We start from the raw sequence: 1118386 nt of genomic DNA on the forward strand, positions 1-1118386 counted from the left end.
AAAATAACAGGCAAACATCCTTTATAAATACTGATGCAAATTTTGTAGATAATGTATTATTACAAATGTTATTCCACATTAACACAATTACATCCAAGTGGGGTTACTCTGGGAATGTGAATTTGGTTCAATAGTAGGAAACACATTAATGTAATATACATATTCATAGATCTAGGGAGAAAACTCATATAAACATTAACATAGATGTTGTAAAGCTCTTAAACAAAACTCAATATTCATTCCTGATAAAAACACCAAAGAACTTTGAATTGGATGGTTACTTTCTTAAATATAAGAATTAGTCCTTAGTCCCAAAATTAATATCTGGAAGGAGAAACTCTAGAGGAATTTCCACTAAGGTCAAGAACATTGCAAGAAAGCTCACTATATCCACTACTTTTCAGTATCATATTGGCTATCTTGGCCAACAAAATTATACAAAGAGAATAAATTAAAGGCATATGAATTGAAAAAAAGTAAAACTATGTCTATTTTCAGATGACATAACACCTAGAAAATTATAGAGAATCAATGATAAAACTGACAATAAAAATTTGGTAAAGTAATAGAATAAAAACTAATACACAGTAATAAAGAGTCTTCGTTAACTAGTTATAAGTTATAATGGTAGAGAACACTGTATTTACAATAGGAACAAAGATGATACAAGACTCCAGAAAAAACTTCAGAAATACACAAAACTTAAATGGGGAAAGAACTTCTAAAAACTCTGAACAATACAAACTTAGGCTTACGTTATACTTAAGACATCCCTTGTACCTGGACAGAACAACTCAGCCATGTAAAAAAGCCAGTACTCTCTATTTTAATTTATAAATTTAACACAATCCCAATAAAAATACCAACAAGGTTTTAAAACCAAGGTAAATCAATACTAAAGCTTATATGGATATATAAACAGACAGAGATAGCCAGAACATTAAAAATATATGTGAAGGATGCTAGCCCTATCAGACACCAGAACATACAAGGATTCTACCATCAAATATGTCGTTCTGTTGCACAAACAGGTAGAAGGTGGGTGGACTAGAATAGACAGACCACAAAGAGACCCGAGTAAATCTGAAAGTATTTCCGTATGTGATAAAGGAGGCATCTTAAATCACTGGGGCAAAGGCCAATGTTTTTTTTTTTTTTTTTATTAAATCATAGCTGTGTACATTAATGCGATCATGGGGCACCATACCCTGGTTTTATAGACCGTCTGACACATTTTAATCACACTGGTTAACATAGCCTTCCTGGCATTTTCTTAGTTACTGTGTTAGGACATTTACATTCTACATTTACTAAGTTTCACATGTACCCTTGTAAGATGCACCAAAGGCCAATGTTTTAGTAAGTGGTACTGAGATAAGTGGTTAATTCACCATTTGGAAAATGATAAAAATAAGATCCTCAGGGGTGGCTCAAAGGAGTAGGGCGCTGCCCCCATATGCTGGAGGTGGGGGGTTCAAACCTGGCCCTGGCCAAAAACTGCAAAAAAAAAAAAAAGAGCCTCACCTCACACCACACACAAAGATCAACCGAGCCAGGGGTCCAAATGTAAAGAGTAAAACCACACAAGAATAGAACAAGCATGGATGTATTTCTCTACCACCTATAACCTGGACGTAGGAAAAAGGGTTTATGACTCAAAATCTAAGTGCAATAAAAGACTGATAATTTAAACTACATAAAAATAAAAAGAATGTTTGCCTATCAAAAGAAAATGAAGATCTGGGGAAAAATATTTGCAATATATATAAGAGATAAAGGCCTCATACTCCTGATGTATATATTTGAGAGAAAAATGGGCAAAGATGTGAACAGATACTATAATTCACAAAAATATATAAAAATATTCCTTAAACATGTGAAAAAGGGCTCAACATCACTGTTAGTAAGAGCAGGGTAAGTTAAAACTAATTTAAATGTATTATTTCTCACCTCGCAGATCTGCAAAGGTAAAATGTGTGAGACGACACAATGGCAGAACTGTGGGCTGAAGGACGGGCTTCCACGCTCACCCTCATGGTCGTCGGCTGAAGGACGGGCTTCCACGCTCACCCTCATGGTCGTCGGCTGAAGGACGGGCTTCCACGCTCACCCTCAGGGTCGTCGGCTGAAGGACGGGCTTCCACGCTCACCCTCATGGTCGTCGGCTGAAGGACGGGCTTCCACGCTCACCCTCAGGGTCGTCGGCTGAAGGACGGGCTTCCACGCTCACCCTCATGGTCGTCGGCTGAAGGACGGGCTTCCACGCTCACCCTCATGGTCGTCGGCTGAAGAACGGGCTTCCACGCTCACCCTCATGGTCGTCGGCTGAAGGACGGGCTTCCACGCTCACCCTCATGGTCGTCAGCTGAAGGACGGGCTTCCACGCTTACCCTCATGGTCGTTGGCAGGCTTCGGTTCCCTGGGGGCTGCTCTGGCCCTCACCATGCCATGTGGGCCCTCCAGAGGGCTGGTGACAATACAGCAGCCTGAAAAACGTGAGGAAGGCCAGGAGGGAGACTGAGAGGAGATTATGGGTAAATGGAGTAAAATGTTAACTTTGGAGAAGCTGGGTGGAGGGTATATGAGAATTTTTTGTTCTATTCTTGTCATTTTACTACAAGTCCCAGATTTTGTCAAATGCTTGCTTTTCATTTTTGAAAAAATGATTTGGGAACTATGCAAGAGCTACTTCAGTGCCTCTGATGCCCGTTGGATAGGCAGAGACGCCACATAGACTCAGGGTAAACTGAGAACTGCTCTGGCCTACTGTTCCTTCTTGGTCTCTGGAGGACCAGGGATCTCAGACTGTGAGCCACACTTGGTGCCCTCACTCTGCAGAGGACGGCAGGAGGAGGGCCTGCCCCCCTCCTAGAGGGAGCCTTCTGGGCATAGTGACTGACTGCTGATGCCTAAGAAGGGGTCGGTGTGGTGGGGAGTGAGCTGCCGAAGGGGGTTGCCACCAGATCTGATGGCCCGAGAGACCCCCAAGCCTGAGGCCCCCAGTGGCCTCTCCTCTCCTCTGGTTCGGGGACCCTCACTTCCCACTAGCTCCCTGCCAGGTGAGGCTGGCAGAAGTCTCCCAGATTCCCACCCCTGGTTATCCAAATAGGTACTGCTGCAAGGGAGTTTTATAGATGGAATTAAATGACTCATCAATTGACTTTAAAATAAGGAGATTTTCTTAGATTTTCCAGATGGGCTGAATTCCATCCCTTGGGCCCTTAAAAGCAGAGACATCAAAAATAAAAAAAAAATAGCAGACACTTTTCTCTGGCCAGAGTCAGGAAGATCCGGGGAAAGAGGGAAGCAGGAGGGAGCAGGTGGACGGGGGATCAGAAAGGAAGGCTCCTGGTTTTGGATTGGGGGCTGTGGCTTTGATGGGGCTGAGGAGTCAGATGATGCAAGTGGCCTCTGGAATCCAAGAGCCATCCCCAGTTGAAAGCCAGCAAGGAAACAGTCCTAGGACCAGGTAGAACTCAATTCCATTAACAGCCTAGATGACCCTCACATGGAGTCTGCCAGAAAGCGACAGGGCCCTGCAGGTGTCTTAGTTGTGACCATGTGAGACCTAAAGCAGAAATTAGCTGAGCCTGGATTTCTGAGACGCACGGGAGTCGTGACTAAAAACTGATGTTGTTTCAAGCCACTAAATTTGTGCTAGTTTATTACAACAGCAATAGAAAAACCTATATGTGTACCCCCAGGTAATCAGGAGAGCGTGGCTGGGGGCAGGGATGCAGCAGGCAACCCTGCTGCTCTCTCCTCAGTAATAACTTTACCAGTCAGTTGGGGAAAGGTCCTGAGTATCCCTGCGTCCAGCCTGCAGGGCCTTGGTGGAAAATGGGTCAGGGAAGGGAATGGAGGCAGGGAAAAGAGCTACCCAAATCCAAGACCTCCCTGAGTCTCTGGGGTCTGCATCTGTTGTAAAAGGCAGGGCCTGAACTTTGATTTTTTTTTAAAGTTTAAGAAATTATTTTTATTTTAAATTTGGGTGAAGAGGAACATGCCATCTAAGATGGAGTGTGTGTACATTTTACATTTTATGATTGTCCAAAGGTCAACAAACATCAGAGATGTCACCCAGGGTCTCTTCATTTGCTCTGAGCAATGCCTGTCCTATTTGAGTCCATGGGACTGAACACGGAGCTTACTCAAGTGACTTCAGATTCTCAGGCCTCAGTTTCCTCATCTATAAAATGGAGAGGGGGAATCAAAAGCCAAGACTGCTTTAACCTTTAAACATCTGTGATGTCTGTCTGGTCACACTCACTACATGTGCATTGGTCACCAGGTCCACTTCAGGCATGAGCAGGGGTAGGCCACATGTTACAGCACTGTCCTCGCCTCCCTGACTCCCACCCATTTGTTAGATCTCCCTTTGTTCCTTCTTTGTGAGCAAACAGGTAAATATCTTTGTGGCTCAGGGCAGAATCCTGACCCCAGGGCAGGTGGGGCTGATTGTGGATCTGAGGTCTCTTCCAGCTCTCCCCAGTGACTCACTCATTCTGGCTTTGAGTGGACAATGTTTCATAAAGACTGAGATGGTTTAATGTTGAGCTTAATCCTTAAACCTATCTGTATAGCACCCAACCACAATGTGTTTCTGGGGTATCCATTTTTCTAATTGGATTATATAAACACATCTCATGTGTGATGCTTGCTGGGTGATTGGTGTTAGTCCTCTATGATCCCCAAAGCTTCACTGTCCTACCAGAGTGGGGAATCACAGCATTCAGGCAGGGTTTCTTCCAAGCAATTCACCTGGGCTGGGGAAGTCTGCAGCTCTCCAGAGCTGCCAGAGCTAACTCTGAGAGCCAGGCACAAAAGGCTCTCGGCTTCAGAAAGTAAGCGACTCCCATAGAAACTGAGCATCAGTCAGGGTCCAGCCAGAAGGCAGAAACCATGTAGTAATCTGAACGTTTAATATGAAAAATTATGAACTACTACAAATGATTGCATAATGGGAGATTGGCTAGTAAGAAGTAAACGCTAAGGAATACAGGAATCACAGACGTAAGAAGTAGCTACTACTCTGGGGGCTAAAATAGAACATTTAAGGAAGAGGCCTTCTCTGGTGAGATCCAGACCTGTTGGAGAGAGCACAGCAGTGACGCAGTGCTGGGAAAAATGGCTGTGGTGCTGCCCCAGTAGAACTTGATGGAAATCTTTTCTCCGAGAAATGAGGGAAGCTGTCCACAGGGTGAAGCTGCATTCAGAAGCTGCTGCAAAGCTGCTCTCAGGCATGCTGGGGAGAGTTCCTCCTGCTGGCCACTGGCCATGACACAAGCCCATACTGGAGAACACACAAGCTGTGGGAGCCGGTTAGGAGATGCACTCCAGGACCAGAGAGAAAACGCCTTCCTAATTCAGCATCCCTCCAGTGCCCCCTGCTGGCAAGGAATAGTACTATGACAGCAGCAAAGGAGAAATGTTTATAGGGCCCAGCTCTAGCTTTGCAGAGCAGGCAATGGAATTTTAATTTGGAACTGAAAATTGTCAATACATTGATAACTGGCACAACTAAGTTAATTGAATTCCCATGAGTCAAGACAAGTAAGGTCATGGGGGAAGTGGAAGCCTCTTTACTTCCTCTTCTCTCCAGGAACCAACACCAAAAGAGGTCAAGACCAGTAATGGGGTCAGAGCGGGCACAAGTGCCCCATAGTCCTGGAGTTCATTCACAACATTCACACAGACCTTGTTACGATGTTCAGTGTTGGCAGTCCTAATTTTGAGAGGTAATTTATGTACTGCAGATGAGCATCAATCATTCCTAAGGTAAAGAGGGAGTTAGTGGTAGGGTACAGACTTTGGGCCACAGTCACGATGGTGTAGGGGTAGCCTACCTCAACCTTGGTAGGACCTACTAGCTGTGTGTTCTTGGGAAAGTTACTAGCACCAGAACTAGTTTCTAACATTATGTATATTTGTACCTCATTTATTCACTCACCAAATCATTTATTTATGGACTCAGAGGCATATTTACTGGGAAGCTCATGAAGTGGAAGCCTCAGGGTCCCTGACATTGGCACCTCCCAAAGCCCTGTCTTATATGTGTCCATAATTCTAAATAGACCCCCAATGTGGTATAAGCTTCAGGTCCCACAAAACCTGGGTCCACCCAAAGCCTCTATTAAGCACCCCTGTTCAGACACTGTGCTAGGCTCAGGGATGCCTGTGTTGGCTCCTGTGTTAATAGCTGCGGTGCCTCAAGCAACTTAGTCCTCTCTTACACTTACTTTTCTCTGCTATAAAGCACAGGTTGTGAGGATTCCACCAAGAAGAATGTGCAAAGGGACTGGGCCCTGAGCACACCCTCAGCAACAGGAGCTCCAGCTCCCCCTTCAGGGGAAGGGCAGGGCTGCAGGGACTAAGATGTAGTCAGTGCCTGGCTGGTAAGCAAAAGGGTCCTCAGATTAACAGAGGGCCAGGGGGTCGATGTGGGGGTCTGGGTACCCTCAGCTGAGGGTAGGATAAAATTTTGAATGGGAGATTCTGAAGAAGCTAGATTTCCTGGGAAGAGAGGGTAGGGGGAATTCTAGAGGGAGGAATAGAAGGCAGGAGATAGGACACCTTACAAAAGTGAACAGCCACACTGAACTGCACTCTCTCTCTCTCTTTTTTTGTTTTTTTACTAAGTCTCACTTTCTTCCTCCTGGTAGAGTGCTGTGGCATCATAGCTCACAGAAACTTCAAACTCAAATGATCCTCTTGCCTCAGTTTCCCAAGTAACTGGGACTACAGGCACCTGCCACAATGCTCAGCTATTTTTTTTTTTAGAGAGATGGGGGTCTTACTCTTGCTCAGGCTGGTCTCAAATTGGTGAGCTGAGGCAATCCACCCAAAATTGGCACAACACTTTCATATCAGTTCTGACTCCCAAGAGTCACACCAGGAGGAGAAGGTGGGAACAGGGGTTGGCATTGTCCCAGGCCCACCCTGGGTGAAGCATTTTCCTGCTTCCTTCTTTCTTTCATGTCATTTATGAAATGAGAATGTGACAACCTACATAATAACGCCAGGCACGGCTCTAAATGCTTCATACGTGTTAATCCATTTAATCCCTCCACCCCAGGAAGAGGTCATCCCCACCTACAGAGAGGAGACATGTGCCTGGCTAAGTCACCCAGTAAGGGGCGGGGCTGGAGTCATGTGCCAGCCTGCCCTGGGAATCCGTCATCAGGGCATGGCCCTTTGGCTTTGTTATTGCTGTTTTTAAAAAATTGTATTAGCCATTAATTTATTTTATAACACAATAAACTGCCACCTCTTGATGGGCTGAGAAAAGGGAATTCTGTGCCTCTGCTGTTTGGGATGATTACTTGTTTGATTGAGATTTAATGAGTGGAAATAAAAAATACTTTCAGCGTATATACATTATCGGGTAATACATATTCAAAACAGGATATTCAAAGTTAAACATCTGCTAAGATATATTAATTTGTGTGGGAGTGTTATTGCCTCGTTCTGATATAAATTTACTGATGAAATCCATCACTCCATATTTACAAATTGGCTTTGATGTTCTGGGCAGGAGCCTCCCCTCTGAATTGATGAAATGTGTTATGTGGCATCAGTGGCCTAGAACACCATTAACCACGAGGAAGATATGAATTGCGGCAGAGCCCTGGGTACAATGATAAAGTCATAAGTACGTTTTCTGCTTGTTGATGGAAGAATTTATATTGGCAATTCGTCCAGCTCAGCTCCTGCTCTGCTTACTGAAGCTTCCCCACCCCCCCACTCCCCAGCTCCAGCTGGCTCCCCCCACTCAGAGGAATTGGATTTCAAGTCACACTGACGTCGTGATGACTGAGTGCACTCGGAGTGTGCTCCTGTAATTAGTCTGACGAAGGGGGCACACTGGGGATGGAGGAAGGGGCCGCCCTCCAGACAGCTCCAAGATGGCAGCCCAGGGCGGGAGGGGCCGTGCACCTGCTGGGCTCTGACAGAAGCAGCTACACACCGACCCTGTTTGATGGGGGCACCAAGCACTCCACACCCGAGCTTGCCTCAGAGGGAGTGCGTGGCCACCATGGTGGGGGGTGAGGAAAGAAGCTTTCTTCCAACAGAGCAGCGCCAAGGCCAGACAAGGACTGCTCAGACGCTGGTCCTGAGCCCCTGCTTTCTGGAGACCACCCTCCCCCTGACCGGACTTGACACCTCTCTGCTCTGGGACATTGGCTTCTGCACCCACAGCGAGGGTACCGGGCCTGCTTGGAGGCTGGGAGGCTCTTGGGCCCCACACAGCTCCCTGGAGGAGCAGCAGCTTCTTCCTCTTCCTCACACCTAATCTGGGAAGAGCAGACACATGTACGCATAGTCAGCACTTTATACCTGGTCAATACAGAAGTGTTGAGAGAGACAAAAATCAAGAAACGTAAAATCCATATGGACAACAACAAGTGACGCCCTTCCAGCAGCACAGTAAGCCGAGGAGTGGAATCAGGACAGAATCAGAAAGGATGCGGCTGACTGTGTTTCTTGGAAGTGAAATAATGGACCATAACAGTCTGTTTTAAAACTTTTGTAGTGACCCATGTGTTACTAAAGGAATTTGTCCTGAGTCACTTACTTGGAGAGTGGAGACGGTTGCTCTGGGTGGCAGGTGGAGGCTGTGGGTTATGTGGCGATGATGTTCTGACAACATCCCAGAGCAGGGCATGGAGGGTCATTGGTGCCACAGCACAGCTTCACTTTGAGTAACAGACAGGTTGCTCCAGGAGAGAGGGAGACCCACAGATCCACCCTCAATTATTTAAACACTTAAGGTGATAACAGTAACCACCACTGGCTAAGTAAGTGCTTTTGGTTAGAATGCTTTTGGTTGCAAATAACAGAAAAGACACTTGAAATGTGTTTGAATCAAAGGAACTTCACGGCTCACATATGTGAGGCATTGGAGGGCTTGGATGTCTTTGTGTGTGGGGGGTCCTGCTCTGGTTTTTTCCTCTCCCTCCCACAGTCGGCTGCTCCTCCATCTGGCTTCCTTGGCAGCCAGTAGTGCTCAGGGCTGAGGGTTACGAGCCTTGGAGATAAAGTCTGAACTCTGCAATCCGCAGGTTCCACATCTGTAGACTCAGCAGAGGATTAAAAATATTCAGGAAAAATTAACAATAAAAAATAATACAAATAAGACACCAACACAGTAAATAATATTTACATAGCATTTATGTGGTACTAGGCATTGTAATAATCTACAAAGGATTTAAAGCATATGGGAGTGTGTGTGTTACATGCAAGTACTGCACCATTTTGTATCACAGACTGGAGCATCTGCAGATTTGGGTCCCAGAACCAATCCCAGGGGACACTGACTGAGTACCAATTGTATAGTCAGGGTAGAAAAGGACCTTCTGCTCCAAACCTTCCAAGATAAGAACTGAGCTTCACTCTGATCGGACCAACCTAGGTCACATGCCCAAGGTCATATGATTTGGATTAAGCCAATCAAGCCATGACCTGGTCTAACCAGCCCAAACTCCATAGTTGGTATGTTTGGACTGGATGCCAGGGGATGACCATCAGTGAGAGGGTCTGAAATGCACCCATCATCCTCTTGTAGGCCTCCAGCAACCCCCAGATACAGCCATTTGTTTTCTTTCCTCCTCAGGCTGATGGGCATAGCCAAGTAACATGTCCAAGGTCACCCTGCTTATGAGTGAGAGATCGTGGGGTGAACCCATCTGTGATACTCCAGCTCAGCTTCCCAGCACTGTGCTAACCTCCTGGGTGTTGGAGGGGAGTAGCACGGACGATTGAAGTAGAGCCTTCATTTGGCAGTGTGTGGTGGACCCAGCTATGAGTTCACGGAAAGAGGCACTTTCAAAAACAAATGGCAGAAGAAAGAATGAGGGTTGATCCAGAAGAGAAGCACCTTGGGACTGCTCAGAGAAGGGTGGCTGGAAGGGCCTCAGAGCAGAGGCTGACCTCAGAGGGTCTCTCAGGACATGGGAGGGCTTGGGGAGAGGACTCAGGTGGCCACACAATGGTCAGGTTAAACCTGAGTGCTGGGAATTAGACCTGGTAGCAAAATACCCTATTCTGTTTCATGGACATGAAGAAACTGTCAATTCTAAGATGCTCACCTGTGGTGGATAACTAGGTAAGGAAAACGTTGCCAATAGAATGGGCACAACACTTTTATATCACTTCAAACGTTTGTGTTTTTTGAAAGATCCCTTCTGGACTTCATTGGCACAGATCTTATCCTATTCCACTCTTGTGCTTACAAAAAATTGAACAAATAACATTGGTCAGGGTATTTCTGAAACTTCCCCCATTCAGCATCCCTGTCCAGCTAACGACATGGCATCCCTTTTGAATTCAGAGTATGGGACTGTGATCCCCACAGTGACTGGACCGTAATTGGCTGCAGCCAAGTAACAGCTCTAATGAAGGTATTTCCGGGATTTGGTGATTTCTCAGCCTTCAGGTTGCTCTTCTAGGTACGGGCCAAGTAGTTACTTTTCGTGTGTTAACTCTCTGTCATGTCTTCCTTTGTCAGGCTCTATTTGATATAAAGCACTTGGTTATTTTACAAAAAACCCATGAAATGATGGTGAGAAGTATTTGCTTCCCCGACATCAGATTTACACCCCAGTGCTCCACATCCACGCTCATCACACACAATATTTTTTCATTTCAAGGCTGAATCATACCGTAATATTTTGGAGAAATATTTAAAAATAGCAATTAAACTCTCCGTATGTAGTACCGATAATGCCCATTAAAGTGACAACTGTATGAAATGCTGTGATTGAATAAGCACACGCATCATGAAGGCAACTCTGGCGGGTTGTTATACCTGTCATGGCCTGACAGTGATGGTGATAAACATCCCTCCCAGAATCCAAAAATGTACATCTTAAAATCGACTCGCCAGGGCAGTTCCTGCCTTTCCAGCATCAGGGATGTATTTATAGAGGGCTCCATGAGGGCAGGAGGCAGAGACCATCAGCGGGGCTAGTCTGTCCATTGGAATCACTTGGGGACTTAAAAAAAAAAAAAAGACCAATGCCCAGGCCACATCCCCAGAGATCCTTATAACAACAGTTCTGGAGTGGAGCTCTCTGTGTCAGAATGTTTTATTTTATTTTATTATTTAATTTATTTATTTTTGAGACAGAGTCTCACTATGTTGCCCTGGGTAGAGTGCCGTGGCGTCACAGCTCACAGCAACCTCCAACTCTTGGGCTTAAGTGATTTTCTTACCTCAGCTTCCCAAGTAGCTGGGACTACAGGTGCCCACCGCCACGCCTGGCTATTTTTTGGTTGCAGTTGTCATCATTGCTTTAGCTGGCCGAGGCCGAGTTCCAACGCAATAGCCTTGGTGTATGTGGCTGGTGCCCTGCCTACTGAGCTACGGGCACCACCCATCGGAATGTTTTAAAAGCTCCCTCGGTGATTTTAATGCGCCACAGAATTAGGTGCCCCAAGGTTTCTGGAAGAAGAGTGCCCGACGGAGGGCTGTCCCTTTGAGAGTCCCTACACCTGTGCTGTGGCAAAATCTGGCAGGGAGCCCCTGTGGGTGGCTGTGGCCCCTCAGGATTCCCTGGCCAAGGAAGAAGGAAGATGGTCCCTACACCTCACCCTGTGGAACACCCGGGCATTGTGCCTGCCACAGGTGGCCCGTGCTGCAGAAGCCCGGAGCCCTGCCCTCGGGGGACCAGACATCAGACATTCTGCATTCCTCGTCTGTTCCCCTCCACACACACGTGTGTGCGTGTACACACAACACACGACTCTGCCCCCAGGTGTGCACACATGAGGACACATGTCTCCCGAGTAAATCACCCCCCGTGAAGGTGATTTGCCAATGCATCTCAGCTGAGGTTCAGCCACCAGGTAAATCCAAGGTGACTTGTGCTTCCCCCTCAGACTTGGCAAATTGGTCCAAACATGCCTCCCCCAGCGGTCCTGGCTGCAGCTGGGCGACAGCAGCACCAGGGCCTGTGCCGCCTCAGGTCTGCTCCGCCCGGGCAGGAGCACACGCTGTTGTGACACAGTTAAATCGGAAACCAGGGCTTCCCAGGTCCTGGGAGAGCGAGCGTGTGTGCTTAGGAGGTGGTCAGGGTGGGGTGCTGGCTAGAGCTGCAGCACTCAGGCGGAGGAGGCAGGCTTCATGGATGCCCTACAGAGAGGTCCTCAAACTTTTTAAACAGGGGGCCAGTTCACTATCCCTCAGACCGTTGGAGGGCCAGACTATAGTTAAAAAAAAAAACTATGAACAAATTCCTATGCACACGGCCCATATCTTATTTTGAACTAAAAAGACAAAACGGGAACAAATACAATCACACTGCTTCATGTGGCCCGTGGGCCGCAGTTTGAGGACCCCTGCCCATCGATCCACGAATGGATTAATAAATTGTGGTATATGTATACCATAGAATACTATGCAGCCTTAAAGAAAGATGGAGACTTTACCTCTTTCATGTTTACATGGATGGAGCTGGAACATATTCTTCTTAGCAAAGTATCTTAAGAATGGAAGAAAAAGTACCCAATGTACTCAGCCCTACTATGAAACTAATTTATGGCTTTCATAGGAAAGCTATAACCCAGTTATAACCTAAGAATATGGGGAGGAGGTGAGGGAGCGGAGGGAGGGGGCAGGATGGGCGGAGGGAGGGTGATTGGTGGGATGACACCTGCGGTGCATCTTACAAGGGTACATGTGAAACTTAGTGAATGTAGAATATAATTGTCTTAACACAATAACTAAGAAAATTCCAGGAAGGCTGTGGTAACCAGTGGGATGAAAATGTGTCAAAAGGTCTATAAAACCAGTGTATGGTGCCCCATGATCACATTAATGTATACAACTATGATTTAATATTAATAAAAAAAATAGAAACTGAAAATGTCGCGTTTGTGTGACGGAGGCACTTTTTTTTATTTTTTTTTCAAGTGGAAGAGGGTTTTCAGAATCTTGAATGGGTGGGTAACCGCCAGATGGTTAAGAACTCTTTTGCATGTAGGAAAGCCCATTTGATTTTGGAATTTTATCTCTTGCGTTGATGTTAGATCTCACGTTGCTTAGGCAGCGTGGCTGAATTTACTGAGGGGCTACAGTGGAGTCTAATGTCGGTCACCGAGGAGCACAAAATAGAAGTTGATGAGAAAGAAAAAGGCCTGGACAGAAGAAAAACTAAGACATATGAAGCCAACAGCAGCTTTATTCACAGTAGCCCAAGATGGACGCAAGCCAAGTACCCACAGATGGATGAATGGATAAACAAGATGTCGTGAAGACGCAAACAGAATATGCTTCAGCTTCAAAAAGGAAGGGAATTCTGACACATGCGACACACAGAGGAACCTGGGGGATACATGCTGAGTAGAATAAGCCAGTCACAAAAGGACAGATAAGGTGTGATTCCAGTGATAGGAGGCACCTGAGTCACAGAGACAGGAAGTACAGTGATGGTCGTCAGGGCCCAGAGAGAGGGACAGGGGCGGGGGACAGGGACAGGGGCCCGGGGAGAGGGACAGGGCCCCGGGGAGAGGGACAGGGGCTGGGGAGAGGGACAGGGCCCCGGGGAGAGGGACAGGGGCCGGGGAGAGGGACAGGGGCCCCGGGGAGAGGGAAAGGGGCCCCGGGGAGAGGGACAGGGGCCGGGGAGAGGGACAGGGGCCCCGGGGAGAGGGACAGGGGCCGGGGAGAGGGACAGGGCCCGGGGAGAGGGACAGGGGCCTGGGGAGAGGGACAGGGGCCCCGGGGAGAGGGACAGGGCCCCGGGGAGAGGGACAGGGGTCGTGTCTGACAGGTGCACAGTTCAGTCTGGGGTGATGAAACAGTTCTGGAGTTGGATGGTGGCCAGGGTCACACAACAATGTGAATACATTTTATGCCATGGAACTGTACACTTTAAATAGTAATTTTTTTGTTTGTTTTTCCTTTTTCTTATTTCAATAGATTTAGGGGATACACATGTTTTTGTTACATGGATAAATCGCATAGTGCTGCAGTCAGGGCTCTCAGTGCACCGCACCCCTCACCAGAATAGTGTACACTGGACCTGCCGGGTATGGCTTATCCCTGCCCCCCACTCTCCTGAGCTTCCCACGGCCCCCTGCCACTGTTGGACCAGATCGTTTAGCTCCCACTTACCAGTGAGAACATGGGGGTTTGTTGTTCCGTTCCTGAGATGTTTCTCAGGGTAACAGTCTCCAGTTCCAAAAATAAAGCTGCAAAGACATTATTTCGCCCCCTTTTCTGGCTGAGTAGCGCTCCTTGGGGTACAGTGCATGCAAGTTCCTCCACCCACTCAGCAGCTGATGGGCACTCAGGTTGATTCCATATCTTTGCAATTATGAGTTGTGCTGTGATAAGCATTTGGGTGCAGGTATCTTTCTGATAAGTGACTTCTTTTCCTTTAAAAGGGTAAAAAAGGAAAACAGAAAATATCCTTGAAGCCAATGTCAAAATATCATAGAGTCCTATCTACCTGTTACCAGAGTCCACACATTGGACTCTGAGTTTTCCAGCAGCCAAGTCCCCAGCATTTTTCCTTGGAGAGCGAAGGGCTTACCTGACTTATGAAGCAAAACACTTGTTACGATGGCCACTTAAATGCTGACAATTAAAACCAATACCTATTACACGGTCATTTAGACCTGTAACAATTTGCTAATGCTTTTATCAGCTAATGAGGTTGGAAGAAGGTGAACTGCATTTTAACTGATATATGTAATTTAAAATGAGGGTAATATCCGATAAATTGGTGTTTTATGAAACAGAGATGTGGAGATAGCGTGAAAGATGAGTGGATGGATGCAGACCCTTCATTCCACCAGCAGATATGCAGAAAGCCAAGCATTCTGCCTTGGGTGAGTCACACATGCTCCAAATCCAGCAGGTTTCCAGCACCTAGAAAAGCTCTCTTTGGTTCACAGAAAGCTTTGCTAACCAGGCGGGAGCTCCCAGGTGTGAGGCTGCCTGGAAGGGCACAGTGCCACATGTGTGTCCCCAAATTGTACATGCTCTTGCAAGTGGGAGCAGACCCCAGAAAGCCTACATCACCCCAGTCGGCCAGGGCTCTAGACAGGGCCTGGCCCAGCAACATCATGCTGGAGGGTGGTTGCTGGTCCTGTAGTCCTGGCCCCCCACTGGGGGCTGATTTCTAACATTCCTGGCACACACTCCATGGAGGTGGCACGTGGGCATGAGAAACCCCCCTGATGCAGCATCACCTGCCCTCCCAGGGAGGTCCCAGTTAGGACAGCTCAAGGCTGAGTGCTCCCTCATGATGGCTGCATCCCCAGCCCCCACCTCCAGGCTGGTCCTGTGGTCCTGATTCAGTGGGTATGTGGGGACAGCTCTGTCACAAAATCTGTCCTCAGGTGCTATGACCAGGGCTGGGTGGGACTTCCCCTGCCTAAGAGGGCCTGCATTCTGCTGGCTGTGGGCAGCAGGTCCCACTATCACTCCTGGGGAGCACAAAGGGCCCCAGAGCATGAGCCCATGGATGGGGCAGGCAGGAGGCTGTAGCCAGCACCCTCCCCCGGAGGCCTCCTTCCCAGCACTCCCCAAAGACTGCCAGCTCCACCCTTCTCCAAGGCTGAGGATGGGTCCAGGCAAGGAGGGTGCCATGGCCAGGGGTGCTCATAGGCACAGGAGCATAAGCTGCCATCAGCTCAGGGTGGCCTTCCAGTCCGGACAGGCCCCTGTGCTGGCGCCTGCGGGGCAAAGCTGAGTTGCAGGTGAAGCGTCACCAGCTTCAGGGCTCCTTCCAGGGGGCAAGGGGTCTGAGCCATGGCCTGGGAATGCCTAGGGCACCCCATGCCTGTTCTGTGTGCCAGGGGCTGAGCTTGCCTTCAGACTAATGGTGAAACCGAGGCAGGGAAGTATTCCCTTAGTGGGCTGTGTCTAGTTTGGTTTTGTTTCCTCTCGGGTCTTTGGAACGTAGTCTCGGCTCTGTTTCCAGAAGGGAGCTGGAGCAAATTGCCGTCCTGTTCTTTTCTGAAATATACTTGAGAAGGGCCCAGTGAAATCGCGTGTCGGGGACCACCGAGACTGAAAGGGCACAAATCCAGAAGCTAGAAATAAGATGATTCTTTCTTTTTCCAAACTTTTTTCCACTCTCAATTTTAATTCTGATCAACAATCACCCTCTGGTTGAGATTCTGCTCCAGTGACCAAAAGGAGAAAGATGTGGGCCCTGTGATTAAGTCCAGAGGTTAAGTCCAAAGTGGGTTTGAGGCCGGTCTGATGGGCCCGCCTGGACCCAGGACAGGCATTGGTACCTCTGGACTCCTGTTGCAGTGCCCTCGCTGGCCTTGACTGAGGGTCCGAGCTCAGCTTCCTGACAGGCCTATTGTCACGGTTGAATTATGTTCCCTAAAAAGGTATGTTGAAGCCGTAACCCCAGAACCTGTGAATGTGACCTTATTTGGCAATAGAGTCATCGCAGACGTAATTGGTTAAGATGCAGTCATTCATAATGAGGTGGGAGGGGGGCTTAGCCCAGCGTGACTGGTGTCCTAGTCATTGATAATGACATTGGGGGGGCCTTAGCCCAGCGTGACTGGTGTCCTCATGCTGTTAAACGTGTGTCTGTTCACCAGCTGTAGTTCTGGACCAGCGTGAGCAGGAAGGAGTGACATGAAACTGGCAAGTCAGCCCACATCACCCCAGCATGAGCAAGAATGTAAGGATCGCGAGTGGAAAGTGCTCCGTGCTGGGGCGCCTCGCTGATGACCCGCAGAATCCAATCGGAGAGCATCCAAACGTGTGCTCTGGGGGTACAAATTAGCCACATGTCCTTAAGAGAAGAAGGAGTCAAGCTCAACTCACTCTCTCTTTTCTCAAAGAATGAAATGCCTGGATAACTCTAGTAACTACAAAGAGATACCAGTAAAACATGTGCCATGATCTTCCAGTAGTCCAGAAGAAAAAGCACAGTTAATGGACAATAAGGAGAGGCCACGCACTAAACTGGAAGATGATTTCATTCCTAGAAAGGACACCAGCGTTAAGGAGACAGGCACTAGAGGTCCTGCAGTATGACAAGCGCATCTTCCGAACAAAAAGAAACTCACCCTGATGACTAGTGGCTCAGGTCTGACCTTGGCTTAGTGTGTGCAAACACGTCCTAACCAAAACCCAGCAGGTCACCTGCGCAAGGCCTGCCGACTCCCTGTGGGGTCGGGACAATATTCTCTTACTTTGGTGTCTGGTAAAATTTCCAAAATTCTACAAAGGTATAAAGTATCGGTTATTGAACTTACGGTTACTGAAATCTTAGGACAATGTAAAGAATGTAACATAGGGGATCAAAAAAGGAAAGGAATTAAATCGTGGTGTCCTCACTTAAACGCCAGTCGTACGTGCTTTGGGTGTAAGGGCATTAGTCATTTTTGTAATCTTTCATTTTTTTCTGTGGGACCAATTTGCATTTGAAGGATCTTAGAATATTAAAAGGAATTAATGTTAGAATTGAGGTCTTAGTTAAATGCCTAAAAGTGCTGGGTTAAGTTTGTAATCCAGGTTTTTATTGATTAAGAAAATTTATATTGCCAAATCTTTAATTTTTTAAAAATTAAAAACACATTTATTATACTAAAGAAGAAATTTTATTTTTCCTTTTCCTAAAACACTAGCACAGCCCATAGGATAGTAACTCGGCACACAATAGAAACTGATATGTGCAACCGATAATCCCCCAAATGGTTAAGTCTCATTTCAGGAGTCTTTAAAAACTTATCCCTTAGCCAGGGGTTGTGGCAGGTGCCTGTAGTCTCAGCCACTTGGGAGGCTGAGGGAAGAGAATTGCTTAAGCCCAAAGAGTTCGAAGTTGCTATGAGCTGTGAGGCCCGTCCAGCACTCTACCAAGGGTGACACAGTGTGACTATGTCTCAAAAAAACAAAAACAAACAAAAAAAACCTCATCTCTTAAATTACCTTTATTAAAGTTATCACCAAACAAAAGGAGTCACCTCAGAAAAATCTTAGTTTAAAAGATACCTCAATTCCTAGAACCCAGGAACTTTTTGGAAGGGAAATACTTGATTTGCCTCTTCATAACTGAGCTACCCCAAATAGTCTCAAGCTCCTTTTTATTTAACGTAATACTGCCTGGGTTCCTAGTGAGAAAGGATTGTTCTAAAGATACGTTTAATATGACAACTTTCGCCATAGGGCCTCTGTCTAGCTTACATTTCAAGTGGAAGGAGAGGGGTGTGGGGAAGAAAGGAAATTGAATTTTGCTGCAGACCAAAATTATTCTACAAAATAAAGAAACGAACAGTTTACCATGAACTCATTAAGGCTTAATAAAAGGTCACGGGGTAGACTTTACAAATATCCACTTCCATTAGGAGATCAGAGACAAGTTAAAGAGAAACACAGCATAGGGGACGCTGAAGGTCTGTAGAGAACTTCATGCGACCATCACACTGTTACCATCTGATATTTATTCAGCTCCCTAAAAGCAGGACGGGTTTCCCAATACTCAATGTCTTTCAAGAACCATTTAAAACAAGCTACATTTTCTTAGTTATTTTGCTAAGACCTTTACATTCCACATTTACTAGGATTCACATATACCCTTGTAAGATGCACCGCAGGTGTAAGAAAATGCTACAAAAGCTATGTTAACTAATGTAATGAAAATGTGTCAAACGATCTATGAACCAAGTGTATGGTGCCCCACGATAATACTAATGTATACAGCTATGGTTTAATAAAAAAAAATAAAATAAATAAAATAAAATAAAACAAGCTACAAAACTTCCTTCCTCATGAACCAGCTTCTTCTGCGTTAAAGCTCTCTTTACTTTGATCATACACACCAAGGCAGGAACTTTGGGCTGTGTGGTTTCCATCCAGATTTAACGTGAAAGAAATAGTTCTAAGACAACTTTTAAAATTTATCTAAGACAACTTTTAAAATTATTAGTTGCAAGTATAAACATTTAGGGCAATGTTGATTATTTAATATCTCAAAGAACGCTAATTGCCTAATAAATTCCTGAGATTAATAATGAGATATTGCCTAAATTACAATTAGTGGTGAACATTCCTTCCCCTTCACAAATTCCTCTCAGACACAGAAATCCATCAGTCCTGAAAGTGGAAAACCAGCACTTTTCTAATACATAGTAAACTAAATACAGAGGTGTTTGGAGCTCACTTTGGGGAATACCCCCCTGGCATAAAGAGCTTTGACCCACACCTTTAAATTTCTAGGCTGGAAGTACCTCTTTCTGGAAGCTCCTAATAGACACCAGAATTGGAGCTTGAGTTAGAGGTGCAGAATTACCCCAAATCTAATTTTGGCAGCTTGAAATAACAAACATGAATCATCTCACATGGTTTCTGAGAGTTGGGAATCGGCCTGGCTTTGGTGGGTGGCTCTAGCTCAGGGTCCCTGTAAGGCTGCAGTTGCAGTGTAGGCTGGGGATTGGGTCATTCGGTGCTTGTCTTGGGTGGGGAATGCACTTCCCAGAGGGGCCTGAGACTGTGGTTCCTCACTGGCTGATGGTCGGAGGTCTCAGTTCCTCACCAAAGCGGTGCTCTCCAAAGAGGTGCTCAGCATGGCAGCTGTCACAGAGCTGTCATTTCATGGCCTTGTCTTGGAATCAAACACCTTCATTCCACTTTGTCTTTGATAGAAGTGAGTCACTCAGTCCAGCCACACTCAGAAAGAAGGGATTAGGCTCCCCCTCTTGCAGGGAGACCTACCACAGAATTTCTGGACCTTTTTTAGAGCCACCACAGCTCTGGAGCTAAAGTGAGGGTTGATTTTGAACATGAGCAGTGGTTAGTTACCCACTTCCAGCTTCCTTTCTTTTTTGTTTAGAGAAGGATCTCACTCTGTCACCTTGGCTAGAGTGCAGTGGCCTCATCATAGCTCACTGCAGCCTCAAACTCCTGGGCTCAAGTGATCCTCCCACCTTAGTCTTCTTCAGGGACCACAGGTGTGTGCCACTGTGTTCAGCTAAATTTAACAATTTTTAGCAGAAACGGGGTCTTGCTATACCGCCCAGGCTGGTCTCAAATTCCTGGACTCAAGTGATCCTCCTGCCTCAGCCTCCCAAAGTGCTGGGACTACAGGCGTGAGCTACTGTACCACACAGTCTTGTTTTTAAAGCATGTGTTATCCAGGCCTGGGACCCTGTGTCATTAGCAGAAATAAAACCAGAGTGACAAGGACATGCTGTTTTCTGATTGTTTCCTTTTACTTTTTAAAATGTTGTCTTTCTATCAGGACGAAGACCTATATTTGATTCCTCTTTTCTTTCTAGGACTTTGTAGCAAAGTTTGCTCTCAAATAAGAGCAAAGATTTTTTTTTTCTGGGGTGTTTCAGTTTTCTAAGACCCAGAGCAGATTCTTCAAGCGTGTATGCCTTGCCTGTGTTCACAGAAGTGCGTAGAAAGTCGACTGTGTGTTGACTCCTGCCCTCATTCTGCCTGTGCTGCTGAACAGGAAGTGGCAGGCCCTGTGTAGGACCCTGGGAGCTTCCAGTCTGGTGGGGATAGGGGCGCTGAGAGTTAGAAAGAGGCGGGGCCCTAAGACTCAGGTCTGTTTAGTCTGCAGGGCTGGGGAGGCTTTCTGGAATGAGCCAGGATACCTTTTTGGCTGGGGTTTCCTTTTTCTTACCACTTTCCTTCCCCTTAGAAGCAGGAACTGGGGCTGTCTACATCCAGGCCTCTGGGCCCCTTGTGGGTGGGAGAAGAGCTGAAGCTGCCTCTGAGTCCCTCCCATCCATATGGTTGTTACAGGTGTCTAACCTGGGGAGGGGCTGGGAGAAGCAGCACGGAAGGGGACAATGTGTCAGGACTGGGGAGAGAGCAGGCGGGATGCTGTGCACCAGCTGGGGTTGTAACCCCCGGAGATGGCCAGACCCCAGAGGCTGACCAAGCGCTGCACTCACAGTGTGGAGTCCCCACCATCAGGCTGCCCAGCCTCCCCAAATGTACTGTGGTTCAGGCAGCTCCGTGACAGAATGGATCCTGCAGGTCTGATGACCACATGGACTGGACAGAGGTTTCCTGCCGGTCACAGACAGAGGCAGACTCTTGAACATAGACTAGACAGTGGGGGCCCCTAACTACACAAGGCCCCAGCACTCTGTATGATTTGAGGGTTGGGTAGAGGGAAAACCTCAGAAAAGATGGAATTCGAAGCTTTCTCTCACCTGGCATGATAGGGGCTGGAGTCAGACATATGTTGATTAGAAGAAAATTTTGAAATGAGTCTTCTCGTGTGCCCTGGGTTTGTATTCAGAGTCATCCTGTTACTAGACAGAGAACCGGCTGACGCTGGAGGGTGGGCCTGGGGTGGAGGAAGAGAGAGGCAAAGTTGTGTTCCAGGGTGAGGACAGAGTATATGTAAGTGTTTTGAGAGGAGAAAGATCTGAGATGTGGGAGGACCGTACCCCGGAGGAGCAGGGAGCCTGGACGGGGACGAGGGGACCAGCCACAGGCAGGTGGAGAGCTGGGCTGTGTCTTAAAGGCAATAGGAAGACAGAGAGGGGGTGTGGAGGGTGGCTGGATCACGTTCGGCTTTCTGAAAGATCACTCTGTGTGCACACTGGTAGGCTGGGTGGGAGGGGTAGGATCATACGCTAGGCCAGGTAGAGACCAGAGGATGCTGTCCCAGGGGACAGAGGGATGAGAATGGATCTGAGAGCTGTTTAGAAGGTAGTCAAAGTGTTCAGTTTCCCTGACTAGTGGCTTGGGGGAATGGGGTGTGACATACAGAGGCAGTGGGAACCTGGGTTGGGGGGAGAAAGCAAACCCCTTCCCTCCATCCCTGTGGGGCCTCAGAGAAGTTTCCTGCTCATAGGACCTGCGTTTTGAAGGAGGGAAGTGATTCATCTTTCTCTGAAATTGGGGAAAAGGAGATGAGGATGGGTGTGGAGACAAATATATTCATAGATATGAAGGTGGAGAGTTTCTTTTTCCTATGGAGTAGAAAATAAAGCCATTTCTGCGGCATAGGAAGCTTGAGTGAGGCAAAGTCTTGGACTGTTTGCCTTCAGGAGTGGAAAAGGAAAGATGGATATTAACGTATAGCAGCAATAGGACGTAGGCCCGTTTGTGTAATTTTTCTTTGTTCCTAACAGCTCTCAGCAGTTTGTTATATTAAACAAAGCAACTGGATTGGGTTTCTTTGTTGTTTTTTTTTTCTTTATGTATGAAGCCAATTTCTGGTAGATAGCATACAGTTGGGTCTTGGTTTTTTAATTTAATCTAACCATCTCTGACTTTTCATTGGGGTGTTTAGCCTATTATACATTTTATGTGATTACTGATATAGTTGAGTTTAAATCTACCATCTTTCTCTTAGTTTTGCATTTGTCCCATCTGTTCTTTATTCCATTTTCCTTCTTTTTCTGCTTTCTTTTGGACTGAGTCTTTTTCACATTCCATTTTCTCTCCCTTGTTGACTTAGCAACCATTTCTCTTTGCTGTGTTGTTTAGGGGCTGCTCTAGTGTGTACGTTTTACACTTACCACTATCTCCCTTCTAGTGATACTATGCCGCTTTGTGTATACAGGAGGAATCTCCTAGCAGAACTTCTTCCATTCTCTTTCTTGCTGTTCTTATCGTAACTCTTTTGCCTTATCTATGTTATAAATTACACACGACGTTGTTATTTTTTATGTAAACAGCCAAATCATCATTCAAATAGTTAAATAAGAAAATGATTTAAATTATTTAATGTAGTTAAATTTAAACTAAATTAAATTTAGTTAAATTATTTAATGTAGTTAAATAATTTCATTATTTAATTCAATTATTCTCTCCAGTGGTCTTTATTCCTTGTGTAGAAGCAGGTTTTCATCTGAGATAATTTCCTTTCTTTCTTGTGTCACGGGCCTTCTAGGGATGAATTATTTCAACTTCATGTGCTGGCAAATTTCTTTGTTTTGGAAAAAAACTTTTTTTTTCTGAGGATAGAATTGTAGACTGGTGCTAGTTTTAAAATTTCATTTAGTACTCTGTTAATCTACTGTCTTCTGGTTCTCCCTGAGTCTGAAAATAAGTCTGCCATAATTCTTATTTTTCTCTGAGCATGGTAACTCTTTTCTCTGGCTGCTTATAATGTTTACTTTTTGTCATTGGTTTTAAGAGGTTTAACTGATGCGCCTGGATATAGTTTTCTTCATGCTTCTTGGATATGTAGATTTATAATTTCTTCCCAGCTTGGAAAATTTTGACCATTCTTTCTTCAAGTATTTTATCTGTCCCCTTTCTTCTCCACTTTGAAATTCCAACAGTTCACTCACGCTCTGCTCATTTTTTTCCTCAACATTCTCTGTGTGTTTAATTTTAGATAGTTTCTATGGATGTCTTCACATTTACTAATTTTTTTCTTCTGCAAAGTTTTATCTACTACTAACTCTACCTAGCATATTTTTAAAATCTCTTTATAGTTTTCATCGCTTGAAGTTCTATTTGGGTGGTTTTTGCATTTTCTATGTCTTTGCCCAACATGCCAAATCTTTCCTTCCTTTGCGATCTTCTGGAATACTTATAAAATAACTTTATTTACTAATTCTATCACTCATGTTATTTCTGGATCAGTTTCAACCGATCGGTTTTCTCCTCACGCTGTGTCATGCCCTCTTGATTCTTCATGTGCCTTATAATTTTGGGTTGGAACGCAGATATTCTGAATTTTACTTTCTTGGGTGTTGGATATTTTTGTATTCCTATAAACGTTCTTGAGTTTTGTTCTGTGGCGTGATTAAGTTACTTGGAACAGTTTTATCCTTTACTTGTTAGGCAAAACCATAGCTGTACTTGGCCTAGAGATAATTTTGTCCCACTCACTGAATTAAAACCCTCCTGTGTTCTTTGTTCAAGGGAAACAGGAACTACTCTGGCCTATGTGAACTCTGAATATGTTTTCATAATCTTTTGGGTGGTTCTTTCTTTGGCCCCAGGTAATTTTCTTCCAGGCTTATCCTGATAAGTACTTTGCTGAAGATCTTTAGAAGGCTTTCTCTATGCAGGCCTCTCATCTCTGATGGCCTTGCTCACAAATCTCACCCACGTGGAGCCCTGGGCTCCATTGCTCAATGAGGGAGAACATGGGGCCCCACTTTGACTCCCCCTCACTACAACCATGGTCTGGAAATTCTCTGCAGGCCACAAGCTGAGGTCAATCCTACGGGTCACCTAATTTGTTGCCTCTTTCTTGGAGATCAAGGTCCCATCTTGCACGCCAGTTTTAAAATACCGTTTTCTAGTTTTTTGTCTGTTTGTTTCACTTAGGAGAGTAAATATGGGCTATGCCACCCTAGATTGTCTGGGATTCAAAGCCAAGAAGGGCTTTCTCTAAAACTGATCATTTGTAGGCTGGATATGATGGAACTTTCAGGTGCCAAGGGCATGGAGGGTGTTACTAAAACTGTGGTTGAAGTTACACATCATTGGTGAAAAGGTAAGAAGTGGGAAGCACAGATTGGAGATTTTCATAAATTCAAAGAACAAGGATCAAGGAATAAAAGAGAAAGCTAGCAGTTGAAGAGGCTGGGGTCAGAATTTGTCAGGTTTATTAAGGTTTTCAGGCTGGGTGCAGTGGCTCGCACCAGTACCCAGAATTTCAGGAGGCCGAAGGGGGAGGATCTTTGGAGACCAGGAGTTCAAGATCAGCCTGGACAACATAGCAAGACTATAAAAAAAAGTTAGCTGGGTGCACTGAGCTACCCAGGAAGCTGAGTGCCGGGATTGTGTGAGCCCAGGAGTTTGAGGCTGCAGTGAGCTAAGATCAAGCTAATATACTCTAGCCTGAGTGACAGAGTGAAACCCCATATGTTAAAGAAAAGAAAAGGAAAAAAAAAAGTTTTCAGAGGGGAGGCTATGGCAGTTGAAGGTGACAAGCTGCAGGGTGTGGCCAACAGTTAGCTTGAGGGGAGTGTGAAGGGTAGTTGTTGCAATCGAGGAAGAATCTGAGATGAGGAAGAATGAATGATCTCTGCTTGAGTTTCAGAGAGGGACACTTCTGTGGGGTTTGGAGAGAGAGCCTTGTGCTAATCAAGGCTGTGTTAACCAAGTTTGTTTATAACAGAATGAGGTCTCCTTAGGCATGCTGCGAATGAGTGCAAATGCCTGGGAACATGGTCACAGCGGGGGCTGGGAGGTCAAGACAGTACAGCGGCACAGAGACGGGGCTGAGAGGTCCTGACCGGCCCCCAGGGACCAGCCGGTACACACTAAGGTGCTGGCCCCGTGGGAGGTCTGAAGCTGGCTGGCAGGTGACAGCCAACCTCCTGGGCATCTCCGTGACCCTAACATCCTACTGTCTGTGTGCTTGTACAGATCCCGCCCCCACTGAACAGGGCTGAGTTTTGAAACTACAGGATACTGTGGCAAGGACAGAACATGACTTCCAAGGTTCAGTCATAAAAGGACTTGTGGCTTCTGCTTTGCTACTTTTTGGGTCACTGGGAGAAGCCAGCAGCGTGGTGTGAGACGATGAGCCGTACGGAGAGGGTCACACTAGGAGAAACCGAGGCCTCCTGCCGTAGCCACTGCCACCGTGCCAGGCATGCGGGTGAGCTACTGAGAAACATCCCAGCCCGTGCAGCTCCCAGGCGACTGTGGTCATGAGTGACCTTTGAGCCAGAATCATTCAGCTAAATCACGCCTAAATTTCTGACCCACAGAAACTGTGTGAGATAACAAATGTTTATTGCTGGTTTAAGCATCTAAGTTTGGGACAACCTGTTGCTCAGTAGCAGTTAACTCATACACATTTTGGAACCTGCATCTAGGACGCTTTAATCAAACCTAAAAATATGGTTGTGAGTTTGGACCTTGCAGAGGAGGCTGGAAGTCCCCTGAGGAGAGTGCCGGGGGCAGCTCCCGCCTGTCCCCTATCTGCTGTTTCTCCTGGGGACACAGGGCAGCAGCTGGGCCCACAGCTGCTCTACCTCCCAAGTGTAAAAACAATACAGCTTCTGCTTCGCATCTGCCAAATGAGATTCACCCAGGCTGCGAGTATATAGAATGTGCAATTCTGGAAGCGTCCCGTCTAGCTATGCTGGCATGTTACAAAAGCACCATGAAATGCTGTTATGACATTGTCCTTGAGAAGGACGCTGTTGGAATCAGGGCAGGATCTTCCTGCTTTCATGGCAGTCAGAGGCACTGTAGGGTCTGGGAGGTTCGGGACGCCACAGTGGAGAGAGCCCAGAGCACCAGAGGGGGGTTCGTGGCCCAGTGCTCAGCTTCTGTTGTGTGTAAGGGGCAGAGACTTTCTGAATACTGCAAGGAACAGAGTTCCATCAAGCTGCAAGGTATTGTGGGAAATCAGAAGAAGCCACAAAATATCCCTTCTCTTCTATGACTATTTCTGCTAAGAAGTGAAACAAATGAAAGATAAAGATCTAAGAGATTCAAAAGTCTGGAGGGGTGTTTTCCAACCTTTTTTATCTCCTGGAACCCTTGAACTTATAGTTAAACTTCCATGGTACACTTAGATTATGTTGATTTAAAAAAAAAAAGAGTAAAAAATAGAATATACTTACTGTGCCTTGAACTTCTTTCAAAAATAATTAATGATCTTTAAAAAATCTCCGTGGTATACCTAAGATCCGTGGCACACCAGTGTAAAATCACTGGTCTAGAGGAAACTACTGGGTTTCATGTGACATGAGGGTTTGATGATGTCGGGATTGCCTGGAAAATGGGCAGTGTCATTAGACTCACAAATTACAGGTCACTTCAGTGCCATGCTGAGATGACTTCTCTTTTCATCCAGGTCGAGGGAACAGAGTCCAGTGTTAAGACAGCAGAAAGCCCAGGGCTTCCCCACAATCCCTGGCTTGGGCCACACGTGCTCATCCCTGGCCGTGCGCCCTGGAGGATTCATTCTGGAGAGGTGCAGACAGGAGCAGCTTCCTACCCACATGGGAGCTTACTGAAGAGAAGTGGGTGGGCGGCGAGGACCATACTCTGGGTGGGCTCGAGTGTGAGGTATCCAGTACAGGCTGGCCCTTCCTGAGAGTGGGCAGAGCCAGTACTTTAAGGAGGGACCTGGGGAAACTTGTACCAACCAGAGGTGTGTGGATTTCTCAAGAGTACAGCAAAGCAGTGGAGGCCTAAGGTGCAGGGTCCACTTCAGTCTCCAGGATGACCTCCACTCCTGTCATCCTTGGTCACCAAGATCCCCAGAGCAGGCAGGAATAATACCAGGCCCCTCTACTTCCCACCGTGGGTGGTGGGGCCAGTCCCTATATCGGCACAAGTGGGCTTTATCGCATCTCTCTGCTGTAATCAGGGAGCAGGGTGACATGGGCTGTCCCTCCACCTCCCATGAGCTCTGAGGGCACTTGGCACCTATTACTGGTGTGACTTTGGACAAATTATTTGGTCTTTTCTAAGCTGAGTCTCTTCAACGGTCAGGGGGGATCGATGACTGTACTTGGATCATGTTGTGGGGACCTTCTGCCACACAAGAAGGTGCTTGTACCGGGTCTGCACAGAACTGGGGTGTGACAGAGGTTCATCTCCATTGGCTCTTGGTAATCATTCACCACAGCCTAAAACCCAGTTGAAATTTAAGCCCTGGCAATCCTGCTTTCCGTGTTAGAGGTCGGAGCCCTTGGCTGGTGTGGGCGAGCTGCCCTGCTGAGGTCTTTCCACTCACAGCCATCGTTCCCTTCTGGCAGGAGCGTGCTTGGCTCTGTGTCCTGTGCTCTGCTTCTCTGACCCTCTAAAAATTGTCCTCTCAGCAATTTTTGGCTTTGAAGGAGGCCTGGAGAAGACAGATACTATTCCCCACTGGCGGAGGTGACACAGGGAAAGGAAGAGTTGCTCCCAGTCAGCACAGCCCTGCCCGGCACCGGCCCAGCCCTGGCCAGCTTGAAATTCACACATTTGTGGACATTCATGGCGTGTTTCCCCAGGACCAGGGTAGGGGGCCATGCTGGGCCCAGAGCTGTCACCCACTAAAGTTCTCTCACCCTCCCGTCTGCCCTGCTGCTCCAGGCAGACAGGCCCAGCTGCACTCTGTCCCAGTGAGGCGTGGCCGGTTCAGCCCCCACACCCGAGTGCTGGGACACCAGGAACACGCCACCACGGCTCACAGTCACCGTTTATTGAGAATTCACACAAAGTAACATCATACAACAAGTCATTTCCAGGGCTTCGTAAAAATGATTGTCACTCACAGTGCTTCACAAATATTTCTTTTTTAATGAATAAATAATTTGATGAAATCAAAAATATTTACAATATAAACACGTGGAAAAGCTTTGGATCCGTGAATCTCATCGCTGAGTTCTACATTTCTGAAATGAGTTCTCCCGAGCTTTTCCTTTGGAAACGATACAAATCTGATAGAAACAGTAACTCATATGACTTATCTTTGTTCATTACACATTGATCCGTTAGTCCTGGAAAGCTACAGAAGCATATATTATGCGACATGTTAAAATACAAATACCTAAAATAATATATTATCATAATGCCAGGTAGCATTCTCCATAGAACAAAAACATACACTTGGCTGTAACAATAACAAAGGATCACGGGCCACAAAATAATACCCCAAAGGTACAAATTCCTTCATAAGAATATAATTGTGCTCTTGGATTTGCCAGATGTCTACGCTGCTCTAACGGGCAGCGGGGAGGACAGTACTGGGCAGCCGGGCGCGTGTCTCGGTCAGGCAGCAGCAGCACGGGAACTGGGCAGTGCAAGCAGCTTTATAAATACTTTCTTGGGCTCTTAAAAAGAGCCGATTATGCAAAGCAAAATAAGCATATTGAGAAGTCTTCATCTCTTCTGCACAAACACCAGGGACTACCTCGGCTTTGTGGTATGAGAGGGTTTGTCTGTGCCACTCTTGGTGCTGTCAGCCCGAATTTAAGTATTCCAGGGCCACTTCGTAGCAGAACTTGTACTGATCCTGGAAAACAGAAGAAGGGGGAGAATGTCAGCTCTACCAGCTCTAAATGCTGTTTCTATTGAAGCAATTATGGTAGATTAGGGCCTTAATTGGAAGAAATCCAACTGGTAAGGGTTTGAATTAGAAGTGAATCTGAGAGTCAAAGCTCTGAACCCTAAACATATTCACTGTTGGCAGCTGCTCCCCCCAAAGGTCTGATGAAAGGTATTTTGCTCTCTATATGTGTTAGAATTCATAGAACGTTCTGGACAACTGGAAATCCTTGTCCACGTTGGTCCACACGCTACATAGCAACATCCTGAGGTTTGTGCAGAAAAATCAAAGGGATCAGGAAAGACACAGCCCGAGGAGACGCCTCTGTGATGTGCGACAGCCTGAGGAGACAACTCTGCGACGTACTCTTACAAGGCCCTAGGTCCCCAGGTGACGCGTCACTCATGTGCCAACTCTACCTTGGCTTTTCTATGAATTTTCATTTCATGAGAATTCAGTAAGCACCTCTTGAGTACAAGTCCCTAGTCCTGGTCCTTGATTTTGAGAAGCCCATGACACAGTGAGGAATGTGAGATAGGTGACCCGGTGACAAGGCAGGAGGCAGAATGGTCCCCTAACATGTTGTGGGCTCCGTGCAGGAAGAGCAGATCTTTGCAGGGAGGATGGCAGCAGGGAGTAGGTGACAGACGTGGCACCCTCCCTGGAGGACAGGACTGTGTGTAGAATTGGCAGAGGGGATTACGTGCCTTGGTTTGCCTCACCCAGTCCTGGCTTCTGCCTGTTGTCCTGGTATAATTATTAGGAATATCCTCTTTCACTTTCAAGAGTGCCCTGGTTGGGGTGGTAACGTATGTGACCATCCTAACTGGGGTTAAACAGGCACTCTAGGTAGAGACAGCAGGACAAGGAAAGGTAGAGATGGGGAAATGTTCAGAATCCTCTGGAACCACAGACCAGCTCTGAATCAGGCAGTGAATTCTTTTATCTTGGGCACAGCTTTCTCAGGTCAAGGAGCATGGCCTGAGTGAGCCCCACAGGAGGTGCCAGCCCAGGTGTGGTCCCTGGTGGCATCTGTACCTGTGTGTCTGCAGTATGCTGATGGAACCAAGCTAAGCAGAGGGACAAGGGGCTTGAGGAGAGCCCTTGACAGGGATAGGCCTGGGATAGGCCTCAGCAGCAACCAGGGCCTCTCGTCACTTTAGGAGCAGACGAGCTTTGACAACACACCAGATTCAGCACCAAGGTCTTGGTACTGGCTACAACCAAGGAAATGTACTTTTTGGGTTTGCTTTTGTCAAATTAGTTGAAAAGAAATCTCCACTATTTTTTTATGTGTCTCCTAGTTTGTGACTGAAATCTCCTTTTCTTCACCTATGTTGTGTTCTTGAAATAAATAACAGTCAACCTACTTATTGAAGGCAAGGGCTACCTCTCAGTATAATGCACCTGTCTCGTGGGCACAAAACCCCATGCACACTTGAGAGTCAAATGGTGGCTGCATATATAAATGATGGCAAACTGTGGGTTTTATAGTATTTGACTCGAATCAATAAATGTCTAAAGCTAAAGACTGGGAACTTTAAGACATAGTCTCAGTCCTCCAGCAGCTTACAATGTAGAAATGAAGAACAAACAGATCATTTCAATAGTCTGAAGGTGCCATAGGATTAAAAGTCAGGAGCAGTAACACCCTCAGGAAAGTTAAAATAAAAAGACGGACAATAACAAGCGTTGGTGAGGCTGTGGAGGAACTGGCACCCTCATGCACTGCTCACGGGAACGTATTAATAAAATGGTACAGCCACTTTGGAAAACAGTCCGGCAGCCCCTCAAAAAGTTATTGCAATATGACCTAGCAACTGTACTGCTAGGCATATGCCCAAAAGAACCAAAAACAGATGTCCTTACAAAAAGGTGAACACAAATGTTCATGGTGCATTATTCATAAAAGACAGAAAAGAGTAAATAACGCAAATCTCCACTGGTTGCCACTGGAAAAACAAAACGTAGTCTAGCCATGAGATAGGCTATTTCTGGCTATTCAGGAGAATGAATATAATACATACTATAACATGAATGTATTTGAAGCATGGACGAATTCATTGAATGAAAGAAGTCAGATTTAAAGGTCACATATTTTATGATTCTATTTATATGAAAGGTCCAGAATATGAAGAAAGACCAAAAGTAGATTAGTAGTTAATATTAGAAAGTAGTTAGTAGAAAAGTAGTTAATGCCCGTTCCCACCCCCAGGCTCTGCTCTCCCTAAGGTGTGACCAAAGCACCTACCTGCCTCCCACCCTCAGCACCAACAGGGCGCCCAGCTCCCCGATGTCCTGTAGACACTCAACGAGGGACTGGACATCTCTGCACCCAGACCATGACCAAGCTGAGCTGCCCCTTGCTGCTCTCTCCAGCCCAGAGAAGCCTATGGGTCTCAATAGGGAACTGGGCATGGATTTTGCATGAGGCTTTGTGAAGAAAGTTCTCCACACATGGTTTAAAGATATTGGTGAAAATACTGATCTTTCCATTCTTGTCATAAACATGTAGCTGTCTCGCTGAGTGGTGGTGTGAATTTAGTGGTCTCCTTGGTGTAGGCTAGCTGGCCACCTATCATAAGCTGGTGGGGGACCTTGGGTCAAAGGACTCCACCACAATTAGCACATGGGGGATGTCTCACCCCCAAGAAGGGCCTCAGTCAGAAGGATTTTTTCAGGTGAAGGATCTGTCAGCACAGGATCCAGCCGAAATTGTGAAATTTGTGTTAGTTTCAAAAAGCAGGGGCTTCAAGTCGGGATGCATCGCCCGGGACAGCTGTGTAGGTAATTCTCTTTGAATCTTCTTAGGCAGCTGAAGGGGTGTTTGAAGTGCCCACACCAACCACCGACGGGCAGCCTGGCAGAGCCCAGGCCTCCAGGGAGGCCCCCACCACAGCCCTCTGGCCTCCTGGCTCCCTCACCAGGCCAGCCTGATGCTTTCAAGAGTAGCCTCAATTTTCAGCCTTCTATCAGATTTCATGAGGATAAGAAGTGTGGTCTAGGGCGGAGTCTGTGGCTCAGTGAGCAGGGCGCCGGCCCCATATGCCGAGGGTGACGGGTTCAAACCCGGCCCCGGCCAAACTGCAACAAAAAAATAGCCGGGCGTTGTGGCGGGCGCCTGTAGTCCCAGCTGCTTGGGAGGCTAAGGCAAGAGAATCATGTAAGCCCAAGAGTTGGAGGTTGCTGTGAGCCGTGTGACGCCACGGCACTCTACCCGAGGGCGGTACAGTGAGACTCTGTTTCTACAAAAAAAAAAAAAAAAAGAAGCGTGGTCTAGCCAGCTGATGTCGCCCAAATTGGGAGAACTTGGGAACAAGGCATGCATGTTCTATTTTTCCCTGAAGCACAGGATGGCTCATGTGGCTTAATTATACTGTTCAAAAGCAAGTGAGCTGAGAGAGGAAACTGCCGAAGACAGGCCTGTACCTGGTGATCAAGTGCAATCAGTTTCCAGGGTCAGGAGATTTCAGGCATTTACCCAGGTGCTTGGGGTGGGGGGAGGACATGGCAATTTAGTGTTCCTTCTGCTTCCCTTTATTTTTCTGATTCAGAAACCAGTCATCACAGAATCTGCGGGGATTGGCAGCTTGCTTAGGAGGGATAAGAAGGAAGAGGAAGAATTCAGTTTGAAAATTATAGTCATGCCTGAGACAGGGAAGTTGAGTGACTTCCAGGCATCAGCTCCTTAGCAGCAAAGTGGAAAATCTCTCCTGAGTTTCCAGGCCTGTGTTATGGTCTGAGGCCAGTAGCCACTTTGTTCCCCACTAGATGCATTTGAATATGTTAAAAGCATGGCTTGTAGTAGTCGCTGAGATTAATTGCACAATTAGGTTTGTACAAAATCATTCTTATTCAGTAGGGATTGGATCTCTTAGATTCCCCTGGAGGGGAAAAATGTCCCTGTGATTCACGGAAGCAGGAGGAATGACAGGAATACCTCGGCCTGGTGATCTGACTGTGTGGCTTTTTAGAATCGTGACATTTGGTTTGTTTCTTTTAAATGTTCTGAAAATAAAAGTCTCAAATCCTAAAATAATAAATACTGGCATATGCATCAGAAATAAAATTTTGCCTGGGGAAAGTAATAATTTTTTTGGTTCAAGAGTTAAAAAAAAAAAGCCACTTCTGCGTTCATTGTCATGGGCATGTGCGTGAAAAGAGGGGTCTGGGGGAGAGACGTGGTAAGCTGGTAATACTTGCTATCTGGAAGATGAGATAGTTTAAGAATGCCTTCTTACATGTCATCAGACTGGCTTTAAAGGTCCACTGGTTCCTAAAGTCTCAGAATTCTAGATTGGCAAGGCTTTCTAACCAGAAGGGAACTTAGTTGCCAGTATCTCAGGGCCAGATAATAGGACCCTGGGTCAGTGTGGAGCCCTCAGACCCAGGAGCCCTGAGGAAGTGAGCACACCAGGAACATGTAGTTCTAAACCTTCCTCCAGAGCAGGGGGATGCTGACCTCAAAGGATTCCAGGTGCCCCGAGTATAGCCAGCAAGAGTTGCTTGGGGACCTGAGCTCATGTGATTCCCCACCTGACTCCCACCCCCTCCACCCCCGCACGGGCACACACACAGCCGAACAGACAGCCTGTTCATCTTACATCACTTCACCAGGAGGGCTGCAGAGGGGGCAGCCTGCACACACCAGTGAGTAGACTGTGTTGTCTGCACACGAGTCACCCACAGGCTCCGGGTCACTTCACAGGTACATTGTGCAGCATGCTGTTTTTTGGATACTGAAGCGGGAGTGAGGCTGAGTCTGGGTGGCAGCTCTAAGTCACAGAGGGGACACCTCAAAACTGCTCAGCAGATCTGGATGGAGGGAGCTGGCAGAGGTAGGGGGCAGGCAGTAAGGTCCCTGCAGGGAAGGGACCAGCTTCCCATAGGTTCTGTACCCAGACCTTCTGGCTTAACTGGGCAGGGGCACAGCCCTGGCATCGGGATTTCTGGAAGCTCCTCAGGTGTCTTTCACATGAAACTCTAGAGCAGCTACCTAGTTCTCAACCTTGCTGTACCCAAGAGTCCCCTGGGGGCTTTCATTCTCCACCCCTGAAGCCAGGCCCCTGATCACCCGAGCCAGAGTCTCAGGTGGGCCCAGGGACCTGAATGTTTGTAAAGCTCCTGGGTGACATCCGTGTGCAGCCAAGTTCACAAGCCATCGGGAGGACGTGCTTGTTGTCTGTCTCACGAGGCACATAGTGGTGGGCTGGGAACTATTCCCACGAAAGCCGGTCTGGGATTAGCCCTGCATGTGCTGAGAGCACCCTGCTTTGTCCTAGGCCCCAGTAGACACACAGTTCAAAAAGAGAAGAGTATTTAAAGTGCTTCTGCCTGTACAGGCTGCGTTGCCAGACCTTGCTGAAAGCGTCTGGGCAGATGACAACCCCACGTGTTCACTTCCTGGGCAAGACACTAGGCTGGCGGAGGGGAGTTTCCAACACCTCCCAGGGCACACTGTGCTTCTCTAGGTAAGATCTGTTCCCCAGAGGCTGTTTCTCTGTTAAGACAAAGCCCTGGGAACTTCAAAAGCCAAATGAGGAAGGCCAAGGTGGCAGGCGGGCTGCTGGTGGGGAGCAGCCGCCCTCTGTCATCGCTTCAAAGGCACCTAAGGCACTGGGGACACATCTGACCTTACTGGGGGCGAGTTGTGGGAATCCAGCCTGTGCCATCCTGGGGCCCTGGGGGGCACACTGCTCTTTGATGGGGTCTTGAGGATGGTTGAAGAGATGGATAACTTAGAAGATGGGCGAAAGAAGGGGCCAGCAGCTGTCCCTGCTGGACAGGATAAATCTAGTCCTCTGTTATAAATGATTTTGCCTCCTGGCAATCCACTGCCTTTTCTACAAAGCCCCTAAAACTAAAAATTTAAAGGAATAAATCTTTAGGGCTTTCTGGATCTCCCTGGAGAGGAGAGAAATGCTTCAAAATGAATGGATGCATTTCCAAAGTTGGAAACAATTTAGTAAAAATCAGAGCTGCAAGGGGCAGTGGAGAGAGACGTGGAGCCACTCTGTGCATCCCCAATCCTGGCAGGGAGGCACAGCGGCAGATTTTACTGTTCTGAACAGAAGGGGCCCCTGGGGGATTCAGCCTCCCGTGTGGCAGTTGCGGACTCCCGGCAAGGCCCAGGGCCGCCTGACACACACTCATGCTCCGTCCACTGTTCCTGTCCATGGCCAGGAGAGCAGTTTGTGCTTAGGACAAACTCAGGTTTCAGATGGCCTGTTAGCCCAATAAAACTGTACCAGACTTTATCACCCCGACCTCAATTAATTAATTCCCTCAGCCAACACACATACACTGTTTTCCCCAAAATAAGACAGTGTCTTATTTTAAGGTGTGCTCCCAAAGATGCGCTAGGTCTTATTTTCAGGGGACGTCTTATCTTTCCTGTAAGTAGGTCTTATTTTTGGAGGATGCCTTATTTTCGGGGAAACAGGGTATGTATCAACACCTAACTAAGCAGAAATTGTACTTATAGCCAAAAATAAGCCACAAGAGCTCCTGTTCCATTCTGGAAGCTTCAAACAGACTGAAACCCACTGAAAAGAGCACTGTGACATTTTTTCCTCTGGTCACTGGATATTATCTATCACCATGACAGATTTATCAGATGCCTTTTTTTGGAACCTGCAAAATTCTCCTATACATTTCTCAGCCACTGACCTTCTCCTACAACTGGAGGTGACTTTGGGGGCCTGGGCGTCCAGGGGTCTCATCTCCTCTGTTAGAATTTCACGTAACTAGAGAAACTCCTAAGTTATTATAGAACAGTGGGCTGGGACCACAGGCTCCCTCCTGGCCCGGCCACCTAAGTCTCCATTCATTTTATGAAAAATCACCCCTGTCCTATAGTCTGCACAACTGATTTGGGAAAAAAACCATCACTCCTGCCCATAAAGACTGGTGAGTGATGGAAGCTGCAGACAGAGCCATACAGGGGTCCTCCAACTTTTTAAACAGGGGGCTAGTTCACTGTCCCTCAGACTGTTGGAGGGCCGGACTATAGTTTTAAAAAAAACTATGAACAAATTCCTATGCACACTGCACATATCTTATTTTGAAGTAAAAAAACGAAATGGGAACAAATACAATCACACCGCCTCATGTGGCCCGTGGGCCGCAGTTTGAGGACCCCTGAGAGGAAGGGCTGGGAAGCATCTGCCTAATTGAGGCTGTAGCAACTGTGCAATGACATTTTCTATCAAGGTCAGCTTTGTCCAAATACCCGGAAAGATGTACAGGCCGTGTATCTGTCCCTAAAACGGTGAAGTTAAACACCATGTGCTGCCATGGTCAGTGTTTTAATTCAGACATTTGTTTCTGCCTCAACTCAGGCCCCACCACTCACTGGCTGTGTTCTCAACTGCCTCATCCAGAAGACTGGCCATGCCATGGTGGTGGGGTCCCAGGGAGGTAGAGAATTTGAGTGAAGCCCCCCGTGGAACACGCCAGTGGGCCTTTCAGCCCTTCCACAGAAAACTCATTCCTCGGTCAGGCACCCTGGGAGCCCTTCTGGCGGTCACAGAAAGCGGGAACCCTGCTGTCTCCTGCACTACTGACAACCGCCCCAGGCCCCTTTGCTGTTTCTGAAACACCCTGACTATCTCTGCACTCCAGGGCACTCCAATAAGCTCACATTGTCTCTGTTTACAAAACTAAACCCAAAGGGAGTGAAGGGACTCGCCTAAGGGCACTTACAGGGCACAGCTAATAGGTCTGAAGTTGCCTGACTAGAACTAGTCCCAGAGCTGAGATGAGAATTTGGGTTTTCATGATGGGGGCAGGAAGAGAGCACAGGAGTGTGGGGCCCAGGGCTTCCCGCTCCTCCTAGAAGCCACGGTGCTGCCTGCCGACAGTTCTGAGAGCACATGCGGCCTGATTTGCCTCTTCCTTCCAAACTCCAACACCAGCAGCCACGCTTCTCAAGCCTGAGATGTGTATCTGGGGAGAGTGGCCTTGTGCTAAGTGGGACTTGGCCGTGTCTGGGCGCTGGCTGTCATTGGCCACTGTTACCAGCCACCCCAAGGCACGGCCATCTTACCTCCTCTGGGGACCAGGGTGACTTCCTCAGATGCAGTTTGGACTTGGACTTTCTATTTAGTCCCTTTATTTTACTTTTAAACTTTAACCCCAGTGCTGCGGTGCTGTGGACCTGGGCTTGCTGGCCTTCTCAGCTTGTCCCCACTGGCCATCTCTTCCTCCCTCTCCCCTGCCCTGGCCGTCCCCCCAGTCCTGGGTGAGTCCTGCTGTTCCCTTCAGATCCTTCTTCCATGCACAGAGAAGTGCAAAAGCCTCACCTAAAAAGCTTCCTCCTGTAAGCTGTTCTGTTCGTGAGTCATGGTGGTTGGCATTTTAGGAGTGCCACATAAGAAGACATTTCACGGAATGCTCTAAGGAAATAATTGCATGCAGCCCTTTGTTTCTCAGCTGCTTTAATCCTTTCTCAGATATGGCCACCATAATTACATGCAGTATTCTAGATGTCAAACTAAAATTCACAGCTTTGATAAATATTAGGCGATTAAGCTATTTATAAAATATATAATTTGAAAATCTGGCATTTCTTCTCCGGGAAGACTAAGCACTTAGCTGCGTGGAAGGCACTGCCAGGAAGGGAATTAATAAGGATGTTCACTTGCGGGTTTTGACCGCTCCCACGTTTTGTATGAGTTGAGACCAAGTTTCCTCAGGAAAGAGCAGAGTAAGAGAAGGATGAGCGAGAGAAGAAGGAAGGAAGGAAGTCCTGTCAGCAATGATCAGACCCTGATTTTGCAAATACATCTCTCCCTCTGTGAAGCATTTTCAGTGCAAAGCTGGGGGCTGGGCGGCAGGGAGGGGCGTCCTACCAGGAGGTCCACCATGTTGGGCTTGTTGTTCCTCAGCGTCTTTACGGCGTGGAACACGTCCACAGTTCTCTGGTGCCGGAGCATCTCACACACGATGCTGATGGCACAGAACGTCCCGCTGCGGCCTCCTCCATTTCTGTCATGAGAGAAACGAGAAGGTTGAGCGGCCCTCCCACCGTACCTCACACTTGCCATCTGGACCCTGGTGAACCAGTAACGTGAAGGGCTCTGCGTCTGGGTGCAGCCCACACCTGTGCTGACCCTTCCCATGACAGCAAATGCAGCACGTCAGGGGCCCTGTGTGTGGCCCAAGAGGAACCTGACGGGAGACCCCATCCCTGCTTCACCTCAGCCCTAGACTATGTCACGGGATACAGAACCTCATCCACGTTCTCTGCCCAGGGCAGAGAATTCCCCATGAGCACACAGCTCACCCAGGGTCTGCCGGGAAAACGAGTATGAAGAACATGGGCTATGTTCTACGGCACGAACGGCCTCTTAAAAAGTCGATTAGTGGGCGGCGCCTGTGGCTCAGTGAGCAGGGCGCCGGCCCCATATGCCGAGGGTGGCGGGTTCAAACCCAGCCCCGGCCAAACTGCAACAAAAAAAATAGTCGGGCGTTGTGGCGGGCGCCTGTAGTCCCAGCTGCTGGGGAGGCTGAGGCAAGAGAATCGTGTAAGCCCAAGAGTTAGAGGTTGCTGTGAGCTGTGACGCCACAGCACTCTACCTGAGGGCGGCACAGTGAGACTCTGTCTCTACCAAAAAAAAAAAAAAAAAGTCGATTAGTATTCTGCGCAAGGATGACATGGAAATTTGTGAAGTGTTCCATGTTTTTAAACTAATAATAAAACTGAAAAAAAAGTCGATTAGTATTTCATTATTTTCCTCTGAAACATAAAGGTTCTTTTTAAATAAAACCATTTATTTTGAACTCATTCTGGATATGCAGAAATGTTGCAAAAATAGCCATAGAGAGTTCCCCTGTACAGCCACTTTCCCTTGTGTGAACACTCACGTAACCACAGCACAGGAAAGCAGTGCTTGGACGATCTATCATCTGAGCTGTCCGCCTTAGCCAGATCTGACCAGTTTGTCCACTCCCGTCCTTTTTCTGGCCTAGGACTTGATCCAAGGTCGCGCCCTGCCTTGGTTTGCCCGTTGCCCTACTCTCCTCCGACCTGCAGCAGTTTCTCAGTTCCTTCCTTGTCCTTCTTGAAATGCACCGGTCAGTCACCTTACAGAATGTCACACACAGATGGCGAAGGCAGAGCCAGGCAGGAGCCACGGTCCCAGCCACCATTCGAGAAGTCATGACGTATAAAAGTAGACTCTCCCTTCATTTGGGATTGTCTGCTGCTTTCTGATGACTGGGAACAACGTCAGACATTTTAGCAAGAAAACCACAGAAAGGGTTCAGGGTGCCTATCTGTCTTATTCCCAGGACGTCAGCCCTGCCCACTTACAAAGACAGTATCTTCTGGATTCTCTCACTGGACAGCTACTATCTTTCTCTTTGTGGTTAATAAATATCTTGGGGGAAGATACTATGTAAATATCTTGTTTCTCTTCAACTTTTGCCCACTGATGTTGGCATCTGTTGGTGGATCTTGTCTGTAACAATTAATAATCCCTGTGGATGTTGCTTCCTCCTGAGTTTCTATTTTTCCTCCCACCTGCTATCATAGGAAAGAGCTATCTCCCCCCACCCCAATTAAATGATTTGCTTATTTAACTTACTATTTATTCATGTCAGTGTGAACCTATACATTTTAATTTTATTCTGTGAGCTAAAATCCAACGGTATTTATTTTGTTGTTCAAATTGTTCCAGCTTTGGCCATTAGGATTTCCATTATGTAGCTCCCGTGTTCTTTTCTGACAAGCCTCTATCCGTTTCTGAGCATTTCCCTACTACCTCCTAGCACCACACGATATTCCAGGCTCATCCTGTATTTTTCATGCACCAGCTCTACAGTCACCCTCTTCTCCAAGGGAAGAAGTGACCTTTTCAGTTTTATTTTTTAAAGCCCAATATCACTATCACATGTAAAATAAACATTATTCTTTTAATATTATCAAATATTAATCAGATTTTAGTCATTGTTCCAATTTCTCAGATTATTTCTTACAGTTTTATTTTTAAATAAAAAAACCTACACATAAGCAAAGTCAACACATTGTATTTGGTTGCTAAGTCTTACAGAAAAACTTTTTTTGCAGTTTTGGGCCAGGGCTAGGTTTGAATCTGCCACTTCCAGCATATGGGGCTGGCGCCCTACTCCTTTGAGCCATAGGTACCGCTCCTTACAGATTTATTTTAATCTATAAGTTCATCTGTGCTCTATTTTTTTTTTTCCCCTGGGGAATTCGTTGAGGAAATAGGGTCATCTGTCTTGGAGAGAGTCCAACAGTCTGGACTTTTCTCATTCATTGCAACTCTGTGACAGCATCTAACATGTTGCTCTCAACCCTGTATTTTCTGTACGTTGGTAGTTAGATGCAGGGCTTGATTATCATTTAGAATCTATTTACTCATTTAGATCAGGATATCTTATGAGTGTACTTTCATTAGGAAGCAAGCACAAAATATCTGTCTGTCCCTTGCTCTGTGATATTGGTAACTCTGTTTGGACGCCAGCTTGATCAGTCCATTATACAGTTCCAGATCAGCTTTTTAAATAAAGTCCATGAATGCTGAGTAGACACCTTAGTTAATTTCTACAAGTGCATATAGCTTAGAACCACTCCCTCCTTGGAAACACAGTCAACGCTGACAAATGGCATCTGTTGTCACTTCCGGCGTCATACATTGCTTTTGCCTGTTTTTGAACTTTGTATAAGTGGAACCATAAAATGTATATTGTTTTGAGTCTATTTATTTCACTCTGTATTATCTGTGTGAGAATCACCCATGTTATTGTATCAGTAGTTTATTCTTTTATAATGTTAAGACTGAATGAATATACTAAATGTAAAATTTATTCAGTAGCTGATGGATCTTCAAGCTGTTTCCATGTTTTAGTTACTGTGAGTAAACCTGCTACAAGCAGGAACGTGACTCATCTGGGTAGTCACGTATCTAAGAACAGGTGCACTCAGACAGTGTGTGGATTCTCAGCTTTAGAGGATGCTGTGAACAGCCGTCTAAATGGTTGTGTGATGTTACTTCCACTGACAAAGCAACAGAGTTCCAGTCACTCTGCAGCTTCACTGACACTTGGAGTTATCATTTATGTTTGTCTTCAACATTTCAGCCATTCTAGTGACTATGCAGAGGCAGCTGATACTGGATTTAATGTGTATTTTCCTAAAAATGAACGTTGAATACCTTTTTGATGCAAGTACCCATCACGCTTTTTTCCTATTTAAGACCTGGGTTGTCCGTCTTTCCTGCTGACTTGCAGGGCTTCTTAGACATTTTGGCTGCGTCCTCTGTTAGACAGGTGTATCCCAAAACTCTCTTCCTGCTGTCTTCCTTTTTCATTCTTATTGATATCTTTTGATGAACAGAGGGCTTAATTTGAATTAACTACAATTTGTTAATATTTTCCTTTTTGGCTAGAGTTAGGTGTCCTCAAGGTCATGAAGATTTTCTCCTATGCTTGCTTCTAGAAGCTTGGTTGTTTCGCTTTTCACCTTTTGGTCTTTGACACACTTGGAAAAAATTCCTGCCTGCCATGTGCCCAGGCAGCCTTCCCCGCTGCCCTGCAGTCAAGTTGCAGGGGGATCTGTGTTGTAAATCAGGTGGGGCTGAGGTGTATGCCTCTGTTCCTGTTTTGTGTTCTAGGACTAGGATTATTCTACTTTTCCCATCAGCTTTTCATCTAATGCCCTCAGCAGCTGCTGATGACCGGTGTCTAATTCATTAATTCCATAAACAGTTGCAAAATGGTGACATCTTAATTCTACCTATTGATTCTGGTTTTATTAGCTGGTAGACATGTACAAAGAATATGACTCCCTTTTCCTGTACCTGTGGCTCTCAAGGAAACCTTCAAAAAGCGCCTGCAGGTCTGGGTCTCGGGCAGGAGTCTGCCTGCAGCCACTAGGTGGCGCTACGCTATGCTGAATCCCACACTCTTGCGGCAGAGAGGAATATGACAGTGGTTTCAAAGCATCCTCTCCTGGACAGTACTAGAGGACGCTAATTTAAACTAATTTTGTTTCTTACAGATAAAGAATACTCTTAGATTCATATTTATGAATGTAAATAAAAACAAACATGTCCACCAGGCCTCGGTCTCCCACTGCCCTGGTGCCGAGAGTGTGAGGGGCTGGCCCAAGGAAACCACGGGGCTTTCGCAGGACAGCTTCCTAGGAAAAGTCAAGTTCAGCTCAGCGCTCGTAGCTCAGCTGCTAGGGCGCTGGCCACATACACTGGGGCTGGTGGGTTTGAACCAGGCCCGGCCCTGCTAAACAATAATGATAACTACAACAAAAAATAGCCGGGCATTGTGGCAGGAGCCTGTAGTCCCAGCTACTTAGGAGGCTGAGGCAAGAGAATCACTTAAGCCCAAGAATTGGAGGTTGCTGTGAGCTATGACGCCACAGTACTCTACCAAGGGTGATATAGTGAGACTCTGCCAAACAAACAAAATCAAGTTCTCTCACCAGAGAGATGGGAGGAGACGCTGCAGACAGATGACAGGGCAGAAACTACGCCGACCACCGCTACTGGACAGCTGGCTGCTGCTGCCGTCTCGGGGACCTGATGTAGCTGTTTAGAGTCACAGCTGTCTCCTGGAAGAGTGTCATCTAAGAGGGGTAGCAGCTGGGGGGCTTTGTGTCTTCCCCTCAGGCCGGTCCTCTAGTCCCTAGTAACTCAGCCCTGTGGGTTAAAGCCTCGGCTCTGGTACACCGCTGCTAATCCCAGGGAGTAAGCTGTGTTAGGGGTCTTGGTGCTGGTGCTTGGTTATCGTCTCCAGATGCTGGTGGGGTTTTACCTGTAAATTGCTTTTTTACTATTTTAGAAAAGCATGGTAGATCTAATACAAATGAACTAAAATGTCAATTTTCTGTGCTGGGATTGTATCTCCGAGTGGGGACTGTCTTATCCTATTCTGATCACAGGTCATATCTGGCTTAGAGAAATGAATGTGGAGATATGTATTGGTAATTCTTTTTTGGCATTTTCTTGGTAGAGATGTTTTTACAGTTCTGAGTCCATGAGAATGAAGAGGGAAGTAGTAAGCGGAGAAAGGCTGGGTTAATAAAATGCTTTTCAGAGGACAAAGTATTGGGACTTCCAGTTCAGGACACCCGGGAGTAGGTTCCCAAACTCTTTCCAAAGGAATACAAGTTTCCTGCAGATGAGACACTGCCATTCTTGATTAGCAGAGAAGCAGGGCAGAGTTGAGGGCTTCTAGGGAGGCTTTGCAGGCCCTGGGTTGGCGTTGCACAAGATCTGGGCTCTTAGTGGACAGTACCCATGCCCTTAGCTAAGGTGGCCACTTCAACTAGGGTTGATCTGCTCAGGGTAAAACTTTGTTTCCTTCAACCCGGGAGAGATCTCACTGTGTGCTTCTAATGACACTCCATACTCATATGCTTATACTTTAAATTTCCACAAATCCTCTAACCAACTTCCTTAACTGCCGTGACTTTTGAATTATCTGTTCCATTAAGTCAATTCCAGCTGGCTGGTTGGCTACAGATCATTGCCAAGGGGCAAATGCGGGTGGAAGTGCTTGGAAAGCACGGCATTCTCTGCTCGGTGGCTCTCAACTTACTGTCTCAACACCCCAGAATCATCTGAGTCCCCAGTGATCGTCAACTGGTGTGCTGCAAACATTTTTACAGATAATTATTTTCAAAAGAAGTTAAAAGCACAGTAAGTATATTCTTTTTGTTGCATTTGATCAACATAATTTAAGTGTGCTGCTGAAGTTTAACTATAGGTTCAAGGGTGCTGTGAGATAAAAAAGGTTAAAAAAACACTGCTCTAAGAGTTTAAAAGAAATCCACATCTGCATCCCACTCCCAGAGGTTTTGATTTAATGGGTTTGGGTGTGGCCTGGGTGGTTTTTGTTTGTGTGTTTGAGGTTATTTTGTAGCTCCGTGTGCAGGTAGGGATGGCTTTCATGAACACATGATTTCCTAGAGTCTACAACTCCAGGTACTGGTGGCACTGAGTGGCTGGAACTTCTGCAGGACACGATGTGGTGGGAGTGGTGCCAGGCATGGTGGCTTGTGACAGAGGTGTCTCCATCGCCACCATCCTATCTGCACACTGACAGTTGTTTAAAGAGCTACAAAATTAATAATCTGTAAAAATGTTCGCAGCACACCAGTTGACGATCACTGGGGACTCAGATGATTTCAGGGTGTTGAGACATCTCTTTATTTTATTTATTTATTTATTTTTATTAAATCATAGCTGTGTACATTGATATGATCATGGGGCATCATTCACTAGCTTTACGGACTGTTCACCAAGTTTCACATATGTGTTGAGACATCTCTAACTGAAGCCTCCCAGTATAGACATTCCCTGGCAAAAATCTCTCCTAAAATCTACAAAGAAAAAAAGAAAAAGAAAGAAACTGTTCCCCTGAAGCCTTTGACATGATTTCCAATAGAATAATCAAGTGATATGACTGCTACGCAGCTCTGGCTGGCGGGGAGGGAGCCCTAATTTTCAGTATTTGCTAGTTTTCAAGGTATAGCTACCTCTACTGTGGATGATCTTAGGTTACTGACAGTTTAACAACAGCTCAGAAAATTCCTGAAAACTCTTCAGAGCCACTGGGCGCCCCCTGAACCCACCCTGGTTTGTTTCTTTGTTGTTTTTCAGGACAGAGGTGTCCCAATCACAGGGTCAATGCTTATTTTTACAGCAATGATATGCCCTCCAGATGCTGAATACCTTGTTGCCTAAAAAGCCACCGGAACCCTGAGTGTACTAATGCTCCCTTTACCCAGACCTGCTTCTTTCCTCCCCATTCACAGTGAAACAAAAGACAGGGGAACAGGAGGCGGAGCGAGTGGGCCTGGTGGCTCTGAGCCCAGCGCTCTCTCTGGCCAGCACTTACAAGCAGTGCACCACGGTGCGGCCTTCACCACCGTTGTATTCCTCCTGCCACTTGTCCACTTGGCGGATGAGCTTCAGGAAGGAGCGCTTCGACACCGGTGTGTCCCTGTACATTGGCCAGCCCAGGAACTGGAATTGCTGCACCATCCGATATCCATCTTGGGGCTAAAGGGAATCAGGCCAACAGTCAGGGTGTGGAAAGAGACAGGCTGGATTCACTTTAGTGAATTCCAGGGGCTGATTCCACCTCGTTGATTTTCATATACATATATATATATATTTTTTTCTTTTTTGTAGAGACAGAGTCTCACTTTATTGCCCTCAGTAGAGTGCCATGACGTCACACGGCTCACAGCAACCTCCAACTCCTGGGCTTAGGCGATTCTCTTGTTTCAGCCTCCTGAGCAGATGGGGATCTTCATATTTTTAAAGGAGAGTCCTGCCTACCAACAACAAAGGTAGCTTCTACTGACCTGAAGAGTTAATATTTCTAATCTTGGGCTGCTATAAAAAAACAGGTGTTTTCAAAGACAGGCCATTGGCCTGTAATCCTAGTCCTCTGGGAGCTGAGGTGGGAGGTTCACTTGAGCTCAGGAGTTTGAGACCAGTCTGAGCAAGGGCAAGAGTAAGACCTCATCTCTCCTTACAAGAAAAAATTGCCAAGAATTGTGGCGGGCGCCTGTAGTCCCAGCTACTCGGGAGGCTGAGGCAAGAGAATCACTTGAGCCCAAGAATTGGAGGTTGCTGTGAGCTGTGACGCCACAGCACTCTACCGAGGACATGTGAGACTCTGTGTAAAAAAAAAAAAGGCAGGCCAGACAAATCTGAGTGAAGCAGAACACTTACTGTTTCGGGAAAGCCAAGTGAAAAATAATACAACACTTGAGCATTGACCATACTGTGCATTAAGTGGTAAAATGGTTTTAATTACAGGTAAATTAAAGGTGAGGAATAATTTATAACCTGGAGATGTTGGTGAGCCCAGCATGATGGAAATCACATTGTATTTCCTGTGAGTATAGTGTGGTTTTGCTTACTGACATGACTCTTGCTTAGACAACAGTAGTTACTTAATCTTTATTCATAATTAAATGGAATTGCAGAATTCTAAAAAGTGTTACCCAACTTATGTTATAAAAGGGTCAATGGAAAAAAGATGACTTCATATCTTGTGTAGCAACCTGCATGGATTTGGAGAATATTCTAAGTGCAGTGTCACAAAAATGGAAAAACAAGCATCCCAGGCCTAAACTGGAATCAGATTAACATCTACATGCTCACGTGACAGGAAAACTCAATTACATTCACGTGGGGGGGGAAGAGGGAGGGCTGGGTAAATTGTGAAGGACATACCTACAGCTCGGACTTCGTAACAGCACGCTATGTAACCTGATCACATGCACTCCCACACTAATCTGAAATTTAACAAAAAAGCAGCAACAGCTTTGCTCTGGTGGTGGCCAGCCACCTGTAGCAGCATGTGACACAGGTGACCACGTTCTTCCCCTCAGCCTGCTTTCTTCACCATCTGCAACTGTGCCCTCACAGCCGTCCTCTCCGCCGCAGCTGCCCTGCCCCAGATCAGAGAGCAGCCCTCCCGCTTCTCCGTCTCCCGCCAGATTTCACTCAGTCCTTCCATCCTGAATTTCCCTCTCATGAGTTTAGAGGCCCACTGATGCTCTCACCGTCCCCCTGTGCCTGGCGTGTCCAAAACTGAGCTCCAGACTGGCCTCCCCGCCCCCATCACCCTAAAGGACCCTGTCCAGGTAGTGGCCTTCACAATCAGCATCAGGGCCATTGTCCTGGTCCTCAGGACACAAGGCCTGGGAGTAGGCCTGACTCCCTGGGGTCCTGGCTGTACCTGCAGACGTCTGGGCTCTCTTGTTCTACCTCTACCGTCCACCTCCCCTGCTTTGTCCGCCGTCGTCACTCCTCACCAGGATGACCCCAACAGCCTCCTCAGGGGTCTCTCTGGGAGTCTGTTCTCAGAAGGGGGGCCGGAGTGCTGCTTTCAAAATGTGAATTATACCATGTGACTCTACTCAAATGCTTCCTTGTTCTCTCAGAGCAAAAGCCTGAATGCTAGCTAGCAGGGCGGTGAAGCCCTCCACAGCCCCCTCTTTCTTTCCAGGGGAACTACGTGTGCCATGGGCTGTGCTGGCCTTGCTGTCTGCCCCTGTGCTCAGCCACACCAGCTGTCTACTGCTGACCAGGCAGGGCCCCAGGGCTGCAGGACCTCTGCACTGAGGCACTCTGCCTGAGACAGCTCCTGGCCTCCCCTCCCAGGCGACATCTACCGGACGCAGCCGTGTGCCTCCTCCCTGTGCAGGGCCTTCGCTTTCCACCTTCCTTCTTTCCTGCAGCAGTTACCGCGTCCTAACAGAGTACACTGGTGACTACAGCTGCTATATCTATTTTTTCTTTGCTTGACCCAAATTTGCTCAGGCCCCTGTACCTTTCCCTAGGCCCAGCGTGGGCTTCCTGTGAAGTCCGGATTTGGCAACCCCTGCCAAGTCCGTTCAGCCCCACCTTGATGATATCCGATCACCCTAGAGATCCTGTGAGGTTCCTCACGCTCCCCATGCCCAGGTGGTGTCCGGTCACCCTGGCCTGTCTTCAACAAGAATCCTGTGAGGTGGTTGAGCCAGAGCCCCCCTGCCCCCTGACGTTTGCTCGTAGGAACTTTCCATCCACTGACCCCCACCCTGGGCTCCACAGCCATAAATTCCCAGTGCTGTATTTGGAGTTAAGCCCAGTCTCTTTCCCTGATGGCAGGACCCTGGGGCAGTGGCCCCTGGTTTTGCACCTGTCGAGATGGTCCTGAATGAAGTCTCTGCCTTACTGTGCTTTAACAAGCATCACTGAATAATGTTTTCTTCAACAGTTTCCCCATTAGAATGTAAGCCCCCCGAGGTCAGGAGCTTTGCTTTCTTGTTCACCGATGTGTTCTAAACTCCTAGACCAGTGACTGACATACATGAGTACTCTAAATATGCAATGTGTGAGAAGTCAGAATACAAAGCAGGATGGCCCGGCGCTTACCCTGGCTGCGTTATAAATGCGGAATATCCTACTGATGATGTCCTCTTCCAAATCTGCAGACACAAACTCCACTTGGATGGGGCCATGTCTGTGTACTCCATTCTCTGGCCAGTACTGTGGACACAGCTGAATTCAAACATAGAAATACAAGGTTCATTTTAAGAGTAATGTATTTACTCCTACCAGCTGGGATAAGGTCGGCACTGACATTCAGTAATTCCTGACTTCACTAATTCCCTTTTTCCCCTTTTTTCTCTCTTTGTTTTCTTTGTAGCAAATAAACTTGTACTTTCTTGTTGTCTGGTTCCTCAACTCCACCTCCTCCTATAAGTTAATTTTCTCAGAAAGCATCTTTCAGCCATTCCTGCTTTCCAAGGAGGTCATGCAGATGACAGTCAACGTGTCCCTTTGTAAGACCCCTTTGCAGGACCTGCGGGAGATGCAGCACGTGTCAACCAACTGGCAAGGTCCGTAAGGCAGCACACAGATCTGGTAATGCCCAGGTCTCCACCTGCAGCTGTCCGGGCTTGCACGGTACTTTATAGTCACTGTTGGGAATAAGGCTATTTTGTGACAAGGTGCAGAACTGGTAACAGTGAAGGGCTGTGTTTTCATGGTCTGGTCCAAACTCCCAGCTAAGTGCTAGAAAACCTGGTGCAATGACCATTAATATTTTAGTCTTTAACCTAGAGATGGCTTTCATTGAACACATGATTTCCTAGAGTCTAAAACTCCAGGTACTGGTGGCACTGAGTGGCTGGAACTTCTGCCAGGACACCATGTGATGGGAGTGGTGCTGGGCATGGTGGCTTGTGACAGAGGTGTTTCCATTGCCACCATCCCCCAAAATTCCTACAACTGGAGAGACTCAGGCGGGAAGAACTCCTAAGATCTTTTCTCTTTCAAAACCTTTCTTAAAGCCATGAAGCCTTAATAAGCATTTAAAGTTGGTAGTTAAACTTCCTTTGGGACTGGTGTTCCAGTGACTTTCTCTGCAGTAGCATCTACTTTTATCTTTCTGATTTACCTGAGGGCTTGTGGGAAGGTAGGAGGGGAGAAGCTGCTTCCTTATTTCACAGCCTATTTCTATTGGACCAAGAGCAGATGAAAAACACATCACCCCATTTAAAGTAGAATCAAAAGGAGAATCCACTGGTTGAGGTTTTTTTTTTTTTTTGATGACTTTTATTTTCCAAAGGATCTAAAATCTCCTTGTCAAAGGTTGCAAAGGGTGATGTATACCCAAGATTACAAGATCATTTTCAGTTAACTGTGGGCCAATTGAAACAGCAATCTCTCTCTCTGTTACAAACAAGTTAAGGGTTAGGACGTTATGATTAAGAATAAAAGTAGGATGACTAAGGCTATGTTAGCTCAGCCAACATTTATAAAATGTATTATAAATTACACGTATTTAGTTTTAAGTAATACTTCCATGAAATTTTTCCTTCCTCACCAGCATTTCCTGGTGACAAGTCATAAAGTTGCCTTGTCAAATAATAGCATGTTGATGTTTGTTTATGTTTTTGATACCCAAGGGTACTTACTGTTAAAATTAATCAGACTTTATGATGGGAAGCCGAGGCGGTAATGAAAGCCGTAACATGCACATTTGAAACATTCTGCCCACTTTTCTACGACTGAGCTAGTATTGCTTTCTTCTCTCTTTTCCCATCGAAGCTCCTGATTAAAAGCTTGTGATTTACACCAAAGAAACATGGAGTGGTGTGGCTGGCGCGTGCCTCTGGCACATTCATTCTATACGCTGCCCAAGCAAACCGTGTAGAAAATGGCTTAAATGGTGCATCGCACGCCCGTGAACCGGACCTATAAATACTTAAAATAGTTGAGTGCTATTCTCGTACAATTGCAAAGCCTTTATGTTCAAATGCTCAGTTTAGCATTCGCTAAAAGACTGAATCCCAGGAGCCTCTTTTCTCTCACTCTGAAAATCAGGTCTGTCTGCTGAATCGAAGCTGAGTCTCTTTGTCTCTCCTTCCACCAGTTGGCCAAGGCTTGGTTTGAGTCCAGATAGCTCAGGTTTAAAACGCAGCTTTCCAATTCAAATGTGGACGTTCAAAAGAACTCACTAGAATCAGTGATGTCTTTAATTCACTAATATGAACAAAAATGGTCTACCACGACATTTCAAGATTCACATTAGGAAAAATACACAATGATTCCTTATCCCAGAACTGTCTGGGACTAAAGAATCTAAAGAATTAGTGTGCTAAAGAATTAATGCAATTTCACCTTGGCACTGTAACTTAGAAAATCAGGATCCTTGGGTCTATTTTGAGCTGTGTCTTTGAAACTTCCCAAGTCATAGCACCTGCTTGTCTTTATAAATGGCTACAATCTAACCTTCTGAGAGCATCAGTGGATAACAGTTGTAAAATATTTCAGCTTCTTAAGCCAAAAGGACTGGATGAGAACAAACATTATTATTTCATTAACTAGCTTTCAGGTGAGAGCTTTGAAAATATAATACAGTGCCTTGAACATAATTAAAAGCTTACAGAATTGAATTAAATGTCTGTGGCATTTATGGCAGATTGATGGCAACAAAACAGATTTGAGGAAGGAAAATCTCGTCCAGTTTGGATGCTGAAATGCTTCAGACCTTTCAACAAGTTTATTTTTAACACACACTAAGTTCAAACTCTCTGTAATGCCTGCTGTCCTGGTGGATAACTCTGTGACTGGTACAGCCACACCCCAAAGCTTCGACAGGGCTCCTGCACTAATGCTCACCTGACAACTCCCTTTAAGAAACCACTTCTACATCCATTACTAACACCGAGTTCATTACTTTCTAATCCTTTCTCTTTTTGTGTTTAAGGGGAGCTATGCAAAAGCCCCATTTTTTCTTTTTTTAAGCAGTGTCTCACTCTGTCACCCTGGGTAGAGGGCTGTGGTGTCATAGCTCACAGCAACCTCAAACTCTTGGGCTTCTTGCCTCAGCCTCTCCAGTAGCTGGGACTGCAGGTGCTCGCCACAAGGCCTGCTAGTTTTTCTATTTTTAGTAGAGATGAAGTCTCTCTTTTGCTACGGCTGGTCTCAAACTCCTGAGCTCAAGTGATCCTCCCACCTCGGCCTCCCAGAGTGCTAGGATCACAGGTGTGAGCCACTGTACCTGGCCCCAAAGCCCCATTTCTCATTCTGAGCTTCTCTTATCCCCACGACTCAGACTATACCCAAGAGTTGACAAGACTAGTTGCTAACCCTCCAAGTTGCTTGGCCATGTCCTCTCACCCCGCTGGGTGGATCATCTGTACTTGCGGGCTCCAGGTGAGCCGTGCCAGGGACCACACAGCTGCCCCAGGGATGGGCCCTGGCTACATCATGCCGACATCCTTTTTCCTCTGTCATCTGTTTTCAGCTCTGCGATGGTCAGGTCTCCGCTAAGCTTTGACTCTGTCTATGACCTTGAAAACCTCCAGTGGGTATTGCCATATTTTGGGAACATCCCAACTTATGATACTGTCTAGTCCTGTCACTCACTTCCACTATCGATGACTTTACCCTGTACTTTTGGTTGTCAACTAACTTTGTGTTCTAACCCCTGATTCACCTGATTTCTAACCCTTGTGTTTTCAACTGGCACTTGAGGTCTGGTACGGAAGCCTGCACTTCTCAGGTGCAGATTCAACATGCAAACAAACTGGACCCAGCTCAGACTGCAAGAATTCCCTGGTCTCACCTGGGCAGGATCCACATCGTTTAGCATAACTACAGACGTGCAGTGATAATCCAGGACCAGTCTCCAAAAGTCTTTGACTGTGTTTGGCAAAGGATGCTGGGTGACTATAAAAGCCGAAGGCTGTTTATAGCTCTGCAAACACAAATAAGAAAGAACCAGATTTTTTACCCAGAAAACGTGAAGGGAGGAAGCTAAGTTATTTTGTACACATGGAAACTTGTGGCACAAAACACTGAACAAATTTAACAGTTGTTGAATTCTATCATTGTCAGCACCAAAATAGAGTAAGTATAAATTTATCTGCAGAATAACAATGATGAAATATTCCCATTTTGATGCCAAGAAAACTTAATACGTCCCTCATAACCAATTTTCTTTCATATTTCTGGTAGAAGTACACTATTAAATATATACATAATTATCTTAATGAAGAAAAGGTAACTTTAAAAATTACGCATAATTAAAACAGTTTTGCTTTTTCTAAAGGGTTCGCTTCTCATTTGTATGTGTGAGGGTGTTACTCATGCCTACCATAAAAGATACACATGCTTTTTACAGCTCCGGGGAGCTTCAAACAAATTTTAGTACATTTTATGATATCACACCAGTAGAATTGAAATTTCTCTATTACCAGTGAAAATACCCATTCACTTTTCTCATCAATTGAAGAGCAAGATGTAAACCAACCGACAGTTTGAGTAACGAGATGTATTTCTCCCCATGTTAATTACAGCCTAAATTAGGAGGAAAGGGAACTCTATGAATGCTGCAAGCACTATGAACCCATCTTCCTGCCACAGTGACTTCAGAGCTGTCTCTCTCTCCTGCCAGCAGGTTAAAACCTTCCGTGCTCAGACAGGAGTCGTACTATGTCTCATTCATCAATTTTCCTGCCCAGACTGGCGGTCTCTAATAGACCAAGGAGGTCAGCTCTGACACAGAAACATATGTGGAATCTGAAATTTACTTCTTGTTGAAAAAATAGTTTGCATCTTAACAAACACAAGATGTGCAGAGCTGGAAGACCCTGGGTGCGCTCCCTGTGGAGAATGGATTCCTTCCGCGGGAGGGGCAGCGGCTTACGTCCATGAGGGCGGCGTTGATGTAGTTGCTGCTCTCGCCATCGATGGTGATGAGGAAAGGCAGGCAGCGGTCTGGGGGCAGGATGTCCATGCACCGGTTTTTCTCGTGATTCCGGGGCAAAAGCGCGATGCTGCAGTCTTCCACACGTAGCGTTGGTGTCACCATGTTCAAGGTCTAGGCAACAAAAGGCAGGCACGTGGAGAAGAGAATGTCTCAGGTCAGCATTTAAAAGATGCTCATTTCCTGCGGCTGATTGCAAGACGGCCCTCCCCCAACCCCATAACCTTCCCCTTCCTCATCCTCCCAGTTGAATTTTTAATTTCTCTTTTCTCTTAGATTTTGTCCACAGACAGTGCCTATCAGACATAGGGGCCAGAGGCAGAGGCATAAGGGCCACGGTGGGTCGCAGATATTGAGAGGCATCCGGCCCCACTAGCTGGATACCTAGGAACCTGGGAGGTAGAGGTGGGGAAGGGATTGGCCCAGAGGCAGGTACCTTTACACAAAATGTGAGTATAAGGAATGCAATGAATACTACGGTCAGAAAGAGACTTCTGTGGCATGACCGTACCCATGCTTCCACTAAGACAAAAAGTCTGCTTTCAAAGGGCAGGGCGTCCTTTAGACTGGTAGTCCTCAACCAGGCAGTTCTGCTGCCCAGGGGATGTCTGGTGGTGGTTCTGCAGACAGCGGGTGCGTGGAGCCCAGCGATGCTGCTGAACATCACAGGGACGCCCCTGTCACCGATTGTCCAGCCCAAAATGTCCCAAGTGAGGAACCCTGGATTGGTTCAGGGCTCAAGAAGGAACTTTTAAGATAGTTCTTAAAGGTGAAAGGCACAGTCAGCGCCTCCTGGAACATCACTCACCCGGAATTCCTCTTTAATCTGGCTCGAATTTGTCTGCGGATCCAGTTTGTTCATGTCATAATACAGAGACCTGACTTGGGAAGCGGGGACAGAGGTGTCCCCACAAAGGCAGGCTTCCAGGATGGCATCATGGATGAACACATATTGCTCCTGGAGAAGCAGAGGTGCTCGTTAGTAACAGAGAAATCAAGGTAACCTCAGTAAACCGTAGGAGGAGGAAAGAGGGCCCGTGTTAGCCACGTCAGCAAAATGCATCTCCCAGAGAGAGCGACAGGTAAGGACCTGAGCTGGGGGGACGAGTGCTCAGCGCAGAATATCACACGGGTTCATTAACACCACCCAGATGCTGGGACCAGCCACAGCAAGTGCCGCCAGACTGCAACCGTGGCTAAAGGGCCTCGTAATTCTGATCCCATTGATTTGGAACTCAGTATTTCAGAGGAGGAATGAGCAGAATTTTATCTGTCTCAATCAGAGTATAAGATTTGCTGACCAAAATAACTGTGCAAAGAAGGTCTATGGAAACTTGACATCACTAGGAAGACCAAGAGTTCTTAATACTTAGAACTACTTCACTCGCAAACATTAATTAATGACATAATTATGAAAGCTCTTTATAAGCACAGAGAAGAGCTCTTGTGCGCACAGTAAGTCCGCAGGTGAGCCTAGACATACGCAGAGTAAGTCTAGAGGTAAAAAACATGGAGCCTCTAACTCTGGCACTGACTTCCCCTACCATTAATTAGTAGAGTTTTACTATATTTATTATTGATCCTTAATTATATGAGATGTTAAGAAAGTCTCTTATTACTGTTAATTTAATTTCTCTATATAACTAGGACGCTTAATTCTCAAAAACCCCCAGCCCTACTAAACAACACCTCAAAAAACAAGATTGCGTGAGAAAATCCATGTGGCAACCTTTGATCAAGTGTAAAGTACATTCAAAAATAAATTATTATCTTTAAAACACAGTATCCCATACTAAGGAGAAGAGACCATGAAAGCAGCATTTACAGTTTCTGATACTTTTATGATAGCTAAAAAATCGGGAGATTAGGGTTTCCAGAGGCTTTTGTAAACTTTAATGCACAATTTAAATGTAAAGAGTTCTTATTATTCTTCATTCTACTTCATGAATCATTTTCTAGGGAGTGGATGTAACGCCTACTTAAACAATCAGTATTAGTAAAAATATGAACGTACTAAGAGCAAGATGTAATACTTTTTCTCAAAAAGTTAAATTCCTGATATACCTTGAATTTCAATTTCTGGAATAACCAGTCATTAGAGAGGACTTCTACAAAATGGGCAAATTCCCAGGATGCCAAGGCATCCAGGGGGCAGAATTTTCAGGGACAGGAAGCTCCTGTTCTTTCCAGCACCCCTGAGGGGAACAAAACATGGAGAGGTCACGCCAGAGCCGCAGGGCCAGTGCCGCTGTTCTCAGGAGCGGCCTTGCTCCAGTTCCCAGTGAGTTTCAGGGACACAATAAAAGGAAATGGTACCGGAGCCCTGACACTCAATACAGGACTCTTCTTGGTCCCGTGACACAGAAAAATGTGCAAATTTAGGCTCTTGGCTATGGATTCTGTTACCTGGAAAACTCTTGGCTTTGTTTGTTTGTTTGTTGAAAGGAGAGAGAGAAGGGGGACTGGAAGTAGAAAGGAAGGGAAATGTAAGGAAGGGATGGAGAAGGGAGGAAGGAGGGAGGGACAGAAGGAGAGGAGGAGGCAGCGGGGGCTGCCAGGCGTGCCCTTGCAGAGATAGCTGCCGGGTTTCTTTTGCCCTTGGCTGTGGGAGGTGGGCTGCAGGAGAGAGGCAGAGACCACGGCCCCCCGGGTGGGGAGCGGCAGTACCTCCGTCTGCACCATGTTCACCCTCCGGGACCGCAGCTCCCGGACGCAGTTGTAGATGTCTACCACCCCTTCCCTCTCAGCCATGTCCAGCATGATATCGATGACGATGAAGCAGCCAGTCCTCCCGGCACCAGCACTGAATGAAAAGAAGGGTCTGTCAGCAGAGGAAAAAGAACCACGGTGCCGCCACTGCTGCTCATAAAAGTGTTTATGAAGGTGAAGTTCACATAACATAAAATAAACCCCCTTAAAAGATGCAGTTCAGTGGCATTTAGTGCGTTCACGATGTTGTGCAACCAGCACCACGTCAAGTTCTAAAACACGTGCACCAGCCCCAGAGGAGACCCTGCACCCAACACCCCCGGTGTTTCCTCCGAGATGGGCAGCTCTGCTTACCTGCAGTGCACCACCAACGGGCCTGCATTGGGCGGGCTCTTGGATTTGACCTGCCGGACAAATCCCAGCAGGCCAGTGGCATGGTAAGGGACCCCATGATCCGGCCAGCCAGTGAAGTGAAACTGTCTGATCTCTCGGATTTCATGAACACCTCTCTGCGTTGGTTGGTCAGCCACACACAGGAGAGAACAAGGGGAAACAAATTATAAGCTATGGCAGCCGGGGAGCGGAAAGCATCCCCGGGAGTGGTTGTTGGGGGAAAGGGCATAGATCCCACACGCAATTTGTAAGGCAAAACTGAGGAGGAGGTTTGTGGGTGTGTGTGGGGGTGCTGCTTGGGGAAAATGCTAATTGACATGGGCGATTCCAGCAAATGGACAGATCTACTGGATTCTTTGAAACTCCTTTCTGAAAAGTAGACTCTGCTACAAGTTTGTGTTGTGCAGATCATGAGGTGTGCTGATAAGGTGAAAGTCCATACAGAAAGGCACAGAACAGGGACCTGAGGGCATTAAGGGTTCAGCTACTGTGACCCAAGACCCTTCTTCTGGCTCCTCACACCCCGGTGTATCTCTGCACCAGCCACCACGCCTGCTCAGGTAACTGCAGCAAGAACAAATGAGGGCCACTTTCCAATCGGATACGGCAGAGAACTCATTTTCATTCACAGCTCGCTTCACTTTTTTTTTCTTTTTTTTTGTTGCAGTTTTTGGCCAGGGCTGGGTTTGAACCCAACACCTCTGGTATCTGGGGCCGGGGCCCTACTCCTTTGCGCAGCCCTGTTACTTTCATTTCTTTTTTTTCTTTCTTTCTCTCTCTCTCTCTCTTTCTTTCTGTCTCTCTCTCTCTCTCTCTCTCTTTCATTGTTGGGGATTCATTGAGGGTACAAGAAACCAAGTTACACTGATTGCATTTGTTTGGTAAAGTCCCTCTTACAATCGTGTCTTGCCCCCAAAAGGCCTCACCCCCCTCCCTCCTTCCCTCTCTCCGCTCTTCCCTCCCCCTACTTTCACTCTTTAATGTGGATAAACATTAAATCCATTCATCCCCTCAAGAGCAACTGAGTGACTCTAATGCCCTAGGCCTTGAGAGAGGTGCAAGGGCTACAAACATGTGTGGCTGGCACAGTCTGCTGTGGGAACAGGCACGTCAGTTGGTAGAAACCGTTAGAATCGAGAAACATTTCTGCTGGAATTCTAGGTTATGTCAGTAAATTGGGGAGGGAGGCTGCCCGCCCCCCAACTAGAAGGAAGGCATTATGAAAGAGATTTTATGATTGTTTTTGTTGTTCATTTATTCTTTTTTGCAAATAGTTAATTTTGTTTTCTATTATCAAATTTTGTTTTCTAACCAATTTTGTTTTCTAACTATTATCCCATGTATTAAGACTGTGTTTTAAAGCACAGGAGTGTTTTGAAAACAAAAATTACTTCCGGAATGAAGGCCGTATGGAAACCTGAGATCAGATGTGATTCTCATTCCATGACTGTCGTCTGAATACCATCTCTGCATTACATTATGGGTTTGGGTGTTAAAAGTAAACATTCATTAACCTTATCACATTCACCATCACTGTTCACACATATTTAGTGAGTAAAGAAGAAATCGGAATTTTTATGTGTTTTGATAGACCAGAAGAGGCAAACAATTACAGGTTTAAAGATAAGACTCATTTGCCATCAATGTGTTATATGCCTTAGTTTAATAACACACAGAGGCTGAGCTTTACTTCTCTTTGAAAATGCTATTCTTCAGCAGAGTTGAAGCATTAAGGAATTAAGCAGTCAGGGATTCGCAAATGCAGATCAACACTGTCATCTGCTAAATAGGGTCTTCTGTGATCCCAGGATAATGTTATTAGGTGGTTAGGAGCCGACACTTCCTATCACTGAAACCATGGTAACATTTGGCTAGTCCTGAAGTCTCTGTCAGAAAGACAGAAAGTAGAGCCTGTGTCCCCCTCCAAACCTCTAGAGTGCTCTCATGGGTGTAATGACTTGGGCAGGGGTGGGCTCACTCTGCTGGGATGCATCTTTTAAACTGGGAAAACCAACCAGCAATAATATTTATTTATTCCAAAGGGGCATTTCGTCATGTACTAGTGGGTTTTTTTTTTGGGGGGGGAGGTGGGGGGACCAACTTCTCTTTCTAGCTTTGCTATATTTCAACTCCAAACGCTGGACTTCCACCTGATCTCTCCAAGAACCATTTTCTGAGCAAGGTAAATGACAGTTTCTAGACTGCAGAAAACATTTTCCCAAGAGACCTCCACCTCAGATATGTTCACTATGGACGAGATTAGGAAAGGAAATTTCTTCTGGTCCAATTTTCATTCTTGTTTGCTGACACATGGCTTCTCCTTCTGCGGCTTTGTAATTTGACCCACGTTTGGGGAAGAACATCATAGAAGTGATCAGTGATCATAGCCCAATACTTCCCAGTGGACAGTCATTACATCTTTATTTATAATAAGCATTAATACCATATAAAAAGTGGTATCTACCATAATGGGAAGGAAGACCCCAAGTCATACAATAAACCTGTAAGAAACATTCTACAGAAATACTAATGATTTATTTTCTTTAAAGATTCTAAAGTGGGTGCTTAATAAATATTTGTGAGATGACTGTCACTAAGGACATGTTCTGTCTTTGGGACAGGAAGATCACCTTTCTACTTCCTCTCTGAGTCCTAGGCACCTCCTAGGTAGAGCGGTTTCGGTGGCCATTGTCAGCTTTGTTTCTGCCCAGGATACTCAGGGCTAGATTTCCCATGAGACTTCTGAGCTTTCTCCTGACACAATGGGCACTATACATTATGTAAAACCTGTTTAGCTTTGAATGATCAGATACCAGGAGGAAAGGAAAGACAACAACAATCCAATGCAAAGCAGGAATTCATCATTTTCAAACTGCACTCCAGCTGCTTGTTTTGGAGAGTGGAGCCCAAATCCATTTTTCACCTTTAGGTCCCTCGATGCAACATGTTCTCAAAATAGAATCGGAATTGCAGGAATCTCAAAATACATGTCTAATCATTTTTTTCTTTCCTTTCTAATGAGAAAGTTTAAAGCCAACAATAAATGTTCTATGAAAGGACTAATGATGTGTTTTCCTGAAAGATTCCAGTTGCCCGGTTAGAAAACCATTAACGTGTCATTTTGATTTCCCCAAGTGCTTTAACAAGCTCCCTTCCTCCTTCCTTCCTCACCACCTCTCCACTGGTTGTCTGATGACTAAAATAACTGGGTAGATTAGAAACATTTCTGTGCAGCTGGGAATGCATGAGGTACAGTAAGAGGTTAAAAAAAGAGCACAGAAACAAACAAACCCTTCCTCTAGCAACGGAGATGCATTTTCAGCTTATTAGAGAGCTGACTAGTGTTCAAAGAACTCCATGTTTAAGTGATGGCTTTTGGATGAATTTTTTTTTCCTACAGAAAAAAAGTATCACAGGTCTTTTATCACTGTCTGTTTTAATGCAGCTATTCATGAGTGCTCTTGCCAAGAGCTGTACAAAAATCTTCCATGTGGTGTTTTTTTTTTTTTTTTTCAATCCTGCCTAAGAAGGAAAGAATCGACATCAAAGTGCAAGGTTCAGAACTTGAAGAATTGAGTCAACTCGAACTCCACATTCTTTGAAGTCTCCAAGCTTCCTGCCTGCTTATTAAAAAAGACAGACTAAGAAAAAAATGCTAAATAGTACGAGAAACATAATGAAATAAATTAAAGCTTTTTCAGACTTATGACTGATTCCACGACAAATTTGGATCTGCAAACAAGGAAAGGTAGTTTAAAATTTCAGAGTAAATTGACCAATAAGCAGATGCTGCGGGTTCTTTGACTTCCTAAAACTGGTCTTGTTAATTTGAAAAATGCACATAGAGGCAGGAAGGACAGAGACGAAGGCCGGGAGCCATGTTCCCAGTAGTTTGCTAATAACCCACGTCTTCAATGGGGAGATGTTATGACTTGTTCGTGGTTTTTGTTTTTTTTTTTTTTTTTAGAAACAAGGTCTCACCCTGTTGCCCAGGCTGGAGTGCAGTGGCGTCACCACAGAGCACTATAGTCTTAAACTCCTGGGCTCAAGTGATCCTCCTGCCTGAGCCTCCCAAGCAGCTGGAACTATAGGCATGTACCACCATGCCTGGCTAATTTTTTTATTGTTTGTAGAAACTAGGTCTTGCTATGTTTCCAAGAATGGTTTTGAACCCCTGATGTCAAGCAATCCTCTCGTCTTGGCCTCCCAAAGTGCTGGGATTATAGGTATGAACCTGGCCTTGGGATCTGCCACTATTAAATGAGTGTAAACGGAACAAAGTCATGGCAAAATTACTAAGTCCAGTGCAGCTGTGCAAGGCCCCGTTACTGAGAATCAGCTTGTGACAGGAAAGTCAGCCATATCACCTCCACTTTCCCCACAGCCTACCTGTGGCACTTCTCTGGATGGACTGCAGTTTGCTTCACCTCCGGCCCCTCCCTATGTCAGCAGAAAGAGGGGGAATAAGGAAATTCCCTGTTATGCCCTACAGTGCTTTCCAAAGCAGCAGCCCCGTCTGCGCACATGGAATGAGGCAGAGTAGAACCAAAGCGCAGCATTCACGGACCCAGCACCAGCAACTACGGAAGGCTGACGCCAGCATGGAGTGAGCATAGCATGAACGAACACCTGCTTCATGCAAGAACGTGCCTTGTCTAATGGGCGTCGTCACCTGGGATTCCAGGGGGTTTGCTTCTCCCTGGAAAACCCATCAGTCCATAATGGACTGGAGGCCTGGAAAGCCGCAAGGAAGTGAGGGATTCCGGGAGGAGTTAGAACCTGTGTCTCAACACTGATACTAACTCGAGGAGACCCACAGGGTCACAGACTAGGAAGTCAATTTGCCTAACTGGAAGGATGCTAATCAACTTTGTTCTGTGAACAAAGGGGGGGGGGGGAGAACAATATCGATCAGGTTAACAAGAAAAAGAAAAACAGATATTTTGGTTCAGTTGCAAAATACAGGTTCTTATGAAATGGGAATGATTTATGTCAAAGATGGAGCTAAGCTATTACAGAATCAGAGGGCAAGATGCAATCTTGAGAAACCACCAGAGAGAGTCTCCCTGCATTCAGGTATGACCATGTATACATTTTCCTACATCAGTTAATGAGGCTGGTACCACTGATGTCTGACCCTAGCTTTTAAGATTAGTATGAAAACTTACCTTTTCAACAGCAAATGTTCTTATCACATATTCTGCCAGTAGTTCAGTTTCTATTAGGGTGACTTTAATGTCTTTATATATCTCTGTGTCATCTGGCCAGTATTTGCAGCATTTGACCTTCAGAAAACAGAAAGGAAATTGTGGGTTTAGAGTTAGGTTTTTTTTTTTTAGTTCCTCTAGTAATGGGTTGCCCTATGATTTATAGGATACAATTTGCACACAAAAATAAAAACAAAGGTAATGGTATACACAAGAGCAAGGTCTTTTTTTTCTCCTTTTCTTCTTCTTTTTTTTTTTTTTTTAGATCACCTAGGTTTCTCAGAACAAAACAAAATTTGAGTGAAGGTGAAGTCTAAGAAAATGATCTAAAGTTAACAAATTGCATTTATGCTACAAATATCCCAGGCGCGGTAACCACTCATTTCCTGTGTATCTCTACTCAGGGAATGGCCTAGAAAAATAAACTATGAGAGGAATTTTGCAACATTTTAGTTCCCCTGAAGTTTAGTCCTTTCTGAACTTCCTTCTAGTTTCAGAAATGGAAAATTTTGGAGGAATGAGCAGAAAAATCAGAATAAACATTAAAGATTAGTTATTTTTTCTGAAGGAAGGAAGTAGCTTTGTGATTTTCCCCAGTTAGAACCACAGATTCATTTTAATGTAAGTAAATTCATTAAAATTTCTTTCTTTTTTTTTTTTATTGTTGGGGATTCATTGAGGGTACAATAAGCCAGGTTACACTGATTGCAATTGTTAGGTAAAGTCCCTCTTGCAATCATGTCTTGCCCCCATAAAGTGTGACACACACCAAGGCCCCACCCCCTCCCTCCGTCCCTCTTTCTGTTCCCCCCCCATAACCATAATTGTCATTAATTGTCCTCATATCAAAATTGAGTACATAGGATTCATGCTTCTCCATTCTTGTGATGCTTTACTAAGAATAATGTCTTCCACGTCCATCCAGGTTAATATGAAGGATGTAAAGTCTCCATTTTTTTTAATGGCTGAATAGTATTCCATGGTATACACATACCACAGCTTGTTAACCCATTCCTGGGTTGGTGGGCATTTAGGCTGTTTCCACATTTTGGCGATTGTAAATTGAGCTACAATAAACAGTCTAGTACAAGTGTCCTTATGATAAAAGGATTTCTTTCCTTCTGGGTAGATGCCCAGTAATGGGATTGCAGGATCAAATGGGAGGTCTAGCTTGAGTGCTTTGAGGTTTCTCCATACTTCCTTCCAGAAAGGTTGTACTAGTTTGCAGTCCCACCAGCAGTGTAGAAGTGTTCCCTTCTCTCCACATCCACGCCAGCATCTGCAGTTTTGAGATTTTGTGATGTGGGCCATTCTCACTGGGGTTAGATGATATCTCAGGGTTGTTTTGATTTGCATTTCTCTAATATAAAGAGATGATGAACATTTTTTCATGTGTTTGTTAGCCATTCGTCTGTCGTCTTTAGAGAAAGTTCTATTCATGTCTCTTGCCCATTGATATAAGGGATTGTTGGCTTTTTTCATGTGGATTAATTTGAGTTCTCTATAGATCCTAGTTATCAAGCTTTTGTCTGATTGAAAATATGCAAATATCCTTTCCCATTGTGTAGGTTGTCTCTTTGCTTTGGTTATTGTCTCCTTAGCTGTACAGAAGCTTTTCAGTTTAATGAAGTCCCATTTGTTTATTTTTGTTGTTGTTGCAATTGCCATGGCAGTCTTCTTCATGAAGTCTTTCCCCAGGCCAATATCTTCCAGTGTTTTTCCTATGCTTTCTTTGAGGATTTTTATTGTTTCATGCCTTAAGTTTAACTCCTTTATCCATCTTGAATCAATTTTTGTGAGTGGGGAAAGGTGTGGGTCCAGTTTCAGTCTTTTACATGTAGACATCCAGTTCTCCCAACACCATTTATTGAATAGGGAGTCTTTCCCCCAAGGTATGTTCTTGTTTGGTTTATCGAAGATGAGGTGGTTGTAAAATGTTAGTTTCACTTCTTGGTTTTCAATTCGATTCCAAGTGTCTATGTCTCTGTTTTTGTGCCAGTACCATGCTGTCTTGAGCACTATGGCTTTGTAGTACAGACTAAAATCTGGTATGCTGATGCCCCCAGCTTTATTTTTGTTACAGAGAACTGCCTTAGCTATACGGGGTTTTTTCTGGTTCCATACAAAACGCAGAATCATTTTTTCCAAATCTTGAAAGTACGATGTAGGTACTTTGATAGGAATGGCATTGAATAGGTAGATTGCTTTGGGAAGTATAGACATTTTAACAATGTTGATTCTTCCCAGCCATGAGCATGGTATGTTCTTCCATTTGTTAATATCCTCTGCTATTTCCTTTCTGAGGATTTCATAGTTTTCTTTATAGAGGTCCTTCACCTCCTTCGTTAGGTATATTCCTAGGTATTTCATTTTCTTTGAGACTATGGTGAAGGGAGTTGCGTCCTTAATTAGCTTCTCATCCTGACTGTTATTGGTGTACACAAAGGCTACTGACTTGTGGACATTGATTTTATATCCTGAAACATTACTGTATTTTTTGATGACTTCTAGGAGTCTTGTGGTTGAGTCTTTGGGGTTCTCTAAGTATAAGATCATGTCGTCAGCAAAGAGGGAGAGTTTGACCTCCTCTGCTCCCATTTGGATTCCCTTTATTTCCTTGTCTTGCCTAATTGTATTGGCTAGAACTTCCAGCACTATGTTGAATAGTAAAGGTGACAGAGGACAACCTTGTCTGGTTCCAGTTCTAAGAGGAAAAGCTTTCAGTTTTACTCCATTCAGTAAAATATTGGCTGTGGGTTTGTCATAGATAGCTTCAATCAGTTTTAGAAATGTGCCACCTATGCCTATACTCTTCAGAGTTCTAATTAGAAAAGGATGCTGGATTTTATCAAATGCTTTTTCTGCATCTATTGAGAGGATCATGTGATCTTTATTTTTGCCTCTGTTAATATGGTGGATAACGTTTATAGACTTGCATATGTTAAACCAGCCTTGCATCCCTGGGATGAAGCCTACTTGATCATGATGAATGACTTTTTGATGATAAGCTGTAATCTATTGGGTAGGATTTTGTTGAGAATTTTTGTGTCTATGTTCATGAGTGAGATTGGTCTGAAATTCTCCTTTTTGTTTGTGTCTTTTCCTGGTTTTGGTATCAGGGTGATGTTTGCTTCATAGAATGTGTTGGGGAAGATTCCTTCTTCCTCAGTTTTTTGGAATAATTTCTGCAGTACAGGAATAAGCTCTTCCTTGAAGGTTTGATAGAATTCTGGAGTGAAGCCATCTGGACACCAGGGCATTTTTTGGTTGGAAGCTTTTTTATTGTTTCTTTGATCTCAGTGCTTGAAATTGCTCTGTTCAGGAGCTCTATTTCTTCCTGGCTGAGTCTAGGGAGAGGGTGTGATTCCAAATATTGATCCATTTCTTTCACATTGTCAAATTTCTGGGCATAGAGTTTCTGGTAGTATTCAGAGATGATCTCTTGTATCTCTGTGGGATCAGTTGTTATTTCCCCTTTATCATGTCTGATTGAGGTTACTAGAGATTTTACTTTTCTATTCCTCGTTATTCTGGCCAATGGTTTATCTATTTTATTTATTTTTTCAAAAAACCAACTCCTTGTTTCATTAATTTTCTGAATGATTCTTTTGTTTTCAATTTCATTGATCTCTGATTTGATTTTGGATATTTCTTTTCTTCTACTGAGTTTAGGCTTAGATTGTTCTTCTTTTTCCAAATCCATAAGATCTCCTGTGAGATTGTTGATGTGCTCTCTTTCTGTTTTTCGAATCATTAAAATTTCTTTTTTTTTTTTTTTAACAAGCTAAGAAGAAATCATTAAAATTTCTTAACATATGAACACTATTTTACATATTATCTGAAGCCTCTAACCTAAGGATTTTTTCAGATAGAAGAAATTTGTTACACTTGGCTCCTTCTTGCAATTTTTTTTTTTTTTTAAATCAAGTGGTTCATCCCAAGGTTTCAAGGCAGGATGACAGGCAGGGCCAGGACATGGGGACATTTCTAGCCTCTGTTCTTAAGACTCTTCTGCCTCTCTGGAATTCCTGGTAGCTTTATCCACTCCTGTCCCTGCCCCTCCATTGATGAATTTCTATTCTATAACTCTAGCCATACTTCTCCTTGTATTGAATTTTTTTTTTTCTTGTTTTTCTTTTGTCGTTGTTTTTAGAGACAGGGTCTCACTGGTCTCACTATACCCAGGCTGGAGTATAGTGGCGTGATCAAAGCTCACTATAGCCTTGTACTCGGGGGCTCAAGAGATCTGCCTGCCTCAGCCTCCTGAGCAGCTGGGACTATAGGTCTGTGACACCATGCCCTGCTATTTTTTAAATTGTTTTGTAGAAATGCTGTGTTGTCTAGGCTGGTCTCCTATCCTCAAGCCATCCTCCTGCCTCAATTGCCCAAAGTGCTGGGACTACAGGCATGGGCCACCACATACAGCTTGGATTTGATTTCTAACTTCTTTTCATGGGGCATTACCTTGGAGGCACTACCGGCACCTCAAAGGCATGATGTCCAGAAGACAACTGTCTGTCCTACATCCACTCTTCCTGATGTCCTATGTTAATGCTATGGTTTCCTACAGCGATCTACTCAATCACCCAGGCTCAGAAACACAACCAGTTGCCAAATCTAGGAATGTCTTTGAAATAGTTCTCAAATATGTTTGCTAATTTTTCCTTCCCTCTGCCACATCCTAGTTCAGGCCCCTGTGTCTTTCTGAAGGGTTGTCTATACACCCCAATACTGGAAAAACCCTTCCATAGGGTAATCCCAGGGCCACTGACTTGCTTTGCTTAAGCATCTTCTATGTCCAACTACTGTCTGTGAAATAAAATAGAAACTCTTTGGCCTGACATGTGAGGACCTTTTTATTTTATATGGCCACAGCAAGCATTTCCAGCCTTATTTTTTACTGCTCTCTTTTCTACCCACATAGATTTTATGTCCAGGACAGGTGTTAGCCCTAATCCCCAAACATACCCAACAATCCAAACTCCTACTCACGCCACTCTTCCTGTTTAGAATGTTCTCCTCCCACCCATTTCTTCCTAGTTGATTTTTTTTTTCCATTCTTCAAAGTACAATCTGAAATGCGACAGCCCTCCTCAGTCTCCTGTGTAGATGTGAACTCTCTCTTTGCTGCCCCGATGAAGTGTGCTTGTTCAGAGCCTGGTGTGACACCCTTCTTACGCTGCCCCCAAAACACCTGGTCATTGTGCCCTGTATACGCTGAATGTCCAATAAGTTCATATAAAACTGAATTTCAAGGAGAAAGTCAAAGGATCAGTGGAGAAGGAAAATCCCAGACTAGTAAAGTTTACAAAAATATGAGCAGAGAAGACTTGCTCCAGAATGCTGGCCCTGCAGTACAGTAATGTGTCCAGCGTGGTGTGCGGCTGGTCATTATTTCAGCTGCTGCTTCAGGAAACTTTCTGGTAGGTCCATTCAGTGCAATTCTAGGCAAGCCTCATTATCCTTACTTGGCGAGATATAAACCAGACATGCTAGGAATTGGAGATTCAGTGGAGCAGGAGACAACGGTTTCCGCCCTTATGAAGTTTTTAGACACCTTTGGGAACCTTTTTTTTTTGTCATGGGAACATTATCTGTGACTTTATAAAGGGCTTATCGATAATAACTCACATCGATAAATTTACATCACGGACACCTGTGTGGCATCTCAAATATCCCAGAGTAAGACAGACCTATCATTTCTCCTTTCCATGACGTGAAGTCAGTCTGAGCAGAGCCTGTGTATTTGTGGAGATGTCTAACTGGACAGTGACCATATTCATTCATAGAATGTCTAGCATTATACTTTCACAATGCTCATCGGCAAAGCTGCGTACATAGGTAATACTGTATTTACCTCTATATTTTGTATTTACCTCTATATATTGGGGTGACTTGCTTTTACTTTTTAGTGACTTCAATTATGCGCACAGATGGTAGTGGATAGATGTGAAACTACAATATACAGCATATATGTGCCTTTTAAGAATAATTCTCAACAGAATGAATACACATAAGAATTCATATACTTCTCTGAAAATTATAACTGAAAAAAACACAAACACACACCTGCAGCCCTATGTTATATCACGTTTGTCTTACGTGGTAAAAACACCTTACCCAAATGTAGCTTCATGAAAGTGAATTTACTAACCTTAGGACGCAATGGACACGGATGCTCTGTGTGGTCCCTGTCCTGTTGGAGACTCCTTTACTCTCACCACCCTTGAATTTGCACCATGAGTGTGGGGTGCTTTAACCCCCTGAAATCAGGGAAAATAGAGGCCCCTTTCGGGTAGTAAAGGCTCATTTTCTTTTTGGCTGTTGAGAGAGGCACTCCCAGCTCCCCAGGGCGAGTCCCTTAGGGTCCCGTCCTAACCCCTGCGGGCCTGATGCCTCGGGCGCCCCCGCGCGGCGGGCGGTGGCTCTGACTTCAGCCGACAGGTGCCGCCCCCGGCGGGGAGGGAGCAGTCACAGGAGCCCCGGTCCTGGTCGGCTCCCCGCCGAGGGCACAGTGCTAAATCCGCTCCCCCTGGATGCCTCTCCCGCCCCCCATGCCGGGATTAGGAGGAAGGAAACGGGGCAGCGCCCCCGCCCGCGCAGGCACCTGGATGAACCATTTCCAATCCGATCCTCCCCATCTCATCTCCCAGAATATTCTGAAATGGTTTGCCACATCTGTTTTCAGCCTACTAAAAACCATTCTGAATTGGGTTTCTTTTAGTATCTTTTTAACTGCTTGGACGTGTGTCAAGTTATTTTGCATTTTAAAAAAAAGGAAAAGAAGAGAAAGTATGATTTTTTTCTCTCTGGATGAAGACTTTCCAAGTCCGGAGAATCTGGGGCTCACCTGTCCCTCAGGTCCGTGCTCAGAGTTTTTTGAGGCGCCTGTTGGAGCCCAGGAGCCAAAGAACTAGAAGCATCTGGTCTCTCATCAGGCGCCTGGCCCTGCCACTTCCCGTAGCCCCACCACCTGCCCCTTCTAGGACAGGCAGTGCCTCCCACTAACCTAATCACGAAAAACAACAGCCTCCAGCCCAGAAAGCCATCAGGATCAGCTAATTACCTCCAGTGCCCCAGCACTGGGGCTACCAGGCCATCAGTCAAGCAAACAGAGCGAGCTGCTGCCTGCTGGTGGGCGCCCCAGGGCAGTGGGAATAGATGATGTGGTCTCAGCTCCAAAGGGATGATCTTTGTTGGCTTTAAAATTCAAAAACATGTGAAAGCCATAAATTAGTTTCATAGTAGGGCTGAGTACATTGGGTACTTTTTCTTCCATTCCTGAGATACTTTACTAAGAAGAATACGTTCCAGCTCCATCCATGTAAACATGAAAGAGGTAAAGTCTCCATCTTTCTTTAAGGCTGCATAATATTCCATGGTGTACATATACCACAATTTATTAATCCATTCGTGGATCAATGGGCACTTGGCCTTTTTCCATGACTTAGCAATTATGAATTGGGCTGCAATAAACATTCTGGTACAAATATCTTTGTTATAATGTGATTTTTGGTCTTCTGGGTATATACCTAGTAGGGGAAAGCTATAACCCAGTTATAACCTAAGAATAGGGGAAAGAGGGAGAGAGAGGGGAGGGAGGGGGGAGGGTGATTGGTGGGATTACACCTGTGGTGCATCTTACAAGGGTACATGTGAAACTTAGTAAATGTAGAATATAAATGTCTTAACACAATAACTAAGAAAATGCCAGGAAGGCTATGTTAACCAGTGTGATGAAAATGTGTCAAACGGTCTATAAAACCAGTGTATGGTGCCCCATGATTGCATTAATGTACACAGCTATAATTTAATAATAAAAATAAATAAATAAAATTCAAAAACATGATACAGCACAGAAAGCGATGTAAGGCCAGGATTTCTACCTTCCCTTTGGGGTGGGGGGAGGACAAACATCTTTGGGGCAAGTCATTTTTAACCAGTAGCCCAGGTGGCTCCCACACATTGAAATCAGAGGAAGGTGGGGGGGGGGCTAGAGCCCCAGCTCCTCATGCTGGCAGCACATCAGTGTGACCTGAGAGCATCCTGATGTGCTACAGCAATGGTTCCCAAACTGAAGCAGGTATTAGATTCCTTGGAGGGATTCTGCATAAATTCAGTAGGTCAGAATTTATGGGATTGAAAGTATACATTTGTAACAAGCTCCCCAGTGCTGCTGGTCTGTGAACCACTCTGAGTAACAAGGATTTGAGTTTGCCTGGGCCAGGATGCTGTTATGAGTGTGGGGAGGTCACCTTCCGGCGCTTCATCTGTAAAGAGGGGACAGTTATGGTTCCCATGGCAGAGTGTGCTAAGAGCTAGTCAGCTGTTTCCACATTTGCCTGAATGTTGGAGTCTCTTAGTTCCTGGGACGGAGATCTTAATAAATTCCAAAGCCCAGGCCACACTCCAGTCAATGCAATCATGATTGCTGGGGTGGGGCAGAGGCCTCTGTAGTTTCTTGACACGCTCCAGGCAATTCCAAAGTGCAGATGAGTTTAGCACCACTGCATTAATTGATATGATGTGATGACAACACTTGGCTATGTGTCCAGTGCGTTATAAATGCCCAACAAAGGGAAATTCTGATTATTAAGGGATAATCTAGTCTTCTAGACTCTAGGTCTCTGGTCCCAAACCCTCTATTTGTGGCCTGTCAGGAACCAGGCTGTCCAGCAGGTGGTGAGCAGAGGGTAAGTGAGCAAAGCTTTATCTGTATTTATAGGCCCTCCCATTGCTCACATTACTGCCTGAGCTCCGCCTCTGGTCAGGTCAGTGGCCACATCAGACTCTCACAGGAGCGCGAATCCTACTGTAAACTGCACATGGGAGAGATGTAGGCTGTGCACTCCTTATGAGAATCCAATGCCTGCTAACCTAGATTATCATTAGCAGAGAGGTTTGACCTCACAGAGACCATAGCAGTCAACTGCTTGCAGACTCAAAACAAAAGCAGCCTCCCTGTCCCCATCTATGGAAGAAAAACCAGTTCCTGGTGCCAAAAAAGTTGGGACCGCTGTTCCAGGTGACTACAGGGGCTCAGAGGGCCAGGAGCCCATGAAGGAGCATCAGGGCTTCCTGGAGCAGGGGCACCATTGACAAGGTGTGTGGTTTGGGGTGGGGGGGGCAGGGGTGGGAGGAGAGGAGGCAGAGGGAAACTCCCTTTCTGCCTTTACTCCTATGTCCCTCAACCAATTCTGAGGACTGAGGAGTGAGGACTCAGGAGAGAAGCTGGCCCATACAGTCTCCCATTAGTGTGCTTTGATTAACTCCCAGCAGAAACCAGGAAATAGCATTGGTGTTTTGGGGGAGAAGATTCAAATCAAACAGAACTGCAAGGAATCCCAGAGACGGCTTCCAGTCATTGTCAAGCTCAAGGCAACTGCCAGCCACAGAGCCTCTCCACTTTGAGCTGGACGCATTGGATGATTTGTGCAGTGACCCAGGCAGGGCACATGACCTGCCCGAGAGAAGAGAGCCAGCAAGGGTCAGGGCCCGCTGTGGTCCTTTCCATCATTCCTACTTTCTCATGCTCTGAAATGAAGACGCAGAAGACCGACCCAGGGAAGACAAGCGGCTTGCTCTGGGCAATAAATTAGCTGGTGGTGAAGGAGAGTCTGGAACCAGGCTCTGACTGCAGCTGCAGGGCCCTTGGGGAGGCTGGAACTTGAGGTGCCTTTGGTCCTATGAAGGGGCCTGGCTTCTGGGACAGAAACCAAGTAGGAAGCCTTGAAACCGTTTTAGCTGCTTTGTCTTTGGGGAGGGGCAGAAGAGGAGACAGGACCAGAAGGCTGGGAAAAGCAGAACAGAAAGCATACCCTGAACCCTTCCTCAACCTTTGTCCATGACTACGTGTCCGCTGCTGCCTTGGAAACCCCAAATTCTCCCGGTTGACAGGAGGGAGCCTGGGGCAGAATGGAAAGGCCTGTTCATGTGCACATGCTTGGGCACAAGGACTCATTTTTGCTACGTCGGGGGCACCATAGTGTGATCTACTATATACAACTTAAAAGGGGTGGAAGAGAGGAAAAAGGAAAGGACAGCTATTAAATTTTGACTAGTCCAGAGTTTTTAAGAGACTCCTTTTTCTGTTTGTTTTGCTTTGTTTTGAAAGAGATGTACAAAGAGAGTGACCACACTTCTATCGCTGGTGGTGTCGGGGCCTGCTGTGCACAGCTTTGATGGAGACATTGGATGGTGAGCACAAACGCTCACACGGCCCGGCCAAGACACACTGCCAGGTTTGTTTCCAAGAAAACAGATTGATTGCATCCAAAAAAAAATTTTTTTTTTCAAAAGTCTCACAGGAACCAAAATTTCTCTTATTTCACTCTTTCTGGTTGAACCCCGGGATATTCCAGGCAAGCCTGTTTAACTGCTGGGGTCAGTTGCTGGGTAATTCCTGGCATGACCAGGTGGCTTTTGTTCATGCTCTAGAACTTAAGAGTGCTCATCTTATCTCGCCAGGCTCACATTCCCACACACTCCGTGGATCCTTTGTCTGCACAAATAGTTGCTTTTTCAGTCAACTGGAATCTTTCTTTCGGTGAGATGTGATCCTTTTTTTCTGAGCAAGCAGCAGACTTTGTGCTACTTAGTACAACATGTGAAGGAAAGCTGGAGTGAGACATCGGCGATTGTTTGGAAATGTATCACACCTAAAGAAAACTATAGGTAAATCTAGGTAAAATATTGAATGCCAAGATAGTCAATTTAAGCACATGGCTTAAATCAAGTCATTTGAATGACGTCTATACGTTTTTTAGGTGATAATTGACTGAGCATGCAGGATCCAAAAATAATTCCAACCAATATGACCATCATGCTGAGGGGAAACAGGACCCGGAAGAGTTAAATATCCTGGAAATGCAGATAGTTCTGGTGTGAGCATGACAGAGTGAGGTGGATGTGAATTTGCTTTTTCTAACTTGTGCTTTGGAGCAAGTGACTTACACCCCCAGCCTCAGTTTCTCATGCATATTATGGGATAGTGTCACTGATTTCTTCGGGAGGGTGTGAAGATTGAATGGGATAAGATATTTACATAAAGGTATTGCGTAAGTATCCGGCTGGGTGGGCCTCGCTGGGGCAATCTCCTTGGCGACTGTGTCAACACTGGCACTAAATCAAGAACTACTGGAGGTCTGGATGGTCTGAGTTTGGGAAAATAACTTCACATCCTTAGTAAATCCCTCTTTTGTGCTTTTACACTCCTGGCTTTCTATCTGGTTTTACCATTCCACCTATTATAAATGATCACTTAATGGGTATACAGCACTTATAATAAGCACAAACTCACACCTGTCTCCATAACACGGGTTTTCATCAGCTATAAGGAAACATGCAGCCTGATGCCTCTAGTGGAATTTTAAGTGTCATCTTAACAAACCACATGAGAAATCTGTCTTGTTACTTTCTTATCACATTTGGATGAGAACGTGATGAGAAAGCGACACCATGGGAGCTGCAGCCAGACTTTCCAGAGACAGCCATTCTTCAGACTGATTGTTCCCACCTTACTCAGAAGATTAGGCTTTGACATTGAGCCAGTCCCCAAATTTAAGTCCTTCTACCCAGAAGGAAGATTTGCCACCATCTGGTACAGTAAAAAGACTATGCTACATTCTCTATAAAGATCCTGAAATAAGAATTTCAGAAGTCTCTTGTGCAATAACCACATTATGGGATACATATATATGCCCCAACGTCCATCAGGGAGGATATTTCTCACAGGGATATGTGATATAACTGCTGAGAAGAGAAATCCATATTTTCTCTTCAGTCTTCATACGTGTCAAGGTCACATGTTGACCCAAGATCTTGTGAGTGTCACAGAACTGTTCCAGCTCTCCGTGTCCTTGTGTGCTAAAGAAGATACTACCCCGTTTTCCCGAAAATAAGACATCCTCCGAAAATAAGACCTACTTACAGGAACGATAAGATGTCCCCTGAAAATAAGACCTAGCGCATCTTTGGGAGCACACCTTAAAATAAGACACTGTCTTATTTTCAGGGAAACAGGGTAGATTACATACTGGTTAAGACGATTCCAACTCCCCAAATCATCTGATAACAGGCGCCTCATCCTAATTTTGTGGGATGTATATTATTATCCCCATCTTACAAATACAGAAAGGATGCCAAAGGTACACAGATTTTAAGAAAAAAAATTATATTAAAATCATAATAGTATATACAAATAACACCTATAATCTTTTATCTTGTATCTCTTGTAATTGGACAAGTCAAATATGACTTGAGTATTCTAATTTTAATGCAGTTTCTTCCTTTATTAAAATGTGTATTTTTTTTGGTGCCCTCTGTGTACTATTTTAAATTGCAGAGGAACTTTATGGACACCCTGTATAATATGAAATTGGGAGAGGTAAATGACAGACTTGGAAGATGTAAAGGACCAACATGTGGCAAAGGCCGTGCCTGAGCTCAGCGCTGTGGCATCCAGGCTGCCCTGCCAGTCATCCCGGAGGCCCTGAGAGCTTCTGACAAGCAGAACTCAGTCCAGGGATTGCTGAGGACACAAACAAGAAGGAGATCTGACCCTGACACTCAAGAAGAGACAGATGCATCAATCACAAATCTAATAACAAAGCTCACTCAAGGCAGAGTGAAGGCAGCTTAGTGGGCAAGAGCACGTTCAAAGCTCACTCAAGGCAGATGAAGGCAGCTTAGTGGGCAAGAGCACATTCAAAGCTCACTCAAGGCAGAGTGAAGGCAGCTTAGTGGGCAAGAGCATGTTCAAAGCTCACTCAAGGCAGAGTGAAGGCAGCTAAGTGGGCAAGAGCACGTTCAAAACTCACTCAAGGCACGGTGAAGGCAGCTTAGTGGGCAAGAGCACGTTCAAAGCTCACTCAAGGCAGATGAAGGCAGCTTAGTGGGCAAGAGCACGTTCAAAGCTCACTCAAGGCAGATGAAGGCAGCTTAGTGGGCAAGAGCACGTTCAAAGCTCACTCAAGGCAGAGTAAAGGCAGCTTAGTGGGCAAGAGCACGTTCAAAGCTCACTCAAGGCAGATGAAGGCAGCTTAGTGGGCAAGAGCACGTTCAAAGCTCACTCAAGGCAGAGTAAAGGCAGCTTAGTGGGCAAGAGCACGTTCAAAGCTCACTCAAGGCAGATGAAGGCAGCTTAGTGGGCAAGAGCACGTTCAAAGCTCACTCAAGGCAGAGTAAAGGCAGCTTAGTGGGCAAGAGCACGTTCAAAGCTCATTCAAGGCAGAGTGAAGGCAGCTTAGTGGGCAAGAGCATGTTCAAAGCTCACTCAAGGCAGATGAATGCAGCTTAGTGGGCAAGAGCACGTTCAAAGCTCACTCAAGGCAGAGTAAAGGCAGCTGTGTCCAAGAGCATGTTCAAAGCTCACTCAAGGCAGAGTGAAGGCAGCTAAGTGGGCAAGAGCACGTTCAAAGCTCACTCAAGGCAGATGAAGGCAGCTTAGTGGGCAAGAGCACGTTCAAAGCTCACTCAAGGCACGGTGAAGGCAGCTTAGTGTCCAAGAGCACGTTCAAAGCTCACTCAAGGCACAGTGAAGGCAGCTTAGTTGCCGAGAGCACGTTCAAAGCTCACTCAAGGTAGAGTGAAGGCAGATTAGTGGCCAAGAGCACGTTCAAAGCTAACTCAAGGCAGGGTGAAGGCAGCTTAGTGGGCAAGAGCATGTTCAAAGCTAACTCAAGGCAGGGTGAAGGCAGCTTAGTGGGCAAGAGCATGTTCAAAGCTAACTCAAGGCACGGTGAAGGCAGCTTAGTGTCCAAGAGCACTTTCAAAGCTAACTCAAGGCAGAGTGAAGGCAGCTTAGTGGGCAAGAGCATTTCAAAGCTCACTCAAGGCAGAGTGAAGGTGGTGTCGTGGACAAGAGCACATTCTGTGGAGCTGCCCATCTGGGTTCAAAGCCAGGTCCCATTCGTTAGCTGTGTTACCTTGGGTAAATTACCTAACCTCTTCTTGGCTCCATTTTCCCCGTATAAAGTGGCATAATAAGAGAACTGGTTTGAAGGTTAACTAAATTCCTTTTTTGTAAAGCACTTAAAACAATGGTCCCCAACCTTTTTGGCACCAGGAATTGGTTTCATAGAAGACCATTTTTCCACAGACCAGGGACAGGGAGCACGCTTTTCCTATGGGTCTGCAAGCCATTGATTTATTATGGTCTCTGTGAGGTCAAATCCCTCTGCTAATGATAATCTATTTGCAGCCACTCTCCAGTGCTGGAGTCACCACTTTAGCTCCACCTCAGATCATCAGGCACCAGGTTCTCCTGAGGAGAGCACAGCCGACATCTCTCACACGTGCAGTTTACAGGGTTCGTGCTCCCGTGAGAATCTAATGTGGCCCCTGATCTGACAGGAGCAGGAGCTCAGGTGGTGATGCGAGTGATGGGGAGATGAAGCTTCGCTCACTCGCCTGCAGTCACCTCCTGCTGTATGGCCCAGTTCCTAACAGGCCATGGACTGGTACCGGTCTGCAGCCTGGGGCTTGGGGACTGCAGACTTAGAACATGCTCGAACAAGTAAATGTCTGTTAACATTTTAAAAATGAAAACTGCTATTGGAAGTCAGAAGAATGTTATTTCCAAAGGAAGGGATTCAAAACATCATCGGGGAGACTGTATTACAAATTAAGTACAGAAGGACAGAGTGATGTTTCCATGGATGAGTAAGGAAGGGGAGGACATTGGCATAGGGCATCTTCAGGCAGTTTAGTGGTCCCGAGTCCCTGTCAGGTGGGGCCTGGAAGGGTGGGATCCTCTGACATGGTAGGAAACCGTCCGTGCTTCATGACTGCCAGCTGCTTCTCAGGATGTCCTGGCTGCAGTTTTGGGTACTGTCTTTAAACAACAGGAAGGTGTTGGGATGGGAAGTACTTATGCAAGAGGGGAGGATGTGGGAGTGGATTTCTGCAGGACTCGTACCTAGGCCCTTTGTGTGAGTGCAGGTAATCCCTGGCACCGCCCCGGGGCTGAGGCTGGGCCAGCCGCCCTACCTGGATGGGCTGCTAAGTGCAAGGTGCCCACTGGCTGCTAGGAGGGATGTGTGAGTGGGTGGGGCATGGGGTGCTAGGATTAGTGGCTATGGCAGATGACTACCTACGACCATGTTTTAGGCCATTCCTTCCCTGTGGCTTGTCTCATTCCCATGGCCTGCAGTAGGCAGCAGCTTCAGGCCTGGGGCGATCACCATAATGGATGCACCTCAAGGTTTGTAGAACTGGTGAGTCAGGGACGTGTTCTCTTGTGTCTCCCAAGTTGTGAGGACTTGGGCTTAGTCACAGACCTAGAAATAGTCTGGAAACATAAGCCTGCATGTGTACACACACACACACACACACACACACACACACTCTGTTCCTCTAGAGCAGTGGTTCTCAACCTGTGGGTTGCGACCCCTTTGGACTGTATTAAAGATTCACAGCATTAGGAAGGTTGAGAAACACTGTTCTAGAGGGATAGTATTTTAAGGGCCATTGGTAATGAAAGTTTTTACAGCCACTCTTAAAAATGAACATTTAATAATGACGCAGTGTGGTGGAACAGAAGGGAGCCTGGCTGGCAGGGGGAGGGCTTGGGGCTCTTGTAGCCACATCACAATCTAGCCATGCGATCCTACTCAACGCACTGAACAATTCTGGTCCTCAGTTTCTTTATTTGCAAAGCAGGGTACTATTCCATGTGATTCTTAAACGTATTCTGAGTCCTACAATTATTTGATTATGTGATTCTAGAATGTTCTTTGGAAGACCACAGTTGGGACTGTGGGTTCCAGAATTAAAATCCTGGTCCAAATCAATATGACCTCGGACCAGTTTCTTAATGTCTTTAAGTTTCTATACTTTCTAGGAAATGGTACAACAATACTGTCTAGTTCACAGAGTCACCAGCTACTCTATCTGCTAGGATCTGGGCTAAATGCCCGTCAGGTAGTCGGAGGTACACACTTAACCCGGTTGCTCTCTTCAGGGAAGTAAACGGCACTAGGGATGAAGGCGGCAAGAAAGAACTTACAAAAGCCACTGGCCAGCCTGGGTCTCGATATGCTCACCTGGCCTAGTGCCTCTCCCGTCAGTAGCACAGCGAGCTGCTAAACAGACCAAAAGGCTTTGAAGAATATAGTGACATGAACATGTGAGTGCCTAAATCTGAACTGAAAGGCGCAGAAGGAGCTCCACATACGTGAACTGCGTGATGCAGCCCGGGAGTGGATTAAAGCGCCTGCCTTCACTGGTCTTTTTGGATTCTCTTGACCTTACAATATCAGAAAAGAATCTCTTTGTTGAGATAACAAATGCATATTATCCTAGAATAAAAAGTTATCTGTTTAGGGTGGCGCCTGTGGCTTAAAGCCCCGTATGCCAGAGGTGGCGGGTTCAAACCCAGCCCCGGCCAAAAACTGCGGAAAAAAAAAAAAAAAGTTATCTGTTTAATCTAGAATTTTTAAGTGAAAATTTCTGTTTCTGTTTTGTAGCAGACAGTCTGAAGCTAACAGATACACATGCAGACAGTGTCAGAGTCTGAGGCATCACTTTCCCGGAGCTGTGGGCAGCATTCCCCACTATACGTCACGGGTCCCCTGTGGCATTCCTGGTTCAGACTCTGCTTGTTTATACTAAATTCTGGCAGGTAATTCGTGAAATCCCTGGTAACTAACATGTCCCGATTTCTGCTTCTGACTACTGGCTAACATGAACAGTCTACTTGCATAATCCATCAGTGCCCTCACAATTTTCAAATAGTGTTACCCAAATGCACATTCCTTTCTCCGGAGACCTAGAGATCTGTCATTCAGGCGTAAGGAAGCACGGCGCACGCCTCTTCTGTCAGGTGTCAAGGGGGTTCTCTGCGTGACGTTTACACCAGAGCCATGTCCAGGCTGTTCTTACCTTCTTGTGGCTAGAAATCCTGTCCCACAGACAGGCAGCATTGGGTCACACCACAAGCTGGGGTCCTCCTCTGGGCTGAGACATATGGCACTTTCAGAGAAAAAGTTCTGAGGCAGTGACCTCTGGTTGTCTGTCACCTGTTGCATTAAATTCTTCCTTATCTATTTCCTTAATTAATGCAACTGAATCAGGGATGCCGATGTCTTGCCACTTTGTCAGTCTGAAAGCAGCTGTGTGAAGCCTCAGTGCCCGTTCACTGGATTATCATGTCTCTTTGATCCACTCTCCGGGAGGCCCCCGTGGGCACTCACCTATGTACTCGGCCAGACAACCCTAGGCCATCAGGGAAAGGGAGAGTAAGGGCTCAGAGGGTTAAGTGAGCAGATCTGGAAAGTAGGGAAGGGAAAGGAGAATTCTACATCCGAGAAAAGACATCATTTGCTGCTTCACAGCAAACCGTTCAAGAATAGGATGTACCCACCATGTGCAAAGTGGAGGAAAACCTGGGTTTCAGGTGCTCTTGAGAGCAGAACAGGGGCGGAGGAAGGTTGCACATCCCGTATTATGTCCAATGATGGTGCCAAGAAACGCCAGCTGTGCACGCCCGAGCAGGCAGGAATGTGCCACGGCCATGTTGGAAGCTCTCAGGCTATGGGGCGTCTGTCCCGGGCACACTTGTCCACCTGCCACACACACAGGCCCTCCACCCTCCGAAGCCTTTTAGACAGAAAGGCAGGTGACTGGCTACAAGCACTCTAAAGACTACTGCAAACCCAGTTAGAGGCGACAGAGGGAGAAACAGAGATCCAAGCCCCAGGCAGTGGAATGGCAAATAGATAAGACACCCAGACACAGACGCAGGGGAGGGTCTCTCAGGGCTGGCCAGTCGTGGCAGAGCAGCGGAGGGTCTGCTCAAGGCAAGCGACTTGCCTGCTCAAGGGCTTGACAGTGGAGCACTGCAGGAGGCAGGCTGGCTAGAGCATGTTAAGGAGCTCATGTGCACACAGCTGGGGGTCATCTGGGGAGCTGGGAGAGCTGCTCAGAGAAGCACTTGTTACTCAGACCTGCAAATTTGCTTTGATCCTGCAGTCTCCTGCCACGGTGGCATTATTAGAGATGGCTGACACAGAAGCATCTGTCAGATGACTTATACCACATCAAGAATTGTCTCCAGAGCCTGATTTGTAATTCATCCATATCTGTGTACTAATGACTTGCTTTTTTTAAAAAGGGACATGATGGATTAGACTGAATTACCAAGAACTTAATACAAAAGGGTTAATCATGTGGGCTAAGTGTAGATATATTTCTGTCACAGCAAGCAGAGCTGCAGGACTTCATTCTCACCTGTGGAGAGTCCATGACAGAGACCCCTGTGGCTGCAGCGTCCAGCCTGTCCTCCCTGAGTAGCAGATATTTAGGGAAGGAGCCACAGACGCTTCCTGTGCGGTTATTCTGCACTAGCTCACGTGTTCCTTTGTAATTAGTCTCCTGCCTCTCTAAAAACATCCTCTGAATACTTGGTCTGCATCTAGCATTTTAGGATTTTTCAGAGGAAATCATCTGGCCTTTACCCACAGAAGCCTGTGGACGGCAGGGGTGGGCAGCAGGGCCGTGCAACCTGCTTTGTTCCTTCCTATGTCAACTGTACATAACGCCTCCATGAGCGACTGAAGGATCCTCTCTTTTGTTCTCTGGTTTTCACCTACAGCAGCTTGAGAAGTCACCTAATAGCTGTGTGTTGACTAGTTACACACATACCAGGGGGAAGACCCAGCAGGAGAGGAGCAGACTCTGAGGGGTGAAGGCTTCTAACTCCAGCTACAGCAGACACATAGCGGGTGGGGGGAGAAAAGGATATGAGAACGACCCTGTCTTTCCCACAGAAAATTCATTAATACATGGTGGCAACTTGCACAGATTTCAGAAAGAGAGACGCAGTGGTCTGCCCTTAGAACAAATAGCGGTTTGCTGCTTTCAACAAAGCAAAGAGCATTTCTGCAATTGGGGTGAGGTTGTGGGTGCATCCGAGTGTGTGTTTGTGTACGAGAGAGAGAGACAGAGAGAGAGAGAGAGAGAGACAGAGAGAGAGAGAAAGATGCATACTTTTGGGAAGAACTTACCAGGTGCAGGGACTGTGGCAGCTGTGAAGATGGCCAGTCTGGTTACCTATGTAGGCAGCTGTGAGAATGGTCGGCTTAAACCAGCGGTTCTCAACCTGTGGGTTGCGACCCACAGGAACTGTAGTAAAGGGCTACGGCATTAGGAAGGTTGAGAACCACTGACTTAAACAAAGATGTGTATATAGAAATATGTGCGTGTGTTCATTTATTCACAGGAATACTGTCAGAGTAAAGTTTATCAGAATTGGGGATAGCATTATAGATAAGAAATTTTATAAATTTTGTATAAGAAACCTCATTTTTTAAAGTTGTGAAATACAGTAGTTAGTATTTAATTTACAACACCTACTAAGCGTCCAGGAAGACTGAAGAATAGTTCTGTGGTTTTCTCCTTGCTTTAGTCTGAGAGTATCTGTTTTCTCTAATTTCCTACTTACCAAATCCCCACCCGGTTTACCAGTCAGAGAAGTGTTTCCTAGTTAAAATAATTTGTTTTACAATCATTATCTATTGGTGCTTTTTCTTTCTACCACAGTTTACCTTCCCATGGAGGGATTTGCGGTTCAAATTAGACTGACGGACGTGGAATCGGCTGAACATTTTGGGGAAAATAACGATGTCCACACACAAAGGAGACCTTCCAGATACGACAGTCATATTTGCAGTTACACAGAACACGGTGGGGTGCACAGAGGCATCTTACTATTAAACGATTACAACTCTCCAAAGGAGCCACGTTCCCTCTGAGCAGAAAGCAGATGGGGTCGGTCCTGCTACTCACTGGGTAAAGAAACCGAAATGTACCCGTGGGCTATGACTGATCTATGGTGCCAGCTGATAAACCAGTACATTGTTATAAGCAATTTTGAAAACTTTTGAAAAAAAATGTATTCTTTCAAAATCATGGTTTATTGTAGTCAGATTCAATTGCTTCCCAAAGATGATCTATAAATTAAAAGGTGAGACTGAACATCTTTTGTGGTCTATATACCTTAAAATACAGATGGATCACTGACAGAATTAGTCTCATTGGTACCTACTGGTACCACGACATTCCCTTACAGATCTGTAAGATTCACATGGAACAGTACAGACTGAACAGGAGAGGATGGCTCTCTCCTACGGAAGTGACACTCCTCCTGTCTTTGCACTGAACTGGCCCCTTTTAACAACTGATCTAGTGTCACTCTCCTCTGCACGTGTTTAGAGGTGGCAGAATAGTGCCGAGGGGCCTGGACAAAGCAGGTATGAATACAGGTCTGAGCTTAGACACTTTTGTTATTGAAACAGACCTATTCACCAACAGGTAAACAACAAATAGAAAAGCTTTCTTCAGATAAATATGGAATTTTAGAGTTCACTGGTCAATTTCCCTTCATTTCAAGGCCAGGAAAACTAAGGCTTGAGTTCACCTAGCAATACTCACAGCACCCTCTCCCCATCAGAGTTTCTGAAGGACTCTGGCTAGCGGGTGTCCCAGAATCCCAACCCACCTGAGTCTTGCTCATTATCTGCCCTATTCTTATTCTTACCTCCTCTCCAGGGAAAAGGCCAGCTTCTCCAGGCTTATCCCTTCCCCTTGTCCCTGACGTATCCCTAGAATAGCTCCTTCCTATTCCCTCCAGCTCTCAGCCCTGTGACCTGGCTCTTTACTTCACTGGGAAAAGCAGAGTTACCAGGAAAGGTTCAATTTACTTAAATGCTTCCAGGCCTGTCTCTCTCCGCAGGCTCAGGGGAAAAGATGTCACCCCTGTAAGGCTGAAGACCTGAGCCCTGCACCCCTGCCTTCCTTCTTCCTGACAAACACCCCATCAAGCTGTCCACTTCCCAAGATTTTGAATCTCTCCCTCTCTCCTGATTCTCCTCCTTAACACGTGGATATTGTCCAAGGTCTTCCTCCTTACAAACGTCCTCTCCCCGTAAAGGCTCCTCCGTTTATAGCCCCATTTCTCTCCTCCCCTCCCAGCTTAGCTCCCCACAAGTCTAAACCCCATCTGTGTGTCCTGATATCCTTCCCTGCCTGGAGCTGCAGGCCGGAGTCAGTGCTGGCCACTGCAGTGAATGTGTGATTTGTTCTGTCAACATCCATTGTCATCCTTCCTAATGGGTCCTTGACTTCTTTTTGGGGAATTAGTTCTTCCTATGGGTGGCTTGTCAATTAGGGGTCCTGCCTAGCAGGGAATAAGCACACGAACAAACCCTGGGGAACATGATGCTTCATCCTTGTTACTGGAACCCTGACCTGCCGTGAGAAGGGCATAGGCTCATGCTCCCAGCACTGCTCCTTACAGACCATCGGCCGTGAGAACTCGGGCTCACGAGCTGTCAGGACGATTGCCACCCTTTCTGTTCTTTGCAAGCCTCGGTCTTTACATTAACATGGTGAGCTCCCAATGCTCCTTTGCCTTGACTGAATTTGCCAGAGCTGTGTCACCTGACATCTATGAACGCATCCCTCTGAAACTAAGATGAAAGTCTGCTAACGCGTTTTTCCTTGTTGAGCCCGACGGCCATCTTACGGCCTTTACATGCCCGCTCGACCTCTGCGGCATTTCCAACACGTCCCTCTCGGTGACGCTTCCGCACTCAAGTACTTCAGGGCTCTCTGTGGTTCCTAAGCTGAAGCCCTGAACCTCGTGTAGTGAAGCTACCTCGCCCGCATGGCCTCAGCTCTCTCCACCTTCATCCTGAGCACCTGCGCGTCCCTCCACAGTCCTGAGGGACTGCCCAGACTACACTTCCTTCCTGTCCCTGTGCAGCAGGAGTTCTGGGCAGCACTTAGCGACAACCTTAGCTCTGAGTCTGGAGGAGGTACCTGTCTCATGAAGTCCCATAGCACTCCGTGAGAGCCTGCCATAGAATTTAACCACGTAGTCTGAACCCCCCATTTCTGCAGACAGGGTCACAGTTAGTTTATCCTGCCGCCCAGCCTGTGACCGTCTGACCACTGTGCGTGGTGCACACGCTTGTTAATGGTGGGAACCCTCTCATCTCATCCGTGACTTCCCTGTCTCTTTCCCCTTCCTTTTCTTGTACCTGCAGCCTGAGATTCTAACGCTGTCTTCATTTCAGACTCAGTCATGCTCTGTCCCCGTCTCTGTGCACAAAGGAGCACACGCCATGCCGACTGCCGTCCCGGCCGTGCTGCCCTCCGAGGTGCCGCTCAATCTCTCTCCCTTGACTTGCTCCTCTAAGAACAAGCTCCAGTGGTGTCTCTGCTGTTCACTCAGCCGCTACCCCACTGCCCTCAGGCTCTCGGTTCTGTCCTCTCACGGAAACCTGGGATGAACCAAAGACCTCTCTGATGTGCAAGGGGCGGTGCTGCAGGAGGCAGACAGAGCCCGGGACTGGGCAGACCACGGTTTGTACTCTGTGTCCTTGGCCAAACGATTGAACCTCCCTCGGCCTGAGTTTCTTACTTCTGAAGACGGGAATCAGTATGTGTATGCACAGGGCTGTGGTAAGATGGCAAAGCTTGTGGAAATGCTTTGCAGAAGGCCTGGCTCTGAACATTCTTATCTTCCTCAGCCCATGTCAGGTTCCCTGGCTTCTCCTCCAGCTGGGGACACACTGTTCCTGCTCCGCTACCTGCTGAAACTCCATCCTCTCTTAATACTCAACTTTTTGGGGTTTCTTAGTTCTTATCCCGTTTCTCCTGCTTTCCTTTTCTAGACTATTCCCAGCTCTGTCTCCTGACTGCCCCCCGGCTCTGTTGAGAGTCCCCTCTCCTCTTTCTCTCCATCCTCTCCTCCGATGGCTGTGCCTCTGCTCAGGGTCACCACTTGGCTTTACACTTTTCTTGGTGGCCTGTCTTTTTGTCCCTTATTTCTGTCTTGATATCCTCAGTCTAGCCCAGCTGTTCTCAACCTGTGGGTTGTGACCCACAGGAACCGTATTAAAGGCTCACGGCATTACGAAGGTTGAGAACCACAGGTCTAGCCCAAAGCCCTGAACATGGGAGATGCTTGTAAATGAAGGAGGAATCCATGATTCCATCATTTCTTTCTGTATCTCCAGCTCTCCTCTCTCTCCTAAGCTTTCCGGAAAGCCACATGGTTGTACATTCAGCTTCTCAGACACAGCATGTCCAGAACAAACAGGTTTTCCTCTCTTTACACCAGCACTTCTTGTGGGGTGGGGTGAGAATGGAAGCTCACCCCTTGCTAACAGCCTTCCCATCAGCCCAGGTGATGTTGGCAGGAACCCTGCTTCATACTTACCCTTCCTCTCCCCTGTCAGCCCCCACACAAACGACATCCACACTGTCTCCCACACACTCCCCAAACCAGGCCCACGTTGGCCTGCACTGGAGTCCTGCTCTAAGCTCCTGGCTAGTCGCCACATGCTTCCCCAGCCTTTCCTGTCATGACCCAGTGCGGCGAAGGGGAGCAAACCAATGTTGGAACTGGTGGGGACTGAGAACAACACACAGAAGAGAAGACACAGAAACGAAAGATGGGAGGATGGACTGAGCTGATGGCTGCAGCCAGCACTAAAGCACAAAATCAGCTTTATTTTATAGTATCTGTGCCGGGTTGTCCAGTGGGAAGTAGCACAGACAATGTGGGGAAATAGCATGAACAAAAGACATAATTTTGGTCTTACAGTACAATTAGAAATGACTCTAATAAAGACAAATCATCTTGTTAATGGTTTCTACTCAACTTCGTTAACATACAACAAGAAGTAAGAAGGGAAAGATCACGAGGATCTCAGTATAACTGACAAAACAAAGGAAGAACTATGTGACTTAGTGGTTTCCGCCCACTTTGTTAACATATGACAAGGACAAGGAAGGGAAAGATCACAAGGGTCTCTGTACAGTTAACTAGACTAAGAAAGAACTACGTGACTCCTGGCAGAGGGAGCATGAGGAAAGGAATATGGCTGTTTTGGGAATGGAGGAGAAGCAGTTGGGGGTTCATTCCCTGAATGTTCCCCAGGCTGTGGGGGCCTGGCCGCCTCAGGGCCCACTCCCCACACTTTCCCAGCCTTTCTGTAATGGCCACCGGAACTGTTTCCCAGCAACGCCAAGCAGAAAACCTAACTCACCACATCTCTGCCCACTTTCTACCACTTTTACCTCCTTCCCAGAAAGGGATTCCTTCTCCTCAGTCAGCCTGGAACCAACTTCCTGGCCTCAGAGTTCCTCCCTCCTCGGCCACTTGCTCTTTCTCAATTTTGTCATTACTCCCTGTTTTCTTCCTTGTGCTGCTAAAGTGGTTACTGTCTCTTGCCATTTAAACTCCTTCCTCCTATTAAGGTCCAGCTCCTCACCAGGAAGTCCCACATGTCAGTAGTCAGAACTGGCCCTTCTGCCTGCGTTAGGTCTGGCAGAAGGCAAAATGGGCAGCTTGGAAGTGGCTAAGGCAGAGAGCAGAACCGAATTGTGTCTGTGCAAACTATGTCTGGGAATGTTCTCCAGTCGGAACACAGCGAGGAGCCCCTAGTGACCTAACAGCCATGGGGCTCATTGTCTTACAATTAACATTGAAGATTTGGACTCCATGGATTCTTCTGTGAAGTTCCAGGAAGACGCAGGCATGATAAGGAGTTTGTTATGTGTGGGAGGTAGATAAGCTGACTTCTTAGCGGGCACCCCACCTCAATCCTGGGGTATCCCAGGGAAAGCCCACAGATGGACAATCCCTGGGGGTTCGTCAAACCCATGGAAGATGAAAAGAACCCAGACGGCCCAGACTGGCTGACTAGGCCTAAGCCTTGGAGAGTCAACAAGTGGGCGGGGTTAAGCTCTTTAAACTTTTGATATATAGTTAGAGTAGGAAACCTGGTTTACTCCCCCTGCGGGTATAGAACTAGCTTCTCCCTCCCCCTTTCTAAATACACCATCAGCCAGCGGTCTATCAGTAACCCCCGACCACTTACCCAGCCTCTCTGCCTCTCCAGTCTCCCCAGACTTGGGATTCTTTGAACCCTATCATTTGGCATTTTCACATTTTACATACGCACCCTTGTTAGACATCAGTACAAGCCTTCTGAAGAGGCCAGAGAGGGGCTGCATTTCCTCCGTTTGCTCAGCCTAACCTAATGGAAGCCTTCTCCAGCCATTCTCAGACTTTATGTTTTAAACTGGCGTGAGTTATTTATTTTCAACCTAGTTTTCCCAGCCAGCTTTCAAACCAGGTCGGGGTTCAAGCGCAAAGCTCCCTGATAGTTATGTAACCCCAACCTGTCAATCACCCCAAAGGGTGGGAAACAACAGTCAATTCTGCAGGGGCAAAGCTGGGACAAACTGGTGAGCGTATCAAAAACAGCTGTGCTCAGACTTCAGGGCCGCGTCTCGCTGTTTGAGAGGTACACTTGCTCTCCTTTACATTTGTTCTGCAATAATTGTGTATATATGTGATTGCCTTGTGATGGTGATCACTCCATCATCAACTAGGCACCAATGCTCATTCCTTAGCACTGGGAACCAGGGAATGTTCACATTGCACCAGACCCAGCAGTCAATGCCATCCCATTGACTTGTGTATCAGGCGACAGTCTATATGAGGATCTCTGTTACCATGTGATGCTCCTTGAGGACACACGAATATAAATATTTTTGGATTTCTTAGTGCCACATTTGTATGTCACTAAATGTTGGATTAAACTGTGCTGACAAGAGATTAGTGAATCTGTCTTTGGGTTGATTTGTGAACAAGACAAATGGAGCTCTTTGGTCAATGGTGTAACTTTTTATAGAAGGGAGCTGAGATCTTTGGGCAGAGTAAACCTCAAAGTCCAGGGGGATTACAGGGGAATCATCTTTCCTGGGGGAGGTGGCATGGAGGGGTCTGCAGGTCTTGCTCCTGTGACAATGGTTTGGCACCACTTACTGTCCCCTTCCTCCACAGATATGCCAGTGGGGGAGGTCTGTGACATCAAGGGTGACAGTGCCTGGGTGGGAATCCCCCAGGCTACGCTGCTGACTTCTTCTTTGACTCCTGGCTTTGTGTTCAAGTTATGGTCATTTTGATTCGGGAAGTGCCAATGCAGAAACAGGTAACTCATGACCCACAGAATGGAAGGAAAGTTGTGATCTCCACCAACTCTGACAACAGAGAAGGTGTCCCTGCTGCCAAATTAGGGGAAAAGGTTCTCGACCAACTGCTTCTACTGGGCCTACTGGGAAGGACCATGGCCTGGTGGTCTTGCACAGGCATGGCTGAGAAGGGCAGGCACCAGAGAGGAGAAAAGCACAAAAGACACTCCATTTTTTTAATCCTCACAATGATCCCTCTACAGATGAGGGATCTGGGGCTTAGAGACGACATCGCTATGGGCACTGGAAGAGCCAGGGCATGAAGCAAGGGTTCTGATTCTTTTTCTGCAAGCCAGTAAGGGCAGAGTCGGGTAAAACTCATACTAAAGGACAGAGTATGGTGCATAAAACAGGGTGTCAATAAGACAGATAAAAACTGGTGACTGGAGAAATCGAGAAAGCTTGCTTTCTTAGAAAGGATGGACTTTTAAATCAGTATTGAAAGAGGGGACCTATTTCAGCAGGCAGAGGGAAGAAGACAAAGGCCTGTTCTGTCACTGCACTGTCCAAGACAAAGGCCACCAGTCACATGTGGCCATTTAAATTTAAATTAATACAAATTAAATCAGTCTCAGAGGTCAATCTGTCAGTCCCATCAGCCACATTTGCTTGATAGTCCCTTGGGGCTGGAGCTCTGCTGAGCACCCTGCAGAGAGCACCAAAGTCTCAAGGAACAGAATAAGGGGCATGTTTGGCCAACGCTGTGCCTGGCATCTTTAACACCGTCAGAGAATGGTAGGAAATAAGTGCGGCTGTGGAGCCACACTGTGAAGGGTGTAGACTATAGGTTGGGACTCTACTCTACATTCAAGAGGAATGAATCCCTGAAGGATTCTGGGAGCAGATGAGTCCTGTTTATAAAGTAACACAGTGGCATGTCTAGAACAGATGGCAGAGGACAGCATTGAAACTGGGGGGGCCCTCATGGACACCGAGGCTGGGGCTGGTGACAAAGAGCCTTAGGAGATTGGCCCATGCAGGTAGGAGGCAGGCGCGGTGCTCCCATGGCATTTACGTGGCTTGGCATTCGATTGAGAGGGCACAAAATGAAGTTCCTTCTCAGGTCGTGGGGAAGAGGGGTGTGGGAGAGAAAGACAAGTCTAGTTTCTGAGGGGCTTGGCGGCAGTCATAGGACACGCAGGGAGAGAGGGCCAGTGGGCAGCTAGAAATGCCAGGATGAAGCTTGAGAGATCAACATGGGGAGGAGGGTCTGCTAAATGGGCATACATTAATCAAAGGCTGAAACTGGGATTACACGGTCACAAAATATCAACCTTAAAAAGCCATTTCATTAAAAAAGATATATGGAGGTAAGAGTTTGAGCTCAAGCCAACACCTGCAGCAACATCTATAAAAATAATTTGCTTCTGAGGTCTTTAGTGGGTGGTAAAAAAAATAAATACATAAAAATAAAAACAATTTGCCTCTTCCATGTATAAGTTTGATGTCCTGAACCAGTGGAGAGATTTTACAGTAAGAAGTATTATTGTACTATTTATACTGTTAGCCATTACCTACGCTGTTCTTGTTATTAAGCAATATTTCCACACTTTTTATAAAAGGGGCACACTTGTCTCTGTCTCACTGTTTTTGTCTCTCCTGAATCTGGTAACTGTTGCAGAAAAGCAGATTTTTTTGTGGGTGGAATCCTAATATCTACCCCCCACCTTGACTGTGAACTAGAAAGTTAGTCCAGTGTTCCCCTTAAACTTTTTCCTGTCTTTTAGTGACAAATATTGTGAGAGGAATCTGAGATCAGGCTCTTTGGGTGCATAACATTCTTTTAAAACGTCCATTTAGGTGGTTCCTGCCCATCCCGTGCCGTGACTGAGGTTAATAGCTCCACCCCTACGCCTCTTGGCTCTGAACATTTTATCATTTGTTATCAGAACTATTCACAGTGACTCAACGATAATTTTCCTAAATGACTGTCAGACCTCATTTGGATTTTTAATAAACAGTCACATTTTAATGAGGTCTTCATAAAACTGACTAAATATGTTTAGAAATCATTAGTTTAGATTACTGGTGCAAAAATCTCCTCGGGGAGTCCTGCTGATTTGGTTATAAGACTTCTGGCAGATGGATTAGTTCAACACCACAACAGGGTTTTTGAATCTCCACACTAATGGCGTACAGAGGAATGCCTGGGAAACAGGCAACTGGATAAAAAACAAAACGTCCCTCAGGTGGGTTCATTAACGAGGGAACATGATCACAACACACCCCAGTGCCACTTCAGTGCCAGGTGTGCAGCCATCGGCAGGTGCCAGGAAAGCCAACGAGGGGCCCTTCCCCCAACATGTGGGCTAAAAGGGGATGTGTGGCAGTGACAAGAAGTCGTAGATAATGACAGGCCCTGGCAGGTGCACTGGGAACCCTGCTGGAGGGAAGTGCAGCATCTGCGTCTTCTGCAGCAGGTGCTGCGACAAGCCAGGCCTCCCAGTGGCTCCAACACCGCAATTAAAGCCACCTAATGCAGAGTGCTCCAGGGCACAAAGCGGGAAGCAGGTCCCCAGCTCTGACTTAATGAATCAGCAGCAAGTCTGTGTAAACAAACACACATCCTCCGAGCTCATACTTAATGCATGAAGGACACACCCTGTGCGGTACACACGTTTAGTAGGTAGCTGTTGCCCTTAAAGACCATGTCGTTTTAATTTCTTGGGTGATTTGCTGTTGTTGTTTTTAAGCGTGAGATATGGGGATGTCATCTCTAAACTAATGTGCAGGATTAACAATGGGAAATAGCCTGGAACAAGGTGAGTGCTTCTTCCTGGAGGGAATACGACCTCTTGTCAAAACCCCCAAATCACGCCAGACATTTCAAGGGCAGATGCCATTAATCTCATTACTAATTGAAACCAGACTGACCCAAGGGGCTGATGGCAGTGAAGGGAGGCCTCTTCAGAGCTTAGCCATGTCCTCTGGAAAAGTGTGGAAGGGTTTAAAAACAAACAAACAAACTTCTCAAGACTAAAATTGCTGAGTTCCTTTAAGCTATGGCCTTAGATTTATGGGTAAACCAGAAACCTAGTAATCAACACTTCGCCCCTCAGTTCATCCCGAGGACTGAAATTTCTGCAGCTATTTGTTAGGCAGAACAGTTACCATTGTAAAAATCAAAGTGAGCACCCTGATAGAATCAGGGACCCCTACTGCATGGGGTTTTATTTTTCACTTATCTAAAGCTAGGCCACTGGAAATGGGACCTGGCTCTCTGTAAAATGTGGCCCCATCAAGAGATAGTGGGCTTTAATGTATTATTATTAATTTTTCAACCACAGGAACTTTACAGCACAATCTTTGGCTCTTTCAACTACAGATCATGCTAGCCTCATCTTTCTTTAAAGTAAGAGGGTATATCATGCAAAAATAAATGGTGAAGCCACTGACTCCAGATGGGGTGGCTGGCGCACTTGGGAATTTCAGTTAAGCAAAAAACGTAACACTCAGGTGCCTTTATTTTCCAGTACTAGTTGTTATCTACAATTATCTACTTTACAAAATAATTCACCTTAGGATTCTCTTGTAAGCGAGCTCCAATATTCACAATCTGAAGGGGTGAACGAATTTCTGTGAACATAGCTATTGTGAAGTTACTGCAGTTACTGTGACGCACCACACAAACCCTCTCCAGATACCTCCTTCTCCCCGAACATGGCGGTCAGCAAATATTTGTGAAATGAATGAAGGATTCAGATTTGAGGATGCATTTCAGGGGAAGAAACACAAGTACCTGAAAACAGGTAAAATATTTAGGTTGGCTACGTGACAGCTGACTTGCATGTGCTAACAGCTCTGTGACACTGTGGGAGCATTCTCCCACATTCACTTGGCTCACATTTGCCAAGGGCCAGGTGCTATGCTGGGAGCCGAGGGCTGAGGAGTGAGGCTCTCTCTCCCTTTGAAGGAGCTTGCTTTGCAGTGGAGATGACAATTTTTTTCAAGAGTCATTGTTGCTTTTATAGCAAAAGCAGGTAGATTTGGTGTATGGGGAAGGGGGCAATTATATACACCACTGCGGGTCTTAGGTGTGTCTGTGGAAATATGAAGTTTATATTAATGCCTGTATTTACTGAGTGCTCAATAATGGGCAGGAACTTTTCCGACCAATGGGCAGGTAGAAAGTCATTCAATCTTTACAAGAACCCCATGAAGTAGGTTGCCGTGAACTGAACATTTGAACACCTCCCAAATTCATATTTTGAAGCCCTAATCCCCAAGTGTGGCTGAACTTGGAGAGGGGGCCTCTGAGGAAGTAAATAAGGTCCTAAGAGTGGGGCCCTGATCCAACAGGATTAGTGTCCTTGTGGGAAGAGATTTGAGTGCTTGTTCTCTCTCTCCCACCTGAGGTCACGGCCAGAAGGCCTGGAAGAGATCCCTCACCAGAAACCGATTACAGCCTCCAAAACCGGAAGCAAATAAATGTCTACTGTTTAAGTCCCCCAGCTTATGATGTTTCATTATAGCAGCCTGAGCTAGTAGATAGATAAGGTACCATTATGTCACCACTTTCCAAAGAAAGGCTGGTGATAGGAAAGGTTCAGCAACCACTCCTAGGCTGGGGAGGGGCACATATCTGATCTGATCCAGCTCACCTGCCCTCCCACGCTGGAGAAAAAGATGGTTTTTATAACTTTAGCACCTAAAATACTGCTCTGTAACTCTGTGCTTTTCCTGTTGATCCCACAGTGTTTCCCCCCCTTGTCTTGTCACTTTACTTATTAAATCCTTTGTCATACAGAAAAATTTTAACATTTCAATATTGTCAAATTTCCTGATGCTTTTCTTAAAGTGTGTTTGGAATATTCTTAACAACACAAATGTCTTAGATACTTTCTCTCAAATTTTCTTCTAAAACTCCGAAAGCTTTATTTGTTACATTTGGGTGTTTATCTGATGTTCATTGTTGGATGTTTTATGAAAGAGGGACCCTTTTGGGTCCACATGGATAAACAAATGTCTCAGCTCACTTCATGGGAAAGCTCACATATCCCCCACTAATATTTTGTCTTTCCATTTATGCCTAAAGTCAGCATATGGCCTCTTTGATTTGACCTACTGGTTTATTCCTCTCTTCCTACCAATTTGTAGCAACTGTCATTTTCCCTTTACTTACAGTCCTTGCCTAGTTTTGTTATCAAAGTTATGCTAGCCTCTTAAAATGAAATGGTGAAGCAGCCTTTCTTATCCTCTTAATTTTTGTAATACAGAGTGCCAAACAACGTATACACATTTTGAGAAAGGAAAAGACTGTCTTAAAATTGTAATACTAACCAGTGATAACAAAAGAAGAACACAAGTCACACGCACATCTCTTGTAATTCAGATATCAAACATGACTTGAGTATTATAAATTTAATAGTTTTTTCCTTTGTTAAAATGTGTATACATTTTTTGGCACCCTCAGTGTTTATAAAATTTACTCATATTGTACTTCATATATTGATAGTTTATAAATTGTACATATTTATAAAACTTATATTTGAATTATCCATTTATTATTTTGTATCTGTAAATACGTTAGTGTCTGATGCATTTTCATGGGTCAAGTTTTAGCCATAATTCATTTTTTTTCTTTTTTCTTAAAACAGGATCTCACTCTGTCTTCCTGGGTAGAGTGCAGTGGTGTCATCTTAGCTCACTGCAACCTTTAAACTCTTTGGATCAAGTGATCTCCCTGCCTTGGTCTTGAGTAGCTGGGACTACAGGCACGTACCACCAGGCTTGGCTACATTTTCTACTTTCTGTAGAGATGAGGTCTTGCTCTTGTTCAGGCTGCTCTTGAACTATTGGCATCAAGTGATCCTCCTGACTTGGCCTCCCAAAGAGCTAGGATTACAGGCAATGAGCCCCCACACCAGGCCGATTTTTAAACAATTATTACTGTCTAGTTAGAATTTGTTTCTTTTTGAGTCAGTTTTGGACAATCTTATTTTTCCAGAAAATAACCCACTTTATCAAATTTATTACTGTTCATTATGAGTGGTTTTCTTCCTTTACTTATGATCTATTTTTAGAGGCTTGTCTGTTTCATTAATCTTTTCACAAAGCAGCTTTTTATCTTGTTGACCTTTTTATTGTTTCTGTGCTTTTTATTTAATCAATTTCTCCTTGTGTTCAGCAGTTCTTTTTCTCCTTCTTTGGTTTATTCCATTCTTTATCTTTCTTCTTGAATTAGATGCTCAGCTGGTCTTTCTTCTTTTTAAACCATAGTTAAGAACGTATTTTTCTTTTAGGTCCCATTTTATTTGCATTTGACAAGTTTAATAATAGATGATGCCTTATGAGTCACAGTTGTATTTTCAGGTATTTTTAGGAATGTCACTTTGGTCTGTGAATCAGCAGAAGTGCTGTTCCATATGTATACCTACATGTGACACATTTACACACACACACACACATATACACATGCATACATTGACACATGAATTTGTATTTTTATCTAGAATTCCTACATGTTTGTAGAAAGATCTTCAGATTAATCTACCATCTTTGCTAGAATGGTATGCATCTCCCACTTACTCAACGTTGTCATTATGAGAGAACGCTGATGTCTCCCTTACTCCTGGTTTGTACCTCCCGAAACCTGAGCATCCTAAGAGACAATCCCTATGGTTTATGCCCCAATATTTCAATTCTAGCCTAACCTGTAGGCTGCCTTTGCTGAGGGTAAATCTCATGATGCCAACCCCTCTTGAGTTGAGCACAACCATGGAATTGAACCTATTATAAATAAGGCAATGGCATCTTGTGTGTTTGCTTATTTTTAAATTTCACCTTGGAAATAATCCTACAGCATACCACTGCTGAGATTACAAACTACGTACAAGTTTCCTAGTTAAATAAAAATAATCCTCCAACACAGTAATAACACCCACCCCCTCACACATACACACGGGGTGGGGGTGGGGGGCTGTCCAGAAAGTATCCAGCCACGCACTATGAAAAATAGAGACGTACATGGCTGGACACTTTCCAGACAGCTGATCAATCAATCCATCATTCAATAAATAACACGGGGGAAAGGATACATTTTAATAGATTTTAAAAATATCATAGAGTATAACACCAAATTGTGCTTCCATTAGGGTCTTTGAAATTAAAAGAATTTTGTATTTTCAAGTCAGTTTTTCCCAAATACCTGTTTGTACGGATACAAAGCAGATCTTAACATAAATTCTTAGTATCTGTTGATGAACTTGTGAATTGTACCACATGAACTTGCTATTGTATCAGTTGAAAACTGACTGCAATTAGTCAAACTGGCCTTAAATATGTTTCCAGTTGTGCCACACAGAATTATGAATTCTATGAAATTAAGTCTTATATTCTTAAGTTTCTTTGATACTGAGTTTTTGTTATTGTTTTTCAGAGAAATAAATACTATAGTACCATCAAAATCAAAAACAGTGCTCATAAACAATAACTACAGAGAAAGTAACCCAAGACCTCTGAATTAGATTATAATTTCCATTTTATAGATTAGGAAAGGCAAATTTCAGCAAGAGAAGATGCTGTAATTCTAATCTAAGGCTTGAATCCAGTGCTGCACACTGTTTTTTAGAGCCAGTTTTTCTGAGTTATGGAATGCAATCATGCCCAGTACAGCACCCATCAAATTTTGACACCCAGCAATCAGCATTCCTGTTAGAGGTATTTTTGTGCACTCAATATAGCCTGATAACAACTGCTTTTAAATCTTGAGTGCCTTTCCTGTCTGTTGCTATCGCAACAAATGAAAGCAACTCAGGCTATGTTTACTGATAATTTATAAGCAAGCACAGCAAGCTCTAGGAGGAGCTGCAGTGGTTAATGTTTTCTGGAGCACACACAATACTTGAGGTCTGTGCAGGCCTTACTTTCTAGTCCTAGCTAAGCAAGGACTGAAATGGCCGTTTGCAGTGGACGGCCCACTTACCCTTCCCACCTCCACAAGGTTGGTCACCATGATGATGCTGGCAGTGTTTTCGTGCCACACCATCCTCCAGAAGTCATAGATGGTCTCTTGCATTGGCCCTGCAGCAAAACAGAATAGAGACTTAGTTTTCCCCTTGTAATTTCAACTAAAAAATTTCAGGGGCTTGCAAATAATCCATTAATACCCACATGCAGTTTCCTCATTTATAGAGATGGACATAGCTCTCTGGTGTGAAGGTAAAAAGGCACTCTTTCTAAAACTGCACCTAGGCTCAGCGCCCATAGCACAGTGGCTACGGCCTCAGCCACATACACTGAGGCTGGCGGGTTCGAACCCAGCCCCGGCCAGTTAAACAACAATGACAACTGCAACAAAAAATAGCCGGGTGTTGTGACAGGTGCCTGTAGTCCCAGCTACTTGGGAGGCTGAGGCAAGCCAAGGGGGACATAGTGAGACTCTGTCTTAAAAAAAAAAAATAAAAAATAAATAAAACTGCACCTATAGAAACAGCAGATTTTTCATTCATAGTTGAGTTTTCTCCTGTCATCAAACATGTCTGTACAGGAGCTCTTTTACCACTCTTAAACTACTACCATGAAAGAAAGTGATTCTCCATCATTTAGCTATTTATCTCCATAATACTCAAGGGTGAAATTTTAAAAAATGGATATTACTCTTTCTGCTGACAATTGGCAGGCACCCCAAGGAGGTGGTATATAGAATGAGCCTCTATAGGGAAAACGGCCTTGTCTTATTTCTAATATTTTCCTTATTCTGTGCTATCTGTCAAATTAATCCCTTTTTTCCCCCCGTCTGACTTTCTAAAGAGAGAAAAGTTAAGAGTTTTAAGCAGTTGCACTTCTTCTCCCTGAACATAAAGATTCCAGCCATCTACTTCGTTAGCTCTTGGGATATGAGCATTAAAAAGCTCTTTCCTATGGTTGGAAAGAAAAAAAAAAGAAGGGGGAATATGTATTACAGAAGGCCCGTGCTCCCGATACTAGCCGGTATAGAAAGCTGGAATTTAACATTTCTTTTAATCCTCTACTTTAGGCCCATGCACATTTGAGGGTATAAATGTAACACCACAAATCTTTATAAGACGAGGAGAAAGGCAAAGAAATGAGAGAAGTGTAGCTTCAAAGGGTCGGAAAGTCACATGACACATGTGAAATCAGGCAAATGTTCAGGCACATTCAGGACCAGAACCCAGCTGTACTGTAGTATCTTGACATTACAGATTACTGGATTTAGAGCTTAAATATTTAAATTTTAGATTTGTTTCTGCCTTTTAACTGGCTGTGTGATTTGGGGCAAGGTAACTTAGCCACTGCCAGCTTCGGCGTCTTCCTTCTTTACATACGATCACAGGGACACCTCTCAAGGTTATTTTGAGCACTCATGGAATTAATAATAGACACACAGGCATTTTATAAAGAGCAGCGCAACAGAAGGAAAACAAGGTATATTTAAAGGCATTTATGAATGGTTACCCCTTTGCTGAGAACAGCGGCACCCCCCAGGGGCCTTTGGTCACTCTCCATTCTTCTTCATCAATTAGCAATTGGTTCTTGTAAAGTTTTGGTTCTTGTTGAGGCCTCCTTCTCCTCTCTCCAAAAACACTGCCTTCTATCATTCCGCCCTGCCTGCTTCTGACTGCACTCTTATCCTCCCTGAGGGAGTGGACTTGGTTTCCTGATGTCTCGACGTCTAACCTCTTTGGGGTGGGACCATGCATGCCGCCTCCTGTGAAGCTCTACCAGCCATTTCAGCCCTGTCCCTCGGCAAGTGCGCGCCATTCTCCTGATATATAGGCTGAAGATTTCAGTGACTTTAATCTAAGGTTACAGAGGGGACAAGTAAACATTGAATTCCATCAATCACTACTGTTCTGGCTTGCAGAGAGTTTTACTCATTGTGTACTTAACAGCTTGTTACTTATTCACAAGGAAAAAAATGTACTGAGTCTGAGCATGGTGGCTTATGCCTATAATCCCAGCCCACTGGGAGGCCAAGGCGGGTGGATTGCTTGAGCTCAGGAGTTTGAGACCAGCCTGAGCAAAAGTGAGATCCATCTCTACTGAAAATAGAAAAACTGAGGCAAGAGGATCACTTGAGCCTAAGAGTTTGAGGTTGTTGTGAGCTATGATGGCACTGCACTCTACCCAGGGCCACAACTTGAGACTGTCTCCAAAAAAAAAAAAAAAAGCAAAAGGAAAAATGTACTGAGTCCATCTTTGTGTAAACTGTCTTCCCAACATGACCCCTGGAACAAAGGGGTGGCCTTCACTAGGGCACACAGGCACACGATGGCTGTGGTGGGTGAGTCAGAGGTTCTAGCATCACGGATAGCTTATGCCTGCATGAGCTCTCCTTTCAATGACCAACAGGAGTCTTCAGAGACATTCCAGGCAGGGGGCCCGATCTGCACTTCTACAATGCTTGTCACTCACTCTTCCTTACCAAGGGACACCCTGTGCTTGATTAGCTCCAGTTCCTCCTGGTTTACTGCTATTTCCTTAGTGCCATATGGAAGGCGTGGTGCACAGCAGAAGCTCAACGAACAAAAGAATGAAGTTTGCATACATGTGTGTAAACTGTGTTATTGTTAGGGTGTTATACAGAACACTAAGCATTAAATAATATTAGTATGTAGGATTTGTAGGATTCCTTTTCTCAACTTCTAAATTACCTGTAAGAGCTTGAAAACACAGTGGCTTAATTCCTTTCCAAGTCATGGAAAGAGGAATATCTTTTGCAAAGATTTCTTCACAAGGTTTGGGATTATCACTGTTCTCAGAGCACTGCCTTTGAGCCCTAAGACTGGACCGCTGCTCCTCCGATTTCCCTGCCCCAAGGCTTTGCTTCCACACTTAGCTCAGCCAGTTACCGTGCGTGCAAGCCTAGCTTCCAAGTAACTGTTCTCTAAGCAAGGCAGGTGTTCTCAACTCTAGCTACACAATGAAGTTATGATGGAGCTTTTAAAAAATCCTGATGTTATAACCAAAGAGACTGATTTAATTGGCCTTGGGTGGGAGTTGGGTCCAGGTGTATTTTCAAATCCCTCCTGATTTATAGCACCTGGGGCACTAATGCCACCTTGCAACCTACCCCTCAGGAAGTCTTCTACAGAGCGGTAATTGTGAAACATCAAAGATTAGTCTGTTGATAGCTGTGAATCTGATCAGTCTAACCCTGTCTACAAGTTCTGTGAATCAAGGAATCCCATTTTGCTCTGCGTTAGAAGGAACCTCACTAGGAAAGGTCATCTAGGAATATGGATACATTGCCACTCCACTGTGGCTGAGCACCGGTTAAGGTAGCATGTGGTTTTTAATGTTTACTTAACCAAATTTGCATCATCTTTTAAAATAAGGGTGTTTATAAGCATGAGCAGCTCATCTGGCTGAGAATATACACTTAAGTCTTCATGATTTTCTTACCCATTCACCTGCATTAAAAATGATTAGGATAGAAGACTGTATTAGGTGAAGTTCTTTTAAAGTGCTAAAATTAGGTACAAGTATCCAGAAGAACTAAAATAATTTTTTGTTAAAATCTAAAAATTAAATTGAAAATGAAGATTCTTCTGAGTTGATCCAAGAAAGAAAAAACAAGTACAACAAAGCACCCCACTGCCCCCCCAGTTCTGCAGGTCCCTCTGCTCTCACACGCCGGGCCCTGTGCCACCAACAGCTGGCAGCAGTCCCCTTCGCCACATGTGTGGCTGTCTTGGTGGCCTGGTCACCGTGGCAATTCAACCATACAACTGCTCAGCAGTGGGCACTGAAGATTCTTGGCTGATGATTCAAGATATTTTCTTGAATGCTCATTTCCTTTATTGCTTTTTGTTTTTTTTTGAAGGGTAGAAAATGGAAAAGGATGATACCCAAATTTTAGGTTTTTAATGCAAAATATATCAATTTTGTTTTTCCTTTCTCTTCCTGATATTTGAATAAATCATTAGAAACTCATGTCTCCTGGCAAAATGAAGAAAAGTATGCTGGAGGACTTTGCTGTCTCCAAGAGCTCCTCCATTTGAATGGAGTCTGGTGGCTGTGACCCTCCCGAGCAGACATCAGGAATCTAACAAAGTGCTTACCCTCAGCACTTGTGCTGAGATAGTAACGGCAGGAGGGACACCTGGAGGTCAGCATCCCTCTGCCTGGACCTCTGACTCCTCGGCTCATGGGAGATGCTCACAGAATGGCCAGTCTAAATCCCCAACACAGAAAACCAGAGCAACAGGCAAAGGATGCTGCCAAACCTCCCTCTCCCGAGGTACGAACAGGTGCGAAGGCAGTCTGGGCATTTGATTCCCATAGTTTCCGGCTGGGTGGGAGCCACTATAATCGCTGGGTCGGTACATTTACAGATGTTTGCACAGTAGGCAAGAAAGTTATTCTCAGCAGTCCTCCCCCCATGGGGCTGCAGCGCTTGAAAGGTAAGGTCTAGAAATTTCAATAATACCAGGCCAGTAATCCATTCCATTTCCTTCACAATAGTTGGCGCACACAGACCTCTGCTGGGAAGGAAATGTGCAGAGGGGCCTTTCTTGCCACCACCAAGCCCTGAAGGAACAGAAAATAGGGCAGAAAAAACTAGAGTTCAAAAAAAGAAAAAATTAAAAGTCATGAAAAGTGTTAAGTGGAAGGCATTTTTAATGATGGGCTGTACTGTGTACCATGAGTTCATGGGAAGCGAGAGATTAAAAATCATCATTTCAAACCTTGACAGATGACGTGTACCCTTTCTTTTCACATTCAGATTTCTCTAAAGCACGTTTTCCATGTTAACTAGAGCTGCCGAGAAGTCAAGGTCCCCTAAGCTCACGGTGGCGAGTTCACGTTTTTTGAAGTGAAGAAAGGTGGTATAAATGTGAATTGACATTCCCCCATACACCCACCATCCTGCTGAGACATTTCCCAGGTCCTCTGGGAAGCAGCTGACGTGGATCATCTTATTAAGTTTAAAAGTGACCACCCTCCTGTGAAATGGTGCTATTGTTCTGCCCCATTTTACTGGCAAGCAACTGATGCACAGAGGGCCACACAGCTCGTGAGTTTTGAACTGGGGTTCGACTCCAGTCTGTCCCACTGCCTCATTTCAACATAAGAAGCAACTGAGAAGGGTTCTATGAGGTGGGTGTGTACTATACCATCCTCATGATCCTGGAAAGAAGGGGACAGGAAAACACACACCAACCACAGGGAAGCAGCCCACGTGTTTTTAGTATCAGGTCACTCCCTCCTACTACACTTCCCGGAGCCTCCCACTGGTACGGAGTACAACCCAACTTTTTGAATACAGCCAACCCCCAAGCTTCTCCACTCCCCAGGAGCCGTCTGAGAACACAGGACACCCTGCTTTCCTCACCTATTACTAACTCTGCTCACGGCCCCATAACAGCAATTGCTCCCCTGATTCACAAAGCAGCCTAACCCACCTCCCAGAGCCCGCATGGGGCTCCTTCAACCTAGCCCTCAGCCAAAGTGCCTCTCTGAAAACCACAGCCTCAGAGGGTCATTTTCCTGCTTGAATCTTCCAAGGGCTTTCCACTGCTCTCAGTAATGCTGCCAAGGTCTTTGACCGGCACCTATGGCCCGCTCGGCCTGTACCTGGATGGCGTCTGGGTCCCTCCCAGACCATCTGTTTGCTGGTGTCAGCTTAGCAGTCTGAAAGCCACTTTGAAGGCTACTGTTCTAAGACCCCAGGTGAGGCTGACCGGGTCTTCATGCCGTGAACGTCAGCTGAGGTGCTGTGTGCTCCCCGGTGGTCCCTGTGAAGGGCCTCATACCCCAGGTGAGGCTGACCGTGTCTTCACGACATGAACGTCAGCTGAGGTGCTGTGCGCTTCCCCGGTGGTCCCTGCGAAGGGCCTCATACCTCTCTGGCTTCCTGCATGTGTCCCACCTCCTTGGCCCTAGTGGCTGTAAGCAGCCACCCATGCATGCAGCAATCAAGCACTGAGGCGAGAGTAAACTCTGGGCATTCTGCTCCAGGGATTCTGCGAGGTGTGGTAAGAGATGCAGAGGGGATTATATAAACACGGTCCCTCCTTTCCAGAAGCTTGGAGGTGCCTCATGTAGAGACAAGGCAAGGAGATTCTACTCTCTCTTGTGAGCAGGTAGTGGTAAGTCTGGAATCCAAAGGACAGCAGCAATGTGGCTATAGGTGCTGTCCCAACACAGGCATCAGGTGTGGCCTGGGGGCAGGATGCTCAGAACAGCGGTGGGACAGTGTGGCAAGTTCCCAGCTGGCCTCTTGCTGCTGGCCTGGCTAGGTGGGACTGGAGGCTCCCCGATGTAGGGAGGAGACTCAGGTGGGCTTCTGCTGTTAGGCCAGGCTGGCTCAGGACCTGATGGGTGACGGATTCAGCCTTACATACAGCGGAAGCCTGGGACTGCCCTTGGAGGATGGTTTTGAAATCAAAGGGGGCTCTTGCTGTTTGTAGTGCTTTGTCAGCATAGAATTCAAAAGCTCTAGGCCGGAAGGGGGTGGTGGACAATCCAGAGGGGCCCAAACATAGATGACCCACACAGGCAGGTGCTGCCGGCCATCTCTGTGCACAGTCTCCTCCACTCACCTCTGGGGGCAGAAGGCAGGGACCATACTCCACGTTAACAGGAGAAGCGGGTGTTAGAGGAGACTAAGTGACTTTGTCAGGACTGCACCACCAGCATGTGGCAAAGCTGGGTTTCCAACCCAGATCAAGCCAGCCACACTGTTCTGAACGAAGTGACCTGTCCGAGACCTGTCTGTGCACATCAACCCTCAAACAATGTGATGCAACTGGCCTGGGTCTGGGACTGCAGGAGAGCAGTGGGGCAGGAGTATGTACCAAATGGGGAAGGACTGAGGGAAGCGGAGGGCCCTGAGACAGGGTGGCTGTGCAAGAGCTCTGGCCTGGGTACAGCCTTTTCACGTCCCTCATCATCCAGCTCCCTCCATGAGGGCTGAGGACCACGGAAGGGGCAATGTGCACATGGAGAAAGAGGAGCCTGGGATTTATGCATGTGCTATAAAGCTTTTGCTGTGGCCCTAAATTTTTGATCCGTTACTGTTACTGTTGCTTCCAGCGACATCTATAAGAAGTATCCTGACGTGTGTTATTCCACATTCAGAGAATGAGAACTCTTCAGTGGCTTTCTGAGTAAGTTTTTATTGCAAAACTTGATGTGATTTTTCAATAGGATCCTTCCATAATGTTCACGTCTATAACTTCACATTTAGTAGCTTTTCATTTTTGCAGGAGTGAAATGTGAAAGGTAAAATGCGCCACCGTGCTTTACGGGCTGACTCTGCCTGTGTCACAAGGTGGTAATGATGACACAAAACGGCTGGATTCCGCATTAATAATCCTGAACACTCCTGGGGCTCCTTATGTTAAAATCACGGAATTTTTTAACAATAAAAATCAACCGATGAAATGGAAGCAGCCACACATGGGGTTACTCTGTATGGGAAAATTTTATTTAACCTAAATTCAAAACTGTAACTGGAAGCATATTAAAATAGCATTTTCCAAGGATAGCTCTCACGTGTACTAGAATGTGTCTAGAAACCCAGGGCTAGAAATGTTCACCAGTCCATGGAAATTTTAATTTAGTGACAGTGAAAGACTAGAAAATAGGCATGGGAGTCATAATAAAATACACCTTTTCAGAAGCAGTGTCAAAAGCGATGACTTAACTAGTCACATTAAGCAGTGTTTTCAGTTAATTAGTTCCAGTGGTTCCCAGGTACTGACAAGCCCCTTCCTCTCCACTGGACCAGGTCTTCCTTCCACGCGAGTCTGTTCCCATCAGCGCTCACGCTGCCCGGCAGATACTTGCCCTTTGCCCTGTCTGCTCTAAACTGACTTCCCGGGTGTGGTCTTCTTAAACCCTGAATTACGCCTGCACTTGCAGATGTGCCCACAAATAGCCTTTCCTCTGGAACCCACAGGTTTATATTTACATTTCATCTGTCTATTCTGCCAAATTATTCTTTCAGAATGAAATAAGAACGGGTGACAATATTAGCTGTGCAGATATATGAAGCTTTCTCTACATAAGTAGTTACATGGAATGTTTCTATCTGGGTGTACTAAAGATCATATGAAATCCTGATTGGATACCGAAAGATAATGTCAGATTTAATTAAGAGAAAATTGGCAAACATCAAACTTTGACGGTTGGGCTGCATAAACAGCCTGGGAAACATTTGTCTGTAATAGCAGCTACCAGCTTCCAACCACTGTATCTTTTTGGTTAACCTCTAGGCGAGCAGATGGCGCCTGCTTAGCCAGCCAGCGTTGCAGACACAGGTGGAGAGCACACCCTTCCCCGTCACCCTCTCCATGCCTCTGTCCCCACCATTCTCTTTCCCAGAAGACAGAACGTAATGTAACGTTCTCTAGGGGTCCTCAGCCTTCCAAAGCTCTTCTCTTATCTCAGAAATTATTTTCAGTGAGGCCTGTTGGGAAGGAACTTGTCTAGTCTTTGGAATTCAGGTGTTTTCACGTCCATGGAGTCTGGCTTTGTGCATCATGGAAGCCTTCAGAACACCAAGGCGGGGAGCTGGGGTCTTTGCTACTATCAGAGCTGCTCAATTTCCACAAGACTTCAAAAGCTGATGGAAAATGTGTTTTTTCTAGCTTATGCTACAGCTGATTGTCTTTCCTATGTTTATCTTTCTGCTTAAAAGTTAACAATGATGACAATCTTTGTACTTTGGAGGGGATACAGGATGTTGGTGAAAACTCAAGCAGTTCCCTTTGATAAATCCTCAGGAAGGAAGCGTTAACAAGTGCAGAATGTGTTGGCATTTATGAAAACTATGTAACTATACACTCACTGTACTTGGGTTTCAGACTGAACTGCCTTTCTGCGTTGACAGGTATGTCTTTTGGAATCCTGCAGGGGTAGGGAGCCTGTGGCTTTCTGATTTCAAGATCATTCTTTTTTAAGTAACACAAGAGGCAAGAAAAGCTTGAACTTTCTCTGCTGCGCCCTTCCTAATAAAAGGATTAATTATGTAACGTGGATTCAGTCAAAAGGCCACAGTTAAGGACCAGGAAGTTCCCAAGTTTCCTCGGGGCGGCAGGTTCCCCTCTCCCGCTAGGATCATAATGATTAGAACCAGAGTTGACATTACTGAGAGGGTGTTGGCAGAGTCAGTTTCTGGCCTGTGAAGGCTTACTGTAGAGACCATGCTTTAATAAACCACTTAGCCACCTGTCTCTTGAGAGTGGGGTCGGGGTCTTGGCCTAGTTACCAACATAAAATGTGTTTGTATTTGGAAGAAATTTTAAGGCCAAGTTTCAAAGATCTGACTGTGGCTATGTTGCATTAAGGAAAGAAATATTTATAAGGAAAACCACCAATGGGGTGATGCTTAGCATGGTTTGCTACTGGAACTGAAACGGTCCAAGCATTTCTGGAAACCTCAGAATACACTGTTGCTTGGATTTTGTTCTTTCTGGACTATGTCCAATCCTCTTTTAGCATCACGCCTCTGTTTAGCATCACACCAGCTTGCAGTGGTACCACTGTGGCTGCAAATGGAAAGGTATCTATTATTCTAGAAACCTGACATGGAAAGCAGGTTGACAAAGGCATACTTGAGTGATGAGGGATAAAGATTAGTCCTCCAAAGGGAAACTCTAAAATGGGAAAGAATAAAAGAGTTGGTAAGAAGTGTGTGGCAGACAGACATGGCTGCTGGAGGGACGTTGGTCCCTGATGCCTGGGCAGGCTGTGTGTCAGCGTGCATGGGACGCTGAAAAGAGGTGCAGGAGAAAGTGTAGCCTCAGAAAGGAGGAACATGACAGATGTCCCTAACGAAGGGGCATCCTGCTGGCTGGGACACAGAGCATGTTGGTGTGGGTCCCCAAAGAGAGCTCTCAGAAATAGCCTGGAGTGTGAGCACGCCGTAAAGGGGGAACAGCGAGGAGGCGATCGAGGGGAAAAAAGAGAGTGGCAGCCTTCAGGATGGAGGGACTTGGTGACCCAAAGGACCTGGCTGCCTTCTGTCAAGGAGAAGTAAAGGGAAGGCACAATTCCACATTCATGGGCTTCTGGGGCTGCTGCCAGAGAAACAAAGGCTTTCATCACTCTCCATCTTCCTTAATTAAACTTTTCTCAGTACACAAGTGGGATTCTCTTTTATTTAAGGAAAAGGAGAATAAATCTAATAAATGAAAAAAATAGAGATAAACTGACTCCCTAGACATAGCTCAGGGCAGGCAATCTTGAATTTTCAGTGGCAGTGCGGGGCATTGCGTCAGGAAATTTCCAACAGCTTCATTTTGAGTGATAAGCAGGAAGCAGAAGTCATTTGCAATGGACAGAAACTTCCTAAACCTTTTGCTGCCATGACAAACTGTGTCCATGGGTAAACAAGAAACCTGGTGCTCAGGGTTAGAAAAAAGTGGTTCCAGGTCTGCCCTGGGTTCCAATTTGTCATCTGCTAAATGGGGTTGGGGTGGGAAAGAGAAACAGCCTGAAGAAGTTCCTCAGTCTGTTGCTGCACTGAAATTACGATGGAGTAATAGCTGGTTGTCATTTGCAAGTCCCTCCACACTGTAATTCTGAGGTCACTGCTGTATTCCGGGCCCTGTGTGGACTCTGGCCCTTGGTAGGTGCACAGGAACCTTGGTTCAATTTGAATGAACCAGGTCGTAAAGGAGGAGTTCCACTTTCCAAGGGTCCAGCGTGCAGGAGGGCCAGGAAGCCAGTACCATGGAAAGTACATGGTTATTTAGCTACGGTTCTATCCTTTCAAAGGGCTGACCCTGGAAGAAAGATGTGACCACATAATTGTCCCTCTTGTTGATCCAAAAAGGCCCCTTGGGGGAACAGATCTGTCTTAACATAGTAGTTTTCTCCAGGTGGAGACCTGCACACGTTCTATTACAATATAAACATTTTACATACGTGACTCATTTGAACCTGCATAGATGAAGTTACTTAAATCAATTTCTGTTTTCAGTTCCAGGGCTGTGAGCTTTCTAAAAGTTTCTACCAGCTCTTAGAAGAGTCTATGATTTTCTGTTTTAAATGAGAGACACCTCCAAATTCCTCTTATTCCTCTTAAAGACTTAAAAAAAAAAAAAAAAGCCTTAAAGACAACCTAAAACTGGGCACATGCTCAGCATGAGGACAGCGTTTACTTTCAAATCATTCTGTATTACCTTAGGTTTTATTATTTGAGGGACTATTAAGGGACATCCCTTATTGTGTCTATAACAACATAGGCAGATGTTACCTAATGTGACCTATTTTTGGCTTCATCTTTTAATTTTCAGTCTGTCTTCAAATGTTCTCTCTGCTAATGAGCAGGTTAATTTAGAACACAGGGACAAGAGATCTCTTTGAAACTGATCTTTGGCTAATTGTCCAGTATCGTTTGAAATTAGTGAAAAGAAGCTACTGTTTAAAAGGAAGTTTCTGGATAAGCTATTAATTGCATTCCTTTACTCTCTTTTGGCAAATCACAGATGGTGAAATGATCCTGCACAAACTTGACTCTCAGAAGGTGGACTACTCAGGCCTCAGGAGGGATCTCTGCCTGCCTGTGCATAAATCACACTTTTTCCAAGCCTCCTTATTTAAATTTGGAAACTAGAGAATATTCCATTTCACTAGGTAATAGTTTTAAGTCAATCTTAAACAGGAAATAACAAATGAATCCAAAACATAACCTATGACCCCCGACAACATAGGGACAACTCAGCAGGGGAGCACAAAGTCAACTAACACAGAATCTGTGCTGGAAGTGTGCACTGCACTGGTGCTCGAGGAATAAAACAAAAGGTGTTTACTGAGGGCTGAGCTTTTGATTTAAAAAAAGTTCTTTCAATTCTACTGAGGAATAATTTCAAGGGTACATCTCCATCTGGAGGTCAGATGCAGGACACAAAAGCTTCTTTACAGAGCGCTTAGAACTTGCGTTGACACCCAGAGAACTCTTCCACACAAGAATGGTTTACCCAGCAAAGGTAAGGGCACCATTCAAAGCACCATTATTTACTGCTGAAGAGGCCTGAATAGAAATTTTAAGCTAAGAAAACATAAAACCATATTTATCTTTTTGAAAATCCTCATTAAAAATGTACGCACCACATAGATTATGTGGAAGAAAGGTTAAAAAAACAGATTAACAGCAAACAAGTCATTGTAGCAAAGTTTCAACTGCTATGCAGTGTTTTGAGATTCTGTAAATATTCTCACTATCAACCTTCACTCCCCACATTTTTTATTATTTTCATAAAAAAGTCTGTTCCTCTCTGAAAGTCTCGGGAGGCACCCTTTTAGTCTTCTCTTTTTATAATTATGGGCAAATTGTAATTACAGACACAACTGATTCTATAAGGTGAATGAGGGTGTTTGCATAAACACAGTCAATGTAGAGATAAGCAAAATTGGTTTAACAAGATGGACTGTTTCTAAAGACAAGGGCATTGATTTGCTGACATGTCTGAAGAAAGTGTTCCAAGGAGGGGAGATGACCAGCCTTTAACTTGAAATAGAAATAGTCACAGGTGTTAGAGATAATAACGGCAAAATCCACCCTATAGAGCAAATGCTTTGTTAGGCCAACATGAGACATCTTTTCGACCTAGCCGGAATATTCTACCACCTAACTGGGGTCTGGCACACAGTGACTCTCAGCTCCTTCCTTCACTCACTCTCTTCTTATGTTTTTACTGAGCATTTGTTTTGTGCCAGCTCTCGGCCAGCTGTGCCCACTTGCTGAATTGATGGATAGCTTGTGACCCTTCTTTCTGATGTCCTGGTCATGACGCACCCTGCCATGAAGGCATCTTCTTCACACAGAATGTCCCTCCCAGCTGTGGGTGGTTCTGCCAGAAGATAGTTTTATTTCTCATTTTAAGTGGCTATTTGGCATGTGGTTTTTTCTATCAGTTCCTGTGGTCTCTGCCAAACAATGTGAGTTGGTGTCCTCTAGTATACCAGGACAAGGCAGATGGTGACAAGGTCAATAGCGTGTGCTGGATGCCACCTCCCCACAGGCCACCATTTCTTTGCATCGTTCCAGCTTCTTAAGAACAGCTCAGGTTTACCCACATGTGCGAAATGAATGCTCATGTCGCTATTGAGGAGTCTATACAAGACGACTCACGTGTTGAAATGACAGCAGATAGAATGAGTAAGACCTACTCTGTGCTGTTTCAGTGTATTTTCAAGGTAAATGAAGGAGGACAGAGGACAAGACACTGCTTAAGTGCTTTAGCAATATTAACTCATTTAATCTGCATGGCAGCCCCACAAGGTAGGTTATTTATGAGGAGCATGGAGATAAATAACTTGTCTGAGGCTACACAGGTTATCAGAGGAGGAGCCAGGCTTTGAGCTCCAGAATCCATGCTCCTAATCATCAAGCTGTGCTTTCTCAAAACAGTAATAAAGGCTCCCACACGCATGGTGCATGCTCCGTGCCAGACACTGCTCTAAGCGTCCAGGGAACTGAGCTACTTTTATCCCCATCGCTGCCTGTGGGGAGCAGCATGGAGAGGTGAGGATGAGCTCCAACACAGCAAACTCAACAGCTGTGTGTGAGTCTGGCCTTTCTACATCTTAGGTCTGCAGCTCTAAGTACACAGTTTCAAGTCTCTCAGTTTCCTTAACTTTAACTTTAAGACATCCATAGTACCTACCCCCCATATTTGTGGTAAAGATGAAATGAATTACTCTATATGTAAGTGCCTGGAACATTGGTACACAGTAAATTCTATCCTGATTACTATCAGGACCAATGACAGACGGAAGGGATTGGATAAGGTGTATGGGGGGTGTGTGTGCATAAACACAGTCCACGTAGAGATAAGCAAGATGAGAACAACGGGACTGATTCCCATGAGTCCAAACACTAGGACTCTACTTTAAATAAATGTAGGAAGTTCCTATAACTTTTCTGTGGCAGCACAAGAATTGAGACCCAGGCTTTCCGACTGTGGTACGTGTGTTATTTCCACCATATCCTGCTTTTAATAAGTGAATGCCAGCTATGGGATCAGCCACTCCAGGTCTCCTGTCATCAACAGTGAGTGTTTTCTGATATAAATGCTAAAATGTTGAAAAGTGAGTGAAGCCTTACACTTTCCAGGCACAAATGTAAAATAAAAACATAAAGGCAGAAAACCAAACCTGAAGCAAACAATAAAGCCCAGGCCTCAAGTGACTGGGATTCAAAATACTGAAGACTGTAATGATATATCAACGGCTTTCAGTAAAAGGTTAGGCTACTAAACAGTTCACTCATTTGTTCAAATCAATAGAAAATGTGGCTGTCCAGCATGAGGCCAGCCCCTGCTCTCTCTACCCCTGAGGAATCAACTTCATATATGGTAGAACCTCTGTAAGTTGACCACCCATGGAACAATCTGGTCAACACACAGAGATGGTCAACACAAGGAACGAGGCCTGCTGCACTCCCCGTACATGTGGTGCATGTCTGGTCTGGGAAAATTAGCTCAACTTAAGGAGGTGGTCAGCTGGAATGTTCTACTGTGGTTACAAACAATCTATGGCAGATTTTACTTCCTAAGGAGTATGGTTTCTTTCTTCTTTTTTTTCCGCAATGTTGCCCGGTAGAGTGCCATGGTGTCACAGCTCACAGCTACCTCCAACTCTTGGGCTTAAGCAATTCTCTTGTCTCAGCCTCCCAAGTAGCTGGGACTACAGGCACTTGCCACAACGCCCAGGTATTTTTTGTTGCAGTTGTCATTGTTGTTTAGCTGGCCCGGGCCGGGTTTGAACCGACCACCCTTGGTGTATGTGGCTTGTGCTGTACCACTGTGCTATGGGCACTGAGCCAGAAGTGTGGTTTCTTTTTAAAGGCGGATTAAATCTGTGCTTTCCGCCTGACCCGTAACTAACTTTAACATCTCTGACTAAAGTGAGGTTCTTAACCTTACGTCCACAGAACCTGATATTGTTCATGAATGGTATTTGTGGGGAGGGGGAGGCCGTGAATCTACCACCTTAAATTGTATACTGTAGCATACACATATGTGTACACATGAAATTTTCTTTCTGGGGAGATGGCCTCCAGATATCATTGGTTTTGAAAGAAGTTCTGTGTTTCTCAAAGGTGAGGAACCACTGGGCCAGAACACACAAGGCTGGAATTCCTGGTAGATAGCGTGAGGTGGGGCAGGGGAGAGACAAGGACCTCCCAGCTCTCAGGTGGGCTTCTGGGCCCCTGCTTGACACCCTCCCTCCAGTCTAGCGCTCCAAGCAAGTGCTGCACAGAGGTAATGCTGATGGAGACAGGCCCTTCACATGGCAAGATCAAGGCTCAGATCAGAACCCGAACCAGGTGGACGACTCTGTCAAATTAGCATAATTCAGAAAAGACGAAATGATGACGTGGGCATCAAGGCACCTCTCCTTGGGAAGAGTGATGTGTCCATCTCAGCAGTCTACAGTTCAGGTTACAACATCCGAGACCACATTAAGAGGCATTTTCAGATATGGCTGCACTATAGAAAGTCTCCTTTTTTAGTGTATTATGAGACATGTCATAACGTAGAAGGAAGGGGCTGGAACCTAGATTCATTTTATTAAAGATGAACCATGTGGTTTTTAGGGGTGAGAGCACAGTACTGGGGAAAGAGAGCATCAAGCAATGTTTCTTGGGGGTTCTCCAGAATGCACGTGGCTCTGAGAGGGCTCACGGCAGGGGAGCTATATCTGTAACGTTAAGCTTGCGGTGTTTTGACAACTGCCTTGCGTTGGCTTTCCCTGAGATATCTACAGCAACATTGTAAAAATAAAACCAGACGGAACACCTCTCCAGGGTCCCCGGCTTTCCAGCATGAGGCCGGCACCTGCTCTCTCCACCCCCGTGGGAGCGGTCCTCACCAGCCCGTGTGCGGCCCATACAGACTCTCTGGTTTGTATCTTCACTGTGAAATATGAGAGTTCTGGCAATCCTACCCATCTGCACACTCTTCCGCCCTTCACTGCGAGCCCTGCATTTGAAATCCCAACTCTGCCCTGGCTCTGAGTACTGACACATGGTAGCAGACATGACTTCCTTTCCTTTGATCCCCATGGTTGGCTAAATCACAAATATTGAATGTCATAATTATATCAATGTCTGGTCAGTCAGATGTGATAGAGTTCATACTGAATCCTCAACATATTAGCTGCCAGACAGAAAACAATTAAATGAGAGAGACAGGAAGAACACACAACGCAACAGCCCTGGCTGGAATGAGATCTGTGCAATTTGCAGCAATGTTAGCATGGTCATCAAAGGTCAAAGTCAGTTACAAATCAATCAAGCTGGGGGGGAAGGGGAAAACCTAATACACAAATTCACATGTCCTCTGTATTGAAAGGACTTGGAGGAAATCTGTGTATTATTAACTCTTTAAAATACAGGTGGTTGTGGCGGCGCCTGTGGCTCAAAGGAGTAGGGCACTGGCCCCATATGCCAGAGGTGGCGAGTTCAAACCCAGCCCTGGCCAGAAACTGCAAAAAAAAAAAAAAAAAATACACGCGGTTGTCAACAAATTGGACCATTCATGTGGTTTCATAGGTTCCTGATGTGAACAGATTCTAAAGAATTGTATCCGTGCAAAACGGGAAAAACAGCACAGGAGAGATTTTAAAATTGCATCTGCTTGTTAGTTTTCATCCTTTCATTGGCTTCTTATTAGGAAAGGTGTTGATGTTTTCGTTTTTAACGAAGGTGATCCCCGAGCATATTCTACATGTCTACGCCGAGGCTGCAGATGACCCGCGCTCTTGGTTACTGGCAACTTGAGTTACATTATGCTCGTGGCAGGTACTAGAAAGCAGATTCGCTCTTTCTCATCTGAACATCATGGTCTGAACGTATTACCCTGAATGTGATATGTCCAGTCTTGAGTGAATGTTAGATTTAAAGTTATGTATCACTGTCCCCCTCCCTGGCAACACCACTGCTGTAAGCACTGACGGTTTGAGAAGTCCGCTCTGCTGCCCAGCCTGCACTGGGGAGAGGCTGCAGGGGATCAGGCTCTCTGTTAAGGGTGGGTCAGTCGTCTACCACGAGGTGATTGCATCTGCCACTTCTCAGCTTCCTTCAGAGACATTTGCTCACTGGCACTTGATCAGTTGCACGCTGTGCCCAGAACTATCAAGCGTCATCACGCTGATCTTCAGAGAGTGGCTTCCTTAGTGGCATTTTCCTCTAAAGAATGACCTGGGCAGAGGGCAGCGGGGCATGGGGCTGCGACTAGACTCTGTGGGTCTCAATCTATATGTTAGCTGCTGTGTAGTCATGTTACCCTGGAGGTCCTCAATCGTGAAACTCCAAATATGATTTAGCTTTCTGTTCTTGCTATCTATGAAACTGCAGATTGCTAATCAAGTTAATGGACAGAGGAGCAGCTTATCAAATTCTCCCATGAATTTATAAAATCTGCTAATTTCAAATTTCATCAGATTTATTAAATCAGAAGTTATGGCACTTACTTTAGAGCATTCTGAGTGTCATCCGAGTAAATTTCAAGAACCCCGAGTTCCCCTGAAGTGGTTGATTAATTCAGTTTGGAAGCAGCATGGCCTAGTGAAGAGGCCCAGGCCCTGGAGGGCCTGGGCAGGGGTCCTTGTTCTGTCCCAGATGCGGTAGCCTGAGCTGGGCGTTTTCTTTCTGAAGACCCTGGCAACTCATGCACAGGGGCCTGCCTAGTGCCAGGTTGGTGCCGGGCACCCTGCAGATGATGTCGTGTCTGACCAGCAGAACAAGCTTGGAAGGAGCCATTACTGACTTGAGTCCCAGAAGAGGAGAGAGAAACTGGAGGTCAAGCCGACCTCTAGACCTGGGTGCAGAGTGCCCCGGTGGTGATGTGTGGTTGTGGACTCTGCACAAGGTGCCATGAAAGTTGTCCCTGCGACTGGGGGCAGTGTGCAGGATGAGGATCCCAGTGGCTCCGCTGCAGCCACTCCCAGAACTTTTCACCCGACTGTCGCTGTGCAATGTACCACAGGGACTAGTCCAATGCAGTTACTTGTATTAATATTAAAATTTATAAAGCAGTTCCTTGATTACTAATTACACGTGGTACTCAGGAGCCACAGGTGGCTAGTGGCCACCATGCAGGATGATGCAGATGGAGATGGCCCCCTCTGCTGCAGGACGCTCTACTGGACAGTGCTGCTCCACAGGCTGAAATTCTGCTCCCTGGCTGCACCTGTCTCCCCCTATGCTTTACTCATCACCTGAACTTGGCCTCTATCTGTCAGCTCCTTCCCACTCCCCATGGTCCCCTGGACACCTCTGGTCTCTGTCCCTCCAAGCCCTGACTTGTCAGCCATCGTTTTCTTGGCATCCTTTGTTCCCTTGCTCCCCAACTTTCTGCAAAGCACCATTCCCTGCCGTACCTCACTTGATGTCCAGTCATGAGTGAATATTAGATTAAAAACATGCATTTATTCACAGGCACTCTGCTCCTATTTCAGAGACATAACACTTCACTGGAAAGAATGATAAAATACTACATTGGAGAGAACATGTGCTCTATTTACTGGGCCTTCTCTGCTTCTCACACTTGTTCAGTTTATCTGTGTAGCTCACTGATTCATCACTCACGTCCCTTACAACCTCAGCCCTCGGGTGACCCTACTCTCCACAAACAACCTGCCTCTCTTGCCCCCACTGCAGTGAGCTTCACCTCTCCTCTCGCTCTCCTGGTTTCCTTTAGCCAGGCAACCCACTGGGTGTTTTCTGCTGAGGAGTTAAGATCTTACTTCAGGATCTTTGCCCATGATGCCCTCCTCCAATCTCACCTCTGCCCCAAAGCTGTTTTTGATCATTCCCTGAAGTCAACCTCTTCCTGTTCCATATTTCCCTAACATTTTGTCTGTACTTCTTCCAGACGTCACCTGCTCCTGTACCTGCTGGAGCACACACAGGTCACCCGTGTCTTCCCCACTGGACGCTGTGGGGGGGGGGGTGCTGGCTTCACACTGGAGCACACAAAGGTCACCCGTGTCTTCCCCACTGGACGCTGTGGGGAGGGGGGGGGTGCTGGCTTCACATGGCTTCCCGCAGTGACCAGCACAGCCCTTTTTGTCTAGAGCAGTTTTTCAACCTTTTTTATCTTACAGCACACTTGAACCTATAGTTAAACTTCCGTGGGACATTTAAATTACGTTGACCAAAAAAAAGAGTAAAAACAATATAAACTTACTGTGCTTTGAATGTCTTCCAAAAATAAATTAATGAATGATCTTTAAAAATTTTCGTAGCACACCGGTTGAAAATCACTGGTCTAGAGGGTTGTCAGAGCATATATATTGCCTGGATATCTATACATATATTGTTGCAAATGTCAGCCTAGCTCCTAATGTATACAGATTGGATTCAACAATGAACTAAGGAACATGTTTCTCCGAATGATCTCAAGATGAAGTTCTAACTAAATGATGACATCACCAGAATGCCTGATGGGAAACAAGGGGCACTTGCTGACGGCTGTGACTGTAACGGATGGTCAGCGTGTACAGTGTCTGCTGCGGGAGGCGGAGGGGATGAAGTGACAGACAATGGGCAAAAAGCCAAAGAAAGACATCAAAGCAGAAGCAAACTTACCTTGGGTAGCAATGTAATGATTGGGCCGATGATAACCCTAAAATTAAACGAGAAAGAATTTCTGATGAAATTAAAATCAGTAAGTAGCACAGAAATCACAAGATACATTGGCCGATGAATGCATTTACAAAGCCGGCAGCTGTGCCACCTGAGGGTAAACCATGACACCCAGGGCCACTGAGCTCCCCTTAATAGCAAAGGGGTATCACACACCACAGCTCTCATGCCTGCACAGGAAGAGTGGGCAGCTTACTGATATGCTGGCTATGAGATGATGGATGAGCAATAAATACTCACGACTTAGGGATTCTCTGAAGTAACATGACTGCGAATTGTAGAAAGGTCAAACAGGCTGGGAATAGATTTTCGTTTGTGTTTGGGACGTTATTGGTAATGTGCCAAGGGTTTAAAACATATTCCGTGACCACGGTATAGACAGTTGTATTGATAGCGATACTCAAAACCATTCTTAAATACGGCTAAAACCATGATATGATATGATAGCAAGAGCCAGGAATTTAACGAGGTAGAAATTGCATAAGACTCTTTCTTTTTTATCTTGACCCTATACAAAACAAGATAAAGACTGGTATCAAATAAAGAAGGGAACAAAGAAGTTGTAGGATAAGAATCTGGTCTGGGAGAAACAAACCCAACTCAGAGGAAATTATACCCAGGTAACACACTTTATCACATGGACAGAACACGTCCCATTTCTGGCCCAAGACTGTATAATAGGCTATGCCCAAAGCCCGCTGGAAAACAGCAGAAAGAAACCTGAAGAGGAAATATAGATTTCTCAGACAACTTAAAATGCACATCTGTTAGAATTTTTTGCTCTCAGAAACAAGTGCACAACAATGAACAACAAAAGCAAAATCATTCCTTTATACAACTGACCTGCTGTTGGTCTCAAATTATAGAATGGTGACCAATAGAGAGAGAATTCTTCAGGCAATCCCTCATTTCCCATTAGCCAGTAAATCCCTCAAGGGCAAGAACTCTGCCCGGCTTCTCCCTTCTGTACGTCCAGGGCCTGGCAAGGTGCCAATACACACGATGGGCTCATCTGATAAGGTGAAGTTGCCCACAAAGTTCATACATGGCCTGTGGTACTAAACAGCACGGTTGTTTCTCAGGCCTCATTGACTGGGCTCCCTTAAAATACCTTCTTCATGAGGTTCTGGGACAGGACACTCTACTGGGCTCCTTCCTCCCTCTCTGGCCCCCGTCCTCAGTCTGATTCCTCTGCCCTTGAGGCTGGAATGCCCCGTCCTGGGGCTTTTCCTCTGTCTACACTCACTCCCGTGGTGATCCTGTCCAGTCCCGGGCCTTCAATTCTATCTGTTTGCTGAAAAAAATCCTATATTCTTACTTCTAGGCCAGACCTTCTCCTGGAAATGCTGATGTGTCCCCACTGGCTGTCAACACCTCTGCATGGATGTCCCACATGTAGAGTTTACCACATCCACGACCGTGCCCCTCCTCTCCTCTCTAGGCCCTGCCTGTCTGTTCTACCATGGCCTCCTTCTCAGGCATCCCTGGCCCCTCTCTCCCTCCTACGACCCCTGGCCAATCTGTCAGCATGTCCCTTCAACATCCTCCCATCTCCCACCACCACTGCTACTGCCAGGGCCACCCGCCGCCACGTCCCTGATGACTTCTTGCCACAGCTGCTGTCCATATGAAGTTCATCCCCTTCTCCAGCCAGATCACCTCATGTCCTGCTCCAATCCCTCTAATGACTGTCGGTGTCACTCACGGTGAAAGCCAGCTGTGCACCCGACCTGCTGGCACACGACTTCTCCCCGCATCACCTCCCAGACCCCTCCCCACCACGCCACACTACCAGTGCCCTCCCAGTTGTTTCTCTTCAAATTCACCAGGTAAGCTCCCCGCAAGGCCTCCGTTCAGGCTCTGCTCCCAGGAATGTACGTGGCTCGCTGCCTCATCTTTGCTCAGATGTCACTTTCTTAGGGGAACTGACTCTGGCCACTCTGTGCAAACCACGATCTCCACCTCAGACTTGGCTTTCCTATTCCCCCTTTAGAGCTTTGGTTTTCTCCACAGCACGTACGACTTTCTAACATGTTACACAGTGTTAACTTTTTTATTTATTGCCCATTTCTCCCGATTAGAACATCAGCTACATGAGGTTGGAGGTTTTGCTTTTGGTCTGAATCGGTCAGTTACCACTCTAGTCCCTAGAGCAGTAGCCGACGCACAGCAGGCGCACAGTAAGCTCTTACTATGTGAAAGTCCCTAGAGCAGTAATCGACACACAGCAGGTTCACAGCAAGCTCTTACTACGTGAAAGTCCCTAGAGCAGTAATCGACGCACAGCAGGTGCACAGTAAGCTCTTACTATGTGAATAAAGGGGCTCTGAGTTTTGATGGTCACAGTGATCACTCGAGTCCCTAGAGCAGTGGCGGACACACAGCAGGTGCACAGAAAGCTCTTACTACATGAAAGTCCTTAGAGCAGTAACTGACACACAGTAGGTACACAGGAAGCTCTTACTACATGAAAGTCCCTAGAGCAATAACCAACACACAGTAGGAATACAGGAAGCTCTTACTATGTGAAAGTCCCTAGAGCAGTAACCGACACACAGTAGGTGCACAGGAAGCTCTTACTACCTGAAAGTCCCTAGAGCAGTAACCGACACACAGTAGGTGCACAGGAAGCTCTTACCACGTGAAAGTCCCTAGAGCAGTAGCCGACACACAGTAGGTGCACAGGAAGCTCTTACCACATGAAAGTCCCTAGAGCAGTAGCCGACACACAGTAGGTGCACAGGAAGCTCTTACCACATGAAAGTCCCTAGAGCAGTAGCCGACACACAGCAGGTGCACAGGAAGCTCTTACTACCTGAAAGTCCCTAGAGCAGTAGCCGACACACAGCAGGTTCACAGTAAGCTCTTACTACGTGAAAGTCCCTAGAGCAGTAACTGACACACAGTAGGTACACAGGAAGCTCTTACTACGTGAATAAAGGGGCCCCGAGTTTTGATGTTCCTCTTTGTGAAAATAAAATTCAAGTTGATTAATCTGGTATTTTTGTTATGTGACCTTGCTCATGTGATTTCCTTGAGCTAGAATGTCTTGTCTCTTCTGCATCTGTCTACCTACTGTTTAAAACCCAGTTCAAATGACGCCACTGCCTAATCTGGTCACAATTACTCCTTCAGTGGGTGACTCAGCAACCCTAAGTGCTCACTATATTCAGGCTGAGCCAGATGCAGGGCTACAGAGATGAGCAGGATGCAGCACGGTGCCCAGAGACCCAGCAGGGATTGCAGAGGCTGGGGCCAGCGTGGGAACCAAGTCCCCTGGAGCCTCCATGGGAAGGTGTGTCACGGATGATTTGGAGGTAAGAGGGACTGGAGAAGACATTTCACATTTCAGCTGCTAAATTGGGGGGCTATGGGGAGAGGACAGCATGTCTGGGGCACTCCTGAGGCACTCCATGAGGTACTTGCTGAACATTTGATGAATATAGCAGTGAGTGCAATACACCTTATGAAGAAACCCTGCTTTAGTCAGAGTTATTAAAAAGCATCCAACCAGGAGTGGGTATTTTTTTTGCATTTATCAAAATGGTATAGGGGGTCTTTGTTTGATGAATTGAGATAGGAACTATCCTCTAAATAAACACCTTCAGTCCTCACCCACAAATTTATAACTAAAAATGTCAAACCTTTCCAATTAGCACTAAAAATGACCTTCTTATAGTTATTTTTAGATAACTCTCTAAAGTTATCTAAAGATGCTAGTCACTTTCAGGAGCATCTGAGAAATACTTAACCAAGAAAATCAAACACTCCTTACACATGGATAAAAGCTGCCTATGGAAGTATTGCCAGACGGAGACAGAGCGTGCCTTGGGAACCACAAGGGAGCAGAAATCTGTTTAATATAAACTTGGGCCTTGGAGGCAACAGCAACTTTCCCTTGATTTTTTAGTCTACTTTTGATTTCATTCATTCTCTCAACTGAAAACATCCTGTCTCCTAAAGAATTTATTCTAATGTAAAACATTAAGTTAACATGATGCAGAACGAACAAAGAAGCAGTCTTCAATAATTAAACAGCCTACATATTTAATGACACGTCTTGCTTGCATTAGAAGTCCTGGTGAACAGCTGCCGACTACTTTGAAGGCAACTTAAAAGTGCAGTGATGACAAGGGATTGCAAATCACCGTATTAGGAATTAGAGAGTTTTGTCCCATTAATATGCAAACAGATTTTTTCTAAGTGTCGAACAATACAAGCTATTGACAAAAACTGGAAATAACATTTTCTTGTTCACATAAGCATGAAATGGCGAAGAAGGCAGAGAATGTTCCACAGAGTCACCAACAAATGGGTGAACTTGAGAAAAGGAGCGCCACCCATATCTTCACCATGAAGTCCTACAGTGTAGGGAGCAACATTAATGTGTTTGCTTTTGGACCGTATCCACTGATCTTACGGCAGAAACAAGATCTGGTACGCCTGTAATCCCAGCACTCTGGGAGGCTGAGGTGGGTGGACTTCTTGAGCTCAGGAGTTCAAGACCAGCCTGAGCAAGAGTGAGATCCCATCTCTACAAAAAGAAAGGAAGGAAAGGAGGAACGAAAGAGGGAAGGTTGGAGGGTTGGAGGGAAGGGAGGGAGGGAGGGCGGACTATCCAGGCATATGGTGGGCACCTGTACCGCCAGCTACTCAGGAGGCTGGGGCAAAAGGATCACTTGATCCCAAGAGTATGAAGTTGCTGTGAGCTATGACACCATGGCACTCTACCCAGGATGATAAAGCAAGACTCTGTTTCAATTAAAAAAAATAAATAAAAAAAGATCTGGTTATGTGTCAGAATGGGTGGGTTTACTGACAGTTTTATACCTAATTTGATCATTACACATTCATGTGTTTTGTAAAATGTCTATCAAACTATCACATGTAGCCCTAAAGTATATAGAGGGATAAAGAAGAAAAAAATACATACATCGATATAATTTCCATTGATATAGTCTGAGTTAATGTCCCCTTCTATTGTCTGCAGCCTCACCCGGGAGTGATCATCTGCAAAGAAAAAAGAAAAAAAAAAGCAATTAACAAAAGCAATGTCAGGCTGCTCGTAGCCCCAGAATGCAGGCGCCTCACGGCGAGATCACCCACACACACTGCTTTAAAGATACAGAATTAAGGACTACACACCTTCTCCTTCCTATTTTGCTATTAAGACCGGGAAGGATTTATAATTCTTTATCTTTTACAGTAAACCTTATTAACTTATTCTTTGATCATTGACAGACATAAAGTGTTGTCAAGGATTTGAGACCTTTACATGCAGTGCTGTGAACCACAGCAGAATTAGTTCTGGGCTTGGAAGTTTAAGCAAGTTCACTAAATCACATACAAATCCTGAGTGTTGAAGGTTGCCTATGACATCCACCTTGACAAATGATGGCTATAAACATACAGCCGCGCCTTCTGGGACGTGCGGACATGATCCTAACCTCCACCATCATCTAAGATGTCTCTAAGCTTTCCCGCTGCATCTGAGGGTGTCAGTAGGTAAGACTAAGCTGTTAACCATCAGCCATGCGACCCCGGGCCAGGCAGTGGTGCCACCAGGCCTCAGCCTTCTCATGGGGAGAGAGGGGTAACAGCACCTGTCTCAGAATTAGGCTGTGTGGTATCAATTAGCTATCCATATTTAAGTCACTTCCTGAACAAAAAATTTTCTCTATGAATACTGTTGAAGCATCTGTCGTTTCCTTGAAAATGTATTTCTGAAAAAGGAAAGCGTAAACCCTAAGGCCAGGGTTTTCCTGTTTTGATCACTGCTTTACCCCAGTCCCTAGATTTAGCACCTGGAGCATAGCGGGTTTCCCCCCAAGTAGGTTTTGAATAGTGAAGTTAATGTTTTTTTTTTTTGAAAAAAATATGTCTTAAAAAGATTATTTTCCCAAACTAATGTTCCTTTTAGCAGAGGAACCTTCCTTCCAACGAAAAACACATACCAGAACTTGATATTTAGGATAGAAGCAGGCTGTCCTTAAAAGGAGGCGGAGGAGAAGCCTGATAGGGTATTGATGAAGCCTCATCTCCTATGTTGTGGGAGCAGGTGGGGTCCTTCTTCTGAGCATTTCCTTTGGGTTAGTGGGTGAGAAATGAATCCCACAGCCTGGGCGAGAGCCAAGAGGGCGGCAGGTGGCAGACCAGTTAGTCCCTAGTCACTCAGATCTATTCTTTGGATCGAAATGCTCATGGGTGGGAGTCAAAATTTCATACTGGTGCCTGAAGTTCACCTGCTGTTTGGTAAACGTTCTGTTTGCTGCCAACCATGCAGGCAGGAGGAATCTGCATCAGTATCCTGCCCTTCCCTCCTGGCCGGGCCTTTCATTCCATGATGAGTAGTCACTCCACTTCATGTTGCTGGCTTACAATTAGTCAGGGCACAACAGATTTATCTGCAATGGGGTGACAGATAACGACTGGGCCAGACGAGGAGAAAACCCCAGAGGAAACTGTGTCTTTCTGCTCTGCTCAAAAGAGAACACAGGCCATCTGTAATCCCAGCACTGAGGGAGGCTGAGGCGGGCGGACTGTTTGAGCTCCTGAGCCAGAGCAAGACCCTGTCTCTAAAAATAGCTGGGTGTTGTGGCGGGTGCCTGTCGTCCCAGCTATTTGGTAGGCTGAGGCAAGAGAATTGCTTGAGCCCAAGAGTCTGAGGTTGCTGTGAGCTGTGACGCCACCGCACTCTACCAACGGCAACAAAGTGAGACTATCTCAAAAACAAAAACCAAAACCGTGACAACCTTCCTGTTCCTATTTCTGTGTAGTGTAGTACAGAGGTGAAGCTCTCAGAGTCTGGAGCCAGAATCCCTGTTTGAATCCTGTTTCTGTCACTCTCCAGCTGTGTGACCTTGGACAAGTTACTTAATTTCTCCATGCCTTAGTTTCCTCAACTGTAAAATTGGAATAACAGTGCTCGCATGATAGTGATAGTTTGAGGATTAAGTGAGTTAATAAGTAAAAGTTACCCATCACTTATTTCATGACTTCCAAAGACTTAAAACAAGACTTGAAAATTTTTCATTTGCACTATTTCATTTTTGAATTTAGATTCTTCTAGAGTCATATTGAGGGCCAATGAATCCGTGATGAGGGCTGTATTTTTACAACAGACTTTCCCCCCCATAGCCCATTGTTTAAATCATTCAATGGTATAAATAGGAAAGTGACTGACAGTGGTCACACAAAGAGATCTGACGCAATCATTACAAGAGGTTACTATGGCTCTAATTTACCCAGGAAGGAGATTCATGACATCTCACCGAGGAAAGAAGGCGGGTTATAAAGTAGCACGTCCAGTGAAAGCCTCTACGCTGAAATGATCTAACGCACTTGTGTGGGTAACTGGGAGAATGGAGCTTCTGCTGGGGATAAAATCTGGAGTAAGGTTTATTTTTATCTTTAAGATTCTAAGTACTACTTTGTCTATAGGGTTACATTCTCTTTGCAGTCAGAAAGAAAACACATCTATCCTTGTTAAAAAAAATAAAGCCAACGACAAAACAATGAAAAAATAAAACCCATAGCTCCATGGCATAGGTAAAAAAGACTGGAATGAAACAGGAAAACAAATGTTGGCAGGGTTAGGTGGTGAGGTTCTGAGCAATATTCTCCAATTTTTCTTTACTGTACACATTTTCTTTAATGTGTATGAATTGCTGTTATAATTGGAGAAAACCTATTTGCCACGCATGACTAGAATATGATCAAAATAAAACTAATGTTTATATCATGATCACAACCCAATGTCACCCTGCTGCAAAATGTAACTAACTCTGCCACTTGGAGAAACTCCGTCTGCCTGAAGGACTACTTGTTACTCCTGTCGCATCTCTCAACAAGCCCTTTACTAGATGAAATGGGCAAACTTGAAATTTTGGGGTAAGAAACAGGCACATAGAGATCTGGTCATAACAAACCACTGCTCTAATCTTCTGATGCTCTCCCTGAATGAGTGGGCACCATCGGAGGTGGGCTGACATGGGATCCAAGGCAGGTCTACCTGAAGTTCCTAAAATAGGGTACCTATGCCCTTTCCATCATGTAACATCATGTTTAAAAATACCTCAAAGTGCTTCAAATATTTTAACACTTCCCTATTAAACATAACAGATATTGGTAGCAGCTTTGGAATTTTAATGTGTTTGTGATGAGATATTTTATGTCATTGATAATCCTTGGCCTGTAACCAATTCTTTCTCTGTGCTAAATATTGATGACATATTTAAGGTGAATTGGAACACAACGATCTAAGGAACATTTGGCCTCGGAGAAAAGACTCAAAATTAATTTTGATTACAAATGATTTCCGGAAGGAATGGCTTTGCTCCCCCTGTGGTTACACTCGCGTCAAGGGTTGCTGCTGCGCTTGTACAAGCTGCAGGAGAGACTTGTGACCGTGACCATTAGCTGGCAAGAGCCAGCTGCCCAACCCTGCAAGGAGACCCTTTCTCCAGTCCCGTGTCCCTTCCTCTCCCCAGGGCCCCCAGCTGCACCTCTCAGGTTCTTTGCAAGCCACAGATCAGCAGACCTTGAGCGTGACGAGGTGGCCGTGGGACTCTGCTCTTCCCGTTGGCTTTTCCTGTCATGTCTTGTTTTTGGCTCTCTCTTCCCCAGGTTATGCATCAGAATCCTGGCAGGGGTCCCTGACTATTACTTTGTCTGATTTTTCTAGATGTTGACCCTATGCTTTCCTGAATACAGAGATTCACCTTGCTTCTCCTGTCCTCTCATCCACCTGAATTTAAGGCACAAATCTCTCCCTGCCACTTCTTGCTTAGCTATCAACTCTTGTCCCCTCCTTCCCAACTGTCCTGGCTTTTCCAGCTAAGGTGGATCATGACATTTTTAGATTTCTCAAAAATAAATAAACGATGACAATGTTGGAGTCACTCAGCTGAGAGAAGCACGTTGCTGCAAAACAGCATCCTGGGGAAGGGAAGCCTTCAACATGGGCCATCAGGTTGGGCTGCTGGTTAAAAGAAGCTGGGCGCTGGAGCAGGCCCACAGTCACAGTCTCCTGGTAGTTCCCTCTCAGTTAGGAAAAGCAGTGGACAGCACGGGTGGCCCATACCTTCCCCCTTTGTGGCTGCGGTCTACACCTGCCGTCACGTCCTCACCACCACGTCAGTCTCAGATCCACCAACAGGACATGGCCGTCTGCCCATCCTCCTGCAACTCCTAAATGCAGGCACCACCCCTGCTCCTCTGTCTTCCTCATCCCCCCAGCCGACCCCACAGCTCTTCTCTTGAATTCAACTTCTTTCTACCCCACATTAGCTTTGCTTCTCATGTGGGCGACTAAGAATCTCTAACTAGCATCTCCTTCCAATCCATTTTCTACTCAGCAGTAAGATCAGAATTTTCCAGTATATATTTGATAACCCACCCCCATGAAAAAAACCCTCCTTCAGTGAGGTTTCCCTTGTTATTGTAACAAAGACCAAAGTCCTTAGCCTGTCCTAGATGGCTCTGTATGTCTAGCCCAACGCCCTCTGCCTCCACCCCCAGCTCCAGCCTCCTGGCCTTCCTTCCACTTCCCAGATGGAGGCGCCCTCGGTGAAGGCCTGTCCACGTGACCCCCGCCCGCAGCCCCTGCACACTGTACCGCTCTATTCAGGTGTGTTCCTTGCCTGTCCTCAGGGAGGCCTTCCTGCACCCCCAGAATCAGCTGAGTTCTCACAGTGCCATGTTCTTCTTTTTGTGTCTTGAACTGAAATTCATTTCTGTGTGTACTGGTCTCATCCATCCCCCATCCGCCAGGACTGAGGGCTTCATGGGCGCGGGGGCTCTGCGGCCCCCCAGGTCTGCACACCCGCCGCCTGTCCCCTGTTCCAGCAGCACTGGTTCTGTTGCTGACCTGCTGCCTGCAGGGCCTCTTCCTCCCCTGCTGGCAGGCCTGGTCTGTCCATCCTGTCCCCTCAGGGAGCCTCCGCTGGGCACATCCAAATACCAGCAACACCTGGCCAGCCTCCCCCACTGCTTCTTGTTCTCCACTGTGGGGCTTTTTGCCACACAGACACTATGCCATGTATGTGGGGACTACTAAAACCTCCTGTCTGTTCTGTCCCCTCACTCAGTCGCTGACTTCTGGAATAGCACCTGGAGTTTGACAGACAATAAATGAATGACTTTGGTCTGGTACACTGCCTGGCACTGGGCAGAGCAATAGACAACAGAAAAGAGGACAAGGGGTCCCGGGGAGCCCCTGAAGATTCTGGCTCAGGGTCCTCAACCGCAGTCACCCAAAAAGAGGAGCGGCTGCTCTGGGCTCCCTTGTTAGCTGGAGATTTGCTGTGCACCTGAGGCCTGAGCTAATTATAATCAGGAACTGTTGAGAGTATTAGGAGGGCTACACTTACCTGCCTGGGGGTGGTAATGGTGAAGGATGTTAGTTTATATTTGGAAGGGGCTAGCTCAGCAAATTTATAGTGTAAATAAGGGTAAAGTTAACTTACTTAAGAACAAAAGCCAATAAAGGATTTTTAAGCATCATTAAAACCATTTTATATGCAAACACTGTTGCAAAACACTGAATGCAATCGTTACACCACTTCTTAAGTTCCTTCTAACACTCTAGCAAGAATCTCTGAGAGACGCAGACTGAGTCCTCGACTCCCTATTCCACTTGGTGGTGTTATCCCAAGGCCTCTGCTCCCTGAACAGACTGTCGGGGAGTGAGACTGACATTTCTACCTGTATACCATCTTTTAGGGGAGGGTGGGAATTCTTTTTTTTTTTTTTTTTTTGTAGAGACAGAGTCTCACTTTATGGCCCTCGGTAGAGTGCCGTGGCCTCACACAGCTCACAGCAACCTCCAACTCCTGGGCTTAAGTGATTCTCTTGCCTCAGCCTCCCGAGTAGCTGGGACTACAGGCGCCCGCCACAACGCCCGGCTATTTTTTGGTTGCAGTTTGGCCGGGGCCGGGTTTGAACCCGTCACCCTCGGTATATGGGGCCGGCGCCCTACCGACTGAGCCATAGGCGCCGCCCGAGGGTGGGAATTCTATTCTCCATGTCCGTGAAGACATAACAATTGTAAGCGGGGACAGGAAACAACAGCAAAACCAGAGGAAATGATGACATGGCTACACAGGAAAAGGTTTCAGGATGGCCCAGGAGAGGAGGAGGAAGGCTACCGTGTGGCCAAGTCTCTTTATAACATTGTCCCTAGAAAGGTACCCCAAACAACGCAACACAATAGAGAAACACGGAATGAGCTCCAGGAGGGGCTGGGATAGAGGGCAGCCTGGCACACCACCCATACCTAGCGGGGTCACTGTGCACAGGGGTGCTGACCATGAGGGAGCCAGCTGGCTCCTGCATGATCTACCAGTTCATCATTTCGAACCTGGGATCTTGAAATGCTGATTCTTTTTTTTTTCATTTTAACACATTGCTGCATTAGAAACAATTCCCCTCCCCCCGCCTTTGGTGCCATGGTATTTTTTATGTTAAGCACATTTCCTGCCATGTGAGTTGTATTTAACTCATGTTAGTTGTGAGCCCAGGGGCTGGTGAAGCATATATAACTCACATGTCTCTTGACCTAATAAAATGCCATGGCCCCAAGGAACTTTTTTTAGCACATTAGTCAATATCCAAGAGATGTGTGAGTTACATATACTTTATGAGGCCCCAGGCTCAAAACTAGTGTAGGTTAAATACAGCTCATGTGGCAGTTAATGTGTTAAATGATGCATGGAGTCTGTCAAACTCAAGACGAGCAGCACAGGGCTAATGAATAGAAGACGTGATTTTTTTCAGGTAACAACAATGTTGTTTTTTATGTACCATTTTAGTTCGTTTCCACAACAGGTAATGTTCTCAGGAAATTATAATACCGAGAAGGTTCATGGCTGCTGAAGGTCACTGGGGCTAGTGCATGGTCAGACCAGGACTCCATACCATTTCTCCTAACTCCCAGACCTATGTCCTATTTTGCCCCAAACATCTTTCCTGATCAGTGCACCCCTCTCCCACTCACTTATCTCCTACATGTCTCTAGCGGTGTCTCCAATAGACATTTTCCACTTACTTGTGGACCTGAGATCTATCATTTTATGCAAGCCTTAGCCTGGCGTGGCCTGCAGATTGTACATTTATGAGGGTAGGAGGTAGGCTGGAGCCTGTTCTGCCTCTGACACATTGTCCCAGGTGCACAGACCACATTCAGTACCTGTAGGTGAGGTGATGAAAAAAATCAGCCCTAAGAACAGGGTCCTGAGAGTCGAAGATGATCTCAGTGGTGGCAGAAATGTGCCCTTGGGGGCTGAGATGAAAAGGTTCCCCTGGTGGGAACTGTTTCCCCCCAAAACTGGAATCAGCAAACTACAGCCTCTAGGGCCACCTCTAGCCCACTGCCTGGCTCTGGAATAAAGTTTTCCTGGAACACAGGCAGGCCCATTTCTTCCGTATTATCCTGGCTGCTTTTGCACAAAAACAGCAGGGCTGAGAAGCTGAACTGAGACTTGCTGGCCTGTAAAAGATCTACTGTTGAGCCCTTTACAGAAAAAGTTTGCCAACGCCAGAACTAGACCACAATTGCTAGGAGGGCAGGATCCCTTTATGTTTAATCATCTTTTTAAAGCATGTCTGGCAGAGAGTAACCAGTCAATAAATATCCAGCCCATGAATGTGTTATGTGTACCATGGAATACTATTTAGCCATAAAAGGATGGAGGTCTCGTATATTTACCCAGAAGGACTTGGAGAACATTACGAGAATGGAAATCAAGCCTCCCATGCTGTCAGTACTAAGTTGAAACGAGTAGATTAATAACTTTAAGCCACAGGAGAGAAAAACACAATTAAATCCATGAAGCGGGGAAGGGGGAGGTAAGAGGCACAGTGGAGGGGCCAAGGGCATATGTCACACCTGCTGGGTAAAGGGCTCAACTACAATTCGGACTTCAACCTACAAATGCAAACAATGTAACCTAATCACGTGCGTCCTCGTATTAATCTGAAATAAATATTAAAAATAATTTGCTGAATGAAGGGACAGATGACTGGGTTTATTTAAGTTACATACCCTTTGTCCAGGCCAAGGAGTGGGACTCACCCCTCATGAAGAAAAGCCACACACCAAGTACGCAGCAGGGCTGACCTGAGACCAGGGAGGCAGCATCTCCGAAAGCCGAGTAAGAATGTTAAAGGAGAAAATCCACTTGGAGTGCGTGGGAAGCCGGTAAACCTTATAGGGCCAGCCCCATGTCTGCCCGGAGGGGCAAGGCCTCTACCAGTGTCCCTAAAAATAAACGTTTCTAAATAACTAGAGAATCATTTTTTTTTCAGTATCACAGAAGGGACTACTACCTACTTACATGACCACAGGCAAGCCGTTTCATCCCTGAGGACAGTACTTAGCAACATCAAAGTATTTTATATTTGTACAGAATTTTCAGTTTTTAAATGTCTTCATAAAAACGATGATATAAGTTTGTCATCTGCCCAGCCTATTTTCAACTTTGCTGCCCAGCTACCCATCTTCCCGGACAGGGCAGGGCACTGGCAGCTCCCCTCTTCCTGTCTGTGCCCATCCTGAGCAAGGTAATGATTAAGGATAACATGCTAACAATGAAACATCAATTAGGCCTTGTCCTCCCATAAGTTTTAGGCAATAGCCAAGAAGCCGTCAAAACAGAACTTCTGCAGAAGACTAACCCCAACAGCGGCTGTTCCAGAATTTCTCTACGGGTGTCTTGGGGGCAGCTGAGGGGAGAGGACTTATCTAGAAGCTACCTTTGAGTACGTGGCTTTTACTTAAGTTGTGTATTTGGGGGGGAGGCCTGGGGAGATGGAGGGTGGGGAGTCAGGGGGCTAATACCACCTTCCTGCCTCTCGTCCCTGACGCTGGCCAGTGAAGACCTGGATGTGGTGGTTATACGATGCACTCCAGGGTGGGAATCCTGCCTCCACAGCTTCTAACTGTGCAACCCCTTTACCCTCTTTATGCCTCGATTTCCTCACCTGTAGGATAAATGCAATAATATGATCTATTTTGTGTTGTTATAGGGAGTTAGCAAGTTAACATTTGGAAAGTGCTTAGACAGGCATCTAACACATTATATGTAAGTGCTCATCAACTGCTCGAGTTCCTTATAGTTTTAAAAAATTATTCAAAAAATATTTCTCTAGTGTCTACGAAGAGCATATTAAACTATGTATCAGGAAGAAGCAGACTCAAAGTTATACTGGACGAAGGCCGTTTGGATCTTGGAGCACACCTCAGGCCACAGCCCGGGACGTTGGCCCCTCTATGTGTTCAGCGTGAGGTCCACATGGCTGTCACATTACAGGGATTGCAGGACAAACGCTCACAGACACCCCCTCCACGTGGAATGTCAAGGAATTCCCCATTTTCCATCTGTAAGTTTGTTGTGGAGTTAAACGGACTCATGGACAGGATCCTGTAAGCCATTAGGAGAAATCTGGGTTCTTCTAATAGCGCAAGGCATTCATGGGCTCTTCTAATAGCGCAAGGCGTTCATGGGCTCTTAGGGAGCATTAGGGAGCTTGGCGGCATCTACACAGACTGAGAAATCATGTTCTCCTTCTCTGAGCCTCCAGAGCACTGTGATCACAGGTCCAACACAGTCCTGTGACAGCGTGCCACAACGATCTGCTGTCTGTCTGGCCTGCTTTGTGCTGGGGGATGACGTTTCATCTCCATGACCTTGGTATCCTCAGCGTCCACTACACAGTCCCACAAGTATGGACTGAATTCACCAAGGGGCAACCAACCCTTGACCACAGGGCAGCGTCTCTATGTACAAAGGACCACTCATGCCGAAAGTAAACACAGCAAGATTTTACACCAAGCAGCTCAACCCAGGAAGCCGGCACTTGTACCCTGCAAAACTGATGGCCTGGATTTCTTGGTGGCCAACAGGAAAATAGAACATGTCAGTTGGGAAATTTTATATCATATGTTAGATCCATCCCCCCCACCTTCTTTTTTTTTTTTTTTAACAGAACACACCATAATTTGCATTGTCCGATATAGTATTTAGTCTTGTGTACTATTTAAATCGAAAACAATTAGAAGTGAATGAAATTGAGGGTGGCGCCTGTGGCTCAGTGAGTAGGGCGCCGGCCCCATATGCCGAGGGTGGCGGGTTCAAACCCAGCCCCGGCCAAACTGCAACAACAACAAAAAAAATAGCTGGGCATTGTGGCGGGCGCCTGTAGTCCCTGCTGCTTGGGAGGCTGAGGCAAGAGAATCGCATAAGCCCAAGAGTTAGAGGTTGCTGTGAGCCGTGTGATGCCACGGCACTCTACCCGAGGGTGGTACAGTGAGACTCTGTCTCTACAAAAAAAAAAAAAAAAAAAAGAAGTGAATGAAATTGAAAATTCAGTTCCCCAGTTATACCAGCCACATTCCATGTACTCAGCAGGCTCATGTGGCTGATGGCTATTTCACGGGACAGCACAGATGCAGAACACGTCTATGACCAAAGAAAATTCTGTGGGGCTGTACTGCTACAGATCTGCAGTCACACTAAAAGATATTAGCTCAGGTAAATAAAATATAACAGCACTTTCACAATCAGGAGAGCTCGTATCTTGCCGCCCTGGACTATTCAAACCTTCCAAGTTTGTTCTCTTGTAAGTAATAAGACACAAGGAGATAGCTGTTGTCTAGGCCTAACCCATGTTGCTTTTAAATTTACATATCTTTATAAATAGCATTAATTCTGTTGGGCTACACAGTGGGCCTGCTGGTACCTCGGTGCAGCCATGCGTGGCTCAGAGCAGTTTAATGCGAGTGATGAGTGCAGTGAGCCCTGGGAGAAGGGGGCCCATCCATCTACCCCGAGCTGCAGCATTGTTATGGAACATTAATGAGGCCGGGCTGGATGTAAAAGCCACCCAAGGCATTATGGATTGGTAACATTCAGTTTCACGGGCACTGGGAATTTCTGAGCTATAATCCTAGCTCTTTTGCTAATGAGAGTTGTGATATGGGGACCATCATTTAACTTCTCAGTTTCAGTTTCCTGTCCTTAAAATGGGGCCGTTACTGACCTGCCTAACCCAGTGTCCAGAGGATTGATGAGTCAGTGTTTGCAGAGTGCCCGGATCCTTGCACTAAGGCACGCTGCGCACCATTCATCCTCATGCAGCAGCAGGACTGTTATGTCTGCTCCATCTAAAATGCATTTCCTTCCCAGCACTTTAACATTACCTGTGCTACCCAAACCTGAGAATCTAAAAACAGGCTAACAGCAGTAGCACAGTGGCGAGTGTGAGTGTTCAGATCGATTTTTCTTTCTTTGGTACAAGCATTACCATTGGCTCTTCCACCAGGATAGAGGCAGTAATTGCACTGTACATTCTCGCCGTGTGAGTCTGGTGGTCAATCTTATCAGATGTGCAAAGAAAGCTCTGCAACGGCACAATGACACAGTTGACACTCACATGCGATGATATTCCCATATCTGTTCTTCATTCTGTTCTCATCTTTCTTAGCCGAGTCCCATGGTGCAGACTGCCCTTCAAAGAAGCTCTAGAAAGAAGAGAAAAGGACAACAAGAATTACAATTTTGTGCAGTAAACAGAGGGATCCTAATAATGGAGAATGTTCTTTAAAAAATGTAGAACAATTGGCTCAGCGCCCAATAGCTGGGCATTGTGGCAGGCGCCCATAGTCCCAGCTACTAGGGAGGCTGAGGCAAAAGAATCACTTAAGCCCAAAAGTTTCGGGTTGCTGTGAGCTGTGATGCCACAACACCCTACAGAGGGCAACATAGTGAGACTCTGTCTCAAAAAGAAAAAAAATTGTAGAACAAGATCAAGAAGGAAAGATGGTCCACAGGAATGAGATAAGGGATCATTAGCCTACTTTACGTCTCAAATATTTCATTGAGCTTTGTCTAAACTCTGTTTTCCTTTAGTTCATATCTCACGAACACAGCAATGGAGGCTGAAGAGTGAACCCGTGTTATCTGCACAACACAGCAAAAATGGTCACTTGGTCATGTCTATCTTGCCTAAATATTCAATACAGGAAAAACTAACATTCTCTCATTTTCTTAATTATATTGCCTTTTGGGGTATTCTTGTAAGAGATATAGAGATATCTTTGCTCTAATTGCTCACTGAAATTCAGAAGGGTATTTTTGGTTAAAACTGTGAAAGCAGGTAAGCTAAGACCTTATGACATGCTCAGACACACCCCAGGTGGCTTTTCAATAGTATCCAAGGCTAAACTACTGTAATTCACTCTGCCAGAGTTTCCTCTTCAATTTTAATATAGCTTAGGTGTCCATTTATTTAAGGGTTTGGCATTATTACACTGGGGGTCTTTAATCTTGAGGCTACTAGATTTTTTTCTGTTCGAGCTATCATGAAAATGTCCTTTCTCAGTGGACAGGTAAAAGCAGGTATCTGGGACTGTCATCGCACTTCACTCTGGGTCACATTTCACCTTTATGTAGTCAGCCACATGACGAGGCTGTGGGGAAAAGGGCAGTAGCAAGCAGAGGCCAGTGGGGCTGGTTTCTTGTCTTTGCCACAACTGCTGTAACATTTCTGAGGAACTCACTGGGAAACAAGAGGAGAAGGGAAGAAGGAAGAGGTAAAGGTTGAAGAGAAGGATGAGAGCACCACTCTGGAATGTGTTAAGGCTGGAATACGTGGCCCTGGGGACGTGCTCAGACACACCCAGGTGGCCCTCCACATTCTCTCTTCAGAACAGCAGCTGTCCTTACTCCCCATCTCCAGCCCCTCCTGGCCACGCCTGCCACATACAATATTTTGCAATTCACCTGTGGCTTAACAAAATATATTTATTCCTTCTTTTTTCAAAAATGTATATATGTGTATTTATTTATGGCTTATTTTTTGATTAAAAATTTTTTTTTTAAGTTTCAGATTGATATGAGGGCCACATGTTTAGGTTACATTGTTTTCACTTCTAAGGCAAAGTTCAGGTTGTAGCTGAGCCCTGCATCCAGGGCCTGACTACACACCCTCACCTTGTGCACATTAGGTGAGGCCTTGACAATCGTCCTCCCTCCTCCCCCCACTAGAATACACTTGTTTTTTTTCTTTTGTGTGGGCATGGAGTTGTTTATATATTGGTTGCATATTAGCATTGAGTACATTGAATATGACCTCCTCCTATCTCTATTCTTGTGATACTTTACTAAGAAGAATGTGTTTCAGCTCCATCCAGGTAAACACAAAAGATGTAAAGTCTCCATCTTTTCTTATGGCTGAATAGTGCTCCACGGTCTACAGTTTGGTAATCCGTGCATGGGTTGATGGGCTCTGGGCTGCTTCCATGTCTTGGCCGTTTATTCCTTCTTACGGATCCAGCTCTCTGTCTTGAGGTAAACTGCCCCTCAGCACTGCTGTAGGAGAACAGCACTGCTCACCACTGTCACGGGCTGTGCTCTACTCTGCCTTCCTGCGTGTCACCAGCAGCTTGACCATGTAGTGGACAGTGCACAGCCCCTGTTGTTTCTATGTCTGTCTGTCTCTGACACCAGGCTGTGGACTCCCCGAGAGTGGGGACTGCATAGTCATCATTTCTGTTTGCCTATGGCCTATGCCTCCGGGTAGAAATCCAATAATCGATCTCTGGATGAGCAAATGACTGCAGTGTGTGGTTCCCATCTGCTTTGGTTTTGACCTCAAAATGAAACTTGAGTTCTGCAGTTTCAGTGTATGAGGAGGACTTGGAAAAGCTGCTCACCCACGGTTTGCAGTCTTCAGTCTACCACAGTGTGTAAAGTCTGTGGTTGTTTTGTGTGACCTGCTAGGTATTGACACCACACTTGCCAGGTTGCCCAGATCTCTTCACTGACTTGGCCCAATCTCAGGTCTTTCCTGCCCTGGGGCTTGAGGTCTCGCTCTCAGTATATCCTCCAACAAACAGCAGGAACAGACACCATTTTACAACACATGAGGGTGAAAGGGAGCAGGACAAACATGAGAGTTACGCTGGCCATCTCAAGTTAAGGTCCCTTAGGTGTGATCACAGTTGGCACTTTATCATCATAATAGTTTTTACGTTATAGCCATCATTTGAAAAAACACGGGACAGAGCAGGATCAGATAGACGATATAAACATCAGACATCTATTACGTCAGTGTCAGTACAGAATAGTCACACTATGCATTGCCAGTTAGAGAGTAAAATAATGGCTGGTGTATGACAAATACAAATAAATCATTCTCAGGTTATTAATAAATTAAGCCAATAAAAACACTAGCGGTAAAAGTCAATAGTTAATTCCATCAAGAGCAAGAACTTCATATCATCAGGAGATTTATTCAAACATGTAACTTCTATTCTACTATACGTGTTTAAAAATAGCTTCAGGGATTTTAAAGTCAGATACTCTTTTTCTGAATAGTGTCTTTGTTACTCTATGAATGACAATCATGTTACAGTTGAGTAATAACTATTATTTGACTTCCAACAATTTAATTGTACTTTGAGTTTGTCATGATTTAATTACCAATTTTACTTCCTTTTGCCTTTTCCATCCATTTAGAAAGTTCTTGTTTTTTGTAGAAAGAGGGAATACGATAACTTAGTTTGACAGTGACCTTGAAGCCTTCCAGTAAATCTACAGCTTCACGTCAGAGAGAAAATGCTCCCGGGTTGCTGGATCCACAGGAGTCCTATCCCACTCTGGACAAACAGAAGCTCTCCTGGGGACCTACGCTCACATCTCAGCTGTGTCTCCTCAGCATTTGTGGTAATCATAGGACTTCCAATAACCCTTGAAGTTATTTTAATTTTATGAGGGATACTATGAAAGTTTTGAGATACACAAAAATTAAGAGACATGAAATCATTTTGATCATTTTCTCAAAACAATTGCTACAACATTCTATGTACTTTAGCGTTCTTATAAATCATTTTTGAATATATTTTTTCTACTCATTTTCTTTAACTGCTGTAAGTGCACTTTCACAGGAGGGAACAGCTTCTTCAAGGCTGGAGAACTTTCTTTCACTAGACAATTTTTACTGTAGGGAACAGAAAATAATCATATGGGGCCAGTTCAGGACTGTAGTGTGGGTGAGTCGTAAGTTTAACCTCTGTGGACTCCAGCAACTGAATGGTGATATTGGCTGTGCGGGCAGATGCGCTGTCACCTGGAAAAACTTATGGCCACTGAGCAGTAATGGCCTTTTGTTTCTCCAGAGGAATAGTTGTGACATGACAGATTTTGGAGAAAAAAACTGCCGTCATTTTCTTTCTGACGCTTTGGGGGTGCTTCACTGTTGTTGGTGGATTTTCATCAGGAAAAGTCCTCTCTGTTGACTGGGATCAAACTGTCAAATGCAGGTGTCACCAGCAGTAGTGATGTCAGCAGCGTGTCTGGACGTGGCTCTGCTGGGTCTGACCAGCACTTCTCCACACCATTCAACACCAACATGCTGCAATTTTCCTGACTTGAAGATAATCATGCAGGATTTTGGACACCACTGGCTATCCAGTCTGTAGGGCCACTTCCGTGTCCTTAAATGTCACTCAGTTGTTTTCACAAGCCATTTTTCCCACAAAGGCGATGTTTGCCTCGGTCACTGCAGCCATCAGGTCCCCACTCCTCTCCTCGTCTCTCAGGGAAGTTCGGCCTCTTCTCAATTCTTGAAACGACCAAAACGTGTTGTGTGGGAAGGAGTAAGATCCATGAAAGTCCACTGCAAATGCTCAAGTCTTTGAGACTCATTTACTCACTTTTAAAATCATAGAGAATCATTGAGCAAAAGCGCTCTCCTTCCAGCTCTATAGTGGACGCCTACTGCGTACCACACGGAAAAAATGAATGAGGTCCTTCCAGCAACACCAAATAAGCTGAGCAAGTTGAAACCTGTGCAGGTGAATCAGAAAGGACAATGCTGACTGTATTTCCTGGAAGTGAAAGAACGGACCACAACACAGTCTGTCTCACAACTTTTGTAGTGACCTTCATTTAAAAAAAAAAATGTATTTGATAACCAAGAAACAGACACAAATGAACAAGTATAATCATAACCCCTCTTTCCATCTGAACACAATGGTCCCTGGGATGTTTTCATAAGGGTGGTGCCCAAGAGTTCCCCATTTCTGAGCACTTACTAGGGTGCTGGATGTAACGAGTAGATAGTGAGCATCAGCAAGTGTCTGCGGGCGACTGAGTCCAGCATCTCAACTGGTCTTCACTGGCACAGAGCCAGGCACGGAGCAAGGACCTCCCCGCTTTACAGCTGAGGGACGTGAGATGGGGACGATGCCTCAACATCTCCCAACACAACCTGGGCCAGACTGCAACGCTTTCTGACTCCCAGTTCCCAGCACTTTCTCAACCACCCTGAACCTGACTGTCACGTTGAGGAGAAAACAGCATTAAATCAGCCTGAATACACATGACCCGAAATTTCCACAGCCAGATCATATGCTCTTGTGTCTAAATGAAGGTTTACAACAAGAGAAGATAAAAAATGTCAAGTGAATGTTAACTATTGATTACTTTTATGAAACAGAACTTTTCCTTCTGATAATGTGTCCACTGCATGGAAAAAGCAATTGAAGGAACAGCTGGAGTTCTTGCAATGAGCCTCCCCGCTTCCTACACAGGAATTATGTGAATAGTGAATGACGAATGTATTTTTTTTTTTTCAGACAAAGAAAAATAAAACAAGAGCTCTGAGAAAAACCACATAGAGATGCTTCCACAGATGAATGCCACAGTCCCTGAGTCCCTGTGCATATGGTGACCATGTCTTTCATTATCTGGAAGTTTTGCTTCCAATTATATAGCTCACCTTCCCATGAATATATTTTCATTATTAAAATTTAACCTTGGAGTAGAAAATAAGTAATATACTTCTGAGAGCCCAGGGAAAGAAGGGAAGGGCTTTCTAGGTTGGTTGCCAAAGCTTTTATTTCCTTTTGTTATGAAGATTAACATTTTTCTTTTTAAGATGGATCTAGTTTAAAATGTTACGGCTTTTTGATAGAGATACCCTTTCAAAATATTTCAGAAAATATTTCTTAGAATTTAGACTCCCTCTTATGCCTAAAGTAGAACAAATATCAACTTTTAAAATTTCTGTTAGAAAACACAGTAAAAACGTTATTGATAGCTCTAGAACAGTGTTTTTCAACCTTTTTTTTTTTTTTTTAATCTCACAGCACACTTGAACCCAGTTAAACTTTCATGGCATACTTAAATAACATTGATCAAAAAAGAATAAAAGAAAAGAATATACTTATTGTGCTTTGAACTTCTTTCAAAAATAATTTTTAAATCATCTTTAAAAATTTTCACGGCACACTGAAGATCCTCTCACAGCACCGCAGCTGAAGAGCGCTGGGCACAATGAGGAGCTGGGATGACACGGGGGCCTCTCACTTGGTGCGTGCCTGGTGGTTGTTCTGGCTGAGTTCATACAGAGAGCACAGCAGCTGGGGCAGAAACACAGCTCGTCATCAGCGCTGTGAGACACTGCTCATGTCCGGCACGGGCATGCACGTCCAGCGGTAGCAGGCACGCTTCCTTCCTGCTTCCTTCCCTGGAGAGACTGAGGCTCCCCTGACCACCCTGGGAATCCACCTCTCCCCTTTTAATTTTCATACCACAACTTGAACAGACAGTCACTAAGAAACGAACCAGCAACATATATCTGAGGAAAATCCGGCACCTTGGGTTATCTGTAAGTTGGCTGTGCAATTACTCCATCATGTCCCTTTTCACATACTTTTTAGCTTTTGGCTTTTAAGTATCTTTTAATAAATGAAGCAAAGTCAGTGAACATTTTATAAGGTTTTCTCCTGTGCATTTTTTTTTTTCAGGCAAGAACAAAAGGTTCTTTAGATAACATTTTTTAAACCTCTAACAGGTCAAAAGTTAGACATGTTCCTTTAAAATTACATAAATTGAATTATGAAATGCTTTGAGAAGAATTCCATTCTGAACCAATATTCTAGGGAAGTAAGTAATCCCACATAATTTACGTTGTATCTAGAGGAGAACTGTTCTTATCAAATTTGTTGAAAGTAAAGCCAGCCAGGTGCTGAACCTCCCTGGTACTGAGACAGAAAGAATTTTGCTCTCCGAATCATCAGGATTTTCTGAGCACATGCCAACACCCGGCTTCTGGGGTATCAGGGGAAACAGCTTATCCCACCTTGCATCTTTCTGTGCTCAACACAGACCCTTCCTCTCAAGTTTAAGCTCGGTCTCCAACTCCTCCTCGCCCTCTCACCTCAGTGTTATTCTTGAGAAAGTTATAAGCAGGCTCGTTAAAATCAAATTCAATCAAAGCTCAGGCATAATTTTCAAAGAGGCCCAAAGAGAGACAGCAGAAGGGATGGTGGAGGAAACCAAGGCTGAAATCACCATTCAGCATCTGAGGACTCCCCATCCCGGGAGCAGCAACTTAAGGACAAGCTTGGAAGGCAGGGGATGAGGGCCTACACTCTCAGGACACTTTTATAGAAGGAGTTTTGAATACAAGATACACATTTAGACACTATTTAGTGTTTAGGGCATATTTTTAATATGCAGAGACAATTTAACACACCAACTACGGTCTTTCTATTATGAAAAAAACCCGTTTTATGTATTTTTGGGATTTAAGTTAATGGTCTCACTGCACCTTCTGTTAGAATTTTCATAAATATAGTTACGCTTTTATTCTACTTAAAACATAATTAAAGTGTTTCCTGTGACTGCCTGCGCTCATACATATTGAGCAAAGGCGGCAGACCTGGGAACTACTCTGAAAGAGTAATAAGTCTCTGAAACAATAAAAATGAAACCAGGAAAGCTCCAGTGAATACCAATGACTTCCTCGCTTGAAGATGCTGCATTCTCCGTGGGCACAGAGCAGAAGGAAATTGAACACACTGCACATTGTCACCTTTTCTGAATAGGAAACATGTTTTTGTGATTCAATAACCTTCTCCCCCACTCCTCATACCATCATTTTCCACAGGATATAATTATACATCTCAGTTGCCCACCTTAAGAGAACATTACTCCAAAATGATGCAGTCTGTTAAAAATGCCAAAGTTCCTATCTATTAAAAAAGGAGGAAAAAAAAAAAAACTCTATTCAACAGAAAAGCTGCCAGAATGAAAGGGACACGGGTCGAGGCTGTACATAACGCACCAACACATCTTCAGCAGTGCAGGGTCAAGTTTTTCAGAAGCTTTTGAAGTTGAACTTTTTCCTTCCTTTCTCATATGAATAAAATTGTGTGCGTAACATGACTAAAATCATCTCCCTGAAAGAAGGCAGACAGACTCACTGGGGCGCAAAGTCTCTGAACTTTCTTTGTTTTCTGCTCACACTTCTCTTCTGGTTATTTGAAGCTCTGCGTTTTATCAGGTCCATATAAACCATTTATTGCTATAGCACTAAAGCAACAGGAGACACTTCACGTTACCTGATAGGCCACCAAGTAGAATGCCCTACAAGTTCAGGTCCAGTGGTAGCCATGGTCACCGGTCACTGTCACTCTCCAGTGTCCTGGACACAGCCAAAGAGAGCCCTCTTCCAGGGCAAGAGAGGGCAGGGTTAGGTGAAAACAAGAATCTAGACACACGAACTGCACAACTTCTAAAGAAACCGAAATCTAAATGTGAACGACCACTGATCCTTTTAAAGAAGTTGCTAATCTCTGAACTCAAATGGCCACTTTTATTGTAACTAATCCAATTCAAAATTTTGCAGGATCCAGGAGGGTGATGATCTTGGCATCACACAACTGCCTTCTTTTATCTATTATCTCTTTCTCTTTTAACAATAAATGGAGGTTTACAGCCTAAAAAAGGGGAGGTGGAGAAAAAAATGTAAGTATCTATGATGTTTTAGTTCCTAGAAACAGTCTCCTTATGTTGGTTGAGCTATAGGACATGTTTTTTGTCCTACTGAATATCACTCTGAATGAGGGATTTTATATAGGCGACTTTTCACAATAACATCATCTACTTCTGTTGATCAAATGACACTTGGGGGTTCTGAAGCTCTGTCAGATAAACATTTTAATCCTGTTGCACAGATGAGGAAATTTAGCATCAAAGACATAGAATGGCTCCCCTCAGATCACACAGCTGGTGAGCAGAAGAGCTGAGACCAGAGCCAAGGCCATTCCGCTCTGAAGTAAGTGCTCCTCCCACCTGGCCACAAAGCTGGCTGCCACCCTGTGGCTCTGTGCCCAGGGCAGTACCCTGTACGTGCAGCATTCCGAAGTCGCCACGATCATGGGTCCTGAGGCATCAGGCATCTCTGGTTACCATGACTTATGGAAAGAGCTGAGTCAGGGACACAGTCCTTCCACTATCCTCACAGTGATTCTTCCAGGCAACGCAAGAGGGTATGCATCCTGGAGGGACCCTCAGTCAATGTTTTCTTTTCTTTCTCTCTAAAGTCATCCAATTTCCAAAGCCGGGTTTCTTTTGAAGCAGGTAGTCAGCTCTGGCTAATGACCTGGTACCTCCTTGCAGGGCAGTGAAACAGGAACAATTCAAGAACCACACAGAAAGTGACAAAAGGGAAAAAAACACCCTTCAAGTGAGTGACGCAGGAAAAAGTCATGCGAACAGTAACTGTGGAGCCTTTGTGGCTGCTGAACATTGCATGGACAAGGCCAGCATTCCACAGAGTTATAGAGACTGGTGCCGAGTAAGGCAGCTTTAAAAAGGGGACGATTCCATGTAATGGGGCAAGCGTCAGGGAGGCATTAGTTGTAAGAGGCAGACGACAGCTGTTAGGGTGCAGTCACCCCTTTCCTGGCCTACATTCTCCCTTCCTTTGTGCTCTGGAAGACCATGTCCTCAGCAGGCCAGGGCTCCCTCTTGTCCAGGTATCTGCTGGAGGCTCCTGCCTCTGTCTTCCCACACATGTGATGAAGTTCTCAGCTTAGCGTTTTGGGGGGTCCCTGGTTCCCTGGCACTTGCCCGTGAAGGAGACCCTTAGGACTCATCGCAAGGAGGATAGTTGTGAGTGTGAAGGCCAAAGGCTGTCATTTGCTGGTCTTTCTTCCTGACAGGGTTTCTGCTGCTTATTAGAAGGTACAGTGGAGAAGCTGGAGCATGTGGGCTTGTTTATACTCATTATATAAACTTGGTCGAAGCTTAAATTTTTGAGTTGGGCTTGAGTTGGCCATGGCCTATCTCTTGATTATGTTGTACATCAATGAGACAATCAATCTCTGAAGATTCTGGAACTTGTATCTGTCCCTGTCCTCACTGTATGACCCTGGCAACCCCAGGAGGTCCCAGGAACTAGATGGAGTGTCAAAATAGTGATGCCAATGAACAAGCTGTCCTGTGTCCCCCAAAAGGACTGCTGTGTTTTAAAGGCAGTTGAAGACTCTGGTCCAATTTCTTTGCAGTTACCATAAGTCACGCCAGGTTTAAGTCTTGCCTCAAGATTGCCACCCACATTTCAGAGAGACAGCAGTTTTCATTTTTCCTTGGATATTCTCAAAGTTTAGGGTGTTACCATTAGTCAATAACTGTAATTTTCTCCCGCTGCCCTGATTTGAGACAGCGATTTGTCAATGATCTACTGCAAAAGGCACCCAGATCTTCAGAGACAGCCAGGGCGCTCCTTGGGAAATGGCATTCTAAAAACATCCAGAAAGCTAATGGCTATTTGCAGCCAGGAAAACTGAGTTTCTTCTTGTCTCTGACCTGCTCTGTTATAGCAGCTTCCTACCTGGTCTCTGCTGTTCTCCAGTTTATCACACTCACTGCCAATAAGTTATATGTAACTCATGCTAGTTTTGAGCCTGTGGCCTCATGAAGCATATATAACTTGCCCATCTCTTTATCTTTGTGTGGCGTGGTAGTCGCATGGGCCCCAAGGAAGAATTTTTTTTCTTTTTCTTTTCTTTTTTTCTTTTAGAGACAGTTTCACTTTGTCGCCCTCAGTAGAGTGCTGTGGCATTACAGCTCACAGCAGCCTCCAGCTCTTGGGCTTAGGCGATTCTCTTGCCTCAGCCTCCCGAGTAGCTAGGACTACAGGCACCCACCAGAATGCCCAGCTATTTTCTTGTTGCAGTTTGGCTGGGGCGGGTTCGAACCCACCATCCTGGGTATATGGGGCCAGCGCCCTATTCACTGAGCCACAGGTGTCCCCTGAAGAGTTTTGTTTTCTAATGTGCTGGTGAATGTGTTAAGCACCTGAGCCAGAGGGAGCTGTTATAAACATACCATCGCACCCGTCACTCTGCTTTGTGGAAAGTGAGTGGGTCTTCCTATTGACAACACAGCCACCTGAAGAACTGAGACTCAATACATGTGACATGCCAAGTATGCAGCAAGTGCTAACTGAGCTGCCCAGTACAATTTCTGTTCTAGTATTACAGCTTGAGACTCTGATGACAATATATCCTTGCTGACGTCACTGCCAGTTTTGTCTCCTGGCAATTTTTTCCATTTTCTCCTTCTAGTGGCTCTATAATTTCCCCTTACTGATTCTATACAGTAGTTAGAAGGATGATAGTTGTCTTATTCTTGCCCGTTTTTTTAAAAGCAAACATCATTTTCATGTTACTTCTTGGAGCTTTTAAATGTGCTCAGTTCAGAAATCAGAGCATATAAGCTCCATCAAATATGACTAAAAATCTAAGGATACTTTTTGAGATGACAGGCTTAGAAATGAGTAAGTGCATCAGAAAAAGAGGAATTTTAATGTGAAATTTGTGACTTTTCATTTTGACATCTACTAATTTATAAAACCTATCCGCACAATTCCCAGGCTGTTCCTAAAATACCTAAGTTATGGTGATTAAAGATGAAAATTTATAACAGAGAATTATTTTAGAAATTTAGAAAACAAGGTTAGAAACATCTTTTCAAACAGTTTAGTGAAAAATAATTACATCTCAATTTACTCTGTCAGAAAGTTCAATGTCTACTTTCAAAAGCAAACATGCTTATAGAAAATTATAACCCTAAATTACTTCTAGAGGCATATAGCCTCTCATTTTATCGACTGCTTTTTGGCCAAATGTCATATCTTATTGGAGACCAGGGATGCCTTCACTTCAGAGTTACACAGACTGCTTCCTAGGACGGAAGTCCTGGCATTTGGCCTTAGTCTATGGGCACCAGGAGGAGATTCTAAACTAAGTCACAACAGTGAACTTGCACCAGGTACAGGGCAGAAATTCTGGCATGGTGGACGTTTCCATGTGTTGCTGGTCACCCAGCTGTAGTCAGAGGTAGTTACAGGCCCCCTTGGGAATCCTGCAGTAACCAATTCACCTCTTAAAACAGAGAGCATCTTTCTGCACACCTGGAGTGGAATGTCTTGGTCATCTTCAGGGACTCTCTAGAAACTACTGGTCATCTTGTTAATGTGCTGTGGTGTTGGGGAGTTGCAAGAAGCACAAGGGAAAGAAGAAACCAGAATCCTTGGGGGCAAGACACATTCAAGGCGCCATCACAGGGAGAAGCAGTCAGAAGTAATTCACGGGGCTTTCCCCACTTTAGTCACCGGTGTTCCAGCTTTACCATGTCCCTCACCCGCTGTAAGTCATTTAATGATTTAAATTTAACTCTTGTGTATTTCAATACATTTACAGTACTTGCAAATGAAAGTTTACGTCATTATAAGACATGGAAAGCTGCTAACTCTTACCTCAGGTAAAGATAACAAAAAATGATGCAATGAAATAGAAACCACAGTATTAAATTCCAGCCTGGCAGGACCACCTGGCTGTGTTCCGAACCTGAGACCTCTTCTCTGCGTCACAGAGACACAAGAGATATTAGGCCCAAATCAAGGATCACTGATGAATCAAAAGGATTGAAAACAACAGAGAGGCCTTCACTGCCTCCCCGCAACTCAGCCCCGCTTGTGCCCCACACTGAGACCACGCTGCACACCATCAGCTGTTTGCATCTCACATGTGGAGAAAACCAAATTCACTACCAGTCTCTCTTGGCTCACAACGCAAGGTGTTGAAGAGAGGAAAGAACAGGATGGCACTGAGAGATTTAGGTTTAAATTCCAGGGCCAGGCGTGGTGGCTCACGCCTGTAATCCTAGCACTCTGGGAAGCCGAAGCAGGTGGATAGCGCGAGTTCACAGGTTCGAGACCAGTTGGAGCAAGAGCGAGACCCCCCTCTCTACTAAAAATAGAAAAAAACCTGAGGCAACAGGATCGCTTGAGCCCAAGAGTTGGAGGTTGCTGAGAACTATGACACCATGGCACTCTACCCATGGTGACAGCTTGAGACTCTGTCTCAAAAAAAAAAAAAAAAAATCCCAGCTCTAACTGACTCCTAACTCTATGACCAAGGGTAGATTATTGAATTTGTTTTTGATTTTTATAATAGGATTACTATAATTAAATTATTTAAGAAGATTGCTTTTCATATTAAAACCAATGAATATCAGTGAAAAAATCACTTACAGCTTGAATCCCTGAATTTGTATGTTATTAGTATAATGTGTGTCACTTGTAGAACATGTACGAATTGCACAGGGCATTATAGTCACAAATATCTACTTTTTCCCTAGACCGTCAGCTCCACAAGGGGAAGACCCGAGTCTCTCTGCAAATTCTTGGCACCTTCCATCTACTTGGAACAGACAATGAGCTCTATAAGTATCCATCAATAAATAAAGGACAATCATAAACCAGGAGATTCATATATCATAAATGTATTTAAATTTAATATTTTTGAGGCCTAGTTCTTTAAAAATGTTTTTATAAATTATATACTCATGTCTAGTTTTAAATAAATTACCATTATGTTTGAGAGGTAACACCGAAAAGGCACATTTTACATGGTAGGCACTGTACTCAGAATTTGACACATTCCTCTAGTGTCTAGCACATACCTTCCTCCCCAACTTTAGGGTCACGATCCGCTGAAAGGATAACAATTAAGTTTAAGTGGACCAAGGTCAGACACTAAAAGGAAGAAGCCAAAACTTGTGTTTAGAATCTGCTGATGCCTTAGCCGGGTGTTGTGGCAGGCGCCTGTAGTCCCCGCTACTCGGGAGGCTGAGGCAGGAGAATCACCTAAGCCCAGGAGTTGGAGGTTGCTGTGAGCTGTGTGATGCCACGGCACTCTACCGAGGGCAGTAAAGTGAGACTGTCTCTACAAAAAAAAAAAAAAAAAAGAATCTGCTGATGCTTTAAAAAAAATGGAAGAGTTGGCCCCAATTCAAGGAACCAGATATTAGATTAAAACCTTGGGGCACATGGTTCAATTTTTTATTTAGAACTACAAGGTTTAGGATTGAACTAAAAATAAGACGCTTCATGCTATTAGATGTACTGCCTTACAACATTTTAGAGAAGGCAGTGGAGTTGAAAGTAAATGAAAGTAAACTCGGGGGTCAATTCTAAAATGCACCCGACACAGATCAAGTGCCCTTGAGGACCTGTGTTATCATCTCCATCCTAAAACAGAGTGAACTTTCACACAGCAGCTAGAGACTGTTGTTTCAGCAAAGAAAATTCCTGATAGGGGATTTGAATTTTTGCCAAGGAGTATAATAAGGAAAAAACTGACTCAAGAGATTTTGATTACCTAAGAATTCTCTTAGTGAAATCGTGATTATCTGGCCATAGGATTAGGAAGAACAGATAACATAAATAATAACACAAGATAACAAGTATAGCCCATTCCCTATATTGCAAATACTGCGCTAAAGTGTTTTGTCCCCGGTATCTCATGAAGTCATTCAACTGGTAGGAATCCTTCACTCATGTTTCCTTCCAGCTGTAACTTATGCTTGTGAAAAAGAGACCCCAGCATCTTTTAAAATTAAGTTGACCTTATATTATCATCAGCAGTGAGTAAGACACTGTAATGTTGGTAACCAGTAACTTCTAAATAAATTTTAAATTATGTCAAAGAAAATCTTTTTACAAACTTATTTTGAAGTAGTTATAGATTTGTAAGAACTTGCAAGTTGCAAAAATAGTATGCAGAGGCTCCATATATTCATTCCTGTTTCCCCCCATCATTACACCTTGTGTAACTGTAAACTAGGAAACTGTGGGTACAGCTCCACGCCACTTCATCTCAAGGGCAGCTTTGTACAGCTACCACCTCAAACAATACCGAAGTATCGCATCGTCACAAATAAGTCAGCATTCTCTACTCCACACTTCATCTCTACAATTTCGATGCCATTTCAAGAAGGTCCTATAAATGGAACCATGAAGTGCTGGCTTTTTTCCCTGAGCGCAATGCCCTTGAGATCCATCCAAACTGTTTCATGCGGCAGTAGCCTCCTCCTTGTAACGGCTGAGTAATAGTCCACAGTACAGATGGTCTGTTTAAACATTCCCCCATGGAAGAACAATTTGACTGTCTCCAGTTTTGGTTATTACAAATAAAGCTGTTACGAATATTTATTTACAGTGTTTTGCAGGGGTGTAAGTTTTCACTTCTCTGAGATAAATGCCCAGGACTTCTATTGCTGGTTCATATGTTAAATCTATGCTGAGTTTTTTCTAAGAACCGCCTGAGTCTTTCCCACAGTGGCTGTACCAGTTGGATCCCACCAGCAGTTTACGAGAGACCCAGTTTCTCTGAATCCTCACCAGAGTTTGGTATTGTTCTGACTTTTGCTCTAGCTGCTCTAGTATGTCTGGGATAAGACCTCCTAATCTGCATTATTCTATTGGCTCATCCTGTCGACCGTCATTTCACGTTCTTCTTCTCCATTCAAATATCCTCTTTGGTGAAGTGTCTTTCATGTCTTTGCCCACTTTCTAATTTGATTATTTTTACTAAGCTTTTAAGAGTTTTTTGTATTTTCTAGGTATCAGTCCTGTGTCAGACACGTGGCTGTGAATATTTTTCTCCAGCTGTTAGCTTATCTTTTCATCCTCTTTCAAGTGTCTTTCAGAGCAAGTTTTAAATTTTGATGAAGCCCAATTTTTTGACTTTTTTTTAATGGCTTGTGCTTTTTAGTGTGATGGCTAAGAAGACTTCACCAAGACTGAGGTTCTGAAAAACAATGTTTTTTTTTTTTTTTTTATTTAAAACACTGTAAAACTCTGTGGTGTCTCATAACTAAGTCAACATCAACAGCACTCACAGCCTCAGTGTGGGTGCTTAGTAAGTCAGGAGACACCTTTGCTGCACACACTGTGGACCCCCGGCAGGCAGACTCCCTGAGTGGCTCTGAGGGAGCCACTCTGCTTTCTACCTCTAACTGAATGAACTCGGAGGTGGCACCACTTCCTAGGGTCACCGAAACCTTCCTGCATCCCCAGGATTGCTGAAAGAGCTGAGGCAAAGAGGCAGCTGACTCCCGGTTTATAAACAGTCAAGCTCCCCCAACAGCCCACAGCGGGCCCGGCCACTTAGAATGTGCTCAAGGCCATGTGCTCAACGGCCTTCCTCTTGCATGGCACAGGTGTCTGTCACTGTAGGACGGCCCTGCTCAATGGATTTGGGGGTCAGTAAGGTAATCCCTGCAACAAGCATCCCACTGTAGGGGGAGGAGGAGAGAGAAGGAGCCGAACATTCTAGAGGAAGACAGCAGAGTGGAGAAAACCCTGGGAAATCCTCCAGAACGTGCAGGAACCCAAGGCTGGAGGGATGAATAAACAAGAAAGACCAAGAAAGAGCAAGAAAAGCTAAGAAGTCAAAGAGAACACATGGAAGCAGGGGTGTTAGTGTAGGTCCCAGACAGAGGGCACGATGACAGCTGTCTTCTGTGCCTGCTGTGTTCCTCCGTCAGTGGGACCATTCACTCCTGGAGCAGGGACCCTTACCTCACTCGCCTTGCCAGGTTATTATCATAACTCCACTCACATCTACCTGGGCCGTGTATTTTCTTCTCTGGTTTCCACTGCTCTCTTGTTCCCTCCAAAAGTTGATTGTAGCTATTAATATGTGCCATGCAAGTTTTCTTCACTTATCTGACTTACAAGATTTTATTTTTATTGGCACGATTAGATTATGTGTTACCTGAAGAGAGGACCCATGTCCTCTTTTTTAATTTAACTTCTGTAGCACAAGAGCTGGCCGCAAAGCAGGCAGCTGCAGGGTGCTTGCCGCGGGGGGACTGCAATGACTGCAGAGCCGCTTTGCACCGACAGAAAAGTTCTCCACCTGCAGGGTCCAGGACAATGGCCACTAGGCCACTGTGGCCACTGAGCATTTGCAATGAGGCTAGGATAACTGAGGAACTGAATTTTAGCTTTTATGTAATTTAAATTAATTACATTTAGTAGACCCATGTGGCTAACAGCTACCATTTTGGACAGCTCAAGCTGTCAATTATAGGGGGCCCACCAACAGGCTGATGCAGTGTCCAGCCCAACTCCTTAGGGAGGGCCCCTGGGTCAAGTCTGAAAGTTCAAGATACCTCAGCCTTCCTGAATAAGAAAAATGGTTTTCTTAATGTTATATACTGAATTGTGACCCCCACCCAATTTCTACGTAATGACCCCTCACCCCTAGTACCTTAGAATGTGATTATACTTAGAAATTAAAGAAGCAATTAAGTTAAACTGAGGTCCTTAGGGTGGGTCCTTTTTGCGGTGTCCTTTTAGGAAGAGGAGATTAGGACCCCCAGAAATGCCAGGGACATGCATGCACGGAAAGCTGGCCATCTGAAAGCCAAAGTGAGAGGAGGGGAAACCAGTCCTGCTGGCACCTTGACCTTGGACTTGTAGCCCCACAGATGAGAGGACATACGGGTATCTGTTGCTGAAGCACCCAGTCTGTGGCACTTTGCTGTGGCAGCGCTATCAAACGCTCGCATTCAGCACGCTAAAGAGGGATTGCTTCCAGCTCCAGCACACGCACACATCCGAGGGATCTGGAACGCCACTGCACTCATCTAAGATGGGGCATCTCCTTTCCAAGCTTCCACTACGGCTGCTGTGCCCCAGGCTGTGGCACTACCTAGAAAGTCAGGTTGCTGAGCGGAGGCTGTCTGGTGAGCACAGAGCTGGAGCAGAGCAGCAGGAGGCACTTAGGGGACGTCATCTCAGTGCCAGGAAACCGGGAACACTGGCCGGGGAGGCACAGTCCTCCCTCTGCGGCCAGAGTCATGCTGGGTACACAACACACAATTTCTGCTTCTCCGAGCATCCTTTCCATAGTGAACACTCATATTCTTTATTTTTTTTAGAGGTGGCATTACCACTGATTTCTTCATCAAGCTGAACTGCAGCCCCTGTGAGCAGGGAGACAAACCATAGGCCGGTGATGTGCCGATTAAAACACACCCACTCCCTGAGCCGGACCCAGCCCACTGCCAGGGCCCCTCAGACACTGTCAACTGAAAGGAGCTGGAGCCCATGGGCCTGCATGGCTGGCCGTCCCCTCCTCAGGGAGGCCTAGAACAGTGACGACACAGTGTGCGCTCCTCCAGCAGCTAGAATGAAGTAAGAAGTACACGGTGCTGCAGAAGAGCCCAAAGCAATGGGCAGGGCCCTGGCAGCTAAGGAAGGGTCAGAGAAGGGCCTTCCTTCTTTCTCCAGCCCTCTGCTACGTCATCGGGCCTTGGTGCTAGGAAGTCCTTCACATCCCTGGCCGAGGAAGATGACCTAAGGGAGGTCGTTCTCACATCCTCATCCTTTCACAGTGCTCACATTTAGTTCATCCTGGACAGATGAGAACATCTTCCAGGATATGTAATCATTGAAAAAGGGATTTCACAACCCTCCTAAAGAGCTTGTCAATTCAGACATGATTCCAAAGAGATAGTCACAAAACCTCTTTGAAAAAGAAGTAAACAGTGCGTGTTGCATGCATAAAAACATCTCTGCGTGCAAAAACAGGTCAAAACAAAGGGGGAACATTTCAACAGGTGGGAGAGCTTGGGGCCAACAGAGATATGCAGATTTGTGCACCAGCATCCCTGGTGACCTTCTTCCTGCACTCTGTACCCACACATGTGGGAATTGGGTTCAGAGTTTACAAGGCTGCTCTGTGCCAGGGCCCTGTTCTTATTTCCAGCAGCTACATGCAATTTTGCATGTCCTCAAGAACTTCAAATGAACTTCTAAGCAATTACATTTCCACTGAAATGTATAACGTGATCAGGTCTTTCATTTATTTATTTTTTCATTTTGCCTCTGCTCTCACTGACGACTGCAGCAATCCCTCAATCAGAAGCGAAGGGTGAGGTTTAATGACTTCATGTATAATTTAGTTTTCTGCAGTAGGCTTCTTCACTTTCTGTTTTGCGTAAGCTTAGGAAAGTATGGCAGTTTATCAGACCTACAAGGACACCAAAGATTTATACACATTTCAGTTCTATCTTTCTATCCTACAACGTCTTTCATTAGAATTGTGCACCTGAGTTAATTAGCTGCTGCAAAACAACATAAAAATTTGGCCCAGGAGACTGCAGATGCTATAGTTTTCTGTACTGCTCCCCAAATAAAAACTCCAGAGCAACTTTGGCTGCAGCATAGATACTCTCTTTACCAAGATGCCAGGCTTGGCTTTTTCATTAGATTCATTAGAGATCAATTAAGGTAGCTGGTTAGACAATATGTGGAGAAATGGCTATATAGGGTTTGGCCAAAAAAGACCCAAAGAAACAATGTGTGCCACCCATATGACACAGAAATGAAACAATATTACATACTGCGAAACCCAAATCTTCTGCTGCATCCACGCTTGTATTTTTTCCTAGTTTTCTTTTCTTCCATCTTACTTCTCTTCTAACTCATATGAGCTTACAGTATATTGGCTTTTTTATTTAAGTCATTGCTAGCTGATCTCTTTAAAAGTGCCTCACTGTGCTATTAAACGCAACATATTTTTAAATGTGTAGCTGTTGGTAACACAGCTAAGAAAATCAGTGGAACGCTTTCTAGTTCTCATGGCAAGAGAAATTGGACCACACAAAAACATGGGCATTCACACAGACGTGCACGGAAACAAGAAGCCTGAAGAATCTTGATCATGTTAATCTTTGTATTTACTTTGTAACATTTTAAATCAGAAAGTTTATCTAATTCAGTGATTTTCAACCGTTATGCCGCAGCACAGTGGTGCGCCGTGAGAAGATCTTAGGTGTGCCACGAACAATTTTAAAGACATTAATTAAATTGTTTTTGAAAGATGTTCAAAGCACAGTAAGTATATATATATATTTTTCACTCCTTTGTTTTTTTTTTTTTTTTTTTTATCAATATAATGTAAGTGTGCCATGCAAGTTTAATCATAGGTTCAAGTGTGCTGTGAGATAAACAAGGTTGAAAAACACTGGTCTAACTGAATATTATTTTTTTGAAATGTTTATTTATGGGTATCAAACATTGACAGATAATTTCAGTGTCTCTTCTTCTCAGCTGCTTTATGTGACCATAAATATTTCACTTACTGGGAAAAAGTATTGCAATGTTTTCAGCACAGTAGAGCTTTGCTTTCTGGCCCACAACAAAAGAATGACACCATTGGCTTTGGTCTGGCCACTGTCTGCGAGGACGCTTCACTGCTGACCGGAACAACCTAGTCTGACTCCACACTAGTCATGTCTGACTCCCACTGAAGTCCAAGTGGCTCCCAAACACAAAGAGAACTAGGTTGCTCACATGCTGAAAGCTCTAACATCCACAACACAGAGCCATGCAGTCAATAAACTTAATTTCCAACATTTCTTTATATTTGGGAAAATAAAAATAAAAAATATTCGGTTTGATGAATTTCTACTATTCAGTCACTCACAATGAGGAGAAAGTGGCCAGGCATGTGACATCCACAGAGTCCCTATTCCAACCATCCCCCTGTGTTCTCTGCCCTTTAGTGTCACAGCTCCAAAGTACAGATTAGACAGGAAGAGAGCTTCTGCTTTCTGCATGGCCCTGGAGTGAGTTTGGGTTCAAATTCCAGGATCCCTTCTGAGTTTGATGACATGGCTAAGAGCCCGAACTCTCTCCGTCTCAGTTTCTGAAGTGGAGAGGGCCATGGTGAGCCTAGAGTGAGGTCACATGTGGACCTGCTCAGCTCAGTGCTCGTCATGCGGCTGGTGCTTAATCATGTGAGAGGCCATTTGGATATAGTGTTAATTTCTCTTCCTAGCACCATGAAGAAGGCCACTGCATGATACTAAAAAATTTCCAAACCAAGAAGTTACGATTGGTTATCAGACTTGAGCACTACCAGCCTCCACTGAGACATCACAAGACAGTCCCATAAGGAGCTCCCTGCCCAAGACAGTCAACCCTTGCACCCACTAGGTGTCACGCACGGTGCTGGATGCTGTGAAGACCACCCCGCAGAATTGAGGGCCTCCTACTTGGAGGAGATGCGGTCCAGTTGTAATACACGTGAAGCAGACAGCAAATGGCAGAGAGCAGTGGTAAAGAGAGGCTAAGTTGCACTGTGGGGACTCCAATGTGTGCTGAAGGTTTAGAGAAAGGAGAAATCAGTGAGGGCTTGATGGGTTGGGTGGGGAAGAGGTGGTGGGTCCTGAGTGGTCCTGGTAGAACCGACCAGCAAGACCTGCAAAGGAAGAGGACAGAGATGGCTCAAAGTAGACAGTGATGCCTGCAACAAAGACAGAGGTGCAACGACAAGGGAAGTGAGCGGGGACCTGAGTCAGAAATGTTATTGCCCAACAAGGAGAGATCGGATGGAGCACACTGATAAGGGGTCACACCTCCCAGCACCCCAGGCACTGCGGGATTCCAAACACCGGCAAGCAACACTGCAACATGACTAAAGAAGGTAAAGCTGGGGGGTCTGATGCCTGAACTGGTCAGACACAGGGCTGACGGCTCCAGCACAGATCCAGGAGTGAAGGGACTCAGTTCCCTTCGGTTTATATCTTTGCATATACACATAGGTGCATACACAACGTATCCTCACCTTAGCCTAAGAGGCAGCCACAAATCCCCCTTTCTATAGGCAGAACTGGGGGTTCTGAGAGGTTCACCCAAAGGCAAACACCAGGCCACTGTGGCAGACTGTGTTCTGCTAGCTTGTCACACGCGGAACCCCCCAGGAAATCGCTTGAGATTTTCAGATTTGGGGAACTCATTCATGCCTTGTTTAAACAACAGAACAATTCCTTTACTTACCTGCAAAGATCTAAATGCAGGAGAGTCTTGGAACCACTGACATCTTTGTTTACCTTATTAGCCTCCTCATAAATCAAATGGACAGAGCTAAAAGAGGGATGCTGTGCTTTTCATAATCCTTCTAATCACCATTTTAAACTCCAGTACTAATACTTTCATGCAGTCACTTTCTTACGGCACCTACCAGTCGCAGGTTGTAGAGGAAACACGTTTCCTACGTGACTGCAGGATGAAGGATAATCACACATGTCCCTCAAATTAAGGTGAAACCGCATTAGCGATCCTTCCACATGTGATGCTGCAACGGTGTCTGATGTTGATCAAAATCCCAGGGAGCAATTCCTTGATTAATTATGTATGCAAGCTCTTGACAAGGACTTTGGAGGAACGTTTCCTGAGGACAGAGAACTTGGACTCTTACCCACCCTGGCTCAAAGTTTTTGAACTTTGCTTAGCAGGGTTCTGGCACTTACAGCAGTGCAAGGGGCTGCGTCCCTCAGGCTCTGCTTATCTGACAGCACTTCTGAGAGTACTTGTGGGAAAAGAGTTTACAGGTCTAATTATTTAACAAATGCTTAGGGGGATGTCATTCTGAAAAATGGTCTTTCAAGAGCAAAGCCAGCATAGCTCGAGCACTGATTAAATTGTTTTGACATAATTGCCAGTTCACAAGAATCATGACAGCCACTGCTCAAACCATTCTGGAGCAAAAACTATTGGAAAGAGTCACATGGGAAAGGCATTGGAGAAGCAATTATGAAGAATCATTTATTTATTTTATGGGAACACTGATGTCAAATATTGGCTTTTTTTTTAAAGCATTGAAGTTATCCAACCAATGTAGTACTCATCGCTGAAACTCAAATACATAAATTAAAAAAATTAGTGCCTAATAGATCAAATTCCATGTTCTATAGCCTATCTGAGGCTGTGTAAAATGATTAAGGAGGTCAATAATATTAATGAGCTTGCTGGCAAGCTATAAACAAGAAGTCTGACATGGAATTGGACATGGAGACCCTAAACAAAGCAAGTGCAAATCACTGAAGACTCCACCAAAGATTTACTCCCCACCACAGACCACGGGCTGCATGACAATGAACAAGCAATTCTGATCAGCTCTGTCTACAGGGAGAAGTGCCAGTGCCACCTGATGCCCCTGAGAACAGTGACAATGGTTTTGAGCACACTGGAAGCCGAGCAGGTGCCTTCCTGCTCCTGTTGCACAGGAGCTGCGAGATTGGAATGAAAGCTCTACAGGACTGCACCCTGGCAGAACCGACGCTCACGGTAATTTCAAAAGGGCAAAGGAAGTAGCAAACCATGTAGGACTTCTCAGCAAACTACATTTCCATCAGTTTCAAGCCGTCTGATCAGCTCTGTTTCTGCTAGTCAGACGTACAGGACAAGGTGCACCGTTCCAAGGGCTGGCAGTGCTGCGCTGCAATACTAAGATGTATTATCAAAGACCTCCACTCAACTCCAACTCTGATGACTGAGAAGATGTTTTCATCAGGAGGTTCTCTGGCAAAGATTGCAAGTTTTAGACAAAGCTCTCAAGCAAAAGGAAGAGCAGAGGAGCTTCTCAGGAGCTGCAGAGGAAGGTGCACAACCCAGCAGAAGTCCAGGCTCATGGGAGTGACAGAGGAGAGATGAAGGTGAATGGGGAAAGGGGGGTAACTGAGCAGACGGACTGGAGCATGTGATCCCATCTCTCAGAACCACTGCAGTTCACAGAAGACATGAGCCAGCCAGCGGCTCATATAAATGATCAAGACAAAATTAGATAGATGCTCACTCCATTGTATATGAATGACTTGTGTGGAAAGGCAGGTAGCTATCAGGGGAGAGAAATAAGCATCTCCCATCTTCCCATACTCGGAGGCGTGAATGATGGAACCCAAAGCAACAACTGTCACCAGCAATAGACAGCAGAGACCATGTTCCGAGGGAAGCATGGCCAACAGTGGTATAAGCCTGCAACCATTGTAATTATGTACCAACCAGGTGGGAGGCATGGTATTAATGTTAAGAAAGATACGCAGTCTTTGGTAGTTTCCTCATTGCTCCTACAGGAAAGAACAAAAGGGGTGGTCTTAAGGACAGAGACCAACGATGTATTCACTGACCTTTTTAACCCTACTGTCTAGCTTCAGTTTCCTAAGTAAACATCTGCCAAATGGCTTGGCACCTGTAGCACAGTGGTTACGGCGCCAGCCACATGCACGGAGGGTTTGAACCCGGCCTGGGCCAACTAAAGAACTGCAACAAAAAAAAGCCAGGCATTGTGGTGGGCGCCTGTAGTCCCAGCTACTCGGGAGGCTGAGGCAAGAGAATCGCTTAAGCCCAAGAGTTTGAGGTTGCTCAACAAAAACAAAAACCATCTGCCTAATGCAGAAATGAGCAGACTACCTTGTAGACGATACAAATCCCAGGGATTCTTGCTACCAGGGAACCTCCTTATCAGGAAATATTTAGAGGAGAAAGAAAAATATACAGAGGATGCCAAAAATATACAGATACACATTTTAAGAAAGAAAAAAACTGTATTAAAATTGTGATAAACCGACGACTGATAACATGTTATCTTGTATCTCTTGTAATTGCAGAAGTCAAATGTGACTCAAGTATTATAATTTCAATGCAGTTTTTTCCCCTTTCTTAACATGCGTATATACGTATCTGGATGCCTTTTATTTCTTGTTCTTGCCTAACTGCTCTGGCCAGGACTTCCAGTACCATGCCTAAAAGAAGTGGTAAGAATGGGCATCTTTGCCTTGTTACTGATCTTAGAGGAAAAGCTTTCAGCTTTTGAGTATGATGTTACCTGTGGACTTTTCATATCATGGCCTTTCATATATGTTGAAGTCTATTCCTTCTATACACAATTTGTTGAGTTTTTTTTTTTTTATCATGAAGGATACTGAATTTTGTGAAATGATTGAGATTATTATATGACTTTTATCCTTCATTCTGTTAACGTGGGGCATCACACGTATTGATTTGCAAATGTGGACTCCTTCTTGTATCTTGGGGATGAATCTTGCTGGATGGTGGTGTTTGATTCTTTTAATGTACTGTTGAATTTAGTTGCTACCTTGTTTCCCCGAAAATAAGACAGTGTCTTATTTTAAGGTGTGCTCCCAAAGATGCGCTAGGTCTTATTTTCAGGGGATGTCTTATTTTTCCTGTAAGTAGGTCTTATTTTTGGAGGATGTCTTATTTTTGGGGAAACAGGATACTGTTCTGTTGATAATTTTAACATCTGTGTTCATCAGGAATATTGATGTCATTTTCTTTTAAGTTTCTTACCTAGCTTTAGATTAGGGTACTTCCAAAAGTTATTTTTATGAGGTTGGCCTCTTCAGTATTTTTTGATAAATTGGTATTCATTTTTCTTTAAGTGTTGGTAGCATTCTCCAGTGAAGTCATCTGGTAATGGACTTTTCTTTGTGGTAGGTTTTTGATTAGTTTGATTAATTTCCTAGGATTCAATCTGCATTCTTGTTATTTGTTCTGTACATATTTTCTAATTCTTCATGATTTCAGTCTGGGTAGGTTACATGTTTCTGGAAATTTATCTTTCTTCTTCAATGCCCAATTTGTTGGTATATAGGTTTTCATAGTAGTCTCTTGAAATCCTTTGGATTTCTGTGGTATCAGTTGCAATCTGTTCTCCTTTATTTATCGTTTTATTTATTATTTATTTGAGCTCTTTTTTCCTTATTAGTCCAGCTAACGGTTTGTCAACTTTTTATCTTTTCATATAATCCACTTAGTTTTGTTGAATTTTACAATTTATAATTGTTATAACGTCTTTGTGTGTCTACTACAGGGTTTTCCTCTGTGGATACTATAAGGTTACATAACATATCTATTGTAAACAGATAACAACTTAACTTTAATTGTATAGAAAAACTCTATACCTTTTGTTCTTCCCCTCACATTTTAGGTTACTGATGCTACAATTTACATCCCTGTTATACTGTTTATCCAATAACACATTAGTGTATTCTACTTATTTTTAGCTGGCCTGGGCCAGGTTCAAACCCACCAGCCTTGGTGCATGGGGCCGGCGCCGTAACCACTACGCTACAGGCGCCAAGACTATTCTGTTTATTTTTAATGTTTGTTTTTAAAGTTTTATTCCAGAGTTGAAAGTTATTTATACACCACTATTATAATGTTAGAGAATTCTGATACTGACTAAATATTCATCTTTACTGAGGAGTTTTTCACATTCAGGTGTTTCATATTCTTATTAGCATCCTTTCATTTCAGCAGGACAAACTCCTTTTAGCGTTATCTAATAAGGGAGGTATAATGATGATTAACTCTCTCAGCTTTTGTTTTTGGGAAAATCTTTAGCTTTCTCTGTCCTTTCTGAAGGACTACTTTACTTGGTATATTCTTGGTTGGCAGTCTTTCTCTTTCAACATTTTGAACGTATCGCTTCACTCTTTCTTGGCTGTCAGACTTCGGCTGAGAAATCTGCTGATGGCTTTATGTGGGCTCCATTAAATGTGATGAGTCACTTTTCTCTTTCTGCTTTCAAATTGGGAAGTTTTCAGCAATTATTTCTTTAAATTGACTTTCTGTCCTTTTTTCTCTATGTTCCTTGTCTAGGATTCTAATAACGAGTATATTGTTTCATTTGATGGTATCCCATAAGTGCTGTGGTTTTCTTCACTCTTTTTCATTTGTTTTTCTTTTTGATGCTCTGACTGGACAATTTCAAATGACCTGTCACGGACTCTTCTGCCTGATTGAGTCTGCCAGTGAAGCTCTATATTGAATTTTTCAGTTTAGTCATTGTATTCTTTATCTCTACAATTTCTGATTTTTTAAAATTTTTTATGGTTTCTATTTTTTTGTTAAATTTCTTATTTTGATTATGTATTGTTTTCCTAATTTTTTGTAGTAATCTCTATTTTTTTGCAGTTCACTGCACTTCTTTAAGACAATTATTCTGAATTCTTTGTCCTTTGTCAGTCACTTCTTAGATCTCCATTTATTTAAAGTTATTGGAGCTTTATTCACTTCCTTTGATGCCACACTTCCCTTATCCTTCATTATCCTTGTATCCCTTTATTGGTGTCTGTGCACTTGAGGAAGGGATCACCTTTCTCAGTTTTTACAGCTTCACTTTGTCAGGGATCGGCCTTCTTTAGTCAGTCAGCCTCAGGATGCTGATAGGCCAGCTGGTAGCATCCACAGACATCTGGGGCTTGATGTTGGGTTCTCTAGTTGGGTAGGGGCACTGCCCATGTTCTGAGGTCAGGTGGTATGCTAGCTAGACTCTTTTCAGGTAGGGATACTGACTGGGCTCTGCATTCAGGTAGGGCCACAAGCTATACTCTGAAGTTAGATGAAGCTGTTGGTTGAGCCCTACAATCACATCTAGTCAGATGTCATCATAATCTAAGCTCCCTGGGTGGATGGTGTCACTGGTTGGACTCTGCAACTGAGTAGAGCTGCAGGATGGTCTCTGCAATTAGATGGGACCTCACATTGTGTTCTGCAGTTGTACAGGGCTACAAGCGAGGCTGTACAACCAGTCAGAGTCACATGCTGGGCTCTTTGGTCAGGCAGAGTCACTGGCTGGATTTCCCTCCTGGATCAGGCCACTGGCTTTGCTCTGTAGTTAGCTGAGTAACTAGTGGGTGTGCAGTTTGAGTGGGACTGCAGGATGTGTTCTGTGGTTGGGCAAGGCTGTAGGCTGGGCTCTGTGGTCAGGCAGAGCCACTAGCTATGCTCTGTGCTAACCTAAGTTGTATCTAACATTATAATGAAAGTGACAGTTAATTTTATCATGAAAAAATATTCATAGTAAAATGGGTAGAGATTAAAAAGAAGCAAAACTGTCAATAATGAAAGTTGACTTGATTTTGCCATACAAAAATCCCTGAATAATTTATAGGTAAATGACTGAAATAAAAGCTATTGGGTAAGGTTTCTGCATAAAGAACAATATGCAAAAGGCAATATACCCATATATATATTGCTTATATCTACACACCAGGGGCACCAAACAATGTATACACATTTTAAGAGATGTTATCTATATATTATTTTTTGAAGTTGAACTGAATTATAGTAGCAATGCATAGTATGACATTTACTCCAAAGATGGCATTAATCAAACGAATGCTAGTGTCACCATGTGACAGGCAGGAAAGTTAAAGAAAATGGCAGCAGCATGGTTGTTGTTTAAGGAGCACAAGAGCTTTTTGAAGAGCTATTTGAAATTTGAGAATGTTGTGGAAGTACAATGACTATGAAGGCGTGAGTGTGCAAGAAAACCTCCAACACACCCAACAAATGCACACATTCATAAGTCTGATATGCATGGTATGGCGTGTGATGGGCACAAGGAAAGATTTAGAACACTTTGGCCAATGTAGCTCAAGCAGTAGTTTGCTGTAATCAGAAGTGTCTGGACACTGATGGCAGCTGAGTACTTTGAACACCTCTTGTAATTACAGAGGTCAAATATGACTGGTATTCATCTTTATGTTATTGGTATATACTGAGTTTTAATAATTTTCTCCTTTCTTAAAATGTGTATACATTTTTTGGCACCCTCTGTGAGCGTCTACGTTATTTTTTTCGTACTGGTATTTTTAAAAGTCTCTGTTTTTCTTTTTATAACGTAATTTTTATTTAATCATAACTATACATTATGGGGTACAATGTGATGATTTGATATACAATGTGGAATGCTTAAATCAAACTAATTAACATCACTCACTTATTTTTGTGGTATGACATTTATAATATACTCATAGTTGTTTTGAAATGTACCCTTGCATTGTGTACATTAGATGAGATTCCACCAAATACCCTCCCTCCACTTGCCCTCCTCCCTTCCCTCTTCTCCTTTCTATCTTTGTATTTTATCATTTGTATGAATGTGTGTTTATATGTTGGTTTCATAATAGTATTGAGTACATTGGATACTTTTTTCCCCGTTCTTGAGATACTTTACTAAGAAGAATATGTTCCAGCTCCATCTAGATAAACATAAAAGATGTAAAGTCTCCTTCTATTTTATAGCTGTATAGTATCCCATGGTATACATATACCACAATCTGCATATCCATTCATAGGTTGATGAGCATTTAGGCTACTAACAACTTGGCTATTGGGAATTGGGCTGCAACAGACATTCTGGTGCAAATGTCTTTGTTGTAAAATTACTTTTGTTCATTTGGGTAGATACCTAGTTATGATATTGCAGGATCAAATGGTAGGTCAACTTTTAGTTCCCTGAGAATTCTCCATACTTCTTTCCGAAAAGGCTGTATTAGTTTGTAGTCCCAATAGCAGTGTAAAAGTATTCCCTTCTCTCTGCATCCACACCAACATCTGCAGTTTGGGGATTTTGTGATGTGAGTTTATCTTACTAGAGTTAGATGATATCTCAAAGTGGTTTTGATTTACATTTCTCTGATGATTAAAGATGATGAACATTTTTTCATGTGTTTGTAGGCCATGCACCTGTCTTCTTCAGAGATCTTCCTGTTCAAGTCTTGTGCACAAAGAAATGGTGTTGTTTGTTCTTTTTTTATTGATTAGTTTGAATTCTCTGTGGATTTTAGTTATCAGACCTTTGTCAGAAACATAACCTGCAAAAATCTTCTCCCATTCTGAAGGCTGTCAGTTTGCTTTACTTACAATGTCCTTAGCGGTGTAGAAGTTTTTAGCTTGATCGGATCACAGTAAAATATTTTTGGTGTTGCTTCAATTGCCAGGAGGTGTCCTCCTCATATAATATTTTCCCAGGCCACTATCTTCAAATGTTTTCCCTGTATAATCTTCTAGTATTTTTATAGTTTCATGTCTTAAGTTTAAATCATTTTTACAGTGAGAATCAATTTTTGTTAGTGGTGAAATGTGAAGGTCTAGTTTCAGTCTTCTACAGGTTTCTAGTCAGTTTTCCCAGCACCATTTGTTAAATAGGGAATCTTTTTGTCAAAGTATGTTTTTGTCAGGCTTATCAAAGATCAAATGACGATACGTGCTTGGGTTCATCTTGAGGTTCTCTATTCTGTTCCATATATCTATGTCTCTATTTTTGTGCCAGTACCATGCTGTTTTGATCACTATAGATTTATAGTATAATCTGAAGTCAGCTAACATGATGCCTCTTGATTAGTGTTTATTTCTAAGTAATGTATTGGCTATTCGAGGTTTTTTTCTGATTCCGTATAAAACAAAGTACAATTTTTTCAAGTTCTTTATAGTATGAAATTGGTACTTTGATAGGGATTGCCTTAAATCTGCAGATTGCTTTGGGTAGTATGGACATTTTAACAATGTTGATTCTTCCCAGCCATGAACATAGTATGTTTTTCCATCTGTTAAGATCTTCAGCTATTTCTTTTCCAGAGTTTCACGGTTCCCATTATAGAGGTCTTTCACTTCCTTTGTTAGATAAATTCCCAGGTATTTCATCTTATTTGGCACTACTGTAAAAGGGATAGAGTCCTTGACTATATTTTCAGCTTGACTATTTTTTGCATATATAAAAGCAATTGACATGTAAGTATTGACTTTTTAACACTGCTCAATCACTAATATAGTGATATATTAGTACAATATAAGTACAAATCAGCTTTGTATTTGAGTCTCTGCTGTTTTCTAGGTACAAGATCATGTCATCCATGAAGAGTGAGAGTTTGACCTCCTCTGACCCCATTTGAATACCCTTAATCCCCTTCTCTTGCCTGATTGTGAGGAGTAGGACTTCCACTACTATATTGAATAGCAGTGGTGACAATGGGCATCCTTGTCTAGTTCCAGATCTGAGTGGAAATGTTTTCAATTTTACTCCGTTTAATATGATATTAGCCATGGAAGTGTTCTGATCATGAAAGGATGCTGGATATTATCAAAAGCTTTTTTTGCATCAGTTGCATGAGAGTCATATGGTCTCTGTTTTTTATTGTATTTATGTGGTGTATTACGTTTATAGATTTACATATGTTGAGCCAATCTTGTAGCCCTGGGATAATACCAATTTGATCATGGTAATTATTTTGATGTGTCATTGAATTATGTTTGATATGATCTTATTGAATATTTTTGTATTGATATTCATTAATAGTATTGGTCTATAGTTTTCTTTCTTTGTTGCGACCTTTCCTGGTTTAGAGATTAAGGTGATATTTTCTTCATACAGTGTGTTGAGGGGGGATTCCTTCTTTTTCTATGTTTTGGAAAAGGTTATATAATTTAGGTCCTAGTTCTTTTTTGAATGTTTGGTAAGAATTCTGATGTGAAGCCATGTGGTCTTGGACTTTTCTTGTTTCGTAGACTTTGTATAGTTGATGCTATTTTAGTGCTTGATATAGGTCTATTCAAAATTTCTAATTCTGGTTGAGTCTAGGAAGGTGTTGTGCTTCCAGGTATTGGTCCATTTTCTCTAGATTATCTTATTTCTGAAAATAGAGTTTTTTTGTAGTAATTATTGAGGATTGTTTGAATTTCTGTGGTATCTGTTATTTCTCCTCCTTTATTATTTCTGACTAACATGATTAATAATTTTGCTTTTCTGTTTCTGGTTAGGCTAGCCAAAAGTTTATCAATTTATTAATCTTTTCGAAGAACTAACTTTTGGTTTTGTTGATCTTCTGAATGATTCTTTTGTTTATAATTTCATTTAATTATGCCCCAATTTTGGCTGTTTCTTTTCTTCTGCTGGGTTTGGGGTTGATTGTTGTTCCTTTTCTAGTTGCTTGAGATGTCCCATTAGGTTGTAGACTTCCTCTCTTTCTGTTTTCTTGATGAAGGCTTCTAATGCTATAAATTTCCCTCTTAAGACTCCCTTTGCAGTATCTCACAGGTTTTAATAATTTGTGTCTTCATTATCATTTTATTCCAAAAAATTTGATGATTCCCTTCTTAATCTCAACTTTGACCCAGCTATCATTCAGCCTAAGGTTATTTAGTTTCCATGACTTCATTTGAATTTGAAGATTTCTGTTGCTGTTGAGTTCAACTTTTATTCTGTGATGGTCTGAGAAGGTACATGAATAATTTCTAATCTCTTAAATTTGCTGAGGTTAGACTTGTGTTCTAAGATATGATCAATTTTGGAGGATGATCTGTGGGCTGATAAGAATGTATATTTAGTTTTATTAGGATGAAATGTTCTGTAGATGTGTGTTAAGTCCATTTGTTCTAGGGTGAAATTTAAGTCCATTATTTTTGTTTAGTTTCTTCTTAGAGGATCTATCCAGAACTGACAAAGGGGTGATAAAATCTCCAACTATTATAGTGCAGAAAGATTTCACATTGTCACATTCATTAGGATTTTCTTTATATACTGAGGAACATTTAGGTAGGGTACATAAATGTTAATTATTGTAATATATTCATGTTGTTTCGCTTGACAAATATGTAGTGTCCATCCTTGTCTTTCCTTATGTTTGTTGGTTTAAATACTATTGTATCTATAAATAAAATTGTAACACCTGCCTTTTTCTGATTTCCATTTGCCTATATTATAGATGTCCATCCCTTCGCCCTGAGTCTTTTTTATCTTTTGCGGTATGATGAGTCTCTTGTACACAACAGTCTATTTGGAGAACAATTTAAGCCATTCACATTGAGAGAATTGATATGTGTGATTATCTTTTGACCATCATGTTTTTCAAAGGTCCAGTGGTTATTTTTAATTCTTTCACCATAGTGGAAGTTAGGTTTTGTTTGATAAATTCTGGGTGATTTTACTTTGGTGGCAGACCATTGTGTTAGTCATTATGGAAAATGGGTTTTGGTATTTTGTGGAGAGCTGGTTTAGTTACGGCAAATTTCCTCAACATGTGTATGTCAGTAAATTTTTTGATTTCTTCATCACAAATGAAACTCAATTTAGCTGGATACAGGATCCTGGGCTGAAAGTTGTTTTGTTTTAGGAGCTTGAAGGTCAATGACCATCCTCTTCTGGCTTGAAAACTTTCAGCTGAAAGATCTGCAGTCATTCTAATATTTCCCCTTTTGTAGGTAATGCTTTTCTTACATCTGGCTCCTAGCAGAATTTTCTCCTTCATATTAACTTTGGCAAAGTTAATTACAATGTGTCTAGGAGATGCTTTATTTGGATTGAGTCTTGCTGGGGTTCTGAAATTGTCTACTATCTGAATTTCTGTACCTCTTGCAATGCTTGGGAAATTCTCCTCCATAATATCTTGGAGTAGAGCATCTGTGCCTTTAGGACCATCCTCTTCTCCTTCAGGAATTCCTGTAAATCGAATGTCTGATCTTTTGGAATGATCCCACAACTCTCTCAGGTAATGATCTGCTTTTGCTTTCCATTTCTCTGCCTCTGTAAGTGCTTAATATCATGGAAAAAAAAAAAGCCTTGTCTTCAATTTCAGAGATCCTTTCTTCTTCCTGCTCAACTCTATTACTGAGGGATTCTACTGTATTTTGAAGCTCCTCAAATAACTTTTTCATTTCCTTGAGCTCTGCTCTTTTCTCATTATGTCCATATCCTTGATGATTTTGTCTTTGAATTCATTAATTCCTTGAGACAATTTTCAACTCTTTGCATTTCTATTTCCAATTTTTTTCCCACTCCATTCATTTTATTTGCCATCCATATTCTGAATTCTATTTCTGACAATTCAGTCATTTGTCTATGAATGGCATCTTCTGTCGTATCTCCTTTGTCATTTCTTGGGGGAGCTGATCTACTCTGGTTATTCATGTTGCCAGAGTTCTAACGCTGGTTCCACCCCATGATTATTTTCCCCAATTTGACTAGTAAAACTGGTAGGGTGAGATCAGATTGGAGGCCCCAGGAAGTGGAATTTGTTAGCCCTTAACAATGAGCTTTTCCCCTATAGCTTTACAAAGGTTCCTTTATGAGCTGCAGCCAGAGAATTCAAGGATCTGCTTGGTGTGACAGTGCTTGTTGGCTCTGTCTGGTAGTCAGCCAGCCTCTATCTACTTCTAATGAGTTGAGGAATTAGGCTGAAATCTCAGCTAGGGAGAGATACGAGGAACGGTGGTGCCTACCTCCAATCAGCAACAGCTGGAGGAGAATCAGTCTCTCCCACTACAAAACGAGCACCACTCAACCTTGGATGGTCCCTGGATGGACAGCTCAGGTCAAGAGTTCTAATTTGATTGTTTGTGGCAGTACAATCACTGCTCAACTGTAAGTGTTCAAAGGGTCTCCAAGCAACCTCATAGTAGGGATCTACAGGCAGTTCTGTCCCAAAGCCCAAGGGGCAGGGGTCTGTTTCTCTCCTGTGAGCAATGGGGTCAGGAAGGTGCACCCTGCCAAAGAGTAAGTCCAGAGGTGTTAGCTCTTCCACCTCCCACCATGCATCACTGCTGGCAACCCCAGCCGGGCTAGAACCTGGTTCCTTCCAGCAAGCAATGGAGTCAGGGTGGGTACGCTTGCCAGAATCAGAGTGGAGCCAGCACCTCCTCTCCCTCCGCACACCACCCTGGCAACCCCAAGGGGCTAAAGCCTGTTTTCCTCTGGTGTGTAATGGGATCAGAGAAATGTGCCTCCACATTCAGACTGGAGGTATCAGTACCTCTGCCTGCCGCCATGCACTGTCACAGTGCATTTCCCTCTCCCACGCAGTCAGTGCCTTGCCCCTGCCGCACACTGCCACTTGCAACCTGGAGAGGTCGAAGCCTGGTTCCCTCCATTGAGCACTGGCTCAGGGAAGTGCATTGCCAAAGTCTGACCCAGGGTGTGAGCACGTCCAGGGCATGGCAAACCTCTCTCTACCATGTGTCCCTCTTCATGGGCTCCCTAGCTTCATGAGTCACTGTTTCCCTGCTGCTGTGGTGCAGCCCACGCAATGCTCAGACCTCTCACAGAATTACCAAACACTCTGGGCTCTGCAGGGGGCAGGCCTACAGTCTGATAGGTGAGGGGGAAGTGTGCACTGGGTATTCAGAATTGCAGGGAAAATATATGTTCAATTTTATGCCAGGTAGGATCATGCCTAATTCACAAGTAGGACCTCCCTGGATATGGAGGCCTGGTGTTTAGTGACTCTCTCCTGTGGGATAAAGTAAGAGGTCTTTATGTGCCTCCACATTCAGAGTAAAGACCTCTTACTTTATCCCACAGGATAAAGCACACAGTAAGCCTCTCACAGGGGAGGAGTCTCTTGTCCTCTTGGCAATGGGCTTTGTACCTGGAATTTGTTTTCTTGGAGTCTCAGCTTGCATCTGCAGAGATGATGTGCATCATCTATTTTCTTTTTTAGCTCAGTTCCCTACCTCTAGCTTCATTGAGTCCATTCTGTCCATTATCTCTCCCTCTGGACAGGAGCCTCTGTTGAAAGCTGCTGCTAGTTGGCCATCTTACTTCTCTCCTCCCCTATACATTTTTTAATACACACACAATATACATTCGCATATATGTACCTCTGACTATTCCTGTATGTTGTATACATATATATCTCTATATTTATATGCCATATACTTATGTATCTCTCTATATTTCTTTGTCTCCCTTCTATAAACCCACAATAAAAAGAAAATGAAACTTAAAAATATACCATTGCCATAACAAAAAAGTACACATGACAAAAAGATACATAGGATTTTATGAAGATTTTGAAACATAATTGAAAAATATTAAAGATGATACAAATAAATGAAGACATGAACCATATTAATAGACTGGAAGTTCCACTATTGTCAGGAAGACAATTCTCCCAAGCTTTATAAATGGATCACATGTGATTCCAAGCAAAATCACAAAGGCTGTCTAAATTGTCCTTTTTTCTTATGGAGAGTGAGGATTATCAACTGATTTCTAAAAAAGAAGAGCAAAGCAAGCCATAAAAGAGTTGATACAAATCAGTATGAGACAACTAACACTCTAGCTGATAAAGATGCAAAGGATATGAACACTTCACAAAAAAAATTTTTCACATGGTTTGTGACCAAAGACACATCTAGTTTCAAATCGAACAATAACAAGATAATCTTTTTTAATCTACCCAAGTGACAAAGATTTTTAAAAAAATTAATCATCATTTTAGTGATGGTGAGTGGTAGTAACCATTCTTATGAGAGGGCTGATGGGAATGTGAACTGGTACACCATCATGAGATCAAGCTGTCAATATACAGTATGGCATGAATCTTAAGCATTTCATATTCTTTGAACCAGAAATTTCACTTGCTTTAACATATCTTTAGGAAATAATGGAGGTAAATTCAATGAATTATTTACAGCAGTGTTCATGGCAAAGATGTAGAAACATTTGGGATGTAATCTTAAGTGGGAAAATAAGACATGAAACCATTAGATTAAGATTCTATGCCTTAAAAATATTAGCTAGAGAAGAACTGTGTGGCGACTGTGATTGGCGCCCACCCGGACCTCTGTAAGAGCTGCACCACAACTGACATTGGCACCCGCCAGACCTCGGGAAGAGCTGCGCCATGAGCCCCAACCTGTGACCTGTGACTGCTGGGCCTCCCCACACCCTGACCAGGAACTGCGGGAGCCATGCAACCCTGCGTCCTCCCTCCTGTACCCTCCCTGCCTCTACACTGGCTTGCTCATCTGGCCAGGGACTCTGATAGCCGTGTGCCCTGTGGAGCCCTCTCTGCCTCTGTGCAGAGCCCTTCTCCTGGCCAGAGACTGCTGGTGTCTTGGGCTCTCTGTGCCAAAGTCACTGGGTGCCAGGCACTCCCAGAACTGTGCGCCCCACCTCCTGCCCTGTTGCTGGATCCAGGTGTGTCACACTCTGGAGCTGCTACCACAACCAGAACTCTCTGGCTGGGGCAGCCCCAGAGGAACTACACAGGGTCACTCCCTACAAAGATTCAGCAACAATAGAGTGATCCAGCTGGGGTCTAATCTTGGAGAGACACCTCCCCAACTCTGAGGATGGCCAGAGGCAATGGTGAACAACAATCATGAGGCGAAATCAATAGAAAAATTCTGGCAATATGAATAACCAGAGTACATCAACTCCCCCATGGATCAATGGAGCACACAGCACAAGATCCCATGCACAAACAAATAGCTGAGATGTCAGAAATTGAATTCAGAATCTGGATAGCAAATAAGATTGAATTAGAATTCCAAGCAGTAACCCAAAAGATATCTCAAGAATTCAATGAATTCAAAGACCAAATGACCAAAGATTTTGACACATTGAGACAAGAAGTTGCAGCCCTCAAGATCTGAGAAATACAGTACAATCCCTCAGTAACAGAATGGAGAAAGCAGAAGAAAGGATTTCTGACATCAAAGACAAAGATTTTGAACACTCCCAAACTCTCAAAGAGGAAGAGAAATGGAGGGCAAAAACAGATCACTCTCTCAGAGAGCTCTGGGATAATTCAAAGAAAACCAATATTCATCTTATAGGGATCCCCGAAAAGTGGCTTCACAAGGCATGAGTCTCTTCTACATGAGATTATGAGGGAGAACTTTCCAGACATGCCAAGAGATTCTGAAATTCAGATAGCAGACAGTTTCAGAACTCCAGCACGACTCAACCCAAATAAGACATCCCCCAGACACATCATAATCAATTTCATTAAAGTAAATATGAAGGAGAAAATTCTGAAAGCAGCCAGATGAAAGAAAACCATCAGCTACAAGGGCAAGAATATTAGAATAACTGCAGATCTCTCTGCTGGAACCTTTCAAGCTAGAAGATGATGGTCATCGACTTTTAATCCCCTAAAACAAAATAACTTTCAACCCAGGATCCTGTACCCAGCTAAACTGAGTTTCATTTATGACAAAGAAATTAAATACTTTAATGACATTGACATGTTGAAGAAATTTGCCACAACTAAACCAGCTCTCCAGGATATTCTCAGACCTATCCTCCATAAAGACCAGCATAATCCTCCACCACAAAAGTAACCCCACCAAGAAAGTTTGATCGAAGTCCAACTTCTACAGTCGCAAAAGGATTAAAAATGTCCACCGGACTCTCGAAAGGCTTATCAATATTCTCAATTAATGTGAATGGTTTAAATAGTCCTCTAAAGAGGCACAGGTTGGCTGACTGGATACAAAAACTCAAGGCAGATATATGCTGCATACAAGAATCTCATCTTAGATTAAAAGATGAATATAGACTCAAGGTGAAGGGATGGTCATCTATACTCCAGGCAAATGGAAAGCAGAAAAAAGCAGGCATTGCAATCCGATCCGCAGACACAATAGGCTTTAACCCAACCAAAATAAGGAAGGATAAGGATGGACACTTCATATTTTTTAAAGGTAATACTCAATATGATGAGATTTCAATTATTAATATTTATGCACACAACCAGAATGCACCTCAATTTATAAGAGAAACTCTAACAGACATGAGGAACTTGATTTCCTCCAGTTCCGTAGTAGTTGGAAACTTTAATACCCCTGTAGCAGTGCTGGATAGATCCTCCAAAAAGAAGCTAAACAAAGAAATTTTAGATTTAAACTCAACCATTCGACATCTGGACTTAACAGACATGTACAGAACATTTCATCCCAACAAAACTGAATACACATTCTTCTCATCAGCCCACGGAACATACTCCAAAATTGACCACATCCTAGGCCACAGATCTAACCTCAGCAAATTTAAAAAAATAGAAATGATTCCTTGCATCTTCTCAGACCATCATGGAATAAAAGTTGAACTCAATAACAACAGGAATCTGCATACCCATACAAAATATGGAAGCTAAACAACATTATGCTGAAGGATAGATGGGTTATAGATGAGATTAAGAAGGAAATCACCAAATTTTGGAAACAGAACAACAATGAAGACACGAATTATCAGAACCTCTGGGATACTGCAAAGAGGGAAATTTATAGCACTGCAAGCTTTCATCAAGAAAATGGAAAGAGAGGAACTTAATAACTTAATGGGACATCTCAAACAACTGGAGAAGGAAGAACATTCCAACCCCAAGTCCAGCAGAAGAAAAGAAATAACCAAAATCAGAGCACAATTAAATGAAACTGAAAACCAAAGAATTATACAACAGATCAATAAATCCAAAAGTTGGTTTGTTGAAAAGATCAATAAAATAGATAAACCTTTGGCCAACCTAACCAGGAAAACAAAAGTGAAATCTTTAATTTCATCAATCAGAAATGGTAATGATGAAATAACAATAGACCCCTCAGAAATTCAAAAAATCCTTAACAAATACTACAAAAACTCTACTCTCAGAAATATGAAAATCTGAAAGAAAACCAATACCTGGAAGTACACCACCTACTAAGACTTAGTTAGAATGAAGTGGAAATGTTGAATAGGCCTATATCAAGTTCTGAAATAGCATCAACTATACAAAATCTCCCTAAAAAGAAAAGCCCAGGACCAGATGGCTTTACGTCAAAATTATACCAAACCTTTAAAGAAGAACTAGTACCTATATTACTAAACCTCTTCCAAAATATAGAAAAAGAAGGAATACTACCCAACCCATTCTATAAAGCAAACATCACCTTGATCCCCAAACTAGGGAAAGATCCAACAAGAAAAGAAAATTATACACCAGTATCACTAATGAACATTGATGCTAAAATACTCAATAAGATCCTAACAAACAGAATCCAACAACACATGAAAAAAATTATACACCACGACCAAGTGGGATTTATCGCAGGGTCTCAAGGCTGGCTCAATCTACGTAAATCTATAAATGTAATTCAGCACATAAACAAACTAAGAAATAAAGACCATATGATTCTTTCAATTGACGCAGAGAAAGCTTCTGATAATATCCCGCATCCTTCATGATCAGAACACTTAAGAAAATTGGTATAGAAGGGACATTTCTTAAACTAATAGAGGCCATCTACAGCAAACCCACAGCCAATATCGTATTAAATGGAGCTAAATTGAAATCATTTCCACTTAGATCAGGAACCAGGCAAGGTTGCCCATTGTCTCCACTGCTCTTTAACATTGTAATGGAAGTTTTAGCCATTGCAATTAGGGAAGAAAAGGCAATCAAGGGTATCCACATAGGGTCAGATGAGATCAAACTTTCACTCTTCGCAGATGATATGATTGTATATCTGGAAAACACTAGGGATTCTACTACACAACTTTTAGAAGTGATCAAAGAGTACAGCAATGTCTCAGGCTACAAAATCAACACCCACAAATCTGTAGCCTTTATATATATCATCAATAACCAAGCTGCAAAAACAGTCAAGGACTCTATTCTTTTCACAGTAGTGCCAAAGAAGATGAAATATTTGGGAGTATACCTAACAAAGGACGTGAAAGATCTCTACAAAGAGAACTATGAAAGTTTAAGAAAATAAATAGCTGAAGATGTTAACAAATGGAAAAACATACCATGGCTTCTCATGGCTGGGAAGAATCAACATTGTTAAAATGTCTATACTACCCAAAGCAATATATAATTTTAATGTAATTCCTATTAAAGCTCCATTGTCATATTTTAAAGATCTTGAAAAAATAATACTTTGTTTTATATGGAATCAGAAAAAACCTCGAATAGCCAAAACATTACTCAGCAACAAAAACACAGCAGGAGGAATCACGCTACCAGACCTGAGACTGTACTATAAATCGATAGTGATCAAAACAGCATGGTATTGGCACAAAAACAGAGAAGTGGATGTCTGGAACAGAATAGAGAACCAAGAGATGAATCCAGCTACTTACCGTTATTTGATCTTTGACAAGCCAGTTAAAAACATTCCCAGTGGGGAAAAGATTCCCTATTTTTCAATTGGTGTTGGGTGAACTGGCTGGCAACCTGTAGAAGATTGAAACTGGACCCACACCTTTCACCATTAATTAAGATAGACTCTCACTGGATAAAAGATTTAAACTTAAGACATGAAACTATAAAAATACTTGAAGAAAGTGCAGGGAAAACTCTTGAAGGAATCAGCCTAGGTGAATATTTTATGAGGAGGACTCCCCAGGCAATTGAAGCAGTATCAAAATACACTACTGGGACCTGATCAAACTAAAAAGCTTCTGCACAGCCAAGAACATAGTAAGGAAAGCAAGCAGACAGCCCTCAGAATGGGAGAAAATATTTGCAGGTTATACCTCTGATAAAGGTCTAATAACCAGAATCCACAGAGAACTAATAAACATATTAGCAAGAAAAGAACACATGATCCCATCTCAGGGTGGGCAAGGGACTTGAAGAGAAACTTCTCTAAAGAAGACAGACACATGATCTACAAACACATGAAAAAAAGCTCATCATCCTTAATCATCAGAGAAATGCAAATCAAAACTACTTTGAGATATCACCTAACCCCAGTAAGAGTAGCCCACATAACGAAATTCCCAAACCAGATATGATGGCGTGGATGTGGAGAAAAGGGCACACTTCTACACTGCTGGTGGGAATGCACACTAATATGTTCCTTCTGGAAGGATATTCGGAGAATACTTAGAGACCTAAAAATAGACTTGCCATTCGATCCTATAATTCCTTTACTAGGTTTATACCCAGAAGACCAAAAAGCGCAATATAACAAAGACATCTGTACCAGAATGTTTATTGCAGCCCAATTCATAATTGCTAAGTCATGGAAGAAGCCCAAGTGCCCATCGACCCACAAATGGACTAGCAAATTGTGGTACATGTACACCATGGAATATTATGCAGCCTTAAAGAAAGATGGAGACTTTACCTCTTTCATGTTTACATGGATGGAGTTGGAACATATGCTTCTTAGCAAAGTATCTCAGGAATGGAAGAAAATGTATCCAATATACTCAGCCCTACTATGAAACTATAGTATAGTTTCACTATAGTGAAATTATAGCTTTCACATGAAGGCTATAACCCAACTATAGCACAAGACTATGAGGAAAGGGCCAAGGAAGGGGAAGGGAGGGCGGAGGTTAGGGTGGTGGGAGGGTAATGGGTGGGGCCACACCTATGGTGCATCTTAGAATGGGTACAGGCGAAACTTACTAAAGGCAGAATACAAATGTCTACATACAGTAATTAAGAAAATGCCATGAAGGCTACGTCGAACAGTTTGATGAGAATATTTCAGATTGTATATACAACCAGCACATTGTACCCCTTGATTGCACTAATGTACACAGCTATGATTTAACAACAACAAAAAAAATGAACTGAAAATTCAATGAAGCTCTTTTCCAAGAATGAACACAAAATAAAGATATTTAAGTTAAACAAACAAAAAAAATATTAGGTAGAAATTTACTAAAAATTGATAGTGAGTTTATGAAACATTTTCCTTTCATTTTTATTTATACTTTTCTTAAAATTTCCAAATTTCTTTCAAAAATTATCTTTTATTTTTAAGAGAGAAGAATAATAAAATTGGGCTTGGAAAGATTTAAAAACAAATCAAGTACTCTGTATCCTTATAACTGGTCTTCAGCATTAAAACAGAGAAGAAAAATAAAAGAAAGCATTTTCTTTAGGCAGATAAATTATGTTAATAAGATTTATAGTATGTTCATTTTTAAAAAAGTAAGCTTAAGATATACTTAGTAATCAGTCAAGTAAAATATTTTAGTCATAAACTTGGCAAGGTAATCATGTGCATAATTACTTAAGGCACAGAAATACAATACATCTAAAAACATAGGCTGCATATGTATAATTAACACTGAATACATTATAATTATTCAGTATCTCCTATATGATTTCCCTAAAGTAAAGAGATGAAAGGTTTTCCTTGTCTCCCTAAAGGGCAATAATAGAAGATAAAGGGAATGGAGAAGATTTTTAAATCTATGGGATAATGTGTAATGTGGATGAATTCTAAACTTTGTTATATTTCTATCATGGACAAAAAACTGTCAGAGAATACAATGAAATAAATTGGAAAAGTTAGCATGTTCCCTTTCTTTCTTCATTGAAATGACAGGTTAAAATTATGATGGGCTCTAATTTAATATTATTTTGGCCTGAGTGATCCATGTAGCAATAATATGAATTTATGCAATATAAAATGTGAAACAAGTAATTAAAAACGTTTAGTCCATGCATTTCCTTATTATGCATGACTCTTAAAAACTGGGTCAGTGGGGATTAGAGACAGCAGGGATTAGACTGTGCGTGAGCATAACCACACTGCACACTGATAGAAAAATGTACAAAGCCATCACCTTACGTTTTCACTCACAGTTCCCACTGGTTTGGAAATGGGTGGCGGTAGAGTGAGAGTGGGAAGAAGTTGAAATGGAAGAAGAAACAGGAGAAAAAGATAGGAAGGGTATATCAGCACAGAAATCACCTCACTCAGAAACTCTGAATAAAATCAAAGCAGGCCACAGAGAAACAGAGATGTCTCCATGGATAACAGCAGTCTAAACAGCAGAGAAGTTCAGGCTGTGAACCCACACAGATCTCGAGACGCAGTCAGGGTCACTCACTCAGAAACATTCCATCCATGAGCCATCTCTGAGGTGGCTGTACTACCAAGGATGTCCTAGATATTTGTGAGAACCGGGTCTCACAGCTCATTAAAGCTGTTAATGGAAGCTGAACGATTTGCTGAACACTCCTGCGTTAGGAGTTAGCAGAGAGGATCTGGGGTCCACATCTATCTTCTTCTGATTCCCGATCCATTGTCCTTTTTGTGACACAACATCATTCTTTGAAAAAAAGGATTGACTTTTGACTGGGTTATTTTTTGTTTTCTTTAATCAAAGCTTAAGGCATTGTCTTGGCTCTGTCAAGAGTTAACAAGGTTGTCACTGTTAGGTTGTACCATTCCATCACAGAGAGATTCAACAACGTCCAGAGAGGACCTTTTAGAAAACCTTGGGCTTTCACGCATAACTCAGGTTTACAGATTCATCTTCCCCCTTCCTCCCTCTACAGGGGTGGCTAACAGGAGTGCAATGTGACAGGGAGGTGGCACGTAGAATCTAGGCCTCACGGGAGTCCAAGCTTGATTTTAGCCTGTTACTGGTCACTTCAGCTGAGCCAGGCTGGTGGATAACTTCAGATTGACTTTCCTGCAGGAAAGTCCAGCAGTCAAAAACTCCAGCAGTCAAAAACTAGAGCAGGGGAGGAGCACTGCTGGAGTGGCCTTGCCACAGAGCTGAGACCCGAATTGAGACGAACGGGCAGCTCTACTGCTGCTGTGCAGCTAAAACACCCCAGAGTTGGTGCTGTCAGCAGGGCCCAGGGCTGGACGGGTCCTCTGCCTAAGGACAAAATGCTGTTAAGAGCAAACACAACAGCCTAGAGGAAAACTAACACTGCTGTCATGAAATCACACGTCAAATCAGTGAAACACAGGTTAGTTTCCACAGGTCTGTGCCTCCATGGTGTTGTATGGGGGAAGTAATGTGAGTTAGTGGGATGTGCGGAGTGCACAGATGCTGGAATAAATTCTGTGATTCTACAGGGGCATGGCCTGGGGCAAGGCACTGAACCTCAGAGTCATTTTCTCCTCTGGAAAACGGGTGTGATAAGAATGTAACAGCACCGTGGTCAGTAGTATCTGTGTGTGTGTATTCTTTTTTCAGGGCTAACAGAGCAGGTGTTGGACAAAGGCAGGCACTGCTGACCCCGTCCATGTTCTAGAAACCCAGCAAGACTTATGAAAAGTCTCCCCCCCAAAAAACCTCACTTCCCCCTAAAATACTTACATGACAACACAAACTACCTTCATGAACCATTCCCAGAACTGTGTGTGATGACAGAGAGATTCTTCCTTGAATAGCGATGCTATGAAACGTATTGATGACCCACCTAGATAATTCTGCATTGCTTCTAGGAGGGGCGTGGAAGAGATGGGAGACCCCAACTGCCTCTCCTTTCACACACGTGACACACCACAGCACACTTCTGTGGCCACATGCGTGCAAGCTTTTCACACCAAGCCCTTCTCCTGTGGACTCCACCTGGGCGTCCTACCCTTCACTTCAATGTAATTCTGACATTTTCTACCTGCAGTCAGAGTCAGGTCCCACTGGCTGAGGGCTCGTCCCCAGGAGACAGGCAGGTCAGCTTCTCCTCTTCCGACTGGCTGGCTGCAGGTCAGCGTTCCCATGACCCGTCCTTGGTTTGATTAAAGTGTTGGCATGGCTCTTGGAACTCAGGGAAACGCTTCACATTTACTGAGTTATCAATAAAGGATACTATAAAGGACATACATGCCCAGCCAGGACAGAGGTGCACAAGCCTTGGTATAGGGGAGGGGCAGGAAGCTTCATCCCTCTGGGTGTACCCCTCTCAGCACCGCACCTACACCTACATGCGCAGCAACCCAGAAGTTCATCGTGTCTTGTTGTTCAAGAGTTTTCACATTGCTTAATGTCCAGCTGCTTCCAGCCCCCTTCCCAAGAGGTTAGTGGGTGCAATTTCCAAGACCAGTTTAAAATGATCAGATTCAACTCGGTCAGCATACTTCTGATCACATGCCGCTTAGCCTTGATGATTTGCACCATTCTGAGCTTATATTATTTAGTAGTTCTGTCCTTTTTATCATTTCCCCACACAGAAGTGTGTGCATTTAAATATACAGAAATTGATTTGGCAAATATGAAGTACAAAGCATAAATGCAAAATAATCAATTCAGCAAATATTTACCAGTGCTTATCAAATATCTACTGAATATATCAATTAATATATTGTCCATGGCATTATTAATTAATATGCTGCCTCTGTGTGACTGCGGAGGGGACAGCTGTTTCTGATGGGGAGAGCAGGGACAGCTTTGGGTGGCAGCTCACGTACGCTGGGTCTGAATGGGTCTGGAAGCCAAGCCCAAATGCGCAGTAGGGCCCAGAGCCCTGGAGCGTGAGACGGCAGGGAACAGGGCAGAGCTAGAGCTCTGTATGCAGAGGGAAAGGTGGCTACAGTTAAAATGAAAGCCTTGAAGACAGGCCAAAGTCTGAGCTTCCTGTTTTGGAAAGAACCTACAGCAAAGTTTGAGCATCAGTCAAACACACTCATATCTATGCCTCACAAAGAAAACAGGCTGTACAGCCGGGCAGTGTCGAAGGTGGGGGGACTACAGGTAGGGAGGTAAGTTTGGGTGTTCTGCGAGATGGTTGGCTGTGCAGGTGGGGCAGAGGGATGTGACTGCCAAAGCGGGGGGAGGAAAGGAGCCGGGACTGTGGCCTGCTGGTGTGGGGGTGCGGGAGAGAAAGGAGCAATGACAACTGTGAAAAATCTCCTTTGACCGTGTTAGTGGGTGGTGACAGCATCACACTAATCAAAAACAGGACTGATACCAGATCCCTATAAAGTCTGCAAATGCGGGCGTTCAAGCACACATCCTGTCCCTTCTGGGCCAGGCCCTCCTAGAAAGTGCTTGTGGTGGCCGACACTAAAAGTATGTTAACAAGTGGGGAAATTGCTTAACTTCTCTTGGGTTAGATAAAGAAAGTTCTAATAACTAGATTCAAGACGGAAATCAAAATGCTGCCCAGAAGTGCTCGGAAAAAATTGGAAAATGTCACCTGCCATGAATTACCATCAGCGGGAGCACAGAGATTTGTGGGAAATAACAATTTTTAATCTCATTTGCTGAAGTTTGAGCTTGTCTATGATGTCATCAGAGGCAAGGGCAAAAGGACAGCGGAAAAAAAAAAAATCAGCTAACGTGCCCGAGGCCCTGAAAGCAGGCTTTCGAAATGGAGTGCGCAGCAAATAAAATAGACACTTTTACATCAGTACTTTAGAAAAAAATAAACCCGTTACTCACAGCGAAGCCAACTCTCTCTAGAACATTACTTAAAAACATGCGGAAACTTTAATCCACCAAGAAAGCATCCCTAAACACACACACCTGACTTCCCCAAATAGCTCGAAGCCATCTCAAAATTTCAGGGAAAACTTTCTATCATTTTCTTGTGGACCTGGCTCACTATCTCCATAATAATTACAGGGGGAAAAAAAGCAAAAATGCCACAAATCACTTGGCTGCTTTGCCACCGGAGGCGCAGCTGCTGTGATCCTTAATGCACTTGTGGTGCCTGCCAATGCCTCCCCGCCCCCAGCCGTCCTTAGCTGTCAGGGGCTTATGGTTTTGTTTTGTTTGTTTTGTGTCCTGTGGGACAGAAAACAACCTGCGCTGATTGTGCCAACTGACTGACTCAGCTGGTGTCTCCGAATATGAAATGGGAGCTGAAAAGCACATCTGAGAAGTGTGCGGGCTGGAGGTGAGGGAGGGCGCCTCCCACGCTGGACGGCGCTCAGGATCCTGAGCCAGCTGTGCTCAGGCAGCCACTCCATCAGCCCAGACACACAAGTGCCTCTTATTCCACCTGCTCGTGCCTCTGTCGTCAAAAAACCAACCATGGGGCTGCTGTGCACTCATCTTGAAACGCAATTCTCTTTCTGCCGACTAACCAAACATGGGAGAGATGGGTGCCCGGGGCGTCGTCCTCCCTTACCCTGCTGCTGGGCTGGTTGAAAGTATCCTGGGGGACTGTCTTCTTCAGGAAAGAGCCTGTCCCACCTTAGGACTTCTGAAGATGGGGAATGAGAACTGGGCCTCTGCAGAGAGCAGGTGGTTTCCTGGGAATGTTTTTTTCCTTCCTTATAGGAGATACTCGTGGGCGGATCCCTCATGAAGGGCCTGGACCTTCTCAAGGAGTGAGTGAGTTCCCAGTCTGGTGACAGGGGATTGGTCCCCGCTGTTGTAAAGTGAGGCTCCTTCTCACATTCATTCATGACTTGACAAGTGTCTCCTTCCCCCTGGACCTTCTCTACTGTGTTTGACCCAGTATGAGACCCTCACCGGAAGCTGACAGATGATGATGGTGCCACGAGCCCGGGCTTCCTGTACCCCCAGTCTGGAGACCCTCTTCTCCTTACAAATAACCCTGCCTCAAGGGTTCTGTGACAGCCACACCAAGTGGACTAAGACAGCTGGCTCCTCCGAGGTGATAGGAATGTAAACAAAAAACTAGTGAGAATTTGGAGGGCAGGTGAGACACTTCTACAGCTTTGTCAAATACATACAAAGGTATCAAAATAAGATGTTGTGGTTGTATTTAATAAAATCCACTGTTTCACTTCGAAAGGGGGGAAGGGTGAGGAGAGAAGAGATATACAATCCAGATGTTAAGAAATGACCTACAACAACGGCTCTCAGCCTTCCTAATGCAGTTCCTGTGGGTCGCACCCCACGAGTTGAGAACCGCTGCTCTACAAGGAGCTACAAGGAGAAAGACAAGGCTAAAGAAAATCCAGGTTCTGCGGCAGACTGTACAGGCTGTCCCTAATCCGGAAGGTTTGCAAATAATGTCGTCAATTCCCCAGTTTACAATGAGTTAAAAAACAATCTCCATGTTCAATGATAAAATTAATCACCAGTGTCTGTGCCCTGGAGAGATATATATGAGAAAAGTAGGAGGGATGACAATGTTTTCTAAATATATTTAGATGCACATGTACACACACACACACACATTTTTTGAAGAGTACCCCGTTTCCCCGAAAATAAGACATCCTCCGAAAATAAGACCTACTCACAGGAAAGCTAAGACGTCCCCTGAAAATAAGGCCTAGCACATCTTTGGGAGCACACCTTAAAATAAGACATTTTCGGGGAAACAGAGTAGAATACAAAGATTTACTTAGGCTCCTGGTAAGTTTTAGCTCTAGTAACTGGAAAATTGTTGAGCCCCAGAGTAATGTTATTAGCTAATGAAGTAGTTGCCGTCTGAGCTTCTCACCATGTCCGATCTGGAAGTAGTTTACGATGGCTGCCCTTCCGTTGCCTTAATTTTACAGCCATAGCAAAACAATTGTTCAGAACAACATGCCGCTTTCCCACTTCAGGTTAAAGTCTTTGTGCTTGGATCCTTCAAGGGAATTAGAATCGGTTCAGAAATCAGGTGTCAACAAGGCCCTTTGGGGATGACAAGGGGGAGACCCTCACTCCGCACCCATGCAGTGCGGGGTCACCACCCCTTGGATCTGATGCTATCTTGAACACCTTGCAGCTCAGCCCTTGGGGCAACAGGAACAGGAGGGGGTGTGCTGTCAGGGCAGGTCTGAGGGTTCTGGGCTAAGCTGCAGAGTTGCGGCCAGTCTAATTGAATAGAATCTCTTCTTTTCAACTCCAACTGAGAAGGGCCCAAACATCTAGTGGCTAATTCCCACACTGTCCCTTTTGAGTGAAGTGATCTCCCTTCTCTGTTTCTAGGAAACCCACAGACGTCCCCCAGGGGGTGAGCACAGACTGCCCTTTGCTTGTTGGAAGCACAAACCGGCTCCTCTCTTGCAGCAACATCAACAAACTTGCCCTTTCCGCTTGCTCTTTCTCCTGAGATCCCTGCAGCACTCTCTGCTGACAACGTGCCATTTTCTGTTCAATTCAGCATGTTTACTTCTTTATTGCGATTCATGTCTGAGTTTCTTTGGAATCAAATTATTGCATCTCCCTGGTGAGATGTGCCATGTGACTATCTTGTTAGAACAAAATCAAATAAAAAATTTCACTGAGCACGCTGCATCGAGGCCCCACCACATGCTTCCCTCATGTTTGGACACACTTCTGTCGGCTACGTGACCAGTAATGAATCTTTCTAGTGTTCAGGCCAATTTTCAGACCCGACCGTCTTGGAAAAGATTAGGAGAAACTGGTTGAAATGGGTTCGACAGAGAGAATGTCGCTATTTCAGAAATGTTTTACAACCCAGATGACTGGTTTTCCTCATACACACAGATGGAAGAAAACACAAGGACTGAGCCATAGCCACGGCCAGAGCCGTTCTTCAGATTCTGTACCCGAGATGCTTCAATATTGAAGTAATTCACGGTGCTGGCAAGTTTGAAGCCACGCGTTCCGCAGCTGTTTGGTGGCTCGCCTTCCAAGTCACAAGAGATTTCCAGGCTTGCCGGGAGACTGTCTTGTCCTCAGTAATTCCTCAGATGAGTTATGATATTGGTGGCTGTTGTAGTAAGTATGATGTTTAATCCTCTGTGCTTCCTACTACGTTTTTTCATTGGACAAAGTTTCTTTCTCCCTTTTATTATTTTCAGCATCTATAATTACCTTTTAGACAACTCCTGTGGCCTCATGTAAAAAATATTTTAAAACTGAGCTGTTTGGAGGTGGGACACAATTCTAAGAAGGACTTTACCTAACAAATGCAATCAGTGTGACCTGGTTCTTTGTACCCTCAATGAATTCCCAACAATAAAAAAATAAACAAAACAAAACAAAACAAAACTGAGCTGTTCCTACTAAATAGATCTCCATCCAAGTATGGGATGAGAGTCACACTGAGCCATCTGAATTTTTCAGTGTGACACACAAGGCCCTTCATTATCACAGCTCTGCCCACCTTTGTCCCCAGCACCCCCACGCTGGGACACCCCATTCTGCTTTTGTGTTGGCCTGCACTGCCTCCTCCTTTCCCCTTCTCCTGGCCAACTCTCACCTATCTTCAAGGACAAGTCATCCTTACCACGGGCTGGCTCCGGTGCCCCACTGGCCTTCCAAGCATCCCTCGACACCTCCTGTCTGCTTTCTCCTGCCCTTCCAGCTTCTCGGGTGTTGGGATATGTATTTCTCCTCTGTATCTCGTCACCGAGCGCACTGTGTAATTTGTTAAATTAAAAACTCTTCTTCAAAACCTATTTTGCCAAAGGACACCAATACAACTAGTTTTTTTTTTTTTTAAGAGGATTATTCAGTTTACACTTACACTATTCCTCAGGCTTTCTAGGCTTAGCAATGAAGGATGACAGCACATATTTTAAGAGACTTATTTTCTCAGTTCTTAAACTCTTTATTTATTCTCAAGGTTTTTTTTTTTTTTTAATTTTTAAGTTACTATGGTATGTGGAGAGGAGATGACAACCCTACAGATGGAGCAGAATGTACGAACCTTTTCCATAAAGTGAGGGGCTCCCTCCATCCTCAGGCTGCCATGCCTGCCCGGGAGATGACAGAGTCGTACTGAGCCCTCAATACACCCATGACGTGCTTTCCCTACAAAGAACTTGGTGAGAACTTCTGCTTTTCAATCTTATTGAAAGTTACTATTTTTTTCTTACTATCCAGCACTTCCAATGAATGCTAATTATATGCCAGACACAGTTCTAGCACTTATGATGCATTAAATGATTTAACCCTCACAACACCCTTTTAGGTTCGTATTATAATGTTTTGTTTTTTTTGAGACAGCATCTCATTCTTTTGCCTAGCCCAGAGTGCAGTGGTGTCATCATAGCTCACTGCCACCTCAAATTCCTGGGCTCAAGAGATCCTCTCACCTCAGCCTCCCAGAGTGTTAGGACTACAGGTGTGAGCCACTGTGCCTAGCCTGATACTATAATTATTACATATTGCACATGAGACAACTGAGGCCCAGGGAGGTTAGATAACTGCCCAAGGTCACACAGCTAAGAAGCAGCGCTGAGTTTGAATGCAGAAAGTCTGGCCCAGCGCCTGCATCCCACACCCCAGTCTCTGAGTGGCACAGAGAACCCCACTACATTAATTGGCACCCAGCGCCCCTGATTCTGGGTATGTATTAACTGAAAAGATGCAGCCTTCACAGAGGGAGTGTTTTGCCAGATGTCTAAAAAGTAAATGAAACTAAAAAATTACCTAGGAATTTTCCAGTTCTGCACTAGCAAAACAACTCTCTGAGTGAGGGCAGAGTAGACTAGTGGACAGGTGGAGGGGCTGCACTGCTGGCTCAGAAGCCTCACTGTGGCTCCACGAGATGTGGGCACATTACTCAGCAACACATTCTTCTGAGGTGTCTGCTCCCCCCTGCAACCATGGTCAGGTGCACTCAGCCACCATCATCCATCTTCACTTGCCATGTCTTCCACCCCAGCAGAGTAGGGTCCTCCCGCCAACCACGGCATCCCCCGGAGTGTGGGGTCCTCCCGCCAACCACGGCATCCCCCAGCAGGGTGGGGTCCTCCCGCCAACCACGGCATCCCCCAGCAGGGTGGGGTCCTCCCGCCAACCACGGCACCCCCCAGCAGGGTGGGGTCCTCCCGCCAACCACGGCACCCCCCAGCAGGGTGGGGTCCTCCCGCCAACCACGGCACCCCCCAGCAGGGTGGGGTCCTCCCGCCAACCACGGCATCCCCCAGCAGGGTGGGGTCCTCCCGCCAACCACTGCATCCCCCAGCAGGGTGGGGTCCTCCCACCAACCACAGCATCCCCCAGCAGAGTAGGGTCCTCCCGCCAAGCATGGCATCCCCCAGCAGGGTGGGGTCCTCCCGCCAAGCATGGCATCCCCCAGCAGGGTGGGGTTCTCCCGCCAAGCATGGCATCCCCCAGCAGGGTGGGATCAGGGCAGGATTATCCTCCCAGTACTTCCCATCCCATCTTTCTCCCAGTAGTTCCTTCCTCATTTCCTCTCCAGTGTATGTTGTTTTTCCATGTCTTCTCTTCTTTCCTTTTCTTTTTTTAACTGATAATGGTTTTGGAGTTTTAAAAGTATTTATTTTTTAGCAGTAGTAACTGATAACTGAATAGCGAAATGAAAAAAGGAGTTTTTTGAAATGTAATTAATACATTTAATTTTGGGAATTCAATGAATTGTTAGTCATATTATGTTAAGTGAGTATAAAATATTTTAGTTTACACTTATGAATCCTATTTCCTGAGGAGATCTGAGTGGAAAATAAATTTTGTACATCTTTTGGGTAAGCACTGTCATAATGTATTATAGCAGGTAGAAAGCCACGAGAGAGGTTTTTGTAAATAGTCCAAGGAAAGGTGGACTCAGGTTATTTTATGAATTGTTATTTGAGCCTAAAACTAATCTCTTTGACATTAACATCTATAATAAACATTTGATTGACGCCTGCATTCAGAATACAGGATAGAACAAAGACATCATCCCTCTTCATGACCTTGTTTTCTCAATAACCTAATTTTGTCTTTCATAAGATATTAATATTTTAACTCTTAATCCTATTAATTCCTAAGCTAGGCTTTAAAAGTGAATGAGGAAATATGCAAAGGCACTCAGTTTCATTGACGTATGCATTGAATTGCTAAAGATAAATTAAAAAACTTCAGGGTTGCTAAAATGCAGAACTTCATCTGAAAATACTTCTTCCTGGACTTCACATCAAACCTGGGGGCCTGGTTTGGATTGTTTCTTAGCCGTCTTCAGAGCTGAGGTCACTGGCAACACACCAGGATGTGCATATTAACAAAGCAAATGGTGTCTGTCTGCTTTGGTCCAAAGACTTAACTCTTACAAGGAACACGGCGGTGGCCCAACCAGTAGTGGTGCTTGTGTGCTGCTCTGACTGCTAGAATGAGTCTTTGATGATCCAGCTGGGAACAGGAGCTGACGCCAAGACAATGCAGCACTCAGGGCATAAAGCAAAATATTGTGAGGAAGAAGAGGATGAAAATCATAGGCCATAGAGGTGGTGGGAGTTGATTTTAAAAATGCGCTAATTACAGGCAACATGTTTCCCAACTATGAAGAGCTGCTTAGGTATACATGAGACCAGAACCACATTCTAAGACTTAAAAAGCCACACATTTATATACTTCTGTTTTTATTCTGTGTAAGCATGTTACTTTATTAATGACTGTAAACTAATTTTAGTAACATAATAAAAGCAGTCCGACCTTCCTGACTTGCCACCCCCCACCCACAAACATATGTGCTTCTTAGAGTCGGATGTCTTGAAGTTAATTTACTCTCTTCAGTTCTTATATGACCTTCCAACAGAACTAGCTAATGACCCAGACTGTGAAAGAGGTAAGCCCTACATTTTATATACAGTGGGAGAACATCACCATTCCTGGAAATGCCGCCGACAGCTGTCCACAACGAGCCCAGGACAGAAGCATGCTCTCTGGGCTCGCTGGACAGTGGCAGGTGTCACAGCCATGATGGTCACTAATCCCTACTACAGGGCATTGCTGGGTAGTCCATAATTGCTTTATGGGGACAATTTCTTCCTGAGATAACAGCTATAAAATCATTAGGATTCAACATCATACTAAATAAGAGGAAAAGCCAAGGAAGGCAATCCAGAATGGGGAAGGAGACATAAACGAAAACTTAACCCTGACGGAAGAAAAGAGAGAAAAAAGAAAAGAGTGGGGAGGGGAAAAGCAGCCGGAAGGTCTGTTTTCACTGCATATTATGCAGAACAAAGCAAAACATAAGAGTGTTCTTCCTCTTTCCATCTAATACATGTGAACGTCTTGGTAGTAAGTCTTATCCTCAAAATGGAAATAGATCCATGAACTATACAACTGGCCCCTTGCACCTGAGGGTTCTACATCATGGATTCCACCAGTCGAGGATCCCTGGGTAAAGGGCTCTTCTACAACCTGAACTTTATCTTGGACGTGAGAACAATGTAACTTAAAAATTAATTTGAAATAAAAAAAAAGTGAACTGAGGGAAAAATACAGTAATCTCGGGATTTGAAATCCATGGGTATGGAGGCCAACTCTCTGCGTCCTTGGGTTCTGCAGGGCTCACTGTGAAACTTGAGCACATGGCATCCGGTATCCAGAGTGTCGGTCCTGGAGCCAATCCCAGGGGATACTGAGGAATGGCTACACCTGGTCCCTCTCTGGCGTCTCTCGTGGGGTTCAGCTGGATTCCTGAATGAGCCAGGAGCACAGTACCTGAGGGAACCGGGAAAAGCCCTGGCATGGAGTGGGTGCTCACCTCATATTCCTCCTTGAAGCCGTAGCCCTCGGCACACTTCATCTGTGTGATGTGCTGCAGGAGGTCTGCCACGCGGATGGCGGGGTGGAGCTGCCCGGTCTGATAGGGCACGTCAGCTGCCTCACGCTTCTTGTAAGTATGGGACTGCACCAGGCTACTGGTATCACTGGCCATTGTATGGGTTTCATCTAGGAAAAGAAGGCCAGGGAGAAAATGAGGGCAGGCCTAGAAGCTCAGCTGGCATCCCTGAGAGGGCTCAGAAGCTGGCCGCTGACATCCCCTCAACCTATGGCTGCAAAATTCCCTACGATGGCTTAGCCAAAAAGAAAAGTTAAATGTTTAGAGATTTAAATGGGGTTGGCAATACCGATAAGAATGTGCAGAAAGCCTTGGTTTTTACAAAGCAGTCCAAACGATAACATTGCTTTTACAAAACTAATTGATAAGGGCCCATTAGCCTTTTGGTGCTAAAGTTTGTGGAAGTTTCAGTCTGAAACTTCACCAAGACCTGGTGCAAAAACCAGCCTCGTATTCTTCCAAACATTAGTAACTAGTTTGTATGATGATGTAAATAAACTCTGCACAGATGTTCTGTGAGCAAAATAAAAGAGCACAAAATGGTTTGGCTTGTAAAGCTAGCGATGGAAATGTGGGCTCCACACGATATCAAAGAAGAGTAAAAAAATGAAAGGGAAACTTGGTCTGGGGATAATGGTTTGAGGAGTCACTTTGCATGCTCCGGTGTCAGAAAGCTTGACAAAATATTGTGGACAAACACATCACACATGGGATGTTGTACGACAGCAAACATGCAGGCCAGCTCAGAGCAGGACCAGCTGGCTCCGTCAGAAGCTACCGGGTGAGACACACACTCCCACTCCCTCCACAGCTTTTCCAGGGGGTGAACTGGGGGAACTTACCATTTATTGGCACTTTTAAGAAGATACATATCGGGAGAAAAAAAAGGAGGAGAAAGAGGAAACAGGGCATAAGCAATAGTACTGAGTGAATAATTACAGGTAGTTTTTATTTTCTGCTTTAATTTTTCAGTTAAGTTTTCTATTCAAAGGTGGTCAGAGGGCAAAGCCTCAATTTTCCCATCATACTAGGATGGAGGTGCTTAAGTACTCGATAACAAAAAAAGAGGTTAAAATTAGTATTATAATTGCCTTTCATCCCCCATGAACCAAGTAATGACTAAGTCTTATTTGTATTCAACACATTTTCTCATTTAAATTTCTTGAATAAGTCAACCAAATTGTACTATAAAATTAATGTCAAAATTTGGTCAAATAAGCCTAAAGAGGCTATATTTTAATGGAAGACTACTAGTAAATGAGGTTAATGAACTACAAAAATGATAGCTATTAAAAATGTCTTAGGCGGAAAGTGCTATTAGATTAAGAATTCTCCATTCTACAGGTTAACTCATTGTAATGTCTTTAGCTGTTTTATAATCAAGAATGAGTACTGTCAAAATATAACGCTAAAGTCACTGAATATGAGAATATTTGGGTGGTGCCTGTGGCTCAAAGGAGTAGGGCACCGCCTCCATACACCAGAGGTAGTGGGTTCAAACCTGGCCCTGGCCAAAAACTGCAAAAAAAAAAAAAAAAAAAAAAATCAAAATTGATTTCAGATATAAATAATTAAGACATAAAAGATATATCAATTTTTTTTAAAAATTACTAGTTTGTCAATAGGGAATTCAGCTACAGTTATGTAAAAAAAATTAAAAAAAATTTTTTTAACTGAGAAGTTCAGCACCAAAGGACATTTAGTCTAGGGGTGCTGGGTTAGCAGGGCCTGAACCCTCATTTCTGTCCGCATCGCAAAGCCCCTGGGACGCATGGTATGAAAGGTGGTAACAAGTGTGTAGCTATGTTGCTGCTGCTGAAATGGCGCCTGGATCACTACAAGGTGGCTAAAGACACAAAGACAAATAAAAAAGGGTGGGAAGTTGATTTTATGATTTTTTTTTTCATTTGGATTTGCTTTGAAATTTAGCAACTCATACGCTCCCATTTTTTTTTTAAACAGTCACAAATACACCTGGAAATTTTCACATCAGATTTGTTCACTGACAACTGCCAAGTTTTATAAACAGGGACACAGGACCCCCCCCCCCCCCACACACACACCAAAGTACTGAATCCCTTGAGCTTTTAGTGACTGCAGTAGGGAAGTTCTTGTTCTTTATACTAAAATAAATGGGACGTTAATTAGTTTCCCCTCTGTACCTCTCCCGTTCTCTCGGTTTTGTGCCTTGTGGGATGAACATAATTAACATGCCCTCCATTGTGGGCTGACCTTCTAAACTTCCCCTAAATGATTTGGGCCTTTCGCGTGGCTGTGCAGCAACCTAGCAATGCTCTGATCTTGGGGAAGTTGCAAATCCACAGAGATCCAACCACCGTCACTATTGTGTATAATCAGCCTGCACCTCGTCACGCCATCTTGGCCTCATTACTAGTGTGGAACATGCCTTTAAAGCATTTAAACACCACCAAGTCCATCTAAGAAAAGAGCGTTGTTAGCTAGTACATACATGTGGAAGGGGCAAGAGAGGACTTCTCCTTCAGTATCTGTTAGGAAATTGGATCACCTATGTGACTAGGAATTCTTGATTCCACAAAGATTAGTGATTAATCAGTTTTCTGTCACTTCTTTAAAAAGGATCACTACCGATAAAATATATCATTTATCATTAATTTCCCTTATGTGTTAAAAAATTACCCCCAATTATTTCTTAATTAAGAATAATGACTAAGAGGAAATCAGAACTAAAGTTTCTCACTTAACAGTTCTGGGTTTCTAAGAACTGAAAATGAACTCTGCTTACATTCTTTAATGAAATTATCTTGAATTTTTTACAAACTAGCTGAAAAACTACATTGAAATTAATGCTATATTTTTGAAACAGAGGAGGTTCTATCTGTCCATCCAGCCATCTATATTTTTGCAAGCAATGAGCTACTGATGTACTTAAGGTCAACGCATTAGAGCTGAGCCCCTCAGTAGGAGGGAGGTGAGGGTACTAGGCGATTCAGTTGTGTGAGCTCTGTCTGATGCACAACAAAGCATTTCTTCTTGTCTTAGTGTAAATTCTAACTGCTACTATCCTTCAGAAGTGCTAGAGCAGCCGTAGAGCTTGTTGTCTTCTCCTGGCTTCAAGCAATAACCTACCTGTCCTTATCATGCAGCACGTAGACTCACATTTGCACGAGTAATGTGTGAGGAAGCCCATTTTTGAGTATTGCCACTGGTGATGTTGGTACCTACGTACACGGCTGTACGTGTAACAGTTACTGGTCTAGCTGGCTGACTTCTTTTTCTACAACGGGCATCATTTTTTTGCTACTTGTATTGCCCGTGCAAGTAAATTCTCTTTTGGTAAAGAAGCCTAACCACCTTTAAACGATGTCATTAATGTTCATAATGACAAAGCAGTGACTTTAAAAAATGATATTTGTTTAATAAGCTTATCTTAATCCTGCTGTGCAATCTGAACGGTTCCTTCCTTCTGACAATGCACGTCTCAGCCCTCCCCACGGTCCCCAAGGTCAGAATTATCTACTGGAGGAACCTCAGGATGAATGCCACAGCACACAAAGAAATCACAAATCTTTGCTTACCAAAAGATTCTGCAAATGTCATTTGCATGCAGATTACATTGTTCTGGTGCCTAAGATTAGCCTGTGCCCCTCACTTGGATAAAGAATAAAAACGAAGCTTTATTCCCCTCAGAATTGGTATCAAAAGGTTTGGGGGGAGGGGATTTTGTGGGCTTTGTTAGCCCTCAAAATGATGTAGAATTCAAAAATTCTCTTTCTTAAAACTTCTAGCTTAGTTCATTTTCTTTCCCCTCAGGCAACAAATTTGCTTAAGCCCAGAGAACACCGTACATAAAATAAAAATTATCCTGTATGCAAATATCAAACTTAGAGAAAAGAGAAGCACAGGGGAAAAAAATTATGAGGCAAAGATATAAACCCTTATAAAGAGACTTAAGGAGGAGAAGTCGAATAGCTGAGGATGGAAGCCTTGCTACAATGAATTGTTCTATACCTTGAAGCCGTTTTTGTGGTGCTCCCCCTCGGTAAGGTTAGTGGCAGAAAGAGAACACAGCCGGGAAACACTCGGGGTTATTTTTGCGCCTCAAATGCAACTGCAGCTCATGCTTGCTTGGTTATCACAGCCAGGCAATGCCATTTTCCTCCTCACCCTTCTTACATTGGACAAATGAGATTCTTTTCCTGTAACCCCCTGCTGCGAATATTTCATACTTTAAATGCATTCTGCCCCAATGGGCTAACATTTTAGTTCATTTCTATGACACCTGACACACAATAAGCCTCATGATTATAAGGTGCCATCTTGTCATTTTGCTGCTGAGATTGTCAGCTCCTTTGAGACTTCACTCTGTGACAGTCACTTTGGAATGCTGAAGGGCGCCCCGAGGGGCACCAAGGATGGTAGGGGGCCAAAACTCTATTGTGATCCTTTTTCTGCATAACATGAGGCATAATTAGAAAAATGCTATTTTTGAAATTGAAGTTTTCAGAGCTTAGCAATCAGTGAAAATAATGAGAAGCTATTTTCACTTTTATGACTATCACATTTGACAGAATTCCACTCCCGGAAGTACACAGCTGGGGGAGGACATGGGTTTCTTCCTTAGGCTTGGAACTAAATGTAAATGCTGAACGCAGAAAGGGAGGACACTGGAGCTGGGATTGTTCCTTTGAACCTTTTGGTATCACGCCCAACATACATGCAGCAAACCTTCTTATCAACGATGATGTTTCAACTAAGTTCTTTTCTCCTCTGACCTTGCCCACCTTCCCAAGGCCGCCCACCACACCCAGGTGCTGCTCAGAATCACTGCATCATACAGAACTAAAACTGCACTCTCCTCCAGAGTGGCCACTGACTTTCTAAATGACACCTGCAATTAACTGTGGTAAAGGGAAATGTTCTCACCTAAAATTGCGGTTGGCACAAATGGGTCTGTCATACACCGTAAGCAGGTCAATGCAGAGAAAGTAAAAAGAGAGAGAACAGTAAATGGTTGATGAATGGTCCCCCAATTTCTGCACAGAAAGGCATAGAAAGCATTGGGTTACAACATCTCAAACACAGTAAGCTCCTAAAGCATCACGGATTGCACAGGGAGGCTGACTGACTGGCTGTCCAGGGGTAACGAGGGATGAAAAACGGAAAGATCTGTTACCTGGGTAATAGGAATTAGGCACCGACGTGCTCAGCGTATTCGTTTTCATGGTAAAGGATGATGGTGAAGACACAGCTGTAAATAGAAGAAAGGGTGGTCAGCAGCTGTCAAGGGGTAATACTTGCTCTTTGAGGACAGACCACTTTGAGATCACTGCAGCAACTCCATGCTGGTGGAGGCGGCTGGTGGGAAGAAACCTCTGAGAGGCACTGACTTCTGCATGGTAAATATCCCCATTCCCAGGTGTTTCTGGGTAGCTACTTGTCCTTTAGAACAGCGGTCCCCAAACTTTTTGGCACCAGGGACAGATTTCATGGAAGACAATATTGAATTTTTCCATAGACTGGGGAATGGTTTCAGGATGAGTAAAGCACATTTCCACCTCAGATCATTAAGCATTAGACTCTCACAAGGAACGTAGACCCTAGATCCCTCACGTGTGCAATTTACAGTAGGGTAGGGTTTGTACGCCTAGGAGATGCTAATGCCTCCACTTACCTGACAGGAGTGGGGTCCAGGTGGTGACGTGAGCACTGGGAGCCTCTGTAAATACAGGTGAAGCTTTCTGCTCACCGCCCGGTTTCCTAATAGGCCAACAGATGATATGGGGGCTGGGGAGCGACCGCAGCTTTAGAAGACAAGCTCGGCCTTAACACTTACAGTCTTTTACCTCCCAAATGAAGAGAAAATCCACCGGCACAGCCACCATTTTGGACAGAGAAACTCATAGGATTTCTGTTTTGATTTTTAGGCTTTGCTTATAGAATTCTGCTATCAGGCTGAGCTGAATTTTGTAACAAAAAGTTGAAAAATGCGTTCACATGTGGCTTTTTGAGAATATTCTGAACATGAATGCTTCTGTAGTTTGCTAAGTCCTCTGCTTCCTCATAATTTGGATATGCAGAGAACCTTCCACAGTGACATGACCTGGTTTTTGAAGAGTAAAGGTGAAATTCTCTGTGTACCATACATAGGTAAAGGCTCCTGCCTTCATATTGCTCTGTCAGTCTTTTAAATACTTACAAAAATGCTTTTTTTTTTTTCCCTTTGGAAAAGCCCTCTGGAACGCTCAAGATTAGACTAAATACCTTCTCTTCCTCCCTGCTATCAAGAGAGTAAGTCAATCCCATCTAATTTATCTGATTTCACTGAAAATGGATCTTTTCTGTTTTTTAGGAGACATTTTAAACTCTCTTCAAATGTCTTAATTGATTAGTATTTTAAAAACACTTTAATTTCGTTAAGGTATAAAGATTTGAATGGGCTCAGGAGGTTAAACTCAAGTCTAAATCTTAACTCCCCTGATGTAGTTATATGATCTATACAGCTGAGTTCCTGATCAGACACTAACACACAATTACATCATTGTGTTTATGGGAAGCACAACCCTTCCTGTTATGGAGACGGTCTAATCCTTTTTTTTTTTTTTTTTTATTTGAGACAGAGTCTCACTATTTCGTCCTTGGTAGAGTGCCGTGGTGTCACAGCCCACAGCAACCTCAAATTGCTGAGCTCAAGCGATCCTCTTGCCTCAGCCTCCCAAGTAGCTGGGACTACAGGCTCCTGCCACAATGCCTGGCTAGACAGTCTAATTATTCTGGTGACGTGTTAATATATTTTAAGTCTCTAGGAGAAGTTCCTTTAGGAGAGTGCTTTTACCTGCATTTATATTTTTAATGTGTAGAATTAGTAAATGACAGAGCAAGGACCAGAACCCAGCTCTCTGTCATGTTCAAGATATTTTTTCTAAAATAGAGAAGTATCACATTTCTATTTCATGTTTATAGAAAGTTGTCAGGAAAAAAAGAGAGCAACCTATGAAAACAAGAATGAAAAAAAAAAGCAAATAAAGAACCAATAAAATATGCCAGGGTCAACGAGAATAATGCCTCCTTATTACCTGCAGAAATTTTTATGTGGATGGCAAAAATGTGCAAAGCAGATATAAAATAACTATATTTATTTTCACCTTTTCAATAAAATAAGATATTTTAAAATACTTTCATCTTTGAGCATGAACATTAAACCCACCATCCAGATCTATTTTTCTGTCTGTAGCACATTAAAGCAGATGGCATGACTCTTCTTTGCTTTGGTAGACCAGTTATTCCCACTCTCATAAATGTGTTCGTGCTCATTTTTAAACTCTTAAATTTCATTTTTCTCAAAAGTTACTCACTCACAATTTCTAGCACTTTCCCCCAGCGCTAAAAGATCTCACACACCCCTGTGCTTGTTGTAGTTGTGGTGCTGGGAGCCTCGTGGTCTACTGAATACTTTTCCTGAAAGTTTCTTCCTTAGGAACTGTTCTCTAAAGACATCAAGAGAGTCCCAGGGTAAAGTTTACCTTGAGGGTCACCCTCATAAATGAGATCTGATGAGGCTCATTGTTCAAAGAGCAGAAGGAAAATGGAAAGTCTACGGTAGTGTTTCTTCCTTGGGCTTAACAGAAGGGAGACCTAAAATGATGCCCAACAGCCCGTCAGCTGTGGAAGGGGCCTAACTTCTGCTTCTTCAGCAGTTCCTTTTGCAGGAACATATTTGGATTTCCATAGATACATTCACTTTTTCAAAAGTAACTGCCCAATTAAACTTCTTGTCCAGAGGCAAATGTTCCCTGTTGTCCACACTTCAAATGCCTAGGAACTGCCGATACAGGTTACTGCTCTTTGGGTGAGTAATTCCAAGTAAATTTATTCTGGAGGAATATCACCATGAAATAGAAAGTTTGGAGCCTTAGTGGGTTATTCTGGAAAGTGAGAAACTGCATCAGTGTGGTCCCTTTCCTACTGACACTCAAGAAATAGCTGCTGCCACCCAAGTTCTGAACTGCGTGTGATGGGAAGGGCTCCGCCAACCCCAGCCCACCACAGACGCACCACAGGTTGCTTTATTTTGACAGTTGATGTCTTAGAAATTTTTTTTAAGGAATAATATAATGTCTGCTACTAAAACCCAGATAATTCTATGAAAAAGTGGGAAGTCCTTTATGGTGACCTGAGACACTATAGCTTCTATTACCTGTGCTGGAAATGAAGGAAGGATGAAGGCCAGAATCGGAAACAGCAGCTCGGCCTGGTCACTGGCACCAAACCAGTGTGGGCTGCACGCAGGCCACTGGGCCAGGAGCACGTGTGGAACAAAGGGATTGGGAGGGTAAGGGGGACAACTGTGGCTGTTACAGCAGGAGGAACATACATGAGACTGAGTCCTGTGCAGCCCAGCAGGGCCTGGGAGGGACACAAAGTTTGGGACTGGCACGTGTGCTGACCACAGTGTGATCCACAAGGACTGGAAGGGCCTGAACAGGACAGAGCAGATGGTCAGGACAGTAGCCCACACTGTCCAAGCTACCATCTGTCACCCCTTCCACACAGCACTCTGTGCTCCTTCTGGTTTTCAGTCCCTGCCCCTCCAGAGTTTACGTGCACCTTTTTGTTAGTTAACATTAATAGCTGCACTTAGATTCCACCCCCATGCTGGACGGCATCCTGATTAAGTAGCTGGCATCAGCAGTGGCCTGTGGCACAGATTTCACACAGTAAAGGAACCCTTGACCTTGGACTCAGTGAGTGTGTGCCCTGAGCCACACAGCCATGAACATGCCCCTGGTCTCTGAGAAGACAAGATCACCAGGGATAGAGCAATTGTTCCTCTTGCACGTCATAGATTCAATCTAATTGTTAGTTTCCTAAAATAATGCCTTGTACCTGGATTACAGGTGGAAGTACCGGGAGGTATCAGCTGAGCTCGATTTACCCACCTGGTGTGAAGAGTGAGACTTGTGAAGTTGAAATACAGTTTAATTTATTAATTGTCACTAATAGCCCCATAATAAAGGCAGAAGCTGTCAGCTAAACAAATAAACAATTAACTTGTTACTGCCATTTAGTGAACTGTTTTATAACAGGCTTCCCTCATGTAATTCCACACCTGGCTAGCTTACAAATGGGATTGGAAGAGCAAAAGGGATGATGAAAAACAGGTGCCTTCTTCCTCAAGCAGAGGAAAGGCTTTATGCCGCTGCTCTCTCCAGCTGTACTTAAATGTCCCCGTAGTTTCCTGTGCTCTTTGACCTGGTGCTGTGGCCTTTGGAACATCTCTGCTAAGCAACCCATGGTGTGTAAGAGTTTTTAGGATCATTTAAAATGACAGAAAAAAACCTATATGATATACAAATTCTTTGGAAGCTCTTTTTGTGTTTTAATCCTGGAAAACCAGAGAGAAGTGTTCAGAGCCAAGAAGCAGGTGCACTCACATCTCCCATTCAGATTGTGTGTGTCCATGAATGAGAAGGCCTCGTCGCAGTTTGTGCCCTGCTCGGCGTAGCTCTTGTCCATGGAGTTCACCATCACAGTCATCTCCTGCCGGGTGCTACTCAGAGTCTCCTTCCGCTTCTTGGCCAGTTTCCTTAGGACAAAGAGTTCAATTAAGTAGATGTGCATTTGAACGGACTGTGGAGTTCTGACATGTGTATAACAGGATGTTCAGAAATAACTTCTACTGAATTAAACAGATTCATTCAGAGACTGGTGTATTCTACATTCTACACATCAGGTCCTCCGCCAGGCTGCAGACACAGGGGTGGAAACAGCTGCTGCTTATCCTCAACAAAACCACAGCCTAAAACATTCTGTTTCTGCTACTATAAATGAAATCAAATGACCCGTGATCCCGGGACAACACAATCATAATCCGCTTACTGACATGCTCCCGTGGTTTTTAAAGTTTTAAATTATTATCTACATTGCCATACAAAGAGAAGATTCACCCTAGGAACCAGGTAAAACTGAAATAATCCAAGGATGGACCTAAAAGGCATGTTTTAAGCCTAAAGAAAAGAACCAGGCAAGGAGGGAAGAAAGTACAGTGGAGGATGAGCATACAAAGTCAGGATCAGACCCAGAGACGGGGGAGGACGGAGGAGCGTGGGTCTCAGAAGGATCAGGGGAGCATGTGCTGAACTCTCAGAAGGCCATGACCCCGCCCGCCCCAAACCCCAGATGAACCCTCTAGTGCCCCACTGAGCTCTGTCAATTCTACAGAGCTACGCAGGGCTATGTCATGTTGCTGGGCTCCCAGCAAGGTCAGCAGGAGTGACTCATCACTGTCCTTCCCTCAGCGGAAGAGAAAGAAAAAAGGCTGAGATGGCAGAGCAATTTCTAGTTCTTTTGGAGATATAAGTTAATCCTGGTCTCTGCATCCTGCTCACTGACCGCCAAAAACTCATCATCTAAGACTACAGATACTGGATGGGCGTGGTGGCTCTCGCCTGTAATCCTAGCACTCTGGGATGCCGAAACAGGAGGATCATTTGTGCTCAGGAGTTCGAGATCAGCCTGAACAGGAATGAGACCCTGTCTCTACTAAAAATAGAAAAACTAGCCAGGTGTTCTGGTGGGTACCTGTAGTCTAAGCTACTTGGGAGACTGAGGCAAGAGGATCACTTGAGCCCAAGAGCTTGAGGTTGCTATGAGTTATGACACCACAGGCACTCTACGCAGGGTGACAGAGTGAGACTTTGTCAAAAAATAAATAACTAAATAAGGGCCTAGTTCGGTGGCTCACACCTGTAATCCTAGCACTCTGGGAATCCGAGGCAGGTGGATTGCCTGAGGTCAGGCATTCAAGACCAGCCTGAGCAAGAGTGAGACTCCGTCTCTAAAAATAGCCAGCTGTTGTAGTGAGCAGCTACTTGGGAGGCTGAGGCAAGAGGATTATTTGAGTCTAGGAGTTTGAGGTTGTGTGAGCTATAACACCACAGCACTCTGCCGAGGGTGACAAAATGAGACTCTGTCTCAAAAATAAAATAAAATAAAATAAAATAAAATAAAAAATAAATAGGGTGGCATCTGTGGTTCAGTGGCCACATACACCAGGGCTGGCAGGTTTGAACCCGACCCGGGCCAGCTAAAACAATAGCGATAAAAAAAAATAGCCAGGTACTGTAGTCCCAGCTACTTGGGAGGCTGAGGCAAGAGAATCACTGAGCCCAAGAATTTGAGGTAGCTGTGACACCACTGTACTCTACCGAGGGCGACCCAGTAAGACTCTGTCTCAAAAAAACGAAACCAAAGGAAAACAAAACAAAAAATAAAATTAAATTAAAAATACCCGTACACAATTAAAAATACCTGTACAAAAGCTGTAAGAACCTAAGCAAAACTAACACAAATAAACAATCAAAATTTTATAGATCTTATCCCAAAGGTGATTGTCTGCTTAAGGAGTAGACACAAGGTGGGAAGGTTTACGAAGGCCATAGCACCATGGTACCAAAAAACCTGCGCCTTAAAATGTTCTAATTCTGCCCAAGTACCTAGCAGCATCTACAAAAGAAAATGGCAGCTGTTTCTAGTAAATCATCTTGACACTGATTGACCCAGGACACAGTAGAATTGAAAGTCAGCCACGTAATCAAAATCACACCCATATTAGGTGATTGCTAATGCAGAGGAAGCCGCTGACAACATTAGACCATATGGATAATCTTTATTATCATTTCTAAATCACACATAATCCAACTGCTTCCCTGCCTGTAGTTATAATAATCTTTTAATTTCATACTTTGAAGGCAGAGGGTTTCATTAATAAGTTGCCTTTTTCATTGCGAAAAGTTGTTGGAAAAAAGATATATTTTTAAACTGAAAAATGAAAATTACCTACAACATCTCTGGTGGTGGTAAAGTTAAAAAGATTTGAAAGGTAAGTTTGTGTAACTTCCCTGGGCACTGACACCCCTCTCTTGCCACATGTCATCCTCGATTGAACTTCTTCAGAACCGCCCAGCCCTGGGCTGGGCGCGGATGTTCTCAGCAGAGGCTGTGCGGGCCCCCTCTCCGTAGCCGCACTCATGACAATACATCTTCTCTCCACTTCTGACTGCCAGCTCACAGAGAAAACATGCTTAGGCCAGGTCTCCCCAGGAATGCTGAAGTGGAGGATTGAGATAATTAGCTCCATAATTCAAGAAAAATGCCCACTTTTTGCTTGACTTTCTTTGATTTACTTTGGACTGATTTATGAAGCTAATTGCCTCCATATTCTTTTTTGTGCTGCCTCTAAAGAGAGGCCTCGTGAACTTCGCAAGACTTCTGTCTTTGCTTTTTCTCGTTTAAATCCCTCTAATTCTAAAGGTTAGGAAATGACAGCTCATGCCTTTCTTGTGTGGTTGGTGGGCGGGGGGAGGGATGTATGTGCTAATAAAAGCTGTGCTTGTACTTGAAAAAATTTTCTCCTTTCTAATCCTCCATATGCATGAGCTAATTTCACTGATGTCACGCTAATCGCTCCGTGGCTGATCTTCTTTAAGCACAAAAGAGCTGCAGAAGGACCCGTGAGAGCACACTCATGTACAGCAGGGGCCCAGTCAGAGACCCACAGCGCAGACTCCATGACCGTGAATCTCCTCTTGACCCAGCTCCCAACGTCCTCAGCAAGGCTTCCTATGTTTTTTTTTTTTTGTAGAGACAGAGTCTCACTTTATGGCCCTCGGTAGAGTGCCATGGCCTCACACAGCTCACAGCAACCTCCAACTCCTGGGCTTAAGCGATTCTCTTGCCTCAGCCTCCCGAGTAGCTGGGACTACAGGCGCCCGCCACAACGCCCGGCTATTTTTTGGTTGCAGTTTGGCCGGTGCTGGGTTTGAACCCACCACCCTGGGCATGTGGGGCTGGCGCCTTACCGACTGAGCCACAGGCGCTGCCCAAGGCTTCCTATGTTAACCCTACACTTTAACCACATTTTTACTGTCACTGGATGTTACAAACATGAATGTCCCATTGCTGCCAGGCAAGAAACGTAGGGAGGAAACTGGTGTCAGACAACAGGAGTGGTGCAGACTGGCCAATGGAGGGGACGGTGGCTCGGCTCCTGCACGTGGAAGCTCCATGGAGGCCCCGGGCCTTGTGAGTTTCAGGAGAAACCAGAAATCCACATTTTATGCTGACTCTTTAACTGCTGTTAAATAATTCAAATTTAAAATCAAACACCACGTGGGCCACATGAGGCATGTCTGTGAGTGATTCTGCTCCCCAGGAATGCAGCACTTACAAGTGTCACTGCGCTGGGACAGGAGGAAGTACAACAAACACACAGTGTGTGTGTCAGGCAGCGGCACCTGCAATCCCAGCAAGATCCACGGGCCACTTCCTGCCGCACAGGCTAAGGGACTGAGTTTCAGACAAGTGCCATGTGCACATGGTGGACTGGGGGGCTGCGGTCGGACCCCAGATCTCTCTGCTGATCCCAGAGCAACGTTTTAGTGAGGTAGCTCATTAATCTACATTTCCTTACAAGTCACATCATGGTTATCACCTAACTTCTTTCCATACAAATCATCTATTGCCCCCAAACTATTCTTTGAAAAAGTTTACTGGGGGTGTGGAGGAAACTGTGGCCTTCTAGGTCCTTAACTGTGGCCTTTTGACTGAATCCAAACTTTACAGAGCAAATTCTTTTATTAAGAGGAGATGAAGTGCTCAAGAAAGATGTTGAAAAATCTTGAAATCAGGAGGCAGGAGGCAGGCTGCCCAGCCCTGGATCCTTTACACAAAGCTTGTGGCAGCAGTGTGTTTAGGAAGTGAATTAATCAGCACCATACCACAGCATTACTAAGGAGAGTCTGTGGAAAATTCATCTATCAAAAATAGTGTTCTTGGTTATGAAGGTTTTGAGCCCTTGTTTGGTATTTTTATTTGTTTTAATATACAGGCATAACTAGGAGATAATGTGGGTTTGGTTCCAGATCACTGCAATAAAGTGGATATCACAGTAATGAGAGTCAGATAAATATTCCTGTCTCTCAGTGTATAAAAAGTTATGTTTGTTCTATAGTCTATTCAGGGTGCAGTAGAATTATGTCTAAAAAACAATGTACATACCTTAATGTAAAAATATTTTATTGGCTGCGTGTGGTGGCTCATGTCTGTAATCCTAGCACTGTGGGAGGCCAGGCAGGTGGATTGCCTGAGGTAAAGAGTTCCAGACCAGCCTGAACAAGAGAGGGACCCTGATGCTACTAAAAATAGAAAAATTATCCAGGCGTGGTTGCAGGCACCTGTAGTCCCAGCTACTTGGGAGCCTGAGGCAAGAGGATCACTTGAGCCTAACAGTTTGAGGTTGTTGTGAGTGCCCATGGCACTCTACCCAGGGCAACAGAATGAGACTCTCTCTCTATATAAATGTGTGTGTGTATAATTACTAAAAATGTCAATATTATCTGAGTTTTAAAGAGTCTTAATCTTTTTCTGGGGGAGGGGCCTGCCTTGATGTTAATGGCTGCTGACTGATTGGGATGGTAGTTAATGTAAGCTGGGGTGACTGGTAATTTCTTAAAATAAGACAGAAATAAAGTTTGCCCCATCAATTGACTGCTCCTTTCACGAAACATTTTTCTATAGCATCTGATGCTCTTGACATCCTTTTACTCTCAATAGATCTCCTATCAAAATGGGAGTCAGTCCTCTCAAATGCTGCTGCTGCTTTACCAACTAAGCGTAAGTAATATTCTAAATCCTTTGTGGTCATTTCAACAATGTTCACAGCACCTCCGTCTGGAGTACATTCCATCTTAAAAACTACTTTCTTTCTTTGCTCATCTGTAAGAAGCAACTGTTCATCTGTTCAAGTTTGATCATAAGATTGCAGCAATTCAGTCCCATCTTCAGACTTTACTTCTAATTCTGGTTATGTTGCTATTTTCACCACATCTGCATTTACTTGGTCCAGTGAAGTCTTAAACACCTCAAAGTCATCCATGAAGGGTGGAATCAATACCTTTCAAACTCTTGTCACTAGTGACGTTTTGACCTTCCATAAATGACTTTTTTATGGCATCTAGAATTATGACTCCTTTCCAGAGGTTTTCACTTGACTTTGTCCAGATCTATCAGAAAAAGTGCTATCTATCAGAAAAGTGCTACGCAGCCAATGGCACCTATAGCCTTAAGAATTGTATTTCTTTTCTTTCTTTCCTTTTTTTTTTTTTGGAGACTGACTCTCACTCTATCGTCCAGGCTAGAGTACTGTGACTTCAAACTCCTGAGCTCAAGTGATCCTCCTGCCTCAGACTCTTAGAGTGCTAGGATTATAGCAATGAGCCACTGTGCCCAGCCTGAAATGAATTTCTTAAATAATATGACTTGAAAGTTGGAATTACTCCTTGATCCTTAGGCTGCAGGAGTGATGCAGGAGTATGCCAGCAGGCATGAAAACATTAAATCTCCTTGTACATCTTCATCAGAACTCTTGAATAACTATGTGCATTATCAATGAACAGTATTATTTTGAAAGGCATCTTTGAGCAGTAGGTCTCAAAAAATGTCCTTAAAATATTTAGTAAACTATGCTGTTAACAGAAGTGCTGTCATCTAGATTCTGGGTTTCCATTTCTAGTGCAGGTAGAATAGATATAGCATCATTCTTAAGGGTCCTGGGATTTTCAGAATGGTAAGTGAGCACTGGCTTTAACCTAAAGTCACCATCTGCATTAGCCCCTGACTAGAGAGTCAGCCAGTCCTTCAACGTTCTGAAGCCCGGCATTGACTTCTCCTCTCAAGCTGTGAAAGTCCTAGGCATCTTCCTCCAAGAGAAGGCTGTTTCCATCTGAAAGCCTGTGTTTAGTGTAGTCAGCTTCATGCATGCCATGATCTTAGGTAGGTCTTCTGGGTAACTTGCTGGGGTTTCTCCATCAGCATTTGTTGCTTCATCTTGTATGCTTATGTTACGGAGATGGCTTCTTTCCTTAAACCTCATGAATCAACCCCTGCTAGTGTCAACATTCCTTCAGCTGCTTTACCTCCCTTCAGCTTTCACAGAAGTGAAGAGTGACAGTCGGGGCCATGCTCTGGGTTAGGCTGTGGCTTTGAGGAATGTTGTGGCTGGTTCGATCTTCCATGGAGACCCCTCAAACTTTCTCCATAGAAGCCACAAAATTGTTTTGCATTCCTACCATTCTTGTGTTGCTGGAGTAGCACAGTACTTCAAGAACTTTTTCTTTGCATTTTAAAAATTGTCTAACTGGCATACATGTAAGAGGCCTAGCTTTCAGCCTATCCCAGCTTATAATATGCCTTCCTCCCTGAGCTTAATCATTTTTAGGTTTAGATTTAAAAGTGAGAGATGTGGGACTCTTCACTTGAATGCTCAGAGGCCATTGTAAGGGTATTAATTGGCTGAATTTCAAGATTTTTATGACTTAGGGGGAAGGGGAGAGAGGTGGGGGAATATAGCCAGTTGGTAAAGCAGTCAAAACACACATTTAGTGGGCTTGCAGCACCCTAAATCAGTTACAATAATGACACCAAAGATCACTGATCACAGATCACCATAACAGATGTAACACAGTAGAACCTCTATAGTTGACACCTCCTTAAGTTGACCTAATTTTCATAGAGCTGACGTGTACCACATGTATGCATCAGTACAGCAGGCCTAGTTCCTGACACTCACCACCTCTGTAGGGTGAATGAGCATGTTGTTGGGGAAGTGGCTGTTGGGGAAGGGCCCTAATAGATTTACTTGCCACAGGGTTGCCACAAACCTTCAGTTTATAAAAAATGCAGTATCTGTACAGATTAAATGCTTTCGTCTATAATTCAGATAGTTAAATAAAGTAAGATTTAGAATTGAGGCTTAATTATGACTGTGGATAAACGGGAGTTTCTTTCTCTTTTTTCCCCCCTCTCTTCTGAGACTTATATTTCAGATCCATACTTTTTTTTAAGTGGAAACTTCGAAAAGAATCAGAAAAATTTGAGAATATGTAAAGTTATTTTTCTGCAGAGAAACTCCTAAAGTTGAAATAATTTTCTTTACAATCTTATCTAATGACACAAGTAATTGTATTTTCCATTTTGATTTATAACAAATGGTTTGCCTGAAATATCTTAATCTCCAATCTCCAAAGTTGTACTGCGTGAATCTCAAAAGTTCTGAGTAATTAAAAAAAGGTTCCTACCAACATCTATAAATAGATCATAAATATTGGAGAAAGTACTTGATGGTTTTGAGCCTGGCACAAAAGGAGCTTGGACTAGACTACAAGGCACATACAGAGAATTACAGCATACCAGAGTGAAAGTCCATGAGTAGAAACCTCTGTAAGAATGAGTTCATGGTCAGGAAGCCTAAACCATATGGACAAATGGCTGAAGGCTTAGTGTAGACAACTCTCAGAGTTAAAAACTCCGGGGGAATTAGTCTTAAGAGGACCCCCACATTCTTGTGAGTTTTACCTCCATGAACCCTACCAGGTTTTCACAATGAAGATCAAAGACAAATCCCTTTATGCTTCCAGCAGTAAGAGGTATAAAGAATATAGTAGACCCTCTGTAAGTTGACCACCCAAGGGACTGTAACAACTGGTCCACATACAGAGGTGGTCAACATAAGGAACCAGGCCTACTGTGCTGACATGTATGTGCCAGTGCACGTCCCATCTACGAAAATTAGGTCACCTTAAAGAGGTAGTCATTATAGGGAGATGGTCAACTGTGGAGGTTCTACTGTACGCCAGAACATTCTTTTATTAAACAAGTTTTCCTTCAAGAGAAATTATTTTATCAGAGCTTAACCTGCAAAGAGTTATATCAAAGCCCGCCTGACCTGGGGGGAAAGTAAATACCCAACTCCAGCTACTTTATGTATCTTGTCCTAAGGCGGGGTAGGAGGTTACTAAGAAGCAGGTGTGAAGTTATCAGTGGAGGGGCACAGGTTCACTAACAGACTAGGACGCCTCCCCTACCCTCATAACTTAGACATACATTACTAAAGACCTACTTACCACAGATCTTTTTACCCAAACCCAGTTAGTCTTAAGAGGGTATGCTTAACCAATACATTGTGTCCAGCTATCAAGGAAACGAACCCTCCCCCACCCCCACACAGAGAAGGCATACTAAAAGACAAAAAAAAGTTTGAAGAGATGGAGAAGGCATCAGACCATAGTCCAATATGGCAATGATATTGGGATTAAAAGACTAGCAATTTAAAACAACCATGATTAAAATGCTAAGAGGTCTAACAGATAAAGTAGACGTGTAAGAACAATGTAAGCAGAGAGATGGAAATTCTGTTATAATAAAGAACCAAAAAGAAATGCCACAGATCAAAAACACTGTAATAGAAAAGAAAAATTCCTCAGATGGCTCATTTAGCAGACTGGATATAGCCGAGAAAAGAATCTCTGAGCTTGAAGGTATTTCAGTAGAACTTTCACTACTCATAAAGTGGTGTATATTGTTACCTGAAGGTGAACTTGAATTAGTTGTAAATGTATATTTCAAACCTTAGAGAAACCACTAGTTTTATTAAGAAACAACTTTTTAGTAAGAAAAACATAGAAGCCAAGAAAGGAGAGAAAATGGAATAATATAAAATGCTCAGTTAAAACCAGAAAAGGCATAAAAAGAGTGGGAGACAAAAATAGGAACACAAAACTAGGAACAAAGAAAACCCAAGGGCAACAAATAGATAACAGTTTTAAAAAGGGCAGATATGAATTCATCTTTATCAACAATTCCTTTGAATGTCAACAGTCCACATACTTCATTAAAACACAGAAACTATCAGATCCCAAAATAAGACCCTCTTGCCTATAAATCCCAGAGGTTCAGGAGGCCGAAGCAGGAGGATTGCTTGAGCCCAGGAATTTGAGGCCAGCCTGAGTAATACAGCCAGACACCAACACTAACAAGAAAAAAAAAAAAAGAAGAAAAGAAAAGAAAAGAGAAAGAACTAGGTTACGTCTAGTAGTGGGCGTCTGTCATCCAGACACTTAGGAGTAGCTGAGACAAGAGGACCTCTCAGGCTCAAGAGTTCAAGGCTGCAGTGAGCTACAACTGTACCATGGCATTCTAGCCTGGGAGAAAAAGTGAGACCTCATCTCTTAAAAAAAAAAAAAAAAAAAAAAAAAGACCCGACCATATACTATCTATAAGAAACTTAAATATGAAGACAAAATATCTCTTTTCTTTCTTTTTTTTATGTTGGCTTAAGTTTAATAGTCACGTGTTAAACAACATTTGAATTGATACTTCAGACAGATGGACAAAGTATAGTATTTCATCAGGAGGCTCAAAACATTTTTGGTACATGTATGCAAAGTCACAGAACTTACAGGTCAGCTGTAGGTATTACTATAGGTATTACTATAACACAATCTTGTTCTCTCCGGTGAACAGCTTCAACACACATAAAAATGACCTTTTATCATGTATTACTCTTAATCATTTAACCTAAGCCTCTTTTTAATTTTTTATTTCAGATTAACATGAGGGCACAAATAATTAGGCTACATTGTTTGTGTTTGTTAGGTAAAGTTCAAGTTGTAGTTGAGCCCTTCCCCCAGGAAGCGTGCTGTATACCCTCACATGGTGCCCATGAGGTGAGATATTACCAATCCCCTTCCCTGTCCACCTCTCCCCTCTCCTGTCCCTTCTCATCCCCTCTTGAATTTAACTGTGTTTTTCTCTCCTGTGGGAGTAAAGCTGTTGGTTTCATATTAATATTTATACATTGGACCCTTGCTTTTCCAGTTTTGTGATACTTTACTAAGAAGGATGTTCTTTAATTCCATTCAGGTTAATACAAATGATGTGAAGTCTCCGTGTTTTTATGGATGAATAGTAGTCCATGGCATATGGACTACTATTGTACATATACACAACCACAGTTTATTAATCCATTCATGGGTTGATGGGCACTTGGGTTGAGTCCACATCTTGGTGATAGTGAATTGAGCTGTGAGGAACATTCTAGTGCAAATGTCCTATGGTAAAATGATTTTATTTATTTCTTCTTAGGTAGATACCTAGTAATGGGATTGCAGGATCAAATGGAAGGTTTACTTTTATCTCTTTGAGGATTCTTCTTACTTCTTTCCATAGAGGCTGTATTAATTTGCAATCTCACCAGCAGTGTAAATGTTCCTTTCTCTCCATATCCACACAGCATTGGCAGCTTTGTGACTCTGTGATATGGGAGTGACTCATTGGGTTTAGGTGATATCTCAGGGTGGTTTTGATTTGCATTTCTCTGATGACTATGGATTGATGAGTATTTTTTTCATGTGTATGTTGGCCATTCATCTGTCTTCTTCTTCTTCTTCAAAAGATTTTGTTCATGTCCATTTATAAATAACATTGTTTTCTCTTTTTTTGTTGATTAATTTGAGTTCTCTGTAGATTCTAGTTATCAGCTCTTTGTCAGATTCATGGCATGCAGGAATATTCTCCCATTCTGAAGGTTTTCTGTTAGCTTTAGTCATTGTATCCTTAGATATGAAGAAGCTTTTTAGCTCAGTAACATCCATTTATTTGTTTTTGGCAGTGTTGAAATTGCCAAGGTAGTCTTCTTCATAAAATCTTTTCTCAGGCCAGCACCACACATGTATCTTTAGAATGGTTCTTTTGTTCTCAATTTCATTTAAGTTCTGACCTAATTTTGGCTATTTCTTTTCTTTTTTCTTTTTTTTTTTTTTTTTTGCTAGGTTTGTTTGATTCCTCTTCCTCTTCTAGTTCCTTGAAGTGATTCATTAAATGGTTGATTTGCACTGCTTCTGTTTTCTGGATGTGGGCATTTCACGTGATAAATTTTTCTCTTAGGACTGCTTCTGTGGTATTCCACAAGTCTGGATAGTTTGTGGCTTCGCTGTTGTTGTATTCAAGGAAACCAAATGATTTCCTTCTTCATTTCCTCAGTGACCTTGCTGTCATTTATCGTAAGGTTGTTAAGTTTCCATGGTTTTATGTGGGGGTGAAGGTTTTTGTTGGAGTTGAGTTCTACCTTTACTCCATTTTGGTCCAAAAATATACAAGGTATAATTTATGTTCTTTTAAATTTGTTTGACTTGTGGCCTAGGATATGATCAATTCTGGACAACAACCCATGAGCAGATGAGAAGAAGGTACGCTTAGTATCATTGGGGTGGAATGTTCTGTATATGCACATAGAATGTCTGTAATGCCCATTTGCTCTACAGTCATGACTAAATCCATTGTTTCCTTATTTAGTTTCTGCTTGGAGGGTCTGTACAGTTATGTCAGTGGGATGTTGAAGTCCCTGGATATTACGGTATTGTATGAATATAGCATTTTTGGAATAAAGTATGGAGAATCTTCAAAGAGCTAAAAGCAGACCTTACAACTCATCCTATAATCTCATTACTAGGAGAACAAAATCATTTTATCATATGGACCATGAAATACTATTCAGTCATGAATAAAGATGGAGACTTTACATATTTTGTATTTACCTGGATGGAAGTGAAGAACAATTTCCTTAGTAAAGTATTATAAGAATGGAAAAGTGAGCATCTCACGTACTCAATGCTAATTTGAATCTAGTAGATGAACAAGTATGGGCCCACATGAGAGAAGAACAAAATCAAATGGAGGAAAGGGGGAATAGGAGGTTCTGTGACTCCCCACCTACAGGTACAATGTAGGGGTATAGGGCCCATCTCCTTGGCAAATGACTCAATTATAGTTCAGACTTCACCTTACAGATACAAATAGTCTAGCCTAATCTTACATACCATTACATTAATCCTAAATAAAAAATAAATATAAAGACATACATGGGGATGGAGAAGATGTGCACTAATCCAAAGAAATCTGGAATAGGCCATATTAAATTGAGACATAGCAGATTTCAGAGCAAGGAAAATTATTAGGGATAAAGAGGGGCATTACATAATGATAAAAGTGCCAATTTTCTAAGAACACACAAAAATTCTTAATGTGTATGCAGCTATAACAGAGTGTCAAAATACAGAAGGCAAAAAGTGATATAAATGCAAGGAGAAATAGATGAATCCACTATTATATATAGTTGGAGACTCACACTTTCATAAGTAATGGACAGATCCTGCAGGCAGAAATCAGGAAGGACACAGTTGAAGTCCAGAGCACCATCCATCAATTGTACATAACTGATGTCTTTAGACTACTTCACCTACAGCAGCAGAATACACATTATTCTCAAGCTCACAGAGACCATTCACCAGGACAGACACCATTATGAAACATAAAACACAACTGAACAAATTAAAAGAATACAAATCATACAGCGTTTGCTCTTGGACTATAAAAATACAGCAAAAGAAGTGCTTAGACTAGATAAATTTATAATGTTGAATGCATATATTAGAAAAGATCTAAAATCAATATTCAAATACCTAACCCCAGAAAACTAGAAAAAGAAGAAAAAACTAAATCTAAAGTAAGCAAAAGAAAAAATAGAAAAAAATAGTGCAGAAATCAATGAAATGGCTAACAGGAAATCAACAAAAATCAATAAAATGAAATGCTGGTTCTTAGAAACGATCAGTAAAATTGATAAATCTCTAGCCAGTGTAAGAAAAAAGAAAGAAGATATAAGTTACTCACATTAGAAATTAAAAGGGGACATCATTACAGATCCCATGGACATTAAAAGGATAAAAGATACTATGAACAATTCTGTGGTCTGATTTCTTGAAAGACAAAATCTGCCAAAATTTAACACAAGAAGAAACAGACAATCTGAGTAGGCCTATATCTATTTTGAAATAAATAATAACTTTTCAAAACTGGAAGCAGCAGGCTCAGATGGATTCACTGTTGAAGTCTACAAAACAAACATTAAAGGAATAAATTATACCAATTTTCTAAAATAGCTTCCAGAACACAGAAGCAGAGGAAATATTTCAGTCTTACATACTTTAAATAAATCTTACTTCGTCATGGTATATAATTCTTTTTTTTTTTTTTTTTGCAGTTTTTGGCTGGGGCTGGGTTTGAACCTGCTACCTCCAGCATATGGGGCCAGCGCTCTACTCCTTGAGCCACAGGTGCTGCCCGGTATATAATTCTTTTTATAAATTGTTGGTATAATCCCACCACTCACTCATTTGTGGATCAATGGGCACTTGGGCTTTTTCCATGACTTAGCAATTATGAATTGGGCTGCAATAAACATTCTGGTACAAATGTCTTTGTTATGATGTGATTTTTGGTCTTTTGGGTATATGCCTAGTACAGGAATTACAGGATTGAATGGCAGATCTATTTTTAGATCTCTAAGTGTTCTCCAAACATCTTTCCAAAAGGAATGCATTAATTTGGTATATGTGAAACTTAGTAAATGTAGAATGTAAATGTCTTAACACAATAACTAAGAAAATGCCAGGAAGGCTATGTTAACCAGTGCGATAAAGATGTGTCAAATGGTCTATAAAATCAGTGTATGGTGCCCCATGATCGCATTAATGCACACAGCTATGATTTAATAACAAAAAAGAAAAAATTGTTGGATTCAATTTTCTAATATTTTGTTGAAGATTAACTCTTCCTGCAAAGATTAATTCTACCAAAATCAGATAACATTGCAAAAAAACAAAGAAAACCATTAAACAATATCTCTCCTAAACAGAAATGCAAAAATCTTCAACAAAATATTAGCAAATTGAATCCAAAAATTTATAATCAAAATTATAGGGGGTGGAGAAAGATGGTGGCCGAGTAACAGCTTCCCTGCAACAGGGCACTGTGAGTATGGGGAGATAAAATTCCAGGCATCTCTGGCTGGTGGGATATGCCTATAATCATCCCTTTGAGGATACAGGGAGTCAGCAAGAGACTTCTGGAAACAGTGGAAAACTGGCAAGTGGTTGTGTGTGTTTGATCGACCTAATCCCACCGGAAGCCATAAGTACAAGCAACAGTGAGACTGCAAACCGGAAAGGCCTTACCTGTGAACTGTTTAGGTGTTTTTGGACTTGGGACTCAGTTGAACTGCCTTGGGGAGAGCTTGAGCAGGAGTGTGGAGAACTTTGGGCATTGTCTAGGGCCCCAGACTGAGCCGCTGAGCCAGATGGAGCTAATAGTGTTCGGCTGTGGGGCCCAGGGAGCCATTGTGAGAGAACTGCACTGGCAAGCTCTGCCCTCAGGGTTGCAGAGCTAGGATCAGGCAGGAGCTAGTAACCAAGTGACTGAGCAGCCTAAAGGCGGGGACTGAGCTGCCTTATAGCCTTAACCCTCAGGAGCAGAGTGAGATTGGTTTTGGCACACTGGAGCCTCAGGCTGTTGCCCTGGGAAGAGTGCCGTGGCATTACAGCGCATAGCAACCTCCAACTCCTGGGCTTGGTGCTGCCCAGACCGCCATAAGAGCTGTGCTGCGATCACCGACCCATGACCCGCCCCCATCAGGCCTCCGCATGGCCTGAACAGGAACTGCGGGAGCTGCACAACCCTCCTGTACCCTCCCTGCCTCCACACCGGCCTGCTCATCTGGCCAGGGACTCTGATAGCCGTGTGCCCTGTGGAGCCCTCTCTGCCTCTGTGCAGAGCCCTTCTCCTGGCCAGAGACTGCTGGTGCCTTGGGATCTCTGTGCCAAAGTCACTGGGCGCCAGGCATTCCCAGAACTGTGCGCCCCACCTCCTGCCCTGTTGCTGGATCCAGGTGTGTCACACTCTGGAGCTGCTACCACAACCAGAACTCTCTGGCTGGGGCAGCCCCAGAGGAACTACACAGGGTCACTCCCTACAAAGATTCAGCAACAATAGAGTGATCCAGCTGGGGTCTAATCTTAGAGAGACACCTCCCCAACTCTGAGGATGGCCAGAGGCAATGGTGAACAACAATCATGAGGTGAAATCAATAGAAAAATTCTGGCAATATGAATAACCAGAGTACATCAACTCCCCCACGGATCAATGGAGCAGACAGCACAAGATCCCATGCACAAACAAATAGCTGAGATGTCAGAAATCGAAATCAGAATCTGGATAGCAAATAAGATCGAATTAGAATTCCAAGCAGTAACCCAAAAGATATATCAAGAACTCAACGAATTCAAAGACCAAATGACCAAAGATTTTGACACATTGAGGCAAGAAGTTGCAGCCCTCAAAGATCTGAGAAACACAGTAGAATCCCTCAGTAACAAAATGCACAAGCAGAAGAAAGGATTTCTGACATTGAAGACAAAGCTTTTGAATGTTCCCAAACTCTAAGAGGAAAAGAAATGGAGGGCAAAAACAGATCACTCTCTCAGAGAGCTCTGGGATAATTCGAAGAAAACCAATATTCATCTTATAGGGATCCCTGAAAGCGAAAAAGTGGTTTCATGAGGCACAGAGTCTCTTCTCGTGAGATTATGAAGGAGAACTTTCCAGACATGCCAAGAGATTCTGAAATTCACATAGCAGACAGTTTCAGAACTCCAGCATGACTCAACCCAAATAAGACATCCCACAGATGTCTTAAATCTCCTAAAACAAAATAACTTTCAACCCAGGATCCTGTACTCAGCTAAACTGAGCTTCATTTATAACGGAGAAATTGAATACTTCAATGACATTCACATGTTGAAGAAATTTGCCATAACTAAACCAGATCTCCAGGATATTCTCAGACCTATCCCCCATAAAGACCAGCGTAATCCTCCACCACAAAAGTAAACCTACCCAGAAAATTTTGATCAAATTCCAACTTCCACAGTCGCAAAAGGATTAAAAATGTCCACCGGACTCTCGAAAGACTTATCAATATTCTCAATTAATGTGAATGGTTTAAATTATCCTCTAAAGTGGCACAGGTTGGCTGACTGGATACAAAAACTCAAGCCAGATATCTGCTGCATACAAGAATCACATCTTACATTAAAAGACAAATATAGACTCAAGGTGAAGGGATGGTCATCTACACTCCAGGCAAATGGAAAGCAGAAAAAAGCAGGCATTTCAATCCTATTCGCTGATGCAATAGGCTTTAAACCAACCGAAATAAGAAAGGATAAGGATGAACACTTCATATTTGTTAAAGGTAATATTCAATATGATGAGATTTCAATTATTAATATTTATGCACCCAAGCAGAATGCTCCTCAATTTATAAGAGAAACTCTAACAGACATGAGCAACTTGATTTCCTCCACTTCCATAGTAGTTGGAGATTTTAACACCCCTTTTATAAGTGCTGGATAGATCCTCCAAAAAGAAGCTAAACAAAGAAATTTTAGATTTAAAATGAACCATTCAAAATCTGGACTTAACAGACATGTACAGAACATTTCATCCCAACAAAACTGAATATACATTCTTCTCATCAGCCCACAGAACATACTCCAAAATCAACCACATCCTAGGCCACAAATCTAAACTGAGAAAATTTAAAAAAAAAAATAAATTATTCCTTGCATCTTCTCAGACCATCATGGAATAAAAGTTGAACTCAATAACAATAGGAACCTGCATACCCATACAAAAACATGGAAGCTAAACAACCTTACGCTGAAGGAAGATGGGTTATAGACGAGATTGAGAAGGAAATCACCAAATTTTTGGAACAAAACAACAATAAGACATGAATTACCAGAACCTCTTAGATACTGCAAAGGCAATCATAAGAGGGAAACTGATAGCACTGCAAGCCTTCCTCAAGAAAACGGAAAGAGAGGAAGTTAATAACTTAATGAGACATCTCAAGCAACTGAAGAAGGAAGAACACTCCAACCCCAAACCCAGCAGAAGTAAAGAAATAACCAAAATCAAAGCAGAATTAAATGACATTGAAAACAAAAGAATTATACAACAGATCAATAAATCCAAAAGTTGGGTTTTTTTAAAAGATTAATAAAATAGATAAACCTTTGGCCAACCTAACCAGGAAAAAAAAAGTAAAATCTCTAATTTCATCAATCAGAAATGGTAATGATGAATAACAACAGACCCCCTCAGAAATTCAAAAAATCCTTAATGAATACTACAGGAAATTCTACTCTCAGATATACGAAAATCTGAAAGAAATTGACCAATACCTGGAATTAAGCCACCTACCAAGACTTAGCCAGAATGAAGTGGAAATGTTGAACAGGCCTATATCAAGTTCTGAAATAGTATCAACTATACAAAATCTCCCTAAAAAGTAAAGCCCAGGACCAGATGGCTTTACGTCAGAATTCTATCAAACCTTTAAAGAAGAACTAGTACCTATATTACTGAACCTCTTCCAAAATATAGAAAAAGAAGGCATATTACCCAGCACATTCTACGAAGCAAACATCACCTTGATCCCTAAACCAGGGAAAGACCCAACAAGAAAAGAAAATTATACACCAATATCACTAATGAATATTGATGCTAAAATACTCAAAAGATCCTAACAAACAGAATCCAACAATACATCAAAAAAATTATACACCACGACCAAGTGGGATTTATCCCAGGGTCTCAAGGCTGGTTCAATATATGTAAATCTATAAATGTAATTCAGCACATAAACAAATTAAAAAATAAGGACCATATGATTCTTTCGATTGATGCAGAAAAAGCTTTTGATAATATCCAGCATCCCTTCATGATCAGAACACTTAAGAAAATTGGTATAGAAGGGACATTTCTTAAACTTAATAGAGGCCATATACAGCAAACCCACAGCCAATATCATAATGAATGGAGTTAAATTGAAATCATTTCCACTTAGATCAGGAACCAGGCAAGGTTGCCTATTGTCTCCATTGCTCTTTAACATTGTAATGAAAGTTTTAGCCATTGCAACTAAGGAAGAAAAGGCGATCAGGGTATCCACATAGGGTCAAAAGAGATCAAACTTTCACTCTTCACAGATGATATGATCGTATACCTGGAAAACACTAGGGATTCTACTACAAATCTTTTAGAAGTGATCAAGGAATATAGCAATGTCTCAGGCTACAACAGCAATGTCTCAGGCTATAAAATCAACACCCATAAATCTGTAGTATTTATATATACCAACAATAGCCAAGCCAAAAAAACAGTGAGGGACTGTATTCCTTTCACAGTAGTGCCAAAGAAGATGAAATATTTGGGAGTATACCTAACAAAAGACGTGAAAGATCTCTACAAAGAGAACTATGAAACTTTAAGAAAAGAAATAGCTGAAGATATTAACAAATGTAAAACATACCATGCTCATGGCTGGGAAGAATCAACATTGTTAAAATGTCTATACTACCCAAAGCAATATATAATTTTAATGCAATTCCTATTAAAGCTCCATTGTCATATTTTAAAGATCTTGAAAAAATAATACTTCGTTTTATATGGAATCAGAAAAAAACCTCGAATAGTCAAAACATTACTCAGAAATAAAAACAAAGCAAGAGGAATCACGCTACCAGACCTGAGACTGTACTATAAATCGGTAGTGATCAAAAAAGCATGGTACTCGCACAAAAACAGAGAAGTAGATGTCTGGAACAGAATAGAGAACCAAGAGATGAATCCAGCTACTTACCATTATTTGATCTTTGAACAAGCCAATTAAAAACATTCAGTGGGGAAAAGATTCCCTATTTAACAAATGGTGCTGGGTGAACTGGCTGGCAACCTGTAGAAGATTGAAACACCTTTCACCATTAACTAAAATAGACTCTCACTGGATAAAAGATTTAAACTTAAGACATGAAACTATAAAAATACTTGAAGAAAGTGCAGGGAAAACTTTTGAAGGAATTGGCCTGGGTGAATATTTCATGAGGAGGACTGCCCAGGCAATTGAAGCAGTATCAAAAATACACTTCTGGGACCTGATCAAACAAAAAGCTTCTTCACAGCCAAGAACACAGTAATTAAAGCAAGCAGAAAGGCCTCAGAATGGGAGAAAATATTTGCAGGTTATACCTCCAATAAATGTCTAATAACCAGAATCCACAGAGAACTTAAACGTATTAGCAAGAAAAGAACACGTGATCCCATCTCAGGGTGGGCAAGGGACTTGAAGAGAAACTTCTCTAAAGAAGACAGATGCACGATCTACAAACACATGAAAAAAAGCTCATTGTCCTTAATCATCAGAGAAATGCAAATCAAAACCACTTTGAGATATCACCTAACCCCAGTATGAGTAGCCCACAGAAAATCCCAAAACCAGATATGATGGTGTGGATGTGGAGAAAAGGGCACACTTCTACACTGCTGGTGGGAATGCACACTAATATGTTTCTTTGGAAGGACGTTTGGAGAATACTTAGAGACCTTAAAATAGACCTGCCATTCGATCCTATAATTCCTTTACTAGGTTTATACCCAGAAGACCAAAAATCACAATATAACAAAGACATCTGTACCAGAATGTTTATTGCAGCCCAATTCATAATTGCTAAGTCATGGAAGAAGCCCAAGTGCCCACTGACCCAGGAATGGATTAGCAAATTGTGGTACATGTATACCATGGAATATTATGCAGCCTTAAAGAAAGATGGAGACTTTACCTCTTTCCTGTTTACATGGATGGAGCTGGAACATACTCTTCTTAGCAAAGTATCTCAGGAATGGAAGAAAAAGTATCCAATGTACTCAGCACTACTATGAAGCTAAATTATACCTTTCACATGCAGGCTATAACCCAACTGTAGCACAAGCCTATGAGGAAAGGGCCAAGGAAGGGGAAGGGATGAGGGAGGTTAAGGTGGAGGGAGGGTAATTGGTGGAGCCACACCTAAGGTGCATCTTAGAATGGGTATAGGCGAAACTTACTAAAGGCAGAATACAAATGTCTACATACAATAACTAAGTAAATGCCATGAAGGCTACGTTGAACAGTTTGATGAGAATATTTCAGATTGTATATGAACCAGCACATTGTACCCCTTGATTGCACTAATGTACACAGCTATGATTTAACAACAACAAAAAGAATTACATAACATGATCAAGTATGATTTATTTCAGGTATGCAAGACTGGCTCAACATTTGAAATTCAGTAAATTTAATCCATCACATTGACAGATACAGAAGAAAAATCACATGATCATAAAAGTAGATGCAGAAAAAGCATTTGACAAAATTTAATATCCATTCATGGTAAAAACTTTCAGCAAACTAGGAATAGAGGGAACGTTCTCAGCTGGATAAAGAACATGTACCAAAGACCGACAGCTAACATTGTATGTAATGAAGAGGGAGGGTGAATGGTGGGATCACACCTGCAAGGGTACATGTCGGATCTATTAAGTATAGAGTATAAATGTCTGAACACAATAATTAAGTAAATGAGGTGAGGGCTATATTAACCAGTACTATGTAAGCATTCCAAATTGTATATGAAATCAGCACATTGTACCCTGTAAATGCATTCATGTATTCATGATATATGAATACATATTACCTCTTTATGATGGTAATATGATGTAAGGAAAAAAAGAGAGAAACTAAAAGCTTTCCCACTAAGATCACAAACAAGGTAAGAGTGTCCCCTCTAAACAATGCTTTTCATTATTCTACTGGAAGCCCTAACTAATGAAATAAGACAAGAAAATGAATATATGTATATTTGCTTATTTTGTTGATTCTTTCATATTTTCTGCACACACATACACACACACAGATTGAGGAAGAAATGAGCATACTGCCTTTCTTCACAGATGACATGATTGCCTGTACAGAAAATCTGAAAAAATCAACAAAATAAACAAATGTAGCAAGCTGACAGGATAACAGGTTAGTATATGGAAGTCAATTACGCTGCTGCACACAAACAACAAACAATTGGAATCTGAGATTAAAAACATAACAAATTTACATTAGCACTTCCAAAAGTGAAATAATTAGGTATAAATCTAACAAATCTATATAAAAACTATTTGAGAAAAACTACAAACCTTTGATGAAAGAAATGAAATATAACTAAATAAATGGAAGACAATAGATGTTAGTCTTTTCCAACTTGATTTGTAGATTTAATCCGATCCCAGTCAAAATCCTAGCCATTTATTTGGTAGATATCAATAAACTGATTCTATTTACCTAAAGAGGCAAAAGATCCAGAATAGCCAACACAATATTAAAGTAGAACAAAGTCGGAGGATTGACACCACCTGATTTTCTAGACTTCACTATACAGCTACAGTAATGGTCTAATATTCATGAAATATGAGACAAAGAGAGCACCGGAACAGAACAGAGACCCCAGAAAGACACCTGTATAAATACAGTCAGCTGACCTTTGACTAAGGAGCAAGGGTGCTACAAGACACAGACAGTGGGGGAACAACTAGACATCCACATACAAAAAAACCCACATGCAGACATATGCTTTATATCCTTTATGAAAATTATATCAAAATAGATTATAGACCTGAATGTAAAAATATGAAATCATAAAATTCTCACAAGGTAACATAGGAGAAAATCTAGATTACCTTCAGCAGGGCAATGGCTTTTTAGATAAAATATCAGAAGCATAATCCATGAAAGAAAGAATTGATAGGAAAGACTTCATTAAAATTAAAACTTCTATAAAAGGCACTGTCAAGAGAATAGGAAGGTAAGTCAGAGACTGGAAGAAAATATTGATAAAAGACATCTGATAAAGGACTGGTATCCATAATATACAAAGAACTCTTAAAACTTAACAATAAGAACACAAACAATAGGAAATGGGCCGAAGACCTTACCTCGCCGAAGACAACAGCACCTGTTATCAGAGAAGTGCAAATTAAAACAATGAGATACTATTTCACATGTATTATCATGGCCCAAAGCTAAAACAATGACAATATCAAATGCTGGTGAGAATGTGGAACAAGAGGAATGCTTATTCATGGCAGGAAGGCAAAATGGTGCAGCCACTTCAGAGGACGGTTTGGCAGTTTCTTATAAATGAAGACAGTCCTCCCGTATGATCAGGCCAACACTTGGAAGCAACCACGATGTCCTTCAGTAGGTGGAAAGCTGAATAACTGTGGGGACCTAGGCAGTGGAATATGATGTGGTGGCCTCGACCAAATTGAAGGTCTGAGCTGCCGAGCCCTGAAGCAACATGGAGGAACTGTAGACGCATGTTACCAAGTGACAGAAGCCCCCCTGAGCAGGCTGCAGACTGCAGGATTCCAATTACACGACATTCCAGGGAAGGCAAAATTATGGAGACGGTATAAAAACTCATGGCTGTCACAGGTGAGGGGCAGGCAGGGATGGATGGGCAGAACACAGGAGCCTTTCTGGGCAGGCTACAGACTGCAGGATTCCAATTACACGACATTCCAGGGAAGGCAAAACTATGGAGACGGTATAAAAACTCATGGCTGTCACAGGTGAGGGGCAGGCAGGGATGGATGGGCAGAACACAGGAGCCTTTCTGGGCAGGCTATAGACTGCAGGATTCCAATTACACGACATTCCAGGGAAGGCAAAACTATGGAGACGGTATAAAAACTCATGGCTGTCACAGGTGAGGGGCAGGCAGGGATGGATGGGCAGAACACAGGAGCCTTTCTGGGCAGGCTTCCTACTCCACATGGTACCCCAGTGAAGGATACGGCCATTACAGAGTTGTCAAAACCCAGAGAGCGTCTACCACCAGGACTGAATCCTAATGTGAACTTCGGCCTTTCTGTGATGATGCTGTGGTCAGTGTGGGGTCATGAATTTAGACGAGAACTCTGCATTTTCTACTTAATTTTATTATGAACCTGAAACTGCTCTAAAAGATAAAGTTTATTAAAAATGTAATACTGTCTCGTCACCTGTAGCTCAAGCGGCTACGGCACCAGCCACATGTACCGGAGCTGGCAGGTTCGAATCCAGCCCGGGCCTGCCAAACAACAAGGACAACTACAACCAAAAAATAGCTAGGCACTGTGGTGGGCACCTGTGGTCCCAGCTCCTTGGGAGGCCAAGGCAAGAGAATGACTTCAGTGCAGGGCCTGGAGGTTGCTGTGAGCTGTGACGCCACAGCACTCTACCCAGGCGACAGCTTGAGGCTCTGTCTCAAAAAAAAAAAACAGTAATACTGTTTGGAAAAGAAAATTAGAAGGAGAAAAAAATTGTCATAGCTCTAAAATTTCCAACTAGATTAAAGATAGGAGGAAAAAGAGGGATGAATTCAAATAAAAAGGAATAGTTACACTTCACACTTATTATACCCAAACATTTCTCTTACATCTCTTTCCTGCAGTTAAAATTTTAAAAAGCATAAAATGAGCGTAAGGTAAATGGAAGAAAACTTCTTGGCAAGTTAGTAGGTACGTGGCAGGTATGAATCACAAGTGACAAGGACAACGTGGTGAAGAAGGAACTCTACAGGGATGTGACCTGGGCAGCTGCAGGACAAGCGGCTGCTACTTAGGAGAACCAAGTGCGGTAAGGCTGCAAGGAAGAAATCGCTCCTCCTCCAATTTCCCTCCCCGAGACTGGACTGAATGGCCACTGTGGGAAGAGCAGGATGGAAAGGCCCATTTGCCTTGGGTACCAGTGGATTCAAGGGGCGTAATGCCAGGGTCAGCCTCACTGTGGATGCTTTTCAGACTTTCTCAGCCCTTGGGGCACTGGGGGGTCTAGGCCACGGCTCTCCACCCAGCCTGGCTGCCCTACCCTCTCTGTGACAGCCCCTGCCATGTTGGGTAATGCTAACAAAGGCTGCCACTGAGGCAAGGCTAGCATTGTCCTGAACATCAGTGTTGGCCACAGAAAACGTGTCCCTTTTTTCATGTACTCTTTGTTTTAACTACTTCAGGGATGACAAAACTTAGGGAAACATAAATCTCATACAGACTAAGAATGAAAGGACAAATAGCTTTCTGGTCCTGGCTTCTACAATTAAGTGTGTACTTAGACTTAATTAAGGGCTGTGGTAGTAGCTGGAACCAAGAAGAAGTGTTTAATGTTTCTCACAGTAGGGATGAAATTGTTATTGGTTTAGTCAACAATGTGTACTTCATACCAAATTGCCAAGATCCAGTTGAATAAACCTATATGAGGAAGAGGCTGTTGCCTTAAAGACAGACGTGTGAGAATTACCAGATAATGTTGCTTCCACATCTACGGTGCATCTTGGAATAGGTACAGGTGAAACTTAGTAAATGCAGAATACAAATGCCTACATACAGTAACTAGGAAAATGCCATGAAGGCTGCGTTGAACTGTTTGATGAGAATATTTCTGATTGTATATGAAATCCGCGCACTGTACCCCTTGATTGCACTAATGTACACAGCTATGATTTAACAATAAAAATAAATAAATTTAAAAAAAGAAAGAAAATTTAGGGTGGTGCTTGTGGCTCAAGGAATAGGGCACTGGCCCCATATGCTGGAGGTGGCAGGTTCAAACCCAGCCCCAGCCAAAAATTGCAAAAACAAAAAAAGTAACATTTTAAGGGGAAAAAAAGTGGTCTGACATTTAATCACTTCAATTCACAAGAACTAGCATTGCAACAGCTGGTAGAAACACAATATATATGAAAATAATAATCATGAAAACTTACAGAGGACTTTGGATAAGCCAGGTAGTTATGCTCATTAATTCTTTTAATTTCTATGTAGTCTGGAGAGGAAATTATTACAATTATCCCTATCTGAAAGAAAAGGAAACTGGGGCACAGTGGTACTCAGCTGTCCAAAGCCACATGGCGAAGGAAGAACTTCAGATATCTGGCATGGGTTTCCACGTTGAGATAAAATCATCTCTGTGAAAACGTCACTGGCATCACTACCAAACTTGATGGGTTAAGTTTGGACAGTATAAATCAAGTTACCAGCTAGGAATTTATAGTTGCTGACTGAGGCAAAAGTCATCTAACATCACCAACTGTATCGTCACTTAGATCTACTCTCTGGCAGGCGAAGCCTTGTGGAGGGCAATATTACCTGCCCAGATGCCTTCTGCTCTCCACCGACTAGTCAACAGACCTGTTTATGACAGAGTACACTGTTTACTATTAGGTCAAGGTTTTTATCTTTGTTGGGCCTGGTAAGATAAAATGATGGGCTGATGGGCTCTTTGAGAAGCTGATATGGCTCCAGGAAGGGTAGAGAATGACTTAGGTAACTGTTTTCCCACTCTGCCAACTGAGAAGTGGGTTCCAATTTTATTCACCTTTCACTTTAGGCGACAGCTTTATCTTGGATGACTGAGTGGCAAAGATGCCGTACAATGCTGGCAAGTCAGGGTGTCTGCGAATGAACACACCAGAGCAAAAGAAGCCAAGACCTATGTGGCTCTCTCAGGCACGTGCCTTTCAGGATCTGTTGGTGCAGGTGCATACACACAAACATATATAAGATACAGTGCAGCATCTGTATTTTATGTTGAAGAGGCTCAAATAACAGTCACGTGGTCCACAATCAATAACAATTAGTCTTTGTAAAACATACAAGTTGATAGCGAAGTATTTGGACACGGTTAGCTTTCTTCTAAATCAAGTTGAAATTACATGTGTTACCATCTACGAGGTCTGACAATTAAGTTCACAAACTTGCCACCATGGGCTGATGCTGGTGGCACTGTACAAATCGCTCCGGGAGGTTTCGTAACGTTGGTATATCAGGGTCTCACAGCTGCGTCTGTGTCGATGTGTGGCAGTGTCTTGAGTTCATTATTGTTGCTCCATGTTTTTGTACATTGTCACAGTAATGTCAGAGCTTGAATTAAAGCAATGAACTCGCATTTGTAAATTTCTATTAAACTTGGCAAAAGTCTAAGTGAAATCAGGGACATGTTAGTCCAAGTTTATGTGGATAATACCATGAAGAAAATGGCAGTGTAAAAATGGATTAAATATTTTTCTGAGGGGAGAGAAGGCATCACTGATGAACTGTGCATCAGAATCATCAGCTGACTGTGAAAAACGTAGCATACCAGGTAAACATCATGAGTTTACCAAGATTGCCACTGAAGATTTTCCTGTTTCTCTATTGATGTTTACTTGGTATGCAAAACCTGTGTCTGCCACGTTGCTCTTTATTGTAATATATCTGGCCCTTGTGCGGGAAGGTGGGCACTCCTGTGGTGTAACAGTTTGACCCAGGTTCAGGCCGGGCGCATCTGAACACACACTGCAGCAGGACCAACCAATCCCACACATTCTGTCCTCCAAGATCCTCCTGCAAAGAGAGCTCTCCTGACAAAAGCATCCCCCACTTGGGAGTAACTCACAGCTCACGTGAGCACCTAACAAAATTCTCCAAACGAGCTGAAGATTTTTAAACACTTAAAAAAAAAGCCACCCATAAAAATAATAGCTGCAGTATCTGTCATCCTTTGTAATATTTTGTTTAGTTTTATTTTTCACAACAGGGCAGTAGGAATCCAAAGGGATGGGAACTGGCAATGGTGTAAGAAATCTGAAACTGGGATGACCCACAGGAGAGCAAAGTGGGAGCAGAGTGACGTTAGTGAGAGGGTCCCCACTCACGGGCAGCCCATGTTGCTGAACCCCAGGAATGCACATTATCTCCAAATGTAATGGTTTCAAAAATGTCACTCTCCAGCACAATTAAATTGGCTTACTGTTGATCCTCCATCAGATATAAATACAGCAATTTTTAATGCACATCTTAATGGAATAGTACTTCCACTTTCCTCTTCATGAGGTTTGTTAAGCTCACTAAAAAAATCTTGGAATGCTTCTGCCTAATGAAAAAGGAGGCAAGCCATTGGTGCCAGCACTTAAGGAAAACAGATGCCCAATAAAACTGCATATTCTAAATCCTAAGTTAAGCATTATTATAAAATCCAGGCGACCCCTTAGATGTGTAGAACTAAGTATCCAAGAATTGCATAAGTATATGGGAAGAAAATTTAAAAAACTATATCATTCTATTATAAGCCAAAAATATAGCTTTGGTTATTTTTGTGGGAGCAGACACCACCTGATTCTGAAGCAGCCCTTGTAACTGGCCTGGGTGCAACTGCCCCAGGTGCACTGATTTCAGTGCAAAGAGGGTGCTCCTCCCTGGAGGATCCACATCTCACTCACTGCACAGAATGGACCCCCAGAGATGTCCACCTCCTAAACTCGGAACTTGTGAATACATATTATATTCCATGGAAAAATGGAATTTAAATTGCAGTTGGAATTGAGGTTATTTTAATAAGCTAACCTTAAGATAGGGAGATTATTCTAAGCAATCCAAGTAGACCAATGTAATACCGTGAAATCTTAAGAAGCAGAATAGTAGGTCAGAGTGATGGGGCGGGAGAAGTATAAAGATGAGGAAGGGGTCACAGGCCAAGGAGTGTGGGTGGTCTTCAGAAGTGGGGAAAGGCAAGAAAATGGATTCTCCTCGAGAGTCTCCAGAAAGGAACACAGCTCCACTGACACCCTGATTTTAGTCAAGCCAGATCTGTGTCTGACTTGTAACCTCAGGACTGTCTGAAAATTGTCTTATTTTAAGTCACTAAGATTGCAGTAATTAGCCACAGGAAACAATGGCATATACTATAAACAATGTTCAGAATTTTAACATTTTATGACCTACAGGCTTTCTTGTGGTCATTTGACTGACCATTTGGCCTTCCTAAAACGCCAGCCTGAGCAAGAGTGAGACCCCATGTCCATGAGAAATGGAAAACTAGCAGGATGTTTTAGGTGTTTCTTGTCTCAGCTACTCAGGAGTCTGAGGCAGGAGGACGTCTTGAGCCCAGGAGTTTGAGATTGCTGTGAGCAATGATAATGACAGAGTCAGACTCTGTCTCAAAAAAAAAAAAAAGAAAGAAAGAAAGAAGGAAAAAAAGGAAAAATGGTATCTTGTAATTTGTTGATTTGCATACAGCTGATCACATGTGGGGTGGAACATCTTTTCAATCGTTGCTCAGCCATACATCCCTGTCCCGAAGTTGCCTATTTATAGCTTATGTTCCCTTTCTCTACTGGTTGTTTAACTTTTCTTATGGATGTCTACATATTCATTATGTTCAGGCTACTAATACTTTGACGTAGAAATACGTCCTTGTAACCTATGGCTTGTTTTGAATTTTATTTATGATGTCTTTTAGTATGCATACATTTATAGGTTTCCTGTCTTCAAATTTATCGCTTACCCTATTATGGTTTTAGGACTTTCTCTACTCTGTGGTCATAAAGATATCCTCTTAGATTTCACTGTATACCAATGGCCTTTCTCTTCCTGGGGAGCATGGAAAAAGGGGTGAGTTGAATGCTGGCACGCTATATGTGGCAGAAGGAAGGTGGACACGTGGTAAAAGTGGCCAGTGCAGGTCTAGAAGCAACGGCTGACCCAGCTTAAGATCATCTTTTGGCATCAGATTGTGGTCTCTAAATGCCCTTTTTCCAAAAAGAAATCAGGGTTTCTGGGAGAAACAGCGGATTCCAGTAATGGGGCAGACAACCACACGATGAGCTAAAAACTCCCTGCTGTTTCAGAAGCTCTTCAAAAGTTCTGGAGTTACATCAAAAGAACACAAGAGACAATTGGAAAGGGACCCTGTTGGTCAAGGATGAGACGTGCTACATCCAAACACTAGTCGCTATAAAATGTTCAAACACATCAGATACAGGGGGTCCTGAGTTCACAATGACACTACTGGTCATTTCATACACGTGACAGTCCTGTGACACCAACTCATCATGAAGCTGCTAAAGAAGAAGACCAAATTTCAAATATGAACCTTGATTTTCATACACGAACAGCATTTCACAGCGACCAACAGGCGAGTAGAAAATGGTGCCTGAATGTATACAGTCATGATTTGATAAAAATTAAGTTAAAAAAATAAATAATAAAAATAAATAAATAAATACAGAAGGAATGAAAGAATTAAGATGTGGCTATTTTGAAACCCCTAAAAAATAACGGATCCAGGCAATCACTATCAGTAGCTTAAAAAACCACTAAGTGAAAAGCCTACATGGGACTTGATAATGGATGGATAAGGTTGGCATAACTACAACCCCACATCGATCTCAGTGTGTTTTGGTGCTTGATGTAACGGGAAGTACAAAACACTACCTATGGGAGATTCTTACCAAAATAAGAGATCCGAATCCAAGTTCCTAGTTCTAGTTTCAGTTCCCAGGAAACACAGATAAGCACATGTTACAATGAGAAGGCATCAGCAAATTCAGATGAACTGTACAGGGTCAATGGGTTAGTCAACAAATCAACAAGGTAGGATGAACCATATTAATCCACATGGCAAATAAGGAATCACATATGAAAAGTCAGGTGACTTTCTCTGGGTCACAAATAAATCAGGTGTGGGATGAGAACAAGAATCCACGTCTCCGCTACTTTTATTCATTTTCTCTAGTACATTTCTCTAGGACATTCTGACCAAGAGCTCTGGCTCGACAAGCTCAGAGTCAGAACCAACTTTCAAATGGGCCATCTTGCTTTTTCAAGTTTCAGAGGAAATTTGTAGAGGAACGAATTCAGATGCCCATGCCACATGAAGCTGCTGAAGAGACTGTTCCAAATGTATAGTTCCAAAAGTAACAATGAGGCTGATTTTTAAAAAATAACTTCACTATTAATCAAGTGTTTCAGCCTCAAAGTGAGGTTTCATTTTCCTCCTTGAATGTCTTTCCCCTTGTGATTGAAGACGCACACTATTTAAATAAAAAGAGAGAACCAGAGCCTACTCAGGTGAAAGCTGTGTGGTTCTCAGGAGTAAATGACACAGCCAGGAAGGACATTCCAAAGCACTTTCAACATTATTTTTCTCTAATTAATTAGCATTTTAGAAAAACTGGGTTCCACCATTAAAGAAGCTATCTGCTAACCTGGGAGCTGTCTGGTCAATAGCGCTGGCAACTTTCAGGGAGTATGCACCCAGCAGGAACTGCACTTTATTTTGATTTCTGAAGTGAGGAAACTCCACCATCCCTCTCTCCAGCCCAACGAATTCAAACACAATGAGCCTAGTGTCAGGAGATGCTCTTCACTCCTCAGACGTGAGAGAGAACAAAAGCCAGGTAGAAGGTATGTGAAAGCTCTCCTTGCATGTACTAAATATACAGAAAGGCAATTAAAGGCTTTGCTTAATTTCTAGAACACCTGTTCCCCTTACCACCCCATATTAAATGGCATGCCAGAAGATATATATTGGCATTCAACATAAATCACAATTCCCTGGATGGTACGAAGTATTGCCTCCAGCAGTGTGAACATTTTGGATACCTGTGGGAAGAAGGGGATAGTAAAAAGTAAGCCCAAATCATCTTCAATCAGATGCAAATTTCTTTTCTAATCATTTGTCTTGGGTTGCATTGACGGCTGGTGTGGGCACAGTGCTCAAATCATCTTCAATCAGATGCAAATTTCTTTTTTTTTTTTTTTGCAGTTTTGGCTGGGGCCCGCCACTCCTGGTATATGGGGCCGGCACCCTACTCCTTGAGCCACAGGCACTGCCCCAGATGCAAATTTCTTTTCTAATCATTTGTCTTGGGTTGCATTGACGGCTGGTGTGGGCACAATGCTTGGGGGAAGAAGGATCCCCATCTGCTCACTGCATCACAAGGAGAATGCAACATTGCACGCTGCTTGTGACATTCAGGAGAATATTCTTAGAAAATAATTCTTAATAATCTTTGAAAATTCTCTATAATATTTGAGACTCACTTAGAGTAAGATTAATAGAGTTGAAAACCTTGCTGTAGGCCACCGACTTAAAGCTTCCTTAACATTTCATTCTGGTAACATAGATGAGTTAGTTCTTAAAATTGCTGACATAGGGCTATGCATTTCAGAGTTTGTTTACAATTAGTTGACCAATTTTTTAAAAAACAAATACAGTATGAGCTGCCTATAGTGAAATCCTGGGGTTGTCCTGTGGAAGACTTTGGAGGTGTAGTGGGGGAGTAGGTCCATAACTCTTAGTTAAGAAAAGTCACGCTGAGCAGGAAACTGACACTACAGGCGGTACCATCTTAGGAGAACCAATTGTCCATTTTCTCTTATCTCCTCCTATCTCCATGAGGCCCTCCCTGCCCCTTTCAGATGAGAAATTCTTATTTTGCTGAGTGAGTAGCAGCTACTAGACGAGACCTCACCTCCATCCCCCCCACTGTGGGTCTGGCTTTCCCAATGGAGGACATGGGAACCTTCTTAAATCCTGGTTTCTTCATACGCATGATGGGGAAGGGCTATTACCTGCTTTTTAAGGTGATTATGTGGATTAAATATCCACATATTTAATCCATCTGAGTGGAGGGATGGGAGGGAAACAGATGGGAGGGAAAAATGAGACAGCAACTTTCTCTAACAGCTTAATGTTGTTTAAAACAACACTGCAGCTTCTTAGATTTCTGGACACCCACGAAAGATGCCTTCTACTCCTTGCTGGTACTCATTCATTCAGTACTTCATAACACACACACACAAACACACACGTGAGCTCAGCGCTGTGTTCAGTGCTTGGGGCGCAGGGTGAGGAAGACAGCCCCGCCTCTGAGAAGCTCACGTTGCGTGGACACAAGGCAAGTGAAACCAACCACAGCAGCTGCCACAGCAACAACCAATGTATTATCACAGCGGCTCTCTAATGCATCGGGGAACACAGGGAAGTGAGTGATGAAACTCTGGATCATAATTGGGATAATGTTTCCCTTCATGCTACCCTACCCTTTCATGACAAATTCCTCTAACACCCTCTCAAATATGCAAAAGGCTAAGTGTGGGGGGGGGGCAAGAGAAAAGACTTCAAGTCTAACTTGTGCTGAAGGACAATCACTTGGCTATGACACCATCTGAGCATGCTCATTTTGTTCATTGGGATCTTACCTCATGAAGTTCTGCCCAATATGCTGAGGAATAAACTGCCCTCACTCTGATGGTTCTCACTCATGATTACAAGGGAGAGGCAGTGTGTTGTAACCTCCATTAGCACACACACGCTTACAGCCAGTCCAAAGAGCTTAGGCATTAAGAACATCAATGATCTTGGAATAAGTGACTCAAAGAAGACACCTGTGTTACAAAGTGAACCAGCAACGGATACCCAAGAGCTAGATTAAGTCGTGGCTTTCATCCTCAGAGGAGTCTCACTCAGGACAAACCACAGCTCTCCACACAGCTTCCCCAGGAGCTGTCCTCGTTCAGTGGACCATCCACCTGCACTTTGCTCTTCCTGATTCTCTCTGGACAACTGGTCTACATGGGACAGGTGTGTACAGGGAAGCCCACCCCTGCTGAGGGGCAGATCTGGTATAAATTCCTTAGACATTTTGAAATAGCAAAAGAAAAATGAATCCCTTTGTGTGTCTGTGTGTGTGTTGAAGAGTGTTTTATGACTGTTCTGCTGTTTTATCTAACGGATTTTATCAGATGGTTTGCATTATGTAATGCCTGCAAGCTAAAAAAAGCACGTTCGTATGCAATTTGAAGGTCACATGTTTAGAATCACTAAAAATACTTTAAAGTTTCTGAAATCATCATTCACTCTTTCTGCATTCCTTTGGTCTTGTTTTTCCCTTCCTCTCTAATCTTCCATCTCTTTTCCTTACAACTCTATGTTTCTTTAACAATTTTGTATTAAATGTTGGTATTTTCTTGATACCAATGAATGACCATCCCCATGTAATGCTTCCTCAGTGCATTCCAAGGACAATGTTAGATGATCAGAACTAACACAGATAGTCAGACTGGAAACAAGCCTCCCCAGGGAGCAAGAATGACTTACAGTCCACCCAGGCCTCACGGGTGGTCTGTGTCCGGCAAGGAACCCCACCCACATTCTCAGCGCTCCCTGGGAGGAAATCCTGGCTGTGATCACTCATGGAGAGTTCTTATCTTCCGGAGTTCTAACAACCAAGAGTCACTATTACTCTTTTCCCAAGAACAGGTTCTGAAGCAACAGCCACAGCAACCTAAATTCAACTTGATCTTTGGAGGAGAGCAGGCCCCCGTGCCAGGGAAGGAGCGCCGGAAGAAAAACGGACACGGGCGACGTTCCTTCCTGCTTTCTCTAAACCTGCACAAGCCTCTGACCACCATCACCAATGCTTCATGCACAAGACTAGAAAAATGACAAATGGGAATCAAAAAATGTTTCTTTCCACTGAGGGCCACATTGTCCTTCTCCCATGGCTCCCCATGTCTCCACAAAAGTGCAACAGTTAATCTGCTGTTTATTCGAAACCGCCTATGGAAGTTAATAGACAGTTATAAACTAATTGAGTGCCTCGGCGGGGCTGCCTCCCCATTCATCTCGCTTATTCAATTTCTCTCCCTTACTCTTCCGTAAGGCACTGTGTCCCTGCTGCTCCAAACAGTCGATTGTTGCAAGAAAGGCCCTCGAACAACAGGAAGCTAATAGTTTAACCGTTCCTCTAAATTTATTTGACAAATCTGACATTTAGTGCATTATGTCCCATTGTTGGTAATCTGCAATTTACCCCTGGGTGTGCACTGGATGCTCATTTTATTTACCTCTCATAGTTAAAAGCGTAATTAATATTCCACTCTGTAACGAAGATTAGAGATTTGACAAACATTGTAATTTAAATTCTCCATTATAGCAAACATTAAAATCAAACATCTTCCGCACGCCCCACTGCATAAAGGACACGTGTAGCTGTAATTTAACTTTTTAGTTTTTAATACCACAGACTAATTTCTGCTGTCAGTTTAATGAGCTGGAAAACACAAATCTTGTTGCTCTCCATGTGGGTACGGGCTTGGGGGGCCGAATGGAAGAGGAACAGCGTACCAATTTCTTGCAAGACATATGTATAAATGTATTTAGCCAAGCAAACTGTGTATGTGGTGTCTGGCAAGTGGAATGTGGCATCACAGGCTCCTGAAATCATCATAAAGGTTAGGAAAGTAAGTGCAAAAACAAAACATTTCAAGAGAGCAACAGAGAAGTTAATCTGGCATTTTCTGAGTAATGGTTCACAAGTGTAGTGACACATGGAGACAGATGAATACCGACCACAAAACAAAACGCCAGGAAGCCTCACGGGCTCCTGAGACCCAGTAACGAGCAAGGCGTCGTCATGATGCACATCAGTGACAGGGGGGCCATTTCTAGGACACTGAAGGTGGCTGAGCTGCCCAAGGAGTCACCAAAGCAACATTGCCACTTTTCTAGTTCATGCTAATTTTCACTGGGATCTCAGCTTCATAAATTTTATGTGACTTATTAAAATTGTTGTTATGTAGAAAACCTTCAGGCAGCTAAGATGGCTCGTTAAACAAGGAAGCTGGCTGGGAATCATCAGCAATGGAACAAATCTGTATACTATGAATTCGATGTCTTCAGAAAGAATGTAGGGGGGATATTAGCACTCACATCACCCTCCCCCACTGGAGCTAGACGCAGGAGGAAGAAAGAAATGCCGCATCTCAGAGAGGCTCTGCTTCCGCCGCTCATCCTCCCGGATACACAGAAACCCACTGACTTGTGGACTCCCGCACAAGACTTCATCAGTCACTGCCAGCTTCAACCTGCTTCCGTTATTTTACATGCAGGTCCCAGGAGGAAGCGTTCTCTCTGCTGCAATTTCAGGCTGAAGCAAAGATAAACCGGTTCACTTTAGAAAATGACAAGCCAGCCCATTCCAACTTACACGATCATCTCACAACACAGAGGAAAGTGTGCGTAAATATTATTAGCCTTGCTACAGCATTAAACAAAAGAGGTACATACTTCTAAGGCAGAAGTTTTCCAAGTGACTAAGAGCCCAATACGCGTTCAGTACGCCCACTTCCTTTCACGCAGGGTACGCACGAGACCCTTTCCGAGAGATCGTCTAGAGCAGTGGTTCTCAACCTTCCTAATGCCGCAATGTATTTTCATTGTTAAAAAGGGGTCGCGACCCACAGGTTGAGAACTGCTGCTCTAGAGGACCAAACCTTGTATTCTTTCAAGAATCCCATCCTGGCTTTACCAGAGGAGTTGCTTGATTATGCTTGATGAACATTAATAGTATATTAGTGCACAACATTGAAAATGAAATTCTTTGCTAAAAGAGCATCCATTTCCATGAAATGCCTCAAAGAATGAATATGTCACCATATGCCTCTGAGCGAGTTTATAAAATAGATGGGGACAAATTTAAAACAAAACATACCTGGTATTTAAAAAAAACAAAATTTTGGAAAAGAGTAACTAGGTGAGAGATTTGGTCTTTCTGAAAACAAGACAAACAACAGGAAAGATGATTAACAAAAACCCAAACTAAACCAGGTATAGTACCACCATGATCACAGCAAATCAGAGAAAAAGAATCATACAGACAGAAATCAGCAGAATTTTATTTTCTTTACCTTAAGGATATTATGAGCTTGCAGGATATTATGAACATGGAAACAGGTTTTACATACCTGAACTATTAATACTCTCACATGTAGATATAACAGTCTGTGGTTCTAGAAATGAGTAACTTATTTATTATTGAGATTAATTAAAATAGGATGCCATGATCCCTTTCCAACCACAAGTTCTCTTTATTCAAAATTTTAGTGCATGTAAATTTATTTCTGCACGTATCTGAAGTCACTGGGAGAATTTCAGATACAGAGGCCAGACAATCCTGCTCGGGGTAAAGGGGGTGGGGGCAGGAGGAGAGAGAGAAAACAAAGGCTGAAGGGAAATGAGGAGGGAAACCAAGAGGCGGAACTGCCCTCTTCAGGGAGAAGCCCCTGGCTCCCGCTTTAGCAGAAGAAATCACAGACAGAGCTGAGGCCACTGGAACCTAGTTAGTGTCGGGGAAGGGGGCTGGGTTAAGTGAAACAGGTAAAATAAAGGTTACTCCAAGCCTTTTTTCATTCAAAGCAGCCAAGTTACTCTGCATCTCAGGGCACTAAATCAGAAATAAGTAGGACTTGAGGAAAGAATTTAAAGTGAAGAGAAAATAACTGAATCTTAAAATCAGTGGCTCATGCTTGTAATCCCAGAACTTTGGGAGGCCAAGGCAGGAGGACTGCTTGAGGCCAGAAGCTCAAGACTAACCTGAGCAACAGAGTTAGACTCTGTTTCTACAACAAGTTTGTTAGGTGTGGTGTAGGCCTGTAGTCCCAGGATCCCTTGGCAGGAGGATCCCTTGAGCCCAGGAGTTTGAGGCTGCAGAATGCTATGATGATGCCACTGCACTGTCATCCAGGCAACAGTGAGAGACTCTGTCTTAACAAAAACTCAGAAAGGCTTTGAACAACTGACCATCATTTCCAGCCAGGGAAAACAGCTCTCATATACTATATTTCCAGAAATAGGGAAAATGCTTTTACAAATATCTTCAGGAAATTTTGGGAATGGCAGATCCTAAAAAGTCTCTACCAAGGAAGAGATGATAAATTATTATTATAGCATAATATCTGCAATTACTTTTAAAAAGCATGTATATGCTAATGCTGGCCCATTTATAAGGTACGCTGTCTTTACTGTACCATGAACTGGAGATGCACCTGTTTCAGGGTAGTTACAGGTCACCCATCCCTACAGCTTCCCAATCTTGTTCCTGAACCATACATTTTCCTGCTATGTGATTTTTCTGAAACCCAAACTAGAGGTAGGAAAGGTACTTTTAAGGAGTATAATTTATTTATATTTTATCCTACTCACTGGGGTTAACAAAGTAGCCAAAATGGTGCTAGTCAAAGAAAATCAAACTTGGTCCTATTGAAAAAAATGCATTTATCTCACTAATATTTATCTTACTAATAAATTCATGAGAAACACAAACCAACCAAAAATCAAAGTCTGGATTTAAAAGTTCAAAGACACAGTCGTTGCAAATAAAAAAATCCCACCAATCGATAAAGAAAACACAGAATTCTATAAAATAAAAACTTACCACTTCATGCAACCTAAATTTTCTTTGCCATTATGGGTAACACCTAAACCGCTTCCCAATAGCTTCATAAATAAAACTGAAAACACTCATTGCTCCAACTTCCAAAGCTGTGGTTCAGAAACAGCCACCTAATGTCACTGCTGATTAATACAGTCCCTGTGGGGTTACAGGTCCAACAAGAAAGAGAAACAGACTTTACTATAGGAGTAGGGGGCACAGTTAACATGGCAGTGGTAGTAAGACCTCCTTTCCATGCCCCTCAGAATGCCCGCCTATCCCTCAGGAAGGGCTGTGCCCACAGAATTCTGCCTCCTGATACACTCACTGGTGTACACCAGAAGCCTTCTGTGGATGGGGGCTGGTATTTCAATTGTGAGAGAATCCCAGTGGCTTTGGGAGTTCTTTTGCTCTCCATTATTTTATGGGCCTGAATTTATAGCATGATACATGTATAATTCACCTCCATCGCAAAAGTTTAACCAAGCAAAATGCAGTACAAACCTAGGTGATGGTTAAATATCTGAACCCCGGGACTCTCCAACTGCTTGGTGGTTGCTGCCATTTGTGGGACAGCAAAGAACGTTGACACGGAGTCCTTCTGTGACAACAGCACAGAAGGCGTGCTTCACGAACACCAGGGGAGCGTGACCCTGAACCTCCTGAATATTCATGCTACACACAGCCCCACAGACGTGAAGGTGTGGTTCTGTATGCCAAAGCCTGGGCACCGACCATCAAAAGGGGCTTGATGGCCTCCTTGATTTCGGCTGCGATATGATGTTACCTAAAACTACTGCCATAGTCTCACCTGTTTTTTTTCTCCCTTGACATTTCTTAGGGTAGGTCAAATTTTTATCAGCAAAAATAGGGTATAGTGGCAGGGACTGTTCACTCAAGGCAGAATAGACAGGAGTTTCCTCCTTTATAAGTGCTCAGATTCCTAGAGGCAAATCTAGTTTGAAGATGCTCCCAAGGGGACTGACACCTCATCCCAGGGAGTGACAGGGCCAGGTGGAACGCTAGCAGTGCTGAAGATGGGGCCTTCCCTCTGCCCAGCTCCCTTCCTCTTTCGGCACATCTGATTTGTGTGCCAAACTGCCCCGGGTTCTCCACTTGGGTTCTTGTCCTCTCATCCCCACTGAGTCTAAGACCCTGACAGGCACCACTCACAGCAATCGCTGCCAACTCCCCTGCCAACTGGCAGCTGCTCTCCCCCATCCTGTCCATGGAAGACAAGATGATGTTGAAGACAGTGAAGCATTTCAGGTCCGTCCCACTGACACAGGGTCTTCCTGGAGATAATCATGTTAACGTGAGGGCCTCAAGGTGAAACACTGCTGTGGTTTCCGCACCACTCGGGACAGAGTCCAGCCCTGCCGGCCAGCTCTTGCCCCTTCCAGAATCTCCCCCTGCTACTCTTCTTCTCACTGACGGTGCTCAAGACACACTTGATTTGGCTTTTTTCTTCCTTGAACACTACCAGCTTTTCCCCTTCCGATTACCTCTTGACTGTTCTCCCTGTCTGCAGTGGTTGGTTCCTTTTCCTGATTCAGATTGTGGTTTAAATCCCAGTCCCTCCCTGGGACTTCCCTGGTCACCCACCCAGCATATCATCAATCACTCTGTCATTCCATCTCAATTTTCTGCACCGCATATGTTGCCAGCTTAAGCATATTCATTCATTTATGTTGTCCTCCCTCACTGGACGTAGGCCCATCTGTCCCGTTCACTGCTGTATTCCCAGCCCCTACGACAGTGCAGGACTCAACAAGCACTTCTGAATAAACCAACAATGAGAAGGGTGCCACTCTGACAACCCTCTCTCCCTTGGTGCTCTCTCGGACCTTCTCATCCTTTCCTTCACCACTGTCTTACCAGGTTCTTTCACGCTTCCTGTGGACGTGCCACTTCTGGAGAACCTACTCCAGAATGGTGCCTGCTGCTTCCTGTCCCTACACATCTTCCATAGGAAGGTGTGTTCAGCCTCCTTCCCCAATAACACTTCTCTTGCCCAAGAGGTGTTTGCTAAGTGTGATTTCTCTGGATTTACAGTTAATCAGGAATGGTGCTTACCACGTCCAGTGCCCATTCCAAGCTCGGGTGAAAGCTTCCATCAGCATAGTGCAAGTCCTGAGGACTGGCCTGCGTTCTGATTGCAGTATGCAGCCATGACCTTTACAAGGTCGAGGCCTTCCCATATTAGGTCATACATTGAAATGCAGCCCTTAAGAAAGCTTCCATGTGTAAGAAACACCATCACAGAATATACGAGGTGTAAGTGACAGCTGCTATGTTTGTGACTAACCATCCATACCAAAAACCTTTAAAACCCATGATGAAATGTTCGTAAGTCACAGCCAAGTGGACAGGGTACCCAGTAAGGCTCCATCATACCATTCTTGATAGTGGTCAGTATTATTTGCTGGGAACCCAAACTAAACACCCTAGAGCTTGAGGTTTCCTTTTTGAGTTGGTTTTCTCAAATATTGGCAGATGGGACAGACGCAGCCCAGAAGACTCAGACTCTCTCTATCCATGGCTAGGAAGGATGATCATGAGATCTGAAGACAGAAGTCAGAAGGAAGATGTTTGGTAAGCAGAGGGAAAGAAAAACAATGTGCCTTTGTTTGTAAGATATACACATTAGTTAACAAATTTTAAAGTAGGTGGCATCTGTGGCTCAGTGAGTAGGGAGCCGGCCCCATATATCGAGGGTGGCGGGTTCGAACCCTGCCCTGGCCAAACTGCAACAACCACAAAAAATAGCTGGGTTTTGTGGTGGGCGCCTGTAGTCCCAGCTACTCGAGAGGGTGAGGCAAGAGACTCGCCTAAGCCTAGGAGTTGGAGGTTGCTGTGATGCCACGGTACTTTTCTGAGGGTGATAAAGTGAGACCCTGTTTCTAAAAAAAAAAAAAAAAAAAAAGACTGTAATGAACTGGTCAGCAGACAGACGTGGTCAACACTAGGCTGCTGTACTGATATGTATGTGGGGTGCATGTCAAGTCTATGAAAATTAGGCCAACTTACGGGGGATCACGTATGGAGGTTCTACTTTACATGTAATTTTGTAATGACTTCATACATATGTAAGTATAAATAATGTTGTATATGGGTGTGTATGCACACACGCACATTGGGGAGTGACAAAGAAGGAATGAATTTGTAATTAAGAAACACAATAATTCCTGCTAAAAATCCTAGATGGTGAGAAGGGCAGTTCCCAGGCTGGCAGACAGGGCACAGCCTACGTGTGACACTGAACTGCCACCCTGGGCTCTGTCCTTACCCCTGCCCATCTGCCAGACTTCCATTCCCTCTCTAGACTTGCTCTCAGAAGCCTTCTCCTCTCACCCCCCACCAAGAGGCACCTGGTCTTCTTTTGGAGCCCTGACTTGGACTGTGTGAGGTGACAGTTTCTTTTTACCTTTGCCTATTCATACAGCAATGTCTTCTCATCTCCTGTCCTGGCCTCTCTTCTCACCCAGCTCACACCCCACGGCCAGTCAGGCCACATACTCCCTGTCTGAGTTCCCCGTCAGCCCTGGCCATAGCCCTGTAGAGTCCTCTCCCCTCTGGCTCATGTCCATGCTGCTGAGTGCGGCTAGGGGGGCACAGGGCCGGGCTGATGAGCGTGCCTTGGTGCCTGCCGGCAGTCTCGCTTGACTGCCCCTGACCCCCTCTCCCCTCCTTCTCCTCTCCCCTGTGCACCCTCACACTTAGCTGATAACCCTCTTTCTTGTTTCACTGAGGAAACGGAAGCCATTGGAAGAGACCAGCGCCAGCTCCCCCCACGGCCTGTGCCCTTCACTCTGACGCATGAGCCAGGGTGCCTGAGACGGGCCTCCCGTGGGCCGCACCCCGTCCCCTCCTGTTCAGCCAGGAGATGGCCCTGGAACCCTCCTCTCTCTTCCTTCCCACCTACTCCTTCTGTTACGGAATCCGTCCCAATCAGGACTGTGATCCTACCTGAAATTACTGGGCAGGATTTACCTGCATGTTGCTAAATCCAACGGTGGCTTTTTAGTCCTCCTCTCACATACCTATCACTAGCTTTTGGTCAAGATGAAAATTGCTTTCTCTTTTTTTATTCCCCGAGGCAGGGTCTCACAGTGTTGCCCAGGCTGGAGTTCAGTGGCCTGATTATAGCTCACTGCAGCCTCAAACTCTTGGGCTTAAGCAATCCTCCAGCCTCGGCCTCCCAGGTAGCTGGGACTATAGCTGTGTGCCACCATGTCCAGCTAAGTTTTCCTTCCTTTTCTTTTCCTTCCCTTTCTTTCCTTCTTTCTTTCCTTTTTTTTTTTTTTTTTTTAAAAAAAATAGAGGCAGGGTCTTTCTATGTTGCCCAGACTGGTCTTAAACTCCTGGCTTCATGTGATCTTCCCACCTCAGCCTCCCAAAGTGTTGGATTACAGTGGTGTGAACCACCATGCCTGGGAGCCACTGTGCCTGAACTCCTCCTTAACACGTTTACCTGGGAACCATCCTTTCTGGTTCTCCTGCCGCACTAGCAATGCCTTTGTTGTTTTACTTATTCCCCTCATCTCCTAAAGCTATAGCTCCCCAGGACCCAACTTACATACAACCCCCCCCCCGCCTCGTGTTGTGTCATCTCATCTTACTGTTTTAAATATCATCTAGTGGTAACTTTACATTTTACACCTGCAGCCCAAATCCCTCCTTTGAACTCTGTAGTCTCATATCCAACCATTAGTTCAACTTTCCCACTGGGATGTTGTGCTAGTTTTCTTGAGCTGTTCTCATACAGTACCACAGACGAGAGGCTGAGAACCACACAAAGGCATCGGCTTTCAGTTCCAGCAGCCACAGTCTGAACTCCAGGTAGGGGAAGGATCCTCCTCGTGTCCTCCGGCTTCTGTTGGCCCAGGTGCTCCCCAGCACCCCTCTGCATGGCTTCTCCCTGTGTCTCTTCACATCCCCTCCCCACTCTGGGTGAAATTTCCCCTCTGTATGAGGACAGAAGTCACACAGAGTTAGGTCCCACACTGATGACCTCGTTTTCACTTGATCACCTCCATGAACACCCTAATTCCAAATAAGCTCACATTCTAAGGAGCTGGGGGGTCAGTAACATCTTTTTGGAGGGGACTGAATTAAATCAATACAAATGTCAAACAGACATTTCAAATGCTATCAGCCCCAAAGAGATTCCTAACTCTTCGTTTCTCCTCTTCTCCAATCCAGGCCTCCTTTTCCCACAGCGTCCTTCTCGGAAAATGACAAATCCATCTGTCTGCTTGCTCAGGCTGACAGCCTTGATTCCTCACTTTCCCTCAGACTTGATGCTTTCATCTCTCAGCAAATCCCGTTGGTCCTCCCTTCAACAACATCTGAAATCCCGCCCCGCTTGCTGCTGCCCACTGTGGACCAGCCCCCAGCAAGCACCCCGTGGCTGTGCCGCGGCTACGGCTCCTCGTTTGCCTCCCTGCTTTCTCCCTCGCCATCCCTCAGTCCGCTCCCGACACAGCAGCCACGTTTCATCCTTGAAAAGGACCTGGAGACAAACGCCACTGTTCTAGAGACATCACCACGCCTCTCCTTTTCTCAGAATCTTCCAACGGGATTCCGCAGCACACAGAGCAAGAGCTTACCTCTTACAATGGCTACTAAGCCCCTCTGATTTCACCAGCTCCCCACTGGCTCAGATATGGCCTCCCGCACCCTGCCCTGGCTTAGTGGGCTCCTTGATGTCCCTCCCCACGCGGGCATGCTGTCCGCAAGCCAGATTTCCCTGGTGTCTAGAATCTCTTCCCTTGATACCTTCAGGGCTTCCGTCCTCTCCTGTGCTCAGAAGTAAGGCCTGGCCCCTCGACATAGGCATCTAATTTCTTCCCCCACTCCCTGCCTTCCCAGCTTCACTTCGCCTCTGTAGCACAAATAAGCTACTTGTTTCCTTTATGCTCTATCTCCTCCCATTAGAAAGCAAGCTCCACAAGAGAAGGCATTTTGTTACATTTGCTCTCCAGAGCTTAGAACATTGGAGTATAATGGTGGCCCATCTGGCATCTGTTAAATAAATGAAGAAATACGCACTCAGCATCTACACAGGTGCCGATGGGCAGGTGTTTTCTGTGGGATTAAACAACCCACTGGCCCTGAAAAGAACTGTGCGGCGGGGAGTGACTGACACCAGGGCACCGGCAGGTTCAGACCAGCAGGGGCTGCAGGGCTGCGGCTTCTGCCATGGCCACACCTATCATTTCCTGTTCTAGACTTTTTGCTCTTTTCTTCTGAACTTGGCACTTTGTTTCTTCCAGTATAAGGACTGATTATTTTTTTAAAAAACATAATCACTAATTTCTGAATTATTTATCAAAAGTATCTCTCTGAAATTGCCATTTTCTTAGCTTTATAACACATCAACACACATTGTACACACCAACACACAATCACACACACCAATACACACCAACATGTGTGCATACACATAACATGTGTCAACACATACGTAGACACATCTCACATACCAATACACACATACATATCACACACACATACACACATCTCAACACACCAACACACACTTATCACACACACCAACACACATGCATACACACATCACAGACACAATATTTACTCGGGAAGTTCATTGTATTAGCTGGTCCAGGGTAACACTGGCATGTTACTGATTTATAAAATCTTCTCTTTGGAATCTTACCTTACATACCTTATTTGTCCCATCTCAATAAATTGTTAAAATGATGAAAGTTTAATATAATTTTCCCGGAAATAATTCATTTCATCACATAAAATATAAAAAATATAGAGAAGACCAAAGAAAATACAAACCAACCATAATTTTACTACTTAGGACGAATGCTAACATTTCAGAATACTTTTATTGTCTTCTTCTTATATATGTTTATTTTAAATAAAACTTGGATTTTACTGTGCTACCTATTTCATGGTTTCTCCATGTCTTTAAAATTTGTCTGAAAACAAGTTTTAATGACTAAAATTTACTTAACCAAAGGAGTGTATCATCATGTATTCATGTATTATTGCTGGACAGTAAGGCAGTGTCCGGTTTTTTCACTGTCATGTGTAATCTTGTGCCCATCATCCTTATCTATAAATCTTTACTGCCTCTGGGAATTCTCTTAGAAGAAGTTCTAAGTGGGATCAGATTGACGGGTAGTCACATTTAAAAGAGTAGTGATGCAAACTATGAACTGCTCCCCCCAGTTCACAGTAGAAATTGTACCAATTTCTACTCGCACCAGAAAATTCATGAAGATGCCTTTTCACTGTACTCTGACTGAGGTTTAAAAGTAGTTGTCAATTTGAGAAATAAACAGTGACTTATTTTTTAAATTTGCATTTCATTGCTTATTAATGAAGCTGAGCAGCTTTTCAGGAATATCTTGACCAATTTGCCAGCCCACGTCCTGTGGGATCGCAGTGCGTTTGTGGATTTGGACGGAGGGCAGTCGCAACCGAGCCCTTTGCTCTTCACCACATGTGCAGCCTGGCTGTGTCTTTCTGTGCTCCGACTCTCACTCCACATCACCCACTCTGCACCGACTGCTCCGTCCACTACCGCGGAGTCCTGTACCCCCATCAGGTCTGGATTTCCTGGCACAAATCTTCGCATTTGGCCCACGGTTAGCTCTCTTTGCTCTGAACTCCAAAGCACTTGTTACAGTCACCTTATCTTGTCTTTTTAATGAATTACTCTTCAACATGTATAATGTCTTATGAAATCCAGGAGGTTAGAAACCATTTCTCACACTTCACAGGCCCAGCACATTCCCCCCGAACAACACTGATCCTAATCACTGGGCACTCCAAGAACACCGTCAGGCCAAAAATTAGCCCTGACTTTAAACATGCTAGCAATTTTCCTCTCACTGAAAATGCACTTTCTCTCAGAAGGAAAATGCCATCAAATATAAATGACTGTTAAATAATAGAAATTCATTATGCACCTAGATAAGATTATTTTATATTACATAGAGCAAGCTGACATTATGTCCCGAGATACACAAGCAAGTAATTATGTATGAAAGCTAGCAGGGTGTAAACGGAAATATTTTTGGCAGACACGATACCCACTGAACATGTGTTATCGGTAGTGGATGTGTCCAATTATTTTTCTTACTCAAGCATAACACATCCATTCCAGATATAACTATCTGTGGGTTACAGCAACACAGCATATTGTTACACTCTGAAATGCCAAAATATTGAAAGTTATAAAGTACATGATCAATTAAACATATAATAAAGAGATAAAAAGAACAAACCCAATGAACTTAGTGTAGTTTATCCTTAGGATTGAAAACCATATGCAGTTTTGGTACACATTTCCAAAAATTAAATCATATAAATATAACCTAAGGCCAGACATTCATGTTTCCCATAGGAATAACAGGGATAAATAACTGAAGAAATCACGCAGCCGTCTAATGGAGGTTTGGGTTTCTTTCCTAGTACTGAATGGTTAAACTTGATATATTTCCTTTCTTTGAGTAGGAAAATAATTTATAGAAGTGAGAAATGACTGTTTCTTTGCACATTAAATGAACAGTTCTTAACACTGTCCATTAACTAAGTGGTTTAATATTTCAGCTTTGAACTTTAGATCACATTCTTAATTTTTTTTATGATGAACATACTTTGCTCCTAAGACTAGGATGATTGCCTAGTTGTCAAGCCAGTTAGATAATCTGAAATCTTTTAGTCACACAATAGTTTGTCCTATAGAGTAAGAGAAACTCTACGAAGAAATTCTAAGCTCTCAGAGGTAACTTAACAGCAAAACATCATTTCATGTTTACAAAAGCATAAGAAGCCAGAGACTATGGCACCTGCTGGTAACTTGAACTATTACTCTGACCAAAAGAATCAAATCCTGATACACTAGAGAACAAACATGAGGATGAAAATCCTCACCATGACTTCGTATTATGATGAGACGTATCAGGCTTTTTTTTTTTTTTAGTTACCATATAAGGATTATTTATGAAGAAAATTTCTCATTGTAGTCATTCTCTGTATTTAGTTTACATGCAGTTTCCAGCAACTCATGTGAGGCAAAGCATGGAACATGGTCCCCTGACAACTGCCTCCTCTCACACCGCAGTGCCGTTCCTGCAGGCTCAGTATGGCTGTGGCCAGTTTCCTTGATTTCTGAGTTAGCACAAACTCTCCTCAAAGCTCTGACATCAAGGTACAGTCATCAGTTTTACTCTTTTTTTTTTCTTTTTGTATTTTTCAAGATGGCATTGTGTTTTCAAAACTACTCTCCCTTCCATCATGTATTACTTATAAAAACCCCACTGACGTGTCTACTAAACAACTAGAAGGATTAAAAAAAAAAAACAAAAAAAAACCTATTTTACTTCACAATATGAAGACTCAATTCACCTCCTCTCCACAATTCAACACACACAAAAATAGGAGGATAAAATATAACTCAAGTATGGCAAGTGATGACAAAAAAAGTGTGCCTTTTAGGGGAGGCTGGGCTGTGACTGAGGACACGGCAAGGGGGGCCGCCCAGGACGACGGTGGTCAGGATGACAGCGGTCAGGACGATGGTGGCCTGCCCTCCCCCATCTCATTCTCACAAACAAAAGGACAGCACTGCAGAAGTCGGCAATCCCGTCCACATCCTTTGATATCAAGTGATTTAAATTTTTTGGATTTATTTTTCCGAGAAGTTGCAGAGAAAGCCTTCTTGCAGTGAGCAGGTGGGTTAGTTGAATTCTGCACGTACAGAACAAGTGACTCTGTGGAGGCCGCCAGTAAGCACAGCTAGGACGTCCTTCACCCCACTGCTGGGCAGGGAAGGACTTAGGGGGGCTTGCCTCACCCTCTGTCCACTCCCCTTTAGTCTTCCTGACAGAGTATAAGGAGAATATTTTATTTATTAGTAGGAAAGCTAATTTGGAAACTTCTCTCTTGCTAACTTAGAAGAAATAAGGAAATGACAAGAATGAATCTTTGTAACTTATATTTTTCTTCTTCTTTTTTCTTTTGCAGTTTTTGACCAGGGCTGGGTTTGAACCCGCCACCTCCGGCATATGGGGCCAGCGCCCTATTCCTTTGAGCCACAGGCACCACCCTCTGTAACTTACATTTTTATCTCTCTATATGTATAGATATGGAGTGTCATGCATATATATACACATGCTATACACATATCACGTATTTCACCAAACCATTTGAAAGTTGAAGACATTATGACAATTTACCCTAATACTCTACCATGTATCACCCAAGAGCAAGGAATCCTCCCATTTAACTTACAGTATCAGTATTCATCTCAAGAAATATAACATTGATACAAAATATCACCTAAGATACCAGGTGTTACATATCCCATCTTCCGAGCTGTCCTGTGCTGTCCCGTGCAGGTGTTGGCCTGCCTTGCACTCAGCTGGTGTGCGTCTTTCATCTCTTTAATGTAAAACAGCATCCTGCATGTCTTCCTTTCATGCCATTGACCTTTTCAAGAAAAACTAGCTGTTTTATAAAAAATTACTGAAATTTGTATCTTAAAAACATGACATATATCCAGGAATTCACTCCAACGTAGCCTGTACCATGCTTCTCTTGGTTCCAGCTATTTTAAATAGCAAATGCCACTCTGAATGTTAATACACATAACACCGGTTACATCACCTCACCTTTCAAACCTACAGTGGTGCTGTACACGACTGTCCCCCAGGACTGGATAAGAGTCCCTCCCCGCATTTCCCGAGAAAACTCCATACTAGCAGTAATTACACAGATACATAAAAGCACAAACTCATTTTCAGGGGTGATGAACAGAGAAGTAACCACAGCCTCCTGCTGCCTGTGCAGGCCTTGGCAGGGCCTTTCCGGAGGTCCTGCGGGGACCTAGAGGCCGGCAGGCAGATCAGCTGGAGAGCAGGGCCGGAGGGCTGTTGTAACAGAACAGAAGGTCTACTGGTGTCTGTGCAGCTTTAATTATGTTTTATTGAGATAAGGTAATTGCCAAGGAGGCGGGATAGGCGAGACAGAGTCAGGGAGAAAAATACTTAATAGGATGATAATCTTGATCTGTGAGCAAATAAAAAGCTCTGATCAGATCAGGAACTGGGACAGTGGACAGGTTACCAGAAGGATCCGTCAGCAGTCTGCTAAAGGCGGTTGGTTCAGGGAGAAGTCTGCCAATTTCCTATCATTTCCAAAAAATAAGAGAAGAACTAATGGAAGTGGGAAGGAAGAATTACAAATTTCACTGAAACCAGACAGAAATATCTTAAAGGACATACAAATCTCTGGGTTCTCTTTAAAAAATTTTTTTGATATATATAGGAAAAATTTTGGATGAGTTAGGTGAAAACAAATGCACTTACTGTCTCTTGGTCTTTTTTAGACCCACACTGAGTACGGAATGAAAAGAAATATGATAAAGAGAATATAGCCTAAAGATACCCCTCTGTCTCCAGGACTACTTCCAAACACGTCTATTTGCTGTAAAACAAATTTGTATCATTTTCTTTAAATTAAATCATAACTGTGTACATTGCTGCGTCTTTGGGGTACCATGTGCTGGTTTTATATACAATTGGGAATGCTTACATCAAACTGGTTAGCCCAGCCTTCACCTCGCTTACTTCATTATTGTGTTAAGACATTTATACTCCACTCTGAACAGATTTGACATGTGACCACTAGGCATTGCCAAGGGATGGCTAGGAAAAAGGTATTTGACTTCTAGTTTGTCTCTATTTTCTACACTCTTCCTTCAAAATAACTGTGCCGTGAGATCTAACAATAGCCCAATCAAGGAAACCTGAAGTTCTTCAAGTCTAAACACATGAAGGTCAAGCCCATCCGCACCCTCCCCGGAAATTCAAGCAACAGTGTAAAAAACACCTAATTCCATATTCAGAGTACTTTTTCCAAAATGTTGTTCTAAGTTATGCAAAGAGGACGACATTTTTAAAAACGTGGCAAAAGGTGTTGAGGAGAAGAAATCCAGCCTGGCCTTTCCAGCGAGGGCTCACTGCCCTTTAAACAGCAAAACACATCAAACGAGGCAGCATACGGTTGAGGGTGTCACCCAGTTACATCACGAATCAAGACAGCAGGGCTCTACCGACTGTACTGTGTCTCTCCAAAATTCACAGGTTTAACTCCTGACCCCAGTGGGACTGTATTTACAGGTGGGGTCTCGAGGAGGAAATTAAGGTTAAATGAGGTTGTGAGGGTGGGGCGTCAGCAGAGAGCTCTGTCCACGTGAGGGCACGGTGAGATGGTGGCCCTCTGCACTCCAGGAGGAGAGCCCTCCCCAGAGAGTGACTTGGTCAGGACATGACCTCAGACTTCCAGCCTCCAGAAATGTGAGAAATACATCTGTGTTGTTTAAGCCCCCCAGTCCATGGTGTTTTGTTATGGCAGCCTGAGCAGATTCATAAATAGGGTCACAAAGTTTGGGTGTGGTGTTCACAAATGCATTTTAAAAGGACATAAATGCATTTTAAAAGGACGGAAGTAATGACACAAGCCAGTTACAAATTTTAAGAAATGGTCATCTGGAAAAGAAACCGTCACCAACATGTCATTGAAACAAAAGATTATGCTTTAAAAAAAAACTGAAATGGTCTGTGAAGCTAGTGAATGATGCCCCATGATCATATCAATGTACACAGCTATGATTTAATAAAAAAAAAAAGAAAAAAAAGAAATTGACTATTTTCTAACTTCCCCGCTATAGTATTACTAACATGAATACACAGAAGAAAACTTTTAAACTTTTTCTGTTTAAAAAGAATAACATAAATATGCCTTATTAAATTACTTAACATTATAATTTATATCATGTATGTTTTATTTTCTAGAAATTACTCCTGAAACATTTAGGGATAAAAAGGCATTGTGTTTGTGACTTTTTCACACATACGTACAAATGTGAAATTTTAACAATTGAGGAATGAATCTAGGTAAAAAGAATATGGGGATTTTTTGGTACTATTCTTGTTATCTTTTTGTGAGTTTGAAATTATTTGAAAATAAAAAAATCAAAGTTAAAAGATTTGTAAATGTTAACGTCAGTGACTCAAACTAGAGATTACTGACTGCCAGTCTCTGCCCACCAGAGCCACAACACAGGCTGGCTGGGCCATGGCATTCAGTTGGTGTTCAGTTCCAACTTCCTCCCTCTGACACTCTGAGTGGGAAGAAAAGGGATTACAAAGACAGCCCTGAGCCTAACAGGTAAAAACAAGCAAACTACTCAGTACTTGGAGCCTAGTTGCCAGTCAGTCACCTGCACCCCCCTGCGGCTGACATGACACAACAGAGCCCCAGCCGGGTTTTGCCCCCCACGCCTGCTGTGGTCATCCAGCTCACTCCCACCCAGGTCTCCTGGGGAGCACAGTGATGGGATCGTAAAGTGGCCCTACACCAGGGCAATGATGTCTGCCACCCAAGACAGGGCTTCTGGAAGTCCCCAGTCTTGCTCCACTTTGTAACTTCTTAAGGTCTTGTGACAACAGAAGTTCATATTTGGTCACCAGGATGCCACTAGACAGTGGGTTCAGGACCTCTCTAAAGTTTCATGAAGAGGCCAGTGGACCACTCATTCATTTAGCAGTGGACAGCATGAACAGTAATATTTACCTTAAGTGACAAAATATTATTTTTAACCAAGAAGATTTTTGGTTTGGAATTGGGTTTTTAACTCAGGAGACTGGGACACTCTGTTACTTTTTTTTAAGTATTATTCAAAAACACAGTGGCAATAAAGCCTGAATAGACCAGCGGTAGAACCTCAGGAAAGAAGGAACAAAACACACTCTCTGACTGTCCAGGCATTTGGCAAATGCGAAAATGAATCAGTCATTGATTTGGACTCACTGTATCCCTGTGGGACAGTGGGAGATTAAATACCTTCCCTTCAATGAATCTTGTCCCGTGATGTACGCTTCAAATAAATAATAAATGAATCTTCCTGGGCAGCTAAGCTGTAGGGAAAAACAAAAACGCACGATGTGTATTTTTCCTGAGGATACTAGAGAAGTGCCTGTCTTTTGTTACAGAGCTTCACTGACCTTGCTCAGGCCCCTCCTATTGTCACAGGATGCTGCTAACCAGCAGATGAGACCCTACCCTTGACTTTGGTCTGCAGGTAGACCTCCCCTTCTTCTCCCGAGATCTGTAATTCAGGCAGGACGTGAGTTACGGACACAGGCTCTGCTGTCAAATCGCCTGGTTGTGAATCTCTGCTCCTTCACTCAACTTCTGTGACCTCTGGTTACTGAAACTACCCCTTGGTTTCCTCAGTGGTAACAAGGATAACGGCAGAGTCTCCCTCACGGAGTGGGGGTTGAGAGTAAAATAACTTCAGGCATAGGGCAGCTTAGGTAGCTCACACTTAGGATACTGTCAGCACTGAAGGAAGAGTGTTATTACTGTTACATTAAAAATCCTAAGAATTATGCAGATGGGGGGAGAGAAGTTGAGCTCTCTGGAACTGAAGCAGTTATGCTCAGATCTCTCTGTCCCACCGCTGTCATGGGCACTGTGTACATCTGAAAGGATGAGGGACTGACCTCCTCCTCCTCGGGGGACATGCCCCAGATCCTCTTTTGCTGCCATCACTACACAACTCTGGCTGCCCAAAGATAATTGGTAACTTGGACAAGACAGCTCTGCCAGCCCATTTAAATACACTGTCTTAATGAATTATTTATTGAACTTTATTCTGGAACCTGGCATTTTGTGGGTCTGTCAGCTCCTCAGCCTAACTGAGCACGTGTCTAGATAAACACAGCCTACAAGGAAGCGGGCAATCCGCTGGTTGTAGGTACAAAGAGAAGGTGGAAGGAACGACAAATGCAACCCGGCAGGTTCTTCACGGTCGGCCCAGACGAAGCAGAGCGCCCAACACACGCAGGTGCTCAGTAAACACTGCTGGAATGACAATTACATCAGGCTTATTTTCTTACAAATATAGAGGCATGTCTTTAAATCGGTGGTAACATAAGTTAGCGAAATGAAAGCACACATCTTCCCAGTTCACAGTCTAGGCCAAAGCAACAGATCCTTTTCAACAGATAGCCAGTCAGATAAATCCCAGAGGTAGAGTGTATCTACGGAACTAAGTGGTGGAAACCGAGATGACCTGCCTCTACCTATCAGACTCAGAACATCCTCATCCACCAGCTTCTCAGTGGGCCCCTAGAATGAGCTCTGAAGGGCTGGTGAAGTCCTATGTGGAGTTTCGATCACAAGTGTTTGGCAGCCAAATGTCTTGGCTCTATTTTCCTATCACACAGTTGGAGCATGTTATCTTGTTCACCAACCACAATGGAAATGCTAAACCTTAGCGTGTCCCTGGGAGCATCCTGCTTACACGCAAGGCTTTCTGCTCCTGGCGAGGAGAAATTGCTGATGTCACTGAGAACTGTGTTAGCGAAGCCGCAGGACCGCATGTGGCCTGATTAATCTTACAAAGTCAGCACTAACATATTGCTGGAACACAATGCAGATTATAAATTTATGAATGTATAATACTAACTCCCAATAAACAGAAAAGCTTACTCCTAAGCAACTTCTTAATTCTATTTCTCTTAACCTTGTCCTAGGGACAGAAATGAGAGTTCCAAACGAGTGACTTGTGTAATTCCACAGGGTGATAAAAAGTAACTTTTGTTTTTTAGTTTTCCCATCCTTTCCTTTAAATAGGTCCTTCCAACAACTGAAGTGTTGATGATCATGTTGAAATTTACATGTACCAGTCAACTGGCTGATTCTGAGTGATGCTTCTTAGATGCTCAGTTAGTGACACAGCATCTGTGTAACACGCTAGTTCCGTAAAAACACGTATGGAGTCCATAGCGACATTATTACCTAAAATAAAATATCCTAGTAACTTTTAATAATTCATCTTATTACACAGAACCCTGGCCTAACACTTATTAAGGTCCAGGACTGCAATATTATTCAATACCTTGCTATTCAAATACTCGATTAATATTTCTGAACACTTACTGTGTGCATAAAGTGCACTAGTCACTCAAAAAAAAAATAGAAAAAAGAAAAAACCAGAATCAAATATTGTCCTTGAAGTGCTTGAAATGAGCACTTATTTGGCGTTCTATAGCATACGCCGCAATGGACTTTGCAGAGCAATCGCGGTTCTGGCGGCACTCCCTGTCTGACCTCCTCACGGCTGTACGGTGCAGCCACAAGAGGGCTGTTTCCATCCCACCACACACTTCATGCAGTTTTCAATTTCCGAGGGCCAGCAGATGGCCCTGCAGGGACAATCTGGTTCAGAAGACCCTTGTAACCCAAAGGGGATGTGAACATGCCTGAGTGGGAACATGCTGACGTCAGGCACCGCTCAGAATCATTAGCATCAGGTCCCTTCCAAATTGCTTTTTGACACAATCTAATGATCTTTTTTTAACCTAGTTGGTATCCAATGTGAAAAATAACTTGAAATCCAACTGAGTTTTTTTCTGTCAGTCCCTCTACCAGGCACTCACTCACAATAGACAGCTGCATACTCTGAACAAATATTACATGCAAACATGTAAACTCACACGGTTTCTGAGTTCTGCAAAACCGCTTCTGACACATTGTGCGCCTGCACGGCACGCCCATGTGCTGACACACTGTGCGCCTGCATGACATGCCCATGTGCTAACAAGCGACCTCTGCAAGGAGGGACAGTGCTGGTTTCACTCTCTCCTACACCTGCCTCTCTCACAGTCACGGCACTAAGGGATTCACCGGAAAACAAGGAAAGGTGTCTGGTACCTCCTTACATAGGTAGTGAAGCCCTATCACTGACTGAAAGCAGCCCCAGGCAGGCTCCTGAACTCCTGGAAGGGACTGACCCAGGCCATTCGTGGTGGCTCACACCTGTAATCACAGCACTCTGGGAGGCTGATGCAGGAGAACTGCTGGTGTTCAGGAGTTTGAGACCAGCCTGAGCAACAACAAGACTCTCTCTCTACTAAAAACAGAAAAATCAGCTGGGCGTCATGGTGTGGGCCTGTACTCTCAGCTAGTCAGGAGAGTCAGGCAGAAAGATGGCTTGAGCCCAGGAGTTATCTAGAAGAAAAGAGCAAGACTCTGTCTCAAAAACAAAACAAAAGGGTGGGGGTTGGGGTGGGGGACTGACATGACAGGTCCTAACCTTAGAGGTCTTAAAAAATGTTGACACAAATTAATCCCACAAATCTCCCTGACTGCAAGTTATAGCAAACCCAAATTATGGCTTGTACTCTAGAGCAGTGTTTTTAACCTTTTTAATCTCATGGCACACTTGAACCCATAGTTAAACTTATGCAGCACACTTAAATTATGTTGAGAAAAATATGTATATATGTATACACACACACACACACACATATATTCACTGTGCTTTGAACTTCTTTTGAAAATAATTTTATTAATGATCTTTAAAAATTTTCATGGCACGGCTCCGATGCTCTCACAGCACAATGGTTGACAGTCTCTTCTCTACATAATGGTTCATTCAGCAGAAGCAGGTGTTTAGTCATTTTAGTTTTTCCAGACCTTTCTACAAGACTGCCACCACCAGCTGGGCAGGGCACTGAACTAGAGAGAACACTGACTAGCAACAGAGTACCATGGAGGTGAGGCGAGGACAAGTGTGCTCTCTTCATTTTATGCAGGATTGATACAGTATTTCTGTTTTATTGTTTCTTGGCTTGTTCAAAGTGGAGGACTACGGTAGTGCTGGCTGAGTCCACATGTCCCAAGGGCTATCCACTCAGCAGGAGGCAGCTGTCACTGCAGCAATCTTAGAGCAGTTTCAGGTGAGATGGAGCCACACAGCAAACACATACTTAGGCCAGAGGTGAGGATTAGCTAATGAAGTCCATGGAAACTACCTCTGTAACTGCCTTTCCCAGAACATTATAGGAATTGAGAATTTTGACCAATTCCACCCTGACCAAAGTGTGGACAACAGCACAGTGGCTCTTGAGAGTTTCTGTGCAGAAATGTTATCCTCAAGATGAAGTCTGCTCCCACAGAGAGTCCTTCCCTGGCCCTGGGCTCTGAGGTGTGCCTGGGAAGCAGCGTCTCAGGAGAGCCTCTGTGACTCCTGAGATGAAGGGTTTGTACACTTCATCCTTACAGTAGTAAAACAGGCAGTTGTAGCCCAGATCTGACAAAACAGAGATAATGACCAAGTCCTTTATCACTCTGAGTATGTGACATCCCCAAACAGGAGCACCAAACAACGCAGTATTTCAACAGCAAGGAAAATAAAAAAGCAGCACAGAAATGTCTTTGAGAAGTGGATTTCTACATTTCCCTTGAACCGACAGGCTATGTTGGATGAACACAACTGTGGCTGTGCTATTTCCTGATTGTATTATTTCCAGACTGCCTCTGCCATAAATCACTCCGATACTGTACTCATAACAAATAAATAAAGCCTAACGGACGAACGCCCACAGCTACACGATGGAGCAGCAGGCCCACTGCAAAGGTCTGCTTGTTCCCAGGCTGGAGTCCAGCCTGTTCCCTACTGCCTTGCACTGACCCCTGAACTATGGATACCTTTCCACATACAGAACTTTCTAGAGATAGATAGAGCCTTGCTATTTTAATGATTCTTGTTTTGCACATTTCATCTCTTGGTTCTGAACACCTTGTTCATAATTTCTTTCCCATCAATCTCAAAACGCAGTTGTCTAAAACCACCGGCCTGCTTATAAATCATCGGTTACCACGTTTTCTGTGTGACCGTCATGGATACAACCAGCTTTAGTATCGGAAATTGCCGAGGGAGAAGATAGGGATGAGGAAGGAAATGTAAGAAAGAGGAGACCGCCCAGAAGTTTTAGCACCACACTGGAGATGCTAAACATATTTTGAGCTGTGGTGTTTAGATAAAAGAAAGAGAAGAAGGTGAAAGCATGAAAGGCTGGAAATAAAAGGTGGTTTCAAAATGGCCTTTCAAGGCCCCATTCATAACAAGGAGGATTTTTGCAGGAGCGTGACCTTGCAGGAGGGTGACCTTCGAGAGAGCCACTAAGAGGAAAAACGGTCAACGTCAACACAAACCAGGCACGGCAGATCCCTATGACCTGGTGCTTTTCTTACTATGGCTTCCGCGAGCACTCAAAATGTAAGAGCCAGTGTGTCTGAAACAATGTAAAAAGCCCACAGCACTGCGGTAAGACAGGCCCAGGCTCAGTGACCCACAGCAGAGCAGCCCCAGGCCCTGGGTGTCGTTCCCATCGTCACCGTGCTTGGAATGGCGATGGGCAGCTCCTTCCCGCCAACACCAGCACACAGCTGTGGTCTCTCTGCCTCCTGATGAGAGCAGAGGCCGCCAGCTGCACCTTCGCTGTTCTTGGCTTTTCTGTTCCCTACGTTAGGCCCGGACAAGAAGAGCATCCTGAGTCTGCATAAGAGGACCCTCGGGGAGGGCATCTGGCCGTAGGCTTCTGCTCATTACAGACGACTGTAACTCAGCGGGGGAGAAGGAAACCCTTATGTGGTCATTTAACCATGATTTTTCAAAAGCTTTGGTAGTTACAGACACTTTGTTGACTTAACTTTTATACTAGAAAGTATAAAACTGGAAAGAAGGGTAAAAATAACACAAAATCAATTCACATGCATCTAGAAGAGAAAACGCAGCTGTATTTCTGCGCTCCTTAGCAGCTTTCTTCCCCGCAACTTTTTATCTTGAAAATCCTCAGCTTTAGGGCAGTGCCTGGGGCTCAGTGGGTAGGGCGCCGGCCCCATATACCAAGGGTGGCGGGTTCAAACCTGGTCCCAGACAAATTGCAACAACAACAACAACAACAACAAATAGCTGGGCATTGTGGCAGGTGCCTGTAGTCCCAGCTACTCAGGAGGCTGAGGCAAGAAAATCGCCTAAGCCCAGGAGTTGGAGGTTGCTGTCAGTTCTGATGCCCATGGCACTCTACTGAGGGTGACAAAGTGAGAGTCTGTCTCAAAAAAAAAAAAAAAAAAAATCTTCAGCTCTACAATAAAGGCAGAAGAACAGCCCACTCCACGTCTGGACACACTCTACGTGGGTCTAGCACGCGCACACGGTTGCCGTCTCTTGCTCTCTTTTGGGGTCTGTATACCTACGCTTTCCCTTTTTTTAATGAACCATTTAAAAGTAAGTTTTAGATATATTTCTCTCCCTAAATACTACTTCAGCATGGATCTCCTACACAACTGCAATAGTGTTACCACAACTAAGAGAACGATTGAGTCTCTAATCCCACTTAAATGATGTCTACACAACACGCCAAGCTGTCTCCCCAGTGCATGGCTAGCTGCTCTTTTGGTGATGCCTTCTTAAATGCAGAAAAGCCACCTGGTTTCTAAAATGTTTCTTTTAACATTTTTTGAAGAGTCTAGGTCAGTGGTTTTACAGATAATTTCACATTCTAAATATGTCTGATGGTTTCCAGGTTAAACATGGATGTCACAAATACAACACAGGTCACGCTGCACCCTTCTGATTGCCTCGAGTTAGCGGGTATGTGAAGTTGTACTGCAACTGGCCTTGCTCAATTTGAGGAATAAGGCGCTGACTACCAGGTCCTTCCACCGCAAAGCAAAGGCTCAGTTTTCCTTCACAGTAAGATAACTATGCAGTCTGTGGGTGACACTGGTACATTGTGTGGACCTTCTGACTCCCAGAATGTCTCTCGTCCAGTCCTTTTAGCAAACGCTGATAGTTCTTATCATTACCTCTCACGTTGGGCTTTGCAAAATGGCAATTTTCTAAATATCTTACTGCTTTTACATTTACATCCTGATAATATAGTATTTGGTAAAGAAAATTTGACTTTTAGAAGTTTACCACAGATACAATAGTTAAAAATATTTCTCTTGTTATAATCAATTATGTTCATTATTCTTTGGATGATCACAAATTTGTTCCAAATTTGGCCTGGAGGAGCCCTTTTCAGATGACTAGTGTGTCCTTTTGACATAACCTCACCAGCCTTTGTGCAGAACATTGCTTTCTGGCATAAGATGCCACAGGCTAACCAGGTTTATCCCTAACCTAGATCTGGAATTAATTAGTAATTTCTTCAATAAGCCCTAGTTTCTTTTATTAGGAGTAATATTTAGAAAGCAAAATCTGGTATCCTGTACTCTCATTGCAACTCAAATTCATGGATTAGGGCTAATTTCAGTGAACAGATCTTAGGAAATTATATATATGTATACATGTATACTTATTTAAATCATAACTTCATATGGATATGACTTTGCATTGACATTTCCAATTCAGATGTAATATTACTGAGATTTTCTTTACCTTTTTTCTGAAGTATCTTCATCTTTTCTCTTACAGTGAAAACTTAGGTTCCTAATTATACTAATACATTGGCTTATTTACCCTACCATATATAAAATAATTCTAGAATAACACAATGTCATTATTTCCATTAACAATAAATCTACTAAAGCTTACAATTTCATTTTTGTTATTATTTTCCCTTAGACTATACCCTACTAAGAATATAAGAAAAAGAGTTGTGTTCACAAATGATGTGGAATCATTTTTCCCCTGGGTGGTATTATTATCAATTTGATACACCTTTAGATTTATCTATCTATAGCCACTTTCAGGGTTAGCCTGTTTCATTATTTTAAATTTAATTTTATTTGGGGGGTCATGAAAAATACTTTGTTCAAAAATCCAGAGAGGTCTCCCCCTCAGCTCTTGCCTCTGCTCCCTCCACCCACCCACCTATTCCCACCGTAAATATTTTCAGCCTTTTGGGGTTTATCCCTCTTTGGTTCTCTTTGTGAAAATAGTGTATGTGTGTGTGTGCACGTGCACACATGTGTACAAGCATACACATACGTTTATCCATTCCCCAGCTTTCCTACATTTGCACCTTATATTTCACCGGCCTTTGCAAAACGCTGGCTTCCCAGTCCCGCTGGCCCTTGCACACTTACTATCTGTCATCCACGTATAAAGCAGAGATGTTGCTTCTGCTTCTGCCCTCTCTGCTAATCGCTCCTCTTCAGAGAAGTACTTTCCGCCCATTGTGTAGCTGTGCAGTATGTGGTGTGTCCCACAGGCTGTTCAGATGTGCCTCCTATGTTCTGTCACCCTCTGCCATAAAAAAATATCCAGTGACAAAGCCTACGTTACAAGTGCCACCCAGACAACACCCATCCAAGACTGAAGCTGCAGGGCACCTGGGGTGGACATCTAGGGCTGGCAGGCATGGCTGTGAAACAGGTTCTGCCTGTCCGTAGCCTCTGTCTCCTGTCTGTAGCCTCCCTCACCTGTCAGTAGCCTCCCTCACCGGTCAGTAGCCTCCCTCACCGGTCAGTAGCCTCCCTCACCTGTCCATAGCCTCCCTCGTCTGTCCGTAGCCTCCCTCGCCTGTCCGTAGCCTCTCTGACCTGTCTGTAGCCTCTCTGACCTGTCTGTAGCCTCTCTGACCTGTCCGTAGCCTCTCCCGCCTGTCCATAGCCTCTCTGACCTGTCTGTAGCCTGACCTGTCCGTAGCCTCTCTGACCTGCTGTAGCCTGACCTGTCCAAAGCCTCTCTGACCTATCTGTAGCCTGACCTGTCCGTAGCCTCTCTGACCTGTCTGTAGCCTGACCTGTCCGTAGCCTCTCTGACCTGCTGTAGCCTGACCTGTCCAAAGCCTCTCTGACCTATCTGTAGCCTGACCTGTCCGTAGCCTCTCTGACCTGTCCGTAGCCTCTCTCACTGTCCATAGCCTCCCTCACCTGTCCGTAGCCTCTCTCACTGTCCGTAGCCTCCCTCGCCTGTCCATAGCCTCTCTCACTGTCCGTAGCCTCTCTGACCTGGCTGTAGCCTCTCTCACTGTCCGTAGCCTCCCTCACCTGTCCGTAGCCTCTCTCACTGTCCGTAGCCTCTCTCACTGTCCGTAGCCTCCCTCACCTGTCCGTAGCCTCTCTCACTGTCCGTAGCCTCTGTGACCTGGCCATAGCCTCTCTCACTGTCCGTAGCCTCCCTCACCTGTCTGTAGCCTCTCTCACTGTCCGTAGCCTCCCTCGCCTGTCCGTAGCCTCTCTCACTGTCCGTAGCCTCCCTCGCCTGTCCGTAGCCTCTCTCACTGTCCGTAGCCTCCCTCGCCTGTCCGTAGCCTCTCTCACTGTCCGTAGCCTCTCTGACCTGTCTGTAGCCTCTCTCACTGTCTGTAGCCTCTCTGACCTGTCCAAAGCCTCTCTCACTGTCCGTAGCCTCCCTCGCCTGTCCATAGCCTCCCTCGCGTGTCCGTAGCCTCTCTCACTGTCCATAGCCTCTCTGACCTGTCCGTAGCCTCTCTCACTGTCCGTAGCCTCTCTCACTGTCCGTAGCCTCCCTCGCCTGTCCGTAGCCTCTCTCACTGTCCATAGCCTCCCTCGCCTGTCCGTAGCCTCTCTCACTGTCCATAGCCTCTCTGACCTGTCCGTAGCCTCTCTCATTGTCCGTAGCCTCTCTCACTGTCCGTAGCCTCTCTGACCTGTCCGTAGCCTCCCTCGCCTGTCCGTAGCCTCCCTCGCCTGTCCGTAGCCTCCCTCGCCTGTCCGTAGCCTCCCTCGCCTGTCCGTAGCCTCTCTCACTGTCCGTAGCCTCTCTGATCTGGCCGTAGCCTCTCTCACTGTCCGTAGCCTCTCTGACCTGTCCGTAGCCTCTCTGACCTGTCCGTAGCCTCCCTCGCCTGTCCATAGCCTCCCTCGCCTGTCCGTAGCCTCCCTCACCTGTCCGTAGCCTCTCTTACTGTCTCTAGCGTCCCTCGCCTGTCTGTAGCTTCTCTCTCCTGTTTCCCCAATCTTGCCTTGCCCTCACCTCCTCCACCCAGCCCCTTCCTCCTGGACAAACAGACTCCTCTAGAGGCTCACCCAATTTCCTAATGGTGCTGTTAGCAGGCTTCTAGCTATTAGGGTATTAATCTTTTCTCTGGAAGTCTGTAACTGTTAAGGTATGACCCATCCTGTATGATATCCCCCATCTTCACATATTTATTTTTAGTTAGAGGAAATTCAGTCTAGTTATACTGTCAGGAAAATAACTGTTCCTAACAAAGTAGTTTTCTATATTTTTCTACATACACTCAATGAATTACAATGATCTTAGCTCAGTAAAATAATCATACATTACTGTTAACATTTGAAATTCAATTTATCTATTAAATTAACTGAATTTTGTATGAAATTGCGACAGATAAACAGTAGAACATGGATTTGTTATTTTCAAACAGAGTGAAATAAAACATAAAATATTCAAATAAAATTTATTTAGTTACTTCTCAAATACATTGTATTATATATGTCTTTCTGAAAGGCAAAGAAGACTAGAACAATCACTGGAAAAATCATATTAGCAGCTGTAACTGTGCTATCATTTAGAAAAATGAGATAAACTGAAAGAAATCCTGTCATTTGTGACAATATGGGTAGACCCAGAGGGCATTCTGCTAAGTGAAATAAGTCAGGCACGGAAAGACAAATGAACAAGACAATTTCACTTATATTTGGAATCTAGAAAAAATAAAACTCAGGGTGGCACCTGTGGCTCAAGGAGTAGGGCGCTGGCCCCATATACCAGGGGTGGCGTGTTCAAACCCAGCCCCGGCCAAACTGCAACAGAACAAAACAAAACTCAAACTCAAACTCATGGAGGCAGAAAGTGGAATTAGAAGGGTGGTTACCAGAGGCTGGGGGTGGGAGGGAGGTGCTGGTTAAAGGACACAAAATTTCAGTTAGAATTCTGAACAGTAAGTTCAAAGACCTATTGTACAACATGGTGACTACAGTTCATAACAATGTACGGTATATTTGAAAATTTCTGAGACTAGATTGTAAGTGTTCTCACCACAAAAAATAAGTGAGGCAATGCAAAGGTGAGCTTGATATACGTACAATGTATACATATATCAAAACATCCTACCTACTGTAGGATACCATAAACATATATAGTTGTTATTTATAATTTTAAAAATTCTTCAAATACTCTACAAATTTAAAAAATGTAAATCCACTTGTATTGGGTTGGTACTGATTGTGTGTTTAAAATATGGCAATGCTGGCTGGGTGCAGTGGCTCAGGCCTGTAACCCCAGCACTCTGGGAGGCCATGACAGGTGGATTGCTTAGGCTCAGGGGTTTGAGACCAGCCTGAGCAAGAGGGAGACCCTGTCCCTACTAAAAATAGAAAAAATAGCTCAGCATTTCAGGTTGCTGTGAGCTATGATGATGCCACGGCACTCTACCCAGGGTATCAGAGTGAGACTTTTTCTCAAAAAGAAAAAAAAAATGGCTGTTTTAATTTTTAAAATAATTAAAATTATTTTTATATAATTATTTTTATAATTACAATTATTTAATAATTAAAATTAAAAGTGATTACAAAGAAAGACTGATACATTCCTAGGATTTTAAAATATAATAAATTTCTATGCCAATAAAATAAATTTATGAACATTATCTTTTGGCATCTTAACAGAGGATTCTTTAAAATCTCCAGGTGATGGGTAACCCAGCAGTTCGGGGGTCAGGTATCTAGATAGCAATTTTCCCTGCATATACCAGGCCAGTGGCGAAGGGGATCCCCAGGCCCTGTGTTCTGTGCTCACCACCAGGTGGGCCAGCCCCCCACCCCCAATCTACTCCAGGAGAATGAACTCACAAAGACCTCACTCATATATGGGCTGAAGAATGCCACTCACAGGCACAGATAAACAGTTCTCAAACTTTTTTTTATATCATTATCTTTTTGGGAGCTGAGGATAAAAAAATAAGACAGGCTTACTTAGAAGCAGGAATATTTTTGCTTTTATAAGAAAGGATGGGCTGGCAGAGCTCCTGTCCATGGAGAGACAGTGGCTCAGGACACACTTCCTTTGACCACTGAGAAATTAACAGCGGCTATTTTCTTCATTTACCTTTCAACCCTAGATCTTTGAATGAATAACATTTAAAAATCACGTCTACATAGTGATTTTCAAAAGGTACCTTCTAAAAAACTGGTTAAATGTGGCTACCACTGCTGTCTCATTAATCCAGTGGCTTTTACTAGAATTGGTATAATGTTCATTCATTTTATAAATTTATAAAATAGACACTTTTACATCATCTCTGGAGACTATAGGTAGGTCAAACGTATAGTCTAAAGCTCTGTATTAAACACAAAAACACAAAAGCAAAATAAAAAAATCTCTCTAGGTTCCTCTACTGCACACATCACCCCCATTTTAAGACAATGTTGTTTTGTCCATTAAATTAGTTACAGAGACACTAAGAAAAAATTCACAGTAAGACCCAAACCTTCAAAGTCCTCTTTGCTAAGTCATTCACTGCTGGGCACATTGAAGTCAAGAGAGCATCACTCAGGCATTGTCTTTCCAGGGCTGAGTGGGAGCAGTAGTCCAGATGCACGCCACCATGGGGGAGACCAGTACGTACCACGAGCATTTTCTTTGAAATTTTGCTATGCCCGCTATGCCTGTTATATGCAGGAAGTATTTAGCACATGCTTTATTATACAGCAGCATTGTTCACTTAAATATTTCCTGCAGAGTTTGCTTCAAAATTATGGGTTGGTGCAGTGTTACAGAATGCAGAGCAAATACCGGCTGCTGCCACAGTGAGTTCCAGCTGTGCAGAGCCTTTGTGTGCAGCACACGAGGAACCTTCCCTCCGACTACGTGGTATTCAGATTTCATGCACAACCGTGGCTAGCTGTATGCTGAATTATATGCCCCCGGGCTTTTTGCTTTGTTTTACCTTTTAAAAATGAGACACTCTACTGCATATTTTCTTTCTGCTTCTTCATAAATATCTGAGAAGTAATTAAAATAAGCAAGTTTAATTCGTTTTTTGAATTTAGGAACCTCTAATTTCTGACACAGTTTCTTCTGTTTACGGAATGAAATGTATTTTTAGCTTGTGGAATGAAAAGCTTGTATGCTTTTAAGAATGACTGGAAAGAGACAGCAAAAAAATATGATGTTAAATATGAGCATTTCCAACTGCCATATGCTTACAAATCTCCAAAAGGCAAATGGAATAAAGAATGATGCATTATTCCATGTACACGGCAGAGCTGCTCTTCAAGGGTAAAGCAGTTCATAAAAAAATGTGTATGAATCTCATGACAGCCAAGCTTGTGCACTGTTCAGGTGGGCCAAGGTCCCACACCTGTGGTCAGGGCCAGTGCCCTGCCTCCTGCACTGACAGTTCAGCTCACCTGAACTGTCCATGAGCCAAGTCCTATTAATTGCACCTGTCAAACCTCCATCTCCTCTGACAGCAAGTTGGCCTAGGCTCCCACTTCTTCTTGCAATCAATTATCTCCCTGTAGATCTTTCTGAAGCCACACTGGTCCCTGTGCTGTCCACATGGTCATCAGTGAGCGCTTTAAAAACACAAATCTGACCACATCATGACCTGACTTAAAATGCAACAGAGGTTTCCACTCCACTACGGATGGCACTGCAACTCTCACCCCTGGCACTAGGCAGTCAGGGCCTGGCTGCATCTGTGACCCCCTTGCCTGTCAGGTTCCCCCACATTCCCACCCCGTGGCCTTTCTCCAGCCCATATAGGCCCAACCTTAGAATGTTCCACCTCCAACTCTGTCTCATTAACTCCTTTCAACCTGCTGATCTCATGTGAGTCTCTTCCCACAAGGGGGGCCCTCCCTGATCACACTAAGTCATGAGACGGCAGGCAGAAGCACACCCCACCTCTCGTTACACAGGTCATTGAGCATTTGCACACTTATTTTTTGTGACTATTTTATTAGTCCCCATCTTCTCAAGGGTAAGGCCTGCCAGGGCAGGAATGTCACTTTTCCCCTATATGTCACCAGGCAGTGTGCCTGACTCACCACAGCTAAGCAGACATCCTGCAGCCCCTCCAGCTCCATTAAAATCTTAGCATCACCATGTGTTAACAGTGTGTGACTCTGGGAAGTTACTTAACCACTTTGCACCTAAGTTTCATCATCTGTAAAATGGAATGAAACAGTTGTTGTGAGGATTAAATGAGTTAATTACGTCAAGGGGTTCAAGGGAGCCTGGCAATAATCTTACACAAATGTTTTTATTGTTGTCATTATCATCACTACTCCTGCTATTATATTATTGTTATTATTATTAGCACTAAAAATATTGAATGAATGAATGTTTTTCTAAGAAATTTGAGAAGACCACAAAATATACTGTGGGTCATAATCCTGTGGAGAAGGACAAACGTCAGTGCCATGGACAAGGGGGTCGAGCTGTCCAGGGAGAACAGCTTTGAAGGACACAGACAAGAGTATCCAAGGCAACTGCTACACTGAAAGCCGAAGAAAGTCCTGGAAATCATCAGCATCTTCATCCCTAAAGGAACGTTAAAATACTAAGCAATGGATTAAAAGAATAACATAGGTCAATATATCCAGGTAACACGAAAGAGCCCTCACACAGACCAAGCTAAATAAAAAATCACAGACTATCAGTATATGAATGATCTAATTTTCACAAAAGCAAACAAAACACAAAATACCTTATGTTTATATATAAAGACAGAGGAAAGACATAGAAGAATACGGTAAACGCCAAATTCTTACCAGACTTCTGACTTATTTCTTTCTGCAAATTAGATATTACACATGATATTTCCTTCCTACCTCTTCAAAAAATGTCCAAAGAATAACAAATAGCAAAGAGTATACTTTGTTTTTCAGATTTAGGAACAAGAATCCCTCTCTGGGAAATGAGACTGAGTATGGAGGGAGGAAAGGGAGCAGCACGGGGAGATACTTCATGTGTTTACCTTACGGCTGTACACATGGATAATTATTATTATTTATATATGAACCCATATTCATGTATTGGCTGGAATTACCATATATTTGGTGACTTATTTTTTAACGTTGGTCTGATCCCAAATAGCTTTATGCCTCATCTTCTTTGGATGATGGAAACAAAATAAAAGCAGCTAATGTGGCCGGGTGTAGTTGATCACGCCTGTAATTTCAGCCCTCTGGGAGATGGAGGTGGGAGAATTGCTTGAGCTCAGGAGTTTGAGACCAGCTTGAGCAAGGGAGAGACCCTGTCTGTACTACAAATGGAAAAATTAGCCTGAAGAGATTATCTGTTAATATTGCACTTTAAATGTAACTCAGCATGACAAGATGTGAAAAAAAAAAGAAACGAGCCGTGGGGTAGCACATGGTGCACTGTTCTCCCTCATAGACACATACATCACAGACACACCTGTGCACACCAGGGTCATGTATGGAAGAGTGGTCACCAAGAGAGGCACAGAGCCCGGGGTGGGGAAGACGGTACAATATTTTTTTATCAGCACTATAATAAACATGCACTGGCTTTCCAAAGACAAGAAAGCTATCAAAGCTATCGTTTAATCAAAGTGATTCTCTAGCTGTAACATGTACTTTTGAGTAGAATACCACAGGAGTTCTCAAATAGGAGCAGGCTTCCTTTGAATTCCACTTTTTCTTTTTAAAAAGCATTTTCTTTTTTTAAGTATAAATAATAAAAGGCTGAACATTCTAAGATCTGGAAAATCATCTTTGCAACATCACCAGTACTGATGAAGGAAAGTGGGTTCTGAACTACTGACCTGGAGAAAACGGGGTGCAGATTCATTCTTTGCATAGAGATCCTCCTCGACTTCAGGAGAGAAGTCACGTGTGCAGATATTTCATAATGCAATTTTATTCTTCTGAGATACACAAGCAGAAAACACCATTAGCTCAGGCAGAAGCTGGCGGCTTTCCGCCTGCCCCGTGGGGTCCAGTTTGGCCCCATGTCCTTTGGTCCCCTCGGTCTCGGGATGCATGACCCCTACACCTCAGAGGCCACACATGAGGCTCTAGCACTTGCCTCGTGCAGAGATCACTGTCTCCTGCAGCAGGCTGAGGCTAGGGGCCACCCGGAACATGGAAAGCCTTGATTCTTGGCTTCCCTCCAGCACTTGCATATCCTTTCTGTTTAACCAACACTAACCCAAATAGAGGAGATTGGGGTACACTCAGCTCTCACTTTCTCTACCTGGCTGACTGCTCACAGAGTGAAATTTCTAACTTCCAAATCTCTGAAAGGGCAAACATTTGTTTGTTTCCTGCTGTATTCAATGTCTAGAACAGGCCTGACATGCAGCAGCATCAAATTAAACTACATTGGCCTGAAGATGCCTCCAAACTTGAGTCCTTGCATGGCCAGCCGCAACCTGACTTAGCAGTGAAGCAGCTGAAAGTCTAACTTAAGAGTGTATTTTTATAACAAACACCCAAGTCCCAGCCAATCACAGCAGCTGATCTTCTGTCAGTCACCGACAGCCAAGTGATCAGACTATGTTCTGATAAGACAAGGGGTGATCAGACTATGTTCTAAGACAGGGGAAGCAGCTGTCACCAGTCCTGCTGTTTACGTTTGTCCCTTCTCTCTGTCCACAGGTGCTCTGGCCCACCTTGGGGAGCACTTGCTGGCCCACCTCCGCTTCTCTTCCTTCCTGATTCTCTGGCTCGGGAATCATTCTTTGCTCAATTAAACTCTGCTAAATTATTTAATGTGTCTAAAGTTTTTTTTGTTTTTTTTTTTAATTTTTTTATTAAATCATAACTGTATACAATGATATGATTATGGGGCATCATATACTCACTTCATAAACCATTTGACACATTTTTATCACAGTGGTTAACATAGCCTTTCCGGCGTTATCTCAGTTACTGTGCCAAAACATTTACATTCTACATTTACCAAGTTTTGCAAATACCCCTGGTGTCTAAAGTTTTTAACAGTGCCTTCTCTAAAATGTGTTGGATCTATGAGTAAACAAAGAGGCTTATAAAACTATAAAGAAATTATTATACTTCCTTGATCAGTGAGACCACTGTCTTTTAACCTTTTATTCTCACAGCACACTCGAACCTATGGTTAACCTTCTGCAGCACACTTGAATGATGTTGATCAAAAAAAGAGTAAAAAAAAGAATATGCTTACTGGGCTTTAAACTTCTGTTGAAAATAATTTAATTAGTGGTCTTTAAAATTTTTTGTGGCACATTGGTTGAAAATCACTGAGCTAATGGTGGCTTGAGAAAAGTATACACTATGAGTCTAAGAAATGCATTTCATACTTTCAAAAGGTTAAAAACACTTAATCATTTAGCTTTCTTATAGTAATAAGAAAGCACACCCACTCAAAAGGCAGGAGAAAATGGGGTTGATAGAAAAATACAAAAAGAAGTAAAAAATAATTAAGAAATCAGAGCGTGTTTTAAAAAGTGCAGAAACAAAAGGAAGGGTAAAAAGATGGAAAAGAACATATAGGTCTGTTCCTTTGATTCGCAAATTAGAACTAAAACTGGCAACGAGGCCTCCAAGTCACCATGAAGATCACTCGGCCACTCTGTGCAGGTTTGGGCACCCACACGGGGTGGCAGCCTTTGTTACAGCTCAGGTTAAGTTTCCTTCTGTAAGGTCACTGACTGTAATTTTTTTTCCCCCTGACTGGCCTTTGATGCTTTGCTAATCACAGCAATATTTGAGTGCCCACTGGGTATGTCTGGAGTTAATCCTCCCGTGACCTTTCTCTCGGCCCCTCCTGCAGCAGTCATTTGGACTTTCAAAACCCATCACAAATTACCACCCTGTTGGTGATGACGGGCACTTTGGCTTCCTTTATTAACAGAGAGAGCGCTTTGGGGTTAAGCTCAGTAACTGACTGCAATGCTCTATAATGGAGGTACTGAATCCTAGATAGACATATATTACATATAGATCTATTTTTTCACACAGAGAAATTCTGAATAACTAAAATTACAATACATTGTCTGTGTTTATATTTGCATGGATAATTATGGGAAGGAACTTAAGAAGTCACCAGATCCAACTCCCTGCCTCCAGGCCTCTAACTTTGAAATCACTGTAGAAGGATGGTAATTCGAAATATTTTTAGCAACTGCGACAGATAAAGATTACACAGGCTCCCTTGTTATCGTGTTTCCAAAAAGAACTTTTAGATGATGTCTAACTGTGCTCTCTCTATTATACTGCGGTACAACAAGCAATTCATTAATTGCTCAAAATACTGGATGAATTTTCCCTCAGGAAACTATTAACAATATAAGCTCATACATTTTTAAATTTCCCAATTTGACCGAAGATGGATTGAATCTTTCATTTTTAATACTTCTTGAATATTTTTCTTTTAATAAACATGCAAAGCCCTTAAGTCTTAACATGCTATTTTCTGAAAACTATTTTAGTCACGAGAACACACTTCTTTAGTCTTCAGCATCTAAGGAATGAGAAACTAGGAGGAAAACGCAGCAGCAAGGGGCAGACAGCTAACAAATAAATCTTTACCTTTCCAGTGAGAAAACAGAATTCTCTGCCTGTGAGACAATTCTCATGTTAAAACATGCAATGTTTCAGAGTAGAGATCCTTGCAGTTCTGATTCTAAGCTATGTGCAATCAACAAAATTACCTTCAAGGCACCTATTTGACTCAGCGTGCTAAGTCTGGTCCCCTGCTTAAGGCGATTTCCTTCATGTACGTGGAATATAATCAGTTTGACTTCATTGGGTTTGAACATTTGGCTTAAGGTATTCGTAAGTGAAGACTTTAAAAAGAAGAAAATTATATACTGTCTAATTAAACTCCCATTCTGAATGCTGCAAATTGGTATTTATAGACTGCCGGTGTGATTATACTATAGTATGGGCATATTAAAAGCAGGACCTCTGGAAACAAAACAAAAATAAAGCCAAGTAATTACACATTAGCAGGAGTGTCCAATTTTTTTTCCTTTCCTCCCATACATTAGAAGAAGGAGAATTTTCTTGGGCTACATATTAAATACAAAAACACCAACAAAAGAAAGCTGACTAGAAAAAACAAGAAAAGGTACTTGCACACTTTCTGTGATGTCTGACCCTACAGATAAGCAAAAGGGTCCTCAAATAATCTGCATGTGGCCCCCTGGCTGCAGGCTGGACACCCCAGGGACAGCGTCTATGGGAATTGTAAAGGCTTTTTTTTTTTTTTGCCTAAAACTTCTAATATATTTCCCCAGGGAATGAATATTTATTAACTCCATTTGTAGAGGTCTTTCTTAAGCACAAACAACACTTCCTTATTTTAGACTACCGAGGTCACCAAAAAGCTGAATAATAATAATATAAGTTAATTTTTCTTGACTATGGTATAACCACCATAATTAGCAGCAAATCCTCTTTCTCTATTTGCATGGGCTGAATTTTCCTTAATTACTCTGCAGTCTAATTATGGAGCTCAATCTAGAGAAGAACTCACAAAGCCAGTGATGCAGAAAGCAGAAGATGGCATATTCCACCACCTAGATTTATGGCTCTGAAATCGTACAGCAGACCAGTGGGAACAGACTCTATTTGCGAGGGCTTTAGCATGGAAACAGTGTCAGCGAGAAGACACATGGTGGTGGCTGGCCATGCTAATGGAAAGTGATATTGAGTTTACTAATTCAGATAAGGGTGCACAGATTGCCTTTTCTCCAAAGCACAGGGACTGTCGGAGAGACAAATGCGTGGTCCATGTTGCAATTAATTTGATTCTTGTTCTTTTAAGGCTCTACTTGTAGATTTAATTAAAGCTTTCACACACTAGGCACATTCGAGCAGTATGTGAGTTTAATGGCTTCTTTCGAGTAAAGCAGCAGTGGAAGTTATGATTCAAAGAGTAACAGGCAACCATAGACAAAGATTTTTTAACAGAAAGTATTCTCATTCCTACGTAGTCAGTAAGGCCTTTTTTTTTCATTTGGATAAGAGGCAGCGAATTGCACTTTCTTGGCGGATTTCCCTCTCCTCTTACTGTGTTACTATTTCTGAGCTCAATACCCCTCCACGCTTGGTCAGTGTTGTGCTCACAGTATTTGGATGACAATTCTTACATCAAACTAACCACAATATATTACCAACTCTTACATTGTGAAGCCCCAAACCCGTCTGTCTTTGCTCATCTTTAAGTCAACTTACGACTCTCTTGCTGGACTAACAACAGCCTTGGCCTCACCTGGCCTGTTTATACCCCTCAACGTAAGATTCACAAGAAATGACCAAATGAGTGCTCTGCTGGTTACAGCACGTGTTATGAAATATTATGAAAATAATATTCATATAACATGTACTCCAACAACCCATATGTCACCAATTTTTCATTTTCCTTATATTTAAAAATTTCAACATGATTGTCCCTTTCTTCTTGAAGCCTTTCTGACACATTCAGTTGAAATCCCGTTTTCCCTCTGAGGCTGGAGAACCTTTGCCCACACGTCCTGTGGTACTTTATTAGTATGAACCTAAAATTGTCTTTATGTACATAGCTAATGTTTCCTACTAGACTGTAGGACTCGTGAGATCCTTGGGTTGGTCTGAAATTTATTATGTCCACAGCACCCAGCTTACTGCTCGGAATAAGTAGGCATCCCAAACATTCCCTGTGTGACTTAACGCATCTCTCAATTACTCCTAATCCCCAAAATGAACATAGTTCCCATTAAGGATGAAGACTTAAATATATCACAAAGTAAGAAAAAAATTATGTTTGTATGTATACATAGACATAGGGTACATGGTGTACTTTGTTTTACGCATTATCATATTGGTACAATTAATTACAGTGCCAAGTGAGTTAGTTGGGACCCATCCAAGACTATTCCACAGTGTTTTCCGTGGATGGTCCCACAGCACCAGCAGAATCAAGGTTACAGGTTTAGGTTCTTTTGAGATTTTCTTTCTGCTTCAAATAAGCTATCCTTCACATAAGGATATCCCCAAGCTATCCTTATTTTCATGTTTAGGCCAACATTGTATGGTTAAGAACCTTCCTCACAATTGGGATCCTGTTATATATACAAAGGAATGTTGGCAGCTGGCCCGACCCTCTGGGACTGCGGCTCTTACACATCAGCAGGACTCACTATCTTGTAGGAAACTGTGCAGATTCCTCCCGTGCCACACGCTGATTCATTATGCCTGGGGGCACAATCAAGAAGCAGCCATTGTCCTAAGTACCCCAGACCACGCTGAGACAGAGGGGCCTCTGACTATACACTGAAGAACACAGTTCTGGGTCTCAAAACAGCTCACAAAGATGAATTTTCTAGAGCACTGAAGACACAACTACTAAGCTATGAACAGTGGCAAGACTGTAAAACAAAGGCTGGGATGATCTACACCCAACCAATGTGTTGTAGTAAACGCACTAGTGAGTCTATGAAGTTTAACAAAAGGTCAAACTTCAAATATTATGCAGAAATAGTCAGGTTTATTTCTACCCTTGCCATCTTTCATCTATCATATAAATCTTAGTGACAAGAGGGCAAATATGCAAAAATATATTTGTCAGTCTTTTATCTATAAATTCATGGTTTTCCTGGAAGGCAGTGTAACGATGTGTATGATACCCGGGCAACAGTAAGCCCTACAGAATACAAATAATAAGCTTCAAACTGTATCTATAACCATCATTCATAGTTTCCCTCTTATTAATAATTTAAGGCTACTGATTTGACAGGTTGGAATGAACATCATGGAAATGAACAATCAAACAATTGAATAAGACTTCTCATAGAAGTGATTCAAATTTCAGTTTACTCGGTCTTTTTATCTGTTGTAAAGAGCAGAGTTGGCAATAAAGTCACCTGTCATTTAACAATGGAAACGCAATCTGAGAAATCCATCCTTAGGCAGTGTCATCATGGTGTGAACGTCACAGGTGCACAGCCCACTGCACACCCAGGCTATGTGGCGCAGGCTGTTGCTCCCAGGCTACAAACCTGCAGAGCATGTTGTGCTGAGTACTGTGGGAAACTGTGACATAGGGTCAGTATTTGTGTATCTTAACATAGAAAAGGTACAGTAAAGATGTGGTTTAAAAGATATGAAATGGCTGAGTAAGTCAGCAAATGAGGGATTGATGAGCTCATGGGAAGGCCTAGGACATTACTGTACACACTGCAGACTTCATCACAACCGTGCACTCAGGTGACACCAAATTTATAAAAATAATATACTTTCTACAATAAATTAATGTTAGCTTTCTGTAATATTTTTACTCTGCAAACTTTTAACTTTTCTAAGTTTTTGACTTTTGTAAATACACTTAGTTTAAAATACAAATACATTGTATTACTGTACAAAAGTATTTTCCTTCTTTATATTTTTATTTATTTTTTGTTATTGATAACTTTATTATAGTCTTTTTTTATTGTGGGGATTCATTGAGGGCACAATAAGCCAGGTTACACTGATTGCAATTGTTTGGTAAAGTCCCTCTTGCAATCATGTCTTGCTCCCAGAAGGTGTGGCACCAAGGCCCCACCTCTCTCCTTCCTTCCCTCTCTCTGCTTTTCCTCACCCCCCATGACCTTAATTGTCATTAATTGTCCTCATATCAAAATTGAGTACATAGGATTCGTGCTTCTCCATTCTTGTGATGCTTTACTAAGAATAATGTCTTCCACTTCCATCCAGGTTAATACGAAGGATGTAAAGCCTCCATTTTTTTTAATGGATGAATAGTAACATTAATTTAGAGGCATTCTTGCTAAAAACTAGACACACACACACTTTCCTAGGTCTACACGGGGTCAGGATTGTCAATATCACTGCCTTCTCTCTCTCCCTCCATCTTCAGGGCCAATGACACACGGGAGCTGTCCCCTCCTCTGATGACAACGCCTTCTTCAGGAATAGCTCCTAAAGGTCCTTCCTGAGGCTGTTTCACAGTTAACTTTCTTTTTGTAAGTAGAAGGAACACACTCTAAAATAACAATACAAAGTTTACTACAGTACATATACAAACCAGTGACACTTGATCATTATCATCATCAGGTATTAAGTACCATCCATAATTGTACTTTGACGTGACTGACAGTGCAGTAAATCTGTTTACACCTTCATCACCACTTATACGAGAGTAGTTCCTTCATGGCGTGACAATGATACAAAGGCTACAACTTCTCTAGGCTATAGGAATTTTCTAGCTGCATTATAATCTTCCACTGTCGTATGATGTGGTGTGTTGTTGCCCAATATAACATTACACGTGACTGGGGCGGCGCCTGTGGCTCAAGGAGTAGGGTGCCGGTCCCATATGCCGGAGGTGGCAGGTTCAAACCCAGCCCTGGCCAAAAACCATAAAATAAATAAATAAATAAATAAATAAAAAATAAAAAAAAAAACATTACACGTGACTATTAGAATCCGACATCAATAGTGCTGCTAAGGAACCTTAAGCAAACCCTGGCAGTTATTGAACTGATCAAAAAAGAGAGGCCAAGAGACGTACCCAACACTTGCCAAAAGACAGACTTAGTGTCCTCGCTGGGGCTATAATCCAGGCCCTTGGATACATACAGTCCAAGGCCTGTTCTGTTAAACCAGGATAAGCCTCGTCTTTTTTCAGGAGCATCTTAACATTTTTACACTACTGGGATTCTCTCAAATGATCTAGAGTAAATGGGTACTGTCCTATAAAACGGGTCAAACACACAAGAACAGAGGAGCCATTGTGGCTTTCACTGGGAGCTTGACAAGAAGAGCTATCTCCATCCTAGCTTTCAACCTTGTTTTTTCTTCTCATAAACAAGGTTTCTGACTATGGTATCCCCTTGTATCCAAAAGCATTTAGAGAAAACTGACAACTTTCAGTTCCACTTGGTTCAAAGCTATTGCAGGTTATACCACACATCAGTTATCTAGGTAGAGAATCTCCCTTTGGACATGAATTCTTATGTGCTATTCTTTTTTATATGCATAGTTTTTGCTAATTGGCAAGAACATCTGCATACTTAGCACAGAGCCACTGTCCACTCCACACTGTAGCGGTCATGGGACCCTCTGCTGCGCTCATGGTACTGGTCAGGATAATCAAAGACAAGAAGGCGTTTCAAAATAATACAATTAGAAATAAATCTGAAATGCTAATTTTTTCAATTTTAAGCAAAATAAATGATATGATGTTCAAAAAAGTATAGTGAGTTGCAGTAACTGCTTACAGAGAAGAGGAGGTATTTAGCTCTTTAGCATAACTCACAAGTTGTATTTTTTTCCAGAGAAATGACTGTTTTCCTGACCATAATAAAACTTAAAAAAGGAGTAGTCTTAAGTGTTAGAAAGAGTCTAATTGTCAGAGTTCTCAAGATAAAGTGCAAGAATTTCTGAAGAGATTTTTTTTTTCCTTGTAAGAATATAGATCAATCCTCCCACCGATTTTCCCGATAATATCATTGAAAATGAGAATACAGTAAAAGCAAATCCAAAGCAATTACAGGCAGCCCCTAATAATGGCTCAGTAAGATTTTTCAGCTTTATGGTTGTACAAAATACATATGCGTTCAGTAGAAACTATACTTCAAGTAGTCACAGAACTATTCTATTTTTCATTCTCATTATAGCATTCAATAAATTACACAAGATAGTCAAAATTTTCCTAATCGTAGACTAATGTAAGTGCTCTGAGCATGTTTAAGGTAGCCTAGGCTAAGCTGTGATGTTACAGGAGATAATTTTGACTTATGTTATTTTCAACCTATGGTGGGTATATCAAGATTGGACTCTATCACAATTACTCACACTTTCATATGAAAGATAAATCACAACTATAGTCCAAGACGAAGGAAGGAAGAGTAGGGGGATGGGGGGGAGGGGGGAGTTTCCATGGAAGGAGGGTAAATATCAGACTACCCCTATGGTGTATATTGCAGGGGTACATGTCTAATCTCTTAAGTATAGAGTATAAATGCCTTCACACAATAATTAAGTAAGTGAGGTGAGGGATATATTAACTAGTGCGATATAAGCATTCCAAATTGTATATAAAATCAGCACACTGTACCCCATAAACGCATTAATGTATAAAAAAATAGAAGTAGAACTATTATATGACCACATAATCCCACTACTGGGTATATAGCCAAAGGAAATGAAATTAGTATGTTAAAGAGGCATCTTTATTTTCATGTTCACTTCAGCATTATTCATAATAGCCAAGATACAGAATCAACCTCAATGTTCACCAACAGATGAATGAATAAAGAAAATGTGGCATCTAAAAAAAAAAAAAAAGCTGAGGAGCATCTGTTGGGAATGTTCAGAGGACTAATACTGGGTAACCAGTCCCCACTACCTACCTCTAGATTTAGGTAACTTTTCTGGACCAGCCTCCCACACTAAATGAGCGCAGGACATACTGGCACATTTACCCCCAAACTGCCATGTTTTCTCTCGGCGATGAGTCCCTTTCGTTAAGGACCCAACTTTTTTTTTCTACTTGAAGAGGTCTGAGCTATTTACAGAGTGACATTCTTTCATTTCTCATAGTCCCACATCTATGGCAGACCAGTGGCATCGGGTTCAATATTTCATTAAATCTTCCTGAAAACTAACAGTTCAATCTATTAGAAAACTACAGTCCCTGAGCAACATAAATTACCTGGCAGGCTGTGGCTGTAGCACACCGCACAGCCCATTTGCTGTGAGACATTTATAGCTGCAGAGTTTCTGCACATTTTGGATGCAAGAAGCATAACCTTTCTAAGCCTCCCCCAGATAGTAAACACAGAAACTTAAGAAAGAAATTCTTTAGCAAGGAAAGGTTATTTAGGTCTAGAGTGAATGATTTTTGTATTTTTCCTTAATTATCCACGAAGTTCATACAGAATCTTTCCTTGGGAATATTTCAGATTTTAGCCACTACTATGGCCTGCAGTTCTTTTCCTGCCTCTCGTACTGAAAAATGACTGAAGGACATTTCCAGGATGGCCTTCTCAGAAGGCTGTGTGAAACAGAAAATTTAGAGCTCATTTATTTTTGCTGCAGGGCATCTGCACGGCAGAAGAAAGCATGGAGGAACAGCTTCATTTTGAACCAGTTTTGACAATCAGTGGTCAGTCCACACCAACGTCAAATACAGCTGTCACTTCAAAAGTAACCAAAGGCAGAAACCTTTGATGGCTCTCAGGAGGGATGGAGAGGCTGTGATGTCAGGGCCTCCTACTCAGTTTCGACAATCATGCCAGGGTGACACACACTCAGAGAGCCTGGACTGGCTCAGAGACTGATTGTTTACGAATCTCCCTGAATTTGTTCCTTTAATGAGTTTCTCTTCCTACCCCAGGCCAAGAGTCTAAACTTTCATTGTAATACTACGAAGGTAGGCCAATCTTTGTATGTTACTTCTAAGGGCCACCAAGAGATTAACTATAGGCCCAAGACTACCTATCTATAACTTGAGTTGCTTTTTTTTTTTTCCTAGAGTATAATGTTAAATGCTTGTTGCACAGAGAGGATGGCAAAATGAGGCTTTAATAACAACAAATGCTGAGCTCATTTACAAATTTACTGCTTGGTAGTTTGAGAAAGCAAAGGCTGTAACTGGCTAATTGTGCGGCTGGCACGGCCATCAATCACCCTAGGACTTTCCTGGGCTGAGCACTTTCTTTAGGCTTCTGGGACCTCTCATTCATTAAGACTCCTTGCTTAGAGGGGCTCACCTAACTCTCCTAGAAAAATACAGACATTCTCCATTTAATTGCGTGGCCCTTGAATTGTCGCTGACACATCATGAAATTAGCACAGCTGACATCACTCAGTTAAGCAGTCATCAAGAGAGTCACATTACAACGATGTGTGCAGAAACTGTGAATTCGGATTTCCCCCTCCCTGGACAAAAGCATTTAACTTATCTGGGCTTCCATTTTTTCATCTATAAAATGAGAGTTTAGCAAAAGATGAACTCCAGGACACTTTCTAGCTCTTGAAATTCTATGCATTATTTAGTTTTAACAATCATGTGCATCAAATGCATTCCAAAAGACAAGAGTACAAAGTGAATACTTGCATACTAAATCATGTTTCCAAATTACTTACACTTTTGTTTCAGGAATGAGTATGTACAGGAAAAAAAAACAAAACAAAAAAACGGATCCAATTTAAAAAAAAATCACAATTCAGGGAATTTGTATCTATTTGGCATAAGTAAATATGCGTATGCATGCTTGGCGGGGAAAAAAAGTCATATTATCAATCAATGCCTGTGATTCCTGAAGATTAAATAAAAAGTATGCACACATCCCATGGTAAGTTTCTGCCTCAGGTGACATTTTTTCCAATTCTATGAATTACATGGAATGTCATAATAAGTATCAGTTAGACTTTAAGACCTTTTCTTTCTTGTTGATGCTGTTTCTATGTCTAAATCACTGCTATCTGGAAAGGCTGCATGGAGGTACATATACTCCATGAAGTATTCAGAGAACCTATCAGCAATGGGAGGAGTACTTTTACAGACCCATTACTTTTATTCCCCTGAAGACCCCAAGGGGGGGAAAACGTTTTTGTCTTATTAATTTGATAAGAGATTTTTAGCTTGATTCAACATGACATTTTTGAAGACATACCTTTGGGGGCAGCCACTGCTTATGTGTGCCTGTGATATACTGCAACAGGACTTTCTAAATACACTTTTCAAGGGGAAAGGAGAGAAAATGAATACAAGATGGTAGGCCATAACAGGACTCTTGTCTCTTTTCACTAGGTATGGAGTTTCTCATCATGATACAGCAATGGTGTGTATCTTTTTCCCTCTTCATTTTCTTTCCATATACTCACAAGATTTCTTTATAAAGGAAACCATCTCTTATAGGCTTGGTATGATATTCATAGAGAAATTTAATTCCACAGTCAAACCCGAAGGCAATATATAAAATATAACTTTGTCCATTGAAGCCAGGCAGAGCTTACATGGTATCACGGTGAATCTGGATTATGGGTGAGCAAATGTTCCTCTTCATCAACTATCCATTGTGACGGGCAGTCTGTGCTCTTGGGCACATGGTAGTTAAGGCCCAGTGAGGGGAAGTCCATGGCAAGGATACTTGTCACTACATAGGTTTGGTTGGGTTAAATTCTACTCCATAAAATTTACAGTAACAGAGGAGTAGATGGTCCGTAGATCAGCTTTGTTCCACAAAAGTCAGCACTTTTTCATGACTTAAACAATTTGCAATGTCTTTTATCTGGATCTCTTCTTTCCTCTAGCAGCATATATCATTGAGTGATAATTCCACTTATAAAAGGAACTTTAGAAAATAGTTATTTTAAGAAAAATGAAATATATGAAATGACTCATTTTTCTCACTAATAAAGAAGAAACAGTTCGCAAATTGCCAAATTTAGCAAATTGCGCTAGTGAGAAAGAAAATAACTTAAAATCAAGAATATTGCCAGCACTAAGTATAGTCCATGCATTTGTTTTTGCTAAGTTTAATTTTATATATTTATGCTCATATTTCAAAGTATATTTTGTAAGAATTACAAAAGATGTTATAAAGGCCTTACCGTAGCTTCCTATTACTTAGTCTTAGTGATACTGTGGTGCTGCAAAGTTTAAAGTGAAAACCAAACAGTTTGGCATAAAGCTGATATTAGTTGTGATTACAAATGAAAATATGTCCTTATCAAATTTATTTAAAAATATTTAACAGCTCTCAGGAAATACCTTTCAGACTAATACTAATAGTGCAAAATAATTTTGAAATATATGAAGAAAAGCATACAAATGCTGGGAAAATTTTTTTTTTTTTTTTTGAGACAGAGTCACACTATGTGGCACTTGGTAGAGTGCTGTGGCATCACAGCTCACAGCAACCACCAACTCTGGGGCTTAAGCATTCTCTTGCCTCAGCCTTCCAAGTAGCTGGGACTACAGGCGCTCGCCCAGCTGTTTTTTTTTTTTTGTTGTTGTTGTTGCAGTTGTCGTTGTTTAGCTGGCCTGGGACAGGTTTGAACCTGCCACCCTTGGTGTATGTGGCCAGCGCTGTAACCACTGTGCTATGGGTGTGGAGCCAGATATATTTTTTTTTTTTGCAGTTTTTTTTTTGGCCAGGGCTGGGCTTGAACCTGCCACCTCTGGCATATGGGGCCGGCGCTCTATTCCTTTGAGCTACAGGCGCTGCCCCATGGAGCCAGATATTTTTAACTGAGTGCTAGGAAGACCCTCAGTGTAGTCTGGAGTTGAGACGCAGAGGCCACTTCCTGCTTCACAGAAGATAATACTAGCGGAAAACACTTATGACTGGAAATTAGTTGGCAAGGGCAGAGCCTGGTAGAAAAGTCAGCTTAGAGCCCTAACCCCAGGCACAAAGGCAAGGTGGAAATCCCCATGAAGGTTTCACACGCCATCTCCCTACCTCACTGGAAGGGAATCCTTATCTCAGCAGGAAAGGCTACAGATTTATGAGTGTTGATTTTGTAACCTGAGATGCTGCTGTATTCCTTGATCACTTCTAAGAGTTTTGTAGTAGAATCCCTAGTGTTTTCCAGATATACAATCATATCATCTGCGAAGAGCGAAAGTTTGATCTCTTCTGACCCTATATGGATACCCTTGATCGCCTTTTCTTCCCTAATTGCAATGGCTAAAACTTCCATTACAACGTTAAAGAGCAGTGGAGACAATGGGCAACCTTGCCTGGTTCCTGATCTGAGTGGAAATGATTTCAGTTTAACTCCATTCAATACGATATTGGCTGTGGGTTTGCTGGAGATGGTCTCTATCAGTTTAAGAAACATGAATCCCCAACAATAAAAAAAAAAAAGAAAGAAAGAAACATCCCTTCTATGCCCATTTTCTTAAGTGTTCTGATCATGAAGGGGTGCTGGATATTATCAAAAGCTTTTTCTGCATCAATTGAGAGAATCATATGGTCTTTGTTTTTTAATTTATTTATGTGCTGAATTATACTTATAGATTTACAGATATTGAACCAGGCAATGCTATCTCATCGGGGCACAAAATATGAGCTGTCAGATTTCATTCATCTTACTTGACTCTCCTCATCTCAGAACCACATTCCAAACCTGTCTGTGGAGGAAGGTCGCAAGCCCACGCTGGGAGCCTGCGAGTCTGTTGGCTTACTACAGTCCAGCCCTCCCGCAGCCTGGCTTCTGTTCACTCCAGAGTGGAGGATGCTCACTTCTGAACCAGATAAGCCTCCATCAACACAACAGGCGACACCTCCTCATTGGTCTTCAGAGGCAGAGTAGAGATGACAAGTCTGCTCCATCCACACTCTGCCAGGCTGATCCACTTTTCTCAGAATCCACCGAGGGAGCACGTAAGAAATAATAAGAACACAGCAGAAGTTCCAAGTCCAAGTCCTTACTGGGGGTGGAAGTAGGGTGTTGACTGGATGCCTGAGTCCCCCAGGTGAGCAGAGCTGAGGGCTATGCTGAGAAGCACGGAGCCTGGCCTCCGGCACCACAGGGTCTGCCCGTCAAGGTGAGTCTGTTTGCTACAGTCTCTGTCCTAACGTTATACAGTGCTGGGAAGGGGGAAAGTCACTGCATTTGGGTACGAGAGGCTGCCCCGCCGATGTGGATTGTACAACATGCAGACTATGGGGCTTGAAAACTTTCAGTGCATGAAGGCAGTGATTCACCTGTGGCACGTTTCACGCCTATTCAGATGCTTGATGTCTCAAAGTTTCTATAAGGACCAGATAAACCCAGGTCTCCCCTCCACGTCCTGATCCTGAGATGAACAGAGCCCGTGTCCAGGGGCAGCTCGGAGACTGCACACCTGGGCAGCCTGCATCTTTCACATGGGGTATTATTTTCTTCTTTCATGAAATAACGCAAGAAGTGAGAAATACCATAACATTGTTATAATAGACTGCTCACAGGACTTTCTGGTAGTTTCTTTCCAGCTCACTAGGTATGAGGTACATACTGTGTGCATCTGTTCCTAAGTCTCCAGAGAGACCTAGAAAAAGAGAAAACGATCTTCTCCTATCTTCTTAGAACATTAGGGTTCTAACAAAACTACCTCATCGAGGGTTGATAGGATATTTATAAAAAAATTTAATTCCAAAGTCAAGCAGGAAGACAATATATTTAACTTCTTCCACTGAATCTCGGCAGAGTTTATATGCATGATATCAGATACACTCAACCTCGACTGTGGGTGAGAGAACATTTCTCTTCATGCACTAACTAGTGTGACAGGCAGTTGGTGCTCCAGGCCCATCCCGGCTCAGAATGGCAGCTCTGGAGCCCACTGGCCTGGCTTCTCCTCTGGTTGCTCCCATGTACTGACTGTGCAGCTTTAAACATCTTACTTCCTTCTGCGTCCATCTCTTTGAGTGTAAAGCAAGGTAACAGGATTTACATTACATCATTAAATAGTAAGTAAGTAATACAAATGATGAGCCCATCGTTCATAGATGTGTTATCAGTAATCGAGATCATTCAAAGTAAGCTTTGATTTTATCCAGTATTTGCTCACTGTCGCCTCTCCTGGTTAATGAACTTGTTTTGAGGAAGGATGGGCTCTGTGAGAAGTTTCTTTCAGATGTCACACATGACTAAGGCCAACATACAGGGCCCCCAAATGGGGCGGGCACACAAAGTTTCATCATGGGACACTGTCTTGCTGGTGACTTCCATGTCAGAGAGGAGGCCGCAGTCCAGGCAGAGGGACTTACAGGAAGAAGGGAGGAGCGTGAACACGGCATGTTCCGTGCCCTAGTAATGACACCAAGAAAACAGACTGGAGTCGGCTGAGCCTTCCCTGGCAGCAGACAGCACACCCAGGGGCTTACTGGCTGATGCAATGGTTTAGCAAACACTTACCAAGGGCCTCGTACAGATTAGGGCTGGTTAAGCCTGACACCTGCCCTCAGAGAGCTTCTAGCTCACTGAGAGTCAAGTGCCCTCTACATAGAAAGGTTACTTGGAAACGGGGAAAATAGATAATAATTCAAGATCCCTAACGGGGGCTTCATTTGACTGGGAGGAAGCCCGGCCCTAAGTTTAGGTAGGGTAGCACACACTGCGTTTCTTTCATGTGTTTCTATTGAACCTTAAGTCAAGAGGGAAACTGCACAACTCTGGGGAGTGCGTGGGGATCTGTGCATGTTCACTGGGAAGGAATCACCGTGTACTGCCAGACACTGGACACATCCATATTCTGTTTACAGATGATCTGTACCAGCCTCACCCTTACTATAAAGAAAATAAAAGACTGACAGCTGTGGAAGAGACTGGCCTAACACTAACCATATTTCTCTTGTGTCTAAAAATAGTGCAGCCAACATACCGCTTTCTTTACTGGAGACTGCAATCACCAGAGCATCTGAGCCCGGTGCTCTGACAGGGTGGGCTGCTGGCCATCCTGCCTAGCTCTGGGGCATTGTGGTAAAAGTTCATAATTTGCTTTTCAAAGGCAGTTTGGCTTTCTCACTGTCACGATTGTCGGTAACAATGCTGGAATACTGTGGGTGGCAAGCTTCAAATGTAGCTTCATGCATTATCTATGGCCGCAGGTAAACGTGTCCCAATCATATAAATATTCTCTAGCTGTTAGCTGGACAGAGGAACTCTCCCAGCCACCTCAGGCCTAACAGTCCAGAGGGAAACACTCAATGACAAGTGTTGACAAGTCCAGGGTCCATCTACCACAGAGTGTTTGGATGGTCCGAGACGGGCCACGGATAGAAAGGTAAGGCAGTGTCCAAATGTCATCTTGCCTACCAATGTGAAAATGTTTTCTATTACGATAAAATACAGATCACATAAAATTTACCACTTTGACCATTTTTAAGCACATAATTCAGTGCCGTTAAGTACATTCCCGGAGTTGTGTACTTTTCACCACTAACTACCTCAAGAACTTTTCACCATTCCAAACTGCGACTCTCTACCTGACAGATAATATCCCTCACTGCCTCCTTCCCTCAGTCCCTGACAACCACCTTTCTACTTTCTGGGTCTGTGAGTTGGACCACTCTAGGTGCCTCATACGTGTAGAATCATAGCAGTATTTGTCCTTCTCTGACTGACTCAGCATAACGTCATCAAGGTCCATCCACGTGGCGATTTCCTTTATTTTTTAAGGCTGAATACTACTCCAGTGTACGGATACATCACATTTTGTTTATTTATGGGCACCTGTCAAAGGACACTTGGGCTACTGCTACCATCTGCTGTGAACCAGTATTTGTTCACAACCTTATTTTCAGTTCTTTTGGACATATGCTTAGAGAGACATTTTTGTAAATAATAACAGTAGGGGTGTGTTTCTGGGTTCCAGTGTTGTAGCTTTTTCATCAGACATATACCTAAAAAAGGGATCACATGCTGCTAGGGAATGTTTATAAAAGCACAAAATTATCTAAGAAAGAGACTTCTTGGCTAACACAGCCTCATCCAGTGGGGTTCTCAACTTATGATAATAAACAATATTTTAGAATCCAAAAATATATTTTAATCTGTTTTCCTGTATTCTGCTTAGTTTCTCTCATCATTTATGGACCATTCAGTACGGCGATTTTGTTTCTCTTAACTTGATTTGCTATTTGTTCAGAGATCTGGTTGTCATTAAAATAAGTGGTGTCAACACTGAAAGTGAAATGATTGCTGCATGTGCTCAATGTCACTAAAAAATGCTGAAGTGAATTCAGGGTCAAGATAGTCATTCAACATTTTGAGAATTCCGAAGTTTGTAAGTCGTGGTGCAGGTGGTATTTAAAAAGCTGTTGGTAATGTCTTTTACCTCTTGTTTTAGGAAAAGTACCTGAAAGTCAACGAAGAGCGCTGTCCTGAGGACACACAACCAGGTCTGTAATTCTGACCTTTGGACTGTGGAGTTTGTTAATGGTACTCATTAATCCCCAAGTCTGTTTCTGCCTCCACGTAATGAATTACCCTTTTACTTAGCTCCTCGCACCTTCAGTTAAATTCTGTTGCTGTTATTGCTCTTTATATCCATGTTGGTCATGAAAGTCAGTGAGGCGCACAGGATTAGAGCCGTTAGTTTCTCTTGTGCTCCTTTGGCCAGACACCGGGCTGGGCTCTGGGCCATCACTGACAGCCTGGGTGGGCTGCAGAGCACAGTGGACAGCTAATTACTGGACCTCACTGCTACCAAGCTGAGGACTGACAAGTGTGTCCTCTCTCCCGGGGACATTCAACAAGCTAGATTTCATCTAGAGTGAGGCAAAGTTGAGAGAATCAGGTTAGAACACTGAAGTTCCAGGTTAATAAAAAAAGTCACAATTTTAAAATTTAGGGAGACGTTTTGGGACAAGAGTTAGAAGTGGTTTGGACATCTCAATGGAGATGTCATTTAACATCAGAGAAACAACCAGGACAGCAGAACATTAAAGTGACTGTGAAGCTGAGCTGGTTTAGCTCAGGCATCTGTGCGAGCTCCTGCCAAGGAGGGAAAGGGGGCTGAGCTGATCCTCAGGTGAGCTGCTGTGGGGCATGTGCATGGGGGGACATAGGCATGGGGGGCATGGCGGGGTGGGGATCATGGTCATAGAGGGTATGGGAAGGTGCTCAAGCCAGCAGAGGGCCAGTATGGGGCTGGAGCCCCAATGACTCCAATATTTGTTACAGCCAATAGCACCAGAAAATTATTCCAACTGCAGCCTGATGTCCGTGACCAAGTGGACTCACCAGGCTGTGGACTAGCTGCTGGGCAGCTCAAAATCTTCAGTGTCCGGGAGATGGTTGAAATCTGTACTCTCTTCCTTAAAGACAGGTCATAAAGATGGGTATGTCGGGGAAGCGGTAATGAATACACAGGGTAATATATTGTCTTCTTATTCTCAGATTGTGGCAGATTGATCATCTGCCTTCTCAAAGCCAGCATAAATGGTACATGAGAAATTACCAGCCAGCCACATGTTAGCAAGAGCCCTGTTCTCTGGGAGGCCAAAGCTAGAGAATCTCTTGAACTCAGGAGTTCAAGACCAGCCTGAGCAAAAGACTCTTGTCTCTACAATAAGTAGAACAATTAGCCAAGTGTCATGGTGTGAACCTGTAGTCCCAACTATTTGACAGGCTGAGGCAGGAGGATTGCTTGATGCCAGGAGTTTGAGGTTGTCGTGGGCTTTTATGATACCACTGTGCTCTAGCTGCTGTGAAAGAGTAAGACTCTGTCTTAAGAAAAAAAGGAAAAATGAAATAAAGAGCCCTGTTCTTATATGACCTCTAGGCTTTCTGCCTTTGTCAACTGGGTGGAACGAGGCAGCACATTGTCCCTTGCACTCAGGGCTCAAAACGGAGAGCTTCACTGGGGTTGGCTGCCCTCCCAGGGACCCCTACAGAGCATTGCCAGAAGCAGCCCCTGCCTCTCCCTCCTACCCTGGGGGATTTTTTCAATGACCAGAAAGATGATTTATGTGAAGAGAATTTAAGAAATTCAACTTTAGTTTCATGAGTAAAAGCAGGCTAATAGATGTTACTACTGAGAATCCTGAGGATTCGTAGGCTGGCTTAGGAAGAGGTACAGGAGTCAACGGCAGTTCCAAGTGCACATAGTAGGGATGGGCTCTAATTATAAGTGGGAAGAAGACTTACTCAGAACCACCTGGTCTTGTCACCTACAAACAAAATAAGTGGTGCTTAAGTTTCGTGGTATTTTCAAGCATCAGCCACCTATTCACCGAGGAGGTTACAGGCCAGGGACAGCATTAAAGAGACCGCAGGGCACAAGGGAAAGGCAGCGTGGATGAGAAACAAGTCCACTGCCTTTTCCTGGCATAAGCCAATAGCTACAGTCAGAAACATGTACGTGATCCAAGATTTTAAAAGTGTCGTCATTTACATGTCTCTTGTTTGATATTTGATAAAACAGAATTAAGAATCACAAACTGGAGACTGGATACCTATTTTATTTGGCCATCACAGCATTAAAAAAATCAATTAGTTGCCAAAAAGAACAACTAGAAGGTTTAATAAAAGAAACGCAGATTTCTCCTTTCCCTCAGGGAGGGAACATGAAGCTCTGTGACGTTGTAATACACCTGACTGAAGCTCTCACCAGCGCCTCACCTCCACAGGCTCCTGTGGCAGTCATGACTGTGACCATTAAGATATACCTTCTCTGACCTTTGGCATGAGAACTCTGAGTTAATCTTAACTTAACAAATTATAAAAGGAAAATCTTGACTACTGTGCCTTCAAAACTATGTAATCAACAGATGCAATTACAATTATGCAATTCTAAACAAAGACACCCTCAGACATTTCCACAAAGATATCTCAGACAGCTTCCGAGCGTCCCCTCATGGGGTAACACCACTCTAGCATGAAAGCCACCGAGTTAAGATTTTCAGTAAAGCTATGCCACCCTTTTCATTTTTAAGATCTTTATATATTTCTGAGACTTTTCCTCCCTTCCTTTGGAGCAAAGGTCAGGACTACACCTAAGAATTCACGCATTCACAGCTGACCAATTCTCTTTAAAGACTGGCCAATTCTTCAGCTACTGAATGCTGACACCAAACCCACACCCCCATGCTTTTCACACAAATCGGGTGGAAGGACTGAGGACATCATGATAACTCTCAATAACTAAGCACTCACACTAAGCAATTCCACAAAAAGCTTTTCTCTGAATTTGTTTCTATTCATGTCTATATTCTGAAATAGGGTCAATGAAGCAATATTATCACAGATTCTTATCAAGCATGCTCGAAGGAGTGATACCCTATAACAATGCAGCAGAGACGGCAGAAGGGCTGCCCTGGGAATGGAAGTCCTAAAAGAGTCGCGCAGAGCACAGCTCTGCTGTGGAAGGGAGGACTCTGGGCCTTTCTGCTGTAAAGCCACAGAATAGCAGACTTGAAAAACTGGGTATTTCTAGCTATTCAGGGCTAACGTCCATATTACGTAGTATAAAAAAAAAAATTCACCCTGAAGTAAATCATTCATGTTTTGAATGTAATCATTTTTAATCTAAATTGATGTTGCTTATAAAAATGCAATGGAGGATATAATTTGTAAAAAATATTTCCAAGTTGACTTAAAAATAAATGACAGCTAAACAAATGATAGTGATGAGCCCATTTTTCTTTTAATTAAACGACATCTGAAGTTAAATATTTATCTATTCAACTCTTTTAATCTGTTAAATTAACAGTCCAAAGAATTAATATTGAAACTTAAAAAATTCACTATTTCAAACAGGGAATCTGTTTACTGGAATATCTAAAGAGAAATTAATAAAATCTCATAGTATTACAAAACTTACATTCCTGAAAATTAAAAAAAAAAAAAACTAAAAAAAATAAAGTGATTCAAAGTCCAGTGTTTCACTAAAGTGCCACTCTCACGTGGGGTGAGAGTGGGGTATTGGAGGTGATTAAAAAGGATCAGCTCATAGCTTATCCTTAACTTGCTGTCACCCAGTAGAAAAAGGCAGATGGTACCCACGCCAGAATTTTAACAATAAAAACTTTTTTCCAGGAGTCTAGGGAAGCTTTATTCACCTTTAAAAGCACACTCTGTGAGGACTTGGGCAAAAACATGCCTTTTCTATGCAAGTAAATACATTATTGAACAGAGTACTACAACTTGCAATACTGAGATACATCAAAAAAAAAAAATTCCACTCCAAATTAACACGCAGGAAGTCTCTTTATCTTTTTGTAAGAAATTAATTTTATCTAATTTTCTACAAATGAATGTAAATTAAAAATTCAAGATATAACTGCTTTCCCTGTTAAAAAATAAATTTAGATTTATGTTAGAAGAAAAAGAATCATGAATCTTGCCTAAAAATGTCAGATTAGAAATTGGCCTATTTTTTCTTAATAAATAAATAAATAAATAAATATATATATATATATATATATATATATATGTATATGTCCTTGTTTTTTTTACTGTTTTACTTTTTAATATAAAACAAAACTGAGAAGAGTTGAAGACATATTATTAAGTTTGAATTTCTGGATTCACCAACCAAGATACAGGTTAAATAACCATCCCAAGAAAAACAGGTTCACTTTTCGAGCTGTTAGTATTTCCCACTCTACACACTAGACAGTGAAGTCACATCAGCATGAATTGAGACACAAAGCCTCTGAAGGGCTTGGGTGGAATGGGGCTGGGAATGTCACCACCGACCGTCTGCAAACATCAACTGTGAAGAGTGATCAATTTTAGTAGTAATTGTGCTCTCTTTTTCTTTTTTTTTGCAGTTTTTGGTCAGGGCTGGGTTTGAACCCGCCACCTCTGGTATATGGGGCTGGTGCCCCACTCCTTTGAGCCATAGGCGCCGCCCCATGCAACCCTCTCTTAACACTCTTCTTTGAACACTAGGGCTTCCGTTTTAGAGGTAAGATACACAGAAATATGTTTTGATAAGCTGTGCTGGAAAGTTATCCGGCATTAAAATTAGGGGTCAGTAGTACACATGTGCCCCGAGACGGCCAGACTGAATTCAGCCCTGCTGAAATGAGGTGTGGGTTCAGGGTTAGTGCCTGGACACAGGGCCAGAGGGCACACAGTCCAGCTGTTGAGGCCTTGCCTAATCTCCTGGAATTGTGTAGAGGGCAGCGCTGACCACACAGAGGCACGCCAGGCCTTCAAGCATACTGAAGAAAGAATGCCATCCTGTCCTTCTGTCCCAACCCCAGGAGGCACAGCTCTAGGTACCTTGCTAGGTCTGGGTGTGACAGGCTTTAATACCTAAGTATTTGCTTTTAATGCAAAAGCCATGCACAGTCAGAAGCATCTGGAGCTTAGAGGATGTTCCCCACGTGTGGCCCCAGGACCTTAGCTTACTTCTCTGCAGAGAGCATTCTTTCCAAAGTCCACCCCTCCCCTTGACGGAGCAGGGGCCTCTGCCTAAGGAGTACTAGTGTTAAGTGTGGCTGAAAAACTTTTACTTTGTGCTTTCAGCTGTGGTACCCTCAGCAAGGTGTGGCCTTAAGGTAATGGGACAGTGACCTGCCTCTTTCCTGCTGGCTGTGTTCCTATCAATCTTTATAATTAAAGATGCATCCTGTGTGCGACCTTGGGTACAAAGGAATAGTCACCTGTATCAGAACTAGAGAGGCAGCTACAGTTTATACCTGTACTATATATATTATCAATATAGTTAATAATCAATATATAGTTAATATATTAAATATAATTAAATTATCTTAAATAATATATTAAACATTAATATATTAATAATATATTAAATATAATTAAATTATTTAAATTAAATATATTAATATAATTAATATATAGTTAATATTGATAATATATAGTACAGGTTATATATTATATATTATCAATATATAATATATTATATATAATCAATATATAATATATTATATATATTATCAATATAGTTAGTATTTAATATTTTAAAGGCATTGACTCATTTTCTTCCCATAATACTTTATGAGGTAAGTGCTGACATTATATCCTTGGTAGAGCTGGGGGAATTTTGGTCACAAAGCTAGTAAGCCACAGAAGCAAGGTGTGGGCACAAGGCAGCTGCCTCTCTAGTCCCAACAAAGGTGACTATTCCCAAGCCCCCATGCTCACCTAAGAAGCTCCCAGACACTGGTGTTTGTCTCTGAGAGGGAGGGATGCAGCTAACACTCCCTTGCTTCACAGCTTCTGACAAACTGAACTTTCTCTCATTTGCTAAACCAAGGGATACAGCATGCTGACCACTGTGAGTTATCAGAAATTAAGAATCAAGACATGATACAAATGCATCCATTCAAAAGGATTTTAAAACACTTCTGCAAAGGAGGAAGTAGAAAAAGCTTTTATTTAGCCCTAGTCCAATGATGGCTTGAAAAGCTAAGACACGCTAGGTCTCAAATATTTGTAGACCTAAAGCAACAGCAAGTTGCTGACTGTGCTGGGTTCTCAGCTAAGGGTTGTAAAAAACATTTGAGTTTCACAGAGAAAAGATGCAAGTTTGAGTTTTACTCACAGGAATGCGGTAGGAGGTAATTCAGGGTTAGACACGCTCCCCAGGCTCTGTCTCCTATGAGAACTATGCCCTCTGGGATAACCTCCTCAACTGCTGCAATCTTGAGCAGTTTATTGATCAAACATAAACGAGGCCCTGACATTATCTCATTTAATCTTCACTGCCCCCCCAGGGGGCACACATTTTCCTCACACCCCAATTCTCACCTGTGAAACAGTTCAGAGAGGTTAGGTAACTCACTGAAATTCACACTGCTACAAAGTAGGAGGGCTGGGGGGCAAACTGCAGGATTCTAAAGCCCCTCCTCTCCTTATCCTCAGACACTTTCCTCCTATAAGATGAAACACTGGTGTCTGCGTGCTACACTCTGCTTTTCAAAAGAAAATCTTGCCTATAGAGAACCCTCATTAGGTGGAGTCCAGAAATAGGGGTTCACATAGGAGCTATCAAAGTAATCACATAAAGTTCAGTTTAGAAGAGGACTTTACAAAGATTAATTTGTTCAATTTACTCTTGTACGACAAGCTTATTCAGTTATCTGGAAATCTGAAGGATGGCAGCTGATAGATAACATAATCCATTCATACGTCTGTGTGTGCACACACCCTGTTTCAAGTACTCCAAAGCATGTAGTTTGTATTTATATGGCTGGATACTAAGTCCACATATTTTAAATAATAATTACAGAACATTGATATAGGACTATCCAGTGTATCTCAGGAACAGGGATTTTGAAATAGGACTTTGAATAAAGCATCCACACCTGAGACATTTTCCACATACAAGTCATACTCAACTGCAGTGGGAGAGAAACCCCATCTCATACGCAAATGGGAGGGACAGGGAACTGAAGTTAATGTCAGCTTGCCTCCGGCCACACCCAGCAGGCGTCCCTTTGAAAACAGAGCTTTCATCAAATTTTTTCTTTTATCTTTTTTGTTTCATGAGGTCTTCAGAAATACTTCCCATATTTATTGCAATTTTCTTCTGGGTAAGACTGGCATTGTTTAAATATAATAGAATGTGTGCTAAATATGTATTCAAGGGTTTATGCTACATTTGCAAAGTGTACATCTGTTAAAATGTATTATAGAAAGGAGACAGCTGAATAGTATTCCATGGTATACATATACCACAGCTTGTTAATCCATTCCTGGGTTGGTGGGCATTTAGGCTGTTTCCACATTTTGGCGATTGTAAATTGAGCTGCAATAAACAGTCTAGTACAAGTGTCCTTATGATAAAAGGATTTTTTTTTTTTCCTTCTGGGTAGATGCCCAGTAATGGGATTGCCGGATCAAATGGGAGGTCTAGCTTGAGTGCTTTGAGGTTTCTCCATATTTCCTTCCAGAAAGGAAGTAGAAGACATTATCCTTAGTAAAGCATCACAAGAATGGAGAAGCATGAATCCTATGTACTCAATTTTGATATGAGGACAATTAATGACAATTAAGGTTATGGGGGGGGTGGAAAAGCAGAGAGAGGGAAGGAGGGAGGGGGTTGGGGCCTTGGTATGTGCCACACCTTCTGGGGGCAAGACATGATTGCAAGAGGGACCTTACCTAACAATTGCAATCAGTGTAACCTGGCTTATTGTACCCTCAATGAATCCCCAACAATAAAAACAAACAAACAAACAAATAAATAAATAAAAGGAAGTATATAGTAAAGTGTAAGGTAAGATGCCAAAAAAAAAAAAAGAAAGGAGACAGAGGTAAAGTGTTTCAGAATTAAAACATATTTCCCTGTAACAGGTGCTTGCGTAACAGAACAGCTATTTACTACTTGCCCTAGGATGTACACCTCTTTAATTATTTTCAAATGACCCAACGTTCTGTGATTTCTGTGTACCACAATGGCTGAGACAGGAATACTACAGTAATTAATACAAATGTTCTCCAACTTCTGAAAGATCAATAGCAATTTTAGAAACTAGTAAATATAATTAATCATGGTAAAATTGATGGCGCTTATGTACTAAATTCTGTCAAACATGTTATTGAGATAAATTATTCCCTATAAAAATGTTGAAAATGAAGGTATTTTCATTTATATAAATATGCTTAATTAGACATGGATGAAACATGGTAAAAAATAAACATCTCCTACTCAAGGTATTTTGTATTAATTCTCAGAGAATATCATCACATGGCTATGTGAGAAACTTGTATTTTGTAAATCTTTACCTTATACTCTTTCTTAATATTTGCTGCAACAAAATGTCAAACCCAGGAGAGCACATCATTTTTGGACAGGGAAAATAAAAATAAATTGCTTTGCTAATAAGATAAAGATTAAATGTATAGGTTTTGTAAAAGTTTTTTTAAAAGAAGGTTTCAGATTATACTTGTCCAAGCAAAGGCCAAATGGATTAATACGCAGAAACAAAAAACCCAAGTAGTCACTGATTTGCGGTAGGTTTGTAAAACATTTAGTTGGATAAAACTGACGGCCATGGCAGTTTGTAGTCATTATTACCTATATGTCAAAGAAAGTACAACATAAACATATTTTACATTGTGTTAGAGGCCTATGCTCAGCAACTATTTCCTATGGAGAGGTCATCTTTCAGCAAACAAACAGGTCTCTGCTCAGCGGACAGTTGACAATACCCCCCAGTAAAGTGTAGATCAACTGTCCATTATTGGAATCTGTGGCTGTCCCCCTCCTGAGCAGTCAGCAGAGCTGGCCTGGCTTATCCTGGGCAAGACAGACTTCTCATTGTATTTCCAGAAATGTCCATGAATTGTTTCTTCCACAATTTCTCTGAGGCCAAGGCTGCCCTCATGAGCAGTGGTGCATATCTGAGTAGGTTAACTCAGAAGGCTGTGGCTGGGAAGACACAGGCTACCTAGCTGATACAGGAATGCACTTGAAGTTTGAAAGCATTAGGTTCTAACCAACAACAATGATGAACAACACATCGAAATCCACACCGGAGGCAGTTCCTTTCCTTTTCTTCCCCATTTCCTCATTGCTTCCCTTTTAACTGAGGGCATCTCACATGAAGGTGGGAAACATGAGGCTGAGGGATAAAGGACTCACCACCTAACGCCTCTGGGATTGAACTGAACAAGACCTAGGGATGAACCCGCTGGGAGGTCTGAAGAGTGACCAGTGACCAGCAGTGACCAGCCTCTCCCTGCACTTCCAGAACCCCAGCTGTATCCCAACACCACCACAGGCTGCTAACCAACAGGAAGCTGACACTAGAATTCCCAGGGGCTGCAGGGATCTTCCAGCTCAATTTTTGCATCTTACAAACGAGAAAACTTAAGACCTGGAGAAGTTCAAGATCACAAAATCAGTTCAAATACAGATGTGGGAATTCCAAATCTAAATGCAGTGTTTTTCTAACCAAACAATGTTAGTTAACAAAGAATGTGTCTGCCAACAACACTTCAGCAACTTATTTATGATTAGTATCACGTTTTAATGGTTCTGCTTAAAAATAATACTTTTAATGAAAATACTTCAAATTGTACATAATTGTACATAAAACCAGCACATTGTACCCCAGGATTGCATTAATGTACACTGCTGTGATTTAATAAACAAAAATTAATACTTTTAAAATTTAGGTTTGAATTTTGGTGACAAGCCCTGAATTTTTTAAAAACCCTGAAATAGAAATTTAAGAATTTCTATGACTGACTGTTCAGGTCTAAATTTTATAAGTTTTGCATTACCAGGCATAGTATATTGGCTAATTTGCCTGATGGAGAATATATTCCATATTTCAGAAAAAGTAATGCAAACATGGTCCATGCTGTGACGATAACCCTTTTAAGGTTGTTATCTAGTAAATAATTGTGTAAAACTGACATGACTTAGTCTCAAGTTGATCAAGGCCATATGTTACCATAGGCAATCTCTTCAAATGTGTGATCTATCACATAACCTCAGTGACTACCTCCAAGTCCCAGGAAGCAGAATGAATTAATTGAACAGAAACAGACCCTTGGAGGATTAGTTGATATTTAGCTAAGGTCACAAGGGTGACTGGATTAGTAGTTTTAGGCTATTTGCTAGACAACACAAAAGTCCAACATACCCTAGAATTTAAAATAAATTTCTCTAGAATGTTTAGTTTGAATACCCAGGCATGGAAGGGCCTATTGTTGCCTAGAATTTATACTGGGTCATAGTTTTTGAAAATTACAAACTACTGGTGCCAAATACATAAACACTGAGGTAGGGGACAGATGAAGAATGCCTATCAAAAAAATGATGAAGGGTGGGAGATAATGAAAAGAAGAAGGGCAAAAAAGAAATAAATATGGAAGGAAAAGAAATAAAGGGATGGGTAAAGAAGAAGGGTAATGAAAGACCAGGTACGGAGAAACAGAATGAAAAGGAGCAAAGAATGAACAGTGAATAGAGAAACGAAGCGAGGAGTGAGAGAAGAGAAAAAGGGAGAAAAGACAATGACAAGTGGGAAGCAAGTGGAAAAGACTGAAGACCGTGTCCAAAGAGTGGTGATGCTTCAGCTGTGACAGGCGACTATCTGTCCTGGTGCCTGACCAGAGCAAAAGACAGACCGAGGAAGCTGCGGAACAGGAGGCCGTGTGCGCACACACGGGATGGATGTTAACTCGCCCTGCTTTCTGCTGTTACCCGGGGTTTATCGTCCCACGCCACACTCCTCCTTATTACACACACCTGTAATAACCAAGTGACCACATCCAAACCCAATGGTCTCAGCTGCAGAAACGCCGATGACTCCCAGCCCGTGGAAATTAACTACCTCTAGTCCGCAAAGGCATTTCTAAGATGTTCACTGCACATCTTCACATGATTTTAAAGGAATATTGAACCTAAAACCCACAAAGCGGAACTCTCCATCTCTACCCCCCCAATATGCTTGAGTTCCCGCAGTCCACACTGCGGTCACTGGTAACAGCTCCACTCGCTTGCCCAAAGCAGTAATGACAGCAGGTTATACTATGCCGTCCCTTCTTCCTCAAAGTAGCTACTGAAGTTGCCCCTTCTTGTCACCTAACTAGTTCTCCTGACTCGAGCTCCTTCTCCTTCTCACTGGGCCTGCCTGAGATTCCGCCTCATGTGTACAACGTCAGGTGTTCAGCACACCCCTTAGACAAAAGGCTCAACTACGACCTACAACATTACCTGAGAAATGAAAGCAGTGTAACTCAACATGGGTACCCTCAAATTAATCTGAATTTAAAAACAAATAGGATTCATGCTTCTCCATTGGCCTTGGTGTGTGTCACACTTTATGGGGGCAAGACATGATTGCAAGAGGGACTTTACCTAACAATTGCAATCAGTGTAACCTGGCTTATTGTACCCTCAATGAATCCCCAACAATAAAAAAAAAAAAAAAGAAAAAAAAAACAACAAATAAAACCAGAGCCTGTTAACTACCTGACCAAGGGCCACTAGCAACTTCAGGACCAAGCGAAACCTCCTTCCCTGACCAGGGGAAGAGACCCTCTCACCTGCTTCCCCACCTGCCCTCCTACACCCCAGACCTCACTCCCACTCCGTGACCATAACTGTGTTCACATGACAAACAAAAGGGACACGACCCTCTGGGAAAATGTATCCCATTGCTTCTTACCATTGATACTTTTATGGTAATTTTTATATAAGTGGATGATTTTATTATTAAGCAAATCCTTACTTGTTTCCATGAGATAAGACTTTGCCCATGTTTTAGATATGGGAGGTGAGGGTCACTCACTAAAGCCGTTTCTGGGTTTCTCTTCACCCAGAGTACCCCTCCGCTACACAGGGCAGCCTTAACCACACCCCTTCTCTAGGATCTGTTCTCAGACACGTCAACCGGCAGCCGAGTTTTCCCGCCAGGCTCCTCTCTGAGGTTGGCTTTCTCCTTGGGGGTTGTGCTGATTCTCCACCTGAGCATGGAGCCTGCACAGAGCCCAGGCCCAACTTCATCAAAAGGGGAAGAAAAAGTCTTCTTCCTCATATTTGAGAATATCAAACACGCCAGTGCGTTAGCAATAAGCACTAAACATTTCCTGGTGAACAAATGGCTTTCGCGATTTATAGAGCTTTCCACACCACCCTGTGGGGAGACACAGGATTCTTTCTTATGTTATTCTTGCATGAAAGTCTTTGTGTATTCACACAAAATCATAGCCATTTATTCTAAAATTTTTGTCCCATAACCTTCAATGCCATCTGATGAAATATGTTAACAATCACAGACTCACAGCCATGTCTTGGACATCAAAGCCAACTCAGTCACTGAGTATTTTCACACACGTGAAGCACCTGGCAAACAGCTAGATAGAACTAAGTCTCTGGCCACAGCTGGCAGCTCACCTTTTCTTCATTACCAACACAACTCCAAGAAATATAATAACGAATAGCAGGATGCCCGCAATGACTCCAGCAATTTTAACTGTATGGTCCGTCTGTTTCTCGGGTTCCGGGACCGGTTTTGGAGTGGCAGCTCCTGAAGATGAAAGGAAATGAAAAACGGAGAGAGAGTGAGTAAGGGAGAATAAAGTTGTCACGTGTTTTAAAATTCTGGGGCATTTAACACAGTAATAAGACTTATCAGAGCCAGCAGACACACAAGCTTTGATTTTTTTAAACAGCTTTCAGATGCACTGAAAGGTGTGTAATTGTTCACATTGTTCTTCAATATTTTACTGAACCATAACACAAGCTGGATAGTACACCCAGGCCTGACCCTTTTATAAGAGACTCTTCTCAAACACAGTTTTAAAAAAGTATTCTTTTGGGTGACGCCCGTGGCTCAAGGAGTACGGCGCCGGTCCCATATGCCAGAGGTGGGGGGTTCAAACCCAGCCCCGGCCAAAAAACCAAAAAAAAAAAAAAAATATTCTTATTATCTCTATTTAAAAACTTACTAACAACACAATAGCTATCCCTAAGCCTTTATCCAAATTTGATTTGCTGGAACATTTTCCTTAATTATTTTTCATAAATGAAGCAGTAATTCCATAACATATTAGCCCAAACACCTGGGAAAGTGAGATAAGCTCATTTACCATGCATTGTACCAGCAATTGTTTTTTTTTTTTTAAAACACAATTGAGTATTCTCCCCCAGCCTTTGGAATTCTAAATCTAGGTCACATCTGGTAAGCAAAGACTCCTTCTAAGCAATTTATTCACAAAGTGGGAAGCAGCTGATGATCACACCATTGGCACCCACATTTAGCTTCTGTTTAAATGAGATAACCATGGCCTCACAGCCATGGCTGCCTAAGCTTCCCTGCTTTTTCACATCCAAAACAGGAAACACGTTTGTCTTGTTCACCATATAATGTGATGGAATGTCAAATCCATGTCTGAGGAAATATCCGTTTCCTCCGCTCAGTGCATTCAGGATGAAAAATACTAAGAATGTAATGCTCAATTCCCTAAACAGAATCCATTTTTTAAGCAGTTCTACTTTTATCAAGATGTGACAGTGTTCACCATCTGAGCCATCACTCCACGTTCAAGACAGGTCATTCCAAACAGAGAAATTTCACGAGCAAATTTCTTCAATCAGAATTTTCTTTTTGTTTTTGTTGGTAGAAATGTAATAGGAATTGAATGTTTATAAAGCAGCTCTTTCTGCCCTCTCATTGTGTTTTCCACTCACGTGTCACCTGATGTAACTATCCTTGTATCTGCAGACTGGGTAGATTCTACTGCACAGTCTCACTGAGAAATAGGGAGGGCCAAGCAATAACTTTCCAGGTGTTTCTTTGTTTCCTTTCAGAACATACAATGTTTCTTTACAAAGTCATTCATATGAAGAATTTATACAAGACACTGCATCCTAAACATTGCTAGGGCCATCAGACCAACCCAACAAAGTGAGTCAAGATCAGGGAAGGAACAGGAGGCATCAGATTGGAGGGCCGAGCTCATCTGAGCTTCTACTACGAAGGCGCGTTCTAATTAAGGGACAGCTGTGATGATCGCAGTTGAGATACAAAAAGGCTACGTTGAACAGTTTGATGAGAATATTTCAGATTGTATATGAAACCAGCACATTGTACCCCTTGATTGCACTAATGGACACAGCTAAGATTTAACAATAAATAAATAAATAAATAAATAAAAAATAAAAAGGACACCTCATTGAATAAAAATTTTCTGGAGAAACTTTAACAGGTCAACTTTTGACAACTTCAAGAAGTGATCTTGATATTTTGTTTGAAGCATGTATATTCCTCAAAGTAGTTATCTAGTTAAATCTTGAAAGCATTAATATTAATTGTATTTTTATGACAGTTATACTTGAAATATGCCACTGCAACACACCACAGAAACATACGACCTGATGGTCAATTGGGAAGAACTTGTTACATTAAATAAATTGCTAAGAAAAACCTGAAGATAAATTATGTAGTAAAAACATGCACTAAAATAGTAAAAGGAAAAAAAGAAATCCATATAAAAAGAAATAAAAAACATTTCAAATTCACACAATTGAAAAAAGTCCATTTTTTAATTTTGATTTTGTAGCCCATTAAAAAATTAACTTTAAAAAATGAAATAAAATTGGCATTATTCTTCCAAATGTTGACAAACTACTATCGTTTCTTGGCTTTTTGGCTAAGATGAAGTCCTGATGGCGACATACTAGAAACCACTACGTTTATCTCACTAGTTACAGATTGCTGGTTCTCCAGGTATACTTTCTAAACAAATGATTTAAGGTTGTTGTTGTTTTTTTTTTTTTTTTGTAACTAAATTATGACAGTGAACATAACACTTGGTAAAGAAAACGTTTAGAAAAATTCTATTTAACTCAAAAAATTGAAATATAAAACCTCCCACAGATCTAACACATCCACGGGAAGCAGTAAAAGGTGAGTCCGGCCCTGTGAGTCTGGACTCTTTGAGAACGGGTGAATGACTCTGCATCTTGCTTTGGGCCAGGGAGAGCCTGTCACCCGCAGCCTGTTGTCCCTTTAGGAGCAGGCAGACACACTGCTGTCCAGCCAGTGTAAGCTCTTTAGCACTTAACTCTTCTCATACTGCAGGTCAAGAAAATGAAATGCTCCACCTCTGCGTGACACAGCTGCAGTGTGATGACGTGGCAGTCATGCCAAACAGGAGAGCAACTCAGTAAAGGGGGAGCACCAGCCAGGCTGACCTGCCAGCCCACGGGGTGTTAGGGTTTAGGACAACTTCACCATAAACATGAAGTCTGGATGAAATACACACTGCAGCCCTCGCACAGCTGTGGGCAGGTATCCACGATTCTGCCAGGCAGCCCCTGCCTTCCTCGCCCGTGCTCTGTCCTCTGGCCCTTCCTGCAGCAGCATCTCTGGGCTGTCCTCACTCAGGATGCTCCTCCTTCACTTTTATTTCTTTGGAGATGTGGTTATGGTTAATGAGCTGTCAGTCGGTCTTGGACAGAGAAAAATTTGTGACAGAGTAGGCTGGGTATTTCCCCCCTCACCCAGATCTATGCATTTAACATAAACTGCTTGGCAAAGAATTGTTTTCATATTATTTTCCCCTCTGTCCTGCTATTTTCTTGCCAGTTTTCTAATGGTATAAACTTTTGTTCCTTTTTTGGTGTAAATTTTACTTGTTCACAGAAAGGCGTTTTCTCCTCCACGCGCGTGCCTTCTGTTTAGAGCAGTGCCCACTTAGTTCCTTTCAGGGGAATAAACTTACCTGTGTGCATTTTACGGTGAGCATGATTTGGCCTGAACTATTATACTGGACTATATTCATTACAGTCATGGAAAAGCTAAATATTATAGGGAGGCTGAGGATAAGAGGCTGCTAAAATCACAGAGTTTAACCCTCACAGATGGCTGTTCCACTGACTCCTATAATCGTGCTGGTTATTTTTTAAAATGACAAATAAAATTGAGTCAAACTGCAGTGTTTAAGATTTCAGATGTAATATCTAGGGTGAAAAGAAATCTTAGAAGAAATGCAACGATTATTCAACGCAGTATTTGGTTGGTTTTCAATTTGGCAGAAAATAGTCAATTTTGGCCCAGTGTTTGATGTTGAATTAAATAACAGCACAAGCCAGCCTGAGAATGTGATGTGCTCAGCCCCCAGCTTGAGGTCTAGGCTGGATTCTGACTACCGAACTGGCTAGGTATGTTTTCCCAAAAGAGCCCAGAGTGTGAGCCCGGAAGTCTGTGGAGGCCGACGCTGATGCCTGGAGCTACTGACTGTACCACCTGCAGCATCAGAGCTGGTCTTACCTGGGAGAATAGGAGGGGAGTGGCAAGGTCAGGGAGGGCCCAGGGGACGGTGTGGCTGCCCAGAACCTCTGTGCAAAGGTGACTACTGCTAGACTGACCCTTAATACAGAGGAAAAATTCAGTGAAATTGTTCATTTATTCACCAAGTTTTTATTGAGCACCTATGTGCCAAGTACTATTTTCTGAATAGAGCAGTGAACAGATGGGCAAAAACAAAACCTCTCTCCTCGTGGAACTGAATTCTTGTGCGGATGGGCAAATGCATCCCAAGACCATGGGCTACGTGTCAGGTGGTGCATGGGGTGGGCTGCAGGGCATTGTGGTGGGGAGTGGACCAGGCAGTGTGAGCCCTGGGAAGGTGCTAATACCAGGGCTCAGAGAGGGACTTCTGGGGAGTAACATTTGGGCAGAGACCTCAAGAGGAAAGGGAGTGAGAGAGGCTGATATACAGGCAGGGGAAAAGTGAAAGGTGTAATGTGAGACTGAAATGCTGAGTGTGACCGCGTAGCGGGGAGCTGGGAGGGCAGCAGCACTGGGTGCGAGGGGACATCTCTGCAGACGCCTCTGCTTCAGATGGGAGCCACAGGAGGAGAGCAGAGGTGGCTGTGATCTGGCTTACGTTTAACAGGATCGTGTCAGCAGCCACGTACACAACAGGGATATTGTTCTGCAGCTCTTAGGAGGATCCAGGCAAGAGACTGTGATGGTGTGGGATAAGATGGCAGTGGGGTGAGGAGAAAAGACATGGTTGGACTTGAGATCTGTTTGCTGATGAATTGGATATAGGGTGTGTTAGGATGACAGTGGGTTTCTGGCAGGAGTCACCGAGATAGGAAGCCGTGATTTACGAGCATGGAGGGACGGCAGGAGGAGCGGGTCTGCAGGTGGGAGGGAACACGGGGAGCTTGGCTTTGGACCAATGAGGTTTGAGTTATTAGGTGTCCAAAGGAGACGCAGGTGGAGATACAGGTGAGCGATCTGGGTTTGAAACTGTCATCAAGGTGTTTCCAGCTGTGAGCAGCCTGGGGGCACTCAGGGAGTAAGCGCAGAAAGGGACGGCGGGTGAGGAGGAGCAGCCTCCTGTGGGAGGCTGGAAACCAGAGGAGGAGGACATCCAGGGAGACCCAGACCAGGAGGCAGCCTCGATGCAGAGCTGCCAGACAGGAAGGTGGCATCCAGAGGTGGTCTCGTTTTCTGTTTCTCTGAAGATGGGAGAAATGACAGCATCTCTGAACACTAACACTAATGATCTAACAGAAGCAGAAGTTGATGATGCAGGAGAGAAAGGGGCATCCTCATGGGTGGGGCCTGGACAGCCCGGGCCTGCACGGGCGCAGGGCTCTGGGGAGCAGGCGTGCTGGCCTGGGTGGCTGCTGCAAGGGTCTCTTCATTTTCCCAGTGACAAAGGGAGCAAGAGGACCCAGGGGACTCAGGGCAGGGAGGAGGCATGAGAAGTGTTGAAGAATCACCTGGCAGAGGGAGAGGCAGGATGACCGAGGCTGGGGACAGATGGAATTTGCAGGTGGCTGGGCCGGATTTTCAAGGAAAGGTGGAGAGAGGAAAGAAAACATCTGGACAGAGGGCAAAGGGGATGAGGTAATGGGAACACGGAGCCAGATGACAGGGTCTGTGGCTTTGTCTAAGAGCACAGGGAGCCCTGGGATGTTTTCATCAATGCTCATCACTAGGAAGAAGATGGGGCAGAGGAGGAGGAAAGGGCAGAGGGCGATGCCTACTCAGATTACACCCAAAGGTGGGCGGAGGAGCTGGGGCCTGGCCCATGGTATAGACGCTCCCTGGACCACTGGGACATTACCCTTTCTATTTAAGGGTCGCTGTGATGGACGTGGCAATGGGCAGGGGCTAGAGCACCCTGTTGATGTGCTACAGATGATCGATTTTGCCTTCAGATGGACAGCGCTCGATCAAGTATCCCTTCTGCTTGAGGAGCCATAACTGGGTTCCACGGGGAGAAGGGACAGGGAGGAAGGCAGAGCCCCACTCCTCAGAGAGCTGACCACACTCAGTGACCCCGGAGCCACGTCACTTGCCACAGTGAGCTGCAGAACCTGAGTGGAGTGGAGGTTAGGAAGGGCTCCTTGACACAAACGGGCTGGCAGGATGGGGGGTGCACAGGTGCTGGTGAGGATGCCTCAGAAGCCCTCAGTGGGGTGGAGGCCAGGCCATGGGCTGGGAGCAGGAAGGGGATGCTTGGAGCTGTGGCTTTTGGTGTGATGAGCGCTGCTCAGAGGGCAGGCCAGCCTGGACTAAATTTAACAAATGAGGAGCCACAGAGAGTAGCTGAGCAGCAATATATACACAGGCTCACCAAGGGGTGAAAGGGAGAAATTCCAGGAGCAAGGGAAGGCTCTGCCCTCTCTGGGCCAGAAGCCTCTCTGTCGGAGCTGGGTGGTGAGACACAGCTAGCTGTGTACAGGTGGCAGTCCCCATGGTTGGCACTCAGGCTCACAGCACGGGGACCTGAGCCCTGGGATCCTTTCAGGGAATATGTGACCAGACTCTTGCAGGAGGGCAAGTGTGTTTGGGTTCAATGTTTGCAACAAACAACCTCATTTACATGATATGCAAAAAGTTCCAGTGGCAAACTGAACATCACAGTACCACTTCTGGTATTTAAGGGAGAAAGAAAAGGTCTGGGGACAGTGACAGTAGAAACTTCTGAGAGGAGAAACTACATAGGCTGAGAAACATCATCAGCTGAGACAGGAAAAAGAGCTAAAAGAAGAATATAAAATGGAAGCCACAGAAATATGTAAAAATCTTGTTTTTCTAAGTGTGTTTCAAAGTTATTCTAAAATTTCAATTGAGTCCTCAGTCACTTGGTGCCGGCATTCTTGTGGCTTTTACGGAATAGAAAATCTATTTTAATTAATTTTCATAGGCTTTAAAGACTCTTTGCACAGTCAAATTTATGTTCTTTTTCTTAAAAACAGCAGCATCTTGGTTTTAAAGATACCGCGAGACAGTTCAATCACATCTTGTCGCTCAGAGAATTAAAATCCCTTGCAGTCTGGTTATTTTTTTTTTTTTCAGTTGTATCTTCACATTGTACATAATCATAAAACCTCCAAGATTTTTCATTTAAATTACATATCACTGCTTTCCTTCCTGGGAACGTAAAGTCAATCACCACTGCTGGAATAATCTACATTCGCACCTTATGTATTCTTTGTAACCTGATTAGGCTTTTGAATTTATAACACTTCCTTTGTCCCTAATTTCCACTGTCGGGCAAACAGAATGTATACAACTTTCAAGTAATAATCAGAAATATAATTTTTCACATAAAACTGAGATACCAGATTGCTTGATATATACCTTTTCTAAAAAATTAATCTCCTTTTTTCATTTTTGTTCTAATTTCATGGTGGTTCCTGCTCTCCCTTATTGATGTGGCTGACACCCTGTGGATGAGATGATCTATCAAAGCCTTATCACTTATTATCTGGACACTAAACGTTCCCAGAGAATTATTAGTGCTGTTACTGTTCTGATGAAATAGTTTTATTATTTTCCAATTGAATTTCTCAAATCACAGATAAGTAATAAAATAAGGAAACAAACTGTCAATAGTAAGTTATGAACTGTGTGTACCTTTCACATAAACTGATCGCCAATAAAGTAATGTGAGCAGCTGGTTCTGAAATAGATGGCTTTTGAAGATGACTTAGTTAAAAGCGGAAGTTTCCAACAATTTGTCTGAAACTCAACGTTGAAGGCAGTAAAATAGAAATCTAACGTCCCTCAAATTTTCTTCCAGACTTTCTGCTAATATAGGTCTTAGTCCAGCTTTTGTTTACCTCTTAAAATTTTTTCCTCTGGGAGAAAAGATCACCACTGCTTCTTGCACAGAGTAGTGACTATTTGCAAAACCCTTTAAAGCTTTGTTTGCTGCCTGAAATTTGTCAATCATCATCCTATCAAAAAGTAAATATACCTAATCAACTCTATATGGTTTCTAGAAGTATCAATATTTCTGAGTTCAAAAAAATGTACAGAGGCCACGCATGGTGACTCATGCTTATAATCCTTGTATTAGGTGAACAAGGCAGGAGGATCTTGGGAGGCCAGGAGTTCAAGACCAGTGAGAGTGAGGCCCTTTCTACAAAAAATAGAAAACTTAGCTGGCTGGTGGTAGGCACCGATAGCTCCAGCATCTAGGGAGGCTGAGGCAGGAGGATCAGTTGAGCCCAGGAGTTTGAGGTTACAGTGAGCTATGATGACACCACTGCACTCTACCCTGAGCGACAAAGACAGACCCTATCTCAAAAATAAATAAATAAAAACAAATGCAGGAAGAGTTGAGCAAACTGCATCGGAGCATTAGTTATCTTCTGCATGGCCTACGAGCTACACGCACTAAAGGTCAGAAAAGTAACAAGAGAGGTATAAGGAGTGAGTAGGGTTCACATCATCCTTAGACTTTGATTAAGTAAACACACTATTTTTTCTCCAACAATAAAGTGCTTTAAAAAATAAGGCTTATGTTAATGGTGGCATTCTATTTAATATATTCTAGAATAGAGGGTTTCTAATTATATAAATTTTAAAAATCATCTGAAAAGCTTTTGACACCTGCAGATAGCTGGTTCCTCGTGGATTCTGGATCAAACGTCTGAGGTAGGACCCAGCTATCTATAATGTAAGGTGATTTCGCACACAGCATGAAGAAAAATCCAACTCTAGAACCACTGCTTCTGAATTTGTATTAGGAAGTTTTTCACAGACTATGACAAAATGAGAAAAAAAAATTGAGTTGTTATTTACTTATTTTTTGGGGACAAGAGTGTCACTCTGTCACCCTGGGTGGAGTACTACGGCATTGTAGCTCACAGCAACCTCAAACTCTTGGGCTCAAAGCAATTCTCTTGCCTCAGCCTCGGAGGCAGCTGGGACTACAGGCACCCACCACAAGGCCCTGCTACTTTTAGAGATGGGGTCTCACTGTTGCTCAGGCTGGTTTTAAACTCCTAAGCTCAAGGAATCCACCAATCTCAGCCTCCCAGAGTTCTGGAATTACAGGCGTGAGCCACCACTCCCAGGCAATTAGATTGTTATTTTTAAAACACCTCCTGATGTCATAATACCTTCCTATAGCAGCCAATTTCCATCATTGCACTATTTTAAAAGATATTTTCATGATACTAAGACGCAAGCTTGGTGGATTCAATCCCTCATTTATGACCATCCCCAATATGTAGAAACTGGAAGAAACTCATCATTGTAAAGCAATTTAAATTATGCTGATGAATTGCTACTAAAGTAGGTAGGAAGAAAGAAGACTAACCTTTCTGAAGACCTACTGTGTGCTGGGAACTTTATATGCCTTTTATTTAGTATTACACCATTATACAAATAAGGAAACGGAAGCACCAGCCGCAATCAGGATAAATAGCTCTTCCTAAGTCAGTGGGGCGGGAAGAAACAGAAGGAAGTCCCACTCTGAATCCAGGTGGGTCTGATCATGAAGGCCTCTACTGAATTTCATTGTGCCGCGAGTTCCCCAGTGGAATACAGAGAAGTCAGGTGAGAGCTGCTGACGCGATGAAAAATAAGACCTGAGTTTAGACTGATCTGGATCCGTTGTAAAGATGAGAGTCTAAAAGACTGGGGGGTGGGAAACAGCGTAAATGCAGTAAAGGACTTAAAATCTTGAAATAAAAATAAGATAAGTTTCTGAGGACAAAGGACTTCTTGGGCAAAGTGCAGAAAAGACTCAGTCATGTGGTCAGTGTGATGCTGAGATGTACAAGGCGTGGCACATGTGGTCTCCCTCTGTGTCCACCGGGCAGGCAAGGGGGGGACGCTGAGAAGAACCAAACGGAAGAGAAGGTGAGAAACACGAATGATGGACCAGGTAGAAACGAAGAAGAGAGAAAGGAAGAAGGAGAAAAGAAATTCGCGTCATTTAATCAACCCAGGAGAAAGCAGGTAGTACTTTGCCACCGCCTGCCATTGGCGTTTCCCAAGAGTAAGGACCAGTTCTTACCATCCCTGATTCCAGGGCTTACCACAGTCTCTTTAACACACTGGTTACCCAGCAAGCCTTGGCTGAATGGATAGCTTAAAACACACAGGCAGCACTTATAAAGAGAATAGTGGCCACGTGTGGTCTGTGTATGGATACAGAAAAATATTTTTGAACTCCTGCTTATATGTTCAAAACACAGAAAAATACTTCTGCAGGGGTTCAAGTTCTTACAGACAAAGGCAAAGGGAGGCTTTTCCCTCTCTGTGTATTAATATACGATGCACTCAGTAAAAGTCAGAGCAAGACCAGCCTGAGCAAGAGCAAGACTCTGTTCCTACAAAACATACAAAAAATAGAGAAACTAGCTGGGTGTTGTGGTGCACACCTGTAGTCCCAGCTACTCAGGAGGCTGAGGCAGGAGGATGACTTGAGCCCAGGAGTTTGAGGTTTCTGTGACTATGATGAACCTACCGCTTTCTAGCTCGGGTGACAGAGTGAGACACTGTCGGAAAAAGAAGTCAGAGCAAGCCAATGAATTTTGGTCATACAAATAAGACGGGTGGCCTTTGGTACATAAAATAAATTACAAAGGAGGCCGACTATCCTTGGATAGAAGAAGTCACCTGACAGAGAATGGTCAGTTTCCACTCTTGTGCCCAACATCTAACGATACTACATTTTCTTTATCTTTTTCTCATTGCCACTGCCATGACCCTGGTCTTCTTCTCTTCTGAACTTTTGTACTTGACTCCCAAGAAGACATCTATCCAATCCCTTTGACACACTGCAGCTATATGGATGTCCCTAAATAACTGCTCTACTCAGGTCACTGTCACGTAAAGAATTGAAACTGAAACCAAGAGGTTCCTCATGTGTTATTTCCAAAGGCAATCAAGGCCTTGCACAAGTTGGCTCCCACCTCCTTTCCTAACACCTCCCTCCTCTCCTTCTGAAATGAACCAGTGGAAATGGTCCATTTTCCCCACGTCCCCAGCATGTCCTTTCTCAAGGCCTCCGCTCCTGCTGCTCCTTCTCCACGGAAGCTTTCTCCACTCACTTCTCATAGGTTCAAATCGTACCTGTCCTTCCCAGGCCACACAGCCCAGACGCTGTTCCTGCCTGCTGTGCGGGAAGCATTCTCTCCTGCTGAACTCTTGCCGCACCTTGCTTCCCCTCTCACACAGAACTTACTACTTTCAACCTTGACCTCAGTTATTTTGGTTAATCCTTTATGTCATATACTAACCCGTAAGTTCCTTGAGACAAAACTGGTCTTACTCATCTTTGTGGCCCTCGCGAGATCTGGTCCTTATCTTATGCCATGTTGACAGTACCTGTGAGAACATGTTTGCTTAATCGAAGACCCTTAAACCTGGCTTTAATTTTCTTGTCTCTCATTTGTACTTTTTTCATAGCTTAACTATCCTTTTTTCTATTTCCTTAAAGCCTCAGACACTGGACAATGGGCAAACTTGGGAAATGAAAAGGAGGAAAAATTAGAAGTAGAAAGTAAAGACAACAGGTCCTATTTGACAGTCTCCTCCTCATAGATCTCCAGTATTTATAGAGGGATTTATTAAGAAGACAGGCGTCTGGAGCTGACCTTTGGAGGATCTTACACAAGTGTCAAGACAACATGCTGAGAAAGAAGGAAGATGTCTGAACATGGGCTCCACCGAGCTTGCCAAGAGATGGTCAGGATAGGGAAGAAGGGTTTTCTCAGTATGGTGATGAAGATGAAGGTTTATTATGGCTTGAATGTCCTCTCCAAAACTCATGTTGAATTTATTTGCCATTGTAATAGAATTAAGAGGTAGGGCCTTTAGGGAAGTGATTAAGTCATGGGGGGACAGAGCTCTTGTGAATGAACTAATGCCATTATTACAGGAGCGGATTCCTGACAAAAGGACGTGTTTGGCCCTACTTCTGCTCTCTGTCTTGCACCCTGACCTTCCCCTCTGGGACAATCCTCACCAGAAGCCCGTGCCATGCTCTTGGACTTCACACCCTACAGAACTATGAACCAAATAAACTTCTATTGTTTCTGAATTACCTAGTGTGTGCTATTCTGTTGTAGCAGCAGAAAGCAGACAATGAAAAAGTCCTCATCAAAGCAATGATAAAATGAGATTAATGGAAAGAGCACAGGAATAATCACTAGTGGCAAAATGTTATACTTTCAGCATATGCAAAACAGCAAAATATATATCTATAAATGACAAGAAAGTCAACTGGGAACATATCATAGACCGAAAATGAGCATCTGTCAAGAATAAAGTGTTATAAACTCAATATTTGTAATGATTAAGGAGATAGGGACCATTTTTCATGATCATATGTAGAATTTGTTTTAGAATCCTTTAAAATAGCCTGCATTTCTGCTGAAAAATGATTACGATGTCTTGAGGTTTTAGAAAGTAAAAACAGTGAAATGTCTAATAAGATAATACTGATAGGTTCAAACTATTAAGAATAATCTTATTAAATAAAATAGTTATCTCATTCCTATAGTCCTACTATGGAAGCATTTCCTAATTTCCTTTTTATTTACAAAAAAAGACAAGCATAAAGAGGAATAATTCTCTTTATCAGGCCCATAAACTAGCTAAAAGACACACTGAACTCACTCTGATTGCGGTCCTTATCCATACGCGTGTGTAAACATTTGTATATAACTATACATTAGGCTGGGCACAGTGGCTCATGGCTGTAATCTCCGCATTTTAGGAGACTAAGGTGTGAGAATGGCTTGAAGCCAGGAGTCCAAGATAAGCCAGGGCTATAGCAAGACCATGTCTCCTCAAAAAATAATAAAAACAAAGCAAAATAAAACAAAAACCAGCTATTTGGGAGGCTGAGAGAGGAGGATGATTTGAGCCTAGTTCATGGTTGCAGTGACCTATGATGATACCACTGTACTCCAGGCTGGGCAATAGAGTGTGACCCTGTCTCAAGGAGAAAAAAAAGAACATTTAAAAAAAAGACATCAACATCTAAAGAATTATTGAAGATACACAGGAGAACCCACCAAATTGGTAATCTTATCACAAAGATATTTTGTTTCTCATCATATTTACATATATATATGTAAAATCTTGAGTGAAACAGATAAAACTGAATCACAGGACAACACCTACACGAAATCCCAGACAAAAGCTGCTATGCCAGGGTGTGTTTTGAGCAAGAACTCTAACTTTAATAAACTATGTTATAATTAACAGTAACCCTCAATTAATAATTGCATCATTAGCAATACCAATACGTAAATTATACACATTAAATGGAACATCAATTACATTGCTGCAGGGACGTGTTGCTTGACTATTTTCTAGGGTAACTGAAAGCTCATCAGAGATACTGATAGATGGGCTGAGCAGAAGCCATTGATTAACTACAAAGCAGGTGCCAGGTTTATTTTCAAATATTGTTTCTTAGAGAGAGTTATTTATTCTTCTAAAGAAGAAAACAGCATGTTGACGGAAACTCCTGGCTAAGGCCTCCTCCTAAGTAAGGCTTCTTACAAACTGCTTCCTGTCTGTCTTCCCGCCCAGCTTCTGAAAGAGGGATTGAATGAGCAAATCTGTGACCCGTCTTAACAGAGTTGTATTAAATTACACCCTCTCACCTGCTCTTGAGAACTGATGTTACGGAAGGGTAAAAACAAAGAAATGTGACCATATTTGAGCTGAGGACACTCAGGGACAAATGACATCAAATGGCCAACAAAGTGTTTCATGCAGCATGCTCGGCTACAGGGAAGGACAGAATAGGTCACACCATGCTTTGGGCTATTACTGCTTGAAATAAAGTAGTTGTGTTTGAAAATGTGGTAACTTTTTTTCATCATTATCATCACTGCCATCATTGCCGGCAGCAAAATAACAGCCTGGGTCATGCTAATGCCTTTAGATCCCAAAGACAGGCAAATGGAAATTACCATCAGTGGGGGACTCACTGTAGGTCTGGACATATAAGAGAACAATAATGTTCCTCTCATGCTCCGGTAACTCCCGGAGACCACAGCACTCACAAGGTTGTCCACGTAAATAATATCAATAAGAAAGCTACTCATTTTTCCAGAAGTTCAGTTTTGAACCTCTCTAAAGGGTTGCAGTGTCACACTCTTGGGACTGGCAGTACCTTGTTCTCTTGAAAGTCTCAAGAGCCATAAAACAACCCTGTGGTAGAATAACCACAAGATCACAGTAGCAGCAGCAGCCACTCCTGCTGCCTGTGCTCTGAGCCAGCTTTGTGCCCAACTTCACAAATGCTACTGCATTCCATGCCCCACAACACACGATGAGATTAAGGAGGAGTATTCTCCCTGTTTTACATGAAATGGAAGCTGAGATTTTAGGTAAGAGATTTGCCCAAGAAGCCTGGATTTGACTCTACTACCTTGTCTCTAAAGTACATGCTTTCTAAATAATGTGCACTGGGCCCAGAGTTCCTATGTGAACTATCCTTTTAAAATCAGGGTCAGGGAATTATTAGCTTCAGAGTCCTATCTGACATGTCTGAAAACTGTCCTAGGAAGTGCACCACGTGGGTCTGAAAACATCCCAGTTCCACTCCGAGGATTCTCACCTCTCCTGTGGTTCTTCCACTTTGCCATCGTTTTCACTCAGCATGGGCAGGAGAGAGAATAAGTTCTGGCAGGAACTCGCCCTTATCCTAAGTGGCCCTCTACAAGCTTTAACTTTTTTTGTCTTTTGATCTTTTTTAAATAAAGCATGCAAATGTTGCATTTTATCCCATAATACATCAACTGTTAGTAGAAATTACATTTTGCATTACTTATTATCAAGAAGAGTGGTGCTGGCTCAGTGTCCGTAGCACAGTGGTTACAGTGCCAGCCACATACACTAAAGATGGCAGGTTTGAGTCCAGCCCGGGCCAGCTAAACAACAATGACAACTGCAACAACAACAAAAAAAAACATAGCAGGACATTGTGGCGGGCGCCTGTAGTCCCAGCTACTTGGGAGGCTGAGGCAAGAGAATCACTTAAGCCCAAGAGTTTGAGGTTGCTGTGAGCTGTGATGCCACAGCACACTACGCAGGGCAATATAGTGAGACTCTGTCTCAAAAAATAAAATAAAATAAAAAAAGTAAAAAGAAGAGTGATGTTCCCAGACGATGACTACATTTGGTCTTGCAGTTTTATGAACACTGACTTTCCAGCTGACCAGCATATGAGATGGGATGGCAGCTGGTCAAAGGCTACATTTGGGCAAGGTGGCTATAGAAACCTCCTCATCCCCTCTTCCTCATCCCCTCCCAGCAGAGGAAAGTTACCTGATGAAGAATACAGAGTAGCTAGGCTAGAAGACCCACACTTGAGAACAATCAGACAATAAGGCCAATCACAAGAATCTCTCCCACTAAAAACCACAATGATGATTCTGTATAAAGGCAGCGTGCATGTGCTTCAGACTTGGGAGGGAGGGGATTATTTTTCACATACTAGAATTGTAGAAGTCAATTTTTACAGGACTTTGGGCCTCACAGCCCACTGGGACATCAGTGAACAAGTTTCGGTGGTAACACTGCTGAAAAGGCTTCTGCTGTAAGACTCATCTCCTCTTCCCAGTCACCAAGGTCAGTAAAGTATTTGAAATAAGAAATTCTTTCTTCAAAAAGGAGTGCTGTTTATGCTAAATCTACCCTTGATACTTTCTCATCTGCTGTCTCCTCTACATCCCGTCGTCTCGAGAAAAAGAAGGAAATTCTGACCTCCTTTCCATGCTGACTAAATATATTGGATCACACCCATGAATATTCTCAAAGAACTCTGAGAAATACAAGGTATTTTGCAGCAATCCAAAAATATTTATTTACAAGGGAGACTACTGTCAACCCCAAAGTTAATTACACAGCATGGAGCCCTCCGCCTACACATTCTGAGGAAGTCTCTCCGGGATTCTTAGACACAAAACTATCAGAATTAATTTTGGTACCTTACGTCTAAAATTGTGGTAATAATTTTCTAAAGCAAATAAAAGGATGAACACTAAAATGTCACAATTGGTGTCTTTAACAGTAGTTGATGAGCAGTGTCCACCCGTCTAGTTCCAGGCCAGCTCCTGGAGTGGAGAGACAGCCCAAATGAAAGAGAAGCTGTCACTCAGTATTGACAAATATTTTTAACTATCAGGCCTTTCCTATTTTTAATAATATAAAGAATGAGCTGATTTACTTTTACAATAGAATTGAGGTCACATACTTCTTTATAGGAAAGGCAAGAATATTTGAACTATCAATATGAAATCTTTCATGCAAAACATCTTAAAACCATTTTTTAAACTGTAGGCACTTTTCAATAGTATTTTGCATCTTTTACCAAAATCGTGGCTTATTTTGAGCTCAGAACTTCATTTTCAGCACTCTTTTTGGACATGCCCAATGTACCAGATTCATATCAAATTTAAAAGGTAGGCTTCCTAAAACATGAAATTTCAATATATGCTTTTCAAGCCAGAAAGCTCTATGCCTTATGCAAATAAAAGACAGTTAAATACATTGTTTCATTTTCCTTTATCACACTGCTGAAAGGAAAACAGAAAATATTGAAATTTTTGTTCTTGTACATTAAAAATCTTTTACATAGAAATTCCTAAGTTTATATAATAAAAATGGAAAATACTATTTTAGTGTAATATATAGCTTTTAAAATATATTAATTCTGAAATCAAACACTTGACATTTCACTCAGTATTTCATTCCAAAAAACGACAAGAAAAAAAGGAGCTCCCTTAGTATGCCTGTATTCTCTCATGCCTGTATTCTCTCCCGTTTTCTTACAACTATACCGTTTTATAGATGAAACTGTCATAGCAAAATGACAAATATAACACATAAAAGAACAAAAAAGGGCAATAAATCAACAGTGACACTACAGCCCATTAAAATGCAGTCAGCTGGCAGTGCAGGAAGAATAAAATTTCCCCCTCATTTTACATTCTTTTTTAGCAGAAAAGGAATTTTCAGAATCCTCAAGCTGCCCTTGTAGGAGATGCTGAAAATGCAACTGAATTCTCTGCACACATACACCCTACACTGGCCTCCATGGCCAGAACACACCATGCTGAGCTTCCCTCTGCCACTGACTATGGACGGCCGAAGACGGTGTACAGGAATCACTGACCCCCATACTTACATGGACACTGCATTGGACAAAAGACAAGCCACCTAGTTAGTTGGAAAATGTGAGCTCGAATTCAGCCACTATTTCTAATTGGTTAATTATTGGTTTAAGATAGTTTCACCATTTTTATTTATAAAAAAGCTTAAAAGAGGCATTTTCTTCCATTTTTACCCCAAATTTTCTCATATGGTTAAATGGAAGCTTCCTACACCGAGAACAACTCCAGTATCCTACAGACATTATGTTTTAGAATATAGTTAAATATGTTAACTTATTTCATTACCGCTTATCACTATTAGTAGTAGTTCAAGACTGGTAAAGTCACGGAAGTAGAATATTTATTCAACTATTTAGGTTGGTCTTAACAAAGGCCCTTAACATAAGTTCCTGGAGACCAGAACACATGTGACACCTTTGTGAATATTTCTCAACTCTTCACACAAGGCTAATTACACAGCAAGCTCGTAAAGGAGGCGAGAAGCTCATCAGTGGAAAGGAGGAATGAACGAACACTTCCCTAGTAAAGATATGGACAGTACTCAGAGGATCGCTTCCTAAAGCTAAACATTTCAGGGACTGAAAGCTGCAACTTTAATTTCTGTTAGAAATGAACTGTCTGCCCTTCCCACACTGTCTAAAGGGAGGCCGAGCAGGGCTGGTCCATGTAACTCTCCTGAAATCCTGACTACAGTCACAAATAGAAGTTCCTTTGTGTCAGGGACATTCTTTAAAAACTAAAGAGGTGGTATCTAAATTAATTCACACCTCAGATGGAATTTTATCTTTTACAAATGACTTCATTCCATCCAAAAATAATCACTGGCCTCTCTGAGTGCCTTTCATGTGCCAATCACTGGCTGGCAGGTTGTGGAAAGTTTAAAGATACACAAAATATGATCCCGGTAATAGCAGATGAAAATATTTCTATGTATTTATATACATATTTTATAGTAAATGCAATTAACAATCTCCTACGATACAGCCCCTTCTGAGTCTAGTGACTGAACTCTTAAAAGGGCAAAATATAAGTGTTTGCAGCTGATGTTGGTGTGATTCCGCCTCAGTGCCCACATGGTCAAACACTGCTACTGCATCCATTATCCTGTATAGTTGTGATTCATACAAATGCTCCAGAAATAGCTCTTAAAAGAAATGAAATGGGTATCTCATGCTGAATTGGGCAATTCCATCTAGGGGGATTCAGAGTCCCTATGACGATTTTGGTCATGCCCTCTCTCCCCTACGTGTGTGCTCCCAAGCTTGCTGCAGCTGAGCCAGGCTCCGTGGCCACGATTGACTGCATTCATTTCCTGGCTCTTCTAGCCACATCTATTTAGTTATTTTTTCCAGTCTGTTAGATGGTTTTCCACTTCTTATAGTTTTACCTTCCATCCTTTGGCCTCTTTCATTTACCTCCAGTGTTTCCAAGGTAGTTGGAGAACAGTGCAGACTTGATCCTATCTGCTCCTCCCACAAACATCTCAGTTGTTTCCCACTGCTCCTGGGATCAAGACCAAAGTCTGTAAGGTCACTGTCCTTGGCCCGTCTGCCTGGGTAATCTCCCTGCTCACTCACAGGTCCTTCTTGCTCTCTACCACGGTGATGTCTGCAACTCTTCATATGTGGCCAGGCCTCTTTCCACCACAGGACCTTTGCATCTGTTAGAATCAAGTGTGTACTGTTCTTCCTGCTGCTAACTGAGTAAAAGTTCAGTGAAAACGCTCACCATCTTCTAGCTACTCAATGTGGCTAAGGTCTAATTTCAATTATGTCTTTATCTTACAAACAGAGAACCTTGTGTCTGCAGGAGGATAAACGCTATCCATAGACATCTTAGCCCCGCCAGGGTTTTTTCACACATGTGGAGTGCTGGGTCTGATGGGTGTGAGGTGGAGAAGAGGCCCAGTGCAAGCAGCAGGAGCAACGCTGGTGCAGGTGGGGAGGCCACTCTCTGAAAAAAATGGGGGTTAGACCTTATGGCTCATGCTAAAAGAAATGGTTGATTAAAATGATGCTTTTGTAAATGGCTGAAAAACTACGGTTTGTTTTATTTGCAATGGAAGAGGCTTTTGAATTTTTAAAAATAATGCCATAAACAAAAGATGCATCTTGCAACCAATAACATAAAATCAGTTAAAAGAAGGCAAAATAAGCCAATTTCAAAAGATTCCTGCCCTCAATCAAAATCTGTTCGAAACTTACTTTACAATAGTGATGAAAGCTATGAAATACCTAGGAATAAATACCAAGCAATATCATCAACTGTTATTCCTTCAGTCATTTGGTGAATAATTTGAAACACCTGCTGGGTGCCTGTGGCATGGGCTACACTGGGAATAAAACAGACAGACAAAGCTTTTTTATGATATGGCAGGTGAGTTGAAACACCATTGGTTTATTTGCAGTGGAAAGGTCTACTGAATTAAAGGAGTATATACCATTCTCTGCAGCATCTCAGAGTTGGCTGGGGTTTTAAGTCGTAAACAGAAATATCTTAACATAAATAGCCTACACATACTTATATGATAAAAATTTCTTAAAGACAAATTTCTAGCATGTATAGCTTTCTGTTTTCTTCCCAAAGCAGCTCTATATTATGAACAATGAATCATAAGAAGAAAGTAGAGATGAGGAGTGTTTCCAGTTTCTAGAACTTTCCCTGGGCGCACTCTTCCCGCATTCTGAGGTTGACAGAACCTTTATTCCAATCAGACTTTCTGCTCCCTCTCACTATCTCCTAGATCCAGTTAATGCTTCAGCAAATTGTTTTTAATTGTGGGTTATAACCAATGAGTGGGTAAGGGAATAAATTTAGTAGTTCTAACCAAAATCTTTTAAAAATAAAATAGGACAATGCATAAGAGAATAGAAAAAAAAATCAGAGTATATCTTACATAGAGAGTGGGGGTTGGCAGCCTGGTCTCTAAAGCTCTCGTTCCAGCTGCACTCTATGTACATATATGTTCATGACACTGAGTGATGGTGTATTTGTTATTGTTAATTGAGGTCAAAAATTTTAGGAAAGCTGCTCAAGTCTAATGACAGGACTGCTTATGAAACATACTAGAATCCTACAGTTCCATCTCCTTTCCTGGGAACCCTGCTGACATCCGGGCCATTCCTTCCACCTATTCAGTCAAGAACTATTTAAGAGGATTTTCATCACATGTGGCTTCGTCCTGGGTGCTGGGGTGAGAACCCCAGGTACCCTGTCTTCTTTGGTGTAGGTAAGTGAGGGAGATCCCACCTGTACCGGGGAAACCTGACCGCCACGCACTGAATTCTGGGACAAAAGGGAAGATGATGCTAAGGAGTGGTGATGGTGCCAAAGTCTCCTCCTGGAAGTACAGCACAGGCTGTGCAGGGGCAAGATGTCAGCACAGGTGTAAAAAGTGTCCCCAGAGCTGAAGGTACTTCAGGATGCATCCCTCCTGTACCTCCTTGTTGGCTTCCGGAGGGAACAGAATCAATTAAACAAAACTACCACTGTTCAGTGGGTCACAGAGGCAAAATGTTCAGAGTTGTTCCTCTGACCACTTCCTAAGCTGCCCAAATGATGAGCCAGGTTTTGAAATACATGCCCTTTTGCTTCCATCAGTTATAAAATTGTTGTCTTTCCTTAGCTTTGCTAAATGATGAGTATGATATTAAATTTTCAATCATACAAGTACATGTGTATGTAGGGTTTTTTTGTTTGTTTGTTTTGAGAGTCTCACTATGTCATTCTTGGTAGAGTGCTGTGGTGTCGCAGCTCACAACAACCTCAAACTCTTGGGCTCAAGTGATTCTCTTGCCTCAGCCTCCTGAGTAGCTGGGACTACAGGCGCCCGCCATAACGCCCGGCTATTTTTAGAGACAGGGTGTGCCTGGCTGTGTATGTAGGTTTTGAGGTTGCTAACTCAGATATACCTGATGGCAAGATGTCTGGGCAAACATACAAAGCAAAACTCGTTGTAAGAGTTAGCAGACATATATGTGGCACACAGGAGGTACTCGGCAGATGTCAAGCAAAGGACTGGATGAATGAATTTTCGCACTTGCAGTATGACTCACGAATAAATCACTTAAAAAAAAAAAAGACAGTATGACTGCCACCAAAATTGATGGTTGATGCAAATGGAAAAATACTACTTGCATGTGAATTTCTCTGGGTAAGATTAACTATCATTAAAACCAGCAGTAAATACTGAAGAAAGAACAAGAGTAGTCTTCACTGGTTTTGAGGCTCATCCTGACACTCCACCACTTTAATCCTGAATAAACCACAGTAAATGAGGTAGACCACCTGCAGCCCTAGCGGAACGGCAGCCACTGGGTCCTTCACAGACGGGAAAAGAGCGGCACGTGTGGGTCTGACAGCCTGCACAGGAGGCTGCTTTATGAGCTATCTTCTTCATCACACAACTTTTACAGAGTACAGCACATTCAGAAACTCAGTGTACTTCATTGCTAGTAAACAGCATGCTTCATTGGAAGTTAGTGGATTGGAGGCAGAATCTGAGAAAGGGACCATTTAACTAGGTTTCCTGTAAGTACTTGTTTTATGATGGTGGGGCCAATCAATCTATTTTTAATGATTTGGGAACAAGTCTGCTGCCAGCCCAGACATAACAGATGTTCAGATGTGCTGAAAGAGCCCCAATAATCTTCAAGACGGACCCCAGACCCTACACAGACTGCCACGGTCAGTCCTCGAGTCTTACTAGCGGGAGAAACTTCACATGTTCAGGGGAAGGAAGAATAACAAGTAGAGCTTCCAACAGTAGAAGGAATATGCTTAAAACAACTTAAAGGCAAGGGACACAGAAAGGTCGGCGAATTCATAACCTCACGTTCCTGAAACAGAGAACTGAAAATATGTGTAGACGCACAGAGGAGAAAGATACAGAAATATTCTTATTCCTCTTTCCTTTCTCTCTCTCTCTCTTTCTTTCTCTCTTTCTTTTTTTTTTTTTTTTGGAGCCAGAGTCTCACTTTGTTGCCCCAGGCTAGAGTGCTGTGCTGTCATAGCTCACAGCAACTCAAATTCCTGGGCTCAAGTCATCTTCTTCCTTCAGCCTCCCAGTAACAGGCATTACAGGCACCCACCACGATGCCCAGCTAGTTGTTCTATTTTTAGTAGAGATGGAGTCTCTTGCTCAGGATGGTCTCATACTCCTGACTGAGCTCAAGCAATCCAACCCCTTCGGCTTTCCAGAGTGCTGGGATTACAGGCGTGAGCCACCACATCCAGCCTATTCCGTATTTCTTTACATTATTAAATCAGCCTATAATTACTCTGAGTCTCAGCTGCTTTATTTTCTAAAACAATAAGTTCACAGAACAACTTAAACATTGATGATTTCTTACCATGAGTTAAGCTTTACCAGTGTCTTAAATGTTAGGGAATATTTCCTAGTTTCACACATAAAAAACAATTGCTGGAGTGGAAATGATATGAGAAGCAGTTGTGTGTTTCTTGTGGCTTTACTCATGTCTAAACTACATGCAGGTCCTTCTGAAACCAGAATTTTTGAGTCCTGCCCATGTAATTATGTTAGCAATCCTGACAATGAAATGCTTTTGTTGCAAGACAAAAAGTTTGTCTCCTGGAGTTCACTAATGATTCACCCTCAATCTGGTAACTTACTGGACTCTTTCCCTATGTGAATTTATAGAAACGTCTATACCCCTGTAGAGGCAGTGAGAGCAAACTAATAGTAAGACCCAGCTCATTTCTCTTAGAATAAAGGGGCACTTGGTTCAACTTTGTATCTTTAAGCCACTCAATCTTTCTACACTTTGCTAAAATTATTCAATGCATTTGACTTGCAGATATGCCTCTTCATATTTTATATGAATGCTTTGCTTTGAAACAAATATCTAAAAAGAATACAATCAGCTCCACGCCAATCGTTAGTACATAAAAAGCTATTAGAACGCAGTGTCACCCTACGCTGCTTTAGGTGTCTTCATTGAATAGCACTTGCTGGCGAGATTGTGTATTGCCAAATGTGTGTGCAAACTACACCCTGCAAGGTGAAAAATAAACCTCTCTCACCCTCAAGTCTCAATGTCTTTTTAGATTAATTTGGAAAACTGTGAATATCTATCTCTCTACTTTGTTTAAAATCCTGTGTGATGTTATTACTATTTCAAGTACAGCAAATTTCATTTCTAGATAACATTAAGCTAGAAAGAAACATACCAACAGACCAAACACACAATGGAAACATGCAGTGGAGCTGTATTAATGCAGGGTATAATGTGCACACAGAGGAGGCCAAGCATGTCACTTAATAGGACGCGAGTGAGCGAGCAAGGTCTGCACCGAGGCTCAGAAACATGGTGAACAGGCCTTAAGCAGAGGAGGAAATGTACAGGGGAAACAAAGCTGAGAAAAATGAGCAGGAAATGGGCAAGATGACTCATCTATACTTGAACATCTGACCTGTTAGTTGGCCGTCGCCTGCAGCGGGGGCGATGCGAATGTAAGGTGTTGTAAGCTGAGTCACGATTATCGCAGCTAAGGCAAAGGAGGATTTCCAGGTCAGCATGCATGAGGGAAAAAAAAGCCACACTGAAGCTAGGCTAGCAAGAAGAATCCCCATCAGCACATCAAATCGTCTCAACTTGGTTCCAACAACAACAAAAAGAAAAGGAAAAAAGAAAAAAAAAAAAAACATAGCAAGGTGTTGAATTTTCTGAATTCTTTTCTCTTAAACAAGCTCTAGTTAGGTAGTTGGAATTCTAACTACATCACAGTTGTAAGCTTTGGCTGAGATCTCGGATAGATCAACTGAAGAACAAAAAAGCAAAAATAAACCCAAAACCTTAGTCTTAAAGTGAAGAGTGACTAGTGTTTCCAATTGCAATTGAGTGTGGCATGTAAAGATTCATTTGTTAATTCTGATGGTCCAAATTTTGGGCTTTTAAAACTTGGGAGGTTAAAACTCTATCGCTTAATCACAAAATTTTCTTGCTAAAATCACCTTTGTAAAGAATATTCCCTCTTTCACCAAAAACATCTTTATGTAGAGAAATTTCTCCAATAACTAAATTTCATGCAAATTTCCATATAGGAATCTTAATTCTTCTACATTAAGAGAATTAAAAAGTGCACCTCAAAGCACTGGTTAAAAAAAAAAAATAGAAACTACTAAGTGTCTTTGCGATAGTTGTCACAATTAACATGTAACCAAAGTAATGATAAGATTCTTGAAATGGATCAGGCTGGCTTCTTGGTCTGCCTGTACAGCTCGGCAGTTATGTTTCAGTGGTTAACATTAATGACACACAGATATTTAAAAAAAATTAAAAATTAAAACATCAGTTCTAACATGATACAGCTGGAAAATAATGCAAAGAAAAAAATATTGGAAAATTAAGGACAGGCTTACATGAAAGACTACTAATTTACATGGAACAGCCTGGGTGCTATTAGAAATGTGGCAGTGAGTAAGGAAAATAGATCATCTACCATCTGCAGACAGTTAAACCCAAGGCTGCTGCTGCATAATGTTTTGAAATATCCCTTTGTACTATTCACACAGTGCTGCTTACATCTAGACGCCCGCAGCAACTGAGTAAAAATGGTGTAACAGTCTTTCACGCATTATTAATCACTATATTTTAGTTTTGCTCAGTGAGATTAATACACTACAGTTTGGTCAGAGAATGGAGAACTCCCAATGCATTACAAAGATAATTTCTTTGACATGCTATATCATGAAATTTTGGATTACTGATGTAATAAGTTGTACACAGTAAAATGTTATATCTAAGACTTGTTACGAAGTTGGTACCAATTCCAAGGTTTATACACATAATATTTTTGTTTGGTCATCAACTATTATTGTTCAACCAATACTCCCGTGCAGTTTTGCATTACTTATAGAAATATATGACTTACAATACTTTTGAGAAAAATGATATTGTTTTATAGAAAAAATAGAGCACCCAGCTAACATTCAAAAAGCTAAACAATGTGAACAAGAAGTTATTTGAAAACAGCTATGTTGGGAAGCCATGTATTCACAAATAAAAAGAAATTCAAACCACAATCATAGGCTAAGATTACTGTGTACTAAGTACATTATAAATATCAGGAAGGATTTTTATATGATCTCTATGTTCTGGTTTGTAATGTGTTTAACTTGTGACCATTATTTTTAGTTACAAGGAAAAAAAAAAAAAACTTGATTAGGTTACTAATTACCCTAAAGGTGGGTAGCAGGCCCACCACCTGGTTTTGCAAATAAAGTTTTATCAGAACATGACCCTGCTTACTTGTTTACATTTAGCTTACGCCTGGTCTTGCCCAGCAACAGCAGAGCTGAGCAGTTGTGACAGAAAGCATATGGCACACAAAGCCTAAAGTATTACCTGGCGCTTAAACTAAAAAGTTTGCTGACCTCTTCCTTAAAATAGCAACATGAATGTTTAATTATAAAAGACAATTTCATTAAATTTAGTACAACAAAGTCAATTCAAATTGATGAAAATAAGGTAAATCCTAACCCTGTATTCTGAAGTCAGTATCTGGCGCTGATAGACGCAGGCTCCCCTCTGAGTACAGAGCGTCACGCCTGGGAGGGTAGATGCATCAAACACTCAGCCTGCTACACTGCCTTGTTAGCTGCCTGGAGTGGCTGAACCAGCCTGCACCAAACTGTGTTTTGCATGACTCTGGTGTTCCTTGAAAACTGAGTGAGAGTCAAATAGATACAGGAAGCCTAAGGTTTTTCAGGTTTCTTTTCTTTAGGAATTCTTGGTAATTTCTCAGGGCAACTTAATGTACTCAGGAACAATGTGAAGACTTTTCAGATCATGAAAAAACTAGTCTATAAAATGCTGAATGATACATATGCTCCTATTCCTAAATCCGCAGCCTAGAGAATAGCAGTTAGTATATATGGATTAGCTGGCTATAGAATTTGTTTTCTCGTGTATTGAATATGAGTAATTAAAAGCAATCTTAATTCACTTTACTTCTCAACAGACATTCTTCTCAGTTCTTTTATCAGCGCCCTTTCATTCTGTAGAATTATAGCCCCTAGAAAGGATGGTATTTCTTTGAACAAAACAGTGAATAGAAAAACAGTCTGGAGAAACTTCTCAAAGAGCCTAGTGATTAAAAAAAAGAAATGTTCAAATTTGTGAATATAGTTAGAATTTGTATCAGAACAATGAAAATCCTTCAAAGTTTTTTCAAGGTCTTGCAGCAAAGAAGATTCACATTGCAGTACCAATTTAAGTTAAATAAAATACTAATAGCATTTTGCAAATGGCAAAGATACTTTTCATAGAAAATTCACTTTAAAATGTAACATTGGAATAATGGTTTGCCTTATTTTTGCTTAAAGTTTATAATCTGACTTCTCTAATGCTTTCAGAAAGCATCTGGCATGTGTTTTCATTCAATTTTGCTTTGACTTGTAGCTACACTGTTAGCCAAATCACAGCAAGGAGATGAACAGATGAACATGTATGACTACCCTCTATATGCCAAAAGCAAAGCAAAAACAAACAAAAAAACTTTTATGAACTGAAAACCTTCAAAATTTAAAGTCGATGTATTTATGTATCTGTCGTTGGAAGGCTTATAGATTACTCTATGCCTAACAGATGGTAGTCACTCAAAATAATTTTTGAGTGACAACAGGGTAGCTTCCAAATGGTCACGTTGTCAAGAACAAACATAAGGGGCATCATAGTATGGAAAATACTATTTCATGGAAAGTTAATGTATATAGTTTAAACTTGTACTGTTTTTTCAATTAAAACGAATATACCTAATTTAAGAAATCTAAATTATTAGTAAGACAGATTTTGGCTTTTTAGTGTATACTGTCAGTTTAGAATTCATCACCAGCAAAGTCCTCCAAACCTAGCATAAAAAGAGTTTCTACCCTACTGATTACATGACAACCGTAATAAATATAAAAGTTAAAGAAAATACATACACTGATTACTAAGACACAGTTGGACCAAATGATCACGAAAATAATCCAACTATAAAAATGTCAATGTGATTGAAAAACAAAATAAAATTTTGGAGATTCCAAGAATACTTAAAAATATAAGTATAATTATACTTATAATCATTCCTACTATAATCATTCTACTATAGAGATTAAAAAAAATCCTTTGAATTAGGAGGATAACATAAACATCATATACACCCTATTGTAAGGTGCCTTTACCTATTAACTCAAGAGAGGATTATTCTGTGATGAGTCTTCCTACAGTCCAACAATCAAACTATGGTTACGTAGAGGTAGGAGGAAGCGTCTAGATGCAAAAATTAACGGAGCGTACATAAGACTATGGGCGATCCCTACATTTTTGGAGAGACATAAAAACACATCTTAGGTTCTTCCCTGCCTAATTTTTATAGGCTTTATATTTAAGATTATGAGTGTCAAAATATACCTTTGGAATATGATTAAAATAATCACAACATTAAATTTATAAATAGTATGAAATATATTTTTAAGAGACAATACGCTTTCTGGAAATTACAAACTAGCTCTTTGTGAAAACAAATCCACCTCCATGCTTTCTCTATAAAGACAGTTGTCAACAGTTGTTTCAGGAGTTAAAACCTTTACAAATTCACAATGTTGCTTAGGCAAGTAGTTTAGTGTCTGCAAACTAAATGGAGCCACTAGACTAGGAGTGATTCAGGGTAAAACACAGGATGTTTGAACTCTTTTAAATTTTAAACATGTTTACTATATGGTACCAATAAAGTCATTAGCTCTTCCTATTTCTCTGTTTTTACTAAGTCAAGATGAAATGGGTTCCTGTGCTGCAGAAAGACTTTTTATTATGAATAAGGAACAATTTTCTGATTGTAAAGGTGGTAAAATATTACACTGTGCTGTACAGGAGGGTTGCTGAATCTGTCCACGTAGAACTTAATAAAATAGTGCATAACAGCACAGTTTTGCCTTGGCGGGGGAGATACTGCCCAAGGTTTCCTCTTGTGCTATCATTTTATAACACAGAAATGACAATGTTATGCAGTGAATATTAAAATTTGTTTCCTTCTTTCCCCCAAAGAGGTTATTTGGATAGAGTTTGTTGCTCTGTAAATGTTTGCAAATGACTCAGAAAACATGAGTGGGGAATAGTTAGTCAATCAGGTCATCTGATCGCCTAATCATCCTTTCATGAACTGAAAAACAAATTACAATATTGATGAAGTCTAGCTGATGGAGAAAATTATCCAAATCACTATCTAATTCAATCTATTGTGAAAAAGGCAAACTTGTCAGGTCTCCGCATTTACCAGTGTGCTATTTATATAATTATTTAACAATGTAAATGATCATGATGACAGATATTTGTCTGTTTTCACAGTAAATTGGGCAGTGACTCAATTCTAATAAGGGGGGTCAGACGTTGATACTACATAATACTGTAGCTGGCTGGCCGGAGTTCCTGTTGGGTCAAAAGCCATGAGATACAGTAAACAAAACTTGGGGCACAGGAGTCCAAATGTGTGGGATCAAGCCTGGACCCATGGATTATTAGTTGAGTGACCTTGGCAAGCCAATTCATCTCTAAAAGCATGAGTTTTGTTCATCTTAAAAATAAGAGAAACAAGTAGTACCTGTTTCCCCTTCACAGTAACGGTGAAGAAGTAAGTAAGAAAGTGACTTCAAAACTTGTTGCTGTGATGTTAAACACGAGGCATTATAAATTAGACACCTTGAACCTGGATTTACGTTTTCAGACCTTAAGGGTCAGGAGAATGTAATAAAGCAATATTTTGAAATTCTTTTTCTCTAAACACGGAGATCTAACAGCATGAATGAATACCTGGTTCATGGTTCAAAGTCCTGGTTCAAGGACTTTGTAGTACTGTAATAATTAATAGCTGATAGCAAAAGGCCATTTAAGGAAACACATAAACGGCTCTAATTTCATTTACTATTAATTTATTCTTGTAAGTAAAGGCACTTAATCAGGTACAATATGACATAAAGAGTGCTTTAAAATCAATATGAATAGATTCTTGGAAATAGAACTCTAAGCCCATAAGGACAAACAAAATACAAATGAGGTGAGTACGTCACATAATGCCTGGCACAGAACATGTGACCAGGAAGTTTTTGTTGCGCTAATCCTAAATTCAAAAGTCATGTAAGAATTCAATTAGAACTTTGAAAATGCACATATACATTAATGTTATGTTCAAAGTACGTCACCTAAAATTTAAACAGCAGGAATGTGGTATTTTTATCCAACAGAACTCATCACGTATGACCTGATAAATCTCACGCCACAGATCTGCCATCATTTTAGAATTAAATCACGCAGAACTTCCCATCGTACTCATGGTCACACTCATGGTCTGAAAGTGGGTATTTAACTACAAGTGTTAATTTATAATGCCTCATTTTAACACAGCAGTTTAAATTTCTCAAACATTTCCTTATACACTTCCATCTGTGATGGTCAAAACAGCACCGTAAGGCTGACCAGCTACTGCAGCTCAGGTTCACAAACACAAACCTGCACTCTCCTCAGTAGACGGGTGCTGTGTGGGGAGCTCGGGGTGACTCACTCTACTCACTTCTACACCTCATCCCTCATCATGTTTTCTCAGAATTTCAACCAGGTCTGGGAGCTGGAAGTTCCATATAACATCACCTGGTAACTGGCTCGGAGACCACGCATCACCCTTGAAGAAGCCTATGCCGGCTTCACTTCATGGTACTACGGTAACAAGGCCACCACTTGGAAATCGCAGGTAATATTTTACTCCTTGGTATGTGAAGATTCACCAAGTACGGTATTATGATTTTAAAAATGAGTACTGAGATCATATAAAAATTAATTTCATCGCGAAACTTAGTAAATGTAGAATGTAAATGTCTTAACACAATAAGAAAATGCCAGGAAGGCTATGTGAACCAGTGTGATGAAAATATGTCAAACGGTCTATAAAACCAGGGTATGGTGCCCCAGGATCACATTAATGTACACAGCTAGGATTTAATAATAAAAAATTAATTTAATTCTTAAAATAATTTTTAAAAATATAATCATGGAAAGCTGCTGGGAAAACAGCCATATGGCTTCTTACCTTAACAAATATCTATGTGAAACACAGGCAGGCGATGCTAACTTCCCTGTGACGCTAATATACACACACACACCTTCAGATGTGTGTACATATAAATACACATATATACACACTTATTTTAATGATCTTGCATTTCAAGAAGTTTGAAACAAAATCTGAAGGAAATTTTAAGGACATCAACTAGGAAAGCGTCCCACAGTTTCAACCTACCTTTTGTGGCCACTTGGACACAGTCTATTTTGGTTTCCTGTGCCAAACAAAGAGAGGGGAAAAAATTAATCATGTTTTGTCAAAAGCAAATGGAAATATCTATAGCCCTGGTTAGATATCCCTGATAAGGAAAGAGTCACTGTCACAAGTGTGGCTTTAATCACACAGTGATTAGTCTCGGAGCAACACTCAGATACAGTTTCTGGCTCCTGGGCTGGTGGTGCCGGGCATTTCTGGACCAGATAATGAGCCGGGAGCTAGACGCAAAATGCCTCTGCCTGGAAGCCCCAGACTCCCTTCTCTAGCCCTGTGCGAATAGCGCTGGAGAAGAACTCTGCATCTGCAATTTCCCCCATTTCACTGGTAAGAGGCAAGTCTACTATGAAACTTCAACCTAAGAAGTGAGGGAGGGAAACCACCACGGTATCTGGACCAATCCTTGGAGATTGTAAGGTCTCCTTAGACAGAAGGAAACGAGTTCTGGGTGGTCTGAACAGGAAAGGGAAAGAAATTCAGAAATGACTCAGTGATATTTTTATTTTGTTTCCATTTTATTTTTCTAAAGCTGTTTTCACACTTACAGAAAACGAGATACCTAATCTAGTCACAACTACAGGAAGGAAGCATAAACTCTCATGGGACCAAAGAAACGGGCAGAATGTGCTGAAAAGACTCAGTGCAAACGAGCTGAATGTACGTGTGCTGTAGCTCTCCTGCTTTCCTGTAAAACAGTAAGCTACGCAGAATTAGTAGCCGACTTTCGGCAACAAGAAAAAACTGAAAATAAAATTAAAACCAGTCCTGATGATGATGAACTCTCCCAACCAAAAGATAAAGCAAAACAAAACACCACCACCAACAACAAAAAACCAAATGATTATTCTGTAGTTAAGATAATTTTAAAAAGGGAAAATCCACATATTTTTACAAGTAAAAATATACAAAAGCATGACTTCATTTTTCCCCTACTAATTTACTTAATCTATATTCATATTAATAATCCCAAACAGAAAACTTACCCCATTGGCTCTACTAGCAGCTTGAAAATAAATTCTGTAACTTTTATGGGGGAGAAGCGGAGTGTTCCAGTAGCCACTGTATGTCTTATTATCACCAATAGTGAAAGGCTGGGCAGCTTGGAGGCTGTCCGCCGGAAACTCTGCAGCAAAGTAGTACTGTGAGTTCAGGATTGAAGCATTCTGGAAGTGGATTGGTACTGGGTAGCACTTTAAGATTTCTGTTGTCTTTTTAGTTCTCCGAGGACGTTCTTCCTCAACAACTATTTGATAGACACTAGAAAAAAAAAAAGATTATCATCAATGATAGTTTATGATAACTGAGCTGATTCACCTAGCGCCAACTGCATGGACTCTAGGACACTGGAAACCAAGAACACACTGAATAGAGTCAATAATAAGTGCTTGGTGTTTACCAGACCCTCAGAGTATAGTCAGCATTAAGTGCTTGGTGTTTACCAGACCCTCAGAGTACAGCCAATAATAAGTGCTTGCTGTTTACCAGACCCTAGTGTATAGTCAGTAATAAGTACTTGGTGTTTATCAAAGTACTTGGTGTTTATCAGACCCTTGGATTATAGTCAGTAATAAGTGCTTGGTGTTGATCAGACCCTTAGATTATAGTCAGTAATAAGTGCTTGGTGTTCACCAGACCCACAGAGTACAGTCAGTAATAAGTGCTTGGTGTTTACCAGACCTCAGAGTACAGTCAGTAATAAGTGCTTGGTGTTTACCAGACCTCAGAGTACAGTCAGTAATAAGTTCTTGGTGTTTACAGAACCTTCAGAGTATAGTCAGTAATAAGTGCCTGGTGTTTACAGAACCTTCAGAGTACAGTCAGTAATAAGTGCCTGGTGTTTACCAGACCCTCAGAGTATAGTCAATAATAAGTGCTTGATGTTTACCAGACCCTAAATCAGCACTTGCTTACTGAAAAAGACAGAAGGGGCTTAAATTCTTCTCACAACTCTCACACACAAAATAAAATTGTTTCTAGAAAGAAATAAAATTCATCCTAATTAAAAAAATATTTTTATACATGTATGATCCTCTCTGCTATTTATGTAAGCAGGACACTAAAATAATATTTTTCTCATATTTAAGTAAAGATGATTTTACAGACATAACTCAGTTTCCTTGTTAAAGTTAAATAAAATTATATTAACAGTAAGTTTATTTTAAAAACCATGAATGCATGTGACGTTTGAATGATTCACGAAACACTGTGTACCGATTCATCTTAATTCCAATCTATCTTCTCACGTTGTCTTCTATCTTCCTTTGTCCTTTTCCATATTCAGTCAGTGGAAAGAAATGCCAAGAAAGAAAATCAGAGCCAAAGAACTGGAATTTCGAAAGCCAAGGCCTGAGGTGACCTGGACAGGGCCCCTCAAAGCACAGGTGAAGGTGGTGGGAATGGTTTCCTTTGAAGTCGCTTGCAAGGATGACGTCCCCTCAAAGGGGCTGGCCACTGGCACCTGCCCACTCTCTTCCTATCTCTGAATTTTTAAGTAAACTTAGAAGAATGAGAGAATTCTGAACCGATGGACCTTTAGAAAATTAAGATATTTACATTTGCTAGAATGGTAAATGTTCTGTGCAGTTTTGTTGAAAGGAACGTTTTACTGATGACAAAAATTGTTTCAAAAACTGAATCCAGATTAGATTTAAAGTCTGTCTGGCAGGGAGAGATCTTCTTATGGTGTGAGAAAAGCACTCTGAGTCCCTGGAACAACTCTGGAATAATCTAAGAGTTGTTTAGAACAGGTAGCCATCAATCAATGCCAAGGAACAGAAGAGGGGTGCCTCCACCCCCACCCTGAGTCATGTCCCAAGTGGTCCCTTCTCTACACTCTCACCTGTGTGAACCCTGACTCTGCGCTCAGTATAACCTCCTACCTGCATGAGGACAGCCATGCAGCACACTTTATGACAGTAATGAAACATGTATCACCATTCAGCTGGTAATTCTGTCTAAATAAACATCAGAGTGATTGTTCTGTTTACAGAGTAAGGAGACAGTCAGTTTGGGGCTGGGCACGATGGCTCATGCCTGTAGCCTGAGCCCTCTGGGAGACTGAGACAGGTGCATTTCTTGAGCTCAGGAGTTCAAGACCAGCCTTAGCAAGAGCAAGACCCCTATCTCTACTAAAGAAATCAGAAAAACAAAACAAACAAAAAACTAGCCAAGTGTCATGGTGGGCACCTGTATTCCCAGCTACTGGAAACAAGAGGATTGCTTGAGCCCAAGACTTAGAGGTTTCTGTGAACTATGACAATGTTGCTACCCAGGGCAACAGAGTGAGACTGTCTAAAAAAAAAAAAAAAAGAAAGAGAGCGAGTGAGAAAGTGAATTTTGACTAGTGATGTCAACTTAAAAACAAAAACCCCCAAAACTCTTCCTTCCTAACATCAGAGACTTTCTATAGGGTCTAGTCATGTGAACTGCTCACTCACCAAAACCCAGTAGAAGTCTCACTGCATAACAGATCCAGCATGAAAGGGTATTTAGGAAGAATTCTAAAGTGAGGACGCAGAAACACACACAGAGGTAAAGTGGACTCTGACTTCTTCCCCCTTCTTCCTAACTTCTTACATCTATCAACAGAAAGGTGTAGTGATTTACAAACCTATCAGCCCAGTCTCTGACATGTCAGGAGGTGGGCTGGCCACCTCTGCCACCAACAGAATGTCACAGAAGGGACACCAGGTACCTCCATCTGCCACCTCCTCCTTTGAAGCTCAGTCCTAAAGAAGCCAGCCAGCAAGTAAGGGGTCCGATGACCCCGAACCAGCTCCCTGGAGAAGCCACATGTAGGTCCTCTGCTCCACAGTCCCCAAGAGCTCCCAGTCCACAGGTAGCACCATCACAGCAGCCACACGGGCGGGCTGTCTCCAGTGGCCAAGCCGCTCAGCCTCCAGATGATTGCTGCCCAAGAGACCCCAAGCGGGATCTGTCCAGCCCACCTTTTTTTGGCCCACAGAATCTGGGCAAGATGCAGAGGTTGTTTTAAATCACTAAGTTCTGGAGTAGTTTAATACATAGCAAGTGCTAACCAGCATGGTCATATAAGAGCAAGAGTGAAGGGTCAGGTGAAAGTAGACGGCTAAACGCTCCTTGCTCTGAAGCACAGCCCAGATGGGACAGCTGTGGAAGAAGACTAACCCAGAATGCTGTTAACACACTGACTGCCCCTAGAAAGAATACCCTCCACCAGGCCCTGGGGTTTGATTCCAGAAATAGAATTAAAACTTTGAAAAGAGAATGATCTCTTTCTACTTTAATGAAAAATTTATTTTTTTATCATGTTCTTTGCATGAGTTACATCAATTTTTACACTGCACACCATGTGAGTTGCATGTGACTCATGACATACTTATTGAATTTGTTTCTGAGAATTGAGTCTTTTGTCATTCTGCAAGATTTAATTGTATCTGGAGCAGACCTTGGATGGTCCTGGATGACAACCCCAAAATCATATCCCCTAAGTATGTTCAACAATGTCACTTCTATAGTATTGATTTTGTTCAAAGAGCCACCAGGTAAACCAGAGTCAAGAAGAAACCTGCATTTAGATGTTCCAGTAATTGGAAAACACAGCCTGGCACGTGTGGCGCACTTGGGCAGACTGGCTAGAGATGGTAACAGGAGGTGGGGGAAGATACGCCAACTGACATAACATTGAGCATATGTTTCACAATTTCACAGGGTCCTGGGCTCAGAACCACCGTGAGTTAAATGTAAGTCATAGGACAGCTAATGTGTTAAAAGCAAATAGCCTGGAGAAAGTGTGACTATTTTATAGAGATGGTGACAATGCGTCTGTCTGGACTCTACTCCTGTTAAATTTATTTGTGTCCTATTTGTTCCTACGAAAAAAGGACATGAATCTCACTGATGTGTATTCTATACATCTAGAATTTTTATTCGACATACAAGAACAGCTGTCACAAAAAGGATAAACTATAAATATAATTACTTGCTTTGCAAAGTAATTTAAGGAAACAACTTTTAACATCAGCTTCCTTCAAACAGCTTTTCCAGTTCATTTGCTATAGGACATGATTTTCAAAATTTCAATTTAAAAACAACTTGTGGGAAACCCATATACTAGAAAAGCAGAAAAACAGATGCCTACATATGAAGAAAAAAAATAGTTGCATAAATTATTCCTCACAGGGAGGGCTAAACCAGGTGCCTCGCAGGTGTGTTTCTTTCTTCTCACTGCCCCGGGTTAAGTGAGATCCAGGGGGAAGTGCCAGCCACTTTCCCTGGGCACTGTACTGAAGGGGCAGCCCCTCTATAGTCCAGAAGTTATTTCCATTCCGTATGGGGCTCTAGTACATGCTAGGTATGCCAGTGGCAAGGAAATACTCTGACATTCACAACTGTACGTGGCTTTACTAAAATTCAACATAATATTAATTTTATTTTTTATTCATTTCCCAAATACTCAAGAGCTAAGAGAGGATGAAATTACCAAGAAAGAGATTTTGTGATAAAATAATGCCGGTTAGATTTTAAGTTTATCCTGAATAATTCACAGTTAAATAATTAACCCTGAGGGAACTAAAAGACACATCTCCGTTTTCTCTACCCAGCCCCTCCATCCGTTACTTACTGTTTCTTTCCCCCAACTTTGCTAGTGTGTGTGATGTGTGAGTGTGTTCGCTGCTTTATTAATTCAATATATACTTTTTTGAGTTCCTACTTGGTGCCAGGCCCTGCCCTGTTTTACCTTGAACGATAACAATGTTTGGCATTCCCTAATGAAACAAATTTTTGTATTGTAATATAAATACCATCTAAGTAAATACAGATTAACAAATAATTTTTTTCAAGCAGCAATTTTAGAAGGAATAGGTGAAAAATTGAGAATTAAATGATCATTTGATGGGCCCCATTATAGCCATCTGGCGTTGGTTATATTATACACTCCGCTCCAGACGTATTGCTTTTTAAAGGGCTACCATCTACTCATCTCCGGATATATATTAAAAGCAGAACTGAGTTGACTAGAGCAATTTCAAACCCAAAAGTCTTTTCATCCTTGCACCACAAGACAAATTAGATTTGCGAGCATCCAGACCTCAAATCTATTTGCTCTTTAATAATTTAAGCACTCAAAGGTCAAGCAGCTCTTTTCTATTCCCCTTTATCAAAGTCCAAGTGCTAATGAAAAATAGCTAAATCCAATCTGCTGCCCAATTGCCATCACTGGCTGTCTCCCTGATGGAAATTAACACATTATTAGCACCCAGGTCAATGGTACCTCTACAGAACTTTATAGCTGACGTGTTTTTCATCTGCACAAGTAACATCGTTTCACTAATGAACTTCATGAATTCTTTCCATCCACAATCATAACCTCAAAGCCAGCTTTGAAAATCTCACTGTGTGAATGGTTTTTCTTAAAGGACTTTTTAAAACAGCAAATTTGCAAGGATGGAAAACTGATCAGAATCAGTTCAGATCATTTCTAGCTTAACGATCCAAATTAATATTGTATTATCCTTTAATGGATTACTCACACTTTGTTTATCAGAGGTACGCTATTCCTAGCACAGTCTTATCACTATTCCGGAATTTAAAGTAACATAAAACCTTCCAATAGCATTTGCAATATTAAAACACAATTCATAGTGAAGATGAATCTGCCAAAAATGTGACATCACTATATCAGAACTTTCCTATGGAATAAAATTTAATTTAAAGTTTAATTTATGCTGGGCGTTCTACAACAAAACTCTCAAGGCCCTTACAGGGAGAAGGAGAAATCTGCATTTACATGGAATAGGACATGAAGTATAACCTAGAAATGAACATCTGGACATATTTCATGTACTTTTTAAACTTGAAAGTTCAAATGTGTTAAAATGTTTTTAATGCACATCTATAGGTTGGACCCCAATAAAATCACAAGTAGTGATACATACATATATGTGTGTTTTTCTCCTGGGAATCTAAAGCTACAATTTATTAAGCTCCACAATTTTTTATTCCAGTGACAAATGGGAGTAGCTGACTTTCATTTTTTTTTTGTTATTGTTATCTTTTTTTTTTAGATTAATATGAGGCTACAAATGTTTAGGTTTCACTGTTTTCATTTCTAAGATGTAGTTCAAGTTGTAGTTGAGCCCTTCGCCCAGGGGGCCTGCTGAGCACCCTCACATTGTGCACATCGGGGGAGGTGATTTTCATTTCTAAAGGGCTTCTGCCCTAAGTTCTCTGCCAGCCAAATAAGCAAAGGGCAGCACATGTGGTCACTGTCCCTCAAACATTTGTGTCACAATTGTACCAGCAGCTTCTTCTCATCGCTATTATTCCTTACAGGTACACCACATCATCTTGTCATGACCCTCAAGGTAAAAATAAAAATAACTGAATTAATGGAAAAATAAAAATTAAAAGAAATAGTTTTTAGTTTTTTCCTTATATAGAGGAGGCCGGATGCAGGTCTGAAACTGATCTACAATTTGTGTCCTAATTCACTTCAACAGTAAATCCTTGGTTGTAAGTCTTTTTTTTTTCTTGTTCGTTTATTCTGTTTTATATCAGCACACAATATTAGAGGGTTATCCCAGTGGGTAACAGAATGGGGGAGGCACGGAAGACAGGGAGACGAGGATAAAAGTTCTGACCCCCTTCATTGTTGCTTTTGGTAATCCTCTTAAACAGGCGCTTCTGATGATGTCAACTCGGAATAACGTTCATCACTTCATAACACCTACTGACTTTGGCTTGACTTGTCATTTTTGGTGCAGTCATCCATTTTATACGTGTACAAAAGAATGGAAATTAGTAATGATACCTTTCTGAAGACTAATTTTTTAGGGAATGGGAGAAATAAAATTATTAATTACATGCAAAGCATGCAAAACAAATATATAACTAAACTTTACTATCACATAATGGTACTGAATTTCTTTATCTATTTTCCTGTTCTTTTTTTTTGTTGTTGTTGTTGTTGTTGTTGCAGTTTGGCCAGGACCAGGTTTGAGCTCACCACCCTCAGTATATGGGGCTGGCACCCTATTCACTGAGCCACAGGCACCACTCTTTTTTCCTGTTCTTTATTCAGGTAAATCCTTTCCCTAAAATCTATTAGCATTTACTGATATTCCCAAGAACCTGCTAAATTAAACTGAATTTTTTAAAGTATGTCAGTACAGTAGGACCTTTGTAAACTGACCACACAAAGGACTGTAACAAATTATCAACACATGGAGGTGGTCAACAGAAGGAACTAGCCCTGCTGTACTGATACGTCCATGTGGTGTGTGTCCAGTCAATGAAAATTAGGTCAGTGTAAGGAGGTGGTGAACTATGGAGGTTCTACTGTAGGTTAAAATTAGGGGAAACTAAAGGTCAGAATTCAATGTCTGTCATCGTGGCTAGCATTCCTAGTGTCCTGTGTGTAATACTGAGAGTAGCTGGCCCAACACAGTCATGTTCACTACATTTTAAATGATAACTACTAACCACACAGACACTGGGCAATGGGTTAACACGCTGCACAGCATAAACAGACCCACAGGGCTAAATATTCTATTAGCAAGCTTAATTTTTCTTTGTCCTGTTCTGATCTAGATAAGACTGGTCATAAATTTCTATGGAATATTTGCGGGGCACACAAGCATTTTTCATGTTCTCTCAGCCATAACTCATTCCAAGGAGCCTGCCTGGCACTGCCGAGTGACTCCTGCTCTGCACGTGTGTGTCTGGGAGCATGCGTAGGCCCGGTTCAATACCCTGCTGCTCTGCTAGTGAGTGATAAAATCTGATATAATAAAATATTAATTATAGCTGAAAGGTTGGGTGAGAAATACGAACTCAGTTATAGTCCCATATTGTGAAAAAAGGGCAGGGTGAAAAAAATTCTCTCGTTGTGGAGGTTTGGGATAATAAAAAGAACGACAACATTAGACTCAGGGTGAGAAGCTCTGTAAAAGGCCACCTGTCATTAATCTTCACAACAGACACCACATTTTTAGTAAATTAGTCTTAAACAGAACATCTTTCAGGGTGATTTCTCCTGCTTTTAACAAGAAAAGATATTTTCCTTTGCATTTCTGTGCTCCAGTAAGTTTATCATAATTTAATCTTTACAATTTTAAAACAAAACATGACAATAAAAATTATAATTCAAGGCCAGTTACTATTATGAAATTATTCTCTTAAATAGTCCTAGTGATTGAAATAGAACTAGAATACCATGAAAGCCATACCAAATATCTTCATTATTATATCCAACTCAGAATTTTTCAGTCTCAAAAAGTTTTAGTGCCAGGGGCCAGGTGAACAGAAGTGTGACCATCCAAGGGAAGCAGGTGGACCCTAGGGGTGCCGTGGAGAAAGACCCAATGTGGAAGTTGCCATCTGTAAGTGACTGGCCCCACCTTTGCCCCAATGTCATTGGCTGACCACTAAGTTCCTTCCAAGCTATAATATTTCATGGCTCCCAGTCCAAGATAAGGCAAGTTATGACATCAACAAATGAGAAGAAAATTATTTCATTAATGCTTCCTCCATCCTTTCTTTCCATAATATTCTGCATGTATCAGGCCTTGTGGCAGGCACAGGGGTTGAATAAAAAAGAAGAATTAGGCACGGACTCTCCCTGTACTTGAAAAGCCCAGTCTAAAGATATTAGCCATAGGTCACACGAACAAAGAATCACCGTGACAAGGATCTGCTGAGGGTTTGTGTAAAGAGCAAAGTACAGGATCAAGAGGAGTGTTGATCTCTACATCAAAATCTCTTGTAGCATTAATTACAATGAAGGCTTCTGGCCTGGACTGTTCCCTAAACATTCTCACCTGCTGATAATACCTGACAATTGGTTCAGTAACAAGCACAGTCATCAGCATTCTCATCAATGAAAATAATGTAACAACAACAAACAAAAAAGCCAGTGTCTTTAGATGCCCAATGTGACTCTAATCACTTTGGATAACTCCTCATCAGCAGCACAGATGTGGAAGCGAAGAGCTGAGTCCTATGCCAGACACCTGCCTACGTCCTGGCAGGCGTGCCCCAAGAGTTCCCAGAGTGGCCCTAAGAGACACTCAACAGGGGCAAGGGTTTCCTCACTCAACTCCCATCCTGCCTGGCCTCTGGCAGAACTGCAGTGTCTGCATGAAAACCAGGATTAACTGTGTTGATTCCTATAGGCGTCCACACTGCCTATCTGTGGTGGCCACGGCACTAGGGTGGGTGGGGAGAGTAGCTGGGGACAGGCACCGGCTGGTCTTGGTTCCCCTCTACTGCTCTCCAAGTCACTGTCACTACTGGAACTACTCTTTCTAAGTCTATAATCAGTCCTTGGTTTACAAGAGCCACAATTTCTCGATTTTAGTATTTCATGTGACAGCCATTTTGGTCACTAAGGTCAGATCAAAACACTAAGTGTTCTGTAGATGTGGGTGGGGGTGGAATTTCGCACCGAGAACTATTCCCAGCCTCCCCTGTCTACAGGCAGACTCTGTCCTGCCTCCTCCAGAGGCCTGGGCCTGCTGCCCCACGAGCTCCCTGGGGTGCCTGGTGTCAAGACTGGAGGTCTGAGCTAACCCATAGAGTCCTTCAGAGCAGATGCTGCTGAAGAAAAGAAAATTTAAGAAGAAAGGGAGGGGAAGCAATGCAGCATATTTTCACGCACACAAGCAAGTTTGAAATGGAGTTTGACAGAAAGTTAAATGAAGTTTCATTGTATAAATGCTCAGACGCATCTACTCTATTATTATTATTATCTTCCCCTGTATCTTAAAGCTTCTTTTGAAAGGTTTAAAGAAGAACAAACTTAGTTTCCAAAGTGAATTTTCAAAGGGATGACTGACATTGTCATCCCAGAAACAACATTAATAAAAATGATCTTTGTTTCCTGGTAGTAAACGGATCCAGAGTGTTATTTTTTAATACAATAAAACTCACCTAAGCAGGTGAACGTGTTGGCAGTAAGGGATTTAGCATGTTCTGTTAATGTATGCTGTAGCAATTCAGCCATAGTAAGTAATAATAAAAACAAGCTATACAAAAACAAGAATAAAAAAGCTGAGGTTTTAACTCTGAATGACACTCTGATCTTTGTGATTATGTGTACCCACATGAAAATTAGTAGGCAGAAAGTCAGAATTCCTTTCCTTGAACAATTTTAGCAATGGATACGACCTTTTCAAAAGGTCAAAGAATGTGATAAAACAGCTTTGGCCAAAAGGTTTAAGATGCTCCTTCAGTTTACATTTCTTGAATAAATAAAAGGGAATAATTAAAAAAAAAAAAAACTATTTAGAAGCATCTCAAAAGACCTGGTCTTTCTCAATTCTCTGGAGACTATTAAAATGGCAAAAGGAAAAAGAACATCCATAACCGACAAAAAAGGACTGATTAATTTGATTAAAATAATCCAACACTCCAACAGTTTTTTATAATCTAATTTACTTAAGTTCTCAAAATTATATAACTAAAATTTAGCAGGTTGTAATGGAGCTTGGCTTTGACCCCCCCCCCAAAAAAATTTTTTTTTTGCATAAGCTTAACAATAAAGAAAACAACAACAATGCTGCTTCTAGAAATTAAACAGATGTAAAGTCCCCAAATGTCAACGATCATAATCTAGAAATGAAAGCGTAATATATTTTCTTAATACTAGCATGGCTGGTTCTACTGCACCTCACAGATACTCAAGTCAATGGGCACTGCCACTTTCCCAGCAGCATGCATTCACTTTCTGTGTCACTTTTGGTAATTCTCATATTTCAGACTCTTTCATTATTATCATGTCCACTTCAGGGAGTATGATCAGTGATCTTGATACTATTAAAATTAATCTGGAGTTCCATGAACTCCATTTAAGACGACGAACTTAATTCGAAAGTGTTATGTGTGTTCTGACAGCTCCACTGGCAAGCTGGCCACTCCATTTTCTCTCTTCCTCTCCTCTGGCCTCCCCATTCCTTGGGACACAACAATATTGAAATTAGGCCAGTTAATAACCCTACGATGGTCTCCAAGTGTTCAAGAGAGAGGAAGGGTCATACATCAGTCACTATAAAGCAAAAGCTAGAATCAAGCTCGGTGAAGAAGGCATGTCCTAAGCCCAGACATGAAAATGAGGCCTATCACCAATATTAGGCAGGTTGTACATTGTAAAGTTAAAGTTCATGAAGAAATTAAAAGCAGTATTCCAGTGAACAGATGCAATATAAGAAAGTGTAACAGTCGTACTGCTGATATGGAGAGAGGTTTTGTGGTTTGGATGGAAGATTAAACCACTCACGATGTTCCCGTAAGCCAAAGCCTAACCCAGAGCAAGGCCCTGATTCTCTTAGATTTTATGAAGGCTGAGAAAGGTGAGGAAGCTGCAGACGGAAAGTGTGAAGCTAGCAGAGGTTGGTTCATGAGGTTTAAGGAAAGAAGCGTCTCCATAACAAGGAAGTAAAGATGAAGCAGCAGGTGCTGATGACGAAGCTGCATCACGTAATCCCGAAGATCCAGCCAAGACCACTGATGAAGGCAGCGACACTAAACATCAGATTTTAGTGGAGGTGAAACAGTCTTGCAGTAAAAGAACATGCCGTCTAGGACGTCTATAGCTAGAGAGGAGAAGTAAATGCCTAGCATCAAAGGACAGAATGATGCTGTCATGACAGGGTCGTCACACAGAAGCAGCCGTCACACCCCACGCAGGGTCGTCACACAGAAGCAGCAGACACACCCCGCACAGGGTCGTCACAGAGAAGCAGCCGTCACACCCCACACAGGGTCGTCACACCCCACACAGGGTCGTCACACAGAAGCAGCCGTCACACCCCACGCAGGGTCGTCACACAGAAGCAGCAGACACACCCCGCGCAGGGTCGTCACAGAGAAGCAGCCGTCACACCCCACACAGGGTCGTCACACAGAAGCAGCCGTCACACCCCACGCAGGGTCGTCACACAGAAGCAGCAGACACACCCCGCACAGGGTCGTCACACAGAAGCAGCCGTCACACCCCACACAGGGTCGTCACACAGAAGCAGCCGTCACACCCCACGCAGGGTCGTCACACAGAAGCAGCAGACACACCCCACACAGGGTCGTCACAGAGAAGCAGCCGTCACACCCCACACAGGGTCGTCACACAGAAGCAGCCGTCACACCCCGCACGGGGTCGTCACACAGAAGCAGCCGTCACACGGCGCACGGGGTCGTCACACAGAAGCAGCCGTCACACCCCGCGCAGGGTCGTCACACAGAAGCAGCCGTCACACCCCACGCAGGGTCGTCACACAGAAGCAGCAGACACACCCCACACAGGGTCGTCACAGAGAAGCAGCCGTCACACCCCACACGGGGTCGTCACACAGAAGCAGCCGTCACACCCCGCACGGGGTCGTCACACAGAAGCAGCCGTCACACCCCGCGCAGGGTCGTCACACAGAAGCAGCCGTCACACCCCGCGCAGGGTCGTCACACAGAAGCAGCCGTCACACCCCACGCAGGGTCGTCACACAGAAGCAGCAGACACACCCCACACAGGGTCGTCACAGAGAAGCAGCCGTCACACCCCACACAGGGTCGTCACACAGAAGCAGCCGTCACACCCCGCACGGGGTCGTCACACAGAAGCAGCCGTCACACCCCGCGCAGGGTCGTCACACAGAAGCAGCAGACACACCCCGCACAGGGTCGTCACAGAGAAGCAGCCGTCACACCCCACGCAGGGTCGTCACACAGAAGCAGCCGTCACACCCCACGCAGGGTCGTCACACAGAAGCAGCCGTCACACCCCACGCAGGGTCGTCACACAGAAGCAGCAGACACACCCCACGCAGGGTCGTCACAGAGAAGCAGCCGTCACACCCCGCACGGGGTCGTCACACAGAAGCAGCCGTCACACCGAAGCAGCCGTCACACCCCGCACGGGGTCGTCACACAGAAGCAGCAGACACACCCCGCACGGGGTCGTCACACAGAGGCAGCAGACACACCCCGCACGGGGTCGTCACACAGAAGCAGCTGTCACACCCCGCACAGGGTCATCACACAGAAGCAGCGAGCGCAGGCTCAGGGAAAAGGCGGAGAGCAGTGCAGTAAGAAAAAGGTAGAGAGAAGCCACATGAGGATGGCCCAGAAGCTTCTCCCAAACAAGTCAGCACTGCAAGTGTTCACTACCTGCGAAAATTTGGACTTAAAAATATTCATACAGTTTGATATTTCCAATCAATTATCTATCAGAGGGTCTAGGGTTCTGATATTTACTTTAAAAATACTCTAGGCTGGGGACCTGTAAAGACTGAAACTGGACCCCCACCTTTCACCATTAACAAAAATTGATTCTCCCTGGATAAAAGATTTAACCTTAAGACATGAAACTATAAAAATAGTAGAAGAGAGTGCAGGGAAAACACTTGAAGAAATTGGCCTAGGAGAATATTTTATGAGGAGGACCCACTGGGCAAATAAAGCAACACCAAAAATACATTACTGGGATCTGATCAAACTAAAAAGCTTTTGAACAGCCAAGAGCACAGTAAGTAAAGCAAACAGACAACCTTCAGAATGGGAGAGGATTTTTGCAGGTTATGCTTCTGACAAAGATCTGATAAGTAGAATCCACAGAGAACTCTAATCAATAAGAAAAAAAATAACCCCATTTCTATGTGGGCAAGAGACTTGAACAGAAACTTTTCTGATGAAGACAGGTGCATGGCCTACAAACACATGAAAAAACGCTCATCATCCTTAATCATCAGAGAAATGCAAATCAAAACCACTTTGTGATATTGTCTAACTCCAGTAAGATTAGCCCACATCACAAAATCCCCAAACTACAGATGTTGGCATGGATGGAGAGAGAAGGGAACGCTTCTACACTGCTGGTGGGAATGCGAGATAATACCACCTTTTTGAAAGAAGTTTGGAGAACACTCAGGGAACTAAAATTAGACTTCCGTTCAATCCTGCAATTCCTCTACTAGGTATATACCCAGATGATCAAAAATTATTTTACATTAAAGACATTTGCACCAGAATATTTATTGCAGCCCAAATCATAATAGCCAAGACATGGAAACAGCCCAAGTGCCCATTGACCCATGAATGGATTAACAAATTGTGGTATATGTACACCATGGATTACTATGCAGCCATAAAAAGATGCAGACTTCACATCATTTATGTTTATCTGGATGGAGCTGGAACATATTCTTCTTAGTAAAGTATCTCAAGAATGGAAAAAAAAGTATCCAATGTACTCAATACTACCATGAAATCAATGTATAACCACCTACACACTCATACAAATGGCAAAACATAATTATAGTCCAGAAAGTAGAAGGGAAGAGGAGAGAGAGGGGAGGGGAGGAGGGATATGGATAGGAGGATGGAGGGTATTTGGGGGGACCTCACCTAATGTGCATGATGTAATGGTACATTTCAAAACTATTAAGAAATGAGTATAATAGTGATGGATGTGTTATTTAGTTCAATGTAAGCATTTCACATTGTATATCAAAGCAGTACATTGAACCCCATAAATGCATCAATGTACAAAGTTAGGATTTCATAAAAAAAATTTAAAAAATACTCTGAACAATAGTACTATCACCAATTACTTTGATTACTCAATAGATTCTCTTTTTTTTTTCTTCTAAAAAGGACTAAGTATTTTTGATTTCTCCAAATCCTATTTCTAATGAAAAATTAGCAGGTGGCACTTATGAGACACCGGCTGCTCCGTGCCCTCAGATTGGCTCCATCCTAACTGGGCCCAGCACAGCCTGCAGCCTTTACCTGCCTCCTGTGCACCTTTCCCAAGGCCCCACACCCTCTAACCCTGTGGTTCTCAACCTTCCTGATTCCGCGATGCGTTTTCATTGTTACAAAGGGGTCCCGACCCACAGGTTGAGAACCGCCGCTCTAACCTATCTGTTACTGCCAATCTTCCTCACCATTTTCAGTTTTTCTTTCCCTAGCCCCTCAGCGGTTTCTCTTCGGTGTGGAGCACAGGGTTGTCCAATTGAGCCTTTATTTCTAGTCCCACCTCTCCCTGTTCACAGCACACTCCTCACTCAGTCCTTCCCATCCCCTTAGAACTTACCGGTCTCTGTTTTATTCCCTGTCACACACCTGACCTTCCTGGTGACATACTTACATATCACATGTATTCCCTGGACAATATCCATCTGTTATCTCCTCTCTGACGTCTCAGCTGGCCCTCCCCTATGCTAATCACTTCCTCATCAGAACACTGTCCCTGTCCCCATCCCTGCTGAAGGAGACCAGGGTACACAGTAGCCTCTCTCCCATCTCGATGACTAGTCCCTGGGGAAGGGTCTCGTAGCAGCCTCCTCTGTACCCCCCAGTGCATAGCACACGGCCTTGAACCTCATTAGTATTTAAACAACGATCCTAACACAACTCTATGAGGTAAGGGGTCTCATCCTTGCTTTGGAAAGATAAACTGAGGTTGAGAGACATTAAGACATCTGTAGCAGTCGCAAAATTTACTCGTGGAAAGAACTTGGGTGCGAAACTACATATACGTGTTTCTAAAGAGTGCATCCTTTCTGTGTGTCATGGGGCTTATTTAGAAATGAGGGCCACACTTTATGGGGGCAAGACATGATTGCAAGAGGGACTTTACCTAACAATTGCAATCAGTGTAACCTGGCCTATCGCACCCTGAATGAATCCCCAACAATAAAAAAAATAATAATAAAAATAAATAAAGAAATGAGGGCCACAATTGATGTGGTGTGTAAAGCCAAGAAACTACTCGAGTATTAGAAGCTTGTTTCTTAGCATATGCCCAAGAAGAAAAGAGTGATTCTGCCCATTTAAAGGCTATGTGTCTGGCCTCCGCTTCCCCCATGCCCCACTGTGTCATGAATTGCCAGTAATTGTCCTCATGTCAAAGTTGAATACATGGGATTCATACTTCTCCATTCCTGTGATGCTTCACTAAGAATAATGTGTTCCACCTCCATCCAGGTTAGTACAAATGCTGCAAAATTGTACTAACAGAGAGAGAGGGAGAGCCAACAGAGAAGGAGGGAGGGGGTAAGGGAAACGAAAAGAAAAAAAAGAAAAGAAAATAGTGACTAATTCTTACATAAATTGGATTTAATTTTGACCAAAGTACATTACTTAAACATTAATTTTTAATTCAACTTGTTATTGTTTAGGAGTTGCATCCTCATTTATAAGTGAAATGTGTTGTAATTTCCCTTTATAATAACATATTTTTTTCCAATTTTAATATCAGGTGTATCCAGATGAAGTATTTCTACTTTTCCTGTTGTCTATGAGATTTGGCATGATCTGTTTTTTTAAATTATCTTTTATTTTTATTTATAAATATTAGTTGTCTATTTTTTGAGACTTTGGGAAAAAAATAATAATAAGAACTGCTGACTCCATACTGAACCTCAGAGTCAAAGCATTCTATGATAGACATACTCTTATTTGACAATGTGAATGTTACTTTTTTGCATTATTATTATTATTGCTCAATATTCCGTTGCAGCAATCATCTGATTTCTTTTCTGAATGTATTTATCTTCATTCATTCTTTACAAGTTTTTTCTTTCTAGTCCTTATCTTAAACATTGTTATTGTTATAAATTTTAAGCCTTTTTGATTTTGTGAAGGCAAAAAGTGGAAACCAAATAAACACATGTATATGTAAAAAGAAGAAAAGGGCTATGCGTTAGACTTGACACAATCTTATATTTTAGGCTGTGATGATCTTGATTATAAATTATTGATAGATTCAGTAGTTTCTAATTAATTTAGAGCACAGCAGGATTTAGATCTGGAAATCATACAATGATTTATAATGGGCTAAATTAAAATGAAGGTATTCTCAAAATATTAGGGAGAGGGTACAAATGTTTAGTTACATGGATACCGTGTATAAATCTTAAGTCAGGGCTTATGGTGCACCCATCACCAGAATAACAGTCACTGTACCCAACAGGCAAGTTTTTATCTTTCATTATCCCTTTGTCAGCTCCTCACTTCTTGGTTTTCAATGCCCTTTATATCTCTTTGTACTGATTGTTTAGCTCCCACTTATTAGTGAGAACATAGGCTGGACAACATTTTTCCATTCTGGAGATACTTTACTTAGGATAATGGTCTCCAGTTCTATCTAAGTTGCTGCAAATGACAGTATTTAATTCCTTTTGATGGCTGAGAAGTATTCCATGGTGTGTGTGTGTGTGTGTGTGTGTGTGTGTTACATTTTCTTTACCCACTCATGAACTGATGGGCACTTAGGTTGATTCCACATCTGTATAATTGTGAACTGTGCTATGACAAACATTCAAATGCAGGTGTCTTTTGTGATAAAATGACTTCCTTTCCTTGAGGAAGATGCCCAGCAGTGGGACTGCTGGATTGAATGATATATCTACATTTATTTCTTTGAAGAATTTCCACACTGTTTTCCCTAGAGGTTTTATTAATTTGCAGTCCCACCAACAGTGTTAAGCATTCCTTTTTTTCTGAATCCAGATTAACATCTATTCTTTTTTTCACCTTTTAATAATGGCTATTTTAATAGGGGTTAGTAGTATTTCACTATAGTTTTAATTTGCATTTCCCTGAACATTAGTGATAGTGAGAATTCTTTCATGTTTGCCAGTCATTTGTCTATCTTGTTGTGAAAACTTTTTTTGTTTTTGTTTTTTTTTTTGCAGTTTTTGGCCGGGGCTGGGTTTGAACCCACCACCTCCCGTATATGGGGCTGGCACCTTACTCCTTTGAACCACAGGCACTGCCCCCTTTGCCCACTTTTGATGGGGTTATTTTTTGCTGATTTTTTAAAAATTTCTTTGTAAATTCTGGGTATTAGTCCTTTGTTGAATGTATGGCTGGCAAATATTTTTTCCATTCTGTAAATTGTTTTTTTTTTTTTTTTTTTTTTGTAGAGACAGGGTCTCACTGTACCGCCCTCGGGTAGAGTGCCGTGGCGTCACACAGCTCACAGCAACCTCTAACTCTTGGGCTTCCGCGATTCTCTTGCCTCAGCCTCCTGAGCAGCTGGGACTACAGGCGCCCGCCACAACGCCCGGCTATTTTTTTGTTGCAGTTTGGCCGGGGCTGGGTTTGAACCCGCCACCCTCGGCATATGGGGCTGGCGCCCTACTCACTGAGCCACAGGCGCCGCCCCTCTGTAAATTGTTTATTCATCCTGTTGATTATTTCCTTTGCTGTGCAGAAGCTTTTAAATTTAATTAAGTCCAATTTATTTATTTTTATAGTTGCTATATATGCTATTGGGGGGTCTCGGTCATAAATTCTTTGCCTAGCCTGATGTCTAGAAGACTTTTTCCTATGTGTTCTTCTATAATTTTTATGGATTCATGCCTTACCTTTAAGTCTTTTATCCATCTTGAATGATTTTTTGAATATGGTAAGAGATAGGGTTCTGTTTCATTCTCCTGAATGTGGCTATCCAGTTTTCTCAGCAACATGTGCTCAGTAGGGCTGACTCTCCCCAGTGTATGTTGTTGTCTGTTTTGTCTGAGTTGGTCATAAGCTGTACAGTGTTATTTCTGGGTTTTATTTTCTGTTCCATTGGTCTACGTCTCTACTTTTATAGCAGTATCGTACTGTTTTGGTTACTACAGTCTTGCAGCATAATTTGAAGTCAGGTAATATGATGCCTCCAAATTTTCTCATTTCACTTAAGATTGATTTTGCTATTTGGGCTCTTTTTGGTTCCAAATGAAGCTTAAGATCATTTTTTCTAGATCTGTGAAATAAGATGTTGGTATTTTAATGGTGATGGTGCTGAATTTTTAAATCACTTTGGGCAGTAAGGACATTTTAATGATGTTGATTCTGCCAGTCCATGAGCAAGAAATGTTTCTCCATTTGCTTGTGTCCTCTACCAGGTCTTTCACGAGTGCTTTGTACTTCTCCTTGTAGTGATCTTTCACCTCCTGGGTTAAGTATACTCATAGGTATGTTATTTTCTTTGTAGCTGCTGTGAATGGTATTGAGTCCTTGATGTGACTCTCTGCTTCACTGTTACTAGTTCACAGAAATGCTGATTTGTGCATATCAATTTTATAATCTGAGACTCTGCTGAATTTCTTTATCAGTTCTAGGGGTTCTTTGGTGGAGTTTTTACAGTTTTCTAGATACTTACAAAAATCACATCATCAGCAAAAAGGGATACTCTGAACCTCTCTTTCCCAATTTGGATGCCGTTTCTTTCTTTCTCTTGTCTGATTGCTCTGGCTAGGACTTCCAATACAATGTAGAATAAAGCAGTTGATAGTGAGTACCCTTGTATAGTTTCGGTTCAAGGAATGCTTTCAATTTTTCCCAACTCACTGTGATGTTGACACACATCACAGCTATTTATTATAAATAGCTTTTATAATTTTGAGGTATGTTTCTTCTATTCCTAGTTTCTTGAGAGCTTTTCTCATGAAAAGGTGGCAGAATTTATCAATTTTTTTCTGCATCTTTTGAGATGACCATATGGTCTTCATTTTTCTTTACATGGTGAATCATGTTTATTAATTCGTCTGTGTTAAATTACACTTGCATCCTGGGATGAAACTCACTTGATCTTGGAGAATTATCTTTTTGATATATTGCTGAATTCAGGTTGCTAGTACTTTATTGTTGATTTTTGCATCTGTGTTTATGAGGGATACTGGTGCGTGGTTTTCATTTTTGGTTATGTCCCTTGGCTATGGTATCAAGGTGATAATGGCTTTGTAGAATGAGGTAGGGAGGATTCCCACCTCCTTGATGTTACGGGATAATTTCCGTAGGAGAAGCACCAGATCATCCTTATAGGGCTGGTAGAATTTGGCTGTGAATCCATCTGGCCAGAGGGCTTTTTGTTGTTGCTGTTGGTATATTTTTAATTATTACTTTAATCTTGTTGCTTGTTACTGGGCTGTTCAGGATTTCTAGTTCTTCCTGATTCAGACTTGGGAGGTTGTATATTTCCAGGATTTTATTCATTTCTTCTAGGTTTTCTAGTTCATTTGCATAGAGATTTTAGTAGTATTCATGGATATTTTGTATTTCTGCAGTATCAGTTATAATATCTCCTTTTTCAGTTCTGATTGTGCTTATTTGAATCTTTTCCATTTCTGATCAATTCAGCTAGTAATCTATTAATTTTGTTTATATTTCAAAGAATCAACTTTTTGTTTCATTGATCCTTTGTATTGTATTTTCAGTTTCCATTTCATTTAGTTCTGCTAGGAGACTTGTATTTTTTTTCTTCTTCTGCCTTTGAATTTCGTTTGTTCTTCTTTTGCTAGTTACTTGAGATATCACATTAGCTTTTAATTTGTGATCTCTCTGTATTTTAGATGTAGGAATTTGGGGCTATGAATTTTCCATTTCAGACTACTTTTACTATATAACATAGACTTGAAAAGTTTGGGTCCCCTTTGTCATTCAGTTCGAGGAATCTTGATTTCCATCTTAATTTCATTGTTGACCCAAAGATTATTCAGCAATAATAAACAAGCAATAGGTTGTTTAATTTTCATGACTTTGTCTAGATTTGAGTGTTTCTCTTGGAATTAATTCCCTGTTTAATTTCACTAAGGTCTAAGAAGATACATGGCAAGATTTTGATTTTTTAGAATTTGCTAATCCTTGTTTTGTGGCTTAACATGATTAATCTTAGAAAACGTCTCATGTGCTGGTAGGAAAAATATACACTTTGTGGTCAGTACTTTGTGCGTAGAATGTTCTATAAATGTCTGTTAGGCCCTTTCATTTGTTTTATGGCTAAGTGAATTCAGTTGAGTGGATAATAACTACTCAGGTAATGGTTTATGGCTCAAAAGGAAAACATTCACCCTGCCTTAAGAGCTGTTATATATGGTCAGGGTTAGGGCGAGTTCACTACTTATTTCTAAGATCAAGTTTTGAAAACTTGCAAATGCAAAAATAGACATGCAGTCATATGCAATCAAATTTAAAATGCATTAGAGAAACTTAGAATTTACAGAAATTCTATTTGTGACTTTGTTGAGAGAGGCAATTATTAAATCCTTAATTCAGTTTTCATGTAAAATTAGCTTTTCAATGATGTTAGATTTCAATAAAACGAGACAAAGAAAAAGCTGAAGGACCAGAGCTGGTCTAATGAATATCGACAACACAAACTACCTACCACTAGGGCTCAAGGAGCCATGAAAGGCAAAGGTTGACTGCATGAAGTATGTCCAAAGCATGATTGGAAGTGTTAAACATTAACCCGTTTAATCCTCATAAGAGCCCCATGACAGAGGGCTCCTCAAAGGCTCCTAGAATGAAGAAGAGCCTGGAATGTCCAAGAAGCTGGTAATAATTAAGTAAATGTCTCTTTCCTTGGACTTACTGACAGGGGGAATAAACAATTGGGCTGCTACTTCTTAAAAGAATTATTTTTTAAAATATCTGCTTCATACTTTATAACCCTGACCTACTAAACCATAATCAATTGTATGCCAACAAGTATAACTTCCAATATAGAGAACTTCTTAAAACAAAATGCATGGTCATCACCTGTCTTTCATTAATTATCTCTCTCTTGTTTCACATCCCTCTCTAAAGTGACTCACACTTGTGAACCCTTTTCTGCGAGTCCCCTGAACAAAAACAGCTATGTGATGACCAACTAGAAACATGTACATAGGCTGATGGTCCATAAAGAGACAGTATCATTTCCCATATAGCTCCAGGATCGAGTCAAAATTTTTTTAGAAAGTATAACACATTTGGGGGAAATAAATATAATTGCTCTACTGTCTATTTTTCCTCAGTGGAATGAAAACTTATCCTTTACCTTGTTCCAAGAATACAGCATAGACAATGATTTGGCTAATGAGAAATACAGTATCTTTAACACATTTTAAATGTTCTGTCAAATTATTACAAAAGAATGTTTGATAAACAGTTTGAGTAAATCAGGAAATATTAATAAAGTTAATTAACAAAGAGTTTTTAATATCTGTATAAAGTTCCTAAGTTAACAACATAAGGCAAAGTAGATAAAAAATGACAAAGAGGAATCAATGGAAACAGTGGGCATTTGCAAAGTCCACTCTCCTAATGAATGCAAGGCATGACCAAAAATCTGGACATACATTAATAGATAAATTCCTGATTTATATGTAAAGCTGGAGTTGTTCTTCAAGTTTTTTTCTTAATTAGAAGAGGACTGGATGAATAAAACATTTATGCTTTCTTTTTTTTTTATTTTTATTAAACCATAGCTGTGTACATTAGTATGATCGTGGGGCACCATACACTTGGTTCATAGATCGTTTGACACATTTTCATCACATTAGTTAACATAGCTTTTGTAGCATTTTCTTAGTTATTTTGCTAAGACCTTTACATTCCACATTTACTAGGATTCACATATACCCTTGTAAGATGCACCTCAGGTGTAATCCCATTAATCCCCCTCCCTCCCCTCCCTTTTCCCCTTCTCCCTATTCTTAGGTTGCAACTGGGTTATAGCTTTCATGTGAAGGTCCTACATTAGTTTCATAATAAGGGTGAGTACATTGGGTACTTTTTCTTCCATTCTTGAGACACTTCACTAAGAAGAATATGTTCCAGCTCCATCCATGTAAACATGAAAGAGGTAAAGTCTCCATCTTTCTTTAAGGCTGCATAGTATTCCATGGTGTACATACACCACAATTTATTAATCCATTCGTGGATCGATGGGCACTTGGGCTTTTTCCATGACTTAGCAATTTTGCTAATAAGAAATATTGCCTATCTTATTTGAAAACTTACTTACCTGGACACGTCCTTAAAAAAGGGAAGACTGGGGTTTTCTTCCGTTCCTATGCCCTCATCTCTTCTCCATCGTCTATGTAGTGAATTTTGAATTAGCTTTAAGAATTTGACCTTGATCTTCAGAAGATAAACTATTTGCCCATTGATTTTTATATAACGATATTGAGGGAGCATTCAATTTTTATGCCAACCATAGTATAACTTTTTATACTAGTTTCTCCTGAATGAATGAATCCAAGAATGAGTGCTTAAAATGGTACTCTTAAAATATTAAAATGCACACCAAAACATTCAATTAAACACATTCTAACATAGAGTTTTAACTAAGAAGATGTATAGCTACAAAACACGAACAAATTAAAGCAGCATTTATGAAAAAAGAAAAATAAGAGTCATCTGAAAACATCATTACCTAATGCACAAAAATGTGATTGAGTTTTAGGCTGTAGAATATTAGAAGGTACAAAACATCATTAATAAGGGATTTTGCACATGGTAGACTGTGTGTGTATCATAAGAAAATCACAGCACTTTTGTTAATGCAAGAAAAGCACAGCAGTTTGCATAAAACTCATCCTTTATTTAGAATTGTGCTGTTACTGCCAAATTACAAAGATTTTGTCTGCTAGATTGTGCCTGCATGTAACAAACAGTGCAGAGGAGAAGAGAGAAATGAGGTACCTCCAAATGAGGTGAAGAAAATTAAGCTTTTCCCTGTCTTATTAAAGAAAAACATTTGACTCCATGAAAAGACATTAAAATTCTATCGTAGGTGCTGGTTTACGGACTAGAACGATGGAATTTGTGTTCTTCTTCGCCATTTCAGGATTTAAATAATTTTATGTTACAGAGAGATGTGTTGATCAATAAAAAGACAATAACCATTTACATTGAGAGTTTAGCACAATTTCAAGAAACTGTATCAACCAACCTGGGTGTTTGCAGTGGAATCAATACACAACCACCTTTCTTAGTGAAATGCATAAATGAAGAACAACTGGATTTTCAGTATCAATGAATATGAATTAAAAATAAATCAAATGAATTGAAAAATGGGTTTTAGAAATCACAGTGACAGTAGTTTTGAACACACAGTGCTGTGCAAAGTCCAGGACAGGCAACAGATGTTCACATTCATTTCCCCTCTTTCTTCTTGTATTTGTCTTTTGGGGAAAGCTTTTCTTGCACTTTAGTTTGATTACATGTGCATTCTGCAAATTTCCAGATGTGCTCAAATGTTTTAATCCTACATTATGCATTTATATTTTAGGTCCATATGATTCCCTAATCAGAGTTCTTATTTGCTGAAACATTAAATGAAATTTAGAATTTTAATATGGCCCATTTGGTTTGAGGTTACTATAGTTATTATTATTATTTTTTTAAAAAAACTAGTCTTTCTTGCTATATTGGTCTTCTATCTGTTCAATAGATAATCAGTTCCCATTATGTTGTACTATACGTATAATGAATGCCCTGAGCAGAACATTCACTTTTCTTCAAATAAATAAATATATAAATAAATATCTTTTTGACAGAGGAGGTTGAGATAATTTCCTCTCTCAAATTTGCACCAAGATAATTTACCCATTTAAGACAGGTGACCCTCCAGTCAAGGCGATAACTATACTAGGTTTCACTGTAATGTTTACTGCATGGTACCCCATAAGAAGTGATCACGACTCTATTGTGGACTTGGATAATGAACACAAACAGTAAGTTAATTAATTTCAAGATGCTGACACTACGGAAGAAGGTATAATTGAGAAAGAATGCAACGTGACTCTGGCAAATTTGGGGAGCTTTCAGTCAGTAATGAGATGACTTCATCAAAGCTGAACTGTGTTGAACCTGGAAGTCAGGGAGTTAAGACACCTTGAGGGAGGTGTGATAACATACAGGGACATCTCTGCAATCTTAGCAGCATCTGATGAAATGAGGTCATGTCTGCGGTGAAAGCTACACATTTTACACTCCAATGAGTGTCTGATTCTGCATTTTTACAAACAGAACAGAAAAGTATGAGGTCATCTACAATAACCTAGTACGGTCCCCACGTCTCCAAAAACAACTAGAAATGCATAAAAATAAACAACAAAATAATGTCTTAGCAAGACTTATGTTAGGAAAAGTGAACAGCAGTCTCAAATGAGATGAAAAAAGGGCTGAAAAGCAGGCATAGGGAGTTTACCCAAAGGGATATTATTTCAAAACCTGGACATGTGCAGAGCTATAGAAAGATATGGATGGATATTTGAGTTTGAAAGTAAGAGACACAACAAGAACAGGAAATATATAAGAGGAGCTCCTATATAAATGAAGCAGAACAGGGACTACATGGCTGCTTTTGAAAAATGGTTCAGATTGCATCTCCCTTCAGTGTGGAGGCAGTGAAACTGGGTGCACGCCGCTCACCTTTCATTTTATCCTGACACTTCATGTTAAAACATCAACTCCCACCCTAATCACCCATTACTGCTAAGTCTCGGCAACTGTTCAGTTGCTCAGAAACAAATGAAGCTCCCAAGGCCATGGTCAGAGCATAAATTTTCACTTAATAAAAATTCAGCTTTTTGAAGTGAAGAAAGTCTGACTGAGGGTCATAGGTACGCTTGAGTCTCAGACAGCATCTAATGAATGTGTGCCTTGGGTCCGTCAGTTTAGCACAACTCTTCAGCACCACTTACTGACTGACCCAGCGGGCCTGGGCAACGCCAATGGTACCACTTGAAATGCAGCAGGAACGTGATCTTCAGTCTGGGATGGAGCTTTTATATGTTTCACAGAGCTCTCACTAACTGTGCCCATGAACAGCTGGGATGAATCTCTGACATGAGCTACTATGTTGTACGGTTTAACAGAATAAACTAAAATTGTTTTTTTAATTCTGTATATTTTCAAACAAAAATGCTGTGATTCTTCCCTAGCCCGATTAGGAACTTCCCTAAACTATCAAATAATTGTATTTTGTTTTGATCATGTGAACCAAGAATGTATATATTTTATCAAATAGAAAGAAGTCCAACTTATTGACCTATGATATTATAGTGAGAATGTGATCAAATAAAGCCAATAAAATAAAATAAAATTCTACAAAGGGAACATGGAAACAAACTCTACATAGCCTTAATTGAAAAAGTAAACATTTCCTCAGAGTGCGCTACTCAAAGCAATAGATTATTCTGAAGGAAATCTATTCTGATATTGCAAAGGTAAAAGATCTAAATCCCTCTGACATAAGGAGAAATTTCATTTATACAGATTAATGACCTTATGACAAGTTCATACTCTAGAGTTACTCAGGCATTCCTTTGCTCTGTACTGAAAAGAATAAATTTATTTTATTCATTCATTTTATTTTATTTATTCATACTTTGCAATTTCTTAGATATATAAATCATCCTGGAATGAGACACAGGGCCTGGATATTAGTAATATACTTCAATGTGTTCAAATAAAGACTTCACAATGTTCTTCTATTTCTATTTTTTTTAAAAAACAATTATATATTCAATTGTGGAATTAGCCAATTTACTGAAAGTTAAATGACATAAAGCCAAACCAAAACAAATAAAAATCACAAAGGTCCATTTGAAGAACAGAGATTGGAGGAAAGGCAGAGCAAGATGGCAAATAGAAGCCTCCAGCGATCATCCCTCTGATAAACACCAAGTTCAGCAACTATCCACTCAAGAAAGCACCTTCTGAGAAACAAACATACAAAAAAATAAGGTGTGTGATCACAGTACCTGGTTTTAACAGTATATCATGGCATGAGGCGATGAAAAGACAGAAAGGGTAATATTGCACTGCTCATGCCAGCGTGTCCCCATGCCCGCCGTGCCAGCGCCTCAAGAGGAGAGAGAATCTGTGTGTACTGGGAAGGGGAGGTAAGTGATCGTAGGACTATGGACAGAAGCCCAGGGTTACCCTGGCACAGGGGAATATCAGCACAGGGCAGAATTCCACCGATGCCCATGAAGGAAGCATTCAGACCAGCCCAACAAAAGAGAAATCCTTCGCCCTGAAGCCTGAGTACCAACTACCTCCACCAGGGGCTGATGAAAAGCAGCCTGAGAACTGCACTATAATCGTAAGGCAATCAGCTCACAAAGGCTGCAGTCTACGGGCAATTCCCATAGGTGCGCTGCCTTAGAGCCAGTGGAATTTGGGTGCACATGACCCAGTGAGACACCAGGGGCGATGGCCAAGCTAGTGCATGTGTCACCTCACCCCCCAACTACAGGCAGTGAGGCTCAGGGAGAGTCTTCTTCCACTTGGAGAAAGGAAAGGGAAAAGTTCAGAAGTTCAGAGGACTTTGTTTTGCAACTTGAATACCAGCTCAGCTACAGCAAAATAAAGCACCAAGCAGACTCCTAAAGACTCCAAGTCTGGAGCTTAGCTCCTAGAAAGTATTTCTGGACTCATCATGGAGCAAAAGAAAACATGCTGCCCCAAAGGGAAGGACTTAGCTTACAGTTCTGGCAGGATTTACCATCTGCTGTCTACAGAGATCCTGAGCTTTCAATAAGCATCAGAGGTAGCCAGGCAAAAGTCACCGCAAGTTTTGGGGGAGACTAAGCTGGCTTCTGTTGTGGCCTAGAGCTGGTGTTTACAAGACAGTGCCCATGTCATTACTCCTTTCCCAACTGCAGCAACCCAGCAGAGAGAGAAATGGAAGAGTAAAACCCTTTTTCCTATATCTTACCCAAGTACACCAAGGCAGTACCATCAGGAGTTTTTAAGAGTCACAGAATTACTGGGTTTGGGGCACACCCAGTGCTGGTATGACTACAGTTATCAAAGCTTAGATCACAACATACAATTCCCTTTGAATATCTGAAAAGTATCCTCAAGAAGGATGGGTTCAAACAAGCCCAGACTACAAGTATTAGAATAAATACCTAACTCTTCAATGCCCAGACATCAGTGAACACCCACAAGCATCATGAACATCAAGGAAACAGGATATCACCAAATGAACTACATAAGGTACAAGTGACCAATCCTGGAGGGATGGGGCTGTGTGGTCTTTCAGACATGGAATTCAAAATAGATGTTCTGAAGAAGCTCAATGAACCAAAAGACATCACAGAGAAACCTGTGAATACAAAAATATTCTGAATTCAGAGCCTATCACAGAAATTCAACAAAAAGAATGAAATGATAAAAAAATTCAAGTAGAAATTCTGGAGCTTGAGAATTCAACCAACAAACTGAGAAATGCATTAGTCTTTCAACAGCAGAATTGACCAGGGTGAAGAAAGAATTAGTGACCCTAAAAACAGGTACTTGAAAACATAGTCAGAAGAAAAATAGAAAAAAAAAAAAAACAAAATCAAACAGAAGAATGAAACATGCCTATGAGATCTAGAAAATATCCTCAGAAGAATAAATCTAAAGAGGGGGTAGAGAGATTGGGGTGGAAGGTTTATTAGAACAAATAGTACCAGACTTTTCCACGGCTACAGAAAGATACCAATATTCAGGGGCAAGAAGGTCAAGAACACTAAACAGATTCCACCCAAACAAGGCTCCCTCAAAGCAGTTAATATTAATAAGCAAGCCCCCAAAGGACATGGATGAAGAAAAGGTCCAAAGGGTAAAAAAAAAAAAAAAAAAAAGGAGCTCCAACACATCTGGCAGCAGACTTCCCAGTGAAAACCGCACAGGCCAGAGAGGTGGTATGGCATACTCAAATTCCTGACGGAAAAAAATCCTTAAGTTTAGACTATCACACTGTGGAAGTAGATCAAACAGGAAGGAGCAATGAAAACTTTCCTAGACAAACAAAACTAAAGGAAGAAATGCTAAAAGGAGTTCTTCAATCTGAAAGAAAAGTATATTAATGAACAATAAAAAAATCACCTGAAGGTGCACAGCTAACTGGTAACAGTAGGCACACAAATACGAGTTACTCTACAGTGAAACGGTAGTGTAAAAATAACTTATGTCCTGAGTAGGAAGACTATAAGACCTATCAAAAAAATCAAAAATATCAAACCTATCAAAAATAACTACCAGAAGTTTTTGGAACGTCACAAAGGCAGGGGGAAGGATGTCCTGAGTAGGAAGACTATAAGACCTATCAAAAATATCAAAAAATCAAACCTATCAAAAATAACTACCAGAAGTTTTTGGAACATCACAAAGGCAGGGGGAAGGATGGAGTTAAAGGGTAGAATCTGTATCAGATTTCTTCTTACTTCTTTCTTTGTGTGTAAGCAGAGTTGTCATATATTTTAAATTAACTGGTTATAAAGTGTTATTTGTAAGACTCATGGTAACCTCAAATCAAAAACCTACAACAGATACACAAAGAATAAAAAGCAAGAAATTAAAATGGAAAGGAGAAAGGAAGGACCTTTATCAGATAAAATAGATTTCGAGACAAAAATAGTAAAATGAGAGAAAGAAGGTCGTAAAGTAACGATAAATGAGTCAATTCAGTAAGAGGATACAACCATTCTAAACAGGTATGCACCCAACATTGGAGCACCCAGATATATAAAGCAAATACCATCAGAGCTAAAGAGATAGACCCCAATTCAATAATGTCTAGGCGACTCAACACTCCACTTTTAGCACTAGACGGATCGTCCAGACAGAAAATCAAAGAAACACTGGACTGAACCTGCACTACAGACCCAATGAACAATCCACCCAAAAGCTGTAGAATATACATTCTTCTCTTCAGCTCATGGATTGTTCTCAAGGATACACCATATAATAGGTCACAAACTAAGATGTAAAAACTTTTTAAAAACTGAAATCACAGTAAGTATCTGATCTGACCATAACACTAGAAAAATCAGTAGCAAGAGGAACATTGGAAAATACACAAACACATGAAAATCAAATAATACATTCCTGAGTAAACAGTAGTTCAGTGAAGAAATTAAGAAGGAAATTTGAAAAGTAATCAAAACAAATGGAAATAAAAATACAACCTATCAAACTGATGGAACACAACAAAAACAGTAAGAGGAAAGTTTACCAGCAATAGGTGCCTTCATAAAAAAAATGGTTTCTTTGTATCACAAAGAACTAGAAAAATTAGATCAAATTAAACCTCAAATTAGTAAAAAGAATAATAAATATCAGAGCAGACATAAATGAAATAGGAACAAAAAAATCAATGAAACAAAAAGTTTTTTTGAAAAAATAAATAATATTGACATACCCTGTTCAGACAAGAAAAAAGGATAGAAGACCTGAATAAATAAAATCAAAGACGAAAAAGGAGTCATCACAACCAATACTGCAGACAATCATTAGAGGCTTCTATTAGCAGCTACTTGCCAATAAACTGGATACATTCCTAGACACACACAACCTACCCAGGTTGAACCAGGAAGAAATCCCAAACCTGAATAAACCAATAACTAGTAATGAGATAAAAGTGATAATAAAAATTCCCCCATAGACAAAACCCCCAGGACCTGCTTGCTTCACTGCTGAATTCTACCAAACATTCAAAGGAGAACTAATACCAATCCTACTTAAACTATTCCAAAAAAAAAAAAAAAAATCAAGGAGGAAGGAATATTCCTAAACTTATTCTATGAGGCCTATATCACCCTGATACCAAAACCAGGCAAAGACACAACAAAAAAAAAAGAAAACTATACACTAATATTTCTGATGAAGATGGATGTAAAAACTCTTTAACAAAATACTGGCAAATCAAATTCAACTACACATTAAGAAGATTATTCATCATGATCAAGTGGGGGATCATTCCAGGAATGGAAGGAAGATTCCACATAAGAAAACCAATCAATGAGATACCTCATGTCAATAGAATGAAGGGTAAAAACCGTACGGTGATTTCAATGGATGCTGAAAAAGCATTTGAACATTTAACCTCACTTGAAAATTTAACATCGTTTCATGATAAAAACTCTCAAAACATTGAGTATAGAATGAATTTACCTTAGCATGATAAAAGCCATATATGATAGACCCATACTGAGAATAATACCGAATGGAGAAAAACTGAGAGCCTTTCCTCTACTACAGTGATTTACAACTGGTATTCTGTGCACACTGCTGGGCCATGAGAGGATCTTAGGTGTGCCATGAAAATTTTTAAAGATCATTAATTAAACTATTTTCAAAAGAGGTTCAAAGCACAGTACATATATTCTCTTTTTCTAGATTAATGTAATTTCAGTGTGCTGTGGAAGTTTAACTATAGGTTCAAGTGTGCTGTGAGAAAAGAAAAGGTTGAAAAACACAATTCTAACATCTGAAACAAGAAAAGGGTACCCACTTTCACCACTGTTAATTCATCATACTACTGGAAATTTTAGCTAGAGCAATCAGATAAGAAAAAGAAATAAAAGGTATCCAAATGGGAAAGGAAGAAGTCAAATTATCCTTGTTCGCAGATGATATGATGTTATGCCTACAGAAACCTAAAGATGTCAGAAAAACACTAGTCGAACTGATAAATTAAATAAAGTTACTGAATACAAAATCAGTATACAAAAATCATTACCATTTCCACAAGTCAACAGCAAATAATCTGAAAAAGAAACAAAGAAGGTTTACAATATCCAGAATTAAAATAAAATACCTAGGAATAAACTTAACAAAAAGATGAAAGATCTCTATAATGAAAATAAGAAAACATTGATTATAGTCCATGCTATGGATTGGAAGAATCAATATTGTTAACATGTCCACACTACCCAAGGCAATCTACACATTCAATGTAATCCCCATCCAAATACCAATGACATTCTTCAAAGAAAGAAAAAAAAAGTTCCTAAAATTTATATGGAATCATAAAAAACCCAGAATAGCCAAAACCATCCTAGGCAAAAAGAACAAAACTGGAAGAATCACATTGTTGACTTCAAATTGTACTATAGAGCTGTAGTAGCCAAAATAGCATGATACGGGCATAAAAACAGACACATAGACCCACAGATAATAATCAAGAACCCAGAAATAAGTCCACACATCAACAGTGAACTTATCTGTGACCAAGTTGCCAAGAACATACAGTGGGGAAAGGATAGTCTCTTTAATTAATGGTGCTAGGAAAATCAGATACCCACATGCAGAAGAATGAAACTAGATCCTTATCTCTCACCACATATAAACATCAAATAAAAATGGATTAAAGTCTTAAATCTAAGACCAGAAACTATGAAACTACTGAAAGAAAACATTATGGAAATGCTTCGGGACATTAGTCTGGGCAAGGACTTTTTAAGTAACATCCCCAAAACACAGCCAACCAAAGCAAAAGTAGAGAAATGGATCAAGTCAAGCTAAAAAGCTTCTGCACAGCAAAGGAACCACTTAACAAAGTGAAAAAAAAAACCCACAGAAGGGGAGAAAATATTTGCAAACTACCTATCTGACAAGGATAACTGGAATATATAAAGATCTCTAACAACTCAATAGAAAGAAATCAAATAATTGGATTAAAAAACAGGCAAAGGATCTAAATAGACATTTCTTCAAAGAAGTCATAGAAATGGCCAACAGGTATATGTAAAAACGTTCAACATTATTAGTCATCAGAGAAATGCAAAGCAAAACCATAATAAGATATCATGTCACCCCAGGTAAAAGGGTTTTCATCAAAAGATAGGCAATAACAAATGCTGGCAAGAATGTGGAGAAATGGTGACTTTCCTACACTCATGGTAGGAAGGTAAGTTAGTGCAACTACTATGGAAAACAGTATGGAGGTGCCTCAAAAAACGAAAATCAGAATTACTAACCCCACCATTGGGTATATATCCAAAAAAGGGGAATTTAGTATGTCAAAAAGATACCTGCACTCCCATGTTTACCATAGCACTATTCACAACTGCCAAGATACAGGATCAACCGAAGCGTCATCAAGGGATGAATGGATAAAGAAAGTGTGGTGCACAAAGGAATATTGTCATATATAGCCACAAAAAGAATAAAATCCTGCCCTTCGCAACAATATACATGGAACTGGAGAACATTATGGTAAGTGAAATAAGCCTATTATAGAAAGACAAATCTTTCATGTTTTCACTCACATGTGGGAACTAAATAATAAAAATAATTGATTTCACGCAGAATGAGGCAGGGAAGGGTAGCAGGGAGGGGGAGCATCAAGTGGAGTGGTGAGGTGATGGACACCCGACTCCCTGATTTGATTAATCTACATTGTGTACCTGTATCAAAGCATCACATGCATCCTCTAAAGAAATACAACTCTTATGTACCCATAATAATTAAAATTAATAAAATACAGAATAGAGTTCAGGACAAAAAATGTCCTCTGCCCTTGGGTAACTAAATTGCAGCCAGCAATTACGTTTCAGAAGTAAAGCCACCTCATCAACATACTGGGGCTTTGTTCCTTATCTTCAAAAAGACCAACCCACTTGCATCAGAAGAAAACCCTTTAAACAACACTTGATCACCTTACATCAAAGCCCTTCCATTTTCCTCAGTCATTTCTTTTAATTAGAGCTAATAAAGATATCGATTTACATGCTGACTGAGGTTTGCAGCAAATCCCTAGAAAACACGCTGGAGAAATTCATCAACTTGGTTTTAGTTTTCTTCTCTCCAGAGTCAGCCCACCCCTTTCCTTCATACCTGACAGGTGCACCTCTGCTCTGTGCTGGTTTCAGCATGACTGTCACTGTATTGTCAGTTTGGTTCAAAGGTGTCTCAAGTTCATATGCTGGCATAGAGGGTGCTGGGGAAAAAAGGGTACAGTAGGAAAATCGTTATTTCTGGTTCATCTTCTTGGTTTCTTTTTCACCTTCTTTTACAAAGAACATTGAGAACATAGTGCTCTTAAATTGCAACCCAACTATAGCACAAGACTATGAGGAAAGTGCCAAGGAAGGGGAAGGGAGGGCAGAGGTTACGGTGGAGGAAGGGTAATGGATGGGGCCACACCCACGGTGCATCTTAGAATGGGTACAGGCGAAACTTACTAAAGGCAGAATACAAATGTCTACATACAATAACTAAGAAAATGCCATGAAGGCTACATTGAACAGTTTGATGAGAATATTTCAGATTGTATATGAAACCAGCACATTGTACACCTGGATTGCACTAATGTACACAGCTATGATTTAATGATAAAAAAGTATATATATATAAAAAAAGAATAAGCCATATGTGTATTTCCTACCCTGAGTAAGGGGGATGGCGGCTAAAACTAGCACTTACTGACAGCTGGACCTTGCATTGAAGTTAGGAGGGAGGCTTATGATGTGACACTCAATTCTTCCATTTGGATTCTGGATAAATGGGCGTAGCCAGCTTGCAAAAATTGATTGCATTATACGCTTACAATTTGTGTACTCTTCTGCATATATAAGATCATCAATAAAATGTTTATGTTAAAGTCATAGTTCAGAAATAATCACTGGGATCATAAACTAGACTTTATAGTGCTTCCATCTAAGTTGAAGCTTTTCATGTACTAAAGATTCAGAGAAGGGACTTAAAGAGGACAGGCAGAGCCAGAGACTTGCTGTAATTAGTCAGCAACATCTTCTGAACTCTCAGGAAAGCTGGACTGTGATAGATACACAGGAATTGGAAAGGCCCAAGTTTGACTTTCTGTTGTCTTTTGTTTTAATCAGCATAAGAACTTGGGCATAGTAATTATCTCTAGAACTTCAGTTTCTAAGCCACTTAAAATTGGGGAAAGTATCCCCTGAGGTTAATATAGAAATTCAAAGATATAATAGAGAGAGAGCGGCAGGAAAACTAACTCTACAAATGTTAGTTCAACTCCTGATATGAATCCGATTTCCAAGGCCATTTTCTGGCATTCTTTCTCTATAGACTGGAAAGTCTTATTGTGATAACAATCCAGCTCTTCAATAATTATGGCCCCACCATGGACACATCATTATATAGAGCCGTGATGTAAAAGGGTACCTCATCCTCCTAGTACCCACAGGTTCCCAAGGAGAAAGCTAGAGATTGCTTCTTGAAAATAGTTTTTAAAATCATTTTACATATGAAAAAGCATATACATATAAAAAAAGCATATATATATATATATAAATAAATAAAACAAAAAAGTAAAACACTAGAACCAATATTTGGGCCTTAAAAAAAAAAAAGAAAAAGCTTGTATGAAACAGATGTGGGTCATTTCTCAGTTCCATTTTGGTGAATCTTCTCAGTATTAAAATTTCCATTCTATTAAAAATTAACTCCAATACATAACATGGAATTAGATTTTGTGCATGAGAATAGTCTCCTATCTTAGGTCCATAAAAACAGAAAATAGGGCCAACAAATGTAACTTTCAGGGGCGGCGCCTGCGGCTCAAGGAGCAGAGCGCTGGCCTTATATACCGGAGGTGGAGGGTTCAAACCCAGCCCTGGCCAAAAACTGCAACAACAACAACAACAACAAAATAACAAATGTAACTTTAAAAAAACTATAAAATTTAAGTAGTTATTCATGATGAGCCTGCAGAGGCTAACTGAAGTGTCAAGTTCCTTTGCTTTTGGACAGAATTAGATGAACTTGTTTGCTAAAAGTGGTCAAAAACACATGGATTGAAATTATTATTTAATAATAGGGGAAAATGTGAATTTTTTTCCTAAAAAGAATACCTTAAGGTAATAATCTCTGAAATATGGTTTCCAGAGAGGCAAATTTTAAGTACTTGGAGATATATATATTGGCATATATTTCCTCTTTAAATCCCTATGATAAATAGATGAGCTAGATAATATCATCTTAATTTATATGCAGGGATAAATGTACTTGATCAAAATTAGAGAAAGTACATGGAAAAGTCATAACTAGACCCAGATTTTCAGATTCTATGTCCAGTGGTATTTTTTTGCAACCTAGGTGAATTCTCTAATCTCTAATTTTTCTAAACTCTCAAGAGCTTCTTCCTCTTTTCTAGTTCTCCACATTATTCCTATAATAGCAATTATATATTAAATCTCAAGTCAAATCTGTACTCTGAGACATTTTTAAAATGTCATGTAATGAAAAATTATCCTTTAAGTTACTATGTGATTACTTAAAAACAAAATTCCAAACCTTGACCCTCAAGTCTAGCAAAATCCTTATAATTCACTTTAGTTGTGAATATTCCCTGCCTTTATCTCCAAGCTAAAACTCTTATGAAACTAGGAATGAGCAACAAAAGCTACCCTGTTTCCCTGAAAATAAGACATCCTCCGAAAATAAGACCTACTTACAGGAAAGATAAGATATCCCCTGAAAATAAGACCTAGCGCATCTTTGGGACAGGGTATAAAAGCCAGGCTAAATATTATTAGTCCAGTCCTATCTGAGACAAAGGCTTACCTCTCTCTCCCAGCTCCATCTCATCTGCCCCCAACCAAAATAGTTAAAGCTAAAACTCAAACACTTCCCCATTCATACCCACAGGGGGGAAAATGGAAAAAGAAAATGTTCATGGAATTTTGTTTATTGCTGTTACATATCCCATACCAGATGGCAACTTAATTTCCTCTAGTCTGAAGTACAAGGACATTTTCTGCACAGTTGAACATGCCTAGAAATATTTATGAAATTATATCTTTTGTTGGATGGCATAATTGAGTTTCTGAGAGCAAAGAGCTGGAGGCCCCCGGTGCCTGGTCCCATCCTGGATGTTACCTCTCTCTTCAGGATGGGAAACTACTAATGGTAAAGATCCCAAGGAAGACTAATCCTTCTGGAAGCCAACTCCATAGGATTCTGCCTTTCTGCTGAGCTCCCAATTGTTCATGGCTCATTAAAGAGACTTTTCCATCACTGCTGTTCTGGTAACTTGGGATTGCCAGGGGAATGAGATGCCTTAACAGAACCTTCTGCCTTATGTCCAAGCCCTCCCAAGGCAAACTGCTACAATGTGGCTACTTCCTAACAAATGAGGATTTAGGCTTCCCCCCAATAAAAACTGCAGCATTTCATTAAATTCCATGAGTCTGAGTTTAGGCATCCAGAGGTATTCATTTGGCTGAAATGTATGGTGAGCTTTGCCTACTTAACAGTGGGAATTAAAAAGTACAAAAATGTTACTTCTGATAAAAGATACAACTCATGAATGCACAGTACCTGATATTCTGGTGGTGAACTGGTTTGTTGCTGGAGGCCCAAAACCTTTAGCTGTGCTCGCTCGGATGGTAAAGGAGTATGTGGTCCCAGGATACAGTCCAAAAAACAGAAAATGGGTTTCATTTCCCAGTTTTGAAACTCTTCCACTTTGATTGGATAGATCTATTTCTGGGTCAAAGGAACTGACTGCTTTGTAGGTGATCTGCAAAAAAATAAGAACAAGGTAAACTATCTGGAGCAGGTGGACTCAGAGTGCATCTTTATCCAGTAAACCCTTCTGATGTGTGCACTGTGAGACACTTTATAAAAAGCCCTCCTGCTCAGACTCTGCAAACCCTGAATCCGGGGAAGGGGTATAGGAACTCAGCCAAACTGCTAGGAGTTATTCATCACTTTTATAGACAGGAGAACGTGACGCCAATACATTAGAACATAAAGGATGAGTTCAGGCTTAAACTAATAACCTGAAGTTGTTTGCTTTCAAAATGTCGTTTTGTAAAAGCGCATTACAGTAGATTTAGGGAAAAAAAATAACAAAATATACAACTAGCTCAAATAGATAAGACAGTGATAAGGATAAGGCCTCATCTTTGATTGAGTGGCCACAATCCGATTTAATGGTGAACAGGTAAAGTGTTTACTGGGAGCAAGGATACATGCTGAATGAGTCTGAAATGTTTGAAAATAAATATAACATAGGTGCCTTTAAATTTCGTCCTCTGAAATGATTTTTTTTATTTTCCTGTGAGTTCATCAACTATTTAAGAACATGCACTTTAGAGGTGATTACTAACCTCAACTGGTTGTAATGACATAATTTTAAAATGTGGCATATTCAAAAGTTTTAAATTGCAAAACTGAGCACTTTTCTTGCTTTTAAATAGGTAAACTTACTTGTAATTTATGTGCATGAACACTAACACTGTTATTATACGAAGTGATAACTGACAGTCTTTCTTCTTATATTTATACCATGTCATTACAATTAAGAAGACCTCTCTGAAAGAATATTTAGATTGAATCAACTCAGCCTTGGCAAGAAAATGTTTCTGTATATGTTAATCAATGCAGCACACGGCGCTGTCAGAGTCAGGCAGAGTGTGTGGTATTAACCCTCTCACTGGCATCTCTCACGCCCTGAGGAAGTCAGGAAGAGATAGGCCCAGACCCACCATCCTACTGTTGCATCAGGCGTCTCTTAGGCGTCACGCCCTGTTCCGATCTGGCGTCTCATGTGGAGATGCAGGCACTGCACCTGCCCTGAAGGGGGCACAGCCTGGAGGGGGGAGCAACCCAGCAGTCATGAAACGGTATGAAGATGATGAGCTGAGCTCGCACCTCCCCGCCACAATTACCGCAGGGGTGAGCTCAGCCTTTGGGCTTATTTTATTGCCCGACTAAAATGTTCAATGGGACATAAATACACTTGGGACAAAGCCCAGACTCCTTAGTTTCACGTGTCAGACCTGCTTTCAACTTCTTCCCCAAACTTTATTTCTGCACATGTCACATTACAGCATCACGTCACCAGCTGCTCTGGTCGAGGATTTACTGCACCATAAACGTCCCTGGGGCTCTTCTGACACCACTTTTGCTGATGCACTTTCACCTGTGTCACAGAAGTATCTCTGCCCCATTTCTCTGCCTATTCAGAGGCGCTTATTCAATTCAAATATTGATCAGACACTCACACTTTGGTGTGCACTGTAGTCAGGCAGACACAGGCCCTGACTTGAGGTAGTGAAAAATCTGGACTGGGTGGGATCTCACCTAAAGTGCACAAGGTGAAGGGCTAAACTATACCTTGAGCTTTTCCCTTATAAATGGAAATAATATAACCTAAACGTTTGTACCCTCATATTAATCTGACATTTTTTTTAAAAAGGCTATTGTTTAACACACAAAAAAAGACTCTGGACTGAGTGTGCTGAGGTGGGAAGACCGATGATATGCACATTAATAATTTAAAAACACTTAAGTTCCATGGAAGAAACCAACGGGGTTCCAAGGTGAAGAGTATCATAGGAGGAGAGAAGCTCATACACAGCCTTCTAGAGTGGCTGGGGAAGGACCCAGGGAAGAGATGGTACTTAAGCCAGGGAGACTTGACCTCTGTGGAGGAAGGGTTTGAGGAAGAACAGCGTGAACTGAGGTTCTGCGGCAGGAGGGAGTGGGGTCTGCGTGGTCCCTGAGGGGCCAGAGACGTGGCCAGGGTTATGGCAGGCAGAGGTCCCTACACCAAGATAAGAAGTTTGGGTTCCTACTTCAGGGGGCCCTGGGACATTTTTAAGTGCGAAAATAAAATAATCTGAATCACCTTAAAAAAGTTCATCTTGGCTGAAGGCGGAAGGCTGATGTTATTGGAGGGGCCATAAAGGTAGGCGGGAGGCCGACAGGAGCCACTGCAAAGGCCTGGGGCCAGGGCTACCCACAGCGGGAGAACGTGGTGCCCGACGAAGGTGGGATGGAGACAGCAGGAAATGAAAAAACTGGCATATTTCAGAGACAAAATGGACAGAATTTAGTGATGGGTAAGATACGTGGCAAAAGGGAGGAATGAAGGACAGATTCTATGTTTGGGGCTGGAGCAAAGGAGATAGAAAGCCTGGAAGAAACTTCCACCCGGATGTGGACAGAGCCTGCTCGATACCGACGGCAGCCAAGTGGACACACGGGCGGGACACAAAGCTGTGGTGTGAGAAGGGACTGTGCGGGAAATGGAGACTGGGGTGACGGCACTGAAATGATGCTATGGTTTGGGAATAAACGAGATGACTGGGGAAAGGAATTTAGAGAGAAAAGAGAAGAAAGCCCAGTGCCACGGCCTCATGGACACGGACAGGGGATACAGGGTAGAGGAGGAGAAGCCAGCAAGAGAGAGAGAAATGAGGGGAGAAAGGGGAGAAAGAGAGAGGGAGGGAGAGAAAGAAAGAGCTGTCTCAGAATCCAAACAAAAAGGGAAGCAGGGAAGGAAGGAGGGAGGGAGGGAGAGAGGGGAGGACGTACGAGGTAAGACTGAGCGGAAGAAAGTGCCCACCCTTTGCTCCCCTGTAAAGCCTGCCCAAGTCTGGTGGACCATCCCTAGACCAGCCAGGCCTACCACGGTGACTGTTCACACAGTTCACTCGGCAATGTATCAGGAGCACCATAAAAACCACTTGTTCCGTCTTAAATCATGATTCAAATATGCTGGAGGAATTAGAACCTCTCACGGAACTATAGCACCTTTCTGAGGAGCGATGGATGTCTCACTCTTCCTCCAATCCTACTGCGATCAGAAAATATTTGGCACCCAGTAGGCATTTTCCTAAAATGACTCCTGGAGAGAACAGGTGTGCATGCTCACGCTGGCACTGTGGAGAGTGCGGGCTGAGCCCCGTGGGCATGGTAAGCAGTGAGTGCCGTCCTGACAGGCCTGCTCCTGTTTTCCCATTGGGCTCTCCCAGTTATTTTTACCAATAGACTGAGAGCTGTGTAGTTGCAGGACAAGCTGCACTGAAGGTTCTTCCCTGCCTTCCAGACATAGCTCTTAAGATAATTTGGTAAAAGTTAGCGATCCTCTCTCCCCTACCCCTAAAAATGTTCATTATGCGCAAAATCATACACTCTAAAAATTAGGACTCTTCTCCACACCTAACAAACAAGCATGCTATACATATATGTATACATAAAATTTTTGGACCACCACACCCCTAAATCCATCCACAGAGCCCTGGAGTGTGAACACTAGGAATGAAAAAGCTCCACAGTAATGGGGCAGCCTAACGAATTCCACCGCCTGCCACAGAGCAGACACTCCGTGATCATCTTCCAAGCTGAGCAGCAGCTACAAAGGGCACCCAAATGTACCTCCCTGTCCAAACTCCAGTGCACATTTCTCTTTGGCGTTTATGTTCGGCAGGTATGTTTCATTCAATACATGTTTCTTAAATACTTAAGAAGAACTTAAGTACAGCAGGAAACTCCCAAAAGGCAAGTTGGGGAAAGCCTATACACATGCACTCTGTCACTGGCCGAGGGTCCAGGGATTTTAATGAAGTTCTGTAAAAAATGCTAATGTTCCAGAGTTGGATGGAGGTTATTTTATAGGATGCACATAAAATTTTGTGGGCCAAAAGCAAATTGAGGTTCCCCCAAACACGTGTGGTTTTATATTTAGGTAAGATGGAATGAACAGTTGTTTCTATTGGATGACTCCTGATTTGTAGCTAAGTGCTTGAAATGTCCTAAAATTATCTTCTGCTTCTCTAGTCAAAGGCTCAGATTCTAAACTGAGAGATTCACGGAGAACCAAGATGGAATAACGTGCAATCTTTGACCAGGAGGGGAATTAAAATCATCTAGGGTGTGTGAGTGGATGGCGATTCTACTCAGCATAAAACACAGTATTTTTATTGAGGCCTAAGCAATTTCTCTGTAAACATAAAGGGACAAGTAATTAAATCTGATTTCAGGAGAAGACCTATGACCTTTCAAGGAAAAGTACAGTGACTTGAATAAAATGCTGAAAAATAAGCAGCAGTGCTACAGAAGGAGAATGGAGAGGGGAGCATAGGAGGAAAGAAGAACATGAGCATCCTCACTAAATAAGGGATGATGAAGTAACAGATATAAATTGGGACTAGATCCCAAAATAACTTGAATATTGAAAGCCAAATTCACTGCACCACTATCACCTGTCCTGGGTGGTGATCCAGGCTCAGTATCTCAGCCAGTGGTGATCCAGGCTCAGTATCTCAGCCAGTGGTGATCCAGGCTCAGGATCTTGGAATCAACTATAGATTCATCAACACCCCCACCAGCTCACAAATCCAGACCATTCTCCTTTACTATGTGCACAAATAAAACTGCACTTGTGACCCACTCTGACCACACATTAAATTGAGTGCCTGATTCTGGTACTTATTTTTTCTATAGTTAGTGTCTGTCAGAACAGCTATGTATAGTAGGCAAGGGTCATTACCTTTTCCACTTTTGTTTTCTTCCCATACCTAATGTATAGTAAATGTTTTAGAAAGTCTGTTGATGTGTTACTTTCACGGTCATTTAGGGTATTTACTTACTGGGCAATTGACAGATACATAAAGTTGGTGAGGCGCAATGAAAACACTCAGACATGTTCCCATCCCTGCGCATCTGCAAGTATTCCTGACTGACAAACTTCAAGAAATAGATTTGAAAAAAAAAAAAAGAAAGAAAAGAAATAGTTTTGATGGGCAATGTTAAATTTTGATTGATGTCCCATTTCCCTACAAAAGAGGTTGCAAAACGTGTATTCCCGCCAACAGTCCACAATGGAGGTCTTTCTGCACATCACCAATTAATGCTTGATATTACAGAGATGTAAACTTTTTGTAGCACTTGTTTTATTTCATTTTGTGGTCGTTAGTAAGGGTGGGTTGCTACCTTTCCGTATGCTTCCACACCAGCTTGACTGTTTTCTGAGTTATGCTTTGTTCATGTTTGTTTTCTAATGATGTTGTGTCTTTTTCTTATTAATCTGTATTAAAACATTGGGTATTATAGATGCCAGCCCACTAGCTACTATAACCGTGGGAATTAATTTATCTCAGTCTTCTATTTTTGTTTAGACTTGTTTCACAGTATTTTTCATCATTCTGAAGTTTAAAACTTTCTATGTGTATTACCAAACCTGTCAATCTTTTCTTAATGACTATTGTGTCTTATATCAAGCTTAGAAAAAAGTAATACAAAATCATCCTCCTGTATTTTTTCCTACAGTGTTCTTGCAAGTTTAACTTGTGTTTGGGCCACAATCTATGTGGTATTTACTTTTGTATGATGTTAGGTAGTGGTACCATATGGCGTATTATTTTTGTAATCAAATTCTGGGTTTGCAAACATTTATTAAATTACATCCATTTTATATTCATAAATGAACCTGCACTATAGTTTGTACCTTGTAAAATTTTGGAAGGACATGTATCTAGTTGTTAATAGTAGTTACCTTTGACAAACAAAATTATAAAGCAAAGATATTTTATTGTAAATACTTCTGTACTTAAAATATTCTTTCAGAGAGCAGTACTATGTTTATAACTTGACAAAAAAAAAAATGAAGGATTCTGACAGCTACTGAGTAAAGGTGTAATTATCAGACCTAGGTTTCAGGAAGATAACCTGGATAAAATTAAACGGCAGAAGTGGGAGCTGTGGTATGAGAATGTTTGAGCCAGAACAAAGACGGGGAGGGGAGAACAAAAAGTTAAGGTGCCCTTGGGGAGGGCTGAGGGTGAAGGTCGGAGGAGAGTGCAGAAAGGAAGGGCAGAGAGTAAAGGTGGAAGAAGTCTGTAATCTGGGAATTGCCACAATTCCTGGAAAAAACAATGCTGTCAGCTGTTTCAATCAGTAACGCCTTTGTATATCTTTCATATTAAGCAAAGAGAGTACTTGAGAATAATCTAAACCAGAGTATGTTGATTTCTAATATCAGCAACATTCAATCTGTTAGTTCATTCTTTCTTCAAAAGCTATTCAAGGGTGCTACCTTCCCTACTTCCCTAAAGTTATTTATATATTTTTGAGACAGAGTCTCATTATGTCATGCTGGGTAGAGTGCCATGATGTCACAGCTCATAGCAACCTCAAACTCTTGGGCTGAAGAGATTCTCTTGCCTCAGCCTCCCGAGTAGCTGGGATGACAGGTGCCCATCACAACACCTAGTTATTTTTTCTGGTTGTAGTTGTCCTTGTTTGGCCGGCCCAGGCTGGATTCAAACCCACCAGCTCCAGTGTATGTGGCTGGCACCCTAGCCGCTGAGCTACAGGCACCGAGCCAAGTTTGTCATTTATTGACAAACTTTCTGTCAACCATGGTAATTCATCTCACCTTTCAGTTTCTACCTATAGTCAACCGTGGCTCCACGAGAGAATACACTGTTCCTGTTCCTGCTTCTTTTGGACTAAGTATTTGATTTCCTTAATATGATGTCTCTTCTAAAGGGCTGTAATCCTCCGGAGAGGGGATCACGTCTGGTTCAACATCAATCTTCAGCTCAGGGAGGAAGCTGTGTATACTGTAAACTCTTGCACAGGCTGGGCATCTCACAGCACCAGGTGTAACTCAGCTAAAGAAGAGCTCCCGCCTGAGATTCTACCTAAAACTTCCTACGAAGTGGGAATTGGCCCTCCCTCCCCAAGTGCCTACTTCTACATCTAGAAAAGAAGAAGAAGAGAAGAGAAAGATTCAGTGGCCAGAAAACTGATATTTAATAGCTTCAGCCTGCTTCACACACTTGACATTTCCTCTTTGGTTCTAGAAAAATGAACCAAGCAGCTCTACTTAACACGTATCTGATTTTTAAAACCCTGATTTATGACACATTCACAAGTCCCTATTGTACTAGCATTTAGATCAGTGTTCAACTGGGGATTCTTAGCTGCTGAATCAGAGAAATTAATGGGTTCTTCCTTTGAATTATTATTTCCATTGTTTTCATGTTAAAGTTACTTATCACACAAAGATATATGGCCTGTGGAATTAAAAAGAAAGAATCTCACTTTTCTATCGTGCAGATACCAATATATGGCTTAATTTTAGGAAAGGTGAACTTACATCTTTTCCATTAAAAAAAAATCCTTCTGGGTGGCGCCTGTGGCTTAAGGAGTAGGGTGCTGGTCCCATATGCCAGAGGTGGTGGGTTCACACCCAGCCCTGGCCAAAAATCACACACACACAAAAAAAATAAAAAATAAAGGCTCTTTCTTAAAAAAAAAATCCTTCTACTTTTATATAAGAATCTCCAAAACTGAGATCTAGAAATAGTCACGGGGCCAAAAATATTAACTAGAAGATTCTCCACTGAGGAAAATATATGAACTAGATTGATTTGTTTATAACACTGAGCTCTAGAAAAGCTGAGCCGTGAGTTTACACAGCACTCAATTATTTTATGGTGAAGCCGGCAAGGCACAGCATCAATAAAAGTAACAAAAATCAACTTTTTCCTTTTATTTTTCTTCATTTAGCTTTCAGTTAATTGTTTTGTTTTTTTTTTTTACATTTTAATAACAATTTTCAAAAGTTACAAGGAAACCCAAAAGTGAGGCTACTTGGATCAGGTGAGGGGGTTACTGTGATTACTGTCTGACAGCTAATCTGCACCAGCTTTTGTCAGTAGTTCTGAAAGGTATTTAAGCAGAGCTTCCATACGAGGCTCTGCCGTGATTTCTAGAAACCTTACAACATATAATTTTGTTGAATTTGCATTCAAATAAATGCTAGCTTAAAAAAAAAAAAAACACACCTGCTTGTTTCTATGGCAACAGGCACAGTGAAATGACGCTCACACAGACGTGATGAGGAGTGTCACCCTGGTACTGCTGTTACTGTTTCTTCCACAGTTCATCAAATTCTCTGCTATCTATCGTTCAACCATCTGATATGCCTCAGTAGACAAAACTATGTCACAGAAGTCTAAAGGCTGTTTTCCTAATACCAAGAAACCAAAAAACATGATTCTATTATTACCCCAAGACAATTTTTATTGACATTGCTAATTGGATAATCAGTGTCCTGTGTTCTTCTATTAATTCAGTAGTAAAGTATTTCATGGCTGAGCAAGAATAAGATTCTGTGGTTGCCTCCTAATCAATGTATGTTTCAAAATGCTTCTTTTTAATAAAGATGCCTTTAATGTTTTGCTGGGTGTTAGCATAAAATAGCATATAATCTAGAAGCACCCAACTCACTATAATGATGTATCCTGAAATTATACACAATTCAAAACCTTAATTTTGAATTTTTATTCTGTACAATAACCAATATAACCATCAAAAGCATTAATTTCTTAAAAGGCCATTATGTCATTATGCATTTTTACATAGCCTGGATTTTCATAAGACATTACAGTAAAAATTGAATTACTAATGAGCGTGTACACTACCTCATATAAAGTGATTACACCGTATGTTTGAGTTGGTTCTCTCCACTGAAGAAATATCTTCTCTTCAAAGGTACTTCCTTGGATGGATTCAGTAGGAACAGCACCTGGGACTAAAGGAGAGCAGGCAATGGATGAGAAAGAGAGAAAAAAAAAACCCAAGGTCAACTAGAGCTTTCAAGACTTGGCGGGGTTTAACCTTTTCTTGAGGCACAAGATTTTGATAGTTCATACATATATTTAAGTTTTCTTTAAAAAATCCAAAATCTAAAACTATTTTATCTGCACTGTCTAATGTAATTAATTTAAGTAATTTAATGAAATCATTTTTTTAAAGTTTGAATCAATGAGACAGCTAAGCACTTTCTAAATAAGCTTTTTCATTCCTTCAAAAGAAATGAAGAATAAATGAGAATTCTCACACCCACTGATGGACATGTAAATTGATAAAGGCGCTCTTATAAAATCACTTGGTAGTATTTAGTGAAGCTGAAGACACAAGGGCCACAGGACCCAGTGATCCTTCCTCCGGGTTCCCTAGTAAAATGCTTAAATATATGTACCAGGAGACATATACAAGCATGTCCATATAGCTTTTTACTAATAACAACCATAATAACAAATTGGAAACAACAAAAGGGCTTAAATAGTGTTATATTCATATGTGAAATACTGAAAAGACTGAAAATAAATGACAACTGTATACATTTATACATCCTCATGGATGTGTTTTATAACCATAATATTAAATAACAAAAGCATATCAAAAAATACGTATGAACTGCTATATGAATACATTAAAAGTACATACAAAATAGAAGCTGATGTAGATGAAATAACAATACAGTTTTTAAAAATTATATTTTATTTGTTAAAAATTCAGGTGATTTGGGGAAAATACCATTTTTTCAAGATTTAAATTATACAAACTTCTTACAAGTTTGTAACAATATCTAACATAAGGGAAGATGGAAATTTACTTGTCAATTTTCTATAAAATAATATTTAGCATTATCATAAATTAATGTTTATTTCATCGTTTAAAATATAGTTTTTGATTATGCTTTATAATATATACGATTCAGTAAATGAGTATGTCTATTCCATTTACAGGAGAGCTACAGTTTATCAATGTAGACACATTTGGGGGTATGGGATCGAATTATTTGGTGATGGAATGGGTGATAAACAAGTGGTTGGTGAGGCCTCACCAAGTCCTGATTTCAAAACTTACTGCAAAACTACAGTAATTAAAAATTACTGTAGTTTCAAAACTACCTGCTCTCAAAACTTACTGCAAAACTACAGTTGATTTTGGGATAAAGGCAGAAATATATATTGATAGAACAGAATTGAAGATCCCAGAAATAAACTTTTACATTTGCAGTCAACTGACATCCAACATCAAGTGCCAGGAAAATTCAATGAGAAGAAAATAATCTTTCCAACAAATGGTGCTGCTTGCACAACTGGCTATCCACATGCAAAAGGATGAAGTTGGATTTCTATCTCACACCACAATATAAAAACTAAATCAAAATAGTCTTTACAATTAAAGACTTAATTGTAAAAAACTACAAATTCTCAGAAGAAAGAACAAGTGTGAATCTTCCTGACCTTGGAGTAGGCAATGGTTTCTTAGATGTGACACCAAAGCAAAGGCAACAAAAGAAGTACAGATTACCTGTACACCATCAAAATTCAAAAATTTTATGATTCAAATGGTGCTATTAAGGAAAAGGCAAGGCCCAGGATGAGAGACGTTTGGGCATATCATACATATAAGAGACTTACATCTAGAATACAAAAGGAACTATTAAACTCTAATAAGAAAATAGCACATTTTGAAATGGGCAAATGATCTGAATGAACAGTTCTCCAAAGAAGATATACAAATGGCCAATAAGCATATGAAAAGATGCTCAACATCATTAACCAGCAGGAAAATGCTAATCAAAACCACAATGAGAAATCACCTCTTCACTACTGGAATTGCTCTAATCCAAAGACAGATAATACTAAGTGTTGAAAAGGATGTACAGAAATCAGAACCCTCAGAAACTGCTGGAGGGAATGTGAAATGGTACAGCCACTTTGAAAACAGTCCAACAGTTCTTCAATTGATTAAATATGGATAGATTTACATCACGACCTAGCAATTCCACTCATAGGCACAAACGCAAGAGAACTAAAACCAGGTCAACTCAAAAACTCATACATGTATATTCACAGCCGCATTATTTATAATAGCTCCAAAGTGGAAACAGTCCAAATGCTCACCAGGTCAACTCAACTCATCATCACTCAGGTGATGGACAAACATCTCAAGAAAGGTTTTAGGAGGATTGAAAAATGTCTTAGATGTGACAGGATGGGAACAGTTTTTAGTGGTTTCCAAGACTGGCACAGGTTGGAAAGATTACCTAGAATCTCAAAAGAACTCTGAGGCAGTATGCTCTCTTGAGTGGAGGGACTATTTACAGGTAAATGTTGGATATTTGCAGTTATTTCAAATGGAGTCAAATATCACTGAGCAGAACAAAAAGACTAAGTCAAATGAGAAGATTAAGACTCTTCAATAATTAAACTGTGTAATTTAGGCATCACTGAACCTCTATGGGTCTCAGTTGCCTCAATTCTAAAGTGAAATTGTACTTCATAAGTTCTTTTTTCTTTTTCTTTTTTGAGGCAGAGTCTTACTTTATCACTTTTGGTAGAGTGCCGCATCATCATAGCTCACAGAAACCTCAAACTCTTGGGCTCGAGTGATCCTCTTGCCTCAGCCTCCCAAGTAGCTGGGACGACAGGCGCCCACCACAGCACCGGGCTATTTTTAGAGATGGGGTCTCACTCTTACTCAACATGATCTTGAACTTCTGAGCTCAGGCAATCCACCTGCCTCGGCCTCCCAGAGTGCTAGGATTACAGGTACGAGCACTGTGCTTGGCAATCAGAAGATATCTTAAAAGGATAAACTTATTAAAACATACTGATAGAGACCCTGTAATTGATGGCATTGTAGAAATGTTAACAGAAAATATTAAGGGGTATTCATATAATTATTTTAATGTCAGAAGCATATAAATTTCAAAAATATCAGAAGATTAATTAAATTAGGGAGATAGTACCTCAGAGGAACTTAGGTCTAGTGCTTGCTTTTAGAAGTTCTAGGAATTTAGGATTTGGAACATACATCCATAATATCTAAGGCTATATAATTTAGCCCTATACCATCTTAGCAGTAATAGGTAAATTTTTTCCACACACTGTCTAAATAAACAATATTTTAATAAAAATACTATTCTACAATAAAACTCACAATGATCAGTGAATTGTAATCTTTGTTAATAGATAAATAAAGTGATCCATTCCCCATTCTTTTCTCTCCATGCTGGATACTGTTTGGTAATTATATTTCTATCTTTATCCTCTGTCTTAAGTCTTTTTGTTTTTGCTTAGGGCTCTTCAACAATTAAACTGTGTGATCTGGACATCACTGATCCTCTTTGGGTCTCACTTCTTGGATAAGGAAATCGAGGCTCAGAGATTTAAAAACCTTATCAAGTGCAAATCAGGTCCGAAGGATGTGAGTACTACGGCTGGAGGAGTTGGAGACAGCTTTATGAAGGACCTGAAACTTGCAAAGAAGTTTGGAGACGGAACTGAGGAGCAGCCAGGTGGAAAGGCACCGGCCGGGGGAACAGACGGGCAACAAGGAGGCAGCCAGGATGTCTGCACAGAGAGTGGTGCAAAAGACCCTGCCGAGGGACAGCTCTGGAACGAGCCGCCACAGAGAAGCCTTTCCTTCCAGAGCATGAGCCAAGAACATGGAATGCCTTGAGAAAGCCGAGACTTTGGATGGAAAGAGAAAGAGCCATGGAAGGCTCTTGCCGACAGAGTGACATAATGAAAATGTAAAGATTAATTATGGATGAGTTGGGGGTGGAGATGAGATTGAGAAAAGGCTGAAAATACAAAGAAAGGTGTTAGAAACAACTATAGAAATCCCAGCATAAAATACTAAGGATCCTCTATGGCAGTAGAAGTTGAGAGAAAAGAACAACCCAAAACTTTGGAAGTGGAAACAACAGAAGTTAGGACCAGAGTGAATCTAGAAACCAGAGAGGGGAGATTTAATCAATAGTCAAAATTATATAAATCAGTTACAAATTATATAATAGAAATAAACAGTTAAACGTCTATTTTCCCCAGGAACAGAAAATTTAATGGGCTTTCCAAGTTTGTTGCCATTTATTTTAGGTCAGACTAAATGAAAGATACACTACCACTGTATTTTACGTACTATATGAAGATGTTATTGTATAAGATGATTCCCTGTACAGTCAGTGTAAAAGCACATTGATATCCATTCTATGGAATTCAAGGTCTACTACAATTGTGTATTTGCTGTTATTGATGAGTTGGTGATGATGTGAATGATTTATTAGCTAAGTATTTGTTTATTAAGGTAATATCCAGTTTCAACATCGTTCCTGTGGGGGGGAAATGATCTATTTCATAATCATCAACTTGATGTAGTTTCTCAGCACTCTGTTGAAAAGTAAGGGCAACTTCTATTTTATACTGAATTTTTATCTGAACCATGAGAAATGTTTCAGAATGTCATTTAAACTTATCTTTAAAATAATAATTTGATTATTACAAATAATAGATTATAAACAGTAATGATTATAAATAATCAAATAACAAAAATGCAAACTTTTAGTCCAATATAATAAAAACGAAGAACTAGAGAAATATGGAATGATTAGAGACAAAAAGTAGCTATTTAACTAAGGAAGAATTAAAATAAATGTCCACATCCTCCTCCTCTTTATTCTCTTTCAATCGGGGCTGAAGAATTCAGAGCACAGATACACATTTTATTATTCAACAAAGCAGGTAGAGCTTTCTTCTGTTTCACTATAAAGATCTGAAAAGAAACAAAAAATGCTTTCTTTTCTTTTATTCAGTGTTTGTCTGGGGCTGGGTTTGAACCCACCACCTCCAGTATATGGGGCTGGCGCCCTCCTCCTGTGAGCCACAGGTTCCGCCCAACAAAAAATGCCTTTTAAAAGAACATTTTTCACATGAACATCACATTGAAAAGCACTCACGATCTTCATCTGTCTGCACCATGATTTCCTGACTTTCCTTGCGTCCCTCGGGATTCATGAGGATGAGTTTCACGCTGACGTTGGTGTAGGGTGACAGGTTAGTGATGGTGTGCTGAGGGTGAGAGTTGTCCGTATCCCAGCTGACTTCCTCTCGAACTTGCTCTTGTCCTCCAACTTGGTAACAGTAGTGCACAGTGAGATTATAACTATGGCAACGGGTTACATTGTAGCCAAATGGCTCCCAGCGGATGGTGATTTGTCGAGCTTTGACTTCCACGACTTCCAGTTTCCTTGGGCCGCGCATGGGATCTGTTTAGAAAAGAGGAGAAAAAAGAACATGTAAGAGAAAAGAATTATAAAAGCTCAGTTAAACCCACATGTCACAAACACTCCCACTGTCCCCAGTATCTGTCTCCTCTTCTTGTTGAATAATCCCTAAATTTTAGCTAGGCATAAAGCCACCTAGAATAAGGACTCAAGTTCCTTTCTCCTCTGCAGCCAGATGTGGCTAAGTTCTGATGAATGGCAAATAAGATGAAATGTCAAGACCACCTTTGTTGCTTTTTCACTCCTATTAGCTGGATGGAGGGTATGATATTTGGAGCTCATTCAGACGTGGCAAAACTTTGGGTACTTAAATGTTAAGAATTCAAAGCAATGAAGGAGAAGCCAAAGCTCCTGATAACCACACCAGCCCTGAGCTTCTCACATCCAAACTTTTCCCTAGTAAACATTAAATTCTATCTTATATAGGTATGTCTGTATAAATTTAGGATCTTGCTGTGTCACCTGGGCTAGAATATAGTGGTGTCAGAGTTCACTGCAATCTCAATATCCTGGGCTCAAGTGATCATCCTGCCTCAGCCTTCCCAATAGCTGAGACTACAGGTACACGCTACCAAGGCTGGGTAATTTTTTTATTTTTGCAGAGATGGGGTCTTGCTCTTGCTCAGGCTGGTCTTGAATTCCTGGCTTCAAGCGATCCTCCCACCTCAGCCTCCTAGAGTGTTAGGGTTATGGGCCTGAGCCAGCACGCCTGGCCTAAGTGCTATCTTAGGTAGGCTGCTTTTCTTTGGATCTGTGATACAAGTAACCCATCTTGATACTGACACATATTTATCTTTAAATGATGATTTATAATTGTATACTTGGAAACCATAAGGGCAATAGTTTAAGAATTGACCATGAAATAAAATAATGATGAGAGAGAAACTTCTCAGCAGAACTCCAGTCCTTTTGGGTTTTGATTTGCATGGAATTCCACATAACTATGCTAAAGCAGTTCTTGCTTATTCTCAACAATGTCTCATCCACCATTTAGGACCTAGAGAGAACTTAGAAACCACTCCCTTTATCTGTGATCTCCAACAAATAAAAGTGCTTAAAGTGAAACAATGTTTTGGTTTTAAACACATATATGCAAGATAGGATTTATCTGTTAGATATCTGTTCAAGTTATAAAATGATGTTAATAATAGTCATTCATATGGTAACTCCAGGAACCAAGGACAAGCAAAATTAAAACTCCTCTGGGGAATCTTGAGTGGCATGGAAATGTTCCTTATTACTACATTAATTTTTATAGTTAAATTACAAGCATAGGGAAAATATTACCAATAAGTTATTTAGAAATAACATTGAATATTTTCCCCCTTAGTGAATTTTTTATAATTTAAAGGAAATGTCTAATTTTATACAATGTTTCATTACTGAAGGCTCATAAAAACTTTTAATAAACTCCAGACCCTATACACAAAGCAGATTACCATGTGTCTCTTTGCCCTTTTCTTTATTAATAACTAGTCTCCACAAAGACTGCTCTAAAGCATTTTCCTAAGTTTTGCATCAATTTTACTGATTCATAAAATGATTTAAGATTTTAGATATTAGTTTAAACAAGCAGAGCAGTTTTAACTTAATTTCACTGGAAAACTATTTCCCACTGCAGAAACAACCTGCATCATTTTGGTATCCCTCAGCTAAGAAAATATATACTTCAATTAAGCCCCAGATTTAAAAACAAAGGGTTCAGCGTGTCTATTGGGCAGGTGTTCTTGAAATGCATGCTACTTCCTCTTCGTTAGTACCTCTTAGAATTCCATCTTAGTAAAATCGTGTCTTGAACTTTCCACACATTTACCAAGTAAAATAGCTAAGCTTCACACAAAATAATCTTCTCTATGACACAAAACAATCATCTCTTAAAGGCTCTGAAGTCCCCACTGCATGAGTGATAATAGACCAGAAACAGAGGCTTTACGGGGGCCTGAACTGAACTGGCTGTATCTTCAAGGTTCATGTTAACCAAAACAAATCAATTTTACAAAAACACTTTTACAGAGTACAGTAGAACCTCCATAATTGACCACCTCCTTAAATTGACCTGATTTTCATAGACCGGACATGCACCACCTATACATATCAGCACAGCAGGCCCTGCTCCTTATGTTGACCTCCTCTGTATCTGGACCGGTTTGTTATAGTCCCTTGTCACTGACAGAGGTTCTATGGCATGGCCTTTTGTGGGCCTCTGACTATGGTGTACGGTTCTGCTGTGTCTATAATATGTCCCTATCAACACAGCAGGGTCTATGTAATTGGAGGCAGGGAAAAAGGGTACTTTGGGCCTCAGATTCCTCAACATTCTTCCCATCTGTCAAAAGCTGAAGAGAAAAGTTGAATCAGCACCATGATACCGGGGACATGGGCCACCGCAGATGGAACACTGTCATTTTCCTTTGCCAACTCCAAAGGGCAATGTTAAGTATGTGGGGAGACTAGTAAAATGCAGAGATACACACCTGAAATGCTGGATGCTACCACGTACGTGTGACAGCAGCCTCCTGGAAGGACAGAGCTGACAGGCTGCCTCCAGTGACTAAAGAAGGCTGATGATTCTTTCTACTCATCCTCAGCAAACTGTTTGATTTCAATGCTTTTTGTTTTCTTTTCTCTGCCATTCTGCAAAATTGAGTTCTGACCCAGAAATGGATATAATGATATCTTAAATTAGTGTTTCATAGTACTTTATTGTCAGTGTTTCTGCAGAACTATTTCTGTTAACATGCTGCTAACTATCAATGAGGCCTTCCACAGGACTTCATGCTACTGAGTTACACTGATGGCACTGAAGACATTTTTTTTTTTTTCTTTTAGAGATAGAGTCTTGCTCTGTCACTAGATTGGAGGGCAGTGGTATGATCATAGCTCTCTGGAGCCTTGAACTCCTGGGCTCAGGCAATCTCCCTGCCTTAGCCTCTCAAGTAGCTGGGACTACAGGTGTACAACACCATGCCTGGCTAATTTTTCTGTTTTTGTAGAGACAGAGTCCTACTCTGTCAGCGAGGCTGGAGTGGAGTGGTGTGATCATAGCTCAGTGCAGCCTCAAACTCCCAGGTTCCAGCAATCTTCCTGCCTCAGCCTCCCAAATAGATGGGGGCAGTAAGTGCATGCCAGCATGCCTGGCTAAGTCTCCTTATGTTTCTGTAGAGATGAGGTTTCACTGTGTTGACCAGGCTGGTTTTGAACGTCAGGCCTCAAGCAATCCTCACAAATCCTGTGGTAATAGGGACGAGCCAGCAGCCCAGATCATTACTAAATATTTTTTGAAGGGCATCACTGAATAAATATATCAAACTGTGGAAAACAAATAGCAACTTAATAACCAGAAATGTGTAGTTTGGGTGGGTTAATTGTGACTTACACTGCATTTCTGGGAGTAGAATATAAACATTATTCCCCAAGACTTAGCATACCATTTCTATCATTCTATGTAGACAATATAAACCTCTTACAGTTAGCAGGGTAGTAAATTATAACCTCAGGACCATTAGTTGTAGAATATTTGCTCCTCTTGACTCACAATCCTGAAGATGCCACTCAGGACAGGAATCGATTCCAAGGCCATTTCTCACAGTGACATATCCCCTTCCCTGGAATGGGGATTATTACAGGCCCTGCTGGCATGAATCCTAAGTCCAGATGGTCCCACCTAGGCCCACAGACTCATGGTGAGACACTAGAATGCCTCCCTGCAGAGTGTTCTGGCTATCACGCGGGAGGCTTAGTCAGGGAGCTCTGATACCAACCCCCCGCTGCTGCCTGCGGCATTTCTCATTCTGTTCTCCCTCTGCCAGACTGAGCCAGGTTTCAAGCAGAGAAGCCTGAACTAAGGAACCAGCAAGCCCAGTTCCGGCCTCCAGAGCTTCAGCATCCCCGTTTAACCAGCAATCCTGGCTTCTTCTATGTTCAGTCCTGCTTTTCTACAAGTAAGGGCAAAAACTGACTGATAGGATCAATTTCCATTGCAGGTTCAATTCACTGCTCATTTCTCTGGATCTCTGCACTTTACTTTCTATTACTACTACAGTGCTTTTTCAGAAACTCAATTTCAGAACCTGTGAGAGATATTTGGGTGTAATTTTAGGATCCTGTCTTTGATAATCAAAAACATAGATTACAAGCAGTGCTGTGCTAACAGGTTTCTCTTTCCCACCTCTCCAGGGAACTCTACGGAGGTCTATTATAACACAGGGAGTAACTCCCGGAAGGGCGAGGTGGGTCCCCCTTCACAACCTTCAGCTATTGTGTTTCTGCCTTACTAATCACACAAGAGAGTAACCAGATAATAAACTGGTAGCTTCATTTACTTTACTATTCAGTTAAACCAAAGCAAAGGCTTGACTAACATTATAGTTAATATAACCCAACAATTCAATATTCCTAAGCATCAAAGATTCCAGGCACATGGTGATGTTTTCAAGCGACAAAGCCATAGTCTTTGAATAAATCAATGCTTTCCAGAGTTTAAAAAGTATCTGTGTCAGTCAAGTTGAAAATTCTGAAATAAATCAATCTTTAATTCATACTACCCTACAGGCACCTACATACCTGTGTTATAACTGAATAAATTAAAACTTGTCATAGGAATTATTTAAATTTGAGTAGTTTCCTCTGACAGAATACTTTGCGCAGATATTACATTTGTTGTTTCTGCATCTTATTATAATTAGACTCAAGAAATGCCCTTGAAAACAATCTGTTTTTCTTAAATATATCAAAAAATCCTATATAAAGGAAGAATAGTATCTTTATAGAAAGCAAGCTGGATTTCAGAATCAGCACTAATTTAAGAGGTAAAACAAAGTCTTAGAGAAAAAATTAAGGAACGTGTAACAATGCCACGCTCTACATGAAAACAAACGTTCCACTTTATGTCTTAGTTTAAGATGGACATAGTCTTACAAAGTCATTCACATTTCCCATATGCTGGCTTGACCTTGGCCTAAATTGTAAAGCTAAATAACCTTCTACCGTGTGTTGCTGAGAAATGGGCTATTCATATGCCAATTCTATTGATCATACGTACTTCAATCTCATTAGATAGCTAGAGTTCCTATGCGCATTTCTGGGGAAATGTGAAAAACCATCTTTCATAATAAAATGATGACACACATTTAAGGTAAGAACACGAATCCTCTTAGGGAAGAAGTTTAAAAGGCTGAAAAACACGCTAAACATAAGTCACCTTTGACTACCTAGAAGGAGAGTTCTCTAGTGGTGTTAGGAAATCCTGAAAGAGCGGTGTGCACAAATGTGTTGGCTTTGGTTTGGTAAAATACTATATATTAGATCACAGCTCAGTCATTCACCAAAGATGGCTGATTTTAGTACAATTTCAACAAGTCTTTCAGGATAATCTCTTTTTTTAAAATTTTTAAGTTTAAAATTCTAAGTAAAAAGTTTGTTGAATAAAGACTGGAACAAAGAGGGTGTAAAAAATACACTGTTGACGCCTTCTAAAATAAAGAACTCTGCGTACTCACAAAACCCACATGAGTGATAATACCCTCATTGACAATAACACGAGCTACATTTTATTCTGCCCGAACTCACCGTGCAAAATAAGGCTAGCTGGGCCACAATGGCTAAACGACGTTTTTAAACATTGTTTGTTAGTATTTAAGATTTTTGAAATTTTAAATAATAAATCCTTTAAAACACACTGAAAAGTATAGGACAAAACAATCACCTATGTACCTGCTAATATCAAATGTTAACATTTTGTGTTTTGCTTTGGGTCACTTTTTATGAAAGACATAAAACATTACTGATACACAATTTTGCCACCCTCCTACTTGCTATCTCGAGGCTATTATACATCATTCCTGGATGTGGTTTTGTACTTTCATTACACACATCTAGGATACTTAAAAATTTACAAAAATACTGCCAATCTTTGCAACCAGAGGTTTCATTCAACATAGCCAAGCTGAAGCATTTAGGTCTAGTTATCACATTGGCGGGCGCACAGGTTCCATTCAAAATGAAGCCACAGTTTACTCGTCCTTTTCCCTATTGAGGAACAATAGGTGAGTTACAATCAGAACTCCAGTGACCATCCCTGTGAACACCCATGTGTCCTCTTAGCCACAGTCTGTCTACCTTGGCGAACACAAAAAGTGGGACGGTTGTCTTACAGAGTTTGCCTATCTCGAGGTATACTAAATAATGTCGACTCCCTCTCTAACAGAAGAACAACGTTCAGATGTTCCATTTTCTACAACGGATTATATTTCAAGGTTATTAGCTAATGCCAGTTCCCAAGGACTGATCATGAGTTATTGGTGCTGGTTCCAGTTAAATGTAATTAGGCAAAGCCTAATGTGGGGACCATTTTATGTCTTGCATTATTTATTTGACATAACTTTTTTTTTTTTTTTTTAACAACGGGGGACTGGGACTCCGGGATTTCAAGTTGTAGCTGGAGAGCCAAGCTCCAGCCTGGGTGCAGCCAGCTCCTGGGCTTGGGCCTCCATCAGTTCCAGGAGCCACTGCACTGGTCCCCTGGTTTACCCCTGCCAAGATGTCCCCGAGGCAAGACTGGAACACTATGCTTCCCCCTACAGCTAACCCATGCAAGACTCAGCAATGCCCTCATTTGACATAACTTTTGAAATAAAAATTTACAATGTATACAACTATTTCTTTCTTTGGCTATAGCATCTCTGATAAGTGTTTATATTAAAACTCTTTCTCAATAACCACTCATTATATCATATCATGTGTTTGTATGAAAGCAAAATAAAATATTCAAACACATCAAACAGAGAATTAGATAAATTAATACATTGATGAATAATACATCCTGAAAATAATTGTTAACTTTCCGGTTGCACTAAAATGGCATATCACTTACTCTGAAGGACTTTCCCACTTCACTGTAACTAGATCCAGCATTAGACAGCATTTATTATACAGGATACAGTGCATCTCCAGTAACGCATTAAACCATGTCCTTTGTACAAAAGAAAGTGAATGGAAGTTGCCTGTATCAGCTCTGCAGTCTAAAGAGTACGTCTTGGGAGAAGGACAGGGACCGAGGAGGAAAGGGAAGCCAAATTCGATGTTCCCAGGTTAATCGCATGTAATTAGCAGTCGTTAGCATCCAAAGTCAGGACTATCTCTTGCATCCTAGCAGACACAAGCACAAATCTTCCATGAACTAAATTATCCTTAAATTAGACCTCCTATTTTTAAAGATAAAACTTCACCAAATGTAAGATCAGTAGCAGATTACCAAAACACCAGAATATAAACTGTTGTATAAATACTACAAATGAGAATTAGGACAAATATGAAACAACAGATTGAGATCACCCAAATTATCTGATGCAAAATATAAAATCTGAGTAACACTTTCACTGAAAAATGTAATCACAGGCTGAGCTCAGTGGCTCATGCCTGTAAACCATCCCAGCACTGCTGAGGCAGGACGGCTTGCGTCCAGGAGTTCAAGACTAGCCTGAGCAACATAGTGATACTCCATCTCCACCAAAATAAATAATCATCATCATCACAAAAATGAAAATGCAACAAGTCTAATATAACTCTTAGAAATAAAAATATTGTTGAAATAAAACAAAAACTCAACAGGTGGATTAAATAGAAGACTAGACACAACTTAAGAGAGAATGAAGGAAGAGAGAGGAAATTATCTGGAATGCAGCACAGAGAAACAGAAATAGGAACACAAGAGAAAACAGAAAATAAAGACGCAGGGCAAATGTAAGAGGGTGGACCTATGGCTAATCTGCGTTTCAGAAGTAGAACAGAAATAAAGGGGAGGCGCTCACTGAAGCCACAACATCTAAAAAAAATTCCAGAACAGACAACAGATATCAAAAGATACAGAAAGTATAACATATACAAAAAAGGACAACTGAAAAATAAGTTCACATTTAGACGTCACATAGTTAAATCTACAGATACCACGTCAAAAAGAAGATCTTACTACGAAAGCGTCTCGAGAGGAAAAGCACGTCCCCTACAAAGCTAGGGCAACCAGACCGACAGAGGAGTTGTTAACAGCAACCATGGACGGCAGAACACAAGGCCGTGATAGAGTCAAAGTGCTGGGAGAAAACATACCAACCTCAGGATTCTATATGCAGCAAAACCATCTTCCAAGGATCAAGATGAAATAAAAATGATTTCAAAGAATCCTAACTGTGGGAATTTACTACCAATAAACCTGCTACCATAAGGCATAAAGGATCAACTTCAGAAACAACAGAAACAGTGACTGAAGGGGTGAGATGCTGTAAGAAGTAATGAAACTTCTAAATTTGTGTTTGTAAAATAACAATAATATCTAATTCGAAAGCTTTTAAAAAACAATACAGAATAGAATAAAACAAGAACATATGAATGTGCAGGGCCATGCTCACAGTTAGATCTTGACACCTCTGGGAAGGGAGGTTTAAGAAATGAAATACAGACATTGTTAAGTCTGCACATACGTATTCTAGGGTAACCAATAGAATGATAGCAGGAAAATGATACTTTTAGCAAAGTAAAACAACCCCCCCCAAACCCTGAAAATATAATCCATCTATCTTCCGTCAACTATAGGGAAAAGAAAAAGAAAGACAGCAAGAAAAAGAAATAAAAGGTAAAAAAACAACTAGAGAAATGGTAGAAAATAAGCCCAAATATACTAATAATGACAACATACGTAAATGACATCGTGCCAGTTAAAAGACCTGGAAAATTATACTCAATATAAAATTATCTTGCTGTATTCTATTTACAGGAAATGAATCTAAGCCATATGTACACAGAAAGTTTAAAGTAAACAAATGCAAAAAAAATCGGCAAGTATTAGTCTAAAGAGATTCACTAGTTACGTTAAGGGACATAGAGAATCATTATATTATGTTAAAAGAATCATTCCACAAAGAAGACGTAACAACTGTAAATTCTTATGTGCCAAATAAAATAGCCCTAAAATATACAAAACTATTGGTATCTTAACACCACACCCAAACAAGGACATGTGAGGAATGTACTTCATTCATAAGCACAGACGTGAATATTCCAAAAACAAATACTCAAATCTAGCCATATGCCTATAAAATGCTGCATGATCAAGTTAGATTAATTGCAGTGAATTAATATTAAAAATCTGTAATTAATTCATCACACTAACAAATTAATCACATGATCATTTCCATAGATTCTCAAAGAACATTTGTCGAAATATCCAGTCATAGTAAGAAAATCTTTCAACAAAACAAAAAGAGAATGACATTTCACAATCCTGATAGCTGACATTCTTAATGTTAATTTATAAGAATTATAAATAATAGCACACAATAGAAGGTACACACTAACGTTTCTATCTAACATTTTCCTGGACGTTCCATTCAGTGCAGTAAAAAATAAAAGGTTCAAGAAAGGTAAAAGAAAAACCAAAAGCTTAATTATACACAAAGTAACTGCCCTGCTATTGTAGTCTCAGGTGTATGTAGGTAAAACAGAACTTTTAAGCCTCTTTAATGAGAAGGCTAACCTGGCAGACTTTCTCAGGGCAGTCACGCGTCACTTAAGGACAGGGACAGGTTCTAAGAAAGGAGTCTGTAGGCAACTTTTTCCTAGATTCCTCCAGTCTGTGCTCATGACAGCGTGTCCTCACACAGGCGGAGACGGTATAGCCGAAACTACCTGGGATATAAGGTGCGGCTGAGGATAGAAACCTGCATGGCCGTTTACTCTGCTGAGTACTGTAGGCAATTGTGTATCTGAATAGATCTGGGCATAGAAAAGATACAGCAAAACAGGGGAATTACGATCTTAGGAGGGCACAGCTGTGTAGGTGGCCTGTCGGTTGACTGACATGTGGCGGGCACAAGACCCCGGGTGCTTCCTAGGCCTAGTCCCCAGAGACTCACATGGGTTGGGTCTGCAGTGAAGCCCCAGAAGTTCCGTCTTTAAGAAGCAGCGCTGGTGATTCTCGTCCCCAGAGAAGTTTGGGGAAAGCCCATAGCTCCTACTCAAAGTCCAGTTGGTTCTCATGGCAGCAGAGGCAGTGGCAACCCCTGGAAGCTCATTAGAAATGCAAATACTCAGGCCCCACCCCGACTTCCTCATGCTGAATCTGCCTTTACTCATTAAAGTCTGAGAAGCTCTGGCTTAGAGGATAAATCTGCTACCTGAAATGCATAAAGGATCAACTTCAGAAGCAACAAAAACAGTGTCTGAAGGCAGGTGTGAGATGCTATAAGAAATAATAGACAGGGCGGCACCTGTGACTCAAAGGAGTAGGGCGCTGGCCCCATATGCCGGAGGTGGCGGGTTCAAACCCGGACCCGGCCAAAAACTGCAAAAAAAAAGAAAGAAAGAATAAACAAGGAAACATCTAAATTTATGTTTGTAAAATAACAATAATATCTCATTTTAAAGCTTTTAAAAAACAATACAGAATAGAATGAAAGAAGAACATATGAACCTGCAGGGCCATGCTCACCGTTACATCTTGACAGCCCTGGGAAGGAAGCACCCCTTTCCAGGGGCAGGCTGGGTGCCTGGTGTTTTAAAGAGAGAGAACATGAAAAGAAACACGAGGATGCATTTTAGGTTGAAAGATGAGACTATGTTGTGCAGTAACTGGGTCAGGTCACAATGTAAAATGTATTTCATTCTGCATCAGAAGAGTCTGGGAAACATTCCTAGAGTGAATCTTCCCAGTGGGCAGCAGGAGACACGTGCAGAAGTGTGTTTACAAGTGTGGGTCTGAGAAGATAAAAAAAGGAAAGCACGGAAACAACCTGAATATTTACTCACTAGACCAATATTCCTATAGTGAAAAGTTATACTGTAGTGAAAACAAGAAAGTGCTGCAACAATAATGCCTCTTAGAGACGCCATATGGAATGAAAAACAGCAGGGTGGGGAGACCACCACGATGCAAAGGGGAATATATACATATGCAATAAACGAAATTTTAATGTAACAAAGAAAGAAAAGAGCAAAGGAAAATTTACATAAAAACTCGAGATACTGGTTACCCGTGTCCCGTAAGGACAGGGAGAGGAAGACCAGGAAGAAGCAGTTACAGGCCAAGATCCCGGGAAGGGCTGCTGGATGCTGGGCACTTGATTATTATTATGCTGCAAATTTTATGCATGTTACACACATCCTGTTGTTTATATCAAATAAACATATCATAATAGCATAATAATTTCAAAAAAAGATCATTACAGGGAAGGCATGAGAATCTCAGAAACATCGAGATTTCCTTTCTAGAGAATAATGTACCTCTGGTTCCTCTGAAGAAGAAAAATAAGGACTATATTGTGCACTAACTGGGCCACAATGTAAAATATATTTCACGCTGTATGGAAAGAATATGATGGTTACTACTGGGTCAACTTGAAGGAAGCAAGCGCATATGTCATTGAAGATTTAACGGTGCTGGAGATGTTCTTGAAAAGTGCATTACAGAGCCTTTTCCTCACCAGGCACAGTGCGTTTCATGCCAATTGTATTCTCGTTCCTGAAACTAGATCTTAGGCCTAAAAGCTGAGCCTTGGGTCTGATGCACGGTCTGGCTCTGACACAGGATGTGGTTGTGGCCCCCCGCTCCCTGACCCAAAGTTCTGAATCTCGCTCTCTTTCAGTCTTGACTACTTACAGCTAGACTGAAAACAGGACTCAGGACGGTCACATCAGGAGGGAGGGAGCAGCCAGGCAGGTAACTGTACAAGGAGTAACATCCAGGTCACACACAGCCCACGTGGCACCTCTATATGCAAACTAGAAAGAAAGCCCCTCCCTCAGGACACTTCTTATCATCTGCTGGAAAACTGCCACAAAAAATACACAAATCTACAAGGTCTGTATTTACAAGATGCACAGCCTAAACAACTCTACGCAGTGGCCTGTTTGAGTCAAGTGTGTATGTGTGTGTGTACAGACGAGTGTGCATGTTGGTGTAGTGTAAGTCACATGACCAAATGATATGGTTTCTACCTGAGATGTATCACACACATATACACCATAGACAACACACTTGCATTAATTATTTTAAAACTTATGCTAAACCAGGCCTGCAGAAGTGACTATGTTATGAGGTATGCATGTTGATAGAGCATGTGGATTTTTTTCAGAAAACTAATACCGTGCACTCTTTTAACAGATTCCAACATTCATACTTAAGCTGCATTTTCTCAAATGTTCTGCTTCTGGCTAGTCTTCCCTAATCTTATCTGTCATGCCACTGCCAGAAGGCCTTCCTCCTATGACAGCTATCCTCATCAATCCAAGGATTTCTAATTGATGCTGTCTTATCATCTGACCCAAATAAAAAATGTTCCCATTAGTAAGTCACAGCTATCACAGCAAGCACATGGCCCTTCCTGCCTTCCTTACCAGCCAGGCAAGTCTATCTGCCGCACTTCAAACAGAGTTCTCCCTCTACACGTAATCTCTCTGCTCAGACTGACCACACACATGCACTGACGGCCACCTTTCTCAGCTGCAGAAAGCTGCCTTCGATTCCTTTTGACATTGGTTCAAAATCAGACTCTTTTATGACTGTTAGTCTTAGTCACGATACGAAAGGAGAGGCTTTCACAGACTGGAACACTCAAGATCCTGACGTCCGTGTGTCACCTGGGTTTTTCTGTCTGACGGCATCCTGGGACAATCAAAGCACATCTCTCATCTCACACCCAATGGGAACCTTCATTCCGGAAAATGCCTACATGTGTCAATCAGCACATTTGATAGACGGATACTAACACAGCATAATAAACAATGGGCATGCAGCTCAGTTCCTTTTTCTCGTAATTTAATTCAGGAAACATCTCCATTTCTCCAGTGTCTGTCTGTTTTTTATGACATTTCTTTTCAAGTTTCTGTGTTACGACTTGCATCTCTGTTTTGCTTTTTTGCTTCAAAGAAGAGGCACAGGCACTAGAAATCTGGCTTCCACTGTCCACTGGAAGAGTCGGGTGTTTGCCTGGACATCTTGGTGACATTTCCAAAGTGTAACGTTCATCCCTAAAGAAGGAACAGCACCACGGTGCTCAAAAATCACAATCTTGAATTGTTTCAATGCCGCACAACAAACAGACTGCAATTCATGTTATAGATGAACTTTACAAGAAAACTGTTGTAAGAAATAAAATGAGTCTACAGTAAAAAACTTCCTTGGTATTTATTTCAGACTATATAAAATAGGAGGAGGCAAAATAATTTTCACAGAGTTTTTCAGAGGATTTTGACCTTTTCTAACCCTCCTAAAAGCTATGATACCCACAAAAGGCCCTGGAAGTTTGGAACTTACATTTTACCTAGAGCAAAAGAGAACCCAAACCATTTACTCTTTGTTACATACATAATATGATTAGCAATGGGGAAAAGCTAATCAAATATGATTCTGGTTTTACCAACATGTAGCCACTTTCTCTAGTTAATAGTAAGCAGGTAAGTGTTATTTAAATTTTTTTAATTGTTTGGACCCTCCTATTTTGGTATTTACAATCTTTTTGTGATTATATAATTTTCTGTTTGAAGTCGTTTAAGAGTCTGAGCAAAAGATCATACTCGGCTCTGCTAGACTGATGGCTTTATTCTAATTATTCTTCTGTGTTTTCATCAATAACTTGTTTAAAAAAGATCTCTTCGATTTAGAATAGCATATGCTTGATAAGTTAGTTCCTATTTAAAACCGAGGTAGCCCATCCTGGTAATCTAGGAAAGCTGGAGGATGAAAGAGCAGGAGAGAGTGCTGTCTGCACCTGCTGGACGGAAGTGCTGCCCACGCCCTGCCGGACAGAAGAACTACGCCCATGGAAGAAAGGAACCTGGTTCTTTTATTTGAAAAACTAATACAATATTCATACTTAAACTGCATTAAAAGCAAACAAAAAACAGGAAGAAGGAAAACAAAAGTTCTAACTTGAAATTATTATTTTGTTCTCCTAAATAAAATATTAAAAGAAAAGCGTATTCCTCTAGTAAAGAGTAGTTTATCTCTCTGATGAATTATCTCCATACTTTGATATCAAATTAGTACCATTTTAGTATCAACTTTTGCCTAAAAGTATTTTTTGTACAGGATCAACTTCATTTTCCCACCAAAGTCCAAAGACTTTGCAATGTTATTTTCTACCCCTTTTAAGCCTAAGGTAACAGGAGAAAGCTCAATTTTCTGATTTAAAAAATAGAAAGGCAATTCTTTCCTGTTGTTTTCCTAGAAGCCAAGAAACCAATCAAATCTTTATTACAGATGGACTGATTCATATTCACTTATTCTAACACTCTTGGGTTCCTGTCATCTCTTCCGCACCCTGTAAGACCAGCCTGGGACGTTTATTTATGGATGCCTATCCCAAACTTCTGTTTCAAATTACCTTTGCTGTCCTGATTTTACAGCACTCAACTGGAAAAGACGCTGATACCCTGGAGTCTACCTCATCCTCCATCTCCTGTTCACGGACTGGCACACCACTCCACAAACACAAGGCAGTGGTGGGGCTGCACAGCCTCCAGGAGTTCTTCGCCATTTCATTCAAGTACCTCACCTGTTCTACTCCCTAGATTCCGACAGTCAGCTGTTCTGGTGGGAGGATGGCGGGTACTGTCGGGAGCAGGGTGCTGTGGAGTTTTACACAGCTCCTCAGGTGATGTGGAGACCACCCTCATCTCACCTGGTCAGGAATCTCTGAATTGCAAACACGTACTCACACACACTAGAGCGAGGCTACAGTACACACTCGTACAGCACACTTTTGCTCTTAGGTTGTTTGGTACTATCCTTTTTTTCTTTAAACTTGCTATTTTTCAGGTATCACTTTCTTTTTTTTTTTTTTCTTATTTATTTATTTATACACTGATAGGTATCATTTTCTTAAATTAATAATGCAACTATCACAAAATAAAGATTCTCATACAGCTAATTCTTCACGAACTTCAGAAAATGAACTGCAGCTCACTGATGTGCATTTCCTTGATTTTGAATTATTTGCCATAGAAAATGTTTTGTTATTCCTAACAAGTATGGAACCTTTAATACTGCGTAGAATGGCCTTAAACACTGCGGAAATACTGAATAATCTTAATAAGGCAGAGAATTCACTCTCCATCTACTTTTCAGTTTAGTTTAAAATACTCATGATTTTTTTTTTCTTTTTTTTCCAGTTTTTGGCCGGGTTTGGGTTTGAACCCACCACCTCCTGTATATGGGGACGGTGCCCGACTCCTTTGAGCCACAGGTGCTGCTCAATACTCATGATTGTTATCATGTTGAAACTTAACTAAAATTTTTCATTTCATATTTTAAATAATAAATCTAATGGGTTACTGATATAATAAATAATAAAAATAAACTTAGCTGCTTTCATCCTTTCTTTAGTTGAATTCTTAGTGAAAAAGACAAGTCATCCAAAAGTGAAAGCAACCTTTCTTTGGTCCAGTGATCATTTGAATTTCAAGACACCTTTTCACTTATTAATACCTTCTGGCAAGAGCCCATGCTGGGTGTGAGAAGGCAGCCATGCTTAACTTTGACTTGGCTGTGCAGGAATGTGAATCACAAGGACGGCCACTTCATACGGTCACACCTCTGCTTTGAATGATGTGACTGAGCAAAGCCAATGTGCCCGCACTGGGAATCCTGGGAGGAGTGCTGGGCCCTGAAACTAGGTCTTCCTGTCAGGGAGTCAGAGGCAGGAAGAACAAATGGTGTCTATGGCAAAAGATAACAGATTCGAGCAAGGAAACGGCATCCAGGAGAACCCTGTGGGAGGCAGTGGTGAGGAATAATCACACTTCTGCCCACCCTCCAAGCTGGGAACCAACTGGGAAAAATAAATACGAGAGTATTCACGCAAAATGGATGTAAGATACTAGACAAGCGGTATTCTCAGCGACACATTAGTAAGTGGGGGTTTAGAAGGTCCATAAATAACTGGCCTCCTTCAGGTTCTCAACTGAGAGATGGACGCCCACTGATGACAGGTGAGTGAAGAACCGAGTCACATTCATTACTGACGAAAGTCACATTGAGAAAAAAGGCTCCGATCCAGGGATCTTTCCTATCACAACCATTCTTATTTTCCTCACTTAAGGCACTTTTATCAACATTATTTTGAGCTATAGGTCATAAAATCTACTCATTTTACATGTGTAATTCAATGGTTTTAGTATGTTGACGGAGCTGTGACTGTCACCACATTCTAAATTGGGAACATTTTCATCACCTCAGAGACCATGTCCATTAGCAGTCCCTCCCATTCCCACCACCACCACCCCCAGCACTAGGCCACCACTGATCTTCTTACTCTGTAGATTTGCCTATCCTGGGCAAATTTCACTTAACTGAAATCATACACTAGGCGGTCAGTTGTAACTGGCTTCCTTGTACTTAGCACAATGTTCCTGACATTCATCCACATTGCAGCACATACCCAGGTCATAAAGGAAGTCTTGAGACAGACTACGGCCCATTACTCCACTGCCAAGGAACACAGGTGACAGCAGCCTTTCCGACTCAGCCGTGCAAGTTTCAACTTGCTCACCTTATCCCTGATGCCAGGAGGGCTTTGTTTGTTTCCACCTGTGTGGATTTTATATTTCTTAATTATTGTGTACCTCAAAACTTTCATAATGACCCATGTATCACTTCACTCCTTTTTATTGCCAGACAATATTCCCCTGGGTAAATACAGCATGTGTTTTTTTAATCTGTTCATCAGTTGATGGGAACTGGACGTTGGTTCTACTTTTGGCTATTATGAATAATGCTATGCATATTAACATACACCTTTTGTATAGACTCATTGTTTCATATGAGGTATATTCTTGGGATATATAGCTAGGAGTGGAATTACTGGCCATATAGTAATTCTATGTTTAACCATTTGAGGAACTACCAGACTGGCTGTCAACATGGCTACACTATTTCACATTCCCACCGGCAATGTACAAGGGATCCAGTTTCTCTATGTTCTGGCAATACTTGTTATTAATATATAATAACCATATTTTTATTTTAACTTTTTAAAAAGCAATCCTAGTAGGTTTGGAGTTGTACTTCATGGTTTGGGTTTTTACTTTTGAATGGCTAATGATTATTTCCGTGTGCATTTTGGCCAATTGTATATATTCCTCAGAAAAGTGTCTACTCAAATCCTTTCACCATTTTTTAACTGAGTAATTTGTCTTTTTATTATTGACTTATAAGAGTTCTTTACATATTCTGAATATCAATACTTTATTATAGATATACAAGGTGGCCATAAAGTTTGTGTGCAATTGAAAATAGCCACTATTTAAAATTGCACATGAACTTTACGGCCCCTGTGTCTCTATAAGATACAATATTTTTTTCCATTATTTGGGCTGTCATTTAATTTTGACAGTGCCCTTGGAGAACAAACATTTTAAATTTATTTATACTCAGTTTATGATTTTCATTTTTGTTACTTGTCATATCTTTTGGTGCCATGTCTAAGAAACCACTGCCTAATCCAAGGTCACAAAGATGTACACCAACGTTTTCTTCCATAAGGTTTGTAATTTCAGCTCTTACATTTAGATCTCTGATCCATTCTGAGTTAATTTTTGTATATGGTGTAAGGCAGGGGCCCATTTTTTTTTCCTGAGCATGTGGGTATCCAGTTGTTTCACCATCATTTTTTGAAAAGACTAGTCTTTCCCCATCACATGATCTTGATATCTTTGTTAAGGATCAATTGGCCATAAATGTAATAAGGGTTTATTCCTTAATTCTCAATCCCATAACACTGATGAAGTGCCTATCCTGTGCCAGACACTGTCTTGACTTTGGCACTTGTGTAGTGAATCCACTCTTGAATTATATTTACACCTCCGCCATTCTCTGGGAGATTCAAGCACTCTCCATCCTAACACTCTCCACCCTAATGTTCTAGTCATGACCTGAAGACAGAGCCCCATCTGTCTCCCAGTGTCTGTGAGAGGGTGGGAGCTGAACTTCACCAGTTAACACCAGCTCTACTAAGCTCTCACTTTCCACCTTCCCCTCTCTCATTCTTCTTTTAAAACACCCAGTCATCTTGGTACGTGCTGGACTTTTGTGTGTCCTGAAGACAATGCCCAGAAGTTGTTCATAAAACACCTTCAGCTCTTTTCCTAAATATCATTGCGCTTCCTATGGGAAGGAGTGAGCTCAAAGATCCTTCTTTTAGCCGAACTCTAGGCAGGCTCCTAAGAGCCAACTTCTCCATGAGGCCTCAGCCTTGGCCTATGATGACCTGAGTAAACACTAACATAGTTTCTAATAGCTCCAGGCCTCATTTCAAATCACTCTTCAAATGCCTGCATGAAAAAACTGAAAGCCACAAGAATTTACTAATGTGCTAGCCATGACCTAAAGACAGGGCCCCTGTCTCCCAGCTTCTGTGGGAGGGTGGGAGCTGAACATCATCAGTTCACAAACCAGCTCTACTGAGCCCCCACTTTCCACCTTCCCCTCTCTCTTGTTCTTCTTTTAAAATTCTCAGTCATCTTGGTACGTTCTGGACTTTCTTTCCCGTTGCAGTAATTATTACTGATTAAAATCTGTCCTTACCACTTCAACTAGTGTCCAGCTTTGTTTATCTTTGACAGAGGGCAGGAGTGGGAAGGGTTGGGAAGGAGGTCCTTTCTTCTCTACAGAAACAATGAGGATATAGGACAAGGATTGCTCCCAATGCAAATAATGTGAAAAATAAGTACAAAAGACATCTAACTAAATAGCATAACTTAAGAAAGAAAACATTACTACATACAAACCTGTTTCTAAAGTAAACTCAGAAGAGCAAGTATGTACTATAAAGAAATTACCCTAGGGCCCAATAATGGAGAGAGGGGACAGACGGTCCAGGCAGAGTGAAGCAGGTGCTCGCCCGGCCTGGCTACTCAGGAGACTAAAACAGTGGCTTTAGGTAAACATTAGAAAATTCTATCAGTAATTAGGAAAGTCATGGCACGGAATGGAATCTAGGGCAAAAAATATTAGGCATATTATTAGGAAAGAGGGTCAGGTACCACAGTACAGGCAGGCCTCTGTCTACTTGGCATGACTATAAACTAGGACCTAACCTGCTCCTGAATCACTGGGATAAAACAGGATATGAGGGAAGCAGAAGCAAGGCCACCGTGTGCCAGATGCATGCACTCCTCAAATCTCCCCTCCATGGGGTCAGTAAGGGGCCAGGGACATTCTGGGGTTACATCTGCCTATGGGGTGAAATGGGCCTAGCTGTGGGGAGGAGAGGTCCGAGAGCCTGGGTAGCAGCATGTGGGCAGCAGAGATGAGCTAGACAGGAGGAGCTTGTGCAAACGGGAAGGACTTGGGAGAGTTTCAGAGGAAAACTGTCTCGGCAATGGGTACATGAAGCCCGTGCCAGGGCCAGGGCAATGCGAGGCTGGGCAGGGAAAGAGAAAGGACAACTAAAGCCCAGCTCAGGCTGAAGGCAGCCTCACCAGGACGGGGGACCAAGGGGGAAGAGAGAACTCAAGCCGAGATCAATCCACCTGCTTGATGCCGGTGAGATACCCACTTACGGACACCGACGCGCCACCTACACTAGACCTGAAGGTTGGGGTTAGGGTAGAAGATTTGGGGGTTATGTGATCATTCAAGTCACCAATATAGATGAGGTTTCCGATGAAAAGTGCTTAAAAAGAAGAGAGAAGTAATGGAAATTACTACCTTAGCTGTTCTTCAGCTTATTTTTATTTTGTTTTTCTTTTAAGATTCTTGAAGACATCTGCCCTTGAATATGAAACTGACGGTAATAAGATATCAAGAGTTATAATTTTTAAACCATTCATTCTTTGACATATGCTACTTTCAATATACTATTTTACAATAGGTTTCAAAAAGTTTCAAAAGAAGATAAGTTTTCAGAAAAGTGAAGAATTTTCAACTTTGAACTAAAGCCAACTGATATTCAGATTTTTTACATTTGCTACATACTTAATAGTTACACATTTTAGAGAATGCCTCGTTTAAATTCTAACGTATTTTAATAAGCAATGAAAAAATATCACCCAGTATATTTTTTTCTTAAATTACCCCTAGTGCTTGATTACTCCTCCACAATCAAAATCATGTCTTAAATATGAATGATACAAAACAAAACTGCAGCCTGCACGTCTAACACAGAGATTCTAGCTGCTTGTTTAAGATGACATACCTAGCTATTCAGTAATCACTTTATAATAACCCCTTTCATTTCCAAATCTACTTAGCCATCAGGCAGCGGTGAGGAAAAAGCTGGCAGCACTTTTTACAACTGCACATTAGTTTTACATTTCATGACAAGCTAATTCTAGAGAGTTCTAAAGAGAGACAAGCATAGGTCCTTGTGATTTTCTTTCCTCTGCATGAAGGAAACATGTGTCTAGCAGATAAATGAAAGATAAAAGAGTACAGACACCTACTTTGCCCTTCACCTGTGTCAGTGACAGTTTGCCCCACTGCACTCCAGATGCCATGGTACAGATTTAAGTTAACAAAAAGTAGGTGGGTCTGACAAAGCCACCGAGTCCTACTGCAGGGCTTTCAATCTCAACCACAAGGAGACTTAGTTCTAGTATAATGGCCAGCTCTTCATAAGGAACCCTGGGTTTAAATCCTGCAGAAACATATGCATAATATTGCTTACTTATTTTATAAGATCAAAAACAAGATCATACTGTGTTAGAAATGACAAATACGCTTTGCTTTTTTTTTTTTTTTGGTCAAAGTGTATTTCAATGCAAATTAACTCAAGGTCATGACTTTAATGATGCCTCTAATTAAATCTCAAACCCCACCAAATGTCAAGTGTGTGTCTACAGAGCACCCAAGAGCTGCAAGAGTAAACTGTATTTCAAAGCACTATTTTATTGATCCACACCTGAGCAATACTTTAAGCCCTGGGTTTATGCTTTTAAGGCTGCCAGGAAGATTACCTGGTAAAATAATGAACCATGGCCTAAATCTTTGCAGATTTTAGCATCTCCATCCTTGCCACCAAAAGCCAGGCACAGATGTTGTTTATAATGTTGTACAAAAATAAGTGGGATCTGCTATTTCATGCATCAGTCTGAAGAAGCTGAAGCAGGACACTCCTGCTATAACTACAGTCTACTGCTGCTGACAAACGGCATTAATTCAGAGTCATTATCACCAACAATGTTCATTCATTAAATGAAGAATTTGAAAAAAGACTTTACTTAACCCAAGTGACAAGATCACATGGTCATAATAAATCTATGCTAAAGAAATGTTATCTTAATGCTACATGGTTACATAGCAGAGTTAATTTTTTTCTAAACAGATAGATTCTGATAAGTGTAAGCCAGATGTCCTCAAACTCTTTAAACAGGGGGTCAATTCACTGTCTCTCAGACTGTTGGAGGGCCGGACTATAGTTTAAAACAAAAAACTATGAACAAATTCCTGTGCATACTGCACATATCTTATTTTGAAGTAAAAAACAAAACAGGAACAAATACAATTCACACCGCTTCATGTGGCCCGCGGGCCGCAGTTTGAGGATGCCTGGTGTAAGCAAACCAAGCCAAGGACTGTGGAATGCAATCAATTTTGGCAAGTTAACTCTCAAATGCAGGAATTGATAAATGAACAATATTCTCCAGATCACCTGGTGAAATAAACTTGGAACAGTTCAGTGCATCCAGGCCCAGAATGAGCAGAAATAGCTCTTTCACCAATTATGTTTTAACCATTTTAAACATTTGCCTTTAAACAAGACAGAATAGAATACAGATGTGAAAAATAAAAAAACCTGACATGAAAAGGTAACAATGAAAAGAAATTCACTTACAGTTTCTGACTGAGCCTTCTTTTTTAGTTCTTCATAAAAATACACGCCACTGTTCTCCAGCAAATCTCTGATTCTATTCTTCAAATCCTACCACTACTAATGACCTTCAACTCTACCTTATCCCTTTCACTTCAAGTCGGCTTTTGGCTGACATGATTCTAATAATAGCACACATATAATGGCCCAATGCAAGCTTACCCTGAAGTGGACCCAACCGTAATATGAGAAGCATGATTACCTGAGTCTGTACCTGGGTAATCACCCAAATACAAAATACAGCAGAACCTCCACAGCTGGCCAACTCCCTACACTGACCACCTCCTTAAGTTGACCTAATTTTTATAGACGGAACATGTACCATGTGTAAGTATCAATATAGCAGGCCTCGTTCCTTATGTTGACCAGTGTGTATAGTCCCTCGGGTGGTCAGCTTACAGAGGTTCCACTATCATTCTGAGAGGGAAGACTACTTGGGTGAGGATGAGGACAGCAAGCTTCATGTGTGGCTGCCACATATCAAAATAGGGGGTACATATTCAGAGTGGCACCTCCTCGTCTCTCACATGCGGGGACAGTGCACCGGGAGCTCCCCACTTGGAAGCAGCCCATCCTCCTCAACAGGAAGTCAGCCGGGAAAGGCTTCATTGCTTCCATCTCATACAAATGAAAGCCAAGAATGAAAAACATTTTAAATCATTAACCTTCTATTAATAAGTAATAGATTACTTATTCTATCACTTTTTAATATATCTGAAAAAGTTTTTAATTTTTTAAATTGAAGTCTTCCATTATTATCTTTGACCAGGGTTCTTGGTACCCAGTGCTGTGAAAAGGGCCTTTAGACTTAAGAACTTTTCTAGCCTTACCTGAATTACCTATCACCTCTAAAATTCTTCTATTCTGGGAAATAATAACTATGGATCTACAATTTCAGTTAGACATAAGGAATAACCTCCAGAGATCTATTGTACAAATGTAACGACAGTTAATAACAATGTATTTTATACCTGAAAATCATGAAGAAAGTAGATTTCAAATGTTCTCACCACAAAAAAGTGATGTTTTTGAGATAATGCATATATTATTTAGGTAGACTTAGTCATTCCATGATGTATACACATTTTAAAACATCATGTTATACATACACCATAAATAGATATGATTTTTATTTGTCAATTAAAAACATTTTACACTAAATTTTAAAACAGAAAAAAATAAAATTCAAAAAAATATGAATCTTATCATGTACCAAAAAAACATACTTTAAATAATAAAGATAGTATCGACCATTTCTTGAATACATGTTATGTATCAAGCTATACTCTAAACAGGTATACATAGGAACCTTTAAGAAAAACTATAATTAAATATAAAAACAGGCTGGGTAAGGTGGCTCAGCACTTTGGGAGGCCAAGGCAGGAGGATTCCTTGAGTCCAGGAATTCGAGACCAGTCTGAACAACATTATCAAGGTCCTGTCCCTACAAAACGTGATTTAGCAGAACGTGGTAGTACATGCAGCAACTCTGGAGACTGAGACAGGAGGACTGCTTGAGCCCAGGAGTTCTGGATGCAATAAGCTATGATCGTATGACTGTACCCCAGCCTGGACAATACAGTAAGACCCTGCCCCTTAAATAAATAAATCTATACACACACACATACAAACACACATATATATGTCAGGAATGATTCCATAATAACATTTAAAACTTTGTGAAGATATAAGATTAAGATGGAACCTCCTTTAATTTAAATTAAAAAACAGAACTGAGTAAGTATTATATTGTTGTGGTGAGAAATACAGTAATCTATAAAAGTTCCCAGAACTTGTTATGAGGCTTCATTTCCTCATGCATTTTATTAACTTCAAACTGACAACGGCATTTTATTAACTTCAAAGGCTGGTTTTTAGACAATAAATCTGCTGTTTTCTAATAATGTGGGTATTAAAAATCTGCTACTTATAGAATTATGAGTTTGGTAATTACTTCTGAGTTACACAAAATCATAAAGTATATCAGGTTTTTTCCTAACATAATTCTAGCAAAAACCTAAAAAGTAGTTCCAGTTGTTTATTAATATTAAGGCTCACTCAAGATATTACAAAGACATGTTTTACCATAGACTATGTTCCTAGAACCAACTCTAGCAAATACCTTAATTCTGGCTATATGTACAACTTCATAGTTTTGCAGTTTCTCAAAAAAAAAAAAACTAGAACAGTGATCAGAGACTTACATGATAAAAATCAAGAGGGTGAATAAACAGCCATGGGAATGACAGCTCACCCTAGGACTGGAAGATGATTAGAAATATGACTACCTGGTAAAAACCCAAAAAGGTAACAGATGGAAGAAACAAAAAATCACACAGACAGAAAGCGAGAGCACGGAGGATTCTGTGAATTGTGTGGAATCCTTTCTCCTCTTCTCCTTTCAGCTGTCTGCCTCCTGCTAAAATGATGAAATTCTGATTAATGTGACAATTAACTTTGTCTAAATTCCACAGATGTAATCCATTTCAGGAGTGAGTATGACGATGCCAGGGGTATACTTGGAGGGGACGATGTCAAGAGTCTGGGAGATGACAGAGGCGGCCATGTGTCCCCAGCCTACAAGATGCACAAATAGTACCAGGGGGAGAAACCTTCATTCATTGTCTTCAGGAGGCAGATATGAGAACTATCATAAATTAAGAGACGATATAAATGTGAAAAAGACAAGGAGCTCAGAGTCTATTATACCAGCCATACATAAATAATTTTAATATGCTGTAAGAATTGCAAAAGGAGAACCATGTTCAAGGTCCAGTGGTGACAAAGAGGAGGAAAAAAACAGAAGCATGAACAGATTGATGTCAGTGATCTGGAGCTAAACACCACAGCACAGCTCCCACCTCTTCACCCCCCCAGACACTTTCTGGGGGTATGGGTGTCCCCACTGCTGCGTTCCTACGCCAGGCCTCCTCGTCCTCAGATTAGAAGAATTCACCCATTCACAGTCAGCCTTTCAGGGGCACCTCACAATCAACTTAAGAAAACCAACTCAGGTAAAGTGTCACAAATCTGAGTGGAATTGAGAAAAAAAGCAATTCTAGAGGATTTGTGAAACTATAATATTAGAGAAAGCACACTTACAAGGGTAGAGAACTCAGATTGTTTTATTCACACATACACTTGACTCATTTCTCAAAATGAGAATTTCAGTACCTTAAGGGAAATGGGCATTTTTCATTAATGGCAGTTAACTAAAGACAGGCTTCTCACACTTCAGACGTTGAATCAGCAATGGGAAAATGACAGTGTGCTGTTTCAGTAACTAAACAGTAGAAGCAGGCCTAAAAAGGACAGGACTGTTTAAACACCTAAACAAGCTATTATTTGAGGTACAAAATATTATTCCTCATAAGTGCATTTCTGAGAGCTTAGGAAATTAGTAAAGTTGTTTAAGAAATTCATTTTCTGTTGAATTGATAAGATAGCGATGTGATAATTCTAACTAATGAAGTTATTCAGTGCAGGAGGGGTGCAGAGCTATGACAAGAAAAAGCGCAGGGACTTCAAAGAACCCTTTATCTCCTCTGAGAAGACAGCCCTAACAAATGGGACTTTTCCCTCAACCTAGATGTTTTATTCAACTTCATATATTACTTATGCACAATGCCCATATTTTATCATTCATTTCTGGCTGAGAGACTCACTCTCTTTAAGTAATGATTTCTTTCATAAAACAAGGAGCTCATAATCTCAGTTTAGAAGCAGAGAAAATTCATTAAGCATAAACCCTTAGATAGGTAAACACCCAGTAAAAGGTAATTTTCCTGCATAAAGTTACGCTATTGCAGACATGAGAACTACATCTATATTACCAGCTATAAATAAGGCAATCCTTGAGCCAGGACAGCACAGACCAATTTAGATACCCACACGAAATGTGCACTCGGATGACACACATTTAAATAACTCTTCAGCACTGCTGGAGCTCAGGTAACCATGGAGGAAATAAGCAAAAGTCAGATGGTACCTAAAAGATACATCAGGGTCTTCAGTGGGAACTGGTCTTAAATCTAACCACTGTTAGCAATCTCTTTGAGAAAGCTTAACTTTTAATCTATACACAGCTGAGTGCTACATTCTGTCTGCTAAAATTTATTGTGTGCTGCACTCAAAATAATAAAGTCACTTAGGAACAAAGCAATTTCCATTTACCACATGTGCACCTTAGCCAATTGTCCTCCCTCCAGGAACGTACATAGCTAGAGAGACTCAATACAAAAGAAAGCCTTCAAATACAGCTTCTATGGAAAGAAGTATGAGGAATCCTCAAAGAGCTAAAAGGATACCTTCCATGGGATGCCATAATCCCAATACTAGGTATCTACCCAAAAAAAAAAAAAAAAAAAACATTTTATCACAAGGATATTTGTATTCGAATGTTTATTGTAGCCCAATTCAGAATTGCCAAGCCATGGAAGCAACCGAAGTGCCCATCAATCCATGAATGGATTAATAAATGGTGGAATGCCTTTCAGCCATAAAAAGATGGAGATTGTACCCTCTTCTGTACTTACTTGGATGGAGGTGAAATACATTTTTCTTCGTATTATAAGAGTGGAAAAGCAAATCACCAATGTACTCAATACTAATATGAAACTAAGAGAAAAACAACTATACCCTCTCCCTCCATGAGAAAAAAACACAAGTACATTCAAGGAGGGAAGAGAGAGCAGGAAGAGGGAAGGAGGGTCAGCGAGCTCTCACCTGTGTGCACCATGCAGGGGCCGGCGAAGGCGCAACTACAACTTGGCCAACCACGTAACCTGGTCATTTGGACTCTCATAGTAATTTGAAATTAAACGAAAAAGAAAGCCTTCAACTTACAGCTTCAGTTCCCAATGTTGTAGTGTTAAAAGGAATTAAGGACAATTTAGTACAACTTCCTACCCAATGTGTAAACTCCTCTAAAATGTCTCGAAAGGGTTACTTTACCTGGGTGTCTCTGCCTTGGGCAGCCAGTTTCTGTTTGGGACAAATCAAAGTGTACAATGTTTTTTCTATTATGCCAGAACTGCCTCCTTGAATCCACCCCTTTTTCCTTTCAAGCCAAATTGTGATCCTTCTGCCACCCAGAATTATCCTGAGTACGTGAGGGGCTATCGGGACCCCCCCAAGTCTTCCTTTCTCATAGAGACCACTGCTTGATCCAACGTTCAGCATGATATTGCTACTCAACCTGCCACTATCTCTTCTGCTGTAATTCAATAATGAGTAGAATATTTCTTTCCCTTTGGTGTTTCATGGCTACTGACCCATGGATACTTTTTCAACCATACCCAAAAAGTTATACACTGGTATAATAAACATACCAGGTAAAGATTCTAAAATCATCTCAAGTAGCTTGTTTATTTCCTTATTTAGCCTGAACTTAAATTTCCTCAAATGCCATTGTTTAAGAGATAATGAGATACAAAAACCTGCACATATTAAAAGTATGCAAGAGTTTGGACATATGTGTATACTCATGCACCCCAATTAAGGTGACAAACATATCCACCACTTCCAAAAATTACTTCATGTCAGTTCCCTTTTCTTCCTTTTTTTTTTTTTTGGTGTGTGTGTGATAAGAACACGTCACATGAGATTAACCTCTTGTTATAGGTACCGTCAACCCTCTCCATCGACGAGTTCTACATCTGTGAATCAACCAACCTTAGACTGTAATTATTTGGGGACTCCAAAAAATAACAATAAAAAACATAGAGCAAATTTTAAAATACAATATAAAACTATTTACACAACATTCGTACAGCTTAGGTATTATAAGTGGTCAAGAGGTGACTTTATTCTATAGGGGAGGATGGGAGGGTGTGTGTAGATTATTTTCCATTTTCAGGGGCTTGAGCACCCACAGATTTTGGTGTCACTGGGTGGGAAGAGTCCTAGAAATGACATTCAGTAGATGCTGGAGGAGGACTGTACTTTCTCTGTATGATTCACGGGTTACTTTTCAGGACAGAGAAAGCAAATCTAAAAGTTGAACTTTCTGTTTTCTTTGTGTTATCTCCGTTTATTCCAAACAGACATGCACATTTGTTCTCATTCCTTACAGATGCTTTCTAAGTCTCTGCTCTGTGCCTCTCCTGCTTACACGTACAGACCATGGCCACAGCGTGTAAAAGGGCAGGGACTCCAATCAGGAGATCTTGGGTCTGAAGCCAGGCTCTGCGGATTTCCAGCTGCATGACACTGGGCACAAGGCAATGTGTCTAAATTCTAGTTTCTCTTTATCCAATTGAGCTCATAATTCCTATTAGAGGGATATTTGGAGGATTAAATGAGCTAAAGCACTTAATACTGCCAGTATAATACCCAGCACATAGAAAGCTATGATCACTCCTAGATATCTATAAATGCTTTTTCCCATAACTGTGTATGTTGTTACCAAAACAGTACAAAGCCACTGTGTCAAATTTTGAAATACAGATATACAAACAGATAAAGAAAAGGAAGACATAGGAACCACCTGAAAATCTTACTGGACACTGATACTGAATTTATTTATTTATTTATTTTGCAGGCTCCATGCTTTATTCTTGCTTTCATTTCTTTTTTAAAACATACTATCACATTCAGTATTGTAGTGAATATCTATCCTCGTATTTCTTCAGGCACAAGTTTAAATAAAAACTACAGGAGAAATTCCCAAACATGCGATTGATATGTGATGGGTATGCACATTCTAATTTTTTTAATAAATCATAATGTGTACATTAATGCATTTATGGGGTACAATGCGCTGATTTTCTATACAATTTGGAGTGCTTACATCAAACTGGTTAACATAGCCTTCGCCTCACTTACTTACCTGTTGTGTTAAGACATTTATACTCTACACTTGAAAAAATTGGCCTGGGAGAATATTTTGAGGAGGACTCCCTGGCAATTGAAGCAACACCAAAAATACATGACGAGGACCTGATCAAACTAAAAAGCTTCTGCACAGCCAAGAACACAGTAAGTAAAGCAAGCAGACAGCCCTCAGAATGGGAGAAGATATTTGCAGGCTATGTATATGACAAAGATTTGATAACTAGAATCCACAGAGAACTCAAACTAATTAATAAGAAAAGAACTAATTAATAAGAATAAGTGATTCCATTTCATTGTGGGCAAGAGACTTGAACAGAAGCTTCTCTGATGAAGAGAGGCGCATGGTTTGCAGGCACATGAAAAAATGTTCATCATCTTTAACCATCAGAGAAATGCAAATCAAAACCACTTTGAGATATCATCTAACTCCAGTAAGAGTAGCCCACATCACAAAATCCCAAAACCACAGATGTTGGTGTGGATGTGGAGAAAAGGGAACACTTCCGCACTGCTGGTGAGAAAGCAAATGGAAAGAAGTCTGGAGAACATTAAGGGAACTAAAAGTACACTTGCCCTTTGATCCTGCAACTCCTCTACTAGGTGTATATCCAAAAGACCAAAAATAATTTTACAATAAAGATGTTTGCACCAGAATGTTTATTATAGCGCAATTCATAATTGGGAGAGGTGATCAGGAGAGAGGGTCAAGGAGATGGCTGGACAACATTTGCTAAAGACGCGTGGATACAATCAACCACCTCAGCAGAAGTAAGGATGGGGTGAGCCTCAGAAATCCCATGGAGGATTCTCCTGTCTAATGCACTGGATCCTGTGACATACACAGGAGACTGAGGAAGTTTCTGCAAATGTATCAGTGAAAACACAGCCAGCTTGGACAGAATGGGAACAGAGGCAGGACGAGATGAAGGGAGGCTGTAAGACTTCTGGAATTGTACAGATGGAAAACAGGCCGATAGGGCTACTAAAACAAAAACTACCCTTCGAAGAAAAGAAAAACCATCACCAGGGTAGAACTGTGGGCCGGGGCTGGGATGAAGCACTGGGCCTTTGAGAATTATTCTTAGGCTTTGAAATACAATAAAATTTTCTGCTGGATTTCAAACTTGCTTGGGACTTGTAACCCCTTTTTTCCTCCCAGTTTCTCATTTTTGGCATGTCTGTTCTATCCCATCCTATCTCTGTCCCATTCTTGCATCTTAGAAGCAAACGATTTATTTGTTAGTTTCATAAATCTATAGATGAAGAGGTATGTTGCCCCAGGACAGCTCATACCCAGAATTCCAGTTGTACCTGACTCAGACAAATTAGGTAACGAAACTTGGGATCCTGAGCTGATGATATTTAGATAAGATTTGGGGCTTATATTTAACTCTGTAATGGGCTGAGACTTTGGGGGATATTGGGATAGGGTGGATGTGTTTTACACATGTAATGGGCATGGATGTTTGGGGATCAGAGAGTGAACTGAACCTGAGTGGTGACCCCCAAGATACGTCAGCATTCCAGGACCTATGAAATGACCTTATTTGGAAAAACCAGTCTTTGCACATATGATTAACTTAAAGATCTAGAGCGCCTGTGGCTCAGCGGGTAGGGCGCCGGCCCCACATGCCGAGGGTGGTGGGTTCAAACCCGGCCCCGGCCAAACTGCAACAAAAAAATAGCTGGGCGTTGTGGCGGGCGCCTGTAATCCCAGCTACTTGGGAGGCTGAGGCAAGAGAATCACCTAAGCCTAGGAGTTGGAGGTTGCTGTGAGCTGTGTGACGCCACGGCACTCTACCAAGGGTGATAAAGTGAGACTCTGTCTCTACAAAAAAAAAAAAAAAGATCTAGAGATAAAGAGATCACGCTAGATTATGTGGGTGGGCTCTAAATCAAACAACCAGTATCTGTATAGAAGACACAGCATGGAGATTTGACATGCAGAGGGGGAGAAGTCTACCTGAAGATGGAGGCAGAGACTGGTGTGATGAAGCAAAAAGCCAAGGAATGCTGACAGCATCAGAGGTGGGAAGATGCACAGCCCAACACACACACATGGCCCAACCCACACGATGATTTCATACTGCTGACCTTCAGACTATGAGAGAATAAATGTGTTGCTTTAAGTTACAAGATGTGTCATAACTTATTATGATGACAACTATCTGGTCACCATCCTACAAGACAGGTACCATCACTTTTTTTAAACGTGACTATTTGCTGTACATTAAAAAATTATACACAGTTATGTACCATGTAACAGTATTTTGATCAATGACAGAACAAATGTATGACAGAGGTCTCCTAAGATTATAACAGTGTATTTTAACTGTGACTGTCCTATGTTTAGGTATATATAGCATTGTATTACAAGAGATTGGCATATTCAGGACAGTAATATTGATACAGGAACCCCCACTTCTCTAGGCCTGGGTGAACTCAGAAATCAGACCCCTGTCAGTAGGCACAAACAGGCCTCCCTTTTCAGACCACACCCTCTGGGCTTTGTGTAGCCAAGTCAAGAAGAAAGCAGTTTGAAAAGTTCTGGGAGGTTCCTTCTAGAACAAGAGCACCCTAATTCCTTGCTTGAGGCAAAAACTCCAAGGACCGAATTCCTGTGCTTAGTTTTAGGATTATTTTCTGGCCTCAGACCTCTGGCCAACTGTGGTGCACTTCTCCCAAATCCCCTGCCTGCAGGATAGGAAAAGCACCATTTAAACTCCCTAGACTGTTACAACCTAAGAACAGGGAGAAAGGGGAAAGGGAGGAGAGGGAGGGGGGAGGGAGGGGGAAGGAGGGGGATTAATGGGATTACACCTGCGGTGCATCTTACAAGGGTATATGTGAATCCTAGTAAATGTGGAATGTAAAGGTCTTAGCAAAATAACTAAGAAAATGCTACAAAAGCTATGTTAACTAATGTGATGAAAATGTGTCAAATGATCTATGAACCAAGTGTATGGTGCCCCACGATCATACTAATGTACACAGCTATGGTTTAATAAAAAAAAAAAAGAAGATGTAACTATTGAAGATAGGGAGATACTGTGTAACCTTGTAATCTATGAAGGAAAATCTGTTTCACCTATACTGTGATGAGTAATAACAAAGCTGCTGCTTGCTTTTACTGTGGAGAGTATGACCATAACAAAGAGCAGATCTCCGAGGAGTACCCTTGCTGTTCTCCAGAATTGCTGAATTTTCTGAAAATAAAAGTCAACCTATTGAAAAAAAAAAAATAAATAAACTCCCTAGACTGAAGACTTGGGGACTTCCCACTTGGATGCCCGCTCCTCTAGCGGAGGTTCTGTTCCCCTCTTCTGCTTACCAAGCTTTGTCCCTGTCAATGAACTCTACCCTGCCACTTATCCTGCATGGTCTGTGGTTTCATTCTTCAAATCTCAAGACCAAGGCTGAGCATAGAAAGAAATTCCAGCAACAATACGCTGGACAGGTTTGTGGCCGAGGAGCCACAGGCTAAGCCACATGGCCCCGGTGTGTAGGGGCATCCCACCTCTGCTTGTGGAAGTACATGTCCACTCAGTGACAAAATCGCTGAAGACACATTTCTCAGAACACATCACTACAACCAACATTGTTTATGATTTAAATCTCTATTTTTTCAGCCAACTGATGCTGACTTTTAAAATATGTTTAATAGTTATTTTTAGTTGTTTTCATAAATAGTCTGTTATAATCCTTCGCTTAGTTTTATATTACAATATTCATTTTTTTCTTATTAATTTTTTTAAGAGTTCATACCATATTGGAGATATTATTCCTTTTTACTTCAAGTTTCAATTATGTTTTCTAGGTTTATCATTTGCCTTTCTTTTTATTTATTGATTTATTATTAAATCATAGCTGTGTACATTAATGCGATCATGGGGCACCATACACTGGTTTTATAGACCATTTGACATATTTTCATCACACTGGTTAACATAGCCTTCCTGGCATTTTCTTAGTTATTGTGTTAAGACATTTATATTCTACATTTAGTAAGTTTCGCATGTACCCTTGTAAGATGCACCGTAGGTGACTGGTGGGATTGCCTTTCTTTTTAAAATAATGTTTGTATGAATGGACTTAAAAACAGTGTAGTCAAATCTGGAAATATTTTCTTTAATGGTTTTAACTTTTGAGATGATGCTGAGAAAAATTTCATATTCCTCAATGCCCAACACGACAGATGTATTTACCTGTCCTATTTGTTCAGTACTTCAAAGGTTTCACCGTTTCAGTTAAACTTCAATCTATCTTAAACTTGTGTTGTTATAAGGGGTTAAGCATCTAAGTGTATTCTTTTCCGAATGATAATTCCCCTGTCCACAATCCAACACCTGTCCCAATAACTTATTTTTGTTTATACAGATTTGAAATACTTCTATACATTTAAGATGTATGTATTTTCTATTTTTAATCCAATTAAACTGTAATTTTTTTCCCTAAAAATAACTGCATAGTATGTTTGAATATATATAGGGTAGATCACACTCTCCTCAATGCTTCCATTTATTTTTTACTTTCATATGCCTGTAATCTTCCAAATAAACTTTAAAACTATTATGCACATCTTCATAGCTCTTATTGAGATTTTAACTGAAATTAAATTTATAGATAACTTTCAGGATAACTGTCATCTCTTAAATATGAATATTTCCTTCATTTATTATAGTATTTCTTACTAGATTTTTCTGGGTATTAAATACTTTTGATTTCTATTATAAATGGAATCTTCCTAATTACATTTTCTATAAAGATTATAGGAAAGCTAGCAATAGCAAACGAAACAGCAATAATAAGCAACCACCTATATTGTGCTAATCATGTAGCAGAGACTACAATGTAAGGTTTACACATCCTAATTTATTTTAGTCTCATAACAATCCCAATTTTTACAGATGAGGCAACTGAAGCCCAGGTGGGAAGCGGATTGCCCAAGTTTACACAACTGATAGGCAGCAGACTCAGAATTTCATTAAGGCTGTGTGGCTCCAGCATCACTGAATTTTTACATACTTTACTTTGTGACGATGTACTTTACTGAACTATCATACGATTTTAATAAAATTTCAGTGGATCCTTCTACGCATTTCATTACTATGAAAAAAATGACAAATAATTTTGTACCGTTTTTTCAATATTATACTTTATTTTCCCCCTAATTTAATGAATTGGCAAAAAGTTCTCTACTACTGAACAACTAAATCCTTTTGTATGTAGCACATTGAAGGTTCCTGCATTTGCTAAGCGCTCTTCATGTTAATAACCTGCCTTTAGTCAGTCAGCCCTTGCTCCTTCTATCTTCTGGTGACTCGGGCCTTCCGCATCCTTCACCAACTCCCGAATGAGGCCACGCCTAACTGGGCGAGAAAAGATCGCTGATCGCTTAGGTTCAGCAACTTTCAAATCCAGCCCTCTCTTACACCCCTCTCCTCATCTCCACACATCTGCAGGATGCCTGGCAGAGTCCCTGGAGCACGGGGGCAAGGCTCCCTCACTCCTTCGCCTGCTCCTCCCTCTTCTCTTCGTGTCGAGACTCTACAGTGCTGCAAACACGCCTTCGTTTCAGCTCTATCACCACGCTGCCTCACTGTCTGCAGTGCATTCACTTAGGATGCAGGAGAAAGACACATGTTTGCCCCGAGTTTTTTACAGAACTAGCTTGCTGTCCAGACTGCTTTGTTTCTGGCATTTTCATTAATTCCACGCATATTGCATCTGACAGAATTACTGCTGTGTCTGTTGACAGGAGCCTCTGGCCTCCAAATATCAAACGCATGATGTCCCTATCAAACTTGACACCTGTTTTTCATTCCCAGACATTGATTTTCCACCCACTAGCCAACATAGTTCATAGAAAAGCTGTTAGCACTATCTGCAAAGTATTGATTGCAGTAACACTGAAATCCCTACCTGAAAATTTACAGCCTTAATTTCAGTAGGTTACATCAGTTATCTTCAAGTGGGTGAAGATTTAAGAGCGTGATCAGCATGTGATAACTAGAATGTTTACTACCAGAGAGCCTACACCATCTGAAACTCACAATGAAAGTGGAAAGATAGAAATGAATGTTAAGTCATTGGTTGAGTTTCTCAAAGATCAGATAAATAGCCAACTGTTTCCTAAGAGTCAAAATACATAGAAAGCACATACTCTTTCAAAAAGAAGAAAAGGATCCAGGGTAGAAAGGAAATGCAAGTATTCAATGTTGCAATTTAGGAAAAATAAGATAGGATAGTATGTGGATTAATTTATTTTATCTTTAAGAGTAGAAAGTCTTTTTTGTAAAAAAAAACAACAAAAAAACAAAAAACAAAAACAAAGTCTTTTTTGTAAAAATTTTATAAAATTTTATGATACAAAATTTATCATTTTATATATAAAACATATATATTCTCTTTGAAATTTAATGACTATTGTATGCATCAGTCAATAATTATATATTAAGGATGTACCATGTGCTTTATTGTGTAAGAATTTCATTTGAATCACCTTGTGTTTCCTCATGTTCTTTGTAAGGTTGGTACTATTTTCCATATTTTTTGAGACAAGGCCATCTCACTACAGCATTCCATCTGTGCTTTACACAGAGCAGAGAAAAAGTTTTCAAAAATGGAATGGAGGATGGGTGGAGGGAGGGTAATTGGCCAGACCAGACCTATGGTGCATCTTATAAGGGTACATGTGAAACTTACTAAACGTAGAATATAAATGTTTTAACACAATAACTAAGAAAAAGCCAGAAAGGCTATGTTAACCAGTGTGATGAAAATATTTCCAATTGTATATAAAACCAGTGCATGGTACCCCATGATTGCATTAATGTACACAGCTATGATTTAATAAAAAAAATGGAATGGAAAGGCCATATTATTCCAAAATGTATTATATTAGACAGATGAACTTCATAATACCCTCCAGGGGCAGCGTGTACTGTGGGGACATGTTCCTTAGACGTGGTGGGTTTGAATAAACGCTCACGTTAAGGAAACTTGGCAAGGTAAGAAATAGTGGATACTTGACTGAAGTTACTTTGGGAGACCAGCCTATCAAGGTCCAGGCCCTCAGATCGCTTTCTTCTGTGTTCTACCTGCAGCACCAACAATTACCTGTTCCCAACCAGGACGCCCACACCCTGCGCAGTGCTGCTGACGATACAAAAGCAGAGTCAGGTGCAACTCTGACCCTCACGGCAGCTGCGCCCTCGTGGTGCCTGGGAATCCAGTATGTGGACCATGTGGACGACCATGGCACAGCTTGTCTACGCTGTATGTACAAGGCATACGCTGTGTCTCCTTCGAAGGTGCTGAGAAGAGTTTATGAAGATACTGGCACCTGGGCCTGTACTTAAATGGGTGGTCTGCACTGTTAACTGGGCAGGGGTAATAAGGCACGGACTTCTTCCACCCTGCTCCAAAAGACTCTGCCTTCTGGGCAAGGCCAACATCACTAGCAAAAACCTGGTGTGCACGGAATGCATCTGGCTGTGTGTGTGGGCAGGACGGCTCAGCCTTGTCCCATCACACAAGGTAGCACAAAAGTGTCAATTCCATCCTGGGACCCTCGGAAGACATAAGGAGAACACTGGGTTCAATAAATATTTACTGTGGGTTTACTGTGTGCCGGGAACTGTACCGATGCTGGAGACAGAAAATTGATTAAGATGCAATCCCTACTCTCCAGGAGCTCACATTAGTGGTACAGATTGACGTATACACGGGTAAGAGTACATTTCCCAGGACAACAGAAGTCTGCACAAGGTAGGACAGACAGAGCACCTGGACTGAAGGAATAAATTCTCAGAGAGGAAAACAGGCACTACAATGGCAGGAAGCCCGTGCAGGCTTCCCAAAGGAGGCGAATGGACAGGACAGACCAGGTGATGGCCAGGCAGGCATTGGCAAAGGGGCCCCGGGCAGGGCAGGTGGGGGGAGGGGCGCCCCAGGCAGGGCAGGTGTGGGGAGGGCAGGTGTGTCAAGTAAGCCAAGTTGCACTTGGAGTGAGGAAACCTAGATTTGTGATCTTTGCACACCATCTTCCTCATCTCAGCCTCTTGGTAAACAGTCCCGCCATTCCATCACTGACGTACTGGAAATAGAGAAGTCACTTCTGACACCTCGCTTACGCCCCTCTCTTCTCCCCAGGGACGCAACCCCTTACCATGTTCTGGTATATCTGATTTACTAAACATCCCTTGAATTAATCCATACTTCACCATGTCTATCTCCAGTGCTATAAGCTGCCATCTTTTGCCAAGACTAGAATGAACTGCTAACTTCAGGGTCTCACATAGTGGGTACTCAATAAATATTAGCTTAATTAATGAATAACTTATTAGGAGAACTGCTAAGTAGAGCTCTAGGAGGCAGCACATACAATATTACACATATGGTTTTAACAGGTTAAGTTCTGGATAATGATTCATATTGATCATATCCATGAATTAAAAACATGCTGAAGGTACTGCTTCTTGTTCTTTTGGCTAAGATAAAGGGAAAAATTGCTGAAGGTACTATCTCCAAATAAAAAAATATCCATATTGTACCTACATTTAGTTAATACATGTTCCTGGAGTAATACCAAGGGGCCAAGCATTATGTTAGAATCCCCCTGATCTTCTCCAAGAAAAATCAGGTTATCAGGTTAGGGATCTATACACCTAAGAATGGTAATCAGGATGGCTAATCAGATTGGAAGGTGTTTAGAAAGAAAGAGAAAAAGGCTACATGCATAAAAACAAGCAACTAGGGGCAGTGCCAGAGAGGGCAGAGACGGACAGAGGACAGGGCTGGGGGGCACGCAGGGAAGGGGTTAGAGACAGAGAAAGCAGAGGGACAGGTGGAAAGGGACCCAAAGACATGTTCTAGTTTTTTTACTTGCATTTTTAAAAAATGACTTTATTTCTAGTCAATTGTATTTCTAGAACTGTAGTAAATCTATCATTTTTCACTTGGTTCTACTTTGTCTGGTCTTCCACACTAATTCACAAACTATGTTCTTTTAAAATCAAATTTTCATAGGCTAAGCTCATTCCTGTTTTTTGTTTTTTTAATTTTGTCATGTGGGAAGTCTCTTTAACATCTGAGTAATAAATAGATATTATATATATATATTTGGCTATAAAATATGTTAGCAGAAGTGGGCAGAATCTGGTTAAATAGGAATTCAAAATGAGTTACGAAGGTTATTACCTCATAAGTGTACAGATTTCCATATAAAATAGATTCCAGAGGAATGTAAAATCCTAATAACTTTCACATGCTAAAGCAGCAAGGTCTTCCATTTTCTTAAGGGATAAATTCCTCATTCCAGAATATGAATTAAATACCAGGCCATCTCTCTCTATAAAAATTGAATGCAACTAGGAACACAAAATAACTGTCCATCTAACTTATTTACATTAGGATAATAAAAAGATTGAATTATATAACACATTCTGAAAGACTACTTCTTAAATGGATAAATTAAGACTTAAATAACTTTTTTTTTTTTTTTTTTTGTAGAGACAGAGTCTCACTTTATGGCCCTCGGTAGAGTGCCGTGGCCTCACACAGCTCACAGCAACCTCCAACTCCTGGGCTTAAGCGATTCTCCTGCCTCAGCCTCCTGAGTAGCTGGGACTACAGGCGCCGCCACAACGCCCGGCTATTTTTTGGTTGCAGTTTGGCTGGGGCCGGGTTTGAACCCGCCACCCTCGGTATATGGGGCTGGCGCCTTACCCACTGAGCCACAGGCGCCACCCAAGACTTAAATAACTTTAACAATATTTTAGAGTGCTTTGTTAAAAGGGAATTTTGTTTTCTTTCATGAAGAAATGAGTATTATCACACTCAGGCAAATGCTCTTTATTTCATAACGTAATACAGAACAATATAAATTGGTAGCAGCAGATATCTATGTGTGAACTAAGATCAATAATTAGGGTATCTGGCAACTGTATTTTGAAAAGATTTTTTGATAGGGTAAATAGTTTGTTTATAAATACGGCAATAGTCCCAAAACTTAGTGCCTCCTAATACAAGACAGTGAATATGAAATGAGTCATATTTTGAAAATTACATGCTTTGATCTATTTTAACCACACCAATATTTGGAAATATGATAATAATAAGAAATACTGCTGAAATAATGTGTCAGAGTGAAGTAAATGTAACTGCTGTTAAGGTTCACTGTGCTTCTCTGGAGTCTCTTAATATAGTATGAGATTGCACATCCCAATTTCTTGCACTTAACATTTCCTGATGTTGCTATACCATGCTCACAAGTATCATTTTAATTCCTCCATACCGTTCAACTTAGAACTTCTAGCCCACGTCAAAGGGTTCATGGCCTTGGATGTAGTGTAAGTAAATGGAAAAGAAGGTGGTGTTTGATATCATTTATTTCCACTGCTCTAAAATTTTCCCTGACAGCTATGTCATTCTTAGACTGTATCAACCAAGGAAAAAAATCTTGTAAACCTACAACCCAAAGGTAAGCTAAGATATCCTGCCTCTGCAAAACAAAAGGTAATGTCTTCAACCCGGCACTCTGATCTGAGGGTGCCTTGCCTCTGAGCCCAGCAATTTCTCTAAGGATTTTTGAGGCGGTGAGAATACATTTGCTCCTTCCTTCCAGCTGTGCACCTTCGATCAACTGTTTGTTAGATGATTCCTGTGATTGCTCAATGCACAAGGGCTTCACCTTTCTCCCTTTGCTGTCCCTGAAAACCCCTCCAACACAGGCATTTACGAGCATAGCACTCCTGAAGTTCTCAGGAAGGCCTTCACTGTAGAGCACATGGCTGATGACTAAATATTGAAATGAGTCCTTTGGCCCCCTTTTGTTTTCTCTAAAGCTCAGCCGTATCTCTTCCCATCATTCAATCCCTGTTTGACCTGGAATAGTTTAGTTACTTTCTTTTCTTGTCACTTGAAAACCCATGGTCTCAGGTTCTAGGTCATAGCAAGCAGTTTACTAAGATATTTTCCAAACAAAGTACCTTCCCTAATCTGGTACCAGCTGTTGAAATAATTAATTTCTTATGCTTTTGATACTGTAAAATATTTCGGATTATATGAAATACAGATGTGGCATACAAACATACCAAAAATAATTGTTAATCAACAAATCTCTTCCCTGAGTGCATTTACCTTTCACAAGAAGCTTTAAAGACAAGACAGTGATTAATGCAAAGGAGAAACCTCCTATGGTACCTTCTTTTCCATTTACTTACACTATATCCAAATCAGGTGGATTTTTAAGAGAGATGGGAAGATGGTCCCCATTCCTCTAGCCATGACCTTTATGTGTCCATTAGAAGAAAGAACTGCCACGGCAGTGTCCACCATTTACAGAAGAGTTCATCAGCTTTTCTTATCTTCAAAATCTAAGATCAGAAGTCAGCTCTTTTCAAACATTAAGGTGAAAATACAACTAGCAGCAGAAGAGAGAATAAAGAGGCCCGGGCATGCTATATTAGGCAATGTGTGGAAAACATGACATTTCTGTAAAGGTCCAACATTTTGTCTTAAAAATATGCACATTTTGGATCATGTACATAAAAGCATGCTTGTCTAATATTAAAAAAAAAATTCTCACTATTTAGCACTGATTAAAATTGCTGTGGAAGAAAGGGGCCACTTGTACCTAACGCTTCTGCATATTAAAGTCTGAATATGGTGGAGTGCAGGTTTATGTAAGAGAGTGGAGTTGCGGAAACACGGACATTTCAGACTTGGAACTGAAAGATGGCTACCTCCAAGCAGCATGCCCCTATGCCCTGGTTTGCTGTGGGTTTAAGCCTCAAAGGACCCTGGTTTGGATAAGCTATGAAACTGCCACTACATTCTCGCCTCACGATCCTGTATGACAGAAATGTCCACAGCCATGGGGCAATAAGAGTGACAACCAAAACTGTGGACAATCGATCAGGACCCAAGATAAACTAATGACAGAAATCAGCCAAATGATATGGCTGTCAGAATGGGACATCTCAATTACCAGTTACCTGAAATAAAAAAAAGATCAACTAGCAAAGCTCAAATCAGTAAATAAAATTACTAACACTAAAGGGAGCAGAAATTAAAAACAAGGAAATAACCAAAAGCAGAGTTTATCTCTATCAGATAGGAAAAAAATCACTTCCACCTTCATAATAAACAGACCCATGTGAGATTTCCTAAGAGCAAGCATAGCATCCCCTGTGAATCGATACTGCCACATGAAAGCAGATGCCTCGCCCACGATCAATGAATACGTAAGCTGAAACAGTCATATTGGTTACTGACTTAGCTCTCCTTCAATTAATTGAAACACATAATAGGAAAATAACTTTATTAAAGACAAAATAAACCTCAAGCAGAGATATGTGTAGGAGTATGTATGTATTCTGGTGATTTACCACCATAAACTGGTAAAGAATTATTATTAATTATTCATGTAGTACATTATCAATAATTGTTATTAAAATGTGAAAGTCCAGTTGACTTCTACAATTAAAAAACTTTTTTTTCGGATTAAAATTATGGGCTTCTTGGGGTGGGTATACTGGCTCATGCCTATAATCCTAGCAGTCTCTGAGGCTGAGCCTGGTGGATTATTTAAGCTCAGGAATTTGAGACCAGCTTGATGATGAGCGAGACTCTATCTCTACTAAAAATAGAAAAATGAACTGGGCATGGTGGCATGTGACTGTAGTCTCAGCTACGTGGGAGGCTGAAGCAAGAAGATCTCTTGAGTCCAAGAGTTTGAGGTTGCTGTGAGCTATGACATCACAGCACTCTACCTGGGATGACAGAGTGAGACTTTGTAGGGACTTGACCTAACAAACGCAATCAGTGTGACCTGGTTTTTTGTACCCTCAATGAATCCCCAACGATTAAAGAACAAATAAATAAATAAATAAACAAACAAAAAAAAAAAAACCCAAAGTTTAAAAAATGCACGAACTTCCCAAAAACTGTCTAACACTGAACATTTGCATTTAATTTTTTTAAGATTCTCTTCACCTCACTCAGTCCAATTCTGAGGGAAAACAATGGAACAAATCCAACACTCTAAAACTGTTTCTTTGAATACCAATTAACCACAATGAACTTTAAAAATCAAGTTTAGTAAGTTCTTGAAATGAAATCCTTTATGAATTATACACACGTGTTATGAATATAAACTTACACATGCTAATTTTACTTAAAAAATGAAAACTATACCTATTATTATTCTAAGTTAAACGTAACTAGTAAAATCAGTATGGTCTGTTTTGAAGCCAATCAGAATACATACATGTACACGTCCTCTTACACACACACACACACACCCCTTTATAAATTAACACGCGATTCAGTAACCCCTGTTCTTGAGAACAAACAAGCACTTCATTATTGCCTGGGTTTCACGTGCCTTCCAAATTCAGCTGACTCTTCTGCTTGGGTTAGCTTACCCATTTCTTCTGGCTATGTGACTCTTCCTCCTTTCCCTCCCCAGCAGGGGCGGTCTGGTCTATTCCATCAATGACTCTTGCTGTCACCTATAACCCCCAGACTCATGCCCCTCCCTTCCCTCCACATGCTAGACCTCATCTTCTTGTATTAGACGGTTAACCTCATATTCTGGCTGCTCACTCCTATGTCAAGGAAAGGAGGTCTGCTGGACAGCTCTGACTGAGAAGCTGGTGCTGTGTCAGACTGATGATGTCCAATCTTCCTGAGCCAGAGGCATCAATACAACATGAACACTTCTCTTTTGATCTCTGCTGTGTCTTCAAAAGCTCAACCAGTTTCTAGTCCAAATGTTTGCCAAATACGTTAAATGTTTACATCCATCGTGCTTACACAACACTCAATAAACGTAAGGCATTTAAGTATCTTTAAGCGAAGGACAGAGTATCTTTTTTCACATGAAGGGATCTGAAGGTCACTGATAAAAACAGGACTTACTCTGTTTCACTCCAGAAAGTGTGCACCTTGTGAGGAAGCTACAGCGAGGCAGACTTCAAATGCAGAGGAGGGGCATTAGGAGCTGACTATTCCTAAGGCCTGCGTTTCCTAACCGTGCCCATGCTTTACGAATGGTGGCTGGATGCCTGTTACTGTTTTTGTCCAGGTAGCTGTCTGTGGCGCAGGCCAGAAGATGATCATTAGAGGTCCCTTCAAGATTCAGATTCAAGACTGACGTCTCATGAGTTATGAAATGATAAGGATTAGTATGAAGAGTAATGAACAAAAATTAAGAGCAGTAGAAAAGAATTAGCAAATGCTTCCTAAAATTCTGTATGTGCTGTGCAGGGAACACCTACACAGCTCAGTGCTGAGCTCTCGCCCGTGCAAGGTGGTTGCAGAGCAGAAGGAAGAAACAGAACCACCATCTGATGGTGTCAGGTGTTTTTCCCAAGTTCACCATTAGTCTTTTGAACTGGTCCTCTCATGTACAGAAGTAAATCCCAGAGGTAATTTATTTAAGGTGTCCCCGGGGGCACAATTTGGAAACTGTGAACAGCTCTGTAATTCCTCCAGGGTCTACAGAGAGGAGATGGCAGCCCTCTGAGAGGAGAAAAAATGAAAGGAGGCAGAGGGAACTGGCGTAAGCACCAGACAGGGTTCCAATTCCCAGATCAGTCCTCCCAATGAGGCAGGCTTGTATCCTTATTTTCTCTCTTTTATGCTTAAGCACATATCACTTGGTTTTTGTTACTTGCAACTGAAGAAGCTTAACTAATACACCCCAGTGCCTATGGAATTGCTCGAGGCAGCCACCTCATGTCAACACAAGCCTGGCTCAGAGAGGCTTAATTGTCACCAAGCACACAAAGTATCTTCCAACACAATCTCCAACACAGCTTAGGGCAGGAGAGTCACCAGGTATTGCTACTCGGAAGACCCCCAGGCTCTAAACTTTTCGTGAAGCCCTCTGCTAGGTGTTTCCAACCAGGATCCCACACATTTATTATCAGAATTTATCTAGTTACAACCAAGTCCCATTACACCATTGGAAACAAAAGGCTTGGAGGAGGCCATGGGAACCATGCCCAGGAACTTTGGAAAGTCACAGTGCAGAGCTTTAAACAATCACAGTCCCCTACACAATGACTCCAAGCCATGCTTGGCTGAGTACATTCTGATTCTGTGCTCATCTCTGCCACACAGACATATGCAAAATAGGTGTTTATTGTGTCGGGTGGCTGGCATTTTTTTTTTTTTTTTTTGCTTTTAATACCATCGATGAACAAAACTGTCCCAAAAACCGTGGAAGAAAAAAACCCCTGAAAGAACAGTGTGGAGCACAATATAAATATACCATCATGGGGCTGTACCTGTGCTGCTGAGTCAGAAGACCAAACAGTGAGTCAGCTCGCTGGGCAAAGAGACTCCAAACCCAGCAATGGCGCAAAGAGCACTTCATGTTTAAATATATATATACTATATATTATATTTGTTATTTTATATACGTATTTTTTTAATCTCAAGGATGTATAAATCTTTGAAGAGAATTTTTCACCATTTTAAAACCTCAAAAAAAAAATAGCTGGGGTTGGACACAGTGGCTCAGGACTGTAAACTCTATGCTTTGGGAGGCTGAGGCTGGAGAATTGCCTGAGGCGAGGAATTTGAAACCAGCCAGAGAAACACAGTGAGACCTCATCTCTATAAAAAATAAAAATAACTCTCCCAGTGTGGGGGCGGACACCTGTGATTCCAGCTACTTGGGAGGCTGAGGCAAGAGAATCACTTGAGCCCAGCAGTTTGAGGCTGCAGTGAGCTGTGCCCCTGCACTCCAGCCTGAGTGACAGAATGAGACCATGGTCCTTAAAAAATAAAACGAAAACCAATCTGGAGCATTACAGGAATCTTAGATTTCCCACCCCTCATATTTAAATATTCACAGGAGCAGGGAAGTTCTTCCCTGGAGACATAGACTTTGCAGTGCTACTGAAAAGACCAAGCCTTGCTGTCTCTTTCCCTCATACTACACAGACATGAAGCCAAAGATGCTGAGAATCCCTTTGTCGTGATGCAGATTAAATGAGTGGTAATTTGGACAGAGGGATGGGGGATGTTAAACCTCTGCCATGGGCATGAACGAACATGGGGCACGGTACAGTTTTATCCAAGTAGTAAGAACAAATAATCCAGATACGCTTTGTCATGAATATTTCAATAAGAATAGATAATAATATTAATACAAACAGTTAATTGTAAACAATTCACATATGCTAAAATCAAGGATTCTCCTTGGCAATAAGACTTTTTAAGTGTTAATTCCTGTTACCCCAGATTTCTGCAAAAAAGTAATGAAAAACTCCCTTTTAAATAATGAGCAAGCTTCTCTGGAGGATCTTTTCCTCAATGACTCTGGGTTGGTAGGGATTTAACTCACGAGAACCATCCCAACAGTTCAACATTTGTATTTATAATGAATTTCAAGTCCCTTTTACAGAGGTGAAGAATGACTCTGGACCCTCCTTGTTGAATTCCTTAACAGTCACCAAGAAAAAAAAAAAAAAGATGAGAAATAGGAGAGAAGATCAAGCTAAAAAGCTTCTGCACAGCTAAGCATTCCACAGCTAAAACAAGCAGACAGCCTTTAGAACAAGAGAAGACATTTACATGCTATAAATTTGGCAAAGGGCTTATAACTGCAATCTACAGAGAACTCAAATTAATCACAAGAAAAGAGCAAACAACCCCATTTATAAATGGGCAAAAGAACTGAACAGAAACGTCTCTGAAGACGACAGACAAATGGCCAGTAAACACATGGAAAAAATGCTCATTGTCCCTGATCAGAGAAATGCAAATCAAAACCACCCTGACATGCTACCTAACTCCAGTGATATTAGCCCACGTCACACAATCTGCAGATGGTGGCATGGATGTGGAGACAAGGGAACACTTTTGCACTGCTGATGCAACTGCAAACTAATTAACCTTTATGGAAAGAAGTCCGGAGCAATCTCCAAGAACTAAAAATGGACCTTCCATTTGATCCTGCAATCCCCAAAGTAGGTATCTAACTAACCAGATGAAAAGAAAAATCATTTTACCATAAGGAAATATGCACTAGAATGTTTATTGCAGCTCAATTCACAATTTCTAAGATGTGGAGGCAACCCAAATGCCTGCCAACCCATGAATGGATTAACAAACTATGGCATACGTACACCATGGAGACTTACATCTTTTGTATTTACTTGGATAGAGTTGAAACACATTCTTCTTAGTAAAGTATCACAGGAATGGAAAAAAGAGCATTCAATGTGCTCAGTACTAATAGAAATCCAATATATAAACAACTATATGCTCACATGAAAGCAAAACACAAGTATAGTCTAGGGAGGGGAAGGAGGACAGAGAAGAGAGAGGAAAGAAGAAGGTGCTTGGCGGGATCTCACCTACGTGCACAATGTGAGGTCTACAGCACACCCCTGGGCTGAAGGGCTCAACTACAACTTGAACTTGACCTTAGAAATAAAAACAATGTAACCTAAACATTTGTACCCTCACATCAATCTGAAATTAAAAAATATATATCCACCCCCCCCCCCCCCAAGGAAACAGGAGAGAAATAAAAGGCGTTTTCTGCTACATGGTCTAAGAATACTGAATAAGGACCAGAGAGACGGTGAAATTATGAGAAATAATGACCAAATTAAGAACATTACCAACAAATCCTATGGTCTCCCACACCATTTTGTTAATTATACAGGAGAATATGATTCTACATGGCCCAAAGCAAAAATCAAGAAATCAGGTGCATTTATTTATTTTACTTTTTTGAGACAGAGTCCCACCTTGTTACTCTTGGTAGAGTGCTGTGGCATCACAGCTCACAGCAATGTCAAACTCTTGGGCTCAGAGGATCCTCTTGCTTCAGCCACCGAGTAGCTGTGACTATAGGCGGCCACCACAATACCAGGCTAGTTTTAGAGGCAGGGTCTCACTCTTGCCCAGGCTGGTCTTTTTTTTTTTTTTTTTTTTTTGCTTAGGCTGGTCTTGAACTCATGAGCTCAAGCAATCCACCAGCCTCAGCCTCCCAGAGAGCTGGGATTATAGGCATGAGCCACCATGCCTGGCCCTAATTTAGGTGCATTTAATTGTGTTAGGCATAAGTTAATTGTGAATGAATTAACTTACATCATTTAATTCTTACAATAAGTCGTTCATGTTATTTGCACTTACAGATGTTAATACAGATTCAGTGAAATTTAGTGAAATTAATTTCTCCAAAGACACACAAGCAATGAATGAGAAAACCACTCCCCTGGCACCCTCCTCACGTAGGGGCCATTTGACAAGTAGGATTTCCACTGCGCAGCAGTTTCCATGGTCCTTGTCTGAAGAGTGAGGAGAACTGAAGGCACACTCTCAGGAAGGTTTTTCTGTTGCGTCTTCTTATTCAGTACTTTTCTAAGAAGTCCAAAGCTCATCGCAGATGTTACCTCATTCATCTTTCCCATTTATCTGGGTACACTGGTTTTGGATGCTATTACTGTTGTTATTACGGACGGGAAGTTAACGTGAGCACTGATGAGCACCAGGGTCAGCACTGAAGTCTTGCCGCCTAATACGTAATTCCAGGGCCCCAGCCACTCACACTCGCCTTTTGTGATAGGGTAAAACACACGAGGCTGCGCTACTATTAATCTTTAATGAAATCAAATGTCAACAATACTATTCATCATTTAGTTTCTAGAATAATATTCCATATACTTGTATATTCAATCTTAAGGCCATGCTATACATATATAAAGGTTCAAAGAAAATCCAGTTTACTTTCTATGATTACGCAAATTATTTCTTACATGTCACAACAATTTAACATAAAAAAGGGGAATTAAGCTATCCATCAACCTACACTTTAGTATTCTTCCTGTCTTTAAGGAGCTGATCTCCTATAACTGTGGATTATTTTTCTTTTCCTTAAAGAATTCTGAAAAATAACATCATTCTAATAAATGTTTCATTTCCTGCCCATAGTAGCAAATGTCCCATCTGCCTGGAGAACAAGTCTAACCTCTGTGATAATGAGGCAAGCTTAACAAACAACCTAACGCAGCCTGTGTTGCGGCCCACGCTCAGTTCACACGGTTTCTTCCTTTAACAAATACACAGAAAATACAACTACCATTTAAAAAGTTTCCTATAGGTGTCCCCCCAATCCCTAATATTATTATTTTTATTTTTTAAGAGGTGGGTCTTACTGTGTAGCCCAGGCTAGGGTGCAGTGGCTATCCACGGGTGTCAACACTGCTCACTGCAGCCTGCAACTCCCGGGTTCAAGGCGTCCTCCTGCCTCAGCCTCCTGACAAGCTGGGACTACAGGGATGTGCCACCACACCTGATTAAAATCCCTAAAATTTTTAATCATCAGCCTCTTGTTTTACATTATTGTGACGAAATGGTTATCTCAATTTGGGGGCCTTTTTAGCAAAAATAAAAATGATGCTAGAAAAAAATATCAAGTATCAAGGTCGGGCTATAAGCTGCCAATCTATAGCACACCCATTTTACTTCATGGATTTACCTAGATGGCTTAAAATTACATTTCCTTTTTAAAAAATAGTACTTATCACCCTCATGTCTCCACGAATGTGGTTCCTTCAGCCTGAGGCGCTGCCCTGCTTCTCCTCATTCTCCAGCACAGCCTTGCCAGCGTTTTATACTTGCTCCGACAGTCTCTTTGCCATCGCTGCTAAGACTGGCAGCCCCCTGTCTCTGCGCCTCCCCAGCAAATTGCCCTCTCTTATCTCAGGTTTTCTATGAGTATGTAGTGCAGAGACCCCTCCCCCCAAAGCTATGACATCCTTGGTCCTTGGGTCTCATCACACAGATGATGGGCAACACCTATCCCAGCTGCCTCACCTGTAAAGTGGACTAGTAATACTTGCTCTCAGGAACCTGTTTTTCCAATGCTAAAGCTTAACTGAAAATATGCTCTGTAGATTGCTTTTTGTTATACAACTAGAAAGGTTTCATACCTGTGTGTTTAAGGATAAATGTCATATACTGTGTGCAACACTTAAAATAATGACTACAGGGTCTATATAATAACATATCTGATCCACTTCAATTAAAAACCTGCTGAAAGAAATAAGGAATCAACAAGATAGAGAACTCTCCTACTGGTATGTAATTTATAGATCAATGTAGCAAAGATAAAATTCTTTTTTTTTTTTTTTTTTTTTCATCCGGCTGGGGCTAGGTTTGAACCTGCCACCTCCGGCATATGGGACCGGCGCCCTACTCCTTGAGCCACAGGACATCCACCCACTTTACCGTCACTGCCGTAGTATCACATAAACATGGAGCAGAGGAGCAGCAAGCCCTCCCAGGGCAGGGCCCAGGACAGCTACACAGACACAGAGGCATCACCTCAAGTCTCTTACGAGCATGTAATCATCTCCAGATTATCTGTACAGACAGACAGAAGTTCTGTAAAGATCAGTGCTGCACTCCTAGTGATCAAATGGAACCAAGGGCAATACTGTTTGCCTCATGTGACTCTGCCCAGCTCTGCTCTCGTCTCCTGGCTGCTGTTCCATCCTGCACCAGTGTGAATCAGAAATCAGTTCCATGTGGATGTACCAGCAAGAAAGTGTTTGTACAAAAAATTGATCCTCCTCTAATATTAGTCTTAAGATTGCTTTTAGGTAAGGTAAATTGGGTTACACATATCAAATACTCAGGGGTAAAACCCTGATTATCCATTTTTGTTGCTCACCGACCAGCAGGATTTCTGGGTCTCTTTTCTTCCTGTCTATCCACCTCCCCCTCCACCAGTTACATCTGACTCTCGCTACACAGCATTTCAGGACCATCTCAAATTTATTTCAAAATTTCATTTCACTACTTCCACAGAAAAAGTGATCCCAGTGAACAGGCTATATATACTTCTCAGAAGACATTTTAGGCACCATTTTTTGTTATTTGATGATATTTTGAGGTCACATACATCTCAGGAGCATTTCCAACTAACTTTGGTATTCTCTCCAAGATTAATTCTGGTAAATGCAATTTTTCCCCTATTCCTAGGTATCGAGAAAGTTGCAGGGTTTGGGGGGGGGAGAGAGTGAAGCGGCATTTCCATCATTTCCATTTGTAATTCCAATTTAAAAGTCTTTAAAAATGATGCATGCTCAATTTTACACTTATTTTAAAAATAATTAGTAAAATCCTCTTTCAGAGCTTAGGAGAAATTATTTCCTTCTCTGACACTTCAGTATTTAACCATTCTTGTCACAGATCCCTTGGAAAGGTTTTGCTCTAAATTAATTTTAAAACTATCATATGTAGCCAAGTAAATCCTACCAAAGTAAGCCAGGTTATCAAAAAAAGTGGTGGCCTTATAGAGACTCAAGTCTCCACATGTCGTTCAAAGAGTTAGGAAAATTTCTCTTTGTTAGTTGAAGCTGTATTTCCTACTTTGAATTGAGTATAAACAGTTTTAAGTGAGACTTCATGAAAGCCAAAAGCCAGAGATTTAAGAAGCATATTTACTCCTTAACATCTTTAAAATAGGATGAAAGAGAAAATGTAACTAGAAAAGCAGTTATGAGTGGCAATTTTTCATTTTATGTGCCTCTGTATTCTTTGGAGAAGGCTATCAGGGAGGACACAGACTGGGGTTGGGGTGGACCATCTTCACCCCTGGTGTTTGTGGTCCTGTAGATGTGGGATGCCCTTCCTTGCTATTGAGTCACAAGGAGCCTCGCTGAGAGACAGGCAATAATAGAGTCAGGGAGAGAAGGCGATTTCTGAGATTTGGGGAGCCTATCAGAATAGTTCTTCTAATGAAATCAAACAACTCTCTCAGACATGAAAAATGAGCAGCAGAGAGGAGGAAAGTCCTTTTCCTGGAGGCATCAGGTAACTACAAGAACAAGAGAAAAACTCTGTGATTGACAATCTCCTCTGGATCTACAGCAATGTATTGTTGAAAGGCATCTTAAAAACAACCTGCTATTGGGCGGCGCCTGTGGCTCAGTGAGTAGGGCGCCGGCCCCATATGCCAAGGGTGGTGGGTTCAAACTCAGCCCTGGCCAAACTGCAACAACAAAATAGCCAGGCGTTGTGGTGGGCGCCTGTAGTCCCAGCTGCTCGGGAGGCTGAGGCAAGAGAATTGCGTAAGCCCAGGAGTTAGAGGTTGCTGTGAGCCGTGTGACGCCACGGCACTCTACCCGAGGGCGGTACAGTGAGACTCTGTCTCTACAAAAAAAGAAAAAAAAAAAACAACCTGCTATTACAAAGGGTAAATTTCATTTGTCTTTCCCCATGAATTTTGACACTAAGTACAGACTGATTTCAGAGTATCTGGTGTGTGTGTGTGAGATACAAACTCGTAAATGTCTGTCTGGATATACTCCTTCATTTATTCTTATGTAGATCTCTCTCCAAATTTTCAGACACAGCGCAATTTCCCTTGTATTTAGAGCTACTTCCTACATTATTGCTTAGTCTAATATACACACTTTTACATTTCGTTTAGCAGTAAGCAACTGAAGCTTAATGTATCCATAAAAGGCAATTATCTTAACAGGTCTAATTATCCTAACACTTGCACTTTCTTCCTTCAGAGTGAGTGTACAAATGTTTGTTTTTTTTAATAAAGAAAAAATCATAGAAAGAATGCTCTTTTTAACAATTCAGGAAAATGTCACTTCTTCAAAGATAAACAACAAAACCCTTGAAATAAAAAAAAAAATGAAAACTACCATTTCCAGTCAAAAGATTGCTTAATTACCAAGAAAAAATAAATGATCTGTTTAGAAAAAACTTTATAAGTGAAATATATACACATACAGATATAGAAATGAACTTATAGTAACTTTCACATGTTTTTAAAATTTAATTGGCTAAATTCCTGATGATAATTTTTTCCAAATAATTGGCCTAATATTAATTTCTTATATTCTAAAAGTCAGGAGAAAAGTTACCTAATTTCCTGGAAATATAATTAAATACTCTAAACCAAAATAACACCTCATTTTTTATACTGCCTGCATTCAAGAAGAGGAAAAACTGTAGCTGATACTAAAAACTTTAATTTTTTTTCCATTTTAACTTGAACTTGTTGTTTATGATGAAATCTTGATTTTTGGATGATATGTTTAGATATAATTTTCACTAATGGATGCAAAAAACTGCACCTAAAACATGTACTCATACTTTTCTCTTGAAAATTCTAAATTTTTAATGCTAAGAGGTTTAATCTCTATAAGTGGAGTTTTATAACTCCCACAGCTTGGTATTTTTGACCCTACAGAAAAACTTTTAGAAGCCCAAATGGATTTTCTCCCTTAATAAGTATGTGGCCATTTCAAATCATCCCTGTTACCTGTGAGCGAATAGCACTCCTCCTCCACAGGGGACCGGGCGGCTTTGGGAGGCAGGATCTCTGATCCGGAATGACAAGATTTGAAGTGTGTGGCGGATACGTGGACTTCCTTCCACCTGCTCCCCCGGCATCAGCAAACCCCAATCCTCCTCCGCTATCTCCTGGGCCTCCTCAAGGTGAAGAAGTGAGGAAGGAGACTGTTTTGACGGCCACTTCACTCCCTGAATGTATCGTTTATGATGCATTCTTTAACCTCAGGATAGTACGTTTAGATACAATTTTCACTAAGAGACATAAAATGTCAACAGCAGGCTAATAGTACTTAGGTTTTTGGAAAGTCAAAAGTGACAAGTAAACTTTTGACCGTGGTGCCCCTAACTCCGCCCCTCCCCAACATTGTTCAAGGGTCAAATGCATTTCCTGAACCAAAAGCAATTTTGGTTGCTACTAACTGAAAATTTCTGTTATTTGATACTATTTTCATATTGCTTTTATGCTGCTAAACCTCAATCTTCCTTACAAGCGTGAATTTACACAGAAATGACTTAGTTGATACCAAGATAGGTTACCTGCCCAGATAAAGTCCTGGAATGGCTTCCCTGCCCTTCCTGACGTGGCTGTCCCCGCCACGGGTAAATCCCTTTTGCATCCCACTCTTTCCCCACTACCCTCCCCACCTCAAGGAGCAACTGGGGGACCCGCCATTCACCCCTGGATGGTCCAGCAGTTCTAGCCCTTTTGTGTTTTTCCCTAGTGTATACTCTGGGAATAAAATAAAACAACATACTTTATCTGAAAGACACAAAATCCAGTGAATCATGATTCCCTTTGTCAAAATGACAGATGCTCACACAAAGAACAAAGATAATACACAGTCACATATCCTATGATGGCAGGTCCTGAAGGATCAGAATACGGCATTTTTGCCGTGCCTTTTTAAGATATGTTTAGATACACAAACACAGTTATGCTCCAGTACAGTAACATGCCGCATGGGCGTAGAGAAGGCTGTACCGTCTGGGTATGGGTAAGTGCATTCCTTCACGTCCACATAGCAGTGACAGTGCCGAGCAGGGTAGCTCTAAGAAAGCAGGCCCGTCATTCAGCGAGGCACAGCTGTAATAAGAAGGCTGTGCAACGCGGCGCAGGTCCTGGGAGAAGCCAAGCTACCATGCTAGAGGAAATCTCCACAGCTCATCCATCTCTCTTAGAAATGGATATCCTTCAGAATCACAGGAAACAACAAATGGCCTTTCTAAAATAACTGACGTTTGAAACAAAAGCAGATGTACTATTTCCCAGAGTTGTATGGAATCAATTAAGAAAGCCATTCTAAAAATATAAGCTTCCAGAAGTCCAATTACTATTCTGAAGGAAGTGAGAACTCACGACAGAACCCAGGAAGCACAGGTTAGGGCTACCTCAGGGCAGAGTCACAAGCAGGTGCACCAGAGAATAGCCAGCAAGGCAGAAATGAAACTACAGCCACCACAAATTCTGCTTTTCTTTTCTGTGAGAGGAAAGGATGAAATGTGACAAAGAAAAAAACGTACAAGGAAACATCTTATTTTATTCCTCTTCCTATATTTATAGTGGTCATGTCATTAAAAATGATTTTAAAATAAATACTAAAAATGTATATTTCTCCTCTTAAAGGGGGTGGAACTATCCCTTTTAAAACACACAATTAATATCAAATTCTTGTTAATTGTGTTATAAACATGGGGAAAGAGTGACTCAGAGTAATGAATTAGTGCCACAAATCGCTAGAATCAAAATGAATCTAAAAACAAGTTGAAAGAAACTTAGGGGAACGAAATAAATTCATGCAAGAGTTTTGAACTGGCACAAAGAGCTGCTGATGGACAGCTGTGAAGAGCTGGACACAAGACAATGCTGAGTCCGTCCTCCCTGCAATAGAGCGGCCGGTCCTCCCCCCACAGAGGAGCCCGTTCTCCCCCCAACAGAGCGGCCTGTCCTCCCTCCCAGTGGCCCGTCCTCCCTCCCACAGAGCAGTCTGTCCTCCCCCCCACAGAGCGGCCTGTTCTCCCTCCCAGTGGTCCGTCCTCCCTCCCACAGAGCAGCCTGTCCTCCCCCACACAGAGTGGCCCATCCTCCCTCCCACAGAGCGGCCCGTCCTCCCTCCCACAGAGCGGCCTGTCCTCCCTCCCACAGAGCAGCCTGTCCTCCCTCCCACAGAGCAGCCTGTCCTCCCCCCCACAGAGGGGCCCATCCTCCCTCAGCCCTGTTTGCCCTCAGCTTTCAGTGAGCAGATCCTGTTCCAGAGAAGTGAAGCATCAACATTTCACTTGTGGTTTCCCTAGAAACCACAACCCTAGACTTAACCCTAGACTTAAATATACCTGTCAACCTGAGCCATATATGGGCTACTCTCTTCTACCATTCCTTGTATAATTTCAACCCAAATCAAATCTTTTAATACTCTCTGGGCCCCAATATTTCACTAGTCCTTTTTGGAAAGCCTGTTCTCTTGGGAGTAGACACTTCCTTTATTTCAGTCTGCATTTTCCTAAATCAAAATACTTTCCTTCTCCTAAATATCCTGAATTAGAGAAAAGGATCTTGGGTTAGGCTGTTCAGTGTTGCTTCTGGACCTTTTTCTTGATACTGTTGCCAAATGATCTGCATGAATCAAACCTCCAGCCCACAGCTTTCTCCTGCCCTTCCTCTCCCACTATCTGTAATCTCTGGGTCTAAATAAGTCACCTTAGAAGTGAATCTGGCTCAAAGAACCCTACAACTGTTTCCTGCCTTTACTTTTGAGCTTTGGTTTCAAAGACACCTTCAGCCTCACAGGACCCTTCCTTTGATATCTGACCTTTAGATCTCACCCTCCTCGACCTCGCGCTCCTTCCTACCTGCAAGGGTTTATCCTCTCTCTAGGTTTTCACTAGGGTCGGTAAGCTCTTTGACCCTCCTTAAGTCACCCACCCCATCCCTGTGCTGCCACCCAGACTAGGCAGAGTCGCAACAGGACATTTTAATATTTCCCTCTCAACTCCTGGTCTTTCCAACATGGTGAATCCTCTTTCTTGAGCTGGGTCCTTCCTAATGGAGGTTGGCAAGGCTGTGAGATCAATGATCACAAAACCACAATGGCGGGAAAAATCTCCTTTTTTGAGATCTGTGAGTTACTCATGCTGGTGAGGAAAGAAATTTCATAAAGAAAGATATAGATAACACTTAAAAGAAGGGGAAGCCGGACCAGAAAAGACTAATATTTTTGTACTTGTCCTGGGGGAGCAAAAGTTACCGAAGGCTGTTCAGAAGTGAAATGAGTTGATCAAAGAGAAGTTTCAGGAAAATTAATTAGGATACAGAATCAGGAAAAAAAGGAACACAACAGCAGTTGTCTCAACAATCAGAAAGTGACTTCACCTAGAAGGCCCTCCCGTCTCCGTATAACACCCCATTATAGGCATCACAGCTACTTTAAGACACTTCTAAAAATAGACATTCATGACTAAATACATGAATACTTCTTGTATTTCAGGATGAAACAGATTCTTACATAAGAAATACCCAGCCAATTCTTATCTATGTATCTCTCCTTGAAATTTGATTCCCAAATAATTTAGTGTCTTACTATTATTAGGAAAGTAAAGTAAATTTACACCAAAGTAGGTATCATAATTTAAATATAACTCAGGAGAAAAAATAGCAAAATAATTTAACTTTACTGTCTCTAGTCTTAGTTTCCCTCATTCATTACAGTAAAATAAATGTACTATATTTCAACCTGGAAGGTGCCCTAGATATCACTGGGTCCAGCCGACACACTTTACATGGAAGCAAAGTGAGGTGCAAAGCAAAAGGTTATTTATTTAGCTTCTTACCTACTTGGTCGCAAAATCAGGGCTCTAATTTAAATAGGCAACTGGCTCTTTTAGGCTTTTAGGATTTAAAAAAATTAAAAAGTTGCAGAAGCCACAGAAATACAACTGCTTTAATTCACTGTCTCCTCTTTTAACCAGATCCTTCAGAGTGACAGCACTGTACCCAGGCTTTGTATACTGGGAATTCTCACCCAGCACACAAAAATGATTGATTTTTTTCGTTATACTTTCACAATTTTTTTTATTTTTAGTTGCAATTGTTTTTAAATTTCAGATTAATGTGAGGGTACAAACAATAAGGTTACGTGTTTGCATTTAAGTGGCGTCCCTGTGGTAGTTAGGTCCCATACCCAAGAAGTGTGCCATATACACTTAAACTGTGCCCATGAAGTGGGAGCACACCCATCCCCTTCCCTCCTCACCTTGGCCCCCTCCCCAAATTGAATTGAGTTTTTCTCTTATGTGGGTGACACAAGATGGATTTCTAAATGAAGGCTACGGGGGAAGCTCTTTTGTGTGAAAGGCCTTGCTCTCTCCTCTCCCCGTATCTAAGGACTGCCCACACTTCAAACCTTTGCTCAGGTTTCTGACCAACTGTGAAGCCTTCTCCTGTGGCCACTGATAGCAGAAGCTCCTCCTGTGATGGGCGTGAGTGTAAATCCATCTGCATAACAGGACACTCAGCCTCCAGAGTTGAAGGCTCCTTGTGCCATTGGTGAGTCTCTACCCTCTACTCTTGGTTTCTCTTCTAGACACTACACTCTGAGTGGAGAGCACTTAGCTCTGTGTCTTTTCACACTCTGAGTCCCTGATGAATAATCTCTGCACAAAAATCATGGCAGTTGAAGAGAATGAGTTCTGCAGACACGTTTCCATGGAGGGGACAACCAAGGAGTCAGGGCTTCATCAGCAACACTTTCCTTCCCGTGAGCCTCCAGAAGTTTAGAGAGAGAGAAAAATAGCATCTGCACCCTGAGCCATGGGAAGTCAGAGAGAACAATTCACTATTTTTTCTCTGTCAACCAACCACACTATTAAACCCTACATCACCCCAAATAAAAAGAAATGTCATTGCTAGTTATTTAAGTTTTGAACCAAGGCACTCAAAACACTAGGCTGAGGGAACACTTTCTTCTCTTGTTTTTTTAATTATCTATTCGTAAAAACAATAAGTAAAGACCTTTTATTTAAAAATATAAAACATAAAAGAGGCTTTTTAAGATTTTAAGCTAAAAGATCAAACCTTTCCCCAACCTTCTTCGTCAGCCTTTAATTTACCCATAGTCTTGTCAGCTACTGTTTATTGATTTCCCAGTGATTTATTCCGTATTGTTCAGAACTGAACTGTCAACCTCCTACTGTACACATCTGATTCTCTGCAATTTTAGGGTGAGGAGGAGGATCTGATATTGGCTGGTAGCAGCGCAGCAGCTACATTAGCATGTGATTAAGCAGCCGCTACCTGGAACACAATGCCACTTCACTTGATTTTCCATTCTTCAAACAACAGCCAAATACATATTTCATATGTATTTCAGGAATAATTTCTATAGAAATATTGCTCAGATCTTAAATGGGCCCTAAGGGAAAATGGGCCTAGTCTTAGTGCTATCCAAATATGAGCTGTCTCTTTGAAAATGAAGATGGCAACTCGAGCCGGAAGGCCCCTGGCAGCCCAGACAGGAGGGCAGGTGCTGAGGGGAATTCAAATGAATGGAAAGATCAATGAGTCTCCTGACATTTTTAAACTATGAGATACAAACCTACTACCAGGAACAATCACAATGTATGAAATAATTCAATATGCAGTTTTCCATTGAATGTTAACATTTCTATTTTTGGAATTAGACCTTCCATGGTCAGTAGCAAATTTAGTTATTGAATCTCAGATGTGGGGCCCATTCTGCTACTTTATCCATTGGCTCTCCTCACACTTCATCACAGTGGGACTCAACCACCAGGGCTCAAACATTTGCTCAATTCCAGTTTATTCCTACTTGTTAATTAGGATGAGTACTGGTAAAGACGTCTCCTTTTGGATCTAATCCCACTCAATAACTTGTTGGGCAGCCTCAGGTAAGTCCCTCGACTCTGCCATGTTTTAATTGCATTTGAAAAAAAAAATCAACTATTTTCTGTGATTCATACAAGAATATTCCCTAATTATAAAAATAATTCCCAACACTTTGTAATTTGTAAAGGTCTTTGGCAAATAAGGGAGGCTCTCTGGATTGCCTTCTGGACTTTCAGAATCTCGTCATGGTGGAGGGAGGGTGATTGGTGGGATTACACCTACAGGGCATCTTACAAGAGTACATGTCAAACTTACCACATGTAGAATATAAATGTCTTAACACAATAACTAAGAAAATGCTAGGAAGGCTATGTTAACCAGCGTGATGAAAATATTTCAAATTGTATATAAAACCAGCGCATGGTACCCCATGATTACATTAATGTACACAGCTATGATTTAATAAAAAAAAAAAATGAAGGGACATCATCTAATCCAGATGATTCTTTTAGTTGCCTATAAAAAGGAAAATAATAAAAAAGAACGCTTCAATATCAGAGAGAGAATACAGGTATCACGTGCTTTGAGAAACATTAAGTTGGCAGGAAAACTTTAAGGTAGTATTTATATAACACATATTTATTCAAGAAACCAGTTCCATTAACTAAACTTAGTCTGATAAGAATAATGGCTGACACTTAATGAAAATGGAGATTCCTAGGTCTCACCCCTATGATTCAGAACCAGCCAGGCAGAGGTGGGTAACTGTGGTGCAGGGGAGAGTCATCTAGTTGGACTGATGTTTGACCTGAGAGGGAGGGGTTCAGATCCAGTTTTTCCTTTTGGGTAAAGTTGACAAGAACCCTATAGAAAAGTGAAATGAGGGACTTTGCCTAACAATTGCAATCAGTGTAACCTGGCTTATTGTACCCTCAATGAATCCCCAACAATTAAAAAAAAAAAAAAAAAAAAAAGAAAGAAAAGTGAAATGAAAATTAAACTCTTAGGCATTTTGATAACAAAATAATATTTGTTATCTAACTAAGGTAAATTTCCTACAACAAGACTTCACAAATCTCAAATGGTGTCAGATGACTTCTCAGGAGGCATCCACGTTAAAGTCACACCCAGGCCCAAGAAGACACAAGGGGCTTGCCCGTCCTTCTGCTCCTACATGAGCCGTCTGCACGATGCTGAGGAAGACGAAGAACCAGCATGTGGTGCTGACCAGAGGGACTTCAGTGACAAGGGACCCAGCAAATTACTGAACTTCTAAAGTCCCAATCTGTCTGGGGTTACCAAGGTTTCAGGAATACAAAATCCTCCTGGTTCTAGCACTGATCTTCTGGAATCAAGGACAGAAACACGCCAGCTTCCATTGCTGGGAAAAACTAAAAGATGACAGAGAGGTAGAGGGGGAGCCCGCCTCTGTCACAGCTATCTTGTCCTATGCTTACAAGGATGCTTTTGACGTCAGCACTTTCTAACAAACTTTGTGATGAATTATACAGGCAGGCCAGAAAGGAAGCCTCATAATGTAAGATGCAAATTCTTTCGCTAAACATTCATTACACCAGGACCACGGTAACTCACGTGGATCTCGCTTACAGAAACACTGATCATGGCTGTTTTTCCTGCATAAAATGCATGCCTGTTATTTTTAAGATAAAGTTTTATAAGAAAACATAGATTTCACTAAGATGTCTTCAAAGTATTTATAAATGTGTACTTGGGAGAGGACATGAGCTGGTAATCACCAAGCAGCAGCTATTAGCAATGTAAAAATAGATTTATCTTAATTAGTAACCAAAATGCACATCAGCCTGTGCTGGCAGGCAGCAGGCCTAAGCAGAGAGTGGAAGGTCTCAAGTCCATGAGCTCCAAACACCCTCAGGAAGCCTCGGGCACCCAGATGCAATCATGGGAAGAAGAGACTGTGAATCTTCCTTTCACCTTCTGCTCCTCTAAGTACCCTAAGGCCAAATAAATGAGCTTCCCACTTATATGTGGAGCTCCACAGATCCACTGTGGGGGATTTTCTGAAGGATGTCCCCATCTCCAATACAGCTACTAAAATCACTTTTAATAACTCCACAATTAGAAACTAAAGGCCTCAAAATACAAAATACAGATGGAGGTAATGCTTAAGTATAAATGAGTTTTGGCTATGTAATAACAACAATTAAAATGACTACCGAGAACTATCATCATCAGAGAAGGAGAAAGTGGGCAGCTGTGGAGCTCCAGGCTTCTGAAACAGGAGCCGTTACCCTGCAGTGATAAAAGGTGCTGCTGTGTGGCCACAAGTATGATTATTGCAGCCAGGGCCAGAAGTCTTGGATCTGAGTCTGTCTCCCGCTTTTCACTTGCTGTGCTATTTAAGGACTCTTCAATTTGCAGGGCCATAGTTTAACCATCTGTAAAATGGGATTATGTCAACTTCAACCATTGTTCTGGGAATTGGGTGGGATTGTTTATGTAAAAGTATTTTGAAAAAGATAAAGCTATATAATGAAATGAAATAGTATTTCTACATCAGAAGGCTATGGCCAGAAAATAAAACAAAACAAAAAACTTCCCAGGGAGATAACTTTATAGGGAACCTGTTTGCCTTTAATAGGGTAAAGACAGCAAGAGGTAATATGTGAAGACATGTTAGTTAGGCAAGTACAAAATCAAGTGGCTTTGCTTGAAAGGATTTATGAATCATGTGCCTGGCTGGTAACACAGCTGACTCCATTGTCTAAAGGCGCCGGTTAATTGAGGTATAACTTTTCCACAGCGTTGTTGCCCCTGCCTTTAGCATATTTCTAAGCAACCCTTCACTGGACATGCCCAAAGGACCATTCTTTAAGTAAGCTCTGAAATAAATTTAACATTAGCTATACAAGCTGCAAACACGGTATTGGAAAATACACTCTAGTGTATGCTCATCATTTACATAACCAGACAGCTGGAGTCTACAGAAATGCAAATTCTGTCATCACTTATATGCACTGAAAACATATTTTCTTCACTGAAACGCACAGGCAAGAGGGAACCATTTGAGGGAAAACAGCAACAAATCCAAACCTTAAGTAAATAAAAAACAAATTCAAATTTTCTGTAAAAGTAGAGTAAAGGGTGGTTTTCTTTATAGGGTGCAGTGTTTATTCTGACTTTTGCCAGGAAACATGGGCTTCCCAGGAACTCCCCTCCTGGCTACTTCAGCTTTGTTTCGTCTACGGCAATTAGCTGTGGGAGCACCTGTCCTTTTCCTGTCATATCTTTCTTCCCTCCTGCCAGAGGTCATCTTCTGAATTGAATGACTGGGGGCTGCAAAAGATACTCGCTCAGGCCCATGCTATCTTTGCAGGCTCAGTTCCAAGCCTGTTAGAATATTTTCTTTTCTTTGAAAGCTCACTCCATAGGCAGGCAAACAGCCAGTCAAAATATGCTAACTTGAGCCAAATGTTATCAATGGGAATTGCCTGAGCAGCCTTTCTACCCGATTCCCTATTGGACAGACACCGCTCCTATAGCACTGCGTACACACATACCACAATTTACCTGGATGGAGCAGGAACACATTCTTCTTAGTAAAGTATCTCAAGAATGGGGGGGGAAAGTATCCAGTGTATTCAATACTACTATGAAATCAGTATATAATCACCTACCGGCTCATAGGAATGGTCATGCATAACTACAGTCCAGAGGAAGGAGAGGGGAGGGGAGGCCGGGAGGAGGGTGGGTACTTGGGGGAGACCTCACCTGATGTGCATAAAGCAATGATACATTTCTAATCTATTAAGAATAAAGTATGAATGTCTTACCACAACAAGTAAGTGAGCAGATGGTTGTGTTAATCAGTTAGATGTAAGCATTCCACATTGTATATCAAAGCAGTACCTCGTACCTCATAAATGCATTAATGTACACAGTTAAGATTTAATAAAGAATTTAAAAAAACACACACAATAAAACAGAAACTGCAAAATTACAGTGATTCTGTGGATTTCTTTCATTAGCTTCAAACAAGGGGCTTAGCCAGCATGCCGCCTCTCACCCTTCACTTTAAATAAGTGGCTGTTTTCAGTTTCAAGCCCAAATCACATTTAGTCTTCAAAACAATCTTCAGTCCACTCTCAAATCAGAGAAAGTGACTTGGACTTGGGAGATCCAGTGCACAGCCGAGACAGCCCCTCTGTCCTGCTCTCTTGGGGCCCACAGGGTTCATGAAGGTTAATAGGTCAGTCCTCAAAGAAAGAATTTCCATTTCTTTTGAGAGGCAGAGGACTTCAGGACAGTCAACATTGGGGCCTCAGAAAATTTAAAGTGCTTTTCAAGGCTAGGAGAGTGCACTCAGCTCCTATTACTGTACTCTCGGAGGTTCTGGAAGGAATTGAGCGGTTGAACTTGGTGCTCCTATGACAAAGAAAAGGCAAGTATTTCTCTTCCTTAAGTTTCTTTATATTAGTCACTGGAAGAAGGCCAGGAGGCAGCACAAGGGCAGCCTATGTAAGGAAGGCCACTTTACAGGTAATAGGCCCTCCAATGTGTATTAAAGGAAGCTATTGAACTAATGGTACAATTATACAGAAGCGAAGAAATATACACTCCCCTAAAATATACTCTTACAATGTCTATAATGTAATTACCTCTCAGAACTTAGTTTAGGATTTTGAGCCACAGCCATGACTTTATTTTGTGAAAGTTAAAACTAAAGTCTTGTTTTCCTTTAATAATCTTCAAGAGGGCAGTGAGGACAAGGCCTGGTCTGCCCTTTATTCAGCAGATGCTATGAACACTGAGACCCCCTTCTGCAGAGGGTGGAAACCAGGCACTCTGCTCAAGGACCACCTCCTCTCTCTCCCCACTGGAGAACAGTCCTGTCCTCTATATGGAAAATGAGACTCTCGTATTTGCCAACTATCCTTCTTAGCTGTGGCAGCGTGAGAAGCACTCTGTGCAGGATAGCACAGAAGCAAATGCCAGCGGCTGGGTGTAGTGGCTCACGCCTGTAATCCTAGCACTCTAGGATCCACCCCTAGAACAGAGGCGGGTAGATCGCCTCAGCTCAGGAATTGGAGACCAGCCTGAGCAAGAGCAAGACCTCTTCTCTACGAAAAATAGAAAAGCTAGCTGGGTGTTGTAACAGGTGCCTGTAGTTCTAGCTGTACTTGGGAGGTTGAGGCAGGAGGATCACTTGAGCCCAGGAGTTTGAGGTTGCTGTGAGCTGTGACATCCCAGCACTCTACCCAGGGAGACCGAGTAAGACTCTATCTCAAAAAAAAAAAAAAAAAAAGAAATGGAAGCAAATGCCAGACCGTTTTGTATATATCATTTTATTTTTTTGTCCTAATACAGAATTTTTGTAGGATTCTCTGTTATCTTAGCTTTTAGTCGCAAGGAAAATCTGGAGTTAAAAATGTAACACTTCCAAAACCTCTTCATCCCCTGAGTTGCCTGTCCAATTGGTGAGCAGAAATGAGTACAAATGTAATCAGCATTTCCCTTACATTAGCGGGAGAATTACAATCATGGAAAGGTGTTCAGTGACACTCCTTGACCTGTTCTCTACTTGGGGGACTGTTCTTCACTGGTTTGCAAACTTTGGAACACATCAAACTCCCCTGAAGGACCTGCTAAAATGAGATCTCTGAGGAGCTCTCTCAGGAGGCTGATGTTCGATGGACCAGAGACCATCGTTTGAGAATTACTGACCCCGCAGATGCACACATCTTCCCTCTCAGCATTTTCACCCCACACCAGGCATGCAACGACTTGGTGACTTGTCTTTTCTGCCAATGGTTCTGGATCTTGCCTATTTCTAACCTAACCAATAGTGGGAACTGATTGGGCACTCATGAGTTAGCATATACATGGGCCAAATTCTGCCCACATATGGTAAGGAATTACTTGCTCTACTACCTGATCATATTGCCCTCATGGCAGGAAATCATCTCCTTCTGAACGTTTTGTACATTAGATTTCTAGAAACAAAGCTCAAATTAAAAAAACAACAGGACAGAAGCCGTCCCCACATGCATGTACTCAGCATCAGACCCCTCACTATCTACTCACCGCCCTTCCGAGGGACATGCTTCCCCTGCCTTTATAAATCTACGTATAGCTTGAATGTGAGTGAAGGAAGTACCAGCAATTCTTCTATTATTCTATCAGCTCACGTGGTCCTCTAATGGCCAAAATAATCAGGGGTAGTTTTCAACATTGAACGGTAACTCTTTTTAAGTCCTGGTAACTCTTTTTAAGTCCTGAAGCTTAATGACAGATACTGAGGCAGAATTGTTCAAGGAAAGCAAAGGAAAACATCACTTATAACACATATGCTGACAGTTGACTTTGGGCTGGAAGCCATAAATCCCTGCCTTCACATGAGAACATCATTTGTTCAGTCAGGCCAGCGTGAAAGCCTTCTTTTTGCCTGCAGGCTTTCCTAGCACCTGATGTAGTCACCTCGACTTCCCCAGGCCAACTTGGTGCTGGAGTTCAGCAGAGAAGGGCAATCAACAGCGTGCTCCTGGCTTTTCGTGGAGAAAGGTCAGCGCAGAGAATGGGGCATAAGGTTTATGATCCATGAAGACTTGACTATTAGATTCTTTGGATCATCTCATAATTAATCCTAATTTTGGAACATGTATACCTGAGGATATCTCTATAAAGTCACCAAGCCAGTCTGGAGGGGCAAATCAAGCACCAAGCCTTTCCTTCAGCCTTCTAGCACCAGAAAACCTTTAGCCTTATGGTGGTCCAATCTCTCAGCAGCCCTGGTTAAATTCTGCTAGAGCTACCAGTAAACCTTTCGAGTGGGCAGGACACGCATATACCCACTCAAACTCTCTCTCTCTCTCTTTTTTTTTTTTTTTTTAAGGACAGAGTTTTACTTTGTCTCTCTCAGTAGAGTGCTGTGGCATCATAGCTCACAGCAACCTCAAACTCTTGGACTCAAGTGATCCTCTTATCTCAGCCTCCTGAGTAGCTGGGACTACATGCACCTGCCACTATGCCTGGCTCGTTTTAAAGATGGGTCTTGCTCTTGCTCAGGCTGGTCTCAAACTCCTGAGTTCAAGCAATGCACCTGCATTGGCCTCCCTGAGTGCCAGGAATACAGGGGTATTCCTGTACACCCAGCACCTCAAACTCATTCTCAGAGTACATCACGACTGGCCAATGGCTCGTGCCACATGAGACCGAGAGAGTGGCAGTCGGATTCCCCACAATTCTGTCAGCAAAGGCACCAGCTCCCACAGGCTTAAGCACAGCTCCATCCAGGACTTTCCGAGAAGTCTGCAGCCATATCCCCTAGGAGAGGACTCAGGAAAGAAAAGCACCAGCCCTGCTCAGCCCTGTCCCAAGTAGTGAGGGATGGTGCAGCCACTCTGCCTGCTACTTCATACGAGCTAAATGCAGCACGTGACTCTGCTTGCCTTAAAAGCTGCAGTCACCCCCTCTTCTCCCTCTGACCAGATACTTCCCGTGTGCTCTAATATGCTACATTCACAAAACATTGTAGAACTGATGCTGTCTTTCCTAGGGGCTACCGTGTTTTACCCATTTATTCCACACCATTCTTCACAGGCCTGGAAGGTATTTAATGTGTTCCAAATTGAGTAGTTTATTCAAGTGCCCGCCACTGCTGAACCAGGGCACGAATAAGTCTCTGGAAAAGCACAAAGAAGCATTAGCAATCATAAAATCAAGCTCCACTGTTGACTTCCTGTAAATCAGTGGTTCTCAACCTTCCTAATGCCTCAACCCTTTAATACAGTTCCTCATGTTGTGGTGACCCCCCACCATAAAATTATTTTCATTGTTACTTCATAACTGTAATTTTGCTACTGTTATGAATTGTAATGTAAATATCTGATATGCAGGATGTATTTTCATTGCTACAAAGGGGTCACGACCCACAGGTTGAGAACTGGTGCTGTAAAGGAACGTTTCGCCTACCCCGCCTGCCATCCACAACTGATTTTCTTCTCTTTTCTTGTGACTTCATCACATATGGTCTGAAATGACTGAGGTTGCCCCAATGAGGCAAAACTCTATGTTTCTATCATACTTGGTCTAAAAGGTAGGTCTAAAGATGCTACTTTAGACTAATGTTCATTAACTTGAATATTTATTCTCAAGGGTCCTATTTCCAGCTTGATTTCAGGGCATGCTTATTTCTATGCACAACTAAGGCCCTTGACCATGTCAATAATCACCTTTGCGTACAAATGTGAACTGAGGCTGGGCCCTCACAAGAAGGGAGGATTCGGTCATTCAACTATATGTATAAAATCCAAATGCACTATTTCACATACTCACTCACTGACACACAGCAAGACCATAATAAATCAAGAAGAGTGGCATAAATAAATTGATGATTACTAATAGATGTGCCACTTTAATAAAATTACTTACTAATGGCTTATCTTAAGGGGACTTCTGCCTAAATAAAGCACAATTTTTAGCTATCTACAAGTTACATTTAAGTTTCTGGCATTCATGATTGTGAGGACTGATTTTGTGTATCAACATGACAGGTCACAGGGTGCCATGACATTCTGTGAATGATCGTTCTGGCTGTGTTTGTGGATGAGCTTAACATCTACATTTGACTGAGCAAGAGCTGACTGCCCAGCCTAATGTGGGTGGGCCATATTTAATCAGTTGAAGTCTGCACAGAACAAAACAGCTGACCGACTGTAAGTATGGGGTGGGAGGATCTTCCTGCCTGCCTGACGTGGAGTGGGACATCGTTTTTTTCTAGTCTTTAGGCATGAACTGAAACGTCAGCTCTTCTAGGCCTTGAGCCTGCTGTACACCACACTGGCTTTTCTGGATCTCCAGCTAGCTGAACGCAGACCTTGAGACCAGAATCAGGCAGCCAATTCCTTGCATAAATCTCTTTATGTCCACACACATGTGTTCTCTGCTGGTTCAGCTTCTCTGGAGAATGCTACATAATACAATAATTTCCCCACATGTGACCATGTGTGTATCTTGGAACCTTCTCTCTTACTGTTCCTTTTCAAAACAAATTACAATAATTCACTATATGAATATTCTTTTTATTTAGAACACTTAATAGCTTTTGATTTGTGACTCTATAGAATATCTTTCAGAGGTAGGAATGTGGCAATTTCAATAGTATCTTTTCGTATTTTTATAAAATTATACATATTTGTGGGGTACCTTTTACATTTCAATATAAAGTATAATGATCAAATCAGGGTAACAGGACAATCCATCACCTCAAACATTTATCACGTTTGGCATTGAAAATACTCCAAATCTTTTCTTCTAGTTATTTTGAAATATATAATTATTAATACCTATAGTCACCTTTCTATGCTAATGAACATTAGAACTTACTCCTTCTAACTGTATTTTTGTCCACAGTAACCAACTTCTCTTCATCCTTTGAAACTTCCTATCCTTCCCAGCCTCTGCTAACCACCGTTCTACTTTCAAACCTCCATGAGCCAAACACTTATTGGCTCTAAGAATATGTAACATTTGTCCTTCTGTGCCTGGCTTGTTTTATCTAATGTCTTCCAGGCTGATCTAAGATGCTGAAGATGACAAAACTGCATTCTTTTTATGGCTGAACAATATTCCCTTATGTGTATACACCACGTTTTATTTATCTACTCATCCACGACAGACACTTAGGTTGATTCTGTATCTTGGCTATTGTGAATAACGTTGCAATAAACATGAGAGTAGAGATACCTCTTTGACGTAATGACTTCTTTCCTTTTAGACATATCCTTGGCAGTGGGATTTCTGGATCACATGGTAGTTTTATGTTTAGTTTTTGAAAAACCTCCATACTGCTTTCCATAATGGCGACACTAATTTAAATTCCCACCAACACTGTGTGAGAGTTACCTTTCTCGCATCCTGGCTACCATCTGTTTTTTTGTCTTTTTGATAACAGCAACATTAACTGGCATGAGATGATATCTCACCATAGTTTTGATTTGCATTTCTCTGACGATTAATGAGGGTGAGCATTTTTTCACTTGTATCTCATTTTGAGAAATGTCTATTCATGTCACTTGTATATTTTTAATTGTTTTTTGTTCCTGCTGAATTCCTTATTCTAGTTATCCCTGTCCAATGGTGAGACTGCAAATAGTCTCTTCTGTTCTGCAGGCTGTTATCTTCCTTCTGTTAGTTGTTTTCTGTGCCAGGCAGAAGCTGTTTAATACCTTGAAATAATACCCTACGTCGATTTTTGCTTTTCTTGCCTGTGCTTTTGAGGTCTTCACAAAACCCAGATCAACTTACCAAAGCATTTTCCCCTATGTTTTCTTCTAGTAGTTTCATAGCTTCAAGTCTTAGAGTCTTTAATCCACTCTGATTTGATTTTTGTACACGGTGAGAGATATGGGATCTAGTGTTGTTATTTTACATGAGCATATCCAGTTTTCCCAGCAACATTTATTGAAGAAACTGCCATTGCCCCAGCATACATTCTTGGTGCCTTTATTAAAAATGAGTTGTCTATAAATACATGAATTTATTACTGAGTTCTCTGTTCTATTTCATTGGTCTATCCATCTGCTTTTATACAAGCACCATGCTGTTTTGGTTATTATAGCTTTGTAGTGTATAATAATGTGTCAAACGGTCTATGAAACTAGTGTATGATGCCCCATGATCATATCAATGTACACAGCTATGATTTAATAAAATAAATAAATAAAAGAATAATAATGATAATAATAAAAAAGAAATCAGGTAGTATGATGCCTCAAGCTTTGTGCTTTTTGTCAAGAATCCTTCAACTATATGGTTCCATGTGAATTTCAAAGATTATATTTTTCTATTTCCTTTACCAATGTTATTGGTAAAGTTTTAATAGAAATTGTACTGAATCTATAGATTGCTTTAAGTAGTATAGACATTTTGTGGGGGGGGGGGTTTGGGACAGAGTCTCACTTTGTCACCCTTGGTAGAGTACTGTAGAGTCATAGCTCATAGCAACCTCAAACTCTTGAGCTCAAGCCTCCCAAGTAGCTGGGACCATAGGCAACTGCCACAATGCCTGCCTATTTTTAGAGATGGGGGTCTCACTCTTGCTCAGGCTGGTCTTGAAATTGTGAGTTCAACCAATCCACCCACCTTGGCTTCCCAGAATGCTAAGATTACAGGCGTGAGCCAACACACCCAGTCCAATATAGAAATTTTAAGAAAATTAATTTTTCCAATCCATGCATGTGGGTTACCTTTCCAATTTTTTGTATTGTCTTCAATTTCCTGAATCAGTGTTTTATAGTTTTCACTATAGAGATATTTCACTTATTTGGTTAAATTTATTCCTTGATTTATTATTGTAAATATTATTATAAATAGAGTAGCTATCTTGATCTCATTTTCAGATTGCTTGCTATTGGTATAGAAATACATCTGCTTTTATTCATGTTGATATTATATCCTGTAACTTTACTAAAATCATTTATTTACTAGTTATAATAGTTTTGCTGTTGGATTCTTTAGGAATTTCTAAATATAAGATCACATCATCTGAAAACAAGGATAATTTGACTCCTTCTTTTCCACACTGGATACCCTTTCCTTCTCTAACCTAATTGCTCTAAGACTGCCTTTGTAATTCTGAATAAAAGTGGAGAAAGTAGGCATCTTTGACTTGTTCCAGATTTCTTAAAGGCTTTTTTACACATTCAGTATGATGTTAGCTGTATTTCATACACAGCCTTTAATGTTTTGAGGTATATTCTTTCTGCATCTAGTTTATTGAAAGACTAATCGTGAGGGGATGCTGCATGTTATCAAATGCATTTTCTGCATCTACTGAGATGATAATATGATTTCTGTCCCTCATTCTTTTCATGTGCTGCATCACATTTATTGATTTGTACATAGTAAACCATCCTTGCATCCCTGGGATAAATCCCACTTGATCATGGTATATTATCTTTTTTGATGTGTTGTTAGAATCAGTTTACTAGTATTTTGTAGAGGATTTTTACAGTCATATTCATGAAAGATATCAGCCTTTAGTTTTTTAGTTTGTTTTGATTTTTTGTTACACCCTTGTCTAGTTTTAGCATCAAGGTAATGCTTGCCCAGTAAAATGAATTGGGAAGAATTCATTTCCTTAAAGTTTTTGGAATAGTTTATGAAGAATTAGCGTTAGCTCTTCTTTATACATTTGGTAGAATTTAGCAATAAAGCCATTCAATCCTGGGTGTTTCTTTTGTTTATTAGTGATTAATAATCTTTACTCATTGTTGGTCTGTCCAAGTTTTCTATTTCTTCTTGGTTCCATCTTGGTAGGTTCTTTATGTCCAAAAGTTTTTCCATTTCTTCTAGGTTTTACAATTTGTTGGTCCATAGTTACTCAAAATGGTCTCTAATAATTCTTTCTCTGTAGTGTCAATTACAATATCTCCTTTATTTTTACATTTGATTTTATTATTTGGGTCTTCTCTCTTTTTTTTCTTCATCCAGATAAAGGTTTGTCAATTTTTTTTTATCTGTTCAAAAAACAACTTTTTGGTGTTTTAATCTTTTGTATTACTTTTAGTCTTTATTTTGTTTAGTTCAGCCCTGTTACTTATTATTTCTTTCCTTCTAATAATTTTGGTTCTAGTTTGTTCTTGCTTTTCTAATTCCTGGAGGTGCATCATTAGGTTTATTTGAAGTCTTTCTATTTTATAGACATAGATATTCATTGCTATAAACTTCCATCATAGCACTGTTTTTGTTGTATCTGATAAGTTTTGCTATGCTGTGTTTCCATTTTCATTTGTTTCACGAAATTTGTTTCCTTCTCAATTTCTTCATTGACCCAGTGGTCACTCATAAATGCATGTTATTTAATTTCCTCATGTTTAATACATGTTTCAGTGTGTCTCGGTACTAATTTCTCACCTTATTCCCTTGTGGTTTGAGCATGTATTTATGATTTTGATTTTTGTATATTTGTTTAAATGTGTTTTGAAGCCTAACATGTGTTCTAGAGAATGTTCTGTGTACTGATGAGAAGATGTGTGTTCTCTGCAGCTGTTGGATGACATATCTGTCAAGGTCTGTTAGAGGTCTATTTGGTGTATAATACAGTTCAAATACAGTATTTCTTTGTTGTTTTTCTGCCTGGATCATCTGTCATGCTGAAGCAGAATGCTGAAGTCCCCAATTATTATTGTATTGGTGTGGTCTATCTCCTTTAGCTCTAATCATACTTGCTCTATACATCTGGGTCTCCAGTGCTGATATACACATGTATACACACATACTCAAGAACCATCATCACCTCTTTTTAGGTTTTATGACTTAAATTATTTTATCTGATAAAGGGTTATATCTAGTCCTACACACTGTGGGTTTCTTTTTATGTAAAATACGTGTTTCCATCCCTTCACTTTCAGTCTACGTGTATCTTTAAAGGTGAACTGAGTTTCCTGGAGGAACCATATGGGTGGACCACTTTTTTGTTTGTTTTTTAAATACAGTTAGCCAGTCTATACATTTTAAATGCAGAATGTAAACTGTTTATAGGTTGTTACTCATAAGTGAGCACTTACGCCTATCATTTTGTTAATTATTTTCTGTTTGTTTTGTATATCCTTTGTTCCTTTCATCCTTTTGAATTGCTTATCTGTGCGATTTGGTGGCTTTCTGTAGTGACAGTGTCCGATTCCTTTCTCTTTTGTGTATCTCCTTTTCCAGTAAGTTACAGATGCCCGTGTGTTTTCATGTGTTGGGCGTCATCCTTTCATTTCCAGGTGATGATATCCCTTAAGCATTTTTTTTTTTTATTGTTGGGGATTCATGGAGGGTACAATAAGCCAGGTTACACTGATTGCATTTGTTAGGTAAAGTCCCTCTTGCAATCATGTCTTGCCCCCAAAAGGTGTGACACACACCAAGGCCCCACCCCCCTCCTTCCTTCCCTCTCTCTGATTTTTCTCCCCCCCATAACCTTAATTGTCATTAATTGTCCTCATATAGTGAGTCTAGTAGTGATAAATTTAATGAGTTTTTGTCTTTCTTAGAAAGACTTTATTTCTGAAGAATAGCATTGCTGCAGTATTTTTTTTTTTTACTAAGAATTTTATCTTTTAGCACACAGAATATAATACCCTATTTTCTCCTGGCCTGTAAGATTCTTCTGAGAAGCCAGCTGTTACTCTGATGGAAATTCCCTTACATGTGACTTGATACTTTTATCTTGCTATTTTTGGAATTCTCGGTCTTTAACTTTTGAAAGTTTGACTATCATGCACCTCAGAGAACACCTTTTGAGGTTTAAATATATTTGGGTATCCTTAAGCTTCTTGTATCTGGATGCCTAAATCTTTCTCAAGACTTGAGAAGCTTTTGATTATCATTTCACAAAGTTTTCTATGCCTTTTTCCATTTCTTTAAATTAACTACTCTCAAAATTTGGGTATTTGTTATCTTGATGGTATCTTATACAACATGCAGGCTTTCTTCATTCTTTATTTTATTCCTTTTCCTTTTCTAGAGATAGGGTTTGGTTTTCTCAGGCTCGAATACAGTGGCATAATCAGACCTCACAGTAACCTTGAACTCCTGGCATCAAAGGATCCTCCCACCTCAGCTTCCTGAGTAGCTAGGCCGATAGGAACATGTCACCACTCCTGGCAAGTTATTTTTATTTTTGTTGAGACAGGGTCTCACTTTGTTGCCTAAGGTGGTCTCAAACTTCTAGCCACAAGCAATCCACATACCTCAGTCTCTCAAAGTGCCATTTACAATTATTTTATTTTTAAATTGTTTGTCTGGGTTATTAAAAAAAAAACATGTCTTCACATTTAGTAATTTTTTTCTTCTGCTTGATCTGGTCTATTGTTGATGATAGTGATTATGTTCTTTATTTCATTCATCAATTTCTTGAGTTCCAGGAATTCTTTTGGGTTCTTTATCATTGTACTATTGTTTGTTTTTGAACTGTGCAATGGTTCACAGTTTATTCATTTTATTCATTTAAAACCAAACCAAACTGTGTGCTTCTTACACAGTTTTCCTCTGTAAGTATGTATTCTTATTACCATTATGACATCTATCACTCACTGGTTCACAAAGAATTAATTATCTTTTCCTGTATTCATTAATCTTTCTCAAACGTATGCCATAGCTTACATATCAACGTTTTATATTAGAAGTGCTTTGGGTATTTTGAATTTTGATGATGTTTGTGACAAGAAATATCCTATAATAACTAAACCCCTGCTCCTATCACTTAGTCTGCAGTAAAATTGGTTTTGTTATATGTCATTTATCTTAAAATCGTCATTTCTGAGAACCTATTAACAATGTTTGTGAGGACTGACTTTACTGCTCTAACATTATTTTTCTTGTGAGTATATATGTTCTGTTTCTCAACCAAACTGCAAATTCCTGCATAACTCTTTAATCTCTGTGTTCCTGGGATGCACTGACCACCTATCAGTGTTACTGATGGCAATGGGGAGTCAGAGGAGACAGTAACAAACATGAAGTTGGTCTTTTGACCTCTCTCATTTAAGCATAGAAAAGAGGTTCTTCTGAACTTTACAAAAGCTCTGAGTGAAACATCAGTGCTCATAAATGCCTGTGGTTAAATCTTTTCCAATGAAGCAACTATTTGCTAGCTATAAGAAGTTTTTTGTTGCCTCCACGATCGATAAAGTGAATGAATCAGGACTGTAGTAAAAAGTTAAATCATACTTTTAGTTGAAGTATTTTGTTAAATAAGATCATACCCAGAACACCCAAAATATAAGAGCTCTTAGGGCAGCTCCTCTGGAGGAAGCAGGTGTGGGGTCACAAGAACTCCCTCTTTCCTGCCCACTTACAGGAATATAGGTGAAAAATGCGCATCAGATTTAAACAAAGTATCTCTTCCTTCAACAGATTCAAAGATCCTTCCTTTTTTGCCCAATGTTTTTCTTCTCACTGTATTTTTTTCTATAGCTTTACTGATTTAAAAACAAACAAACAAAACCTTTCCCTTCCCCAACATCTTAATGGAAAAAACTCAAGAATCTGAAACATCACCCATGTATCTCCCAGTGGGTTCTTTGCTACATAATTTCCGTAAGTTACAGGCTTCCTACCCACACCCCTTAAGTTACGAGCCCTTACAACATCCACTGCCCATTTTTTTTTTCTTTTTCACTGCTCATCTTTTTCTGGGAATCAGGACCCGCATGGACATCAGCAAAACCCTCGTGTCCATTACTAGTGGGGACAAGCTCTCCTGGGTCCCACAGCTAACATTTTATTCATTTAAAACCAAACCAAACCAAAGATGTTTATAAAGTTGCTAGATTGGGTTACTTCTAAAAAATATAAATCTGCTTGGTGCAGCTAGTTCCTTTCTTTCAGCAACATTATTCGCTATAAGGATATTAATGAAATTAGATCCTGGGATTCTAGCATGTGCTACTGCTTTGCAAACAAGTATTTGTTTTAGTTTACTAGATACTCTGAAGACTGCCTTAGATTTTCCTGTGTCTTCTGCCTCCTCCCCTCCCTTCCTCCCTCCTTTCTTCAGTCTTCCCTACTCTCTTTTCCTCCATAAGCCCTTTTTCTAGTCACAAAGAACAATAATTCCATGAATGTCACTGCCAATGTCACCACAATCCTTCTGTGGTTGAAGGCGTAGTATCCCTAGAATAAAACAAACTCTACCTTCTCTATTTTGCATTATTTCTCACTTTAGCAGAGTTTCTGATATAAATATTATTTAACAGTGAGTGGGATCAGTAGAGTTTTAAAGAGTTTTGTTTGTTTGTTTAAAGTTTCCCAAATACTTTCGTGAAATTCTTCCTGGGGTCAGGGCAGAAGCAGAAAAGCAAATTTAAAAAATCATTCATGGTTTCTTCCTTCTCAAGCATACACTGATATTAACTGCAAAAATATAAATTCACTGATTCCACTGAATTACACTCAATTATATTGGGTCAGTAAGCTTAAAGCAAACCAGAAGCCTAATCTGGATCATTTTCACAAGGCCTCCATTAGCTACAGCAATCATTCATGGAAGAAGGAGTTACAATACCCTGCTGCCTACCAAACCTGGCACAATGAGACCAGCTTCTTACAATCCACCCATCCTCCAGCCCCAAAGCTCCACCATCATTAATGTGCAGAGAACTTGGCTGACATAAACAGAGCATATTCTTGAGGGAAAAAAACAACTTACACAAGGGCAGCACGGAGGGACATCTGCCTCTGTTTTAGGGATAAGTGTAAACTGCTCACAATACATGAAGTTCTCGGTTTATCCCTCGAGGACAGAAGTCTAAGAGCTTCACCTCCACAAATCTGTGCCAATCAGCACTCTCTCCTTCTGGGAAGAACCCCTGAATCCTGACAATAACCCATCTGAGGCTTTTAACTTCAAAATAGTTTGGCTGAGTATTTAACGATTTGTATAGTCATATTTTTAAAACTTACAAGTAGTTATCACAAAAAATACTATCATTGAAACCATTCACTACACAGTCATCTATACCTGATGTTATCCAAAGGAAATCAACATGGTCCCCAGAGCACGTTAGCATGCGCGCGCACACACACGTACACAACTCTCCGTGCTGCAAATATACAGAGGCGCTCAGCATCTTGAATGATGATGGTAAGTGTCAGGATAGATTCAAAGGGTACATGTGCAGAAAAGATAAGACCAAGAGACAATGAGAGAAAGCACGGCGGAGCTTCATGAAGAGAGAGAGAGGAAGAGAAAGAGGGAGAGAGAGAGATGAGGTCTGTGGGAGGGGAGGGGAGAAGGGGGAAAGCAGACAGTGGCCAGCAAATGAAAAAGAATCCTGTTTTCCTATTCTGGGCACACAATAGAACCTTATAGAAAGTTTGTGGAAGCAAATGAATTCAACTTCAGAAATGCTGACCAGTAAGAATTGAATGGACATGGTAGAAAAACTGAAATCAACAAGGGGATAGGAGCCTGTCCAACAGGATGCCAGGAAGGACTGCCATGTACACGGCAGGCGGCCAGGAACCCTGCAGCTCTTGCTTGAAAAGTGAAGAGTTACAGAGAGCTTCTTATTGGACTGAGAAGTCCTGCTTAAGGAGGCATGGTGATGTTTTAATGACTATTAAGAAGTGAACACTAATATACAATATAAAGAAAGTCCTAATATTTCAAATTGTATATAAAACCAGAACATTGTACCCCACGATTGCATTAATGTACACAGCTATGATTTAATTAAAAATAAATAAATAAATAAAATAAAGAAGTCCTGTGTTAAGATGAACCAAGAAGAGAGGTCTAGGAATACTAACAGTGTTACGTAAGCAAGACGTTATAGAGTTAGTGAAACCTGCAGGCCTCCGACACCCTCCCCATGGCATTATTAGAAGGCATTTATTTTATACTGTTACTTTGTTTGCACTTGAAATAAATTAGCCACATCTAAAAACACTGCTCTCTCGGGTTTGTGTTAATAGTAATTAAATTAAATTCAATAACCACAACAAATATATAATGAACTTTCAGCTTATTTAAATCCAACAAATATTAATTGAACATATATTAACATAAAGGACAAGGTATTTATAAACATGCACCTGAGTACCATGTTTTCTTACTTTAGTCATAGTTATTTACTATGTAGATGGTTTTCCCCATGCTTACCTTGACCTTGACCTCCAATAAGAAATTTTGTGGAAACAAATCTAACACCTATCAACAAATGCCTTAGAACTTGAACAGATACTGTACATGTATGTTCACAGCATTAGCCACATAATGAAAAGGTGGAAGCCGCCTAAATACACCTGTTGATAGATGAATGAATAAACAAAGTGTGGTATTATCCATATAATGGATAGAAATCAGCGGCAAAAAGGAAGGAAATTTTCATACATGCTACAATGGTAATGAACCTTGAAAATGTCATGCTGAGTGAAATAAGGGAGGACGCAAGGACATATATTTTATAATTCTACTCATATGCTATACCTCAATAGGCAAATTCCCAGACACAGAAAATAGAAAAATAGTTGCCAAAGGCTGGGAGGAAGGAAAAAGTGGGGACTGTCATTTAGTAGGCACAGAGCTTTATTTAGAGATAAAGAAAATGTTTGGGAGGACTGGACAGCCATGATGGTTACATAATATTGTGGATGTATTTAACAGCCCTGAATTATACTTTTACAAGTGGTTAAAACGAATATTTTTTGATATATTTTACTATAATAAAATTTTTAAAAAGCTCTTTTAATTTCCTTTTAATCAAAATTAAAAATGATCTGGTTATTCTATTAAAACCAAAAACTAATAAAAGAATTATGTTTATTTTACCACAATTTCAGCTCATTAAAAGCATTTCTAAATCTTTTTTTCTTTCCAATACATACTTTCCGGGAACATATCAAAGAATAATTTTTTTTTGTTTACTTAAGATTTCAAGATAAATCAATAAATCAATTTGCTTAAACAAAAATGAATCATCATTTTAAGTCTGAGGACTTCAACACCCCTCTGACAGAACTGGACAGATCCTCCAAGCAGAAACTAAACAAAGAAGCAATGAATGGACTTAACTGACAAATATGGAACCCTCCACCTCGATAAAATTGAGTATATGTGTTCTTTTTGTCAGCCCATGGATCATTCTCCAAAATTGATTATATCTTAGGGCACAAACCAAATCTCAACAAACTTAAAAGAGTTGAGATAGCTTGTATCTTTTTGGACTACCATGGAATAAAAGTAGAACTCAACTCCAGCAAAAAACTTCATCTCCACACAGTCATAGAAACTAACAGCCTTATACTGAACCACAGCTGAGTCGAACAGGAGATAAAGAAGAAAATCATCAGATTTCTCAAACAAAATGACAACGAAGCCACAAGCTATCAGAATCCAGGTGTGGGATACCCAAGTGTGGTGGCTCACGCCTGTAAACCCAACACTTGGGAGACCGATGCAGGTGGATTGCCTGAGCTCACAGGTTTGAGACCATTCTAAGCAAGAGTGAGACCCCGTCTCAAAAAAATAGCCTGGCATTGTGGCAGGTGCCTGTAGTCCCAGCTACTTGGGAGGCTGAGGCAAAAGAATCGCTTGAGCCCAAGAGTTTGAGGTTGTTGTGAGCTGTGATGCCATGGAACTCCACCAAGGATGACAAAGTGAGGCTCTGTCTCAAAAAAAAAAAAAAAAAAAAGTCTCCATCTTTACCTCTTTCATGTTTACATGGATGGAGCTGGAACATATTCTTCTTAGCAAAGTATCTCAGGAATGGAAGAAGAAGTATCCAATGTACTCAGCTCTACTATGAGTACTGTGAAGCTAAATTATAGCTTTCACATGAAGGCTATAACCCAACTATAGCACAAGACTATGGGGAAAGGGCCAAGGAAGGGGAAGGGAGGGAGGAGGGAGGGTAATGGATGGGGCCACACCTACGGTGCATCTTAGAATGGATACAGGCGAAACTTACTAAATGCAGAATACAAATGCCTACATACAGTAACTAAGAAAATGCCATGAAGGCTACGTTGAACAGTTTGATGAGAATATTTCAGATTGTGTATGAAACCAGCACATCATACCCCTTGATTGCACTAAAGTACACAGCTATGATTTAACAATAAAAATAAATTAATTAATTAAAAAAATAAAAAAAAAACCTGTGGGATACTGCAAAGGCAGTCCTAAGAGGAAATTTATTGCATTAAATGCACACATCCAAAAGACCAGAGCACAAATCAACAATATAATGAACCACCTCAAGGAATTGGAAAAGGAAGAGAAATCCAATCCCAAACCTAGCAGAAGAAAATAAATAACCACAATTAGATTGGAAATAAATGAAATTCAGAACATAATAACCATTCAGAAGATCAGCAAAACAAAAAGTTGGTTCTTTAAAAGATTAATAAAAGCAATCAACCCTTGGCTAGATTGACTAGAAACAGAAAAGTAGGAGCTTTAATAACCTCAATCAGAAACGAAAAAAGGAAAATAACAACAGATGCCACAGATATACAACAGATCATCACTGGGCACTACAAAAAATGTTATGCCCAGAAATTGGAAGTGTGGAGGAGATGGACCAATACCTGGAATCTCACCCACCTCCCTGAACTCAAACAGAAAGAGCTAGAAATTCTGAACAGACCAATAAAAAATCTTCCAACAAAGAAAAACTTTAGACCAGAATTCTACCAAAACTTCAAAGAGAAGCTCATATCTATATTGCAGAAACTATTCCAAAACATAGAGTAGATACCATATACATAGGTCACCATATACATAGAAGCAAAAAAAGAAAGAACATATGATCTATTCGATAGACACAGAAAAATCATTTGACAAAAGTTTACATCCTTTGTGACCAAAATACATAATTTTAAGTCCAAAAAACATTAATCCTCAATCAATGTTTTTAAAATTGGATAATATGGTATTAACATGAGTATTAAATCTATTTGCTTTTCAAGGGTATTCTGAACAAGGTAAAATAAAAATGAACACTTCACCCAGGTCAATTTCAACATCAGGCCACACTGTGCCCTGGAATACAGGGTCCCTTCCCTTCCTGTGTCCCCAGGGAGTAACTGGCACAGGCTTTGCGGCTGATTTACCTTCCATGGACTGCAAATTGTTTACCTGGTGAAATGACAAGGAGGCTGCCAGGAAACAGGACCAATCTTCCCTCAGTCACCGATTTTCATGTTTGTTAAATATTTTGAAGGCAGAGCTTATGTTATAAATAATTTAAGAATACTTTAAGACAAATGCTTCTCCACTCGTTCCTTTACTAGTGGCTTACCCAGCTTCAGTTGACTCACGTAATTGTAACGGAGTTAACCTTCTTCTAGTTATGAGAATAGAAAATCATATTTAACCACAACTGAATAAAGGTTTACAGAGACTTTTATACATGGTTCTCAAGAGGCATGTCATGAGGAATATGGGACTAAAGATGGATTTGGGGCCTCACTCAGAGCTTAAAAGAGCTTTGTTTAACTGATGGTGTCCAAGTTTGCCTTGCCAGTCATGCCAGTTTTCTAGCACTGGCCTGACAAAGAGCCACAGGCTGGGGGTTTAAACAACAGATGTACTTTCTGCAGTTCTGAAGCTAGAAGTCGGGTCTGTGTGCCATGGAGCTGGCTCCTCCTCAGGCCCTTCTCCTGGGCTGCGGATCCCCATCTTGTCCCGGTATCCTCAGACATCTTCCCTCTGAACACGCCTGAGTCCTAACTCCTCATACGGACACTAGTCAGATTGGATTAGATTATGAATGTAAGGGGAAAGTAATTCAGCCCATAACACTAACTCAGAACACCAGCATCAAATACTGTGTGCAATGGCATCTTCCATCTTTCCTTTTCAATTTGCTAAATTGAAACCACTTCAGGTCACAACCTTACTCTGCAGTTGCTTCCAGATGCTGATGAAGTCCTGTGCCAACCACTCACATGGCTGCACCTGCACTCACGGGTGCCCACTGCTCTCCACGGCAGGAGCAGGCTTCCAATCTCCACCTAAACGAAGCTGGCTCTTTCTGGCACTGAGAGGCAATTAGAAATATTGTGCAGGTAACAGCTGGCAATTGAAGATTTAAATAAGTTTCATTGTGTTTCTCTGTGTTGCTGTAAGAGTGGACCAGAACCACAGAATTGAAAATATTCCTAGGTGACCAGGTATATGAAAGCAAGGAATCTGCTTTTCTCTTTGCTGAGAAAATGAAACACATTCCAAAACCCTACAAAAGGCTTTGATTCCCATGTGTGTCAGGCTGAGCTAAGCTGCTTTAAGCCCTGTTACACAGAACTGAAGACTTGAACTATAGGAGATCTGTTATCACATTCATTTCAAATTCTGATAAGCACTCTAGAAATTTTTTTTAAATGTTTTGAGTCCATCTATTTGAGCATTGGGCCTCAGACAGCTTTCCTTTTATCTTCGAACTTCAAAGTACAATTTTGAAATGAAGGTTTCCTTTCCTGTAGAGTTCTGAAAGTTTTATACTGTCAGGGACAATAACTTGCAGCTTTTAGAAATGGATCCCAGATGCTGACAGAACTTTCCTTTGCTTTACACATCTTCCCACCTAGAAAGTGGCTGGGACTATTAAAGGTAGGGTCTTGCACACACTCAATCCCAGATCTGTACTCAAGTCCACACAGCGCCTACACACTACTACTTGGAGTTTACTCCTGGAAATTAATCATGAAGTAGATTTTATAAATATTTCCTATGCTTGTATCAATTTGAATTTTTAGCACCCCCACAATGCAGCAGCCATTCCATAACAGAAGGAAACTGATTTGGAGTCAGACACATTTAGAACCGTACTTGAGCTTGGCGTCACCTCTGAATATCATTACCTAACCTCTCTGGACCTCAGCTTCCTGATGTGGAAAACGAGGGTACTGTACCTACTTCACAGTTGTGACGGGAATTAGGTAAGAAAACTGAACTGGCAGCACCTCATAAAGTACAATGCCCTGGAGATGTTATCGTGGTGGCATTTTCTTGACTCTTCCGGGACTACGACTTCTGATCCACAGTCCTCACTGTGGCTGCTTTGCTTAGAAATATCAGGGGGCTTTAACGCCTGAGGCTGCTTCATATCCTGACCTCATATGAAGATTATTACATAAAAGAACATTGAGGGCAGCTCCTGTGGCTCAAAGGGGTAGGGCGCTGACCCCATATGCTGGAGGTGGTGGGTTCAAACCCGGCCCCAGCCAAAAACTGCGAAAAAAAACCAAAGAACATTGAAACACACCACTTTCCAGAACGTACTACACTGTAACAATTTACATTTTTATTCATCAAGTTAACAATATTTCAAGGCAAAATGATCAGCCACCAGCCTTGATAACATCCATTTACTATTAGGGATGAAAATCTCAAATGTCTCATGCTCTTTAGCATTAAATATTGAGTGGAAGTAGAGCTTTAATTGACAGCTTTATTACTTTATTTTACTACCACACGTTTTTATGTGACAGTAAAGCAGCTAAACACACATTAAATAAGTGCTGAGATAACTTGATAATGACCTTTCACGGATTAGCTTCTTACAGAAGGTTAGTAGCAAAAAAGATGAGCAAATATATTGCAAGTAGAAAGTAGCCTGACCTAGTCAGAACTGGGAGCAGGAGTTACTTAAATGTTCAGAATATTTCCTGGGCTGCTAATATATGTCCGGCTATGGTGCACAGAGATAAGAAGAAATAGGACTTATACATCGTGGAGACAGATGATGACGTGAAGAGCAGAAAACATCATTAACAGTACATGAGACAAACGCCTCTACTCAATGCGTTATTGTGCTCCCATCCTGCACACCGCAGGCAACAGCAGCATACTGCTATTTGTGTATTTGAATACTTGTAAATGCAGAAAAGCCACTGGGTTATGCTGTGACATCACTAACTGACATTTTCAGCTCCCTTATAATCTTATGGCACCACCTCCATATATATGTGGTCCAACATTTACCAAATCATCATTATTTGGAATGTGACTGTAATTGAAACCACACAGTGGCATTTTCAGTTAGACATCTCTGACACTTTAATATCCATTTCAGTTTCCTCCAGGTCTTTTCGAGGATTGATAGCTCATTTCTTTCTAATACTGAATAATATTTCATTGTCTGGCTATGTCATAGTTTATACAGTCACCTACAGAAGGACATTTTGGCTGCTTACAAGCTTTTCCTTTTTTTGTTTGTTTGATTTTTTTTGGAGATCAGAGTCTCACTCTGTTGCCCCAGGCAAGAGTGCCATGGCAACATCATAGCTCACAGCAACCTGCAACTTCTGGGGTCAAGCAATCCTCTTGCCTCAGCCTCCCAAGCAGCTTGGGACTCCAGGTGCCTGCCACAACTCTCAAGTAGTGTTGTTTGCTAAGGAGAGATGGGGGTCTTGCTCTTGCTCAGGCTGGTCTCGAATTCCTGACCTTAAGCAATCTACCTGCCTCAGCCTCCCAGAGTGTTAGGATTACAGGCATGAGCCACCATGCCCAGCCAACTTTTGCTAACAACAAAGCTTCTATAAACACAGTTTATTGCATGGACAGTTTTAAACTCCTTTGAATAAATAGCAAAGGGCACAATTGCTACATTCCAGAAAATGCCAAACTGTCTTACAAATTGCATCATTTTGCATCCTCACCAGCAATAAGACAGAGCCAGCTCCTCCACATCCTCGCCAGCCTTTGGTGTGTCAGTGCGCTGGATTTTAGCCATTCCCACAGGGCTGTGGTCCAGGATTCATCTTTATTAATGCAAATAAGTAGCTGTCAACCAGCAACATCAGAATCACTTGGGGATTTATTAGAAATGTGAATTCCTGAGCCAAACCCTAACTCTACTGTACTGTAAGCTCTGGGGTGGGAGCTAGCCGTCTTGTCACAAGTCTTCCAAGTGGTCCTGATGTACATTGCATCATTATGGTATGTTACAGTTTGAGAATGGGTGTGTGAAGGCAATCAGCTTATGAACACACACTGATAGCTATTATTTATCCTTAAATGACCTAAAAGATTAAAAGAAATGTATTACAGTCTCATTCTTGTCTCCCCTCTGTTAAACGTGAGCACAGCAAGTTTCTCTAGTTGCTTCTAAATATGAACTATCTCATGAAGAGAATCAGTTTTAGTTTGAAACCCCTTGAGGAGAGTATTTGGGAAGAACTGACTCCTGGTGATATCACCGAGTCAACAGTCAACAACTGCAAAGTGTGACTTGCCTATGGACGTCTGATTAAATATAATTCCTTACTGTTGGCCTACATGTTACTTTCAGCCCCCCAAACCCTGATTAAAACAATTTATCAGGGACGTTCCTATTTGCTTTAGTGTTTCTGTTGACTTTTAGAACCTCTCTCCTACAGCTGCTATAAAAATCTCCACAAGCTTTGCTTCATGTAAAAATGTGCATGCATTGCAAACCAATGGAGAACTTTAGACATTAAAAAGCTACGTCCATGAGTACAGAATACTTATTTCTTTTGCCCGCCACTCCATCCTCAAAGCTTAGGAGAGTAGCTGTGAAATAATAGATTCTCAAGAAATATTTGACTAGATTAATAAACAAACAAAAAGATCAATCCAAAATGAGGTGTGGATGGCATTTTATTTATTTATTTATTTTTTGCAGTTTTTGGCTGGGGCCAGGTTTGAACCCACCATCTCCGGCATATGGGGCCAGCACCCTACTCCTTTGAGCCACAGGCGGCGCCCTGGAGGGCATTTTAATTCAGTGATGTCCACTCTGCTGTCACAGGAGCTGCCTTTTTTGCTCAGTCCCCTGTAGTCCCGTGATACTTGCCACATTCCCAGGGACCACATCATTAAAGGGCAAAGGGACCTTCCCCAGGAGTCTCCCTGGCCCTGTAGTCTTCCTGTCAAGGCTTTTTGACCAGAATCTCACTGATTAAATATCTACACAAATGAACTCTAAAGCAGTCAGCAAAAATGAAAAGAAACGCCTGCTAAAACAAGACTAGAAAGCAAGAAGCCATTAGGAAGAAACGATGATTTAATTAGCAAAGTAACCGCCTATCTAGACATACGCTTAGAATAAAATAATATATGTTTAGACTGATTACATGCCAATGATACTTCGGTCATATATTAACAAATATGGGCATTCCTAAAATATAACATTGATAAATTTAACTATGTCAAATATAAATATTTCTCGGTAACAAAATAAACTCAAATCACATTTGAACTTTGAAATTATGAGAGGTGCTCAACATGACTTGTGTTTTTTGTTATTGGTATATATTGAGAATTATAATTTTAATATCTTTTTTCCTTTTTTAAAATGTATATACATTTTTTGGCAGCCTCTGTATACACATTGCACTAAATGTTAGCAACTGGGAGATGTTCTGAGAATACTGACAGATGTGAAATCAAGTTGCAGAATAACATGTCAATACCATATAATCCCATTTTGTTAGAATTAGAAAGAGAGGGACTGAGGATGTACACTGATATTTATATATCTAAATGAACACAGCTAAAGATGTGGAAGGACAAACATAACAACGTTAACCGTGATTGGAAAGAACGATAAGGGAATCTATTAACTCTTTATAATATATTCCTGGGTTCTTAGCCTTCTTATATGACAACTATGACTTCAGGAATTAAAATAGAGCATTAACAAGACATAAACCCTAACAAATAAAATTTTATTTATGATGAATTCACTCATCCAAATGAGGAACACTATAGCCTCGCTAAAAAACAGTAAAACACAATAGGTAGCAGAAATAATATTTTAAGATTTATATCTTTTCTAGTGATAATTTATAACCAAAAATCTCTTTAGAAAGGGATTTCAATGCAGACTAAATGCGTGTCAACAGCCACTTGTCCAGATCTATAAGAAAGAAATCTTGCTATGTAGTCAATAGAAATATTTTACCTGAATAGTAATATTACTCATATTACTCATTTTATAAGGGTAATAACATGGAGGAAAGATCAGCAATTTTGATATCAAACAGTTCTATTATCTTTCTTATTTTAATAATAGGTATAACTATATTTCCTAATAAAATTTCGTGTATTTATCATTTAAATTTCATTTATATGCATTATTCATTTTTAAAGCTTTATATTCATTTGCAATTTATTCTAATAGGGAAAGCAATTACTAGTTCTTTATATTCTTAAAATCGATTTATAAAAAGTGTTACATAAAGAAAGGAACATGATTAACCCCTGTAAACTAAAATTTTGACATACTGTCAAGCTTTCATAATCTGTCCTTTTACAAAACAAGTTTTATGTCTCATTATTTTACTTCTTACTAGTTTTTAAAAGCATAGGTGGAATTAGCCTTATGGATGAAGTTGCCAAGCTCTCAGTGGAGTCCAAATGCCAAGAATGTGTCCCAGTGTGAAAACGGTCAACCACTCATTTTAATGAGGAAGAGTAAACTGAGAGCTGGTTTAATAAGGGGAGCATGAATCTGGGCATGCTGAGAGGGTAATGGAGAGAAAGCAGCACATAGGATGTGTGAAATCAAGATAAAATCCACCTGTTTCCCAAGTATGACATTGTTTTCAAATGAACATACTGCATGTGAGGCTCCAGGTACAACACACACACACAGCTGGCAAGTCAAGAGTGGCCAGTGTTCCACACACGAAGGCCATCCTAAGACTACGTCCTGCCTTCAGTCAGGGCGCAGCATACAGGAAAGCCTGGCTCATAAGCAGCCTCATGAGACAGATTTTACCTGTGTGCCAAACTGTCCTCAAGCTCTGTCAGTCTGGGCAAACTTGGAGGTGTTACAGATTAGAGAATAATACTTCCAGGGGTTAAAGGTGCAAAAAAACACTTATTTTGTCACCTACAATAGATCCACAATCACAGAACAACCATGTTCCACATGTAAATGAAGCATTTGTCTGTCACCTGCAGCACAGTAACTCTGGGTCACTATGCTGTTCTCTATCCTGACAACACTTGAAAGAGTGAAAAGGAAAAGTTCTCCCAGCTCCCACTGAACACGTGATCATTTTTTTTGGCACTGGCTTGACAACACACATTTATCTTTTATTCTACTTAAACCACACTGCAACTTGATGTGAGTCAAATGAAACCAAACTCATTCAGCTTAACAATGCTATTGGAAGATTTTACGACAGTAGGAGGTTCACTTGGTTGCAACAAAACCTAATTTTGCAAATTACAAGAATTTAACGGTGAACCTACCCAAAATCCAGGTCCTCTAGGGACCAAAACTGGTTCTCCAACATATCGTTATAGCATACATAATCTTCCCAGCAGCATTATGAAGATGATGTTATAATTGACTTTTAAAAACACTGACTAGAAACTAGATGAAGAAAGGCTGAGTAATTTGAGAATTTTTAGCCACCAGTGTTAGAACTAGCACTCACTCAAGTCACATGGTAAATGGAAAGAAGCTTTCCCAGTAGAACAGTGGTTCTCAACCTTTCTAATGCCACGGCCCTTTAATACAGTTCCTATGGGTCGCGACCCACAGGTTGAGAACCACTACAGTAGAACGTTGTCTTCTCTGAATGTTCCCAAAGGTAGTGACACAAGTACAAGCCTCTATGATAATTTAAAACAGTCCATTATGCTCAAAGTCCTTTCCAAAAACTTCAGTATGCCACACAGATTGATTGTGCGTGGCCCCGGGGCATTATAGACGCTCACGGGGAGGCCAGAAAGCACACCCACACTGCGCCATAAAGGTGCTAAAGAACTAAGGCACTTGCTCTAATAAAAAGTTAATCATTTCACTACCAATACTTTTTTCTTGCTAAATGTGTAAGAGATGGATATGTGGAAATTTTAGAGGGCCCGATGTCTCTCTAAAAATTCTCCAACAGCTCTCCTTTAGAGGAGAGCTTGCTGAGGGAAGCAAAGGTTCCCTGAGACTCCCTGGGGCTCCAGGCCCACTCAACATACCACAGCTAGTGCTCACCCAGGGACCCACGCGAGTGCCAATCCCCTTTCTCCCAGAGCTAAACCCTCTCAGGCAGAGATGGATGGAAACAAGTCAAGCCCTGCCAGATGCACAACGTGAGGCCTGGCACAGCTGTGTGACTCTTTCCAGTGTCAGCTCATCCAAGGGCCAGCTGGCCTCGGCCACAAGCCTCTGACTGTCAATCTCCAGCTATTTTTCTTGATTTTCTCCATCTTTTCTGCTTATTCAAAGTTGCAAGGGAAGCTGCCAAAAAATATTTCAAAACAAGCTTAGCTGAAGCTAAGAAGTACTGTCATCAGGCTCATTTTTCACAGCCAGGGGGCCTACTTGACACCTTTTTGGGAACTATCACGACACTCGAAGAGTCAATGGGTGACCTAAGAACAACCACCCCCAGTCACCGGCACTTTACAGAGAGCTTCCACCCCTCTCCTACAGCACTGCTCAAGGACTTCTGTTCTATCCCCCACCACCTCTGCCTTAGGGATCAAACACAGGGAAAGTGCTGAATCCGTGTTTAAAGCCAACAGAATTTGAGGTTTAGGTATTAATTTCAACGCTTCTGGGGCCTCAACACTTGAAAGGAAAGGACTTGATATAATAAAAAGGTGCTGAATCGCTAACACGCTCCTGTCCTATGCAAGTGTGATGTCCCTCAAAGCAAAAGGTCACCTCTGCAGGCTAATAGGGAAGACTTTTTATGTCCTTTCAATGCTTATAATTAATAGAAGTTGTTAATGGTTTAATGTCTAAAAAAAGGCATTAAAATCATGTTGTCCTTGGGCAGAGCTGTTTTAGAATTAGAACACTTTTAATTTTTTTCCCTGATAAATAAATTTGAATTAAAAATAAATTATGTTCCATTCAATTGGGTCTTTGGTCTTTATTCCTTCTGAATAGCAGCCATTGTTAGATCAGCTCCAATTGGCCCCTGACAGCTCACAGGCCAACCAAGGAAGTCCAAATATTAATTGTAATACAGGTGATGATTTTGTACAGAACCAAAAAAAATTTGACCATCCTTGATGTAGGAGGAGAAAAAATCAGGTTTTGGCATAGTTTAATGTCAATTAGCACCATTCTAACTAAAATATTTCCTTTTCTCCCACAAGAAGAAACTACAAATAACAAACTAATAGCAGAGAGGCCGGGCGTGGGTTAAACACAGGCATCACGCGGCCTGGGCTTCATGTAATGCCCCTTTGTCAAGAAATCTATCACTACTCATTTATGATACGATAATCTATCTCAGGTGTATTTAAAATGAGTCATTCCAGGGACTAGGCAAACTTAATGAATTAGTATTTCAAAGCTAATATTATCTTAAATCTCATGACCTTTAGACTGGACCTGGTACTACAGACGTGCTACTACATAAATCATACTTAGAAATGGCCTGAGCATATTACAATAAAAGAAAACAGTACTTTAAACTTGTAGTGAACACAAAATCCCCACAATCAGGAATGCTGGGTCCTTATTCTTAAGGACCGCAGGCCTTTTGTTCATATATGGTATTTGTCCATCAAAGAACATGGCAAGGACACAGAGAGTTACACAAAATATATTTGTTCAAATGCAACAATACAACTGTCATCACAAAGAACAGGAGACAAAAAAAAGCATACAACGGTGGGTTAAGCAGACACTCAACTTCTCACAGACCAAAGAACACTGAACGGTGAAATGATGCAAAATAGTGAAAAATATGACCCCTGTCTTATGTCACTGGAAATGCTACAGATGGATGCCTACACTCCACGTTATCAAAGCATGTGAGAATAAAAATGAATTTTAATGAATATTCAGTTTTTATTACAGTCATGTAAAAGACTCTAACTAGGTACATCTAAAGCAAATAAATATTAAATGCACTTCTACGCAGATAGGTATAAAAACTTGCCAGGCGCAATGGCCTATAAGCCTTCCACTCTGGGTGGCCAAGGTGGGAGGATCCTTTGAGTTCAGAGCAAGAGTGAAACCCCATCTCTACTAAAAGTAGAAAACCTAGCTGGGCATTGTGGTGGATGCTGTAATCCCAGCTACTTGGGAGGCTGAGGCAAGAGAATAGCTTGAGCCAGGAGTTTGAGGTTGCTATAAGCTGGCGTGCCTTGCACTCTAGCCTAGGCAACAGAGTGAGACTCTGTCTCAAAAAACAAATAAACAAACAAAAACCCTCATCCTTCTTTATTAGTTTCAAAGAAGTTATAAAAACACTCCAACTTCTTATATAGGACTCTTCATTTTCAAAAATAAGAAGGGTAACCTGCAGTGGGATAGCTCTACCACTTTGACACAGTACTTCAGAATGCTTGCTTATAGCTAGAATCCTTACAAACACAGTAGTCTATGATTTACTAGTTAAAAAGTTCGTAAGTCCTGGCTCAGCGCCTGTAGCTCAAGCAGCTAGGCTGCCAGCCACATACACTGGAGCTGGCGGGCTCGAATCCAGCCTGGGCCTGCCAAACAACAATGACAACTACAACCAAGAAATAGCTGGGCGTTGTGGCGGGTGCCTGTAGTCCCAGTTACGTGGGAGGCCGAGGCAAGAGAATTGCTTAAGCCCAAGAGTTGGATGTTGCTGTGAGCTATGACCCAAGGCACTCTTACCCAGGGCGACAGCTTGAGACTCTGTCTCAAAAAAAAAAAAAAAAAAGAAAAAAGTTTGTAAGTCCTAAAGATAATTCATTTTTGAGCTATGAGCATTATTAATTTAGTTGAAAGTTAAACGTCAGTGATTCAAGTCTCAAAATAGTTCGCGAAGAATCACATGAATGAAGCCCGCACAAATACAATTAGCAGCACAATTTAAAAGGCACAATCACACAGGGTACCACACAGATGAGGATGGACGGCATCACGCTTGGTGGAGCCAGCGACTGAGAAATAGCATGTTATTCCACTAACACGAGATACCAAGGGTAGTCGAATTCCTAGAAAAAGGAAGCAGAAGGGTGTGCCAGGAGCTAGAGCTGTGGGGAGGGGGAGTTAGTGTTAAATGGGTACAGAATTTTAGTTTAGTTAGATGAAAAAGTCCTGGAGATTGGTCGAAGGTACTTAACACCATTACACTGTACACTTGGAACTGGTGAAGACAGTAAGTTTTGTTATATATATTTTACTGCAAAAAATAATAATAAATACTGTCTCTTACTTCTCCACTCTCTGCCCATTGCTCTATTTCTTCAGAGCACTGATCGTTGCCTGACATTGTATTATACGCACATTTATACGTGTATGTTGCCTACACACGTCCCCCCCAATACTCCCAAGAGTGTAAGGACTAAAGGCAGAAACCTTGTCTTGTTGCTCTAACCCCGGGGCTTGAAACAATTCCTGGCACATACAGCACTCCATAAATAACTTACGAATAACATTTTTTAAAAGATGCAATCATTTTTTCAAGGATTTCTAGTTACATTAATTCTAAGGAACACATTTCAGTTCATCTTTTTCTCACTTACACCAATCTTAGTCATTAGTTAGTTTATAATCATCCTTTATTAATTCCTGGGGCCAGTTACTAGTAAATCACTGAACCATAATTAACCAGTAACCAGAATACATAAAAAGCAGTATCCCCAAATAAAATAAAGAAAAAGTCCTTCATGAAAATCAACCTAACAAAATCAGCCATTTTTCCCTTTCAAATAGTTACCATTTAATGGCTTTTGATATACAGGCTGCACGTAATTGTAAGAATATAAGATACATTAGAAATCACAAACTAAACTGCATTTTGTTTAACTGGATGCTAAAGTAATTTTAATTCTCTGAAGTCACCCAACGATAGCTGAACTGAAAAATAATAATGGGAAATAATTAGATGTGTATATAAATCTTGAAGCTATCTCTTGACAATAATGTTTTTTTTTTTTCAGTAACCCATATAGGGAGAACATTTTATCATTTTTAAAATATCTTTACAGATAAGATCTTATCTTCAAAAAATCTTCTGCTACAGTGAGAGCAGGTGTCAATGCCCCTATTTAGAGCTAAAGATGTGGAATCAGAGAAGCTAAGAAAGTGGATGAAGGTCTCATGTGGTGAGCCTGAGCATGTAATTGGAAATAATTCTCGGAAGCATAAGCAGCGGGCATTCTGGAGGTTATGTGACAATACAATTCCTGCAGAAATCTGACCAGGTAATGAGATTGTATCTATGAGCCACACAGGAAAATCAATTCTATTGCACAGAGAATAGGCAATAAATAGTGATCCTGCCATTTTAATACAAGAAGCTAAATACAGTTTCGTGAGTATCACCACGAAACGACAGAGCAGGTCTGTTTGATGCAGCACAGAAATGAAAATACAAAGCTTGGCCAAAACAAACGGATTTGGTGGATGAGAGGATGATTGATGTCTTCAAGAATATAATGCTCAACTGCAGGGAATTCTATGAGCCCATGATATTAAACTATGGTGCTCAGATTTTAGACTTCATAGGTAAGCAATATTTCTAAAACAGCTGGGGCAATGCAGTCAGCCTGCCAGTGTCTAATTCTTCTGAATGAAAACGCTAAAACAAAAAAATTTAAATGGCTGTTAACTTGGATCCATCATTTGCTTGTGTAAGGCTCTGGTCTAGGCATCCAAAAGGCCTTAGCTTACTAAGGCTACACTATAAAACTATGAAATATCTACTACAGTTATCATCAACCCTGCTTTATAGATATGTCAACCTAAGCCCAGAGAAGGGGAGCAGTTTTCCTGCAGTCTCATGTTGAGCTCCAGGCAGAGCCGGGACCCAAACCCAGGCAGTTGGTCCTAAAGCCAGTGTTCTCAACCACAGCCTCTGGCTGTAGCACTCACCAGCACTGTCACTTCAGGAATGAGGAGATATTTCAGCAAAAAAAAAAAAAACACTAGGCTGCAAATCTCAGAGTATGAGTCAGTCTTTTAATTTTGTTCTATTTAACTATAACAAAAACTCATATTCTCTTACCCCTTGGCTCAGATTTTTGGAAAGGTCATAGCAGACCTCTCCTGGCCCACAGAACAGAACTTTGTAAGTATGATTTTGGAGTATTTGGACAAGGATGAAATAAAAGTGAAATGGAAAGACTTTCAAGGAGAAAGAGAACAAGAAACGAGTCGCTGAATTTCATATCGAAGAGATCAAGGTCAATCAGCTCAATCCTCTTCTGAACATGGAAGTCGCCTTCCACACTGTCAGCTTCTGCCTGAGCAAATCACCCACAGGGTAACTCCTTATTCACTACGCGGCTCTCATCAAATGCGCACAGGGCCTTCCTCCCCGTCCCCTTCCTCAGTTCGTTCCACTGTTCCTCACTGGTCAGGGAAGGTTCCAGCACCTTTCCTGTCTTGACTGCTCTCCTGATGGGGACAGTCTATTTTGTGCTATCTCTCTTAAAATACAGGAACTAATCGAGAGGAGCCTAAACAGCACTGGTAGGCTACTCAAAATGGGCATTTACATTACTGATGCAACCTAAGATCATAGTAGGCTGTGTTTTGCTTGTTTTTGTTTTTCCTAAGGCGTGGTGGTGGTAGATAACAGCTTCATAAGGATAATTAATACATATGAATTATACAGCGTATTCATTTTCATTGAAGTCAAATCCTCAATCTTTTCCCCATACATGTTGCTGCTAACTTTTCACACTCTAATTCCATGCCAGTACCCTTGGCATTTTAAAACACACAGGATGAATCTGCACTTATTTCTTCTACTCAGCATCCTATTGACTGGTTCCCTGTTTGAGTCTGGCCAAGGACATTTCCCCTCTACTCTGCAGAATGCTCAGTAATTCTCACAGGCTTTTAAGATCCACATCTTGTCCTTTATGGACCCTAAATGCTCACAAACCACCTGAATGACAGTTTGGGACTGACATCAAATTTTCCTGTATACAACTTGCAGCACCTGTCTTCTTCCCTTTAACTCAGTCCTGCTTCCCACAATTCTACACAGACCTGAGACAGCAGGTACCAAATATCATCTGCAGACATTCTTAAAAGCCTCAGGTCAGAAAATGGTGAATGCCATTTCTTCCTGCAGGAGAAAGTCTCATTGTACTTCAGTACCTCACTCCCCCACCTCCCAACCATCTATCCCTCTTATCTCTTTCTTTCTTGCTTTTTTTTTTTTTTTTTTTAAGACAGAGTCTCAAGCCATTACCCTGGAGAGAGTGCCATGGGGTTGTGGCTCATAGCAACCTTCAGCTTCATGGGCTCAAGCGATCCTCCTGCCTCATTTTTTCTATTTTTAGTAGAGACGAGGTCTTGCTTTTGCTCAAGCTGATCTTGAACCTGTGAGCTCAGGCAATGCATCCACCTCGGCCTCCCAAGTGCTGGGATTACAGGCTGAGCCACCACAACCGACCTGTACCTCTTATTTCTGAATTTGGCTCTCTCTAATATACTCCCCTCTATTTTCTAAGGTTGACTTGCTCAACTACAACTTTTTCCAAAATCCTCAACGTCAGTGTGTGGCCCGCCAGGAGTGTATGCCAGGAACATCGCCAACGGAAGGGTGCACACACTCGGTAACAGGCAAAGGGCTGCTTCCCAGGTTGCCTTGCTCAGTTTGGGTTGCAAACTTTAAGGCCCAGTGTCAGCGTACACACATCAATTCAAAACTGGTTCCCTTTCTTGAAAAGCTCTTCCAAATCTGTTATAAAAGGCACTCTATCCCTTTGAGAGTTGTATATCTACACATCCTGCAGCAGTATCAAAAGGCTTTCTGAAAACAGGTACACACATTATAATCAGGAGATGTGTATACACCAATGTACCAATATCTGAAATGTACAGGCACAGAACCTACAGAAAGACAAAAACATGTAAAAAATAATAATAACAGACCTGGGAGCATTCAGGAGATGGTACTACCTACTGACTAGAATGACAGATCACACTCTCTGCATGTAGACAATGACATCCCAAGCTTCCTTCAGAGAGGGAGAGAAACTATATATTGCCACGCCCACAAAGATTTCTCAGAATAACACTGCAGTGAAATGTCCCTAGCCCTGTCCTAAGCCGTCTCTACTATGGGGATCACAGTGCCTGCCCTGGGGGCTTCACAGACAGATGTCAAATAAATAGCAGATTTGTAAGCAATTCCCATGTTGTTAACATGCCATTGTTACACATAGGTCTTCTTCGCATTACAACAGCTGATAAGATAAAGTAAGAAATATTTCACAGAAAGGAAGAAAATGTACTCAACTAAGAGAAGAGAGAAGATGAAGAAGTTCAGAAAGAAAAGAAGAGGAAGGATTAAGAAACCCTGCTCTCCTTGGAACCACCAGACAGCGCTGTGTGAATCACCAGCCCAGCAGTTCTTACCTCAGGACTTTGCAGGGAGGTATCAGGAGGGTACAGATGCGAGGTCTGGGAAACAGGTGCAACACTCATGTATCCCTGGCCAAAAAGGTACCTGTTTCCTTTTCTAATAAAAATATTTTTCCCTTTAAACAATTTTCGCATGAGCATTGAACTTGTGGAAACAATAGAACCCTAATTATGGAGGGGAAAAAACCCTACAACTGTGAAGTTTTAATAATTTCTCCTGCTTCTACCAGACAGGGTCAGACAGTGCTAAGTATTTTTAAAACACATTAATACATGACTTCTTAACTAATGCTATCTGAAGAATTAACTGCATAAAAATTTATGAAATCTCCTCACTGCAGCACACAATTCAATACAGAAATTCTTCATTTACATGATAAAACAGCAGCACTTCACTAGCCAGCATATTATTTTGCTCAACCCACCACCAGAGAACAGGCTTATAGAAGCAATACTCACACATCTAATGGGAGCTTTCTCCAGGTTTTAATTTTTGTAAGACTTTACATTTCTGTCTCCATCAACCCTACTTTTATTTAAGTTGAAAAATGGGTTTAGTACAATTAGAAATTTATAATCTAGGAACCTAAAGACTGAGTCTAGCCCACAAATCACTCTTGCTTATGTTACAAATGGCCCCAAGTCATTGGCCAGCAGACTCCATTAAACATTCATCAATAAAACACAGCTTTAAAGCTCTACTATTCTGAAGCCCCTTCAGGCTACAGGCCCAGTGACAGTGGACATAAAACAAAGGGCACCAGAACAAGAAGGTCTGACCTGACAGAGGACATCATTAAAGAAGGCGGTTTCTGTGAACACTAGGGACATTTCCTGGATGAACTGCATGGTACCCAAGTAAGACGTAAATCAAGAATACGGATACAGGAGTGGCAGAAGGCTGAGGTCACTGCTCCCCAAGTTCACAAGCTGTTAGGAGACTATTGACAGGCTAAGGGACTTTTTATGTTCACTTGCAGGATGCAGAGTGAGGGCAAAGCATGTCAGCCACCTGACCGACCCCAGTGCTGCCAATGATGCCCAGAGAGAGGATGACGATTAGCTACAGGACCAGTCAGACTCACCGGCACACTTTGTTCTTGTCCTGAGAGCTGGCCCGGGAGACCCAGTGCCGCCCTCCCCAGGTCTGGTGAGGAGCACGCTGATCTCGTATTCAGTGTCTGGGTCGAGGTGTCCGATTTTGTAACTCGTGGAATCCACTGGCTGCCTGTCATTCCAGCTCCCACTGGCTGTGCAGTACTCTACCTCCCGGGCGACAATAGGTCCGTCCCCATTGATAGAGTTGGCATTGAGCTGTATCCACAGGTAGGTCGCGCCCACGGAAGCAAGCTGAGGCGGGGCAATGGGAACAGGGGGCTCTGAAAGGCAAACACATCAATTATTAAAAGGCAGAAGACATTTAAATTTCAGAATTGAAATTGATGAGGATGGTTTTGTTCAGGTTAACAAGAAAAAGCATACTGATAAAAGTTTTACAACATTTCGTGTTGCAAAATAAACCATCTTTGCACAACTAAGCTTGTTGAAGTAGGCAGGAAGGTATTTGTTTTGTGTTAGGTATTTGTTAAGGCGTGCTTTGTTGTAGGCCACAACCCGTTTTGCACAGAATATGCAAATTAGCATAGCTGGTGCTTTCCTTAATGGAAATGAATACAGAGAATATTCCCAGGACAAAAATACATTGATGTTGTATCTATTTTAAGACACTTGGTAACAATATCTTAAATGAGTGGGTGTACTCATTTAAATGAGTCATTCACACACACATTAAAGGATTTTTTTTCTTCACTGTAAGCTCTCTCAAGTAACAGCAGCACCGAAGCTCCAAGCAGCATTTCACTGTCAACCCCTTTACTGAGAATGTCTACAGAAACCATTAAAGGTACTTGTTTCCTATAGCTCTGAATTCAGTTTCCTTCTATACATGTTTACATTCCAAAGATGATATCACCTTAAAATACATGCCTGAAATTACAGTTGATCTTATTATATACACATTTCTGGGATGGCTTGCTTCCTAACAGAGTATCACAAGGGGCAGAATTCAGCTTCAGACAGTTGAGCATTCCAGACAGTAAAGTCCACCATTGCTGTCGTTCAGAAACCTTCCAGTAATAAGTCTTATTAAAGCAGTGAATAGAAAGGAAAGCTCTGAAGCAAAGAACAAGTTATGCCCAGCTTGATAAAAATCTAAGAAATCAATAGCAAACACTTTTTACAACCCAGGAAAGTCTCTCTCACTGTCTAAAACCTGAGACTGACTCTTTTTCCACATCGTTGTCAATCTCATCGGAAATAGTTTTCCCAGTGCCTTAGCTGGATGCTGTATCGAAAGGCTCTCCGGGTACCGTATGAAGGTATCCCACATGCCAGTGTCACACATAATAAATAAGATCGTTATACAAAACATTGCACAAATATTTCTACCTGAATAAATTGCCACCTCAGAAAAGCATAAAGACGTACTTACTTTTTTCAAGACTATGTAATGGACTGGTGCCTTTTGGTACAATTTATTTTTAACTCATTTTGCTTATGTAAATGCATAGAAAATAAAGCTTGGGATAGCCTATTGCCAGCATATGCTGGCTTGCTTGCTGTGACTTCTCCTACCCTCCTGAATGGCAGACACAGCTATTGGAATAAAAGCCATGATTCCTGCGGAACACGGTCTCAGAAAAACTAGGACCACTTGAGGTTTGCACCCGAGATGACACCATGTTTGTTCCTAGAGCAACTAAGACACACCAGCAATTTTCCCTTTGTTGGGTTAGGGGGTCTTTATTCTTCTACTTCAAGCTATGATAAATCATATGGACTTTTCTAAATAACTGGAGAAATCTCATTAGACTAAGTCTAAATAAAACACCAAATTTTGAATAAATTTTATTTGAGGGACTACATTCATAATGTACATTTACTAATTTTTTTTTTTTTTGAGACAGAGTCTCATTTTATTACCCTTGGTAGAGTGCCGTGGCATCACAGCTCACAGCAATGTCGAACTCTTGGGCTTAAGTGATCCTCTTGCTTCAGCCACCAAGTAGCTGGTGCCTTCCACAATGCCCGGCTATTTTTAGAGATGGGGTCTCTCGCTCTAGGCTCAGGCTGGTCTAGAACTGGTGAGTTCAGGCGATCTGCCCACCTCAGCCTCAGCCTGGAATTACAGGTGTGAGCCTCTGCTCCCGGTCTCCTTCACTAAACTTTTGTTCCTATTGTTTATAAGCTTGAACTTCATGCTGGTCCTTCATTTCTTTAAACCGTTCTGGTTTAACTCACAATAATTTAACATCAATTTATATCATTAGGCAATTCCTTGAACTGAAACATACAATGGGCTTTTTATAGGACATCCTAAGGCATTTCTGTAGCCAGGCTGAAAGAGCAGATAATTACCTTCAAGATGCAAACGTTAGCAGGCCTTGTTGAACTGTCATTCAAAATAGTCAAAGGCAAGGTCACAAAGGACCACGAGCACACGCACTCATTTAACATATTGTTACTAGTATCCTAAAATAGACGTGAATTTAAAGTATTTTTTCCCTGAGAATAATTTCTGTATTAATTCCCTATGCCTCAGGGGTAGGGCACCAGCCCCATATACAAAGGGCGGCAGGTTCGAACCCGGCCTGGCCAAACTGCAACAAAAAAATAGCCAGGCGTTATGGCGGATGCCTATAGTCCCAGCTACTCGGGAGGCTGAGGCAAGAGAACTGTTTAAGCCCAGGATTTGGAGGTCGCTGTGAGCTGTGACTTCACAGCACTCTACCGAGGGCAATAAAGTGAGACTCTTGTCTCTCATAAAAAAAAAAAAAAAATACAAGTACCAGATATGCTACACACCTGTTTTTTGCATGGGATGCTCCTTACAGCCCTCTAAGGTAGACATTATTATATCTACTCTACACACAAGGGAACTGAATTACAGAGAGGGCAAGCCACTTACCCACCCCCACATAACTAGTTCTGTGATTTTAACCTGCCTACATAAGGAATTTGCTGACAGAAGGAATAGCCCCCTCTGAAAGACATCAATTTTATGTTCCACATTTTAAAAACATAAGGAAAAAAAGGAGGAATCATTCTATCCTCCTAGAGAAAACAGCAATGGCCTGCTATGAGTTGTGTAAAAATGCCTCAAGGTACACCTCCAAGTTCAAATTACCCTGTTTGGAACCAAAAATTACTGTAGCAGCTTAATACTGCAAACTCATCAGACCACAAAAAAAGCATTAAACCAGTGAAAAGAAATTTATTTCTCTTTTCTATTTTCTCTCATCATCTTCCACTTTCTTGAGACTCAATTTTTCAGTCATGCAAAATATAGTAACAGAACCTAACTGGAACATTATGAATGTTAGCACAGTATTATCAGTATGGCTTGTATGATATGACTGAGCATTTTTATAGTGACACTGCTTCATTTTATTAACCACCCTGCTATCATAAACACACTGGCTGGTGAATATTTGCGTTTTAAGTGATTTTCTATCAGTAAAAATTTTATTCCTTAAAAAAATTTATAGTTTGCAATCTTGGTGTACAGAGTTGGCAGAAGACCTTGCCATGCTCATTGCTTTGTATGCAACTAAATCAACATAAATAAATACATTTTTCAAAAACATTGTGCACGTGCTTAAATGCAATGCATCAAAATAGCCTGTCACCAAACCACTGTTAAGAAACAGACAAGGATAAAGTTTGAACTTTGAACAAATAATGAACTAAAACCATCTAGCATCTTCATTTTCATAGATTATTTGAGGGTATAAAAACACATTAAGTACCTTTAACTACCAACTCTGCATAGTTTGATATTCCGACGCCTCCTTCTGTGCGAATCACGCAGCGGTACTTTCCAGCATCGCGTTTTGTTGTGTTGACGACATTGAAGGAAGCTATGAACCTTCGGGAGCTGGTCACCCTGATTTCCTTCAGAGGAGCATCTCGTACATCAATGCCCTATATCAACAGGTATGGGGACAGAAAGCAGCACTATCAGCCACCACGTCAAAACAGTAAGGTGCCTCACGGTCATCCTAGCCAGGTGCTTCCATGCAGATCTTCCTTCAGTTGTTTATTACCCATGGGCAGTTTTTCCATGAGAACAGCTGGCCAGGAGACTGAAATTCCACCAGTATCAGCACTTCAAAGACTGAAGGATGCAAAATTAAGTATGCAGAAATTTCTTGCTTTTGCCCCCTTCAAGATATTAATTATGTTAAATTAGTGCAATAGGGGAAGAAAAAACTATGGAAAAATTCTTTATCCTGCTCCTAAACTACCAACATTTGGTCTTTCCATACACTTTCTTGCTTTTTTAATGCTTAACCAGGAAACAAAATGAACTCATCCACTATCCTATTATTGACTTGATTTCATCTATGAGCTACTAAACAACTTGCTAAGAATAACATTAAAATGCCAGGTCGGTTTTAGAGTATTCCCTATGGAACAGGACTGGAGATCAGTTCAACCTCTGTGATGTTCTTCCTGGATGTGCAAAAACCAAGTTAAAGCAGATGCTTAACTGCTAGTCAGTGATGCTGAACCGTAGCAAGAGGAGCTCCTCACAGGACCACATGAAGCAGGGTCCACCACTGGGACAGTTTTGTCTTTGATCATCCTCGTATATTAAGTAAGGCTTTTAGTTACACATACTTGGAAATCCGTTCCTTGCTTCTAAGAGATTAAAGCCTCAAACAGAGGCTAGAGATTTAAGTTCACTCTTTCTTGCCTTTTCTTTCTTTCTAACATACATATATATGTATATATACATATACTCAAAGAGATGTATATATATCTTCAATAATATATCTTTCTAATATGTATATACACATTTTCTTTCATATGAAAGAAATATATACATGTTTATAGCTGTGATACATATAGTAGAAAGATATATCATTGAGGATATATTATATACATATATCTCCTTGGTGATTTCTATGCAAAATCCCATAAAAGACTTTATTTGTGATATAAATAACACATGATACCAAGCCCTGTGTCTATTTTTCACCCAGCAACCATTCTTGGGGTGCCAACCAGGAGCTATCACTATGTCAAGACATTTTGCTGACAATGATGAACAAAACAAACAGGGTTACTGGGCTTATGGAGCTTCAGCTGACTGCGGAACACAGGCTTGCAGTGAACACACAATCACAAATGATGGCCATGGTGGTGAAGGGGGAGAACAGATGGCTGGCTGACAGAAATCATATCGTGGACCAAGTACAGACACCTGCATGGTGGCCTGGGGAGGCCGGTTTGAGGAAGGCACATGTGAGCTGAGATCTGAAGGGTGAGTGGGAGCTAACCAGGCAAAAGGGAAGGGTGTGAGGAAAAAGCATTCTAACCCATGATGGTTAGAAAGAGCTGGAGGCTTTGGAGCAAGTTACCGTAGCCCGTGGTACTAGGGGAGGTGGGCAAGCACCTGGGAAGTTAGGGACCTGCAGGCCCCATTAAAATGTTTGCATTTATAATTATGAAAATGCTAAGCTACAAAGAATAGAACTCATTGTACTACTTGGTGATTTATATGCAAAGTCCCTTAAAAGACTTCCTCTGTGATATTTTGATTGGCAGCGTGTCCTCATAGACACAAGTTAAGACTGAGCAGGGTGGCAAACCTAATAATCAGTAGAAGTGATTTAACCTCTGTAGAGCCTCACTTTCCTCAGCTGTGAAGAGGATTCACTATAACTCATTTCTAGGGCTTTTGTGAGAATTTAAGATGTATGAAGGACACTGTCCTAATGATGGGCACCATGCAGCCCCACCCAAGATGTGGACCACCTGAGAGAGAAGCTCAAAAAGGCAGGGAGACTGTCAAAATACCACCCTTAGTACTAAAAACCTGACACTGCAGCTATGGCTTAGGTGTGCAGGAACAATGGGCTTGGTAACGCTGAAGCACAGAATTAAACAGACTCACCCACCCAGTCACAGCTGCACTAGAAAGTCACAAGGCTCCTATCTGTTGGGTGCTGCTGTAAAACTCACAGGATGGAGGAGCAGGGTTCCCACAGGCAGTTAGTTCCCCACAGAAAGGGCTGGGCTGTGCACGCTCAGCACTTCCTCCCAGGCAGCTCCTGCTGGGCAGTGAGAGCACAGGCAGGCAGGCAGGAGTGCCGCCAGAGTAGAATTCCTGCCACAGGGAAGGAAACACCATGGGTAGGGAAGAATAGTTCCACCAACATTATCATTAGTATTTTCTGTAAAAAGTCTTGTTTCTACCTTAAAAAGTCATAAACCAGAATATGAAGTCCCAAATATGCCTTTGTATATGTGTGTTTTACCAAACGGTTTAAATTTGATCTGACAGTACCAAAGTTGTAAAACAAAATTGAGCATTGTTAATTAATACAATAGGAGAAAGTGTTTCCCTCCATATTCTATGTGCGTTCAGTCTCTAATCCTCACCCCACCTTGTAAATTAAATAATCACAGTATCTCTATTCCACAAGGTTAAATTTGTCTTCTTTTTGAACTGGAAAAAAGAAATCTAATCCCTGTTTTTTGTTTTTATTTAGGAGAAAAAAATTAAACCCTCAGGAAAGGCAGATTTAATGTCTAAAAGTGTTTGTTTTGTTTATTAATAACAAAAGGCCATAGGGATATCTATTTATTTACTTGTGTCATAAATCCTGTAAAAATATACTTCTATAGTAATACTCCAATATTTTTTCTAACAGAAGCAGTGTCTCTCAAAATGATGTTTATTCAAAAGAATTTTAAAGCACACTCTTGTTGACGGCTCACAACTATTTAAGGTTGTACAAAGGGCACTCAAGTACGAGAAAGCCTCCTTTTTGATTTACACATATGGTTAAAGGAGTGTTATTCATGGTTGCTGTGTCTTTGTGCTATATACTTACCCTATAAAATAAACAGCCTCAGAGTGGGAACTCTACACCACTCTAATGTGTCAGATGAATCCCAAGGAGGAGTCTTTTTTAAAATCCCATGTATTTAATCACACAAAAAGTTATGTTCAGCTTCCCCATGAGAAATAGTACATAAGGCGGAGAAACCAAGTGCTAACTAGCTTTCATTTTAGCTTAGGAGCCGCACGGAACAGCAAATCACGTGTCTTACTCAAATCTGCATGTCGGTTTGCGTTAAATCATTCATATATGCACGATTCAAGCATTCATTCAACCAATACTTAGTGACCATCTTTCATGAGGCACATACTCTGTCATATACGAGAACATAGAGCCAAAAAAACAATTCTGTTGCACATAATTGAATTTACTGTCTTGTTAGAAAAACAGAAAAGTTAGGCAATAAGGGCAATACAGACCAATGAACTGCCTCCCACAGCACACCGAGGAAAACAAATTTATTTCTTATTGAGAAGCCCAAGGTGAAGGGGTAGTGGCTAGTGAGGGCCTTCTTGCTGAAGGGCTCTCTCTGCAGAGTCCCAGGGTGGCACAGGGCATCGTGTGGCCAGGGGGCTGAGAGTATGAACCCTGGTCTCTCTTCTCTTCTTGGAAAGCCTCCCATCACATTCCCACCATAGTCCATCAACCCGTGTATATCACAGCCACATTATTACTATAGACAACAGCCCAACCTCGTAACCACAGAAGAATGGAAAAACAATTATGACAAATACACATAACAGACTATGATTCAGCCTTCAAAAGGAAGGGAATTCTGACACACGCTACAACAAGAAGGAACCTTAGAGACGCTGTGCTGAGTGGAAGAAGCCAGTCACAAAAGGGCAAACACTACTGGTGGGAAGGACAGGTGTCCAGAAAGGGGGAATCCACAGAGATGGAACAGCAGGGTGAGGAGTGAGGAGCAGGGACTAAACTTAAAAGAGCGATGAGACTTTATTCTTTTTATTTATTTATTTATTCATTTTTATTAAATCATAGCTGTGTACATTAGTATGATCATGGGGCACCATACACTTGGTTCATAGATCATTTGACACATTTTCATCACACTAGTTAACATAGCTTTCGTAGCATTTTCTTAGTTATTTTGCTAAGACCTTTACATTCCACATTTACTAGGATTCACATATACCCTTGTAAGATGCACCGCAGGTGTAATCCCATTAATCCCCCTCCCTCCACCTCCCTCCCCCCTCCCTCCCCTCCCTTTCCCCCTTCTCCCTATTCTTAGGTTGGGTTATAGCTTTCATGTGAAGGTCCTACATTAGTTTCATAATAAGGGTGTGTACATTGGGTACTTTTTCTTCCATTCTTGAGACACTTTACTAAGAAGAATATGTTTAATCATCAGAGAAATGCAAATCAAAACTACTTTGAGATATCATCTAACTCCAGTGAGACTAGCCTATATCACAAAATCTCAAGACCAGAGATGTTGGCGTGGATGTGGAGAAAAGGGAACACTTTTGCACTGCTGGTGGGAATGCAAATTAAAATATTCCTTTTGGAAAGAGATATGGAGAACACTTAGAGATCTAAAAATAGATCTGCCATTCAATCCTGTAATCCCTCTACTGGGCATATACCCAGGAGACTTTATTCTTAATATTTTTTTTATTTCAGGTGATGGAAAATTTTTGGAAATAGTGGTGATATTTACATAACATGGTGAATGAATGTACTTGGCATTGAAAGTACACTTTAAAATGGTCAGAATGGTAAATTTCATGTTATGCTTCTTTTACCACAATTTACTCCCTGTAGCTCAATGTCATGAACTCTGGTTTTTGGACGTATATTCAAAAGTGTCCCTAAAATAACCTTGAGTGCAGATTAAAAGTGTTTGCAATGAGTAGATAAAATGCACTCGGTGAGTGAAATGAAGAAGAGAATAAGAATAACCACGAGACGCAGGTAGACCTGCCATGTCCAAGCAGGCCCAGGAGAGGAAGGCAAGAGAGAAGCTTTATTCAGCCAGACAGGGAGGAGCAGATCCAGATGGAATAGCATTCTGATGTCTCTGAGATACTGGCTACACCACTGTGCTGGTGTAACAGAGACCTGCATAATCTTAAAGTTGATAAAAAGAGAAGCCATCCTTAAATTTGGATGTTTACTATATAAACTTAAAAAATATATATATAGGGAGTAAATAATATAGATTTTTTTAAACTATGCATAATCCCATCACTTTGAGATAAACAGCTTTAATATTTTAGTGTACTGCTTATTTTTCTGTTATGCATTGTTTTAATTTAAATAAAATTTGAAATGGTAATCCAAAATAAATAGCAGGTTGTGTATCTTCATTTAAACTTCCTGTGTTCTCTGTGAAATTTTTTTATACTATTAATTTTAAAAGCATCCTTTCAATATTTCCTACTTTGTGATTACATCCATTATTTATATATTTTCCTATTACTATACATTTAGACTTTTTATATTTTTCACTATTATAAAATAAGATAATCCCAAAAGCTATAACCCAGTTATAACCTAAGAATATTTGGAAGGAGGAGAGGGAGGGAAAGGAGGGGGGAAGGAGGATGAGCAGAGGGAGGGTGATTGGTGGGATTACACCTGTGATGCATCTTACAAGGGTACATGTGAAACTCAGTAAATGTAGAATATAAACGTCTTAACACAATAACTAATAAAATGCCAGGAAGGCTATGTTAACCAGTGTGATGAAAATGTGTCAGACAGTCTATAAAATCAGTGTATGATGCCCCCATGATCGCATTAATGTACACAGCTATGATTTAATAATAAATAAATAAATAACAATAAAAATAAGAGATTTTAAAAAGCAAAACTATCAGGTAAAAGAGAATGAAAAATTGTAAGGTGGTTTTATTAACAAAATGAAAATAAAAATAAAAAAATAAGTTGCATACAAACTTTATGGTCACCCTGCATATTCGTAAGAATCTTGTTATTTTTTAATTGACAAATATATTTTATATATTTAACAGGAACCCTGTTTTTCCATGAGGGATCAAATATTTAGAGGAATATTTCTATTTTTGTGGCACCATGTGGCTTTTACAGAACAAAATTATTTTCTTACTAGATAGCATTCTTAATTCAAAAATTGAATCCCATTTTGGAAGTGAAGAGCAGACAGTCCTACTATAATATATCCTCAGAATGCTGAACACATGGAAATATTTAAGTATCAACAAGAGTAATCACTCAGATTGATGTGTCTTAAATTTGTGGCATTGCCAATAATACCCTAGAGCAGAGAATCCCACTCGGAAGCAGGAGGTAGAATCGCTGCCTGGAAAGGGACAACCACGGAGGCGGTGCTGGCAGCCACTGTCTGTAAGATGGCCAGATGAATGAGAGGGGCAGAGGACAAACCAGGAGAGACGGAAGGCACAGACGGCAGGAGGAGGAGGGGGGTGAAACAGCAGAGGGAAGAAAGAAGAGAAAAGAGGGAGAAGGACAGAGTGAAGTCAGAAAGAGATGGGGGACAGGAGGCAACAGACGGGGCCAGGGGAGAGGGAGAGCCACTGCACCGGGCTGGACAGGTGCAGAGGGGAGATGGGGGACAGGAGCGGCAACAGAAGGGGCCAGGGGAGGGGGGAGAGCCGCTGCACCGGGCTGGACAGGTGCAGAGGGGAGATGGGGGACAGGAGGCAACAGACGGGGCCAGGGGAGGGGGAGAGCCGCTGCACCAGGCTGGACAGGTGCAGAGGGGAGAGCAAATGCCCAGGCTTGAAAGAGAGAGGTGTCATCCCACAGGCATCATTCTTTTCCTTTTAAATCCTGACTTTGATAAAGATCTTCTTGTTTCTTGATGCTGAAAATTTGGTCAGGTTCAATAGCAACTTTATGTTCTTTATTAGCTCCATTACGAGATGACACACAGGAAGAGGTGATCCCTCCCTGGAGTAATGCGATCCACACCTAGGTCAAGGCAGGAGGGATGAGGGGGAGGGGTGAGGAGAAGGACAGAGTTCTCTCCCATTATTTTCTCAGTGTTGATGCAGTGCAGGAAAGGCTCCCCCAAAGTATGCACCTTGGCATACTCAGTTATTTTAAGCCGGAAGAAATTTTAAGAACCCAGAAGCAGGAAGGTCATTCCTTGTCCTTCTCCCATTTCCTCTCTCCCCTACAAACCTCAGGTGTTCTGCCCTACGCCTGAGGGACACACTGTCACATAGAGAGGCCAAGAGGAATCTGCACAAACAAGCCTTGCTAAATCCCCCATTATCACCATGAAATCAGACCCTTTTGTCCTCCAATCTCGCTTTTACATCACTGTCCTTAAAAATAAACAGTTTTTCCTAAGTCTTCCCTTTCTGAACACTCCTATGTCATGTAAAACTTACATTAAATAAAACTGTGCTTTTTTTCTCTTGTCAATCTGTCTGTTGGTGTGGGGTTTGGCCATGAACCTTGCAGAGAGTGAGGGAAAGGTAAGATTCTTTCTCCTGTCTGGTGTCAAATCCTATCTCTTGGGCCATTAGGAAGTGAGAAAGAGACTTGCCACGCATCAGGCAGCATCCCCTAGGGTGGCTCCGTGGACACAGGGAGAGTGACATAGGACAAATCCCAGGAGGGTCAGGTCTGCAGCTACCTGTCAGCACCAACGCTGACACCTGTTTCTGGTGCCCCATCCCCGACTTCCCCAGCAGAGGCATTAATGCCTCTAATTAAGTCACAGACACGCTTATTCAAATGTACAGGTGATAATGAGTGAGCACAAAGAACGGATAGAAAAAGAGATCTACAAAGTTAAACAATGAATTTAAACTAACAAGATAAACACGGATGAAATAAATGTAAATCCCATACTTCCTTATAAAATTAGACTACTAGTGGGTAACTGGAGACAGGACGTTGGAGCACCTCCACCTTTTGTGAGGAGAAGCCTGGGATAGGCTGGCATTCCAAGGCCTCCTGCAGGAACGCCTGAGCCTCAGCCCACCCCTCTCCCCACTGTACATCTATGGTGGCAGCGGGGCTTGGAACGTTCAGCAGAATAGATACAAAATAGTCTGGGAAATGTTTAGATAGAAATCAGCAGGTTAGCGAGATGGGATACCAACAAAGTCACACAGCAGCTGACAATGACCCTCAAACCAAAGCTCCCTAACCTGTGAGCTGTAACTTTCCCTCATTAAGCCCCTCCGATAGTGTCCTCTGATCTGTAATTAGTGCTCCACTGTTCTTCACCCTGATAACCCTCTTCCTTGAACACGATGGCCTGTTTAATTGAAACGTGACACTGTTCACATCTCACCTTTTTCTTTGTATTTGCACACCCCCAGAGCCCCCGTGAAGGGCTGTGAGAATGAGGTTGGCAGCAGCACCTACCTACCTCCCACAGGACTATACCATGTCCACTTCTCCAGGTCTCTAGGTAGAAACCGTGTGTGTGAATTTATCCCTGTTCCTCCCTTTGTTCAGAAGTCCCTGCTAGGGGAACTCTCAGTCCGCTGTGCCATGGCTCCCTCCCAGACTGCCACGATCATTAAAAAGTATGTAAAGATCGTGAAGTGAATTTTTTTAACCTATTTCAATATTCTGATGTATTAACAGAAATAAAGTGTTGGGAGAGGTGACACCTCTACTTCCCGGAACAAGCTGAGCATGTGGCATTTCATATGGGGCTGTGTCCTCCTCTGCTTGATACGCTCTCCCCACCCACTGCCATCGCTAACTCCTCCACTGCCCCCGGGCACTGCTCAAGCATCTCCTCACCAAGGCCTCACCTGGCCCCTAAATTTAAAACTGAAACCCTCTCCTACATGGCACTGACTGGCTGCCCCTCCACAGAACACCACGTAATTAACTTCCTTGTCATGATCACTATCTCCCGACTAGCATACACGTCCCTGAAGGCAGGGACCTTTGCCACGATTTTACTGCTGCATAACTAGCACACAAACCATGCCTGGCCTGGCACACCCTAGGGAGGTGAGCTGATGATATTAAAAGGGATTTTGACATGGAAAGAGCAACTGAAGCACTTGATTCTAACAAGCCTTTGGTCCCCAGATCCTCTTCTTCAACCGGAATGAGACTGAGAAGTGCAGGGAACAGTGGCCAAGCTGCTTCCTCTGCTGCGGGACAGGAGAAGAAGGACATGAGAGGCCTTTTCCCTGTTGTCCTCTCTCCATGGCAGTGATGCCCAGAGAGCACAATGTGACCCTCTGGTACCACTGAGCAGCTGGGAGCCTAGAGGGAACATTTAGCACAACAAAATGATGAATGTATACAGCAGATAGAGACAGCAGATTTGTCAGCCAGATTTCTCCCAATTTGCAGTTAGTAAGAGGCAGCCCTGCCAAGCACTGGGGCGCTACATTCTTAATAGCATGACAGGAAGACCAGGAGAAATGACCAAGGACCAAGAGTGGACATCCAAACTGTCCTCCACCATGTGCAAGTTCACAGGAAGAGACAGCTGGGGACACAATTGATGGGAACAAAAACCTCAAATCCACTCAAAGCACTGCAATAGAATGCCCAGGGGGTTAAAGACATTACTGACCCATCCTTTGTCAACTTAATGAAACCGGCGAGGGCTCAGAAGAGATGATCCGGCTGGGTTAAATACAGCTCTTTATAAAAGCAAGAATATCTTTAAATGTGCATGTATTTCAATTTGAGCAAGGCAGAAAAAATTACTTATAGTTATTTAAATTAGACTTACAACCTACTTTATGCAATGGACTAACTCCGGGACTTCTAAATGAGCAGTAATTTACCAGCAAAAAGATACATATTAAGTCTTTCAGAAATAGTTTCACAATAATCAGAGCAATGATGGAAAGAATTGAGGTCTGGGAAGTTAGCAGCACTTGCAGCAAGTTAATCAACCTCAGGCAGTTTGGAGCCGCTCTGAGAGCACAGGCTCAGAGGAGATACGAGCCAGTCCCCCTTCCTCTGCCATATAGGTGGGGATTAAACTGAATTTTCATTTCTTCAATAGAAAAAAATAGTCTGTATTATCCCACTTTCAAATATGCTCCTTTGTGAAATACCAATTGAAACTGTTACCACCGAGATCACTAATATTAATAACATCAGCAGGGCCAGAGGTAACTTTATTAGAAATATCTCATATAAGCTAAATCTCCAGTATTAATTGAAAACCTCAACAAATCTCACTTTCTACAGCCAAGGTATCTTATTGTGATTATCAAGACAGTATTGACCTTTAATTTCTAGACCATGACCAAGCTAGCCCCAAATATTTATGAATTTGGAATACCATACTAGAACTGGATGTCCTTTCTCACAGCACAGGCTGCACCAACATACTCAAGTCACATTTAACTTCCGTAATTACAACAAGACACAAGATATAGCATACAACATAATAAACATCATCAGGATGTGCTGAGTATTACAATTTTAATATCGCTTTTTCCTTTCTTAAAATATGTATACATTTTTTGGCATCTTCTGTATACTTTCTGTATATAAAGTATATATACGCAATATATATAGTATACTAAATTGATAAGTATACTTTAAGTTGGATAATGAACATACAGAAAGCCAAAGTGGGTGATATTCAAATATCTACAGGAATACCATATTATTTGAGCATCCCATAAGCCATGTTCAAGTAGAATTTGATTATGGAGATTTAGAACCCTGTTCTGCTATTTAGCCATAATTAGGTTCATTATATATTTGTATTATCTGTTTAACATTATTTACCAAACCTCTGTTTAAATGTTATTTATAAGTTCACCCAAATAATGTACGATAACACATAATAAATCCAGTAATTAGAAATACCAATGAAATTAGAAGCTTTTTAGGCTTAAAATCAAATATCCAACTGTTGACTAGATTAACTCACAAATCAAACTAAGGAGCCTGACACTGACTAATTTTTTTTTAATATTTAAAGGTTTGAGTTTGCACGGCTAGGACTCTGCCCGCTCCCTCCAGAACTGTCCTGCCAACACTCCAGTATGGGGCAGCTGGCAGTGCCTACTGGACATAATCTAAAAGACCAGGGTCGTCATTAACACGGCTAAAGAAGAAATGGCTGGGGAAATGGCTAATTCTGGGTCAGAGGTGGAAAATGAAAAATACATAGGTCACTATGAATGTTTTGAGACAGACTGTGTCATAACCCTTTATTTCAACACGTATAAGCCAAGAACATGTTATCACACCAGAAAGCCAAGCTGCCATCTCAAGACGGCTTAGGACAGGAGTTACCCTCTTTCCCTAAGCCCCACTGTGGTGGATGAGGTGAGATTTGAGTGGCAATAAAGGTAAGTGTAAGAGATTCAAACACACCAAATGCATTTAAATCCACAAGTTGATGATGATAACAACAATAATAGCAGTATTAATAGCCACCATGGCCAGGTGCTGTGTCTCACATCTGTAATCCTAGCACTTGGAGAGAGGCCAAGGTTCGTGGATTGCTTGAGCTCAGGAGTTTGAGACCAGCCTAAGCAAGAATTAAGACCGTCTCTAAAAATAGCCAGGCATTGTGGCAGGTGCCTGTAGTACAAGCTACTCAGGAGGCTGAGGCAGGCAGATCACGTGAGCCCAGGAGTTTGGGATTGCTGTGTGAGCTATCATGCTACAGGACTAACAGGGCAACACAGCTCTAAAAAAAACCAAACCAAACAACAACATCGACAACAAAAAAAACCCCTCCCACTTTTATATATCTGAATGACTATTTTAATCATGATTATTTTCCCAAGAAAACAGATGGTTTTGCTACTGGCTTATCAATACCCCAATGCTACATGTACCATTTTCTCTAGCTGCCATTCACTTTTTGCAAAAGAAAAGGGCCATTAACTTGGTAAAGATGCCTCCATAATACAAAAGAAAATTCTGTTTTTGGAAAAGGAGTCATATCCAAGTAGTAGTAGCCCTATCATGCAGCAACCTTTGTGTAACTAATAATCATATCCTTAGACACGAAAAGTGTAGAATTTCTGAAATAAAGGTTATAACTGGCTTCTAAATCTCAAGAAGAAATAGATACTCCATTAATTTGTCACTTATCCTTATGTTTTAGTGGACATCAAGTTTTTTTTTTTTTTTTTTTTACAGTCTCACATTGTCACCTTCAATAGAGTGCCATGGCATCATAGCTCATCACAACCTCAAATTCTTGGGCTGAAGTGATTCTCTCGCTTCAACCTCCTAAGTAGCTGGGACTACAGGTGCCTGCCACAACACCTGGCTATTTTTAGAGATGGGGTCTCACTCTTGCTCAGGCTGGTATTGAACTCCTGAGCTCAAAAAATCCACCTGCTTCAGCCTCCCAGAGTGCTAGGATTACAGGTGTGAGCCACAGTGCCCAGCTGGAGGTCAATTCTTATATAAGGGGAAAACTGAACTGCTTTAAGATTCCAGAGTTCATCCTCTGCTGGAAGTTCCTGGCAGCTACCGTGCTAGTCAGAGATGTCTAGAACCATGTCCCAACTTGTGTTGTGCCAAGACCATCAGTTGTAGAGTTTGTTCTAAACCCCAGTTCTATGGTCTGAAAGGCATTTTTGAAATTAAAACTCTCTCTCTCTTGAAAGTTCTTAAATTTTCTTCCTGTCTCAAGGAAGGCCCTAAGTAAACTCTCCTTTTTCTTTTCTGAGCACCAAATTCCCAATTAACAGACTGAAAATCTTCAAGGACCTTCAGGGCCACCTAAAATAGATACCTAAATCTTCTAGCTAAAATTCTTTCCCCTTTTACCTCCCCTTCCAAAAATGAGAGACAAAAGATGGAAAAACTAGAGACCAGTCTCCATATTCCCCAACATCCTCATCCTAAGGTCTGTTTTGCGAAAAGGGTACAGAACAGACAAAGAATCTTAGTAATTGGAGCCCTCACACGTGGAATTACAGGACCACGGCCATCTCTGCCTTCCCTTTCCTTGCCATAGCCTTGGATGCTTGGAAGCAAGTGAGCAAGTGAACCTTCCAATGAATAACAGAGAAGAAAGAGAAGAAAACAGGATTTATGTTTCATAGGTCCAAAGAAAAAAGTCCTTAAAATTCGAAGCCTTTTTCTTCTGGCCTCCTGAAAGAACTAGCCTGGCCTGTACTTCTCAAACTCCTGGTTCAAGTCCCGACCTGGATACCTTGCTGGTGCTGGGGAGGGGAAAGCTCCCCAGGTTCAAGTCCAAGTCCCGGCCTGGATACCTTGCCGGTGCTGGGGAGGGGAAAGCTGCCCCAGGTTCAAGTCCAAGTCCTGGCCTGGACACCTTGCCGGTGCTGGGTTGGGGAAAGCTGCCCCAGGTTCAAGTCCAAGTCCTGGCCTGGACACCTTGCCGGTGCTGGGTTGGGGAAAGCTGCCCCAGGTTCAAGTCCCGGCCTGGACACCTTGCCGGTGCTGGGGAGGGGAAAGCTGCCCCCGCTGTTCCTGCGGGATCCTACCTGAAGTGCCGGCTGCTTATGTTTCTTTATTTTTATTTTTTGACTGAGGTAGTATCACTAAGTAAAATTTATTAATTTCTTCCACAATCTCCCTAGATAAGTCATATGGTTTTATCAATATAAACAAAATCTTTTCCATTAAAGTCATACAAAACGATCCTAAGTTAAAACACGTGGTATATGCTTGAAGGTTTTCAGCGGTTTCAGTCTGAATGTTCAATATTATGTTATATAGACACAGATATTTAACTGACTAAAACAATAATGGATGTGATTTTAACCACTCAAAATTTTAGAGAGCACATGGTTCCTATGGCAACTGAAGACAGCCCTCTTTGTGCGTTTCTGGTATTTTCTATGATGCTAAATGATGTTAAATTTATGCTTTAATATGTAAGATGTAAAATACTCCAGTGAAGCTTGCCAAGGGAACTATAATTTTACCTTTTTTCAAATCATTTTGTGGCTTTTATATAAAATAACAAAATTGTTCTGAAAACCAGTTGTGATTTTTTTCCCCTTCATAATCTACAAATGAAGCTAAAAGGCACCAAGAAAGGTTGACCACAGGCACGCATCCCTCAACACAAAAGCTAAGGCAAAACAGCACACACAAGGAAACAATTCTAATCTTAAATTCTATCACTGAAGCTACACATGATGTTTATTGGTTTGTGATGAAATGCTTGTGTCTTTCTTTACACTGAGGAATAGGCATTATGCTTCAGGGCACAGATTTTGCACATACATGGCCTGGGTTCACATGCCAACTCTTATTATTAGCAATGAGCTGTTCAGCCTGTTTCTTCTTCCATAAATGGGCATCTAATAAAGTTTTTACAGGGATCTATGAAAAAAAAAAAAAAAGCCAAATTCTACAGCAGATGAGAGAAGCTCTTCCTTATACGAATCATTTTAAGTTATAAAATTCTCAAAATTTCCTTTTTTATCTCAGGGAAATAAAAACAGGTCTTAAATTATCTGAGTTCAGAAAAGGAATGCGAGAAATTTATTAGACTGGTGAGAAATACTTTTTTTCACAATTAGATAACTCATACTCAGTTAAGTGTAAATTATATGTCAAACTCTTCTATCTCTAGGCCAACTGCTAAAAGTTTAAATTCTGATTTTTTTAATTGAATTTAATTTATTTATTTTCTTGCATTTGTTAGGTAAAGTCCCTCTTATAGTTGTTTGCCATATACCACGACTCTCCACCCTCCCCTCTTCCCCTCCCCACGCTCCCTCTTTCTCCTGCCCACTAGTGTCAGCCCATCCACTGACTTCATATTAGAAGGGAGTAGGGACTCTTGCTTTTTCATTTTGTGATGTTTTACTAAGAAGAATGTGTTCTACCTCTCTCCAGGTTAATACAAAAGATGTAAAGTCTCCATCTTTTTTAAAGGCTGAATACTATTCCATTGTATACATACACCACAGCTTATTAATCCATTCCTGGGTTGGCGGGCATTTAGATTGTTTCCACATTTTGGCAATTGTAAATTGAGCTGCAATGAACAGTCTAGTGCAAATGTCCTTATGATAGAAGGATTTTTTTTTCTTCTGGGTAGATGCCCAGTAATGGGTTTGCAGGATCAAATGGAAGGTCTAATTTGCGTTCTCTGAGGATTCTCCATACTTCCTTCCAAAAAGATTGTATTAGTTTGCAGTCCCACCGGCAGTGTAAAAGTGTTACCTTCTCTCCACATCCACGCAACATTGAGACTTCATGATGTGGGCTATTCTCACTGGGGTTAGGTGATATCTCAGGATAGTTCTGAATTGCATTTCTCTGATGATTAGAGACAATGAGCATTTTTTCATATGTTTCTTAGCCATTTGTCTGTCTTCTTTAGAGAAGATTCTATTCATCTATCTTGCCCAGTGATATATGGGATAGTTTTTGTTGATTAATTGCAGTTCTCTATAGATCTTAGTTATCAAGCCTTTGTCCCATTCATAATAAGCAAATATCTTTTTTCCATTCTAAAGGTTGTCTATTTGCTTTGGTTGTTGTATCCTTAGCTGTACAGAAGCTTTTCAGTTTAATTAAATCCCATTTGTTTATTTTTGTCGATGTTGCAATTGCCATGGAAGTCTTCTTCATAAACTCTCCCCAGGCCAATATCTTCAAATGTTTTCCTCACAAGTTCTTTGAGGATTTTTATTGTTTCATGTCTTAGATTTAAATCTTTTACCTATCTTGAATCAATTTTTATAAAGTGGTGAGAGGTGTGGGTCCAGTTTCACTCTTTTACATGTGGTTATCCAGTTGTCCTAACACCATTTGTTGAATAGGGATTCCTTTCCCCAGTGTACGTTCTTGTTTGGTTTATCAAAGATAAGGTGGCTCTAAATGTTAGTTTCATCTCATGGTTTTTCTATTTCGTTCAAAGTGTCAATGACTCTATTTTTGTGACAATACCATGCTGTTTTGATCACTATGGCCTTGTAGCATAGCCAGACATCTGTTAGGATGATACTCCACCTTTGTTTTTAATCCTAAGAATTGCCTTGCATATACGGGGTTTCTTCTGGTTCCATACAAAATGAAGGATTATGTTTTCCAAATCTTGGAAGTATGATGATGGTATTTTAATGGGGATTGCACTGAATCTATAGATTGCTTTGGAAAGTATAGACATTTTGACAATGTTGATTCTTCTCAGCCATGAGCATGGTATGTTCTTCCATTTGTTAATATCTTCTGCTATTTCTTTACTTAGGGTTTTATTTTCTTTTCTTTTTTTTTTTTTGTTACTTAGGGTTTTATAATTTTCTTTGTGAGGTCCTTCAACTCTTTTTATAGGTATTTCTTTTTTTTTTTAAGTTACTGTGAAGGGAACTGTGTCTTTGATTAACTTCTCATGTTGGCTATTATTGGCATATACAAATGCCACTGATTTGTGGATATTGATTTAATATCCTGAGACATTGCTGTATTTTTTTTATAACTCTCAGGAGTCTTATGGTTGAGTCTTTGTAGTCTTTGTAGTTATCATATCGGTGGCAAAGAGGGAGCATTTGACCTCCTCTGCACCCATTTGGATGCCCTTTATTTCCTTCTTTTGCCTGACTGTATTGGCTAGAACTTCCAGGACTATATTTAACAGTAGTGGTGATAGAGGACAACCTTGTCTGGTTCCAGTCCTAAGTGGAAAAGCTTTCAGTTTTACTTCATTCAGTGTAATATTAGCTGTGGATTTGTTGTAGATGCCTTTGATCAGATTAAGAAATGAGCCACCTATATTCTTAAATGTTCTAATTAGAAAAGGATGCTGAATTTTATCAAATGCTTTTTCTGGATCTATATAGAGGAGCATATGGTCTTTGTTTTTGCTTCTGTTGATATGGTGAATTACGTTTGTGGACTTGATTATGTTAAACCAGCCCTGCATCCCTGCGATGAAACCTACTTAATCATGATGAATGATTTTTTTTTAAATGTGTAGCTGTAATCTATTGGCTACAATTTTTTTTTTTTTTGAGACACTTACTTTGTCACACTCAGTAAGCATCATAGCTCACAGCAACCTCAAATTCCTGGGCTCAAGCGATTCTCTTGCCTCAGCCTCCCAAGTAGCTAGGACTACAGTCACTTGCTACAACACCCAGACATTTTTAGAAATGAAGTCTTGTTCTTGCTCAGGCTGTTCTCAAACCCGGAGCTTCATCAATCCACCCACTTCAGCCTCCCAGAGTGCTGGGATTACAGGCATACCATTGGCTAGGATTTTATTGAGTTTTTTGCATCTATAGTCATTAGCGAAATTGGTCTGAAGTTCTTTTTTTAGTTGGGTTTTTTCCTGGTTGGTATCAGAGTGAGGTTTGCTTCATAGAATGCATTGGAGAAGACTCCTTCTTCCTCAATTTTTTAGAATAATTTCTGCAGTATGGGTATAAGCTCTTCTATGAGGGTTTGATGGAATTCTGGTGTGAACCCATCTGTACCAAGGCATTTTTTTGTTGGGAGGTTTTTTATTGTTTCTTCGATCTCAGTGCTTGAAATCAGTCTATTCGAGAGATCTATTTCTTCTTGTTTATGTCTAGGAGAGGGTATGATTCTAGGCATTGATCCATTTCCACTACATTGTCAAATTTCTGGGCATAGAGTTTCTTGTAGTACTCAGAGATGATCTCTTCTATCTCTGGGGCATCTGTTGTTATTTCCCCTTTATTGTTTCTGATTGAGGTTATTAGAGATTTTACTTTTCTGTTTCTAGTTAGTCTGGCCAAAGGTTTATCTATTTTATTTATTTTTTTTAAAAAAACATTTTGTTTTGATTTTCTGAACAATTCTTTTGTTTTCAATTTCATTAATCTCTGATTTAATTTTGGTGATTTCTTTTCTTCTGATTTTGGGATTAGATTGTTCTTATTTTTCCAATTCCGTAAGATGGCTCATGACTTTGTTTATGCGCTCTTTCTGTTTTTCGAATGTAGGCATCTAATGCAATAAATTTCCCTCTTAAGACTGCTTTTGCTGTATCCCACAGATTTTGGTAATCTGCGTCCTCATTGTTGTTATGTTTGAAGAATTTAACAATATCCTCTTTTATCTCTTCCTGAAACCAACTATCATTCAGCATAGGGTTTAATTTCCAAGTCTTTGTGTAGATGTAAACATTTTTGTTGTAGTTGAATTCCACCTTTTTTGCCTTGTGGTCTAAGAAGATACAAGGTATAATTTCTATTCTTTTAATTTTGCTGAGGTTTTATTTGTATCCTAGAATGTGGTTGATTTTGGAGTAATCTTGTCTTTTGTCTTGACATACCATGGGCTGGTGAGAAAAATTACATTTTTTAGGTTTGGGATGGTGTGTTCTGTATATGTCTATTAATCGCATCTGTTCTAGGGTCACATTTAAGTCCTTTGTATGTTTGTTTGGTTTCTGTTTTGAAGATCTGTCCAGTTCTGTCAGAGGGTATTAAAGTCACTGGATAGGATTGTGTTATGGGATATCATGTTGCTCAGACTATCAAGGTGTGTTTCATAAATCTGGGAGCATTTAAGTTGGCTGCATAAATATTTAAAATTGAAATGTGTTCTTGTTGTATCATTCCTTTGACCAGTATAAAGTGCCCATCTCTGTCTTTCTTAATTTTAGTTGCTTTAAATCCACTTGTATCTGAATATAACACTGCAACCTCTCCTTTCTTCTGGTTTGCATTTGCTTGGAATACTGTTTTCCATCCCTTAACCCTGAGTCTTGATTTGTCCTCCAAGGCTAGGTGTGTTTCCTGGAGACAACATATGAATGGTTTGTACTTTTTTTTAATCCAATCAGCCAACCTATGCGACTTCAGTGGTGAATTTAGTCCATTTACGTTTATTGAGAGAATTGATAAGTGTGGTGCAGTTCTATTCATCTTATTTTGTGAAGTCTGTTGTGTAATTTTAGCCTTTGTGTCATTGTGGAAGCTAAGTTTTGACCATTAGCTTCTGGGTGTTTACTTTGCTGATGGTCCATTGTGATGGTCAGTGTGGGGAATAGGTTTTAGAAGTTCCTGTAGAGCTGGTCTTGTGGTGAATTGCCTCAGTACTTGTTTATCTGCAAAATATTTAATTTCTCCATCAATTTTGAAGCTTAGTTTAGCAGGATACAGAATTCTGGAGTGGAAATTGTTTTAAGAATATTGAAGGTGGATGACCATTCTCTTCTGGATTGGAAGGTTTCAATTGAAAAGTCTGCTGTCATCCTAATGGCTCTGCCTCTGTAGGTCAGTTGGTACTGACTCTTGGCTGCCTACAGAATTTTTTCTTTTGTCTTGACTTTGGACGGGTTCATTACAATGTAGAAGCTCTTCTCAATGGAAAAGCTCTGTTTGAGGTGAGATGACCCAGGGCATGATATCCATCTGAAAGAAGTGTTCAGGATCGTTAGTAAAACTTGGGAAGTTTTCATTTATGATAGAATCCAGTAAGGCTTCTATACCTTTGGGACAATCTTCCTCCCCTTCAGGGATTCCTGTTATTCTTATGTTTTAATGCTTCATGGACTCTCATAGTTCTCTAAGTGCCTATTTTGCTTTCTCTCTCTTCTTTTCCATCTCTTTAACTACCTGGGTTAACACAAAAACTTTATCCTCTATCTCTCAGGATTCTTCTTTCTTTCTTCTCCATGATTGAACCTATTTTTGATACTTTCTACTATATCTTTACATTCCGTGACTGTCTCCTTCATTTCCTTAAGCTCTGCTGTATCTTTACATTCCCTGATTGTCTCCTTCATTTCCTTAAGCTCTGCCCTATCCTTTCTATATTCTACATATCTCTTTTTTGGTTTGTCTTTCCATTTTCTCATCAATTCCTTTTATTGTCTTTCTCACCCATATTTTTAACTGCCTTTCCATCAAATCCACTAATTCTTTATAGGTGCAGTAGCAGCCTCCATGGTCCCTTGGGGGAGTTCCTCTGTTTGGGTTTTTCAAGTTGCCCAAATTTTTCTGTTGGTTCCTTCTCTGGTTTCTTTCTTCTTGTTCACTTCCTTGTCTTCCTTTTTCCTTCTCGCTTCCTCCTTTGCTTCATATTACTTTGTCTCAGAGCTTAGGTCTTGAAGTGGCCTCAGCCTAAGCAAAGCCAAACTCTTCCTCGTGGTCACAAAATAGGAAGCTTTGCTCTTGATGACAGTATACTGCAATATGTCACTGGGACACCAGGTAGCGCTGTGGTATTTTAGGAGACAGAGAACACAGCCAGAAACATCTCTGGTCCTTATTCCTAACTTAGTTGCCTTCAGTGATCACCTTATTGTTTGCAGGTCTTACAGCGGCCCCTGACTCCAGTTCCTGTGGGGTGCAAGAGTCCCTCAGCCTCTCAGCCTGTCCCAAGACTGGAGTTCTGATCCTGGTAGGTGGAATTAAGATGGCCATGCATTAGGCCCCTGCTAAGACCTTCTGATGACCTTCCCACAATGGTAGACTCCTGGCCAGAAGACCTTCTCAATATGGCTGTCTTGCCAGTCACCAAACCTATTACAAATCTACTCCAACTAGCATTCAAATATGGTTACTATATACTGTTTGAGTCTGCCCATTCTTCCAAGCTTTCCACTCAATGCACAGCTTCCCCCCAACACTGAATACTCTGAAAAATCTTCCTTCTATCCCAGACCTCTGCAGGGGACAGCAAATCCCAGCAGGTTAAAATCATTTGCCTAATTCATCAGATTTTGACCACTCCAGATCAAATGCTGTATCCAGCTCACCGCATCCTCACTGTACTCCCTGAGCTACAACTCGGGGTAAGGTCTCTGTGCCAGGTATGGATGGATTCTGTCTTTTTTCCCCAGTTGTTCTAGGAGAGCTCAGCTGAACAATTCTTCTCATCCACCACCTTGATTCACTCCCTCAAGTTTTGTGTTTTTTTTAAAGAAAATTGGACTGCCTAAATTAATAGCACATACTGAATTACATCCCTTACAAAAGGTAGAATAGGTAAGTTTCATTCATCTGTTACTATGCACAGGTGTTGCCACTATGAAAACTCAAATGGAATATCCTTAGTAAAGGTATATTTCTATTACTTTTAACTGAGGTACTATAGCAAGATCTTTTTTAAAGAGGAAATTGCAGGGGAAAAAAAGCTTTATGATAGATAATTAAAAAGCCTAAGGAAGGGGTAAAAGAGAACTAACAGTTTAGAAAAGATGATACTTTGACATATTTACTTCTAAAATCACTCTAATGTATGCCTGTTATTAGTCTGTTTCTGTATCTCTGCATGATATTTGCTGTATAATCTACAATAGCACAAGAGACACTACCAGGTCCCATATCCCTCTTTCCTATCCCTTTGGATGAGAACTATGGGCCTAAAGCAACCCTCCCCAATGACAGGACTGTTTCCCTCATTCCTGTTTTCCTGCTCCAACTTTGAATCTGCCTGTGAGGATGACTTGAAGGAAACACATGATTTGTTCCAGTATTCATAAATTTCATGTACTGGTAGTTATTCATCGGGCATTTGCAAGGCATAAGCAGGTACTGTTCTATATGCTAGGTTGTACCAGTCTTTATAACAGGGTACAATAGTGTCACTTTATCCATGGGAGATACAGTCCAAGAACCCCCATCGATGCCTGAAACGATGGAGAATACCGAATCTGACTGCTGTCAATCAGAACACGTTTCTGTTCATTTCTTCTACATACAAATTTAATGTTTTTTCCTTCTTACCTAAGTGATTAACACACTATGCTCCAACTATCACAGTTTGAAATGCAACAGAAAAACTAGAATGAATACCTTTTTCCTTCTTCATAATTTCAGGCATAGAAGATACATTCTTATTTTATCTTAGCAAGCTTACCATACAATTGTTTTTTTTTATTTCCTAAGTTGGGATCCTTTTCACTTAAATGAAGGACTTTTTTTGTCTTCTCATTGGCATGTCTGACTTGCCAGCATCACTACTCTTGTGCTTCAGTGTCATGATCAAATAAACTAAGGATGATGTGATTGTAATGACTGTGATCCATGACAGCTGATAGGAGATCCAAGATAGCTCCTAAGTAGTCAGGGAACAGCAGCTACAGGGTAGATCCACTGGACAAAGGTATTCATGTCCTGAAAAGGACAGGGCAGGACAAAGAGAGATTTTATCACATTATTCAGAACAGCATGCAATTGAAAACATATGAATTGTTTATTTTTAAAGTATCCCATTTAATATTTTCAGACCATAGTTGACGGCAGGTAACTAAAACAGGAGAAAGTGAAACTTCAGATGTGGGGGGAGAGTTTACAATACTCTACAGTAACACACTATGACTACCTTTTCTATTTACATGAACTAAGGCATCTTATGAAATCTTTTTAAAGGGCTATTCTGGTGCCTAACTTTTTTTTTTTTTTGTGCCTAACTTATAATAAACTCCAAGCTCTGTTTGCAAAAGAGAAGAGCTCTCAATTATGTTGTGCTGTGACAGATTCTAAAGTTCTAAAGTTTAACACAGATATTTCAATGGTAAAGGTGATTAAAAGGCTAATTTTACTTGAAATGCAGGATCTCTCAGTGCAGAAAAGTCCAATCAACAAAGTTCACTATTTTGTAAATGTGTGTGTGTATATATATATATATGCATAAATGCGTTATATATTTAAAACTGAATTTCACTAATAAAATGTGGTTACATATAATAAATATAAAAATTAAATATATGAGTATGATAAAGTTTCCCATCTACCTTTTCTGGGATGTTGTTTTCTTGTTAACAAAATAAGTTATTTAATTTGAAGGACTGTCCCAAACTCAGAGATTACATATTATGATAATTCTAAAAATGAAGTCATTTAAAAATGGTTGGGATATCTAAGATCCGTTAAGAGAAAATAGTTACTTTCCAAGTTTCTTTTACTGATTTCTATTCACTCAACACAAACATATCATCCCAGGCCTGATCAATGTTTCAATACATCCACTGTTGAAATGGCATCTCCAATGGCCTCCAGGCTTCTTGCTGTTTGTCCTGGAGGCTGAACCTTTCATTCCCTACCCACTCTGAGAATGATGTGGTAGCTATGTAATAAGAGTAAGGAATACAGGAGTCTCCACAATGGTCAGAAATGAATTAAAGAGTAAAAGTTATAAAAATACCCAAACAGGACCAAAAGCAGAGGAAGAGGATGTTTTATTAATAAAGTAAACGTGCCCTGGAATTGTGTGCCAGGAGTCAGTTACAGATGTATAAACAGCAACACCAGCTAGCTTTTTTTTATCACTTTCCTTCACTGAAAAGCTGAAACAGGTATTATAACATGAACATCTGAGAGAAATAAGCCAATGTATGAAAATGAAAAAATTGAAATCCTAAAGAATAGTAGTTTCAATAAGGTCAATGACTACGTAAAAAATATGCAGCTCAGAAGTTTCCCAGCAGCAAACAAAAGTATTTTTAAAAAAGCATAAAAGTATGAAAAAGTATAAACATAAAATTCCATTTTATCTTCTCAGTTTTATGTATGTATACACACATAAACATATTTGTAAAATGTAGGCTTCAAACTTTACAAGTCATTAGAAAGTTGGTATCAGCAAGAAATACGGTCTTTTTTGGAGGCTTGAAGGATTTTCACAGTACATTTAATTTTAGTCTCTCACACTGTTACAGCCCATGTTTGTATGTTTACATTGCCATATCTGATGGCGTGCAGCAAGCATCTTCAAGGCCTTCATTGCATATCCATTTTCTACTACAAGAAAAGAGACCTACAGAGGCTCTCCCCCTACCATCCACTTGTCTGCAAGGTGTTTTAAGTACTATTCTGCTATGACAATGGTCGCTCATGCTCTGGGTTTATGCTCTTCTTCAGTATTCTAGAAAAATCAGTCTTACACTGGCAATGACCTTTGTGGTCCACAGATGACATAAGCAGATGGAACACATCTGTTAATCATGAACATTCTTCGTAGTGTCATCCTCAGATTTATTTGTGTTATGTTTTTGTGAAACTCTGACGAGGATTAAATTTAATCTGTATTTTAAACAATTATAGGTGTGGATCAATGTGACATGTCGTATCAGTACATATGAACATTCTCCTCTATGTTCAGGATGGCTCCCTGATATTCATCATGTAATGTTGGTCACATCCAAATCCTAACAAAATGTAAGTGCATACTGCCCCTCCACCTACCTTCCAGATATGAGAAGATAGTATAGTACAGTAGAATAGAATTAATCAGTGGCAAAGTAAAAGCAAAGAAACGGAATTGTACTATCCCCAACTTTGTCAGTTCCAGGTCTTTGATCTAGGACAAGCTTGAATCTCAAACTCCCCAGCTCTAAAACAGACGTGACCCCAGGAATCCACTGTGCAACACTCCCCTGAAACTCCAGTAAAATGCCTGTTATGGGTCTCAAAGGGTAGCAATGTAAGTAACAAGAATGACTATCAATGACTGCACTCAAAAACTGATGTCCCCCCAAATAAGAGATGTGCTATTACTTTCTAAATCTTGACTTACCCTTGGGGGAGATTGAAATCACAGAAAAGCCTAAAACTATTTTTTCTTTCATTTTCTGCCTGGATCTGAGAATTAACTTTGAGGACCCAAGTGAGTTTACAAAAAGAAAGGCATTTTTGAAACTAGTATAGCATTAGAATATTATACTCCTAAGATTAGAGAGACCTGGTCTACAATTACAAGTTTGTGTCTCCCCATAACCTCTAAGAAATAGCCTTAGACAGTAAGTCATGCGTCCTGGCCAGGAAGGCAGGGACGGCTCTGCACAACCAGCACCTGTTGGAAGTCCTCACCACTACGGACACCTGCTTGGTGTACATGGAGCCGAGCAGAAGTGAAGGGCACAGGTCTCACTTCATAAGCTATTAATAAAATAAATACCTCACTATAAAATGCCTACCCAAGCGAAGGAAATAAATTTAACAGTAAAATTATCCTAACATCCAAGATTCACAAACTAAATAGCATTCTGAGTCCAGGACAAACTAAGTGCTACTTAAACATTAAAAATCACGGCATTTCCATCTATATCACCCCCTTCTCACAATGCAGTGTAGGGAACTGCAGGGCAATGAGCAGTTTCTATGACAAGAGGGGCAAGAAAAGAGGAGACCAGAGCTACAGAAATACATTAAAGGACTGACTATGAAAACAGTGACCAACAGGAGAATTCACATCTAATAGAAAAGAAAAACAGCTAACATAGAGGAAATTCATGATGAGGTTCCTGGATACAGATAGCACTTATACATTATATCTGCCTTTTTCTCTCTCCTGATTCAAAACATGTATTGTGTTTTGCCTCCTAGACCAGCGATTTTCAACCCAACCCTGGTATATAATGGAATCACCCTAGGAACCCTTTAATAAAACACGGAATGCTGAGCTCCACCACAGACCAATTAAATCAGAATCTGGAATAGGCTAGATGATTAAAACAAAACAAAACAAAAACTACCTCCCAACTGATTCTATAGCAAGTCAGCACTGAGAACTCTGCATTTAGACCTTTTTCTAAAACAGTAACTATCTTTCTCCATCCAATATGACAAATTCTCTTTTCAAAATATTCCCACTCCAATAGGAGGTAAAGATTCCCAACCCCAAATAAGTGCTCACGTTTAAGCAGGAATACACCAAGTTCAGGACATTTGCAAATGCAAAAAGAGCAAATTGTGTCCTCAATGTACCTGTATATTCTTGGAAATAGCTAAGATCTTCTAAGATACCCAAGTCTAAAACAGCTTAAACTTTATATGATATTCACTCAAGTAATATTATCATAAATATAGGAGCAAGAATATTTTCCATGAATAATTAAGATTTCTAGAGATAAAATCAAAGATGAAAAAAATTTCATTTTTATTAGGGGCTTAATTTTCATGGAACTGTCAATAGAAGATGTCTGCCTCAGCATTAATTACCACAGAGAGCCACCTTGATTGTGCTGAATACCAAACAATGAGTAGTTGAGAAAACAATTCTGAATCCTAGTATCAAGAATTTAATACCATTTAGAAGTGGGGGAAAAAAAAAAGGTTGAATACTGAAGACAGTTTTCACATGCTACAAAGAGCTCTTAAAGCAGAGATTACAAAACTTTCAGAGACAAGGAAACAGGTAATGACGAATGTGGAATATACTATTATGTCCTCGGCACACATTCCTCCTCCCTGGGTAGATCAGCGTTGACAGGGACTGTTGGATAGGGAGGGAGAGTGACAGAGGACCTGGCCCTTTTTAAGAAGCCTCTTCTCCAGAATGTATTCCCCAGTTGACAATCCAGTGTTGACTAATCTTGGGACAGTACAGGAATAAAAGCTTTAAAAACTATGGTGTCACACAAAAATAATACATGACAATCATGATTATCTTCAGAAAGGAGACGCACAATGGGTGGTGGAAGGGCGACAGATTCAGAGAAAAGGCCAACACGTGTGGAGGGGTGGAAGCCTACACGGAACTCAACATTGTACACAGGAGGGCCGCTAGAGGAGGGTCAGTTCAGCTCAGTAGCAAACTAAAAATAAGGAAATAATATCTTTTTAAGAAACCCACACAAAACAAGGAAAGATATAGAAAAAAAATCAAAGCTAGTCAAGACAAAGAATGAGCAGACTGTAGATTAAGCTTAAAAGGAAGCACGAAGTGACAGAATAAGGAAAAGGGAAGGAAAAAACCCAAACCCAGAGCCTAAAGAAGTAGGTGACACTCTGGTTGGAGGGAACACTAATTTAATCCCACTCATTCCATCAACATTCCTAAAACCACAGCCCTATCCATGAAACGTTCTGCCATGCAACATACACGTGGTAGAATTTGAAAGACTGTAAAGCGAGTCACGCAATCTATAATTCCACTAAAAATTTACACTTTAAATACTCAAAAGTAAAATAAGTATTAATTTCTAAGTTTTAGCTTATGACTTAGAAATTCAAATCACAAACATGCCTATATATTCTGCATGTGTGTGTGTGTGCATGGGAGCGGGGGGGAGTATCACATTTTGTACTTTATTTTCTTTTAAGTAAGAAAAACATGTTTAACTTAGAAAAGGCTTAGAAAAGGCTTAGTTTGTTCACATTTTGTATTTTAATATACTGCTCTAAAGGTAATTTGACAACCAGATTTCCAAAGCAAGATAGCTATACAAAAGCAAGAGGAAACAAAATTCAAAAAAGGTGTGTGTGAGGGCAGCACCTGTGGCTCAAAGGAGTAGGGCGCTGGCCCCATATGCCAGGGGTGGCAAGTTCAAACGCAGCCTAGGCCAAAACTGCAAAAATAAATAAATAAATAAAAAATGCTAAAGAGACTATGTAGAAAAAGGGCAGTGCCTGTGGCTCAGCGGGTAGGGCGCCAGTCCCATATGCCGGAGGTGGCGGGTTCAAACCCAGCCCCGGCCAAATTAAAAAAAAAAAAAAAAAAAAGGTGTGTGTGGACAGGTATGGTGGCTCACGCCTGTAATCACAGCACTCTGGGAAGCTGAGGCAGGTGGATTGCTTGAGCTCGGGAGTTTGAGACCAAGCCTGAGCAAGAGTGAGATCCTGTGTCTACTAAAAATAGAAAAGCTAGTGGGTGCTGTGGTAGGTCCTGCAGCCCCAGCTATTCAGGAGGTTGAGACAAGAAGATTGCTTGAGTCCAAAAGTTTCAGGTTGCTGTCAGCTAGGAGCCCATGGCACACAACCCCAGGGTGACTGAGTGAGTCTCTGTCTCCAATTAAAAAAAAAAAAAAAGTGTGAAGGAAAATAATTAGCTTATATAGAATGCTCATTTATTAATAAAGAAAGAAAGTCTCACGAGAGGGCCCTAAAAGGCTGAATGTGTTTCTCTGGGTTCCTCCCCCGGGTGAATGGATTCTTCTCCCTGGACTCACTCCGGGGTGAAGTGAGTTACCATACCTGTAACCAGAGCCTGTCTCCTGCCACGGTCCTGCCGATGGCACTGCACTGGAAAGTGGCAAACTGGCCGGCATTGACTTCCACATTCTGAATCCGCAGGAAGTGGGGGGTTCTGGCTACATGAGGAAAAAGAATGAAGAATAAGAAAACGGGAGATCTATAATGAATATGCGTCTTTTTCAATCTATCTGCAATTTGGGGCCTTTTCATTTTGTTCACCTTCAGAGAAAATCATGCTTTTGCTTATGTGAGCTTTAAAGATTTCACTAGAATTGTAAAAGATATCATAAAAGGTTTTGGTGTGCTTTGTAAAAGCATAAAAAAAAAAAGCCAAGCATTCTGGGATACAACCACACAGAAAGAAGATATTTTATTGTTCCTGCTGTGCAAATTATCATAGCTCAGCAGTCTGCTTGTAATAACAGATCTGTATTAATAAAGATTATACTGAAGCCTAATTGATGTTTTGAACAAAAACATATTAGATATTTATGCTAGCAACATGAAAAGAACAGTAAGAAGTTAAATGATGTTGTCAAGGAAACTTTTCAACCAAAATACAAGGCTGTGCATAATATATATTTTAACACAACTAATTGGTATGCAACATTATTTATGTAATATTTTTCAGCTACCAAAAATACTATCCCTATAGACACACTCTGTGAAATGACGCTGGAACGGCAATGGCATGGCAATTTTTGCTGATTCTTATTTCCAATTCAAGAAATAAGAAGGATTGCAAATGCTAAATAGCACTGTCTCATAACGTACATTGTCTGCATGGGACAGCTGTTTGAGTAAGGGATTATTTATCTCATCTGAGATTTGCAGACCTATTTCTGTATCACACTGAAAACAGGTGACTGGCAACTGGAATGAGAGGTCGGTACTTAAATTTTATGACAACTTCTACTTTTAGGAAAACGTTCTCTTATCACAACAATGATGGAAAGAGTAGCAAAGAGGGGAGAAGATAGGAAATAGAAAAGGAGGAGAATGAAATGGTAACACTTTCTGGGAGGGACCCCTAACTCTGGATAATAACTGGAATCCACGTTATTATTCTTGCCAGATTTTTCTCACCGTCAGTGTGTCTTTAGGCCACGGCTAGACACTTACAAAAAATGGTGCCCTGCTGCTGGGTGCACAAGGATTACAAAGTAGTGCTCGCCTTAGCCTGAGCAGAATATAATTAGGAATGGAAATGGGTTATGCCAAATAACAAAGAAAATCACATTTTAATATCAAGCATGCACAGGAAAACCCCATTACTAATTTGGAGGCCACTAATAACTCAGACAATGTACTCATGATGCTCAGCATACAAAATGTTCCCATGATTTCCAACAAAGCATAACTGGGGACCATTGTTTCTTAATACTACATATTAGGGTACAACTCTATGAACTCTATTTTTTCACTGATTTAATCAAATTACCACTAGCTTAAGAATAACATAATTCTATGGTTTTAAAAAATTCTCCATAAAAATCCCTAAATCGAATTTCCCTTCTACTCTTTGTTTTCAAAAAATTAAAAACTCATTGTTTTTAGAAAATAAAAAAGGTAATTTTCCAGCTAAGTGTTAATAAATGTTCTGTGAGGGAATTATTTTCTCCATTTCTCTGATGGGGAGAACTTGTGGGAACTTGACTAGTGTCAGAAACAGGATGTAAACTCAGGACTATCCAGTTCCAAAGCCCAGGCTTATTCCAGGAAGCCACAAGTCCTCTCCCAGACTTCCCACTCCCTCTGCCTTTCCTTACACTTTTTGACCCACTTGGAGGGACTTCCCTGTCTGCCTGCTGGAATTTTAGCTTCTTTCACAAGGCCCTGCCAAATGTTATGTCCTCCACAAAGCTTCAGTGGATTCTCTCATATTATTGTTGGAACTTCTAATATCACAACAGCAACTGATGTTAATGCCTCATACGTAGCAAACACTCTATATCATCATTAAATTTAATCTTATTATTTACAATGAGTAAAACTACACCCATATCCTTAAAAACTCTTCACCTGACAGTTCAACTTCTGTAGAATTCTGCTCTCCCATCTCATCTTTGATACAAATTAATCTTTTACTAAATAAAAATCTTTATAACCATTATGATTTTAGGTTTACCTACACCAGATGTCCCCAACATGTATAGAGATCGTTAAGAATTTTGAGAGTCAACTAAATTAATATGAATATACCAGAAGCTGAAAAGCTGTTTTTCTTGTCAAGGAAATTGTTCTAACCAAACATAAAATATGTATCAATTTTAGTATGTATGTCATTAACTAGAAGAACATTCTAAGGACATTACCAAAGCTATAAGCTAAAGCTATATGACTTGATATAACTTCAAAGGAGTTATCACCACAACAATGTGGGCCACTCAGAAAGCTCGCTGGAACACCTGCATTTTCCATGCTTTGCCCCTGGAAATAACCACGACTTTGTAAATGGAAAAAAAATACCAACCTCTGTAAAATAAGTTAAAGATATTTATTCTGAGCTGAATGTTTGTGACTAGGCCAGAGCACAAAGGTGCTAAGAAAATGCACCCACGGTAGCTGGATTACCATTTGGTTTTACACATTCAGGGATATAGGAAATATAGTTAAGATCTTAAATCAATACATAGAAGGCAGACACTGGTTGTTCCAGAAAAGGCCAAAGAGGGGTGAGGTTACAGGTTATAAGTAGGTTCAATTAATATTTGATTGGTAAGAAGTTAAAGGAATGAAGCTTTGCCTAAAGCAGTGGTTCTCAACCTGTGGGTTGTGACCCCTTTGTAACAATGAAAATACATCATGGCATTAGGAAGGTTGAGAACCACTGGTCTAAAGACTTAAAATATTTTAATTTAAGATAAGTATTAAGGATGTCTTAATTAGAGATAAGCCACTAGACCTTTACCAAAACTCAAGTAAATTTCTTAGTAAATGAATGGCCTTCAGGTCTTATATAGTCCTAGGTCCCTTAATGAGTTACAAAGGACATCTCCAAGAAGGGAGGGGTGCATGAGGAGGCAAGTCTGACCTCTGTTCTCAAGGCCAACAACTCAGCTTTAGGGTATTTACAGAATCCCTTGGCCAACAGAGGTGTCCATTCAGTCAGTTGAGGAGCTTAAGATTTTATTTTAGTTCACAGCTGTGACATCATTACTAAAAGTACTTCAAAAATCTGACATCTAGAAATCTCAACTGGCTGCCCTCTGGACTTAGAAACTGAGCTTATAGTGAGCTCTGACTATTCATTTCAATAATCCATTTTTCTTTTTGTCTCCTTGTTCTAATCTAAATTCTTCTCTCCATTTTGTAGATCTCTTACCTTGCAACTTTTAACTCAAATAAATGCCTCTCTCCAAAGCAAACAACCTAGTTTCTTTTTTTGGTAAAACTCCTAGAGAAATTTCAGACAGGGGAAATGTGGGAACCAACTCAGATTCCTGAATTCCTATAAAGACTATTTTAAAGCAAAACATTTGAGTTAAGGAAAATGCAGAAAGAAAGGTTATCTGAACTTTCCTTATTTGACTAAAACAGAGCCTAGCCTCCTATCTGCCATTAACTTACCTCTGAGATAGTTTCCTGCTAAATCAGCTGTCAGAGAGACAGACTGAACATTGCCATTAGCATCAAAAAGCCCAATGGAACATTCAACACTTTCCCCTAGTAAAGCCCTACAACCACCCTCTCTTTGGTCAAATTTGTAAGATAAAACTTTATCTTTGGTTATGTAGAGAATTTTATTTATTTTATTTATTTATTTATTTATTAAATCATAGCTGTGTACATTGATATGATCATGGGGCATCATTCACTAGCTTCATAGACCGTTTGACACACTTTCATCACACTGGTTAACAGCCTTCCTGGCATTCTCTCAGTTACTGTGCCAAGACACTTACATTCCACATTTACCAAGTTTCACATATACCCTTGTAAGATGCACCGCAGGTGTAATCCCATCAATCCCCCTCTCTCTAACCCCCTCCCTCCCCTCCCTTTCCTCCATCCCCCTATTCTTAGGTTGTAACTGGGTTATAGCTTTCATGTGAAAGCCCTAAATTAGTTTCATAGTAGGGCTGAGTATGAAAATAAACCTTGTCTTTTCTCCTATTAATTTGTTTCTTGTCAATTAATTTGCAGGTTCCCACCACGGGACCCACCTCAGATGAGGAAAAGTTTTCCTTCTGATAACATCTAAGTGCAATGCCTCTAAGCCCCATTCCACATATGTGGACCCTACTCCCTCTTTCATATTCCCATGGCAGCTTCTCTCACTGTGCTTCCCTCTTCTAATCCATCTCCCAGACTCCAAATCCTGCTGTAGTCTTGTTTCAGGTCACTGCAAGAAGTTAGGTCTCCATAATAAGATACCTGGGTGTGTAGCTATTTTTCATAATAACTTGGATTAAGGGAATACTATACTTGGGGCCACTAGTCTGCAGTTTCACCTAACTAGGTTAATTCTGAGCCTGTGCTGAAGGGCTGGTAAATATTTTGAGTATGAGCTGGCGTGTGTGTGTGTGTGTATCTATATATCTATATATCTATATATGTGTGTGTGTGTATATATATAAATCATACACAAATGTATTTCTTGGAGGCAACCTTTGAAATATGCACATTTAATTCTTTTTTAAATAGAGAGCATCCTATATCCTCTTGAGGAGACACATAAAATTTTCACCTAAAGCTTGGGCCTCCTGAGATAGGCTGGCAAACCTGGCAAACAGGCTCATAGTGAATTCAAGTTATGTTCATGTAGATTATTTATTTGCATTGGGTGAGGATTTGGAAAACCAAATCCTAAGAAAGCTGAACATGGGGTCAGGATGAAGGGGTGAATGAAGATTAAAAAAATGTTCCTACTGAACGGACAAAGGAAGTTTCTAGCACTTGGTAGACTCCTCCCTCTGGTAGATGTAGCTAAGTTATTCATGGGCTCCTATGGGAAACCTGGTGGTGGTTTCTGGTATTTAATCATACTCTTTGAATAATCCTTTGCCATTACAGAAATTTTATATCCTCTAACTTGATTTATCGATATTTCTCTGCCTTTTTGCATCAACCAAGGGATTTTTTTAAATGTTAGTAGATGTTGTAAGAATTTTCTTTATTAAATGTTCTTACTATGTATCCTTAGTTCTCAACCAGGGGTAATGTTGTCATCCCAGGACATCTGATAAGGTTTAGAGACATCTTTGGCTGTCAAAGTTGGTGTAATGTTACTACTGTCATCCACTGGGTAGAGATAAGGGATGTTAAAATGCACAGAATAGTCCCCACAACAAAAAATTAGCCAGACTCCAAATAGTGAAAGGTTGAAAAACAGCAATATATGAACTATAGACCCAAGATTACTGAAACACTGCCTTACTAGTGAACATTGGTGCTTCTTTCCTTTATACAAAATTTTGAGATAAAAGTTTACATAATTAAATTCTTACATCTACCTTTCTTCCTTAGGCTAAACTTTCAGATACTGAATTACTAACACAAAAAAATACACATTTTTGCCAGTTCTGAGATATTGGCACAGAAGCAAATGGATTCAGTCCTCTCTACAAAAAAAAAAAAAAAAAAAAAAAAAAAACAGAAGAAAACCCCCAGAATATCCCAGAATTTAAACTTAAGAATGAAACAGTTTGGGGGGCTACAAAGAAGTAAAACAATTCTGAGCAGATGGTAAGAGCACTGGACTTCATATCTGAGATGTACACCCTTCCAGTCTACCCAACACAAAACATACATGCTACGTCCCTGACTCTTGGGTTTCTAGGATGGAAAAAATGAGACTGAGAGGGACAACCAGTTCCCCACCATTCTGGGATCCATGGCAGGAGACTTGACCATGTCTGAAACCAAAGAAAGCATGGGGAGTATTTGAAGGGAGAAATATTCCTGAGCACAACCCGAGACAAAGGGTCAGGCAGGATTATCATCTTCAGGCCTGGAGACTCTGCTTTATAAACTTGAACAAAGGGAAAATGTCAAATCAGAGTGGCCGTTCAGGAACACCACACCATGGTGGATCATTCCACAGGTTCCCTGGGCACAAACCCCTAGCCGGCCTTCTGACACAACCAGATGTAATGTAATTTCAAAAAGGAAACAGAGGGCGGGAGGAAAGAAGGAAATTAACAATTACAAAGACTCTATAGTCAAACATAACCAATAAAAACCAAAACAAGTCAGATGTAGACAACTAAAATGAATAAATAACAATTGAATGAATACACACACCCATACATCTAAAACCGCCCAGTAAACAGGGAACTAAGGGAACTATGACCTCCCCAAGTGAACAAAGCAAGCAACCAGCAATTCAGAAATTTATTAGAGAAATTCAACAAAGATGCTGAAATAATAAAAATCAAACAGCAATCTTGGAACTGAGAAATACATTCACTGATTTAAAATTTCATTAGAGGCTCTCAATAGCAGAAAAGACACAGCAGAGCAAAGAGGGAGTAAGCTCAAAGACAGGATATTTGAAAATTCACAGTCAGTGAAGCAAAAAGAAAAAAGAATGAGAAGGAACAAAGATTATCTGTGAGATAAAGAAAATTAAGTGAATAAGACCAAAACTAATATTGATGTATAAGAAGGAATACAGCAAGAACAAGGGGTAGAAAGCAATAGCAGCAGAAAATTTCCAAATTTGAGAAAGACATAAATATCCAAGTACAGAAAATTCAGAGCACATCAAAAAGATTCAAACCAAATAGGGCTACCCCAAGGCATATGATAATCAAACTTTTCAAGGTCAAGTACAAAAAACAGATCTTAAATCCAGCAAGACAAAATATTCTATTTATTTATTTATTTATTTTTATTAAACCATAGCTGTGTACATTAGTATGATCGTGGGGCACCATACACTTGGTTCATAGATCGTTTGACACATTTTCATCACATTAGTTAACATAGCTTTTTTAGCATTTTCTTAGTTATTTTGCTAAGACCTTTACATTCCACATTTACTAGGATTCACATATACCCTTGTAAGATGCACCGCAGGTGTAATCCCATTAATCCCCCTCCCTCCACCTACCTCCCCCCTCCCTCCCCTCCCTTTCCCCTTTCTCCCTATTCTTAGTTTGTAACTGGGTTATAGCTTTCATGTGAAGGTCCTACGTTAGTTTCATAATAAGGGTGAGTACATTGGGTACTTTTTCTTCCATTCTTGAGACACTTTACTAAGAATAATATGTTCCAGCTCCATCCATGTGAACATGAAAGAGGTAAAGTCTCCATCTTTCTTTAAGGCTGCATAATATTCCATGGTGTACATATACCACAATTTATTAATCCATTCGTGGATCGATGGGCACTTGGGCTTTTTCCATGACTTAGCAATTATGAATAGGGCTGCAATAAATATTCTGATACAAATATCTTTGTTATGGTGTGATTTTTGGTCTTAGAGATCTAAAAATAGATCTGCCATTCAATCCTGTAATCCCCCTACTGGGCATATACCCAGAAGACAAAATATTCTAATAACATATACAGAAGGTGCAATTCATCTGACAATAGACTAGAAGACAACTTAATGAGACACTTCAAGCAACTATAAAAGCAAGAAATATCAAATTCAAAAATTAGAAGGACAAAAACAATAAAGATCAAGGCAGAAATAAATTAAATTGAGAATAAAAAAGGATCAATAAAATTTCAAGTTGGTTTTCTAAAAGATAAACAAAATTGACAAAATTTTATGTAGCCTAAGAAAAAAAGAAATAAAACCCAAATGAATACAATCAGGAAGAAAAAGGAGACATGACCACTGAGACCACAGAAATACAAAGAATCACTAGAAACCGTTAGGAACCATGCTAATGAATAAGAAACCCTAGAATACACGGACAAGTTCCTGGATAAATATAACCTCCCAGGAATGAATTGTGAAGAGATAGAAAACCTCCACAAACCAAAAATAAGTAAGAAAACTGAAGCTGTAATAAAAAGTTGATGAGATTAAAGGCATAAACTCTATCATCAGAGAAAAGAACAGGACCTACTGGCATTACTACTGAATTCTATCAAACCACTTAAAGAAGAACAAATAACAATTCTACTCAAGGTCTTAAAAAAAAAAACTGAGGAGGAGAGAATCCTACCAAGCTCATTTCATGAGGCCAGCATCACCCTGATACCAAAACCAGACAGCTACAGGTTAATATCCCTGGTGAACAAAATGTAAAGATCCTCAAACACACACACGCGCGCACACACACACACACACACACACAAAACTAGCAAACCAAATTCAAGAACACATTAAAAAGACCATTCACCATGATCAAATCAGATGCATCCCAGGGGTGCAAGGACAGTTCAACCTCTGCAAATCAATAAACATGATACATCACATCAACAGAACCAAGAACAAAAGCTGCATGATCATTTCAAAAGATGCTGAAAAAGTACTCTACAAAATTCAACATCCTTTTATGAATAAAAGCTTCAACAAACTTGGTATAGAAGAAACATATCTCAAAATAACAAATAACATATACAACAAACTCACAGCTAACATCATACTGAATGGAGAAAAAATTACCTCTCGTCTAAGATTTGGAATAAGACAAGGATGCCTACTTTAACCACTGTTATTTAGCATAATACTGGAAATCTTGGCCAGAAGAATAGGCAAAAGTAAGAAATAAAGGTCATCCAAATTGGAAAGGCAGAAGTCATACTAGCCTTTTTCATAGTCATGATCTTACACTTAGAAAACCCTATTCCATCAAAAAACCTGTTAGAACTGGTAAACAAATTCAAGAAAGTTATAAGATACACAATAAACATACAAAAATCAGTAGCATTTATAAACCCAACAGCAAATGTTCTGAAAAAGAAACCAAGAAAGCGATTTCACGCATGGTACCTGAAAAGTATATAAAATATCTAGCAATCACCTTAAGCAAAGAAGTAAAAGATCTATACAGAGAAGACTATAAAACATCAATGAAAGAAATTAAAGAAGACGCAAAAAATGAAAAGATAGTCCATGTTTATGAATTAGAAGATATAATATTGTTCAAATGTTACTACCCAAAGCAATTTACAGATTCAATGCAACCCCTCTCAAAATACCAATGAAATGCTTTACAAAAGTAAATTTATAAACCCTAAAATTTATATGGAACACAAAAGACCCCTAATAGCCAAAGCAATTCTGAGCAAAAAAGAAAAAAGCTAGAGGCATCAGACTATCTTGTAGAGGAAACTAAGCCCTGATCTTTAGCATAAAACTCGCTTTCTGCTTGACAGACCTGGAGATTCACGAGAATGGCATGTGAGTTGTGTGCATACAGGAGCTCGGAAAACTGGCCTCCAAGGGAGAATGGATATGTGAGGTGTTGCAATACTGGGCCTAACGGTTACGGTAAAGATTCTCTAGATTCCAAAAGTCTCTTAATGCTGGAGACAGGAGTCTTGGTTGAGGTCTAAGATTTTGCAAAATAAATTGGAGACATTCTGTCTGACACTTTTCATGTTCCCACCCTCTTTAATGCTGATGTCTGATAAGTAACTTTTAACCACTTTTTCCTGCTCTATGACAGTAAATATGGACAGAGGTTTACTCAGGAGGGCTCCTCCCAGAGTTCCTCAGTCCCACCACACAGACTTTCTGTCAAAGCCTCTTCATTCCTCACACCAAGACCCCCTCATCAGGTGACCCCAAACCCTTTCACTACCTGAGTTCAAATACTATAAAGCTATAAAAAAACAAATCAGCATGGTAATGGCATTAAGCCAGACACACAGACCAACACAACAGAACAGAGAACCCAGATGCCAAGTCATTTTTGACAAAGGAACAAAATATACAATGGGGAAAAAGACTTTCTCTTCAATAAATGGTCCTGAGTAAACTGGACAGCCATATGCAAAGGAATGAAACTAGATGCCTGTTACTATATACAAAAATAAAATAAAAATGGATCAAAAACTTAAATCTAAGACCTGAAACTATGCAAGTACTAGAAGAAAACACTGGGCAATGCTCTAGGACATTGGGACAGGCAAAGAATTTTGTGTACGACTTCCAAGCACGGGTATCCAAAGAAAAAATAGGCAAATGGGATTATATCAAGCTAAAAACCTTCAGTATAGCAAAGCAAACAACTAACAAAGTAAAGAGAAAACCACAGAATGGGAGAAAATCTGTGCAAACTACCCATGTGACAAGGGATTAATAACCAGGACTCAAACAACTCAATAGAAAAATAAAATAAAATAAAAACTATTATAAAATGGGCCAAAGATCTGAATAGAAATGTCTCAAAAGAAAGCACACAAAACAATATAAATAAAAGCTCAACATCACAAATTATCAGAGAAGGGCAATCGAAACCACAATGAGATAACGTCTCATCCCAGTTAAATTAGATTCTATCAAAAGGACAGGGAATGACATTCTGCTGAAGATATGGAGAAAGAGGGGTCCTCTTATACCATTGATGAGAATGGAAATTAGTGCAGCCACTAGGAAAAACGGTATAGATGGAGGTTTGCCAAAACACTAAAAATAGAGCTACCATATAATCCAGCAAATTCACTTCTTGCTATCCATATATTATTTAAAAAAAAAAAAAGAAATCAATATATTAAAAAGATACCTCCACTCCGGTATTTACCGTAGCACTATTCACAACTGTAAATACATGGAATCAACCTAAGTACCCATGGTGGATGAACAGATAAAGAAAATGTAGCATATACACAACGGAACATTATTCAGCCATAAACATGAAGGAAATCCTGTCATTTGTAACAACACGGATGGAACTGGAGGTCATTACGTTAAGTAAAATAAGCCAAGCACAGAAAGTCAAATGCTGCTCCTTCTCACTCGCATTTGGGAGCCAGACAAGGGGGTGCCGTGAAGATAGGGTAGACTGAAGGTTAGCAGAGGAGAGGACAGGGAGGGAGGTGGAGATAGGGTAGACTGAAGGTTAGCAGAGGAGGGGACGGGGAGGGAGGTGGAGATAGGGTAGACTGAAGGTTAGCAGAGGAGGGGACGGGGAGGGAGGTGGAGGTAGGGTAGACTGAAGGTTAGCAGAGGAGGGGACGGGGAGGGAGGTGGAGGTAGGGTAGACTGAAGGTTAGCAGAGGAGGGGACGGAGAGGGAGGTGGAGGTAGGGTAGACTGAAGGTTAGCAGAGGAGGGGACGGGGAGGGAGGTGGAGGTAGGGTAGACTGAAGGTTAGCAGAGGAGGGGACGGGGAGGGAGGTGGAGGTAGGGTAGACTGAAGGTTAGCAGAGGAGGGGACGGGGAGGGAGGTGGAGATAGGGTAGACTGAAGGTTAGCAGAGGAGGGGACGGGGAGGGAGGTGGAGGTAGGGTAGACTGAAGGTTAGTAGAGGAGGGGACGGGGAGGGAGGTGGAGGTAGGGTAGACTGAAGGTTAGCAGAGGAGGGGACGGGGAGGGAGGTGGAGGTAGGGTAGACTGAAGGTTAGTAGAGGAGGGGACGGGGAGGGAGGTGGAGATAGGGTAGACTGAAGGTTAGCAGAGGAGGGGACGGAGAGGGAGGTGGAGGTAGGGTAGACTGAAGGTTAGCAGAGGAGGGGACGGGGAGGGAGGTGGAGGTAGGGTAGACTGAAGGTTAGCAGAGGAGGGGACGGGGAGGGAGGTGGAGGTAGGGTAGACTGAAGGTTAGCAGAGGAGGGGACGGGGAGGGAGGTGGAGATAGGGTAGACTGAAGGTTAGCAGAGGAGGGGACGGGGAGGGAGGTGGAGGTAGGGTAGACTGAAGGTTAGTAGAGGAGGGGACGGGGAGGGAGGTGGAGGTAGGGTAGACTGAAGGTTAGCAGAGGAGGGGAAGGGGAGGGAGGTGGAGGTAGGGTAGACTGAAGGTTAGTAGAGGAGGGGACGGGGAGGGAGGTGGAGGTAGGGTAGACTGAAGGTTAGTAGAGGAGGGGACGGGGAGGGAGGTGGAGGTAGGGTAGACTGAAGGTTAGCAGAGGAGGGGAAGGGGAGGGAGGTGGAGATAGGGTAGACTGAAGGTTAGCAGAGGAGGGGACGGGGAGGGAGGTGGAGGTAGGGTAGACTGAAGGTTAGCAGAGGAGGGGAAGGGGAGGGAGGTGGAGGTAGGGTAGACTGAAGGTTAGCAGAGGAGGGGAAGGGGAGGGAGGTGGAGATAGGATAGACTGAAGGTTAGCAGAGGAGGGGAAGGGGAGGGGGATGGAGATAGGATAGACTGAAGGTTAGCAGAGGAGGGGAAGGGGAGGGGGATGGAGATAGGATAGACTGAAGGTTAGCAGAGGAGGGGAAGGGGAGGGAGGTGGAGATAGGGTAGACTGAAGGTTAGCAGAGGAGGGGAAGGGGAGGGAGGTGGAGGTAGGGTAGACTGAAGGTTAGCAGAGGAGGGGAAGGGGAGGGGGATGGAGATAGGATAGACTGAAGGTTAGCAGAGGAGGGGAAGGGGAGGGAGGTGGAGATAGGGTAGACTGAAGGTTAGCAGAGGAGGGGAAGGGGAGGGGGATGGAGATAGGATAGACTGAAGGTTAGCAGAGGAGGGGAAGGGGAGGGGGATGGAGATAGGATAGACTGAAGGTTAGCAGAGGAGGGGAAGGGGAGGGGGATGGAGATAGGATAGACTGAAGGTTAGCAGAGGAGGGGAAGGGGAGGGGGATGGAGATAGGATAGACTGAAGGTTAGCAGAGGAGGGGAAGGGGAGGGGGATGGAGATAGGATAGACTGAAGGTTAGCAGAGGAGGGGAAGGGGAGGGAGGTGGAGATAGGGTAGACTGAAGGTTAGCAGAGGAGGGGACGGGGAGGGAGATGGAGATAGGGTAGACTGAAGGTTAGCAGAGGAGGGGACGGGGAGGGAGGTGGAGATAGGATAGACTGAAGGTTAGCAGAGGAGGGGAAGGGGAGGGGGATGGAGATAGGATAGACTGAAGGTTAGCAGAGGAGGGGAAGGGGAGGGGGATGGAGATAGGATAGACTGAAGGTTAGCAGAGGAGGGGAAGGGGAGGGGGATGGAGATAGGATAGACTGAAGGTTAGCAGAGGAGGGGAAGGGGAGGGGGATGGAGATAGGATAGACTGAAGGTTAGCAGAGGAGGGGAAGGGGAGGGGGATGGAGATAGGATAGACTGAAGGTTAGCAGAGGAGGGGAAGGGGAGGGAGGTGGAGATAGGGTAGACTGAAGGTTAGCAGAGGAGGGGACGGGGAGGGAGATGGAGATAGGGTAGACTGAAGGTTAGCAGAGGAGGGGACGGGGAGGGAGGTGGAGATAGGATAGACTGAAGGTTAGCAGAGGAGGGGAAGGGGAGGGGGATGGAGATAGGATAGACTGAAGGTTAGCAGAGGAGGGGAAGGGGAGGGGGATGGAGATAGGATAGACTGAAGGTTAGCAGAGGAGGGGAAGGGGAGGGGGATGGAGATAGGATAGACTGAAGGTTAGCAGAGGAGGGGAAGGGGAGGGAGGTGGAGATAGGGTAGACTGAAGGTTAGCAAAGGAGGGGACAGGGAGGGAGGTGATAGGATGAAGAGAGATGATTAAGAGTCATTTGAATTTTTTTTAGCATAAAGAAGGGATACATTTCTTAAAATTTATTTTTAATTTCAGAGTTTTTTACACTCTTACAGTACACACTTTTTGATGACATAATTTGCATTTATCCGTTTGAAGTCAGTGTTGTAAGGGTGCTTCCACCCAGATACAAGTGCACTGCCCCATGAGGTGGGAGTTTACCCTACTGCTCCTACCCACACACCCCCATTAAACTTCCATTAAATTTTACTTACATATGTGTGCATGATGGTTAATCAATAGAAGAAATAAATATTTCAGGTGATGGAGAGCCCAATTACACTGATTTGATCTTTACAAATTATAGGAATGTATTAAAGTATACATGTACCCCCCCAAAATGTACATCAATCAAATGTACATTTATGTTATCAATCAAATTATAGGAAAATATACATTTTTAAAGGACTATTGAAGCAAATTTACATAATTTACATTTGTAACAGTAGGTGTTGAGAGTGCTCTTTTTACCACCTCTTCAAAAATATTAAGTATTGTTCTGTCATTCCCAGAAACACGAATGAGCCCATAGGACATTATGTTAAGTGAAGTAAGCACAGCACAGGAAATCAAATATTGCACGTTCCCACTCACACATGGAGGCTGAAAACGCTGATCGCTTTGAAGTAGAGTGTAGAATAGTGGTTACTAGAGGCTGTAAAGGATGGGGAGGCTGGGGCATGGGGAGCTTCTTGGTTAATAGACACAAAATTACAGCTTAGCTGGAAGCAATAGCTGCTAGTGTTCTATAGCACTGCAAGGTGACTATAGTAAAAAGCAATTTACTGTATATTTTCAAATAGCTAAAAAGAAGGACTAGGAATGTTCCCAGTACAAAGAAATGATACATCTTTGAGGGGAAGGATATGTTAATTACCATGATTTGATCATTACACTTGTATTTGTGTATGAAATATCACTCTGTACTCCATAAATGTGTATAATTATTATGTGTCAATTAAAAATAAGATCAATATGTTTTTCTTTTGCAAACAAGAAAGGAATTCCGGAGACTTCTCTCATCCTGTTGCCATGCAAAGACACAGCAAGAAAGATGGCAAGAAGAGGCTCTCACCGTAGCAGGATCATGCCGCCAACCTGATCTCAAAAACTGAGAAATAAGTTCCTGTCGTTTATTTAAGATACACTAAGTATTAGCTTCTGAAATCTTTCTTGGGAAACTTAACAAAATGCTTGCACTCTGCTCTCTCAGTGAACTTAGTAATAATAAAATTTTGGAATATCAGGGTTGTCCTTGGTTCTGCTAAGTGTCTGTTCATCTGTAGCAAGCCTGGATTTGAAAGTCTGCTTTCCTAAGATTCCATGTTTCAAACATGGTCATGCACATTCAGCAACGCAGTCTGCCAATACAGTCAGCCCTCCCCATACGTGGGCTCCACATCTCTGGATTCAACCAACCAAGGATCAAAACTATTTTTTAAAAAAACATATAAATTAACAATATGATGATAAAATAACACAAAAGTACATTCAACAACTATTCACACAACATTTACATTGTATTGGGTATTAGAAGTAATCTATGGATGGTTTAGGGTATACAGGAGGATCTTTGGCACCTGCACAGGGAGTCCTAGAACCAAGATCCCTTGGACACCTTGGGCTGGCTATAATAACTGTCCTCAGGGGCTGTCTGTGAGAATATAACTTACAATTTTAAGTAGGGGGTCAGAGATACAATTGTGTGATACTCTTTCTTGTTTATATTTATCTTTAATATAGACAGTTGCAGAGAATGACAGTTTCCACTTCTTTAGAGTTATTGTGATCCTTGAGGTGGCTTTCTCAAGGACCATCCACCCATACTACATTCTTAATGAGATGAAGGGTCTAAGGAATTTATGCTTCTATTCAAATTATATTTGGGGAGGGACCATCCCCTGGAACTAATTGATTGCCTTTGGCTTAGGACATACTGTTGTTTAGTTAAGGAAAAGGGTGCCAGAAAAAAAAATGTGGCTAACATAATAAAGCCACACCTCAAATGGAAACCAGACATACAATGTTTACTGCATAAACTTCCTACTAATGCTGGGTTTACGTTTTTTTCAATAAATATTAAAGATTTATATAATCTTCTAATGTTTTAAGATGCCTGGATTTTTCTTGTCCAGTGCTGTAAATCCTAGAACCATTTTCAGGTGGCAAGCCATTTAAAGCTGACACTATTTTAGGTTTGGATTTTCAGCACATATGTACGTTCAAGCATCAATACTTCATTCGGCCCTTTATCATCTCTGAATGCATGCAAAAGTTCTAACACCTAAGTCTTAGAATCTTTTTACTCATAAAATAGAAATTATTTCAGTGCTCATTTCACAGGGGTAGTATAAAGATTAAGCAAAATGATGCAAGCAAGATATTCTGTGTGCCTGACACATGGCCCTCAAAAATGTTCCTTACTACTTGAAATAACTGATCTATCACTAGAAACTGGAAAAGGGCCCAAAAGAAAGAGCTCTATAGCCAGAAAAATTTAGATTTCAGGTTGATTTGGATGCTCTGAACCTTGCTAAACTACTTTAATTGTAACTCTGGTATACCACCTTAGAATGGAAAATTTAAATTTATCTCATATTCAAAAAGAAACATTCTCTCTTCCAAATTTATAGGCCCATTTGTCTCCTGGATACCCTTTCAAAGTGCTATGCCAGCTTTTTTCTGAAATCTGTAGGAATTCTAAAAACTAAATATCTTCTATGATTAACAAACACATTCTTGGTATAAATCTCCTCTTCTCTCATCCCTGCCACACTTCTTACTAAGTTGCTTCTTACTAAGAAAGAATAGAGGTTTTGGATATTAATTGATCTCAATTAATCAGCCTGTGGTCCCAAAGCCACAAAAAATCATTGACCAAAATGCAAATCTTTTTGTAGATGTTTCATTATCATTGATTCTTTAAGCCTGTCTCCAAATACTAGCAAAAAAAATCATAGAGGTAATGTGCAAGATCAAAGTACAAAGTGAAATAGGACAAGAGGACTCTTCCATAACCCTTCCATTTTAATTTACATTTTGGTGTAATGGCTGAAGTTGAAATGTCCTGGCTGCATGCCCAGCTGCCAGAATAAATAGTTAATGGTCCTATTTATATAACCTGTCATCAGAAACACAGAGCGAACTGCTGCCAAGAACAGTCTGGTACTGTCTACTCTAACACTGAAGACAAATGTATTTTGCAAACATTGTTTTGAATTTTAAAATGAACACAACTAAATTTCCCAATCTAAGAATCAATCACTCCAGCTATTTAGCTTTATGATTTTCAGCTAACTGAAGGTATCTATCAAGGTATAGTATCTTCTACTACTACTAATAATAAATATCTAGTAAGTTCTTTGAATGTGCTAAGCATGGTTATAAGATCTTTATGTGTATTAAGGAATCTAAATCTCTACATTTAGGCATGAGGGAAACATTATTACTACCATTCCCATTACAGGCAGCCCCTGGGTTACAAACAAGATAGGTTCGGTAGGTTTGTTCTTAAATTGAATTTGTATGTAAATTGGAACAGGTACATTTACCTATCACCTGTAACAGCCTCCATTCATAAGTATGAGTTGTACATCAGTCAGATGTTTGTAACTTGGAGACTTACTGTAATACGTATAACCTCCGTTTATAAGTGTGGGTTGTACGACTTGGGGACTTCCTATATATGAATCATTTGTAAGTCTTAAAAGGCCAACTTTTGTTACCGAAGCAAGCAACTTTAATCTTTTTTTTTTTATTCAGTCATAAACACACAGATCATGTGTACATTAATGTACTTATGGGGTACAATGTGCTGATTCTATATATAATTTGGAATGCTTATATTGAAATAGTTAATACATACTTCACCTCATTTACTTAATTATGGTGTGAAGACATTTATACTCTATACTTAATAGATTAGACATATACCCTTGCAATATGCACCATAGGTGTAGTCCCGCCATTTGCCCTCTCTCCAGCAAACCTCCCCACTCCTATCCCATGCCCCTCCTCTTCCCTCTTTCATTTTGAGCTATAGTTTTGATTTATCTTTCATATGAAAGTGTGATTATAAATTGGTTTCATAATAGTACTGAGTACACTGGATACTTTTTCTTCTATGCTTGAGATACTTCACTAAGTAGGATATGTTCCAGCTCCATCCATGTAAACACAAAAGAGGTAAAGTCTCCATCATTTTTAAGGCTGCATAATATTCCATGATATACACATACCATGATTTATTAGTCCATTCATGGGTCAATGGGCACTTGGACTTCTTCCATATTACGAATTGAGCTGCAATGAACAATCTGGTGCAAATATTGTTGTTGTAAAGTGATTTTTGCTCTTTTGGATATACACCTAATAGAGGAATTACAGGATCAAGCGGCAGATCTACTTTTAGATCCCTGAGTGTTCTCCAAACTTCTTTCCAAAAGGAACATATTAGGTTGCATTCCCACCAGCAGTGCAGAAGTGTTGGGGATTTTGTTATGTGGGCTACTCTTACTGGAGTTAGATGATATCTCAAAGTGGTAAACACTGGGAGAAGCAACTTTAATCTTAATACGTTTTGGGTCAAAATTATCTTTGTTTTGCTTGCAAGTTAAGAATCTGTCTTGGCCAGACATAGTGGCTGATGCCTATAATCCCAGCACTGAGAGGCCAAGGAAGGAAGATCACTTGAGGCCAGGAGTTCAAGGCCATACCAAGCAACACAGCCAGATTCCATCTCAGCAAAAGGTAAAAGAATTAATTGTGCCTGGTGGCTCACATCTAAAGCCCCAGCTACTCCGGAGACTGAAACAGAAGGATGACTTGAGCTCAGGAGTTCAAGGCTGCAGTAAGCTATAATAGCGCCACTGCCCTCCAGCCTGGGTGACGGAACAAAATCTTGTCTCAAAAGTAATGGTAATAATAATGATAATAGGTCTTAATGGAAAAATTATACAAATGGAGAAACATTCAACACTCTTATCAGAAAAAAGTAAGTTAGGCACTAAAAATAACTTTTAGAGTTATTTTTGTGTCTTAAAGAATGAGAATCCATTGGAGAAAAATCCAAGTTAAGTTCCTACATGTTTAAACTGAAAAGTCAATTCTGGGTCCTACACATTTCTCAGCCAAAGTGCACAGTTTTGCCTGAAGACAATTTTAATTTATACTTTGTCGCTATTATTCTAGTTTTAATTATACTAGTTAAGGAGTATTCATAAAATAATCTAAATTTGGAAATAGGCAAATAATGTATGGCCATGAAAATTAATAAATGACCAAAAAACATTTTTACAAAGATTAATTTTGAACTTAAGAAACCATATTGTGAATTCAGTTTGTTTAAACAAACTGCAGACTTATTTCAGATTCTTTTAGTAGTAATAAACAATAGTCTTGGATTTTGTATTCTATTTATTCAACATAAAGTACATGAGTTTATAAGGGCTTTGAATCTTTTCCATGATTTTGTGGTCACAATTCTGTATAACTATATTCAGCTGATTTCAGAATTCAAGGCAGTATACATGCAAATAACTTTCTATTTAATGTGCTATATGACAACATATAAAGAGATTATATACCATGACTGAGTGGGAATTATCCTAGGAATGCTAGGTTGGTTTAACATCCAAAAATTAATCATAAAACACACCACACCAGCAGAATATGAAACAGAAGACACATGATAATCTGATAGACAAAGAAAACAGATTTAGTAAAACCAAAGACCTTTCATGATAACAACATTCAACAAACTAAAAATAAAAAGGAACTTCCTTCCAGAAAACAAGTATCTTGAAATAATGTGATGCTAGCATTACCTTCATCAGACTGAAGGATTCCTCTTAATATTAACAATAAAACAAGCACTTCTGCTCTTTCCACTTCTATTCAAGGTTATCCTAGGGGTTCTATCCACGGCAAACAGGCAAACAAAGGAATAAAAGGCATCTAGATTGAAAAAGTAGCAATCTGAATCCAAGACTTGAAGAGACATGCTTACTATGTATACTGATAAGCCTAATGGTAGGTCAAAAATAAAAAATAGATCTAATAAGTTCAGGAAGGTGTCAACTCTCAGAATACAATATACAAGGTCTCAAGATCAATATCCAAAAAAATATTGTTGTATTTCTACAAGCTAGCAATGAACATTCTGAAATGAATTTATTTAATACAACTTCATGATATTTTTGTATAACATCAAAATAAAATACTTTAGGAATAATTTTACAAAGGAAATACAAAACTTCTACTCTGAAAGCTACAAACATTACCAAAGGAAATTTTGAAAGACCCCAATAAAAGGGAAAGCATCCTGTGTTCACAGATCAGAAAACCAAATATTGTTAAGATGGCAATAAACCCTCAACCCAAAGCAATCTACAGATTTATCACAATTCCTATGAATATCCCAGCTGCTCTTTTTTTTTTTTTTGGCTGAAATTCATAAGCTGATACTCAAGTTTATATGAAAATACAAGTAGTTAAGAACACCTAAAACAGTATTGAAAGAATAAAGTTGAAGGATTCATAGAACCCAATTTCAAAATTAATTACTAAGTCACAGTTACTAAAAGCAGTGGGGTACATGCAGATGAAGAGTCATATAAGTGAACTGAATTGAACTGAATTGAGGGCACAGAAATAAACATTTACATTAGTGGCTAACTGATTTTTCAACAAGGGTGCCAAGGCAGTTCAATGGAGAAATAATAGTCTGTCAACAAATCCGGAAGGAGTAACGGGGGCGGTGCCTGTGGCTCAAAGGAGTAGGGCGCTGGCCCCATATGCTGGACAAGGCAGGTTCAAACCCAGCCCTGGCCAAAAACTGCAAAGAAAAAAAAAGAAGACGGGTATTTCACTTTCTTATGGCGTATGCAAATATTAACTCCAAACATCTCATAGACCTTTACCATACTGGATTAATAAGCAAAGCATGCTCAGATATAACATTAAATAATACAAGTGGCATAGTGAGAAAAGAAAAAATAGACAACTTTATTAAAATTTGAAATGTTCTTTGCTGCAAAGGATGCCATTAAGAAAATTTTTAAAAAACATACAGATTGAGGGGGGAATATTTTCCAATCATATGTCTGTTAAGGAATTTGTATCTATCTATCTATAAAACTCTTTCAGCTAAATAAAAAGGTAAATAATTCAATTAAAAATGGAGAAAGGAGCTGAACAGAAATTTCTCAAAAAAGGACATACTAATAGCCAGTAAGCACATGGTAAGATGCTCAGCGTCACTAACTATCAGGTAATCTAAACCACAAAGAGAGACACTGATCCAAGAGATGGCTGTAATATAAACAGACATTAGTACTGGCAACAATATGTAGAAAAGGGAATCTTCATGCACTGCTCTTTGGAATGTGAAATGGTGCCGTCAATTTGAAAAACAGCCTCAGAGGTTCTCGAAATGCTAAACAAAGTTATAATGTTATCCAGCAACTCCACTCCCAAATATACAGCCAAGAGAACTGAAAATGTATGTCCATACAAAAATCTGTTCACAAATGTTCACAGTAGTTTTATTTATTCACAATATCCAAGGGTGAAAACAACCTAAATGTCTATCAATTGATAAACGATTAAATAAAATGTGGTATATCCATACAGTGGGCTATGACTTAGCTTTAAATGGGCATGAGGTATTGACACAGGCTACCATGTGGATAAACTTTGATGTACTTTGCTAAGTGAAAGAAGCCAGGCACAAATGGCCACATATTATACAACTGTATTTAAATAAAATGTGTAGAACAAGCAAATCTACAGACAGAAAGTACATAATGATTGCCTGGGATCAGAGGCCAGAGGGAATGGAAAATGACCCTTGGTGGGTACGAGGTCTACTGGGGGGTGCTGAAAGTGTTTAAATTCTTTATGGTGGTGGTTAACCAACTCCGTGAACATACTAGAAACCACTGAATTGTATGCTTTAAATGGGTAAACTCTATGGCATATGAATTATATCTCAACAAACCTGTTAAAATTCTATCAGGTTTATAAGACGTAAAAATATATATCGACACCGCAGGTATAATAGAAGCATTCATTTATGCATGGCTTACATGTATTTAAAAATAAGAGACAACATTATGAAGCTGATAAAATGTTTCTTCAGTTTTTCCTACCAAGATGAGTAAACTAAATTCAAGACCTATTTTTTAGCATGCATACCAAATACAAGAATTATCTATGTTTATTAGAAATGGTCTTAAGCTAGAGAGCTGCTGATTCTGCACAGCCGTCTCCACATTTCAAGCTGGTCTTGCATCTTATTGTCACTACATTAAAATCAACTTTATGAGCAACTGTTTACTTGTATCAGAACAGCTACTATGAAAAAATATCATAAGGCCTACTCATAAACCTATATGAATCCAAATAACAGCCTTTACGGTGAAGTAAATGAGATTCAGCAATTCTGCATCCATTTGGAAGTGCAGTTTTGGATATGAAATACTTATGCTCCTTTCGGATTTAAATTTAATAAGCATCAAAATTTCAAAATAATTGATTATTATTAAGAAATCTTGTTAGGAAATCTCATAAAACATTACCTGTAATACTTTCCATTTTAAAGCCTAACTATTGCCTTCTTTAAAATCTCTATTTGCGAGGGAGGAGACAAGATGGCTGACTGAAGCCAGCTTTTCACAGAGGCTCCCGTCCAGAGGAGAGTTAAAGGACAAAAATTCAGCAAGTAAGCTGGTGGATTTGAGCTGTACTAAGAGAGAAGGTTGTAGAACGCACGTCAACCCCGCTGAGGCGAGCTGCGACCACAAGGATACAAACAAAAGGTACAAAATCCATCGCCAAGCGGACAGGAGTCCCCTCCCCCATGAGAACGGCTCAGAGTGCCCCACAAACAACTGGTCAGAGTTCAAAGGTCCTCCCACTACACTCCACGGGAGAGACCCTCTAAAAACTGGACCTATCTCCCCTACTAGGGTGCCACGGTGTTCCCCTGCCAGGCATAAAACTGTATAAACTGTATATAGTCTCTACCTGGAATTCTGAGCTCCCAGCGCTCCCCTTCGCTCACACTGGGGTCTGGAGGCCAGTCCCGGTAGGTCCGTGGAGAGGGTACTGCACCGGAGTGGCGGTTCCCTGAGGCACAGTGCAACAGCTGTCTTTTGGTGACAATACGGCCAGGCATAAAACTGTGTAGAGATCTGTGTGTTCTCTGCCCGCAGCCACAGGCACCCAGCGCTCCCCGTGCTCCCCTCTGCTCTCGCTCCAGGGTCTGGAGGCCTGCCCCCCAGGGGTCCAGACACTTGGGCGACTGCTCGAGGGGTGTGGACAGTGTTGGGCTGCAGCCTGTCGGTGCAGACTCTGGGGTACAGGAGTGGAGAGAGGACGGTTGGCCAGAAGGGAGCTACACCGGAACAGCCGTTGCCTGAGCCGTGAAGCAGCGGCCCTCTTTTGCTAGCAATACGGCTCACTACCGAATATTCTGAAACCACACCCCCTGTCTCCCTGGGTAACCAGAGACTCTGAGTTTGCCTGAGGCAACTCCAACTTGCAAACCAGGGAAACTCCCAGGGCGGGGCTGACCCAGAGGTCTGCTTTACTAAACCTAAGACACACCTGGCCCTCAGGGGATCATCAGCCTATAGACAATACAAGAGCAAAGACAAGCTGATTTGGAGCTCAATTCAGCTTCTCTTCTGCAGGGGAACTGCAGAGTTGTTCTGTTCTGTTCTGTCAGTAACATTAATCGGGGCAAGACTGGACCTGAGTGAAAACCCCTCAACCTTCAACAAGCGCCCGGGGTTGTCAGGCCTCACCTCCTCCTGCTGGAGAGAGGCAGAGCGCAGCGGCCTGGCAGACTTCCCTGTGATTGAGGCAGGTGCAAACTCCTGGAGTACCAATTCACTACAGGCAACTGGGTCAGCCAACTGTAGGGCTATCAGTGACTGGGTGTGACAGTGGTGCAAGGTGGGGAAGGAGGCAGCAACCTTCCCAGACTGATTTATTGGCTGGGTGGCTTCTCCTGACTCCACGCAGCACTGGAGCAAGCCACACCAGAGTAGTCACCAGACCCCTGTGATCCAGTTTCCAGAGACCTCTTAAACTCTCTCACCTGAGACAGGTGCAGACTGAGACAATTTTTGGACCTTTTTGAACTGAACCAATCGCCTGAGGACAAATCAGGTGGTGCCCTGGGTGCACACTGGTAGGAAGGTTTGATTTTTCTTTTCCAATTGTTTGCCGGTTGGGGGGTGGGGTGACTTAATTGCTGATATTTCTCCACAGCTGAGACTTCAATCCAAAGTATCTGTTTCACTAGGGTGGAACATAAACCAGCTGAAAACAAGACAGAACCACTTAGCCCCACCACACCAGACAGGGCTCCAGTTTCTCAAGCCACAACACTGTATAGGCCCTCAACAAAGCCCCAGGGGAAAAAATCAGAGGGAGTAAAACAACTATGGGGCGGAATCAGTGGAAAAACTCTGGTAACATGAATAAACAGAATAGATCAACCCCCCCAAGGAAAGATATGGCAGATGCAATTGAAGATCCCATTCATAAACAACTGGCTGAGATGTCAGAAATCAAATTCAGAATTTGGAATGCAGACAAGATTAACAAAGTGGAAGTAGGAATTCGAGGAGAAATTCAAAAGTTGTCTCAAGAATTTAACGAATTTAAAGACAAAACCACCAAAGACTTAGACACACTGAAGCAAGAATTTGCAGCCCTCAAAGATATGAAAAATACAGTAGAATCCCTCAGCAACAGAATGGAGCGAGCAGAAGAAAGGATTTCTGACATCGAAGATAAAGCCTTTGAACGCTCCCAAACTCTCAAAGAGGAAGAGAAATGGAGAGCAAAAATGGATCATTCCTGGGATAACTCGAAGAAGGCAAATATCCGAATCATAGGAGTTCCAGAAATAGATGAAGTGGCCTCGCTGGGCACAGAGGCCCTTCTGCATGAAATTATGAAAGAGACTTTTCCAGACACGCCTAGAGATTCTGAAATTCAGATAGCGGACAGCTTCAGAACCCCAGCACGACTCAACCCCAATAAGACGTCCCCCAGGCATATCATAATTAACTTCACTAAAGTTAATATGAAGGAGAAAATCCTCAAAGCTGCCAGGAGAAAGAAAACCATTACCTTCAAAGGCAAGAATATTAGAATGACTGCAGATCTCTCTGCTGAAACTTTTCAAGCCAGAAGAAGGTGGTCACTGACTTCTAATCTCCTAAAGCAAAATAATTTTCAACCCCGGATCTTGTATCCAGCTAAACTGAGTTTCATTTATGATGGAGAAATTAAATACTTTAATGAAATCCATATGTTGAAGAAATTTGCCATAACGAAACCAGCTCTTCAGGATATTCTCAGACCTATCCTCCATAATGACCAAACCAATCCTATACCACAAAAGTAAACTCACTCAGTAACTTCGGATCAAACTCCAACTTCCAAGTGGCGAAAGGATTAAAAATGCCCACTGGACATTTGAAAAACTTGATACCCAAAACTTCACCAGACTTATCAATATTCTCCATTAATGTGAACGGCTTAACCTGTCCTCTAAAGAGGCATAGGTTAGCTGATTGGATACAAAAACTCAGGCCAGATATTTGTTGCATACAAGAGTCACATCTTAACTTAAAAGACAAATACAGACTCAGGGTGAAAGCATGGTCGTCCATATTTCAGGTAAATGGTAATCAGAAAAAAGCAGGTGTTGCAATTTTATCTGCAGATACAGTAGGCTTTAAACCATCAAAAGTAAGGAACGACAAGAATGGTCACTTCATATTTGTTAAGGGTAATACTCAATATGATGAGATCTCAATTATTAATATCTATGCACCCAACCAGAATGCACCTCAATTTATCAGAGAAACTCTAACAGACATGAGCAACTTGATTTCTTCCAGCTCCATAATTGTCGGAGATTTCAACACTCCTTTGGCAGTGTTGGATTGATCCTCCAACAAGAAGCTGAGCAAAGAAATCTTAGATTTGAAACTAACCATCCAACATTTGGATTTAGCAGACATCTACAGAACATTTCATCCCAACAAAACTAAACACACATACTTCTCATCAGCCCATGGAACTTACTCCAAAATCGATCACATCTTAGGTCATAAGTCTAACCTCAGTAAATTTAAAGGAATAGAAATTATTCCATGCATCTTCTCGGACCCCCATTGAATAAAACTTGAGCTCAGTAACAACAGCAATCTGCATAGTCATACAAAAACATGGAATTTTTTTTTGTGGTTTTTTGGCCAGGGCTGGGTTTGAACCCACCACCTCCGGCATATGGGACCGCCACCCTACTCCTTGAGCCACAGGCGCCGCCCAAAAAAACATGGAAGTTAAATGACCTTATGCTGAATGACAGCTGGGTCAGAGATGAGATTAAGAAAGAAATCGCCAATTTTTTGGAACAAAACAACAATGAAGACACGAACTATCAGAACCTCTGGGACACCACAAAGGCAGTTCTAAGAGGGAAATTTATAGCACTGCAAGCCTTCCTCAAGAGAACAGAAAGAGAGGAAGTTAATAACTTAATGGGACATCTCAAGCAACTGGAAAAGGAAGAACACTCCAACCCCAAACCCAGTAGAAGAAAAGAAATAACCAAAATTAGAGCAGAATTAAATGAAATTGAAAACAAAAGAATAATACAACAGATCAATAAATCAAAAAGCTGGTTTTTCAAAAAGGTCAATAAAATAGATAAACCTTTGGCCAACCTAATCAGGAAAAAAAGAGTAAAATCTCTAATCTCATCAATCAGAAACAACAAAGATGAAATAACAACAGACTCCTCAGAAATCAAAAAAATCCTTAATGAATATTATAAGAAACTTTACTCTCAGAAATATGAAAATCTGAAGGAAATTGACCAATACTTGGAAGCACGTCACCTTCCAAGACTTAGCCAGAATCAAGTGGAAATGTTGAACAGGCCCATATCAAGTTCAGAAATAGCATCAACCATACAAAACCTCCCTAAAAAGAAAAGCCCGGGACCAGATGGTTTCACATCTGGATTCTACCAAACCTTTAAAGAGGAATTAGTACCTATATTACTCAACCTGTTCCAAAAGGCAGAAAAAGAAGGAAGACTATCCAACACGTTCTATGAAGCAAACATCATCCTGATCCCCAAACCAGGAAAAGACCCAACAAGAAAAGAAAATTATAGACCAATATCACTAATGAATATAGATGCAAAAATATTCAACAAGATCCTAACAAACAGAATCCAGCAACACATCAAACAAATTATACATCATGACCAAGTCGGCTTTATCCCAGGATCTCAAGGCTGGTTCAATATACGTAAATCTATAAATGTAATCCAGCACATAAACAAATTAAAAAACAAAGACCATATGATTCTCTCAATCAATGCAGAAAAAGCTTTTGATAATATCCAGCATCCCTTCATGATCAGAACACTTAAGAAAATCGGTATAGGAGGGACATTTCTTAAACTGATAGAGGCCATCTACAGCAAACCCACAGCCAATATCATATTGAATGGAGTTAAATTGGAATCATTTCCACTCAGATCAGGAACCAGACAAGGCTGCCCATTGTCTCCATTGCTTTTTAACATTGTATTGGAAGTTTTAGCCACTGCAATTAGGGAAGAAAAGGCGATCAAGGGTATCCATATAGGGTCAGAAGAGATCAAACTTTCGTTCTTCACGGATGATATGATAGTATATCTGGAAAACATTAGGGGCTCTACTACAAAACTTATAGAAGTGATCAAGGAATACAGCAGCGTCTCAGGTTACAAAATCAACATTCATAAATCGGTAGCCTTTATATATACCAACAACAGTCAAGTTGAAAAAACAGTTAAGGACTCTATCCCATTCACAGTAGTGCCAAAGAAGATGAAATATTTGGGAATTTATCTAACAAAGGACATGAAAGATCTCTATAAAGAGAACTGTGAAACTCTAAGAAAAGAAATAGCTGAAAATATTAACAAATGGAAAAACATACCATGCTCATGGCTGGGAAGAATCAATATTGTTAAAATGTCTATACTACCCAAAGCAATATATAATTTCAATACAATCCCTATTAAAGCTCCACTGTCATACTTTAAAGATCTTGAAAAAATAATACTTCATTTTATATGGAATCAGAAAAAGACTCAAATTGCCAAGACATTACTCAGAAATAAAAACAAAGCAGGAGGAATTACGCTACCAGACCTGAGACTATACTACAAATCAATAGTGATCAAAACAGCATGGTATTGGCACAAAAACAGAGAAGTAGATGTCTGGAACAGAATAGAGAACCAAGAGATGAACCCAGCTACTTACCGTTATTTAATCTTTGACAAGCCAATTAAAAACATTCAGTGGGGAAAAGATTCCCTATTTAACAAATGGTGCTGGGTGAACTGGCTGGCAACCTGTAGAAGACTGAAAGTGGACCCACACTTTTCACAATTAACTAAGATAGACTCTCACTGGATCAAAGATTTAAACTTAAGACATGAAACTATAAAAATGCTAGAGGAGAGTGCAGGGAAAACCCTTGAAGAAATCGGGATGGGCGAGTATTTTATGAGGAGGACCCCCCGGGCAATTGAAGCAGCTTCAAAAATACACTACTGGGATTTGATCAAACTAAAAAGCTTCTGCACAGCCAAGAACACAGTAAGTAAAACAAGCAAACAGCCCTCAGAATGGGAGAAGATATTTGCAGGTTATGTCTCCGACAAAGGTTTAATAACCAGAATCCACAGAGAACTCAAACACATTAGCAAGAATAGAACAAGGGATCCCATCGCAGGCTGGGCAAGGGATTTGAAGAGAAACTTCTCTGAAGAAGACAGGCGCAAGGCCTTCAGACATATGAAAAAATGCTCATCATCTTTGATCATCAGAGAATGCAAATCAAAACTACTTTGAGATACCATCTAACTCCAGTGAGACTAGCCTATATCACAAAATCCCAAGACCAGAGATGTTGGCGCGGATGTGGAGAAAAGGGAACACTTTTGCACTGCTGGTGGGAATGCAAATTAATACATTCCTTTTGGAAAGAGATATGGAGAACACTTAGAGATCTAAAAATAGATCTGCCATTCAATCCTGTAATCCCTCTACTGGGCATATATCCAGAAGACCAAAAATCACATCATAAGAAAGATATTTGTACCAGAATGTTTATTGTAGCTCAATTCACAATTGCTAAGTCATGGAAAAAGCCCAGGTGCCCATCGATCCACGAATTGATTAATAAATTGTGGTACATGTACACCATGGAATATTATGCAGCCTTAAAGAAAGATGGAGACTTTACCTCTTTCATGTTTACATGGATGGAGCTGGAACATATTCTTCTTAGTAAAGTATCTCAAGAATGGAAGAAAAAGTACCCAATGTAGTTAGCCCTACTATGAAACTAATTTAGGGTTTTCACATGAAAGCTATAACCCAGTTACAACCTAAGAATAGGGGGAAGAGGGAAAGGGAGGGGAGGGAGGGGGGAGGTGGGTAGAGGGAAGGGGATTGGTGGGATTACAGCAGCGGTGCATCTTACAAGGGTGTATGTGAAACTTGGTAAATGGTCTGTAAAGCTAGTGAATGATGCCCCATGATCATATCAATGTACACAGCTATGATTTAATAAAAAAAAATCTCTATTTGCATGTTTTCCCAATAAATGTAGATACTGAGGAAAACAACTACAGAAGGGCTAGCATCAAAACCATTTAAGGCTTAACAGTTCAAAATGCTGTTGTACATACATCACCTTGGAACAGAGCCGGTTTTACAATCCTTGCCTCCTCACAGCAGTTCACAAAGCCAATTAGGTATTAGCACAGGTATTCTCCAAGGGAGAGAACCTAAACACCATTTCTATGGCTATAGGAAGCTGCCTCCTATGGGCAGAACAAAACTGCAGGAGACATTATTTTTGGAATTTTGGCAGAAGGATTAAGTCTTTATGACTTTGCTGAACACAGTGACTGTAATTCAAGGGCACATTTCAGGAGCTATTACGGTGGCCAGTGGTCAGATGAAGAACCCAGGAGAGCTAACAGGAAGCCCTGAGCAACCGTGGCTGTCCCACCACTCATGTACCCAGTGCAACATCTGCCCTAAGAAACAGGGAGACAGCATATGGAGCATTCTGCACTTAGTAGGTGTGCACTATTTCTGGGTCTTATTCTTTTACATCCTAGTAAGAGGTAGATCAGAGTCCATGGACATGTATCAGAAAATCCTATGGCATTTGTCTAGCCAGAGGCTGTTACTCTGGGAAAGTGGCCAAGTTCCAACGCAGGTAATTGTATTCCATTTCCTAAATCTGCCCTGCTGTTTCACTTAGGTACAACCTTGATCATTTTCCTGCCTCTTTGGAAAAGTGGGAAGGGGTAGAAATTCATCTTGAACTCCTTAATATTGCTGACACAGAAGAAAAGGTAAATGTAAAATGATACGACAGTATTGACTACCTTAGTAATGAAAGAGATGATTGCTGTGCGTTAACTTGAGTGTTTGGTGAGCTTTAGAATACCAAATACAGATAGCAGAGAGCAAAGTCCCTTTAGATGGAATTAGACAACTATGTCAAAACCCTCATCAGATAACCACCACACAGGTCTTCTCTGAAACTACAGAGAGGAGCCTAATGATCTATTTAAATCCATGTAAGAAAAAGCTAAGGCATTCCTGCAAGTGTTTGTATTTCTAATATTGTAGACAGAACCATGCTGCCATTATCTGGGTAGGCGCCATCAGCAGAGATCCATGGAATGTATGAACCAGCCAGTTTCTCTGTAACGCTACAAAACCTAATAATAAAGCAGGCTGCCATCCCTCAGCTGGCCAAAAATTTAAAGTCTGACAATATCAATTTTGGGCAAAGATATAGGAAAAATAAAACTCTCACGCAGTGCTGGTGGGAATATAAACTAGTTCGGACACTTTTTGTAGCAATTTGGCAGCATCTAATAAAACTAAAAACTCCCTCCATCCTGGCAATTCAGCTTCTAAGAATATACTCCACTGAGGCTCTGGCACGTTGGTCCGGAAGAGGCATCCACAGATGCTCCTGCAGCCATGTTCTCATAGAGGAAAACTAGGGGATACACTACATGTTCATAAAAAAATTTTTTAAATGTAGTTTATTCATATGATAGAATATGATGGAATGACCTAAAAAAAGTAATACCAAGTGGGGGATAAAACCCAAGAATATAAAGGCAGACAGTTTGACACCATTCATTAGAACTTACAAAAGGCAAACCTTCCTTTTCTTCCTTTATGAATACACAGTGATCTTGGGGAACACAGCACACGTGAACACACAGGCATTTGCAGTGTGACTGCTTAGTATTTTATGATTCTTGGTAAAAATCAAGGGCTAACTCCCATGACAGAGCAAAAAAGCCAGTCCCTTGTTCCCTAGATCATGCCTAAGGCTGGCAGGGAATGAGCACTGGATCTAGCTGTCCACCCCGACGATCCCACCTGGGGCTTTGCACCTCAAACTGAAGACATGAAGGCCCAGAGTCGGTGACAAATGTCTAGTTAGGGAAAGGGTTACCTCCCAGGGGAAGGGGGACAGAGGCGCAGCACCAGTCCCCGTATCCTCACGGCTACCCCCGCTGCAGGAGCAGTCTCTATGGTCTGCCTGCAGAACCTCACTTTGGGCACCTGCTCCTTATCTGAGCCTAGAGCACCAGAATTCTCAGGGATTCTATTTGTCATCCAATTCTCTTTCAATAGAATGCCTTTTCTGCTTAAAGCAGCTACAGTCTGCAGCGGCTGCTGCTGTGTGTGGACTAGAAATCGCGCAGATGGAGGTGCGACGACTCGCTTACCGCTATGGGGGCTCCTGGCTGGAGTGAAGGAACAGGGCTAGCAATCTGCACTATTTCATTTAGGTTTGCAAACACACATGGCAAATTGTTGAGAATTGTTCATACTGGATGTTAAATAAATGTGCGTTTGTCTATCACCCATTGTACTTTTTAAAAGTACTAATTTCTAAAAGATAAAGAGGAGGCCGTTTCTGGGCTCCCCAAGTAGTTTATAATATAAGATACCTACATTATATTTGGTCTTATATTTGACAGATTCTGGGCCTGTTTGGGGCTATCCTATTTGAAATTATGTGATAACCACACACTGGACTTAGGAACAAAAGCACAGATTCTCAGTATTTTTTTTTCTTTCTTTCTTTTTTTTTTTTTTTGTAGAGACAGAGTCTCACTGTACCGCCCTCGGGTAGAGTGCCAAGGCGTCACACGGCTCACAGCAACCTCTTAACTCTTGGGCTTACGCGATTCTCTTGCCTCAGCCTCCCGAGCAGCTGGGACTACAGGTGCCCGCCACAACACCCGGCTATTTTTTGGTTGCAATTTGGCCGGGGCTGGGTTTGAACCCGCCACCCTCGGCATATGGGGCTGGCACCCTACTCACTGAGCCACAGGCGCCGCCCAGATTCTCAATATTTAACCCTGTGCTACTATTGAAAAGGGAATCCAAAAATCATGGCAGTAAATAAACAACTCTGTGCAAGGATGTTCAAGCATGCCAAGGAATTCCTTTGTTCCTTTTTCCCGATTACCATTTTAAGACATTTAGACACATACAAACCACGACATTTACACATGAAACAACATGCTTTTGGATTTCTGGGCTAGCAAACCAACACGTGGAGATTTGTTGGGGAACTGTCTTGGCAGGATGACTTTCCCCAGGTTTTAGTCCCTTCTCTTCCTCTTTCATATAAATATGTCCCCAATGATATACCCAGACATTTACAAGTAGAGACGACTTACTACATGGATGTCCTAACACCTTCACTTCATCTATAGCGAGGTAGCCTTGGTGTCCAGAAGTTATCACTTCAAAAATCACCTGGAAAATTGAGAAAGATTTACATTATTTACTCATTCTGTCAGACTTTTAGCAATAAACTCCTCCATATAAAACACACAGTTTGATTCACTTGTTCATTCCTTCCTCCGCCTATCATCTGCTAGTGAGTGGTCCAAGTTCTAGACTAGACTACTAGAAGGACTTTCCACCCCGAGGTGAGATCTGAGCCAATAGCCTAAGGGTGAGAATGAGTGACAATGAGAACAGGGTGATGCTAATTCCAGGGTGTGTATGAGGGTCCCAAGGTGGACGGCCACGGCAGGAACAGAACTGGGACCTGAGACTGCAGGGGCTGGGTTACAAAGGACTCTGCCTGCAGGGAGGAGACGCCTGGAAAGATGCTGTATTAACAACACAGAGAAGAAACTGCACTAACCGAAAGTCAGACCCCAGAGGTGCCAATTAAAGAGAGTAGGATATAGAAACTTCCACAGTGCTGAAATCAAGAGGGTGTTAGCAATTCCTTTATCACTGGAGAAGTGAGACAGGTGGAAAATGTCAATATAGCTTGAGGTTCTAAGAATGATGGACTTTTTTGAGATAAGGGAGCCACTTTGTAGAATTGAGCCACTTTGAGGCTCAAAGAGCAAGAAGAGCTGGTCTAAGAGGGTAATCAGTTTTCTTAACTTGATTAGTTGCCTAAAAGTGACAGCTGTCAAGCTATTGTTTTAAAGATCCATATGAACATTATTTTAACTTCCATTTATATATAGAAAGAAACTATATGACCAGATGGACTGACTCACAACAGAACAGGAAGACCGTAAGTCTTCAAACACAACCCAACTGCACTATTGGAGATTTATGTCAGAGCAATGAAAACTTTCATTCATATAAAACCTGTACATCAATGTTTACGGAAGCTTAATTCATAACAGCCAAACCAATGGAAACAGCTCAGATGTCCTTCAACTGGTAAAGCTTTAAACAGACTGTATTTCACCCTTACCATGGAACACTACTCAGCAATAAAAAGCACCTAACTCATGTAGTCCCAGCTACTTTGGAGGCTGAGGCGAGAGAATCGCTTAAGCCTATGAATTTGAGGTTGCTGTGATCTGTGATGCCAGAGCACTCTACCGAGGGTGACAGAGTGAGACTCTGTCTCAAGAAAAAAAAAAAAAAGCACCCAACTATTGATATACCCAACAACGGTGACTAAGTGAGACACTGCCTCAAAAAAAAGAAAAAGCACCCAACTATTGATATACCCAATTTGAGTGAAGCCCCAGAGAATTACACTGAGTGAAAAAAGCCAATCCCCCCAAATTACATACCCTATGAATCCACTTATGTAACATCACAGAACATTTATATCCATTTTGTGACATTTTGTAATGCCAAGATTTTAGAAATGGGGGGCAGATTAGTGGTTGCCAAGGGTTGGGAACGAAGGAAGATGGGTTTGTTTACAAACAGACAACCTCCACAATCCTTGTGTGGTTGGAAGCGCTGAGCGTTTTCACTGTGGTGGTGGATACACAAACCTACTCAGGTGACAAAACCGCACCCAACTAAAGACACACGTACACACAAGTACAGCAAGCTCTGCAGATTGTAGCAATGTCAACATCCTGGTTGTGATATTATGCTACAGTTTTGTAAAATGTCACCACTTGGAGAAACTCAGTAATGTGCACACAGGAACATCCCTATTATTCTTTACTACTGTGTGTGACTGCATACATTTTTCCATAAAATTTCCTATTTATAAAAGTAATTATCAATTTACCATTTACTGAGCACATGTTATATGTACGATAAAGATATTATTCTGTCTTATTTATCAGTTCATGCAAAAATTCCCCAAGAATATCATGTTTCAAAACATGAAAAGCTTTAAAGTAAATGTTGAAAAAAAGTCAATGATGTCTACCGTAGATATAATCTTTAAACACAATCATTTTGACTCCAAATATGTACTCCTCACTTCTCCACAGTGCCAGAGCAGAAACGTCACTCTTAGGACAGATTTCCTGTCTTTGGAGGAAGCAGTCAGCAGAGCCCCACGTGGAAGAAACTCAGGGGGCTCCTAGACTACAGGCACAAGAAGTCATTCGGGGGACCCCTTGGCTAGGCTAGACACCATGGAGCCGTAATACCATTGCAGTAAAATATAACACACACCGGGGGATGGTGGGGGGGAAGAGGCTCAGCCTAAAAACAGATGTGACATTGAACTGTGTTTTCTTCATAAGCTTAATACATTATTATTCACGAGAGAAAGGAAGAAGTGCACGGATATTCTTTGAATGGGCTTTATCTCTCTACTACTAACGTCTATCAGAGGACAACAGACAGCACGAAAGGACAATGGAAATTGGGAGCAAGTATAGGGTGAGGGTCACCGGCTGCCTTGTGGGAAGCACCCACAGTAGGCGCCTCAGGAACCTGCTGTCGGCTCTGACCCAACAGGTCCTGCAAGGACAGTCGTTGATGGCTGCCAGTGCCACTGCCACCAGCTACCCAAGAGTACCATTGTTGTGGTCATAAAAACGTATTTTGAAAGCCCAACCCAGAAATGTCCATCAGCCCTTCCTCCCTTCCCTCTGCCTTCCCTGTCTTCCTTCCTCTGCTCTCCGTCTCCCTCCTCCCTCTTATTCACGCCTCCATTCAACTCTACGCTCTTCTCTACTCATCCCCGCTCTTCCAGGCACTGTGCCAAGCACCTGAAACAGGGTCCTCGCCATGAAGATGAAGGGCCCTTTCCTCCTCAAAACTGCCCCTCTTCTTATAGAAACTATATTTTACCTGATCAACCAAAAGGGCTAAACTTATCCTCTGAAGGGATTCCTGATCAACCAAAAGGGCTAAACTTATCCTCTGAAGGTCAGACAAAATAAGCTTATATGTATACATGTCAATTGAATTCATAATATTTTATTTAAACTAATAGAGGGCCAGGGCCCTATGAAACAAAAGGAAAGTGAAAGGAAGGGGGCCAAGAAAATTATAGCCCTCGGAAAACCACCTCAACTTCTTTGAATCTGATTTTTCATCTGTCATGTCAAAGAATGGAAGACCCTCAGGGGTTTTACACTAAAAAATCCTGAGTCCTTTAATCAAAATATGAGGTCTGAAAAAAAGTTTTATAAACTTTAACCTTTAGAGAAAAAATAAGGAACATGAACGATGAAAGAACAGAACAAGACAAAGTCGATGACCGTTTCCAGCAATAAGAACTTCCCAGGAAAGAAATGTGGTCCTTGGGGGTGCCTGTGGCTCAGTGGGTGGGGCACCGGCCCCATATACTGAGGGTGGCAGGTTCAAGCCCAGCCCCGGCCAAAATGCAACGAAAAACAGCCGGGCGTTGTGGTGGGTGCCTGTCGTCCCAGCTATTGGGGAGGCTGAGGCAAGAGAATCACCTAAGCCCAGGAAGTTGCTGTGAGCTGCGTGATGTCACAGCATTCTATTGAGGGCGATAAAGTGAGACTCTGTCTCTACAAAATAAAAAAAAAAAAAAGGAAAGAAATGTGGTCCTTCTCTGCCACAGAACCACACTTCCTCTTCACCAGACGCACCAGGATGCTGGGACACAACAGGACCTTCAATGCTCAGCTTCAGTCTGCTAGAAGAAGCTACGGATGACCCGGCCAACACTGACCCTTTTGTCCCTACAAGGCGAGGGCCAAGAGACTTAGCAGCAGGCCAGGGCACTGCAAATACCCCAGCAAGAAGCCTCAACAGAAGAATTAAACTCACGCTTTTTCCTGCAGCTTTATTTTCTCCCCTCAGTCTTTTATTCCAACTAGAAAATCAAGAGGCAAAAAAGACAGAATCTAATCATAAATACACTCAAAGGACAACGGCCTGCCGCTTCCAGTTAATTAGAACGTAAACCTCTCAATACTTGACAGGTTCCAGCACTGACTTACACAGACCTACCTGCAGAGTCAAAAAAAGGAAACATTCTTTGTGGATAGGCTCACGGGTGCACAACTACACAATTAATGCATAATTATGTAAATAAAAGTTTCTTACGTCACACAGTTAGGTGTTTATATATAAGAAGGCAAATCATGTGTTATAAGATTGAAGCAATAACTTTAACATTTCTTTAAAAATTGAAGGAAGTTTTTCAAAAAAACACTTTCTAGCTCTTAATAAACTCCTAAGGGCCTCATAAGCATATGTTTTATTAGGCGCTTTATCAAGTTTACAATTCAGTTTATAACAATTTCACTACATTCCAATTACAAAGTAGCTATGATTTGTACTTTAAAGTTTCCCATTTTGAAATAAATATCATTAAATGACAATGTCTGAATTTAGATGCTGTAGAGCATTCTTAGACTGACTGTTAACCTAAAATACTTGACCACTGGGAATTGTTTTCTTTTATAACAAACAAGAGGGTTATTAAAACATGCAGCTCATCTTAACCCTGTTTCTTTTCATTATTATTATTATTTTTTTGAGATAGAGTCTCACTCTGTCACTCTAGTAGAGTGCCATGGTGTCATCACACCTCACAGCAACCTCCACCTCTGGAGCTCAAGCAATCCTCTTGCCTCATCTTCCTCAGGAGCTGGGGCGACACGCAGCCACCACAACCTCTGCCTCCTTTTTCTGTTTTCAGTAGAGATGGGATCTTACTCTAGCTCAGGCTGTTCTCAAATTCCTGAGCCCAAGTGATCCTCCTGTGTCAACCTCCCAGAGTGTTGGGATTTACAGGCACGAGCCACCGTCACCTGGCCCATAACCTGGTTTCTTTTTTATTTTCTCTCAGGTTAATGTGAGGGCACAAACAGCTAGGTTACAATATTTGTATCTGTTAGGTACAGTCTCTCTTGTAGTTGTGTCCTGTACCTGTAACCTGATTTCTTAAAAACACATTTTGGAATCCCATTAAAGATTTCATTGTCATGAATTCATGCTGTCTGCCAAATTTTCTATTTTCTCCTCCTTTTAAGCCAGTGCCCTTACGAGGAAGGCTTCAGAAGGAAAGTTAATATTCTGCCTCTATTTGTCAAATAAAGAACGACTCTATTGAAAGTACAGGTATTGTTCTAGTGAAGCATAAAAAGAGTGTGCAGAACCCAGTGGAAATCACAGGAACATTGGAAAACACCAGGATCCAAGTCCAAAACTGAGGTCAGAGGAAAAAGTAATCTAACAGCAACAATGGTAACAATGGAACAAGAAGACAGAAAGGTGTGAAAAATTAATTTGGGGATGTGCCATGTTCATTTTGTATTAAACAGAACACAATATATTGAAAATCTTCTGTATTAGATGTAAGGCTTGAGGGTCTTTAGGGTCCACACACTAAGTCTTTTTAAAAAAATAATAATTCAGTAATGAAAAAAACATTTACTGCAAAAACCACCTCATGTTTCTGGGCTGACCAGAAGTGGTGAAAGGGGAAAGGAGCTTGGGAAACTGTGTGTGGAAATTTTCCTATGTGTAGGTTTCCATGTCTCATGAGGTGGTTTTTGCAGCATTAGTCAGCCATCTCCTCACGTTGCTTTCGAATAAACTGCTTGTTCTTCCACAAAAAAAAAAAAAGAAAAAAAGAAAAAAACATTTACTTATCGGTATACTTTCATGTCCCAGGTATCTTGTGTGTACATCATCTAATGATGCCTGGTAGATCGTGTTAACTCTCTTTCAGGGTTCACTACAATGACTTTTCTGAGGTTCCACAAGTAGTTACAGATTTGGGGTATAATTTTAGTTCTATTTGACTTCCTCATTTTGCCTTAACTATCAAGTATGAGAGAGAATATATTTAGGAGATATACACACACATAAAATACACAACCATGCGTATGTACATAAACTATCTGTGCTCTGATGCACTGATATACGTTACAAAATTTTTACTTCCAGATTTAAGTAAAGGGTGTAGTAATCACCTATCTGACCTAGAAACACAGATGCAAGGAAGAGTGACAGGATGCAGTTTTAGCAACATCAAGTTCAAGGCAAGAGTAGACGAACAAAAGCTCACGGGCAAAACTTTCCTATCTCCTGTTTATGTGTTGCTCACAAGCTGAAGATGTTGTTTATAGTTCTCTTCAGTAGCAAACAATCAAAGAAGAATAATGTTTTGTGATGCATAAGAATTATACAAAATTCAATTGTCAACGCCTATCAATAAAGTTTTATCGGAACACAGCCATGCTCATTTGTTTACACATTGCTATGGCTACTTTTCTGCACCACCACCAGAACTAAGTAATTGCCACACAGAGCATCTGGCCTATAAAGCATGAAATATTTACTCTCTAACCTCCTGTTTTTACAGAAAACTTTCTTGTTTGGCTCACCAACACACTGTCATTACTCCGGTTAACAAGAAAGCATGTGTCAAAAGCAGCATTTTATCACGACCAAATACAATATGGCTCGCGCTCCCTGTGAGAGCCTCACCCTCCAGCAGTGGCAACAAGAGGTCCCTGTCCCTGGCTTGACTTGTTTTCAATTATACTACATGGGTAGTATTTTAAATACCCCCTAAGCTTATAATATTATTACCAATTTTTTTAATAATACATAATTGTAATGTACCAAAACAAACCCATAAAATACTCATTGTTTTGTAGACCCTAGAACATTATGCAAAATATGATGAAATACCAATTTACTTACAAGTCAGGTCTTCTATAAAGACATTGCACTACTGAGAATTTTTAATACTGAGAATTTGTAATACTTTAATATTAAAATCTGACCCTCAGATCTTATCTGACCTTTTATATTTTTGTTGTTGTTAGATTTGGATTACATGTTTTATTTATTTTCACCAAAACAAACATTTTATTTTTAAATGCCTTTGCCCTCTAGCCCAACCTAAATTGTGATTCTTGAAGAGCTGTAGATCTGTATAACAAAATCACAGAGCCATCATTTCTTATTTCTGGAATAATTTTGTCACAACATAGAACTTCACTTTAAGTCACTTTTTTGGGGGGTGGGGGGACTGACTTAATAGAAAGTTGAGGCAACCCTCCTTAATCACAGATCCTGTCTTTGTGAATTTGCCTACTCCTTAAAATGTATTTGTAACTCCCAAATCAATACTTGCAAAGCTGTCATGGTCATTCGAGACTTGCACAGAGCAGCAAAAACTTTGAGTTGCTCAAGGCACAGGTTCCCAGCTGAGGTCAAACAAGGCAATGCTCTGTTTTCATGTTTCAACCTTCACATTAGACAAAAGAACCCTTTATTGTGGTCTATTTAGTGGCATGTTTTTCACATATTTGTGCTTTTTATTGGTGATGTTTCTTTGTAAAATTTCCCCAAGTGTAGTGCTTAAGTCTAGTGCCGTGAGTGCAACAAGGCTGCAAAGAGACTTCAAGAGAAAATACAAGGGTTGGACAAGCTCCCTCCGAGCGTGAATCTCAGCGCTGCCAGCCATGGGTTCAATGTCAAGGAGTCAACAACATAAATGACATGAGGCAAGGTCAGATGCTGATCAGATGCTGATCAAAAACACTGTGACCAGAGGAACCTAAACTCTTATTTCCCATAGAAGTGACCATCCAGCATTCACTGATTCAGCGTTCTCTGCGACTTCATAGAACATAACTATAGCAAATCAACTCTATTATTAGCATGTTTGGTTCACTCTGAGTCCCCATTTGTATCAAAGTATTGTGTTGCTGATGGCTCCCAGATATTACCTACAGCCATGGGATATAAGAAAATATAGAATAGGGTGGCGCCTGTGGCTCAAGGAGTAGGGCGCCGGTCCCATAGGCCGGAGGTGGTGGGTTCAAACCCAGGCCCGGCCAAAAAATCACAAAAAAAAAAAAAAAAAAGGAAAGAAAATATAGAATGGAGAGAATCAGTAGTCACATCCTTCATAGCTAGTAACATCAGCTAGTAACATCCTTCATAGCAAATAACTGAAAATCAACTCTATTATTAGCGTGTTTGGTTCACTCTGAGTCCCCATTTGTATCAAAGTATTGCGTTGCTGATGGCTCCCAGATATTACCTACAGCCATGGGATATAAGAAAATACAGAATAGAATCAATAGTCATTCAATCCCTTGACTAGTAACATCTCAGGGCACAAGATGTTGTATCCCTACAGGTCTTGAAGACTCCGGGAGAAGCCATTTGCTCTTAGACAGGAACCCAGACAAAGGACTGACTGTGCTCTCATTTGCTCATAAAAAGCCATCCTGGATGCTAGACAGTGAGAGATCTGACATCAGGCTATCCTTTAGACACCTGCCAAACAGAAGGGGAAGCATTTCAGCATCACAGCATCCCTGATCCTCCCTGCTTCAGTGAAGAGCAAAATTCGCTTTCTACGCTGCCACTTTTCCTTGCTATTTGTGAGCAAAGAAAAGGGATTTGCTGACCAACACAGACACTCACCAGGGAAAATGTGCTGGTAGATATCATGAGTCAATTCCCCAGAACAAAGGGGATTAGATGGTACATGTCTGTCCTCCTACAAGTTACCTACTTGATAGATTCTTCTGGTTTTGATTTAAATAAAAAGCAAAGTTGGGTTCTACCATTTTGCAAAAACTTTCTTGTTTTTGTCAAATGAGTTAAATAAAAAATAAAAACATACAGTAGAAGAAAAGTCTCTGTACTATTAAAGAGCCAAAGCGGAGCCACAAAATAAGTCACATTGAGAAATTAGGAGTAAAATATTCCAGAGTTTGTTTATATAGACAAGTTATCAGAAAATAAAATCCTACTTTTATTTTATTATTTATATATATGGTATATATATATTTAAATCATAGCTGTACACATTAATGCATTTATGGGGTACAATGCGCTGATTTTATATACAATTTGGAATCCTTACATTAAACTGCTTAACATAGCCTTAAAATCTTACTTTTAAAAAGGTAATGACTCTGAAAGGACAGCAAAATATGTAATGGAGCTAATTATTAGAGCTTAATAATTCTCAAATGACTTCCTGTTTTTCCTACCAATAAACATGACTACCCTCACTTTTGCCCATATACTGATTCTATAAAACAGAATGTGGACCAAAACAAAGGTAGAGGGGAAAACACAGCTTTGAAGTTCAAAGAGACAGGCTGGCATGTCAATAGGAGAAGACGAGCTTACCCTTGATCCTCAAATAGTAAGTTAAGAATGAAATTTAGAGAGGTGGTAAGATTTAAAAAAAAATAAAAGTATGATTTTGGAGAATAAAAGAGCATCACACAAATTGTTCCACTACCTAACACAGCTCTAAGTCCATGTTAAAGTGACAACCTAGTGTGTCCTCAGTGGTTTCTCAAAACATATTGTTTGTCTTTTTAAACACAAAATGCAGAGTTTAGGGAAACTGCTAAGACCAGCTTTCCTGCCTGAAACAGCAGGAAATTCCTTATGTTGTCTAGAGCCATGAAGCAATTGATTGTCCTGCACTTAGAATAAGGGCCATAGTCAAGAATTAGTACCAACTGAATTAGTATCTCCCAAGTGTACTTCAAGGAAGACTAAATTCAAGAACTACTACGCAAAAACTGATGCCCAGACTCCAACGGAGCACCCACACTTGCCATGTTTCCATCCTGGAGATTCAAAAACATACTTAGGCTCCGAAAAGGCCTGCAGAACTGAATCTGTTTGACTTTGTCTAAATCAGGGCTCCTTCCTGTTTGTTCAAGTAATGCCTCCTGGGTTTGTGGGACACAATCTGGAAAACACCCACTGATGCAGCTCTGAAATACCATCTCTGAGCAGCAAAGGCATGTGAGCCTGCTGTCACTTAGCTGTGGCTTTACGTGGCTTCCTAGTAAAGGGAGAAGACTGGACCCAAACACTGCAGAGAAACAGGTGCTGAGGCAGCAGTGCAGGGAACGAAGGCTGTAGTAAAAGGGAAGAGATGAGCAAGATCAAGTCACTCTTATTCCCTTATCTCCTCATCTACAAGAAAGAGGTGAGATCCACTAAGAATAAATACCGGTTTGCCTCCCCACCTCCCAAAGTACAAGCTCCTCTGTGTCACTGACACACAAAGAATTCAGAGCAGGGCCCTGCTGGAATCCACCCATCATAGCTCCCAGGACTCCTCAGCGTGTCTAAGGAATTTGTTTTAAAGAGGCCCCATCCACCATCCCCATCCTCACCCTTCACATGGAGAGGCCCAGGCTACCTGTGCATTCTTTTATTGCCAAAGTAAACATTTATATTAAAGACCACTCCCTCCATGGCCTCTGGCTGGACTCTGAATCTCTGAATCACTGTCTTCCAAAAGCAGGGGAAAAGGCTGGGCAGGTGAGATTCCAGAGTCTTCTGTGGGTGCATGAGCGGGTAGAGCCCAGAGAAATCGATCCTGGCTCCTGTGGGTGCATGTGCCAGTAGAGCCCAGAGTAATCGATCCTGGCTCCTGTGGGTGCATGTGCCAGTAGAGCCCAGAGTAATCGATCCTGGCTCCTGTGGGTGCATGTGCCAGTAGAGCCCAGAGTAATCGATCCTGGCTCCTGTGGGTGCATGAGCGGGTAGAGCCCAGAGAAATCGATCCTGGCTCCTGTGGGTGCATGTGCCAGTAAAGCCCAGAGTAATCGATCCTGGCTCCTTTGCTTCAGGGGTATAGGACAGGAGAGAGGAAAGAAGAGGGGGAGACAGAATCAAAGCCAAGTTCTTTTTTGTTTTTGTTTTTTCATCACAATAAAGCAAGAGGGTGAGTTTGAAAGGAAAATATTATTCTTCAAACGGCAGGAAGTCAATGTCTAAATCAAAGGCAGCAGGTGCCCTGAGGAGGGCAGGGGGTCTGTGCTTCCCTGCTGTTCCAAACCACAGAAGGGCAGGACTAAGTAGCAGCAATTAGGACAAATATTAATTAAGAAACTAAATGTCTGTTAATCACCAAATACTTGACAATTTATGTTTTAATGAACATCAATTAACCTGCAGTTAGCTATATCCCATGCAGGTTACTGTTGTGAAGTGTACCTGTAACACCAGTCTACCATAAATCGTAAAAGCTACATAAAAGGACTAGTGGCAAGAACACTTCACTAAGGAACTTCTCAAAACTGCAGGAATTTCTAAAGAAGAATGTTAACGCCAAGGGAAAGACTATGAAGAGAGGAGATGTGCAAGACGACCTACTATGTTTACCAAAAGTCAGGACAGTTGCTCTAGTCTGACTGAATCTCCAACTGCAAAGCTCTGATTCTGACCAACATAAAATATGCCTCCATATTTTGCAGCCAAAACTAAGTGAGATGGAACATTCTTGACAAAGGCCCAGGAGGTAACGGGAAACAGGGACCTACAGAGCCCCACACAGCACGCTTATTGCTAAAGACATCATCAAACAAGTGCAGGGCAGGTGAATGCTGTGCCCCCTCACCCTGCACCTCTGTGTGACAGCAGTTCTGGGATGTTCTGAAAGAAAGGAACTCACTTTACTTTGTCTTAGCCAATGTTACACAAAAGGATTTGTTCTTGAAACTCTTTTTCATTTAACACCTTTTGACATTCCGCTAACCACATTTAGGACTGTAAGTTAGCAGGAACAAAGCACTCAGCTGGCTCCCTTTATACTGTCCTCCATAAATCTTCATAATCTTAACGGTGGCTAAACAAACCGCCACCATCTAGAGAGACCAGCACGTCCCAAATGCACTTTTCCTTCCATTTCACACCCCATGCAGTCCTTACATGCAGCCCCATAATTAGGAAAGTGAGGCTTATAAAGGGCTTGGACAGTAAGATCAGGCAGAGTCGGGAATACACAGTGTGACTCAGGAAAGTGAGGCCCGTGACATTCAGATTATGTGCCCAAGCTTGTAAGCAGGCAGGGCTGATACGCAAATCCAGTTCTTTCTCAACCAAAGTGTATGTTCTTTGATGCTATTTTCAAGCAATTTATAATAAGAAATTCCTTTAAAAGAGTTCATTTATTGATCTTAAGTTACATCAAAAGTACTTACTAGTATAAAAACTACCTTATAGAAAAGTATTATCATATGCTAATGTTTCCAGTATACGTTGAGCTTACTTTTTAGATCTCTATAATGTATCTTGTGACCTAAGTAATAGTATAGAGGTGATGTCTAGGGGAAGCTGACACTTGTGCCCTGCAGGACGGTTTCTCAAGGCCACCACCCCCTTTAGATACCCATGTCCCTTGACCTTGTCTTCACCTTTCAGGCCCAGGAACAGCCTATCTGTATCCTAAGAATATACCATTTGGATATTGATTTTTAGGTACCATGTTCAAAAAAGACAATAATATATATACATGCATGTGTGAACACGTAATACCAGAAAAATATTTTTTTATATTTTCAAACTAAAAAAATAATAATCACAAACTGGAGTCACATCTTCCAGCCAGTACAGAACTCCTTGTAAAGTAATCTGTATGGGAAATCACATCAAAAGTGGACGGGCTTTTATGTAATTCCGATTCCTGAGAGCATCAGGATACAACACCATCTCCTTGGCGAGCATGTGCTGCCCCATGGGCAGGGGGCTGCACCTGCAGCCCAAGGAAACCATGCCCCTGGCAGAACCTGCCAACTTACAGTTCTGGCATTTTTGTGTTTTTTAATGACCATCTCCAGTTATGCTAACGCCTTAGGGAAGAGTAGAAGTAGGATGTGGTAGGTGTTTTCCTGTTATTTCACATCTATTAACACAACTTGTCCTTTTCATCCCAACTGGGAAACATCTTTCAGGTTTTATATGGTGATTTTATGTGTTTGGGACTCTTCCTGCTGACATCCCTCTTATAGCATCTACAAGGTGCCCTTTACTCAAGACCTTATGTAGCTAGTAGGATGATGACTTCAGTGCGTTTACTGCCCAGCAGATAAAGGGGATGGAAGAGGGGAGGGAAAACCCCCTAACTCTGCCCTTACAATTTCAAAGGCTAATGTTTGGCTGCAGTGCGTAGGAATCACACGAACAACTGGTTTTTCAGTAGATCTATGCCCTTTACAGATGTTGATCAGCAGGTTCTTAAAAACTTAGCAAGACGGAATTAAAGAATCTCTACACATCCATCTTTAAATTCAAAATATGAGGCTGTGCCTAATGAATCAATAAGTACTATGATCTGACTGTTTGTGGGTCCCCCAAAATTCATATTGAAACCCTAATCCTCCCCAATATCAGGATGTTAGGAGGTGGGGCATTTGAGAGGTGATAAGGCCATAAGGGATGGAGCCCTTGTGATAAGATCAGTGCCCGTAATAACTGGGGCATTGTGGCAGGTGCTTGTAATCCCAGCTATTTGGGAGGCTGAGGCAAGAGAATCGCTTAAGCCCAAGAGTTTGAGGTTGCTGTGAGCTGTGACGCCACCACAGCTTAAGACTCTGTCTCAAAAAAACCCAAACAGATTATTAGTGCCCTTATAAGAAAAGCAGCAGCATGCCTTCACCACCACCCCACTCCACACTGCCCCACCCTCCGCCATGTGAGGTGATGGTCATAAGCAAACCCGGAAAAGAACTTTTACCAGAATCCAACTATGCAGGCAACCCCATCTCAGACTTCCCAAACTCCAAAAGTATGAGAAATAAGTGTTATTTCTGCTATTTAAGCCTACGTTTAAATAGGTTTAAAACCTATTTAGTAAGGTCTAAGGTAGATATTTCCTTCTATTTCACGTCTATTAAATAGGTAAATAGATTTAAATAAATAGGTAAATACCTATTTATCTAAGTCTATGGTATTATGTTACTATAGCGCAGCAGACTAAAACACAAATGAAGGAATAAAATTTAAAGTAAATAAAAAAGCTTTGGAAGTACAGCTTTGATTTAATTTTGGTAAATCACAGTGGAAAGTAAAGGGGGGCTTAAGGGTTAGGACAGAGGTTGACAACTGGGATGGTAAAAATTTTATCAAAGGTGCTCAAGAAAGTAAGACTTGATTAAGAATGACAATGGTCCTATATAGAGGACCATCCTACTTTCTGTGTAGTTTGGTAATTCCTTTTTGAAGTCTGATCTCCCAAGACTGTTTATAAAGCAAAACATTCTTCTCAGGCCCCTAACTCTCTGAGCTAGGTATATACTTGGAAAACAGAAATTCCAGATCTGACGGTAGCCAGTTTTGTGCTAAACCAGTGCCTTGTGACTCTAGAAGCTGTGAAGAGTCTCACGAAAGCTCACTCTGGAGATTCTGATTGAGCATTGCTAAGGCCCAAGAGCAGAACACCAGCACAGAGAGGAGCAGAGCAGGGCCTCTGGCCCAGTCTAGGAGACTCCTGGAGGCTGAGGAAGAGCCTAGAGTAGGTCCTCACTGGGCAATGGAAACATTCCAGATCTCTGCCTTCCCTATTCTGGGAAGGTCTCCAAAAGAAGTTTTTTTTGTTGTTAAGGGACAGGGTCTTGCTTTGTTGCCCTGGCACGAGAGCACTGGTATCATCATAGCTCACACAACCTCAAACTCTTGGGATCAGGCAATCCTCATGCCTCAGCCTCCTGAGTAGCTGGGACTATAGGCATCTGCCACAATGTCAGGCTAGTTTTTCTATTTTTAGTAGAGATGGGGTCTTGCTTTTGCTCAGGCTTGTCTCCAATGCCTGACCTTAGGGAATCTTCCTGCCCTGTCCACCCAGAGTGCGAGGATTACAGGCATGGGGTATCACGCCTGGCAAAAAAAAAAAAAAAATCTTTTAATCCCATTCATTTACTTAGCCCCCATCACCACATAAAAACCTTTTGAAGCCCAGCCCCACCAAACCCACTTCCCTGCTGGCTTTCTAATCCTAGGGAGAGGAAACTCTACCCCCAAGGTCCTATTTTTAAATTAAACTACTGATTGGTTACTAGTACATTTATACATATAAAAAGAGGATTTGTTAAATAGAGTATTTTCCTTCTGGAGGAAAAACTAATTTTTTACTTCTTTCTGATTTATAAATAAAAATAGTACATGTGCATTAGGAAAAGGAAAACTGAGACTATGACAGACGGCAAAAGAAAAAAAATCACCTTTTACGGGGTAGGTATCCCAATACCTACAGAAATACCAAATTTTGTGCATTAATTTCAGAATATATTTTAGTTTTCGTCACATATTTTTAATTTAAAAGTGGAATTTAACATACTCCTTTATATCTGTTTCATCCATTTGAAAACGTAAGTTTAAATACATCATTGAATTGTCTTCTACAACATTATTCTTAACAGCTACAAAATGAGTTTTGGTTTTGAGATAGCATATATTAACAAAGCCCATATTGTTGGAAAATTACTGTTTCTGATTTTTCTTTATTATAAATAAGCTTCTATTAATATCCTTGTAGTTAATTATTTACAATCACTCTCATTACTTCTTTAGGATACATTTCTAATAGCAGACTGCTAATTTAGATGTATCTTAAGTTTTTAACACTTTTAAAACTTATGGCCAAAGTATATCTAAAAGATTTTAACAATTTACATGTGTACTCATAGAGCTTTTTGTTATCTCTTCACTTCCATTCAAAAAACATTTGTCACTCATTAAATACCAGAAATTGTTGTAGGTACAAAGATAAATTAAACAAGGAATTTTTAGCCATTCCAGGGATAAAGAAATCGGGATTAATAGATCTTAACCAATAAGCACCAGAACTGACAAATAGATTATTGAATGCCATTCACACCTATTCTGAAGACAAGCAGCTATTGAAATACCCAGTTTAGCCAACCACCTAAATTAAACATGAAAAATGATCTTAGACGCACATTCGAGTTGGCTCCTTCGTGGGCCAAAGGAATTAAGGAAGAGGAAGGCAACTCTGGAAGGTGAGGTGGGTGGACTGCTTGGGCTCAGAAATTCGAGACCAGCCTGAGAAAGAGCAAGACCCTATCTTTACTAAAAATAGAAAACTTAGCCAGGCATTGTGGTGAGTACCTGTAGTCCCACCTACCCAGGTAGCTGAGGCATGAGGATCCCTTGAGCCCATGAGTTTGGGGTTGCTGCGAGCTATGATGCCATGGTGCTCTACCCAGGGCGACACAGTGAGACTCTGTCTCAAAAAAAAAAAGAAAAGAAAAGAAAAAGAAAGAGAAAGGCAAAATATCACCATCCCTTTCATGCCTCCTCTTAGCTGGAAAGTAATTGAGTATTACCAGTGTCAAGCTATTTTTTAAAAGTGCTGCGGACAAAAAGAAAAGCTCCCCCAATGTCCACTGTTTTAATTTCCCACCTTTGATCCCAATCGGGATCCTCTGGTGTTCAGGCATCCCATCAGAAGGGTGGAGGACTGTGACATCAGGGTTGCAGGTGCAGCACTTCTTAACTGCCGCTGGGCCTCTGCCCCTCAGTTACTTCCAGTAGGAACTCAAAGTGAATATTATGGGGCTCAAAGATCCTCCAAAACAGCAGGACAGATCTCGCAGCAGACCCTCTGTTACAAGGACTCAGTCTACGCTGGCATTTCCTTCCTATTGCTTACGTGGGTAGAAGCAGAAACCTGCACATTGGAAGCTCATCTCCACAAGTGCTCACCTCTTAATGACTCATTGACTCCTGAGACCCATTTACAGAAGAGACATCTTCTTTCAGACTCAAGTTCTGTGTCTCCCTGGGTCAGATGTGGCTTAATTAATACAGAAAGTAAAATACCCTTGAAGACAGCCCTGCTTGCCCTGCTGTAGGTTATTGCTTTTATTTTCCTAAAACAATACATGTGAGGCATCAACTAATTTCAAGTCTTTTTTTTTTTTTTTTACTAATTTCACAAAGACTTGAGACATTCCTTATGAAATAGTATAGATTTCTGTATGATATAATACCAACATTTCTTATACTCTCTCTGATTATACTAATATAATAAATTCATATTTTTAAAAACTAAAGAATTCTTGAAAGCATAGTATGAAAAGAAAAATGCATACCTGATAAAAGTTAGGCCAGAAGGTACTGATGGCCAGTTCTGCCCAGTTCCATGTACGTGTAGGATCTCCAGAGATATTCCAGATAGGATTCCCCAAAGGCCCATTATTGACCCTCACGTAGACATTGAGTAACCCAGGAGCAGAATTACTCCTGCTGGATACAAAATAGTGAAAATCGATGCAGTGTGTGTCATTTTCTTTAAGTTGGGGTAACAGGAGGTGGGCTCTCTGCCCCTCAGGTCTCCCCGATGCATTTACCAGCATAAACGAACCTGCAAAACAAAACCAAAGGCTGGTCACAACCCCAGACATTACTTTATGGTTATCTCTGAAAAGCCACAATAGGTTAGGTGGGTTTGCCACTGCAATTCTACGTAAGTTATTTAAACTGCCATTTCTAAACCTTTTGCAGATACTTCCTCCCCCTCCGACCACTACCAGAATGTTCTCAAGAATCGATGAATGGAAAATTTCCTGTCTGTGACTGCAATTTGTCTCCTAAATAATACAAATGTAGCTTTATGTCGGTAGACCTGCCCTGATTAAATCTGGTTGTAGTCATTAGCCATATATGGTTATGTAAGTGAAAATTAATTAACTAAAACTTCCTCATATTAAATATTCTGATCCTCAGTCACACCAGCCACATTACAAGTGCTCAGTGGTCATATGTGATGAGTCCCCACCACATTCGATGGCACCACAGAATCCCTCCACCCAGCAGAAGTTCTACTGGACAGCACCAGCTGGTAAGTGCTTGGCACATTTCAGAGAAAGACAACAGAGCAATCTGGTCTGTGGAATCTTACACAGCCTGGGATGCTCCATCAGGCAGTGCAATATGGACCTTCTTGCAGCTGGGCACTAGTCCCCCCTTCTCACTGCCAGAACAATAGACTTCCCCTTGACAGTGGGGGCACTGGTTTTCCCCACAAGGTGACTACTGACATTGATGCAATCACTGCCCCAAGCAGAGGATAATCATTTCTCACAAGACCCACAACCCACACACGAGTGCTGGAGAGTTTCCAGGCAGATTCAAGCTTTCTAGATACCCTGACTCTTGAGCCCGCCTCATGCCTAAGGTCAATAGAAACAGCAATTTTAAAAAACTACATAAATTTTATATTTCACATAAAAAAAGGTAAAAGTGAAATGTACTAAGGTCAAAGGAAAAATAGGTTATCATAAGTCCCCTTTAGCAGAAAAGAAAATGTATTGAAATTCCAATGAGGAAGTACGCCTACACCAGGAGTTTAAAAGAAAAAAAAAAATCCCTCCAGGTGAGGTTGCCTCACTGGGAATCACAATGTTCAAAGTCTGCTTCTGCAAACTTGTGTTCCATAAACATATATACAGAATATGAGAATTTGTATCTTGTTCACATGCCAGGATTTCCTAAACAGCAAAACAGGAACACCACCTTTCCAGAAGAACTACTGTAATGACCAAATAAATGATACAAATGTAGATAACCTTTCCATATTAATAGGCTATTGTTAAAGGATCAATATTACCGTATGTTTGATGATGGGTGTAACCTTTACAGCACCTCTACACAGGTGAGCTAGTTTTAACACCATTAAAGTTGATTAGTTTGATGTAAGCACTCCAAATTGTATTAAAAAAATCAACACATGTACCCCATTAATGTATAAATGTATTCATGATCTATGTGTATATGACTTAATAAAAGAAAATAATTACAAATGGAGGTCACAGAGAGATGAGGAAGCAGCTTATCCAGGTTTTAGGATGAGTTAGTGGCAAAACCAGAACTTTGAGCCTCTGACTTTCCAGCCCATTATTCATCACGCCACAATCCGATAACCCCACGTTTCTTCATGTGCTATTTGAAGCTATATGAGAAAAACAAACCTCTTCGTGACTGTGAAAGAAAATTATAGTAGCTACTTTAAAACAGAGCAATTTTTCAAGAGATGAATGTTACACATCTGGAAATAGAAAAGCCCAGGCACATGAGAAGGGTTATCTCAGGAACATATATTTCAGTAGCAAGACGCTTAAATGTGATTTAAGAAAGCTGAGGGAAGAGAAAGAAAATATCATTGAAATTATTTGGGTTAGTTACAGTTTACAAAGTGAACAAAGCTTCAAAACAGGCAGGACGGGCCAACTCCATCACAAATCTGAAGCAGGCCTTTGGTGTTTAAGACGTGAGGAGACAATTGTATTTTTCTGCTTTAATAAAACAAGCTGATTTGTTCCACAATCATTTGGGGGCTTTGTCATCTGTAAAATAGTTACCAGGTATATTCCCCCTGGTGGGGCTGAGGCATGACATGACCTTGAAGGCAGCTCTGATTCATATTACAAGTATGGCCACACTGCCAAGAATATGGTTTTTCTCACTTGTTCACATCAGTTAAACTTGGGCAACCATGGGTGGTCAGCATGGTAAAACACAGAGGATGGCAAAAAGACACCTTGTCCACATTCCGTGGAACACACCTAGAGGAAGCTCAAACAGGGGTCTCTTTCCATATGTTTCTGCAAACCAGGTACCTTTCTGCCAGTTCAGGGAATCACCCGGGTTTCCTAAAATACTGTTCTCCTAACTAGATTGCCCATCTCTGATGTTTAGTCCACTGTGCTCCATTTCAACACAAAATGTTCTTACCATCACCTTTCGGAGCATACACAGGCATTTTTCCTGTTGAGAACTAGGAGAAATTCAGATATACAAGATCTGACAATTAAGTCTGCAAATTTACCCTAGAAAAAGTACTACATACCTCAGTGCTGAATATCATCACAGTCACCTTCAAAGTACTCTGCTTGGGAAGCTATGCACCCATGCCAGGGCCTAGTCCACCCTTAAAAGCAATTTTGGTACTCTTTGTCTAGAATGACTATCAGAGATGCCATCATACACAAGGTCTGCCAATTAAGTTCTTGAACTTGCCACTGTGAGCTTACATTGACAACACTGTACAAACAACTCAGTAAGTTTTCATAACCTTGATATATTAGAGTCTCAAGTATCATGTGGCCCCGTGGTGATGTCTTGCTGAGTGGCATTCATTATTGTGGCTGTATGTTTCTGGGTGCAACAGGGCAGTCCAGAAAGAGTTCCAAAACTGCCCTGAACGATAAACTAGGTGCTGGTACTGGTGCACAACTTTGCAAGGAGAGCACTTCAAAGGTGACTGTAATAATACCCAGCAATGAGGTATGCAGCACTTTTTCTAGGATGAATTTACAAACTCAATTGTTAGATGAAATATCTATTCCTCGTGTTCTGTTCAAAGCAAGAGTAGCTAAAGTAATTCTTCATAGCAAAGAAAATCTTCTATGACCCAAATGAAGTAGAAAATCTGCACCAACTCAGCAGTATAGCTTGATTCAGCCATCCAAAGTGACTGAATAATGTACATTTTCCTTTCAAAGTACGCCATGAAGCTCCTCTGTTAAGTTGGAGGCTAATTCACGCTGCCAGTTGGTTATGGTGCACCCTGAAGGAGGCAGCTGTTTGTACTTGAAACTTTATTGGGATCTAAGCATTACACAACTTCAACAATTTACTCTTTCACAATTTCTACATCACTGAATGGCTTCTCTTTTTTCCCTGAGTATATCAGCTACTTTATAAATTGCTTTGGCGGCATTATTTCCAGGTCTTATTGCTGCCTGAAAGAACTGTCTTTGCTTTTGCTTTTCATCTTTTAATTTTTGTAATACAGCCTTTCACACCTCTCCCTCTATTTTAAAATATTTTTGGTCCTTACGACTGTTACAATGCTGAGGAACACTGAATTTCTTTAATGTTGACAGTGTAGCATCACAAAGCAAGCAAATCATCTTATCTATAGCAGAAACAAAATAATATTGTAATTCCCGATCTTCACTTAAAAATCTGTTTTCATCCTTCAGCATCTCCCTTGGTCCTCTTTGATATGATGGGCTGTTAAGCAGACGGAATTAAAAACTACTGTAGAGCTGTGCAACTCTTCACAGATTCTACTTCAAACAGAAACATAGTGCACTATTGTTCAAAAGCTGATCACAGACCAGTGTACTTGACCCCCATAAACTCTCACCAACCAGCCTCCTACAATAGGGCAGCCAGTCAGGGGAAATCAGAAACCTATCATCAGCACAGCAGCCGTCAATTTAGCCCTTTTGACTTACTAATGTTCTGATTGTGCCAGTCGATTTGAGAGGATTGTTTTGTTGAAACTTGTTTTATCCTTTATTCTTTAAAAAATTTTCCTTTTTTTTTTGAGACAGAGCCTCAAGCTGTCACCCTGAGTAGAGTGCTGTGGCATCACAGCTCACAGCAACCTCCAACTACCAGGCCTCAAGCGATTATCCTGCCTCCACATCCCAAGTAGCTGGGACCATAGGTGCCTGCCACAATGCCCAGCTGTTTTTGGTTGCAGCTGTCATTGCTGTTTGGCGACCCAGGCTGGATTCGAACCCGCCAGCGCAGGTGTATGTGGCTGGCGCCTTAGCTGCTTGAGCCACAGGCGCGGAGTCAACATGTTCATTTTTAAAATAAAATAAAAATATAACAGGATAAAAAAGTATTAATAAAAATAAAAGGGTTTGTTCTATAGAACTTAAGGCCAAGAAGGCCATATACCCCACCCCTGCCCTGGGGTATATGCCTGAGTGACTCCTTATTTTTTTTTTTTCCGAGTCTCCATATTGTTGCTCCTAAGCAGCTCCCACACTTAGTCATGACCACATACACATGAGGGTACTTGGGACAAAGCTCGCTCAACAAATGCAGGTGACTTTCATTATGACTTTGCTTCCTCATAGCTAAATGCACGTCTTTTTTAGATTATACGCACTTCTTCACCATTGATCTCCCCCCCACAGACACACACTGTTCACCTCATAACTCTTCCGATCCTCCTCTAATTTACCTTAGTGGTGATTTTTTAATTTCCTTTCTTTATGACAGAGCAACATTGGTATTGAAATAATAAAACATCTTCAACTCATTTAATCTTGCCCTCACATTTACGGGAAAGGTAACTTTATTTCAGTGTGTGACCAGCAGGACTTTGAAGTATAAAAGGTGGCATTTCTCCCCGTATAGCTGTTCCTGGTAGCACTGTCCTACTGTCTTCTGATGAGTTTGCAGGAAAAAGTGTGAACATTTATGTTTAACAAAGTCTAGCAACCCCGACCCTGTGGGTTATGTCACAGTAGTGCATTAAAGAAAGCAGGAAGGAGGGAAGAGGTGTTTTCTAGTTGGTTGAATTTATCACCTATCTGCTATGAAGGTAAAGTCACCTCACAAACCATTGTTTAAAGAATTAAATAATTCAAAGCATTTATATTCAATTTTAGACTTTTATTAAATCATAGCTGTGTATAATAATGCAATCATGAGGTACAATGTGCTGGTTCCATATACAGTCTAAAATATTTTCACCGAACTGGTTAACATAGCCTTCATAGTATTTTCTTAATTATTGCATTCAAACACTTATACTCCACATTTAGTAAACTTCACCTGCACCCTTCCACCCTAGGTGTGGACCACCAATCGCCCTCCCTCCACCCTACCTCCCCGTCCCTTCCCCTCCCTTGACCCCTTCCCCATATTCTTGTACTGAGATTGGGTTGTAGCCTTCGTATGAAAGCTATAAATTAGTTTCATATTAGGGCTGAGTTCATTGGTACTTTTTCTTCCATTCTTTGGATACCTTGCTAAGAAGAATATTTTCCAGCTCCATCCATGTAAACATGAAGGAGGTAAAGTCTCCATCTTTCTTTACAGCTGCATAATATTCCATGGTGTACAAATACCACAATTAATCCATTCTTGAGTCGACGGGCACTTAGTTTTTTCCACAACTTAGCAATTATGATTTGAGCTGCAATAAACATTCTGGTACAAATATCTTTGTTATAGTGCGATTTTTGGTCTTCTGGATATATACTTAGTAGAGGAATTATAGGATCAAAAGGCAGATTTATTTTTAGATCTCTTAAGTATTCTCCAAACATCTTTCCAAAAGGAACATATTAATTTGCATTCCCACCAGCAGTGCAGAAGTGTTCCCTTTTCTCCACATTCGTGCCAATATCTCTGGTTTTGGGATTTTGTGATATGGGGTAATCTTACTGGAGTTAGATATCTCAAAGTAGTTTTGATTTGCATTTCTCTGATGGTTAACAATGATGAGCATTTTTTCATTTTCAATTTTAGACTATTAAGAGTGTTTTTTATACTATTCCATTATGGATGGATGTTTAATTTTCACCTTCTACACGTTGTTTTGACTGCCAGGAAAGGCATTGTCAAGAAGTAATTGGGTCTCCCTCTATAGTTACTTCCTTACGTCAATTTTTTTCCCTACAAAAAGCACTCCAACTGGGTAAATAAATAAAAGAAATCACAATTCAAATTAGCATAGAAATTCTGGTTGTGTTCAGATAACAAAACACCCTTAAGTCACTAGTGTGTAAGTAGAGAACATAATGTTGCAGGCGAATGAAATGAGCTCGTGTGATGGAGTCAGCTTCAAAGGGAGCAGTCTGTAGAGGCAGACTTCGAAGCCTTCAGGAATAATTATTTTGGTTTCTCCAAAAATGAAAACTCTCTTATGATAACATGCAACGTCCGTGTTCTCAAATCTTTGGGTGAATTAAATTTAGCTAACCATATCCACTGGCAAATGTTTTTGATGAGACTATCTTCCATCATTGTTTGTGACAACAGTAATGAGTACACAGAATAAGTTATTCCTTTCTAACCCATCATTAAATTTTTCATTGGTGTGGTAGAAACTGTAGATTTGACATGGTTTAGGAAACTGTATGAATTTCTTCATTTCAGAGACTTTGTGCAAATGGGGGGGGCGACATTTCCATAATCCAGAAGGAAGAATTTTCTGTGTTATTCCACACTTGGGCTAACAGAGAAGTAGCATTTTATGAACTTGAAAGGCATTATAAAATTGACTTTGTAAGCTTCCTAATTTTAGCAAATGTATACAGATCATTTGCCTTTCCCTCCCTTTGGCTGTTTTGTCTTTTTCTTTTCTTTTTTCTTGTATGACCATGCCTTCAGATTTGTGGATTTAGGACCCAAAAGCTACATAAAATGTTTACAAGTTCCCACACTGCGGGTATGCCTCTTGACTTTAGTTTACGTGGTTATTTGTGCTTCTTCTGACCTATTCAGAGATAACCAGTTATACCAATTCAGTTCTCTAAGCAGTGCTTCTCATTCTATGATAAAAAACCAGTTTTAAAAAAATTAATTTATATAAGTTACAATAAACATGAATTGCTAGAAAAATGAAAAGAGATATAATATTCAAGCCCTGAATTTGTTATTAATGATGAAACAAACTTAAAATTACCCTGTCAAATTCCTACAAAAATGTTCTGGACTTGTTCTCAAAGTCCTTGCTGGTCGTGAACCAACACGCAGACCAGTGCTGACCCAAACACTACACAGAACAGGCTTTAAAAAGTAAAAAAGTAAAGGGGTACCGCATCCAGGGGACTCAGATAAAGAGTTTACCTTAATAGTCAAAGAAAGAAATTGAAAGAAAGAAACAACATAAAAGAAAATCTCTGGTTTCCTAATCCCCAGGTAATAGTTATGAAAGCCACACTCTATAAATAGGAAACAAGATCACAGAAGGAAATGAGGAGGAGGGCAGGGAAGCCAGGGGACAAAGAAAAGACAAACGTGCCCGAGGTGGATGGAAGGCTGCAAGGACTCTCATCTAACCAGAAAGAAGAACTGGCTTCAAGGCAAGGAGAAGATGCAAGGGGCGTGGTCAGGAGGTTACGGCCTATGGAACCACCACCTGTGTTGGCAGAGAAGTGGAGAGGGCGGGGAGGTAACCCGTGCCACTCTGGGCATAGGCCAGGTGCCCTGAATCCCTGATCTCACTAAATCCTCATAACAGGCTGGGCATGGTGGCTCATGCCAGGGAGGCTCAGGTAGGAGGATCACTCGAGATCAGGAGCTCAAGACCAGCCTGGGACACAGCCAGACTCCTGTTTTTTATACTCCTCTATATAAAATAAAAATATAAGCTAAATATGGTGGTGTATACCTATAATCCTAGCTACTTGGGAGTCTAAAGCAGGAGATCACTTGAGGCCAGGCGTTCAAAGTTGCAGGAAGTTATGATCATGCCACTGCACTCCAGCCTGGGCCACAGAGCAAGAACCAGTCTCAAAAAAATAACTAAATGCAACAAAATCCTCACAATAGTGAAAGCCCAAAGCAACAGAGAGGAGAATGAACCAACTAAAGAAGCTTAGAGAGTGTCTGATAGAGCCAGAGAAAATTTAAAATTTTTACCTTTAAGCTCCAAAGGCAAAGCTTTAAGACCAATATTTTTCAAATATTTTGACTGTAACTCATAGTGTAACTCAGAGTCACTGCTGGCTACTACCCACAATTGACTTCCCAGCCCACGGATGCTTTAAGGCCCAGTGATCCCACAACCCCTCCCCAGTAACCAACCACTTGGTTCTGCTTCTTCCTTGAGAAAGCTTTTTATTTTTAATTTGTCCTTTAAGAACTGATCTTGTGGTCTAAGCATCCTAAAAACCATGTCTTCCCTGATGAGAAACCTCCTGAAATGGGGAAGAGGAAAGCTTGTGGAGAAATAAATGAACTCAGGAAGCAAAGCTCATAAGGGAACGAAGCCTCCACAGGGAGGTGCCACCACTTTAACAATGCTTATTAGCAACCATTTCAGTCTGATGAAAAGGTGGTCTCCACAGCCACGGCCATGTCCTGCGGGCCCCATGTCAGGCATTCTTCTTAAGCTACAACCTCTCCTATGCTCCTTTCAAAAATCCACCCTTGTATGGCGGCGCCTGTGGCTCAAAGGAGTAGGGTGCCGGCCCTGTACGCCAGAGGTGGCAGGTTCAAAAACTGCAAAAAAACAAAAAAAAACTACCCTTGTACAGTCATAAAACACTTGTTTCTCAGCCTCTGGAGAATACGACATGAATAAAAAATATGGCATACCTCCTTTTCTATCTGCTCTCACCTCTTCTTTTCTCCTTGTGGATTCTCAACTATTACTAAACGAGATCATTTGCTACCTGCGCTAATTTCTGCCACATTCCTGATATGCTAGTGAAAATAGAGTAATAAGGGCGGCGCCTGTGGCTCAACGGGTAGGGCGCCGGTCCCATATGCCGGAGGTGGTGGGTTCAAGCCCAGCCCCGGCCAAAAATAAAAAAAATAAAAAAAAAGAAAATAGAGTAATAAGGCTAAGAAGTAACATTGAATCACAGGGAAGCCCCAAGCCAAACTTGGGAATGACTCGCACAACTTCTTTACTTCCTCCTGGGACAGAAGCTGAGGTCATCTTGGGATGGGCCACTTGGTACACAGTGCCCACCCTTTTCTCCTTGAGGAAATTTCACATCAATCAGGTACCATAAAATTAATAGTAAGCATGGCTTACACACCCCAGAAGTGCACATGGCACTTGCTTTAAGACATTTACATTAAATATCAAAAAGAAATTCAGTTGTCAATTTAGTAACTCACAGCACATCTGAATGGCTGTTTATTATTAATATATTATTATATTAATATTTATATTATTATTATTAATAAAATACTGAGTTGACTATAACGCATTCCCTTCCCTTCACTAGTCCTTTCAGCCTTGGTAGGATTCATCTGACCACCCACTATCTACTGGGGCATTTAGAGAACTACAATCAATCAAAACTTGGACTAATTCCTCGAGCAAGAATCTCACATCTCAGTTGTATATCATATTTTAAATTGTTTCTAATATTCAGTACAGAAAGAAAAAAATTCATAGAATCATCCGATCCACTAAAGTTCACCAACATTTACATAACTAACGGCCTGACATCCCTGTAAAATCTGTGGATTTAGGACTGTCAACCAATTTTAAAAAGGAGTTTGAAGACACAGTTATCATAGGAGACAAAGAAGCATTTGAAGAGGCTCTTGGGGAAAGCAAGAAACCCTGGGGGTTCCACATAAAGAAGAAATGTGCTCTCCTTTTATAAGAAAAGGGAAAAAGGGAAGCTTTAATGAGAACTAAATTATATTACAGTGTGTCATCCAGACAAACTGCTTCAGTGACTTAGCTAGAAAATATGAGGTGTGAGCTTTATAATTTATAAGTAAAAAAACAAACACTGAGAAAAGCAAACACAACCTTTTAGCTATCTGATGACGCTGATGACTGTATCTCAGGAAATAAGCCACAAGTACAACAATTGAGCAGTGACAGGCAGACTATTTAGAGTGTTCTTAAGAGGCTGCTTAATTTCCCATACGTCAAGGTTTTTATTGATTGACATCTTTAGAAATGGGTTCTTTTTGGTTCTTAATCTCAGAATGACACAAGCCATCACAATATAAGCTTCTGCTTATTTTTTCCCCAAATTACTGTTAATTCAGAGATCTTTTTTTCCCCCACATGTGCAACTGGTGATAGTCTACAGTTAAACTATAGCTTGCTTTAAGAAGAATCTGGGCAGTTACCTTTTATATAAAATGCAGAGTAAACTTAAATATTTTAAAAGTGCATGGTCTTTGACATGTTCAGCATAGGAAACACCTGCTAGTGTTGCTCTCAGAGAGCTTGCCAAGCCATCCATTGTCACTTGAAATAGTTCAAAATCCTCCAAGGGTTCTTTCAACATCTTTCATGGAGCTCTCCCTGTATTCTGAAGAGGAAACCTAAGGATGTTTCCTTAGACCAGAAATTAAGAGCCATCCAGGGATTTTCACTGAGCAGAAAGCAGAAAAAAGTTGTCAAAATGCTACATGCTTAGTCAGCAGTGGAAACTAAATGGGTCTCTGGGTTAAACTGACGCTACAATATCAAATGTATAAACTATCAAACGGTCTGGAATTTAAGGAATCAGAAAAAGCATCAAATACCAATAAATAATTACTAAATGATAAAAAAAAATGGCAGTAGCAGAAATACAATTATTACAGAGAATCCTGGGGCAACACTTTCTTTTTACCACTAAACCAAGAAATGTTAACAATCACTTCAACATGAATAAATTTTATAGTCGATTACATAACTATATGAACTATTAATACGAGGAGCAATAATAACTAACATTTATATAATATTTAATATGTGCCAGGCATTTTTTCCAAGTACTTTCTGTACATGAACTCTTTTGATCCTTACAGACAAGGAGGAACCTAAGAAGGACAGGGGCTAAGTCACTTGCTCAAGATCATGCAAACAGCAAGGGGAGGAGATGGGATATGAGACCCCAGACGAACATGCTCAGGAGTCTCTGCTCTTAAGCACTGCACTATGCTGCCCCGCAGTTTACGGGGCAGCACATCAGTTAGGTAGTTTTAGGGATAACATATATCCCTGTGGGTGTGTATACGCTTGATAAATACACCTAAGATGTTTCACAGGCATATATCATTTACCTGGGCTTTACTACGCAAACAAAACATGGGTAACAATAAATGCTTTCTGACTGGTCAGAAACTGCACCCTGGCAGCAAAGTGACTTCACTGCAGTGGCATGAACTCTGGCTTACAGTGACAGCTGAAACCAAATCCACAGACGATGACTCTGAAGGATTTCACGTCACTAATGAGAAGAATACCTTATGCCAAAAGTTCATCAGGTAAAAGTATAAAGCTGACATCAAAGAAAAAAAAAATCAGTTTGTCTCATGACCTACAGTGAAAGTCCTCCTGAGAATTCACTCAACTGAGAAGAGAAACCAGTTGAGGAGATGGTGCCAGGACTTAATGCACTAAATCTTGTTAAAGTTTACTGTTGGTTTTTCTAAGAAAGAATAAATAAAGTTAGGGCTAAAGACTTTTTTTTAAAACCCACAAACTTTGAAGAGATGATTAATTCCGTTTTGGGCAGATTGAAACTAGGCCTTGAGGAGACCATTATATTTATAGCATTATGGAGAAATCACAAGACACATTTTCATTTCAATGTTCGTTCTCTTAGTCGATTATTCTTTTTTGCTGTTTTACGTATTGAAAGGTGGTAGTACAAACTGCCTATGTTTGAATCACAGCTCTTGAATCTCAATCTTTTCTATGCATCAGTTTTCTCATTTGTAATAGAATCCATCTACCTTGCAGAGTTGTTGTAAGAAATAAAGTAAAATTCGTACCTCAAAAACATTAAAACAAATAAACCTAAAATACCAGAGAAGGGAAAAACATACGAACATGCTTACTATCACGGGAAAAAGTCCACGCGAGCCTGCTGGAGGATGAGAAACCAGGTGGAGCAGTCACCATCCGCTAAGCCCCACCCAGATCCGATGAACCCGCTGAGCTCAGGCCACATGGCTGGCCACTGACCCATACAACTGAGGGCTGTAGGTGTTGTTTTAAGACCCCAAGCTATAGAGTGGGTCTGTATAATAACTGTATGAGGTTCACAAAACTAAGCTCTGTACCCATGCATATTTGGAACATTTGCATTCAACATTTGTATGTGTATTCTCATAATTGAAGTTTTTAGTGATTACAAATGTTTTTTTAAAGCTAACAGTATTATACACAGGCTGAATTGTGGATGATGTTCTATCATTGAGAATGCACTATTGAACACTCATCAGTCTTTTCTGGGCATTCAATTAGACATGGAATTCAAAAAAGATAAACAATTTAGAAATTTAATTTAACTAAACTGATTTGCTAAAAATCACAAGACTAGACTTTCAGAGATCATTTCTGTAGTGTGTTAAAAATCACACAATTAATGGTGAGTTTTTATCAATGGTGAGTTTTTATCAATACAGACTGTTTAACACACACGTACACAATACCCACAGTCATCCTACACTCAGGCATGGCCTAAGAAATTCCGATCCAAGACAGAACACATATACAATGGTAGATCTATAAGATTAAAACATTGTATTTTTATTTTCTTTTTTCTAGGTTTAGATATACAAATACTTAAAATCGTGTTCAAATTGCCTACAGTGTTCAGGACAGGGCAGTAACCTGAACGGGTGTGTGGCCCAGGAATAACAGGCCATGCGATAGCACAGGTGTACAGAAGCCTCTAACCCGCAGATCTGGGTAAATACCCTGAGTGATACTCTCTAAGGACACACTTCTCAGAAAGTGTCCCTGCTGTTAAGCACAGCTTGACTGTACTGCATGTATTCACACTTACTGGGAAGAGCATAAAGATGGAAACGCACAAATTTTTGGCAAGAATGGTGCATGTTCCCAAGAATGTTCCACTTACACCCTCAGTATCCTCAGATATACCCTAATATATTTAGCAATTGACCCACTGTTGGGTATTTCACTTGTCATTTGTGAAGAATTCCTCAAAGAAGCTTTTAGTTTTCTCTTTTTTTAAGCTCCTCGTCATAGGAGCTATAGGTTAATTAAAATAGTTTAATCCAATACATCCTGATTTATTCTTTTTGGTAGGTGATCCAGAAACAGATTCAGATATATATATTTCTATCACTACAAGTCTAGGCTTGGTTGGATGAAAAGTTACTTTTACTTAGTTGCTTTTTTTCTTCAGAACTTCTTACATTTCTAATAAATTCTAAGGTTTTGAAAGTCATTTTTCACAGCGTTCTAAGTTTCACAAGCTGAGTTTGTTTCCTGTCTCTAGTGCAACTACCTTGAGTTTCTCATTTTTATTAAGTTTCACTCAAAAGATACTTACTTGATTGTAAATTGATCTGCTTAAAAGGGAAATAACTGTGTACTTGGGAAAACGCCAGTGAAAATTCCTCATATTAGCTCTTAGAATAGCAAAAGACCAGACAGCCAAATCTTAGACGGCCTTTCAATATGTTTTACTGTTGATATATAAATCCAGTTCTTTCTTTCCATTTTAACTTTTTAATAAATAACAAAAATGTAATTGTAAAATGTCAAAAAATACAGAGCTTCCAAGGAGAAATTAACCACTTCCTCTTGACACTCAAACGAACAGAAACTCATCTCATTTTAGACAATAATATTATTTCCTTCAGAACCCTTCTTTATACACATATGAACATATATACGCATACATGAAAAGGTTATTTTTAGCCTTTTCTCGTTTTTTTCCAGAGAATAATAAGCTGCAACTTGATTTAACCCTTTATCCCTCTACAATGATATCAATATAACATGGGCAACTTCAGGCCACAGAGACCCACTTCGCCATTTTCACTACTTACTTCTACAAAGTACATCTAGTGAACGGCCATGGGAATGCTGCTGTTTTGTTTGTTTGTTTGTTTTTGCAGTTTTTGGCCAGGGCTGGGTTTGAACCCACCACCTCCAGCTTGTGGGGCTGGTGCCCTACTCCTTTGAGTCACAGGCTCCACCCAATGCTGCTGTTTTTATTTCTACAGAATAGAGTCCCATAAGTCCACCCAATATACATGTGTTTTTAATTTTCTAGTGTTTTGATTTATTTAATATAAACTTCAATAACTGCTCCAGACACTCATATTTTTTTCTTAATTAATGATCACAGGCAGTGATGTATGTAAAGTGTCCCTGTTATTTCAGAGAGCAGAAGACTAGCTGCGGTGGAAGCAAGTTGGAGCCCAGAGGAAGCCATCGCCCCACCTGCCCTTTTCTCAGCCTGGGTGATCCAGTGATCATCACAGCCTCCCCTGATCTCTGTATTCTTGTTGCTGTGAACAACTCAGTCTATTCTGAGTCATTGTTATGTCCCAGACACGCTAAGCACTTTGTATCCATTTGGTCCCTTCAATAACCTACAGAGAGGAGCCTTCATTTCATATTCCAAATGGTTTAATAAAACTTCCCCAAGGTCACACAGAAATCCAGTCCATCTGATTCTAGGGCTGGTATTTTAACCGAACACATAATCAAGATTTCATCTCAGACAACCAAATATTGGCAGTGTATACTCGCTGAAGAAAATATTAAACGGAGGAACAAAAAAATGTACTAGATGCTCTTGGGTCGTCCTCAGCTTTGAATTACAACTCTTGAAAAATAAAGTCAATTCTCTTAGCCGGGCATTGTGGCGGGTGCCTGTAGTCCCAGCTACTCGGGAGGCTGAGGCAAGAGAATCGCGTAAGCCCAGGAGTTAGAGGTTGCTGTGAGCCGTGTGACGCCACGGCACTCTACCCGAGGGCGGTACAGTGAGACTCTGTCTCTACAAAAAAAAAAAAAAAAAAAGAAAAATAAAGTCAATTCTCAAATTATAGAAGCTATTGAGCTACTCTCTTTAAAAAAAAAAAATTAAAACCCACGATTTTTATGACAAAATATGGAGACAAAACTAGTTCTATTTTTTTTTCTCAAGTAAACAAAAGAATTAGTGACAGAATATAAGATAAGGAGATGAAGATTAAATCTCTTATTTTAAGAACTACCAAGGTTCCCTGAAAGCCACGAATTTTAAATAAGACATTTAATACAGTATAAACAACTAAATCTACCCTTGTATCTCTTCAGAAGCCTAGAGGATAATGTTTATTCTTGTTGCTTCCTAATGCAATAAAATGATACAATAACACTCATGTGGCTTTACTTAAAAATGTGATGTAAGGTCAAATGATTCAAAACAGATGTCCAATTTCCTTAGCTTACAGAGCCCTGGAGAAGACAAACATTATCTACCAAGTGCTAACAGCTTCTGAAGGTCAGAAACATATTTGAGGTGAATCGTACAGGCACTCGATGCTAAGTGCACTCTAGTTCCGACCTCGACAGAGTCCAGCTTCACAGGTTTGTCAAGAGACAGGAGGATCCTTGCCAACATTCATTACTATACACATTACACTTTAGTTCTTGCTGATAAAGAAATGGGAAGAAATGTATACAACTTAAAAATATTGCCAGGCAGGGTAGCTCATGCCTGTAATCCTAGCAGTTACAGGAGGCCAAGGCTGGAGACTAGGAGTTTGAGACCAAACTGAGCAAGAGCAAGATCTAGTCTCTACCAAAAAAAATAAATAAATAAAACAGAAAAATTGGCATGGTAGTATGCGTCCACAGTCCCTGCTGCTTGGGAGGCTGAGTCAGGAGGATTGCTTGAGCCCAGGAGTTCGAGGTTGCTGTGGGGTATGATGACACCACTGCACTCTAGCCAGGGAAACAGAGCCAAACTTATCTCTTAAAAGAAGAAAAAAGATAATAATAATACTGACTGTCTTAGGTATTTTTATTCAAGACTAATTTTTCTTTCATTTATTCTAATGACTCATACAAAGAATTGCTCTTAATCCAGGTACAAAAACAAACCATGCACACATAAATACATTGGATAGAGTAGCAAAGCAGTGCAAATGTGGGTGCACAGTATTATAATGTTCTGTTAGCATGTTAACATGCAGGGAAAATACTAGCTTGACATATAGACCACTAGCAATCCAGAATAGCGATTTTGGGGGTGTGGGGAAAGACAAATGGGATATTTTATGTTATAACCAAATGATGCATATATAAATGGATACTGAGAGGCTGGAGAGCTGATAGTGTCCAAAATGATTCTTACCCCAAATGATGTAAGAAAATAGTAATTCCATATTATGCTGACAACTGAATATTATCTGACCAAAAAAACAAAACAGTAAATTTCATAGTTCTAGACCACCTTATATATTATCTGAGATATGGCAGATAATTAGTTCCAAAATTCACTACCACAATGCATTATAAGAATTGTAACGGATGCTTTTTAAAATCACTTTATCGGCTTGGCACAGGGGCACCCAGCTGTAATCCCATCACTTTGGGAGGCAGAGTGGAGGTGGTGGATTGCTTGAGGCCAGGATTTTGAGACCAGCCTGGGCAACACAGGAAGACCTCCTCTCAACAAAAAAATAAAAATAAACTAGCTGGTCGTAATGGTGGGTGCATACAGTTCCAGCTACTCGGGAGGTTGTTGTGGGAGAATCTCTGGAGACCAGGAGATCAAGATAACAGTGAGCTATGGTCACATCACTACGCTCCAGCCTGAGTGACAGAGTAAGACCATGTCTCTAAAAAAAATTAATAAAATCAAATCACTTTCTGTATCTTACTAGTAGAAACATTTTTACCTTTAATTTTTCTCCTTTGTCCTTTATAAAATTAGCATAATGGGGAAAAAGGGAAAACTTTAAATATTTTACAAGTACCTCTACAATACATTCCAAATTTCTGAGCGAGGCATTCAAGGTCTTACCAGACTATAATTACAACCTTCTCTTCTGTCTCCTCTTAAATCTATGATGTACGTACTGTTAGTAACCACTGCCCAGGCACTGGGCCAGATCCCAGGATTCTCAGTGGAGTGGGACTCACGCCCTGTTCTCCAGTCAGCGTGGGAGGAGAATAACAACGTTCAATGCTACCAACAAAGAGACAGCCAAGTACAATGAGCACACGGAGAAGGGGCTCCGAGGCCAGCTCAGGAGGGGGGTAAAGAGCTAGAAAAAGGCATCTCCGAGATGAGAACTCCAGGGTGAGCCAAGCTGGAGGCAGGAAAACAGACTGAGGGTGCAGCATCTGTTGATTCTGCAAATGTTCTGAGCCCCTTACAGGTATTAGGCACTGATACTGGGCATTAGGGAGATATGCAACCATGAAAGCAGATAATTAGAATAGAAAATTCTAAGACCTATGTCAGCGATCTACTCAAAGCTCTAGGTAGAAGAGAGGCGCAGAAGAAAAAACTGGCTGACGAAATTTTAGGGTTATTTTCAGGGTAAATTAGGAACTAAACTGGCCTGTCACTGAGAAACTATAAAGCACACGTAAATGCAAACCATGATTATCAGTATCTGGGAAGACAGAGGAGTACGTGGGATTTGCTCTGTTCGCTGTCCAAACTTCAGAAGGATTAACCAGCACCCAGCAGCTGAAATCGCGATGTGATTTGACCACAGGAAGAGCAGCTTTTCCACAGTTGTTTTGGGAATCACAGGATGGCTTTCCAGGAAAGCAACTACTGGGCTCTTCCAAAAGTAATAGCAGTTCACATTAAAATGCTTTGTGCTTTGGAGCCTGGGATTTGGCTTTCATAAAACTTCTTTCAAGAGCTACATCGCTGCCTTAAGTGGTATTCTAGGGAGTTAAACTCCCACCTTGCACACAAACAGGTCAGATACTTCAAAACTAACCATTAGTGTTAGGGGTTTGAAAGCTTCTTTACCCCCATGAGAGTTAACTGCAGAAAGGCAGTTCTTTTGGAGAGTATTTTAGAGCACGTCTTTAAACTTTTTCATTAGGCAGAATTACTTTCACAGAGTCTATATGAAGCCCAGAGGAGAATACTGAACTGAAGGGAAGGAATGTTTAAAATCGGTTGAGAAAAAAAAAATTGTAAGTTGTTTTACATTGTTATATTTCAAATGAAAATCATTCACTTGATTTAATATTTAAAATTATCTATCAGACTGTAAGTTGATTGGTGGGCAGTGAAATGAAGAGAAGACAGAATACCAGGCAAGTAGAATTATCTATCAGATACAGAGAAAATTAAGTCGTAGAGAGTAAGAACACCAAAACAAAAAAAACTCTGGCCAGCCAAAACAGAGATGTCCTCAAGTCCTGGGCATTTATCCTGCTGACTCAGAGCCTACACTTAACTAACTGTATATGCAAAAATTGTTATCTGGTTTCTATACCTTCAAAAATTCATAAGAAAGCAACAGATTGCTAACGAATAAACCCAGGCAACAATGAGAAAAGTGATTCGTGAAGAGGGAGGACATTATAAAATATAAAAAACAGCCATGACAAGTTCAAGCACAGCATCTGGGTAGTCAGGAGCATAAGTAAGCACCATGCTTTAGCAGGTCTGCTATGGTTTTTATGTTTTTTATATTTTAATTAAATCATAACTGTACATTAATGCATTTATGGGGTACAATGTGCCGACTTCATATATAATTTCGGTCTGCTATTTTTTTTAATTGTTGGGGATTCGTTGAGGGTACAATAAACCAGGTTACACTGATTGCATTTGTTAGGTAAAGTCCCTCTTGCAATCGTGTCTTGCCCCCAAAAGGTGTGGCACACACCAAGGCCCCACCCCCCTCCCTCCTTCAGTCTGCTAGGTTTTTAATGATGGCCTCAGCTTACCACAAACAGGTTAGTTTACCTTCAGTAAGGCACGGAGGTGCCTGATAGAGAGTTTAAAGTTATAGTTACCTAAAAGCAGTAAAATAAGCCCTGATACAAAAGGGTGGCCCCAGTCAGCCATCTTGAAAATTTACCTCATTAGAACCACCTTGTCTGCAGAGAATCGAGACAGTCCACAGCCACCAGGGCACACTGTCAACTTCAGTTTCACTTTCCATTTCAGAACCATGAGCTTTCATGATAAAGTTAAATAGATTTGCCAGCACACAGCCAATCTCTAGCCTAAGGGTTTAGCTTTAGGATATTCCTAATGCAGGTGCCAGTTAGGAGCTTATGAAAGAAACTTCAACCGCACTGGTCAGACTGCAAGTGACCTGCTGTGTGCAGTCACGGCCCCAGAGGAAGCATCCATAATCACCTGCATTGGGATATGCTCAGATAAATCAATATGCCTTAAAAAAAAGTCCTCAGTTTAATAATGACCGCTCATTGTCTCTTCAGGAAAAAAGTATTTCTTCATATCTCTCCTTGGGAAGCTTAAGATCTAAAACATTTAAATCCTCGCTATTCACCTACCCACATGAAACTGTCAAAAGAGCACATCCATTAAATCAAACCCATAGTTGATATTACATTTTTAAAGTTTTTTTTAAAAGAGACAAGCACTTGAGCAAAACTAATCCTATTATCAAACTTCCCCATTCCAAACTCAGTGGCAGAAAGCCAGGTATAAAACGGGGGGAGAGGTAGAGTTTCCACAGAAATTTCCCTTAACAGGCACGTGTGTATCTGTTTTACAGCCAAAGTTTCTGCTAGACCATGTCTCTTCAAAAGACAATTTTTTAAAAAAAGAGCATCACAATCTCTATGCAAATATGCTACAAACCACTGTTCCTTATTTGTCAAATAAAATTATTCCCCAGTGACATACATCAAAGGCAATCTCCCTGTACACTGATTGAGTAAATGTTTTATTTTTGTTTTTGTTTAGTATTTCTGTTTAATACAAGTAGGCAGTATTTCCACTGAATGTAAATCTTCCACAGGGACAAGATAAGTCAGAGCAAATAGTGGAGGAGGGGGCTGAGCAGATGATTCCCACATTTGGAAAGGCGGAGGAGCTCTGTGGCTTCCGTGGTTAGGTTTCCTGACGCAGATATGCCAGCAGGCTCCGCTTGGATGTGAGACTGAACAAGACAGACCCCAACTCTGCCCTCACGGAGCATGTAAGTCCGCGTTTATCTGAATCCACTGTATCTCTCCCAAACTAAAAGAAGCAAAACTAAGAAATCTGGTAGAAATACTTACAATTCAGTTAAGAATCAGAAACTCCCAATAAACTTTCTCAAATGTGAACCCCAAGCCTGCTAGCTCTCCACCTTCACTTTTGTCTGGGTTCACTGGAAAAGGCGACCTGAGAAACACCCCCTGGCTTATGAGTAAATGGCAGTGAGGAAGTGCAAACAAGAATGGGCTGGTTACCAAGCTGGCTGCAGCTTTCAAGGCAAAGTAGATCAAAGCAGCTGTAAAAATTCCTGAATCTACACACAGTCTGCTGTGGAGGAAAAATGTATTCACCAGCTCTGGTCAAAATTTGCCTCACAGGGCACCAAACCCCCATATTTCTAATTGCTGCCTTGGCAGCTCTCCCAGAAGCCTGAGTCCCCCCACTAAAGTGATATCTGCTGTGCAGCCCAATGTTACTGGGGCACCAGTGGGTATGTTTCGACCAAAGGTGCAGGTATGAGGTGTTGGGGGAAAACAGCCTCAGAAGCTCATCCAAACTCCTAGGCTCCAGGCAAAAATGCTGTTTGTTAGATCTTGATCTTAAGCAACATCACAGTTGGGGGGAAAGGTGTAACAGGAGGCCTGGTTGGCCCAGCAGAGATGCTGCCTTGATGGATGTAGGTAGAGGCCTGACCTCTGTGTCTAAAGACTATAGTGGGCGTGAGAAAATCTCGCTGAAGGGGGTCAGAGAAGTAGAACATAAACTGATGGTTAAGATCCTAGAAAATGGGGCGGCGCCTGTGGCTCAGTCGGTAGGGCGCCGGCCCCATATACCGAGGGTGGCGGGTTCAAACCCGGCCCCGGGTGAACTGCAACCAAAAAATAGCTGGACGTTGTGGCCGGCGCCTGTAGTCCCAGCTACTCGGGAGGCTGAGGCAAGAGAATCGCTTAAGCCCAGGAGCTGGAGGTTGCTGTGAGCTGTGTGAGGCCACGGCACTCTACCGAGGGTGATAAAGTGAGACTTTGTCTCTACAAAAAAAAAGATCCTAGAAAATGGATAAAGTGGGTCCAGCGCTATGTACATATTACACGTATCAAACATAGATTTCATCCATGGCTTCAGCTTTACATGGATTCATTTTGCAAAGGTTGACACAAGACAGGGAACAACAGGAGAAGTCAGAGACAGACTAAATAAAACCACTCAGATCTCATTTACAGGTTTGGATTTCACATTTCCTGCCCTTTAGGGCAAGAGTTCAGAATTCACTAACTGTCTCATGAACTCTGTTCTGTAATCAATGGACACACAGTATTTTTTAGACAATCATATCAATAGAGTAACAAGTAAATTAAATCATTAATTGTTCCTGTCTTTATTGAAGGTGACTGGCTCATCAGCTGTCCACTGGAAGATCAGCTCCAAGAGGACTTGTTTACAGACACCCTCAGCATCAACATGCCATCTGGCCCTTAACAGGTGCTCAGTAAATAATGTCACCTCTTTATTTAGTACAGGAATGCAAAGAGCTGGCCTACAAGGAGAGTGTGACTGTCTATTATAAGACATCTAGCACTCATCCTTAACTAAGATTTCTCTCCAAAACGTTTCCAAAACTATACGAAGTATTTTATATATATATAACACATTTATTATAATTATGTTAAATCAAATTATTTTATACTAGTCACTCCCATCACAATAGTAAAATTAGAGTTTGGCCAGAACTTGCTCTTTGGTAAACAGAATGGTAGCTTTGCAATTTGTCAGTATCACATTTCAATTGAGCACTGGTAAAGTAATCCTGTACTTTTTCAAAATAGGAACTTTCCTTTGTACATCACCTTTATTTATTCTATTTGATAAGAATATTAAAATATGTGTAAAGATTTAAATCCTTAATAAGATTTAATATGAACCTAACCTTAGTGGGCTTTGATTTACTTGCTGGAAATATTTAGGGCCTAGCAGAAGGAGCCTTGTAACCCAAGAAGTTGGAACGATTCAAACAGGAAGATTTGTCTTCTCTCCCTCTTCTAACAGAAGCTAAAAAAAAGAAAGCCCTTAAAAGAAGTGTGCCCTTTTTTCTCCTGGCTCTGCTTTTGTAACGGTCCCAACCTCTGCTGCTTCATCTCTGTCAACAGCTCTAAGGAATGAACATGATGGTACAATCTCAGCTTGACTCCCACCCACACCGCAATTCCATATTCCTTTGTTCTAGACCTGCATTGACATAGACAAGCTGACTACAAAACTGGTGACAACCAAGCCAAATAGCAGCCCACTTCAGGAAAGGATGGCAGAGAGAACCAGCCCTGAGTTCTGATGCAGGGTGAATGAAGGGCTCCGGGAGGGGGGCTGCTCAAGGCCAGTTGGAGAGGAGGGCAGAATGGCCCTGTCAAAGGCCCGTTCTGCTTGCCATACAGATCCCACAGTGAAATATCACACTTGCACATGCTCATGTCTCTTTCAGCAAATCATCATGCAGTTGTTTCAAGAATTTTTCCTGTAATCTCCTGCCTTTATGTGAAGATTTCCCTCCCACAGAATCAGACTACCTGTGAGGGCTTTATCCTACTTCAGTGCCAATCAGCCTACAGGCTGCTGCTTATTTTAAATCAATTTTAAGAATTTTAATCTAGTTGCTTTATTTCAGGGTTTAACAATCTAGTTTCCCAGTTGATTATGAAATAACGTCCAATGTCATTGGATGACACAGGGACCCGTCAAAGGAGCTCAGCTTACCTGTGAAGTGTGACCGTCTGTCAACACATCTTTCCTGTGCCCCTCTGTACCACTCCTTAACCACAGAGACTGTCCTTGGATTTCCTACAGCAGAGAAAAGCCAGCAACAAATCCGCAGGCGTCAAGAAGAGATTCCCAGAAGAGATAGCACTTGATCTTGAAAGGTGACAGGGGAAAGTACAGGGAGAGGGACTGGGAAAGCATTTGGAATCCTCAGGTTCTTTGAAAACTAGTTTCAGGGGCAAGATCAAGAGAAGTCTGCCGAGGGATAATTCTCCTACTGTTGAGTCTTTCTGTTTTGTTTTTAATTGACAGGGTTTTGGTTCATCACCCAGGCCAGAGTACAGGTGCACAATCGTAGCTGTAACCTCAAACTCCTGGGCTTAAGCCTCAAGAAGCTGGGTCTCCAGGCAGCTGCCACAGTGCCTGGCTAATATTTTTAACTTCTTTGTGGAGACAGGGTCTCACCATGTTGCCAAGGCTGGTCTTGAATTTCTGGCCTCAAGAGATACTCCCACCATGGCTTCCGGAAGTACTGGGATTGTAGGAGTGCGCCCCGCCCCCCCTCAATCTGTGAATCATTTATTAGACAAATGTTTTTGAAATAAGTATTGCCTCTGTATAAGTACCAATAATATAGATACTGAATATACACTAACTATAGACTGTCTACAGTTTTGATATGGAAACGATTATAATGTCGTTCAAAGCGAACACTCTGATGACCTTTTCAACTGGGCCAATACTTATGAATGTCAACATAAAAAGTACAAATAGATGAATCTCGAAAGTAAAATTTATGTTGGGCAAGACTCATCTTTTAAATTTCTTCTGTCAAAACGGCCATTATGTCATGAATGGTGCTTGTCTGTGAGTACGTATATATAAAATGTGACTGTGTCTTGTTTATAAACCTTTGCGATCAGGACTACTATTATTTTAAGGCCAGCATGATACAAACCAGCATAGATAAAAATAGAGCAGGCATCAGAAAACGTTTCCATCCCCCTGGCAAGTAGAAGGGGATCCAGGATGTGGAACACTAAATTCACTTATTACAGATTAGCCCTAGGTCAGCATCTAAAAGGGTGAACATGAAGAAGACTCACACCTTTAGAGCTTTTTCACATTGAATTATATCGTAAGTAAACCAAGCCAGTGAGCGAGCATTATCATACCCGTTTGGCAGAAGCTGAGAAACAGCACCTTACCCTAGGTGTGTGTGATTCCCAGTCTCATTTTTGTACCGTGGCCTACCTGCCACAAGGACGCTGCTTTCAGCCGTGCTCCTGACAGGGTTAAACATGTAAATGATGACGTTAATTCTCCTTCCTCTGATTCTGTGTTCACTAAGCTACCAAAATGTCTTTCTGGGTAGTGCATGCACTAGCCAGAGGAAATAGCATCCTCTCAGATATATGATTATAGTTTTCCATTGCAAGATAATAAACTTGAATTTAATTTCATATAAGTCTTTTGGAAGCTCAGTTACTGAGAAGCTGAGCCGTTCTCATTGTACGGACAAAAGCCTTGCTTAGTTCTAACAAACCGCAAGGTGAGATTAGTACTATCTTTCCATTTTACAAATGAAGATCTATGCTTTAGTGAGGGGTGGAGATGGGATCCAAAGGCAGGTCAATTTCCAAGTCTTTGCAAACAGGACTTGTATCCCTGCCTTTTTCCTTCCTTGTGTCGGTCCCACCTCCCAAGCACGAAGGCACAAAAGGAAAGGAGCCAGGGGGAGCTCTGGCTGGGGAGCAATCCCATTAGACAGGAGTGTTAAGAGGAGAGGTGAGCGGGCTGCATTTCCACGCCCATGCTAGCTTCTCCACATGAGACCACATCTCATTACTCACCAGGCAGGTCACGTAATGTCTGAGACACTGCACCACATCCTAACAGTTTAAGTGGAGGTATATACAGACAGGAAGTGACACTGTAGCATGATCATTCCAAAAAAGGTACACTCAAGAACCTTCTTATAGTAAATAAAGACGTAAATTCTCTCCCCAACACTTTTAAATATAAAATGCTTATTTGCTGGGGGTAGTCGGCGCAATCTTGGCTGATGTTAGGAGATAATTCTACCTAATCTCTGAGGAGATGTATGTAAAACAGTTACTTATTTAAAATAAACTTTGGTCTGTCAAAGGTCAAGAGCCTGGGTTTTCAGGATGAAGCAACAAGAAATCCTAACATTTTAAAAGTTTAAAAAGTAAAGATGAAAAGTCTCCCACTCCCTCAATCCTTTAATTTCATACCTCACAGGTGACCAACTGCTAACAACCACCTACTAGATTTCTCTTTAAACAGTATTTTCAGATTAAGTATCAAACCAAATAATACTTCTGTTTTGGCACCTGCCTTTTCAAGTACTCTCCGTCTCTTACTCTTGCACTACAAACTTTCATTCCATAATGGAGTTTCAAGTAAAATGAAATTTAGTCCCTATCACATTTTCACACTAAGTTTATTTGACAAGACTTTCTAGGATTCTACGTAGAAATCTGATGTGACTCTTACAAAAGTTAAGCATCTTTGCACAAGTGGAAAGGGGCGATGTATTAGATCTTCATTATTCTTTCTACTTTAGCCAACGGAAGTGCAAAGAAATATGAGACCAGAATTCAAAGTTCAAACAATTCTTTTCCCTCATGTTTTTATTTCACCGACATTTCAGCAATAAAAAGGTCAGATGGTAAAAGAAGGACAATTACTGGAAAATGGCAGACAACAGTTTCTTTAAAAGCAACGACATCCGTCATTTCCTTTAGCTAAAGGAGTTATTTTCTTTTATCTTATGGTCCATAAAAACTAATATTGCTGTTTAAATTTTCCGTTTTGTGAAACTTCCGGGGGAATCCTGAAATGGATCCTAACGAATGGCCAATTCAGCAACTCTCAATTCGGCAGTCTAGGTCCAACAGATAGGGGGATAATTTTATGCCTCATTTTCTCTTCAACACCTGCTCTCATTAGCCCAGCTTCTTTGAATGAAAAGACAACCAGACTGAAAATGTAATTTCACCGACTAACAATTTACAAAATTAGTTTTCATTGAAGTTCAGAGCTGTAAACCTGATTAGGAAAAACTGCTCCCTGATTGAAGCTGTTTATCTTAGTGGACAACACAAGTTCCAAAGAGAATCAGCTTGATATAGAATATTATTTTAAGCACTTTTAAGAATAGCTTTTTTCCACATTCTGTTTCGCCCGTCCAAAGGCACATGTGTATCTGCATCACTTCTAATCAATGGAGTTAGTTGCTCTTATCAGTCAATGAATAACTTGTATATGGGAAACAAAACGAAGAGAAGATTTAGAAACCCACTGAGGCTTTCTTGATGCTCACATTTTTGATGTGCTCGGTAAAGTAACAAAGAACGAGGGAAAGTTGTATGCTCACTGTTCTGGGCATGCATTCAGGCAGTGTACTCTGGTGAGACTTCCTCTCACTGCACAGAAGCAAACAGCCTTACCACCAACCTTCCCCAGAGCTCCCTAGAGGTTGTGGTGGTGTTGGGGGAACACAGCATCAACTAACACCTGCAAAACGTATACTAAATCTCTCCTTCTCTACCACAGACTGGGCCTTAAATGTCCATTTCCTTAACTGAGTATGTAGAACAGATATACAGGTGACAGAAAACATCAACCTTCTTTCAAAGGGATTGGGGAAAGGAGTGACATGGTCTGATGGTGAAAGCTGCAGAAAGAAGTAATCCCTAGCAATATGCTCCCAGTGCCCTGAAAGCTCTCTGCTCTGCCTTTTGTAAATGCTAGTTTTTATAGTCAGAGTCCTAGAATATTAGGCAATATGCTGCTTTTTCCCCATATTTAAGGTCATGGTATTAGGTAGAAAACATTTAGAAGGGTTGTATTTTCCTGTTATATTTTTAACCTTTGGGGGGTTTCTTTTTTGACAAAACAACATGAATCTACTAGAACAATACTCCAAAGAGAATTACTAACTGAGGGCTTATCATAGCTTAAAAAGGGGAAAGAATCCAGCTGGGGCAAGACTTTGTGGAGAAGATGGAACTCAAACTGGCTAGAAGAACAGTTAGCTTCTTGTGCTAGGGTAAGTCTTACTTATTATAACAATATTCTTTAAAATCTTAACTCAGTATATTGAACCTTGTAGCAGCATACTTTCCTGTTTATTGCTATCAAGCTTCTTGCTTTAAGTCAACTTTCCAAAATTTCCGTTTAGCTACACGGGCCTGTCCTTTGTTGAGGCTGTGTAACTCTTTGCTGCACTTGCTACCTCTTCATATTTATGTCTCCCGTAAGCAGCAAGTGGGTTTTTTCTATCCTTTCCCATCGATTTTGAAGAGGAAACTACTGTGTATATTCACTATAAAAAATATATTTGAGTCTGAACTTTCTACCAGGCCACGTCTTCTTCGTTCTTTTTTCCCTCCCCTTTACCGCCCTCTCCTGGACTGGGGTTTTTTATTCTTACACTTCCCATGCTAGCAGTTGCTCTGGACAAATCTCTTTTCTTTTCATGATTGCTGTAAAATTTACAGCCTGGATCCCTGAATTACATCAATTTGTACTTATGCCACATCTTGAAAAACTCGAGGTAAAGTCTCCATCTTTCTTTAAGGCTGCATAGTATTCCATGGTGTACATATACCACAATTGATTAATCCATCCGTGGATCGATGGGCACTTGGGCTTTTTCCATGACTTAGCTATTATGAAAGGGGGGGGTGGGTAGAGGGAAGGGGATCGGTGGGATCACACCTGTGGTGCATCTCACAGGGGTATTTGCGAAACTTGGTAGATGTAGAATGTAAAGGTTTTGGCACAGTAACTGAGATAACGCCGGAAAGGCTATGCTAACCACTGTGATAAAAATGTGTCAAATGGTCTATGAAGCGAGTGTATGATGCCCCATGATCATATCAATGTATACAGTTATGATGTAATAAAAAAAAAGGAAAGAAAAACTCGAGAAGCTTAAAACATGAATTCTATTTTCTTTTCCTTGAGTTACGTGCTACTGTTGTCACACATTTTAAGTACCTGTGAGACCCCACAGGTATTTTTGTTTTTACAGTCTATTTCCATTCAGAGCTAACCCATCACTCCTCACTCCTTCCTGCACTGTCATGTTTTATTTTCTTCCAGTACTTTGCGGATGTGAATCTGCTGCCTTGTCCCTTCCGTTATTTCTGCGGAGAGTCGATGTCAGTCTTGTATTGCTCTTTGAAAGGTGGGATGTCTTTCTTCTCTGGTTCCTTTTAAGACTTTCTCTTGTCTTTGATGTCTACCAGTTTGAGAGCAGTATGCCTAAATATTGTTTGTAGTCATCCAGTTTGGGTTCATAACTCTTCCTTACATTTGTGGCTTAATGTTGTCTGTCAACTTTGGAAATCCTTCAGTGACCATCTCCTCACACATTGCTTCCACCCTTTGCAAGCCTCTGTCCCTTCCCTTCTATGTCATACGGACCATACAATCATTCCTGTGTTTTCTCTTCTTTTATTCCTCTCTGCATTTCAGGATTTGTTGGGTTTTGTTCAACTTTTGGTCCATTAACTCTCCCTCGGCTGTATACAATCTTCTGTTAAACCAAACCACCAGGTTTTTAACTTATTACAGGTGTTCATTCTGTAATCTCCCTTCCATGTTTTCTTACAGAATTAGTTCTCTGTGGATCGGCACCTGTAGCTCAAGGGCTAGAACTCCAGCCACATACACTGGAGCTTTTGGGTTTGAATCTAGCCCGGGCCTGCCAAACAACAATGATAACTATCACCAAAAGATAGCCAGGTGTTGTGGCAGGTGCCTGTAGTCCCAGCTACTCAGGAGCCTGAGGCAAAAGAATCACTTAAGCCCAAGAGTTGGAGGTTGCTGTGAGCTGTGATGTCACGGCACTCTACCCAGGGCGACAGCTTGAAACTCTGTCTCAAAAAAAAAAAAAAAAAGAATTAGTTCTCTGTGAAATTTTTCCATCTTGTTATTTAATTCTCTAAATATTTTAACCACTGTTATATTAAGGTCCCCTGATTAGTGTTACATTAAAGTTAACTCCAATACCTGGATCACCTCAGGGTTTCTATTTTGATGCTTTCCATCCTACTGAGTTTTAGTTAAGTGCTATGCTTGGAGGTTCCTAGTTATTTTTAATTGAATAAACACTGTGTATAAAATGTCACAGAGAAAGTGTGAGGCTCCAGGTGATCGTACCTCCCTCCAGAGAGAATTTACTTTTGTAGCTGTCAGAAGGACAGGTTAGGGACAGATGACTTTAATCCAGTGCTTTAGTGGTCAGAATCTGGGCTTCGGGAACTGTGAGAACTAGGTTTTCAGGTTCACTCTTACTCCTATGGTATAACCCGTTGAGTTCCCAGTGTTAAGCTTGGGCTGTTTACCAGAGCTCTTCTTCCAAGGCAAACCTACATTTCAAAGCTCCTTGAGTATTCCAAAAACTCAAGTCAGTGTCCCAGGTAAGGTTTTTCATTTAGCAAATGCCTGAATGGGAAAATTTTACCAAATACTTGGCTTATTTTCTGGGCTACCTCCTCTCTGGAATATTAGATCCACAAATTCTTACTGTCTAACAAAACTCAATACTTTCAAATGTTTAAAGGATATTGCTCCTTCCCGACTGTATTTTTGTTCTAAATGATGAACACTCTGAAATAAACAAATTGGCCGTGTCTGGGAATGGAATTCCTATATTATTATAGAAAAACCCAAGGAAAAAAGCCTTGAATATTAAGCCCATTTCATTTTCTCCCAAATTGCATATATTTTCAAGAAATACCGTGGGACAAGATTGCTGTAAACATGCGCACACAAGGCAAGTTCTTACTCCAGACTGATGCGCTGGTACGTGAACTATAGGGTCCACTAGGTTCAAACTTACTGTTGGATAAGTTACTCAACCTGTGCATCCACTTCAACATTTGTGAGGAGAAATATTTTTGCTACCTATGTCACAGGTAGCTATGAGAATATAAGAAACAAAACAAGAATATATTTAGGAAAGTACTGAAAGTCGGGCACTGTTAATAAACTATTTAACAAAGAAAAATAACTATCAGGGAAAAAAGAGAGAAAGAACACAGCACACAACTACCCTCCGATGAACAGCTGCACACCTGTTAGGGCCTGGCCCCACCAGGGTTTTGTTGTTGAATATTTGTTTATGCAGGGAGTTTTGATTTCACCAATTAGGACTTTTGTTCTTAGACCCTTATCCACCCATCTGTGACACTTTCCCATGTCAGCACTCTTGCATCAGGCATTCTTGATGCTTTTCTTATTGGCAGCAACAAATCATAGTCTCTTTTCCAGGAAAAGCCAGCATTCTATTTTTTCCCCAGTGTTGTTCATAGTGAAGTTAGTAAGCAGTGCATTTGTGTTTGCTGAAGATCAAGGTATATATGACTGAAAATACAGAATATCTGATAATTCTATAAATCCATTTGTCAAGCACAATTTTTCTCACAATACGAATCTGCTGAAGAGACAATATAATGTGTCAGTAGCTGAGACAGAAGAACTGATGGTGTCAGATGTTGAAGGAAATGATCAGGAAATTTTCACTAGTTCAGATAGTGAACAAGAAGAATTCACAGAGGTGGAACATGAAATTTTTCATTCTGAGGAAGGGAGTAAAGAGGAAGGAGATGGCCATGACCATGGGGAAGAAGAAATGCAAAATACAGAGCCCAGGAGAAGACCACGCCAGCCCCGAACACAACAGCCAGAGCCCAGGAGAAGACCACGCCAACCCAGAACACAACAGCCAGAGCCCAGGAGAAGACCACGCCAGCCCCGAACACAACAGCCAGAGCCCAGAAAAAGACCACGCCAACCCAGAACACAACAGCCAGAGCCCAGGAGAAGACCACGCCAGCCCCGAACACAACAGCCAGAGCCCAGGAGAAGACCACGCCAGCCCCGAACACAACAGCCAGAGCCCAGAAAAAGACCACGCCAACCCAGAACACAACAGCCAGAGCCCAGGAGAAGACCACGCCAGCCCCGAACACAACAGCCAGAGCCCAGGAGAAGACCACGCCAGCCCCGAACACAACAGCCAGAGCCCAGAAAAAGACCACGCCAACCCAGAACACAACAGCCAGAGCCCAGGAGAAGACCACGCCAGCCCCGAACACAACAGCCAGAGCCCAGAAAAAGACCACGCCAACCCAGAACACAACAGCTAGAGCCCAGGAGAAGACCACGCCAGCCCCGAACACAACAGCCAGAGCCCAGGAGAAGACCACGCCAGCCCCGAACACAACAGCCAGAGCCCAGGAGAGACCACACCAACCCAGAACACAACAGCCAGAGCCCAGAAGAAGACCACGCCAGCCCCAAACGGAACAGCCAGAGCCCAGGAGAAGACCACGCCAGCCCCAAACGGAACAGCCAGAGCCCAGGAGAAGACCACGCCAGCCCCGAACAGAACAGCCAGAGCCCAGAAAAAGACCACACCAACCCAGAACACAACAGCCAGAGCCCAGAAAAAGACCACGCCAGCCCCAAACGGAACAGCCAGAGCCCAGGAGAAGACCACGCCAGCCCCGAACAGAACAGCCAGAGCCCAGAAAAAGACCACACCAGCCCCTAACACAACAGCCAGAGCCCAGAAAAAGACCACGCCAGCCCCAAACAGAACAGCCAGAGCCCAGGAGAAGACCACGCCAGCCCCGAACAGAACAGCCAGAGCCCAGGAGAAGACCACGCCAGCCCCGAACAGAACAGCCAGAGCCCAGAAAAGGACCACACCAGCCCCTAACACAACAGCCAGAGCCCAGAAAAAGACCACGCCAGCCCCGAACACAACAGCCAGAGCCCAGGAGAAGACCACGCCAGCCCCAAACAGAACAGCCAGAGCCCAGAAAAAGACCACACCAGCCCCTAACACAACAGCCAGAGCCCAGAAAAAGACCACGCCAGCCCCGAACACAACAGCCAGAGCCCAGGAGAAGACCACGCCAGCCCCGAACAGAACAGCCAGAGCCCAGGAGAAGACCACACCAGCCCCGAACACAACAGCCAGAGCCCAGAAAAAGACCACACCAACCCAGAACACAACAGCCAGAGCCCAGAAAAAGACCACACCAACCCAGAACACAACAGCCAGAGCCCAGGAGAAGACCACGCCAGCCCCGAACACAACAGCCAGAGCCCAGAAAAAGACCACACCAGCCCCGAACACAACAGCCAGAGCCCAGGAGAAGACCACGCCAGCCCCGAACACAACAGCCAGAGCCCAGGAGAAGACCACACCAGCCCCTAACACAACAGCCAGAGCCCAGAAAAAGACCACACCAACCCAGAACACAACAGCCAGAGCCCAGGAGAAGACCACACCAACCCAGAACACAACAGCCAGAGCCCAGGAGAAGACCACACCAGCCCCTAACACAACAGCCAGAGCCCAGAAAAAGACCACACCAACCCAGAACACAACAGCCAGAGCCCAGAAAAAGACCACACCAACCCAGAACACAACAGCCAGAGCCCAGGAGAAGACCACGCCAGCCCCGAACACAACAGCCAGAGCCCAGAAAAAGACCACACCAGCCCCGAACACAACAGCCAGAGCCCAGGAGAAGACCACGCCAGCCCCGAACACAACAGCCAGAGCCCAGGAGAAGACCACACCAGCCCCTAACACAACAGCCAGAGCCCAGAAAAAGACCACACCAACCCAGAACACAACAGCCAGAGCCCAGGAGAAGACCACACCAACCCAGAACACAACAGCCAGAGCCCAGGAGAAGACCACGCCAGCCCCGAACAGAACAGCCAGAGCCCAGAAAAAGACCACACCAACCCAGAACACAACAGCCAGAGCCCAGGAGAAGACCACGCCAGCTCTGAACACAACAGCCAGAGCCCAGGAGAAGACCACACCAGCCCAGAACACAACAGCCAGAGCCCAGGAGAAGACCACGCCAGCCCCGAACAGAACAGCCAGAGCCCAGGAGAAGACCACACCAACCCAGAACACAACAGCCAGAGCCCAGGAGAAGACCACGCCAGCCCCGAACAGAACAGCCAGAGCCCAGAAAAAGACCACACCAACCCAGAACACAACAGCCAGAGCCCAGGAGAAGACCACGCCAGCCCCAAACGGAACAGCCAGAGCCCAGGAGAAGACCACACCAACCCAGAACACAACAGCCAGAGCCCAGGAGAAGACCACGCCAGCCCAGAACAAACAGCCAGAGCCCAGGAGAAGACCACGCCAGCTCTGAACGGAGCAGCCAGAGCCCAGGAGAAGACCACGTCAGCCCAGAACGGAGCAGCCAGAGCCCAGGAGACCACGCCAACCCAGAACGTGGCTGAGGGGATCCCTGAAAACTTAGTTTGCCAGCCTTGAGAAGGGAGGTCAGGTACACTCATTATGTCCCCCTGCCTTCCTTGGAGACATCCTTTGTGACTCATTAACAGGCCCAAGGCTTTGCAAGGCAAACTTACAGGTCCTCAATTTACAGAACAAATCACATGAGTCTGGGTATTCTGTCAGTGGTTAATCTCTGGTTAACAGACTTCTTTATCTCAATTTAAAACATCCAACATTCCAGTGGTTCTCAACCTTCCTAATACCTAGATGTATTTTCATTGCTACAAAGGGGTCACGACCCACAGGTTGAGAATCGCTGCTTTCAGCAAAGCTTCATTTATTTAACCAGTTACAAATAAGTCTTTAAAGCCACCTATATAACCTATAAGCCCCTGTCCCCTTTGAGATGTCCCATCTTTTAGGGCCAAACCAATGTATGCCTTTCATAGATTGATACATGATTTTACATGTAATTCCAGCCTCCCTCAAATGTATAAAAGCAAACTGTAACCCAACCTCAGGGAGTCCACTTGCTCAAGGCTTCTTGGGCGTGGCTCCAGGCCAACGTCCTCAAATTTGGCTCAGAATAAATCTCTTTAAATTATGTTACAGAGTTTTGCTTCTTTTCCATTGACAGTTACATCTATCTTTTAGAGATTTACCTTAATCTGAATATTCCAGATACACTTCTTTATGTCCAAAACTCTGACTTACAGAGGATTCGCTCTCTTAGCTAAAGCTTGCAGGGCAGGGAATGAGCATAGCGTGAAGGGAGGCGGCTCTGGGAGAATGGCATTGAAATATACCCCAGCCTTCTCCAGGAGAACACTTTCTTGATAACCTGAAACATTCTGAATGCCCACTGAAATCTGAGACTTTTTGCCTTCAATCATAAACAACTTAATACACAATGAAAAGAACAAAACATCACAGTTGGCCACGGGAGGAAAATCCGTTTCACAGGTAAAAGAGAATGCCAGAATCATTCTGGGTACAATACATTCTACGATATCTATCTATCCTTCTATCTATCCTTCCATCTATCCATCCGTCCATCCATCCATCTATCCATGTGAGGCAGATGCTGTCTCAGATCAGGGCAAATCATCCATGTGCTCCCCTGTCTCAGGGGAGAGAAAAAGAACTGTTTCAAATCTCTTAACCAGAATCCAGGCTGAAACATACTTGGTAGTTCCTTTATAAGGAAATTTACCATATTTACAGTAAGAGCTATTCAACTTTCTCAAGTTAACATGCTACTTTATATAATAAACTACAATTGTTTTAAAATAAAATTAAAATATTTCCTTTTAGAAATTAGCCTTACCCTTACTGTATAAAGTAGGAACACTCCAAAGCAATTTTTACTTTTAAGCAATTCCTTGTAATTCATAACTTAACGAACACAAAGACATCAGATGATAGCAAACGTTTTTTCCAGGTGAGATATTGAGGTCTGCCTATGCTTGCAACACGGCAGCCAACATGGTTAATAAGAATTTTTCATATTGGATCATCTGACAAAAGACAAAATCTCTAAGGGCTGGCCCTGCCAATCTCAACTCTGAACTGTTTGACTTAAGTAAGGACCCAAATAAAAGCCTGGCATTCCGTTTTCAGTTCCCTCCAGTAGACATTACACAACAATTCCCCCAAGCTGGGTTTGACGTCAGGGTAGACAGTCTGGAGACCAGCCCAGATAAAAGGAGGGCAATGCCATGTGACTATGGGGCGACCCATGTCTACGTATTTTGAGAAGTATGTATCTGTGGGTGCAAAGTCTGGCTCATTAAGTCATTCATCAAGCTGATGGAACTCTGATAGGGAGCTTTGATCTATTTTCACGTTGTCATTCTCTCTCAGGATAGCTCCTTATTCAGAGTCCCCATTCTCCCTCTTCTGTGACAGAACACACCTGTTATTTGCTTGGTATCCACTCCATTGAGAGGACTCTGAGACTGCACAGAGACTGAGCTGGTCCATCATTTATGGTGAGCAGATGTCTTAGGCTGCCCAATGAGAATCCTCCACTCTATGGTATTAGTGAGTATGTCGTTTAAGTTTGGGTATGTGACTCTCTCCATAAGATGTATAATGTGGATGATGAACAGTAGGATGAAGGTCCCTTTCCCCTTTCAACCTTGAGTTGTAGGGTTGTAAGCGTGAGATTGTCATTAGTCATCTCTCATGCCCTAGGGAGAAACTCTGTCTGAGAGTAAAGCCATGGTATCAGGAGAAGTGAGCTGAGCTCTGGTTGGCCTGGTTTTAGCCCCTGGATCCAGCTATGCCTGAATCCAAACTCTAACCATCTTTTTTCAACTAGACAAGCCAATACATTCCCATTTATGATTAAGCTACATTCACATTTCAGAAACTACAACCAAGCAACTAGACTAGAATAAGTCTAGTTATTCCAGACTAGACTAAGTCCAGCAATAAATAGCACTCTTTGTCAGTCAATAAAGGCCAGTCACAGCCTCAATGACATCAGTAACTTAGTTTTCTGGCTATTTTCAAAATTATGCTAATGTAAGAGTATTTTCAGCAACTCTGGTATTGAATGGCCTGCAAGTACTCACTGGATAATCAAGTGTTAATCATCCCTTACATTATGCAATGATCTGAGCCCAAAATGCCTGCATCTTTCTAACCTGAAGTTAGAAATAGAGGGTGGCCATAAAGTTTGTGTGCCATTGCACATGAACTTAATACCTACCCTGTATACCTATAAAGGAAGCATTCTGCAACAGGGAGGCTCCACAATAGCCTTGATATCTTTTCTAAAATATGTAGTTTTGGGTTATATAATGATAGCTTACAATTCACTAAGAGCTCAGTGTTGCTAGAAATTTTTGTGTACGATCTGCTTTTCAGTTCAAGGGACTTAAAACAATGCCATATGTCTACAAAATATGAGCCTGACTTTTGCACATAACTTGTCTAATTACTTTCATGGTACTTTACAAATTACATCTTGTCCTTTCATCCCCTATCGGTTTGGAACACATGCACCAAAAGAGGTAAAGCTTGTCTTACACAACAGAAGTCTCACTAAAATTTATATTAATTTTAATACAACACACTGACCAAAGCATCTCAGATTTTCAAGGGCATGTCAAAGCCAAATACTGTAGCAGCTTCTGAAGTTACACAAAACAAACAAATTGTGCAGCCAACTGTGGCACCCTATGTTTCTAATGGCTTTTACTCTACATAAAACCAATTCATTATTTGAACAAACACGATATCACAGAGTGTCACTGGATGCAGAGTCATTTCTGATTGTTTGTCAATTTCTTACTACACTAAGCTCTGAAGTATGAACAGAAGATGAATCTTGACTGAAAATAACAGACACATTGACAATGGCTTTTCTAGCACAGACCTTGCCAGAGTAGTGAGAAACCTGAGTTAGACTATGAATGTTTGGAAGTAGATCTATGGAAATGATCCGTATAGCACCCAGGTCAAGAACTTCAAAATCTGATGCCTTCAGAGGAAAAATTTGCTTTACCATTCTGTGTTTATAAGTAATTTATTTCTCAACTAATCACATAAGTATCTTTCCATAAAAAATATCTAGACAAAAATTTAAAACTCAGGGAGATTTTTCTCTGCCTGGGACGCTACCTGGAATGTTCAGAAGTTAATTTACTTTTGTATTGGTATAAGATCAACATGCTATGTGAAGGTGGAGTTGCTCCTCAAGGGATTTATTTCAAAGTAAAATGTAAATAACCTTTGATTATATTTTGTACCATTGCTTCACTTCTCAGTACAGATAATCAATAGTTGACAAATGTGATCTAGCCCTTGTTGAAAATAAAAAGTATATGTATTTTCCTCCAAAACTAAGTGCAGCTAGATTGTGTTTGTTCAGAACTTTCAAAAATCTAAATGCTTGCCACCTTAGCCCTACTTAAATATCTGCCCAAACACAATTCTGCTACATTACAGAATACATTGAACCCCGACTCCTAGAAATCTTACCACTGCGCTCAATTTTTTTTAATAGTAAAATGAGTGATTCAGGATAAGCTCCCCATCAACAAACAAAAAACTGAAGAGTCTATTCTATTCAGTGGTGACAGAAAACTCAAATCAGACTAGGCTAACCTGAAAGAGAAATATATAGGCTCCTGTATAGAAGGGTAAAATGCTTTCAAGTGCTGAGCCAAGGAAAAGATGCTTCTGACACATCTCCATCCTTCCAGCTTTTTTTTCCCTTTTCTTTTCTTTTTTTTTATTAAATCATAGCTGTGTACATTAATGCAATCATGGGGCACCATACACTGGTTTTATAGACCATTTGACATATCTTCATCACACTGGTTAACATAGCCTTCCTGGCATTTTCTTAGTTATCTTGTTAAGACATTTATATTCTACATTTAGTAAGTTTCACATGTACCCTTGTAAGATGCACCCTAGGTGTGGTCCCACCAATTACCCTCCCTCTGCCCATCCTCCCCCGTCTCCTCCCCTCCCTCCATCCTTCAGCTTTGACCTCCACTGGGGGCCTTCGTTTTAGATAGGATGATTGACAGCTACAATGAGCCTAGAGCCTACCTACCCAAGGCACTTGGGAAATAGAACACACCTCTTCTGAGCAACGATGACACAAGTCTCGTGATTCACTCTGATTGGATTAACTTAATCTCTATGTAAGTACAGTCATGTGCCAGATAACGACTTTTCAGTCAGTAACAGACTGCATATATGATAGTGATTGGAGCAATAGCCTCTACCATATGGCCTAGGTGTGTAGAAAGCTATACTACGCAGGTTTGTGTAACTACGCTTTGATGTTCATGCAATGCAAAATTGCCTAAGGGCAAATTTCTCAGAATCTGTTCCTACTGCTAAGGGACCAATGACTGCAGGTGCCAACGCAGAGAGATAGAACTACATGGACTTGCAATACCTAATTCCGATTCCCCACTTATGAATCAAACATTATGGCTGGGGGAAACTGAGGCTATGACCACTGGTCAGGCTTGAGAAGCATGTCCACTCCTATGGCTGGGGATTAGGCTCCCCCGGAAACAATGGGGGCTACTATAAGAAGGAAATGCCATTTGCTACGGAAAGGGACAGAATGAACAGGGGGAGGGCAACACAACACTGCGACTACATTCTGTTATATTACATCTATCAAAACAGTAAAACATGTTGATCTGTCTTTAAAAAATTTTCACTCATCTGAGTTGAAAAGAGGAGACCCATCTAGCAGAGCATTCATTCCATAAATACAAGATTCTATTTGTTAAATGATTTTATTATGACCTGACCATAAAAATTAGGATAGTTAATACTTAAATGCTGAAATGTTTAACACCCAAATAGAAGGGCAAAAGGAAATAGATAAGTAAACAAACAGAAAGAAAGAATAGAAATTCCCAAGGAAGAAGGACGCTGGTTAGGAAATTCTTTTCCTGCAAGGAGAAATCTTGTTTCTACTTAAAATAGAAATATTTTAGAAGCACCAAGTGGAAGTTTTGCTATGACCAAATGAAAGGCTCACAATTATATACGCGCAAATGATCTTGCAGATCCTTTATGATACTTCGAGATTTACATGCCATGCTGACTTAACATAACTGAGAGGGATCTAATACTCTGATTTTTAAATTTCAGTAACACAAAAACCTACGTTTTGTTTACTCACACACATAATTTTTCAAAGGGAATTCCACATGTCTACAAACCCAGGAGATAAAAATGTCACTCTAAATTAGCAATCTAGGTTCAGTCACCCATCTCTGGAATATAAATGTATTGATCAGCTAGAGCATAATATACTAGTATTTTCCTGGATACAAAATACGCATCTATTATCTTGAATGTGAAGAGAGTGTCATTTTAAATTCTAAAGCAGGCAAATATGTAATTATTATCTATACAGATACATGTTTCCTGAAAATATTATGCACGAAAATGTCTTTAACATTTATGTACATTATTTTGGTTGTTCCTCTTACCGTAGAAGTCCTTTGAACCATACAAATATTGTCAGAAAGGTATCACTATTATCATCATCTGTATTCGGATTTCTATTATGTATGATAAAAATGGTGCAGACAATCCAAATGGCAGATTATCTGAAAATCGTTTCATTTTATTTCGAAATACAATTTGATATTTACAGAAAGTGCATATCATTGATATTGTGGGAATTAACTGAAATGTGAATTATTGGAACTCACTAGAGATCACTAAAAAGTAGAAAAGTGGTTCTTTATTGTAATACTTTTAAAAAATATTTTTTCATACCTATCTTCTCAATTTATCTTTTTAAGCACACTACCCATAAACAGCACAGATACTCTATCAACTAAAGGACCAGCAGGGCTGGCTCTACCATCTCGTTTTCCTAGATAACTTCCATGATAGCTTTATCCATTGGACTGGAATAATTCCTTTCACTACAGTTCTTTCCTACTTTTTATTCTACTCTAGAAAATAAAAGTGCCCTTCCAAACATTACTATTTCCACTGGTCTCAACCGAGCTCACATTGCGCACGAGCAAAGTGCCTCCCAGGCATGGGGTACAACAAAGGAAGGGCTTTTGGCTTCTGTTGTAGCAACTGCCCACCTAAGATGAGTGATGGGGTGGAGTAAGACTCTCACGAGAACATGCAAACATTTATTAAACACTATTTTCCAAGGGTAAAAAGGCAGAGAAGTACAACTCCCTAACCTCAAATAATACACTCTGAAGAGAAGGGGAGAGAGGCTTGTCAACCAGAGTACAGCTGTGAGAAGTGATGGGTACAGAAAAAAGATAAATTTGGAACATTTTTTCTTTCACCTCTACCATTAGGTGAATTTTAATAGAAAATTGGGAAGGGCTCCAAGGCCAATGCTATCTTTAAAAAAATCAATCCCACAGTTGCAAGAAGAGAAAGATGGGTACACGGCAGACTGAAGAGAGGTATGTGGTTGTGGGAAGGTACAGTGTTTGTTTAAGATTAGAGAGAAAATTGTTTGTCTTTCTTTATACCTGTACTACTAATAAATATGTTCATACCTATATTATTAGTAACTATATTATTATACTTGGCTCCAAAGTGCAACCACAATTCCCTGGACACAATCCATACACAGTAATTTTTTACTGAAGAAATGGAAGCAGGTCTATGCCTAGAAAAAGTAAAGAGTTGTTTTCTTTGCATAATATGATTAGAGTTACTTTTGTTTTATATTTTTCTGTATTTTCTGTGATAAAACAATATTATTTTCATTATTAAGGAAAAGAATTAACAACACAAACTTTTTATTTTATGAAAACTTTACTTGCTATAACCATCAGCTATTCAACATTTTTAATTTCTTAGTTTCTGCTTTTCAAGGAAAACAAGTAAGCCCTGAAAAAAATGGAAAGACATCATTTTACTATGTCCTGTTCACATTTTCAAAGTGACAACACTTGACACCCCAGCTAGCACAACTAACAAGTCAACCAGATCAGAAACGAGTCTGGGTGGCATCCCCAGGTTCCGTCCTCCTCAGCTGCAATATTGGAAAGGCAGACACTAGAAAGGCTCCTTTACAGGTTTTGTAATGTAGCTTTCATTGAATATGAGTATTTCGTGAAATGCATGTTTTATGAGATACAAATATCACACATGGAGGTGAGGATGTGGTAAAAGAAAAGTTTTCTTCGATAATGTACAGGGTGCAGCTTTCCATGAGATGATCCAGAGTGGGCTCACAGCACCTGGCAGAGGCCCCTCACTGACGCACAGAGGTTCTCGATGCTGCTGTCTGTACCTGAGCTCTCGGACCCACATCAGGAAGATGGGGGTGGATTCTAAGGAGGACAAACAACAGGTTGGTCTGAGAGTCACCCTTACACCAGACACATGTAAATGGCAACAATAATTATCCTTGTGGAATAAATGTGTGAGGATTAAATGAGTTAATACATGCAAAGCTTCTAGAACAATGCCTGGCACACAGGAAAAGCATTATAAAACCAATAATATCCTATTAAATATTATTCTGGAAAAACGTATGCTTTTAGGCATCAGGGATGTCTACCCACTCTGCTTTCTGTTTGCTCCCCAGCTCCAAATGTGTAGATAACGTCCAATAAATATTTAGTGAATGAATCGTTATTGGGGTAAGAACAAAAAGACAAATGCTTGGTCTGAAGGGCTGAGAGTGAGGTAGAGAATGGGGGCCTGGGGGCTTGTATGTCAGAGATGACAAAGAGTCCCCAGCACACAGCCCTGCAGAGCTCACTGGCTACCAGCCAGACTCAACACCTAGTAAATTAGAGTCATTTCAGGCCAGTCATCTGGCTTCCCAATCTGTTTTCTTCCCTCTCACACCCTTTCATATGTATCCTCCATCCCTACAAACACCCGGCTGACTTTAGGTGTGCCATGAATATTTTTAAAGATCATTAATTAAATTATTAAAGATCATTAAATTGTTAAAGATCATTAATTAAATTATTTTCAAAAGAAGTTCAAAGCACAGTAAGTATATTTTTTTTACTCTTTTTTTTGATCAACATAATTTAAGTGTGTTGTGGAAGTTTAACTACCGATTCAAGTGTGCTGTGAGATAAAAAAGGTTGAAAAACACTGTCTTACGGCAAAAGTTTCCAAACTTTCTCAGTTCACAGTGCTCTGACCTTTAAGTGATTTTTTTCATGGTGCCATAGTGGACAAGAAAGATCTATCCATTCACTTCATTAAATAGCCGAGTCTCAATAACCTCATCATAGCCCATTGCATGGCGTCCAGCTGACGCTGCAGCGTGTTTCTCTTGTAAATTCACAACACTTATGAATCTATTCCAGTGTTTCCAGGTGCCTTGGCATACAGTTTGGGAACCAGGGCCTTAGCAATTCCTGTTCTCTCTTCAGGACAACTTCAGCTACATTTGTACTTGTCTTTGGTTCAGCATGCCAGCTCCCAGCCAATTGGCTTCCTGGCCAATTTCCTCTTTTAATAACTGGATAGAAACTCTGGTCCCAGTGGTCGTGATGGCCACTGAATGTAAAATGCAGCGAGCCTTACTTACCCCGACAGAAGCAAGAGAAGACCAATACCTCCAAATCTTAAAAACAGACAAACGACAGACACTGTTAAGCATTAAGTATAGATCCATGAAGACAAGCTCAACTGTGGGAAATACTACAGAGACTCCATTCGTCCTGGGAGCTCCAGCAGGTAGGCAGCAGCGCCCTAAGTAGAGCTGTCCCCAGAGGGCCACTGTGGGTCACTGTGTGCGCGCTGAGGGCTGTGACATAACGTGGCCGTAAGTCAGCCCCCCAGGCAAGGGAGGCCTTTCTCCTTTCACCACATGCTCAGACAGAAAGCCATATTTAATTGTACTTTAGCTGGTGTTTTGTTCTATTATAAATGGAAAAGCAAAGCTTTTAATCTTAGTAATTGGACAGAAAAAGAGAAAGCACAACTGTATTAAAAATTGGTTTTGCTGATAGGAATAGTCTACTAGCTACTCAGAAGAGAAGCAAAAAAATTAGAAAGTCAGAAGAGAAAAAGGTGGAAGAAACCCCTAAAAATTATGAAGAAAAAATGAACAACCAAAGTCAATTTTTTAAAAACGTGAATACTAAAGGACCTCTTCTCACAGAGACAATGCCACCGAGCAAAAGGCGAAGCCAAACCAGCACAAAATGCCACCCCGTCCAGCTGCTCTCAGCTGGCTGGTGCAACAGAGACCTCTCTGAACCATTTCATACGCCCCCATTGTGAGCAGAGGGGACCTGTCTACACTAGACAGACATTCCCCTGTGGGACACTGAGGAATCCTCTGTCCTCCGGACGCTTTCTCTAGAAAGGGAGGTTACAAATGTTAAGTGCAGCACAGGAAGGCGGGGCCCACTTATGACAGAATCCGGGTAGCAGAGAAGACCAAGAATGCTCTGACCTGGGGAAACAGGGTGGGAGGCCACTGTGAGGCCCAGCTGCAGACCTGGGACTTGTCTGTGAGGTAACAGTGGGAATGGCCCAGAAGTGGGGGACGGAGGATGTACACGTCAGAGAGGGAAGGATAAGGGGCCACTCACTGCTGTGACTCTCGTAAAGCCCGTGCAAGAAGCCAGGAAAGACAGACACAGCCAGCAGGCCTGAGTGGCAGGTCAGAGCTCAGGGCCGCTTTGATCCCAGGTTGGATTTATAACGGCCTCTAGCATCCCCTCCCATGGGTGCCTTCAGCTCATGGAACTGAGCAGGTGTGAAATGCAGCCATTCTCCCCGCTGGACACTGTCTTTCTGTTTCCGTAGTCTGTGGTCTCCAAGTCATCTTTCACCCACGTAAACCCCACATTGTCAGCTCCTTCCCTCTGTGTCCAGGGAAAGAATGACAGCAAGGGAGTTTCTGCACTGGGGGAGCTTTGTAAGCATTCTGGGGCCACCAAAATGTTAAAGCCAGCAACACAAGTAGAATTGGCACGACAGTGTGAGAACCATTAGGACGGTGGTCCCTGACCAGGGCAACTTTATCCCCCAGAGGACATGCGGTAATGCCCAGACCCATTTCTGACTGTCAGGAAGAAGATGCTTGTAGAGGCAGCTCGTGGGTAGAGGCAGGAGTGCACAGGGTGTCACAGGCTCCACGCAGCAAACGTTCCCTGCAAAGTGAGCAGGGCCATAGTAGACAGCAGCTGCAGGAACGAGAGCACTAAGGGTAGCGTGCAAACAAGAGAGGCCGTCAAGAACACACACGTGTGTGAGGCCAGGGAAGCCGTGAGAGGCTGAGTGTTTCAGGGGCAGGGATTGAGAACTAAGAGAAGACAGAGCTTAATCTGGCCATTTATTTAGATCCTTTTTGGGTCCCCAGGGGATTCAGGGCACGTGGACTTGGTTTGTGGTCCATGGCAGCCTTGAGAGGTTTCATTCTAACGGTCATTATGAAAGCAAAGGCAGCCCATGAAGACTCGCCTCACTGGACAAAGTGTCATGCCCAGGTGTGGTGGCTCCCCCTGTAATACGGCACTTTGGGAGGCCAAGAAAGGAGGATCACTTGAGCACAGGAGTTTAAGACCAGCCTGGGCAACAACGATACAGTTCTACAAAAAATGGAAAAATTAGCTGGGCATGCTGGCAGGTGCCCGTAGCCCCAGCTTCTTGAGAGGCTGAAGTGGGAGGACTGCTTGAGCCCAGGAGTTTGAGGTTGTAGTGAGCAAACAGGCCACTCCAGCCTGGGTGACAGAGCATAACACTGTCTCAATTAAAAAAAAAAAATAGAACAAATAAAGAATAAGGTAGAGATAACGCTTCTATCCCATACACAGACCATATCAAGCAGCCTAATACTTAAACCACACCTAGAACTGTTCTGTGAATATCTTTATTTTATGTATTTATCTACCTTTGAGAAAAGATCTTCCCTTGTCACCCAGGCTAGAGTGCAATGGAGTCATCATAGCTCACCACAAACTCAAATTCCCAGCCTCAAGAAATCCTCCTGCCTCAGCCTCCAGAGTAGCTGGGATTACAGGTGTGTGTTATGCTTGACTAAATTTTGCAATTTTCTTTTGTAGAGAGAGGATCTTATTCTTACTCGGGCTGATCTTGAACTCCTATCCTCAAGCGATGCTCCTGCTTGGCCTCCCTCTGTGCTGGGTCTGCAGGCGTGAGCCACCACTCTTAGCATCTTTATGTTATGTGCAACACTATTTGATAATCTACTGACAACATTATCAATATCATTCTGTAAGTATATAGCATATAAAGTACCATTTAGAACAGAAACAAATGCTATCATTAATGCTGCTTTTGTTAAAAAAAAATCACTATAAACAAAAATGTTATAGGTAGACATCATTTTATTTTATTTTATTTTATTTTTTTGGCCGGGGCTGGGTTTGAACCCACCACCTCTGGCATATGGGACCGGCGCCCTACTCCTTGAGCCACAGGCGTCACCCATATGGGTAGACATTATTATGATTCAAACAAATCACAATGGGAGAAATAAATTTTCCACATCACAGCCCATGCTGGGCATGCTGAAGTACACTAGGTAGTTTAGATTTGACTCCATTGCTCTCATTATACATACACCCCCAATGACACTGGACGGGGAAAAAAAGAATGTTGAAGTTCAGAGAGAGGGAAAGTATCGTTTGAAAGTACACAGCTAGGGCAGGTTATTGTCAATAAATAAAAATGTTTATGATAATAAACTCTATCATAAGTATGCATGTATAGTATGTACAGGACTCAGTACCGTCCCGGGTTCCAGCCGTCCCCTAGAGGTCTTAGAATTCTTCTAAGAATCCCCCAGAGATAGAGGATTTATTTATTTAAATAAATAATAAAATTTAAAAAATAATTATTAAATATTTAAAAATTAAAAAATAATTATTAAATAAATATTTATTAACTATTATAAATAATATTTATTAAATATTACTCATTCTATCATATTTCAAAGGGCTGTTTTACATAGGCTGCTTTAACACGGGTAACAAGAACATCTTCATTAGGTAACAAGAACATCTTCATGTTTCACAGTGACACTTTTCTAAATTCCAGACAAAGAAGTCTGAAAAGCAACCGTCCTTGCTTGGCACAGCCTACCCTGTGCCACCTGTTCATATGACAAACAACAAGGCCTGTTTAATTCCAGGGAATCCAGACTGTGGAAAGCACGTCCATCACAGACTAGTATGGAACTGCCTGCTGAGGCCATGGAGCCAAACCAAAGTCCTGGGGCAAGAAAGGTGAGTACCACCAGATGGGTTTTCTGCCCATCACTAACACCAGTCCCAAGAGGGAAGGAAGAGGTGGGATTTAGCCTGGGGTGACAGAAGAATTTCCTCCTCTTCCTCAAGTCAGCAGCCCCTTGATCTGGACGGTGGAGGAGGTTGAATCATGGAGCTCCCCTTCTTGGGAGGCAGGCTGGAGCTAGCAGAACTGAGGGGAGGGACATGAGGGGAGGGAGAGCCCTTACCTTCTGACCCTCAGGTCATAATGGTGCCAGCAGCAGAAGTCACCCACAAATCCTGGCTGTGCCCAACAGATCATCAACCTGACAACATAAACAGTCTTCTGAGGGGGCATTTCTGAACCTGAGAAGCTGGGGATCTCCAGGGAACAAACTCTCAGACCTATCCTGGGGTGGGGGCGGGGTCCTCAAAGGGGCCAGTTTTCCAGCTGTGAAGTTATCAGGGGCTCTGTCATTATTTCCTTAACATTTAAGGTGAGGGCTGACAGACTCTTAAGTGTTCTTTCCTCAGGAATCACACAAAAAATAGAAGCATATCAAGTTTCACAAGGTACAACTGAATGGATTTGGGGTTATGTCTGAAGGCTTAGAGAGGCCACATTCTAAGATAACCAGTTTTGATTTAGTTGGAAGCACCTGCTGGCTAGAATGAGCCAGGGCAACTGGGACGCAAATATTCACCTGGCCTCTGAGCAGACCAGGCTCTCACCAGTGGAGCCTCTGGCAACTCTGCTGGCAGGGAACAGATGGGCCTCTGGAGATGCCCCTGCCTCGGGGGAGAAAGCTTCCTGCTACCTTTCAGCACGCCATCTGGACAAGAGTGGACATGCTAATGTGGAGACGGGGAGGACAGGCAGGCATGACAAGGCAGGCTCTAAGAGGCCATGTCTTTTCCCAGATGGTCCTGCATAGTCTCACCCTAGTTTAATAAAAGCAATAAGTATAAATTACCAATGTACTTCACAAACATGGGTTGGTGACTGTCCAAGTTAACATGTGACCATAACTGTGCCCTGGCCACCTCCTTGGGAAAAGCCCTTCATGGAGGAGTCTTCCTCTCTCCCCTCCTCAGGCGTCACATCAAAGTCCCTCAAGCCTGTCATCTCTACATACTGACTGGGCAAAGAACTTTGATATTCTTTTCTCAAATAACTGCACAGGACTCCTCTCCCCCAGGAAATTTCCTCAAGCCTAACCTTAACAGTAATTAAACCTTTCACTCCTGAGCCTTCTTGGGTTCCTTCTGTGATCCTCTCTACCATGATGTATCCCCATCATGGGTTTCCAGGTGACTAGTTCTGCTGGGGCACGCATCCTCTGTGGGCAGGGTCCTGGTACTCCAGCACGGGGCTGACAAGCCTGCACTCACTCACCCATCTGTGTGTTTATCCCCATCATGGTTTCCAGGTGTCTAGTTCTGCTGGGGCACACATCCTCTGTGGGCAGGACTCTGGTACTCCAGCACGGGGCTGACAAGCCTGCACTCACTCACCCATCTGCGTGCTTTATTCCACCAGTAATGATGATAATGATGCTTAATATGAATGAAACATTTCACAGGCACCAGCACAGGGTGTTGTATACACATTTAATCTCAACCACAACTCTAACAGGGTTTACTATTATTTCCATTTGGGAACTATAAAAACTAAAACTAGAGACATGGGTAGCTGCCCCCACAATATCACACCTACTAAGTACAAGTGAGGATTAAACACTGTTTGAGTGCTTAGGGCAATTCCTTCTTCTCTCCCAGAATTCGCTGTGCACTCGGTTCTGGAGTAGATCCAAAGATGAAGACAACCTCGGAGTCCACTGAGAGGCCTGGACGGCACCAGGGAGAGTTACAGGTGCTGGGATCCCAGTCCGTAGGGCGTAGGAAGAGGGATGGATTGATCTTACCTTAGAAGGGAGGCTAAACTGTTCCTGAACAACTTAAGCAAAGGAAGTAACTGTGCTCAGATACATTTTAAACTTTTCATTGGGAGACAATAACACACAGATCTAGCCAAGGAAATTAATAATAGTTTTTAACTATTAAGCTACTTTTCAAGTCTCTTTGAAACAAACTTAGTTTAGTAGAGAGAGGGCTATTGTATAAAATCATATTCCCTAGAAACTAAGTAATATTTTTCCTTAACAGTGTTAGTGAAAAAACAAGCTTCCTCTAAAGAGGGTGTTGGTGGGAAGGGAAAGTGAGAAATTTGTAAAATCTGCGGGCAGATCTGACCCAGGAAGTGAGGTCAAGGACAGACACTATTTTCAGTGAGCACCATCTGCCTTGCAGAGCTTTCCTTGCTGGCTTAAAAAAAATTTTCATCCTTGTGGCGGGCGCCTATGGTCCCAGCTACTCAGCAGGCTGAGGCAAGAGAATCGCCTAAGCCCAGGAGTTGGAGGTTGCTGTGAGCTGTGACTGCCGCAGCACTCTACCAAGGGCGATAAAGCGAGATTCTGTCTCGGAAAAAACAACAATAAAAAATTACTTTTTCATCCTTAAAAGCTCAGAAAGAGAAGTCAGTAGCCTCAGGCTCTCCCAAGCCACAGAAGCCTAATTCCAAGGAAAGAGCAGCAGTCCAAGTGATAGATCACACAGGAGCGCCACAGTCTGCCTTAGCATCAGTACCAAATTCCAGGACTTTTGAGAATCATATGGAGCAAATACAAGTCCAATTTTACAAACTGACCCCAATTATCCTATCAGAGATAGTTCTAACCTTCATACTGTTACAGGAAACCTGAACAGCCAAACTTTTTCCCAAGTATGCATTATTTCATGAAGTAGATATAAAAAAGCATGGAAGTCATTTCATAAATTAAATCATTCAAAATCACTCATAAAGCTAGGAACCCTTTTGTAATAGTAAAAACCATATCTTATATTTTATCTACCAACTTAAGTTTACAGTGGTATACTCTTAATTATAAGAAAAGAGAAAATGTAGTGGTACAATAACAACTCCCAGACGGTACAATTAGAGTTCAAAAGAAGAAAGAGAGAAAGGGGGTAGACAGAAAAATTATTGGAAGAAAAATGGGCCAAATTTTTCCACATGTGATGAGAACTATAAACCAGCAAGATCCAAGAAGTTTGAGGACCTTGACATAAAAACCTGAGGAAAACTATACTAAGGCAGATCATAATTAAATTGTTCCAAACCAGGTATATCATAATCAAATTTTTCCAAACCAAAGATAAACAGAAAAACCTTAAAAACATTGTGGAGGCGGGGCATATCATACAAGGGCTTCCAGAAAGTATCTGCTCATATAAAAGAAAAATAGGGGGGGAAAAAATGGCTGGATACTTTTTGGACGCCCCTAGGTACAGAAGAACAAAGGTAAGAAAAAGCTGATTTCTTATCAAGATGGAAGAAAGTAGAGCAACATCTTAAAAAAACCAAAACTGTCAAACCAGTATTCCATATCCAGCAAAAACATCTTCCAAATATAAAGGCAAAACATTCGTAGACAAAAGAACTTACTACCCACAAACATTCTAAGAAATGCAGGAAGTCCTTTAGGCAGAAAAAAAAAAAGATACTACATAGAAATATATATCTACAAGAAGGATTAAAGAACCATAGAAATAGTCACTTATATAGGTAAATATTTAAGATTATTCCTATTATGATATTAAATCACTTTATAGGAAAACTGGATTTAAAAAAAGTAGTAACATGTATTGCTGGGCTAAAAAAAGATGTAAAAATAAAATGTATGATGATAGTACCTGAAAGGTCGGAGTAAGAAAATTCACTACTGAAGATTTTTATGCTCTTAAGGTGATATAACATCACTTGAAGGTAGACTGTGATAAGTTAAATATGTATACTATGTGAACATTAAAGTTAAACAGAGGAGACAAAACTGAATCAGAAAAAATACTTAGTCTAAAGGAAGACAGAAAAAGAGAAAAAAGACAAGAGAAAACAAACAAGACAAATAGAAAACAAACAGCAAGACGATGAATTTAAACTTAACCATATATATATACATATGTAAAATCATATAACCATATATGTGTGTGTATATATATAATTGGTGCATATATATATAACTGGCACACCAATTAAAATGCAGAGAGTATCAGATTAGGTAGAAAAATAAGTCCCAACTATATGCTGCCTATAGGAAATCCACTTCAAATACAAAGCTTCAAGTAGGTTAAAATTGAAAGAATGGAGAAAACATATCTAATATTAACCACAAGAAAGCTGCAGTAGCTATAAATCAAGGTAAATTCCACAATAAAATTCCTGGTCTATTACCAGGAATAAAGAAAATTTATTTTATAACGACAAAACAGTTGACTAATCAAGTGACTATAATAATCTTAAACATTTACGCAACTAAAGGTAGAGCTTTGAAATGTATGAAACAAAAACTGGATGAATAAACAAATCCACAAAAATGATCAGAGATTTCAATACACTTGCTCAATAATTGATAGAACAAGTAGACAGAAAAGCAGTATCAATACATAAGATTTAAAAAACACTATTAGCCAATTTGACCTATTGACATGTGTAAGACACTATACCTAGCAACAGTGAAATAGGTAATCTTTTCAAGTGCACCCAGAATATCTTCCAAGATGGAATATATTACAGGCCTCAAATAAATACTAACAAATTTAAAAGGATTCATATAATACCAAAGTATGTTTTATGGAGTTAAATTAGAAATCAACAACATAAAGATATCTGGAAAATCTCCAAATACTTAAGATATTAACACACTTTAAAGTAACCTCTGAGTCAAAGAAATCAAGGAAGATAAAGCCAGATATGGTGGCCTGTGCCTATAATATTATCTACTTGAGGGGCTGAGGCAAGAGTATTCTTTGAGCCTAGGAGTTTGAGACCAGCCTTAGCAATGTAGTAAGACCCTGTCTCAAGAAAAAAAAAAAAAAAATTATAAGGCATTTTTAACTGAATGAAAATCAAAATACACATACCAAAATTTATGAGATACTAACAAAGCAGTTCACAGTGGGGAAATGTACATCGCCAGGTGTGTTAACTTTGTTAATCTCAAGAGTAAAGGGATTATCAATTTCTTTCATCATAGAATTCCTCAGTTTTGATAAAGCTTTAGATCTTTCAGAAAATAACCATGGACCCAAAAGTACATATGACTCACTTAACATTCAGTGATATACTAGTGATCATTATTTAATGTTTCTTTTAGACATATCTTATCTCATCTATTAAATTAGCATCTCTTCAAAACAAGAGGATATAAGTACCTTGGCCTCCTCAGTAGGAAAGCTGTTCTCTCATGTTTAGGACTTCCGTTACTTTTACACAAAGATCTCATTTTGCCTCACTTATATTGATTTCTCTCTAAATATTAATTCCATTCCCACACATACAATCTCTTCCATATTTGTTGTTTTCACCTTAAACTTTCCCCCAAATCCCAGACCTCTATTCCTGATTGTACACTAACCATCCTAGGAGGAAAACTTCCTATATTACTATGAAAGAAACATGCTCCAAAGCACACATCATCACTTTACTCCACAATCAATTTTCCTGCCTTCACAGAGCAAAGTATAAGTTATTGGACACCTTGTTAATGCCTGTGAAAAGCATGGCCCACATGAGAAGAAAGAAACGTGGACAGGATTTGAGAGATATTCAGGAGCAATACCAGGAACTGCCAGCCTCCTGGATGAAGGAAGGAAGAAGCAGCTGGGACCAGTCCTCAATTTCTAGTTTAAGCACCTAGATAGAGGGACAGAGGGTGGCACTTAACACTGATTTCATTTGTTATTTAGCATCACTGTCATCCCTCTCCAATGAATTAGAGGATACAGGTTTCCCAGAACCTATTTCCCAGGCCACCCATCCTTTTGCCCATCTAGTTGCCTGCACTGAAACTACACTCCCCCATCACCTCCTGTTGAGGGCTCATCCATTTTCCCAGGCTCATCTCAGAATCTTCCAGCAAGCTTTTCATATTCTCCACAGTTCACTATAATCAGCTCACTTTTTGTGTTCCCCTAAAACCATAACTTTAACATGGTAGTTATTTTACCACCTATGTGCTCAAGGAGGTAAACCCTGCCTATCATGGTGTGTACACAGCCACCTGAGCAAATCTGCTGCAGGAGGCTGCTGAGACCCTGGAGGAAGAGAGATCCTCAAAGCAGCCACCAAGCACTCCTCAGTATCTCAAGAAAAGTAGCTAGAAACAAATATACCCTCACACCTTGAGTGATATCAAACCTCAATAGTGAGAGGTAACATACAACCAGAAACTACTAAACATTTGAAGAACACAAACACCAAGAAAGAAAAGCACCAAACACAACAAAGAGTATAAGTAACACTTCAGCAAACAGGCATCAGGGCAAAGAAGAGATTTGAAAAGGTATCTGAATAGAAACAGACTGCCATGATCATAATTGTTTTAAAGTTGATTATAATTTTTAAAAGATTTTTAGAATAAAAAACACAGTATTTAATCTAAACGAGGATACAACTGAAGAATAAATTAGCAATCTGAAATAGAGAACCAAAGAATTATCATAAAACACAACTCCCTCCCACACCCACAGATCAAAAAATGTGAAAGAAAAATTAGGCCAAGCAAAAATTTGGGTGAGCATATACCTAATATGAAAAAGAATATTTAAAGGAAGAAATATTTAAAAGAAGAATATTTAAAGACAACATAGAAAATAATAGAAGAGACTAAAAAAAAAAAAATAATAGAAGAAAAATATACAGTGTTGAGGACACACCTTGTTAGTTGAGAAGGCTCACAAAGTTCTACTCAGGATAACGGAAAAGATGGCCATGATCTAGCCCCCTGGAGCCAGATCCTCTGTCTTAAATGCATGAATATTTCTTATAGGGATAAAGGATATTCAGTATTTGAATTGTGGCATGGACAGAAAGCCCTGAAATAAAAATGCCCAATTTTGTCTTCAAGTCACAGTCTCACTACTGTGACTACGGAATCAAGCCTGATCAGGGTATCTAAACTTTTGGCTTCTCTGAGCTACATTGGCAGAGGAAGAGTTGTCCTGAGCCACACATTAAACACACAAACACTAATGGAAGATAATGATCCAAAATAAATACACAAATAAAGATCTATAAATAATTTCCATGATATCCACCACCACAGATGAGCAAAAAAGTCCTCACATAATAAACCTAATTAGGCAGTGGACTTTTAAGAGAGTCTTTCAAAATCATCAAGTGGGTTCAAAGCTTGTGATCACTGATACAGAAAATGTACACATTGAAGTGATAAAATGTCTTTTTTCACATTTTTTAAATTAAAAAAGTCAAAGAAAAGTGGGCAACATAAAACTAGAGGGATATTGGATACTGTACCTGAGAAAGTATTGCATCAGTAACTTTTTCAATGGAAATAGTTGCAATTCTCAGTGAGTTCTCATCAGATATTTTGGTTTATATTTAATTCTTAATGTGCTTCATTCTTGACAATAGTTGTTTGCAAATGTAGGTGATCCCAATAACTGATGACATGAATAAGGCATGATTATGAAGTGAGGAATATTTGTCTTTGGGAAGACCAGACCTATAAAAGTCCAGTAAAGAGATATGATAAAATTTTTCTTTAAGTTGAATGTCAGATTGCAGCTCTATGCATTCCACTGAAAAATTGGCAGGTAACATATTTAAGTCAACTGAAAATGAAGTTGCAAATGCATTTTCCCAGGAATCTTGAAATCTGTTTTCAGATTCTTGTATCAAATCAAAGAGCAAGACTGCATATTTTTGTTTGTTCACAGGACTGTGTTAAGCCAACATGCATAAAATTGTCTGTCTTAATCTGAGTTTGCCATAATTTCAGTTTCATTTGCAATGCTGTTATGGTTTGAAACATTGTATTGATAAATTAGTTTTCACCTTGAAGGCCCATGTTTAACTCATTTACATGAGCTGTTAAATCCACTAAATGTGATAGATCTGTAAGCCAGCTTTCATTGTCAAGTTCTGGAAGAAATTTGGTTTTTGATACCATAAATGATTTGATAACATGTCACGAATCTTAAAATCTTTTCAACTTCATTTGGCTTCAACTTAGGCATCTTACTTCTGAAAAATAAATGATATCAACATCAGTACTTTTAAGGAATTCCTGGAATTAGCCAGGATTCAATCCCTTGGCCCTTACGACATTCACAGTCTTGATGACAATTTGCATGACATTATCCATTTTTAAAGACTGGTACATACATTTTCTTGATGTTCTATGCAATGATACTTCATCAAACACAAATTTGGGGCGGCAACTTCATTGTCTTCCATTAATTTAACAAGTCCCTGTCTTACCTTCCATTGCCGGGGCACCATCAGAACTATACCAGAGACAATGAACAAAAAAAAAAAAAATCTCTTTTAACATTTATTTTTTACTACTTCATACAAATCTCTTGATTTAGTTGTGCCTTTTAATGGCATTAAAGAATCCATTTTTTCAGTGACATTATATTCTTCATTGATACCTCTAATAAAAACTAAAAAGTTGAACTGTACTTTAGCATCAGTGGTAGCATCCATCATCAAAGCAAAACATTTAAAATTAGATAGACTGAATAGGTTTTCTAATTTCTTCAACTTGCCTGACTATAATCTGGTAAAATGTACTGATTTTAGAAAATCTCCCCTTTTTAGGGTAAATTATATCTGCCACCTTTTCCATATATTGATTAATAAACTCACCATCAGTAAATAGTTTTGATTTTCTTTTTTTTTTTTGCTATTAAATATGCTGGCGGTGCCCGTAGCCAGTGAGTAGGGCGTTAGCCACATACACCGAGGCTAGCGCGTTTGAACCCAGCCTGGGCCAGCTAAAATCAACAATGACAACTGCAACAAAAAAAATAGCCGGGCGTTGTGGTGGGCGCCTGTAGTCCCAGCTACTTGAGAGGCTGAGGCAAGAGAATCACTTAAGCCCAAGAGTTTGAGGTTGCTGTGAGCTGTGATGTCACAGCACTCTACCAGGGGTGACATAGTGAGACTCTGTCTCAAAAAAACAAAAAAAGTAAATAAATATGCTATCATATAAGTAGTTTTTATGATGAAATCCAAGTTGTGACTTTAAAAAAAATTTTTTTTTAAGAAGACAGACTTTTTTCAGTTCCATTATTTTGTCCTTACAACACAATCTTTCAAAAGCATCAAATTAGGCAGCATGGTTTTGCCCATAATGCCTTTTCAAACTATCGTCTTTGAAAACTGGCACAAATTCCCTATAAATTAACCAGCGTATCTGACTATCTACCTTAACAAACAAATCTCATCTGTCCACCTTTCATTAAACAATCTTTCTTCGTTAGTAATTTTTCTTTTGGTGGGGGGGGTCCTGTTTTCTTTTCAGACGTTGTAAAAGCCATAACTTTAAAAAAGTTTAATTTTTAAAAGTTAAAAATTATAGGGAAGGAACTATATTTACTTTTATTATGCAAATTAATTGGCAGGAAAATAGAAAGCAACGTTGAGGCCCTTCTCTATCTAAGCTGCTGATGCAGGGCGGGGCGGAGGCTGATTATAAAGTGTGATGGGTGATGTGTGAGGCACTGCGGAGGTGTGGAAGCACCTTAATAAGCAAATAAGAATGCTTACATGCCTCCTAAATAATATTAAAGGCCTAACGCTACAATGGTAGGTTGAAAGATAATTACTGCCTTGCCAAGTCACCATGAGCATGTGTCACGTCTGATGTTGTCAATTCAACTGTCTGTGCTTAGAGGAGAACACATGGAAACCATAGGTCATGTAACACTGAGCTGCACATGTGTACAGTGGGAGTGCACCTGTGTTTATTTTACATAGCTTTGTGACACAATGTTGTCATCTACAAAGTTCATGCTCAAGAACCATGCAATTGAGTTCTATGAAAAAAATCACAAAAAATCTCATAACATTTTAAGTAAGTTTACGATGTTGGCTTTTTGAGTTGGGCTGCATTCATAGCTATCCGGGCCACATGCAATCCATGGGCCATGACTGGACACCTCGGCTTTAGGTCTTTCTCAATCTTAGCAAAATTTCTGCAGCAAAATTCCTCTTTGGGATGACGCTATCTTACAATCCACATGCCTCCGCTTTCTGCCTCTCTCCCTAATCCTCACTCCCTCCTATATTCCTTTCCATTTTGAAACATGAGAACCTAGTCTTGTATCTTTATTTGGGGGGGAAAGTAAAAGACTCTCTAGAAGGGAAACTTATCCAAGTAGGCATTATCTACAATCACACGTTAAGTCACAGGGAGCATCTCATTTGCCAGGTGCAGATGAGGCGTGCAAATAAGCTGGGCCAGGTTTCAGCAATTCCCAGCTCTCTGCTTTACGTCAACCTCGGACTGACAAGTCTATGCCCTGCTGCTCTGGCAGCATCTCTTCACATCCTGTGTCGTGGCTCCTAATGTTTATTTTTCAAAGAACTAGAAAATCTAGACCTGATTTCTCTTCCATAAGCAACGGCACTTTGAACAGGTATCACTGTCAAAGAAAAACAAAAAAAAATCTTTCCAAGTCTCAGTTTTCAACATTCAGTGGTAAAGGTGGCAACTGGACATTTAAATTCCAGACTGATTACACGGCTCTCCGTGCTGCTCTACAGAGTTTTCTTTTCAGATAGGGCCATGACAGTTCATCAGACTCTGTCCCCCAAGGAACAGTGAGTCCACCTTTTCATAAAGCTGCAGGAGATTCCTGGAGCAGATCATGCCCCTACTGTGCTAAAAAACCCATGACCTAAGAGGCTTACTTCCCGCTGCAAAATACCATTCACCTTCAGTCCCACAAATGTAAACGGGGCTGCCTCCAGGTACTTAGACTAGAAAGAGAAAAGCGGCTTATGAAATGGGCTCCAGCTTACGGCAGGCGGGACATAAAAGGAAGAGCAAAGTGGCACACAACACATGTCAAAAGTCGCTTGAATAGCTGAAATAAAGGGAAAAAGCAAGACGTCCAGGGGGTGCTGATGGACAGAGAAGAGCTGGGAATCTGGGGAGTAAGTGTCAGGTACTCAGTAATATCATCAATATTGTTGTCAGAGACAGGGCTGGTAATCGAAATACAATAAATTGAAAATGGATGCAATTCCTTTTTTCTTGATTATGAATTCATGGGCAAGGGCCTTGATGGACATAACTATCACATAAAAGGTTTCACACCCTGGGGTCAAATTCACACCAATGACGTACACTGGAACTTAGTTTTACAGAGAGCAATCCCAGGTATCGATCTATCTGAGGTGCCTCATAATAAACAGAGGTTGCCAGATATGTGCAAACATTACCCCACACGCTCTTTTGAATGTTGAGGGTATGACTGTAATTGCCTGATAGTATCTCCCACGTAAAGTTCCAAAGGAACTGTCTGCCTGTATGATGGTGCTACAGAGAAAACCTGTCCCTCTGCCCTCTCAGGAACACCCGAGGGTAGAGATGGCAAACTTCCCTCCCTCTGTGTCTCAGCTCATAATCGCAGTTTCGGCCTGGCTATGGCAGCAACGCAAACATGGTGACCCCCAATTTTCTAAGCATCCTGTGCAAAGCCCCTGGCTGGGGATGTGCACTCAAGGCAACACACCCCTGCATGGGGACAGGATGCCAGGAAACTCTCACTGTGCTGGGCAAGGGGTGGCTCTGATGGAAACTGTTTCAGAGCCGACTGTCATAGACTGCTGCCACTTCATTAAATCACACTTGCCTCCTTCTGCTCCTTGCAGAAACTGGTCCAGGGAGCCTCTCTGATTGTTGCGTATTTTATTTTCTGTGGGATTGTTTAACATGCAGGACACACTGCTTGCCTGTGTTGCCATGTGACTGGTGGCCATTGGCCCTGTATTGGCTGGAAAGCAAGAAATCACTGGACAAAAAGTTGAATGTAAGTATTCGATTTTTCAGATGAAACATGTAAACTTGGCATTAATTTTATAATTAAAAATTAAGTTAAATTAATAGCTAAAATATGACAGGTAAAAATGGAGTTTTAGTAAAAAGCGTACATTTCAAATAGAAAAAGAAAAAAAACCTGTCATGGGGAATCAGCATCTTGTTGAAGCCTCTTTCATACAAAAATGAAATAGGCTTGATAAATACAAAGCATTTTACGGAGGTATACATGTAAGATGTATTGCTGAAATCAGTCCATAGATTTAATGCCCTCCACCAAACTCCAGAGACAGAACCTTCCAAACCTCTGTCCAAATCTCTGTCTCTCTCTCACACACACAGACAGACATACCTACACACACACACACGTGTGCATACAAGGTACTAAGCAGGTGCCTCTCAGGACACTCGGGCTCACATTATTTCCATGGCAACTCGAATTCTCATGAATCAAGCTCAAATGCATGTATCCATTGCTTACAAACAGCTTTGCTCAAGAAATTCATTTGTAAGCAGCAGACTATATAGAAATCATAAGAAATGTTCTTATGGGAAACTATGTCGTTGGAGTAATTTGAGTCCCCAGGCTATTCATAAGGAATTAGTGTGACACACTGTCTCTCCCACAGAACTGCAACAAGGGTACCACTGAACCTAACTACTAGATTACAGGCTACCAGGGGAAAACGTAGTTTTGTCTTACATTTTGAGGTCCAATCTCTGTCCATACCTCAGCCCCAAAACGCCAGAGGGCAGTTCCTGAGGCCCACAGGAACAGGATAGGATTTGAGCTGAGGGAAAGTGGGAGGGGTGAGGAAGAAGGTGGGGGCACAGGAGGGGGTTTTTGCTAATGCAGATCCCTAAGAGGAGACTGCTGATTCCAACTAGTTTTCTACTTGTTGGAATAGAGATTAAGAATGATTCTATTCTGATAGAGTCAGATTACGGATCTGCCCAGGTACAACCAACCTAACCAGGGAATGATCCCTTTCCTAGGAAGCATGTCTCCCCTCCCAGGAAATAGTCAACAGACCAATCCCAGCCTCCCTAACCCCTTCCCACCCACCTGCCCAAGTAAAACTAACTGACCCAGGAAGAATCAAGTGTACCTCCCTGGTGTTATTAAAGTCACCATACCCCGCAGCAGCTCAGGGCTAACTTCTCTGGACAACTGGTTGCTGAGCAAGCAATATCACAGATAAGCCCCAGGAAATGGTGAACAGACCAATCCTGGCCTCCTTGACCCTTTAAATCCTCCTCTGCCACAGCCCATGTGTAGATTTCTCCTCGGTCAGGAATCTCAACCCATGTGCACCCAGGTGGAATGAAAGCCATTTGATTGCGCAAAACCGGGACAAGGATTGCACAAATTCCTTTCGTCTCGTGCCCCAGAATAATCTTTTACCTTTGGGTCCAGAACTTTTCACCCTCCTCCACGTTCCACCTCCCTACTTTTTTATTTCAGATTAACATAAGGGTACATACAATTAGTTTATATTGTTGGCATGTGTAAGGTAACACCTGTGTTGCAGTAGAGTCCTTCACCCAGGAAGTGTGCCTGCCTTACACCCCCTACTGTGCCTGTTAGGTAGGAACTTACCCAGCCTCCCCACCCCTTGAATTTCACTGTATTTGTCTCTCACGTGGGCCTGCAGGTATTGATCTGCTCGTTGGAGGTACGTGGGATTTGGAGAACATTCCCTAAGTACCTCCCTTGTGTTATTAAAGTCACCACACCCTGCAGCGGCTCAGAACCGCTTTCCTGGACACTTTCCTGGACAACTGGCTGCTGAACATACAATATCATAGATGAGCCCCCGAAACAGGCAGACACCTTGAGGTGTCACAGGGATTTATTACTCCCATCCTCGGGGTGCTTCCGTCTTCTGTTCCCAGCCCTTTTTTATTTTCTCATGATTTCCTCCCTAGACTGACACTCTCCCCTCTTCTCATCTCAAATTCCAAGAGGAAGACAGAAGTCACAGGGAAGGCTCCAGTAAAAGGGATCGTCCCTGCAGACCGGAGCATTTAAAGGTAAGAGGGCTGGGTTCAGTGTGGGCAGTAAGGCCCGGAACACAGAGAAGGGAGGAGCTGGGGCCTGAGCCGAGGCACAGAGGACAGAGGGAAAGGTCGCAGTAACACAGGAGGGAGTGGCCACGTGGGGACAGAGGAGCTGCAGAGGCAGTGCCATCTCCAACCTACCCCCCGTCCTGGGAACACAGGAGAGCATGCTGGGCCAGCCAGGGGCGGTGTGAGGGGACAGGCCAGGGTATGTCCAGCAGTGGCCACAGAGGAGGAGGAGAAACCTACAAGACAGTGAACCCGCTGAGGGTCTGGTTACCCTTTAAAGCTCTGTTTTGAACTAATTCAGGGAGCCCTCCCCATGAGCCAGGTGCCGTTTTTACTGATGGGAAATGGGGCATGAAGAAGCAGAGGGACGTCCCCAAGCCCAGGAGCAGAAAGCAGAACCCGGGATTCTCTTCCCTGCCTCTTCCCACAGGCATCCCAGAGAACGGCAGGCCATCTGGGGGACTGAAGTCAGAGAAAGCTGGTGAATTCGCTGCACCAGCATATTCACAGCTCCATAGACTGAAACCAGTTACTGAACCTCCTTCAGTCTCAGGAGCCTCACCTGTTGAATGTGAGTAATGACTGCTGAGAATTAAACGCACTGGGAAAACGTAACTGTTATTCTTACCATTCTTCTTATAATCTGGAAGTGTCTGTATTGCTTCTATTTCTTCCAATATAGAATAAACTACAAATCAGAAGTAAATATCATTATAGTCACTGAATATTTACTTTGAATAATATGGAGAAAACACAGGGGAGAGTTATGGCACAATAGTAAAGAAAGTAATAGAATATTCTTCATTCAAAGAAATTTCTCATATTTAGAGTTTAACTTCCTATCCAGCCCATTAGCTGACATCTTCTCACACTTATGTAATTTCAATAATTCAACCTCAGTCCTTTGTCAAATAGTAAGATTAAGCGTGACAAGAAAAAAGTCTCAAGTATATCACCAAATTCAGGCTCACTTTCCATTACTTGTATCCAATAAAGAATTAAAAATTAGGACAACTCTTTGCTTTAATGCTCATAAAAGCAGAGTTTCTTTAAGAGAGACAGGCTATGTTTTCTGTATTTGGTTATGTTCACCCATTAAATTAAGCAGACATACACTGTGTGTCAGGAATCACCGCCCAGAATCTCATAATGAATAAGATCTGTGTTCCCACAGTTACAAACAAATCCAAACAAAGGTCCCCTAGCCCAGCACCACCCTCTGCTCCCTGCCCCTCTCTCAGCCACCTTCTCCTGAGCCACAGAATCACACATCCCTAATTATCCAGGGGAGTGTGAGAAGACATACAAAGGGGAAATTAAATGCTACTCTGTCAATTTTGTTTCCAGTTCATAGATTTGATGAAACAGAAATGAGGAAAGAAATACATTGGTCATTATAAGGTTTGGGGACTGCCTTTAACACGCTGCCTCAAGCTCTACCTATTGTGCTGAACTGACAGACTTCAGCACGCTACGAACACGCATAACACGCCAGGACACAGGATGCATGCTTCCCTAGGACAGCAGGAAGGATTTACTAATTTTTAACAGTCTTCCATTCTGAAGGAAAGAGCCTTCTCAAGTAACTTCAACGTTATCTTTTATCATATTCACATAAAAGTAAATGTACCAAGCATCTACCCAAAGAATAACACACAACAAAAGGAGGACTGCTTGAGATCAGGAGTTCAAGAATAGCTTGGGCAATATAGCCAGACCCTGTGTCTAAATAATAATTTAAAAATAAGCAGGGCACAGGTGCATATGCCTAAGATCCCAGCTACTCAGGAGGCTGAGGCAAGAGGATCTCTTGAAGCCAGGAGTTCAAGACCAGCCTATGCAATAGTGAGACCTCTCTCTCTCACACACGCGCGTGCACGCACACACACACACAGTATTCTGTTGTGTACATACTTTATATAGGAAAGTAAAAACCATGTTTTCTACCTCCCCCCAAGAAGTTTCGGTCCAGATAGACTAAAAGATAAGACAGTCACACATGGAACAAGCAAGTATCAAGTAAATAACACAATTACTAAAGGACCACAAGTTCAGAAAAACTGCTGCTCCATGGGCTGTCGAGAGAAGGCGTGGGATACAAAGCTCAACTCTCAAAACTCCTTGGGCTTTAGTGGTGTTTTCTGATTTCATCTCAGTGCCAGACTGAAGTGAAAGAGCTTGCGGACAGAAGCCCAGTAGGTTACTGAAGAGGTTCTGAAATCTTACAAGGTCCTAAATTGTTGGTAATAATCATTCTGGGAAGAAATGAGTAGAAATGGTGAGGGAAGCAGGAGGAGCTGTGGGGAGGGGAGGAACAGGGAGAGGGTACAGCAGAGACGCTGGAGATTATGAAGTGGGTTAGAGGTAAGTGTGCACAACAGAGTTATCCACAGACAAATGTTAAAGAAAAATCTGGAAACACAGAAGTAGAGGAAGGTGTCAGATTTGTAGACATGCTTCTGCAGGTCATCTGCGGAGAGATGTTGGCGAAGCCTCAACAGGGAAGGCAGCACCTCAGAGCAAAAGACGGCCGAGCGTTTCTGTCACTTTCAACATAAAAGGAAGGCAATCAGAGGAATAATCCATGCTCTAATATAATTTTCATTGGCTCTATCTAAAATTGTGTGAGAGACAGAGAGAGAGGTCCCATTTACAAATGTTAACGGACAAATGACAGAAATGCTGGGAGCATAATGTCATTACACACTCAACATAGAAGGAGCACAGACTGACTCCAACGAACATCTGTGTTGTAATGAATATAATGTGATGGAAAAGCATTTACTGGAAGTGAGATTAAATCTGCTGACAAAGACTGAAAGAGACAGTTGCTCAAGGGAAGAAAATGATCTAAAATAAAAGCATGATTTTATTTCATTATTATAAAAAGTTTGATTAAATATTTCCATTTTCAAAGTCAGGCAAATGATGTCAATTACCAAAAGCCTTTGTGCTGATTAGAAATGACAACGTAACAGAACACCGACACGTCCGTCTTTGGATTTCAGTCCAGGTCCATTGGCAGAGAGCAATCAGAGAACAGCGGTACCGTGACACATTTCATATCCATGCTAATGATACCGTGACAAATTTACACCATGCCCCATTTGAATGGTTTTAATTGAATTTTGGTTATGAAGTTCAGAGCCTAAGTCTTGAAATAAACTGTTACTTTCAGAATCAAGCCATCAGGATTGCCTGAAATAGCACAGTAGTTAACTGTTAGTCTGGCCTTCCCAGTTCTTGGATCACATCTCCCTGGCTGTGGGGATGGTTCGGGAATGGGCATATGACTCTGGTGATTCGTTGAGACTCCAGCCTCAGACTTCTACATGAACTGCTCTTCCCCTGGTGTTGGGATGTCGGATACAGTTGGGGGACAGCCTGGTGCTGTTCTTGGGCATCTTATCTCCATGAGGGAAGAGCCCAAACCCTGACTGGCAATGAAGCCAACATGGACAAAAGCAAGGATGACATAGTTTCAGTCTCTAGACTCAACTCCCCCTGAGAGATTACACTTGAACCCTTCACCCATGCAAACCAGTACACTGCCCTTTAGGAGTCTGAGTCCATCTGCACTAGGTATTTGCCAAATGTTGCTCAATATTTTGAAAAGTCTGCCATCACATTCTTTACAGAATCACATTTTTGGTGTTCTGCCTACGTACAGGAACATTGGCTTTTTTCTCCCTTACTGTCTCATATTTCAGATTAAGCTTTGATAATTCTCAGTTAATTAGCTTCAATTTATAGTCAGTGAAGTAGACATGTATTATCAGTTAAGAACCTCCAAGTACAGGTAAAGAAAGCGTTCAATAACTTAAATCTAATTACTTCACTCTTTAATGGTCCCTCATTTTCCTTAAGATGAAATTCAATCACATTTCCCCTGACTTCCTTCTTCGTTCCCTTCCCTTATCATTTGCTTCCCCATGGGCTAAAGCTTTCAGCCATGCTGAATTTCTTTCAACTTCTCAAACATAAAAAGCTGTAATTTTTCTACTGCAATATGCAGAACAATGGTTCTCCCAATAAAGTCCTTATCTGTCTAATCCCCAGAACCCACAAATATGGTAAATTAAGGTTGCTAATCAGCCCGCCTGTTGTCAAGGTGATTATTGAGGTAGGCTCAGTGTAATCACAAGAGTCCTTCCAAGTGGAAGAGTGAGGCAGGAGGTCAGGGTTAGAGATTCTAAGAAGCCAGGCTGCTGGCTTTGAAAATGGAAGATGGTTCCCTTCTTCTGTGCTTCCAAAACACCCAGTGTTATCATTTATGGTTTCTATAACACAATTGCCATAATACAATTAGAATCATAACTTCTGCTTGTCTATATCCCCGATAAATTAAAACTTCCTTGCGGGTGTGTTTAAGGTTGGATATGTACCACCAGCAGAGTGCCTGAAACCTAGTAGCTTTTCTAATAATTATTTGTTGAATGAAGGACATAATCCATGAATGGGCCAATGTATCAATAAAGGGATGTCATACTTTGTGTATAACTGAAACAGTCTAGCTTTCTTATTGTAGGCAAAATTCAATCTACTAGGAGGTTGGGTTCAAAAGCACTATGATCACTTGCACAGATTAGTCTACAGGTCTTTTCAAATTGCAATACAGATTATTATTTATTATTCTTGCACATTTATGATAATAGTGGGCTATCACATAGAAGTGGCAGAAAACTGCAGAGAAATAACAAACTATATTTCCCTTAAATGTTGATGCTAAAAAGTACCTGGTGCCCTCTGTCTCTAAGACTCACCTTTGTCCCTGTCCTCCCAGTGGTAATCCTCACTGGCCAACACCATATCCAACCTCTGCAGGTCCAACAACCACACCTTCATAACACGACATTATCTTTTCTATCCCCACACCCTTAATTCTGAAATCTTTTACTAGGTTAAATAAAACAATTTTCTCTCCCAGTGGTAGCACCTTGGAAAAAAATAAAACATCCAATTTTTCCCTAAGTGACACCAGGAAGAAGCAGCAGGATCCCAAGGAAGCAGAGTCAGAACATGAAGAGGCGGCCAGAGCAGAAGAGGCAAGGCAAGGGTCTTTAGGAGACAGGGGTCAGAAAACAAAGCTCAGCAGCTTCTTCAAGCTGAGAAAGACAGAAGAAAGCCCCAGAGAAGGAGAGAGAAAGGAAGAAAAAACTTTTCTGCCTAAAGAGCCAGACTAAGAGAGGAAGGAAATAGGACATTTCTAAACATGGTTTCTCTAACACAGTAACCTTAGCTATTTTTGTCTATCTAAATTAAAAAATTTATTAATTAAAAATACAACTTTAGTTGCTCAGTGGTGCTGGCCAGATTTCAACTGTTCAGTAGCTACATGGGGCTGGTGGCAATCATACTGGGCAGCACAGATACACAGTCATGAGCTACATCACGACAGTCCACCCAACAAGGGACCACATGCAATCTTCTGGTCCCATAAGATTTTAATGGAGCTGAAAAGTTCCTAACATCTTGTGACATCTTAGTCATCATATGTCACGGCTGAATGTACTGCTCACCTCTTGGTGGTGATGCTGGTGTTAAACAAACCTACCGTGCTGCCAGTTGTATAAAAATATTGACCAGGAGTCATGGCTCATGCCTGTAATCCCAGCCCTCTGGGAGGCCAAGGTGAGAGTATTTCCCGAGGCCAGGACTTTGAGACCAGCCTGGGCAACATATAGCAAGACCCCATCTATTAAAAAGCACAAAATAATTTGCCAAGTGCAGTGGTGGGTGCCTGAAGTCCCAGCTATTTGGGAGGCTGAAGCAGGGGAATTGCTTAAGCCAAGGAGTTGAAGGCTACAGTGAACTATGATTGTATCACTGAACTTCAACCTGGGACAATATAATAAGACCCTGTCTCAAAAAACATATAGCACATGCCATTATGTACAGTACATAGTACCTGACAAGGATGATAAATGATTCTGTTACAGGTTTATATGTTTACCATACTATACTACCTTTCACTGTTATTTTAGAGAATACTCCTTCCACTTATTAGAAAAGGGAAACGTTAATTACAGAACAGCCTCAGGCGGCCCTCCAGGAGGTACTCCAGAAGAAGGCACTGTGGTCAAAGGAGATGACACCTCCACGTCTCCATGCAAAGTGCTGCCCCAAAGACCTGCTAGTGGGACAAGACCTGGAGGTGGGAGACAGTGATGTTGACGATGCTGACCCTGAGCAGGCCGAGGATCACAGATGTGTTTGTGCCTTAATAAACAGTAGGAGACAAAAATCATCTCACAATGTGTTTCTTAAAACATCCCGGTCATTAAGCAATCTGTGACTCTATTACCAACTCTAATCCTTACAACAAAAAAATAAATTAGTGATCCAAACTAAAATTTGGATCACTTCAAAAAAACTCAAGTTCAAATATTTGTTCATTTCCATGACACTCTAACTCATCAAACTGGCCATCTTAAATTATTAGCGATATTTGTTTCCTAGTATATCATAGTCCATAGGCTACCAATAAAACTTGGAACTTAGGAACTGTATTCTCAGATGCATCCGATCTTGCCTTTGGCTACTAATTAAAGAATAAGTAAACAAGGGGAGAAAATAGTTTCACAAAAGAGAAACTCCAAATGGCCCTAAGCATGAAAATACGTTCAACTTTGTTAACACAGTGAAATACAACTTTTACCCACAATGAGGTTCTATTGCATACCTATCAGGTTCAATTTAAATTGACAATACTAAGCATTGAAAAGATGCAGGACAAAAGTAGCCTCATGCTTTTTTTTTTTTTTTTACTGGGAATGTAAATTAGCACAATTATCCTAGAAAGAATTTATCAGCACCAAAAACAGTAGAAGTTACACCTTTCTCTATACTCAATTCGTCTCCACCGTCTACACTGATTAGGGTACATGTATTCACAGCAGCGCTGCTTCGTGGCAAGCTAAACACAGAAATGAGCCGTATGTCCCGAGAGTAGAACGAGGTGTGTACATACAGGAGTATCATTAGCCATGTAAAGGACGAATTGCAGTTACACCCACAGTCTTGAATCTTAAATAATACTGAGAAAAAGAACTAAGAGAGATAGGAGCTAATACAGAGTGTATGATTTGATTCAGATAAAGTTAAATAGCAGGCAAAACTAAAATAGAGTGTAGTGTATGCACAGGTGTTAAAATTATTCTTAGAGAAGCAACCAAGGTATTACTATAAAGCTCAAGATGGTGGTAGTCTGAGGAGAGGAAGACAGTCGTGACAAGGAAAGGACAACGGGGTGCATCTTAGATAGAGGCGCCTGAGTAATCATCAGTCAGACATCAATATCAACCATATAAAACTATTTAAACGTACATTCATATTTGATTCATTTTATTGTAAGTATATTCCACAATAAAAATGTCTTAGAAAAACAAACTCGGCAGGACACCTGTAATCTTAGCACTCTGGGAGGCTGAGGTGGCTCATTGCTTGAGCTCAGGAGTTCAAGACCAGCCTGAGCAAAGGTGAAATCCAGTCTCTAGTAAAAATAGGAAACCTAGACGGGCATAGTGGTACACGTCTGTAGTCCCAGTTACTTGGGAGGCTGAGGCTAGAGCATTGCTTGAGCCCAGGAGTTTGAGGTTGTTGTGAGCTATGATGCCACAGTACTCAACCCTGAATGAGACTGTCTCAAAAAAAGAAAAGAAAAAATGAAACTTCAGTCAATCACATAAATATGGAAAATCCTACATCAAGGATTACACACTTTTTCCTTGACTTTCTCTAAAAAGGTAAAGTAATTAAAATATACATAAACTAACAATAATAAGAGTAATCATCATGTATGATTTGTAAATAGCACCCAGTCAAGAAGTGACTGAAGAGCAAGGTCTCTACATGGACACAAAAAGTGAAGATACAGAAAAGGTGAACCATTTCTGATCTTATTGTCACCAAATATTACATGAGGAAAAAAATCCACATTGGAGCAAGGCACATCATCAACTTAAATTAGTCTAAGACAAGCATGACTCTTGTTTGTTTAATGCTAAGATGTGTCACAGAATCTGAGAAGACCAATAATACGCTTAAAGAGAAATCATGGATACAGAACGTTTTTGACTAAAATTGATGGTTTCTTCTCAAATATATCTCTGGAAAAATGGTACATTCTCCATCATGACAACATAAAGGGATCATTTTAATAGGTTTTTATAGTAGTTTTTCTCTCAATTCAATCATTTTGCCAGATTCAGTACTATGATGTAAATCCCACATTCAGAGGCTCTTTCTTTACAGTCTCAAAAGACAAGGGAACGTGCACACTGACATCCCTCTGCCCCACGACGAGCTTTAAAATACCCAGGCCAACGCCCTCATTTCACTGTGTGGTTGAGTCCTCTACCCAGTGGAGGGTAACACAAGTTGAGCTAATCTATGCATCTATTTATAAAATGCTTTTAAAAATTCAAACAATGATTTTGCCACACCTGCATCTGTAATATTTTCATTTTTAAGACTGGGCAATGAATTTTTGCCTAAGATAATAAAAAGAAAATTAATATACTTTATTTGGAATACCATAAAGTCTAATTAATTCAGTGCTAATTAAGGCAACAAATAAACCTTTATTTCTTATTTAAGCAAATGTTCACACAAAAAAGAAAATACAAACCTACAGAAAAATCATAAAGAAAACTCAAATTATCCACCTTAAACTATCATTGTAAATACCTTGGCATATGATTCTAAATACTATGTATGGCTCCTTATTTTTTCAGGGTGAAATCGTACCATATAAATTTTTAATCTGACTTTTCCTTTGGTTATTATAACCATTTTACATGTCAAAAAATATAGTCTACAGTCCTCCTTTAAGTCTTTAGAGTACTCTTAACATGAGGACACCCAATACAAAGTTCAATCAACCCTATATTGCTGGATGTTTATATCTATGTATTTATTATTATTTTACATATTAAGACTTTAAAAAAAATCACAATCCCCCAAAATAGGAAACAGATTCAATATCTGAAGATGAATTTAAATTTTGTCTCAAAAGTAATACTATCTATTTATATAAAATAACCAGAATAGGAAAACACAAGGAGACAGAAAAAAGATGAGTGGTTGTCAGGGCTGGGAAATGGGTAATAATGAAAAGTGACGCTTAATGGGTAAGTGATTTCCATTTGGAGTGATGAAAATGTTCCAGAAATAGATCAGAAAGCAATGGTTATATACCACTGTCAATGTTATTTTACCACAATTAAAAAAAATTAATATTTGAACTTAACCACAAGCAAAAATTTCCAAAAACAGAAAGTAACTATAAAAAAATATTGACAATATCGTAAGGTTCACCCACATTACTAAAATATTATAAATCAAAGCCAAAACTGGGTACTTGAGATGTTTGTTTTTAACTACAATGTTGTCTTGACAAATGTTTTAAATAAATTTGTCAAAAACATGGGCGAACACAAATCAGGAACAAAATTCTAAATTGAACGTTCTAAGTTTCAAGCATCTGTCAGGTATGTTACAAAAAATACAAATGTAATTGCAAACAGAAACACAGCCTAAATATTTACAACTAAAGCTGGAACCCTACGGGTGGTAAAAGAAAAATGAATATTTTTTTCCTTAAATAAATGTTTATTCTTTTCAATATTTATGAAAGATTACCTTACAGAAATTCTTACTAATACCACATATCAAGACTATTACGAGCAAATGGTACAAAAAATAACTTTTTAAATTCACACTGACTGAGCTTGGAAAAGCATCTTTTATCATACTGAAATGTTTAATAAATATGTTTCTGCATCCTCATTCATTAATTATAGGAAACATGGCAAAGATTTTGAGGTGACTAATTTTTTTTAATTTGTAATTATGATAAAATACACATAAAATTTACTATCTTGACCATTTTTAAGGGTACAGTTCAGTAGTGTTAAATATATTCACATTGGTATATTACCAATCTCCATGATTTTTTTTTTTTGAACTACTTACCTTCATGGGAATTCTATGTCTAGTAGCCTTTCTTTATTTCTTTCTTTTCTTTTTTTTTGCAGTTTTGGCTGGCAGCCAGGCTTGAACCTGCCACCCCTGGTATATGGGGCCGGCAACCTTCTCCTTGAGCCACAGGCGCCGCCCTATAGTAGCCTTTCTTACTGACAAACTCATTCATGTCTGACTTTAACCCTAGGGTACCTTTAACCAGTAGACAGCAGAGGATCATCTAATTTGAGACCCCTCACTTGAATGGGTGAGTCTTCCCCCTATTTTAACAAAAGTAGCACACAGACATCTAAAGTCAAGGCAGATACCAAGGTCAAAATCAAAGTCCCGCAAAGAGGGGGCTCCCCAGTGAGAAGAAGTGACCTTAGGGATGGCGGAGGCAACAGCTGTAGACAATGAGTTTGAGATCAGCTACTCCTAAAACTGTGGCTGAAGAACTTGAGGGATTACCCACAATATTGCAGGAGCCACCAATGCCCTTGCCAGGGAAAAAGCAGGATTCTAGGATCTCATCATCCTAGGGATTATGCTGCTATGAGATAACAGTGCATTTCCCTTGGTGGTGCTCTCCCAGATTTGGAGGCCAGAGGAGATGAGGCTTATGTGCAGTTAAGTACTTTTAGAGGAAATGGACAATGGCCTAAAATCCCACAGTAATTCACAGGCAACTAGCTGGGAAGCCATGCTGGACAATGTGCATAATTAACTCTTCTCAAGATTGTCATCTTCAAGTATAGAGGCCCAGTGCATGTGACAAGTGCATGTTAAACAAAGTGAAGGGGCAAAGAGGAGGCTGCTTAAGAGTGCAGGAGTATCTTGTATCTTGGGGAAAGACCAGCATCAGAGGTGGGAACACTAAGTACAAGATAGAAATAAACACAGCACCACAGAAACCTCTGCAGAAAGCAGTTGGAGCCCAAACCACAGAGAACAAACATGTGCAGGGCCTCAGAAGGGAAGGGCAGTGTCATGAGGAGCAAAGGCAGGCGGGGAGGCAGTGGAGGCCAGGCGCCTGCAAGTAAGTACTCCAAGACAGCAGAGCCAGGTGAGGGAGGGAGGGGGCCGCACGCACTGACTAAAGCCCAGCTCCAGACACTCGACTCCAGCAGGTGTTCCATCTTCATTTTAGGGGACCCAATAACCTAGTGACTCAGGCAGACGAGTGGTGGTAACTCTGTCCTTGACACTTGGCATGACAAAGCACTGAACACTTACCTAGTGATCCCCAGAGGGTGATGGAGCCATTGCAGAGGAAAGGGGCTGAAGCCATTATATCCACATACACGCCCCAGATGTAAAGCACAGGAATGTTGTTTACATTCTGCACATTTACATTTCTTACATTCTGTTCAGTCTGATCGTGTTTAGTCATCCTGTCATGACAGTAATAGTTTGGCTCCTATAAGTTACATGTGTATTATACACATGCCTCTAGAGGGAAACCAAAAGAAAATTCCTCTGGGCACTTGGTATTCTCAGTTTCAGTGCACCACGTGACAAAGGTCTCTGGTGGTCACCATGCTTGGTGGTGACCATAAGCTGGTCACCAGACAACTAACTAAATTAGGCTTCAAATAGTGAACCACTGTGTTACAGTGATACTGGTGTAGGTATGAATCTGAACACGTTGATCCAACTGAAGGCAAGTAACAGACTCTATTGAAGTAAGGGCAATTACACCCATTTAGCCTTGGAAGAGGCAGTGGCCTTCAAGCCTTCTCCTGACAATGGCTCAGGGTAGCAGGGACACGGCACTGGGTTGGTGATTCACAGGATCACAGTCCCTGGCAGGACCTGCTGGGAGACAGTGAGCTCTGACTCCCCTCCGTCTGGATTACTCCACCAGGCAAAGGCAGGCTAAGGGCCATACCCAGTCCTCCCCTCCCACCCCTTTCTGAGCCACATAGTCTAAGCCTGAACATAATTCAAGCCATTTTATTTTTTAATTTTAAGGTTATGCTTATAGCATGTATGTTCCTTTTCCTCAAAGCTCAGGGATCTGTACTCTGATCTGCAGCTCTGCCTGTGACTCAGGTGAGGACAAGAGTCACCCACTATCTACAAGCACTGGTCTTGGCAAGTTCAGCAAAGTTGCCAGTTCACTCCAGTTAACTCACATTTACATCACTGGCCTATTACTAATCATGGCTCTTAAATCTGTTATATGTGACTGCCATGTTGTGTTTTGGTCCAAATTCACAACAATGAATCCTCATTTCCAAAGTGTTTTTTTTTTTAATAAAAGTAGTGACAAAAATAATAAGAAACTCTAAAGTTCACAATGACATCTTGGTGAATAAAACCTACAAAACTACACTATATTAGTAGGTGCTGTTACCAAAACACCTTGAAGCATGTTGGTTTCACAGATTTTACCAAAATGGAGAAAGTATAAATAGGGAGGTTCATGACGAACGTCTGAAGGTCAGTTTTCACCTGATCTGCAATGCACCCCTAACCATCATGAAACTCTCATAAATAAAGGCATGACGAAAAGTTTGCCAAATTCTCAAAACAGCATTTCTGGGTAATCCAATAGGGGTTTTCCAGAAAAAGCATTTTAATTTCCTCTCTAACCTAATGAATGTTGTTAGTAAATGAAAAGAACCCAGAATCACAATATTGAACCCATTCAATATTGTTCTCCTCAAAGGAAAAAAATGCATAAATCATGCTCTGAGAAGCTCCTAAAAACAGCTGCAAGGCTTATGAACCACATGATGCTCAGAGAGAAAGTAGAGAGTCTCCTGGCAGAATTCCTATGTCAAATGACACTGCTGGCCACCAATCAAATACTGAATAAAAAGTTAACAGAAAATCAAAGGCACTTGATGAGGGACAATTACGACCTAGAACACCTGCCAGCAGAGAAGCCACTAAGTGCTGTCTGTGGATCAGCTCTTGGTACATGTGGGGGTCATGTGGGGGCTACTTTACAACTCCAGGTGAAGAGCATTTTTAAAATGGATTTGAGCCTTGCTTTGTGAGCCACCCTGCAGACTGGGAAAAGTTCCCTGGGACTGTAGACTGGGTCAGTCCTACAGGAGCACTGGCCAGGTTCCAGTCCAGGGAGACGAGAGCTGCACCTGGCTGCCACACTTGACTTACTCCCAGGGAACAGTTGGTGCAGGGCAGTTTGGCATCACACAGCCCCATGCTAATGTTATTTTGAGGTCCCTAGCACATCAAAAACAGAAGGAAAAGATGATATGAGTTTTAAATGTTATTTAAATGTTACAAAATTAATACTTTAGACACTAAAAATTATAATGCAATATGGTTATGTTATTCACAATGTAATGAAATACACTAAAAGTAATAATTCATCACACACTGTGTGATCCAGCAGGGAGGCACGGGTCTGGTCACATGATGGACATTCTACTTTGCATCCTGTTCACATGTCTCCATGTCAGAAAGTTTACCCAATTCTGAGGACGACACTGGAAGCCTGAGACTTGGGCCCTGTGGCGCCCTTGTCCTACACCCTCACCCCCGACACACCCAGGTGGAATTCAACACCATAAGCCTCCCAGGCCTGACTTACTGTTGAAGAAAACAATAAGAATGGGAGAAAAATGACCACGTTTCCAAATGACCACATACCCAGCACACTCAGAATGGGGGAGGTAAACTGCCTTGCCACCAAGCAAGACTGTCATTTAGAAGTCACTTAGAAGGAAAGTAAAAATTTTAAGAGAAGACATAAGAGAAAGTGCTAATTGTCAGATACGTTGAAAGTATTAACCGTGAAAGAAGGAAATAATTAATTATATCTTGCATAAGACATGGCTCTAAGTATAATTCTCTTGTTTATTTTTTATAACAACATCATGATGTGAATCATATTCTCCCCATTTCACAGATGAAGCAGCGAGGCTCAAAGAAGTCTAATAACTTAGAAAAGGTCACACAGCAGGTGCCAAAGGCAGGAAGGGAGCTCAACTGCTGTGCTGTCAGCTCCTCTCCCAATGGGCTTAGCCACAGCAATAAGAAACCATTTACTAATCCTTCCAAAGAATCCAAAAAGACTTTTCGTAAAACTAAATGCCATCAAATTATGGTCTGGGAATCGGTTTATTATCATGTCCAAGTTGAAATATCCAAATTTCCTGCCATCACTTGTGGAACATTCCTTAATTTGGTCCTTGCACAATCTTGAGAAAAAAAAATCTCAAGGGCCATCTATGTAGATGATTAATAAATTTTTTTAAAAATTCTTTCACTGGTTAAGAAATCATTTTATTTTTTCCAATGTAAATTATAATTTTTCAAAAATTATTTTAGAATTTGTGGTTTTCAGTCTTTTCCAGATGATTTTCCAGTTCTCCCAGCATTATTTATTGAACAGAGATTCCTTTCCATACTGTATGCTTTTGTTGAGTTTATCAAAGATCAGATGGCTATGGGACTGGTTTCATCTCTTGGTTTTCTATTCAGTTCCAAATGTCTGTGCCTCTATTTTTGTGCCAATACCTTGCTATTTTGATCACTGTGGACTTGTAATACAGCCTAAAGTCTGGTAGGGTAATCCCTCCAGCTTTGTTTTTATTACTAAGAATTGCCTTGGCTATACAAGTTTTTTTCTGGTTCCATATGAAACGAAGAACTATTTTTTCCAAATCTTCAAAGTATGATGTTGTCATTTTAATAGGGATTGCTTTGAATCTATAGATTGCTTTGGGAAGTATAGATTTTTTTTTTTTTTTTTGGCTATTCAGGCTACTTATTTATTCTTGGTAATGTATATCTTTCAAGGAATTTTTCCATCCCATCTAAGTTATCCAATTTACTGGCAGAAAGTTATCCAATTTACTGGCAGAAATCGTATATAGCATTCCTTTATTATTTTTTTAATATTTTTAGACTTTTTATTATTTTTTTTTTTTTGAGACAGAGTCTCAAGCTGTCACCCTGGGTAGAGTGCCATGGCATCATCATAGCTCATAGCAACCTCCAATTCTTGGGCTCAAGTGATCCTCTTTCCTCAGCTTTTTTCTATTTTTAGTAGAGATGGGGTCTTGCTCTTGCTCATATTGGTCTCAAAGCCATAAGCTCAAGCAATCTACCCACCTCGGCCTTTTTAACAATATTGATTCTTCCCAGCCAGGAGCATGGTATGTTCTTCTGTTTTTTAATGTCTTCTGATATTTCTTTTCTTAGGGTTTCATAATTGTCTTTGTAGAGATTCTTCCCCTCTTTTGTTAGGTATATTTCTAGGTATTTCATTTTCTTCGAAGCTACTGTAAAGAGAACTGTGTCTCTGATGAGTTTCTCAATTTGGCTGTTACTGGCATATACAAAGGCTGATTTACAGACATTGATTTTATACCCTAAGACATTACTGTATTTCCTGATCACTTCCAGGAGTCTTGTAGTTGAGTGTCTGGGATTCTCCGAGATCATATCATTGGCAAAGAGTGAGAGTCTGACTTCCTCTGCCCTCATTTTGATGCCCTTTACATCCTTCTCTTGCCTGATTTCATTGGCTAGAACTTCCAGAACTGTGATGAACAGAAGTGACGACAGAAGGCATCCTTGTCTGGTTCCAGTTCTAAGTGGAAAAGCTTTTAGTTTCATTCCATTCAGAATGACATTAGCTCTGGGTTTGTAATAGATGGCTTCAATCAGCTTAAGAAATGTGGCACCTATGCCTAGATGAATTTAAGTGTTCTTGTTAGAAAAGGATGCTGAATTTTATCAAATTCTTTTTCTGCATCTATTGAGAGGATCACATGGTCCTTGTTTTGGCTTCTGTTGATATGGTGCATTACATTTAAGGATTTATGCATGTTAAACCAGCCTTACATCCCTTTGATGAAGCCTACTTGATCATGATGGTCATGATGTATAATTTTTTTAATGTGTAGCTATAATCTATTGGCTAAGATTTTGTTGAGTGTTTTTGCAACAATATTCATTAGCGAAATTGAGTTGTAGTTCTCCTTTTTAGTTGGATCTTTTCCTGGGTTTGGTATCAAGATGATGTTTGCTTCATAGAACGTGTTGGGGAAGATTCCTTCCTTCTCAATGTTTTGGAATAATCTCTGCAGTATGGCTATAAGCTCTTCCTTGAAGGTTTGATAGAAGATTTAAATATACAGCAGGAAATGATTAAAATCCTAGAAGAAAGTGTGGGGAAACCTCTTGAAGACGTCAGCCTGGGGAACAATTTTATGAAGATGACTTCCATAGAAATTGCAACAACAATAAAAATTAACAAATGGGACTTAATTAAATTGAAAAGTTTCTGCATAACTCAGAACACAACAATCAAAGTGAACAGACAACCTTCAGAAAGGGAAAAGATATTTACATATTACAAATCTGACAAAGGCTTGATAACTAGTACCTATAGAGAACTTAAATCAATCAACAAAAAAAGAGCTAACAATCCCATCCATCACTGGGCAAGACACATGAACAGAACCTTCTTTGAGGAAGACAGACAAATGGCTAAAAAACATGAAAAAATGCTTATCATCCCCAGTCATCAAAGAAATGCAAATCAAAACTACCCTAACACATCACCTAACCCCAGTAAGATTAGCCCACATCACAAAATCCCAAAGTCGCAGATGCTGGAGCAGATGTGGAGATAGGGGAACACTTCTACACTGTTGGTAGGACTGAAACTAAAACAGCCTCTTTGGAAAAAAGTATGGAGAATCCTCAATGAACTCAAATTAGATCCTCCATTTCACCCCGCAATCCTACGACTAAGCATCTACCCAAAAGAACAAAAATAATTTTATCATAAGGATATATACACTAGGTTGTGTACTACAGCTCAATTTATAATCACCAAGATGTGGAAACAACCTAAATGTCTATCAGGTCAGGAATGGATTCACAAACTGTGGTACATGCACACCATGGGATACTATTCAGCCATACAGAGATGGAGACTTCACGTCTTTTGTGTTAACTTGAATGGAGTTGAAATACATTCTTCTCAGTAAAGTATCACAAGAATTAGGAAAAGCAAATATCCAATGTACTCAATACTAATATGAAGCCAGCAGACGAAATAATCCACTCCCACATAGAAGAAAAATTCATTTCCATTCAAGTTGGGGAGGGAGAGAGAACAAGGGTAGGAGAGAGGGAGGGGGCTTTGGGACGCTCCCACTAAGTGGGCACAATGTAGAGGTGTATGGCACATTGTCTGCTGCTATGTCACGCAGACACCGTGCGCAGGAAACAGCCAGTACACGGATTAAAAGTCCAAGCCTGCAAGAAGTGAGGCTCCCCGTAGGTGTAGGAGAGCCCTGAGTAAGCTCCGCCGTGGCCTTTTATTGAAACAATATACAACAGGTATGGGGAGTGCCCATACAAAGGCTACATGCTAAGGATCACTAAGTGCTCTTTCCCATGAGCTCGACTCCCACCCTGATGCACCGCAAATGTTCAAGGTCCAACACCTGCTTGCTAAATATGAGCCACGATCTTAGCTTGTTAGAGCTCTAAGTTGCTTGAGGCTTGTCTTCTGGCTGCAAAACATCTCCATGCTGGCCAGGAGATTGTCCCATTCCCAGAGCCTCCCTCAAGAACCGGGGACCGTGCCTATAAGCCTGGTGCTCAGTCTCCTACAGCACACCTTTTGGGTACAGGACATAGCTACAAGAGGGACTCTACCTAACAATTTCAAATATTGTGATTTGGTCATTTGTACCTTCACAGTAACCTGAAATTAAAAGAATAAAAATAAATAAATAAATAAAATTTGTGATTAACCTCTTAAAAAATTATTATGTATTAATCATATCATTAATGAATGGCAAAAGTTTGACAAATATAAGCCCATGGAACAAGAGGTCTGAGTCTCTGAAAGTTGAGCAGATGTTTTCAGAGGGATGTTAGACAGGAGAGAGGCAAAACCACGTAACACTGAATAGAGTGAAACAGAAGGGAAGAAACCAGAGGGGCCAGAGGTTGTTCGTGCACTTTCTGGGGTTTTCCCTCTATGGAAAGAGAAGCCAGAGTACTTTTTAAATACCTCTAATATAAATCACTTCTGCTAGAAAAATTTAAAGCTGAATTAGATACAGCACACGAGACCACTATGAAGAATGATCTACAAAAATGATGATGATGCCATCTATAAACACCTGTTGGTATCAAATAGCTTTAAATTATGGGTTGGCATGTGGGTTTATTGGAAGCTCCTTCAGATGTATTAAAAATCTGTTTACTTTTAATATTGATTTTTTTTTGACAAATATATTATCTACAGAGGTTATATACAGTGATTTCCCTGGGAAAGCTGACATTTATTCAATAATATTTACCTACCTGAAGTAGTAATATATGCTCATATATCTTCACTGTATCTGGGAAATTATCTTATCAAAGTAAAGGTAAGAGAATATCTATTTTATAGAAATATTAGGAAATGGTTTAATAATAGAAAACTTAGGAAATGATCTAGTTAAATAACATCTATCTACTCATGATGGCTTAATTCTTCACTAGCATAAAAAACATCATAAAGTTAATTTTCAAAACATTATTGTAGTCAATTAATTGGATTTTTAAAAAGATTATATTCCTGGGTGGCACCTGTGGTTCAAGGAGTGGGACGCCAGCCCCATATACCGGAGATGGTGGGTTCAGGCCCAGCCCAGGCCAAAAACTGCAAAAAAAAAAAAGGTGATATTCCTTCAGGCATTATGGTGGGCACCTGTAGTCCCAGCTACTCGGGAGGCTGAGGCAAGAGAATCACCTAAGCACAGGAGTTGGAGGCTGCTGTGAGCTGTGACGCCACAACACTCTACCAAGGGTGATAAAGTGAGATTAGGACTACCAGCTACGAGGCCAAACAATAAGCTCGTGAACTCATCCTAGAAAAAGTGCTACACACCTCGCTGCTGAATACCATTACAGTCACCTTCAAAGTACTCCCCTTGAGAAGCCAGGCTCTGATGCCAGAGCCCAGCCCATCCTTCAAAGAAATTTTGGAACTCTTTTTCTGGAACAGTCATCAAAGCTGTTGTCACAAGAGATATGAAAATTAAGTTCAAGCAATCATCCTGGAAAAAGTGCTTTGAACAGTGAACTAGGTACTGGCATTGGTGCATAGCTTCCCACGAGGAGCTTGTGGAAGATGACTGTAGGGATATTCAGCAATGAGGTAGGTAGCACCTTTTTAAAGATGGGCTCATGAACTTAACTAACTTCATACTCCTCAAATGTCCTTTTCTTCTCTTAACTGACTTCACACCCTTCCAATGTCCTTTTCTTCTGTCTCTGGTGCATCACACTAGACTTATACTCTCAAACTGCTCTTCCCTCCACTTCTAGACTTGGCCCCCAATCCCTCCCCGCAAGCCCCACACAGATCCTCCAGGGACTTTCTCTTCTGCCATCCGGATGTCCACTTGAGGGCAACCTTGGAAAATACACGTTGAACATCAAAGAGTCCTTTTCAACTAATGTCAGTGCGGTACAGGGCCCCCCCCCCCAACTACCCCCAATCTGGGACTACACTAAATAAATGTCTAAAGCAGGTGTCCTCAAACTGTGGCCTGCGGGTCACATGAAGCCGTGTGAATTGTATTTGTTCCCGTTTTGTTTTTTACTGCAAAATAAGATATGTGCAGTGTGCATAGGAATTTGTTCATAGTTTTGGGGTTTTTTTGTTAATTATAGTCCAGCCCTCCAACGGTCTGAGGGACAGTAAATTGGCCCCCTGTTTAAAAAGTTTGAGGACGCCTGGTCTAAAGTGTTAAGGTTCTGACATTTTGAAATTTATTTGTCACAGCAGCTGGTATTACACTAAGACACACGTTTTTGTATTATATATATTCTTAGCAAAAAAAGAGTTTCGTTTCCTTTAGGAAACTCTTTGATCTTGAAATATAGACCTAGACCAGAGGGCCTTTTGAATTTGGATGTGTCCTATTCTAAGAACTCTTTCAATAAGTTAGTATACATTATGAAACAATCATCTCATTTGCTTTTATAAAGACTTGCGAGGTAAGTGAAAATGTCTTACATAAATGTAATTCGTTATTTAGCTTGGAAAACAATACATTTGTAAATTAAATCCCTGACAAAAATTATGAGGAGCTACCAACTCTCTTAAAGAGCAGTGCCTTTGGTCACCATTCATTTTTTATTCATTTGCTTGGTTAGCGAGCTGTTTTGTGCATATTTTTTAAAACTAATTTCACTTCCAGTTCCTTAGAGTTAGCAACTACTCCCAGGAATTCCTTCAGGATGGTACACTATTTTTTTCTTTTCAATTTACTGAAGGAAAGCTCATCATCTTAGAAATCATTAAACATAAAAATTTGAAAACCACTAATGATGCCCCAGTGGTTAGTAGAAACAGCAAGAAAGGCAAGAAACACAACCTGACTCTAAAGGGTTTCACACCACTTAATATTTCCGAAAGGTTTGCTGAATTTGTCAAAGATGAAATCTTAGCGAGCTCTTCTTCAACACACTTGTACTAATAATGTAATAAAGAAGCAGGGTCAAAAGAAAAGAAGATCACCTGAATCAGAGACCCCCTGCCCTTTAAAAGTAAGGTTGTTTTAAAATTCTTCTCTCTTTGTGTCAGTGTGCATGCAAAGAGGCAGAGGAGGATAGAGGATAGCCTCTCTCTCCTGCCTGTGCTGACCTCAGAAGCCAATGTTCACCCTAGTGAGCTGAAAAGAGATCTGACCTCTGGGATTTACTCTGAATCAAAACATGGGCAGGATGTTGCCTGTGAAAGGCTCACGTGGGATTTTAAACCTGCTCCTCTGGAGCTCAGAAGATTCTCTGTTCCCTGCTTTGTTGTGACTATGTTATTAAAGAAAACATTGCTCTTATCTACTAGGGAGGGTCACCAGGTGATAAACGCCGTGTAAAACCCAAGAGCAATTAAGAACTCTCTGTCAGGTCAAAGACAGGTGGGGAAAGAAAAGCAGGCGGGCACAGTTCTCAGCTTAGCTGCAAAGCCTGAGGCTGACTCTTCCCTAGACATCTGGCAAAGTCACCTGGGGCGGGAACAAAGAGGGCCCATTAAGGGAGTGAAGGATTACACGTCTCCATCTGCTGGGGGACTTAAGGAATTGCCCACATTTGAAAGTGTGACTTGGCTTAAGGCTTTTCAAAAATCGTCTTCAAATAAATGAGAAAAGAAAATATTCCCTCATTTCATTTCGGGGGTAAGAAAGCATGTACTAATCACGACTGTAGTCCGTTATTACTTAAAGGCTGAAATGAGACTGTTCACCATCGGGGTCAATGAACAAATGGAACATAGGCATTTCATAAAGATATATACTATCTCTCCGTGAACGTAACCCCTCCCTGCACAAGTACAATTATACTTGGGAAGGAGGAATTATGTATCTTCAGCCGGAGCATATGGGCAGATGGACTTCTGGCTGTCTTGACTCCATCTACCAAGTCTTCTTAGTGTTCTCAGCCTGCCCGGGACTCCCAATAACAGCCCCTTTATAAAGTAGTCCCAGTCTTCAATAGCCACCATAATGGGTAGCCAATTAGTCGAGGAAATTAATCCTTAGCGAGTCTATGCCACTTGGTGAATTTAATTTCTTTTGCCTCTATTCAGTACCTTATTCTATTTCGGTACTTGATCTTCCTGTCAAGTAAAACACTGGCCTCCTATGCTGAACACAGGAAATTGTGACCTCAGAAATCTTGCGTGAGTCCTCCAATGTATTTTTTATCTCGTAGAATATAAAAACAGTAGGTACTTCCTCAGTATTTACTGAAAAAAGGAGAATCAAAGAGCTAGAAAGACTATTTGTAATGTCTTCTTCCTCAAGCTTCAATAGTAACTATCTCTAATAGCTGGATAAATCTGTAAAGATGGCGAGCCTCCCTATAATGCTTTCCATGGATATGTTAGCATAACACTCAGAAAATGTTTATATCATGCCTTTAAATATTAGCAAATTCTGTTAGGATTCTTATCTTTAGAAATAAATGTTACCTTACATTATCAGACTCCTGAAGGCAGGCATGTGACTGATGAATTTTCCTGTGGGATCTGTTATCCATCCATATACAATGTCCCAAATCTCCCTGAAATATGTTTAGCCATCTTTTTATCACTTCGTCACTATACGCTTCATAATAAAATGGGTAGCAATTATTTTATGACTATATATATATGAGACAGCTCCACACTTAAAAATCTGAGAAGCAGCACCACTGCATAAATTTAAATAGGCTCACTCATATATGAGTAAGTTTAAATAATTCACTTTATCCAACCCTCTATCTTCCAGAAAGCCTATACCCGATTTCAAGTATATGAATATTAATCCCATTTCTAACTTTTTCTAGAGCAAAAGATTTCATAAGCTTCACTTTCATATAATTAATAATATTCACATACAGTTATGTGGCTTTATGCAAAATTCTAGTGAAATGGGTACTTGTTAGTATAAAGATAGGCTACCTCTCAATCACAGGAATGAGCTATTTATAATGTATGCTCTCTTTATTCACAAAGAAAATGTGAATTATAACATTCAGGATGTCCTTTTGCAATGTCTCCAAAATCTTTGTTCCCCTTCTCTATTTTCCTTCCCTATCACCTGAGCCTTTACCGTAAATCACCAAGGTAGTCACATCACTTAGGATGGGGTGGGTCAGCGGTTCTCGAAGTGTATTACAGGGATTCCTAAAATCCCTGAGACTGAGAGAGTCCACAGGCTGAAAACTATTTTCATGATAATAATATGACATTGTTTGACTTTATTATTTCCATTTTATCCTCAAAGGCTCACAAGTATCCATCACTGCTGTGACGTCCGATGGAAAGGATACTTAAGGACTCTGGTGTATTCAAATCTTCTCCGTTTTCACTTCTAATCCAGAAAATATCAATAGTTACTACCACATGAACAAAAGCTGTTTGAATGTTGCAAAACATGTTGAGAATATAAAGGGTCCTAAAACCTAAGAGTTTGAGAACAATGCAACAAACAACCCCCAAACGTTAGTGGCACAACACAGCAAGGTTTATTTCTCACTCAGGCACATGCCCATCGCTGTCATCTGACTGTGTGTGTGTGTGTGGGGGGGTCATTTCTACATCTTCCTTACTCAGGTAGCAAGGCTTAGAAGCATTTCACTGCTTCCACAATCGCTAAGGCAGAGAAGGAAACGTGACTCTCGTCCTGGTTCTAGAAGCTTCTGCCTGGAAGCACATGTTACTTCCACTCACATTTCACCAGCCAAAGCAGGTGGAATAACACCTAAATCAAAGGCGACAGAGATGCATGATCCTCTCCTGTTTCTAGAAAGTAAAAACTGAAAGCAGTTATCAAACAACCCTACTAAATACCACAAAGGCTAACTCCTCATGTAACACAGCTAATTCTTCCTAGCATCTTTTCCAGAAGTTATTTACCCTCCTGACTCTTTATGGGGCCTCACAAAACATGTTTCAGGGAACAGGGAAGAGACTATTTAAATATGATACAAGCCCATTTATGTGATTTTTTCTGAAACAACTGAGAAACTCAAACATATACAAAATATATTATGGTGAATACTTGCTGAAGCTATCACACAAATGCTATGTGTAAAACAGACACTCTAAAAGCCTTTGATGCATAAAACCAATTATTTATAATAATCTGTGCCATCAACAAATGTCCAACACCTTTTTATAAGAGCAAGACCCAGATCAATTCAAATAAATTAACATTCCTGTCTGAACTGATGCCTCCAGCCCAAGTAACACAGTCACACGTCAATGGAGGATTGACCCAAAGACCCATCTGCTAAAAAATACAAACTGTATCATTTTGTGTTCCAAATAACAAGCATTGACTGCAGTGCTAGAAAGGTCACTTGTCATCAGCTCAGCTGCTGACCTACTGGTAAATTGCAGCCTGTCACTCCACAGCAAGCCAGGACTACCAGCAGGAGGAAGGGATGTTTTGTTTATGGAGTACAATTAGGGAGGAGACAGCATTTCCACAAGGTGTGCGTCTAAGAGGGTGAGTCTTACATTCAGGAGGGATGAAAAGGAGCACAAAGGACGGTGTAATTTCCCAGGATGACTCCTAGAAACCTCAGTGATTTATACCCACTTTAACCCGCACTGCATCACACCCGCCTGTACCTTCAAGTCTTAAGCCGAGGATGTCAAGATTTTATACATTTTCTACAGGTAACCAAATAAATAGAAAAGATAACCTTTCTCACGTTTCCTAGAAGAAACAAGGAAAAAGACAATTAAGAAACACCGTATATGAGAGAACCTAAAGCATTCTAATAAGACCTGGTCTTGTGCAAAACAAATTTTCAGCGACATCCTCTCAAAAATGCCACTCTATTAACATGCTACCCCACACAGCAACTCAGCCACTTACTCCTGCTGCATAATCAGCTGTTTCAATTTGTCCACCCACCAGGTAGAGGCATTATGATTATCCAGAAGACAATTAATTAAATAGCCATATTTATTTCTCTATCAACCCCTTAAGCTTCTAAATATCACTTTACAATATAATTCATCATAATTTCCTAGAATAGAGTATCAGTTGCCTATGCATTAAAGGCCACTTATTTAAAATAATGATCTGCACGATCATTTAATGGAGTCTGCCAAGAAATTCCATACAATTTTTTTTTCTGTTTTCAGCCCATGTTATGGATAGGATACAAATGAATGCAAGCATGGATCCAAAAATAAAATTTAATAATTCCTTATGCATCTTCCTACAAAGTTTCAGTTAACCACCAAAATATCTACCAACAGAATAAGGATCTTTATAGACAAGACACCCACTGGGGCATAAAACCACAGCGTGAAGCATTTGTCCTATTTTAGAAAGTCCTAAAATTATAGGCCTTAAGTTAGTGATTCCAAATTGGTGGTATGCAAGTCTATCAGCTCTGCTAAACCTTGCCAGTAAGGTCCAACGATTACCACAATACTCTCAGAAAGTGGAGATATGGTTCAACCTGGATTTTTAATTATTTTTTATTTTTTATTTTTGGAGACAGAGTCTCACTCTGTTGCCCTGGCTAGAGTGCGGTGGCATCAGAGCTCACAGCAATCCCAAACTCTGGTGTTCAAGCAATCCTCTTGCCTCAGCCTCCCATGTAGCTGGGGCTACAGGTACCCACCAGAACACTGTTTTTAGAGCTGGGGTCTCATTCTTGCTCAGGCTGATCTCAAACTCTTGAGCTTAGGCAGGCCACCCCATCCACCACCTCGGCCTCCCAGAGTACCAACCTGGACTTTTTAAACAAACATATTTTCAATGCAAATTGACAGAGTAGCATTTGGCCTAAAATGCACTCGTAGATAAAAATCGCCTTGGCACGGCACTGTATTTTGTTGCCCTACATTTACAATGCAAATCTTGCTTAGCTTCAAAAGTATGAAAAAGTTGAGAAAATGGTATAAAAATACACACTTCACCTAGACTTAATCGTTAACGTCTTCCCATGTTTGCACATGCTCCATCTCTCAACACACAAACACATGTTCTCTACACAGACACTTCCACTTTTCAACATTTTAGCACAAATCTCCCAAGAGCAGGGCATTCTCTCTTACTAACTTACTCACATGGTTTTTGGTACTTATCTACTAACCTAATTTCCTTATTACAGCTTTTCTTGTATTATTCTTATCAGAAATGTTGAGTTTTCCTCAACATATACTCAGTTAAATTTTTCTTTTCTCATCCCTTTGCACAAATCAGTGATCAAATCACTCTTTTCCTTCACTGGGAAGCCTTGAAAAGAGTCTTTTCTCCAGCACCTCATCTCTCCCCTTCCTCTGCTCCGTGGTCAGTGTTCCCTGGATTGCTTGCAGCTTCCCAGGCAGCCTTGTGCACATCTGTTCCCTCTCCCCACCTCTCACTGCCTTTGGACAAGGTGCTCCTCTGTCTAGTGCTCCCACCTGCTTGGGCTCGCTCCTCAAGTTACTGTGCTCCATCTCAGGGGCCGCCTCCCCCTGGAGGCCTTCCACTGGCCCTCATCGCACTGGCGTCCATCTGTGTAGCAGCCTCCTCAGGCTCAGAGCAGCCAAATAGAACACTGGGAGACTGCGGGCTGCTTAATCACTACGTCCCCAGTGCCTGGAACAGTGCCTCTCACACAGCAGGTGCTCAAAAAGCGGTGTCCAAGTAAAAATAAAAATGTAGAGATGAGTCTCTAAATTTAACATTTTATTTGGGAAGAAAAAATTGCAATTTGGGGCATCTATGCAGATCCATATGTCTGAAGAACAAAGAGAAGGTTGGAGGTTTTATGAAAAGAGAAAGGTTACACATTGCCCTTGAGAGAGTTCTTTTGACTGCTAAGGCTCTGGGGAACCAACAAGCTCTGATTGGCAAGGATGGCAGTGAGAAAAAGCTTAAAGTCTTAAAGTTGCAGAAGGTCATTTAGGCAATGATTAGATAAAACTGGTTTCAAGTTCTAGAAGGCAGTTTTAGCAGCCAGGCTTGCAGAGAATTATATTTGTGGAGCAATGTTATGTGTCCTGAGTGCTTTTCCCCCAGCTTCTCAATAATTTTAGTTGGGTATGACAAGAATGACCCAATTCAAATGATCAACTTTCACATTGGGAAGAATGTCCATTTCTTCATTGTCTAAAGGTGAAAAGAATAATCCAGACCCAAAAATTTTTATATGTACTCAACGCTTCAATGTCTTGGACCATGGAAAGTCCAGGGAGTATTTCAGGGGGATCCTGCCATGATTTGGTTTGAGCCATGAAGAGTGAGAATGCGGTGGACCAGAACTCTGAGGCCATGCAGAATTTCCAAGGCCATTCTCCTCCTGTGTCAGGGTGAGGGATCCTCTAATGCCACCACTCACCTGCCAGCGTGCTGGGCCAGGCAGCACAGCAATGGCCCACACCAAGCCCTTGTGATGCCAAGGATCCCACCTCACATGAAGAAAGGCTATTTTCCCGGGCCCCAAATGACAAGTCTTCCACAGGTCTTGGGCCTTCTGGTTTTTAAAGAAACTACTTTCAAATCAGCTCCATCTCACCCACCACCCCTTTTGCAGTCTGCAAAGGAATCCACTCTCCAAAGACTTAGGGACTATCCCTGAATGTTACTTCAAAACTCACTATCCCCTTTTCTCGACTCCTATTGCCAAGATGGGATCCTTCATTCCAGGAACCTGTCCCTGTTCAACACAAGTGCCTTGTGGTCCTCATCAGTCCCACTTCTTAGCCCTCCTCTACTCGCATGGTAACAAAAAGATCCACAACATCTGTATGACTGACCTAGGTTTATGCCATTACTTGGATTCAGATAACTCTATGACATCATTCTGTACAATTTCACAGGAAATTAAGCAAGAAATAAAACTCTTCAAACACATATTTATATATACAGGCTAATTTGTATACTTTTTAGCAAATATTTTAAAAAAACAGCTAGCCATTATTCTTATTTTTTTTTATAAGTTTCCAATCATCCATGACAGATTTTTGGAATACATTTAAAGGAAAACATTTGTTGAACACTAAATATAAACTACTGAAATAAGTGCTCATACAGAATACAACTTACCGGATCCCCTTAAAACAGTGAGATATTAAAAAATCAAAACACTTTTTAAAAGAACGACTGCCTTAATCTCTGGAAGTCCTTGCACAGAAAATCTGAACCACTTGAAAACATAGTACTGAGTGAAATAAGCCAGACACAAAAGGACCACCCCGCACGACTCCACTTACTGGGCATAAAAGGTGCCTGGACCGTCAGTCACATTCACAGAAAGTGTGAGCAGGATGGCGGCTGTCAGGGCCTGGGGGCTGCAGGAAGGAGGGATTGTTGTTTAACAGGTACAGAGTTAGTAAAGGGAAGACATATGAGTTCTGGAAATGGACAGTGGTTCTGGCTGAACAACTATGTGAACATGCAGAATGCACTGTATACCAAAAATGGTCCAATTTTACACTACGCCTATTTCACCATAATTTTTAAAAATGGGACAAAAAACAAATCAGGGAGCAAAAGGAACTAAAATCTTGCTTCTTTCCTAATTCACGTGAAATAAGCACCATTACTTTCACCCCTTAACCGAGTATGGGTGCAGGGGTGGCCCTCAGACCCTTGTGTGTTCCCTGCACAACCAGCGGCGTGGCGTGTACTTGTTCATACCCATGTCGCAACATGTGTGAACTAAGAGCTCCCCTAGATCACTGGCCTGAATGGTTTTTACTACCACCTCTAAAGTTGCTGTTAAAATTTTGTAACTTAGAAACCACTGACAGGACACAGCTGTAGTCTAATTTCTTCCACCAAGTCTCATCATTCACAGTTAAAAAGCCCCGTAGAGGGCGGCACCTGTGGCTCAAAGGAGTAGGGCACCAGCCCCATATGCCGGAGGTGGCGGGTTCAAGCCCATCCCTGGCCAAAAAAATAAAAAAAGCTCCGTAGAAACTCATTCCAACGCTCACCAAGGTGATTTGAGTAAGATAGAAGGAGGATGAATCTTCACTACATCTGTACGTTGGGCAAGAACATCAGTATGGGACACTTGAATAAGATACCCAAGAAAGGAAAATAAAACTATTAATTTCCCAGTTCAGTGACTAGAAATATTTTTTCAGAATCAAATAAAATAAGGCCAAATACAAGGTCCCCCACCAAATCTTTGCAAGTGCTGATTTTTATTATAAAGCTAGACTTGCTCATAAAGGAAGTGTGTTAAACAGAAACGGGACAATTACCTCCAATCCTACCATCCTGATAAAAACATGGTTAGTATTTTAAGGGATTTCTTTTGGTTTATGTGTTTTTTTAACCCATTCAAAAATTATACATATCAAGATCTGCATTGCCTATTTTTATATGATGTCATTTAGAAGATAAAATAAGAATCTGGCATAAACTGCCTTCTTCATGGAGACTCAAACTGAAGCTAAAAGATAAATTCATACCAAAGTGCCCCCGAAAAACTGCTTAAAAACAAGAAGAATACATTTCTTTCTTGAACACTGTGCTGGGCTGGGCATGAGGCTTCGCTCCTGCTGTGGATTGCTGGGTGTCATCTGGTCAAGATCTTCATGAGGTAGGTGCTAAGCATCTCCCCCTGGCCTTCAGGGTGCTACATGATGTGACCCTCCACTCCCTCCAACACAGCACACCACACCTTAGGGCTCTGTCCCTGCCCTTCTCTCCCCAGGATCACTCAGCCTCTACAGCAGTGGTTCTCAGCCTTCCTAATGCCGCGACCCTTTAATACAGTTCCTCATGTTGTGGTGACCCCCAACCACAAAATTATTTTCGTTGCTACTTCATGAAGGCATTAGGAAGGTTTAGAACCACAGCTCTACAGCCTCCTGGCTCTGAGAATCAGGTATTTTTTCAAAAACAGCCCCCTGGGAAAGCCTGCCTGCCACACCCTCCCCCTCTAGGCTTTTATCCTGATTTAACACCCTTCATGGGTGTTGCGTGCCCATCATTAGGGCAAATTCTCTCTGCTCTTCAAGTGACTCCTGGCTTCCTCCGTTGGGACTTAATCTTCAAGAAGATAGAATCTACTGCTTTAGCCAGGCCCACCTATTAATTACTACCTAATATTTTACAGATGAGAAGACTGTAAAACTGAGAGCTTCAGAACTTGCCGGAGATCAACAGCTACAAGTGATAGAGCCCACAGCCTGCAGGGGCAGTGTGTGCAGCTCCTGTGGTAGACACCTTCAAGTTCAGTTCCAAAAGATCCAAAGGTATGAACCTGGGATTAAAGACCAGCCCCTTTACTAGATGCATGCTTTCATGTAGGAGGATCACTCACGGGCACTCAAAAGAACAACAGTGGAGGCTGTCCTCCTCCCCTATAAGCCTGTATCAAGCTTTCTGTCTCTGAACTTCGGTCTTCTATGGGGTAAAGTAAGGACAATGTACCACCCAATCTCAAAGGGCCACCACAGGGATCAAATCAAGAGCAAAAAGGCAAATTTTGTCAACTATTCAGGGTCATCCATACATATGTATATATAAGATGACTTTGTTATACAAGGCAGGCCAATCAGGAAATAGAGTTGCTACTTGCCTATAATTTTGACTTTTTTTTTTTGTTTTTTTGAGATAGTTTCACTCTGGTGCCCTGACCAGAGTGCCATGGCATTATAGCTCACAGCAACCTCAAGTTTGTGCCTCAGTTTGTCTATTTTTTAGTAGAGACAGTGTCTCAGCAACCTCAATCCTCTTGCCTCAGTTTGTCTAATTTTTAGTAGAGACAGTCTCTCATTATATTGCTCAGGCTGGTCTCAAACTCCTGAGCTCAAGCAATCCACCTACCTTGGACTCCCAGAGTGTTGGGATTAAGGTGTGAGCCCCACCCTAGCTTCGATTTTGACTTTTTGTTTGTTTTTTGAGAGAGTCTCATTCTGTCACCTGGTCTACTCAGAGTGCCTCATCATAGCTCTCTGCAACCTCAAACTCACCAGCTCAAACAATCCTTCTGCCTCAGCCTCTCAAGTAGCTTGGACGACAGGCAAGCACCACCACACCTGGGTCTTACTCATGGCTCAGGCTGGTCTCAAACTCCTGGCCTCAAGTGATCCTCTCACCTAAGCCTCCCAATGTGCTAGGATTACAGGCGTGAGCCACTGCTCCCAGCCATGATTTAGGCTATTTTGTTCTGGCTTTTGTTCTAATTTTTAAAGGGACAAAGGATATAGGAAAGCTAAATGTGATGTTTTGGTATGCTGGCTCTACTGAGCTGTATTTTAAATATTCACCAGCATAAAGTCATTAATAAAAGAGAAAACCATGATATTACAGGATATAATCTTTTGTCCATCCAAGAACAATTTTATTGGGCTGAGAATGTCAGGTGCACTGTGGAGGGGAATCTTCATTTCTCTCAGTGAAGAATCTCAAGCATCTATGACAATGCCTAGCACATAGCAGGTGTTTAATAAATATTTGTTGAATGTTGACTGATTGAAAGAATGAATGAGATAATTAGACAACTGTCTGAATATTCTGTGCCAGAAATATTTCTCCCTGGATACACAGTACAATGTAAGGGGGAAAACATCTTTTCAAGCTCACAGTCATCGTCTCTTCATTACTCACTAAGCCCGTAAAAGCCCTCAAGTGTGAATAAATAGGGGAGCCTTCCTCAGCACAAGGAAAATGTGTCTGATAAATGCACCCAAAGGAAAACTGCAATTACTTTGTCTGTCAATCCATCTTCTTTCCCAAATATGAAATTCACTCTAAATAAATATACGCAGTCATTTTTCTATTTTCTGGGTCATCACACTAAGTGTACACGTTGATACTCCAGCCTAGAACTCCTATCTCTGCCTTTCATGTGAGAACCGACAGACACATTCAATTCTCAGTCACAGCATCTCCTAAAAATTAGCAACATCATCGTTCTCAATTCCCAAAATGTAAAACAAAGACATGGAAAGCTAAATGAGTTCTATATACTCACATGCTATCCTACCTGGAAAAGCTCTAAGAGGATTATGTTTTCCCAACACTGGGATACAATTTCACTTACTTACAGCCTTTTTAGAGGTATGGTAACTTAAGGGAACCATGGGGGGTATAAATAAATGTCAATTCTACGAGTATCAATAGCAATGGTTATAAGCTACCTACACATTTTTAATAACTATGGCAGTACTTTAATTTTTTCTTTCTTTAATAAAAAAGGGTCACATTTTTATTAAAATGGACTATGGGGGTATAAATATTGTACAGTAACAAAATATTTAAAACTCCACCATTGTCGAATCATGTAATTGACACTTATTCAATGTGCTACAATATCTAAAGTGGCAGAGTGCATTAGTGCTAACAGAGTGCACCAGGTTACTGTCTGGATTCTTAATCAAGAATATCGTGCTCAGAGTTGTATTATGAAATTACCCCATTGCTAATGGAGAAACAAACCACACACTTACCTATAAAAGAGAAACCAGGTTTAGCATAGATAGCTTCATCAACAAAACTGTTATGATTCAGAACTGGCTGCAAAAGTTTAATCTACTATCACATGAATGTCGACTTGATATATAAAAATTTAAGTCACATTTGGCATTTACTTGACATTTGGCATTAAACATGTGTTTCCAGGGCTAACCTCACAGCCTCAGAGTAGTTTTCAAGCAGCCTGCATAAAGTACCAAACAATATTTAAATTCTTAAAAATGTGGTTAAATGTAACCTCACATATGAATACACAGAAACAAATACTACACACGAAAGCACTGACTTAGAAAAATGGCACAGAAAAAGTAAACGGCCAGAAACTAGAGTAAAAATTTTAGTCTCCCACTGTTGTAACTTTAAAATTCACCCTGATGGATTATTTGCTTATGAGAATTACAGTAGCATGACAAAGATTTTGGTAATAAATAATAAAAATAAAAATCACAATGTTTTTTCATTACATAGCAAATATAATGGGAAGACAGAGAAAAATCCCTAATCGTGTTCTTTTTTTCTTACAAATTTTAATAGCCTAATATTTAGAAAACACACAATCTGAAAATGAAATAAAATTTAAAATGTTTGCATATTAGTAATTATAACATAAATGCAGGAAACAATAACGATATAAACCAAGAGTCCAAACCAATAACTATACTCTGAAACCAAAATGGTGTAAGATAAGGATTGGCATCATTAGTTTTGTAAAGAGCCAGAGAGTAAATACCGTGGACTTTGTGGACCAAAGGGTCTCTGTCACAAATATTCAACTCAGCTTGCAGCTTAAAACCAGCCATGGACAATATTTAAACAAATGGGTACTGCTGTTTGCCAATAAAACTCGGTTAATGGGCTGGCCGTGGTAGTTCATGCCTGCAATCCTAGCACTCTAGGAGGACTGCTTGAAGCAAGGGGTTCAAGACCAGCCTGACCAAGAGTGAGAACCTGTCTCTACATAAAATAGAAAAAATTAGCCAGCCATGGTGACACATGCTTGTAGTCCCAGCCACTTGGGAGGCTGAGGCAGGAGGATCGCTTGAGCCCAAAAAGTTTAAGGTTGCAATGAGCTATGATGATTCCACTGCATTCTAGCCTGGGTGACACAGTAGATTCTATCTCCAAAACAAACAAAAAAATCACAAAAAGAAAAACAAATAACTTTGTTTATGGATGCTGCAATTGGCAAAATATCATAATTCATTTAAAAATGTAAAAAACATTTCTTAGCTTACAGGCCACACAAAAACTGGCAGCAAACTGGATTTGACCAGGAGGACGTAGTTTGCCAACTCTGGGTCAGGCGTTACAGAACCAAATACAATACACGTGCGAGAACAAATCAGCAATGTAGTAAAAAAAATTAAAAATTAACGCTCAGAAAGCCATGGTTATATCTGATTTTGCTACATATGTAACCTGAGAAATTCATAAAATTCATTTCTGTGTTAGAATTAGAGGACTAGCTTTGTAATCTGCTTTTGAAAGGAATAGATTATATTGCAAACATTGATGGGGAAAAAAAGAAGGGAAAATGGAGAGGAAAAAGGAGAAAACTCTTGAAACTACGTAGTATTTTAAAACATATGGATATATATACATATACGGTAGAACCTCGACAGCTGACCTAATTTCCTCGACCAGACGTGCACCGTATGTACGTATCAGTATAGCAGGCCTGGTTCCTTATGTGGACCACCGCCGTACGTGGACCAAATTGTTATAGTCCCTTGCTTGGGTGGTCAACTTACAGAAATTCTACTGTATATTATATACACATACACAGATATATGTATATATACATAGGTATGTAGTAGAATCTTTCTATGGGTGTGTTTGTGTGTGTGTGTATACATATATTTAAAACTCAGTTTTTAAATCTGTATCTTAGGATAGTCCATGCAAGTTTATAATGCACTTTCCTATTTCTAATAATATTGTATTATTATTGAATAATAATATAATATTGTATTATATTGAATTTAAACTTCTCACTTTGGGCAGACAGGTCCGCAGGGCACAACTCTAATCTTTTTATAGTATATAGGGCTTACACTACAACAACTGCTCACAGAATACCTCCAGTCTATATAGCACACTTAATTATGTATCATTTTAGATTTTTCACTAATTGTATTCTTTTTAACTTTTTTCCCAAGTAGGTAAGTTCCTAAAGAGAAAGAATCATTTCTTATCATCCTTTGTCTTCCAAAATAATTAGCATCACATTCAGCATATATGTGTACGAGAGCTCAAAATTCTTTTAATGGCTAAAGTTTATTTAATGAGTAATAGAAAAAGAAAGACAAGTATCTCAAGTTCTCTATTGTGTCAAAAAAATTTAATCTGATCAAACAGCTACCAGTTTCCAGAAATCTCACCTGCACCCATGCACATAAAGAGGCTAGAGGGTAGAGGGACTGCTGGGCCTTCTCCACCCTCCCTCACATGCCTGCTACCAAACCTCCCATGTCCAAATAATGAGCTGGGGGAAGGGGAGGGCCCAAGGCCCACCTCTGGTAGCTGTTAGAAAACAGATGGACCTGAGAAAAGTGTCAGAAGAGACCTTAAGCTACAAAGGCCTAATTTTAGTCACCATGTATTCTATTAGTCAATAGAAGTATAACAAATTAAAGCAAAACATGTACGTAGCTCTACTTCATTCTTCCCAAGACAGATGAGGCTTCGAAGCCCATTGTTGACTCAATTCCCCTTTGTTCCTTCAGTTATTTAACTGGTTGTTCTAGGACATATCTGGGCTTGGAGCTTTATTTACACTGTTTCAACAGGCTCTGCTAGAAACCCGTCTTCCAACAACGTAGTCTAAGATGGTAGCGTAAGATCAACAGGCTCTGCTAGAAACCCATCCTCCAACAACATTGTCTATGGTAGGGTAAGATCAACAGGCTCTGCTAGAAACCCGTCCTCCAACAACGTAGTCTAAGATGGTAGCGTAAGATCAACAGGCTCTGCTAGAAACCCTTCCTCCAACATTGTCTATGGTAGGGTAAGATCAACAGGCTCTGCTAGAAACCCATCCTCCAACAGCGTAGTCTAAGATGGTAGCGTAAGATCAACAGGCTCTGCTAGAAACCCGTCTTCCAACAACGTAGTCTAAGATGGTAGTGCAAGATCAACAGGCTCTGCTAGAAACCCGTCTTCCAACAACGTAGTCTAAGATGGTAGCGTAAGATCAACAGGCTCTGCTAGAAACCCGTCTTCCAACAACGTAGTCTAAGATGGTAGTGCAAGATCAACAGGCTCTGCTAGAAACCCGTCTTCCAACAACGTAGTCTAAGATGGTAGCATAAGATCAACAGGCTCTGCTAGAAACCCGTCTTCCAACAACGTAGTCTAAGATGGTAGTGCAAGATCAACAGGCTCTGCTAGAAACCCGTCTTCCAACAACGTAGTCTAAGATGGTAGTGCAAGATCAACAGGCTCTGCTAGAAACCCGTCTTCCAACAACGTAGTCTAAGATGGTAGCGCAAGATCAACAGGCTCTGCTAGAAACCCGTCTTCCAACAACGTAGTCTAAGATGGTAGCGTAAGATCAACAGGCTCTGTTAGAAACCCATCCTCCAACAACATTGTCTATGGTAGGGTAAGATCAACAGGCTCTGTTAGAAACCCATCCTCCAACAACATTGTCTATGGTAGGGTAAGATCAACAGGCTCTGCTAGAAACCCGTCCTCCAACAACGTAGTCTAAGATGGTAGTCTAAGACATGAGAAAGAAGGAAAGGACAAGATGGGGACAAGAAGGTATTCCTTTGGCTTTTTTTTTTTTTTTAATGAAGGTAGGTAGATAATCTTTCACCAAAAATAAAATCAGCAGAGGCTAAATATACTTGAGCTTCTTTTAAAAGTTATTTTTCCCAAATTATGCTTCAATCTGAAGAACTACACTAATGAAACCAACTACTCAATATAAACATTTATAAAATTTCCATCAGATAATAAGATGATAAACAAAGTAAGTATGAGGGCACTCTTGTGGAGAACTCTTGTCGGGACTAAATCTTAGGACCCAGCCCTGCTAATGGCCTGAGCCACTTCCCTCTCTGGACAGGGAAGATGACCAAAAAGAGCTGGGCAAGGTGGCTCACACCTGTAATCCCAACACTTTTGGAGGCTAAGCTGGGTGGACCACCTGAACAATAGCGAGACCCTGCCTCTACTAAAAACAGAAAAAGTAGCTGGGCATTCTGTCAAGCACCTATAATCCAAGCTATTCGGAGGCTGAGGCAAGAGGATTGCTTAAGCCTAAGAATTTAAGGTTGCTGTGAGCTATGATGATGCCAGAGCATTCTACCCAGGGTGACAGAGTGAGACTCGGTCTCAAGGTTAAAAAAAAAAAAATGACCAAAAGCCTTCAGGGTAGAAAATCTGTTTGGGAAAATAGTGCCACTGGGGCGGCAGAGCTGTGCCCTCGCCGTTCTCCCCACTGCTGCTAAGAATTGAAGAAGGAGCTGGAAATTGAAAAACCAAAGTGTACTGCTGATCAAAAACAGACCTATTCAAAAGCACACAGCATACAAGAAAACAGAAGAGACAGAAAAGGAGAATGTGAGCAGTAGGGAAATAACCAAGAACTAGAAAGGTTTTGAAGTCTGGGAAAGCCACGAGGCTAAAGAACTCAACGCTCCCTTTCTTTAAAATCATAAGGAGTTAATCGTGGGAAGGAAAGGCCAGGAGCAAGGTGGGCATCATAACCACTAAAGCTCAGTGAGAACAACATTAAACTCTATGTCATGCCATGTTTAAAAGCTACCTTTACAAGAGTACCTAGTAAATGTAATTATTGCTACACTTTGGAACATTAATGAAAAACATTATAGTCCTTAAAATGTATAAAAATCGTTTTATTTGAGATCCAAATCAGAATAAAATGTTTCACAGTTTGAATGTTGAATGGGGCACACTTATAATCCCATTTGTACAACAAATTTTAAAGGGATGTCCAACATCGCAGCCTGAAAAGGGGGTCCACTGAATTGATCAGGTGCCAATTTGATTAGAATTCACTAGTCACCCTCTTCCCACTTTTTTGCCAGTGCTCAATGGGACACAGGTCTTTCAGTCATCAGAAAATTCACTAAGCGCTGTCTAAAGTAGAAAGAATGTCCACATTATGTACCATTATTTTACATGAAGAACACTTTCAAGATCACTGGGCAGCCCCCTTATATCTCCCAGGTGCCAAGTGAGACCCTGAAGCAGCAACCTTAAGCCACCTGCAAGGTCTCCTAGCTGGGACAGATGAAGAATAGCATTTGCTTGCTTCACCTAGAGTTCCATCCATTACGCACATTTGCCAAAACAGACAACAATCAACTTCTAATATCTGCTGATTACAGATGGATCAATGGGCCAATGCCCATTAATCTAGCTAAGGTTTCCCCAAACACAAAGGAAGTGACAATAGTCAGGCTTCAGAGGGAGAGAAGTTAAAACTCTTATAACTGGTTCTCTTAATTATATGGCCCTTACCAGCAAATCCAACTTTTGACTGCCATACCCAAGGACTGGCACCTTCACTCATTCCACCAATATTCAATGAACACAGACTATGAATAACACTATCATGGGCCTTTTATTTTAAAAAGAAACTTGAGACTGAATGCAAACCTGATGGCATCCAAGGATCTGAAGTCGGGCTGGTCAAGGTGTTCACCTGCTCCCAGTTGAAGTCATCACCTTCAGCTTGACTATATCCACATGTGCTGTATGGCTCATCAAAAAGGCAGCCACCTACAATGTAAAAGAATGGAAAGTAATGTAAATAAAAAACAGACCTCTGGAATAAGCTATGACAACTGCAAGAAACCTCCACTTACCTGAGGCCAAACCACATTTGATTAGAACTTTCTGCTCAGGATCTGTGGACCTGACCCTTACTGTACTTTTGGGGAGTCTTACTGGTCGTGTAGTCATGCCCTATCCACACTCCTGTGTTATGCAGGTCTCCAGAATGAATCTAATGTTGGAAGAAGTCATCAACAGTGAGACCTACACAAATTTAAAATTAATATTTTCCAGATGTATAGGAATTTGGAAAATTGGTCATGCATTTGAAACTTCACAGAGGTCCTCAAACTTTTTATTTTTTTCATTTTTCAACTTTTTTTTTTTTTTTTTTTGTGATTTTTTGACCAGGGCTGGGTTTGAACCCTCCACCTCCGGCATATGGGACCGGCGCCCTACTCCTTGAGCCACAGGCGCTGCCCAAATGATAACAGTCTTTTTTTTTTTTTGGCCAGGGCTGGGTTTGAACCCATCACCTCTGGCATATGGGACCGGCGCCCTACTCCTTGAACCACAGGTGCCGCCCGGTCCTCAAACTTTTTAAACAGGGGGCCAGTTCACTGTCCCTCAGACCATTGGAGGGCTGCATTATAGTTTAAAAAAATATATACTAGCTTCTGCTATGATTCTGTATTTAAATCTAGACACAAATCTAGGAACAAATACAATCACACCGCCTCATGTGGCCCTCTGGCCGTAGTTTGAGGACCCCAGCTTTAATAGAACTGCCTTAAGCATTCAACGTGTTTTCAATAGGGAAAAAATTACAATTTGTCCCCCAAATTAAAAGGGAAACACTTTCCCAATACTGGCACAGGGACAGGAGGTGCAGTACAAACCAGGAACACGGCTTGCGAAGTATTTTACAAAGAATTATTCTAAACCTAAGATAAAAACAGGTTTCACTGCTTTTCCTTAGAGAGAGGGAAGGAGGGAGGGGGACGGGGCCTTGGTATGTGCCACACCTTCTGGGGGCAAGACATGATTGCAAGAGGAACTTTACCTAACAAATGCAATCAGTGTAACCTGGCTTATTGTACCCTCAATGAATCCCCAACAATAAAAAAAAAAAAAAAAAAAAACAGGTTTCACTTTTAATACTTTGGAGATTTGAGGTCTCAAAATTAAAAGAGAGATAAATTCACTGATAGTCCACACAAATTTTAAAGGCAAAAATAAATTCAAGACTAAAGACATGGTAAACATCTGCTTAATTTTAGTAGGAGACATGAAACAACTTAAGTGAAGAAACAAAAAATAAGAGAAAATGCAATTCTGCTGTTTCAGCATCACCAGAATTCAGCATGGTGATGATTTTAAGTCCCACCGCATCCTCTTAAATGTCTCCTGTTTCTGTTTAGAGCATCAGATCTTTCCCCCAATGCTTCACATGGGGAAGTGGGTGATTCTATTGATCTGTTAATTATTATGAAAATTCTACTACCCATTCTATAAATGCTATTAATTATATTAATTTTTTGCCAATGATGAGAATTACAAGTTAACATCAAGAAAACACAAATTTAAGAATATTTGTACACTATGTCTGCAATACATGCCTCGGTGGCAAGAAGATCAGTAAACTAGCCATTGTACAACCTCAGAGAATAATAAATGTTTCCAACTTGCATCCAAATGCTTAGGTCAATTCTGCAGCTGCCTATCCAGCCAGCCAGCCTCTAACCAGATGAGGCACTTGGAATTCTGTAAAGCATCCCTACCATGTAGAAAACTCCACCTGTAAAACCCTAAACTGTACTTTGCAAGGTATACCCATTTATCTTAGCTCTATGCTGTGAAGACATAGAAAAATAATCTCAGCTCTTGAACAAGAAAGCTGATTATTTGAAAAGAGGTTTCATGTTCTAAGTCTTCAATTTTCCAAACAAACTATGCTTTGCTCCCTTTCCTCAAATTCTTCTTCACTAGAAGGTCTTCGAAGCTTTACCATCCTGGTGGGTGTCCAGAATTCAATGGGCCCTTTATCTTGTCATTTTAATAGTCCAGGTAGGGTGCTGTTCCATTCTGAGCTATCAGTGAACCTGACATCCTATACATCTTTTTCACACCCATGCCATTGAGCCACTACTCTGCTTTTGTAAGGAGGTAAGTGACTTTCCAAATGTACATCAGGACTGTACTGTTTATTCTAAAACCATCTTCCGTTTTCAGTCACTCCAGCCTGTTATCCTGGTCATTTAGATAGCAGTCATCCTACCTAGATTTGTGGTTTCGGAAAATTTGATAAGCATCACTTTTCTACATCACTGATAATAAAAAAAGTTAAACAGAGTGGAGGCCAGCCTGGGCAATGGAGTGAGACCCCATCTCAAAAAAAACAATGTCAGAGTTAAAGAAACTCAGACTGCTAAACAGTCTCTCCCAGCTTTCTAGCTTTGTCTTTGTTGTTAGCTCCAGGCCTCACAACAAAATTAGTGGCCCTGGACACTGTCTTCTGTAACACTTTTAACAGTACTTGCCTCAATTAAACATTCCACTGGGAACAAAAAAGTCATAATGAAAGATACACACTAACTCAGTATTTGACCTTGACAACTGGCCATTTATATTTCCCTCTTACTAAGTTTTAACAAGTTCAGAAACAAAGTGGATTTGTTTAAAGTACATTAATACTAACAACTTTCCAATTTGGGATAGGAAATGTTACAAGACTATGCAAACATTTACAAGAAACATTTCCACTTGGTTGCAAACTCTAATTTTGATGCACAAAACAGCTTCAGAACTGTAGGAATAAGCCCAAACAGCAGTAGCACTAACAATATTTGAAAAGAATGAAATCATTGATTTTGACAGAAAATGGTCCCCTAGTGAAAACAGAGATAGCACCCTGAGGAAAGTCCTATAGTGCAATCTCAAACAGTGAGAAACACTGACAGGCATCCACAGAACAACTTAAGGCTGGTTAAAAATCTGGTTTACAAAGTGACTGTTAGCGCTGAGGACAGAACCAAATAACAAAGGCTAGAGCTTTGCACGCATGGCTGACAGCAAACCTGAAAGAGGGTTATAATTTTCCCATTACACAAAGCTGTTTTTATCACTTGAAATGAAACATATAAAGTATGGTATGGTTCTTTCTGGACCCATGAAGGATTATTGAGCCACCGGAAAATGAGACAGACTATGAATTTCCTATCGCCCAGCTAAGATATATCCCCCTAAACACCAATCTTCAGATCCACCACTAGCTATAATCCAATTATTGTGGGACCCCTAGAAGAGCAAAGGTGGTTTACTGAGCTAAAATAAGATGAAATTAAAGTAAATGACACCGAATCAAAATAACCAATGCAAGAGAGGGCAATCAAGCATTTACTTTTCAAGGCAGCTTTGGGTGCTACAAAAAGTATAGGTTCTGGGGTCAAACACTGGCACAACCTAATTCTTCCACTAATGGCTTTGTGGTTTTAGAGAAATCCCTTAGCCTCTCCCAACCCTGGTTTCTTTCCCTATATAGTGGAGAGAACTCGTATTTCTCGGTTATTTCTGATGATTAAGTTAGGCAGCAAATACAATGTCAGTGTAACAGGCATGTTCAATGAGCACATTATTTATATTTCTCTCTTTCTTTTCTGTAGAGACAGAGTCTCACTTTATCGCCCACGATAGAGTGCCATGGTGTCACACAGCTCACAGCAACCTCCAATTGCTGGGCTTAGGTGATTCTCTTGCCTCAGCCTCCCAAGTAGCTGGGACTACAGGCGCCCGCCACAACGCCCGGCTATTTTTTTGTTGCGGTTTGGCCAGGGCTGGGTTTGAACCCACCACCTTCAGTATATGGGGTGGGCGTCCTACTCACTGAGCCACAGGTGCCGCCCACATTATGTATATTTAGTCCCCCCCTCCCCAGTGTAAGATAGGACTTTTAGTAGAAGTTAGAAAGGAAAATAGAAGAAATACAAAGCACCAGAGCTTCTGGAAGGCGGAAAGAACTGCAGAACTCCCTCGGGAGTCTCCATGTGAGCTCTTTTATCTAGGGGTCTTAATTATATTTAGTTCTTAAATTCTTCCCCCCATAGAGACCTCATAGAACAATTTCACTCAGGAATCCATCACATTGCAACTAGTTGAAATATATTATTGAAAATTAAAAAGTGCACTTCATAAGAAGGCAAAGAGTTGCACGCATTCGTCCAGGTAACACCCCTGTGGGTACCTCTTTTGAACATGGAGGTGCAGAGAACAGGTGGTTGGCTAGGTTTTTTAGATCAATTCCCAGAGGCCAAGGAATAACAATGATGAGGAAGCAATAACAGCTGAATCTGCCATCGTGTAGAGGAGTGTGGCCAACAACAGATTCCCCCAGAGCTCTCCCTAGCTGTCATATGAGGACTGACTCCCGCCAGTCCAGAGCTGTCCTGTCAAATCAAAGTAAATGATTTCTCTTCTGTGGAGAGGGCTCAGGACTAAACCCCAAGTCCTGGTGATCAGGCGTGGTGGGGTGGTGGTCCACACCACTCATATTCTTTCTGTATCTCTGTCTCTCTCCTCCTTCCTCCCCCCTCTCTCGCAGACACACAGGCACATGCACACACCCACGTCTTCATCATACCTTGAGAAAGACGTTTTGTTAGGAGCTATAAATACAACACACATGTGCTATGCCAAGAGTTATGCAAAAGGACGTGTCGGTGGATGGTGACTGAGGAAACTGACAATGAGGCGATTTCTGCCCCGTATGGCCTATTGCAAAACGTGCAGTGCAACAACATAAAAACCAAATTAACAGAAATGCTCAAAAAGTATAAGTTAAAAGGTAAAGAAGTGTAAATTAAAAGGAAAAGAACAATGAAAAAAATAAGATGACACCAAGAATATGGCTAGAACTTGACCCACTCCTACAATAATAAAATTGTCACTAGATTCATACACTAAAGGTTATCCATAGATTTCATTCTGAGTTGTGGAACAGCCAGTTTAAAGAGGATTGATTACATAATTCACTTCTCTATAAAATAATATGGAATAAGGCTCAGTGCCCATAGCACAGTAGTTACGGTGCCAGCCACATACACCGAGGCTGGCGGGTTCAAACCCAGCCCAGGACGGCTAAACAATATTGATGACAACTGCAACAAAAGATAGCCGGGTGTTGTGGCAGGTGCCTGTAGTCCCAGCTACTTGGGAGGCTGAAGCAAGAGAATTGCTTAAGCCCAGGAGTTTGAGGTTGCCGTGAGCTGTGATGCCACGGAATCTATTGAGGGCAAAACAGTAAGACTCCATCTCAAAATAAATAAATAAATAACAATAAAATACTGAGTAATAATATTAGCACTAAAACTAACATTTATTACAAACTTGTATATTCTTCATACCAACTCTATACATGTAAGGTAGACAACAGGAACCTCATTTTGCAGATTTAGAAACCAAGACATAGAAGGTTACTCAGCCTTCCCAAGGTCTCCAAACCGGAAGACAGTAAAACAGAGATGTGAACCCAGACATCCTGTCTGGGAGTGTGGCACCACATTCTTAACACTATACAATAGTATCTCCCACACTGGGAACCCAAAAGAGATGTAACTACCCTAATTCTAAATTCAGAGTGAACTACCTTCTGATAACTCTAGTAAGAAACAACGTAAAGTAATAAACACAGTTCTCAATAGCATCCCTCAGACCAATGAGTTTTAGGGCCTATCGGCAGCATGCTAGCACATGGCCAAACTCTAATTCAACAAACTTGACATTGTGGAATCTCAATGCATTCTAGATTAAAGCTGAAATATTCCTTAAAATTATCTTTATGGATACTTTTTCTCTCAATAATGCCTTAGTGGGCTGCCATGAGTTTGTGTAATTACTCCCCAACTAAAATCTGCAACTAGTCTGTACTGATACTGAATTGCAGACCTGCATGCTTTAGAAATCAGATGAAATAGAGTTAATCCTAATATTTTTTTCATGAAAACTGCAGATTTTACAAACAGGTATCTAAAGCCCAATAGACAGAGTAAGAGTTCTGCTCAAAAGTAGAATTATTGATTATAGCTGTATCTTAGTCACCATGGTATTCCCTATAGCTAACACATGGTAGGAAGCCCCCCCAAAAAAATGCTTTTTAAAGAATAGATGATGAATTGCCCCCAAATTCTATACATAATCTTGCTGTAATGATTTTTTATGGAAATTAAAAAAAAATAAGTATAACATAATACCTGTCTAGACCACAAAAACAATCTTAACACAGCCCCATAGACATCCAACCCTGTCCTGTTACGTCTCAAGATGAATTATCTGCAAAACGTGACTAAATCAGCGAACGTGTTTACTATTTTTGTTATGGTTGAAAACTGTAAGTCAGTTAACGAGGTCTCTACAAATTATGGCTTTTGATTTAGAAAAGTTGGACTCTTTTCCCCCTGTAGAAATCATTAAATACAAGGCTAGTTGTCTATAAAGGTCTTTCCTGATTTATGAAAAGAAAATATTGTTATTTGCATATTGAAGAGAATTTCTCTCTCTTCTTTCTTTGGAGTAGCAGTTGATCTAAGAATAGTATGAAATCATTAAGGCATTAGCTCTAAAGGAGAAGGTGGCCTACTTTTACCCCAAAGGAAATCTAATAAGATCTTCCGTGTGGGCATTCTACATCCGACTAAAGCTCCAGACCTAAAGGAAAACAAGGGGAAATACATTGACAAGGTTTGAGCCCATCACTCGGAGCAGTAATAAAAATCTGGTCTTGATTATGACCCATAATAATGATATCTTGACTCAGGACATGTGAATACACATTTTCACAAGCCAAATTTATTTCTATCGAGATATATAAATGTTTTTCATTCTGTTCTACAGGAGGTTTTAAATCCACTAAATTGATTTCAAGTTCCTTCAAAGGTTGCTGCTTGTAGTCTTTAAGGTTTGGGGATGGGAGATACGTGTATTACCTGGGACTGTTTATTTAGCTTGAAGTTATTAATCAACACTCTTGTGTGAGAGCACTATTCACACAGTCAAAGAACGGCCTGTGAGCTACAAACTTCTCTGGTCTTAAAAGCTTCCATGGAACAGTGTTCCATGTTCATGGAACCCATACTATACCTCAGGAAAAACACAGTTATTATTTTAGATGTTCCTTGAAACCAGTCTAAGACTTTTGTCTCAATATGCAATATGTATGATCCAAAGAACTTATTACATAACAAAAAATGCAAATATTTACATGTATTGTCTCATTTAATTTTCTTAAGAACTTTAGAGGCAGCATCAATATCCTTTGTGCTAGTTATCAATGTATTATACCCCAGCCTTAAATCCACTTTTCCTTGCCAGCTCTGCAAAAATACATTCAGACAATTGTGTACACCATGGAATATTATGCAGCCTTAAAGAAAGATGGAGACTTTATCTCTTTCATGTTCACATGGATGGATCTGGAATATATTCTTCTTAGCAAAGTATCTAAAGAATGGAAGAAAAAAGTATCCAATGTACTCAGCCCTACTACGAAACTAATTTATAGCTTTCATATGAAAGCTATAACCCAATTATAGCCTAAGAATATGGGGAAAGGGGAGAGGGAGGGGTGGGGGAGGATGGGCAGAGGGAGGGTGATTGGTGAGATTACACCTACGGTGCATCATACAAGGGTACATGTGAAACTTTCTAAATGCAGAATATAAATGTCTTAACACAATAACTAAGAAAATGCCAGGAAGGCTATGTTAACCAGTGTATAATTGTATATAAGCCCAGTACATGTATCCCACAATTGCATTAATGTATACAGCTATGATTTAATAAAAAAAAAAAAAAAATACATTCAGACCCTTTGACTACGTTGTGGGCCCAGTGGGCAAGAAGTGAATCTTGTCAGCAGGGGGCGCTGGAGAGACCCTGGAGGAAGACGGAGAAGCGCTCACTGAGCTCCAGGAACACGTTTTGCTGCCAACCAGAGGGCACATTACCTCCCACTTCTGCGTCGACTTCTCTGTCAGGCGCTGAGCCATGGCCCTGCGCTGGATCTCAGCCCTGGAAGGGTCTCTTCCATGGAGCTCCATCTCTGCCCTGGGATGGCGGCTGCTATTCCTTAATTCTTCAGAGTACTCGTTAGGTTGTATTAGTGAACTAGCCAATCTCTCGTATCCCAATGCCCTGTTATAGCTAATTAGTCTTTATAGTAAACTTTCCCTGTTCTGTTTCCTGATTGGCTCTTCATCCATTCTTGTTTTTATAAATGACGGTTGAGAGCATCTGGCCCCAAGTCAAGTGGATTTCAGCGCAAGGCTGGTGGTTCTGCATCCAAAGTTCCTACTATTCCCAGTCAGCACATTTTCATTCACCTCTATAAAGAAAGTAAACCACGTGTAGTATTTACATGTGGATTAAGTGAATTGCATTACAAATAAGCTCCTGAAAGTGCTGTTTTTAAAAAGCCAGTGAAAATCAAATGTTAATTTCCTAAACTTAATAACATACACATTTTGAATCGCTCTGCCTTTAACAGGTTAAATTGATTTATACATTGCAGCAATCGTTCTTGTTCTTATAATTATAGCCCATTTAAACTTATTTTGTAAAAAGACTAATACTCCTTGAGGAGCTTTCTGGAACATTTTTCTCATTTGTTCCAAATACAGAATGACCCCATTTAAGGCAGCCTTTATCAAATGCATGAAGTATTAAATGGGTCTCTCTACAGAGAAGGCAGATCAAAAAGTGGCACTAATGTACCCCCAAAAGAATTAATGTTATACCTTCTATTTTCCTAAAATAACATGAAATCTCAGATAGTCCTGAGATAGTCCTGTTTTTCTCAAATTTAAAACTACGTAAGATAAATGACTATAAACTATACAATTCAAAGGATAAACAGAAAGTAAGCTATAATAGACATAATTATTTCATAAGTTAAAAAAATAAAACCCTCTACCAACATGGCAGAGCCCCTGCTTTCTTCTTATAAACACAGTGACATCTACATTTAATTGCCTGACAAACAATAAAAGTATAAAATGCCTTTTAAACTCTGAGTGCACCAGTGAATCAGACACCAAGCATTATAGACATGCTCTTTTACATGATTTAATCTACCAAGTAGTTTTTACACATTGCACAGGTATTTAAAGAGCTAATGCTATGTCTATTGTAAGAAGTGCTATTTTGGTGGAAATATTTTATTTAATACAAAGGAAATTAAGTTGTCTTGTTTTTGAACTTTCTATAGTTTGTTACACTTACTGCACACTTCATATTTCATAACAATCTATCAATTCCTAATTTTTTAAAAGCTGGATTGCAATAAACAAACATCTGGTTTTCTTCTTGACCTTAAAATCTTTTTATTTTTTAAATGGGCAATGGTGTTATTTCTATTCCTAATTACAACACAGACGCCACCAAATTATTAGAGACTTGACTAATATCTCAGTTTTTCCATATATAAATATTAATGTCTTTCCTAGAGCTGCTACTGGATTTTTAATCATTAAATCACTGACATGAAATCCATATGTCAATTCAAATCCACATGAATATAACACCAGTGCTGCTTTATCCTCTATACCACGGTGGTGAAAACCACAGTAAAAAAAGAAAAAATATCAAGAGTGCCAAAAAGTGTGCACACATTTTAAGAAAGGAAAAAAACTGCATTAAAATTGTAATACTCAAGCCACATTTGACTTCTGAAATTACAAGAGATAAAAGATAACAAACCTTATCAGTATATATTGAGTGTTACAATTTTAATACAGTTTTTACCTTCCTTGAAACGTGTATACATTTTTTGGTCCCCTTTGTATATAAGTGTCTGCCTCTACCACAGAAATAGTAGTTAGAAATGAAAAAAATATATTTCTGTCAGAAATGTCTAGGACAGAAGACAATCAGAGTAGATCAGTATTTATCACCCGCTCTCTAGAGTTGCTTATGTCCTGAGTCCTAAACTACAGCAGTGATTCTCAAAGGGGGTCCCTGGACCAGCAGCAGCACCTAGGACCCCTCTAGAAATGCAAAGGCTCAGGCCTCATCCCAGACATACTGAACCAGAAACTCTGGGGGTGGGGCCCAAGTGACTCTGATGCATGCTAATGTTTGACAATCACTGTTCTAGACCAACCTATTTAGCTAGCATCTTCTGGGAGCAGCCCTGGGAATCTGTGATTTAAAAAAAAAAAAAAACGGTCCCAGAATAACCTAATCATTAACCCATTTTAGAAAGAGTGCTCTAGAGATTGTAGTTCTAAATATTTTTAAGAATACATAGTTTCTTAAAGGCACAAATATCCTGGGTGGTGCCTGTGGTTCAGTGGGTAGGGCGTCGGCCCCATATACCAAGGGTGGGGGGTTCAAACCCAGCCCAGGCCCCAAAAAAATAGCTGGGCATTGTGGTGGGCGCCTGAAGTCCCAGCTACTCAGGAGGCGGAGGCAAGAGAATCGCCTAAGCCCAAGAGCTGGAGGTTGCTGGGACCTGTGCCATGAAAGCCCACTACTGAGGGCGGCAAAGTGAGATTCTGTCTTTAAAAAAAAAAAAAAAAAAAGGCACAAATATCCTATCTTTCTATATTTATAAATTACACATGTAGTCTCTGCATATACTGATTATTATACATATGCATATAACTGGCCTTTTAAAGTGTTACCAGAAAACATAAGTAAGTTGAAGTTCAACATTTTCCTCTATACATCAACAGACTGCACCATATTCCTCAAAAGGGTATGAAGAAAGCGATTTGGACATCACTGCTCTAAATAACCCCTTTTAGTCACAAATACCTCTCAGGTGAATACAGGAAACAGAACAGCAGCTGGATCAAAGTGCTTTATGCTTGCTTTAATTTCATGCTAAGAAACTCCTGATCTATAATTTTTCTTATAAGTGGAACTACTTAACAAGAAGAGATATCCTAGGTAGAAAATGATCCTGATTACTGGCTAGAGATACCCATAAAATTAATAAAAAGTAAAATTTCATTTTATACCCAGTAGCACTGCTGTCAGTTTAATATGATACACAAATCCATCTCTTGATGATTTTATTAACATAAAATCATTATCTCGGGCAGTTAATAAAAATAAACTTTTGAACTCACCAATATGCAGTACAGCCAAGCCACATTATTTATTTAGCTTAAAACAGCCAGCCACCAATTGTTTATTTTCACTGAATGTTGATTAACATAAACTCAACTAAAGGTACTTCATCAATGAACACTTTTTCTATATGTAGAATCAAACCACAAGGAAAAAGTAAATATAGTTTCACACATCTTCTTGGTGAAAATCAATTCCAATTTCCTATCATTAGGAGAACTTGTTCTAACATAAAAAATAGGCAACGTGCACAGCTGACTGAATTTAACTGGGATCCTAGGTCTGAGACACACAGAGCGTTAGATCTATCGGTCGCCTGTGCCCTGCTCACTGTATGAGAAGATACGCCAGTTTCATATCAAAGGTGCGTTTAATTTGCATTATCTTCATGATGCAAAGCGAGTGCTAGAGAAGTGATTCCTTCTGTCCTGGAGTTTCACACTCATATGCCCTGGAGGAGCTGGACCTGAGAAATGAGAAAGATGAACTTGTGCTCCTCTGCCCCACCCAGTTGGTCTACTGTTCAATCATTCCTTTCTTAGTGTGACATCTCATGGAGGTCCATGTAATTCTCATATGTAAAGATCTGTATTTTTATTAAAACATAGGTTCCACACCCAAATCAGCTATCAAATTATGTGCTCAAATGAGGAAAAAGTAATCCAAGGACAAGAGGGGACAGGGGCTGGCTCTGTTAGACTTACTGACAAATAATATGCTGGTCTTCAATCTAAACATCCCCTAAAAAGTTTTCAGTAAAGCCCAGGTGTAGTGGCTCAGGCCAGTAATCCTAGCATATGGGAGGCTGAGGCAGGTAGATCACCTGAGCTCAGGATTTATTACAAGCCTGTGCAAGAGTGAGACCTTTCATCTCTACTAAAAATAAAAAACGAGTTAAGCATCATGGTAGGCACCTGCCTCAGGAAGCTGAGGTAAGAGGCTTGAGCCCAGAAGTTGAAGGTTGCTATGAACTATAATGCCACAACACTCTACCCAGAAGGCCAGAGTGAGAATCTGTCTCAAAAAAAAAAAGTTTCAGGAACAATTTTGACCAGAGACCATAGGCAAATCTCTGAAGATTTACGCCCTATAGAATATATGACTCCTTTGTAATATTTATTAGCCATCTCCCGGGGAAATGGGAAAGGTTGTTGAACTTAGTGGTGTATGTGAAAGTGTAGTCACTGTTACAAGGTGAATAACATCAAAGAAATTCATAAGTGTGGTTGGCACATGCAATCTGAAACAAGAAAACAAAGTAATGAACAATTCTTTATCTATTCTGCCTATACTGGGTGAGTCATCACTTCTCTGCCCAACACTGTATGCCCCAAACTATTTTATAAATATAGTAGAACCTCTATAATACCCAAAGGACTGTCACAAACCAGTCAACGTAAGGAAGCAGGCCTGATACATCAGGTGGTGCATGTCTAGTCTACAGAAACTAGGTCACCTAATGGAGGTGGTCAAGGCGGGAGGTGTTCTACTACGGGGAGTTCTATCGTATTTCCCACCATACTTCTCTACTCTCTCCAATATCTGACACACACTCCTAGAAAATTGACTTTTTATAAAATATCCAACTAAAAATGCTCTCTCCCTACTTCAAACTATTCATCAGCTCCATCCTGCTTCTGGGATAATATTCAAATGTTGTCAAGTGACAAATGTAGGATGTTTTTTTTTAGTCCTAACTAACTCTTCATTGCTTGCCACCATTTCCCTTTAACTTTATACTCTAGCAACCCCAAACTATCTGTGGATACACCCCCGATGACCAGGCTGCCCTGTCCTAACCTGTGCTCCTGTATCTCTACACCTGCTGAGCATTCCCCCCGCCTCCACCCCAGAGCCTGCCTGGAAAATTCTTCTGTACTATCCAAGTCCAAGCCCAGAGGCCACCTCTCCTAGATCCCTGCTGCTGAAGCCATCTCACAGATAAAATCAATCACTCCCTCCTATGTGATAGCCATCACCACAAAAAGAAAAAATATGTAAATGTATATCGCACTGTACGGCAGTATAACTGTGTGGGCACTCTTATCTTCTCTACTAGACTGTGAGCTCCTCAGATCAGGGCAATGCTCTGTTCATCTTTGTTTCCCGAGTCCTAGAACAGGGCTTGCTACTCCTTACAGACTTATTAATACTCATTAAACAGTTGCTGGGTTCAATGGAATTTGTAAAGATTTTTATAAGAAAGGTAAGAATAAAAACCATTGATTGCTCCATCTTGATGAGTAAACAGCAGCAAAGAAAATCTATCTAATGGACTCTATTCACGGAACACTCTAGCTACACCAAAGGAAGAAGAAATCCTGATTCCAGGGTCTGACTCACGGCATTCCGTTCCTCTCTGTCCCCCTCACGCTCTCCTAACTAAGGACTTCCATGTCAGACATTCTCTCAGGCACAGAGGAGGAAAAGGGAAGGGATAAGAGGGGACAGATGAATAAAGAGAAGTCTTTGTCTCAAGGAAGACAACTTGAACACAGAGGAGTTAAGAAGGAGAAACATGAAAAACGCTGTAGGAGCCAAGAGAAAGAACAAAAACTCACCCTGAAGGTCCCCTTTTCCTACATAGTCAAGATAAAAAAGAAAACCAAAGCGTCAGCAACTCGCTGTAAGCATCTACTGACTGAGATACCAGTGGCTGTTATTCTAAGACTCCGCATAACCAGGCTGTAATTTGGCAGACCTCAGCATAAGTCAATAAAAAGTGCAGGGATTTTGCGCGTATCACACTGGAACTCTGGTTTAATGCCTCAGCCAATTGTGTCTTTGTTGTTGTTTCAAACATAAAAAAGATATCAAAGATTAAATATTACTGTATACATCTTTAAAACTGATGAAACACAAAAGTAGATAACACTTACTTGCTGTCAAATTTCAGTATGTAGGCCAGAAAGAAAGCTTGCTTTGAAGAAAAATAATTCATTATATAATTTTAAAATTAGGAAGCTGGATTCCACGCAAAATTTCCCAAGCTAAGAGCAACATTTAGCACAGAAATTGTGAATCAGCTTTCTTTCCAGGCATTTTACATGACAAATTAGGGAACTAAGAACATTTAACCTTCTCAAGGTCAACTATAGCTGGAGTATCTTTCTTTTCCTAATTGAGTGTTGACTCAATATTCTATGTCCTTTTTTGCATGCATTATTTTATCCGTGACCAAAGAGAATAGGTGGACAACCCTGTGTCAAGAGGCAAATGGTATGTGTCCCAGTCCTAGCCCTGCCAGTGTGTGGCTTTGGACAAGGCAACCATCTGGCGAGTGGAGATGGATAGAAGGAATGTAATTTGCCACCAGAAAGAGCCAAGGTGCATCCCAAACCCAGCAACTTAAAAGACTTCCTCATCTCTTCATCTATAAAACCATCCATCTTCTAGAATACCACAAGGATTAATGATTTTATATATGTGGGTGTTTATATGCATATATCTTATCCTCTTTATCTACCTACTTACCTGTCTATCCTCCTACCTACCACTTACCTATCTATCTGGGAAATAGGTAAACACTGTCTCTCTTTGTTTTCCGAGTCTCAGTGCCCCATCTATAAATTAGCATGAACGAATCTGATCACTGGTTTTTAAAATTGTGACTCTTGGAACCCTCCCAAATCCTGAAAGCAAACCCACTGCAGGCCCTTCTAGAACCCTGTTTCACCCAGATATATTCAACTTCCATTTACTTTAAATGTCAAGCAACAAAAGAGTTGGCATTTAGCAGTATTTGACTACTTTAGGCCTAAGTCATCTCTAAGGTCATATTTCCATTCTAACATTACATATCCTATTATGTTTCTCTCTAGCTCTCTTTTTTTTCCCCCCGAGACAGGCTCTTGCTCTGCTGCCCAGGCTAGAAGGTAGTAGCATCATCATAGCTCACAGCAATCTCAAAGTTGTGGGCTCAAGTGGTCCTCCTGACCCAGCCTTCCAAGGAGCAGGTATTACACAGATATATGCCACCTCGCCTGGTTAGTTTTTCAATGTTTTCTACAGTGTCTTGCTCTTGCTCAGGTTGGTCTCTAACTCTTGACCTCAAGTGATCCTCCTGCCTCAGCCTCCCAAAGTGCCAGGATTACAGGTGTGAGCCACTGTACTCAGCATCTCTTTTTATAAAGATAATAATTCCTTATCAGTGACATAACAGAGGTTAAATTTTGTTGCTCTGTATCAGGTGGACTTTTGAGAGGGCCAAGTAATTATAATATAAAAGCTAAATAAAGTATTGTTAAATTTAAGCAAAAAGGATGGCTAAGCTCAATGTTAAAGTAAGAGAAGAAGGTTTACAGGGAGTTGGGGGTGAGGAGGAAGAGGAGACCCTAGGGATATGAATACAGGTGCCTCCTGATCTCTGAGAAAGCACGAAACTCAAGGTCACAGACAAGGCATCCAGTAGCCCCAATCCTATGTGGGCTGAGACCCATTTGGAGCGATTATTCCTATCCCACTTCATCCAAAATAATTCATTTTTATGAAAGAAAACATTTAAGAACACAGAAAGTATAATTTCAGAGGAACTCTCCTTAACTCCTTTTCAGCATTTGCTTACTTACATCTACAATTATTTGAATAAGTTTGTACTTTTCAGTCTACAATAGAGAGACTTAAAACCTAAGATTCAAGAAAACACTAGATGAAAAGGATTCATATACCAAGCTCTATAATCACATCTACTCAAAAAATTATTTATTTTGACCTATTGTGCGTAGGCCCACACAAACAATCCACACGTATAAATGATATTAGATATTTCTTATAAAGATTTATAAGGACATTAAACTTATGAACGGTGAGTAAAAAACAGATACCAAAACAGAAGATAGTATCGTACTAACTTCATAACACACTGAGATGAGCCCTACTTGCTTCCAGAAACTATGCACCAAGATATGTTTAACGTAAAACCAAGAGAACGTGTTTTGCCCAGTCGAAATCCCCACAAAGACCACCGAGGAGCCGAATCCGATGCAAAAGCAAACGAGCCGTTTTATTGCAAGTTCAAGCTTGGACTCCTGGGGTCTCCATTACAACGGATCTGAGCCAGGAGCCCCGAGCCCTAGAACAGGGATATTTTTATAGGATAGCACAGCGAAGTAGGCATATACAAGTTAAACAAAGGGATCGCTTCTGGATTGGTCGCCACAGGTCCTGCCATATGGCCCATTCCAGGAGGCAGTTTCTGATTGGACGCCGATGACTCAAGGCCCAAAAACCAGCAATTCACAGGGACTCATCAGTTTTAGACAAAATGGCTCTGAATCTTAAGATGGCATCAGTCTGGTTCTCTCAAATATGGCATTGGTTTGGTTCTCTCAAACGAACAGTTTTGTTTCTTATGAAGCTTTTTTATCTTTCATTTGACTGCTTGTAAGAAGCTGTGGTTACTGAGATAAGTTAACCAAAGTGTCATTATCTATTTGGTTTTAATAGGCTGAGTATGTGATTTTATACTTGAGTATATATGGTTTGGATCTCTTTCTTACGGGATGCCCTTTAAGAAAGCTTATTGTTATCTCTTGGCCGTACTGGACACTTCAACAATACTGGGTATGTTCTGAATAGAGAATAAACCCTTAGCGTATCAATACAATATTGACTGGGCTTAAATAATAGTAACCCTTCCTGAGGCTAGAAATTTGCCTAGATGAAGCTTCACAGACTAGCTCAATTTCTGTAATGTTCTAACGAGGGGCTGGGAAACTTTTCAGGTTGGAAGGCTACATTAATTAAGCTGTAATCAAACAAGATCACACTCAAGAAACTTCATTTAGATATAATTTAAAAGGTACATTAGTTTGTAAAAATATTAACTACTATGTACTTAGTAATTTCAAAAAAATTAAAGCTATTTGTTAAATTTAAAGTTAACTAACGTTTTAATGACTTGATTGTGTCTGGTTTTTGTTGAAAGGCATTTGAATATTTGGAGGTAGCATGGAGTTCTACAGTTCCAGCTGATATATGAGTTATCTGTGACCAGTCATTTATGACCTTAAGGCCATCTTAACAGAGTTAGGTATAAAATGTAGATTCACAGCAGTAAGTGGTTGAAAATCAAAAAAGCATTTTTTAAGGCCAGGCATGGTAGCTCACACCTGTAATCCTAGCACTCTGGGAGACTGAGGCAAGTGGATCACTTGAGCTCAGAAGTTCAACACCAGCCTGAGTAAGAGCAAGACTCTGTCTCTAACAAAATAGCCGGGTGTTGTGATGGGTCCCTGTAGTCCCAACTACTGGGGAGCCTGAGGCAAGAGAATCACGTGAGTCCAAGAGTTTTGAGGTTGCTGTGAGCTGTGATGCCCTGGCACTCTACCTAGGGCAACAAAGTGAGACTCTGTCTCAAAAAATAAAAAAAGAAAGAAAGAAAGAAAGTGTTTTTAGGCATGTTGCCAAAGGCATCAATATTCTACTACATTTTTCCATATTTCAAACGGAACTTTCTTAGCATCAAACAATGACTTTAAAATGTCATCTCCTGAGAGCTCAATCAATTCCATTTGTAGTCCTTCACATGCCCTGGTAACATCAACTAAGTGAGGTTGATATGCTAATTTGAGTGTGATATCATGATTCTCAAAGTCAGTGAAACTTTCATTGTATTATCCCATTAATACAGGTCTATAACAGAGCTCAATAAATTCCATCTGTATTTCTTTAAGTGTCTTGGTGATATCAACTAGGCAAGGTCAAAACCCTAATTTGAGTGTGACGTCATGATTCTCAAAGTGTGAAATTTTCATCGTATTCTCCAATGAACAGATCTATAATAGTTACATATTCTTCAAATGATTTTATTATATCATCCTACTCATCAATGATCTTTGCTAACTGGGGAAAATGCTCATCTGAAATTTTCTTCTGGAAAAAGACAACATTTTTGAAACACTTGGAATTTTTGCCACACATCATATATATAGACCAAGTTTTGCCTTGAAAAGAAATATTGAAGTCATTTTGATTTGACATGCTGTCACACAGAAATGCTACATCCCTATAGAAATCTTCTTGTAATAATTAACATTGCTGATTCTGTTCTTCATAAAATTTAGCTTTCTGTTCTCACAGAGGTAAAATGTTGGCTAACACCTGTCCCTGCAATAGTCACTGGGCTTTAAGAGATACAGCAGATCCACCCGGAGTACCTCGCCCTTCACTTGTAGCATGTTAAGAAACTGGTAAGGCCCTGTTGCTTTTGCACGACTATAGTTAACGATACTTACAGCTTGTTGCAAAGCGTCACTTAAAATAGGAACTTCAGCACAGAGATTTTGCTGATGCAAGGTTCAGTGAAACGCAGTGAGTGCCTCTGGATCTGTTAACACTTTTTACTTGTGCATAAACCTTTCACGTTTTCCTGTCATGGAAGGTGCATTGTCTTTTTACATACTCACTAAATTTACCAAATTCAGTCTAATTTCACACATTGATCTTGAAAGTGGTTGAATATGTCAACTCCCTGTGTTCTGTTTGGGAGAGTGCCCAAAGCAAGTAACTCTTTGTAGCAAAGAAAATCCTCTGTTATGATCCAAATGAGGAAGAAAATGTGGGCCAAGTCAGTGGTATCACTTGATTCATCCAAAGTAGCTGAATAATACATAATATTTTCCTTTTGAAGTATTTCATGAAGTTGCTCTGTTAAGTTAAAGGCTAATTCTCGCTGCCAGTTGGTCATGGTGCACCCTGAAAGAGGCAGCTGTTTGTACTTGAAACCTTATCGAGAGCTAAGCATCCTATAACTTCAACAATTTACTCTTTCACAACTTCCGCATCACTGCATGGATTCCCTTTTTCCTGAGTATATGAGCTACTTTATAAGTTACTTCAGTGGCTTTATTTCCATGTCTTATTGCTGCCTGAAAGAACTGTTTTTACTTTTGCCTTTCATTTTTTCGTTTCTGTGATACAGTCTTTCACGCCTCTATTGCTAATTTAATATATCTGTAGTCTTTAACAGTATTATTAATATAATGCTGATGAGCATTGAATTTCTCCAATGTTGATACTGCAGTATCACAAAGCAGGCACATCATCTTATCTTTAGCAGAAACAAAATAATATTGTCATTCCCAATTCTCACTTAAAACATCTGTTTTCTTCCTTCAGCATTTCCCTTGGTCTTCTTTGATATGATGGGCTGTTGAGCAGACAGAATTAAAAAATAATGTCGAGCTGTGCAACTATCCACAGATTCCACTTCAAACAGAAACACAGTGCACAGTTACCAAAAACTGATCACAGACCGGCATACTTGACCCCCATAAACTCTCACCAACCAGCCTCATGCAGTAGTTGTACGGGTCAGGGAGGGGAAATTAGAAATAAATCATGAGCGCAGTAGCCGTCACTTTAGCCCTCGTGGCTTACTAAGGTTCTAATTGTGCCCTCGGATTGGTCAATCCGAAAGGATTATTTCATTAAAACTTATTTTATTCTTTGGTATTTTAACTACATTAATTTTAAAAATAAAATAAAGATACATAAGACAAAACTACATTAATAAAAAGGAAAGAATTTGTTCTGTAAAATTTGATTCAGTCAAAAGGCCACACTTAAGGACCTAGAAGGCCACATGTGGCTGCCCACCCCTGGTTTAAACCTGCTCAAGTGTGGTCCGTGGGAGCCACAGCCCCCTGCTGAAGAAGCAGCTGCAGGTATCAACAGTCCTGCTTCAGCACAACACATCCCTGACAACAAAGTTCCTCTGCAAGAATTACTACATCCCATTTTATGTACGGAATCTTCCAGCAGAAATAATATGTTCATTTTACCCTGGAAAGAATGAGGGAGTGTACCTTCCTTTTCAGCAGTACACTTCACTGATGCAAAAATGCTTAGGGTTGGGAGTAAAGACAAAGTTATACCAATCTCAGCATGTTTCCTACACATGCTATCAATTTCAGAGAGATATTTATCACAAAAATGAAGTAGTGACTTTAACCACAGGAGAACAAAAATGTGGTACCATTACTGATAATTCTCAATAAAGACTGTCATTCTACCAAGCTCCAATATATTGCTAACTTCAGAATTAAAAAATAAAACCCAGGGGAAATCAAAAGATTTAATTAGGTCAGAATAAAAAAGTGGACTTCAATTGTTTAGAGAAAACCCATTATAGATAAACTGTTATTACACTGCGAGGTCCACTAAACACTGCATCTCCTGTAACCACTGAGATTTTAACACAAACGAATCCTGATTTACAAACGGGGTGATCAGCCTTCACTCTCAGGAGGGTTCCTGAAAAAAACTCTTCCTCTTTAAAAGTTAATGATGTTGGGCAGCGCCTGTGGCTCAAAGGAGTTGGGCACTGGCCCATATGCTGGAGGTGGCAGGTTCAAACCCAGCCCCGGCCAGAAACTGCAAAAAAAAAAAAAAGTTAATGATGTCTCCAGTACTCCTCTCTTGGTACTGTTCCCTTTCTGGTCTACATGCGTTTGTCCTGGTCCACTGACTCTGACTTGGATAGTTTGTCAATCTTTTTTGAGGATCAGGACAGAGGAATCCATGGTCTGTCTCTCCAGGAAAAATGCGTGTTTGTGTAGATTAATTCCTTAGGTTACACAAGCTCTTAGGAACAATTCAACACATACTCAAAAGTATGGTGTATTGGCCACCTGTGTCAGGAGACTGGGATAATTTAATAAAACAAAAATACTTGAGCTCCTCTCTAGATCTACGGAATCAGAATTGTTGGGTGTTGGGCTGGGCTCTGAATTTTAGGATGCTTCCAGGTCAATGTACTACTGCTTGGTTGATGGGCAGATAAGATCCTCTGCTACAGCCATTTTCCTAACTTCTCATGCCATTGACTGGTTCTGAAATAGATTCTCTGATACCTACTCAGCTCTCTCTAGGATCACAAGCTCAGTTATTTCCACAAGACTGAAGGGCACCTGCACCAGAATCCTCTGCATCCCCTGCCACGCTTCATGCCGGGCCTGGCAGACCACCACGCCCCTGCTCCTGTGCACATCACGTTCTTGAACTCTTCTGGGCACTTACCTAGAGGCACTTCCCACCCAACATCCCAACAAACTATTGCTCACTCCTCCCTGATGACCCACTGCCACAGAACACATGAGCTCCCCTCTTTCTCCCTAGGTTATTAGCTCTTCACTCAATCTCCACCATTCTCACGTATGTGAGACTACCCTCCCCTGTCGCTCTGTCCAGGGCATGTTTATACAGTTGGCTTGCCAACAACACCAGGAGCACCTGCTGCTGGCTGCCCAGTGAGGTCACTCTTGTTTGTAATAAGCCTGAAGGGTGTCCAACTCACCCTTCCACAAAGGAACACAAAATCGTGCCAAGTTTCATGGGTGAAGCTGAAGGGGACTTCAGGAATCACCCAAAGTATTATGTGAATATGGAAAGACTGGGGGCATTACCTGATTTATCAGAGGCAATCCAGCCAAGTTCTCAGAATTCCTGACCTATACCAAGACAGTGGTTAGTGCGGAAGGAGAAGCCAAAACACAGGATCCGAACTAGATTTTAATCAAGTTAGGAATACAGGACTCATACATGACCAACTTACAATTCAACACTGTGACCAGGTGACATGGATTGGTGCCTTGGAAGAGGCTATTTCAAATGAGGAAGAACAAGGGAGAACTCACAGAAGAGAAGGCATGCGAAGTGTGGCTGGGAAGCTGGGTGAAGTTTTGTTTTGTTTTGTTTTGTTTTTATCCAGAGCATTCCAGAGAGCATGAACACAGAGGAGAGGGCAGCCCATCCCGTGAAGGCTACTACGTGTACATGAAATAAAGTTTGCTGCATATAAATCATCCAAAGCAGTGGCTGAAGAACAGGCTGCAAAGGCAGATGGGAGCGGCACCATGCTGGGCTGGGTCCATACTGGGTAGGAATGGGATCATCCACTGCCACGTTTGTGATTCCACTTGGCCATCCTCAATAGCCGGGTGCTGAAGGAGGGCAAGAATGTCCCCGTCTTACAGACAAGGGAGGAATGCTATGATACGCCTGCAAGCCCAGAGGCAGAGAACAGCATAGATGTAATGTGAGCCTTGGTTTCCTAGCACTTAGCAGATATAATTTCTTTATGGTATAAATCATTACGTATAATCACAGTAGAATGACTAATTCCTGGATGTCCCCTGCATATCTATTGTATAAGTCAACTGTGGCTTTATTAAAATGGACACAGTAGATACCATCCTTGGACTGTCCAGCCAGACAGCACTGACATCTCAAGATCCCTTATAGACTTACTAAGTAAATATTTGATGGTAACAGAGACCAAATAAGTTTATATAGGAACAGAGAAGTGAGACTTATTTCTTCAAATGGATAGCAGAAAAAAATTGCTCCTAGAATCAACTATCAGTAATCCTGCCAAACAAATCAACCCTTTACAAAAGAAAGCATGTTAATTAAGCAAGAGCCCTTCAAGAGTCAATACATTACACAAGGCATATTTAGAGAAGAGTAAGGGAAGCATAGAATTAACTGCTTGTTTGCTTTTCAATTTGCATCAGAAATCTAACTAAAGAAACCTAACCTAACCCTGAAAGCAACCACAGAGAAGTATGAAGACGACACAGACCCTGGCAAAGGGGCTCGGAGATCAAAATCTCTCTTTGAAATTGAAAAGAAAAGCTAATGTACTCCAGCTCAGAATTGCTGTACTAGAAAGGAAATTAATATCAAAGCTGAAACAGCATCCACTGTTCCACACAGTAGGATGAAAACAATGGTGTTTGGCCAAACACTGTAAGGAAATACGGGAATCTGACAGAAGAGAGGAAATGAAGACAAATCTCGCAAAGAATTCAAAATGAAACAAAGTCGTGCAACTTCTCCTTGTACAAGGAAAACACTAGAGGGAGAACAAGTTTTATACTGAAAAGACTATCACCACAGCAGCCTCTGGGCTTAAAACTCCACTTTCTTCAAAGTCTTACCTTGGCCACCCACATAGGGAGAAGCTGGAAAGGAGCCAGTGCAAGAAACAATTTTTTTTTTTTTTTCAGGAGAGCACAAATATAATTAATGCAAAGCAGGATTTTCTATCTAAAAGGCTTGACTATACTTTGAGACAATGATACTTAAGTAAGGCAATAAGGACATAAGAACAGATTGTTTTCATTTTATTTTGAAGCATCTTAAAAATGACACATACAGCACAAAATAAAATTCTTGTACCTCTCCTCAAACCCTGTGATTGCTTTGGACCCAAATGCAGTCTGCTACCGAGTATCGTAGTCAGTCTCCCGTAAGGGCTAGGCATGCCATTCTCCTTAGCCCAAGCAGGGAGACCATCCACAGCCACGTCCCGAAAGGCTGTGTTCCCATTTTCTTATTCCTCTTCTTCCCATTTCTGGCTTTCCTTCTTACTATATAAAAAGCCATGCTGATTGAAAAGATCATAATATCCAGCTCTTCAAAAGATAAAATAAAAGCCAAGCCTTTTCCCTCTTTGCAACACCCTCTAACTTTTACCCCCCTACTCACCTCTAACAGCGCCTACCTCGGACCTTACAGGCTTAGCCCCACCCCAGGCTATCTCTGATGTGTCTGCATTTCACTGATAATCCTGCTCCTCCCAGCAGGGTTACCTGTCTTCCACTACTCGTCCTTCAAGTTTTTTGCCCTGAGTTATGGGTTCCAACTATCACAGATTCTGGGTTACAACTATCACAAGGTGTACCCTGATACATTTAAATAATAGAATGCTTTACCAGAAGGGCTGATAAATGGTGCTGAACCAGCTCTGGCAGGGGCCTGAAGAGAAGAAACACAGACAGGTCCAGCCACAGGGCAGTCTGCTCGGGCCCCTGGATGTTCAGTCACTGGTCCAGCCTGTGGTGTCTGCAAAAACCTCACAGTGCATGATCTCTAACTTGTTCAAAGTTCAAATCCTCCACATGAAGCTTTGAACTGGCTGTATGAAGTCACAGATCCATATTCCAGCTGCCAGGGTGCAGACACAGGGCCTATCCAGCTCCCTTTGGCCTCTCACAGGGGAAAGTTCCACCTCCCACTTGTCTTGGGATCTCCAAAACCATCACTGTTTACCCCTGCTGCTTATTTCTTGAAAGAACAGACCATTCTGAAAAGAACTAAGCCACAATGCTAGAGGGGGACTAACAGCTCAAAGGACTTATTACTTCATTATCAAGTGTCTCAAGTGGCACAATTGCCTGGCAATTATTCCAGGCAATATGAAAAGGAGGCTGACACCTCATCATGCAGAGACCATGAAGCCAGACAGGGAGGCGACCCTTGGCAGCTGGGAGGCTGGCCACAGCACACAATGCTCCTGCCTGTGTGTCGACTACTCACACGCTCACTCCCAATTCAACTAACTTCTTGGACTACATGTCCATGTTTGTTCTAAATTCAAGTACCTAGAAGATGACGAGTGACAGTCTACAAAATTCTGTCAGCAATAAGCACACAGGAAACGTTGGGTAAACTGCACAGGGTCTCTTTAAACTGCTTGGTACAAGACCCAACACAGTCCTCACACACGCGGATTCTTCATAATCATCTCTGATGACACAATCTGTGAGGTACTGCATGAAGGGCAAAGCAGCAGCCAAAAGCCGAAACACAGCCACGTAACCCTGGCTAAGACTTAAAATGTCAACTGATCTATATTCAACAAGAAGGTCTGAAGCCTTTTCACATACAAGCTTGTCATTTCGAAAAATAAAAAATGAAAGGTGATGCTGCTCCAGTAAAGGCGTATGGGGCAGACTTCCAGCATGCACGTGAGCAGTGATGTTAGTTAGCACTGCCAAAATGAAACAGGAGATGGCCAAATGTGGGTGGGAGGAGTTGAGCGAGGCCAAAAACCTAACAATGTCAGGTCCCCAAATGAAACAGTATGCACACAGCCAAAAGAAAAATAGAATCATAGATGAAGCCAACAGAAAATGGTATGATTCCATCAAAAACATTAGCAAATACAGCCAAAACAAAATGATATCAACTGAGATAAAAATGGCATTTTTAAAGAGAAGCAAATTTAACCATTTAAAACTTCTTAAAGGTTTCATGGCAAAGCTAGTGTGCAGTTATATGTGAACTCTGTTGATTTTAACTCTGTCTCTAGGACAGAGAATGAGAATGGAATTTGGTACTTACTGATCACCTACTGTGTAGCACTTGCTCAACATAAACACAACAACCCTATCACGTAAAGGCAGTCTCCAAACGTGTTGGCACCAAGGAGTGGTTTCATGGAAGACAGTTTTTGGGGGGTGGAGAGTGGGGAGGCATAGTCTGGGGATGATCCAAGCATATTACATATCCACCTCAGATCAGGCATTCGATCCTCACAAGGAGTCTGAGTATCTCACAAGGAACCCAGCTCCCTCACACGCAGTTTACAGTATGGTTCCTGTTCCTACGAGAATCTAATGCCCCGACTTACTGGAGAGGAGGTGGAGCCCCGGCAGTGATGTGGGCGATGGGGAGCAGCTGTAAATGCAGATACAGCTCTGCTAGCTCACCTGCCACTCACCCCTGCTGGGCAGCCCTGTTCCTAACAGGCCACAGACTGGTACGAGTCTGTGGTGTGGCCCGGGCTTATGGACCACGTATATAGTTTGTGCTCATTTAACTGTTGAGCAAACTAAAGCTTAGAGACACAAAAAGTTTCTCGTGATTACATAAGTAAATTAATGATAGTAACTAGTGTTCAAATCAAGGTATGTCTGCTTTCAAAGCTTATTTTCTCTTACATTTACAACATGCTGCTTACTCTTAAAATTTGGAAAGAAAAAATATACATGTACACATACACACAATGTGTTTAAGTGTCTCCCTAAAGTTCGTGTGCAATTTAAAATAGTCTCTCTCTCTCTCACACACACACACACACACACACTCACTCACTCGAGGCCTATAATATGTACTTCTCTGGACTGTCACATAGTATAAGAGCAAATAATTTTCAGAGTCACACTTCAACAATTTGTAAGATAACAAACGTACAAAAATGCATTCAGTGAAATTTAATTTGGTTTACTGGGTGGGAAATTTGGCTAATCGATGTAAGATGAGATTTTTCAGTAAGAGTTGAAACCAAAAATCATTTAATTAATTCATTTTATTATACAAGTATATGAGTGTGAGTTGGAGGGAAAATAGGAGAAAGAGGAACAATCAAAAGGGTACTGTTTGGCTTGGTAAACGCCAGACGGGAAAGCCACTAGTTCAATAAATAAGCACAGGCTGTACGTGGACTCTGGGATATGATGTTGAACAAGCTGAAAGCAGGGTCAGCTCTCAAGGAGCTCAATGGTTGTTAACTCTAAGGATCTATCACCTAGTGGACAAGACTGGCCTACCCAGTAAATGTCAGAAATGCAGCACACCTAGTGTCTGTGTTTGAAAGGTTTATGATCTTTGAGGACAAAAACAAGATTAAACAGAGAGATGGTGGGGCGGCGCCTGTGGCTCAAAGGAGTAGGGCGCTGGTCCATATGCCGAAGGTGATGGGTTTAAACCCAGCCCCAGCCAAAAACTACAAAAAAAGAGAGAGAGAAAGATGGAGCTCTGGCCAAAGGTAATGCAAGATAATGAATAATCCCCCACTCTCCTCTCCACAGGCAGCCAAATGGTCCTTCACTGCCTTAGCCTAGGTCAGAGGTGCTGATCTAGGGCTTCAAACATTCCCTGAGCATCTCTTCTTCTGGAATAATCTTAAAACCTCTCATCACAGAGCAAACACCTACCATATGCTCAGCAAAAGCTTCCCCCATCAGCCCCACCCACCCCAGTTAAAGGTCTCCCTAGTCCCCACAGCATTTACACTTCATATTGGCAGCACCCAAAACACTGTCATTATTTATTCAGTGTAAAAGAAGTGCCAAAAACTGAGAAAGAGATTACTATTAGCTAGGGAGGAAGTGTGAGGGAAGTTTTTCAGAGGAAGAATCATGCACTGCAAAGTGGAGAGAACAGGGGGCGCTGCTGAGGCAGAGAGGGGCGACCACAGGCCTGCTAGGTGTCCAGCCTGAGCAGGTCACACTGCCAAGACAGGTCCCATTTAATCTTCCCAGCTACTCCATCAGGAAGTAAGTGTATACACTTCACAAATGAAGAAACGGACTTGGAGAGAATGTTTTCTACCCGAAGTCACATATCTTTTTTTCTTTTTTTAGAGACAGGGTCCTGCTCTGTCACCCTGCTGGATTGCACTGGCCACGCTCGCCATATCCTCCAACTCCTGGGCTCAAGCCATCCTCCTGCCTCAGTTTCGCAAAGCACAGGAATTAGAGGCATGAGCCACTGGGCCCAGCCTCAAAGTCATGCAACTTGTATGTGAAAAAACCAGCTTTCCAAATATAGGTCTGATTCTAAAATTACATGTAAAAGTCATGATTCCAAACATCTTTCTTTTTAGACGAGAAACTCAAGGCCCCAGGGCATGTGGTCACTTACCTGGAGTGACATAGTCAACACAGGCAGACCTTGGCAGTGGCAATGTATTGGAAAGAACAGACATGAGTGTCAGTGGGAATGAAAATCCAACGAAGTGAAATATAAGGGCAGGGGGATAAAGAACAGTTGAATGAGATGCTAACATTTTGGGCTATTTACAAAAGCTAGATGAGTCGGGGAACAAGATGCCAGGAGCCACATCCAGCAGACAAGTAGAAACGTCAGATTCACCTCAGAGGTGTGTGAGTAAAAGAACAAGCCACCAAGCATGGCATTCTTGGAAATGTGCAGATTGGGTTGTAAAAATAACCTGGGGACAAGGTGATATTGGCCTTCAATGTTAGGCAAGGGCTTCTTTGTCCTTGAGCCTGGCACTTTCTAGCCTTCCTCATGCCACTGAACACACAGAAAACAAGTATCTGCACATCTTGCTGGGGTCAGTGGGTAGCAAGCCCAGTGTGTGTCCTGCCATGGGGCCAGGGCTCGTAGGGCAGCTGTCTGGAGCACAGCGAGGGCCAGGGCTCCCAGGGCAGCTGTCTGGAGCACAGCGAGGGCCAGGGCTCCCAGGGCAGCTATCCGGAGCACAGCGAGGGCCAGGGCTCCCAGGGCAGCTATCCGGGGCACAGCGAGGGCCAGGGCTCCCAGGGCAGCTATCCGGGGCACAGCGAGGGCCAGGGCTCCCAGGGCAGCTATCCGGGGCACAGCGAGGGCCAGGGCTCCCAGGGCAGCTATCCGGGGCACAGGGAGGGCCAGGGCTCCCAGGGCAGCTATCCGGGGCACAGCGAGGGCCAGGGCTCCCAGGGCAGCTATCCGGGGCACAGCGAGCTCTGCTCAGCTATAGGAGCTAAGAAGATGCTACCCTTTTCCTACCCCCAGGGAACTTGCTTCCCATTTGATCATTCTGGCCTTTGATGATCAACTCTGGATGTGTCAAGGCACCGACACACCTGCAGCTCAGTTTTGTTGAAGACGGAGGCTGTGAAAGAGGCAAATCTAGGTGGGCATGTACTTGTCAAAAAATGAAGAAAGCAAGTGAAGGAAACTGTGGTGATGAGGTGGCACGTGTTTCTGTCCATATTTGTAGGGAAAGAACTGTACTGGAAGTGAGCAGCAGGTGGGGAGGACAGAGCAAGGGTGTGGCAGAAGAGGGGCAGAAAGTCGGCGTGTGGAGTGTTGAAGGGCCTTAAGTACAAGCAGAAAAGTTTCATCGGCCAAAATGGCCAGTAAAGAGCCATTCTGAACACCTGGGTGGAGACGGACCCCAGGAATATTATTCTGTTTGCAGCTGCACAGTTTATACCAGAAGAGAGAGAGACTAGACACAGCCAACGAGCACAAAGGTGATTTCAAAATTAGGAGAAAGGGTTGATTCCACCAAGCAGTTTGGAGGGAGATTTGGCAATGTAAACAAGCAAGCTTATTTTACAGAGAGGCTTAGAATTCATCTGAAAGTTCTTTTAGAAGGAAAAAAAACCAACAATGAAATTTAAAAGTAAACAAAGGAAATAAATTTAAATTTTCCTTACCAGAACTAAACTTATCCCTATAATATTTCCATGTACAGTTATGAAAGTGATAACAGAGAAAAATGTCACTTGGTCACAAAACTATCTTGTAATTCCAATTTTCCTACCAAAACCAAGATATTATGTATTGGGGGATTTATATGGAAACCCTTATCAAGTGTTTAACGCCTTATAACAGGCCTTAAAACCTAAAGTGAATAAGAACTTTCCTTATGTTGAAAAAGCAAAAACTAAATAACATTAACTGTCATTATAATGGTAGATACCAGGCTTCTAAAGCCATCTGCAAACACAGGCTTTTATACGACTTGCTTTAAATGAATTTTTTAAATGCTTGACAAAGCAGAGACAGGTTCTGGCCATGGGAAGCAAACAATTTCACTCAAAAACAGAATTAATAAATTCCAGAGATTTCTGCAATGATTTGGGGGGGGGGGACAGCTTTAAAATCCCTAATGTGGAGATGAAAAATTTGTATCTATGCTTTATGAACCCAAAACCAGTAGATTCAGATGAATCACAGTTAAAGTGAGTAAATCTACCAGCAAGCCCCATCTTTCTGCCTGTGACCTGGAAGCACAAACCGTGCACCATCTCATTACCACAGCTCAGACCGTCAAGAGCAAATGGGGGCAGACTATAATTACACTCACACTGGCCTCCTAGTCCTACTGCGGTCAGGAGACCACACATTTCGCACATGGCCCCAAGGAATATATTTTTAAAGCACACCCATAATCTCACGTCAAACAAAAATATTACTGGCTCACATATCTGGATATTCCAAAGCATACCAGAAGTCCAGGAAGGTTCTGGGTTGTAGGGAGAAGGCAATTAATGAGCCACTACTATTTAAAGACCAAATCCTTGTCAAAACAGCTTGATGAAAAAAAATGGGAGTTTTCACACACACAGCTTACAGCAGTGCTGCCAACAAAAACAGTGTGTGGTAATTCTGCCAGCTGAAAGGGTGCCGTAAGGGGCAGGGGTGAGCAGAGAGACTCGCCCCTCCCCGTCCCCTTCCCAGCAGCAGCTCCTCCAGGCCCTGCACCTGCACCGCCCCGTTACTCTTCACAAGGACACTGGTGTTCTTCTGGGCAAGTAACCCCAAAGGCCACCCTCAGAGCAGCTGGAAGACCTTAAAAACACATCACATGTAAGCGAAAATGCTCCTCAATGCAGTGTTCTCAGCCTAAGAAATTCAGACCATTTAAGTTATAATCAAGAAATATCAACAGAGGAATTCTAAAATTATCCTAGAGGGAAACGCCAGCTACTTTGTCTACACTTTTTAGTAAGAAAAATTGTCATGACCTCCAGTCAATGTTGGTGATTACTCCTACATGGGACTGGGTGGGCTCTATGCAGCCCCCTCTCCAATAACAGGAATGGAAGGCTGTGGGTTCCTAAGTTGAAGACTCTGCCTCCTGTTTTACAAGATGTTTGTTTTAAGGATGGCAATGAGGATGTTTAGTGCTATAAAATATTCATCTATCACCATATTAATGGTGGGATTTTTTGCTTCCTATAGTAATGAGGCTTAGATTAGCCAAAGAAGGTAGTGGGTTAGACAAGATTACAATATTGTTCTAATATTAACATCGAATATTTTCCTCACATATTAAGTGTGTGGAAGTAGCACAAGGATCACACGGCAGTTCTGCTCCACAAGGTCCTCAGAGACCCTGAGCCCCTCCAGCCCACAGTCCATGGCCCCCACAGCACAGCCCTGACAGCACAGCCCTCATCTTTACCGTCAGTAAAGATGGTGTATGTAGCTCTAAAGAATTTAATAACAATTTCATATGCCTGAAAATACCTGAATTACGTCTACACTTTTGAAAGAGATCGTCATTAGATATAGAATTCTACACTAGCAGAATTCTCCCAAGACTTCAAAAATAGCCTGCCACTGTCTTCTGGATTCTTTTGTTTCTGTTGTGAAATCAGCTGAAAATCTGACTGTTGCTTCTTGGAAGCCTGTATTCGCCCCCCACCCCCAGTCCAGCCATTCTAGCCTTTTCTCTTCGACTTGCAGCAATTTGATCATGGAGTGCCTAGACATGCTGTGTTTTGTGTTTACCTTACTGACATTTGTAATTTTCCCAAATCTTTGCCTGATGTCTTTTATAAATTTGGGAAACTTTCAGGGAATCATCACTTCAGACACTGCCTTTCTCAGGGCCCCCACGTCCACACCCCTTATATTCACCACGTCTACACATCTTTCAGACACTTCTCTGTATTTTCCATCATTTATCTCTCTTTGCTTCAGTCTGGATATTTTATTCTTTTCACTACTTTTGTAGTCGTGTCTCTAGTTTCTGTGTAAATCATTTTTAATTTTTAGCTATCATAATTTATAATTTTAGAATTTCTATTAACAGATATCAAAATTTTCAACCTTATTATTAGTCACAGTTATTTTAAACCACATATCTCTCAACTCCTATTTCTAGATATGCTATAAATCTGTTTCTCTGATCTGTACTTTCCCTTGGTTTTTGGCCACTGGTTTGCCATCTCTTATACGCCTGGTTATTCGTGAATGGCTTCTGACAAACAGAGAGGCTTGGGCACTAGCAGTCTGAGACCACCTTAATCTAATCGGTGGCTGAGACAATCAAGCTGGTCTACTTTCTATTTGCCTTAACACACCCTCGGATGTGGGCCCTAGGGTCCCAAAGTATTTGCCTCCTCGTCTGCAGGCACTAAACTGCAATTTAGTTGCCTCACCCCCAGCTCTGTGAGTTTTTGAGAGCTCTTATCTTTGATATCCACTGGCAATTACCAAAGCACTGACTTAAGAAGTTGAGATAGTCTTGAGGGGAAAAAGTAACCCCAATTCAGGGCTCACCTCTCTGGACCTTCTGTATCAGGGATCTCCTCTTTAGAAATCCTCTGATAATTTCAAATAGATGGCCATGTGGAGAATGGTCCTGTTCTCCAATTGTTCTCAGCAAAAGGGTTGGCCTGATACAACTTTTGCCACTGATTGATGAGGAGATAAACTCTTTTTTAAATTATTTTATTTAACCCTTATTACAACCCTAAAAGTACTACCTATTATTAAACTTTTATAGCAGAGAAGATAGATGTTTAGAAAATTTAAGTAACTTACCCAAGCTCAAGTGTTAACAAAAGACTAAGGATTTAAATCCAATAAAACTTCAGAGTTTAATTACTTAACACCTGTGTAGTATATATTATACTTTCTCTTATTTCTATCCTTTATGCAACCAAAGTGATAGAAAGACTCAAAAAATGGCTGTGTTCAGAGCTAATATTCCAACTTCAAATCCCATCCCTTTGATAGTATTTCTACTAGAGTTTGGAATCTAAATACATTTAGATTTTGTTTTTTTCCTATGAGAATATATATTCAAACTTGAAACAAATGACATTTTGAGACACAATCCCAGCCCTGTCAAATATAAAATAATGTCTCTGATCACAATTATCCTCATAATACTCTGGGGAAATGGTGGGAGGATGTCCAATATGTACAGTTGTCATTTTTGGACAAATAAACTAAGGGCCACAAAGGAAAGACCCTAGCTCCTGGTTCATGTGTTCACTTAATAGCTATTTAATACCTACAATATCCCAGGTACTTGGGGTATGTTTAATAGGTGAGAAGATATAAACAGCAAAATAACTAAGAAAATGCCAGGAAAGCTATGTTAACTAGTGTGATGAAAATGTGTCAAACGGTCTATGAACCAAGTGTATGGTGCCCCATGATCATACGAATGTACACAGCTATGATTTAATAAAAAAAAGAAACTAAAAAAAAAAAAAGACTCTTTCCTACTAAAATAAAAGCAAGAATATAGAAATACCTGAATGTGAAGAAAGTATAAAGAATGATTTTGGACTTTGTTCACAGAAGCAAAACATGGAAAAAACGGTAAATCTTTATCAATGTTAATGAATTGATAAAACAATTTGTTGTATCAAAAAAAAAAAAACAACAACAACAAACTTGACAAATAAGCCAATTACACCTTTAAGTTTTATGGGTGTGGAAAGGTAGAAGTACAGGGCAGGTCATGGTATTTTACTTTTACATAAGACTTTCTAAAATATAGTTGATAATTACTCCACCTCACTCCCACTCCTTTCTTCATGAAGACGGCTTCTTTACAGAATAATTGAACCCTTTTTTCACCTGCCAATTTAGTTACCTAAATTCCACCACCTTTCAATGCCCTAGGACAAAAACTTCAGCACTCAATAATCATTCTGAGTAACCAGCTTGCCTCGATGACTTGCAGGAAAACAAATACACCAATCAAATCATCCTTTGGTAAAAGAATCCAGTTTTCTCCACACTGTAGCCTTTTTGAGCCCCATTATCTGTAGACCTATGTGGTCCAATTTTTTCAAACCTGATTTTACCTATTTTCACAAGACCTTTTTTAAGATGCTCTACTGAGTAATTTTTAAAAATGTATATTCTGATTTAGGCTTTAAAAAGGATTTCCCCAGTCTAAATAACATAAATCCACGTGTGATGCTTTCCCACTAATTGCAGAAAAATCTAAGTCAGAAGCCTGATTTCATGGTAATCATTCGCATTTGTTTGATGAATTTTGCAGTTATCTCAGAATATTCATGAAGCCTCTCGATAAGCACATGCTAAGCCCAGAATAAGAGCCAGTAAACAATGCATTCCTACTTTTAGATAAACAGAAGTCTTATTAATTTTGATAGCTTCTACGGATATTCTTAATCTACAATTTAAAAGACAAGCATAGGTTTCTCTAGAAACCAGTTTGCAGATCAAAACATATGTAAGAAATAACTACACTACATGGAAATTTCTCTTTAGTTTTACATCCCAAATATTCAAGGAAAATTAATTGATAATAGACAATTGCCTACTTAGTCCTATTGTGTCAAAGCCCTGTGTCTACCTCTTAAATAAAGCAGAAATTCCATTTGTCTAGTTTGTTAAAATATCAAATTTTAGCAAGTCTTTCCCTTTCTATTTTAAAAATATATTATTTAAAATTTGTAATGTGATTTCTCTATCTCTGCCACTTATGTATTTCACAATAATTGCCCGGTAAACATTTAGACAAAAATTGACAGCTCACTGACATTGGCTAGGTTACAAGAATTCTTAGACTGTTGTGGAAGATTCCATTTCAAACTGCAGAAGACCAAGTATATCAACTTTCATTTACTTAACATAATACTCTGCAGCGAGCATTTTCACACACATTATTCCACAACATTCTCGCAACAGTATATTAAAACCGCTAAGACAGGCATTAAAATTTCTACTGTTGTAGCTGACAAAAATTAGGCAAATAAATTTAAGTGACGATCGGTGGCCACACGGTTAGCATGTAGTAGAACTACATGCTCGGAACATTTTTCATTTTCTCTATACATATACATGTGTTTATTTGGTTTCCACTTTTTGTCTTCACAAAATTAAAAATGCTTAAAATTTAATAACAATAACAATGTTTAAGAAGGACTAGAAACAAAAACCTCGTAAAGAATGAAGGAAGATAAATATATTCGGAGAAGAAATCAGACGATTGCTGCAACGAAATATTGAGCAATAATAATAATGTAAAAATAATTCACATTGTTAGATAAAAGTATGTCTGCTTGGAACATTTTTCCTTTTTATTCAGAATAAGTTAAAAGCTTAAACACTGCACTCTAATCAGTTCAGACCAAGATCTGAATCTGAATCCTTCCTGGTGAGATGACAGCTGACCATGTCACTTAACATCTTTGTCCTTCTCTCTCCTCCTCAGTCAACAGGACCGTGATCACATCTTTCATAGCACTGTCATGAAAATAAAATCAGAGATACACTAGCCATGTAACAGGCATATAAACTCCTATGCAAATCAATACAATTTCATTTCTCTTTATATTTGTCTTCCGTGATTTGAGATAAAGAAGATTGTAAAAGCAAATGGATGCCAATTTAAAGGAGGGGGGTGCCAATTTAATTTCTGATTTTAAAGTTAAAATCTTACTTTCAGTAGAAATTACTAATACTTTTATAAATTTATGTTTACCACAATCTACCTCTGGCTACTTCTCATACGGGAGGCTGGCAGGACTCAAGTTTGCTTTGGAGTCTTTCTTCAGAGCCAGAACTCTGATGTGCTCCACAGAATTCCAGAGTTCTTTAAAAAGCAGAACCACATTCCTCAAACGCACATCTTTTATCTACCCGATTGCCTGGTACTATACTTTAAATATAAGTGGTGACTGGCTGGAGAAGTGGGTGGAAGCAACTTGTGAATGGAGAGCAGCAGCAGTTCCTCAACCTCTTTGCACCATCATAGTGAGAAAGTGAGCCTGTGCGCCACATAAGAAAAAGAAGGGAACGCCCACTTTTTGCATCTGTTTATCCAAAATTCTATGTTGGGTTACTTTTTAAAGTTAGAAGTCACCGACATGTTTTTCGCTCAGTATAACTTAAGATAATTCTGCTTTAAATATGTACGGTGAAATAAATAAATATAGCGACTTAACAAATGGAAAGATGAAAATTCTACATAGAATTCCTTTAAACTACACTCTCGTGTATCACCTTTTCCCAGGTCATTCCAGTGTCTGAATATCTAAATATATCTATCACACACCCACATCAAGTTTTCTTTCAAATTCTAGGAAACTTCAGTAGAGAACAATGTGTTCATAGCCTAGGTGATGAGGTTCTCAGAGATGTCATGTTCTTTACAGGACTAGAAGGAACAGAAGTGGTGTATCAGATGACGATAGCTCTTGACAAATGGTTGCACAGCCAGTTCCATAAACAGGAACTTCCTGGAAGGAAAACTGCCTCCCCTGGGGTCTATAATTTGGCTTAGAGAACTGATGAAAGCAATTACAGGACAAAGAGGCTGATTTCCCCGGCATCTGTGGAGGTGAAGCCAGTGATAGGTTTCATTTATACTAAAGGAATTCACGATTTCCCTCAGAATGAAAAATATGAAACTGATCTCAGTGGAGGCACTGGCATCTTATTTTGGATGAAAACTCCTTAAGATTTAGCATCCCCGCTTGTAAAAGTTAGGTAACTTATTAAAGAGAACAATTTTTGTCAAAAATGACCACCTTTGGGGCTCCACAGAAGCCACACAGGAAACAAAATACAATTCCTACGTGTTTTCATTAACTGAAAATATTGGTGACTGGCAAATACAACGTTTGATTCAAAATCACAAAGGAAACAGGGCTTAAAAAATAGTCTGTTTTGCCAATGTTTTAAAATGATGCTGTGTGCAGTTTAATCTGCCACTGCTCAGTGGCAAAGACAACCGTGTCAGTGTGGAACCTGCTCTCCTCCCTCCTCAGTGGAACTACGCGCCACCCTCAAGCCACAGACCTGGCGCACCCCAACAGGCACCCATGTGGAAGGGTGTGCATTCTCTGTCCTGACGCCCAGCTGGTGCACAACACGGAAAGAACATCACTGAACACTGACTGTATGGCCACTGGGATGCTGAGAACTCTGTGCGAGGGATCTCATTTTGTACTCAGAACAGGGAGTGATACATATTATGACAGTCTCTATTTGCCTATAAAAAAAAAAAGAACTGAGGTTAAAAAAGCTTAGTACATGCGCCAATAGACAAAGCCAAGCACTTAAAGGCCAACTGCCCTGTGGTATATACTCACCACTACCCCCACTGCTTCCTCTGTAATGCCACCCACTAACACTCAGGACAGTCACAGACATGCTCCGAGCTTGGGGCTGAGGGGTGAAGAGCCTCAAGACCTGGGAGCAACCCAGTTCAACAGAACAGCCTCTGATGATGGAAATGTTCAGCACTGTCCAGCACGGTACCCACTAGCCACATACGTAGCTACTGTGACTGGGGAACTAAATGTTTTATAATTACGTAATTTTTATTCCTTTAAATTTATTCATTTGGTTGATTGATTTTTGGAGACAGAGTCTCACTCTGTCACCCTGGGTAGAGTGCCGTGGCATCATAGCTCACAGCAACCTCAAACTCTCAGGCTCAAGCAATCCTCTGGCCTCAGCCTCCCAAGCAGCTGGGACTACAGGTGCCTGTCACAACGCCTGGCTAGTTTTTCTATTTTTAGTAGAGACAGGTCTCACTCAACTGTTAATCAGGGTGATCCACCCACCTCAGCCTCCCAGAGTGCTGATTACAGGCGTCAGCCACTGCACTGGTCTATTAGTTTAAATTTAAACACTGAAATGTGGCTCAAGGAGACTGTATTGGATGGTGCAGCCTTAAGAGTTTAAGACAAAAGACATGTTCTCGTGACAGTACAGGACAGGAAATAAAACACGGTGAATACTCTGTGACATACAGATGGAGCTGCTTCCTTAAAAATTCAAGGAAGAAGACATGAACTATTTCTGTGGAATATCAAAGGTGACACAACCACACCAACATAGGTGACTGAAGGAAAAGAGTTTTCTAAGCAGAGGAAGTAGCAGAAGCAAAGGAAAGTGATTATGTGAGAGTCAGTGGTGTTATTTCTCATCGTGCTCACTCTTACCTTAAATCCTCAAAGATACCGAGAAGACAAGTATGTGGTGGGATGAAAGAAAACGACTCCCGGGGCTCAGGAAACTTGCTTTTTCATCCTGAACTATTGCAGACAATTTAGATGGCCTGTGACAGTCAAGTACCTCTTAGAGCCAAGTTTTCTTAGCTGTAAACTAACAGGATTAGACCAAACAGTTCCTAACTTTAGTACTCTATGGTACTAAAATGATACCTCTTAAAATGTCTTAGAGTGACCCCAAATTAATCCTGGCAATAACTACACATTTCAATTGAGAAAATCTATATTTAATAATGAGCTAGTATTTGGATGCCATTGCATTCTCTAATTATTACATTTCCAATACTAGCCTACTAAACTGATATTCATTCTTATCATTAAGAATAAAACTTGGGGCTCGGCGCCTGTGGCTCAAGCTGCTAAGGCACCAGCCACATACACCAGAGCTGGCGGGTTCAAATTCAGCTCGGGCCCGCCAAACAACAATGACGGCTGCAACCAAAAAATAGGTGGGTGTTGTGGTGGGCACCTGTAGTCCTAGCTACTTGGGAGGCGGAGGTAGGAGAATCGCTTGAGCCCAGGAGTTGGAGGTTGCTGTGAGCTGTGATGCCACAGCACTCTACCCAGGGTGACAGCTTGAGGATCTGTCTCAAAAAAAAAAGGAATAAAACTTGGGAGGAATCAAGGGCCATAAAGACTTCGAAAAAAATTTACTAGATATTAAATGCTTTGGGACAAGTTTCATAATCTTACATTGACAAACAGAAAGCAATAGCTTGATGAAGAAGTGCTATTCCCTTTTAGAGTGTGTAGACCCCAAAAGATAAAAGATGTTAAATACAATTTAATTCACTCTGGAGAACAGTTAAAGAGATATGATGGATGGCAGGTTGTCTTGATCTTTTCCATCAGTTAAATTATGATAGATGAGTGGTGTTTGCTGCTGAATTGCGAGGCAGAGTCTGTGTTTGAACTCCCCGTCTTAACCAAGAGCTTCCAATCAACAAATATTCTAAATCCATCTCCATCAGACCATCATGACACTCTGCAATTATGATAAAGGGGAAGGCCAGTAAATCTTACTGAGGACGTCCCGTGGTGCTGTGTGAAGTGAAATGCAGTCAACATGTCAGGGAGGCAAAACTGTCTCAACTAATCCGCAGAACTATGGACTTCCAAGTCAGCTTTTTTAAAAGCAACCCTCTAAAAAATTACTTCTCCTTTAGGGAAGGCATTTACTGGTATAGAAATTTCACACTTCGTGTTTCCTGAGCAATACGACCATCATAGATAAAGGACTTTTAATTACCTGTTGTAAATCTGAATGAAAAGTGATACAGACCAACTAAACTGTGGATAATCCGACAATAATTGTTTGGCCTTTAGATAACAATGCAGGAGTTTGTTGAGTACTGTGTGCATTCAGCTCATTTATGTTTCTAATTATGTGGTTTAAATAGACACTTCTCTGCTGCCTCAGGAAACACTCATTTGTAACTTAGAGGGGTAAGGTAGGAACTCAAAGTTTTAACACTTGCATAGTTTAAAACAACAATTTATGCACCAGATTTCTAAATAAATTTTTACTTCTCACAGGAAAAGTGAACGTGTCTTAGAGGATTTTGAGCATCAATCATCCTTTAGTGGCATCCTCTCAAAAATAGGGGACTAAAGGTTTGTTAATGTTACCGCGTGTTTTCGCATCTGTCCAGAGTACACTTTCATTCACCAGGGCCCACTGTGGCCCTTAGAAGAGAAACTATTGCCTACGTGTCAGATAGATTTAGTAATGTGACCCTCCACGCCTACACAACCCAAAGACAATGTTACAATGAGGATCCAGGCACAGCATAGAGTTAGGGTCAAAGCAGAAATTTTTCCCCAAAATATTTGATACCTGAAAGGTATTTTATATAAATGTTAAAGCACAGTAGAACATACTTTTCATTTAAGGAATACACTAGAGACAGCTCCCAATATTTGATTTTAACTCATTATTTTATCACTAAGATAAAATATGAGACTAAGATTTAAATTTATGCCAACTGTGTATGGTTCTATATGATTAGATTTAAAATCCTACAGGTTTCAAAAAATTGAAGTAGCTAATGAAGATAATAAATGGAGTAATATGTGTTTTAGAATAAGGAAAACATACCTGTAAGTGGCTCAGAACTGACAATATGGCAATAAAATGAAGAATCCCAAGGCCATTTTTAATTGTGTTACATAAATGAACGTTACTATTTCCTTTTGAGATAATCTCTATCCTGACTATATCCTTTTGAGTGTTCTGTACTATCTGTTCTTCTTTCAGTCTTACTACCAAATAAATGCTATTGTAAATACACTGTAAGTTCCACCTGTAGCAAAATAAAGAACTGCAAAAAATGATCCTCCACTTAAGAACCATCCTACGGCACAATTCTATAATTTATCTTTAGAAGGTCGTCTGCTTCACCATTAGCCTTGAATCAGAGATACACAAGTACCTTTGCAAAGTCCATGCCATAAAAAAAAAAAAAAAAATTAGGCCATACATAAAGGCCATTTCCTCTATTACTTCAATGTACATTTATACAGGAATAACTCACATACAAAGTTGGAGGGAAATTAATTTTCCAAAACATTAGTAGTTAGACTCCTGATGACCCTTCAGGGTTTTTATTATGATGATGATGATGAAAATACATTTAAATTGAGGTGGAATTCACTAACAGGGTAAGACACAGATTATTCCTGTTTCTATCAGTTAAAATAGAGCTGCTATTTTGGATTTTAAAACATTATAGAAAACCAGAATAATGAAAATACACAGAAAATACAATAAATATGAACAGGAAGTCATATTCTCAACTATCAAAATTTCTGAATTATTGGTACTTAGCATCTTATATTATGGTACAAAATAACTGATACGGGAAGAACTCAGAGAAGCCTTCAAAGAACAGGCCTGAGACTGGAGACCGATTTGAGTTCTCCTCTCTGTATTTGTTACTCATACTTAGTGATTCTGTGGCCTAGAGCAAACTACCTTAAACTGTGATGGCTTCGATTTTAGTGCCTCCAACACAGAAATGACTGTAATACTCCAGAGCTATTTCCAGGATTACATGAGATAACATTTGTAAAACACCTGGCATAGTGCCCAGCACACAGGAGACGATTTCATGTAATAGACGTTTTTCAACCACTTAACATAACTCTTTGCAGTTAGATTTTTCACATTTTTGCTTGCTGCAAAACTGCAAATGTTTAACACAGCACATAGGAAAACCTATTTATCTGTTCTTGAGTTAGTCTAGAAATTAAAGCCAAACACATATTCGCTTTCCCATATCCACATTTGGGAGAAATGATAATTTGGCTATTTATTTGGACTTCTGTGCCTGCAAAACAGCTTTCCAAGATAAATTCCGATTTGACATGCCATTGGCTTGCCACAAAAATCAGTCAGTTGGCCATCTTGCAAAAGACTTTACTAAACACAGCTGTGAAACTTCATGACAAAAAATGTGGGAATGCACAACTAAGGAAAAGTTTATCTGAGTATATACTTAAAATTATTCACAATTAATATTAACAACAGCATATTTTACTTACAAGCTAAAATAACTTAATAAAGAATTAAAGCAATTTTTTGAGGTTAAAATATGAAAAAATCAATTGAAAATGTAGTCTCAGTGCACACACACAAAGCACTAGCCTTTTCTCCTAAGTATCTTGGATATAGACATAATAGAACCAGAGGTGAAGAAGCTGGTCTCGTGAGTTAGTCATCAGTCCTCCCTTCAGGGGTCTCTTCTCACCAGAACCTGATCACTGTTCCATCAAGGCCTCCTGACGATGGGGAAGTCATTACTTTTCAAATCACCCATTCCATTACTTCATAGCTCTGATAGGAAGGTATTCATTCAAAATAAAACCATCAGGTAACTCCAAACAACAGCAACACAAAACATGTGTCCTACCACTGACATATAAACAGGGAGTTAACTTAAAAAGCCCAGGTCTTTTGATACGAGATGCTATCTAGACTGGTATCTGATATTTTTCACTGTTTTCTGTGTAACGTTAAGCTACTATTCCAAGAGGAGTTGAAAGTAACAGCAGCAGTTATAATCTTTTATTTGGAAAAGAAGTAACAGAGTTGCATTCAAAAATCACCAAACTTTAGGTTAAATAAATGGAACCATAGTGTCAAGTTAAGCTGACAGCCCGGGCGGCGCCTGTGGCTCCAAGGAGTAGGGTGCCAGAGGTGGGGGGTTCAAACCCAGCCCTAGCCAAAAACTGCAAAAAAAAAAAGAGCTGACAGCCCCAGTGTACCCAAGTCACTACATCATATTAGAATACAATTTCCCCTGTAATGAAATTACATTGTAATGGAATGTAGAATACATTCTCCAATAAAGAACAATGGTAAATTAGCTGACTTCCAAGGAATGGTCACTCCTGTTCTTTAGAGACGGAGAGACGGCAAGATAGACACTCAACTGAGGAATTAATTATATTTTACTTTGGTTAGTAGGTGAGAAGGGGTAAAGATACATAATTAATTTACTCATAAATCTCTCCTGAAGACCTTCTAGGCACCAGCACTGTGCAAGCCAAAGATTAGCCGTCTTCATATCTGAAAGGCGTTAATAGCTAAAAATTAAAAGTAAAATATTATCAACAACCCACGGAATAGGAGAAAATATTTATAAATTATTATGTCTCTGATAAGAGACTTATAACTAGAATATATAAAGAAACCTTAAAATTCAGTAAGAAATAAATGACCCAATTAAAAATGGGCAAAAGATCTAAAAAGACAGGGCTCAAAAAAAGATATACAAATGGCCAAGAAACACGTTAAAAGATGCTCAACATCATCAGCCATTAGAGAAATGTAACTTGGATCCACAAAAAGTGCCACTTCGCACCCATTAGCACGGAGGGAATTAAAAAGGTGGATAATAACAAGCCTGGCGAGGATGTGGAGAAACAGAACCCTCATATGCTGCTGGAAGGAATGAAAGCAGTGCAGCTTGTTTGGAAAAGTCTGACAGTTCAAAATGACACATATAAACTTACTAAATTGGCCTAGGAATCCCACTCCTATGGAGGTAATCAAAAGAAAGGAAGCCATAGATCTTGTACAAAATCTTGTACACAGATATTCATAGCAGCATTATTCATGAATAACCCCAGATGGAAACAACCATCTGTCCATAAACTGGTGGATATATAAAATGTGGTATAGCCACACAACAAAATACTACTAAGCCATAAAGGAATGAACTCCCAGTACATGCTCCACACGGAGAAACCCTGACAACATCATGCTAAGTGAAAGAGGACAACACAAAAGACCTTATATCGTATAATTTCATTTATATAAAATGTCCGGAATAAGCAAATCTATAGAGACAGAAAGCAGATTAGTATTGCCTAGGGTCAGGGTGGGGTTGAAATGGGTATTGACTGCTAATGACTATAGGGTTTCTTTTGGGGGCAATAAAATTAGATTGTGGCAATGGTTTCACAGTTCTTTGAATATACAAAAACCACTAAACTGCATACTTTAAGTCAGTGAACTTTGTAGTGTGTGGATTCTACCTCAAAAAAGTTGCTAAAAAATAAGACCAAAAAAAAAAAAGTGACTCTACTATTTTAGTAAGAAAACATAAACATCAATGCTTAAAAGAATGAGAAAGTTAGATTTAGGGGCAAAAAGCATGCCAGTCATTTAGATGTGGCCAATAGCCAGAATGAGCTGCCTATCTAGCGAAGACTCTTGGTCACTGGGTTTAGGGAGAAGCTGAATGAGCTTCTGAACTGGCTTCCACAGATGGAATGTTGCCATAGAACATTCAGAGTGTTGAGTTAGAAGGTCAAATACAACTTCAAAACACTACTAGACTATGTCATCGATAAATGTCTGAAGACAATGAGCCTTAATATTTCAACATTTACTTTTCAATAAAAAGAATACAATTGTAACAGTAAGCAGTTTAAAATTAAAAAGTAAAAGCCAGAATTCCATCACCCTATAAATTTTTAAGTTCATTTTGAATATATGTATATATGAGGACCAGCTAAAAAAATCATTAACACTGCTTTCTTAAATTTGCTAATCTCTGTCTTCCATTGAACAGTGAGCTGCCTTCAGCCTTCCTGATAAATGTATTTGAGTTGATGTCCTCTGACCACTGGGAATTGTATACATTCTACGTATCAATAATGGGGTTACATAGTAGGGCTGAGTACATTGGGTACTTTTTATTCCATTCTTGAGATACTTTACTAAGAAGAATATGTTCCAGCTCACATGAAAGCTATAACCCAGTTACAAGCTAAGAAATAGGGGGAAGAGGAAAGGGAGGAGAGGGAGGGAGGAGGGAGGGTGATAGGTGGAATTACACCTGCGGTGCATTTTACAAGGGTATATGTGAAACTTAGTAAATGTGGAATGTAAATGTCTTAGCACAATAACTAAGAAAATGCCAGGAAGGCTATGTTAACCATTGTGATGAAAATATGTCAAACAGTCTATGAAGCTAGTGTATGATACCCCATGATCGTATCTATGTACACAGCTATGATTTAATAAAAAAAAAAATAATAATGGGGTTACAACAATAAAAACAGGCTCACAGCTAAGTCCTAAAAAGTCTTTCCAGGCAAGGTCAAAGTAATTGATCCTTGTAAAAAACCAATACAGGAGGGATAATGCTGTGTACACAATCTACAGGTGTGCTAAATGGTATAAATGAATCAGTATTTTTTCAGGATAGTCACTACTTGTGAAGAGCCAGATTTCCTGTAGGCTTAGTCTAATTTAAATCAGGTTTTACTGGGTCTGTGTTGCTGTCAATTTTTATTAGAAATAGGGAAAAAACAAAGTCATTGTTCCAACAATAGAAAACATCATTGTCTTTCTAGCTGCAATTCCTAACATGATAACTAAAACAAAATTTAAGAAAAATTAAGCTTTATAAATATCACAACAGTGTACGGAAGAATTTTAGGACAATGATTAGAGGAGTGTTACTACTTCCATTTGACAGACAAGTACTAACTGACAACTGATAGGCAAGGCATTGCACCTGAGTCTGGAGGCTCACACCTTTTGTCCTGCAGGAGTTTACATCATACACTTAAAAAAAAAAAAAAGTATATTACTACAGTGCATAGAAGATAAATTAGTTATGCTTCATGAAATGGTGAATCGTCAGGAATTCAGAGCAGGTCACTTTTAGAAGGTGTGGTGAACAGTGCCTTGAGGCACAGTACACTAATTTCCATTTCAATCACTAAAAGATAGTTGTCGGGAAGCTTCAGAAGCAGAATTTGTAACAGAGAAATGAGTGCAAGTTTTCTATTTGGGAAATGCAGGGAGTCCAAGAAGGGGGGGGACAAAGTGACACCAGAGCCAAGAATGGCGCTTCCCAACGAGCCTGCCCCCTAGTGACAGGGGTGCACAATCCAGGTGGGAAACTCTGGAGACCGTGGAAGAAACACACCCCAAAACCATCCCGTCAGGAACCACAGAGACTAACTCAAGAGGCGCTGGTGGGGGGCATCTCCTGGAAATGTTAATTCTCAGTCATTTCCAGCCTACATGCAGGTGGGCAGAACAAATTTCCAAAGTCCTAGGGGAAAAATTTCCAAGCGCATGGAAAGGCCTAGAGCACAGTGAACAAGTAAAGGGCAGTGAGGGGCACTGAAGGTGGTGGGGGTAATTCTGTTACCTATGGCCCATTCTGAACACATTGCCCAATCTCTTTGCATGGGGACAGGATCATCCTATACTCACCAATGTATCTGAAGTCCTTTTCACCATAGCTGACCAACAGAATTCACCAAGACTCTGAATTTTTGCCTCTCTTTGATAAATAGCATCTAGGTACAAGTACCACTTTAATTTGCATTTCTCTTATCATAAATGAACATCTTCACTTAGTTCTAAGAGACATTTCAATAATCCTTTACATGAATTCTCTGCATCTTTTACCTCTTTTTCCTGATCTTCTTTCTTTCTTTTCATTTTTAAGAATTCTTTAATGTTAGGTAGATATGGTGGTATGTTGGTTTTATGTGGTATGTTGTAATTTTTCCCCTGTGTGTAATTTGTATTTTAATTTTTCTTATGGTAGTTTTTTCAGGTAACATTTTTTTAAGATTCTATGCTTTTAAATAAGTTTTTATTTATCAATAAACTTATAAATCTTTTATTCTATCTGGACTTTAGGTCATAGAAAAGGTTTTCCTTGTATCTAGATTATAAATGAATATGATCATGTTTTCTTTTAGTACTTATCTATCTTCATTTTTTTTCCTTGATTTTTTTTTGTTGTTGTTCTTTTTTTCTTCAGTTAGATCTATGGCCCATTTGGAGTTTATGGTGACATATGGTATGAGGTATGAATCCTATTTCATATTTAACAAATGATTATCCAATCATCCCAATACAACTTATTAAAAATCTGTTTTTCCCAATAAAAGGAGATCAGATGTAAAGCCACCAGAAGATGTACAGGAATGCGAAATGTGTATGTCTAAGTGAAAGAAGCCAATCGGAAAAAGATACACACTGTATGATTCCAAAAATATGACTTTCTAGGAAAGCCAAAACTATGGAGACATCAGAAAGATCAGTGGTTTCTACAGGTTGGAGTGACCAAAAGATGAATGAGTATAGCACCGAGGAGTTTTAGAGCAGTGAAATTATTATTCTGCATGATATTACAATGGCAGATACATGACATTATACACTTCTAATGTAAACTATAGTTTTTAGTTAATAGTAACCTGTCAGTATGGCCCCATCATTTATAACAAATGTACCACACAAATGTAAGATTTTTTTTTTTTTTGCACCAGAGTTGACTTTTAATTTCTCCTAAAGCCGCTGAAGCAAAAATCCTAAAACATTCTTTCCTTTACAACTCCCCCAATGCAAAAAAAAAAAACAAACAAACAAAAAACACTGTTTGTAGGAAAAAATGTTTTTTTTACATAGGATGGAGAACAATATAAATTCAAAACTTACAGATAAGGATTAGCTCTGTCACGCATCTCTTTTAAAAAGTTTATATGAATATCCAGTCAAAACCAGGAGGGTAGCGCCCTTGAAATGTTATCTATACGGATTTCCAAGTAGACCACAGGACTGTATACTGTCTTGGAATGTCCTCAGAAGGCTCTGTCATTGATCAGGTAACAGAGTTAAAAACACCAGAGTCCTTTCTTTCAAACAGATAAGGAAAAGACACAGGGACAAAGAAGCTATTCAAACTTTGTCTTCTTTCCTTGTGGCTTGTGGTCTCCCCCTCCTCCTCTTCCACCTCGGAAGCCTCCTCGGCCTCCAAAGCCTCCTCGGCCTCCTCTGCCTCCACAGCAACCCCCAAAGCCACCTTCACCCTTGGCTTGGCCCAGTCCAAGGTAACTTTGTTTCCATCCATTTCACCATCTTCCATGGCCTCCTTTGCAGCTTTGGCATCCTCCTCACTGTTAAAGTCTACAAACCCAAACCCTTTGGAGGACCCAGTTTCCCTGTCAGTAACTATCCGTGCACAAACAGAGCCGCCAAATGACTCCTTCAATGTCTCTTCAGTGGTATCCTCAGACAGACCTTTGACAAACAGAGTTTTGGACGGCTGGCTTCCGGCATTAGGTGATCCTCTGGGTGCTTGCAACTCCAGCCTGATTGCTCTGCCCTCAATTTCCCTTTTATTACAGGAATTTGAAGCTTCTTTTAGCTTTAGCAAAAGCTTCTTTTGCTTCAAATGAAGCAAATTCTATAAATGCACACCCTCTAGAGGATGAAGATGAAGAAAGTGAGGATGACTCGGAAGCAGCAGCTATGGAGACCACACCAGCCAAAGGAAAGAAAGCTTCTGCAAAAGTTGTTCCTGTGAAAGTTAAAGAGTGTGGCTGAGCAGGAAGATGGAGAAGATGAGGAAGAGGATGAAGAGGAAGAGGAAGAGGAAGAGGATGAAAAGCCTGTCAAAGCAGCACCTGGAAAACGAAAAAAGGAAATGAAAAAAAAAAGAAAAAAAATTCAAACTAGAATTATCATATGATCCAGCAACTCCACTTCTGAGTGGAGTATATATCGCACAAAATTGAAAGCCAGTTCTCAATGAGATCTTTATATACCCATGCTCATTAGTCATAATAGCCAAAAAGTGGAAGCAACCCGAATTCCCACTGATAGATACACAAACAAAATATGTTATTATACGTTTAATGGAACATTATTCAAGGAAAGACATTCTGACATATGCTACAGATATGAACGACCCATTTGTTCAAATCTACTTGTGAGCCCTTTAGGAAAGGGGTATAGAGTTTTCCTTACTCTTTTTTAAAAAACAGGATTTTGCTATGTTGTCCAGGCTGCACTCAAACTCCTAGGCTCAAGTGATCCTCCTGCCTCAGCCTCCCAAGTAGCTGGGACTACAGGCAAACACCACAATCCCTAGCTTTTAATATTTGTGTGTTAATTTTATATCCTGATATCTTACTGAAATCTATTGTTAGTTTTCCCAATATTTTGGATTTTCTAGGTATCATCTCAAAGACATGGTTTCACATCCTTGTGTGTAATTCTTAAGTCTCTAATTTTTTCCTTGTCTGATTTCATTGGCTATTATCACCAATTTAAAATTAATTAGCAACGAATATAATGTGATCCTTGCCATCTCTGGGGGCTTAGTAAAAATGCCTCTCTTATTTCACTATTATGTAATATGCTGATCTTATTTTTGTAATCTAAATATTTAACCTAATGTTAAAGAACTGCTCACTAATTACTATTTTATTGTGTGTTTTTTTTAAACCAGGAATGGGTGTTGGAATTCTGTCAAAGTCCTTTTTAGCATCTATAAAAATAATTACAATAAATGCCTTCACCATAATCCCATAAACTCCATGAAGGCAGAGAACTTAGAGGCATTTTTCAACATTCCTAAAATAGTAACTTTTTTGATTAATGGTAAAATGAACGATTATAAAATCCTAATACGTCCATATAAAATATTATTATATTGTTTTCTATCATTTATATCACACAATGGGTCATTATAATTCATACTTACTCATCTGATAAGTGGATTCAAGAAATAAAGAAAAATTAGCTGTGAAGACTAGACTCCACTTGTACATTGTAAGCTTTAAAGCATTTGATAAAAAAATTCCATCTCTGTAATAAGGAGCTTGTTTCTTTTCGCTTGCTGGAGGTCAAAAGCAGCAATAGAGAGCTAATCTAAGTCTATTTTGAATAATCTGCACCAATTTCAACATTCATTATGGTCTCATTGTAAAAACGTTCAGGTGAAAAGCTCAAGGCACACAATAGCAGGTGAAGGCTTTAATTTAGCAGGAGAAGGGGACACCAGGAGCCAATTGTATAAAAAGCTTTTTAACAAAGGATGTTATTCTTTTAAAGTAGTAATCTATAGAAAATTACACAGAAAGAGCTTGATTATAGTTTTCAATCTTTTTAAAAAAGGATAATTTAATATGAAGTTAAAAGCTGATTCATTTTTGCGGGGGGTTTACCAGCTGTCAATTATACTCTTTAGGAATCGTCCACTGAGTTGACGTATAGTTAAACACCAACTGGAAAACATTATTTGGTTACAATTAAGGCTCTTAACTTGATATTACAAAAGTTGGATATGCTACCAAAGATATATATTCCTGAACCCCTGTTTAATTTACTGTTCTAACATCTAGATATTCATTTCTTTTTTTTTTTTTTTTTTATTGTTGGGGATTCATTGAGGGTACAATAAGCCAGGTTACACTGATTGCAATTGTTAGGTAAAGTCCCTCTTGCAATCATGTCTTGCCCCCATAAAGTGTGACACACACCAAGGCCCCCCTCCCTCTGTCTCTCTTTCTGCTCCCCCCCCCCCCACTTAAAGCCAATTCGAGAACTGAATAAAGCAGTCTGGTTTAATCAAAAACACTTTTAAATAGCATACTCTCCAATATTCTGGTGCTGAAGTAATTCTTGGTAGAATATTGGAAAGAGTGAATAAATAGGATATCAACTTTGGGGATCATTCTGTCTGAACACAGAAACAGAATAGTGTAGTACCAAGGACTCTGAACATCACCTACTAATAAATTCAACCCTCTTCCATATGGAGAAAAAACGGAACTCCATGAAGTTAAGTGCTTTCTTAAGCCACACATCCAGTTACTGGTAAGACCCCAACTAGTTTTAGGCTTCCCAACCATGTATTAATGCCACTTTATCCGCCTCTCTCCCTAAACCCCGGTGAACAAAAAGAATATGGACACATCTTACAAAGAATTACACAGCATATTTTTTGATAGCTGGCACTGTTTGTCAATTTATATTTTGCTTAAAGATTGAGAAGTAAAGTTCCCTTAACTCATTTAAAAGGAGATTGCATGTGATTAATACCTTTCCTCTCTTCATGATTTTGACTTTTATAACACAAGTTAAAAGGGTAACACCTCAAGTAATTAATAATGTTTTATATGTATTTTCCTATAAAGAGATTCCTAAACGTTCTCTTATATACATGAGGTATGTTTCTAAAGCTAATCCATAATTACCTCCATAGGAATTCAGGCACCATCAATGCTCTAAACGTTAATGCCTTAAAAGCCCATTTTTGTATTTGTTCCATTTCCACGCCCTACCCCCACCCTGCACCCCACAATCTTGAAGAATTTTTATGTGATTCACTTCAAACAAATTTCTGTTCCTAGTAAGGTTAAAAAGCCAAAAGGCTAACAATTCATACTTCTTTTCCATGATTTTGTCTTAAATCATAACTCATTTCTAATACTCTCAAAATTCTCAATACGTACTGCATTTATTTTTAGGTTAATTCCTCATTACATAGGTAGAAACAATTTTCCTGTCTTATTGATAAGAACAGGGACAGTCTGCTCCATCCCAGAATCTTGGCCTCCAATTCCGTTTAAATTATTTTCTATTTGAAAAAGGTACCTCTTCTGAACTATTTTAAAATCTCAGTGAGAAATTAAAAAACTGTTCCCCTCCCAAAAAACCATTATTGTCTCTTTGTTGATATCTTTCATGCCCTGTATGACCCCTGTATGTCATTCTCAGATAATCTGGACCCAATGCAATATTACTTGGCTATCTACAAAGAACAAACAACACATTAAAAAGGTTTATAAGAGTAGAGAACCACAGGAGAACTATTTGTAAAGATAACATGATTAAGATGCACTCTTTATATAGACATAATCAATCAATATAGTATTCTTTTATCATTTGAGTTATTAAAGAAACTTTAAGAAAACAGTGAAAACTAGTGGAACTGAAAATGTAAAAATAATTTCATCTCAGAGCTGGGAACAGTGACAGGCACCTATAATTCCATGTACTCAGGAGGCTGAGTAGGGAGGATCACTTGAGCCCAGGATTTGAGGCTAGCCTGGCAACACAGCAAGACCCCATCTCTAAAAGAGATCAGGAGAAACGGGGAAAGAAATAATGTTATTTTAATCCTTAAAAATCACTGAAAAAACAACTATGAACCAGACACAGCTAATTGGATTCTGTCAATCATCAACACTATAATACAAAGTCTCTGCATGAGTTAAGTACTTCATTGCAATGCTTCCAGTGGCTTCTCTGTATGTCACCAACATGTATTTCTTCTTTTTAAGACATTATAATCTAACATTGGGAACAGTATTAACACCCTATTATAAGCACTGTTAAAACTCTGCCATACTGAGATAGGGAGGTGGATAGATGATGGGGCTATAGAATCACAGAGATATTGATATATTTTCAAATATTTTTAGTATAAATGATTATTTGCTTTTACAAAAACAGGTCGTGCTATTCACAATTTATATTTATTTTTATTTTAGCATACTAATTTCATTCACCATATTTTTCTTATTAAATAGCATGTTACTAAAATGTTCCCAGTGATTACTTAGTAATTGTAGAGATTTAATAATTTATTTCACTGAACACTCCATGTTGGACATTTACTTTATTTTCATCTTTGAGCTTTTCAAACATTAGAATGAACTGCTTAGTAGCTAAATACTGAAACATTATTTCCTAGACTACATTTAATTGAAACTGCATGATCAAAGACTTTGTATAATTTTAAAGCCTTTGAAAAAATGTGGTAATGTAAACCTACCAGCTTTTATACTTCCTAAGGTTCTTGTCAACATGAATGTCTACTGTGTTTTTCAATCTCTCTCAATGTGATGGACTCAAATAATTATTACTCAAATATTTATGTCTATAGTTTACACAGATTATATGTAAATTATGTTTATAATTATCATAAGAGCTGAGTATTTGTGTTCATTGCTTATTTATACATGTGCCTTAAAAATCATCCCATATTTCTGTTTGTGTCTAAAGAAGTATTAATTATACCCTTAATCCTGAATGATAACTTAGCTTGATATAAAATTCTAGGTTAACACCTATTTTCTCTTAATACTTTAAATTTCAATGTCTTCTGTCACCTAATGTTACTGATGAAAAGGCTGAAGTCAGTCCACCATTTTTTGGTACACATTCTTCCAATTTTTTTTGAAAGCTCTTCATATTCTCCTTCCTTCTTGACTGTGCTTTATAAATTTTTACCATTAGCTTATCTTCTCTAGAAAGTATCACCTTTGGGGGCCCAGGAGGCTTTCATTTGGAATAATTTCGTGGTTGCCTCTACCTCTACCCAATGAGGTTACAGAGTAATTAACAAGATTTTATGTTGGTTTCTCAAGCCAGGGCTTCCCTAGAATAATTAGGGAATACTAATTATGCTAATGCTTCCCAAATGGACGCATGGCACAGTCTAGGAGATCGATCTGCTGCCTAGGACTCCGGCTTCCATGTCTCATCCTTCAGCTAGGAGGCAGAATTTTGCCAACCAAAACATCCTTTCTGGGCTGTGGAATTTATGCCAGGTGCCTAATTCCTGCCTATACTGACTCCACAAGGCATTACAAACCTCAGCACACAAAGGGATTATCCGGTCCAGTTACCTGATCACCTGTGCAGACTCAGTCCCTCTCACCACTAAGCATCTTCATTCTACTCTGAGCACCTAGAGATTGTCTTTCCTTATTTTTGACCTCAGATATATATTTTCATTTACAAAATATTGTATGTCTTATCTTCATGTTGGAATGAGTTGCATGTCAATTCACTGTGACAGCATATTCTCTACTTCATTCATTTTTCAGAGAAAAGGATGCTTTTTTTTTTTCAACATTTGGTGCTGGGTCAATTGGACAGCCATATGGAAGAAAAGCAGCTGGCCCCTAGGCTACTGATTCACAGAAACCAATTCCAGATGTACTGCAAATACGAATGTGAAAAATGCTTATAGAAAAAGCATAAAAGAATATGCTGGTAACATTGACACAGGCAAAACAATCATAAACAGGTCACAGAGAATGTTAACTACTAAAGGAACAACTATTACACGCTATTAAAATAGGTTTTGTTTATCAAAAGTATCATTGAGAGAGTACAAACACAACCCAGCAGGTAGAAAAATACATTTGCAATAAATGTATCTGAAAACTTCTTTCTAGAACATAGTACTACAGAACTACCACATTAAGGACTTTAAAAAACAGCATACCCGATGAAAATATGCAAAAAAGGCTTGACTAGACCCTTCACACAAAGATACCCAAATGACCAACAATGTAAAAAAAGGTGCTGAACTTCCAACACCCATCGGGGACCAGATGTGACAACACAACACAGGTACCAGAATGGATAAAATGAAAATGACAGACCAAGTGCTTGTACTATGTGCAAAACCCAAAATACTTTTAAACTGTTGAGGGAATATAAATTGGTAGGATCACACTAGGAAACCGTTGGATTGTGTTACTGAAGTTAAGCAAATGCATACTCTTAAGACCCATTAATTCAGCTTCCAGATATATATCCCTACTTTGCACTCATCAGAAAATAATGAATGGACTAAGAACTTAGAAACTTGATACAATTAATACAGTTTAGGCAATTTTTCCATAAATGGTTAAAATAAAAATATTTGTAAGTCAGGAAGGAGGTTTCACTCATCCAAGAAAGTTTTATTCATGTGATACGTCTCCTTGTATGATTCTGGATAGCTAAGGTGTTATTACATCAATATGAGATGTTTACTAAACTGAACTAGCTAAAACATGGGAATCCTAGGATTAGGATTATGAGTCATCTGAGCCAAAAGTTATTTCTGTGAAAATATGTTACAGAGGAAAAAAAAAAAAAAAACACAAGCAAAGAAAGCTTCACCTACAGGGTCATTTAGGAACAAGGATGGACTCACGCTGTGCTGTCCCAGAGCAGGGTTTGGAAATGGAAGATCAGTGCTGGGTTAGGGAACCACAGTCCACAGGGAGGGTCTGGTGGTGGTCTGCTATTGTTATTACCCAAGGGAGTAGACGCGATTTTGTTGTAAATACATTCAGTTTGCCCAGTAAGAACTTACAAACCACCCATCTCTTCCAGTGTCCCCCACCCTTGCAGGTGCCTTTACAACTCGTCAACTCCTAGTGGAAATTTTTTGTTAATACGTCCGTCTCCTTGACTATAGTAGAACCAAGAGGTGGCAATGTTCTCAGTCACCGTTCAGATTTTAGTACCTGGAAGTGATTGGCGCAAAGGAGAAACTCTAGGAACATTTTCTGGGCAACACTTTTTTCTCCATTTTGTCAAAAACTATCGTACTGCAATTTTTGAAGAACTACCAATTCCACATCCATGTCTACGTACGGAATGTAGACTGATAATGACATCCCCTATGTGGGCCTAGTGAGGACATTTATCAGGCTAGGTTGAAACAGCTGCTCTAAATTACTCCATAAATAAAATGAATTGCAACACCCTCAGAACTAGAGCATTCATAAGCACTGAACTTCCTGATAGTCTGATAAGGACCAACGTGCTAGCTTAAGACTCTATTCAACTAGGAAGTTTTCTTCTAAGGAAAAGAGTGAACAGTAATATAGTACTTCAAGAAATTTGACCGTCTCATCACAGTGCTCTTTTACCATCCGAATGGACCAGATTCTTACTGAACTCAAGGGTATGTGCCAAGGTTTCAACAAGACTACACATACAGGCGATGCTCAATATCTGATATCTTGTTTTCTTTTTTTTAATTAATTAATCTATTTATTTATTTTTGTAGAGACAGAGTCTCACTTTATCACCCTGGGTAGAGTGCCGTGGCATCACACAGCTCACAGCAACCTCCAACTCCTGGGCTTAGGTGATTCTCTTGTCTCAGCCTCCCGAGCAGCTGGGACTACAGGCGCCCGCCACAACACCCGGCTATTTTTTCAATGCAGTTTGGCCAGGGCCGGGTTTGAAGCCACTACCCTTGGTACATGGGGCTGGCGCCCTACTCACTGAGTCACAGGTGCCACCCTTGTTTTCTTTTTAATAATAGCCTTTAATTCTTTATAGGATTCAGAGAACATTAAAAAATTTTAGATCATATTTCTATGAAGGGGTACACTGTAATTCTGACAAGATCAAATAACCAGGTACCTAGGTAACTACGAACCCTCCAGATGGGTGATAGGCACAGTTTTGAAAATCTCTACCAAACTGTTTCGTCAAGCTAATCTAAAATCAGCTCAGGGAAGATAATGTGTTAGTAATGATACTTTGCTGGATTTTATTCATTCCCCTTCATAATAACACACCCCGACATTCAACAGTGATGAAATGGCGCATATGGACAATGCTGTGTGGTATATGCTAACAATCTTGGCAGGTTTCCCTTTAATAAACCACTCCAGATGTTAGTTTCAGTAATTACGCCTGACATCATTCAGCTTTAGGAATGAAATACTGCTGCTACAATTCTACGGATCATCTGCAAACATAAAGCCTGCACAGTAAAGGCAGCCCCATCCACGGGCTCTGCATAAAAATAAGCAGAAACAAATACCCAGCGATAGGAGGATCAGCATGAACCGGAAACTATGAAAAAACAGTGTTCTATTACAAGTTTTCAAATAATTCTCACACGGTACATTTGCGCCTCTACAGCTAATGAAACATTTACACATTCTTACGTATGACTATTTCAAAATATGCCAGAAAACTGACAAATCTGATTCAAACAATTATCTGTGATACACAAATACGATACGTGAAAACAAATATACTCCTGGAAACCTGTTTCCAGAAAAATTAAAACTCAGATGTCACGTGCTAGATTTTGAGTATGTTGTGAGAATCAGAAAAACGTTAAGATTGTTTTCATTTTCCAAATGCCGAATTTGCAAAAAGACTTTTTAAGATGTCATTAAGAGATAAAAATGTCAAAATAGATCTGTAATTCAGTGTCAAGATAGTAAGTTACAATGATTTTATTTAAAGAAAAAAACCCTAAAAAGGCACATCTGATAATATAAGCAAGCCATTTTCTTGACTTTAAAATGAACCTACCTGATGAGAAATTATCAAACCCAATCTTTTGGGACAATTAAATGATCATGCTAAAATTCTGACACTAACCATTAAACGGATTAAACTGATATGAAATGATTGCTGACATTAGAATACTGACGGTATTAACAAGGCTAGAAGTCTCATCTACGAAACCGAGAAAGAAACTTTGACAAGAACTAAATTTACTAAATTAAGGACATTAAGCCACATTTTTTCCCTATTTATCTTTCAACCATCATGAAGTAACGTTGCTATTCCTGTCAAAACCCAGTTGCTTCACCAAAATATAAACTAAAGACCCCACTTTGATGGAGGGTGACGTAAACTGGGCCGTACCACTTACACTACCTTAATAAACAGCGTGGCGCAGAACACCATGCTCCCATTAACTGCGCAGAAGCCACAGACCAGCTGATTCTAGACAGAAGCCCTCTGATGTAGATGAAATCTAAATAAGAAATAACAAGTAAATCGAAAAGAAACATCTATATGTCAAAGGCAGACATGGCATTTTTAAAGCTCTAAAATTAAAGAATCCAGCACAGAAAGATCAAGGAAATACTTGTAAACTCACTGAATACACTGTGTTGCTGAACGCACTTAAAACTTGAAGAAATGGCTGCAGGTCAGCAGGCTCAACATCCCCAGCACCCCCGTCTAAGCAGCAAGGGGTCCGCGACCCGCACATGCAGCAGCCCAGCTGTACTGACTCAAAGGAACCCAAGCCACAGGCCTCAAGGTGCCCATGTAGACCAACCACCAAAAGGAGCAGAGTATTATCAAAATCAGCCTGACATTTAAAATGTATTTTCCTTTATCAAGAATAACAAAAAAGGCCAGGAGCAGTGGCTCATGCCTGTAATCCCAGCACTCTGGGAGGCAGAGGCAGGGAGATCACTTAAGTCCAGCAGTTCAAGACCAGCCCAAGCAGAAGCAAGACTCTGTCCCTAGTAAAAACAGAAAAACCAGCTGGGTGTGGTAATACCTGCCTGTAGTCCCAAGTGCTCAAGGTTTCTGTGAGCTATGATGCCACCGCACTCTACCCAGGGCAACAGAGACTCTGTATCACCCCCCCCCCCAAAAAAAAAAAAAAAAAAAAAAAAAAAGAGTAACAGAAAGGACCCTGGACTCTTTTTGGGTTTGTATGTTTCCTTCGTAAGTGATTTTGCTGCAATTATAAGCTGACTCCTAACTTACAGAAGAGGTGAGAGAACAGCGTCCCAGGCAGTGCGGGAGTGAGGCCAGCCTAGGCTCAAACCTCTGCTCTACCACTTGCTGGCAGTCAAGTCAGTCCCACTCCCTGGGCCTCATTCCTCATCTGCAAAGCGGGGATAGCAACAATCCCGCCCCGTCAGGAAGAAGGGGAGGATTAGACAGAAATGTTCTTAGGAAAAACTTAGTACAAGAACGGCTCTCGTTAAGCCTTGTTTCTATTTCCCTATTTTTTTAAGGCTTTTAAAAATACTGTTTTAAACATATTGATCCTGACACTTATCACATTCTCTAAAAGAGCTATAAACACTTCATGAATACATTCAGCCTATGCTTGCTACTATTAACTGTCCATGCCCAAATTCAAGAACAGTGTGTTGGAAAGCATTCCTCAGGGTGAGAAAGAATCACCATTACGCACAGTCAGTAATTTCTCACATTGTTTTATGAAATGGAAAATGACCTAGGACCATGACACACATGGAATTTACTAAACTTTTCAACGACACCCCTCCTGTATTCTGGGGCTGGTGAGTCCTCAAATTTAAGAGAAGGTGACAGCACTAGGACAAGGCAATATGAACAGAGGGGCTCCTCTAATTAGAAGTCCAGGGAAGACCACACCCCAGCATGCAAATGATGACACTTTTGTGATTATGTGTCTCACTTGATCACTTATTACCACAGAAAAAGGCAATGTAACCCGTGTACTTGCATGACACGTCACTGCCTACTGAGTGGTATGCAGGTAGCAAGCCTTGCTAAAATCTGGCACTATTATGATTTGATTGAACTATTGCTCTCATTTTTCAAAATGCCAATAATAAACCGTGTATAGTAGGGCACGGTGGCTCACGCCTGTAATCATATCACTCTGGGAGGCTGAGGTGGGTGGACTGCCTGAGTTCATGAGTTCAAGACCAGCCTGAGTCAGAGCGAGACCTTGTCTCTAAAAAAATAGCCAAGCGTTGTGGCGCACGGCTGTAGTCCCAGCTACTTGGGAAGCTGAGGCAGAAGAATTGCTCAAGCCCAAGAGTTGGAGGTTGCTGTGAGTTGTGACACCACGGCACTCTACTGAGGGTGACAAAGTGAGACTCTGTCTCAAAAATAAAATAAAATAGGTATATGTATACCATGGAATAGTATCCAGCCATAAAAAAGAGACTTTCCATCTTTTGTATTTACTGGTATAAGCTGAAGAACATTCTTCTTGGTAAAATATCACAAGAATGGAAAGCAAGTATCTAATGTTCACAACTTTAATATGAAACAAACCTATAAACAACTACACCCCCAATGAGAGAAAAAGACGTAACTCAAGTGGGGGGGAGGAGGGTGAGGGGAGGAGGAAGGGGAATTGGTGAGCCCTCACCTAATGGGCACAGTCTGAGGATGTACAGTATACCCCCTGGGTGAAGGGCTTAACTATAACTTGAACTTTTCCTGACAAATGTAAACAATGTAACCTAATCATGTGTACCCTCATATTAATCTGAAATGTTAAAAAATAGTGATAAAATCAAATGCTGGCAAGGACATAGAGAAACTATGATCATTGGTTCATTTCTCATGGGAACACAGAATGGTACAGTCACTCTGGAAAACAGTTTCACAGATTAAAAAATTAAACATGCAACTACCATACAGTTCAGTAATTGCATTCCTGGGTGTTCATACTAGACATATGGGTATGAAGATGTATGTTGACACCAAAATACCTACACGCATGTCTGCAGCCCCTTTATTCATAATATCCCCAAATTTAAAATAACCCATTCGTCCTTCAACAGGTGGATGGTGAAACAAACTGTGATACACCCATACTAGCAATACAAAGAATAAACTATCAAAAATATAAAAATAAGACATTATTCAATATTTTAAAGAAAGAAATGTTTTCAAATATTAAGCATAAATCACTGGTTACCAATGTACCACAGGCACCACGTACCACACCGGGTCCCACACTCTGACTTTTTAAAAGGATTTAATATCCTCAGACTTGGTTAAAGGTACCATTATGGATTTTAACATATAATTAGGACTACTATATATACAATAAGGATACTAATTATATATACCCATGTAATATATAATTAGAATCCAACAAAGAGAAGGCACAAAAATACTTAATATGGTCTTTAGCATGCTTGAGTCCATTTTTCCTATTTGTCCCACAAACACTGGTAGCTCCTATTTGTGTACGTGCCAAATTCTGTGAGAATCACCTAGGATAAAAGAAAATTAAGACATAGTCTCTCTTCAAGGGACTTACAGTGAGAAAAGGGTCTCGTCTAACAGAGATTTAAATTTCACAATATAAACATACAACATGACTCAAGTCTTTATTTAAAGCACTGCTCACAAACTGTGAATCTGTTCCCATATGTTCAACACAAACATTTTAGAACTTTTGCTTCCAATATTTTCAAATACAAAAGCACTCTGATTTTTTATATTTTTCCCTGTAAGAAAGTTGGTTAACTTTCCTAGTCCCAAAATATACAAAAATGCAAAATCAAAACATGTACTGAACAATGCTCTTTAAAAAATTACTTAAGATGTGGCATCTAAGAAATATTTGCCCTCAACCTGGGGGGGGGGGGGGGAAGCAAGTATTTTTCCAGGTCTTGGAACTAGGCTTTGGAGTCCTATTGTCATGCAGTTATTCACATTCAAGCCCAAAAAAGAAGAAGAAAAAGAACTTAACGTGTGTAATCATACTTTAATTTTCTTTTGAATGAGAAAAGAATTACAGACTTGTAAAAGGCCTGTCCTGAAGCCCAGCACTCACTCTTTATTCCTCATCACTGTGTAGATCAGTGGTTCTTAACCTTCTTAATGCCGCACGCGACCCTTTAATATAGTTCCTGTGGGTCGCGACCCACGGGTTGAGAATCGCTGGTGTAGATGAAGTAATGTTAAGCTTTCCCTGAAGGGTTTCATCAAGGCAGTAAGAATTAATGAAGTTTAGGTAACAATCATAATTTTAAAATGCTGAACTATATCACTTACAGACATTCTTCAATTAACATATGCTAAGAATATTTCCTGACTTTCAGACTTGAAATTCTGAATAGACTTCTCTCTTGAAAATACTTACTATATAGTTCTCTGGAACCTATTGAATGTCACATTTTTGCTCACTGAAAAAAAAAAAAAAAAAAAAACTTAATAAACCATATGTGCTAAGAACAGGCCTGAGCACCTTCTAAAACACACTGTCCCTGATTATAAGGAACTCAGCCCAAAAAAACAATCTCAATAAAAAAGCAAGATTATGCAATATTAGATAATATGAATAATATATAAGGTAGAGCAATAGAAAAATACAAAATGGTTAAAAATGAGTTTTGGGAGATGAACCTAACTACAGTTTACAAGACACTTTCTTTTATGAATGCTATTCCAAACAACCAACTAACAACTGACCTTAGAGAAAGGTCCCAGGCTGCAGATCACCTGTGACTAAAAGCCACTGCAAATCTCTATGTATTTATAACGTGCTCTCCCAGACAGGAATAAAAAGAGAAATATCTGGCCCTGTACAGCTTCTGTGATATAGAGCTCACCTATTACATTTCAGGGTTTGCTACTGAATGAAATTAAATTCTATAGCTATTAATAAAGGTCTTGACCATTTGCATTTAGTCACTCAAAATGCCCTCACGGTCAACAGAGCTGAGGGTTTCTTCCTGAGTTGAAGAGGCAAGAAGCCCCAGGCCACCAGGAGCACTATCCCCCTTGTGAGGAGGTCTTGTTCAGCTCTGCCTCATAAATCTGCTCTGGTCTACAAAGTCAAATTCCCAGAATAAACCCATTCCTACCAACCTGTCCAGAACCAACTGAGCTGAGTGTTCTGACAAAAGTTGAAAGCAACAGAGATGACAGAGGGGGAACAGGTATCATCCTCCAGCAAATCCCCAGGCCCAGCCAGGGACTGGGCCCCTCTCTTCCTGATGTCTTAGGCATGAAGTCTTTTCAACCTTCCTCCACAACTCTCTTCATCATGCTGACCTTAGAATGCCCAAATGTCATCACCTGGAGATTAGCTTGCCCTAATACCCATTCTTGTCCTGAATCTTTGCAGGTACACAGGTAGAAGCCTCAGACCTCCAATAACTGGCCAGTGATACTCACAGAAAGCAGCCTGGGAAGCTCGGGCAGCTTCTCTGGAAGGACCACCTCTGTATTTCCACCCCGAACCTTTCCTCTGAAGATTCTCCACCCATCTCTGTCCTTTCTTTTAGATCCTAGAAGATCCTAGACTCCAGGAGACCCTAGACCTAGGGGATCTTCCTAGATCCTAAAGGATCTCGACAGGAACTGATAGGAAGGGGCTGTATCTCCAGGTGCACAGCAGAGAAAGAGATTCAGAAAAAGAAAGACCCAATACTGCCCCTCATCTTTCCAGGAAAAAGCTAGATGCAGGCCTTCAAAAGTGCTGCCAGGCAGAGCAGGAGCTTACAGCAGAGTGGATATGAAAGCTCACGGAACAGGACACGGCCAGCTCAGCCTGCCTCCACAAAGGCACTTCTGGGTAATTTTTAATTTTTTTAAAGTCTTTTAATTCTTTTTTATGCAACACACAAACACAGAAGGTATATATGTGGTAAAAAGTAATTTTAGTCCATTTCCATTACCATAAAATATGAAGCACAATATTGCTATCCATTAAGAAAATCATCATTCTTCAGGAACATAAACAACTTCTCTTGCCAATACTTATAGTGCTGAGATGTGCATTTTAAATGGAAAGTTAAATTATTTGAGGGAATACAATTATCATTAGGAAGGCTTCCTAAAGCAACTGCAGGAGTAGTGGATTTTTAAATTATCATCTAAAGGGGCTATTACTATCAGATAAATTAGAGTGAATCAAAATAAGATTGAATGTGTAAATAATGTATTGCTTTAACCCACTATCCATGTAAGTCATTACATGGAAGAGTTTTTATTTAAAATTGAGTACATTCAACAAAATTATCATTTTATTAATTTCCCTGGTGGTTTTATGCCACTATTTTATTTCCTTGCCAGAACACAAATCTTAGATGTTATCTCACCAAAAAAATCCTTTGTACCCATTTATCCATTCAGAAATCTCATATTTTAAGCACCTAAATTCTATACTCCTAAAAGTAATAATTTTTCTTCTCAAAATTGCATTATCAATATTTAAAAGGTTTTTTTGCAATCTTATAATAAAACTGGTCAGTGTAATTCCCAAGGTACGCATTAAAATTTGATTTTAAAGCATTTTATTACAAGTTTAGTTTAGGTTATAAAGTAGAAAAAAAATCATTTTGAGTAAGTCAGAAGCAATAACGTTATTTTACACCAATTCTTTCTACAATAGCTTCTATCTGTTTTCTAAAACAGTCAAAATCTTTCTGAAACTATTACTTCTTGCAGGAGCTTTCTCTTTGATGTCATTAACTTTGGCCTCTTTCTTTTTATCTTCAACCTTAAATTAATTCCCTGGGAAGCTTGTAGCTTGTTGGCTGGTTGGAGGGATTAAATATAAGGGTTTATAAAGAAAAGCAGCTTTTGATACAATGCTATTACAGCATGATCACTTACCCATAAATTGTTAGATGCAGAGGGGTTTTTCATGTTAGACACAAATGTTCATTTTAAAAGCTATTATCATGCAACAAATAGAATGAGGATTATTTCGGTAGTTTGTATTCATTGTATAAGTAAATAATCAGCTCACGTGATTCCAGGACAATAAACAATGCTTTTTTGTCCCTGTGTATTTGCTTGCAGATTTTTTAAAATTTTATTTATTTATTTTATTGTTAAATCATAGCTGTGTACATTTGTGCAATCAAGGGGTACAATGTGCTGGTTTCATATACAATCTGAAATATTCTCATCAAACTGTTCAACGTAGCCTTCATGGCATCTTCTTAGTTATTGTATGTAAACATTTGTAATCTTGCTTGCAGATTTTTTTCCATCAGTTTTCATCATGACACACTGCTCGGGCCCTTCGTAGACACCTAGTGAAAGGATTTCATTGATTGTATGCAAATAAGAATACACCAGAACTATTCTAATTTAACATTAGATATGGGGGCCTTTGGGTTTTCTATTGTTTAAGATAGCAGTTGCATAGCACAAAAAGATTATTGTTTTGTTTATGGCAAAAGCGTATTTTTAAAATTACTCAATACGATTTTGGGAATGGCTTTTGAAAAAGCATTTTAAAGCCAGACATGGGGGCTTATGCCTGTAATCCTAGCACTCTGGGAGGCTAAGATGGGAGGATCACTTGAGCTCAGGAATTTGAGACCAGCCTGAGCAAGAGCTGAGACCTAGTCTCTACCCAAAATAGAAACGCTAGCTCTGTGTTATGGCAAGCACTTGTGGTCCCACCTACTTGTGAGGCTGAAGGAGGATCACTTGAACCCAGGAGTCTGAGGTTGTTGTGAGCTGGGCAACAGAGAGAAACTGTCTCAAAAAGAAAAAAAGTAAAAGCATTTTAAATAGCAAAGAATTCTAGAGTAAACACCAGCTTTTTATTTTCAGGTTTTCACCCCCAACTATCTATTCACTCCCTGCTTTGTAACAGCATCCCAAGTACCTCTGAAGGATTTGTCCCTGCACTGGGTACAGACTTGGGGTCCTTGTCCCAAGAACTCTTCTCCAGAAGGACTTTCAGTCTTGACTGGTGTGGTGCAAGGACAGAGAAATGATTCCCTCTCACCCCCTGAAGCACACCCTGAGAAGACAGGGCTGCAGTCAGGTGGTAGATCCTGCTTCCTCCACTACCCTGGGTCTCTCTTGGTCTTGACTCTGAAACCAGCTTTCTGGCCTGCCGCTAGATTCTGTGAGCTTCCCGATGTCTTTACAATAAACATCTTTCCTTCTTGCAACCAAAGGACCCTAACAGATACAAGTGTCCTTTCATGACATTATCTCTATGATAGAATAACATATATTGACTCTTTCTAGACATGAATTATTTCCTGACCTTGCCTAGTGGCTTTGCGGAGAAGGGAGAGGGGAAGTTTTGGTGGAGGGAAGGTAATGGGTGGGGCCACATCTACAGTGCATCTTAGAATGGGTACAGGCGAAACTTACCTAAATGCAGAATACAAATGCCTGCATATAGTAACTAAGAAAATGCCATGAAGGCTACGCTGAACAGTTTGATGAGAATATTTCAGAGTGTATATGAAACCCGCACATTGTACCCCTTGATTGCACTAATGTACACAGCTATGATTTAACAATAAATAAATTAATAAATAAATAAATAAAATAAAATAAATCAGTAGTCTTAGTTTTGCTCTTACTATGTCACCCTAGGATCTGATAACTGATCAACAAGGTGACACCACGTTTGTCCATTTACATAACAGACCTTCTCATCTATGACCTATCACGTTAATTATATTTGTAGAAATTCCAGTGACCCAGTTCCACAGACTCAGACTCACAATAAACTGAGCGGCAAACTTGCCTTACCTGTGAGACACATTAAGAATCTGGATATAAACAGTTCTACAAAGCTTAAACAATACCTGCTACTTTTGTAATGTGTTTACTTTAGGAATCTCTAACATCCTTTAGGGCAGCAAGATGTAATAATCATACTTGAGCTGAAATTTCTACCCATAAAATTCCTTAAAATCAAATGAAATCAGCCATCACTACTGAAATAGGATGTTCACTAGCCAGCAAATAAGTACAGGCCTGGGCTGTTCCAGCACGGTTCACAGGGGGCCAGGGCCACTCAGAGGCATTCTGAGATGTCCCTGGTAGTGGATACAATTCTAAAAATGGAACTTCTCCACACTAGATTCCACACCCTGCAGAATGCAACGAGGTGTCACTCCTGTGATTACGATTATGCTCAGCCTCATATGCATGATTATGATTACACCGTGTTGTCAGATGGTACAGTGGACCTTTAAGAGGGAAAGCTATGTTAACTAGTGTGATGAAAATGTGTCAAATGGTCTATGAACCAAGTGTATGGCGCCCCATGACCATACTAATGTACACAGCTATGATTTAATAAATAAATAAATAAAATAAAAAAGAAATAAAATTAGGCCATTTGGGCCAAATATAAAAAAAATAAAAAATAAAAAGAGGGAGAGACCCCTACTGGAACCCTTGTGCACTCCTGGTGGGAATGTAAACTTCTACAGCCACTACAGAAAACAGCAGGTTCCTCAAAAATTAAAAACAGAACTACCATACCATCCAGCAATTCCACCTCTGGGTATTTATCCAAAAAGAAAAATTAAAATCAGGATTTCAAAGAGGTATTGGCACTTCCAAGTTTATTTCAGGACTATTCACAATAGCCATGAATTAAAAACAACCTAGATGCCCACTGACATCTATGCCCACTGACAGATGAATGGAAAATGACAATGTGGCTTAAACAAACAATGGATTATTATTCACCCTCAAAAGAGAAGGAAATTCTGCAATATGTAATAATAGGGGCAAACCTTGAGGATGTTTATGCTAAGTGAAATAAACCTGACCCACAAGGACAAACTAAATGCTTCGGTGTATGAGAAGTATCTAAAATATCAAGGAAGCAAAGAACAGAACTGTGGCTCCTTGAAGATGGAGGGAGTCACAGGAGAAGGCACACACAGAGCCTGCGGAGGCTGAGAACAGCCCTCTACTCCACTGACTGTCAGTGAGGAGACAGGAACCTCAAGCACGTGGATCCCATCAGCCACCGGAAGCTGCTGGGTGGCCTCCAGACAGGAGCTCGGGAGCAGATATCTTGACTTGAGCGACCTTATACCTAGCCAGCATAGCAAGTCAGCCTGGACTTCTGACTTCTACAGCTGTAAACTAATGAATGAGTGTTGTTTTGTTTTTTTTTTTTGTAGAGACAGAGTTTCACTTTATCGCCCTCGGTAGAGTGCTGTGGCCTCACACAGCTCACAGAAACCTCCAACTCCTGGGCTTAGGCAATTCTCCTGCCTCAGCCTCCCGAGCAGCTGGGACTACAGGCGCCCGCCACAACGCCCGGCTATTTTTTTGTTGCAGTTTGGCCGGGGCCGGGTTTGAACCCCCCACCCTCGGTATATGGGGCCGGCGCCCTGCTCACTGAGCCACAGGCACCGCCCCCATGAGTGTTGTTTTAATTGGCTAAATTTGTGACACTTAATATGCAACAATAGAAAATGAATACATCTTTCAATTAAGAAATTCTTGGTCAGCTCAAATTACTTCCCACACAGGGTTTCTTGGTCTCTTCCTATGGGAAAAAAAAATGTGTCTTGGGAAAATCATTCTCTGCAATTTCTTCTGCTAACCCACCATGTCCAGTCAGACCCTGCACTTGTCACTGAAGGGAAAGAAAGAAGGAAAGGAAAGGATGGCAACCCTTAAGAATGTCCATCTAGCACCAGGGATTTTGCAGGCAGTCTTCATTTAACTCACAAAGCAATCCTGATGGCAGACAGTTCATCCTGTTGTTGAAATAGCATGGAGGTTTCAATCTGGGTCCAGGGGCTCCTCATACAAATACCCAGCAATTGAGACAATGAGAATTGACAATGAAGAGAGGCATTTTATGTGAAAGATGTCTGGAGAACAGGAGAAGCTGCCTCAACAAACAGAGATCTTGGGCTTTTATAAAAGGGGTTGTGTGCCTTGGAGAAGGAGTCCATGCTACACCCTGGAGCAGCTTGGGGGGGGGGTGGGCGAGTCTGGGGGTGTCAGAAAGTCTGTCCAGGGACCTTCATAATCTCAACTCCTCTGTCTTGTAGAAAATCCACTCTTTCTGGGAAACCACACAAAATATTAAGTAGTTAAGGGAAAGGATTATTTTTAAAAACAAACATTTGTTCATAGAGCTGATTATACTCACTTTACCCATGGAGAAACTCAGCCTCATGGATGTTACCTCAAAAAGAAACTCAGTTACAGAGCAGCAGGTGAAAGGAAATGCGGAGCAAGCTATTCTCTTAGAAACTGGGTTTTTACTCTTAATTTTATATTCACCCTAAAACCACTGAAGGATGCTACACACAAGGGCAGGAATTGCTCTCAGAGGCCTCTGGCCAACATGACTTGTACCATGTGATGCTGGACACAGAAAAGCAGCAGCGTCACAGGGCCATTTAAAATAATCCAAAAAACTTCCCTAAACCAACTAAAGCAAACTGTTGTGAACCTTAAAAATGTGTTACTTCTTGCAAATAAATAATGTCTAAATTTTAAGCTGCATTTTAACACCAACTTAAAGAGATCATCAACCCTACAGCTACAGCACAATGGGGTCTCATTTTTGGCATCTCTTAACAAATAAAGCAATTTAAATACTTTCTACAGTCAAATGCAAACTAAGTAGACACTGTACCAATCCTATAAACAATTGTCCTATAACCTGAGAAAAAGCTAGAAGAAATCAGGTATAACCTAATAAAAGTCAGGGAGCAGAACTGGATGACAGATGCTAGGTTCTCTTTTATTCTGTTATTTTTTTTTCTAAGAAAACTTATAATCTTGAAGAAATGGAATCCAAAGCCAAATGATCCTAAATAGTATGTTTTCTAATACTAGTTTCTTAATGAAGATGCTTCATACGCCTTCTTAGATATTATCTTGAAATAGCTTTATTCAAGCTTTATTTTCTTTCTTTTTTTTTTTTTTTTTTTTTTTTTTTTTTGTAGAGACAGAGTCTCACTGTACCGCCCTCGGGTAGAGTGCCGTGGCGTCACACGGCTCACAGCAACCTCCAACTCTTGGGCCTACGCGATTCTCCTGCCTCAGCCTCCCGAGCAGCTGGGACTACAGGCGCCCGCCACAACGCCCGGCTATTTTTTGGCTGCAGTTTGGCCGGGGCTGGGTTTGAACCCGCCACCCTCGGCACATGGGGCTAGCACCCCACTCACTGAGCCACAGGCGCCGCCCTTCTTTCTTTTTTTCTTTTTTTAATTGAGACAGAGTCTCACTCTGCCGCACTGGGTAGAGTGCTGTGGCGTCATACCTAACAGCAACCTCAAACTCTTAGGCTCAAGGGATCCTCTTGTCTCAGCCTCCTGAGTAGGTGGGACTGTAAGTGCCTGCCACAATTCCTGGCTAGTTTTTCTTATTCTTACTATTTTTTTAGTAGAGATGAGGGTCTCACTCTTACTCTGGCTAGTCTGAAACTCCAGCACTCAGGCAATCCACCTGCCTCAGCCACCACAGTGCTAGGACTGCAGGCGTGAGCCACTTGTGCCTGGCCTCCAACCAGAATATTTAAATACATGTGGGTCAGGATAAGGCCAATGTCTAATCTACAGGTGAAGAAATGAACCTCAAGAATCTGACCAACTGAACTGAAATCCATTTCTGCAACTTACTAGCTATGTGGCTTTGAGACCACAACACATAATCTCAGCTCCCTCTCTTGAAAAATGGAGATCATAATAGTACCAATCCCACGGGGCTGTAGGGGTGAAATGAATGAACACACACAAAGCGCTGTTACGGTGCCCCCTACCTTCCAGGCACAGTTATAACCATCAGCTATCCTGAATGTCAGCTGTTACAGTCCCCAGTTCTGATCCCAGTGTTGTTGGTGCAAGCAAAGCACCCAGAAGAGATTTCTAAGGACTCCTCTTCCAGAGGTCCCCATCTCTGCATCCATCCGATCAAACCACAAAAATGATTTTTTTTCCAGCCATAGGTATGAAAAGACCACCTTGTGATACACGAAAAAACAAAATCAATGTAAAATAGAAGTAAAAATGTCAGAGTTGAGTAAGCAGTGTGGCTAGCACCACACCATTTGATAGTTGTACCAACAATGCATTTGGGAACCATTTAAAGTAAGGATTTTTTTTTTTTTTTTTTAAGGAATACAATACCACTTTCAATTTAAAACACAGGAAGTAAGAGAGTACTGAGCAGAGATTAGCATCACCAAACTGACGTTAAAAACATAAGGAGAAAACTCAGTGGCCTGTGTTGCAGTTGAAACATTAATCAGGCTCCACTCACCCCAAAACCAACAATTACAAATCTGCTCATTAAGAAAAATCGCTCTAGGCAAAGTCCTATGAAGTGTGGACTGTATAAGATCATAGACGCTCTGCTCTCCAGCCATGCTTAACCTTGGCCAGCTACTTTAAACTTCACTAAATTTCAATTTATCCACCATCAAAAAGGATAATAGGAGTACCTTCTTAAAGTTACCTCAGGATTAAAGGAGATAATGTGTAAGAGTTGCTGAGAACAACTCTCTGAGTTTATCTGTTATTATTATGATTATTCAGGCAGTTCATATTAAAAATGAGCTATATCACAAAAGAAGAACAAAAAACCTGAGGACAAATTACTTCTTTCCTACACATATTAACCTTAAGAAAGTTCAGGTTTCTTATGGCATCAAGCTCTAGGATGACCCCTGCACTCTGGTCACCCACATTCCCCTTTGACACTAGCAAACTTCTTACATCTTATTACAAAACACAAATAGGACTGCAGCTGTCAGAGAAAAGAGGACCTGGGAACCTCACAGAAGCCGTTGAGAGTGTGGTATGCTGAGCTGGTGAGCAGGTCTGAGGAAGTGCAGTTCCCTACCCACATGGCCCACTCTGAGATAAGGTCATGGCCACTACAGGTTTGAGGACCAAAGACAATGATATATTTAATTATGTTCAGAAAGTACTTTCACCAGCAAGCTTGACACAATAAACATCTGGCCCTATCTTTTCTTTTTTCTCCTCCAGTTTTCCTAGCCAAGCGAAAGGACCAATTTCCCAGGCAAAGCAATAAAGCAGCATTTCCCACACACATCAGTCCCTTGTCCTTGTGCGACTGCATAGAGGAAGTGCACACCATTCTATCATGTAGAAACAGTTTTCCTAGGTCTACTCAAAATGTCACCACCCGTCACAACACGAGGCACTATGACACAATTCCCCTCATCACTACATGATGAAAGTGTTATTTTACTCTGGGCTGCAATGTTTCAACCATCAATCGATTCAGTTTTCACAACACACCAAGACCCTTCGAGATGGAAACCTGCCACCTTGAATATGGTGCACTGCGGTGAGGTGCATTTTGCATCATTGCCTTTGGTTAAGGGACAGAGATGCCATTATCACGCTGCACAGAATCACGCCTGGCACCACTGCTCCTTCACCTGCCCCCTCCATCACATAGCATCCTTCAGATTTGAAATACTTAGCATTTATACTTTCCATTAATTATACGTCAGTAAGTGAATAAATAACGCCTATTGTCAAAGTTTAAAATTACATGACTAATTAATGGAGCAAAAATCTACTAGAGACAATCAGAATCCACCATAAAAATGTGTGAACAACAATTTTACATAAAGATCTCTGAGAGAATTAAAGCATTCTCAATTATAAACTGTCATCTGAAGGTTTCTTATTAGGCCTACTTAGAAATCTAACCTGGAAATGTGTGAAGTGCTTCCCATGTGAAATAAATGATGAAACAATACCTAGGAAGAAGGCTTTGATTATTTAAAAATTTAAACATGTATCTTCCTAATGGTCTCAATTGTACTTAATGAATGTCAATAGTTGGTAAATCTCTTTACCGTGGAAGTGCAGAATACAACAAAATACAGACTCAAAAATGGAGGACGAATGGTACAGACTGTCTCATTTTTTTACTTGAGAGATGAAGAAAATATAAAAAGATTTGACCATCCGATGCTAGGTGTGAGGAAATGGGACTGCTGTGGGAAGGTGTGAGGAAATGGGACTGCTGTGGGAAGAACGAATTGTACTTCTTTTGGAAAAAGCAACTTGGTAATAACTGTTTAAAATGAAACCGCACATGGCCTTTGTTTAAGCAATCTCATGCTTAGTATCAGCATTTAAGAAGAGATACATACTCTCCACACCAGCCAGCTCGTCTGGCCAGGGACTCTGGTAGCCATGTGCCCTCCGGAGCCCTCCCTGCCTCTGCCCAGACACCGTTTCCCGGCCAGAGACTGCTGGAGCCTTGGGCCATCTATGCCAAAGTCACTGGGCACCAGGCACTCCCAGAACCGTGTGCACCACCCCATGCCCAGTCGCTGGATCCAGGTGTGTCACGCTCCGGAGCTGCACCCACAACCAGAATTCCCTGGCTGGCGCAGCCACAGAGGAACTACACAGGGTCACTCCCTACAAAGATCCAGCAACAATAGAGCGATCCCACTGGGGTCTAATCTTGGAGAGACACCTCCCCAACTCTGAGGACGGCCAGAGTCAACAGTGAAAAACAATCATGAGGCAAAATCAATGGAAAAACTCTGGCAATACGAATAATCAGAGTAGATCAACTCCCCCAAGGAACGATGGGGCAGACACAGCACAAGATCCCACACACAAACAAATAGCTGAGATGTCAGAAATTGAATTCAGAATCTGGTTAGCAAATAAGATCGAATTAGAATTCCAAGCAGTAACCCAAAAGATGTCTCAAGAATTCAACGAATTCAAAGACCAAATGACCAAAGATTTTGACACATTGAGACAAGAAGTTGCAGCCCTCAAAGATCTGAGAAACACAGTAGAATCCCTCAATAACAGAATGGACCAAGCAGAAGAAAGGATTTCTGACATTGAAGACAAAGCTTTCAAACCCTCCCAAACTCTCAAAGAGGAAGAGAAATGGAGGGCAAAAACAGATCACTCTCTCAGAGAGCTCTGGGATAATTCGAAGAAAACTAATATTTGTCTTATAGGGATCCCCAAAAGTGATGAAGTGGCTTCACAAGGCACAGAGTCTCTTCTCCATGAGATTATGAAGGAGAACTTTCCAGACATGCTGAGATTCTGAAATTCAGAGAGCAGATAGTTTCAGAACTCCAGCACAACTCAACCCAAATAAGACATCCCACAGACACATCATAATCAATTTCACTAAAGTTAACATGAAGGAGAAAATTCTGAAAGCAGCCAGATGACAGAAAAGCATCACCTACAAGGGGAAGAATATGAGAATAACTGCAGATCTCTCTCCTGAAACCTTTAAAGCTAGAAGAGGATGGTCATCGACTTTTAATCTCCTAAAACAAAATAACTTTCAACCCAGGATCCTGTACCCAGCTAAACTGAGTTTCATTTATGATGGAGAAATTAAATACTTTAATGACATTCACATGTTGAAGAAATTTGCCACAACTAAACCAGCTCTCCAGGATATTCTCAGACCTATCCTCCATAAAGACCAGCATAAAACCCAGAAATTTTTGATCAAATTCCAACTTCCACAGTCACAAAAGGATTAAAAATGTCCACCGGACTCTTGAAAGGTTTATCAATATTCTCAATTAATGTGACTGGTTTAAATTGTCCTCTAAAGAGACACAGGTTGGCTGACTAGATACAAAAACTCAAACCAGATACCTGCTGCATACAAGAATCTCATCTTACATTAAAAGACAAAGATAGACTCAAGGTGAAGGGATGGTCATCTACACTCTAGGCAAATGTAAAGCAGAAAAAAACAGGCGCTGCAATCCTATTCACAGATGCAATAGGCTTTAAACCAACCAAAATAAGGAAGGATAAGAATGGACACTTCATATTTGTTAAAGGTAATACTCAATATGAGGAGATTTCAATTATTAATATTTATGCACCCAACCAGAATGCACCTCAATTTATAAGAGAAACTAACAGACATGAGCAACTTGATTTCCTCCAGTTCCATAGTCGTTGGAGATTTTAACACCCCTTTAGCAGTGCTGGATAGATCCTCCAAAAAGAAGCTAAGCAAAGAAATCTTAGATTTAAACTTAACCATTCAACATATGGACTTGACATCTACAGAACATTTCATCCAACAAAACTGAATACACATTCTTCTCATCAGCCCACGGAACATACTCCAAAATCGACCACATCCTAGGCCACAAATCTAACCTCAGCAAATTTAAAAAAATACAAATTATTCCTTGGATCTTCTCAGACCATCATGGAATAAAAGTTGAACTCAATAACAACAGGAACCTGCATACCCATACAAAAACGTGGAAGCTAAACAACCTTATGCTGAAGGATAGATGGGTTATAGATGAGATTAAAAAGGAAATCACCAAATTTTGGGAACAAAACAACAATCAAGACACAAATTACCAGAACCTCTGGGATACTGCAAAGGCAGTCCTAAGAGGGAAATTTATAGCACTGCAAGCCTTCCTCACAAAAACGGAAAGAGAGGAAGTTAATAACTTACTGGGACATCTCAAGCAACTGGAGAAGGAAGAACATTCCAATCTCAAACCCAGCAGAAGAAAAGAAATAACCAAAATTAGAGCAGAATTAAATGAAATTGAAAACAAAAGAATTATACAACAGATCAATACATCCAAAAGTTGTTTTTTTGAAAAGATCAATAAAATAGATAAACCTCTGGCCAACCTAACCAGGAAAAAAAAGAGTCAAATCTCTAATTTCATCAATCAGAAATGGTAAAGATGAAATAACAGACCCCCCCAGAAATTCAAAAAAATCCTGAACGAATATTATAAGAAACTTTACTCTCAGAAATATGAAAACCTGAAAAAAATTGACAAAGACATCTGTACCAGAATGTTTATTGCAGCTTAATTCATAATTGGTAAATCATGGAAGAAGCCCAAGTGCCCTTTGACCCACCAATGGACTAGCAAATTGTGGTACATGTATACCATGGAATATTATGCAGCCTTAAAGAAAGATGGAGACTTCACCTCTTTCATGTTTACATGGATGGAGCTGGAACATATTCTTCTTAGCAAAGTATCTCAAGAATGGAAGAAAAAGTATCCAATGTACTCAGCCCTACTATGAAGCTAATTTATAGCTTTCACATGAAAGCTCTAACCCAACTATAGCACAAGACTATGGGGAAAGGGCCAAGAGAGGGTAAGGGAAGGGTGAGGTTAGAGTGGAGGGAGGGCAATGGGTGAGGCCACACCTAGGGTACATCTTGGAATGGGTACAGGCGAAACCTACTAAATGCAGAATACAAATGTCTACATACAATAACTAAGAAAATGCCATGAAGGCTACGTCAAACAGTTTGATGAGAATATTTCAGATTGTATATGAAACCAGCGCACTGTACCCCTTGATTGCACTAATGTACACAGGTATGATTTAACAATAAAAAATAAATAAATAAATAAATAAAAATAAAAATAAAAAGAAATAAAGTAAGTTAATATGTTGGGGGAAAAAAGAACAGATACATACAAATATCTTTTGTTAAAAAAAAAGATTTTTAAATAGTAAAAAGTGGAAATAGCCTGAAAGTACATCAAAAGCTGCATGACTGAATAAATCAAACCCACCCATCAGAATATTTACCCTGCAGAATATAATGCTGCAATTACAAGGAACGAAGGAGGTAAGTGTGTTCTGAGCACTAAGAATGAAAGACTTTGGTAAGGGCTGGGTTTGACATAATACCATTTCTGTAAAAATAAAACCGAATATCTGTATACAGATACAATTTATATGTGTATAAATTTAAATTTATATGTGTATGCAAATTTATATTTATGTACCATTGTATAATAATTGGAGAAAGACAGAAACTAAAGTTAACAACAGAAACCTCAAGAGGGGTAGGTTCAAAAGAAAACAAAAACTAACAAAAATTAGTTTTACAGTAGGGCTGAGTACATTGGATATTTTTTCCTCCATTCTTGAGATACTTTACTAAGAAGAATATGTTCCAGCTCCATCCATATAAACATGAAAGAGGTAAAGTCTCCATCTTTCTTTAAGGCTGCATAATATTCCATGGTGTACATATACCACAATCAGCCCAACTATGAAACTAATTTATGGCTTTCACATGAAAGCTATAACCCAGTTATAACCTAAGAATATGGGGAAGAGGGAGAGGGAGCCGGGAGGATGGCCAGAGGGAGGGTGATTGGTGGGATTACACCTGTGGTGCATCTTACAACGGTACATGTGAAACTTAGTAAATGTAGAATATAAATGTCTTAACACAATAACTAAGAAAGTGCCAGGAAGGCTATGTTAACCATTTTGATGAAAATATGTTAAATGGTCTATAAAACCAGTGTATGATGCCCCATGATTGCATTAATGTACACAGCTATGATTTAATGGTAAAAATAAAGAAAAAAAAGAAAAGAAAAAGACTTAACTCTTTTAAAAACAAGCATATTTTATTTTACCTTTTTAAAGAGACAACTTCTCCTTCTGTTGGCCAGTAGTAGTTACCACTGTTCACACAGCCTTGCCTCAGACCTCTGAACAGTCGGGAGTAAAGGTGTGCACTGGCATACCAGGATTTTTTTTTTTTTTTTTTTTTTAGAGACAGAGTCTGGCTATGTTGCCCAAACTAGTCTTGAACTTCTAGTCTCAAGCAATCCTCCCACCTGGGCCTCCCAAAGTGCTAGGACTATAGGCATGAGCCACCATGCCCAGCCATTAAATGATTTGTGTAACAAAAATGAGGAGAAGAGTTGAAGGTTACAGGATCAAATTGGACTGGCATAGTATGTTTACTATATGTGATCATGCACACACATGATTTTTTAATTATCAAAAGCTATGTGCAGAAACTGAGTTCATGAGACATTCTTCTTAAAGGTCTGACTGATATCCTGATGTCAACCCAGGCAATATTCCTAGTCTGAGTGTTTTCGTTTAGCTGGTATGTTGTGTCTGCTGCAACATATAACTGTTACACCAGTAATCACTTGTCAGTTTTGTTCACAAACATCCAATATTACTGCTGAAAAAGTATAGTTCCCTTCCACAATGCACTTGTTAAACCTCCAAACAATTCCAATAGCTCATATTCAGAAATAATCTGGTAGTGTTTTATATACTGTAAGGTTTTATACACTGTAAGGAATGTGTGTATCATCAGGTGCCCCAGAGCAATTCTAGAAATAACACGCAGGTTTTACACAATTGTTTGATCAGATTTGGAAGAAAAAGATCTTAAGATGAAAAAAAAAAAAAAAAAAACAAGAAAGAAAGGTGATCAGAAGGAACAGTAGTCTGCCTAGAAAGTGTCAACTATCAACAAGGGAAGAGAAAATGCCACTCTTTAAATCCCAAATTAAATTTCCAAATAATTTTTATGGCTGGATCTAGTCTTGACTTATAATACATTTAAAAAACTGCAAAGCACAGAAAATTAATTTTAATTCAGAAACTTATAAATGTCTGTCAATTTAAAAAGTACTTATTTTATTTTATTTTTTTTTGTAGTTTTTGGCCGGCACTAGGTTTGAACCCACCACCTCCAGCATATGGGGCTGGCGCCCTACTCCTTTGAGCCACAGGTGTCACCCAAAAAGTACTCACCTTTTTAAAAATATTTGCATACTCTCAGAACTTAACAAAAAACATCTCTTTTACATTGTTCTAGTTTTTAAGTAAAATTTGGCATATTCAGATCAGTAAAACATTTGTGGGTAAGATCTGTGCAGTGAAATCTTTGGACTTGGTTGTTCTAACACTAATGCTGCAACACATACACGCTGGGAAAACCTGCCCAGGTGGTGCATCCACCAACTATTTGTCCTCACCAAGGTGTCTGAGATTCGAAATTTTGTTGCTGGCTGGCAGAGGGTAGGAGGACAGAGAAATGACAACTGAGTTATAAAAATCAGTAATATCCTGATTTCAGCTTCATGCTGTTCCTTTACAGCTGTCCTTTGCAAGCTGGATAAAGTGTAAGTCAGGCCAAAGGACAAGATGAGAGAGAGAGCAGGTTAAAGGTCACTAAAATGTAAGGGGACGACGTGGACCCCCCATCAGTGGAACTGCTCACCAGCCACCAAACTGTGTTTTCCTTAATGCCAAGGTTCCGAAGTGACCAAGAGATAGGACAATTTCAACAATAAATAATGTATATTTTCTCATAGCCAATTCAGAAACACTGAAAAAAAGTCAGCCAGGAAAAACGGCTTTGCTTCCACTGGCTTCCAAGAGCTTAGATCATACACTCCTTGAGCACAAGAGTCAAGCTTGAATAACATCTCATTCCTTGGTGCCCGCTCAGTACCACCCATACAGCAATTTAAGGTAGGGTGGGTAGGTAGGTGGGGGGTTATTTATTTATTTAACTTGTATTAATTAATTGATTAACTGGGACAGAGTCTCACTCTGTTGTCCTGGGAAGAGTACCATGGCATGATAGTTCACAGCAACCTCAAACTCTTGGACCCAAGCTACCCTCTTGCTTCAGCCTCCCAAGTAGCTGGGACTACAGGTATCTTCTACAACACCTGGCTAATTTTTCTATGTTTAGTAGAGACAGTGTCTCACTTTTTCTCAGGGTGGTCTCAGACTCCCTAGCTTAAGCAGTCTACCTGCCTTGGCCTCCCAGAGTGCTGGGATTACGAGCGTGAGACACCATGCCCAGCCAGCAATTTCAGTTTAAAAAAATGTTGAAGGAAAGAGCAAACACAATTTCTTCTACCAAGTGCCAAGTTTACTACACCACTGAATATCTACAAAAGTTACTGTGAGAGAAAGGGTCAGATGCGGAGTAAACAAGTGTCAGTAGATTCCAACCAAGTGTGAAGTGTCTCTAACTGCTCTGAAAACATGGCCCTAGCAATCGGTGTTCATTCTGTCCTCCCCATCTCAATGGAAAAAGGGAGTGACATTAGCAAATTTCCAGAGATGTTCCCGATGGCCACTTTGGATTAAATTTTATGTATGCTTTTGTTTTCACCAAATGCAGGGGCTCTCAGCAGGCTCTTCATGAATTTGAGCCCTGATGTTCCTGCCGTCTGCTTGAGGGTGAAAGCTCTTCAGTTTTCCCTTAAAATGTCACAATGTGCTCGGCATCAATTTCAGTTTCCGGCGTGTTATGTGGGATGATTTAAAATAAACTACCTGCACAACTGAAATAGCATTTTTGAAATACTAAGAAAGGCTCTAACAAAAACGATAATCTCTCATTCAGGACTCTGCCAATAACACCCAAAAGGAAGAATAAAATTCTTTTTGCAGTATTTACAAGGAAGTTTATTTTATTAAAATTCATTTGCTTTGTGTTTTCTTCCAAGTTGGTTCTAACTGTACTTGGAGATACAGACTGAGTAAGCACATTGTTTCAAGTCCAGATATGACCATGTCAACTCACCACTCTCTCTGTGCCAATCACAGGCCAGACCTAGAACAAAAGAGTCGCTTGAAGCAAAGTGAACCAGTGCCTTCAGCACTTCCTACTGGTGTTTTTGAAACACGAGGACTAAAACGCATTTCTTTCCCATTTAACTGAGCAGAACACAGTGTTGGGCTTCATTTCTGTGTATCCACAGAAACACAATGAAGAGCCTGCCAAAGAAAAGCCAGACAGAATTTGACCGAATACGTTATTTTTACTTACTCATTTTAACATCTACCAGTGTCTGATTCTCTATATTGTGCCCAAAATAAGAACAACCCACAAGTGACTGACTACTCTCCGGTAGAAAACTTACTACTCTTATATTCTGCCTTCTGTATACCTAGGAATAAAAAAGAACTGCCCCCATAAAACGATGATCTCCAACTTCGGCCCTTTCAACACTGCCTGCCCACCTCCCTCCCCATCTTCTACCCCTTCTAGAAAAAAACAGGAGCAGGAAATCCACCAGCTCCCACCTACCAAACCCTCCTGTCCACCTGAAAATGCTTCTGGGAAATTTCCTCTAGTGACAACGGAAGTTTCAGGAAACCCTTCTCTTATATTGGGACAATCCCTCCACCTATGCTTAGGATCAAATTCCCTCCCACCTTCTTGGGACCTTGCTTTGTCTTGTATGAAAAGAGTTTTCAAATGCAGCTACCTTTTAGAATCACCTGAGCAGTGTTATAAACCTTAATGCCAGCCAGGCTTAACACTGAGGACTCAAGGACACAGCAATCTCCATGAACCCTTCTGGTATTTTCTGAGAGATTCCCAATGGTTCCCACATAAGGTCAGCGTTGAGAAGCCCCTCTATCTTCCTCTCTGAGGACATTTAAATATTTTCAGGTCTCTCCTAATCTTAATAAACACAGCCTCCCTCAAATCCCATGCCTCCTGAAAGGCTCAAAAGCCACGTGTGTGCTCCTGGCCACCCTCTGCCCACCACTCACTGCTTTACCCAGTTCTTGCCCACTTGCCCTGAGGTCGCTCTGACCTTCAGCAGACTCTGGACAGCCTGGTGCTCAGCCCAGTGTCTCCAGGTTCTGTCCTCCGAATGACCTTGACCACTCTGCAGGGTTTGCTCAGCAGGACATCTCTTGGGATTTCTTGCTTCTAATCGTTTCTTTCCTAGTAAATAATGTGATCTCTGGACCTGGACATGCACATCTTTCTTTTCTATCAGGAAGGCTTCCTCCTTTTATGCCTCTGTTTTTTGTTTCCATTTTTTTATTCTCATCTTTTGGAAAAGCAGATAAATACATGGTGAAAACCCTTTTGTCTTTCCTGTGTAGCATCTTCAGAGAAATCCTTTTTATCTCATCTTTTTCCACTTTGTTTTGTGGGAGTTTCTCAAGTTTGTTGGTCCTGCGTTTTTCATTTGGGTTTATACATTTGGCTGCTTCTAATGTGACTTTCATCTTTCTAATGGTTTTATTTTTATTTTTCTTCACTGGGATTAATCAGCTCACTGTCCATCTCCTTTAGTTCCCCTTTTCTTTCATCATACCTATCTTTTCTTTGAGTTCTCTTTTTGGAAGCTGCAGTTTTCATTATTCCTTTCACAACTATGAATGTGAATTTCTCTTTTGTCTGGCTGTAATATACTTTGCTTTCTGATGCATATTCCTCTTCCTGTTCTGTAGCTGTGGGTCTCCTGTTCTCCTGTGAATCTGCACTCTCTATGCCACGATGTGACAGAACCAGAAAGCATTCAAGCTGGGGCAGAGACAACCAGCTACTTGCTAGAGAACAGCACAGGAGGAGCAGCAGATCTCAAGTCTGGCCTTATCTTTAACATTCTCTCCACCTCAGTCAGGCCCGTGCCCTGGAGGAACTCCACAGGCAGGGTTTGGGCATGACCTCCTTCTACTGAAAAGGAGAATTAATGCAGGTTAGAAAGAAACCTCCTGACCACCACCTGCCAGACCCTTCGTCCAGCCTCACTTTGAGGAGCCTCACTCTCAGAAAGCTGTGCTGGGTATTACGATGTACTCAGTCGCCATGATGGCTGAGGTGGGCACACAGGTCGAGCAATGACTCCATGTGGAAGCCACAACCTGCCCAGTGTGACATGGTCTCTCTTCCCCTCTGTCAGCTCCACGTCCTCCAGTTTTCTGTGGCACACAACCAAGTGCACAGCCAGTGCACTCCCTCCGCTACTCACTACTTTCGTGAAGCCATTTAGTTTTACAGTCCTGAGTCCTTGAGAAAACTGTATCCTGCCCACAACTTGAAGACTGTGTCAGCCCACAGCATCCTCTCTCCTTTGGTTCAAATTTCACCATATTAAGACCAGAGGTCTGAAGTTTAGGGTTTGTGGTTGAGGCTATAGTTACCTAATGGAAGACAGTATTTTCTTCGTTTTTTCATTCTTTTTATTTTGTTCATTTTGGGCCTTCAGGATTAAAAACGGAATTAAAAAATGGCTTTACACCACCATCTTTAACTAGGGTTTGTCTAATTTTTTTAAATAGCTTAATGTAAGGCCAATAAATATTTCCCTTTTAGTAAAGACAACCAAATATTAAGTATCTCAAAAGTTTTAAGTTGATTAACTATGAAAACAAGCTTAACCTAAAATTTACTATTATGAATATTTCCAAAGACTGGAATCTTTTCTACTAAACAAATTATTATTTTTGCTAAACTCTGTTACCTTATATGCAAATCACACACACGTTTATGCAAGTTTTGAGATACACAAAAATCAAGAAATATAACATCCACATGGATGGAAAAAAAATGAAGCCTTCCCAGCAACACTGATAAGCCAAGCAAAGTTAAAACTTGGCCTGGTGCTCAGGTAAATCAGAAAGGATGTCTTTGTGCTTCTTCGAAGTAAAATAACAGACTATAACACAGTCTGTCTCAAAACTTTCATAATGACCCTTACACACACACTTTGCTTTCAGCTGATTAGCAGTCCCTGAGAGAAAGCATGTCACCCGTTTCAGTGACTCTGGATTCTAGCATTTGTCAAGAACTCGTGAACTTCATTTTAAAAATGTAGATGTTTAACAAATTATGATTCCTACCAATGCCAAAAATTATCTTTCATTTAACTTAATCCCAAATAAATTCAGGCTGAGTGTTTTGAGGAAGGAGATTCTTCCCTAAGAAATTATATTTGAAAGTTAATAATGTTTACTCTAGATGACCACCTTCTTCTCTTACCCTTGACAGGTAGGAATGACTCCCCACCATGGGCAAACTATCCAAATAAGAAGTTACCATGTAAAATTCCAGTCTTTCCTCTAATTATACTTTGAGGTTTTTTTATTTGCTTCTTTAAATTAATAAAAATATAAAACTAAAGCAATCATATGGGTTTTAAAAAGTCTGGCTTTCTCCCCCCACCAGGAGCTATCACCATCCTAAATGCAAAATCAAAATCAATTGTAATAAGCAATTATATATTTAATTGACTTACAAATGACTCACTAATTTTCTCTAAATTCAATTACTTATTTTCAAAAGACTACCTTACATATAATAGTGTTATACATTCCATATTATTATATTCCATTTATACAATGAAACATTCCTCTACTTTATAATTTAAGTATTGTCTTCATAAAAAACAGTTGTCCAAGTAAAGCAAATGCAAATTTCAGATAGCCTATTATTATATTTTTTTCTAATTGAAAGTGACAAAATGAAGACCTGCTAGATTGTGACCCCTGAAAAGCTAGAGTTACAGTGTCAGGAGCAAGAGGAAAGGGAAGAGTCCAGAAAAGTGTCTCTCAGCACCAAAGTGCACATCCCAGTAATGGAGGCGGCTGCAGTAAATGCAACCTGACAAGTGTTCAGAGACGGGAGCAATATTCCATCAAGCACTTTTAAATTCAGTTCCACACAAGTCAACTCAGTTTTGCCTGGAGATTTTGCCAGACATTTAGCTGGTGTGTATATAATTACTTGTCTCTCTGAATTGATGGTGGGGAGTGGAAAACAGCACAAGGAGGTGAATGGTGTTTAAAGAAAACAGTAAAGTAAAGACCTGTGAAAGAGAGCTGGAACCCGGGGATTCATTCAACAGCAAAACTTTTTATCTTCATTTTAACATCTTTTAGCAGTCATGTTTTTGTTTTAAATCAAAAAAGCATCACTTTTGTTTTGCTCAGAAAGTTAAAAACAAAAATGTAATGCTATTAAGTCCTAATTTCAAGAGCTACCTTCATCATCTTATTATCACAGGTGTCAAAGACAAGACTCCTTACCATGTATTACAACTTCCAGTCATCTTTTGTAGCTAATCAAGTTATACTTACACCATCAGCATCCTTAGAATATTATCTTCAGGATTCATTTGAGTATTCAGTAGCTAAAATCCCTTGGAAGAAGTCCAAGATATAAGCCTCAGTCAAGTATTAAAATAATTTTTCAATATACAAAAAAGCAACAGTATATGAATTCTTATGCCTGATCTCTATAACATCTTGTGTTAGCAAAATAAAAACAGTTCAACCATTAGATTAAAATTAAGGTTAAAAAATAATAATGTATAAGACAAATGCATTCTTTCCCTAACTTTCCCACCACACATGCCTTGCAGGGAAAGAGGAGTCGCAGTGACTGGTCAGAAGGTTACTGAAACAAAAGATGCGGCTCATTGCCTTTAGCTTTATCCCTGACATTTAACTCTTCCAAAAATTTCCTCTGGTCCACTGCTTCCTGCTGAAAAAGTTTCCAAGCAAACCATGACCCCAATCTCCCAGGACGTGAATGTGTACCTTTTTCATCAGTTGATTTATGGCAACAACTGCGACTCTAGGAATGGAGCACCCAAAAGGTAAACAGATGGGTAGACGCCTGCAGAAGTTCACAAAACCCTCAGGTTAAACTTCAACACAAACCAGGCCACTGGCCCAACATCTGAACCACTTGGTATGTGGCTTTCTTCATATTGTCACTACCACCAGGCAGAGGCACAGTCCCATATGGCTGCAAAGAAAAGGCTGGGCAGTGGATCAACCCCTATGAACGGCGGGTTCCCCAGGCTGAGTCCAGCCCCAGGTTGACTGTGAAGTTCAATCGCTTCACTTGTGTCTTCTTACCCGTCTTCCCTAGGACTCAAGAATTGCTGGAAACTCCTGCTGGTCATTGAGCATTTATAGCATGGCATTTGGGTGCTAACAGACCTTGGGAACAGCAGATTTAGTGTTTTCAGGGAAGAGTTTCAAGATACTCAAGCATTCATTCAACATACATTTGCAGAGCTGCTAGTATGTGCCAGGCATTATTCTAGCAGGGGTCCTCAAACTGCGGCCCGCGGGCTACCTGAGGCAGTGTTGATTGTATTTGTTCCCGTTTTGTTTTTTTAACTTCAAAATAAGATATGTGCAGTGTGCATAGGAATTTTTTCATAGTTTTTTTTTTTAAACTATAGTCTGGCCCTCCAACGGTCTGAGGGACAGTGAACTGGCCCCCTGTTTAAAAAGTTTGAGGCCCCCTGAATTAGAAGGCATTTGGCACACACCACTGAACAAGACATCCCTTTTCAAGCAGACAGAAATACAAACAACATACATAATAAAAAGGTAAGGTATACAGTGTTCCGCAAGGTGGTAAGTCCTAAGAGAAAATAAAAGTGAGCGGCTCGGGGTAAGGAAGTTCTGGCAGTCTGGGCACAGGAGCAGCCAGGGCAGGCCTCACAGAAGGTGAGACATTCCACCCACAGAGGGTGGAGAGCTGACCAGGCTGGCCTCCAGAGAGGGGGACTCACAGCAGCAGAGACCCCAGGTGGCCTGCACGGCTGTCCCCCACACAGGAAAGAGGCATGAGAGGCCGGAGTAGCACTGTGAGCAGCAGAGACAAAGAAGGTCACAGAGCAGGCAGCTCCTGCGGCTCAAAGGGGTAGGTGGGTTCAAACCCAGCCCTGGCCAAAAACTGCAAAAAAAAAAAAAGGAAGGTCACAGAAGCAACAGGGCCAGTTCATGGAGGACTTGGGGACCATCATGAGGACTTCAGCTTTTACAGTGAGATAAGAACCCGTTAGAATGGCTCAAACACAGATACGATGTGCTCTGCCCCGTTTTGAAAGAATCACCCCGTCAATTGTGAGGCTAGACTCTAGGGACCAACAGGAGAAGCACAGGATATTTAACTAAATGTGTAAAATGCTGTTGTTGCAGCTGATAAGTCACAACAAACAAGACAGGAAAAGAGGAAGAAAAATGATCTCTTCTTTGGAGTCAGGGAGGAAAGGCTGTGGGTGGTAAATGAGAGAAAGCACCATTACCAGGACCAGATACGGTGTGTTCTGAGGCTTCCTGCGTGGAGGACACCAGGCAGCGGCTGCGGGCACAACTGCAGGCTGGCTCTGCACTGAGCCTGTCCTTTGAAGGAGGACAAGACTTTGAAACAAGAGTTTGCTTTTCCTTTTTATTTGAAAGAAATTATTTCTCTAAATGCAAATACATGGCAACAACAAAAACAAAAATGGGGGACGCACATCTCTGGGACTTCCCATCTGACCCAACATTTCGTCTGTATTAATTCTTAGGACTGACCTGCGCTGAGCACAGAACACATTTTTTTTTTTTTTTTTTGAGATGGTCTCACTTTATCGCCCTTGGTAGAGTGCTGTAGCGTCACAGCTCACAGCAACCTCAAACTCTTGGGCTTAAGTGATTCTCTTGCCTCAGCCTCCCGAGCAGCTGGGACTACAGGCACCCGCCACAATGCCCGGCTATTTTTCTTTTGCTGCAGTTTGGCCGGGGCAGGTTTGAATCCGCCACCCTCACCCTCGGTATGTGGGGCTGGAGCCCTACACACTGAGCCACAGGCACCACCCAGCACAGAACACAATATATAGATCTGAATGCTCCTCCTCATTTTTTCTGCTTTCCAGAACACTCAGCACGCGTGCAGAATGCCTTTCAATTACCTCTACTAGCAGGAAAACGGGAGCATGTAAAGGGAAAAAATGATCAGTATAAATAAACATTAATACAGAACTAATTTTCTTAGTCCTCATTTCACTGAATAATTATACCTTTGGGCTAACATGAATAATGTATTAAGTAGCACGCGGTTTATATGTAGCCCTGCAACTTCTGGCCCTCATTATGCAATCATTTGAAATCCTTCGGAGGCAACCCAGGGCTGAAAAGTGACTTCCATACAAATATCAGGCTATGGATAGTTTACTAAGTGTCTTGTTAGGTTAACAAGAGCTATTCAAAAAGCTATTTTAAAAATAGCTTCTTTCTGAAATACATTCAATAATTCATTAAAGTTCTAAAATGCCAAACTCTATTTTTTTCTTAAGCTCATTATACCTACTGATCCTTAACTCAATTTAGCTTTTAAGAAATGTAAAACCATACACAGGTATTCGCTTCCAGGTTTTTTTCAGTTATTATGAGTAGCCTATGCTTCAACTAGAACCACTGTTAAAATATTATCCTCATAAGATAATTCCATTTTGTGGTTTGGGGACCTAAGGACCTATGGGGTTCCACTTCACATTAAAGCTGTCTCCATTTTAGCTGTTATAACAAGAAGGCAAATGTAATGAAGTATCAATAAATTAATCCTTAGCGTTGACCTGCCCTGTGCACAGAACACATTATAGAGACCTGAGTGGTCCTCTTCATTTCTCCTGCTTCTTCACAATCCGTTACCTTGTATCATCATAAAATTGTAATCTAATTATGGCAACTATTAATTATGCTCATGATTAATTTGAAATACCTGACACAAAATCTAAGTAGTACTGTGAGAGAGAACACAGTCATAATGAAATTCCAGCACCTGAAACTGACGGGCATCCTTATCAGTCAAGTTATTGTGCTTAATTTCCTCTCAGCTTGAAGAGTTGATACCTAGTATTATTTTGTTGTTGTTGTTAAATCACAGCTGTGTACATTAATGCACTCATGGAGTACAATGTACTGGTTTTATATACAATTTGAAATTTTTTCATCAGACAGGTTAACAAAGCCTTCACAGCATTTTCTTAGTTATTGGTTTAAGACATTTACATTCTACATTTAGTAAATTTCACACGTACCCTTGTAAAATGCACTGTAGGTGTGGTCCCCCTAATTACCCTCCCCCATCCACCCTCCCTTCTCCCCTCCCCACACTCTCCCCTTTCTGCTTCTTCTTAGGCTATAGTTCGGTTATAGCCTTCATATGAAAGCCACAAATTAGTTTCATAGTAGGGCTGAGTACACTGGACACTTTTTCTTCCATTCCTGAGATACTTTGCTAAGAAGAATATGTTCCAGCTCCATTCATGTAAACATGAAAGAGGTAAAGTCTCTATCTTTCTTTAAGACTGCATAATATTCCATGGTGTACATGTACCACAATTTATTAATCTATTCATGGGTCGATGGGCACTTGAGCTTCTTCCATGACTTAGCAATTATGAATTGGGCTACAATAAACATTCTGGTGCAAATGTCTTTGTTATAAAGTGATTTTTGGTCTTCGGGATATATACCTATAGAGGAATTGTAGGATCGAATGGCAGGTCTATATCTAGATCCCTAAGTGATCTCCAAACATCTTTCCAAAAAGAAAGTATTAGTTTGCATTCCCACCACCAGTGCAGAATTGTTCCCTTTTCTCCACATCCATGCCAACATCTATGGTTTTGGGATTTTGTGATGTGGGCTAATCTTACAGGAGTTAAATGATATCTCAAAGTAGTTTTGATTTGCATTTCTCTGATGATTAAGGATGATGAGCATTTTTTCATATGTCTGTAGGCCGTGCGCCTGTCTTCTTCAGAGAAGTTTCTCTTCAAGTCCCTTGCCCACCATGAGATGAGATCACTTGTTCTTTTTGTGTGTGTGTGTGTGTTTTGGCCGGGGGTGGGTTTGAACCCGCCACCTCCGGCATATGGGACCCGCGCCCTACTCCTTGAGCCACAGGCACCACCCAAGAGATCACTTGTTCTTTTTCTTGCTAATACGTTTGAGTTCTCTGTGGATTCTGTTTATTAACCATTTGTCAGACATAACCTGCAAGTATCTTCTCCCATTCTGAGGGCTGTCTGCTTGCTTCACTTACTGTGCTCTTGGCTGTACAGAATCTTTTTAGTCTGATCAGATCCCAGTAATGTATTTTTGGTATTGCTTCAATTGCTGAGGGGAATCTCCTTATAAAATATTTCCCCCTGCAAAATTCTTCAAGTGTTTTCCCTGCACTTTCTTCTAGTATTTTTATAGTTTCATGTCTTAAGTTTAAATCTTTAATCCAGTGACAGTCTATCTTAGTTAATGGTGAAAGGTGTGGGTACAGTTTCAGTCTTCTACAGGTCGCCAGCCAGTTCACCCAGCACTATTTGGTAAATAGGGAATTTTTTCCCCACTGAATGTTTTTAATTGGCTTGTCAAAGACCAAATGACTGTTAAGTAGCTGGATTCATCTCTTGATTCTCTATTCTGTTCCATACATATAACTCTCTGTTTTTGTGCCAATACCATGCTGTTTTGATCACTATCGACTTATAGTATAGTCTGAGGTCTGGTAGCGTGATCCCTCCTGCATTGTTTTATTTCTGAGTATGTCTTGGCTACTCAAGGTTTTTTCTGATTCTATATAAAACAAAGTATTATTTTTTCAAGATCTTTAAAGTATGACAGTGGAGGTTTAATAGGGATTGCATTAAAATTGTATATTGCTTTGGGTATTATAGACATTTTAACAATGTTGATTCTTCCCAACATGAGCATGGTATGTTTTTCCATTTGCTAACATCTTCAGCTATTTCTTTCTTAGAATGTCATACTTCTCTTTATAGAGATCGTTCATGTCCTTTGTTAGGTAAACTCCCAAATATTTCATCTTCTTTGGCATTACTGTGAACAGAATAGAGTCCTTGACTGTTTTTTCAACTTGACTATTGTTGGTATATTTGAAGGCTACAGATTTATGAGTGTTGATTTTGTAATCTGAGACGCTGCTGTATTCCTTGATTACTTCTAAGAGTTTTGTAGTGGAATCCCTGGTGTTTTCCAGATATATAATCATATTATCTGCAAAGAGTGAAAGTTTCATCTCCTCTGACCCTGTGTGGATACCCTTGATCGCCTTTTCTTGCCTAACTCCATTGGCTAAAACTTCCATTACAATGTTAAAGAGCAGTGGAGACAATGGGCAACCTTGTCTGGTTCGTGATCTGAGTGGAAATGATTTAAATTTAACTCCATTCAATATGATATTGGCTGTGGGTTTGCTGTAGACGGCCTCTATCAGTTTAAGAAATGTCCCTTCTATGCCAATTTTCTTAAGTGTTCTGATCATGAAAGGATGCTGAATATTATCAAAAGGTTTTTCTGCATCAATTGAGAGAATCATATGGTCTTTGTTTTTTGTTTATGTGATGTATTATGTTTATAGATTTACATATATTGAACCAGCTTTGAGACCCTGGGATAAAACTCACTTGGTCATGGTGTATAATTTGTTTGATGTGTTGCTGGATTCTGTTTGTTAGGATCTTATTGAGTATTTTTGCATCTATATTCATTAGTGATATTGGTCTATAATTTTCTTTTCTTGTTGGGTCGTTTACTGTTTGGGGGATCAAGATGATGTTTGCTTCATAGAATGTGGTGGGTAGTATTCCTTCTTTTCTCTATTTTGGAAATGGTTAAGTAATATAGGTACTAGTTCCTCTTTAAAGGTTTGGTAGAATTCTGACACAAAGCCATCTGGTCCCGGGCTTTTCTTTTTAGGGAGATTTTGTATAGTTGATGTTATTTCAGAACTTGATATAGGCCTGTTCAACATTTCCACTTGATTCTGGCTAAGTCTAGGAAGGTGGTGTGCTTCCAAGTATTGGTCTATTTCATTCAAATTTTCGTATGTCTGAGAATAGAGTTTCTTGTAATATTCATTAAGGATTTTTTGAATTTCTGAGGAGTCTGTTGTTATTTCGTCTTTGCCATTTCTGATTGATGAAATTAGAGATTTTACTCTGTTTTTCCTGGTTAAGTTAGCCAAAGGTTTATCTATTTTATTGACCATTTCAAAAAACCAACTTTGTGATTTATTGGTCTGTTGTATAATCCTTTTGTTTTTAATTCCATGTAATTCTGCTCTAATTTTGGTTATGTCTTTCCTTCTGCTGGGTTTGAGATTGGAATGTTCTTCCTCTTCCAGTTGCTGGAGATGTCCCATTAAGTTCTTAACTTCCTCTCTTTCCATTTTCTGGAGGAAGGCTTGCAGTGCTATAAATTTCCCTTAGGGCTGCCTTTGCAGTATCCCAGAGGTTCTGATAATTCGTGTCTTCATTATCGTTTTGTTCCAAAAATTGGGTAATTTCCTTCTTAATCTTGTCTTTGACCCAGCTATTATTCAGCTTAAGGTTAGTTTCCAGTTTTTGTATGAGTATGCAGATTCCTGTTGTTACTGAGTTCAACTTTTATTACATGATGGTCCGAGAAAATGCAGGGAATAATTTCTGTACTTTTAAATTTGCTGAAGTTAGACTTGTGACCAAGATGTGATCAATTTTGGAGTATGTTCCGTGGGCTGATGAGAAGAATGTGTATTCAGTTTTGTTAGGATGAAATGTTCTGTAGATGTCTATTAAATTCAATTGTTTAATGGTTAAGTTTAAGTCTAAAATTTCATAGCTTAGTTTCTTATTGGATGATCTATCCAACACTGCCAAAGGAGTGTTAAAATCTCCAACTATTACAGTGCAGGAGGAAATGAAGTTGCTCATGTCTGTTAGAGTCTCTCTTATAAATTGAGGTGCATTCTGGTTGAGTGCATAAATGTTGACAATTGAAATCTCATCATATTGAGTGTTGCCCTTAACAAATATGAAATGATCATCCTTATCTTGCCTTAACTTTTGTTGGTTTAAAGCCTATTGTATCTGCGAATAAAATTGCAACACCTGCTTTTTTCTGATTTCCATTTGCCTGAAATATAGATGACCATCTCTTCACCCTGAGTCTATATTTATCTTGTGAGGTAAGATGATATTCTTGTATGTAGCAGATATCTGGCCTGAGTTTTTCTATCCAGTCAGCCAACCTGTGCCTCTTTAGAGGACAATATAAGCAATTCACATTAATTGAGAATATTGATAAGCCTGGTAAATTTTGGGTATCAAGTTTTTCAAAAGTCCAGTGGACATTTTTAATCCTTTCTCCACTGTGGAGGTTGGAATTTGATAAAAGTTTCTGGGTAAATGTGCTTTGATGATAAAGGATTGCGTTGGTCATTATGGAGGACAGGTTTGAGAATATCCTGGAGAGCTGGTTTAGTTATGGCAAATTTCTTCAACATGTGAATGTCATTAAGGTATTCAATTTCTCCATCATAAATGAAACTCAGTTTAGCTGGATACAGGATCCTGGGTTGAAAGTTATTTTGTTTTAGGAGATTAAAATTCGATGACCACCCTCTTCTAGCTTGAAATACTTCAAGAGAGAAATCTGCAGTCATTCTAATATTATAGGTTATGGTTTTCTTATTTCTGACTACTTGTAGAATTTTCTCCTAAAGAGATCTGCAGTCATTCTAATATTATAGGTTATGGTTTTCTTATTTCTGACTACTTGCAGAATTTTCTCCGTCATATTAACTTTGGTGAAGTTAATTATAATGTGTCTAGGAGATGTTTTATTTGGGTGAGTCATGCTGGAGTTCTGAACCTGTCTGCTATCTGAATTTCAGAATCTCTTAGCATGTCTGGATAATTCTCCTTGATTACCTCATGGAGTAGTGCATCTGTGCCTTTCAAAACAACCTCGTCATCTTCAGGAATTCCTATAAGACAAATATTAATTTTCTTTGAATTATCCAGAACTCTCTGAGAGAATGATCTGTTTTTGCTCTCCACTTGTCTTCCTCTTTGAGCATTTGGGAGAGTTCAAAAGCTTTGCCTTCAATGTCTCCTTCTTCTGCCTGCTCCATTCTGTTCCTGAGGGATTCTACTGTATTTCTCAGATCTTTGAGGGCTACAAGTTCTTGCCTCAATGTGTCCAAATATTTGGTGATTTTGTCTTTGAATTCATTGAATTCTTGAGACAACTTTTGAAATGCTCCTTGAATTTCTAATTCAAACTTTACCTCCATTCTATTAATCTTATTTGCAATCCAAATTCTGAATTCAATTTCTGACATCTCAGCCATTTGTTTACAAATGGGATCTTCTGTTGTGTCTGCCATGTTGTTCCCTGGGGGAGTTGATCTACTCTGGTTATTCATGTTACTGGAGTTTTGACACTGGGGACCTGCTTGGAGTGATGGGGCTAAGTGGCTCTGTCTTGTTTTCAGTTGGTCTTTGTCCAATCCTAGTGAATTAGTAACTCAAGGTTGAAGTCACAGCTGTGGAGAAATACCAGCAACTAAGTCACCCTGCCCCACCATGGACAACAACTGGAAAATCAAACCTTCCCACAACCACACCCCCAGGGTACCACTTTGGATAGTCCTCAGGTGACTAGCCCAGTTCAAGAGTTCTGAATCAATTGTCCCAGTCAGCAACCAGTCTCAAGTGGATTGGGACTCCAGCAACTATATAGCCAGAGTCTCCTGGCAGCTTGAGTATTACTTGCTCCGTTGTTCCATGGAGTCAGAAGGATCCACCCAGCAAATGAATTAGTCCGGAATGGTTGATGCCTTCTTCCCCATCTTGCACCTCTGTCACACCCAGACACTGGGAACCCCGCAGGGCTGTGATCCAGTTCCCTCCAATGAGCAGATGCTCTAGGGGTTTGTGCCTGCCTGAGTCACAGGGAGATCTATGTCTCCTCAGCCAGGCTGTCATACTCTGCCACCAGCTGGCAGGGTGAGATGAAGCCTGACAATCTTGGGTGCTTAATGGAAGCTGGGGTGGTTTACTCAGTTCCAGTCCTGCCCCTGATTGATGTTGCTGCTAGTTATATTCTCACAGAATTTGCGTTTCTTTCCCAGAGCCAGGTGCTATTTAAGTTCACAGGAACTGTGACTCAGCTCTGCTCTGAGCCGCTGCCCAGAGCTGGCATCTCTGTCTCCACTGCACTCTATGTTGGGGCAGGGGCACGGTTAGAGCTCACATTCAGCTCTTAGTTCCTGCCTCTCCCTGGGCTGGTGCTGTTGCCCTGCCTGCTTTTGTCTCAGCTATGATCCCCTGGGGGCCGGATGCATCTTAGGCTCACTAAGGCAGCAGTTCTGACTCAGCCCCACCCTGGGAGTATGCTGTCTCTGTGTGCACGTATTCTAGTCTCCTCCCTGGCACCCCCTGCCCAGGCAGGTACCGCCTCAGGCATACCCTTTACTCATGGGGCCTGCATTTCCATCCCAGATCTGTTCCACCAGGGGCTGCCACTGGATTAGAGGTCCAGCTTTCTCTGGTTGCTAAGACAGGCAGGAAGTGTCTCTCCAAAATATCCCCAGGGGTATAAGCCCTGTTGTTCCTGCCTCTGCCGTGGGGCACCACTTCTCCGTCTCCCATAGGGCTCCCTCAGTCCACAGTCCTCTCTTTACACCCATGCCACAGAATCATTACAGACCTCCAAAAGCCCATGCCTTATCCACACCTCTCAAGAAAATGTCCAAGAACCTGGACTCCACAGGGAACAGGCTTCCAGACCTCAGGGTGAGAGTGGAGGGGAGTGCTGGGAGTTCAGAATTGAAAGTAGAGAATATATACAGTTTTATGCCTGGAGGAAGAGTGCCATGGCACACTAGTGGGTCCTCTCTGGGGAAGGAGTTCTGGTTTTTAGAAGGTCTCTCCCATGGGATAAAATAGGAGATCTGAACTCTGCTCACTTGTTTGTAGAAAGTATACTATGAGCTGTTGGGGGAGGGGATACACTTGACAATAGATTTTGTACCTATTATTTGTTTCTTTGGGTCGCAGTTGGCCTCAGCAGGAGTGATGTGCGCTCTTCAGCCTTCTCTCTTGGCTCAGCTCTAAACCATCAGCTTACTTGCTAAACTTCTGTCCTTGAACTCTCCTGCTGGGTGGGAGCATCTGTGGAAAGCTGGCTCCAGTCAGCTATCTTGCCTCCACTCCCCAATATTCTCTCTATCCCTAGTATTACTTATTAAAAATCTGCTTTAAAACAATTACTGTGCACCTGAACTATGGCCTGGAACTGCAGGCTCACTTCCAGCATCAGCCTCCCAGATAAAACCTAAAATAAAATCATTTGTCCCTACTTTGGACTTTCTGTTACTACTTCCCCACCCTCCCACCCCAAACACCTGGTACCCTCCAGAAGTGTGATTTTCTTGGAACCTCCAAATATAATAAGGCTTACAAGTCTTTTGTAAACGGCTATGCAAACTGTTTATATCAGAAGAGGGGGGTGTTTGTTGAAGAGAATAAATAAAAATAAGATGCTTAGCTATAAGTACCAGGGCCTTAGACTGAAGACCATGTTCCTGACATACGGGACTGAGAAATAAAGGTCAGAAGCATGATATATCGGGTTTCCAGAAGACTTAGCATAGCACTATTGGGGGTGAATGAAATCTATATAATTGCCCAGAGTGTTGGGACAAAGTACTATGAAGTGTTCAGGCACTGAAGCTTTTCTCTTACGTAAACTATAATAGAACAGAACTGCTAACCAAGGCAGAAGGCTGCCCTGTGTTAATTTTAGGAAAAGCACCCTGGCAATTCTCAGGCCCAGTTAGTGGAAGGCTAGAGTAACCCAGGTGTGAGGGTTATTATTGACATAACTTGCGATTTCCTTTCCATCTGCTTTATCATCTCCCCTTTGGAAGCAAGAATCTAGGTCTTTGGCAGCACCAGGGCTCACACCTATGTTCCTAGCACTCTGCAAGGCCAATGCAGGTGGGTTTCTTGAGCTCAGAAGTTGGAGACCAGCCTGAGCAAGAGCAAGAACCGTCTCTATTAAAAATAGAAAAATTAGCCAGGTGTTGTGGCAGGTGCCTGTCGCCCCAGCTACTTAGGGTGCTGAAACAGGAAGATCACTGCAGCCCAGGAATTTGAGGTTGCCATGAGATATGACACCATGGCACTCAACCCAGGGTGACAGAGTGAGACTCTGTCTCAAAAAAAAAATTAAATAAACAAATAAAAAGAATCTAGGTCTTTGTCTTGGGAAGAGGAGGGAAGTAAGGAGAAAGAGTGGAAGGGACTACATAGAGGATTAATAGGGAAAAGGTTCATGGAAGGAGGAGAAAGCTCCAAGCTTAAGGGAACATTGAATATAGAAACACAGTGCCTTTAAACCACATTTTCATTAATAGCTTTGCCTCTCAAGTTTTTAAATGGAAACTTTTTTATTAAGTGAAATGTATTTTAATGTTGTATCTCTTAAACATTTTATGATGGCATATCCTTCTGTTAAAATCTAAACATATCCCATCATTGGCCATCAATTTCTCATTGTTTGAATCTGATAAAAAAAATCACCACTTATCATTCATAGACTATTAACAAAAGTTAAGTGTATCTATTCTATAAAACCTTGATTAAAGAATGAGTAAGATCCATTGAATAACTCCAAATACCCTGATTTAAATGCTTGTTTAAATTATGATACCTTAAAGCAGAATCAAATCACTGGAAGCCAGAGGAGAAATAATTTGGCTTCTCAAACTCTGAAGCACACTTTAAGGTGGAACCTGAATTCTACACAGTCTGCATGGAAAATTTATAAGGTCATAAATAAAATGCATATAAAATATCTATTTAAATGAAAATGTGAATATTTTAAACTCTAGGTAAGCTAAAAACAAAGCCATAAACTATGCAGCATCACAAAGCAAAGATCAAAGCTGAGATTCCTAGAAGGCAATGCACACACATGTGCACAGGAGCACACAAACGCACACACACTCCTCACAAACAAAATTGGTTGGCTCACTGAATGTCATTTCTTAATCATCAGTCTAAATGTAAAAGAAATCTCTCAGCTCCAATGGCAAATTAATTGCATGCCTAAGAGGACCTCAGTAAGTACATTCACTCCTTTATTCATCTCACAGAGATAATGCCTAAATTTTTAGCTTCAACCCAGACCTCTTTCCTAGACACCAACCTGTAGGTCCAAAGGCATACCTGATATCTTTGCCAAGGTATCCATATGACATCTCAAATCTGAATTCTCCCAGATAGGGCATGGTGGCTCACACCTGTAATCCTAGCATTCTAGGAGGCTAAGGCAGGTGGATTGCTTGAGCTCAGGAGTTTGAGACCAGCCTAAGCAAGAGTGAGACCTTGTTTCTACTAAAAAAAAAAAAAAAAAACTACAATGCCTGGTAGGCACCTGTAGTCCCACCTACTTGGATGGGTGAGGCAAGAGGAATGCTTGAGCCCAGGAGTTTGAGTTGCTATGAGCTATGACACCACAGCACTCTAACCTGGGCAATAGAGTGAGACTTTGTCTCAAATAAATAAATAAATGAATATTTAAAAAAGATGTGCCAAACTTTTTTTCTTTTTTGAGACAGGGTCTTGCTTTGTCACACAAGCTGGAGAGTAATGGCACAGTCATAGCTCACTGCAGCCTCGAACTCCTTGGCTCAAACAATCCTCCTGCCTCAGCCTCTGGAGATGAGACTACAGGTGCATGCCACCACACCCAGTTAATTTGTGTATGAGTGTGTAGAGATGGTGTCTCGCTATAATTACTCAGTCTGGTCTCAAACTCCTGGCCTTCAGCAACCCTCTAGCCTTGGCTTTTCCCAAATGCTAGCATTACAGGCATGAGCCAGACTCTTCATTTTTCCCCCATCACACTCCATCTCCCAAACCTGCTCCTCCCACAGAATTTTCCATCTCAGTTAATGGCATCTCACATCCCATCTTATGGTGGCAGATTATGTTTTTTAAAAATATAGCTAAAAAAAATACAGCCAGCTATCTGTATCTTCTCCCCTTGGACCTGGGTGGGCTTTTTTCACGGCCTCAACAAAAAGAGTATGTTGGAGGTGACCCTGGGATTCCCATACCTCATCCCAAATGCAATGCAGCTTCTGCCTGGAACCCTGGGGATGCCTATTCTTGAAACCCAGCCACCAGGCCTCTGGAGGACCAAGGCATGTGGAGAGGCCTCAGAAGAGGCTCATGTGGACAGAAAGTCATCCCAAGATGCCTGGGCTGAGCTCCCAGCCACAGCTGGCACCAGCCCTCTAGCCATGGGAGGGAACTGCCTGGAAGCACTTCCTTCAGCTTAGGCCCAGGATGAGGAAGCAGCTCAGTCACCAGGGCCCTGTGCTTACAGGAGCTTATGCATGGGGTTTAATACTGTGGTGATGATCTTAACATTCCTAACAATTGTACCTGTGAATGTGTGTTCTGTAAGTGAAGCCCAATGGGACAACTGAGCATGGGCTGTGATCCCTCCCCCCTCCCAGGGACAAGTTCTCAAGCACCCACTTCCCAGTGGCCCATCACCACCTCCCATTCACTGACTGCTGCCTCGTGTGCCCCAGCAGACAGACACAGAGTGGGCTGGACACGTATCTCTGTGGTGATTCAGGATGTGGCATGGCTGCCCCACCTGGGCTAGCAGCACCCAACACATGACAGGGGACTTTATATGGGCAAACCTGTACCCACTACCAGTTTGGCCACTGAGCACGGCCACCATGGAGGCTACAATCCTTCAAGGGTCAGCAGCCAGGTGGGGTGGTAGCCCCACGGGAGAAGGAGAAGTCGGGTTAGACTTCCCTTCCCCCAGCTGGGGTGTGGATCACCTGTCCAGGGGCTGGTGGGAGAGGTGGCCTAGCAGCTGGTGGGCTGCATGCCCAGAGGCACCTTGGGTGCCTCTGAGGGTCTTCGAAGCCCACCAAGTATCCCCATGCCCAAGGGAATCCATCATTACAAAGCAAATAAAAAATACCATGGCATGTCAAAAAGAGAACATGGGAGGAAGAAAACCTGTTTTTCCTATTTCAGTCCCTTCAACGGCCCTTTGTCCCTACTTTTTGAACAAAAAGCGCCTCCTGTTCATTGTGCCTGGGCTCTGCCGCAGCCCTAAGCTGACATCACCTGAAGCAGAGAGGAGACTTCCACCTCTGAGCCCTGCCCAAACGACAGATCTATGAGCAAAGGAAATGCTTGCTATTTTCTTTTAAGTCACCAATTCTGGAGATGGCTTATTGCACTGTACCGCAAGATAGCTGGAACGCCTACTTAGCTCTTTATTTTCTATTATGGATTATATTTCCATTTTTGAGCCTGGAAACTGTTAAGAGGCAGTCTCCTCTCTTTTCTTAGCACAATCTTTGCCCCTACCTTCCCAAGGATTCTTCCCAACCTTTCCCAGTGGATAACTCCAATAGAGCCAGGGTCTTTAGAACAGCAAATTCAGGGGCAAGCAACTCACAGGAACCCTTTACATACATGGTCCACAGATGCAGCCCATGCAAGAAACAGAACCACTTGCTGGTCCTGGTCTTTTTAGTGGAATACAGAAATTTAACCACATCTGTAACATGAAATTCTAAAAGCTACGTCAGTGCCATATTAACTGGTACTATGAATATTATAAGTATCAGGAAATTAAATGAGGATCCTAAATATCATTGCTCATGAGAAGAAAAACAGCTTAAAAAAAAAAAACTGTTACAAATGAATTGACGGTTTCCTATACATGTTTTTGCCTTGCCTCTCCATCACTTTGCTTTGTGCAAAGATAGTCCTATTCTTCAAGAACACATTTCTCTTGTTGCCTCAAGTGATGATTCGCCCTGCCAATAAGCTGGTTTTGCTGCATGTTAGAAAACGCTTGTATCGGGCGGCGTCTGTGGCTCAGTCGGTAAGGCGCCAGCCCCATATACCGAGGGTGGCGGGTTCAAACCCGGCCCCGGCTGAACTGCAACCAAAAAAAAAAAAATAGCTGGGCGTGTGGCAGGCGCCTGTAGTCCCAGCTACTCGGGAGGCTGAGGCAAGAGAATCGCTTAAGCCCAGGAGTTGGAGGTTGCTGTGAGCTGTGTGATGCCATGGCAGTCTACCGAAGGCCATAAAGTGAGACTATGTCTCTACAAAAAAAAAAAAAATAAATAAATAAATAAATAAATAAAAGAAAACTTTTGTATCATGGTCTCATGGAGGCCAGTGACAGACTCCACCTGAGGGCCCAGCAGAGCAGCAGCCCTCCCTGTGTCCCGGGGTCAAGTGAGGTCAGGCTGTCTCACAGTGTTTGATGAGGAAGTTCTAAGTCTTATACTCAAGAATCCTTCTGCGTATCTCTGCAGAAGACTCCTGCTTCTCTGCTAAGCCTCCCTCTGTGGACTATCTGCTTGTCTGTTCTCTTGGTGAGCCAAGTGCGGCACATTCCTATGTCCACTTTTACCCTCCAGAAGGCTGGCTGGAGAGGAGCTCCTAAGCCAGACTGTCCACAGAGCCCTCTGAACCCCACATAATAAGGACAACTCAGAAATGAAGCAAAACAGTCAGTGACTTGGGGGAAAAAACTAAGATTTCTCCACTAGATTAAGTGAGTCTACAAAAACCATTTCCTTTGGTACAGACTTTTCACTCACCCATCCACACTTCAGTGGATGTCAGGGGGCATCCCAAGGTCAAATAAAATAAGTGAGTCACCAATGTGAAAAAGATACATTCAGGGTGGCACCTGTGGCTCAAAGGAGTAGGGTGCTGGCCCCATATGCCAGAGGTGGTGGGTTCAAACCCAGCCTCCGCCAAAACTGCAAAAAAAAAAAAAAAAAAAAAAAGGATACATTCAGTGGAGCCAGGGCTATGGAGAACAGATACAAAAGATATAAAATTATTATACAAGGATGACAGGAAGCAGGAGGAACAGGTCCTTCATGGATTCCACTGTTACTTACTAAGCATTCCTATCTGCCAAGCACTGTCCTAGCTGCCTGAATGTCAGTAAAAGTAGGCCAGCCCTTTCCTCACTTAGACTTGACTCTTCACTTGAGGAAAGGAGAGACAGATGATAATTAAAGAAACAAACAAGTGAACCAGATCGTGTTAGACGGCAGTTAATTGCTTATGTTGGTGGGGATGATGACTTAAATAGGGTGGCCAGTGATAGCCACCATGGACTTGTTCAATAAATGTTTATTAACTTCCTGAGTGCCAGCCATTGTTCTAGACACTGGGAATGCAGACGGGAATTCAGAGCAGAGAGATTCTGAATTCACAGGTTCACATTCTAGTAGGAGAAGAAAAACAAAAACTGAAAAATGAAAATGTTCATTACGTAAGAGGAATCTGTGAAAAAATAGAGCCGGGAGGAAGACAGTGTCTGTGTGCACATGTGTGTGTATATATTTACACTCTTAAACAAGGCTATCAAATAAGACCTCATTAGCAGCCAGGGCGGCCTGCATGGAGATTCAGACATGGAATGCCATCTGAGTGCTCCAAGCAGAGGCACAGCACGTGCAAAAGGCCCTGAGGCAGAAGCAACACTGGCAAGTCAAAAGATTGCAGATGTCAGTGGGATTGATGCAAAGATGACAAGGATGCCTGGGGAATGAGAGGAGGCCAGAGAGGTGACCACTGCAAAAGGCTGAAGCACTTCCAGAAACCAAACACAGTGGTCAACAGCAGGAAGAAACAGTTTCTACTGATATGCACCAGTCTATTTACCAAAAAAACATCATGAGAGGTAAATAGCACATTTCCACTTCCCTGGCTGTTGTTTTATGGAACATTCAACAGAGGACGGATCTGAGTATCTTGTGCTGCACTCTGAGCAGCGTCTTGTCGGGCTCTAGGTCTGACCTCACATCCTACCATCAGAATGTCTTTCTGAGGAAGAGAAAGCAAGCACTTGAAATAGAGCAAACAGCCTCCGTCACACCATCCCTGACACAGCTGGCACCTGCCTGGCCATGATGGGAATAAAGCAGCAGAGAGGCCAGTTCATTCCTCCTAAGTCTGAAGCTGAAATCCTCAAAAAATGCATCAATTGCCAAACATCCTGCTATCTCCTGCACTAAGCTGGTTCATTTTTTTAAGTAGTTAAAAAATTTTTTAGTACATTTTAGGAAGTCACAGAGTTCTACATAGGTTCTCAGGCTTTCTAGGGTTCATGCTAGAGAAAAAGAAGCAAATTCTGTGTAGCTGCTCTGCTCGAGCCATCCCAGAGCCCAGGACAGCATTTAAGAAGGAGGAGATTTGGGAGACGCCAGTCAAAGGGCATGAAGTTTCAATGAAGCAGGATGAATAAATTTGGGGGATCTAATGTACAGCATGGAGATTATAGTCAATAATACTGTACTGTATACTCACAATCTCCTGAGAGTAGATCTTGAATATACTCACTGCAAGAAAAGGTAACTAAGTGAGGTGATGGGTGGTAATCATTTCACAAGGTGTTCATATATAAAAACGTCATTCTGTACATCTTAAATACACACACAATTTTTATTTTCAATAAAGCAGGGTGGGTATGAACAGGTGATAATGCAATGTTGTTCCCCTAGGAATATGATTAAAAATCCTCATTGTGCCCTGGGAACCAGGCTGCCTAACACACAAGGCAAGTCCAAGCTAGCATGAGCAGATCATAAATGAAACACCTTTTCATTTCACTGCTGCTTTTTTGAGCAGCACTGCCTCGTGAAGATTTCAATCCAACTTGAACAACACCCTGCACAAGGCCAGTGTACAATTAAAATCATATCCCCCTCTCATGGCTCAGCTCCTGTAAAACCACTGTGTAATCTGACTAGAATAGAGCGTATAAAATGAGTAACAGAGCTTGTGTGTGTGTTCTGTCATTCTGCATTATTGCTGTGTGTAGAAAATAAGATGCAAACAGTTAGTGATGAGCGAGGTGAAGGCGAGAAATGAAAATGTCAAGAGCGGGAGGAAACTGTTAAATGGCACCAAGCGCCCGGCCAAGGTGGGTGTCTACTCATGTGCTGCCTGTCTCCCTCAATCTATCACCAGAAAGGACAAGCCACCTCAGGAGGAATGCCTGTCCTCAGTCAGGAGGACAGAGAGGCCTGCCGTCTTGGACTGCCCACGGCAAAAGCACGCTTGCCCTAAACTGTCAGTTTACAGGCTTCACTGTAATCTGGCTGCTGTCAATGGAAGATCCAGCGATAGCATAGCACGAGGCCTCCAGGCCTCCAAACCCTGCTGCAGATTTGGCGAACTCGAAACTCAGAGGGTACTCATGGCGATTGGAAGCAGCTTTTAAGGGAACAGTCAAGGGGCAGGGATATAACTATCGTCTCTCAATTTTCTGTTCAACTAAAAATCTAAATTTTAGCAAAAAGGGTCACTGCATTGTCAGAAATGCAAGGCTAGCCAGAGGCAAAAAGATTCCATCAGAAAATGCAAGGAAAATGGGGTTACCTCGGCTTCCTACATGTTCCCCTTGGCGTCACAGCAGTGACGGGGAGAAAGAGCAGGGACGGGACCATGAAAATAAAACGACAGAACTCCCCAAATGAAGCTGCTTCTCCTGCAAGCTGGCCACAGCCCCTCGGGAAGAGGAGAAGTTTTAAGGTTTGAGAGAAGAGAACACTATTTGCACAAATCAATCCCCTTCACGAATAAGAAGAACGATAAAACTTTTAGTTCTTTCCCAGAAAAAGAAGTATCGAAGTGAGACCCAACATCCCCCACAGGGGAGAGGGCGACCCGAGGGGACACCGGGACAGGTAGAGCTGCCTCCCACGTTCAGATTCCTGCTTCCAGGGTGTTAAGACAAGGCCTCTGTCCTCTGCCCATTGCTCCTCTGGATCTTTTTAATGTGCACATGTGTGGCAAAGGTGGCAGGTGGGGAGAGTAAGTGGAGAGAGAATGTTTAAGACATACTCATACAAATATGTTAGTTACCTCAATACGTTAATTTTATCTAAGCTATCTCTACTATGTGAGTTATTTCACAATCTAGCCTGCTTATAACTAATTCTGTTTGGTTCTTTAGGTCCAAGGTTTCTCTTTCTTTTCTGTTTCCATTAATACACTTTATTTTCCAGCGCAGGTTCAGGTTTACAGAAAAATTCAGCAGAAAGTCAAGAGAGTTCTCACGCATTCCTTCCCCCACCCTCAGTTTCCCCTATATCCACATCTTGGTGTTGTCCATTCTTAGGACTGATGAGCTGATATCCACAGACTGCACTCTTTCCGATGCACAGTTCTGAGGGTGCCATCCAACGCGTGTCATGAACCCCCATTACAGTGTCAGGCAGAATAGTGTCACCGCCCTCTATGCTTCCCCCCATTCACAATCCCTAGCAACCACTGATCTTTTCTTTTTCTTTAAATTATGATAAAATAAATTCGCAGTCTTAGGTACATTCACACTGTTGTGCAACCATCACCACCAAAACTCATTTCATCTTGCAAAACTGAAACTCCCTGTTCCCTTCCTTTCCCTACCTACCCCAGCATCCTGATAACCACAAATCTACTTTCTGCTCTATGACTTTGACTTATCCAGGGACCTAATGTAAGTGACATCATAGAGTAATCTGTCTTTTAATTCACTTAGCACAATGCTCTTAAGTTTCGTCTATGTTGCAGCATGGGTCAGAATGGCCTTCCTTTTTAAGTGTGAACAGTATTTCATCCCTTAGTACAAGGCCCTCAACTTTCTTCTCTGTTGTCACATGGGTCAGAATGGCCTTCCTCTTTTAAGTCCGAATCGTATTCCATCCCATGCACACAGTGCATTTCATTCATTCATCCCATTAACGGACACTTGGAATCACTTTCTACCTTCTGGCCACTGTAAATAATGTTGTAATGAACCTAGGTGCATTAATTTCATTTCAAGACCTTGATTTCAATTCTCTTGGGTATGTGGGTCACTACAAAAGTTTTGAGACAGACTGTGTTATGGTCCCTTCGTTCACTTCCAAGAAACACAGTTGACAGGGTTCTTTCTGATTCATCTGTGCAAGTTTCAACTTGCTCTACTTACCAGTGCGCTAGGAGACCTTCTTGATTTTTGTTATCTCAAAATTTCATAATGACCCGTGTATATATCCATAAATTGTATGTTGGGCTAAATGTTGGATTACTCTTTTTTTTGGAACCACCATACTGTTTTCCATAGTGGCCCAACCATTTTATATTCCCTCCAACACTGCAAAAGGATTCTAATCTCTCCACATCGTCACCAACACGTTTTTTGTTTGTTTGTTTGTTTGTTTTGCAGTTTTTGGCCGGGGCTGGGTTGAATCCTCCACCTTCAGTCTATGGGGCCAGCGGGCACCACCCTCTTTTTTCTTTCTTCATGGGTATAAAGTAGTAATTATCTTTCTACTGTCAGTATAGTTTTGCCTTTAGAACAAAACGTTAGATAGTTGGAACTGTAGAGCATGCAGACTTTTCAAACTGGCTTCCTTCCCTCATCTTGCAAGCTCCTTTCTTTTTAGCACTGAATAACAGTCCGTGGTTTGGATGTGTCACAGTTTCTTTTTCTACTCACCTAGGGAAGGACAGCTTAGCTGTGTACACATTTTGTACATTATGAATAAAGCTATTATAAAGGTGTGCAGGTTTTGTGTAAATGTAACTTTTCAACTCAAACATAGTAGCACAATTGCTGGATCCTATCAAGACTATGTTTAGCTTTGTAAGCAACTGCCACACCATCTTCCAAAGTGGCAATACTGTTTGACACTCCCATCAGCAATAAGTGAGTCCCTGTTGCTCCACACCCTGGTCAGCGTTCAGCATTGTCACTGGTTTGGATTTCTGCCACTCTAGTCTGTATGTGGTGGTGTCTCTGTGGTGTTGATTTGCAGTTCCCTAAAGGCATTGCTCAAGCAAGCACAAGCTTTTTTGCCATCTTCTTCAGTGAGGTGTTTATTCAGATCATTGGTCTGTTTTAGTTTGTTTATTGTTTAAGAATTCTTTGTAAACTTTGGATTTTAATCTTTTATCAGATGCACGTTTTACTAACATTTTCCCCTACTCTGTGGTTTGTCTTTTCATTCTCTGAGTGCCCTTTGTAGAGCAGAACTTTTTAAATTTAATTAAGTTCAACACAGCAGTGTTTTCTTTCATGGATCAAGCTTTTGGTGTTATATCTAAAAACATACTGGAAAACCCAAAGTCACTTAGATTTCCTCTTATGCTATTCTCTAGTTATATATCTTTGCATTTTACAAAGATATCTGATCCATTTTGAGTTAATTTTTATGACAGGTATAAAATCAATGTCTAGATTCACTTTTTTTGCACATGGATATCCAGCTGACACCGTTTGTTGAAAAGACTCGTGTTTTATATAATATTCCTCCAACCATTTCTACTGACAAATGCTGAATGAAAGGATGGGATGCTCTATGGTGTTTCAGCCAGACCTGCATCGTGAACCTCCATCATTGTTGATACCACTAGCAAGGAGTCTTCCTTCTAATAAAAAGGTTGTCTGGGGCTGGTCACACACATATCAGAGTAAAGAAAAATAGTCACCTATTTCGGCTAAACTTTCAAGGTTCTTTAACCCCAAAATTAAATATTTTAAACCAATATATCATAGCTTCCTATTAATTTTTAAGTCTTCTTGTCCCAAACTATAATAAATCATGATGTGAGGAAATTTGAAAGTTTCATGTTGTTTCCATGAGGAATGGAATATACAAATGAAAATTCTTTTCATTAAGAATTTCATGATCAAGTGAAATGGTCATTGGCTTCATACATATTGAATGGTTTGTTTTAAACACTTTTTATCCTTTTATTCATAAGCAACTATAGGGATGGTTAAAATCTGTTTTTTATTCCAATATAGTCATCCCTTAGTATTCATGGGGACTGGTTCTAGGCCCCCTCCACTCCCACACCATGAATACAAAAATCCACAGATGCTGAATTCCTGTCGTCTGCCCTAAGGAGCCCACTGATACTGGAAGTCAGCCCTGCTGACTGATATCCACAGGCTCCACACCCCAGTGATACCATCTCACCAAACCTCAGAGATAGTGTGGGATTAGTTCTATACGACCTCCGTAAAACAAGTCACATGAATGTTTTTGGATTCCCAGTGCATACAGAAATTATACTTACACTACACTATATTAAGTGTGCAACACTATTATGTCTAAAAAATGTACACACTATAATTTAAAAACACTTTACTGCTAAAAAATGCTAACAAGCACCTGAGCCTCCAGCAAGTCACGATCTTTTTGCTGGTGGAAGGTCTTGTTTCAGTATTGATGACTGCTGAAAGATCAGAGTGGTAGTTACGGAAAATCGGGGTGGCTATGACAATTCCTTAAAATACGACAAGGAAATGTGCTGTATCTACGGACTCTTCCTTTGACGAAAATATCCCTGTAGCATTCAATGTTGTGATAGCATTACGCCCACAGTAGAACTTCTTTTGAAATTGGAGTCAATTCTCTCCAACCCTGCTCTGGCTTTACCAGCTGGGTTTATGTAAAAGTCTAAATCCTTTGTTGTCATTTCAACAATGTTCACGACATGTTGATTACGAGTCGGTTCCATCTCAAGAAACCACTTTCTTTGCTCATTTTTAAGAATCAACTCCTTGTCAAAGTTTCATCTTAAGATTATAGCAGTGCAGTCACCTCTCAAGTTTCCACGTTTAATTCTAGTTCTCTTGCTGTTTTTACCATGTCTGTAATTACTTCCTCCACTAAAGTCTTGAGCCCTTCAGAGTTATCCATAACAGTTAAAATCAGCTTCTACCAAGCTCCTGTGAATGTTGATATTCTGACCTCCTCCCATGAATCAGGAATGTTCTTAATGGCATCTAGAATGGAGAAACCTTTCCAGAAAGTTTTCAATTTATTTTGCCTAGGTCTAACAAAAAAAATCACTATCTATGACAACTGTAACTCTATGAAATGTATTGCTTAAAGAGGAGTGAAAGTTGAAATTTCTCCTTAATCCATGGGCTGCAGAATGGATGTTGCGTTATCAGGCATGAAAACAACATGAAACTCCCCGTACATCTCCATCAGACGCATAGGTGACCGTGTGCATTGTCACTGAGCAGGAATACTTTAAAAGGAATCTCTTCTTCTGAGCAGTAGGTCTCAACAGTGGGCTTAAAACAGTCAGTAATCCATGCTTTAAACAGATGTGCAGTCATCTAGGCTTTGTTTTTCCACTTACAGAGCATACACAGAGTAGATTTATTATAATACATGAAAAACCTAGCATTTTCTAAATGGTAAATGAGCACTAACTTCGCCTGTGGCTCAGTGAGTAGGGCGCCAGCCCCATATGCCGAGGGTGGCGGGTTCAAACCCGGCCCCGGCCAAACTGCAACAAAAAAATAGCTGGGCGTTGTGGCGGGCGCCTGTAGTCCCAGCTACTCGGGAGGCTGAGGCAAGAGAATCGCGTAAGCCCGAGAGTTAGAGGTTGCTGTGAGCTGTGTGATGCCACAGCACTCTACCCGAGAGCCGTACAGTGAGACTCTTGTCTCTACAAAAAAAAAAAAAAAAAAAAAAAAGTCACCTGCTGTGTTAGTCCCTAACAAGAAGGCAAGTCTGTTCTTTGAAACTCTGTAGCCAAGCATCGAGTTCTCCCCTTTAGCGACAAAAATCCTAGATGGCACCTTCTTCTGATAGAAGCCTGTTCCATCTACACCGAGCTGCTTCCTACAGCACCTTCATCAACTATCTTAGCTAGAGCTTAGAGCTTCTGGATAACTTGCTACCCCTTCTCTAGCCACACTTGCTATTTCACCTCACACTGTCACACTCTGGAAATGACTTCTTTCCTTAAACCGCATAAATCAACCTTTGCTGGCTTCAAACTTTTCTTTTTCATCTTCCTCAGCTCTCAGGCTTCATAGAATTGGAGAGTTAGGGCCTTTCTCTGGATTAGGTTTTGGCTTAAGAAAAGACTGCAGCTGGTTTGATCTTCAATCCAGACCAATCCCTTTCTCCGTATCAGCACTAAGTCTGTTTTGCTTTCTTACCATTTTTGTGCTCACTTTAAATTTCTTTCAAAACTTTTCCTTTGTATTCGCAGCTTGACTAACCGGAGCAACTGGCTGAGCTTTCAGTCTGTCTAGGCCAGTGGTTCTCAACCTTCCTGATGCTGCAATGTATTTTCATTGTTAAAAAGGGGTCGCAACCCACAGGTTGAGAACCGCTGGTCTAGGCTTTCAACATGCCCTTCTCACTAATCATTTCTAGCTTTGCACCACAATGGGGTTATTAGTTGGCTTACTGTTGCTGTGTCTCAGGGAACCCAAGGAGAGGGAGAGAGAGAAGAACGGCCAGCTAGTGGGTGGAGTTGTGAGAACACACATAACATTTGTCGGTTAAGTTCACTGTTTCATATGCACACAGTTCATGGCACCCCAAAACAATTACAATAGTAATATCAAAGATTACTCATCACAGATCACCATACAGGTATACAATGAAAAAGTTTGATGTATTATACAAATCACCAAAATGTGACACAGAGACATGAAGTATGCTCCAGGATAGAAAGAATGGCGCTGACAGATTTGCTTCCTGCAGGGTGGCCACAAATTTGTAAAAAGAACAATAAAGAGAAGGGCCATAAAATCAGGTATTCCTGCACACCAATGATCCTCCAAGTGTCTTTCTCACACTCTCACTCTAACTTTTATAACAGAAAACCACAAAACTATCACTATACACAGATCGGCATATTTATTACCTAAAAATTAGATATGAAATCTATAAGATCCCACCCCAATTTTGGGGAAAGGGGAAAGGGAGGGGAGGGGGAAGGATGGGTTGAGGGAGGGTAATTGATGGGACCACACCTACAGTGCAAAAAAATAAATAAAATTCATGAACCACTGGTACATATGACTAAGTCAACAGCCCTAGAAGGTCAGTGAGCCGAGTGTCATTAATCACCACTTGCCAGATTCCAATCTCTTGAGAGACAGGCTAGAAGACAGCCGGCCTCAAGCATGACTAGGGTACCCAGGAGAGCCTTACAAATGTGGGACACTTCTGGCTACACCACAGTTCCCTATTTAAACTAAAATTAAAGAACAGAAAATTGTAACATCTGGCAGAAAACTCTCTTCAGTTCATATATTTTCTCACTGTCCATAAAGTGTATACTTTATCTAGAATGGATCCTTATCTGGATGCTGCCTATAGGTCATAATTACCTAAAAACTTTCTAACTTTTAGAACAGAAAATCACAAAACTGTCCATATATTAGTGAGACAGAACATGTAAACAAATCTAATTAAAGACTTTTAGACCAGATTTTATTTCAATACATCACAGAAATAATATGAATCTGCCTTTGCGATACTGAGTGTTTCTATGGAATTTTTTCACATGACGGGAGACTACTGATTCACATTTCATTAGAGTTTTGTTGCCTGCTTTATGGATAAACCTTCATCCTCAGTGTGCATCTTTGAACTATTTTTCGTTGTACAGGTTAACGTGTAAGAAAATGGTAACCTACGTTCATTCTGCCCACTCCTGGTGTCAGCCTAACACCACATTGTTTAGGGTAAGAAGGGCTGCAGTGGGCCCAGGAAGTGCTAACAGTACACAGCAAAGATGGCAAAGGACATACAATTCTGCAGATAATGTCTTAAAAGGATCAGCAGAAACCCATTTCTCCTGTATCTGTGCCACTGTCCCCTTCTACCATCCTCTATACCATCCCTAAAAACATACAGAGACCCTTCCAGAACCTTCCAACTTGGAGGACACAAGGACAAAGTAAACACAAGCCACTCTGGAAGGGCTCTCACTCTCAAAAAAGGGTGCTCAAGTAACCTAGAATCCTGGAAACGATGTGCTGGACACACCAGGGAAGGTGCTGGCAGGCCCTGCTCAGGGGAGACAGCGCAGGTCCTTGAGGGAAAGGTCAGATTTCTGCACAGAAGAGCAGAGGCTGGGCCTGGAGCTCAGGGCAGAATGACATGCAGAGCCACACACCTGCTGGGGTCCTGACTACTGTGGAAGGATGAGTCAGAAACACGGCAGAGGCAACACCGGGAACAGCCGTGAAGTGGGGAGAAGGGAGGAGGTCGACATTTACCTACTACACTGTTTGTTACAGATTATGTGACATGAGCTTTACAGCAAACCTGAAAAAACATCTTAACCTCCCATTTGATGGATTAGAACTTTCCTGAAAAGGTAATAAACAGAAGTGCCAGTATATAATTTCAAGTATGTGTAATCCCGGATACATGTTAAACTCTGCTTTTTAAGCTTCTAATCCAAACAAACAAACAAAATGGCCTTTATCTGAGGAATAAAGAGCCCCTCAAGTCTGTATTTCATAAGGATCAGTCTGACAGGAGCATGAGGGAAGGATTCAGGAGAGGGTTGGAGGACAGAGGATATGACATTGTCTAGCAAAGGGAGGGTGAAGGTGGACCGGGGTGTAACTGCAAACAGAGCGTGTAAGGTGTGGGGTAAACAAGACCACCCTCTGAAAGTCAAGGTGTCAGAATTCAACACAATTGATCCAGAAGGTATGCAAAGTAAGTTTCACAAAAGACAGGTTGAGGGAAAGGCTGCATGTATCTACTGCTATCATTTTGTCATCAATGGCAATGGATCCTCCAAGGCAAACACCAGTGATGCCTGGCAAAGCCCAGAGCAGGGAGGATGACCTGGCCCACAGGCTGGACTGGGCTGGTGTGCCCTCCTCTACAAAGGCTGCGTGAGGCCATGCTAAGGAGGACAGCAGTCCTGCCTGCACAGCTTACAGTGTAGGCAGGACACAGGCAGGGAAAGGGAATGAACTATTGTTAATGTTGACAAGACTGCTTTTTTTTTTTTTTTTGTAGAGACAGAGTCTCACTTTATGGCCCTCAGTAGAGTGCCGTGGCATCACACAGGTCACAGCAACCTCCACTCCTGGGCTTAGGTGATTCTCTTGCCTCAGTCTCCCGAGTAGCTGGGACTACAGGCACCCGCCACAATGCCCGGCTATTTTTTTGGTTGCAATTCAGCCGGGGCCGGGTTTGAACCCGCCACCCTCGGTATATGGGGCCGGCGCCTTACCGACTGAGCCACAGGTGCCACCCCAACAAGACTGCTTTAAACACTGGGTATGTGTTTACGGGGGGGGGGGGTGGAGGATCTGACTTCTTCCAAAGCATTCCATTCCCTCCTTCCAGGCTCACCAAGAAAAATTTCATTATGTTGGGTTCTTTACAGAGCTTGCCAGACAGACAGACTGTCCTGGCTGGCTAAGGGTTGTGAATGCCCAATTCCTCCTGGCCTGCCTTATTTTCTCATTATAAATTACTGAAATGCCAATATGACCCTGTTTTTAGAGAGACAGAATCCTGGTGAACTGATGAAACTGGGCTACTGCTTCTCAAAAGACCAAGGGAAAGATTCTGATCTTAAGACTGGCAAATTCATACAGGACATGCCACCCACACGGCTGCAGGGTCTATTCTTCCAGAACAGCACTCGCTAGATGGGCTTTGTCTTGTAATTTCCCCAGGTGTTACAAATTTAGAAGAGAATCTCACCATGGGCTGGTCTTTATCTGTGTCATATATTGAATTATTATTGGTCTGAGAGCCAAAATGAGCAGCATTCCATAGAGGCAGAGGAGACAGCTCACACATTTATTTATTGCCTTGGAGACTATAAGGTTTATATTAGCGTTTGTGCTTTTAATGCTTTGAACAACCAAGGTGCATTTTGGCAGCCTACGACTAAAATGGCTTTAAGCTTTATGTTTACATGCCCTCTCAAAATGACTTTAATTTTTTAAATAATTATAAGGGATCCAAACAAAACAACAGTTTATCACTTTGATAAAATAGGTGGGTCATGAATCAATTGCATTTCTAACCACTAAGGATTTTCCTGGAATTATCAAAATGGTTACATAAACAGGATGGAAACATGATTAAATCATAGGCATGAAAATAATGCCTGATCCTGAACTACTCCCCTAATGAAAAATGTCAAATGAGGTTGGTTATTTAAAATTAATTTTTTATATAATTAAAAGCTGGCTTTTACTGTAATAAAGTATTTCATATTTAATTATTGGCTGGGTTTTGCTAAAACTACAAAACCACTCCAACGTCTAATTATAAAAGTTTTTGTAGAGTTTTGAGAGAAACACATTATTTTTCTGTTTAACTACTTTAATGTTGAAAATACCTAACTATTTGAAATGGCTGACAAAAGTTTTATGTAGAAATATTAACTGAAATGACACCTCTGAAGGAAATATACATTGAATATTTAAGAATAACCATTATAGATTACAGTAGAAGGTCTCTGGATTAGTTGTTTAGTGAATTGGAAAGATAATGTTTCAAAACCAAAATTGAAAAAGAATAATTTATTTTGAGCATAAATGACATGTGTGTATCATTCTCTGATCCCGTGGCCAGGGCCTGGCCAGGGCCTCAGAGCGCAGGTGTGCTGAGTAAAGTGCCTAACACACCTGCTTTGCATAAACCGCAGCCGTTTAAGCTTTCTTGGATTTCTAGTTTAGGTTTTCTCTACTCTTCTAGTTTCCCTCCTACCCCCAAGCTGGCTGGGCTACCCTAGTACAATAGCTTTTTTTTCTTTTTTAAAGCAGTACCTTTAATTCTTTGCAAGAATGCATCTAAGTTTGTACAGAACAGCTCTTTCTATCCCCCCGCCCACCTCCCCGGTGTTTGTCATGGCGGACACATCAGCTGGCATTTCTATAGAGGTGAAGCAGAGTACCATCTGCATGTGCTAATTGAAAAAGTTTCCACGGTATATGAAGATGTTCTGATATGAAAACGAAATAATACAAGTGTCTTTCCCTGTAAGGAAAGGTAAATAGTATATAACAATCTGAATCTATAAACATAAATACCATGGGTTTTTTTTCTTGAAAACTCAATCCTCATTTTTCAAAAGAATTCAGAGCAACTTTAGTAGATAGAAACCCCCAAATACTGAAAATATTCTATTTATGGTATTTCAATTCACATGTAACTCCTAAAAGAAAATTATAATAAGACTACTGTACAAGGAAATTTGTTTAAAAATAAAAATGTTCCAATAGGACTATTAAATTTAAATATGTCCTGCCTGATTATCACAAGTTTCATCTTATTGTGACTTTTCTTTCAATTTTGCTTTCACTGATAAATGTTTAATAATAGAATGTTTTGAAATCAATAGATTATCCATTTACAAATCATTAATATGCTGATTTACAAATCATTAATATGTTGACAAGTACAAACACAATGAACAAAAGAAAAATAAAGGAAAAGAAATAACCTGAATAAAAATTAACAACTTTTCTTTGGGCTGCTATAAAAAAAAAAAAAAAAATCTCAGTTTATTTTAAATAGCATATTTGCTTTGCTATTTAAAGAAACAGTAATTTGGATTTCACAGTCCATTAAAATAATCTGGAAAACATGGATTCACACTAAAAATAAAGAAACGTAGCCTTGAGCCTTGTTAAGAAACAGAGGTTTCCAAATAATAGGTTTTATTTTACGCCATGTCAGTATATAAAATTTTATTCAATAAAGTATTATACTAGAAAAACAATGGAAAGGGAGTGCCCAGCCAATACCCATGAGAGGACATGTGCTTTTGGTCACCAACACCACCATCTCATGGTTTCATAAAAGAATCTTATGTCTTTGCTCTTACACAGAGCAGAAAGAACATCTATTTTAAGAGAATAAGACTATATTTAAATTTTATAAAATACTATTCTAAATACGTTCCTAAATATTCTGAAGAAATAAGTTTTATAAAACCTGCAAGTTAACCCTTCCCTATATAATCATCACAAACATGAAAAGTTATTAATACCCCTTTATTAAAAGATAAATAATACAAAGATGAAAATGTATTATTAAAGTTTATTACTGAAGTCTCAAGGCCCTTTTCCTTTCCCATACATGCAAGCAGACATCGTCACAGGTAATTAAGCCAGAGCGGTAAAAATCACAATCCTCAGATGAACATTAAAGGTAGCACGCCAAATGACCACATAAACAGCACACAGATTTTCACAAATAAAGTCAACACTTAAACCTCCTATAATACACATGTGAAACTGCTATTAATAAGGAAGTACAAACTGGAAAAAGAAAAATGGCGAAAAAAAACACACACACACAAAAAGGGCTTGATGTAGTCTTTTATTTCCCACATTGTGGAATAATTTTTCCATTCCCAAGATGATTTAAGTTGACAAATTGGTTCTTCTGTTTTCTTAGCTTCCTGACCTCAAAAAGTCCATTTTCTAACTTCTGTCTCATCCAGCTGTTGACAGGCTAATGCCACCAACCAATGTAATAAAACCTCCCCGGGGTTTAGGATTAGGGTAGGAAATTGTAACGACAGTAGAAGAATTAGATCTGAAGTCTGCCCAACTTTTAAGACCAAATCTTGTCTCTAAAAGAGAACAAATAGTTCTCTGGAAGGAGGTTAATGTATCCATTCCTCCCAGGGCACAATGCTGTAAGGCATTTCCTGGGGGTGGGGGGAAAAGTGGAAACTCTTCTTGCCTAAAACGCTTTTTCGAAAGTTGATACAATTTAAGAGCACTCTCTACTTTGGCACAATTTTCTCTTCCTCACAGAATCATGAGTCAATAACCTAGTATAGCTACTTGCTTTCTCCATCTGGAAATATTTGGGGCAGTATCTGCCTTGGGTGCAGGCAGAATGCAGAGGGGTTCAAAGGTCAGATGCCTGCCCTCCCATTCGTCATAGAAGGGACGGTGCTCTCTCCTATGCAGCCCTCAGCAAGCTTCAGAGCGCCCAAGGGAACGGTTCTGACCTAGATCCGCCTGAGTTTATTCGCTTAAGCCTCAGTTTCCACACTTGTAAAGAGGATAAGTATTGGCCATGGTACTCACTTCACAGGTGAAAGGGAAGATTAATTTGAATGTATGTAAATTACAATGCTGGACCTAAAGTAAGTATTCCACACATTTTTCACTTGTCCTTTACTGCCCTATTCTCTGATCATACCTAATGCCTATAAATAAAAATCTTCCATTTTAAAATTACCTTTGATTAATCCCTATGTTCTCAATCATATCAATCCCTGTAAGAAAGGTGGGTGACTACAGTTATACCCATCAGAGACAGCAGTACAATTCTGGACAACTGCCACTTCTCAGAATTCATACCACCCCCTGGTGTTACACATGGGATGTGATTAAAGTATACACATTTGTGTTAGTACTATCTGGAAGATGTGTGCTTCCTCCCTAGTGAGAACTTAAAAGATGATGTTATTACATGGAAGCAGTCATATCACGGTGTATCAATAGTATGCAACTGGGGGATTAACCAAGTCTCTTCCCCTTCTCCCTTTCTTTCCTAATATTATGAATATACCTAACCACATATTTAACAACTCACTAAGAATAAGAAAAAAGCAAATGTAAAATTTATTTATTTTTTGAGACAGGGTCTTACTGTGTTGACCAAGCTTGTCTAAAACCTCTGGGCTCAAGTGACCTCCCTGCCTCCGCCTCCCAAGTCACTGGGACTGCTGGCATGAGCTACCGTGCCCGGCAAAACGTAACGTTTAAATACAAACACACACATACACACATGCTAACTGAACTTATTTAATACATGGTACTAAAGGGGTCCAGGGAGGAACAAGCAGAAAAAGTCTGTGTTAAACAGACCACGGTCACATGCTCTTGGGAGTTATTTCTATTATCAAAAAAAAAAATTCCAACCTGCAGCAATTAGACCCTGCTTTCCCGACTCCAAATCCATTCTATATCTACTTCTTAGTCATATAAATAAATAAGTATATATGTGTGTTTATATAAAAATAGTTTACTTAAGTTTCAATTGGGGACTCAGTCTCTTGCAAATAAAAGCATCCTAATACACAATGACCTATAAAAAGTAAACTTTCGTGGGCCTCACTTTCCTCATTATTACAAAATTGCCTCCAAATTAGATGATCTCTAAAGCTCCTTTATATAATTGTTTGTTTGAAATTATATAACTATTAATAGCAAATAATTTAGAAAGCCATAAATATTTCTTAATGAATTAATTCCTTCAATTGGACGCTAGAAGTTTCTTTCTCCAGGAAGTTCTGACTGAGACAGACCCCAAATACTAATTAATCAGAATAAAGGAAATAATATTTTATTGGCCTTCTAAGGCATAGGAAATGCATTTAAATATCATTCCCCCTCCTTGGTTAATATCTGTCACTGCCAATCATTCTTCCATTCTACTGATTTTTTTTTTTTCTTTTTGGCCAGGGCTAGGTTTGAACCCACCACCTCCGGCATATGGGACCGGTACCCTTACTCCTTGAGCCACAGGCACCTGATTATTTTATTTTATTTTTTTAATTTTTTTTTTTTTTTAATTTCAGTGTGCTTGTTCATGTTTGTTTGAAGTACTCCTTTTTGTTGTTGTTGTTGATTTTCTTCTTTCTCCTGCGGTGCTGGCTATTTTTTTTTTGATGTTGTTGGTAGAGACGGGGTCTTACTCTGGCTGACTGCTGCTCATATGGGTTTTGAACCTCTGAGCTCAGGCAATCCACCCGCCCCGGCCTCCCACAGTGCTGGGACTACAGGCGTGAGCCACCACGCCAGGCCGCGCCTGATTATTTTTTAACAGAAAATCTTTGCCTCCAATACTCCTACCAAATAAATGATTTGAAAAAGACTAGTTATATATTTTCTGTGAATAGCTTAGAACTTGGAATTAGTTACAAGCAAAATAAAACGTAATGACAAGACTGCTTTCTACTTTACTCATCTACCTGAGATGTGGTAGCACTCTTACAGTAAATTTTCAACACAAATATATTATAATTAGAAATGAAAACAAGTATGAAGACACATTTTATTTGCTCACTAGAAATGAGCCAAAGAAAACACAGCAATAACTAACACACTCTACAATATAAAGACGGTATATTCTCACTTAACTTACATAAGAAGTAAAAGCATATAGAATAATACAAGTCAATCAATTCAGAGGAAATGCTGAAACATGAAAATGGGATATCTAGTTTAAATTCCTCACCTGAAAATTTGTAGAGTAAAACACAACAGTTCTAGAAACATAGTAAACATTACTTAAGATGACCAACTTTTCCATTGTGATCAAAAGAATTTAAAATCATTATTACCTATAGAATCACTTAATATTTAATTAAATTTAGATGTTATAATAAAATGTCTTGCATCAACTATTAAATCAAAAGAAAAGTATTTTCTAAAAGACCATAAGAATGCATCTCCATTTCTGACTATACAAATTGTTGAATCAAGAGTAAAAATCATTAATTGGCAGGCTCAAGCATTATCTGTTAATAAATCTAAAATTAATGTAAGAATCAACCTAATAATACTCAAATAACAAATGCATTAAAATCGATTCTAATTTAAATAACTTAATACTATAATGTAGTACTTCATGATTTTGCCTCAGAAGATGATCTAACAGTCTCAATAGTTAAAAATGAACTTACACTCACTCAAAGACTAGTGTAGACACAAAAAGCATGGATGCTGTCAATTACATGTCATTAGGGTAAGAAAAGACAAGCCACTGAGAGGCTGACACAGCACAGAGCAGGCAGAAACAGGGATGGTTCCTTCAATGACAAGAGTTTGAAATCTTAATCTGACTCAGGCATAGACTCTCTCTATTGACAAAACCTTGAGCCCTCAACTAACATACATATATGTATATATGTGTGTGTGTGTTTTTCCCCCCAGAGACAAAGTCTCACCTTGTCACCCTCGGTAGAGTGCTGTAGCGTCACAGCTCACAGCAACCTCTAGCTCTTGGGCTTAGGTGATTCTCTTGCCTCAGCCTCCCGAGTAGCGGGGACTACAGGCGCCCACCACAACACCTGGCTATTTTGTTGTTGTTGTTGCAGTTTGGCCGGGGTGGGTTTGAACCCGCCACCCTCGGTATATGGGGCCACTGCCCTACTCACTGAGCCAAGATGTGCCGTCTAACCAACATACTATATTAAGGAGTATAAATTTTAGGCAGGGAACAGTGGCCCACAGCTGTAATCCTAGCACTTTAGGCCTAGGCAGGCGGATAGCCTGAGTTCAGGAGTTCAAGAACAACCAGAGCAAGAGTGAGACCCTGTCTCTACTAAAAATAGAAAAATTAGCTGGGCATTGTCGCAGGTGCCTATAGTGCCAGATCCTCAGGAGGATGAGGCAAGGGGATTAATTGAGCCCAAGAGTTTGAGGTTGCTGTGAGCTATGACACCAGGGCACTCTACCCAGAGCACAGAGGAAGACTCTGTATCAAAAAAAAGGAAAGAAAAAGGCAGCATACATTTTAAAATGAAACAAACAGGATTTATCACATAAATTCAAAGTTATTAATCTTCGACTTCTGTAAAAGTCTCTCCTTATAATCTATCAGATATTTTCTATGGACCTCTGTCTACTAACCCAGCTTTACTACGTCTCCCCAGGAAATGTGAATGCCTGAGTGTGCAAGGCAGAGTAGAGGGCACACACTCGGAGGTCTTCAGTCTTTCTGTTTCATTGACGACTGGTTTTTCACTCACCCTCAAATCATATACAACTAAAATGGCCCGAAGAAAGTTTAGCACTAATAAATAAGCACAGAAAACTTTAAATAACTGACTTCCTGGCAAAAGCCAAGAATAGTCCTTCATGCTTAAATTAATGCCAAACCCCCATTAAGGTTAGGTTAGTCAAAATACAAAGAGTTTTGAACACTGATCTGATTCATATCTGGAATTAAATCTTATGTTAATGCAAGGCACCAGAAAAATTTCAAAAGTAGTACATGCGTCCTGTTCTAATAAGACACAGTAAAACACCATGAAACATAGTACTTTGCATTCAAATTCAAAACTGCAATGGGACTTTCAGCATTCCATCTTGCTCACTGATGCCTGAATTCCCTTATGCATTTATTTGATGAGTAGTAAGCACTGACTGTATGCCGCAAAGAAATTTTAATAGACTAAGAGAAAGAAAAAGAATTTAAAACATACCGTAGGCAAGCAAACACAATTTAAAGACACTAGATGGTACCTGGCACACAGTAGGTGCCTAATATTTGTTGAATGAACTAACTGGTGACACCAATGCTAGTAAGAGACGGCAGGTGTGTCTATGTCAGGGAATGAACTCAGGCTCTCTACTGCTGGATTCTGAGCCTAACATAACTTCAAAGGATGTCACCACAGGCAATCATGACTTCCGTTTCCAGCAAGTTCTGACTGAGAGACACCCAAATGCTAAAATCAGAATTGAAGGAAATAATATTTTATTGGCCTTCTAAGACATAGGAAACTCATTTAAATATCATTCCCCCTCCTCAGTCAATATCTGCCACTGCCACTCCATTTTTATCTTGATTATGAAGAATTCCAATGCTTACAAGAAATAAAACAGTAGGAAAAAGAACCTGAACAAAGCAAAAGTTTATTATAAAACATGTCCTGTACCAAAATGACATAAAGGAGAGAAATCAATTTTATCTTAAATTTGACAAAATACATTCTTTTACTTAGACAAACACATGTACCAATGAATGTAAGCTTCAATTAACAAATTTATTGATTTATTAGCAATTACTATTTATTTTGCTTTCTCTTACTTCAGTGTCCTCACTCTAAATCTCTAGCCCAGTCCATTTCTTCAAATGCAAGCTCTTTCCAGGTCTTTCTCAAAATACAACTTCTCTGAAGTCCTTCATATTTCTTCAAACTGTATAGAATGCTTCAGCGCCTAACAACTCTTATGCCTGTACTGATGGCCACCTCAGCAGGTGTTGCCTGCCCTGCTAGGCTGGAAGCTTTTAAGGAGCCCCCCACCTTGATTATATTTCAGTCCCACTGAATTGCCCAATAGAGGGCCTTACAATTCTGAGATACACAGTATTTTTGACACATCGTTAGAATGAATAAAATTAATACAATCATAATAAGGAAGAGTGGTTTTATTTGGAAGCAAATGGTATGATGATGTACAGTTGGCTCCATTCATTGATCTGAAAATGGCTTAACCTTCAGGCAAAACACCAAGCCTTGGAAGAACCAAAAGAGGCCTGGAATTGGGCCACCTCTAAAAAGTGAGCTGTCTCCTCCACCTGTCTCTTCCGGTTTTTCATCTATCCATCCAAGCAGTCCTTGAATGCCTACTAGATTCTGAGACTGCAATCGCAAATGGTTACACTAAAAAGTACACATTACAGGCAAGGTTCCCGCTCCCACAAACCTACAGGTCTCACTTTCACTGTGCGGCAGGAAGGCAAAGGCTTTTTTCTGCAAGGCTGCCTTTCTCCCACTGACGCACAACCAGAAAGCAGAAGCCGTTATTGCACCTGGAGTCTCCCATTCTATCCCTGGTTCTAACTTTCTCAAACAAATGGAAGGCAAATGAGTCATTTACCATAAATAAACTGAGTAACGAATCTTAACCAAATGGGGAGCTCTATCAAATTTAGTTGAAGTGGGCCTTCTATGTGTTTGACAGTGCCTTAGAGGTCTCCGAACACTGTAATGCATCCCCCGTTAATTTAGCTGAACGGCCTCAGCAAGGAGGCTGCAAACAGGCAAATGTGACTTCTGGCAAGTCCCCAGGGACTCCTTCTGTCTCCAGTAGCTTTTCTGGGATCATTTAAGGCATTAACTTATCTGTACTCAGAAGTTTCCACTATGTTTGGGCTCAGCATTATGGAACTTCAAAGCTTCTTACATTTTAAAAGAATGTTCACAAATTCATGATTTATTCAGTGGATAAATAATTTATAAATCCCTTAAAATATACAGAATTCTCTACAACCTTAAAGTATACTCAGATAAAACAGATACATAAAAATAATACAAGGCTACAAGACAATGAGGAATGACAGGGCAAGAAGGACTCTGGAAAGTCAAGGTCGCTTCTTCCTGACTATCCAGAAAGCTAACATTTACTAAGCACTAGGTATAAAGTATACAGTGCTGTGCTAAACACTTTATAGAAATTATCAGTTCATTAAATCATGAAGTGCTACCAGCCCGGTGGGAGGACAGGAAGGAAATGAGATTTGGGCCCTACGTTATAAAATGTCCCCAGCCATTACAATCAGAAGCATTCTAAATGTGGGAATACAAAGTAAGTGTTGATTTAACAACGAACATAGGTCCATTTTTTCTGTCTTTTTATGATTTTATAAAAATATTTTAAATTCCAGGGCGGTGCCTGTGGCTCAGTTGGTAAGGCGCCCGCCCCATATACCGAGGGTGGCGGGTTCAAACCCGGCCCTGGCCAAACTGCAAAAAAAAACAAAAAATAGCCGGGCGTTGTGGCGGGCACCTGTAGTCCCAGCTACTTGGGAGGCTGAGGCAAGAGAATCGCTTAAACCCATGAGTTGGAGGTTGCTGTGAGCTGTATGAGGCCACGGCACTCTACCCAGGGCCATAAAGTGAGACTCTGTCTCTACAAAAAAAACAAAAAAAAAAAATTTTTAATTCCAACGTATACGGAATACAAACTACATGGCCCATAGCAAAGTGGTTACAGTACCAGCCACATACAGCCAAGCTGGCAGGTTGGAACCCAGCTGGGGCCAGCTAAACACCAATGACAACTGCAACAAAAAATAGCTAGGTGTTGGGGCAGGCACCTGTAATCCCAGCTACTTGGGAGGCTGAGGCAAGAGAATCCAGAGGTCCTCAAAGTACGGCCCACAGGCCACATGAGGTGGCGTGATTGTATTTGTTCCTGTTTTGTTTTTTTACTTCAAAATAAGATACGTGCCATGTGCATAGGAATTTGTTCATAGTTTTGTTTTGTTTTTTTAAACTATAGTCCGGCCCTCCAACAGTCTGAGGGACAGTGAAGGGGCCCCCTGTTTAAAAAGTTTGAGGACCCCTGGGAAGCCCAAGAATTTGAGGTTGCTGTGAGCTGTGACGCCACAGCACTCTACCAAGGGTGACCTAGTGAGGCTCTGGGGAAAATAAAAAAGAAAGTAACACATTCTAATTTGTTAGCACATGCATGCTATTTCTTGTTCGTGTAAATAATTCATACAAGAGAAAATAATAAAAGCTTCTCACGCTAATTGAGATCATAGGAAATACGAACTCTAGAGCTGTTTCTATTTGTAAATAAGTTGGGTAAACACAGTATACAAGGCCATAACTAAGGAAGAAACAATCAAGTGGACATGAAAAGAAATCCATCATCAAGGATGATGATGGAGAAATGCGATATTTGAGAAATGTGTTATTTGGCCTCCAAATAACATTTGATTTATGCCATGATTTATGCCAATTTGATGGATGCCATGAGGGCAGGTATTTTAATAAGGGATGACATTTGACCTGAAGGACCTGAGAGAAGCCAGGAAGGATTGGGGGCCCTGTCCCCCGACAGGAGGACAGCAGGAAGCCACTCCAAGGAGGACACGTGGGTGTGTCCCTGAGCACACACAGAGGGCAGGGTTGTAGGAGATGCCACAGCAAGGGCAGATCACAGCGCGCCCACAGGGGTCTTGACAAAGATCCTGTATTTTGGCAAGTAAAACTGGAAGCCACTGGGGTTCTGTGACCTGATTATGAAAGTATCAGAGTAGACCAAAGGGGCAATGCTGAAAGCAGGAAAGCCAGTGAGGAACGCAGCAGGCCCAAGGAGAACAAGCCGGGGAAGCCCCTTGTGAGGGCAGGAGGCCGGGAAGATGGTGAAGCAGAACCCACAGGAGGTGCGGACAGAAACAGGAAGACTCCACGATTCCCGCCTGAGAACTAGATCGTAGGCATTGCTGTTCCCTGAGACAGGGAGGACACAGGAACATTTGGAAGGAAAAAAGAAAGATGGGAGAAATCAGTGGTTCCGAGTGGACAGTGTCCAACCACTCAGCCAGGATGATACTGAGAGCACATTGGAAGTGAAGGTAGATCTAACAGACTCTAAAAACCCCACCCCCTACACTCGGGGGGAGGGGGCAGACTCTAAAAACCCCACCCCCTACACTCGGGGGGAGGGGGCAGACTCTAAAAACCCCACCCCCTACACTGGGGGGAGGGGGCAGACTCTAAAAACCCCACCCCCTACACTGGGGGGAGGGGGCAGACTCTAAAAACCCCACCCCCTACACTGGGGGGGAGGGGGCAGACTAAAAACCCCACCCCCTACACTCGGGGGGAGGGGCAGACTAAAAACCCCACCCCCTACACTCGGGGGGAGGGGGCAGACTAAAAACCCCACCCCCTACACTGGGGGGGAGGGGGCAGACTAAAAACCCCACCCCCTACACTCGGGGGGAGGGGGCAGACTAAAAACCCCACCCCCTACACTCGGGGGGAGGGGGCAGACTCTAAAAACCCCACCCCCTACACTCGGGGGGAGGGGGCAGACTCTAAAAACCCCACCCCCTACACTCGGGGGGAGGGGGCAGACTAAAAACCCCACCCCCTACACTGGGGGGGAGGGGGCAGACTAAAAACCCCACCCCCTACACTCGGGGGGAGGGGCAGACTAAAAACCCCACCCCCTACACTCGGGGGGAGGGGGCAGACTAAAAACCCCACCCCCTACACTGGGGGGGAGGGGGCAGACTAAAAACCCCACCCCCTACACTCGGGGGGAGGGGGCAGACTAAAAACCCCACCCCCTACACTCGGGGGGAGGGGGCAGACTAAAAACCCCACCCCCTACACTCGGGGGGAGGGGCAGACTAAAAACCCCACCCCCTACACTCGGGGGGAGGGGGCAGACTAAAAACCCCACCCCCTACACTCGGGGGGAGGGGGCAGACTCTAAAAACCCCACCCCCTACACTCGGGGGGAGGGGGCAGACTAAAAACCCCACCCCCTACACTCGGGGGGAGGGGGCAGACTAAAAACCCCACCCCCTACACTCGGGGGAGGGGGCAGACTAAAAACCCCACCCCCTACACTCGGGGGAGGGGGCAGACTCCAAAAGCCCCACCCCCTACACATGGGGAGGGGCAGACTAAAAACCCCACCCCCTACACTCGGGGGGAGGGGGCAGACTAAAAACCCCACCCCCTACACTCGGGGGGAGGGGGCAGACTAAAAACCCCACCCCCTACACTCGGGGGAGGGGGCAGACTCCAAAAGCCCCACCCCCTACACATGGGGAGGGGCCGGATTCTTAAAACCCCACCCTCTATACGCACAGACTCTATGAGGAGTGAAAGGAATGGAGAGAGTTGCTAAGTGACTGACAGACCCTTCCAAAGATGAACTGGAGGAAAGCAAGACCATGTTGACTGCTCCTAAGATTAGATGACAGGACCACAGAACATATGAAAGAACTCATCTCACCAACCCAGGGCTGTTCAACCTAAACCCTCGGAATCTAGTTGCAACATGTTTCTTTCCAGGAAATGCTTGAATCTCTTGTACTCGTGACATCTCGTTAATACAACAAAGAAGCCCACTCACACACCTCCCAAGAGTTTAAGAGTTCATGAAACACAGATGGCCGTCTAGCCATAGCCTGTTTTACTCGGTACTCTGCATGTAATGAAGAAAAGGAACACACTGCTACTCTCGAGAATCACCAGCACCGTTTTTCTAGTTCAACACACAGTCTCCACACCACGGCTGTAACGACACTGCAGTGTGACGCATCAGCAGCTCAGCCTGAGGATTCTCTATTACCTCCTGCATTAGGAGGGCAGCATCAGAAATCTGACGGATTAATGAAAGACTATTACTGCTAATTGCTGACATAAGACTATTTAGGGCAGTGAGGCAACTGCTGGATTTTTTTAGACGTTTTCGCAGCATCTCAGAGCTGTTCTAATCAGGCATGTTAATTCCTACAGTAAATAGCACATAGTTTTGTTGAGAGACCATTATAACTCTCATCATTTCATTCCAAATACCATCCCTTCATCCAGATCATTTTCCTTAAATCATTTATCAGTTGTAAAAGGCAGTCTACCTAGACTATGGCTGGATTTTGTACTTGTCTAATTAAAACAGATGTGGCCAGCTCAGGGGGCCTTTTTCTGCCACTTAGACACATACAGTGTCTCAAGTTTAGCCCTAACTATCTGCCTAACTCTTAAACCAAGTATGTAACATCTCTGAGCCTGACTTTTCTCATCTATAAAATGGGCATATGAAAATAAAATTCCTCTATAAAATAGGTATATAAATATAAAATTCATTTCTTTGCGTATAAAAATATCCAGTGGAGGACTGCCAGAATCATGGCACAGCCACTGATTCAGAAAACACCACACCTTGCCATAGGTGTATCACTACGGTGAAATGGATAGGCTAGCCCCACAACCCAGGGACAACTGGCCACTGACATCATCCAACCCACTCCCCTGGTGCTGATTCCATTCTCAGGAAATCTTCTAATTTGGCTTCCCACTTAGATAGTGTAGTTTGAATACAATGTGCCCAGCATAAAATGCTATAACACAGTTCTCACTGTAAACAGACTAGTACTTGGGTTTCTATATATCTGCACCTTATGATTTTGTGTAACTTGGGTAAAATCAGAGCAGCATGTATTGACAATCAGATTGCATAATGTCCATAGTTAGCATTACTAACTATGCATTAGCAGAGCTAGCCGAAATGTTAAGAAATATCTCAGAGAGATAGGTTTGTCCTCAGAAAAGAGGGCAATATTAAGGAAACCACCTATCTGGGAAATAGTCTAATTCCCAAACCGAACTCCTTAATCCTCAGGAGCACCCCCTTGCCCAATAATCCCCTAGTCTATTGAGAAATTAAAAAGTCAGCCTCGTATTAGTTAACTCCCTGTACTTCTGAACACAGATGTGTTATTATAGCAAGGTTTACTGGAAGAAATGTATCTTATCACAGTTACCTACACTGAGAATCACTGATGTAGAGAATCAAGTTTATTGATTCTCTCAGAAAGGAAGGGTAAAAACAATGAAAAAAACTAACACAGGTTTTGATGAGACTGGGTAATATTTTCTCAGTGGGATTCAATTTCAATTTAAAGCTGAAAGAACATTTTGAGCTTAAAGATATTGGGTGATTTGGTTAAAATTCTGGAGGATTGAATTCAAGATTACTCTGTAATCTCATGACTTTAAAACCTTCTTAATTAAAGACTTACATTTGTTTTAAATAAAACAGGACATAGATGTGTAGAACAGAAAAGTAAATCAGTATTAGGGAAAACGTCTCTGGCCAGTAGTCCCCAAGGCCTCTGAATTTAATGTGACACAGAAAGAGGAAAATCAGCTCCTGAGCAGGGCACATAAAGTGAGCTAAACTGAGGGTCCCTGCGTACAAAACCAGGGCTCCTGTGAACGCTACCTTGTACTCCGAACCATCCTCCTGCTTAGATAACAAGGCAAAATGCAGTATTAATGTTGGGTGTGTTTATCTTATCCCTAAGAGAGAAAAACAAAGCTTTAGTTTCGAAAAAAATTACTTCACAAGGGCTCACTTGTGTACGAAACTGACAATGTAAATCCATCATCCTCTCCAAGAATTCTTCAGAGTTCATAATAGAAAACAGTTGAGAATAACGAAGATGAAACTTTAAAAGCATTGCTCCAAGTTTTTTTTTCTTTAATTCCCCCACTTAACAATTCTAAAATAAATCAGCAAATAGCTCAAAAGGCTATTCCATCTTTTTAAAATGTTCAAACCTCCTTTCCACATTCCTTGTAGGCAACTGCCCCACATCTGTGCTGCTCCACATAACCTAACACTTCCCCAGGAGGGGTCTCCAGAACCCTCTGCCCTCTCTGTGTCTTGGCCTCTCGGCCCCTAAACAGCTCTCACTGAAGGGGCAGAGACCCAGGCCATCAAATCCCAGCTGTCTCTCAAGTCTGATTTTTCTTCCTCTCTTGACTACTTCACCACCCGGAAACACACTTGCTTCCCTCATCCTGGGGCTTCCATGGTGACACGCACAGCCCTGGGTGTCCGCCTCCTTCACCAGGACCTAGAGGTTGAAGGTGCTTGCTCTCACCCTGGATCCTCTCATAATACTCTTGTTCCTCCCCAGTTTCACCCACCCCCTTGGCTTCAACTCTCTGACCTCTCCTTCTGAGCTCCAGACCCATGTAACCAATTACTCGCTGGAAAAATCTGAGTGGCTATCTCAGGTGCCTTAAAGTCCATACATTTAAGACATTCCCCAAAACTTGCTTTGCTTCCAGAGTTCCTGTTTTGAGAAACTGGCATCATTCTCTACTCTTAATGTACCACTTGCCCTTACCTCATATGGAGTTTATTGAGTCCAGCTGATTTTAGTTTCCAAATACCTCCTCATTTCCCGCTGATGTTCACCTAGAATATACTCTATTAATCAGTCCACAACCCCCACTCTTTCCCTTTCCACCCATACTTTTAAATCCATTCCTGCACAGCCTGAGCTTTAATATTATTGCATTATGTGGGTGTGCACATTTACACATACACAATCTTATTACCCTGTGTTGCTCAAAGCTAAAACACAATTTCCAATCACACATAAGACCTTTAACATGGTTCAGCAGAATCTCCAAGTTCTGGCCCACATCTTAGCTCCACTGTTGTGTAATACAACTTGCCCTTCACTGTCGAGTATAACTGCAAAGTTGCTCTTTCAGTTTCTAAAACATCTTATACACTCTCCTCAAAAAAGGGGCTTTTGTACATCCGTGAACTCTGCTGCATCTCGCCACACTCTACCTAGCAAATGGGTCATCTATTATGCTGATTAACAATACAGATTTTAGCCCCCACCCTGGATCTAACAAATCAAAGCACCTCTGGGCAGCCAGAACACATTCTTCAACAAGAAGCTGGATCATTCTGATGAACAGGTTCCTCTGGGGGCCTAATACCAACGGTCACCCACCTAACGCTTGAATCTTCTCGACCACATCCACAAGACCTCCAGCTGCAGTTCAGCATTTGATGTTGCTGCCCTCCCCTCCTAGGGACAGATGAGACAGCTCTTCCTTGTACTAACCTGAACTCTGCCTCCCAAACCTTCTATCCACTAATCCTAGTCAATAATTCCTCACAATTACCCTCTTAGGACAGGACTGGCACCCCACCATCCTGTCAGCTTTCCTCTGAGGCTTCCTGCATTCACCGTTCTGAGGCATTGATCCTAATGTCACATCTAAATGGTTCCATGACAATTCCTCATCAAAGCTAACTCGAAGCTTCAAAAGGTCTCTAAAAAAATCAACTGCACAGCAGTTATGAATCCAGCAACAGGGCAGATGGAAACAGAACTGGAAATTGCAAAACTGACCAAATCTCACTTGCCTCGCTTGTTAAACTGTGATAGTACTAATGTCCTCCTCTTGGGGCTGATACACAAATACAAAGCATATAAATAGGTGACTTCCCTGAAGACAGGGTTTGTGTCCCCTAGGTCAACCACCACTAGAATTGAGAACAGTGCCTGACACAGAGAAGGCACTCCATTCACCTGCTGAATGACTGAATTATTAACAATCATGAACAAAAGTAGAATTAAAGACATCTAAAAATTTTGAATGTAGGAAAAAAACAGAAACAAATTCCAGTTTAGTTTTGCTCTGGGGTTAAATTAAAGCACATTCTTTAAGTGACTCTTAAAGCCAACTAATGCTTTTGACAGACTATTATGTGTTAATTTAAATATCTTGTTCTTTTAAATAAAACGGCATGAAACATGTATGATTTAGAATTATGTTTCTGTACCACAGCTGCAATTTTCACAAAGTTATATTATCTTTTGACGCTCTCATTTCAAAGACAATAACTACTTTGCAATAATAGTACACTAGGGAATAACAAAAATACATTAGTTGCATTAATTTTAAGTAGACTCATTAAACTACTTGTCATTTTTTGCTTCTGAATTATTTTAATGCTTTGCTATTAAAGTGAAAAGCAGTGAATGTTTCAGACACTTTTAAAAGTCCAGTCTGGATGGGCAGCACCTGTGGCTCAGTGAGTACAGCACTGGCCCCATATCCCGAGGGTCGTGGGTTCAAACTCTGCCCCGGCCAAAGTGCAACAAAAAAATAGCCGGGCATAATCCTTTTATCATAAGGACACTTGTACTAGACTGTTTATTGCAGCTCAATTTACAATCGCCAAAATGTGGAAACAGCCTAAATGCCCACCAACCCAGGAATGGATTAACGAGCTGTGGTATATGTATACCATGGAATACTATTCAGCCATTAAAAAAAATGGAGACTTTACATCCTTCGTATTAACCTGGATGGAAGTGGAAGACATTATTCTTAGTAAAGCATCACAAGAATGGAGAAGCATGAATCCTATATACTCAATTTTGATACGAGGACAATTAATGACAATTAAGGTTATGACGGGGGGGAAGCAGAAAGAGGGATGGAGGGAGGTGGGTGGGGCCTTGGTGTGTGTCACACTTTATGGGGGCAAGACATGATTGCAAGAGGGACTTTACCTAACAATTGCAATCAGTGTAACCTGGCTTATTGTACCTTCAATGAATCCCCAACAATAAAAAAAAAAAAAATAGCCAGGCATTGTGGTAGGCACCTGTAGTCCCAGCTACTCAAGAGGCTGAGGCAAGAGAATCGCTTAAGCCCAAGAGTTGGAGGTTGCTGTGAGCTGTGATACCATGGCACTCTACCAAGGGTGACAAAGCGAGACTCTGTCTCTAATAAATAAATAAATAAATAAATAAAAATTTAAAAAAAAAATCCAGTCTGGTATACAGAAACTAATAATGGCTCACAGAATATCTATCCTGACATCTACACATATTTTTATATTTCTTACTGAAATATGTTTGTCACGTGGCAATCTGAAAACTCTTCAAATTCTTTTAGGAAAGATAAGGTAGCTTTTCTGTTTTCAAAGAGATGTAAGTACAGTTACAGTAGGATTTCAATTTACACAAGGTCTGCTCTTTGAGACAAATGGAACCCTCTCTGGTTCTTGTCACTATACCACCCCCAACAACACCCTGCTTCCTAACCCAGCTCCACTGTTGATTTCTTTGCTGTTCTTTTTAGAGGTCACTCATTCAGGGAAAGATAACTGAGTGAAAGTTCAACAATCTACCACAAACCCCCATCTGAAACAGGTAAGGAGGCATTTTAAGGTGACCATGACCCAAATGATCCAAGTGCCCCAAATGCTGTGGGGCTCTGGTGTCCATGCCAATGGTCTCGTCTTCACACTCCCTTAGCACAAGCCCTGCAAAGTGCTTCCCAGATACCTGCTAGAATGAACAGAGCCTCACCACAGCAGAGGGCACTCTGTGTCCCAACAGCTCCCTTTTCCATGTAGCCCAAGGCCAAGAGTGTGGCCCTGACCTTCACCCAAACAACAGGGCCAGCGTTCCAGGAAGACAGAATCTCACACCAGGGCCCAGGAGGGCAAGAACAGAATGGTTTCAGGACACATGCCTCAGGAGAATAACGGGTGCATAGTAACCCTGCAAAGGCCCCAGCCAGCGTGAGGCTTGGAAGAACTGAAATGTTTGATAGCCAAACACTGAAAAGGGAAAATGTCCTGTCCTGAGTAAAGACAGCACAGCTGGTCGTGCAATTCCATGGGGTCGGGAGGTGAATGGGAACGACAGGGATGGAAACAACCACTTCCACGGGAATCCCAATTCCATCAGTATCTTAGTGAGTCATCCCAGAACCTCAGGAAGAACAAGGAGAACAGGAAAGTCCCTCTGCATGAGGGAAGGACTCTGAGCCACCTGCATAGGGTGACAGAGTCTGCAGCCTCACGTCCAGGTAAGGACAGTTGAGGGTGATGAACTCCCCCAGAAAGCAGAGATATGATTAGATAAAGCACAAGGCACATCAAAAATTCCGCAGGTATAACCCAGCCAACCCCACTGTGGAACTCAGAGTAACACAAGTCAGCCCTGAGCAAGGGACCCTGGGGTTGCACCCTGGACAATCTCACTGCCAGCCTAGCTGCTTGTGTACATGAGGCCACCAGGTGTGTTCCTGGGAGGAGGAAAGGGCCAGGCTAGCAGAGGGCATCTGTACACCCCTTTTCCTCTAAGGCAGCGGTTCTCAACCTGTGGGTCACAACCCCTTTGGGGGTCTCCTGCATATCAGATATTTACATTACGATTCATAACAGTAGCAAAATTACAGTTATGAAGTAGCAACAAAAATTTTATGGTTGTGGGTCACCACAACATGAGGAACTGTATTAAAGGGTTGCAGCATTAGGAAGGTTGAGAACCACTGCTCTAAGGAGTCCACTGAAGTCCAAGACCGTGAAGCCCTTTTGAATGTGGGTGGGGACAACAGTCTCTGCCAAACTCGAGTGCATGTGTTACAGAGGTGGTGGTGTTTCCTGTATCATACTACCTGACTGGATAGTATAGAACATAAAACCCAGTTAAAAACAAACCTAGAACAAAGTCTGGAATGCTTTGGAACACTAAGTTCTCAGGGTGGGTCTATCCAGCCCTCCCTTTCCCCTGTGAACATCCTCAGAGGGAAAGGTGCTACAATTATGACAGCCTCACATTGGACACTTCCACAACCATTCACTCATTCAGATCTCACCGTAGAAAAGTAGTATCTCCGCTTTTCAGAAAAAATGAAGCTGAGGGACGTGAGTGACCTGTTTCAGTTGGACACTGTGGACACTGTGGACACTGTGGTTTCAAACCCAGGCTCAGACCACCAAGGTCACACTCTGACTATGAGTGCTGGTCTCACCACGACTTTGCCAGTGACAATGAAGACAAAGCCCTTTCCTTCAGGAAGGCACAGAAGGTTCTAACGGAAAGTCGGACTTTCTGTTCTTACTTTGCAATTCAATTTCACCACAAGGCAAGAAGGATTAGGCCATATTCCTTCTTATTTTTAAGCCAAAAGTAGCAAACCAAATCAAACAGTGTGGGAAACTAGATTTCTCAAAACAGGCATTTGTATTCAATTTGATAAGAGTTGGCAAATGGTACCAGTAAGTGAAAGCATATCAGGAAACCTGGAAACCTCTGACTTATTGATAAGCTATTAGACTATTCTGTTTCATTTTCTTTTAACTACTTTCATATCAAGAAACAAAGGAAACATTCGAGCTGACATTCTAGTGCCTGCTTAAAAAGACCTTTGAACCTGGAGTCTCGACCTTTTAAAAGCTTTTTTTAAAACAAAAGCTTTTATCTTATTACTCACCTTAAATGTATATGCTCAATGACAACTATAGGTACATTTCAAGCTGTTGTGAAGTTTCTGCAAATTTTATGAGAGGCAAAAAAACGCTTCCTTCAAGGTCCTTGAAAATTGTAGCTAATGGAGGGAACTGGGGAAGAAATGGTGCCCAGTAATCAAACGCCAGCAGCTGGCACACACACAGGCTTGCCACACACCCAGCACTGTTCTAGGAGTTCTGCAGGGAGCACTCACGTAGCCCTCACGACAACCCCATCCAGGAGATACTACTGCCATCTCCATTCACAGCAGAGAGAACTGAAGCACAGCGAAGTTAAGTAACTTGCTCAGGCAAGCAAGAAAGGGGTAGAGCTAGGGTTCAAACGCAGCCCGTTTACAGTGCTGCTACACTTGCAGTTTGGTAGGTACGATTCCAAACTAGATAACTTTGGGGAGGTATTCCTTTACAGACGTAGTCGGACCTCCTTACTAATAGAAAATTAAGGCCTCTAATCCTCATTCTTTAAGAAGCCTGTAGAGCCTCAGACAGGCAGAAAAAAACACAGAAGACCAATTGCTGGGAGTTATGGTTCTACTCACTGCCATAATATTTAGTTGTATGGCAAATCACTTTACTTCTGAAGACCTCATTTTTAAAATGTAAAATACCACCGGGGAAACAGAATTTGTATAATAGTTTCCAGTCTATCCCGTGTGATCTAGTTTCGGATTCTTAACTATGGGCAGACATTTGTTTAATAATAGCTTTCTCCCATAAAATTTTCAATGGTCCGTCTCTCATAATTTGGTCCCACAGGGACCCATGTGTGCCCAAGCCAGAATAGAGGAGGGGTGAAGAGGTGGGGGTTAGTCCCCAAACTTCTGTGTTGAACTCCATGACTGACCAGCTATAGACACCAGCTTCTTTCTTTAGGTGAACACAACGCCACCCACCTCACATGCTTGTTCTGGAGGTAAGTAAAGTATGTAGTGCCTGTCACATGGCAGGGGCTTCTGACTAGGAGTTATTTTTAATACTCTATGTCTTAATCACCTCTCACACAAACTCTTAAGCTCAATAAAAACATGGGAGCAGACGCTCAATGTAGCATTATTAATAGTGAAAGACTGTTAGCGAACTGAATGCTCAAAGATGCAAAAAGGAAGAATATATAAAGTATGAAATTGTATCAAAATATTAAATAGTATAGTATTTTAAAATATCCCATTATTAAAAATCATATTTAAGAAGATTATTTCCCAGCATTAAAAAAAAGAAAAGATGATCTTGATGATTAAAAAAGGCAGTCAGGGGTGGCGCCTCTGGCTCATTGACTAGGGCACTAGCCCCATACACCAAGGGTGGCAGGTTCAAACCGGGCCCCGTCCAAACTGCAACAAACAATAGCCGGGTGTTGTGTCAGGCACCTGTGGTCCCAGCTACTTGGGAGGCTGAGACGAGAATCACCTAAGCCCAGGAGTCGGAGGTTGCTGTGAGCTGTGTGACATCACAGCACTCTATCAAAGGCGATAAAGTGAGACTCTGTCTCTAAAAAAAAAAGGCAGCCATTAAAAACTGCAAATTGCATATACAGTATATTCCCTATTACATACAAAATTTAATACACGTGTATAATACATATGCAAGTAGACGTGCATAGAAATCTGTAAAAATACTACGAAATTGTTAATATTGCTTCTCTGAGTGATTAAGTTACATTTTATTATGCTTTTAATACATTCTGATGTTTTCTGTTTCTTCCTACAATGACAGCATTACGGTCATATAATCAGAAAAAGGTGGCTCGGTGCCTGTAGCTCAAATGGCTAAGGTGCCAGCCACGTGCACCAGAACGGGCGGGTTCAAATCCAGCCCAGGCCTGCCCAACAATGACAACTACAACCAAAAATTAGCCAGGCATTGTGCTGGGCGCCTGCAGTCCCAGCTACTTGGGAGGCTGAGGCAAGAGAATCGCTTAAGACCAAGAGTTGGAGGTTGCTGTGAGCTGTGACGCCACAGCACTCTACCCAGGGCAACAGCTGGAGGCTCTGTCTCCAAAAAAAAAAAAAAAAAAAGGAAAGAAAAGAAAAGAAAAGAAAAAGGTATAAAGAGTGACTTTGACAAAGAACAAATACACATTTTTCAAATAGAGTAAGATTTATGCTAAAATCATTTTAAGTAATTAAATTCCAAAATATCATTCCAGCAAGAAAGTACCTAACACCAAGAAGAAAATAGGAAAGTTATAATTTCCAAAAATTAAAATTAAAATAAGCAAGATGAATATGCTGAGGATTTACAAATTAAAAAAAGGTAACACGAAAATTTTACACAAATTTGACTGCCTGGAATCACAGTCAAACCTACAGAAAAATCAGAAATGGAAAGTTATCGAAAATGATTTTTCCTCTTACGTCTGGAAAAAAAATATCTTGGCAGGATTGTGGGTTCAGATGAGAGCCTGGCTGAACTTTGGCTTGTTTCAACAACCCCAATTGTTGTTTTTTGTTTTTTTTTTTTTTGTTTTTTTTTTTTGTTCTCCTTCTCTCTCCTTAACACAGACATACATACAAAGCCAGGCCCCATCAAGTATTTCATTCTTGACTTCCTCAGATTTTTAAAAATCAAAAGAAGAAAGTCTAGCTTCCCCTACCAGCCTCATGGTCTAGCTAACGTGGACACTGATGGGCAGTGAGGTTCTTTTCACCCATTGCCACTTCTCTGAACCCCACCCTGGCAGCAGAGCCCCCAGCCTGAGTTGGGGCTTCCCCTCTGTTGCCACCCTGCTTCCTGGGGCCAAAGGTGCCCACAGTGGGTGTGGCATCCACACCTGCTCAGCGGCACCTGTGCCCTTGGTGTTCCACACAACATCACCCCTCAAGGACTCACAAAGCTCAGGCACTGTCCAAGATCCTTCTCCAGGGTATCTCTCCCTCTAATTGTTTTTATCTTACAGAAAACAGCTCCATCAACAGCTCTTTTTCAAAGGACAAAAGTGGATAATATAGGAGCCCACAATAGACAACAGGGAACCAGTATAAACCACTGGGAGCCCTGTACACCATTGGAGCTGTATCAATTCCTCTCCTAGCAACATGACACGCTGCGAAGGCAAGGGTATGGTAAGAGTACTGCTTCTAGGTAGCAGCTAGAAGCTTGAAAGATGCACATACACACACATACATATTTTAGGATCCCAAAACAAACAAAAAAAAACCATAAATTACATTATTTTAGAAAATATAGGCCATGTATTATTTATAGAAATTCAATTGTTAGCGTATTCTCACATACCTACTAAAATGGTCAAAATCCAGACACTGACACTGTCAAATGCTGGTAAAGATGTTGAGCAATGGGAATCCTCATTTTTTGCTGCTGAGAATATAAAATGGCACAGCCACTTGTAAGAGAGTTTGGCAGTTTCTTACAAAACTAAACATACTCTTACCATATGATCTAGCGATCACAGTCCTTGGTATTTACCCAAGGAAGCTAAAAATTTATGCCCACACAAAAACCTCCATGTTGTTGTTTACAGCAGCTTTAGTTATAATTGTCAAAACTTGGAAGTATCCAAGATGTCCTTCAATAGGTGAATAGATAAATAAACCATGGTACATCAGAAAATGGAATATTATTCAGCACTAAAAAGAAGGGAGCTATCAAGCCACAAAAAGACATGGGTGAACGTAAATGTATATTACTAAGTGAAAGAAGCCACTCTGGGCCGGTGCCTGTGGCTCAAATGAACAGGGCACCAGCCCCATATGCCAGAGGTGGCAGGTTCAAACCCAGCCTCGGCCAAAAACTGCCAAAAAAAAAGAGAAAAAAGAAGCCACACTCTGGAAGGACTGCATGCTGCGTGCTTCCAGCTATACGACCTTATGGAAAAAGTGAAACTATGGCGACAATAAGAAGATCAGAGGCTGCCAGGGGTTGAAGTCAAGAGGTGGACGTAGAGGGGGAGCACAGAGGATTCTCAGAACATTAGAGACAATGTTTGATATCACAGTGGTGGATACATGCCATTATGTATTTATTCAATGCCTCAGAATGTACAACACCGAGTGTGAACCCTTCTGTAAACTATCTGTGGGTGATAAGGATGTGCCCAGCAGGTGCATCAGATGTAACAATGTACTAGTCCTCTGTGGGAGACGCTGACAATGGGGGAGGCTGTGCATGGGGTGGGGGTGCAGGACATATATGGGAACTCTGCACCTTCCCAAGTTTGCTGGGAACCTACAAGTGCTTAAAAAAAAAAAAAAGTCTTAAAAAAACTTCATTTAAAAGTTTCAAAGATTGGTTCTTTAGAGCAAAGATTCTACAACCAAATTCTGGTTTACCAGTTACTAGCTCTGTGAGCTTAGGCAAAGTTTCTTAATCTCTCTGCGGCTTTATTGCTTCTGAATACCCACTTGTGGAGAGCAGGCCCTGAGAAGGCAGGGCCCCCACAGCCTGGGGAACATTCAGGGAGTGAACCCCCAACTGCGTCTCCTCCTTCCCCAAAACAACCATATTCCTTTCTTCATGCTCCCTCTGCCAGAAGTCACTGAAGCTCTTTCTTTGTCTTAACTGTGCAGAAATCCTTGTGATCTTTCCCTTCCTACTTCTTACCATATGTTAACAAGTTGAGTAGAAACCATTAACAAGAGGATGTGTCTTTATTCAAGTCATTTGCATCTTCCTGTCTTACTGTAAGAGCAAAAATACGGCTTTTGTTTATGCTATTTCCCCATATTGTCTTTGCTACTTCCCGCTGGACAACCCTGTAGGGATACTATAAAATAAAGCTGATTTTGTGCTTTGGTGCTGGCTGCAGCCATCGGCTCAGGCAGACCCCTGGACCCCATCTTTCATTTCTGTGTCTTGTCTTATGCTGTAGTTTCCTCATTCACCCCCAATTCCACTCTGGTTCACTCCCCTTCACCACACTGGTTTGCAACACCTACTCACGGTACTAAGAGGATTGAATGCACTAATCAACTTAAAGGACTTAGAACAATGCAGCTGCTTTATTATTTTATTATTATTTACTCAAAGTGGCCTTTTATAGTTTCATATTTCTGCCTCTTGGAACAATATCTACTTAATCATACTCAAAAGTCATGTGATAACGCAGCACTTTGACATCAGAGAATCTCTGAAGCTGACAGATCATCTCTCAGTGATGTAACAGCCACGTGGATGACATAAGCGTGTTATCTTCTCTCAGTCGCCCATGAAATGCACATCCTGCCAACCTCCTACAGCTTTGGGAAGGGAAAGAACGTTTGAGAAAAGGTGATCTTATAAAACACTGAGATACACCTGAGGGTGGCAAATCTAGAACATAATGTCCCCCCCACCCACACACACACACACACACCCCAGCTCTGGCCTGGTGCCAGCATCAAGAATCTCCCTTGTTTGGCAATGACATGACCACCTTCCTCAACTTCCAGCCACAGGGTTTTCCTTGTCTGTGACAGAGAAGTGGATGTCGGGAGTCTAGTCACCAGCAAATATCCTTGTGATGTCCCAGAGTCACATATTTGAAGGAGAAAAGTTTGCCACTTTGCATTAACATAAAATTGAGAATTCTCCCTCAAGAAACCATTAAAAAAGACTTAGTACAGGGAAGAAGAAAATGAATGCTAGAGTAACGAGAGAGAGGGAGAGAGAGAGAGAGAGGAGAGAGAGAGAGAGAGAGAAGAGAGAAGAGAGAAGAGAGAAGAGAGAGAGAGAAGAAGGCCAGTGCTTGAGACAACGGTTCCTGTGCAGGGGTTGCCTGCCCTCACCACGCGACCACTGCATTTCTCTACTCAGCCTAAGGTAAGGAAATACCAATGTGCCTCTTGAGCACACGCCTCGGGAAGAATCTAGCACCCTGTGGGTTATGTTAGCCAGGGCAGGCTGAGACATCCCACAGGAACAATCGTAAAATCTCAAGGGACGCATTGCTTCTTGCTCTCTCCATGCTTACTGTCTGTCAGCTGAGGCTGTCTTAGAATTCTCCTCCAGAGGCCACAGAATTCTACGCTCTCAGAGCACAGGCTTCTGCCCAGATGTGGCACTGAATTGGACAAAGCAAATCAATGGCCACGTCACTGTCCAAATACACAGGGAAAAGGACAACTCTGCCCTATGCCCAGGACAATCAGAATTCTTACAAATATCCACACATCCCGTAGGCCCAAACACATGCTTGCCCACCTGCTCATTAGAGAGCTCATCTGGGAAGGATCTGTACTAAGATCTGAAACAGAGACTCAGAATGTGAAGCAGAAACTTCAACTGGTACCCCTAGATAAACGGTGACTGCTTCTCCCCTACGTCTTCAATAAGTGATTTCCAAAAGCTTAACCATTAAATAGTACAGAGTTTAAGCGGTTACTTAAGACCCTATAAAGTCATCACCATCCTGCATTTTAACCACACACACACTCACAAGCACACACAAGCGTAACTGCCAACCATCTGTACTGAAAATAATATGCTCCTTGTTTTATGAGTAACACTTTTCCAAGATTGGAGTCCCCAGTGAAATGTTACTTTACAAAGCTTAGTCAATCCCAAGTGAAAGTTTTTAGAAAATGTTATCATCTGTAAATGTTCCCTGGGGCCAAGCTCAAGTAGGCGCTCCAGTTTCTCCCAGAACTAAACCTTCTGTGAATCAAGCTTTTAGACACTCTCAACACTCCTGGCATCCAGACATTCATACAACCCTGAATTATTTATTCACCAATCTTTGCACAACTTCCTAAACACCAATGGAGACTGGAATGGTTTCAGCTATTTGATGTTACATCTTCTCAAGTGGCTAAAGAGGCTATAAAGCACCCCATTGCTTAAGCCTGCCATCTCAGTTCCATTAGCAGTAAAGACCTCTCTATTCAAACTGCTAAGTAAATCCTCCGAGAGCTTGGGGACTGTTTCATGCTTGAAAGCAACTGTTAAGAATTTGACAACAACCAAACTGTTCCTATTTAATCCCTCTCCCAAGGTAAAAAGAATTATAGGTAAACATATGCCTTCATTATTTGCTTTGCTGCATTTCAATACCCAGTCCCACACAAAATTGCCAGCCAAGGATTTAATGCAATCACTTCTGAATCTCAGAGCTACTGCCTTTGCAGAATGGAAAAAGCTAAAACAAGGGTTATGGAGCTGGTTAGCCAGGAACTGTATTTTGTGTCTTAGATGTCACAGGGGTGAGAAGAGAAGAGTTAAAACGCATCCCCAATCAAAGGGCACAGCAAACTATAAAAAAAGGATGAAGGAAGGTGTTGCACAACTGAAATTCTTCATTTTTGGTTTTGACGTACAGTAGATATGGGGCAAAATGTTTTAAGATTAATTTGGGAGTTTTTTGCCTTTTCAAGTTTGGGGTATGCCTTTGTTTCATTTTTTAGCCTTTAATAATTTATATGCTTGTCACAACCTCAATTTACTATTCCTACCAAAGCTGACTGTTATTAATACATTAAATAGAAGTTCCAAAATGTGATAAATCTGAAAATGAAAGAAACAAATACTCTTTTAAAATGTATTATTCAAAAAGAAGAAATAACTAGCAACGCAGAATAACGGAAGTGGCGGTAATGAGAATGAGGAAGAGAAAGGCATGAGAACTTACTTGACAGCAATATCTCTTTAAGTGGGTTAACCCATGTCATTTCCCTCAGGGAAGGAAAGAATTAACATTTCCTTTATTGTAGTGTTGTATTCAACTGTCTGTGAAATGTACACTATTAAGTAATCACTTTTAGAAAAGTTTTCTTCCGGGGAGGGGAAGATTGTTTTGTTTTAGGATTCTTGGCTACATAATCAACAAGTTGTGTGGGAAAATAAAACATTCCTACTAACAGTGGAATATCTCCAACATGGGGCTGTCACCAGCAAGTCGGACTCAAGGCCGCATGGCAGAGAACAGATTCCAGACCACTTCTCAGGAGCACAGTCTCAGGAGCTCCTGATGCCAACGGCTACTTCTGGAACTATTCCTCCTCTTCAGAATCAATTCATACAGAACCCAAAGTCCAGGGCACAGCTCCAGATCTCCCAGACCCAGAGTAGGTAAACCAAATTGAAACCAGAAAAGCGCACCATTTATTCAACTACGCAGCATTCCTCAACCTCTGGATTCCCAGACATTCCACCCCACTAACTCATGTGGTTAACGATAATTCTCTTCTCACAAAAGGTCTGGAGGGGAAAGCACATACATATTACATAAACACATAGTAGATAGATATAGGGTGTCTATAAAGTTCATGTGCAACTTAAAATGGATTTAAAATTTACAGTAAATTGCACGTGAACTTTATGGACACTGTACGTATCTCCCTAGTGTTCAAGTTTGGAGCAAACCTTCTTAAAATGAAATGTTTTGATTAAGGCTTATGTTTTCTTCAATTAGGCAAATAACTTCTAAATTTACTCGGGAAACTATGTTTTTCCCAAAAACAGAAAGAAAAAGACACTATGTGATTCAACAAATCTTTGAGTGTATAAAATGTGCTCCAGGGAAATAAAATAAAAAGGGGGAGGGTATGTCTTTAAAGAGCCTACAGGTTAAAAGAGGGGAAAGGCATTTAAACAAATAACTGTAACTTCTGCAAGGGATAGTGGTCACACAGCTCAGGGATGAGAAAATCACCAAGCAGTGAACATCAGAGCAGGGACTTGAGGAGGATTTTGTCTGACTAGTCAACCTACAGATAACATGTCTTCACGCTTCCCAAGATTCCCTTTCCAAACTCCTCTCTATAAACTCCCCTTTGAAAAATATTCTGCACTGAGAATGCGGACCTGGACGCTTCCCCTGGCACAGGGATTGGGAATCTTTCCAACAGCCTCCACCAGGCTGCCGTGTGGCGTCCTAAATGTTTTGTACTGCAAGAGGCCACTCAGCTGTGAATTCTATTTCTAAGGCATCTATTCAAACATATTATTTTTAATACCCTTCTGCTTTCTGTGAATACAGAACATCCCTCTCTGCACTTCTTTTGATCACGGAGGTGCTGATGGTGAGAACAATGTCAACTGACCCAGCACAGCCACTCACATGTGGAAACACTCAGAAAGCACGTCGTAGGCACCAGCCAGAAAAGCAGGCCAGACAAATGAGAGACAGCAGGATCGACTCGCCTGAGGGAGTGAGAACAGGCAGGTCTCCTTGGGCCTCCCACCAGGAAGGCCTCACCCTAGAAGCCAGCAGCAGCTCCTCCCATGGGAAGGCAGGAAGGGAGGGGCCCATAGCAAGAGCCACGCTTTCCTCACAAGCACAAACTGGGAAACTGGGCCTGGGCTGGGAGGCAGAGAGGAGAGCGACCCACAAGTGGGGACGCCTGGCTAGAACTGGTGAATGGACCCAGGCTCTGCAGAAGCACTCTGGGCTTTATGAGGACTGGAGCCACTGGCAGCCACACTCGGCTGGAGAGCCTCAACAACCAAAAAGGAGCCAGCAGTCCCCAAGGCCCTGAGCTGTTCCAGTGGGTCAGATCTGTCTGGGGGGATCTGCTGCTACACAGACTGAAACACAGGCAGTGTCCCTACCAGAAATCTGGGTGGACTTTCCTGATGTCCCTTCGTGGAGGGAAGGAAAGATTCCACAAGAACAGACAGGAGTGGTGCCGTTTCATTCCTGCTTCTGCACCAGAGGTAGCAGGTGAAGGACTCTCCAGGACAGAGGTGGCTGTTCAGGGTCCCCCAGAGGGGCTACCAGTGCTGCCAAGGGCAGCAAGACACAAATCCTGGAAAGACTGTTGGCCCTAGTCCAAAAGTTTGCTACTTTTGATTACATAAAACCTACCTTCAGATGCTCCATCTAAGCACACATGGAAGTCGGGAAAGGGCCAGGGCCCACTTCTCCACACATCCCACACCACCACCCCGCCAACCTCCCCAGCAGACCCCACTTCCCTGAGCATCACCCCAACACGTTCCCAGGTATATGCCACAATGCACCAGCCACTCCAGAGGCTCCTGGAAATCAGGGTTCCCTGGGTGAACTGTTTAGGATATTCTGCAAACCACCACAATCCTGGAGATTCAGGTGCACACGTGACATCCACCAGGCATTTAGTGAATATGTTTACTACCTCAGCTTAATCTCGCATTTCAAAAACATCTTTAACAACAGTTAACCTTTTTTTCAATAAAACCCACTATTGTATCCCACAGAACTCAATAGGATCATACCAATCCCACTGGTGGGCTGATTGCACTACAACAAAACTTCTGCACCTGCAGGACACAGACCCCTCCCCCCAAACCCAGCTGCTGCCTTCAACACACAGAACCAGGAGACCCCTCTCTAAACAGCTGCCTCCAAAAGCCCAAAGGGCGGCTGCGTCTTCCAGTAGGGGTTTTGTTTTGTTTTTGTGGTGGTGGCAGCTTTTCTTTTGTGCTATCTTATATGTAATTTCACTGAATAGAAGGCCCACAGGACAGAGACTTTTCTAGTATATTTTGGTGTTAATTCTTTAATAAACTTCGTTTTTATATTGCTACTGAAGTAAAGGGATGAGGCTAAGAAGACTGAGTCATCTCTAACTACTTCTCACACCCCCAAGCAGGTGGTGAATCTATTTACTGGGGAAGCACAGATAACTTTCAAAGGGAGATCCCTATACGTAGAGGAAGGAGGCCACCAAAGCCTTTCTGGAAAGTTTTCCATGATGGATAAAGGGATCTGTTTCCAGATTATTGGCCTATGGGGTGCTCTTCAAGGATGGCCTGCAGCCTGTTCACCAGCTTCCCACCACCTGGCCATCCCAACAGCCCCACATCCTGCCCTAATGTTGTAATGGTGCCAGCACCCCAGCTCCCCCACCCTGTGTGAAAACCTGGAGGTATGGCCCTTCCACAGGCCCTTCAGCACAGTGCAAAGGGGCCTTCAGAGAGACAGGAGGAGAGGGCCAGAAAACTGCCTCCACACCTTGTTTTCCACCTCAGGATTAGAACACAGGCAGGAGAGGGCTGCCAGAGGGGGGTCTATGAACACATATCTATGGTTTGAAAAATAAAGTCAGGTCTTTTCAGAATGAAATTTAAGTCTTATTTGACTATTTGGTTTGATGGATGATGAGGACTTTGCCAATTAGGTAATGCAGCTCCAAGGTTTTGAAAGAAAACACACGTCAAGTGCCTGTCCACATCCAGGTAACCTTTTAGATACACACACGTCAAACTTTTACAAGTCCAGATGACGTAATGTGAAAATAAATTTCTGAAGAGCACTGTCCTAGGGCATACCATCTTCCAGGTCATCTCTCCGTGCAGAGTGACAAGGTCTCAGTGTCCCAGTGGTCCTGAACCATCTGCAGCACTGAGGAAAGAGCAGCCCCTGCCACCCCCAGGTACTCACCGCCAAGCCCGCACCCTGCACAACAGGTGAGGGGCACTCACAGACCACACAGGCCTGGGGCTGCCTCCCTGCCCTCTACGCCACCACCGAACACTGCACAGCTGCCCTACCCACAAACACACCCGGAGAGCAGCACACGGCAGACCATGTTTCTAAAACCACCACAGTGAAAACACAGGAATGATGATAACGCTTTTACTTGTAATAAGATCATGGGGGACTTCTTTCCTGTTATGGTTCCCAAATTTTGTCAATTGTTATAGTATAACTGTAACTAAAAATGCATGTATTGAAATGTTAAGGTTTTATTTTTGCAAACCAGCTGTCCATGTTGAAAAATTATCAGGGTTAAACAACAAAGCAGGGGTCCTCAAACTAGTCCGCGGGCCACATGAGGCGGTGTGATTACATTTGTTCCCATTTTGTTTTTTTTACTTCAAAATAAGATATGTGCAATGTGTATAGGAATTTTTTCATAGTTTTTTAAAACTATAATCCGGCCCTCCAATGGTCTGAGGACAGTGAACTGGCTCCCTGTTTAAAAAGTTTTGAGGACGTCTACAACAAAGGATTTGGGAAAAATAGCCTTCCTAAAAATTATCAATTTTTTTTTAATTAAATCATAGCTGTGTACTTTAATGCAATCATGGGGTACCGTGTGCTGGTTTTATGTATAATTTGAAATATTTTCATCACACTAGTTACCAAAACTCTCAACTTTAAACCTCTTGGAACATCAACTTAAAATTTTACAACAAAGACAGAATCCACCTGCTAAATAATTTTGTTTGTTTCAGCCAGGGAATGGACAAGAAGGATAAATAAGAGTTAAATCTCAACTCCACTTTTACCCTGAAGCATAAAACAGTTAAAAACTGATCATCCCTCTTACAAACTTGATGAATCTTATAAAAATAGTTTTTAGAATGAAGTTTATATATACCTTCTCTGGAGTAAAAAACAGCTCTTTAAACTAAGCCCATGTTTTAAGCAGCCACATTACGAGATAAACACATCCGTGCTGAAGACTGATGGTGTATCAATCCCATGTCAAACTCATTACCTGTTTGTCCACAGCAGCTGACAATTTCTTAATGAAAAATGAGAGGTAAACTGAAATACTATTTCACATTAGGCAGGGGTAGGCAAGGAAATTCATCCAAATGACTTGGCTGGGGCTGATAAAATTCAGATTATTAACCAAGATCAGCTGCCTATAAGTGATCCAATTTTCTCTAAAGAAAAAGACATCCTGTCAAAGTAAAAAAGGCTATTTTGTTCTTTTTACAATCACTTGTTAGCTCCCTACTTCTTAAGCATACAAGCTCTAATTACCTCAAACATAAACATTCCCAGATTCCTTAATATTCCTTGGCTCCTTAGCTTCTTAAAGGATCTTTCCTTTTTCTTTTTATTTCAGGTTAATTTGAAGGTATAAAAAATTAAGTTACAATGTTCGCATTTGTTAGGGAGAGTCCTTGTTGTAGTCATGGCCCACTCCCAGGAGGTGTACCCTACACCCCCACATTGTGCCCATTAGGTGGGAGCACATCAATCACTTCTAAATGACCTTTGACCACACAAAATTGAACCTCTAGCATCTTTCTCAGTTTCTGAAATTGGCATTTCAGATGCACTAGCCTTCCATACACCACAGGCAGGTAACTCTGTGTGTTCTTATCACTATAATACCACAAATTTGGCCTTGAGTTTGCTCTGTTTTATGCTGACTCAGATTTATGCAAATTTCTACAGTAACCTTTAAATTATCTGTACAACTAGTAAGTTTGATTTAGATTCTATTTAGCACATGTTCTCTGGTTCTGTGTCTTAACCTATTCTGGAGATGGTAGAGAAAAATGTATTTTCCTAATAGTGATGTATGTACAATCAGCAGACCCCACTGCCTACATGAGCCAAATCAGCAATCTCTGACTAAATCATGAACGTGTCATATTCTCTTTTCCAATATCTAGCAGCCCAAATAAAGCTGTAAATGGTACCAAGTAAAATTCAAATTTCCACTGCAAAAGATATCTTCATTTAAACAACATTAGAATTTATCTATCTGGTTCAAATTTTTAAAATTATGAGTTACATCTATTGAAACAGACAACAATAATCTGCTGACCCCAGAAGATTAATCAAACAGGGTCATCTCTTGGTTGCCCTGGAATCAACCAAGCATTTGTTTACTTGATGGATAACTGCAGGGCTCTCAGGGTACTTTCAATTTCTTGCAAGAGACAAGGTAAGACAGGTCACAGCAGCAATGGCAAACACTGTTTTTTGAGTGCTTACTATATGAAATAAAAGTGACGGCGACAAAATATTTAATAAATAAGGGTTAAATTGCATAGAGTAGTTCAAAGAGAATGACCAGTGAATGGTTTTTAACTCAAAGTCTTCAACATCTCCATGCAACCCTCTTAAAGGATTGTTGGAGGCATGGTGCTGTACTATGTATTTGAATTAACCACAGGGACCCAAGTTTGAGAACCCCCTAATTGTCCTTTGGAGTCATGAGCAAAGCCATCTTCCTATACATATAGGGCAATATCTGCCTTCAAGAGGATAAACATTACAGATGCAACCAAATCATAAAACACTGGTTTACAGAGCCAGGTAGGAAGGCAATTTCTGCCACCCCTCAAGTCTTGCTCTCCTAAGTATGGATTCTTTGTGGACAGAGATGAAGGCAGGAAGGGAGCTTGAGCGCAGACACACTTGAAGGGAAGCCGCTCTTCTACTCAGCGGAGCTAAGCAGATTCCCCTTTGTCAGTCCCCTCAGGTGCATGTTATTTTATAAGGCCTTCTTGCAGTAGTCCAGCCTCACAGAAATTAAAACTCCCCTGAGGTCAAGACGAAAGGGACAGTAGACTTAGCGAGAATGTTAAGCAGAAGAGCATTTCAGCATTTCTTCCTCACATATCCAATTTTGGAGGAGATGGCTGGAATTTACTATTTCATGACAGCTTTGTTCCTTGTATATTCTGGGTATTAGTCCCTTGTTAGATAGTTTTCAGTTTAATATAGCCCCATTTGTCTATTTTTATTATAACTCTCTGTGCTTTTGAGGTCTTAGCCATAAAATCTTTGGCTAGACTGATGTCTTGAAGCATTTTCCCTATTTTTTCTAGCGGTCTATAGTTTCAGATGTTACATTTAAGTGTTTAATCCATCTTGAGTTGATTTTCATATATGGTGAGAGATAGGGATCCAGTTTCATTCTTCTGCATGTAGATTTCCAATTTTCCTAGGACCACGTATTAAAGAGGGTGCCTTTTCCCCAGTATATGTTCTTGGCATCTTTATCCAAAAATAAATTGACTATAAATACTTGAATTTATTTCTGGGCTCTCTATTCTGTTCCATTGGTCTATGTGTCCATTTTTATACTAGTACCATACTGTTTCTGTTGGTAACAGAAATGGACATTGGTCTATGTGTCCATTTTTATACTAGTACCATACTGTTTCTGTTGGTATATAGTACCATATATTGTATTATAATATATTTTGAAGTCAGGTAGTGTGATGCTTCCAGATGTGTTCTTTTTTGCTTCCAAACTTGTCCTTTTTGCTCAGGATTGCTTTGGCTATTCATGTTACTAAAAGTGGCACAGATGTGTAGGACACTTACCATGAATGGCCCGTGCAGGACTGGAAGTTGCTCTGGGGGAGTCAGGGAATGTTGAGTGAATGTGAAGGCCTCAGACACTACTGTACACTGCTGTAGACTTTATAAACAACATCACTTATGCTACAGTATATTTACTTAAAAATGTGTTTCTTCAATAAAAAATTAACCTGAGTTTACTATAACTGTTATGCTTTATAAATGCTTTGCTTCATTTAAGTTTTTGGCTCTTTTGTAATAACACTTAGTTAAAACACAAACACATTATACAGATTATAAAAGTATTTTCTTTATATCCCTATTCTACAAACTATTTTCATTTTTTTCTTACCAAATATGTTTGTTAAAAACTAAGACACAGCACACACGTTAGCCTCGGCCTACGAATGGTCAGCACACACGTTAGCCTAGGCCTACGAACGGTCAGCACACACGTTAGCCTAGGCCTACGAACGGTCAGCACACACATTAGCCTAGGCCTACGAACGGTCAGCACACACATTAGCCTAGGCCTACGAATGGTCAGCACACACATTAGCCTAGGCCTACGAACGGTCAGGATTATAAATGATGCTCTCTATTCCACCTGCACACTTGTCCTCTAGAAAGTCTTCAGGGGCAATGACAACCATGGACCTGGTCATCTCCTATGACAACAATGCCTTCTTCTGTAATTACCTTCTGAAGGACCTAGGAAAGGCTGTTTTACAGTGAACTTTTTTTTTTCTTAATAAGTAGAAGGAGCAGCCTCTACTTTTTTGTAAGTATAAGTAGTGATCTTCAATTAGTGTGCCCCGGCACACTGGTGTGTCATGAAAATGTATAAAGATCATTAAATAATTTTTAAAAGAAATTCAAAGTATATTCTTTTCTTTTACTCTTTTATTTGATCAACATAATTTAAGTGGGCTGCAGAAGTTTAACTATAGGTTCAAATGTGCTGTGAGATAAAAATGATCAAAAACCGCTGCCCTAAATCTATGTATGTCAAACTTGAATTAAGTTCTGAAAATTTGAGGAAAAATAATTGTCAAGGACCTAAAAAATGTCTTATTAAAAGGGCTCTGACAGACTGACTTAACAAAAACTGTTAAAACTAGAAAAACTTAAAAGAAAAAGGCTGTGTAACTGATTTTAAAAACACTTTAAGACCTCCTGATTTAAAAGTTTAAGAATTATATAAAACTCATGTTGACTGAGAATAATGACAGGAATCTGAGTTTAAGAACCTCGTTTAGAACCACTGGGCAAAACCCAGAAATTTCTCTCAAACAAGCTATTCTTGTCAGTTTGCCCTAATTTTTAGTTAGTACATAAGTTTTCTAGTTCAAGCAGTATTTCTTTAAAATGGCCATTTACCCTGTCGGGTTTTTTTTTTTTACAGGTGTTATTTTATTTTATTGTTTCGTACTATATTTTTTGAGAGACAGAGTCTCACTTTGTCACCGTTGGTAGAGTGCTGTGGCATTACAGCTCACAGCAACCTCAAACACTTGGGCTCAAGTGATTCTCTTGCCTCAGCGTCCCAAGTAGCTGGGGACTACAGGTGCCTGCCACAACGCCCAGCTATTTTTTGGTTGCAGTCGTCATTGTTGTTTGGTGGGCCCGGGCTGGATTTTTTTTTTTTTATTAAATTATAGCTGTGTACATCAATATGATCATGGGGCACCATACACTTGGTTCACAGAATATTTGACACATTTTCATCTCATTAATTGACATAGCCCTCCTGGCATTTTCTTAGTTACTTTGCCAAGACATTTACATTCCACATTTGCCGGGTTTTTCAAACTGCCTAATACAGTCTGTCTTTACCTAATGGGTCTTCTTGTTGATGTTTGTAATATAATTATCACGGTCATAAAAATGCCTCATGATCCCTAATACTAACAGAACAGTTTAAGTCATTTGTTTAGGACTCCCCAAAGAAACAAAATCTCTTTATCACCAACAGTATAGGAAGAGCCCCTCGTTAGCAGTGGTCATTAGCAAAATTCTCAGGATCTGGTCAGGTCACCTCCCCTGAACAATTAGACATCCACTGAAACTATCTTTTCACCTCTGTGGGAAATATTCTCCCCAACTGAAGGCTAATCGTCACAGCAAGACGCTAATCAGAAATCCAAAACAGTAACAGAATTTGGGGGATCCTCTAATTGCAGCAAATACAATCTGTTTTTCCTTCAGTTGAAGGCAGAGGGGAGCAAAGGAGGAAGTGAGGGGAGGTTAAGTGGAATGGCTGTCACTTCCGTGCACAATGTACACGTTTTCTAAACTGAGGTTCCAGATACAATTGAAGATAAGCCTCCTTTTTTAAGAAAAGGAGTGAGGTAAGTTTGGGGAATGTACTTCTATTCCATGATCTCATTCCACAGGAGAGAACCCTGGTTCTTTGGAAATGTCTCAAGGCACCAGGCCAGCTTCAGCAGAACACCTAGGCCTGCTCCCCAGGCCGCGCTTCACCACAGGACTGAATCTCCTGTCTCCTCATCCAGAATCGCCCATGTTTACACAAATGCACAGAAAGACCATGTAGACAAAACTCACTATGATGTTAGGAGAACAAAATCTCAGAAGAAAGAAAGAGCACAGGGCAGAAAAATCTCAGGAACTCTAATTAAGGAATAGAGACTTATTTTTAGTTTTAAATGACATTAGCTAGAAAGTACATACTAGGAAGGAACACAAACAAGCATGTGTAATCATTTAATAATAGCACAAACGTGCTCTAGGGAAGAAAACAGGAATTATGAAGGGCATCCCAAATAGCTAAACTTGACATCTGCCTCCATCACCTCTGATCAGTCAACCTTTGCAACAGATGCACAGGGACTAGTCTGCACTCGCAGAACTTTCCAGATGTTTCTGGAGTTGCTCTCTTTCTTTACTTCTTACATCTGTTCCAACTGGGAAAGGCTGCTCTTTCATCAGATCTTCTCCCACCCCACACCCTCCTCCCCAGAGTTCTTCTGAAATTCTGTAGGCTGCTCCAGAGCAGACTGCTCCAATTCCTCACCTCCCCAGTACAGTTGAGGGTTGTTCATTCCCAGTCAATGGCTCAAGAATGGGAACAGCCCTGCATGAAAAAGATCAGTGTCTTTATCTCCAGGATCAAGGAGTTAAATAAAAAATCTGTAGCAAGTCTGACTCCACAGACACCCAAACACTGGCTTTATTCCATTTCTCAGGGCTGAAAGAGAGCCAGGTGTTTCCCATTCTCATGTTAGCAATCTCAAAAGCTGACATTAATCCAGTGATCAATGAATAGCTTCCAAGGAAAGGGGGGGAAATCAGATCATGAATATAATGGTTTCTTAATGTGATCTCACAGAACAATAAGACTTTGACTTGGAACTCTGAGAACTTCTCATAAAAATGGAACAAAAAAATTAGTAGAAGAAAACTTCTTTGTTCTGGACAAACTCTATTTCAATTGATGAGACGTCAAGAGTGTGAGGAAGCATGACAGCCTGAAATAAAACCAGAATCAGACAAAAGTATCCTCGGTCTCTCCAGACTCCCCATGCTTTGCTCTCCCTGGTCATCTCAATACTCTCAAGGTATCTCTCTCCTGTCACCTCTACAACAGCCTCCATGGAAAGAACAGTATTGCACGTTCCTTTGATGTGAATTATCAGTCCACCCAATGCCTGTCCCAGGAGCCTCTGCCTTCCTGGCATCTTCTCCAACCAAGGAATGACAGGCCTGAAGGTTTTACCCATTACTGCAACAGGTGGGAGAGAGCCTGGCAGCCCCTAAAAGGCCATCACAAGGGTAGCTGGTAAGACTAGAACTGTGATAAACCAGTTACCGAGCTGCTTTCCACCCTCCACTCCACCCCCCAATGCTGCTCAGGATTAAAATATCAGCTGGCCAGGCAGAAGGAAATCATGTTCAGTGTGGGAGGCTTTGATGTATGTAGATAGGATGGTCAGTGCAAGGAATGTATGTAGTGAGGAAGGCAGAGCAAGGAATGAGCAGCTTACCTATGGCATCCAGGGCTCTTATTTTAGGAAAGTGACATCTTAGCACTCAGCAGGCAGTGGCTGCTTGAAGCTGAACAGCCCAGGGCATATGACAGAGAAGGCCCCACCACCCCATCCTCTACCAGCAGGCACAGGCAAGAGAAATCTTTAGTCCTCTGACGGGAAGAGATGATTAGAATAATGCTCAAAAGTAATTTACCTGAGGTCACACAAAAGACCTGCAGTCAAGATAGGAACCCAGAAACACAGCCCTGAGCGTGAGCGCCAGCCCAACCCCGTGCCGGGCCACCTCGCTCACATGGGAGACACACAGAATACACAAATGAACCTGCCTAAGCACATCCATCGTCCCCACCACAGTTCGTCAGCCGGCTCTTCCACACGCTACGAGTGAAGACAGGCATCAACTGGCTGCAGTGAGACTTTCCGTAGTAAATACGCTTAAGAGGTCTCGTGGCTCCACATCTCAGCTTCCCGTCGTTAGCGTGGTGATGATAGCAGCATCTCCCTTCAGGAGCTGGTGTGAATGTTTAATGAGTAGCACCTGCAGTGTGGTGCCCAGGAATACCAAGTAAACCGAGTCCCTTCTCCACTTTTCTGAAGGCATTTGTGACATTCACATGAAAACCTCCCAGGTATGAAACGTGAGTGTCCACAGCAGAAGGGAAAGTCTGATAGGGCACAAGCAAATTTCGGGGAGCCCCTGGATGCGCTGCGGGGTCAGAAGACAGCCAATGGAGCAGTTTCAATCAAAAGGGATTCAGGAGGGTGCACAGAAAAAACCAAGGCCAAGAAATAAATCTATCATTCAGGGAATCCAGGGACCTGAAACTAACAACTTGAGCTCCTCCAGCGTCTGCAAGGCAGACTAACGAAAACAAAGGACGTTTCTCTCCTCCCATTCAACCAAAGCCAGGGTCTATGTCTGGAGTAAAGGTTACCTAGAAAGGTAATTAAGGGCAAGACAGCTGAAGCAGCCTAGTTATCCTTTAAACAAATACAAACTACCCTAGTAACATAATGCCTCCTTGTTCACCTCCACTAAAGGGAGCTGTAACAGACCACCCTGTCCTTCTCGTGTATACTGTAACACAGAGGAATCCTAGCCCTTGGATGAACCAACAAGAAATCTAACCGTGAAAGAATTAAAAATGATGTTTACCTTCTCTGCTGTCTTCAGAACCCACACCTAGGAAAAGACGTTCTTCAAATGCACATCTGATCTCTGAGAAGGGGAGAGAGGAGCCAAGTCCCTGCTGTCCCCTCCTCATCCAAGAGCAGAGCCCAAGATCACAGGATTCACCTGCATCCTTCAAGGAAGGTGGGCAATGGATCCCAGAAGCAACCACAGCAAAAAATCCTCCTCTTTCCACAGCTGTGCAGACTCTAAGGGTCCCCTAAATCACCGATGCCCGAGTAATGAGGGGTGCTGACTACTTGATTCTTAAGCTTTAAATCATTAGACAGAGGTGTCTTCCCCAAAACACCCAGTGTAGGTGACCAGATCCTCGGGAGCTTGAAAAATGGTCTCAATCTCAGAGAGAGTAGCGGTGGGAAGGGGCCACTGCCCGCTTCCTCACTCTGCCCAGCCCAGGGACAGGTGAAGGGAATGGCTGTTTGGGGTGGGGGTGGGGGTGCTCCAGAAGAGGTCCTGACTTCCTCATTTCCCAGGCTTGCTCAGACCCACAAGGGGTTCCCAGGTTCCGACTTGTAGCCTCTCCCTGTCTATTGAGCCTTGCGATTTCTTATCCCAGGGCAAGAACCAGACTCCACACACCACCTAACCCCATTATCATCTCTGGGTCTGTGTCCAGGCAGATGAGGAGCACTAGCTGGGGAGAGCTGGATGTGGAGGGCTGGGCTGGCAACACAGCAGACCCCTCCCCAAATCACGCCCACAAGCCACAGATCTGCAGTGCGACAGCCCATACCTCACGTCCCAACAAAACAGAAGCATCCACAACAGGTCACATACGTGTGAGCTGTGCATGGTTCACATCAACTCACTCCAACTGACGCTCTGCAAAGTAACCAAGGAACTAATCCTCAAAATAACTGAGAAGATTGTGGCTTGCTCCACTGCGAGAGCCTGGACAGATGAGCTGATTTTGACCTTGCTTCCCTTACACTGTTACTGGAGAAAAGAGTGCCGATGTGCTATGAACAACAACATCTTTTCTTTCCTAAAACGTTTTGCTATGAATGAAGTATGCTACAAAAAGGGAGGTGGTAGGTGTAACTTTTTTTGCTTATTTCTAAAAAAAAAAAACTATAGTGAATTTCCAAGACTTTATCACTGTAATTTTATATAAGCTCCACAATATTAAATATTGTAGTGAGTAAAACTAATTGATCACGCTAAAAATTGATCTGTGTTGTGCTAGAAGTTTTTCCTCGATACTCCAAATGGTACCAAAGTGTCAGTACCAAAGGAGAAAAGCCAAAACCCTATGTTGGGGACCTATTACAGCTTTAGCCTCACATAAATTGAAAATTACTGCATGCTATCTCTGAAAAATATGACCACGCTAGAACTGTTTTCTCATTCCATCCAAAACTAAATTAGAAGAAACAGCCCTCTTCTTGCCAGCTGAGGAGGACTCGCCTGGCTGCTGCCCTCACTGCATTTCAGCGGGCGTCTGAGAATAGCACCAGGTGATCAGGGCACCTCCCGACACCTTTCAGGAACCAAATCTTCTGTGACAGCTTTTGTGTGCACTTACTGCTAACCATGCATTACACAGAATGTTAACGTCAAAATAAAATTTTCAATCCATCTGATTCCTCCTCGCAAATTTCCCTGTGCAGCCCCTGCAGTGCCCACTTCAGATTCATCTGAATTAAATGAGTATTTCCAGGTGCTATCACTAATGCCAAGACTTCACAGACTTCCCACACCAGAGAATCTATCTTTCATGCTGAAAGAATTCTCTCTTTTAGCACATATTCCACAGGAAGCAAGGTTTTGTTGTTGGTGTTTGGGTTTTTGTTTTGTTTTGTTTAAAACAGAGCAGCAGCTATATCCAAAGCACCAGGAACCTCCAGCCTCACCTCCTGCGTGTGAAATGTGGCCCAGCAGCCACTGTGTCTCACTCCTCACTCTGGGTCCTAAATCTGTCTCCTGCGCTCCCAAATTTATCATGAAGCCCTGTTTGGCATTGGAACAACTTATTCACAACTTGGATCACCCAAAGAGAGACACAATTTTAGCAAATCTCAAATAAAAGAATAAATAGATCAGGTTCAATTTCCAATAACTAATCAATATAGCAAATTAAAATGTCCTGTTAAGAGCAAAAAATTACAAATGTGATTTATAAAATGTGATGATTTTATAAATAGTTATACTAGCATCAAAAGCCTATAAGGCAGTTGATCCCCACTTTATACTGAATGTGGTTAAGAGGATGCAAGCCCCCAGAATTATTATAGACTAAATCAAGTGAATTCTCTTTAAAACCTCACTGAAATTCAGTTCTGGCCCAAACACGTGTGTGCTGCAGAGGCTGGGGTGCCACACAGCCGCAGGGATCAATGCTCCATTGTGAATTGGGCTTAACCGACTCCACAGACTACTGTGTATTCCACAGTAAGATCCCTGAAAGGAAAAGAAATCACTCATTCTGAACCAGGAGAGCAGGAGGTTGCCCATTTTAAAGCCAAAGCTACCAAGCGGCAGTTATAGAAATGAAGCTGGAAGAACAGAGAAAATCAGCAGGCCTCAGACAAACAGATTCTCCTGCAGCAAAGCAGAGAGGTTGAAAGAACCCGTCGTGCCACCAGACTGTCCCTGTGGAGGGCCTCTGGCCTCACATGGACCCTGCAGACCCCAGTCCCAGGTCAGCAAGAAAAGCCAATGTGGGACAGGCAAATGCCCAGCAGACATTAACAGACATGGCCTCGAGCAAACCTTAGCCTGACATCCAACTCAAATATCCCCAGAAAGATTCAAAATGAATCTCCTAAAATGGAGCAGCAAGGTAGTCTCAGGGTTTGCAATGAATCTCGGCAAAATAAATTCTATAGTTAAAACTCCATAAAGTTAAATGACAGCGTGAGCAAGGATTGTAAAAATGATTCCAAAGACGTTGTACTTAGACATTTTCATAATGTCTTTTCTCCTAATATTTTTAATGCCAAGTATTAAAATATATATTTAAACTCACCGAAGCATTAACAAGCTTTTTTTTTAAATTCCAGCAAAATAATTTTTAAGGTACTACGATCACGGTGCAAGGGAAAATGGGAGTATCTGGATAATAGACATTTAACATTTGCATAATGCTTTCTAGTTCATATAGTGGTTTCTTTATAAAAGCATTGCCACAATCAAATGTCCCAGATAACTCAAACATCGAATGCTAAATTCAACCTCATCCAACCAAGGCTTTGTCCAAGTCTTCCCACCCCCCACCCCCACCTTCACTTGATTTTTGCCTTCCTGTTCACTCTCCTTTGCTAGTCCTTGTGCTGGGCTACACCAAGTCAAGTTTACAGCAGATGGACTAACGTGCCCTCGGTCTTGCCACCAAGTTAATGGTAGAAACTATCACACCAATGCCCCTGCCCAGTCCTGACCTCAAGGCTACCTTTCTGCAACCTTGGCCACCTCAAAGAGTACTGACCCTAATGGTGCCCATCAGGAGTTCACTGCAGACTCTGCCACCAACTTGCTAACCAGACCTTTGCGAGTTGCCTGAGTGCTCTATGGCTCAATCTCCTCATCAGTGATATGGAGACAGTGGTAGCATCTTTCTTCCAGCCAGCGTGAGTTGTTGCATGTCATTGTACCCAGCACATCAAAGGCTCAAGGAACTATAATGCTTCTACAGTTACTGTTCTCTCTTTCCCAAATACAAAACTTCTTAGCACCAACCAGATGACTAAAATTTACTGACACAAGATTAGTTTGTGAAATTGTTATGATGGAACGGACAGATGATATAAACTACTGTTCCCAAGTGTAGTCGGCTGAATAATAACCAAAGTCATCGAAGCTTAACCCTCGGAACTTGGGTTAAGATGAACGTTACTTGGGAACAGGGTCTTTTCAGATGTGATTAAGGATCTTGAGGTGAGATAATCCTGGGTTATCCAGGTAGGCTCTAAATCCAATGATAGGGATCCTTAAAAGAGATTCACAGGAGAGAAGAAACTCAGAGAGAAGGTGACATGAAGATGAAGACAGACTGGAGCGACGCAGCTACAAGTCAAGGAGTGCCCAGGAACCTCAGCGGCCAGCGGGGACCGGAAGAACGGCAGGCAACGGATTGTTCCCTCAGCCTCAGGAGGGGCTGCAGCCTGCCCACACCTTGACGTCAGACTTCTGGCCTCCACAACCATCATGGAATAAATTTCTGTTGTTTTAAGCCATCAACTTTATGATAATTCATGACAACAGCCCCAGGAAACACACCAGGAGGTATCGATACAGAGAGCAAGAAATAAAATGGGGCAGGGGAACACCCACAGCCTGGACTGTGCTACAGGCAGGAACTGCCGAGGGTGGGGCGGAGAGACTAGGAAACCTAACTGCCAACTGGACTTCCCATCCAAGAAACCGTTTAGCAACTATGCAGTCTAGAAAAACAATCATTTGGACACTACAACCAGTTCTCTCTCCTAAGGGCAGGCATTTGCTCAGGGTGGAGCACTCCTGAGAAAGCCACAGCACCAGGCCAGCTGCTTGTGTGGCCTTAAGGCAGAGTCTCTAGCCAACAGAGGTGCGCTGGCTCAGTCCTGCAGAGGTGGCCTGTGGGGGACTGCTGTCTTCTCCAGATGAATTTAGGTTCTGTTTCCCAGGAGGTCCAGCAATGCTCCCTACAGATAAAGGTCCTGTTCTCGGTCCAGCAATGCTCCCTGCAGATAAAGAAGCATTTCTCTGAGACTCTGGCAGCACCTGGCGGCCCATGTGGAAGCAAGTACAGCACAGGTGGGCCAAGGGGCACGGTGCTCTCCAGGTACCTCAAGGTTATTCATCCCAGGCACAGACAGCAACCGTACACAGTGGGCACAGTGTGGGGTGCGGGACAGCCAGCACCAGAAGCACCTGGCTCCTTCCTGCAGCTAGTGGGAAGCCAGAGGAAGGGCAGGGCCTGGAGGGAAGAGACTGCTCTCCGGTAAGAAGACTGAGTCCTTCAGCGACGGGTACAAGGTGGTCGCCCAAAGACATGGACTTGGAATCACTAACGTCAACGGAACATATTTTTTTGCCACAGACTGCTGAGGTCTGGTGACAGCGAATTCAGGAAACATACCTGTAAGTAAAGTCAGTTGAACTCAGTCAACATTTGTAAGGACAGTGAGGAGAGAGGGGCACGCCAGGTACCAGAAATGTAAGAAGACCCAAGACGGCTGCCTCCCACAGCAGTCCACATGGCTGTGGCATAATCCACATCCTACCCTCTGGCTAGGACGGTGATGAAAATGCCAACCCTGAAATCATAACACTGACCATGGCTGACCACCTCCCTCCTGCCAACTACGTCCCAGCTTCTGTTCTAAGCCCTAAAAGTTGATTCCCTCATGTGATCTTTGCAACTGGCTGTCAGGTAGTCACTACTCTTCCCCACTCTGCACATTAGACCTCTGGGGCCCAGAGAGCTGAGTAACTTACCTTTTGTCTAACAGCTAGAACAGGAGGAACAAGGTTTCAAGTACAGGTGGCTGGGCCCCGAATCCTGCTCTTAATCTCTATAAAAGTGTGAAGAGAAATAAGAGATTTGGGTAAAGCATTATGAGGACAGCTAAGTGACTGACTTCACACCAAAATAGGTCACATTATGGAATGGGAGGGGGCCTGGTGACATAAGAGTAGACAGTGAAAGGGGAGCAGAAGATCCTGGAGGAAGGCGGGTGGGCTTCATAGCACCTGGCGAGAGAACCAGGGTGGGAGGTGAAACTCAAACGTGCTTCAGGAACAGCAAATGCAGGAGGGAGGAGTCCCAGCAGGGGAGGGTGCCATGGTCAGGGAGGCCTTTATGTCACCTGGGTGGCTTTCTGAACAGCAGAGTTTCCTGGGCCCCATGGAAGCCTCCAAAATCAAAGCTGTTCAGCACAGTCTGCTCTTTATCAAGCTCCCCCAGATGATTCCATGAACCCTGGCATGGAGAAATTCTGCTGAGGCAAGTAGGGGTGTTCACAGATTTCAGACAGAGAATGAAAGGATGACAGCTTTTGGGAAGTGTCACAGAAAGCAAGCAGATGAGTTAGGATTACAGCAATGGTCCAGGCAAAAGATGGGAGCATCCCAGTTTGACAGTGGAATTTTCATACAGGACTTTTACTAAACTTGCAGGTGTATAGATAAATTAAAGAATTACTTGGCACTCTATTTATATCAGCATTAATTTTCTTTTTTTTTTAATAGTATAATCCACATTCTAACTTTAGCAGTTCAGCTATGAATTACAAAACTGACCTGTCTGTGGGTAGTAAGCCATTTTTTTTAAGCTTGAAAACTGCCTTATACTAATATAAAAATATTTTAGCTGTATTGCAAAGCATAAAGCACAACAAGCCCATCTTATCTTCTAACCAAGACTTCAAAATTCCTTTTTAAATGCTTTTAATAATAACATACTTAAAGTACAATAGCAGTGACTAAAGACTTACCTCTTCTCAGCAATAGCTGGGTTAAACTCCTCCTCTAATCTAGTAAAAATTCTAAACACTTGATTAAACTATTCATGCCACAGTGTGTTGGCAGTGGCAAAAAATGAGAATAAAAGAATATCTTTATTTGGTCTAAAATGTGATATTAATGCTTTAACATTTGCAGAGTTCTGCAGAAATGGTTTAGATCCTCAAGGAAGGAGACTTTACTGCCAAATAAGTGGGTACAAATCATCTTAAATTGGCTACTGTACCAAGGGACACATGGTTGCTTGTTTACTCTATGCTGCTTTATTAAAAAAAAAAAGAGAGAGAGAGAATTCAGAACTGAATTCTCAGGCCAAAGAGCCAGTCAACAAAAACAAATGCAAAGATAACAGCAATGTTTAGCAGAAAAAATCTAACATGAGGCAAAAGTTGAATAAGCAAAACACACTTCTTCCAAGAAAGTGCTGATATCAACAATACTATTAATACAGCAAAACTGAACTATGGCTGGAAACCCTGCTATAAAAGGAAGCCAGATTAGCACTATTTTAAAGATAATGTTACTTAGTTCTAGAAAATTCTACGTCCCTAACTTCTTCTGTCCCTGCATCCCAAAAAACCAACCACTGAATTGAACCCTAAGTAGATGATCAGTACATACACCTGTAGCCTTGCCTAGCAGAGAGTTTAACAAATATCAAATATGTTTAACATCAGAATGACGCTTTGTGTTCATTCCTATGAATGTATGAAGAACGTCAAAGGCAATCACAAGCACTTAACTCAGATTTCAGTTATGTAAACATAGGATGATTCTGAGCCACACTGTTTATTAGAAGATATTACTTAGCTATTGGAAATAAACAGTCTGAATTTTGGGAAACCAAAGATTTTCTGGGTAATTTTAAGTAGAACAAGAAATGCCAACCAATATATATTTGGATTATGAAAAACTTTTTTTTTTTTCATTTTGTTATAGTTTTAAACACGCAGAATTTTTCTTAATTGGCCTTTGTTTTATTCAAGAATCTGGGTCCATAGTTATACATATAACTCACTATTTTCAAGAGGAAGTCTTTTTATATAGGCCATTTTTGAAAGTGCAAAATATACCATTCTTGAAAATGTAATCCATTTTTAAAATGCATTGTTCCAGGTCTAGAACATCCTATTGTTTATTAATGCTAATGATTTATTTATAAATGTTCTGACATGTGATCTCAAATTGGCCATACCTGGATAGTTTTCGGAAATAATCTTTTCACCTACTAGTTATATTTTTATTATCTTTACAAATTTGCGTTATCTTTCTAAAATCTTTGCAGGAAATCTAATGGATACATACATCTACATTAGCACTTTCCATAAAATCTGTAATATAGGTTATTGATGGACGTTTGAACTACGTATCTAGATTCACTGGACGTGCCGTAATCCCCTCTGTGATTCTCTTCCCTTCAGGCCTAACCAGCTTAGTGTAGCTGAGCAGAATAGGGAAGGGACAGAAACGTCAATCCAAAAAATGACTTTTGATAAAAACCACAGCTGACCTCAAGTTGTGAGAATGGCTACTTACCTATGTCTGATTTCATCTTACTTAGATGAAATGCAGAAACTCCCATGCGAAAGAGAATACTAACACTGACTCCATTCAGTCAATAAATTTTCCCATTTGGGAGAAGACTTGCCTCCAGTCACTCTGACGGGATGGGTAAAGAAATGATTAGCATCTGCGCTGCCCAGAGTGAGCACATGGAGAGAACAGCAGAGAGGGCATCCCCTGCCAGCCCCACGGTGCACCTCTCAAGATCAGCATGTGACTCAAAGCCTCTGCTGCTAATCATGAATACAGCTGTTCACTCATTCCCCTTTCCCACTCACATGCACAAAGCTAAGTGTTAGTGTTATACAAATGCTATGTTGAAAGATAAATGAATAAATTAGAGAAAAAATACCTTGAAAAGAAGGAAGGAAATGGATTAGTGACATTTCTATAAAGACTTTTAACAAAACAATAAGTCAAATGATGGCTCCAGTAGAAACAAAGCAAAGGAAAAGTCAGTAAATACATAGTGTCCCCTTACCTATGGGAGATAGATCCCAAGACCCCTCCCCTTACCCACGGGGATAGACCCCAAGACTCCCCCTTACCCACAGGGGATAGAACCCAAGACCCCCCCTTACCCATGGGAGATAGATCCCAAGACCACTCCTTACCCACAGGGGATAGATCCCAAGACCACCCCTTACCCACAGGGGATAGATCCCAAGATCCCCGCGTACTCACAGGGGATAGATCCCAAGACCCCCCCTTATCCACGGGGGAGAGATCCCAAGACCTCCCCTTATCCACGGGGGATAGATCCCAAGACCATCCCTTACCCATAGGGGATAGATCCCAAGACCCCCCCCTTACCCACAGGGGATAGACCCCAACACCCCCCCTTACCCACAGGGGATAGACCCCAAGATCCCCTCCTTATCCACAGGGGATAGATCCCAAGACCACCCTTACCCACAGGGGATAGACCCCAATACCCCCCCTTACCCACAGGGGATAGACCCCAAGATCCCCTCCTTATCCACAGGGGATAGATCCCAAGACCACCCTTACCCACAGGGGATAGATCCAAAGACCCCTCCCCTTACCCACGGGGGATAGATCCCAAGACCCTTCCCCTTACCCACAGGGGATAGACCCCAACACCCCCCCTTACCCACAGGGGATAGACCCCAAGACCCCCCCTTATCAACAGGGGATAGATCCCAAGACCACCCCTTACCCATGGGGGATAGATCCCAAGACCCCCCTTTATGCACAGGGGATAGATCCCAAGACCCCTCTTACCCACAGGGGATAGATCCCAAACCCCCCCCCCTTACCCACAGGGGATAGATCCCAAGACCCCTCTTACCCACAGGGGATAGATCCCAAACCCGCCCCCCTTACCCACAGGGGCTAGATCCCAAGACCCGCCCATATCCACAGGGGATAGATCCCAAGACCCCCCTTATCCAAGGGGATAGATCCCAAGACCTCCCTTATCCATAGGGGATAGATCCCAAGACCCACCCATATCCACAGGGGATAGATCCCAAGACCCCCCTTATCCACAGGGGATAGATCCCAAGACCCCCCTTATCCACAGGGGATAGATCCCAAGACCTCCCTTATCCACAGGGGATAGATCCCAAGACCCGCCCATATCCACAGGGGATAGATCCCAAGACCCCCCTTATCCACAGGGGATAGATCCCAAGACCCCCCTTATGCACAGGGGATAGATCCCAAGACCCCCCTTATCCACAGGGGATAGATCCCAAGACCCCCCTTTATCCACAGGGGATAGATCCCAAGACTCCCACAGATGCCTAACACTGGGAATGGCATACCAAACCCTACGTACACGTTTTCCTATGCACGCATATCTATGATAGTTTAGCATGTAAATGAGGCACATTAAAAGATTAAAAATAACTAACAATAGAATAATTATGACAATACACTGTAGTAAAAGCTACGTGGTCTCTCCCTCTTCTCACTTACGTTGCTGTACGTGTGTATCTTTCTTGTGATGATGTGAGGTGACACAGCACCGTGGTCTCAGAGATGGATTAAGGTGAACAGGAAATTTCAGGGAAGACAATTCATAAGTTTTAAATTGTGTGTGGTTCTGAGTAGCGTGAGGAAATCTCACTCAGTCCTGCTGGGGATGTGACGTGTGCCTCTGTCCACATGGTCTGTGCTTCCCGGCGATAAGTCACTCGAAGCCATCTCAGTTCTCAGATCAACTGTCCTATTGCAGGGCTGCGTTCAAATAAGCCGATTACCTCATAATGGCCCCAAAGCTGAAGAGTACAGATGTAATATTTTAGGGTAGCTAAAGCCTCAGAAAGGAAAACCATGGATCCGAGGGGACTACTAAACACAAATGCCCAAAGAAACTTACCAATATTTTTTCAATATAGTATTTCCAAAGAAAATCATCTTTTGTCAAACAACTAGACAAAGACTGAACTATCTCTGATGTTGTCTTGGAGTATGTAAATAGGTACAACTTTTCCATAGGGCAGTCTGTCCAAAATCCACTAATACACTTCAAGTCATTTGTCCTATAGTCAGGGATACAAAAGACCCAACTGGCCTCAGCATGGAAGATGTGTACAAATTCAAATACTCACAGCTTAACCGGACAGCAGGACGAAGATGCAAAAAGGGACCAAAAGTATTTTATATTATATTATCAATATGAAGCTCACTGTTACTGATAGTAAACACACTAACAGGCAGACGGTGACGTGACAATTGAAGTCTCTGCGCCAGCACTTCCTTCTTTTAATGCAGCCACCTGAGACTTCACTGGAGAATAAAATGCATTTGACATTCAGGGCCTCTGTTGCAACATTAAGTCTCCTAGGATGACATTAACATAAAGCAAGGCTACCAAACTCCATCTAATTATTGTCCCCACTAAAAGTGGCTCCATGTTAACTATGCCAGAACAAAATGACTGCTTGACAGACATTGCCTGACACTTAAGTAGCCAATAAAAAAGCCATTGCATTCTCAGGTCAATCTGTTGCATTACCTAGGGGTACATTTTGCAGCCAATTCCTCCTCAGAGGCCCATCAGGAAGGCACTGATGTTGGTTAGATTTTGATACTTCCTGAGCACCTTTCTGAGGTTTTCTTAAAGCCATACTGGCTCTCTGAGTACCAAAATACTCCAAGGAAAAACCATCCCAGCCATCATCAACAGTGAGGAGCTCTGGGATTACAACCAGACTCTGAGCCTGAAGAGAATAGTTTGGCTGCTGCCAACATCCAGCCTGACCCATCATGGAAGGAGCCGTTCAAAGAGTGACTCACTGAATGCCAAAGTGCCTGCATCCTTAGCAGGAAAGACCCGAGAACTGCAGGACGCTTTGAGAGTACTGCCAGTATGCCCCTGTCCAAATTCAGTCTAGGAAAGTGGGCTTTGAGGATGATCCTTTAAAAGAAACAAGCTATTTTTCACCCTGCTAGGTACGCCGATGTTTGTCACTGAATCAGATCAGATATACAACATCTCTCCCTCCCACAGAGCTGCCTTCATTGAATTATTTTCAATTTAGTCATTCAATTTGGAGGCCAGGTTAAAAAAAAAAAATAGCTGTATCCATTCTGCTGCCACATTGACAATGAAACTGTTAATAAGAACATCATCTTCTGCACTGCTCAATCTGCAGACATAAAACCCTGGATGGAAATCTCAGAGCAGTGACCAGGTCTCTCTTGGAGACAAAGACTCCCTGCGTTTCCCTCGGTGGGACTGCTGGAGACCTTAAAGCCAGAACTTAGTGGTATGTGTTCTTTTTTTTTTTTGCAGTTTTTGGCCGGGCTGGGTTTGAACCCGCCCGCCCTACTCCTTTGAGCAGCAGGCACCACACAGTTTCTTACCTTTTTTAACCAACTTCAAACAAGTTAAATGAAATTGACTTTACTATTTCCTCTATAAATTGTAATTTTTTTGTCTTGTCAATCAAAAATGTCTGTTTCCCTAACACCAATAGGCACTGGATGGGAGAAAAGGAGAGGGAGTGTATAAAGAAACTAAGTTTTAATTCTGTTCTCTAAGAAGGAAAAGGGTATTCTATCTGACCTTCAAAAGTTCTTTGTTCAAATCCCAGCTGTACCACTTCTCATGAAACCTTGGGTAAGCCACACAGAGTTTCTGAATTTTAGTGTCCACTGACAATCTGTGGCTTTCTTCACCAAGCACGTGAGATTCAGAATGGGCAGAGAGGAAAAAGTTGAGTTAAAATCCATAAAGCATTCTATCAGAGTAAGCACTTTATGTCATTAATCCAGAGGTTCAAGGTTAAAGGCTTGCAAAATAGAATCCCTGCAACGCCCCTTTCCTCAAGCAGGGAACCAGCGGGTAGAAAGTGGACGTAGGTGATCGCCAGTGCGTTAATGACTGGCATGTGGCGGCAGCAACAAGACACACAGATGCAATTTGACATTAATGGAGAAATTTGCCTGTGGCCATGTGCATGGGCGGGGAGCGCCCCCGCCTCTTGCCTTTAACTTGGGTATGAAATCAAACGTCAGCCAAGATTAATTAGAAGCCTGGAGTTTCATTCTACTCTGTTGATAGGAAAAGTACATTTCCATAATGTGAGGAAGCGTTTATGTGGGACGCAAATCTGGCTGACATTGAGGGAAGGGCTGATTTATTGTGAATGCTGCCTGTGTGGTGCTTGCCAGGACAATTACTTTCTGCTCAAGTGGCTTGCTTTTTAACATTTTATTATCTTAACAACAAAAAACCCTGGAAGCAATAATTATTTATTATGTTAATTCTTTAGCTTTCTTTCTGAAATTTCAGTAAGACCATTAAAAACTAGTTGTGCCCTTGAAATAAACCATGAGTTTATTAATACTCGACCAATTAAGGGGAGAAAAGCAAAGTGAGAGAACGCTCCACACCAGCAATTATTAACTAAGCAGGCGGGTTTGCACATACTCCTTGCCACAGGCTTTATTCATAGAAACATCTTATATATTTAACTCACTAGAAAACAATGTGAAATGTGTTTAAATCATTACTAGGACCTAGAAAATCTAAAAGGAACAGAAGGAACCCACTATACATGTCTAGAAATTTTTCAGATTCAGGTTACAATGGAGGCCACATCCCTTTGCGCCTCTCACAAATATGCGCCACCTTCCCCAGCACAGGGCTGTTTACCTCCTCAGTTCACTTCTCTCCCCAACGTTCATGTGCCAAGTACATGCACTTGTGTGCAGACACACACACACACCCCCTTTGTATTCATTAAACCTCAGCAGGGCTGCTCTTTCTTGAACACTTTCGCTATCAACATCACCCCTTTCTTATAACACACTCCAATCTTTTAATTCCCTGATTCCGGGAATGTAAAGTTCACCTTGATCTAAAAGAGCCCAGAGCAAGAGTTACTAAGGAGCCACTAAGTTACTAAGGAGCCGCTTGCTCTCATGTCTCGGAGACAGTACCAGGGAGCTCTGCCCCAGCAACCAGGGCTATCTACAGAGATGACTGATTCTCTGCGTGTCATGTGGGCAGCGACCTGACAGCTCAGGAGCATGAAAAGTCCAGAGAAAGAGTCTTAGAAGACAGGAAAACATCTGAGGAAACTCCTGAGCATCCCCACCATCTCCCGACCTGCTGGGTGGGATATCTGGCGTCTTGGAGCCCCCAGTGCTGAAAAGCAGCACCCCCTCCCCTCTTTCCTTTGTGTTCCATCTCCCCTATTTTACCCTCCAAGCCCAGGTCACTTTTAAAAACAAGGATTGTATAAAACTTCAAATATTAATAGTAGCCTATATTTTTCCATCTTCGAGATGGTTCTTAAAACCTCTGGGACCATCCAACTTAAAACAACAATGACAAGAAAAACACTCTGAGTGAGGCTTAGTGAAGCCATTAAGAAAGTAAAAAGTCTGACTGCTACTATATCTGCATCCTTAACCGTTCAGTATTTCTTACTTCAAACATGCTAAAATACATTATGCAATGAATAACTTTAAATTATGCAACAGGCTCCTAAAATTTTTACTGGGTGTTCCATTGCTATTGCAATACTTCCAAGCAATCAATTTGAAGCATTTGGGGAACAGGAATTCCAATAGATAGAGGCCACAGGACACACGGGAGACGGCACTAATGTCAGCTGTCTAATTGGAGGTCAGCATTAACGTCCTCAGCATTCCCAAGCCCTGAACTGAATTCACCTCCCTTACATGCGAAAGAAGGCAGCTGTCAAACAGTTTCTAAAAATCAGTATATTTCAGCCTCTTATCTTTAGTTTTCAAAATAGATACGGTGCAATTACATTTCTGAAATTGTTTCCCTCTCTTTATTTAAGCACAGAATACCTGCACTTTGGTGTCTGTATATAGACACAAGCAACCAGAATTAAAAATCTAGCACTCCTGAGATTTTGTTAATTCTCACTCATTTCTTTTCCCTCAAATAAAAGTAAATCCTGACAGATCTAAATAAAAAGAAAAAGTTGGCTTGCATTTCCCTCTCTCTGTAAAGGCATTTATGCATACAGCACGGAAGCTGCTGTCTCTGCTTTAGGATACTTCTGAACTTAGGACAGCGGGGTATCGGTGGTGCTGTTTCACTTTGGGAGGCAGAGGATTGGGTGTCTCAATTAGTGCCCAGACTGGCTTGGTAGCTTTGCTCTTCTCCTTCCTTCCCTCCCTGTGACCACTGGCAAGCTGCTTGCCCAAGCTCTCTGATCTAATTTCTGCACAAATACTTAATAGGGTTGTAGAGATTTAATACAATTAGGAGTGTTGCTCACAAATTAACCAATCCATTAACACTCCAGCAAAGAAACAATTCCAGAGGAAAAGCCAGCCAAATGAGGATTAGAAGACAACTGGCTAAGGGTATAATCTGTTTTAAAACACACATCACCTACACTGTGTGTTTTATGCTTTATGTATTTCAGAGCAAAGGAAAATGTAGCTAAGTTTTTTCATGTGGAATTTTCCTCTTTCACTGTTTGGCTTCTAGAAGTGGGAAAAGAGCGTCACTCTTTGCTGGCTCACACATTCTCACAAAATCATCACAGCTTGCTCTTTACTGAGTTAAACGCTCAGGCACTCAACTTATAAGTATTTTAAGTAACTTTCTCTCATCTTAAGATGGACATATAAACACCCTTAAGGAAGCCTGGTAAATACAGAAAAGGTAAAAAGAAAGCAAAAATATTAATAAATTCACCATCTAGCAATAACCACTATTAGTATTATGGCTTGTATTCTATACATTTCCATAGGTTTTTTTCTTTTTCTTTTTTTTTTTTTTCCGTAGAGACAGAGTCTCACTTTATGGCCCCCGGTAGAGTGCCGTGGCGTCACACAGCTCACAGCAACCTCCAACTCCTGGGCTTAGGCGATTCTCCTGCCTCAGCCTCCCGAGTAGCTGGGACTACAGGTGCCTGCCACAACGCCCAGCTTTTTTTTGTTGTTGTTGTTGCAGTTTGGCTGGGGCCGGGTTTGAACCTGCCACCCTCGGCATATGGGGCCAGCGCCCTGCTCACTGAGCCACAGGCGCCGCCCTTCTTTTTTTTTTTTTATTATGAAATCATAAACACATAGATCATGTATACATTAATGCCTTTATGGGGTACAATGTGCTGATTTCATATAGAATTAGGAATATTTACATCACACTAGTTAATATATACTTCATCTGGTTTACTTAGTTATTATGTTAAGACATTTATACTCTATACTAATAGATCCGACATGTACCCTTGCATTATGCACCATAGGTTTGATCCCACCATTCATCTTCCCTCAATCTGATCCCCCACTTCCTATCCTCCCTTCTCCCTCCTTCATCTTGGGCCATAGTTGTGATCTATTCTTCATATGAAAGTGTGAGTGATTATAAATTGGTTTCATAATAGTACTGAGTACATTGGATATTTTTTCTTCCATTCTTGAGATACTTTACTAAGTAGGATTATGTTCCAGCTCCATCCATGTAAGTTTCCATCTTTTTAAGGCTGCATAATATTCCACAGTACATATACCACAATGTATTAATCCATTCATGGATTGATCAGCACTTGGGCTTCTTCCATGACTTGGCTATTATGAATTGAGCTGCAATGAACAATCTGGTGCAAATATCTTTGTTATAAAGTAATTTTTAGTCTTTTGGATATACACCTAGTAAAGGAATTGCAGGATCAAATGGCAGCTCTACTTTTAGATCCCTGAGTATTCTCCATACTTCTTTCCAAAAGGGAAGCCTTAGCTTGCACTCCCACCAGCAATGCAGAAGTGTTCCTTTTCTCCACATCCACACCAACATCTGTAGTGTTAGGATTTTGTTACGTGAGCCAGTCTTACTGGAGTTAGATGATGTTTCAAAGTAGTTTTGATTTGCATTTCTCTGATGTTTAAAGATGATGAGCACTTTTTCATGTGTCTGTAAGCCATGCACCTATCATCTTCAGAGAAGCTTCTGTTCAAGTCCCTTGCCCACAATGAAATGGGATTACTTGTTCTTTTCTTATTAATAAGTTTGAGTTCTCTGTGGATTCTCGTTATCAAACCTTTGTCAGAATCATAACCTGCAAATATCCTCTCCCATTCTGAGGGGTGTCTGCTTGCTTTACTTACTGTGTTCTTAGCTGTGCAGAAGCTTTTTAGTTTGATCAGATCCCAATACTGTATTTTTGGTATTGTTTCAATTTCCCGGGGGGTCCTCCTCATAAAGTATTCTGCCAGGCCAATTACTTCAAGTGTTTCTCCTGCACTCTCTTCAAGAAGCTTTATAGTTTCATGTCTTCAGTTTAAATCTTTTATCCAGGGAGAGTCAATTTTTTTTAACGGTGAAAGGTGTGGGTCCAGTTTCAGTCTTCTACAAGTCACCAGCCAATTCTCCCAGCACTGTTTGTTAAATAGGGAATCTTTCCCCCAATTTATATTTTTGATGGGCTTACAGAAGATCAAATGATGAGCATCTGGGTTCATCTCTTGGTTCTCAATTCTGTTCCATACATCTACCTCTCTATTTTTATGCCAATACCATGCTGTTTTGATCACTATAGATTTATAGTATAGTTTGAAGTCTGGTAGCGTGATTCCTCCTGATTTGTTTTTATTTCTGAGTAATGTCTTGGCTCTTTGAGGTTTTTCTGGTTCCATGTAAAATGAAGTACTATTTTTTCCAGATCTTTAAAGCACGACGGTGGTACTTTGATAGGGATTGCATTAAATTTGTAAATTGCTTTGGGTAATATGGACATTTTAACAATGTTGATTCTTCCCAGCCATGAGCATGGTATGTTTTTCCATTTGTTAACATATTCAGCTATTTTTTTTTCTCAGAGTTTCATAATTCTCTTTATAGAGATCTTTCACGTTCTTTGTTAGGTAAATTCCCAAATATTTGGCACAACTGTAAAGGGAATAGAGTCCTTGACTGTTTTCTCAGCTTGACTATTTTTTTTTTTTTGTAGAGACAGAGTCTCACTGTACCACCCTCGGGTAGAGTGCCATGGCGTTACAGGGCTCACAGCAACCTCTAACTCTTGGGCTTACGTGATTCTCTTGCCTCAGCCTCCCCAGCAGCTGGGACTACAAGCACCTGCCACAACGCCCGGCTATTTTTTTGTTGCAGTTTGGCCAGGGCTGGGTTTGAACACGCCACCCTCGGCATATGGGGCCGGTGCCCTACTCACTGAGCCACAGGCGCTGCCCTCTCAGCTTGACTATTGTTGGTATATATAAAAGCTACTGATTTGTAAGTATTGATCTTGTATCCTGAGACACTACTGTATTCCTTGATCACTTCTAAGAGTTTTGTGGTTGAGTCCCTGGGGTTTTCCAGGTATAAAATCATATCATCTGTGAAGAGTGAAAATTTGATCTCCTCTGACCCTATTTATATACCCTTCATCACCCTTGATCTCTTGCCTGATTGCAATGACTCAGACTTCCATTACAATGTTAAAAGCAGTGGAGACAATGGGCAACCTTGCTTAGTTCCTGATCTGAGTGGAAATGTTTTCAATTTTACTCCATTCGATATGATATTGGCTGTGGGTTTGCTGTAGATGGCCTCTATCAATTTAAGAAAAGTCCCTTCTATACCTATTTTCTTAAGTGTTCTGATCATGAAAGAATGCTGGATATTGTCAAAAGCTTTTTCTGCATCTATTGAGAGAATCATATGGTCTTTGTTTTTTAGTTTGTTTATGTGATGCATTATATTTATAGATTTACGTATATTGAAACAACTTTGAGACCCTGGGATAAAACCCACTTGGTCATGGTGTATAATTCATTTGATGTGTTGCTGAAGTCTGTTTGCTAGGATCTCGTTGAATACTTTTGCATCTATGTTCATTAAAGATATTGGTCAATAGTTTTCTTTTCTTGTTGGGTCTTTTCCTGGTTTGGGGATCAGGGTGATGTTTGCTTCATAGAATGTGTTGGGAAGTATTCCTTCTTTTTCAATGTTTTGAAAAAGCTTAAGTAATATAGGTACTAGTTCCTCTTTAAAAGTTTGGTAGAATTCTGATATGAAGCCATCTGGTCCTGGACTCTTGTTTTTTGGGAGATTTCATATAGCCAATTCTATTTCAGTACTTGATATAGGCCTGTTCAGCATTTCCAATTCTTTCTGATTAAGTCTAAAAAGTTGGCATAATTCCAAGTATTGATCAATTTCTTTCAGATTTTCATATTTCTGAGAATAAAGTTTTTTATAGTATTCATTAAGGATTCTTTGAATTTCTGGGGTGTCTATTGTTATTTCACCTTTGTCATTTCTGATTGATGATATTAGGGACTTAAATTTTCTATTCTTGGTTAGGTTGGCCAAACGTTTATCAATTTTGCTGAATTTTTCAAAAAACCAACTTTTTGATTCATTGATCTTTTCAATAATTCTTTTGTTTTCGATTTCATTTAATTCTGCTCTAATTTTAGTTATTTCTTTTCTTCTGCTGGGTTTGGAACATTCTTCCTTTTCCAGTTGCTTAAGATGTCCCATTAAGTTACTGACTTCCTCTCTTTTTGTTCTCTTAAGGAAGGCTTGCAACACTATAAATTTCCCTCTTAGGACTGCCTTTGCAGTATCCCACAGGTTCTGATAACTTGAGTCTTCATTATTATTTTGTTCCAAAAATTTGGCAATTTCCTTCTTAATCTCATCTATGACCCAGCTATCATTCTGCATAAGGTTATTTAGTTTCTATGTCATTGTATGAGTATACAGATACCTGTTATTGGTGAGTTCAACTTTTATTGCATGATGATCCAAGAAAATACAAGGAATAATTTCTATACTTTTAAATTTGCTGAATCTTGTGACCTAAGATGTGATCAATTTTGGAGGATGTTCCATGGGCTGATGCTGTGCATTCAGTTTTGTTAGGATGAAATGTTCTGTAGATGTCTGTTAAATTCAATTGTTGTATGGCTAAGTTTAAGTCCAAAATTTCTTTGCTTAGTTTCTTATTGGAGGATTTATCCAACACTGCCAACGGGGTGTTAAAATCTGCAAGTATTATGGTGTTGGAAGATATTAAATTGCTCATGTCTGTTAGTATCTCCCTTATAAATTGAAGAGTATTCTGGTTGGGCATATAAATGTTAATAATGGACATCTCATCATGTTGACTGTTTCCTTAACAAATATGAAGTGACCATCCTTGTCTTTCCTTACTTTTGTTGGTTTAAAGCCTAGTGTATCTGAAAATAAAATTTCCACCCCTGCTTTTTTCTTATTTCCATTTGCCTGGATTACAGATGTCCATCCCTTCACCCTGAGTCTATATTTATCCTTTAAGGTAAGATTAGATTCTTGTATGCAGCAGATATCTGGCCTGAGTTTTTGTGTCCAGTCAGCCAACCTGTGCCTCTTAAGAGGACAGTTTAAGCCGTTCATATTAATGGAGAGTATTAATAAGCCTGGTAGTATTTTGGGTGTCAAGTTTTTCGAAAGTCCGGTGGACATTTTGAATCTTTTCATCACTGTGGAAATTGGGTTTTGGTCAAGAATTTCAGAGTGAGTTCACTTTGGTGGTAGAGCATTGTGCTGGTCATTATGATTTCCATAGGTTTTTCAATAAACATGTTACATAATTAAAACAGGCATTATCCTACACACCTGATTTTGTCACTAGTTTTTGTCCCGCATCACATTATATTGTAATCATCTCACATCCTTAAATATTATTCCTTGTCATCAATCTTAGTGGACCATTTAATCCATTTGCTACTGTTGGATATTTAAGGTTGTTGCTACTTTTTTTTTACTTCTCCAAATAGTGCCTTCTTTCCAGAGGATATATTTATCATATTTGAAGAAAGTTCCACTGTTTTCTTTGTGCATCCCAATGGATCATCCTTCTACCCTTCAGGTGTGTACACTCTGGAAACCTCTGTTTTAGATAATAAATTACCTTGACTGACCTCAGATCAGATGATCCAACACCTTACCATCTTAATCCAACTCAAAGCACCTTAATAATATACTCATGTACAAAAATTACTAAAATACTTGTCATACACCCATGTTGTGTTTCGTGAAGAAAAATGAAAGAAGAAATGTGGCTGAAAAGGGCTAAGTGTTCATCTCCTGTGCTTCTTCATGTTCCTAAGTAGTGCCTTGCAACAGCTTTACCCCCATGCTTTAGAACTCTTCAGAACACTTTAGAAACCTGAGTTCTCACTTTCTCTAGAGCCGGAGCCAACCATTTAACTTGGGCTTCAAGTTTCACCTAATATGATAACAACACCCACCTGCTCATTAAAGAAACATCAGGAAGACCACATGAAATGAAGAGGTTAAATCTCAAGTACTAAGGGGGCTTGATGACATGCAGGAAATTTTAAGCATCTCTTTAGCCCTGTATGCTTCTATTTTTTAAGTTCTGCTTCCTGAAACAAGGTAAGAATTTAACTAGAAACTATCAACTGTCCACAAGATTTTATTATATAATGGGAAATGAATTATTTTGCAATATTATTTCAGAGCAAATGAGGTATTCATGCTAGTGCTTACTTTGTATCTGATTATCAAGGATACATAAGTTAAAGTCTTAACAGCTAAATTCTTTTAAAGGCAAAATTATGTTTTGATTTCAGAGGGGTAGTTGAGGCAGAGAGACAAAATATTTGCCAAAGGCATAAACAGCAAAAATTGAGTTAATATGTTGACTTCTGCCAGCTTGACTTCTGCCTCTTATTGGGGTGGGGATAGGGGGGTTTCATACTTTCAAGTGGAAAGGTCTCTATCTAGAAAGATCAAGGCTACAAACCCCACAGCCTGAGGGCCCTGCTCCCTGGTTTCCAGGGTGAGTGTGAAGTTCCAACAGAGTCACTGTGCACACCCGGCCTCGGGGCACTGATTTCATGCTAGGATCAGGCAGCCTCTCCTCTCCCGTCTGCCCTTTCTCAACAGACTTCCCAAGGAAAGGCATACCCCTCACCTGTAAACACATCCATGTATTTCCCTCAAAAAAAGAATGTGAGCTACAACTCTCAGGGAAGCATTCCTCAATGAGTCTTAAAACACCAGCTACCCACTTCTTGTCTTTCTCTGCGTACCCATTTTTTTACACCACAGTATTTCAGTCCTACTGGGATGTTATAAAATTAGATAAAGTATGCAATTTAGCAACCACACAGCTTCCTCTGAATGACTGTGGTCACGGCAGTGGAACTGGTGGTGACATTATGGCAAAAACCACATTAGTAAATATCAAGCACAAAAAGTTACTTTAAAGTGTTTCTATATGTAATGATTATTTTTCTGTCAGTATGTATATTTGCACTCAAATACGACACTAACAAACCTTCAAACAACTGAAAGTATGGAGATTCCTGATACTGATTCTTTTAAGTATAATTGCAATGCTTTCCAAATATTTCAAATTATATAAGAAAAACTCAAAAATACATGAGATACATGAGATTTAGTTTAGATTTGATATGCATTATACATATAGTAAAACAGCTAAAATCTATTTCATCAAATATTCATGTAGCAATTTTTCCAATGACAGTCAATCCTCATAAAATGTTTAATATTTTCTACCTCTTATTAATGAAAATATGCCAGCTACTGTGACAATTTAATTTCAGCAGCATATACCTCTCTTGTATTAAATACATAGGAATTAAATAAAAAGTTGGATTCTGAAGTCTTTGGAAATTAATGCAGTTATTTATGAGAGTATATACATGATTCTTAATTATTCCTAGAAGTCAGACACCAGAGTTCAATATACATATTCACACACATTAACCAGAAAAATAGCATGCTTTATAATCATAAAGTAAATCATCCTCACTTTATAATAGCTAATAATTTTAGGTGTTCACTATATGGCACTCCCATAAATAAAAAACAGAATATATTCAGAATGGTTTCATAACTTAATACAAAATATGATTAATTCTGTTAAATCTACACTGTTTTTTAAAATTATAAACTGGGCTCAGTGCCTGTAGCACAGTGATCACGACGCCAACCACATACTGAGGCTGGTGGGTTAAAACCGAGCCCAGGCCAGCTAAAAAACAATGACAACTGCAACAAAAAGGCTGCGGTTGTTATGAGCTGTGACAGTACAGCACTCTACAGAGGGTGACATAGTAAGACTCTGTCTCCAAAAAAATAATAATAATAATAAAATTGATGAAACTGCTTTTAGTAAAGTCATATCCTTCTTTTAACTGTGCAACCACCAAGGCCACCTGTGGCCAGTAGAGCTGAAAAGGGGATTTTTTAAATTATTTCATCTGATCTTCATACTTTTTTTAGGTATACAAAGTATTATTATAATATCCATTTTACTCTTCTAAGACTTGAGTCACCATGAAGAGACCTGGCCCAAATCACATGCTACACAGTAGCAGAACCAAACATCAGAAATCAGGGTCTCCGAAACACCAGTTCTGGGACCTTTCTCATCCTTAACAAGGACCCTCATTTTATCTCCATCTGGTAAGGAATCTTTCCAAAATAAGTATTTCCATATAAATTTGTATCTGTTGACAATGACTATCATTTTATAAAGCATTCTGACAAAATGTCTAAATCCATAGTTTTTAAAAACTAGCTCTGAAAAATGTTAATATCCCCTTATGCTTACTTACCCTACTCACCAATGACACTGCAATAAAAGGAGTCTAAATAAGAAAAGTACATAGCCATGGTATACTATTAGATACCAAACAGTTCCTTCCCATGGTGATTACAATTAGACTCTACTCATTGGCTTAAATCCTTTCAAATATGTTTAAATCTTAAATCCATATGTTTCAATATGGATCTACATGTTTTCTTTATCTTTGTCCAACCACAAAAGACAACGCAATGTGTTCTAAAAAAGGTGATTCATCAGTCTCCTAGGGCCTGCCCACCTCCACATGAAGTGAAAGGTCTTAAAACAGATTACTTCTGAACTTCGTGGCATATCCCCCCAGATCAAAGGCATAGAGACAAGAGACTTACATAGGATTTTACACCTTTCACCTTCATCAGATATTCAGATAGAAATTACAAAAATGTAATTCTATCTAGAGGATTTGAAACCACTGAGAAAAAAAACATCCTGCCCTTCTCTGCTCATGAAAAACATGAATAATTCTCTAGTAAATTAATTTCATCCAAGTTTCCAAGAAGCAAAGTACTTTTCCTTCTAATTTATTTCAGAGGGCTGTAAAATAGCAGTAAGTACATTGCTTTGCTGGGTTGCGCTAATTTTACAATTGTTTTTAACATCAAAAGGAGAAATTACACCAAATACTTAAACCGTACTTGAAAATTACATGTGCTTTGAGCCCCACAAGCAGGGACAAGAAAACAGGCATTGGGCCTCTGAGGCCAGAGGGAAAGGAGCACTTTGGGATCCAAAATCAGCTGTACCCATCGTCTATGGGACATCATGAAATGTGTGAGGGCCTCACAGTTCCACAAACCCTACAATACCAGTGCCACCGTTTTCACTATATCAGATTGCTTTGGGGAGTAAATAAGTGAAAGGTTAAGGAACCAACATCTAAGTGGCATGCCACAGTCATATGTCCTTTTCCCTTGTTTCCAGGAAACGAGAAGAAATAGCAACAAATTTATGCATCAGGATCACAAATGGAAGAAAAACTTGGGCTGGGGAAAACAAATCCAGACATAAAGGACAAATACAAGGCAATGAGTCCAGGCTGTTCTGCAGCTGCAGGGCTCCAACAGCAACAGCAGCTATTCTAGACTGGGCTCTGTATTTTCCGTGGGATGACCACAAAGGCAGGTATCATTCCCTTTTCACAGATGAAGAAATGGCTTAGAGAGGTGACTTGTGACTCCCACAGCTGCTCAATGACACAGCCAGGGTGAGACCTAGGTTGAATGAGGCTATTATCACCTTCTGAGCACACCCAGAGATGCAAGAGTTTGAAAAAGTCCTATCATTTCGTCTCTGAAGCAAACCCATAAATCCGAATGCCACTGAGTGACACCACTTGCAGATGAGGAGGAGACTTCACTGAGGTAGTCCCTCTTCTGATGACAGTAAGTGTCAGGAATGGCCCATGAATACAAGTCTTTCAACCCCAAATTCCTTTTTCTCATGCTGTCAGTGACGGACCCATGTGTGGGTCCCAACCCTTCACCCTCTCCTTGTTCCTGCCCCTTTCACCATGTGGTCCTACAGCCCCACATACCTCTGTGAGATCTGTTTCCCCACCCTTGATTCTAAGGCCAGCCTTGTGCCTGGCTTTGGCCATAAGAACACATGGAAGTGACAGCCTGCCCATCGCAGGCATCAGCCGAGAGGCCTGGGGGCACTTCTGCTGTCTCTGGGCACTACCTGCTGGACAAAGACAGACCACATAAAGGAGCGTCTAAGGCCATCCTAGACCAGTGTACAGACAACCAACCCCAAAATTTCCAGAGTGACCAGCCAAGACCAGCTACGTAGAGACATATACACAAAGTACCCTAGTCCCAGCGTCAATCAGCAGAGCCACCATGAAAAATAAAGAATGTAAATGGTGGTTGTTTTAAGCCCGTAAGTTTGGGGGTGGTTTGTTAGACAGCAAGAACTAACCAACATACCTTGTTTCCCAGTGTGGAGAGCCTTTTTCTTTTTGAAATCTGTATATGTAAAACCAAAAGATTTTTATGCCTTTCTAATTACATAAAATTTGGATTAACCAAAGACTCTGATGCTTTAAAAGACAGATTTGAGAACTACTGAAGTAAGCTGCTACAGCCTCCATGGCTTCTGTCCACTCCTGTGTTCTTCACCTTTAGTGGGCTGTGAACGTGTTCCATGGTGTCACAGGGAAGTAAAAGAAACTCCTGCACACACTACATTTGGAACGCAGCCTCCAATGGTGAGACATGAAACTCATTTACTTCCTGTCACCGCCACCTAGCCCCCAAAAGATTTAATGCATGTATAATGACACATAAAATTAGCAACATAAATTAAAATGAAGTAAGAAATGTGAAGAAAGGACTGTAACCCTAGCATTCTGGGAGACCAAAGTGGGTGGATCACCTGAGCTCAGGAGTTTGACACCAGCTTCAGCAAGAGTGAGACCCATCTTTACTAAAAATAGAAAAAATGGCCAGGCATCGTGGCCGGCACCTGTAGTCCCAGCTACTCGGGAAGCTTCAGCAAGAGGATTGCTTGAGGAGTTTGAGGTTGCTGCGAACTAGGCTGACACCAGGGCAACACAGTAAGACTGTCTCAAAGGGAAAAAAAAAAAGGACTAAGAACCTTTTGGCCAGCAAAGGGGCCCAGAAACATAGCTCTGGGGTCTCATGGCTTTGTGCCAGGTACTGTTCAACTGGTAACAGAACCTATTTTTTCTTGGAACCCAAACACAAGAGTGATTTGTACCACTGAGGAAGAGAATCTTTCTTTCTACTGGACTTAGAGCCAGAGGGATTTAGTTTGTAAGTCCTTAGGGACATCACATAAAGAGAAAAAAATGCTTACAGAGGACGACTCATCATCCCATCACCGGTGTGGAGCCCCCAGAACCAGCCACACCCACGTCTGGGCTTCTCAGTTGCAAGAGCCAGCAAGTTCCCTGTTTAATGAAGGCCAGCTTTAACGGAGGTTTTCTGCTCAATAAGAAAGTTGTAACTACTACAGCTATGCATTTTAATCTGGCTTTCCAACAGCCAACAAAGACAGAAAAACTCAATGGGTTATGTAATTCATGAGGTTCATAGGCTGAAACTAAGTGCAGGAAGACTCACACTTTCTCCTGAACGAAGGCCCAGAGAGCTCCCCAGAAGGTCATCATACAGATCTTATATCATGTAATAAAACATCACTCCATACCTAACAGGACTGCATTTGAACTGCTTTTTTTTAAACACACTTCAGACAAGTGGAGGATATTAAAACAAAGCATAAATCAGTAAAAGGCATGTGTGTATTTGGAGGGAGCTACAACATGGCGCACGGTCCCTCTGTCAGACCACCTGCTGCATTAGCAGTGAAGACAACTTTATTTTCCAAAGTCTCAATCGATGCCCTAAGCCAAGCTTTTCTTAGCTAATGGGCAGCATTAAGTTTGACAACATCATACCCTCTCAGCAGTATCCAGCACATAATTAGTACTTAATATACGGTTACCACTTACCGCTCTCAATGCTAAGCCCCTGAAATAAGGCCTATCTAAGGATATCTATGTTATCAATATTTAAGCAGAAAATCACAGGCCTTAACGGTCTAGCTGTTGTAAAGCCTTTGGTGACACCTGAATAGCAGCTACGCTCTCAAGTACGGAGGGGAAAAGTGAACTTCTCTTACACTAAGCGCTTGCCTTAGCAGACAAGGCCTATGGCAAATGTGCAAAGCATTTAAAATCCTGCAGACAGCCCTTTAATGCCCACTTCCTGTGACCACGCAACCTCACTGCTATATTTGGCACCCTCTCAGATGGGACCCAATGGTCTAGACATTTGTCCCATGCTCACCTATCAAAAGTGACCCAGTGGTCCGGATCCCATTCTCCTATAGCAGTGCTATCTGACAAACTAATCTGAACTAAAATACATATAATCAGATGACTATTCTCATGTTTGTTAAGTGCTTGGAGAAACCTCATAGATCCTTGAATCAAATTCATTTTACAGGTGAGAAATATGAATTTAAGGATGTCAACTTACCAAGGTAATAGTCAGAGATGTCATATTTGAGAAAACTTAATGAGCCACCTCTCCCAGAGACTACGTTTCAATAAGCACCATCCTTTCTTGGTCAGAATGATAAGCTAGTGAAAATTTCAAGTGACTGAACACAACAGTATGCCCATTTTGAGGTTTGTAAGACTTTTAAGAACTACTACAATCAAGCTTTTAGCCCATGCTTTGCTTTTGAGGCCCCTCGGGCAATTTTTCTACGGTGTCCACGTGTTTCAATGAACAAGTAGTAAAGAAATAAATGGTAAAAAATAATCTTCCCAAAATACTCTGCGGTTCATCTCATCTCAAGATCTTCCATGAATGAGTCATCTCAAAATGCAGCTCAAATCCGCAAAATTGGAGATCTAAAATCGTCTGTGTTTTGATTACTCCAAAATATCTTTATTTTGTCACTACATCCTAAAAGTTCCAAAGCGATGGTACATTTATCAGCATTTACCAAGTTGGAGGATGGATACCAGCAGAAAAGCTTCTGTAAAATGCTTTGCATTCTGTTCAGACACCAGACAGAAATGCTATTCTTTTTAAAAGAAACGCTCTCTGGTCGATCATGGTTTGGTCTGTAAAAATTCAGATAACGAGCCCCAGAAGCTTTCTGATCACTAGTCAGAGGGGATGAGACAACTCCTGCACAAGGGCAGGGTCTCCACGTCACTGTTACTCTCCTTCCAGTAGCTCTCCAACTTTGATGAGCATCAAAATCATCTGAAGTGTTTGTTTACGTTTCCGTGGTCCCAGTGACTCTGATTTAGCAGGTCTGAGGGAACTGGGAACCTGCATTTTCAACAAGCCCATCAGGTGACCCCACTGCAGGCATCCACCTCTGCCTCCCCAGCACTCAGCAGTGCTGGCTTTTCATGGTGCCAATATGAGGATATTGTTTCGCTAATCTCAGGAGCTTTTTTCTTTTAAAGCATATTGTCTTTACGTTTAGTACATACATACATAACCACATACATATACTTACGTGTCACTTAAACAGTCTCCTGGTACCTCAACTATCAAAACCTGAGACCCAGAAAGGGGATGTGTTATAAGTTTGAATCATATGAAACTGGCAATATTCAACCCTTTTTGACTTAACAAAAACAGAGTCCATACACTTAAACCTATCGTATGCATGGAGGATAAGAGAACAGGTGGACCATTCCCTCCTTCTCCTGACCATTAAATACACATTAGGCCTATCACCTCCAGGGTTCCCCACCCCCAAGACCACAGCGCAGGTTCTCCAATAGTCCTTACAAGAACCTTGCAGGGTATTTTTCCCAGAAAAGACTGAGGGCAGGTAAAATGAAATAACATGCCAAAGACCACGAGGTGGAAACAAAATTCAAAGCCAGGAAGACCTGATGTGACCAGAGGCTTCTGCCCACACCTCAGGGACCCCCATGGCCCATGTCACTGCCTTAAGCCCCCACAGCTCCCTGTCCTTCTCGGCTTGGGCAGACCACACTCCAAACCTACGCGGATTCTCAAACCCGCTGCCTCACAGGGGCCCTGCCCACTTAACAGTGCTAGAAAGAAAAGGAGAGGGTCTTTAAAAAGCTGCTGGAGCACAGGATGACAACGCGGATGAACAGAGACACTAGGGAGCCCCACAGCACATAAGGAACACAATGCCAGTGGCTACCAAATCCCTGGATCAGTGTGGAAATCTTACACCACATTCAGTAGCCAAGATGTCAGAAGTCGAGGAAGTGGGAAACACAGTTTATGAGACTGTCGTCTACCTAGCTTCTTTTATTAAGTTTTATCACTGGAGAGTTTACTACACTGAATGAACAAGGGACAAAAGCATGCCTGTTATAATGAAGTGGAGCCTGATGTTATCATGATGCAGCCTGAACTCGGTGTAGGTAAAATTAATTTCTGGTCATTCCATATCAGAAATAAAAGGCAGCAGAGATAATATATTATACACGTGTGTCATTCCCTGTCATGGAACTTTCCTACTGGTGATACCCCGGTTCTTTTAATATATCGGTGACTAAATCTAATCCTCCTGGAGTCATGATAAATCTACCCCACAGTAAATTTCATTTTTTAGTGATCAGTGTTATATCAAAATTCTACTTCATAGCAATAACCGATTTATAAAATTTTATTATTCATGATAAAACTATAGGCTTACTTTTATATATTTAATTAACAAAAGGTAACACTCTTTCCTTTTAAATTTAGAAACTGAATCTCTATGCACCTATAAATTGCTAATGGTGCCAGACACTAAATCCACAGCCTGATTCTATTGTTCAAGATTATTCAAAAGCTTAAAAAAGTCAAACTTGATAGGAAGGAGAAAAAAAGAGCAGCAGTAGGCATAGGTAATTTGATTTTTTCTTCTCAAAGGGAACTTCATTTAATATTTGTTGAGTGACTATTATGTGCTCAAACTACTCAGTAATTTGGTTTTATGCACATTATCAGTATGTGAAAGGAATGCTGTAAACCACTTTATCATCACATGTCTACACAGACTATGACACTGAGTCCATTTCAAGAATGTGATTATTACATGATATAAAGTCCCTCAAGCTATTCAAACTGAGAAGAGAGATCAAACAGTGTTTATTTGGCCAGCACAGTGGCTCACACCTATAATCTTAGCACTCTGGGAGGTTGAGGTGGGATGATCCTTTGAGGACAGTAGCCCAAGACCAGCCTGAACAAGAGTGAGACCCTATCTCTACTAAAAATAGAAAAATTAGCCTGCTGTGGTGGTTCAGGCCTGTAATCTCAGCCACTAAGGAGGCTGAGACAGGAGAATTGCTTAAGCCCAGGAGACCATCTATTATTTAAAAAAGAAAAAAAAGTTAGCTGTGCAAACAGCCCTAAATACCTTTTTCAAGAAACTGCCTTCAAGGGTAAGGTCCCCTAGTGCAGCAACAGGATCAACTCCAGATTCTCTAACACTCATTCCATCCTCTCCAGCACCATCCCCAGCATCTTCTGGTTAATGTCAGTCTATCTTATTGCCTCAAAAATTCCCCCTTCCAGTAAGCAAGAGTTTGATGTAACATTAGGTGTTAACCCTTAATATTATTTTTTGAAATTTCTCCTATCTCCTACCTAAACACTTTTGTACAGGTCTGTTTTATATTATTTGTTTGGATTAAAAGAAAGAGCACAAACAATGTAACTTACTATTACAATACAGTTATTAATATGATAGTATACTATGTTATTGCCATATGAGCCATTATAGTATTGTTATTATTATTACTATTATTATGTTCATTAGGGATCCCAGTTACATACAAATCCATCTTAAAGACGTCCTCAGGAATGTATCTTGTCCACAACCCAGGGGCTGCCTGCATACAAAAATAGACTGTCCAATCCCTTGTTGTTGGTCATAAGCCCACCTGTGAGTTCATGCTGACTCCACAGCTGAAAGCAGGGGAGAAGTGATGGGACTTCTCACTTCTACAGGAACCTAAAATGTATTCTTCCCATTGTATGCAGTAAGTCTGCTTTAGACATACTGAATAGGAAAGAAATTAAAATGAATATTCACCCATCTGAAAACAAATTTATTGCTCTATAAGCTTTTATGCTTTGCAGCCCATAAAAAGTAAATGCTTTGCTTCTGCTTAGGCTGTTGCATGTCAAAATAAATCATCCTGTTAAATAGTAGCCTTTTCCTCAGAGACAGATTCTAAAACCTTATCAGTTTTAACAAGTCTCTGACTCCTTTCCTCTCCTTCCCCTCTCCTGCATGTCCTGCAGTCGTCACTCTTAGCCTTCAAGGTCATTTCCACCCCACACCCCCCAGTTTCTAGGGTAAGCCACACAGCCTTCTTTAAGAGATCCTCCACCCTCCTGTGATATCCCACCCAGGGCCCAACACTTGTGCTTCACATAAAAAGTTTCTAATGACTCATTAGTCTTCTAAGTTTTAAACAGGAAAAATGACTAAATCATATTTCCATGCAAATTTTAATGACTTCTTGAAAACTCTCAACTTTGCTGATGTAACCTCTTATAAATATAAGTGAAATACAGACGAGCCACTCCCTAAAAATGTTACACACCTACACCAGGCCATCCACACCACTGCTTTACTAGTCCACTACAAGAAAGCCCAAAGGTTAATGTTAACTCTTAGCTGGAAAATATATGCTACTTCTTCCAGTTTCACTGCTATAAATCTCACACACACATACACACACACACACACACACTAGTAGCAACATATCACACAGCAGAAAAAGAAGGAAATGAATAAGATTACCACAGACTAGTCTAAAGTTGTCTTTGGCTCAGTGCTGAATTACAAGCTAAAATACATCTAGGTCTAATGGAACTACAACTTACACTGAAGAATTTGACTTTACAATAAAGAGTTAGAGATACCCATACAAGCAGATGACAGTCCACTAACTACAGTGTCTTCCTTTAGCTGTAAGTGAATCAAGTCTAAGAAGCCTTCCGTGGGGAAGGCTGGGCCTTTCCCGGTGAGGCAGGTGGGTTCAGGTCCGCAGCTACACCTAGTGATCAGCTGTGGATCACAGCCGGAGGAGTGGCCAGCAGGCGGCCCAGCAGGCTGCAGAACAGCTCTCCTCAGCTAACTCTCCCAAAGGCTGGTTGACCATGTGTTCAAGACAAATCTGTGAAATGGCATCACGATTACTTTTTTTTACCTGGAGTGTAAAATGACAGAGATGCAATGATTATCTGTTATAGCTAAGGGAAAAATTAGGCTCTATAATGAAAATCTTTACTTTTTATTAAGTTGAGTTTATTTCCAAAGTCCAAGTTTCACATTTCCACATCAAAATTCCTAATCTTACATACTAACTTTCCACTTCTTTCCTAAGGAAGTCCCTTTATATTTCCATTTTAGTCGATGGTGACACTTTGCATGGATAAATAATTTTTCAATATATGGTTATATCTTCCTTATCTTTGCTCATAAACACACCACAAAAGGCCTTACAAACACTAAGTGTTCAATATTTACTTGAATTAAATATATGAATAAGCATTAGTTTAATAAGGACATTGGGCTACATGCTTATTACAACAAGCCAACAAATATCTCCTATATAAAATACCAACCCAGAGTAATTTCCAACAGCCAACCATTACAGCAAAATTTAAGTAAAATGTTACATTGTAGTAAATAAAATCATAGAAAACTTTTTTCCCTTGAGTTTTATAGCTTGCTGGATCCAGTATCTTCCCCAAACAAGACTTCCATTTAAAATGTCACCCGGGTGGTCATAGTCACAGCACAATCACATCACAACTTCAGCCACGTAAATCAAGAGGCTGAGAGGCTGAGAAGGAAATATGTGCCTTGTTTGTATTGCTACCCCCAGTTTTCTTTCAGCTCTTGTCAATGGAGGCTGATAACGCAGGGTGAGGATCCCAGTTCTTTCTGAGCAGGAGTTTAAATGTGAGCGCACATCAGAATCTCCCCCCCCCCCCCCCCCCCAGCAACATACAGGCCGCTGAGTCCCTTCCCAGTTTCTGACTCAGGAGCAGAAGAGTCTGCAGGTTTAAAAACTCCAGAGTAAAGGTATATGCTGCTGGCCCAGGGACAACACTTCAAAAACTCCTCCTTTAGGACGTTTCTCAAAGAGTAGCTAGAAATCAGGAGCACCTGGGAATGCTGTGGGCCCCTCCACTACCAGCCTTCAACCTCTAAATCCCACGGCTGGGCCCCAGAAAGCCACACCGGGGAGGAGGACAGCAGGTGGTCATTGTGCACACTAAGTTTTGAGAAGCACAAGTTAAACCTAGCTCACTATTAATACTTGCTCAATATCCCAGGCCCTCTCAGAGGCACCTAAAATCCCTGAGGGGCAGAGTGTCTCCATGACCCACCTGCACAGTTTTCACTCTTGATGGCCTTCCCTCAACTTTGCACGCTCCTGTCCCCAACAGCAGCAAAGAGCACAAAGGCGCAACCCCCACCCCCTTGCTGATCTTCAGAGTCCGCCATGCCCCACACCTAAGCACAACCCTTTTCTTCCCATCCTCTTCTTTTTCTCTCACTCCCAGCCCCTTAATTATGCCCTGGCCTTGCCAGTCACCCCACCAATGAGGGACCGGGGTTGGGGGGACTACAGACTAAGAAGCTCGGTGACTAAATCTTTCCTCCTCCCCACCCAACACAGCCAGACTCATTTTCCTCTGCTGGGTTTTTCTGAGCTGCTGTGTAAACTCAGGCTTTCTGATGACTAAACTGAAAACCACTCCAGTATTTTAGGAACCAGAGAGAAGTTGCATCCTCTTATAAGGGAAGGTTTATAGTATTTTTTTATCTTTTTTAAATGTTTCATCTGTGAGTTTGAAAGACTTCCCTCACTTATAGAATAAACCTAACATGCAGTATATTGTATTTATAAAGACAGTAAGCACACTGAAATGTGAAACTCTCAGTGGGAAAGGTGGTTTTCAAAGAGATGAATCTTAGAATTAAAGTAAAATGCACAGTGGATGCCACTATTAAAAATGTTACACTGTTGAAAAAGCATATAACTTATTAAAATTCTTGATACCCCAAATGAAAACTATGTCTTAGGATATTTAGATAATACATGCTCAGTCTTGAAAACGTAAGGAAATCTAAAACAAAAATGGAAAGAAAGCAATACTTAATCTAAAACACAGTTCCTTTACCAAAATAGACAGATTGTATACAGCCTCACAATTCCTGCAATGTATTACACTTACAGAGTCAGGGAACTAAGAAAATTTAAAGCCATTAACTTTTCTAGAATTGTCAGAGAAATCTTAAATTCTAAAACCAACTTTTCACAAATCTAAAGGCCATGCTCTTTCATACAGGGTTTATACAACCTGAAGACATAATTCAAAGCACTTGTGCGTTATGTAAAGTTGATTTAGCATTATTCAAATTATATATACACACTTATCCATATATTGCTATGTCAGTAGCTTCTTTTCTGAAAAATTTGTAAAATAACCCTTTGAAAATATGAGAAACTAATACCTATAATTTTCTAGATCAGAACAATTTATTATGCTCAAGCAATTCTTTACATACACATAACACAAGGAATGTTACAGTAATTTCTTTCATGCTTGCTGATTTAAATTTGAAGTACATCCTTCATATCAATTATCAGTCCAGTGAAAATACCATGAAAAAATGGAAAATGCTATGACTATAGTTATCTGAAATAGGAAAATAAATCTAGCTGCTAAACAAATATATTCCCTTTCTTCATAAAGGATACTTTAAAAGTTTGTATTTTAAACATATAGAAGGGTATCAAAATCAGTACAAAGAGTTCATGTATGCACACCCTTCACCCACCTTCCCCTAATAACGTCTTACATAAGCAGAGAAGTACCAAAAGAAATTGACATTGGGACACTATTAACTACGGACTTTATTCCCAGATTTCAGCAGTTTACTCACAAACAGCCTTAAAAGGGGACTCAAAATTTTTCTTAAAAGAGTTTCCCCATAAGAACCCCAAATTCACCAGGTTATGTTAAGGTTAAATGTACTCCAAATACTACTGTAGTTGAAACAAATGACCAAGCCTGCATTTCTAGTTCTACAAACCAAAACTTACAGAATGTAACATCAGAACCACTGTAAGGTAGAACTCAGCCCTTCATTGTACAATATATGTTACAACTTGGCTTTTAAAAAATTGGGTCAAAGAGGAATGACTTTCCAACTCTTTGGCTTCCTACCACGGAAAAGAGAATTTCAAGCAAAAGTAAAGTGACTTAACATTTTCCCTCATATCGTCCTTACATACCTCCTTACCAAACTTATTTTTAGTGAACATTAAAAGCTGAAAAGAGAAAAAGTGAAACTCCACTCTTCTGCCTAATAACTTAGAAATTATAAAGATGAAAAATAATGTTTTAATGAAATGTTCATATTAAAAAGGTCCTTAGGGGTCAAAATCCTAATTCTTTTCTCTTCCAGTAAGATTAGCACTCTATTTCTGATGTCTGGTATCCAAATTATGTGTAGTTCACCTCCGGAAATGCTTAACAATTCCAAACCTATTCCAAAAGAGAACAGGAGAGTTCTGCAGACGGGAAACAGCAGAGCCTCTTATGTATAAATCTTAGTTATACAAAAAACCTCCAAGGATTGTATGAACCCTCATGATTTGGTCCTTTGGCAGCCTCAGGAGAACCTGGCCTGGAAAATGCAAACCAAGACCTAATTTTCAACCATCATTCTTCTCCCTTTCTTATCAGTCTGTTCATATACAACTTGAATGTTTGCAAATGATTGGATACACAGCAGTAATTTACTCAACAAACAGTGAGTACCTTTCAGGTCTAAGAATCTGTGTTAAGTGTATTTTGAGAAACCAAGGAGAAAAAAGAAATTGACTTTTCCTTTAAGGAGCTTATAAGTCTAACTCCTCTACCTCTAAAATTTATTCCCGAATCAAGTGAAAAGCACTCAATTATTACAATTTCTAGAAGAATCTTAAAAAGAAATAAATGTCAATTTTATTTATCATCAGAATTTTCCTAACATATAAAAAAACACTGACTCTTGCCATATTTCCTCCAAAATTATTAAGTGCCTCGCCCCTGTCCTACCTAAAATGCAAGGTGTAAAGAAAAAAAAAAGTAAGCAAGTGCAACACATACCTGTTTCTTGCGTACATGAAATTTGCCAACTTCAAATTTTTGAAATCTCAATATATCTAAACAATTGTACAGATACCTTCATCTCTCCTTTACCCACTAACATACGGGGATAATGTGTATTTTTTTTCCTTAAAAAAGAAAACACACTACAGCTAACAGCTTGATAACTCAGACAAATAGAGTGGCATATTTCCTCCAAAAGAAAACTTAGGCTAAATTTTAGTAAAAAGCTATTTGGGTTTGATAATTTAAATCAGCCTTAACAAGGACACATGTCAATACTACCAAGGCTAAAATCATTCTTTAGTTATGAGGGACTCATGGTTTAAATAAACTATCTAAATATTAGTTTCCACCGCTTGCACACAATTTAAAAATCCACCCAAATGTTATTTGACAGAGCTTAACTTCACACAAATTCCAGACATGGAGTTATGGAATTTAATAAAGAGAAAACCATCACCAAGGCCCTCATACTTGGCGTCTAATACTGAAGAGTTACAAGGCTCTCAAACTGGCCAGTGTTGCTATTCACTAATAACACCACAGGCCAAAATCTGCATCAACTTTATATCAGAAAGCATTGCTATAAAACCTCTGGAGCACGTGCAAATACCAGAGGGTTAAGGAAATACTAAACTTGGGGGAAGAGTATTTCTGTACTGAAGTTGATGGTTTGAGTTTCAAAGCACAGAACAATCAGGTAACTACAAGCTCCACTCCATCTCTGAGGTCAGCTGTGGTCACGGATTCTGCAGGTCAGCGCCACACAAGACACGACCTCCCTGTACCCTGTGTACAGAGGACCAACAGCCAACAGTCCTCAACGCCAAGAAAATAAAAAGTGGGTTTCCACATCCCAGAGAGCCAAGCGTCTTCAATGTTTAAAATATGCTCTTCAGTGTTTATGAAGGTCCCCTTGATCAATTTCTTTTAAGTCCCACTTACTCATTCCTCCCGAGTAAACACAGAAACCTATTTGGCAAAGTTTAGGACCAAATAGAATTTATTTTATTAAAAGAAAAAGAATGCCCACCGCCACCATCGAATATGGACTTTGGTAAAACTAATCAACGCAAGAAAGAAGGCGTGCTAACGTGCCAGTGTTTACGTCCACCCGCGCGTGTCCTCCAGGTAATGAAGGCGAGCCCGGAGGTAAAGCCGTGTGACATCGTGCCGACCCCACGCCTGACCCCGAGTCCGCTCCCGAGCGCGCGCAGGCCCCGGCGCCCACGCACACTGCCCGTCCCTCTCCTTCCCACCTGGGACCCCGGCAGCCCGGCCGCGTTACCAAGTTGCCGCCGCCCGCCGCGGCGCTGCGCTCCGGGGCCGAGGGTGGGGAAGGGGAGTCCGGCGGGCCGCGGGGCCGCGACGGCCCGGGCTCGGGGGCCTGCCCGCTCCCTCCGCGGCCCATTCCTCCCACAGGGACCGAGGAGGAACGCCAGCCCGGACTCCACGGAGACGCCGCGCGGCCTCGGGGACCTGCTGGGGTCGCCAGCCAAGCCGGGCGGGGGGCAGCAGGGCGGGCGGCGCACCGGGAAATAGCTGTCGCCAGGTCCAGGCGATCGCCGTGGGCACCGCCGAATACCGGCGGCCTCGGCCCCGCCGCTGCTCCGGGTCGCGAGAGGACCGCGCAGCGCCTACGCCCGGCGGCTGCAGCCCGGAACTTCAGGCAAAGTTTTCTGCTGTTCCTTTTGGAGCCGGCCAGGGACTTGGAGTGGCAGCCGCCCAACCCCGGGCACGAGCCCAGGCCGCGGAAGGACAGGGGCCAGGCGGGGGGTCCCGGCTGGGGGGCTCGCCCCTGAGGCCCGTCCGCTCCGCCGGCCCGAGTGCTCGGGGCTGCCCTCCCCTCTGGCCCCTCGCCCAGCGCCCGGCTGAGCGGCCGGCGCGAAGCCCAGCCCGCCGCGCCCCCCGCCCGGCCCCGACGCCCGCCTCGGGCTCTCCCACCCGGGAGCCGCCGGCGTCCCGGGCGCCCCCTCTGGCCCGCGCGCCCCGGGGCGGCAGAGGCTGCCCGCCTACCTGAAAACGTCTCGCCTGCCGCAGTTAGCAAAAGTCCGGCCAAAGTCGCCAGGCAAGTCCCGAGCCTCCTCATGGTGCCGAGTGCACGCCGGGCCCTCCCCGGCGGGTGGGTGGGCACCCGAGGGCAGAGGGGACGGGAGCGTGGGTTTCCAGGCAGCGAGGAGGGAAGGGTGAACCGCACAACACTGAGCCAAGCCCCCAAAGTGCCAACAGTTGCAGAAGTCCGAACTCCGGCGGCTCCCGGGGCGCGGGGACAGGGTTCGGGGTCCTCCTCCTCGGCCCCCGGCCCCACTCGGCGTCTGGCGCTGCGGTGGAGGGAGCGGAGGGCGCGCCCGCGACGCCAAAATCCTCCCTGGGTTCCGGCGGCTAAGCCCGCCGCCGTTCGCCTTCCCCTGCCCGGGACCCGAGCCGCCAGCCGTGGCCGTGGTGGTGGCCCGGCCGCGCGCGTCCTGCCCGCCGCCTCTCCACAGGCAGCCCCGAGCCCAGCCCCGGGCGGCGGCGCGCCTCTGGCCGAGCTCGCGCCGGCTGCGCGCGGGGTTGTTGCTCCGCGACTGACTGGCGGTGCCCCGCAGGCCGGCTGAAGGGAGCGCCCACGTCACGGCCGCCCGACGCCGCCGCGGCCCGCTAGGGGGCGAGAGCGCCCGCGCCCCGCCGGCCCGTGCCCTGCGCGCGGCGGCTGCGGCGGGTCCGGGAGCTCGGCTGGGGGCTGCCCCGCGGCCACCGCCACCGCCGCCGCCGCGGGTGCGGCCGTGAGCCGCGCGGGGAGGAGCGGCCACAGGGGTTGCCACCCTCTCCCACTCCTCGGCCCGGCGGTGTCTTCTATTTTGGTGGCTGGCTGGGGGGGAGGGTGACTGTGAAAGGGGCTGCACCTCAGCCAGAAGTTTGTCCCGGGTCACGAGCCGGGAGTAGTTTGTGGGAGCGGCGGGGCGGGACCAGCGGCCTGCGGCCAGGCGGCTCCGTGCCCGCCGCCCGGCGCCTGACGGCAATGTCACCGAGCGGGGCCAGCTGCACCCGGAGTCGCAGGGCCCGCGCTCCCCGGCGGCTGCAGGAAAAGCGAACGAAGCGATCGCGGAGGCTCCGAAGGGGCTGCGGGCTTCCCTGCGCCGCGGCAGAGCCAAGTTGGCGAGAGCCGGGAGAGCGAGCGGAGGGCGCCGACACCGGCCGAGCGCAGGCCGGCCTGGCGGGGCAGGCGCGCCACCGGTCCTCCAGCCTCCGGCGCGCGGAAAGCAAAGCTTGTTTGTGCCGCGTCGTGGTTCCTGCGGCCCGTCTGGGCCCAAAGGGCAGTGCACGGAAGGCGGCCGTCACGCTAGCATGGGGGTTTGGACATAACCCGAGATTTCTGTATTTGGTGCAAAGTGCTGGGAAACGGGAGGAAAAGATATTAGAGAGTGAGTCAAAGAATGTCTTGAAATAAGTATTTTCATTTACTGTTTGAGGTATGAGATGACTGTTTCATAAAGTGAATTTAAATACCTTAAAGTGTTTCAGTAAAAAGTAAATTTAAAAATTTTTGACTGTAAACATTTTTATATAATCCTTCCCTCTCCCTGGGAATCAGCATGTTGAGCCAGCACCAACCGGACAGCTACAGGCTCCTGGCCTACCTAACTGAAGGCAATGGGAGGTTCGGGAAGAGGTTGAATTAGAAACGGAAACGACTGAGCAACAGGGTGTTCTAGCCGTGATACTGCCCACCCCCGAAGGCAAACCCCTGAAACGAGGGTGCCTGAGCCCTCCTGCACACCTTCCTCCAGGGAGTCCTGTGCTCAGCCCTCCACTACTTTATAGTGCTTATGGAGTCCTAAGAAATAAGTGGATTCCGTGCTCATTTTCACCCCACCTCCAGGAGAGCCCCAGAACCAACACATTTTCAGCTGTCGTCCTTGTGGGGCAAATTTGAGAACTGGAGGACTTTTTGCCTTTGTATCAACATCCTCCTTCTCTTGAGGAATTCCACTTAGGAGACACCTTATTAGACCTCTTTAAAAGCCCGTGTTAATCATTTGCTTAATATGACCTAACATCATCAGGCTACTCCTCCCAATTATGTACTTGCTGAGCCTTATCTTTAATTGTGAAATGAAAATTTCAAGACTCAGAGGAAGGGGAGTTTCATACTTCAAAAGGATCAACAGGTGAGGACTGTCTAGTCAGCAACCTAGTTTTCAATTTGATGAAATTGTGCACTTTAAGGTTTTTAAATTCACTTTATGAAACAGTCATCTCATACCTCTTTGACAGGAGCTCAAATTTGTGTGTTGGGGGGGGTGTTTTAATGGTAATACACATTCCAATGGCACTTTGATGCTTGGGGAAGCTTCCAGTAGGAAGATAACAAGGTCAAAGTCAGTCTAGTCGCTTTGCTTCTAAGTAATTTCTTTAAATTGGGTGAAGAAGTTAAGAGTGGATAGGATTTCATTTGCAAAGTATGTTCATTCTTTGGGCAAATCAGGCACTATGCTAAGTGCTGGCAGTTGTCTTTGGCTGGACTCCCTCAGAAATAAGACATGCAGGTTAGGATTTAAGTACAAGTGATTTAGAACTGGGAAAGTGATCCCAGGAAGCGCTGCAAGGGGAGTGAGAAAGGGAGACAGAAAAAGATAAGATGGCAATATACAGTATATTTATGAGCATGTTACCACTGTGGGCACAGGGGATTCAGTCCTCTGGGAATCTCAGAGGCAGAAAAGTGTGATGTTCCCTTAGGGCTGGAACACCCAAGGACAAAGAAATGTGTAAGACTGAGTAACCTGTAGATACCCTGTCCCTCTTCCTCTCCTTCCTTAGGGGAAGGATCTGTGCACTTCAGTTATCCCTGTAGTCTGCTCTTTACCATTATGATGTTAAGTTGATTCCACTCTTTGTGAGCAGGCATCCACATTTCCTAGGATGGAGTTTTTGCCTTCAGCTCCTTGCCTTAAAATTCAAGACAACTACTGTACTGTTGATTTACTACTCCCTCTTAAAGGTAACTGGTCTAAGCAGCCTTTGAACCTAAATGGAAGTCCTCTATTGAAATGAATGGAGTGTGCTTCCTCTAAGGAAGGGATGCTGCAGGAATCCTCCCAGCAAAGACATTTGCTTTGACTTTTCTTTTCTTTAGCAGGAGAGATTTAGTCTAACTACTTGTCACTCCTGACTTAGAACAATAGTGGAACTTTTGCAGAATGGCTGGCCAGACTACAAAGGCAGACCCACTTACCATATGTGTAAATACTTCAAAGTTATTAATCAAGCTAGCAAACTACTGAATGTTACATCTTCCTACCTTGACAACTGTAACAACCAAATGGAAAGATAAGAAAATATACAGTTTTTCTATGACAAATCAGCAAAATGTCAAAGACTGAACTATGCATATCCTTTAGATATTATAAATATATCTAGATTTTCTGTTGATAGTCTGGATATATGGATAAATAATAAAAATACATAATTCATATATTATAGATTTGTTCCATAAAATTGGTATTTCCCTTTATTTTAGTAAAATCACCAAATATGTTGTTACAATCAAGATTTTTACATAATTTGTGTTCCATTGACAGGGATCTAAAGATATGCTGTTGTGTTTGGCAGCCCCTGGCTACATTCCAGCTCTCTTATTCCTCAGTGGCACCGGGTACATTTCAAGTGCTCCGTAGCCAAGCTACCATTTTGGACAGCGTAGAGAACATTTCCATCATCCTCGAAAGTGCTATTGGACAACACTGGTCTAAAGGATCCGTCATACAAAATTTGAGTACATATTTTCATCCAAAATGTACATTAATTTTTTTATTTCCAAAAATTAGAATTAGTTTCCTACAGTTACTGAAAGTTATGTTCTTCCAAAGGATTCAATGTTAGAATTAAAATGTGAAATACATATCATGACTATGAACGTCAACATTGTAATAAAATTATTGTTTTTTTTTTGTTTTTTTTATTGAATCATAACTGTATACATTGATATGATCATGGCATCATACACTCGCTTCATAGACCATTTGACACATTTTTATCACAATAGTTAACATAGTCTTTCCAGCGTTATCTCAGTTACTGTGCCAAAACATTTACATTCTACATTTACCAAGTTTCGCAAATACCCCTAATAAAATTATTTTTAAGAAGCTTACATTTTTATTTAATATTTGAAAATTGAATTATACATTATGAACTTATAAACTTAGAAGCAATTCCAGCATTCAGTGTGCACATGATTGCGCACGTAAAGAATCAGTATCACGGTTTCCCATGTTACAAATACATATCTACTATTTGACGAGTAATATTGATGATTTAATTCTACAAAATACTGCTTGATTGTCACATTCACCTGCATACAAACACTATGCTCATGTGTGACATCCCCCAGAACCAGGAACTGGGATGCAAAGAAAACCAAGACAATGGAAACAGCGCTCCTCATCTAAGTCACAGGCATGCTGAGAGGAAAGATCTGACAGTTTATGTGACTTTTCTTTCAATCACATTCTTCCACTACTACATGATCCATGAACATAGGAGTGTCTGTCTTACATGTCAGCAGCACACCCTGCAGGTCTTTGAAGTGTGGGATGTAGTAATCTTTTGTTTCCAAGGACATGGGGCATTGGTGGAGAAGAGTTTCTCTGCGGCCTGAACAGTGTTGGTTTTGAAGGCAGGTGCTTAGGATTATGTGTTACGCTCACTCAGCACTCTCTCCTACTGACAGAGGTGACTATGTCTTCCTTAATAAATTTATTTTTATAGGTTTGTGACGCCCAGGCTAGAGCCCATCCGCCCAGGTCAGTGGGCAGAGTTGCTGGCTGTGCTTGTGCAGTGAGTGATGGAACCTTTGGCACCAGAAACTTTTCCTGAGATTTGTCCAAACACCATTAACATCAAAATGTAAATATTAAAAATGAAAACTGATCTGACCATAACCTAGCTCTATGTATCTGAAATGTTATGTTGAATTTGGGGGTTAGCCTGGTGTGGAAAGTTCCTAAGCCCATCCAAAGCATCACCTCACCTGCCAATAGCATAGATAAAATGACTATTTAAATACCTCCCGAGGTCACTTAATTGTGACCCACTGGAGGTGGAAAGCCTTGTCATTAATTTCATCGCTCAGGCCTTCTTCTCTAGACCTTGCTGAAATGATTCCTTCCCATTTTTAGATGCATGTTGGTATAATGAAAAAGTATTTCCAGATAAGTAGAAACTGTAAATAAGCACCCCTCCATAGGTTTCCACAGTGATGTGTTCTCTTGTGTTTATCCAAGATACTATGTTGGTGAAAGGAAGGGAAAAAGGAAGGAATTAGGGCAAGGTGAGGAGAGAAGTAAAGAGAAACAGAGACAGCTTTTGAATTTGGAGTTCAATTGATTTGAATCCCAAATGTAAGAGTTAAACAAGTTCATTTCCACTTCCTACATTGTAGAAATGTCCCTATACAAGAAAGCTCTGTGTAAACTTTGAGCACACTTGGTTATTTATTATGTTGACCTCTGACTAAGCATAGCTCTGCGTGAATGGTGCTTCATCCCATTGCCTGCCCTCCCCAGAGGAGGCACAGCAGGAACTCCACCCAGCAGCACAGAGCCCTGCACTCACACACACTCGTCATTTACATCTCCTGATCATCCGACAAGAGAAGGACAAATAGAACTTTTCACCCAGAAGTGACTTCACTTCACACCCTCCCTCACCTTTTGAATGAGTACACATGAAACCAGAGAGAATGAAATGAAAGTGAAAAACACACCATTAGTTTTTCACAGGGGTCAGAAGAACCAGGTCATTTAAACTTTCACCAGTGAAGCCCTTTTCTCACCTGGACAGATGAACAAACGAGAGAGAGCAGGTACCCTCTTCTGTGGCTGTTCATATCCTATGAGAGGTCAGAACCTGTCACTGACAAAAGGCAAATCCAAGCATAGTTCAAAGCCACTTTGGTATAAAGGCTTAAGCCACTAAGATGAATGTTTAGATGCCCCAGGAATTCCTTCTCATGGCCTGATTAAAAGGGGACAGGTAATAGGTTTTACTTCCTTGCCTTGTCCAGATTACCCTCAGAGTATAAATTAATCTGCAACGTTGGTGCTTGGGCGATGCATTGGGCATTCTTTCTAAAAATCTTAACCATCAAGGCGGCGCCTATGGCTCAAAGGAGTAAGGTGCCGGCCCCATATGCTGGAGGTGGTGGGTTCAAACTCAGCCATGGCCCAAAAAAGAAAAAAAACTTAACCATCACAGTTAGCCATGGGAAAATCACTTAACCTCTCTGTGCTTCAGTTTCCTTATTTGTAAAACAAAGATAATCATTGTACACACTTCAGAGTGTGTGAAGATTAAATATTAATATAAGTCCTTATAGCAATTCCTGACACATCATTCATGATATATCAGTTGATGTTAATAATCAATGATTCCAAAGTCAAATACTAAATAGAGTCTGCCATGTACAAAGTTCTATGCTGGAGTTCTATCTGGAAGCAGATGAGATAGACTGTCTCACTGGGCCAGTTATCATGTTTATAGAGGGAGACCTTCTAACACATGTTCCCAACCTTCCTCATGACTCTTCTTCCCGGGCATAATGAGGTTATACAGCAACAGACTATATCCTGTGAAACCGCGTGGTTCCTCATGGCAGGCACTTGTATTTTCTCATCTACAAAATGAAAATACTAATTCCTTCCCTGTGCACCCCACTGTATTGTAAAGGGGTCAATGATAGTGTATGAAGTTCTTTATAAACGGGGAAATCCTAGGCAAATGCAGGCAGTGTACTGTGCCCTCAATTACTTGACCTTGATGAACAATGATGATGTTAGGTCATCTTATGATGGAGTTTGTCATGAACCTCTTTTATTTAATTCTGCCAGATGAGATTTCAAATTCACAATTGGTAAAGTGGTCATATTTTTAGTCTCTTTCTCATTGGAACTTCCACCTATTTGCTATTTTAGTAGGTTGACATTCTCTAAAAATTCTCTTAGTCTTGGGATCAGTAGCAGGGCAGATGCTACAAGGTGATCTCAATATACCAAAAAACATGATTTACCAGAACCTTCTGGAGGTCACTGTACAGTCTCCCTACTTCTTTTGTTCAAGTTGCCAAAAAACATGATTCTTACAGCTGCATCTAAACCTGTATTCCCAGGGGCTGTAGATTCAGGAAGTGACCTGCTGAGCAGTCCCTGGCATGGTCTGTTCCCTTCTGAGAATTGCATTGTATACTCTTCATAGAACTGCACAGGTTCCTGGTGACGCCCCTGATCCAAGTACGGGCAGAACACAGGGGCTGCCTTTACACTGAGGGGCCATCTGAGGAAACAGGTCACGCTGTACCCTTTCCTTCCTCTGCTACATCCTGGACGAGGGAAACAACTGCCTACACAAAAGCAATCTTCTGACTAGAATAGCCTGTCTGCCCTGTCCCCCTGGGACAGGAGAGGCCAGGGCAGGCTTTTTCCTGTCCGGATGCAGGGCTCCAGTGACGTGACCAGGAGTGGCAGCAATGGTGTGGACATACAACCACTGGCCCATGCACATATTGGTGATAGTTTTCAGGCTGATTAATCATAGATGGAAAAAGAAGTTTAAAAGCTGATTAATGAAGAGTTTACCAGAACCTTCTGGAGGTCACTGTACAGTCTCCCTACTTCTTTTGTTCAAGTTGCCAAGAAGTCCTAGAAGAAAATGCTTTCTGCAAATTTTTAGAGCCAGGAGTTTTCAAGATCTGCTGGCTCACGCATAGAGTGTGAAATGACACTTCACTGTTTGAATCACAGTCAGTTCAAAGACACAGACAGTGGCTCACCAAGCAGCATCTCCTTTCCACGTGGGGGTTCATTAAAGGAGAAAGTGTCTGTCTTTGTGTCTCCTTTTTTTGCCCAGAGGCTTTGAACTAACATTTGGTATTAGTTCTTTTGCTTTGTATGAGACAACTGTTTTTCCCAGAACACAGTTTGGAGGTTAGTCAGATTTTCCAAAACTCAGGGTGGAAATTAGGGTTCTTTATCATGTTCCCATGAATTCTTATTTTCTTTTTATTTCACTTTCTTTAAAACAATCCCTTTGAAGTCAATAGGTATGTTCCTTAAAGCTCAGCTTGACTAATACTGTTAAGAAACATTATGCTAACAATGTCAGCCCTATCTCAGATTAAATTATTGCAACAATAGTGTCCTAGGTCCTGTGATCTGCAATAAGGCTGGGTTTCCAACAGAATATGAAAAAAAAAAAAGAATTTAAAGCTAATATCAAAGAAAAGATTGTCCTTACTTTCTCTCCATCTTTGATATTTTAAAGTTTCCAATGCTGCAGTTTGAACTGACAATTTCTCAACAGTCATTACTGTCGAGCTGTAGAGGAAAACATTCGAAAATTTCTGTATGTTTTTTAAGCTAACACTTTCTGAACTCTTATTGTAAACAAAGCAATAGGGAATTAAAGACTCTGAAAGACATGCGTGGTTATTGTACCCATTTTAGAGATGAGGAAATTGAGGCTAAAAGAATGATGTAGATATTGTAAAGATAAATCAGCATAATTAGGCCATCATCACTCAGCTGTAGGAACTGGTAGAGCTGCAATTTGTAGGCAGATATTCTAATTTCCAAAACCCCTTTCCTATGCATTCTGCTGCTCTGCTGCATTTATTCTTAATCGTCATCTTTGTCATTCTTTTTTTTTCTACCATAAATTCTTTATCAAATTATTGTCTAATTTGCCATCCTCTGGCCACACACTGCACTAGCTTAGTTCATATAATGCTCTAAAAGCTCCCATCTAAATGTTATTCATCCCTCTAGGATGTATAAATCAGGATCAGGGTTATCATGGGTAACAGAAAACCCAGCCAACACGGGCCTATAGAACAACGCTTGGGGGTATATGCCTGTGTTCACAATCCAACCTTCCCACTTACTGAATAACTTGAGGAAATTATTCAACCTTCCCATGCCTCAACTTCCCTATCTAAAGATTGCAATAACAATGGTAGTCGCTTTTTAAGTTTCTTATGAGAATTAACTATGAAGTCATGTAAACTGCTTAGAAAGTGCTAAAAAAAAAAAAAAAAAAACTGGCGGCGCCTGTGGCTCAGTGAGTAGGGCGCCGGCCCCATATACCGAGGGTGGTAGGTTCAAACCCAGCCCCGGCCGAACTGCAACAACAAAAGAAAATAGCCGGGCGTTGTGGCGGGCGCCTGTAGTCCCAGCTGCTCGGGAGGCTGAGGCAAGAGAATCGCTTAAGCCCAAGAGCTGGAGGTTGCTGTGAGCCGTGTGACGCCACGGCACTCTACCGAGGGCCATAAAGTGAGACTCTGTCTCTACAAAAAAAAAAAACTGTTGTTATTATGTAAACCAATACAATAAATGAATTTAGTTTCTCACATTAAAAGAAAAAATCCGGAGGTAGCAGTCCATGTAGTACAGCCATATTATGAAGCCGTGAAGGAGCCGGATATTCTCTCTCTCCCTTCTCAGCCATTGCCCACATCAATTTTGTTCTCAGGGTTGCAAAATGTAAGTGCTTCCTTCTGTATTCCAGACAAACGGAACAAAGACAAAAGGCAAGGGGTAAAATGATGGTGGGGGCTTCTGGCTTTTATTCCAGAAGAATAGGCCTCCTAAAGGATTTCTCCTACAGGTTGTCATGTGGTTGTGCTTCCCTTTAGTGGGGGCGGACAGGTGCAGTCCTTCCTCTTCCTCTCCAGTGGAGGAAGGCAGGGCGGACGGAGCTGGGAATGGGTGTTGAGCAAACCGGTGGCTGCTGCCGCCCAATGGACCCAGATCAAACCCCACCTATTTATCTCCCCCGATTGCCAACGTTGCCTGTACCATTCATTTGGCACTCAAATGTGCTCGTGTCTGCCTGACAACCATAATTCTGCATGGCCGGTGTCTTCCCATCCTTCAGAGTCATGTCTTCTCTTCAGAAAGGAATTCTCTAATCATCCCACTGAATACAGACACTGCCTCTTATTCTCTTTTTTATCATCCTGTTTATTTCTTTGTTGATGCTTAATTCACTTTGTCAGGTTAGAGAGAAAAAACAATTTTTTTTCTGGTCTGTGCCCCAGGATAAAGTGCTCTGGCATTGCAGCTCACAGCAACCTCAAACTCTTGGGCTCAAGCAATCCTCTTGCTTCAGCCTCCTGAGAAACTGGGACTACAGGCACCTGTCACCATGCTGGCTTGTTTTTCAATTTTTAGTAGAGATGAGGTCTAGCTCTTGCTCGGGCTGGTCTCAAACTCCTGAGCTCAGGGTGGAAATTAGGGTTCTTCATCGTGGAAAGAATCCAGCTACCTCAGCCTCCCAGAGTGCTAGGACCACAGGCATGAACCACCACACCTGGCCAGAGAGAAAGTATTTTTTGTATCCAGTAAGCAGGGCAGTCCCCTCCTCCATACCACTGTGGCCCCTCGTAGGAGGTCAAGATACTGTCATCTGAGGAAGGAGGAGATGGAAAACATCCCCTTTCTGTTACAATGGAACATTGGAAGGAAAAGGAAATCAGGGCTGGGGGTGAGACAGCAAGGCAGAGAAGCCCAGGAATTTGGGGGCTAAGCATCCACCTCCAGGGAATAGCTAAGAATGTGGCACACCTCTCAAGGACTCTCAAGTTCAACATGGCACTAACCAGGCAAGCACAACGACTCAATCCCTACAGAGGAAAGAAGCTAGATTTTGTTAAATGTAGTACTGCTTCTGAAAGTTAGAAATTGCTAGGATGTGACTACCCCATATTTTAAGGGAAGTGGAGTGCTGGCCTGATATATAGCTACATGTAATGTTTTACTCCCCTCAAAAGATGATGACGTCTTCAAAGTGAAAACTGCCTTTTTTCTTCTTTGCGTCCCCTTCAGGTGCCTACTGAGGCTCTCCACGGGGATGTGATAATTGATTGAATAAAGTTATGAAGATTAAAATGACAGAATTAGGAAGAAGCAAAGGACTACAAGTCCCAAGATTCCCTGGATTTTTCTTCAGAGTGGGCCTCAGACCTCAGCAAAAAAGAGAGATACCTGCAGATAATAAGGGCTAGTACCGTCTTCTCACTTCCATACTGCAGTGCTGACTTAGGACAGAAAAGTAACTGAAGGTGTATGTGGCTGGCGCCTTAGCCGCTTGAGCCACGGGCACCGAGCTCTAAACCCTATTTCTTAAGGTTAAATACTGATTTTCTTATCTTAGATGTCCTCTGCAAATCTTTTTACCTTCAGTTACTTTTCCTGGTGGGTTCGAATCTAGCCCAGGCCTGCCAAACGACGATGACGGCTGCAACCAAAAAAAAAAAAAAAATAGCCGGGCATTGTGGCAGGCGCCTGTAGTCCCAGTTACTTGGGAGGCTGAGGCAGGAGGATCGTTTGAGCCCAGGAGTTGTAGGTTGCTGGAAGAAGTGATGCCACAACACTCTACCCAGAGCGACAGCTTGAGGCTCTGTCTCAAAAAAAAAAAGAAAGAAAGAAAAGGAAAAAAGAAATAGGATTTAGAGCTTACATCATGATTTGCGCCATATCATTCTTTCCTGGGAACCAAGATTAATGTCTTGAAATCTTGATTTTGAGGTTTCATTCTATTTCCCTATCAATAGGTTTACCTGGAGTTTTTAAAAACTGCTTAATAGAAATTAAGACCTTTTATTTCTGCTTACTACTCTCATTTTTGTCAAATTGCATAGACATTCAGTCAGTGACCAGAATTATCTCCAGGGCTCTCTTGTTCTGCTTGTCCTCTGTGCCTTCAGATAGCTCTGTTAGGCCACAGGGCTCACAGAAGTCACATCCCAGGTCCACCCCTTTCCGGCAGTGTGACCTTAACTGGGATGAGCTGAGTCCTGTCATCTACTCTGACACACATGAACATCTCTGATCCTCCATTTCTACGTAAGTTAAAGGCACTAACAATACCTCCACTAGATGACTTAAAAAGAATCAGAAGGATGAAACGAGATGCGTGTGAAACACTTTATATACTGTAAAATCCTATGTAGATGGAAATTACAGCTTGTAAATAATGTCATCAGCCTATATTGCAGGGGTTCTCAACCTTCCTAATGCCACAGGCCTTTAATACAGTCCAAAGGGGTCGCGACCCACAGGTTGAGAACGGCTGCTGTATTGCATTCCCCTTTTGCAGGGGAAGCAGAAAAGTCAAATTATTTATCATGGCTTTGGGTTAAAGATGGCAGATTGAACCTACACTTTTGCTTTTGCCTCATCCTGAAAGCCCAAAACAATGGCAACAAAGCAAAGTGGAATTAACCCACCAAAACAAAGAATGGGAGAGGAGGCAAGAACGACAGGTGGTTGGAAGTAAAAAAATCAGGTAATGGTGTAAGAGTGGCAACTGACCCAACCTAGCAAGGAAAAATTAATCCTTAGCCAGCATTTGAGAGCCCGAGAAGCACCCTGATCTGTGCCAGAGGACTCAGGAGCTGGGGGTCAAAGTGGGCTGCAACTTGGAGGATCAGTTAAATAAACTGCCCCTTCCTTCAAATCATTCTCTCTCCACTTAGTTGAGGTGAAGAGAGGCCTCTTGTCTACTCTGGCTAAAGATGAGAGGTTAATTATCTGGCAATAGACTAGAAGGTGTCCCCACTTGTGGGGGCTCAGGTACAACTAAGTTTGGGCATGCCATGTTGAACCTGAACTTAAGCGGCAGTGTAAATAATGAATGTTGAAACATCTCAACCCTTTTCCCCCACTCAGCTCTTGAAGCATTGACAGTCAAACTTTTACCTTTCAGATAGAAGATGTAAAAAAATCTTCTCTGAAGAATCGGACCAGACCAGGAGAAAAGACCTTAACTCTGTCATTGAAGGTTACCCAATAACATGGTCCAGCAGCTAACTAGAGTTAACAAGCCTCACCCACATGACTGGAACTTCCACTACATTTAAAATGATGCCCACAAAATAAATAAATAAATAAAATAAAATAAAAATAAAATGATGCCCACTTTTAAGTATGAGTAGAGAAACAGAGACCACCATGAAACTGAAGAAATTATCTAATAGAAAACAAGTAACAGAAAAACACTTCCACGAAGATTGTACAAATATCTGAAGACTTAAAAAAAAAAACCTATCAATAACATTCTCAGAGCAAAGAGATAGAGTATCTTTAAAATAAGAACAGGATGCTGTAGGGATATTAAGGAATATTAAGAAAACAAAAAATGAATTCTCAAAAATTAAAAATAGTAAAAAAGATTTAATAGAAAGAATAAAAATATAAAATTGATAAATTCTCTCCAAAAGGAGAATGAAAAGACAAGGAGATGAAAAAGGTTGAGAGAGGAAAGATGAGAAAATTAGATTAGTCCAGGGACATTTATTATTCATAAAATAAAGTTCCAATGGGAATGAAGAGAGAAAAGAGTGGGGGAAGAAATAGAGGAAGAAACCAACAGCATTTCCCAGAAGTGAAGGGCTTCGGTTTCCAGATTGAATGGGCCCTGTATGTGTCAACGTAAAAAATGAATATAGACCCAGACTAAAGCACATCATTGTGAAATCTCAGGACAAAAGAAAAATACTATAGGCTTCCACAGAAGGGGAAAAATGGTTTCGTAAATCAATTGTGAAGCAGAATCTTTAGCTTTCTCAATAGCACTCAGGAGTCAAAAATAACCAACTAAAGCCTTCAAAATTCAAAAGAGGATTATTTCCTCTCTAGAATTGTATTATCAGCTACACCACAAAATGTCAGTAAAATAAAATAAAATATTGATTTACAATAAAGCAATATTTTTTAAATGCTCAAATATACAAAGCTCTAGGAAAAAAATAACTACTTCTAAGGAAAATGGCAGATATTCCCTACCCAAATGAGGACAAGAATTAAATAAATCAAGAATTAAAAAGCCTTTGGAATACAAAGAATTCCATACAAGAGACACAAAGAAAATTTTCATTGTCATAAGGAGATCCCAGGACGACAATTGTGCAAAAGGGTCCAAGAATATTGGAGTGGATCAGAGGATCCGTGAGTGATATCTTCAAGGAGATGAAATTGGTGGACTATTCAATATGCTTCAACATGCTGAGATTTAGATGTTTGTGGGTAGAATTTAGAGTGAATCGGTGATAAAAATTAAATAATTAGAAAATTAAGCCAACAACGCACAAGAAAGTCTATTATCAACTCTTAAGAAGTTGGAAAGGAAATGTGACTTTAGTAAACAATGTGTCTCAGCTGTAAACAGCATTTGGTTGCCATAATACTGTTAACAATAAATATGTATCTAGCCGAAAGTCTGACAGAACTATGCTGGGAGGACAGGAGGACAGAAAGGTGGTGTTAGTTCAAGTATGGGGGTGGGAGGGTGGTGGTGGTGAGTGTTGGTAGTAAAAAAAGAGCTGAATCCTCATCTCCCAGGATCAGATTCAATGGCAACGTCTTAGATTAACAGTATAAACATGATAGTTAGAAATGTAACTAAATAAATGGCCAGCAGAGTTGAAAGTGATAACCTCTAAGAGTGCAAAACGTGTGTTATGTGTCGTGGGTAGTCACTGATTATGAGAGATTTTGTGCCTATGTAACTTCAATGTAACTCTCAACTAAACTTCTTAAAAGGTCAACTAAATTGCAAACTGTAGTTTTGATACAAAGGATAAAATTATTTCTCATCTCTAATGTTTTCTTCATTCATTGGATTACGCAACTTGCCCCATTTCTAAGCACTTGAAATACTGAATATGTTATTGAGCAATCAATGGGCTCACTGCCCAACGTGCATAGATGCCAAGACCATGGCACTGGCCTTTGAGAAAAGAAAAACTTCATTGCAAGTCGACCAGCAATGAGACAAGAGAAAATGCTCGAATCTGTCTCCCCAAGTGGGAGGGAGGGCTGAGTTGAGTTGTATAAGCGTGGCGTAATGAGAGGCATGATCTGACTGCACTTTGCAATGAGGTAACACTGGGAGGCATGATCTGGCTGGATCCTGCCATGAGGTGATGCTGAGGTTGGATCTGATTACATTCTGGATCCTGCCATGTGTCTACTTCTTAATTCTGTCCCTCCTCCTTGTCCCCAGCACTTTGGTTCTCCCCCATTGCATGCTTGGTTCATCAGGGCATACTTAGGTTATGTGACCTTCAACCTGGTGGTCCAAATCAAATGAAAAACAACTCACAACTTTGTTAGATAAAACTTGAGCCAGATCCGTCTAGTGTGGTTACAAATAAACAGACAATGGCAAGAACTTACATAAAAATGGAACTTTGGCCCACAATCTGCAGCAACCCAACCGGCTCGAAAAGTCCAATCATTATCTGTAATAACCAGTTCCTGAAGGCAGCATGCTGTGAGTGAGACCTGTAGGAAGTCAGACTGCCTTCCTACAACCTGTCCAGGAAATCAGACAGTAACCACTGCAGCATTCAACCCCAAGTGGACAGAATGTGATTAGCCACTGTCAGCTTCCCTAATTTTTGTCCCTGCTTACAACAATCAGAGAAAGTCAAATATACCTCTCTAACCAATCACATGGGATGCCCTGCTCCTAGTTAGCCCCCTACAGCTTCCCTAAGACAACAGCCTCCAGTTACCTCATTTCAAGGTGCCATCAGATTATGCCTCATCACCTGAAGCCTTCCTTTTGTCCACTTTACAGCTTGTCCTCTCCTCTGCCTGCCTTTGAGTCTCAGCAAAATTCAAGTGATGGTGGCTGACTCCCTTGCTCTAGCAAGTTCTGAATCAATGTTCTTTGCTCATTCTCATTCAGTTGGTCTTTATTTATTTGCAAACATTATTTTGAGGCATTGCAAATTTTCTTTATGGGGGGGCATGATTTTCAAATATTTTATTGGGCAATTTTTTAAACATACAGTACACTTGAAATAATTCAGAATTATATAGTGATCACATCCACCACATATATTTTATAAATTTTTTTCTTCTTCACATGTAGAGAATTTGTTCATAGGAAGGCCAGAAGTTTTGTGCCACTCATTACAATGACCCCAGATTCCTGTTGGGTATGTTATAAACAGAGGAGCCATTCTTCAGGCCCCCTGCTCTGAGTGCACCCGTAGAGGAATTGCAAATTTTCAAAGATTGAAAACCACTTTGCCAAGAATTTATGCCCACTAAACTGATAATCCATGTTCAAGGAGATTTAATAATTTTAAGAAAATGTACATTGGAAGGGAGTATGGAGAAACCTCAAAGAACTCAACCAAGATCTCCCATTTGATCCTGAAATCCCATTACTGGGCATCTATCCAGAAGGAAAAAAAAAACCTTTTATTATAAAGACACCTGTACTAAGCCGTTCATCGCAGCCCAATTTACAATTGCCAAAATGTGGAAACAACCTAAATGTCCTTCAACCCAGCAATGGATTTGTAAGCTGTGGTATATGTATACAATGGAATATTATTCAGCCATAAAAAATGGAGATTTTTCAGCATTTGTACTAACCTGGATGTAGGTGGAACACATTATTCTTAGTGAAGCATCACAGGAGTGGAGAAATAGGAATCCTATGTACTCAATTTTGATTTGAAGACAATTAACGACAATTAATGACATGGTGGGGCATGGGGGAAGGGGAGAGCAGACAGAGAAGGATGGAAGGACTGAGGGAGAGGAAAAGAAGAAAGAAAAAATAACAAGAAAAGAAAAGAAAATGGTGACTCATTTTCACATAAATTGGTTTCAATTTTGACCAAAATATATTACTTAAACATTAACCTTTTTTTTTTTTTTTCTTTGCAGTTTTTGGCAGAGGCTGGATTTGAACCCACCACCTCTGGCATATGGGGCTGGTGCCCTACTCTTTTGAGCCACAGGCGCAGCCCTTAAACATTAATTTTTAACTCAACATGTTGATATGTTGTTTAGGATATTGTATCCTCATTTATAAGTGACATATGTTTGTAATTTCTCCATTATAATAATATATTTTCTGCGACTTTAATATCAGGTGTACCCAGATCAAGTAGAATGATTTTTTTATGTATTTCTTCTTTTTCTATTGTCTATAAGATTTAGCATGATCTGTTATTTGAAATTATCTTTTACTTTTATTTATAAATATTAGTTGTCTATTTTTTGATACTTAAAAAAATAGTAAGAAGTTAACTGATGACTCCATCCTGAATCTCAGAGTCAAAGCATTCTATAACAGACATACTCTTATTTGACAATGTGAATGTTACTTTCTTTGCATTATTATTATTGTTATTGCTTAATATTTCGATGTAGCAATTGTCTGATTCCTTTTCTGAATGTATTTATGTTCGTTCATTCTTTACAAGGTTTTTGTTTCTAATCCTTATCTTAAACATTGTTATTGTTATTAAATTTTAGTCTTTTTAAGTTTGTGAAGGCAAAAAAAAATGGAAACCTAATTAACACATGTATATGTAAAAATTAAAATTAAAATTTAAAAAGAAAAAGGAAATGTACAAATTTTAAAAAGCAAGTGGCCCAAAAGATTGAGTTATATACTTTCACGTTTTTCATTTTGCATTTTCCCTCAAATAGCCCAGTTCAAATTTTCTTACTTAACTATCTTGGCATATGACTAAAATTTGCTTTTTTACCTTTGGAATCTCTTACGTTTACTACTACAGATGTGAATGTTAACTGTCTTTGATTCACTCATATCTTTTCTTTTGTGCTTTAGAACTGAATTGCAGATGTCCTATGAAGGGCACATATATGATTATGGAAAATTATTCTATTGAAAATAACAGTATTTTTTACAGTGATGTAAATCTGGGCAAAAGAAATTAAGGTTGGAAAACAGATGTATTCAATAGAAAACAACCGTGTGCACATGGTAAACTAGTCTTTAGCATGATTCAAATAATGCAATCAGTAGGAACTTGACTGCCCTGTGGAGTTGTCAAAGGCCTGGGATGTTCAAATAATAGCTAGAGATTTGTTGTGGACACTAGGCTATTAAGCCTGTCTCCTGCTGCATTCAGTATAGTAGTAAAAACTATTATTAAATAACTGATTTTATAGCAACTGGTAAAATTATGTGGCCAAAGTATAAATTAAAGTTTATGATGGATGCAAATGTATGTCTCAAAGTGTATAATACTAATTTAGGTTCCTTTCCCATTTTAAAATAACCACTCAGATGGAAGAACAGTGATTACCAAAATAAGAGCAAATTAATAAGACTGCCAGGAAGACTTCTTGAAAGGGTGAGACACTCAATGTGCCTTTACTTTTTAAACACAGAATCCCACAATTATCAGAGGTCTTGTCCCTAGCCAAGTGCACATAACACCCATTAGCAGTAATAGAGGTGACGCACAATCGTAAGAAACAACGAAGGTGCACAAGGGACGAATCTGACTGCCTGGAACCTTCTGGGTCACATGTGGACTCCCCCTTCATCCAGAAGGTCAAATTGCACTGATTAACCAGCTGGTGATGTTGGTTAACCTTTCTGGCCTTTGTTTCTACCGGCATCCTCTGTACCCTCACAGTCTCTGAAATAAGACTTGTCCATTTATAGCAGAGAGAGGGAAGGAGGGAGGGGGTGGGGCCTTGTGTGTGCCACACCTTTTGGGGGCAAGACATGATTGCAGGAGGGACTTTACCTAACAAATGTAATCAGTGTAACCTGGCTTATTGTACCCTCAATGAATCCCCAACAATAAAAAAATAAAAAAATAAAAAAAACTTGTCCATTTATAAAATTCTTTAGTATATGAAACATCTCAGATGTAGAGACAAGATAGCTTTTCTGGTGCAAGGATGGAGTCGAATCCTGTTTTATCTCTTTAGTCTGTCCCTTACATTAGAGTGACTTTCAAACTTGGAAACTGTCCTATCGTTGAAGATTTTTAGAAATGACAGATTCCTAGGCCTGCTCTGTATTTACAGAATGTCTGAGGCTGGGCACTGGGTCCTGAACTTCCTAATGATCCTCAAGTCATGAAGGCTGGGGGCCTGAGTGGGGTTTGAGAAGTGGCAGCACCATCCTGTAATACCGAACTCTATTCTGCAAAGGGTAAGCATGAGATATATGTCGGAAGATAGAACGATTTTGAGGAGGATTTAAAATATACATGAATTTTATGCATATATTATGTACCACACATTATACATGTACATACATGTTGTATTATGTACAGATTATATATGATATATACTACATATAACTTATACATACGTATTATGGATATTATATAAATATATATATTACATATAAGGGGTGACCATACAGTGGCCAAATATGGCCACTCCGTGTGTGTTTTTGAAAATCTTCAACTTGACTGCACCTCCAACTCAATGTAAATATTCATGTCATGCATTTTAAATAGAAAATACGCCAAGTCCCTGAGATTAGTAATGGACCCGGTGTTAGACTCACACACACAATTTGGAACATGAAAAATTTTAGGAGCTTAAAATGATTTGGAAGCCACTCCAGAAGTCTAAGTTTTGAAAAATAATTTCTGATCATCATAATCACTTGTAGAGATTTGTGAAAGGATAAATTGCTAAAATCTCTGAGAACGGGCTGAGGACTCTGTATTAAAGTTTCCAAACACATCTTATGACTCATGGGAATTCTAATTTTTTACCCAAAGAATACTTTTTCTTTCAGTGCTTTCTGAGATGGTGGCTTCTTGTCATTCATCAGCAGGTCTCTGTCCTTTGACAAAACTGTTCCCTTGGTTTCCACCAAAAGCCCAGTGGTGGGGGGAGCCGAGGGCGTCACTGTCTCTGGGTTTTGAACTCTTTTGGTCTGCCAGAGAGCTACAATCCAGTTAACTCTTCTGACAACTTGTTCACATTTTTGGTTCATATTGATCAAGTACTTAACCAAAAATGTGAACTTGGGTTTTTTTTTTTTTTTTAAGTATTATTAAGCTATAGTTTGCTCATCTTGGGTTTGTGAAGTCAAATATTAACCTAACAAGGAGGTGGCTTAAGGTTGGTCTTGTTACAATTAGTTCAAGACCCGGGTTGTTAGGGTCACTGTGGATTTGATTTTTCTGTTTTTTTTTTTTTTTTTTTGGATAGACAGAGTCTCACTGTACCATCCTCAGGTAGAGTGCCATGATGTCACACGGCTCACAGCAACCTCCAGCTCTTGGGCCTAGGCAATTCTCCTGCCTCAGCCTCCTGAGCAGCTGGGACTACAGGCACCCGCCACAACACCCGGCTATTTTTTTGTTGCAGTTTGGCAGGGGCTGGGTTTGAACCCGCCACCCTTGGCATATGGGGCCAGCGCCCTACTCACTGAACCACAGGCACCACCCTGATTTTTCAATATATTAATCTGTCTCTCCCAGCCCCTGTCATGCTTGGATTCTATAAACAAGCCTCTGTGGCCTTACTGAAGTTATCTAGAAACACGGTAAAGGAAAGAGAGCTGTGGCACACCTCCTAGAGACCTCTTTCTAGATGAGCTTTGCTAGTCAGCCCCTTCGAAGGAGTTTTCACCTTCCGCTTATCTATCCGCTCAGCCCTGGTTCCCCCTTCTAGTTAATACAGACCCCATAAGAAATATCTGAAAGGCTGCCTTCCTTAAAATTAAATCTTAAAGCCTACATTGTTTCATATTACTGCAAATCTCTGTATTTGCCACATATATTTTACTTTATATGCTCAGGATATTTTATATATCAAAAATTCGGTCCTTCTTCCTTTTACAACCTCTTTTTACATTTTCTCTCCATAGGAACAATTTACCAATGTGAAAATTTTTTATGATTCCTTTTGCCAAACTTGCACCAACATACACTGTCTCCTCTCAGGCCACGCTTCTAGCTGGTCCAAAGGCTACGATGTCTGACAGTAATTCGCCGAAGTACCACATTTCAATTGCTTCAGCACATTTCAATTAGGATGCCTTTGAGGTGAGAAAGAAAACGAAACAGAGTGAGAGCCAGGTGATGTTAAAAGAAAAGCAACATGAAAGTCCAGGATGAGCAACACCTTGGGACCATAGAAAAAGGAAAAAAAAAAACTAACAAATAATTCTCAGGAACAACTTGATTGTGTCTTTGACTTAAAGTAAATAGTCATAAAATGCACACATGTATATTCCAGTGCTTGAGTTTAAGTGGAAGATTTCCAAAGTCTCTAAGCTTACAAATGAACCTAATGTGAGATATTTTTCCAGAAGTAATACTCTAATAGTGGAGATGTAATTTACACTAGTCTTTCTGTTGGCAAAAACATAAAAAAAAATCTGGCTTAAGCAAGAATGGAATTTACTGGTTTGCATAGTTTATAGCCCAGAGCCTGGCCTCACATTGGGTCTGGCCTGATCTTACAATGATGTCACTAGGCCTCTGTCTTTCTGGTTTACTTTTCCTTTCTGCTGGTGTTATTTTCAGATAGGTGCTCTCCTTTTCATGACGGGATGTCTGCAGACTCACACACTCAGAGCCCAGGCCCAGAATCAAAGAGACAATATTTCCTCTCATTACATCTACCTAGGAGTAGTAAGTTGAATAATAGTCACCCAAAGATGTCAAGTTCTAATCCTGGAACCAGAAAAGTCTACCTTTATAGAAAAACAACAACAACTAAAGAAACCCAGTTATCTTTGAAGATGCAATTATTTTAAGAATCTTGATGTAAAGATTTGGCCTGAATTTTGGAGGTGTCCCCCGAACACACTCCCAAATGTTTCTATAAGAGAGAGGCTCCATTCACAGAAGAAGAAGAGGCAATGTGACCACCAAGGCAGAGACAAGTGTGATGGGCCACAAGACAGGAATGCCACCAGCCAGCAGAATCTGCAATCAGCAAGGAACAGATTCTCTCCTGGAGCCTCTGCGGGGAGTATGGCCCTTCTGACATTCCCATCACCTTGATTTTGGCTCAGTGAATTAAATCCCAGACTTCTGGCCTCCGTAACTGTGAGAAAATAAATTTCGGTTGTGAATTGTCACTACAGCCACAGGAAACTATATGCCAGGTATAGTGAATGGCTCTGATTTGACCACCTGAGTCACAAGGCTGACTTGGACCAAATTGCTGTGCAACAACAGGGTGGCCTGAGTTATGCTGGGTGTGGGGGGGGTCCCCACAAGGAAGGCATAACTGGAAATAGATGCTGGTGGGATAAGGTGCAAAAATCCGGCATATATTCATTTCATGCTTGAAAGAAGACAGAAGGGAGGTGCAAAGCTAACTCTAATGTGTAAGAATCTTGTGGTATTAGTACACTTGAGCTTGTGTTGCTGTGATGCTGGTATTAAACAGCATAATACTGGGATGCCCTGAGATGAACAGGGACCACTCGCTAAAAGCAGATTTGTTTTTATTGGTAATTACTGGACTGTTTCCAACTCTGACAGGATTCTTTTTAGAGAAGTTGTGTATTACGATCACGTGTTATTCTAAATATAAATGCACTATGGTATTAGGATAGGATAATATTTTGTATTTTCTAACATTATTTTCAGTTATGCCTAAAATAAAATTGTATTAACCATGCTTGCTGCGCTAAGAGCTGTGCCAGAGTTGGAGGAATGACGTCTGTAATACTTTCCCCGTCTCTGTTCTCTGAGATGGCTTTGCCTCTTCTCAGCTCTTTGAACTTAGGTTAAATTACATTTTTCAAATATCCGTTTCTTCACATGTTAAACAAGGATACACAATTTCACAGCATTTGTTTTGAAGATTATCTAAAAAGTAAATGTGAAAGTGTCTAGCTGGGTGTCCAGCACAAAGTGAGATGTTAATAATGCTCCATCATGAACCCACAATCCAGTAAGCAGGTTGGCGCCTTGGTCCTTACATCCGCCTTTTAGTTCCTACCACTCCAAGGCTCTTGTGATGACTCGTTCCTGCTTCCAAAGATCTACTTGTAGTTTCCATTTGGCTTAGCATGTCTGATGTCACGTTCACACTGGATGTTTTAACATGTTCTTTCCCATTTTGGACTTTGGTAAAATTTAAAATAAGATTGGTGTCCGAGCTGAACGACGCAGGGCTAACCTGCTTATTTATTCAAAAACTGCTTTTGACACTAGTGAGATTTCTGTGATAGGACCACATCTCACAGTCCACCACCCTCGCTTGGGATGGCTCATTTGCCTTTGCTGTGAGACTGTCAGGTTTTATTTTAAAGGTTCAAATTAATTGGACGTATTAGTTTTTTTCTCAGCTTTTTCATTATTCACTCTTAAAAAAACTCTAGTAGATAACTCAGGCATAATTTCCCTTTATGGACATTTTTCTAGAGGGAAGAGGAAAGCTCATATTATTTGATGTATAGGGAAGAGCAGTTAGGGGCATGTCAGCCTCCCCTTACCATGAGTGAGCAAGGTGCCTCTAGACAACTCAGCGGCAGTTCTGAGTTCCCTGGGATATTTGGGAAATCTATGGCCAGGTTAGATCAGTTTTAGAGGTTTGTATTAAAGCATTGATTGCCAGCACTGGTTATTAATGAATATCTGCTTATATGCAGGGTAGTTGTCATGCCAAACATTATAAACCAATCTAAAATAAATTTTACAGGGCTTTAGGGACTTAGGGAGATACAGAAATGAAATACAGAAAGATAACTTTTACAGTTATAATTTAAATGTTTGTTAAATGTAAATAATAGCAGCTTACTGTTTAATGAGGAATTTTATCCACTTTGTATTGAAAATTTGTATCTTGTTGAGTATCACAGGATCTCATCTGTCCTACAGGAATACTCTGCATTCTGGAAATAGATATGTCAGACCCCAAATTGTAAGAGTGGTGGGATTATGAACAATTTTTCATTTCTTCTTTTTTCTTAGGTGCGTTTCCTAAAAATTCTATACAGTATTTAACAAACATCATATTCATAATATGAAATATTTTTATTAATACTTTAAAAACAAAGAATTTTAAAACACAAAGAACAATCATGAATATGCATTGCCTTGTTAGTTTTTATAGGTTAAAACTGGAGATAGATCCAATAACAAAAATCATTCAACTAAAGTTTCATATCCATACAGAAGAATGCAATTATCTCTTACTTAATAAGTATTTGCATTCATCTGGGGGACAGGAGGAAACACCACTTTAAATATTTACACCAATTTTCCCAATTATCTATTTTTTTCACTTTTGGTCAACATGCTGTTCTTTTGGCTCAATTTGTCTTCACTAAAAGCTTTTGTACTCTAGTATCTAGATGGAAGGCTTCTATGATGAAAAGCAAGGATGCCATTAATTAAAAGAACACTCATTTATATTTTCACCTAGACTCTTCTGGGAAGTCTGACATTGCTATGAACAGTCAACTTGAGATGTAGATGAAAAGGTCCTTTAAGTGGTATAGAATTGATATTGTAAAGCTAGGGACATTCACAATATGGGAAGAAGTGTTTGGAATTCACAAATCAACATGACTAGGAGAAGGTAGGGCTTTCACAAGGATTTTGACTCAGGAGTTTGATAATGAATAAAGGATTCCAATTCAAAAATAAGCAAAATTCTCTTAGGATAAAAATTGGCTGTGTCAAGGACCAGGAATGATTGTGAAATATGGGAACTCAGGATTTAGCAAAGCGATTCCAGTGGTTAAGTCCATTTCTCATGAATGAGTGATGTAGTCATGTGGTTGCCATGTGGTAGCAGAGAGGGCGTTTCCACAGAGGGATCTTCTCAGGGCATTGTCTTCTTCCCTGGGGGGAGTAATGCCAGGCTCTTGGAAAGAAAATGCGCAATGTGGTGGGACTCCAAGACCAGGACTAGAGTAACAAGATCAGCCAGTTGCAAGGCACAGAAAGGGTCTATCCACAGTAATTGAAGTTTACTGATAAAATAGGCTTTGTTACTCGAAGGCAGGATAGACCAAAGCGACAAATGTTTATACCCTGTCTCCTAAAGTCTTCAAACACTATGTATAATGAGTGAGCAGAACCAAAAAGTTAACTGAGCATAGATGAGACCTGTACTTAGTGGAATGGTTATTTCCTTCTTAGTCCTGATGTGAAGATTAAAGTTATATTAAATATACTGACGAAGTCCAGGTTAATGGTTATAAATTTAACTTTGCCTCCATATAATCATTTTTTAATGTTCCCCATATTTTATCCCATTTTCAAACCAAGAACCTAAAGATAGATATTCATATTTATGCCATTATTTTCATTGAGTAACACATGCATGAAAAGATGACAATTAGATGCTTCACATACATATTCTTGCTTTTCCTAGTTGTCCTTACCTGGAAAATCTAATCATTCATATATGTAACCAAAGCCTAGGCCTCATCATTCACCGAAAGAGAGTCTGAGCCATATATCAGAAATGGAGTGCAGTTAATCTTTCCTGTTTTATCAGCATGGTCTCTAAGCCAGCAAGCCCCTTAGGAAGGGATCTAAGTAATTCATTCTCTGTGATCTATTTAATCAAAACCAAAAGACTCAGGCTTAAAGAGACTGGCATAGAATTCTTAACCCATTCCCGCTCTTCTTGAAGTTGTTCTTACAACCTGTATAACCTAACTCAGAATCCCTGCCACTCCACGAGCTGTAGAGGAGAAGACGTCACAGGTGGCCTAAGACTCCACTGCAACATGAAGAAAGTTCTCCAAGTGTGGCCATGGTTACAAAGAGAAGCCCACCTATTCAGATTAAATGTAGCTACTGCACGTATAAAACACACACTTCTATGTTTTCCTTTGTGATCGTAGGTCATATTTTTTGTTACTAAAATAGGCTTAGAGTTACAGGATTAGCACCAGAGAGGGTCTTTGTTTATTCCCAGGAACAGAGTCTAGAAGTCATGTGGGTGCTTCCTGCTACAGATGATGTCTCCTTAAGAACAGGCACATCTTCAAAGCGCATGTCAAGTGTGGATGAGAGGGAAGACCCCCACCCATATATCTGCTGCCTCGTGCTTCTAATTTTTCTCCAGTCTACGTCCAAAGTTCTTTACCTTCTCTCTCCTCTCCTCATCCATGTGGTTCTGAATACATTTTTATGTCATAGGCATCATTTAGGCCTCGTTTCTGGGAGTGCTTATGACTAACTCTCCCCTACTAAATGAATGCATTTTCTTTTTTTATTGTGTATTTTCTTCAGGGAGACAGAACTGATTCTTGTTAGATTAGAACTTAGAAATCATCAAGCAAACCAAAAGACAAAATCAAAGGAGTCCCTTCTTATCTTATTATTGAATGCTATTAATTTTTGGAGGTGATAATTGTCCATTTGATCTCTTCTTGTTCCTACTCTATGTGTAAATATTGGGTTGTCACATGAAGATGAATAGTCTCATGGAAAGACACATATACCCATACAAATCACAGTAATTCCGGATGAAGCGTGATATAAAAAAGGCACAACCAAGTGCTAGTAGGGATGTGTAAATCACTCCTTATCTTTGTGTTTATGATGTCAACAGGATGCAAATGGTCAGGTTTTCAATGTAAGAACTGAACTTCTCTGTTTTTTTCCTTCCTATATTTTGCTGCACTAGAAGAATGAAAAGGCAAAATGTTCCCTCATCTCATGGCAGATTAAACCCTCTGCTCTTGAGGGAAGGTCATTATTTTCAGGGTTTGCCAGTGATTCAGACTCAGGATATAATAAGCCACTGAATAGGCTGTGAAAGCTCACGAGGAAGGTTGGGTTAGAGGCAAAAGCCTGTTCCCTAGAGAAGCAGGGCTGGCCAAGCAGGAGAAGCGTCCCCAAGGGTCCCAGGGCAAAGAAGATGCCCTGGTGACTCCCTGGGGAGGACACTGATTCCAGATAAGCTTGTATGATGCCTCTACATCATACAAGGGAGGGATGGACACAGACTTGTATTTTTCTCATTAGTGAAACAAAAATTACAGAGTATATTAACCATTCATCATGTCTTTTTAATACATATTTGTGATACTTTGACATCTGGGAACTTGCTGACACTGCAGGTGTTGCCTCTCCCAGAGCTGGCCAATTCCTAGAGATGCTAAATGACTCACCTGCAAGCATCTCTTTCATATGCAAACCAACCAATCTAAAGTCTACACCAGTGGTTCTTAACCTACGGGTCGCGACCCACAGGTACTGTATTAAAGAGCCACAGCATTAGGAAGGTTGAGAACCACTGGTCTACACAATCCCCAGTCTATATGCCCAACCGCCTCCTCCATAGGATCTTACCCTCTGGGTTACTGTTCTCCTGCCCTAATCACCCATGGCCAGGAACCAGACACCTGGGGATAGCCTGTTATGCCCCAGAATCCTTAAATTATTCAAACTAGCTAATTCTAAACCTACTAATCCTGACTGTTCCTTCCCACAGAAACATCTATAATGGCTCTTGCCCATGTAGTCTCCTCATTTCCTTTACCTGACTAACCTTTGGCTTCCCCGTGTGGCCCTAGATGGGGTATTATGCCTCCTGCTTCTAGGGGACTATGTATATAAACTTCTTTCTTTACAGTAGTCTTTTCCATGTCTGTGTATTTTATAACACCTAATTAAAAGAAACACAGATACTTACTCTTTAAGCGGGGAACCACTGGACCCAAAGAGACGATGGGAAAGGGACTTCTGGGGATGTGGAGCTGGGACCTCCACAAATTCGCCCACCCATAAAAGTAATAAAAACAATGGCAAAAATGTCAAAATCAAATTTTCCTGAACTCTGGAAATTAACCAAAGACTCACAACAATCTGAGGCCTCTTTGCTGAAGAAAATCTATAGAACTATGTTAAGAACAGAAGGAATTGTGGTTTTTGAACTTGACTTCATCCCATTCATCTCCCCAGCTCCACAGTAACTATAAACATTAGGTACCTTGAAGCCATCAGAGGAGGTAGAATAGGTTTGCAGCACTTCATAAAGTCCCATGTCCATAGCTTTGTCACTATTTGACCTATTTCTCAGCTACTTAGAAAATTCATTCATTGTTTGACCTGACTCAGAACAACAACAAAAAAAAAAAAAAAAAAAAAAACAGCATCAAATGTTTTCTACCTCCTTTGCCTGAAGCTGCACTGCCAGTTGAGGCAAACAAAATCCAAAAAGTCAAAAGGAAGAGTATTGTCCTTTTCCTATGGATCTTGAAGACCGCACACAGGGACAGGGCTGGGTGTATGTCCAGAAGAGACCTGAAGGGCTCTAGTCTCCAACCTCTGACTGTGAGTCTTGCACAATGGAAGGTGGGTGGTAAGGCAGGGTTTTAAATTGCCTGAGTGTTAAATGTGTTCCCCAACACATCCACACAGAGCCCTTCTGCGAAGGGTTAAAGACTTATTGATTCAAGCCACTTAGGAAAATATCTGACTAACATTAGCTGAATGCCAAACTAGCCAAGCAGAGACTTCGGTGGCTGTAGATGATAAGAAATAGACAATCCAGAATTAGTTCAGTAGCTAAACACAAAAATAGCAAAACAATGACATAAACAAAAATCTGGCAACAGCAATAAACTCTGCAAGATAGGAGTGCTAATCTTATTTCTAGAGTTACCACATTCTATTACTATAATCTCAGTTTTCAAAACAAATTACAAGACATGCAAAGAAACAGAAAATGGGACCCTACACACGAGAATAGAGTAATTAATAGAAATGCCCCTGAGGGGTCACAGATGGAGATCGCACTAGACCAAAATTTCAAATTAGTTTAAATAATGTGTGAAGAACTAAAGAGCATAGTGTCCAAACAGTTGAAGAAAAGCATGACAACACATCTCAGTAAACACAGCATATCAGTAAAGAGACAGAAGTAAAAGAAAGTGAAATAGAAACTCTAGGGTTGGAAGTAAAATACATGAAATTAAAAATTTACTGGAAAACCTCAGCAACAAATTTAAACTAGGAAAAAAATCAGCAAGAGACTATGTCCCTTGAGATTGTAGAGTCTATGGAAAAGAAAAAGAATGGAGAAAAACGTACAGATCCTAAGAGACCTATGAAAAAACAAGGAATGGACCCACATATGCTTTATGGGAGTTCCAAAAGGAGAGGAGAGAGAAAGAAGCAGAAAGAATATTTAAAGAAATAATGGCTCAAAACTTCCTAGATGTGATTTTTTTTTATTACTGAATCATAGCTGTGTACATTAATGCAGTCATGGGGTACAATGTGCTGGTTTTATATACAGTTTGAAATATTTTCATCAAACTGGTTAACATAGCCTTCATGGCATTTTCTTAGTTATTGTGTTCAAACATTTTATTCTACATTTAATAAGTTTCACCTGTACCCTTCTAAGATGCACCGTGGGTGTGGACCCACTAATTACCCTCCCTCCACCCAGCCTCCCCACTAGATGTGATTTTTTAAAAACCCACATTAAGGCTGGGCATGATGGCAGCAGCTCACACCAATAGTCCTAGCAATTTAGGAGACTTAGGTGGGAGGGTAACTTGAGGCCAGGAGTTTGAGACCAGTCTGGGTAACATAGTGAGACTCCATTTCTACAAACAAATTTAAAAGATTAACTGGGCATTGTGGCATGTACCTGTAGTGTCAGCAGCTTGGAAGGCTGAGCTGGGACAATTGTTTAAGCCTGGGAATTTGAGGTTACAGCAGTGAGCTATGATAGCACCACAGTATTCCCAGCTGGGTGACAGTGAAACATTGTCTCTAAACAAAACAAAGAAAAACAAAAGAAAAACAAACCCACATTAATCTCCATTTTCCTGAAGCTCAGTCTATTCACGATGTCTTCCTGGCCCTGGGCTTATGTGGCTTCACACTCCTACTTGCCATATTTTCAAGTTCTGATCCATGTAGGATTTCCAGCCACGCCATCTCCCAGGTCTGGCTCTCTCTCAGGAACCCTGGGCAGGTTGCCTGTGTTGCTCTGGAGTCCTGGAAACCTCTTAGAGTCTAAGTTCTTTCACCCCAACTGTTTGGCACTCAGGGACAGGAAATCAGCTCCCTAGTGACTGCTAGACCATCAGGAATTTGGCCTAGATTTTCCATCCAGATGTTTCTTTGCCTCTGTATGTATTGAACATGGAGAAAATCGGAGCCCTTTCTTGCTTAACCAGCTTTGCTCCTGACTTGTGGACACAGGTCCCCTGGGATGTGAGATCTCCAAACCCATCTAGGAGTTTTATCATAAAACATTATTTAATTTTTGAAAGAAGTATAATTTATTTAACCAGTCTGTTGTTGTATATTTCTATTACATGAATCCTTTATTATCGTACGTTATGCTATCTTGAACATCTTTGTAATGTATCCATATCCATTATTATGTTTTTAAGTGTTCGAGGGAAATTTATGTGTCAAAGAATATGCATATTTTTAGATTTTTGTATATGTTGTTAAATCACCCTCCAAAAATGTAACAATTTGCCTCTTAGCAGCGGCACATAAGAATTCTCACAGCCCCACATGATAGAAGATTTAGCAATAAATTACACAGGTCATAGCTTTGCTATATATTTGTGTACAGTTTCTTTATGCTATTCATGATTCCATAATAAAAAAATGTGCCTTAATAATTTGTAAAGTAACCAGTGGAGAATCAGTCATATAATTAAGTGTTGGAATGCTTTTTTTTTTTTTTCAAAAAGCTAAACAATGAGGTCATTCATGAAACTTGTGACTAAGAGATTTCTTTCTAATAAGGTTTCAACAGGTTAATAATCAGCTTTTTTCCCCCTGCTATTCATTGAGTACAGAATTTTTGTAAACTCTGCAACAACAATAATTATAATGGGAAATCAGAGAGCTTCCAACTGTGAGGGCTAAATGCCCTGTGTTGGCTTTTCCATGCAGAGGCCATATGCAAAGACTAGAAAAGGAACATCTCAGCTCAGGGCAGCCCCCAGCTGGCAGCCAGAAAGGAAAGGAGGACTTCAGTCTTACAATCGTAAGGGCTGCAGCTGGATTCTGCCCATAGCTGATAACTTGATTTCCACCTGTGCTTCTGACCTACATGATTGAGGCAACACGTTTGTGTTTTCTAAGCTGCTAAATTTGTGGTATGGATTATAACAATAGAAAATTATTACATCGGCTGGATATAAATGAAAATCATACATTAAATAAATAAACATTTTTTTTTCCCCTATAGCAAAACAAATTCAGTTTTCCAGGTTATAATATTAGAAGATCAACATCCTGCCTAGAAGAACTGGCTCCTTCAGCAGAGACATTGAGGATCAGATTTCACTGAAAAATGGAGTATACAGTATCCTTTATTTTTTATTCCATTGAAAAATGGAATATACAGTCCTTTATTTAAAAAAAAAACATTAGTATATGCTTGACTCATCTTTTCTTTTGTTTTTTAGTTCTCTGTATCAGGAATACCAGTTATTCTATGTTGGATCATCTCGTTCTCTCTCCCAGGGCTACTCCCTTACGCTACTAGAGAGTTGCTCTTATTATATCCAGACTCTTTTATTATCATTGTTAAGTCTTGCTATCTATATACCTCTCATCTTATTTATTTTCCTAGAAATTCTAATTGAGAAATAAATGGCACTTACCTTTATCGAGAAGCCAAAGTTCCAATCTAGAATCCAATTTTCCTTAACTTGTCATTTACTATCATTAATAAAGTGGTTCTACTCAGTCGGAAATTATCTATGATCTAGATTCGTGTAACCTTTTTCTACTTGAAGACATAAATCATGTACGTGAACCATTTTGATAGGTGGGTTGATAGATAACTTATGTAAAATGATTTTATACAGACAGATGATATGTGATAGATATAATATCAATTACATAGAGTTAATGGTACAGATAATAAATATTTTAGGAGTTAAGAAAGTGGGGAACTCAACTTGTGCTTAATTCAACCATTCAGCAATCTCCAAACATATAAGTGATTTGCTTGCTCATAATTTTGTCTCTTCCTTGTAGACACCACTTCCCCAACCTTTTCCATTTCTGTGTATCTAAATCTTAACCATCTTTATGGCCCAGCACATGTGAAGACTTCTAGGCAGCGTTCACTGGAAGCCCCATCTTGAGGGAATCTGTCCTTCCTCTCATCTCCCATGGCTACTACTTTTCTTATAGAGTAGAGGCGCTAAAATGAAAAGGTGTGTTTTAAAAAGTGCAGGGATGGACTTTAAAAACCAGTTGTTGAATTACTAAGTTTGAATTTATACAAAAGAAAGAAGGAGACTATTTTAGATATGGTGATGATGACTAAAGATGAACAAAGCCATTGAGGCTAGATGTCAGAGGGCTGGCTTTCTGGAAATAGAGGATTCATACTAAAAATGGCAGAAGGCAAAATGTTAAATAGTAGTTGGGGAGCAGATGGTGTAGCACCTTTCCAACACCTCAGGGATGGAGCGTGTGAACTTTATCCTGAAAGCAACAGGGAGCCATCGGAATGCATTGTTAAAGTAGGCATTTAGGAAGATTAATTTGGCAGCAATATGTAAGATGGATGCAGGGAGCTTATTAAAAAGATATTTTGGTAATATGAGGGTAGCAGGTACAAATTTAAAAGGCCCTACTCAAGTGTACAACAATGTAAATAGAACCCATAACTGGCTTATAATTCATTTTAATATCTACTGCTAAGTTTCCATTCTATTTGCTTTGGAAAAGTTAATCTAGTCACTTCCAGGTAAAATAAGTCTAATTCTGTGTTTGGGGGGAGTTTTGAGCTCCCTTAATTCATGAGGGTGTGAGGGGTTAGGAAGGTAGAGGTGGGAGACCTTCATTTCCAGCTTCACACTATGGCAGAGCTTGTTCCCAATGTCACTTGGGAACTCCCAATCTTGTTTGTCCTTCATGTAGGCAAGAGGTAGCGGTCCCTCAAACACAGGCTGAGTAGTACCTGGGAGCAGAGATTTTTCCATACAAAACCTATAAGGAGATAGACCCTCATGTGTAATGTGAGAACCCTCACAGGCCCCTCTGTTAGATAATTCTGTCCACCACTACAGCCCATAGGAAGCTAGGTGACTTGTCTCCGGCTGTCAGGAGAATGAGTGCCCCACACCACCATTCTCACGGGCGGATTCATCCAGTAGACGTCAGGAGGGTGGGCAGCGGGTGGGGGGTGTGGTGAATATTTCCCTTTGTGTTTTGCTGTCAATTGTCTTCCAGCCCCACTTCATGAGAAGAACTTTCTTTCCATGGGTCCCTAAACTTAAAATAAGGGAATCTCTTAGGTCCTCATGTCAGGAGTAATTATGAGGAGGCAGAAGTCAGGCACAAGCTCCCCACACTCACAATGAACTTGATTTCTTTTTCTCTGCCAGTTGTCACTGCCCCCACAACACACCCACTGTTTTCCAGCTTGGAGAGTATCTTTTTTTTTTTTTTTTTTAATCTTTTTTGTAGTCTAAGTAGGGAACTCATGCATGAAGATCTAAATCTTTTAGGATTACCCTAAGAGCAGAGGGTATTGAATTTGAGAATCAGGCATTGGTTGCTTTTGTCACCTTCTGTTGCTTTCTGGTTCTAAGAAGAGGTTCCACAGGGACTATGGTCCCACTGGGTGATGCAGGGAGATGTCTTAGGGGAAAAAAAAGAATGATGCAGGTGAGCACAGGAGTGGGCATGGATAATCACATCCATCAGAACTTGGAAATACTTTGTCGCCATGTAATTATGGTGTCCTCAGGGCCTACCCTAGACCTAGGTAGAAGAAAGGATAAAAGAGAAAATCCATTGGCCTTGAGTGGAATATTAAGAATAAAATACAGATAGAGCATTTGAAAGAAATGTTGAAGATTTTGAGCCTGCTGGCTGGGCACAGTGGCACTCTGGAAGGCTAAGGCAGGAGTATCTCTTAAACTCAGGAGTTCAATACCAGCATGAGCAATAAGGAACCCTGATCTCTACTAATAATAGAAAAATTACCCGGGCGTGGTGGCAAGCACAGGAGTTTGAGGTTGCTGTGAGCTAGGCTGAAGCCATGGTACTCTAGCCAGGGTACAGACCAAGACTCTGACTCAAAGAAAGAAATAAATACAAGAGTTTGAGCCTGAACAAATGGGAAATGAATAACATTGAGGGGCTAAAATGAGTGAGAGAGACAGATGGGGTGCTTATGTCCTATGGCTTGAGGATATACCTGAGCCTGGTGAGAGCAGCATGTTGAAACAACATGCTGCGTAGATTGCACATTGATTTTAGTAGTGATTTAAAATAAGCAGGCTCCAGAGGATCAGTTCTCTTGATTCAACTCCTTAAAAATGGTTTGGAAATGAGCATATGCATTTCTGAATTTTCCCTGAGGATTATATCCAACAGGATGCTGTTAGGGGTTGTTTGCATGTGACCATTGGGCTGTTGAGATGTGAGATGGTGCTTGCCCAGCGGTTAGATGAAGAGGTTGATCACTGAATATAGAATCAGCCCAGATACTTCCTCTGTAATTAGGTGCTGTCCAACTATGGAACAAGATGATGAATTCCCCTTCTTGGTCCTAGAAATATTTCAAAGATACGTAGAAGTCTTTAGAATCAGAGCGTCTCCTTTGCTAGAGAGTGTGAGGACACACTTACAAATTCTACTATACTGTTCATTTTCTACATTCTTCATCTGTCATCCAAAACCTCTGTCGTTTCCTTGTGACAGTTTGCAATTTCTTAAATTACTGCTAATCTTCCACTACTTACATTTTAAATTGACAACTTCCCTTTCAGGGAAGCATACTACAGCCCCTGGTGAGACTCAGAAAGCACCCTCAAATTGCTGGCAATATGCTTGTGAATCATCTCCTGGGTGGCTTATTTCCTGGGATGGTTTCTGCAGATGGCTAATCTTACACATTTTATGTTGATTTCTGTTAGCTCTAACCTCTAAGCATGGCAATATCCGACTGTCCTAGTTTTAGGTTGTACTTTTTGGTCGTTATTTTCTTTAGCCTTCCTTCCTAAACTTTCACATTTCTGGTATGTGCCAGAATTTAGAAAGGCAGGTGATGGGGTAGTGAGGACTTCAATGTGGAATATATTGAGAATTTTATATGTATTCCATATTGAACTAATTAGAATACAAATATGTTAGTTGTAGAGGCTTGAGGGGGTCAATACTTAACACTTTTTTCTTTTTTTTTTTTTTTAGAGACAGAGTCTTCACTTTGTTGCCCTCGGTAGAGTGCTGTGGCATCACAGCTCACAGCAACCTCCAGCTCTTGGGCTTAGACAATTCTCTTGCCTCAGCCTCCCGAGTAGCTGGGAGTACAGGCACCTGCCACAATGCCTGGCTATTTTTTGTTGCAATTTGGCCAGGGTCTAGTTTGAACTCTCCACCGTCAATAAATGGGGCCAGTGTCCTACTCACTAAGCCACACTGCCCCCTTTTTCTGTCTTTCTCCAGTTTATTTTCCTTCTCCAATGAGGAATTGAAACCCAGAAATAAGTCAAACAGAGATAAAAAGAACAGCATAATGGCTCTCTCCCAAGTGCTTAGAACCATGCTTAGGGCATAATAGGTACTTAATAAATAGTTGGTAGATGAACAAATTAATAAAAGCTAGATTGAAGCACATAGTTTAATGCACAATCAAATTGGCTTCCTAATACTTCATTCCAGAACTAAACTAACTCACCCTCTTCTGGGGAGATTTGGCCACCCCGAACCCTCATCTACAGAGGTGGAAAGGCTTCTGTTATTGCAGCCTCCAGTGGCAGATTGGTGATCAGAGAGCATGTGAGAGCTTCCCTAGCAAGCCACATTTCTTTTCAAGGGATACAATGAGAAAGTGGAGACAGGCCAGGAATATAAGTTCTCCCATGGAACAAAAGGCTATGGGATGAGGTGTCCTTACAACATTCCCAGCTTTGGGATCTTTTAAATCATTGAAACTAATAGGTAAACATATGATCAAACAGAAACTGCCCAACTTCGAGAAAGACTATGGTGGGAATTAGAGAAGTTTTTCTCCCATTTTTTTTTACAGTGGTAAAATATACATAAAATATAAAATTTACCCTCCTAACAATTTTTAACTACACAGTTTGGTGGTATTAAGTATATTATGTCTTTGTGCAGCCATCACCACCATTCATCTCCAAGATACTTTTCATATTGCAAATTCGAAACTCCGTGTTCATTACACAATATCTCCTTATTCATTTCTTTCTCTAAAAAACAAATAAATGCTATCTTGAAGGACAAAGCTTAGATGAGTGGCCACAATAAGCTTCTTAACTCTAAATAAGTCTAGAATTAGATGCTCTCAACTACTTGCTCACCAGATTTCTCCCATCTCATCTGCTCTGCTCCCAGAGGCCAGCTTCCCAGGGCACTTGGGTGGAGTGAGGCCACTTCCTGGGCAGGCAGACCCCAAGGAGAAGCCCACAAAAGCCGAACATGCTCAGCCTGCCCTTAAACTCTCCAGGAAGATGTGACAACTCTTCCCATAAGAATATTCTTCTCAGTAAAGTGTCTCAACAATGGAAGAAAAAATATCCAATGTACTCACCCCTACTATGAAACTAACTTAGGACCTTCACATGAAAGCTATAACCAAGTTACAACCTACGAACACGGGGAAGGGGGAAAGCGTGGGGAGGGAGGGGGGAGGTGGGTAGAGGGAGGAGGATTGAAAGGATCACACCTGTGGTGCATCTTACAAGGGTACATTTGAGCCTTGGCAAATGTGGAATGTAAATGTCTTGGCAAAGTAACTAGGAAAATGCCAGGAGAGCTATGTCAACTAATGAGATGAAAATGTCAAATATTCTATGAAACAAGCGTATGGTGTCCCATGATCATATTGATGTACACAGCTATGATTTAATAAAAAAAAAAAAAAAGAAGGAGGCAATGGGATCAAGGTGGGAGAAGCCAGGAGCCTTTCTCTGATGGAACTCCCTTTATGGGAATGGACATAGGTCAAAGAATGTTCGACAATGTGGAAAGAAAGCCTAGAGATTTAATGTCTCTCTTGCACTAATCACTATCCAACTGAAAAAGAAAGAAGCCAAAGTTTGGAGAAGAGTGGCAATTAACTGGAAGTTACATCACTGTATCATTAAGTTTATCCACCTAAGATTATAAATAAGAGAAACTGACTTCCTTAGAAGTTTGTTGCTGACAACTTGCATTTTATTTATTTATTTATTTATTTATTTATTTAGAGTCTCACTCTGTCATCCTGGGTACAGCGCGATGGCATCATAGCTCACAGCAACCTCAAACTCTGGGCTTAAGTGATTGATCCTCTTGCCTCAGCCTCCTGTGTAGCTGGAACCACAGGTTCCCACCACAACACCCAAATAGTTTTTCTGTTTCTAGTAGAGATAGGGTCTCACACTTGCTCAGGCTGGTCTCAAACTCCTGAGCTCAAGTGATCCACCCACCTCAGCCTCCTAGAGTGCTAGGATTATAGGCATGAGCCATGGCGCCCCAGCAACTTGCATTTTATGTGTTTGCATTGATGTTAAATTTTTTGTATTGCAGAAGGAGTGAATAACAATCCTACAATCACAGACTAAAGAGATTATTTCCTCAAGAGATCACTTTGTCAACCCAAAGTGAATCACTGGCCTGTGTCAGCTATTGTCTAGATAAACTATGTTAAGACATTTCCAGAAATCTGAGACAGAGCAAGGAGACAGAGAAGGAATGAAAGGTAGCTTTCTCTTTTACTATTGGAACTTGCAGGCATTTTTTTCCTATGAGAATGGTTCTTATTTTGTCTCAGAGCGCTGGCTACCTAAAATGTTAGCTAGCACTTCAAAGTTGTTCAAAATTTTGGCCGAAGCTAAAGCCAACAAAAGACCCGCTAGTAAAGGACACTTGGTGTGGGCTCTGTGAAACAGAGAATGTCGACAGGCATTTTCACGGCAACCAGCCTGTCTCTTGTCGGAAAACTCTGCTGTTATCAACCAACAGGTGGAGGACAGCAGATAACACAGGAATTTGGTTAACTTTAACAGGATATGACTTTTTTTTTCCTGAACTAAGTCAGAGCTGTAAAACTGTTTTATACATGTATAAATTGGAATTAGTTGGAGGACTAGCTTTCCTGGGAAAATGCCAAATGACCCTAAGTCTCTAGATGATACGTTAATAGGTATTTCGTCAGGTCTCCCCAGGGTTTGCTTCTTCCTTCTCAGATGACTCATTATACTGGGCATTCCAAGAATCTTAAAAAGAATGGGTATGTTGACCAGGTGTGGAGACTTGTGCCTGTAATCCTAGCACGTTGGGAAGTTGAGGCAGGAGGATTACTTGAGCCCAGAAGTTTGAGGTCGCTGGGAGCTAAGCTAATGGCCCTGCACTCTAGGCTGGGAGTCAGAGAAAGACCCTATCCAAACAAACAAAAAGCAGGTGTGTTGCTCAGGCAATGATGTAAAAATAATATTTTGCATATAAGGAAAGCTACCCACGTGAAATCCACTCTTGCAGGCCACCCATGGTTGCACAAAAAGATTTTTCTGGCCAGGCGTGGTGGGTCACACCTATAATCCTAGCACTCTGGGAGACCTAGGTGGGTGGATTGCTTGCACTCAGGAGTTTGTTTGAGCTCAGGAGTTCAAGACCAGCCTGAGAAAGAGCAAGACCCCATTTCTTCTTAAAATAGAAAACTAGCCAGGGCATGGTGGTAGATGCCTGTAGTTCCAGCTTCTTGGGAGACTGAGGCAGGAGGATCACTTGAACCCAGGAGTTTGCAGTTGCTTTGAGCTATGATGGTATGGCACTCTACCCAGGGTGACAAAGTGAGACTCTGTCTCAAAAAATTTTTTTTTCTTTTCTGACAAGTGGCCCTTAAATATAGATCGTATACTATTCCATAGAAGCATACAATATTTTTTCTTTAAACAGAATCCAGCACTTGCACCTTGAACACTAGCCTGGGACGATTAGAGTTCTTGCCCAAGACCTACTTTAGGAAGATCCAAGTGGAATTTGAAGTTTCTCTGCTCTCAGATGCAGGCTCTGTTCTCTTCCTTGAGGATGATGAGGCTATGTACGAATCTTGGTTCATTTCTCGAGATTGGGAAGGAGAGCAAAATCAGATAAGAAAGGTCCCCACAGGTGTTCCTCCTCCTATCCAAAAAACAGTCTCCTGCTTCCCGTTACCTACCTTACTCTCCCAGCCTTTGGGGCTGGCTGATTGTCCTTTGGGTCATTCTTAAAAAAACTCTGGAAAGCTGCGAGGGAGGTGACTTGGTGGACCCCACTGGCAGAGGCTTGTCTCCGTAGGGCTGAATTTCAGAAATTACAAAGGCAAATCTTCTTGTTAAGCATTTTATTCTCTATAAAAGTACTGACATTTTGTATAATTGCTCTTCTGAAAGAGGTTATTTCACCATTAATGGACTTTTTAAGCTGATCTGCAATTCAGTTAAATAAATAAATGGTGAAGGAAAGCAAGCTCAAAACACATTACTCTTGACAGGAATAAAATTAGTTCTTTGAAAAATCTCAGCTTTTAGGAGGGTGGTCTTTGCATTTACAAGGTCTCTAAGGTGAGAGAGACCAAGAACCATAATAAAAAGCATTGACAACATTATTTCAATTGCAGATATATTTTTTCTAGACGTGGAGGTGCTCCTTCTTTCACATGTAGTTAAAAGTTTCCATTTAGCGTGACTATTACACCCAGCATATCTGTGCACTTAAGTCTAGGCTACTGTCTGTTAAATCTTTGTGGAGGTGGATAACCTTTAGCTATAGTTTATATAACCTTGTGGAGGTATATAACCTTTAGCTCTAGTAAGATGCTGGGATTCTCCGAGAAAAGAATAGCAGATTTTTGCCAGTTTACATAGTTTTTGTGAATATCATTTTCCTGATTTCAAAAGGAGGGAGAGTGATAAGTCACAATAATAATAATTTAAATATTAGGTGGCTCCCATAGCTTAGTGGGTAGGATGCCAGCCACATACACCAATGGTTTAAACCTGGCCCAGGTCAGCTAAAACAACAATGTCAACAACAATAACAACAAAAATAGCTGGGTGTTGTGGTGGGTGCCTGTAGTCCCAGCTCCTTGGGAGGCTGGAGCAAGAGAACTACTTAAGTCCAAGAGTTTGAGGTGGCTGTGAGCTGTGACACCATGGCACTCTACCCAGGGCGACAGCTTGAGACTCTGTCTCAAAATTAATTAATTAATTAATTAAATTGAATGGTATAGTATGTGGAAATGTGGGTAGCTTAATACATCACAGAATCCAATAAATACTGAATTGGGAATTGGTTCTGTTCCACCACTTCCTCCAGTGTGACCTTCAGATGGCTACTTACACATTTTAAACTTCAGTTTTCCCATCTGCAAAATAGAAATACAGAAATGAGATATTGTCATATAAAATGTTCAGAGCTGTGTTGAGCCCATGGTTGATTTTTTTAAATGGTTTTTGAGATGCATACAAGTCACACATTTAAAGCATACAATTCAATGGTTTTTGGTGTACTCGGATACATGCAACCACCAACATGGTCAAATTTATTACCTTTTCATCACCTCAAAAAGAAAACCTGTACCCTTTAGTTTTCACTCCTCTATTCCCCTAACCCCAGCCCCTCATCTACTTCCTATCTCCAGAGATTTCCATATTCTGGACATTTCATATGAATGAAGTTATATAATATGTGGTCTTCATATATTTTTTCCACTTAACATAATGTTATCGTGATTCATCCATGTTACAGCATGTATTAATAGTTTAATCATTTTCCTGGCCAAATAATACTCCATTGTGTGGATATACCACTCTTGTTTTAAATTTTTATAGATTTGGGCAATACAAGTGCACTTTTGTTATGTTGTATATATTGTGTAATCCAACACAATTACATCTTTTAGCTTTTTAGCGTACCCAACACCAAAACAGTGTACATTGCATGCAATAAGTAATTTTTGATTCCTCCCTCCTCTTTTACCCTCCTTCTTTTTGGAGTCTCTGATGTCCGTTATTCCACTCTGTGTCCACGTGCACCCACTGTTTAGCTCTCACTTATAAGTGAGAACATGCATGATTTGACCACCTGCTTTTTAGTTATTTCACTTAAAATAATGGCTTCCAGTTCCATCCGTGTCAGAGCAAAAGACATGATTTCTTTCTTTCTTGTTGCTGAGTGTAGTCCATGGTGAATAAACACCATATTGTCTTTATTTAATATTCATTGATGGACACAGGTTGATTCCATGACTTAGCTATTGTGAATAATGCTGTGATAAACATATGAGTGTGGGTATATAATGATTTATTTTCCTTTATGTAGATAAATCAGTAGTGGAATTGCTGGATAGAATGGTAGTTCTATTTTTAGTTCTTTAAGAAATCTTCATACTATTTTCCATAGAGGGTGGACTAATTTACAGTCCGACCATCAGGATATTAAGTGTTCCCTTTTCTCTACATTTTGCCAACATCTGTTGTTTTTTGAATTTTTATTAAGAGCCATTTTTACTCATGTAAGATGATATCTCATTGTGGTTTTTATTTGAATTTCTCTGATTGGTGATGCTGGGTATTTTTCATGTTTGTTGGCCTATTGTATATCTTCTCTTGAAAAATGCTTATTCATGTCCTTTGCCCACTTTTTAATGGGGTACTGTTTTTTGTTGTTGTTGAGTTGTTGGCGTTCCTTGTGGGTTCTGGATATTAGCCCTTTGTTAGATGCATAGTTTGAAAATATTTTCTCACATTCTGTAGGTTGTCTATTTACTCTGTTGGTTATTTCTTTTGCTGTGCAGAGCTTTTTAGTTTAATTAAGTCCCATTTTTCTATTTTTTGGTTTTTGCATTTGCTTTTGAGGACTTAGTTATAAATCTTTTGCCTAGGCCAATGTCCAGAATAATTTTTCTTGGGTTTTCTTTTAGGATTTTTATATTTTCAAGTCTTATGTTCTGACATTTAAGTCTTTAATCCATCCTGGATTAATTTTTTTATGTATAGTGAGAGATATGGATACAGTTTCATTATTCTGCATATGACTACCCAGTTTTCCTAGCAACCTTTATTAAATAGAGTGTTCTTTTTCCGGGGGTAGTGTATTTTTGTTGACTTTGTTGAAGGTCAGTTGGTTGCAGGTATATGGCTTTATTTTTGGGTTTTCTATTCTGTTCCATTGACATTTGTGGCTATTTTTATATCAGTACCATGCTGTTTTTGTTACTATAGCCTTGTAGTATAATTTGAAGTCAGGCAATGTGATGTCACTAGCTTGTTATTTTAGCTTATGACTTCTCTGGCTATTCAGGTTCCTTTTTTTGGTTTCATATAAATTTTTGGATTGTTTCTTCTAATTCTGCAAAAAATGACATTGGTAATTTCATAGGAATTATATTTAATTTATAGATTGCTTTGGGCAGTATGGCCATTTTAAAGATACTGATTCTTCTAATTCTTGAGAATGGGATGTTTTCCCATTTGTTGCTGTTACGTAGGATTTTTTTCATCAACGTTTTATAGTTCTTGTATAGATCTTTCACCTCCTCAAATATATTTCTATTCATATATTTTTTGTAGCTATCATAACTTTGTCTTAGTTTTTGATTTGGTTCTCAGCTTTATCATTGTTCTATGAAAGAGCCATATATGCAAAGCTATCCCCATATCCTGAAAGAGCTGAGAAACCAAAAAAATAAGGCAGACAAATCCAATTTTTCAGAATAGGATAATGTATTAGGGAAACTTAGGTACAAAAGTATGGTCTTGGGTGGCTGCAAGACAAGTAGATCTCTGCCCGTCAATGCCCCAGATCTAGAGCTTATGTCAAGAGGAAATGTGTATGTGCTCTAGAAGGAACGTGTAGGTCCATGATAGAATGTCACAGAGCACCAGCATCAAGGACAGTTTAGAGATAAAGATGAAACTTATAGTAAATAAGTTTTTCTACATAAAGAACAATATCTCAAGCAGAACTTTTGGAGGTATTCCCAGACGTGTAGGTAATTTGGCAGATCAGCATTTGAAAATAAAGTCACTCTTGTCCCCACAGTTGTTATTGGTATCTAGAAATGCTACTAATTTTTGTATATTGATCTTGTATCCTGCAACTTCACTGAAGTTGTTTATCAACTCAAGGAGTCTTTTGGAGGAGTCTTTAGAGTTTTCTACATATAAGATCATATCATCAGTGAACAGAGATAATCTAACTTCTTCTTTCCCAATTCAGATGCCTTTTATTTCTTTCTCTTCCCTGATTGTTCTTGCTAAGAGTTCTAGTACTGTGTTGAAAATAGTGCAAGTGGGCATCTTGTCTTGTTCCAGTTCTTAGGGAAAATGCTTTCAACATTCCCCCATTCAATATGATGTTAGGTGTGGATTTATTGTATATGAATCTTACTATTTTGAGGTATGTTCCTTTTGACACCTAGTTTGTTGAGAGGTTTTATCATGAAAGGATGCTAACATTTATTGAATGCTTTTTCTGCATCTCTTGAGGTAATCATATGGTTTTTGGTTTTAGTCTGTTTATGTGGTGAATCACATTTATTGATTTGCCTATGTTAAACCATCCTTACATCCCTAATGTACCACTTTTTGTTTATCCATTCTCCATGCATCCATTCAAATACTGATGGACCTTTGGGTTGTTTCTATCTTTTTATTCTATTGTTCAGAATAATAATAAACATTCATGTAAAATTTTTGTTTGGACATGTTTTCATGTCTCTGGGGTTTATACCTAAGAGTGAAATTGTTAGGTCATATGGTAACACTACGTGTAAGAGTCAAAAGAACTTCCATCCTTTTTTCAACGTGGGTGCCCATTTAACATTCTCACCAATGTAAGAGCAAGGGTTCCACTTCCTCCATATCTTGGTTGCCACTTTAATCTGACTTTGTGTTTCTAGCCATCCTAGTGGATGTAAAGTGGTATCTTAAAATCTTAATTTGCAATGCCCTGATGATTAATGATATTGAGCACAGTTCTATGTGCTTTATTGTCCATTCTTCCTTGAAGAAATGTCTATTCAGATTCTTTTCCCATTTTAAATTTGATTATTTGTCTTTTTATTATTTAATCATAAGAGTTCTTTCTATATTCTGGATATAAGGCCCTTATTAGATATACATGTATACTTTACAAATACTTTCTTTTACTCTGTTGGTTGTCTTTTAATTTTCTTGATAGTGTGCTTTTAAGCACAAAAGTTTTTAATTTTGATGAAGTCTAGCTGATCTGTTCTTCTTGTTGCTTATGCTTATGGTGTCATACCTAAGAATTCTTTGCCAAATCCAAGGTCATGCAGATTCTTCCTTATGCTTTCCTCTAAGCGTTTTTGTAGTTTTAGCTGCTACACTTAGGTCTTTGATCTATTTTGAGTTAATTTTTGTATATGGTGTGATGTAAGGATCCAACCTCATTCTTTACTATGTAAATATATATATTTTCCAGCATTATTGGTTGAAAAGTGCTTTCTTCATTGGATGGTCTTGGCACCCTTGTTGGAAATCATTTGATAATAAATATATGGGTTTATTTATGGGCTCTCATTCTTTTTTCCCCCAGACATAGGGTCACATTCTGTTCCCCAGGCTAGAGTGCATTGGTGTCATCATAGCTTACTGCAACCTCAAACTCTTGGGTTCAACCAATCTTTCTGCCTTAGACTCCCAAGTACCTGGGACTACACCTGGCTATTTTTTTTCTATTTTGTATAGAGGAGGTCTCACTCTTGCTCAAGCTAGTCTTGAACTCCTAGCTTCAAGCAATCCTCCCAAAGTGCTAGAATTATAGGCATGAGCCACTGCACTAGGCCTGGACTCTCATTTCTATTCCATTAAAGTCTAACAATGCTGACTTACGTAATGTTGATTTGTAGTAAGTGTTAAAATTAGAAAATGTGTGTGTCTTCCTACTTTGTTCTTTTTTTTTTTCATAATTGTTTTTGCTCTTCTGAGTCCCTTACAATTCCATATGAATTTTAGAAGCAGCTTGCCAAAAAAAAGTCAGCTGGAATTCTGATTGGGTCAGTTTGGGACATACCATCATCTTAACAATGTTAAGTCTTCCAATCCGTGAACAAAGATGTTTTCCTAATTATTTAGATCATATTTAATTTCTTTCAACATTTAGTAGTTTTCACAGTGTAACTTTTATACTCCTTTTGTTTTTTACTTTATGAGGTATAGCATATGCAGTTGCTTTTTAATTTTCTTTTTGTTCAAATATATAGAAATATAAACCATGTTTTACATTAATCTTGTATTATGAAACCTTGTGGAATGTATTTACAAATTCAAATATTTTTTGTAGTGGATTCCTTAGGATTTTCTATATACAAAATCATGTCACCTATGAAAAAAGGTGATTTTATTTCTTCCTTTCCAATCTAGATGCTTTTTATATCTTTTTGGCCTAATTTCCTTGGCTAGAACTTAGAGTACAATGTTGAATAGAGGTGTGGAGAGCAGTCATCCTGGTCTTGTTCCTGATCTTAAGGGAAAGGCATCCAGTCTTTCACTGTTAAGTATGATGTTATATGTGAATTTTTCATAGATGGCCTTTATCCTATTGAGAGAAAATTCCCTTCTCTTTCTTATTTATTATTTTTATCAGCAAAGCATATTAAATTTTGTCAAATACTTTTTATATATCTACTGAAATAATTACATAATTTTTGTTTTTATTTTATTAACATGTGGTATTTGATTTTCAGATATTGAATCAATTCTGTATCTTTAGGATAAATCCCACTTGGTCATGATTTGTAGTTCTTTTTATATGTCCCGATATTCAATTTGCTAGTGTTTTGTTGAGGATGCTTGTACTCATGTTATAAGAGACCTTGGTCTACAGTTTTCTTTTCTAGTGATATTTTTGTCTGGTTTTGGTATCAGAGTTATACTAGCCTTATAAAATAAGTTGGGAAGTGTTCCTTCTCTTCTATTTTGTGGAAGAGTTTGTGAAGAATTAGTTTTGATTTTTCTTTAAATGTGTTGTAGAATTCAGCAGCAAGTCTATCTGGTTCTGAGCTTTTATTTGTAAATAGATTTTTTATTACTAATTCAATCCTTTCACTTGTAGATTTATTCCGAATGTATACTTCTTCCTAAGCCTGTTGATGTCAAGCATACTTTGTGTCTTTCCAGGAATTTGTTCATTTCATCTAGTTTATCTAATTTGTTGGGTTAGAATTACTCATAATATTATTTTATGATCCTTTCTAGTTTGTACTGTCAGTAGTAATGCCCTCTTTTAATGTGTCTTCATTCTTTTTTTCTTGGTTGATTTATCTAAAAATTTGTTAATCTTTTCAAGAAACTAGCTTTGGGTTTCATTGATTTTCTCTATATTTTTGCTCTTCTTTTCACAATGTCATACGTGGAAGGTTAGATTATTGATTTAAAGTCTTTTTCTTCTTTCTTCCTTTTTCCCCCCATTTTCTTTTTTCTTTTTAGAGACAGTGTCTTGCTCTTTAACTCAGGCTGAATTGCCTGACACAATCATAGCTCACTACAACCTTATACTCTTGTACTCAAGTGATCCTTCTCCTCAGCCTCTCTAGTAGTAAGGATTACAGGTGTGTGCCACCATGTCCTGCTGATTTTTTTAAATTTCTTGTAGAGACAGGGTCTTTCTATATTGCTCAGACTGGTCTCAAATTCCTGGCCTCAAATGATCCTCTTGTGTTGGCCTCTCAAAATCTTTCTTCTCCCCCTTTAAAAAAATTTTAGAATATTATGGGCTTGCAAATGTTTTAGTTAAATAAATTGGTGTCTGTTTTTATATTCTTGCAATGCTTCACTTAGAAGAATAGTCTCCAGTTCCATCCAGGTTGTTACAAAAGATATTAGTTCATTCACAAAGTGCTGGGATTTCAAGTATGAGCCACCACACCTAGCCTCTTCTTTCTTAATAAAGACAATTTACAGCTATGAATTTTCCTCTAAGCTCTGCTTTTACTTCATCCCATAAGTTGTGATATATTATGTCTTTCATTTTCATTCATGTCAAAATGTTTTCTGATTTCCTTCGAGATTTCTTCTTTGACCCATTAGTTTTTAGGAGTATTGTAGTTTAATATTCACATTTCGTAAATTTTTCCAATTTTTTTCCTACCAATTTCTAATTTCATTCCATTGTGGTTGGAGAATGTACTTTGTATTATATCTAGTTTTTTAAATTTACAGAGATCTGCTTTGTGACCTAGCATGTAGTTTATCCTGGGTAATGTACCATTCACACTTAAGAAGAATATAGGGTATTCTCTGTTGCTATTGGATAGCATGTTCTATAGATATCTATTAGAATTCTATTCTAAGAATTCTATCTAAAGAATTCTATTCGAATTCTTTATTTCTTTGATTATAGTCTGCATAGTTGTTTTATCCATTATTGAAAGTGGGATAGTAAAGTCTACCACTATTATTGTTTAGCTGTCTGTCCCTTTCTTCAATTATAACAGTTTTTGCTTTATGTAGTCTGGGTGTCTATCTTGGGTGCATGTAAGTATATAAATGTCATATCTTCCCACTTGTGTATATTATAATAAAATTTCCATGCTTATCTCTATGAAAATTATTTTGAAAAATCTATTTTGACTTATATCCGTCTACCCACTCCAGCTTTCTTTTATTGGTGTTTATATTATATGTCTTTTTCTATTCTTTTACTTTAATCTATTATTTGTACCTTTGAGTCTAATGTTTGATCTTGCTTCCTCCCCAGTCCAACTCTCACAATTTCTTCCTTTTGATTAGCTTTTTAAACTGCTTTACATTTAATGTTATTACTGATATAGTTGAATTTATGTCTGCCATTTTTCTTTTTGTTTTCTGTCTCATGTATTGCTTCTTTTTATAATAAACAAATATTTCTAGTATAGCACTTTAATGTCTTTTGATCTCTTTAATTTCATTATATTTTGGAGGGTTTTTAGTGGTTGCAGTGATATTTATCATATATATCTTAATATAAAATGACGTTGGGATAATAGTGTTTTTTATTTCCATTTCTTTTTCCTAATCATACTTAGCTATTAAACTCTAGTGACCACTGGTTTGTTGCTCTATTGTTTTCAACACAACAATTTCACCTATTTCTTGAATCTAGTCTCAATTGTCTTACCGCAATGTCTACTGTTCTTGAGAGCACCCTTTGGCTTAAATTTCTTCATGCTTCGCTGTAAATGAAATCAGTTCCTTTAGGAAGAGATTAAGAGCTATCTGTATTAAAACATGCTTCTTTTTCTTGAGACAGAGTCTCACTTTGTCACCCTCAGTAGAGAGCCATGGTATCACAGCTCACAGCAACCTCAAACTCTTGGGTTCAAGTGATTCTCTTGCCTCAGCCTCCCAAGTAGCTGGGACTACAGGTGCCTGACACAACTCCCAGCTATTTTTAGAGATGGGGTCTCACTCTTGCTCAGGCTGGTCTCGAACTCATGAACTCAAGCAATCCACCCACCTCGACCTCCTAGAGTGCTAGGATTATAGGCATGAGCCACTGCACCTGGCAGCATGCTTCTCCTCCCAGATAAAATCTCTAAGTCAGGACTTTGGAGCTGAGAGTGGGGAAAATACAAATTCTGAAAGCCCTGCTCTAGGACCTGAGTGCTTGGTGGACTGGAGGTGGGGGGAGGAAGAAGAGAAAGCAGCCCAAGATTCCGTAGACTTAACTCTCCTAGCATGGAATCCTGCCTCACAAAGCAACACAAGGGTTATCATCCCCAAGTATTTTCCGCCTGCTGTGCCTGAGGTGATCCTGGGTCCTATGAGTCAGGGCTGGGTGGAAGAAGGGAGCCCACACCTCTTAACTGCACTTGCCTAAGACTTATCCTCAGTAAGAAGTAGCCAGGGGCAAGATGAGAAGCACTGATGTCCTGTTCTTCCTGGGATTGCTTACTGGGAGCTGAAAGGAAAGAAAGCCCTGTGTTCTTGGGTGTAGCAGTGAAGAATGGACTTCCCACCTTGCTCTGCAGGGAGGAGGGAAAAGAGACAATAGTTTTGGCTCAAATATCCAAGACTCTCAAATTTCTTACCAAATTTCCTAGATTTCTCTTGAATAGAGGTTTCTTTATTTCTTCTTTGTTCTTAGGACCATTTCTAGAGGCTTTAAATGGTTGTGTTTCAATGGTAAGTATTTAATAAATGTTAGTTAACCTTCCCTGAACCTTTATTTCCTCATGTAAGGTTAGGAGTATCTCTAAGTTCTCTTTTAGCCAACAGTTTTTATTTTAGTGTTTCATAATCATTCACTGACCCCAGAAAGAAGTCTTTGATCACATTCTATTCTTTTGATGCAGTTAGCTCAGGGATTAGCTTCTTTCTGTATAGCAGGTGGAATCATAGAACGTTGTAACACACAATGAGGGAGGATAATTTAATATCATCTCTTTCATATACTCTGTAGTGCAGGAAAACCATAGTGACCCAGAACCTTTAAAATCCTCTAAGTTTTTATGCAGTAGAACCTCTATAGTTGACCACCTCCCTACAATGACCAACTCCTTAAGTTGACTTAATTTTCATAGATTGGACATATACACATCAGCACATTAGGCCTAGTTATGTTGACCACTTCTGTACATTGACCAGTTTGTTACCATTCCTTGGGTGGTCGATTTACAGAGATGCTACTATACTATTTTGTCTAGCTTCCTAGTGTGTTTCTTAGTAAATAATGGCTCAGTTTTGCTCTTGGTTTCCCTCAAGAGCCATACTGTTTGGTTATTTATTCAGTATGGCAAACTCTTAAGAATCTTTGTAAAGTATAACTTCCCATAAGTACCTTTTGCTTATTCCTTTAACCGTCAGAGTCTTATACAACAGTACAACTAGCACAACTTCTTCCTCACTATTCAGGGGTTCTATTGTCATTATACCAACACCTCAAAGTTATACTCTGGAGTACTCAAATTGCTGATATTGTTTTCCTGCACTGTGGATTAGTGATTTTAAGTTCAAGTCATATGCTCATCTCTGCTCTCCACATCATTATGTGATCAGCCATAACTCTGACCAACAGCACATGTAAAATTCCTAGGCGAGATCTTTTCTTGGTTGCTAAAGAACACTTTGCTCAATCTGGGTTGTTATAGTAATATAACTCTCTTGCTTCTAGATCTAACAATTTGCCAGATTTTTACCTCAGAATATCATAAAAACTGCCTGAGGTTACAGACCATGAATCTTGTTTCCCAAAGGGTTATAATTCCAGGATCCATTTTGACCAAAAATGGGGGAAAACATGGAAAATAGATGATTTATATATACCTACTACAGATACAGTCTTATAAAACAAATGAGATTCAGATAATGGAAAAGGAGAGGCAAAGAAAAGTCACAAGGGAATAGAGAAAGAAAAAAGCACATCAGCTGAAAAGCTAAAAGTAAAAGTAAAAAAAAAATCCAATATTTTATAATAATTTTTAAAATATTATGAAGTAAAACCCCTGGCCACGTCAAAATGAAATTCCTTGTAATATATACTTCCTGATTGCTGATTTCTGTTTTTGACATTTATCTTTATGAATTCACTGAGTTCATAAGGGAGAAAGGCTGGACTCATAGATTCATACTGGCATTATCTTCTTTTCAGGAAGAGAAATGTCAATGTCATAATAACGATGAGGTATTTTTACAGATACACATTCTTTTCCTATTACATTATGAAATTATACATTTAAAAAGTCAGCCTTGTTTTTAAAATATCCTGATGAATAAAGGACCATGAAAAAATGTCTTCATTTTCATTGAAAGATAATAGAGTTTTGGATATTCAAAATTATTCCTATTTGGCTCTGAAAAATAAATTTTGTCCTGCAATATGAATTTGGGTGTATTTGTTATTCAGAGAATTCATATTGAGTGGAATACTGAGGCCATGTTGTGAAGATCCACTCAGGAGGAATTAATAGTCTCCCTCTCTTCCCTCTGGTTCTCTAATCAGCTCTAGTCTGCAATTCATTCCACATTTGCGAAGTTGCCACCACCTTTCAGTCTTAGGCAAAGCGCATTTGCCTTTCTAAACTTGCTTGTCTGTCAAGCTCTCAGCTTCCCTGAGGTTAGAAGAAATAAATAAGTGTTTTTTTGTTTTGTTTTGAAAAGACTTTTCTGGTTGGGAGAAAGAACCTGGAATATCTTTCCTTCTAGCTTCTGCAGGCTGCATATGTAATCAGGGAAGGTGACTTGTCGATAAAAGAGTTCAAAGAACAGAAGACCATTGGGAGAGAGCCTCATGTTTTTCTAGGGATGAATAGAAAAGCTGTTCCCCACACTGGCTTGTAACATTTGTTAGACTGCTATTATCATGTACATTCAAAACCACATTTCTGGTTATATGTCCTTTTTTTTCCTGTTGTATATTTGGTGCCTCATCCATGACAATGACAGAAGGAAGCAGATGGATGTGAGTGACGGCATAGCCTGCCAGAGCCCTACACCACGGACACCGGCTTTCTAGAGGTAATCTCGTGAGGAGCCACTCTGAGTTCAGCTAGCTGAATCCCTCATTGCTTGCTAATAACCAGAGCAAAGATATTTCCCATTTGTTTGAGACACATTCGAAATTAGTACATAAATCCGAAGTCTTTGCGTCAATGATTCATTCCACTGTTCTGTGGAAGGCTAAGTATTGTTATGATTTCAAAACAATAAGAATACTGTTACTGACTTTGACTTCTCTACTGATGGGTATCTTACCATATTTTTCCAGGCTATTTCTCCCAAGCATATGCTTTTCGTTTGCATCAGGAGTTCTCTCATTAAACCGATCATGTCCAGTGTTCACTCCAGCTGGTGTTCAACAAAAAACTGCATGAGTAAGGTTTCACTCAGGCAGAAAGATGATTTCCTTTTTCTTTTCCCTTTGCTTTTGTGGCTTAAGGAGGGAAACAGTGATATATAGCTCATGTTCCCAGGGATGTGAAGCCGAAGCACATAACACACACGGAAGCTGAGTGTGACAACAGAGAGAAGGGTCTGCGAAGCCCAAAGGGATCAAAGGAAAATGTCAGTGGGAAATACACTGGGAATAAAGAAGAAAGGGCAGGGATGGGCAGGAGAAGAGGCTGCAAAGGAGAGTCAAGGAAGGAGGAGCAGGGGGCAGAGGCTGCTGTGACAGGAGGGGCTGAGGACTGGAGTCGTACAGCAGAGGCTGAGGGTAACAGGCCGCTATTTCATTTTAGTAACCCACTAAGCAGAAGTTCATTGAATTAGACTTGCCAAACAAACACCACGTAGCATATTGTAATAAAGGAGAAAAATGAATGTATTAAAACTGAGACTAATCTGCAAGATGATGGAGGAAGTGCTGAGATTGTAAAGATGCAGATCGCTCAGGGCCGGAGCATGAATCAGCTCTTCCTGACGTTGCCACTTTCGGAACTTGTCTGCATGAAGTCAAGATGGTAAACATTTGATCTCATGACAAACGTGGGGAAACGATTTACCATCTTCAATTCCTGAGATCAGATGGCCTTATGTCATACCCAGCAGGCAGTATCAGGAGACGAAGTTAAAACTGCCTACTAGCTCAGGCTGGGAACAAAATGAGTGAATACCTATTTCAAAATACCAACTGACCTGAAGTCATTCCATTCTTAAAGCTGTACTACTCTGGTCCATGACGTATTTCCTTTTGCAGTTAGCAGGAATTGATTGACAATCTACTAGAATAAAGTACTGCATAGCAATGGAGAGACAAGGAAAGGGGACCAGGGAACAATTAGCTTAGAAAAGTACACAGAGTTTCTAAGGCTTGGGAATGGCATTGTCACTATCTTTCTCTTAGTTAATATTTTATAGAAAAATCCAGATAGGGTGGCACCTGTGGCTCAAGGAGCAAGGCACCAGCCCCATGGACGGGAGGTGGTGGGTTCCAGCCTGGACCCAGCCAAAAACTGCAACAAAAAAAAAGAAGAAGAAAAAGAAAAATCCAGGAAGTTTCTCAATCAGGGCTATTTCCTGACCTGCCCTGCTCGCGCGCTCTCTCTCTCTCTCTCAGGGAATATTTGGCAACACCTGGAAACATTATCAGTTGTCACACTGGCATCTAGTGAGTAGAGGTCAGGATGCTGCTAAACATCCAACAGTGCATGTGGGACAGCCCCCATGAGAAAGAATTATCCACCCTAAAATATTAAAAGTGCCTGGGTGGTGCCTGTGGCTCAGTGAGTAGGGCGCCGGCCCCATATACCGAGAGTGGCGGATTTGAACCCAACCTCAGCCAAACTGCAACCAAAAAATAGCCAGGCGCCTATGGTCCCAGCTACTTGGGAGGGTGAGGCAAGAGAATCACCTAAGCCCAAGAGCTGGAGGTTGCTGTGAGCTGTGATGCCACAGCACTTTACCAAAGGTGACAAAGTGAGACACTGTCTTTAAAAAAAAAAAAAATCAAAAGTGCCTAGGTTGAGAAAGACAATCATATAAATGAAAGACAAACAGTTCCAATATGATCATCTATTCGTTCATTGGCAAACATTTAGCGAGCACCTCCTGAGATAATGTGCTAGGCACTAAGATAAAGAGATGAGATGCTCTACCAACTAAAAGCCATGTGGTTTTGGCTAAATCACATAACTTTTTTTTTTTTTTAGTCGAGGCAGAGTTCTACCCTATGCCCTGAGCAGAGGGCAGTGGCATCGGAGCTCACCGCAACCTCGGACTCCGGCTGTGGGCACCCTGCTGCCTCAGCCTCCAGGGCTGCTGGGATTACAGGTGCTAGCCGCTGCACCTGGCTGGGTTTTTCCATTTTTTTCATGAGTTGGGCTCTCCCTCTCGCTCAGACAAGCCTCGAACTCCTGAGCTCAAGCAATCCTCCCGCCTCAGCCTCCCACAGTGCTGGGATTACAGGCGTGAGCCACCGCACCCAAATCACATAACTTCTTAAAGTCTCAGCTTCCTTACTAATATCTACAGTATTAGGATAAGAATACCTAATATTTTTATATGAATTAAATGATATTTAAAAACACAAATTATCACTAATTTTGGCTTAATTTCTATAAAATATTTGTTATTGAACATGTAAAAAAAAAAAAAGAGAGAGAGATGAGATGCATCCAGTCCCCACGGGCGCCAGCCCCATATACTGGAGGTGGTGGGTTCAAACCCAGCCCCAGCCAAAAACTGCAAAAAAAAAAAAACAAAAAAAAAACAGAAGAAGAAGAAGAATTTGCCACTTTCAACAAGAACGACACCTTATGTGATAATCAACATTCAGAGCAGAGCCAGATTATCCCCAGGCCTGCGGTCAGAGAGAGCTTCAGTAAAGGCAGCGTTGAACAGCACTAGGGAGAGCCTCCACCCGGAGGGCAGGGGCAGGGGCCGGCTGGGGTGAAAGGAGGAAGAAAGGGAGGAACAATTTATTATGCAGAACAAGAGGCAAACCCTTGGGGTGGAGAGGGTAGAAAGTACTGGAAGGGTAAATGATGCCAGATTGTGTGATGTCTACAGAGCCAGGCTAAGGAGGTTTTGTTGCTGTCTACTCCTCCTGCATGTTACAGAAAAGGGATCCAAGGAAGGTTTTTGAGGTGGGAAATGGCATGATCAGAGTCGGGAAGCTGAAACATTTTCCTGGCACACTGTGTGGGACCCTACCCCTCTGAGCACCTGACACTTGGTAAAGGAGAAGGAGCACTCCGTGTTGACAGCCCTGGGTCTAACAGGCCCCCCGAGAAGGAGCACTCCGTGTTCACAGCCCTGAGTCTAACAGTCCCCCTGAGAAGGAGCACTCCGTGTTCACAGCCCTGGGTCTAACCGTCCCCTGAGAAGGAGCACTCCGTGTTCACAGCCCTGGGTCTAACAGTCCCCCGAGAAGGAGCACTCCGTGTTCACAGCCCTGGGTCTAACAGTCCCCCGAGAAGAAGCACTCCGTGTTGACAGCCCTGGGTCTAACAGTCCCCCTGAGAAGGAGCACTCCGTGTTCACAGCCCTGGATCTAACAGTCCCCCTGAGAAGGAGCACACCGTGTTCACAGCCCTGGTCTAACAGTCCCCTGAGAAGGAGCACTCCGTGTTCACAGCCCTGGGTCTAACCGTCCCCTGAGAAGGAGCACACCGTGTTCACAGCCCTGGGTCTAACCGTCCCCTGAGAAGGAGCACACCGTGTTCACAGCCCTGGGTCTAACAGTCCCCCGAGAAGGAGCACTCCGTGTTCACAGCCCTGGTCTAACAGTCCCCTGAGAAGGAGCACTCCGTGTTCACAGCCCTGGGTCTAACCGTCCCCTGAGAAGGAGCACACCGTGTTCACAGCCCTGGGTCTAACCGTCCCCTGAGAAGGAGCACACCGTGTTCACAGCCCTGGGTCTAACAGTCCCCCTGAGAAGGAGCACTCCGTGTTCACAGCCCTGGGTCTAACAGTGCCCTGAGAAGGAGCACTCTGTGCTCACAGCCCTGGGTCTAACAGTGCCCCCTCCACCTGTTTGAAAGTCCCTCCTGCCTTCCCAGACACTGATCCCTCTGCCACGCTCTCATTTCCTTCCTTTCATCACTGTGAGGATTTCATCTTCATTCCTAGCTTTTGAGTGAAAAGTCTAGGTTCTCTTAATGACAGATAATTTTGGTTTTCCCACATGAGCTTCAGAAACACCTGGGAGTGGCGATCTGGGGAGGTAGGACGGAGGGACTATCTAGGGGTAATGGAGATGCTTGGTATCTTGACTGTGGATGGTTTTATGGTGTGTGCGTATGTCAAATCTCACCATGTTGTGTATTTTAAATCTGTACACTTTATTATACATAGATTATATTTCAATAAAGCTGTTTTAAAAAGAATAAATTGTAGGGCCTTATATAACATAGTGTATTTGATTATGGAGATTTGGGCTAAGGCTTGAGACTTTATTTTTTGTTTTGTTTTGTTTTGAGACAGGGTCTTGCTCTATCACCCAGGCTGGAGTGCAGTGGTATGATCACAGCTCACTGCAGCCTCGAACTCCTGGGCTCTAGTGATCCTCCTGCCTCAGCCTCCTGAGTAGCTGGGACTACAGGTACCACCACATCTGGCTAATTTTTAAAACATTTTTGGTTTAAATGAAGGCTTGCTATGTTGCCCAGCCTGGTCTTGAACTCCTACCCTTAAGTGATCCTCTGTCTCTACTTCCCAAAGTGCTAGGATTGCAGGTATGAGCCACTGCGCCTAGCCACGATTTTGCATTTCTAACACACTTTGAAAATCACTGCTCTATACCAATCTCAGATAAACTAAGCCAGTTCTCTTCCACTTTGCAGGGTTTCCAGATTTTCCTGTCAAGATTCTTTTTCAGGGGACCTTGGGCACATGTGGACCTTACCCATCCCTTGCTGCTATTTATCTCTGGTCAGTGCATTTTCTGCCTTCCACCACAAACTCTAACACAATTGCTCCTCCAGGTGAGCCATGCTGGACTCCTGACCCACAGAAACTTTAAGGTAGTAAATTCTTATTAAGTCTCTAAATCTAGGAATAATTTGTTACAGCCAAAATAATGCTTACAGACCTCCATGACGGAAGGATTAATCCTTCTGTAGCATGGACCTAGTGGTGTTCCTGATATACACGCTTTCATGGCTGACCCTGTGTCTAGCACAAAGGCTGACAATCTGATCAGAGCCGTGATCTATCTTTTTCTTCAGCCACAACAAACTGCTCATAGGTTCTAGAACATGCTAAGTACCTTCTCTCTATACCTTGGATTACACTGTTGACCTTCCACAGATTTGAAGTCTTCTTAAGTAGAAGGATGGTCGATTTTATAGTGAAGTAATAAAAAATTATTAACTCCTATTTTTTCATTCAGGAGTCGGATCTGTGTCCCTTTGCCTTCTTTCTTTCTCTTGCTAGCGCCACTCTCCCATCAGATTTCTGTTTTCACAAGCCACTGAGGAGCCCCGCAGACCAAAAGAAAATGCAAACTTTCTTTACAGTCACTAGACCTAGTAACTAAATCTGCCTTTTAGAATTTGTCCCTGAATGTCCCATATGAACAATGGAATATGAACAATCAGGTCTCAGGATTGGAAACACCTGGAAAAAAGTCTGTCTTCAACCTGGCACAGCATTCACGTTAACAATACCTTGTGAATTCAACTGTGGTTACCTTTTGCCTCCCCCCCGCCCCCCGCCACACACACACACTTAAATTAAGCTGGCCACTTGACCTCTACAGTGGGAGGGCATCCTTCCTTTTCCTTTCTTTGGTACGCCCCACCATCTCCCTGCTCTGCCTCTCCCTTCCCCCACTTTCTTTCCTCTCTCACTCCCTTTCTCTCTCTTTAAGATAAAATAAACGATACTTTTATATCCTAATTTTGACCTAGAGAAATTCTTTTCTCATCCCATGCATAGAACTTACCGAACCTTTTCCAAACTCTCACTAAGAGTTTCCACACTAGAATTAAATTGTTCTTCCACTGGGGGTTAAAAGCCCAGAAAAATGCATAGAAATGGAGACAAAAAAGGTAGAAAAAGCACATAGAAATGAGAAAGAAAAGTAAATATAATAACACAAGTGACAGCAGTCAGAATAATAGCAAAAACCCATTGGCTCCAAAGAGAAGGGACTTTGTCAGCAGCCTGGGAACTTGCCCACAAGGGAGGGGCGGGAGACATCCTTTATGTGAGCCTGGGTCTGATCCTTAGGTTGGAGTTACAGCTGTAGCTGCGGGGATGATAGTAGAAGCCTTAGGTGAAAGAATGCTGTTGCTATTTTTGCCCAATCAACATAAGCAGCCCGAGGCACAGGCAGATGCCTAGGGCCCTGCTCCCGTGTGGATGCCCATCATGCCATAGCCTCTGGGTACATTTACAAATATTATTTTTAGATGTCATCGTGGCTCTCAGAACTTTTGGCTATCAGAGTTACTTTACTCTCCACTGTTAAATTAGGCTTCTTCCCTGCAGAATCCCAGGGTTCTCTGATTAAACCAGATCAACTCTACTCAAGATTGCTATTAAATCTTCTTTTGAGGGTGTTGTTTTTATTTTTCCTGTGAGGAGTGGCCATTTAGTTTAAAGAAGTGACTAAGGGGGAGAGAAACCTTTGCTAAAGGCAGCAAAGATGAGAAATAGTCAACAGTATGCCATCCAGCCGCCAAGCTTCACTGTGAAGGGAAGGGCCTTTCTACTATTAAACAAAGGAAATGCATTAAAAATGCAGTCAGTAACTGGGGGAGCAGTTAACTGCCTGGGGTTGGCAGTTAGCTACTGGGATTGGGGGTTAAGTTTCCCTGGAGTGTGTACATCCTCATGGGACACTCCCCTAAAGGAGAACTTGAAAGGATGCTCAAGGATCTCAGCAGAAGGGAGACGCGAATAAAAGCCTTCCCCCTCAATAGCCGGGCATTGTGGCGGGCGCCTGTAGTCCCAGCTACTCGGGAGGCTGAGGCAAGAGAATCGCTTAAGCCCAGGAGTTGGAGGTTGCTGTGAGCTGTTTGAGGCCACAGCACTCTATCGAGGGCCATAAAGTGAGACTCTGTCTCTACAAAAAAAAAAAAAAGCCTTCCCCCTCCCAGGCATTATTCTAGCAAAGGTGGGGAAAGGATGTCTGTGGCAGAGACAGGTAAAAGTTATTGACATGGGGACAACTGTTCCACCAGGGCTAGCCAGTGGCCTGTTACTCATGTACCCTGCAGAAGTTTTGACTCAGCCTGGTAAATTTTATTATATTTATTTATTTATTGTGGTTTTTGGCTGGGGCTAGGTTTGAACCTGCCACCTCTGGCATATGGGACCGGCGCTCTACTCCTTGAGCCACCCTATTTATTTATTTTTATTGTTAAATCATAGCTGTGTACATTAGTGCAATCAAGGGGTACAATGAGCTGGTTTCATATACAATCTGAAATGTTCTTATCAAACTGTTCAATGTAGCCTTCATGGCATTTTCTTAGTTATTGTATGTAGACATTTGTATTCTGCCTTTAGTGAGTTTCACCTGTACCCATTCTAAGATGCACCAAAAGTGTGGCCCCACCCATTACCCTCCCTCCACCCTAACCTCCCCGCTCCCTTCCCCTCCCTTGGCCCTTTCCCCATAGTCTTGTGCTATAGTTGGGTTATAGCCTTCATATGAAAGCTATAAATTAGCTTCATAGTAGGGCTGAGTACATTGGATACTTTTTCTTCCATTCCTGAGATACTTTGCTAAGAAGAATATGTTCCAGCTCCATCCATGTAAACATGAAAGAGGTAACGTCTCCATATTTATTTAAGGCTGCATAATATTCCATGGTATACATGTACCACAATTTGCTAGTCCATTCGTGGGTCAATGGGCACTTGGGCTTCTTCCATGACTTAGCAATTATGAATTGGGCTGCAATAAACATTCTGGTACAGATGTCTTTGTTATATTGTGATTTTTGGTCTTCTGGGTATATAGCTAGTAGAGGAATTATAGGATCGAATGGCAGGTCTATTTTTAGATCTCTAAGTATTCTCCAAACATCCTTCTAAAAGGAATGTATTAGTGTGTGTTCCCACCAGCAGTGTAGAAATGTGCCCTTTTCTCCACATCCATGCCAACCTCTCTGGTTTTGGGATTTTGTTATATGGGCTACTCTTACTGGGGTTAGGTGATATCTCAAAGTAGTTTTGATTTGCATTTCTCTGATGATTAAGGATGATGAGCTTTTTTTATGTGTTTGTAGATCGTGCGTCTGTCTTCTTTGGAGAAGTTTCTCTTCAAGTCCCTTGCCCACCCTGAGATGGAATCACTTGTTCTTTTCTTGCTAATACATTTGAGTTCTCTGTGGATTCTGGTTATTAAACCTTTATCGGAGATATAAACTGCAAATATTTTCTCCCATTCTGAGGGCTGTCTGCTAGCTTTACTTACTATGTTCTTGGCTGTGCAGAAGCGTTTTAGTTTGCTCAGGTCTCAGTAATGTATTTTTGATACTACTTCAATTGCCTGGGGAGTCCTCATAAAATATTCACCCAGGCTGATTCCTTTAAGAGTTTTCCCTGCACTTTCTTGAAGTATTTTTATAGTTTCATGTCTTAAGTTTAAATCTTTTATCCAGTGAGAGTCTATCTTAGTTAATGGTGAAAGGTGTGGGTCCAGTTTCAGTCTTTTACAGATCGCCAGCCAGTTCACCCAGCACTATCTGTTAAATAGGGAATCTTTTCCCCACTGAATGTTTTTAATTGGCTTGTCAAAGATCAAATAATGGTAAGTAGCTGGATTTATCTCTTGGTTCTCTATTCTGTTCCAGATATCAACTTCTCTGTTTTTGTGACAGTACCATGCTGTTTTGATCACTATCGATTTATAGTAGTCTCAGGTCTGGTAGCGTGATTCCTCCTGCTTTGCTTTTATTTCTGAATAATGTTTTGGCTATTCGAGGTTTTTTTCTGATTCCATATAAAACAAAATATTATTTTTTCAAGATCTTTAAAATATGACAATGGAGCTTTAATAGGAATTGCATTAAAATTATATATTGCTTTGGGTAGTATAGACATTTTAACAATGTTGATTCTTCTCAGCCCTGAGCATGGTATGTTTTTCCATTTGTTAACATCTTCAGCTATTTCTTTTCTTAAAGTTTTGTAGTTCTCTTTATAGAAATCTTTCATGTCCTTTGTTAGATGAACTCCCAAATATTTCACCTTCTTTGGCACTACTGTAAAAGGAATAGAGTCCTTGACTGTTTTTTTGGCTTGGCTATTGTTGGTATATATAAAGGCTACAGATTTATGGGTGTTGATTTTGTAGCCTGAGACATTGCTGTATTCCTCGATCACTTCTAATAGTTTTATAGTAGAATCCCTAGTGTTTTCCAGATATACGAGCATGTCATCTTTGAAGAGTGAAATTTTGATCTCTTCTGACCCTATGTGGATACCCTTGATTGCCTTTTCTTCACTAATTGTAATAGCTAAAACTTCCATGACAATGTTAAAGAGCAATGGAGACAATGGGCAACTTTGCCTGGTTCCTGATCTAAGTGGAAATGATTTCAATTTAACTCCATTCAATACGATATTGGCTGTGGGTTTGCCGTAGATGGCCTCTATTAGTTTAAGAAATGTCCCTTCTATACCAATTTTCTTAAGTGTTCTGATCATGAAGGGATGCTGGATATTATCAAAAGCTTTTTCTGCATCAATTGAGAGAATCATATGGTGTATATTTCATAGTTTGTTTATGTGCTGAATTACATTTATAGATTTACGCATATTGAACCAGCCTTAAGACCCTGGGATAAATCCCACTTGGTCGTGGTGTATAACTTTTTTGATGTGTTGTTGGATTCTGTTTGTTAGGATCTTATTGAGTACTTTTGCATCAATATCCATTAGTGATATTTTACTTACTTTTCTTGTTGGGTCTTTCCCAGGTTTAGGGATCAAGGTGATATTTGCTTCGTAGAATGTGTTGGGTAGTATTCCTTCTTTTTCTATATTTTGGAAGAGGTTTAGTAATATAGGTAGTAGTTCTTCTTTAAAGGTTTGGTAGAATTCTGACATAAAGCCATCTGGTCCTGGGCTTTTCTTTTTGGGGAGATTTTGTATAGTTGATGCTATTTCAGAACTTGATATAGGCCTATTCAACATTTTCACTCCGTTCTGGCTAAGTCTTGGTAGGTGGCATACTTCCAGGTACTGGTCGATTTTTTCAGATTTTCATATTTCTGAGAGTAAAGTTTCTTGTAATATTCGTTAGGATTTTTTGAATTTCTGAGGGGTCTGTTGTTATTTCATCGCTACCATTTCTGATTGACAAAATTAGAGATTTGACTGTTTATTCCTGGTTAGGTTGGCCAAAGTTTTATCTATATTATTGATCTTTTTAAAAAACCAACTTTTGGATTTATTGATCTGTTGTATAATTCTTTTGTTTTCAATTTCATTTAATTCTGGTCTGATTTTTGTTCTTTCTTTTCTTCTGCTGGGTTTGGGGTTGGAATGTTCTTCCTTTTCCCATTGCTTGAGATGTCCCATTAAGTTACTAACTTCCTCTCTTTTTGTTCTCTTAAGGAAGGCTTGCAGTGCTATCAATTTCCCTCTTAGGACTGCCTTTGCAGTATCCCAGAGGTTCTGATAATTCGTGTCTTCATTGTTGTTTTGTTCCAAAAATTTGGTTATTTCCTTCTTAATCTTGTCTATAACACATCTATCCTTCAGCATAAGGTTGTTTAGCTTCCATGTTTTTGTATGGATATGCAGGTTCCTGTTGTTATTGAGTTCAACTTTTATTCCATGATGGTCTGAGAAGATCCAAGGAATAATTTGTATTTTTTTAAATTTTCTGAGGTTACATTTGTGGCCTAGGATGTGGTTGATTTTGGAGTATGTTCTGTGGGCTGATGAGAAGAATATGTATTCAGTTTTGTTGGGATGAAATGTTCTGTAGATGTCTGTTAAGTCCAGATGTTGAATGGTTAAGTTTAAATCTAAGATTTCTTTGCTTAGCTTCTTTTTGGAGGATCTATCCAGCACAGCTAAAGGGGTGTTATAATCTCCAACTGCTATGCAACTGGAGGAAATCGAGTTGCTCATGTCAGAGTTTCTCTTATAAATTGAGGTGCGTTCTGGTTGGGTACATAAATATTAATAATTAAAATCTCATATTGAGTATTACCTTTAACAAATATGAAGTATCTATCCTTATCCTTCCTTATTTTAATTGGTTTAAAGCCTATTGCATCTGCGAATAGGATTGCAACGCCTGCTTTTTTCTGCTTTCCATTTGCCTGGAGTATAGATGACCATCCCTTCACCTTGAGTCTGTATTTGTCTTTTAATGTAAGATGTGATTCTTGTATGCAGCAGATATCTGGCTTGAGTTTTTGTATCTAGTCAGCCAACCTGTGCCTTTTTAGAGGACAATTTAAACCATTCACATTAATTGAGAATATTGATAATCCTTTCGAGAGTCCAGTGGACATTTTTAATCCTTTTGTGACTGTGGAAGTTGGAATTTGATCAAACTTTTCTGGGTGGGTTTACTTTTGTGGTGGAGGATTATGCTGGTCTTTTTGGAAGATAGGTCTGAGAATATCCTGGAGAGCTGGTTTAGTTAAGAAAATTTCTTCAACATATGAATGTCATTGAAGTATTTCATTTCTCCATCATAAATGAAACTCAGTTTAGCTAGGTACAGAATCCTGGGTTGAAAGTTATTTTGTTTTAGGAGATTAAAAGTTGATGACCATCCTCTTCTAGCTTGAAAGGTTTCAGCAGAAAAATCTGCAGTTATTCTAATATTCTTCCCCTTGTAGGTGATGGTTTTCCTTCGTCTGGCTGCTTTCAGAATTTTGTCCTTCATATTAACTTTAGTGAAATTGATTGTGATGTGTCTGTGGGATGTCTTATTTGGGTTGAGTCATGCTGGAGTTCTGAAACTGTCTGCTATCTGAATTTCAGAATCTCTTGGCATGTCTGGAAAATTCTCCTTCATAATCTCATGGAGAAGAGATTCTGTGCCTTGTGAAGCCACTTCGCCATTTTCAGGGATCCCTAAAAGACAAATATTGGTTTTCTTTGAATTATCCCAGAGCTCTCTGAGAGAGTGATCTGTTTTTGCCCTCCATTTCTCTTCCTCTTTAAGAGTTTGGGAGTGTTCGAAAGCTTTGTCTTCGATGTCAGAAATCCTTTCTTCTGCTTGCTCCATTCTGTTACCGAGGGATTCTACTGTTTTTCTGAGATCTTTGAGGGCTGCAACTTCTTGTCTCAATGTGTCAAAATCTTTGGTCATTTGGTCTTTGAATTCATTGAATTCTTGAGATATCTTTGCTGTTACTGCTTGGAATTCTAATTCGATCTTATTTGCTATTCAGACTCTGAATTCAATTCCTGACATCTCAGCTATTTGTTTGTGCGTGGGATCTTGTGCTGTGTCTGCCCCATTGTTCCTTGGGGGAGTTGATCTACTCTGATTATTCTTATTGCCAGCGTTTTTTCTGTTGATTTTGCCTCTTGATTGTTTTTCACTGTTGCCTCTAGCCATCCTCAGAGATGGGGAGGTGTCTCTCCAAAATTAGACCCCAGCAGGATCATTCTATTGTTGCTGGATCTTTGTAGGGAGTGACCCTGTGTAACTCCTCTTGGGCTGCCCCAGCCAGGGAGTTCTGGTTGTGGGAGCAGCTCCGGAGTGTGACACACCTGGCTCCAGCAACAGGGTGGGGGTGGTGCAAACGGTTCTGGAGGTGCCTGGCGCCCAGTGACTTTGGCACAGAGGGCCCAAGGCTCCAACAGTCTCTGGCTAGGAGAAGGGCTCTGCAGCAGAGGCAGGGAGGGCTCCGGAAGGCACATGGCTACCAGAGTCCCTGCCCAGCGAGTGGGCTGGTGTGGAGGCAGGGAGGGTACAGGAGGGAGGATGCGGGGTTGCGCGACTCCCAGAGTTCCTGGTCAGGGCATGCAGAGGCCAGGCGGGGGCAGGGCATGGGTTGCGGGTCTCAGCACTGCTCATAGGGAAGTCCAGGTAGGCGTGGGTCATGGGTTGCGGTGCAGCTCTTACCCTCTCCTCTCTTTCAGTTGTCCGAGCTACTTGAGGAGAAAAATGCTCTTGGCCTTCAACTCTGTGGCACTACGCAACACCTGCAGCTCCAGGCACTGCTCCATCCTTCTGTAGCCGCATGGGGACATGCTTTCCTCCCTGGTTCTTTTTCCAGGCCCTACCTGGTAAATTTAAAAGGAGCACTCTTCTCACTGTTTAGGACTGTGAGTAGTTAGAGAGATAATACATTGAAAGAGAATAAGATTTCTTCCTTATTACATCCATGTATCTTGCTGTCACTGAACCACAGAATTTTTTTTAGGACTCTGAAAAGGCCTTCAGACTGATAATGTTTCTTTCTTTGATCATCTAAGGTCATGAAGAGGCTTTTTAATAAGAGAAACGTGCTAATATTTTATGTGGTTTATGAATTTCTCAACCTAATACATGGTAACACAGAATTGCCATTTTAACTTTTATTTATATTGCTTGCCTGTTTGCCTGTGTCTGTCTCTGTCTGTCTCTCTCCTGCTTTCCATTTCTTCCTCTACAGCTTAGAAACCCCACCAGGGATGGGGAAGTACTTGCTCTCAAAGAGCAGCTGCCCAGATGAGAAACCAGCACCACCAGCTCCCAAGAGAGAAAGTCATAGTTGCATATTCCTGTTCATCAGCTCAGGGCAAGTCAATGTCCCCTTCAGCTGCCTCAGCTCCTCTCTGCATGCCGAGCTCTGTGGACCTCAGTCCAGCCCACCAAAGGTTCCCAGCTCCCAGGTTGCCATTAATCACCATCATTGGCTGGATTGTTCTGAATATCCCCTAATCTAACCTCAACCTCCACCATTCAATTTCTTTCACCAACAATTTCTCCCAAACTGTTCCAAAAGATCCCTTTGAAATTTCTAGTCCATCATCAACAAAGTTGTACTGAGTCTTCAACCTCTCGCCTGTTCCTCTTCTTTCTCTATACTCAGGACCTGGCAAACATTTTCTATAAAGGGCCACATAATAAATATTTTAGGCATTGCAGGCCACACAGTCTGTTGCAATTACCTAACTTTGTCATTCTAGTGCAAAAGGAGCCTCAGGAAATATGTGAACAAATGACAGTGGCTGTGTTCCAATAAAACTTTATTTACAGGGTGGTGCCTGTGGCTCAAGGAGTAGGGCGCCAGTCCCATATGCCAGAGGTGGCGGGTTCAAACTCAGCCCCGGCCAAAAAAAAAAAAAAATTTACAAAATATGGGGGCAGGCCAGACGTAGCCCAGGGGTGAGATTTTCCTGATCCCTGTCTAAGGGAAGCCTGGATATCCCTCTGAGGAATCTGCTTACTGAATTGTGCTGAAGGTTGTTTTTCCTCTTAGATCCTTTCTAGATCAGAGCTATCAATTACCAACCTCTCTGTTATGTCCTCTTGTTCTTTGATGAATTGAACACTTGAGTCACTTTGCTTTCAACCCTGCCATCATTCTTGGAGACTTCAGAATTTGATAAATGGCTCATCCAACATCTTGTTCTTGAGTTCCTTTATCTTTTAGAGGCTATAATCTCTCATTCTGACTCTCTTCAGCTACTTGCTCACACAGCCGTCTCCCAGACCTTGTCATCATCAAGTGCATTCCCAACATTGTGAGTGCAAACATCTCTCCAGTGATCCCCTCCCGTCCTTTAGCACATCCAGTAGATCCACCCATGAGTTCCCTGAATTTAATAGGCCTCTGGTGCCTGGGCTATACCTCTCCTTCAAGCTTTGCTTCCTCCATGTCCTCACTGTTGTCCTGGACTTGATGATCCAGCTCCATAACCACACAGTGCCCTCTTGTCCCTCTGCCTTCTCATCAAACCCAAACCCTGGCAAAGCCCAAAGATCACCTAAACCTGTACCTGTTGTAGAACAATTCAGGGTGGTGGAAAAGACTCACCCAGCCACATGAAACTCACCGTGGACAAAACATGGCGGTGAACAGGCCCGAATCCCTGTCCTGATGAAGCTACCATTCCAGTGAGAGAGAGAGAGAGAGAGAGAAAAGAGAGAAAAGACAACAAGCAAGAGAAATAATGGAAATACAGAGGCTGCCATAAATGTATATACACTGTGAGAAAGGAAGAGACTATTAAATTTGTAATACTCAAGTCATGTTTGGCTTCTTCAATTGCAAGAGATGCTTAGCATGACTTGTATTCATCTTTTGTTATTGGTATGTATTATTGTATGTATTGCTATTTTAATACAGTTTTTTCCTTTCTTAAAATGTGTATGCTTTTGGGGGGCACCTTCTTTATATAGTAAGTTAAAGGACAATAATTACTGATGGGAGAAAAAAATAAAGGAAGGGAGTTATGAAGGGAAAGGGGGATGTGAAATTGTAGATAAGGTGCCCAGGGAAGGCCTGCTGGCAAGATGGCTTTTGAGTAAAGACAAAAGTGACAGAGAAAAACTCAATTTAGTTCAAGATGGGGGAGGAGGATGGGGGCGGGAAAGGAGAAAGGGGGATGGATGAGCTCCCACTTAGTGGGTACAATGTAAGGGTATATGACACACCTCCTAGGTGAGGGACACAACTACAACAGGACTGTTCCTAACAAATGCAAACATTGTAACCTAATTGTTTGTACCCTCACATTAATATGAAATAAAGATAAATAAATAAATATTTGAATTTTTTTAAAAAATGAGTGTGGACAAAACTGGGTGTATATCTTAGGGGAAGAACATCCCAAGCTGAGGAAACATAGCAGTGCAAAGGCTTGTGGTTGGCATGTGCCCTGCTCACTAGTAGCACAGCGGATGGGTCTGTGGGGCTCAGGTGGAGAGCATGACAGGAAAGAGTAGACAGGGACATGGCCAGGGGACATCCACTTATTATCTCAGTTTCCTTAGGGCAGAGGTCCAGCACAGGGCTCTCTTCTTAGGCCTCACAAGAATGCAATCTAAGTGTTGTTGGGCTGTAGCCTCATCTGAAGACTCAGCTAAGGAGGGATCCTCTTTGAAGCTCACTCAGGTTATTTGTAAAATTCACTACTTCGCTGCTATAGAACTGAAAACTTTGGCATTGTTTTGCTGAGGATTGGCCAGCGAACACTTTCAGCGTCTAGTGGCTTCAGAGAATTTCCTGCCACACAGCCCACTCCAAAGGCAGATCACATCATGACAACTTGCCTTTTAAGGCACTGGGAGAGTGAGAGGGAGTCTGTTAGCAAGGGAACATGATGTGCTGTAACGTAAGTGCAGGAGTGACATCCATGGCTTTGCTGTATTCTGTAGCCAGAAGGCATCACAGATCCCACCCATGTCCAAAGGAAAAGACAAGGAAGAGGCATGGACACCAAGATGGAGGATCCTGGCACCACCTTGAAACTCAGGGGGATATAGAGGTTCTTGAAGGATATAGAGGCTCTTGAAGGACTTTGTCTTTTTCCCTGAGACAGGAGGCATGGGAGTGTTTGAACAGAAGAATGACATGCTATGAGAGAACAGACGCTGGGGGACCAAGGGCAGAGCAATTAGGAGGATACTGCAATAATCCAGGAGGAAGTAGACAGGAGTAAGTTTGGAGTGGTGACCCTGGGGAAGGAGAGGCCATGTTCTGGGTATATTCTGAAGGTGGAGCCAACACAATTTGCCAACAGGTCCAATGTAGAATCAGAGTAAAAGAGACGAGTTAAGGATTCTCTCAGGATTTTGACCTGAGTAACTGGAAGGATAGAGTTGCCATTACCGTGATGGGGAAGATGGAGGGGAAGCAGGTTTGAGGGAGAGTGTGGGGCTCTATTTTGCATATGTTTGAGCTGCCAGCATTTGATGGCAGGTCAGTTAAACCGCACTGTACAAGAACAGCACGGAGGTGTGCTTTGTCCTTACGGGAACTGCTCGCAATGTCGGATTTGGGTTGCATTCCACACCTACAGTACACCTGCTAACAGGGTGCTTCATTAGATGTATCAGGTCCTGAATAACACTGTCTTGTCAGCTTGGCGCCTGTAGTTCAAGCGGCTAAGGCGCCAGCCACATACACCAGAGCTGGCGGGTTCGAATCCAGCTCAGGATTCAACTATAACCAAAAAATAGCCGGGCATCTGTAATCTCAGCTACTTGGGAGGCTGAGGCAAGAGAATCGCTTAAGCCCAGGAGTTGGAGGTTGCTGTGAGCTGTGATGCCACGGCACTCTACCCAGCATGACAGTTTGAGGCTCTGTCTAAAAAAAAAAAAAAATATATATATATATATATCTTGTATCAAGGGGCCATTGTCATACTTCCTTGTATGACAGAGAGTCCATGACAGTGGCATAGAGTGGGTCCCCCCTTATCCATCCCAGTAAGAATGTTGGAATGACTTAGTAAAGGTGACTGGAAGGCTTGCTGGAAGCAGTAAGAATGTTGGAATGACTTAGCAAAGGGTCCAAAAAGGCAGGAGGTCAGGATGTTATCTTTCAGGATGAAATCTATGCATTAAGCTACTGGCTGATACAAAGTGCTGTGTCTCTGATATTGCAAGGTTATGGCTCCAAGAACTAAGTGTTGGCCTTTCACCATCACTCCCAGTGACTCACTCACCCTGCACCTCTAAGTTCCAGGGGATTAAAAATTCTGGTTCTCAGAAGAGGATTGCTTTGATATGGGCACAGTTAGTGTCCATGGACGCTAACGCATCTCTGCAACCTGGCCAATTCTGTGTCTTCCAGATGGGATGCTAGCAGGCAAGGAAAAGAGTTGCTATACGGAGCTCTGATTATCATTAAGTGCTACTTACTGTGGTTACAATGTGACCAGGAGGAGCATATCTGGAACTCAGGGAATTCATGGGGAATGAGTTCTCATAAGTGCTCCAGGACTGATGAGTATGTGACAGCATGGACCCAAAGTGGATATGAGTAGGTTTGAGATCCACGAGTCATTGACCAGCTGACATGGGTGGCATCCTACGTCACGCCCCACCACCCACCTCTGATTCCGCTGCAGGTGAGATGGACAGTGCTTGTGTTTGCATCAGCGTCTGGCCTCCAGTTCCTCTGCATCCCTGATTCTCTACCCCAGAACTTTCTCTGAAGCTGCACTAGCACACTCAGCTGAGGAGATACAGCTGGGAAGATCCAGGGATTTAGTGTCTTCAGGAGCAACTCAAGAATTTCCAGCCTCCTATCTTTGGGTGGGACACTTTTCTTACTGAGTCTTTAGGGGCTTTACAGTGAGTGGAACTGAGCCCCAGGTGCCCAGAGCAGCAACTGCCCCAGTAATACACACTGCATGACTTTTACTCCTTTCATTCCTCACATTTTCTCTCCCCAACTTCTGCTTCTTGGGATCACCACCCAAATCCAGCTGAGTCACTGGTTCCCTGGACCAGTGGTGGGTGACACTGCTGGCTGTGCTGCCCAGCTGATCTCAGGGGTGGGTCTCCACTAACAGAGGAGCCCCAAAGACTCTGAATCTGCAGGATAGGTCAGGGAAGCCCCCTCCCCAGCAGCAAGCCTAGGGCTCTGTTGACAATAGGCCCACAGTTCTGACCCTCCTGGAGACTGTCTCTTCCTCATTTCTAAGAAGCTCTCTTTCACTGAGAGTAATTTCAAATTATAGCTTGTTGTTTTAAGAATACAGTTTGGTAGAAATATGTATTGATTAGAAAGAGTTTAAGACTTTTACCTGACCAGAATTGCAATGGTATCCCCAATGATCCTGCTCTTACCCCAGATGGGACGTTATTCATCATCTTTATCTTTAAATCACTTTTGACTTGAATTTGATGTAAATAAGGCACTGCATATTCATGCATTGGTTTATTACTGTTACACATTCCTGTTTCATTTACATGATTTCTTCTAAGAAGGGACATCTCTTCAAAGACAGGAAACAAGTTTGTGTACGTGAACTTGATGTGCAGTCAGGTGCTTACTACCACTTACATATTTTTTGCTACTGCTGAAATTATTTCTTTCCTTCCTTGAGGATGGGCATTCCTTCTTCTATCTATTGAGTTAGGGCTATGGATAAATACATCATGCATGGAAAAGTAATATTTAAAAATTATACGCATCCTTTCTTATCTAAATCAGTTCAGAACTATCGTTTTGACAAATGTCCTAACGTCTTAACAGACCTAATTTCCAGAGGTCAAAACGTGGCAGGAAGAGAAACGGGCTGGCAGATATTGGAGTAATGGCTTCCCAGGCTCGAGTGGGAAAGTTGAGAGCATCATATACAAGGTGACACAGAGGCTCCCGTCTCGCCAAACTTCATCCCAGCCCAGATATCATAAAAAAATGCCAGCTTTGATCAGCCCTCTAAAGGACTGTCAGTAGTCCAGACAAGGAAGCCTCACTTCTCATGTTCTTCCTTTCAAAGAGGACATGCCATTCCCTTCTAACTAATTATGCTCCACTTTAAGAAAAAAACTGGTTTATAGAGTAATGTGTCCGCAGATCAAAATGAAATTAATAAAGATTCAGAAGATTTCCCCCGGGGCCTTCCAATAGTCTCTCCAACCAAATCTGCCCCTTGTGATAATGACAAGGGCCACAGGCGTTGGTGATCAGAGCCCTCCATTCTTGTTCAGTTCTTCACCTCGTGCCTTGGAGATGTCCCACTGGGTTGCAGGGTGTCAGAGGGGAGAGCAGCACCATACTTCATCTCCAAACAGTCCTTTTGTCCACTTATGAGCACAGAGTATCTGAACTAAGGGTTTCGCACAGTTGTTAGAAATGTATTTTCTTTATTATGCAACACCCTGAATGGGATAAATAAGAGACAACTATTCAAAGTACTATTTAAAATTCCTCCCCCCAGTTTAATGGTGCGTTTTTATTATTTAGCAGTCACATCTGTAATACAAGTAGTAGGCCCCTTTGTTAGCCACTAGAAGGATGTGCCAGTGGGGTCTTCTTCGCTTTGGCTGCTACTGACATTTCAAAATGACAAAGGTTAAGGCAACGAAAAAGACACTGTATTTTTTTCATTTTTTATTTTTAGTGTAACTGTCAGAGTAAACTAATGAGTTTCTCTGACTGAGCAACTGAGGAAGATCTTATTTGAAATGAGGGGCTCTTTCTGAGATGAGGTCCTGTCTGCCCTGGATAGAAGCTCTCACCTGGAAGTGAGGAGAGAAGGCTTCCTCAGCACCTGTGTTCTTCCTCCGGTGAGGGCCTCATCTCTCTGCGCCAGCAGGTGAGTCACAGGATTTGCCTTCGTTCCTGTTCATTCTCAGGGGCTCGGTGCAAATCTCCTCTCTCCCTCGACCACACTCAGGTATCATAATTCTTCCTTTTCTAAACATTTAAACAACTATTATTACTAGCATCCTTTCCAGCACTTCATCACTCCTGCGTTCATGTCTCACTTCCTTGTTCCAAACAGTAAGCTCTTAGGACATAAAAAACAAACAATAAACAAACAATGAAAGAAAGAAATCACATCTTATCTACTGAGCCCAGGGCTGGGAAAATAACAAAAACGGAATAGAGCTTTTCCAGTACTACTCCAGCCAAACCCTGCGGAAAGGCACAAAGGATTAGAGAATCCATGTTGACCAAATGCACCAGCACAAAACTGGAATTGAATCTGCTCCAAAGGAGACCAAGGGGGTTTGGACAAAACCCATAATGACGTTAGCAGGACTTGGGAAAAGAACAGATCAGCAGCTGAGAAAATCACATCAACAATCAGCTGAGCACTTGCTTCAGGGATATCGAGCAGCTCAAGCCCAGGTGAGTGAGGCAAGGGGGTGATACCAGCAGGCGACGGAGGAGTAAGCGACAGGACCAGACTCCTGTCTGAGGTCACAGAAGAATTAGAAAAGGCAAAACAGCAAATGGAAGAAAAGGGCAGCAGTGTGACTGAGGGGGCTTCTTTGGAGAAGATTAAACAGAGCTTAACAAAACTGAAGTAGGAAACCGTTCAGAATGGACATTAGAATAAGTTTGTGGAACACAGGTTACTCCAGTCAAATGGAAAAAGAAGTCCCATGTGACCAGGGATGTGCATGCAACAATTATTCCAGAATCAACAACAGGCTCTTATTAAAACTGTTTTTCATGCTTCAGATACATTGGGTTTTTTTAATATCATGTTGTAGATATTTCAAAACACACGCCTATTCCCCGTGAAGTGCATTCCAACGAGTATGTTTTACATATACACACTCATGCGGTACCATGGTGATTATAATGATTAAAGCCTTCATGCTGAATGTAATGTTTAACAAAGTATTTACAAATGTTTACCTTCAAAAAATCCCTGAATGGTAGTTGTTTGAATGGATAGAGAATAAAAAAGGATAAATACATGAGACCAAGAAATAGGACGTCATCATTGTGGGGTGATTTGACCAGTTCAAGAACATTTCTTCTCAGTCAAGTCACCTTGATGACTCATAGGACTTCGTGCTTCAAGGCCATTGACAGTTAGGAAGATGCTGCCCAGGAGATGGCTTATTGCCCTGTTGTGGTGTTAAAGAGACCTGCGTTCACTGGGCACAGGGTCACCGGTAATCCCAGTGACTTGGGAGACTAGGGAAGGAGGATCAGTTGAGCCCAGAATATTGAGGTTGCAGTGAGGTATGATGACCCCACTGCACTCTGGCCTGGGCAACAGCACAAGACCCTGTCTCTAGGAGAAAAAAAAAGAAAAGAAAACTTATCTTGAATAACAACACTTTTCTATATTGTCCCTATTTCAATCAGCTCTTACTTAGCCTTGGCCGTTCACATTCGTTGTCTCAGGAATCCGTATGTGACAGTCCATAGGCCAAATAAGGCTGCAGTCTGGAGTTTTTTGTTTGTTTGTTTGTGTGTGTATATGGCAAGTGTGCTAAAAAGAACTTTTACATTTTTTGATTAAAAAAAAAAATCCACAGGCTAGCACAGTGGCTCGTGCCTGTAATCCCAGCACTCTGTGAGGCTGAGGCAGGGGAATTGCTTGGATCAGGAGTTCCAGACCAGCCTGAGCAAGAGTAAGACCCGGTCTCTAAAAATAGCCGGCCATTGTGGCAGGTGCCTGTAGTCTCAGCTACTCTGGAGGCTGAGGCAAGAGGATCACTTGGCCCCAGGAGTTTGAGGCTGCTGTGAGCTATGATGCCATGGCACTACCAAGAGTGACAAAGTGAGACTCTGTCTTAAAGAATTCTGTTACTTATTTTTTTTTTGAGACAGGGTCTCCCTCTGTTGCCCAGGCCAGAGTCCTGTGGTATCATCATAGTTCACTGAAATTTCAAACTCCTGGGCTCAAATGATCCTCCTGCCTCAGCCTCTCAAGTAGCTAGGACTATAGGTACGCTCTACCACACCTGGCTAAGTTTTCTATTCTTTATACAGATGGGATCTTGCGATGTTGTTCAGGCTGGTTCTCCTAGCCTTCAATGATCCTCCTGCCTCAGCTTCCCAGAGTGCTGAGATTATAGGAGTGAAACAGTGACCCTATCTACCCCCTCTTATCTTCCAGCATCTCCTGTTAGTTATCTCTGAGCCTGAGCTCAGCTTCTGACACTCTGGGAAGCTTTTGTTCACATTGTAAGTCCTTTTCTTAAGCCCAAGAAAGGCATTCACAAACAGATGGGCTGCAACCGTGGGACTTAGGGTAGCCCCAGTGTATTGGGGTTAGCCTTTGTGACCACAAGAATTTGGTGAAAGTGATTGTTATCTGAAATTACATTATAAAAGACACTTACTTCCATTTTGGCCTTTCATGCTGCATGGTGCCCTGATCACTGTTCCTGGGAAACCATGTTGTGAGCAACCTTGTCCAGGGGCTGATGTGGGGATGTCTCCTTCCAGCGCCACATGGGTGAGCTTGAAAGTGGATCCTCCAGCCCCAGCCAACAGCTTGGCTATCACCTCAGGAGAAACTCCAGGCCAGGCCATCCAGCCGAGTCACTCCCAGATGCTGGCTATCAGAAAGTGAATGAGAAAATACACGTTTGCTCTTTTAAGCAGCTAATTTTGTTATAATTTGCCATGTTCTGGCAAAGTCTGGTACTGACCACCATGGCACTATCTTCCTTCCCCACTTTGATACCTGCTTCTGCTCTTATTCGAACTATGTTTTTTTTCTTCTTCTTTAAGGCCTTACTGCATTCATTTCTTGATATTTGAACATTCTTTCTTGTCTTTGAACTTTTGCTTCTCTCCTCAATTTGAATCCAGCCGCTTCTCTTGGCTGTCCCCTGGCTGGAGCTTTCCCGTGTACTGCAGACCCCTTGGTTCTCTCCAGCCCCAGAGTAGGAATCAATTTTGGTTTGTTGATTTTAAACATCAAAGAGCTATTAATGTCGAAGTGTTGCAAGTAATATTTTAAATAGAAAAATAAGGCAAACACTTCTCCAGGGAAACGCCCTTGCTGTGTCTTTTTGAATATTCTTGCTAATATCATTGTCATAGTTTAACTTCTCACTAGGGGAAAGTAAGGAATGTAAAAGGATTTAGAACCACGGAGGAAATGTAGAAATACATAATCTGACTACCTCATTTATATGTGACGAAAATGAGGCCCCTGAGGTAATGTGATGTTCCCGAGGTCACTCAGCTGTTTACTGGGTCCCTTAGTGCCATGAGACGTCATGTAAGTGAAACAAATCTGAGAAAGGAATTGAAGTAAGGCGTTGGGGGGGTTTCTGTTAGGACGGCTATCACGCTTTTCTGTATGAGTGAGTCCTAGTTCAGTTACCAGAGGCCGACCACTGAATTCAACCAACCACTTGTCATGTCATGTTTTTAATGTAACTTTTGGGTATGACCAAATAGCAGCTATTGGATCTGAGTCTCTATTCTCCATAGAAAGATGTAAGACTCTTTTTTCTTTTTCTACTGTTTCTTAACTACATGTTTGAGTGTATGAATCTACATTTTTCTAGTGCTAGACAAACAGAGAAAATAAGGCCTAATCACATGTTGGGGGAAAAATTCAAAATTGGCTGACTGAATGGCTAGGAAATGGACTGCAAATGTGTACAGTAAAAAGGTTTGATGTGAAACAGTGCAAGGGAGAGGTGAGGGCGGGTTTTGGTGCTTTATTCTACATACTTCTATACTTAAATCTTTTAAAATAGGAATGCACTTTAATATTTCTTACATAAATTCATGTGAATTTTTACCAGAAAAGTAATCCTACTGACCATAAACATTTTAGAAATTGAGTTTGAAAGTAGAGTTTGTGAGCGCATGTGGCATGCAGGTAACTCAGATAATTGTTCCTACCAAACAAATAAGGACAGGTGGATTATTGCTGTCAGACAGGGAAAAGCCAAAACAGCCCAGTAGTCAAGCCACATGCCTGGATAGACGTGAAAGTCAAAGGCAATAGATTAAACACAACTGATCCCAGGAGAAGAAATGGGGTTGAGTTATGGCTTAAGAGATGTAAATTAACTGTAGTGAAGAGCTTCTTTATGGTAGGCACTGTTAAGAGAGTGAAGGAAATTTAGTAACAGATTACTCAGGCAAACTGGGACTATTTTCCCTCGGATATTTTACAAATGAAAATTAACAGCACTTGCTTCTAACTAATTAGGAATCGTTCAGCTTGCAGGTCGAATTCGTCAACAACTTCTGTATTTGGTTACAGAGGAAAAAACTAATAGCAACTTTGACAATTACATGAAACATGCAATCATTTTAAAATAAAATAAATTTGGAGTGATAAATCTGTGTATTCCATTTGCCCAAATGTCGGAAAATGAACTCAATTTAATTAGAACATCCCTTATGAAAGTATCTCCTTTGTGACCTATGCTTCAAGCCCTGATCTCCACATCTTTTAAATGTTTTGAAACCTAACTATATTTAAAAATTTTTTATAATAATGGACACTATTTTTTTTTTCTGAGATGGGGTCTTGCTATGTTGTCCAGGGGAGATTCAAACTTATAAACTTAAACGATCCTTCTGGTTCAGCCTCCCAAGCAGCAGGGACTGACTAAGGTACATGCCACTATGCCTAAGGACACATATTTTTGTGTGATTAAAAAGGACACAAATGACAAAGAAAAAAGGGGGGAAATATCCTAGAAATCTCTGTACAGCCAAATCTCATTATTTTGGACTAGTTCAGAGACAAAACAAAATATTTCATTTTAAATTATTTTAATACCTAAGGTAAACATTATGCATAACATCAAGTAGGATAAAATGGTTGTTTTTAATGAGCAAATGAGAGATATCTGACTTCAGAACTTTGTAAAGCAAGCTTGTTATTATAAATATTTTAAGCATTTTATCTTGATTAAGCTATTAATTCATACTAGTAGGAAAAGAAGATGACTTGTTTGGAAAATCAACCCCCGTCTGCACTTAATCACATTTTTCAAATAGTGGAGTCTGTACACAGTGGTTTTACGTACTTGTCTTCTTTCTCCCTTTGAAGTGACAATCTTAGTTTCTGATTGTCAAATTCAAAGAGGCCCAGACAAAGAAAGGAAGCAGAGAAAACGCTGGGCATGTCTTCCACAGTGAGAGCAACAAACCCAAAGCCAGCAATTGAATACAGAGACTGGTTTCACATGTGGTAAGTTATTTGGCTTAGGTGGTTTGCTTTAAAATTCATCCCTCAAGGAGTATATTTATCACTTCCCAAATGCTGATATCCAGGTCAAGGAAAGCTATTGGGTAAAGGAAATTTAAGTTAATCCAAATAGCATCTTGAAATCCTGCTTTATAAAAGAATATTAGAAATTGTTTAAAGTAATGCACGTATTCATTTGAGACATTTTAAATCCCTCTTTGTATTGTGATTTTTAGATGTGATATTAGCTTCCCTGTTTAATTTGCTTTCATTTATTTTAAATTATTAGCTCAGTAGCCACAGTAATATTGAAGGATTAAACAGTTATATAAATGGTGGGATTACAAGTATTTAACATTTTCTTTTTATCTTTTATATATCTTCTGACATTCTAAAAAAGTAATGGTCATCTATTACTTTTCTAATAAGAAAGAAATTCCATGATAGGGGTTGAAAAAAGAATATTGATTCATAACCTTACACCTTTTCAGGGTAGGAGACTATCTGTGGCATATTGGAAGTCCTACCTTGACAGGGATTTGGAGGACGATTCTGTCACGCCATTTCCCCCAAATCATGAGATAACCAAATAGGCCGGAAAGGATCTAGACAAGAGTGAGTGCTTATGCCTGTAATCCTAGCACTCTGGGAGGCCGAGATGGGTGGATCTCCTGAACTCACAAGTTTCAGATCAGACTGAACAAGCGTGAGACCCCATCTCTACTAAAAATAGAAAAATTAGCCAGGCCTTGTGGTAGGTACCTGAAATCCCAGCTACTTGGGAGGCTGAGGCAAAAGGTTTTCCTGAGCCCAGGAGTTTGAGGTTGCTGTGAGTTATGACTCCATGGCACTCTACCAAGGGTGACAGAGTGAAACTTGGTCTCAAAAAAAAAGCATATATATATATATATATATATAGATGAAGAAAAAGTCCAGATAAGATGATCTTACATAAATTATTGTAGAAAACTTGTAAAAATAAACCAGATAAGTCCTTTTTGAAACAGGAAGAAAAACCCAAATTTTCTTTTTCACTAAAAGAGAGGAAAAGTCTTTTTTTAACTGATCATATTGATTTTATGAAAATAGCACATGATCACTATCAGCGATTCAAATGATGTGGAAAAAGCATGAAGGTAAAATTGAAAACACGACCTTTAATCCTCATACTAAGAGTAATCCTCAGGAGCCTTCGGCAAACCTCCTGTGGACATCCGCCTGCACCTGTCTTCAGAGTGGTGCTTGATAGAAAACAGGGAGTGGGCGGAATATTTGTATTTTTAATAGAAGTATTACTCTTAATTTTACCTGAATTGAAAAGGAAACAAGGAACTGAAGCAAAATCAAAAAGAATTGTTGACTTTTCTATGCATATGTCTTTAGACCTTGAGAAATATTATTTTATAAAATTTTCCTCAGAATTAAGAAAAGTAATTAGGAAAATCATTAAGAGTCATAATACTATTAAGAATGACGTGCTTTAGGTTTTGATAGCGTCAGTGGAGTGTAGAAAACTGGGGACGCCAGCCCCTCAAACCCTCCTGTCCTGTTCCCATATCTTAACACTTACTATGAATTTCGTCATCTTTGTACTGCCCGTATTCTCCGCCTTCTGGTTCAGAACTGTCCCCACCGCCCCAGCTCTGTGTGATCCGTGCTCTTGCGAGCGGATTATTGCTCGACTCCAGCTCCCCTAGCCTGGATTCCCCCTTCTGAGCACTTTAATTCAATGCAAAACTATTACCACCAGGTAGTTTGTTCAAGAAGGCTCACCATTTCTTTCCAGCAGTCATTTCCACTGTTCTTCATCAGAAAAAGAAAAGGTTTAAGGGACCATCTGCTTCTCTCCAGAGTGGGAGACATTTGTGTGACTTTCAGGAATTGCTGACTTTTCAGTGTAGTCTGTGGGGCAGGAGGGAGTCGTCTAGAAGCCGCGTTGCACCCCTCTGCCTTTCTCCGCTGGCCGGCCGATGTGAAAAAGGTTTTACATTAGGCTGCATGACCCTGAGCACGTGCAGGCTGCGTGTGCAGGGTCATGCAGAGGGGTGCATTTGTAAGAGAGAGTGTGCATTTGTAAGTGGCCTTCCACACTCGCTCAATTTCATATTGTCAGTTGGACAATCATTTTACCACAGATGGAAATATTTTCCTTCTCCGTATTTATATATACAAATACTTTTTAAATGTTCATGATGCTGTGTAGAACAGGGGTCCTCAAACTCCACACCAAGCGGTGTGATTGTATTTGTTCCTATTTTTTTTTTTACTTCAAAATAAGATATGTGCAGTGTGCATAGGAATTTGTTCATATTTTTTTATTAAACTATAGTCCGGCCCTCCAGTGGTCTGAGGGACAGTGAACTGGCCCCCTGTTTAAAAGTTTGAGGATCTCTGGTCTAGAACTTTTAGAATAAGGTTAAATGGTAGTTATTGTTTTCCAATTTTTTTTTTTTACTTTCCACAGTAATGTAAAAAATTCAGACATTGAAGTGAAAATCGAGGCCCCTTATCCTAGCATCCGAGAGGTAGGCAGTGACCCTGCAGACCTTTTAATGTACATTTGTTACATACATGTATTATTCACCCATGCACTCACATAAAACGTGGTTTTGGTAATGATGTTTGTAAAAGTCTGATCCCATGATATATAATTCTATGATTGCTTTTCTCACTTTACAATATTTCATGGAGCTTTAATCCACCACATAAAAATCATCATTATTTTGAACAGCTACATATTTTTATAGTATAATGTTTTATAAGTTATCTTTTTCTATATCATGAGCATTTCGTTGTAGCTAATACCTAGCTACTGTAAACAATGATGTGATATTCAACTTTATACAAAAATTTTGGCGTATATATGTCAGCATTTGTGTAGGGACATGTCCTAGACAGGGAAATACTGTGTTAGAGAAATAATATGCCCATTTAAATGTACACACACACAATGTTGTTATTGCCAAATAGTCTTTGACACTGTAATAGTTTACCTCTCCCTTAAATTTGCGTAAGTATGCCTGTTTCTCCACATTCTTGTCAATACTTTCATATTTTAACCACTGAATAAACCAAAATTTATCAAATTCTCTTAGATATTAGCCTTCTCAACCAGATTTAAACAAACAAAAGGACAGAGTTGCTCGCAAGTGGTAAAACGACGTACGAATCATTTACCTAAAGGTTTCTACTGACAACTGAATAATAGAGTTAGTAGCTCACGAAATCTTCATTGGCAAGTTACCCAGACAGACGGAGAAAGATGAGGGAGGATGGGTGGGCAATGTGTCACTGGAACATCCTTACCAGAGTTTGCCAGGGAGGCTGGAACCGCCGTCCTTGCTGTGCTCTCTTGCACCACATGCCTTTATCCCACGGCCCCAATCACTGGCGTTGCTTTATGCTTACGTGCAGGATTTCTTGAGGTGAGGCTGAGAGCCTGAATATCAGTCTCTTCAACTGGAGTGTGAGCTCCATGAGGGTAAAGCCATTCTGATTTTGTTTTTTCCTCATCTTACCCTAGGACCTATCCCAGGTCCTAGACTGGACAAAAGATGGATAGAAGAGTTTCAATTTATCACGTATAATCAACGGAAGATTTTTTTGTTGCAGGTGGAGAAGTCACCTCCATAATTGATAGTAACATGTCACATGGTTTGAGAAATAGTTAAAGTCTGAGCACATTAGGACCTTCAGGTTATACGCTTCTTATTTTTTTTGTAGAGACGGAGTCTCACTTTTGTCACCCTTGGTAGAGTGCTGTAGTGTCACAGCTCACAGCAACCTCCAGCTCTTGGGCTTAGGCTATTCTCTTGCCTCAGCCTCTCGAGTAGGTGGGACTACAGGCGTCTGCCACAACGCCCGGCTATTTTTTGTTGCAGTTTGGCTGGGGCCGGTTTGAACCTGCCACCCTCAGTACATGGGGCCAGCGCCCTACTCACTGAACCACAGGCGCCGCCTCAGGTTATGCTCTTTCTTGGACAAACACTATGATCTCTCTGACTAATGCATTTATCAGCACCTAAGTTGAGTATCCTATGTTTGGCCCCATGGAACACTCTGCAGTGTTGTAAACTTTTGCCATGACGAGCTATTCATTTAAATTACTATAACCAGAAAATCCTTTGCCTTTTTCCACAATTCCCTACCTGACACCCACATTTTGTGGCTGTAAATTTCAGCCTCTCAGTGGGTCATTGGTATGGAGGGAAATAGTCTACTTGCTGATAAACACTCCCCTTCCCTTCAGCATTTAGCTGTTAGCAAATGGACAAAACTAACTTTAAACTTTGAGTTTGTGTTCTTTTCCCCCCAAATGTAAGTGTTATTGTTTGAATGTGTCCTCCAGGACTCGCGTTTTGGTAACATAACCCCCACTGTGAAGTGTTGGGAGGTGGGGCCTCCTAGGACGTTTGGAAGTGGTGAGGGCTCGGCTCTCGGGAGTGGAGCGGTGGCATTTTAACACAGGCTGGCGGTAGTGGGTGTGCTCTGTCCCGAGCTCTTGCCTTTCTGCCTTACACAACGTGAAGACGCAGCAAGAGGAGCCTAACCAGAGGCTGACCCCTTCACCTTAGACTTCTCAGCCTCCAGAACTGTGAGCCAATACATTTCTGCTCATTATAAATTATCCATTTTACAATTTTCTGTTATAGCAGCACAAAATGGTCTAAGAGAATAGGTCTTAGGGAAGCCAACTCACACTTGCTAAAAGGATATGAGACTTACAACATATATCCCTGCTGTGAGAGAGGGGTGGTGGGAGAAGGATTTCTATGAATCATGGAAAAAGAGATTTTTTCTTACTTATACCAAAACATGAAGGTTTTCTTTTAGGGGTTGACCTTGGAGTCAGAGGTAAAATCATCACCACCAAAACCACATGATTTTGCCCACAGGGGAGGGTGGGAATGAATGCTGGAGAGGCCCCTATGATAAGGATATAATATTAGCTAACGTTTATGAAACACCTACTGGTGGCCCAATATTCACTCAACAGTTTACACATATTATTTTACTTAATTATTACAACAAAGCTCACAGGTAAGTGTTGCCATCCCCATTTGAACTATGCCTAAAGTCATGGATAAATAGTTCAGATAAACTATCCCATGATTAAAACCAGCTCACTGCAAGGCAAGTTACTGAAGATTGTTGAAGGGGGTGTAAAGCAGTGATTCAGATAAACCCGCCAGTTCTTTCATGTCACCAACCAAACCCCATTTACACCCCTGCTACATATTTCTACCTACATTTCCTCATCACCTCCCACTCCCTACCTGCAAACAGGCATTTAAAAGTATTTAAAGAGGGCGGTGCCTGTGGCTCAAGGGTTAGGGCGCCGGTCCCATATGCCGGAGGTGGTGAGTTCAAACCCAGCCCTGGCCAAAAAAAAAAAAAACGTATTTAAAGGGTTCCTTAAAAGTTTTTAAAGTATTAAACTTGTTCATCATAATTGGTAACAAGAGCTATTAGATATAAATTCAATTTAGGTGAAATGGACAGAGACTTCATTGTTAACCTGAAACACAAAGAAAAACCTCAGTAATCCCTCAAATTGTAAGATATAATTGGCTTATTTAACACACCCTCCAGTGATCCTCTTGATCCTATTGCCTCCTGCCTTCTCAGGGAGTTATTTTTCTGTAATCGCTTCTTCTTTTTTTATTTTTTATTTTATCTCCCCTCTAGAAGATCATTCTGATCAGCATAAAAGAATGCTGCAATTCCTCCCATTAAAAAAGTCCCCGGAACTCTACATCTTACCCAGGAAATGACCCCTTTCTCTGCTTCACTTTACAGAAAAATGCTTTGATAGAGTTCTGTCTTCACCTTGGTGCCAGCAGACTTTTTTCTCCCCATTCCTTGGGGACCATCTGATGTGCATCACCCGTGTTCTGCCAGGACCAAGTCCAGTGATCTGCTCCCAGTTCTCAACGCTGGACCTTTCAGAAACATGACACTATGGTCACTCGATCTTGCTTGAATCATATTCTTCATTTGGCCTCCAGGAAACCACATACTTGGGTCATCTTCGGTTACTTCTTCTCAAGTTTCTTTACTGGTTCCTCTCATCTTCTTGACCTCTTCAAGGCAGACTGCCCTGGAGCTCCATCCGACCCCCGATTCTTCCTTACAGATCCAGTCTCTGAGTAGTTTTGTTCACTCCCATGGCTTTAAATACTATAAGCTGGTGTCTTAGTATGTACGGGTTTCTATAACAAACATAACTAAATAAACATACCGTAAACTGGGTAATTTATAAATAATAGAAATTTATTGTTCACAGGTCTGGAGATTGGGAAGTTCAATATCAAGGCACTGGCAGACTCTGCTCCTGGTGGAGGTTAATTCTCTTGTTTATAACTGTTATCTCACTGCATCCTCATAGTGTGGGAAGGGCAAACAATCTTCTGGGACTCCTTTATAGGGACATAAATCCCATTTATGCCTCATGACCTGATCACCTCCTAAAATCCCCACCTCCTAATACTACTGTACTGGAGATTAAGTTTCTACACGTGAATTGGGGCAGGGAGGGGGATGTGCATGACTTTCAGATCCCATTAGCTGGTAACTCCACATTTATATCTTCAACCCATCCTCTTCCCTAAATTCTAGATACTATATCCAACTTCCTACCTGACCTCTTTATCTGGGATTTGATAGGCATCTTCAGCGTTAGACGTACCAGAAAGAACTCTTTTTCTCCCCTGCTCCCCAGTCCTGCTTCTTCCAGAGTAATCCACAACTCATTTCTTCAAGATGCTCAGAAACTTCGGTCATTTTTGATCCTTATCTTCCTATCATACCACAAATAAAATCCATTAGTAAATCTTGCCAGCCTTAGCTCCCAAACACACCCCACATATAGCCATTCCCAGTACCTCCATTGCCATCACCCTGATCCAAGCCACGGCATGCCTGCTTGTTCTCCTGAAACAAATTTCTCTGGACTCTAAACTTCCATTATTCCTCCCTTACAGTCTATGCCTCACATAAGAGCTAGAGTCAATTATTTTAAATGGCACTATTACGCCTAGAATGCTGCTGCAGCTTCCTCATCTCCCCCAGAATTCAGCAGTAGTATCTGGTATTTGAGGACCAGTATGATGTGGCCCTTGCTGCCCTCACTTCACGCGCTGTCTGCTGCTGCTCGCTCATCCTTCTCTGGCCTCAACGGCTCCCTTGCTGGGAGAAGACACTTTAGGCACCCTCCTGCTTCCTGTGTCTGAGCTGCTGTTCTCCTTCCTAAATGCTCTGCCCAGATGTTCACACGCTTTGCTTCCTCACTTTACTCCGATTCTGCTTGACCATAACCTTATCAGTGTGGTCCTCTGCTCACGCTCACTAAAATTGCAACGCTCATCCCCCCAGCCTCTGTTCCTCATTATCCATCACCCAGTTCTCTTTTCTTCGCCTGGTGTATTCCATGGTGCCTTATTTGCTTGTGGTGTGTCTGCCCCTGGTAGCATTTAAGTCCCATGACAGCAGGGACTTCTGTGTTCTAGGAGCCTAGAATGATGCCTGCTATGTGACGGGTATTTAGTATGTATTTGCTGAATGAATGAGTGAGGGACTTGGCAGTTATCCTCCTCTGCTTTCTGCACCTGCAGAATCACGACTATTTGTACGTTCCTCACAAGGCCTTTCTTGCCTCTCCCTTCCTTTCATTTTCATGAGTACAACCCTAGTGAATCTTCCTCCTGGAGACAGATCTCCAACCTCTAGTGCTCATTCCACTTCTCGAAATGACCAATACCCATTAATATTCCTAAAACCGTGTTCACCTACTGCTGCACTGGGTAAGCATTTAGGATCGTTCTTTCTGTAGTGAAGTCTGATATTTGAAACACCAGCTTATTCCCTGTTGACTTAATATGACTACAAACTCCTTCACTTGATTTTAGAAAGAGTTCTCATTATGGTATTAAAATATTTTCAAACTTTATTTCCCATTTTTCTCCTAAATGAACCTCTTCTTCTACTATCTTTGGACTATTCCAGTTCCCATCTTAGTGACAGATCCTCTTGCCCCAGCCCCTCCAAATTTGGCCTGAATGACAAGGCTCAGCTCAAGGTCCAGCTGCATTCGTTAGTCCTCGCTCCAGCCTTGCAGCTGTGGACACCACCCTGAAACTAGAGCCCTTCCTGTCTGTATCACTCACTTTTTACCTAGGCACAGGATACAGCCTCAAAGAATTTTTCTTCTGTATTTTTACAAAGAGTTGTTCTCAACTTGTCCAATGCCTATTATGTTTTTTGGTTTATGTTTTATTTTGTACATGTTTGTGGGCTACAGTGGGATGTTTAGATTCATGAGGACTTTGTGTAATGATCAAATCAGAGGAATTAGGGTATCTATCCATCACCTCAAACACTTGTCATTTGTTTGTGGTGAGAACATTCGAAATCTTCTCTTTTAGCTGTTTTGAAACACACAACACATTATTGTCAACTATAGTCACCCTCCTGTCTATCCGTCACTTTTTGCTGATTTGCCAGCCCCTCCCCATCTTCACTTCCCCTGTGCCCTCCCCAGCCTCTGGTAACCACCTTTATACTCTCTCCTGCCATGACATCAGCTTTTTTACAGGCCACACACGAAGTGGTGTTTGTACTTCTGTGCTTAGTTTATTTCACTTAATGTAATGTCCTCTGGGTTCACGCATGTTATGGAAAAGGACAGAATTTCATTTTTTATGGCTATTATTCCATTGTATACCACATTTTTTAATCCACATTCCAGTGTATACCGCATTTTTAAATCCATTTGTCTATCAATGGACACTCAGGCTGATTCCATATCTTGGCAATTGTGAATAATGGTACAATACATGTGAAAATTTTGTTGAAATTTTTTCTTGAAAATTTTCTCATTTGTGCCACTTATCCAGTGCAGAGTGGTGGGGAATATGCATCTCATTGTCCCTCAGAGACCCAGGTCAGCAGACGCTACAGCATCCCGCATGAGCACCCCACGTGAGGGGAAGCAGGAGAGTGGAGAGCTAACTGCAGGCTTTTCACTCCCCAGGACATATTTAGCTCTCACGAGTCCTCCTCACAGCCTTTTGACCAGAGAAACTCCCCTGGCTCCACCTAACTATATTGGGGCTGCAGAAGAGCACATTTTGTTATCAAGAGAAACATTTATACTTTGAATAACACAACAGATGTTTATACGAATTGGTCCACATTACCTAGAATGGATCGGAAAGTACATACATTTGAAGCTGCATGACTCTTTCATGCAGCTGAGAGATGGGATATAATTTATTTGTGTATTAGGAATAAGTATTTTCTTACTGTGATTTAATTTAAGATGAAACCTCAATTCATTGCCCAACTATAGCAAGCCTATTTTTATGCCTTGGAGTTAAGAATCAACTTGTGTTGATTCTTGTGTATACAAAGCCACAGTTTTTAAAACTTATTTGCAAAGTCGTAGAGAATTTTCATGTATCCTAAGATGACTATAGGAATCATCTCCTTATTTAACACATAGCTGATAAGAAATGGCGCTTGAATGGGAACTGTAACACTTGTCACTCAATCTCTGCTGAAGGATTTTTAGGTCAGAAGTGCACTTCTCAGTTCCCTGCGGAGGCAACAAGATCTATAATCAGTTAATGAAATGTTTTCAGGGATCATGACTAGGGTATTTCACTCAAACGTAACTGAAATAGCACAGCCTATGCTGGCTTGAAAAGATAATGCTGTGTGCAAACTTACTATGCAATAAAGAATACCTTCATGTTGACTACGTTCCAACCATGGCTGGTAGATGTGATGAGTCAGAGTCGGAGTATGGCTGGGTAAACTTCTTAAGATGTGAATTTCTGGGACATGAGGTGGGCTTTGGGGAGGCACCGCTGATGTCCTATGGCCGTTGTCTACTACGGATCAGACAATACCCCCTGTGACTTTCAAAGCCAGATTTTCTAATTGCAACTTCAAAATAATTTTTCTCATCGTGTGACTAAGACTTTCAAATGAATCTCTATAATTTGCACGTGTGGCATACACCTCTAGGACCAGGAATCCATCTCTTCCTCCTCCTCCTTCTCTCTCTCTTTTTTTTTTCTTTTGCTTTAGACATAGAGGATTGACTTAAGCATTAATGTTCATAGACATTATTATCAGTGGTTCATATTAAGCTTTTCTTACTTGCTGGTGCCTTTGTTTTTATAGTAGTCTCTTATCACCAGGTTTCAGTACCCTTCCTACCTCACTATTACAAGTTAATGTTTATGTTTATGTAATTTTTTTTTATTTGTGTGGCTTATAAATGCGTGTTTTTGTAGGTTTCTTTATTCTTTGCAAATAGCATTTTAACTGTCATTCTAGTCCTGCTGTGTTTCTTGGGTTCCATTGAATTGTCTCATGCTATAACATGTGTACATCTGACCTGGGTCACTTTCCCAGTGCTTCAGAGTCCCCACCTGTGTCCCCTGCTGGGGCATGCCTAAGACCTTTCATGGCGTCTCTTCCAGAGAGGAAGATCTGAGTCACATAGAGTTTAGCCTTGTTACACACAGTGCTACTCTGCGAAATGTCTTTCCAGGGTCACTGCAATCTCGTGAATGCCGAGATGCTATGAGAGCCTGCCTAGGAGCATGATTTGATCTTGCGTCCTGGCCTCAGTTGGTTTGACCAGGGGTCACCACAAGTTCTCTCTGGGCCAGTGAATTTAATTTTAGGTTGTTAGGGCTCAATAAAGGATGATCCCAGGAAGAAGGGACTTTGGTGTAAGTCAAGGCACCAAGACAAAAGCCCAGCTATCTGGAGAGATTACAGAAAATTAGGCTGGAGGTGGAGGGTCTGGGAAGGATAAAGGGGAATAAAAAAGAAAATTGAGGGAAGCTGAAATGTGATGGATGGGAGGGTGCCCAGGACTCAGTGGCTTCCTAGCTGAGGGGGTGTAGACAGGCCAGACCCACTTGGAACCCCCTGTGCCTTAGCAGTAGGTGCCAGAGTCATGTGGTGAGCAATGATCCAGTTTCAGCAAAACATCATCATCTCTCACATTAAATTAATGATGTTAATTTGAATGTTATTGCTTTTGTAGTTCTGCTTGTAATTAATTTGTAAATTTGTTTTGGTTTTATAACTGTAAATGAGCCATGATCATAAGGAGTTTATACCTAATTTTATGTTTCTTTATATTTGAGTAGCAATGTGATAAAATTTAAGTATCAACCCTGAAGGGTCCCTTTGTTTCATCAAAGTGCTTATACTTTCTACTTCAGATTGGAGAAGTTTTGCTCAAGTCTGGTCTCATGGGTTTGGCTTTGGGGCCCAACTTTAGAAGCACATGTGAATCTGTCTAATATCATCTTATTAGGTTCTAGTTCTTGACTACCTTTTTTTTTTTTCATCTTGGCCTGCAATCCAATAGATTGTTTTCCTTCCAGCCTCATGCCTTCAGTAAGATTTGAAAAGCATGCAGTAAGTCAACGTTCCTAGTTGGAAGCAACAAAGCCATCTCTGGAATTGACCATAAAGGTTTCCAGTAGCTAATGGGAGCCCTGGGAAGGCCACAGAGCCCTGCAGGAGGCAGGAAAAGGTGGTCTGAGTGTCAGAAAAGACAACATAATGGGCCTCGCCATGAACCAGGCTGTGGGGCACAGCACGGCCCACCTGGTGTCTGGCCCTGGATTGTGGACACGCCTTATGGTGCTGCCAGTGCTCCCGGACCTGCTCCCACTCCCCCTCTCTGCCACCAGAAGAGACTCCCTGGGGTCAGTTCTGTGAGTTCCCATCTGCAGGAGGTCACTTATCCACACCCTAGCTGCAGGGAAGGCAGAAACCCCACATATTTGGCTCTTTCAGAATCTATTTTTGCAGGTGAGCTCTGCTTCCCATCCAGGCTTGTTATGTAAGCAATTCTCCAAACACAGGAGGGAGCTCAGATTCTGGGAGGGGGAAGAATTTATACCCTCCATACCTTTTATATCTTTATCCAAGTAATTGTTAAACTTGTAGAATAGGACCAGGATGAGGACAGGTAGGGCTGGCATCAGGAGACCTTCCTCCCGTCACTCTGCTCATCTGGATGACTAGCAGACAATTCCACTGGGTGGAGAGAGCCGAAGTGTGTCCCTGCTCTCTGCATCATCTGCAAATCATACATTCTCCCCAAATCCACAATGATGAAGGGAGGAGGAGGGAGGGCACAGGAGGAGAATGGCATTAATTCTTGTTTTGTTTGTGTTCTTTCATCTGGCTAGATGAATTTTTTTTTTTATTAGTGGAATAAAATTAGACTTTGTGCCCGACTCCCCAAGGTGTCAGAATATAAACAGAGCTTCCACAATTCACATTTCACCCCACTCAGGTGTGATGCCTTTGTTAAGACTGTCTCTTTGATCATTTCACTTTTGATCTGCCTGTTTGCTTGGAAAGAGGCAACTAGTCTGCAGAGGGCCCTTCTGCAGCAAACCCCCCTGAGGCCACCATCTCAGGACTCACACCAATTGTGATGTTAATTTTATGGGTCAACTTGACCAGGCTAAGGGATGCTGAGAGCTGGTGATCATTTCTAGGTGTATTTGTGAGGGGGTTTCCAGAAGAGATTAGCATTTGAATTGGTAGACTGAGTAAAGAAGATCACCCTCACCAGTGCTGGTGGGCCTGAGTGGAACAGAAAAGCAGAGGGAAGGGGGGGTTCATTCTCTCCTTTTGAGCTGGAGCAGACATCTCTTCCCACGATGGGACGCTGGATCTCATGGTTGGACTGGGACTTACCTGCCCCTGAGTCCCTGCCAAATTCTCAGCCCTTTGGAAGTGGGGGAGGGCAAGGGTGGGAGGTGGGTGTGGATGCTGGTGGGAAATGACATCAGCAATCCCAGGTGGCCAATAGCTGGCCAGTGAGAGCCAAGGTATTTTCCCCTTTGGAGGAGAGGAAAACAAAGAGGGAGAGCTTGCTAAGGAATGCTATTTTCCTTCACCTTCGGGAGAGAAAAAATGCAAAAGTTAAGGGATGTAAAGGGAATCCAACAAGTGTTAATCAAATAAATGTTTCTAAATAAGCTATTTTGTTTTTTTTTTAAGATGTAGCCTCAGGCTGTCGCCCTGGGTAGAGTGCTGTAGCATTATAGCTCACAGCAACCTCCAACTCCTGGGCTCAAGGGATTATCCTGCCTCAGCCTCAAGCTATTTTTTGGTTGCAGCTGTCATTGTTGTTTGTTGGGCTCTGGCTGGATTTGAACCCGCCAGCTCAGGTGTATGTGGCTGGGGGCCCAGCAGCTTGAGCCACAGGCGCTGAGCCAATTAGCTGTTTTTTTTTAAAAAAAAACAATGTGGAATCCATGAAATTTACCACTGGCAAGGGCAAATCCAAGCAGCCCTTCCTTTCACATGGAATGAGTTTTAAATGCTAAGGAGTTATAAATGCCAAAATTTGAATGTGGAGGGAGAATCCCAAGAGAGTTAAATAGTATTCTAATAGTCCTTGAATTATAGCTTCTTCGGGGCTGCTCACCCAGCAGGTCTGGGGGATGGCAAGAGGTTTCAGATTTTTGGAGGCAGCTTCTGGCACTGGCAGCCAGGGGTTGGGAAGGGCCAGCTGGGCATCCCTCTTCTCAAGGAGGTGGCGCCATCCTCCCCCCACACCCTGGGGTTGACAGGCCAGGCTAGACAGCCTTAGGGTCACGCACCTTCACATTGGGATGCTCCAATTCCCTCACATTGCAGTAAGAGGAAGGGTTAACCCTCTCCCTTTGTACCCCAACCACCTTCTCTCAATTTGGAGAGGAGAATGGGGTCCACACAGGTTCATTCTATGGAGAGCTAAGGCATCTGCTAAGACCAAGTGGACCAAAATGTGCAGAGGGACACCCAGCCAATTATTCATATGGAATCAGTTTTGAATGTTAAAATGTTGGCCCCAGTATGATTTCTTAATTATTTTTGTAGAGAAATTATATTAGGATTGGGCCTTCAAATGTGGATAGAGGCTTCGCTGGAAAACGTCCAGCCTTCTTAAGCTGGATACAAAGGCAGTTCAGTGTTTGTTTGTTGTACTTCTCATCAAACACTAAGGTACTTTGATTAGAAAGCCTTTTATCCATCCTGGTTAAATAGAATTGGAAGCAGAGAGATAGGAGAGCTGAGCCTACAGGGTCACAACAATCCGGTGTCAGAACACGTGGATAATTAGGGTGATTAGTATTAAACACACCAGGCAAATGGATCACAAGCAGGTACAAACACATTTATTCTCTCTTCAGAGGGAAGCAAAATGAAAAAGTTTGACTTCAGATGATAAAAAGGCACCAAGCCAGAGCTCCTTCCCCGCCACCCCTCCCTCCACCTCATCATCAGTCAGCCTTCTGTCCTGTCTTTGTGTGTGCACCTGTTGGTTCTGATGACATAGTTTTTTCCTGTCCACTGTGAGCAGGGGAGACAGAGCTCAGAGGCACTCTCCAGTGCAGGGTTGATGAGATGTGGGTCCTGGTTCCTATTTCTTCCTCAACTCTCCCATCAACTTGCAGTTAGGACGTTGCTCTCTTTACAGACTTGATAGTGGGTAACACTCAGCCTTGGATTGTCCTGTCTGTGGATCCTGGAAATTTAGCCCCATATTTCCTCTCCCGTGTCGTAAAAATAGAAACGGTCCCTACGTTGGTAAATCATTAATAAGAGACTCTGCCTACGACACTAGTAGGGTGCATACTATTTAATAAATTCTCTAGCAACATCACGCATTATTACTTAAATAGCCTTCCCTTACTGTACCCTTTATTTGGCACAGTGGTTGAGAGGACATTGTTATATTAACGGTGAAGCATTTGTGTCACAAATAGGAAGGGAACAGTCTCAGGTGCTTAATGAAAAGAATTCTGGGTGCTGTTTCGTATGCCTCAACACAGGGGCGAGTTGTATGTTCCTGAAAACAGTGTGCAAGGCTGCTTTCTGTCAGAGCAGGAGTTGGGCTGGGACTCTTTTGGGGATCTGCTACTTAACTAAGTGTGCTTCCCAGAAAGCTCTTACGTGTTTTGTCTGGGTCACTCTAATCTGGTCTTCTTATGTTGATTCCAAAACACTTATTTTTCTTTCTTTATTAAGTCTGCTACCATAACAATAAAATTCTGAGTGGGAAGTTGCCTTATTTATAGTTTTGTAGGAATTTTTTGTTGTTAGAAAATGCGAATAGGCGCAACAAACTATTTTTTGACAATGCTAAAAGAAATTTTTAAAAGCATTTTGGAAGCATTTTGAGGGGTGCGATGCTTTTATTTTTACTAATATATTCCTCTGTAAAGAGATAGTTTTCAATTATAGATATCACGCTTAGTGTGTGGGAATGGTGACAACTCTGTTAATTCTGACAGTTTTAGAAACTTTCAATATTTTGCTTAACAATAACAAAAATCCTCTGTTTAAAATAAATGCAGTAATGTACACAGTTATCCTCTAATAAAAAAATTTAAAAAGTGATAGGTTTCATTTTTCAGTCTTTACCACATTTGGTTTTATAACTTCAGGCATGGTAATTTCTTTTAGTCTTTATACTCCAGAAATACAAGTCTACCAAATTTTCCAATCTAGGGCGAAGTCTGTTTAAAAGGACATACCTTTGTAAGATTATGCTTTTCTTAGCATGCAGTTTAGACTATGCATTTTCATAATGTGTTTGAAGGTTTTGGGGTTCCACAAATATATTTCCTTCAATTAATAAAACACTTTATTCTAACTTCCATTTACTCCTAAAAGTATTTTAGCGGCTTCCAAAAAGCTTTTATTGGAGGTACAGTAAGGAGAAATGATAACTGTAAGACCCAGCCCACCTGTTGACTGAGCCTCCTTATAGTGCAGAGGAAAATAAAATTATCTACAATGTTCACATAATTGCTTATGAGAAGCACGTTTTGTGCTAGCCCCATATCTCCCCAATGGGAAGAAATTTTCCCCATTGGGTGTCTTAAAAAGAAAACTATGTAACACAATTTTAAAAGCTCAAAAAGTCGCCCCCCTAAGAATGCAATACTGAATTTTATGTGAATATCCACACACAAGTAGAAGACGGATGCAAAACCACAATTCAGTTTTAAAAAAGCAGCTGTACAGCAGCCCAAACAAAAATAAATAGCCTGGGACCCAGGGCCAGGTAAGGCCCACCCTCCTTTCATCATGGGCCAAAATCTAATTCCAGGAACCCCTTATAGGTAAAGAAATGAAGCCCCAGAAAGGAGAGGAGACTTGCCCCAATCCACAGCAGGTTGGTGATAGCTAGAACAAGAGAGGGCCTTTTTCCATGCACATTGACCTAGCTGGACTCCTGGCCCAGCAATGGTCGGCTGCTGGATGTGCGATACCTTCTAGGGCAGCGCTGGCCACAGGAATGTTCTGAAGCAATGGAATCTACTCTGGGCTGGCCAATATGGCAGCCATTTGCCACATGAGACTGTTTGGCATGTGAGACTGAGGGAGTGAGTTTTAAATTCTATGTACATTTAATGAATTTTTTTTTTGAGACAGCGTCTCACTATGTCCCCCTAAGTAGAATGCCGTGGCGTCACAGCTCACAGCAACCTGCAACTCTTGGGCTTAAACAATTCCTTTGACTCAGCCTCCCAAGTAGCTGGGACTATAGGCGCCCGCCACAGCACCCAAATAATTTCTGGTTTTAGTTGTCATTGTTGTTTGGCAGGTCAGGGCTGGGTTCGAACCTGCCACCTCCGGTGTATGTGGCTGGTGCCCTAGCCACTGAGCTACAGGTGCTGAACCCATTGGATGAATTTAAATTAAAAAATCCACATGTGGCTAGTGGGCTGCTGTATCTGACATCATGGGTCTTGAGCAGCAGGATGGGCACAAACTCGGTGTGTCTCTGCTCTGCCTCTGCCCCTGGGGCTGCTGGGGGCTTTTTGGGGCCCTGTACGGCAGATAGAGGAAAATCCATACATTGTGTTTGCCTGACTGAGGAGCATGAGAAATGGGAGAACTGTTGGGTATGAGGATGAGGGGCCCTGCCTGGCCCAAAGCCTGCAGCCATCAGGGATTCACGGTGAGTAGGCGGAGGCCTCAGCGCCCACCGTGATGGCCACGTCTGGGACAGGGGATGTGGAAATCAGGCCGGGGTTTACAGGGGCAGCCCTGGGGACAAGACCAGGCTCAGCAGTGATGATTTCCTCTCCCTTTACTCAGGCATGAGGTGTAGAGGGCCCAGGAGCCACAGGGCCAGTTAATAATGATGTCATGAAGTCATTGCAGTTACACTGCTTAGAATGCAATTCGTACTTTTAAAATGAGAAAACCAAAGTTTAAAAAGTCCAATAGTAAGAAGCAAACCTTATTTCACAATACACGTCCAGTTAAGGAAAGTAAGTATAAGCCAGATTCCACAGTGTCTTACTCAACGACAAAAGGTGATGAAAGGCAACAATATGAGTTGTTCCAGCATGTGCCAGGAATTTCTGAAATTTTAACCTCCCAAAGGATACCCATTTGTAATACATTAAAAAGACAATATTTTAGAACAATGGTATATATTGCATTCATGATTTGAAAATATATAATTTTAAAATAAGACGAGGATGCCTATAACGTTTTATTATTTGTTTTGAAATGATTTTTTTTCTTGTGTAGAAAAAATAGTTTGCTTAGAAATGGACCAGTGTAATGCAGTTCAAGTAAAAAGCTTCTATACACTAGCTTAAACCAAGAATTTCCCTAAATGTGATTGTGATTTTTCATAATGATCATAAATATTAAGGTAAATAAACAACCATTACTTTCTCTTTTGTACTAATATATTGCACTGGTTATAGAAAGTGATGTCAAATTCAAGTCTCATTACTTCTGTTTCATTTTTGCTGTTTTTTCTACCCACTTTATTTTTTTGTTGTCTGAGCTTCCAACCGTTCCTTAAAAGATGCAATATTTCTTTATTAAGTAGCAACAGAAATGATGTAAATAAATAATTCCTTACAAATGAAATGAATTTAGTCATAAGACCAGGGGGAAACAAATCACTGCTCTCTTGTAACGGGCAAGCTCATGGGGTAAGTAAAAAGATGTATTAAATATCCCTTGAATATTAAGTATACTTTACTCACGGAGAATTGGCACCCATGTTCTCACCACAATAATGTGGCATCTTCAACCTTCAAAAGTTAAAAGCAAAATGCTCATATTTTAGCCCAGGAAGATGAAGAAGAGGCTTCGTAAGTAATGTGATCACCCATTAGGTCCCAGGGGACGATCATGTAGACATCGATAAGACCATTTTTACCTCCCTTCTGTCAAATGGGGGCCAGGATCAAAAAGGAAAGATCTAGATAGTTGACAGAGGAGAGTCAAGGAGCAAATGCAAAGAAATTACGCTGTTGCTGAGAGTCCTGTTGCCAGCGTTGAGCTTCCAAAGGCCTCCGGACAGTGTTAACTACTGTCATTATTGTCAATAATAGCAAAGATATACTGAAACTTGATAATGGACCAGAGGATGCTTAACTTAAGTTCTATCGCTTGTTTGCTCAAAACATTTCAGTGAGTTAGGTACAGTTTACAGTGGATGAAACTGAGCCCCACAGTGTCTAAATGGCTTGTTCAGTAAGTGGCGGGAGAAGATTCTAACTCAGGTCTGTCTGAGCCCAAGTTCTCCTTTTGGCGACCATGCTCTCACAGGGGAAATCAATTTTTACGGTACTAGATTCCTAAGAGTGAATCTATTATTTCCATTCCCTGCCACCCTCTTCTCTCTGGGTAAGAATCACACAGGTTCGTCATAGACGGTTACAGTCCCTTACTTTTATTTCTTCTTCATTCTCAAGTTTCAAAGTGCATCAACCTTATCTATGCGACTCACAGTACTATATTTATGAAGTTTTTTAATTCATATTTTCTTTCCTATAAAAAAGTGTCAATACTTTCTGTTTTAATTCAGGGAGGGTATCTGTCCTCTGACATTTTCTTGAATAATTGAAACATTGGAGAAATAAAGATTTGGAAAATATTTTTGTGCTATGAAGGTCTCAGCTTTGTGAGGTGACGGGTCGAGACTATTTGCACGGTAGTTTGGTAGGTGTCTGGTTTGTTTTTAGCATCAATGTGGTACAAGATTTGCTACTGGACAGACCCAGATTGGAACCCTAGTTCTGCCGCTGCACACTCTGGGGAGGTGCTTAGCTTTTGCTTTACTTTGGATTTCTGGTGTAAAAATGGGGTTCAGTATCCATCTCATAAGTGAGGGTGTGAGGTCCTCATTAGAGAGGAGGTGAAAAAGCGTGGACCATGACTCACAATCACTCAATGAATGACAGCCCTGTGACCCACGGCTGAAATTAGGCTAAAACCACTCCAGGTGGAAACAGAAACAGCACACAGAAAACAAGGTGGCCTGCCCTTACTCCAGGCAACTCCCAGCAGACTCATTCAGAGAGTGACAGTTGGGCCGTTCTAGTTCCCTTAGATGCTGCATGGTTGAGAACATCAGCTGCCTTGATGCAGGAAGGACAACTCGGCCTCTTCCACAGTTCCGTGTCCTGCTCCCTCTTTTTCAGAACGCTTCAGACATTGTCTCACTATGTCCTGGCACAGACAGTCTAGGTGAAGTGGGTCCCCTGCCTTCATGAGGTATGGTCTTCTTCTGCTGGACCTAGGAGTCTTCCTTTGGAAAGGAGGTTCTGTAAACTGAACAAAATGTGTTTTGGTGTTGATCATTCTGTATCACTCTTTCCTAGGGCACAGATTTATTGAATGAATTCATTCATTCTGCAAATATACATTTTCAGTCAGGCACTATTTGAGGGTATGGTCTATAAATCAGCGAACAAAAGTGGTGAAAGCTTTGTCCTTCTCGAGACTTTATTCTCATGGAGGGAGATGGTCAGGAAGCACAATATAAAGAGTAAATTATATGGTGTTTTGGGAAAGGGAAGGACCTTCAGGATAGAGAGAGATGCAATTTTGAGTAGGCTGGTTCCCAGAGGGCTTGTTTGGAGACGACATTTGAAAGAGAGTTGAAAGAGGTGAAGGTGGGAGGCACCATGGAGGGTGGGGGCCCAAGCAGGGGACTCGGTCCAGCAGGATCCTATAACCACTGTGGGCTTCTGCTTCCTCTCTGAGTGACCCAGGAGCCACTGTAAGGTTTACAGCGGAGGAGAGACCTGCTCTGACTTGTGCTGCTGAAGGAACATTCTGACAGCCACGTTCAGAATACTCTAGCGCCGGGGAAGATCCAGCTCTTCCTTTTTGGCAGAAACACTTTTTCTTTATAAATCGATTATAATTTAAAAGTATGTTTTTATTTTTGTTTAGTCTATTCTGACATTTTCTTTAGAAACAAGAATGGCACCCATCACGCATCTCTTGGTCGGCATCTCACCTCGCCACTTGACGGACTCGACAGACTACTGTTTTCTCAGCATTTGGTGAGATTTCCTCTATGTACTTATTCATTTAGTAGATAGAGATTGGGTGCTTCTTGTGTGTGAGTGACTCTTCCACACTGGGGGGCACAGCAGAGAGCAGGGGGAAGACAGCTCTATTTGGAAGGTGCTCCCGGGCCAGTGGAGGAGACAAAGACACACGACGATGCCCGCAGCACAGTGCCACAAAGAACAGAAAGTGGGTGACATTCTAGACACTGACGGGGGGAGGAGCTTTAGAAATGTGGACCAAAGGAGGAGCATCTGAGTGCTCCCTGAGCTGAGACCAAAGTGACAGGAAGGCACTAGCCACATGCCAAATCAGCAGAGCTCACTATAGGCAGCAGGAAACGTGAGCCCCCAAGAGCTGGAAATGAGCTTGGCGTGTCTGAGGGGTGAAGAGAAGGTGGGCACGGAGCGAGCGAGGGAAGCAATGTCAGAGTAAGGTCAGAGGAGCAGGCAAGGAGGGAAATTGGATTCTATTTTCAAGGCAAAGGGAATCAGTGGAGGGTTTGAGCAGGACATGGATGTTGTCTGATTTACACTACAGACAGGTCAGGGTAGGGCAGGATTTCATAAACACGACATAAAAATCAAATCACAGAGGAAAAGATATATAAACCTTACTTTTTTATTATTGAAATAAAAAATTCTATTACCAAGAAACAAAATGTTAAAAGTGAAGGGACAAAGAAGCATGAAACCAACCAATGTTATTATGCAGAATATATTTTAAAAATTCCTACTAATCAATAGGAAGGAAAAAAGTCAATAGAAACATGGTTTGAAGACGTCAATAGGAAAATGGAAGTCAACAGGCATGAAGACGATGCTCAATAGGACTGGGGTTCAAAGACACGCAGACTTTGGCTTGGCGCCTGTAGCTCAAGCAGCTAAGGTGCCAACCACATACACCCAGAGCTGGTGGGTTCGAATCCAGCCTGGGCCTGCCAAACAACAATAGCAAATAGCCGGGCACTGTGGCGGGTGCCTGTAGTCCCAGCTACATGTGAGGCTGAGGCAAGAGAATTGCTTAAGCCCAGGAGTTGGAGGTGGACCAACTTCTGCTGGACCTCCCTAGGAGTCTTCCTTTGGAAAGAAGGTTCTGTAAATTTAACAAAATGTGTTTTGGTGTCGGAGGTTGGAGGTTGGTGACGCCATGGCACTCTACCCAGGGCGACAGCTTGAGGCTCTATCTCAAAAAAAAAAAAAAAAGACATGCAGACTTTAAAAGCCATAAGATGCTACTTCACATCCATAAGTCTGATAACAATTAGCAGACTTACAGTATAAGATGTTGGAAAGAATGTGAAGGAATAGGATCTCACCCTCTGTTGGGGGGCAGAGTGGTAAACAGGACTGTGGAGAATGCTTTACAATATCAAGAACAGTTGAAGATGCAAATTCTCAATTCAGAAATCCCACCATAGATCAGTTCTGATACACGCATGCAAGGAAACGCCTCAGATAGGTTCACAGTGGGTAACTTTTGCAATAATGAAAATGAAACAAATGATCAACTGGAAGTGGATAAATTATTTTATATACCTGGGATACTGTACATCTGTGAGAAATGGATGAATGAGTCAAATTTATCAAACTAGATCAATCTCACAAACAGGCTGTGGAGCGAAGGAACGTTGTAGAAAAACACACTTAGTATTGTTTAAGATGTACAAACATATATATTGATTAGAAACCAAGCAGAAAGATACAAATACATAGAAATGAATGAGAAGGGCAAGTCACATTACAGATTAGTGGGTGCCTCTCCCTGATGGGAAGGACCATACAGGGGCTTTCACCAATGTTCATAATGTTGCATTTCTTAAGCTGCCTCATTGGTATATGGGTAGAGACTTGGGGATATTTTTGGTTGTTATTTTTATATTACAAAATGTTATTATGAAATATTTACAATCTATAAATAGGCATAAAGAAGGAAAGATCTCTTGAGCTGTTTGTGGGGAATGGCAGGCAAGAGTGAAAGCTGAGACGCCCCGTGGAGGGTTGACCAGTGCGCTAGTCCAGGCCGGACATGGTGGAGATGGAGAAAAGGCAGGCCAGCATCAGCAAGGCTTGGCGATGAGTTAGCTAGGGGTGAGTTAAAGAGAGGAATCAAGTTTGACTCCTAGAATCTGGACTTGAGAGAATGAATGAATGGAGGACTACTTATGAGATGAAGAAGACCGGGAGATGAGTCTGTTGGGGGAGGAGGTCATGAAGTTCAGTTCAGAACATGTTATGTTGGAGATGCTAAGTGGGTGTTCAAGTCAAAATGTCAGCTTGACACTAAGACATGAGCCAAGAGCTCGAAGGAAGAAATCAGTGCTAAAGACGGAATTCAGGATCCATTAACAACATGTAGGTGTCCTGTGAAAACCTGGAGGGAGATGGCAGATAGAGCTGATGATGCCCAGGAATGATGGCTGGGGATCCTATCCTGAGATTGAGCTAACATGGAAACCTGAAAAGGAACCAAGTGACTTCAGATGCCAAGTCATGAGATGATATGCAGATGAAGGGAGGGGTTAACCCTGCTGAAGTCAGGTAAAACAAGGGCAGAGAAGCATCATTATGGAAGTTGTTGGATATTTTGTTTTTTTGAGACAGAGTCTCACTATGTTGCCCTCAGTAGAGTGCTGTGGCATCACAGCTCACAGCAACCTCAAACTCTTGAACTTAAGCGATTCTCTTGCCTCAGCTTCCCAAGTAGCTGGGACTACAGGTGCCCACCACAACACCTGGCTTTTTTTTTTTTTTTGGTTGTAGTTGTCGTTGTTGTTTGGCAGACCTGAGCTGAATTTGAATTCGCCACCTCTGGTGTATGTGACTGGCACCCTAGCCGCTGAGCTATAGGCACCGAGCCTGTGGGAGCCCTTTGACCTGTGTCTTCACGCTTCCCCTGGAAATAAGGGGGAAGTAATTGGTCACCCCTCAGAGGCACTCATGTCCTCCCTGGGTGGGGCAGGCAGGTGCTTTGGGGGTCTGGGTACCATCAATTGGGGACGCCAGGTGCTGCACGAGACCAACGCTTGCATCGTTGTCCATCGTTGTCCATCATTGAATTGAGAAAAGTGCTGGTTTTTAATTCCAGGTGCCACCACTTGTAGCATGCACCATTATTTTGTTTGACTAATTTTTTAAAAGTAGCTACCAATCCCAACTGTGAAACACCATAAACGGTAAGCAGACTCTGAGTTCAGAGATGGGAGCATGTGAAAATAGGAAGTAGTGGAAATGCATCTTACAATCCAGGAAAAATCCTCTTTATGCTTTTCTGTGATGCCTCTGGGGACAACCTGGACTGGAATCTTAGCACAGCCCTGAACTCTAAAAAACAAAAATAAAAATTGCAAGAAATGTCACATTTCAGCAAAAGCCCACAGAAGCCTGGAGAAAGAACTCTGGAACGGTGCAAGAGTGGGAGTGCACCCCACAAAGGCCTGAGGGTCACACGGGGTCTGAGGCTGCTGGGATAAGTATACCTGGACCAAAGCCCTGTCCCCGGGGCCAGGGCACACATCAGTCCTGAGTGCGGGAGGATGCCCTGGGTCTCTCTCCCACCCGGTGTGGGGCTCGTGGGGCAGGAGCCCAGCACGCCCCTGGGTAGGCAGGTGGTTTGCTGCTCCCAGCCCCCTTGCTGGTGGTGAGACAGCAACAGACATGGCAGGGGGGCTGAGGCTGGGAGCAGGAGAGGAGGGGTGCAGGCCTCACATTAGGATTAGAGCACACGCCCCCTGGCAGGGGTGTGAGGCCGCATTTTTGAGAACTTGCAAGTGTTCGGCTGAGTGACTCCCCACCCCAGGAGAATCTGGGATTCCTGCTGGAAGGCAGATGCAGACTTTGTAATTAGAGCCAACCCTGATTTGTACATCCAGCCCCAGTTCTGATGAGGATGAAGCACAAACCAGTCCCCTTGTGACGGAGGAGGCGCCGTGGAAATGCACTCTCTGGTGTTTAACTAGACCCAAAGGCAGAGGAATTCCAAGCAAGCAGGGGAGCAGTCCAGCAGAGGCCAGGGACAGCGAGAGCCCGGACGGCCAAGGGGAAACGTCCTAGTTCCCTTTCGCTGTCATGGGATACCTGAGATGAGAGAGTTTACAGTGGACAGAGATTTATTTCTTGCTGTTTTAGAGAGGAATCTGGGAAGCCCACACTTAGAGCTGCGTCCTCTGATGGTGGGAGGTTAACAGGGGTAGAGAGAGGGGGAGTCTAAGCTCATTTATTAGGAGCCCACTGTCCCCGTAACTCGCCCACTCCCATAGTAGCCTCGTGGACCCATCACCAGGACAGAGCCCTCCTGACCTAGTTGCCCCCTGGAGGTCCCGCCTTTCAACACCATTGCCTTGGGGATTAAGTTTGCAGCACAAGAACTTTGGGGGCCACATTCAGTCACAGCAAGGAACGACTGAAAAGCCCCTCAAGTTCTGTCCCTGGCTACCAGCATCTCACATAGCGGCCGTCTTGTCAAGTTCAGGGGGTCTGTCTCCCCTCGGTGGCCTGCCGTGGTCCTTACTATCATGATGCATTTCCTTCTATAAAATAAAGTTCATCTGCACTTGTGCCTGTATGGGGAGTGCAGAGGTCTGAAGACACATGGGGAGCTGTTGAGCTGGGGGCAGTGCTGACCAGTGGTTAGCTGTGGAATGGCTGGGTCAGAGCGTCAGGGGCATCGGGGCATGTACATATCTGAGGGACATCTCAGGAGAGTGCCACAAGGAAGGAAGTGATGGAGAAAACGTGGGAGAAGCAGTATATGAAAAATTAATGACTGAGTCTTGTTCAGAACTGATAAAACTGAATAGAAATTAGGGTGTATAATTACCAAACTAATAGAGAGACAAAAATAAAATGAGGGGGAGGAGAATACTCTCAAACAACACAAAAGAAGACCAGAAAGGGAAAAAAAGCAGCAATGTTTTTAGAATTAGCAATTAGAAAACGGAGGCAGACGGAATGCACAAAATAAAATGGCACCGGTACATCGAAAGATGTTAAATATCCACAGGCGACATGCGGATACATTTCTTCTAGAAAAACAAAGAAAGCCCAGTTATGTGTTGTTTATAAATCACAGTCTATAAGGCAAGGCTTCGAAAAGTGTGAACAGCCCAGGGTGGTCAAGGTTACACCAGGTGCACCAGCTTGTAGGAGGAGACCTGGTTGTACTGAAACTGATTCCCAGAAGGCTCTTTAGATCAGGGGACCATGGCTTTCAATTTTTAGATGCCCTATTTTTTTTTTTTCTGTAGTCCTGTGCTAATTTTAAACATTAACTGAGCAGGATGAGATCTCAGATCTCATTTTCCTGATTTCTAGATAGCACGTCTCAGGCATTCTGCCTGAGATTTCTGCCCCCCATCCTCTCATGGACCGTGCTGCCCAGGGAGACAGGGAAGGATTGTGCTGCCTCCAAGGTCATGTGTGGAGTTGAAGGCAGGTGATGAGAATGCCAGCTGCTGCCCAGAGGGCGGTGCTTGATGTTCAGGTGCTCCTCCCCGGAAGTCTTCTCTGTCCACCTGCCCATCTGGTCCCAGGTGCTCAACTCTGGCTGCTCCGTCCCAGCTACTGTTCTTGCCTTCCTTGAGATTTACTCACTCTGTCTCCTCTGCCTCAGGGGGTAACACGGGAACTGGCGAAAGGAGACACTCCAAACATATCATAATTTTCTTAAGGAAACAGCATTTCCCCAACAACTTAATACATTTTGGTTGGGAATCTATCCTGTATCAAACTCCATGCTACATGCCAAGAATTCAAAAATAAATCAGACACTCTCATCTCTGGGCCTAATGGATGGGACAAACAAGGAAACCCATGACCCCAGGATCATTTATTTATCCTGACAGTGGAGGAGTCCCAGGCATGGGGGTGACAGAGAGTTTATGGAAGAAATGATTCCTGAAAAGGGCTCTGAAGGTGAATAGGAGTTAGGCCAGGATGGAGGGCATTTCATGCAGGTAAGTTAGTGGAACAGAACCTGGAGGAGTAAAACAATGTGAATCATTTAGGAAACTGCTTTCCTATTGGGGTTCTACAGCCTGAAATGCAAAGAAGGTGACTGAGAGATGGTTCTGTAGCCCTTGAACGTTGCCCCCTTGAGAATATGAAAGGTTTGGAGTAAAAAGAACCAAGAGCTGGCCTTGGAGAGAGGTCGTCCTTTGAGTGTGTGGCTGCTGTGAGTCCCTTGGAGAGAAGACAGGTGCCTGTTCCTCACTTCAAACTCAGAGGAACATACTGACGGGAAACTCTCCAGACAACCTGATGTGTGTCTCTAGAACTTGGGTGCCCATTGGTTGGTGTCTGATTCAGCCTGAAAATCTCAAAGGGTGAGAGGCTGTGTCAGTAGAGCCAGGAGAGTGACTGCGGTGGGCATGTCCTCAAGCAGCTGAAAGTCCGGAGTTTGTCAGAGATGAGTGTATGAGGCTTTCCCTTGAATGACATGTGAAGGTCTGGGGTGAAGGAGAGGGATTGTGAGAGAGAAAGGGACAGAAGCCTTCGTCACCTGTCTTGGAGCAGGTCCAGAGGGCTTCCTGAAGAGATGGTGCCAGCCCAGCAGGGAGGAGCGGGCTGGTTATGCAGGTGAGAGGTGAGTGTTCTCTCCCCGCAGTGCTGGAGGGGCTGCACTGAAGAACCCAGGAGAGTGTCCAGGAGGGAGGCTGAGCCGCTACACCTGCCACGCCGGACGGCAGCCAGGCTGGCGCGTCCTGGTGAGAGGTCAGACCTCTCCTGCCCCGTCTGTCTCTGCTTCCTCCTCTCTCCTGTTTCTGAGTCCTGTGAGGGGAACTGTGGTTAACAGGTGAGGGTGGAGAGATGGAAGAGCGGTGTGAGGAAAAAGGAAAAGCCCACCAAGGCCCCGGTCACTGCAGGGGACCAGCCTGTATCAGGCCCAGGGTGGGCACAGAGAAAAGTTCTGACAGAAATGCAGGTCTTGAACATTTGAATGACCAGCACACCCAAGCATCTAACGGATCAGTTAGGTGCATCTTAAGAATGAGCAGAGAAGGGCGGTGCCTGTGGCTCAGTTAGTAGGGCCCGGCCCAATATACCAAGGGTGGCGGGTTTGAACCCGGCCCCAGCCAAACTGCAACAACAATAACAAAAAAAGAAAATAGCCGGGTGTTGTGGCGGGCGCCTGGAGTCCCAGCTACTTGGGAGGCTGAGGCAAGAGAATCACTTGAGGCCAAGAGTTTGAGGTTGCTGTGAGCTGTGACACCACAGCACTTTACCGAGGGTGACAAAGGGAGACTCTGTCTCTTAAAAAAAAGAATGAGCAGAGAAGTCATGGAACCTGCTGTTAGATCTGGTAGGCAAGAAGAAGCCCTGGTCATTACCAAAGAAACTAGAGTGAGCAGGGGAGGGAGAAAATCCCTTTTGATTATGCCCATTCAAGGGTGATATTTGCATCATCACACTCTCCCGACAGTGTTTTATTATAGCGCTGGTCAGGACGAGGAATCTAGAGAGCTGGATTCTGTCATCAGAGCTTCCATGTGTTCACCATGTGATCTTTGGCAAGTTACCTGATTTCTCTAAAACCTATTTTATACCAAAATTAAAATAAAATGAATATTTCTTTCTTTTCAAGATAATGACTTTTTTACTGTTCACCTATTTAATAACAATGAATATTTCTATGTAAAATGTTTAGATCTGTGTTGTCCAATGTGGCAGCCGCTGCCGTATGTGGTTACTGAGCACTTGAAATGTAACTTGTCTGAACTGTGATATGCTGAAAGCCCAACATTCAAACCAGATTTCAAAGACTTATGCTGAAGTGATAATATTTTACATAAATTGGGTTAAATAAAATACTTTATTATAATTATTTTCATTTCTCAAAATCTAATTAATTGAGCTCTTACTAGAAGAAAAGAAATTAATTTCACTTGTTATTTTTTTACTTACTCAATGCACCTGTCAGATAGCTGCAAATCACACACATGGCTTACACGGTATTTCTGGACAGCATTAGCTACACAGCACTTGAGTCTTAAACACTCAATAAATGTTGATTCTGATTATGTTTTAAGAAACTTCATGAAGGCAAGGAATACAGAGGATACAGATGTTTGGTGCTATTTCTCAAGTAACTGAGAATGTCTGGCACATAGTAAATGTTCAGTAAATTGGCCGACTGATCAAATGCAGACAAATGTGAGTGCTGCTTATTTTCTGGCCAGTGTTTGTTCCATCCTGTTGCCTGGGGCCTATGTCAGCTCTTAAATGCCCTCAATCTCACCCGTAGCAGGGGAAATCCATGTGGTTTGTCTCATGTATTACTTCCTCCAGGAGCCTACTGTATTCCCAACCTCCTGTCTATTCTCTCTCCAATCAGAAGCCAACCCTCCCTCTTATAACTCCATATAATGTTTTGGAAAAAATATTTCTCACAAGACATAGCCCTAGTTATGGCTTGTGGCCCCTCTGATGTTCCAATGTGAGTTCCTAGAGCTTGCTCACTTGGCTGGACCTCTGTCTTCAGCTTATTGCTTTGAGCAGAGCAGGTGCCCAATGTAGGTGCATTGAGTTGAATGACAGTAAGGTTTACTTGGCACCTGCCTTGTAGTCTTCTTTACAGAACGTAGCATCAGGTTGGCATCTAAGAGCCCAATGACTAATACTTGCCGGATAATTAGACCGGTGGGACTGACCTGCAAAGGAAAGGAATAAGACATCTCTCTCAACATCAAAGGCCTTCCTTCTCTGAGGTCAGAGACACTAGTTCTTCTAGTCAAGGCCAAGAAAAGTGGGAAAGATGGGGTGATCCCAGGTTGTAATCTCACCCCCAGAGGACGAATGACTTGAGTGACCTTCTCCATGGCCTGTCAGTCATCCATTCTCATCAAGCACCAAGACCTGGACAAGGCCATGGCTCACTATTTAGTCAATTCCCCTCATTGGTCAAAACAAACAGAACAAACCAAACAAAACCATGATAGATTTCTACACAGAAAAGACAGTGCAACTCCACTCATAATAATTTAGAACATCTTTTAGAAAAACATCCAGCCCCAAACCAATGAACTACCCCAGTCTTTCAGAATAAAATCCCTGAACACTATCTCCATGGGTTTCCACTGCACACTTTCTCTGGAGAGCAGCAGTGTGAATGTCCAAGGAAAGAACAGGAAAGGGACCATCAAGAGCCCTCAGGAGCCAGGTGGGCATAGCAGGTCAGAAGGGCTGGACTTCTGACCTGAACTCTGTTACCTGCTGCCTGAGTAGTTTCTCAATCTCTCTGAACCCCAGTTTTCCTTCCTGTACTAATAACGAATAACATATTCTGAGAGCTGACTATTTGCCAGGCCCTGTGCTATGTGAGATAGGTTTCATAAAGGCCTAGGATATAAGTATTATTATCATTCTCATTTTGCAGATGGAAAACTGAGGCCCAGAGAATGTAAATTACTTCCCAAATAGTCGGTGTGCCTCTGTGATTGTGCTATCCGTCATACCATGCTCTTGTGAGATAGATAATAAAGCATCTGGCACCCAGAGGGACTCAGCATACAGTGGCAGTGACCCATCACGTAACACTGTCCCCATCCCCACTGGTGGTGATTCCCTTCTTGTGATCGATGGTGGTGTGTGCTATGGATCTGTTAGCACCAATAAATAGAAGAGCATCCTCCTGATTATCATGAATCAAAGGTGTCACTGATTTGTTGCATGCAGTTTAGATTCCATTTAAACTACTGAAAATTAAGCATTGTGAAGCTTTTCACAGTTGCATTCTCTCTTGTATGGATGAAAAGTTATTAATTTCCTAATCCTGTCTCGTACTTCAAATGCTGGAGACAGCTACACTGCCCATATAAAAACAACTCTGAGAGACAAACATTTCTTTTCTTCCAATGTGAGAAGATACTCTATTTTGTCTTTAAAAATGATTGTCCTGGCGAGAGTCCCTTCAGAGGGTGTTGTGAAATGAAGCCAGGTAGCAGCCAGACAGACAATGGGAGATTACTTGTCAAAATACAATCCAAATATCAGACATACTCTCTTTCTTTTCCTCTTTTGTCTTTCTCCTATTCCAAATTTAGACCATATCATGAAACCTAAAAAGAGAGATAGGTGGTATGAAGAAGTCTGTAAAAGAAATCTGTCCTAACCATTACTGAGCATTTTGAAACTCTTTGAACTCTTGTTGCAAATGGTACATCAATTACACTGGAGCCTCTGCTGATGTACTCAGCTAACCAAAGCTGCCATTCTCCATGGTGAGTGGTGGTTTCCAAGCTCTGTCTGTGAGCCAAAGTCCCTAATTGGGCACAGTGTAAAATGTTCTGGGCAGAGAGTGAACTCTGCCCAACGGTGTTACCACAAAATGTGAGTTGCTGTGATTCCCCAAGTAGACAGTGATGTATGTCATTCAGAAAACCAAATTGACTTAGCCACTGGCCTTTCATCCGACAACATATTTTCTCACCAGATTTATCTAATGATTCAAATATTAATCATTTGTTGAATTTGAAAAATTTTAAACAGATCCTAAAAAAGACACCATTATCCAACACATTTGTTACTAGTATAATATGTAGGGAAAAAAATCTGGAATATGGGATGAGGGAGCAAGATGGTGGCCAAGGACAGCTTCTTTGCAACCAGGTGCAGTAAGAATGGGGAAAGAAGATTCCAGGCATCTCTAGCTTGTGGGCTCTGCCCAGAAACATCCCTTTGGGGACACAGGGAAATAGTGAGAGACTTCTGGACCCCAGGAGGACAAAAACAGTGGAGAATTGGCAAGTAGTTGCATTTGGTCTGAGGCTGCTGCAGCTGTAACTACAACAGCAGTGAGATTGCAGGTAGGGAAGGTCTTCCCTGTGGGTTGTTTTTTTGTTGTTGTTGTTGGAGTTGGGTACTCAGTTGAATTACCTTGGGAGAACTTGTGCAAGAGTGCCGGTGACTTTAAGCATTGTCCAGGGTCTAAGACTGAGACACTGGGTCTGAATGGAGCTAACATTGTTTGGCTGCAGGCTGCATGCAGAAGCCATTGTGGGAGAACTGCGCTGTAGGCTCTACCCTCAGGGTCACAGAGTGAGGGTCGGGCTGTAAGACCTTGGGTGAGTGATCTAGTGACTGTGAGCAGCACCAAAGGCTGGTACTGAGATGTCAGGGAAGAGCGGAGCTTTCAGTGTTTGGCAGCAGGAGGGCTGCCTTGCAGCCTTGGCCCTCAGGCGCAGAGTGAGGGCAGTTTTGGTGCACTGGATAAGAGGGCACCCACTTCAGGAGAGATCCCAACGACAAGTGCTTTCCTGGAAAAGCTTCTGCTTAGCCAAGGTTACCGGTTTAAAGTGTCTTTTAAGCAGGCTGAAGAGAGATTCAGGTTCTCAACCCCGTGGGGTTTGAGTGCAAAGAAGTCAGCAGAGGCCTCCAGTCTCCATCTCATACAGCTGTATCAGCATTGTGATTAGCCCCAGAAGATCACCTGTTGCAGACAATATTCAGCAAAATATATACTGCTTTTTGTTTGTTTTCTTTTTTTTTTTTTTTTTTTTTTTTTTAATTTGGCCAGGGCTGGGTTTGAACCCGCCACCTCCGGCATATGGGACCGGTGCCCTACCTGCTGAGCCACAGGCACCGCCCTTGTTTGTTTTCTTAACATGTGATTTTATTAAACTTATTTCTGTACATGTACTTGTTGTTTTGAGGGTTTTTTAAAAATTAAATCATAGATGTGTACATTAAATGGAATTATGGGGTACAGTGTGCAGGTTTTATATACAATTGTTTTTTTGGTTGTTGTTTTTTATTTCAACATTTCCCCCCTAGATTTTTCTTTTTTTCTCATTTTTCTAGTTTAAATATAATTTTCCATTATTGCCTTCTTTAACAATTAGAATATCATTTTTGCTAGTGTTTCTGCCCCTGTTATTTGGTTTTCCCCCCAATTTAATCCTGTAAGGTTTTCTGTTTGTTTGTTTTGATTTTATTTATAGTATTTTTGTATTTCCTATTTGGTGGAGGTGGGATACGGTATCTGCTCAGGCTGGCAAAGAGTGGCTGAACCCAGCACCCCCAGAGGTTGGGGGTTTTAAAGGTGTGGGTCAAAATACCCTACTGTACACCTTCATTACTCCTATCTCCCTTTTTCTGTGCCTCACTTATTTTTGTCAATATTCCCTTTTACTCGCCCCCTCTCCTGTCTCTTTTTTCTTTTTAAATCTTTTTTCCCCCTCTTGCTTTTCAATCTTCTCATCCTTTTGGTCCTATACCAAAAGGACTCATCAAAACCTTAGATCAGAGGCACGGTAACTTAAAGAGCAAGAAGAAGTGAAAGGAAAATTAGGGCAAGGAAACAGATAAAAGAAAATACTCATGAGGGAGAATCAGCAGAAAAATATGGCAACATGAAAAACCAGTCCAGAGCAACCCTCCACCCCAAGGAACCATAAGGTAGCTACTGCAGAGGATTTCACCTATAAAGAAATGTCAGAAATTACAGAAGGGTAATTTAAAATATAGATGCTGAAAACAATGAAGAAAATTTCTGAGAAAGTGAAAAATAAGCAAAAATAAATAAAAAGCAGAATCAAATAAGAGATGAATGATATGAAGAATATAGAAAGGATATAGCAGGGCTGAAGGAATTGAAGCAGTCAATTACGGGGCTTAAAGATGTAATGGAAAGTAACAACAGATTAGACCATGCAGAAGAAATAATTTCAGAGATAGAGGACAAAGCTCTTGAGATAACTCAGATAGTTAAAGAGGCAGTAAAAAAGAGAGAGAAAGCAGAACATTCACTGAAAGAATTATGAGACTTTATGAAGTGTCCAAACATATGAGTTATAGGTATCCCAGAAGGGGAAGAAAAATGCCCCAGAGGAATGGAAGCCATACTAGAGAATATTATAAATGAAAATTTCCCAAATATCACCAAAGGTTCTGACACATTCATTTCAGAGGCATATCAGACCCCAGGTTGCCTCAACTCAAATAGAGCTTCTCTAAGACACGTTGTGATGAACCTGTCCAAAGTCAAGACAAAAGGAAAAATTTTGCAAGCTTCCAGGAGTAAGCACCAATTGACCTACAGGAGCAAATCTATCTGGGTGACTTCATACTTCTCTAATGAAACTTTTAAAGCCAGAAGACAATGGTCATCTACCTTTAATCTACTTAAAAAGAACAATTTCCAGCCCAGAATTCTATATCCTGCTAAACTAAGCTTTAAAATTGACAGATAAATCAAATATTTTACTGTTATGGAAACACTGAGGAAATTTTCCACAAGACCAGCTCTACAGGAAATACTTCAACCTGTTCTCCACACTGACCATCACAACGGACCACCAGCAAAGTAAGCACCCAGAAATCAAAGGACAGAACCTAGCTTCCACAATGATGCAAAAGATAAAACTAAGAAATGGACTTTCACAAAATAAGATGAATAGAATGCTACCACACTTATCAATTATCTAAATAAATGTTAATGACTTAAATTCCCCACTGAAATAGGCATAACTGGCTGATTGGATTAAAAAACACAAGCCATTGGGTAGCGCCTGTGGCTCAAAGGAGTAGGGTGCTGGCCCCATATGCTGGAGGTGGCAGGTTCAAACCCAGCCCTGGCAAAATAAAAAAACTAAAAACACACAAGCTATCCATTTTATGTCTGTAGGAAACATACCTAGCCTCAAAAGACAAATTAAACTCAGAGTTAAGGGTCAGAAGATAATTTTTCAGTCAAATGGAATTCAGAAGAAAAGAGGGGTTGCAATCTTAATTTCAGATACAAGGGGATTTAAAGCAACTAAAGTCAAAAAAGACAAAGATGGACATTTCATCCTGGTCAAGGGAAAAATACAACAAGAAGACAATTTATTTTTAAATATTTGTGCACCCAACTTAAATTCTACCAGGTCTATTCTTCAATTCTAAGGTCTATTCTTGAAATAGACTTATTTAGTCTGATCAATATGATATCCTATAATACTATAATAACAGAGGACTTTAATGCTCCTTTTACAGAGATGGACAGATCCTCTAAACAGAAATTAAACAAATATATAAGGGCCTTAAATGAGACCCTAGAACAACTATGCTTGATAGAATGTATATAGAACTCTCCATCCCAAAACTAAAAAATATACACTCTTCTCATTGGCCCATGGAACACAATTGGTCATATCCTAGGACACAAAGAAAATCCTCAACAGAATCAAAAGAATTGAAATTTTACCTTGTATCTTCTCAGAGCACAAGGCATTAAAGGTGGAACTCAACTCCAGCAAAAACTTTCAACCCCACAAAAAGGCATAGAAATGAAACAACATTATGCTGAATGACAGTTGGGCACAGGAAGAAATAAAAGAAGAAATGATTAATTTCCTTGAGCATAACAACAATGAAGATACAAGCTACCAAAAATGGTGGGATATAACAAAAGCAGTCCTGAGAGGAAAATGTATTGCTTTAGATGCCTACATCTGAAAAACAGAAAGAGAATGCATTAACAAACTCACAAGCCATCTTATGGAATTGGAAAAAGAAGAACAATCTAAGTCTAAACCCAGAAGAAGAAAAGAAATATCCAATATTAAATCAGAGATAAATGAAATTGAAAACAAATGAATCATTCAAAAAATTAATGAAACAATGGGTTGGTTTTTTGAAAAAAATAGATAAAATAGATAAACCTTTGGCCAGACTAACTACAAATAGAAAAGTAAAATCTCTAGTAACCTCAATCAGAAATGATAAACGGGAAATAACAACAGATACCACAGACATACAAGAGATTATCTCTGAATACTATAAGAAACTCTATGCCCAGAAATTTGACAACGTGAAGGAAATGGATCAATATTGGAATCACACCATCTCCCTAGACTTAGCCAGGAAGAAATAGATCTCCTGACCAGACCAATTTCAAGCACTGAGATCAAAAAAACAATAAAAAATCTCCCCCCCACCAAAATGCCCTGGTTTGGATGGCTTCACACCAGAATTCTATCAAACCTTCAAAGAAGAGCTTATTCCCATACTGCAGAAATTATGCCAAAAAATTGAGGAGGAAGGAATCTTCCCCACATGTTCTATGAAGCAAACATCACCCTCATACCAAAACCAGGAAAAGACCCAACTAAAAAGGAGAACTTTAGACCAATTTCACTAATGAATATAGATGCAAAAATTCTCAACAAAATCCTAGCCAATAGATTACAGCTTATCATCAAAAAAGTCATGCATCTTGATCAAGTAGGTTTCATTGCAGGGATGCAAGGCTGGTTTGACATATGCAAGTCCATAAACGTTATTCACTGTATCAACAGAAACAAAAACAAAGTCCATATGATCTCTCCAATAGATGCAGAAAAAGCATTTGACAAAATCCAGCACCCTTTTCTAAACAGAACATGAAGAGTATAGGGATAGGTGGCATATTTCTTAAACCGATCGACTTAAACTATGACAAACCCACAGCTAATATTTTACCAAATGGAGTAAAACTGAAAGCTTTTTCTCTTAGAACTGGAACCAGAAAAGGTTGTCCTCTATCACCACTCCTATTCAACAGTGCTGGAAGTTCTAGCCAATACAATTAGGCAGGACAAGGAAATAAAGGGCATCCAAATGGGAGCAGAGGAGGTCAAACTCTCCCTCTTTGCTGATGATATAATCCTATACTTAGAGAACCTCAAAGCCTCCACCACCAGACTCCTGGAAGTCATCAAAAACTACAGTAATGTCTCAGGATATAAAATCAGTGTCCACAAGTCAGTAGCCGTTGTATATGGCAATAACAGCCAAGATGAGAGGCTAATTAAGGACACAGCTCCATTACCATAGCTTCAAAGAAAATGAAATACCTAGGAATATACCTAACAAAAGAGGTGAAGGATTTCTATAAAGAAAATTATGAAACCCTAAGAAAAGAAATAGCAGAGGATATTAACAAATGGAAGAGCATACCATGCTCATATCTGAGAAGAATGAACATTGTCAAAATGTCTATACTTCCTAAAGCAATCTACCTATTCAATGTCATCCCTATTAAAATACCAACATCGTACTTTCAAGATTTGGAAAAAAAGATTCTGCATTTTGTATGGAACCTGAAAAAACCCTGTATAGCTAAGGCAGTTCTCAGTAATAAAAACAAAGCCAGGGGCATGAGCATATCAGACTTTCGGCTGTACTACAAGGCATTAGTGGTCAAAACAGCATGGTACTGGCACAAAAATAGAGACATAGACATTTGGAATCGAATAGAAAACCAGGAAATGAAACTATATCTTACAGCTACCTAATCTTTGATAAACCAGACAAGAACATACACTGGGGGAAAGAATCCCTATTCAATAAATGGTGCTGGGAGAACTGGATATCCACATGTAAAAGACTGAAACTGGACCCATACCTTTCCCCACTCACAGAAATTGATTCAAGACGGATAAAAGACCTAAATTTAAGTCATGAAATGATCAAAATCCTCAAAGAAAGCATAGGAAAAACACTTGATGATATATCGGCCTGGGGAAAGTCTTTATGCAGAAGATTTCCGTGGCAATTGCAACAACAACAACAACAAAAATAAACAAATGGGACTCTTGTAAGCTGAAAAGCTTTTATACAGCTAAGGAGACAACAACCAAAGCAAATAGACAACCTACGCAATGGGAAAGGGTATTTGCATATTTTGAATCAGACAAAAGCTTGATAACCAGGATCTACAGAGAACTCAAATTAATCCACATGAAAAAATCCAATAATTCCATATATCAATGGGTAAGAGAGATGAATAGAACCTTCTCTAAAGAAGACAGATGAATGGCTAACAACATACGAGGTGGGGGTGGGGGAAGGGGAGAGCAAAGAGAGGAAAGGAGGAAGGGGGTGGGAGAAAGGAAGAATAGAGAGTGGGAAAGAGGGAGGGGGTGGGAGAAGGTAACAGCAGACAGAGGGAAGGGGGTCTTGGTGTGTTATACAACTTTTGGGGGCAGACACAATTATAAGAGGGACTTTACCTAACAAATGCGATCAATGTAACCTGGTTTCTCGTACCCTCAATGAATCCCCAACAATAAAAATAAAATTTTTTTAAAGAATAAAAAATAATTTGGACTATGCTACAATAATGTAGGTCACCACAATCACTCCTAGTTTTTGAAAATATGTGCTTTGTTTTATATTCAAACTGTGTGTCCAAAATGCAAGTCCTGCCTGTAATCCCAGCACTGTGGGAGGCTGAGGAGGGAGAATTGCTTGAACTCAGGAGTTGGCAACTTGCTGAATGAGAGTGACACCTCAACTCCAAACAAGTGGAAAAACCCAGCCGGGCGCCATGGCAAGTGCCTGTAATCCCAGCGGCTTCCAGAGGCTGACGCAGCGGGGTGCCCAAGTCCTGAGTCTGAGGTTGCAGTGAGCTATGATGCCATTGCACTCTGATCAGGGCATAGGGTGGGACTCTGTCTCAACAACAACAACAACAACAAAGCAAAGAAATAATTTTTTTTTTTTAAAAGCAAGGAAATAAAAAAAAAGAAACCAAAAACAAAAAAACAAAAAGCAAGTCCCTGCTCTACCTGCTGGATACATGGGCACAAACTTCCTCAGCAGGGCAACCTAGCCAGAGCACAACCGAAATATAGAGTCACAGGGTTTCAGACCAACAGGATTTGTGGGCCAGCCTTGTTGGGTAGTAAAGATGAAAATGCCTCCTTCAAATCTCTAGCAGCTGCAGATGCTAACAGAAGTTGAAAAACACCTCTTCCTTTTCAAAGGCACCTGCCAAAGCCAACTTTCCAACCTTCGTACCCATTTCCCCAAAGTTATTTAGCCTTGCAAAATGATAAACAAGTAAGCTCCAGAAAAGAAGCATCCCTCCTATAATCTTGTTTTGCCTGCTCTTTCCCCCAAACCATAGAATAAGAAGCAAAAGGTGACAGCCAACTCCCCAGCCCGCTTCCTGCCTAGGCACAGGTGGATAAAGTGTGTCCTGTTACTGTGTGTGTACCTTTCCCTACACACTGCCGATGAGCACCACAGATTCCTCTGAACACAGAGATTCTTTCAAAGGAGACAAAGGGGTGGCGCCTGTGGCTCAGTGAGTAGGGCGCCAGCCCCATATACGAGAGGTGGTGGGTTCAAACCTGGCCCCAACCAAAAACTGCAAAAGAAAAAAAAAAGGAGGGTCAAAGGAGACAGAGAAACAAGTCTTGTACAGATTTGGGAGGGGACCCTCTTCTGACCACATGGCTTTGAGAACCTCTTTAGAACTGAAACCTGTGCACAGTGGTGAGTTTTTTTGTTTGTTTTTATTGTGGACAAGACAGCTGATAATACGAATGATGAAACAGCTCACAATATGAAAATGACTGTAAAGAAAGAGAGAGGATGTGACCCTGCTTACGCTTTAGTCCTTTTGCAGGATTGCACATGGGGGAAGGGAATGAGGGTAAGCAAGGGGGGGAATCATAATAAAAGCCCCACCCTTACTGCTTTAGCAACTCTGAATAATGGCATGGCTGAGACTGTCTCTAACATTTTCTGTAGCTGACTCCCATTTGTATTATCTTTTCAACCCATTCTAAACATAACTGCAAACTGCCTTTGCAAAGATCGAACTTTCATTACTGAGAAGTGTTCCAAAACTTGTCTTTATTTCTCTCCTTTCTAAAAACCCAGCCTGAATGTCTTTGTAGGAGCTTTAGTATTTCGGGTCTGGGCTGAAGCAGAAAGAAATGGCATCATGCTGGCTAGAGTTCAGCATTTAACATTTTAGAAATGTCTTTCGATAGAGTGCCGCTGAAATAGACAGGAATCTGCATTCATGTGGCCATCAAAGGAGCAGAGCCAGCCGGCGGGGGCAGCCCCAGCATGCAGAGACAGCCTCAGAAGAAACTCCAGCGCTCCACAGGGATACTGGCAGGGCCAGGGGGAGAGAAAAGCTTTCTTGAGGCTACTGTTCCAGAATTTTTCACCCGTGTACAAAAGGACAAGAGAAGCTGATCTCTGACAAGGACATTGCTACATCAAACCCAGCTTCCAGAGACTGCTTAAAATGGGTCTCTGCCACTCCTTGAATGCCCTGATTTACATGCAGTGGTGGGAAGGGAGCCATGGAGATGGCTCCAGCCCAGTGCCTGGCCTGCAGGGCTGGAACAGAACAAGCAATAGATTTCTAGGCCCCTGGAAAGGAAAACCATGCCTACGTGGTGTATGTCAATGAAATGCCAATGTCCTGTGAATGGCGGGAAGAGGTCTATCAAGCTGTCACAGGCTGCTGGGCTGCCCAGACCTGGCCACCTGTTGCCTGTCCACAAAAGAGCAGGTTTTTGAGCTCTTCAGCTCTGAGAAGGCTAATGAGGAGCCATCCTCCCTGGAGTGATGGTACTGTTGTCTATCCTAGGCCTGGGGCTGCTGCGCTTAGGAAGGGCACAGAGGTTGAGGCTGATGACACAGAGAACTGTGAGCTCCAACACGCAGATGCGAGGGGAGTGAGATGTGGGAACAAACACAGCCCACGAGCAGAGGATGAAGTTAGGGGCTGCCTATGAAGGAGAAGTGCCCCTTTTCCCAGTGGGGCAATTTCCAGCTGCAGAGAACGGCGGTTGCCTCAATAATAGAGAAGAACGTTTTTACTGATGTGCTGGAGAAAAGATTTGACAATTCTTGGCAAGTAACTAAACATTAAAGACTTAGTGCATTTAAATATCAATGGTTTTAAAAGGTAAAATTAGCTGACCTCTTAGAAAAGACCTGAGATGAGATAGAAAGATGACTACCTATTTAGAGAATTTGCCGAAGAAGATTTCAAAGGGTTTTTTGTTGTGTTTTGTTTCCCCTAATAACAGCCCTATCAGAAGCAATGTAAACTGTGAATAGAAACAATAATATTTAGTAATCCAATCACAAGGAGAACTGTCGAGAACTCATAGTCCTATTTCTTGTGGGTCCAATTTTAGACTTTTTTCTATAAAAGAGAAATATCAAGGATTGTGGTTAAAAACTCTTTTTCTTCCTTCTTTTAAAAAAACATTTAGTCCACAATTAGAGGTAATTTCTGATTCCATACTGAAGTAATTACAGAAGTAATTTCTGATTCCATATCATTCCAAGTGATATGGATGCAGGGATATTTGAAGTCCACAGCTAATTCTTAAATATTATCTAGCCAAGAATTCATTTTTATCAATATTATCTAGCCTCTCCTGCACTCGCCCTTGGTGTGGAGAGCAAGTGAGCACACCTGTTTGGATCCTGGGTGTTGTGGCCCTTTTGTGCTTCCTGTTGGCTGAACTGACACGTGGGTTGATTGTTCTTGTTTAAGCTGGGGCAGGCTCGTTCAGGGACTTACTTTGGGTGTCAGGAGACATCAAGAAGGTGTTACGAGAAGAAATGGAGTTGTGTGGCAGCTAATAGGAGTTCTGGGAGCGTGGAGCAGTGATCAATCTGAAGAAGTCGGCAAAATGCTAATTCACTTCTGGTAAGGACCTATTTGCAAAGGAGGTTGTCATCAAGAAGGGAAGTGGTGCAGTGGCCTTAAGAGTCCTGAGCTGAGGCTCAGGGTGGACAGTGGATTAAACCATATTTTCCATATTCTTGATTCTCTGCAATGTGGGGCCTTGATACTGGAGAGACTGCCCCTTCCAGGGCTAGCCAGCAGCTCTCCTCTGAGAATGCTTTTGATAACAAATACCAACCAAGTCAGAGCCCACACCTCACCTGTCTTTTTTATCAACCTCGCACACCAAACCAATATTCCCTTGCCCTGAGTCACCCCAGGACCAGGTTCCAGACAGTGAGGGACCCCCCGCCACATAGCACCGAGCCTGCCAATGCGATTTAGACTGCCCAATTCCAAGCTTACTCAGCGAACCCACCCCACCCCACCTACTTCTTCCCTTGTAAATCCCGACAAAGGCCTGGGCCGTGCTCTACCCTCTTCCTGCCTCTAGACTGACTCTGCTCCTTTCCTGTGGCAGCCCTGCGCGGTGCCCAACACGCCTCCTCCTTCAGGGATGTGTGTGTACCGACGCTCTCCTTAGCACTCATTCCCGTGTTGGCTGTCTTACCACAGTGGCCATCCACACAAACCCAGGCAGATGTTAGCACGGCAGGGTCATGGCCACGGGAAGCTGGGTAGTGCTTCATGAGCCCTGTTCCTGCGTGCTGCCTGCGGAGGGGTTAGCTGTGCACCTTTCAGCTGCGCTCCAGAGACAGGGGTGAGGTGACCGCGGCATCTGCATGGACTTCCGCTCAGGGTGGCCCGAGTGGGTACTGACCCTCCAGGGCAGGAAGCAGGCCTAGGGAAACAGGGCAAGAAGGGCGCCCTCGCTTTACTTTCTGATGCAGCACTTCCAATTCTAGAAATTTACCATAGGAAATAACTCCATAGGCACAAATATTCTTGAAAATCTTTTTATACTGTACATAATTTGTAGTAAAAAAGAAAGAAAAGAAATCATCCCGAAGGCACAGTGTTAACTTTATGTCACACAAGGTACGACTTAATCGTCATCAGGCATAATGCCTCCTGTCATGTGAAAATAATGATATATTGTTAATTTTAAAAATCGGTTAATAAAACAGTATTATTATATAGTCTCTTTTCATAAAATATACAGAGACATATATATGGAGATTAAAACCTGGGGTTACATCTGCGTCACGTCATGACAATTGTTTCACATGTGTTTTTATTTTTCTCCATTTTCCAAATTCTGTACCGTGGATGTGTGCACTAAATTCATTTCCTTATTTTCCAGTATCTAGGCTGGTTTCTCCCTAGGAAAGGGTGGAGAAACCCTAAGTCCCCAAAGCACTCCTGTGGAAGGAATTTGGGCATTGACTCTTCTCAAAGATCAAGAAGCTCTCCACCTGGGGATTTGTGAATAATGAAGGTTTAATTACTCTGAGCAGTTTGGCTTTAGGACGAAGCACAAGAGAAGTTGCTTTCTGGGCTCCACTCGATGTGCGTGAAAGTTCCTACACCCAGAGCAGCTGGGCCCACAGGCTCTGAGTGAGGTCTGGTGACTCCAGGTGACTGGAGGCTCACTTGACAGGAGGGGTGTTACGAGATCTGGGCAGGCACTGACAAAGCTGTGGTTGTGCTACAGTTGGTGGAGAAAAATCATAATTAGCAACAGCGGGATTACAAAGCAAGGGGCCAGAAAGAGAAATAGGGGACAGAATAATTCACTCACGAGATCATCAGTCCTTTAATAGCCAAGCGATGACAGTACTTACATTAAATACACTTTAAAAAGAATGCAAAGACTAAGAATAAATAAAATAATTTGTGAAAAGGACAAACATTAAACACATACAGTAATTAATACAGCTATCAGGAAAGAAAATAAATACGGATCAATGCATGTCAAGATCTCTCATTAGGAAACCATTATTTCTGTCTCAGATTTAAGGATGCGAGTAACGGTACCTGTCATTTTTCAATTTCTGAAGGAGGCTGAAAGGAACAGCCTGGGAAAGTCGGATGTGTTTCAAATGGATGCTCTGAAAATACAGCATGCGATTGAAGTCATGTAGTATTTTTATAATTATGAAGAATTATTATTAAAATGTGGGTACCCCAAATTTTAAGCCTGCTATGTTCACGAGGCAGCTGATTTCTGACAAATAACCTACAGCAATTACATAATGTAGGGTTCAGAAACCTCATTAGGCTACACGCGTGGTGCAGCTGAAGCTCTCAATAGTTTCCAAGGGTTTGTGAAAATGCAATTAGGCGAACCACAGGCATCTGCAAATGTGGTGCTTTAGCTCCAGATGGGTGGAATCTCTGGGCGCCCCAGAGATTTCACAGGGACGATTTCTTTCAGTGTCAGCGACTTGAACACACACCTAAGATGGTCTTTTTGTTCTTGCAGGAGAAATTGTTGCCAAATGGGTAGAAAACAATGAATAGCTGCCAGGTGTAGTTCATCTTTGTGTGTGTCGTCAACTGCTGATGGGAGATGGGACATTTTTTTTCTGGCTACAGATGGATGTGTGGTCCTGATTACTGATTCATGGGGACCCCCCCCCATATATGTCCACAACTGCCTGACAGGGTCTTGCCCTCCATGTCGAGATCAGCCCTACAGAGCATTTTGCTGGGACAGCCCAAAGAGAACAGCCAGAGTGGGGCCAGGATTCCAGGGCAGAGGGCTCTGTGCTTGCCTTTGGAAAGACAGCCAGGATACCAGAGGTCAAGATGGGAGTAGGAGCGTGTGGATGGCACCGGGGAGGATCTGGGTGAAAAGGGCCAGTCACAGTCAGCTGGGTCTCCCACGGCCTTGGACAGCAGGACAGCCCCAAGTTCCTAGGCTCTGTCGGGGCACAGAAGGGCCGCAGAGGACTCAGGGCCTGAGGGGTCTCCAGTGCTGCGGAGCCTGTGGGCCTTGCCATGGGGCGTGGACAGGTGGGCGCAGCTGTGGTTTGCAGTCAGGAGGTCAGGCCGCCCCACAGCCTGGCTGCTCCCCCAGGCCCCATGCTCTGGATGAAACTCCGCAGACAAGGGAGGGAGAAACGGAATTTTCTGACTTTAACTCCACGTGACTGAAAAGGCCTGAAAAAAACTGTTTTTGACTCTTAGGTAGAAGGCAACCTTGACGCGGAGCTTCTGTTAAATTACGGGGAAGAAGAGACTACCACATTTTCCTAAATACCTGGGCCTACGCCATGAAATTTTGTATATGCTACATCAGCAGTCATCACTCAGGGTGACTTTGCCCCTGTCCCAACGGCAGGGGACATTCGGCAATGTCTGGAGACATCCTCGGTTTACACAACCTACAGGGGAGGCATGTGAGGTGCTCCCAGTGTCTTGTGGGTAGAGGCCATTGATGCAACTGCACATCCCACAGCTCCTGGTACAACCTCCATAACACACACTGGTCTGGTCCAGAGGCCAACAGTGCTGTAGCAGAGAGCCCTGTGCTGCATGTGGGAGCTCCGCCAGGGCCAACAGTGCCCCAGCCGAGAGCCCTGTGCTGCACGTGGGAGCTCCACCAGGGTCTTAAAGCATCATCCTGCAGTCCAGGTCTGCTCTGTGGATTGGTTCTAACTCCTGCCACTGGAACGAGAGTCCAGTGATTTAGAGGTAAGGTGCAGACTCGCTGAGAGAAGTGCCTTTGACTAGAGGTCAAGGTGGGTTTTATAACTCTCAGTCATTTTTGAAAAGACCGCTTTGCAGGGAGCAGTCAGAGCTAGAATGCAGGACACCCTCTGACCTGAACCTTTCCTAGACACTATTCTACAGACGTGGGGCAGGGTTGGGCATGTGTAGGAACAGAGGGTGCACTGGTCCACTAGGGACCTAAGCTCAGGGCCAAATGCATCTTCTCTCAAAGCTCCGAGGCTGGAACAATGGTGAGAATATCATTCACTCCTTTAGTCAATGCCAGCCTTTCACTCTATCAACCAGGGGATTTGCCTTGCTGCCTCCCTCTGCCTCAGGGGAGCATTTGGAAATATCTGGAGACAGTTTTGATTGTCACAGGTAAGGGGATGTTATGGTGTTATAGTGTTCAGCAGATTGAGGCCAACATCCTACTATCCACTGTAAAGCCTCCCCCCTCTGATAGCAGAGGATTATCAGATCCAAAAAGTTTTTTTTTTTTTTTTTTTTTTTGAGACAGAGCCTCAAGCTGTCGCTCTGGGTAGCGTGCCGTGGCATTACAGGTCACAGCAACCTCCAACTCCCAGGCTTAAGCGAGTCTCTTGCCTCAGCCTCCCAAGCAGCTGGGACTACCGGCACCCACCACAATGCCCGGCTATTTTTTGGTTGCAGCCGTCATTGTTGTTTGGCGGGCCGGGCTAGATTCGAACCCACCGGCTCAGGTGTATGTGGCTGGCACCTTAGCCACTTGAGCCACAGGCACTGAGCCCAGATCCAAAATTTTAATAATGCAGATGAGAAACCCTGCTATAGAGCAGAGATTTGCAACCCCAGTTTTATGTTAGAATCATGCTGGTAGGGAGAACTTTATCAAAACATATAGGATCTGGCCTCTGAAATTCGGATGAACTGTGCCAAGGTGAGACCCCCTTTTCTTTTTTATTTTATTTTATTTTATTTTATTTATTTATTTATTTTTTTTAATTTGGCCGGGGCTGGGTTTGAACCTGCCACCTCCGGCATATGGGACCGGCGCCCTACCCGCTGAGCCACAGGCACCGCCCCCCTTTTCTTTTTTAAATAAACATAGTTTCATTATCCTATCCAGGCTAGAGTGCAGTGGCCTGGTCATAGTTCACTGTAACCTCAAGTTCCTGGGCTCAAGTTATCTTCCTGCCTTAGCTTCCCAAGTAGCTGGGATTACAGGTATGTGCCACTATACGTGGCTGAGATTTTTTAGCTTTTGAAGAGGTGGGGTCTTGCTATGTTGCCCTGGCTGGTCTCAAACTCCTGGTCTCAAGTTATCTCACTGCCTTGGCCTCCCAAAATTCTGGGATTAGAGGCACAAGCCACTGTGCCTGGCCTCTGGGAGTTTTTTAAGCTCCCTCGTTGATTCTACGATACACTCAAGATTGAGAACCTCTGATCTAGACTTTGTGCCAGGCCTGTCATAGAGTGAGCTGAGTGGACACTCTGTCCGCTCTGAGGGCTAAACCATCTGGTGTGACGAAAGGAGACTAGAGCAGCACAGCATCCACCCCCAGTCAAGGCTGGTGAAGCATCACCAAGTCTCCAGATTGCCTGCAAGACTGGGGATCAGTGAGAGAGAAACAGGATCCTTTGTTCATTTTTAGGATGTTACCTATGGTGGGAAATAGTCATTGATGTGTTGCCCCAAACATGTGCTCCATATTAGACAATAACTCTCACCCATTTCATGCATCCAGGCTCCCAGATGTGAGGCCTGCAGTGCTCTGAACTATTTCAAGTTAAAAAAATAATAAATATTGCACAGTGAAGAGAAGCTTTAGAAGAATGTCACCCTGCCTCCTCTCACCACCACATGAAACTCCCCTGAGCTGCCATGGTGGAGGAAACTTTAGGAAAGAAACAAGAAATTTGTTGGAGATGCCTGATGGCTGCTGAGCTAACCGGGAAGCTGGTGGCAGTGAGGGAACCTGCGATCCAGGAGCCCACAGCAGAGGGAACCTGGCCCCCCCATGTGGACGAGGCCAGAGGAAGTCTTCAGGGCCTCGGTCCCCCTGTACCTCCTGTATGGAGGAGGCAGTGTTGTAGAGTTCAAATTGCAGTAGGGTAGGACTCAGGACAGCCCCTGACTCTTCCGTATCCCAAATCAGTGGATCATTGGGAATTTTTTCTGCCCTAGGGAGGGGACAGGCCAAATGAAGGCAGTGGACTAGCAGCACTGCTGTGACAGGAGGCCAGTGGGACATTATCAGAAAGGGTTCAACATGCAGGCGTGTTGGGACCAGTGGTGCCCCAGAGAGAAGGCTGGGCCTGGAAGGAATTTTGATGGAGAAAAGCTACAATTGCCCAAGATGACATTTTCTGCCATCAGGCAGAATGGGGCTTGAAATGGTGATTGAGTTCAAGAAAAATGAAACATGCTATAATGTCACGCAGACTTGAGTAAAATGGCAAGAAAACGCAAACCTTCTACCTACTCAACATACATGGTGCTTTGTGACCCTCACTGAACGACTGCAGCCTTCACTGTGTGAGGTGAAATACTGTGGCCCCGGCCCTCTCAGTTTGATTGCTAGAAATTGGGCTCTCAAAGTGTTCTGAAGGAATGTGAGGGGTCCCTGGGGAGCTGGTGCAGGCTCTGCCATGGTGCAGTCACCTTAGTGTCCCCTGGCACTCCCCCCACCGTGGGTGACTGGTGGTGCACCCTATAAGTGGCGCTTCAGCAGGCGCTGCAGTCCCCCTGCATTAAGCGCGGGGCAGGGCCAGCCCTTTCATCCCCACAACCCAGCCCCCGGGAGAGGATGTGAATTTCATAGTCATAAAGTCAAGTGTGTAAAAATGAAATTTTATAACTACACTTAGTTCTTGAGCCCTCGTTTCTGCTGATGGCAGAAATCTTGTTATTGCCAATTGAATATAAATGATGTTACTAAGGATTTCTTGCCCTACTTTGGGTAAAAAGTTCAGGATGTTTTCCTTTCCCTTCTCATGACCTCTCCCCATGGGTAATCTAAGAATCAACCAGGCATTAGTGGAAGGGAGCATCTATTTATTCTTTATCTGGCTCAGGGCAGGGTCGTATCTGTTGCCAATGTAACATCCATTTGTACATTTTTTTCACTGAGTGCTGCTCAGCTGCTTCTGTTCAAAGTTCCATGCTTCCACTGCCTTTTGGTCTTCAGGTCTACCCAGCCCACTTTGAGACTGCTCTGTGTCCTCAGCCTTGACTGTAACCAGACTGTCTCCTGAAGCCCTAGCCTATTGGCCCATCACTGTCCTTGCTGGGGGCTTGGAAATTGCACTGCGTTACGCACCACCTTCTTCCAGGTCACTCCACGGCAACACACAGCTGCCTCCTACAATCTCAAAAGGTTTCTCTCTCACACACATATCCACTGTGGCTTTTTTCAATATCTTCTTATTACTTGGATCCAGAAAGAAGGATTGGCTTCTACGGGGGGAAATACTTTAAGCAAATACTCTGGGAGAAGCTCAGAGCAGGCAGGAGGTAGACATTTAGTTCCTTTCTGCTAAAACCCCACACTGCTGTTTCTGTAAGCTCACTTTGTTAGCAGTCAGGCTGGAGGGGCGGCCCCTCCTACCTCACCAGCTAGAGTGTGCAGTGTCGCACGCCTCGCCGGACACGGGCTCACCGGGCCCCCTCCTGGCTCCAGAGAGACGAAGATTTCCTTCTCCTTCTAGTCGAGCGTACTTCCCCAATCCTCACTGTCCACCAGCACAGGCGTCAAAGTCCCGGCCATTACGTCTGAAACAACAGCCCATTCTACGTTCGTCCCTTTCTGATCTTTCTTCATCAGCCTTGCAGTAAACCTCAGGGCTGTTTCATGATCGTTTCTCCAGGTTTTGTAGCCAGCTCCAGCCCAGGTGCACCTGCTCTCCCTCCGCTCATTCAGCACCTCTGCCTCTGCTGTATCTCCCCCTCCTGGGAATGGTTTCATCTTTCTCACAAGTCGATTTTAGGTGTGGTACCACTTGGCCGACCTCAGTATGACGCAGGTGTGCTGACCTCTCTGAGAACTGGGTAGCCTTGCGCTTTAAGTCTCCTGAACATTCTCCAAAAACCCCTGAAGAGAACATTTTCCTTCCTCTGTCCTGAAACAATGCAACTAAGACATAATTGGCGAAAAATTAGCCGAGCAAGTGACTGCAGGGGATGAGCGTGATTTTTCTGTCCTCGGGGGCCCCAAACAGCAAATGAATAAGGGTAGTACCAAATGTCATTCTGGAAGCCCACAGCCTGAGGGAGAGGACCGTGAAGGCAGCGTCTCCTCCTGGACGGCTGCTGACTGCCCACCTCCATGGCACCCCTGAAGCTGACGTTAGAAGTGATAGCACCTGACCTTGCCCAAGGGCTCTGCGAGGAATAACCAACACCTTTATGAAGGTGTGTGATGTCACTGGCCTGCTCGGTGACAAGCAGCTTATGAGGCAAAACCCATCACTACCAGCTCACGTGCGTGTACACCTAGTTTAAAGAGCCAAGTGGGCGTTTTGTTTTTAAGCACAAGCAAGATGCAGCTAACTCATCTGTACTTATTTATAGATTCATGGAAGGGTATTTTCCTCGTATTCAACAACATCGACTGTTGTGCTGAAAATCCAATGAAGCCTTTGGAAATGGACACTAATAAGGCCAGCTATTGTTAGCTCAGTTAGTTCTTCCTAGAGTGACTTCTTTTTGGCCTGATTCTGGATAGGCCTGCTCTAGTGGACTGTACAGAGAAAATCAGTGTCAGGTGTACAGAGAAAATCAGTGTCTGTCAGGTGTGGCAGACAATCTGTGGGCCATTTCAGTTATTAATATTGCTCAAGTATAATAATTTCGAGCGATTCTGTTCCTGAAGATGCTTTCAAGGTGCTGATGTCCATGTAGGTTTTATAGGCTAATTGATACCTTCCACTTTAATAACATCTTACATTTGAACTGGCTTTAGTGGTCTTGGAAGCACTGTAGCTCAGCAGTCACTCATCTGCTCCTGTGACACTCTTGTGAAACAGGCAGAGGTGTCCTTTCTGCTACACAGCGGAGCAACACAGAGCTGAGTCACAGGCAGCACAAGTCCTGTGTGGCTGATGAAGAACCAGAACCTGAATTAGAACTCAGCTCTTCACACATCCTGGAATCAGAAGACTCCGCTGTACACCTGGACTTGCTTCTTGTTATGGCTTGAACGTGTGTCCCCTCCAAAATTCATGTTGAAACTTAATCCCTGCAGTGGCAGTCCTTTTGGGAATGTGATTAAATCAGGAGGGCTTCACCCTTGAGAATGAATTAGTGCCTTATAAAAGGGTGGGAGGGAACCAGCCTAGGCCCTTCACTTCCTTCTGGCTTCCCTCGTGAGGACCCAGTGTCCATCCGTCTGCTGGGTGAGGGTGCAGCAAGGAGGCTCTCACCAGACACTGACGCTTCCAGCATCTTGACTTTGGACTTCCAACCTCTGGAACTGTGAGCAATAAATTTCTGTTCTTTATAAACTACCCCATCTCAGGAATTTCATTATAGCTACAGAAATGCACTAAGACACTACTTATTGCATTTGCGGCCACCTACTGCACTAGGTTGTTGTGAAGCTAAAGGGAGGACACAAACATGAAAAGGTCATGTTCAAGAGTCTACACGTGGACTTTTGTTTTGCGTGTGAACCTAGAGAGTCTGGTCACACTGGAGGCACGAGAGGCCCTCCTTCCACCTGGGAGATGATTTCATCAAGTTCCATTGTGGTGTCTCTAGCTCAGGGGTTCTTAGCTGGGGAAGGGCAATGTCGCAGTGTCTGAAGGGGCTTCTGGTTGTCACACATGAGCAGGGAAGTTGCCGCGGGTATCTGCTGGGTACAGGCCAGGGATGCAGCTAAATGTTCCACAAGGCACAGGACAGACTCACAACAAAGAGTTTTCTGGTCCCAAATGTCATTAGTGCCAATGTAGAAAACTTCTGTTCTAGCGCAGGGATTTCTTTGCATTTTCCTTTTTTTTTTTTTTTTTTTAATTTCAGATCAATATGAGGGTACAAATGTTTAGATTACATTGTTTTTGTTTCTAAGGTAAAGTTCAAGTTGTAGTTGAGCCTTTCACCAAGGGGGCATGCTGAAAACCCTCATGTCATGCACTTCAGATGAGATTCTGCCAATCAGCCTTCCTCTTGTCCCCTCCCTTCTCTCCCCTCTCCCTCCCCCTCATTAGACTATACATGTGTTTTTCTTTAGTGTGGGCCTATAGTTGTTTATATATTGGTTTCATATTAGTATTGAGTACATTGGATCCCCCCCCCACCCATTCTTGTGATACTTTACCAAGAAGAATGTTTCAGCTCCATCCAGGTAATCACAGAAGATGTGAAGCCTCCATCTTTTCTTATGGTTGAATAGTATTGCATGGTATACATATACTAGCATTTATTAATCTGTTCATGGGTTGATGGGCACTTGGGTTGATTCCACATCTTGGCAGTTCTGTATTAAACTGCAATAAACATCCTAGTGCAAATGTCCTCATGTTAAAATGGCATTTTTTTCCTTCTAGGTAGATACCTAATAACGGAATTGAGGGATCAAATGGAAACATGGATTCTTGATGTGAGATCCAGGCATGCGCTGATGGCTGTCAGGCTGGTCTACATGGGGCAAAGAGACATGTTTCTGTGGTGAGTGTTCATGACTGTCAATCAATTTTCAGAGAGCCCTGTGGTTTCAGCATGGCGGTGGTCCCTGGGCCAGCCCTGTCTTCATGTTCAGTGGAAGTACTGCTTACATAAAGGTTTGCATCTTCAAATCTGTTGGAGGAGTAGGAATGGCACGTCATATAAATAAAATAAAATGTATTGGCCTCAAGTAAGTAGTAAATGTAAAAAAGAAAGACGCTGTGGAGAGTCTAGCAGGTGACGGGCCTCATGGCTGGGACTGGGCCGAGTGTGGGTAGCATTGGGAAAGAAAATTACTCCTGTTCTCAATTCTGTGCACTTTGTCCAGAGAGAGTCAGAAGGAGGCTTGGGAGCATCTCTGACAGTCACCCTGCTCACTAGGTGAGGGAAACAGATATTTTTAGAGCAATAGCTGGCTACTATTAAATATATCTCTTCCGTTCTGTGTGCTTGACGCTATCCCAAGAGGTTGATGCCACCTCCTTTGAGATTAAGTTACTCCCTATGGTGTGTAGCTTATTCTCCAGGATCTGCATCTGACTTGCTCACTGTAAGCTGGAAATCCTTCTGGAATCTAAACATCACTTTTGGACATCCTGGCTAAAGAACTAGCAGGAAGATGCGGTCATCGTGCTAGAGTCAACCTTTTGCTAACAACTAGTGTACACATAAACTCTTTAAATTATAACTGTCTACGTGAATCTGATGAAGTTGTGAAGCACTCTTCAGAAAATTGTTCATGAGCCCCCAACACACCTAATATTTTCCGCTTCGAGGTGGCAAGAATTCATGTTCTCTGTGATACACAATAACGTCTTTCTGAGAGCGTGCAAATGTTTCTTTGTCGTTGTGTTCTGTGCAATTTATTTCATAAGGTCTTAAATCAACTCTCGCCCTTCTCTAGTTTAACTTTCTAAATTACCCTCCTCAATTTGGGGAGAGTTGGGACAAAAAAGATGGAGGAGAATAGTTCTAGTTCTGGCCAACTTTTAGACGGGATATTTTAGTGGTTATGGACTGTTAAATCGTAATACCTTTCTCTTCTCTAATTTCTATGCATTGAACATGTCCAAAATACAAATAGTTATTGCTGGTGTTATTGCCCAGTTCATGTTGTTTCCAGTGTTGCATGAATTCTGTGGTGAAAATAACCCATTCTTCTTTGTCTGTATCTGACCATTACTCAAAAAAGCCCTGGAGGTAGATTACAACCCTTACCTTTAATGTTATTCTAGATTATTTTGCTCCAAGCCCAAGCATCATTCCCAGAACATAAATGAAGTTTACTGCAAATGAGACAGCTATAAAACTTTAAAAAATACAATCTTAATGTGAAGATAATCATTTAGGAAAAACGTTAAAAACTAACCAAATCCTCACATGGAAAATGGATAAAGCAGAGATGTACTCATGGGTTACCTGCAGCTCCCATGGTCCAATCCCACCAGAGTTGGAAGTAATCACTGCTTTATAGCCACGCTGCTATCTGTCCCATCTCAGTGCAGCCTCTAATTCAAGTGCCCCTCTTACAAAAGCTACCTCCAGCATCACTGGCTCAGGAGGGAGCCAGGGCAGAGGCTGGGCTGTTCTCTGTTTCTTCAGGTTCAGGTTTGAGCTCCAGAGTTGTAAAGGAGTGTGGCAGGTAAACCACAAGGCCTGGCCACACCGTCTCCTTGTAAGCAACAATGGATGACACTTTTTTCACCAAATGTTTCAACACAGTATCTGTCTTCAGAGCCAAACTCATTCCCAGGCACTGAAAGACAAGCAGGTTGGTCGCCAAGGTGTAAGTAAGAGCTCCCCACAGCACAGAAAATGTGGCCATATCCTGTAGTCTATAGCTAATTTCATTTTACAGGTTAACTTTCTCAGATGAATCAACTCAAACTTTGCTGGCAGATTCAAATGCAGAAAGCCAAAGAGAACAGAGAAAAAGAAGTACAAGTCTTTTTCTTTTTTAATTTTGAATTATTATGGGTATATAAAGTTGGAGATCTGTATAGGGTACATGCGGTATTTTAATACAGGCATACAATGTGAATTAATCAAATAATGGTAACTGGGGCATCCATCACCTCAGACGTTTATCATTTCTTTGTGTTAGGAACATTACAATTCATGTTATTTTAAAGTATACCCTAACTTACTGTTGATTATAGTCACTTTGTTGTGTCACCAAATATTGTTCATTCTCTCTAACTAACGATATTTTTGCACCTATTTTTCAGGATTTATCTTTTGGTGCTAGGCTTGTTTCACTTAACATAATGTTCTCTAGTTCCGTCCATGTCATTACAAATGTATTATTATAAACCACCTTAAAAAATCTTGCCTGGTGTAGTGGCTCATTCCTGTGATCCTAGCATTGTTTAGATGAGAGTATTGCTTGAGATCAGGAGTTTGAGAGTGGCCTGAGCAAGAGTGAGACTCCATCTCTACTAAAAATAGAAAAAGTAGCCAGACATAGTGGCAGGTGCCTGTAGTCCCAGCTACTTGGGAGGCTGAGGCAAAAGGATTGCTCAAGCCCACGAGTTTGAAGTTGCCATGAGCTATGCGCCCAAAGCACTCTACCCAGGGTAACAGAGTGAGACTCTGTCTCAATAAATAAATAAAAATAAAAATGAAATCTTGATTAAATTTGAAGGATGATACGTCTGTGATAACTTTTAAGTAAGATGTTAAGTTGAGCACAGTGGCTCACGCCTGCAATCCCAACACTTTGGGAATTTGAGGCAGAAGGTCATTTAAGGCTAGGAGTTTGAGACCACCCTGAGCAATATAGTGAGAACTTGTCTCTAAAAAATAAATAAATAAATAAGGTGATGAATAAAGAAAATCTATAGGCTTAGAGAGCTAAAATGTAAATCAAATAATTATCAGTTTGGTTCAGGTTTGGAAATTATTTTCATTATTTCATGTTCCAAATTGTTAGAAAATATTCAAGTTTGTTTGTAGTACATTCTCTCAATAAGTTTTATATATTCAACAAGTCTTTGGCCTGTTGGTTGGATTAAAATCACATTACTTAGTTTAAGTCAGACTAGGGGTCTGAAAAACTCATCTGACTTCTTTTGGTTCCTTTAAAGTTGCTGCACAAAATGTGCACATTTCATTCTCATTAACATATTTAAGTTTTCTTCCATCAGATATTTTATTAGCAAAAAATAAGATGTAGAATATACTCATTTGAGTTTTTACTTGTACCAGGCACCAGAAGGTAATACAATAATAAAGAAAAAAGAAAGTGATATAATAGCTGAGAGTCAGTTGCACAATTCACGTCTTCAAACTTAGAAACCGTGTAAAAATTAAAAATATAAAATTATCTTTGAAAAACCAGAAAAACGTTTTTGATGTTCCCCTAAGGTTTGACTTGCCTCTCTCCTGACTATTTTTCTTATAGAGGAAGGCAGGTTTTATAACCTCCCTTGTAACCTTAGTTATAACACTACTTGAGACAGTATTCCAATTGCCTACATAAGTGATCTGTTCAGAATAGGATAAAGGGCTCAAATCGTTTTGTTTTCCTTCTAGTTTTTAAAATAAGTCTCAGAAAAAAAAATTTGTATTAATTAGTTTCAAAAACCTTGCTAAATAAAAGTGACTCAACAGCTGAGTTAAAATATTGCAATCTTTATTTCTATTTTTTTATTTAAAAAAAATTTTTTGAGACAGAGTCTTACTCTGTCACCTTGGGGTTGAGTGCTATGGTGTCAAGTAGGCATAAATTCTTGAGGAAAACAGTATTTTTCAGCCAAATATGGACATTAATGTTATTTACTTTTTATGCATTTGCTTTCTAGTTCTCAAAGGGAGATCACAGAGACAGACCATTAAGAGGCAAGAAAGACAATTGAACAGATGATTGTGCCAAATAACCCAAGTTAATGGATCTTTTCTGCAAGAGAGTCATCAAGTATTTCTGTTACAAATTTTCACTTCTCAGTTTTCATTCCATTTTTCTTAACCTGACTTAAAACAATGTGCAATCACTTGATGTTTTAAAGATGCTTACAGTTGAACATGAATCTGTAGGCCTGTTATGAAAAGTTCCCTTCTCTATGCTGGGAAAGGAATGGAAACTGATCTTTGTGAATGTGAGAGGTAAGAAGCTGACTGGAGTGTCTCCCATAGTCCACAGACAAAAAAGAAATACTTTTTTTTTTTTTTTGAAAAGCTTACTTTTCTCTACTTATTTTCCATTTGATCTGATATCTAAAAATATACAGCTATGCAATAATCTCTGTATCTCCAGCATAGTGGATAATTAATCTGCAGTTCTGGTCAACTATCCTAAGTCCAGCAATTAGCTTCTATCTTTAAGCATGCCATTTCAAATGGCCTCTCCCAGGGTCTCTAGGGAGAATGTCTAAATGCAGTGCCCTATTTTCTTGCAACCTAATGCTCTTAAACCTGATACTAGCTCTTGGACCTTGGGTTAGGCTTAATGTGGAAGGCACAGAGTGAAAGCAGCAGAAAGGGCCTCAATACCTCTCATATAATGCAACAGGAAGGGCCCTTCCCTCCCCACGTATGGTGATTCCCTGTTCCTGTGATAGAAAATGAAAGAATTATAGGCTTAATGCATCAAATGGGTGGAGTTTTGCACAGTGCAGATAGTAAGATCTATTTTATACTTTGTCAGTGATGTTGGGTCTTTAAATAACAGAACAGAAGCTCCTCTGGGGAAGACGCTTTCGGTAGCAGTAACAGCTCTGGATGGCGGGGTATTGGCCTCTGCTCCCTGGCTAGTGCTATCCAGGGTAACCATTCCTTATGCCCTGGCTCCCTCAGCTCATCTGCTGGCCTCAGCTTTCTTTCATTCTGTCCTTTCTGGCCTCTTTTCTTCTCCCTTAGAAGCTCTCCTCTTTAGGAGTGTGACTCAGGAGAATTCAGAACGATAAGTAAATTAATGACCAGAAATTAGGAAAACAAGCTCGATTTCACTCTCTCTGAAGCCCTTCCTCTAGGGTTATCATGGATTCTTTGTGTGACTTTCCTCCTTTGATCTGTTATATTTTTGTAAAATAAGGCAATGTTGCTGCAGTTTTTTCCCCAACAGATACATATTTCATCTATGCACATAAAGAATGAAAATAAATAGGGATGTGCCCAAGGGTGGAAAACAGATCAGACAGTGGGCAAACCACGTGGCATCCTGGCATTCTATTTTGGTGGTGGCATTTCAGAGAGGCGAGTGATGTTGAGCAAACGTATGCAGGCTGAGTCAGCCCTGTAGGGTGTGGGTCAAGCTCTGCTACCTACTTGTTGGGTGACCTTGGGCACACAGTCTGGCTTTACTGAAACCGTTTTCTCTTCAGCAGGAAAGAGTGATACCTGCCTTGCAAGGGTGTTAAAACAATATAATGCTTGTGAAGCTCATGGTCAGTAGACAATGACGGAGAAGTGTTATTAACAGGAAAATCAGTGGGTTGACATTTCAGAATATGACTTCTAGAGACACTTTCCACTTCTAAATTTCATAATTCTTCTAGCCCAAATGAGTTCTTCTTTTATTATGGGAATCAATGTATCTCACCATGGACATGAAGAAATGCCCTTGTGGGACTTGTGAATTGTTGTGAAGAGAGGCCTTGGAGCTGGGAAGAAACAGCACAGGATTGGAGTCAAAGGCTTGGTTATGGCAAAAAAAAAACATCAGTATGTTAGCAATGTGACCCTGGGAAAAATTTTTTGGTTTTGTTTTATTTTTAATGATAAAATTATGTGTCTCTAACCCTTCCTGTAAAAAATAAATAAATAAATAAAACCAGAATTTCGATGTGCAGGTTTGGATTTAGGAAACCACCAATGCTTTACTACATAACAATAGGTCGTTACTATTCCATGACACTTCAATTGACAACAAATTAGAATCAGTAGCTCACATCTGAAAGTGTTAAGAGATGAACATGTTGTAGGGTTGGAACGTCAAAGATTTAAGCTGGAGGAGAAGAAAAAAGGTAGAGAAACACTTATCACTGAAAAGGAAAAGTGACCAGGTGAGGCATTTATAATGAAAGTTGGGTTAAGTAGAAAAGGGTCTGTCATAGATAAGAAAGGTGTGTGGTTGACACAGGGCAATGGTGAAGACTGTGAAGCTGGGGCCAGTGACACAACTGGTGAAATTGGCTAATGGGAGGCATTTTTCTTATCTGGTAGGAAAAAATTACCAAATTGGCTGAAAATTTTGAATTTAAAATTTTTGCTTTACAGTTGAAAAATTAAACCCAACAATTATTTGTGAAGGAAAATCAGTCCCAGGGGACACAAAATGAATGAATGAGGGAAAGATATACATGGTAGACACACTCAGAAAATAGCCACTCACACCAAAGAGCTTGCTGTGCTCAGGGTTGTAGGTTTATATGAAGTATATTATATATTTAGTCATGTTTTTCTGCTGAGAGGCACAGTAGTAGTTAACATTTATTGAGTACTTGCTGTGTGCCTGGTACTGGGGAAAGCAAAAGCTCATTTGATCCTCAAAGATAGGATTCAAGTATCATTCCCGTGTTGGAGAGAAATATGTTGAGTGGCAGAGTGGCCAGTTATGCACCCAAAGTCACACAGCTAGAAGGTGTGTAGGTTTGAGTTCATTACTAAACTATACATACATATATACACACATTTATATTTACATTTTTCAGCAAATGAACCTTGTAGAAGGCAGTAATATTATCTATGAATTTCACTTCAGGGTGGTAAAAAGGAACATTACAAGTTCATTACTAAACTAGCCAGTGTTCTCTAATTCACATTCACAGGGTTTTCTCTCTCTCTTTTTTGTTTTAAATCAAATAGAAGGAGATATGCAAAAATGGAATGTAAAATATAAGCTATGTTACCAGTATGTATCACCAGCTGACTAGGTGCTAATTATATGCTAACTGAAAACAATTTGAAACCTTTTGCAGATTCAAAATACTATCATTTTAAAATATTAATAAAAATATTTCAATATATTTTTATGGACCTAGTCAAACAAATAATTAACATTGTTAGTGTGAACATTTACCAGTGTGGATGGATCTCAAAAACATACTGTTGAGCAAAAAAAAAAGCAAGTTGTGGAATGCTATGTACCACTGTTTTCCATTTGTTCAAATGTTTGAAATACAAAATGGTACTGTATATCATATATGGATAAACACAATTAGCAAAATTATGAAACCATGGAGCATGTGGAAATTTATATAACAACAGCTGCTGTAACAGATAAGCCCTGAAATTTTAATAGCTTTAACACAATAAATGCTTATTTATTCTCATTAACAGCACAGTCTAATGCGGATGTTTCTGATTCCATGAGGAGCTCCAAGGACCCTGGCTGTTTCTCTCATGTGGTCCTTGGTTCCTCTCTCTTCCGGGGACAGGTGGGGAGTAGGACAAGGAAAAGGTCGATCCACTTTGTTCACTACCTGGGCGGAGAAGTGACAGTGTTACTTCCTCCCAGATTCCTGTGGCTGGAACGCAGCAACCTGGTCACCCCTGACTGCACAGGAGACTGGGAACTGTATTTTAACTTCAGGCCCAAGAAGAAAAGGTCACTGTTTTTAGTGAATTGCCAGATAAAAAGGATTTGCAAGAACTTCTAGATGGTTGCTATGTGTAATCAGGAAAAGAGGAAAGCTAAAGTAGATGTGTAAAACTTAATATTTTTTGAAGCGGGAGGAAGAATACGTGGGTCTTATGTTACTTTATGTACTTTTCTTTGGGTTTAAATGTTCAAGTTTTTAAAAGGTCACAGGGGTGAAAATGTGAATCTTTTCTTAGTGCTGCGTATTGATCTGACTGTGACCATTGGCTGAAACTGGGCTGGCAGACTAAGGTCCACAAGCTGAACATGTTTAAATGATTAAATAAATAAAAGACAGAGACTATGTGTATGGCTTTCCAAGGCTAATTATCTTGCCCCTCTGTAGAAAAAGTATAACACCTCTTGTGTCAAAGCAAAAGAAAATATGATTTACTGTCTTAAAAACATAAGTTAAAACTCATTATATGCAAGGAACTAAACTCATACATGAATTTTTAAAAAAGTTTAAGCCCTACAATAGGTAAAACAGGAATTGAGGAATAGGGAGATTAAGAGACCTATAAGAGTTTACACAGCTCTTCAAACACTGGCAGTCTGATTCCAGAGCCTGTGTTCTATGCTGGCATTTATTTCTGTCCTCCTAATTTACTTTCTGATTTTTCACATTGAAAAGCATTTTCTGAAGTAAAGAGTATTTTTTGAATCATAATAATGAGCTTATGACATCAATCCATAAATGGATTAATAAGTTGTGGTATATGTACACCATGGAATATTATGCAGCCTTAAAGAAAGATGGAGACTTTACCTCTTTCATGTTTACATGGATGGAGCTGGAACATATTCTTCTTAGTAAAGTATCTCAAGAATGGAATGGAAGAAAAAGAATCCAATGTACTCAGTCCAACTATGAAACTAATTTATGGCTTTCATATGAAAGCTATAATCCCAGTTATAACTTAAGAATATGGGGAAGGTGGAGAGGGAGGGGAAGGAGGGGGGAGGATGGGCAGAGAGAGGGTGATTGGTGGGATTACACCTGCGGTGCATCTTACAAGGGTACATGTGAAACTTAGTAAATATAGAATATAAATGTCTTGACATGATAACTAAGAAAATGCCAGGAAGGCTATGTTGACCAATGTGATGAAAGTATGTCAAATGGTATATAAAACCAGTGTATGGTGCCCCATGATCACATTAATGTGCACAGCTATGATTTAATAAAAAATAATAATAATGAGCTTATGAAATTAGTTTATATTCATGTTCTATCTGACATTTACATATACATACATACATGTATACACACATTTATATTTATATTTTTCAGCAAATGAACCTTGTAGAAGGCAGTAATATTATCTATGAATTTCACTTCAGAGTGGTAAAAAAGAACATTGCAAAATACTTGCTGTTAGGAAGGAGTGCTGTTATGAAAGATAAGATGGAAATGTTACACACTGGTGGGAACTAAGGGGAAGTAACATCTGAAGGCAGGTGAAGTTCTGGAACCAAGAAAGGTCATTGGTAGAAAAAATGGGTAATTTGAGTTAAGAACAATGTAGCACTGTTACAGTATCTTCCTAATCTTAATAATTACACTGAGATTATGAAATATGCTAACATTAAAAGTGGCATGAAGGATATAAGAAAATGTTTTGCAGGGGAATTCTGGGAAGGTGGACAACTAGTAGAAACCCTTGGCAGAGGCACCTGACCACAGGGAGAAAAACTGGACAGAATTGGACTCTATGAAGCCAAAGGTGGGGAGCTGAGCCAAAAAAGAAGTTCAGCAAGCTGTGACTCCAAGGAAGAGCATTTAAGAAAACAAATTATAGGTACAAAGCCTACAGACTAGAGGACGGGAGATGCCTCCCCCAAGTGGGAGGCCAGCTGTGGGCTCTTTGCCAGCAAGCAGGGAACAAAAGACCTCTCATTTTACCTCACTGGAGAGAGCCGCTAAACACTGTGTCTCTTTCTCCAGGGAGGTCCCATTTGTGAACCTAGACACCACCCCATGGGGCAAAAAATTTGAAAAGATATTTCCCCCCACAATTCGAAGCTCCCAGCCCACCCTCCCCCCCACCCACATGGCAGTCTGGAAGTTCTGCCCCCTGCAGAGCACAGAGTGTTTGATCTTTTCCTAAGACATTGGGGCATAGTGTGGACCGCCAAACATCAGAACGGAATCTGTGAATAGAGGGAAAGAAAGAGGGTGTGGGAAGAAAGGTGAGAGGAGGAGCAGTGCACTGGTTATGACTTTGCCTGGCCAGTGGTGGTGTTGACCCTCAGTTCAGGCTAAGTCTGGTGGGTGCAGAACCCCGGCTCTGATAGTGCCTGCAAGCAGGAGAGTACTTGCCCAGTGTGGACTGAGTCAGAGGGCAGGGCTGGTCCCCAGATCCAACTGGGATGGCAAGTAGAGGCTTGCCGAGTGTGGACGGAGACCTGAGAGCAAAGGCATGGTCCCCAGACTCCATCAGATCCTGCCAGCAGAGGCTTGCTGGGTGTGGACTGAGACTGTAAGGCAGGGGCATGGTCCCTGGCTCCAACTGGGCCCACGAGCAGAGCAGATGCCAGTGTGGACTGAGTCTGGCAGGAGGGGACATGGACCCCTGGCTCCAATTGAACTGTTGGAGACCCTTGGGTCCCTCTCTGTTGAGCAAGGTTTATACTGCTTGAGACAATTTGATTGGAACTTGCTTCTGGGGCTGTCCACCCAGGGACACTTTGAGGTTGACCTTGGAAGTTCTATAGTGGAAAAGAACTGAACGGTGGTGGCGGGACACTGCAGCTATCTGTATCTCTTCACAGCCGAGATTTAAACCTAATACCGTGGCTTTGCAGGATATAGTAGAGGTTGGCAAACTTCAACACAGAGCCAGCTTGTGCTAGCTCACCAATGAGGTCCTCAGAGTCTCCAGCCAAAACTCTGAAAGGGGTCTGTATAAGGTTGTAGGAAATAAGCCACAATTACAAAGCCTAGCACTTTGTTAAGGGGCTGATTAACTCTACTACCTGGGAACCCCAATTCAATCTCACCCTCCCTGTTCCAATAACCAAATGGTGGAAAATAAATATGGGACAGAACCAACAGGAAAAGTCTGGCAGCATGAATAACAAGAGTAGATCAATGCCCACAAGGAGCAACAAAGGAAATACAACTGAATATGCCATGCATAGACAAATGGCTGAAATATCAAAAATAGAATTTAGAATATGGATGGCAAACAAGATAAATAGAATGGAAGAAAAGTTAGAAATTGAAATCCAAAGGGCAGTTCTAAAGTTATCTCAAGAAATTAATGAATTCAAAGACAAAGTCACCAAAGATACAGACATAATGAGAAAAGAGATCACAAAGCTCAAGGAAATGAAAAAGTTATGCAAGGAGCTCCAAAATATGCTAGAATCCCTCAGTAATAGAGTTGACCAGGTAGAAGAAAGGATCTCTGAAATTGAAGACAAAGCTTTTGAACATTCCCAAACACTCAGAGGCAGACAAATGGATAGCAAAAATTTAGAGAGTTGTGGGATCACTCCAAAGATCAAACGTTCATCTTATAGGAATTCCTGAAGGAGAAGATGGTGGTCCTAAAGGTACAGGTGCTCTACTCCAAGAGATTATGTAGGAGAATTTCCCAAGCATTGCAAGAAATGGAAATTCAGATAGTAGACAGTTTCAGAACTCCAGCAAGACTCAATCCAAATAAATCATCTCTTAGACATATTGTGATTAACTTTGCCAAAGTTAATATGAAGGAGAAAATTCTCCAAGCAGACACACATAAGAAAAGCATTACCTACAAAGGGAGAAATAGCAGAATGACTGCAGAAATTTTTCAAGCCAGAAAAGGATGGTCATCGACATTCCATCTCCTAAAACAAAACAACTTCCAGCTCAGGATCCTGTATCTAGCTAAATTGAATTTCATTTATGATGGAGAAATCGAATACTTTAATGACATACACATATTGAAGAAATTTCCCATAACTAAACCAGCTCTCCAGGATATTCTCAGACCCATCCTCAACAATGACAAGCACAATGCTCTACCACCAAAGTAAACTCACTCAGAAATTTTTTGAACAAAACCCAACTTCCACAGTAGTGAAAGGATTAAAAATGTCCACTAGACTTTTGAAAAACATGACACCCAAAACACTACCATGCTTATCAATGCTCTCAATTAATGTGAATGGTTTAAATTGTCCTCTAAGAGGCATGGGTTGGCTGTCTGGATACAAAAACTCAAACCAGATATCTGCTACATACAAGAATCTCATCTTACCTTAAAGAATAAAAAAAGTCTCAGGGTTAAGGGATGGACATCTATAGTACAGGCAAATGGAAACCAGAAAAAAGCAGGGGCTGTGATTTTATTGGCAGGTACAATTGGCTTTAAACCAATTTTAACCAAAGTTAAGAAAGATAAGGATAGTCACTAAATATTTGTCAAGGGAAACACCAAAAATGAAGAGATTTTGATAATCAACATTTGTGCACCCTATCAGAATGCTCCTCAATTTATAAAGCAAACCCCAATGGATATGAACAATTTGATATCTTCCTGCACTATGATAGTTGCAGATTTTAACACCCCTTTGACAGTTTTGGATAGATCCTCCAAGAATAAACTAAACAAAGAAATATTAGACTTAAAACTAACCATAGAACAAATGGACTTAACAGACCTCTACAGAACATTTTATCCTAATAAAACTGAATATACATACATTCTTCTCATCAGCCTGTGATCATCCTCCAAAATTGATCATATCTTAAGACACAAGTTTAACCTCAGCAAATTGTAAAGAATAGAAACTATTCCTTGTATCTTCTCAGACCACCATGGAATAAAAGTTAACTATTAAACTCACAGCAACAGGGATCTTCATACTCAAACAAAGTCATGGAAACTAAATAATCTTAGACTGAATGATAGCTGAGTCAGAGATTAAATTAAAAAGGAAACCAAATTTTTGGAACAAAATAATAATGAAGACACTTATTATCAAAACCTGTGGGATACTGCAAAGGCAGTCCTAAAGGGAAATTTATAGCATTGGAAGCCTTCATCAAGAAAACAGAGAGGAAGCCAACAACTTAATGAATCAGCTCAAGCAACTGGAAAGGGAAGAACATTCCAGTCCCCAACCAAGCAGAAGAAAAGAAATAACCAAAATTAGGCAGAATTAAATGAAATGGAAAACAATAGAATCATTCAGAAGATGAATGAAACAAAAAGTTGGTGTTTTGAAAAGATTAATAAAATTGATAAACCTTTGGCCAACCTAACCAGAAACAGAAAAGTAAAATCTCTAATATTGTCTAACAGAAATGATAAAAGAGAAATAACAGACACCTCAGAAATTCAAAAACTCCTCAATGATTACTACAAAAAACTCTATTGCCAGAAATATGAAAATCTGAAGGAAATGGACCAATACCTGGAAGCACACCACCTTCCTAGACTTAACCAGAAGTCTAGTCATTGAAATAGCATCAACAATATGAAATCTCCAAAAAAAAAAAAAAAACAAAAGTCCAGGATCAGATGGCTTCACATCCCAGTTCTATCAAACCTTTCAAGAGGAACTAGTACCTATATTATACAACCTTTTCCAAAGCATAGGAAAAGAAGGAATACTTCTCAACACATTCTATGAAGCAAATATCCTGATCCCCAAACCAGAAAAGGATCCAATAAAGAAAGAAAATTATAGAGCAATATCAATAATGAATATCAATGCAAAAATATTCAATAAAATCTTAGCAAACAGAATTCAACAACACATCAAAAAAATTATACACTGTGATCAAGTTGGTTTTATTCCAGGGTTACAGGGTTGGTTCAAGAAATGCAAATCTATAAATGTAATACATCACATAAATAAAGTAAAAAACAAAGACCATATGATTCTTTCAACTGATGCAGAAAAAGCTTTCGATAATATCCAGCATCCTTTCCTTTCAAGAAAATAGGCACCAAAGGAACATTTGTTAAACTGATAGAGGCCATCTACAGCAAACCCACAGCGAATATCATATTGTATGGAGTAAAATTAAAAACATTTACACTCAGATCTGGAACTAGACAAGGATGCCCATTGTCTCCACTGCTATTTCAATGTACTAATGGAAGTCTTAGCCATTTCAATCAGGCAAGAGAAGGTGATCAAAGGTATCCAGATAGGGTCAGAGGAGATCAGACTCTCACTCTTTGCAGATGATATGATCCTATACCTAGAAAATCCCAGGGACTCAACTACAAAACTCTTAGAAATGATCAAGGAATACAGTAGCATCTCAGGATACAAAATCGATACAAATCAGTAGCTTTTATATATACCAACAACTCTCAAGCTGAAAATATAGTCAAGGACTCTATTCCTTTTACAGGAATACCAAAGAAGATGAAATATCTGGGAATTTACCTAACAAAGGACATGAAAGATCTCTATAAGGAGAACTATGGAACTTTGAGAAAAGAAATAGCTGAAGATGTTAACAAATGGAACAATGTACCATGTTCATGGCTGGGAAGAATCAACATTGTTAAAATGTCCATACTACCCAAAGCAATCTACAGATTGAATGCAATTCCTATCAAAAAATCATTGTCATACTTTAAAGAACTTGAAAAAAACAGTCCTTCATTTTATACGGAATCAGAAAAAACCTTGAATAGTCAATACATTACTCAGAAATAAAAGCAAATCAGAAGGTATCACATTACCAGACTTCAGACTATGCCACAAATCTATACTGATCAAAACAGCATGGCAGTGGCACAAAAACAAAAAGGTAGATTTATGGAACAGAATGGAGAACCAAGAGATGAATCCAGCTACTTACCATCATTTGATCTTCAAAAACATTCAATGGGGGGGAAGACTCCCTATTTAACAAATGGTGCTGGGTGAACTGGCTGGTGGGTGACCTGTAGAAGACTGAAAATGAACCACCACCTTTCACCATCAACAAAAATAGATTCTCATTGGGTAAAAGATTTAAACTTAAGACATGAAACTGTAAAAATACTAGAAGAGAGTGCAGGGAAAACACTTGAAGAAATCGGCCTGGGAGAATATTTTACGAGGAGGACCCCCACCCCCAACCCCAGGCAATTGAAGCAACACCAAAAACCCATTACTGGTATCTGATCAAACTAAAAAGTTTTTGCACAGCCAAGAACACAGTAAGTAAAGCAAACAGACAACCTTCAGAATGGGAGATGTTTGCAGTTTATGTTTCCAACAAAGGTCTGACAGCTAGAATCCACAGAGAACTCAATCAATAAGAAAAGAACAAATAAGCCCATTTCTATGTGGGCAAGAGACTTGAATAGAAACTTCTCTGATGAAGACAGGTGCATGGCCTATGAACACATGAAAAAATTGAAAAAATGCTCATCATCTTTAATAATCAGAGAAATGCAAATCAAAACCACTTTGAGATATAATCTAACTCCAGTAAGATTAGCCCACATCACAAAATCCCAAAACTACAGATGTTAGTGTGGATGCAGAGAGAATGGACTTCTACACTGCTGTTGGGAATGCTAGCTAATACGACCTTTTTGGAAAGAAGTTTGGAGAATACTCAAGGAACTAAAAGTAGACCTACCTTTTGATTCTGAAATTCCTCTACTAGGTATACACCCAGATGAGCAAAAATCATTTTACAACAAAGACATTTGCACCATAATGTTCATTGCAGCCCAATTCATAACTTCCAAGACATGGAAACAGCTCAAGTGCCCATCAATCCATGAATGGATTAACGAATTGTGGTATATGTACACCATGGAGTACTATGCAGCCATAAAAAGATGGAGACTTCACATCTTTTATGTTTACTTGGATGGAAATGGAACATATTCTTCTTAGTAAAGTATCTCAAGAATGGAGAAAAAGTATCCAATGTACTCAGTATTACTAAGAAATCAATATATAATCACCTACACATTCATATGAATGTCAAAACATAACTATAGTCCATAAAGTAAAAGGACAGAGGGGAGAGAGGGTAGGAGGGAAGCAGGAGAAGGGAGAGTATTTGGGGGGAACCTCACCTAATGTGCATGATGCAATGGTACATTTCAAAACTATTAAGAAAAGAGTATAACTGTGTTGGATGTGTTAATCAGTTCAATGTAAGCATTTAGCATTATAAATCAGTACATGGAACCCCATTAATGCATCAATGTATGCAGTTATGATTTAATAAAAAATAAACAAAAAAGAATGTGGCCTCAATAGTCCTGTTTTTGAATAAAAAATTATTGAGCTTGTAAATAAAAAAAGAGAATGTTTTGCAGTATTTTTGCAACATTTGTAAGTACAAAATCATCCAAAATAGAAGTTAAAAAAGAAATATGAGTGATTCTGAGAGACTAATAATAAGTATGATGCAGTGAACCTTTGCTAAACACATTCCATATATACACACACACAAACAAGGGTGTCAGGCAGGGTGGCACTACTATCAGCACAGCCTGTGGCTGCCCCAGGTGAGCAGAACCTCCCTTCGATGTCATGCTGAGAAGGTTCCCACAGCTGAGGCAATCCTCTGGAGAAGGGCCCTTGGCAGTGAATTTGGGAAGTACTTGGAGGATGGAGTATGACCTGATTATGATGTCCAGGACATGTCATAGTGTTACAATGACATCTGTCACAGCCCCAGAGACTGCTAGGATAGGGAATGGGCAGGGGTCCATGGAGTTGTACACATGAGGTCATGCCAAAGTGAGTATGGCAAGAACAGTCCCTGCAGAGGTACAGCAACAGAAGAAAGATTGAAGATGGGGGTGGGAACAGCAGATTTTGGCCAGACTTGTAACAAACTTGCGTCGAAAATGGAATCTGAAAAATAGAGTGTCAGCTAGAGGGACATGTGAGGGAAAACCTGTTCTTCTCTGAATGCCTGCTACACCATAGCCTCCTCTGAAGTGTCTTCACCTGCAGGTTGCCATGTCTGGCTTACCCCAGCTCTAGCCACAGCTAATTTGACCTGGAGTGGGCTGCTGTCTAATCTATATAAGCAGTTCCTGGCAAGACCATCTTGATGGCACAGATGGCTACTGCCCAAACCAAGCTTATCTTTCTTTTTGGAACCAGCACATGAGGCTGGTGCTGTGGAAGGAGAGCTGGGCAGCTGTGCCTGAGCTGTCCCTAGAGGTGCTCTTGAGCCATCAGCACTGTGTTTGAGTCATCAGAGGTCCTGCTGTTGAAGCCTTCCAGTTCTTCCCAGCCTGTCTGCGAGCTTGTAGGATCATTTCCTCTTACTATCTGTGAAGCCTTATATTACATCCTCATTAACTAAACAGCCTTCTTTCTGACTATCTTGAAGAGCCTAACTCAAAGCAGGTGGTATGAGGGGACAAAGAAGGGCCTGGAATTGTATTGTGCCAAATCTGAGGTGGCATCAATTATAAGATGTGCTGCTGTTTTATGTAGCAAGGGAAAGAATATCCTCGGAGTAGAATTGTAAGGCTCTATTTTACTCCTTTTTCACTGCTATAAAGGAATACCTGAGAATGGGTAGCCTACAAAGAAAAGTTTTCTTTGGCTCACATTTCTCTGTGAGCTGTACAAGCATGGCATCAGCATCTGCTTCCAGTGAGGGCTTCAGGCTGCTTCGTGACAGAAGGTAATGGGAAGCAGGTATGTGCAGAGATCACAGGGCAAGAGGGGCAGCAAGGAGAGTGCAGGAGCACCACACTGCTGCAACAACCTGCTCTGTGTGAAATACTAGAGTGAGAACTCACTGATCACACTGGGAGGACGCACCTTCATGTGGGGTCCATCCCCATGACCCAGACACCTCCCATCAGGCCCCACCACCAACACTGGAGATCAACCTTCAACACAAGGTTTGGAGGAAGCCAACAAGCCAGACAGTAGCAGGGGCCTTTGTTGTAAGAAACATCCTGATTTCAGGGATGTCAAATGTGAAAAATTGATTTTTAGAATTGATGGAATTCAGTACCTCCAGAAAGTGAGAGTTTGGAATATTGATGGACTGAATGGAAGAAGCGGTTAGGAAGACAGAAGAGGGAGTGACTTCAAGGAAGGAGAGTGGATGAAAAATGGAGCAAGATACTTGCAGAAGCAGGAAGGAAGCAGCTCAAGGTCACAGGGAGAATCTCCATCCAGATCAAGGTCACAGAGGAGAATCTCCATCAGGGGCAGCACCTGTGGCTCAAAGGGGTAGAGCGCCAGTCCTGTATGCCAAAGGTGGTGGGTTCAAACCCAGCCCCAGCCAAAAAAAAAAAAAAAAGAGAGAGAATCTCCATCCAGCTCAAGGTCACAGTGGAGAATCTCCATCCACCAAATGTGTGGTGGGCTCTGTAGATGTGGCGGGAAATAAATATGTAGGTGAGAGAAGAAATGTTTAGAAAGTTTAGGAACTTAGGGCCTCTCTTTTCTCAGTGATTAGGAAGCAATTTTCTATTTCATTTTGGAATTATATCAGAGCCTTTTTTATGAGTTCTTTTATGAGCTCTGACTTGTGTTTTTGAGTTGTAACTGTATTTTACCAACAATTCTATGAGATGGCTGAGGGTGTAAGGATGTAGAATTTAGTGTTTAATAAAGGACAAACCGGCTTCAATATGAGTGCTGCTCCTGGGCTCATGTTGTATTTCCTCAGAATTGCAAACAATGAATTTCATATGGTTATACAGAATGATCTTAGATTATGATGTTTAATGAAAATATTGCAAGCTCAACCACACAATGCTAGCAAAGCTGGTGTCCATGTCAGGTGTTTATCACCTAGGAAGCTTAGGCGAACCTATTCTTTAATCCACAGATGAGAAAGTGAGGCCAGCAAGTGACAGAATTTTCCCAGAGTCACACAGAGGGCATGAGAAGCCAGAACTTCGGAGCTTCTTGTCCTGGGTAAGATTTCCTCTCTGTGCTCTAGTAATCAGCGGATTTTGGAAGTTTTTTCTTCAAATTAAATGTTTTAAGTCATTATTGAACAAAGTTACGTATGTTCATGGTTTTCTTTTCACAAAGATAGCCCATTTTACTAACATTTGATTCTCATTGAAGAGATACTGAGTTGCTGAGGCTTTGAGAGTCAGCGCATCCGTACCGCGTTGGCACAGGGTTCTGATTTATTCTCAGCCGTGGCCTGTCACAGGCAGTGGTTGCAGGGTGCTCTGCCCAACTCAGGGCTGTACCTGTGCTTTCACCTCACCTAGTGTTATTCACAGAGGACTAAGTGTCCGGATGTCCCATCATCTCAGGGAGGACCGGCCTCAAAGCCCCATGTTTGAGGACCCTATAATCCGCCAGCAATGGAGCTGCCAGCCATACTCCCCACCAGGTCACACCCCACGCTCAAGTCACTCTGATTATTTGTTTCCCTCAAACCCCCACCACAGAGACTTCTGTGTGTTTGTTTCTGCTAACCCCACAGCCTGAAAGCATTCCCACCTGCCAGCCTCTCCAAATGCATTTCCAGATATGGCTCCACCCTGTCCTTAGCAGATGCCCGCTGTTTGCGGGTGTCAAAGCAGGCAGGCTGGGCCTCCAGGGGTGTGTGAAAAAGACTTGATCTCTGACATTACCAGCTTTACAGTTCAGTGGGAGGGAAATACACCAAACATACAAGCACACAGAAATACACACAACATCACAAATAGTGGTACCTGCTCTGAAGCCAAGTAGAAACAGGCAGTCATTGAGTTACAGACAGCCGATTGATGTACACCCGACACTTACAAATGGAGGCTATCAGAGGTAATAGATTAATGTACCTGTTCCAACTTACATACAAATTCAACTTAAGTATAAACCTATAGCACGTTGCTCAGTCATAACCCGGAGCCTGCCTGTACCAGAATGCTGAGATCAAATAGAACGGATACCTGACCTAGATTACATGGTGGTCTGGAAAGGTTCTCTCTGAGAAAGTCACATTTGGGAAAACCTTCAACCTCCAACGACATCAACACGTTCGTTATTTCCAGGAGGCGTGCGAGGTCTTTGGTCTGCGCTCCCTTGGTCCAGAACCTCCTTAACTCACACACTGCCCCATTCTGGTATTTCCTTTTTCTTTCTTTCTTATTATTATTTTTATAGAGACAGAGTCTCACTTTATGGCCCTTGATAGAGTGCCATGGCTTCACACAGCTCACAGCAACTTCCAGCTCTTGGGCTTAAGCGATTCTCTTGCCTCAGCCTCCAGAGTAGCTGGGACTATAGGTGCCCACCACAACGCCCGGTTATTTTTTGTTGCAGTTCAGCCGGGGCTGGGTTTGAACCCGCCACCCTCAGTATATGGGACCAGAGACTTACTGACTGAGCCAATGGCGCCGCCCCTGGTATCTCCTTTTTCATCTGACCTGTTCCTGCATATATTTCAATGCTCAAGGTCACTGTCTCTTCCTCCTAAACACTTCCATGAGCCTTCCACCCTCCCCAGTTGGGTTTTGTATCCACTTTTATTAGCCCAGAGGACTCTGTTATAGCACCTGTTCACATCACGAAGACCATGTCTGGCTAGTTCAGCTACCATCTCCCCAACTAAATTCTTCAAGGGCAGGGAATAAATCACTCTTGCAGACCCAGACTCTAAAGCAGTATGTGGCACATAGTGGGCACTTTGTAAATGCTCTTGGAGATCCTTTATTGACTCATTCAAAGGATCTGAAGCATAATAGAAAGTTATACTTGTCATTTTTTGAAAACTACAACTGTAAGAGAAATCATAAGCCCACGGAATCTTTTGGTTTTCCTACCTCTAACATGCAAAACATTAAAAATTATTTGGTTTTTATCTTTTAGCTTGAATTTTGACAGCAAGGCAAATGACCAAGTTAGTCAATAAGCCTGAGTTATATGTTTTATGGGAAAAGATTAGGAATGGAAAGGGCCATGTCATTCCTTTAGATCTGTTTTTTTTAAAAAAGAAATTTTTAATATATTTAAGAACTACGTTGAATAATTTTTTAAAAACCTATTTAAATTTAAGAATTTAAGGAAACTCAGAGAGGATCCCAGCAGGGGATTTCAAACTTGGGTCCTTGGAAGCCCGGTTCAGAGGAAATGTCCAGAATACTGGATTTCAGTGTCACTGCTGTTGTCCCATCTAAGTTCCTCCATCCTTCTGGGTGCCCCCTGCACCTCAGGGCCTGTAATGGACGGTCTTGGCAATGGCCCCTTCCTTGTCTGAGCGCCCTCATGATTTGAGTGAGCTTATGCATCTCCTGGACATTCCAGTTGATGTGCTCAGCTGTCTGGCTTCTGCACACGCACTGCAGACAATGCTGGCCCCCCACTTTCCTGGTTACCCCCATCTGTGCCCTTCAGACTCTTCCCGTACCTTCTAGCACGGACCCTCCACGTCTTCATTTTATACAAAGTGGGCTCTGCTATATCAATACTCTGGAAGCTTGGAGGGCCTCTGGTGCTGTGTTTGATGAAAGCTAAGTGCCTGAGCTTCCTTCTGAGCTGAAAATGGCCAGGGTGTGTGTATGTACATCCCCAGAGCCTCTGTGTGGGGAAGGGCCCTGTTAAGCCACACCTGGCTGAGTGTCCTGCAGGCCACAGAAAGACATGTGACCCTCATTCAATTCATTAAGTAGGCATTTGGCTACATTTATTTTTCTAAAATTAAATGCAGTGAGCATGAGAGTTTTAGTAAATGTTAAGTACATATAATTAATGGCAAATATTTTGCTCAGAAGTTCTCAACAAATCATTTGCGAATAATCAGTTGATTCCAAAGGTTAATCAAGTACGAGACTTAGTAGCCATGTTGCCTAAACTAGACCCTCAAAACTCATTCACACACACATTCACACAGAGACACACACAGACGTGCACTAACACACACGTATGTGCACAAACTAGCATCTTACATATTAGGCTCAAAAGAGGATAATTTCCCACTTCAAATGTTTCTTAAAATCATAGCTCATTTCCACTTTTTCCATTTCCCACTACCAAATTCCCTGTCTCTCCTCTGTGCAAACATCACAAATAATTAGATAGGAAAATACGATTTTATGTCAGAAGTAGCTTTTACTTACCACTTGCACATTACCATTAATGCCTGTCAGATCTCAACGCACAGATATTTTCAGCCATGACACATGGTGCTCTTGTTGGGTCTGAGAGCAGACTGGTGATCGAGAGGATCAAATACATCAATTAGACTCCAGTGTTCGGGAGACTAGGATAATAGGACCTATTTTGAGATACCTGTTTTTGCTATCTGTGTACATGATCATAAACTCACAATCTTGAGATTATTTTACTAATGCATTAGCTAAGAAAGAAAAATAGGAGGAGGAGAGCAAGATGGTGACTGAGTAACAGCTTCCTTGCATCTGGGCACCGTGAGTCCAGGGAGATAGGACTCCAGGCATCTCTGGCTGGTGGGATCTGCCTATCATCACCCCTATGAGGATACAGAGAGTCAGCGAGAGACTTCTGGACCCCAAGAGGAGGACTAAAACAGTGGAAAACCAGCAAGTGGTCGCGTGTGTTCAATTGGTCTAAACCTGCCTGCAACTGTAAGTTCAGTAGCAGTGAGACTGCAAACCGGAAAGGCCTTACCTATGAACTGTTTTGGTGTCTTTGGACTTGGCACTCAGTTGAACTGCCTTGGGGAGAGCCTGAGCAGGAATGTGGAGAACTTTGGCGGTTGTCTAGGGCCCCAGTCTGAGCCGCTGAGCCAGACGGAGCCAATAGTGTTTGGCTGTGGGCCACAGGGAGCCATTGTGAGCGATCTGCCCTGGCAAGCTCCGCCCTCAGGGTCGCAGAGCTAGAATCTGGTGGAAGCTGGTAACCCAGTGACTGAGTAGCCTAAGGGTGGGGTCTGAGCCGCCTTGCAGCCCTAACCCTCAGGGGCACAGTGAGACCGGTTTTGGTACACTGGGTAAGTGGATAGCCACTTCAGCAGTGATTCCAGCGATAAGCACTTTACTGAGAAAGCTTCTGCTCAGCAAGTTTACAAGTTCAAAGTGCTTTTTAAGTGGGCTGAAGAGAGATTTAGGCTGTCTACCTCCTGGGGTTTGAGAAATCAGCAGCCTCCAGTCGTATCAGAATTGTGATTAACATCTCATACCCCAGAAGACCACGTGCTGCCCAGACAATATTCAACAACATATAAATACTACTTTGTTTTTGGTTGTGTTTTGTTTTTTCTGTTTTTCTGTTTTTGTTTTTTATTTTTGTTTTTTTTTTGTTTATTTTGATGTTGATGTTGTTTTGTTTTTTAATTTCAACCTTTTGCATACAGATCTTTTTCTTTCTCAATTTTTCAGGTTTAATTATAATTTCCCATTGCTGCCTTTTTTTAATAACTAGAACTTCATTTTTGCTAGTGTTTCTACCGCTATTATTTGGTTTTTCACCCAATTTTATCCCATGAAGTTTTCTGTTTGCTTGTTTTGGTTTGATTTATAGCATCTTTGTCTTTCCTCTCTACTTGGTGGAGGTGGGATACTGTGTCTGATCAGATTAGCAAAGAGTTGCTGACCTCAAGGGACCCACCCAACTGGGCACCCCCAGAAGGTGTTTTTTTTTAAAGGTTGTGTCAAAGTACCCTACTGTACACCTATATTGCTCTGTCTCCCTCTTTCTGTACCTCTCTTATTTTGTCAATATTCCTTTTACCCACCCCCTCTCCCCTCTCTATTTTTTTTTCTTTTCACTCGGTCCTCCTTTCTTTTATCCCTTTCTTGCTCTTCAACCTTCTCACCCTTCTGGTCCTGTACCAAAAGGACTCATTGAACCCTTACTCCACAGGCATGAGAACTTAAAGAGCAAGAGGAAGTGAAAGGAAAATTAGGGCAAGGAAACAGATAAAAGAAATCACTCATGAGGAAGAATCAGCAGAAAACTCCAGGCAACATGAAGAACCAGTCCAGAACAACCCCGCCAAGGGACCATGAGGTAGCTACTGCAGAGGATTCCACCTATAAAGACATGTTAGGAATGACAGAAAGGGAATTTAGAATACACATGATGAAAACAATGAAAGAAATGATGGAAACAATGAAGGAAACTGCTAATAAAGTGGAAAATAACCAAAAGGAAATTCAAAAACAGAATCAAATAAGAGATGAATGATATGAAGAATATAAAAAGGATATAGCAGAGCTGAAGGAACTGAAACAGTCAATTAGGGAACTTAAAGATGCAATGGAAAGTATCAGCAACAGGTTAGACCATGCAGAAGAAAGAATTTCAGAGGTAGAAGACAAAGTTTTTGAGATAACTCAGATAGTAAAAGAGGCAGAAAAGAAGAGAGAGAAAGCAGAACGTTCACTGTCAGAATTATGGGACTTTATGAAGTGTTCCAACATATGAGTTATAGGAATCCCAGAAGGGGAAGAAGAATGCCCCAGAGGAATGGAAGACATACTAGAGAATATTATAAAAGAAAATTTCCCAAATATCACCAAGGATTCTGACACACTGCTTTCAGAGGTGTATCGGACCCCAGGTGGCCTCAACTCTAACCGAGCTTCTCTAAGACACATTGTGATGAACCTGTCCAAAGTCGAGACAAAAGAAAAGATTCTGCAAGCTGCCAGGAGTAAACGCCAGTTGACCTACAGGGGCAAATCCATCAGAGTGACCGCAGACTTCTCTAATGAAACTATCCAAGCAAGAAGAAAATGGTCATCTACCTTTAATCTACTTAAACAGAACAATTTCTAGCCCAGAATTCTGTACCCTGCTAAGCTAAGCTTAAAAATTGACGAAGAAATCAAATCATTTACGGATATACAAACATTGAGGAAATTCGCCACAACAAGACCAGCTCTACGGGAAATACTTCAACCTGTTCTGCACACTGACCACCACAATGGATCAGCAGCAAAGTAAGAACTCAGAAATTAAAGGGCAGAACCTAACCTCCACACTGATGCAAAAGATAAAACTAAGCAATGGACTCTCACAAAATAAGATGAATAGAATACTACCACACTTATCAATTATCTCAATAAATGTTAATGGCTTGAATTCCCCACTGAAGAGACATAGATTGGTTGACTGGATTAAAAAACACAAGCCATCCATTTGCTGTCTGCAAGAAACACACCTGGCTTCAAAAGACAAATTAAAGCTCCGAGTCAAGGGTTGGAAGATAATTTTTCAGGCAAATGGAATTCAGAAGAAAAGAGGAGTTGCAATCTTATTTTCAGATTCATGTGGATTTAAAGCAACTAAAGTCAAAAAAGACAAAGATGGTCACTTTATATTGGTCAAGGGAAAAATACAACAAGAAGATGTTTCAATTCTAAATATTTATGCACCCAATTTAAATGCTCCCAGATTCTTGAAACAGACCTTACTCAGTCTGAGCAATATGATATCTGATAATACCATAATAACAGGGGACTTTAACACTCCTCTTACAGAGCTGGACAGATCCTCTAAACAGAAATAAAACAAAGATATAAGAGATTTAAATGAGACCCTAGAACAACTGTGCTTGATAGACGCGTATAGAACACTCCATCCCAAAGATAAAGAATATACATTCTTCTCATCACCCCATGGAACATTCTCCAAAATTGACCATATCCTGGGACACAAAACAAATATAAACAGAATCAAAAGAATTGAAATTTTACCTTGTATCTTCTCAGACATAAGGCACTAAAGGTGGAACTCAACTCTAACAAAAATGCTCGAAATTAAACAATCTTCTGTTGAATAACAGATGGGTGAAGGAAGAAATAAAACAGGAAATCATTAACATCCTTGAGCATAATCAACAATGAAGACACAAGCTACCAAAACCTGTGGGATACTGCAAAAGCAGTTTTGAGACGAAAATTCATCGCTTTAGATGCCTACATTCGAAAAACAGAAAGAGAGCACATCAACAATCTCACAAGAGATCTTATGGAATTGGAAAAAGAAGAACAATCTAAGCCTAAACTCAGTAGAAGAAAAGAAATATCCAAAATCAAATCAGAGATCAATGAAATTGAAAACAAAAGAATCATTCAGAAAATTAATGAAACAAGGAGTTGGTTTTTTGAAAAAATAAATAAAATAGATAAACCATTGGCCAGACTAACGAGAAATAGAAAAGTAAAATCTCTAGTAACCTCACTCAGAAATGATAAAGGGGAAATAACAACTGATCCCACAGAGATACAAGAGATCATCTCTGAATACTACCAGAAACTCTATGCCCAGAAATTTGACAATGTGAAGGAAATGGATAAATATTTGGAATCATACCCTCTCCCTAGAATTACCCAGGAAGAAATAGAGCTCCTGAACAGACCAATTTCAAGCACTGAGATCAAAGAAACAATAAAAAATCTTCCAACCAAAAAATGCCCTGGTGCAGATGGCTTCACACCAGAATTCTATCAAACCTTCAAGGAAGAGCTTATTCCTGTACTGCAGAAATTATTCCAAAAAATTGAGGAAGAAGGAATCCTCCCCAACACATTCTATGAAGCAAACATCACCCTGATACCAAAACCAGGAAAAGACCCAAACAAAAAGGAGAATTTCAGACCAATCTCACTCATGAATATAGATGCAAAAATTCTCAAAAAATCCTAGCCAATAGATTACAGCTTATCATCAAAAAAGTCATTCATCACGATCAAGTAGGCTTCATCCCAGGGATGCAAGGCTGGTTTAACATACGCAAGTCCATGAACGTTATCCACCATATTAACAGAGGCAAAAATAAAGATCACATGATCTTCTCAATAGATGCAGAAAAAGCATTTGATAAAATCTAGCATCCTTTTCTAATTAGAACACTGAAGAGTATAGGCATAGGTGGCACGTTTCTAAAACTGATTGAAGCTATCTATGACAAACCCACAGCTAATATTTTATTGAATGGAATAAAACTGAAAGCTTTTCCTCTTAGAACTGGAACCAGACAAGGTTGTCCTCTGTCACCTTTACTATTCAACATAGTGCTGGAAGTTCTAGCCAATACAATTAGGCAAGACAAGGAAATAAAGGGAATCCAAATGGGAGTGGAGGAAGTCAAACTCTCCCTCTTTGCTGACGACATGATCTTATACTTAGAGAACCCCAAAGACTCAACCACAAGACTCCTAGAAGTCATCAAAAAATACAGTAATGTTTCAGGATATAAAATCAATGTCCACAAGCCAGTAGCTTTTGTATACACCAATAACAGTCAAGACGAGAAGCTAATTAAGGACACAACTCCCTTCACCATAGTCTCAAAGAAAATGAAATACCTAGGAATATACCTAATGAAGGAGGTGAAGGGCCTCTATAAAGAAAACTATGAAATCCTCAGAAAGGAAATAGCAGAGGATATTAACAAATGGAAGAACATACCATGCTCATGGATGGGAAGAATCAACATTGTTAAAATGTCTATACTTCCCAAAGCAATCTACCTATTCAATGCCATTCCTATCAAAATACCAACATCGTACTCTCAAGATTTGGAGAAAATGATTCTGCATTTTGTATGGAACAGGAAAAAAACCCGTATAGCTAAGGCAGTTCTTAGTAATAAAAATAAAGCTGGGGGCATCAGCATACCAGATTTTAGTCTGTACTACAAAGCCATAGTGGTCAAGACAGCATGGTACTGGCACAAAAACAGAGACATAGACACTTGGAATCGAATTGAAAACCAAGAAATGAAACTAACATCTTACAACCACCTAATCTTCGATAAACCAAACAAGAACATACCTTGGGGGAAAGACTCCCTATTCAATCAATGGTGTTGGGAGAACTGGATGTCTACATGTAAAAGACTGAAACTGGACCCACACCTTTCCCCACTCACAAAAATTGATTCAAGATGGATAAAAGACTTAAATTTAAGGCATGAAACAATAAAAATCCTCCAAGAAAGCATAGGAAAAACACTGGAAGATATTGGCCTGGGGAAAGACTTCATGAAGAAGACTGCCATGGCAATTGCAACAACAAAAAAAATAAACAAATGGGACTTCATTAAACTGAAAAGCTTCTGTACAGCTAAGGAGACAATAACCAAAGCAAAGAGACAACCTACACAATGGGAAAGGATATTTGCATATTTTCAATCAGACAAAAGCTTGATAACTAGGATCTATAGAGAACTCAAATTAATCCACATGAAAAAAAGCCAACAATCCCATATATCAATGGGCAAGAGACATGAATAGAACCTTCTCTAAAGATGACAGACGAATGGCTAACAAACACATGAAAAAATGTTCATCATCTCTATATATTAGAGAAATGCAAATCAAAACAACCCTGAGATATCATCTAAGCCCAGTGAGAATGGCCCACATCACAAAATCTGAAAACTGCAGATGCTGGCGTGGATGTGGAGAGAAGGGAACACTTTTACACTGCTGGTGGGACTGCAAACTAGTACAACCTTTCTGGAAGGAAGTATGGAGAAACCTCAAGGCACTCAAGCTAGACCTCCCATTTGATCCTGCAATCCCATTACTGGGCATCTATCCAGAAGGAAAAAAATCCTTTTATCATAAGGACACTTGTACTAGACTGTTTATTGCAGCTCAATTTACAATCACCAAAATGTGGAAACAGCCTAAATGCCCACCAACCCAGGAATGGATTAACAAGCTGTGGTATATGTACACCATGGAATACTATTCAGCTATTAAAAAAAAATGGAGACTTCACATCCTTCGTATTAACCTGGATGGAAGTGGAAGACATTATTCTTAGTAAAGCATCACAAGAATGAAGAAGCATGAATCCTATGTACTCGATTTTGATATGAGGACAATTAATGACAATTAAGGTTATGGCGGGGGGAGGAAAAGCAGAAAGAGGGATGGAGGGAGGTGGGTGGGGCCTTGGTGTGTGTCACACTTTATGGGGGCAAGACATGATTGCAAGGTGGACTTTACCTAACAATTGCAATCAGTGTAACCTGGCTTATTGTTCCCTCAATGAATCCCCAACAATAATAAAAAATAAAAGAATGTATAAATAATCAATTTCATGAGGCCATGTTAACAACACTAACAACAAAAGTTCTTTTCTGGGAGTACTGCCATTTTTGTTATTCATGGATACTTTAATCTTGTCTGATTTCATCTCTGGAGTATAACCATTATGGATTATAACTAAAGGCACCAAATAGTTCTTCTCATAAAAAAAAAAAGAAAGAAAAATAACTAACTCTGTCTTTTTAACTTCAACTTTCCATGCTGATGAAAGTCTAAACCAAAGTCTTTTTAAGGGAGTAGCCTCATGGCAGGAAATAGTGCTTTGAATCCATTAATAGTTGGTAACTACCTGTCTACCAAACTTAACAGGTTTTCATGAGAGTCTAACAAGATACAAGCAGTCCTTGGGTTTGAAACAAGGTAAGTTCTATCTATAGGTTGGGTCTTAAGTGGACTTTGTATGTAAGTTAACCTTTACCTATTACCTGTAATAGCCTCCATTGCTAAGTGGCAGGTGTGATTCTGGATGTAGTGTAGAACTAAAAAGAATTCCCTTCAGATTAGATGTGGCCTGTGAGACAGAGAGACATCAGGGACCACACCAAGCTGCCAGGACATGGCACTTTTCATGGAAGTATGGTGGAATCTCTATGTTATTTTGTTAAAGTGGAGTTTAGAAATTGTAAAAATTTAGGCTCCTACCATCTGTTTTTACTCATACTTCTTTAATCAGCACTGAGTTTGAACTTATAAAATACGTGATTGACATTTGTTCTTCTTCTTTATTGTATAGTCAAATTTTCTCCCACTGATACAAATGTCAACTTGATAATATCCTAACTTCCCATGTATCCTGAGTTTACATTTAAACCTTTTGTTTTGTTTATCCTCACCCATGACCACATTATTTTAATTATCATAGTTTTATCCATGTAATACATTTATTTTGATACCAGATAGGGCCTGTCCCTAATCACACCCTCTTATTTTTAGGAATTTTACAGTTATTCTCACATGCTTATTCTTTCAGATAAAATGGGAATTGTTTTGTGTAACGTTATTGGTTGGCAACCTATTATCACTTACCAAATCAGTGCAAAAATAGATGGATTTGGGTCTCGCTTCCAGTGGCCCCATTGGTTAAATTAATTATTAAAATGAACTAACTACAGACAAAATGCCATGTAAGCAGGTTCATAAGGTCATGCAGATCATTGTAAAGACATAAGAGGGTTGGTGGCAAAAGCTGAATTTTGCAGCTTTGCAACCTGAAGTAAGAAACGAAATGAAATCTACTTTGGGAATTAGACGCCGTTGCCAGTAATTACAGAGTTCCCAGTAAGATGACAAAAGCCAAGACACGTTTCCCTGTAAATCCACACTGGAAACAGCCAGGAACCAGGAGCCGCCTGGCATGCCTTCCTTTATCAAATATAGATATTAATTCTTCCTTTATCAAATACAGATGTTTAATTCTTCCTTTATCAAATATAGATATTTAATTGGAAAATTCTGATGGTAAAATAGTGAGTTGTTTGGTGTTACATTCTTGCCTTATCTTTCTGTCAAAAAGAAAAGAAAAATAAACCTCCGGAAGATATATCTCTGTAGTGGGAAGCCAAATTAAATTGATTATTAATTAATTAGTTGACCAATTATTATTAATTATTGTGTGATTAATTAGATTTGCTTTGAGGCTATAGTTTGATCGACAGAAATTAAGAAATCCAAGCAAGGCTGTCAAAGCACCTGTCTCCACCTCCCTCCCCACCCCCGCCGGGCCAGGTCTGTCCTCAGTGCCTGCCCCCCACCCCCTGCCGGCTTGGAGGTCCCCCCAGCCCAGCTGTCCCAGCTGCACTCTCAGCTTCTTTTGGCCCATTGTCTCCACAGTTGCCTCAAAGCTGCACCCTCAGGTTTTGATTCTGCCCTTACAAGATGATCTAACTTTTAAACCCATCTCCCTTTTTCTAGAATCTCTTATTTTGTGAACTTTTGTGCCTCTCATTGAACTTCTATTCTGGTCTTTACAGAGAAAATGGGTGTGGTCGCTCAGTGTAGAAATACACAGGCCGACTGGGGAGGGACCAAGAGGAGGGTGATCTTGGCTCTACTTAAAAACAGCATCTCAATATTTATAAAGGCAGAAAATGAATTCAATTTGTCAACTCTGAATCCTAAGAACTGATCAAGGCAACAAGGAAAGGCTGCGAGCAGTCCCTCAAATCCCCTGGCTTCATGCATGTATGCAGGTCTGCAGTTCATGGCGGATCTTCCCAGAAAGTGGGCTACCCATCCAATCATCCAAGTGCAAGAGCAAACTTTGTTTTTAAGATCCGATAAAATTATCCCTTCCTCCACCAGAAAATATGTATTTTCTGTCTTGCAATTCTAAACAATCTTTGTGAAGGCTCTTGTCTGAGGATTTTCTGGCGTTTTTTCATGTATAGTAAATCACTCCCTCGCTCTGCTGCCTGACGTTTTCTAATAAGAACGTCCCTTAGGCCTCCAGATGGCTCTCACGGTGAGAAGTCATGACACGTCTATTCATCTTCTGTCTTTCCAGAGTCTCAGGAACACCAGGTTTTCTGTAAGGGAGTGTGTATCTTGCACTTTCTGTCTCACCCCAAAGTGACACAGTGGAAAGGGCTCAGAAATGCCATGAGCACACTTGTAGCTGTTGTATCTCTGAGGGTGTTACACCATGAATGAGACAACCCTCTCCAGGCCTGTGGTCTCAGATGGGGAGTGAACTCACAGCGGGCCTGTGGATGTGGGAAAGTCCTCTTTGTAATATCAACAAGACACTTTACACGGTGTTGGGGCGGTGTTGGGATTCCCTGGGCACCATTCAGAGGGACAGATGCCTCCTCCTCCCTTATTCTGCCCTGCTTTCTCGTTCTCTCCTTCCCTTGCCCATCTCTGTTACTCCTCCATGTCTCCACTCTGCTTTCTTCCTCCTTTCCTCCATCAGGTGTTTGCAAATGCCTCCTATGAGTCATGCACTGTGCTAGTCTCTCTGGGCACGAGGTGAGCACAGTGACCACTTCTCTGCTCCCACGGAGCTTCCAGGCTAGTGAGAACAGAAATCAACCAAATAATAATAAAATTAAAACTATGATAATGGCTGAGGAGATAGATACAGAGGGGTGTGTGAGACCCAGACCGGGGAATATGGGGAGATTTACCATGAAGGTGCTATTTGAAGCAAGATCATAAAAAAGTGGGGAGAACTTCAGCAGGGAAAGAAGGGAGTGGGGAAGAGGCCTGTGTGTGTAGAGGGCCAAGATGTGGTCTCAGAGTCCTGGTGTTGGAGACTCAGAGTAGTCAAGGGCCAGACACCAGGACTCTGAGACCACATGACCACAGACACCAGGACTCTGAGACCACATGACAGATTTCGGTTCAAGGCCAAGGATAATGAGAACTACGGAAGGGTTCATTTGGGGGTAGGAGGTTGATAGGATCAGGTTTGTGTTTTTAAAGGTCACTCTTGCTGCTATGTGGGAATTGGATTAGGGAGCAGCAAGCTTGGAGGTGAGAGGCCAGTTTGTGGTCCAGTGGAAGGTTCTGGGTGGTTCGGCCTGGACTGACAGTGTAGAAATGGAGAGTAGAGGTTGGATTTGAGTGATATTTCAAATGTGAAGTAGATGTGGAAGGACAAGAGAAAAGGAGATGTTGAAGATGGCTCCTAATTTCTGGCCCACACAAGAGCATGAATGGTCATGCTATTCACCAGGAAAGGCAACTGAAAGAAGGTAGATTTTAGGGCACTCACTTCGGACACATTGAATTACAGGTGCTTTTGAAGCATCCAAAGAGAGATAGAGAATAGAAGATCAGATGCCTGGGTCTGCAGCAAGAGAAGAGTCTGACCTGGGACCCACAAAGGGGACTCATGGAGGCAAGCTGCTGCTGAAGACAAGGGTGTGGGCGAGGCTGCCCCTGGAAGGAGGAGCTCAGCTTCGGGCTCCACACCGGCAGCTGGGTGGGTGGGGAGGAGTGCACAGAGGGCCAAGGAGACAGAAGACAGGGTGGCATCATGGGGGCCAAAGGAAGGAGGGGATGGTCCAGACCAGAAAATGCAGGTGACAAACCGAGTGAATAGAATCAAAACATTCCATGGGACCTTGGCAAGCTGTGTTAACTTCAGCCCACATGAAAAGTATAAAAGTACTGATTGCCCTACAGGCCATCAAGAAAAACAAGTCCTGGGTAGGGACCAAGAGACTTCAGGTAATTTACTAATAGCTGTGGTCTATATCACAATTACTTACTGACACAATACAAAATAAATAATAATAATAATAATAATAATAATAATAAGCTAAAACAATTGAAATCTGGGAAGATACCAGCTGCAGATATGGCTTTTTGTGTATCCATCATATATTTTGTTTTATATAAGATGCTATTTTTTTACGAAGACATTAAGGAGCACCCCAAATCCAAGGATCTTGTCAAGTACCGCAGGTGAATTAGTTCAGCAGTGGCTATGAGTCAAGAAAACACTTTTCAAAGGTATAGGCTTAAAAGAGATTCTGGTCAGTGGTTAGTGTTTTTCAGCCAAAAGAATCCAGTTAGCTCTCTATTTAACAGGAGTACATATATAGTATTGGGGATTAATTAAGGATACAAGAAACCAGGTTACACTGATTGCATTTGATAGGCAAAGTCCCTCTTGCAATCGTCTCTTGCCCTCAAAAGGTGTGGCACACACCAAGGCCTCACCCCCTCCCTCCTTCCCTCTCTCTGCTTTTCCTTTCCCCACCCCTCCCTTCTTCTTCCTCTCTCTGCTCTCCACTCCCCTCACCCCCAACTGTGTCCTTAATTGTCATTAATTGATAGGAGTATATTTTAACAAGGCGGAGAAGCATGTTCCTAGTGGCTTACTTGAGGCTCCTGCCCAAAGATATTTTTCCCTAAAAGCCATTGATGAGGTCCCATTTCTTCCATTTTCAGATGCATAGGATTTTCAGTGAGCATTCTTCCCTCATCCATGATGCCTGGACCTAGGCATGCTGTCTCATCAGTACTTTTTAATGCTGACTCCATTGTTGCTCACAGACCCTCTCACCTACAATGAACCTATTGGACAAGATCCCCGAACTGTACTTCCCATGAAATGAGTGAATCCTTGGTTTTCATGTTCATCTCTAAATGAATCTGCAGGGAGATTTTTCTATGTTGCAGGTATGACCAGTAATGGTGAAATTCTTCTAGAATGGGGATTAGGAAACCACAGTCCATGGACTTGTCTAGTCTGCCTGCTTTATGGCCCATCAATTAAGAGTGGTTTTTTGCAGGACTTTTTTTTTTGCAGTTTTAAATGCTCAAAAAAAAAAAAAACTGAAAAATAACATGTGTGAAAAGTGTATGAAATTCAAATTCCAGTGAGCATAAGCAAAGTTAAACTGGAACACAGCCACACTCATTTATGCATCACCTATGGCTGCGTCCCCGATGAGTAATTGTAACTTTGTATGGCTCACAAAGCCTAAAATATTTACCATCTGGCCCCTTCCAGGAAAAGTGTGGTGAACCTACTCTGGACAATGATCATTTCAGACCCTGCCTCCCTCCAACTATTGGGCTGGTAATGAAGAGCACAAGGCCATTTCTTATTTCCCAAGAGTTCTACAGTCCAAAGTATCTCCTGCTCATGGTAAGCCTTTGAGGTACAATGGATGGGCATTATTTCTGTAAAACTCCATTTTACAGAAAAATAAATTAAGCACCAGAAATATTGACCAGGTTGAGCTCACAACAGCCTTGTAAATAGATATTATTGTTTTAATTTTGAAGATGTGAAGATACAGACTCAAAGAGGTTAAGTAACTCACACAGATCACCTGCTGGTCAGAATGGGAGCTGAACTCAGATCTTCTGATCCTGGGAAAGTTCCTTCCCATCTCCACCACTTGGCTGCTCCCCGGATGGAGCATCTGGCTGGTGACTGAGCTGTCTTTCGCGAAGAGAGAGTTGTCTTTGGCTTTAATCCTGACACCACCCCTGAGCAGGAAGTCCTTTGTTCTTGGTCCTAATCGAGGTTAGGTCAAGAAGCAGAGGAGTCCACGTGAAGTTTCTTCCCAGCCCCTGTGTAGCCCTGGGTAACCCTAATTTCAGTGGCTGCTCTAAGGTGGCAGCCAACACTTTGCTCGGGAAAGCGGAGGGCATGACAGCTCGCGGCTCTGGCCCCAGCTGAGAAAGTGGGCTCTGGCGTCTGGGAGCTTCTGCATCTTTATCACCTCCCGTTTCCTCTCTGGCCATCTTTGGTCCTCTCCCTTTTCTGTCTTTGTTATTCTCCTTTCTTCCCTCTTCTTGCTGTTCTCTGCCCATTCTCTAGGTTTAAGCACCTTACCAGGGCAGAAAAAAGGAACTGGGGCCATTTAAACTCATGCACTGCCAGTTTTGAAGTAACGTACAGTTTCATTCTGACACTGGGGAGATGCCGTTGACAGTTTGGGTCATCCTTCCCACTGCTTGGAAGGCCCTTGAGGCACCACTGGGGCCTGGTCAACCCCATCCCCTTCTCCCTGGACTCTTTATGTCCTTTTCTTGGAAATTTCACTGCAAGACCAATCTCTTGCCTTCTGCTAGGTCACAGCTAACAATCATCTCTGCAGAGCTCAGCAAGGCCTTCCCTGACCACTCAGTTTAGGACAGCAAGCCGGCCTCTTTGTGCCCTGCAGAGCACCAGTCTGTCTGGCCCAGAGCACCACACACGCTGTGTCATCTTCTTACCACGTAGGACGGACTGGAGCGCAGGCTCCAGGGCCATCACGTGTTGCAGTAGCCTCAGCATTTGTTGCAGCGCTGAGCAAAGTAGGCATCAAGAATATTTGCGGGACCTTATGCTAAGTGAAATAAGCCAGGCACATAGAAGTAAATACTGCATGATATTCCTCATTTGTGAAATCTAGAAAATGTAGAGCTCAGAGGAGCAGAGAATAAAATGGTTGTTACGAGGGGCTGGGGGTAGGAGGGAGTGGACTGGGAAGATGTATAGTCAAAGGCCACAAAATCCTAGTTAGAGGGGAGGAGCCCATTCAGGGGATCCATTGCACATGGTGGTAAATGCAGTGAATAACAGCATATACTTAAAAACTCTTCAGAGCAAATTTTAAGCATTCTTATCACAAAAAGGGTAAGTACGTGAGGTGACACATATGCCAAGGAAGCTGATTTAGCTATTCCACGATGAATACTAATATCAAAACATCATGATGTGCACCATAAATCTATACAATTTTTAATTTTCAAGTAAAAATCTAATCATTTGGGGATAATAAATAAAATTTTCAAAAAATGAATTCCACAAAATTAAAATTATTTTGATTTGCAATTCAGAGTAAGTTCTAAGTTTTTAAAATATGCACACACATATATATATATGCACATACCCACAGAGATGCTTCCAGACATCTGTATGGAATTATGTCATAAATTCATTATAACTTGAAGATATTGTAAGTAGAACGTGCATTTTTCAGCTGCCAATATTTTAACCTTATGATGGGTTTACCTGTGTGTAGCTCCGTTATTAGTCTAGGAGCGTATAAAATGCCTATTGCTTTCACACATTGTAAAGTTGAAAAATCATAATTCAAACCATCCTAAGTAAGGGATTATCTCCGTTTAAATAATAAACTAATTTCAACTGCACACAAATTTTATGTGCACCCTGTATATATTTTTTTAAAGTTATTTTAGAAATAAAAAATACTGATAACTTTGAGTTCTAAGATTAGGATAGCCCTATGGCTTTCTAATTCTGCTGTCCTAGATCCTATAAACTAAAAACCCAAGACATAACAAAACAAACAAGTATAGGAAGATTCCAAAAGGTCAAAGAAGAAGGCAGAATGGCAGAACTTGACACTTAAAGAAGACGACTGTATGAGTAACCTGGATTTCCTTTCTGCCTCCTATATATCCAAAAGATGTTTCAGAGTTCTGTAACCCAGAATCGCCAACAGGCACAGACAAAGAACACTCAAGAAAAGTCTTCTTTCTCTAACCAAGTGATTAGGGAAAAGGCAGCTTAGCAGAACAGAAGCTCTCCTTTTTTTTTTTTTTTTACAATTTTCTTTTATTAAGTCATATATGCATAGATCATAAGTACATTTATGCCTTTGTGGGATTCAATGTGTTGATTATTTGTACAAATTGGGGGGCTTACATCCATAATACTTGTCCTACTCCAGCCAAACACTTAAGGAAAATCTGTACTCCCCCACCCCATGTTGTCAGTAGGGTCGAATGGGAAGCTGGGTTTCCAGCCCTACCTGGCAGTAGCAAGGCAGTGGGGTTGACACCCTGCTGCCTCCAGCAAGATGGTGTCAGTGGACGGAATGAAGGGCTGACCTTCCCCTGTACCGGTGGCAATGAGATGGAGCAAAGCAGTGCACAGGTGTGGCTGGCACTCCACTTCTACCTTCCCCAGTGTCAGGAGGCCCAGGGGGAGCTGAACAGCTACCCTCACCTGGACCTGTACAATGCACCTAAAGAGGGTGAATTTTTGCAAAAACAAAAAGATTAATTGAGATCACAACATATTACCCCAAATGCCCAGGATACAAAGAAAATCACTCATCATACCAAGATCCAGGACAATCTCAACTTTAATGAGAAATGGCAATTGTCAGATGCTAACATAAAAATGACACAGATGTTAAAATTATCAGCAAGGATTTTAGAGCCACCGCCATAGAAATACTTCAATGAGCAATTATAAACGCTGTTGAAAAAAAGGAGTAAAAATAAAGCATTGGCAAAGAAACAGGAGATATAAAGACCAAAAGGGACTGAAACCGAAATATACAATAACTAAAACAAAACTCACCGGATGGGCTCAACAGTAGATAGAAGAAAAGAACTGGTGAACTTGAAGATAGAATGTTAGAAATTATCCAAGTTGGACAACGAAGAGAAAATAGACTAAAAAGAAGTGAACAGAGACTTAGAAGAATATGGGACAATAGCCAAAGGTCTAATATTTATATCATTGGAGAGGACAAAGAAGAGAAGGAGAGGAGAAAGAAAACACACTGGAATAGATAAAAGCTTAAAACTTCCCAAACCTGGCAAAAGGCATAGGCTACAAATTAAGGAAACTGAGAAAACCCTAAATCAAGATAAATCCAAAGACATTCAAGCCAAGGTAGCAAACTGCTGAAAACTAAAGACAAAGAAATATCTTCAAGCCAAAAGAAAATGATAAAATAATGAGATGTAGAATATTAAGAATGAAGAAAGAACAACAGAAAATGTAAAACAAGGATAGACTATTCTCTTGAATTTTCTAAATTATGTTAGATAATGTAAGTAAAAATTATAACATTGTCTGATGTGGTTCTAAATATACATATAGGAAATATGTAAGTTAGTTATATTATAAAGGAGAGAAGATAGACCTAAATGGAATCAAGGTTTGTTCACTTTACTCAAACTTGTCAAGTGTTGATAAGTTGTATATATACAATGTAAAACCCAGTGCAGCCAATCAAAAAGATTCAAAAGATATGCTCAAAAACTTTGCATAAAGAAGAACGGAATTCTAAAATTAGCCCCTAGAAAGGCAGAAAAATAAAATAAAACAAAGAAAAAGAAAATGAGGGCAAACAGAAGACAAAACCTTAAATGGCAGAATTAAACTTTAACATATTAATAATTAAATTAATTGTTCTAATACACTGATTAAAACAGAAAAATTGATGACTAAATTTTAAAAACTGGTCCATTATATATGGTGTCTAAAAGACAGTCACATTAAATATAATACATTTGAGAATAAGAAGGTTGAAAGAAAAAAATGTGGAAAATGACTTATCATGTAATATTAATTAAAAGAAATCAGGAATAGCTATATTAACATCAGATAAAATAGACATTAAGGCAAAGAAAATTATAAGGGACAAAGTAAGATGCTGCTTAATAACCAAAAGGACAATTAACTGACAAGACATTGTAATGCTAACTGTCCACACGTCAAACAACAGATCTTCAAAATACATACAGCAAAAATTATCAGAAGTGACAGAAATAAATACACAGTTATATTTGGAGACTTAACCACCCTTCTGTCCACAACTGATAGAACTAGTAGACAGAAAATTAGCAAGGGTACAGATGAATTTAACCAGATCAACACCCAACAGGATCTGATTGACATTTATAGAACATTCCTCCAAAAACAGATTACACATTCTTTATAGCCAAGAAATTCATCCAGATAGGAGCATATCTGGAAGGCCATGAAATAAATGTCAACAAATTTAAAAGAATGAAATCATACAGAAATGGGTTATCATTTCAAACTAGAAATCAACAGCAGAAAGATAATGGGAAGATTTTGAAATGTTTGGGAACAACATAGTTCTCAATAACCCATGTATCAAAGAATAAATCTCAAGAAAAAATTTAAACAATTTTTCAAGTTAAATGAAAAAAAATAGGAACTTATAAAAATGTATAGGATGTAGGTAAAACATTGCCAAGAGGAACATTTATAGGACTAAATGTTTACAAAAGAAGAGAAGAAAGATTTTAAATTAATAATTAAAATTACTTCCTGTAAACATAGAAAAGGAAGAGCCAAATAAATTCAAAAGAAGCAGAAGGAAGGAAATGATAAAGGTAAAAACAGAAATCAATGAAATTGAAAACGGAAAAGCAATAGAGATTATCAATGAAACAAAAAGCTAGTTCTTTGAAAAAGATCAATAGAATTGACAAACCTCTAGCTGTACTGATGAAGAAAATCATTTCTGTATCCATTCATTTATTGAAGAGGACAAAGAACACTATATTCAGCCTTTAAAAAGAAGGAAATCTCATCATTTCAGACAATGTGGATGGACCTGGAGGACGTTATGCCAAGTGAAATAAGCCAGGTACAGAGAGACGAATACTGCGTGATCTCCTTTATCTGTGGAATTTAAAGAGGTCGAACTCATGGAAGCAGGAAGTAGCATGGTGGATACCAGAGGTTGGGAGTGCCGGGTAGGAAATTGCAGAGATACTGATCAAAGGATACCAAATTTCAGTTAGGAGGAATAAATTCAAGTTATCAATACTACAACATGGTGACTATAGCTAATAACAATGTGTTGTATCCTTCCAAATTGCAAAGAGAGCAGATTTTATATGTTGTCACCACAAAAAATGTGAGTAATACATATGTTACTCAACTTGGTCTAGCTGTACATGTTATTTCAGAACATCATGTTGTACATGATAAATATATACAATTTTTGTCAATTAAAAATAGGTTTTAAAAAGAAAAAAGACCTAAACAACTAGTAATATAAAAATGAAATGGATATTATTAAAGACTCCACAGACATTACAAGAATATTAAGGGAAAACTGCAAACACTCTAGACATACATATCAGCAACTGATATAAAATGGACCAACTCCTTCAAAAGCGCAAGCTGCCAAAATTCACTCAATACGAAGTAGGTAATTTTAGTATCTGTATAACTATTAAAGAAATTCAATTTACAATTGGAAAACTCTCAAGAAAAATATGGTTTCACTGGGGAATTTTATCAAATAGTCAAAGAAGAATTAGTACCAATTCTACATCGTCTCTTCCAGAAAATAGAAGAAAACACATTCCAGCTTATCTTGTAACATCAGTATTCCTCTGACACCAAAACCTGATAAAAACAGTCTATATAAAAAAGAAAGCTACAGACTAATACCTTGCATTTATACAGAAAGAAAACTTCAACAATATATTACCAAGTAGAATTTTTTTTTTTTTTGAGACAGTCTTACTATGTCCCCCTGGGTAGAGTGCTATGGCGTCGCAGCTCACAGCAACCTCTAACTCTTGGGATGAAGCGATTCTCTTGCCTCAGCCTCCCAAGTAGCTGGGACTACAGGCACCCACCACTATGCCCAGCTATTTTTTGTTGCAGGTGTCATTGTTGCTTAGCTGGCCCCGCCTGGGTTCAAACCCACCACCTTTGGTGTATGTGGCTGGCGCCATAACCACTGTGCTACAGGCACCAAGCCCCAGAATTTAACAATATGTAAAAAGAATATGACCAAGTGGAAATCAGTCTATGTAATCTGCCATATTAACAGGCCAAAGTATAAAGACCAAGTGATAATATCATTTGAGACCTCCCGAAAAGAATGTGACAAGATTCAACACCCACTGATGATAAAAACTCCCAGAAAACTAGGAATACATGAGAACTTCCTCAACATGGTAAAGATCATTGACAGAAATCCAGAATAGCATAGTATTTAAGGACAAAATAAGGACTGAATGCTTTCCTCCTCAAACCAAGATAAGGATGTCTGCTCTCACCACTCTATTCTACGTAGAACCTGAAGTCCTACACAGCACAATATGCCAAGAAAATGAAATGAAAGACAGACAGAATAAGAGAATTAAACAACACTTTTCCGTTTGCAGATAACAGGATAGTCTACATAGAAAAGTCCAAAGAATTTAAAACACAAAACAAAACACAGTAAAACCTGATAATAAAATAGTTTAGTAAGGTCGTGGGAGACAGGACAAAATACAAAAAATTGACTGCATTTTTATATACAAGCAGTGAACATGTGGAAATGAAAATGAAAAAAAATACCATTATAGTAACTAAAGGGAGGAAGGGAGGGAGGAAGGAAGGATTACATGTGAATCTAAGAAAACATAGCATTTCTTAGTACAGAATTTCTATGCTGAAAAAATGCAAAATACTGATAAAAGAAATCAAAATGAAAAGACATTAGGAATTGAAATACTCAATATAAAAAGATATCATTTCTCCCCCAAATTAATCTATAGATTTAATACAGTTAATATCAACATCCCAGCAATATTTTTTGGAGCTATAGACCAAGTTGTTCCAAAGTATATATGGAAAGGCAATGGAATTAGAATTTCAAGGGCGGCACCTGTGGCTCAAGGAGTAGGGCGCCGGTCCCATATGCTGGAGGTGGTGGGTTCAAACCCAGCCCCGGCCAAAAATAAATAAATAAATAAATATAAATAAATAAATAAATAAAGAATTTCAAAAACAATTTTGAAAAAGAAGAACATGGTGGGAATCATCCTATTAGTCACAGGAATCGATATCATGTGGTGTTGGTGAAAGATATGTGGAATCCCAGTGATAAACTCACACATATAGCCACTTGATGATTTTTTAAGAGACGGGGTCTTTCTATGTTGCCCAGGCTGGAGTGTGGTGGCTATTCAGGTATGATCAAAGCATGCTGCAGCCGTGAACTCCTGGGCTTCAGCAAGTGATCCTCCTGCCTTAGCTTCCCAAGTAGCTGGGAGTACAGGTGCACACCACCACGCCCTACTCAGCCAATGGGTTTTGACAAAGGTGTAAAAGCAATTTAATGGAGGAAGTTCCCCCCCACCCCAAAATTGATAATTGGTGAAGGATCAGTTGGACATCCACAGGCAAGCAAACAAACAACAACAACAAAAAAACTTACCTAGCCTTATAAAAATTTAACTCAATAGGGTGGTGCCTGTGGCTCAAGGAGTAGGGCATCAGCCCCATATACCGGAGGTGGTGGGTTCAAACCCAGCACCGGCCAAAAACTGCAAAAAAAAAAACAACAAACTTTTTTTATTCAATAGTGGATCATAGATTTAAGCATAAAATGTAAAACTATAACACTTTTAGATAACATAGAAAATCTCTGGGACCTAGGGCTTGGTAAAGAATTCTTAGATCTGACCCCAAAAAAGGGAGGCCAAAAATTGGTCATTTCACCAAAATAAAAACTTGCTCAGGGAAAAATCTTGTTAAGTGGCTAAAAGAACAACCTACAGACCAGGAGAAAATATTTGGAAACTACGATCTGACAAGGAACATATACACAGAATCTACAAAGAACCTTCAAAACTTAGCAGTAAAACATTAGAGTCCAGTTAGCAAATGGGCAAAAGATAATGATAGACACTTTAGCAAATAGAATATCCAGATGGCAAATAAGCACATGAAGCTATGCTCAACACCATTGACCATTTAGGGAAATGCGAATTATATTAAATTAAAACCAGGATGCGATGTCACTTAGACAGTACCCACTAGAACAGCTAAAACAAAAATAGTGGCACGCCCACATTCTGATGAGGATGAAGAGAAACCAACTCTTGCTCACTGCCTGGGAGCGTGCAATGGCACGGACGCTCTGGAGAACAGTTTAGGAAATTCTTTAAAAGCTACACACGCTGACATGTGAACCAGCAATCACATTCCTGAGCATTTACCCCAGAGAAATGAACATTGATGTCCACACAAAAATATGCTCTTAAAAGTTCACAGCAACTTTATTTGTAATAGTCAAATCTTGGCAATAACCCTGATATCCTACAATGAATGTCCAAATTGTGGTGTAGGCATATCATAGAATACCACATAGAAAAAAAGGAACAATTTATAAAGATACCAATGTGGGGGGATTTTTGTGGTGATGGGATTGTGATAGTGGTTACACAAGGCCACAGGCAACAAAATTGTGTAGAACGATGCGTGTGCCCCCACCCGAGGAAGTGCACACCGCATCAGGGACCCTACGTGAGGTTGTGGGTTGCACCAATGCTACTATTCTGGTTTGGATACAGATGTCCCATAATTATTTACTATTGGGGTGACTGCTGGAGGAACTGAGTCAGAGGACACACAGGACCTCTCTGTACTATTTTCCTAACTTCCTGTGAATCCAGAATTATTCACAAATACAGAGAAGAAAAAATGACACCATAAAAATTATCTCTACTCCCTAATACTAAGCTCTGTATACTATTTTGTTTTTTATTTATTCATTTTTTTCCTTTTGTGTATAACTGTATTTACAAAAAGGGTTTATCATGTTCACACTTGGTTACCATTTTAAAATTTAACAATATGTCCTAAACAGGTTTGCACATTTTAAACATTTTTCTATAATATCGTTTAATGTCTTACTGGTATTGAATAGATAAAAATAACCCCGTTGTTTTCAAACTCTTTTAAGCAACCGAACACCTCTTTCTTAAACCCTAATGTTGGGAGGGAGAGAAATGTGGAGCTGATCCTTTCAGAGCTGGGCGCTGAAGCCTGAGGCCTGGCTGTTGGTATCCAGTTGTTTCCTGTAATGGTCCCTGGTCACGTCTTTAATATCCGTCAGGCTCTGAGGAGGCAAGTGGAAAACTATACCCCATTTGAAAAAAAAAAAAAAAAAACCTGTGACAAAAATGTTGTGTCAAATGTGTTCAATGCTAAATTTTTAATTGTACTTAACTCCATTCTTATTCTTTTCCAGATGTGATAATCACCTTGGCTTCATAAGGAAATGAGAAACACACGTGTTTGAGGTGTGTCACTGTGGTGATAAGCAGAGGCAGGGAAACGGACAAGCTGACCTCTTCTGCTTCTTCCAGAACTTTTTGTTTAAAATGCCTACTTTTCTAAGCTGTGTCATGATAGACCCAAAACACCCACTTGAAAGCTGAGTTTTATGCAGCAATGCGTTCTCATCTATAGGAATTGTTTTTGGCATAAAACTCTGAGCCATGCTGAGGTTTCCCTACCGAAATTGAAAACATGTCAAGACATTCAGAAGCATTCTGGCAGTAATTAACCGAAGCATGCCCTATAAGGTTTTTGCTAGTTTAGATAATTTGTAAATATGGCACAATTTCTATAAAAGTTAAAGCATTTACTAAAATAGTTGCCTATGATATCTAGACCCCGCTACATAAAAATGCCTCTTACAAATGCATGTGTTAAAAATTATATTTGGACTAAAGCTTCCCAAGAAAACAATTAATGCACCATATCGAGTAACACATACTTTCTGCTAAAAACGGAACAAAAAGGCAATGTTCTTTCAGTGAGACACGCCTTTGGCAATTCATTCCATTTCCAGAAGTCTCAGGTGCCAAGTTCACTGCTAATCAGGTTTTCTATCTCAGCTGACAGTCTTGGTAGAGTGCCACGCTTTTATTTTCTTGTCCTATTTAACGTCACGATTCAGAGCTCCAGAGAAAAGTGTGATCGTCTCTGCATGGTGCACAGTGTAAAGAGACGGCCAGGTTTTCAAGGTCCTGTGTTTATGGATACAGACATTAAAAATTGCTCCCAGAGGACTTGAACAATTATGCACATTTTTAGGGTATAATCACTCCAAGGATCTTCCTTCCTACAGCGACCTTTATCAGAGCCAGCAAGCACCCAGCTCATACCATTAATTGTGCAGAGCTCAATTACCTTACCTCCTGGGTTAAAATGCAGTTCCCTGGGGGCCTGAACTTCCCAAGATGGATGGAAAGGCATCTCAGTCTCATTAACATGACCCATTCATTGGATCAGTTTCAAGAACTATCACAGATGCTTTCTGAAAAGCAGCCCAGTTAAGCAAGTTACAAAACTGAAGCTTGAACTCAACAAATTTCTTCGAGATCTTGATTGGTGAGAGTGAGTGAGGTGGGAAAGGAGATGGGTGAGCTGGGCTGGACTGGACTTCCCGTGACCTTTGCTTCTCCTTGTGAGGAAATGATCCATTTTTTTGTAAAGATACCGGGAAGAGGCAGCGCTCCCTTATGTATGGGGTCAAAGTTTACACATTGTGTGTTGAAAGTTTACCTCTTCGTGCCACAGGATCTTGTTTCCTTATAAGGCAGCAGTTAATGGAGCAATTTTTCACTTAGGAATCAAGGTTTTAGTGGATAGTTTGATCTTTAAGCAAGACTTGTGACCAAGTTGAAAGAGAATGTGTGTGTTCTTAGTAAAATCAAGAAATAGATGGTGTGCTGGGTAGTTAGGATTATGCTAAGCTGCCTTGACCTCTCAGGCTGGGTTGGCCATGAGGCACCTGGCTGTCTCCTCCTCCAGAGCTTCCTGTGATCTGCAGTCATGATTATCCATTTACCACCAGCACATCCTGTATTCTGAGCCGTTCACGCCGGCTACAACACAAAGCACAGACTTATTAGTGACATGAATCAAGAGTTTCAGAGCCTGAATGAAGATGAATCTGTAACCCACACGCAGGAACAGGACAAATGGAAAGCAGCAGTGGCCTCCCTCCGGTAAACACCAGCCACTCTCTCCCCTGAACCCAGGCTGGGCAGTGTGAATTCTGATTCCACTGGAAGAAAGGGCAAACGAGAGAGTCTGCGGCGGTTTAAATCAGTTAGGACCTCAGAGGCCCTGAGATGCGGGAGCTTTTTTTCCTCAACTGTCATACATTTTCATGATAGAGAAGAAAGGCTGGGATAGGAATTGTGACTAGCATAAAAGATAACGCGGGGGCCTTTCGTACAAATAGAAACCTTCTGTCTGACGGATCTTTTCTGGAGAGAGAGTGAACTGCGATCTGTCTCTGTAAGAGACAGGCATGACCCAGGCAAGAAATTGGCTTGAAAATGGTTCCCTTCTGGGCAGCAAATGGGTTAATGAAAAGCTGAAGTGATTTTGAAGGCCCAGAGTGAGTCACCTAGAATCTGGACACCAAATGTTCCCCAGAGGGAAGGGAGTAAATGCTTGCAGGGGCATCTGGACAGTAGGTGGGTCCTGGGAAGCACCCAGGGGGAAAATCATTAGAGGCAGTGGGAAAGCCTGGCTCCTGCTGCTGCCTGTGGCCCTCGGGGGGAGGTGAGAGTGAGCAGCTGAGCAGGCCCAGCCCCAGGAAGACGGTGGTGGGAGACTCTGCTGGTATGGGTGCTGCTGTGGACCACACACCTGGGCGTGTTGCTGGCTGCACCTACAGGGGACAGTTCTGAGGGAAGGGCAAGCCTGTGGCTGCACTGTGCAGACAGCTCTCGGTCAGCCCCTCCCTGACATCCGAGGCGGCCTTTATGTGCAGTGGGAGCACTTCACGACTCCATCAGGCTGAGAACATGATCACTTCATGAAGGCTACCTTGCCACCCATAGTAGAACATGGGGAAAAAATAAGTGTCTGTAGGGCACTGTGTGACAGCTGATGAGTAAATTGCCTTTATTTACAAGAAGAGAGCAGGGGACATGTCATTGTGACTGGCACATAAAAACTGCAAGGTCAAAAGAATAAGCTGCTTGAATGAAGGCATCCCAGTCCCGGTAATGTCATTCCCAAGGCGGTGATCTGTCAGGGATTTGAGAGGTTAAGAATGTGAAGTGTGGAGGGATGTGTGTGTGTGTGTGTGTGTGTGTGTGTGTGTGTGGCTCATCGTCCCCCAAACCACTAGCTTAGGGCTCCCTTGGAGGCTATCAAGCCTTTCCTGATGCAGTCAAATGCTGAATCCACATTTTGTGAGTGTTTAAGCCCCCCCTCCCATTTTACTTTTAAGATACTCTAAGAAGTAACCAACTTTTTCCTTCTTAGAAGCAGCATCACAATGTTTACCATTATTACATTCAGTTCTTTTCTGTTCCCACATGCATTTGTTCCCAGGGTGATGTGAGCAGTTTAATCAAGGTCATTCTCCTCCAGTTTATGTGGCTATAGTTTTAAGTAAACATTCTTTCTATTTCCTCCTCCTACAATGCCATGCCAAAAGAAAAAAGGAGGAGGAGGAGTCTCTTTCACTTCACATAAACCAGACGGTCGTCTCCTGTCCAGCTAAGACCCTCAAGGTCAACCTTGGACAGAAGCACAGCCTTCCAGCTGGGCACCTGCCACACGTCCACTGCCCACCGTCATGTCTTCACAATGACCAGCGTCTGAGCCTGTGCCGTCCCCGCATTACGATGTTTCCTAGTCTATTTGGACTTTGATAGCAAAATCGCATAGACAGGGCACTTACAAACAACAGATATTTATTTCTTACACTTCTAGAGACTGGCAACTCCAAACTCAAGGCAGATTCTATGCAAGAGGCCACTTCCTAGGTCACAGATGGAACCTTCTCCCTGTGTCCTCACCTGGTGGAAGGGACTAGCTGGCTCTCTGGGGTTTCTTTCATAATAGACTGAATCCCATTCATGGCCTAATTCTCTCCAAAAGTCCCTACCCTCTAATCACACTGTGGATTAAGTTTTAACATAGGAATGTTGGGGAATCACCACCATTCCGAACACAGCACTATGGTTGGCATGCCCAGGCTCCTGTCCAGGGCTGGACCCTCCTCTCGGGCCTCTGTTGTCTACCCGTGGGCATCTCTTCACCTTCCTCCTCTGCCTCCTTCTATTCACCCCACTCCAGGCTCTACTTCATTTCTGTGTTTTACAGCAAAATACCTCAAAAGAGAGGTTGAAATCTGTCTCAGATCCTCCTGCCCTTTCTCTCATGTCTGATTCATGTGAACTTTGGATCCCAGCTCCTCATCAAAATTGCTCTTGCGAATGTCACCAGTGACCCCATGTTTTTCACCCGACCTGTCAGTAGCACTTGGCACAGTTTCTCAGTCCCTCCCCCTTGATTCACGTGATTTTGGGAGTACCACATTCTCCTAGTTTCCCTTTACACCCTCTGCTGTTTTCACTGCATTTTCTGTCTTCTTTGCTGGACCTGTCTTGCCTTGCTGACCTCCTGCCTAGAGGGCCCAGGGCTCCAACCCTTGATGATCTCATCCCTGCTGGTGACTTTCAGTGCTATCATAATAACCGTGGTGTCATTTATTTTCCATGTGCTGATGCTTTGACATCTGGGCCTGGCCGACCTGCTCCTCCCAGGCTTAGTACGTTCCTGGAGATGGTAAAAAGTCTCTCAGATGCAAACCTACCAATCCAGAGTCCATACCCTAAAATCTGCTCTGCGGGGCTCTTGAACTCTGAACCACCACCCACCTGCTCTGATCACCCTGGGTCCAGATACCAGAAATCAGGGACAGCTCTTACACCCCAGAGCCTGCTGAAATGATCCTAGGCACCCAGCCCTAAACACGTTCGCCCTGCCTCCCCCATTGCTTGCCAGGGAAACGAGAAGCATCACAGTGGTTACTGTGACCTCGGTTCTTTCTCTTCCTACATCCATTATTCATTGCTGTAAAACACAGGAATGACATAGAACCTGGGGTGGGGTCAATAGAGACTTTTTTAAGATGGGAGGAAAAACTGAGCAAAGCACTCTGAGAAGGAAGAGTGCTTCCTTCTCAGAACGTGGAGAGATGCCCAGGAGTACCCATGAGGGACTTGCTCAATCGTAGTGCTGTGGTCTGAGTGGTGGTGTCCCCCACCCCACATTCACACAGCTCTTGCCCACAATTTCCCTCTCTTTTGCTGCTGCCCATTCTGCCTTGGGGCTCCCCCTTGTGGCCCCGCCTGGTGTGCCTTGCCTCCAGGTTCTAGGGACAAATTTCTTCATGACAGCTGTGTCTGTGTCTGCGTGTCCTACCACACAGATTAAAGCAAATTTAAGGTACCCTTAAAACAACCATAAGCACACACATGAGTTCACGTGCACACGCACACACAATTCCCAACTTGTATTTCTATCCCAGACATCAGTAAACTCCCGATTCATGTATCCATTTGCCTTTGGAACATCTCCACTAGATGTCAACTAGTATCTGCAACTCCAGATGTCCAGTCCCTAATCTGCTTTTCCTGCCAAGACTGCTCCCCCCACATAGTCTTCCTCCTGTCAGTTAGTGATGATTCCACCCTTCCTGTTGCTCAGACCAAACCTGGGGTGTCATCGTTTATTCCTCTCTTTCTCTTGTACCTCGCCCCAGGTCAGCAGCATATTCTTGGCTCTATCTTCAAGAGATGTATAGAACCTGCCTTGCCAACATACAACCCACTGCTCTATGTCTGTCTGTCTCAGCTCCTTAAAATGCACCTGTATATGCTCAATAAACATTTATTGGATGACTTTCCTAGTAAATGTATCTACCTATTTTATGATCTGATTAAGTAAGTGATAAATTAATGTATGTCCTCTTTTGTTACGGAGGAATAATCTTTTTTCAATCTTAGTAGACTCAAAAAAAGATTAAAATATGTCACATCAGCGTCAAGTTGAACCCTTGAGGTGAAGATGAGATGGCTTCAAGTTCAATTCCACTCTCTGTTAGAACCTTTTCCAAAGGTCGAGATGAATTCCAAAGGATCTGCGTCTCAGGACTACCTCCGACTCCAGCTTCCATGGAAATGGTTGCGTCTATGGACTGCCTTGCCAGCCTGTGCCTTTTAATTCTTTTGATGGCGTGGAAGTTGATACCTGCTTCATTTCGTCAATCATTTTAAATATAGCAAATTACTGAGTAACTGTGTTTCATGGAGAAGGGGTTTATATTTCAGAAACACAGACATTTTGGAATTGAACAGTACAAGTCATTGTTCTTCAATCACTTACACTGCTGCTTTTTGTTTGTTTGTTTTGTTTTTTACACGGGGAGTTCTTAAATGGCCACTTCCCTCCACACAGTCTCAGCCTCTCCCGGCTCCCTCTTCCTCAATTGCTCCTCCACCCCTTTTTAAAATTCCTCTCATTCTTTTCAGGAGCAGAGTAAATGGGCCTTCCAGGTTACATGATCTTCCTCTGAAAATGGGAGTGGTGGGTTTCTTTGTTTTTATTATACATTTCTTTTTATTTTGAAAATTTTCAAACATGAAAATATAAATAACAGAACAATGAACACCCCTCAAATATAAACACCCAGATCTAGTAATATTAATGTTTTTGTCATATCTACTTCGTCTACCTTTTTAGCTGACCCATTTTAATGAAATTTATAGATATTATGACACTTTGTACCTTCAGCAGCACCTTTAGAGAATGAGGACATTCTTTTACGTAATCACAGTGTGTGCTCCATATCTAGCATTTTAACAATACTTCTTAGTGTCATCTAATACTGGTTTTGAGATAGCGATTTTTCTCATTGCTCAGTTAAACTTGTATTTAAAATAGCCTTTTATTGCTGTGAAGCATCTTAATATGGTTGCATGCTTTTCCCAATGCTTCTTTTTTGGACAAAGTGGAGACAAATACCAGGGACCAAATGCTCTTTATTAAATTACCTGTTGGAGTCAACCCATACCATGAAAGTGGGGTCTCTATTCTACACAGCTGTTTAACAGCACGAGATGGATGAACTCATTTGTTAAATTGGGATCTGTAAACAAAAACAAATGGGAGGAAGAGCGCAGAGACAATGAGTAATGGAAACACGATTTGTAGATTGCAGAAGCCTGGGCTGTCGTAGGAAATATCTGCAGCCCCGAGGAAAGGCTTTCCAGGGTCCCTGTGACTGTTACCTAGCAACAAGCCCATCACACAGGGCACACTGGAGTCCAGTTTAACGAGGCTCAGGAAGAACACGTGGGTAACAGGACCAAATTTCTTCCTTTATACTATGTTAATAACTCAGGTTCACGACAGTCTCTTACAGGGGCCAGTGTCTGAAGAAATCATCCCTGAATAATGCCTTCCCCGTGTTAAGTCCCTAAAGGAGGAAAATGGCTTTAGCTAATTTACTGCTCACACGTCATTACTTATTTGTCTGTATATCCATCTGATAAGAGTTAAATATACCATATGAAAAAGAAAATCATCCAGGCTCAAATTAGTTTTGATTCATGGCGTAAGGCTCCAAGACCCATCCAAATTCATTCCTAATAGCAAATGAGGTCTGTATCACAGATTTACTATTATTATTATTTTTTGCTTTAAAAATTGCTTTAAATTACTGCATTTTTTTTCAGATTTGCCCACTTTCTTCTATTAGGGTGTTAATCTGAGCTGACTGGATTGCTTGGCTGTCATCTGCTTTTGCCTAAAATTTGTCAGGGAAAAAGATATGTTTCCATAGTACAGTATTCTAATAACGCAATTATACCAGTGCTCTTTAATAACAATACTACCATTTTTTAAAAAAATGCTCAAAGTGCTTTTCTAATTTTGCTTCTCACTTACCTTTTAACAAAGTCAAGATAAGATGTACAGTAGCCAGAGTCTGGACAGAAACCCACGTTTCCTGATCCCTGTTCTAGTTTTTCAGATTCTTTGAGGTTGTAGAAATTCATTTGCCTGGTCTTACACTCTGAACTCCCAAAGTTCTGCAGACAATGAAAGTGGGGCTTAAACCTTACTTAAAAGGCCATTCCCCCCCCCCCACATAGTTGTATTTCCACTGTTTGGAAAAATAATTCCTCTTGATGTTGAGGAGACTCTGAGATCCCATATTAACAACAAACTTTTATATAAGGCTGACCATTCTCTCATTGTCCTAGAGGCTTTGAGGGAGTCTTCATTCAGTCCTCACCAAAGCCCTGTGAAATGGAGACTGTTGTTACCTTCATCTAATAAATGAGGAAACTGAGGCATAGAGAGTTTAAATAACTAGTTCAAGGTCATGGGACTAATGACAGACAGAGGTGGGATTTGAACCTGAGCAGCACAGGTCCTGAGTCCATGCTCTTAACTCCTATGCCCCCCTGTGGTGTTATTGTTTTTTCATTTGTTCTCCTAATAAATCTTTCTTGCAAGCACCGAGAATTTGATGGCAAGCCAGGAGGACATTGTCCTTGCCTTCATTGGCTTATCCTGAAGTGTGATAGATATAACAGCAAGGGTTGTATCGGTGTGGCTATTCTGTGTCATCCTGCTTATATCAAATTAGTATAAACCTCCAGGTAACTCACTGCCAGATTTTCAAAGATCAGCTTTTTATTAGAGATATGTCTTTTCAGACATCCATTGATTCCTTTTTCAAACATTTGCTGAGCACACTTGCTTTGAGCCAAATGCTGGGTCCAAAGGTGTTTCGGATACAGGGGTGTACAAAACTTCACCCCCATGGTAAAGACTGACTTCATAAAGCTGTAGAATCACCGGGGATGCTCAGGGTGCTTGGACACCATAGAAGATTCTCCAGCCAGTGGATTAAGAAGGAAAACTACCATCGGGAAAGGCTCCTCACCACCTTCTGCATGTCAGCCCGTGTAGGAAATATGCAATTGACACGTGGATTGTTTTTGGTTTTGATATATTTTGCCGTAGGACGTGCACACAGGAACGCTTTTGCTCAAAACTCCTCTCAGGCAAGGCTCTCACCTCCATGGACCACTCAACTATTAGTTCACCTAAATCATTGGTATTTCCAGCAACACAGCTCAGGGCCACCCTTTACCATTATCACTAGCTGAAGAACCATAGGACTCTAAGTGTCATTTGATACGTTGTCATTTATAGACATTAGAGGCCTTGAGGGGTGCTGGGAACCTGTGGCTGGATTATCAGGGCCCTGCCCATATGCTGTCACCTTCACCACTTTGGAGCACTGGCTTTCTAGTTGCCAGACCACACGTCTCTTCTCCTGCAGGTGTTCCTTGGCCTCCAAAGTGCACTTTGTCCATTCCAGCAAGAGGCCAAAGCACCACAGGGTGGTGGGACCCTTGGAGGTGCAGTGTCCACTGGGGCTCCTGGATTTCCACAGTGGGATGGAGTTCCAGGGACCTGCCCACCAACTTGCCCGCCAGCCCTTTCTTGCTACTTTCCTTTTCTAAACTACTTTCTCCCTAACAGTGCTGTCTGGATCTCATACCAAGTAAACTCACTGCACTTAGATCCTTGTCCTGGGAGTCATTTCTGGGGTGACAAAACTAAGCCAAAGGCACAGCCTGAGGACCCCTGTCAGAGCAGCTGGATGGAAGGGTTGTGCTGTTCCCATCAGCCCTGTTCACCCACACGTATATCACAAGCATAGCTGCTCCAGGAAAAGCCTTCGTGTAGAAAACCTCATGCCTTACTTGAAACGAAGACCAAGAATCTTAAGCAGAAGTAGATTTGCCCTTCAGCAGCTTCCTTCTCAGTCACTTCCATCAAGCACAGCCTTCCTGTATGTTCATTAACTCACTCATTCTTGATGAGAGAGTCCAGTGTGTGCTGACCAGGATGTGCCCAGTTGGATGTGTTTTTGGCTTTCCTGGTTTTCAGGTTACAACAGCTTGGGAGGCAAGGCCATTAGTTGTGTCATAGTTTCATGACTTTGCCACAAATGAAATCTGTCTTGAGATGCTGGCGGTCTGGGGATGATCTCTCCCTCTATGTCTGCTCATCTTCTCTGATGGGGAAAAATTCTGCTGGGTTAAGGGAGTGACATGGTAACATTCCAGGACACGTTGATATATTTGTGAATTGGAATGGTGTCATTCTAGAGAAGAAGTGAGATATACTGTTAGTAAATCAAGAAAGAAGGCAGGCATCTGAAGACAGAAAAGATTGCCAGGTGGCAGTGGGAGGCAACAGGCACACTGTCTGGTCTGCGGCTCTGCGGCTCTGCTGCTCTGCATCTGACCTCTCTTCTTGGAAAACAAAAGGAAAAGAGGAAAAACCATAGACAATCAAATGCCCCCAATGCCAGATGCGTGGCGGTCCTAGACTCCATGCACAGCCTTGTGAATTTTTACTCCAGTGATGCAGTAAGTTCTGTGCGGATAGCTGGACCGTGGCTTTTGTTTCTCATCACATCCCACACAAATTGATAATGTCAAAATGAAGACTGTTTTAGACTCTGGCTTTATTAAGTGGCTGCACAAGTTTTTCTTAGAAAATGGGGGGTAGCCACGGCCAGCCTTTGAGTTCTATTTTACAATTTTATTATTTTACATATTTTGCTACCATCCCTCCCTATTTTTTCCCCTCAGGGCTAGAAAATGACAAAATGAGACCTCTTACCTCTTTGAATACTATCTAACCAAAAAGCGAATTGCAGCCTAGCAAATGCTTTCCTGTTTTCAAATGTGCAGGCATGCCACCATCAAAGGAAGTCAATTTCAGCTGCTTGGTGGGAAAACACCACATCCGTCTTTAAATGGACTCACCCCTTCTGAAACCAAGCGTGCAGGGAAGCAAACGACCAACTGTGGGGGCTCGGGATTAAGGATGATGATCCCATCTCGTGTTTCTACGCCACCTCATCATCTCCAAGTCATCGATATACAGAAACCACTTGATTTGTGTCTGATTCTCATCTCTTCAGGGGTGGGAGAGTGACGGCCAGAGACACAAATAGCTCATAGCTCGCTGCATGTCTGTGAGAAAGAAGAACGTCCAACCAGAACCTGGGATGAACTTTGCCTTGCAGCAATTGTCCTGAGATATTAAATGCCCTCAAAAAACAGATGGGACCCTCGCTTCTCAGAGGTCTTATTCCAAAGGCCCCCTTTCCTGGTGGTTGGGGATTAACAGTGACTCCCTATGAAGAAGAAAAGACTGAGTAGATTTTGTGTTAGTTCCAGTCTGAGGTTTTGGCTCTGACCTGACTCAGAAGGGTGAGAGGCAGCCTGAGTGGGAAGATAAAAAGTTCCGTCCACAGCTGTGTTGCTGGGGCCAGCTTTTCACTCTCTGGACCTGTCTTCCCGTCTGTAAAATGGGGCCAGGATGCTGACCTCAGATGAATGATGGAGATTTCTGCATGCAGGGCTTTGAAATGGAGAACAAAAGGTTCAATTTGAACAGAAAGCTCAGTTACTATTTCTCACCCACTTGTGCCAGTCCTGTGTGGTCCCCGCTATAGTGTCTCCTCTGGGGTTTTGTGCAGAAACTGCCTCCATCTGACAACGCCCACACAGCCCAGCCTCTGGCTTCAGAGACGCATGCTGCTCCTTGCAAAGGCACTGTCAGGGTCGTTCAGAGGGTGGCTGCCCATCTAGCAGGGAGTAGTCCATTTAGCTGCTCTGATATTTTTGCTCATTAATTAAATGAAAACTTGAAAATACACAGAGATAGGGATTTCCCATAAATACTGGGATACTTTCTGCTTTAGAATGAAAGCAAAAGACCTCTTTCACCTGATGTTCCATTACAATGTAGGTATGCTGGTCATTTTACCTTTCTGTGAAGAACCCAAGGGACAGAGGGCCGGAGGCTGTGCTGCTCCCAGTGGCTTGGGTACTCAGCGTTTATGAGGCTGAAAGGCTGTCAGCCATTCAGGATCACAGCGCTCAGGGCTAAAGTCGGGAAGGGAGCCTCTTTACTATTACCTCTCATACATTGCCTCCATAAATATCTTTTTATTATTATTATTTCTGCTGCTTGTAGATTTAGTTTATGGATGTGGTTAATGCTGCATCTGAACGTTAAGGGAATTACTATCCTTTAAGATTCTGACCTATTGGGGAGATTTGCTTAGGCTTTTTTTTTTCCTACAATAAACACATCTGGTGGATGTCAAGGGGCTTATTTTTCCCCTAGACACCTTGGTGAGTGTCTGGGGGAGTGAGTTTTAAGCACCAAAGAGATCATTCCTTCAAACGAGCTTTGATGTTGGCTGAGGGAGGTAATCAGCCCTGCCTGTGTGTCCTGGAGGGAGGACGGGAGGCTGCCCGAGTGGCCATGCTGTCTCTGTCCATCCATCCCCTGATAACAGCCACAGAGCACCAGCAACACAGTGGACTCTGACAAGGGAGGACGCACGCCACCCCCTGCAAAACCATCGTCAGTGCCCATCACCTGCTGAGCAATGGCCAGGTGCTCCGCCTGTCCTGGGGAGGCTGGCCACTGCTCAGAGTGGTGACTGTGGCTGAAAGCTTCCCGGGAGCTTGGTCAGAGTGCTGGGGGGTGAGGTGTGGGGATCAGAGACTGGATTCCCAAGAGAGGTGGATCTAATCCTTTGGACTCTGTCAGTCACTTGAAGAGGGGGCTTTGGAAGGAAGAGGTAACCAAGATTGCAGATGACTGCCCGCAAAGCTCTTACTAACAGCATCTCATAGAGTCACGGGGACAGAGGTGGGGCGTGGGGGAGGGGGCTGTGCGTGTGTGTGTGTGTGTGTGTGTGTGTGAGACTGAGATTCCTCAGCCCGTGCCCTCGCCTGCCCTGCAGGACCATGTGCCCGCTGGCCTCTGGTCCTTCTCCACTGGGATGCCTGTGGGGACCTTCAGCACGACATCCTCAATACCCATCCGTATGGTTTCCCCTCGAATCTCTTCTTCTGTCTTTTCCCTTATTTAAGAAAACAATCTGCTCATTTGTCCAAACCAGTAACGTCAGTGTTTACCTCACCTCCTTCTCTCCTTCCCCTCAACCCAAATCCATTAAATCACCCTGTCGTTTTGATTGTGATTTATACATTTCCTCTCAAATCCTTCTACTGTGCTCTATTCCCACTGCCATTACCATTCTCTCCTAGCCTGGCTTACTGCAAAGCCTTTCACAGAGGGTGCCCGTCTCACCCTGGCCCCTCCAGGCCAGTCTCCTGGAGCAATGAAGAGTGGTAGTTAAGCATCATATCACCTTCCGTAGCTCCTGTTAACCCTGAGTAAGGGCCAGACTGCATTATGTGACCTAGAAGGACCTTGCTGGTCTGTTTCCTCTCTCTGCGCCCTGGAAGCCCCAATGCACCAGTGCTTACTTGCACTGCCCTGACCTCCCACCCTCTCTCTCCTTACTCTTTCTGTCCAGAACAATTTTCTGCTCCCTGTGCTGGAGTCTAACTCAGCAGTCAGCTCTTGATTTAGATAACACTTCCTTCCAGAAGCTTCTTCTGCCCAAAGATTGGACAAATTGCCCCTCCAATACAGCCCTGTGGCACATTCACTCCTGTTGTTCATGGCATCAAGGTGTCATCCTGTCGTGCTGGGCTACTATTGCTTACCAACCTATAGTCACCCGTCCAAGTTGGTGAGCTTCTGAGAGCAACAGATACCATGTTTTGTTCAGTATTTTCATTCCCTGCATAGAGCAGAGCTTCAAGAAGCTAGTCAGCACATACTTGTTTTGTAAAAACATACGCGCGTCTTTTCAGGCCCAGTTCAATGGTTTTCAATAATGCTATGGCTTCCTTTCTTCTATTTTCCCTGTGTTATTTTAAACTCTCTGTCTGGTGGTTCAAGTCCAGGCATCTGTATCGCCCTGCAGTGTTGTGCCCCCCACACAACTGGGCTCATCTTACCCAACCAGGAAATGGGCTGCTCGTGGGCGTGGCGGCAGTAATGACAGCGAGAGGCCAGGTTCACTCGGCACCCGCTGTGTGCTATGCACAGCCCTGTGCCTATGTGTTCTAGTCCACTTGACTATTACCAGCAGTCTATGGAGGAAGGACTATTAATGCCTTTGTTCCAAAGATAAGGCAACCCAGGTGTAGAACAGTCAAGTTCATTCAATAATTATAAAGTGGTAAAGTCAGGATGAAAGCCCTCAAAGGCTGACTTTGAAGTCCAGCCTTTTAGTCAATAAGCTGTATTCTACTGAGTTGAACGATACTGTGACTGTTTTCTCCTGGGAAGTTTTTTCTGGTGACAATCAAGTGGTCCCCTTGGAATTGCATTACTAACAATGCATAGCCCTGATGAATTTCAGGGATTCCTTCCTCTGGGGAAAAGTTTCACTCTCCTTCAAAGGCTCTGGAACTAGAGAGCCAGCAGTGTCCTCCACACAAAGGCTGCTCTGGGCTTTTCAGGATGGATGTCAGCCATGGAGGGGAGGGTTCTAGGAAAAGCCTTCATTTATAGGGGGGTTCCTTACTCTTTCTAGCCACAACCCTTTTGATGCACTTTATCCCTGTGTCAGAAGTATGAGTTTTGTAAGTATGGATTGTTGAGTGTGAAGATTACAACGAGAACTTTATCTCTGTTTACTGCCAAACATGTTGACAGAGAATGTCATTAACTCAACAATTGAGCACAAGCTGGGGTGTGAAGCAGTACCCTGAGAAAAACTGCCTGAAATACTCACCGTCTAGTTGTCCTGGGAGGGAAGGAAGGGTGACCCCAGGCAGAAATGGAGAAGGCGTAACAGTTTCTGTAATCTTCGGGCTACCATTGCCCACATCACAGCTAAACTTGCCTAAGGGCACGGAACGGGCCAGTCCAACAGGGAGCTGCCCTATGCGTGGCTCCTACCTAGGGATTGCTGACGAGTCCTGCTGACCTCCACCTGCCCATGTCCCCAAAGCCTGGCCCAGAGACATCCTGCCTCCCGTGACAATCCCTTCCTTCACTGACACCAAGCCAGGTGGTAGCAAACAAGCTGCTCCCTGGCTTCCTCCTTTCCTCCTTCCTGCCCCTCTTCAATTCCCAGAGACATGGGCGTGAGAAAAGGAGACAGAAACGGAGCTTGCCAAAGAAGTCTCCATCCTCCACCTGTGCTCAAGGGTCAAACGTCTCTACTCCTAAGGTAACAACTCTGACCACTTTGGAGAAAAGATTAAAAGCCTGGATTGGAGCGTCACAATTTTAACCAATAAGCCAGGCTTAAACAGAAAATCACTAGGCTGATATCTCCTGCTTTAAATGCCAAAGTGTTGGACGGACATTTCTCCCAGGGAGGACAGCTTCCAGACTAGGCATCTGCTATCTAAGCTCGCAAGACCATATGTGTCTACTGTGTCCAGATAAGTCAATTGTGTTAAGCACCTGCCCCGTGGCCAGAAATGGACTGAATTGGCTCTGAGTGTTTGGCAGCAGCAGTGAGCATGTTTGCTTTTAGTCTAGTGACAGCAGAATAACAGAAGGCAAGAGAAGGCGGTCACGTGAGAAGTGCGAGGGCTGAAGATTTCTTCCACCACGGAGACTTTCACGGCTCACTGGTGAAGCTGCTTCCTTCGGTGTATTTTTAGGGCAAGAGTTACTTCTGTGCCTTCTACAGATCAGCCAGGTGAGGCTAATACAGATGTGCAGACAGCCCACAGGAAGACAGGCAGGGAGCAGTCCCAAGTAGGCACCCCTGGCACGTATGGTTGGCAGAAATGTACTTACCTATTTTTTAAATTATTGATACACACAGTACTTATTATTATGTATCCAGTCCTGATTCAATGTTAAACATATATTCATTTTAACCCATTTTAACAACTTTATGAAGTTCTATTATTAGTATTTCCATTTGACAGATAAGTAAATGAAGACATAGAGAGGTTCAGTAGCCTGCCTGAAGTTACCCCGATATGGATTTTATTTGGCCTGCAACATGGGTTAAATTCCTATGCCAACACTTACAAATTGGGAGATGCTGCACAAAAGTCCAGATTTGTGTTATTTCTTTAAAAACTGGAAGGTCTGATGACACTGGGCTCTACAGCAGGCAGAACCAAGCTGTAAAATATACACATTTATTAGCAAGCAGGCATAAAAAGTCACACAACCTGTTCGTGCCTTCTGTGAGGTCCCCACTTTTGTCTCTGCAGGTGCTCTGAAAAACAATGTTTATGGAAGACTCACTCTGAGATGAAAATGAGACAGTGTTCTAATAGCAGATTAAACTCCCCTTTCAGTGGGATTAGATAATATTACCATGCAACAAATGGTGAGACAGAAAAGCAAATGGAGCTTCAGTCTAGAGGTGCTACTCCCAAGACACTGGGCTACTGGGCTTGCAAGATTCTAAAACACCATTCACGCAAAGGTGAAAGTGAATGAATACATTTACTCATTGCACCAATAGGAAATTACTTCTAGTAGCTCTTATAATCAGAGTGACTTATAATTTACTGTCTAAACTAGAACATTTGTAAGTGTGAAAATGGGTGTTCCATCCCCCAGTTTATTGCATCTCATTTATAAATGCACCCTTCATTACCTGCTCTGCTATAATACAGAGGAGCCCTGTGAATATTTTCCTTTGCCAGCTGGAAAGCAGTGATACTGTCTCAGTAGAGGATGCTGGAGGGACGCTGGAGGAGGAGGGGTTTCCTCTTCCTGATTCTGGTGTGCTCCTCTCCAGGCTTTGTTAACCTGTGGCTTCTTTGGCACTGGGATCTAGAGGCACACAGCAGCTGGCAATGGTCAGTAGCCAGCAGCTGCCTGAGTACTCCCTTGAACAGCTTTGCAGCTGAGTCCTACCAGGGAGGCACCTCTCTGAAGGGCTTTTGGAGTGGTTTGGTAGTAAAGTTGTAAGGCACAGCACCTTCTTGTTAATAGAAGCGGAGTTCCACCCAAACAACACTACAACGATTGATTTCTCTGCCATCCTGTGAGCCGCAGCCATGTCCTCTCCAAAGAGGCCTATAATTCAAGCTGGAGGGGAAGGGATTGAGGCTTTTCCATGGGTTCTCTGTCTCAGCCTTGGAGACAAGGCTTGCTTAGACCTGCAGCTCTATAATTCTTTAGAATTCTCTTGAAGTCTCATTGGGCAATTCTCCATTGCATTGCTCCCATCTCCTGTGACTAATTCTTATCTTAAAATCTCCCTGTATAGTTTACTATATTGTATATTGTGTGTATTCTCTGTCCCCTGATTGGATCCTGACTGAGGATACCTAAAGTGGCCCCAGGAGACAGACTAGCAAAGATGGGACTTAGGAGTTGGTTAGGTGGTGCATACTGAGCTCATTAGCGATGAGAATGCTAGTAAGCCATAGCGTGTGAGGCATTGCAATCTATCAAGCCCTTAACTGTGGTCCACAGATCACCAGCATAAACATGAGCTTTGGGAGCACAAGAGGCGGCTCACTTGTCCATTCTGGTACTAATAATTACCATAAGACCCCTGATGTGGGATGGATTCTTTTGAGTGCACGTTAGCACATCTAGAAAGAAAAATGACAAGCTCAGGTCCTTTAGCTCTCAGCTCGGGTCATGGTCTGAGAACTGGAGAGTTTCTATGCTAGCTCTAAAAGAATCTCTTATTTCTCATTGCCATGGCACTCACGTTACTGACAATTAAACACAAAATTTAATTGTATTGGTTGCTTGATTATCACCACTGAACTCACACTCTTTCCAAGTTTCTTATGCCAGGGTATTTATTGGGGGTGGGTGGGTGGGAATATGCTCCTGAAACACAATGGGAACATCTGGTGGGATAGATTGTCAGATGAGACTAACATCCGAGTGTCACCAGCAGACATGGCTTGCCCTCCAGAATCTGAGGAGACTAGGTTTGTTTGCTCAAAAATTCTGTAATAACTTCATCTGGATGAGATGCCTTGAAAGCAGATGACTATTCTCCTCAAGACCCTCTATGACACCCATGTTGCTACTGGACTCATAATGAGGCTCAAATCTCAGGGGTACAGGTATGCCTACAGCCTGGGAAGAAATATGTTGCACACTGAAGGGATTACAAGCCTTTGCTAATGTATATCCACAGAAACCTGAGGAACATTTGTGGGAGTGGATCCTGGGGGGTACTAACGTGGGGAGGGAGAAATAAAACAGTAGGTTGGGCCAAGTTCATTGGTGTACATTTCCTCGAGATTCTGATTCTGCGTGTCAGCTTGTGCCAACGGAGGTGGCTCTAATGGCTTACTTGTTTGCTTGACTAAAACTGGAGCTCAGCAGTGGCCTACGTGGAATGAGTTTCCCTGGCATGACAGACAGGAAGGAATCTAAGGATTTAGGGAGATAGGAATTTGTAACTGGATTTTCCATGTGTGATCTGCATGTCCTTACCCCACAACCATCACAGGAAGGTCCTTTTGCTAAGGCATCAACGAGGCCAGTGCCTGCATCCATGGAAAGCTGTGTGGCTGCTGTGTTTGTCAGGCTGGGTATGACTGTAAGTGTGTAGCCATTCCAGTGGGCTTCCTGGTTTCAGTGGGGCTGACGGATGCTGGTGTGACAGGGCCAAGTGGCAGCACTTACCTGAAAGACAAGGTGGGTGTGTCTGCTGTGCCTGAGTCTTCCTGGACAGCAGGTGCTAACCAGAGATGCCAAGAGCATAGTCGCTCTTCTTGGGACTGTTGATGGATAGCAGATTCAGATAGCAGCCTTTGTGTCTGGAATGTAGACCTCCAATTAGGAATCTTCAACTGGTCACCGACCATCCCTGGAATACGGATTTCTAATTTGAAGAGTACTTCAAATGTTAACTGACCGAATAGATTAAAATTAAATTATACAGGCCAGGTGCAGGGGCTTGCACCTATAATCTTAGCAATTTGGGAGGCCAAGGTGGATGGATCACCTGAGCTCAGGATTTTAAGACCAGCCTGAGCAAGAGCGAGACCCCCATCTCTAAAAAATAGGCAGGCATTGTGGTGGAGGCCTGTAGTCCCAGCTACTCAGGAGGCTGAGGCAAGAAGATTGCTAGAATGCAGGAGTTTGAGGTTGCTGTGAGCTATAACGCCACTGCACTCTATCCAGGGTGACAGAGTTGAGACTCTGTCTCAAAAAAAAAAATTATATATATTAATACATCTGTATCTCACCTAATGTGCTAAACTGTTTTAAAGTAAATTAGATGCCATTTAAATAACCACCTTTCTTGCTTGATACTGGTCAGCTGTAGTGAGCAAGGGTCATGTCCCTTAGGTGAGGCACATGCCTACTCCACCTCCCCACCGCACCCTAGAATCTCCCTGGCATATCAGTTGTCATATATCACCATGTTTGCTCTGCCATTTATTCTATGGATGAGTAAAAAGGAAAGTGGAATATTTACTGTACTATGTCTCCACCAAAAACAGAAAAATAAAAATTAGACCTGAAAGGGTTGTATATCTCAAAGAAAAAAAAAGAACAAGAATAGCTATGCTTTGTAAAGGATACATCTATGTGATTAATATGCAAAGCAAAGAGAATCCACTTACAAAGAATGCAGCATAAGGCATGGTGCTGAACTGCCTTTGCAAAGATGGCTCCTCGTCCTTGTGCTCTGCTGGGATGTGACCAGCTGCCCTGTAGAGTCAGGCGGTGTTCACAGGGAGGAACCAGGCCAGATGTCAGACTCCGAGGCCACCAGGCCCAGCCCCTCCTCCTCTGGAGCCCAGGGCAGTTCTCACAGGACGGTGAGCCGAGCCACAGGGGGTCCTGGAAGCTGGCTTCCTTCCTAGGGTGACAGCAAGTTTGGGTGAAGGAAAGAGGCAGACCGCATGATGTTAAAATTTAAAAGGGCAGATTGGAGACACACGTGGGAAGATCTGATGAAAGAATGTAGGGAGTAGGAAACAAAGACCATCTGGGCTGACCTTACTGACTGGCTTGACCAATGAAATGGCGGAGGTGATGTTTTGGGACATCAGGGGCTAAATCCCGTTTGAATCCGTCAACCCAGGGACACAGAAGAGATGGAATAAATTGCTGTGGAATCAGTTTGTCATGCCGCAGTTAATAATCAAAACAGACTCCGTATATACGATAATGCTGTTTTTCACTTTGTACTTTTCTGCCTGGACCCTGAAAGTCGTGAGCCTGAGGCCTCCCACCTTAGAGTTTTGTCATTGTTTGTCCTATGCCTCATCCAACCAGCATTTATTCCGCATGAATATTCATGGTGCATAAACACACATTCAGCTGGTTTTTGTTGATCAAACCTTTTTTTCCTGGGGGAAGAAAAGCAATCTCCAGCCCTCCCTAACCTTCCTCCACCTCAGAGACAGACCTGTGTGATTCGGGGGCCCTCCAGGTGTGCAATTTAGACCTAGCATGGAAGTTTTTTTTTTTTTTTCACTTTAGATTTGTTTCCTCCCTCTAAAAACTTTTAAAAGAAGTTAAATGATGCTACTTCATGTTAGGAATTCTAAGGGATACAGCGGCCTCACTGTGACCTTACGTGGTGGGGTTCCGATTCCGTCCCCCATGTCTGTCTCCCTTCGTGGACCTGGGCCTCCTGGTGGGCAAAGCATTTCTCCCCCACACTCCGGCTGGCCATGCCGGGCCTCCTAAAGCACTTCTCCCCGGATGTGTGGCAGCGGGGTTCCACCGCAGATACAGTTTATTCTTTTCTTCTTAATATTCTATCTGCACTTTGCCCTTATCTTTTTCAGAAATCCCAGTGAATAGCTGCAAAGATTAAGCCCAACTTGATGTAATTTTGGGTTTCAAAGAAGGAATTGCTTCATCCATCATTTAATGCTATTCCACCCTAATCGGATCAAGATCACATAATAACCTTTTTCATAACTCGACAAAACAGTTGAGTTCAAATAATGCCTTTACCAAGACCCTAATCTATTGTTCCAAACAATTAAATAGCATTCCTATCAGAGAAGGCCATGCTTTTCCTGCCGGGGCCTGGGGTCCCCGCCTTCGGGAGACACACACAGACAGGAAACCACACCGCTTCCCTTTCCTCCACCTGGTCTCCCTGCTAGGACCAGCGGGGGAACAGGCCTCAGTGGTCCCAGCTGCTCTGGTCTCTGCTAGGTGGGACTCGGGAGCGGCAGTGCAGAGCTGAGGTCTGGCCTCTGCACAGGATCCGGTCCCTGAGCCATGCATGAGGGGAGGGGAGCACTGATCTCATTCTTTTCCCCGAGACCCCACCCGACCTGCACAGCTCCCAAGTTATCAGCATTCTGCTTTTTCCCTGCAGATATGCATGGGAACCACTTCTGAATACAGAGACTTTAAACAATGAGGGCTGTTTGAGATAGAATTAGGACTAAGGCCCGAGCAAACAGCTGGACCAAATACATCTTTGTCTGCCACTGTCTCTGATTTAAATAAGGCATAAGATGTTTGTTCAAACGCTGCCCAGATCTGGCTGCTGCGTCTGCCTGTTTGAATTCCTCCCCCACCCCTCCCATCAGCAGCTGGGGGAAAATGACGTCTTTTCCTGAAAGTGGATGACTTTTCTCCTCTCCTCAGGAGGCTCTCCCACCAGCGGCAGGGCCAGGTGGATTGCCAAGGGTGGTCACTGTGTCCTGCTCACATTGTCCTGGCCGGTCACTGCTCCTTATCAGGGGGGCACAGGTGGGGGCTGCTGCCTTCCCGCAGAGGGGAGACTGTGGTAGCAGTTGCCTCTCTGCCCAGGCCTCTCTTATCTCTGCTTCTGTTTTAACTGAATCCTCTGCAGAATATGCTGGGAACAAATTATAAGGATATAGTCATCAGTGTGATATTTAGATGTCATTAATAAGACAAGTGAGGGGACGGGGACAGGAAGGAGGGCATCTCGAGGCAGGTCCAGGGGTGTGAGTAGAGTGGGTGATACAGCCTGGGGGAGGGGAGGCTGGTGGGTCTTTGACAGTGTGAGTTCCCTTCGAGGCCCCCACTATGTCTCAGGTATGGTGAGCCCTCTGGGGCCCTCCTGCCTTTCTGGACAGTTCCTTGCACCTCCCAGAGGAAGGGAGAAGGCAGCCTGACTTGTGTGCAAGCACACTTGCCTGCCACACGCCCAGAGGGATGCTTCACCAAAAAGGTGTTCTCAACAGCTACCCCGTGCCTTCCGGGGGAGCCCCCAGCCCCAGCCCCACGGGGTGTCTGAAAACCCCTCTAAGGCCTCAAGCTGAGTAAGCAGCAGTGCAGCCTGAGCCTAACAAATGAGGAACTGTGCGTGGTGGCCCCAGGGAGTCCTTCCAGTTTGACTATCGTGGTCTGCAGATGAACCCGGGTGTCTTCCGAGCCCGTGTGTGAAGAGGCCTGAGCAGGGAATGCCGCTGCTCCTGCATGAGGGGATGGAAGAGGGGGCAGCTTTTTCTAGTTGCTGCTTTCCAGACAGGTAAAGAAACCCAGCTGTGCTCTGGCTTTTTATATTTTTATTTTTTTGCACTGATTCAGAAATCCTTCAGAGAAATGGAGTGTGAGCAGTGGCACAGAGTAACAAGTGCATAAATAATAAGGGACCCGAGCTGTGAGTAGATACGCCACATGCCCCTCACCTCGAGTGGCCGGTGGGCTTGTCTGCCTGTGCTGCTGACGTGGCTGTACTTGAATAGCAAGCCCTGCACAGGGCTCCGGGTTTCTGCCCTGCCAGGAAGGGCGCGTGGCTCTATGCAAATGGCTGTAACCACACAGGGCCCTGACCTCCAGGTCTTGGTGCAGCAGGAATATTCGCATCCCATTCAGCCAGCACCCTGAAAGCCACTGCGCTGCTAATTATAAATGCCGGCGCCAAATCCGCAGCTTCCTTCCATTCTTCTTACATCCTGCAGATGGCCAAACTTAGGAACTAGTCATCGGATTCCCCGGGAATGACAGCTGGTGGCTTGATAAGTCTGCCTTTGGGGTCTGTGCTGTGGTAATTTGGGAGAGATTGATTCCCTAATCACTGCGTGGGTGTTATCTCTAAGTGGTCGGGGCAACAGGGCATGTCCCTCTGACCTTGGCAAAGAAAAAAGAACACATCTCTGTGCCTTCTCATACAGCCCCACTAGGGGCACGACAGGCAGAAGGGAAGATGGACGTGTAGCCCCTTCTGCTCCTTGCACAGACCCAGCTCTGCCCCTTCTGCTCCTTGCACAGACCCAGCTCTGCTTCAGTTGTGCCAGAACGGGCCCTCCTTCAATGTGACTCCCAGGGTTAGGAGGACTGCTTAGAAATCGTGTGGGCTTATCATTTCATCGACCCAGAAGCAAGAATAGATGTAAGCATGTGGACTTAATCTAGAACAGCGCTTTTTATAAGTAGAGTTTGGGATCAACCTCTAAGAAATATGACAGTTGTCTCCTTCCAATGTTTGCAGTGATAGCTGAGTACAAAGCATAGAAACTGTGTCCTTCCCAGCCCTGGGGAACATAGGTGGTTAATAGGTTTGGAGTTTTTTTCGCTATTATTTTTAATATGGCTGGAAATCTGGAGGCTGTAGGTATCCAGCAGAGAATCAAAATGAGAAAACGTGTAACACCGCTGGTCCAGGTTCCCGAGAGCAAAGGGAAGAGGGGCTTGGCCTCAAAGACACACATTAGAAGCCACTCAGCCCTCCCAGGCTTTGCAGCCTGGGGCAGGTTCCTAATCCCTCTGGGCTCGGGCTCTTACCTTCTGTAAAATGAAGCACATATTTGGAGCTTTCTCAACCATTCATATTAAATATTAAATCACTTAACAGACATTGGTTAAGCCAGTTGTGGAGGACCACACTGCGTGGGTCTGTCCTCCGTGGGCTCAGGTGCTGAGTCTGTGTGCAGACATGGCCAGGAGCACCCACAGCGTGGGTCTGTCCTAGGGGGGCTCACCCTGCTGAGTCTGTGCGTGGACAGCACCAGGAGCACCCCACAGCATGGGTCTGTCCTGGGGGGGGTGTGCCTGGGCTCACCCTGCTGAGTCTGTGTGGGGACAGGGCCAGGAGTGCCATCCCACAGGGTGGGTCTGTCCTTGGGGGCTCACCCTGCTGAGTCTGTGTGGGGACAGGGCCAGGAGTGCCATCCCACAGCGTGGGTCTGTCCTTGGGGGCTCACCCTGCTGAGTCTGTGTGGGGACAGGGCCAGGAGTGCCATCCCACAGGGTGGGTCTGTCCTTGGGGGCTCACCCTGCTGAGTCTGTGTGGGGACAGGGCCAGGAGTGCCATCCCACAGGGTGGGTCTGTCCTTGGGGGCTCACCCTGCTGAGTCTGTGTGGACAGGAGCAGAGGCACCATCCCACAGCGTGGCAGACACAGGGACCAGCCGCCCAGGCCACCTCAGGAAAGCGCTTGTGGACGGCAGAGCAGCTTGTGGTCTGTGACCCAGCCGGGGAGGTACAGAGGCCCGGCCACAAACTCACCATGTCGGCCCCACACACAACCACCCAGGGCCGTACGTGCTCCACAGCTTCCTGCTGGCGGGCCGAGGCTTTGGAGGCTTTGCATCTGGGCTCCCTTTTTCGCTCTGCCTTCTCCTTTTGAAAACACGAGTGAACCCCATCTTGTTCCCCCAACTCCATATCAGCTTGTCCTTCCAGTCGGTGCCAGCAGAGGTGCCCGGGAGTGGCGGGGTCTCCCCGCGGGCACCGCTACAGTCTGGGAGCAGCTGCTCCCTGAATCCTCCTGTCTCCATCGGGTTCCCCCACAGGAAACAGGGACTTGAGCGCGGGGAGTTCATTTGCTTGGTGAGGCTGGATAGCAAGGGTAAGGCGGGGAGGAGGAAACCCACACGCTGGGCTCTACAGAGCTGCCCCAGCCCCCACGAAGGAAGGTGCAGAAAGTGCCTAGGGGTTTTCTTCCAGGTCCTTCCATGCATTGGCTCCCAGCGCTTGGAGTGGAGGGAGACTTCCATTCTCCTTCCTCAGTGCTGGGCTGAGTGAGCTCCGGGGACCTTGGGGAAAGACCTGAGTCTCACAAGAGTAACAGGTGCCCTTGAGGTGGCCCGGCTGGCAGCGTGGCAAAGGCTTCCTCTCACAGTGGCAGCTGAAAGGAGGGGGCTGAGAGTTGCGGCTACCAGTCTGCAGGTTACCTCAGGCTGTTGGGTTTTGCCCCTTTCCTGAGCTGCTGAAGAGAACTGCCCTACTTGGTGGCTCCCTAATCTCCCCACAGGGACACAGATGCAAAGGGCAGACCCAAGCTGTGCTGAGGACAGGCTGCAGGGGGCAGCAGTGGGGCCCCACCGTGGCCTTAGGGTCTGTGCCGCTCAGGCCTCTGGTGTAGGGTCAGGCTAGGTAGTGCTGCAGCCCTGAGGGCAGGGTCTGGGGTCAATCCTGGCTTGGCCATCTTGCCAGCTCTGACCCCTTAGCTACCTACCCCGTTTCCTCATCTGTAAGGCAGGGAGAATCAAAGGTCTTACCCTACAGGTGGCTGCCAGACTCCCCTGAAGTCAGACTCCCCTGAAGCACTTTGCTCAGGGCCAGCAGGGAGACTGAGGCAATACCCAGTAGAGGTTAGATGTATTCTACCCTTCACAGAGTATTTTCCTCACAGTGGGCGTCTGAACATCAGCCTTCCTGCAGCCACGCCCCAGCTGTGGGTTCCACTGTCCATTTTAATAACCCACAATTACCAGCACAGGAGAGCAGCAGCTGTGTGAGAAGCTAAGTCTGGAAGTATTTCCTTCTCTATTGTGTAAAGGGCAAAAGATGCATTGTTGAAATAAAGAATATTATGCACCCCTTCTGCACTGCAGGCTTCTTGGGCAAGGCCTGAGGTCACTTACGTCTATAATTGCTTCCGGATAACTGTTTTAATGCTTACACCAAAATCATCCTTTATGCTTCATGAAACAAACTGCTTTAAAGTCATCTTTTTAGCAGCTTTATTTTGTGTTTACTAAATTACTTATTCTACAATAAACCTGATGAGAGACACGCTTCATTATTCTTGAGTTCTACTTTAGCAGAAATATAATAAATGTGGATTCAAGCACTTCTGGGTTGCTTGGATGTTTCATTCATCCTCTCATTCTTTCCCTCCCTCTCAGCATCTTGCTTTTCCCTGGATGCTGCACTGCTGGTGGTGCTGTGATTGGGGTCAGTTTGTGGGAGGAAGTAACACTCCCTCGTCTGGGTGGCTTTCATCTGTGTTCTGAAGGATATGAAGTCAGGACAATAGAAAAGCAAACAGTAGCACAAAACAGTTAAAACCAAGGACTCTGAAGTCAGGTGGTGGTTCAAGGACTGACGATGGTACTAGGGCAGGAATGTCATCCGTAAACATCAACCCCACCCTGTAGAGCACTCAGCACAATGCCTGGTGACCACGAAGCTAAAAACAAGTCCTAGCATAGTGGAACTGACAAAGGTTTTGGATTTAGACACGTGGTGGAAATCCCAGATAGAACATGGCTAACATGTCTTGGGTTTTTAATTTCAAAATCTGAATATAAGATTTTAAACTTCCCTACATCACAGGCATCACCCCCAATCCAAGGATACTTAAGGATGAATCTAGCACATGATCAACGGCCTGGCCTTTTAAAATAATGTTTAATATTCATTGCTGCTATTATTGATTACTATGTCCAGGCACAATGAGGGGAGCAAAAGAGAACTATCTCTGTTGGTGGGGGCGTGGTGGCCTGGAGGGAGGGGGCTGCAGCTCTGCTGTTGTCTCTGGCTCATGTACATGATGGACTGAACCTTCCCCAGGAGAACAGACAGCCCGAGAAGCCCTCTGAGCACAGAGGAGAGGAGCAGAGGCGCTCCTCAAACACAAGGCATGAAAGGAAGACAAAAAATGAATTTGGAAGTAGTTTGAAGGTACCCCAGCTTCAAGTAGCTTACTCAGAGGGGGTGTTCACTCAGTTGAGTTTATTCATCAACTGAATAAAAGCCAGCATCTTGGAGCACCAGTCTTAGGAATCCACAGGCCCTTAGTCTAGGATGGTGGCTCTGTGCTCCCCATTTGTCTTTCTTTTTCTTCTTTTTTTTTTTTTTTTTTTTTTTGAGAGAGAGTCTTACTTTGTCGCCCTTGACAGAATGCCATGGCATCACAGCTCACAGCAACCTCAAACCCTTGGGCTTAGGCAATCCTCTTGCCTCAGGCTCCTAAGTAGCTGGGCCTACAGGTGCCTGCCACAACGCACAGCTATTTTTTGTTTGGCAGGGGCTGGGCTTGAACCCGCCACCCTCGGTATATGGGGTCGGCGCCCTACCCACGGAGCCACAGGCGCCGCCCAGTGCTCCCTGTTTGTTCATGGGGAACCTTCTTGGAACTCAGGGACCCCTGCCTTGACGTGTTTCTTACCTGGAGTATTATTTAGGGTAGATGAGGTTGTGGCGTGTGGATCGGATGGTTTTCAAGGGCAGAACCCCCCTGAGTTTATCTATAAATAGTAATTCAGGGGGTGGGCTCTTGTCATCTCTTGTCCCTTCATCCTTGAGTTCTTTGATTTTAGCTTCTCAAATGGGAAAAGGAAGAGAAAGCAAGGAAGATCATGTGGGATGTTTTATGACCAGCCTGGAAGGCCACGATGTCGTTTTACCCTCACGCATCAGTCAGAACTCAGTCTTGTGGACCCTACATGACTGCAGGATGGCTGGGAAATGCTGGACGAGTGAGGCCCGGTACTGGTGAGCATCTGCCTGTCTCTGGTCCCCTTTGTAGTAGAGAAAACTATTTTCCTTCACTGATCATTATCTAATGATCTTCTGTACAATGATCTCAGGCAGCTTGCAAAGGTGAATTTATGCTTAGAGGGATTAGGGGAAGTAGTCAAGCTCCCAGAGTTCATTGAAAAGGTGGAGCTCTGTAGTTTTTTGAATTTCCGGTTGGATTAGTCAGGATAGGTGAAGTGATGCGATAGCAACAACCTCCAAATCTCATGGCTTAAAATATGAAGGTTTATGATTTCTCACTTCAAATCCCTTCACTTTCTGGCTCCTTGTTTCAGGCTGCTTTGGTCTTTGCGTGTCATGTCGTCATCGCGAGAGTCCTTCATAATCGTGGCCAGGGGGAAGGAAGTAAAGGAAATCACGCACTGACCCTCAACTGTTCTTCCTTTGACTGACCCATGTCACTTCTGCTTACATGTCATTTCTGAGAGCAAGTCACTTGGCCACAGCTCGCTCACGGGGCAGGAAGTGTGACCTTCTAGGCACCCAGCAAGGGGAGGAGGAACTGGGTAAGCATTAATGTCTCCTGTCCCTGTAGAGACTGAGAGAGGAGGTTCACGGATTTCAGATGCCTGCTCACACTGTTTCTGAAGTCCATGGCCATTTTCATGCAGAAGCTTGAAAACCTCTCGGGCCCTGGGTTTCAATGCTCTTCACCTACTGGCACCCTTCTTTTGCTTTAGACCTTCCTTGTCTCTGTGATTCTGGTGTAATCGTCTGTTGTCAGATCTTGTGCTTGTGCAAAACACAAAGCCCCTTATAGAATTTAGGGCAAAGCAGGTGTCAGATCCTATAGAATTATGGACAGAAAGAAGAGGAGCTTGAGCTGACAAGGGCCAGTGTCTCCACAATTTTGGGTCAGCCTGTTCATGGTGGGACAGAATGAAGACCAAGGGCAGGTGATTGGGGGATAAACTAAGACAGACAAACAGACCTGTGCACACACACATGCACACACAGGGGTGTGTTGGGATCCAGGGTCCCAACCACCTTTGATCCAGCCTAGTCTTGGCCATCAGAGTGACAGGACCCAACAAAGCCCCTGCCTATTCTGGTTTATCCTTGAGCTGGTTTGACTTGAGTTTCCTTCACTTACAAATGAAAATAAAAATTTGGTTGATAGGCTCATCTCTATAAAATCCTCCCGGGGAATGTAGCTCTGGCCCGTGGAGGAAGAAGCAGGCAGGTGCAGTGCCGTGAGCAGCAGGGAGGAGCTGGGGCTCCAGTCAGGGCCTCAGAAGACATCAAGAAATGCATTTGGTCCAGATCTTTGGGTAAGAGCCAGGGTGGGATTAGGAGCAGGGGGCAGAGCCAGTGGTTCTCTAGCGAGTATAAAGACAATTAGGGAGAGGTAGCTGAAAGGATGCAGCCAGGAGTCTCAAGTTTAAGCAGTTAAAGATGATTTAAGGAGCTTGGCATTGGAATGATTATTTTCTACTATCTCAGGTAGGAGGCATCACCTAGGATAGTTCTGTCTTAAGAAACTAAATCTGTACAGTGCATTAATCTTAATTTAGTTTTTATTCTGAGTTTTTTATAGTCAATTTTTAAAAACCAAGGAGATCTTTTCTGGAAATAGGTATTAGGATGTAATTGTGCACTCCTCCCTGGCCCTCTGATGCTGGGATGGGAAAGTAATCAGTCTTATCTGTGTGTGAACAGGACTCCCACATAGACCAATCAGAGGAACAAAGGAAACAAGGAAAGTAACGTGTTTTTAGTATCTACTGTGCCCTGGTGTCGGCTTTCTGCATGTGTAATATTTTTAATCCTTTAAGATCCTGAAAGGAAATTCACTTTGTAAAGGAGATTTAGGCTGAGAAGAGGTAAGTATCTAGCCACTGTCTTACTATGAGTAGAGCTGGGATGGGCTGGCCTGGTCTGATTCCACATCCCTGCACTTTCCACAGCACAGTGTTGCCAGAACAAAAGACACCCTCCTCCCACCCTCACTCCCATTTGCAGATTTCTGAAGTTGTACGATAGAGACTTAAAGGGTAAAGGCTTTCCTTTCTGCCAGAAAGCAAAACTTGATTATGAGTGAGAGAAAGTGTCCAAATATCAAGGTAACTTGTGTTCCTGGTGATAAACTTCATTCATTCTATTACACTGTGGCTGGTGGCAGTAGGTCATGAGGTCAAGGGCCAGGGACCCTGTGTCTGAAGCAGGAGTCGAGCTCAAAGCTTGCCTGGAAACTCCACCGCCTTGCTGGTCAGTAAAGGCTGAACCAAGTGCAAATGAAGAAATGGTAATACATACATACATCAGAACCAGGGCTTCTAGAGCAAGCCATTCTCATTTCATTTCTACCTTTATATAGACTGAGGAGGACACAATAGCAGATAAAGAAAAAAGGTAATATGCCAGCAACAGATGCAACATGCATTGAACGATTTTTTTTTTTTTTGCAGGTTATTTATTTTTTTTGGCCGGGGTTGGTTTGAACCCTCCACCTCCAGTATATGGGGCTGGGCCCTACTCCTTTGAGCCACAGGCGCTGCCCTGAGCAATATTTTTAAAGGTTGACATTTAAAAAGGTATTTCCTTTTTGGAAATTCTCCATAATTATGGGATTAGAAATGTGTGGAGAAAACTGAACACTTACTGGCCTCCCTCAGGGGAATAAATGTGGGGAATGAATTACAAGGAGAGCAAGTTGAACAGGAAGTCATATGATGGAATACTATACAGTGATGAAAATCAATGGACGAGCACTGTAAGCACCCATCTGGATAAATCTCAAAAATTATAATGTCATTGATATTTTGGAAGTAGAGTGGGGAGCAAAATGGTCAAATAGAAACCTCCAGTGACTGTCCCTCTGCAGGAACACTACTATCCATGCAAACAACTACCTTCGGAAGAACCAAAAATCAGGTGAGCAATCACGCCATCTGGTTTGGATATTATATATATCAAGGAAAGAGGCACTGAAGAGGGCAGAAAATATCATCTTGGACTGCCTACGCCACCCCTCCACTGTTCCCTGGCAGCATGCGCATAGTACACTAAATGGAGAGAAGATCTGTGTGCCTAGGAGAGGGATAATGAAGTGATTGTGAAACTTTGCTTCCCTGGTTCAGGGTCACAGCACAGGATAGGATTCTGCCTGCATCCATGGAGGGAGCACTTAGACAGCCTGGCCAGAAGGAGACCTTCTGCCCTGAAACCTGACCTCCTGATAGCCCCACCACAGGGAACTAAGCAGCCTGCGGCTTAGTATAAATTTATAAGGCAATCCAGCCACAAAGGCTGTGATCCTTGGCCATTTTCTTTGGTTGGACTGGCTTATTGCTGGTAGACTTCATGTGCAAGTGATCCAGTGACATGGTAGCAGTAGCAGCCAAGCCAATGCTTATGTCACTCCTCCCCCAACTCCAGGCAGTGTGGCTCAGGGGAAGGAAAGGGAGAGTTCAAAAGACTTTATTTTGCAACTTGGGTTCCAGCTCAGCCACAGTAAAATAAAGTACCAATCAGACTCCTGAAGCCCCTGAGTCCAGGCCTTAGTTCCTAGAAAGCATTTTTGAACCTACCCTGTCCCAGAAGAAAACACGTCTCTGAAAGGAACAACCTAGTCCTAGCACTTGCTGACTAAAGATGTTTAAATAAACATCAGAGGTAGCCAGGCAACAGTCACCAGGGGCTATGGATGAGACTGGGCTGGGTTCAGGTCTGAACTGGTGCTGGTGGCCACAAGGGAGTTCCCATGTCACTCCTCCCAAAACTCCAACAGCCCAGGGCAGAGAATGAGGGAAGAGAGTAACAGACTGCCTGGTAATTCTTGGAATTCTCCTGTATCTTACCCAAGTCCACCAAAGCAGTATCACCAGGAGTCTGCAAAAGTCACCGCATCACTCGGTTTGGGGTGGTGTGGCTGCAGTGACCAAAGACTTAGAGCACAACACTCAATTCTCTTTGAATATATAGAAAACCTTTTCAAGAAGGATGGGATCAAGCACCAGACTGTGAAGATTAAAATAAATATCTAACTCTTCAATGTCCAGACATCAACATTCACAAGTATCAAGAATATCTAGGAAAACATGATCTCCCCAGATGAACGAAATAAAGTAGCAGTGAGCAATCCTAGAGTGATCGGGACGTGTGACCTTTCAGGTAAAGTATTCAAATAGGTGTCCCGAAGAAACTCAGTGAACTTTAAGATGATACAGAGAAGGATTTCGAACTCGGCCCGGGGCCAGCTAAACAACAATGACAACTACAACAACAACAAAAAAATAGCAGGGCATTTTGGAGGGCGCCTGTAGTCCCAGCTACTTGGGAGGCTAAGGCAAGAGAATTGTTTAAGCCGAAGATTTTGAGGCTCCTGTGAGCTGTGACACCAAGGCACTCCACTGAGGGTGACGTAGTGAGACTCTGTCTCAAAAAAAAAAAATTGATCTCACGGAGAAAGAGAGTATAATGATGCTTACCAGAGGCTGGGAAGTGTAGCCCAGAGGGGAGAGTAGGAAATTAAGTGGAGATGGTTAATGGGTGCAAAAATTTAGTTACATAGAATAGACAATATTTGATAGCACAACAAAGTGACTATAATTAACAGTAAGTTAGGATGTACTTTAAAATAACTAAAAGAGTAAAATTGGAATGTTCCTAATACAGAGAAATGATAAATGCTTGAGGTGATGAATACCCCAATAACCCAGATTTGACTAATTCATATTGCATGCCTATATCAAAATATCACATGCACCTTATAAAGATATACAACTATTATGTACCTGAAATAATTAAAAATTTTAGAAAAGAAAAAAATATATAATGTTGAGCAAAAGTTAAACATTGTGTTATACCATTTACATAAACTTAAACATGCAAACCAGTCAGTTTTATTCATTGTGAGGAGATATGTGCACATGTAAGACAAGTATGCAGTTATGCAGAAGACCAATAAATACCTAGTGCAGCACTGCAGTTATCTCTGGACAAGCAGGGAACGGTGTTTTTAGGACAGGGAACAGTGCATGAAATGTCTATGCTTTTGTGATATCCAGTGGTTAAGCTGGGTAGGGGAAAATTGATAATGGCTAAATTAATATCTACATTTTTTGATGTCTGAAATATTTCTTAACAAATAAGTGCAAGGTAGGCAATAACGATTAATTTAGCAGAGAAAATAATCTGGCAACGGAAGGGAAAGGGAAAAGGAGCAATGGAGCTGAGGAAGGATTCCAAGGCTCCCTTAGAATGGTTTGTACGAACTGCGGTTCCTGCTGTGTCACATACTTGGCTAATGACAGCTTACATGTGACATTTAGAAATTGTTTTTGTTGATGAATCAAACTATCTTATGTCTCAACCTCTCACTTTATGCAAATACAATGCCAGTCACATAGTAGAATAATCTCCTGTGAGTGATTCATTATAAGAAACTGGTATGTTTTCTTTTCTAGTCTTTTTTAACTTGGCCAAATTATAAATAGTTTAAATGTCAAAAAAAGAAGAAGAAAAATGCCACATACAGTCCTTTAGGGGGAGACAGCAAGTCCAAGATCAAAGATCAGCCTTCAGCATGAGCAGAGAGAAGCATTGCATTGTGTCAAAGCCCATCTCTATCTTTGCAAATTTACAAAATAAGAAACTTGTGTTATTGTAAAATAAGAAAAATTTATTTATTAAATTTTTAATAAATAAAAATTTATTTAACATTTTTATTTAATATTTATTTATTACATTTTTCCTCTTATTTATTTCTTTACACTTTTTATTGATTAAAATATTATAACAAATTTTGCTCTATAAAGAGACTTTATAAATCCACAAAGGAAAGTAGACAAATTATTTAAAATATATATAAATGACCAAAGCATATTAAAATGTTTAATTCTATTAATGGTCGAAGATATGCAAAAAGATTGAGGTTCCATTTCCAATTTTAGTTTATCAAATAGAAAAGATTAGAAAATTCTAGAAGCATACTTTCATATGACCTGGCGCAGTGAGCTGTAATAGATTATTTTCCTCAGGACAAGAACTGGATATGTAGGGAGAAGAAATATGTCTGCCTTCTGAATTGTCTTTATAGTGTGACTTAAAGTATACCATAAAATCTATGGGAAATATCTCCAAATTGGCTTTAAGGTGAGTAATTAAATTTATTCCCCTGCTCAGTCTTCAGAGATTTCCAAGGAATTTGTTAATGCAGCCTGTTATCTGGGTGGGGCAAGAACATAGTCATTATCAACTATTAACGTCTATTTCTAAAATTAGTCTTTCAGATTAGCTACTGGCATGGCCACTAACAAACTCTATTTCTTCCACTTTTCTCATAGTTTTGAGCAAGAAAATACAACTGCAATAGCAGAGACCCATAATACAAATTATAAATGTATAAGGCAACATTGTAGAGTTTTATTAATTTTAGATCTCTTTCCATAATAAATACTGCTTTATTTTATTTTGTAATGACATGAAACTTATAACAAAGTTAACTTGATGTAGTCAATGAGATATATGGTTATTATTGTAGTATACAGACTCCAGGTAGAAGTGTTGTGAAGCCCCAAAACAAGAAAAATAAAAATTTTAGTTTCTTCCTTTCTTTGTTAGTTTCGAATAGCTAAAATCAGGGGAGGAGGTAAGATGGCTCACTGGAACCAGCTTTCCACAGAGTTTCCTTCCAGAGGGAGAGATAATGGACAGAATGAACTCGATGAAGCTGAAGGTTGGGAGCTGAGCTAAGAAAGAAGATGGATGAGTGCACATCATCCCTGCTGAGACAAGCTGCAACATCAAGGAAACAAATTCCAGATACAAAACCCATTGCCAAGAGGCCAGGAGATCTCTGCCCTCAGAGAGTAGCTTGCTGGGTGCTCTCTACAGGTGAGCAGTGTTCAGAAGACCTCTGATTTTACCTCACGGGAGAGCACTGGTAAACGCTAGAACTCCTTCTCCGGAGATGTCCCACCTGTGAGCCTAGGCATTCTCTTGCCTGGCATAAAATTGAACAAATATTTTCCCTGCAATTCTGAACTCCCAGTCCACCCTTCCCCGCTGCGTGGCCTGAATACCTGTCCTCTGCAGAGCCCAGAGTTTTTGGAAATTCCTTGAGAGGTCTGGGCCTGTGCACCGCTTGCGCCGCTGTACACTGTGCTGAAACAGTGATTCAAGTGGAAGTTGGGTAGTGCAGGGAAAGAGAGACAAGCAGGAGAGGGAGAAGCACGGTGCTTCTCACTTTGGGAGAATGACACAGAGCCACACGATAATCTGTGCATGCTCATAGTCCTTCTGGAGGACCGATGGACTATGTGCTAGGGAAGGTGGTCAGGAAGGCAGAGCAAGTTCCTGCAGAAATACCCACATCCCACTTCACACACAGAGCCATGATAAATAAAGTCTGTTTTAAATATACATTTACTTGAAGGAATTTAAAGACAATTAAAAAACATTCAGTATTGAAGAAACAACATAATTATCTACATGGACCAGAAATGGAGTGGGAACATGAAACAGTGACCAGGCACTAAGTCTCAGGCCCACAGGAAAGCAGGCTCGAAGAGAGGCAGGAGTGACCTGGGATTCTAGAGAGGAAAACAGGAGAGCTCCCTATGGAAAGCCAGGTGGGGATGTGCCAGGCTTCTGCAAAAGAAGATAGACTGAAATTAGGTACAGCAACTAACCAGAGCTGTGGTAGAAGACAGCTTCTTGCTTGGGGGAAGGAAAGAGCAGAAGTAGCCCTGATGCTGGCAAATGGACTAGGTTTGCACGGAAGGTTATGCTGTCATCATAATGCTTGATTACAGCTACAGACTGCAGTGCTGGGAGCTGGGACCTCAAAAGACCAGGCAGGAAAAGCTCGACATCGGAGAGGGGTGGAAGACAAAGAGCTCACACTTAAAATCCAAAACGTGTGAGAAAAATTAGCCATGAAATGTGCCAAAAAACCTTAACAGATGGAGTCATTCCTGGAGAAATAAAAATAATAATCTGGAAGGATTTTAAATAAGTGTGGCAATATCTTCAAAAGGATAAATAAAGGAAAATCTCTGTTCAAAAAACCCCACACAATTGGTAGACATTAACCACAAATAGGTAGATATGAAAAAAGCACCAATTAGGAGCCTGGGGAGGAAAAATACAGTTATGGTAATAAAAAATGATAACTCCCAGATGCTGTTACATCTATATAAGACACAGTCAAAGAGAAGATGTAGTAAAGTGAATCAAGTACTGAGGAATTCACCCAGAATACAACATAACACTAAGAAGTCAAGAGAAGAGGGAAAATGAAAAACATTGAGAGACGTGGAAGAGAGAGGCGGTTCCATCAGACATCCGTCAGTGTTTTCAGAAGCAGAGGAGGGAAGACATGGTGGTGCAGCAATATTTAAAGAGAGAGGGGCTGAGAATTTTCAGACTGAAAGGGGGCACTTTTCAGGAACACATACTTTTCAGCAGGAACAACTGGGACCAGAAGACAATGGGATAACATCATCCACATGTTGATGGAAAACGCTGTCAACCCCAAATTGCATTTAGAACCAAACTATCATCCAAGAGTGAGGAAAAAACAACTTCAACACATCATCAAAAGACGAATGCATCGGCAAGGAAGCAGTGAGATGCGCTGAGCACTGGTCACCATAAATAATGCAACAAAAGCCAACTTTAGCCTTGGACCACCAATAACCCGGAAAAAAGCTCAACACGTGAGCTCAACGAGCGAGTTCTAGGATACAAATCCCTTCATGGAGCAGAACCCTTACCACATGACAACCTCCTAAAGCCCCACCTCTTGTATTATCACATTGGTGTTTAAACCCCAAATGTGAATTTTGGAGGAGCACATACGTTTAGATCACAGCACTTGCTGAGAAGTTCAAGTATACTCTCTGCCCTACCCCCATCTCTGTGAGACCTTGAAAAGCCAACTGAGAGCAGCTGGGCTATTCTGAGCAGTGCTTTGGGGAGACGCATGGTACAGGGTATTTTAACAACATGGCTCAAATTTGTTCATGAAATTCCTTTTTTGTCCTTTTGGAAATTTTATTAATATTTTTAATTGCTTTTCATTGCTTCTTTTGATACTTTAATGGTGTTTCTTTTGATGGTGACACTGTACTGAGAACTTGAAGTTTCAGCTTCATTTGAATTACACATATAAAATGTTACTCTATTCTCTTTGGTGAAGGAGAAATAAGCCCACGTTCTTCTTGCTTCTTTGTTGTGGTCTGCCCATCCACAAAGGTGGGAGGCTGCCATCCCAGGACCACTGGGTTTGCCAGGTGCTGAGACAGCCATAACCAGAGAACTGTTACACTGCCCCATGATTTCCCATATTCTAGACTTTCTTCTCAAGCTTCTCCTGTGGGTGGAAATTTACCCCTTGGGTGCCCCATTCCTCAGTGGGCAAGAGTACCACAACATGCAGATGAATTAGGTTGGAGGCCAATCCTCACAAGGCCTGATCACTCACATGTTATATAGTGACACTATATGACACTAATTCACAAAATAAACATGTGTTCTCTATCAACTCCAAGCCAGGAACTGTGTTTGGTCCTAAGAGCACAGACCGGGTGGCACACAGGTCATGATCTTCCTTGAGGACCTTGGAGTGCCTGGAAATGATCCAGCAGGGTTCTTGGCAGCATTAGAAAGACAGAGTAGTGGCTGGAGGCTGCTAGGATTAAACATGGCAATAAAGTAGAAGGGTTGTCTGTCTTCAGCGCAAGCAGATAAGGAACTCTCTGCCATGCTCTTATATGATGTGGGTTTTCTAGGGAAGTTCTGCAGTCACCCAGTGCTGACTAGCAACACGAGAGAAAGATGGCTTTGTCTGAACAGAACATCCATGCTGGACTTGACATTAAAAGGTTGCAGACAAAGGCTGCTCTGCTAGTGAAATGATAGGCACGAGGTTCTGGCAGGTGTGGGATCTAATGGGACAAAGTGCTGATGTGGAGTGGTCTGCCCAGCCATCCCCTCCAGAAGAGGTGAACTGAATTGTCACTTAGGTTTTCTGGGGAGGCTGCTTGCATAACAATGTCATTTTTTTTTTGAAATTACAATGCCAGTAGTGAGTTTTACAATTTGGCTATGTTTTAAATCACTTTTCCAGGTATAATTGACGTAAAATAAAATATACATATTTAAATTGTAAAATTTGGCACATTACGCCAGTGAAGCGTGCAACACAGTCGTGTTGGGAAACATGGCCATCAATCCCCTGGTCTCCTGTCCCTTAGTGATCCCTTCTTTATGCCCCCACCCCCACTTGCAGTCATCCACTGACCTGCTTTCTGTCATTCTAAGTTAGCTGGCATCTCCTAGAATTTTATAACATTGATTCATACAATATGTATTTTTTTGGTCTGGCTTTTTTTGTTTTTTGTTTTCAAATTTTGAGATGCATCCATCTTGTTGCTGTGTATTAGTAGTTTCTCCTTTTTGTTGCTGAGTAGTATTCCCAAGCATGACTGTGCTGTGATTTATTTATCATGTCACCTGTTGATAGACATGAAGGTTGTTTCTTGTTTGTGATTTTGCCAAAAAAGCAGCTACAAACATTTGTGTATAGGTCTCTATATGCATATGTTATATATACTTTCTTTTCTCTTGGGTAAAAATAGCTAGCAGTGAAATGGTTGAATCACATGGCAGGTGTATGTATACCATTTTAAGAAACTTCAAACTGTTTTCCAAAGTGGTCTGCATCATGTTACATTTCTGGTAGAAATGAATGAGATCTCTAGTTTCTTCATGTCCTCATCTTTATGTTCAATCTTTTCTAATTTTACTCATTTTAATAGGTGTAGTGGTATATCATTGAGGTTTTTATTTGCATTTCTTTAATGACTAATGATAAAATGGCTGTTCAAATCTTTTGCTGATTTTTATGGGATGCTGGTTTTCTTATTATGTTTGGAGGGATCTTAATATTTTCTGGATATAAGTCCTTTATGAGACATATGCTGTGCACATATTTTCTCTCAGTCTGTGGCTTGCCTTTTCATTTTCTAAACAGTGTAATTTAAAGACCAGACTTTTTAATTTTAATGAAGTCAAATTAATCAATTTGTTCTTTATGACTCATGCTTTCAGTGTCATATCTAAGAACTACTTGCTTCACTCAAGTGTACAATTTTTCTCTTATTTTTTATAAAAAATATACAGCCTTAGCTTTTAAATTTAGGATACAATGTATTTTGACTTAATATCAATTAGGCCAAGTTGCTTCCTATCTGCTTTCAGGTCTTCTGTATCTTTACTGATTTCCTATTTAATTGTCCTATCAAGGTGGGTGTCTAAATGACTTTAGACTGAACTTTGGACCTCTGGCCTCCACCAGGCAAGGCTCTTTGAGCTTGATGGGGTGGGGGGGCATGGCCTGGGTTTAAGTGACGTTGAACTGAACTTTGGACCTCTGGCCTCCCCCAGGCAGGGGTCTCTGAGTTCAATTGGGTGGATGGGGCCAAGTTTTAAGTGACTGTGGACTGAACTTTGGATTAGCACTCTCTACCAGGTGGAGGCCCTCTGAGCTCAATTGGGTGGGCTGCATCTGGTGCCTGAGCAACCCCCATCTGAACTTTAGACCTGTTCCCCCTTCCCCCCACTGGGCAGCAGCCCCCTGAGCTTGACTGGACAGGCAGTGCCCAGTACCTGAGCAACTTTGTCTGAGCTCTGGGCTTATGCTGTCCTCAGAGCAGCAGCCCTCTGTGCTCAATTGGCTGGATGGTGCCTAGTGCATAAGCAACTCTTCTGAACTCTGGGCCAGTGCTGTCAGCTGGGCAACCTCGTGAGCTTGATTTGGTGGGCAGAGCAGTGCTGGCAGAGCAACTTTGATTGGAACTTTGGGCCAGTACTGCCTACTGATTCTTGTCCTTCCAGAGACACAGTCTGGGGCTGTGTATTCACCAGTTGTCTGCCTTTGTTAGTGCAGTGGTAGCACTATATGGTGAGGGGTGGACTCATCAAGGACAACCTATCAATTTAACTAAAAAATTATAATTAAAATATTAAAAAAGAGAAAAAGAGGAAGAAGCTGAAAATACACATGAGGAGGAATCAGCTGAAGTACTCTGGCAATAAGAAAAATCCAAGCAGATCAATGCTTCCTGGGGATGTCAAAGAGAATATAACAGAGAATTACATCCACAGAGAAAATGCTGAAATGTCAGAAATGGAATTTAGAATATGGATGGCAAATAAGATAATTGGAATAGAAGAAAAGATGAAAAAAGAGAACTAAAAAAATAGTTCAGAAGTTGTCTCAAGAAATTAATGAATTCAAAGACAAAGGCACCAAAGATATGGACATAATGAGGAAAGATATAGCAGAGCTTAAAGAATTGAAAAAGGTATTTGAGGAGCTTCAAATTACAGTAGAGTCCCTCAGAAATAGAGTGAGCAGTGCAAAGAAAGAATCTCGGATAAAGAAGACAAGAATCTTGAACTATCCCAAGCATTCAAAGAGGTAGAAAAATGGAGAAAAAGAACAGAATATTCCCTGAGAGAGATATGGGATTATTCCAAAAAATCAAACATCTGAATTATAGAGATTCTTGAAGGAGAAGAGGATGGTCCCGTTCTCTGTTCCAAGGCATTATGGTGGAAAACTTTCCTAGTATTGCAAGAGACACAGAAATTCAGAAAGTAGATAGTTTCAGAACCCCAGCATGACTCAATTCAAACAAAGCATCTCCTAGACACATTGTACTTAATTTTGCTAATGTTGATTTGAAAGAAAAACTTCCTTAAGCAGCCAGGCATATGAAAAGTCTTACTTACAAAGGGAAAAAGTATAAGGATGACTGCAGGTCTTTCAGCTGAAAATTTTCAAGCCAGACAAGGATAGTCATCAAACTTCAACCTTCTTAAACAAAACAATTTCCAGCCCAGGATCCTGCTAAACTTAGTTTCATTTGTGATGGAGAAATCAAATACTTCACTGACATCCACATGCTAAGGAAATTTGTCATGACTCCACCAGCTCTACAGGAAATACTCAGACCCATTCTTCATAACAATCAACCAGAAGGTACACCACCAAAGTAAACCTACCCAGAAATTAAAGAACAAAGCTTACCTTCCACAATGGTGAGAGGCATAAAATTAAGCTCTGGATTTCTGAAAAATGAGATGGCTGAAACTGTGCCACATCTTTCAATTCTCTCAATGTGAATAGTTTGAACTCTCCTTTAAAGAGGCATAGGCTGGCCAAGTAGATATCCATAGTCTACAAGAAATTCACCTTACCTCAAAAGATAAAACAAGACTCAAGGTGAAGGGATGGGCAATGGTATTCCAGGCAAATGGAAATCAGAAAAAAGCTGGGGTCACAATCTTGTATGTAGATACAATAGGATTCAAAGCAACAAAAATAATGAAAGACAAAAATGGACAGTACATGCTGGTCAAGGGAAATACACAATATGAAGAGATTTCAATAGTTAACATCTATGCACCCTATCTGAATGCTCCTTGGTATATAAAACAAACCCTAACTGATCTGAACAATATGGTATCTTTCCACACTATAATAGTTGGAGATTTTAGCACCCCATTGACAGTACTGGACAGATACTCCAAGCAGAGACTAAACAAAGAAATAATGGAATTAACTAAGAACCTAGAACAAATGGACTTAACAGACACTTATAGAACACTTTATCCTAATAAAACCAAATGCACATTTCTCATCAGCCCATGGATCAATCATCTTCCAAAATTGATCCTATTTTAGGTCACCAGTCTAGCCTCAACAAATTCAAAAAAATAGAAATTATCCCCTGTATCTTCTCAGACCATCATGGAATAAAAGTTGAACTCAACAGCAACAGAAATCTTCATACTTAAATAAAATCATGGAAACTAGATAACCTTATGCTGAATGATAGCTGGGTCATAGACAAGATCAAGAAGGAGATCATTAGATTTCTGAAACAAAATGATAATGAAGCCACAAACTATCAAAACCTGTGGTATATTGCAAAGGCAGTCCTTACAGGGAAATTTATAGCATTACATGCCTTCATCAAGAAAACAAAAAGAAGAGAACTCAAACGTATTAGCAAGAAAAGAACATGTGATCCCATCTCAGAGTGGGCAAGGGACTTGAAGAGAAACTTCTCTAAAGAAGATAGACGCATGATCTACAAACACATGAAAAAAAGCTCATCATCCTTAATCATCTGAGAAATGCAAATCAAAACTACTTTGAGATATCACCTAACCCCTGTAAGAGTAGCCCATATAACAAAATCCCAAAACCAGAGATGTTGGCGTGGATGTGGAGAAAAGGGCACACTTCTACCCTGTTGGTGGGAATGCACACTAATACGTTCCTTCTGGAAGGATGTTTGGAGAATACTTAGAGACCTAAAAATAGACCTACCATTCGATCCTATAATTCCTTTGCTAGCTATATACCCAGAAGACCGAAAATCACAATATAACAAAGACATCTATACCAGAATGTTTATTGCAGCCCAATTCATAATTGCTAAGTCATGGAAAAAGCCCAAGTGCCCATTGACCCACAAATGGACCAGCAAATTGTGGTACATGTATGCCATGGAATATTATACAGCCTTAAAGAAAGATGGAGACTTTACCTCTTTCATGTTTACATGGATGGAGCTGGAATATATTCTTCTTAGCAAAGTATCTCAGGAATGGAAGAAAAAGTATCCAATGTACTCAGCCCTACTATGAAGGTAAATTATAACTTTCACATGAAGGCTATAACACAACTATAGCACAAGACTATGAGGAAAGGGCCAAGGAAGGGGATGGGAGGGGGGAGGTTAGGGTGGAAGGAGGGTAATGGGTGGGGCCACACCTATGGTGCATCTTAGAATGGGTACAGGCGAAACTTACTAAAGGCAGAATACAAATGTCTACATACAGTAACTAAGAAAATGCCATGAAGACTACGTTGAACAGTTTGATGAGAATATTTCAGATTGTATATGAAACCAGCACATTGTACCCCTTGATTGCACTAATGTACACAGCTATGATTTAACAATAAAAAAAAAAGAAAGAAAAAAGAGAGAGAGAGACCCATTCTTCATAACAGTCACCTAATAGGCCATCTCAAACAACTGGAAAAGGAAGAACGGTCTAATCCCAAATCCAGCAGAATGTTGGAAATAACCCAAATTAGAGCAAAATTCAATGAAATTGAAAACAAATTGAAAAAAGAATTATTCAGAAGATCAGCAAAACAAAAGTTGGTTCTTTGAAAAGATTAGTAAAATTGATGGACTCTTGGCTAGACTAACCACAAACAGAAAAACAAGATCTATAATATCTACAATCAGAAGTGATAAAGGTAAAATAACAACAGATGCCACAGAACTACAAAAGATTCTTAACAATTAGTACAAAAAAACTCTATTCCCAGAAATATGAAAATGTAGAGGAGATGGACGAATATCTGGAAGCACAATACCTTCCAAGACTCAGCCAGAAAGATCTATAAATCTTGAATAGGCCAGATCAAGTACTGAAATAGGATCTGCATCTCTCACCATTGACCAAAATTGATTCCACTGGCTAGAAGATTTAAATTTAAGACACAAAACAATAAAAACGCTGGGAGGGTGTGGGGAAAATCCTTGAAGATACTGGCCTGGGAAAAAGTTTATGAGGAAGACTCCCTCCCCTGGGTTACAGCAACACCAAAAATAAATATCTGGGAGTTGATCAAACTAAAAAGCTTTTGCATAGCTAAGAGTACAACAAACAGAGCAAACAGGCCTCAGAATGGGAGAAGATTTTTGAATGTTATGAATCTGACAGGACCTTGACAACTAGATTCTACAGAGAATTCAAATTAAACAATAAGAAAAGTGCAAATAACCCCCTCTATAAAAGGGCAAGAGATTTGAACAGAAACCTCTCTGAGAATGACAGACAAATGGCCAACATGAAAAAATGCTCATCTTCTTTAATCATCAGAAAAATGCAAATCAAAGCCACTCTGAGATATCACCTAGATATCACCTACCCACAGTAAGATTAGCCCACACCACAGAGTTCCAAAACACCAGATGCTGGCGTGGATGTGGAGAGAAGGGAACCCTTCTACACTGCTGGTGGGATTACAAACTAATACAGCCTTTTTGTAGAGAATTATGGAGAATTCTCAAAGATCTAAAAGTATACCTTGCATTTGACCCTACAATCCCATTACTAGGTATCTACCCAGAAGAACAAAAATCATTTTACCACAAAGACATTTGCACTAGACCATTTATTGCAGCTCAATTCTTAATTGCCAAGTTGTGGAAGCAACCTAGGTGCCCATCAACCCATGAATGGATCAACAAACTGTGGTACATGTATATTATGGAATATTATTCAGCCATTAAAAAGATGGACACTATACATCTTTTACATTTACCTGGATGGAGTTGAAATACATTCTTTTAATTGAAGTGTTGCAAGAATGGAAAAATAAACATTCAATGTACTCCATACTAATATGAAATCAATATATAAACAATTACATGTTCATAAGAACAAAAAAACATTCTTATAATCCAGTTTGGGAACAGAAGGGGGTACAGGGTGAACATATGGCAGAAGGAGAGAGGGCATGAAGTGGGATCTCATCTAATGTGCACATTGTGAAAGTGTATAACATGTGCCTTGGTGAGGAGCTCTTCTACAAATGGAACTTTACCCTGGAAGTGAAAACAATGTAACCTAAATATTGTACCCTCATATTAATTTGAATGAAGTTTAAAAAACAAAAAAACTAACTGGTCATTGTGGTGTGTGCCTGTAGTCCCAACTACTGGGAAGGCTGAAGTAAGAGAATCACTTGAACCCAACAGTTTGAGGTTGCTGTGAGCTATGACGCCACTATACTCTACTAAAGGTGACAAAGTGAGACTGCATCTCAAAAAACAAACAAACAAAACAACAACAACAACAACAAAAAACCAACAACAACCACCACAAAAAAATCAAATTAGAAAAGTAAAGCAAAGGGAAGTTAAATAATTTACCCAATGTCACACTATAAATTAACTATGTATAGTGAAAATATGTGTTAAAATACAAAAGCATAGCGTAAATGATGCATTAAAATGAAAATAATTATAAAAGGTGGCAAATTACTATCAGTTCCAGGTAAAAGGTCTTTGAGAAAAATTACTCAATTTTACCAAAATATATACATATATGTATAAATAAAAGTATAAAACATTTGTGAAAACTCTAGAAAGGATTGTATATATTTATGAGGTAGAAAAATTTGAGACTTTTTGTGATTAAACTTGAATAGATTTAGATAAAATTTGGTAAAGGAAGGAAAGAAGAAAAAAGAAGGAAGAAACGAGAAAGAAAAGGCATGGAAGAGAATTTAAATAAACATAATTAAATTCCTAAAAAAATTGTCCTATCAATTGTGTGAGCTGTTCTGAAATCTATAACTATGTTTGTGGATATGTGTGTTTTCCCCTAAACATCTATCAGTTGTGTCATGTATTTTGAAGTCCTGTTATTAAATGCATATTGAAAATTGCTATGTCTTATTAATGAATTGATCACTTAATCATTATAAAATGACCTTCTTTATCCCTGGGTAAAACTCTTTGCTTGGAAATCTATTTGCCTGAAATTAAAACAGCCACTACAGCTTTCTTTTGATTTGTGTTACCATGGAATATTGTTTTTCATTCATTTAGTTTTAATTTATTTGTGTCTTTATACTTAAATTTGTGGTTTCTATAGGCAGCATGTAATTGTCTTGCTTTTTTCTCCAAACTGAAAATGTCAGACTTTTAATTGGGATGTTCAGACCATTAACATTTACCATGAATATGAATATGCTTAAGTTTAAATCTATCATCTTACTGTTTATTTTCTATTAATCCCTTTCTTTGTGCTCTTTTCTTCTTATTCTGCCTTCTTTCAGATTAACTGATTTATTGATTTATTTATTTTAACTGTTTCATTACATCTCCATTGTTGTCTTAGTAGCTCTAACTTCTTGTTTTGTATTCAGGTGATTCCCTTTGGAGTGGGGAACATGCAAACTCAAGGCTACATGTGACCCTGCAGATCCTCAAGTGCAGCCCCTCTATTGAATTCAAACTTTACAGAACAAATCCTTTTGGATTCAGTAATAAGGCCACATTCCAGAATCCAGAAGGCCACATTTGGAGCTGCAACTTCCCCACCCCTTCTTCCTGCCAGCCTTTGTGTTATTGTTGTCACATATTTTACTTTTACATACATGGGTCACTAATGATTTGAGACAGACTGTGTTATAGTCCACTATTTCACTTTCAAGAATCATAGTTGACAGTGTCTTTTCTGATTCACCTGTGCATGTTTCAACTTCCTCAGTTTATCGGTATTGTTGAGAGAGCTTCGTTTGTTTCCATCCATGGAGATTATATGGTTCTTGATTGATTTTGTGTATCTTAGAACTTTTGTAATGACCCATGTATGTTGTAAATCCCACAATATCTTGTTATTATGTTTGTTTAAGCAGTCATTTATTTTTTAAGCACATTTAAATAATAAGAAAAAACAATCGTATATTTAATTATTAGTTATCATTTCTTTGTGTAGATCCAGATTCCATCTGGCATAATTTTCCTTCTCTCTGAAGGACTTCTTTGAACATTATACCATGAGTATGCTGGGTTGATGAGTTCTTACAGATTTAATATGCCTAAAAGAATTTTTATTTTGCTTTCAGTTTTGAAAGATATTTTCCCTGAGTATAGAACTAGGTTGGCTTTCTTCTTCCTCTAAGGATGTTTTCTCATTGTCTTCTCTCTTACATTGCCTCTGATGAGAAATCTGCTGTCATTCTTAACTATGTGCCTCTGTTCTTATGTCTGTTTTTCTAGCTGAGTTTAAAATTTTCTTTATCATTGATGTGAGCAGCTTTAGTTTGATTTTCTTTAGTGTAGTTTCATGATGGTTTCTTGTACTTGAAGCTCATTGAACTCCTTCAGACTCTGGGTTTATTGTTTTCATTATTTCCCTCAATTTTTTTTCTTCCATTCTCTTCTTTGGGGACTCCAGTACCATGTATATGAAGGTGTTTAAAATTGTCTCACTGATGAACTTTTCATTTTTTAAAATAATATTTGTGTGTTTGTATGGATAGTTTCTATTACTGTGTCTTCAAGTTCACTGATCTTTGCTTCTGCAATGTCCAACCTGCCATTAATCACATTCATGTATTTTCACTGCAGATATTTTAGTTCCCATGTCTAGAAGCTGAGTTTTGTTATTTTATACTTCTATATCTCTACTTAAATTGATGAACATATGGAATACATTTATAATATTAACCATCTGTATGCTTTGCTTTCTAATTCTAACACATCATTTCTGGGTCAGTTTTAATTTGAATAGTTTTTCTCTATATTTTGAGTCATTTTTTGCTATTTTGAATGCCTGTTAAATTTTTATGGGATGTATGATGTTGTAAAATTTACTTTTTGGGTGATGAATAGTTTTGAACTACTTAAATATTCTTGAGCTTTGGTCTAGGACATAATTAAGTTATTTCAAAATAGTTTGGTCCTTCAAGACTTGATTTTAAGATTTGTTAGGTAGGACAAGAGCAGGGCCAATTTACCATTCACTACTGAGACAAGATCCTTCTGAATGCTCTACCCAATGCTCTGTGTCTGGTTTGTGGTAACATGCATGATTCCTTATTCTGTCAGTATTGGATGAGTCTTTGATATTATACCTTCTTATCTTTAAAGATAAGAAATGGTGGTTCTTCATCCAACCTTAGGTTGTTTTTCTCACACACATGTACTGATCGGTACTCAGCTGAAGACTGAGAGACCTTCTGTAGAAAGGAGAGTGGGTTGTCTTCCTTCATGTAGCTCTTCCCTCTCTAATACTCTGTTTTGCAAACTCTGGTCATATTCTCCTTCCTGGACTTTCAGTTATATCTTCTCAATCCACATAGTCCACCCATGCTGTTCTCCCCTTTTGTACTGTGGCCTGGGAACTCTTGCAATGCAGTAAAGTCAGGTAATTGTAGTGCTCACATAATTTGTTTCCCATCCCTCAACAATCATGGTTTTTCATGACTGATACCCAGTGTCTTGAAAACCAGTATGTCACATATTTGATTCACAGCAAGTACAATGTATTTTATGACCTAGCCTCAGAAGTCACACTTCATCATTTCTACAATATCCTACTAGTTAGAGAAGGTAGTCTTCTCCAATGTGGGTGTGGGTTGGGGTGGGGGCAGAGGCAGGAGAAATTACACAAGGGCATAAATATCTGAAGATAAGATTTATAGGAGTCTGGCCACCATGTACAGGCAGTAAATATACCAATTTGGAGACAAAGATTAGATTAGGCACATGGGGTGAAGCAAGATGAAAGTGCATGAGAAAGAGTTGACAGCCACCAGAAGGAGTTGAGATGGAAATAATTCCTTTCTATTCTCTGTGTTGTATAAACACTTCTATCTCAATTGAGTTCTCTTCACACTATATCACTATTATTTAAGTGGTAATCTCCTCTATAAATTGAGAATTCCTGGAAGGAAGTATCTTGCTTGTATTATAGTAGGTGCTCAAACACGGTCTCCTAAATTGAATCAAATTAATTGGTCTGGAACAATAATCTTACCAATATCTAGTATATGACACTAAATAAGTTTACCAATATATATCATGTGACACTAAATGTTGAGATGTGATAAGCTGGTGGCAGGATAATAAAATAATGAATGTTGTTTTAAGCTGGCTGACTAGAACCATGGGTTAGGGACAGAGGCCAAGAAGATCACTTCCAAGTCTAAGGTTGATGTGGTAATTCAGGGATAAAATGGTAAGACTTGGAATACCATCGTATTCCAGGTAATGGTAGTGAGAGATGAGAATAAAGTATAAAGCAAATTCCAGGCCATGTGGAGAAAGTAATTCATAGAATTTTATTAAGCATAAAGGTCAGGAGGGGTCAAGATGATGCTAGGGTTTTAAGCTAAGGAAACCTAAAAATTCACCAACAAATTAAGACAATTCTCATACTGGATACATTACTTTCCTTCCAAAGTTGTTCTTTTATCTTTATTTCCTATGTTAGAGAACTACGCTAGGAATCTTGGAACTTGAATGTTTCCTTGTTCTTATCTACCAATCAAGTTGGTTACTTTTGCAGCTTGGGTTTACCAAGTTTATTTCTATTTACCAATAGAATAAACCCAAGCTGGGTTTATTCTATTCAGATAGAATTTGGTGTGTGGCATGTTTATTAGGGTGTGTTCTTGAGATCAACCCATGGCAGGGAGAAAATTGAGGCAATATTAGACAGAGGGAGAAATTGAGCTTATACAGAGGCAATGACAGTGTTGGGTGGAAATTGAGGCAATATTAGACAGAGGGAGAAATTGAGCTCATACAGAGGCAATGACAGTGTTGAGTGGTTTCACAGAGAGTCCCATATTGGACTAAGATGGCCAAGGCCAGGTCTTCATGCCTTCACATTTTGGGATGGGAAAGATATTTTCACTGGATGTAGAACTAGGTTGACTTTCTTTTTCTGTTAATGATGTTTCCCTATCGTTTTCTTTCTCATATTGCTTCTGATGGGAAATCTGCTGTCCTTCTTAACCATGTGCCCCTGTGTTTATGTATTTTTCTCTGGCTGACTTTGAAATTTTCTTTATGCCCTCCCCTCACACATAATGCAAGGGTACATGTCAAATCTATTAAGACTAGAGTATGAATGTCTTAATGCAACAATTAAGTAAGAGAGTTGAAGGCTATGTTAACCAGTTTGATGTAAGCATTCCAAATTGTATATAAAATCAGCACATTGTACCCCACAAAGGCATTAATAAAAAATAAAAATAAAATAAATAAAACAAAATTTTCTGTATCATCAGTTTGAGCTGTTCTGTGAAAGTTAGGCCATCCTTGGTGGGGCTGGCCAGTTGAAGACTGTTCACAGCATTCCTGGTAACTTTTGCAACAAATACTTCACTGATGGGCATCTGGGTGGCATGTTGAAGAGTACACATCATTATGATCCTCAAGTCCTACCAGGTTAGTTATTTGGGATTCTCATCATATTTCTTGTGAATTGCTGTAACAGGGTCCTAACTTATCTCTCTCTTGTGAATTGCTGTAACAGGGTCCTAACTTATCTCTCTGTTTGCTGTCTTTACCATTCTTTAATCCATTTCCAACTCTGCTGCTGTGATTTTTCTAAACACAGGTTTAATCATGTCATTCTTCTCTTTAAAATAATTCCAGGTCTTTTCATTGCCTGTAATATTCACAATCTGGACCTCACCTTAGCTGCACTCTGTCCCTGACAAATGACTTGAAGTTGGTGCTGGACTTTCTCATGTCTTCTCCTTCCTTATGTGATATACATCTTATCTTTCTGACCTGTTTGCTTAACTAACTCCTCCTGCATTTTCCTTCCAGACTCACCTCTTTTATGAAATCTTCATGCCTCTGCTAGCCTGAGTTAAGTGGCATTTCAATGTGATGTTATAGCCTCTGTTATGTGACTTTTTGTAACATTTATTACACGATGCTCCAGAGTACTATTACAAGAGAGATTCATCTCATTGAGGGTACAGAGAGTTTTATCTCTATAAACCACTGCAGTACTTGGAGGGGGCTTTCAAATATTTGTACAGCAAGTGAGTTATTAAAATGATTTAAAAACTACATTTGGCCAATTTTATTCTCCTGATTATCAGCCACTCTCTATTGGACATCTGGAACAGAGTTTTCAGAAGAAGGTATCAATCTTTAAAATGAGGCTTACTTATGGATCAGCTCTGAATTTTTCAGTAAAAATATTGCAATCTACAAAGTTTAGTCTAGGAGCTACTTTGGCCCATAATTGAAGATCTTCTCTGTAGATGTTGTTAAGGTGCTTAGGGAAGGAAATTGCTGACTGTTCTGATTTGCTGTCTCCCCTCTTCTTCTCACAGCTCATAAAGTAAATTCCAAGAGTAGAAGTGGGAGGCGGATGTGCATCCTCCCATACAGAGGGATAAAAAGCTCTGGGGATGTCCTCTTCTGTCACTGGTTTCTGGGTTCCAGGTTTCTAGACTGGGCGAGAAGAGATGGTTACACTTGGAGGATCCACTGCCCCCAGCCCAGTATTGTTCTGACCCCCTCCTATCCCTGGCTTCCTCTCTGAAGTGAGAAAGAATCTAGCCACAAGACACAGAGACTCCTCTGAGCCACTCATTGCTGACAGTGCCCATCTCACCTACAAACCACCAAGTTCGAATGAAGGCCCATACTTCTCAGTAAAGGTAACCCTGTCACACGGAGCCTTCTTGCTTTCCTGAGAGACCTACATGCAGAAGCTTAGAATCAGTTGTGTGGATGACAATGATCTCCCAATAAGTTTCCATACCTTATTCATCTGCATTCACTCAGGATTATTTATGACAGAACCCTTAAACAGAATCTCATGCTGTTTCAGATACTACTGACTTTTTGGAAGTCACAGAGACTCTTTTGGGAAACTTTAAATAATTTATTTTACAAGGCCATCTCCTGTCCAGGGAGGTTTTCATGTTGAATTCTATTAACAGATTTTTGTTTTCTGTTATAATGCATATATTAACAATTAAAAGCCATTTAAAATAATTGATTCAATTCGCCAAAGCCAACAAATTAATTAACTGATGCATAATTAATCAAAGCAGCAAGGCATCCATTCTTCAGGGACCAGATAGGAAAGCTGTGATTTGTGTGCTCATGAACAGCTTGAATACAGACAGCTGTGCTCTTGAACCAGACACAGATACAATTGAGGTCATAACTGAAGAGTCGGAGGCTGGTCAGACTACAGAAGGAGTTCTTGGCATTGGCTACTCTGCTTAACATGAGGGAGTGTTACACTACTGTGTTAGTCCACTTGGGCTCCCATAGCAAACAAAATTCAAGGCTTAAATGACAAACATGTATTCCTCATAGTTCTGAAGGCTGGAAAATCCAATACGTAAGTGCTGGCAGTTTCTGTTGCTGGTGAAGTCTCTCTTCCTGGATTGTAATTGGTGACCTTCTTGCTGTGTCCTCACAGGGCAGGGAGAGGGAGAAAGAGAGCTGGTGAGAGTGCTCTCTGGTCTTTATTCTCCTTCTTGCGTGGATACTGCTCCCATATGGAGCCCTAATCTTACGATCTCATCTACCTCCCAAAGACCCATTTCCAAATACCATCACAATAGTATTTAAGATTTCAACATATGAATTTGCAGGGACACAAACATTGATTTCATACAAATTATGCTCCAGCCCAGGTCTTAAGATAGACACAGAGCTATTGGATGTCAGAGCTGAAGGATCCTGAGACACCAGCTTGGTCCATTGCTCAACACATATAGCTTGACTATTCCTTATCCAAAATTCTTGGGCCCAGAAGTGTTTTGTATTTTAGATTATTTTAGATTTTATATTTGCACATATATAATGACAAACAGACTTGTCATCCCCCCAAGATGGGGATGGGACAAGTCTGAATATAAAATTCATTTATATTTGATGTACATCTTATTCATATAGCCTGAAGGTAATTTTATACAATACTTTTAATAATTTTATGCACAAAACAAACTTTTGCCTGCATTTTGACTGTGACCTGGCACATGAGGTCAGGTGTGGAATTTTCTACTTACGGTGTCATGTCAAGGCTCAAAAAGTTTCGGATTTTAGAGCATTTTATATTTTGTATTTCTAGATTAAGTTTCCTCAACCTGTACCAGTATGCTCAAATTGTGGTCTCTGGAAGGTGCCAAACCGCAATTTGTTTCTAGTCCATGAGGAGATGAGTTTGGAAATTGACAGTAATCATTTAGAAACTTTGATAGTAATTTGACAGAGTAATTTTATAACTGCTAAACTACTATTTAAATTTAAGGGCTAATTTTTATGCTTTTTTATTAAATATTTATCACAATTCATTTTTATTGTGTTTAAAATAAACATCATTTATAAGCAATAGATTATAAATGGTAAAAAACAAAGCAAAGCAAATACAAGCTGGTCCTTTACCAGAGATATTTCCTAGCTCATTCCAGAAATCTTTAAGCCCAAACCTTGCAAAATTCTGTCTTAGCCTGATCATGTTCTAGGAGAGATAACGTAAGCTCTAATAGCCCTCTGCAACTGTGTTAGAAAAGGGGATTTGAGATGTTTTGCATTTGCCTCTGGAGGTGCTACCGTGCTCTGCAGAGTTCAATGCTATCTAGAGACTAAAAGGAACAAAGTCCTATCAAAGCCATGTAAGCTGTAAATAACACAGCTGCACTTAGCCTCATTTTGAATGTGTGCTTACTGAAAGGGTCAGGAGTTAACTGTGAAAAGTCACGTTACTGTACAATCACCAGCCACAGCTGCACATTAGAGTGTATTAGAGTACACCACGGTGAGTTCATGTACCAACTCAGATAACAAGAGCAGCAGTCACAGAGGACATAGGCCTTGGGGGTTTTAGTGAGAAAATTACAGAAAAGAAACCCGAACCACTGTTTTGGATAGTGGGATGTTGACAAACAGGTTAGGATACAGGTAGCTAGCCTTATCTAGCATGTAATGAATAAAAATGGAGAGAGTTTAGTCATTGTTCGGATTTGAAGAGGAATGAGACCTGACTACAGTTGTCCTTGAGTTGTGGTAATGGTAATACCTGCCAGCAAGTTTGCACAAAGACTTTTTGTGCTGTAGGAGCTGTAATAGCTTTTGTAATCCCTTGCATGGGATTTAAGGTAGGCCTGTCTTGGCAATTTATCATCTATGCACAGACAGGCCTCACAATCCATACATCACCTCTCATTTCTTGAACTCTTACTATGTACGAGAGCCTTCACTTGGAAGTGAAAAGAGCTGTGATTCTACTTTTGTGCCTAAGTGGTCTTTGAAATATGATTACAACATTTTAAAAAGTAAAACTGCTATTCCTAAAATAAAAGCTGCTTATATCAAAAAGTCTACCATATTGCCTGAGCATAATAGAAGAGAAAATCATTCACATGCAATCCATTTAGTCCTATGAACAGGGAGAAATCTAACGTACCACATCAGGAGTATTATATTTCCAAAACCTAAGTAAGCCACTTGATTTAACATACCTGATACTTTTGAAATGACCCAAATAGAAATGCAGAATATCAGTCAAGGTGAAAATCAGATAGATCTGGGTTCAAATCCTAACTTCACCTGTTCCTAACTATAAAATCTCTGACACTTTACTTGACCTGACACTTAGCTTCAAATATGTAAAGTGGAGAAAATAAATCCTAATAGTAATAGAGTATTTATTATATACTAGTCCCTGTACTAAATATTTACATATGTTCTTTCACTTAACCTCACAGCTAACATTTAATGTTGTGCACTATGACAACTGGATACCCAAACTCAAGCAGCTATGGCACCTTTAGAGACCAAGAATATGAAGGACTCAGCATGGTGCCTGCTACACGGTGGGCTTCTAATACATAGAGTCATTCATTATCTAGTATGATTACTGCTACTGTTATGCAGGGAGGCAAAAGCAATACTGGAAGTGAAAATGCAAACGCTCGGCCTTTACCCTGGATTGCCCCGTGCTGGAGTAATCTGAGGCTGCTCTGCTTTAAGGGTGCAGGGAGGTGGCCCAGGCCCCAGATCCCCCAGACCCCACCCCTAAACCCAGGCAAGAGTCAAGAAAGAAATGCAGGTTCAATTTCAGGGCAAGCCTCAGGTACAGAACAATTTTAGGGACAACTAGAAGGCTCTGTGACCTCCCAAATATCTCTCCCCAGGCCTGCGTATTGCCTAAAACTCATCAAGAAAAGTCAAATATGCAAATCCCAGGAAAGGGTGCACAAAATAAAATAAATTTTAGACAAACATTATAAAATGGTATCAGATCTTGATAGCTGCAACAGAAGAGACCTTAAAATGTTGGAAAACAATTGTCACCTGGCATGAATCAGGAGATGCTCTTGAAGGAAAAGTATCTCAGTTTTACATCTGCCTGGCTTGGCTCATGTCCGTCAACGGGCGGACAGATCACAGACCATGAGCAAAGGAAAGAAGCTTCTGGAAGAAGTGTGCTGTGACTCAATGCACCTTTGTGGGAACGAGGCTTGCTGCATCACCCAACCACGTTCTCCCTTTGGGCAGGGCCTACCCCCTCCCTTCACTTCTGTCCTCTTTGGCTTTTTACTGCGTGTGGCCTGGTGGTTATTGAGGTGAGCTGTCTGACTTCTTGTCTCAGTTTCTCACCCTCCAGCTGCCTGAGTTTGGGCAAGTGATTAATCTCCATGAACAGGGAACCCATGGGGGATGTGCAGGGATTAGAGGAGACCCCAGCCTGGTGCCCCACACCCCCTGGTGGGTAGTGAGCAAGTCCTCAGCGGTCTTCCTTCTAAGCCCTCCCAACCTCCAGAGCATCAGCAAAGTCAGAAAGAAAGTGTCTGAGAGTTGAGGTGAGCAAAAATAAAAATAACAACCAGAAATGACTCTCTGTCCCCTGTCTCCCCCAACCTCTGGCTTCTGGTTTGTTCCCCTGCCAGGGTGGCAGCTAGGCAGGTGCTGGGAACTTTGGGGGGCCTGATGAGGCTGAGAGGGACTCAGAAGAAAGAGCCAGGCAGAACTCTGATCATCAGCCCTGTCCCAGTGCCACACCGTAGAAGCCTTCCAAAAGAAGCTTGCAATGCCATTCCTGCCCCTTCTCATTTCCTGGCAAGCCTGGTGACCTGATCTCAGTACTGAGCTGTCACTGCCTAATGACCCTTGGGTGGTTGTAGTGGGGGACCAGGCCTGTGAGTCACAGGAAACAGCTGTGCAGATGGACCAGCATCCTGAGAGGCAGTCACCCTGCACAGGAGCCTGGCCATCCTGCTTTGCCCACTGCCTTTGGCAGCCCAGCCTGTCCCTGTCCTCTCCCATGGACTAGAGCATTTGCTACTGTACACAAAATGGTCATTCCTTCATACAGGTTCAAAGTGTTTCCTTTCTTCTTAGCACAGATTCAAACCAGTGACGCATCTCTTTTACACTCGTGGAGCAGGGGAGAGGGTTCTCATTGTCACATGCTATCCATGACCTGGGGGTGCATTGCCTCTCTCTATGCTGTGTTACCTCGTAGTCTCCTCTGAGGTAGAAGGAAGTAGTAGACGAGACCACCTCAGCTTTCCCTGTGTTGGTCAGGGCACTGGTGTTCAGCAGAATATTTCCTGAGCCTCAGTTTCCCTATCTGCACACTGAACCATCACTGCTTAGGTAAACCAATGACAGTTTACCTAATATGAATATTAATGAGCTTGCCCTTCTCCATCCCACTCTGTCTAAGCATTTCTCATTCCATGTTCCACAACATACCCCAGAAAAAGAAGAAACTGAGAGCTTTAACTAGCTCTGGGGCCACACATAGGCTGGAACCATCTGCTGGCAAAACCGGTATAAGGTAATTCAATAAATATACTTTTAAATACGGTCATTAAAAAATATTTTTAAAAGACTGTGGAGACATCATATAACTAATAAATGTCTGCTGAGCACCTACTAGGTGCTAAAACTCCCTGGAGAAATGGAGTTTTCATCCTGGCTCTGCAGGAATTTATAGTACCTTATGAGGAGACAAATACAGGGATCCAAGTCATTCTAATTCAAAATTGGAAAACCCCAGGGACTCAACTACAAAGCTCTTAGATGTGATCAAGGAATATAGCAGTGTCTTGGGATACAAAATCAATACCCACAAATCAGTAGTCTTCGTATACGCCAACAATTGTCAAGTCAAGAATAAAATAAAAGATTCTATTCCTTTTACAATAACACCAAAGAAGATGAAATACCTGGGAAACATCTAGCAAAAGATGTGAAAGATCTCTATAAAGATAATTATGAAACATTGAGAAAGGAAATAGCAGAAGATGTCAACAAATGGAAGAATGTACCATGCTTGTGGCTGGGAAGAATCAACATTGTTAAAATGTCCATACTACTCAAAGCAATCTGTAGATTTAATGCAATCTCCATCAAAGCACAAATGTCATACTTTAAAGATCTTGAAACAATAGTACTTCAATTCATATAGACCCAGAAAAAAACATTGAATAGCAAATACAGTTCTTAGAAATAAAAACAAATCTGAAGTATCACATTGCCAGATTTCTGGTTATATGACAAGACTATAGTGATCAAAACAGTATGGTACTGGCACAAAAATAGAGACGTAGATCTATGCAATAGGGTAGAGAATGTAGAGATGAACCCAGCCACACATATTATTTGATTTCTGATAAGCCTAACAAAACACACACTGGGGAAAAGAAACTTTATTTAACAAATGGTGCTGGGGGAACTGATTATCCACATGTAGAAGACTGAAACTGGACCTGCACTTCTCACCATTGACAAAAATTGATTCTCACTGGATAAAAGATTTAAATTTAAGACACAAAACAATAAAAATTCTAGAAGAGAGTGTGGGGCAAATGCTTGAAGATAATGGCCTGAGGAAAAACTTTATGAGGAAGACTCCCCTAGGAGTTGTAGTAACACCAAAAATAAATACTTTGGAGTTGATCATGCTAAAAAGTTTTTGCACAGCTAAGAGTACCACAAACAGAGCAAACAGACAGCCCTCAGAATGGGAGAAGATTTTTGCATGTTATGAATCTGACAAAAGGCTGACAACTAGAATCTATAGAGAATTCAAGTTAAACAATAAGAAAAGTGCAAACAACCCCCGCTATAAAAGGGCAAGAGATTTGAACAGAAACTTCTCTGAGGATGACAGACAAATGGCCAACATGAAAAAATGCTCATCTTCTTTAATCATCAGAAAAATGCAAATCAAAGCCACTCTGAGATATCACCTAGATATCACCTACCCACAGTAAGATTAGCCCACACCACAGAGTTCCAAAACACCAGATGCTGGTGTGGATGTGGAGAGAAGGGAATCCTTCTTCACTGCTGGTGGGATTGCAAACTAATACAGCCTTTTTGTAGAGAAGTATGGAGAATCCTCAGAGATCTAAAAGTACACCTTCCACTTGACCCTGCAATCCCATTACTAGGTATCTACCCAGAAAAACAAAAATCATTTTACCACAAAGACATTTGCACTAGACTGTTTATTATGGCTCAATTTGTAATTGCCAAGTCATGGAAGCAACCTAGGTGCCCATCAACCCATGAATGGATCAACAAACTGTGGTATATGTACACCATGGAATATTATTCTGTCATTAAAAAGATGGAGATTTTATATCTTTTACATTTACTTGGATGGAGTTGAAATACATTCTTCTTAGTAAAATATCACAAGAATAGAAAAATAAATATCCAATGAACTCCATACTAATATGAAACCAATATATGAAAATTACATGCTCATATGAATAATAAAACATGAATATAGTCTAGTATGGGAGTGGAGGAAGGGGGAGAGGGGAGGACGATTGGCAGAAGGAGGGAGGGCAAGAGGCAGGATCTCACCTAAATGTGCACAGTGAGAGGGTGTATGACACGTCCCCTGGGTGAGGGGCTCTTCTACAAATGGAACTTTACCCTGGAAGTGAGAACAATGAAACCTAAAAATTTGTACCCTCATATTAATTTGAAATAAAAAATAAATTAAGAGGGGTGGCACCTGTGGCTCAGTGATTAGGGCGCTCGCCCCATATACCAAGCAAGGGTGGTGAGTTCAAACCAGGCCCCGGGCCAAACTGCAACAAAAAAATAATAGCCGGGCATTGTGGCGGGCACCTGTGGTCCCAGTTAATCAAGAGGCTGAGGGCGGCGCCTGTGGCTCAGTCAGTAAGGCACCAGCCCCATATACGGAGGGTGGCAGGTTCAAACCTGATCCCGGCCAAACTGCAACCAAAAAAAGAAAAAAAAAAATAGCCGGGTGTTGTGGCGGGCACCTGTAGTCCCAGCTACTTGCGAGACTGAGGCAAGAGAATCGCTTAAGCCCAGGAGTTGGAGGTTGCTGTGAGCTATGTGAGGCCACGGCACTCTACCGGAGGGCGGTACAGTGAGACTCTGTCTCTACAAAAAAAAAAAAAAAAGGCTGAGGCAAGAGAATTGCCTAAGCCCAAGAGCTGGAGGTTACTGTGAGCTGTGACACCATAGCACTCTACTGAGAGTGACAAAGCGAAACTCTGCCTCTAAAAAAAATTTAAAAAATAAATAATAAATTAAGAAAAAACAAAGATGGAGTGGGATAAGTGGCACAAAAGAGACACGTCTTAAGCATACTAAGTATCATGTGAGTTCCAAGGAGAGAAGGGTACTTGTAGCCAGGAAATCAGGCCACCTTTGCACCCTAAATCTGTTGTCCCCAACATCTGGGCTGCAGAGCAGTACTGGATCACACCCTGGTAGGAGCAGTGGCAGGAGACGGAGTAAAGCTTCATCTGTATTTACAGTTGCTCCCTATGGTTCACATCACTGCCTCAGACAAGCCACAGCATTAGATTCTGCAGACGCATTAACCCAGCTGTAAACTGTGCATATGAGGAATCGAGGTTGCCCTCTTGGTAAGAATCTAATGCCTGATGATCTGAGGTGGGTTGAGGTAGTGGCGCTAGTGCTGGGAGCAGCTGCAAATACAGATTATCATTAGCAGAGAGGTGCACTGCACAGAGACCAGAATAAATTAATGGCTTGCAGACTCATATCAAAAGCATCCTCCCTGCACCCAGTCCATGGCATAACTGTCTTCCATGAAACTGGTTCCTGGTGTCAAAAAGGTTGAGGACTGCTGCTCTAAATGCTTACGACCGGCATGGCTCTGTGGAGGGAGACCTGGGAGCTGTGCTCTGAGGGTGGGAGGCTGTGGATCTGTGAAGATGGGCTGGTGTGGAGAAAGGGGAAGCAGGTGGGCACTTCAGGGCAAAGGTGTGGGAGGTGGAGGGAACAGTCCAGGCAGAATCCATGGGCAGTGGATGGAGCCATTGCATGGGCCTGTCCTGAGCAATGGCATTATAGATGCCAGCTGGGATCTTAGGAGAAAGAGTATAAGCCCTATTCCTCAGTTATTAGAAAACACGGGAAGTCTTGTACTAACCCAAATTAGCAGGGTTGATGGTACAGACTAAGGTCTCCAAGTGAAGAGGAGTGAAGGGATTAAAGCATCAGGACCACACATCCCTCCAGAGCCCTGGCTTGTCTCTGCTGCTCTGGCCTAATAATACTGCTCTCTTTATGCTACAAGTGCGCTAGCTTGGGCAACTAACTCTATGATCACCTGAGTTGAAGGCGATGCTGACATGACTATGTGCAAGGTTGGAGCAGAGGAAAACGAATAGCCTTTGCAGGAAAATACCTGGTTGTGGACATACAAAGTTCAAGGTAGTGTGTGGGCTTCTAAGCTGAAAAAGGTAACAACAACAATAATAATAGCCAATATAGATAGAGTGTGCAAAACATTGCATACGCATTTCAAGAAAGGAAAAAACTATATCAAAAATTGTAACACTCAATAGATACCAGTAACATTTGTTATCTGGTATCTCTTGCAATTGCTGAAGTCAAAGATGACTTGAGTATTACAATTTTAATTCAGTTTTTCCTTTCCTAAAATGTGTATACATTTTTTGGCACTCTCTGTGTATTGAGTGCTTACTCTGTGCCAGGCGGAGTATTGATTCATTTATTCTTCACTAGGACTTTATGAGGTAGGAAATGGAAATATTTGTTGAGGAAATATCTATTAAGTCTCCAGAACCTTAGTAGAAAAGGGCTTAACACACTGGTTCTCAAACAGGGGAGGTGTTGCTCCGGGAGACATAAGCCAGTGTCTGGAGACGGTGTTGGTTGTCACAGCTGGGGGAGGAGGGCTGCTACTGGCACGTAGAGGGTAGAGGCCAGGGGTACTATTATTATCCTCATTTTATAAACGATGGAACTGAGCAAAGTGTCATGGGATCAGTAAACAGCTGAAAATTGCCAGGTAGAGAATTCATAATAGAGACAGAGATTAGTAAGTGACCCACGTGGAAGAGGTGGCTGAGGCCAAGGTGGATTTCAGAAATACAAAGTGAAGCAAAATGATGAGAATCAGGAACCAAGGTGGAAATAGCAGAAGGAAGAGGAGGTCGGGAGACCCAGCAAGAACATTCAAGTAGAGATGGAGACCTCAGAATAACCGCAGCACAAGAACCCAGCAGGAGACAGGAAAACAGCTCTCACCAAACACTCCTGGGAGGGGTTATTGTGCAGGCCAGGTGACGTGAACCGAAATCTCGCTGTTTTTGTTATATTGTGTGCCTGTCCGTGTTTGGAGTACTTGCTTTGTGGACTATAGGAAAGGATGCAATTCGCTGTGAAGTTCTTTTTCTTGTTTAAACGTGTGATAAAGTTACCAGGCTGTAGCTGCTGCTACTTCAAAATGCAGGCTAGGTTAGAAGTTACTGTCTCTCTCAGTTCCAATTTATATTCTTCCTGTATCTTCACCACCTTCCTCCCTGAAGAATTGGTCCTTTTATGCTAAACCTATCTTTGGATTGAGAAGAGAAATCAATCTCGGTACTATTGACATTTAGGGCCTGAAACTTCCTTGCTGCAGAGGCCTGCTCTGTGCACCGCAGGTGTACAGCAGCCTCCCTGGCGTCGACCTGCCAGGTGCCAGTAGCAACACCCTCCCCCAGCTGTGAGGGTCTAAATTGTCTCCAGACACTGCCTTATGTCCCCTGGGAGTAGAACCTCCCCCGTTTGAGTATAAGCCCCTTTATACTAAGGTTTTAGAGACTTAATAGATATTTCGTCAACAAACATTTCCATTTTGCAAGTGAAACTAAGGACATGTGAACATGCAGAAACGCCAATTTCTCTATTTTTCTACAACCCAGTGAATGTCTACGCTTCCTGCTGGCAGAAATACAATCCATGTAACGGACAGACTTGGACATCTTTGGGGCTGGATTGAATCTCCCTCAGTCCTGGGACATTTGCTTTGGCCTGGCTCCTCCTTCTCACCACTTTCCACACAGCTGGGCAGGGTGGACAGCCAGAATCTCTTTCTCTTATTATGTCCTCCTGATTTCCCTCTTCCCAAGTTTGGAGGCGGGAAAGGGAAAGAGAAGGCTCTAGGAGCTTAAAAGCCAAGAATTTGCTGTCTTTGTTTTCTGGCTCTGCAATGGCAACTTTCCCCCAAGACAGTGATGAATCATTGCTGGCTGCCTGGGCTGGAGGAAGGCCCTGGGGCCGGGTGGAGAAATTGACTGGAAAGAGAACACATGGCTTAATATCCTCCTGCCCTCTCCGCCTGGCACTCCTCTGTCTGCAGGTGCCACTGCTCTGGGGATATATAAAAAGCAGCATTTCCAGGCACGGCCCCCATAAACCACAGGACGCTGCACAGGGGACTTCATTCGTCTCATTCTACCAGGCTCTTGGACGGGCAAATACGGACGGTAGGTATGGAACTTCAAAAGAATCCACCTTTTATCATCACTCATCTAAATTACATTAAAATACGCCTTATAAAGCAGAGTCTCCTCCACATCTCTATAGACCTGTGGATTGCAATGGGAAATCTGAAAAGGTGTCAATAGGAAGAAGGATGCTACCAAATGTGTGTCTGACCTATAGAGAACAATCATGGGGACACAGTAAGTCACAGAGTGAGCAATGGTATTGCTTCCCACACCTGTATTTAAGAGTAAACAGCATCAAGCCTTTGTCCAGCACTGAAGCGTCTACCTCTGTGCTCTTATAACTAAGACCCCAGGCACCATCTGCCCTGTCTCCCAGTGAAGAGCCTGCTTCCAGGCCCCTTGGAGAGACAGCAGCAGTGAGAACAGATGCTCTACCTGTCCTCGCCCATGCTTTCTGTGCCCATCTGGTCACCCTGGAGGAGCCGTCCAAACTCCTGGCAAGGCCGATGTGGCCCCTGCCCACCAGACCCTGTCTCTTCCCCTCCTCAGCAATTCCTTCATTGAGTCAGTTCCCCCAACAGCTAATTATCTTTCCTGTCTTGTCCAACTCTACCTTGCTACTGTTTTTTGCTCATCAGAAGCATAAATATGATTTTTTTCGTCTTATCGAAAGGGAGAAAGAAACGCTCTGTGGACTTTGCTTTTCTCCACAAGCCCTTGTTTTCTCTCCCTCCCAGTCAGCAAGGCCCCTGCGCAGACTGCCTGCCCTCGTCTCACTGCACTTCCGCTCACTCCCTCTGGCCAGCTGTGGGACCTCACCCTGCCGGACCCCAGTCAGCTCCTGCTGCTCAGGGCCGTGGGGCACTCTCTCCTTCTTGACACACTCTCTCCATTTGGAATCAAGAACCCCACCATCTCTTCTCTTCCTCCAATTCCCTCTTGCTCTGCCATCTCCGGATATGGCAGCATCTTTGGGTGGGTCCCTGTCTCCATCTCGGAGAGCTCAGCTGGCTGCATGACGTTAATGTTCTTGTGTGCTGGAAACACCCCAAATGTACGCATGCAGCCTGGATCGCTCCCCTGGACTCAGACTTCAGTGCATGTCTACCTACTTGGAATCTCTACCTGGTCACCTACAGACATCTGAAACTGGAAAAGTCTAACGGTGAGCACCTCACCCAGCCTGCTGCCCCCAGTTTCTCACCTGGGCAATTCTGTCCTGCTAGTTGACCAGGCCAGACACCAAGGAATGATCTTGACTCTCTCTCATCCTCTGCCTGTTGGTCCATCAGCAATTTCTGTCATTTTTACATTCAACATTTATCCAAAATCAGAACACTTCTCACTTTTACTGACACCACCACCCTAGCAAGCCCACCCTGTTACTGACATTGCCCAGTCTCAACGTGCCAGGCCAGGTTCAAGCCCACGTTAGACCAGTGGCTCTCACACACACAGTTGTCTCAGAACACTTTATGCCCTTAGAAGTGATTGAGAACCCCAGAAACCTCTTGTCTGTGATCATAATACTTAATCCATTTAAAATAGCAATAATAAACCTTATGAATTTTAGTGTAAATTAAATAATTTTATGTAAAATAGCTTTAGTTTAGAAAAAACTAAAAGTAAAAAAAGTAATATATATTTTGCAAATATCTTTAACATCTGGCTTAATAAAAGATATAACAGATCAATTCTCCTGTCTGCTTCTGCTTTAAATCTGTCAAGTGTGTGTCATGTAGCCTCTAGAAAACTCCACCGAGTAGTTGTGAGGGATGAGTAAGCAAAAAGAGCAAAGTACGTCTCATGTTGCTAGGAAAGCAGTTTTGACTTCATTGGAGTGAGGGGTGTCTCTGAAAGGGCCTCAGGCACTCTTAGAAGTCTGCAGATCATACTTTGAAAAATACTGGATTAGGCCAAATCGCGCCTTTGCTCAAAAACCACACAGTGGCTTTCACACATAGGATGAATAAGAGCCAAAGTCCTGACATGGTCTTGAAGAACCCACGTGGTCAGTCTCTTCCCTCACTCTGCCCCTGCCAGAGGCAGCAGCTCACCCCTTCATCCCATTTCAGGGCTCTGAAAGAGGCCACTTTTTGGTGAGGTCTTACCCAGCTGCCTCTCTCACATGCAACACTGGCCCCTCTGCCACTGTTCCCTTGATGCTTTCTATCTCTGTCCCCTGCCACCAACTTTACTTTCTGCCTAAGCATTTATCCCCATCAACTTACTACTTATTTTAACCACATCCCCACCAGAATGGGCAGCAGGAGAGTACGTTGTACATAGTGGGCATACAGTGAAATTTGAAGCATGATGAAATGAGAGAATGAATGAGCAACCATGTGATCACGATGTCTATATTCCATGTGAGGAAGCAGGAACTGACTGAGTGAAGGTCACAGAGCCAGGGAACAACAAAACTGAGGTTTTTTCGTTGTTCTGAGTTCTGCCACCTAAGTTCTCTCAACTCCAAATCCCATGCACGTGTGTGTGTGCGTTCAACCCAAAGACCAGATTCAGGCCAACTCTATATCTGGACTCCTCTCTGGAATGGCCCTGAGGATGGTGGATCTACATGCTGATGGTGGCCCAGAGCTGGGACTGACCTACCATTGTCCCAGGTTCCACGGCAGGAAAGAGAACCTTGTGGGGTTTCCTCATCCAGCGGTCCAATCACACAAGGATATTGGTCCTAGAAGATCTGATTTAGTCAATAGTGGTTTGGTTAGATAATCTCTGTTTTTTTGTTTTGTTTTGTTTTTCTGAAAGAGAAAGTCTCACTCCGCCACCCTGTGGGTAGAGTGCCCTGGCTTCATGCTTACAGCAACCTCAAACTCTTGGGCTTAAGCAATCCTCCTGCCTCAGCCTCCCAAGTAGCTGGGACTACAGGAGCCTGCCACAATGCCCAGCTAGTTTTTCTATTTTTAATAGAGACTGGGTTTCACTCTTGCTCAGGCTGGTCTCGAACTCTTGAGCTCAAGCGATCCACCAGCCTTGGTTTCCCAGAGAGCTAGGATTACAAGAGTGAGCCACCGTGCCCAGCCTCCTCAGTGAGACAATCTTTGGATCAATTCATAGTTTCTTCACGTTTGCTTGCATTAAGGATGTCAGCTCTCATTGACTGTCTGGTCTGGCTTTGCTACAGAGACGTGTAAGAGGGTATTTATCTTCATGTCTTGGTGATGAGTCAGGATGTAAACTGCAGTGCCATGGTAAGCTGACCCGGTTTCCTCAGGCATGACACCTGCACTGCCGGGCTCGGGTGCAAAGCAGCTCTGCTCACTTGCCCGGGGCTTTAACCACACACAGGAGCTCTTGTACTTCTCAGCGCAGGCCCAAGAGCTAGTTATAATTATTCTGACTCCCAGGCTCAGAAAAGCTAAGTAACTTGATAAAAATTGGAAAGGTAGTTGTCATTGTTGTTTAGCTGGCCCGGGCTGGGATCGAACCCGCCAACCTTGGTGTATGTGACCGGTACCGTAACCACAGTGCTATGGGCGCTGAAAGGTAGTAAGGGAGAAAGGACATCTTTCTGACTCAAAAGTTCTTCATAAAGTAGGTTTGACATGAACTGCCACTCCAAGTTCACAGGAAAAGCAGGGAGCTAGGGCTTAACCCTTCCCATGAAGCAGCCCTCAGAGGGGGGAGGGGTCAGGCAAACGGGAGCAAGGGGTGGGACTTATCTGGTGACCTTTCTTGCCCTTCTCTTCCCGTGTCTTAGAAAGAGTTTATTTACAAAGTGTCAGATTTGCTTTAAAAAATAATGGTGAGGATTTCAGTTTACTTACAGAGTATTTTCCTTATTTAGTATATATTCAAAATTTTCCATAATACAAAGAAAAAAGGAAAAAAGATTGAGCTAAAAGAATCATATGGGTGTTTATAATCATGAGATGCAGAATCTATTCTAAGTATCTAACAATAAGAGATAATAAGTTAAGTAAAAAATGTGTCTAATCTATGCATCTGTATGTCTATAATGATGTAGATATTATTTGTTGATGTGGAAAATAGCCACAATGTGCTAAATGCAAACAATAATACTTTCTAGGAAAAAATGTATATTAAGTTTTCACTTTCACTTTAAAATGCATAAATCTATTTTTATGCTCATATATGTTTATATCTGCACTGGAAGAAATCTAAAAATACCACCTCTTTCTCTGAAGACAACTTTATATACTTAGCTAATATATAAAATTTCAAAATAAAGATGTATCACTGTTGTAATTAAAATGTTTTACATTTTTAAAAGCAGGTTGCAAAACAGCAGGTATAATATCGCCCTATATTCATTTTAAAAAAGAAGAAGAGGAAGAAAGGAAAGTATCCAAGCCAGAGCCTGCATGTAAAACGTGGCCCAGAGCAGATCAGCTAGGAAAGATGCTAAGAAAAAACCTCAGCTCTGGACACACTGCAGGCCACGCAGAACCCAAGACACCAGCTCTCCCTCTCAGAACTGGGAAGGAGGTTTGAGTGCCCAGTGAGGCACTGGGCTCAGCTAATCTGTACTAAATTTACAAAGCTCCTTCATGCTGTGCTCTGGGAATGTGCATTCCCAGAACAGAGGGGAGAATTGAGTTCATTATTTCTTCTCTGATGAAAGGAGATCTCCTTTGAAGAGAGAAAAGCAGTGATGAGCAGAACAGCAGGAGGAAGTTGGCTCCTGAGAGCAGCGCCTGCATCTGTCTAGCTGACAGCTCCACCAAGTAAGGAGAGAGGGAGCGCCTGGCAGGGGCAGGGAGCTGGGCACGGCTGATGCACTTTTACTCCAAGGAAAGGCCAGAGCTTAAAGTAAACAACTGCATTAGAATGCCAGGCGCACTCAAGGGGGTTGTAATTGTAGACATAATTGTAGCAGCAGATTCATGGTGTCCGGCTAAATGGAAAATCTGTAATTCAGACCATGAAGTAGGCAGCTGGGTTTGTTGCTTTCGATAACATAAATCTAAGGTCAGAAATCTTACCCTGGATGTGCTACAGTGCGAGGCTCCCAGCTGTATCCTTTTGCCATCAAGTTTGAAGATAAGCTAATATGTCAATGCAATCCTAATGGGACTCCATGGATTCTATTACTCAAGTGTCTACAATCAATTAGGGGTTTTAACTTAGTCATACCAACATAAATATCCTTTAATACCAATTAAGGCCACTGTTCATCATCCTGATGGCTTTATCATGGTATGCAGCTTTTCTTTTTTTCTTTTTTTGCTGCTGCTGACATTTTAACAGGGAGGAAGACAAGACATCCCGGACTGAGTGTGAGATTTCCTGTCTCCTGACCCACGCTGGTGTCAGGGAAAGATCACTGTGCTGTCAGTGTTCTGGGTCCATGTGCTCACTAAGCTGAGGGAGGAGGAGCCCTTCAAGGGCACACATATTTTCCAATAATCTATTGTGGATAAGGAACTCTGCTAGGATTTTATTCATTACACTGAATAAAGAAATCACTCAAAAACCCATCAGTTTCCGATAGAGTTTTCAAAGTTAAATGGCAAGTTGATCAGTATTAAAAATTATAACCTCTGAGTTAGGATGGAATTAAATTTATGACAAGGAGAGAAAACAACTCCAGAGTCATGTTGACATTGCTTCCACTGTCACAACCTTTCGCTTCTTTCTCATACCAAAAAAAAAAAACCAAACAACAAAACTGCAATTCTGTTCCAACTGCCCAGTAATGACATGATCCTGCTACATGAACCATCATAATTGGTAAATATGATTTGAAATATAAAATGCTTCAAACACCTTGAGTTACACTAGGCAATAATATCTGCTCTAAAACATTTCCTCTATGTCTAATAAAGCCAGTTCTTTACTTCCTTGGGATATGTTGTGCGTCATTTCAGGGAGTTCTCAGAATCCCTGACACCCATGTAAGGACCCAGATTAAAGTACGTAGAGGCAAGTCCATCCATCCATCTATCCATCCAGCCATCCATTCTTCCACCTCCTCATCTGTGAAATTCATTTTTACCCAACTTATCAAGAGGAAATTGCCCTGAGGAAAGGAAGAACAGTTGGTAAATCACAACTGACATCATACATGTATTTAAATATTTATCAATATTCACTCCGAAGTTATATACAATTCAGATGCTATATATAAACATTCAGATCAGCACTTTCCAAATATTTGTACTGTATACCCCATCAATAACAAATTTTAAACATCTTCAATAGATATAAATATGTTCTACATATTTAGAGATACATAGATTAATATTTACATTGTAATATATTATGCACATTATAAAACATACATAAAACATAAATTTTTAAAGGACGACTTTATGTAAAATAGACACTTCTAATATTTCTCCCCCTGATACAGAAGAGTCCTCTGGGTGGGGCTTGTCCCAGTGGGCCAAATGAGTTCTTGGCTTCATAAAGGAAAGAACTCAAGAGTGACCCCACGCTGTAAAGCAAAAGCAGGTTTCTTGAAACAACAAGGAGAATAAAGAGAGCTACTCCATTGAGAGCAACAGCCACAAATTGTTGACTGGTTGTATTTTTGACTATTTAATTGTATGCTAATTGAGGGGTGGATTATTCGTGGATTTTCCTGGAAGGGGGGGAGTTCCTTGAATTGAGGGCTCCTCCTCTTTTTAAACCATATAAGGCAACTTCCAGTTGTAGTTGCCATGGTTACCGTAGACGGTCCTGGAGTGGGCGAGTGTTTGTTCAGCATGCCCATGCATGGTAATTCATGGATAATGAGCTGCAAGGCCAGCCACTGATCTTTTCCCCTCCGCCTCGGCCTCTGTTAGTTTCAGCTATCTGGTTTGTTTCTGGAACTATGTCACTGTTGTTTTGGGAAACTTAGTCCTTCCAAACCCCCATCTCACTCTCACCCTAAAGACAAGTCTGATGTCTTGGATGTATACTTGCCTCCAGTAGAGGCAATGGGTTGGATGTTACTTTTAGCCACATGCTTGTGTGAGTGGCAAATCTCATTCCACGCTTGAGGAAATGTAAGAAAAAAAATCTCTCTTTTGTCCTGGGCTCTCTGAGGGAGTGATATTTCCTGTGCTTTCACATGAGCAGAAAGTGTTTCCTTGACATGCACAGGGCGGTCAACCTCTATGTCCTCACAAGTTTAGTTTAACAGGACTCAAGACACCAAGGTCAATAGGACAGTGGCCCCGGCACTTGTGGAGCTGGGGCGACTATATCCCAGGGAGACAAACAGACAAACAGATAGTTACTGCGGAGTGCTGAGGGCTGTGTCTGTCTGGCAGCACTGACCCCCACCCCCATCCTTCACTCAGTTTGATAAGACCAACCCAGGGGCACCATCAACCTACCTCTGCCAACTGTTGCTTCTTCATAAATCCCAATGACAATTTGACGTCAACCCCAGAACTCCTATGCTGCATTCTTTGACCACCTTGAGAGAAAACAAGCATATACCGACAGGATGAAATATCCACTGCACTGTGTTCCTGCAATTCTTCTACCCAGGCACTTACTTTTTCACCATTATCAATGCCACAATTCACAGGCCACCCCTCTCAACAGTGGGTAACAGCAGCCCTATACTGTTGTATCAATCAAAAAAAAAGAAAAACAAAAAGGAAGAGAGAGCACCCGTGACTTGTGAGAAAGCAAAGAAGTGTGGGAGAGCTTGGCTTTGTCCTGGAGAGATCCCAGTAGCTTGTTCTGTTTTCTCTCACCCTGCACCACGCCGCCACCTCACAGGATTTCTCTGAACGCTGAAGGAGGATGTAGGGGTGTGAGGGTGGCTCTGAATGCAAATTAGCTTCGAGGGAAAGAAGTGAAAAATTAGGCTGGGGACTTCTAGTTACAGTGAGAGTGCTTGGGATATCCAGCTGAAGCTAAGTCACGGGGGTATGCTTTTGAAGCAAATGTGGGGGATAATGAAAACGGCTTTTGAAAAAGGTGGTAACGGTGAGATTACCAGCTACGCGCCCAGCGTTCACAGCTGCCCAGGCACTACTGATGGCTTCATCTTGGTTACCTCAGCTGATCTTGACAGCCACCTGGCTAATTGGGCACTTTCATTTTCATTCCAGTATGCAGGGAAACCAAGGCACAATGCGGATGGTATCTAGGCCACCCTCAAGGGCAGAGCGTCTGCCACCCCACCCCACCCCCGCGCCACCTGCTGCATCAGGCCTCACGCTGGGGATGGACCAAGGCAGCTAGTGATGCCGGAACTCTCCCACCGGGTCCCTGGTCTTGGGAAGTGAAGAATGAATGCACAGACCTCAAGTGTAGAAAGCTGGAGAATTTGTTGAGAGGAAAGGGAAGAGGGAAGCCTCCAGCACAGCGGAGAGGGGGTTCCGAGCCGGTCCGGCACAGCGGAGAGGGGGTTCTGAGCGGGGTCCGGCACAGCGGAGAGTGGGGTTCTGAGCGGGGTCCGGCACAGCGGAGGTGGGTTCTGAGCCGGGTCCGGCACAGCGGAGAGGGGGTTCTGAGCGGTGGGTCCGGCACAGTGGAGAGTGGGGTTCTGGGGTCCAGCACAGCGGAGAGTGGGATTCTGAGCTGGGTCCTGCTTTGGCTCTTTGTTTAGGGGGGTTTACCCCTCATGTTATCTCCTGGCTGTGGGTGGCAGGCTCTGATTGGCTCTTTCAAACTGAAATGGCTCAGGGCGATTGACTCCCGGTTTGAGCCTGCGGACTTCCTTCACCCCGCCCCCTTGGGGTCTTTCCTCCGGGTTTGTCCCACCCAGTGACAGCTATTGACCGCTGGCTGCGTGGGTCACGTGGGCACTCTGTCGCAGCCAGGACACCGCCTGCTGGGATTCTCCAGGCCTATGGGCTGTGCCCCACCCCTCTCCCGACCCTCATCGGTCTCTGGAACCCCCTCACCTGCTCCTGTTTCAGAAAATCCAAGGGAAGAGGAGCCGCGGGGACATTCGTGTGCTCCTGGGTCACCAGGATGCTGGGAGAAAAGAGACTGCGAGGAGGGGCTGGTGAGAACTGCCGTCGCCCCTCCGGCCTGGCGCAGCCCATGCAGGTCTCCCCGATGCTGCACACCCCGGGGAAGTCGGGGGACCGTAGACACACGGCAGGTTCCACGCCGCGCCGTGTGCGCTCACAGTAACCCCCGGACCCGGCCCACTGCTGTGTCCTCTGGACACAGCCACAGGACAGCCGGAGTGTTGCTCCTGCACGACGTTTCGAAGACAAAAACAATCTGATCCGATCTAAATACGTTTTATAAGATTTGACCTTAGCAGCGTTCAGGGGTAGAAACATTTGCGGGTGTTGAATGACAGAGCAAACAGTCTATTTAGAGAGCAAGCCAATCATTCCTTCTCTCCGGAGATTTTATTCTCCTTCAGTGTTTCCGGAGTGGATCAACATGGATTTTTACAGCTGCTGATGGACTGATTTGGAACCACATTTGCATGCCTCTTTAAACACGGACTTTAGTTTTGAAAAATTGAAAGCAGCCTGAATCTTTTTTGGTTTCCTTTCCAGGGACTCTTAGGTCCGAAACTGGCTTCTCTTTCATTTGATGTCTTCACTTTGTGCTTCTGGGTGTGACTCACACAGAAACAACGTGGAGGGATGTGCCCTGTCTTCAGATGTTGGGAGAAAGCACCCAGGGCAGCCTAAGGGACTGGGACCAGCAACCTTTCTCAAGCCCATGTCTGCAGAAACAGAAGCTGCAGGGAACCCTGCTCAGAGAAGGGCCTTGCAGGAACTTTAAAAGGGCCTAGAGTGACCCAAGTCCTCTGAGATCCTGGGTCCTGGGGGATGCTTCTTTCCCACAATCACCCCACCCCACCTGCCACCCGCATGGGCCTCTGCTCCTTTTATTCACCACTGTTTTCCAGGGTGGTGTCATTTTCCTTCAGAATAGATGAGATTTGATGGGACAGAAAGCGCTGGGAGTTTTCCCCAGAGTGTCAGACTGAACAGTTACAGGGCCGAGAGCAAGGACCATGGACAAAGCCGCAGTTCCATCCCAGCTCTGCCGAGGACCAGTGTGGGACCCCGGGCAAGTCAGGTGGCCTCTCTGAACCTCAGCTCCTCCGTCCGTCAAATGAGAAGATAATAACTACCGGCCATGGTAGTCAGGCCCTCTTCTGTTGCACCGCTTGAGCAGAAATGGGGCATTGTAGCTGAGGACATGTAGTCCCCAGTGGAGTCTCTGCCCTCTTCCTCATTCTCTCTGCCTGCCTTGCCACCACTGAGGCTAAGGCCTTGGCGGGCTCCACCTCCTGGCAGCACCCGGCCTGAGAAGCACAATGGACCTGCTCCTGTCAGGGCCAGACAGAAAGGGCCAAAAGAGAGGTTCTGATTGATCCGCCTGGCCTAGGCCCCAAGCCCATCCCCAGACCAAGCACGGGGTCTTTGGTATAGTCTGATGGGCCCAGACTCCCCCAGTGGGCATGGGAGGAAAGTGCAGAGAGAAAAGGCAAGTCCTGGCAGGGTGGAGTGCTTGTATACAGGATGTACCCAGGCCTGATACCTGGTGCAAAGGTCACTTGGGGTTGATGCTGTGATTTAGGAGGCAGGCTCAGGCTGGCACTGCTACTGCTGTTGCTGCAGAGAGACTGAGCTGGGGTCAGGATGTGCAGTTGGAGGGAAAGGGCAGAGGGAGCTGCGTGGAAATGGCCTTAAATAGCTGTTGAAGGTGGGCCTGGACCTTTACAGGACTGGACTGCTGTGGGGGTGCATGGACACGCACACTCTCACACACACACTCTCACTCTTGCACACACTCACAAACATACTCGTGCACCTGCATCCACACCTCTACACCCATATACATTCCTATACACACCTGTTTGTTCAGAGAGCAAAGAGAAAACATTCAGAGTGGCGCCTGTGGCTTAAGGAGTAGGGAGCCGGCCCCATATACTGGAGGTGGCGGGTTCAAACCCGGCCCTGGCCAAAAACTGAAAAATAAAAAAAGAGAGAGAGAGAGAGAGAGAAATCATCCAGCACAAAACCCAGGGAGTGCTTCAGGGAATAACTTGGAGCCTCTCCTGACAGCCCACATGAGCAGAGTGATGTCCCCATGCCACTGACATCTACTCTCAGGACCCCAGAGGTGCAGCTAGCTCAGCAGACTGCTCCCCGCAAATACAGAGTCAAGACTTAGAGGATGGAGCCACATTGTTTGAATACTCTGCAATGTGACTTTGGACCAAACCAACAAACCTTTAGGAATCTCAGTTTCTTTCTATGAAATGGGGCTAATCCTATCTCCTGGGATTCGTGTAAAGATTTAGATAACACATACAAAGTTCTCAGGACAATGCGGGTGGATGTTCCCTATATGGAAGCCATTATTAGTGGTTTTAAAGGGAAGTCACTTGGCTAGTAAAACCATGTTGAACATTTTCGTGACTTCAAAGATGCAAGGAAATGTTCCCCTGTGGCCCAAAACACAAGAGCTCTCTTCTTACGCTTTGACCATAGATTTAGCAGCTGGTCGTGGGTACCTGAAACTATCCTGCTAACTCTGTTCCCTCCTGTCTCCACCACAAGCACAGAAATCCTTGGTGCTTTTTTGTTCTAACGTGAAACACTAACTGGCAGTCCACCTTGAATAGAGTGATGTCACATGGCATTATGTAGTCACAGAATTTCAAGCTGGAAGGAGTGCGATTGCTTTATCAGTCCCTCATTTGCTATGAAAAACAGGTTGAGAGGAGTTGAAAGTGAGTGAAAATAGCCCAGAGCTGTGCTCATGGTTGGTCTCCCCTTGTAGACCTCACCACACTGAGTTGTCCCCAGAGAGTCAGACTGCATAGTTACAGTGCTGAGAGCAAGGACTATGGACACGTCCTGTATGACATTTTGAATACAAAAACAATCGGATGGGATCTAAATACATTTTATCCAATTTTACCTTAGCAGTGCTCAGTGGTAGAAACAGCTGTGCTCATGGTTGGTCTTCCGTTATAGACCTTCCCTGACTGACCAGCAGAAGTACCTGGGGACCTTGTTAAGACTTGTGAGCCCACCTGTGAAGATCCAGAGTCTTTAGATGTGGGGTCCAGCCTTGGAAGCTGGACCCCAGGAGTTCCTGATGCTCCCCCAGGTTTGTGGTTCACCACGATGATGCACATGTAGGACACAGCCGTCCTGTGTAGACACAGAAGAGTGGAATGAATACTTGGCTTCTCACTGACTCCTAACAGGGAGACTGGGTGGCATTTCAGATGGCTTTAATGTTTTAGCATCTTTTCCCAATCCCAACTGAGGGCATTTTTATATATGTTCTCGTGAGCTTCACCTCATATTCCAGGATTCTTGGGGTTCATGGTTGGCCTGTACTAAAACAATGTCATGGTCTGGTTGTTCATCAAGAATAACTGCGCTTCCTTATTTTGGTATTAAACTACAGGTTGACTTACTCTGAATGAGTCTCAGGCTATTTAACTTAGCAAATTATTTTATCATCTTTAACTCTCTACTCTTTGGAGAAGCTGGGACGTTCTCTCCTATGAAAATGTGTGTTAACCCCACCCTTTTCTTACCCTCCATGGGGAAGGACCAATGGTTTCTGAATTCCTCTCCCCACTTACTCCAGGTTATATATTTGTAAAATAAATGTTGGAAAATTTTTTTGAGATTTGTGGTATTTTGAAGAAAAAAAACAAAATCAGAAGAACTGTGTAGCTTAGAAATAGCAAAACAATTAAGAAAAAGTTGGTGGTATATCATGGATGCATAAAACAATAGGTAGATAACAGTCTGTTATTGTTCACTGCCATAAAATGTATATATACAAATCTGTGATAAAAATTTAAATTTATCAAAAACTCATACATACTCTTACAGACCACATATAGTGCCATTTACAGTCAAGATAAATGTAAACAAATGTAAACATTAAGTCATAACTCCATAAAATTAAGTGTGGTAAGGCTCTGCTACTGTGCTCGCTCTGTAGATACATCCTGTTGCTATTGTGGTGAGCTCAAGTATCATGAGATCACATGAGCTGTGAGAAATTCATCTCTCCTGTAAGTCGTGCATCTCAGTAAAAAGTGCTCTCTCGTAATTCTTTCATATTTTCTTCATGCTTAGTGCAATACCATAAATCTTGAATAACACCATGGGATCCATTCAAAGTGCCACTAGTGATGCTGGAAGTGCTCCCAAGACATGAAGAAGTCATGACATTATAAGAAAAACCCAAACTGCTTGATATGTACTATAGCTTGAGGTCTGAAGCTGCAGTTGTCTGCTGTTTGGATATAAAGGAAGCCAATGTAAGGGCCATAGTAAAAAAAAAAAAAAAAAAAAAAAAAGGAAGGAAACTTGTGAGGCTGTTGCTGCAGTTACATCAGCAGGTGCAAAAATCCTTGCACTTTTTGTGAAATATCTTCAGATTCTACTAAAAATGCAGCTTTTATGTGGGTGTCAGATTGCTATAAAAGCCATACCCAGGGACTCTAATATGATTTGAGAAAAAAGGGAGGTCACTATATGATGACTTAAAGCAAAAGGAAGGTGAAAGACCTAAAGCTGGAGGATTTAATGCCAGCAAAGGATGGTTTGATAACATCAGAAATAAGATTAACATGTCAAGATAACAAGAGAGGCAACTTCTACTGAACAAGAGTCATCAGACCAGTTCTGAGATGTCATTGAGAAAATCATTGAGGAGAAAGGATGTCTGCATGAACGGGTTTTTAATACAGACAAAGTGTCCTATTCTGGGGTGGGGGGGAAGTGCAAAGGACATTTATTAATAAAGAAGAGAAGTGCGCCCCAGGATTTAATGCCGGAAGGGATAGGCTAACTCTACTGTTTTGTGAAAAAGTATTTGGGCTTATGGTTGAGGTTGCCATTATCTATATATTGCCAAACCCTGAGCCTTGAAGGGAAAAGATAAACACCAGATGCTGGTCTTTTGGTTGTACAACAAGAAGGCCTGCGTAAAGAGAACCCTTTCTCTGGAATGGTTCCCTAAAGTCAGGAAGTGCCTTACCAGTAAAAGATTGCCTAATATAGGCTTGGCTCCTGTAGTACAGTGGTTACAGCACCAGCCACGTACACTGAAGGTGGTGGGATCGAACCCAGCCCAGGCCAGCTAAAACAACTGCAACAAAAAAAAAAAAAATAGCTGGGCGTTGTAGTGGGTGCCTGTACTCAGCTGCTTGGGAAGCTGAGGCAAGAGAATCACTTAAGCCCAAGAGTTTGAGGTTGCTGTGAGCTGTGATGCCACAGCACTCTACCAAGGGTGACATAATGAGACTCTGTCTTTAAAAAAAAAAAAAAGATTACTAATATAGTTCTCTTGACACCAAGCAATGCCCCTGGACACTTAGAATACCACGAGTTCAGCACCGAAGGCAAGCAGGTGGTTGACTTGCCCCTAAACACAACATCTCTAATTCAGCCTCTAGATCAGCCTTTTAAAGCTCATTACACATAGTAGTCAATGGAAGGGATTGTCAACTCCATGGAAGAGAATCTCGATAGAGAGAAAATCGTGAAAATCTGGGAGGATTATACCATTGAAGATGCCATTGTTGTTTTAGAAAAAGCCACAACATCTATCAATCCCAAAATAATATAGTTCTGCTATATAAGACTGTGTCCAGATGTTGTATATGTCTTCAAGGATTTACAACAGAGCCAGTCAAGGAAATCATGAAAGAGATTGTGGAGATAGGAAAAAGGTGGAGGGGGAAGGGTGCAGGGTTTCGAGATATGAACTCTGGAAAAATTCAAGAGCTAATGGACACCACACCAGAGAAAGTGGCACAAGATAACGTGGTGGAGATGAGTGCCTCTGAACCCGTGCCAGACCATGAGGAAGAAATCTTAAAAGAAACAGTACCAGAAAACAAACAGACAATAGGCAATCTGGCAGAGGTGTTCCAGTTATTCAAGACTGCTCTTGACTTCTTATATGACATGGACCCTTATGATATGGGCATAGAAACTAAAGCAAATGGTGGAAGAAGGATTGGTATTGTACTGAAACACTTTTGGAAAAATAAAAAACCATAAACGTAAAGCAGAAATTATGATGTATTTCCATAAAGTTTCCCATAGAGTCTCTCCTGCCTCCCCTACCTCCTCCACTTCCTCCTCTGCCGTCCCTGGGACTGGTCTTCCAGCTTACTCAGTGTGAAGAAGAAGAATGAATACCTTTAAGGTGGTCTACTTTCACTTAATGAGTGGTAAATATATTTTTTCTTCCTTATGATTTTCTTAATAAAGTTGTCTTTTCTCTAGCTTGCCTTATTGTAAGAATATGGCATATAGGGCGGTGCCTGTGGCTTAAGGAGTAGGGCACTGGTCCCATATGCCAGAGGTGGTGGGTTCAAACCCAGCCCTGGCCAAAAGCCACAAAAAAAAAAAAAAAAGAATATGGCATATAATACATATAATATACAAAAATGTGTTAATTGACTATTTATGGTATTGGTAAGGCTTTTAGTGACAGTAGGCTACTAGTAACTAAGTTTTAGGGGAGTATAAAGTTATACACAGATTTTCAACTGTGCAAAGGATCAACATTCCTAACGTTCACATTTTCAAGGGGAAATTGAAATTCTTTCCCCCCAGTCAGTTATTATCTCAAAAATGAACAAGCCTAAACCCAACTAGACTCACGAGACGCGAGGGGAATTCAGCAGGGGAGCATCTGGGAAGAGGTTCTTCACTACTAAGGGATGGGGAGCCATTTACCACCTCATATGATTCCAGGCTTGGGATGAAATCAGTGCTGAGATGGCCAAGTGTAGAGATCTCATTGTACTGCTGAGCTGCTGAATCAACCAGCCCTGTCGCTGCACATGTCTCTGGACTTACTGTTACATGAGATGATAAATTTCCTTATACCGGTTGGTCCTGTTCTCTCTGCCTTATCATGACTCAGAGTTCCCTTTTGCAGTTAGGCTACCTCCATCTGTCTTCTTTAAAACAGGAGGCGTAGGGCGGCGCCTGTGGCTCAAGGAGTAGGGTGCCGGTCCCATATGCCGGAGGTGGCGGGTTCAAACCCAGCCCTGGCCAAAAGAAAAAAAAAAAAAAACAGGAGGCCTGCCACACACATGAATGGTTCTGTGACTTCTCTTTGTGTTCTTCTTAGTCCCCGAGATGGTTGATTTTAGGCATCAACTTGATGAGCTTAAGGAATACCCAGAGAACTGGTAAACCATGGGTCAGTGAAACAAATGGGGATGATCCACCGTCAATGCAGGAGGCCACCATCCAATGGGCTGGGGAACAAAAAGGAGAGACTGTGTCTCCTGGAGTGGGGACACACTTCACCTCCTGCCTTTGGACATTGTCAGGATACTTTAGGATGTCAGGACTTACACTAGCAGCCTCCTGGGATCTCAAAACTTAGACAGAGTTATACCATTGGCTTCTTTGGTTCTATAACTTTTGGAGTTAGACTGAACCACACTCCCAGGGTCTCCAACTTGCAGATGACCTGTCATAGAATTTCTCAGCTCCATAATTGTGTAAACCAATTCCCTTAAATCCTATGTCCTTTCATGCATGTATCTATCTATCTGTCTATCCATTCATCTATTCATTTATCCATTTTCTATCTGTCTATCATCTTATTCTATTATTTCCATCTCTCTGAAGAACCCTGACTAATACAGCACCTATCACCATCTTAAATTGCATGATTTGTTGCTTATTTGGTGCTGTTTCTCCTCCTAGTTGTAAACTATAAGAAGAGACATGTTCTCCCATTCACACTAAAACAGTGACTGGCTCATAGTAGGCGCTCAGTAAATATTGGGTGGACCTTTTCTAGACAAATATTATTTGGTGAGCAGACTCTGGTGCATGAAGGAATACAGTAAATTTGGGGGGCATTTATTCTCTATTCTGGAGAACATTCAAAAAGTTGATTGGATGTTTAATAAATATTTTCCAAAAACAAATAAAAATATAGATTAGTGGGCAATACAGTGTTTTCAATGTATGTATCAGTTAGTGTTTCTTAAACTTTAAATTCATAATTCTTTGAATTAATGTAGAAATCTCCAACATTTCTCACCCCTGGGAAGATTCTGCCATCCCCTGGGGTTTGGGCCCTTCCTGGAACCTCTCTTTCACATTCTACCAGGAGCCAAGAAGGTTTTCTTCAGCTTCACTTCTGGTTATTTTCATCCCAAATCTTATAGAGCTACCCTTTCCTTGCTTTCCCTTCCCTGCTACAGATACATAAGTGAATGCAAAACCATTGTTTTTCAATCAAGCACAGGTTTATGTGCATTTTAGGAATAATGCCATTTTCCAGTTTGGTTCAGGATAAAAATTGCCTCAGGCTCCCTAGAGAACATTGTCATGAAGTGCCAGAAGGACTGTGACCTCCAGAGCTAGTGTACCATGTGCAGGCACTGTGTACGGCTCTTCCACTGCTTGATCAAGTTTCATCTGTGCCTTGGTCTGTGGAGGCTACGATAACAAAATATCACAACAGAGGCTTATAAACAACAGAAATTTATTTCCCATCATTATGGAGGCTGGAGGTCCAACAGAAACGAGGCTGCATGACCAGGTCCAGTGAGGGCTCTCTTTTAGGGTATAGACTGGTGTCCTTCTGCTGCATCTTCACCTGGTATAAAGAGGGCCAGAGGGCTTTCTTTTTATAAGGCCACTGGTCTCATCCAGGAGGGTTCTAGCTTTATGATCAAACTATTCCCAAAGGCCCCGTCTCCAAAGACCATCCCATTGAGGATTAGAATTTTGACATATACATTTGCAGGGGACACAAACATTCAGTTCATAATAATCCTCCAAGATACACTGTTATTTAACATAGTAATGGATGTCTTAGCCATCACAATCAGGTAAGAGAAGGCAATCAAGGGTATCCAAATAGGATCAGAGGAGGTCAAACTCTCACTCTTTGCTGATGATATGATTCTATACTTGGAAAATCCCAGGAACTCAACTACAAAACTCTTAGAAGTGATCAAGGAATATAGCAGCATCTCAGGATACAAAATCAATACTTGCAAATCAGTAGCTTTTATATATGCCAACAATACTCAAGCTGAAAATATAGTCAAGGACTCTATTCCTTTTATAGTAGTGCCAAAGAAGATGAAATATCTGGGAATTTACCTAACAAAAGACATGAAAGATCTCTATAAAGAGAATTATGAAACTGAGAACAGAAATAGCTTAAGATGTTAACAAATGGAAAAACATACCCTGCTCATGGCTGGGAAGAATCAACATTGTTAAAATGTCTATACTACCCAAAGCAATCTGTAGATTTAATGCAATCCCTATTAAAGCATCATTGTTATACTTTAAAGAGCTTGAAAAAATAGTGCTTCATTTTATATGGAATCAGAAAAAAACTCAAATAGCCAATATGTTACTCAGAAATAAAAACAAATTGGGAGGTGTCATGTTACCAGACTTCAGGCTATACTATAAATCTGTAGTGATCAAAACAGCATGATACTGGCACAAAAACAGAAAGGTAGATTTATGGAATAGAATAGATAACCAAGAAATGTACCCAGCTACTTATCACCATTTGATATTCGACAAGCCTATCAAAAATATTCAGTGGGGGAAAGACTCCCTATTTAACACATGGTGCTGGGTGAACTGGCTAGTGACCTGTAGAAGACTGAAACTGGATCCCCACCTTTCACCATTAACAAAAATTGATTCTTACTGGATAAAAGATTTAAATTTAAGATAAGAAACTATAAAAATACTAGAAGAGAGTGCAGGGAAACACTTGAAGAAATCGACCTGGGTGAATATTTTATGAGGAAGACCTCCCCCCCCAGGCAATGGAAGCAACACCAAAAATCCATTACTGGGATCTGATCAAACCGAAAAGCTTTTGCACAGCCAAGAGCACAGTATGTAACGCAAAAAGACAACCTTCAGAATGAGAGAAGATTTTTGCAGGTTATGCTTCTGACAAAGGTCTGATAACTAGAATCCACAGAGAACTCAAACTAATCAATAAGAAAAGAACAAATAAGCCCGTATCTATGTGGGCAAGAGACTTGAACAGAAATTTCTCTGATGAAGACAGGCACATGGCCTATAAACACATGAAAAAATGCTCACCATCTTTAATAATCAGAGAAAAGCAAATCAAAACCAGTAAGATTTGAGATATCATCTAACTCCAGTAAGATGAGCCCACATAACAACATCCCAAAACTACAGATGTGGGCACAGATGCGGAGAGAAGGGAACACTTCTACACTGTTGATGGGAATGCAAGCTAATATGACCTTTTTGGAAAGAAGTTTGGAGAACACTCAAGGAACTAAAAGTAGACCTACCATTCATTCCTGCAACTCCTCTACTAGGTATACCAGATGATCAAAAATCATTTTACAACAAAGACAGCTGCACCAGAATGTTTATTGCAGCCCAATTCATAATAGCCAAGACATGGAAACAGCCCAAGTGCCCATCAACCCATGAATGGATTAACAAATTGTGGTATATGTACACCATGGAATACTATGATGCCATAAAAAAGATGAACACTTCGCATCTTTTATGTTTACCTGGATGGAGCTGGAATATATTCTTAGTAAAAAATCGCAAGAATGGGAAAAAAGTATCCAATGTATTCAATACTACTACGAAATCGATATATAATCACCTACACATTCATATGAATGGTAAAACATAACTATAGTCCAGAAAGTAGAAGGGAAGAGGAGAGAGAGGGGAAGGAGGGGAGAGGTGGGAGGAGGGAAGGCACTGGGGGGACCTCACCTAATGTGCATGATGCAATAGTACATTTCAAAACTGTTAAGAGTATAATTGTGATGGATGTGTTACTTAGTTCAATGTAAACATTTCAATTTCACATTGTATATCAAATCAGTACACTGAACCCATAAATGCATCAATGTACACAGTTATTATTTAATAAAAACAAAACAAAAACAATCCTCCAGGAATCAATGAAGTGGGTGACAATATTCTAGATGAGGATGTCAGGTTTAGACAGATGCTAACTGACATGACCAAGTCCATCCCTGGCCAAGCCCTAAACTGGCATCTTGAACAATTTTTCTGTTGCCCAGGAGGCCTCCATGCCCCTTTGGGACAGGGAAGAACCACTCCCTCCAGGGAGAGACAGATTGGGGATTGCACACCCCATTTCATGCCTGACACACAGCCCTTCTCCGGCAGCGTCTCCACCATGCGGTGGGGGTAGGGGGGTCCCCAGGGAGCCGTGGAGAAGGTACCCTTAGAGGGTGACTGCAGTATAGTTGAGATAAGAAATAATGCAATTCTCCAGGCAGGGCTGCAGTCTTCTGGCCCATATAAATGATTCCTTTAGCGATTTTGCCAAAGATTATGTGTTATGTGTGCTTGGGGAACCAACACAGCCTGAGAAACTGTCAATATTTCTGGAGAAGGGTGAGTGTAATCAGTCAAGCGTTCTGGAAAAAAAATGTAGTCAATGATTTTAACAGCAAGTGATTTTGACTATGAAAAGATTCAACTATAGCATTTTTTTTCCTTCTTCCCCAAGAATCACCCTGAGCAATTTCTTAAAGGATTAAAATGAAATGTTTCTGGGGTAACAAATCATGCCTTCCCCTGGCTCAGAGCTTCATCACTCTCCAGCTAATGGGTCTGGAGAGAGATTTCAGAACATTCTCGAGACTGCCGTGGAGACTGCACAGCCAGGAGGAAGCACGGGGAGCTGCTGTAAGGACAAAAGTGTTTTGGTTACAAGTTAGAAACAGCAAGGAGAGGGTAAGGGTAGCAGAGGACAGGCAGGGAGGGGCTGAGAGCTCTCACCGGCAGCTGGTTGACTAGGGGCTGTGGGCAGGGGTGGCCTCACCTCACAGCTCACTAATGTTCCCTGTTACTCAAGATCCACTTTGGCTTATATGGTGGCTGCCTCAGTCTGGAGCCATTCATAATTTAATGAAGAGCCGAAAGTGGATATCCGGCAGTGCCCGTAGCTCAGTGGGTAGGGGGTCAGCCACATACACCAAGGCTGGGGGGTTCAAATCCAGCCTGGGCCAGCTAAAAAAACAACAATGACAACTGCAACAATAACAATGACAAAAATACCTGGCTGTTGTGGCAGGTGCCTGTAGTCCCAGCTACTTGGGAGGCTGAGGCAAGAGAATTGCTTAAGCCTAGGAGTTTGAGGTTGCTGTGAGCTGTGAGGTCACGGCACTCTACCCAGGGCAACAGCTTGAGACTTTGTCTCAAAAAAAAAATGCATTTTTTAAGGAAAATGGGGTGTAATGATTTACTATCAGGTGACTGAATTTTGGAAATTGGCTTGAATTCACCATCCTAGAAGAAACATCAGTGACAGAGCCTTGCTGGTTTCTGAAAAGTAACCATTCATGCCTTTACCACAGGAATTATCTTTGAAAGGAGAAAGAGAAGGGTAACAGAGGCTAAGGACAGAGCCCAGTGACACCCTCCCGGACTGAGAAAGTTGCTACAAACCCACCACATTTTTTTTTTGAGACAGTCTCACTATGTCGCCCTTGGTAGAGTACCATGGCGTCCCAGCTCACAGCAACCTCAAACTCTTAGGCTTAAGCGATTCTCTTGCCTCAGCCTCCCAAGTAGCTGGGACTACAGGTGCCTGCCACAGTGCCCGGCTATTTTTGGATGCAATTGTCATTGTTGTTTAGCAGGCTGGGACTGGGTTCAAACCAGCCAACTGCGGTGTATGTGGCTGGTGCCGTAACCACTGTGCTATGGGCGCCAAGCCAATCCCACCACATTTTGGAAGGAGGGAAAGATGACTTTGATCATGGCTGAGCCGGCTCGAGTGTACTTGAGAACATTGGCCACTGTGAGGCTTGCTGGGGTGGGTTCTGGCTTCCATGGCTTCTTGGAGCCCTGGATCCCTCCTGCATCCATCCTGATCTTTGGCATCCCTGTCACAGCTCACTCCAGGAAAGAGCACCTGGGTCCCGGTCCTTACCCTCCTGAAATACCTAGGTTCTTGCACATGGAGCCTATAGACACCTAGGTGCCACTGACCCTGTGTCCCCAACTCCCTAGCTCTCTCCAAACCTCTCCTTCTTCCCTAGTCTGCTTAAACCCTAGGGTTACATTACCCTCCTTCATAACTGCTCCTTCGCCAAGACACTCCTCCCACTCACACCCAGTCCTACAAAGCCCCAGTGCTGAAGCAGCCCCACAATCTGTTTTTCCTACCTTGTCAGTAGAGTTTACACTTGGCTGTGTGCAGTGAAACCTGATATCTGGGGCCAACCAAGTGGAGGTTTAATATTTTTCACACCATAAAAGAAATATTCAGGGCTGATAAGCACCTGGACTAGGAATGCTCCCAATAGGCTCTTTCTCTTACTCAGTCTTTGTTGGCACATGGATTTGTCTGCATGCTTCTTTCCTCACAGTCACAATGTAGCTGCTCCACATCCAGCATTGCATCTGCAGTCCAGAAAGAGTGCAAGGATAAAGGGTAAAGGGCAAATGGCACGTGCCAGTTGAGTGTGCCCACAAACAAATAAACACATTTTAAAAAATACTTTCCTGGAAGGACTACCTAGCGACTTCCATTTCAATGGCCAGAACTCAGGACAAAGGCCACCCCTGGACACAAGGGAAGCTGATACATGGAGATGTTTTAGTGAGTTACAGACACACTCTGGACAGAACAGGGCTCTGTTAGTAAAGGAGGAGGGAAGGCAGCTCTGGGCTAGACAACAGGCCATCTCCACTCTGCTCCCTTCCCGTGCTGCACTAACACAGGCTCCTGCCCTCAGAGGCTGTCCTGTCCCTCCAGGACAGACCTCAGGCGCTCCGCCCAAGCCCATCCTCTTCTTTGTCCTTCTTTAGACAAGAACATCCAACCACCTGGCAAGGCCCTGCATGTGTGAACACACTGGCAGCTTCTTAAGTATCAGCCGATCAGTTAGTTCTCCTTGCTTCCTGCCTCCAGCCGTCCTTCCACACCCTACCTCCTCATCGACTGTGCTCCACTCCTGACCCACGGCATGCCCACCGCCACCTTCCTCCTCCTGCTGGCTGTACCTGGATCTACGGCACATCCACCGCCACCTTCCTCCTCTCCCTGGCAGTTTTCCCATAGCCTATCAGCATGACAATAGAGTCTGTATTTTTTGAAGATATCATGAAGATTATCTGAATTAACAGGTGTCAATGCTTAGACTGGTGATGAACCATCGACACAGCTCTATAAGGATTGGTGTTATGATGATGGTTATTCTAAAAAATAAAGCAAAACCCTCCTAACATCTTCTGGCTCCTTGTATGTGCGTCTGCTTGTGGAATCCAGTCACTTGAACATCCCAGAAACACCCCAGCATTCTCACAGCCTAAACCAAGGTCACCTTCCTCCTAGGGGGTTCTTACTGTTTGGTGAATAGGACCAGCACCCATTACTCAAACCAAAATCCAGGGCCCATCTTCAGCTCCTTCCTCTACCACTCTGTCCCAATCAGAAGCCATGAAATCAGTCAAGTAAATCTCTCAGAGATTTAGAGCCTGCTCCTTCCCCTCTGTCTCTGTGCTCCCAGCCCAGGCAGACCCAGCTGCTTTCTGAGTGAGGTCCCTGGCTTGGGGCACATTCCCCTCAAAGCTCTGCAGCATTGCTCCAGTGCCCGATGTGAACCTCAGACCTGCTCACCAAGGGCTTACAGGTGCAGGCTAATGGGCATTTCTCCCATTTCTCTCATGGCGGCTAAGTAAAGTTTAAGTAAGAATTTTATTTTTAAAAACTTACTTTGTTTACGTGGAAAAGCATAAAAGCAGAATTCGTTTCTCCCATGCATTTCCAAAGGGCAGAATCTGGTTCTGGGTTCCAATGCCCGGTCTGTGTGGGGTGAGCGAGGGTGCAGCTGGAGGCAGCTGTGGTTGCCTCCCACCCTGGCCCTGCTTCTCACTCATCGCACTGACCTCGGTGCGGGTAGTAACAAGCACTGCTTCCCCTCTGGACGGTCAGGGCAGAGCCACACTGCTCAGAATGGCAACACATGATATTTGTAAATCTTTGGTAAGCCAGGAATCATCCTTGTGAGGATAAGGAGAAAGGCTGTCTTTAAGTGGGAACTTTTTGTCAAGGAGCTTAAAGCTTTCTGATTCCAAGTCACTTTCCTAAAGTCCGTATTAGGTCAGCAAGGGGTGGGGATTATCGTTGTGATCCGACAGGAGAGGAGTCGAGATAACAGAGAAGGTTAGTAGCAACTTATCCACAGGCTGGATCTGAAGGATTTGGAACAGGTTGGATCCCCACACAATAATCTCCACTCAGCTTATGTTTCCCAGGTAGAATGCAGCTGCCACAGAGCTGTAGGGGTTCAGGGAATGATGAGCAGTGGCCATGCTATCAAATTAGGAAGGTTTCTAGAGCTAGCCAAGAGGAAACAGAGGGGAAGGAAGCATAATGTAGAGACAGCTTCTTCCAGCTCTAAAAGCACCATCTGACAGCTCCCTATGTTTCAGTTGTAATCTTATTGCTTTCATCAATTTCCCTAACATAACATCTTTACATTCACCTGGAGAAAACACTCTGTCTCAGAAGGCTTTCAGGAGGAGACGGCAGTCAGAGGTGAAGGCTGAGGAGCAAAGTCCTCCAGGCAGCCAGCACACAGCTGCAGGACCCAGCTCAGCACAATGCCTTCTTGTTCCAGGAGTGGAGGAAAGAGGGCAGGTGGCAGATTGCCCTCTATAGAGCCCAGGAGCCAGGTGGGGTAAAGCATATAGGTGACAAATGGAACAATACCCTGGAACCACAGTATTTCCCTATTGTGATCTAAACTCCTAACGTAAAAACTGCATAAAAATAATCTGGATATAAGGCCCCTGAAGTTTGGTCACTGTGTAATCCTCATCCTGGCTTTCTGCATGCTCTCCCAAGGGAATCCTGTCTCCAACCACCCTCTGAAGCTTCTGTATCTGCTCTGCCATTCACACTGCCTGGAACATCTTTCACTACCTTCTCTATATGCTTGACTTTTGTTTGTACTACAATGTTTCATTTTTCAAAATAGCAGAGTACCTTCTCCTCCATAAAGGCAATGAGAACATTGGCAAGAACTGTCAAAATCAATTTTATTAGAATTCTGGATATTAATTAAAGCCTTGCTACAGTCTGAGGAGGGCTTATTTTAAAAAGGAAAAAAACAGCACCATCTCAGTAAGAACAGCGAAGTGTGTAGCACCTTTACTTACCCTAATCTAAAGTCATTCTTGGTAACCAGAAACCCAGCAGCCACTAGAGGAGGCAGAACAGTGTTGGAGCCCCTCCAGAGCCCCATCCCCAGAGAACTGTCATTATTTGACCCATCTGGTAAATCAGCAGTGATTGTTTATTATTAGAGCTTCCTGTAGCATTGTGAGCAACTGGAGCTGACAAGATGCCGCCAAAGGTTAAAAGGAAAAATTGGGGAATGGTGGGTCTGAAAAGTTCTAATGAACATTCCTGCCTATGTAAAAGACAACATGCATATGCAGGGTTATACACCTGCCCAGAGAAAGTGGAAGCCTTAAACTCTCACTTCCAGCTGACCCTGGGACTCTGCACAAGCAAGAAGTGAAGGTTAAGTCACAGCTGTGAATGCTGGCTCATTGAAGGTGTGCCTCGGCCTGCATATAGAGTCACAGCAAAGACAGAGGAAACAAAATGGCAAACATACAGGGTCAAGGCATTCAGGGAAATCTCTGTCCAATCATTAGCTGATTACTAAGCTAATCAAGCAGAGAATTCAGTAACCACACACAACAAAGAATACAAACCTTACAGAATTAGTCCTAAAAGTCATTAGGCAAACAATCAGCAACAACGAACTCCAGGGAAGTGTGAAGGATGTGATTTACAGAGTCGCTACATTATGTTATTTTAAATATTCAGTTTTCAACGAAACAACAACAACAAACAAAACAGGCAAAAATTTGAAGTATGACTCATACACAGGTAAAAACAGCAGTCAACATGAACTTTACCTAAGGAAGCACAGACAAAAGACTTAGAATTCTGGATATTAGAATTCTTAGAATTCTAGACAAAGACTTTGAATTAGCTATTATAAATAGACTCAAAAACTAAAACAAACTATATTCAAAAATTAAAGGAATGTGTGGGAATGATACATCAGCAAATAGAGAATATCAATAATAGAAAAAACATTTTTAAAAGAACCAAGTGGAAATTCTAATTTGAAAAGCAAAATAACTGAAATGAAAATTTTATGATCACATTCAACAATAGATTTCAGCTGACAAAAGAAAGAATCAGTGACCTTGAAGACAGGTCAATTGGGATTACCCAGGCTGAGAAACAGGAACAGAAGAAAAAAAGAAGGAATAAAAATAAACAGAGTCTCAGGGAAGTGCCTGTGGCTCAAAGGAGTAAGGCGCTGGCCCCATATGTCGGAGGTGGTGGGTTCAAACCCAGCCCCAGCCAAAAAATGCAAAAATAAATAAATAAATAAATAAACAGAGTCTCAGAGACCCATGGGACATCATCGAAGGTACTGATATATGCATACTGGGAGTTTCAGAAGAGGAGAAGAAATAAAATGAGAAAGAAAAAATATTTGAAGAATAGACTGAAAGATTCTTAAACTTGAGGAAAATATTAGTTGACATATTCTGGAATCTCACTGAATTCCAAGTAGAATAAGCCCAAAGAGACCCACACCTGGACACATCATAGTAAAACTCTCAAAAGCCATAACTAGGACACCAGTGTTCATATAAGCATTATTCACAACAGCCAAAAGGCAAAAACAACTCAAATGTCCATTGATGGATAAACAAACAAACAAAATGTGGTACATCCATACCATGGAATATTATTCAGCATTAAAAAGGAAGAAAATTCTGGCACATACCACAGCATAGATGACTCTTCAAAGTATTATGCTAAATGAAATAATCCATATAATAAAGGACAAATATGTATAATTCTATTAATATGAAGTACTTAGAACGGCCAAATTTATGGAGCTAGAGAGTAGAATGGTGGTTTCCAAGAGCTGGAGGAGATGGGGAAATGGGAAATTATTATTTAGTAAGTCTCAAGTTTTATTTTGGGAATGCTCACTATCTCTAATCATCAGAGAAATGCGAAACAAAACCACTTTGAGATGTCACCTAACCCCAGTGAGATTGACCCACATCACAAGGTCCCAAAGCAACAGATGCTAGTATGGGTGCAGAGAGAAGGGAGCATGCTTACTCTGTTGGTGGGACTGCAAATAGTATAGCCTCTGTAGAAAGAAGTATGGCAAGTCCTCAAAGAACTAAAAGTAGATCTTCCATTTCTGCAATCCCATTGCTAGAAAAATCATCGCTTTACCATACAGACATTTGCACTTGAATGTTTATAGCAGCCAAATTCACAATTGCAAAAATGTGGAAAAAACCCAAATGCCTTCAACACATGAATGGACTAATAAACTATGATATATGTAAACCATGGAATACTATTCAATCATAAAAAGGGATGGAGATTTTGCATTTTTTGTAACAACCTGGACGGATTTGGAGAACATTCTCCTAAGTGAAGTATCACTGGAATAGAAAAACAAGCATCACATGTACTCAATACTAAATTGAAATTAGTAGATTAACAACTACATGCTCACTTGAGAGAAAAACTCGATTAAATGAAAGAAGGTTGGGGGGAGAGGGTTTGGCAAGTCCCCACACAAAGGGAACAATGCATAGGTACATGACACACTTTCTAGGTGAAGAAAACAACTACAACTCATGCTTTACCTCACAAATGCAAACAATGTAACCTATTCATGTGTACCTCATATTAATCTGAAATAAAAACAAAAATAAAAATGGTAAAAAAAAGTTTTAATGTGGGAAGATGAAAAGGTTCTGGTGATGGATGATAGTGATGATTGTGCAACAATCTGAATGTACTTAATGTGAAGTATCTCTTGATGTATACTTAATGTGAGGACTACAGAATTGTATACTTAAAATGACTAAAATTATAAATTTTATGTTGTTTAATTGTACAAAAAAAGAAGTGAATCTTGAACGCAGCAGGACATAAGTGATTCTTCATGTACAAGGGAATCACAGAAGTTTAACATGATTTCTCACCAGAAAAAGCAGGAGGATGATATATACAAGTACTGAAGGAAAAAATGTCAATGAAGAATTCTCTCTCCAGCAAAACTATGCTTTTAAAAGAAATGAGAAATTAAGAAGGGCCCAGAAAAATAAAAATTAAAGGATTTGTTACTAGTAGACCTGCTCTACACAGAATACTAAAAGGATTTCAATTTTTCTGATTGAAATGAAAGGACACTAGAAAATAACTAAAATCTACATAAGAAACAACACTGGTAGACATAAATACCTAGGCAAATGGTGAAGACAATATAAATTTAATTTTGTTTGTAACTTTTAACTTCTATTTGATTTTAAAAATAACTGTGTAAAGCAATAATTATAAAACTGCAAATGGCCTTATAAATTACAAAGATGTAATTTGCATCATGAAAAGTAAGAGGGTAGGGAACAGAACTATGTTGGAACAATTTTAGATACTATTGAAATGAGGCAGTAATAAAGGAACGATAAGACAGAGAAAAGAAATAGCAATGGCAGGCATAAATCCTATTTTATAATAATTACATTAAGTATAAATGGAATAAGCAGTCCAATTAAAAGGCAGAGATTAGCAAAATGCAAGTAAAAAATCTAATCCAACTATATCCTCTCTGTAAAAGATATACTTTACATCAAAAACATGAAGAGGTTGAAGTAAAAGGCTGGAAACAGGTGTACCACATTATGGTACCAAAAAGAGAGTTAGAATAAAGCTAATATCAGACAAAATATAATTCCAATTTATCAGGAATACATAACATTTATAAACATAGATACACCTAACAAGAGAGCATCAAAATACATGAAGCAAAACCTGACAATTGAAAAGAGAAAAAGACAATTTAACAAGGATAGTTCCATCTCATTTTCAAGAATGGGTAGAAAAAATAGGGATAAGATCAACAAGGAAATAGAAGACTGGAACAATACTATAAACCAACTAGACTAACAGACATGTATATAGTAGTGTGCCCAACTATAGCAGAATTCACATTGTTCATAAATTTGAAATTTTAAAATCATAATGTATGCTCTTCAACTGCAATAGAAAAAATTAAAAATCATTTAATAGAAAGAAATGTGAAAAATTCATGCATATAAAGAAATTAAGTAATTTAATTTATTATTTGTTATTATTTTAAATTAATTTAATTCTAATAGTGATAAGTCAACAAAGAAATCATAAGAGAAATCAGAAAGTACTTTGAGATGAATGAAAATTAAAACAGTATACCAAAGTTTATGGAATGCAGTGAAAGCAATGCTAAAGAGGAAATTTATAGCTGTAAACAGCGCCATTAAAAAGAGGATAGCCTCGGCTATATAAATAACATACACCTTAAAAATCAGGGGGATAAAAAGGACAAACTGAAATCAATGCAAGCAGAAAGAAGGGAATAATAAAAATTAAAGTGAAGGGTGGCTCACACCTGTAATACAAGCAATCTGGGAGGCTGAGGAAGGTAGATTGCCCTGAGTTCACGGGTTCGAGACCAGCCTGAACAAGAGCAAGACCTTGTGTCTATAAATAGCTGGATGCCTGTAGTCCCATCTACTTGGGAGGCTGAGGCAAAAGAATCGCTTGAGCCCAGGAGTTTGAGGTTGCTGTGAGCTATGATGCCATGGCATTCTACCAAGGGGGTGACAAAGTGAAACTCTATATCAAAAAAAAAAAAGTGAAGATTAATAAAATAGAGAATAAGAAAACAATAGAATAAGTCAGTAAAATCAAAAGTTGATTCTTTGAAAAAAAATCAACGGAATTGGCAAACCTTTAGTTAGACTGAAAGAGAAATGAGAGAGATTTAAATGATAAAAATCAGGAATGAAAAAAGAGATATTCCTACCAATCTTAGAGAAGTAAGAATGGTTATAAGGGAATACCATGAGTGATAAATAATGTGCTGAAATGGAAAAGTCCCTAAGAAGACACAGACCACCAAAGCTGCCCCAAGAAGAAACAGAAAATATGAATATACCTAAAACAAGCAAAAATACTGAATATGTAATAAAAATAAATCTTCCCATAAAGAAAATGTCAGGTCAGATGGCTTCCCAGTTGAATTCTATCAAACATTTAAAGAAGACTGAACACCAAGCCTTCACAATTTTTTTTTAAATAGGTATTTCATTATCCTTGTGCTTGGCCATAAAAATTAACTCATGTAATAAAAATTTTTTTTTTAAATAGGAGAGGAGTGAGACATCTCAATTCATGATATAAAGCCGGTGTTACTCTTACTCAATGCAGAGACAGACATTGTGAGAAAAGACAACTGTAGACCAATATACCTTATGCATGAAGATGGAAAGATCCTCAACAAAAATCTAATCTAGCAATATGTATTCTGTATTGATCTTGTATCTGCAAACTTGTAGAATGTGTTTTATTATTCAGAATACCTGAATAAATGGAAAAAATCCCACATTTATGAATTAAAAGACAATATTGATGGCAATAATTCTCATAATGAACTGAAGGTTCAAGATAGTTTCAATCAAAACTCCAAATGACTTTTTGCAGAAATTGACAAGCTGATGCTAAACTTCATAAGGAAATGCACAGAACCCAAAATAACCAAAACAGTCTTGTGAGAGAACAAAGTTTGAACACAAACGCTTTCCCAATTTCAAACTTATTGTAGAGTTACATTAATCAAGATATGAGGTATTGGCACAAAAATAAACATATAGGTCATTTGGAATATAATCGAGAGTCCCAAAACAAACCCACATACCTATGGTCAATTAATTTTTCATAAGGTTGAAAAGAATACAGAAGAATGAAGTTGCACCACTATCTCATACCACATACAAAAATTAACTTGAAATGTAAAAGACATGTAAGAGCTGAAACTATAAAACCCCAAGACTTTCATGGCAATTGCAACAATAGCAAAAATAAACCAATGGGGCTTAATTAAACTGAAAAACTTCTGTCTAGCTAAGGAGAATCAGACAAAAGCTTGATAACTAGAATCTACAGAGAGCTCAAATTAATCAATCATCAATTGGTAAAAAGAGCCAACAATCCCTTATATCACTGGGCAAGAGAAATGAATAGAACCTTCTCTAAAGAAGACGGATAGAGAGGAGGGGCAAGATGGCTGACTGGAGCCAGCTTTCAACAGAAACTCTCATCCTGAGGGAAGGATAATGATCAGAAAGTACTCAATAAAGCTGAAGACTGGGAGCCAAGCTGAGAGAGACTAGTGATACCTGAATGTCACCTCTGCTGAGGCAAGCTGCGACTTCAAGAAAGCAAATTTCAGGATGGTCACTTCATGTGGAGAAAAGGGAGCACTTCTGCACTGCTGGTGGGAATACAAGGTAGTACATTCCTTTCGGAAAGAAGTTTGGAGAACACACAGGGATCTTTTTTCTTTTCTTTTTTTTTTTTGTAGAGACAGAGTCTCACTTTATAGCCCTCGGTAGAGTGCCATGGCATCACACAGCTCACAGCAACCTCCAACTCCTGGGCTTAAGTGATTCTCTTGCCTCAGCCTCCTGAGTAGCTGGGACCACAGGCGCCCGCCACAACGCCCGGCTATTTTTTTTTTGGTTGCAGTTCAGCCGGGGCCGGGTTTGAACCCGCCACCCTCCGTATATGGGGCCGGTGCCTTACTGACTGAGCCATAGGCGCCTGCTGGTTGATCCTGCAATTCCTCTACTAGGTATATATCCAAAAGACCAAAAATCACTTGACAACAAAGATATTTGCAACAGATTGTTCATCATCTCAATTCATAATTGCCAAATCATGGAAGAAGCCCAAGTGCCCATCAACCCATGAATGGATTAATAAATTATGGTACATGGAATACTATGCAGCATTAAAAAAGATGGAGACTTTACCTCTTTTATGTTTACATGGATTGAGCTGGAAAATATTCTTCTTAGTAAAGGATCTGAGGAATGGAAAAAAAAATATCCAATGTAATCAGTACTACTATGAAACCAATTTATAATCACTCACACTTTCATATGAAAGATTAATCACAACTATAATCCAGGATGAAGGAGGGAAGGAGAGAGGGATGGAAAGAGAGTGGGGTGGTTAGATAGAAGGAGGGTTAATGGTGGAACCACACCTATGGAGCATATTGCAAGGGTATAAGTCAAATCTATCAAGTATAGAACACAAATGTCTTAACACTGTGATTAAGTAAATGAGGTGAAAGCTATGTTAATTAGTAGGATGTAAGAATTCCAATTTGTACAAATAATCAACACATTGACTCCCACACAGGCATAAATGTATTCATGATCTAGGTATATAAGACTTAAAAAAAAATACAGACAAATGGCTAATGAGCATATGAAAAAATGCTCATTGTCACTAATTATTACAGAAATGTAAATCAAAATCACCTTGAGATATCACCTAACCCCAGTGAGAATGGCCCACATCACAAAATTTCAAAACTGCAGATGCTGGTGTGGATGTGGAGAGAAGGGAACACTTTTACACTCCTGGTGGGACTGCAAACTAATACAACCTTTTTGGAGGGAAGTATGGAGAATCCTCAAAGAACTCAAACTAGACCTCCCATTTGATCCTGCAATCCCATTACTGGGCATCTACCCAGAAGAAAAAAAATTCTTTAATCATAAGGACGTTTGCACTAGACTGTTTATCACAGCTCAATTTACAATCACTATTGTGGAAACAGCCTAAATGCCCACCAACCCAGGAATGGATTAACAAGCTATAGTATACATACATCATGCAATATTATTCAATCATTAAAAAAAGATGGAGACTTTACATCTTTTGTATTAACTTGGATGGAAGTCGAACACATTATTCTTAGTAAAGCTTCACAAGAATGGAGAAGCAAGAATCCTATGTACTCAATTCTGTTATGAGGACAATTAATGACCTAATACACAGTGGGAGGTGGGGGAAGGGGAGTGCAGGGAGAGGGAGGGAGGGGAGTGGGGGTCATAGGGTGTGACACACCTTTTGAGGGTGGGACACAATTATAAGAGGGACTTTACCTAACAAATGCATTCAGTGTAACCTGGTTCTTTGTATCCTCAATGAATCCCCAACAATAAAATGTATATATATATATATAGGCACAAATCTTTGTAACCTCACAGTAGGTAATAGTTTCTTAGATATCATACCAAAAGCATAATCAACAAGAGAAAAAGAATATATAAATTGGACATCATTAACATAAAAACTCTTTTTTTTATTGTTGGGGATTCATTGAGGGTACAATAAACCAGGTTACACTGATTGCATTTGTTAGATAAAGTCCCTCTTGCAATCGTGTCTTGCCCCCAGAAGGTATGGCACACACCAAGGCCCCACCCCCTCCCTCCTTCCCTCTCTCTGCTTTTCCTTCCCCCCACATGACCTTAATTGTCATTAATTGTCATTAATTTTCCTCATATCAAAATTGAGTACATAGGATTCATGCTTCTCCATTCTTGTGATGCTTTACTAAGAATAATGTCTTCCACTTCCATCCAGGTTAATACAAAGGATGTAAAGTCTCCATTTTTTTTAATAGCTGAATAGTATTCCGTGCTATACATATAGCACAGCTTGTTAATCCATTCCTGGGTTGGTGGGCATTTAGGCTGTTTCCACATTTTGGCAATTGTAAATTGAGCTGCAATAAACAGTCTAGTACAAGTGTCCTTATGATAAAAGGATTTTTTTCCTTCTGGGTAAATGCCCAGTAATGGGATTGCAGGATCAAATGGGAGGTCTAGCTTGAGTGCTTTGAGGTTTCTCCATACTTCCTTCCAGAAAGGTTGTACTAGTTTGCAGTCCCACCAGCAGTGTAAAAGTGTTCCCTTCTCTCCACATCATAAAAACTTTTGATTTGGTGCCTGTAGCTCAGTGGCTAGAGTGTCAGCCACATACACTGGACCTGGCAGGTTCAAATCCAGCCCAGGCCTGCCAAACAACAATGACAATCACAATCAAAAAATAGCCAGATGTGGTGGGAGCCTGTAGTCCTAGCTACTTGGGAGGCTGAGGCAAGAGAATTGCTTAAGCCCAAGAGTATGAGGTTACTGTGAGCTGTGATGCCACAGCACTCTACTGAGGGCAACAAAGTGAGGCTCTGTCTCAATAAATAAATAATAAAAATAAAAAACTTTTGGCTTCCAATTACACCATCAAAAAAGCAATAAGAGAATCCATAGAATGTGACCAGATACCTGAAAGTCATGTATTTAATAAGGCCTTTGTGTATATTAAAAACTCTCACAATTTAAACATGAAAAGATAAATAAACCAATTTTAAAAATGGACCAAGAATTTGCATAGACATTTCTCTTAAGAAGATATAAAATGGCCAACAAGCATGTGACAAAAATCTCAACACTATTAGTCACCAGGGAAATGCAAATCAAAACCACAATGAAACACCATTCCACACCCACGAGGGTAGTAGAAAGAGAAAAACAAACAGTAACATACTTTAAATGTCTAGAATAGGTAAAGACATGGAAAGTAGATTAAGGGGGTTGCACAGTAAGGAGTGACAGCTAATGCATACAGATTGTGGGAGGGGGGATAAAATTGTTGTGGGACTAGGTAGTGGTGATGATCATACTAAAAACACCGATTGTTTACTACAGCTCAATTTACTGTGGAATGAACCCAAGTGCCCGTCAACTCATGAATGGATTAATAAACTATGGTATATGTATACCATAGGATACTATTCAGACATCAAAAAAGATGGAGACTTTACATGTTTTGTATTTACCTGGATGGATTTGAAGAACATTCTCCTTAGTAAAGTATCACAAGAATGGAAGAACAAACATCCCACGTATTCAATACTAATATAATAACAACAGATGAACAGCTACATGCCCATAGGAGAGAAAAACACAATTACATTCAAGTGGGGGGAGGGGAATAGAGGAGGAGGGAGGGGCATTGGTGCACTCTCACCTAACAGGCACAGTGTAGGGGTATATGGAACACCTCCTGGGTGAAGGGTTCAACTACAACTTGGACTTGACTTAATAAATGCAAACAATGTAACCTACAAGGGTATATGTGAAACTTGGTAAGTAGTCTGTGAAGCTAGTGAATGATGCCCCATGAATATATCAATGTACACAGCTATTATTTAATAAAAAAACAACAACAATGTAACCTAATCATCTGTACCCTCATATTAACCTGAAACTTTTTTTAAAAGAATAAAAATAAAAAAATAAAAACACTGAGTTGGACACTTTAAAATTGTAGATTTTATGGTATGTGAATTATATCTCAGTAAAGTTTTTCTAAAAAAAAAAAAAAAAAGGAAATTCAGTGCAAACCTCATTTCTTTCTCCTAATTCTCTTTTTCACACACCCTCCCTTCTCCAGCAGCCTGTGCTTCTCTGTCTCACTTGTCCCAGTGGAGTATCAATGTTAAGTCACTTCTCTGCCTTTTTCCTGAGCCGCCAGCATCTCCTACAGTGACCAGCACAGCACAGTGGATAGCAATCTGGGGAGGTGGGATTGACCTTCACATTACTTACTGCTCAGACTGTTTTCCAAGTAGCTGACCATCCTCGCCACGATCCGTGAGAACTGGGGAAGCTTCACAGCCTCTGTGAGCAGATGTGGACTCCTCTGTAAGGTAAGTCTGACAATAAGACCGATATTACTCATAGCCTGGGTGTCCAGGTCCTCCCTGGGAAGATGCAGGGTCCTGGGTCATGGTCTTGGGTTGGAATCTGAGTTCTTGCTTGTCTGGGGGAGTCAGGCCCTAGAGTGTGAGGTGGACATTCTACACCAGAGCTGAGGATTTGAGGGAACAGTGAGAAGCAGAATCTGCAGACACCTCCTGAGGAGCTGGTGCCACCTGAGGGGCCTAAAATGGCCCCTGCAAGGGCAAGAAGCAGTCAAATTCCATGCTGGCTGAGTTATGAACGTAGTAAGGGCACCCAGAGCCCTCAGGAGTGAGAGAGGTGGAGCGTCTTCAAGAAGTGGTCCCACCTCTTGTAGGAAACGAGGGTGGAGAGGGAAGGAAGTAGCATGGCTGTTTTGGCCACTGGAGGCCAGAGGGAGATGGGCCAGAAGCAACAGGAGGCAAGATGTGCAGATACAGGCATCATTCTACCTCCCAGGGGGCGGGGGCAGCTTCAGAGGGATGGTGAAGGATGACATGAGAAGGCAGCCAAGTGCCCGGCATGGCCATAGGCAGGTGCATAGTCCTCATTTAATTTCCTAACTACTCCATAAGACAGGGGCAATTGGGCAGCACCTGTGGCTCAGTGGGTAGGACGCTGGCCCCATATACAGAGGGTGGTGGGTTCAAACCCAATCCCAGCTAAACTGCAACAAAAAAATAGCCAGGTGTTGTGGCGGGCACCTGTAGTCCCACCTATTTGAGAGGCTGAGGCAGGAGAATGGCCTAAGCCCAACAGCTGGAGGTTGCTGTGTGACACCACCACACTGGTGCCATAAAGTGCCACTCAGTCTCTACTAAAAAAAAAAAAAAAACAAAACGGGCAATTATGCCATCATTTTAGAGAAGAGAAAACTGAATCAGAGGAAGGGGAAGTTAGTGACTCTGCTGCTTTCAACTCGAAGGTGCAGAGCTGGGAGGTAGAGGCCAAGTGCAGCTCAGAGAGGGGAGACTCCCCTGGGTCTGGGCGACTCTCCCTGGCTGGCTTGAGCAGGTGAGTGTAGACGGAAGATTCCCTGAAAACAAAGAAAACATGGGGTCCTTGCTCGATTACACTTTGGGGTCTCTGTCCTGCAAATCCCTGCTGCAAGCTCCAGATTAAGGAGGGTCAGAGAGGAGGCGGGCTGGAGAGGGAGTGGCAGCAGACCTGTGTTTGGTGTCACTGTGATTAAGGGCCAAGAATAAGAACCTCTAAGAAGTCTGCTTCGAAAATTCAAAGTGCTTGCCCATCCAGAAAGACTGAGCTTTGAAATCCAAAGCAAGTTGAATTCAATGTGTTTTAAAGCCACAATGGAGAAAATTAATCGGCTTATAATATAATATATTGCAAGGCACCTGCAGTCTGAAAAGGAAGAGGAAAAAAATCTGCAGATAGAATTGATCCTAAATCTCCCATGATTCTGAGAGATGTGTTATTTTTCTGAAAGGAATGCTTGGGGTGGGGTGAGTTTTGCTGCTGAGAGAGGGAGAGGATGCTAAGCGTGTTCAAAGCCGTTTGGGATAATGTGAGTTGAGAGTCAGGGTCCCTTTTCCTCTTGCTCTTGTGTGTATCCCCCCAACATCCACGTGGGTGATTCGGAGGGGCTGGTTGATGGGAGGTAGGGGAGGGCTTACGTGATATCTTCATAATCCTCCCCAAAGCGTGTATCAGTGTTCCTGTTATCAAACTAAAGCGTATAATCCATTCTCTATTGATGTTTATATTAAAGGTACCACAATATGAGGACTAATTGGTTGGGATACGTGATTCGATGATTAAACGATACAGATTTCACAGTGGAGAATTTATTCTCAGATTCTAATTAGAACCAAAATGAGCCCTGTGGATTCTTGTTAATTCACTTGAATTATCTTGTACGTTGTAATGTTAATAAAACTCTTTTTCCACATCATCTCCAAAGGATCCAGAAAGCCAAAGTGGGCACTCCTGATTGCCTGGCTTTCTCCTGTGAATTCACAGTCCCCTGGTTCCCCGAGGACAGGCCCGTCTGTGGCTGAAGGAGACCCAGCCTGGAATCCCTCCCTGGAGGTCACCAGAGATGCTCAAAGGAAGATGTGATGGGACTCAGGATTCCAATGGGGTCTGGGCAGATGGCCCAGAGTTCCCTTAGCACCTCTGATCCTGGGAATCTTTTGTCCTTGAAGAGGACACTCTGCAGCCCTCCCCCAGGAAAGCTTCCTGCACCACAGGCTGGAGAGAGATGGGACTTGCTGTCTTTTCATAAAGAAAGGATCCTTTCTCAGGACTAAAACTACACAGTCATCAGAATCGCCATTTACTTAGGTAATCTTCATGCTTGTGACTGAGATTCTGCTTTGCTGTTGAAACACTTAATACTCTTGGACCAAAATAAAACAGGGTCTCAGCTAATTGCGCCTAAAGATTTCACCAATTTACCTGAGTTGTTAGCACTTGCCAGTTTCACCTTGTCTCAGGTACTTGCCGATGTGGAAGGGAGAAGCATCTGGGAATCAGTGATGAGCATGTCCCCTGCAGGGGACATGTCCCCTCACAGTCCACTGTGAGACTTGGAGCAAGACGTACGCTGCTTCAGCTGGCCCTTATCTGTTGTAGCCTGGTGGGCCCCACACTGCTTCTGCACATGTTCTTTCGCTTAATCTCCTGAAGTCCCCAGGGGTGAATGTTGTCATCTCCATATTACAGATCAAGAAACTGAGCCAAGGGAGGCTACCCAGTGGCTCGTGATCACACTATGTGAGCTGAGTGGGTTCCCACACTGGCCTTCAGTAGGACAGTGTGGCGTCTGTAGCCATGACCTTCTCCCGTCTGGCCTGAGGAAGCCAGTGGCCCAGGTCTGAAGGAGGGGCCACACCTGCTGTCCTGGAGAAAGCAGCTCAGCCCAAAGCACCCCCAGGGGGAGGACTGGGAAGTGGACAGCTCTCAGCCCCAGCCTTCCCCTGCTCCACCCTGGGATGTAAATAAATAATTGAGAAAATAAGTATTTTCTCCTCAAGTTTGTTTGGTGTCCTGTTTCTAGAAACTGTGAGAGCATTTTCATTGTTCTGCTCCTCCAGGTACTTTTCATATAAATAAGGGATTCACTGTGACTGCTTTCACTCAAGTTAAAATCCCATTTAAAAGTAAATTGACTTCCTGAAATATATGTATTGGCAACAGTGGCTACCACAGCTGGTATTGCATTTTACATTTAACATAGCGCTGTTTGCCTTGACAGATTCCAGACTTTTTCCTACATAAATCAATAGAGTGATGTTTGAAGAGCTCAAATCTATCTTTCATCCTTCCCCCCTCCGCCAACCCTGCATTCTGAAACCCATAAAGTTTGGGTTCTAGCAGGTGTCACTTAGGTGGAGAGTATTATTTGCAGCATTTTACTGTAACACTGTCTGTAAATGTAAACTCAGACAAGAAATGCTCTGAGAAAGAGCCAGGAATTTGCTTCTGAAAGGAAGGATTCCAATATTTTAAAAACATGTGTATGTGTGCGCCTGTATATTCATGCACGTGTATGTGTGTATGGGCATGCGTGTCCACATGCACAAGCATACGTGTGTGTGCCCGCTCATGTGTATATGTGTTCATATGCACAGGGTACAAGCATTTGTGTGCAAATGTGTGAGTGTATATGTGTTTGTACGTGTGTATGGGCATGCATGGGTGTGGAACACGTGGGTGTGCTTGCATATGAGTGCTGTAAGACCAGTTGTGTATCATTTTTTCATGGCTCCTCTGATCTGGCCATAGTTGATTTGTGTATGGCAAGGAGCAGCTAGATGAGGAAAGGGCCGCCAGGATCAGGCTGAACAGGCTGGGCAAAGGCAAGAACAGAGCAGGAGGTGTGAGTTCCACCTTTCAGGAAGGGAAGCAGCCATCCTCCATTTCTCTGCACAAGCTCCATGTAAGCTTGTACAGAGAAATGAGAGTCTCGTTGGCCCCCACTCTTTTTAATACAACAGGAAGGTTAAACTTCGGTTAGAATTTTTTTAAGACTAATGACCCATAATTTCTTGCTACCATGGAATGATGTGGCTTGCGGCCTTATTTTCTATAATACAATTAACTGATAGATTTAAAACTCAGAGTGATTACTGGGACCTTTTGCTACTTAACATTTCAGGGGAAGCTAGAGCTTCTGAGTCATGACAGTGCTCACAGAGGGCCGTAAGTGAAAGTGAACGTTTTCTGCGCTGGGAGCTGACCCAGTTCCTCATGTTTGCACGGCCCAAAGCACAAAGCCAAGTACAGAGCTGTCGTAGTAATTCTGATATTTCAGGTCTGCCTTGTTCTCTTCCCCATTGCCTTTGAAGAAAAGATTTTTCTTCCTTTGATTTAAATCTGAAACATTCTGATTGTTTACATGGATAAAAATTCACAGAATATTTTCTCTCTGTGGTGACTAATTTTATGCTCCAACTTGAATGGATTAAGAGATGCCCAGTTAGCTGGTAAAACATTGTTTCTCAGTGTACCTGTAAGGGTGTAATTGGCTCCATGGACAAAGACAAAGTGACACCTCAGAATATGTTTTCCTTGTAGCTTCCTTATGCTTTGGACTCCTAGGCCAGTAGGGCTCAGTGTTTAGAACATTATAACCTTTCTATTTTACCCTTTTACCTTTTGAATTGTCTCCCAGAAATGGCAGACCCTTTTCAGGTTAACCACGCCAAGACATCCTCCGTCACCAACCTCTGATTCTGAATTAGATCTCCTGCATGCATAGCTTTCAAAACAACCTGCCCCAGTACATGTAGCTACCTTCCAGAGCCCCTTATAAAGACCTTAGTTGGTTGGGGAGAGAGATTAGGGGCAGTTGTCCTGTCTCCTGGGTGACATCATCTTTAATAAATGCCCTTCCTTGGCAATCCTTATTATCTCAGTAATTGGCTTTCTGTGCTGTGAGCAACCAAACCCAGGCCAGGACCACCTTATAGGTTCAATAACTGAGGTGTTTCTGGAAGAGATTGGCATTTGAATTGGAGGACCGAGAAAAGAAGATCCACCCTTACCAAAGTGTGTCAGCATCATCCTATCCATAGAGAGCCTGAGTGGAAAAAAACAGTAAAGGATGAGTCACTATCTCTCTCCTTGAGCTGGGAAAATCGTGTTCTCTTGTCCTTGGACATTGGAGCTCCTGATTCTCAGGACTTTCTGAGCTCAAGAATCACACCAGCACCCCTTTTTCACCCAAGTTCTCTGGCCTTTGGACTCACAACCAATGACACCACTGGCTTTCCTGATTCTCCAGCTTACAGATGGCCCACTGTGGGAATTCTCAGCCACCATAATCACGTGAGCCAGTTCCCGTAATAAATCTCCTCTTATATCACTCTATATTTCCTATTGGTTCTATTCCTCCATAGAAACCCTAACACACTTTCCCTGGTCTTTATAGTGTCTAGAAGATTTTTCACTTGATTTATTCTTATCAATAAGGGATATTCATCAGAAAGAGAATCACATGTGATTTTAGTTTGACAAAAGAAAAGCAGCTCAGAGCGGCCAAGCTCTGTGAGGTATTCAGGCCCAGAGAAACCTGCATAGAGGACATCAGTCACACCCCACTGTGCCTCCTCCCCAGCCCCAGCACCTATGTCTGGGGGCCGTTGTTCAAAGTTTTTTTGTTCCTCACCCATTATCTTCAGTTCCTAGAGTTTGTGATACAAAGAACATGATATAGTCAATAAATGTTATTTTAATGTAAAATTCTTGGTAAACAACTCAGAAATTATCTCTTCGTTTCCTTTAAAAATCCACTTGTATAACCTGAAATCCTAATTTCTTCTAGTTATCAAAACATCATGGTACTGGTACAAAAAAATAGAGATATAAATCTATGGAACAGAATAGAGAACATAGAGGTGAACCCAGCCACCTACCACCTATGATATTCAACAAACCAAACAAAAGCACACACTGGGGAAAAGAATCCCCATTTAACAAATGGTGCTGGGAGAACTGGTTGGTCATATGCAGAAGACTGAAACTGGACCCACACTTCTCACCTCTTACAAACATTGATTCTTCTGGATAAAAGATTTAAATAGAAGACACGAAATGATAAAAACTCTAGAAGAAAGTGTGGAGAAAACTCTTGACAACATTGGCCTGGGAAAAGATTTGATGAAGAAGATCCCTTTGGCAACTGCAGCAACAACAAAAATAAACAAATGGGACATGATCAAGCTAAAAAGCTCCGCACAGCTCAGGGCACAACTAAAGCAAACAGACAGCCTTCAGAATGGGGGAAGATATTCCCATGCTACTATCTGACAAAGGGCTGATAACTTGACTCTACAGAGAACTCAAACTAATCAACAAGAAAAGAGCAAACAATCCTATTTATAAGTGGGCAAGAGACATGAATAGAACCTTCTCTGAAGAGGACAATAAACACATGTCCCTAAACATCAGAGAATGCAAATCAAAACTACTCTGAGATATCACCTAACCCCAGTGAGATGAGATGAGATGAGAACCCCACATCATGAAGTCCCAAATCTGCAGATGCTGCCATGGATGTGGAAATAAGGGAACGCTTTTACATTGCTGGTGGATTATAAACCAATATAGCCTCTTTGGAAAGAAGTACGAAGAATTCTTAAAGAGCTAAAAGTAGACCTTCCATTTGGTCCCACAATCCCATTACTAGGTATTTACCCAGAAGAAAAAAAAGATCATTTTACCATAAGGACACTTGCTTATTGTAGCTCAGTTCACAATTGCCACAATGTGGAATCAACCCAAGTGCACATCAACCCATGAATGGATTAATAAACCATGCTGTATGTACACCATGGACTACTATTCAGCCATAAAAAAAGATGGAAACTTTACATCTTTGTGTTAAACTGGATGGAGATGAAGAACATTCTCCATAGTAAAGTATCACGAGGATGGTAAAGCAAGTATCCAATGTACTCAATATTAATATGATACCCATAGATGAACAGCTACATCCCCACAGGAGAGGAAAACACAATTAAATTCAAATGGGCAGAAAGAGGGAGGAAGGAGAAGGGAGGAGGAGGGAGAGGGCTGGTAAGCTCTCCCTTCCATTATGATGAGCATAATGGAAGGATCCATGGCACACCTCCTGGGCGAAGGGCTAAACTACTACTTTACCTAACAAATGCGAACAACGTAACCTAATCATGTTTACCATCATACTAATCTGAAACTAAAAATACATAAATATCCACTTGTACCTTCTGCTAATTTATTACATCTTAAGTGTGGTTATTGTATTTCTCTAGTCTTCCCACAGTGCCTATCACAGTGCCTTATATTCAAGGCACTCAACATGGGTTCATATACTATTAATCGATTTTTTCATGAATAGTTTTAAAAGCTGAGGAATGAAAAAACTTAGGAAAACCTGCTGATTTTTGGTTAAAAAGAAAAAAGGAAAGGAGGGAGGGAGAGAAGAAGGAAAGAAAGGAAAAGAAAGGGAAGGGAAAGGAAGAGAAGGGAAGGGAAGGGAAGGAGGGAAAAAGAAAGAAAGAAAGAAAGAAAGGAAGAAAGAAAGAAAGAAAGAAAGGAAGAAAGAAAGAAAGAAAGAAAGAAAGAAAGAAAGAAAGAAAGAAAGAAAGAAAGAAAGAAAGAAAGAAAGAAAGAAAGAAAGAAAGAAAGAAAGACTCAAATACTTATAACAAGGCTACTGCTGAATTGCGACGAGACCTTCCTTTGATCCCTTCCAAGCACTATCATTCCTACCTACTCATTTCAAACTACAGAGTTCAATTAGTTAGAAAATAATTCATTTTTGGAGAGAATGTGCATCAATTCGAAAACCGCACACTTTTCCAGTTTTAACACTTAAATCAGGATACATTTTCAATTGATTGCTCTTCTAATTGGCAGCATTATTTTTCTTTTGTAGAGTTATTTAAAACAACGGTACATATGATAATCAATGGTGCCTTGAAGCTGATGAAATACGATGTGCTTACATCTATCATTTATCATATGCCTATCTAGACATTCATCTGTACCTCCTTTCAGTGGCCTTGACTGGATGAATGAATATGGAAGGAGTCCATAACTTACGTCCTGATGGGACAGTCTTCCACCCCGTTCCTTCCCCAGCGGCCACAGTTAGGCATGCTTTGGGGCGTGACCTGAGAGCTGTAGGACATTGGTGGACTCAGAAGTAGGGAAAGAATATTCATAAATAGAAGAAATAGCCAGTAATGTGTTCAGAGGAAGACCTGAGGCACAGCTAGACTCAGACATAGCTTCTTTGCTTGTCATTTTACACATCCAATTTATCCCCCATTTATTATTTATGTTTACACTACCTGAAATTTCACCAACCTGTGATTTATTGAAACCTTGGGGGTTGAAATAATCATCTGCATCAAAAACTCAAGTCTCCGAATTACTGACTTATCAACCTTCGTTTCTCCCTCTATTCTTCTGAGTCAACTGAAATGAGAGGCAGTGTTACGCACTGCAAGTGTTTGTAGGTCCCCACCAAAGCTCAGGCTGTAATTTTTGTTGTTGTTGTTTTCATTTTTATTTATTTATTTTTTATTAAGTCAAATATGCATGGATCATGAATACATTCATGCATATGTGGGGACAATGTGCTGATTTTTTTTTAACATAATCTGACATGGTTAGATCAAACCAGTCAACATAGCTTTCACCTCATTTACTTGATTATTGTGCCAAAACATCTATGTTCTACACTTGACAGATTTAACTTGTACCCTTGTCATATGCCCCATAGGTGTGGTCCCGCCTTTTACCCTCCCTCTGTCAAACCTCCCCCCTCCCCTAAAGGAGAGAAATGGAGTGGGAAGGGAGCTCAGGCTGTAATTCGATCCCCAGGGTGGCAGTGTTGGGATGTATCTGAGCTATGGGGTTGGATCTCTCGGGAATGGCTCCCAGCTGTTCTGCAGGTAGCCAGTTCTTGCTTCCAAGAGAGTGGGTTGTGGTAAAGCCTGGCTGCCCCCCAGTTTCTTCCCTCTCCATGTATGTCTGCTTCCTTTTTGACCTTTCCTGCTATGTTGGATATGGCTCAAACGTCCTTGCCAATACCCAGGGCTGTGCCCTTGAACTTCTCTGCCTGCAGAGCTGCGAGATAAATAAACCTCTTTTCTTTATAAAAGTACTACAAGAAACACTTGCTTTGGGTCTAAGGCTATGATGTCCCATTCTCTTTTAGGGTTATATAGATTTCTGTAGGCCGATCTGGAAACCTAACCACCATGTATATCATTTTTATAACTGAAAATTTTCATATTGGGGAAAACAGTTGACTTCAAACAAACTTTCAGAAAATAACCTGTTTATCAATTGGAGAGTCATAGTGGTAATTTTTGAGTAATGAGAGTCATTGATATGTACCAAAGAAGTGAAGGATATTTTTTATAATACTTCAAAAATTTTTAAATGTCATTGTGTCCTGAAGTGATATATTAGAATTGAAGGGAATATGACACCCTGATTTAAAAATGCAAGAAACTGAAGTAATTTATGAAGTGCTGGCAGCCAGCTTCATGTTAACTCTCACTGTGTGGCTCTAAATTACTTTGGAAGCATTGGTGAGAAGCTTTAGCACGTTGTGTATGAAAGTAAGAGGTTTGGGGTCTAACAGTAGAAAGTGACCTCCAGCCCAGCTCTCGAGAAGAGGCTTCCTAGGCTGGTGTTGTCGAATGTGGACAGTCGGTCTATTCCAGCCCCATCTGGTCCCAGTAGGGGTCCCTAGGACATTTGAAGGTTGATATCTATTTGAATCCAGGATGGTCTTGAAGGGGCTGCTTTAAGTTGTGAATAATCATCACACATAATAAAGAAATAAAAAAATAATAATAGCCAACAGTCTTAGAGGACTTCATTGTTTACAAAATAATTTTACATGCTTATCTCATTTGTGCTCAGGACAAATAGGGACCCTTTCTAGAGAACTACAGGCAGGTAAGGGATGCTTATATGGAATACTCAGCGTCTCCCAGCAGAACGAGGACCAACATATAGGAGGCTCCCAGACATAGAACTCGACTGTGTTAATAAATCCAGGTGTTTGTACTATATCCTGCCTTAAGCTTTACCAAGAAAATTGAGACACCCCCACAGGTGTGAGTTCCCTTGTTTTCCGTCTTGTACATTTCAGTGTGTCCTTACAATCACCTGCACTCTCTCCATTTTCTCCAGTCTTAACTGAATGGTAAGTCACCCCCTTCCCATCTAAAGCTAATAAGTTGGCCTATGTCAACCCCTCCGTGTCTTTCTTAGGTCTTCTTTTTGTTCTGGTCTCCTGCCTCTTATGTTGACCTCTGCCCTGTCCTAACAAACAAACTATCGTCAGTGGTCACTAACCTTGGACTTTTTCATCCTTTTCTTCCCTCCCTTTTTAGAAAAAGCAACTCTACGTGCAGCCTCAGCACACATCCTTCTCCCCTCCCCAAACACCCACTTTCTCACCAAGAGCTGTCAGATCTACTTTCCTTGTGGCTTTTTATTTCTTCCTTGTCATACCCCAGGTTTATTTCTTCCTTGTCATACCCCAGGAAGCCATCCTAATGCAAGTTTTACTACCTTGGTTATGGGCTGAATTGTGGTCACTCCTCCAAATTTGAATGTGGAAGTCCTAACCCTAGAAACTCAGAAAGTGGCTATATTTGCAGGCAGGGGCTTGAAAGAGGTCATTAATGTACAATAAGGTCCTATGTGTGGGCCCTAATCAACCACGACCAGTGTCCTTACAAGAAGAGGAGGTGAGCACACAGATACCCACAGGGAAGACGTGAAGACACAGGGAGGAGGCAGCCATCTGCAAGCTCGGGTGGGAGGCCTGAGATACCTTCATCTTGGACTTCCTGCCTGCAAAGCTGTGAGATAATCAATTTCTGTTGTTCAGGGCACACAGTCCGTGGTACTTTGTTATGGCAACCCCAGCAAACTGACAAAACCTCCAACTTCTAATTAGCTTACTAGCCAATTTCTATACTCCCAGCTTCTTCCAATGACAATGTTCTTCCGGATGACAAAGGACAAGAATTATTTTCCTAAATCACCATGTTGATTATGGGATTCCCCTTCTCAAAAAAATCTAACGAAAAAAAAATTCTGATGGCCACCTTCTCACTTGCCAAAGTTTGAAAAGCTTCATCCTGAAGCTTCCACAATTTTGTTACCATTGCCCTTTCCAGCTTCCTTCCTTAATTCCACCCTGAACTTCTTGCTTCTTTCATATTCAACAGTGCTTCTCCTGTAATACCCATTCCCTCCACCCTGAACCACATCTCCAGGCCAAAGCCAAGGACACCTCTAAAAAGTCTTGCCTTAATTTCTTTTCTCCTAAATTATGGAAGAAAATAGTACACATTTTACTTACTGGATACATAACCCACTTTCCTAATTTTATAATTATGTGTGCCCTGGACATAACTCATCAAATAGACCCTAATCACCTGAAGGACTGAGATCAATACTTTCTGCTTTTTAATTTTTTGTATCTGTGTATTTTTTGCCAAAGTGTTTTATACACAACAATTATCGGTAATTATTGGTAATAAGTTAATAAAATCAAAGTACAAGTTACAGTGAGTACCTATTATTTCTTTTCCTAAGGTAATACAAACACAGTAGAACCTCTGTAAGTTAACCACACCCAGGACTGTAACCAACTAGTCAACATACAGAGGTGGTCAACATAAAGAATTAGGCCTACTGTACTGATACTGATCTATGAAAACTAGGTCAACTTAAGGAGGTGGACAATGTAAGTAGGTGGTTATCTACGGATATTATATTATATATATAT

General features: G+C 41.6%; 1 protein-coding gene, 1 non-coding gene and 1 pseudogene across 6 annotated transcripts; 1 reads left to right on the plus strand and 2 right to left on the minus strand.

Moving 5' to 3' along the window:
- Positions 1-28142: 28142 nt before the first annotated feature.
- PTPRM (protein tyrosine phosphatase receptor type M) lies at positions 28143-838566 on the minus strand. 5 transcript variants are annotated; one of them, XM_053571261.1, is made up of 34 exons: positions 838010-838491; positions 648640-648762; positions 551103-551374; positions 534222-534300; positions 501834-501949; positions 473959-474133; positions 470236-470529; positions 374175-374483; positions 369061-369170; positions 360155-360356; positions 356690-356792; positions 323320-323593; positions 322301-322337; positions 315443-315517; positions 291995-292127; positions 194698-194849; positions 190440-190514; positions 190190-190216; positions 185207-185394; positions 131043-131130; positions 119545-119621; positions 114555-114591; positions 94962-95059; positions 60950-61066; positions 60171-60221; positions 55743-55897; positions 55347-55482; positions 53488-53637; positions 52620-52793; positions 51537-51668; positions 47834-47959; positions 44793-44956; positions 37763-37898; positions 28143-28877 (listed from the first exon to the last, which is right to left on the minus strand). In XM_053571261.1, the coding sequence occupies exons 1-34, from the start codon at positions 838080-838082 to the stop codon at positions 28824-28826; spliced, it is 4512 nt and encodes a 1503-aa protein (XP_053427236.1). In that variant the 5' UTR covers positions 838083-838491; the 3' UTR covers positions 28143-28823. The 5 variants fall into 5 exon arrangements, with proteins under 5 accessions (XP_053427236.1, XP_053427232.1, XP_053427234.1 ...); XM_053571257.1 differs by lacking the exon at positions 60171-60221; XM_053571259.1 differs by lacking the exons at positions 60171-60221; positions 315443-315517.
- A 15338-nt stretch (positions 838567-853904) lies between these two features.
- On the minus strand, positions 853905-854033 carry LOC128572213 (small nucleolar RNA SNORA11). Its single transcript, XR_008376118.1, has one exon. It is a non-coding gene; the product is annotated as a small nucleolar RNA SNORA11 (small nucleolar RNA).
- Positions 854034-905860: 51827 nt separating this feature from the next.
- LOC128572121 (intraflagellar transport protein 57 homolog) lies at positions 905861-910153 on the plus strand (annotated as a pseudogene).
- The last annotated feature ends 208233 nt before the right edge of the window (positions 910154-1118386 follow it).

Source organism: Nycticebus coucang, chromosome 19 (assembly GCF_027406575.1).
Source record: "Nycticebus coucang isolate mNycCou1 chromosome 19, mNycCou1.pri, whole genome shotgun sequence".
Classification (NCBI taxonomy): Eukaryota; Metazoa; Chordata; class Mammalia; order Primates; family Lorisidae; genus Nycticebus; species Nycticebus coucang.

What these genes read in the sequence shown, in the direction of transcription:
- PTPRM (XM_053571261.1), bottom strand. Translation starts at nt 838,082, where the DNA reads ATGAGGAGGCTCGGGACTTGCCTGGCGACTTTGGCCGGACTTTTGCTA. An exon ending in TGCAGAGTTGGTAGTTAAAG is followed by an intron (nt 470,530 to 473,958) that starts GTACTTAATGTG and finishes TTTGCCTTTCAG; the next exon opens with AGCCCCCTGTTCCCATTGCC. An exon ending in GCTTCAAGGAGGAATATGAG is followed by an intron (nt 131,131 to 185,206) that starts GTGAGCACCCAC and finishes TCTTCTTTCTAG; the next exon opens with AGCTTCTTTGAAGGGCAGTC.